Genomic DNA, 975,175 nt, shown 5'->3' with positions numbered 1-975,175 from the left:
TTTCTCCTGTCAGCAACGTTTGTATTTCAGTGAAATGGTTGCAAAAGGCTTCTGTACTCCTGAGGAGTGGCCTAAAGTTACACCTGACAGCAAGTATAAAATGCCTCGGGGAGTGGTGACCCCATCGTAATAATAGCCCTATTTTTTGAACTTGCGGGAAGCCTCCGTGGCTCAGGTGGCAGCGCGCTGGCCTCTCATCGCTGGGTTCCATGGATCAAATCCTGGTCACTCTATGCCAGATTTGAGTGGGACAAACCAGAGGCAGGACAGGTTTTGCCACCAACACTTCCCAATATCATTTCATTTGTCAGTCATTGATCATTGCCCCATAGGAGTGCGACAGGCTTCGGCAGCCGGTACATTTCCTATTCTCGCCGCAAGAGGAATTCCATTCCTGGCTGAAACTAGACACAGGTTGTGGATTTTTATTTTCACTTCTGAACTTGCCACGGAAAAGGTTAGAGTGTACCCTGCTGCAAGAGATGCGCAGTTCTTGGGACACTGGGAGAAAACAGCTAACAACATGAAGGTGGACAAAATCAACCTAATGACCCTGACAGGAAAGGCAGAAGAAGTGGTGGATTTTATGGAGAAATAGGGTATAATAGAAATGATAGGGTTGAGCAAAGTTAAATGGAAGGGAAAAGAAAAGAAGAGAATGAGGAAAGGTAATGTACTGGAGTTGTGGCCGAGAGGTGAAAAATGGAGTGGGCCTGATAGTTTAAGACAGCTGGAGGAGTATGTGGTTATCATAGAATACATCAGCAACAGGAAAATGAAAATTAGACAATGGGGAATTAAGTGAAGAATATTGAGGAATTCCTGGAGAAACTATAAAAAGAGATAACTGATGTGGAAGTGATTATAATGGGAGACTTAAATGCACAGCTGTGAAACCAAAGACAAATAAAGGAAGAAGTGATCGGACCATATGGATATGGGAAAAGGAATAGAGGAGGAGAGAAACTAGTTTAGATTTGTGAGGGAATGGAATAATTGTAGGCAACACATGTTTTCGGAAGAAAACCAGCAGGAAAATTACAAGACATGGCTGTGATGACAAAAGAATAAAATCAGTAATTGATTTACTTTCTGGTGGAAAGAACAAACCGCAGAGTTGACGGATGTAACAACTTCACCCAGAGAAGCATTCATAGGAGATCATACAGCTGTGATAGCAAAAATGAGAGTGGGGAAAATGGAAAATTAAAGGATATAAGGCAGAATACAATAAAAGCGTAGAAATTATAGGAATGTATAGGAAGAATTTCTGGAGAGACTGAAACAACAGATTTCAGTTATTGAAGTAGGAAATGTGGAAGATGAATGGTCTAACCTCAAAAGGGCATTTGTAAGCGGTGCAGAGAGTGCCTGTGGTAGAACATCAACGAGAGGGAAAGAAAAGACAGGACACCATGGTGGAATGAGAAGGTGAGAAAAGTAGTGAACAAAAGGAAGAAAGCATGACAAGAATGGAATAGATAAAAAAGAAGAAAGCAGAAGGAAGTATCTTAATCATAAAAGGAAATTAAAGAAATTGGTAGAAGAAAAGTTGGGAAGAATTTGTACAAAAGATGGAAACAGATGGAGCTGGCAGTAAAAGAATGCTGTATGGAATTATACAAAATAATAGGAAATAAAGAGTTTATTTATACAAAGGTGATGAAAGAAGAAGGTGGCGAGTTAATAACACATCCAGGGGAAATAGAAGATGAAAAGAGTATTTTGATAAACTGCTAAATGTGAGAAATTGTGCAGAGGAGATGGTAGTAATATGGTACGACGACTCAACAGTAGATGATGATATAATCATGTTTGAGGTGGAATTAGCAGTCTGTAAATTAAAAATGGGGAAGGCACCAGGGATGGATGAAATTAGTGTAGAAATGATAAAGGCTTCTGGACTGAAACATGTGCCAGAAGACTGGGGAAAGGGAATATTATTACCAATTTTATAGGAGGGGGATAAAGAAGTGTGTGATAACTTTAGAGGAATCACACTCACATCACAAGTGGCAAAAATACTGGAAAGAATATTAGAGATGAGAATGAGAAGAATGGTAGAACAAGAGTTGCAAGAGGAGCAGTATGGCTTTAGAAGTGGAAGATCTACAGAGGACCCAATCTTCAGCATGAGGAAATTAATGGAAAAGAATTGGGAATATGGAAAGGATCTGGTTTTGACATTCATATATCTAACAAAGGCATATGATAGTGTTCCCAAAGAGAAGGTGTGGGAAACCATGGTCAAAAAGAGGCTGGGTACACAAACTGTAGAAATGGTGCAAACAATGTACAAAAACTGTGTCAGGAATGTGTAGACTAAGTTTGGAAAGACAGAATAGTTAAGAAATGAAACTGGACTAGGATAGGGGAGTGTGCTGTTGCCTATTTTGCTTCTGATGGTTATGGACGAAATTGTAAAGCAGACAGAGGAAGCACATGGGAATAGAGATTCAACAAATTTGACCATTTTCGGTCCATTAGTTGGTCCATATTGACTAGGTTCATATAATAATACTACGGCTGATGGTTTGGTCCGCCCTGTCAATATATTATCATTTATATATTAACTGTCAATATATTATCAATTATATATTAACTGAAAATATATTGACAGGGCAGACCAAACCATCACCCGTAGTATATTATATGGGAATAGGGAGACACATTTGCAGACGATACTGTGGTCAGGGGAACAAACAGCAAAGAAGTACAAGAACACCTTGATGCAGTGAACAAGAAAATTGAAAAGTATGGCATGAAAATCAGCGCAGAGAAAAGCAAGACCATGGTGATATCAAAAGGAAAAAGACAAGGGAAAGACCTTGTGAAAATTGGTGCTCAAAGCCTTGAAATTGTTGACAATTTAAAATACCCTGGGAGTGAATTAATGCAGAACACAAGGCTGGACATGGAGATTAGCAAGAGCGTGCAGCAGGGCAATGCATTCTACCAGAATGTAAGAAACCTTGTCTGGAATAAGGAAGTACCACAAGGAAGTACAAAATGTACTATGCACCCAAGATCTGGAGAGTGACAAGTAGGGAGGAGAGTACAATTCAAGCCAGTAAAATGAAATACATAAGTAGTATGATAGCAAAGACAAGGAAAGACAGACTGAAAAACGAAGATATGAGAAAGGAGGTCAGAATGGAAAACCTAAATGAGAGAATTGACAGGAGTAAACTAAGATGGTCTGGACATGCAAAGAGGATCGAGGAGGAAAGTATACCAAAAAGAGATAATGGAGGTGAAGTTCCGAGGGAAAGAGAGTGAGAGGGAGACCTAAAACAAGGTGGATCAATTTGATAAAGAGGAGTGCAGGAAGAAGAAATTTGGACTGGGACAAAATGATGGAAGAGAAATGGTGGAAGGAGAAAGTTGGAGAAGTACCATAAATGCCCCATCCTGAGAGGAGCTGGAAAAGGGAAGAGGAGGAGAATGATGATGTCTCATTCAAGTTTTACAGCATTCAGTTGGCATTCTTAAAAAAAAAAAAACCACCACTTTGCACAACTTAATTGTATTAGCAGTACATGTAATATTACAGCAGTCGATAAACAGTATGTTTATGGAACGGTCCATCTTGGCGCAAAGATTATATATAGTAGTATTTCCTGTGCTAGTCCGACTCATTGGCTGAATGGTCAGCACTGAGGCCTTCGGTTCAGAGGGTCCTGGGTTCGATTCCTGACCAGGTCAGAGATTTTAATCACGTCTGATTAATTCTTCTGCCTCAGGGAGTGGGTGTTTGTGTTTATCCCAAGATTTTCCTCTTCGTATTCAGACAACACACTACACTACCAACCACCACAGAAACATGCAATAGTGATCACATCCCTCCATACAGCGTTGGCGTCAGGAAGGGCATCTGGCAGTGAACAGGACCAAACCATGTGTGTGTCACACAGTTTGCACCTCCAGCACCACACGTGAGGGAAAAGTGGTAGAAGTAGTAGTATTTGCTGTGCAAGGTCAACTTGTTTTATTTGGCTGACATTTAAGTAGCAAGCAGAGTAATAACAACCATATGAACAAAGTGGTACATAGGTTGAATATCATCACAAATGAGGGGCTGGTGGACTGCTCTGTCTATATAAATTTATTATCTTTCTTATAGATACATTTAACATTCGTTTGAGGGTGAAAACAAGTTTTGTTCGTAAGTAATTTGTTTCAATGTATCATACAGTGTGTTCGTTTTTGGACCTGGCTGGACGATCATATACAAGCGAGCTGAGTGGAAAAACACAGGTTACTCTCGAGGTGTATTGTGATTGGGTAAGGACAAGGCAGCCTTAGCCTGCCAATTTACATACGCAGATATCTGCCTAGTATCCGCTTGTCTGTATTGCGTGCAGTGCAGTGAATTACATTACATCTGTAAAACATAAAGCACAGTAAGTTCAATAGAAACATGTTTTTGCATTAAGTACGCTAGTTTCTTAGACCACAGATATGCCAACCGAAAAATTCCTGCTTGAACAAAGAGTCTTCATGTATATATTGTTATACATGACATACATGTAAAAACAGGGTCATGTGGAGAGGTGTGTAGACGATTTCAGGACACATTTCCTGGCATTCCAGTTCAAAGAAAGGAGACTGTACGGTGTCTTGTTAATAAGAACAAGGGGATCACTAAATGCTACAACTCATACCGGTAAATGAAGGATTCTAACTGAAGAAAAAAGAAAATTGATGAAATAAGAAAATCATCCGAACATACAAAAACTTGCCATCATGTGTTGCGCAGCAAGTAGGTGTTTTAAAAATGTCAGTCCATAAAGCTACTAACTTTTACATTAGAAACCTTACAGAGCGACTATCATCCATGAATTCTGACTGTTTGACAGTGGAAAATGAGTCAATTCTTGTAAGTGGATTTTACATACCATTTGATCCTCATTAACTTTTTCTGATCAGGTACAGTTAAGTGGTCATACTGCTCCAAAAAACAAAAGTTATTGGTGCACAGAAAACTCCTGGTTAATTCATGAAGTTCCATTGCATGCTGTTTAAGATGGCATATGGCGCACTATAACAGCACAATGAATAATGCAGCCTATATTTTTGAGAGAGATACTGCAGAATATACTTGCACAATTTTTTTCAATCATCAAGATAATGAGACAGAAAAAAGGATCTTTTCAACAATATCCTGCCACCGCCCATACCGGTGCCGAGTTCATAGACGATATAATGGAGGGTTTTCACCACAGGATCATTTCCAAAGGATTATGAACAACCCCAGTTCCCTAGATCTTACCATGTGCAACTTTTATTTATGAGAGACCTAAAAAAATATAAGTATACAGGAATAATGCTCACACTGTAGAACTCGAAGACAATATAATAAATGAAATAAGGAAATTAATGAATCAGAACTAAAGCATGCAAATGGAATTTAATCAAAAGATGTGAGGAATGGGTGAAAACTGGAGGACACCATTTCCAACATCACCTGTGACGAGGTTAGTACTCGTTATAGTGCATGCTACTATTACTCAAATGTAGTGCTTACATGCCATGCTTACACAGGATTGTCTGTCCAGGACCGAAAACGAATGCACTCTACATCTGGGAATGAAGTTTCCCTAACAGGTGAACAAATCCTTAAAGAATGCTTACTTAAACCATTTCGTTTCTGAACCTCGGTTTTGAAACCCAGGCTCTGCCCACTCAGAGAGTTCTTGGTACTTTAACTTATGTAAGGATCTTGGGGTTATCAGGATCTCTTGATACCAAATTTTCAGTTTCTAGGGTGCCTATAAGTGGTTTATTAACTCACATCTATCTTCGTTTTTATACCTACCAACATAGATTGCTACACTTTTCCTTCTACTTATTAGCAGAGATTATCAAGTGTGGAGTGTACCTTTAATTAATTTAGTTTGTATGTCTCATATTATTTTGACAGTGGTATATGAAGATAAACCTATACTTTATTTAAATTATGAATCATTAGCCATGTTTTACAGTTTAAAATTAAAACTACATTTTCAATCATATAAACATTTTTTGGTGAGAAGCTATATTTAAAAAAATATATATCTGGGAACCATAATCTAGAATGTTAAGGCTGTGTCCTTTAGGCTGATGTGGAAACTTTCCATGCTCATGAAAGTATTCAAATTAGGTAACTTGTTTCACATAAAAACTGTAGTGAAATAATGACTATTTGTTGTTTTATCATTGCATTATGAATGTCAACATTGCAGAATTTTATTTAGCATGTTTTCCTCATCAAGTCATTTTTTTGCAAGTAATGTAAACGCATGCTAACCTGGTATCACTGGACTTGTGCAAGAGAAGATTTATCAAAAGGAAACCTGCCAACTGCTGCTTCTTCAAATAGAGATCTTACTTCTGCAAATGAGAACTTACCAATGTTTCCCCACAGATCTGATTTTTTTTTTTTCAATATGTGAGCAGGTCATGGCGAGAACTTTCACCAGTTCAAATTAGAAAGGAAAATCCTGAGAAAAACGGTGAATATTTCGAGCGTGCTTCACGACTAGCATGCAATACATTCTCACAAAGAATAACCAGTGCAATGAGCAAGCTCTCTGCTTCACAAGTTTGTGATCCACAGATTAAATCTCGCCTCCGAAGTGTTCTGGTTTGTTATTTCTTATCGCAGGCCCATGGCATTTGCCATTCTTCTTCTTTTTATGATGATCTGTACCACCCCGGTGGCCATAATCTACATGGTCTAATAATGTACTTAACCAGTTTGAGTCCTTCTTACCATCAGAATGTTGGCCGGCATAGTAGTAGAGGTGGTAGTACACAATTTCTAATCACTAGATTGTGTGCCAAAAGCCTGGATTCAATACCAAATCTCTCCACAGTGTTCATACAGAGTGGGAGCATATGATCCTGTTGATCGAGATTCGCCTGTCAGATGGTGATGTTAAGCCTTGAGCAGATCACTTGATTGTTATACGACAGTAGGCTATATGCTGACACCAGGTTTCACCCTCTCCCTTCCTGATATCATATATAATGTCATTCATTTAAAGTCATTAACTTCTCTGAAGGAAGGACATCTAGCTATAAAAACTCACTACAAAAATTCATCTCACTTCATACCCGACACTGTAGAGTAACAGGACAAATGTTGGACACACATACCACCCTGGTTCATGCAGCAAACTGCAGTTGCAACACAACACAAACAACAATACATGCCATAATATAAATGACAGAAAACAAGTGTATCGATGATTATGTGTTAAAGAGATTTTGTGAATGCTTTGGTCGCAATGCTTTATCCAAAAATTAAGACAAAAACACCTCAAATACTCCACTGTGAAACCAAGCTCATTATCATCAATTATAACCAGACTTTGGATAATTATGCACTTAAAAATGCCAAAAATGTATTAAAAGAAACATAAATCTGATGTCAATTTGCCATGTTTATATAAAAAACAAACTGTATAAACATGGCCAAAATAAAAAAATTACATAACCATACCACAATGGTTCACAATGAAATTCACAAGTCTTGATTACACTTAATCACAAGATGATGCAACAGATACTCAAAAACAAATTTGCGCCCCATTTTTGCTTTATATGTGCAGTGGGCATCTTGGACACATTCTCAATCACGGCCCTCCATGTGCTAAGGCAGCTAGGACTATGCATCCACCGGTAGTCCTGAACCTGTCAGAGGAGAGATCCTCTCTTAGAATATGTGTAAGTAAGGGTAGCATCCTGCTTCACAGAATTTTCATCGAGCAAGCTAAAACATTTTAAGCAAGCCTCGGACCTATGGGATTAATGGAGTCCCACTCCCATTTGACAGACGAGACACTCCTTGGAAAAAAACTTGGCGAATGAAATGGAACTTGATGGGGAGCTTTCAATATTAACAGGGCTTATGGAAGAAAGCAGAACTGGCTAAGTTAGCAAAGAGGATGAGTCTGGATGTGTTAGGAGTTAATGATATTTGGGCAAGGGAAAATAACGAGGAAGAGATTATACATTGTACTTGATGGGTATGAAAAAGGGAAGGGCAGAGTGTGAGGTAGAATTGTTCATCAGGAAGGTACAGGATATAGAAAGAGAATGGGTGGCATAAAAGGATGCTGTAATAAAAAAGAGCAAAGGAATGTCTAGGGACAACTGTGTGTAAACATGGGAAAGAAGCAAATATCTTGGTGGAATGATAAAGTGAGAGCAGCTTGTAAACGTAAAAAGAAGGTGTATCAGAAATGGCTCCAAATAAGGACTAATTCAGACAGGGAATTGTATATACAGGAAAGAAACAGACCGAAACAAACAGTTGTTGGATCCAAGATGACGTTGTGGGAAGATTTAGGTAATAACTTGGAAAGGATAGATCCCAGGGAATCACTGGAGAGATGGAAGGAATATTTTGAAAATCTTCTTAATGTAAAAGGGTATCTTCCTTGTGCTGTCGCAAAGAACCAAACTCATGGGGAGTAGAAAAATTATGTTGGAGAAATTACACTTGATGAAGAGGAAAGGATGGTAAATGAACTCCATTGTCATAAAGCAGCAGGAATAAATGAAATTAGACCTGAAATAATGAAGTATAGTGGGAAGGCAGGCATAGAGTAATAAGATTAGTATGGAATGTTAGTAAAGGTACCTTCAGATTGGACAAAAGCAGCAATTGCACCTATCTATAAGCAAGGGAACAGGAAGGACTGCAACAACTATCGAGGTATCTCACTGATTAGTATACCAGGCAAAGTATTCACTGGCATCTTGGAAGGGAGGGTGCGATTAGTGGTTGAGAGGAAGTTGGAAGAAAACCAGTGTGGTTTTAGATTACAGAGGGCTTGTCAGTATCTTATTTTCAGTATGCGGCAGGTAATTAAAAAATGCTACGAGATGAATAGACAGTTATGTTTATGTTTTGTAGATCTAGGGAAGGCAATCGCCAGAGTATTGAGGGAAAAGATGTTTGCTGTAGTTGGGGGCTATGGGATTATTCAAATCAATCAACGGCATTTATGTTTTGTTCATAGTTTACATGGATCATCTATTGAAAGGTATTGAGTAGCAGGGAGGGATTCAGTCAGGTGAAAATGTAGTAAGCAGCCTGGCCTATGCTGATGACCTGGTCTTAATGGCAGAATGTGCTGAAAGCCTGCAGTCTAATATCTTGGAACTTGAAAATAGATTCAATGAGTATGGTATGAAATTTAGCCTTTCTAAGACTAATTCATGTCAGTAGGTGAGAAATTCAAGAGAACTGAATGTTAGATTGGGAATACAAAGCTGGAACAGGTAGATAATTGCAAGTATTTAAGGTATATGTTCTAACAGGATGGTAGTATAGTAAGTGAGATTGAATTAAGGTGCAGTAAAGCTAAAGCAGTGAGCTCGCAGTTTCAGTCAACAGTATTCTGTAAGAAGGAATTAAGCTCCTGGACTAAACTATCTTTACATCTGTTTCAGACCAACTTTGTTTTATGGGAGTGACAGCTGGGTGGACTCAGAGTATCTTATTCATAAGGTAGAAGTAACAGACATGAAAGTAGCCAGAATGACTGCTAGTAAAAACAGGTGGGAACAATGGCAGGAGGGTACTCGGAATGAGGAAATAAAGGCTAATTTATGAATGAACTTGATGGATGAAGCTGTACACATAAACCGGCTTAGGTTGTGAGATCACGTGAGGCAAATGGAGGAGGATAGGTTACCTAAGAAAATAATGGACTCTGTTATGGCGGGTAAATCGGGTAGAATGAGACCAGGATGACGATGGTTACACCCAATTTAAAGATAAGAGATACACAACTAAACGAGGCCATATAACTTGTTACATAAAGAGGATTGTGGCTGCAAGTAGTAAATTCACAGAGGCTTGCAGACTGAATGCTGAAAGGCATAACGGTATATAATGAAAATGTATGTATGTACGTACTCTGAGACTTCCAGTACTGACACCTTGTCAATTGTCTTTGCCCTGTTTATAAGTTTGTGGAGGATTGAACCTTTTTAACATTACACTCGGCATTTTCTGTGAGAAAACTATATTGTATTTTCAAATCTACGCCTTTCTCACGACAGTGTTATAGCGCCACCTCACTGCGCTTGATTAAATGGAAATGGAAGCTCGCGAGAGTTTTGCGGCGTGATATTATGGATTGTTTCGCTAATAAGGATGACGATGAGCATGATTTTGGAATATGAGGAATTAGATGCTGGTATATTTGATGGTACAGTATGTACCTGAAAAATACTATACAATAAGTACAGTATATAACAAATAATGAGTGTTTATAAAACAGTACAATTTCCTCCACCATTTCACAGTTCTGTCTCCAAGTGGGTTAAACTGAATGAGCTGATCACTCAAATCAACTCCAGGCTTATGCATAGTTAGTGGTTTGAGTACTTTCTTCTACAACCAAGAAGTATGCTGCTAGGATATGCCACGTTTACAGTGCGAGAAGTAAGAAATCAAGTGGGAAAGTATCTCGTCAAGGAGACACGCCACTAGTGTGAGCAGTGCGGTGTTGCGCTGTGTATGAAACCTGGCTTAAAAATTTATCACATGAAGAAACATACTATTCCGTGTAGTAATTTTTTTTTTTTTGCTAGGGGCTTTACGTCGCACCGACACAGATAGGTCTTATGGCGACGATGGGATAGGAAAGGCCTAGGAGTTGGAAGGAAGCGGCCGTGGCCTTAATTAAGGTACAGCCCCAGCATTTGCCTGGTGTGAAAATGGGAAACCACGGAAAACCATTTTCAGGGCTGCCGATAGTGGGATTCGAACCTACTATCTCCCGGATGCAAGCTCACGTGTAGTAATTGACCTAAAATTAATAATAATGGTGTAAAACAAGCTATAAATTCTACCCATACTGATAACGAGTGTCCTGGCCCCGCAGTGTAGGGGTAGCATGCCTGCCTCTTACCCGGAGGCCTGTGTTCCGATTCCCAGCCAGCTCATGGATTTTTAACTCAATCTTAGCGCTGGCTCGAGGTCCACTCAGTCTACGTGATTACAATTGAGGAGCTATCCGAGGATGAGATAGCGGCCCTGGCCTAGAAAGCCAAGAATAACGGCCGAGAGAATTTGCCATGTGGACCACACGACACCTTGTAATCTTCAGGCCTTCGGGATGAGGAGTGGCCACTTTGTAGGCCATGGCCCTTCCAGGCTGTTGCGCATCGAGTTTAGTGGTAAGTGAAATGATACAATTTTATGGACAGTGATCCTTTGTTGGACTTTTTTTGTGACATTTACGCGGTTGAAAGATCCCCCCAAAAATTTGAGAGTTACTGGAAGTAACTGTGTCACTTTTTATTGCAGAAGAATAGACCTTGGAAATAATACAAGTTTCATTAAAGTTTGTAGCATAATAACAACATAGAATTATTTAAAATATTGCATAAAATGCCTGGGTTCCAGGGACATGCACATAAATATGGTCTGGTAGGGAGAATGTTTACAAATCTGTGATTGTATTGAGAGTCTTGCTGGCTACCTTCATTGGAAGGCAGCAGTATTTCTTAATTTAAAAAATAAAGAAGACAATAAATGGTATGACTTTTAGGCCTATGTATACAGTAAATATAGTCAGTTTTAGTTACTCTTATATCATGCCATTCATTTCACCTCATTAACTCTCCTCTGATGAGGCTGACGTCAGGAAGGTCATCCGGTCATAAAAACTCGCTACGAAGATTCGTCTCACTTCATACTCGGCCCTGTAGAGAAAAGGGATAAGGCATTGTCATCATTTCAAATGACAATCTCCACTGCCATTGAGAGCATTTGAGATCCTGTCTTTTTGAAACCTTTAAAATTAATTCTATTCCCGACCATATAGTCCAAACAGTGAGAATCTATTCGCAAAAGATGTCTGGTGACGGTCTCTGTTATTCCCAGTTGGTGTACGTGAAGCAGAAGCTACCCCTTCCGAATAAAGCCGTGCTGTAGAAAGTGTGCCAACCCACCAGCTGATCGAACGTGTATGTTATGAGTTGTACTTCCGAATGTAATACACACTGACAGGAGGCATTTTTTTCATAACTGTGGCTGAAAGTCAGACCATTTTTTTAGTACGTTACACGCTTGTTATCTACATGTATCACATCAGGATTTACCTATACAGCTGTAACTGAGATAAGAGAGACCGCATTATTTATGTTAGGTATAATATCAAGTGCCAGGAGTGTATCAGAAGTTCGAAGATGAAAAAAATAAATAACAAGAAAACTTGTCTCATTTATGGAGGCAATGCGTTTCATGATCATAGTGTTTAATTTTGTATGTTTGCTGTCTCCATTTTTTATTTAACACATAGTATGTTTTGTTTTGTGTCTCCAAAAATTGTGAAAGTAGTTAGTGGGACGTAAAACCAACAACATTATTATTATTTGTTAGGTATGTTGACGAGTGAAACAATAGTTATGACTGGATTGTTTTTAACACGTTTTAAACCTTCTCTCCAAAAATTACCTATATTGGCCTGAGTTATGAGATATATTCAATGACCACTTTGTTAATGACCTCACCTGTTAAACTTACAGCAACAACCATGAATATTTCTTAACTAAAGTAAACTCGTGTTCACATTCCGAAGTGGTGCAGCTCTTTATAGGCACACCCCCAATGGAGGCGAGCTGCATGTACCATTTTACAGCATATCAACCTTCCTGCCATTCTTAAATATCCAGCAGTACCGGGAATCGAACTCAGCCTCTCAAGAATGGCAGCTAATTGTCCTAACCGTTATGTCTTAACTACAAAACACAGACATATCGTAAGGGTGATGCGCGGGTCGGACATAGGAAACTACCTATTTGTAATACCAATATAAATGGTCCGTTATTGGGAATCAACATCTATATCATCACTACCCATTTGTGCGATATCATTGGAGCTGCAGTATGCTACGGAGGTGGACATTTCTCAACTATGAAACACAAACGTACCGCGTGACTTTGATGCACGTTTTAACTGCGCAGGTTGGACGGACAAAACTATTCACAAATTTGTATAACGTCATCAGAGCTGCAGTACGGCCTGTACTCGCTTCAAAGCGGAATCGTCGTCGTTCTCTGATAAATTACGTTGGGGGTGTGCATGTGTCTTATATGCAAGCTTTATATTTTTTCATTTTCTCTGTCTCGAAAAGCCGGGGGGAGGGGAATAATACGTTATGGGGTCTAATATCCGAGGAAATATGCTATTTGCTGGGCTCATTAGGGATCATTCGACTTCTACAATTCCAGTACTAATGTCAGGAATAGGCCTCTTTCTTGCAATTTCTCAATGGCTGAAGGTATGCACATCAAACTAGAATGAATTTTTCTTGGTACTTGTTTAACGTTACACTAACACAGTGAAGATTTTTGGCAACGCAAAAATCGGAAAGGGCTAGGATTCAGAAGGTAGTGGCCACAGCCTTAATTTATTTGCCCGGTGTGAAAATTGGAAACCATTGAAAACCATCTTCAGGGCTGTAGACAGTGGGACTCAAACCCTCAATCTCCTGAATGCAAGCTCATATTTGCACGACCCTAATCGCACAGCCCACTCGCTTGGTAAATGAAGGAATGTAAGTTGCTCTCGAATGCTATTTTTCCTTAATAATTATTGTACTGCTTCAGAATTGAGGTCTTATACTACCTTTTCTTCTACTTCATCCCCATTTTGAATGAACTGGTGAAGGTGGCAAGGGCACATTATCAATATTATCGAAAGAACTTCACACAAGGAGCCTTCAGAAATACTCTCTTCACTGTAGAAATCAAGATGTTCACTTCAGGAAAGGAAGCCCGATACTACTTCAGCGACTCAAATTCCATATGGTACAGACATCATGTGTACCATATTGGGATGTAATATCCCAAGATCTCCAATTACACATCCAAGGTGCAGCAGCATCAGTGCAGGCCACAAGACCACAATCATAAAGAATGCATGATGACCACAAGAGACTCAGTGCAACATTGAAAAATGCAGCAACTGTTAAGTGAGCAGTGGTGGTTATGGTGGTGGTGGTGTTGGTGGTGATGATTTTAGCTTTAAGGAGCAAGTACAACTAGGTAACCACCCTCAACTGTTGAGTGATTCACCTTATTACATTCCCTGGTCCCGGGAATTTGGAACCAAAACGGTTAAAGCAAAGTCAATGTCGATCAAATAAGGGACAAAACGGACGAAAGAGGATATCAGTGCTGCAGGCATTACGGTGTTAACAACAGTGGAGGTAATTTGTCAGTGTTCGAGCATTAAATTCACCACTCATCTCGACATGCAATAGTGAGGTTAAGTGAAACAATCTACAATACTCCACAAATCACACTCTTAAACAAAAACCCACCTATATGTGTTACTACAGACGATACATACCGACCAACTTGCGCCAACACACAAATTAACCCACACAGGAGAGAAAATCTGCAGTTGCAATAAGTGCGAACAGACCTTTACTGATATTGCATAAACTGGTTCAGTTTGGGAAGGAGAAACACAGTTGCAATATAAGCAAGCAGACATTCACAATCCTCATACGAGAAAACTAAGTATACATATAAGGTCTGCTTAATTCATTTAGGACTTCGCCACGACTCTCAATAAGGCTGACCACAAAGCATTTGAGGAGTGTAAAACTAAACTCAAGGAAGAGGAGCTGTCAATCGCATGCAATGGGAATTGTAAGACACTATACCATGTAGAATGCGCGGCGATCTCCGTCTCTGCATGTAACGTGCTAAAATCGAAGAAGAATAACTTCTTCTGGTTCTGTCCAAAGTGTAGGCACCAATTAGTCGCCTATGGTATCAACACCCCCCCCCCCTGAAGAAGACGAAGCAAGGCGTGCCATTCTAGAGAACAATGAAACATGTACAGAAATAAAGAAAGAGGTGTCCGAAATAAAAACAACCATCGACTCTCTCAGTGAATCTCTACTAAATCCACTGGCTCTCATGCTCGAAGTGCAGGTAAGACAGTCAGAAATCCTGACAGACCAGTTGAAATCCACTACGACCCGTCAACCACCAATAATCAACCAGAACGCAGAAGATCACCTACCAACTTCTCAGAAATAACACAAACAGGAATTAACCTCACCAGCGAGAGGAAATCAAGTCAGCGTCCTGGGCAGACTCCCTCCCAGAACAAAAAGAGAATCAACCAACAAGATGAAGGTATAAAAAGGATAAAGGCCATTGATAATACACCTACTGCACCAAACAAACAAAAAGATTAAAAGAATAGAAGAGGTCATTCACACATTCCAACCAATCCAGGACGAGGCCAACCTACCCAGATAGAGATACATGAAGAAATCATCAGTTATAGATCGACAGAAATGCTACCTAGAAAAAGATTCTAGAGAAACCTAGTGATAGGCATTAACATAAATGACGATCTTCAGGCAGCTGAAAAAAGAGCCTGGCTATATGTAGGGAAATTGAAAGAAACAACATCTGTAGAAAGCATAAAAAGATTTCTTACCAACAAAGGAATCACAGGTAACATACTCTGTGAAGAGCTTTCTGCATCAGGTGAAAAGAAAGCTTTTAAAGTAGGAATACCTTTTACATTCTTAGCCAAAACCTCAACTTCAGAATTCTGGCTTAAAGGAGTATTGGTCAGGCAATTTAGCTTCTCTTGAAGAGAGAGGAGAATCGAAGGTGCCCCACTCAATTAAGATAAAATATTCAAATTATTCCTGTGGAATATAGAAGGCTTGAAGAATGCAGTAATGCATACTCCAACAGACTTTTTGAGGGACTATGACATATAATCCTAATTGAAACTTTCCTCACTGAAGAGTGGACTCATAAAGACTTTTATAACACACACGTCTGCATCCCAGGGACCTCTAGGAAGACCAAAACGCAGTATTATGTGCTTGGTAAAACCAATCTTCTGCTCGTACAATATTTTAATGAAAACTAGCAATATTATAGTGCTAGAATTAAATATGGTTACTATAGTAGCCGCTTACTTTCAACCGGAATTCAAAGAAATTGACATCGATGAACTAAGCAATGCATTCACCAAAATTAAGTCAAACGCCCCATTCATTTTGGCGGGTGACCTGAACTGTAGGGTTGATAAAGATGATCCCAAAGCAAAAGTCGTTTTAAAGTACTTAGAAGAAGAGGGCCTTACCCGCATTAACAGGAGGTCGGAATTGGCACACACCTCTCATAATGGGGGACGTGCAATAGATCTGGTGTTCACTTATTACAAGAACATTCGGGTAATACAATCTGGCACAAAAAAGAGCCTGCCTATAAGGAAGCATTTACCAGCAGAAACTTTCTTCAACATTAATTGCCAAGATACAAATCCTTCCTCAACACAAAACATGTTATCTAGAAAGATAGACATTATGAAATTACAAAGGAGAACAAAGGAGGGCTAGAAGGTCCGCCCTCGATGCCTTACATACAAAATCGAGAACAAACACAGTGGAATCAAAATGTGAATATACAAACAAAGAAAAGACATACAAGGAAACCCTCAGGAATGAGAGGATCAAGTATCTAAAGGAACAAGAGAGGGTATTACTAGAACAGGCAAAGGACAAGCCATATAAAGCTCTTCAACCAAGTTCTTCAAAGTTTTCCAGCGAAATATCCATGGATAGGTGGACAGCGCACTTCATGTCTCTATCACAGACCAAGGCCATACCCATACCTGTCTCGCCAACTACATCGGATGTCACAATAAATATAGAACCATTCACAACTGAAGAAGTAAACGAAGTAATTAATCAGATGATAGACGGTAAAGCATGTGGACCAGATGGTATATTCAATGAACACTTGAAGGCAAGTAGCGAACTTCTAGTTGGGGCCTGGACAGTTTTACTTAATCAGTGCATTGAACAGGCTAAGATACCAGAGAAGTGGAGATATTCTATCATCAAAATCATATATAAAGGCAAAGGCAAGACGGATGACCCAAATTCTTATCGCGGAATAGCTTTGAAGAATACGGGGCTCAAAATCCTATCCAAATTAATATTTAACCGCCTATCAACTTTAACGAACTCATTGATACCTGACGAGCAATTTGGTTTCTGAAAAGGGCGCTCAGCCACACATGCTATCAAGTGTCTGCTAGAGAACTTTAACGAGGCTCTCTGATTCCCAAGAGGAAAACTTCATGAAGTGTTTATCGACTATGCTAAAGCCTTCGACTCAGTAGACAGGACTTTATTAATAAGCAAACTGGAGCAACTCATAGGTCAGAATCATTACATATGCAGGATCATTCATGCACTATTACCGAGAAACTTTATCTACATTGATGACAACCTATCCAGATCAGAGGCAATTCAACAAACAACGGGAGTGTTACAGGGCGATCCTTTACGTCCGATATTGTTTAACATTGCCACAAGGGACATCGTTGAATTCGTTGCCAGTAAAGACATCTCAATCTATGTATATGCGGATGACATGGCTTTAGCCTCAAAGTCACATATAAAACTACAGGAAGCATTTAAAAAACATTACCTGGTCAGATAAAAACAGCCTGAGACTTAACGCGGATAAAGAGTTCAAATGACTTTTCGAAAAGGAGGGAAACCCCAAGCCACAGAGACCATTAAATACAAGAATATGGATCTTACTAAGGTTAATTCCTATAAGTACTTGGGCGTGACTTTGCAAACAAATGGACGAACTTTTACCAAACACATCTGAGACAGAGCAGCTGTAGCAGTTGTAGCAATGAACGACATCAAGGTGCTTCAACAATTATCTACAGAGAGAGCGATAGCCTTATTTCGCATCAAGATCTTCTTCATCTTGACATAAGCTTTGGACATTATCTGGGAACACCTATCAAAAAACAATCTAGCTACACTAGAAAGAGTGAAGGCAATGTATCTCAAAAAAGCTCTTTGCCTGGCAAAAAACACTGTCGAGACTAACCTATGAACTAACAAGACATTTGTTCTACACAGAAGAATTGCGCTTCAAAATGCCATTGCCCTCTACGCCACAATACCCAAGCTTTACTCCAGGAACTGAAGGGGAAAAAAAGCCAATACATGGTTAGATTTTTTACCAAACAGACACCATGATGACATCAGAATGGAAGAATTCTGCCTATGAACTGCGACATACCATAAACACGCTTCACGGTTCATGGATTGCCACAGAAATTACTTCCATGATCCAGATGAAGACTGTGTCTGTGAACTATGTGGGAAAACTTGCCAATGCTACAACGCAGAGTTGTGTAAAAAAAAGAAGAGTATCTTTAGATCGACTGTGTAAATAAGTCTATGTTTTAGCTTATGTATGCAGATTGTGCGATATTCTCATAATAATAAAAAATGGTTTTCAGAGATGCTGAGGTGCCGGAATTTAGTCCCGCAGGAGTTCTTTTATGTTTCAATAAGTCTACTGACACAAGGCTGATGTATTTGAGCACCTTCAAATACCACCAGTCTGAGCCAGGATTGAACCTGCCAAATTGGGGTCAGATGGCCAGCACCTCAACAGTCTGAGCACCGGGCGAGTTGGCTGTGTGGTTAGGAGCGCGCGGCTGTGAGCTGCATCCGGGAGATAGTGGGTTTGAATCCCACTATCGGCAGCCCTGAAGATGGTTTTCCGTTGTTTCCCATTTTCACACCAGACAAATGATGGAGCTGTACCTTAAGCCTACGGCCGCTTCCTTCTAACTCCTAAGCCTTTCCTTTCCTATCCCATCATCGCCATAAGACCTATCTGGGTCGTTGCAATGTAACGCCACTAGCAAAAAAACAGTCTGAGCTACTCAGCCTGGCAGATGTAATTTGTCTCTCCCTTCTTCCTCTCCTAAAATTCCAAACATGAAGATAACTAAGAGATCTTTGATCCACGCCTGTTGTTTTGTCTAGCAAGACCCAAGTATATTTTCCATCAGACTTTCCCCTTAGTTTGCCAAACATCATTTGATAAAGCTCAGGAACATACTTCTTCGTAACCGTTGATTCATCTCGGACTTTTTGGTACGTATAATTCCTCTAGAAACAGAACACAGTTCTCAATGCTATGCTCAGTCAGGGGTATGATAGCAGAGACAAATGTTTCACACAAGTCTTCACCGAGTTACTGAGTTTAGGTTTTCCTAAAGCTGTGGTTACAAGAGGCTAGTGTTTTGTTTCAAATTTATCTCTTAATTTATTGCACCTTGTTTGAAGACTATGTTGAACTGGATACCTCTTAGTTACACTTATGAATGTGCTAAAATATTAGCAAAACAAAATACTTACAACTGTTCAAAACTTGGAAATTTGCATATGTCTAACAGTTTTCTTCTATTTAGCCATTATAAATTAAGTAGCATCAACACAACCCTTTAAATTACTACAGTCCACAACCTGTTTCAACACAAATGAACGAAGACCGAGAGGAACTAATTGTGCAAGAAAGGAAATTGGGTAAAACTTTACTGACAGAGATGCAAAAGGAATCCAAAATGGTGTATCTCACACGAAGTCATTATAGCTGGACAAAATTGCCAACTTTAGGTGCAGCTAGTAACAGGACTACTTGTCTGGCTTGGTTAGATTATTGGCTAGTGACAAGACCATTGGTCTGAAAGCAAGCAAAGAGGGTCTGGAGACATAAGCCCCCAGGTTAGAGCCACAAAGTGATCCGTAGGCCTCTGGTAATCTCTGCGACTATACTGGCTAGTGACAAGACCATTGGTCTGGCAAAAGAATAGGAGAATTTGACTCCAGCTGTACTTATAACCATGTCATGTTTTCATTATTTTCACAGAATGTGCCCGATATAAGCTCTACCCCAGACAATAGCAAACTGCTCCGGCCAATGAGAACACAGAAAGGTCGCATTTCTATACCAACAGTCTGTGATTTAATTTTTAATAAATAATGTTATTGGCTTTACGTCCCACTAAATACTTTTATGGTATTCGCTATTTAATATTTCGAGGGGCAGGTTGGTGGGTCCTGGGGAAGCATAAAGGAGGGATCTCTCCTCTCTGCTACTTCAGGTTAACACTTCATAATATTTTTACATGATTTTCTTATTCCAAAACATGTACCCGTCAGTATGCTGCTACCGCAAATTGTACTTATGTAAGTGAAATTCCAGGAATTAGTACTAACTAGTTGAGGTGCCAATAGACAACACCATGGTGTTGCTAATTTTCAACATGCATCCCACTTGCAAATGGCCTACCTGGTGATAACCAGGCATTAGTCATGCACAAGTTGTCAACACTTACTTTAAATACATGCCATATTTACCAATATTGCCCAGGAGAAGCTGATTACTGCATTCAAGACACAAAAAAGGGTAAAATATGCCCCTAACAGGAGAAAACACAAAATATGTACTATTATGAGAAAACTACTCCCAATATGTAATATGCAACATGAATAATAATTTGAAGTCTGGTTATAACTGTACCAACAATTAACATTGAGATAAATTCTCAATACATAAAATTCGATTTCCCACAGACTAGCAGATGACATTTGCAAATTAGTCTATCAATATTGTTGAACACATATTATTAAGCATACTCCCTTTTTTTTTTCCCTATTTGCTTTACGTCGCATCGACACAGATAAGTCTTATGGTGACGAGGGGACAGGAAGGGTCTAGGAATGGGAAGGAAGCGGCCGTGACCTTAATTAAGGTACAGCCCCAGCATTTGCCTGGTGTGAAAATGGGAAACCATGGAAAACCATCTTCAGGGCTGCTGACAGTGGGGTTCGAACCCACTATCTCCCAGATGCGAGCTCACAGCTGCGCGCCCCTAACCGCACGGCCAACTCGCCCGGTACTAAGCATACCCTATATTTGTTTGGAATGAAAATGTCTAAACTGAATGTTAAAACAAACCTAAAGAAAAACTACAGGGGCAAGATTTGATCCGTGAATCACAAGCTTGTGAAGTGGAGAGATAGCTGGTAGGGCTGCGGGTTCATACTGGAAATGTGTTACGTGCGGGTCTTCTGAAGCACTCGCAAAACATTCTAATTTCATTATCCCGAAATTGGGGAGTTGTGCTTTATTATTTGAACCAGTGAAAGTTCTTGTTCTCGCCACAACCTGAATGTCTACTGAAAATTGATCAAATTGGTGGGTACATGTTAGCATGGTCTCCTTGAAAACCAAACAACCAGGTAGGTTTCTGTAAGTTTTGAAAGTGTATAAATTATTTTTTCTACTTGCGGTTTAACATCGCAATAACACATATAAGGTTTCTGGCAACGTCAGGATGGGGAACAGATAGGACTGGGAAAGTAGTGGCCATGGCCTAATATGTTATTTTATTTGAAACTTTGTGCTATGTTGGGTATTTCTGATTTGACTAGAATTTCAAGCCTGGATGTCCTGCCAGAAACCACATACTTCTCCAAGTGATCTGATTATATTAATCTGTTCTACTGCCCCTGAAAACAACACTGACCACATCACCCATCATTGGGATTTGAACCTTGTAAATGAGTTACAGAGAAATACTGGAGCTCATGATTTAGTTGTAAAACTCTCAAAAATTCAATATTTTCCTTGTTTATCCATTTAACATCTAATAAATCATCAGTCCTCTTTCATATTTTACTGCTATAAATTATTTTAATTTGAGAAATATATACAACTGAAAGAGGAGGGATGGTTTATAGGAAGTTATAGAAGGCAATTTTCCAAAGGAGTCTGTACAGTATTAAGTAAGTTGTGGCTGTACAGCAAGGCCTAGAAACGATCTTCTCTTTCTTCTTTCAATTTTGGTATACTTGATTTCATACATGCCATTATTTGATCCAATATATTCACTGGCGTAACAGATTTTGGTGGTGACTGAGGGGAAGATACTTCCAGTTTGGTTCCAGGCTCTTTCACTATCATCCATAATTTGGGACGTTCGCCTTCCTTTCTAAATGAAGAGGAATTATGCTTACTTCCACTAGGTGCACCATCCTTCTTTGCGAAGGGAGAAGTAAATTTCTGAGGAATATCTTGAACTGAACTGTCCTTTTTAGTAGGAGAGTGTGGAAGATAATCACTAGTGTTATCAAAGTCTACAGAACTTTTTGTCACTGCCACTGGTACACTTGATTTAATTACACCTGTATCTTGTTTAACAGAGGCAACATATGACTTGTCATCAGAACTTGAAGATTCTTTCTTCTTCAAAATTAATGTAATAGGTTTTTTGTCAATTTCATTGTTTGAGTTAGCATCCTTTTTTGGGGATTTATTACGTCGTTTCTCATGTTTATGGTCTTTCCTATGCCTGTGACCATCACCATGTTCCCTTGATCTATCTTTGTGATCCACTTTGGAAACAATTAATTTAACTCTTTTATCATCGTGCCTTCTTTCTTTGTCATCTTTTTCTTTGGTTTTTTCTTTTTGTTCAATTTCACATACTTCAAAAGTCTTTTCTACATCAGGTCTACACACACTATACTCTGATTTCACAATATCTTTCTGTTTTTCGCAATCATCCTTCTCAATAAACCGTTCTGAACTGAAGTCCAATTTCAGAACAATTTTTTCACTTCTTCTCCTCTCCCCTCTTTCATCATCATCTCTTTCTTTTTCCTTAAATAATGAACTTGCATGCTTTCGGTGGTCTAAATCACCTTCCTTATGAATAGTTATCTTACTTTCAGAAAATTTCAGTCTCCTCTTTTCTTTGTCACAATCTTCACGTTCTCTCTTCCTGGATTTACTTTCCCCTTTACTTCGCTCTACCTCCCTATGATCACGCTTATACTTATCCTCTTCCTTTCCTCCACCTTTTTCCTCATTTCTCTTCTTTTCCTTTTCCTTCCTATGTTTATCCACTCGAGGCTCCTCTTTTATTTCCTTCTTCAATACTTCACAAGAAGCTTTCTCCAAATTCTTCTTTTCTTTGTAATGGTGCTGTGCAGTAACCACTCGTGAATGTTTCACATCTTGGAGATTAAGAGAATCAGGGTAGTATTGCTTCAAACGAACATGCCATGCTGTAAGAAAAAGAACAAGCATATACTTGATTAAATATACAAAACAGAAAAGGGAAAACACCACAAAATATTTTGTAATATTTGCAGAAAATATGGTAGGAAATGAACATAAGAATCACTCAGGATTGATAAAAATTACAATGATAACTTACAAACCAGTCAACTTGTACTAATAAAAATTTGGACATATTAAAAACCATTAGAATGATTTAATTTGCAGAGCATAAGAACATAATAGTCAAACAAACTTGCTCATCAATCAATCAATCAATCAATCATGGTGTTAGGTAATTTATGTTGGTATGGTTTGGCTAGTTTAAGAAATGCACACAAACTCTTCATGCAAGTACTTTACATATATGAGGTGCCTAATATCAAACATGGACATGCGCCACCTACATCAAAATTGAGTTAAGGATTGATCCTTATAGTATTTTTAATGCTCTATCTGAATTAGTGGTCCGTGTCATAAACTAATATTTGTACGTAATTTTTAACATAGAAATATGCAGTTTCTTTCATAATCGGACACCTCCAAACGTAGTTTATATCAAAAACGGACATGAACGTTTCAGCCAATCAGAGTGCTTCAAGTAATATCCAACTGTCATGGCGACCAGAGAATTTTTATCGACATCTTAAGGAAAAAAGAGGAGTGTTTTTAATGTCCTATGATTGCCAAAAGAACCTCGTTTTGCCAAAATTAAGTTATCCGTCGGCTTATTATTCCAGACAACACTACTGTTACAATCTCTCTGTTGTAATAGGCACATCTGAAAGCAAACTGCGCATTGACAATGTGTCTGTTTATACGTGGCTGATGAATGAGGGAAAGAAATCATCAAACGAAATAGCATCAGCGGTTGTTAATGAGTTACGATCCATAGATTTACAAGGCTTCACTTCAGTCAAGTTGATTGCTGATGGCTGCGCCAGCCAAAATAAAAACGTTAATATGTTGGCGATGCGTGCATAGTGGCTTACAACGAACGCACCATCCTCTGTTGACAAATTAGAACTGCTATTTCCAGTTACTTGACACTCTTATTTGCCTCCAGATAGGATTTTTGGACATTTGAGAAAGACCTCAAGAAGATGACGACCGTAGCAAGTCCTGATGAATATTTTGAGGTGTTCAAAAATGTACTTAGAACCACTGAATTGGAAAGTACAAGCACAGATTTATCTGAAATCTGCTAGTCAACTTCATTTCAAGATTTCACAGTGTAAAAGAATTGTACTCAGGAGCACAAAAAGAGGCAATGTTGTATTTAAAGGTGAGGTAAGCTACTATTTGGAAACAGGTATCGGGCGAAAGATCACGAAAGCATGACAGGTAAGTCTAATGTTAATGAATCCTTTACCTACTGATACTGGCCTGAATGTAAACCCACAAAAACTTAAAGATGTTGACAAATTACTAGGAAAGCACTTCGGAAAATATTGGAAATTAATGCCTCTCTTAAGTGGTTATGTTGAAGTCATCGATAAGAACATTTGTAGTGAAAATGAACAAGCTGTTAATGATTGTTTATAAATGTGATTGTTTTGAAGACCCTTGTGATGAACCAGATGTTATTTGCCCAGAAATACAGTGAAGCAAGAACTGAAATGAATGTTAAAAATGTTAACAAAGCATAAGCATAACCTTATTTCTTTCATATTTTAATTATATTTCTTTTAAAATGGAAGTTTACTTTTGTGTCAACCTGCAACTTTTTTTCTAGATATTGGGATAGTTCATTTCAAAAGTGGACAATTACATGGATGTTTGTATCAAAAACGGACAAAAGCCAATCTCAATTTCAGAAATGGACATAGTCATATTTGAACGTGTTTTACATGGACTTAGACTGAAATTCTTAAGTGTCGACCATGATTTTCTTATTCATAGGGCTGGCAATATGACACACAAAAATTTTCACACGCGTAACGGGGGCTTAACATAGAGAAACAAAAATGTGGCTCTACTGAAAAATTAACGAAATGGCTTTTGTCCATGTTTGATACTAGGCACCTCATATGTGTTATAGTTCTCAGTTGTAACAATCAGATTTTCAGCTTTCGATAAACATTGAAATATTTTACTTGTTGGAAGATAATATAAAAGCACACGCACATGCCATTCATGTTTAGCCTTCGTTCACTCAAAACATTGGCAACATCCCAGAGAACATGTTTGGCATTTGGCGTGGGATCGGGCCAGATCTTCACTATTACTATCTTAGTCTTAGCCCATACGTCTTTGATGGGATTCATGTCAGCCCCACAACAAGGCAAGTTGATAAGCCAGACCTGGCCTTGCCATGTAAACCATTCCTGAAATGAGATAGGCGGATGAGAGACAGGTCCTGCCGAAATTGTGTAACACCAGTGGGAGGAAGCACCTGCAGGGAAGGGACCATATTATTTTTTTAAATATGTGCATATTGTCTGGCAGGGAGGCGATGCTTGATTCTGTGCACCATTCCTATCCCGTGACAGTTCATCCAACCCCAACATGCAACAGACACATGGGCGGAGCACCGATGCTCGGCCATGTATGCTGTAATGTGCCAAGTGCCAAAATGGCACAACATATGTACTGGCTCATGGTTCCCCAAGGAAAATGAACTCTCATCAGATAATACCACATTCCAACAATCGTGTAGCAAATTATCCTCAACAAACACGCAATATGGTACACCCTCTGCTCACCAGTGATTTCAAGGCCACCCTGGCATAGCTGCACGGCATTCATGAATACGGTCAATTGGGCCTCAGCAAACAAGCGACCGTCTTGTTCCCACTTTTGAGACTCGCCATGAACCCGAGCCAGCACGCCGGCTTACGCATCCCGACTCTCGAAAATGTTTTAACCAATGGGTTGCCGCACTCTCTGGGATGCCAAAGCATCGTCCAGGCTCTGTTGCAGTTATATTTCCTTGTTCAACGAGAACAACTACCTGCTCATGGATTTGAGGTCCATGGTGTGCTGTCATGTCCACCCCAGACTTGAGCTCAGGACCACCACTCGTCCGAGGATTGAACCTGTGGTCAGGAACATAGGAGGAATGGTGTCACTGAGACATAAGCAGATATTAGAGGAGAGATTCGATGTAAATGAGAATCATAAGGTCTTGGAATATGAAAGAATATCGAGTGTAGAAAAGCTGCACAGTTGTGCAATGAAAGAAAATGGCTTGGTCGAGCAGTGGTTAGTCACACAGGTGGGGCACTGCACCCTCCAAGTGCGTAGAAAGTATTCTGGAAAGTACGAAATCACCTTGCACGTACATGGGAGCTTTAGCCCTCTCATTGGCTGAATTCAATTTCCACAGGGTGGAGATTTTCGATTCCCTTCTTGAAGCTCGAGCATGTCGAGGAGAAGGTATAAAGCCAGGGGAGAACACCCTGAACGGGGTCTTTGGATCAAATCTACCGGGAGTTGCGAGCGGAAACTCTGTCTGTCAGCAATTTGAAGTCATCGCATAATAATATCGTTTAACACTTCAAGTTGGGACTTAGAATTATATAACACTGAGAGTCGACCACGCCAAGTCTTTGATATGCATATCATTTGAAGTTATGGAGGCGTTTGTAAATACTGTATATACCATCAACTGCTAGAATTAAATGTGGTATAAGGGAAGCTGTGGACTTCAATCTCTTCACACGTAGTGGATCTCCCAAACCGCTCGGGGAGCAATCTGACTTAACAACACTTCATGTCGTGAAAATACAAGTGTCACAACAGTGCCTAGCTGCCAGTGGGGTGAAAAGAAAAACCATCCCAAGCGGATTCGAACCAAACACCTTCCCACAGTGAACCTTAATCTGCACCACTGGGCTAAAGTGCTTCATGAACAGACACGTGTAACGTATGTCTGCCTGCTACCTTCCACCTTGCTCGTATTTAAGGCCGCTTACAGCTAGCAGGTAGGGACCCTCTTTGGAGGCAGCTCGGTGTGTAACATCTGGTATGGGTCCCAGCTCAGGGTTACGAATGAAGACCTCAACGGCATCTACAGCGGAGAAAGTGGACTTTTTGAACCTGGCAGTAGGTATAAAATGCCTTTGGGTGCGGCGAGCCCATCGTAACAATAGCCTATATAGACAAAGCAGATATGGTGCATCGGAAAAGGTTAGAGCATCTCCTGCTAAATGCGACGCGCAGCTCTTCGGGTGCTGGGGGGAACTGTGAGAAATGGGCAACCAGCACCAAACTACATCAAGATTGCGACAGTAAATGCCCTGACACTGATGGGAAAGACAGAAGAACTGGTTGACTTCATGACAGAAAAAGATGTAGCCATACTTGAACTGTGTGAGACCAAGAAGAGGGGTATGGGGGAGATGCCTCAGAGAAGGATACAGGCTGTATTACAGCGGATAACCTGAAGCAAATAATGGAGTGACCATCACACTTAGAAAAGAAATCCAAGAATATGTGGAATATACAAAATGCCTCAGCAATAGGATGATGATGATGATGATGATGAGACTCCAGTTTGAAAATGGCATGAAAGATCTATTTCAGCTGTATGCCCCACTAATGGGTTGCATAGATGAACATCTAGAGGACTTCTTAGAGGAAGTGGAGAGACAGAAGATAAGGAAGTGCTATTGATGGGAGATCTAAATGCACAAGTTGCAATGGAAAGACAAGGAAAGGAAGATGTTGTAGGGCCTTTTGTATATGGAAATGTAAATCCAGAACACAAGTTGTTGATGGATTTTTGCATGAGGAACCAAATGATTGTTGGAAACACCCGGTGTAGGAAGAAGAACAGTCAGAAGATTAATTAATAATAATGCAATTTGCTTTACGTCCCACTAACTACTTTTTTCGGTCTTCGGAGACGCCGAGGTGCCAGAATTTAGTCCCGCAGGAGTTCTTTTACGTGCCAGTAAATCTACCGACACGAGGCTGACGTATTTGAGCACCTTCAAATACCACCGGACTGAGCCAGGATCGAACCTGCCAAGTTGGGGTCAGAAGGCCAGCGCCTCAACCGTCTGAGCCACTCAGCCCGGCAGTCAGAAGATTACAGGTATGGTTGGGGAGACAGACGAACAAAGACCATGACTGATTATATAATCATAGAAAAAAGAACACTGGAAGAACCTTTTAGATGTTACAGCCATGCCTGACGAAGCCTTTGATGGAGATCATAGAGTTGTGATACGAAAATTGAAAGTGGGAAAGATTGAAAACCCCCCATTAAGGAGAGAGAAAAGAATTAAAGGATGGAAGTTGTAGGAGAAAAGCATACAAGAAGAATTTCAAAGGGAAATAATACCGTTGGTACCCAGGATGGAGGTGGGGAATGTTGAAGACGAATGGAAAAGATTTAAGGAAGCACCGGTTGGATGTGCAGAAAAGCTATGTGGTAGAACATCAGGAAATGTGAAAGACAAAGAGACACACTAGTGGAATGATAGGGTAAAGATTAAAGTGAAGGAAAAGAAAATGGCATGGAAAGCATAGAAAACATCTAAGACTGAAGAAAGTAGAAGAAAATATGTGGAGGGAAAGAATTTGGCCAAGAAAGTAGTGGAGGAAGGAAAGAGGAAAAGCTGGAACATGTTATGGGACAAAGATGTGCCAATGGAAGCAAAGGAAACTATGTACAAGATGTATTATGTACCCATAACAACTTGTGACATGCAGCTTGATACGACGATTTTAACCAAGGACATTCTAATAATTTTATATTAGACAAACACCTACACTGATATCCTCCTTTTTACAATTTGTAAGAACAATCAGGATCCTGATTATTCACCATTCAGGTTTGATTTTGAGGCTGATGATGCCCTTAAAATGGGCGAAACAAGTTCCTTGTAGCCTTTTTATGATAAGATTTAATTCTTAATTTACTAGATGTCTTTGTATTGAATAGGTGGATATTAAAAATAACACTTGTAACATACTTTGTATTCCCAAAACAACTTACGGAGCAGAAACTTGGACAATGACAAAGAAGGATGAGAGTCGAATATAGGCAGCCAAAATGAAGTTCTTGAGGAGTATGATACAGAAGAGTAGAAGAGACAAAATGAGGAATGAGAAAATCTGGGAAGAAATTGGAGTGGAAAAAATGAATGACAGAATAGAGAAGAGCCGACTAACATGGTTTGGGCAAATAAAGTGAAAGAGTGACGAAAGAATGCCAAAAAAAGGTGATGGAAATACAAATGCAAGGAAGGAGGGGCCGTGGACGACCATGATTGAGATGGAAGGATACAATCCAACACAGTATTATAGAAAAGAAACCTGAACTGGGACAGTGTTGGAGGAGGAGTGATGGAAAGACCGAAGAAAGTGGAGAGGAACCATATTTGCCTCTACCCGGCTACAGCTGGATAAAGAGAAATTATGATGACAGGAAACTGTGCTATCTAACTGCTTCCCACACTTGTGTATACTTCATTTATATATTGTAAAACTAAAGCAAAAGGTTTCCACCTATTCAATACTGCTCTTCAATAAGGATTAAGAGGCTTCAGTTGGAAAATAATTATATTGGCAGAACTGACCACACGTATAAAATTAGAAGGAATTTTAGCAGAAGCGACTGGGGTAAATTTTCATTCATTGGGAAGGGTGTGAAGGAGTGGAACAGTTTACCAGGGGTAGTGTTTGATCCTTTTCCAAAATCTGTACAGGTATTCAAGAAGAGAATAAACAGCAACAGGGAAAATAAATGAAATGTTAGAGGGCATTCGACCAGTGCAGGCTATTGTAAATAAAAAATGTGTGTTTAAAAAAAATTAATTCCATCCCCTGGTCCATGGAGTTTGGACAGCCAAAGTAGGGGACTGCCTGTAGGGGTGAAGTACAGTGGGGACTTCGAGGGCCCTGGGACCACTACGGTAGCTGTGCAGAACCATCAGGAACTCTGAAAAGTGGTAGCAAAAGGGGGCTCTGGTTAAGACGCAGCAGGTTGTTATGCTACTTAGGTTCCAAAATGGTAATTAAAAAAAAAGCAATAGCAATGTAAATTTTAATTTTATACCAGTTGCATAGTATTATTTGAAGTAATTCCACATACTGTATATGAGTTGACTATATTTGTAAGTATAGGAGATGTTATAAGTAGAATTTTGTACACAATATAAATTTATTAAGGGTGATCTGTTTGTTTAATAGAAAAAAATTGTTAGCATAAATTGTATATTATTGTATTCTAGAAAATTTTTTCTTCTTCTCTTGTTAATTTAAAATTTAGTGCTTGACAATAATGTATTTTAGTGTACCATTTGCCACAGAGGTAGACACCTCATTTGCAAATAAAGAGATTTTGATTTGATAATATGAAACTTATTACCTATGATACGCCATTTATGATGGTAACTTCTACATGAGCAACTTTCCATTGCACCCGAGTACTGAACTAGGAACCACAACATTATGGTTGCATATGACAATGGTCATCAGCCAGGGTTAGGATTTTTTGGTGCGCACCTTTTTTATTAGGCTAAATTAAAGCTGTTCGGAAAGATATAGTATAAAATTTTGTTTCTAGTTGCGAAAAGAGGCATTTTTCATGCACGTTTTCTCCTTTTTAGGGGACCCTTATCCATTTTTTCCCCAACCACGCCCATAACCCCCTTTTCTCTTTTAATTCCAATTTATTCTATAAGATTTCTAACCAATATAAAATATTGAACTTTCAATTAAAGTCTCATAAGCTTGCTGTGTACGTGCAAATAGTAAGCCTACCTCTTTCAGTAAACACTGCACGGGAGTTAAAAGCACACCTGCAACAATGAAAAATAATTGTGTGTTCGACCAAAACCTCTCTCTCGCTTTACTGTTATAATGTAGCCCGCAATAATGCAATTGACAATGAGTGATTCTAACCCACCAGAATTAGTAGCCTGCTGTTTGTGAATGTTGAGTATATTACTGTGAGAGACGTCATCTGTTTACATGGAGGCAGAGGCTGGTGACGCAGAGATGTCAGCAACCGCACCCGGGTAGTTGCGAGAATTGAGACTGGGTTCTGCTCGAAGCTACTAGAAATCGCTGAGACTCCAGTACCAGCGTGAATGAGAACCTTCCGGTAAATGTCGCGGTGTTATAAAAGAGAGTGTGGACAACAAGTGAGCGCAAGAGTGAGTTGTGTGATAGTCTCATTGAGTTAGCAAGTGAACTGGTGTTAGCACTTTGTTACATTACTAAACGAGTGTATTACTAAATTTTACCATGCCAAAGGTGTCCAGTGTCCAATTTATTGCTCTGGCTCAGGAATTGAAACAAGATTTCATAGACACTGATGGAACTGTTATGTGATGTACTATTTGTAATTGAAGAATTTTGTTAGATGAAAAACTCCAACAAGATTGCATCAAACAACACATTTCCAGCTCTAAGCATCAAATGAATAAGACTCTTCAAGCAAACAAATTGCGGGAACATCTATAACGAAATGCGTTTCAACAGAGTTCTTGAAAAAGCCAAAATTTGAAGGTATTAAAAATTGATTTTTGTGCAGCTCTTACACAAGCAGGAATTCCAATCAATAAGGTGAACCATCTAGCCTTCAAGGGATTTCTTGAAAAATACACAAAGATGTCAATGCCTGATGAGAGTACATTAAGAAAAAAACTACATGGAGCCTGTTTACCAAGAAACCACACAAAAAATCAAGGAGAAAGTGTCTGATTGCGATGTGGGAATCATTGTGGCTGAAACCATAGACTGAACATTTTAGCTTTTCCCTTAGCAGGGGAGAACGTTAAGCCCATGTTGTTAAAAATGTATGAGCTGCCGAAAGCCAATGTCAGTACAGTAATGCAATCAATTATGGACTTCTGCCAAAAACTCTGGCCTACTGGTATCGAGTTTGAAAAACTTCTTCATGTGGTTATGGACCAAGTTCCATACATGGTTTCAGCTGTTAACCAATTGAAACCTTTATTTCCTAAGTTGAAGCATGTGACATACTTGATTCATACCCTTCACAGGGTTTGTGAATCCATGAGGAACGAATACGACATCGCAAATCAATTCGTCTCTGCCCTGAAGAAAATTCTACTGAAAGCTCCGAGTCATGTTGTTGCCTACAGGGAAACCACTGGCCTGCCCCTTCTAATTTTCCCGGTCATTACTCGCTGGGGATCGTGGATTGAGTGTGCTGCTATGGTGTGAGAATTTTGACAAAATTAGAGAGTTTGTGCTTTCTTTGGATCCAGACGATGCAGGTGCAATTTCCAAGGCACAGCAACTTCAGTTAAGGGAGAAAATACATAATTTGCAGACAGAACTATATTGTGTCCATAGTTACAAGTACCTGACTGCAGTTATTAAATGATTAGAAGAAAAAGGTCTGGCCAAAGACAAACTTGAGTCTAGTCTTCAGAAGAATCCAGACATTGAGGAATTCGCCACATCTGTAGAGTTGTCATTCCGAGTGAATACAAGGTTTGCCCCACTGGTTTCTGTGGAAGCTTTAGCATCTACAAAGACATTCTATCTCCTAACAGAAACAGACTTACTTTTAAAAATGTAGAGATGCTTAGTGTCTTGAAGTACAATAGCTTCATGTTTTTTTTCCTTCTTTTGATGAGTGATTTGATGTACTTGTTTGTAATTCAATAAACTAGAAAAGAGGAAAGAGAAATCGTTGAATTAGTTGAATAAATCAGCACCTTTTAGTCCCCCTTTTTTTAACCTTATTTGAGCACCTTTTCCCTTCCTTTCTTCCTCTGAAATTTGCATCTAAAAATCCTAACCCTGGATCATTTTACACTTTCGGTGTCGGCAAGTATACATTAACTGGCTTAAAATATGCAGGGTTTGGGATATAAAAATGTTTTGGAATACAGGGTGCATCTTTACTTGATGGTTCAATATGATTGGACAGCTTTTGAGTCAGGAGACTGAGTTGGTGAGAATTCCCACCATGATTGTGTGGGGGTGCATGCATGTCGTTCATGGAGGCTGGCAGTTTCCCAAGATGGTGACCACTTTACAGCAATATGCTCTCAATGTATCTTGTGGTACACATGGTTTAAGAGCGTAACATGCGTTCAACAACTGTTTAGAGCACAGTACAGATGTCATCATACACACTTGTAATGTAACAATGCAATGGTGAGACATGTTCCTATGGAAGAGTTTTACCGTATATAAAACAGACAAGTGCATAACAGAAACAGACAGACCATGACACACAGACCATGTAAGTCGCTCCGCTGACTGTCACCAGAGAAATATATCCGTTGAACCACGAAAAGGAAACATCCAACTGTATTTCCAGTCGTTTCCCGACTGCCAACAAGAACTGTGTGCAATGTACAATAAGCATTATGAGGTCAGATATGTTTTTTTGCAACATGTTGTGTGAGCAGTGGGCAGCAGGTAAGTTACTAAGTCAGTGGATGCTCATGTCGATGGCTGTGTGAATGCGAACAAAGTAATCACTTGGAAAATGGGGAACTCATACATCTCCTATGCATTCAAATGATGTAGCCTAAAAGTAAATGTGTGGTACAGCGTGTAATGCCCATTTTTCCTTTCAGGAAGACACTGCTGGTGCTACCAATTATCTTGATATGTTGGAGCAATTTGTCACACATCAGCTGGAGCCAGATGGTCTTTTAAACTGCATAATCTTTCAACAAGATGACATTTCATCAAGGTGGGCAGTCTGTGTGTGTGAACTCAACGAAACATTCAATGATCAGTGGTGTGACCGTGATGGACCCATCTCTTGGCCCATAAATTTAGTGGACCCAAAAACCCCAAATACTTTAGTGAGCTGGTATGACAAGTCACACGTGTATGGCCAAAAATAAATGGATAAACTGATGAATCTGAAAGACCTATGACAAAAAAATCTTAAGAGGTGTTTACACAGATCACGCCAGAAAAATCTCAAGGCCACAGACCTACACAGTAGAAACAAAATTTTCCATGTCTGCCACAGTGGAGTAGACAATTTCACGCAATTGGTACACTTAAATACAAAGGTCACAAAGTTACAAAATTCTAAATACATTTGTTATGCACATGTTACTGGCTCTCCCCATATTTCACAATTTTTAACATCGAAAACACAGCAAATCCATTGCTTCCTGCATCCAAACAACCACCTAAGAATAACATACATTCTATACTGTAAAACGAAATTAACGTCTCCTCAGGATCTAAAATTTTTGTTCTAACTCCTTTACTCTTTTTTATGGATCCTTCCATTCAATAAAGCATCAAAACCCATAGCAGCATTAACTGTGATCCTAATTTAAGTGAATTAATTCCGTATTGCACATAAATCTATGAAACAAAAGTAATTTTCATTGTCTTCATGCCTGACGTGGCACAACTGGTGGAAGGGCAATAATGGACGATAAATGCAGTGAAGCAGCAATAATGTGGATAAGGCCAGAAGTGAGCAAAACATAGTCAGGCTCGCGACAAGGAAGCCCCCAGAGGCTGGAAGCTGATTATCAATGGAGCAGGAAGTGATCTGGAAGCAGAAACTACAAGAATCTTCTATAGGTCTATATACAGAATCAACAAGATGAGACTGAGTCAGTCAAGCACGAATCAGTGTCGTGTCAAATGAGAGTGACTTACGAGATGGCTCAGAGTATGGTAATATAGCGAATTAAGACAGTCGGGATTACACGGCACGCAGCAAGCTTGGTGGAACAAGGCTGAACTGCGAGAAGCCTGTTGGGAACCAAGAGTTCAATGTAGTGGAGTGCTGTGTGAGTGTAAAAAAAAAAAAGGTCTCAAATGGAAAATTAAGAGTGAACTTGTCAACAACTGTGAATAGTAGCTTCATACATTTAGTGGATAGTAAAACACAATACCTCTCTGCATGGGAATTTTGAAGGACCCTGATATAACCAGTCACAGTACCTTAGGGAGATGTAAATCCCACCATACAGAACATAAAAAGAACATTGCAAAATGCCCAAGTATCTGTAGCAATCACCACACAGATAATTTAGACACTAGGAGAGTTGTGAAAAGCTGGCAACCAGTACCAAACTTCACTTGGATGGACACCATTAAAGAGATCATTCAACATCTTAAAAAAACAGCAAATAAAACTGAACAGGAATAAACAAAACCAAGTTGAAACCTAGAGTGAAATGAACACTGATGGAGGGGTACGAACTGCTTCACAGCAGAAAATGGATATTTAGTGAAAAAAGGACTCTACTACCTTCCCCCTTATCCGTCAAATACGGCTCACTTCTTCCCGGCGTTCTGCATCTGCATTAATACAGAAAATTGTAAAGAAAATTATGGTTTAGGACACTGTTTAGATGTTGGCAAAGAGTTCAACGGAGTAAATTTCAAACACAAAGAGAAGCAATCAAACTGTTTCATCATCTTTATTAACAATGATCCTGTTGTAATTAAAGAAGCTAAAACAATAAAATAATGGGTGAACTTCATGCCACTCACAGACAGCATATTTCATGATAATTTATTGAAATTTGAGAACCAATACCTCCAAACCAACAGACCTAGATTTGGAGAAAGATGTTCCTGATGGGAATGTGACAAACTAATTTTCCTGTACTTAAATATTTGTTTTTTAATGGTTTACTTCTTTGAGTGAGTGTTTTGGGTTTTTCAATTTTCTGTTATCAGCGTATGAAATGTATATTCTGATGCAGATGATAATAATTAGTACAAGAACTATTCATTCTGCACATTTACCTGATTTAGAGAAAGTATCACACTTTACAACTGTTCTCTAGTAAAGATTGGTCTTACAAATTTACTGACCTTTTCTCCAGGGCTGTTGATACAATGAGTTTTTCTTTCTTCCATTTAGTTCTATAGTAGACTGTGCGTCCCTTTGAACATACATACGTGAATTTACATACATGTTGATGCCTGCATATTCCACAAACAGACGGTAGCCCTGGAGATTGGTTAATTTCATACTTCCTCACTAGATAGAGCAGTGTGACGTTTGTCACCACCTATTAGGTACCATCCATGTACATTTGTTAGTACTTTGATGTTTGTAAGTTGGCACGCAAGCAGGCTGTGAATGCATGTTGTTCTGGTGCTCGGTGCTTGCAGACAGAACTTAATTTGAACCTCAATACAGAACTTTCTAGGCCATGTACTTACTTCATACTTAGCCTAATTATTTGAAATACATTTAGAAAAGCAGCTAACAAATTTTATAATATGACTATATGTAGTTTAGCAGGTGTAAATGTATGTTACCCCGGATATCAGTTATGATGGTAGCCCCGGACAGCATTGATATTTTTATTTCGTTCCAGGTAATTTCTGGATTTGAAAAACGCCGTTAAAGGCAAGAATACTGAGAGAAAGACCTGGAGTTAGGATGCAATGCAGCAAGCTATAGAAAGGGAGTTAGGGAGTACTGTCATGTAGAGAATATGCTCAAGTTTTTGGCATGCCAAAAAGTTCTCAGCATAACAAAATTAAGAAAATCAAGTGCAACGATGAATTAACAATTACAGTAGAGTCTCGTTAATCCGAACTAAGTGGGACTGAAGTCTGTTTGGATTACGAAATTTTTGGATTAACCGGAAAATACGCCCCACTAACTACTCTTACGGTTTCCCGAGATGCCTAGATGCCGGGATTTTCTCCCGCAGGTGTTCTTTTACGCACCAGTAAATCTATTTACACGAGGCTGATGTATTTGAGCACCTTCAAATACCACAAGACTGAGCCAGGATCGAACCTGCCAAGTTGGGGTCAGAAGGCCAACCGTCTGAGGAAAATAGTTTCTACAATACAGTGCAGTACATACTGTACTGTACTGTACTTTGAAAAGCCCATTATTTAGCAGTTACATTAATAACATACTGTATAAAATTACAGTTAACGGTTAACACTAGTCTCATATTCAGATGCCGCGGCCACCTAGAACTTGCCATACGCTATGTCTTGCAACACTCCGCTACTACGCCCATTGATGTGATGTTTATGAGATTCTGGTTTAACACTGCATCTTCGAGTAGGTCCCAATCACTACGGCAAAAGTAACTAACAGACTTCGTAAAGATGAACGCCCAATGATTGATCGTTTACTATGTGTAATTATGTTTAGATTAAGTTATTCTTGTAAAATATGACTAAAAATGCAAGTAAATCTTCATTCTATAATATGGTTTTTCATTTCAATAAGGGCAACTTAAAAAAAATAATGAATATTTCAGTTCGGATTAACGGGACTCTAGTGTACTTGTAAGTTGGGTAGGTTCAAAAGGTGTATTTGGGGGGGGGGGGGGGGGGACAACTGGAGTACTGGATAGTGCAGCATATAATAAAATACTTTGACAACTGTCTCGTGCCACTGACTGGAAAGGAGCAGCTGAAACTTGAATATGATTAGGGCAAACACATTAACATACCTTATAGAATCAACAATTCCACAGTGTGCTGGTAAAGCATTTCACTGTAGTTTGATGGGAAGAAACATGGAGTGTTCCCTTAGAAATAAAGAATCTATCAGTTTGAAGAGAACAGTTGGTTTTAATAAACCAAAATATGATGTGTTTCTATTACAAGCTAGAAAAATTATAGAACAAATTTTCTTTCACCCCTTCTTTCTCAACATCACTTATTTTCAATGCAGATGCGACAGGAGTATCCTGTGTCCATGTCAACAGCAAAGTAATTTCCGTTAAGGGAAGGAAACAGGTGGAGAAAATTACATCTAGGGAAAGAAGTCAGAACATCACTATCTTGTTTTAGCACAAGTGCTTGTGTTCCCCAGGGAAAAAAAAGCGGCAGGCTTATTGTAATTCACCAGCTGAATCTACTGCAGTAATGCAGCAAAATGGATGGATGGAGAAAATTTCTTAATTTGCCTGAAAGAATTTGTGAAGCATGTGCATTCTATTCAGGAAAGCCCTGTTCTTTTGGTAGCTGATGGACATTGCAGTCACAAGGACTTGTAAGTGATCCCATTTGCATGTTCTCACCATGTGCATATTTTGAGCATTTCTTCTTACACAACAAATGAACTGCAGCCTCTTGATTAAACATTTATGAAAGCATTTCAACTTTCATACCATGATGCATGTGTGGCACAGATGAGGAGGAATTCATGATTATGATAACTATGTACATTACTGCTGGGCTAGTTAATGAAACATTCACCGAATTATGCAGAATGGAGATTGCTCAAAATGGATTCTCATCCACAGGAATTTATCACTTGTTCAAAGATGTATTTTCTGACTTAAGATTTCCTCCAATCTCAAGTGACTGGTGTTCCGGAACTTTTCGATGGAGAGAGGCTAGCAAAATGCCTGGTTGAACAGACCACTCTAATGCATAACAAGAAAAACCGCCAATGAAACAACAACCACAGGAATTCCAACAACTAGTGCAGCAGCAGTGTGACAGGAAATTTCTCCTCTCCCAGAGGCATGTCATCACTGCATTGGATCCAAAAAATATTGTGCTTCACAAGCAGAAATTCTCACCAACAGTCCATTCAAGGAAATATTAGAAATGAATGACAAGCAGGAAAAAAAAACACCACACACACACACACACACACGCGCGCGCGCAGCAGTGGAAACAAAGCTAAAGGCAAGAAAAAACTGCAGTTTCGAAACCCATTGCATCATATGGGTTGTATGAAAACTGGATACAGTGCTGTATGAAGTTAGGTCAATTACAGTTTAAATTACATAGATATTCCACAGCCCAACACACACAGCCATCTTACATGATAGTATGGGAAGTAATTAACAAAGAGAGCAATGGGAGTATAACATGTAGCAGGCCTAAGTACAATCAATCAATCAATCAATCAATCAATCAATCAATCAATCAATCAATCAATCAATCAATCAATCAATCACCACTGATCTGCATTTAAAGATGTCACCCAGGTGGCAGATTACCTGTCAACTGTGTACCTTGTCGTTTCTTACATATTTTCAAAGGAGTTGGAAATTTATCGAATATTTCCCTCGTAAATTATTCCAAACCATAATTTTTCTTCCAATACACAAACATTTGCTCCACTTTGTCCTCTCGATGAAATATGGGGAGCTTATGGTAGCAAACTTGGGTAGCAAACTGATGAAGAATGCAGGGATGGACGTGGAGATCGGAAAAAGGATTCAACCAGAGTGTGAGAAATCAGGTGTGGAGGAAGGAAGAACCAATAATGTATAAAAAGCTGACGTATAAGACGTACTCCTGCCTAATACTGACGTATGCAGTGGAGACATGGACAATGACAGAAAGACATGAGAAATCCAGGCCAGTGAAATTAAATTTTAAGGAACTGTGATAGGAAAAACAAGAAAGGGAAGAGTAAGAAATGAAGATGTCAGGAAGGAAATCAGAGTGGAAAAGGTTTATGACAGAATGGAAAAAATTAACTTAGATGGTTTGGATATGGTAAGAGGATGGAAGAAGGAAGGATACCAAAGCAGATGAAGGAGACCCAGATAGAAGGAAGGAGGGCAAGAGAGAGACCCCAGACTAAAATGATCCAGAATAGTATAATTAGAAGAAACCTAGATTGGAAAACAGCTAAGGAGGAACAATTATGCTTGGGCAAAGGTAGATGAAAAATGTTACAACATACCAACCCGGCGGTAGCTGGACAAGGGAAACTGATGACGCTAATGTCCTCTCAAAACTCCCACTATCTTCATATTATGATCTTTCCTACTTTTATAAACTCCATTCAAGCTTATTCATCTACTAATGTCATTCTACATCATCCTCTCCAAGCACATCTTCCTTACTCCCAAGTTATCACACGAATTATTTAACTACTTTATTTAATCAGTAAATAATAATTATGATAACATTCCTGCCATTGAAAAGGATCCATTGAGCTACCGTATCAATAGCAGAATAGCAGTCCCTGAGCAGGGCAAGAAATAAAACAATAATAGAAAATGAAGTAAAATATATAGCGAGCAATTTAAATAATTCTAACAGTAAGGGTGTACCATATTTGGTATGTCAAATGATGATTTCAGGACAGGAATTCCATGTATTTTGAAATCTCTCACTGTTACTATCAATGTGATCACTAACGAGCAAGTGACTGTGCTGTCTGGGTTCATACCCCACCCCACCGTCAGCAGACCTGAAGATGATTTTCTGTGGTTTCCCATTTTCATACATGGCAAATGCTGAGGCTGTACCTTAACTAAGGTCACGGTTGCTTCCTTCCCATTCCTAGCCTTTTCCTGTTCCATCGTCGCTGTAAGGCCTATCTGTGTCCATGTGACTTAAAGCAGATTGTAAAGAGATCACATAAGGACAGGTATATACTCCTGTAGCCGAAACTGTGCTACAGTAGCCCCGGTTTTCTAAAGAGATCTTATAAATGACCCCAATAGTTACAGTAAAGTTTCAGTTATCCCTAGGTTTGGTACTATTCCAGAGTATATAATGACAACTAGCAGCTTACTTTTTTTTTTTTTTTTTTTTTCAAATTTCATTTTATGAATGAACCAATTTGTATACTGTTATGGTAAATCAACTGTTGAAGCAACAGAATCTTTTACAACCAGAATTTCAGCTTCAGAAAATAAGGAAGTTGCTCAGGTTACAAAGCGTGACCTTAACAAAGCCTCTGATTATCTTCCATTAAGTTTTAATTTAAAAAATTGAGTTACTATGGTTTTAAGAATGAACATTCTAGTTTCTTACCAGAACGAAAGCAAGTAGTAGAAGTAGGGAGAGTTCTAATGATCAAACCTGATATTTAGTATGAAGTTCCACAACTCTGTCTTATGTCCTTTTTATTTTTTGTACAATAAATGAAACCAATTAACTCAAAGGACTTAACGTACTATAATCATAATGATGAACTTGGGATTTCCCACCTAATCAATACCTGATTTATTTCTGATGTACACTGAGTGGACAAAAGTCAAGGGAATTAGAAAATGTGCCATGTATGACCCCTGAGCATTGCAGCTAGCTGCAGCACAGCTGAGCAGTCTATTACTGACACCGGGGTCAGGAAGATGGCAACATGTCGCGAGTTAACCGTCTTTGAACGTGAGATGATCATCGGCGCAGGGGTTATAGCATTGCAGAGATTACACACGAATTTGGGTTTCCGAGATCAGTGTTGAGGGTAGATCATCAATATCGCTAAGAGAATGTTACCCCCCGCATAAACAGACGCACGGGAAGACCACAGGTGTTTAACGAATGGACATCAACGTCGCCTCCACAGAACGATACTGGGCGTTCTACGGGCTACGGCGAGTCAGATCACCGCCCGGTTGAATGTTGGGAGTCACAAACCCATTTCTACCAGTCTGTAAGAAGGCAACTGCACCGCATAAGCTGCACCAGCCAACAACCAACCTGTGTCCCTTTGCTGACACTTCAACACAAGAGCTCTACGATGTGCATGGACCAGCAAACATCGGCAATGGACCGCATGGAACAGTGACGGCGTGTGGAATGGTCCGATGAATTCCAGTTTCAGTTGTATCTAGCTGATGGGTGTGTGAGAGTGTGGCGTATGCCCCATGAAGCTTTGGATTCTGTGTGTCAACAAGATTGTGTCCAGGCGGGAGGTGGCTCAGCTCTGGTCTGGGCAGCGTTCTCATGGTCGCAATTAGCCCCCATTTTCCAGCTGCAGGGAGAGCTGACAGGTGCGTTATGTGGACATTCTTTCAGACCATCTGCATGCCATTCTGACCCTGGCGCACCCTGATGGAGATGCCATATTTCAACAGGACAATGTGCCATGTCACCGCTCTGTGGTGGCACGCAGGTGGTTAGAGGAGCATTCCAGTGAAGTTACGACCATGGACTGGTCATCCAGATAGCTCGATCTTAATCCAATCGAGTATTTACGGGATGCTGTCGATTCTTGTGTATGCTCCATGAACCCCACACCAACTACACAAGACCAACTGTGGGTAACAGTGCAAGATACGTGGGGTCCAGATCCCTCCAGAATTATTCCAACACCCTGTCGAGTTGATTCCTTGCTGCATTGCTGCTGTTTTGAGGACGCATGGAGGTGCAACTCATCAACATCACGTTCAGTGTCTTCTCACGACTTCTGGCCACTCTGTGTATTTACATTACAAATACATTTAGCAGTACCAATTTCGCTCTCTATTAGAGGCCATCTTCAGTTGCTGAAGAACCATATTTGATAAAACAACATAAATTATACAATAATATTTAAAAAATTACTTATTTCTAAGTTCAGGTCTAAAATTATGTCTGAAAGTTAATTTGCACTGTTCTCTTATACATTAGATCAATTCTATCGAATAACACGTATATTGATTGTGATCTCTATGCTGAAAGTCAACTCAAGAGCTGAGAAAAAGTATCCTTCCACATGTGAGCACGTCCCATGTTCCCCCTTCCTATCTCGGTTCTCCTTCTCCGTCACAACCAGCTTATTATTAAAATCGTACGTCTATCTGACAAATACTCCATTCTAAAATAGCATAGCATCAAAAGAAATTACTTCCTTTCACATCGCTGTACTTTGATTACAAAGCATACCTATTTATTCCTTCATTGATCATGTAAAACATACAGATTACAGGCAAATACAAAGGCAAGAGAAGCAAGGTTTATTTTTATTTCATAATGCAATTTGAGTGAGGCACATGGGGACTTACAACAAAAAGTATGAAGACATAAGTAAAGGATTCCGATCTTGTGCAACGACTGTCGGTGGCCGTTTCTCATAGTTCAATAAGCTGAAAACCCACCTGCGAGTGGAATTGAAAAATAGTGTTTCCATGAATGTTGTAAATATTGTCTTGTCATTTGGAAGGTAAAAAATGAACTCATGATCCTCTCATGACAACATTTCTGTAGATAGAGGGCAGTTACGAATATAAACTACAATTTTTTTTTTTTTGAGTACGCTAAGGATTCTGTACCCATACTGTTAAGGCCCTTCCTGTTTTACTTACAGCAAGTGCATAGTTTGAACTGAGCTGGCACATAGGCCTACTGATGAACAGCCAAACGAATGAACGAACAAACATTTTCTGTCACATAAACCTGGCATGCAGCTTAGCTGAGTTAAGTTTTGTTTCACTTTCCTTATCACCTTGATTCCTTGTCTACATAATTCACACACTTTCTTAAAACTAAATTTTCAGTGACGAGATGTATCGTCAGAAACCCTCATGACGTATATAATCAACCACAGGACAGCCTATACCAGGGATGGCGAACCTATGCCACGTGTGCCAATAGGTGACAGTCGAACACAATTTCGTTGGCACGCCACATGAACTTATTAAAGTTTTTATATACGTCTTGTGCTACAGACTATACAATATCTCATGATTCATATAGTCATAGTGTTTCACGTGTAAGAAACAAATATTGAAAACCTGGCCGTCAGTCAGTCGGTGAGTGAAGTTTGACTTGTGTGTGGTAGCCAGTAGCGCGTAGTTACTCGTTGTGTGTTACTGTTTATTGAATGTCGTTTGTATATGGTGCTGAAAAAACAGAAACTTAACAAAAGAAGTCACCAGATTCTTCCAGAACAGTGGACAACGGAATTCAGAGTGATAGAAAGAAGCAATAAAGCTTTGTGTTGCCTGTGCCTGAAAACTGTAGTGTCCCGCACATTTAATGTAGGTAGGCCTAAAGCGCCATTTCGGGACGAATCAGTTAAATGCTTGTTCCACGCGAAATGAAGAAAGAAAATCAAACAATACACAAAGTACACTAGTTGTTTTGTATCATCTTTGAGGCCAAGGAATAATATCAATGAGGTTGTATCCACCTGTCTCACTGCATATTAGGGTATGGGAAGCCATTTTTTGACGGCGATTTCTTGAAAGAGACTTTCTTATTGACGTTCCATACATTAATTGAAGACTTTTCAAACAAACAGCAAATAATTAACAGAATTAAAGAAATGCCAGCCAGCCGAAATACTGTACTGTCAAGGTTACAATAATAAGAATGAGTGAAGATGTTTCCGAGCATTTGAAAGCTGATTCGGATAACTCTCAGATGTATTCAGTATGTCTTGATGAAAGCACGTATGTGACCTTACAAGAAAGGATTACTATTTTTTACCTGATTTCCCTGTGGAAATATGATTAGAGGAGGGAGGAATCAGTTAAATTGTTGAGTTTACAAAATACAACAATAGGTAAAGATACCATGAAGGATGTGAAGCAAGAACTTGTATTAAAAATGGGGTTTGACTTACAGAATAGCCTCAAGTATGGTGGGTGTTAATAATGTGTAATTTCTTAAAGAAAAAGTTAAACACCCTATTTTACAGTACCATCGTATGTTACACCAGGAAGCCATATGTACGAAAGAAGGTGTGCAGTCATTAGCAAGAGTACTCTCGGTGCTAATTAAAATTGTTAACTTCATACTTGCACGTGCTCTAAATAATCGCCAGTTCTTGAAAATGTTACACGAAGTGGAATCTCACTGTGGCGTACTTGTGATGTTTAATAATGTTCGCTGGATGAGTCGTGATTGAAAAGCACGACTAATTTCCAGAACCTATGGACCCTATTTGGCAATGCAAATGAATGTTTCCCTGTGATTTTACAGCAGTATGCATTGATATGAATAAGGACCTGCAAGGAAAGAGACATACTGCAGATAGATTGTTTGAGATCATAAAATCATTCCAGATAAAATGTGTATTCGTCAGGGATGTTTAAACAAAGAATTTTAATTACTTCCGTTCACTTAAAGTAAAACTTGAAATGATCTCAAATTTTGCAAATCAATTAAGTTTTGAATGCACAAAAAGTATTTGCAAGAAGTATGTGGACGTCTCACAAAATTCAAAACAAATAATTTCCAAGAAATTTTTCCCAATTTTGAGATTTGGAGAAAACATTGCACTTTATTACAAAACCTCATATTGCACAAATGAGTGACATTAAGGTCAATTTTTACTGACCCTTTAGAAATGTAGTTGACTGAATGTGAAGAAAGCAGTACATGGGTGAACAAATTCCTACAACTTGGTGAAGCATAGGTGATAATAGATTGTGTTGTTGATGGTGAATACCCTGTCCAGAAACCAGATAACTTAACACGTGAACAATGGGACAGCCTCCCACTAAAGTTTTTGGTGATGAAGAAACTTGCTACAGCACTACTTTCTTTGTTTGGGCCATCATATGCCTATGAGGAGCTATTTTCTACCTGTGAAGTCAACAATTAGAAGCCATCTTGGTTTAGACGTAAGTGCTTCTTGTGTGTTATTAAAGACAAGAAGTTATGAACCTAATATAAATGACATGGGTACTAAATGTGAGAACGATATTTCACTTAAAGTTCATTAGCAATATTAGAATTTTATATTGTTATGAAAATGAAAACCTACAACCTATTTTCCAGTCATTGACCGGGTCAGGGATGTAATGGATGAAGCAGATATAGGCTGTTAGTACGATGGGGTCGCCAATCCCAAAGTGATTTATTAAGGAATGATAGATGCTATGAAATGAGAATGGAGAGTGTTGCTGGAATGAAAGATGACAGGGAAAACCGGAGTACCCGGAGAAAAACCTGTCCCTCCTCCGCTTTGTCCAGCACAAATCTCACATGGAGTGAACGGGATTTGAACCACGGTATCCAGCGGTGAGAGGCCGACGTACTGCCGTCTGAGCCACAGAGGCTCACTTCTATTGTTATATCTAATAATATTTAATGACGAGGTGTGTTACAATGGGAGCTTAGTATACATTTTTACAAGTAATGTTAGATATTCTCGAAATGCTTACAAATGTATTTTTGATTTATTTGCATAATACAATGACGAAACATGCAATCAAATGTGTTTATAAGATATATATTAAATAAGTAAGTAAATAAATAAGTCACTAAATGATTAATTAATATATTATGAAACATAATTGAGAATTAAGAAAGGAAGTCGTACGAGCGGGAGGGGGAGGGGGCTTATATCCATTCCTGAAAAGAAAATAACATGTGGCACAGTAAACAGCTGAGAATAATAAAACAGACTTAAAATGGCACACTAGCTGGAAAAGGTTCGCCATTCCTGGCCTATACAATATAGTACCAAAAGAAACCATACAAATTTCTTTTAATTCTGTGCATGCCGTGTAAACACTGTATGTAGAAACACAGTTCAGCTGCGCGTTTTTTTTCACCACTTCTTCCACAGTGGATTCTCATCTCATAGGCTACTGTAAACGTTTAGAACAATTTGTTTAGACTTCCTACTTAATTTCCCCCCCCCCCACTTTTAATAGCTTTATTTCACTTGTGACTCAAGCGTCACAGCATCACCCATGTGTTGCTCACAGCTGGCAGCCATTATGAATACTGAATATGCTATTGCAGCCAGTATTGCAAACAGTTTTCTTGGATCCATTTTCAACGTCATAAATATTATGCGGAAAAAAAAAAAAAAAAAAAGCAGCAATGGAATGAACTCGAACAAAGCTTTGTAAGTACACAGTGCAATAAGATTTCAAGCTCATGTTAAATAATTATTTATTTTATTACATACACCACCGAGAACAATAACTATTCACAGCCATCTACGTATGAAATGTAAGAGTTGGTAACGAACCCGAATAACATACAACTTGCGAAATATTTTCCATATTTTTACAGGGCAATTTTTTTTTTAAGCAGTCAAGTCATTCACCAGATTATCTAACCAAACTGAGGGAAGCTCCTGACTGCAGCAACAAGCAACAAACTTAGGAACTATTTACCGCTGCAGAATCCTCTTCACTGACCAGAAGTCTGGCTAACATCAAAGGGACAGCTTAGGTCTTGAGTTGACTCTCGGTATAATATGATAGCATGAATTATCACTGGTATGGTCTTGATGCTCTATTGATAAACACTTGATGAATTATAAAATTTTATGTTAAAACATGCGTGTGTTTTTTGCATGTTTTAAATGATGCACACTTTGGTAAGATGAGTGCAATGCATGTTACATGTATCATCTTGGGGTAGAGAAGCTGCAGACCTTTGCCAGCTTTCACCACATAGGGAGCTGCATCAATGACCAGAAGTAGAACATTTTCTCTCCCCACTCCCTCAGGCTACAACACATTCACTGCATTATCGAAGGTAACAGCAATTGTTCAGTGGTTAGTTCTGTCCAGTGCTTCACTGGAAATGAGACATTTATCTCCTGCTCAGTCTCTCCTTACAACAACAACAACCACAACCACAACAACAACAACAACAACAACAACAACAACAACAACAACAACAACAACGTTTGCCACGTATCTCCCTTCAGCATCAACGGTTTCATCCATAGAAACCCAGACCATATCAGCAGCGCAGGATCGTATTCTACTTAAGACATCTTCGTAACAGGTAGTCACGTCGTTCGTGCGAAGTGTTGTTTCTGATTAGAGTTTTTTTTCAAAAAATTGCTGAAGTAATTGTTATTACATTTCACCAGCGGTAAATCAGCATACATCATCATTGTAAAGAATCCATGTTAAAATCTTAAGTTCTGCTTGTCATAGATGGTGACAAAATTCTATGGAACAGGAGCTGTTGACAGTTCTGTGATTTAACATTTCGAACCAAATTTAAGATGTTTTGCTCTACTGCAGTGTTGTTCAACATTAAACCGCATTTTTAGCTTCTATTTTATTTTCGCACAGCTTACATACAGAACAGAACAGAACAGAACAGAACAGAACAGAACAGTGCCCTCTATAGACTCCGTGCATATAGCAATGTGCTGCTGCGGGTGGAAATTATGGTAACTACTTAGGGGCACCTTTATCAACGGCTGGCCATAAGAAGCTGGATTACATAGGCTACATATATTCAATCATTTTACTGTGGCCCTGTATCACTGAATCCCTTTCTATGTTTTTGTCTAAAGCCATTATTAGAATCTAAGACCACATTTCCTATGTGTTGATCCGGCCATGTTTGTGATGTAGATGGCCACCATGATGGATCACATTGGCCTGAAGAGTAGAACCTTGTGTTCCTGTACATTCTCTATCCCAAGTTTTGTTTTGTTTCATTTTTGGCACAGTATATGATACCTACGTTTGTTTTTTCAGCGAATTATTTATCCCCCCGCTTTACAATGAATATATCATCCTTCACTGTTTTGGCTTTACTCAGTAAAGCGACTAGTGGTTCGGTATAATGCGAAAGTGGAACCCAATAAATAACTTAAGGAGAATAAGTAGTAGAAGAAGAATCATTTTACAATGCTGTCCCCAGATGATTATTTTTTAATGTCATAACCATAACGTTCGGCCAGAATGATATGCTTGTTGTTGGCTGCATTAATAGATATTGTGATACGAAGGTTTTCTTCACGATCTCATGAAATGCATTTGAAAAGATGGTGGATCATAGCAGTAAATTGCAAGAAGGAATTCGGGATCTATACATTTTAATGAATACAAAATAATTCTTTACAACATGCATTTTAATCATTTTACAAATAGATTAACAATTAGAAACGAATTATTATAGCAATGATATATTTGCAAAGCAAGCTGCAGCATTTTTAGACCACACACATCATAATAGATACACATTGTATTGCATTGCCATAGTCTTAATTATAGCCAGTAGAATAATAATAAATAATAATAATAATAATAATAATAATAATAATATAGTACGTACTACAGACCAAAGTGTGAAATTTTATAGTATTCCGTTACAACCTAACGAAAGGGATTTGGAAAGGCAGTAAACAAATATAATTACACAAATAGGCCTCCATTACGCAATATCAATAGCTCACAGAAATACCGTATTTTATATCCGTAACTTCATGACCTCGTCCTGAGGTGGTGCATTTCTTTTCAAGCACACCCCTAATGGAAATGAGCTGCATGCACCGTTTTAACCAAATACCAACCCTCATGCCAATCTTAAGTTTCAGGCAGTGTCAGGATTCAAGAGCAGGCCCCCGAGGAAGGCAAGCTAGTAGCACCTATTGTTACATTACAGAGATAGACTTGATCATATTATAAATACAGACACACAATATAAATACCCGGTAACCACTTATTGGCAACTTTAAGTGATTCTGAACTATTCTTCTCATGCATAATTTTTGATAGTGTGCATACGGTTTCAATATCAGGAATCTCAATAGGTTCAACATCAATCTCGAGCCTTTTTTTAATCAGAAAAAGCTCCTCTACTCTCTTTCCCCTGTTGTAGTTCTCTTTCCCTACGTTTGAGATGCGAGGTAGAGACCATTCACATGGTCGATCAGTACGCAAGGTGGCATGTTCTGAGCGAAACAACAGCTGAAATATTATTACATTTCATCCCGCCCCTACCTCACCGGCCTCTGGACCTGCCTTGAACACCTTCCCCTTCCCCCTCCTAACCTTTACTCCTTCCACTTCCCCAATACATCCAACCAGTTTGTGCTAACACACATGCTCCTGTTCACTCCTCCTCTCAACACGACAAGTTGCAAGGCATGCTGCACAATGCGAGCCCCATACATATAGCTTACTTCACACATTCGTCTTGCCCCGTCGTAAACTTACATTCATCTAAACAAGCTTCTCTTTCTTATAGGATCTGTAACCCCTGTTGGACTCGGAACAACAGCGGCCCAATCAACTAAGGCCTACTTGTATAGTCCCACTATCTCATAATTGTGCTGGTAATACTAAGATTTTGAACCTGCTTATAACAACAACTGTTCTTCCTCATGGTCACTTGAAAAACACGATTTTAACATGCTCATCAAGATTTTAATTTGTACATCTGACTTTTAACTTCATATTTAACCACATGTTGGTTCCATTACCAGTGATTTTAATTGCACAAAACCACAAAAGACTATTATGGTATAACGCGTTGTAAGAAAACAAGTGCCACATATTTCAAATTATTTTAACCTAGTATGTGATTTTCTAACATGTGTTGTGTCATTTGCGTACATTGTAAAGACCATTCTAGTATGTTCTTTGGCTTAGTTGTAATTTTAGGCTGATGATGACACCATATATAGGTGTCAAAACCGGTACCTTAAATAAAATATGTTGTAAATAATATTCTTGTACAACACGCATTGTATTGAAAAGGTTGAATTTTTACCCAAAATTTTAACATTTTTATCTTACACCAGGAGGTTGGATATCGATACACAAACAGGAGAGTGAGAGATGGGGGGGTGTTCACTGTTTTCATGCAACTTGTATGAACTTAAAATCCAGAATTGTCGCTTAAGACCTGCTCATCTCACGCGTCTCGTTTTATTCCCCTCTTCACTTCATCCTGCTTTGGTCGCGCGCTGGGAATAGGATAGTATTTGGCTCATGCACGGTTACCATCTACAGTCTTTGCTGCCCTGGCGTCTGCGGACGCCTTTTTTCGTATGGTTTTTATTTTTATTTTCAATTAAATGTGTGGGGAAATATGGTACTTAAGTACCAGAGAGTAAAAAGTGATGAAAGGAGAAAACAATTATGTTATGTTGTCGTATCTTCTCTCTCACTTACTAATTTGAGAGTTGTAGTACACATCTGCCTAGCATATTTTTTATCTGAAAACTTGAGTCATCATTATCTGTATTTGACAGTTATGTTTTCGTGATTGGGATGTTATTCAAGAGAACTCCTTAGTTATGACTAGGGTCCAGATGTTTGACGTTATATTTTGTCTTCATATTATTTCCATGGTAAATGCAAGTTAAGTATGATATTATCTATGGTGGCTAAAATTATGAAATTTTCATGGGACATACAAAGTCATATTGACTTTTTTTTGTAATTTTCCTGTAATTCTTTATATTATGGTCATATTTTCCTGTGAATTGATGTATTTTTGTCATTTTTATTTTCTTATTCCATTTTTGCTTACCTGTTTGCAGTCGCCTCAAAAGACAGATTTTTCACATCTCCTAATTTTTGTCTGTAATTTCTTAGAAATATTTATTTATGTGAATTGGGAGGGTAAGCTGTATTGAAAAAGACAGATGTGTAGAAAGTCACGGATGCAACGGAAGCAATAGGACAGTTTAGGATGGCTATTGACAGGTTTTGTGCCAAGATCAACTGCTTCTGTTAATAACTTTAGCAAGTAGAATTGTCTTCACAAGAGTGCAGTGGCTCATACACTGGTCAGATTTCGCTGTATGTGTGTTTGTTCGCAAATGCTTTCAGTTCATTATGCCTAAAAGTAACGGTTCGATAAGTGATAAATTGCAAATATTTGTGTGGGAGTTTGGAGATAACCATTTCAGTACAGGCTCCGTGCGCAGATGGGAGAAATGCACCGCAGCACTGCGAGTGGCGAACATTGTAAGTTATTGCGTTTCACTGCGCACTTAATCGCTGTCGTCCCACCGCGTGCTGCCATGGCCGACTAAATAACAACAGTGGAATTTCAGTGTTTTATGCAATAACAATTGGCCACATTATTCCAAACTTGCAGAAAGTGGCCATGTAATAAATTTACAAGAAAAACAGTTTGCAGGAAATAGCAACAGAGCAATAACTGCAAATTTAATCAGAAAGAAACATTGGTTCACTAGATATTTTACCATTTCACGATAGAGGCAACGTAGTAATTTATGTATTAGTAGTGGTGATAATGAGATTAGTGTTCATATACACATTCAACAAGGCTGTTTTCAGAAAAATATCCTTGCTCTATTTCTAATACGATATCATGTTAGCGTAGGTTAATGGTGTTAGGAAGGCGATTAATTTAAAATTTTAATTAATTTTAAACATAACCCTGTTTTTTAAGGAAGGCCTTGGTAACAATAATTATTTCATGAAGCAAATATTTTATTGGTGTAATATGTTTTTAATGTAAAAAACAGTTTAACATTCATTTCAATAGCAACAAAATTGAATACAGACCTACACCTTTCAACTTAGTGATTACTTCTAATCTTAAAGATCACAGACTTTAAAATGACACACAAGGTGCAAAAATAGTAATTTAGCAACACCAATTGTAAAAAGTGATTGAACTCGGTACCCTAAGATGGAAAATCTTTTTAATGTAGTTTGTTTTTTTTAACTGTTTTTGACCTATAAATTTGTTAACTGCTAGTAATACAAGTCAATTTTATCTATTTATAATTTAATGTCTAAAGGAGCAAGTTATGTAAATAATGTTGAGATGTATCTTATATTAATTGCCGGTTTCTCTTTACTTTAATGCAGCTGATGATGGTGTTGTGAAAACATTGAAAGTAGTACTGCTAATACAGTGATTATGTTATAATACAATCAGACAACATTGTTTTTGTATTAAAAAGGTGGAACCTTTCAGATTTTATAAGTATTTGTAAACTCAGTTCAATACGGATAAATTAAATTGAAATTTCGTATGTTAAATTAAGTGATCGAGTCAAAACTCGAAGGAGCGAGTTCAACATTTGCAACCTCTGCGTGCTTTAAGATGCGGACACCCAGTCCACTTTCCATCATTTTTATTTTGTCTTCATTAGTAAGGAATTTCATGACACTGAAGGGCTGATGTCATATTTCTTTGCTATTTCTCCTTTCTTTCCTCCTTTCTCCACTTGCCGAAGTATTTTACATTTTTCTTTTGATCCATATTGGCGAAAGGGTTAACTGGCACACTAATACACACATTGCTTCACGAACGAAAGATAAACAACGAACGCGTCATGAAACATGAATAAACGAAACGCAGTACCGAGTGTAGAGATGTGAAACCGTAACGTTCATTGGTTGATTGTAAATGTAGCGTTCCTACCCAGCCAATAGTGTTACTTCATACATATTGGTTACTTTGAAATCGATATCCAGCTTGACCAATCACGTACATGTATGGAAAACAGCTACCTGGACCGTATCCTGTAAACGCGAATACTGTAATCCAATCTGCTCACCCCAATATTTTGAAGATATTTTTATTAAGAGAAAATTGGCTTTAATTTGTGTTTTATGAATAAGAAATTAATCCTATATAATGACGTTCAGTACTCGTATACCAAAACTGAATAAGATAATCTTCATGTGCTGTTGGGTAGACAACCCGCTTGTCAGAATTGTAATGTGTTTGCTTCCCTTCCCCTGATTTGTAATCTGGTACTTTCGCCTGTGTGTTGCATAGTGTGTGCCGCCTGGTATTATCTGTATAAGAGACATGTTGTGCGAAATATGCGGCAATTAAAACAGGATGAATTCAAGTTATATTTTGAAGGAAAAAGATGTTAAATATAAGCAGAAAGGCTACATTTTAATTTGTCATACTGAAAGTTCGAAATTCGTTACAGTGAAATATTTTAACACACATTAAAATAGGGAAAAGGGACGGGGCCTAAAAAATAATTTTGCTATTCTGAATATTTTGTCGAACTGGCGTTCGTTATAATGGGATTTTACTGTGCATAGTCTATGTCCACCTCACTAAAATTTATCTTCATTTAGTTTTGTATCACTTTACCACTTTAATAGTATTTCAACCTTACTTTCACAGTCTCCTTCCAGCACACCACACAGAAAAATCTTTTTCCTCCCGAGTTCTTCATTAGTCCTGATTTCTGACCACTTTACTTGGCTAAGCTCTTCCTCCAAATCCCCGACTTTGGTCTTTAATCGTTCTACTTCATCCGTGTTTTGAGCCACTTTCTCTTTTATCACATTCAACTCTTCTTTGACACACTGTTTTGAGGATGATAATCATGCTTGTTGTTTAAAGGGGCCTAACATCAAAGGTCATCGGCCCCACACACTGTTTTAGCTCCTTTATTTCCTCAGATTGATCCCTAATTAAATCCCTTGTTTTGTCAGCCCGGCATGTTTCTTTGACCACTTCCTTATCATTTTGAATTCTTCCAAGCCAATTACACCCAATGGACCAGGCCCTGGATTTAATTCAACGCCACCAATTTCCAGCAAAACTACTATCACTGCAGCTACCATCAAGGGTGCTAATACTCCAAGTTGCTGTACATTTTTCTTCTCCCCTATCAATCTTCTGCATTTCACTCCTCCATTCCATCTTCCTACCAATAGCTGCCTGATACTGTTTTATTATATTCCTCTTACTCAGCACATCCAGTCACTCCACTGTCTCAATTAAGACTAAGGAGTAAGTTGTAGATAAGCCATAATGACCACAAAAATACACGGCATGAGAATTCAGAGCAATAAATCTTATGGCAGCTGTTTTTTGTTATTCTTGTCCAAAGGTGGGAAATGGCAATATTAGTGTTGTGATTGTCATGATCAATAACAATGTTTTGCAATTAATGTGCTGAACTTCTCAAATTGCCTAATTAACTTAAAACATTGTCATATTGTTGTAATGTCATAATATTTGATTTGTAAAAGGTTCACAGTAGGCATTAAATTTTGCCTTTAATACACAGTGTTTTGCTTTTTCTTTGCCAGCGAGTGCTGTTCTCACATTTGATGTCTAAAAGAAATAAAACAAGATAGTTTGCATGCCAATTTAATTACTACTTTACACATGCAACTTTAATTTTGTATTTAAAAGAAACTAACGAGATAGTACCTAGTTTGTTCAGCTAATATTTTATGAAACCCTGTTCTTCCGAAGAAGCTATGAAGATATTTTGAGTAAAATTACTGACCATTGATATAAGTAAACCATGGACAAATTGCGCGAAGCTAGACTCTGATGGTATAGCCTTGTTTTCTGCTGCAAAGGAACATCTGTGGCAAAGAGGGAGCTGCATCTCTCCCTGCCTGGAAATTAATCATGCGGTTGGCCCAAGAAACACTGGCTTGATCAGATACAAGAAAAGCTGTGTTATGAGCAGCTGAACACAAATGATGCACTGGTCAGAATCAGGTGGAGATTGGTGAACTGAACAGTGCACCCTGCAACAGTGCGGAAAAAGGACTAAGACGACGATGAATACAACTAAAAAATGAAAATATTGCTGGATGAACTGCGAGTAAGCACGTACGCAACTGTGTTTTCATGGGACTATGAATAGCAATACCTTAGTCACAGAACCCCTTTGTATATGTAGATCAAACCTATAATTGTTTTAATTTTAAAAATCCTACATGTACTGGCTGGGATTCGAACTTTATCAGCCTTTATGAGAAGACAGAACCATGTCACTCAGCTCCCTCCACTGTAATATGAGCACTTCAAGTTATACCTGCAGCAGACTTACCTTAAGAATAGTCCAAAACATTTGGGAGAACTAGATTCAGGTATTGTCAAGATTATAGATGTGCTCTGATGATAATTTATTCATGTCGATTCTTAACTACTAGATCCTAACAAAGGAATTCTTTTGCTAGTTGCTTTACGTCGTACTGACACAGATAGGTTTTATGGCGATGATGGGACAGGAAAGGCCTGGGAATGGAAAGGAAGCACCCGTGGCCTTAAGGTACAGCCCCAGCATTTGGCTGGTGTGAAAATGGGAAACCACGGAAAACCATCTTCAGGGCTGCTGACAGTGCGGTTCGAACCCCCTAGCTCCTGGATGTGAGCACACAGCTGCACGCTCCTAACCGCACGGCCAACTCGCCCAGTGGAATTCTTTTATATAGTGGCAAATCTACTGATGTGGGACTAGCTTAATTTGACACCCTAGAATACCACCGGACTGAGTGGGGACTGAATCTGCCAACTAGGTCTCAGATTTTGAGATTACCAAGCTACATTCACAACTTCGACCTACAGAAAATCTTCCACAAACCTCCACTCCAGAGCAATTTATCATTTTTCCTGTACTTACTACAAAGATCTTTCCTAACTTTTATCGAAAAATCTTCCTGTCCCTTTCACGCATTTCACTGATAATATAAATATAAATGAGTTCCGGCAAAAGTGGAAGGGAAAATACCTTTGAATATGTTGATCAAGAAGTGTCAAAAGTTTCCACCTCTAACAAGTAAAAAAAATCATGAATCATGAAAGATATAGCATCTGAATTCAAAGAAGAAATAATTTATACAGTAAATGAAGAGGAAACCAAAATGACAGTAGGTGTGAGAAGTACAGACAAGCCATTAAAAAAAAAAAAAAAAAAAAAAAAAAAAAAAAAAAAAAAAAAAAAAAAAAAAAAAAAAACCATTAATATGCGATATCAACAGCTTGTTTATGCACAACCTCAGTTCCAACATTAAAACCTTAAGTGGCGACAGTGCTCCATCTGTCTTGGAGTACAACAGACTCTCACTTTTCTCTGTGCAAGAAATAGCAACATATTCAACAGTAAATTTAAAAATGACTTTACCACAGCTGATGAGGACAAAGACATGTTCACCACTAGGATATCCCTCCCCATAACCAGCCTCTCCTTCACTACTAACAAGGTCACAGCAAGTCTTTGGAGAACAAAATCCATTCTTTATTTAATTATTCAGGATCAGCAACAGCATAATGCCAAATCACAAAGATCCGAGCTATGTACAATAGATCTTAATCTAAAATGAAAGATATATAAATATTTACAAAGGACACAAATATACACAATAAAAACTGTACAATCATATATAATACATATTTACATAAACAACAACATTAACAAAGGAAAATACATTTACAGTAAATACAGGAGCAGAACAGGGAAGAACAAGAAGGTAAATTAAATTATATGAGAAATATCATGACAGAAGGAAGGAAACGTTACGAAGATGTCTAGATTCTTGTTGATAGATAAGGTATTAAACAAACATTGCTGGAATACATACAGAAATGGACCTTTGGGTGAGAGAGAGTCGGGAGTAAGGAATATGGAATAGCGTCTTCATTCTGGTACTACAGGATGGGACGTGGAGGGGGAATAAGGAAACTAAATAGACCATTAGCTGCTTTGTATAGCAGCTTTAGGTCGGCTACTTTCCTCCGAGCAGAAAGAGTCTCGAGTTTCAGTTTCCCAAGCACTTGGATAGTGCGTAAGTTGTGACATGCAGGGACCCTGGCTCTGATGATAACACAGAAAAAAGATTGTACACGGTCAAGGTGGCTGAGATTTGAAGAAGCAGAAATGGACCATACTGGAGGAGCGTATTCAACAATAGGTAAGATACAGGAAACGTAGAATGCTCTAAGGGCATTTACATCTGTGATGTCAGAAAACCTGTAAAGTAAACCAAGGAGTGACATAGCGCGTGAGGTGACCCTGTTTATGTGCGAGGCAAACAACAATTTACAGTCAAAATGCACTCCTAAGTCTTTTTGATTGTCAACGAATGCAATCGAATGTAAATCCAGAAGGTGATTTGTTGGTGGATTTTTGCACGAGGAACCAAATGATTGTTGGAAATACCTGGTTTAGGAAGAAGAATAATCAGAAGGTTACAAGGTATGGTTGGGGAGACAGACGAACAAAGACCCCCATTAAGAAGAGAGAAAATTAAAGTATGGAAGTCGAAGAAGAAGAGCAAACAAGAAGAATTTCAAAGGGAAATAATACCCTTGGTACCCAGGACGGAGGTGGGGAAAGTTGAAGATGAATGGAAAATATTTAAGGAAGCACTGACTGGATGTGCAGAAAAGGTATGCGGTAGAACATCAGGAAATATGAAAGACAAAGAGATGCACTGGTGGAATGATACGGTAAAGATTAAAGTGAAAGTTGCCCTGGGCCGCCCAATCACCGGACTTGTTGCCAATCGAAAATGTGTGGGATATGGTGAAACGACTTTGTGGCGCTGTGACCCAATGCCAACCACCAAAAATGAACTGTATAACCAGGTGAATGCAGCATGGATGGCTATACCTCAGGATGCCATTCGCGCCTTAAATGCGTCGATGCCATCATACATAGAACAAGTTATCAGTGCCCATGGAGGATCAAGTGTCTTCTAGGCAACAGGACACATGTTGAACCTAGGTGACTGAAATGCTAATCGTTACTGCAGAACATACTAATGAACATGTCCTGTGAATATGAACTTCCTATCTTTAGTCTTTGAAGGTGTTCTGTTTTTTTATGAACAGCAGTGTATGAATTGAGTCAGTCTGAAGACCGAACCGATGCTGGGTATTGCCGGTACTGCACGTTCAAGATGGTGGCCAAAGTCATTCTCTCGCACAAGGGAGAGTGTAACCTCAGAATAATTCATAGTAGAAGAGTATGACCAGAAAACTATGTTTATTAACCCACTGGTCCAAAATATAAGGCTTCAACTAACAGTTCAACATTAAGGTTTAGAAAACATGAAAAAGTGTTACCTGCAATAATATCCTAATACTTTTACAGGCCCCAGTACAAATGTTTTCATATTTGTTGTCCTGTGTTTTTTCACACCTTTTAATACACTGTAGTTATTTTATAAGCCCCAGCAAAAAAAGGTCTTCACATTTGTTCTCTCGTGTTTTATTCACGTGTTTTAATACTCTCCTCTAATCTTCAGAAATGGTAGAAATAGTTTTTGCAGTATCTATACAAACGCAATGTAAAATGCTTACATGTTGAGAAAAAGTATCAAGTGTTTCCATATCCCTGTTGAACAACTTTCATTTGTGTATTCAATAGAATGTTTTCTTATTTAACATGATCACATTCCTTGTCCCCTGCAGAAACATCTAATGAGGTTTTACTGTACAAGTAAATTCTGTACTCTAAAACGATAATTATTTAATACTGCAATTTAAGTGGGGATGGATGCACTTTTGTGTATGTGAGGCCATGCCCTTTCTACATTCAGCATCCCTAAATCGTATATGAACAATTTATGGAAATAATGACAATATTCTACCACCTGAGCCACTCAGCCTGGCAAAACAAATGCACAAAATTCTGCCAGACTGACGTTCAAGGTAAGAAACAAAGTTTCTTTAATGATGCTATCTACTTTTGCTTGCATCATTTAATATTTTTCTAATCTCAGAATGTCTTCTGTACAATTAATGGGGCTTTCTAGGAGTGCATAGAAATTGAAGTTTTCAGTAAATTACAATTTAAACAAATCTTACATCAAATGATAGAATGATGTGATCTTCAGTAGGTATGTAGAAATTTGGTTTTATAATCCAGTTTCTCAAGTCAAAATTAAATCATCAATATTTATCTCAAGTCAAAATTGAATTAGCAATATTTCTTAAGTTTTACCAATCAGGCTTGTAAGATACCTTGTCTGTGATAATCCTCCATAAAAGTCATGTGAATGAAGACTAAAATACTTCCCTCTTATATATATATAAAAAAGACCATTACTTACTCTTAGCTATAATAAATAATCCTGAGATCAGTAAATAAGTGAATATACCTACCAATGCTAGTTACAGCCGAAACTGTACGGAACTGATGGATGATGTTACGAGGTAAAAAGTAAATGTCATTATCACATAACTGGATTCTTGCGTAACGAATGCCTTCCCTTCGTAATTGATTCAATTTGGCATCTTCTAACCACTGCACACACTGAAAATAAAAAGAAAAAGATTAATTAAGGATTATAAAACACAGGATATACAGTAATTTTATGTTGGTAAAAAGGAGCCTTTGAAAAAACATCCATGTAGTATCTTAAGAGCCTTGTAGGACATGATTCAAAGAGATGTATTTTAGTTTTGAAGCTCAGAACATCATGGTCACTACTTCTGTAATCCATGAGGTCTGCAAGATATCGTAAGCAACTGTGGTGTCAGCACAGGAATATCAACATAAATAAACTGGTATCAGGCTTGGGAAGAATTTGTCAATGAAAATAAAACCCCAGCATAACAGTAGCACATACCGTGTTTACCTTCATAATCCTCCAAGACGCCCCCTTCCTCCCCCCCAAGATTTAAGACGTATTTTCTGAATCTTATTTTTCTTGCATCTCGCATTAAGTAACTGGGTACCCTATGAACCTATAAAGTGTATTTCATGGACTCTAAGGATTGCACACATACCACTGCACCAGGAAATCCAAGGTCATTATCTAATCCTCCTGATTACATGCCACCCCTTCCTTTCTTCAGGCAGGATCAGAGATAAAGAAACATGTAGCAGCCTTCACCCTCTCAAAGTAGGGATACAAGTGTGGTGCAATGTGAAGTGCAAAATGGGATGAAAGAACTGTGCCATTTGAACTTTAAGAGAGTCCATCTCTCTCTCTCTCTCTCTCTCTTTCACACTTGTTGATGTAAACAATACTCATTCTTATTTAATTTCCGGGTTGAACCGTGTTGCACTTGTCTGCACATCACGTACAGTTTGCCGACGTTTCAAATACATTGCAGTATTCTTTGTCAAGGTGACTGAAATACCCCTACTCGATCCAAGGTAATCAGTCTCCCAGGCAGAAATTACACTACTAGAGTGGCCCAGACCTTGGCCTTTTATATCCTAGCCTTTCTGGCTGACGTAAGCCCTGGCTGTCTCGCGAGTATTCTGGAAAGTGTGTGTCACAGCCAGGTAGTGGGGGCTTGCCCGTGCTGTTATGTAATGGGGTTGCGGCCCGTGTGTTTATGTTGTGGTCTGTATGTCTTAAACTATGAATGATAGGCATCCACTCCAGTAGTGTAATTTCTGCTTGGAAGACTGATTACCTGGGATCGAGTAGGGGTATTTCAGTCGCCTTGACAAAGAATACTGCAATGTATTCGAAACATCGGCAAACTGTACGTGATGTGCAGACAAGTACAACACGGTTAAACCTGGAAATTAAATTAAATAATTCTTCACACCGTGGAAGCTTCACTTCTAAAATACTCATTCTTGGTTTTGTCACTGAAGAGTGTCCAGGGAGCTACACGGAAAGGCGATAGCACAGCCATGTGACTATTTTGCCGAGAGATTCAATAGAAGTCTGTTACAAAGATAATTGATGACAAAAAATTTACTTGCTGTAGCGGATTGTTGTTTTATTCACATTTTTTTAAAAGTCGGGAGAACTTCCACATAAATGAAAATCGGTATGAAATGGCAATCCATCAAAACTTGCGTTTTCACAGCTTTCCATACTACGGCTTACTCATTAGTTATTTTTCTTATTCTGTGACAATGTTAATGCATACGTTCAATATCATTTTGAAAAACTGTAGTAGTATCACTCCAGTGGTTTCTGTGGAAAAGTTTCAGAAACTTCATTCAAACAGTGTCATCTAATCTAACTTAACCTTATAAGAAAATATATTTCAAACGCCAGTACAGTAATGATAACCTTTTCCCTGTAAATTTAGGCCTACATGAGAATAGGTTTTTTGAAATTTAACCACAAGTAATCAAATACTGTGAAACCTTGCTTAGCAAGTCGTAAAAGCAAAGTCCCGATTCACATGTTAAATTGCTTTACGTTGCACCGACACAGATAGGTCTAATGGTGAATACGAGAGTTCCAAGAAGACATTAAATTAATTTGCTGTTAGAGGGCACAGAAAGGGGAATAATTTAAGTACGGTTCATCTGTCGATCATTTACTGGCTCAAAGTTGAGAAAGAAGTGCTTGAAGATGTATTGGAACCAAGAAATGGTGGCACCGCGTATTGCAAGAAATGATACAAATAAAATTGAAGGAAAAAAAAAAAAAGTGGCTATAGTGCACAATTTAAGGCAAGTAATGGACAAGTTCTGTGAAGATGAACCTTGTATGCTCAACATCTACCAGGTGATTACACGAAGTAATGGAATTTCTCTACTTTGTCATCAAACATAGATGAGAACAAGATCTTCTATATCACACTGGATAGTTGCACCGACACAGATAAGTCTATAATACCAATCAATTTAAATGGTCCATTAACGGCAACGATGGGATAGGAAAGGGCTAGGAGAGGGAAGGAAGTGGCCATGGCCTTAATTACGGTACAACCCCAGCATTTGCCTGGTGTGAAAATGGGAAAACACGGAAAACCATCTTCAGGGCTGCCGACAGTGGGGTTTGAACCCACTATCTCCTGAATACTGGCTGCTCTCAAGTAACTGAAGCTATCGAGTTCAGGTGTTGGATTCTTCCGACAAACCCCTGACTACTGAAGAAATTATCACAAAGAATTTCAGAAAGACAGGGATATTTAATATGATGGATGGCTCGCAGAATGATGCAATGGATACAACCAACGAAGATGGGAAGGACCAACTGTTACACATGGGAAGATAGGGGCACCAGATCCAACGCGGGTATCATAACCAACTTTGAATTCCGGAAATCTGTACGGGATATACAGGTATTCTGAGGATATTTCGATGATAAGAATAATTATCAGCAGGTTCAGGATGTTCAAAGAGAAAGGGCAGCATATAGGCATGTTGTAGCAGAAACTGCAATGGAGTGCCTAAGAAAAACTGAAAAACTCGCCCGGTGCTATGTATATTCAGTGCTTGTATATGGCGCTGAAACATGGACTATGGAATGTTACACCATTACAAGAATAAATGCCTTCAAGATATGGGTTTTACAAACACAAAGAAGGGGCTGTGCTAGGTTAACGAACGCTGGTATGCGTGCTTATACATCTGATTCAAATTTCCCAAAAATTGCATTACCATGGCACTAGTAGCGGCCCCATGACGTTGCACATTAGGTTTGCTTTAAATATGGGCTGTACTGTGCGAGAGCGTTAGTTACCTGTGAGATTGGATGGAGTGAATTCGAAAGAATTAATATTAACTCATTCATTAAATGAATTAATAACATAATAAACTCCTCATCAGATGACAAAGTAAGTATCGGTCTCTTAAACCATTTTATAGTAATTAACACCTACTTCTGATAAAGAAATTAGTTAATTCATAACATTAGTATGTCAAGAATGCCTTTATGATGACGAAAAGGCCAGTATCAACAGTGCACTGTGGTTGAACAAGGCCGTATAATAGGGTTACGTGAAGGTGGATTTTCCTTCTGTGCTATTGAAGAATGACTTGACAGGAATGTCTCCACTATGTATGCGTGCTGGCAGCAGTGGTCACGAGAAGGTATGCTTGGAAGAAGACCAAGCTCCAGACATCCCCGTGGGACCACCGAGAGGGAGGAACGCCATATTCGGTGTATGGCTGTGGCGCAGCGGACTGCGAGTGCAGCAGCAATTCGAGCGGCAGTTGGTATCACAGTGACGCGACAAACTGTTTGAAATCAGATACTTGAAGGAAAGCTCCGAGCCAAACACCCTACGGCGAGCATTCCACTTACCCCAAACCACCACCGTCTGCGACTTCAGTGGTGTCAAACAAGAGCTCGCCGGAGGATGTAGTGGAGGTTCATTGTGTTTTCCGATGAAAGCCAGTTCTGCCTTGGTGCCAGTGGTGTCCGTGTGTTTGTTAGGAGGAAGCCAGGTAAGCGCCTGCATTCCACCCGTCTGGGACGTCGACACACTGGACCTACACGAGGAGATCTGGTCTGGGGAGTAATTTCCTATGACAGCATATGTGTACGCCTGTCTGGTGATTTGACCTGTTGTACTGCCATTCATGAACAGCATTCCCGGGGGTGTTTTCCGACAGGATAATGCACGGACCTATGCTGCTGTTGTAACCCAACGTGCTCTACAGTGTGTCGACATGTTGCCTTGGCCTGCTCGATACCCCCGATCTGTCCCCAATCGAGCACGTATGGGACATTACTGGACGACAACTCCAGCATCATCTACAACCGGCGTTAACCGTCCCTGTATTGACTGACCAAGTGCAACAGGCATAGAACCCCATTCTACAAGCTGACATTCGGCACCTACAGGACACAAGGCATGCACGTTTGCACGCCTGCATTCAACAGTCAGGCAATTACACCGGTTATTAATGGGCCAGCATGGCGCATTTGCTATGGATTTTCTCTCACGGATATTAACCTGTAGTCTTGTACCTTTGATCAATTAAATATGTTACCTCGACAAATATATTGCCAAAATTTCTGTATTCTATATTCCTTATTTGATGGTGTTTGGATATTTTCTCCACCTGTGTATATATACAGATCATTTGGAAAATAATAAACAAAATAAAAGGAATCATAGTGTGGATTACATATGTTGACATACTGTATTTGCTATTTCAGACCAACAATTCACCAGTAGCACTGCAACATTAGAGCAATTTAATAGCTTAGGTTCACATATTAAACTTTCAATAGAAATAAAAGTAAACCAGAATTTAAACTTTCTTGACCTTACTGTAACTAGAAACGATCATTTATCATATACAATCTACACAGCACCCACACAAACTATTATGGTAATTAAACAGAATTCTCTTCATCCTGGTGCCCACAAGAAGGCTATCTTTTACAGCCTTATTAACCGTGCATTTAATGTCCCTCAATCTAAAAATGATCCAAAAGGAAATGGACACCATCCATACCAGTTAATAATGGTTAAACAAAAAACTTCATGGACAAAATAATCAATAACATTAAAAACCACCCAAAAACTGATCTTCAAACAGAATTGAATAATAATAATAATAATAATAATAATAATAATAATAATAATAATAATAATAATAATAATATGAACTTCGTTATCTTCAACAATAAAAATGTATATCAAGTTATGAAAACTATATAATTAAAAAACAATTTCCATATAACCTTCTGTACACATAATACCAATAGACATAATTTTTATAACCATAGCTCAAATTTCTTAATGCAGAAATATACAAACTGAAATTTTCAAAATGTGAAACAACCTATACCAGCCAAACAGGGAGAAATTCTCTCATAAGATACCAAGAACACCTAAATGCAGGGAGATATAATAGATTTTCCCATATGAAAGAATTCCATCATTCTTTTACAAGTACTAACCAGGATTTAATCATTTTGCACATAGTGAATAAATGAAATGGCACATGGCTTTTAATATCGGGAGTGTCCGAGGACATGTTCGGCTAGCCAGGTGCAGGTCTCTCGATTTGACTCCCGTAGACGACCTGCGCGTCGTGATGAGGACGAAATGACGATGAAGACGACACATACATCCAGCCCCCATGTCGGCGAAATTAATCAATGATGGTTAAAATTCCCGACCCTGCCGGGAATCAAACCTGGGACCCCTATGACCAAAGGCCAGCACACTAACCATTTAGCCATGGAGCCGGACACATAGTGAATAAAGGTACTCCAACAAATAGTTTAGAGATTTACATACAGTTGGGACAAAGAATGAACCCATATTCCAAAAAAATTAAATCACAAGAACACAAAAACATTATCTGCAGAGATACCAACTTTCAAGAAAGGCAATTTGTAATGCAGCCATTAGGGCATGGGGGGAAAGGTGTGTGTGTGGGTGTGTGTGTGCGTGCGCGCGTGTGCAATGGCCGTAGATTTTTTTTCCTGAGATCTTGCTAACTTACATATCATTGAAAAATCAATAAACAACATTCAATTCAACCAGATGTAACACATTCAAAGACTGGCATATAAAGAGTGTATGATTCTTACACCTGCTAAAGTAACAGGTAATCTGCAGTACATATCTGATTGGAGGTTGAAGGATCATTTCTTTTCGTCGAGTACTGTAGTTGCTCCCTTAGAGGCCTGTATTGCTGTTTGGTAAACGTACACTGGTGACGTGCTTTTTTCTTCGATATCATGTGCATCCTCTGCACTAACAGAGCACTTAAAAGTTCGGAGTTCATATTAGCACGGAATTCTGTCTTGTTCTTCATCATGCGCATCTGAAAAATTGCGGCTACACACACTACAAAATATGTGTGAATGAGATTTTGAGGAACGCAGTAAACAGGGCCATTCTTTCAAGTATTCCTCCCTAAATTTTTGAACTACTTTTGGTTGATTACTAGCATCACTAGTCACAGTAACATCATCGTACGTATTTTCCTGCACAAGAAATCGCTTCATTATTTCAAACCTTTCGCATTTCGTAACATGATTAGCATATATCCTAGAAGAGCAATATATGTAAATTTGGAAACCAAAATCGCAATAAATACTTCTTCAACAGTCACGCACACAGTATTCACAATGAAACGGAGTTTGTCACCACTTTGCTGCCAAATAAAAGACGAAAGAACTTGCATACTTGCATGGAAGTCTGATCATGTGATGAACAAAGACATCTCCGCAAGGTATACCACTTCGCAGGTGCCTCTTTTTCCGGTACAAGAAGCACACACTGTGTTCGGCGCGTGAAAACTCAAAATATTCTTAAACGAGGGACAGGAAAGGGGTATAAATGACTACTGAGAAATCCGAAAATAAAATTCTGAGAATTCAAGCTGTAATGGCATTCCTCGTGTATCCTTTTGAACACTTCATACAGTTAGATTAAAAAATCAACAAAAAATCATAATTTGTGGTGTGCAATTCGTAAAGGCGAAATTATGTTGGGCAACCCGTAATTATTACGTTTGAATTCTAATAGTTGGCATCTCTGTATCTATGAAATTGATTAACTATTGCCAAAAAGATATACTAAATAGAAATATAAAAAAGACATCAACAAGTCCCATCACACTCTCCCTTAATCTACCCCTGTGTCAATGCATCACCTCACGCCCTCACTGACAGCTGTTCAACTCGTGAAACCAACAGTCAGCATCACGAGTGCCACACAATAGGACATGCATCTCCCCTTTCAAGAGGAAACAGCATGGAGGTGAGTAGCACACCTTTATTTACACAATACTTATACCCCCCCTTTTCTCTTAATTCTCAAGTCTATAAACTGGAACAATCGGCAAATTCCAACATGTTCCTTAGGAATAACATAAGTTGTCATATGAGAAGAATTCACTGTTAACATTTTAACTTTAATGGAACATATCAACATTGTTGACAATTTCCTGGATTTTAAATCACCATCATATTTTAAATAAGCACTAACTCATTTCTTAAAGGGATGTAACAGATCTTTATACAAACTACATACATTGTGTCCAATGGATATTGTAAGAACTGCTGGACTTCATTTGACTTTATATTATATCTACAAAAAGGTTTTGCTTTTAAGTGTGCGTGTTTCACATAGGTTGCAAGATTGATACTCGCAGATACTATTAACTCCAAGAATTGTAAGACTAAAGACTTTAATCATTTTGAAAACTACATTAGCAAATAATGGTTTTTAACATGATGTTATCTTAGTGATTTTAAGCTAAGTTTTCCAGGAACTGAAAATATCCTCTACAGGAGATGAAACATGTATTCTATAAATAATGCATAATTAAATTTATGATATAAGAAGTGTTGAATAGGTCAACCTTTTCACTTGACAACTGGAAGAGAAGTTTCATCAAAAATGCTCTGAACAAGAATTGATGTAGATAAGGAATCGCACACAGATGAAAGAAACAGAGCAGAACAAATCAATGGGAAGATGAAAGGAATATTTTGAAAATCTTATGAACATAAAAGGAAACCTTTTAGTCGAAGTGCCGGGCTGAGTGGCTCAGACCGGTGGTATTTGAAGGTGCTCAAATACGACAGCCTCGTGTCGGTAGATTTACTGGTACGTAAAAGAACTCCCGCGGGACCAAATTCCGGCACCTCAGTGTCTCCGAAGACCGTAAAAGTAGTTTGTGAGACGTAAACCAAATAAAATAAACATTTAGTTGAAGTCGCCAACGGGGCACGTAGAGGAAGGCAGAGGGGGATAACTGCTCAGGAAAGAGGAAGGTGCTAGGTAGGAACAGTCTATTTGTCTTTATGTGTATTAGAAAATGAATGCATAATAATGACTTTTGGAAGAAATAAATGTGCAGTAACGAATTTATGACTATTTTCGGTGATAAAATAACCGAGGTGTGGTTTACTATAGCCATGCCTAGTTTGTGAACGATGGGCAAAGGCTGAGCAGCCTAGTAAATGGTCCTATGAGTTGGGATACCAGATGCTATGGGATAGGAATGGAAATTTCAGACATATTCTGAGCCATGGCCCTTCTTGTACTCAAAAGGCAAGGGCTACACAATCCATCGGTGATCCATACCCCATTAGAGGAGAGATTCTCACTGGCACTATGAGCAAGTAGGGTAGCATCCTGCCCACAGATTTACGATTCTCAGAACATTTTAACCATCGGTTCGGTGGGAGTAAAGGAGCACCACTTCAATTTGACAGGGATGGGACTTCTTGCAAACAACTTGGCAAACATAATGTAATTCGATGGGGAGTTACCAATATTATAGAAGTACGAAAGTAGAACTGACTTGAGTCAGCAAAGATATTGCATGGATGTGTTAGGAGTTAAATGATATTGGGGTAACGAGAGATACCAAGGAAGACACAGGAGATTATATAGTATTCTTAACAGGTGTTAAAAAGGGAAGGGTGAAGTGTGGGTTTATTAGGAACACTATTACAAGCAATTAAGTTTATGTTAGGCATGTAAATCAGCAAATGATGTGGGTACATTTGCTGTTGGAGGATTTAGAATGAGAACTGTCTCAGTGTATTCACCAGACGACGACGAAGTTTCCATGTTTTATGAAGCTCTGAGTGACATCGAAGTCAGGGTCACCAGCAAGGATAGAATAGTGCTGATAGGAGATTTCAATGCCAGAGCAGAAAATAAAACTAAAGGATACGAAAATGCGATGGGCAAATGTGAGGAAGACCTCCTCTGCAGGTGTGGGATTAGCAATGATGAGCACTAACTTCAAGCATAATGCTGTTCACTGCTACACATGGGAGGATAGGGGAAACCGATCCATAACAGTAATAGACTTTGAATTTTGGGAAATACGTTAGGAATGTGCGAGTTTTCCAGATACTTTTTTAACAATACAGGCCACTATCTGATCTGCAGTGAACTAAATATAGAGAAAGTGAAATCTATCTGTAGACAAATAAGTAGGGCTCGGATTCGAGCATATTAGCATATTTTTTTCCTGAATAGTACACATTGAAAGAAGCCTTTCGGTAGTATTTTCATCTCTCTGGGACCAACAGAATTTAAATTTATCGAGCATATAAATGCATAAAACAGCGGTTTTCAAAATAGAAGCATATAAATGCATGTTCTTGTGGTTTTCGTCTAAATAGTTTGTTTTTCTTCGAATTCCCCCCCCCCCTCCGAATTCTGACCCTGACCATCCTTAAGGTTCTAAAACAGAAATAATTATTGAAAAGCCTATCTGGTGCGAATAATAGAACCGCAGGTTTTTAACCTTTAGTGAGGTCATTCACACGCCCTAATTAGAGACTGCCGGATTAGTGCGCGACTCGTCAGATAAGCTCTGGAAGCCCCAAGCATCCTTTCACTTTGAAATATGAGGTATTTTAGTGGTGTGGCTATTTTGGGAACCAGTATTCTTTAGGTGGCTTTTCCCATGAAGTGGTGGAAGATCCGACCCAGTCAAGTGAAGTTTCTGCATTCTACTCTCAGTTCTCGGTTCGTAATCGTATCCGTACGTACTTATCAAGTTCTTGTGATTTCGAAGTACGCGATGCCTAAAGTTAAGGAATCCCTGAGTGTTTTACTCCGACGATGTGCAAAGGAAGACCCTGACTCATTTTCTACTGACGCGAAAATTCTTTTCTGCAAAATGTGCGAAAAAGAGGTAAGTTCTTATTGAAATTTTCACATCTACGTTCTTAAAGATATTACTGGTCAAACAGTTGAAATTTCAAGTAAGCCGTATGTGCAGCATACGGTGCCTACCTACTAGGTAAGTAAGGAGAATTCTAAGTATTGGGAGTGTAGACCCGTTAGATCCTCAGATTTTACATTACCGAGATGGAAATTGGCGTTTGGATTTGCTGGTTTTTCATGGGATCGTTGAGAGGGTCCTCCTATTTCTACTGCAATATTTGAAAATAATTTCATAGTCCACAATGCTTTATTTTTGTTCATTCAATGTATTTTTTCTCACTTATACGTACCTACCTATTTATTTTCAGATCAAGATTTCGAAGTGTTTTCAATTTTCTCAACATAAAGCCACAAGTGGGCACTCAGCAAACGTTGAAGAATTAAAAAAAAGAAAATCTAAGAAACAAGTGCTGATACAACCTTTGTTCAATCAACAGTACTCGGACGAGTTCTCTTCCAGAGTTTGTAGGGCGTTTTTAAGTGCCAACATACCCCTCTACAAGGTCGAACATGCTGAGATTAGAGCTCTCTTCAAAGACTTTGCAGGAAGAGAGTTGCCTCAGGAGTCGACCCTACGTAAAAATTACGTTTCTTCAGAGCACGAAAAGGTATGAATTCATGCACGATTGCCGTATTACGCATTCTCGTTTAAACAATTTAGAAGTAATTTTAACATGGATCTGGCTGTCGTAATGAAGGTAATCTCTCGATAATACCTTCATTCCACGAAGAATATTCATTCAGGTACTTTCTTCACCAGATTCTACGCACAATCAGGGACGACATCGGAAGCCACCTATTTTGGTTATCTATCGACGAGAACACAAGCAGTTGTGGAAGATACATGGCCAACGTTATTGTTGGAAAACTCAGTCCCAGAGAACCGGGGAAGGGCCACCTAATTCTGTGCAGGGAGCTAGATGTGACAAACCATGGTACCATTGTGCGAACAGCGCAAGCAGCTCTGCACGAGTATATTTTTGTTAATTTATTTTTTGAGCGTTTTGCCAAAGAAGAATAAGTACAGTCTGGCTGTAATTTCAATGCATCCTACGTATGTTCAGTGAAGACTCTGATAGTTCTGATAGTTAAATATCTCTTACAGTCGTACGACATGTCAGAATCCCATTAACTGAACGGTTCACCCTTCATTTTATGCATTCCTGTTTCAGGCTTGCTGTGGCCAACCTTTTCAGATGAGGAGGTAAACAAAGTACTCGCATTGGTGACTGACGCTGCTCCCTACATGATTAAAGCTGAGAAGCGCTTCAAGCTTCTCTACCCAAAGATGTTACATGTTACTTGTCTTGCCCATGCAATGCACAGAGTTGCTGAGGAGCTGCGCGAAAAATCGCCCAGCGTGAACAGCGTCATTTCCTCAGTGAAGAAAATTTTCTTCAAGTAACGATTAAAGGGACATATCCGAAGGAAATGGATTTTACTGCCACAAAATTTGTGAGCATTGCTATTGTTGCAATTATTGGACTTTGATTTATTGAGCAGTGAATGTGCTGGGGATAGTAAAGTGGAAACTTTGGTCATCAACCGATGTAACTTAATTGTGTTTAGCCTTCAGCCTAGAAACTTGGATGGTCAGGGGGTCATCAACCTCAGTGACTTGGATTAGGGCCATATGCCATTGTAGCATCATTTCCTTGTGGTCATCATCCACAATGACTTTAAAGTAACTTAGAAGATTAGATGTCGGTCCATGACATAGACGCAGGTCACATCGATTCAATTAAGGGTCCATGCCGTAGAACCACTGTGTGGCACACACCAATTGGACTGCCTTAATTATACCCAGAGTCCAGAGTTCGTGTTACGAGGGCTGGACCATAACGAATCACTATGATGGTACATGTGGTCTCACATAGCCGAATTTAAGGATTTCCAGACTTTCCTTTCTTAAATGATTAATAATGGAGACAATGGTTTCTAGTATGAATGCCCGTCAGGCAGTTACGTTAAAGTCTCACACCAGTGTTCTGACGTTTATGTAAAATGATTGTGGTGTCCAGTGGACACAATTGACTTCTATGATACCGTTGACATATCAGATTGCTTCAGAATTTTCCTGAATAAATAGGAATCTTTTAAACAGACCTTTTATTTCAGTAGATAGATTAGAATTACTGAACCCTACCTTTACCTCAGCAAGTGACGAAGAACCCGATACGACCCAAGAGACAGATCTCATGAACTTTGCTGATAGGTAAGAAAGGTAGGTATCCCTCAATATGGACCGAAGGCTTCAGTATGTTTTGCCCATACATTTCATGTCGTAGGGAATGACTTTCAATTAACTCAGGATGGTATAGTTGGACGAGACATCCTGACAGATAGCGTGATTGACTATAAGGAGGGTCATGTCACCATAAGAGGACGACAATACCCTATGGGGGCGCGAGAGACGAAGCTGATCCGTCTCGAACCAAGGACTCAGAAGGTCGTTGTCATAGAAGTAGATCGAAATCTACCTTTGGGAATTATTGAGAAGGAAGAGGTGATACCAGGGGTGTACCTCGCAGGGTGCCTGACTAAATCAGAGCACAACAAAGCAGTGGTTAGCATGATGAATACCACTGAAAAGGCAGTGACTTTACACAGTCCACGAGTGCACATACAGGAGGTAGATAAGACCTGCCTAGCACAAGTGCGAAAGGTAGAGCAGAACAGTAGACTGGTAAATGGAGAACCGACCACACAGAAATCCCGATCATAGCGGGTGATAAGACTGTCTGCGAGTTGATCACCTCACGGAGGTATACAAGGAAGGGACATACGCCATCTGCGCTGAGTACAATGATACCTTCCATCTTGAGGGAGACAAACTAACTCACACTGACGTACTACAGCACGAGATCCCTACACCCCAAGATCAACCTCCAATTAATGTACAACCATATAGACTTCCCGAAGCACAGAAGGGGGAGATACAAGCTCAGACAGAAAAGATGCTAAGTGATGAGATTATCACACCTAGCATATCAGGTTGGAACGCACCTTTGCTTTTAATACCTAAGAGATTAGACGCCTCAGGGAAACAAAAATGGCGGGTCGTGATTGATTTTAGAAAATTGAACGAGATAACGATAGGAACCAGTTATTCCCTTCCATTAATTTCAGAACTGCTAGACGCCCTTGGCAAGGCGAGATCTCGCGAGTGGCTATCATCAGGTGTTACTGAAACCTGAAGACAGGCTAAAGACGGCATTCTCTGCGCTAGGGCGCAAATACAAATTCAGGAAGATGCCCATGGGTTTGAAAGACCCGCCAGCCACGTTTACAAGGCTGATGAACACTGTGCTCACAGGGCTAACAGGTATAAAATGTCTGTGTTACCTGGATGACGTCATTGTGTACAGTAGCTCAATCCAGGAGCACAACGCGAAGCTAAGGGATGTATTCCAAAACTGAGAGAGAATACGCTGAAACTCCAGCCAGATAAGTGTGAATTCTTAAGAACCGAGGTAGCATTCCTAGGACATGTAATTACTGATGAGGGTGTCTTACCAGACCCACGTAAAGTGCAGGCCGTTAAGAAATTTCCGAGGCCAACCACTAGCTGTCAGATCAAGCAGGTCTGCGGACTGAGTGGGTACTATAGGAAGTTCATACCTAACTACAGTAAAATCGCAAAACCACTATATCAGTTAGTGAAGAAGGACGTTTCCTTTGTATGGGGAGACGATCAGGAACAAGCGTTCCAGACACTAAAGCAAAAGTTAATTGAGGAACCCATACTGCAGTATCCGGACTTTGAAAAACCATTCGTTGTCACCACTGATGCGAGCAACGAAGTGGTTGGAGCAGTATTGTCACAAGGACCTATCGGAAAAGACCTACCAATTGCCTATGCAAGTAGAACGCTTAATAAAGCAGAAATGAATTACAGCGTAACTGAGAAGAAATTGTTAGCAATAGTGTGGGCAGTAAAATACTTCAGACCGTACTTGTTTGGGAGAAAATTTACTGTTGTGACAGACCATAAGCCGTTGAAGTGGGTCTTCAACGTGCAAGATCCGTCCTCACGCCTGCTAAAGTTCAGGCTGAAGCTGGCGGAATACGACTTCGACGTCGTATATAAGCAGGGCAAACAGAACTGCAATGCAGATGCCCTGAGTAGGAATCCCACTGAACCCAAGTGCCAAGCGCGAGTGGTTAACTCGGCTAAGCACAGGTCTCATCAGGAGACAACAGGAGAAACTCAGACGCGAGTAAAGAGGAGGTACTGTCTTCAAAACTCGAGGATGCTACGGCAGAGGGACTTGAAGCGGACGGTAGCGAGGTTTCCGAGGACGCTAACGCAGAGGAAATTTTGCCCGAGAATAGCTCATCTGAGGAAGAGAACGAAATAGACGAAGCTGAAAAGCTAGCCATTCTGAAAGAATGTCATGATTCTTTGGTGGGAGGCCACCATGGGATAGCGCGCATGTACGCCAGGGTACGTGAACAAATTCAGTGGAAGGGCATGAAAGGGGACATTGAGCGCTATGTACGCACATGTCCCTCCTACCAATAGAATAAAGGGACCCGACCAGACGACAGGGCTCCCTTGAGGATTACGGATACACCTAGCACACTCTTTGAGAAAATATCCCTCAACGTGGTTGGACCTCTTCCGTTGACGGAGGCAGGAAACAGGTACATTCTGATCATGCTAAGATCAGCTGTCAAAGTACCTAGTGGTGAGTGCCATGCCCAATCAGGAGGCAGAAATCGTGGCACGGACGCTAATCAATAATGTGATGAGTATCTATGGGATACCAGAGCAGATTCTCACTGACCAGGGCAGTGATGTGAGTGATGTGTTCAAGGCGTTGTGTAAAACGCTGCGCATTCGAAAAACGCATACTACGGCCTTTAGGCCACAGTCGAACGGTAGCATAGAAAGATCCCATAAGGTACTTATGGAGTACCTAAGGCAATATGTCTGCTCAGGGGAGCAAAATGACTGGGACAAGTATTTGCCGAGAGCTGGCTTTGTGTATAACACCACGAAGAGCACAAGTACAGGGTTCACACCCTACGAATTAATTTTTGGAAGGAAAGCAAATATCCCAGGTGTGCTGCAAAAGCCACGCAAAATGAGTTACAACGAACACCAGAACAGCACAGCTTAGGTGAAATCACGAGGCCGCCAGAAAAACCTTAATAGAGCGAAAAGAATTAGAGAAAGAACACTATGACAAAAAGCAAAATGAAATCACCTTTCAGGTAGGTGATAAGGTTCTCTTGCGCAATGACGCATTGCGAAGAGGAAAATCCAGAAAGCTAAGCCCACCATTCGAAGGTCCTTACGAGACAGTAGATGTTTCAGGGGTGAACTGCACCCTACAGATGAACAAGAAAGGAAAAAGGGTTAAAGTACATAAAAACCAATTGAAATTGTATTTGTAGGCGAGTGAAATGGTAATTGAGAAGCGAATGTATCCACAGAGAAAAAGGTAACGTATATCCTGTCTTTATCTTGCAGGTAGACAGAAGATATGGTGCGAATGCTAGGATTGTTCTCCATCGTAGTAGCAGTGATAGTCGTGACATCACACCGCTACAGAATAACCGGAGAAGTGCTGGATGTCCAGGTGACACCATATGAAAACACTGCAGGGGCATACTTCGACAATCAGGGTGAGATACAATTATACCATACTGAATGGACACTAGTTACCTATGTGAATCTGAATAAATTAAGTGACGTATTTTCGAATGTCAAAAGACACATACACTGGACTCAGTTAATATGTACACAGCTAGAAAGAAGTACTAACTAAACATATCAGCAGGATGTTAAAATGCTATGTGCACAATTGGATAGAATTAAGGAATCAAAGGAATTAATTACACGGATTACTAAACCAATAGGGGAAACTGATAACACTAGGCGAAAACGAGGCTTAATTAATGCAGTAGGTTCCACCGCAAAGGCGTCATTTGGAACATTAAGTCAGGATGATGCAGACAAATATGAGTCAAAAATTAGTGAGTTAGAACAAGAACAATGATCAATTATGAAAATTGCAAAAGATCAAATGATAGTCGTAAAATCAACATTGCAATCTATGAATAGCACCATTTATGATGTCACAACAAATGAGCAAAGATTAACTCAGAATGTTGCAGAAATTAGATCTTATCTTGCCAATAGCACGCTTCAGCTTGCAGAAGCAATGAAGCAAGTAGAACTAGAAAATTCAGTAAACAGACATTTAACTGAGATTGAAGGCCTTCTCATACAACTGTATGAGCATTACAGTGTTGTATTTTCAGGTATAATGAATGCACAGGTAGGAGTCATTCAAGTACAAATAATTTCACCAGATGATATCATTAAAGGTTATAAGAAAGCTCAGGGAGATTTCCCTAAAGGATTGTCCTTGCCATTTAACTTAAAATCAGCTTACGGTTACTTGATTTACAAAGTAGCCACAGTGGAAGTGTTCGCAAGTAAAAATTATCTAGTGTACATCATCAAGACACCCCTTACGGATAGGGTAACTTATACGTTGTATCACATGATTCCATTCCCCACGCATATGAAAAGTAATCCACACCATTTTGTTTATCTTCAAGAGACCAAGGATTATATCCTTATGGACAAAGAGAAACAAACTATGTTCAGTTAGATAAGGATCAGGTAAAGCAATGTAAAGGAGTAACACCCAGTTGGAAACTATGTCATGTTAAATTCCTCATTAATACAGTGTACACTCAAAAGAGTTGTGCAGTCCAGCTTATGATAGGAGTTAGTCAGATTCCAGATAATTGTGATAAAAGAGTACTTCCAGTTCAACAGCTCATGTGGATACCTATCAGAGTGAATATATATATGTATCCCCAGGAGAAACCAAGGTAACATGTATGTGTAAAGATACCACAAGTGATATTAGGTTAGCAGGCACAGCTGAGCCAACAATAGACTCGATCGTACGAACGGGACCGTTAACTTTGAGAAGGCCAGGCCGGTTCGAGAGGACAACCACCTTTTAAGTACCGTAAGTTTAACATTTTCTTCACACCCATTTTACACTTTTTACTTATCAACTCAAGTTTCTCACACAACCTTGTTTTTTCCATTACAGATTGGAACTTCATTGACGGTTTCCACTATGGTCACTTACATTTTACCATGCAACTGTTACTTCTCTAACGCAGCTTACCAATTTTGTCGCTGCCCTCCCGACCATTTAAAATAAGGCAAACATACTGAGCCAACATTGGAAATAATCTTTGAGAACGGGACTGCTAAATTGAGAAGAAACTGAGAATGCTGCTCTTCTAAAACTTTAAATTCATCGGCGTTCACTTATCACATACATTTCACCTGGCATGTTGTCTCCTCTCACACTTGGTTTCTCAAGCTTTTTCGCTCCCCTCCTAGCCATTCATGGGATGGTGTTTCTACAGGGTGATTAATTTAAAAGTTCCGAGCAGAGTGCCGAGGATTAGGCGCGCTGGGAAGCGGAGACAGCGAGCACAGTGCCCGCAATGACAAACAGGCATCGTCGGCTCAAAGAAGCGGCATGATTACGCCTATAGAAACTAAACGAAACTGAACTCACCGGCTACATAGATGCTCCGGACAAATAATTAAATGAATAAACAAATAAATAAATCAACTAGGAAATTAAACTGAACTCACCAGTAATAAATAAATAAATAAATAAATAAATAAATAAATAAATAAATAAATTAAATAAATAAATAAATAAATAAATAAATAAATAAACTAAGAAATTAGACTGAACTCACCAGTATTTACAGACAATGCTGATAGTGATCTCCTTCAGCTGCAATGCAAGCTTCACATCTTGTAATTAGATTTTGAAACACACTTTGTAGTTTATGGACACCAATAGAATGCACAATGTTCCTAATTTCAATTTTCAATTCTTCTGCAGTTCGAGGATTTTTCCTGTAAACTTTTCCTTTAAGATTTCTCCATAGATAAAAATCACATGTGCTTAAATCAGGCGAACGAGGGGGCCATGAACCTTTACTGATGATCTGATTATCATCGAAAACTTCCCATAACCGTCGCATAGAGCTACGCACCGCATGGGCTGTTGCACTATCCTGCTGGAAATAGCTGGACCTTTTCTCTTCCTCAGTCAGTTCAACAAAAAATGGTTCCAGAATGTTGTGAATGTAACGGTCAGAAGTAACCGTGTCCTGAAAAAATATCGGACCGATAATTCGTCGTGCACTGATAGCGCACCACACACACCCACCTTCACATCGTGCAGAGGTCTCGGCTGTAAAATGTGCGGGTTCTCTGTAGCCCAGCTTCTATTGTTTTGTGAATCGACATATCCACTCAAATGAAACCAGGCTTCGTCGCTCATAAAAAGAAAGTTCGGGTCCACAACACCATCGTGGACACTATTCATTAGCCAATTACAAAATTATATTCTTGCATTGAAATCTGTAGGCAGTATGTTATGGACTGAATGAGTCTGATAAGATCATAAATGTAACAATTTTGTTGCATTACGTGCTGAAGAATTTCCTAAGCTACTCTCCGAAGCGACTCACGTGGACTGACCTGGAGTCTTGCCTGTATATCTTCTAACCTCTCCCATGTGAGAGCTGTTCTCCTTTGCTTCTTTTTCTTATTGATTACAGAACCAGTACTATGCCATTTGTAAACGAGCTGATGCACGTAAGGTTTTGATGGTACCGTTGCACAGAGAAATTGTGTACGGAATTTTCGAAGGCATCTTTTAACTGGTTTCTACTTCTTGTGCAAATAACACTTGACCAAAAATATTCTTTGCTCTATAGTGTACTCAACCATTGTGATAATAACCTCACAACACACCTTAAAAGTCCAACAGTTTCTAGCGAACCGAGGGACAGAGTGCTAAACAGCTGCGCGCTGGCAGTGAACACTTCTTATCTCGCCAGTGTTGACACAAGCCATATGGCGCTCACTCTGGAATTCCTACGGCATGTGAGCGGAAGTCTGAACTCTTAAATTATTCTCCCTGTACAAAGACAGACTGTCAGCCTGAATTTTCAACACAGTGATTTCGTCCTGTTTTTGAATTGTTATCAAACTAAACATTTTTAGTCTAAGAGGTTCGCAACCTCACTATTAGCACTAATTGTTTCATTTCCGTCTGTTATCTTCTATTTTATTTTCTTAGGTTTAGCACATTTTTTGGATTTGTCTCAGCGAGTTATTTATTGTTCTATCTAGTGATGTAAATATTGTATATTATTGTTTTTATTTCCATCTGTCTCTTTTGTTTTTAATTTGTTCCTTCATTATGTTTATAGCACATTTTTAGCTTATATTATGTATATTACTTTACCCCCCCCCCCCCATTTCACTGGACAGTTGAAACATGTTTGAATTTTATTGCTCCATCTAATGATGGAATTATGTTTTGTATTGAATTAAGAGGATACATTTAATTTTTTGCTTTGTAAAGGTAAATTTCCACCTAACTGAACTAACACCCTCCTGCCACCTTATACCTTTTAGTAGATGATCCATGTAAACCAAGGCCCAAATTCACCAATGTGAATAAAAGCTTTTATCTTGCTTTTTTAAGCTAAGAAAACTGAGATAACAGTTACATTTGTATTCACCAACAACATTATCTCGGATAAGGGGAGGGACCCACTTCGGAGGCAGCCCTACCCAGGGAGTGGCGCCCCTGCCTATGCGAGTCCCAGAGCACACTGACCCGGTGTGTAACATCTGGTATGGGTCCCAGCTCAGGGTTACGAGTGAAGACCTCAACGGCATCTACGGCGGAGAAGGTGGACTTCGGTACGGCGGAGATGGCGGAAGGGGCATACCCGTAGCGTCTGTACTCCAGAGGAGCGGCTACGAAAGGCGTCTGTCTCCATGTTAGGGGCGGCCTAATTTTGAACCTGGCAGTAGGTATAAAATGCCTTTGGGTGTGGCGAGCCCATCGTAACAATAGCCTATATGGACAAAGCAGATATGGTGCCTCGGAAAAGGTTAGGGCGTCCCCTGCTAAAAGCGACGCGCAGCTCTTCAGGTGCTGGGGGAAATGTGAAAAATGGGCAACCAGCACCAAACTACATCAAAATTGCAACAGTTAATGTACTGACACTGACGGGAAAAACAGAAGAACTGGTTGACTTCATGATAGAAAAAGATATAGCCATACTTGGACTGTGCGAGACCAAGAAGAGGGGTACAGGGGAGATCCTTCTGAGAGAAGGATACAGGCTGTATTACAGCGGAGGACCTGAAGCAAAAAATGGAGTGGCCATCATACTTAGAAGAGAAATCCAAGAATATCTGGAATATACAAAGTACGTCAGCGATAGGATGATAATGATGAGACTCCAGTTTGAAAATGGCGTGAAAGATCTATTTCAGTTGTATGCCCCACAAACTGGTTGCATAGATGAACATCTAGAGGACTTCTTAGAGGAAGTGGAGAGACAGATAGAAGATAAGGAAGTACTATTGATGGGAGATCTAAATGCACAAGTTGGAATGGAAAGACAAGGAAAGGAAGATGTTGTAGGGCCCTTTGGATATGGAAATGTAAATCCAGAAGGCGAGTTGTTGGTGGATTTTTGTATGAGGAATCAAATGATTGTTGGAAACACCTGGTTTAGGAAGAAGAACAGTCAGAAGATTACAAGGTATGGCTGGGGAGACAGACGAACAAAGACCATGATTGATTATATAATCATAGAGAAAGAACACCGGAAGAACCTTGTAGATGTAACAGCCATGCCTGAAGAAGCCTTTGGTGGAGATCATAGAGTTGTGATAGGAAAATTGAAAGTTGGAAAGATTGAAAAACCCCAATTAAGAAGAGAGAAAAGAATTAAAGTATGGAAGTTAAAGGAGAAAAGCATACAAGAAGAATTTCAAAGGGAAATAATACCCTTGGTACCCACGACAGACGTGGGGAATGTTGAAGAGGAATGGAAAAGATTTAAGGAAGCACTGGTTGGATGTGCAGAAAAGGTGTGTGGTAGAACATCAGGAAATGTGAAAGACAAAGAAACACACTGGTGGAATGATAGGGTAAAGATTAAAGTGAAGGAAAAGAAAATGGCATGGAAAGCATGGAAAACATCTAAGACTGAAGAAAGTAGAAGAAAATATGTGGAGGCAAAGAATTTGGCCAAGAAAGTAGTGGAGGAAGAAAAGAGGAAAAGCTGGGCCTTATTCACACATAAATTGAGAGATGATACGCAGGGCAGCAAGATATTACTGTATGGCATCTTAAGAAACAAAAAGAGAGATCAAGTAAACACCAGATTTGTGAAGGATGAAGGTGGCATAATTTTAACAAAGCCAGAAGAAATAAGAAATAGATGGAGAGAGTATTTTCAGAAGCTGCGGAACATAAGAACGGATGACAGTCATTCAATGGACGACCAGGAAAGGCAATTAGTTGACGAAGAAATGGATAAAGAAATTACAATGAATGACATTGCAATGGCAGTAAGAAAGATGAAGAATGGAAAAACTGCTGGAATAGATGAAATTTCAGTGGAGATGATAAAGGCAGCTGGAGCTGTAGGCCTGCAGTGGACATATCGCGTTCTCAGGAATGTCTGAGAGAATAAGGAGGTCCCTGAGGATTGGCAAAAAGGAATAATCATCCCAATTTTCAAGAAAGGTGATAAGAAAGTTTTGAAGAACTACAGGGGAATTACTCTAATATCCCATGTTGCTAAGATAATGGAAAGGATACTGGAAAGTAGAATAAGGTTGAGGGTGGAGAAGCAGATACAGGAAAATCAGTTTGGTTTCAGAAGTGGAAGGTCAACAATAGAGCCCATTTTCATTATGAGACAACTAATGGAAAAGCATTGGGAGTACACGAATGATATGGTGATGACATTCATTGATATTGAAAAGGCATATGACAGTGTCCCTAGGACGAAAGTTTGGGACAGTCTGGTGCAAAAAGGAATTGGACAGGGATTAATAAAAATGATCATGGCATTGTATAAGGAATGTTGTAGTTGCGTGCAAACACAAGTTGGCAGGACAAGTTGGTTCAAAATAACTAGTGGGCTGAGACAGGAAAGTGTTTTATCACCAATCCTGTTTACAATAGTAATGGATGACATCATGAGAACAGCAAAAGCAGCATATGGAGGAAGAGAAATGAACATGATGTTATTTGCAGATGATATTGTGATTTGGGGAGAAGACGACAGGAAGGTTCAAGAACAGCTGAATGTGGTGAATGGGAAGATTGAAGAATGTGGATTGAAAATAAGTGTAGAAAAGAGTAAAACTCTTGTTATGACTAGAGGGGAGAAAGAAGGGAAAGGTCAGATTAGACTTGCAGACAAGTTCCTGGAAGTAGTGGAAACGTTTAAATACCTGGGGAGTGAATTAATGGAGAATGCTCGACTGGATGCTGAGATTAGTAAAAGGATTCAAGCTGGAAGTTGTTTCTATCATAGTGTAAGAAATTTGTTATGGGACAAAGATGTGCCAATGGAAGCAAAGGATACTATGTTCAAGATGTATTACGTACCCATATAAACTTACGGAGCAGAAACTTGGACAATGACAGAGAAGGATGAGAGTCGAATACAGGCAGCCGAAATGAAGTTCTTGAGGAGTATGATACAGAAGAGTAGAAGAGACAAAATAAGGAATGAGAAAATCCGGGAAGAAATTGGAGTGGAAAAAATGAATGATAGAATAGAGAATAGCCGACTAAGATGGTTTGGGCACATAAAGCGAATGAGCGACGAAAGAATGCCAAAAAAGGTGATGGAAATGCAAATCCAAGGAAGGAGAGGCCGTGGACGACCACGATTGAGATGGAAGGATACCATCCAACGCAGCATTATAAAAAGAAACCTGGACTGGGACACAGTGTTGGAGGAGGAGTGGTGGAAAGACCGAAGAAAGTGGAGAGGAACCATATTTGCCCCTACCCGGCTACAGCTGGATAAAGGGAAATGATGATGATGATGATGATGATGATGATGATGATGAAGGGGTATTATCTCGGTTGGCCGGTAAAACAAGAAATCTAAGATAATAGCCTTTCAAGATGGCAGCTCGTGGACGGCTGGAATATTTAACTGGAAGAGAAAATCACTGCGACGAGGAATATAACCAAGGTTATGCAATAAAACACCCTGGGTGGATAAAACAAACATGCTACATACTTTGAGGAATACGATGATACCGATTTTGAAACACTTTTTAGATTATCTAAAGCTATGACACTGCCAATCTTAACCACAATTGAACTAAACCCGAAATTTCTGACACACAGGTAGGCCTAAGATGAATTCTCGATTATAGGTTACATCTTGCATGGTACATGACTGGGTGACTTTTTAATGAAGAATTAATGAATAGTGCCTCATTTTTGATTGATATATACAATGCGTAGGCTATAATTTGTTTTCTTGTTCTTTACAATGTTAATACTTTCTGCCACCACTTTCACTTGAAAAGTCGCATTAGGTTTCTTTCTTCATTTCTACTAAATAGCGACATAATTTACGGCAAATTATTTGCAAACTCCGAATGGCATCAAAAACTTGTTTATATTTCAATAATGGCAGCAGCATATATTTGTTTTCCATATGCCAGTATGAAAAATTTTAGGCTCAAATTCAGATTGAAACAAAAACTTAAGTTTTGGTAAATCAAGATAATAAATTCTGTGGTGAATACAGAAGTGAGAGTTATCTGAGATAATGACATTATCCAAGTTTTGGATATCTAAGATAAGAGCAGAAATAACTGACACTGGTGAATGCAAGCCTAAGAACAAAAAAGGTAAAAGATCACAGCCATGCCTAACCCTTGAACCAAGAACTCATTCTAAAATCTACCCTTAATCCCATAATCCTTCAGTACGGCTATCATCTTTTCCCTTGGTACTCTATCATATGCCTTCCCTAGATCTATGAAACATGTAACTGTCTACTCCCCTCGTAGCATTTTTCAAATACCTGGCACATACTGAAATTCTGAACCTGACAGCCCATCTGTAGTCTGAAACTACCCTGCTTTTCATCTAACTTACTCCGTCACGTAAGATGAATTCTTAGTTGAATTTACTTAAGTTAATATCTCTATAAGAGAGCCTCCGTGGCTCAGACGGCAGCGCGTCGGCCTCTCACCGCTGGATACCGTGATTCAAATCCCGGTCACTCCATGTGAGATTTTTGCTGTACAAAGTGGAGGCGGGACAGGTTTTTCTCCGGGTACTCCGGTTTTCCCGGTCATCTTTCATTCCAGCAACACTCTCCATTCTCATTTCATAGCATCTATCATTCATTAATAAATCACTTTGGGAGTGGCGACCCCATCGTACTAACAGCCTATATCTGCTTCATGCATTACATCCCTGACCCGGTCAAAGACTGGAAAACAGGTTGTAGGTTTTCATTTTCAATATCTCTATAACAAAAGGAAGCAGAATGTTTCAAACAATTCTCCAAAAAGAAGAAGTCTCAGTTTGTGAACTGCATTGACATTAACTCAATTATAATCAGAATGTGGATGAGGCTGTGGATTTCCTTTACTAGTCAATATATAGATGCTTTGATAATTGCATACCTAAGGGTCAAGTCATTAAAAAAAAAAAAAAAAAAAAAAAAAAAAAAAAAAAAAAAAAAAAATTCCAGTCTGGTTTAATCACGATATCATTCAGACAATCAAAAAGAAAAGGACGTGCGCCAAAAAGAGGAAATTCTCCAGGTACTATGACGAACGATTCAAACAACTCAGATCTGAATTGAAAGTAAAAATAAACAACGCATATCGAGATTATATCAGTGAATTAGAGGTAACTTTAAAATGTGATATAACATATTTCTGGAGGCACGTTAAAAATAAGCGACTCACGAGATCAGGAGGAACTACGTTTGAGTATAATGGTGAGAGCTACGAGGGCGGTAATGTTGTTCATGGCTTTGCACGATATTTTTCGTCAGTTTACGTCAAATCAGATTTTAATTATACTTTGGATGATTTGGCTTTGGATGACATTCCTCTATTTCCCTCTGTTGATATATTATATGTCAGCAAGATTTCTGTTTAAGAGGTGAAAAATACTATTAATTGTAAACTAAAGCCTAAAAGATCAAGTGGTCCTGATGGCATACCTCCATATATAATTAGGGCTTGTGCCGATTTATTGGCTAATCAATTAACTTTCATTTTTAACCTTTCTATTCGCACTTCATCCTTTCCTGAAAAATGGAAAGTCGCTAAGGTTATGCCCATTTTTAAGACAGGCAGTTTTGTAACGATATCTAATTATCGTCCAGTGTGTATTATCAATGCCGTAGCTAAGGTATATGAACATTTATTGCACCGTAAGATTTATAACCATGTTAAGATTGCTCTGTCAGAATTTCAACATGGATTTGTACCCAATAGATCAGTTATCACCAATCTTTTGAGCTATACTCAAAGTTTGTATGATACCATAAATACCAACAGAAGGACTGATGTTGTTTATATGGATTTGGAAAAAGCATTCGATAAAGTCGACCACAGAATTTTAATTACAAAAATGTATAAATTTGGTTTTCGTAAACAGTTGTTGCAGTTAATATGTTCATATTTAAAAAACCGACAGCAGTTTGTTTATTTTAACAATGGAATTTCAGATAATTTTATCAGTCCTTCTGGTGTTCCGCAAAGTTCAAATCTTGGACCTCTCTTGTTTTTAATTCTAATTAGTGATTTACCAGACAATATTTGCCACTCTAACTGTTTACATTTTGCTGATGATCTTAAACTTTACAAATACATTAGCGAACACCACGACCAAGACGAGTTGCAAATGGACATTAATAATGTCATTTCTTGGTGTGAAATTAATAATTTGTCTTTGAATGTTAGTAAATGTAAATACATGACGTTTACCAGGAGGAAGGAATTTGAAGTCTCAGCCTATCGTACACGGGGGGAAAATTGGATAGGGTTTTAACGTTTAAGGATCTTGGTATAATTTTTGACGGTAAGCTAACGTTCCACAATCATATCAATACAATAACAAAGAATGCTAACCGAATGCTAGGATTTTTGATAAGAACTTTGAGACCATTTACTCAGCCCTCTGTACTGAATAAATTATATATTACCTTGGTACGAAGCATACTGGAATATTCTGTAATAATCTGGAGCCCGTATACGAAACAAGTGAATGCCATTGAAATTATACAAAACAAATTCCTACGTTACCTTTATTTCGAAACTTTTAAGACTTTTTGCCCTTTCGACACATCAACCCAGTTATTAAGGAATATTTTTCAATTTACTTCATTGAAAACCAGACGGTCCCTAATTTCTATACAAATACTAAGAAAAATTGTAATAGGATGACTTGATTCCTTGGACCTGTTAAGACGCATTTCATTCCATGTTCCGCAGACAAGATCATGTCAGCACCAATTATTTCACGTTCAAACGTGAAGAACATTGCATCAGTCAAATTCACCTTTCGTAAAAATGACGCTTTACAACACCGTAACAAAAGAAGTCTATATATTCACCAAATCAGATAAAGAATTCAGTAAGAAACTAGAAGCCTGCCTTTACAATTTGTAAATTTTTGATAATTTTTAAATAAATAAATAAATAAATAAATAAATAAATAAATAAATAAATAAATAAATAAATAAATAAATGAGAGAATTTTTAACCTTTTGATACATTTTCAATATTGTTTTCCTACATCTATGACAAACATATAATATGACTACACTAATTGATTACATGCTTCATCTCTTGCTTGAGACACCTTCAGCTCCACAATCTTACATAAGTTGAATAACATAGACTAAAATATAAAATTTACACTGGAAAATGAAAAATCATTTAAAACTTAATTTTCTAGATGTAACACTAACAAGAAAATATAAATAATTATCATACAAAAAATCCAAATACTTAGCACTATAAAAAAAAAAGGATTTACACTATTCAGGCACTTGCAAAAAAGCAACATTTCATAGTATGTTTAACCCCTTAATGGAGAACTCCATACATTGCCTAGACCTCCTTTTATTCACATGCTACCGACCTCCATGCATGGTATAGACCCCCTGAAGCCTAACTTCATTTTTTCTAGCCTGTCAAGTTTCTTAAAGATGTTGAGATGAAAATGGAATATCTTCGATGTATAAATCATCGAAAATCAGTGTTTCTTTCTTCTTTCTGAAGTGTTAAAAATAGTTTGGCCTCTTTCTGCATGAGAGCATATAGGCTTAAATTTCTGCTGCATTCTACACAGTGGCGCACAAAATGTCATACATTGGAAACGTTTTATAAAATGTGTAAACCTGGGCTCACAACCATGTCCTTTCGTGAACAGAAACCTTATTTCATGCGTGATCCGACAGGCAGCACCACATGTCGCGCATGCGTACCGACTGCCAGTTATACAGCATGGTGGACAAAGGGAGACTGATGCGTGAACAGAAGGTGAAGATAGTGTTTTATGCGGAAACAAAGAGCGTAGCTCGGACCCAGGAAAGGTTTCTTTTGTTCATTTCTGTACTCGGTGGGCTCCTTGCCGACAGACGGTATACAAACTGGCCAGGCAATTTGTAACAGAAGGCAACATACTGGAGAGAAAACTGCCCCGCCTCAAGCCGGTTCGCTCACCGGAGAATATTTCTGCTTGGAGAGCGGCTGTGGCTCGGAGCCCCTCCAAATCCACCAGAACTGCATGTGTTCAGCTGGGCATATCTCGTCGGTCAATTCAGACAATACTGCAGTTTGGTTTGACCTTGATATGTTTCCATACAAAATGACAACAGGCCATAAACTCATGGCGCTTGACAAGCAACGGCGAGTACAGTTTGCTGCGTGGGCTATTGCACAAGGTGATCCCATATAGCACAACACATGGTTCAGTGATGAGGCACACATCTATCTCAATGGTGCAGTGAACAAACAGAATGTCCAGTTTTGGGCGAAAGAATGGCCTGCTATTGTGCACAAGGTTGAAAGTCATGGTGTGAAAGTGTGTGTGTGTGGGCTGCAATTTCCAGTCATGGAATTATTGGGCCAATCTTTTTCAATGACAAACAGTTTCCTTCCAGAACACTCTGCATCACGACTACCAATAGAGACACAATGGTTCATGCAAGATGGAGCTCGTCCGCACACAGCAAATGTTGTTCTGGACTTCCTCAGTGAACATTTCGGCCCCGTGTGATGTCCCATCGATATCCTGAGCATTTTCAGAGCGGCACAATCTTGCCACCGCATAGCCACGATCTCAATCCCTGCGACTTCTTCCTGTGGGGATATTTGAAGGAGACAATCTACTGCCATAAACCAGAAAATGTACAGCAATTGCAAGCGGCCACTGTGACTTTCTTCCGAGGGTTGTGTGAGGACTTGTGTCGCAGAGTGATCACGAACATGCGGGTTCGTCTCGAAGCTGTTGTACACTGAGAAGGTGGACATATTGAAAATGTCCTGCACACGGACTAACCATGCACATGTCAGTGAATGTTGTAACGCCATTTTGTATTCAATATGTTGTATATTACATTTTCTATATACAATTTCCAGTGTATGACATTTCGTGCGCCACCCTGTAGCAGATGTATGTTTCATTACAGGATGTTTCCTTACGTAGAATGATAGTGTAAATCACCATCTTTTCACCACTGATATGAATGTTGATATCATCTGGTGAGAATTCCTATAACTGTTTCAAAGCCTTGAAACCTCTTATGACTCATAATTACTTGACTAACTGCTAATTTGAAATACGATATTGCGCGGTACAGAAACATGGCATGGTGCAGTTTGAATGAAAGAGAAGTAATTAAGTTTTTAAAAGATCAGACCATAGCAGCACTACACCAGACTGAAATGAGGAAAGCGAGAGTGGACACACAAGAAACGGGAGGGCACGATGCATGTGGCCAAGTAATGGATGACAAAACATGCCAAATTATGTGCCCTCCCTCTCACGAACTAAGTGTCCTATTAACCTGGGATTTGTGTTAAATGAATCTTTGAACTATTGCTCCCAGTTTTACTGCTCAAAGTAGTTTTCATGGCACTGTGAAACAACCCAGGCAAATACAAGAACGCCACTTTCATTCCCTACAAAATGTGGAAAGTCTCTTCCCCATTACTACAATATAAGGGAAATATTAAGCTAATGAGTGTAATCTACATTCTTCTGAGTCTCTACTGTAAACATTTGAAAATAATCTGAGCCAACTGTTGTAACTGTGAATTTTTAAAGAGATCACTGCATTTTCTTAGTGTTCACCTCTGAATCACCTCAGTCTGCTTTGTAAAGCAGCACTCAAGTGTTCCCTGACACTGTAAGGTTAACAGAGCCTACAATTTCCATCCGTCACAAGAAGACTTACAAAAAGAAATTAGCATTATCAATAAAAACCAACAATGGATACACCAAAGATTACATTGATAGAAAAAAAAAAAAAAAAAAAAAAAAATCAAACACAACTCAAAAAGAACATAATAATAATAATAATAATAATAATAATAATAATAATAATAATAATAATAATAATAATAATAATAATCAGAAGAATTTTGCCACCTTCAATAATAAAATATCTATCAAATTACTAATATTTTTAAGAAACTCAATTATAAAATAGCATGCCGCACAAACAACAGCCCATTAATCTAAAATCAGCATAGCATTACACAAAACAATAGATGTTTGAACTCTGGAATATACAAACTAAAATGTTCCCAATGGACTAGAATTTTTCTTCAACACTCTACCAAGAACAGACGAATGCAGATAAACATAACAGATACTCAGCTATCAGTACACACATGAAAGAATTCCAACACACCTTTTTTTAAGACAACAGAACATGTCTCAATAATTTTATGGTTTTAAGAGACCCTGAGGTGCTGGAATTTCATCCCGTGGGAGTTCTCCCAGCAGCTTGCAGAAGTTTGCCTTCAGGAACGCCAAATCTGATCGGACCGATGGGCATGGCATTCCTTTCTGCAGCACTGACGCATGTGGTATGATTGTGTTTGTATATTTTCTTAAAAAACGTTGACCACTTTCAACACTACCATGGATCTTGGCAGTGAAATGGTCTTTTTTTCCTGAATTTTAGTACATTATAACAGCAGCGAAACATAGTACATACCTGATTTTTGTATCACATGAACTGAAGCATACATGCCAACTTTCCAAATGACCTATCAGTAAAATACCCGTATGTCAAAATATGCGGGAACCCAATGCACCAAAATGCGGTAAAACACTAATGGAATGAAATATTTCCACCTCAGTTAAACTAACACAAGTGTCTTTAAAATGCATCGATGAAATCTAGTTACACAATGTAACTTGTTTATGCACATGACTAATTAAAACTTTGAAGTAAAGAGTATGTTGCTACACATAATAATAATGCACCCAAGTTATTTACATTATTTACACCATCACACGCACATCTTAATTCTGATTTAACAGCTTAAGTTGTGGCTTGCATTGCCATCTTCAGAAAGTCAATAGAATACGTGTTTGTACAACATGCTTCAGAACTTCTGGTAGTCAAAATAAAAATGGCTTCCAGAGTTCCATTGGACATCCATGACCTGAACTGTGTCCTGCTCTTCTTAATCAAGCAAAAAAAAAATTTCACACACTGCATTACTATGTGATCTGGTAAGAACAGACAGCATGAATCTAGAGATCTTGTCATGTTTATAATGTCCATCAGCTCCATGGATATTCTACAACTGTACCCATTTTGAATCATCTGTAGCTTGGTTACTTACAGCACTAGATAAGTCATCTATCTGAAGAGTTGCAAACTGGCTTTGGAGTTCATTGACAGCATTATCTCTTGTTTCATTTTCTCTTTTACAAAAAATAACAGGAAACTTCTCCAAAAAGAAATTAACAGAAGAAAACTGTGCTTCTTCAATGACATCAAGTTTAGCAACCTGTGCATGTTTTAGCACATTGTTCTTAAAAGTAGTCACAGGCTGCACAGGAAGTTTCTGACTGATGAGAAAAACAGAGAGATTTGTCTTCATCTTGTAGCGCCTTAACCAAGTTTGAGGTTTGAATGCCAATTACCAGTTCATCATCATCCTTCTGATTCTGGATTGGGTGATACTGGACATCAAGCAATGCAGACCATTTAACTGCTGCAGAATTTTACCTCAAATGCTGAGGGTAAAGTTACTGGATTGCAAAAAAAAAAAAAAAAAAAAAAAAAAAAAAAAAAAAAAAAAAAAAAAAAAAAAAAATTGTAGCCACAAATAAATCAATATACACATGTATTGTGTATCATTTTGAAGCATAGAAATAGCACTAAACTAGTCCGGCTCCATGGCTAAGTGGTCAGCGTGCTGGCCTTTGGCCACAGCTTTAATCATCATTGGTTAATTTCTCAGGCACGGGGGCTGGGTGTATGTGTCGTCTTCATCATTTCATCCTCATCACGATGCGCAGATTGCCTACGGGCGTCAAATCAAAAGACCTGCACCTGGCGAGCCGAACATGTCCTCGGACACTCCCGGCATTAAAAGCCATACGTCATTTATTATATTTTAGCACTAAACTTTGATTCAAGAAACCAGAAGATAAATAAATTGTAATGTTTATATGTTTTTCACAATACTACCCAAGTGTAAACAATTATAAAAATGTTTAAAAATCCTGGTCTAAAAGTGGCTGAAATCATTTATTGCTGTGATTGAAAATACTATTTATGTAAGTTTTGCACTTTAAGCTTATGATTGAGACCATAACATTAATTTTAAGGCATTAGTACCTTTTTGAAATAAATAAAAGTTCTACCTCAACATTTTTCATGAATAGCAGCTTGGTGGATTAGTGTCTTCACACCCTCCACTTTTTGGTGTTGTGATCGAAGTCCTTGTAACAGTTCACACATACGCCAACATCACATTCAAAGCAGCCATAGTTGGACCTTTTCAAGTTTTTATTTCCAGGAGAATTGCATACAACACACCTGCGTTGATGATTACTGGGAAGTTTCTCTATAGTGTGAGAGGTGCTGCCGGAAGTTGGCAAGTTTTGAACTTCTTCAGCACCACAGAGAGACTCCAGAATATTCACAATAAAATCATGCCATGATATTAGTTTATTTTCATTTGTATTCTGTGTTTATAGAATATATGCGTTAAGGATGGCAATGTCAACAATATGAAAAAAAAAAAAAAAAAAGTTTGTACCAGTTCCTATGGCTAGCTCGTTCAGCAGCTGACACGTGATCAGACACATCATCAATGCCCCTCATCCCCTTCGTATACTCTGTCACTACAACTGGGATAACAATTTCCCTGCCCTTCAAAGATCTATGTTTCACCTTGTGACTGATAGCTGGGCATGCAGTAGAGAGAACTGGTAACTTGTTCTGAGATTTCTCTCTCCACACAGTGAACAGCAGTGGATCGCTTCTTTTATGTACAGTTTGTTCAGGCTCTAATTATAAGAATTTATTCCTGGAGGAAGATTTTTCTATTACTGCGAACAGTACCGGTGAAAAGAGTGTTCTTTTCCCAGGTCAACAAAAGTATATTAGTTGTCCACAACAAAGTGGTGCATGACACAAGATTTCCCCTTGTACCACATTGTTGTGGACCTATATGCAAAACTTGAAACGCGCAAAGGCGAGCGGCACATTTACCGGCTACTCAAATTGATGCTTAAAGTAAGTACAAAATTTTAATATTCCACCTTCTCAATACTAAAAAATCATTTGATGTTTTACAAAAACATTACAATGATATTAATAGGTACTAGTTTTGGTCCACTGTGGACCATCATCAGCTTAGCCAAATTATAACAGTAAAAGACATAGTGATAAAATAAAGTAAAATAATGTGGAGAAATGAGAGAGGATCTAGAAGGATGGGATGGTGGTGGAATGACAGACGAAGTGAAAAATTATATATGCGAATTATGATAAAAGTAACAGAAGTGTTCGCATTGACAAGTAAAATCTTTGTGAAGTCACGTAAAAACTCTTGATGATATAGTCTTTGGTTGACAGTTATTCCTTTGTTGCACAATTAAAATTTATAACTAAGTATATGCTTCTAGAAAGTTCTAGATGTGAATTCCACTTTAGCGTAGAGGGAAGAATTGTCCGATGAGACCAGCATAAGATTAAAAGTTGACAAAGCTGGACATATTCTATGGTATGATATAGATGTTGATTCCCATAGGGAATCTGAAATATTTGTCCTGAATGAGCAAATTTATAATACCAATATAAATGGTCCGTTATTGGACATTATATATTTCCCAGCTAGCTCATTCTTGAGCACATCATCATATTTTACTCAAGTGCTTCTAGCTTTTAAGAAAAAGCAGTCTACCATTTGTATTCAGCCATGCAAGAGTTATTAATGCAATTTTTATGACATGTACTTTGCCCATTTGTGATTTTTGTAGCTGATGATGACACAATGAGCGTCGAAACCGGTTCTAACTATTTAATAAATATTATGTTGTGAACATCTTTTGCAACACGTTTTGTATTGAAAAGGTTGAACCTTCCTTGATATTTTAATTGGTAATCAAATAGAAAACGAGTGAGGCACCGGAAAATATAAACCATGACTCACCTTGCGCTGCGTGGAACAAACTTGCTGTATTGAATGCAACTTACGGAGTGAGCGTAGCACGGAGTAGATCAGCGGGAGAGGGGGTAGGTTAATACGGAGGGGAGGAATGACGTAAGTGGTGGAAGGTGGGAAGGATGGGAAAGGTTCAAGGCGGGGTGGACGGGAGAGGAAGTGATAGTGTTTGTATTGGCGGGGGACCCTTAATTGACTTAAAGAAAGAGTTTTGAACGACCAATTTGTTTTTTCTGTAATAAGTAATGAAAAGGTCAAATAAAATATTGGGTTTCGTTAAGATTATAGTTGGCATTAAAGTATTGATCCAAATGAATGTAAAAGTTCTCAATTATATTGAGTAGAGGTCCTTTCTTAGCAATTTCGAGAATGTCTATGTCTGTTTCGATATTCGTGAATTTGTGGTTATAGTCGACCATGTGTTGGCCGATAGCTGAGAATTTGTTATATCTGACTGCATTGAAATGTTCCAAATATCTAATGTTGAAGCTCCTGCCAGTTTGCCCCACATAAGAAATATTAGAACATGTATTACATTTAATCCTGTAGACGCCTGATTTTGTGTACCTATTTATTTTATTAATATGTGATGTGTTATGTAAGATTTGTGTGGTGGTGTTGTTGGTTTTAAAGGCTATTTTCATACCTTTTTTCTTTAAAACATTGGTGATCTTGTGAATTCCATTGACGTAGAACATGTCCAGCTTTGTCAACTTTTAATCTTATGCTGGTCTCATCGGACAATTCTTCCCTCTACGCTAAAGTGGAATTCACATCTAGAACTTTCTAGAAGCATATACTTAGTTATAAATTTTAATTGTGCAACACAGGAGTAACTGTCAACCAAAGACTATATCATCAAGAGTTTTTACGTGACTTCACAAAGATTTTACTTGTCAATGCGAACACTTGTTACTTTTATCACAATTCGCATATACAGTTTTTCACTTTGCCATTCCACCACCATCCCATCCTTCTAGATCCTCTCTCATTTCTCCACATTATTTTACTTTATTTTATCACTATGTCTTTTACTGTTATAATTTGGCTAAGCTGATGATGGTCCACAGCGGACCGAAACTAGTACCTATTAATATCATTGTAATGTTTTTGTAAAACATCAAATGATTTTTTAGTATTGAGAAGGTGGAATATTAAAATTTTGTACTTAATTTAAGCATAGTCTTAACTCAATACGGAACCTAACAATGAAGTTTATTATTTTGAATACTCAAATCGAGGCACCGCAAAACGGAAGACATCCAACGTTTTTACGGCATAAATGACGAAAAAGGTGACCTGCTGGTTGACTGGAAGAAAGCGCGAGAATGCTGGCGGAGCTATTTTGAGAAACTTTCAACCGAAGAATTCCCCCCACCCACCACCGCTATTGAAGGCCTAGTGAAGGAAATTGACATCACGGAAGTTCAGGCTGTTCTGAAGGAGATGAAACCAGGGAAAGCCACCGGCCCCGATGATCTTCTGGCAGAGTTCTGGTGCTCTGAATGGTGGGATGCGGCAATATGGCTAACACAGCTTTTCAATCAGATCATCAAAGAAGGTCAAATACCATCAGACTGGCGACGAAGCATTACTGTACCAATCTTCAGGAAGAAGGGAAGTCCACCACCATCCCATCCTTCTAGATCCTCTCTCATTTCTCCACAAACTTACAACGAACCAAGCTGGATTTGTGAAAAATTGTGGCACAACAGATGCAATCCACGCTGCACGGCTGTTAGGTGAGAAACACAATGAAAAACATAAGCCTCTTCATCTCGCTTTTCTGGATCTGGAGAAGGCCTTTGATCGGGTACCACATGACCTAATCTGGTTAGTGCTATGAGAACATAGCATTCCAGAGCACCTTGTTAAGTGGGTACAGATGCTCTACGTAGAACCAAGGAGTTATGTTCAAGCTGCCGCAGGAGCGTCCGATGATTTCCGCACCACTGTAGGAGTACATCAAGGCTCTGCCTTATAACCACTGCTGTTCATTCTTGTGATGGACGCTGTTACATCAGACCTGCACAAGCCAATACCATGGACATTTCTCTATGCTGATGATGTCATGTTGGCTGCTGAGAATAAGTACCATCTCCAGCGCCAAACAGAAGAGTGGGACAACTGACTAGCGCAATATGGCCTGCGCCTCAACAAAAAGAAGACAGAGTACATGACATTAGATCCTCGAGAAGTTGGAACCATCCACGTTGATGGTGAAGATCTACCACAAGTAGAGAAATTTAAATATCATGGCTCCACACTCTCTGACGATGGCAGACTTACTGATGAGGTCAACAAGGATATACGCAGCCTGGCTGAAGTGGCGAATGACAACGGGCGTCACCTGCGACCGTCGGATGAAGGACCATCTGAAATCTAAGATCTACCGGACTGTTATCCGTCCCGTCGCTCTCTACGGCACTGAGTGTTGGCCTGCTACGAAGGAGGCAGAACATCGACTAAGCGTCATGGACACAAAGATGCTTAGGTGGACAGCTGGCTAGACTGAATCACATTTCAAACGACAATATTAGGGAACGCTTTGGCGTTGCACCGATCCAGAAGAAAATGCAGGAAAACTGTCTGCGCTGGTTTGGACACGTGTTGCGTGCAGAAGACAATACACTGGCAAAGTCAGCGTACACATTGGAAGTCGCTGGAAAGAGGCTCAAGGGACGACCGAGACAGCGATGGATCGATACACTGCACGACGACCTGAAAGCTGAAAGACTACATCCTGACATGGCCCATGACCAAATTAAATGGAGACAATGAATCCACACAGTGGACCCTGCCACCAGGCGGGACAAACGCTAAAGAACAACAATGTGGTACCCCTTCCCAAACATACTTCCAATACCATTCAGCAAACTGAAAACTACATCAAACCCCAATCCTTTACCACTTGGTGCAGAACTTCAAGACTTTACAGGTGAATAAATACTGAACTGCATTGTATATGAGGGACCTGGTTCACACCCCTTGAAAAGATTAATTCCTCACTGGTGGTGATGCTTGTTTGGCAGATACTGAATCAGATGAGTTCTGTTTATAGTACCAACAAATGTCCCATCAATACTAAGTGTTCTCCCTGGAACCTAACGATTTTTGAAACAAGAAATGAAGTTGTCAATGGCTGGCCTAACTTTGAAGAGGGGATCATAGTCCAGGCCACCTGGCTTCTTGCTGCATGTGTTGTCTACAATATGGAAAAATCTGTTCATTAGTAGGCAAGTATCCGAAGGGTGTGTCTTGACTAGGGTACTGAGTTGACCAACAACGTGACAGGCTCTTTTTCTTCACGAGACCCACATTTATGACTAGGCCAATAGTACGTTTTAAATCTGCCATCCCAATACCATCATCTGGCCATAGACAAAATCGAATGTGCTTCTGCAGAACACCTAACTTGCGAATGTATTGTCTGGCATAACGATTATTCTCTTGTACTAATAATCTCCAGAAACCAAGGGTAAAAAATAGAAAGAAGTACAAGATTGGAGCTGCATTACAGGGGGGCATATTTCTGGGTCATGAGTGGTGAATGGTAAATGACACAATATTTCTGGGAATTCATTTTCTGGAGGTTCCACATCACATCATACTCACACATTCAATACTTACATTACCAGTCGCCTGAAAACCTGTTGTAGAACCTGGAAGCTCACCAACATACGCGCCACTGGATTTTGCGACACCCCGTTATAATCTACCCGCTGCACTCACAATTTCATCATCTGATGAACTCTCCACATTATTCTCCACACAATAATCATCATCACTATCCGTATCATCATAAATAAGTCTTTCAATTTCATTATCGTCAACATAAACCGACGCCATGTTGCTTAAGTGATAACTTGGAGTGTACAGATAAAATAGTGTCTGCCTTACAAACAAATGCTATTGGTGATTTACAAATAGTTTCAAAAGAAATATAAACCAACTAACAGCTAAACATATTACTCCTGCCATCTCTTGAGATTCTTATGAACTACGACGATTTTCCCGATTTATTAATTCAAACAGTACATGGATATGTGGGGAAGCACTCTGTAGGACAGTATTGATCTAATCAAATGATGAAACAATCACATGTAAAAAAGAAGTACAAAATGCCCTGTTTAAGTCAGAGGCAAGAAACAAACAGCTTTTCTTCACGAGATGTAGTTAATTCACATTTCTGGGAACAGGTGAGTCACGTTTAAAAAAACATACCATTTTTTTGGCAGAAGAGGAGGAGCAGGAGGGAGAATCACACACTCTCTTCATTTGTTTGTCATCAGATCTTTTTTTGCTAGGGGCTTTACATCGCACCGACACAGATAGGTCTTATGGCGACGATGGGATAGGAAAGGCCTAGGAGTTGGAAGGAAGCGGCCGTGGCCTTAACTAAGGTACAGCCCCAGCATTTGCCTGGTGTGAAAATGGGAAACCACGGAAAACCATCTTCAGGGCTGCCGGTAGTGGGATTCGAACCTACTATCTCCCGGATGCAAGCTCACAGACGCGCGCCTCTACGCGCACGGCCAACTCGCCCGGTGTCATCAGATCTACTGGGTCCTTTGGGAATAGTAAAAAAGATAAACTGGCAGAAATATTTAGAGCACACACTTCCACCACATCCTTAAAGAATGAAAGAAGTGGATCCCACTGATTTAATAATCTGTCTGAACACCTAGCTGGGGATAACCATCTTGTGCACACATGCTTCAACAACTTCTTTGTTTCTTTTCCATGCATACTTTGAAATTTTGAAGACGTTCTCTTCTTTTGGTATTCTTCTCCAAGTAATAGAAAAAATCTCATCAATTCTAACTGGTAAAGTTGCAGCAGCTAAATTAATTAGATGGTAGCTGCAACCAATACCAAAAATAGGTTATGAGCTGCTTTCAAAACTGCTAGAACTCAATTTTTCTGTCTAATCATAACAGGAGCATTGTCAGAACAGAATGCCAGACAGTTCCTAATTGGCACTCTGTGATAATAGCAGGTTTCCTATGTTGTGCCCTCTCAAATCCCCTTCCAATGCCGGTACCGATAAAACAGTACTTATAATACTTTCTTGAGCAGCATCATAAAAAGTAACCACTATGAGATACAACTTGGAATAGGTATTATTGCTTCCATCTGTCGACAAAGAAAATGGACTATTGTGCAAACAAGTAACAATGTCCTGTGTTGCAGTATGCATCATTTCGTTTATGACATGTTTTTGTGCGAACACAACCATACTTTTTTTGCAATTTCTGACATCGGAAACATTTTTCTGAACAAAACTCTTGCATGATCAGCTGCAATCAGTGGGATGTTGTGTTTCACTAAAAATGAAGTAAACACTCTGCATTTATTACACTGTAAACATTATCTCCAGCTTTGGAAAAAAGAAGAAGAAAAAAACCACCATTAATTTTCTGATTTTCTTCCTTAGATTTCAAATTACACATATGTCTAACACTTTACATGATTAGTCAGGTCGTTTTTGCCGCCACGTGCTATGTTAATATCACAAGAGCACATGGTACAAAACAAATTTGTCACCTTTTCTCAATTTCAGTATACATGGAAAACTCAAATAATAGGGTTTCCCTAAACACCTGATGGTAATGTCTTTTTTTGCAGATTTACTCATGATTACAGATTAACAGTGATCATAAGGTAGAATAAGCAACAAACACAATTCATGTTACTCCACAACTACATAACCTCAGGTTTGCAATACGTGGCAATAAATATGAAGAAAATTAAGCAACAAATATAATTCACAAGTTTTTTGTAACTACAACATAACCTAAGCTTTGTAATTCATGGTGAAGAACAAACAATTTCTTATACAGGACAGTAAATGTTATCGCACGAATCAATGCCAAAAAAAAAAAAAAAAAAAACAAGCGTACAGTTATCCAAGAGCCAGTCTCTACAAATAGATATTGATTGACTGGGATTCAGGATGCGTCCCGCATTCCGAATCGAAGACTATCGAAGAATATAAATCAGTGCGATGTATCAAATATTTGGTCACACAGTGTGCATCAGCAGCATGCAGAAGCTTGTTCTGGTGTGAATTTTAAAAAGAGTACCTGGTACGTAAAATTGTAAAATTTTATAGTTCATCCATAAAATCATAAAACACACTGCCTTTCTGTAAATTTTATGCACAAACCGTAAAAGTTGACAGGTATGTTAAAGTAATTTAATTATGCTAGTCTTATGAAAAGCATAAAAAATGTATGGGTAAAAACTTTTACATTCATGTTATACCAATAAGCCTGCTCAAACAACAAAAATTAATCATTTAATGTGGCAATTTTAGCCACAAACGAACACAGTTACATTTTAAATACGAAGATTACCTATTTAGGAATAGTTTGTTTTGGCTTAGTAGCCCTGAAAACACTGGGCTATGCACAGTCCAATCTTGCACTCCTTGCACCACCATGGGGATATACTAAAGACAATGGGTTGGAATGTAGTACCATATCTGAAGTACTTATTTGATTATTGTTTGGTCGAAGGAGCTATACCAGATGAATGGAGAGTTGCTATAGTAGCCCCTGTGTATAAAGGAAAGGGTGATAGACATAAAGCTGAAAATTACAGGCCAGTAAGTTTGACATGCATTGTATGTAAGCTTTGGGAAGGCATTCTTTCTGATTATATTAGACATGTTTGTGAAATTAATAACTGGTTCGATAGAAGGCAATTCGGTTTTAGGAAAGGTTATTCCACTGAAGCTCAACTTGTAGGATTCCAGCAAGATATAGCAGATATCTTGGATTCTGGAGGTCAAATGGACTGTATCGCGATTGACATGTCTAAAGCATTTGATAGGGTGGATCATTGGAGACTACTGGCAAAAATGAGTGCAATTGGACTAGACAAAAGAGTGACTGAATGGGTTGCTATATTTCTAGAAAATAGGTCTCAGAGAGTTAGAGTAGGTGAAGCTTTGTCTGACCCTGTAATAGTTGAGAGGGGAGTTCCTCAGGGCAGTGTTATCGGACCTTTATGTTTTCTTATATATATAAATGATATGAGTAAAGGAGTGGAATCGGAGGTAAGGCTTTTTGCGGATGATGTTATTCTCTATAGAGTGATAAATAAGTTACAAGATTGTGAGCAACTGCAACGTGACCTCGAAAATGTTGTGAGATGGACAGCAGGCAATGGTATGTTGATAAACGGGGCTAAAAGTCAGGTTGTGAGTTTCACAAATAGGAAAAGTCCTCTCAGTTTTAATTACTGCGTTGATGGGGTGAAAGTTCCTTTTGGGGATCATTGTAAGTATCTAGGAGTTAATATAAGGAAAGATCTTCACTGGGGTAATCACATAAATGGGATTGTAAATAAAGGGTACCGATCTCTACACATGGTTATGAGGGTGTTTAGGGGTTGTAGTAAGGATGTAAAGGAGAGTGCATATAAGTCTCTGGTAAGACCCCAACTAGAGTATGGTTCCAGTGTATGGGACCCTCACCAGGATTACCTGATTCAAGAACTGGAAAAAATCCAAAGAAAAGCAGCTCGATTTGTTCTGGGTGATTTCCGACAAAAGAGTAGCGTTACAAAAATGTTGCAATGTTTGGGTTGGGAAGAATTGAGAGAAAGAAGAAGAGCTGCTCGACTCAGTGGTATGTTCCGAGCTGTCAGCGGAGAGATGGCGTGGAATGACATTAGTAGACGAATAGGTTTGAATGGCGTTTATAAAAGTAGGAAAGATCACAATATGAAGATAAAGTTGGAATTCAAGAGGACAAACTGGGGCAAATATTCATTTATAGGAAGGGGAGTTAGGGATTGGAATAACTTACCAAGGGAGATGTTCAATAAATTTCCAATTTCTTTGAAATCATTTCGGAAAAGGCTAGGAAAGCAACAGATAGGGAATCTGCCACCTGGGCGACTGCCCTAAATGCAGATCAGTATTGACATTACTTTCTTTTCATAGTACAGGTGAATCATCAGCCTGTCTCTCTTCATCTAAACGAAAAAATATGCCCAAATTTCTGGAGAGGTGAAGTATTTCTATCATTTGTATTTGGAGTAAAATAATGCAGCTAAAAACTTGTATTCGAAAGCAATGTAACAAATAAAAATCTTGCCCAAACTATCACTTGATATGTTATCTCGTTTGTAAGCAGAGTCTTCATCATTGTCTTCTATTTCTGAAACCACTTCTCTCTATAAAATATCCAAGATATCACTATCATTGAGCTGGAGTGAGGACATGTTTGTACAGTAAAATAGCTGACTGCGAAATATTTGGCGCGGTCCGCACCCGGCATATTGAGTGCTTCAGTTGATGTCACGGCAAGGAGAAACTACCCTTTTTATCATTTCAGTTTCAACTTCCCAATAACTGCTGCATTCTAGTGGACACTAGATTAACTACAACCTCCAAACAAGGGACGGGACCGTATGGGATACGTGCAGCTGCAGGTGAAAACCATGCCCGTATGGGATATGGGCACCGTTCACAACCATCGCGTATGGGCATAGTGTTGTAAGTGTTAAATGCTGGAAACTCCAGTGTTTGCAGTGGGTTACTGTCTCCCACAACTGCAGTACACAGATCTAAAGTAAATAGTTGGTGGTCGCAGTTCAGAGGGTGTGGTAGAAAGGCTACATTGATACCGTCTTCTGCACTCAGTTCAGAGCAATCGCTGTAGTTTTGCGCTGATCTACATGATGTGGTATTTTTTTTCACATTTGATCTGAAAAATAACAATACTGACTTAGGCAACAATGTTCCTATATCTTACCTTTCTATTTCTACCGATGGGCTAATTGGCATTAATACTTAGCATACATCATGCAACTGTCTCATACGCCAGGTCGAGTGGCTCAAACGGTTAAGGCAATGGCTTTCTGAGCCAATGTTGGCAGGTTTGATCCTAGCTCAATCCTGTGATATTTGAAGGGGTCAAATACATCAGCCCTGTGTTGGTAGATTTACCGGCATGTAAAAGAACTCCCGCAGGGCAAAATTCTGGCACCTCCGAAAACCATAAAAGTAATTAGTGGGATGTAAAACAAATAATATTAATTACTGTCTAATACAAAAGGAGAAAAACGATTAGAGAGGATAATGTTTCCAGGAATATTGAGCTATAACGTGGGAGAAAGGGAATCAATTGATAATTTATACAGAAATATGTTCTTAAGGAATTTTTGTTATAATTTGGAATTACTGTATAATTCTCTAGTGCCTGAACACAGCGCTGGTGTAAGTCACTTACAAATTATTTAAAAGGGAGTTTTAAAAATTGCATTAAGAAAATCTCTTTCACAGAAAATGAATCATACTTCCAAATACCAATTTTTAGTTTTCATCCGCTGTGTGAAAAGAGACAGCTGTAATCGTCTCGAGTTCTAGCTCCTCGCACACAAGTATGAAGGATGAGTTCTCCACCTAATCAATACTTTTAGGTGGAGAACTCATCCTTCATACTTGTGTGCTTAAACTATCAATACGGACTATGAAGCTAATAGATTATAGTTCTAGCTCCTCGTCCAGAAATTTATTTTTACTTAATTTTCTGGAAGTTCACTGGTTATATGGTGTTACAGCAAAACAAACTGACACAAAATTTAATAGGCCTATAAATACTACAACGAAATGCGATCGCAGTCCTCAATCACGAAACAATAAAAGGGACAAATTAAATTACTCCAAACTTGGCAGAAGCCTACCTTTCAGTCAGTAGTGAAGTTGTGATCTTCAGTGATCCACTGCTTCAGCCAGTAGGACTTGCAAGATTTTTCTTTATGCATTACCACACACACTTATTCAAAGCAGATCTCAACACAATCTCAAGACAACGCGTCCCAACAATTCACAGAGAGAGGTAGGGGACATGGGTATGTACAACAGAGTTCTCGCATTTCATGTTAGGAAGTAGCAGGGGTGGAAGACTTCAAGGTGAAATAGTTCCTTGTTTGTTTTGATGGAAATTCCCCATTGTTAGTGGGGAACACAGATGTTAAGAAACAAGAAAATCATCATCATCAATGTTCCACTCCAGTCGCCTGGGTGTGGTTAACAAGCCTCCTCCACTCCTTTCTGTCCTCGCACTTTTCCTGCCTACTCCATTACTTCTGCCACATCCAAACGAGGTTTTCTAATGTCCTTCCAAATCTGATCCATCCACCTTTGTGGTCTTCCAACTGGTCTCTTTTCCTTAACTTCTCTTTGCAATTCCTTTCTTGCTACCCATTCCTATCCCATTCTTTTTACGAGGTGCATCAATTAAATAAAAAGACTGCGCCCCTTCTACTCCGTGGTCGCATGGTGGGAGGTTGTCATTGGAATGTGGTTGACCTTGATCCTTCCTGAGCAAGCACACTTTGTTTCGTCGTTCTACCCGCTTTAGTTTGCTTTTCGGATTTGGTTGTAGCGGACGCTGTTGTGTAGTCGTGCCGCGATCATGGTGGCCATAAAACTCGAGCAGCGCATTAACCTGAAATTCCTAGTGAAATTAAAGAAATCACCCATGGGATGTTTTCAAATGTTAAAGGAGGTGTTTGGTCTATGTCACATGCATGAGTGTTTGAGTGGCACAAACGGTTTTCTGAAGGTTGGGAAGAGGTTGAAGATGATGAACGTCCCGGACGACCTATGACTGTCAGAAGTGAAGGAAACGTCCAGGAAGTCAACGAAATTGTGCAGAAAGACCGAAGTCAATACTATGAAGAAGTCCTAATCAAGCTAAGGGAAAGAGTAAAGAAGAAAAGACCAGATGCATGGAAGAACGGCTCATGGATTCTTCACCAAGCCAACACACCAGCCCACAATGCCCTGTCTGTGAAGCAGTTTTTAGCTGACAAGTGCATTCCTGTGCTAGGACATCCTCCGTATTTGCCTGATCTTGCTCCATGTGACTTTTATCTCTTTCCAAAGTGAAGTGTATTGAAGGGAACACATTTTCAGTCTGTGGAACACGTAAAAGTAAAAACGGCAGAGTTGTTGTGCAGGGTGACAAAGGATGACCTACAGCACTGCTTTGAACAGTGGAAGGCACGTATGCAATGGTGTATATATAGGGGAGGTGAGTATGTTGAAGGGGATAAAAGTGTATTGTAACTTAGCAATAAATCACATTTTTCACATTAGTCTCGTTATTTAATTGCCACATCTCGTACATGTCCGAACCACCTCACTCTTGCTTTCTGTATGTTCTGTACTAATGGTTCTATATTTAGCTTTTCTCTGATTTTAATATTTTGAATTCTATCTCTTCTTGTCTTTTTAACCCATGTTCTTAAAAAATTTCATTTCTACTGCATGGATCATACTATCTTATTAGTTACGAGCGTTTCTAGTCCGTATGTTACAACTGGTATGAAATACAGTTTATATAGTGTTAATTTCATTCTCTTGGGTACTTTGTCATCCCATAAAAGCTCTCTTGACTTGATAACATGTTGTACCTTTACTTAAGTCTGTTACTAATTACTGGGTTGATTTCATTACTTCCATTAATAATGCTACCCAGATACGTAAACTGTTCTACATTCTCTAACCGTTCTCAGTCTATGTTCACTTGGCTTCTCTTTTTCTCTTTACCACAGTGCATGACTACAGTTTTCTTCTACTAATTTACCATTCCAAACTCCTTCAGATTTTCACTCCAAATGTCCAGTCTCCTTTGTACTTCCTTTTCTCCCTTTCCCCAAATCACCACATCATCTGCTAATACCAAAGCATTCACTTCATCACTACTGATACTATGTTTTACACGTTTTATGATTTCATCCATCAATATAATAATCAATAATGGCAACAGTGCTCTTCCTTGCTTGATATCTTTTTTTTCACTCCCCACTTATACACTGCTTTTACTCTCATGATACAATATTTTTATCTTGTTAATTAATGATTTTGGTACATTCCTTTTCAGTAGGCATTCCCATACATGTTTTCTCTTAACTGTATCATACGCTTTTACCAAATCCAAAAAATACGAATATGATTTCCTTGTTCCTTTCCAGATGTCTTTCTATTATCATTCACACTGTAAATATCAAGTCTACTGTTGATAAGAAACAAGAAAAAATTGGCTATTTTTGGTATAAATTAATTTTAAATTTTGAGGAGTTCCCCAAAATCACCACTATATACCCAATATGAATACTTCCCTTTTGGTTTAGCAGTGCTTGCTGAATCAATATTATGCTTATATTAAAATATTTGGATGCCAGCTTTCATTTATAATGTTAAAATATGTCTACCGTTATAAGCATTATTATTATTATTATTATTATTATTATTATTGCAAGTGTTTTTTTAAATAATGCTGTTTGTTTGAGGCGTTGACCTGTAGATAGCTTTTGCACCTACTTGTACCATATGGTATGAACCTGCATGTAATTGGAATGGAGGAAGTGTAGTGTGTTGAATGTGAGGAAAGGAACGTTAAGGATGACACAAACACCAAGGCCAGGGATATTAATCATTTACAATCAAAAACCCCTGACCCAGCCAGGAATCGAACCCGGGGCCGCCGGGTGACAGGCGGACATGTTGCCCCCTACACCCCGGGGCCAGACTTGCAAATGTTTAGTTCTGTGTGTTTTCTTTCTAGGACATATTGCAAAACAATGAAAATACAATAACAATAGGATTATATTTATAAAAATAGACATCTCAAACTTGTTTGACGATCAAAAAGCAAGACCGTAACAAACTATGTACTTATCATTAAGTTAGACCTGTAACTAAAAAAAAGGCAAATTACTGTACACTTAAGTCAGTGTAATACAATACATCTTGGTTCTATTACATATCATTACTCTTAATTTTAGAGGTAAAAGAAAACACTTCAAGTTACCTGAAAAGAAAATGGGCACATATTGAATGGGACTGATAACACACACTTAGTTTAGTTTAGTTTAAGCCAGTGCCATACTTTTTTTTTTTTTTTTTTTTTTTTTTCAACACAGCTCCCTTATTTTACAGCAGTGTATGCTTATTTGAGGTAAACATGTAATGTGCACCCATAGCTAAAGCTGTCGTTAACTAGTCATCTTTTGCATTTGAAAGTGTGTCTGGATTCACTTCTTTGACAGTTGCACTTATAGTGAGCGCCTGATAGAAAGGATGGAAAACATTAGACACAAACTTCAGTAAATAACAAATCCTTATTCTCTGAGAAAGATATTGGTACTGTTGCATTGTATGTCTTCAGTGGTGTAAGTGTACTGGTTCTTCCCCTCCTTAAAGAACTTACTTCTTGAAATGCACCTTCATCAAGGGTAGCGTTTTGAAGCGAATGCCCAATTTATTCTTCTTAAAATATAGCCACTTGACTTCCCTCCAGTTCCACTGGTCACATTCGTTATTAACTCGTCGATGCTGCAGAAGGCCTACCAATAGTGAGGCAAAGTAAAGGAACTAACTTCACATTATTTCTTTGACTATAATGGCTGCTTCATTGCATCCTGTCTCATCATCTGTGCCCAGTCATGTATGTGTTCCATATTACCTTTAAACCTCTATTGCATTTTTCACTAATACTATGACATGTATCACCTTCCACATGTATATGACCGGGCACCAGGAATTTGTGGTCAATAGCCTGAACGGTGGCTGAATCCTATAGGGCAGCCATACAGATGGCTGCAACATGACTTTTTATTTTGTCCAACACATGTATTAGAAAACTTGATTACATGCTTGACTTCTGCCTTGACAAGAATCATTAAGAAATCGTACAGACAGGAACTCCTATGGAGAGGTATATAACGCTCTATACACTGCGATAAAACACCCTTAGAGGGGTGAAAATAGTTTTAATTACAACCTGCTGGACATAACACTCTTCACACACCCCACAACCATGATTATAGCGAAGCAACACAGAAAACATTTCACATCTTCGATTATATTTGAGACTGGAGTTAGCATGGGCTCGCATTCCTCCACAAGGAGTGCTTAAAAACTCAACTGGGAAAAAAGTAGTCTTTAAAAGCCTGTCCAAACATATTAAATAGGAAATTATACTCCCAATAAGCACAAACCCCTTAAATAGGCATAATAAAACCAATGGATTATTGCTAAAAAGAGCCTAAAATGGATTTATATCTTAAAAAGCCTATGTTTCTGTATACAGAAATAAAATAGGCAAATTCTCATCCCTAGTAATAACAAAAATAGTTATGTAAGTACTTAATTCATTAGTAAAATAGGAGACATTTTGTCAATGATTAGTATTACGCATCTCACGGTTGATTACCGTTGGAACTTTCAGCTGTAATCAGGGTGACACTGCTTGTTATCCCAGCGCAAGTGGTTTAGTCATATCTCTGCAGAACAGTAGTGATTTCTCTCAGCAATAGTACTGCCATTATTCATGAGCAGTTTATTGCTGTCAATGATTAGGTGTCTTTATATGTTAGCTGTAGCTTTCTACAGAACCAAACCGCCTCTTTCTTAAATTATTTCAATCCCCAATTACACATCCCATCGATGAATGTATGCCCCAATTTGTCCACCTGAATCAAAACTTTTATCTTCATACTTCCAAAAAATTGATTCGAGATTATTCATCTATTAATGTCATTCCACCCCATCCTTCTACTGACAGCTAGGAATATATTGCTTAGTTGAGCAGTTCGTCTCCTTATTCTCAAGCCTTCCTAGCCCAAAATTTGCGATGTATTTGTAACACTACTCTTTTGTCAGAAATCACCTACAAACAAACTGTACTGCTTTTCTTTGGATCTTTTCCAGTTTTCAAATCCAGTAATCCTGGTGAGGGTCCCATACACTGAAACCATACTCTAACTGGGGTTGTCCTTTGAGAAAATAAATTATGCAGTGAGTAATGATGTTACGTAGTTCTTCTAAAGTGTGGAGATTCATCTAGTACAAATATCTTATGATTATTATAGATATCAACTTCCAAATAGATAAGCAAAAGAAAGGCAGGTATACTTGACATAGCACAGTAACAAGAAGTCAAAGTGGATTAAAAAATGTTTTGTCCAACCTGAGATATTGGAGGCTCATGAAGATCAAGCTGCAACTTCTCCACCAGCTCATGAAAATCTCCAGCATAAAATGCTACAACATCTTTTGTAATTCGATTGAATTCTGGTGTCTGATTACCATGTACAGCTTTCAAAATACCTGCAAAAGAAAAAAGTGCAAAAATTGCTTAGCAATAAATATTATTGCATTTTTTTAAAGTTCAAAATGAAACTCGCTAACAGTTCATAACATTTTAGAAAATACACACTATATGCATTTCATCTGAGGCTGAACAGATGCTGGAGGAGAGTACAAAGCAAAAATAAGGACATCCACAAGAAAAGTAAAGAAATGTTGTGGAATGAAGTCAATGATGTGGGTAAATAAAAGATTAGAATACGAAGACAAAGGAAACAGAAGAATATTGCCATTAGGGTAGGAGAATAACATACTGGAAGAGGAGAGGATAGCACAAAGTTCACAATGGCCTATGCTAGAAGGGTCTTTCTTCATTAAAAAATGAAACATTTGAAATATTGATATCCATGCTGTGAAGATGTTCCCCAAGACTTTTGTGGAACACTGTTCCTAGGTACACAAGTGAAGCTTGGCCAATAACTGGTGCAGAAAGAAAGATGAAGCCATTGAAATGCCATGCTACAGAAAAATACTCAAGTTGAAAAGCGCAAAGTGATTCACAAAACAAGACGAGAATCAGATTAATACGAGGAGAATGATTCGGCCAAACTGCAACATGAGAAGAGAGATTCACAGGACATGATATGATACCCTGCAGACTTATTCAATTGATTTTGGAGGGAAGTACAGAGTATAAGAATAGGAAGGGAGAGCTTAAGTGACAAATAAATTAGATTAGAGTACATGTAGGATGCAACGATTATGAAGACAGTGAAGTTTGCAGAGGATACAGAAGTAGCATGGGCAATGCATTAAACCAGTCTATGGACTGATGATCCAAGTGATAACACCACACACAATTACGAGTTATAGTAATGGTTCTGTACGGAATACAAAATACAACTGATATATATACGAGAAGGGGAAAAAAGAAAAGGAGCTCAAGAACACAGACATTTAATGAACTCTCCTGGAAAGAGCGGCAAATACAGCCACAACCAGAGTCCAAACAGAAATTCTCTTCAGAATATAGGGGGAGAAATATTAAATTGAAGTGTTACAAGTCAAATTGTAAACTTATGGAGTGTAATAACTAGACCAGAGAAGTGTAAGCAAATGTGTGTCTTTATGGACCCAGCATATCTCAAGCAGATGTTGGGGTTTGACTAATCTTGTAAAATTAAAAGCATAGGAAACGTTTATTGTTCAAATATGCTCATACCTAGGAATCAATTGAAAATTTATCCATGTCCTTTCTGTCTTACTTGCAGTCTTTACAACCCCCGATGCACATAAAGCAAGCCAATTTGGCCACAAGTTTGCAAAGGAAGGGAAAGCCAGATGTATATCAACTGCTAGGAAAAACATCTCGTAAGTAAATTTTTGACGATTTTTTTCTTTTTTCTTTTTGCCTTTTCTTATGTAAAAACAAGTGTTCTTGAGGATGGTGAACACCTCATAACTCAGAAAAAATTATTTCCTTTCAAAATAGCATAATAAGTAGTATCTTGTATGTATTCACAAGCAGAAATACCTCGGAAGTCAACAAAGGCAATGAATCGTATGTGTTGTGGTAATGTGGATACATAAAAATACTTCTTAATTCAGTTTTAGTGATGTGCTCTGTGGGATTACATTCATGTACTGAGGTCGCGCTCTTATTGTACATATTGCCGTTTCAATGAATACAATATTCTTTGCCCAAAACTTTCCACTAGCCTTTCCTTTACCGCAGTCGTGAAATAGTGTTTCCGAGACAACAGACTAAGCTTCGGCAATCCAGATAAGTACAGAATTAGGGTTTTCATTATGTTAATGGTCGAGTACTTAAAAAATCATAATTTGTTAATACCTAGGTACTTGTTCGTATTATCAACTAACTTTCTATTACTGACAAGTTTACGCAACATAAACAATACTGTATATATTTATGCATGATTTAAGTGATTAGATATAATCTGAGAATGTTCTTGCAGAACAAAACATGTCATTCTTTGTGTCATAGTGTGTATTTTTTACAGGTATGTTTATAGTGTAATAATTTATATTGAAATTTTGTGTGTTTGGCAGACTGGAAAGTTTTTTATCTCCTATTTGACTAAGTTGTCACTGGAAGGTTTGGCTTCCTTCTCAACGGAGTTTTATAGGTCCGACTATTTCTATAATATTGATGATTAGGCCTAATGGGGACTTTGGCTTTATGTAATTCAGGTAAGGCCTTGGCTGTGAGCAAACCTAGATTCATATTGACCAGTTCTTGTACTTCCTGTTTGTTTAATACAAAAGAAAAGATTTTGAGAAGGGTCTTAAAAAGGCGCTGTTGAATACGAGTTGTAGGATCCTTATATTTAGAAAAGATTCTGTTTTTTGCAATGTAGTCACTCTTGTCTGTAATAACTTTAGTGCTACCCTTATTGGCCTTTGTGATGATGAAATCATTCTGTTTCATTTTTTTCCCTGCAATTCTTTTTGTTTACAAGTACTTTGAGAAAAGGCAGTACTGATTTTGTTTATTAACCAAAGAAGTTTCTTTTTAACTTCATGTCTTAGGTCATTTTGCTGTTTGTTAGGGAGCTTTGAAATTTTAGACAACTTCAGGAATAGCTGTTATGATATCTACCGTGTTATGGAGATTGGGCCATTTAGATTTTGGGCATTTATTAAGAAAGTCTATTTCTGAAACTGAAAAGGGAACTTTGAATAAGTTTACTGTAAGAGAAACCTTTTCAGTAAGTAGACTACAATTTTTCATTTCTGAAACTTTTTTTAAAAAAAATTGGAGTAGAGCTTATAAGATGTAATAATTTACTATAAAAGTCATCTGCTTTTTTCTTAAAACGACCTCCATTTTACTGAAGACATGAGACTGAAAGGAATCCCATTCTACAGGAGCCAGCAGCAGAGAGGCATTTAAATATGCTCTGTATAATTTTGCACTACAATGCCTGTCTACAGGCAGAGGGAGAGCATTTAAAATGCTAATGGCTTTACGTTGCACCAAAACAGATAGGTCATATGGCGACAATGGGATAGGAAAGGCCTAGCAGTTGGAAGGAAGCGACTGTGGCCTAATTAAGGTACAGCCCCAGCATTTGCCTGGTGTGAAAATGGGAAACTACAGAAAACCATCTTCAGGGCTGCGGACAGTGGGATTCGAATCCACTATCTCCCGGATGCAAAATCACAGCCGCGCGCCCCTAACCGCATTGCCAACTCGCCCGGGGGGAGAGCATTTTCAACACTTACTGTACTGGGGTAAGTTTTATTATTTCTTTCTGTTTTTTCAATCGGATTATCCATTGATGGGTTTTACAGGCGTATGGGAATGGTGTGATGATGAACATGCTCTCGTTTACAGACATGCAGCATGCAGGGAGGACAGTAACCCTTGCGTGTCTCATCCCGTAGTATAGCAGGGTCAGCACGAGACATTCACACAGACAGCATTTCCAGGCTGTGCAGATAACTTATGGCACTGATTGTGTTTCTTGGAACATAACACACTGTTCTATTTTCCTAAAAACTCACTGACCGAGCTTGATAGCTGCAGTCGCTTAAGTGCGGCCAGTGTCCAAAATTCGGGAGATAGTGGGTTCGAACCCCACTGTCGGCAGCCCTGAAGGCGGTTTTCCACGGTTTCCAATTTTCACACCTGGCAAATGCTGGGGCTGTACCTTAATTAAGGCCACGGTTGCTTCCTTCCCACTCCTAGCCCCTTCCTATCCCATCGTTGCCATAAGACCTATTTGTGTCAGTGCGCCGTAAAAAAAAAAAAAAAACCCACACAACTCACTGAAAGGGCAGAACACATCAAAGAAAAGAAAAAACACCTCACCAGAACGTTTGGAAAAAAAGGGTACTTGTGATACAACATTCAATAAGTCTTTGGGAAAATAGAACAATGTAAAGGAAAGGCTACTATGGAAGAGAATGCTGGGAATTAGGAACCAACCTGTCCAAAGAAAGCAATACCTCTATATTTCAGAAAAAAGACAGATAAGATTGGGAAGATACTAAGAAGAGAGAGAGAGAGAGAGAGAGAGAGAGAGAGAGAGAGAGAGAGAGAGAGAGAGACACACACACACACACACAAGAATTTCCTGCAACCAGTCAAACACAATAGAATTAGAGGTCTCTGGAGTTTCAAATTGAATGCATTTGTAGTATCTGCTATGTAGGTGAAACAAAGCGACTGATTTCTGTCAGACATAAAGAAAGAACATGTCAGATCAAGAACTAAGACACAAAAATTTCAGAATTACCTGAGCATTCCAGCAAACAACGAAATTTCATTAGATGAAACCAAGATTGTAACAGCTGTGCCCTTTTAGAAATTTCTCTATAATTATACATTCTACATAAACCACACAGAATTAAAGATAATATTATAATGTTATATGTCCAATGTCTGTTGTAACAGCTTCCGGTCATCATAAGGGGATCATGGAATTTTGTCCCATGGGAGCTATTTAACATGCTGACAATCAATAATATGGAGTAGCTGCATTTAAACAGCCTTAACTGCCACCGACCTCAGCTGTGAATGAACATGTTCCTGGGACCAACACTACCGAGGTAGGCAGCAAAGGGTAGTAAGAGAATACCTATAATAAATGCACACAACTGATCAAAAGGAACTCGTTTATGAAAACTATTATACAATTAAATGCCTGTGAGCTTACCAACAGCAGCCGTGGTCATCCGGTCCAACCCGTGACCTACATGATCAGCATGAGCTTTTGTTCTATCTTCAAACAGATATTCTCGAGCTTCTGACAAACGAGGTAGGTATTGTAAATTTCTTAGCTCATTAATTCCAGTTCTGAAATTAGATTAACCAGGCAGTAATAAGAATTACAAGAAAATTTTAAATTAGAATAACTCAAATTTTCAAAAACAATACATCGAAACTAAGCACATAGTACTCTTATTAAAACAAGCAAAACACTTGCAATTTTAATTATTGCTGATGCTATGATCACTGGCACAGTACCAGCAGTTCTATATGAAATAAAGACTACAAGAATGTGATGTTGCAATAAAAAAAATATCCTACATACACTGGTTGGAATTCGAACTGCATCTGCCTAGGTGAAAAGCCAGTGACAATGCCACTTGGCTATCATGCTCCCATACTCTTAGAGAATTTGCCCGATACAACAGGATACAATGAATATAATGACTACCACTGCCACAGCCCGAGTCCCTTTAACTTGTAGTTCAACATGCTTTACCAACTTCCTCCGTACCAAAAAATCTATTTCAAAACACATCTACTAGAAACAATGGTGAAATAATGTCAAAACTAGTGAACATGATATGGATGAATAAACTAATTACTGCAAAATCTTAAAATGTAAGAGATTCCATCTTTCATTCATGAACTGCTTCAAAGATTTCCTTTCCACATGCAAGTACATCTGTCAGAACTACTTGCACCGTTATTGTAAACATCATCTTAACACATTTTACCATGAATCTGTCAGTGAAGATAGTAATGTAATGTGGCTAGCTGTACCATTAAATTCATACCTACATACTGTACCCAATGTCCCCGGCCTGCAAGTGAGAGAGTATAATTATTCCATTCACAAATCTTTATGGATAGCAAGAGAGAGACAGAAAATTCTTACTCTCATTTGGACTATCTAATCAGTCCAAGATTCCATTCTCTTTGCTCGGACTACAACCAACTTTTCTCAATATTTGTGTTCTGAGGAGCAAAGACAACTGTATCTGATCTGTTCCATCCCCTCCTTAAATGTTTAAAATTAATCAAAAACTCGAGTATGAGACAGACAATTATTAACTTCTAGCAACAGGTAGTGCGATAAAATTTTAGCCATAAGCTTCCATCAACAGCTCCTGTAGTAAAATTTTCCACGTTTCATGAGGAATTTCTTACTTTTCAGAGTTGATAGTCTGGTTTACAAGCTCTTGTGAATTAATCATAAAACTTTATTAGGTTCTTCCTGGGTATTTCTGTAGCCAACTTCGCTAATTTTTGGCTCTGGACAAAGATTTAGGAACAGACGCTCTGCCTGACACCAAATGATTTGTCAGCTGAATATTTAAATGTGGAACTACCCAGGAATCTAGCTTCAGACACCTGGATTGAAAGCTAACAGCTGAACCACTGTGCTGGTCACACCCCTCCCCTCATTCAGTGAAATAAGTAGTGTACCTCCACAATCTTCAATTAGCAATAAGCAGTGTGGTTTAATTGCTTACCGCAGAGAAACTGGAAAATTAAGTCTAACCATATCATTTCCAGTATCTACTCCTCTTTTGCTCTGATTCCACGGCTGGGTCTATAATGTTCCTAGGTAATCTACGACATACATTTGGTGCCCCCTATTGAAGTTAGCATTACACACAGCTTCATCCAATGTTTTGAAGTTTTGAAAAAGTTGTACTTGCGTCTGCTGAATGTGTCCTAATGAAGGACTTAAGAGCAATATCATCATTCTGGATAATGATTCCTCAAATATCTTATCCTGTTGAAACGTCTTTGCTCCTTGGGACACTTTTACCATGTTCAGTCTTTATTTTTACAACTGGATTTACGTCGCACCGACACAGATAGGTCTTATGGTGACGATGGGAAAGGAAAGGGCTAGGAGAGGGAGGTAAGTGGGCGTGGCCTTAATCAAGGTACAGACCCAGCATTTACCTGGTGTAAAAATGGGAAACCACGGAAAACCATCTTCAGGGCTGCCAACAGTGGGGTTCGAACCCACTATCTCACGAATACTGGATACTGTCTGCACTTAAGCGACTGCAGCTATCGAGCTCGGTTTATTCAGTCTTAATGTACCCTAAGATTGTACCATAAGTCCATCTACGTAGTCTCATTTAATCCTACTCTAATGGAAACAAGCACCATGAGCATCAACAAAATGTATGTTCTGTGTCACAGGTTAAAATGGAGTAGGGACAACTTGTAAATACTTGGCTATCTCGTACAGTGGTGCAATGGATGTTCCTAGTTATTTTATTTATTTAGCGTGTGATAAATACAATTTTATATACAATATGTACAACTACCATCTCAAGTTCATAACTAAAGTTCCACGTCAAAAGCTGAGAGCCAGAAAAGAGCTTCGCTTGAGACACAGTGTAAGTCCTCTACAGAGCCTCTATAAGCGTGCAAAGGACACTCAAATGCAATGTGATCCACTGTCTGCTCCTCTTCTCCGCAGTCACATTGTGATGATGTCTTCCATCTCCATTTGAAGAGAGTTGCTCCACATCTACCTTGGCCGGTCCTGATTTGGTTTAGCGTCCTCCGCTGCCGTCTGGGAAGGGAAAAAAAATCTGGGCACTTGCAGGGGTTCTCAATGATGTGATGATGTGGTAAGGAGGATTGCTGTTGCTATTGTTCTTTCCAAGCATCCAATACATTAAAGGAGGTGTCCTATAGATTCATTGCAGTACGCCAAGAAAAGTGTCTGGATTTCAGTCGTTTAGCTGGAGAAGCTGCTATGTCAGAATGAATAGGGAGGTGAGGATTCTTTTCTACTTTCTTCCATAAGTTAAGCAGTGACTGTAATCTTCTTAGGGGTGGAGGTGGTATGTGGCTTATAGTGGGAAGCCAGTGTGTTAGTTGGTCGGATGCATCCTGTAATGATACGCATTGCTTGGTACATTTTTTTTTTGCTATTGGCTTTACGTCGCACCGATACAGATAGGTCTTACGGCGACGATGGGACAGGAAATGGCTAGGGCTGGGAAGGAAACGGCCGTGGCCTTATTTGAGGTACAGCCCCAGCATTTGCCTGGTGTGCAAATGGGAAACCACGGAAAACCATCTTCAGGGCTGCCAACAGTGGGGCTCGAACCCTCTATCTCCCGAATACTGGATACAGGCCGCACTTACGCGACTGGAGCTATCGAGCTCGGTATTGCTTGGTACAGCTGGGTGTCTACTAATCGAGTGCGAGCACTGTTAAGCCAGGTAGAGCAGCAATATTCAGCGACAGAATAAGAAAGTGCAAGAGCAGCGGATCTCAGGATTTGAGCATTAGCAGCCCAGAATGTACCTGCCAGCTTTTGAAAGATGTTATTCCCGGTCTTGACCTTGGCTGACACATTATAGAGTTGATTCTTGTGGGTCAAGGACCTGGCCAGGGTGACTCCCAGGTATTTTGGGTTACAAAAATACTGTAGATTCTCTCCTCTGAATGGTATGTTTGGTTTGTACCCAGCATTTCTATGTTGCTAGTAATATTTGGTCATGGAAAATGTGGTAACTATTTAATGTTCAAAATACTGTTAGAATTCATATATATCTCTATAGGCATTCTACAGAATTCCTGATTACTTATGTGATTATGGATGAGTGGAAAAATTCAGGTGCTGTGTGAGCAATGAAAGTGAGCGACTTAACCTCTGAAACACCCATCTGTGATACAAATGACAGAAAATCTGAAAAGGAGTGTCCCATTTTACAGTGAATCAAAATATTAGATTTCTGTACGAAAATCTGAATAACTTTGCTATTATTTCGTATGAAAAACATAAAGATGGCATTATTCCACATAAAAAATAGCTTTACAGCCCTTTACTATGAACCTCTACAAATGACAGATCTGAACTATCAACTTTGAGGCTTTAATTTCATAGTTATTCACAACAGGTACAGTTACCTGTTGTATAGAGAAACTGGTGTATCGGGCTATCTACGTAGGCAAGTCAGTAAGCATCTGCAATTTTGCTCAAATTGTCTTTAGATTAGGCTCTATGGCACTGTGTGCTCACCAGCCGCTAGATGGCACCATTGTCTACGTCTGTGGTAGGTTTCAGCACTATCAGATCAATACAACTTGCGCTGTTGCGACGTGAAGATGCTCGCCACTCTCTGTTTGCACCAAGGAAGAACAGTGTTCCTTAATCGTTTTGAGTGGTCTGAGTGTGTACCAGGAGTGAAAATTCATAGAAGACTTTCAGCACTATATGGGGACAATGTTTTGCCACAGCAAAGTGTTTACCAGTGGACTGAACAGTTCAAAAGGGGTTGCACGAGCATGAAGGATGAGCAAAGATTCGGGCGTCCATCTGCAGCCGTAACTGATGCCAATGTTGAACAAGGGCGTGATATGATCCTGAATAACAGATGAGTGACTGTCGATGACGTAACAAACCATATGCACATTTGCCATGGTTCTGCATATGAAATCGTGCATAACAGGCTTAACTTTCAGAAATCCTGTTCAAGATGGGTTCCAAAACAACTCAATGAAGAGCAGAAACTCAATCGTGTGAGAATCTCTCAGCACCTGCTGGACCATCATGCTAACGAAAGTGAAACGTTTCTGAAATGGATCATCACTGGAGATGAAACATGGGTTTACTACTTCGAACCAGAGAACAAACGTCACAGCATGGAATGGAAGCATCTGCTGTGGCAAAACACTGTCCCAGTACTGTGCTGATAGTCTTCTATCAATTTCCGCTCCTGGTACATCCTCAGACTGCACAAATCGGATTATGGAACGCTGTTCCTTCTCGGTGCAAACAGAGTGGCGCGGCTATAGTTACGTCGCAACAGTGCAAGCTGTACTGATTTGATAATGCTGAAACCTACCACAGACGTAAACAACGGTTCCATTTAGCGGCTGGTGAGCACACACTTCCATAGAGCCAACCTGAAGACAATTAGACCGAAACTGGAGATACTCACCGACTGGCCCTCGTATAACATTAAAGCTGCATCTATATAATATATAAAATAAGAGTTCTGTCTATATATCGCTCAGAATTTAAAAAGGATGGTATTTCTCTAACAGTCATGTCCACAGTAACAAGGAAATGCACTTTTTAATTTTCCGTAATTTCTCTGTCTGTCTGTCTGTACGTACACACAACACAAGAAAACGGCTGAAATGAATTTAATGAAAATCGGTATGCAAAGATAGATTGCAGAAATAAGAAATGATGGTTGGGCGTATTTTTGTGTAATAATGTGTTACTGCTTAATAGACTTTTGAAATTGCGAGTTTACTGTATTATAAATTATCTGCCTCTACAAACATCTTTATCAAATTTGAGTACCCCAAAAGGGACATATCTTTTTTTCCGAAATGGCGCCCGGTAATGACGACGTAGTGTTTTATCCTCCGAGTAAATTAACCGTAAAATGTGACGAAAAGTGCGGAAAATGTCGAAGATTAGTGAAAAATGGAATGCTGTGCGATTGTGATCGATGGTGGCATTATAAGTGCGGAAATTGTCCTAGAGACATAAACACTAATGAAAATGTCGACTGGATTTGTGAGCAGTGTGTTCGGAATGTTGTAGTTGGCGATGGTGTTGATGATGAAGCACTGAAAACAATCGATGAGGAATACAAAAGTGCATTAGAAATTATAAACATTCTACAAAAGGACAATGAGGCTCTTAAAGTTGAAAATCAAGAATTAAAAGAGACTGCGATCGCTAGAATTTGGGACTGACCATTCTTCGAGTGATATACCGGTACCAGTAACAAACTTGAGCACGTGGTGTCAAGTAGTTCATGGATGGCCGGCTAAGAAGAAATCTACAACTGAATTTCCGGAAATAAACATCAGAAATAGGTTTTCTGCCCTAAATAATTTAATTCTGGAAGAAAGTGATCGCGCGCGTGAAACCAAATCATCGCGATCCGCTGCTGTTGCCGTGCCGGGGTTAAAATTTAGGCCTAGATTTCAGATTCAAGACCCAGTTAGGCCAAAATCAGCAAAGGTAGCTGTGTTTGGTGATAGCCAAGGAAGGGGAATTGCGGGAGTGATAAACGACGAGAATATAACAGCAACCGGAGAAATATATACAGGAGCTTCTATGAGCAGTGTCCTGGAAAACATAGAAGCAACTAGGAACTTCGGGAGCGGCAATGCAGTGCTTATAATCGGTGGGACGAACGACGTAGCTCACGACGACGCCAAGAATGTAAGATCACAACTTAAACATACACTAGGGAAGCTGACTCACACTAACGTCTTTGTAGTGAACATGCCCCACAGGCATGATTTGAGTAGAGACTCATGTGTGAACATTGAAGTGGACAAGGTCAATACAGATATTGTTCAAATTTGTAAACATTTTCAGAATACTCAGGTTATTGAATGCAGCAGTTTTGAAAGATTCTGTTAGACAAAACATGGCCTCCATCTAAACAATTCAGGTAAACGAAAGATATTAAATATTGTTCTAGATTTTATTAATCTTAAGATATGTACTGTAAAACAGGCAACTCCCTTGATATATAATACTGACCAGGAAAACTAGTAGAAAGAGCCAGCTGTACTTCAAGCTGGCTCAGTCAACTAGAAAATGAAACTCAGGAAAGTAAGGAATTTCAAGTTACCCAATTGCAACAGTCCAGTTTTAGGGAGGAAGGGGGTCTGAGATTGCTCTTGGTAAACTGTCAAAGTGTAGTAAATAAACAATTAAAATTCGGTACGTTGATGGAATCTTATGAGACTGATGTGGCGATAGGAGTGGAATCGTGGTTGAGAGAAGGGGTGGGTAATAGAGAAGTATTTCCAGAAGGGTACACAGTCTATCGTAGAGACCGAGGAGATAAAAAGGGAGGGGGGGGGGGGGTGTATATTCTGGTGAAGGAAACTTGTTGTTCACATGTATGGTTTACCGATAAAAGGGATGAAATATTAGGGATAAAATTAGTTTGTGTTAATATGAAGGAGGTGGGAATTATAGGAACATACAGGCCTGGAAGAGAGGAAAGAGACATGGAAATATTTGAGAAAATAATAGATTATACTCATAAAAACAATAATAATGATATGGTAATAATTGGGGAAGATCTAAATTTGCCTGAAGTTGAATGGAATGGAGCTGCAAGTGAAGCCCATGAACAGAAACTGGCAAATAAGTTAATTTGGGAGGGAGGATTTACACAAGTAGTACAAGAACCGACTCATCTCAATAACTTACTAGATGTATTCTTGGTTAAACCATGGGAAATTGTTGATAAAACTAAGGTAATTGAAGGAATAGGAGACCATAAGGCTGTAATAATGGATGTAGGACTGGCACCAAAAAGGCTTAATAAGAGGGTTACACAAGACATGAAATTGTACAGAAAAACTAAAGTTGATGAATTTGGGACTTACCTTAAATCACAATTCAGTTGTTGGATAAGTGAAGGGAGTAGTGTGGAAACACTTTGGGCTAAATTTAAAGGAATCATTTGGAAGGAGAGAAGAGATTTGTACCTGTTAAGAAGGGTAAAATGACCTCAGACCCTGTTTATTATACAAGGGAAATAAGAAAATTAAAAATAAAATGTAGAATAGTAAACAGGAAAATCAAAGAGTGTAGGGAGAATAGAGAAACTAGAAAACAGCTAATGAGGGAACTGAATAGAATGAAAAAGGAAGCAAAAGAATGGCATACTTCAAGAGGGTAATGACCACAAAAGGAAATGGAAAAAGCTGTATTCATATATTAGGAATCAAAAAGGAAAAGGAATCCAAATTCCTACAATGGTGGGAGAAGGGGGTGAACACTATTTAACAGATACTAAAAAAGCAAAACTATTTAGTAGGGAATTCAGAGATTCAGTAGATGATTGTCAGGAGTTGGCAACAGAAACAGAAGATAGAGAGGGAGACACACACAGGGAAACAAGAAGCTTCTCATTCACAAATGAAGACATTTTCAGAGAAATCCAACTGGTTCAGCAAGGAAAAGCAGCAGGAAGTGATCAAATTACTCTGACTATGTCATAAATAATAGTGTAATACCAAAGGAATGGAAGGAATCTGTAATAATACAGTAGAACCTCGATAATTTGAAATCGGTTAATTCAAAATCCCGCCTAATTCGAAGAAGTTCTCGTTCCCGGAAACATGAGATATAGTTTTGCATGTTATTTCAGTTGTTTAATTCGAAATACGGATAATTCGTAATTCGAAGTACAATGTTGGCCCCATTACCGAAATTCAGACTTTTAATTCAAAACTGCCTTTACATTTTAAAACAATAGTATGTTACAGAGTAATTTCAACTGGAAATGTATCCGTTCCGCGTCATAATAGAACACTGTTATTTATAAGTTTCATTTCCGTATTGATAGATATTACTTTACAGAAAAACAATATATATACAAATCTCCACCTTATCAATACAAATTTATTTTACATTAAGCAGGTAAATATAGTCAAATAGTCTTTTTTACTAGTTTCGACCCCTAGGGGGTCATCCTCAGTTGACATGCATTAAAAATTGTATTGTTCACAAAAACATCACATATAGTGGTAAAAGCTTAGACTAATTTAGACTGATCATTAATGTTGGTATGTCTATTTGACTATATTTACCTGCTTAATGTAAAATAAATTTGTATTGATAAGGTGGAGATTTGTATATATATTGTTTTTCTGTAAAGTCATAATAGAACACGCGTTCCGGAACGTTGAGGGGTAGCTTTCTGCAATTACACTCACTTCGGTGGGTCTACAGTGCGCTTCATGATTGCTAAGTTGAATTAAATCAGAATTCTTTTGTATTCAACCTTTTATGGAACGCCGTAATATCACACAACAGGCAGTGTACGGGAAAACAGAATCCGCGAACACTGGCGATGCCGACAGTTGACGAAAAACATGGCTCATATAATACATTCGTAGGCACCAAACAATATTGTCATTGCCGGTGAAACTGCATTGCTTTATTTTAATGCGAGCCCAAACAGTCTTATGGTTTTAAAGGAGAAATTGCAAGCCAGGAAATCATACAAGGGTGAGGGATGGGGTTATCGTAGTGGTGCGTTGCAATGCACATGGAAGCGAGATACTTTATCCCTTCGTCATAGGAAAGTTCGATAAGCTACAATGTTTTTAAGGGCGTCGGGCACTTTCCATGCCAGTACAAAGCATCTAAAAATGCAAACAGTACAGAAATCCAAAAAATAATGCATCTGCACAGAGGAACCGGCATAATTTATCCTCGTCTTTGAAATGTGCGATTTTTTTTTCTTTCGTTGCGTGAGGTTATGTTTGTCAGTGATTTATCCAAGTGCATTATTTGAATACTGTAAATGCACCTTCTTGAATACATTTTGGAAATAGTTCTTTTTTCATGGCATTGGAAAGGTATAAACTGAAGCAAGGTTAACGGGCCTTAGAATATTTTGTAATGCGGCAAGGGTTGGTACTTCTAAATTGCGAATTGGCGGTTAATTCGAAATCACGTAATTCGAAGTCCAATTTTTTGAGTCCAAACGACTTTGAATTAACGAGGTTTTACTGTACCAATTTATAAAGGAAAGGGTGATAAAAGGAAACCAGAGAACTACAGACCAATCAGCCTGACCAGTATAGTTTGTAAAATACTGGAGAGTTTAATATCAAAGTACATCAGAGGGATATGTGATAAAAATTGGTTCATGAGGAGCCAGTATGGATTTAGAAACAAATTTACTTGTGAGGCACAACTGGCGGGATTTTAGCAGGACATATCAGATCAATTGGATTCAGGATGCCAGTTAGATTGCATAGCCATAGATTTTTCCAAAACCTTTGATAGAGTGGAACATGGAATATTATTAAAGAAATTGGAGGGAATAGGATTGGACGTTAGGGTTACACGTTGGATAAAAACATTTCTAAATTCAAGGGTTCAGAAAGTCAAACTAGGAAATAATGTATCGCAGGAAGAAAAAGTTTGGAAGGGAATTGCACAGGGTAGTATAATCGGTCTGTTACTTTTCTTAATATATGCAAATGATTTAGGGAACAATATAACATCAAAAATAAGATTGTATGCAGATGACATAATTGTTTACAAGGAAATAAATAACATTGAGGATTGTTCAGAATTACAAAGGGACCTTGAAAGTATCCAACAATGGGTTGAAGAAAATAATATGAAGGTTAATGGAGGCAAATCAACTGTTACAACTTTTACAAACAGCAGCTTTAAAACTGAATTTGAATACACTTTGGATGAGGTAGTTATCCCAAAAGATGGCAAGTGCAAATACTTAGGTGTGAGATTTGAAAGTAATTTGCACTGGAAGGGTCATGTTGATGACATTGTTGGGAAAGCATACAGATCGTTACATGTCATAATGAGGCTACTTAAAGGATGCAATAAAGAATTAAAAGAAAAAAGTTACCTTAGTATGGTTCGTCCATTATTGGAATATGCAAACAGTGTTTGGGATCCTCACCAAGAATACCTAATAAAAGAAATAGGTAGTGTGCAGAGGAAAGCAGCAAGATTTTTAACAGGGGATTTCAGGAGAAAGAGTAGTGTATCAGAAATGTTAAAGGAACGTGGGTGGGAAACTTTAAGTAAGAGAAGGGAGAAAACTAGACTTATAGGATTATACAGAGCTTATAGAGGAGAAGAAGCATGGGGAGATATCAGTGAGAGGTTTCAGTTGGAAAATAATTATATCGGCAGGACTGACCACAAATACAAAATTAGAAGGAATTTTAGCAGAAGCGATTGGGGTAAATTTTCATTCATTGGGAAGGGTGTGAAGGAGTGGAACAGTCTACCAGGGGTAGTGTTTGATCCTTTTCCAAAATCTGTACAGATATTCAAGAAGAGAATAAACAGCAACAGACAAAATAAATGAAGTGTTAGAGGGCATTCGACCAGTGCAGGTTATTACATACATACATACATACATACATACATACATACATACATACATACATACATACATACATACATTATCATTATAGACTGTTATGCCTTTCAGCGTTCAGTTTGCAAGCCTCTGTGAATTTACTAAACGTGGCCACAATCCTCGATTTGCAACTAGTGTTGTGGCCTCATTTAGTTCTATACATCTTATCTTTAAATCGTTAGAAACCGAGTCTCACCATCATCGTCTTTGTCTCACTCTACTTCTCTTACCCTCCATAGCAGAGTCCATTATTCTCCTAGGTAACCTATCCTTCTCCATTCGCCTCACATGACCCCACCAATGAAGCCGGTTTATGCGTACAGCTTCATCCATCGAGTTCATTAATAAATTAGCCTTTATCTCCTCATTCCGAGTACCCTCCTGCCATTGTTCCCACCTGTTTGTACCAGCAATCATTCTTGCTACTTTCATGTCTGTTACTTTAACTTATGAATAAGATATCCTGAGTCCACCCAGCTTTCGCTCCCGTAAAGCAAAGTTGGTCTGAAAACAGACCGATGTAAAGATAGTTTCGTCCGGGAGCTGACTTCCTTCTTACAGAATACTGCTGATCACAACTGCGAGCTCACTGCATTAGCTTTACTACACCTTGATTCAATCTCACTTACTATATTACCATCCTGGGAGAACAGACAACCTAAATACTTAAAATTATCGACCTGTTCTAGCTTTGTATCACCAATCCGACATTCAATTCTGTTGAATTTCTTACCTACTGACATCAATTTAGTCTTCGAGAGGCTAATTTTCATACCATACTCATTGCACCTATTTTCAACTTCCAAGATATTAGACTGCAGGCTTTCGGCACAGTCTGACATTAAGTCCAAGTCGTCAGCATAGGACAAACTGCTTACTACATTTCCACCTAACTGAATTCCTCCCTGCCATTTTATACCTTCCAGCAGATGATCCATGCAAACTACGAACAGCAAAGGTGAAAGATTACAGCCTTGTCTAACCCCTGTAAGTACCCTGAACCAAGAACTCATTCTACCATCAATTCTCACTGAAGCCCAATTGTCAACATAAATGCCTTTGAATGATTTTAATAATCTATCTTTAATTCCATAGTCCCCCAGTATAGTGAACATCTTTTCCCTCGGTACCCTGTCGTATGCTTTCTCTAGATCTACGAAACAAAAACACAACTGCCTATTCCTCTCGTAGCATTTTTCATTTACCTGGCGCATACTCAAAATCTGATACTGACAGCCTCTCTGTGGTCTGAAACCACACTGGTTTTCATACAACTTCCTCTCAACGACTGATCACACCCTCCCTTCCAAGATGCCAGTGAAAAATTTGCCTGGTATACTAATCAATGAGATACCTCGATAGTTGTTGCAATCCTTCCTGTTCCCTTGCTTATAGGTAGGTGCAATTACTGCTTTTGTCCAATCTGAAGGTACCTAACAACACTCCACGCTAATTTTACTACTCTATGAAGCCATTTCATCCCTGCCTTCCCACTATACTTCACCATTTCAGGTCTAATTTCATCTATTCCTGCTGCCTTATGACAATGGAGTTTATTTACCATCCTTTCCACTTCTTCAAGCATAATTTCACCAACATCATTTTCCTTCTCCCCATGAGCTTGGCTGTTTGCAACACCACCAGGATGATTTCCTTTTTCATTGAGAAGATGTTCAAAAATATTCCCTCCACCTCTCCAGTGATTCCCTGGGATCTATTACGAGTTCACCTGAATTACTCAAAACACTGTTCATTTCCTTTTTCCCTCCCTTCCTAAGATTCTTTATTAGTGTCCAGAAAGGTTTCCCTGGTGCTTGACCCATCATTTCCAGGTTATTATCAAAATCTTCCCATGACTTCTTTTTGGATTCAACAACTATTTGTTTCGCTCTGTTTCTTTCAACTACGTACAAATTCCTGTCTGCCTCGGCCCTTGTTTGGAGCCATTTCTGATAAGCCTTCGTTTTACGTTTACAGGCTGCTCACTTCATCATTCCACACACTGTTGTTCCTAGGCATTCCCTTGCTGTTTCTACTACAGCATCCCTGTATGCCACCCTTTCACTTTCTATACCCTGAACCTGCTTACTGTCTACTGTTCGAAACTTCTCACTAATCATATTCATGTACTTCTGTCTAATTTCCTCCTCCTGGAGATTCTCTACCCTTATTCGTTTGCAGACAGATTTCACTTTCTCTACCCTAGACCTAGAGATAAATAGTTCACTACAGATCAGATAGTGGTCTGTATCATCGAAAAATCCGCGAAAAACTTGTACATTCCTAACAGATTTCCTGAATTCAAAGTCTGTTATGATATAGTCTATTATGGATCTGGTACCCCTAGCCTCCCATGTGTAGCGGTGAATAGCCTTATGCTTGAAGAATGTATTCGTAACTGCTAAACCCCTACTAGCACAGAAGTCCAGCAAACGCTTCCCATTCCCATTAGCTTCCGTATCTTCCCCACATTTACCAATCACCCTTTTGTATCCTTCAGTTCTATTCCCAACTCTCGCATTTAAATCGCCCATTAGCACTATTCTATCCTTGCTGCTGTTCCTGACCACGATGTCACTCAATGCTTCATAAAACTTGTCAACTTCATCCTCATCTGCACCCTGACATGTTGAATACACTGAGACAATTCTAGTCCTAATTCCTCCAACTGACAAATCTACCCACAGCATTCGCTCATTTATGTGCCTAACAGAAACTATGTTGCGTGCAATGGTATTCCTGATAAAGAGCCCTACCCCAGACTCTGCCCGTCCCTTTCTAACACCCGTCAAGTACATTTTATAATCTCCTATCTCTTCCTCATTATCTCCCCTTACCCGAATATCACTTACTCCTAGCATATCCAGATGCATCCTCTTTGCTGACTCAGCCAGTTCTACCTTCTTTCTTCTAAAAGCCCCAGTAATATTGATAGCTCCCCATCGAATTCCATTTCCTTCGCGAAGTTGTTTCCAAGGAGTCCCTCAGCTAGTTCAATATATAAAATACACAGTAATGCATCCATTTCTTAATTAAAATGAAATACATTCTGTACATGGAACATTAAAGATTTAAGAGATATTTTGTACAATATCTTTTTACGCAATGTGGTACACCACGAGTGATATAACATGCTACGGTGTCCCGGCTAACCTTAAGAGTCAGGAGCCAGTTTAGCTTTCAATTCATGACACTAAACTTTCTGATTTTAGTGTTCTTTGTTAAATGTCATGCAAATATTCAAAACTTCAGCAGAAAAAACAAAAATTTTGGTTGAAGGAAATCAGAATTTTGCATTACTTTGCAAGCATAAAATGATAATGTTTTGACCTAGGAAAGTTTCAAAAAGACTCTACGGGCTTTATATACAATACAACCATATTTTGAGAATTGGTCACTAGCAAAAACTAGGTATCCCTATTTGACTGAGGGGGCCCACTTACAGTATAGGACTCTTGATGATTCTTTGTTTCTTATGAACTTCTTGAACAGCACTGATGTGCGTTTTATGACGTCGTCCTACTACAAAACAAACCCTCTTTCAGTAAGTTGGGTTCAAGGCTGATGCATAACAATTACAAAGAACTTTGGAATTATGGACTTGAAGAAGCTTAATTATGCTGAAATTTGTGTCATGAGTGTCTTTGTGCCATTTTACCCTTCGATATACTTGAACTCTATTATGCTCATCTGTGATATTAATAATGTTCTTATGTGCCAATGAACAATCTGATATCTCCGACTACATATTTAAAGAACATGGCTTCGCTATCTTATATGAATTACTGGAACTGTGAAAGCAATTAAGTTCAAGTGACTGAACCTTCCGGTGTGAAATATGCTAGCTAGCATTTCTTAAAGCATGACCTGCAATTCCATCTAGCCCTAAACATTGAAACTGTGACAGTGCGCTCGACAGGGTGACTTTGTTTCCGCCCACTCTATCGTGTTTCCTTTCCTCACTGTATCTGCGCCTGTTTGTCTCTGGATTCAGTAGCAGTACGACGTGTTGGTGGCGTGTCGACAATGGCACATCACCCAGGCTTCAAGATGAAAGGGATGCCGGACTTGATTCATCCATCTGGAATGGGATGAAAAATCTACAATTTCTTTGTTTGGCTCAACATAATCCTCCAACCAGGATAAATGGATTAAATACCAGAGATGTAGGATACTTACACTTGATAACATGCTGAACTCTATTTAAAACCAGCATGCAATTTTTTTAAAATTAAAAAAAAACCTCATCATGTAAGTACAGAAATATTTAATTAGCTTCCAGAAAATATTCAAATAGTTGTGAACTTTTGGCAAGTTTTTAGTGTTGTAAATCTATACTTATCCAGATTTGCACGTTATCTTCTGGTACAGTTTGGACCTGTGTTCATATCTATCAGAAATTTTTTTTGCCTATTAATGAAAGGCAATCTTGTTTGATTTGTTAAATGGTTCTAATATCATTGTATTCTTCTAAGAACCATGTACCCTTGCCGCGGTGGGGAGGCTTGCATGTCCCAATGATGCAGATAGCCGAGCCGCAGGTGCAACCATATCGGATGGGTATCTGTTGAGAAACCAGACTAACGAATGGTTCATCGAAAGGGGGGTAGTAGCCTTTCGGAAGTTGCAAGGGCGGCAGTCTGAATGATTGACTGAAATGGCCTTGTAATAATACTCAACATGGCTTAGCTGTATTGATACTGCTATATGGCTGAAAGCAACGGGAAACTACAGCCGTAACTAACTCCCGAGGACATGCAAATCTCTCTGTATGAATGATGTACTGATGATGGCTTCCTCCCAGGTAAAATATTCCGGAGGTAAACTAGTCCGCCATTCGGATCTCTGGTCGGGACTACACGAGAAGGGGCGATCATCAGGAAGATGGATACTGACATTCTGCGAGTCAGAGCATGGAATGTTAGAAGTTTGAATCGTTGTGGCAGGTTAGAGAATCTGAAAAGGGAGATGGATAGACTAAAGTCAGATGTAGTTGGTATAAGTGAAGTACGTTGGCAGGAAGAACAGGATTTTTGGTCAGGTGACTACCGAATTATCAACACAAAATCAAACAAGGGAAATGCAGGAGTTGGTTTAATAATGAATAAGAAAATAGGGTAGCGGGTAAGCTACTACGACCAGCATAGTGAAAGAATTATTGTTGTCAAGATAGACACCAAACCAATGCCCACCACAATAGTGCAGGGCTATATGCCTACTAGTTCAGCGGATGATGAGGAAATCGAAAGAATATATGAAGAGAGAGAAGATTTAATACAATATGTAAAAGGTGACGAGAATCTAATTGTGATGGGAGACTGGAATGCGGTGGTAGGCCAAGGAGGAGAAGGTAATACAGTAGGAGAATTCGGATTGGGACAAAGGAACGAAAGAGGAACTCGGCTGGTTGAATTCTGCACTGATCATAATTTAGTCGTTGCCAATACTTGGTTCAAACACCACAACCGACGGCTGCATATGTGGACGAGACCTGGAGACACTGGAAGATATCAAATAGACTTCATTATGATTAGGCAGAGATTCAGAAACTAGGTGTTGGATTGCAAAACTTTCCCAGGAGCGGACGTGGAATCTGACCACAACTTGTTGGTCATGAAATGCCATCTGAAGTTGAAGAAATTGAAGAAAGGAAAGAATGCAAAAAGATGGGATCTAGACAAGTTGAAAGAAAAGAGTGTGACGGATTGTTTCAAGGAACAAGTGGCACAAGGGCTAAATGAAAAGGCTGAAGGAAACACAATAGAGGAAGAGTGGATAGTCATGAAAAATGAAGTCATTAGGGCTGCTGAAGAGATGTTAGGAAGGAAGAAAATATCAACTAAGAATCAGTGGATAACTCAGGAGATACTAGACCTGATTGATGAATGACGAAAATACAAGAATGCTAGAAATGAAGAGGGCAGAAAAGAACACAGGCGATTAAAGAATCAAGTGGATAGAAAGTGCAAGGTAGCTAAGGTAGAATGGCTGAAGGAGAAGTGCAAGGATGTCGAAGGTTTTATGGTCCTGGGAAAGGTAGATGCTGCATACAAGAAAATCAAGGAAACCTTTGGAGAAAGGAAATCTAGGTGTACGAATATTAAGAGCTCAGATGGAAAGCCTATTCTAGGGAAAGAAGACAAAGCGGAAAGATGGCAAGAACATATCCAACAGTTGTATCAAGGTAAATATGTAGATAATTTGGTTCTGGAACAAGAAGAGGCTGTTGATGCTGATGAAATGGGAGACCCAATTTTGAGGTCAGAGTTTGACAGAGCTGTGAGAGACCTAAATAGGAACAAGGCACCTGGAATTGATGACCTTCCTTCTGAATTACTGACTGCCCTAGGAGAATGCAGCATGGCAAGGTTACTTCATTTAGCGTGTAAGATGTATGAAACAGGAGAAGTCCCATCCGATTTTTGGCAGAATGTTGTTATACCTATTCCCAAGAAAGCCGGTGCTGACAGGTGTGAAAACTACCGCACCATTAGTTTACTATCTCCTGCCTGCAAAATTTTAACACGTATTATTTACAGAAGAATGGAAAGACAAGTTGAAGCTGAGTTGGGAGAAGATCAATTTGGCTTCAGAAGAAATGTAGGAACACGTGAAGCAATCCTGACTTTACGTCTGATCTTAGAGGATCGAATCATGAAGGACAAGCCCACGTATATGGCATTCGTAGATCTAGAAAAGGCATTTGACAATGTTGATTGGACCAAGCTATTTACGATTCTGAAGGTGATTGGGATCAGATACCAAGAACGAAGAATTATCTACAATCTGTATAAAAATCAGTCTCAGTGATAAGAATCGAGGGCTTTGAAAAAGAAGCACCAATCCACAAAGGAGTGAGGCAAGGCTGCAGTTTGTCCCCCCTCCTCTTCAATGTTTATATAGAACAGGCAGTAAAGGAAATCAAAGAGGAATTTGGAAAGGGAATCACAATCCAAGGAGAGGAAATCAATACCTTGAGATTTGCCGATGATATTGTTATTTTATCTGAGACTGCAGAAGATCTCGAGAAGCTGCTGAATGGTATGGACAAAGTCTTGAGTAAGGAGTACAAGATGAAAATAAATAAGTCCAAAACAAAAGTAATGGAGTGCAGTCGAACAAAGGCAGGTGATGCAGGAAATATTATATTAGGAAATGAAGTCTTAAAGGAAGTAGATGAATATTGTTACTTGGGTAGTAAAATAACAAACAATGGCAGAAGTAACGAGGACATAAAATGCAGACTAGCACAAGCAAGGAAGAGCTTTCTTAAGAAAAGAAATTTGCTCACTTCAAACATTGATATAGGAATTAGAAAGAGGTTTTCGAAGACTTTCGTGTGGAGTGTGGCATTGTATGGAAGTGAAACATGGACGATAACTGGCTCAGAAAGCAAGAGAATAGAAGCTTAGGAAATGTGGCGTTACAGAAGAATGCTGAAGGTGAGATGGATAGATCGAATCACGAATGACGAGATACTGAATCGAATTGGTGAGAGGAGATCGATTTGGCTAAATCTGACGAGAAGAAGAGAGAATATGACACATTTTAAGACACCCAGGACTTGTGCAGTTGGTCTTTGAAGGAAGTGTAGGTGGTAAGAACAGTAGGGGTAGACCAAGGTATGAATATGACAAGCAGATTAGAGCAAATGTAGGATGCAGTAGTTCCGTAGAAATGAAAAGGTTAGCACAGGATAGGGTGGCACGCAGAGCTGCATCAAACCCGTCTATCGACTGATGACTCAAACAACAACAACAACCAAACAACCAACATTGTAATGTTTTTTTTTTTTTTTGTTTTTTTTTTTTTTTTGGGAGTGTTTGCTTTATTTGTGTAGAACAGTAGTGATGTCTGAGGCTTGCCATTACTCTAGTAGTGTGGATTGAGGGTTTGTTACCATACCTTTTTTTCTTTCTAGGTTTTGATTTATTACTCAATATTCTGAATTAGACCTTCTACCTGGTGATCTGTAATGACACTTTAAAAAATGATTGAAGTGTGGTCTGAAGGATTAATGTACATTTCTACTCTTAAGGTATTTAATCAAGTACTCAGGTTAACGCACTACTCATACTGCTCAGATCTTCTAGCACTGTTTTTTATTGTTGATATAGTGAAGTTCATGCATAATGTGTTCCATTTCCCATTTAATCAGTTTTGGTATGATCTTATTCTTTGTTGCAGGAATTATGAGCAAGTACATTAATTTTTTTTTTTTTAAGGCATCATACCCTGTTTAAAGTTTTTGCATTATTTCACACCACAATGTTTGGAGTAATTATGTTATGTTCTATTTGGTAATGTTTTCATATCAGGTTTTCTGCATCACCTGAAACTTAATGCATTCCCATTTTAGTTAATTTTCAACTTTTCTATTTTCCTTACATTCCTTTTGTCATTTTTATTACCAGTGCAGAAAAAGGATTTTCTATTTCCTTAAATTATGTACTCTTGGGATGAGTTACTTAATATCACAGACTGTAAGTTAACTGAATTAAGATAATATGCCGTGACTTTCTGGTGGGACTTGATTGCCTGGGATTTATGGTTCGGCATTTTATACATTGTAGCCTATTAATTTCCTTCTTTTGTTTTTCCTTATGTGGGTGTTTCTTGTTGTGCGTTGGTCCCCTGTAATGTACCTATAGTTCTTCTGCCATGCGTGGGTCGATGCATTTTGTTTTTGATGATTTCTGGGCATGGTTGTTGGTTCATTTGATTTAATGTTGGCATCTGGCCTTGGTGCCTTAACATTTAATCTGGAACACGTGCTGAAACCCACACCATAAAAAAAAAAAAAGATAAATTAAGTTAAACAAGGGCCCTAAATAATAAATTAATGTTGAAAAGAAAAAAATTAACATAGTTCAGAACTACCATATCGAATTATGGCCGAATAGCATTAAATTAGCAATAATTCCAATCAGATTGTTAAAAAAAAAACAGATTCTATGGGCAGCACTCAAAATAACTTTCTTTGTTACTTTCTCGAGGCTAATCGAAAGAAGGTTATCTATGTTGATTGCTAGGGAATCGTCGGACTTGTTCCATAAGAGTCCTAACACATTGGTAGGTCTGGAAACGTGATTACTTCCGGTCAACTCCCACCCTCGAAGACAAAATTGCCGTTCCCTCATGACACCTGAAGCTACATCAATAAACTGTTTAGCTTGTTCTTCATCGTCCAAACTGGCAAGGCAATTATCAACATAGAAGCTATGGGTAGGTCCACAAATGACTTGGGCCATGGTGACTTCCCTTCCTCACACAGTACTAATGTATTTTCAAGGTGAAGTTTGATGCATGATTCTAATAGAAAAGGACTTGGAGAGACTCCAAATACAACACGACAATGCCTGTATGTCTTGAGATTTTCATTTCTGTCTAACCACAAGAATCTCAAAAAATTTCTGTCTCTCTCGCGAATGCTGATCTGGAGAAAAGCTCTTCTTATGTCTCCAACAACTCCCACCTTCTTCAGCCGGACACGTGCCAACACAGAAGGTATTTTCTCAATTAAATTAGGGCCTTTCTCAAGACATTGATTGAGGCTGGGCTGTTTATTTTCTTTAGACGAGGCATCGAACACGGGGCGCACTGGTGTTGTTAATCCACGTTTCACAACGTGACGATGAGGCAAATAGTGGCAATGAACATCCATTTCCTGAGGAGGCACCTCTTCTGTCACCCCTTCCCTCAGCCAATCATCTAGTACTTCCTTATAACCATCATAGTAACCTTCAGCAATCTCTTAACAGTAGACATCAGTCACTTCAGTGATAATTGGTAATTATCAGGCAGAGGAGGATGGTTCTCAACCCATGGGAGGTGAATTTCAAAATGCTCTTCTTCATTGACTGATACTGTATCAAGGAAATGTTGCTGTGTAGTAGACTCAATCTCAGATCTGCTGCGTTTCTCAGATGGATCACTAATCCCTAAAGTAACTAGAGTCCACAAATCTGTGATGGTGGCTTCTCTTGTTAGCATAGCGGTCACCACCATAGCCATACTTTCCTCATTCCTAAGTTCTGAAGGTACTTTGCCCATAAAAATCCATCCCAAATGAGTTTCCATGGCCACTAGTCCAGTACTTAGTATCTTGTGGCCTCCTGTAAACAACTTGCCTGCAACATCAGCTCCAATTAATATTTCTATTGGTCCATAAGATTCAATGTCACTCAAAACAATGTCCTGACTACTTAGTTCTTCAATCCAAGGACCTTGATGTACTGAAGGTATGGCACCACAAATTCTTGTTTGGTCTAATGCTTCAAAGTGACAGTTGTAGCTACCATCCAGACTAGAGAGATAAATAGTGTACACACAATGATGGTATACTCCAGTGGTTGTACCTCCCAATAGCGAGTGTTGGATATTTTCCTGTCTGCCAGTTTGATATCCCATTTCCGTGGCTGTACTCTTCAAAATGTAAGAACGCTGCGATGCTGAATCAATCAATGCTCTTACAGTCCGCTCAACTCCTTGGCCTCGAACCTTGGCAACTAGTGTTTGCATCAGCACCCCACAATGGTTCGACAAACTAGCTAAAGCCTCATCTTTCTGGACTTGTGTACTAGAAGCCATCTTGTCTCCTGTTGAGTTCGGTCTCTCTACGGCTGAGTCTAGATCAAGTCTGACTTGGATACCTTTGGACCATCTCATTTGATGTGATATATTGGCGTTAGTACGAATTGCAGGTTTGTTGACATGTTAGTCAAAAGGGGCGATGCTAAAGTTGTGTGTAGAAAAGCATATTGATAGTTGATTTTAAGGTGAAGTCTCTTGGCTTTCAGCGAGAGTGACTTCTTGTGTTATGATTTATGGGCTGCTGGCAACTGTCGAGTTTAAGGCAAAACATGTACCATATTGTTAATAACATTTCAACGAACATTTTAACAAGGACAAAATCCTAATTGTTTGCATCTAATGCAGGGCCATTCAAACAGTGCTCCCTGAGCGCTAGCGCTGTGGCCGCGCTCTAAGCCAGTGCTCCGAGCGCTTTGGTGGAAGGTAGTTTCGGGAGTGGTGGGAGAAGCTTGACTGGCTGAGCGAGCGGTCTACCCACTGCGCCGAAGCGAGCAGCCGCTCCATCAGTCGCTATTCTAGTCCAATGCGCTTTGTTGACAGCGTGTAACTAAATCAGTTTCGCAGTTGTCATGACTAAACATCATACAAAAAAGAGTGTAGAAGCAGCAGCCTTTTAAGCAGAATGGGAAATTTCGTTTTTCTGTACAGCTTATAAAGGGCATGCCAAATGTTTAGTGTGCCACCGAGATTTAATGTACCTATTTAAAAAAAACACAATTTGGGACGACACTACAGTGCCAACCACAGGGATGATTACGGTGATTTGACAGACACCCATCGCCAATCGAACTTGGAAGAATTGAAAGAAAATATCAAGCAGCACTATTCTGTAAGTATTATGGTTTTAATTTGAAAATGCTTGTTTACAAACAGGAACAGTTGTGCGAATGGCAAATTTTCTTTGCTCCCATGGACTCACACACCGTCAATTCAAAGAGTTCTTGGATGATATCGAAGCGGGGTATCCGGATATCCCGTACCATGCGGAAGTAAGATGGCTGAGAAAGGCGAATGTGCTTCAACGTGTATTTTTGCTTGCGGAACGCAATAGATACCTTTTGTGACATGAAAGGGCGGCCCGTAGTTCTTTTGCGTGATCCTAAGTGGGTGGCGGACTTGGCACTTTTAAGTGACATTACTGCCCATCTGAATACTTTGAACACTTCGCTATCTGCAATTTGGTGGAAAAGAAAATTGATTTTGTGGGAAAACCAATTGCGTGAAAGGAACACAGGACATTTTTCATTGCTTGAAACAGTGAAAGAAGGTGTCGACTTTGATGAGTACTTTCAGGTAATTTGCCAATTACAAGAATAGTTCGAAAAGAAATATTCAGAATTATCAGAACTCCAAGCGGTCTTAGATGTATTTGTTCGACCATTTTCTCTTTACCAACTTTACCGTAAAATGTACTTGTCATTAATCGAGGTGGCCTCAACATTGATTAAAAACCGTAAAATGTACTTGTGCTCCACAGCTATTTCATTCAGAGTTGATTGAGCTGCAGTGCAATATTCGTCTTAAATACCGCTTTAGAAGAACTTTACAGCGGCTTTCCGCAAGAAGAATACCCCCTTTTTTATAAACATGCATGTAAAGTTCTGTCAATTTTCGGCTCAATGTACATTTGTGAGAATTTCTTTTCGGTTCTTAAGCTTACCAATTACAAGAATAGTTTGAAAAGAAATATTCAGAATTATCAGAATGATTAGCTACATAAACTTGCGCAACTGTTTAAGAATAGCTGTGTCCAGAAATATTGTACCCAATTTGGAGAAGATTGTTTGCTCCAAAACTAAATGCTCATAAAAATGTCTGAGCAAAAGTCACTCAGGGTCTGTACTATCTGTTCATATTGGTAAAATTGTGTTGAATTTTCCTCTGATATGTTCAAATTTTAGTTCTGAATAAATCAAATTTTTCTTTACTTAACACTTAATTTTGTTTCCTGCGTATTTCATACATCGAAGTACCCTTTGATTTGTATATGCGGTATATTTGTTATGGCAAAACAGCCATATCAATATGATGTCAACAAACCCACAAAAGCCGTCGGCCGCACGACTCTACGTACGTATCTAGTCAGCGCGCTCCGAACATCGTCCGTCTGTCTCAGGTCTCCTCGCTGCCACACTGTAGTGGTGGTAGGGGAAGGTGTGCTAGTCTGACGGCCCAGTGCTCCCCGAGCGCAATGACTGGGTGGCCCTGGTCTAATGTATTGATTAGGTGGACAAAATAATAAAATAACTTAATTGTTATTATATAAAGTCAAATATCATCAATACGGATCCAAAATGATTTATATCACATGTAATAAGTGTTATGTTCGGAGCTGTTCGTGGAGAGATAGCATGGAATGACATTAGCAGACGAGTAAGTTTGATTGGTGTCTTTAAAAGTAGGTAAAAATCACAATATGAAGATGAAGTTGGAATTCAGGAGGACATATTGGGGGAAATATTCATTTGTAAGAAGGGGAGTTAGGGACTGGAATAACATACCAAGGCAGATGTTCAAAAAATTTCCTATTTCTTTGCTATCATTTAAGAAAAGGCTAGGAAAACAAGATAGGGAATCTGCCACCTGGGCAACTGCAGATCAGTAGCAATTGGATTAAATAAATAAATAAATAAATAAATAAATAAATAAATAAATAAATAAATAAATAAATAAATAAATAAATAATTTAAAAAAATCTTGTTCTGGTATACCCGATTCCAAAAGTCAAAGGATTCCAAAAGTCAAAGGATTCCAAAACCAAAAATGTGGTTTCCTCTAATCTCCTAATCTCTTACCTTCTCCAGTATAAATCTCTAGGATGCAAACATATCACATAGTGGCCTCACATACAATCCACACCAATATACCATATCTGGTAAGTCTTCCAGGATTGTAGGCTAGAAAATCTAGGCCTGCCACGGCACGGGATTATGGATTTGTCAAGAGAAAGATGCTTCATAGGTTTATAGAGAGGTTGAAAGTGAGTAAATAGTCCAAAAGAAGCGGAATTTTGTAAAGTCTGTCCAAATTTTGGTCATCAGTCAGATTATCACTGAAATGCAAAAAATTCCAGATATTTCCAAAATGATTTTGGCTCATAAATTCAGCAAAACCATGTGTTCGTATCAATTTATTTCTTTTCTAATAAACCCTTGTAGTGTCGTTTCTAACTCGGCCCATTGAAATCAGTAGTAAAAAACTTCCCAATTTCTGCCAAATTTATATTTTTCCATTTCAGTGATTTGGAGAAAGTTTTATTCCTCCCGGAATTTTGTTCATCATAGATATTTGATTTTTCTACAAGAAACAAACAAGTCATCACCAAAGAAACGATCTACTACCTCTGGGATGCTCACGGGATTATTGGCCATGCTGTAGAAGTGAGACTAATGAAACCTGTAAATGGTTCTAGGAATCTGTTTTCATCCTTGTTTGTCCATCCATCAATCTTACTGTCACTACGATCATTCTCATCTGCACATGTATTTTTCTTGTCGTCAGCAGACTCGTCTGAACTGAGTATAGCACTTTCAGTTCCGTGCTTATATTTTGATACTGACGGGCCCCCATCTTCACAACACTAATACTTACACTCTCACAATCACTAGAGACATCAGATAAACTAGGAATATGCAATTCTCCTAATATTTCATCCTCGTTCAAGCTGTCTTTCTTATGGTATACCATGTTGATACCTGACGGTACATGCTGTAATGCAGTACTGAGTGTTATGAAACCACACTTCCCGTGCTGAAAGCATTGTCAAAGATTGACAAAGACTTAAGCTGGTAAACAACACACAATATTTCGATTAATGATGGCGGAGAGGAGAAAATTACATAAGAGTGAAGTAATATAAGTAAACGTTAATTACACAGTCAGTAGTCTGTGCATCAATACGAAACTTCATTAATTAACGTAGCCTGTCATCAATGTGTTAAGGAACATCAACATTACAATATCCCTTACAGTTATCATATACAGTAGAAGTCCGCTATAGCGAGTACGGCATATAACGAGAACTCCGTTACACCGACAATTTTCTTCTGTCCGTTCAAAATTCCTATATTAAACTGTGTATTATCCTTCAGTTACAGCGAGAGCCCGATCACTGACACATCCGTTATTACGAGCGATTAAGCGCGCAAAATTTTTTGTTATCAATATTTATGCCCCCCCCCCCCCCTGATTATGTTGCATGCAATTGATTATCTTCGGTATCGTTTTCTCGCTATGTCCAGTAGAGAGTTCTCTCGTCTACATTCGAGGGCGATGTCGGAATCGATTAGTAATACCCGTCGACTGCTGTTCTGTACATAAAATTCGAATTGAAAGAGAACATATTTTTGTAATACGTGCGTAAATAACGTGTCCGATAACAGTTCTAAACTCGTTAAAAATGAAGGCTGACTAAACGATCACTTAATTTTAATGATAAATACTGCAATCAAGTAAAAATAGGATACACCTCGAGATAGGGCAGAGTGCATAATTGATTTCAGAGGTTAGTTTATATATCCTCGCGTCTGGTTAAATTACGGAAAGGTTATTATCATGTAAATTTATAGCAAAAAGGTTATCATTTCTCTACTGGCGCTTAAGTATGTTTTCATCATATGTATAGTACGGTTAAGTTAGGATAGGTGACGCTGTTTGAATAAGGAAACTGAATTGTTTGCCACAAAATGCGATCGATCATCTTTGGTACGGTATAGTTTTCTCATTTGTGCATTTGTGAGCTCTCTCGTCGACATTCGAAGGCGATGTTGGAGTCGATTAGTAATACCCAACGGCTGCTGTTCTCTAAAGAAAATTCAAAATGAAAGAGGATAAGTTTTCATAATAAATGCGTAAATAACGTGGCCGACAGCAGTTGTCAACTCATTTAAAATATCGGCTGAAGTAAACGATATCTTAATTTTGATGTTATATACTGAAATTAATTTAAAATGTGATACACCTCCAGATATGGCAGAGTAGGCTGATTTCAGAGGATAGTTCATATTTCCTCGCGTCTAGCTAAATTTTGGAAAGACTATTCAAATGCAAATTTTTTGCGAGGATAAATCGGCTTTACATGCGTTTGAAATATGTTTTCACGACACATAAGGATAGGTTAGGTGACGTCATTTGACGAAGGAAACCCTGGAGTGATATCATATTTCTCCGAATCCAAGACGACGTTTTTTCCCTCAGAATCTCATGCAAAAAAGTCGAGGGTTGCCTTCCAATCGTGGCCTAACAGGAATGAATACCACTGGCAACTACTGTGGTAACTACGCCGCTCCTTTCCACCCCCGCACGCGCATGCACACACAAAATTCGTTGACAATAAACGACCGCCTCTTTATTATACATCGCTAGCCGTGACAGCCGATTGTACGGTGCCTTTGTGTAACGTCACTGGATCTCGGGAAATAGTAAAGAGAGAATCACATTCTATTAGCCTCTACAAAAACGTTTCTAAAATCTGCAGAATGGCATCAAAACATGCGAGCCTTCGAATTCTTAGAAAGGCTATGGCTACTCAGTGGCAGAGTTATAACGCGTCTAATGTACCTGACTTATTAAAATTAAGTTTTATAGACAGCAGGAACATTTTCGTGATGGATAGTCGTAAAGATACGTGGAACAGGTACCGCCAGCAAATTTTCAACGGGTTCTCGTCGATACCGTATTATGACGCCAATTTTAAGTTAATTGTTATTAAACACTCGGAAATGTAGAATAATTGTGCAGCCGCAAGAAAATATGTCATAGGCTAACTAAAGCCAATATTTGGCGTCATCGTGAAGACAACGATAGCTAAAAAAATGTGTACTGAACAAAAAGTGCATTCAGTGGTCCGCAACAAGGACGCTTTAAAGAAGTCGAAAATGAAATCGTGAGGTATGTGCGTGAAAAACGCAAGGATCGAATGACTATACCGTGGCGCAATAAACGCGTTCGTTGACTTTCAGCGTCCGCTACTAGGCCTATACATCGCTAGCCGCTGAAGTTGGCCAAACCCGGCAAGCGAGACGTGTGTGTAGCAGTAGCCGGTTATATCCGACGCTGAGTAAAAGTACCGTAACAGTTTTATAGACAGCAAGAATATTTTCCTGGTGGATCGCCGTTTTGTAGAGATACATGGAATAGGTATTGCCGGCAAATTTTCAACGGGTTCTCTTCGGTATTATGATGCAAATTTTAAGTAAATGGTCATTAAACCTGCGGAATAAAGAATAGTTGTGCAGCCGCAAAAAATGCGGTATAACGAAAGCCAATGTTCGGCGTCTAAAACTAGTCTAAAAATGCGTATTGTAAAACAAAGGCATTCATATGATTTTACAAAGCACTTTTTGAGCCTGATTAAAATTTGTTTTAGGAAAAAGTGGGGTTCGTCATGGATTCGGAGAAGTAGGGTACTGCAAGTTTTTCAGAATGAAATTAAACATACACTTTCACGTAGCATCGGAGTTCGAAAAATAACAAACAAGTAAGCTGTAGTGTGGATATCATCCCTCGAAACGCACGTTTTGAACAAACTTATCACCATTTCATACCAATTTTAATGTGTATGGGGGGTTTTCTGACTTTTATACAAAAATCGGATATAACGACAATCTGCTATAGCAAGTAAATTTTCTGCTGTCCTGAATTCTCGCTATAAAGGACTTCTACTGTATACTGGAATAATCCATGCCATCAAATAATACACATACCCTAATTTTAAGAGAGAATTAAAAAAAAAGCTTTAATATGTGTTTTACTTACAAGAAAAAAGTCCTGGGTAATGGTGTATTCTAAAGCAGTGAAACTTGGTTAAGAAGTTCCCGCGTAAGTTTTCCCGCCTAAGAAGTGTGATATTCTTGGTCCCTTGATCGTTGCATGAAGATGTATGTACATTCTTCCAGTTGAAAGTGTTCTGTTGTAAATATATTTCCCAGTTGAACAGTTCAGATTTCAGAGCCCCTTGAGATTTAAAACGTCTACTCAATGCAGTTCATGGTTAGAACCCTCCAGTCTCTGCACAAGTTCACGCGCTTGCAGCGAGTCCCTGGTGTCATGGAAACTGTCTGGGCTTTCCAAGGGCATATGATGTCATGCTATGAAACAAACACAAACACCAGAGGCTCACTTTCACCTTGTGGAATCGAATCAAACCAATCAGTCGAAATTTCCACTCCACCGTTCACATCTAGCGGAATAGAATCGAACTGGATTCTACGTGGGAAACAAAGCATGCAATGGAGGATTTGATAAAACTTTAATGCAGTAAGTTGTGTGCCACGACAGGGTGAAGTCATTAATCGAGGTGGCCTCAACATTGATTAAAAACCGTAAAATGTACTTGTCCACAACAGAGCAGCTTCTTATGCATTACTGCTTTTTAGGAACACATGTACGACAAACGTAGGGAATGCCACTTATAAAACTGTTCACGGTAAATACTGTATAATAAACACTTAAAGACACGTACATTCCAAGCGATGTCATTTATCATACTGACATACCGTACTGTACATAGATTCCAACATAATACGATTCTGAAATAAGGTCAATAATTGCAAAATAAATAAAGTACAGTAGAACCTCGATGCATCGTTCATGGAACTGTTGTTTTCCTGTATCCATTGTTCAATTTATTCGGTCCCAAAAATGTCCCATATAAACAAATACCAATATAAATGGTCTATTATTGGACATTATATAATCTGATGGCCAAGCAGGCGGAATAGACAAAGTCTCTCATAGTGCATTGGCACTGCCGGTGGCTCTAGGTAGCCTACGCAGTGCCCTCCAAGGTATGCCATGCATCTTGGTAGGTGTGTTAGGTACCAACTGATGAGCCCAATGCTGGCAAGGAGGAATGAGTTAGCTGGAAAATTTATAATGTCCAATACCAGACCATTTATATTGGTATTATAAATTTACTCATTCGGGACAAATATTTCAGATTCCCTATGGGAATCAACATCTATATCATATAAACCAATGTTTAATTACCCTGCATCTATTGTTCCTCTAACTATAGTTTTATCGCAATGAACGTCAAAAAAATACTTGTTCCCTGCCACAATTATCCCGCACGGACCGATCGAACATAAGAAAAATATACGCAAAAGTTTTTTGAATTTAAATAGACAGCTGAATACTCTAGCACATAATAGCAGCAACCTGTTACGCGAGAATGTATGTGCGATTTACGAGTTTCTAGTCCTGAGCAAGGATCTCGTAGGAGGGAGTGCTCTGCGCAGGTTATTCATGCGCAATCTCACTACGAGCCTCCTGGCGTCAATGCTCCTTCTCGACCCAAAAACTGGCCCCAAGAGGTATTCTTATTTACAAGAACTAAAACTGAGGCACTGTAAAACACAAATTTGCAATCATTTTCTGTGTTGCTATTGGCTAGCTAGGGCTGCCAGCTTCGTTGAAAATCGAGCAGTTTAAAATAGTCATGGCGTGCGCTGGATATGTTTTAATTAGTCACAGGGTTATTAATCGCGTCGTACCTTGTGAAGTTTGTGGGATGCTAGAGGCCTGTTGACCACTTTGTTGCCCTCTGCCCAGTTGTCTTGTTACAAGCTGGACCTAACCAAGCCAGACCAATAATATTTTCACTAGCCTAGTCTTGAAATTAATTCCTACGTTGGCAGCATCACTTAGCCACCTGTAACATCATCCGAGGTGTGCCACGTTGAATTTCTAACCTCTGTGACATCGTCCGAGCCGGGCCATGTGGAATCTCTAGCCTATCGTTTGCGTAGGGTCTAAAAAATCTTTACCAAAATACAGGTTATCGCTGTAATATCCACGTATATCATTAATTTGCAATAATAGAACTGACCTTGAAGGTTTTCCAATTACTATGAGATGTAAGGAAAAGTGACAAGAAACTGCATAAAAGTTGCGCTTTTTATTTTCATCGTGTATATCATGATTGCAATGGTCTGATACTGTTATGTATAGTAAGAGCATGTCCGACTCCATGGCTAAATGGTTAGGTCACGATCTGGTTGGGGATTTTAACTTTCGTTGGTTAATTCTGACAGTTTGGGGGCTGTGTGTGTGTGCACCAACTTACGCACTAGGATTCATCTAAGGTAGAGCTGCATTCTTGTAAGCACGCAGATCGCCTATCATGCGACAACTCGAAAAATCTCCACCCGGCTTCGAAGGCCACACGCCATCATCATCATTATTATTACTTACATGACTAAAAATGCACAAATACTGTACCATATTTTATTATTTTGCTTTCTCCCTATTTTATGTCACCCTCATTTATCGTTTTCCTGCATCCATTGTCATTTTCCCCCTCCCCTTGAAAAATGATGCATCGAGGTTTTACTGTATAGTCCTAATCTACCACGAAATTGAATGTTCTAACCAGTTTGATTTTTCAATCCCTCGCTTATTTCCTTCCAGGCATTGTCTCTTTCATTGTTGTTGCACGAATACTCATGGGCCTTGTCGTAGAGAAAATTAAGTTTTTGAACTAAACTGATAAGATTTTCCGTGTCCATTATTAGCGAGGTGAATAAACTATTACAAAACAAAAACTTCCCGACCCTATGCAGGAAACAGCTGACTTGACAGATGATACACATCATGCCGCTAAACAGCCGGCCAAAAGATCCCGATCATCTACGAGGTTGAACGAATGTTGATAACCAAATGGGTGTTGGCGGAAGGGGGCCTGACACGTACACAGAGGCGTTGTGATACCATGTGTTGGAATAAAATTGAAAATAATTTTTATTTTTATACGAGCTAAACATTGTATTATCGTGTCACTCGTAATTATTACATCGCATTATTAGAACGTAGCACAAGGATGAGGAGACATGAAATAAAATACTCTCGGGGAAAGAAATTTTACGTTTAGAAGTGCTAGCGTTGGTACTGCGCCTTTATCACTCCCACGTAATACCCCAGATACTTTTCCATGCACTCATTTCTGCAACTTCGAACCTGTGTTTCTTTTCTTCATTACCTATAGCATGAAGAGGATTGAAGCGAGAAAATAAACTCAATACTGGCTTGGCCATGCAGTACTTGTGAAACAGCCAGAAACTACGCCCGTTGCCGTGACAACCAGTAGGAATGCAGGGGCGATTTAGGCCTAGGTTCTAAGAATCTCTAAGAATAAGTTGTTAGATTTCCCATTTGCTGCCGTTATCCTTGAAGTAGGTGTCAGGGGTGTGAGGAAGATAGAAAGCACATGATAACAAACTGTAGTACAAGTCTTGTCTTTGCATCTTGTAAGCCTAAGCTACAGATTGCCATGTGTAGTGTAGCATTGTAATTAGTGTGAATAGGATTCAGTGAAGTTAGTTATACTTGTAATATCAACGTACAAATATTTTAAGTGAAAATGAGCAGAACTCAGAGGAAAGAGATCAAGCGAAAGGCACTAACAGTTAAAAGACCAAGTGGAGATTATAAGGAAAGTGGAGTTATCTACACTTTCCTGTGTTGTTTTGACAAAGGAGCTGGGGATGCCGCTGTCTACTTAGAACGGTATTATAGCGAAGAAAGAAGAGATCTCTGCTTCTGCAGGGAATACTTCAGCAAACTGCAAGAAAGTTAAGTGGAAAGTACGATGAAGTAGAACAAGCTCTGCTAATATGGTTTAAATAGCTACGAAGTTTAAACATACCTCTGAGGGGGACTGTTGTAAATGAGAATGCCGGAGGAATTGCGGTGCAAATTAAAAGTACCTTTTACCGCGTCGAATGAATGGCTGGACTGCTTTAAAAAGCAAGCCGGCATCATTTACAAAACGATTTGTGGTGAAGCAGAGAGTGTAAGTGTGGAGGAAATGGCAGCAACGTTTTTAATCTCGATGAATTCGCAGTTTTTTACCAGCTTGTCCCAGATAAGTCTCTAGTTTTGGAGGGAGAATCTTGCCACGGGGGTAAATTAAATAAAGTGCGTGTTATGGTACTGGTTGGTGCCATCATGGAAGGAACTGAAAAACTACCTCTACTGATGATAGAGAAGTCTAGGAAGCCACGTTGTTTCAAAAATGTCAGCACTGTACCATACACGTACATCAGCAACTAGTCAGCTTGGATTACGAGTTTCCTGTCCGAAGAGTATATGAGGCATTAGATGCCAAAATGGGGAGCCGGAACAGGAAGATTGTGGTGTTCATGGACCACTGTCCTACTCATCCCAAGGAGTGGCCCTATTTAAGGAACATGAAGGTAAGAATTTTTTTCCACCAAATGCTACATCGGTACTACAGCCCATGGACCAAGGAATCGTTAAGGTACTGAAGCAGAGGTACTGAAAATCAGTTGTGCACCATATGCTGCTACGCATGGAAGCAGGCAAACCCATCTACAAACCATCTCTTTTGGACACAATGCATTTCAATGCCTCATCATGGGATTCAGTGGAGCCTGTAAAAGTAGCAAACTGCTTCAAGAAAGCAGGCTTCGGTGGTGGTACCAACGGTATTGTTATGGAAGTTGGTGATGAAGAGCCAGGGTGCTGGAAAACTATACAGGAGAAGATGGAGATTACCAGTAGTTTCAACGACTTCACTGCCATTGATGATATGGTAACCACTTGCGAGGAGCAGACCATCGATGAGATCTGCAAGGAAATTCAGGCAGGAGATGAGGAGATTGAAGAAGAAGTGGAGGAAGGGAATTCACCAAGACCATCTTGCAGAGAGGCAAGCATCTGCCTTGAAAAACTCCGGCGGTTTATGGAAGGGGACACATGGAAGGCAATGTGGGAAATGGAGAGGTTTATACTTCAAGAAAGCAGTAAAAACCTGAAACAATCAACCCTGGACAATTTCTTTTCCAAGCACGACCCTAGACTTTCGTGTTTGGAAATGTATTTAATGTCTAATGCAGTATAGAATTTACATAATATACAGTTAGCATCTACCGTTTTAATGCTCTTAGTATTTCTTCATATCTTTTGTGCAAGGTTTTATATACGAAGCAAGTTTATTAAGTAAGTACAGTTTCGATATAGAAAAAAGTAATGCAATTATTTGAACAATTTTTTTCTTCATGTAAGCCTGTTCCTTAAAGCAATTCTCAACGTAAATTCCAGGCATATTAAGGCACTCGTCACATTGTGAAGCCAGCTTCTGAATTCCATCTGCATAGTAATCTGCCACCTGATATGCCAGCCACTGCTGTGTGGTTCTTTTCAGGTCATCATCGTCATCGTGGCGTTGACTTCCAGAAATCCTTTTTCAGATGCAGGAACAAGTGGTAGTCACTAGACACTAGGTCACGCCTATTTGGAGGACGATCAAATTGTCCCCAACCAAATAAAGAGACGAGGTTTCGGGTCGAATTAGCCGTGTGAGAACGCACATTGCCTTGAAGGAAAAGAATCCCCCCTGCGAGCATGACAAGTTGTTTGTTTTGGATTGCATGAGCACAACTTCCGATAATCTAAGCATCCTGACACAATTTCATAAAGAATGCTCCTTGAAATTTCAAGCAACTCATAACTTAATGACAAAATCTTAAAGCATCTGTTTTCTCGAATCTTTACATCAACATTTTGCACCAAGACTTAAGTATTGACAGACGGTCACCCAATACGCTTCTCGCCGTGGACATTAGTATGACATTCTTTAAATGCTCTAACCCATTTTCTTACCATTCCTTAGCTGAAACTGTGTTCTTCATACACTTCATTAATCTGCCCATGAATTTCAATAGCTTTCACGCCTTTTCCATTAAAAATCAAATCACAGTGCGTACTTCACACTCAGCGGGACTGTTAATTGTCACAGGCATTTTCAAAACGCACAAACAAACGTAAATACAGGCGAATGCTTCCGTAATGGCGCCTGTGGCTAGCCTACAGATGTATGTACTGAGCGCGCATGCTCTGAACGACTATCGAAGCGCTGCAGCGGCCCTATCTAAAAACGGTACTTACTTTAAAGACATGCTTCGTAATGATGTTCCCGTCTCTTATGAAGTATTTTTATAATACAGTAGAATCTAGATTATACAGGGTGTCCACCAAATCCAGATTTTGAAATTCCCTGACATTTCCCTGTTTACCAGACATAAAAACAATTTTTTCCCTGACACACAATGACAAAAAATTAAATTATAATAGAAGTTTCCAGGTATGACTGTAATATTAAAATACATTTTAAAAACTTAACATGCAAAAAATAAATGAGTAATTAATGTGCATATTAAATTTCAAAACTTGGAAGTTGAATTTAGTCCAATTTAATTCACTTTAAGATTTTAAAAAGTTATTACCATTACTGCTTCAGTGAAGAAATTTCTTCCATCTATAGCCAGCAACGACTGTCGAGCTTCTGCCATCACCCCCCACTTTTTTCCTTATTATTCTTTCAGCAACAAAGTGGCTTTTCTCTTATTTTGTTGCAAAGAATCTTCTGCTTCCAATGCTTCACGTTTCTCCTTCAGATTTTGAATATACAAAGCACGAGCATTCCTTGCAGCATGGAGCATGTTCTTATTAATGGAGACCTTTTCAATTCCACCAAGGTTTGAGGTAGCATCATATACTATTCTTTGTGCTACAAGGGATTCTTGTAGCATGTTCTCTACAATCATTTCTTTATTCAGAGAAAAACCACGTTCAAGTGAAGCATTTCCATTAAACAATATTAGAATCATTTTGAGAAATGAAGCCAACTTTTCTGTGTTCAAATTTACTGTTGGCAAGACAGTACGGAGCCAAAAGTGATCTAATCTCTCGTTTTTAGAAGACAAAGAATTCATTACTTTTTTGAAAGTATCATTCTCACACACAGAAGTGAACTCCCTTTGTATATGATCAGCTTCATTACCCGAGATCCATTTGTTTTCAACAAAGGCATTTAAAGCTACCCTTAGCCGTTTGCTGCTTAGGGGTTGCTTGGCTACACTTGGATCGAAACAAGAAATTCCTTTAGTCAGTTTATATGCCAGTGGTGACCGTTCCAGTATCTTCTTGCAAAAAGCTACCATTCCTCTTAGACAATCTGTGCGAAACACTAATATATATCGATCATGTAATCCAGGAGTGCCATGAAGTGCTGCTCTAGCAGCATAACCTATGTCAATTTTAGATGCAGGCAGAAGATTTTCTTTACTGTCTAAATTAATTTTGAGGACATTTTCTGAAGACTGCAGTGACTCAGACTTAACAAACCTTGTCATGACATTTTTCATTGTTGCAATGAGAGATTCATACAGGAGTGGTGCAAATGGAAGGTCTGAAACTGTTTTAGGAATGGTCCCAAATCTCCAACAAGAGATAATAAAAATTACAACTTGGCCTTAAGTAGCTTATCTTTAAGTGAAGTTGATACTATTTTGAAGCTGTTACAGTTTGGGATTTTCTTGTCTCTGTTTGTTCCTTCCACATATTTGTCAACATTAGGTAGAATATCTATAGCACGTTCAATGACTTTCAAATTTTCAAGCCATCTTATAGCACAATATTTCAAAGAAAATAAATTTGAACCTGAATAATGTGTATAATCAGCACGTCTTGCAGGAACGTAGCAAAACAAGAAGTGAAGAGCACGAAGAAACTCGGCAATATTCCACTGGGTTTCTTTTACTGCTATTTTATATGAATTGTGCACAGTACGTAAGCCACAAGATCCAATGTTCACCAAACTAGGAGCATCTGGATCATAACTTAGTAAATTACCAATATCCTGAAGGAACTTTTTATTAACATTTGGACCATCCATTGAAATTTGTTAGAGTTTTTTTTAGATCGAGTCCCTGCAGTGCTCGCAAGAAACCATTAACAAATCTGAGGAGGTAGAGTGACCAAAAAACACGGAATCAAAATAAGAAATGCATACTTCATTGGTATCAGGATTGAAACCATAAACTACATGATCCATTTGGCCCATCTGAGAAACTTTATTCAGTGACTCGTCAAAACCAACGGTGAAATGTGAGCACTAATGACACATCTCAAGAACTTGCTTATGAAAATAGGGAGCCAAACCATAAGTGATTGTATATGCAATTTTTGTTCTGTGCAGTTGTACTTGCGAAGCTATTTCAGAGCCTGGAAACATTACTGGGAACAAACGTACACTAGCTTCACTGGAACGTAAAGAATGGTGCTGCATGACCATATGCATGCACCATATAATCTCAGCTTTGGTTACTTGCTCTCTTGAAAGATAATTCTGTAGACATCTCGTCTCTGGTGAACCTTCTTTAATGGAGGAGGAGGAGGAGGAAGAAGAAGAAGAAGAAGAAGAAGAAGAAACAGCAGCAGTGGAGTCAAATGTGACAGAGTTCGTTGTGGTAGCTGCGGCAGGCAGAGGACAATTTGTGTTTGCGGCCAGGGTATTATCTACTGAGTTTAAGTCATTTTTTACTTCACTTTTCGAATGTTCTTTTTTAAAATAACTTGAAAGGGATGATGAGAATTGGCTGAAGTTGACACTACTGGCATGCTTCTTTCCTCCCATGTGACTTTTTAATGTCTGCTTCCCCATGTTGCTAAGAGAAAAAAAATCATGTTTTACAACATATTATGCAATATGCTGAAAATTTGTCCTGAGGCATGGGTTTCAAACATGTTCCGACAGTATCATCAAGCAGCCACCTTTCATTAAACGAAGTTTTCCTTGGCTTTGATGAAGATATTGTTAGCTGAAAAAAGTAAGTATATTGTAAAAAAATATTTAAATAGTCCTATACTCCGCACGGCTTTCTTCTAAACTGACAGTTCGCAAAACAAGTGAGCAATGCCTTACCTATGCTGCCAGCACTCTACTGCTTCAACAACAGTTGATGCAATACAACTGCGGCACAGAGCCCTCGTAAAATGTAATACCCTACTACGAAAATCACACGCAAATCACAAGTGAAAACAAATTCACAAAACCTTCAAAGATAGTGCATGCACTTCCTAACAATATCAGACACTAAAACAAGAATAGGTACATTATTATAAAGTGTAAAAGAAATAAATTATTCGCAGCTAATGACTGGCATAAGAAGGAGGTTATGGCTGATCGATACCACTGTGTCAATTTTTGCTGAGTCACACTCTTGCCGCTTGTCTTGCACGAACTATACTGGGGTATGGTACACAGATGAACTATATGGTAACCAACACACGGATGTAAGTAAAATTACAACTACATTGATCACTATTAAACCTATATACCACACACGCCGAGTTAGGTAGCTTAACCACGTGGTGATGTAGGCAATACAGTTGGCAGACAGGTTTCAAGATTGCGCTCAACCGATATAAATTGACATGAATGGCAGTTTGGGATTGGCTGGATCAAAAACGATTACATACACACATACTTCACAAACTCAAAATCTCCTAACCAACAAACAACCTTTATCTTAGAGTGTGATGTCACTTTATTTTAAATCTTGTTCTCTATTCACAAAATTACACGTGATATTACAAGCTACTAGTCGTGCCTGAACACTTCCGAACCCCTCTCACAAGAGATAGGTTAGAAACTCAACATGGCGCGGCCCAAACGGTGTCACGATGCATTAAACATTTACGCAAGGCTTACTTATGTCAGCGCATTTCATCATCATAATAATAATCATGAACACTCGAATGAGTATTAAGTTTAAGTGAATTTCACACTTTCCTGCATTCAGTCAGTGTTTGTTGTCTTGTTTTTACATTTTACGAGGTAATGACTATCGCACACGTCATTACACAGTAAACAAACACAGTCATCCGTTGGGTTATGGAATTTTGTCTATATGCATATTTTGTTGTTGAAGCCATGTATTTAAGCGATTAGAAAAACTGAGAACGCAATATAGGCCTAATTCAACAAGCTCGCCATTCCCCAACAATACAGCATTTTCAATAGTAATCAGATCATAACAATGAAAATTCGATCGATCAATTGATCGATCATAGTCGCTAATGCTTGCGATAGGCTATCCATATAGCTATTGATGTTATTGGTTATTTCACGTTCGAGATCACACTTGAATTTTTTAAATGTTTGTTCAGTTTTCTTTATAATTTATTCCTGACATGCCCAAGATTAATGTTTTCAAAACTGAAAAATGTGCTTCTAATAAGGGATAAGTACGGTATGTCCATTTAATATGGCAGAACGAATTTCCAGACTTTTTTCTGAATTCCCTGACATTTCCCAGTTTTCCCATCATTTATCAAAATCCCTGACATTTCCCGGTTTCCCCGGTTTTCCATACGGCTGGCCACCTTGTTATACGTTCCCGAAAATTACATTTTCCCGTATTATCTGTTCAAATTACGTGGTCCCGCGATCCTAATTAAATCACGTTGTAAAAATCCCGCATTATCCGTTCCTTGAAGAAACGATTTCCCATATCAACCGATCAAAAATTTCAGTCCCATCAACGCTAAATCCTCGATCACGCGTTCTTCAAAAAACTGTATCTCACAAAAGGATGGCTACGGCATACATGCGGATCTTGGTGTTAACGCCCAGTCATTGCGGTAATTTGAGGAAGCGGAAAAGCAATCGGCGGTTAACTCGCATAAGGGACCACCTTAGCATCGCATTCGTGTGGTATTGCGTAGAGAATTGAAATCATAAAGTAGAGAGTGTCCACAACAATTGGAAGGAGACAGAGCGCATTTTGACAGCTCTACTTGAAGATGGAACGAGTTTCGTCAAATGTTCGTACCTGTCTACATTATGACCAGGGTTAGACGTTTCCTTTTTTTTTTTTTCGAGTGTATCGCCGAACAGGTTTTCGGCACTTCCCTCAAGGCACTGTATAGTCACTGAGCTTTCAGGCAGGAATCTAAACTGCTCCTCCTTAAGTAACACAAATTTAGTATTTTAATATTATCGTATACGATTACGTTATAGAGACCAGAACAGATGTTGCACCTTACAAACATAAAGCCATGGGAGGTTTTGGGATTGCCTATTATTGTTTTGGTCCTGATGTAAGACTAGGAAATTCAAGTTATTGTGTTAAAATGTTAAAACCACAGTCGTTTTATTTGCGCACGTTACATGTAAAAATCTTTGCATCATTTCGCACTCGTACCGACTTGGACAGCGGAGCGCGCTTTCCAGCTGAGCTCACGGTCGCGAATAATAAATTCGGAAGTTTTGATGATACTTTTTCTCTTTCCAATTTAAACGTAATTAATGACGGACATAATTGAATATAATGCATTCAAAAACGTGAGAATCGATACTTATATTCGAAACAATATTCTCGAGTTCAACATAACCTTTAAAAGTCTATGTAGGCCATAGGCCTAATTTGCGCGGTACAAGATTTCTACAAACTGACTACGAACAGTATTCCAGTGATCAAATAACAATGGAAGATTTAAAGAAAAAGGAATTTCGCCATCATGTTGGGTGCTTTTGTATCCAATGTGCTTTATTTTATTAGATTAGAGAATTAAAAAATACTTGTGGTGGATTGTTTGGCTTGATGTTATTAGGTTTTTCGAACAGTGTGACCGATCAAAGTTGCTGAACAGAAAGAAGTTTTCAGAGGAATCCGACGAAGTTTCCCTGGTAAAACTGAATGTAAAGTTGCGAAACTTAAAGTCGCGTACCGGTAATTAATGTTTGAAGCCGGCCCCGTGGTCGAACATGCCTGCCTCTCACACGGAGGACCCAGGTTCGATTCCTGGCCAGGTCAGGCATTTTAACCTGGACGAGAGCTGGTTCCAGGTTCACTCATTCTACGATTACCTTTAATTGAGGCGCTCTTTAATGGTGAGATGGCGACCCCGGTCTAGAGAGCCAGGAATAACGGCTGAGAGGATTCGTCGCACTGACCATGCGTCACCTCGTAATCTGCAGGCGTTCGGACCGAGCAGCGGTCGCTTGGTAGGCGGAAGGCCCATTGGGGGTGCAGTTTGGTTTGGTTTAGGGGTGTTTGTAAGATTTTAAGTATACATATATCTTTTTGTGATATTTAGCCGAATTGTTCATGGTTCACTCATTCCCGGATTTTCCGTTTTCCCGTGTTGTACGTTTTTTTACGGTGGTTCTTCCAGAAACAGAGAATCGAGGTTCCACTGAATAGTATGTTCAATTATTTTACTTTATCTCTAAAAATACATGTTATGATAATCAAATCTTTATACTATGGCTTTCTTTTAGCAGCCCTTATACATCTGCGTATTTCGGTATTGTTCACAAACAAGGAAATCTGTTGGCTGTATGTTTCACATGTATTTCAATGTACAGAATACCCTTACCCTTAGCGGACAAATTTTTTTTTCTTGTGTAGTCCTGCACTAGACGGATTTTTTTCTTAAAAAATGCTACATATTTACAATGAAGGTATAATGAAGATACTCACAACATTATGAATTAATTTATCACTCTAGATACACACTATAAGCAATACACATGGAGTTGAAAGACAGTTTGCCCCTTTTCTACTTATATTTCTTCTCCATGTGGTACTTCTCGAAGCATTCATTTGTATTTTATCTCTTGCCTAGCGGTTAGTCTCATCAACAATTTGTTTTACCAATTCTTCCATAACAAATAGTGTAAACAATTCAATGAGAGTAAATGGTTTCTTACCAGCAGGAGGTGAGAAACCACTAATAAAAATGTGTGGTTTCTTTACAAAGTTCGGATCAGCTGGGCGATAAACTCTCCAATTGTCTGGTTCACTACTATTTGTAACACTTTCATTATCGCTTTCAACTACTTCCATTTCTCTGGAATTATCATCACTCTTAGAAACATCGAACTCCCTGTCCATAACTGATAATTTGTCATCACTGCTGTCAATTTTACGTAAGAAACAAGTGTATCAGACGAAGTAGCACTACCCCGTCTGCGCGCCGCCATTTTCACAGTTGACTAATGTAAACAACCGCTCGTTCTTTATTCACCTGTAAAACTCATAAAACAAAGTTTTTACGCATCTAGAAGGCTGTTACATTCCTAAAGTTTCTATACAATAACTATAGATAGCAGCAGCATGCATAATTGCTTCACACGCGTATATATTTATTGTGGAAACAGCCGGCAGGTATATCCCGACATACGTCCAGAAAAGGAAACTGGTATGTCGGGAAATGCCCGACAGTCGTCCACTAAGGGTTAAGAAGGTTCCTGCTTAAGTTTTTTTTTTTTGGTGTCCCTTGAAAAACTTCTTAACAGTATTACTGTACTACTGTATTTGTTTTAAGAAACTCATCATAATCTTCACATGCTGTAGGCAGGCAAACTGCTGACCAGAGTTCTCATGCAGTTTGCTTACCTTACCTTGATATTTGTAGTAGACTAGTTTTGCCTACGAGTTGTCATAGTGAGTGTGCTGTCTGGTAATAACTGTGTTTCAAGTAACATAGGCCTACAGTCGGACACCACGTCCTAAAAATAACACTTCAAGACAAAAGCAATCAAGAAATTATTAAGTATTCACTTTTTGTCTCATAAACAGACATGTTACAAACTGAAAAACATACAATGACACTCTGTTAAGAAGTTTTTCAAGGAACTGAAAAAAAAAAAAACTTCTTAAGCAGGAAACTTCTTGAAAGGGGTAATGCCCCAAAACTTATTCTGTACTTTGAAATACATGTGAAACACATAGCCAACAGATTTCCTTGTTTGTCAACAATACAGAAATAGGCCAATATATAAGAGCTGCTAACAGAAAGCCACAATATAAAAATTCAATTATCATGACAATATTTTTAGAGATAAAGTAAAATAATTGAACATACCGTATTATAAATATATTTGATAAAAAAAGGGAACATATTAAGTTATATAAAAACGTTGCAAGGTTTGCTTATTTTAGCAGGCAGAACCATTTCCTTCCACGCTTCCCTTTCTTCCGCACTTACACTCTCTGCTTCGCAACAAATTGTTCTGTAAACGATGCCGGCTCGATTTTTAAAGCGGTCCAGCCACCCGTTCGACGCGGTATCCTTAATTTGCATACGGCTTTCTCCTGCACAATAGTCCCACTGAAAGGTATGTTTAAACTTCACTGCTGTTTAAACCATATTAGCAGAGCTTGTTCTATTTCATCGTACTTTTCAGATTTAACTTCCTTACAATTTGCTGAAGTATTCCCTGCAGAAGCAGAGATCTCTTCTTTCTTCGCTATAATACCGTTCAAAGTAGACAGCGGCATCCCCAGCTCCTTTGCCAAAGCAACATGGGAAAGTGTAGATGACTCCACTTTCCTTATAATCTCCACTTGGTCTTTTATTGTTAGTGCCTTTCGCTTGATCTCTTTCCTCTGAGTTCCGCTCATTTTCACTTAAAACGTTTGTACGTTGATATTACAGGTATAACTAACTTCACCGACTTCTATTCATACTAATTACGACGCTACACTATGCTTGGCAATCCGTAGCTTAGGCTTACAAGATGCAAAGACAAGACTTGTACTATAGTTTGTTATCATGTGCTTTCTATCTTCCTCACACCCCTGACACCTACTTCAAGGATAACGGCAGCAAATGGGAAATCTAACAACTTATTCTTAGAGATTCTTAGAACCTAGGCCTAAATCGCCCCTGCATTCCTACTGGTTGTCACGGCAACGGGCGTAGTTTCTGGCTGTTTCACAAGTACTGCATGGCCAAGCCAGTATTGAGTTTATTTTCTCGCTTCAATCCTCTTCATGCTATAGGTAATGAAGAAAAGAAACACAGGTTCGAAGTTGCAGAAATGAGTGCATGGAAAAGTATCTGGGGTATTACGTGGGAGTGATAAAGGCGCAGTACCAACGCTAGCACATCTAAACGTAAACAGTTTCTTTCCCCGAGAGTATTTTATTTCATGTCTCCTCATCCTTGTGCTACGTTCTAATAATGCGATGTAATAATTACGAGTGACACGATAATACAATGTTTAGCTCGTATAAAGTTAAAATTAAAAATAACTTTCAATTTTATGCCAACACGTGGTACTGCAATGCCTCTGTGTGCCTTGCACCAACACCCAGTTGGCTATCAACATTCGTTTAACTTCGTAAACGATCGGGATCTCGGCCGGCTGTGGTGGCATGTGTATCAGCTGGCTGCTGGCAAGTCAGCTGTTTCCTGTGTAGAGTCATGAAGTTGTTTTTATTCACCAGACTAATAATGGACACGGAAAATCTTATCAGTTTAGTTCAAAAACGTAATTTCCTCTATGGCAAGACCCATAAGTATTATTGCAACAACAATGTAAGAGAGAATGCCTGGAAGGAAATAAGCAAGGGAATGAAAAATCAAACAGGTTAGAATATTCAATTTTGTGGTAGATTAACAGTAATGTTGTGGACAAATACACTTTACGGTTTTTAATTAATGTTTAGGCCACCTCGATTAATGACTTCACCCTGTCGCGACCCGCAAATTACTGCATTAGTTTTATCAAACCATCCATTGCGTGCTTTATGTTTCCAACGTAGAATCCTGTTCGATTCTATTCCGCTAGATGGAACGGTGGAGTGGAAATTTCGACTGATGGGTTCGATTCGATTCCACAAGGTGAGAGCAAGAGAGTGAGCATCTGCTGTCCGTGTTGTCATAGCGTGACGTCATATGGCCTTGTCAGGCCCGCAAAGGTTCCATGACACCAGACACACACACACCGCGAGCGCGCAAACGGTCTAACACAAGGTGCAACTTGCGCGGAGACTGGAGGGTTCTAACCATGGGCTGCTTTGAGCGGACGTTTTCTATCTCGAGGAGCTCTAAAATCTGAACTGTCTAACCAGGAAATATATTTACAACAGAACACTTTAAACGGGAAAAATATACATATATCTTAATGCAACTCATGAAGGGACCAAGAATATCACACTTCTTAGGCAGGAAAACTTCTTATGCGGGAACTTCTTAACCGAGTTTCACTGTAGTTCCATATACTGACACCTTGAGCATACAAATGAAACATCAATTAGGTACAACAGTCAACATACACTTTCATGCATGATTTAATATTTTGTATTGCCGCCTTTTGCTTTGATCATAGTTTCCAAACGTCGAGGTATAGATTACACAAATATTTTTGTGTCCGCAGATGGAAAGTTACTCCACTTTTTCATAAGGTCGTTTTCAGATCATCTTTGCTTTTGCTTGTATTTTTTTATTCTTTGCTTTAGTTCTCCCCAAAGATGTTCAATTGGGTTGATGTCTGGCGATGGGAAGCGAATGCAACTGTTTTGGTACATTGTAAAGTAACTATTCTTTTACAACAATGGCCGTATGCTTGGGGACAATGTCTTGCTGAAACACCCAGTCTGTTCCTAGTCCCAGTTTCTCTGCAGATCGCTTCAAATTCTCCTTTAAGATGGTGAGATACTTCCATTTATCCATAATGTTCACAATAAATACTAAATTCCCAACCCCAGCTCCAGACATGCAACCCCACACAAGAATATTTCCACCACCATGCTTCACAGATGGGACAAGATGTTTCTTCTTTAAACTTTCGTTCTTTTTTTGCCCCATCTTTTGCTTTGAGCACACTGGAAGATGTCTAATTTATTCTCATCCATAGAAAGCACTGTATTCCGAAATATGGAATATTTACTTCAATGCAGAGTTGAACATTCTAGGTGCTTCTGTTCATTTACATTGCTTATGAACGGTTCTTTCCTTGCTGTTCTACTGTCAAACTCATGATTGTTCAGAAGTCTTTGTACTGTGATGGGATGAATAATATTGTCACTAGCATTTGTGACATCGAGCGCCAACTTCGTAGTTTTAATTCTGGGATCGGCATTCATTTTTCTAATGATGTGTTGGCGCTCCCTGTTAATTTTCGTGGTCTTCCACATCTAGCTTTGTTTCCTACATGTCCTCGATCATTGTAGTTTCTTATTACAGTCTGGACAATTGCATTGCTCTTTCTAACAATTTCCCCAATTTTTCATAGTGAACAAACCTTTTTACTGAGCTTAATGATATTTTTCCTCACCTCCACCAGTATTTCAGTTCCTTTTGGGCCCATGTTACATAATCAAATTCTGTATTGCAATACATGTCTACTGTATCAACAAACTGCACAACTTTCACTGTGTTCATGGCAACATCTTTCTTACTACTGACGACAGACTCGAAGTGAATGCTGACTTCTGTACCCCAGTAAACACACATTGTTGCATCTATCATGCTTGTCGTGCACGATATTGGTCTGACGACCTTGGTTTATGTTGTTCTGGATGTGGACGTAGACAAAGAGTTGCACATACACCTCTGTACATCCAGGGTTGTACACAACATGCTACAATATGGGGGTGTATATAGACTTTAGTGTCCCACTGCAGTTTCTTTCATTGCACCAATTTCTTTCTGGATGACCCAATAAATGAACACGCAAGGACACAGAGGTTTGAACACAGAGCTGCTGACCACCACAACATATGATGACTGTTCACTTGGTTCAACTCCAGAGAATTCACACAGCTCTACACTGCTAATCTCACGACGACGACCATTAACACGGTTCCAATTCCACTTATGACAGTCCTTAATCCACGGTAATACACACACTACAACACTACTGTTCCCCCAGTCGGACTACCGAACTCGGACAGTGACTTATGGAACAGCCACTCCATACTCAACCTTCCAACACAACAACCCCTCCTTGTTCAGAACGGCCTTGTATTAATATCTCGATGATGGGTTACTACAATATTCAGGGCTCGGCTAGAGATGGAACAAACCTCAAGGAGAAGGGTAAAACCAGATGGAAGGCAACAATACAGGGTGAGGCTGGCTATGCCCTCAGGCCGGGAGCTTCCAGAAGAACGACTAGCCCCTACCAGCTGTATAGGAATGTACTGAGCTAAATACCAAGTGATTACTATTTGTTTTTCAAAATCACATTTTCCTTTTTGCAGTCACATGTACAACATTCTCCAACATCATACTTTCATCCTGCCGAATGGTTCCCAATTACCTCTGCATCGTCAATAATCCTATGCTTATTTTTAGCCATGTACGAGCAATTAAAAGAACTTGTAGCCCTGCTTAATGCGTGGCTCACACGTCACATTTAACGTGGTACTTTACACCACACAGACCAAGGCCGGACAGCGCTACTATATAATGGGATCCATTCCCTGAGGCAAATTGGTACCAACCTCATTTCCAATAATCCGCACACCCAAGTTTTTCTTCGCTAAGTTCTGGAAAAGATATGTGAGGAGTATTAGTGGATATACAGGTAATATTTTCAAACTTTTCTGACAACGAAACTGCTTCCAGACCTGGAAATAATCACTTAAACCTACTAAACATAGCAGAAACTCGCAATATTTTACAACAAACAGCAACCAATTACATTTAATCCTTGTACTATTCCAATTTTGTATGTGTACCAGTTACTCTCATTCAGAACCAACAGTGTACAAGTTTACATGGTTTAAAACTCAAAACACAAGGAATACCATATCACAGTAATTATTTAACCTACAAGAATTCCTGCAGCCACTGACATCACAAAGGAGAATAACTGAATATTACAATAGAAACCTTCTGTAAAGAAATATCTTCAAAAAAATCATGCATTCACACCCACTGGCCGTACCTACAGAATTTCTAGAAATCTTAACACCATGCATGCAAGCATGCACAGAATACGTAAGTATTTTTACCTCCGCCTTTTTGGAGGGGATTTTCCTATTTCAGCTGTAGGAACCAATTGTTCACCAGGACGAATCCACAGTATAGGCCCATCGTTAGATTCTTGGGGAGTCTCCATTTGGACAACAGATAAAGGACCCCATGGCATGGTCTGAAATTCATAAATGATGCTATGAGTAGTAGTAGTAGTAGTAGTAGTTAGCAAACATCCCTTCAATTATACTATACTTAAGTAACAGATTACAGAGTATTAAAATTATGCTTGATAAATGATTCATTATGTTAACAAATTTTACAGAAGTTTTGAGTGATGATATTCTTAGATGCGTATTGAGTGTAACGATATGAAAGAACCACAATATTAATTTTTTGCTGGTGGAATAAAGATGCAATAACAAGTTTTTTCAAACACTGGAGATAACAGAAACAGTTAAAGGCCCAGTAAACTCAAGAAAATCAATTTGTTGTTTTTAATTCATTCAGTTAGATTGCATGTAGAAGAGTGGAATGTCGAAATCGGAACTTAAAAATCTCCATTAGCTTGCGAGATATGAAGATCCTAAGATTTAGGTAGGAGGCAGCACGGCGTCACTGTTGACTTACAACATGATATTGCGTGCCACTTCCGTGTGAGTGTTTCTCAGTGTTAGCACATTGTTTGGAATGAATAATCATATCCATAAAAGTGAAGCCTTATCAATTTGAACTGAAGGACACATCTCGACTAGAAAACGAACTATGATATACTAACAATTTGTTGGTTGTTTTGATCCACCTTTCCAATACAAATTAGTTTGTGTTACTAGGTCGTAATGTTACAACACTAATTTACCGGGACATGTTTCGCTTTATTCACAAGCATCATCAGCCTATACAATTGTCTCAAGGTTTGTCATATTAGGATTGTTGTTACAAATTTCATTACATTGAATGTAAATCTAATTTCAGTGATAACAATATTTAAAACATAGGAATGATATACACATTAAAAATTATGACAATATGATCTGCAATGTTAAAATGAAGTAACTCTTAACTCTTTCCAGTCTAACTGCGAACATAGCTCGCAGCGGCCGAAGTTACATTCAGGACCCGCTGCGGGCATAGCCCGTAGTAAGGTTTGACAATTCGCTAAAAATCGAGAACGAGCTATGCACGCATTCTGGTGGTTACATCGTGTTTCCTAATGTATTAGTTACGAGAGTATTTAAGCAGATGGCAGTATTATATGTTTAAGTCAGAGAATTTACGATATATTTGAACAGCATGCATCAGTAGATGTTGTCACTCAGCGAGCTCTAAGACATGGCTTCTCGCGGCAAACATGTGCTTGACGAAAGTGATATTTTCGATATTTTATGATATATTATAAGTTTATGCGCAAATGAACATATTACTGACATATGATTTCGAAACAACTTCTTGCATTTCATTATGATTGGAGTTCGTTTTACGGCCTAGCTCATGTTCCCGCGTATTTCATATTGGCACGAATACGTAAGATTGTCTACATATTCGTAAGGTTGTCTGTTTAGAAGACTGTATTTTCTCTTTCTCAGAAGTCTTTTGTGGTAAATGGAACAATATTTTTACATTTGAGTAACTTTTAACAAAAGTTATCAATTAAAATAATATTTCGTAAGAGCACCCATTTTTATTATTGTAATTATTACTATTATTATTATTATTATTGAAAAATTATTATTTTATATCGTACTTATTATCATTGTTGTTTTGTAATTGCAATGCACATTTTATATTAGCGAAATAGGGTAAATATTACTGTTTTTCAGAAAAATGTACTTGCTTTGTTATCCGTCAGACCTTTCCTCCATTCGCAAAACATGGTATAATATATAAACAATTTTAAAATCTCAAGTGATAGTTGACATGATACAAAGAGCGCTTTTGAGAATTAGATGCTCAAACAAGTACAAAGAAAAAAGAATCATGTCCATATCTCCTACAGGTACAGAGATATAATATTATAAAGATCCTTAAAAATGCCCAGTCCAGAACGTTTGTTAGGGATATTAAGGCCCAGACTGGAATGGGTTAATTCTAAAACACACTGAAGTCCAAAACACAGTTTTTACAATTTGAAAACTTGGCTAAAAATTGTTTGCAATGTTAAAATAAAATTGATTCTACTATACTTTGGCATTAAAATTTGAGTCATAAATATAAATATTGGATGTTAATAGGAGCCATAGTTTCTAAAGTGCGTTGGTTTCTAGAATACAGTAACATTTCAATATTCAGAATTTTAGTTAAGAATTGTGCTCTCTAAAGAATGTTATTTAAAAAGACTGTAATTTTGCATCATGCGTGATTAGAGTCATGATGATAATCTAGAATTGAAGTCTTGGGTTCGTTGGAGGATGGCTTCTAGAATTGATGAGATTTGCTGCTGCAGTTTGGCAGTTTGATTAGAGGAAGTATTGACATATTTAATTCTTGTTTTTAGCCACCAGACTCTCCATTGGAAGTTGATTGTTTTAATGTAAGTTATGGTTAAAAGGGGCTTCAATCCAAATTATGAGTATCTGATTTTGTTTCTTTAGAAATACAGAATGGAAGAAGCATCTGGAACAAATGGAAATTAACTTAAGTAATATTGTGTGTGTGTTGTGCTTGTAATGTGAGTGTTGATGTTGCATTATCACTTACCCCTTTGTCTGCTGCTACAGAATCTTGTGGACCTTATTGCGTTACTGTGACTATTGTCTGTTGTGGTTCTGCTCCTTGTGTTGTACGTATGAAAGATCTGTTGTGAAGGGCGGGTAGGGGGTTGAGGGGAAGAGAAGTTGGGCGGGGTGTTTACTATTGACGTGCTATAGGGTAGGGAATTCTTAACTGTTGTCGAGGTGGGGGTAGAGGACGATCCTGCAGGCGGGTCGTTAAGCTTTGGCGTGTTATGTGGAGGGGGATTTTTTTGCGTTGCCGAAATGATTCCAGTTGTGAGTGTATTTAGACTGAATATTTTAAAGAATTTGATTTTATCTGATTTGATATTTCGTAACAATGTTGGCAACTGTTCTATTAACGGACTTTTTATTTCGACCGCGTCATTTAAGTTTTTTCCTTAATTAAAGTATTGATCCAAATAAATATATATGTTTTCATACTCTGTCATTGGTTTCCCCTTTTCGATTCTTTTGATTATTGTAAGGTCTTTGTCTATTGAGGTGTAATGATGGCCGGTTTCTTTCATATGATTACCCATTGCGCAGTATTTATTGTGTTTTAAGGCGTTAAAGTGTTCCATACATCTGGTTAGGAAACTGCGTCCAGTTTGGCCAACATATGAAGATTTACACTGTGCGCATGTTAGTCTGTATATTCCGGAGCCTTGTAGGTATTAACTGTGTTATGGTTAAAAAATAAGTTTTTGTTAGTGTTATATGTTTTAAAGGCTATTTGCATATCCCGTTTTTTGAGTGGGTTTGCTATTTGGTGAATCTTTGAACTGGTGTAAGTGAAGGTTGCGTATTTTGATTTTTTAGTCTTTTCCGGTGCGAGGTTTGTGGCTAATTTGAGCTTTACTTTGTTGATGATTCGATTTACTATGTCTGCTTTATATCCATTGGCTAGTGCTAGTTCTTTTATGAAGTTTTTTTCTTTTGTAAAATTCGCGGGTGATAAGGGAATTTTGTAGGCTCTGTAGATCATACTGAAAAAGGTTGCTTGTTTGTGGGATTTGGGGTGGAGTGAGTCATTTCTTATTGTTATTGGCGTGTGTGTTGGTTTTCTGTATATCTGATAATCAAATTTGGATTTTAAGCATGTTACAGTGACTTCTAGACAATTCAATGAGTTGTTTTTTTCGTCTTCTTTAGTAAAATTTACGTATTTATCGATGTTGTTTAAAAAATCAAGGATTTTTTCGCTGTTATTTTTTCGGTTGTCTGTTATTACAAATGTATCGTCAACAAATCTCAGCCAAAGACAGATTCCTTCTATGTTTGGTTTAATTATGCTATGTTCTATGTTATCCATATAAATATCTGCTAATAATCCTGAGATGGGGTCACCCATACCTAAACTTAATTGGTGGTAAATTTTATTGTTAAAGGTGAAATAGTTGTTATTTAATACGAATTTAAGTAGTGTAATAAATTCATCTACTTCTAGTTTACTTAAGTTGCTATATTTGGAAAGGTTTGAGTTAATGATTTCCATCGTTTCTTTAATGGGGATATTTGAATACATATTGGAAATGTCAAACGAGCTCATTCTATGGTGGGGTTGTAAGTTGAAGTTTTTTAATCTTTCGCAAAATTCAATTGAGTTTTTAATTGAGGAGTTACTCTGGAACTTGTAATGCTTTTTGAGGACCTGATGTATAAATTTTGATATTTTATATGTTGAGCTATTTCTGCTGTTTATAATTGGTTGAATGGGTGTATTGTTTTTGTGTACCTTAGGTAGTGCCTTTGCCTTGGGTAATGTTGGGTTCATGTTGACCATTTTTTGTTGTTCTTGCTCATTAAATAAACAAATTGAATTTTTAAGGATTGTTTTTAGATTCCTTTGAATTCTAGAGGCCGGTTCTTCATTTACTATAGTGTAAGATTCATTAGAAAAGAATTCTTCAGTTTTTTTGATGTAGTCACTTTTATTTACTAGGACTATTGTTTCGCCTTTATCTGCCTTAGTCACGATAATGTCGTTATCTTTTATTTTTTTCTTTAAATCTTTTATTTGTTTTAGGAGGGTCTGGTCGGAATTAGTTTTCATTTCTTTTACTAAACTTGGGAGTTTCTTTTTTACTTCATATTTAATGTCATTTTGTATTCCTGCCGGCAGTTTCCCTATATTTGCTTCGGATTCCGCTACTGAATCTTGGCGAATGGTGGAGGCTGTTTGAGTAGGTTTTCTGAATATTTTATAACTGAAAGAATCTGAGTTTCTAGTGATAGTTAAATCTAGAAAGTTGATATTTTGATTTGATTCGGATTCTAGTGTGAATTTGATATGAGGAACAATATTGTTGAGTCTTAAGAGGGTGGTGGAGGCATTAATTGATTTCTCATTCATGATTACGAAGACCGTCAACATATCTGGCCCAAAAGAGAATGTTTCCATATTCATAGTCAATTTTGGTGTATTCGAGGAAGTCCAGGTATATTTCTGCCAAAATGCCCGAGGCCGGTGACCCCATTGCCAAACCATCTTATTGATATATAACATTGTCGAAAGTGAAGAATGGCAAAATTCAACGGCTTGAGCAATAAGTTCATAGAAAGGATAATCAATAAACACAAACATCGCCCTAAAACTACCCTCAAAAAAGAAATAACTAAACCTCTAACATTTTCCACCTTCACGTTCAACAATGATATCTACAAGTTAATCAATATCTTCAAGAAACAAGGCGTTAAAATAAGCCTTCAAAACCAACAATAAGAACACCAACGTTTTACACAATACTTCACACATCAACAAGACCAGAAGTTTTTTAAAATCAGGAGTTTATAGGATCAAATGCAACACCTGTGTAAAATCCTACATTGGACAAACCGAAAGAAACTTCAATATCAGATACCACGAGCACACTAACACAATAAAATACAACAGGTTTTCAGCCATCGGCCAACACATGCAAGATTATAACCATAATTTTACCAATATCGAACAGGACATGGACATCCTCGAATTGGCAAACAAGGGCCCTTTACTGAACATAATGGAAAATTACTACATACACCTAGACCAATACTTCAACGCCAGTCACAATCTCAATGAAATCTCAGAGAAACCCAACATACTCTTCGATCTATTTATCACTTTCCTCAGAAACAATAATGCAGCCAACCAAAACTCAACCCTAAGTTTAATCAAAGGTACTTTTCCGAGACAATTACCCTTTCTCTCGCACCCTTCAGCCCTGCCTTAAGCCTTCCCCCCCCCATTCCCGCAAACCAACACCACTCTTCCTACACCCGCTCCTAACCTGCACGCGCCTGCCCTCCTCTCTGCCCACATTTCTCTTCCCGCCACCAGTTGCACACCATCAGCTAAACTACACACACCGCAGCGCGAGGTAAGCGTCCTTTCACTTTATTGGCAACCTTTTCCTCTCACCGTGTTCTTTGTTTTTTACCGCCTTTTCTCCATATTAACAGGTTGTATTTGGTTTCCGCTAAGAACTGAGAATTAATATCTCCATGCGCAGTATCCACCTTCTTCTTAACTAGAAATTCAAAAATAACTTCAAGTCCAACAATCAACAATGCTGCCGGTCAACACAGCTTTAATACACCAAATGCCTAATTTCTCTGCTTAAGCTGATCAGTGTCAAGCCGACTCCGCATATAAAGAGTATCACCTTTTACTCTCCAGACTTTGTACATACTTGTATATATTTTTATTAGTGTCATTTTACATTGTATTTAGTACGAGGGCTACCGATATCATTGAGTGTATAATTTTTACAACACTAAGCACCCCATTTATATTTTGTTCCAAACTTCTTAGTATGTATATTCCTCATATAATTATTAATTATTACTCACCTGTACCATACTAACATTTCTCATATCATTACCACACTTCACTTTATAAATTTCAAATCCATAAGATTCTTACCGTTAAAATAACGTGTTTTAGGATTCGACAAGAGTTGTTTATGCTTTAATATGGCTGATGATGACCCCTAGGTGGGTCGAAACTAGCTCTATGCAATTTAAAATATTGAAAATACATATTAGTATTGAATAGGTGGAAACCTTTACTGTGTTATTATTCATATGTTATTCTCAGTTCAATACGGTCCGACTCGTTGGCTGAATGGTCAGGGTACTCGCCTTCGGTTCAGAGGGTCCCGAGTTCGATCCCCGGCCGGGTCAGTGATTTTAACCTTCATTGGTTAATTCCAATGACCCGGGGGCTGGGTGTTTGTGCTGTCCCCAACATCCCTGCAACTCACACACCACACATAACACTATCCTCCACCACAGTAACACACAGTTACCTACACATGGCAGATGCCGCCCAGCCTCATCGGAGGGTCTGCCTTACAAGGGCTGCACTCGGCTAGAAATAGCCACACGAAATTAAAAAGAAAAAAGTTCAATACGGACCAAAAACATGAAATTCATAACCCTTGCTGAAACCTGCATCATCCAAACAGCTGTTTAGAAGGAACCAACAACAACATGATCCGAGAGGATCTTACGTTATGTTGTTCTGAAGGAACAAAACTGCGAAATGCAGGAAACACTTATTCATCACGCATTTAGAAGAAATGCCCAACACTGAAGTTAATTTTAAAAAAGGGTAAATCCCTTGAAAAATATTCTTACAAAACCAACTTTCAGGGTATGAACGGTTACGTTACGCTTAATAAAATTACAAGTCCACATGGTAAAATGAAACAAAAACTTTAGGAATTCTTTCCTTTACAGCAACGACCACCATTACAGATCCATCTACTAACTGTTTGTCCCAACAAACTACTTACAAAGTTATTGATCGACCACAATCAACTACGTATTATAAAAATGAAAGAATGGCAAAAATTGAAAAATAAAATATATATTCCCGGCTGACGAATCGAACCCGCATTCGTAACTCAAATCTCACACAAATAAGCTGAGTGTCAACACACACACTAGCAAAGCAATCGGACGTCAGAACGACAAAAGAATTAAGTCCGTAAATAAAATAAAATACTTAAGTTCAATGAACTCAAACACGCGTGGCACACTGCAGTAAATATTCAATCACCATTAGCTCAGTACCCAATATTGGCCAACCGTCACGTTCTTGCCACTATTGGTTCCATTATCTTAGGTAAACACCTTCCAGCTAGGAAGGGCTGTGCCAAGACATGGCATCAATATTACTTAGCTAACACTCTTCGCATTGCATACACTACTGCAGACACTACCATCGCTCAAGTCACTTTGCAAAAACATCTAATCTAAGACTTGAGTATATACAGCTGACACCCTAAACCAATCGTCGGGCCTACCTAATGTCTGCACACCCTAACACTAACCTCTAAGTACACACAAACATCTTCCTAAACCTATCCTTGAGCGTGAACTAGGATGTTTCATCATCAGTATACTCCTAGGATAACATGTGACGTCCTAAATCTATTGTCGAGCGGAAACTGGGTTGTCTACGCTTCCTGTAGAATGTCAGGCGAAATCGTAACTTCAAACACACTCTTAGATATTTTAGCTGTAAACAATGTTGAACTAATAGCACACAATGAAACAAATCTTGCCACAGAATGAATGCAAGCCAGGAAATGCAACTAAGTCCCTATCTTGTTAATAAAACGTGAAATTGAAAATAAATAACACGTGGCAAGCAATCCACAACTCAAACACGATCTCGACATATGCAATGAAATTTGGAAAAATAATAACGACTTTCAGCACACGTCTAACAATATGTGAATATCGCCAAAACCATAATCATCACCATCAAAACAAATCCACAATATAATTCTAGGGTGAGGCCCCCAAATCACCTACCATCTCACTATTCCAAACAAATCGTATCAATAACTATCCAGTGAAGCGAAATTCAATGACTCTACACAGCCAAACTATCGCTTTAATAAAGTCCAATATCTCATCCCACAATGTTTCCGATTTAATGATAAATTATAGTCTCATAATTTATGAAATTTACTGAGTGGAAATTTGTTACTACAGTCAAATAACACCAACCGTGTATTCAGAATGCTCTTCTACCCTTGAGATCGTATAATATAATGTTCATTATGCTGACTTTACATAAACTCGTCACTTGGACTTAACTGCCAAGCGCTACAATCTTCAACAGAAATTATTTTTCACTGGGGATCTTAACTTCAAATCACAATGTGCGTCAGAGAGCACTCATTTCGAGCCAACCTTCACCCGGTCAGCTGTTCTGTATTGTTAGCGGAATATCACTACAGCCTGCCTCAGATATATCACATTTAATATACAGCCTGACTCAAAAATTCTTCGCCATCAAAAAATATAGCCTGTCTCAAAAATTCATTCTCATCGCCTCTCACGGCGGCATTACACATGAAATACAGGCTTCCTCTGCCTTCAACATCTATAAAACTCTTATCACAACATATTCCGGCACAATCCATTTCTTCCTGTTTCAAGACTTTGCACCTCAGTCCTCCAGTGACAACTTTTATAACAATCCTTTTTCATTTACTATACTGCAACTTCCGGACCTCAGGAATACAACAACACACCGTGATTTCCGATATCACCAACATACACGATGTCACAAAATTTTACTTCCTACGAATAAAAACATGACTTTATCAGACTTCACTGGATTTAATAATATAATGATAATAATAATGTTATTTTGCTTTACGTCCCACTAACTACTTTTACGGTCTACAGAGACGCCGAGTTGCCGGAATTTAGTCCCACAGGAGTTCTTTCACGTGCCAGTAAATCTACCGACACGAGGCTGTCGTATTTGAGCACCTTCAAATACCACCGGACTGAGCCAGTATCGAACATGCCAAGTTGGGTTTAGAAGGCCAGCGCTTTAACCATCTGAGCCACTCAGCCCGACTCACTGGATTTAGAGACAAACGCAAACCTTATTGAACATATCTGTTAAATATATTTTTAACATAGAAAAACTTTATCCCATGGTAAATATTATTATTATTATTATCATTCCGACAAAATTTTCTCAACTCATACGATATTCGAAATTAAGGCATTCACCATGACTACATGAACGTTGTCACCTTCCTAATTTTATTCTATTTGAACAATATCTCAAAGAAAATTAACACATTATTTAAACTTCGCTTTTTATAGTTTCTTGACGTGAATTTTACAGCCCTGAAGAGTTTCACATGACGACCAGAAATGTAATACATTCGCCTGATCATCCAATCCGACATACGCATTGAAAAATTTATTGGGACAAACAAATTCTAACTACAACATTGATAATAAATATAGTCACAGACCTGTAATCATAGCCGTCTCGGAGATTCTAGCCACATTTAGCCAGCGGCCTCATGCTTAGCCTTCCATGGCTACATTTGACATCATCTTCTTATATATATAACTTAAGCTACAACGATTTTTACATTAGGTGTCGATTAACACCGCAAATACCGCACTTTCTTCATGTTTAACATGCGACGAGCACGCTTCTCAAATGGCGACTGCCACTGTTTCCCCAGGACTCTGCTTTTGTTCACGCTACTGCTGGCCAGGTGTTCTAAACATATAAGAAAATCAGACTTCATGGCTAACCTCCAGATTTCCCTTTGATAAATATCAAACGCACACAATTGTAATACAGAGAGAAACTCAGCCACGTATTTTAACCAAATACCTAAACCTTCAAAGTTTTCATCGGCGGCAGTTCAGGAAAATTTCTATCACCTTCCACTTAATATTCTACTTGAGCCATTGACACGAATATGTAACAAGTTACTTTGAAAACAAAACCCCGCACTTTCTTGCAGACGAGCGACGTGGGTTTCACCATCCAGACAATCAGACAGTGTGTGTAAAATAGGCAGAGGGGGTTTTCTTTTATACTCTCTGGGAGGGACGCCACCCTCTCCACGAGGCTCGGTTATACAATCTGCTAATTCCACATCCACTGGACCAATTTTCTTGAAATTTATTCCATGACTTCGAACAGACATACAATTCATTATGGTGTTAATTTCATATTTTCCCCATAATTGCAACGGGCACAATGAATTATTTCTGTCATGGAGTTTTGCGGCTTTTTCTTTCGGGAAATTGACCTCACCACGTGTCGCAGAATCCGCGAGCAGGACGCACTTTCCTCCAGGCCTAACTGCATTTATATTTACCCTGGGGATTCTATCTTCACATACGGTTTATAAATAATTTAGATCCTTTATTCCTGGATTTACCATGTCGCCAAAGTCTCTCGTTATGAAGGATTTTTCGAAATTGGCAGATTATTCTTTACTTGAGGTCCACCGAAGTGTCCCGGCATTTCACGAGCTTACGGCTCGCTTATCACGGAGAGCTCGTTGCCACGAGATAGAGAGGCTCTTGAAATAAAAACATGGCTACTCTCTAAAAGTTGTTTGTAGCTGAAATAAATATTTGGAATTATTTTTCATCGTAGAATTATGGGTTCACCAATCTGATTATATTTTTTTTGTTAAATGTAAAATAATTGTTGTCCATAAAAAAATTTAAAAGTTTCATGAACTCATCGATCTCCCTTCTACTGATGTTTACAGATATTAACATAGATGATGTTAACTGTGTCACTAGTCGGAATATTTGGGTACATATTAATCACGTCGAAAGAGCATATTTCTTGATTTGGTTGAAGATTAAATTTGCTTAAAACCTCACAAAAATCCATTGAATTCCTCAAGGGCTGCTTGTTATTAAATATGTAATGTCCCTTAAGGAAGCCATTAATGTACTTAGAGGCTTTATAAGTTGGACTGTTACGGCAGTTGATAATAGGATGCATTGGAATATCATTCTTATGCACTTTAGGAAGAGCTCTTGCCACAGGAATATTCGGATTCATATTGACGAGTTTCTGTTGATCTTGTTCATTAAACAGAAATGTCGAACTCTTTATTAATGTCTAAATTACTGTATTTTTACCAATGGATCTTGATTAACAACCGTGTAACCACTACTGTTAAAGAAATCCTCTGTTTTTTGAATATACGTTTCTTTGTATAAGAGAACTATTGATCCCCCCCCTTGTCGGCCTTAGTTACCACATTGTTGTTGTTTTCTATCTTAGCTTTTAAATTTTGTATTAATGTGTGTTGATTGAGATCAAATTTAGCATTGAAATCTTTGGCTAGCCTAGGAAGCTTTTTTAAATTTTTATTTCCGTTTTTATGTGGCTTTGTATTTCATAGACGAGTTTGGAAACGTTGGTCCCTATTTCAGCCATTGTGTTAATGATCTCTACCTCTTTTTTCTTGTTAGGCCAATTGTATTTAGGGCCTTTGAGAGCTCCATATCTTTACCCGAAAATTGTGTATTCGTGAAATTTACGACTGTAGGGGCATTGTTGTCTAGAGGGTTTGTTCTCTATCTATATTTTGTTTAGAATGTTGTGTTTGCGATACTCTTAATTGCATTTGTTTCTTATCCAACAAGTGTGTTAATTTGTTATCTATGTTTTGTTGGAACGACTTAGATTCTAATGGGACCAATATCTGGGCCACTATTAAATGTGTCTTATACAGTTATAAATTTAACTGGGACTTCTTTTTATATAATGCTTTAATTTCATTCTTTATCCACATATCATTTATTTTATTTTGAACTTTATTCATATTATAACTATTTAAGTTCTTTCTTTGTGTTAATTTCAAGAATTTTAGAATCCATTTTAGCCTCAGACAATGTTTAAGAATGCTACATCTTTGGTTAACTTACAAAATTTTGTTTTAAGATTGAGAAATCTAATTGACATCTTGCCTGGTTGGCTATCACATTACAAACCATTATTCTCTTAATTATTTTGTATTGAAAATAGCTAATCACAAAGTTTACACAAGGAGTAATTTTAATACCACCTATTCAATACAATTTATTCCATTATTGTGTGGTCAAATACACATAGAAATTACCAGAATTTTAAAGGTACATGTTTCACCCAGTGATACACACTCGACCTAATTACCCCCCCCTCAAGTTTGCTTTCTGTTTCATTCCAGAACGACAATATTGTTTACTACGGACATCCATGTCTCCATGACGAATTTTCAGGTTACACAAAATTGTCATTTAGACTTACCCTCTTTTATTGAATAATTTTTGCAGCGTTTTTGACAAATGCTTCAATGTTTACTAGCGCTTCTCAACATACTACTATTTTTATCCAACATTCGCTGGGGCTGTACCTTAATTAAGGCCACGGCCGCTTCCTTCCAATTCCTAGGCCTTTCCTATCCCATCGTCGCCATAAGACCTATCTGTGTCGGTGCGACGTAAAGCCCGTAGCAAAAAAATATCCAACATTCCAAATGTCTTAACCTATACCGCCTCCAATTCGACTACGTATTTTCATCCTAATTTTAAATATTAGACTTCGACTTCATTTGAATTATACTATTCTTTTCCTGTGAAGCCTTGGTTTTGATAATCTGTTCCCCAGGCGTGATATATATTGTTCAAGCTTTTTATCAAAAAGATCCATTTCAGTGTCAGACATGGATTATTTTTAAAATACAATGTGACACAATTACTTTTAGATGAACGTTTTAATTTTTCAAAGTGATTTTTGTACGTGTACTTATTTTATTCAATATTTTTTGTGCTGTAATTATTATGCAACCACAGTATCAATACCATTAAGTGTTCATCAATACATTTAATGTAATTTGACAAGATTCCTCCGACCAGTGTGTGTTTTAAGATTGAACAAGGCTGATTATGCCCAATAAAAAGTGGCGAAACATGTACCTTTAAAATTCTGGTAATTTCTATGTGTATTTGACCACACAATAGTGGGATAAATTGTATTGAATAGGTGGTATCAAAATTACTCCTTGTGTTAACTTTGTGAAAATGGTCCAGTCACGTAATCAACACGTACCATGGAAAAGACAGACTGATGATGATCAAAGTGAAAGCCACTTCAGTTGATTAGTGATCATTCAGGTATACTGCCCAACATCAAACTGTTCCGATGAAGAAGTAGAGGTAGTCTACGAGTAAATTGAAAGCTTGTTGGAGCTCGTAGGAAATAAAGATAATGTGGTTATAATGGGCGATTTCAATGGCTCTGTTGGTTCACATAGCAGCTTGAAATATGCTGGTAAATTCAGACTGGGGAACATGAATAAAGGAGGTCAGAGACTTTTAGAATTTTGTGAACAGCATGACATGGTTATAACAAACACGTTCTTTGAAGTACCTGTCCAAACAAGATACACATGGAAACCACCTGAAGATAATGCACGATATCAGATTGATTATATATTAGTAAGACAGCGATATTAAAACCAGATTAAATCCAGCCACAGCTATCCAGGACCTGATGTGGACAGCAACCACAACCACAATCTTGTAATAGCCAAGTGTGACATTAAATTAAAGAAGAAAATAAAACTGATCCAGCACAAATGGAACAAACAAAGTTTAAAGAACACTGGCATACAGAAGGCATACAAAATGAAAACAAATCAGTTAGCAGACGCTCTTCATGACAGTGCAAAATGGGAGGAAATAAGGAATGGTATAACTGAGGCTGCTGAAGAAGTGCTGGAAAGAAGACAGTTACAGCCAAGGAAGCCATGGATGACTGATGAAATCATAAACCTTATTCACGAAAGGTATAAGGAAAGGCGAGTAGGGAATAAGGACAGGTACATCAAATTAGAAATCAGGTCACAACAAAGTGTCGTGAAGGAAAGGAGAACTGATTGAAGTAGACAAGCGAGATTATACAAAAGGACAGAGGATGTGTGGAAAGGGAATATTTCAATATCAGAATCCTACAAAAAACAAAAAAAACCAGAAACTCCATAGTCAGAGATAAAATGGGGAAACCTCCTGTTCAACACCGAAGAAATCTGTGAACGTTGGAAAGAATACACTGAAGGAAGGGATGCAATAATACAACCAGCTACATTGAAAAAGAACATGAGATAGACGAATAAAAAAGGGTCCCTCAATCACATCTTCAGAGTTTAATGCAGCACTGCACAGTCTCCAGGAAAAGAAAGCACCCGTTCCAGATAAAATTCCAGCAGAACTTTTAAAACACTTGGGTGACAATATGAAACATTGCCTTTTTCAGCTGGTGTCAGATTGCTATGAGAATGGCATTGTTCCTCCTGACTTTAGTAAAACCAGAATTGTTGCAATACCAAAAAACAGGAATGCCACGGTCTGTTAGGATTACCGAACTCTCACTCTCCTCTCTCATGCTTGAAAAATACTGCCCAACATCATCAAGAATAGAATTGAAGGAAAGTTAGAACACTATATTGATTATGACCAGTTCGGATTTCGATAGGGGAGGGGCACTAGGGAAGCAATTCTGGCATTATGTTTAATTCTGGAGAGAAGACCTGAGAAAAATAGGCAAGTATACATGACCTTCGTCGACTTAGAGAAAGCTTTTGATCGAGTAGACTGGGAACAACTTTTCCTTACCATGAAAAAGGCAGGAATTGATTGGAAGGATAGACCCCTAGTAGTAAATTTATACAGAATGCAGGACAATGATTTAGATATCAATGGGACAAAGAAAAATGCCAAAGGAAGAAGAGGAGTTAGGCAAGGATGTCCACTCTCTCCTTATCTCTTCAGTATGTTAATCGAAGAAGCCATCACAGTCATGAAGGAGAAAACAACTGGGATCAAAATTAATGGCAAACAAGTACACTCCATATGATTTGCTGATGATATTGTCATACTAGCAGAAACAGGCAAAAGTATGCAGAGAATGATCAATATATTAGCAGAAACTTTAGGCAAATGGAACCTCAAAATTAATACAAGGGAGAAAAAAAAAAAAAAAAAAAAAAAAACCACGACAATATGTAAATGCAAGAAAACACCTATTACACACTTTAGAATTGGCCGTGATAAAATTTAACAAGTGAAACAATTTTGCTACCTAGGAATGCAGATCACGAGTGATAATTTAAACAGATCAGAAGTCATGAAGAGGATAGCAATGGCAAAGACAGCATTCCAAAATAAAAAGCATCTGCTAGCCAACATATATATATATTCAAACTCGGAAGGCCTTTGCAAAAACCTTTGTATGGAGCGTGCTTCTGTACGGTTGCGAAAGCTGGATATTAGGAATGCAAGAAAAGAAAAAACTACAGGCAATTGAAATGTGAATCTGGAGAAGAATGCAGAGGATAAGTTGGACTGAAATGAAGAGCAATGCCGAAGTCCTTAGAGAGATAGGAGAAGAACGGAATCTGATAACTGAAATTGAAAAATGGAAAATTAAATTTATTGGTCACATTCTGCAGCATGAGGAGTTCCTTTGTAACATCAAGGAAGAATTGCTGCAAATAGAGGAGGAGGATGACCCTGAGTGTCTTGTTTCAAGTACCTGCTCCTGAGGATGAAGTGAAAGTCCTACGCTGAGTTGAAAAGACTGGCTCAAGATAGACATCTGTGGCTGCAGCGACAAGGCTTAGTGTTTGAGGTTTGGGTTGGTTTCCTGTAAATGTTATACGATAAATGGTCATGTGTGGTAACAGTTACATCAAGGTGGTTTAGTGTAAGACTTCCCATGGGATATTAGTTGAAATTTACCTTGAACATTTGGAACACTCCGAAATAAACAAAACTGACAAAATTCTAATTTGGTCCCGATTTGTGGATGACGTCTTTGTCATATTAGGTGAGTGCTTTACTAATGGTAACACCATCCTAGAACTTTTAGACAACCTAGATAAACACATGAAATTCACAATAGAAACAAATCACACACTAAACAACACAAGTCACATCTAAAGGTGGGTGGAGGACATGGTTGGATCTGACGTAGTTTCCGTTTTTCGTGTGTTTCAATTTCTTGTCTATGACGTGCCTGCTCAAACAGTGAGACACATTCTGCAGTAGCTTTGCACCAGAGAACATTGTTTTGTGCAGTCGTTGCCTAGGTGTTAGCATTTATGTTGGTGTTATTCATACTCTTTTTTGTTGTTGTTGCTATTTTGCTTTACGTCGCACCGACACAGATAAGTCTTATGGCGAGCATGGGATAGGAGAGGCCTAGGAATGGGAAGGAAGTGGCCATGACCTTAATTAAGGTACAGCCCCATCATCTGCCTGGTGTGAAAATGGGAAACCACGGAAAACCATCTTCAGGGCTTGCCGACAGTGGGATTCGAACCCACTATCTCCCGGATGCCATACTCTTCTTAAGCTCGTCTTTAGAACGTTTCAAAGGAGCACCTTGAGGCCTTTTGCCTTGACCAATCTTAGCATAGAGGAGTTTTTTAGGCAGTCTGCTATCATTCATACGCTGGATGTGACCAACTCATTTAAGCTGATGAGTGATGATGAAGGCTTCTATGATGTTCATATGAACCACTGTCAAGAACTGCTGCACAGCTTTGAGCCGTATCCTGGCAGTCCATAAGAGACTCTCAGATTACTATTTGACAGGATATATAATTTTTATTGAAATAAATTTCAACCATATATGGTAAAAGTAGTGAATCGTAGGATAGCTGAGACCGGAAGTCCATGGAGACATCAAGTCGCTGGATATTGCGTGATACTTCCTCGGGACCGTGAGAAAGGCTTTTCATAATCCCAGGTTAACCAACATGGACAATTGCATGGAATCAGTACTGTTATTTGACAGATTTCCACAGGTCTACAAGTGAAATATAATCAGGAGTATGCGATAGAAATAATCTGAAGAAATTTGATATTATTTGGAGTGTGTTTTATGGCAAGTTATAATTAATATTAAGTCATGATGAATGGCAAGCACGCCGATTGGTGGTTTGTGTAAACATGCGGGAATCCCATAGCTACAACGGCGTTAGCCACGCTTCCTTAGCGTATCAAGCTCTGGAGAGCGTCACTCTGATCGTGGAAGCCGACATGATGTGAACGTTGTTTGGTATTGCTCCGATACTGCTACGTGAATATATAAATAACAGTGTATGGTTTTTAAGACCGATAAACAGTGTTTTCAGTCATGCAGTTGATTAAATTAACTGGTGCAGTGTTAAATTGCAGATTATATTATTAAGCAAAATTCACTACAGATAAACAGACGCTAATAATTAGCTGCAGAATGGAAAGTGAAGAAGAGACGCTCAGTTATTTCACATTTTCGTGTTGGTTGCGTTTTGCGAAGAACTTTCGAACCGTACCGCGAGCTGTTCTCAATAATTGTATATAGAAACCCTAATTTGTTAAATTTCAAGTGTATTTGTTTGTCAGTGTGTTGGATGAGGTCACAGCTAACAAGGCTTTGTTTGGCACGTGCAGAATTGAGCGGTGAAGAGACATTCATCTAATACTTTCTGTGTTGCAGTGTTCAGTAACTTTCAGCAAGAAGATGGCACTGCCCATGGAAGAAGGAAGATTGTTTCTATGTGTTAAAGCAGTGATCAACATGGAGTAACCACATACCACAGCAAGGATGTGAGCCATTGCCAGTGTCCTGAGAGTCGTCCAAGATAAGGCGGATGTTTTAATTATGGAATGTTATATGGGTTATGTTAAAATACTAGTGCAGTTTAGTGTAGGGATTTTTCTTTAAAGTAAATTAAGCCTGACGGCATGTGTTTATTTCACCTTTGTAATGTTGTAAATACAGATAAGAGAGGAATGCATGATCTCTATATTTTAATTTTAATTTATGATTAGTTAGATGGGATGATGAGGGAGTTGTTAGGATTATTTTGTTGTTATATTATGCATGATAATTAGTTCAGTATTATTCCGATTTTATATATATATATATATATATATATATATATATATATATATAGTATTGATAGGAGGATTAGATTGACAAGATCATACAATTTCCAAGTTAAACACTTGCTACGTTGCATGACGCATGGTATTTCAGAAGCTGACACGTATGGAGCTGCATAACAACGTTGAATGAATATGATCTTCAAATGCAGGTTGGAAACTGTTTCGCCCAATGATTTATACAGGAATCGAACTTGGATTCATAATGGAAAAGGCTGATGAGAATTGTAAGAAATACAAGAAGTTTTAGTGCATGCTTATGCAGGCCAATTGCATGCCTGATGAAGTGAAAAGAATGATGTGCAGTGAATATGTCCCTGCTACTGTCTTCTGAGAGAATATTAATTATCAGAATTGACGGAAAATGATGCCAGACCAACGAGTCTGATGTGCGTAATAAATTATTGAAGCATGCTAGGAAGAAGTACGATTGTACGCAAGGTTTTCGTGTAGTCGAAGAAAGGTGATATTGCTCACAAGCTTACTTGTTAGCCGTGTTTACATAGACAGCGTGAATGAGATGGTATTTCCGTGATACAATCTTGGCGAAGAGAATCCAAGCCTCAGTACAGTACTGAATTATAACATTTCATTTCTGCCCACAGCACAGCAGGAAATATGTGACGGATGAACGCGCTTTTGGGTGCGCAAATGCAGCAGAAGAAGGCAATGTTGCCCATTGCTTTCCACATGATTAATAAAGAATAATAATATGTTTTCTCTTACAGGATGGTGTTTTGTGATATTTCATGTTGTTTGGATATGTTGTCTTGTTGTTTAATATGGAACAGCCCGAGTGCTGAGAAATATTGATGGTCAATCTAGTTCTCACTAGATCCTTTGGTGAACTGCGTTTCACGTTGAGTCAGTGTAGTATGTAAGTCTGTCCTTTTCTTTATCCGATGTAGATATGTGAGATACTTAGCTTATTTGTGTTCACTGTAAATATAGAGTAGGGAAATGCCACTAGTATTTTTCATAATTGATATCGTGTTCCATTGCGTCTTAATCTTCCTTTTACCGTAATTTAATTTTCTTTTATCTTAATTTTCTTTTAATGTTTAATCTTGTGACGACTCAATAAAATTAAAAACCCGTATCAATGTGATACTTTGAATTATGTGGCTCCATGCGAATCGACTACGTATCAGTATATGTGTACATATACTATTACATAAAATGAACACTGGACAATCAGATGAAGAATATTCCTAAAGGTTCGCAAGTATTCATTATTGTGCTTAAAATTTCATTTCACATTTAATTCTTTGATTAATTAACGTATTTAATGTCCAGTTCTTTCTTCAATTTTTGTGATTATGCCAATGTCATCTTTATTATTTGATTTACTTGGTATTCTATTAGTATGATTCGGGGATATTTTATGAATAAACTCATCCTACCCCATATTATTGTTTCTCATTCGAGTTATACCTCCATTTTCCTGTCATTTACTTATATTTAAGTGAGAAACTTCGACTTTTAGCCTGGGCCATCGACAACCAACCCACTTCTCTGCCCAACCCTGAGTTAGTCGGATGTTTATACAGGAATGGAGGCATCGTCCTAGTGGGTTACTACCCCTGGGTACGGTACAGCTTACGTAGTCCTCCCATTTGATATTCATGATGGATCTAAGTTTCTGCTTATGGAAGCGTTCCAGTTTCTTTATATCACGACAATAGTGTTCAGGTTTCACATCCAATTAGTAATGTTGTTATGACTACAGCTTGGTACACCATTTAGTTTGGTATATATTTTAAGATCCTTATTCAAGAAAACTCTGTGGGAGAGGCAGCCGTAAGCTGCATGGGCAAAGCGTATTCTATTTTCCACATACTTTTCTGAGTTGCAGCGTGTAGTTAGAATACTACCAAGGTAGGTGAATGGGTCTACTTGTTCAAGATGAGTTCCTGCTATGGAATCTCTATTCAATATGGCCCAAACATGAAATTCTTGACTTAAAAAACAAACATGAAATTCTGACTTTAAATGGCGACATTTAGTTCAGGGACAGTACTACCTGGTGCCGGCTGTGCAAGTACTTTAGTCTTACGGGTGTTCATGGTCAGACCAAATCATTCATAAGCTTCCTTAAAACAGTTGACAGACGTTTGAAGCTACTCAGGTATATGGGCAGGTGTTGCATTGTCATCAGCATATTGAAGCTTCATTATCGGAGTATTATGTGCCTATCTCTGAGAATGGAGCCTGGTTTGGTTGAAGAGCCTGCCATTATACTGAAATATAATTTCCACACCAACAGGGTCGATAGTAGAATTCTCGTGAAGCATGGTTGCCAAGTACAGGGCGAAAAGGGTGGGGACAAGCACGCAGCCTTGATTAAGCCCATTTGCGATAGGAAATTCTTCTGACAGCTCATTCAGATGAAGAACTCGTCCAACCATTCAATCATGGAGGGCCTGGATTAAGCCTACAAAATGATCAGGACAGCCAAAGAGCATAATACCATCAACATAGCTTCACTAGGAAAAGAATCAAAGTCCTTTTCCATATCGTTAAACATTAAAAGACGCAGGATTTGTTGTTCTCTGCATTTCTCTTGGATATGTCTAGCACAAAGGATGTCAACGGTACCTCTTGAGGTACCACATCTATATACAAGGCGTGTTTTTTGAGTAAGGGCTGTTTTGTTGTAGACACTAGTAGTTCACATGTGCTCATTGCAATGCGCGTGCATTGTGTGCTGGAATGCCTCAGGAACAACAGTGCTCAGTTGCAGCTCTGTTGCTAACCTGTACAGTTCTATTCTGTGCTTGCTCAAATGTTCAAGGTTATAGACTTGCCCGCCTTGTACGAGGTTCGGTCAGCGATACGTTTTTTGTCGGCAAGGAAACTGTCTGCTGCAGACATTCACCGACATATTTGCGAAGTGTATGGTGCTAATGGTATGAAGTAAAGGCAAAGTTTCTAAGTGGGTACCAGACTTCAAAGATGGCCGTGACAACGTCCATGATGAGGCCCACTCCGGTCACCCATCTCTGATCACAGATGATTTGGTGGCTTCAGTTAAGCAAAGATTCGCGAGGACAGATGCTTCACAGTAACAGCTCTCTCAAACACCTTTCCTGACGTGTCTAGGTCAGTGCCTTACAAAATTGTTTCTGAAAACCCAAACATCAGGAAACAGTGTTCCCGTAGGGTCCCTAAACTCCTAACAGAGGACCACAAAAACAAAAGATTTGAGAGTTCGATGACTTTTTTGATTCGTTATGCCGAAGGTGACGACAAATTGAGTCAGTAACAGGAGATGAAACATGGGTTTCGCGTATCATGCCTGAATCGAAGCAACAGAACATGGAATGGAGAAACACACCTTTGGCCAAACAGACTAAGCCCCAGCGCAAAATCATGGCATCCGTGTTTTGGGATAGTCATGGTGTTTTGTTGCAGGCAGCAAGTTTCTATGAAGAGGGTATTCCAAACTTAGTTGTAAGATATGATAAGTGTTTAAACAAACTTGGCGGCTATGTTGAAAAATAGAGTAAAGTATGTAGAATCTGCAAATAAATGTGGTGTTTCAAAATCGTCTTTCATTGTGGAGTTATTTTCAAACGGCCCTTACTTAAAAAAACACGCCTCGTATACACAATAGAATACCAACTACCAAAATTTGAGGTGTTCCATCCTAGTCAAAACTATTCAATAAGCAACAATAACTAGCAGTAGACCATGACACGTCCCTTTACAAGTAGAGTTAAGACAAAGATGATCGTACTTCACAAGTGATTGACCAGTGTAAACTGTTTTAATGATCCATTTTACCACAACATCGATTTGTAACAGCAGAAATAATTTGAAAAATTTTGAAGATGAAAAGAATGACATATTAATAATAGGTGAATGCTATTTTAGTTATTAGTACTAAGATGTATCAGCTGAAGATGATCTACATAGATCGCAAGTAGTGCTGTGATGTATTTTTATAAAACATAAATATATATACTTGTCATTACATATAGTATTGATTAGGTGGAAACATCAAACCTTTATAATTGAGAACTATCTTAGAATTTATGTTTAAGAACAAATGATGATTATGATGATGATGATTGTTGTTTAGAGGGGCCTAAGAGCTAGGTCATCGGCCCCTAATGGTATGAGATTTTCTAATAAAAGTGTAGAAAATACAGGTTACAAGGGAATAAGACATTGCCTTGAAGTACAGAGATATGTATCATTCAACTTAGAAGTTCTGAAGAACTACTATTCCCCTAGTAACAAAATCTATCACCAAAAAGGCCATTGGAATCAGCGCTCCTGCATGAGGTACCTTAGCAGAAATACACTTTGATAATATAGAGAAAAACAAAATCCTGAACATAAAAGGAATCGTGACATGGCTTAGATTTGTCAATGACATTTTCGTAGCAACAGACCGAAAAACTAACAACAGTTCTAGAATACTAGATCAACTACATGAAATAGATCCTTATATAAAATTTACGTTAGAAGTATAACATGATCAAAACCAAAATTATTTAGTCTTAACAGTGGAAAGTAACAAAGACCACATAACATACAAAATTTATAGAAAATCAAACCAAACTACCAACCCATATGGAAAGATTCACACCATCCAAGAATTCATAGAAGAGTTACTTTCCACAATATTATTAAAAGAGCCTATAATATACCTATGTCACAGGAAGACCACAAAAAAAAAAAAACATTATTTGTAAAATAGCTACTGATGAAACAGATTTCTGAAATAACACAAACAGTCAAATAATATACAATCACCACAGTATTGCACAAAACAATTGATATCTAAATTCAGGAATTTACAAGTTAAAATGTGCAAAATGTAAAACAACTTACACAGATCAAACCAGAAGAAACTTCGTAACACGTTACCTTGAATATAGAAACGCAACATAAAACAATAGATATTCGGCGATGAGTATGCATATGAATGATTTTCACCACATGTTTACTACAATAAACAAGATTTAACAATCTTACACACATCAAATAAAGGTTCTCAGATGAACCTACTCCAACAGTTTATACTGAAAGAGACCAGAAATCAAATTCTAATTTCAATATAAGTGATATTACCGACAGCACAAACATACTATTAGATGAAATCTTAGGAAAAAAAAAACACCCTACCAGCAATACAGACCTCCAATTAATAGTTTGCTTCCCCAAACATAACGTTTCTCCTCCCATTCTCGGCACACCCTCCGTGCCTGCACCTGTTCAACTGTCTGACATTAGCAGTCAGTCATTGGCAAGACGAGGCAGTACACGTTCTAAAGGGACCAGCGGGGAAGTGAGTTATTATTAACAAATACAGTAGAACCTCGATTATACGTTCCCGGAAACTATGTTTTCCTGTATTATTCGTTCAAATGATGTGGTCCCGCAAGGATCCTAATTAAATCACGTTGTAAAAATCCTGCATTATCCGTTCCTCAAAGAAATGATTTCCGGGATCAACCGTCCAGAAATTTCAGTCCCATCAACGCTAAATCCTCGATCATGCATTTTTCTATAAACTGTATCTCACGAAAGGACGTACTGGAAAAGCGACCGGTGGTGAATTTGCCTAACGGACCATCTCAGCATCGCATTTAGGTGGTATTGTTTAGAGAATTCTCGGAAATCATAATGCAGAGAGTGTCCACAACAACTGGAAGGAGACAGAGCACATTTCAACAGCTCTACTTGAAGACGGAACGAGTTTCGTCAAATGTTCGTACTGTACCGTACCTGCCTTCAAAATATCCCGGGCTAGTCGCGGTAAGAGCTCATTGTTACGTTTGAAATACGATATGGGCAACTGATAATTTAACTTCTCCATGAGCTTAATACCATAGGTACACGACTGGAATACGGGTACATAGACTACGTGAATAAGAGAGAGAAATAGGGTAAAAGTGGATTTATTAAACAAAAGACATTAACCCATTCACCAACGCCACAACATATATTACAACAAAAGTCTGAAGCCAATAAAATCAAAGAAATATGTGCCACGCACATGTCCATATTAAACACAAAATTAACACAAGGGACTCTGCACTACAAAGAAACACGACTCAGGAATGACTTAGGATGATTACATTTGTTTAAATCAAGTCGGCCAAAACTTCGCTTCTATGTCGGAATTCCCTTATGGGATGCGCTTCGAAAAGTGTCTATACATGACCGTGGTAGATAGTTGAACACTCTAGTAATTGATCCAAACTATACATACCGTATTTCACGGCATAATCGTCGCACTTTTTATACCAAAATTTTCGAAAAAAATTGTAGGGTGCGACCATTATACGATGAATATTTAATACCACTATTTGTATTACTCAAAAAATGTATTTATAACTAAATTGTATTTGATACAAATTTAAGATGCACGTAATACTCGCGTTTGTACATCAAAATAATTAAAATAGTCTAAAACAAAATTCATAATTTTTCGCAACAATTCGGCGAACGTTTTTCCAACCTGAAAATAAAAATGAACGTATTAAGTTAATTTAACTAAGGTTAAGTTATGAGTAGGTTCCCACCTTCCAATACTTATCAATTTCTATATAATAGGCTTATTAATTACATAATATAAACCATATAATCTCTAGTACATGTTTCGTTCCGATTATGGAACATCTTCAGCTAAAATTTGATAAAATGGCAAGACAATTAAAATACATTGATGTTATGATGATACAAAAGCTAAAAGATATGATAAAATGGCTCGAAGATTAAAACATATGATAATGATGATGAGATAAAGTTCATTCATGTTGGTTAAAAATTCAACAAGTCAGTGTTCAAATGACGAATTAAAAACGGCGATAAGGTTCTTCTTCATGTTGGAGACGTGTACATTTTGTTGATCTTGAAGATAAATTGAAGAAATACAAGATTTTCTTATATGTATTTATCGGGGGAACTCTTGATAAAATAACCGTAGTTGAAGTTGAGTTTTGGTAGGATTATTGAAATCAGTTAACAACACGGCGTAAGGGAGGACGTTAAATACGACAAGACTGACTATAAGACTCATTTCAATAATCCTACCAAAACTCAACTTCAACTACGGTTATTTTATCAAGAGTTCCCCCGATAAATACATATAAGAAAATCTTGTATTTCTTCAATTTATCTTCAAGATCAACAAAATGTACACGTCTCCAACATGAAGAAGAACCTTATCGCCGTTTTTAATTCGTCATTTGAACACTGACTTGTTGAATTTTTAACCAACATGAATGAACTTTATCTCATCATCATTATCATATGTTTTAATCTTCGAGCCATTTTATCATATCTTTTAGCTTTTGTATCATCATAACATCAATGTATTTTAATTGTCTTGCCATTTTATCAAATTTTAGCTGAAGATGTTCCATAATCGGAACGAAACATGTACTAGAGATTATATGGTTTATATTATGTAATTAATAAGCCTATTATATAGAAATTGATAAGTATTGGAAGGTGGGAACCTACTCATAATTTAACCTTAGTTGTGCTGAGCCAATACGGAATAAACATGAGATTTATAAGCTGTTAAGTTAATTTGTCATTAATTTGAGTATTAAAGTTAAAATATTACACTTGCAAAAAATTATCGCTTTGTTGTGAAATGCGGACTTACCGGTACGCAATTTATTCCAAATCTTCGGTGACGCTATCGCAGGTTTCGCTATCTGATGCGCCGTCCTCGCCTCTGTTAATACCAGTATCAGATTCTTCGTCTCCCAGCCACACTGCGTCATCTTCGGAACCGTCTAGTGCATTCGAAATCCCAGTCCTTTTGAAGCTCTTGGAGACTAGTTCAGGTGGTATAAGATCCCAACTCTTCTTCACCCACGAGCATAACAAGTCCAAGGGTGGACGCCTGATATTTCCGGCGGGCGTCAATTGCTGATCGCTGCTCATCATCCACTCGTTGTAAAATCGACGTAAGTGGTCTTTAAAGGGTTTATTAACACATACGTCTAGTGGCTGCAAAGCAGATGTTAGGCCACCAGGAATGACTATCTGTCGTGTCTTATTTGTAGTGAGAATTTGCTTCATTTCGTTCACGAGGTGACCTCGGAAACTATCTAAAACAAGCAGAGCTGGTTGTTTTAGTAGTGCAACAGGTCTTCTATTCCACACAGTTTTAACCCAGTCCAGCATGAGTTCTACGTCCATCCAACCCTTTGGTTGCACTCGTACATGAATTCCACGGGGAAACTGTATATTCTTAGGCATCGTTTTCCTCTTGAAAATGATGTAAGGCGGCAACTTTCTCCCATTAGCTGTAATGGCTAGCATTGCCGTGGATCGCAACTTCTCACTACCGCTGGTTTTCATTAATACACTCCGTGATCCTTTTAGCGCAATAGTGCTGTTGCGAGGCATATCAAAAAAGATTGGAGTCTGATCGGCATTACCGATTTGAGAAAGCAAGTACGAAGTTTCCTTGCGCAAACGTATGACAAATCAGTGAAAATTTACAATCTTGTCCGTGTAATCAGCAGGCAACTTTTGGCTTAGTGTTGTTCTCCTTCACACTGACAGACTGTGTCATCGCATGAACCCCTTAATCCACCCACGAGTCGCCTTAAACTGAGTTACCGGTATGTTGTGTTTGGGCGCTACCTCCTGTGCCTTAATTTGTAACATTTCATATGATACACTGCAACCATTGTTACGTATTTCACTGACGTACCTAAACACTTCTTCGTCAATTATAGGAAACTTCCCTGTTTTAGGACCTCTAAACGCGCATCTAGAGGGGTTTGTGCTTTTTAGCTTGTTTTTTACTTTCCGCCAGTCACGCACCAACTTTTCACTCACAGAAAATTTTCTTTCTGCAGCTCTGTTCCCGTGCTGTTCAGCGAAGGCAATTACGCTTAGCTTGAAGCCCGCAGAATAGTTTCTATATTTACCCATAATCGCTTATAAATGCTTCACACGTTAATGTTTTGCGATATAAATGACTTTCCGTAATTGTTCACTATTAAAACAAATTATTTCTGCAAACACCCAAAACACAAATTAAAAACTTAAATTCTCACGCACACATGTCTACAGTAATCACGTAAATCTGAAACAAATAAATGCATCTGTGATCTGTCCATTCCAGAGCAGCCAATACTGTTAGGCAGCAAGGAAGCATGCAACAATTTATCAGTTTAGCTCGTTGGTTGCGACACACTACTGCGCTTGCGCAAAGCTCGCAAACCGGAGCTCTAGCTAGCGCGGTGTATATCTACTGTATAGTTGATTGTATCCCGAGACGTCAGTAACAAACATTAATTTTTTTCAATTTCTTTTAAACATACGGTAATTAGGTTAATATTTCTTCCCAGTTATTGATGATTTTACATTACATTACTGACGAGTTTATAAAATAAAACTTTAATAGCATTGGATAATAATTATCTTGACTGCTTGGATAAAAGTTTTCATCCCATGCCCGGACACTTATGACGTAGTAGTAAGATAAGAGTCTAGCGATCCCAACTGAGACATCGTAAATAATTCGGCTGAATAATTCCGTGGAAATCTGCGTTATTGTCTTGGATTTCACTTCGTGCGCAATAACACAGGAGTCGGCCCCATGGTGTAGGGGTAGCGTGCTTGCCTCTTACACGGAGGCCTCGGGTTCAATTCACGGCCGGGTCAGGGAATTATACCTGTATCTGAGGGTTGGTTCGAGGTCCATTCAATCTACCTAGCCGGTATTTCCTGGCGACGTTGCCGATAAGCGATAACTTACAGCCTTACGTATTTCAAATGGGAACTCATAATATGTAGGTGGTGAATAAATAGTACACTGTCTCGCGACCACGTTGTCAAACTGCCGATAGCCTACCGGTAAGCATAATATGTACGTGGTGAATAAATAGTACACTGTCTCGCGACCACGTTGTCAAACTGCCGATAGTCTACCGGTAAGCCATGCGTCGTACATATACCGGTATTATTTATTTATACGTTGTGCAACATGTCGCAAACGTGACTGTGTTGCCAAATTGCCCATAAACCATACACGTATTTAAATTGCGCATTCATGTGCAACTTACGTTGCAGTTCCATTTACCTTTAAACCAGATTAGTGAACAAAATTTGGACGTGCGACGATTATGTAATTAAAGGTTTAAAGTCCGATTTTTGTATTGAAAATAAAGGATGCGACGATTACGCGGTGGCGACGATTATGCCGTGAAATACGGTATATACTGAACCCATGACCTTTGTGCCCTAAGAACATTATGCATAAATTAACAATTAAATTAAAAGTTGGATTCTTGATAGCATCGATTTGACACGTGACGAGGGGGTGATTACCTTCGGTCTCCCACGCTCTGGGGTACGTGACGTCAGCCACACGTGTCGACGGCGGAAGAATCTCAAGTCATTTTTGTGAACTATTTCAAAGCGCGTGTACATGGCGTGACCCAAGCCAAGTCAAAAAAATTAGTGTCTATCAAAGGGGGTCAATCATCTCACAAATCAAACCCGTAAAAATTTTAAATGTCCATGAACACTACCGCCAGAAATGTAGCAAGCATGTAGTCACTTTCAAAACTCTTGAAATTACAGTTTAGTTAAGTCAGAAAATTTATAGAAATTTTCTTGGCGGCAAAGGGAGATTATTTATTTATACGTTGTGCAACATGACGAAGTCTCCTTCTCCGGCATTTGTGATACAAAGCGGACGAAAAATTGTTGAGCTGCTCTGCGAAATCAAACAACAAAAGTAGACTGAGTTCAACGGCAGATTTTAGCCATTGTGGCTACGTCCTGACTCCATGAGGAGATAGTTTTCTTGAGTGAAATAATTGTACCAGATAGGACGGTCAAAGTACTGAATAATTTCTAATGTGATTAAGTAATTCGTGTGCGGAAATAATTATAGTCCATCGTGTGCGCTCAGCAAACAAGTGAAGGGTATTTTCTTTTTTTTAATGCTTTATTCCAGGAAACCTGAAGAAATATAATAATGACATGGAAAGCCATGAATGTAAAAATGGCTAAATAAAATGCCAGGGTCGCAGGTGAGCCCTATGACGAACAATGGTGTGACTACATAAGGTAATGTGACTTTCCATCTTACTACCTATTATATCTTGTTTCATGATCTCTAAAAGTGTATTTGAATGGGGATATACGACGCAGTGGTCACCCCTACTAAGTTTTGTAAATGTGAGAATACGACTGAAAGAGTCATTTGTTTTATTTTCCACTTGGATAAATTTTTGAAGTCTTGCAAGTGCCGTATAATGTTGTAAAAGGTTATTGAATAGGGTTTCGAAGTGATATCACGTCCAATGTAGATCGTCATCCGTGTGAGTGTACTGCCTGTATTTTGTGATGACAAATTAAGATGTTCATTCGCCGTAAATTTTTCCTGTCTGCAACTTGACGTTAATAATGTAGGAATCCATGGTTACTCATTTTCAATCGAGTGGAAGCGCGCTGTCGGGTGAGAATCTAGGGTGATGAATTTGGTCACGGAGAGAAACGTTTTTCTAGGCCCCATTTTAAACTGTGTCTGACTGACAATAAAAAGATCTAGTAGAATGTTTCAGTCATTTTGTTTGTAAAAAATCAAGTTATTAAATACGATATCATTTATGCGAAGTTATTCATGATTAATGCATTGTGCGATATTAGACGTCAAGATTTCTAGTAAGGATTTTATTCCAGTTCTTTGTCGATGATAATTGTGGAGCTGGGAAACAGAGGTTAGTTTTGTTGATACGAGATTTGTGAATCAGGTTGGACCTGTCATTGAAGCCGGGACACGATAGCCCGAGGTATATTTTATAATGTTGGGAATGGAAAGAAATTCATAGAAATCCATAGCGGTATTAATTGGCGACGTGTATAATTAGTGTGGGCATCTTGAAGCATAATCTGTGCATTTTGTTGGTTAGAATATCGTATTTGTTTAATTATGTCGGCAGAGTTTTAAAGGTGAGCATTTTGAGAAGCCAGTCAACTGGAACAAACCAGGTGTTTCATGTTACTGCCAAGCGAACTTGGGGACGAGAGGCCTCAGTTGAGAACACCATATGATAACGGGACAGGCGTGGAATTGAGATTGTATTCTCAATTCCGGGGAGACGTTAAATTGCTGGATTTAGTTGAAATTCATAGCCGGTAATAATCTGAGCATTGTGGAATACTGTAAAATTTGTTTAATTGGGGACATAATGAACATTTGAAACCATGAACTTCGAGTATAAGGAACAGAGTAACCAAATTCAGGGTTGTCCAAAATATAGAGCGATGGTTGTGATGATTGGTTTGTCTGTGAGGGGTGTGCAAAATTCATAAATGGTATGACGAGATATGACATCGTATTAAAAGGCGAGTTGTTTGGTTTGTACGTAGATTCTTAGGATATCCAAGTGTTAATAACGGTTAGGACTAGATTAGATTTTAAAGTGTGAGATCATGAGACAAGATATATAACTGGACATGAATTATGTAACAATTCTTTTCCAGCCAGATAAATATCACAAGACTGAATTTGCATCACAGCTGCGTAGGAATTTGTGAAGAAACCAGAGTCCGCGGAGATAAAATTTACTGTTCTTTAACATTTCGTTAAATCATTTAAATTTATTTAATTATTAAATTCAATGAAACCGCATTTTGAAATAACTTTAATCAAGCGAATAACTTGGAGATGCATTCTGGAAATTTTAGTTTGTTTTCTGGGGAATATTTAAATGTAAAGTAACGATTAAGGGGACATATCCGAAGGTAAAAGGATTTTACTGCCACAAAGATTGTGAGCATTGCTATTGTTGTAATTATTGAACTTTGATTGATTGAGCAGTGAATGTGCTGGGGATATTGAAGTGGAAACTTTGGTCATCAACCGATGTAACTTAATTGTGTTTAGCCTTCAGCCTAGAAACTTGGATGGTCAGGGGATCATCAACCTCAGTGATTTAGATTAGGGCCATATGCCACTGTAGCATCATTTTCCTTGCGGTCATCATCCACAATGACTTTAAAGTAACTTAGAAGTTTAGATGTCGGTCTATGACATAGACGCAGGTCACATCGATTCAATTAAGGGTCCATGCCGTAGAACCACTGTGTGGCACACACCAATTGGACTGCCTTAATTATACCCAGAGTCCAGAGTTTGTGTTACGAGGGCTGGACCATAACGAATCACTACGATGGTACATGTGGTCTCACATGGAAGCCGAATTAAGGATTTCCAGACTTTCCTTTCTTAAATAATTAATAATTGAGACAATGGTTTCTAGTAAGAATGCCCATCAGGCAGTTACGTTAAAGTCTCACACCAGTGTTCTGACCTTTATGTAAAAATGATTGTGGTGTCCAGTGGACACAATTGACTTCTTGATACCGTTGACATATCAGATTGCTTCAGAATTTTCCTGAATAAATAGGAATCTTTTAAACAGACCTTTCATTCCAGTAGATAGATTAGAATTACTGAACCCTACCTTTACCTCAGCAAGTGACGAAGAACCCGATACGACCCAAGAGACAGATCTCATGAACTTTGCTGATAGGTAAGAAAGGTAGGTATCCCTCAATGTGGACCAAAAGGGTTCAATACATAATCAATAACAAAATCAATTCATTGCAACGCTAGCCCTGAGCTACAACTTATAACTACACAGATTCTAAATGTGTGGCCACACAGAAATTAAATGGCATGAATGGCAGCGACCATCTATTTAGCTATCGAGCTAATAAAACATACAATAAAACTGACGCAACGCTGATCACATCAACACATATTCCAATGAAATACAAACAAAAACAAATCAAAATCAGCCATCACCATCTCATCCAAATCATGGATCCAACCAGATAAGCACGATAACATATGTAAATAAAGTGGGGCGTTGAACCTGTAAAAAAAATGCATAAATACTCCACATGTGGTCATCGAAATCTTCTTCAACAGGCAGACACATGGCTTATGTCCAGAAGTAAGACGCAAGAGCCATTCATTCCGAAACACTTTCACTAACGCAAAGAGCTGATACCTGTACATTCCTAATTTGTCGGGAGAGAATGCGAATAACGGTCCACCTAGCACTGTACGAAAACACGGCCTTGGGGCGGTACACTTGACTTCTCAAGAAAAGGGTTGGTCTCTACCTGCTAACTCTCGTTCGGAGACAAGGATAAATTCACAACATTCGCAGCACTATTACCGCTTCTTACTTATAATGACCTGCGATCTCAATTCACAGATTAAAACAAATGCACATCAACAAGGGCTTCAGCCTCTCTCATATGAATACACACATCACTTACTTTAACTCTTGAGACCACACTCTGGTCTTGCATTAGGCAGTATACAGGTTCTCGACCCTCCTCATGTCGTGAATACGGCAATTCCAGCCTCCTTCATATGTCTCAATCAATCAACCCCTGAATTATACCTCAATATACTCGTGATTCCACACGGCTCACATAACCAGCCCAAGGTTAACATGTATCTATCTTAACATGCACTTCCGGCGTCTTACATGGCTGGTCAGCTGTTCGATAAAACCATTAGTCATCCTTCCCTAGTATAGTAAGGACTCTATCCAACAACGTTGAATTTCCGCGATTCTGCTTCCTGGCCACATCTGAAATTCCCATGCATGAAAATAAAATAACAAGTGATAAACTACAGCTGTAAACTGATCTCCCATATATCATCACCAGCGTATAGCCTATGTAAATGATGATCAGAGCTTGCAAACTGACCACAAAATGGAATACACTGGAAAAAAAAAAAAAAAAACCACATGGAAACACTCCTACATCTACACTGGCATACCCTTAAAGCCATCTAACAAAAAAGGATATAAAAGAAATATAAAAGCATGCATCAGCCCAGGACATATTTAACTGTAAATTGAATTGGAAAACCACTGTGCACCGGGCGAGTTGGCCGTGCGTGTAGAGGCGCGCGGCTGTGAGCTTGCATCCGGGAGATAGTAAGTTCGAATCCCACTATCGGCAGCCCTGAAGATGGTTTTCCGTGGTTTCCCATTTTCACACCAGGCAAATGCTGGGGCTGTACCTTAATTAAGGCCACGGCCGCTTCCTTCCAACTCCTAGGCCTTTCCTATCCCATCGTCGCCATAAGACCTATCTGTGTCGGTGCGACGTAAAGCCCCTAGCAAAAAAAATTTACATCTCTATACTACTGTGCTACTACTACCCAGGAATGTTAAAAATATAACAAGAAGTTTATCTTGCGCCGGCTTGATCACCCATGATGGTTACATGGCCACTGGCGTCATCGCAAACTTAGGCCATGGTCATCTCAGTCTCCAGGATGTGGGAAATCACTCCATTAATCCTCGGCGCTGGCTCCATAGTGCTGATTGATATGGCTCCTGTAAAACAGTTGAATTAGGCACTGTTTCTTCGCCGCTAGTCACACACCAGAGGTGCCAACTTTGAAATGGATTATCAGTAATCGCCCTCTGCCCCCGAGAAAAATTTCAAGTCAAGTCCAAAGCATACTCCTTCCTTCTTAATAATGAAACCGCTTTTGCCCTTTCCTCTAGCAATCTATCCAAAAGTATATCATATTACACAATAACATTTGCACGCAACCTGTTGGTTCTGTGATAAAACAATCATTGTAGCTTGTTTCTCACGCAGCAGCTGCTTTTCAGTGTAGCTTTTCTTGAAGCATCCTTCCAACTGCGATGACATTTTCGTTTTCTGAACCATAAGCGATACCAGTGCAGATGTGCTTAATGTAGGCCTCACTTCTTTCTCAATCTTTCTGTCAACTGTCAGGTACACTTAACACAGCTAATACAACATTACTGAAGGATTTGTAGCGGAGAAGAGCAGCGCCTGAGCTCCTTCATTCACAATGAATTTTACAACGCTTACGGGTAGCAAAAGGAAGTCACGATCAAATAAGTATCGTTGCCAACTCACAAGCATTGAAATAAAGACGATTTAGGAGAAAGGCTCGAAAGGACTCAACATTTTTCCTTTTCTTTTGTTTCCGTGGAAAATTATTTTTTTGTGATAATGTCAGCTTTTCCGTAATTTCCCCTTTGACCATCATTCCGTAATCATTGGCACCTCCTGACACACGTGTGTAAGATTGTACCCTTAATGCTTGGCTATTAATTGGCTACAGCGTGCAAGCGAAAATTAGTTCGTTCCGCTCACCGTTAATTCAAGGGCAACTCGGCCTGGACGCGAACAGTACTTGGCGCGGCACTGCGACATACTGTTACGCAAGTTCTCGCGATCGCGCCCGCAGATTATTATTGTGGTAAAGCAAATATTGACGTGAGTTATCAGCCAGATTATAGGCGGCATTGGAAACACCGTTCGTTACCGTCAGATAAATACGCCACTTCCCAACTTGGCAACACTTACACGGCAGTTACAGATAGAGGTAACTATCTTATTACGTTTATACTGATCACTCCAGGATTGAATTAAATACTGCACATACATTGTGCCACAGTTAAACAGTTATAAATAGTAATTATCTTGAACATGTATCACTGGCTCAGTTCTCAAGCATCAGAACAAAGTGTCCTCTGGTTAATATAGTCTCGGCGGGCGGGCGACTGACCTTCCGGCACGAAATTCAGACGAAGAATGAGGTGACGCTCCCTTGTTACACGATGTTATAAACACTGGTATTCATTCAAAGGCAGGAACTCCCCTCTGATGAATAGAAAGTCTGTTGAGTGGACGGTTTAGTTTGAATGAGAAGCCGTTGATAATGCGAAATAAACATCTAAGCCTTAAGTAGGCTCCGAATATATTCTCAGGCATCAGAAAAATTACACTTGTCTATCTGGACACATCGGAACTGTGGAATATCGGCGCAATGACAGATTATTATCATAAATGAAACTGGTTCAAAGATGCAGTCAGAGAGTTGGTTATCCTGCCATCGCGGTTCGGAAGTTTGCAAAGTCCACCTGCTAGCTCGTGATTGGCGGAGTTCGAAATTGGCTGGACAAAGAGTGCTGCGGTGGTTCCCAGCAACAACGTTCAAATTTAAACGAAAATCGTTGAATGAAGCCTTGCACTAGCCACTCCCCTTTGTGCTGACATGGTCCGGTGTATAACTGTCATCCAACCGACTCCCACACAAAGCCACGTTGCACAATAAGCCCACAGTGTTACTCAGGACTAAAATTAAGCCAATGAAGCATATGATGATATGGTTCAGTACCGTACTTCCAAAACGCCTATATTATGTCCACGGTTACATGTTAATTTTTTTTTTTAACTTTTCTTTGAGTGTATCGCCGAACAGGTTTTCGGCACTTCCCTCAGGGCACTGTACAGTCGCTGGGCTTTCAGGGAGGAATAGAAACTGCTCCTTCTTAAGTAACACAAATTTAGTACCGGTATTTTAATGTTATAGTATACGATTATGTTATCGAGACCAGAGCAGATGTTGCACATTACACACCTACATAAAGCCATGGGAGACTTTGGGATTGCCTTTTACTGTTTTGGTCCTAATATAAGAATGGGAATTTTAAGGTTTTTCTTTTGTTAAAATGTTATAAAAACTGGAGTCGTTTTATTTACGCACGTTACATTTAGAAATCTTTGTATCATTTCGCAGTCGTACAGTCTTGTACAGCAACCACGCTTTACAGCCGAGCTCAAGGTCGTGAATAACCTTAATTTCGGAAGTGTTAATGATAGTTTTTCTCTTTCCAATTTGATTGTGATTAGTGATGGACAGAATTTAATATAATGCATTCGAGAACTTGAGGATCGATACATTCGAAACCATATTCTCGAGTTCAACATAATCTTTAAAAGCCAATATAGGCCTGATTTACACGGTACAAGATTTCCATAAACTGACTACGAACAGTATACCGGTGACCAAATTACAATGAAAGATTAAAAAAAAGGATTTAACCATCATGTTGGGCACTTTAGTATCTAATGTGCTTTATTTTATTAGATTAGATAATTGTAGTCTATTTTTGTTTGGCATGGCGTTGTGGGATTTTTCGAAGATAGTGGCTGATCAAAGTTGCTAAACTGAAATAAGTTTTCAGAGGAAACTAACGAAGTTTACCCGGTAAAACTTAATGTAAAACTTCAAGATTTTTAAGTCGCGTACCGGTAATTAATGTTTGAAGCTGGCCCCGCGGTCTAACATGCCTGCTTTTTATCCAGAGGGCCCAGGTTCAATTCCCAGCCAGGTCAGGCATTTTTACCTGTATATGAGGGCTGGTTTCAGGTTCACTCATTCTACGATTACCTTTGATTGAGGAGCTATTTAATGGTGAGGTAGCAACCCTGGTCTAGAGAGCCAGGAATAACGGCTGAGAGGATTTGTCACACTGATCATGCGTCACCTCATAATCTGCAGATCTTTGGACCGAGCAGCGGTCGCTTGGTAAGCGGAAGGCTCATTGGGGCTATAGTTAGGTTTGTTTTAGGAGTGTTTGTAAGATTATAAGTATACACATTTTATTTTTTTGTGATATTTAGCCAAATTGTTGATGGTTCATTCGTTCCCGGATTTTCCGCTTTCCCGTGCTGTACGTTTCATTCCCTAGTCCCACCACTGTATATCGCAACTGGGAAATACCCTGGTGGCGATGATCACTTACAGTAGTATGATGATAAAATTAAAATATAATTACACAACTACAACAAGCAATTCCATGGAAAGAAAATATTACAAGAAATACTACTAGTTTTAACATTCTAAATCCAGCAACATCATATAGAAATTCACACACAACTTAAGTATTTCCAGTGCTTAATACTACGGCTTACTACAATATAGGTTGAGCTTACTACTAGCTTAACATTACGCCATCATATACAAATTCACACGAACCTTAAGTATTTTGAAATGTTAAACTATGACTTACAACTACAATAGTACAACAAGTAATTCCCTGGAAAGAAAATAGTACAAGAAATACTACTACTAGTTTAACATTCTAAATCCAGAATCATGACTTACTTGACATTTTGTTAGAATTCATTTACATGATCAAAATTCTTGAATTTTACTAAGTATACTATTCCTTTTATTACTTTTTTCCATTTAGACTCGCATAACATCTAATATCACCGGAGACATATAATTCAGGACATCCGTACTCAGCTACCATTTTTAATTTACTTTTTATTTAACTTTGCAAAAAAGGAAATTACACATAGTACATTGCTGGAGGTTTAAAAGGTATTAATCACCTGCAGGTAGAATAGCACAATATAAAGACATAGCGTGCCTATAAAGAAGGAGAAGAAGAACACCACAAACATTAAGTGTTTTTACAAACTTTCTATCAAATCATTACATGGGTTTTTAATCAATATGTATCTTTGTCATTTTATATGTTACTAAGCTGAAGATGTTTCATAATAAGAAATGAAACATATCCTTATGAATAAAGTGTAATCCATGAAAACAAAAATTATAAATATTGAGAAGTAAAAAGTTCGTGACTTTAATTAGATAGCGACAATGCAGATATGAAATAACGAAGTTTATCAGAAGTAATTTCAATCTATGCAAAAAGTAATGTCAGACATATTCACAATAACATGATAATGTGTACAATTTGAAGATCAAAGATTAGCAATGGGGCTATAACAGCCCGGAAAACATAATTAACATATACGAAAATAATGAATGACACACTGCTTACCATCCTCAGAAATGGATTTTCTTCTAATCTTGCCAGGAAGTCTGGAAAGAATCCACCAACTTCTTCATGAACTGTGCCCACCAAGCTTATCTGATGAAGTGGTCCATAACGAACTGTACCATTTAAGTAATGCCTGCATACCTGGAAAATGAGAGAACATTTCCCAACCAGAACTTTCACATGGAAGTAAATGAATATTACCACTAGTAAATTGGTAAGCCTTCTCAAGGGAAGAACCAGCTATTTTTAATGTTTCAGAGGAACAGAGCTTGGTTTATATGTTTTGGATACTTTCCAACGTCCTTGCACCACCACTACCACTATACGTAGAGAGCCAGAGACAAATACAAACACGTAAACATCGAAACAAGAATGAATTGGACAGGGGTAGTACACCAAACTTCCCTACTTAATGATTCCAAATAAAATTCGTACAACGAATAATTGGATAGGGATCGTACTCCCAACTATCTAACTAAATGAAAACTGAACAATTCGACCAACAATCTACATAATAATCTCCACCGGACAGTAAGAAAGGTCTAGAAAAAGAAGGAACACTATACTATCAAGGCAAGTGTGCAAGAGCATTAACGGAAAACTATCTAACTTAATAATGAACCAGTGCAAGTGACAACGAATGAAATCAAAGATGTTTTAGTTTAGAATAGTTTTTAATTTGTATAATTTTAATCTTAACTAACAAACACCCCCCCCCCAATCCATCCTCCCGCACCTCTTAAACGTCCTTTACTAACACATCTTAATTTTAATTATAAAATGTTTTATGCTTTTTCACCTAAGCCTTAAGCGAAACAGCTGATGATGATTGCTAAGCAATCGAAACATGTTCCGTAAGTTTTTAATGACATAAATTTAGCCGAAGGCTAAATAATAAAAAAGTATTGATCAGGTGGAACCTTTTACTTAATTGTTATCTTGATTAAAATATCGATACAGAATGAAGTGGATAGTATGTAATATCAATTTAGTCTTTGAAAGGCTAATTTTCATGCCATACTCACTGCACCTACTTTCAAGTTCCAAGATATTAGACCGCAGCCTTTCAGCACAATCTGCCTTTAAGACCAAGTCGTCAGCATAGGCTAGACTGCTTACTACATTTCCACCTAACTGAATCCCTCCCTGCCATTTTATACCTTTCAGCAGATGATCCATGTAAACTACGAACAGCAAAGGTGAAAGATTACAGCCTTGTCTAACTCCTGTAAGTACCCTGAACCAAGAACTCATTCTACCACCAATTCTCACTGAAGCCCATTTGTCAACATAAATGCCTTCAATTGATTTTAATAATCTACCTTTAGTACCATAGTCCCCCAGTATCTTTTCCCTCGGCATCCTGTCATATGTTTTCTCTACATGTATGAAACATAAACACAACTGCCTATTCCTCTCGTAGCATATTTCAATTACCTGGCGCATACTGAAAATCTGATCCTGACAGCCTCTCTGTGGTCCGAAACCACACTGGTTTTCATCCAACTTCCTCTCAACGACTGACCGCACCCTCCCTTCCAAGATGCCAGTGAATACTTTGCCTGGTATACTAATCAATGAGATACCTCAATAGTTGTCGCAATTCTTCCTGTTCCCTAGCTTATAGTTAGGTGCAATTACTGTTTTTGTCCAATCTGAAGGTGCCTTACCAACACTCCATGCTAATCTTACTACTCTATGAAGTCATTTCATCCCTGCCTTCCCACTATACTTCAACATTTCAGGTCTAATTTCATCTATTCCTGCTGCTTTGTGACAATAGAGTTTATTTACCATCCTATCCACTTCCTCAAGCGTAATTTCACCATCATTTTCATCCTCCCCATGAGCTTGGCTGTTTGCAACACTACCAGGAAGATCTCCTTTTACATTGAGAAGATGTTCAAAATATTCCCTCCACCTCTCCAGAGATTCCCTGGGATCTATTATCTGTTCACCTGAATTACTCAAAACACTGTTCATTTCCTTTTTCCTTATTCCTTTCTTTATTACTGCCCAGAAAGGTTTCCCTACTGCTTGACCTAGCCTTTCCAGGTTATTACCAAAATCTTCCCATGACTTCTTTTTGGATTCAACAATTTGTTTCACTCTATTTCTTTCATCTACGTACAAATTCCTGTCTGCCTCGGCTCTTGTTTGGAGCCATTTCTGATAAGCCTTCTTTTTACGTTTAAAAGCTGCTCTCACTTCATCATTCCACCAAGATGTTCACCTTTTCCCATCCTTACCACAGCTGTTCCTAGGCATTCCCTTGCTGTTTCTACTACAGCATCCCTGTATGGCACCCATTCTCTTTCTATATCCTGAAGCTGCTAACTGCCCTCTGTTCGAAACTTCTCACTGATCATATCCATGTACTTGTAATTTCCTTGTCCTGGAGATTTTCTACCCTTATTCGTTTGCAGACAGATTTCACTTTCTCTACCCTAGGCCTAGAGATACTTAGTTCACTACAGATCAGATAGTGGTCTATATCATCGAAAAATCCCTGGAAAACTTCTACATTCCTAACAGATTTCCTGAATTCGAAGTCGGTTAAGATATAGTCTATTATGGATCTGGTACCCCTAGAGTGAGCTTCCGTCCGGGAGATAGTAGGTTCGAATCCCACTATCGGCAGCCCTGAAAATGGTTTTCCGTGGTTTTCAGTTTTTTCTTGATAGTTGCTTTACGTCGCACAGACACAGATAGGTCTTAAGGCGACGATGGGACAGGGAAGGGCTAGGAGTGGGAAGGAAGCGGCCGTGGCCTTAATTAAGGTACAGCCCCAGCATTTGCCTGGTGTGAAAATGGAAAACCACGGAAAACCATTTTCAGGGCTGCCGACAGTGGGGTTCGAACCTACTATCTCCCGAATACTGGATACTGACCACACTTAAGCGACTGCAGCTATCGAGCTCGGTAGGTTTCCCCATTTTCACACCAGGCAAATGCTGGGGCTGTACCTTAATTAAGGCCACGGCCGCTTCCTTCCAACTCCTAGCCCTTTCCTATCCCATCGTCGCCATAAGACCTATCTGTGTCGGTGCGACGTAAAGCCCCTAGCAAAAAAAAGGTACTCCTAGCCTCCCATGTGTAGCGGTGAATAGCCTTATGCTTGAAGAATAAATTCGTAAGTCCAGCAAACGCTTCCCATTCCCATTAGCTTCCATATCTTCCCCACATTTACTAATCACCCTTTCGTATCCTTCCGTTCTATTTCCATCTCTCGCATTGAAATCGCTCCTTAGCACTATTCTATCCTTGGTGTAGACCCTGACCACGATGTCACTCAATGCTTCATAAAACTTGTCAACTTCATCCTCTTCTGCACCCTCACACTGAGACAATTCTCGTCCTAATTCCTCCAACTGTCAAATCTACCCACATCGTTTGCTCATTTATGTGCCTAACAGAAACTATGTTGTGTGCAATGGTATTTCTGATAAACAACCCTACCCCATACTCTGCGCTTCCCTTTCTAACACCCATCAAGTACACTTTATAATTGCCTATATCTTCCTTGTTCTCCCCCCTTACCCGAATATCACTTACTCCTAGTACATCCAGATGTATCCTCTTTGCTGACTCAGCCAGTTCTACTTTCTTTCTTCCATAAGCCCCATTAATATTGATAGCTCCCCATTGAATTCCATTTCGTTCGCCAAGTTGTTTCCAAGGAGTCTACAAGCTGAATAAGGATAAAGGGTTTCAATACATTGAAGAGGTGGAAACCCTTTATCCTTAATCAACTCGTAAATTTCGATTCAATACGGACCGTAATGAAATTCTTAACACTAAATCCAAGGAGTCCCTCGCCTGGCAAATGGGAGTGGGACTCCATTACTCCCATAGGTCCGAGGCTTGCTTAAAATGTTCTGAGCTCGGTAAATTCATGAAGCAGGATGCTACCCTACTTGCACACAGTCCAAGTGAGGATCTCTCCTCTAACGGGTTATGGACTACCGGTGGATTGTATGGTCCTAGCCGCCTCAGCACAAGGAGGGCCATGACTCAGAATATGTCCGAGTTGCCCACTCCCATTCCATAGCAACTGGTATTCCGACACTCAGGACCACTTACTAGGCCACTCAGCCGTTCCCCATGGTTCACAAACTAGGACGTGACTACAGTAACCCACACCATGAACAATCACAACATTGTAAAGAGAATGAAATACTGAATGAAAGAAACAATATGCCCAAATGGTTAATTACAGTAGATGTTCAATATGCCCCCCCTCCTACTTCGAAGCACAGTACACAGTTGTGTAGCAGTGACCTTTGGACTCTGTTCAGAATGTCCGGTGTGTCATGAACAACCTGGAAAGCTGCCTGTACACTTTGTGCAAGTTCACCTTCTCTTTCCACAGAGTTTGCATAGTAGTCAGTTTGTGCAGAACAAACTGTACACTGCCTACTGAGGCTGAGAAGTGACAATGCTAAATGAACACACTTGTGCAACTCTGATTTTTTGTTGGTATAGTCCTGATACTCTGTGTGTGTGTGTGTGTGTCTGTGTGTGTGTGTGTGTGTGTGCGTGTGTGTGTGTTTTTTTTGTTTTTGTTTGTATAGTGACAGCTTCTTTGCTATTTGTGAGTGCCGTATCTCTGACTTGGGCTAAGTTTGATTTGACGTGCACTGAGAACTTGCCACGCGAGTTGTTTTTTGTTCTTTTTGCAACCTGAGGGGACAGTTTCCATCCTTGCCGAACCATAAAAGAAACAAAACTGTGACCTTTAGAATATCTGATCGTGAAATTTAAGGAATGGAGATTTCTAGTACATTGGGTCTATGACCATAAGCCTCATGACAGAGTAAATGTGATTACGAATATTAAGGAGTGTTGTGATAATTACGTATAATTTAACTAACATTTAAAATTATCTTTAATGTTTTATATAATGATGAGCGCACATGTAAAAGTGTAAGTGATGACAATGACATAACTAAGAATGTTAACTCAATAACTTCTGCCTGAGGCAGCCAATGATTGAACACACCAAGCACCTCCCAGCTCCCATATATTAGTACACCGGCCATTCATTTCTCGCCGACCACAGAGGGCAGACTACTCAACATTCTCCGCCTGTCTTGGGAAGACGACACTCCTACTACTTCGTTTTTCGATGATAGACCTTTTTGGAACCCAGTGATAGACGTTAAATATCACCAAGATATTCCGATATAGAAGTACGTATGGTTTCTTGTCATTGCTAAAAATATATTTCGAGAAATGTATAGTAATTTTGTTAATACAGGTTTCAGCTCCATTCGACAAGGGATCATGGCTAAACCATCACAGAAGTTTAAACTACAGTTACAGCTGCAGAGACATATAATCTACCCCATTATAAAAATTGTCGACTTAAATTTTTCTGGCCTCTCGGACAACGGAATAGCATCTGGGAATGATGACCTTATTGCTGGATTCCCCTCGTTTTGATGCTGCTAGCATTGGTTCCACTGCTTAAATGGTCATGCTGGTTGATGAAGTCCCAATGGCAACGAACAGAATTCCTCCATTGAAATCCATGGAGAGGTTCGGCTTCAAAAAGAGTTTTGCACCACGTGTCTTTTTTGTGTTTGTGAAGGACGTTCTCTCTAAGAGTTGTTGAGTGACAAACAGACATCCAAATGACGTATAATGCTACCTGTTAGTGGACATGGAGGTAATACACACTGTCTCAGAACAGTCCAGAAGAGTGTGCTGTTAGTCACCTGTGGACACAACATGACGAGCACATTTGTGTTCTATGCAGTATACAGACATGCTTCAATAGGTCATTACTGATTTTGACCATACGCACATAGTGACAATGCATCAGCAAGGGCTCTCTGTGAGGGCGATTGCCAGCCTGGTTGGTGTACACCACAGCTATGTTTTGAGGACATACAGGTGCTATCGTGTGACAGAAGATACTGAAGATCATCCTTACAGCGGTTGTCCGTTGTCAACATCAGCAGCTGACAACTGTTACATCCGAAGCTTGGCTCGCAGGAACCTGGTAGACACTGCAACAGAACTGCGTAATGTCTTACGGCAAGCTACTAGTAGGGCTGTGTCTATGGAGACAATCAGAAACAGTCTCCATAGGGTCCACCTACACTAGAGATTTCCTTGGCGAGCACCTACACCGAGGTACTAGGAACAGATGGGCAAGGGAGCACTTGGACCGGACTTGGGAAGAATGGTGGCGGGTCCTCCTCACGGACGAGTGCCAAATGTGTCCGGCGCCGGATTATCATTGGAGGAGGGTTTGGAGAGAGCCAGGTAACGCCAGACCAGTCCTGTAAGCAATCCCACATGCACATCAGGGATGCGGACTTGCTATGTTTTGGGATGGCATTATATATGGACATCGGATGCCACTTATTGTCGTCGAGGGCAATATCAATGGTACATAGTATTGGAACAGAATCGTTGTGCCCACTGTTCAACCATACTGACAACATTTCGGCGACAGATTAATTGTGCAACATGACAACGCACATCCACAGCACTCTGATCTTCTGAACCTCTTCCTCAAGTAGGCCCTCATGCATCGGATGGACTGGTCTGCAGCGTTTCCGGATATGAATCCAATTGAATGTGCCTGGGATATGCTGAAACAGGTAGTGCAACGATGAATGAATACACCTCATACCCTGACCGACCTCTGGAGTGCTGCTGTCAAAGAGCGAGATTAGGATCGACCAGGACAGCCTCAAATGCCTTGTGGACAACATGCCTCGACAGGTCCGATTATGCTTCAGTGCACGGGGTGGAGTAATATCGTTCTGAGGCAGAATTGAATGGGTGCTTGCAAAAACGGGCTAACCAACATTTTGTCAGAACGGAGATAAATCAACTTTTGCAAATGTCAAAAAACAAAAGCTGTACCATAAAAATAATATTTGTTGCAATATTTTATCTTGATGTAGTACCTTTAAATTATCAATACCATATATTGGAACTGTATTAAAAATGAAAAGTGCTTGAAAAAATAGGAATATAAAAAACGGAAGAAATTGACTTCTGTGCTGACCTAGCTATAGATAATAGTTTACCTTAGATTCGTAACCAAACTTTATTTTCTGATCATACAACACAAAAAAGGTGTTTTACACAGTAAACTAGACATAAAGATGCTTCAGACTTATATTGAAATGTGACATAACTTTACCTCATGGGACAATCATCAGTCATAATGTGATGTTTCTGATGTTGTGAAACATCACTGCATGTATTAAATTATTGTACTGTATAATTAATTGATAAGATGTATATATTTAATCACTGGTAGGTCATTTTAAAATTATTATGTATAGGGTTTTAATCATCTATTTCACATCATCGTTTCATTTCTTTGTATCGCGGCTATAACGTATTCTGAACGAACAACTTATTGTATAAAGTATTTCAACATCATTCGTTGCTTGCAGTAAATTTTCCAATAGCCGTAGTGAGGTGATCGGAGTCAGCAGGCTAATTTCAGCCCATTACCAGGAAATGTACATCAAGTTTACGAGAGACCGTACCCCTTCCAAACTCTGAGGAGACAATTGAAACCTTGGTTACGCCTACTTTTCGAAGTTCGCTACTTGACGCTTTATTTCCGCGGGAAAGTGCAGCCTATGTAAATGGACGCTATAAAGCAACGTGATGGATTCATAGCAATGGACAGGAGAAGGGATGGTACATCAAATCTTACTGGACCATGTGATATGGTGGATGGAGGGAGACTTTTGAACCTATACACTTCAACGACAAGGGCAGGAGAGGAGACTCGGACACTCTTACGACGATTCTAATCTATCAGTGGAGTAGAGCTGTACGTCTTGACATCGGAGAAGATCTTAATTTAGTTCACTTCGCATCTGAGTAGTGTACTACTGCAAAGTTACACTCAATGGGACCTGTTATCTCAATAACGAGAGTTAAAGGCAACGAGAGACCGGTTTTGACTAGTATAGGGCAGGAGAGATTTTGTTATGAATTTAGTTATGCTACTGGTCCGTAATACGGAATAATACAAGTGTATTCTCTCCATGAACATAACCCATGAAGGTTTTGCTTTTAAAATTAGGACTCATTACGACTTTATGTAAGGAGTATAGTAGGAAGTGTTAAAGGCAGGAAAAGTCGTAGTACAACTAGTGTACTATGCATAAAGCAGAAGTAGGACTGGAATCCACAACAAGAGATGACGCCGCTGGTACGAGAGATCCATCAATCATCAGCTGCTACATAAATCGTATCCAGATAACAGAGTCTTGGTGAGCTAATGGCATAAATTACTGCAAGTCTACGTGTTACAATTCATGTTCTTAGAGTTTATTTCATTCAATTTTTCTTTTGCTTCTGTAAGTTCAGATTTTGTTAATACACTGTTACATCATGTTTTTCATCCTAATAAATAGCTGTTTTAATATGCATTTTCTGAAATTGTTATTAAAGATCCTTAACTTCCAAGTTAGTGTACTTAACGGTTAGTGTCCCGTCACCCCACCCCTGGGAGTTTTTAGAGTCTCATTACGTATTATTATTATTATTATTATTATTAATTATCAGCTATTGTTTTCAAGCCATAAGCTTGAAGGCTGGCGCCCATGGGATATTGCTTATGGAGAAACAATGATATATTATTTATATTAACATGAAGGTAACCCGCCACATCACAATTTTGTCACGCATCTGTGGGTCAAGTGGGTATGTCACAATATGGGTCATATTCTAATGAATTGGAAAATGATTCCTCAGTCACTTCTTGGCCATTGCCATCTGTCAGTTCTCTGTAATACTGGTGATATCTTGCTGGGACATATTCAAGTATCTCAAGCAAGTCCTTAAGCTTTGCTGGCTTTATTGGCTTTGTTACACTGTACAGGTCAACACAATCATACTCCTCAACAATACTATATGAATATTTAAATGGTTCATCTTTCATAAATAGTATGCCTGAAACTTTACTAATTACCTAGTATTCTTTGCTTATTTACAGATATTCTCTTAGTTACTTTTTCTAGCAAAGGTTGAGTGCTCACAAACTTATCAATTGTCATTTTTACTTCTTGAAAGGGCTTTCTTACTCTAGCTCTTTTTACTAAATCCATCCATCTGGCACAAAAACACAAAACACACCCACAGCCTCTAGCATACATAGGAATAAGGTTTGCTAACCTACATATAGAGCAACGCCATCTTTACGGCCTATTCTGTAAACGTCTGTTAGCCTTATTTTGCAATAACAAAACTCGTCTAAATAAAATGGCATAAAATTCAAAGTGTTGTAACTCATCACACAGGATTACCTCATGTTAGCCCAACTCACAGAAGATAGTTTGAATCTTCCGCAATAGATGGCACCACATGACTAAATTTTTCCAAATTTGTTGGTTAGCCTGTTTTTGCGAGCACCCATTCAATTAGATTCCTATGTTGGACAGACAGATGCATGTTTCATGTTGCTGAAGAATAGTGTTTATGTCGCATATGTCGTTGCCTTTTCTTTTTATCAATCGTGTTATACTTGACATAAAGCATGTATGGGGGAGGGAATTTACTATCTATAAAAATTTAATTTTACTATCAAAGACCTGGAATTATGTTATTATTAACAGTGAATTGTAAGCTACACCACACCCGAACTTATGCAATAGTAGAGTGGTCGGTCACTGATTTAAAATGAAATACGAAATAAAATACTCATTCGTCAGACTATGTACTCACACTTAGTACCTACAGTACCTAATTACAGTACTTACACATACAATTGTTAATGGGTGCCAGCTACAAATAAAATTAACGATAATATAATGAAAATCTTGAATATCTCTAGGGTGTGAGGTAATAAACTTACTATGACAGCATAACATATAGGTTCTGGTAAAAGGAGATTGTCATTTGGTTTCCCAATTCAAATTTGACGTTATCTGCTCTACCACTGAAATAAAACAATTGTATTTGATACTAAACAAAATATATTCTTTAAATATTGACTAACAGGTGAGACTTGCTGCGATAATTTAAAAGATATTATAAGACTCTGACATTACAACTGAAAGAAATTATACGGATAAAATTTGACATCCTCTCGACTGGATATTTAAAAGTTGTACAAGAAATTTATCCCTCACTGGTTCACTTAACAGTATCTTCAACACTGAGTGTTATTACAACGCATTCCTTTGAATTGGTATTAGCTGTAGGTATCTCAAACCTAATATGGTGATGTATCCTTTTAACTTCACAAACAAGATATAGCATGGCTCGAAATTATATTCACACTTCACAATCAACTTTAATGTTAGTCTGCATTATGACGACTCAATATTCGGCTGTCACCGAACTGACACAAGAACACGACCGAAAAGATACACAAAACACAGTCCGAACATATAACCCATTTGGTTACTGACGATTACGTATCCATATCACTGCTCTATCTTCAATTGACTGACTGACCAACTGTGGCCTCACTCTCCAACTGGCTATCCTTCGACCAAGGCTCCATGATGTCACTCCCACCCAGCTCCAAAGTATTACATACTGCTATGAAATAGCCTCAGGCAAAGTAGGAACTCCCTAAATACTATCTCATACTGTTAAATGCATACAATGACAGAACGATGACTCGACAGTTACTGTAGCAGTACTGCACCATATGTTGCAATGTTTTAAAAGTAGTTTCACAAATAATATATCCATATCCGATATTAGGCAGCAACTCTCACTCTACATTATTTTAATGCTAACAAACACACACGTACATAATAAATAAAATACAATGAAGCAAACGATAATTAAAACATAGCAAAATCAGACTGTGGAATTGAATCAAACAACAATAGTTTCAACAACAACAACAACAACTGCACCGGGAGGTACACCACAATGCCGCGCATTTAAATCTAGCGCCTAAATGAACTCCTCTATTACTGAAACAGTGAAACAAACTACACCAAGTTAGAAATTTACTCAGAAGATGTCACCACTAAAATATTATGTAATTTTGTTATTGTGAAGTTTCCTGAACTGACTGTATTTCTACTAGTTTTGTTTGCTATCCATCAAGAAGTTTGGACATTGTTCCACAGATGTCACGACTAAAAACTATGATCATGCACCCTGGTGCAGGGTATAAGGACTTATAATTCAAAGAAGTTTTGTATTCATAAGTTTTTTTTAACTGATTGATGTTCATTTATTTTGGGGTTGGCAATATTTCCTTTTTATTTCTGCCAGTTTTGGAGCCAACCCCTAATTTCTGTAATTAATTTTCTACCAATCACAGTCTTCTTCTTCTTCTTCTTCAATTTTGAGTGTAACTTTCAAATTGACCAATAAACGTAAGAGGGTGTGGCTAGTTTAATCTTGAATAATCTTGAACTTTCCCCGAGGGTTTATAAACTGCAGATTTTCTCGTTTCTTGGCCAATTGATCGTCATCTCACTAAGTGTGAGTGTCAAAGCAGGAGGCCTCTTTCATCAGGGAGCAGTACATCGACAAGGTAATGGCCACATAACATCTTTCTTTCTTGCTAGCTCCGCAGTTTAACCCGAGGGAAGGGTCCGAAACGTTAACTATGTAACCTTCTTTTCTAAAATGTAACTTCCGCTGCCTTAGGTAAAAAGATTCATAAAATCTTCGACTGTAAATCGGGGATAGAGAGTGATATACCCTCTCGAGCTCCCCTTCATTTTGGTTTGAGGTGACTGTTTTTATAACTATTTTTCATTCTGTAATGTGGTAAATTACTTTCCATACAAGTCACCCCAGTAGTTTGGGAATAGCCCCTGTTCCACCGGCCTAGTGCCCTTTAGGTTTTTAAGTTTTCACTATCTTGGAGCACTGTAGGCCTCCATTCAGTTTGTGTTTCGGGCCATTTACTTAACCTGTTCTTTCCGCAAAGGCCCCATAGGTTGGGTACAAGATACCCCTGTTTTAATTTGTAAGTTGGGCCATGGAAGGCCAAAGAATGTGTGATCTTTTTTTGGTGTTGCCTTGAGTAGGCTTGAGAAACTGAGAGCACGTTAGCTCTTTTTCAAGTGTTGTAAAAGTGCCCCTGGGAGGCTTGATATTGTATTAGGGAGCAAGTGCTCCACGAATTAGGGGATTTCTGCTCTTGTATAAATTTGTGCTCTTTTGTAAATTTTTGCTTATAGCTCAGGAAATGTAAAGCTAGGGGCTTAAAGCCCAAAGTGTTAAGATTCTGAATCTTGGATTTTTCTCCATCTTGTGTAACGATTTCTACTTGTATCTGTACCTGTAAAATTGTTAAGTTTGAAGTTTTTGAAAATATAACCTTCAGTTTAAGTTTTAAATTCAATTCCTGACATTGTAGTTAGAACCATTCACCCTGGCACCTTCTTTCACCTCTGCGTTCCACGGGATATCCCGGAACAAGTTGAGCGTGGTTGAACGGGTCTCAATTAAGCCCCTTTTGACAGCTAAACATAGGATTCAATTTGTACTCAATTTTCTCAGTCACTGGAAATTCTTTTTTCTAAATTCGTAAATTTTCTTTCGTCATGCCCAGCCCTCGTGAAGTCCTCCATCCAGGCTACTTGCGCAAGGAGGAATTAATGTATGAATTACTTATCAGGAATGTTCAATCTGGAGGCACGGTTGTGGCAGATTCCACCAAACTTAAGGAATCCCTAGAATTACCAATTAGTATCCCAACTTTGGGAGAGAAGGAAATTGAGAAGGCTCTGCAAGTAATGAAAATCATTTTATTTTCCGTATTGAAAGAATCTCAATAATAATAATATAAAAGAATTTATTGGACTCCAACCTATTCAATACATTACTGGATGTTAACATTATTAGTTAAAAATCGTTAAAATGGAGACATGTTTCGCCCTCCATGTGGGGCATCATCAGTCATATCAAAGCACCTCAAAATTAAACCAGACGTCTGGTTGGAAATTATGAGCAATATTTGTAAGAAAGAATACATTAAAAACACGTACAAAGTCCTATCCAAAACGAAATAACAACAGACTAGTTACACATAGTAAAATACGCTAGTGGTTTCTTAATATTAAAATGAGGTTATCATATGCACAGTATAAAAATGGAAGTAATCAAAGTCCGTATGATATTGAGTTCGATGGTAGTTCTGCGTAGTATATACAAATGTTGGCAAAATAAAACACAATTTATAATTACTGTACACTTATTTCTAATTGTTAAAAATGATGAGGTAAAACATTCCAATTTGACTATTTGTAATTTGGCTCCAACCAAAATAATTCGCCCTAGGATTCATGAGGTAGTCAAACTCCATTGGTCACTCTCTATTTGAATGGAGTGCACAGTGCAAGTGAACAGCTTTTGTTGATTATAAACTGAGGCTGTGCTAAGACAGAGTTAAAACAACACCAGCTTCAAATGAAGATAGTTAAAAACATCATTAGGTTCTTCCTAGTTGAAAACATCATTAGGTTCTTCCTAGTTGAACCTAATGATGTTTTTAACTATCTTCATTTGAAGCTGGTGTTGTTTTAACTCTGTCTTAGCACAGCCTCAGTTTATAATCAACAAAAGCTGTTCACTTGCACTGTGCACTCCATTCAAATAGAGAGTGACCAACGGAGTTTGACTACCTCATGAATCCTAGGGCGAATTATTTTGGTTGGAGCCAAATTACAAATAGTCAAATTGGAATGTTTTACCTCATCATTTTTAACAATTAGAAATAAGTGTACAGTAATTATAAATTGTGTTTTACTTTGCCAACATTTGTATATACTACGCAGAACTACCATCGAACTCAATATCATACGGACTTTGATTACTTCCATTTTTATACTGTGCATATGATAACCTCATTTTAATATTAAGAAACCACTAGCGTATTTTACTATGTGTAACTAGTCTGTTGTTATTTCGTTTTGGATAGGACTTTGTACGTGTTTTTAATGTATTCTTTCTTACAAATATTGCTCATAATTTCCAACAAGACGTCTGGTTTAATTTTGAGGTGCTTTGATATGACTGATGATGCCCCACATGGAGGGCGAAACATGTCTCCATTTTAACGATGTTTAACTAAAAATGTTAACATCCAGTAATGTATTGAATAGGTTGGAGTCCAATAAATTCTTTTATATTATTATTATTGAGAAGGCTCTCTCCATGATCTCTGATAACACCACAGAGTTAGCATCTGTAGTTAGTTTTTTTTTGAAGCGAGTGATCCTTCGTCTAATCAACTTAAAAGAGTACAGGCTAGATTGTTCTATTTTTATAATAGGGTTAGGGACCTATTGTCTCTCAAACTAAAAGAAGACCATGCCAAGGAGGCTATTAACCTTGTTGAACACCTGTCTGAAATGTCAAATAAAGCTCTTCATTTGTTGACTGGGGCAGCTACTCCCAAAACCGACCAAGACCCTGTGATTAACAAGGTGAGTGAGGATGATTCTTTCAAGAATGTAGAAAGCAGAAAATCTGTAGCTACTCAACAAACATCTGCCCCATCAGAAACCGAGTCTGATCGTCGCGCATCATTTCCACCCTTCTTTTGAAATAATGCTGTGTCTGAGACTTATCAACCTTCTAGGCCATTACCTACTATGTCACCTGGGTTCAGTAGTTTGCCTCATGCTTTGGCTATACTGCTTAGGGAAATCTCTAAGTTTTCTGTTAATTCCACTAACGATGTCATTTCATTTTAAAGGTTTTTATTTGAATTCCAAGATCACGCACTAGTGTTCTCCCTCTCACACTCTCAAATTCTTCAAATTATTTACCCTTACTCCATAGGTGTCCTCTCGGACAAAACTGTTTAAGCAATAGCTGAGCAATCTCCATAGAAGACTTCCATGCCCATCTGTTGGCTAACTTCATTCCGGCTCGAGCCATGTCGGCCTTAATTCAAAAGTACTATTACAGAGTACAACGACTGGATGAAAATAGGGAGACTTCATACAAGATATTAAGTTTTACACCAGGGTATTCCTCGTCATTTCCCCGAAGATCAAATTGTGCAGACCAATGTTGAAGGCATTTCCCCGCCTTATAGGTCGTATCTATGTTTCGCGTTGCGTCCTCAAACCTTTGCCGAATTAGAAGCTATGGCGGTCTCAGCCGAAGGAGTTCGGTATGCTTACACTTTAAGAGTCGTTAAGGAGCTCCATCCATCTTCTAATAGTTTTCGGCCTTCACCTCGCCAAACTTTCACCACCCGCAAATGCTATGCTTGTAGGTCTACGGAACACCTGCGTAACAAGTGCCCAGTAATAAAATCTATTGGGACAAAGAATGGAGCAGGGTCATCACAAGGATGTTTTAAATGTGGCTCGTTTTCTCACATAGCCAAGAATTGCCCTAACGCCAATAGCACCCCCTCCTGTTCAACTTCTGGTGCAATCTCCGCAAACTCTAATAATCAAAAGTGACTAGTGTCATCGGCTGAGTTGGCATGTTCATCTTTTCCAGGCTCAGCCCCTGTTAAACCCACAAAAAGCTCGGAACAGGGTAGAAGTTCTTCTAAAACCGCATTTGAATGCCCTAAAGAATGCCTTAAGATTGCGGCGGAGCCCCCGCACTTGTATTTCTCAAAGTTGAATTGAATAGTGAACTGGTTACTGCTCTTTTCGACTCAGGGAGTGTTTGTTCCATTATTTTGGCTGAATGGTATTCTAAATTAAAGAGCATTTGTAAGTTTCCTGACTACCTATCTTCTTCTGTTCAATGTGTTTCGGCTAACTCATCTCCCTTAGAAATTTTAGGGTTTATCTTTGCCAAAATTTGGATTTCTAAATTCACCTGGAAGATTAAATTGTTTGTGGCTAAGTACTTTTCTTGCCCCATAATATTAGGAGCAGACTTCATGTCTCATACCGGTCTAGTGCTCGACATTCAGAGCAAGTTGTGCACTTGCTAATTTGCTAGTAACTGTAAAATTCCTTTGCTTAAGTGTAATTCTGTGTCATGTTCATCTGTTTCACCTATCCAAGACAAGATGTTGTTAGACCTTAGAAATCTACCTGAGGAGCAGGCTGATAGTATTCGTAAGTTGTGTCAGATGTTTCCGAATGTATTTTCCGATACTGTTGGCGTTACTGACATTATTGAATACAAGTTTGAGGTTATGGATTCGATCCCCGTTTGGTTTCCTCCTTATAGGCTATCTCCTCCCAAAATGAAGGCTCTTAAAGAGATGATCAGATGTTAAAAGATGGTATTATTTGGCGTTCCAAGTCTGCGTATTCATCGCCCATTTTCCTGGTGCCGAAACCCCTGGGTGGCTTCAGGCCTAAGATTGACTTGATCATCTAAAAGAGGTCCTTAAGCACCTTCGTAAGGCAGGGCTGAATGTGAAGTTATCCAAGGTAGCTTTTGCTAAACCTTCCATGTCACTCCTAGGGCATATTGTGTCGCCCGATGGTGTTTAGATCGATCATTCAAGAACACAGGCCATCCATGAGTTCCAACCTCCTAAGGACATCAAAGATATTGCCAGGTTCATCGGCATGGTGAATTTCTTCAGGAAATTTATTCCCAATTTTGCTAACAGAGCTGCACGCTTGAACCTACTTCATTTTTTTTTTTTTTGCTATTTGCTTTACGTCGCACCGAGACAGATATGTCTTATGGCGACGATGGGATAGGAAAGGCCTAGGAATTGGAAGGAAGCGGCCGTGGCCTTAATTAAGGTACAGCCCCGGCATTTGCCTGGTGTGAAAATGGGAAACCACGGAAAACCATCTTCAGGGCTGCCGACAGTGGGGCTCGAACCCACTATCTCCCGATTACTGGATACTGGCCGCACTTAAGCGACTGCAGCTATCGAGCTCGGTGAACCTACTTCATAGGAAAGGCGTCAAATTTGAGTGGGGGGCCGTCTGAACAAGCCGCTTATGAAGACCTGAAATTAGCTCTTTGCAACGCCCCTGTCCTTGCTATGCCTGATTTCTCGAAGAAATTCATCGTTCAAACCGACGCCTCATCGTCGGCAGTGGCTGCTGGGCTTCTTCAAGAAACTGAACTTGGAAGGTGACCCACCCGATGGGCCATCAAGGATCTCTGCCTTCCAGTTTGATGTTACGCATATCAAAGGATCTGAAAATGTTGTCGCGGACGGTCTAAGCCGCATGCTTTCTCATGAGGTGGAGACTGCCGAACAGGATGTTAGTTCTTCTCTTCCTACGCCCATACCTTCGGGCATTAATGCCATTCTAACTGATGCCCCCATGTTGTTCAGGGATATTGAAAAATATCAACGTGAAGATCCTGTGCTGGCCCCTATTATTGAAACCCTTTCTTCTGGGGAACACGTCATCCCTTATGTGTTGATGAACGGGGTTTTATGTTGCTCGTCGGGGTGTGATCAAAAGATCAAAGTAAAGCTTCCAGCCGTGCTTGTCCTATGATCTTCAAGTACTACCATTAAGATCCCATTAGGGGGGCATTTAGGTATCTTCAAAACTCGAGAAAAGATCCGAGAGATGTTCATCTGGAAAGGTATGGACGGCAAAATTCGTGAATTGGAAAAAGCGTGTGAATCTTGCTTGCTTAGTAAGCCCACCTTGACCACTAAGATAGGTCTATTATTTTCTCATCAAGCGTCCCGCCCCATGGAGCGCCTGTATATAGACTACGTAGGACCCTTCCCGCAATCAAAGGGGAACGCCAATAAATTCATTCTTGTGTGTGTAGATGGTTTCACTAGGTTTTCCTGGTTATTTCCGACTAAGCTGGCTACTGCTCAGTCCACCATTTCTTGTTTAAATACCAAATTCGCTTCCTTTGGTCCGTGTCAATACATAATTTCTGATAATGCTAAAGCTTTTACATCCAACCTCTTCCGTAAATTCTGTTTCGATCCGTCCATTTCACAAGTAACTACTTCGCCGTATTATCCTCAACCATCTCTGGCTGAGCGGGTCAATCGTAATCTTAGATAGGCTCTCATCGCATTTCATATGAAGATAATTCCAGGAGGGATACGTCCCTGCATTGGTTGGCCTTTGCTTTGAATTCGGCAGTTCATGAGTCCCATAAGTTCACTCCAGGTGACTACGTTTTTAAAACTGTTTTTTATTCTGTAATGTGGTAAATTACTTTCCATTCGAGTCACCTCAGTAGTTTGGGAATAGCCTCTGTTCCACCGGCTTAGTGCCCTTTAGGTTTGTAAGTTTTCACTATCTTGGAGCACTGTAGGCCTCCATTCAGTTTGTGTTTCAGGCCATTTACTTAACCTGTTCTTTCTGCAAAGGCCCTATAGGTTGGATACGAGATACCCCTGTTTCAATTTGTAAGCTGGGCCATGGAAGGCCAAAGAATGTGAGATCTTTTTTTGGTGTTGCCTTGAGTAGGCTTGAGAAACTGAGAGCACATTAGCTCTTTTTCAAGTGTTGTAAAAGTGCCTCTGGGAGGCTTGATATTGTATTAGGGAGCAAGTGCTCCACGAATTAGGGGATTTCTGCCCTTGTATAAATTTGTGCTCTTTTGTAAATTTGAGCTTATAGCTCAGGAAATGTAAAGCTAGGGTCTAAAAGCCCAAAGTGTTAAGATTCTGAATCTTGGATTTTTCTCCATCTTGTTTAACGATTGCTACTTGTACCTTTAAAATTGTTAAGTTTAAAGATTTTGAAAATATAACCTTCAGTTTAAGTTTTAAATTCAATTCTTGACATTGTAGTAAGACCCATTCACCCCGGCACCTCCTTTCACCTCTGCGTTCCACGGGATATCCCGGAATAATAATTGTACTGGGTGGTACACCTCCACGCCGCTAATTCAAACTTTGCGCCAGTTGAAACTCCTCTACTGGAGGAAGTCTGAACTTATCTACTGTGTTAATTTTCAAGTTTCTCAGAAGATGTCACTACTTGTAAATTTTGAAGTTTCTGAACTGGGTCGTTTTCGATGTATTTTTGTTTTGCCTGTAGTAAGCAGTGTGGACATTCTCTTCCAGATGGCACTACTGAAGAACTACAATTGTGCACCCTAGTGCGAAGTGAAAGAACTATGTTTTTGGAGAAATTCTGAATTCTTAAGTTTGTTCTTTGTTAAATTTCTTTCAGTTATTGTTTAAGTTTTTCAATATTAACCCTTTCTTTCTGCCAGTTTTGAAACTGGCCAATCATAATTTTCTGTAATTAATTTTCCACCAATAAGGTGTTTCTTCCTCATCTAGTGTAGGGGTTTTCGTCATTAACCAATAAAATTTTTGTGGGAGGGTGTTCTCATTCCTGAAACGCCTCGAACTTTCCACGAGGGTATATAAACTGCTGATTTTCGGGTCTCCGGGCCACTTCAGTAACATCTATCAGTGCGTAAAGTACATAGCAGGGGGCGGGAAGCGCCTCTTTCTTCGGGCAGCAGTTCAGCCACCAGGTAATGGCCGTTTAATAACTTCTTTTCTTGTCAGCTCAGCAGTTTAACTCTCGGGGCAGGTCCGAAGCCTTTCCACCATGTAACTTTTCCCCTAAAATGTAAAGACACTTAGTGTCAATTCTATCTTTTAAACTACATATTGGGATAGAGAGTGCTTAACCCTCTCGAGCTCCCACTCATATTGCATTGAGGTGAACTTATTTTCACAACCGTTTCTTCCTTAACGTAATGTAAATTGTTTCCTTCTAAAAGTCACCTCTTTAGTATGGGATTAGCCCTTGCAGTAACGGCCTAGTGCCAAGTAGGTTTTATATAAAGTGTATTAGGAGTGCAAGAACGCCTCCTCTCAAGTTGGTATTTTAGAGGCCATGTAATTTACCTGTTTCTTTACTTAATAGGCCTCAGTAGGTTGGGTATTTTTTACCCCTGTTTTCATGTCCTTGGAGGACAACTTGAATGTGGAGTTTGGTGTGGCCTTTGATAGGCTTAAATTTTGAGAGCGAGTGGCTCTTTCTTGAAAATTGAGTTGTTGTATGCCTCGAGGAGGCTTTACTGTGTAAAGAGGAGCAAGTTCTCCTAGGCATGATTGGGGTCTTCTGCCCCTTTGTTGAATTCTGTATATCGTAAGGTTGGGCTTATAGCTCAAGAATTGTGTGTCTGGCTCTCGGAGCCCAAATCCTGTAATCACTGTAATTGTACATTTTCGAATTGTGTTTCGGCTACCGAGTACCTGTTCTATGTGTTATTCCTTAATCTTGAAAAGAAAATATAACCTTGTTAAATTTTATCTTAACTTTAATTTAGTATTTTGAGACCTGTTCACCCCCGCACCTTCTTTCACCTCTGCTAATCCACCAAACCACGGTAACAATAATAATAATAATAATAATAATAATAATAATAATAATAATAATAATAATAATAATAATACAGATGAAAACTTGTAATGGGATTTGTACTGTTCCAGTGGATACACCGCATGCTTTGTGTACTGCCACCTTCGAGTGGTTAGCGTGAGTATGTCTTATTTTTTTCATTCACTATCTTTTACTACCATGTGTGCTCTCTCTATCTCGCTCTCCCAAAGTAATACAGCGTAACTCATATATATATCAGACTTGGATGATCACTCCGTTCGGGTCCAGTCTTAAATCAGAAGCTCATTTTGATGCGACAAGTCATTTCCCTGTATATTTTCCGCATTTTTATTTCCCTATGTTTTCCCTGTTTTTCCAGAAAATGGGTACCCTCTATTTGTAATATCTATACCATACCTGCCAACTTTTAGAAACAAAAAATAGTCAACTTGTGTCCTCATCCCGAGGTGGTGCAGCTCTTTTCAGGCACACCCCCAATGAAGGTAAGCTGCATGTGCCATTTCTACCACATTCCAGCCCTCCTGCCATTCTTAAAACGAAAAATAGGAAGATTTTTTAATTCTTGTATTTCATCACGTATATTCCACCACAGTCTAGGTGAAAAGAGGTCAGGATAAAAGGCATACATATCCTACAGTTACAATGCAAACTGACCATTAAATTTAAAATCTTAAACTAAGAAAACATAAAAATGGTTTTAAGAAAATGAACCTAATCATTCTAATTTATGACACGTACATACGAACAATAATATTTGTCACACCAACACACACAACAAAATGCATAATACCATATTTTATCGCGTAATTAACGCACCTTTTCTGCCGAAAAATACAGGCCAAAACTTTGGATGCGTAAATTATGAAAGGAATTCAGATATTTACAAATTATTAACAATTCATTTACATTTAAAAGATAAATCAAATATAATACATTTGGCGTAAAATTCCGGCGTGAGAATTTTTCTGAAAAGTCAAATAGGGTACATCAGGTAAGTTATACACGAGGGTTTGAAGTACCGACACTGAAAAATATTCTTGCCATTACGTGTCGAAGTGAAATAAACATGCATTAATAAAAGTACAAATCGTGTAATGTCATAACGACATACCGGTAAAAAAACCACACACACCACCAAGCTTGATAGCAGCAGATACTTAAGTGCGGCCAGTATCCAGTAATCGGGAGATAGTGGGTGTGAACCCAACTGTTGGCAGCCCTGAAGATTGTTTTCCGTGGTTTCCCATTTTCACACCAGGCAAATGCTGGGGCTGTATCTTAATTAAAGCCACAGCCACTTCCTTCCCATTCCTAGGCCTTACCTATCCCATAGTCGCCGCAAGACCTATCTGTGTCGGTGCGACGTAAAGGAAAAAGAACACCATCCAACACGGGAAGGGCCAGGCATCGAAGGAGGGACCCTGCTACATTACCCAAAACCGTTCGTATCCAATCTTGTACGAGTGACGTGTCCATCCACCCCTTTTCTTGAATACGAATGTGGGTCACTCTTGGAAATTTTGCTTCAGGCATTGTTTTTCATTTTAGAACAATGTAAGGTGCAAGATGTCCGCCATCAGCTGTTACAGCAAGCATTGCAGTACCGGTATATCATTGTTTTTTACTTCCGGTAGCGCGTGCGATAACATTCTATGTTCCTTTCTTATCGACTGTTCGACTTGGTGGCATATGGAAACTGACTGGCGTCTGACCTATGGTTCCTATACGGGAGATCAAATATTCCTTCACTTTACGCTTCTCAATCACAAAGCGATGAAAATGGTCGAAATCGTTCATTTTTTTGCAGAATGTTGTCCTTCGTCGAAGAGAATGTCCATTTCTCTTCATAAAATTAATCAAGCTTCGGCAAACCTTCAAATCAGAGACAATGGTTCCTTGTGCAGTGGCTATTTCTCATTCTGTAAAATACAGCATTTCGTGAAGAAACGCTTATCCAATGTTACGCAACAAAATCATATATTTAAACAGATCCTCCTCTACAGACGGAAACTTGCCGCTTTTTGGTCCGTGAAATGCTTTGCGAGACTTGTTGGCCGCTTGAAGTGCACTTCCGTTACCGCGGTAACACATGTTTCATTTGGACACTGAAGACTTGCTGCCCGCTGTCCTATTCCCGTATATTTCGGCGTAACTGATCACCACGAGTTTGCATGATGCAGTATTAATCGAATACTGTGGACTGACAATTTTGAGATCACAGAATGTCCTGTACCCGAAACACTCGTAAAAGTAGTGCAGTGGATTTCCTGCCGGCTAAGAACAGCACGTTGCCCTGTATTTGGAATACCCGCTTTCACAATAGGAAGCCTGCAACTTGAGTAGTTGACATCTTTATTTCGAAATGCACCCGGAGCTGCGTGATGGATGTATGAAGTTGTGGGTGCGTCAAATACGTGACCATTTCTTTGCTCCATTTTGGACCCAAAAATATTGGTATACGTAAATTATGCAAGGGCGTTAATTACATGAGAAAATATGGTAGTTTCCTTTATCAGGCGGTAACATGAACGGAAATTTATAGGTATCTCTGAACACTTGGAGATAAAGTTTGTTATATTTTTTGGCCATAACGAGGAAAGAAAATACCAGAAACTGTCACCAACACAACCCCCCTAAAAACATTCAACTCATTAAAAGTATGCCCAATACAGTACTAACGTACAATTTTGACAGAGGGGGAAAGCATAGAAATGCAAGAAAAACACGTGGCGTACAACTCCGATGAAACTATGCACACAAACTATGTTAAAAGCACGCGATCAACACAATAACAAACTTTCTTTCGTCCCGATTAACTGAGTCGCCAGCGCGCGTTAGCCTCTCTTGCTTGCAGTGGCCTATTCCACAAAAGTATGGTCTTATACATTACAAGTTACTAGTGTTGGTTCTTGTAATGTATAGAGTTGTACATTTCTGTTCCACAAAAGATTGAAAGTCTCTTGTATATTACCAGTGAATTGTTACAAGTTTTACAAGTGACGACATACCAATAAACATACTACATCATAGCATGAATCAGCAGTTTACCTTCATATTCCATTCGTTGAATTAGGTTATGCTTGCCTCATTTATCGTAATATCGTATTTTAAGGTAACTTATGCAGCAAAGATTCAAAGAACTAATATTCATGTGAATTTCTTAATGCTAATATGTTATTTTTCAGTTTATGATAAGAAATTACTCCGTTATTATCACCATTCTGTTCTTCGGCAATCCTCGCATGTCGCATATGTTCCACGTAGTCTAACATACCTTGGTCCTGCCTTGGTCTGTCATTAGGAATCATATGCTGCTAATAATGATATTCGGCCGCCAAACTTAATTGTTACGAAATCGCAAACTCTGCATGAATTGTTAAAATGATGTCTAGAGAAACAAAGTTATTCATTTTGAAGGAAATAGAAAGAAGGAAATATATTCGTTTTGGTGCATTCAGCACAAGACAGAATAAGTGGTTGGATGAAATATTTCAATCAATACTGATCTGCATTTAGGGCAGTCGCCCAGGTGGCAGATTCCCTATCTGTTGTTTTCCTAGCCTTTTCCTAAATGATTTCAAAGAAATTGGAAATTTATTGAACGTCTCCCTTGGTAAGTTATTCCAATCCCTAACTCCCCTTCCTATAAATGAATATTTGGATATTTGACTTGGCAAAAGCTCGTGGAGCTTTTGAGGGGAAAAGTTGGATGTATGTAAGAGATATTCTGCTCATTAATGATTCCAGGAATGTCCTTCTTGGAACATGTTTGTTCAGTATTTACAGGCCAACGAACAATTTGAGGAATTTTTATATCTTTTATTGCAGCTACCACAGAATGTATTGACCTACAGACCGAAGATTTTGCCAACCCATGCCTATCTGCAATACCATGGTACTGACCACCATTTCCTAGACAATGTAGTGTTGTTAGTAACTGTTGTTTAACAGACGAGAGATTTATTTCTGTTCATAGGATGTTTTAACCTATTCCCAATATCTATCAAAAGTTCTTCCATTTGCATTGTGCTTAACCTCAACCGTTCGTTGTATTCAAATACAGTTTTAAACTGGAAGTTTATTCTTTCCCTGTACAGATGGTAGTTTTCATTTTCATCACCATTACTATCACTACTGCTAGACAGCATATTTATCAAAATGTATCTGAAACAAGCATATTTAAATAGCACTAGTACATTTATATATTATTGTTCTTTCACTGGTAGAGAATATTTTTCAATTGACTAGTAAGTTACAAGTACTAGTACTTTCGTGGAACACACCCATAAAAATTCACTGGTAATTTGTAAGTATGGAGTAGTAAAGTACGATTGCAGAAAATTCTTTTATGGAACAGAAACTCTGGTATTTGTACTAGTTACTAGAGAATTTACTTGTAATGTACAAGACCATACATACTTTTGTGGAATAGACCCCAGGACAATTGCCACCCCGAATCCCCAGCTATATTAACTGCACACGCTGCTGTGGTGAGCGGGAAACACGATACACGAAGGCGACGCATGAAACACTCTCGAAATAAAGCATCAAATAAAGACGCTTGATAATGAGGTTTCATAAATTAAACAAGCACATAAGTATTTATCTTTTATCCTAGGCGAAGACAATTGGCCGTACTACAGATTATATTGGTCAAAAATAGGAAGAAGTAAAAATAAATTGGAAAACGAGTTAAAAACCGGGAAGTTTCCCGGTAAATCGGAAGGATTGGCAGGTATGCCATACAGTGTACTTTCTTCTCACTTTATTATCTTTGTGGTGAAACTTAGATTTCTGGTAACATTTCCACAATCTGGGATGATAGATTTTCCAATGCCATGGATTATGCTTTGATGATAGGGACATCATAATTGAATATGAATCTGGTTAATATGGTAGTCAATTGCCATAACCAAGGAAGTAGTTATTTATTTTTCTCTTTATAAAGAGGCAAAGTTAATGTAACTTAAAAGCTTTTCAGTCAGTAAAAAAAACAGAGCTTGATGGCTGCAGTCGCTGAAGCGCAGCCAGTATCCAGTATTTGGGAGATAGTGGGTTCGAACCCCACTGTCAGCAGCACTGAAGATGGTTTTCCATGGTTTCCCATTTTCACACCAGGCAAATGCTGGGACTGTACCTTAATTAAGGCCACGGCCACTTCCTTTCTATTCCTAGCCCTTTCCTGTCCCATCGTCGCCATAAGATCTGTGTCAGTGCGACAAAGCAATTGGTAAGAAAGAAGGAGAAAAAAAAAAAGAAGTCATTCAAAAATACTGATTACAACGCATATAACATTATAACATACCTGTAAAAATCACATACAAGTAAAGAATGGCATGTTTTAGTATACAGGAATATACTCAAGATTCTACCATTCACTTTAACCCCTTGTTACCCATACCTACCATACGGCAACAATTACTTTTACCCTTAACAGAAACAATATTATTTATACTGAACACCATGTTATTTTAGCCCATACTAGCCACTTGGATATCTTTTCTTCGAAGTGGTAACACTTTTAGAGCTCCATGTCTTCTGTTTAAGTCTCAACAGCTGCTTCAAATATGGAATGTGAATGGCGGGCTTCGTTTTCAACTGTGAGTAGAAAGTTTATTTGAAGCATGGAGTCATTACATAATATTATATACATGTCAGTGAAAGACAATAAATTATATTTATACTATGAATTAAGTCATATCCCTAATGTATTTTACCGTAATTGGTTCCTAAAATAATTGTCATGTGGTAGGTAGGTTAGGTAGTACACATTTGTTTACTTCTAGATTTTCATACCGTTATCTCACATGATTCAAGTTTCTTGATGAATGTACTGTGTACTATACTGCATTATTTCTTTATTAGTACATATAGGTCATTCATATTAAAACTAAGGTTACGAGTTATTTTTTGACGAAGTCACATAACCTAACAAGAGATGTTTGACAATACAGACCAAATATGAAGTTTGTAACTTGTAATATGCTCACTCTGTTTTGAGTAGGGCTGGTATGCGTCTTAAATAGAAACATTAACTGATTTATTGCTCTTAAAAAGTATGATGTTCATGGCTGAGTTTATTGATAACGTGGGACATGTTTCCAGGAGGGACATGCGAATGTGAATTTTAAGAATCTTAAGTCTTTATCATTTTTCAAAACTGAATTTGAGACAAGAGAAACTGGAAACAAGAGGTGCTATTTAGAATATAGTTAAAATTGAACGCATTTTAAGACTACTAGGTCAACCTGGATTTCAATGCAGCATAGAGGACTTGGTACCCAACAAACAGCTGAGTAAAATTTTTGTTGAGGTCATGTATGGTACTTCATGACTAAAGCTGCAGTGTGGATTACATTTCCTCAAACTACGAAGGTGAATAAAAACGTAAGTTACACTAGCTCACCAAGAGAGCAAGCTGTGTGTCGTGACCGTGACCAATGCGGAGCAAGCTACAGTAACAAATGTCTTTTCTTTTTTTGCTAGTGGCTTTACATTGCACCGATGCAGATAGGTATTATGACAATGGGATATGAAAGACCTAGGTTGGAAGGAAGTGGCCATGGCCTTAAGTAAGGTACAGCCCCAGCATTTGCCTGGTGTGAAAATGGGAAACCATGGAAAACCATCTTCAGGGCTGCCGACAGTGGGATTCGAACCCACTATCTCCCGGATACAAGCTCACAGCTGTGCGCCCCTTATTGCACGGCCAAATCACGCGGTAAACACGTCGTATTGTGTGTGCAGAGCGGGCTAGGCTCAATGGTGTGTCAATCGGATCTTCACTTCAAATTGGAGGTGCGTGCAATAATCAGATTTCTATGGGCTGAACGGCTCAATTGCACAGAGATTCATCGTGAAATCACTGCTGTATATGGTGAGCATGCAATTTCTCGCCCAGGTATTGTAAAGTTGTGTAAGCAATTTGATGCCGGACGCATGGATCACATGCACGAATATCGCGAAGGCAGGCCCGCAACATCCAGTACCATTGCAAATGTTGTCTGAGTGGATGCGATCATTAGAGAGAATCGGTGCATAACACTGCAGTAAACTGCCAGCATGCTGAACATTCGGTATGGCAGTGTGTTCTCTCCATTATTCACCAGCACCCTGGATTTCATAAACTGTGTCGAAGATGGGTCCCATGTCTGCTCACCGATGTTCACTAGGGACATTTCCAATCGTCACTGGCATTTTTGCAATGCCATTCTGTGGAGGGCAATGAGTTCCTGTGGCAAATTATCACAGAGAATGAAATGTGCGTCCACCGCTTCACCCCCGAAACTAGGAGAACTTCGATGGAATGGATGTACACCACATCATCACCACGAAAGAAGGCCAAGGACAAACCTTCAGCAGGAAAAATAACGGCGACAGTGTTCTTTGACACGGAGGGTGTGGTGCACGTGGAATTTATGCTGAAAGGCACGACAACTCAGCTTCGTATTATCAAACGTTGAACTAGTTGCATAAGGCAATTAAACAAAAGTGGCGGAGAAAATTGAGCGCCGGTGTGATTTTGTTGCACAATAACGCAATACCTCACGCGGCCCGTCAAACGCCCCAACTGCTGCGTGCGAGTTCGCTACGTGGTTTGGGTCTCGTGGATGTCAAATTGGATTCAAGAGACAGGGGTTTGATCCTAACCGGTTGGCATCCTAGAAGATGGTTATCTGTGGCCTATTTTCTCACCTGTCAAATGCTGGGGCTGTACCTCGATTAAGGCCACTGTCGCTTCCTTCACACTCCCAGCCCTTTCCTCTCCCACTATCACCGTAAGACCTAATGTGTCGGTGCGACGTAAAACAATAAGCAATAAATATACTTTAATTATTTCTTCATTCCTCCTGCACATTACTTGTAATTTGGTTTGAGTTAGGCCTCATCCCAAAGCCTCGGACTGCTCATAGTTTGTTTTAAACTGACTCTAGAGCGTCAGACCATAAGAAATGTATACAAACATTATTGTCGGAATATTTGGCATTGGAAGAACATTAAGAGAAGCTGGATTGGATGTGGTGGAAGTAATGGAGCAGGAAAAGTATTATGAAAGAAAGGAGTGGAGGAGGCTTGTTAACCACACCTGGACGACTGGAGTGGGAAATTGATGATGATGAGGATGAGCAAAATAGAACTTTATGTGCATGCAGATGAAACTGAAATCTAAACTCAGTAGTTGAGGTTATGTATGGTGACAATCATACACAGTATGAGTGCCTATACAATTTCAAATGAACCACATGGCGGTATGTTCGAGTATCTACTACATTGAAGGAGAAAGTTGTTATTCTTACCAAATGGAGTACCAGTACATACTACTTGGGCTGAGAGTATACTCCTACCAAAACCACATCTTCACGAGTATATACTTCGAGTAAGAACTAAGGTTTTATTCACACAACCCGATGTGCTTATGGACAAGTTTAATTGGTTTCAATTTCCATGATAACAAATATTAGGACATGCCAAGTGTCTTCAATTTTATATTTGGTGATTGCTATTGTAATAGTTGATATTACACCTACTATGGCATCTAAGGCTGAAGATGATCTTGTATGTAAAAGAGTTCGAAATTAGTCCCATAATGAATAAAGTATTGATACAACAAATTAAATGTACTGAATAGATGGACCTTTCTTACCTTTGATTGTGAATGTATTACGCAATTCCCACTATTGGGAAAAGAAACATTTCAAGATACTGCGGAGATTTTGCTTAAGAATTGACGGAACAGTTTGTACCATGTATAAGCACATCTGTGTACCTCCTTGGCTAGAAAAGCCGTAAAATTGGAATGTGTCCGCCGAGAGAGAAAGAAATGTAGACTATATATATATATATATATATATATATATATATATTGCTTCTGCCCACAAGGAGCTAAAGAATTTTTGGTAGGACATTATTTTCAGAGAAAAATAATAACGAACTAAAATGTCTCGAGTGGTGAGACCATTGCTTAAATTCAGAGAATTTAATATAGATAACAATATCCGTACCAAACTTCCAGACATTTAGCATCAGAGTAGCCTAATGCGAGATTCTTTAAGCACTAATGAAAAAAGTGTGAAATGTTGTACGAAAATTAATGAAATAGTGTAAAGATGGGGTAATTTTATAACTGTGTGTGATCCTTGAGGTTGATTTTGAACATGGGTTAGGATATTCTTATCTGCACTACATTCTCTGAATTTAGGCAACTATCTTGCCACTCAAGATGTTTCAGTAGGTTATTATTTATCACTGAATTAATGTCTTACAAGATACTAATGAATTCAATTCCACACTTTTATTTACCAAAATCATTAGGTTAAATTGCCTCCCTCCTAATACACAAGTATACATTATATGGTGTCGAAGCACTTCACATCCCCTCTCCCATGAGCCAAGTTAATGCCTACATCATTTCTCCCACCCACCTACATACCCACCCCCCTCCACTCAACAGAGTTGTTGCCTGCAGAATTTCCCTCACCCCCTGTTCTTAGCAACTATTTTGTAAGTTATTAGTTTCATGTCCGTATTGATGGTTAATATACACAATTATAAAGAATGAGAACCTTTCACCTAATAAATACTTTATTGGTATATGGTTACTAAAACATATCTGTATCTTATTAATATACAGGACCGGTTTTGACCTCTAAAATGGGTCATCCTCAGCTGATCATAGAACATGACATTAACATAATGCATAATTAAAGCATCACTGAATCCAACAAAGAATGTCATATGCTATGAATAATAGTATTGTTTAAATACGTTTTGTGTTTTTCTCTTGGTCTAAAACAATTGTCAAAGTTTATATGACATGCAAAGTGGACTTAAAACTCTACTTATTCTACTCATAACACATATACGTTAAAACAATGTGACATCAAGTTCTTATAACATGAAAATGTTCTATAACAATATGTTGGTGTTTTTCTCTTGGTCTGAAACATCGTCAAAGTTTATATGACATGCAAAGTGCGAATTAAAACTCTACTTATTCCACTCATAAACAACACATATGTTAAAACAATGTGATGTAAAGTTCTTATAATTTAAAAGTGTTCTGTAACATTCTTGTGATACATATTCAAACTTTGATCTGTGCTGGTAAAAACATTGGATAAATACGCAGATGAATTTGTGCAGTATGTTGTAGTATGTTCATGAACGTGGATTGTTTATCTTGATTGCGTTCATTCAGTTTGTTATTATAACACTTAATATTATATTAAAATATCACAATATGTCACATTATTCCATTTATAGTATCAGCCTCGTTGCCTGGCATCCATGGCTAAATGGTTAAGGTGCTGGCCTTTGGTCATAGAGGTCTCAGGTTCGATTCCTGGTAAGAGTTGGGAATTTTAATCATAATTGGTTAATTTCTCTGGCACAGGGGCTGGGTGAGTATGTCGTCTTCATCATCATTTCATTCTCATCACGATGTGCAGGTCGCCTACGGGTGTCAAATCGAAAGACCTGCACCTGGCGAGCCGAACATGTCCTTGGACACTCCCGGCACTAAAAGCCACACGCCATTTCATTATTTCATTTTACAAGTACGAATGCTCCCTCTTTATAGTTGTGTTTTCATGGGACATGTCAGTTATCTGTGTGAACAAAAAGAAAAATGAAGTATAAGAATTTTCATCTTGTCAATTTAGAATGTCTATTGAACATGTGAAATGAGTGGGCATGTACTTACTGCCGTTGTTAGCTTGTCGGTTTGTGCTGTTCGGGAGTACATCGTGCACTGCTTTGCGTACGTCTGGGGCTGATGCTTGCAGCAATGGAGGGGAGGGGTGGGGGCAAGAGGAGCGGCTATTGAGGGAGGTGGGGTAGAATGGGGCGTGTCTTCTGGGGGTTCCTTAATGTGTATTGGGTTCTGTTAGTTAACTCTTTTTAAGTATGTTTTTTAATAAAGGGATAATTGTATTGGAACGGATGTTTACTCTATCTGCGATTTCGTTTAAGTTGAAATTTGGATTTGCATAATGGTCCATACTAATGTACAATTCTTCCGATATATTGGGTGAAGGGCCCTCGGGATTCATACTTAAAATCTGCGTATTATTTTCAATGCTGGTGAGTTTGTGTTTGTAATCCTCGATCTGTTGTCCTATGGATGAAAAGTGATTATGTTTTATGTCATTAATTCATTATAATGGACAAGAAAATTTCTTCCAGTACATCCGACATAACTGGCTTCAGTATTATCACATTTCATTCGGTATACTCCTGAATGACTGTATTTGTTATTATCATTAACAGATTTAGTATTATGTAAAATGTTGGCATTATTATGTGTGGTTTTGTAGGCTATTTTTAAGTTGCGTCTTTTAAAAGTGTTAGTTATGGGATGGATATAGGTGTTATTGAAGGTAAAAAGTGCATAATATTTCTTGGATTTGTTAACTCTAGTTAATTTTGATTTAGGTTGATATCTACGGATAATTTTATTAACCACTCCTTTATCGTATCCATTTTGCTTGGCTATTTCGTGAATCAGGTTTAGTTCTTTTTCTTTGTTTTACTTTTTTCCTTCTTTATTCTCCTCTCCAGAGAAGAAGAACTAAAAAAATAACTAAACCTGATTCACGAAATAGCCAAACAAAACAGATACAATAAAGAAATGATTAATAAAACTATCCACAAGATAAAACATCCACCTAAAAAAAAAATTAACTACAGTTAACAAATCCAAGAAAGATTACGCACTTTTTACCTTCAAAAAACACCTATATCCATCCCATAACGAACATTTTTAAAAGACCCAACTTAAAAATAGCCTACAAAACCACACATAATAAAGCCAACATTTTACATAATAGGTAAGGTAAGGGTTATTCTGCCCGAAGGCAGGTCCGAACCTCCGCAGAGGTGTTCCTGAGCTGGAGTTTACGTACGGTAGGGTGGCCAGTTCCTTTCCGCTCCTCAATTCCCTTACCCCCCACCAACAGCGCGTGGTAACCCATGCAACTCCTGACCACGCCCAATGTTGCCTAACTTCGGAGAGCTCACGGGATGCGGTTCCATTAATGATAATAACAAATACAGTCATTCAGGAGTGTACCGAATGAAATGTGATGATTGTAAAACCAGTAATGTCGGACGTACCGGAAGAAATTTTCTTATCCGTTATAAAGAATATATTAATGCCATAAAACACTATCACTTTTCATCCATAGGACAACACATTGAGGATTACAAACACAAATTCACCAGCATTGAAAATGATATGCAGATTTTAAGTATGAAACCCAGGGGCCCTTTACTCAATATAATATCAGAATAATTTTACATTAGTATGGACCAGTATGCAAATCCAAATTTCACCCTAAACGAAATCACAGATAGAGTAAACATGGTTTTCAATACAGTTATCCCTTTATTAAAAAACACTTGCTTAAAAAGAGTTAACAAACAAAACCCAACACACATTAAGGAACCCCCAGAAGACAAGCCCCACTCTAACCCCCAGAAGACACGCTCCGCTCTACCCCACCTCCCTCAATAGCCGCCCCACCCCTCCCCTCCATTGCCGCAAGCATCAGCCCCAGACATACGCGAAGCAGTGCACGATGTGCTCCAGAACAGCAAAAACCAACAAGCTAACAATGGCAGTAAGTACATACACACTCATTTCTCATCTTCAATAGACATTCTAAATTGACAAGATGAAAACTGATGCTGATGATGATGCTTGTGGTTTAAAGGGGCCTAAGGAGGCGAAATGTTATGATAATTTAAAATCCACAATCCTCCACTGATCAGATTCGAAAACGTGAGGACGAAGAATGAATGAATGGATGGACATGAAGTTAAAACTATCAGTGGATCCGACCCGCAATGCCCCACATTCCCAGAAACTAGCGTTAAATAATAGTATTACTGACCAAGGGACTGCATCTAAAGCACAATACTGAATCGATGATGCTTGTAGTCTAAACAGGTCCAAAATCCAGGTCATCGGCCCCTTAAAATGGGAATTATTGCTAGGAAAATAGAACCACGAACCACGCTATTTGTCATGTTGCGGTACAAATCAAAAGTAGCATAGACTCACGGTATTCCACACATTATGGTACTACTCACAGGTAATAAAATTCGCACATGTAACACAGACCTAGGGTGTTTCGCATACTGCGGTGCTATTTACAGGCAACGCAAACCTATGGCGTTCCTCACGTAACTGGACTAACCACAGGGACCCGCACTATCACGTGGTGTTCCTCACTAAGTGGGTACTAAGCATAGGCAAGGCAGAACCATGGTGTCACTAATCCCATGGAGTTGCGCATATAGGGGTACGAATCACAGGTACTGTAGAAGGCGACAACGTACTCTATTGCTACTAATCACAAACCTATTTGGTACCTAACATAGTGGTATTACGCGCAAGTAAAAGGGACCCATGGTGTACCCCATGTGGTGGTACTAATCACAAGTAGTCTCATGGTTCTAATTGGATCATCCCTTGGTCACCCCTTTTAGTTGCCTCTTACGACAGGCAGGCAATATTGTGGGTTTATTCTTCGCCTGCGTCCTCCACCCACAGGGGGTTGTGTGTTTGGTCCGCGAGAGGTATTTTATTTCCCTCAAGTCCGCCGGCAAGCCAGTTAGGGCCCCCCTATCCGCCACCTGGGACGCGCCACATGCAAGTATCAACTCTCCCCCTGCTACACCAGCGTAGTAGGTTTGTGGAAGATGAAAATTCTTGTACTTCATTTTTCTTTCTGTTCACACAGATAACTGACATGTCCCATGAGCATTCGTACTTATAAAATGCCAGACAGCGGGGCTGATAGTATAAATGGAGTAAGATAAAGTATTATGATCTTTTAATATAATATTAAGTGGTGTAATAACAAACTGAACGAACGCAATCATCAAGATCAACAATCCACATTCATGAACATACTAGAACATAATGCACAAATTCGCCTGCGTATTTATCCAATATTTTTACCAACACATATCAAAGTTTGAATGTGTATCACAAGGATGTTATAGAACACATTCAAGTTATAAGAACTTTATGTCACGTTGTTTTAACATATTTGTCACGACCGTGTGTCGTGACGCGCCCCTTTCACGCCTCAGTGCCGGGAGGATGGAATCAAGCGAGTCTCGAATCCGCGACGTCCGAGACTAAGGATATTGAGTACTGATGTAAGGTTAATATGATCATGTAACAGTGGCAAGGAGTTATGGTATTTTAAATATTAAATAATTTTATTAAGTGGAAAAGTGTTACAGGTATTCAAAGCATAAGACTTCATACAAGTTTTACTTGAAGCAAGCTGGTGAAGTGTATAACGTTGTGCAATAGTCAGCTATACGGCGCCAGTGTAAATCAGAGAACGCAAAAGAAGTTTTCTAAAAGTTTCGACAAGCAAATCGAAGCAAATATCGCATAGATTGTTGACACAACTAGAAGCGAATTTGTTAGAGTGAATTCTATGCACTCCCCTTCGGTTAGTGGGAGCAGCTCATGAACCAATCAGACGTAATGTCTTATTCTACGGGAGTAGAGAGGGAAAAGATTCGAGAGGCATCAGAACATGAGATATAGGGAATGATACTTCAGAGATCGAGGAGAATCTGACTGACCATCATTGTAGCAACGTGTGTGTGCGGCTGAGCACCATAAGGGAGATAAACTGCCTAGCTTCATGCAAGTATTGTGTGTGGTTGTAAGACAGAATAGTACAGAACTTGTAGGTTATGTGCATAGCAGTGAGCCGCAGGATCAGTTGAATGTGGCTAGCAAACTGTCTAGAAACTGTAATGAGTTCTGCGAGGCAGTGAGGGATACACTGTGTACAGCATAATTAGCAGGTTGGTAATGTAAAGACTTGAGCAGCAATAACAAAAACATCAAACTGTTTGACAGGAAGGCTGAGTGTCATAGCAAGCATTTCCTATCAGTAAACCTAACCTAGTGGTCAGAACAGTTTGGGAGAAAGACTAACCTGGTCAAGGACGGAGTTTGAGGGTGCTGTATTCGATTTTTGGAGCCACACGTCCGCGTGAGCCAAACATCTCATCATTCAACGTGACTACAGAATTGTGGGCGCAGAGAAGAATTCAAGAGACAAGACAACGCCGAAGATTGAAGAAATCTTCAAGCCAAAAGCTAAGTAACTATCAAGCTTGTATGGTACGATCTTGTTGTACTAGGGAATGCAATGTAACTGGTTATTTCAAGACTTGAAAAGGACAATCTAACCAAGAGTTAAAAGTGTATTTGTACAAAGGGTTTTATCTTTCTTAATTGTGTGTATGTATATTATGTAATGTAAGTCTTTCTATTCAATACAGGTGAAGGGAAGAGAGTGAGTGTGAAAAGGTAATCTTGTTATTTTAAGATCAAGCTCCCGAAAACCCAAACCCATAATCTTCAGCCTGCCAAGTCCTTAGGAACACGACATATTATGCGTTGTTTATGAGTGGAATAAGTAGAGTTTTCAGTTGCACTTTGCATGTCATATAAACATTGATGATTGTTTTAGACCAAATGAAAAACACAAAGCATATTTAAACAATACTATTATTCATAGCATATGACATTCTTTGTTGGATTCAGTGATACTTTATTTATACATTATGTTGATGTCATGTTCTACGATCAGCTGAGGATGACCCATTTAGAGGTCGAAACCGGTCCTGTATATTAATAAGATACAGATATGTTTTAGTAACCATGTAACAATAAAGTATTGATTAGGTGGAAGATTCTCATTCTTTATAATAGTGCATAGCAACCGTGACCAGAGCAGGGGAACTGAATTTAGCCCAAGTGCAATTGGTGGAGGTAACGTACAATTACCAGCTTATATAAGTACAGAAAACAATGGAAGACCACCACATTCATAAATTTTCAAACTTGTTCATAACACTGTAAATTCACTGACAAAATTATGCAACATAAACAAAATGGTACATAAATGCACATGATTTAAAGTGATTTAATACAATGCAAGAATGTTCCTGTAGTATGAAACTTAATTCTGTATTAAACATTTTTTTACATGTGTGTTATGCGTTATAATTAGCGTTTTCAACAGACTGAAAAGCTTTAGAGTTATATTAACTGAGGTAACACTGAAAAGTATGGCTTCCTTCTTAAATTATTCAGTCAGGCAGGCAAATAATGAAGTAAAAAAACTCAAATTAATAAATATCAAAATTGTGAGCATTGTCAAATATACATAATAATAATAATAATAATAATAATAATAATAATAATAATAATAATAATAATAATAACAACAACAACAACAACTGTACCAGGAGGAACACAGCTATGCCGCACATTTAAATCTTGCGCCTAAAAGAACCCCTCTACAGGATAAACAGTGAACTTCAAAGCTAGACCTACTTAAACCTTTACTCAGAAGATGGCAATACAGTAATTCGACGTAATTTCGTTATTGTGAAGTTTCCAGAACTGTGTAAATTTCTACTTGTTTTGTTTTCAACTGATCAAGAAGCTTGGACATTCTCTCATAGATGTCACTGCTAGAAAACTATGATCATGCACCCTGGTGCGAAGTGAAAGAAATTTTTTGAAGAAGTTTTGTATTCATAAGTTTTTTTTTACTAATTGATGTTCATTTATTTTTGGGTTGGCAATATTTATCTTTTCTTTCCGCCAGTTTTGAATCCAGCCAATACCTAATTTTTGTAATTAATTTCCAACCAATCCTGTGTTTCTTCTTCGATTCTGAGGGCCACTTTTAAATTTGACCAATAAAATTCTGTGGGTGTGTCTTGATTATTCATGAAAGGTTTCGAACTTTCCCCGAGGGTTTATAAACTGCGGATTTTCACACCTCTTGGCCATTTGATCAACATCTAACTAAGTGTGTGTGTCAAGCAGGAGACGGGAGGTGCCTCTTTCATCAGGCAGCAGTACTCCGACAAGGTATGGCCACTTAACATCTTCACTTTTTGCTAGCTCTGCAGTTTAACCCGAGGGAAAGGTTTGAAACTTTAACTATGTAATTAACTTTAAAATGTAAATCTCCTTTTGGCTCATGTAAAAATTTCATAAATCTTTAACTGTAAATCAGGGATAGAGAGTGATGTACCCTCTCGAGCTCCCCTTCATGTTGGTTTGAGGCGACTGCGTTTTGTAACTGGTTTTCTTCCTTCCGTAAAGTCTTATTTTTTTTAAATATGAGTCACCTCAGTAGTTTGGGAATTGCCCCTGTGTCATCGGCCTAGTGCCCCTTAGGTTTTAAGAAATCTGTTCTAGGAGTGCAAGTACTCGCCTCCATTCTATTTGTGTGTAGGGCCATTTACTTAACCATTATTTGTGTTCCATGAGGGCCCAGTAGGTTGGGTACAAGATACCCGTTTCATTTTTTTTGTAAGTTATGCCTTGGTGGCAAGTAACTGTAAGTTTTCTGATATTGCCTTGAATAGGCTTGAAAAACTGAGAGCGTGTCAGCTCTTTTCAAGTGTTGTAAAAGTGCCTCTGGGAGGCTTGATATTTGAAGTTGGGAGCAAGTGCTCCAGGTATTAGGGGCTTTCTGCCCTTTGAACAATTTGGGCTTGTCTGTAAAATTTGAGCTGGGAACTCAAAATTGTAATACTAGGGGCTTGTAGCCCAAGAATGTTAAAGTTCTGGAATCTTGGATCTTTCTAAGTCTGGTTTCTAAATTGCTATGTCATTGTTAAGTGAAAAGTTATTAAAGTTTTGTTGTTTTTCGAAAATATAACCTTTGTTAAAATTTTAAATTAACTTTGACTTTGTAGTTAGACCCATTCATCCCAGCACCTTCTTTCACCTCTGCTGGTCCACGGGTAAACCCGTAACAACAATAATAATAATAATAATAATAATATTGATAATAACAATAATTTTGTGTGCCTACTTCTAGCACAGTGCAGCCCTTGTAAAGCAGACCCTCCAATGAGAGTGGGCGGTATCTGCAGTGTATAGGAAACTGTGTTTTATTGTGGTGCAGCATTGTGTGGAATGTGTGAACTGCAGGGATGCTTGGAACATTACATATATCCAGTCCCCAAGCCATTTAAGCTTATAATCTCAGACTCTGTCAGGAATCAAACCTGGGCCCTTTGAACAGAAGAGCACTATGCTGCCCATTCAGCCAAAGATCCAGACATTGTTAAATAAACTGCATTTAATAAGAAATGCCTAGAAATGAAGCTCATTCCTTAATACATACCTATAAAAACTACACCCACATCATCTGCTGAAACATCAACACCTGAATCACAGTTGTTATGGACAAGAAACTAAATGACATTTGCGTACGTGAAGAAACAAGATATCATCTAACAAATTTTATGCATTCATTCAAACCTACACAGTTTTTGGCACCCCACTCAATGGATATCTTACACCAATCTTTTTACATGACTGCGTTAAAAAAAGATGCTATCAAAAACCGAAGATCATTGACAACTAAATGTGTAACCTAAGCAATACACAAACTAAATCAGAAAAAATTTTCCATGACAAAGTCACAAACTTCCACCCTAGAATAATTAACAGATCAAACACAACGTTTTCAAATAAGGGAATAAATCTGTTGGAAAAAGGTTACAAGTTAAGCTACTATTAACATCATACAGCAAACAATATGATACAACTGATCACTGAAGCAGAGATTGCTTGCAAAAACAGTGACCAACTGAAATGCGCTACCTAGTACTGTGCACAAGAACAGTTAAGAACAAAATAAAAAAAATTGAATCTAATAGTAACAAAAGCAGATAAAGCGAACAACAGTCGTAACTGAAAAAGATGAGTACATATAATGTGCATAAGAACAGTAAAGAACAAAATTTAAAAAATTGAATCTAATAGTAACAAAAGCAGATAAAGGGAACAACAGTTGTAACTGAAAAAGATGAGTACATATATTTAAAAAAAAACACCCAGAAGAATCCACCAGCAACAACATCATTCAAGAGTTAAAATCCAACCCAACAAATCAAGCATTCAAGGAAACAGACGTTATTCTCACAAAACAAGAAAAAAAAAGACATACCGCAAAAAATTCCAAACTCCCCACACTAACAGCCCTACCCAAAATACACACAAACTCGTGTCCCATCAGACCAATAGTAAATAAAGATGTGCCAGGTTATAATGTAAGCAAACTACTCAACCAAACTCTAAAAGAAAAATCTCATTCAAGGAAGACAGGCTGACTAAAAACACCTTAGAACTAATAAAAGAACTAAATAAGCGAAAAGTATCAGGGTTCATAAGGCTGGTATTCTTTGACATAACCAATATGTTTTTTTTTTTTTGCTAGTGGCTTTACGTCGCACCGACACATACAGTTCTTATGGCGACAATGGGATAGGAAAGGGCTCGGAGTGGGAAGGAAGCAGTCGTGGCCTTAATTAAAAGTATAGCCTGGTGTGAAAATGGGAAACCAACATGGAAAACCATCTTCAGGGCTGCCGACAGTGGGATTCAAACCCACTATCTCCCGGATACAAGCTCACAGCTGCGCGCCTCTAACCGCACGCCCAACTCGCCCGGTGTACACAAATGTACCAATAGAAGAATTGATTAAAATTATAGAAAACCATCTTAGACAACGATCTGTTAAAAGAAACGAATGATATAATTAACCTCTTTAGAACAACTTAAACAAGAACTGTTTTACATTTAACATGATTATCAGGTACCAACATCCTAGAGGAATTTTACACTGAAAGAAGGTATGTACATGATTTAATATTCATTTGTGATGTCATTATCATATGATAAGTCAATCAAATTCACAACAGAACAAGAGACTAACAAGAAAATAATCTTTTTAGACATCACATTCAATAGGAACTAGTGGCCTGTCACAACAATAGCTGCGAACAAATACTAAAAATGAAACTGATTATAAAGGAAGCGCGAGAAAAGTAACTGAAAATATGCTGAACTCCGCAAGATCATTTATTTGCCTTTAAACTTAAACATCCATTGTGAATATAACTATTGAAGTCTAGAACCTTGGCAATTGCCCTATCATAATCTTCTTGAGCATGCTTGTAACAGTCATGAACCACTTTAAAAACGTAGGCTACAACAATTCACTGTAAATAACTGCAGTTGACCGTCCTCGACTGATTTTAGTATTTCATTGCAGACATTTTTGTGTGTGCGAAATACCCTTCAGAGTGGGGGGAACTGACCCTGATATGAAGTAGTTATAATTTCACACCCCTAGCAGCTTTAACTCTACTAGATGCCACATATAACTAACCATGGCTGAAAATGCGCCGAGATAATTAAATACCGTACCTATTTTGTCAATACTTTGACCTCTATATTCTATCGGACTGGCATAGGAAGATCAGCGGAGACAATTTTGATAGAACCATCTACTGGCGAATGCAGTGAACTGCAATGACCTAAGCATCATATTATTCAAATAAATGACTATTTTCGATAAATAAGGACTTAACCCTCAAATGGTCCATATAAACGACTGTTACTGTCACACTATTTTCAGGATTTTTGTATACTTTCACTAAAAAATCTTAAAAATAGGTTTTAAAAGGAAATCATGCAGTGTAATACATTTTATTAAATCTTAATATCATAGGCTATTGAAATAAATATATTTTTGTTTTGTACCTTTCATTATATCTTTACAGCCATCCTGAGTTTCCAAAAAAGTGTTCCAAAATTATATTATCAAAATGTTTGCGCCCATACCAGACACTAAAATATTCGACTTACCCGAGAAAGTCAAATCACAATATTGTGCACAATTTTATGCACTTCAAAAAAATATAAATACTTTAGATGTTATATACGAAAATAAAGAGAGATATACATATATACACAAGCACTAGAACGCCCCCGCAACGTCACTCAGAGGAGCTACCAGAACTAGACTGTGCTCTCCTTCTTCCTCCTCTCCTTTCAGGCCTCCGAAAGTGCTGCAAATTGTGGTGAAACTCCCTGCGAACTGCACAGTTACAACCAGGGCACAGATAACAGGTACTTTCCCGTTTTTGTTGGTCCACAGATTACGCATAAACGTTCCAGCTTTTCAGGAGGTCTGTCAATGTCACTGTCATTATCACTCATATCACTCGCGTCACTCATTATTTCATCCAACATCTTCCGAATGGGACTTGAACCGAAATTTCTTGGGTCTTGAAACTAAATTACTCGCCATTTCCGCAAAACTGATAAAAACAGGGCGTACAACAAACGACACCGTGATGCGGCAGGGCGCCATATTGTACTGCGCAGTTAAGGTAGCGAGCCTAACGACTGAATTTTAAGACTGTGCAGTACATTTAAACGGCAGTCTACAACCTAGCAACTAGAGTAAAAAGAGAGACTGTAATCTGCTGTTTAAAATGATACTAAATAGAGCACATTTGTGTGTCACTACGCATAACGAGAGCGTGTCAAATGAACGGCTGCAAAACAGTCGATGTATCGTCGTTGACCACAACAACGTGTACAAAAAGGGCGATGCATCGTCGTTTAACCATTTGAGGGTTAATGAAAGAAATATTTTTCTAGTAATACTGAGATGGAGATGTTTCTTTTGATGTATAATACATAGGTGATCGTATTGCAGTTTTCTCACAATTATGTTTTACACTTTTAAATTATAGAAGATAATGACAATCTGGCATGTAAAATATACAGAAGATCTACTCGAACCTAATGCACACAATAGACAATGTGACCACCCAGATACACACACAAATAAGCAGGACTGAATACAATGATACAGTGCAATTTCCATGCCAATGAGCACAAGAGATTTGAATGATAAAATACATGTAATAAACCAAATCACATAAGAAAGCCAACCTCCTGACACTGTAGATAACTCATTAAATAAACAAAGATATAAACCACACAAGAAAGAGAAAATTTAAATTATCTTCAACTATGTGAACAAGAACACACATGAAAAATCTAATATTTTCAAAAAAAACAAAGTCTAAAAGTAGCCTTTGGAACAAACAACTCACTGCAAAAACACATCAACAAACACAACCTAACCAAAAAAAGACCTCCAAATCAGGAGATTTTGAACTCAGTGTCAAGAACCAAACATAGTGCAGACAAAACGTAACTTCCACACCATATACAAGGAACAAGAAAGATGCAATTAGATACAATTGGCTTTCAGCTCTTGGAGAGCACCTATATGACAACACACACCAATTCATGGGCATCAAACCCCATCTAAACATACTACACACTGGAAGTAAAAGAAAACCTTTGAACATTAAGGAAGCTATAGAAATTTACAAAGAAAAAAGGAAGGCCAAACCAAGCATACCTCAACGATCACACGCATTTAAAAAATGCCCCATTCTTCGCATTAGTTAGTTTTCAGAACAACATTTCACACTTTTGCATTGTCACTTAACGAATCCCACTGCAGGCAACTCTGATGCTAAATGTCTGGAATGCGGGTTAGGATATTCTTACCTATTCTGAATTCTCCAAATTTAGACAGCGCCCTTGCCAATCGAGATGTTTCAGTAGGTTATTATTTAACATTAACAATAGTGTCTTACAACATACTCCTTAATTTAATTCCACACTTTTATTCCATCAAAATCATTAGCTTGCATTTACTCCCTAAATACACAGAAATACATCACATGAAGAAGCAACTACCCCACCCTCTCCACTGAATGGAGTTAACACCTATAGCATTCCTCCCACCCTCATGCTTCCCTTCCCCTCTCCACTGAAGAGAGTTGTTGCCCAAGGGATTCTCCTCACCCCGCTACATAGCAACCATCACTGGAGCAATGAAACAGGCTTCAGTCCAAATGCTATCACTGGAAGTAACGGATGATTTTTTTTTTTTTTTGCTAGGGGCTTTACGTCGCACCGACACAGATAGGTCTTATGGCGACGATGGGATAGGAAAGGCCTAGGAGTTGGAAGGAAGCGTCCGTGGCCGTAATTAAGGTACAGCCCCAGCATTTGCCTGGTGTGAAAATGGGAAACCACGGAAAACCATCTTCAGGGCTGCCGATAGTGGGATTCGAACCTACTATCTCCCGGATGCAAGCTTACAGCCGCGCGCCTCTACGCGCACGGCCAACTCGCTAACGGATGATTAGTAGCTTGGATAAGTACAGAGCACTTTCACGAAGTTATGAAGGTAACAGTGGAGGGCCACTACATCCATAATTTTTCTCACATGTTTGTAACATCACACAGTCACGATCACTGACAAGTTTACATAAAACATATCAGATATGTTTTTGACATGCTCTATTGGTGAAAAATATCTAATTCCCTCCATGGGAATTTAGAATTTTCCAAGTTTACAAATGTAAACAATATTGTACACATATGCGGATGATTTAATGAGGTCTGATAGAATCTGAGGATGTTCTTATCAAACGAAAAAGACATTGTTTAATGTTTTTTTTTTACAGGTATATTATAATGATATGCAATATAATAAGGTTTTTTTACTGACTGAAAGCTTTTAAGTTACATTAGCTTAATACAGGATCTGTTTAAGACAGGTTTTACTGTATGGTCATATGAATAGAGGTTACCAGAAAAGGAGTAAGTCCTAGTAGAGTAAGTCCACAAACTTCAATCAAGTGATTCTGAAAATCAGAAATGAGTTTCACAACCAAGTGGTCTTCAAGTGTTTGTTAAGTAGTTTACACTGTCGCATGAAATGAAAGTACACATACCAGCATTTTCTTGGTGTCTCATTAAATTACAAAAATTTTACAAAGGCAATTTCATTTTAAGAAAGATTTACTGTTTGCTGTGCCAAAAGCAGAAAGATAAATTCTAAAATAGGTAATTAAACAAAATGTCATTTTAATGGATACTATCCTACATTTTCTGCCTGCTGTCACTTCTTGATGGATACAGTACTTTTGCATCCATCTCTTGGCTCAGGCCAGAGTAAAGTGTAGCTTCCACCGCAGTCCCAGTCAACATCCATGGCTGTGACAATATGGAAGTTGCTGGGGTATGGGTAGTGCTGAGTAATGACATTCAGAGCATGACTAGTGCATCTGAGTGTTATGAAAGGTGCTGCTCATAGGGTCAGTCGTGCTGCAATAGTACTTTCTGACCCAGTGAGGCAAGCAATGGCAAACTACCTCACTCCTCATCTTGCCTACTACGCCTCATTTTGGTACTGCCATTGGTTTTTGGGGTTTCCTTACAACCGCATAACCTTTGGTAGTGCTATTTGAGGATCCAACCAGCCTCTGAGCCGATGACCTAACAGACAGACATCCTACATTTTATCACTCTCCCCCTACCTCCATTAATTTTGGTTAACAATAATTTGCAGCTTTACCTGGTCTCTATACTGTGCCATTGTAGTGGTTTCAATATCTGAGCTCCTTCCAAGAACACCATTCTTCACTGTAAGGGAAGGATAGTTGTCTGCCATGTGGTGAAGTAGATCAGGCAGGTACGTAGCTGCATCATGGACAATCCCCATGACATGATGAGCAAATCCTTTCTCATCTTCTCCAAACACAACCTAAATATAAACAAACACAGTAATTAACTAAACAATCATATTTTTCAAAATTTATATTTTCCACACATCCAGATTTGAAGTACTTCATCACTTACGGAAAAAAACTACCATTGTGGTTTAGCACAAAATAAGTTACAATTTAAAGCATTCTAATTCAAATATTGCAAACATCGGCAAATGGGTACTCTCGGTGCTATAATAGATTAATTAATATGTTAGCTGATTGTGCTGGATAGGTTTGAATGTGGAGTTTTGCAATGTAAATAAAGTGTAGGCTACCTAGGAAAAAAACAGAATTTGTCATGGGGCAAACAAGAAGCATAATGAGATTTGAGAGAGATGATTGTTAGTTCAATATTTGATAGGTTTACAGTATGAAGCAAGGAAGCAGAAGTAGTCACAAATCTAGATGTGAATGGAGGGTTACAGAGGCACTGAGCTGAGTGGCTCAGATGGAAGGTTCGATCCCAGCTTAGTTTACATGTATACGAAGGAGCCCTTAAAATCCAGCCTCGTGCTGGTAGATATACTGGCATGGGAAAAAATCCCTGTGGGACAAAATTATAGCCTTCAACCCTCCTAAAAACTGTCAAAAGTAGAGTTGGAGAGATGTAAAATCTATACAAGAAGAAAAGTATTTTTTCTTTTTTTAAATGCTATTTGTTCAGGGCGTCGACCTATAGAGATGTTTTGCTCCTACTTGCACCATGTAATATGAACCTGCGTGTAAGTGGAATTGCGGAAGTGTAGTGTTGAATGCGAGGAAAGGAACGTTAAGGATGACACAAATACCCAGGCAAGGAATATTAATTTTTTTTTGCTATTTGCTTTACATGTAATTAATCTCATAATAGAACCGTATTGAGGACAATATATTAAAATTATAAAATCCTTTTAATAACAACCACCTACTCAATACAATACATTACTCATTGAATTATAAAATAATCATGAGGTGTCTTAAATAAAGGAACATGTTTCGTTCGACATAGCGAACATCATCAGCCTTAATTTACAAAGATTAAGTCAGGGCCCTGAGCTGAAAGATAAAAATTGTTAAAAGAGTGACAATGCCATAATAAAAAGTAAAATGATAACATTAGACTTGAAACTGTAACAATATGTACAGATTAACAGCAAGTATTTGTAGTGGAATACATTGAACGATGGTAGTCTGTAAAGTTAAAACAAACATGAGGTTGTTAAAGTAAAAAGATATAGATATAGTGGATCTTAAAATATATGTCAATGCGTGAAGCGTGGATTAATTATTGACTATGGAGTTCTTAAATTGAGCAAAACAAAAGTTGAAATAGAGTTTATTGAATAGTACGAGTCAAACTGAGCCAGTTAAAAGGCGCATGGCGACGAAACTAAGGTTGAAATGACGTGAACTTCAGTAGTTAGGAATTCTGTAGGAGAGCCAACACAATGCCAGAAGGAAATACAAGTTGAACTAGTCCGTATTTACACGCTAGCAGTAAAATTAATCTTATACAACGTAGGACACCAATGTGAATTCGTTAAAAAGTAACTATAAACTTGAAAGTAGGGAGAGTTCCAGCAACCAGAGATGGATGGAACAGATTATGGCACAATTGGAGCTAGAAATCTGGAAGGAAAGAAAAGGGAGGAAAAAGTGAGGTGTTCGCTAACGTTGGCTGCGTGAATCAAACTGGCGAGTAACCTTATTGCTGCTTCTAGTGTTGTATGTATGTATACGTAGAGGCGGGGAGTGAGTCATGTGAGGAGGAGGGGTGACCGATTCCTTGGGCGGGTCGGGTATTCGTGGAGGGGGTGTCGCATGAGAGGGCAGTAGAGTAGTAGTAGTTGTATTATTAACAGTTGCATAATTAAAGATTCTCGTAAAGTTATTATTATTTATATTGAAAAGAGAGAGTAGTTCTGGAATTTTCTCGATTATTGGACTTTTAATTTCTGAAGTATCATTTAAATTTTGATGTCCGTTAAAATGCAGGTCTAGGAATATGTAAATGTTCTCAAACTCTGTCATAAGTTTACTTTTATTGACGTATTTCAAGATTTGAATAATCAATCCACGCTTCACGCATTGACATATATTTTAAGATCCACTATATATCTTTTTACTTTAACAACCTCATGTTTGTTTTAACTTTACAGACTACCATCGTTCAATGTATTCCACTACAAATACTTGCTGTTAATCTGTACATACTGTTACAATTTCAAGTCTAATGTTATCATTTTACTTTTTATTATGGCATTGTCACTCTTTTAACAATTTTTATCATTCAGCTCAGGGCCCTGACCTAATCTTTGTAAATTAAGGCCGATGATGTTCGCTATGTCGAACGAAACATGTTCCTTTATTTAAGACACCTCATGATTATTTTATAATTCAATGAGTAATGTATTGTATTGGGTAGGTGGTTGTTATTAAAAGGATTTTATAATTTTAATATTTGCTTTATGTTGCTCCGACACAGATAGGTCTTATGGTGACGATGGAATAGGAAAGGCCTAGGAATGGGAAGGAAGCGGCCGTGGCCTTAATTAAGGTACAGCCCCAGCATCTGCCTAGTGTGGAATAGGGAAACCACAGAAAACCATTCTCAGGGCTGCCGAAAGTGGGGTTCGAACCCACTATCTCCCGATTACTGGATACTGGCCACAATTAAGCGAGTGCAGCTATCGAGCTCGGTATATTAATCATTGACAATTTTAAAAAAGTCCTGACCCGGCCGGGAAATGAACCCGGGGCTGCCGGGTGACAGGCGGACGCATTGATCCCTACACCGCGGGGCTGGACAAGGAAAGTCTTCGGAAGCACTCAGTTCATTCGCAGAGGCTAGCAACCTGGAAGATAAAAGGGATAATTATTTGCACTTTGTCTTCCTTCCCTTTTATCGTTAATATAGAACATGCAGTCAATAAAATCAAAAGAGTAATGCAAAATAAACGCAAGTAAATCTAAAACAGAAGTAATGCCACATAGTGTGGCCATCTTGTAGTTAGAGTTTAAAATGTTTAAGGTAACAGATCAACCTGCCGAATGTGAGATACGGTAGTGATTCTTTTCTTGAATGCACAAAACCTTAAACCAGCTGACATTCATCATGAAGCGCACGGAGCATACGATGAAAGTGGAATGACTGATGGAACGGTGATGAAATGGGTTTGAACGTTCAATAAAGGTTGCCAACAAAACATGTGCAAAATAACCTGCAAAACAGCCAACCATATGTTGACACTTGTGATTTAATGTGTGGGGCTGACGGAAATGTTTGTGAGGACCAACAGTACACAATTTTGTCACTCTTTCTACTTTGGGTGCCCTTCATCACAGGCATGAAGAAAGCACACAAAAATTGGTACCCCATTAAGAGCCTTAATCATGGAGATGACTACGTGGAGAAGTAGTTTAAGATGTGCGGAATACAAACAAATTATGTTTTCAATGTAATGTTGTGTTTCTTTGAAAAAAAAAAAAAAAAAAAGTTTCTACTTAAAAACTGAGCCTCGCATGTATGTGAAACATGGAAAGAAATTTCTTACGTGTGTAGGGTGGTACAGTGTTGAAGTCTATCATGGGCATGAACTTTAGCAGAAAAAAGAAGGAATGCTGAAGTTGAATGGGTAGGATGGATGACAAAAGGACGAGATACAGACTGAAGTTGGTCAGAAGAGCATAATTTTTCATAATTTGCCTACAAGACACCAGATTGATGGAATACATCTTGAGACACTCAGGACTTGTTCTGGTAGTTTTGGGGGCAGTGCAGAAGGTAAGGTTTTCAGGGGGGGGGGTCTAGGATATGATTATGGCAAACATATTAGTGTAGATGTAGGATGCAACAGTTATTTTTAGATTAAGGCTGATTCTCCACGAGCAAGTAAAACGCAGCTGTTCGACCGCTACAAACCCGCTTGCGGAACAGAACTATGGGGTATTTGTACAGTTGTCTACACGGGCGGTTTGCAGGACACGGGTGGACGCGTCCATGAGTAGGCAGGCGGGTCTAACGCCAGCAGAGGCGTTACTCCCGCTAGCGGTAGAACAGCGAATCATACTCCACGTGACGGCAGTGAACAGTTCACCCGCCTCTGTCGCACGACAGGAACTGCCTGAAGTGTAGTATATTCATTACTAGCTGATGTACCTGTGCTTCGCTACAGAATTCAACATTGTATACAGAATTCTAGGTTAGGTAGTGTACACGTTGTGAGGAAGATAGTATTAAATTCCATAGCTCTTAACATTACCCTAGAAACAGGACGGGGATGTCACCAAACGTCTTTTCTCATATGAAGACTGGGTTAGGGAATATTCATTGCAACGGTAGGCCCGCTTGCCTACCATCAGTCACAATCAAGTTGGGGAGCATTATAATGGCAGACACTCAATCTTCACCTGCCTTTTTACATCCTTAGAAAGACTATCTTAGTCATTTTCCCAACTGAAATGAACACAGGTCATTACAATGATGTCAGTAAGAATGACACAATTAAAAGCAATGTTTTCATATGAAATACTCAATGAAATGAAAAAACACGCATTTTCTCACTTTTAACGAACAGTACTACGCTTCCGATCTAACAATCCAAATTTTCAGAGCTGGAATGACCAAGCCGGAGACCACCGTGATCCGTGAACACTCTTCGTCTTTTTTCGGCATGATGGGGGTGGGGGGTCGAATAGTGGAGAGTCCCAGGACAAAAACTATGCCCTTTTACTACTATGTTTCCTAGGAATACACGATGAATCGGAAAATCTCAATTCAATACACTGGCGGGGGAAGAAACTATCTGACTTAGAGGCAAATTATTCCTCAAAGCCAGAGGGGAAAGCCCCTCTTCACTGCTAATTTGGAATAAAATGAATATAGATTTAATAAAAGTGAAGCGAAAGAAGCTTTTCTTAAGAAACACTCTTTTCAGGGTTGAATTTTGAATTATTTAGTGAATTGTGGTGGTGTAATTTGGAGTAGGCCTAAATTGTAATTCTACACCAGGTCATACTACTACTACTACTACTACTACTACACTGCTATTTCAAACCAGCCCATCAGAGTATGGATCGAATAGCTGGAATACTATGATGAACCAGTGTGTTACATACGAGCAGTACCACGAAATGTATGAACCAGAGGAATGAAATGCTAAAGAAGATAGTTTTCTAACTCCCCAGCTATTTCCCGCCAATATTCAGTCAGGCTGTTATACTCCGTTTGCGGCAGTAATCCTATCTATTGGAGTAGAGTGGCAGCATAAGAGACAAAGAACATCAACCCAAGCAATGGTCAATATAATTTTATTGTTGATGAATGTTATGCACTTTTGATATTGTAGGCCTTCAGATTTAGTTTTCTTCCGACTCTGAAATACCACTCTTATCATAGTCGGTACGGTAAAACTGAATGCTGGTTAATAGAGCAAACGCCTGAAAAGCCTTACATCTGATATGTTTTTGACGTGCTCTATTGGTGAAAAATATCTAATTCCCTCTATGGGAATTTAGAATTTTCCATTCGGAATTGCTAGGTGGGCAATAATTCCATTGTGGAGATTCATCTCCCGTACGCAGTTATCAGACTGTGCCTCTTATAAAGGCTTCTGATAAGTTCACCTGCATACACATCAGCTATCAGCATCAGTGGGTAGGGTCTGACACATCCCACTCTGAAGAGTCTAGTGCCAGAACTAAGGCGAAATGCTGGTTAATAGAGCAAACACCTGAAAAGCCTTACATCTGATATGAAAACTGAATAAAACAAAGGTCAGGGTGTATTTTGTCCAAAGGCAGGTCTGAACCTTCGCAGAGGTATGCCTGAGCCGGAGTTAACGTACGGTAGGGTGGCCAGTTCCTTTCCACTTCTCCATTCCCTTACCTCTCACCAATAGCGCGTAGCAACCTATCCAAATCTTGACCACGCCCAATGCTGCTTAACTTCAGAGATCTCACGGGATCCGGTGTCAACTATGGCCGTTGGCAATGAAACATAAATGATCGGAAATTGTACTCTCTCTAACTTTTGTTATGCAGTACTTTTCGATAGGACCAATAACTTATTGTAGGTATTTAAAAAATGAATTTCAGGTGCCTTCCCCTAAACTGCAAATTCATCCAGGGTGAATAAAATTGTCTATAGCTTAGACTGTAGTTTCTTATTCTCCGACTATGTACCGATTTTCATTAGGGCCTATATTCTGTTAACCTATTTTCTCCTGCTTCGGCGTTGATATGGACTTAGCAACAAAAATACAAATTCATGAATGTGTCCGTTATCATAGCCGGTACGCTAAACATGTATGAGACAAAAATGATCGAAATTTGATTCTATATAACTTTAGTTATGTAATATTTATCGATAAGACCACTAATAATATAAATATTTGAGAATTAAATTTCAGGCCTTCCCCTAAGCTACCATTTCACTTGTTTAGTAATATGCACCTTAATAAGTCCAAACAGCTCATCGAATGAAGCAACTGACATTCTATAATATTGGAAATACATTTCCGGATAGTTCCTGTGTTCGCAAAACGTTAAATGAAATTGTCCAGTGGTGAGCCGATTCGATAACGCAGGTTAAGTCCACCAACGTCTTTTCTTACCAGGTTTCTTTTTCAATATTGCTAATAACTGTAGTTGAACAGCTCCAACAACAAGACCTATTTGTACGACATCCATCATTATAGTGTGGCAGGTTTATCGTTGGTGGAGAATGGCTGCATGTGTCGCCAGCGTTTTTGGCGCTGTTTACAGGCGTCAATTCAACCGCTTGGGTAGAATAGGCAAAAAGTTTGAGCGGTCAGGCGGACGAACAGCGGCATTTTACCTGCTCGTGGAGAATCAGCCTAAGAGGTTAGTACAAGATAGTTTGGCATGGAGGGCAACACAAACAAGCCCATGGATTGCTAGTACATAATTATACTTGTAAGCACATACCTCTACAACATGAACACTGAAACAAATTTGTATAATACAGGACTAATGTTATGACAGTGGTAACAATATACGTTCAGAATGGAATGAGGCAAGATCCATGTGCAAGTTTAGAAAAGAAGCAGTAAATACTAAAGGCTCACTTAACATTGTTGTCAGAATCCTCCATTGTCAGATGGTTTACGGAATTTTACAAGGATGGCTAGTAACATAAAGGGAAGTAAACAAATGTGTGGGCTGCCCAGCAGTAATAGGAAAGTGTGCTTCAGACGTACCCTGCACCAGACTGGATTAATCAGAGCCCAAGAAGTAGTGTGAGCACAGACACATTCTCTGTGACATCATGTATGAACTACGCATGCATCTTAATTTCGTCCAAGAAATACAAAACTTCATGGTTTTCATAGCTTATGAAGAAATATCAACACATCCTGCAATTCACCCAAGCTCAATACATTGAATTGTTGTGGTGAAAGGTTTTAGCTGACTAAAAAGAAAATGCAGAATAATATTTAAAAAAGTTATCAAAGAACTGTTTGACGATAACAGGATGCTTATCAATGGACACAAAATAAGATTTGATAGCTGGAAATATTCCTACAGTTCTTTCCAGTGCTACTAACAAGGATAGCCACCTAGTCTGGCTGTGCCAAAGCATAGTTTTGTATTCAGTTTGAGAGAAAATACAGAATGATTAGAGGGATTCAACCCTTACTGTATGTATGTTTTAGTGCTGGTAGATTTTATTCACAATTAATTGACAGTCAATAGGTAAGCAATCTAAACCAGTTTATAAAGGACTGTGCTCCACATGCGCAGGACAGCCAACACCTATTAGTTATTCACTTGTGTTTTGTTGCAACTTCTAGAACAAATTGTTTTTCTTTTTCCTCTGTTTACCATCAAATTTGGTATTAGAACAGGGGCAACCAACTGCTTGTACGTGTGACATCAGGAAACTCGTCACACACACACACACACACACACACACACACACACACACACACACACACACACACACACACACACACACACACACACACACACACACACACACACACACACACACACACACACACACACACACACACACACACACACACACACACACACACACACACACACACACACACACACACTCTCTCTCTCTCTCTCTCTCTCTCTCTCTCTCTGCCTGGGTAGCAAAACGAAGTAACTGAGAAGTGCTGGCTACAAAGGAAACACATCATTCGTAGGGGAAGGCCTACAGCGGCAAGTATTACAATGTGGTGTGTGTAGTACATACCTCTCTCCACATACATTATTGAATTGTAAACACAACTTTATTATGAAGTAGAATAAGAGTTACATTGCAACTTTACTTCTAGACATTGTACCAGTTATGCACGGTACATGGGTATTTTTTTAGAGAAATAATATTTAATCACCACGCAAGACATTTACTGCGAGCTTGGTCTGTCTACGGTCGGTGAAGCGAGCCAGCCTGAAGCAGCTACAGCTGTACAAATGACTAGGACGCAGGAGCAAGATAGGCTACCCGCCTGATCTGCCACGTGCTACCATGCAAGGACTGGCATGTTCTAGAAGAAACTTCACAACTTCCCGAAGGTTCGATTAGGAAATTTTCGAAACTCCTGTAATGATGATCGTATCAACTCGAAGGATACGTCATCTTGTAGAGAATCATATAAACGTCTCTAATATTAAATTTCAAGTAAATCCATCGAAGGATTCTCGAGTGATTCAACTTCATAGAAATTATATCTGATGACGTAGAAGCAAAAATCGTATTTAAGATGAGCTCCAGTCAGTCAGTCAGTCAGTCAGTCAGTCGGTCAGTCAGTCGGTCAGTCAGTCAGTCAGTCACTCAGTCAGTCAGTCAGTCAGTCCCCCATTCGGATCACCGGGTGGGGAATACACGAGAGGGGGCGATCATCAGGAAGATGGATACTGACATTCTGCGAGTCGGAGCGTGGAATGTTAGATGTTTGAATCGTTGTGGTAGGTTAGAGAATCTGAAAAGGGAGATGGATAGGCTAAAGTTAGACGTAGTTGGTATAAGTACGCTGGCAGGAAAAACAATATTTTTGGTCAGGCGACTACCAAATTATCAACACAAAATCGAACAGGGGAAATGAAGGAGTTGGTTTAATAATGAATAAGAAAATAGGGCAGCGGGTAAGCTACTACGACCAGCATAGTCAGTCAGTCAGTCAGTCAGAGTTGGGAGTCCAGTCTGACTCACCACGCTTCACTATTACTCTGTTCTTCGAGACGAAGTGCTGTCAAAATCTACCTTCGAATTCTACAAGTCTTTATAATGGACAGAGATTGTCAGTTAACTGAGACATAGAATCTATGCGCAAGTGGAAACTTTGATATGTGATAAGTCTTTACAGTGGACTTACATTCTGTCAGTCGATTTGTACTTAGATTTTGTGCGTGTATTGAAACTTCGACATGTGACAGGTCTTTATAGTTGTGGAACTTAGTTTCTTACCACTTTATAATTGTGGAACCTGGTCTCTTATCAACGGGTGTTGTAAATTTAAAAGTGACACATTACTGCATTATATTATTAAGTGTGGAATTTTCTCATAATTCAGTCAGCTTATTTTATTTCATTTATTAAGTAGAAGTGATCATGAAAGTGTTTAAACTTTTTCACTACCCTAAATGCAAGTGATTACCTATTACACAATTTATACTCGTGTGCTTTGACACAAGTGATTAACTCTGAGTAGAAGTGAACGATACTCAATCCATAATGAAGTGAATTTACAACTGTGTATAATAATTGCTAACTTTATTATTCCTTAAAATTTTGAGTTGAAGTAAACGATACTTAATTCAAACCAAGTTGAATTTGAACTGTGCATAATAATTGATAAGTGCTATTTCTTCCTCAAAGTGATTAATAATTTAATAATGCTCTCTCTGTATGAATGATGTACTGATGATGGCTTCCTCTCGGGTAAAATATTCCGGAGGTAAACTAGTCCCCCATTCGGATCACTGGGTGGGGAATACACGAGAGGGGGCGATCATCAGGAAGATGGATACTGACATTCTGCGAGTCGGAGCGTGGAATGTTAGATGTTTGAATCGTTGTGGTAGGTTAGAGAATCTGAAAAGGGAGATGGATAGGCTAAAGTTAGACGTAGTTGGTATAAGTACGTTGGCAGGAAGAACAATATTTTTGGTCAGGCGACTACCGAATTATCAACACAAAATCGAACAGGGGAAATGCAGGAGTTGGTTTAATAATGAATAAGAAAATAGGGCAGCGGGTAAGCTACTACGACCAGCATAGTGAAAGAATTGTCATCAAGATAGACACCAAACCAATGCCCAACACAATAGTGCAGGTCTATATGCCTACTAGTTCAGCATATGATGAAGGAATCGAAAGAATATACGAGGAGATAGAAGATTTAATACAATATGTAAAAGGTGACGAGAATCTAATTGTAATGGGAGATTGGAATGCAGTGGTAGGCCAAGGAAGAGAAGGTAGTACAGTAGGAGAATTTGGATAAGGACAAAGGAACGAAAGAGGAACTCGGCTGGGTGAATTCTGCACTGATCATAATTTAGTCGTTGCCAATACTTGGTTCAAACACCACAAACGACAGCTGTATACGTGGACGAGACCTGGAGACACTGGAAGGTATCAAATAGACTTCATTACATGCTAATTTAAGGCGTTAATTTCTTTTGGAGGTATTCAATTCAATTACATGATGTTAGTTACATATTCCTCCTCTGCGAACCATGTGACCTTGCCGCGGTGGGGAGGCTTGCGTGTCCCAATGATGCAGATAGCCGAGCCGCAGGTGCAACCATATCGGATGGGTATCTGTTGAGAGACCAGACTAACGAATGGTTCATCGAAAGGGGGGTAGCAGCCTTTCGGTAGTTGCAAGGGCGGCAGTCTAGATCATTGACTGATATGGCCTTGTAATAATACTCAACATGGCTTAGCTGTGTTGATACTGCTACACGGCTGAAAGCAACGGGAAACTACAGCCGTAACCACCTCCCGAGGACATGCAGCTCTCTCTGTATGAATGATGTACTGATGATGGCTTCCTCCCGGGTAAAATATTCCGGAGGTAAACTAGTCCCCCATTCGGATCTCCGGGTGGGGACTACACGAGAGGGGGCGATCATCAGGAAGATGGATACTGACATTCTGCAAGTCGGAGCGTGGAATGTTAGAAGTTTGAATCGTTGTGGTAGGTTAGAGAATCTGAAAAGGGAGATGGATAGGCTAAAGTTAGATGTAGTTGGTATAAGTGAAGTACGTTGGCAGGAAGAACAGGATTTTTGGTCAGGCGACTACCGAATTATCAACACGAAAGCAAACAGGGGTAATGCAGGAGTTGGTTTAATACTGAATAAGAAAATAGGGCAGCGGATAAGCTACTACGACCAGCATAGTGAAAGAATTATTGTCGCCAAGATAGACACCAAACCAATGCCCACCACAATAGTGCAGGTCTATATGCCTACTAGTTCAGCGGATGATGAAGAAATTGAAAGAATATATGAGGAGATAGAAGATTTAATACAATATGTCAAAGGTGACGAGAATCTAATTGTGATGGGAGACTGGAACGCAGTGGTAGGACAAGGAAGAGAAGGTAGCACAGTAGGAGAATTTGGATTGGGACAAAGGAACGAAAGAGGAAGTCGGCTGGTTGAATTCTGCACTGACCATAATTTAGTCCTCGCCAATACTTGGTTCAAACACCACAAACGACGGCTGTATACGTGGACGAGACCTGGAGACACTGGAAGGTATCAAATAGACTTCATTATGCTTAGGCAGAGATTCAGAAACCAGGTGTTGGATTGCAAAACTTTCCCAGGAGCAGACGTGGACTCTGACCACAACTTGTTGGTCATGAAATGCCATCTGAAATTGAAGAAATTGAAGAAAGGAAAGAATGCAAAAAGATGGGATCTAGACAAGTTGAAAGAAAAGAGTGTGATGGATTGTTTCAAGGAACATGTTGCACAAGGACTAAATGAAAAGGCTGAAGGAAACACAGTAGAGGAAGAGTGGAGAGTCATGAAAAATGAAGTCAGTAGGGCTGCTGAAGAAATGTTAGGAAGGAAGAAAAGATCAACTAAGAATCAGTGGATAACTCAGGAGATACTAGACCTGATTGATGAACGACGAAAATACAAGAATGCTAGAAATGAAGAGGGCAGAAAAGAATACAGGCGATTAAAGAATGAAGTGGATAGAAAGTGCAAGGTAGCTAAGGAAGAATGGCTGAAGGAGAAGTGCAAGGATGTCGAAGGCTGTATGGTCCTGGGAAAGGTAGATGCTGCATACAGGAAAATCAAGGAAACCTTTGGAGAAAGGAAATCTAGGTGTATGAATATTAAGAGCTCAGATGGAAAGCCACTTCTAGGGAAAGATGAAAAAGCAGAAAGATGGCAGGAGCATATCCAACAGTTGTATCAAGGTAACGATGTAGATAATTTCGTTTTGGAACATGAAGAGGCTGTTGATGCTGATGAAATGGGAGACCCAATTTTGAGGTCAGAGTTTGACAGAGCTGTGAGTGACCTAAATAGGAACAAGGCACCTGGAATTGATGATATTCCCGCTGAATTACTGACTGCCTTAGGAGAAACCAGCATGGTAAGGTTATTTCATTTAGTGTGCAAGATGTATGAGACAGGAGAAGTCCCATCCGATTTTCAGCAGAATGTTGTTATAGCTATTCCCAAGAAAGCCGGTGCTGACAGGTGTGAAAACTACCGCACTATTAGTTTAGTATCTCATGCCTGCAAAATTTTAACACGTATTATTTACAGAAGAATGGAAAAACAAGTTGAAGCTGAGTTGGGGGAAGATCAATTTGGCTTCAGAAGAAATGTAGGAACACGTGAAGCAATCCTGACTTTACGTCTGATCTTAGAGGATCGAATCAAGAAGGACAAGCCCACGTACATGGCATTCGTAGATCTAGAAAAGGCATTCGATAATGTTGATTGGACCAGGCTATTTATGATTCTGAAGATGATAGGGATCAGATACCGAGAACGAAGAATTATCTACAACCTGTATAAAAATCAGTCTGCAGTGATAAGAATCGAGGGCTTTGAAAAAGAAGCAGCAATCCAGAAAGGAGTGAGGCAAGGCTGCAGTTTGTCCCCTCTCCTTTTCAATGTTTACATAGAACAGGCAGTAAAGGAAATCAAAGAGAAATTTGGAAAGGGAATCACAGTCCAAGGAGAGGAAATCAAAACCTTGAGATTTGCCGATGATATTGTTATTTTATCTGAGACTGCAGAAGATCTCGAGAAGTTGCTGAATGGTATGGATGAAGTCTTAGGTAAGGAGTACAAGATGAAAATAAATAAGTCCAAAACAAAAGTAATGGAGTGCAGTCGAACGAAGGCAGGTGATGTAGGGAATATTAGATTAGGAAACGAAGTCTTAAAGGAAGTAGATGAATATTGTTACTTGGGTAGTAGAATAACCAACGATGGCAGAAGTAAGGAGGACATAAAATGCAGACTAGCACAAGCAAGGAAGAGCTTTCTTAAGAAAAGAAACTTGCTCACTTCAAACATTGATATCGGAATTAGAAAGATGTTTTTGAAGACTTTTGTGTGGAGCGTGGCATTGTATGGAAGTGAAACATGGACGATAACTAGCTCAGAAAGAAAGAGAATAGAAGCTTTTGAAATGTGGTGTTACAGAAGAATGCTGAAGGTGAGATGGATAGATCGAATCACGAATGAAGAGATACTGAATCGAATTGGTGAGAGGAGATCGATTTGGCTAAATTTGACGAGAAGAAGAGATAGAATGATAGGACACATCTTAAGACACCCAGGACTTGTTCAGTTGGTTTTTGAAGGAAGTGTAGGTGGCAAGAACGGTAGGGGTAGACCAAGGTATGAATATGACAAACAGATTAGAGCAGATGTAGGATGCAATAGCTACGTAGAAATGAAAAGGTTAGCACAGGATAGGGTAGCATGGAGAGCTGCATCAAACCAGTCTATGGACTGATGACTCAAACAACAACAGTTACATATTAAGGAACACGACAGTGCCTTTATCTCAATATCAGACATGTGGTCCCTTTTCATATGCACGAATACATATATAAAATAACATGTCCTGACTGACTGACTGACTGATTCATCATCGCCAAGCCAAAACTACTGGACATAAAGAAATGAAATTTCGGGGACACATTTATATTAGGGTGTAGGTGCTCACAAAGGGCGGATTTTCTGATATTCCGCCGTTAAGGGGGTGAAAAGGGGGGTGAATTTTTTAAATGAAGATATCTATATCTCAAAAACTTTAAAGTTTACAGATGTAAAAAATGGTATTTGGAATCTCCTTTAAAAATAAACACTTTTTTCGTTTTTGGAAAATCCCATTAAAAGGGGGTGAAAAAAGGGGGAAAAGTGGTTGAACAACTTTTATGAGGACTTAAATTTAAAAAACTGAAGATGTTACAGACATGGAAATTGGTATTTGGAACCTCCTTTGAAAATAAAGGAAGGAGGGGGTGAACAGGACTGACGAACGTGGTGAATTTTTTAAAAGACTATATCTGCAAATTATCTCAGACACGTAACATATTATAGATTTGAAAACTGGTAATTGGAATTTCCTGCAAAAGTAAAGAAACATACTTTATTTGGAAAATCCACTTAAGGAGAACTGGAAAAGGGGATGAATTTTTAAAATTAGCATATCTACAGTATATCTCAAAAACTTAACATGTCGCTGACACAAAAATTGGTATTTGGAATCTCATTTAAAAATAAGGAAACACGTATTCTTTGGTTTTTGGAAAAAAGCCTTAACTGGGGGGGGAAATGAAAGAACTGAAAAATTAGTTGAATTATTTGTATGAGAATGTACATCCTGTACATTGAGTACTTTCCCTCGACTACGCCAGCAAACAGTAAATCGCCAATTTCAATGTCACTTTCTGCTAGAAATTCCCTGAATTGCAGATGAACTAAGGCCCTTGATTTTATGAGGTTACTGATTCTAACCACTGCAGTCGTTAAATTGTTCGGTTCAATGGTTTTTGCACATAGATTTTCTGAATGTATGATACAGTGAATTCAAACAAGTGTGTGAGTTATATTAAGAGTCTTAATTTTTTTGTATTAAAATAACACAACCTCAAAAATAGGTCATCTACCTCCTATACAAGATGGTCAGAAACAACGTGAACCAGGTACATGGGTGTTAGACGGTTGGTCATAACGATGAATAATTTGTAAAAATATAATTTCATCTCATGCTGAAGTTAGCCAATCAGACCCTTTTACAGGCAAATTCAAATGGGCTTTGCTTAGTGAAGTGGTAAGAGAATCAATCAATCAATCAATACTGATCTGCATTTAGGGCAGTCGCCCACGTGGCAGATTCCCTATCTGTTGTTTTCCTAGCCTTTTCCTAAATGATTTCAAAGAAATTGGAAATTTATTATATGTCACCCTTGGTAAGTTATTCCAATCCCTAACTCCCCTTCTTATAAATGAATATTTGCCCCAGTTTGTCCTCTTGAATTCCAACTTTATCTTCATATTGTGATCTTTCCTACTTTTATAAACGCCACTCAAACTTATTCGTCTACTAATGTCATTCCACGCCATCTCTCCGCTGACAGCTCGGAACATACCACTTACAAGTAATAAAAATCATTGTTGTCCGTATTGAAGAGCATCCTACATACCACTTAGTTGATAATAATAATAATAATAATAATAATAATGTTATTTGCTTTACGTCCCACTAACTACTTTAAGGTCTTCGGAGACGCCGAGGTGCCGGAATTTAGTCCCGCAGGAGTTCTTTTACGTGCCAGTAAATCTACCGACACGGGGCTGTCGTATTTGAGCACCTTCAAATACCACCGGACTGAGCCAGGATCGAACCTGCCAAGTTGGGGTTAGAAGGCCAGCGCCTTAACCGTCTGAGCCACTCAGCCCGGCCCCCCTTAGTTGAGCAGTTCTTCTTCTTTCTCTCAATTCTTCCCAACCCAAACTTTGCAACATTTTTGTAATGCTACTCTTTTGTCGGAAATCGCCCAGAACAAATCGAGCTGCTTTTCTTTGGATTTTTTCCAATTCTTGAATCAGGTAATCCTGGTGAGGGTCCCGTACACTGGAACCATACTCTAGTTGGGGTCTTCCCAGAGACTTATATGCCCTCTCGTTTACATCCTTAATACAACCCCTAAACACCCTCATAACCACGTGCAGAGATCTGTACCCTTTATTTATAATCCCATTTATGTGATTGCCCCAACGAAGGTCTTTCCTTATATTAACACCTAGATACTTACAATGATCCCCAACAGGAACTTTCACCCCATCAATGCAGTAATTAAAACTGAGAGGACTTTTCCCATTTGTGAAACTCACAACCTGACTTTTAACCCCGTTTATCAACATACCATTGCCTGCTGTCCATCTCACAACATTATCGAGGCCACGTTGCAGTTGCTCAGAATCTTGTAAATTATTTATTACTCTATACAGAATAACATCATCCGCAAAAAGCCTTACCTCGGATTCCACTCCTTTACTCATATAATTTATATTGCACCCATAAGCTCATTGGCCTAATGGACGCATTAATTAAATTATTGAAATTCATATGTGAATACTGCAGAAAGCAGGGAAGAGCTGGCAGTTTCACAAAGCACTACGCAGGCACCACACTGGCTGAAAAATATCCCCGGAAATCACTTTAAGTCACGTACAGGAAATAGAGTGGCTAAAAGCTTTCTCCAATAAATGTTTATGATACCGCCGAATATCGGACTTTCTACAAGTTTTCTCACGGGAAACAGCAGTAAGCAATGCGGCGCACCTAAATTGTGTGATAACGACAGAACGAATACCTGTCATCCCTTGGCAAAAATGGTTTCACCCACGCCAATGTGCGGCAGTAAAATTCTAGCCAATCAGAAATTCCGAAATTAAACTGTCCTATGTAATAGACAAGAAAAATGTTTCACCGATCAATACATTTATTGTGAATGAATTATTGCACTAGTACCGGTTTCGACCCATCTTGGCCATCATCAGCTAGCACACAAATTTACAGTCATAGGACAAAATTACAAAGATGTTGTTACGTAAGAGCATCCGGATGTCTGATAAAAAATGGAAGTAAAATATATTGCAGTATGTTGCGTTAAAATATCTCTGATTAAAAGTGGTGATGGTTAGAATAAACTAAAACCTATTGATTGAGCATGGACATGAGTACATAAACACATTAAAATATATATGCCACATCATAAGACACTAAAAAATATAGCACATTAAACACATTAAAACATGGTATATTTTAAAAACGTCTATTAAAATTTGAGTTCATGTTGCGTTGCATTCATTCTTCAATCCTCTTGTAGTTCTTGTGTTGATTAAGTTGAATATCAAGAATGTTCTATGGCTGATATACTTTGTATTGGTATGTTATAAGAACTCTTGTCAGTAAAATTTGAAAATTGAGTACTGTGCAATTCAACTGTTGATGTAGTCAGGTAAGATTTATATATACAGCAAGATAGGGTTTAATTTTAGAGCAGTTGGTGGTGACACTTCTCTCGTCTATGCACGTTATATGGTTGTTATCTGTAAAGAAAAGCTAATATGAGTATAGCGTATGTATGAAGGAATGCCTGGATGTATGTGTGAAATGAAAAAAGTACTTACTGTTGTTGCTGTGGAGGTTGTGTACCGATATGTTTGGAGATTTATTGTGTTCTGCTGCGAGTACGTCTGGGGCTCATGTGAGCTGTGTGGAGGGATGTTGGTGGAGGGGATGGAGGAGTGGCTATTGTGAAGGTAGGGGCGGGGTTAGGTTTGTGATTCGTCGGTTTGTTATGACGTGTTTTTACTAATTTGAGATAGTCATTTTTTATTGCAGGAATGACTTTGTCAAATATGATACTGGTTTTCTCTGTAATGTCGTTAATGTTATGATTGGGGTTAGCGTATTGATCCAAAGAAATATAGAAATCTTCGGTTATGTTGAGCAGGGGGCCCTTAGAGTTTATGTTTAATATCATCATGTCATTATTGATGTCTGTGAAGTTGTGCTTAGATTCTTCTACATGTCGGCCTATTGATGAGAAATGGTTGTGCTTTACTGCATTTATATGTTCATTATAACGGACGGTGAAGTTTCTACCTGTACGTCCAATGTAGCTTGTGTCACAGTTGTTACATTTGATGCGGCAGACACCTGATTGGTTGTATTTATTATTATTATTGACTGTTTTGGTGTTGTGTACAGTGTTGGTGCTGTTGTGTGTGGTTTTGAATGCTATTTTCAGATTGTGCTTCTTAAAGATATTAGTTACAGTATATATATTGGTGTTGTTGAAGGTAAATAGGACATAATCTTTTTTTGGTTTGGCTGTTTTGATTAATTTAGTTTTAGGTTGGGATTTTATTTTGTGGATGATTTTGTTGACCATTTCTTTGCTGTGTCCATTGTATTTGGCTATGTCGTGGATTAATTTTAATTCATTATTTTGATCTTCTATTGTCATTGGGATATTGAAAGCTCTATGTATCATACTATAATAGGCTGCTCTTTTATGTGTGTTAGGATGAACGGAGTCATTTTTTATGGTATTTAAAGTGTGTGTGGGTTTCCTATAGATCTTGTAAGATGAGTGAGTGCCATGTCTGCTTATTGTTAAGTCCAAGTAATTTAAGGTACGGTTATTTTCTGTTTCTTTAGTGAATTTAATTTGGGGGTCTAAATTGTTAAGTTTGTCTACTATAGTATCTGCATCAGTGAATCGTCGACAAATCTACACCAAAAATATATATTATCTATTTTATTAATTGACGTGTGTTCTAGGTGGTCGATATATATTTCTGCTAATATTCCGGAAGCAGGAGATCCCATAGGTAATCCTTGTTGCTGATATATGGTATCATAAAATTTGAAGTAGTTATTGTTTAAGGCGAATTTAAGCAGAATCACGAATTCTTCTATTTCTATTTCTAAGGTGCTCTAAGTTACTATGGTTTTTTAGGTTAGATTCAATTATTTTGACTGTTTGTTTAATAGGAATGTTAGGGTACATGTTTGTTATATCAAATGAAGTAAGGGTATGATGTTTTTCAATCTTTAGTTCTTTGGTTCTGTTGGAAAAATCTATTGAGTTTTGTATTGTTTTGTTTGCTAAAAATGAATAATGCTTTTTCAAAAATTTCTGAATGAATTGTGATAACTTATAGGTTGGACTGGCTTTATAGTTTAATGTACTATATTTTTTAGTGTCTTATGATGTGGCATATATATTTTAATGTGTTTATGTACTCATGTCCATGCTCAATCAATAGGTTTTAGTTTATTCTAACCATCACCACTTTTAATCAGAGATATTTTAACGCAACATACTGCGATATATTTTACTTCCATTTTTTATCAGACATCCTATGATGTCCTATGACTGTAAATTTGTGTGCTAGCTGATGATGGCCAAGATGGGTCAAAACCGATACTAGTGCAATAATTCATTCACAATAAATGTATTGATCGGTGGAACATTTTTCTTGTCTACTACATTGAATCCAATCAATACGGAATATGAAACTTATAAATAATAATTAAACTGTCCTACACCAGCGGGAATATTTATACAGTATTTCGCGATTTGGTGTCGGAAGAAGTACAGAAATACTGCGTACTGATCTGCAAATAATATTTAAGGAATTATTTACGCGAATACGTGATTAGAAATTCCATAAATAATGAGTTTTCAACATGGTGTGGAAGAGTGGTTTCATCCGGGAAGCTGAGGGTCATGCGGGAAGGAGCCGTGCTGCGAGTGTAAATAGGCCCTATGGCGCATTTCAATTCATAGAATAATCTACGATCATTTCTGATAGCGCAGTGTGACGTGAATCAAACCAAATTTTGGAATATCTGGAGTGCATTTTCTGAACATTTAACCCACGGACAAGTGGAAAAGTGATTCAAGGTGCAATATCACTATGCCACATCCCCTCCAGTGGGACTACTTTTAGGCGGGGGTGTGCGAATTTACAAAACCGGCAGCGACAGTGTGCCGATACCCCAGTCATAGTTGAAATTTCTGTGTGTACAGGCGACTCTTCAGAAGGCGCAGCGCTAAGTGACGGCCATAGCTTGGAGTGAGTAAAGTCTTTGATCAGACAATGTACAGTTGGGGAGAACTTTTATAATAACATCAGGTCATAGGAAACATTCGAACACTTATTACAGTAGTAATGACGATGATGTTTACTTTTTATAAATACTTCCTAAATGAACACTTAATGTGGTGAGCATGGCGGAGAACGCAGATGAACAATGGTATATTTCATAACAATGTGGTTGTACAACATTTCCTTAGCCCACACGTAACTCATGCACTAGTATTTGGGTGGAGAAATTATTATTCTAGGAGGACTATATTTGCATAAAATTTCTCTGTGACTTACATGGGAGCATTGCAATCAAATTTCCGCAGTCTATGAAAATTACTGTTTCATTGGAGACATTGGGACCGAGCATTAGTTGTGTTAATTACAGGGAGAATCTTGTTCACTACTGGGATATAACGGGACCAGGACTGTACATCCACTTTCCACGTCCAAGTGAGGTGAGTAACTGCGAAATCCCTCGTATAAACAAACTGTAAGGGGCAAGCTTGGGAGACACGTCGTGAAGGACACCAGGCCAGGTAGTTTTGTTCCTGACTATGAACAACAACTCAACGGGCGCTAATTCATATGCCGTGTAATTTATATTTTACTATAATTGCTAAGAGTGCGTGTTTTGCGATAAATCTTACGTGTGCTACGCAAATATTAAACATGGATCCTGATCGTGTGCACGAAGTGTTATATATTCTCAACAAGATGAGGAAGATGGAGTAGATTAATGGAACGGGGGCTAAGGAGGATCCAACCTGCCTCCCAACACTAAGGTAATGAGCATGTTATAATTGTGTAATATGTAATTGAGGACGACATGAACAATTCTTGGTCAAATTTTAGGTCTGTACATTCATGTATTCTTGTATATAAAAATTTCATGTACTGGATGGTGTAGTTATGTTTTAGCCGTAGTTTTGCAGTAAAAGTTAGGAGGGAGACCAGGACAATTACATCTGATGACTCGGGATGTAAATGTCATGGTGTCAACATAATAAGAATAATAATAATAATAATAATCACAACAACAACAAGAACAACAAAAACAACAACAATAATAATAATAATAATAATAACAATAATAATAATATGATATTTGTATTTTCTCTTGAATTTTTCTCGCACATTTTATCTGAATCACTTTGACATGAGTTTATTTGCTTTGACGTAATATTGAATCCTAATTTTCTGTAGATATTTCATGCCCAGTGTAAATTTCTGATTTTAATGTAATAATAATAATAATAATAATAATAATAATAATAATAATAATAATAACAGCAATAATAATAATAATAATAATAATAATAATAATAATAATAATAATAATAAAATGTGCAATGGTGATATTTAGATTCACGTGGATGTTGCCGAACTATTTTTTTATTTTAACTAGACACGATTACGGCACATCCAATTTTATTTATTCAGTGATCACATTTTTGATGACTGTTTTCTTTGGATTTTATATCCTTATTTTTGGTGGTGTAGCGTTAATACACGATTTTCTTTTCTTTGGGAGTACGCGAAATCGTGTTTTTCAGTAGTCGTGTATTTGACAGGCAATCTTGTTGTTACAGTCATAACTAAAGAGGGAAACATTGCCGGTCAGCTCTGATAATTCATGGCAGCATGTGAATGTGAGATGTAAGATCAAAGTATGTGAACAAAGAGGTAGTAATGTCCCTGATGAGAATAATAAAAAAAATGGAGAATAGAGGCTGGAGAGCCATGTCGTATAACGGTGTCGTATTTATGAACATGTGAACGACACAATGAATTAATAAAATATTGGCCCGTGTGGAAATGGGCGAGGCTACGTTGACAAGTAAATGCTACGTTGAGAATAATGAAGTGAATATGGGGATTGAAAGATAATCAGTTTAACTAATAGAGTTAAATCTACGACGACATATGTGATAATTGTAGGCGGAAGGCATATACCGTCATTTGGGGTTATTTCGGACGCAGGAGGTAATTTCGGACAAAACGGTACTTTTTCGTTTCACGGTTGGTCACTCTGAATTTTCCAAGATAGAATTCCCGCGCTCGAATTTTTTGAATTCAAGACGAATTCCCGCGCCAATTTTAGCTCGTATATCCTGCGTTACTTACGAAATTATCACGTTAATAATGGTCGTCGTCGTCGGTTTCATTATAGCCTTGACAATTGGTACAGGAACTTCTTAGTGTACACAGGTATTAAAAGAGTCCAGCTGCTGTTCACTATTGTCTACCATTTGTTCTGTTGTGTTTGAAAGTATCCGTGAGGCTTCTACGAAGTTTATCTTTAAACAATTCGTTCTACACACATTTTTCTGTGAATCTGTGCAAGGCTGGGGTAATTTCGGACTATGCCGCGTGTGTACAAGAGAAGATTAGGAGGACAGTTGTATTGCAACTACGAGAAAAGTAAACTCGATGCGGCAGTAAATGCCATTAAGGCTGGAAAAATGTCCTACCGCAAAGCCGCGGAGTATTTCCAGGTACCGCGATCGACCCTGGAGAATAAGGTGAACCGCACCAACCTCAAAGCAATCGGAGCACCACCTGTCCTGGACACTGAAGAGGAGGAAATGCGTGTACACGGGATCATCCGAGCAGCACACTGGGGATATCCTCTCACTTCAAGTGATATTCGATATATTGTAAAGGGGTACCTTGACATGAATTGGAAGAAAGGAGAGGAGATTTACCCAGAATCTTCCAGGCGTCGAATGGGCAAGGTCTTTCTTAAAGAAGCACTCCAGCATTCTCTCCGTTCGTCTCTCAGAGAACATTAAGAGAGCTCGTGCGGAGGTTAGCTCGGAGTCCGTGCGCGAATTTTTCGTTAACGTGCAACCCACTCTGGAAAACATTCCACCGGAAAATGTCATAAACTATGACGAAACCAACTTAAGTGACGACCCTGGGAAGAAACACGTGATTGTTAGGAGAGGGATTAAGCATGCGGAGAGAGTAATGGACTTCTCCAAGACAAGTATTTCTGTCATGATGTGTGCAAGTGGGGATGGAAAACTACTGCCCCCGTACGTTTTGTACAAGTCTGAGCATCTGTGGGATACCTGGCAAGAAGGTGGCCCTCCTGGCACCCGATACAACAGGAACAAAAGTGGATGGTTCGATCTACCGATTTTTGAAGACTGGTTCTTAACGGTGCCACTGCTGTATTTGAAACAGCTGGATGGACCAAAAGTCATGATCGGGGACAATTTATCGAGCCATGTGTCTCTCTCAGTTATTCAAGAATGTGAAAAGCACAACATTTCTTTTATCCTTCTCCCACCAAATAGCACACATATTCTAGAACCTCTACGCGTGTGCTTTTTGGGCCACTTAAGAAAGCCTGGAGGGATGTGCTGACGAACTGGAAGAAGTGTACACGTGGGCCTATATCTAGAGATGCTTTCCCATCTCTTCTGAAGGAGACGCTAGATAAGATAGAGGCGCGAAAAGCAGATAATATCAGAAGTGGCTTCCGCAGCACTGGATTAATTCCTCTTGACCCCCAGAGAGTCCTTAAAAGGTTTCCAGAAACATCAGATTCAAATGCAAAGGAATCGTCTTGGTTATCCACTTTCGAGACAGTACTATCTCAAGCTCGTTACGGCTCTGGTTCTACCGCATCATCTTGCCGTCGTAAACTGAATGTTCCTCCCGGAAAATCTATCGTGGGTGGTCACTTACGTGACAGTGAAACTGCTGTACAAAATCAGGAAGAAGTTCCACAGTTATCAGATGACCAACCATGCAGTTCCACACTTGGACTACAAAGTTTCGTCGTAGTGAACTACGATTACGAGTCTGGGAGCAAGAACAAACTAGGCAATATGTTGGTGTGACGGTCAACATAGGAGCTCAGGACGTCGTCGTAAAATTCCTACGGTCACACAGGGGAAGCAAGAAAATATTTGTGCTTCCGAGTGTCGAGGATAAGGACACAGTTCTGAAGGACCAGATTGCCAAAATTCTACCGGCACCAAAAGAGAAAAGGGGAATATTCACCTTTGATACAGACGTTGTGTAAATAATCCACACGAATGACTAAATTGAATAGAAAGTAAACTATATTGTATTTTGTGGCAAAGTTTTGTTTGTTTTGTTATGTAAATAAAGAATAATTCTGCTATATCATGCACATATATTTTTTTTGCAAATAACTGTCCGAAATAACCCCATGCATGAGGTAATCGCGGACGGTAACTTAAAAACACTGCATGTCCGAATTTACTCCAACATATGGGGTAACTTCGGACACATTTTAATATTTTTTTAAACACGACGATGTGCGTTCTCGTGTTTCTTCCGGTGTTCATTTTATCTCTTAAATATGTACCTAGACGTAGAAATTCAAATAATATAAATTAAATTCGTTAATAAGGACCATAACCAAAAAAATCGCTAGAAGTGTCCGAAATTACCCCAAATGACAGTATATTAAAATACTTTCCAGGGGCGATGTAACACTCGGAAATGTGCAAATCAGAGGCCGAGTTGGGACATGAACAGAGCGAGCCAGCAATGTGTATTTTTGAAAGTCATTTGTGATCATGATGATATGTAATTTTCTTAGTCATTATTCCTTAAAGTTGGGAAATATCATGTCCAGAAATTTACGTCTGTTGGCAAGAGATTGCCGCCAAATCCACCTCAGTTGGTACCTGACTTTCAGTTTGACAGTGATGTTATGCATTTTTGATTTCGCGTGTTTTATTTAATTTTTGATAGGCAGTGATCACGCTTATTTTGAGATTTTCTTTCCTGTTCTTTTCATTTCCATTTGGGATACTTTTGTCACTTTTTTTTTTTTAAAGTAGTGAGACTGAAGGTATGTGAATGTTGTTTGTGATTACATGATTTTAATAATATAGGTGTAGTTAGGTCATTTAAAAAAAAAATTTATTTCTTTGGGAGCACTGTTGCTTCTCCAGTGCAGGGTATATTTTGAAAATACTAATTATAGTGTTAGGTTAGTAAGACCACGGATTATTCATTAGTCAGAATCAAATTAAATATTTATGCTCAAAGGCATCGTAACCACTAAGATTTTGGACCCCACTACAATTTAATTAGGGAGATGAACCGACCTTTATCAAGAAGTTATGTGAAAATTGCCGCAAATTAAGTAAATAAGATGGAACCTGCCTCCATCGACAATGATATCATGCAATTTTGCGTTATTCTCAGTTCAAATGCAGACAACGGCAAGCAAGCTAAAATTAATGTTGTAAAAGGGTCGAGTTCATTGAATAAAAATAAAACTGAGGCACTTGGCCTAATTTATTTATTTTAGGTGTCCAGACTGTCACAGCTAATAATGAGTAAATTGAGAAAATAACTGTGTGTTCATAAACAAATGTTTGATGTGGTAAATTTTTCTTGTTCAGCCACCAGTTATTCATGTGGTGGCAAAGTTATACAGGTAGTAATGAGATACCGTGTTCATGGAATTTCTTAATTGTTATCCATGTTTATTTTACAGAACTGTGGTTTTACAGTTGGGTAGCTGTCAAATTAACAAGTATTTTGGAATTAAAAAAAAGAAAACTTAGGATACCCACAAATGAAATCAGTGTAATCAATCAATTAATTAATAATTTATGCAAGTCAAGTTTATTTAAAATGACAGTTTAAATGTAAGACAAGAGGTGTTATTCATGAATGCTGAATCTTGGTTGATCTCTGGTTTGTTGTTGTGTCATGGACAGTGAAGACACGAGTTTGATGGTGATGATCATTTATTTAAATTTTGTTGACCTTAAGTCAGATTCACTAAAGCAGATATTTGATATTTTTGTTGAGAAGACTCGGATTGTTTTATTTCCAATAATTTTATTTCATTTTATTTTAACTTCACTTCATTTAAATTTTCATTTCATTACTTATTTTGCAGATTTGTTAATAAATTATTTTACTTATTTCAATTTAATTCAGTCTTGTGAGTACAGTTATTTGGTAGTTAGCTGAGCCCCATCTTTCACTCCCTCAACCCTGATCATGGGTGGCCCGACAACCCTGAGGAAGATGAAACACCCAAGAAGATAAGAGTCCATGTGAGCGTTAGGTATTATTTGATGTCTTTATTTACAGGAGCAGCCGGCGCAACAATCAAGCAAGAAGAATACCGCAACGCCTGCCTTCAAAAGGGCACAATATATATAAGAAAACATAAAGGTCCACCTTTACTGCCTTGAATTCCCCTCTTAATTATTACAGGGTCAGATAAAGCTTCACCTACTCTAATTCTCTGAGATCTATTTTCTAGAAATATAGCAACCCATTCAGTCACTCTTTTGTCTAGTCCAATTGCACTCATTTTTGCCAGTAGTCTCCCATGATCCACCCTATCAAATGCTTTAGACAGGTCAATCGCGATACAGTCCATCTGACCTCCAGAATTCATGATATCTGCTATATCTTGCTGGAATCCTACAAGTTGAGTTTCAGTGGAATAACCTTTCCTAAAACCGAACTGCCTTCTATCGAACCAGTTATTAATTTCACAAACATGTCGTATATAATCAGAAAGAATGCCTTCCCAAAGCTTACATACAACGCATGTCAAACTTACTGGCCTGTAATTTTCAGCTTTATGTCTATCACCCTTTCCTTTATACACACGGGCTACAATAGCAACTCTCCATTCATCTGGTATAGCTCCTCTGACCAAACAATAATCAAATAAGTACCTCAGATATGGTACTATATCCCAACCCATTGTCTTTAGTATATCCCCAGAAATCTAATCAACTCCAGCCGCTTTTCTAGTTTTCAACTTTTGTATATTATTGTAAAGGTCATTGTTATCATATGTAAATTTTAATACTTCATTGGCCTTAGTCTCCTCTATCTCGACATTTTCCTTGTAACCAATAATCTTTACATACTGCTGACTGAATACTTCTGCCTTTTGAAGATCCTCACATACACACTCCCCTTGTTCATTAATTATTCCTGGAATGTCCTTTTTGGAACCCGTTTCTGCCTTAAAATACCTATACATACCCTTCCATTTGATCACTAAAATTTGTATGACTGCCAATTATGTTTGCCATCATGTTATCCTTAGCTGCCTTCTTTGCTAGATTCAATTTTCTAGTAAGTTCCTTCAATTTCTCCTTACTTCCACAGCCATTTCTAACTCTATTTCTTTCCAGTCTGCACCACCTTCTTAGTCTCTTTATTTCTCTATTATAATAAGGTGGGTCTTTACCATTCCTTACCTCCCTTAAAGGTACAAACCTGTTTTTGCATTCCTCAACAATTTCTTTAAACCCATTCCAGAGTCTGTTTACCTTTTAATTTACCGTTTTCCACTGATCATAGTTACTTTTTAGAAACTGCCTCATGCCTGCTTTATCAGCCACATGGTACTGCCTAATAGTCCTACTTTTAAGACCTTCCCTTCTATCACATTTATTTATGACTACGACAAAAACAGCTTCATGATCACTAATACCATCTATTACTTCAGTTTCCCTATAGAGCTCATCTGGTTTTATCAGCACAACATCCAGGATATTTTTCCCTCTGGTTGGTTCCATCACTTTCTGAATCAGCTGTCCTTCCCATATTAACTTATTTGCCATTTGTTGGTCATGCTTCCTGTTGTTCGCATTTCCTTCCCAATTGACATCTGGTAAATTCAGATCTCCCCCTACAATCACATTTCTTTCGATGTCTTTTTCCACATAGCCGACTATCCTATCAAATAATTCCGAATCCGCGTCAGTGCTACCCTCTCCCGGTCTGTACACTCCAAATATATCAAGTTGCCTATTATCTTCAAAAATGAGCCTTACACCTAGAATTTCATGTGTCTCATCTTTAACTTTTTCGTAGCTTACAAATTCTTCTTTCACCAGAATGAATAATCCCCCTCCCACCCTTCCTATCCTATCTCTACGATACACACTCCAGTGCCGTGAGAAAATTTCTGCATCCATTATATCATTTCTCAGCCATGATTCAACTCCTATTATAATATTTGGTAAATATATATCTACTAAATTACTTAAATCTATTCCTTTCTTTACAATACTTCTACAGTTCAACACTAACAATTTTATGTCATCCCTCTTGATTTCCAGTTCCCTGTTCCCTTATCACCGCTCCCTAGGCCACCCTGTTTTTCTGAATGTACCTCCCTATTACCCTTCCAAACAAATTTCCTAACTTATATGTACCACTGCGGTTTAAGTGAAGGCCATCAGAGCGCAGATCCCTATCTCCTACCCACCCATTAGGATCTAGAAATTTCACTCCCAGTTTCCCACATACCCACTCCATAATCTCATTTAAATCCCCAATCACCCTCCAGTCAGTATCCCTCCTACAGAGTATTCCACTAATAACAATCTCCGCTTTCTTAAACTTCACCCATGCTGCATTTACCAGACCCCACAGATCTCCAACTATGTTGGTACTTATATCAGCTTGCCGTATGTTGTTGGTACCAACGTGAAACACTACCACCTTCTCCTTCCCCTCCTCCCTGTCTTCTACTTTCCTCAACATCCGCCTCAACCTAATTCCTGAATAACATTCTACCCTGGTTCCCTTGCCTCCACACACTTTCCCCACGTGTCTAACGATGGAATCCCCCATGACCAGAGTCTCAACCCTACCCACCTCATTTGATCCCCTCCCCTCCTGGTCAGCCATATCTTTCCTGATAGCTACAGAAGCTACTTCCCTCTCCCTTTTCTCCTTCCCATGACCCAGTTCCACCTGTCTTTTCCTATCCTCTACTCTACATTTCCCTTTCCTACCTTTTCCCTTCCTCCTACTTCCACACATCTCAGCAACAGTTCCCTGTCCCTCATCTTCCCTCTGTTGTTCTACCTGGAGTGACTCGTACTGATTTCGCAAAGACACCTGTCCTGAATTCTGATCCTGAATAGAGCCCTTAGCCTGCAATCTCCTTCCCCTTAGAACATTAGACCACCTGTCTTCTACAACTCCCCCCTTTCCTTACCCTCCCTCTTGTACACCTACTGTAACCTGTACATTGTTTGAGGGAGTCCTAACTTCCTTCCTGTCTTCTGTGAGAATCCTAATTATCTCCCTCGAACTCTCCAACTCACCCCTCATACACCTCAATGCCTCGCCACACCCACAGTTCGTACACTCACGCTCCTTAGCCATTCTTATGGAAAAAATGAAAATAAAAATAAAATAACTTATTTGCAAAAAATAAAAGAACGGAGGTATATATTGTCTGGGATAGTACTCAAAGATCACACAACAATACGGTAATTAATATACGACTACACTACAATACTACTTAGTCGTACTCTATTTTTTATCCTACAACCCCTAACAGGACAAAAACTGATGTTAATTACTGAATATCGAAAGTAATACACAAGAACTACATAATTCCAAACTGCAATTAAGCCTATCCTAATTACAACAACAGAATTTTAGTAAGAGTTTCTACGGATACCTCTACTACACCAGTACTACACAAATATTTTACAATAATAAAATAAGCACACTAAATTCTAAATTACTCGTATATTACTGTACAGTACACTACAGTAATTTTTAAACTACTTTCAGACGTATCCTAATTACGAAACCGGTACCGTATGTCACTACTAAGCACAAACAGAAATGAAATTTGCAAGAACTACTGTACTCAAAGATTACCAACAAAGTTAAATGCTTAGACAAATTATATTAGTACTGCGATCTAATAGATACACACGAAAGATAACACACGAATATAGCAGGCAAGATACGGCACTATCTAAATGTAGGCTACCGTATCTATACTACAGTGTATCTACACTACAATTTTCAGCTGATGTGTGGTTATATGAACTTTTACCGCTGGTGGATTAGTATTATTTTCCCTACTACGCGGGGCAGAGAATAAAAGTGTCCAATGCTGAGAATAAGAGGTTGCCTACTATAATTTCTGTCAAAACCACGCCGGGGGCTTGAAGTGCAATATTATTGGGATATAGGAATTTGATTATTAACTTTTACTCGATGAATAAACGAAGGTGGAAAGTACCAAGTATGCAGGGAACTAAGACTACAAATTATCGGAATAATGAATCAGCTGACTTTGTATTTATTTACACTACTATTGTGTGCTTGTAGCAACAATCGTCAACAATCCAAGAAACTGTTAAGTACCGTAATTATCCAGTGAAATTACCGTGAATTCTTTTTAACTTCTCTTTAAATCGACGTTTACAGGCTTATCGTGTTATTCAATGCAACAAACTATCACCTTCGCGACAGTTTGAACGGATATCTGTACGAAATATCGGAAAAGTAGCGGCGGAAATTACAATGAGTTACAACTCCTTATGATAATCTGCCTTTGTAAGCATAATAACAATGAACCTACAGATATTTAAAAATATTGTTTTAAAAGTTAATATTAACACCTAAAGAAATTCCTAAGCCTAAATTCGAAACAAAGTACACCTACCTAGCCTACTTAGAAGACGTAATCTACTGAACACCGAATGAATTACTTGTTATAAAATTCAAATAAATAACACTACTCCCAATTTCTACCAACAAGCACTAAACACCAATATACAAATAGCACTAAATGGAACACACACACACACAAAATTTAAATAATTTCAATAGGTTTTTACTACTTTTTCACTACAATAATGCAAGAGCTTTCTCAACAGCCAACCGTTCACAAGCGCATCCAACAAATCAAAAACTCCAAAAAAGGTTTGCCATGGTAGGGATTTGAACACAGACCTCCGAACTGATAGGATCACACCATAGCAAGTATGCTACGGTGACAATGAACAAAACCTATGTGTTTGATGCTGATTTCTTGGCATCAGTAGAAGCTAGGCGATCGGTAATTTACGGTAATATTCGTTCAGCAGGCAGACATGGACTTGGACTCACACTGCAATGCAAGCCTTCTTTGCTTGGTTCTCTTTAAGTGTGTCTAAGGCCACGTGCAGATTTAGCAACACCACCTTGCAAAATTCATTTGAATTTGTCTGTGAAGTGATCTGATGGGCTAACTTCAGCAGCTGATAAAATGACAATGCTGCGAGATATCATTTTTTTTTTAAATTTATCAGGATGACCAACACTCTAATGCTCATATATTCAGTTCATGTTTTGTATGCCCAATTGAAAATATCATTCCTCTAAAAAGAGATATATTAATAACATATTTTCAGACTTGTTAATATTCCACACTTATTAATTCACTCTATCATTAACCTTTAGAATACCAGAGAGCGCAAAAGCGTTCCTCAGCGAGCGAGCAAAAATTGCCGGGAACGCAATAGCACTCCTTACGCAGGCAGTTTTGTATTTACTTGTAGTTCTTAGTTTCCGGACATATAGCAGCACAATGCAGGTGATCTAGACTCTTCGGAACCTGCAGTTTCTAAATCTACCACAACTATCGTGCCAATCGCTTTATTTACAGAGATATGATTTTTTCAAAGCGACCTATATTCTGTACACCGTAAAAGTTTGAGAGTAGGAAAATGGCCTCTGCCACGCGCGATGTGTTAGAGAACGATGATGATTTAGCTGAATATATTAACAGAGTCAGTGCCAATGACGACTATATTGAGTCTGATGAAGATGTAGCTATATCAGGGTCATGTAATAATGATGTTGGTGTGTTATATCAGAGACAGGAAGTGAGTGTAGCTATGACATTCCACAGTAAAATAAACCTCGTGGTATTGTCATTAGTGAAGGTGACAGTGATGCTGATATCGAAAGTGATGGAAATGAAGACAGTGTAGGCTGTGATGTAGGCAGTAAAGACAACAATGCCTATATGCACATTACAGTGTTCAGTGAAGTTTCAGTTGGAAATGACACCTGGTTCGAGCCCTCCCCGCTGTATCTCGAGACACCCGGTCATAAAATATTTAAATTAGAAACTTTAGTGCCTAGGTTATTGAAATTTTGCATATAGTGAACCAAGAGCATGTATCTGCAGACAATAATATTTTTCAGTGCATACTTTTAATTTTGATTTGTGTTTCTTTATCTCAATTTTGACTTTTCAATTTTCATTTTGATAATTGTTAAACTATTCATTTTTTATATGTTATAGCATTAATATAACATAGCTTGTGAATTTAAAAACATGTCAAGAACCGCCTTTTCTATGATAAGTAAAAGTGTCCGAGTCATATCTTCAATAATAAGAAAGTTATAATGATTTTACTGAAACATGCAATTCCTTAAAAATAAGCCTGGTATTCTTTGCATACACCACCTATAAGAGACTGGTACTAAACGGGTTAAGCGAAGTATCCACTATGTATTTCTGCCAAAATACTGTGTCCTTCAACTTTATAAATGGGTTTGTTAGTGTTGAAATTCTATATACAAAGTATTAATTTATACATAACTCTCAAGTTTTTGGCACTTGCTTAGGCTCCACACACTACCACCACTTGAAAGATAGAAGCCTAATAATCAGCCTATTCTATCCTACATTGCCTGTTTGAACAGACAAGAGGATTGCTTCAGTAAGCATGGATCCAAAATCACACATCATATCATTCGGAGCCTTTTATGTACACAACTAAAGCCCATCACTATATTCTTGAAACAACTTACATCTCCAATAGGGAATACCAGTAAATAACGTTCCACCACCAACATAACTCTAAAAAGGCAGTTGATTATAAAAAGTATCCTGAACAGGAATGTTCTGCAAAAATCTTTATTCGTTGTTCTATATGGTGAAATATCTATGCCAGGAAATTTTGACACTTTGAAGATTGATGAAACCAACGAGAGAAGTATTTACGTTTGAATATTTAGAGTTTCATGTAAATCTGTACAAAAGCTCAAATATGGTTGCTGAAAACGCCTGTAGGGTTCCTTTCGACACAAAATTACGCATTTGATCAAAGAAGCACAAGATGTAGTTGTGGTCAATAACATTATTCTAAGTTTGGTTGCAACATTGATGATGGTATGTGCAGTGATGTGGCTGTCAAATATGCTCACTGTTACGCTGCAATGTGTGTCGGAATGCTTCCCTAAAATGCCCCAGTTTCTCCTTGATATTGATTGAAGATGAACAGAGACATATCCATATCAACACTAACAATTGAGTGTACACTAGGCGAGTATTCACCCTGTATGTATTGCACTTGTAGTGATAATATAATTCATTTCTATTAGGGTGTTCTCTGGTCATTATCAATGTTGTGACCAAACATCATAAAATAACATTACTAACTGCCACTACTTGAAGTTACTTGTTTGATCAACTGCACAATTTTACAAAGAGAAGAACCTACAATCAATTTCAGTGATCATATTTAAGCTCTCCTAAAAATGTTCATGCAATCTGGAGCATTTGAACACAAATACTTCCTTTCTATGCCAAAAGTTTCACAAAAATATTTGAAAATGAAAAACTGAGTACTGACAAATTTTGAGTGCTTACCTTGAAATACTCTTGAGCCAGCTCTTCCATTTCATCTTTGTTCAGACAGTCTATTTCATCTTGATACATATGAACAATTGTAGCACCTCCATTGGCGTATGTTTCAATACGAATGAATCTTCCATATTTCAGGTGCTCCAGTCCAGGTTGAAAGTAAGGCATTGGTCGAGGCAAAGAGTAGTGTTTTGTTTGGAAATCCACTTTTGGTCCTACACACAAAGATGTTGAATCAGGTGACTCGTGAATTTTGATATACTTATCAACAGTTTTATCTCGCCTACACTGAACACCAATACTAGCTCTCTTAATTTTAGAACGCTTGTAACATCTCGAACAATAGTGCTTTCTATCGGAAGAGGAGGAACTACGCGATCGGTCCTTTCTGCCACAGACCTTGCTGTCTGCACTCCCTCTCTTACCTTTCTCAGTGTGATCAGAACGAGAATCATTCCTCACAGATCTCTTTTGTTTTTCACTAGAACCATCCTGGGCAGTTCTGCTATGACTGTGAACATCCCTATTAGAAGATACACTTACAGGTTGAACTACACTTTCCACAGATTTTAATACAATGTTTTCCTGATTATTCACATTTTCAATCCACTTATTATCAGCATGTTTCTGATGAACAGATTCACAGGAATTAACATGATTCAAAGATTCATCCACAAAGTCATTTCTTTGATTTACAGTAGAATGAATGAAGCCTGATTCTGGAACCAATTCAGGGTTAATGGAACATGAAGAAAAATCAGCAAAGGGGGCTGATTCATTCAAGGTACAGCTCTGATTTGAAAAAAATTCACCTTCTGATGTTATAACTACACTTGTATCAGGTTGTACTTCTGTTACAGTATCACCTTTAAACCCCAAGTTTTCTGGATTATTTGTTCTTTTCTCAGAAGTATTCCCACCAGATTTTGGCAAATTAACACTACTTACACTATCAACATTACTAGGAGAATCTGGACTTTCATTGTTGAGCACTTCATGAACATTAGGCACAGAATTGGCTAAACCAGCAGATTTAATAAATAATACACTATCAGAAGAGACAAGACATTCATTATTTATAGTTTCAGCATCACCATCACACGAGTCAGTCAAGATTCGAACATTCGGCACAACACAAGTTCTTCCAGAGTCAGGAGTGGTACACCTATTCCCTTCCACAGAAGGAACTATTTTATTAATTTCACTGGAACTTAATGCAGAACTTTGGGCTTCACCTGTATTGTCACAAGGATGAGGGATAGAACTTTTAACATCAACAGGACTATTATCTTGACAAGAGGATGAGAGTAACGAATCTTTACTATTGTTCTCAGGTACATAATCACACTTAATTTCATCAGTGCTTTTCATCAGACTGACTGACTGTGAACTTCTGTCAGAAGGCAGAGGAGGAGTATAGGTTCCATATTCAACTGTAGTTGACACAGTCAAATTACTAAAACTAACCACTGCACTTTCTGAGGAAGTCTGTTTAATTTGAGGCAATGCTTTTAATTTTAACTTAACCTTTGCAACTTTCTTAGGCTGAGCCTCAACTTTAATACAATTTCCACCTTCAGTCTTTCCAGTCACTTCACATGAAGTACACACAGATTCAATATTATCAACGGGAGAATATGGCTGCTCATCCATTAGAGGTGTACCAGGACTCCCAACACTCTGATCATTCTCATCTCGCGAGGAAGGAGACAGTAGTGCAGGGTCACTTGAATAATGAGAGATGGTGTTCGATACATCATTCTGACTAGCTTTAACTCTTGAAGATACATCAGTGGTAGAACAACACAATAATGATTTACTTTCTTTACTTGATCTCATTTCAGGATCAACAACAACAGAACGAGAACAACTACTTTTATCTAGTTCAACTTTAACGGGAATGTTATCACAATTATTAACCGATAACACAGAAGAAACTACTGAAACCCTAGCCTGACTTTTACTTTCTGAAATTTCACAGCGATTAGCATTATTCCTAACACTTTTCACACATGTTTCACTAGCATCAGACGTACTGGCATTCCTATTCAACAAGACAGGAATTTTGTTTCTATTCAAAGAACATGATTTTGTAATTTTCCCCTCTACTAACGACACTACAGGTGATTCGTCTGTTGTCCTTTCACACTGATCTTCACTACACACATCCATTTCATCACCATCAGTCTTGATCAGATCATCAGAAAGAACAAGTTTATGGTGTTCACCATTAGAACTTCCTTGAGCCTGATCACAAAGAGAGCTTATTGCAGTAGGGCCACTGTGAGAACTTAGTCTAGGGTAATCACTAAGGAAACTGGTATCATCTGTATCATACAACTCTCTTCCATCTGAAGGGGTTCTGGATCCTGCACTGTAATTAGAATACGTTACGTACTCTGATACATTGTGGTGTTCTTCGTTAACTGTTATTTTAAGGCTTGATTCTTGGGTGGATTGAACAACTGAAATTGCTCCTCCTGGCTCCAATGGCTCTGCGGTGTATGTTAAATAAGATGAGTAAGCTGGTTCCTAAAACAAACATAAAACATAAAACAGTAAAAAAAGAAGACTGTCCTGGGAAGATCTAGGAAAGTAAAACAATGAAATATGTAGAACAAAATAATGTTAAAATACATTTATTATTCACAATCACATCATCATCATGATTTCCCATCACAAAATGTAGCAAGAATGGGAGAAATATGGTTCCTCTCAATAATTACTAAATATGATGTCTATTCATATCAAACCTAAAACAAGAAAAAATATTTAAATCAAATATTGAAATTATTTCAGGAACATACATAAACACAAATGCACATTAGTGAGAGAAGAGAGCAACAGAAAGGACTGAGAAGGACCTAATTATACAAAGGTACCAAAAGGCAAGAACAAACCTTACAGTTTACACACTGATGTTTATGAGTGGATGGTTCCTCTCCTCATCAGTCCCAGGTCTTCAACATACATTTTTTTCTCAATTCCAAACAAATTTCATTGTACATCAAATTTCTTTTAGAAGGGAGAGGGAAGCATTCCCATTCAATGAAAGGGAAATTCTAAGGAGTTTTGATCCGAGAAAAGTAGACAATAGGCCAGGAAACTTGGCACAAATACGGGAGTTTAAAAGGAACAAACAGGTTAATGTTGTATACAAGGAACTTGGTATACAGTAACACAACATAAAGTTTATTGCTTCAATAGTTTTATACAGTATTTACAAGAAATATAATGAAACTTGTCTTGAAGCTTGATTGATTGCACGCAGTTAATGCTGTTATTAAATGCTAGATTGAAAGTCTGTGACACAAATATATATTTACAAAGAGAGAGTCCTATATACACATTCTAACCTACCTTGAGGAAATAGTCTATTCCACTGGGAAATGTCCTTGGATAGTTGAAAACTATCTGCTGTGGGATAACAAGTGTAACTTGTAGGGAGAGTCGCGTTAGTAGAATGCTAGTATTGGACTTAGACTTGCAACGAACTTGCATCCATATCTTAATTCGCAGAATGCTAAGATAGTCGTCGGAGCACTGGTGAGGACTTGGGAGTGTAGCAGAATGCTTGACTCGGGGTTCGACGTGGCTACGGGAATCAGGGAAGATGAGGCAATGTCCGGAGGTGAGACGTCACGACCATCGATCAGTCCACCTGTTCAGGACACATTTTTAAGAGGAATGCCTCCGTGTTTGACTTGCAGTGTGGTCTGGTCATTGGACACTGGGGTAGTCCTCGGTAAGGCGCTGGCTGACGTCACAGACGAGCATGCCAGGCGCAGTGCAGTCCTCTCGTAGGCTCTAGAAACATCGGTGATGCGGCGGGTTGCGGAGCTTGTAGGCGCGGAGCTGAGCGTGGAGGACACACACACAACAACACAACAGTTAACACAAGTGAAAATTAAAAATACTACAACTACAGAATGTAAAAAGGTGATAGAACAGTTCAATATTAGCTTGTAACACATAATTCAAAATCCCTCTACAGGTTAGATATAGAATTAAAACTGATATAATTCTAAATGTAACAAAAACATCTCCGCCTGCCAAACACACTGCAATTACAATATAAATTATAACACTATAACCATACCTGTAAAAATACACACTATTATGCAAAGAATGACATGTTTCGTTCTACAAGAACATCCTCAGATTCTATCAGATCACTTAAAACATGCTTATATATGTACAGATATGTACAGTATTGTTTACATTGCATAACTTGTCAATGATAGAGAGTTTAGTGATAACATGAATCAGTAATGACAAAAATAAATTTACAAGTATTACATACATTCACACATTATCATTATAGACTGTTATGCCTTTCAGCGGTCAGTCTGCAAGCCTCTGAGAATATACTAAACGTCGCCACAATCCTCTATTTGCAACTAGTATTGTGGCCTCATTTAGTTCTATACCTCTTATCTTTAAATCGTTAGAAACCGAGTCTAAATATCGTCGTCTTGGTCTCCCTCTACTTCTCTTACCCTCAATAGCAGAGTCCATTATTCTCCTAGGTAACCTATCCTCCTCCATTCGCCTCACATTACCCCACCACCGAAGCCGGTTTATGCGTACAGCTTCATCCATCGAGTTCATTCCTAAATTAGCCCTTATCTCATCATTCCGAGTACCCTCCTGCCATTGTTCCCACATGTTTGTACCAGCAATCATTCTTGCTACTTTCATGTCTGTTACTTCTAACTTATGAATAAGATATCCTGAGTCCACCCAGCTTTCGCTACGGTAAAGCAAAGTTGGTCTGAAAACAGACTGATGTAAAGATAGTTTCGTCTGGGAGCTGACTTCTTTCTTACAGAATACTGCTGATCGCAACTGCGAGCTCACTGCATTAGCTCTACTACACCTTGATTCAATCTCACAATACTATATTACCATCCTGGGAAAACACACAACCTAAATACTTGAAATTATCAACCTGTTCTAGCTTTGTATCACCAATCTGACATTCAATTCTGTTGAATTTCTTACCTACTGATATCAATTTAGTCTTCGAGAGGCTAATTTTCATACCATACTCACTGCACCTATTTTCAAGTTCCAAGATATTAGACTGCAGGCTTTCGGCACAGTCTGCCATTAAGACCAAGTCGTCAGCATAGGCCAAACTGCTTACTACATTTCCACCTACTGAATCCCTCACTGCCATTTTATACCTTTCAGCAGATGATCCATGTAAACTATGCACAGCAAAGGTGAAAGATTACAGTCTTGTCTAACTCCTGTAAGTACCCTGAACCAAGAACTCATTCTACCATCAATTCTCACTGAAGCCCAATTGTCAACATAAATGCCTTTGAGTGATTTTAATAATCTACCTTTAATTCCATAGTCCCCCAGTATAGTGAACATCTTTTCCCTCGGTATCCTGTCATATGCTTTCTCTAGATCTACGAAACATAAACACAACTGCCTATTCCTCTCTTAGCATTTTTCAATTACCTGCCGCATACTGAAAATCTGATCCTGACAGCCTCTCTGTGGTCTGAAACCACACTGGTTTTCATCCAACTTCCCCTCAACAACTGACCGCATCCTCCCTTCCAAGATGACAGTGAATACTTTGCCTGGTATAATAATCAATGAGATACCTCGATAGTTGTTGCAATCCTTCCCGTTCCCTTGCTTATAGATAGGTGCAATTACTGCTTTTTTCCAATCTGAAGGTACCTTACCAACACTCCACGCTAATTTTACTACTCTATGAAGCCATTTCATCCCTGCCTTCCCACTATGCTTCACCATTTCAGGTCTAATTTCATCTATTTCTGCTGCCTTATGACAATGGAGTTTATTTACCATCATTTCCACTTCCCCAAGCATAATTTCACCAACACCATTTTCCTCCTCCCCATGAGCTTGGCTGTTTGCAACACCACCATGATGATTCCCTTTTACATTGAGAAGATGTTCAAAATATTCCCTCAACCTCTCCAGTGATTCCCTGGGATCTATTATGAGTTCACCTGAATTACTCAAAACACTGTTCATTTCCTTTTTCCCTCCCTTCCTAAGATTCTTTATTACTGTCCAGAAAGGTTTCCCTGCTGCTTGACCTAGCCTTTCCAGGTTATTACCAAAATCTTCCCATGACTTCTTTTTGGATTCAACAACTATTTGTTTCGCTCGGTTTCTTTCATCTACGTACAAATCCCTGTCTGCCTCGGCCCTTGTTTGGAGCCATTTCTGATAAGCCTTCTTTTTACGTTTACAGAATGCTCTCACTTCATCATTCCACCAAGATGTTCGCCTTTTCCCATCTTGACACACAGTTTTCCTAGGCATTCCCTTGCTTTTTCTACTACAGCATCCCTACATATAATACACACATAAAATTTTGTTGGAAGACTCCATATTTACAACAACAACAAAAATAATGAAAATCGTGGGAAAACGAAAGCGAGAACTAAGCTACCATTTGTAGATAGTCGGATGAACAATGTACATGTATGAAGATAAATACCCTTCACTGTCTCTATATCAATTCGACTTACCGATTCTCATAATCGGCAGTTATCACATCACACAGATACTGTACCTTGTACTACTGTGTTCACATATTTTAACACTTGTTGTAAAGATATATACACACATCTGTCGATCCTCAACATAAATTTATGGAAAGTCTGAGATAGCTTTCACCAACATATAATGCTAGGCCGCCACAAGTGCTACCATACTTAATGCGCAAGCACTCTCCACAATCAGCCACTTTCCACGAACATAACAAGACTATGCTCCACGAACGTTTGAAGTCCAGTCCATTGCAGCCGTGTCACTCCAGTACCGTGTATCAGCACCACTTCCTTCCCGTACAGTGCGTCAGTTGTAGTTGTAGTTATCTTCCTTCTCGTTCCTTTACAATCACCTCTACAATCACCCTTACAATGTCCCAGGTTGCCGCCGTATGATCAACCTTTATAGACATAAACATCCCCCTCCTCTCAGATGATACGTCTGGATTGGTGCTTGCCAGCCAATCATGAGTGAACCTCTTGTCAAGACATTGCTCCCAAGAGATAAACAAACTCTGGGGTATATTCCATGAGTCACCAGACTTTCCTAATACAACAACAAGCTCATCTCATCAGGCTGGGATATATACATGACTCATGAATTTCCTGACACAAGTACATCACAACAAACACTGGGGTAGCCATATGACTCATTCAAATTACCAGAGTTATTAAAGCAATGTTTTCCCACTCGTGCAAAACAAATTACTCATACCTACATATGTGGATATCTTCCAGCTTATAAATATAAATGGCAAAATATACAAATGAAATACTGATAATAATAATAATAATAATAATAATAATAATAATAATAATAATAATAATAAATCGAATACTGACAATAATATCTCTAAATTCTACATATAATTCGGGGGTGTGATATATGTACTATCACATAACATACATACATTATCATTAAAGACTATTATGCCTTTCAGCGTTCAGTCTGCAAGCCTCCGAGAATTTACTAAACGTCGCCACAATCCTCGATTTGCAACTAGTGCTGTGGCCTCATTTAGTTCTATACCTTTTATCTTCAAATCATTAGAAAATGAGTCAAACTATCGGAGTCTTTGACTCCCTCTACTTCTCTTAGCCTCCGTACTAGAGACCATTATTCTCATAGGAAAACTACCCTCCTTCGTTCGCCTCACATGAACCCACAACCGAAGATGGTTTATGCGTACAGCTTCATCCATCGAGTTCATCCCTAAATTAGCCTTTATCTCCTCATTCCGAGTACGCTCCTGCCATTGTTTCCACCTGTTTGTACCAGCAACCATTCTCGGAACTTTCATGTCTGTTACTTCCAATTTATAAATAAGATATCCTGAATCCACCCAGCTTTCGCTCCCGTAAAGCAAAGTTGGTCTTATAACAGACCGATGTAAAGATAGTTTCGTCCGGGAGCTGACTTCCTTCTTACAGAATACTGCTGATTGCAACTGCGAGCACATTGCATTAGCTTTACAGCACCTTGATTCAATCTCACTATATTACCATCCTGCAAGAACATACATTGAATACTTGAAATTATCTACCTGTTCCAGCACTGTATCACCAATATGCCATTCAATTCTCTTGGATTTCTTACCTACTGACATCAATTTAGTCTTCAAAAGGCTAATTTTCAAACTATACTCATTGCACCCATTTTCAAGCTCCAAGATATTAGACTGCAGGCTTTCGGTACAATCTGCCATAAAGACCAAGTCGTCAGAATAGGCCAGATTGCTTACTACATTGCCACCTAACTGAATTAGTGATGGGATATTCGATTCATTTTACTGAATCGATTCATTTGATTCCGTTCACGTTACTGAATCAATACAGTGATCCGATTCACGGCTTATTGGTCACCGCTCCTACTGCATCTGCGTAGTATGTGCTGGTAAGACAACAGCAACAGCATTCAGTGCTCGCAGCTGCCATCTGGTCTTCATACAATGAACTCCTTTCCTAGAAAAAATGCTAGTTACTCTAATACATCGAAGGTTTCCGGCGACGCAGGGTGGGAAAGGTTAGGATTAGGAAGGTAGCAGCCATGACCTGAATTAAGGTACAGTCCCAGCATTTCCTGGTGTGAAAATGGGGAAACTACGGAAAAACCATCTTAACGGCTGCCGACGGTGGGATTCGAACCCACCATGCCCCGAATGCAAGCGCATAGCCACGCGATATTAACCGCACGACAACTTGCTCAGTCATTTTTAAAAAAATATTTTTCTATCAGCTGAGGATTTTTTTAAGTCATATTTTGTATAGGCTACCCGAGATGTACAGTAGCCCGCTGGTTTTCTGATTCAACATACTGTTATTGCGTCTGTCCACATATGACTGAAGTCTTGTGCAACGATGTGACATGAACTGAGAGAATACTGAGCCGTTCTTCCCAATATAAAACGGGTACTTTTGAGTGGTCATGAGCATGACTCATAGTCATAGGGCAGGCTAGAGTCGAGTTTAATTGTCAAATGTCAACTAAGTTATAATACTAAGATTCATTAAACTAATAAATAGTATAACCTAATAGCCTACCTACTTACTAGCTACTTCAGAATTATGTTTTGACTACCTTTTTTAAAATGCAAATAAATCCAGCTATTATTTAAACCTCCCTGTAAGAAGAGGACAGTGAATGCAAATGGGTATTATTTTCAAATGAGCTGAGCTCGAGAGTCTATTATAGCATACGATTCTTTTAGTGTAGCATGGCTCACTGTATGTCTCGCTGCAGTGAGCCGATAAGGAGCCGTGCGTATCTTGTGTCTCACTGAGCCGCGCTCGTTCACGATTCTTTCAATGTGCCATGATTCACTGTCTCGCTGCAGCGGAAGCTCGGCTCCCCGTCAACGTCCAGTGAGTGCGCCACTCAGCACTGTCCGCTGGGAGTAAGCTGAATCGTGTGCCGTGAGCTTGCCGTTCCTGTGAATCGATTCATTCGGACACTTGAATGAATCGATACACTGCTTCGAATCATACATTCAGTAGCCAACACTAAACTGAATCCCTCCCTGCCACTTTATACCTTTGAGCAGATGATCCATGTAAACGACGACCAACAAATGTGAAAAATTACAGCCTTGCCTAACCCCTGTAAAGTACCCTGAATCAAGAACTCATTCTACCATCAATTCTCACTGCAGCTCAATTGTCAACATAAATGCCTTTGATTGATTTTAATAATCTACCCTTCATCCTGTATGGTGAACATCTTTTCCCTCGGTACCCTGTCATGCTTTCTCTAGACCTACGAAACAAACACAACTGTCTATTCCTCTCATAGCATTTTTCAATTACCTAGCACATACAGAAAATCTCACGCTGACAGCCCCTCTGTGGTCTGAAATTACACTGGTTTCCATCCAACTTCCTCTCAACCACTCTTCGCACCCTCCCTTCCAAGATGCCAGTGAATACTTTGCCTGGTACACTAATCGATGAGATACCTCGATAGTTGTTGCAATCCTTCCTGTTCCCTAGCTTATAGATTGGTGCAATTACTGCTCTTGTCCAATCTGAAGGTACCATACCAACACTCCATGCTAATCTTACTACTCTATGAAGCAATTCCATCCCTGCATTCCCACTATACTTCACCATTTCAGGTCTAATTTCATCTATCCCTACTACTTTGTAAAAGTGGAGTTTATTTACCATTGTTTCCACATCCTTAAGTGTAATTTCTCCAACATCATTTTCCTCCTTGCCATGAGCTTGGCTGTCACAACACTACCAGGACGATTTCCTTTTACGTTGAAAAGATGTTCAAAATATTTCCTCCACAACTCCAGTGATTCCCTGGGATCTATTATGAATTCACCTGAACTACCCAAAACACTGTTAATTTCCTTTTTTTCTCCCTTCCTAATATTCTTCATTACTTTCCAGAAAGGTTTCCGTGATGCTTGACCTAGCCTTTCTAGGTTATTACAAAAATCTTCCCATGACAACTACTTGTTTCGCTCTGTTTCTTTCATCTACATACAATTCCCTGTCTGCGTCGGCCCTTGTTTGGAGCCATTTCCGATAAGCCTTCTTTTTACATTTACAAGCTACTCTCACTTCATCATTCCACCAAGATGTTTGCTTCTCCCCATCTTTACACATAGTTTTTCCTAGGCATTCCCTTGCTCTTTCTAATACCATACCCCTGTATGCAACCCATTCTCTATCTATTTATTTTATTTATTTATTTATTTATTCACGAAGCACAAGATACAGCTACACTGAGCAAATTTCACTTGCACTGTCAACAGACTATTTAACAAACGTAAACTTTCATAATAAAATATAATAAACATAACAAAATATAACAAGATCAGGTACACATCCTACTAATAACTGTCCAAATCGAAAACCATAGAATGTCCATGTTCATAGCCAAGTCGTCGTGGGTCAAGATGGCGGTATAATCCCTTCACATCAACTTATCTTTAAGATACTATTTACACACCTCTCGAATTCACTTTTATTTGATGCTATATCAAGCTCTTGTCTCCTATTAATATTGTTAAAGAGTGTTGGGAGGCGGATTAGGAAAGATCGTTGAAGTATTGAGTGCTGAGTGTGGGGAATGTGGAGAAGGTCTTTGGTTCTGGTGGAACGGGAAGGAACGCGGAGAGAGAAGAGAGAAACAAGATGTTCCGAGCGGTAATGTCCATTTAAGATCTCGTGGAGGAAACTCAGGTCAGCTACCTGTCGCCTGATGTGCAGCGGTGACACATTAATTGCCATTAATACCTGCTGCGTAGACAGATTTCTGAGCTTGGGGTTTCTGTTCCTTACAATTGCAGCAAAGAAGGACACTGCTCTGTCTAACTGCTTAGTATTCGAGGGGGCGGCTGTTGTCCAAATCGGAGAGCAGTAGTTTAAGAGAGGTCGAATGATCGTGAGGAAGAAGTGACGAAGAGCAATGGGGTCAGAAATTTCTGTGAAGCGATAGAGAATACCTAGTAATTTCATAGCCTTGGTTGTACATGTTTCTATATGGGTCTTAAATTGTAATTTTGTATCGAATATTACACCTAGGTCACGCTGTTGCGTAACCACGGTGATGGGCTTGTCGAGTAGGTAATATGATGTCGGTAGAGGAGATTTACGCAGTGTTATGGTCATGTGGCTGCATTTTTGTGGATTGGGGATAAGTTTCCAAGTACGGCACCAGTTCGAGAGGGCATTAAGTGAGGACTGTAGCAGAGCTGCATCTGCTGGATTCCTAATCTCCCTAAATATCTTGCAGTCGTCAGCAAAGAGTAGGGTATTCGCTGTTTCGTTGAGTTCGGACGGCAGATCGTCCATAAACAAAGAAAACAGCAAGGGGCCAAGAGTACTGCCCTGTGGGACACCGGAGGTGACTGGTAACCATGAGGATGAAGTGCCTGATATTACCACTCTCTGCCAACGGTTATGTAGGAAGCCAGCAAGAAGGGTCAGAAGACTGCCATGTATATTAAATCGTTCGGAGAGTTTATGGAGCAACAGAGTATGGTCAACAGAATCGAAAGCTTTCGAAATGTCTACGTAGCAGATGTCCAGCTGTGATTTAGCTGCAATGGCGTGTGATGCAAAGCTATGCAGAGTGGCCAGGTTTGTTAGACAAGAGCCACCTGGTAGAAAACCATGCTGCTTGGTTGAGATATACGGCAAAGTGAATGCGAGGAGACGCTGGTGTATAATTTTTTCAAAGATAAAGGATAGTGTGGGGAGAATAGAGATTGGTCGGTAAGATGAAACATTAAATTTGTTGCCTGATTTGAGAAGTGGAACAATATTTGCCTGTTTCCAGGTAATAGGAAAATAGCCCGCGGCAAAACATCTGTTAAATAATTTAGAGAGAGGGACGCAAAGAGTGCTGGCAGTATTTTTTAGGAAAAGAGGACCTATAGTGTCGACACCGGTAGCTTTGTTGGTACGAAGAGTTTGAAGAAGGTTATGAACTTCACTTGGCGTGGTAGTTATGCTTGATAGGGTTCTGTTTGAAGCTGTACCAACGGGAGGGAGCGGTTGGTTTTGTAAGGGAGGGGAGAAGTTGGAGAAGAAATACCTGTTGAACAGTTCATTGCGATCGGCGCCATCTGCTGTTGCATCGTTGTGGTTCATGCTGACAGGAATCCGCTCCGTCCTTCTCCGTGTGTTGATGAGACTCCAGTAGCGCTTGGGATTGCTGCGGACGTTTTCAGTGACAGTGTCTACGTGTGCTTTGTAGTCTCTTCTGACCATAAACCTCGCGTGGCGGCGGATTTTAACGAAGGTATTGTGAGTGTGTGGGTTAGGGAAGTCTTTCCACAGGTGCCAAGCTCTCTTCTTATTAAATAGTATCAGTCTGGTCTCTTGTGATATCCAGTGTTGATGTTTGCTAGTAGTATCCCGTTGTGCAGGTACGAAGTCTTTAATTGCAGCTTGCAGCCAGTCGTACAGCAGGTCAAGAGCCGATTCGATATCAGCTATTTCGAGCAGACTCCAGGGAAGGCATTCCAGGGCACGACACATTGCAGGCCAGTCGGCACGGCGCCAGATGTAGGTAGGGCGGTAGGATGTCCTGCTGTGAGGCTTTGAGGAGGGGTGGGGAAGGAGGAGTGTAGCATCGAGGGACTGGTGATCGCACAGGAAAAGGTTTCTGCCTGGGGTTATTGTTTTAAGTTCTAATGAGGAGAGTACGAAGTCCAGGGTGTTGGGTCCACGGGTTGGGTACATATTAAACTGTTTCAGTCCGAGGCCATTAATAAAACTGTCTATAAAGTATGTGTCACAGTTGTTAGCTGACAGTCCGGTAGTTGGAGAAGACCACTTTATAGACAAGTTAAAGTCGCCCATTAAAATTACTTCACCATGAGGGAGAGCTGCAATGACTGAGTCCAGGCACTGTTCAAGGTCACTGAATGGGCTGTTTGGTGGTCTGTAGTAACATCCCACAAGTACAGGGCGTCGAGGAAAGAGTAGCTCCACCCACACTAACTCACAGTTCCGTTCAAGATCTGTCCTTCGTTTACATGGTAAAGCACTGTTCACTGCTAGCAACACCCCACCACCTAGAGTAGCGCGATCACGGCGGAATATGCTGTAATTAGCACTGAGTGGTAGTTCACTGTCACTAGCCCAGGAGAGCCATGTTTCCGTAAGTCCAATCACGTCAACTTCTCTTAAGTCTGGCAGGGATAGTTCACAATCAGACAACTTATTGTTTAGGCTTCGCACATTTTGACAATAGATGTTTATGTCTGTTTTCATTTCACAAGTGGTGGGACCGGGGTTTAAGTGGACATCTCCAGCCAGTAGTAGGAGGCAAAGCAAGCCCCTAATCGCTGAGCGACCAGGCCTAGGCTTGTCCGGCTCCGAGCCAGTAGGGAGGCGCCTATAAGTCTGGAAAATGGCGCATCCAGTCAGAGAGAACGCCGGAATGTAGTAGTTTCTCTCTGCTAGTAGCCATTCAAAAGGAGAACTCACTTTTTCACTTGCACACACCGATTCCTTAACTCGAATAGACCCGTGCAGAGAACCGTAAAGCGCAACAACTCTGATTATTACCACACAAACAACACAAACTGCAGCAGCACTAAGCTTGCGCGTGTCTCCTCCAGCCGCCATCTTGACTTGATCCTATATCCTGAACCTGCTTACTGTCCACTATTCGGGACTTCTCACTAATTATATGCATGTACTTCTGCCTGATCTCATTGTCCTGGACATTTTGTACCCTTATTTGTTTGAGACAGACTTAACTTTCTCTATCCTAGGCCTAGAGATACTTAGTTCACTACAGATGAGATAGTAGCCTGTTTCATCAAAAATTCCCCAAAAAAACCCATACATTTCTAACAGATTTCCTGAATTCCAAAACAGTTATGATACAGTCTATTATGGATCTGGTACCCCTAACCTCCCATGTGTAGTGGTGAATAGCCTTATGCTTGAAGAATGAATTTGTAACTGCTAATCCAATACTAGCACAGAAGTCCAGCAAACACTTCACATTCCTATAACTGAATGATGGTAGGAAATTCTAAATGAGTCAAGAATTGTGGTGATTGGAAGTTTCTAGTCTGCAGGATCACCAAGGCCTGGTTTCTTCAAGTCTATGTTAAATTTTACATACCAAATGTTAACTAACAATTGTTATTAATTTAACACGTCGTTTAGAAGCACCCTGTATTACGAACACATTTTGAACCTTTGTTACGAACAATTGTTAAAGACAAATTAACACATTTCCGTGAGATTTCTGAACGCGCATGGCAGTGAGAGTCTTTTGTTTCTTTACGTAAATCGCTCCTAATGGTATGTTGAAATAGTATTTTGTCACACAGACACATGGTTGCCATTATTGTAGGTTATGGTTAGTGGAGACCGACAAGACATAAACATGTCACGTAAGAGGCAACAAAAGCAGTATGATGAATGAGAGACAAATGTTGTTATAGTTTCAATTTAAAATTATGTGTGTACGCTTAAAAAATGAAAGAACGGACTGTTATATCACAACATTCGATACAGCCTATTCTTATCACCGGGAAAATGTGATAACTGATATGTTTTGAATGATTTTCGGGCATTCTTTTATTGCGGGGAAAATAATATAATGCCTTTCTTTGAAGGATTCTACACACTCTTTTCCAAGGTAGTTAGAGTAAAAGGTAGGGATCACGCGCAGGTCTCCCCACCACGCTTGGCCGTCCATGACGTCAACGTGAACCCTCAGTGCCTTGTCTTCTGTATGAGGTAGGCTAATACACAGCTGTAAGCTATTCAGTTTTAGCCACAAGTTAGAGATAAGAGAACTTCATTGATATTTTAACATCACCTAAGAAAAGGCATTCCACTTCACTATTACAGTAGAGTAATAATAGGAGATCAAATACAGTGTGAATACAGAAGCGTTTCTGAAGTATTTCGATCTGTATAAAAGGTTGTAACAGTGCTAAGACTGTGATCGCAGTGGAATGACCATTCCATATGTTCATGTTCTCAACACCTATGATAACAATAACATGGGGCTCTATTGTTACAGACGCGAACATCAATGCTTGATGACTACAAGAAATATATCCGTTGTTACAAGCAATATTGGGAAACTATATACTGTACACTGTCAACAACACAAACAGCAAATGTTAGGAAACTGTCCACAAAACAAACAGTACAGTAAATGTTCTCCTCCAAGTGACAGGAACTGACAAATACCATGTTAACATTAGATAGGCCATATAAATTAATGGCCTGTATATTAACATTCTTAGCACTGGTTTCATATACAACATAATAAATTGCCTTTCATAAAAATATAACAGGTATGTTATACACAAAGTATAGTGTTGATATTAAAGAATATTAAGCACTCTTATCCCTAGCATCAGTAGAATTTCTTTGCTTTTCTTCTTTCTTCATCGATATTGTATTAACTGAAACCCGGTCTCTTGAATGTCTTACTTTTGTTGAAAGCGTCCATTCGAATAAAGGAACGGCTTCTCATGAAGCAACTTGCAAGCCCATAAATTTCGGGGAATTTCTTCAGGATATCCGTAAGTTTTGTGATGACGTTTGCACCCTCTTTCAGTTCTTTACCGTGGTCAAATTGAAACTACCAAGCTCGATAGCTGCAGTCGTTAAGTGCGGCCAGTATCCAGTATTCGGGTAATAGTGGGTTCGAACCCCAGTGTAGGCAGCCCTGAAGATGGTTTTCCATGGTTTCCAATTTTCACACCAAGAAAATGCTGGGGCTGTACCTTAATTAAGGCCACGTACGCTTGCTTCTCACTCCTACCCCTTTCCTGTCCCATCGTCACCATAAGACCTATCTGTGTCAGTGCGACGTGTTTTCTCTCCGTAACTGCATTCTATATCGAGGTCCTTCTTTACCCTAAAAGCTACAATATAGCCTGTGAAGTTTTCAAGCAGCTCATCACGATCCTTGGTTTCGCCACTGTCCTCGAGCTGTTTTACGAGCTCTTCAAGGGCTTTAACGAACCCTTGCTCATCCTCCGGTAAAGAATAGGATGTTGTGGGCTCAGCGCTGGCCTTAGACTGGCACATGATATCCGAGTTTTGATAGAGTTCATCAGTAGCATGTAATAAATTCGGGCGTAATGTTTCATAATCTTCCGGAGAACAGATGGAATTTCTTATCGCCTCAGAAGCACTGAGGCTAGGAAGCAATGATCTCACCTTTCGCATCACAGCTGTCGGAAGATGATGGTCATAAAGCCTTCCGAACCCTCGAAGCTGAGAAAGATAGCTTTCGATAATGTCTTGATTACTTCTGTCACCATTTATTTAGGTCAGTGGCTTTACGGAATACATGAAAGTGTATGTTTTGTTTCTTCGCATGCCAGTTATGATTTGTGCAGCCTGCAATGGCATGACAAAGCATCCTGAAAAGTGTACACTATTACTGCTTTTTACGTTTTATCACATAAAATAAACACACACAGTTTCTTATACACCACTGATATGTTACTATCGTGTATTATTAGCATCTAGCTTCTGCGTGTACAGCGATTCTTATTCGAGTTACCTCTACCTCATTCAGAGCAGATTCAATGCGAGGGTCCTGCGTGACGTTACATCTCTGCTTTGCTACTGCGCACCTCTCTCGTGATCCCTACCTTGTATTCTACCTACCTTGACTCTTTTCTTGCACTCGTGAACATAGTCACCTACAATTACATGAAAAGTGTCTCAAGCATAATATCTAACAAGTAGAGGCCAGAACCTGCAGTCAACCGATTTCACCGAGCTTCAATACACTTGTGGGGAGACACTCAACAGTAACTCATGTACAAGGGTTTAAGTCAATACGCTTTCGTTTTTCGAAAAACATGAGGTCAGATGTAATTACACAGAATCTGCTTTGGACAAAGTGGAGGTGATAGAACACCAAAAGACGAACAAATTTTACTTCAACATGTCAGGTCCACAACCTAATAACTTCTGAAAAATTGATGAATCCCCAATTGCAATGCAACGCATATATATACTTGGGAGTTACATCATAGCGAAACGGAGTGGTGGCCTAGTGGTCACCGTATAGTACGCGAACCTTTTCTTGATACCAAGTTCAATTCAGCACTAGGGAGCTCAGGTATCAAGAAAAGGTTCGCGTACTATACTTGCCTGTGAATCTCGTAGACCTGAGTTTGAGTCTCGTCGCAGCAATAATTGTTGTACAAAATAAATTAATATTGAAGGAACGTGAAGATAAAAATTGGAACAAAAATATTCTGCAAATAGCAGTATACTTTATTTTCATTTGAGGTAGAAAATAAAGTTCCACTGCATTTTTAGTATTAATTTTATTTGTATAAAAAAGTATAGCTAAGGCGAGACTCAAACTCATGTCGTCGCAGTTCAGAGACAAGTACGATGACCACTCGGCCACTGCTCCACTTACCTGGGTTTCAACTCTTCATGTATATACGCTTTACATTAGAATCGGGGGATTCATACATTTTTCGGTAATTATTAGGTTGCGAACCTGAGAAGTTTAACTAAAATGTGTTTGCATTTTAGTGCTCTATCGCCTTCATGTGGTCCGAAGTGGATCCTGCCTCATGATATTTGTCTTCATTTTTTTTTCGAAAACGAAAGTGTATTTACCTAAACCCTTATACACGAGTTACTGTTGAGTGTCCCCCAACAGGTACATTAAGCTCAATGAAATTGATTGGACGCAGGGTCTGACCCCTCCTTGTAAAATCTATAAGCAACTGCTGAATTGGAGACACTGATAAGTTTCAATCTGTTGGAAACTGTAACCTATTTTCTATATCGTCTAGTAGCTTGTTAATTATGGTTTTGGTAATTAGAAATATTTCTTTTGACAACTATAAAAAGTCATTATTTCTTAGATGCCTTCTTCAGTTTATAAATAGTCTTCATACAGCAGTAAAGATTCTTCTACATGCCTCCATTTTGAAATTTTAACAGATGTTAAGAGGTTTAACACAGGGCTGCTGCCAGGTTAATTTAACACAAGTATTAACAATTTGTTAGAGTAAACAATTCTTGATGAGATGACCATGTTGTTAAATTATGTGTTAAGTCTTCTTAACAGCAGAGTTGACACTTAACATCCGTTGAAGAAACCAGGCCAAATTGGTTAAGTTTTGCTTTTAATGAGATAGACCAACGGTACTTCTTGATCCGATCATGCCGGTCTTAGACTTATCCTGGGTTTGTTGGTACAAGTGGGTGGGAGCAATATAATGAAACTTCAGGAAATGTGGCACAAATGCAGTGCCGACCTATTAGGGGAGAATTACATCTCCACTTGCTATATATGCCCTCCCAGGAAGGCTTATCACATGATAACTTGCTGTGGTGTTTCTATCAGCATGTTAGTCAGGCAGTGTTGGGAAGGTGCGGTATCCAACTGATGATCCCATACTGCACAGGGGCGAAAAACACTGGTAATTTTTGAGAATGTAGTTTCCTGAATTTTATCCTGAGGTATATTATGATACTGAATTTATTTATTTGAGGAAATATTTTCTCCTATATATTGTTAAGTCTGTACACAGCTTAACGTGTAGTGATGACTTAAAAGTTTCGAGGTGAATCCAGACACGTAGAAGTTGTACATACATACATACATACATACATACATAATCATTATAGACTGTTATGCCTTTCAGCATTCAGTCTGCAAGCCTCTGTGAATTTACTAAACGTCGCCACAATCCTCTATTTGCAACTAGTGTTGTGGCCTCATTTAGTTCTATACCTCTTATCTTTAAATCGTTAGAAACCGAGTCTAACCATAGTCGTCTTGGTCTGCCTCTACTTCTCTTACCCTCCATAGCAGAGTCCATTATTCTCCTAGGTAACCTATCCTCCTCCATTCGCCTCACATGACCCCACCACCGAAGCCAGTTTATGCGAACAGCCTCATCCATCGAGTTCATTCCTAAATTAGCCTTTATCTCCTCATTCCGAGTACACTCCTGCCATTGTTCCCACCTGTTTGTACCAGTAATCATTCTTGCAACTTTCATGTCTGTTACTTCTAACTTATGAATAAGATATCCTGAGTCCACCCAAGCTTTCGCTCCCGTAAAGCAAAGTTGGTCTGAAAACAGACCGATGTAAAGATAGTTTCGTCTGGGAGCTGACTTCCGTCTTACAGAATACTGTTGATTGCAACTGCGAGCTCACTGCATTAGCTTTACGACACCTTGATTCAATCTCACTTACTATATTACCATCCTGGGAGAACACACAACCTGAATACTTGAAATTATCGACCTGTTCTAGCTTTGTATCATCAATCTGACATTCAATTCTGTTGAATTTCTTACGTACTGATATCAATTTAGTCTTCGAGAGGTTAATTTTCATACCATACTCATTGCACCTATTTTCAAGTTCCAAAATATTAGACTGCAGGCTTTCGGTACAATCTGCCATTAAGACCAATTCGTCAGCAGAGGCCAGACTGCTTACTACATTTCCAGCTAACTGAATCCCTCCCTGCCATTTTATACCTTTCAGCAGATGATCCATGTAAACTACAAACAGCAAAGGTGAAAGATTACAGCCTTGTCTAAGCCCTGTAATTACCCTGAACCAAGAACTCATTCTACCATTAATTCTCACTGAAGCGAACAGCTGTGCAATATATATCTTTAATGTGCGATATGATGCTCATGTATCACCTTTTTATAAGGAGCTGTCCTGGCTCCAAGTGCACCAGCGCCGTGAACTTTACATGTTATCACTTCTATACAAAATACTTTCCACTAATACTCCCAACTATGCGTCCATCTTTCCCTTACCCCTCGTCCTATCATGACCACAATACAAGATCTGGCTCCTCTTTTGCCATACCTGTAAACCACACTGCTGTTTACAACTGTTCATTCATAATCTCTGTGTCCAGGTCATGGAATTTGCTACCTGATAACATTAGAGACAATCCCTCTCATCGTAAGTTGAAAGTGGCTTGTCGCGAGCATTTGCGGAGTAGATCCCGCTGACTTGCTGGATAAATGTTGAGTGAATGAAGGAATGAACGGGATGAATGAATGGATTACTGTAGTTACATCATTTAAGTGTACTTCATTTTGAGCATTTTAAAATTAAGGATATTAATATTATTTGTGTTATTTATATTTGTAAATATAAGTTACATAAATGTATACTCTTCTAGTGGTTAAGAGTAAGAGAGGGCCTTCGGTCCTAACTTCGCCAACAATAAAGGCATTATCTATCTATCTATCTATCTATCTATCTATCTATCTATCTATACAATTCCTGTGTCAATGTTCGAAGCAAGCAAATTTATTTTCTTAATAAAGGTATTCCTTTCTTGTGCTCGTCTGCATTTCATGTACTCTTTACTTCTGCCATCATTAGTTATTCTACTACCCAAATAACGATATTCACTACTTCTTTTAAGATTGCCCTAATCTAATATCTTCTGCATCACCAGTTTTCATTCGACTGCACTCGATTACCTTTCTTTTGGATTTATTATCTTCGTCTTATACTCAATGTTCAAGACTGTGTCCATACCATTCAGCAATTTCTACAGATCTTCTGCAGACTCAGACAGAACAATATCATCGGCAAATGTCCGAGTTTTGATTTCCTCTCCATGGATTGTAATTCTTTTTCCAAATTCACATTTGATTTCCTTTATTGCCTGTTCTATGTAAATGTTGAAAAGGAGGGAGGGGAGAAACTGCAGCCTTGCCAAACTCCTTTCTGGATTGCTGCTGCTTTCTCATAGCCTTCGATTTTTATCACTGCACTATGATTTTTATACAGATTGTAGACATTAGTTCTTTCGTGGTATCTAATCCCCCCCGATCACCTTCAGAATCTCAAATAGCTTGGTCCAATCGACATTATCGAATGCCTTTGCTAGATCTATGGATGGCATATTCTTCTGTAAATAATATGAGCAGAGCAATAGTTCTGTCTGTCTGTTAGGTCACCAGCTCAGAGGCTGGTTGGAACCTCAAATAGCACCAGCAAAGGTTATGCGGTTATAAGGAAACCGCAAAAACCAATGGCAGCACCAAAATGAGGCGTACTAGGCAAAACGAGGAGTGAGGTAGTTTAGCATTGCTTTCCCCACTGGGTCAGAAAGTGCTATTGCAGCATGACTTACCCTATGAGCAACGCCTCTCATAACACTCAGATGCACTAGTCGTGCTCTGAATGTCATTATTCAGCACCACCCATACCCCAGCAGCTTCCATATTGTCACAGCCATGGATGATACTGGGATTTCGGTGAAAGCTACACTTTACTCTGGCCTGTGCCAAGAGGTGGATACAAAAGTACTGTATCCATCAAGAAATGGCAGCAGGCAAGAGCAATAGTTACAGATATAAATTACACAGTTGCTTCTGTTTTTGAAGGGTGAAGTACAGGGAGAGGAAAGAAATGTGATCAGCAAAGGGGGTTTTCAAGACGAGAACTATCATCCATTAAGGGAGGCTGGATGGCAACAGAGTATGTCCAGTGTGTTGCCTACAACTAGTGATCTGTTTTCTGATGGAAGTCAAAATAGCCAAGCTAAATGCACTTTTTGTGAAAAATATCATGATAGTAAAGACTGTTTCTCTGCTAAGCAATTACTACTGAAAAGAAAAGGGAATTATAGTCAGCTTACGAATGAAACGCATTATGTAAAAAAACTTACTTTTGAGGAAACAAGTTTTGAATATTTCCCGTGTTATAATGAAGTAATGGTATTTATTTAAATGGTAATTCTTTTTTGGCAATGGGGGTATGCATCTTCTCTCATAACCAGTAACAATTATAATCAAATATACTCTTATTCTGCAGCATTTAGTTTATATTTTCAGAAAAATGGCACTGACTTTGTAGATTTCTCCTGATAATAAACAGTGTCTTTCACCTGACTGTCTCCAGCAAGATTTCTCTCACTTCGGCAACAAAATGTAATTTTGTAGCTTTCTCTTCATGTTGAAGGTTAAAATACTTCATCACTAGTTGGGCAAGGTACCTAAGGAAAGAAGGAGATTATCTGATTTTGGATATTAACAGGATAAGTGCAGACTTCTCATTGTGTTCTAATATATCACTATTTTCAAACATACTACACTAGAGATGAATAAAAACTGGTCATTCAACATAGAAAACATTATCCGATATTCCAAAATGGAATTTATCAACAATCATTGAAGCGTTCAATGGATAATATGGGAAAAGATGCAACTGGTGAAAGGATTCCTGTAGAAGTATAACACAAGGAGTGAATGAAGTTGTGTGAAGCTGGGAACTGTATCAAAGACAGTGATCATACTTTTATGCAAGAATTTCAACTTATGTTGATATAGCTTAACTTTCCACTTTTGAGCCTGAATCCAACACTCCTGGCTCTGCGGTGATGTTCGTGACGTTACCCTCCCTGAACCTATATATGATTTATGATGGCGACACCAGCATCTAGTGAACTTATGAGTTGGAGACACCTTCAGCAGCACCGGTGTCCCCACAAGTAACCTAATATAATACAGGCCTCAGACTTCCTAGTGTGTTGGAAAATGTTCATCCACTCATGGACACTGATCGTTTCCTTCGCTCTATTGCACAGTGCATGGAATCAACTAACATGAAATTTATGTTCAATAATCTTTACAGGAAGTTCTTGAATTACATACAGCATAAGAGCAGACATTTCAACATTTCTGTTCTATCCATCACATGTACCTGAAAACAGCGATACGTCAGCGGCATGTATCGGCAAGTTCTGCATAAAGAAAGCAATGCACGTTCCACCATTTTCCATTTACTTTCATCCAAAATTAGCAATATCCATTGTTTGGTGGCATTGTACGGTAAATGGATATGTTGTAGAGGTTCGGTTTCCTAGAGTAGTACAATACGCTGACGCTTGAAGAAGGTATTTGTAATACATTTTGCAAGCCGCTATTATATGCTAGAGTATTGAGAAGTTCCTCTAAATTAAAAAAAAAATGCTGTGTATATTTTTCTTACGTACGATCGATTAATGCGGGAAAATTGTGACAGAGGACAAAAGTTTTTGACGATCGATGCAATAAAACGATAGTTTGAGAAACGACAGATGCGGGGAAATTTAACATTGGTTTATATGGAACATTTCTTGGACCGAATAAATTCAACGATGAATACGGGAATAGAACAGTTCCGGTAATGATGTATCGAGGTTCTACTGTATTTGACTTTTATTAGTACTGTTTATAATCTCCCCCCCCCCCCCCCGCCTGCTGCCAGCCATTTTTCATTATGTCTCAAGACAGTTACGCATGCACGTGTTGTTAAAAAATTTCTGGTTAAGAATTTTCAGGATTTCTCTTTTTGAAAGTTGGCAGACCTGTGTGACGGACGAAGCCAGGTTTGCTGATTTAGGAGTGCGTACTGCTCATCTTGCCTTTGTGGGTGCCATCCTTCTTGTAATACATTTTGCAAATAAAAGGTCACAGTCACAAATTAAGAATCTTGGATTGCTCTACCCTTGTCCAAAGATGTAGCTGTCGTGGAATCATTCCTCCTAGCTATATATAGATCATAATTGCCCTGCAGTTCTAACTTTTCCACAGTATTTGCCTTTTCATACCTAGTACACGTCACACATTGGTCTTTCTTGGACTTGAAGAATGACAAATTGAAGTTGTTGCATAATATTCGTCAGTAATAAGGCTGACAGGTGTCAATCCAGATATCAGACATTCTTTATAGAGACTGAATTTTAGAAATGCTGAGATTTGAATCAAGATACTTTCAATGACAAGATTTCCTTGTGTAGTGATTTGGAATGGTGGAAAAGCTATTAATGTGTTTTGTCACAACTTCCCAGTCTTCAGTGCTGGTATTGTTTACAGGAGTAGTCTTCCCTCTTTTACCAGTTCTACAAATATTTCCGTTCTTACTTCTTCCAGAAAAAGCTGAATAAGTGTTAGAAATGCACAAGGTCTTGCAAAAGAATTTTTGACAAACTCTAACAATCACTTCATTTACAAAGAAGTCATACTTCCTGGAATTTCTCCTAAATTTAGGATTTTCTTTGCGAGGTCGGTGTTCTTTGGGTTTAATTGTCGTCACATTACTTAGGATTAAATTCCTTTGTCTCTCATAGGACAATTTCCATAACTGACAGCATAGCTGGTTTCTTTCTTCATGCAAAATATTTCTGTTAAATTCAAAAATGCAATTTGTGCAATCAGTGGCCTTCTGCAATTATGGTCTTTGAATTTCTCTTTTGGTAATTTATAGGCCTATTAGATTGCTTTGCTTTCTGTGCATTTCTTGCCCTAGATGATGGGTCAGATTTCTTCCAACTGCTATGCTTTTCAACCAAATTGACATTAACTTTCAGCTCACTATGGACTATAAATGTTTTGCTGTTGACATCTTATTTCACCACTGCTCTCCTCTTGGAGAACTGCCAGTATTACTGGTATATCTTCATTACTTTCCGGACATTTGCTAGCAACAGGTATCCATGGACCGCATAATACAGCTGAAAGAGAATTTCCGTTGTTTCATGCATAATAAAACAATGCTAGAACAAACAATATATGGAAACCACTAGAATCCATTCCTCTCCACATGTTATTTATTTAATGACGAAAAAACAACATAATTACACTTGCCATACTTTTCCAATTCCCAAAGAGGTATATTGGCATCTCGTACTCCTGCAGCTTGTAACTCGTGATAGGTGAGGATTCATTCTCCATGTCTTCCTGTAAGACACTCTGGGGAACATAGACTAAGAAAGCTTATTAGCATTTTTTACTTTTCTTACTAGTACTGTACTTGTTTTATAGGATCAATTCTTATTCGCTTTCCCGCCAGAGGATGGGTCACGGATGTAGGATTTGGAAGGCTACCTATGGACCTCATGCAAGGTACCAACCCACAACCTGCTTGGAGAGCGAGGAAAATTCTGAGGGAAAAGATCACGTCAACGGCTGCTGCTAGCCGTTGATACCGGGATTCGAACGGCAGACTCAGTGCCTCAATCCAGCGCTCAATCAACTGAGGTAACTGGTGAAGCTACTACTTTGTAAATCTAATATCTGAAGACGACAAACAATTTCATAGCAGTTGAAGAGGCTAATTACCAAATCCAGATAAATCTGTTAAATTAGATTGCTCTAATGAAGCGGAAGCTTCTTCCAAATTCCTATACATATCTGAAAAAATTACCATCAGTGTTAAGAGTTAATTCTGAAATACAGTACAGTACAGTACAGTGTTAACTTGCATAACATGGTAGTACTTAGTCGCATGGTCTTAAATAATTTTAATTAATAGTTACAAACTTATTTATTCTGAACTTACCTTGAGCCATCAATAACATTATCTTCACTCAAAAAGACATCATTTCATACTTCAATTGAAACTCAAATCCGTAGAGAGGAGAGTAGCCATCAGTTTTCCTTTTCAGCAAGAACACCTATGGAATTACTACAGTCCCGCCTGTTGTAAGAATGGTGCCGACCAGCAAGTGCGCTAATTTTCTCAGATTGATTGTCAGGTGCGCTCCAGACAACTTGATCCTCACAAAACACAAGCTGACAGGCGAAACAAACTAAGCCCCTAGTGTACTTCACCCATATTAAATGGTGCTAATTATACTTACTTCAAAAACAGATTGAGCAATTACCTTTAGAAAAGTAAAAGATACAATTCTGCCGACTTCATGACATGAAAGAACACACAATTTTACAAAAGGAACGTACAAAATCCAGAAATGTACAAAAATTGACTTAGTGTGTTTCACTTGTAAGCCAACGACATTGTTCCATAAAAGGGCTTGATTTGTTTGCTAATAGGACATAACTGTATGATGTGTCCTGATTTAGAACGTAACAGAAGAACAACAGTGTCCAGAGAACAACCACCCAACAAAAACAGATTACATGTGCCTATGCATCAAGTAATTGTTCATCGCAGGAGGTTCTGCTTCAGACTGTGTTAGTAACACTCGAAATAATAATAATGTTGTTGGCTTTATGTCCCACTAACCACTTTTAATGTTTTTCGGAGATGCCAAGGTGCCAGAATTTAGTCCAGCAGGAATTCTTTTACGTACCAGTAAATCTACCGACACGTGGCTGGTGTAATTGAGTACCTTCAAATACCACCAGACTGAGCCAGGATCGAACCTACCAAGTTGGAGTCAGAAGGCCAGCAGTAAGACTCGATGGGGACAATGGTATTTGATGAGTTGTCAGAGTTTTAAAAGACAGCAGATCACAACAATCCTATATTCTAAGGAGAACCACTGACGGACTGGGATGTACATCTTTGGGAAAAGAAGTACCTAGTTCATGACTTATGAAGTACAAGTAGAAAATTTTACAAAATTTCATTCCACTAAGATTTTATGCTTGATCAGGAAGTAATTTGTAGTACAATATCCAGACTTGCAAATTGCCCATGACGACTTGTTAGGAGATACCCACAGTTTTTTTTTCTTGCTCGGGAGTGCCTTGAAGTGTGTAGCCATTAGTTTCAAGTTAAAATGTCTGTAGAAACTGATGAATCTTTCGCATTTTTGTTTGTTCTGTTATGTGCTGGGTAGTCTCCCACAATTTTCCAGTACCTTCTTTACCTATCTCAGCATTGAAATCAGCAACCAAAATTTTCACAGGGTGTTGTGGACATTGTGTCTTCAAGAATTTCCCATAAGTAATCCACCTCCCCTTGGCTTTTCTTGTTATCGACATTTATCGGCGCATGTGCATTAATAATCGCGTATGCTTTACTGCCAGATCTAAAGGACAGAAACAAGATCCTCTCTGTTAATACAGATGTTGACTCCCATAGGGAATTTAAAATATTTGTCCTGAATGAGTAAATTTATAATACCAATATAATGGTCCGTTATTGGACATTATAAATTTTCCAGCTAACTCATTCTAGGTTGCCTGCGTTTCGCCCTCGTGTGCTAAGTTAGGCTCATCAGTTGGGACTTAGCACACCACCCAAGACGCAAGGCTAGTGCATACCGTGGAGGCCACTGCATAGGCTACTTGAAGCCACCAGCAGTGCCAATGTACTAAGAGAGCTATGTCTCACTTCCAAAAATTGATGCCTGCCTGGCCATCAAATAATACAAATGTTGACTCCCATAGGGAATTTAAAATATTTGTCCTGAATGAGTAAATTTATAATACCAATATAATGGTCCGTTATTGGACATTATAAATTTTCCAGCTAACTCATTCTTGGTTGCCTGCGTTTCGCCCAACTGATGAGCCTAACTTAGCACACGAGGGCGAAACGCAGGCAACCAAGAATGAGTTAGCTGGAAAATTTATAATGTCCAATAACGGACCATTATATTGGTATTATCCTCTCTGTTAGCGAGGTGAAATTGATGATGGACTCCAGAATGTTAGTTTTAACCATAAAGGCCGTACCTAGGATTGTTACATTTACGTTGTTTCTTATTGCCGGTTTTCCTTTGTAAATTCTATAACCACCAGATTCCATGTGATTTTCATCGATGTATGTTGTCTCTTGAAGTGCAAGTATGTTAATTTCTCTTTCTCTCAAGACATCAGTAAGTTGTTTTAATATTTCAACTTTTAGGAGCGTGTTGATGTTCAGTGTTCCGAGCAGATGTTTTTGCTTTGTTTGTATCTTTCTTGAGGAGGTTCTGGGAAGCTCTGACTCTTCCCTGCATTGCAGGTTATAAATTCCATTTTTTGTCTCTATTGAAGATCCACTTGTGATACAAATTCTTATCATTTAATTAAAAACCACCTATTCAATACATAATAAGTTAATGAGGACTTAAATCTTTATTAAATTGTTAATATGGTACATGCTCACAAAAAGGAGCGAAACATGTACCACATTAACAATTTAATAAAGACTAAGTCCCCATTAGCTTATTATGTATTGAATAGCGGGTATTTAATAAAATCATAAGAATTTGTATCTTCCCTGCATGACGTTCCAGGCTCTCCAGAATCCAAAGGCCTGGTTGCACCGCTCACTGAGATGGGGGATTTCCATTTGCGGTTGCCCCCTGGAGTAGTCTTTCCTGAAGGTGTTTCCATCATGCCTTATGTTGAAGTTAGTTGAGAGGGTAGGCCTGCCTGCTCCTCCGAATTAAAACTGAGGTTGTAAGCCCCAGAGATTGGTTCTTCCGCCCTCCCACCCACTGGGAATCTTCCTCCTCTGCCTTAGAGACCATTGACACTTTTCTTATGCTTCAGTTGATCCAGGGGTGTTTATTTGGAGGAACTTTATTCACACCTGTCTTAAATATCAGCCATAGGGACACGCCGTGTTGGGGATGAGGCCCCCATCCCAATATCTTATGTACCGGTAAGATCATGTCCAACCCCTGCTTAGTTCCTGGAGTATGTTTACGGCCGTACCTCTGGAGGACAGACGCCTCACATTGTTTGTTTTAAATATAGCTGACATTATGGGCTGGCCGTTTGATCTAAACAACACCAAGAATTGAAAGTACGAATACACATCTTCTCGTGGTTTCTATGGTAGCAATGGCAAAGAAACAAAATGGGTGCCAGTTAGTTTAGTCAATTATATCGAGTGACTCTCTAGATTGTGTTATCTAAGGAATAAACGAAGCAATGAAAAAAGATGGCTGACACGGCATAAATATTAATAATAAATATGAACCAAAAACACTATGAAACTAGAGTAAATTCACTAGATAATGCTACCACAAACTTGGCACTCAAAATGAAGTCACACATAGGGCTAGTTGGGTCAAATTCACGGCCAGTCTAGTTCTCCTACCGATGGCCATACTCCTCGTAAGCCACAAATGAAGCGTAGATCTTCTATATAGGAGGATATTTGACGCAGCACCATAATACAAAGCTATTGATTATTCAACAGTTATAACGCTACAATTAAAATAACTGAAAATACATCACTTTCTCCATTAAGTAAAGTAAACTTACAGAAACAGGATTGTACTTCGCCTTATGTTTCTCATCAGAAAATCTGCTTCTGCTCCTCTTGTCTTTATCTCTGTCTCTATGCTTCTTCTTCTTGTGATGTTTCTTGTAATGATCACTGCACTTATGATTTGTTGCACCTACAACAAGTTGATAATACTTTACAAAACTTGAATTAGTACACAGTATGTTGGAGGAAAATTAAAATTTCCTAAGAGATTACAGAACAATATCTTGTTGTGAATACAGAAACAAGCCTCAACAAATTTAACTTATACGTAAGCTCATCATTGGCAGCATTAAACAAATGTTCACAAGCTTGCGGCTCAAAAAGTAACAATACAAGGTTGCAATTTTTTTAACTAACATTAGGCAAAACCAAATTTTATCAGATCTTGGGTCAGTACTGGTACTGCAGATCTCCATGCTGGAATTTCAACAAACATAAAGCCATGGAAGAAAAGTGGGGAACAACCCAAGGCTATTACAGAATAGGTTGGATCGTTTCCATATGGCCTGTGGAAACAGGGCTGCAATGCTGTACGTCGTCATAAAACAGGGATAGAAAAGCTTCTAAAGTAACAAATTATAGATATCTGTAACAATAAGGTATACCAAGTTTGTGTTTTCATAGATGCAAACTCACCTACAATTACTTTTAATAAAAAATAAGACAAGAATGTGAACGTCATTATGTTATTGCAGAATTCTGAAAAAAAAAAAAAAAAAAAAAAAAAAAATTGAGGTCTGTAAGAGTGTATACCATACAACAAATTACTGTATGCAGGAACTATGCATAATTACTTTTTTATCTATCTTGAGTATCTGAGTATTTGCAACCTATTTTAGGACCATGTTAGATTTTGAATTATTCAGTCAGTAACTTTGCTTATTTTGACCGTTTTCAAAAGTTTCTGCGAGTTCACCACATGACACACGTGTTCATGAACTTGTTGGCTGTAAAATTTGATTAATATTGTCTCACTTCTCGTAAGTGTAATTATCGAGGCTTGCACCCACCCAGCAAGATAACTTAGTGCACTGGCTTCCTTTTTATACATTAGTGTACCTTCCCATTTCCCAGGAAAGATTAAATGAAATATTTCCTCAGTACAATTCCTTACCATGCAATCTTCCTCCTCAAATTTTCCATGTTTCTTACTGCATGCAACACCAGGCAATTGAAGACAACTGAAGTACTTTCACTGTAATGTAATCACAATCATCCATGTTCCCTGCATTAGTATTCTTTAGCATAAGTTCTTGCCTTTTTTGTTTTTTTAAAACAATCTGCTTCACATTGCACTGATACAGATAGGTCTTACAGCGACTAAGGGATAGAGAGGGCTAAGAATGGGAAGGAAGCGACCATGGCCTGAAGGTCTGGTATGAAAACGGGAAAACATAGAAAACCATATTCAGGGCTGCCAACAATGGAGTGGAATGGTTTGGTGATGGTGGCAAATCCCCTGACAAATCGACAGTAGTAGGTGCAGAAGCCCTGGAAACTTACAAGCTGGAAGAGTCCTTGGGTACTGGTCACATCCTCACGGCCATGGTTTTCTCCGGATTGGTCTGGGAACATTCTTCCGAGACCTTATGGCCAAGGTACTGTACTTCTGTTTCCATCAGTCCCTCAAAATTTGCGAGGGAGTTGCACAACCCAAATGGCATTAACTTCAACTGCTAGAGTCCATGTCCAACATAGAATGCAGTCTTGTCTTTGGCTTGCCAGTACCCCTCTTCAGATCCAGTCTGGATACCATATTTCTGGAACTCCTGGAACGCTGGAAGACTATCACCAATCCAAGGCAGCGAGTAATTTCCTTTCTTAGTGTCATGGTTGACCTTGCTGTAGTCAACACAGAATCGAGTAGAGCAGTCATTCTTCTTTACCAACACTACCGGAGAGCTACAAGAGCTCTATTACATACTGCTCCTCCATTTCTCCAAGCATTGGTCCACTTCGTGTTGCTTCCTGTGTGGAACTCATTGAAACAGAGTCCTGACTGATGCGCTGTCACCCACATCAATTCAATATTGGATAATTTCCATCCTGCCAAATTCCAGGCTGTCTGAGGAGAAGTGTCCTGATATTGTAACAGGAGTTGAATCGTGGCTGAGAAATAATATAATGGATGCAGAAATATAGGAATGGTAGGAGGGAGAGTATTCATTCCGGTGAAAGAAGAATTTGTAAGCTACGAAAAAGTTAAAGACAAGAAACATGAAATTCTAGGTCTAAGGCTCAATTCTAAAGATAATAGGCAACTTGATGTTTTTGCAGTGTACAGATCGGGAAAGGGTAGCGCTGACGCTGATTCAGAATTGTTTGATAAGATAATCAGCTATGTGGGAAAGAATAAGGAAAGGAATGTGATTATACTGGGAGATCTCAATTTATATAAATGGTCCGTTATTGGACATTAAACATTTTCCAGCTAATTCATTCCTGGTCAAACAAACAAACAAACAAACAAACAAACAAACAAACAAACAAACAAAACAAACATCGCCCTAAAACTACCCTCTAAAAAGAAAAAACTAAACCTCTAACATTTTCCACCTTCACGTTTAACAATGATATTGACAAGTTAACCAATATCTTCAAGAAACAAGGCGTTAAAATAGTTTTCAAAACCAACATTGGGCAAACCGGAAGAAACTTCAATATAAGATACCATGAGCACACTAACGCAATAAAATACAAGTTTTCAGGTATCGGTCAACACTTGCAAGATTATAACCATAATTTTACCCATATCGAACAGGACAGGGACATCCTTGAATTACCAAATAAGGGACCTTTACTCAAAATAATGGAAAATTACTATATACACCTAGACCAATATTTTAATGCCAATTACAATCTAAGAAATCTCAGAGAAACCCAACATACTTTACGATTTATTTAGCACTTTTCTCAGAAACAATAATTCAGCCAACCAGAACTCAATCCCAAGTTTAATTGAAGGTACTTTTCCAAAACAATTACCCTTTCTCCCGCACCCTTCAGCTCCGCCGTAAATCCCCCCTTCCAAACCCCCCACCCCATCCCCTCCCAAGTCACCTCCACCCTACTCAACCTGCATGCACCTGCCCTCCTCCCCGGCCATACTTCTCCTTCCGCCATCAGTCGCACACTATCAGCTAAGCTACACACACCACAGCGCGAGGTAAGTGTCCATTTACTTTGTATTAATCTTTTCCTTTTCTGCTCACTTTGCTTTTTACTGGCTTTTCTCAATTTTAATAGGTCCAATTTGTTTTCCGCTTTGAACCAAGAATTCCACCAATTAATATCACCATGCGCGGTGTCTACTTTACTCTCAACAAGAATTCAAAAACTTGACATTCTGCACAACAATCAACCATGCAGACCATCAACACGGCTTGGTTACTGAACACTCCAACCGCCAAATTATCCGCGTAAGGTGATAGTGTTTAGTCAACTCTTCTTCCAGAGAGTATCAACTACACATTTTGTTACTCAGACATTGTACATACCTGTATATTTTTATATATGTGTCAGTTTACTTGCTGTTCATTCTTACTGCCGTAGCACTCGGTCCACAACCGTTATGTATCACCAGGACCTACTGAATTCCATAAGTCTATAAATTTTAACACCACAGAGCACCTTATTTGTACTTTTGTTCCAGAATTCTTAGCATGTATAATGTACTTGTATTAATTATTACTCACCTACACCACATGTAATATTTCATTTTCATTTGCAACATTTCAACCACACTTCATATTGTAAAATTATATTTTTTCATAAGACTGTTACTCATAGAAAACATGTTTTAGGATTTCGCAATATGTTTTGTGTATGTTTTAATATGGCTGATGATGACCCCAAGTAGGGTTGAAACTAGACCCATATAATGTAAATACTGTAAATACAACTTAGTATTGAATAGGTGGAAAATTGCACTGTGCATTATTGATATCTTTGCAGTTCTGACTTATATGGCCCATGTTCCCACAATTTTAGCAGGTGGCAGGTCCTGAGGGCACCCACCGGCTTGAACCTAGTACTGTAACCTCTTTCAGTGGATTCCACCTGGCTTCATAGAAACTTCCTGTGAATTCAAGGAAGTCGATAAGGGGCTTAACTTCCTGTGGCCATGGATTTTTGTCCACTTTCAGGTGACACACCCTATTCTGTATTCTTAGTTCCTGTTTTGTGGCCTTGAATTCCAACGTGTGGCCCAGAGTACTGAGAGTCTTGTGACAGGCAAGGTGTAGGGCCTGTTGAAGACCTCAGTTGTATAGTCGAACTATGAAAGTCTGCTTATCCAGCCGTTCAAGGAACTCTCGTCATGCCAATGGGTGGGCTAGGTGGACGAGACAGGTCCCTGGGAATTACCTGTACTCCTCCGAGTCTTGGTCCAAAGCTGGGTCTGGAGGCCAGCTGGAGGAAGTGATCTCTGTATTGGGCATCCAAGTGGGCTAGTGCCACAATGTAGTTGCTCTGAGCACCTTCTGGTATCACCTGTTGGACACTGAAGGAGTCCCTTCTCAGAGCCATGATGAGGGCAGCAGCTAAGTCACTTTTGCTCCTACTATTAGCAAAGCAGGCCACCTCAAACTGTCACAGGTACGTACTTGGCACCTTCCCATCGACTGTAGTTGGCTTCACATTCGTCTAACTTACTACTGCAGATAATGACCGCTTTGTATAGGTTTCATATTTTACATTAAAATGATAAAATTTTTGTTCAAGCATGTCTGTTTTCTCATCAATTGTGACATTTTCCACTTTCACTATTTCTGCCTCCAGAAGGTGCTTTCTCTCATGGTGACCCCTCCTTGATCTTTCTTTGTTCAACTTCTCTCCTTTTCCATCATATTCAGGCCTTCTTCCATCTTCTTTGAACTTCACATCTTCAAGAGCACATTTAACTGACTCTCCATTTTCCTATGGCCTCTGGTCACAATTGGTATGTAGTAAATTACCACACAAGGAAAACTAAAAATTTCTACGTGTGCACTCACTGTACACATACTGAAGTTTCCAGTTTATTGCACCATGCCCATTACACACATCAATTATAATTGACACTGAATGACAAGACTTGAATAATTACTGATTTTTTCCTACAATTGGCTTTACGTCGCACCAACACAGATAGGTCATATGGTGACGATGGTATAAGAAAGAGCTAAGAACTATCAGAAAGCAGTGAACTCAGCTTGTTCTTCAATAATTGTTTTACATCCTATGTATTGTTGGAAAAGCTGAAGGAGAAAGGGCATGAAGGTACAGGTACTGAATGCCAGAATAGAGTGGAAAATACTCCACTTCCTGATATTCATCTCTGTAAGAGAAACATGGCAGTTACCACCAACAAAACGTAACTCAGGTATCACGCTCGTATTCTACAATAATAATCGTGTTGTTACAGTGGACTCAACTGTGTCTGGTGTAGTGCCTGTTGGGCATGCCAGCAGATGGAGTAATACTGAAAAGAAATACATACGGTAATTCAGCCAGCATGTATAATTTTGTATAATATGCACATGGGGAGCATCGATCAGTTGGATCAAATGTATCTTATTACTGCATCAGCATCAAAAACAAGAAATGGGACGAGCCTCTAATTGTGTTCTACTCAGCTTCACATGGTACATAGTTAGGGCATGTATAGGATGTATTCGTGAATACCATTCATGCTATAGCCAAGTTCAATGGTTATAACAACACTTTTATTGAATGCATAATCAATAAATTTAAGCATCGCTCAAAATCAAATTTAATAAAAGATAAATCAAAACCAAGATTGTTTTCGACTTTCACTTTTGATAAAACCATATATAACGTCACCAATATATTTAAGAAGCATAATGTTAACATCTATTTTAGAACTAGCAATAGAAATTTGAACATTCTACACAATTCCAGCATGATTAATAGCTCCAACCCTTTCTCAAAATCAGGTGTATACAGATTTTGATGCAATGACTGTAGCAGCTCATATATTGGGCAAACTGGCCATAGCATTAAAATTAGGTACACGGAACATACAAACGCTATTAGATATAATAGATTATCCGCGGTAGGCCAGCATATTCACGACGCTATGCACAAATTTTATGGAATAGACCACGATATTGATATCCTTGACACGCTTAGCAAGGGCCCACTTTTAGATACTACCGAAAGCTGCTACATTCACTTAGACCAATTTTTTAATTCAAACTTTAATTTAAATGTCATCTCTGGGAAACCGAAAATCCTGTTTCATGTTCTCATTGCAGTGTTTAATTTGTTCAAAATTCTGAAAAATAGCTCAGTCTTTCAGATAGGACGAAACTCTTTGACGCGATATTCCCTCCCACTTCCAAAACCTGCTGATCCCGCCCCATTTATCGGCCCTCCCCCTCCTCCTAACTAACACTTCTCCCTCTCCCTCCCTTCCCCAGCCGGTCTACTCGTTCCCCTCATCAGTTTCTCTTAAACAGAACTCCGCAATACATGCAACCAGTCAACCAAAAGGTGAGCCTCTTCATAAAACTTTACTTTCTTGCCCCATTTCCACTATCCGAGTTAACTCATTTTTATCTTTCATACCACAGGCCTGCATTGGATCGAGAATATTTTAACTTCTTCAACATACAGTTCCAGTCACAAGATCCACTCGCTCCAAATAAATACGACATAACATCGTACTTACGAAGATGGCTTTTGTATGTTTTATCTACTGACTTAATATTGTTTTTACGCTCACAGAGGAACACCATCCACTTCCTCCAACGTATTTAACATTACTGCATCGCAATGAGCATTCATTTCTCTACATACGTTGATGCCAATGCTATACAAAGCACCCAAATCTAAAAAAAATTAAAACTGTCAATGACTTCGAACTTATTTCTACGAGGCTGCCCAACATCAGATTTTTATTTCATTAGTGACTAACAAGTTGTCAATCTTGTACTAATTATATATTCAAACCTGGACATTTAGCATAAATATGCTTTATATTTTAACTGCTATAGATAATTTTAATTATGAGGGTCAATTTTAAGTGTTTTAACTTTAATGTGTATCTTTGTACAATGACGCTATTTGGCTGATGATGACATCCATGGATGTTGAAACCGGTACCATTTAACAAATGATGATGTAATTTTTATCAACAACATATCTTGTATTGAAAAGGTGGATCTTGTAAAATTTAACTCATTGTTTTGTAATCTCTATTCAATACGGACCAAACATGAAATTCTTGACTTTAAATGAACACTTAACACTCAGAGATACAGCGATGAGGTACCGAGACCACATGTTCGACTCTTCAGAGGTGCATTTGGCCCAGACTCCCTCTTAATGGATGATAATGCCCGACCGCACCGCGCTGCTCTGGTGGATGAATTTCTGGCTTGGGAAGATATTCTTTGCATGGACTGGCCAGCAAGGTCTGTGGATCTGAATCCTTTTGAACATGCCTGGAAGCACTGGGGAGGCAAATTGCATCCCGTCAGCCTCCACCAAGTACTCTCCAAGACCTTCGCATTCCGTCAGATGCCGCAGCGCCTTGTCCTTGAAGAGGGATGATGACAGATTAGCTCTTACCCATGCAGGGATGTGGTGAGCGAGATCTTCAGCTGCTATTAATATCAGTCGCTTCCTCACCCTTGTTTCATAACAAGCGGCAGTGGACACGCTGACAATACTTTGTTACTCGCTAGTTGTGGTAAGACCTTTCAATAGCACGTTATATTTTGTCGTGTTTTATTATGCCGTATCTTTTTACCGAGTGCAATGGAATGGCAAAATGCTTGATTTGTAATAAGACATTAAACTTTATTAAAAATGTTAACACTGGGCGAGCTGGCCGTGCGGTTAGAGGCGCGCGCCTGTGAGCTTGCATCCCGGAGATAGTGGGTTCGAATCCCACTGTCGTCAGCCCTGAAGATGGTTTTACGTGGTTTCCCATTTTCACACCAGGCAAATGCTGGGGCTGTACCTTAATTAAGGCCGCGACCGCTTCCTTCCAACTCATAGGCCTTTCCTATCCCATCGTCGCCATAAGACATATCTGTGTCGGTGCGACGTAAAACCACTAGCAAAAAAAAACATTCATCGACATTATTCTTTAAAACACGCCGAAGAATGTGACAAATATGTTGGTGAAGAACACCATGAAATTGCTACCTTATCTGAGGTAGGTGTTATCCGACTTTATTGAATTGTCTTTGTTATATTAGTGACGCAATGATGTTTACTATTCAAACTAAGACAATTAACTTATTTTTATTGGTAATTGTAGGTCGGAGGTGAATCGTCAGTTCGAATAAGCTACAACATATCTCACTAAAAGAATGGCTATTTGGTGTAACGTTACAGAAAGAGATGTAGTAATGGTTGAGAATCCGCATACTGAATAGTAGTTGCTACTAATGTTTCTGTATTATCTCTGTGTGTATCCATTTATAAAACTATTTTAAGGTTTAGTAGAATAAGAATAAATTGCTATAAATATATGTTGTTCCTCTTTCAGTTGTAGCCTATAACAATATGGGCAGTGGCGGTTCTAGATACTTAAAACCCGAGCTCGATAGCTGCAGTCGCTAAAGTGCGGCCAGTATCCAGTATTCGGGAAATAACAGGTTCGAACCCCACTGTCGGCAGCCCTGAAGATGGTTTTCCGTGATTTCCCATTTTTACACCAAGCAAATGCTGGGGCTGTACCTTAATTGAATCGATTATTTCAGAAACAAGTCAAGCGCCAAATTGTCATTTTTGGGAAAATGAAAGAAACTGTCTAGCATCAGACAATATGTTACGGTAAGCAGGCCCCGATTTACAAATGGGCGGACTGGGCATTTGCCCAGGGCGCCAGTTTTTGAGGGTCGGCGGCTGGCGGATCGAGTTATTATGGCCTGCGTGAATTACGTCTTAAATTCATTACATTAAAACTACTTTTACATTCCACAAATTATTCCAATTATTTTATTAGACTATATAAAACACTTTAAACTATTCTAACTTTAAAACCCGAATTTAATCTATATATTTAAATTTTATGAAGAAAACGTGTCTTATTTCTAAAATTATTTACTTACATACAAATTATCAAACTGAACCAACGGCTTTTTAAATAACAATAAAAACAGCCTCATTCTTATTTGGCTGTTATCTTTATTTGGCTTGATAACTTTAATTATGAGAATTAACTGTATTTGCATAATGTGCTGTTTAAAAACTCATAAACTTGAAAAATGTAATATTTAATTATTTTTTAGAACGAGCAGAGGGGCGGGCGGCTAAATATTGTTTGCCCAGGGCGCTAACTACTTGAAATCGGGGCCTGACGGTAGGGGTTTTAATATTTTAGCTTGAAAGTATTATATCTCTTAATAATTTCTATCTAAGGAAAAATATGTTGTGCTTATTAACTTTGCCGTAAAAAAACCGGAACAAATTTCCACTTAACTGGTTTCTGAGATAAACGAGTGTTGCAAACATATTTTTATGGGATGGTTCTTGAATTTTGAAGGGATTTTGTCATAAACCCCATATTTGTTTAAAAAAAAAACCTATTTTAATAGGTTTAGACTGTATTGCTGATACAAAAGGATGAAATCAGCAATGCCTGGTCATCATGACACGAGGTAATCAATCCGCATGAACAAACTCCACAGCACATTCTGTCTCTGTAGTAGGCCATTGTAAAATGCTGTCATAAAAGTATTCATATTCCATCAGGTAAGGTTTTAAGGCATTTAGTTCACGTATCTTCTTGATATTGATGGGCACCTAAAACAAACAATAACAAAGAATAATGTAGGGCTCAGACCAGGTACTTCCTTGTCTGAGTAAGAAATATAACCTTCTCCTTTTACCCTTGCATTCCGAATAATATTACGCGTTTGAGTTTGTTTGTCTACCACTCCTCGTTTCCTTTTTAGATACAGGTTCGTCTTCTGATTTATTTGTGCTAGAGTAGTGGCTTTACGTCGCACCGACACAGATAGGTCTTACGGCGACGACGGGATAGGAAAGGCCTAGGAGTTGGAAGGAAGCGTCCGTGGCCTTAAGTTACAGCCCCAGCATTTTCTTGTGGGAAACCACGGAAAACCATCTTCAGGGCTGCCGACAGTGGGATTCGAACCCGCTTCTGAATTTTCAGACATATCACTTCTTCTTAATCTGTTTACCCTCCAGGGTCGGTTTTTCCCTCGGACTCAGCGAGGGATCCCAACTCTACCGCCTCAAGGGCAGTGTCCTGGAGTTTCAGACTTTGGGTCGGGGGATACAACTGGGGAGAATGACCGGTACCTCGCCCAGGCGGCCTCACCTGCTATGCTCAACAGGGGCCTTGTGGAGGGATGGGAAGATTGGATGGGTCAGGCAAGGAAGAGGGAAGGAAGCGGCCGTGGCCTTAAGTTAGGTACCATCCCGGCATTTGCCTGGAGGAGAAGTGGGAAACCACGGAAAACCACTTCTAGGATGACTGAGGTGGGAATCGAACCCACCTCTACTCAGTTGACCTCTCGAGGCTGAGTGGACCCCGTTCCAGCCCTCGTACCACTTTTTCAAATTTTGTGGCAGAGCCGGGAATCGAACCCGGACCTCTGGGGGTGGCAGCTAATCACACTAACCACTACACCACAGAGGCGAGACTTATTACTAAGAATATAAAAAACATTGCACCGAACAAAAACACTTTTTGAATCAGTTGTTCACAAAACTAGGAACATGCGATTCCAGAAACACAACAATGACAACAAAAACAGATGAACAGCTGGTTATTCTGGATTCAGAACAGCAGCGCCAACCGGAAAGGTACCAGCAGTTTATCGCAGAAACCAACCAAGCTGTGTCACTTAACTGGTTTCTGAACTAAATACGAAATTCAACGTAATGCCCGACTATTATCGGACGACGTTTCTTGACTGGTTTCAGGACCAAAATGTGCGTATAACTCATTTTTCCATTTTTTGGCACTTGACTGCTTTCTGAAATAATCGATTCATTTAAGGCCACGGCCGCTTCCTTCCCACTCCTAGCCCTTTCCTGCCCCATCGTCGTCATAAGACCTATCTGTGTCTGTGCGACGTAAAGCAACTAGCAAAAAAAAAGAAAAAGATGTCACTTGAAGAAGAAGGATATATGAAAATGAGGAGCCCGGCACAAGTAAGTGGAAATAAAGCTAGGACTCAGCTAAGGGCTCCGTGGTCGCCAACCCAGACTCCCAAGTTCAGAGCCTATGGGGCCCTCCTTAGTCGCCTCTTACGACAGGCAGGGGATATTGTGGGTGTTATTCTACTACCCCCACCTACACAGGGAAGTTGCAGTGCCTCTCAGCTGTTGCGTTCTTTACCAGCACCGTTTCCGAGTTTCATAACTGGTAGGTATACAAAACCGTCGTTTACAGTCCTTGTATTTCTTGGAAATTGGGTTATCCAACGTAACTGGAATAACTCATTGGTCAGATAGGTCTTTCCGGCGAGCAGCGTTGCTATTGGCTAAAGCGCCTGACGTCACCGAGAGCGAGAATGAAGTGGTATATTTTTGAGCTTATTTTTTTATTTTTTTTTTGCTAGGGGCTTTACGTCGCACCGACACAGATAGGTCTTATGGCGATGATGGGATAGGAAAGGCCTAGGAGTTGGAAGGAAGCGGCCGTGGCCTTAATTAAGGTACAGCCCCAGCATTTGCCTGGTGTGAAAATGGGAAACCACGGAAAACCATTTTCAGGGCTGCCGATAGTGGGATTCGAACCTACTATCTCCCGGATGCAAGCTCACAGCCGCGCGCCTCTACGCGCACGGCCAACTCGCCCGGTATTTTTGAGCTTAGTAGTTACTCTAATTACACTCCACTCAAGTCATGAAATACAGAACTAATGGATATTTAGATGCTGTAACATTTATTATTTAAAACTTATACGAAAACATACGACTTCAAATCTGTCTTTGTAAAGACAAAGAGACTCTCACAACGGCTCGGGAACGCAGGCCTTCTGCCCCTTGGCATGATCGATCCTGGCTCAGGGCGGTGGTATTGGAAGGTCGAGACGTTAAAGAACTCTTGCGGGACAACATTCCGGCACCTCTGTGTCTCCGAAAACAAGTTATCTGATCGAATTCAAATTTTAACACAATATGCAATGGGATGTTTTATACATTGTTTATATATTTCAGAACTGTTTGTTTCCAAGAGGAAAAAACTGTTATAAATTTGTAAGGCTCTTTTTTTTACTCACGGTTGTTGGAAAATTCGGTTCTTAGTCGCGTTACAATATTTATCGTATGTCCAAAGTATCACTGTGTGACTAAAAAATTCGTAAATGAATTAACTTCTGTTATCAGTTTGTATTTTCATTGGATAGAATTATATTATGTTACACTGCCTGGCCGGTACAGGGAAAGACGTGAGGCGGGGACGGGATTGATGCTCTACTTTATTCCATCATCGGAAACAGTGTCCGGCGTGCTGGCCTTTGGTCACAGGGGTCCCGGGTTCGATTCCCGGCAGGGTTGGTAATTTTAACCATAATTGGTTCATTTCTCTGGCATGGGGGCTGGGTGTATGTGTCGTCTCCATCATCATTTCAACCTCATCACGACGCGCAGGTCGCCTATGGGTGTCAAATCAAAAGACCTGCATCTGGCGAGTCGAACTTGTCTTCGGACACTCCCGGCACTAAAAGCCATACGCCATTTCATTTATATTTGTTGGAAACAGTACCTTATTTTGACTGTTTTGTTCAGCACTAACCCATGCTCAATAATTTCCTGGAATGTTTCGCATTCCGTACAAATGTCAACACCATCAGCTCCGTGCAAGTACTGTATCACAACTTCCTGGTGACAGACTATGTGACGGTGGAGGGTGAGAGGGGAATTGCTCGTTCGGCCTTGGCCTTTCGTACTGCCATCTATGCACCCGCGATGTAACTATCAGTGGAGTTAGTTGTCGACATCAACGAGACTAGTGGCGATATTTTGAAATAAAATGTGAATCTAGAACTGACTCCGGCCGCCTCTTGAAGGAAGTAGATGAATATTGTTACTTGGGTAGTAAAATAGATAACAATGGCAGAAGTAAGGAGGAGTTTTCTTAAGAAAGGAAATTTGCTTACTTCAAACATTGATATAGGAATTAGAAAGATATTTTAGAAGACTTTTGTGTGGAGAGTGTGGCATTGTATGGAACTGAAACATGGACAATAACTAGCTCAGAAAGAAAGAGAATAGAAGCTTTTGAAATATGGTGTTACAGAAAAATGCTGAAAGTGAGATGGATAGATCGAATCACAAATGAAGAGATACTGAATCGAATTGGCGGGAGGAGATTGATTTGGTGAAATTAACGAGAAGAAGAGACAGAATGATACGACACATGTTAAGACATCTAGGACTTATTCAGTTGGTTTTTGAAGGAAGTGCAGGTGGTATGAACGGTAGGGGCAGGCCAAGGTATGAATATGACAGGCAGATTAGAGCAGATGTAGGATGCAGTAGTTACGTAGAAATGAAAAGGTTAGCACAGGGTGGCATGGAGCGCTGCATCAAACCAGTCTATGGACTGATGACTGACTCTAACAACAGTGTGAACAACATAGGGGATGCACTGAAATATAGCATCTATGCAGATGTTCTGCAGATTTATTATCTCTCATATCCACAAGACATAGATGTAGCCATTGACAGAGTAAGTTTTGATTTACAACGACTGAACGACTACGCCAAAAATAACAGCTTTTAAAAGAATCCTAAAAAACTCAGACTATTATAATTGGTACCAAAAGAAACCTTAACTTGTTAAAAAGTAGACCTGTACCCCCAATTATTTTAAATAATACTGTCGTGCCCTATTGTACGTCAATAAGAAACTTAGGTGTTATAATGACAGAGACACTGAATTGGATTGAGCAAGTGAAACATACATGCCATAAAGTGCAGAAATCTTTTTCTCTGAAACGCTACTCTACCATATTTCCAAAACATCTTAAAATACAACTGGTAAAATCCCTAACCTTACCAATTCTAGCCTACTGGGACACTATACATACGGATATAACTCAAGACAGTAACAAGATGCTCTGAGTTTAATCCTGGAACTACCAACAGGGGGGCGGGGGCCAAAATTGCCCGCGTTATCTCATTTTATGAATAAAATGTGCAATTTATAACCCAGAAAAGCAGTATTTAAAATAGCTGACACATAAGATGTCTACTAAGATGTCACAGTCAATATTCCAATAATATACTTTTGTTGAGAGGGCAATTTTTGTCCTATGCACGTTACATATTTCCTATCTGACAAAATATCTTAATAACGTCAAATGTTCTGATTCACACATTTGCACTTTGAATGTTGGCACTTATGAGGACTATTGTTGACGTTTGAATTATTATTACTGCCCCCTTCCCGCCTTTGGGCCTGCAAGGACTGTAAACAATGCCCCACAGCTTTGCCACCAGCATGCCTGGTTGCATCACGTTCTCTTCCCACCTGCCAACCACACGGAGCTGGAACTCACACTGTAACTAGACAGAACGAGTGATATCAGTCGCAAGATGAGGTAATAGCAACGTTGAATGATGAAAATGATGCAGACAACAGAGGTGATGCAGAAGATGTTGTCTCTATTTGTTGTGACTGTGAAAGGGAGAACGGTGAGGTAATACAGCAGGAGTCAGAGTCAGAATCACGAAGTTCATTCCCTGGTGAGCAGAACTTTCCTAATGTCATCAATAGTGTTGTTGCAAGAAGTGGTAGAGAATTTACTACTGTTGTTCCGAGACAAGCTTGAAGATCAGTGGAAAATACAGTGAACTTCGTGAAGATTTGACATCTGATATTTCCGAGCCATTCAAGAAGTTTATAACTCCTGAAATAATTGATTTTATTGTCCAGCATACTAACTAGGAAGCAACTGTCAGGAACAAGAAAACAACAAACTTGAAGGAAATGTATGCATTTGTGGATATATTATTACAAATCTTTTTTTCTCTCTCAAACGCTACTCTACCATATTTCCAAAACATCTTAAAATACAACTGGTAAAATCCCTAACCTTACACTGCCACTGACACCTGACACTGCCAGAAACTTAAGATTGGCATGAGGGTTGGTATGTGGTTAATACGGTGCATGCAGCTCATTTCCATTACGGGTGTGCTTGGAAAGAAACGCACCACCTTGGGACGAGGGCATGAATTTACAGATGTAAAATACGGTACGGTATTTCTGCGAGCTATTCTGATTGCATAATGGAGGCCTATTTCTGTAACTGTATTTGTTTACCATCTTTCCAAATCCACTTCATTAGGTTCTGATAGAATACTATTAAATTTCACACTTTGGTCTGTAGCACAGTATGGTATATTATTATTATTATATCTATAAGTAAGACTATGAGAACAGAATACAATGTGTACCTATTATGATGTGTGCGCGTTAAAAACGATGGCCTACTGCAGCTTACTTTGCAAATACAACATTGCTAAAATAATTTGTTTGTAATTGTTAATCTATTTGTAAAATGCATAAAACTAATTTTGTGAAGAGTTATTTGGCATTAACCAAAATGTAATAAATCTCTAACTGAATCGGCACATTCTAAAAGCGCTGTGACAATATGGAAGCTTCTGGGTTATAAGTAGTGCTCAGTATTGATATTTGGAACACAACCGGTACGCCTGATTGGTATGAAAGGTGTTATAGTTTATTGTTTTCATGTCTGTATTGAAAGTTCAGATGTAAAATGGGGATAATTCCACCAAATGGATACTGCTTATTAAGAGTAGAATGTATTTATGCTTAAAAATACACTACTTGCAGTACCGGTTTCCATCTGTATCGATCATCCTCAGCACCCTTAAGAACATGAGATAAAACAACATGTACGAATCATTGATCATTACTTAGTCTAAGAATGTGATTAAAAGGCATAAAGAACAACATTAATGACAAGTTAATATCAATAAAATTTTGAATTATGTCCATACGTCCCTTATAGCGCCTGTTACACCTGGCGCAGTTCTGTCTTCTTCATAATTAAGATGCATTTAAGTGTTGTTAGTTGCTAGCATAAATACACTGAAGTTATAATAAACCATATTAATTATAGTTCAGTTCTTATGAGTTTTGACTTGACATTTGAGTGCTGCCTTTTGTTGGAGGCTAAGGCCCGGTTTCATCAACACATGTTAGTACTTAACAAGGTGTTAAATCATTTTAACATACGATTTAAGAAAATTTGCGTTTCATCAACAAATGTTAAACTGCGTATTAAAGTTAACACCAGCCATTTCCAATGTTAAATGGCTAACATTAGCATTTAGCAATCTGTTCCAAAATGGCTGCTGTGAATCTCGCTTTCGAGGCGGAATTGCTCTATTTAGATCTTCTACAAAACAATCCTGATCGAAGAAGAGTTCAGCGACGTAATGACTTTGAAAATTTGACGGATCCAAAATTTCTTCATAGATACAGGTTATTGAAAACAGTCGTTGCTGAGGTCGTTGACGAAATTCAAGTGAGGTTAGAATATCCTACGAAGAGAAACTCACTTCTTTCTCCAATGTTGCAGGTACTGATAATATTACGAGTTTTTGCTACTGGTTATTTTCACATAATGGCCGGAGACAATGCTGGAATTTCTAAAGCCACTGTTAATAGAGTTGTTTGTCAAGTGTCTGCAGCAATAGCATCCATGAGAAGGAGGTATATCACATTCCCTTCAGTAGAAGAGCGTCAGCAAATTATCCGCGACTTCTATGAAATAAGCCGTTTTCCTGGTGTTTGTTCTACGTGCAATAGATTGCACACATGTAAGAATCCAATCACCTGGAGGCAATTGGGCCGAAATATGTCGTAATCGAAAGGGATATTTCTCTGTTAATGTTAATGTTCAGGTGATTAGTGAGCCTAACCTCCAAATCAGGGATATACTTGCTAGGTGGTCTGCACACGACAATACAATATTTAATAACTCCCATATCGGAGCACAGTTTGAAGTGGGACAATTAACGAAGTGATTTTGTTAGGTGACAGCGGATACCCGCTAAAAAAAGTATCTGTTTACCCCATTGAAACCCTCGCGGACTTTTCCCGCGCCTCGTCCCTTTCTTTTATCGTCAAGCCATCTGTGCGCTTGCACTCAATAACTTATATATATTTACTAACTAATTCAGTTAACAACTCTTTTTCGAAGGAGGAAAAATTAGAACTACGATTCCGCTTCACTTCACGCGCCATATTTTACAGCTGTGCTCAAACAAAAGCGCATCGGAGCGCGCTGTAAAACAGCATGTTCGTACCATTGCCTCCTTGATTCGCACCAGTTTGCAATATTGGGAGAGTTAACAGTCGATTAGTTAACATTTCACAAGAAAAGTTTGATGAAACGCAAGAAACCTAACAAGATGTTAAATTTCTAACTCCGTATTAACTAACTACTTGTTAGTATATATTTAACATGTGTTGATGAAACCGGGCCTAAGTGAATTAACAAACAGCCAATCGCTCCGATAGAGCATGTTAGACTCTAGGTCCAATTACCAGTGTTGTCAATCTGTTGTTTACTATAACCAAATGCTATCAGCTGTGCGTTGTATTATGCTCAGTTCTTTTCGCGCCTTTGTCACTTCACTCGGTCATTCTTAACATAGCACCAACAATGACTCCCAGAAATAATGAGTTGATTGAGGGTTTGAAGGAGGACAATATTACGGTTTGCAATGACATGAGGAAGGGGGAATCTCGCACATCTTGTGAAACAAAACAAGCCCTAGTACCCAGTTTATGTAGTGTATGAAATAGCCTGGAGGCATGGACATAAAGGTGTTCGCCTTCCACAATACCATTGCCATTGTAACACCATAGAACTGATATGGGTCCAAGTGAATATGTAGCTGTGAATAACCGACTACCCACAGCTTCGATAGTTAAGAGTTCTCTGGGAAGCTGTAGGCCGTGTAAGTGCGGAAGATTGGGGCAAGGCTGTGAGACGCAATCTGAGATAGCTGAAACTTGGGAGAGGGAAAGTATCATAGACGACTATACTAAAGCTGTTATCTCGTTACAGTCACGCGAATGTGAAACCTCAACAGACAATGACAATGCCGATAGTGACTCATAAATGAGTGGTGTATTTCTTTTGTGGGATTCTTCCTTCCTTAGAAGAAATTGAATCGATCAACAAAGTGAGCTCTTCTGGATGGTGAGTAGAAATTTAATTCCATCATCTTGCTACAAAGAATAATTGACTCTGGACTTATATTAGAGTATAAACATTTCCGTTCATGTTGTGAATCAGCTGTTTGTACACGAAACAATTTGGCATCAATGTCAGACTTCCGGTAAAGTCTACACTGATAGAAACTTAACAATAGATGGAATTATCCCCTTTTTACAATCATAAAAGGTGATGCTCATTGAGACAGTCATGGTGCAATAGCACTATTTAGCCGTTAGGAAAGAAATGGCAAATTACCTTATGTTGCTTAGTATGCGTCATTTTGGCACTGACATAAGTTGATTTGGTTTCCCCGTAATTGCATAATCTTTGGTGGTGCTATTTTTTGCATTCAACTAGCCTCTGGGCTGATTTTCTCTCTCTCTCTCACACACACACACACACACACACACACACACACACAGAGAGAGAGAGAGAGAGAGAGAGAGAGAGAGAGAGAGAGAGAGAGAGAGAGAGAATGTGTGGTACAGCTGCCCCCGTTTTTTCCCTTACATATGAAACCAAGCCTCCCCTTGCGTGTCCCAATGAACCAGATAGCCGAGCTGCAGGTGCAACAATATCGGATGGGTATCTGTTGAGAGACCAGACTAAGGAATGGTTCATCGAAAGGGGGGTAGCAGCCTTTCGGAAGTTGCCCATACGCTGGGACAAATGCATTTCCAAAGCAGGAAACTATGTGAAAAAATAACTTTTAATTCCCTTGTGTTTTTTCAATAACTGAATTTAAATAAAAAATAAAATCCCGTTTATATTTGATCCCCCCTCCTATAATGTAATATTTATATTGAAATTGTGTGTTCGACAGACTGAAAAGGTTTTAAGTTACATTTAACATGCCAGGTATTTCAGTGTGTGTATACCTTGTAAGGAAGCACACAGATGATGCATATCTGGACCCTGGACTGTCGCTCATGCAGTCACCAATTAATTCGAACATCATTCAATAACACTCCTAGTCAAACGTTTCAAAGGTCTACCATCAATGAGACAATACCCTATCATAAGATGTTTTTACTGTTAATTGGCCATATGGCTAGACATTGTTCCACATCCCATCTGGGGAAGCTGCTATTACCCTCGTCAATAGGCAGTGAAGAAATGCAGGGCAAATCTGCCATTCAGTTCGTATCTCTCACAAGATCTTGCTTGTCAAACTCCTAACACCTCGTACGTTATCCCTCAAACTCCATTACCTCTTTAAATAATGACTCCCCTTTTGAGACTTCAAACCAAACTTGTTCCAATCTCCAGCTTTTGTCCACTACTGCACTACGTATTTCAATTTCCAATGATTGGTTGATGACAATTCAAACCACTGAACTTAATGTTAACCTTAAACAATTTTCCTTGCCTTATAAATTTCAGGTCATTCAAGATCTACCCTTTCCTACTATTTTAAGTTTTCACTTTTTTTTTTTTACGTAGGTCTACACGGGTTTGACCTATAATTCTTTGAATTTCTTTTCTTCTTTTCATTTAAGCCTACCATGAAGATACCCCTTGTATATTATTTGGATTATCCAAATCTAATTCGTCTTATACACTTAATGAATATGTCTATTGTACAGCTGACCAATCAAATGTAATTAGTCAATTACTTGATACCTTTACTGATTGTAACCTAAAACTGTTCAGTCTGTCAAATACACAAGTTAAATATAAATATTCCACTATTACATACCTGTATTTGAAAAAAAAACATATTAGTAAACAAAGAATTTTTAACTTGTCTTAATGAAGTCCTGCCTTGTTTCAACTCCAGCATACACTGTCCATATTTTAGCCTAAGTTGTTGTGGGTTTAGCTTTTAAGGGTATGTACATCGGAATGAGCTTTAATTCTAGACCTTTCTCATAAATGCAATTGATTTATCAATTTACATGATTTTAAGTGATTTGAGTTTCTACGCTTCGTAATTTGCCTGACTGGCCGAATAATTTGTTAACATGGAAGGCAGTGCATGCTGGAGCTGAAACAAGGTAGGACTACGTTAAGATAAGTTTCAAAATGTTTGTTTAATAGTGCCTATTTTATTCCTTGTTGAATAATATGTGGTTTTATACAGGTATGTTACAGTGGAATATTTATATTTAACTCCTGTGTTCAACAAACTGAAAAGGTTTTAAGTTACAATTAACTAAGCCAACACTGAAACATATGGCTTCCTTATTAAACTTTTCTGATGTCATCACCTCAAATCTTGGTACCATCAACAATTAGAGTGTCCATAATGTTCTTTCTGATACTACTGCGGTTCGCTCTTCACCTTATCACTTAAGTCCACCATGTATGAAAATCGTGAATCAACTCAGTGATAAAATGTTGCTGGATTGTACCATTGTACCATCAAGATCAAAAAACTATGCATATCCAGCCTTCATTGTAGATAAAACTGATGGTTATTCTCTTCCAACAGGTGAATATAGGAAAGTAAATAGTAAAATTGTTCTAGAACTCCTATCCTAGCCCAAAATTGAAAATCGCCTTTCATAATTTTGTAAAATGCCAAGTATTTATCAGTTCTAGATCTTAATTCCACCTGTCGCCAAATACCATTAGCCTCGCACAGCCGTAAATTTACTGCATTCATTACCACCACTGGGTTATACGAATTTACCTCAGCCCCCTTTCGCCTGCATTTAGGGTCACAGACATTGGTATGCTGGGGGATGACTTTATTCACGCCGCAGCGTACCTTAAGCTTAAGCAAATACAGTAGACACAATACGCGACACTTCCGGATTTAGCCTTGTTAAAATGGGAGACAATTCGCAAGTGGCGCACCTAGTGGCGCTACCTAAAAATTTGCGCTAAATTCAAATATCAATGGAAATGTATAAATAAATTACGTCTAGAAATAAAGTGTTACTAAAATATTAACTCCACAGTTGCTAAAGCAATTCTGGATACATGAATGAAGAATTATTTAACAGGTTATTCTTTAAAGACTGAAATCAGGCATATAATCAAGATGTGAAATGGACTGCTGTGAAAGGGCTTGACCTTTCATTTATACATTACTTTTTTAGCTTTAGCATACCTGCCTGAACTTTCACGGCTAGATTTGTCTTTTTTTCTCATTTCAAAGCATTGTACAACAGATTAGGACACTTGCCAATAAAAATATTGGCACATTCCTTACACACACGATTCAATGAATTTACATTTAAGAGCTGGACAATTTTCTTTCTAACTTGAAGCCTACTAACAGAAAGAAAATCTATAAATTTAGCCACAGAAACATTCAAAATTTCCCTATAAGCAATATTAGCCATTACATTAGGGTAAAGCAAATTTGTCATCATCATCACATTTCTTAAATCACCCATATTTTCTTCAGTCCTTAACAACACATTATGGCATTCCAAATGGGGTAACTTGGAACACAACCAGCCACACACATATGCATATGCAATTTCCTGAATTAAATCAAAACCCACAGATCACACCTACAACAACACATTGGCATTGAAGGTTAACTGCTGCCATATATTTTAAGCCAGTTAAAATATGGGTCGTGCAAGTCAGAAATTTAGGAAACAGGCCTTCTATAAAAATATCCTTGTAACTGGAAGAATATACAGGGTCTTTATTTATGCTTGGCAGGGACTTTAACGCTCGAACTTGGCCGTCGAAGGCAGGCCGCTACCGGCCGCTGGCGCATGTGGTTTCCAGCACTTCTGCAGTAGATGAGATCTGAACTCTGAGATAGTAGGGTGTTCAATGAAGCTATTGCGTACTGTATGTCGTACTGTAGTGTTTTATTGTGATTGTGTATACTATTGTAATGTATCTGAAATATTTGTTACGTGAACGTGTATATCTGCACAATACTTACATTAAGTGCAGAAAATCGTGCACTAGGACAAGACAAAAGTTTCGAGCGAAATTTCCAGGGAGACCCATTCCTATCAATTGGACAATAAAACAACTGGCCAAGAGATTCAAACCTACAGGTTCAGTAAACAATAAAAATAGATGTAAAGGTTGTTATCTCCTTACTGAAGAGTGTTTGGTACGAGGATCATAAGTAAAAATCTGTAGCCCCCTCGTAGCCCAGATTTAACGCCATGTGATTAATGTGATATTAAGTACTAAATTATTATCAGTTGACGAAGCCTATTTCATTGTATATGGTCAATGGCAAATAACGATTCTTGATTCTTGGGCGCAGCGATCATCACGGGTAATGATGACGTGAAAGACGAACCTGGGAGACTCTGAGCTATCATGCTGTGGTCGAGTGTTCGGGCAGGTGTATTACGGCGTGCTTCCTGGTAGGAAGGACCATCCAGGGTCTTGATCTCCTGGATCTTCTTCTCACTCAGGTAAGTCAGACAGTTCCGATCCCAAGGAGAATGAAGAACAGAGCAGTTAGAGCACTTGTACAGTGTTGTGCACTCCTCCACGCTGAGAGCTACTCGTCCACATGTACCACACACAGACTGATTCGAATGAGATACCACATGTCCGAATCTCTGGCATTGATAGCATCGCATACGAGGTGGGATGTATGGCCTCATCGCAACGATAAGTTGTTACCTTGACTTTCTCTGGTAACACCGACAACTTGAAAGAGACAATGAAGGTACCAGTGCAACGTCTTCACCGCTGACCTTGTGCGTAATGCGCTGGACGTGTGCCACACCATGGTTCTTCACGTCTTCCATCAACTCGTCGTCAGTGTTCAAAATAAGGTTGCGGTGAAAGATGACTCCGCGAACCAGATCCAAGGATATGTACTCCACTTTGACGGGGATTTTGCCAAAGTGGTCGCACTTAAGTAACTGATCGGCTTGCAGTGCTGTGCGAGTCTTCAAAAGTAAACTACCGTTGCGAATTTTCTTGAGATCCTCAAGTTCGCCATAGACGCCCTCAACTTGTCTACTAAAAACGATCGATTTTATCAGCTTAAAATCATGCCCATCGGTTCTGGTGGCAACCAGAATCCTAGGGAAGCTGGATCCCATTCCTTCACGCTGCGCATGTTCCTAGGGAGTTGAACCTCCCAGGGAAGTAAAAGTTAAAGGCTTCAATGGGGGACCAAATTGGGATGGGCAACTTCGTTTCGAAGCCATGCCCGAAACCACCCTCCCCGAATTCCATCCACTCCGATCAGGGGTCTCTGTAGCCGAACAAAGCTGCCAAGGCAATACCCATCTGGTCATAGTTGGTACTGCCCAGGGTCCGATGTATGTCGATGCCTAATATGGAATGACTGAGGCAATAAGCAATAGGACTCCCTTCCTCCAGTCACCCGCAATAGCATGTACCCCATAGCGTGTAGAGAGCACTAAATATAGAGAAAAAGTAAAAAATAATTAATAATATGTCCTTCTGGTATTCGGCTGCGCGAGGGACCTGTGTTGTCAGGCAGATACTACTGCAAGGGTACATGACGCTCCCATCCGCAAGATCCCTGGGTGGTCAAATGCGGGCTTTTGGGCGTAACCGCACAGGTAAGATCCATCACCGAGCAGAACGCACATCATAAATTTTGAAATGGTCTACAACTAACCCTTAAAAAACAATAAAAAATAAAGAGGGGACCATGGCCACATGGCCTTTTTAGTCGCCTCCTTGATAAGATAGGCAGGGATTACCTGTGAATGTATTAAGCCCCTCCCATCCACAGGAGGTCCAACACATTATACCAAACCGCAATCCATGTCCGCACCTACTTCGCCCCTTTTAGTCGCGTCTTACGGCAGGCATGGCATACCGCGGGTGTATTCTACACGTGCGTCCCCCACCCACGAGGGGTAGATCTCATTTCAGTGGATTCCTACTCATGTTGGAATAACAGGTAATGAAGAGGCAGACAGATTAGCCAAAAAAGGTACCACACTACAACCTGCCCGTCAGATTAATTTTATCAAGGGTTATGAATTTCATGTTGTTGGTCCGTACTGAACTGAGATAACATATGAATAGTAACACAGTAAAGGTTTCCACCTATTCAGTACTAATATGTATTTACAATGTTATAAATTATAATAAATAAATTATAATCGCACACCATCAGCTGTACTACACACACCGTAGCGCGAGGTCCAATTTGGTTTCCGCTAAGAACTGAGAATCAATATATCCACGCGCAGTTTCCACCTTCTTCTCAACCAGAAATTCAAAAATAACTTCACGTCCAACAATCAACAACGCAACCGATCAACACAGCTTTAATACACCAAATGCCTAATTTCACCGCTTAAGTGATCAGTGTCAAGCCGACTCGACATTAAAAGAGTATCACTCTTTACTCTCCAGACTTTGTACATACTTGTATATATGTTTATATGTGTTATTTTACATTGATTCTTTAGTACGAGGACTACTGACATCCACGAGGTTATATTTTTACAACTCTAAGCACCCCACTTGTACTTTGTTCCAAACTTGCTTGTATATATATATTATTTACTACTCACCTGTACCATACTAACATTTCTCATCTCATTACCAAACTTCACTTTATAAATTATAAATCCATACGATTATTACAGTTAAAAAACTTATGTATGCTTTAATATGGCTGATGATGACCCCTAGGTGGGTCGAAACTAGTTCCATGTAATTTATAACATTGTAAATACATATTAGTACTGAATAGGTGGAAACCTTTACTCTGTTACTATTCAGATTAATTTTATTCTGAAAAATACCATTAAAACAGGCATGAAGAAATGGCAAAGAAAGCAGCAAAAACCAAATTATGGAAGGATATTGATGATAAATTGGATCAATATAAAATAAAACTAAGAAGAGAAGCTGTAACCTTCTTCAGACTTAACACTGGCCATGAATGTCTTGTAAGTGCATCTGGAACGAATCAACATCCTGAGATCCAAAAAATGCACACTTTGCCATGACCCTTGAAGCAAAATGGATAAGGAACACCTGCTACATTGCAACAAACTTTATGTGACAGCCAGAACTTCGGGAAATCACACTCAACTATACTGGAACGCAAGAAAGCAGACTGATTGGAATCCGGGCACGCCATAAGATAGATCAATACAATGCTACGTTTAGTCTATAATTTGTCTGCTGATAAAATGTATTAGTATATTGATGAGCTTTTAATTACATAAAATAAAACTCACTGTAAAGCCCGTGTTGTCGTAACTACTTGTGCATTTCTTTATCATCCACTCCACCCTTACAATACAAATTGTCTGTCTTTATTAAGACAATATTAAAATTCAATACCTGTTTCATCCTTTATCAGAATATCTTCAGTTGAGAAATAAATGTACAGAGCGTAAAATTGTACGGTAACAAGGATATTGAACATATTGAGTAGAAAAATGTAATGACAATTGCTTCCAGCTAAAATGCGACGAATGAAACGTCTTGTCATAACAATAATAAAATATCAGTAAATTTAAATAGCACAGATGAAAAGCCTAGGTAAGCCTGTCAGTGTGATGAATGAATACTTGATGCACTTGTTGTTGAATGCTGTGTAATAGTCTAATATGCACAGTCTACTGTAAAACTTGGTTGCATTATAACCAATTTACACATAGGTGGGATATTTGATTCGCAATGCACGAGTTGCTTTGAGGGTTGTGTCACAGTAACAAAGTTGGCCTGAAAATAGAAAATCTGCAAGCCAAAAAGAAGATAAATCTTACATCATAAGTAAAGTAATGGCAGATCTGGCCACTCACGTCCTACTCTGTCTGAATAGGCCCGGATCACGGCTGAAAATCTATTATATTTTGATGCATTAACGTGGTCTTTATATTTAATGGCAAAGTTGTGTCCAGTCTTACCCACATAACTTGCTTGACATTGAATAAAATTAATTCTATATACCCCCGATTGCTGACATTTATCCTTGATCTTATTTTGTGTGTGATTATTGTAGAAAAGCTGAAAATTATTATCAACTGTCTTACAGGATAACCTTACATTGAGTTTCTTAAAATATTTGTTATTTCATATATATTCTTATGATTAAAGGCCCGTTCTACGACCTCCGGGTAAAGTAGCGCGTAACTTGCCCTCCGTGAAAAGGATATTTTCGTTCGACCATGCCCGGGTAGAGCTATCGGCAACATAAATCGCAGTTACCCGGCGCGTGATTTATCGACCACTTCGAGGGAATTAAACGAGGTCACAGAGCTAGTTGCATAGTTGCAAAAGGAGGATCATGGAGATTATTTAATCAATTCACAGAACCCTGCAGATAGAATGTAAAAAGGTGAGCGACTTGACCAATCTACTACGAGAATACTTTCCAAAACACTGCCTTACACAACAGGTAACTGGTGTAACAAAATGTCATCTCGAGATTTTAATCCCAATTAGGTCTTCATTTTGAAGCTCATAGACTGACCTCATGAAAGCTTGACATAAATCGTTGTCCATAACTCTTAAGACTCCCCTTATATTAGGCTGGTTGGTGATAATCAGCAGATGCAAGCACAGGAAAATAGGAAAACCGAAATGAGCTTAATACTTCTAACGATAGATAGCACTTCAGTTGAAAGCAAGAAGTCTCTGAAAATCAGTCTAGGCAACCCCAAATATTAGTGTCTAGCTAGGGGTAACTACCTATCGCTTCCGCGGAGGTGGTTGCACACAAGCCAAAGTACCAGCTGGTTTACAACCCCCGGTAGATTACCTCCCGCACAGCTGCCAGCCAGTTTACCAGCGGATGGTTGAACCGGCCCTAAGTGAAAAGTGTGGAACTACTTTCTTTTTGGATTATCTTTTTATTTTTTGCGAGTTGCTTTACGTCGCACCGACACAGATAGGTCTTAAGGCGACGATGGGACAGGGATGGGCTAGAAGTGGGAAGGAAGTGCTTGTGGCCTTAATTAAGGCACGGCCCCAGCATTTGCCTGGTGTGAAAATGGGAAACCACGGAAAACCATTTTCAGGGCTGCCGACAGTGGGTTGGATTCTCTAATTAATGTCGAAACCAGTTTATTCTCGACTTTTCTAATAATCTCATCAATGTATTGCCTACTGAAACCAAATTTTACCTGCGATAAAGTAAATAATATTCAACTCGTTCCTTCGATCTTTGTCTGACAATGGTAAATTAACCCTCTCGGAGCCAGGAGCCGATCTGGTCGGCCGCTCACCAGAAGATGGAATACGCCAGAGCTCCGCATCCATTCTACTACTGTAAAGTAGTAGTTGAAATACATGTATTTTAAAATTTGCATGTATCTACTGGTGTATGACAAATACCGGCATGAAATTTTCTACATATCGACTACATAGAATAAACAACTGATTTTGAGTGATATAAAGAATAAATGTTTTATTGTTGATATAGTTGTCGATAACGTTTCATTTAGGAAGAGAAAAATATTTTTGCACTTTCTCTAGCAATATCCACTTCGAAAATCATTTACGATACAAAAGAATACATGTAATTATATATAATGTATTTCTAAATGCAATTCTATAGAATAATTACCTTGAACGAGAAAAATAAAAACATAACAAATAAAAATTCAAACATACGTCACTAGTAAAAACAAGACAATTTTACTCACCGACAAAATTCGTGTATATTTAATGATGTATGGCAAATGCTGACAAGAATTTTTCTACATGCAGACTACATAGTATAAAAAATTATTCATTATTAAAAAATTAAAAAATAATAGTTGATATTATAGTTTTTGTTACCCGGAAAACCTTTTTCGTTTTCGGTTCTAGTATCTATTTGAGAAAGAATTTTACAATACAACAGAATATATGCAATTAAAATACTTATGGGCGTTAAAGCCCTGATTTGCTTTGCCATACCAAGCGACCGCTGCTCAGTTCGAAGACCCGCAGTTTACAAGGTGACGCATGATCAGTGAGACAAATCCTCTCTGTCCAGAGGAAGATGTAGACCATCAGGAGGAGTCTCAGTATAGGTTAAACCCCATCTCACCCCCTGTGAACAGCTAATGGGAGAAGATGACATGCTCGTCGTACGGACTCAGATTGGTGTAATTTTGGCAGTGTATTTCAACCCCGAATGCTCCGCAATGTATATTGTTGACAGTCTTGGCATAGCGCTGAACAAGATAAAAAAGGATGAGAGAATTATATTAGCAGGTGATCTAAACTGTGCCATAGATAAGCAAAAAGGGAAAACTGGAGAAGTTATGGAGTTCCTGCAATCACAAAATCTAAAGCTGCTTAACCGACAATCCGACTGGACGTATGTCTATCCAAACAGATGGAGTACTATAGATCGCATTCTTAATAAGGGATTCAGGATAGTTGGCCCGGCTAAACCAGTTTGCTCAGAAGAAGCCGTTGTGAGAAAACACATCTCAGTCAGCGCAAAGATCATCTCAAGGATAAGCGAGACTAAAGAAGAAAAGAAAGCCAACACTCTTGGCAAGAAAATCAACATTGATGAAATAAAGGCCGCGGCTACTCAAAAATGATATATAGAGAACTTGATAGAGAAGAAAAATTTAGAAGCAGCAGCTCTCTTATTAGAAAGACTCCTTAAGGCAACGGTATTACTGCGATCTGAAAGGAAAGGAAAACCCTGCTTTGATAAAGAGTGTTACTTACAAAGAAAACAAACGATAAGAGTCACTCCACAAGGCTAAGAATATAAAATCTACAGAAGTACTCGAGGAATATAGAGCCAAGAGAACAGCATAAAAAAAGGTCTTGAAAAAGAAAATAAGTGACAACATCGAAAGAGAAAAACAGTAAATTATAGAAGAAGCTAAGAGTGATCCATATAAAGCACTACGCAACAAAGAAAGAAGATTCCAGCCAAACATACCGATGGAAACATGGGAGGTGCACCTGCGCAAGGTCATCTGCTCAAAGGAAACCAGGCCTCAGTTCAGACAGCCAGAGGTCTGTCATGAGCCCCAGCCTTAGGCAACAGAAGAAGTAAGTTGGGCCATCAGAGAAGCTAGGCAAAACAGGGCCCCAGGTACAGATGGTATTAGGAATGAGCATATTCAAAAGACAGCGAGAGAAACTATATCTATATGGACTGCTCTGTTTAATAAGTGTCTAGAACTTGGTAGAATACCAACACAATGGAAGAAATCCACAATAAAGCCTATATACAAATGTAAAGGAGACACAAACTACCCTAATTCTTACACAGGAGTAGCCTTAGAGTCAACAGGCCTAAAATTGCTCACAAGAGTCTTGACTAAGCGAACAGAGGGAATGATAGATCCATTGCTACCCGAGGAACAGTTCGGGTTTAGAAAAGGAAAAGGAAGCTCCACTATCACGGCTATGGAAAATCTGCTAGGACACATCAAAACTACGTTGGAAACACCAGGAGGAAAACTCTACGTGATATTTGTAGACTACTCGAAGGCCTTCAATTTAGTGAACAGGGAGATCCTAGTGAAGAAGCTGGAGAAATTGACCGGAAGATCTAACGTGGCAACGCTTATATCAAATACATTAGCGGAAAATTATGTACAAATGGATGATGGGATAGACCAGGGCCATCCAGTCATTGCGCTGGGCAGTCAGACTAGCATTCCTTCCCCTACCACCACTACACTGCGGTAGCGAGGAGACCTGAGACAGGCGGAGGATGTTCGGACCACGCTGACTAGATACGTAAGGTACGTGCAGTCGTGCGGCCGACTGCTTTTGTGGGTTTGTTGACATCATATTGATAGGGCTGTTTTGCCATAACAAACATATCGCATATACAAATCGAAAGGTACTCCGATGTATGGAATGTATAGGAAACGAAAACAAGTGTTAAGTAAAGCATAATGTAATTTATTTAAAAGTGAAATTTGAACATACTTGAGAGGAAAATTCAACACGATTTTACTAATGTGAACAGATAGTACATACATTGAGTGACTTTTGCCCAGTCGTTTATACGAACTTTTCGTTTTGGAGCAAACAATCTTCTCCAAATTGGGTACAATATTTCTGAATACAGCTATTTTTAAACAATTGCGTAAGTTTCTATCGCTCATCGTTGCACGATTTTTTACTTTTGATAAGCTTAGGAACCGAAAAGAAACGCTCACAAATGTTCGTTGAGCCGCACATTGACAGAACTTTACATGCATGTTTATACAAAAGGGGGTAATCTTACTGCGGAAAGCCACTGTAAAATTCTTCTAAACTTTGTGACATTAGAAAGCAGTCTTTAAGACGAACATTGCACTGCAGTTCAGTCAACTCTAATTGAAATAGTTGTGGAGCACTGTCTGCACTAAGAGAAAATGATGGAACAAATACATCTAACACCGCTTGGAGTTCTGATAATTCTGAAAATCTCTTTTCAAACTCTTCTTGTAATTGGCGAATTACCTGCAAGTACTCATCAAAGTCGACACATTCTTAAGCAATGGAAAATGTCCTGTGTTCCTTGCACGCAACTGGTTTTCCCACAGTTTTTTTTCACTAAATCGCAGATATGATGCTCTTCGCCCTGAAGCGATGTGTTCAAAGTATTCAGATGGGCAGTAATGTCACTAGAAATGCCAAGTCCGCCATCCACTTAGGATCACGCAAAAGAACTTCATGCTGCCCTTTCACGTCATAAAAGGTATCTATTGCATTCCGCAAGCAAAAAACACGAAGCACCATCGTCTTGCTCAGCCATCTTACTTCTACATGGTACGGGATATCCGGATACTCCGCTTCAATATCATCCAAGACCTCTTTGAATTGAGGGTGCGCAAGTCCATGGGAGCAAAGAAAATTTACCATTCTCACAACTGTTCCCATTACGCTTTTAAGCTTGGCGACTTTTGCACAGACTGCCTCCTGGTGTATGAAGCAATGGATCGCCGCCATTAGGGCACTACTGCTCTCAGCTGTTTTTAATTTTACATAGCTGAGGAACCCCGTGCATAGACCACGTAAAGCAGGAGCTCCATCCATCGTTACACTCGTCACCCGCTGCCATTTTAATCGCACTGACTCAAAAACACCCTCCACAGCTTGGAAAATATCGAAAACGGTAGTGGTGTCTTTGAGAGCTACCAAGTCACGGAAATCCTCGGTGACCCGAAGATCACAATCCACCCCTCGAATGAAAATAACGAGTTGAGCTGTGTCCGCCATGTTGGTTGATTCGTCGAAGACGATGGAAAATGATATAAAATGTAGTATCTTCTCCATTAATTGCTGTTAAATATCAACAGCCATATTGTCTATTCTGCGAGCCACAGTTTGAGGGGAAAAAAGAGATTTTGTCAAATTTCTCAACTAGCACCGTAGTGTTTAAAAGAACACATTAATTCTCGGTGGCACACTAAACATTTGGCATGCCCTTTATAAGTTGTACAGAAAAATGAAATTTCCTATTCTGCTTTAAAGGCTGCTGCTTCACCACTCGTTTATATATTTATTTTTTGTATGATGTTTAGCCATGGCAAGTGCGAAACTGATGTAGTTACACACTGTCATCAAAGCACATTAAACTAGACTAGCGACTGATGGATTGGCTGCTCGCTTCGGCGCCGCGTGGCAGGGAGACCGCTCGCTCAGCCAGCCAAGCTCCTCCTACTACTACCGAAACTACCTTCCCCAAAGCGCTGGAGCACTGGCTTAGAGCGCGGCCAGAGTGCTGTTTGGATGGCCCTGGGATAGACGTATCCGAGTGGATACCACAGAAAATAGGGGTCCTCCAAGGAGATCCACCGAGCCCAATTATGTTTAACGACTTCACATGCGATGTAGGGGCAAAGATAAAAGTAAGTACCAATGCGAAAATGTATATCTACGCGGATGACATGGCATTTGCTTCAGAGAACGTCGATGTACTGCAACGAGCTATGGACTTACTCGTTGAATGGGCAGAAGAAAATGAAATCTGGATAAATGAGGACAAAAAAGAAGTAATGATTTTCAGGAAGGATGGTAAACTTGCGGAAGCTGACCAAATAATGGGTAGAGGATCACGCCTAAGAAGAGTGAATCATTTTAAATATCTAGGACTAACTCTGCAAACAAGTGGGCATTGCTTCCAAATACACATCAGATCCAGGATGGTTGCAATGATCAGAGCAATAAACGACATAGGGAATATTACCCTCATCGCAGTAGAGGCAGCTATGAAGCTATTTAAGGTAAAGGTAATACCGGTGCTGACATATGGTCTTGAACTCATAGGAGAGTACCTTACTTAAGTAAACAACTGGAGGACCTGGAGAAAATCAAGGATCGCTACCTCAAAAAGGTCCTAGTATCAAAGACCACCAGATCGTGTTTGGTATACAAGCTAACGAGGGAAACGTACCTGATAGAGGACCTTCGGCATGAGCTGATACTGCCAGTTAATGCAGCCTACGAGAAGCTCCTACAAGATCTGAAAGTCAAGAAAATGGAAATTTGGGATTCCTTCTACACTACCGAGGCCATGATGGACAGAAGGTGGATGGGTACAAATTACCAGCTGCGCCACATCGCTACACGAATGGCGGTCCATGGTTTCCATTTTAAGTTGTGCTCAGAGAAGAAATTCCATGACTCAAGTGATCAGTGTGTGTGCAAGCTTTGTGGTCAAATCTGCGGATGATACCATATACAGGAATGCTCCGAGAGAAAGTGCTCAATTAGTGAATTTGTGAAAGACTGATAGTGATCTCTGCCTGAACTAAGCAGGTGTGGATGTATATATGTCATTGTACTCTTGTTTATATGGCCATTGGCTGCATTGAAACATTATTATTAAATTCATGTCTTGAATCAACGTTCTTGCTGGCACACATGGAAATCGGCAACTTTTTATGTGCTGATATAAAACTAGTCTTGAACAGATCACCAGTGAGAAATTTGTCACAGAGAATGAAGGATACTTGTCAGTAAATTCAACGCAATAATATAGTTCTACATAACTTCTGATACTGCGATCATAGGCACAGGATCTCCAGCTTTACGTGGAATCTCAATCACAGGGATGTGACGGGTCAGTGAATTAACTTTCTGGTCCAACAATGTACTTAACAACATAATCCTCACAAACAACTACCAAGAAACAAATGCAGATTAGATTAGTCACTTCTTCAACCCTGTATATTATATATATATATATATATATATAAATGAAATTGTAAGTCTGCATTTGGCTTGACAAAGGAGAGAAACTTTGCACATATAGGCCTACTAATCTAGCCTGCCAAAAACACTCATTTTAAATTAACCAGTGAAACCACTTTGACGGGCATGGGCATACAGTATGTTAAAACATTTCTCTCACGTCATTTGGCGTTCAGTTAGCCTCGGAGAACGAACAAGGCTCCTTCATAATGTTCTGCTTGTAGCCTGAACAGAACTCTTCTGTTGCCAGATCACTTCTTTTGAAATAGCCTAATTTTGGATTGTCTAGTACCAATGCCTCCCAGATCTAACCCTATTTCTCTTACCTTATATTTCTGAACTTACGTAGTTGAAAGGACCATGCCGTGAGTCATACTTCCACATGCCTTACACAAGACCATTACCTAAGGTAATCAATACATATGTAGATGACTGGGTTTATTCCGAAACCAAACTACTGTATCAGCCTATTTCCTCATGTTCAGTACCGTACACATAGTACATGCCAAAGAAATGTCAAGTACAAAACAAAGGAAACCAATCTGACACGTGGAAACTGAACCCACAACCATGCAGTCGTGAAAATATTCACTTGCTCATTCCAAATACGACCCCTACCTCATTAACAGAGCTGGGATATTTAGTACCGCAAGATGATATTTTGCCAGCGACATTATGCAGTGGGCTATATCAATGTCATACATTGACCTGTGACTCAGAACTGTAGAATCTTAGGTGGTACGATGGCAGTGCAGATGAAGATTACACACTGGACTGTGTTCCGTAGCAAGAGAAAAGGAGATGATGCCAAAAGAGCTCCTCCAAGCACGTCAAAAAAGGGTATTGAACATTCCCATTACAATGGAGAAAGCACTGGATGAAAGGTGTGTCATGTAGTAATTAAGGGTGCTAAGTGTAAATGGTTGCAAAAACACTGCAGAACTAATAATTATAAATCAGTTGTTGCATCAAGTAAAGAATCTGAGGTACAAGCCATTTCAAGTTCGGCATTGCCTTCATAGAGTTCTTTCAAGATCTGTGTAAATTGATGTTATGCATCAGTATACCAATTTACAAGACAGATAATTGACTTTTCAAACAATTTATACAAAAAAAATGGGATGTTCATTGTCAAACTATATAAAGAAAATACCACCTACCAAAATGCTATGAAAACATTGTATCTAAACTAAGAAAGTGAAGTTGAAAATCACATTACGGTTTCCATAAATGCAAGTGAAGAAGCTGTGGTTTGGTATGTCATTGTAGGAATACTTTCACCAGATAACTCTAGTGAAAGAATTTTGCTATGTTCCAAACTTCTTTCAAATATGAAACATATAAGCATCACAGATATTAAGAAAGACTGTTCTTTCCATTACTGATGATGCAAGTAAGAAAGCAGGCAAGGATCTCCAGATGGTCTACTTAACAGGCTCCATTATGTAGCTGAGGCAATCTGCAAGTTGTATGGCGATGTAGACAGCTTTATTGCAAACATGAAAAAGACATTCTGGATAGCTATAGGCAGGAAACTAAAGTTAGAGGAAAGACCACCTAATATACCTCAACCCAGCATTTTCAACAGTAAAGAACATTGCATTAAAAGCTCCTCAGTCTTTTGTTTCAAACAAATAGAAAATTTGTTACTCATTAAGAGTAACTTTGTGGATATACCAGTACGCAACACAATTGCTAGTTTAGAAAGGAAGCACATTTGAATGTCTGATGCCATAAAATTCGTACAACTGTCCGAGAATCTTGGTAGCGAAATACCAAAACTGTGCATGAGAAAACAAAAACCATTCAGATAAAAGTCCTGGATATCCTAAAACGGCAATCAAAAGCATTTTGCAAGGGTTATGCAGACCAAAGGTATCCACAAAACGTCACTGTAATATTTGTCCCAAATGGAACATAATAATTGCTTTTACACAAAAGCGAAAAATCCACGGTAAAATAAGAAATAACCTCGTTACTAGAGAAATATCTAGAGAAAAATGTACACGTACTTGCAGACCATAGACAGGACTCCTTTATATTGTATTCCCCTGCTCGTGCCGTCTTTTGTTTCTTTCTTGAGGTCCAGGGCTTGCCCCGACGAATGGGAGTGCTATGTCTGTGAATCGTCATTATCCTTGTCCATATGACTAGTGTGGGCAGTTCCAACAGGAAAATAGCAGGATTCCTGGACCAATAGATATATTACTTGTTTGTTGAAAGGCAAATAGCATGATCCTTGGACCAATAAATATATCATTTAATGAATGAGATAGGGAACAAAACGAATGAGCAACGTGAAGAAAACGACACCTAATTAATTCAAACAATTTCAGTGAGCAAAGATATCACACACTAAAGTGTTAGACAAACAAAACACACACGATAGCGCTGCAACGTAGCAGAAAAAACAGTTGTAAGGTAGTCAAGTATATATCCTTGTTAATCCCTGCAAGTAAAATTTGTACTATTTCTTAATTTACCACAGATTTTACATTTTATTTAAGTGAAATGAATTATTATATTCCATTTGGGACAAATATTACAGTGACATTTTGTGTACACCTTTTATCTCCATAACCCTTAGTTCACGTAACTTTACAGCTTTGCATTCTTTTATAGGTATGTTAGGTATCATTTTAGTGTTTTTGACAGACTGAAAAGCTTAAAAGTCTAAAGCTTTACATTAGATAAGATAAACGTTAAAAAACTATGGTATTCACGGTAGCAGGTTCAATGAATAATAATAATAATAATAATAATAATAATAATAATAATAATAATATTAGTGGGGATTTACCAGTTACCTCCATTGGGCACGTCCCATTAGAATTAGGGAAGCTCACTGGCTCTGCCGCCAGCAGAGTCAGAGGGTAGTAGGGAAATAAAATACCACCGTGGACAAAAAAAAAAAAGGTCCCTTACCAGGATTACGGCAAAGACTGGTAAATGACCAGGGCCAGAAAACGTCTTGAGGCAACCTCTAGGGCTAACAACCCTAGTTGTAAAAGGATGGGTACCCATCCAAAACAAAGTCAAGAAGCACGATGGCACAACGTTTCAAGAAACATACCCCAGGGAGTAAATTTTCGGATAAATCCCTCGTCGTGAACGCCACGGCGCACGAGTCTTGTTCGGATCCTGGGGGAGACTCGACATCATGCAAAAGACATGTACCCCGATGCGTCAAAAACTCAGGCCAAAATCCAAAACCTTTCTAGAAACTTTCAACATAAATTCACTTAAACTGGCAAGCTGAAAACCCTCACCAAAGCTCTTCACGAAAATCAGATAACCATAATGGCCCTACAAGAAACAAGGTACCCAGATAAAGAGATTTTTGAACCCGAAGGCTACCGATTTTTCAAGAGCAAAGCGCACAGAGAAATCCTCAATGGAGCTGTGATGCTTGGAACCCCGTTTGCTGTTAGAACCAAGATCCTTAAATCGGCTGCAAATTTCAAACCTGTGAATGACAGATTGTCTACACTAACAATTAAATGTGCGAACAAAACCTACGCCCTAGTTAACGCACATGCTCCTACAAACGATAAGAACAAGTCTGATCCAGACGAAATTGATAATTTCTGGGACCTACTGGATGAAAAATTAATCAAAATCCCCAAACAATATGTCAAACTGCTTTTGGGCGACTTCAATGCCCAACTAGGTCGTGAACAGAAGTACAAGAAAGTTATAGGAAATTATCCTGCTCACAAAAGAACCAATCCCAACAGCAAAAGACTGGTTTCCATTTGCGAAAATCACAACCTGCAGGTCATGTCGACCCACTTTCGCCATCTACCCAGAAAGCAAATGACTTGGCGTTCTCCCGTCCAAACTCTCTGAGAGTTCCAAATAGATCACGTTGCAATCTCCAGGTGAAACAGCCCTGAGATTATCAATGTCAAGGTAAAGAAAGGCATCAATCATATCATTATGTCTCTGATCAAATTCAAACCAATTCCTGCAAACACAAGGAAGACAACCAAACAGATCACACGCTTCGACAATGATAAACTAAGGCAAAGGGTCGAGGAGTTCCCGGAGAAGGCTAGACCAAATGACTGTGGCTTTCACAACACCAAAAGTCTCCTTGTTGAGGCCGCAAAAGACGTTGCAGAAAGCAAGAGAAGCAAAAAGCATGCCTGGTGGAATGGTACCTGCGAATCAGTCTTCAAAGAAAGACTCAATGCGTGAAAAAAAAATACTACTCTACGAAATCACAAAATGATTGGGAAACCTACAAAACCTAATGTGCCCAAGCAGCTAGGGTGTTCAGAACTGAGAAATGTAAATACGAAAAATCTCTCATTGAAAAGATAGAACAAAACTTTAGGAAGACTGAAAGCAGAGAGTACTACAGAGCCTTCAAACGCAAACTCACTGGCTATAAACAACCATCCCTATGCTTTGAGCGAAAGGACGGCACACTGCCGACATCAAATGAAGAAAATTGCAGCATTCTGGCAGACTACTTCAAGAATTTACTTAATTGCTCTAAACCGCAAAGCCCCGTTGAACCAAGGAACCCTTACTCAGGTACCCAGATTCCAGACCACCCGACAGAGATGAAATCAAGTGCCACATTGCCCGTCTCAAAAATAACAAAGCGCCGGGGGAAGACTCGGTAGTAGCAGAACTATGGAAATATGCCCCAGAGGAATCACTTGATATCTTGCAAAAGCAAATGGAAGAAATTTGGAACAAGGAGACCCTATCCGAAGATTGGAAAATAGCTTTGATTCATCCATTACACATAAAAGGCAACATGAAGAACATGAACAACTACAGAGGAATATCTTTGCTACCCGTGACTTACAAAATCCTATCACTTGCCATCCTGGAGCATTTGTAAGCACAAGTCGAACATCAAATAGGTGAATACCAAGGAGGGTTCAGAAAAGGTCGCTCAACAGCCGAACAGATCCAAAATCTCAAAACGATCATCAGATATTGTACACTAAGGTCCAAGCAGTATGTGTCTGTCTTTGTGGACCTCAAGAAAGCGTACGACTCCAGTGACCAGGAAGTCCTGCTAAACATCTTAAAAGAATTTGGAGTTGATCTGAAACTGTTGGCATTAATTAGAGCCACCGTGACCGATACAAAATCCAAGGTGAAGTTCCACAGATGTCTCTCGCATTCCTTTGACATCAATACAGGAGTCCAACAAGGTGATGGGCTATACCCGATACTCTTCAACTGCGTTCTTGAAAAGATCATCAGAACCTGGCGGGTGCGATTACAGGAAACCAACTACAGTCCATTTAGGATAGGAACCAAATCCAAGGGGATCACAACAGACTGCTTAGCATTTGCCGATGATATTGCTGTTCTCTCACACGACATAGAAACCGGAAGAGCTAAAGTTGAAATTTTAAAGGAAATTGCCGAACAAACTGGTCTGCAGATATCGTTGGAGAAAACAGAAGTAATGACTAACATCAAAGAGGCTCCACCAAAACTCCATACAAAATAAGGGGACATCACCCCAGTAGACAAATTCAAATACCCGGGTGAGATCATCATGAAAAATGGACTGGACAAACAAAGCACTTCAGGAGCGAGTACGCCAACTGGAAATAGCCTACCAAACATCCTGCACAATCTACAACAAAAAATGCCTTTCCCAAAACACCAAGATACGTCACTATGAAACAGTTCTGAAGTCAGTAGTTCTATATGCAGCGGAAACCCTGTCTCTAAATGCCAACAAAGGACTCCTTGAAGAACTGGAGAAAAAAAGAGCGCAAAATTGTGAGAGGAATCTTGGGATCAAAGTACAGAACTGGAATCCATCAAAAGAAATCCAACGAGGAAGTCCACAGCAAAATAGAGAAAATTACCGACACAATCAGAAAAAGACGGGCACCATTTTACGGTCATCTGAAAAGAATGGACGGAAGAAAGTTAACTAAAGAAATCTTTCACTTTTTTGATTCAAACCCCAAAACCACAATTCCCTGGTTTAGAAATACCAAAGACAACCTGCAAATGTTACATATCTCAGCTGAAGACGCCTTTAACAGACATCGCTTCCGCAAGAAAATATTGACGAACGGGCTAAACCGAGACGAGCAACCGAAGAGAAGACACGGTGCCCCTTGGACAGAGGAGCGTAAGCAGGCCCACTCACAAAGAATGAGGGAAATTTGGGCTCTAAAGAAGGCCAAGTTCAGTGTCAAATGCAACAAGACTTAACGTGGTCCTTGATGGCCCCAGCGAATTATATCTATATATATAAAATAAGAGTTTTGTCCGTACATTGCTCAGAATTTGAAAGGAATGGTATTTCTGTATCGGTCACGTCCACAGTAACAAGAAAATGCATTTTTTACTTTTCCGTAATTTCTGTCTGTATCTCTGTATGTATGTACACGCATCATGAGAAAACGGCTGAAGAGACTTTAATGAAAATCGGAATGTAAAGTCGGGTGATGAACCGCTACAATCTAGGCTATAAATTATTTTAATCACGCTGAGTGAAATGGTAGTTGAGGGGAAGGAATGAAATTTAATTCTCAAATATTTATGTTATTAGTGGTTGTGTCTTAATGAAAATCGCTAGACAAAGATGGGAAATAATTCGCTACAATATAGCCTATACACGTTGAGAAAAATGGTAGTTTAGGGGAAGGCATAAAATTTAGCCTAATTGTCAAATATTTATTTTATTAGTGATCGTATCTTCACAAAAATTGGTATGCAAAGTCGGGGAATAGGTCGCTATAATCTAGGCTATAAATAATGTTATTGACACTGAGTGAAATGGTAGTTTAGGGGTAGGCCTGAAATGTAATCTATATATATAAAATAAGAGTTTTGTCTGTACATTGCTCAGAATTTGAAAAGAATAGTATTTCTGTATCGGTCAAGTCCACAGTAACAAGAAAATGCATTTTTTTACTTTTCCGTAATTTCTCTCTGCCTGTATGTATGTACACGCATCACGAGAAAACGGCTGAAGAGAATTTAATGAAAATCGGTATGTAATGTCGGGTGATGAACCACTGCAATCTAGGCTACAAATTATTTTATTCACGTTGAGTGAAATGGTAGTTTAGGGGAAGGCCTGAAATGTAATTCTCATATAAGTTATTTATGTTATTAGTGGTTGTATCGATAAATAGTACGTAACTAACATAATTTTAGTTATGTCGTAAGTTAGTAGTAGTTATGTAAGAAATTAAATTTCCGATCACTTATGTCTTATACATTGTTACCGCACTGCATATAATCACAGAAATATTCATGAATTTGGATTTTTGTTACTAAGTCCATATCAGCGCCGAGTCACGAGAAGATGGGTAAACAGAATTTAGTAAAAATCGGTATGTAAAAGTCCGAGAATAAGGAACTGCAGTCTACGATATAAATAATTTTGTAAGACCCCCTAATATCACAGAGTCGAAAGAAAACTAATGTGAAGGTCTGCAATGTAGAAAGCTCATGAACTTTTTCAACAATAACATTACGTTGACGATTGTTTGTTGTGATGTGCTTTTTGTCTGATGTTTCCTTTCATCCCCGATAGATAGGATTACTGCAGCGTACCGAGGTTTTTGACGTCGCACCGACACAGGTAGGTCTTATGGCGACGATGGGATAGGAAATGAATAGTGGTGTGAAAGAAGCGGCCTTGGCTTTAAGGTACAGCCTGGTGTGAAAATGGGAAACCACGGAATACCATCTTCAGGGTTGCCGGCAGTGGGGTTCGAATCCTCTATCTCCCAGATGCAAGCTCACAGCTGTGCGCCCCTAACCACACGGGCAACTCGCCTGGTCGTATCGACTGTAACAGCCTGCCTGTATATTGGCGGGAAGTAGCTGGGGAGTAAGATAATTTTCTTCTTTAGCATGCCATTCCTCTGGTTCATACATTTTCTGATATATCTGGTACGTAACAGACTGGTTCATCATAGTATTCGAGCTATTCAATCCCTACTCTGAGCCACTGATTGGAATGAGTAGTGTGCATATTTAACGGAATAATGACAGAGGAGTGTTCACGCCAGTCTGCGACCTGGTTATTCCAGCTCTGGAACTTTGGACTCTTAGATCGGCACCACAGTACTGTTCGTTGAAAGTGAGAAAGTGTGCGGTTTTTCATTTGATCGAGTATTTTATATGATAACATTGCTTTCAATCGCTGCATTCCTACTGACATTTTTGTGATGACCTACGTTGAATTCAGTTAGGAAAACCACCAAGAAGTCAGTCTTTCTGAGAATCCCGCAGTGAAGCACGGGTACATCGGCTAGTATAATAATAAGGATCACTCGAAAGTGCTACTTAGGTTCCAGAATGGGTAAAAAATAAAAAATATATAAGTAAATAAATGCAATGTAAAGTTTTATCTTATACCAGTTGTATAGTATCATGGGTATAGTGCGCATTGGTATCACCCAAATATCACTATAAAATTTGTCACAAATGGAACATAATAATTGCTTTTATACATATCAAGTGAAAAATCTGTGGCAAATCAAGAAATATTTGATTTTTGGAGAATATTATGTATATGAACTTTACAAGTACATTTGGTGTTGCGCTCATAGTGACACACGTATGTCTTTAGTCTTACACTTCCAACAATTTCGTGTGTGATATCTGTGTTCACTGAAGTTCTCTGCTTTCGTTTCATTGCTTCACCTGTCAATGACATAATTTCATGAATTGTATCGCGATATGCAATATTTAGTAGGCGACAAAATGGTATGGAAAATGTATATAAGAAAAATTCAGTGGACTAGTGATTTATTGGTCCAGGGATCGAGCTACTTTCTTTCAAACAGAAATAAAAATATTTATTGGTCCGAGGGATCATGCTATTTTTCTGTTGACCTCCATTTTGCTGTTTGAACTGGCCGCTCTAGTCATATGGACAAAGATAATGAGAATCTACAGACATAGCACTCCCATTCCACGGTGCTAAGAAATTAACAAAAGACGGCACCAGCAGCGAATGGACAAAGATAATGAGAATCCACAGACATAGCCCTCCCATTCCATGGTGCTAGCCCTGGACCCCAAGAAAGTAACAAAAGACGGCACCAGCAGAGGCGTACGAAATAAACCAGTCCTGTCTACAAGCCTTAAGTATGTTTTCATATTTCCCAAATAACGACGTTATTTCTTAATTTGCCGCAGATTTTTCATTTGATATGTGTAAAAGCAATTATTATGTTCCATTTGTGACAAATTTTATAGTGATATTTGGGTGATACCAATGCACATCGTGCCCGTAGAATTTTGTAAACAATATAAATTTATTAAGGATGAGCTGTGTGTTTAATAGAAAAAATTGTTAGCGTAAATTGTGCAATATTGTATTATAGGAAAATTTTCTTCTCTTGTTAATTTAATATTTAGTGCTTGACAATAATGTATTTTAGTGTACCATTTGCCACCGAGGTAGACACCTCATTTGCAAATAAAGAGATTTTGATTTTTTGATTTGATTTTGATATAATAATAATAAAGATCACTTGAAAGTGTTGCAGTAACATTTCGTGGATGCCTTTCGTCTACATAACCTTTCTTCCCTAGTGACATCAGTTTAGAATTCAAAAGGTTAATTTTCGTAACATACTCACTGCACCTATTTTTAAGACATAAGATACTGGACTGCAGGCTTTCGGCACAATCTGCCATTAAGTCATTCTACATTGCCACCTAACTGAATCCCTCCCTATCACTTTATACCTTTCAGCAGATGATCCAGGAAAACCATGAACAGCAAAGATGAAAGATTACAGCCTCCTCTAAACCCTGTAAGTACCCTGGACCAAGAACTCATTCTACCATCAATTGTCACTGCGGCCCGCTTGTCAACATGTATTCCTTTGATTGATTTCAACGGCATAGCCCTAGCGTACACACTCTGCTCGCTGTACACGGAGGCTCGGCGGCGGGAGATGCTCTATTATTTTTAGTTCATGGGATTGTCAATACGAGCGTCTTTACGATGTGACAGGGATCTGCGAACTGTCACTAACAGTTAAGGAAATGTCCATCAAAATGTGATGAAATGTTAAAACCACTAAATTAACTTGCTTGCCATGCGGGCAGTGTGCGCCACAGCGATAGTTAACCCTACAGGTGCTGATGGTTTCACGCTTAGGTGCTGAGCATTCTTAAGGCAGCGTGCAGATACATTAAAAAAATTATAATGAAGAATGATATCATGACATTGCAAACTTAAGTAAACATTAAATGATTGTATGTATTATTTTTCATCAACAGGCAGCACTGTTTGTAGTTGAATTTAAATTGCATCTCTAGATGTAAAGAAAGATTAATAACTAAAATTCAGCCTAAAAATGATAACATCTTATAGTTGTCTCAAACCACCAATGGCAACATTTTGCAGTTCAATCTTTTGCAGAACTGTGACCACTCCTGACATTTACACGAAACGTTTGCTGCTGCCACTCCACTGGTAATTTATATACACAGCATGCACACATTACCTAAATGTCTAAGTTCCTGTCATTGCACATACCTTCCTTGTGCTATCCCAACCCTTTTGTACCCGAAAACATTCTGTGTCCTTTGAAGTCTGTTGTCCCCAAATAATGCATAAGAAAACAACACTCCATCCACTTTAATTCTCATAGCAAAGTCAGCTATAAAACAGCGCGACATATAGTAAATATGCTCAGCAACCCCCCCCACCTTAATGCACTGTCAATGGAACAAGCTCACTGAATTAGGTTATGGTGAGGCTAACCAAGTATTAATATGTTAAACAGAATCACTATTGTTTGTTTTACGTATCATAACGAATAAGCGACAGCATTTGTTGTACATCCATAACTTCCTTCCAAGACGACTGAAATATTCAATTCGTAGAAGACTCAAACATTATCTGAATTGAACGGTCCCTTGTTTACTAGGGGTACACAAAATTTTACGTTAAAGCAGTTGTAATTATAATGGGAAAGAAAACAAAATTCCTACAACTTGAGGCAGCAACTTCAAGTAACAAATCAACGAAATGGAAAACAAAAATAAAATACGATCGACACAGTCTAAACAAAAAACAACGTAATTGCGTCACTTACAGAACTACGTTCTCTAAAAGAAACGTCACATCGTAACGTTACACCGTTATAATTTCAAGAAAAGTCATTATTCTTCTGAACCGATGCACAGGCACACACACATTTCTGCATTTGATAATTAGAAATGACAGAAGGCAACAAACAACGAATCCAGATACGCGATACTTTCAGATCCAGCAAGGGCTGGCGTTACACTGCCACACGGATACTGCACTGAAACCATAACAAATGACTTACCCATTTGTTTCACATCGCCAGAACTATCTCCATTCAGGGGCTTGTGATGTTTAGGAGAGGATGAGAAACTTGCATTACATTTCACAATTTTTGGAGGGCTTTCACTTTCACTAGCACTGGAGGTGCTAGATGAATATCGTCTACCCATAGCATCATCAACATAACCAGAATTTGAAAGTTTCCTGTAGTCATGATGTATCCTCTTCCTTTTTCCTTGATCACTGAATATGACATCTTCAGATTCATCATCGTGTCGAATGTTTTTAACAGCTGCACTTTCCAAAGATGACGCCGTTGCCAGTAAACCAGGTAAATTACGGTAACTATTTAATTCACGTTTTTCGAAAGCTTTCAACGAAATACCAAGTAATGGCTCACTACTTTGTGCGTGACAGTGTTCGGATGGTATATCCGTATCATCAGACAATTTTGATTTTACTTCATGATTTTCACTTGACATAGCACAGTTCATATTTTCGGATGCCATGTTGATTTTGTGCAAAGATCCCGGACGGACTATTTAATATTGTATCAAACTTACGACACTATTGGTTGATAAGAAGCCGCGTTCGTACGTAATTCGCTGACGGCAGCCATGACAGTTTCAGTTTGGCCAATCACAGAGAATTTAACAGAGCAATTTGGCTTGTATTCGGTCTTATTCTCCTCTAAGTTTGAATAGTGTGTTGGGCTTTGGTGTGAACTGCAGTGTATAGCGAAGGACCTATTGCTATTTTGCTGAAATTGGTGGAAATTATCAGCATGTCAAGTGGAGCTACACCGAAGAAACTGAAGAAAGTGGAAGCACCAGGTGTTTCAGGTGAAGGAGAAGAGGGACGGGATTACGATGCCGAAACCCAAAAAGCCCTGGAGGAGATTGATGGTTGTCAAAATGAAATCGATGCCTTGAACGAGAAGGCTAGTGAAGAAATCCTGAAGGTGGAGCAGAAGTATAATAAGTTACGTAAGCCGTATTTCGAGAAGAGGAACGCCATAATCAAAAGGATACCGAATTTTTGGGTGACAGCCGTATCCTTTTCTTGTTTTTGCTTTGTATTTACTCGCGTTCAGGGTGAACATGTTCTGGCTTTGTTCGCCATGTTGAAATGGTAATGTTTCTGGTCTAGTTTGTTTATTGAAATTCTTTCCATCTTTTTTATTTTTTTTTTGCTACCACGTGTATGTTTATGGCGATATTGATTCAGGGTTATGCTGTGGAGTAGTGAGCCGGTGTGGAACATGTAGTAGTTGTATTCTCATTCCTCTCTAAAATGCCGGATATAAACAAATGAACGTTCATCCTTCCACTCCCGCCACATGTTGCCAAACTATGGACGCTGTGATGTTTTTGTATAACTTTTCTCGGCACATTGTAGCACACGTTTCTTGGAACTTCTGTTCAGCTTCGTCCTTTAGTATCAGTTGTCATATTGTTCTGGTGTTAAAACTTAATCCTAGCACCTTTTAGATCCTGCGTGCATAATAGTGAAGACGGCTGCATAATGCATGTAAGCTGTAGAAACTAAGTCCCGGATATAGTAAATTATTTTAAGGGAACCAGGAAGCGTGAAACGATAGAAAAATTAACTTCGATGTTTAGTTATATTTCTCAGAAACTAAGAGGTATTACCTTGAATGTTCTTTTGCTATATTCTGATTATATTCATCATTATTTGGGTAGAATATGATTCTTCTATGTTTAGTATTTTGTCTGAAAGAATACTATAAAAGTATTGTTAAAAATTCCTTTAACTGATGTACTTTTTTCAGAGAAAGTACTCAAACGAAACCCAAGAAACTTTGCATGTATAATATTTAAAACTTTTTTGATCCGCTGAAGTAAAAAGTGGTGCTTCCGTCAGCAGGCCGGCATTGGTAATCGGTATTAGTTCAGCCCGTGGGCCACCATATTTGTAATGTTACAAGTAAGTGGAATTTGTGCAATCTTACTTGGAGAGCGTCTCTGAGGAGAGATGAGTTCATTGCGATGTCCAGGAACCCACCATCCCGCCCCAAGAAGGACATTTATTTATAACGTAATTAAGATTATGCCATTTTCATTTCTGAAGTAGGTACTTGTATTCCTATTGGCCAATGTAAAGTGGCACGTGATCTCCTTCCCGTCACAATGTTGATCATAATCCATTACCAACCGCAGCGCAATAAAAGCGCAGGTAAATGTAACGTGAAGATAACACCTGCCTCAATTGTACTTCCTCTTTCCAAACTTGCTTTCTAACCGTCCAGACCAAGGGTCTTTTCCGCAACGAGAATTCTGACCGTCCAGTCCGATCGTCTTGTGTAGATCCTATCCTAACCTTATACGAAACTAGGGGCCTAGGGCAACTTCTAACCGTCCAGACCAGTGGTCTTGTCCACGGCAACAGTCCTAACCGTGCAGACCCGTCGTCTTGTCCACGGCAGGAATCCTAACCGTCCAGACCAATCGTCTTTTCTAGATCCTGTCCTAACTGTATACGAAACTTGGGGCTTAGGGCAGCTTCTAACCTACCAGACCATTTGTCTTGTCCACAGTAAGAATCCTAACCGTCGAGACCAATCGTCTTGTCTAGATCCTATCCTAAGCATATGCGAAAATAGGGGCCTAGGGATGCTTCGCAGTTTCTAAGCGTCCGGACAAATGGTTTTGGTGGCGCTTCCGCAAGCGGGCCGGCATTGGTAATCATTAGTAAAGACTGAAAAGGAACGTTTTACAATACCTGGAGTACCAGACAGGAGAGATCCTTCATCTGCGCTTGCTATAATCCCACCATCCCGCCCCAAAAGACATTCTTTCTTATATAGGAAAATTGAAAGCAAGACAACATGAAAGAAGTAATTGCCACCATTATCTTTACTCCCATTGGCCAGCTCCGATCAGCTGTGAAGAAGTCTATATAACTTTTTTTTCTGCTAGAGTTCGCATGTGTGCCACAGCAACCCGCGCAAAATAAAAACACTCGCTCATCAAGAAAAAAATGTAATTTAGTAACTGTAACTGTAAATCCAGGCCAAGCTCTGTCATGAGAACAGTGGCCCCATTCGGGGGCCACACTCCCTTCGAAAGGCTCTTAACTATCGCCGCGGCGCATACTGCCCGCACGGCAAGGAAAAAGTTAATTTAGTGGTTGTAACATATTGTTGCATTTTCTCAACAGTTGGTGACAGCATCACCCGCCGCAAAGTCTCCGTGTGTACAGCGAGCGGAGTGTGAGGCGTGCCATGCCCGGCCCGCTTGCGGAAGTTTTACCATGGTTTTGTCCACGGCAAGAATCAAAACTGTCCAGACCAATTGTCTTGTCCATGGCAAGAATCGAAACTGTCCAGACCAATCGTCTCGTCCATTTCCTATCCTAATCCTAACCATCCGCACGGCAAGAACGGGGAACAATTGAAGCATAGTTCCTAAGTTCAGAGGTTGGCAGCACTGAGCACTGCTGCAGAACATCATTTACGAGAAGGCTGCGAGCGAGTAAACAAACTACAGTCGTAACGCGTGTGTGTGAATGGTGGCCCACGGGCTGTACTAATGATTTGGTAATCATTAGGAAAGATTGAAAAGTAACGTTTTACATTACCTGGAGTACCAAACATGAGAGAGCATGAAAGAAGAAATTGCCACCATTATCTTTACTCCCATTAGCCAGCTCCGATCAGTTGTGAAAAAGTCTATGTAACTTTTCCCGTTAGAGGGCACATGATCAGTGGCCACAGGGTTACCACATTTGGTGAAAATAAGTAAAGCGTGCAGTTTTAATGTAGCAATGGCTTCTGGTGGATAGAGTTAGAGTAATCATAAAATCAGTCTCTCGAGTGTTGACGAATCTAAACTGAACGACCTTCTAATCAGTCACGGGCTAATTAAAGGTTCCGTTCCTTGTGGCGTTTGCACAAAAACGTTCAACGTCAAAGTTTATAAAACAAAGTTGTTGTTCAGGTGCAGGAAAAGGAGTGCTCGTATAAGTTATCCGCTAAAACTGGTACAAAACAAGTAATATATATTTATTGGTCCAGGGATCACGCTGTTTTGTCATTACCCTAATCTAACGAATCCAGACGAATGGTCTATAAATTTGTAGGTTGGCAGCCTTGTGCTGCTTTGTGCATCTGATTGAGATGTCACCCGACCCGCGTCATGTTGTTCGTGTAACCTCTGTTGCATCGTCTGAGGCGCGCCATGCCCGACCCGCTTACGGAAGTTTTACTAAGTTAAATTTTTGTCCTATTGGTTACAGGAGTTTAGAATTTTTATTTAATTTTTATATCCCAGTTGAAAACTGAAATGTTCTGTATACTTTTCAAAGCTCTTCAAGCTGGCAGCCGAGAACTAATAGAGATATCTGATTAAATTTACTTTTCCAAGCTGATCTATATAGCGTCTCCAGAGACTACCAAGTGTCAAATACATTGTTGTGATTGTATCTGAGAAAATGGTACACAAAATGGAAAAGAAAAATACATATGCATACATTCGCCTCACGTGACCCCACCACCGAAGCCGGTTTTTGAGTACAGCTTCATCCATCGAGTTCATTCCTAATTTAGTCTTTACTCCTCATTCCGAGTACCCTCCTGCCATTGTTTCTGCCTGTTTGTACCAGCAATCATTCTCGCTATTGATATGTCTGTTACTTCTAAGTTATGAATAAGGGTGAAACTATAGAAAGAGGTACTCATGGTTTAGTAACACGAGCGACCACTAGGTGGCGCACTTGAGTTCACTGTCATTCTAGTAGCGCTGAGAGGGAGCGCCGAGCGGAACGACAATGCTGCCACTTGTTGGTTTGATATGACTATACCTTTTTTCTTGCCGTGCAGACAGTATGCGCCGCGGCGATAGAAAAGAGCCTCTCGAAGGGAGTGTGGCAATGGTTGGTAACAAATTCTTGGCCTCATCCTAGGTGTCGGAAGCAATGGATTATGGCGTCTAAAACAGTATTTCTGATTATAAAAGTAAGTGTACTTCTAGGGGTGGGTGGGTTGGTCCCTGGCAAGCATATTGAACACATATCTCTTCCTCGATCATTATAATGTAAACACGGAAGCATTTCAAGTCACATTTTATGTAATAATCCTCGAGTACCCGTTTCTATATTTTACCGATAGTTTTGTCTTGGAGCTGACTTCCTTCTTGCAGACCACTGTTGATTGTCCATGTAACTAACGCGGACAGTTCAAACGGCAAAATAGCCTGATCCTTGGACCAATAAATATATTGCTTGTTTGTTGAAAGGAAAATAGCATGATCCCTGGATCAATAAATATCACTTAATGAGCGAGTCGCCGTTGCGGCTACAATCACACCTTGGAAAACGCACCTTTAGGGAGGAATACTCGAAAGAATGGCCCTGTTTACTGTATTCCTCAAAATCTCATTCACATGTGCTTTGTAGTGTGTGTAGCCACGTTTTTTCAGATGCGAATGATGAACAAGACTGAATTCCGTGCTAATATGAACACTGAACTGTAAAGTGCTCTGTTAGTGCAACGGATGCACGATATCAAAAGAAAAAGCATGTCACCGGCATACGTGTAGCAAACAGGAACTACAAGCTGCTAAGGGAGCAACTACAGTACTCAACAAAAGAAAAGATACTTCTATCTTCACTCAGATATGTACTGCAGATCACCTGTTACTTTCTAAGGTAAAAATCATACACTCTTTATATGCCAGTCTTTGAATATGTTACATTTGGTTGAATTGTACAGTATGTTCATTGATTTTTCAATAATATATAAGTTAAGTAATATCTCGGGGGAAGGGGGGGGATCTACGGCTCCCCCCCCTCCCCACTCACCATGCCCTAGCAGCTGCATTATGAATTGTCTTTCTTGAAAATTGGCATCTCTGCGAATGAGCAACATGAAAAAACTACACCTAATTAATTCAAACTACTTCAGTGAGCAAAGACATCACACATGAAAGTGTTAGACAAACAAAACACATACGGAAGTGCTGCGACGTAGCAGAAAAAATAGCTGTAAGGTAGTAAAGTGTGTATCCATATTATTCCCTGCAAGTAAAATATTTTGTACTATTTCTTAATTTACCACAGAATTTACACTTTGAGTAAAATTAATTATTATATTCCATTTTGGACAAATATTAATGATATTTTGTGGATACCTATTGTCTACCAAACCTTTCTTCCCTAGTGACATCAGTTTAGTCTTTGAGAGGTTAATTTTCATAACATAACCATTGCACCTATTTTCAAGTTGCACCGGGCGAGTTGGCCGTGCGCGTAGAGGCGCGCGGCTGTGAGCTTGCATCCGGGAGATAGTAGGTTCGAATCCCACTATCGGCAGCCCTGAAGATGGTTTTCCGTGGTTTCCCATTTTCACACCAGGCAAGTGCTGGGGCTGTACCTTAATTAAGGCCACGGCCGATTCCCTCCAACTCCTAGGCCTTTCCTATCCCATCGTCGCCATAAGACCTATCTGTGTCGGTGCGACGTAAAGCCGCTAGCAAAAAAAAAAATTTCAAGTTGCAAGATACTGGACTGCAGGCTTTATTCACAATCTGCCATTAAGTCCAAGTCGTCAGCGTAGGCCAGACTGCTATGTACATTGCCACCTAACTGAATCCCTCCCTGTCACTTAATGCCTTTTAGCAGATTATCCGTGAAAACTATGAACAGCAAAGGTGAAAGATTACAGCCTCCTCTAACCCCCTATAAGTACCCTAAACCAAAAACTCATTCTACCATCAATTGTCACTGCAGCCCGGTTGTCAACAAAAATTCCTTTGATCTTAACGGCATAGCCCTAGTGTACTCGCTCCTCTCTCAACACACAGAAGCTTGGCGGTCGGTGATGCTCTTTTATTTTTAGTTCATGGGTTTGCTGATACGAGCGGCTTTACGATGTGACAGCGATCTGCGAACTGTCACCAACAGTTAAGAAAATGTCCAGCGAAATGTGATGATAGGTTTCCACCACTAAATTAACTTTTACTTGCCGTGTGGGCTGTGTGCGTTGCAGCGATAGTTAACCCTTCAAGTGCTGATGGTTTCACTCTTAAGTGCTAAGCATAAATACAAATTTTTAACTACATATGGCATATTATAGGCTATATCAATTTGTTCAGGAAGAGTTAGAGAATAAGATAATAGTAGGATGTTTTACTTACAAGTATCCAGTAAAAGTATAATGGATGATTAGTCATATTTTTTTAATAAATCAACAGATATTCCAAATTTTAAAGTTGGTAATAAGCACTACTTTATCTGAAATTAAATTCCAAAATATGCAAAATGTGCCAAATTTCATTAGAAGCACAATGCTATGCCATAACATAAACATCAATGAATAATGAAAAAAGTCGCGGTTAAAAAGACTCGGAGAGTGTCCGTTGTGGTGGGCCGTTGGGTCTAGATGTCCCCGATATGGTTCGCGAGTTTGGATTGTGTACATCATTACTTGACGCATCACTATAGGCTTCGTGCGCTTCTGAGAATAATGCACCGCTGCTCTGCGAGTGTCGAATATTGTAAGTTAATACGATCACCGCTCACATATCTCTGTCGTTTCTCAGCGTGTTGTCATGGCCGACTAAATAATAACAGTGGGATTTCAGTGTGTTTTATGCAACAACAATCGGCCAAATTATTCCAAACTTCAAGTGGCCATGTATTAAATTTACAAGAAAAAATGTTTGCAGGAAATGGCAATAGAGTGAATATCTGCAAATATGATAAGAGAAAATCGTTGGTTCACTAGAGACTCTACCATTTCATGATTGAGGCAACATAGTAATTTATGTACTACTTGTGGTGATAACAAGATTAATTTTCATGCACACTTTCAACAATGCTGTCTTCAGAAAAATATATTTGGCCTATCTGTAATACGATATGTTACAGTAGGTTAACGTTGCGAGGGAGGCTTTGGTGAAAGAATAAAAATATTTCCATGAAATGTAAGCATATTTCTGCTGTTATTTATACAGTTTACTCAGAACATATCACCTCGTGCACTGATCAACCCTGTGAATTGTCTGGACCTCGCATCTAAAAAGCGGGGAAAGAGAAATACAACAAGAACAGCTTACAGCAACTTTATCCGATAAAAAGGCACAGGTTTGATGTTGGACCAATTGAAAATATCGGAATATCTTAACGTTGCCAATAAATTGTGTCTGTATTCATAATATCATCGCGACCACCTCTGTAATATAACGGTTAGCGCTACTAGTTTCCTTCATTGGGGGCTCGGGCTTGATTCCCGTTACAGACAGAAATTTACAGACATGAAAGTACATGCATCTCATGTTCATTAGGGGTTGCTTGAAAAGAGTTGCACCACCTCGGGGCAGGAATAGAACTTTACGTATGTAAAATGCGGTATTTCTGTGAGCTATTGATATTGTGTAATGGAGGCCTATTTCTATAATTACAGTATATTTGTCCACTGCCTTTTTGAATCCATTTCGTGAGGTTGTGACAATACTATAAAATTTCACATTGTGGTCTGTAGTACAGTATGGTATTATTATTATTATTATTATTATTTATTTTGCACACTTTCGTAGTAATGATATGTAAGCAATTGTACAGATTTTAGGAAATCAATGCAGAATAAACCTTAATTTACACTACAGTTTTACGTAGAATTTGAACCCTTAAATTTCCGTACAGTTCCAGTCGTGGCAATGACCACAGTCTTCTGCATGGTCTTGTAGATGTTGGTGTTTACATCCAAATTCTTCAGTATTATTATTATGATTATTATTATTATTATTATTATTAAGGCTATGTTAATGGAATACAATGTATTTGTTACAGTATGATGTGTGTGCTTTAAAAAATGTGGCCTATTGTAGCTTGCTTGGAAATTTAACATTGCTATAATTGTTAGTAATTGTTAACCTTTACAATCTGTAAAGAGTTATTGTGTATTAAATACTGTAAATGTAAAAATCCGGAATCACTTCCTGCAATTTACTAATAAGATCCACCGCCGTTTCAAATCCATTTCGTGAGGTCGTGAATGAAAGCTCTGTACTACAGTATCTATTAATGCAGCCAAGAACAAGCACATCATTCTGTCGTAACATTGTGACATTAAAAAGTAATCATCTGAAGACAGCACTGTAAAATAATTGAATAAATGCATGTAAACGTCACACACATTCCAGCTTCTTGTGGCGAGCTGTTGATGAAGATGCCTCTGAGTAGTTCTCGTAGTATCCACCCGCAGCAGCACAGTGCTATACGCACGGAGCCTATAGTCATCAGTATCTAAATTAGGGTCATATTCTTCCCCACTTCCAGAAGAAAAGTCATCTAATGATAAATTATCAGAAAAATCTTCTACATTACCAATATTGTCTTCAGTTTCTTCACTTCCAAGCTCCTCCATGGCTTCTCTAATTGCACTTGAACCACTTAGTTCACTCACATTTATATTATAATAATCACTAAACTAGAATAAACCAATTAGAATAAAGTAAATCAGGCATACAACTATCACAAATTGGGTAGCAAACAATAATCTGTAAACGTTCTAAGGACCTGGACAGTTGGAGTAGACATAAACAAAGACCAGTTCACAGCTGACAAAATTGCCCCTTACTGCATTCCTTTCCCAACCAAAGACCGACTTGCACAGCCTACTACTCCCTTGGAATCATTATCCGGTTTTAAGATAGAAACAGAACTGTCAAGTCCAGGAACGCTCTTAGAGAGTCAAGATTTCATATCAATATAAGCGTCGGTGTCACGTGTTCAACAGTGCATGTGTTTCCAGTGTTACGTGTTCCATGAACACAGGATTGTTTAGGCCAGAACTAGGAACATACTAAGTTCCAAGTGCTGCTTGCCATGTATGCGTTTCATTTCAAAGTAATGTCTTGCAACCCATTGATGTTTTTCCAGGCTAACACCTTTAAATTTTCTTATGATGATGATTATCAGATTCACCCGTGTGCGGTGCCGGCTCCCATAATACCCCATAGAACCCATGTTCTTACAGATTGTCCACTGGGAGACGTGTCTAGCATTGCCTATGTTGAATTGAGCCGCGATTTGTTGCACTGTTGCCCGTCTGTCACTATTGATAATCTGTTTCAGATGTCGCCAGTCACGGTCATGGAGGGTGGCCGGTCGTTTGTCTGTTGTGGACGGTGACACCTGCATTCAACCATTCACGATACACCCTGGTCACGGTTGATCGTGTGAAGCCTAATTCCCGCACCACTTCCGAAATCGCATTTCCCATCCCTCTGGCACCGACCACCATACCCCATTCGCACAGTGTCAGCTCACGACGACGTTCCATGTTACACCTGTCACATGCGCAGCCACTGCTCATAAGGTCTCCTATACAACTGCCGCTGGCACAGGGGGCGTGTGGTGCGCAGACAACACACCTGTGCGTCTGTGCTCCGCTGTCTCATGACATTTTCTCAGTCAGTGTACATCGTGTGTTGACGACGTTCTCGCAAGTGGCCGGCCGGGGATTTCCCCTTCACATGGATCCATGCGTAGAGGAATGCATTATGTCGCTATGTGACTCAATATGCTGCTCTTGGGATTCAGTTTCCGCATCACACTGGCTCTTAAAGGATGTATTTTAGAATAGCAGTCGGTGTTCAAACTGAGGTTATTGATAACAATGCCGCTTACTAAAAAGGAACGTTGTAAATGACATTGCGAGAAGAAAGAGAATGGTGAGGATTTTAAAAGTAAGGAAAGGGAGAGGCACGCAAGGAGAAGAAGGAAAATTACACCAGCCCAGTTACGCGTACGCCGCTAACAGGTACAAGAATTGGTCAAAAATACAGAGCTCAGAAGAAACTTAGGGCTTATCAACAGTTACTTTCTGCATTAAAACTCCAACAACACCACCACCATCTACATCGATTGCTGAGCAGAGTACGCCAGCGTCTACTTATAAATGCAGACAAACATTGGGGAAAGCTGTAAAGCGTTTGGAGCAGGCTTCACCAGTGTGTCCGTGGAAGAAACGGGAAGTTGTTTCTCCGCTGAGTGCAAAATTTGATGTGAGTACATCTAACTCCAGCAAGCGCAGTAAGTCTTCACTTCCTAATTAAGAAGTTTTTGAATTCCTCAATCGGGATATCAGTTGGCCATCTTCCCGAACAAGAGATTTTTTCTCCGTAAAGGATAGTTCTGCAGAGGTGCCAACTATTACGGATTGTCCGTAATTATTACGGATTTCACCTCACGATTACGGAAACAGTCAAAGGGGGAATTATTACGGAAAACCTGACAGTATCAGGAAAACATAATTTTCTACGGAAAAAAGAAAAGAAGGAGAAAGGATTGAACATTTCTCCTAATTCGTCCCCATTTCAATGCTTGAGAGTTGGCAGCGATACTTATTCGACCGTGACTTCCTTTTGCTACCCGCATGCGTTGTAAAATTCATAACGAATGAAGCAGCTCAGGCGCTGCTCTTCTCCATCCTCCACTACTGTTGAATTTGCTGCGTTCTGCATGGTTCGTTAGCCATGCTGGTTTAGTCGTAAATCAGGATGTGACGGGCTAGAATTCCCTCAAAATTTTCTTTTAAGTTGTCAAAATATTCATTCAGAATCTGTGATGATACAGTTTCCCTTGAATGTTTTATATTCTGGCACAGTCTGTATGAAAGTGAATCTTTTTGGCGTTTCAAGAAGCTAAAAGAATCCTCTCCAGGCATTTTGTCTTTAAATTTTTTTAACCTTTCTGCTACAAGAGTCCAAGTAGCTTATCACAAACGTAGGCAATAATTATTTAATGGATAACCCCTTTTGCCCCCAGCACTAGTCTTTCAACTAGCATTTTCTCTTCTGATGCTGTTAATGCCGTTTGACCACCTGGTTTTTTCACATTAGTTTTCAAATGTCTTTACAGCACAGCATACGGTATCCCAAACTGTTTACTTGTAGCTCTTATGCTCACACATTTCTTATTAATTGCATCCTTAGCCAATTGTATGCTCTCAGGATCATGGTTCTTGTAAGCCCTTGCATGTGCATCTCGTTTGTAAGTTCTTGGCATGGTGATCTTATTCACCCCAAACACACCTACAAAAATTACAAAGTGAGGTTAACCTAAATTCCAGAAACTCCCCAACAGATGCACAATATTGCCTATTTCACACATGATTCTGGAATATATTTTGAATACAAAATACAGCGAAAACTGATTAGGGTGTTTTTGTGGAGACCAAAAGAGTCATAAAGAGAGAACGTGCAAAACAATGAAAAACAATTTTGCTGTTAAATTTAAGGTTAGGTTTGAACGTTAAAGTAATTATGATTCAAACAAAGAAACAAGTGTTTACAATTATAGTTAATGAAATAAAGAACACCAACATAGTAAAATATCCAGGAAAAACGTGAATGATACACATTGCAGCCAGTCTCTTACAATTATGTTTAAAGTTTTCACTTGAAAGTCCAACTTCTGGGCCATTTGCACATGTTTCATAAGTGGTTTAGCTTCTGCATTCTCAATAAACTTTTAATTTTCCATCATCTATAAACTGTATAGCTTTCTCCTTCTCTTTAACTGAATGTCCTGGAAACCACTATACATATGTACACTAGGCCTAGGCCTAATTTGTGTACGATGTTACACAATTCACTTATGAACGTAAAATTAAGCACCAACACGTCAGCTGTATACATTAGGAGGCCTAATTTACGTACGTTTTTAAAAAGTCACTAAGGCCTCTTTCAGACGACACGGGAGTAAAACGCGCCCATGTGTATGAGTGGGTGTACGGTGCCCTCTTCCGCTGACTTACACACAAAGGGGGTTGAGCGGTGCAAAGCTCCCCGCGCTTTCCAGCAGATCCTTTTGAACAATCTTTTCATAGTGGCTACTAAATATGGACTATCATAGTCTTAGTTTACCTTCTACACTTATGAAAATTCAAAAAATTTTCAAGCATGCTGTGTTCTTCAAATTTCATTAGAGAAGGAGGTGGGTGCAATTTTGAGGATATTCTCTCAATAACAGGTATAAAATACTATCACGCTTTCCCAAACACGAGACCACTGGTTTTTCCGACATTAAAGTTATTAACTTCTCAATGTCTATTTCCGGTTTCATAAGAACCACTGCTATCACACAGGAAATGAAAAAAGCACACAAGTGACTTAAATTGAAAATGAAAAATATCAGATGAGAGAGAGCTATCGGGTTCTGATACAGTCCGCAGTACTGATGTCGTGAGCACGGTCGATTCACTGTGTATGATGACATGCATAAAAAATTATGTCAAATAACAAGTAACTGTGGGCATGGGACCGTGACTCACCATGGACTGCCCGTTCAAAAATTTCTCCTACGTGCTGTTAATCTCTGTCTGTGTATTTGACAGATTCTGTGTGAACAATCGATTCTAGGCGGGCTGGCGTCTAAGCGCAAAAGCGGGTAGATCTCGCACGGCCTGAAAGAGGCCTCGCGAACGTAACACGTCAGACGGAAAGAGAGTAAGACTGCCTTGGGACTGACGCTTCCTGCAGCTGTAGGCTGGCACAACCGCGCTCCGGGGGGGGGCATGAAATTATGTTCTTCGCCAAATCCTTACCCTGGGCAGATGTTGCTGGCCTATACTGTGCACAACGTGGCCGGGAATGCTAATTTTAATTTCTTATGGTGGGAGTTATGAACGTACTAAAGTGACATAAATGTGCTATCCAGGTTTCATTACCATGTCCTGGGGCTCAAAATAATGGGGTAATAACCAGGGAAACGCGATAGAGAGGGACATCTTAACCAGTTTTGACTGTATTCACTGTGATTTCGGGGAATCTGGTAGTTTTTGATATTTGGATGGTTATTTCACACCCATACCGTATTTATGCAAATAATCCCTGTATATTTTAAAAAAAAGTTTTGAGGCATGAAATTGTGGTGCAGGTTTTATTTGCTTCAGTGTTGGCAACCTGCTCCTGGCTCACCTAGTTTTTGATATTGGTGTGCAGTTGCGTTTTTTGTAGCCGCAGATGGAAGAATATTGCCCCTATTTTCATATTTAAACAGAAAACAATTCTGACATTTAATTTTAAACTGTTTTTACATTTTAAGAAAATAATATTTTACCAAAACCAAACCAAACTCCATGGCACTACAGCCGTTAAAGGGCCTTGGCCTACCAAGCGACCGCTGCTCCGCCCGAATGCCTGCAGATTACTAGGTGTCGTGTGGTCAGCACAACGAATCCTCTTGGCCTTTATTCTTTTCTTTCTAGACTGGGGCTGCTGTCTCACCGTCAGATAGCTCCTCAATTCTAATCATTAGGATGAGTGGAGCTCGAACCAGCCCTCAGGTCCAGGTAAAAATCCCTGGCCTGGCTGGGAATCAAAACTGGGACCTCTGGGAAAGAGGCTGGCACGCTACCCCTACACCACAGGGAGTAATTTAAATTCAAAATTTCTCAGTGTCACGATAGAATGCATCTTCTGGAACATGCAGGGGTATTTTTCCACACTTTCATTGACTTCGGTGTGTCGATAGTGTGTTTCATAGTTGCTAAATGTGAGTAAAATTGTAAATCTTCTCTATTCAGCGTTTTAAGGAATGCCGCAATGTCACGTAACGAACAGTGTGCGGAGAAGCAGAATGCACGAACAATATTGTCAATGCCAATGGAACTGCTCTCTCTCTCTCTCTCTCTCTCTCTCTCTCTCTCTCTCTCTCTCTCTCTCTCTCTTTTATGCCTTGCCCAAATGGGCTTTCCAAAAGGTAATGGGGTCATTGTACTGTTTCAAGGCAGACAGAAGCGAAAGACTTCCTTCCCTCGTCATAGGAAAGTTTCATAACCCACAATGTTTTAAGGGCATCGGTTACTTTCCGTGCAAATACAAGGCATCTCAAAATCCAAATAGTAGAGTAATCCAAAAAATAAAGGACTTGCACAGGGGAGTAAGCATAATTTGTCCTCATCTTTGAATTGTGTTGTTTTTCTTTCATTGCGCAAGGTTATGTTTGTCAGTGATTTATCCAAGTGCATTATTTGAATAATGTAAATGCACCTTGTTGGATACATTTTGGAAATTGTTCTTTTCACTTTATTTGTGAGGTTTAAAGTGTGAATCAAGGTGATTTGCATGCGTTAATGGGTCTTGGAATACTTTGTGGCAAGGGTTGGCATTTCTAGAATACTTTGTGACGTGGCAAGGGTTGGCATTTCTGAATTACAAGACAAATGCCATGGCAGAAAATCATACAAGTATAGAGTTACTGTCCTGTGTTGCAATGCAGAAGGAACCTGGAGACTTCCTACTTCCTCCCCTCATCATAGGAATGTTCGATAAGCCATGATTTTTTAAGGGCATCGGGTACTTTCCATACAAGTAGAAGGCATCTGAAATGCATACAGTACAGTAATTAAATAAATAAAGTACATCCACAGGGGAGCCAGGATAGACTTCTCCCCGTCTTTGAATAATACCGTATTTTTTCTCCACTTTTACGTCCAAGAATAGCAAAGGGGGGTCCAATATGCGATAACCTCTAAATTTTGTGCAGCTAACACATGACTTCTAGGTTATAGAGAGCTAAAATTGTACGTATAAACATTCTATACCTACTATTATTTAACAAATTTGGAATGTAAAGTTTTACTGGGTATTTTCGTCGGAAAGCAATATTTCTAAACGCAAAAAGGCGATAAATGGTGAACACGGCTTTTAGGCCTACAGTACATATAAAAGTCCCTTTTAGATACTCATATCACGTCATTTGTTACATATCATTAATTCCTCTGGTGAGGCTGATATCAGGAAAGGCATACGGCTGTAAAAACTCTCTAGGAAGATTCGTCTCGCTTCATACTCGATCCCATAGAAGAAATAGATAAGGGTATCGTGTTATCATATAATTAAATATTGATACAAGAGAACTTCATGGACAATCATTTGTCCCTGTCTGTTCAGCAGTAGGCCTAGCACACAGTAAACCTGAACACTGCTTTCATTTTAATTATCGCCTTGCGTCGCCAACTTCCTTGCCTTGCTACCGGCGTGTCAGCATTCTAATTGACATCATCTTCACTGGTATCTCTCGCCAGTCGCTTCAGCCGTGCTTCATTCTCTTTGAGCCATGCACTGCAATCAAGAGCATACAAGGTCCTGTCTTTTTGAACCTTTTAAAAATATATATATATTTTTTTTTTTTTGCTAGGGGCTTTACGTCGCACCGACACAGATAGGTCTTATGGCGACTATAAAACATAATTTTGTTCCCGACTATAGAGTCTAAACAATGTACCGATAAATCTATTCCCATTTGGTGTATATGTAGCAGAAGCCACTCCTACCGAATAAAGAAGTGGTGTAGAAGGCATGCCAAACCATCAGCTGATAACTAGCGTATGTTAAGAGTTCTACTTCCGAATGTAATACATAGTAACGGGAAACATTCTTTTGATAACTGCGGCTGTTGAAACACAGACCCTTATTTTTAAGTACATTTCATGCTTGTTCTCTACATTTATCACATCAGGATTTGCGTAAACAGCTGTCCATGAGATAAGACAGACCACATTGTTTAGGTTAGGTATATTGTCGCCCTGATAGTGCCAAAAGTTCGACGGAAAAAATGAAAATAAATAACAGGAAAATATACCATATTTATGGATATATACAGGTGTGGCGTTAATGCGTTTTATTATCATAATGTTTAATTTCATACGTTGTCCCTTTTTTTATTCACACATACCCTAGTATGTTTCGTTTGGCGTCTCCGAAAATCGTTTAAAGTACGTGGGGACAATTATTATTATTATTATTATTTGTTAGGTACATTGGCGAGTAAAACACTTGTTTTGATTGGATAGCGTTTATCACGTTTTAAAATTACTTCTCTCCAAATATATACTTATATTGGCCCAGTTACACGATATTAAACGACCACTTTGTTAATGATCTTGCCTGCTGTATAAATAGCAAGAACCGCGAATATTTCTCAATTAAAGTAAACTAGTGTCCTCATCCCGATGTGGTACAGCTCTTTTTAGACACACCCCCAGTGGAGGGGAGTTACATGTACCGCTTTTACCGCATATCAACTTTCCTGCCATTCGTAAATCTCTGGCAGTATGATACCGGGAACCGAAGTCATTACGCTGGCAGACATTATTAACTACAAAACACAGACATATAGCATGGCTGATGCATGGTTGCAATGCGCGGGTTGGAGACGTCATCAGAGCTGCAGTAGACCTACGCTACAGAGGCGGACATTTCTTAACTGCGAAACACAGATGTACCGCATGGTTTCGATGCGCTTTCATTGCGTAGGTCGTACGGACGAAGCTATTCACAAATTTGTGCGATGTCGTCAGAGCTGCTATAATACTTGTACCCGCTTCAAAGCGGAAGAATTGTCGTCGTTCTCTGACAAATTACGTTGGGGGGTCTTATGGGCAAGATTTATTTTTTTCATTTTATTCGTCTCGAAAAGCCAGGGGGGTCTAATACACGAGTAAATACGGTATTTTTTTCTTTCGTTGCATGAGGTTATGTTTGTCAGTTGGTGTATTTACTTGGGTATTAACCCCCCCATTTTTTCCACTTTAAGAGCCAGAATATAAAGGGGATTCAGTATGCGATAACCTCAAATTTTGTGCAGTGAACAGATGACTTCTAGGCTATGAAGAGCTATGAATCATACATGAAAACATTCCACACTATTCTATAACAAACTTATGAATGTATTTGAGTTATATGGGCAATTTTTTGTTCGAAGGCAGTCTTTCTAAATGTAAAAAGACAATGGTATCATGACTTTTAAGCGTACATATAAACTAAATATAGTCAGTTTTAGTTACTTGTATCATGTCATTCGTTCCATCTCATTAATTCCTCTGAGATTGATGTCGAGAAGAGTATACAGTCGTAAAAACTCGCTACGAAGATTCATCTCACTTCATACTTGACCCCGTACAACAATGGGATACGGGTATTGCATTATCATACTATCCAATATTGATACAAAATAACTTGATGGCCAGTCATGTGTCTCTGTCAGTTGAGTAATATGCCTACCTCACAGTAAACCTGATCGTTGCTTTAATTTGAATTATCATCTTGTGCCACCCAATTCCCTCCTACCAGCGTGTCGTCATTCCAAATGACTTCATATCCACTGCCATTTCGTCAGTAATGCACTGCAATGGAGAGCATTCAAGGTTCCGTCTTTTTGAACCTTTTAAAAATATTTTTGTTCCCGACTATAGAGTCCAATCAGAATCTATTCCCAGATACAGTAGAGTCTCATTAATCCGAACTAACTGGGACCGGAGTCTATTCGGATTACGAAATTTTCGGATTAACCGGAAATTTCTTTCTAATAATAATGTTATTGTTTTTGCGTCCTACTAACAACTCTTACCGTTTCCGGAGATGCTAGGTGCTGGGATTTTCTCCCGCAGGTGTTCTTTTTTGTGCCAGTAAATCTACGTGCACAAGACTGACATATTTGAGCACCTTCAAATACCACCAGACTGAGCCAGGATCGAACCTGCCAAGTTGCGGACAGAAAGGCAGCGCCTTAACCGTTCGAGGAAAATAGTTTCTATAATACAGTACATACTGTAATTTGAAAAGCCCATTATTCAGCAGTTACATTAATAAAAAATTGTATAACATTACAGTAGGGTAGTTACGAACCCGTAGAGGAGAAAATGACTAAAACTAGGTTAAAACTTGTCTCCTAAAACTGTTAAAATACGGTGACGGGTTACACTAGTCTCATATTCAGACGCCGCGGCTGCCTGAAACTTGCCATACGCTACGTCGAGCAACACTCCGCTACTATGCTCATTGATGTGATATTTGAGATTCTGATTTAACACTGCATCTTCGAGTAGGTTCCTATCACCACGCCAAAAGAAACGAACAGACTTTGTAAAGATGAACGCCCAGTGATTAGTGGTTTATGATGTGTAATTACGTTTACATGAAGTTATTCTAGTAAAATATGACTAAAAATGCAAGTAAATGTTCATTCTGTAATATGGTCTTTCACTTCAATAAGGACAACTTAAAAAAAAATGAATATATGAGTTCGGATTAACGGGACTCTAGTGTAGTTTCTTTTGATGGTCTCTGATATTCCAGTTGGTGTATGACTAGCAGAAGCCACTCCTTCTGAATAAAGCTGTGTTGTAGAAAGCATGCCAGAGCAACAGCTGATGACTGGCGTATGTTACGAGATGTACTTCAGAATGTAACACACAATGATTGGAAGCATTCTTTTGATAACTGTGGCTGATAAAAGCCAGACCCTTAAGTATATTTCATGCGTGTTCTCTACATTTATCTCATCACGATTTACTTAAGCAGCTGTAAATGAGATGAGAGAGACTGCATTGTTTAGCTTATGTATGCTACCAAATGCCCGGATAAGTCCAGAAGTTCCACGACTGAAAGAATAAAAATAAATAATTGGGAATTTTTCCGCATTTATGGATAACAACAGGTGTGGCGGTAATGAGTTTTATCATTATGTTTAATTTTGTACGTTCGTTGTCTCCATTTTTTATAGTTTGTTTTGTTTGGCGTCTCCAAAAATTGCTAAGAGTGTGGGGCCGTAAAATCATTATTCTTATTATTTGTTTGATAGTTGGCTGGAAAAACAGTTGTTATATTGGGGTGTTTTCATCACGTTATAAACTTATTCTCTCCTAAAAAATACCTATATTTGCTTGAGTTATGAGATGTTAAACGATCATTTTGTTAATGATCTTGCCTACTATGTTAATAGCAACAGCTGTGAACTTACATTACATTCCTTATCAACCTTCCTGCAATTCTTAAATCTCTGGCAGCACAGTACTGGGAATTGAACTAAGTCTCCCGAAAATGGCAGCTGATTGTGCTAACATTACGCTGCCAGATGTTCTTAACTACAAAACACAAGACATGCGGTTTGACCGATGCAGCTTGCAATTTGCAGGTCGGAGACAAAACTATTCAAATATTTGTCCGACATCATCAGATCTGCAGTAGGCCTACGCTACGGAGGCGGGCATTTCTTCACCACGAAATACAGATGTACTGTATGACTTGAATGCATATTTTCATTGTGTGGCTCGTACGGACGAAATTATTCACAAATTTTGGTAAGTCATCAAAGCTGCAGTAAGGCTTGTACCCCTTTGAAGCGAAATCATTGTTCTTTGATGAATTACTTTGTGGGGGTCGTGCATGAGAGATTTTTTTTTTCACTTTCTTCGAAATCATTGTTCTTTGATGAATTACTTTGTGGGGGTCTTGCATGCAAGATATATATATATATATTTTTTTTTTCACTTTCTTATTCTGGTAAAGCCAGGGGAATCGAATACAAGAGTAAACACGGTAGTTATCTAAGTGCGTTATTTGAATACTGTAAATGCACCTTGTTGGATGCATTTTGGAAATAGTTCTTGTCCATGGACTTTGAAAGGTGTTTTTTTTTTTGCTAGGGGCTTTACGTCGCACCGACACAGATAGGTCTTATGGCGACGATGGGATAGGAAAGGCCTAGGAGTTGGAAGGAAGCAATTAAGGCCTGGTGTGAAAATGGGAAACCATGGAAAACCATCTTCAGGGCTGCCGACAGTGGGATTCGAACCTACTATCTCCTGGATGCAAGCTCACAGCCGCGCGCCTCTACGCGCACGGCCAACTCGCCCGGTAGTTTGAAAGGTTTAAACTGTGATTCAGTGTTACTTGTAATCAGTAACAGATCTTAGAATATTTTGTGACACAGCAGGGGTTGGCATTTTTGAAGTACAAGTTGGCGGTTAATTCGAAATCACAAAATTCGAAGACCGATTTTTGCGTCCCAAAGACTTCAAATTATTGTATCACAAAACTAACATCAGAGTTAGCTGGTGTGCCTCTTTCAAGTGTTTACATTGCATGAAATGAATTATCTACCACCGGTCGTGTTAATATCCACGTAAAAAAAGACCGCGTGTGAAAAGCGTTTTAGACGTGGAGTGTGACGAATTTGTAAGTAATTCAGGGGAGGATTCTAGTGATGCAAGAGACAACGTATCCTTTAGTTTATAGAGAATCAAGCCTATTCCCGGTTCAAATTAATGAAATACCTGTGCCTACTTACTAATTTTCATGGCAAATATATTTTAAAGCAGTGATAATGTATTTTCATCATCTTAAATATATTCGGGTGAAGCAGCTGCAGTAGAACGCCTATTTAACATTTTTACAGGGACCTTATTTTTTAAACATTAAGTGGGGGTTTACCTTAAATCAAAATTTCAGTAGAAGGAGATCTCTGTATTAACATGAATCGTGCCATCATACAATATTCACACAGTGACTACAATAAAACTAGGAGATATCTCTTCTACACACTGTACTGTAGTTGCGGTTTGTGCTTCAGTTTGAAATTTTGTTGTCGGTGTATGCAAAACTGCTTTGGTTTAAGGTTCTTCTTACAACGTTATACAGGAATTTCCATACGAAACTTGCACAAAAACACACAAAAATCGGTATGAGACAGCATTAGGTTTGTTTGAACATTTTCACGGATGTTTTCCAAGCAGCTGCCTACTCATTGGCACGTATTTTCTAATTCAAATGATCTGAACATTCATTCCTAGAAATTGCAATTGCATTACTCCAAAGGCTTGTGGCAAACATTTTCTTACTCGAAACTGTCACTTAACCTAGGGTTTTTTTTCCTTGCTAGTTTCTATACGTCGCACCGACACAGGTCTTGTGGCGAGAATGGGATGGGATAGGTCTAGAAGTGGGAATGAAACGGCCGTCCCCTTAATTAAGGTACAGCCCAGCATTTGCCTGGTGTGAAAATGGTAAACCACGGAAAAACATTTTCAGGGCTGCCGACAGTGGGGTTCGAACCCACTATCTCCCAGATGAAAGCTCACAGCTGCGTTACCCTAACCGCATGGCCAACTCGCCCAGTAAACCTAGGTTTATCGCATACATATTATGAAAACCTATCTCAAGCGCCCTGTAGAATAATAACTTTTTCACTACAAATTTTCACGGAAACAGCCTTCCTGAAATTTAACAAGACGCGAAAGTACATAACCTAACTTATGAAATTAGTTATGCATACCCTTGTATCTTGAGGAGGAGTATCACATTGTGCACAGTATTAAAATTGAGGAATCTTTTAGTTCAGCCTTTATTTTTAAGGAGTTAACAGCTGCTGTCATTGAACTTATTGCCAAAGCATCTTCCCCCGTTGCTTGTTGAGACCAGTTGGAGTTGAGAGACCTGAGGCTCGCTGAAGATCAAGTAACTCGCTGTAGTGTGGAATCTATACGGAAGATGATCGATCGCATTAAATATAAACGCTGGAGTAGAGTGTATGAATATTAAGAACTTCCTTAATTTACCCTTAATAACGTATGAATCAGTAAAAGGGCTCCTGTTGTAACCGAAGGATATTGCACAGATTAGTATAGGAAATTTCAAAGGTTATAAAAACATTTTGTCATTAAAACAGGGGTTCTCTTCTTCTGTACTACAGCGACCGCTGTCGGATGTGCATTAGTCAGCCATCTCACTTTAGCCCTAAATGCCTGCACTCGAAATTTCTCTTCTGCCTTGAATTATCATCGGTATGTATTAGGTGATGTGAAGTGCTCATTTTCTGCTGTAACCTATGGGGTGCTTAGTTGATAATTTTTTGTACAAGTAAATGTCAGATGTTGGCTCATGTCATAGTTTCATTATGGCGGACCGTCCACAGGTTGAAGGGATGAACTATGATGTCATAAACATGGCTACCATGGCAAGAGAGTCATAGCGCTTAGCGAATATTTGCATTTAATAATTACTTACAAATGGCAAAATCGTGTAGTTTGCTACCCAAGCCTTTAACATTTGATTCCCTAAGGGGGGCAACCCCTTGGGAACAAGTGCAGCGTAATAGTCTGGGTTCCAGCTTCCCTAGGTTCTTGGTTGCTAACAGAACGGATGGGCACAATTTCAAGCTGGTGAAATCGATTCTATTTAGTCGCCACATTGAGGGTGTATACGGTGAACTTGAGGACTTAAGAAAATGTGCAATGGTGGTTTGCTTCTATAGAGAACATTCTGCTCCAAGCAGATCGGTTGGTTAAGTGTGACCATATTGGCGACATCCCCGTCAAAATGGAAGAGGAAGAGCACAAAACCTTGAGCCTGGTTCGTAGAGTTATTTTCCACCGTGATCTCGTTCTGAACACTGACGATGAATTGATGGAAGACATGAAGCACCGTGGCGTGCTTCAAGTATGGCGTATCACACGCACAGTCAACGATGAAGACGTTGCCACGGGTGCATTCGTAGTCTCCTTCAAATTGTTAGCGTTGCCAGAGAAAGTCAAGGTAACAACCTATCGTTGCGATGTAAGGCCGTACATCCCGCCTCCTATGCGATGCTATCAATGCCAGAGATTCAGACACGTGGTATCTCGTTCGAATCAGTCTGTGTTGTGGTACATGTGGGATAGTAGCTCACGGCGCGGAGTAGTGCACACCTCCATACAAGTGCACCAACTGCTCTGGTCTTCATTCTCCTCGAGATCGGAACTGTCCGATCTATCTGAGTGAGAAGATCCAGGATATCAAGATCCTGGATGGTTTTTCCTACCAGGAAGCGTGCTGTAAGTTTAATTCTCTGAGTGCACCGGCCTAGACACTAGACTTTAGCATGATTGCACAGTCTCTCCCAGGTTTGTCATTTTCAACTGGAACACCTATCCAGAAGATTGCTGCGCCCAAGGCGGGAGTTGCTCCTGGGAGCAACGCTGCAAGGAGAACGAGCTTGAAGGCGGGTCCATCACGGCCTTCGACCACCAAGAAGCCTGTGGCGGCTAAGAAACCTACGCCTGCACAGAAGGGGATGAAGACGTCTCCTTCCCCCACGAGGTCGGCTAAGTGCATTTATCTCCATCTTCGGATGGGGATGTGAGTGTAGGTTAAGGTAGCATTACGCTGCTTCTAACCTAAACCTCAGAAGTCCACACACACTATGGTACTGTTGCAGTGAAATTGCAACAGTTATGACAGGCATCTTGCTGAGCTACGTCAGCTCATTAGTGAGTACGCAGAGAGTATAGTTTGTATTGAGGAGACAAACTTCAGACCAGGTCATCATACGGTCTTGAGAAGTTTGAGACTATACTTGACAGAATGTTATTACGCCCGCTGGGCGTCTGGTGGTGTGGGTATTTTTGTCCATTCTGATACTTATAGCGAAGAGGTCCCTCTAAGGACCCCAGTGGAAGTAATTGCGGTGCGGGTACCGCTGGTTGTCATAATAACAGTGTGTAACGTTTATTTTCCACCAGACCAGCCCCTTAACTTAAATGTCACTGATCTTATAGATCAGCTTCCACCTCCCTTCCTCTTATTGGGCGATTTTAATGCCCATCACCCCATATGGTGCTGTGAGACGCCTTGACCCCCGGGGACGAGAGCTGGAAAGATTAGTAACAGCTGAATTTATGTATTTTGAACACAGGGGAACCAACTCACTTCAGTATACGTTATGGCATATATTCCCCCATAGGCGTAAGTTTATGGACCTGAACGTTGGTTCCTCTGTTTCAGTGGAATATACACGATGATCGCTGTGACAGTGACCATTTTCCCGTCATCCTTTGTTGAAACAAAACTCCTCAAATGTATTCTTAAATATGCTGATTGGCCAAAGTACACATCACTAGCTGTCTTTAACGACGATATCAGGCAGACCGTCGATGAGGAAATAACTTATATCACCCAAGTTATTCTTGCTGCTGCTGAGGGGTCCATACCTTTCTTCTTGGGGACTCCTCGCCGAAAACTCTTTCCTTGGTGGAACGAAGAAATAGCAGCAGTTATAAAAGAACGCCGTCGAACTCATAAACGTTACCGTAGACAGCCAACTTGGTAACATTTAAGAAACTCTGCGCTAAGGCGCGAGTTCTTATTCGCCAAAGTAAGAAGGCTTCATTGGAGAGATATGTGTCATCCATGACGTCACATACTCCATCTCAAGTGTGGACTAAGCTTCGACATATTTCGGGTATCCAAGGATCATCTTCTGTACCGGAAATTTCCATTGCAGGCAGTATCGTCACTGACACACTCTCGATTGCTAACCATCCACTAGTCATTTCGTGGATGAATCTGGCTCCGGGAATTACCATCGTAATTTCCTCTCTCTGGAGCGGGAGGCAGAACTTCATCAACTTAGTTTTGCCACTCAAGCTTCAGAGGATTACAATGTGCCTTTTACGGAGTGGGAACTCTGCGGCGATTTAGCGCTTTGCAAGGATACGTCCCCTTGCCTTAGACAACATCCATAACTAGATGTTGAAACACCTTAGTGATGATAGTCTATTATATGTCCTTCGTGTGTTCAACCGAATCTGAATAGAGGGTGATTTTCCGTCTCAGTGGCGAGAGGGCATAATCATTCCTGTCCTCAAGCCTGACAAAGATTCTAAGTATGCAGGAAGTTACAGACCGATTTATCTTACAAATTGCTTGTGTAAGCTATTTGAGAGGATGGTAAATCACCGACTTGTGTGGTGTCTGGAGAAACAAGGGCTCTTGTCCCAGAACCAATGTGGTTTTCGTGCTGCTCGCTTGACCACTGACCACTTCGTACGCCTGGAGGTCCTTATCCAGGATGTGTTTCTCCGCAAACAGCATTTGGTGGCTGTTTTCTTTTACTTAGAAAAGGCCTACGACACCACATGGCGATATGGTATCCTTTCAGTTCTCCATCAGTGGAGATTCCGAGGTCACTTGCCAGTACTTATTGTGAAGTTTTTGTCCCTCCGTCTATTCTGTGTCCGAGTAGGGAGGACATATTCACAATACCACGTTCAGAAAAATGGGGTTCCACAGGGATCGGTCCTTAGTGTCACTCTGTTCGCGATTGTCATAAACAGTATTGTTGCTGCTGCTGGTTCAGCAGTAATACCATCGCTCTATGTGGACGATTTTGCTCCGCAATATAGCTCGCGTAATATGGCAGTCGCAGAGCCATAATTACAGCAAGCTATTAAGAGAGTGGATCAGTGGACCTTAGAACATGCCTTTCTGTTTTCCACCGCAAAGCCCTCTGTTGTCCACTTTTGTCGGCTCCATAAACTCCATCTACAACCTGAGCTTTATTTAGGAAATGTCGTTCTTCCAGTTGTTGACACTTACCGATTTCTTGGGCTCCTTTTCGATAGCAATTTTTTGTGGGAGCCACGTGCGGCAGTTGAAAGTGCAATTCACTAAGAAGCTGAATGTCATGAAGTTTCTTAGCAGCACTATTTGGGTTGCTGGCCGCACCGTGCTCCTATGATACTATAGGGCACAATTTTATCCCCTCTAGTCTACATCAGTGCAGCATATGGCTCAGCAGGGTTAGGTTGGCGACGGAAGCTTTTCGTACAAGCCCCATAGCTAGCCTGCTCGCTGAGTCTGTTGTGCCGCCTTTACACCTGAGGCGCCAGCAAATGCTTCTTTCGTATGCTGCTAATTTCCGACAGAGGCCACTTCATCCAAGCTATCCTTGCGTATTCAACAATGGCAGCCGGTTGCTGTACGCTGCTTGTCCTCGAGCAACGCAGCTGGTTGGAATACGCTGGGATAGCAGTCACAAATTGTTTCGCATACCTTCGGTTCCTTGCCTTGTCAGACAACCAAGTGGAGTACCTCCGTGGGTAGTACAAAGTCCTGAAATAATCCTGGATCTGCACACTGGCCTTAAGGAAAACACGGACACTTCGGTTTATCGGAGGCTCATCCTGTCAGTTGTTGGCCGTTATCCAGACTCAGTGATTGTTTACTCGGATGGCTCGAGCACAGACACTAAAGTGGGCTGTGTGTTCGTTGTTGACACTGATAGGTTTCTTTTTGCTCTCCCGGAAACCTGTGGTGTGAAGCTCTGCGGTACGCACTGTCCGATGAGCGCCGACACTTTCTTGTGTGTACTGACTCCTAGAGATTGCTACAGTCTATTGATACCTGTTTCCCTCGGCACCCTCTGGTGCAGCGGATCCAGGACCTGCTGGCCGGGTGTTCGGATGTCGGCACCAGAATCACGTTTCTGTGGCTTCCGAGCCACATGGGTGTAGAGGGAAACGCGTTAGCAGATAAGGCTGCCAAGGAGGCAGTTACACTGCCCCCGTTGCCTTTCAAGGTTCCAGCAAGTGGTATTCGATCTGAGCTGAGGCATCTGGTTATGTCCCATTGGGAAATGCAGTGGCAGGCCACTCCTGCTCCAAATAAGCTGAGAGCAGTTAAAGGTACTGCGAAGGTATGGAGGAGTTCCCTTCGTACCTCTCAGAGGGAAGCTGTGGTATTATGTCGTCTTTGGATCGGCCACGGTATCCTGACGCACTCGTATCTATTGGAAGGAGAACCCCATCCGGTGTGTACTTGCGGCTATCATCTTACCGTGGTACACATCCTTTACGGAGTGTGTTGACCTGGTCGATCTGCGCCGTAGTCTTAACCTCCCAAGTACAATTTCTGTCATCTTGCGAGATGACGAACAGTCAGCAGAACTCATCATCTGCTTTATGGGGGCTAGTGGTCAGTTTATCGTGTGTAGTGATGTCCTTTGTCCTAGTGCATTTGTGTCGATTGCGCTTTTATCCCATTGACTTCATTTTAGTTTGTGTTACGTATTTTGATGTGTTATTTTAACGTCTAACGTAAATTCTGTTTGTATGTATATATATATATATATATATATATCTGTACTACCAGGCAATGCCTTATTCCTTTTTTTCCTGTATTTTCTCCTTGTGGACTTCGAAAGTACATTTCTGTGCACTACCACGAACACATGATATTCATGACGTGGAGCCATTCAAAAAATATATAGTTCAGGCAAGAAAATATTGTTATACTGAAACTACCACCACACACACTACATCCAGACTACAAGATTGAAGCAGATGACAAGAATCCACCCCGTGATGTGGCTTTTGAATTGGGCGACTTCATACTTGGAAAATACAGTGGAATGAAACATTCAAAATATTATGTTTGTACCATAACTGAAAGTAATTGCGATATTTATTTTGTGACCAATTTTCGCAAGTGCAACGATGAAGTTAAACTGTTTTGTGAACCACCGACAAAAGAAGAGTGCTTTTTAAATGTAAGTGAAATCAAAAGAAAATTACTGGTCTATACCAGAAGGAGAATTAACGAAAAATGTTTTTTTTTCATGTTTCATATTCTTTTCTGGCCAAGTTTTCATTCAAACTGTAGGCTGCTTCAGCATTGAATGTTCAGTTATTTTTAAATTATTTAGTTCATTTTACATTCACTGTTATTAGTGTTGTGTGTGTGTGTGTGTGTGTGTGTGTGTGTGTGTGTGTGTGTGTGTGTGTGTGTGTGACAATTCATAAAAATACTTTATTAAGTAGGTCACATTTCAGTATCAGTATCTGTAGTTATATACTTTATTATTATTATTATTATTATTATTATTATTATTATTATTATTATTATTATTATTGGGAGTGGAAGGAAGCTTGTAGTTCTACGTGACCGATAATTTTTTGATCACAAGCTACGGGAACATCAATTTTTATGCGAAATCTGAACCACCGGACGTGACTTTCAGCTCTAAAATCACACATGCATTAATCGCGACTCTAACCCAGTCCATCTTGATGGTTCCAAGCAGCTTGACCGCTGCGCCATCACACCCCTTCTTTATTATTACTTACTGTGATGTTAAATATACATTTTATCATTCATTGATCGTATTTGATACGAAGTGTAAGATTTATTGTCCCCTCATGCCCTGTCGCAATAGCACCGAATCACATGTGTAATCCTGCGACGCTGTCAAGTAAATATCTGACGATCGCCTTAAACCATATTATGCAACTTACACTTTTGTGTCTTTTTTTTTTTTTTTTTTTTTTTTTTTTTTCTTCAGAATGTACCTTTGTCCTTTTTGTAAACAATATCTTAACATTAACCAATAAAAGTTGCCACAGTTCGCCGAAATTAGAAAAAAACTTGAAGGTATGTAAAGTTAAAAGTCCGTTCCATGTCAACACTGATTGCTACGTTTAAAATGTCATAAAATCGCATACATCAGATTTACAATGGCATTTGTAGAGGTTGTTGAGTATAATCTAGATGTTATGCATAAATCTCAATTTTTTTAAATTTTTTTTTCTATTTTCTTTACGTTGCACCGACAGTTAGGTCTCATGGCGACAATGGGAACGGAAAGGCCTAGGAGTGGGAAGGAAGCAGCCTTGGCCTTAATGAAGGTACAGCCCCACCATTTGCCTGGTGTGAAAATGGAAAACCATTTTCTGGGCTGCTGACAGTGGGGTTTGAACCCACTGTCTCCCCGATGCAAGCTCACAGTTGCGCGGCCCTAACCGCATAGCCATCTTGCCCGTTCTCAATTTGTTTAGATAGTATGTTTCATATATATGTACGTTAAGAAGATATGTACAAATGTAAACACGCAACGCGTGTAATTGGCCTTTTATGTAATTTGTTATAACCTGGTTCCCTGCAGGTATGGCAGATGTATTGTCATTGCAATGGTTTCCTTTAAGGGAACCGTGAAGTGTGAAAGGCTCAAAAATGTCAATTTTTTTTTATTTCGAGCTTGAAAACTCTCCAAACTTTCCTGAAGAATTTGGTTGGATTTTCAGTTAGCCATATTTTTTGAAACTTTGTGTATCTTTTTCCCAGAAACTACCACATCAATATATTTGCAACTTGGTAGTCTCTTGGACATTATACAGATCTGCTAGGGGATGTAAATTTTTCAGATATCTTTATTAGTTCATGGAGGCCACCTTGAATTGTGCTGACAATTCTACAGAAAATTTCAGTTTTCAAGTAGGATATAAAATAAATTTCTCAACTCCTGTAAAGAACAGGACAATGATGTTACTTCAGAGGCTCACAAAAGGTTTAAATATTATGTATACAAAGTTTCTTTGGTCTGTTTTGACTATTTTGTCAGAAAAAGGTACATAACTTGTTTTTTAACTATTTTTTTTTTATGATCTTCTTTATAACACAAAATATTAAACATAGAAGCTTCATATTCTACCCAAATAATGATGAATGTATTCTGAATATATCGAAAGCACATTCAAGGAAATACCTTTTAGTTTGTGAGATGTGTAGCTAAACATCAGAAGTTACATTTTTGTATAGTTTCATTCTTCCAGATTCCCATAAGTTTTTTGAACCTAGTTTTTGGCATTACATTCAACTCTAATGGAACATTTAGAAGTGGATCAGAGCACCAATAACACTGAACAAAAAAAAGTTTCCTTCACTTTTGTGAGTCAATTCTCACTAATTTAGTGTTGAGAAAAATAAATATTAGAAAGGAAGACTTTTATTAGCTCTAGCTTCTGGGATATTCAATATGTGGAAGTATTGTATTTTAACGGATTGAGAGAAAACTGTACATTTTAATTATATATGACAAAAACATTGAGAGTTCATTTGAAATATTATTGACGGTAAGTCTAAGAGTTGTAAATTGATGGAAGACTACCTAGGAAGTGGTTGGGTCTGAAGTGAAGCATGTGGAGGCTTCATGAAATCATTGTCGTTTTGCTTACCTCTTATAAGTGAGATCAGAGTATCTCTGCACAGAATCCAACACTAATCTGAAAGCATTGCTTCATTGTAGTGGCCTAGATATCTTTGTTCCAATACAGAAGTATCCTGATGGAACTTTTCTTTGTCTTCACTGATAGTTCTACAACTAGAAGAGAAAAGGTTTAGGTAGGAGTGGAGAAAATGGATTTCAAGACACATGTTGCATCCAAGTTGATGGTATTCTTGCAGAAATACTGAGTGTAGTTATCATTTCCAGTCTTGCTTAAAAATGCCTCCCTTGAAGGCTTCCCCATCTGCCTTTTCCCCCCCAAAGCTCGTTCTAATGCAGGATCCTTTATAAGCTGACAAATTTGTGGCTCTAGGAAAATACCTTCCTTAACATTCGCGTCACTTAATGTAGGAAATTTGTCTCAAGTACAGAATGACCTGTCCTTCTTTATTTACACCTTTGACAGAAATTTTCATAAAATGGAGCTTTATATATAGGGGTGGAAGAAAAACATCTTTTGAGTCCATGAGTGTCTCTGAATGACATCGTTCCTGCTAAAGTTCAGATTTCTTGCAGGCCAGTCTGCTTTAATGTAATGTGATTATCTGTCCGTACTGTCCCACTCATATATAAAAAGTAGCAGTATTTAGTCTAGCCTAGTTGTACTCCTAAGAGTACAGCTATGACTTTTAGATCGCCTCAGATTGTCAACTTGTGTTCAACGTATTTGATTGCGCTAAGGAGGGCTGTCACGTTTGCACAAGTCTTAGTGAACAGGAATAGACGGAACGTGGTTGCCGTTGTGAAGTAATAACGAGCTCTCAAACTAAGCTCGGAGGGGTTTATGAATAGCCTCCATTTTGATCATGGTTTAAATTGAAATTTTTCATCAAATCATTAATGTTGCAGCAAATAGCAAGTGGGTTTTTTTTTTTTTTTTTAAAAGAAAGCAGTACCCTCTGACATTTGTACTGTGAGACCAAACATCACGTCGGAGAAGATTGCTTTGCTGTAGCCTTGACCCTAGAATTTCTGCCTTCTCCTGTGACAAGTGATGGTCTCGAATGAGATCACTCGGTTCCGCTTGACTCAGTTTGTGGGGTTTATTATTTTTTCCTAAAAAACATGTTCATGGGATGTGCAAGGCCTGTTATGCGTACCGCTTCATCCATCAAGTTTATTCCTAACTTGGCCTTTATCTCCTTAGTCCGAGTACTGTCCTGTCATTGTTCCCACCTGTTTTTACCAGCAATCATTCTTGCTATTTTCATGCCTGTTACTTCTAACTTCTGAATAAGATATCCTGAGCCAACACAGCTTTCACTCTCATAAAGCATAGTTGGTCTGAAAGCACACCAATGTAAAGCTAGTTTCTTGCGGGAGCTGATTTCCTTCTGACAGAATACTGTTGATCGCAACTGTGAGCTAACTGCATTAGCCTTACTGCACCTTGATTTAATCTCACTATATGACTATCCTGGGAATACACACATCCTAAATACATGAAATTATCTACCTGTTTCAGCTTTGTATCACCAATCTGACATTCAGTTCTGTTGGATTTCTTATCTACTGACATAACTTAGGCTTTGAAAGGCTAATTTTCATACCATACTCATTGCACCTATTTTCAAGTTCCAAGATACTATACTGTAGGCTTTCGGCACAATCTGCCATTAAGACAAAGTCGTCAGCATAGGCCAGACTGTTTCCTACATTTCCATCTAAATGAATCCCTCCATGCCACTTAATACATTTCAGCAGATGATCCATGTAAACTATGAATAACAAAGGCGAAAGATTACAGCCTTGTCTAACCTCTGTGAGTACCCTGAACCGAAAAACTCATTCTGCCATCAATTTTCACTGCAGCTAGGTTGTCAACATAAATGCCTTTGATTGACTTCAGTAATCTACCCTTGATCCCATAGTCCCCCAGGATGGTGAAAATTTTTCCCTCATTACCCTGTCATAAGCTTCCTCCAGATTTAAGAAACATAAACACAACCGTCTATTCCTCTTGTAGAATTTTCAATTACCTAGCACATACTGAAAATCTGATGCTGACAGCCCCTCTGTGGTCTGAAACCACACTGGTTTTCATCCAACTTCCTCTCAACCACTGATCACACCCTCCCTTCCAAGATGTCAGTGAATACTTTGCCTGGTATACTAATCAATGAGATACCTCGATTGTTGTTGCAATCCTTCCTCTTCCGTTGCTTATAGATAGTGCAATTACTGCTTTTGTCAAACCTAAAGCTACTTTACCAACTCTCATGCTAATCTTATTATTCCATTATTTTACGAGAAAGAAAATTGAAACAAAACGGTACTCTCTGGGGATATGGGGACGCAGATGATGAATACACCCACGGTATCCCCTGCCTGTCGTAGGAGGCAACTGGAAGGGGCTGTCTGCTCGGGTGCTTGGGTTTGGCGACCATGGGGCCCTTAGTTGAGTCCTGGCATTGCTTCCACTTACTTGTGCCAGACTCCTCACTTTCATCTTTCGTTTCCTCTCTCTCTATTCCCTGTGGGTGGGGGTCAAAAATAATAAATTCACCTTCGGTATGCAGATAAACTAGTCCCCCATTCGGATCTGCGGGTGGGGACTAACCGAGAGGGGGCGATTGTCAGGAAGATGGATACTGACATTCTGAGAGTCGGAGGCTGGAATGTTAGAATTTTGAATTGTTGTGGTAGGTTAGAGAATCTAGACTAAAGTTAGATGTAGTTGGTATAATTGCAGTACATTGGCAGGAAGAACATTATTTTTGGTCAGGTGACTACAGAATAATCAACACAAAATCAAACGGAGGAAATTCAGGAGTTGGTTTAATAATGAATTTAAAAATAGGCCAGCGGGTAAGCTACTACGACCAGAATAGTGAAAGAATTATTTTCCTCAAGATTGACACCAAACCAATGCCCACCACAATACTGCAGGCATACCTCCCAACTTTCCCGATTTTGGCGGGAGACTCCCGATTTTCGACAGTTTTTCCCACCTCCGGATTATTCTATTATTTCTCCCAGTTTTAGCTTATTTTGTGGTGAACTTAAAACATTTGTTTTCACATCTTGCCATTTCAGCTTGTTTACTCGAGTGGCCGGAAGTCCTTCGCTCACTGGCTGTTTTCAAATGAAATATCTACGTTTATTAATGCGAGAAATGTTTGCGAATGTGCGATGTTTATTGAACCCTGTATATCGCGGCACGTGTACAGATCGTCAATCTCTCTTTCTCGCGTGCTATGTTCGTGTTCGTTCACATCAGTCTAGTCGATTCTAGAAGCTATTCGCTAGATATGGAGTCTTTTTGTAGTAATTTAGTGATAGAATTTCAATTATAACTACTGGTGACTTCTAGAGATTTTAATAGCCATTTGAAGATAATTCTGACTATTTTTTATTTATCTCAATATAAATAAAATAAGAGTGTCTGTACATTGCTCAGAATTTATAAAGAATGATATATCTGTACCGGTCGTGACCACAGTAACAAGGAGAAATGCAAGTTTCAATTTTCCGTAATGTCTGTCTGTATGTATGTACCCGCAACTCGAGCAAGCTACTGGAGAGAATTTAATGAAAATTGGTATATAAAGTCGAGGAATAAGTTGCTGCAATTCAGGCCATAAATAATTGTGTTCATGCTGAGTGAAATGGTAGTTCAGGGGAAGGCCTAAAATTTAATTCTCACGGTTTTTTTATTGGCCCTATCGATAAATACGATATCATTAGTCATATTATTAAATTTCTTATCATTTATGTCTTACACATTTTTACCGTACCGGGTATAATAAGAGATATTCATGAATTTGGATTTTTGTTGCTAAGTCCATATCAGTGCCGAGGTACGAGAAAATGGGTGAACAGAGTTTAATGAAAATCGGTATGTTAAGTCGGGTAATGAGGATCTACAGTCTATGCTATAAATAATTTTATTCCCCTGTTCCAAATCTTAGTTTAGCGGAAGGTGCCAAAATTTAATTTTTAATCGCCTATCTAATTGGTCATGTGAAAAAGTACAACATAACAAAAGTTATGAAATTAAAATTTCTGATTATTTATGTCTTGTTCAGTTTTACCGTACCGACTATAATAATATTGTGAAGATGGTTATAAGAATGGGAGAAAAGTCATGAAGGAACGATCACTTGAATAATAACACAATAGGGAGTCATAAAAGAAATTGGGACTCGTTTTACATGGGATGCTCTGATATCACAGAGTCAGAAGAAAACTAAATGTGAAGGCCTGCAATATAGATAGCTAATAAAATTCATCAACAATAACATGACATTGACCATTGTTTGATGTGATGTGCTTTGTGTATTTGCTGCCATTTATCTCTGATAAATGGGATTACTGCTGCGTACCTAATATACGAGCCTGCCTCAATATTGGCGGGAAGTAGCTGGGGAGTTAGATCCTTTGTCTTCTTTAGCATGCCATTCCTCGGTTTCATAAATTTTCTGATACTACTGGTACGTAACACACCGGATCATCATAGTATTCCAGCTATTCAATCCCTACTCAGAGGCAGTGATTGGAATGAGCAGTGTGCACGCTTCGTTAGCGTAGTAGGGAGGAGTGGTAACACTACCACGTAGTGCGTTCCAGGTGGTGGATAGTGGGGTCCTAACTGGCTTGCCGACAGACAAGAGCGAAATAGAACAGCTTTCGCGGACCAGACACATACCCCCTGTGGGTGGAGGACGCAGGCGAAGAATACACCCACGGTAACCCCTGCCTAAGAGGCACCTAAAGGGGTTGACCTAGGGATGTTTGAATTAGAAGCATGAGTCTTCTTATAATTAGTACCAATACACTGGGTCGCTTTTACTTGTGTGTAGCACCACGATTATAGGTACAAAATAGATTTGTGATTAGTAGTGACAGTGCATGAATCAGGGTGAGTTTTTACAGTATATGTGATTAGTATCACTCTTGTGAGTGACACCATGGGTCTGCCTTGCCTACGGTTAGTAGCCACAATGTGAGGAACACCGCGTTTTGAATTCTAGTCAGTGAATTATTTTGGATTTTTAAATTAACATATTTTGTTTCATTTTGTACCATTAGGGGCTGATGACCTAGATATTATGTCCCTTTAAACAACAGGCATCATCTGAAATGGAATGACACAGGAGTGTTTGCGGCCTGGTTATTCTAGCTCTGGAACATTGAACTGTTAGATCAGCACTGTGGTAATTTTCTCTTAAAAGTGAGAAAATGTGCTGTATTTCATTTTATTGAATATTTCATATAACAGCATTACTTTTAATCGTGACATTCATACTGATTATTATTATTATCAACATGTCATTGTAATGACCTACGTTGATTTCAGTTGGGAAAACTATGACAGTCTTTCTGAGAATTCCGTAGTGAAGCATGGGTATGACAGCTGTTTATTTGATACAAATAGCATTGCGCTTCGCTTAATCGTGCGGGTGCTTGATACAATATATTAATTTATGCATTTGCTAAGTAATGGCATTTAAGTGCATGACCGATTCATACGTGTGGAATATGAGTTCATACTATTTTCGGAACGCTCATCTCTCTTATACTTCCTGTGAGGTAATAGTAAGGTGTAATTTTTATCCTTGTAGCCTTATTATAGCAACCGTCAGGCTTTGAGACAATAATGTTATAAATATATCATAGTATTGTATTGCACAAGACATGTAGAATAAGCAGTTTTGACCCATTCTATTTCCTGATTTTTGGTTTTGTAGAGTTGGCAGGTATGTGCAGGTCTATATGCCTGCTAGTTCAATGGATGGTGAGGAAATCAAATGAATATGTGAAGAGATTGAAGATTTAATAAAATGTGTAAACGGTGACTAGAATCTAATTGTGATGGGAGACTGGAATGCAGTAGTAGTCAAGGAAGAGAAGGTAATACAGTAGGAGAATTCGGATTGGGACAAAGGAACGAAAGAGGAAGTCGGCTGGCTGAACTCTGCACTAATCATAATTCATTCGTTGCCAATACTTGGTTCAAGCACCACAAACGACGGCTGTATATGTGGATGAGACCTAGAGACACTGGAAGGTATCAAATAGACTTCATTATGATTAGGCAGAGATTCAGAAACTAGGTGTTGGATTGCAAAACTTTCCCAGGAGCAGACGTGTACTCTGACCACAACTTGGTCATGAAATGCAATCTGAAGTTGAAGAAATTGAAGAAAGGAAGGAATGCAATGATATGGGATCTAGACAAGTTGAATGAAAAGAGTGTGAGGGATTGTTTCAAGGAACATGTTGCCAAGGCCTAAATGAAAAGGCTGAAGGAAACACAATAGAGGAAGAGTGAATAGTCGTGAAAAATGACGTCATTAGGGCTGCTGAAGAAATGATAGGAAGGAAGAAAAGATACAACTAAGAATCATTGGATAACTCGGGAGATACTAGACCTGATTGATGAACGACAAAAATTCAAGAATGCTAGAAATGAAGAGGGGCATAATGAATACAGGCGATTAAAGAATGAAGTGGATCGACAGTGCAAGGCAGCTAAGGAAGACTGGCTGAAGGAGAAGTGCAAGGATGTCGAAGGTTGTAAAGTCGTAGGAAGGTAGATGCTGCGTACGGAAGGAAACCTTTGGAGAAAGAAAATTAGGCGTATGAATATTAAGAGCTCAGGTGGAAAGCCACTTCTAGGGAAAGAAGACAAAGCAGAAAGATGGCAGGAACATTTCCATCAGTTGTATCCAGTTAAATATATAGATGATTTGGTTTTGGAACAAGAAGAGGTTATTGGTGCTGATGAAATGATTGATCCAATTTTGAGGTCAGAGTTTGACAGAGCTGTGAGAGACCTAAATAGGAACAAGGCACCTGGAATTGATGAAATACCCTCTGAATTACTGACTGCCTTAGGATAAACCAGCATGGCAATGTTATTCAATCTAGACAGGAGAAGTCCCATCCGATTTTCGGCAGAATGTTGTTATACCTGTTCGCAAGAAAGCCGGTGCTGACAAGTGTGAAAACTACTGCACCATTAGCTTCGTATATCATGCCTGCAGAATTTAACATGTATTATCTACAGAAGAATGGAAAGACAAGTTGAAGCTGAGTTGGGAGAAGATCAGTTTAGCTTCAGAAGAAATGTAGGAACATTTGAAGCAATCCTGACTTTACGCCTGATCTTAGAGGATCGAATAATGGACAAGCCCACATACATGGCGTTTGTAGATCTAGAAAAGGCATTCTATAATGTTGATTGGACCAAGTTATTTAAGATTCTGCGGGTGATTGGGATCATATTCTGAGAACGAAGATTTATCTACAGTCTGTATAAAGATCAGTCTGCAGTGATAAGAATCGGGGGCTTTGAAAAAGAAGCAGCAATCCGGAAAGTAGTGGGGCAAGGCTGCAGTTTGTCCCTCCTTTTCAATGGTTTCACATAACAGGCAGTAAAGGAAATCAAAGAGGAATTTGGAAAGGGATTCACAGTCAAAGGGGAGGAAATCAAAACCTCAATATTTGCCGATGATATAGTTATTTTATCTGAGACTGCAGAAGATCTCAAGAAGTTGCGGAATAGTATGACCAAAGTCTTGGGTAAGGAGTACAAGATGAAAATAAATAAGTCCAAAGCAAAAGTAATGGAATGCAGTTGAATGAACACAGGCGATGCAGGAAATAGTAGATTAGGAAATAATGTCTTAAAGGAAGGAGATGAATATTGTTACTTTGGTAGTAAAATAACTAATGATGGCAGAAGTAAGGACGGCATAAATTGCAGGCTAGCACAAACAGGGAAGAGCTTTCCTAAGAAAAGAAATTTGCTAACTTCTAACATTTATATAGTAATTAGAAGGATGTTTTTGAAGACTTTCGTGTGGTGCGTGGCATTGTATGGAAGTGAAACATGGACGATAACTAGCTCAGAAAGAAGGAGAACAGAAGCTTTTGAAATGTGGGGTTACAGAAGAATGCTGAAGGTGAGCCGGATAGATCGAATCGCAAATGAAGAGATAATGAATCGAATTGGTGAGAGGAGATCGATTGGCTAAATTTGACGGGAAGAAGAGATAGGATGATAGGACACATGTTAAGACACCCAGGACATGTTCAGTTGGTTTTTGAAGGAAGTGTAGATGGTAAGAATGGTAGGCGTACTCCAAGGTATATGACAAGCAGATTAGAAATGATACAGGATGCAATAATTATTTGGCAGGATAGGGTAGCACGGAGGGCTGCATCTAACTAGCCTATGGGCTGACATCCCCTGCCTGTCTTAAGATGCGACTAAAAGGGCAAACATCAGATTATTGAATTTTAACCACGAGACTACTTGCGATTAGTATCGTCATGCTAGGAACACCACCGGTCGCCTTTACTTGCGAGTAGTACCACTACACAGTACATTTGTGATCATTAGCAACAGCGGGTAGATCACTAAGGGTTTACAGTACCCGTAATTAGTACCACTATATGCAGAGCACCACGGGTTTTCGTTGCCTGTTAGTGCTGGTATGTGAGGTACATCGCGGGTCTGAGCGGTGTCTGTGATTGGTACCATTATATGAGCGGCACCGTGGGTCTATGTAGCCTCTGATTAGTACCCACTTTATGAGGATCACCACGGGATGGTTCTGGTCCCTGTGATTAGTACACCTGTGGGAATCAACATCTATATCATTTGATGGCCAAACAGGTATCAATTTTTGGTAATGAGACAGTCTCTCATAGTGCATTGGCACAGCCAGTGGCTCCAAGTACCCTATGCAGTGGCCTCCACGGTATGCACTAGCCAGCGTCTTAGTAGGTGTGCTAGGCACCAACTGATGAACCCAACCTAGCACATGGGGGCAAAACGCTGGTAACCAGGAATGTGTTAGCTGGAAAATTTATAATGTACAATAATGGACCCTTTATATTGGTATTATAAATTTACTCATTTGGGACAAATATTTCAAATTCCCTATGGAAATCAACATCTATATCATTTGGTATCTTTCCCGACTTATGTGGAACGTTATACGAAGAACCTTAAACCGAAAAGGTTTTGCATTTGCCGACAAAAATTTTCAAAATGAACCACAAACCGTAACTACAGTGCAGTGTGTAGGGTAGATATCTCATTGTTTTCCTCGCTTTCACTGTGTAAATAATGTACAATTTATGTTAAAACGGTTAAAGATCTCTGGAAATGGTGTGCTTTCTGCTGAACCTCGATTTAAGGGCACGTGTACGTGAATTATTTTCAAAAATTTGAATTTTTGATTTTCGTGTATTACTATTCTTTTGAGTTCTTTCTTTCAGAATATATATAGTTTACATATGTTAGCAAGCATATTTTGTCCTAAATGTTGTTTTTAAAAATGTCTGCACTAACTAGCCAAGCCCCTTTAAATGTCAAATATTTGAAAGTATCATAACTTTTCCACCAGTAAAGATATCGGAAAGTGGTAAGTAGTATTTTATCGCTTGGCTGCTGTGCGTAAGAACTGATTGTTCTTAGACCTGCCTGTTGCAACCTGTTAGGTTGTAAACAGAAGCCGGTAGCATGCAAGACATACTCTATTTGTAAAGATCCAGCATTTGCCTGGTGTGAAAATGGTAAACCACAGAAAACCACCTCCAGGGCTTATTACAACTGTAGTATGGCTTAGCTATAAGGAGAAACCAGGGTAATTTGGAAACTATGAGAAAATCTGTGTGGGCTAGTTTACTTCACAAAGCATCAGCTGATGACCACCCACGACACGTGTTATGTTCTCCAGGTACAGACTCCTGGTGTGGGTACCAGAGTACAAAGGCTGAGGGTAAAGATTATTCTCATAAACATTCATTACCTTATGCCGTTATTGAAGCCATAAAACCTATTTATATAGATCTTAGTGCCAAAAATCTCTTCGAAAAATGTTTATATGGACGAACACAGAGCCGTAATGAGGGTTTCCATCATTGCATTTGGGAACGTGTGCCAAAATGCAGATTTGTAGGTCTTCCTACTCTAAAAATGGGTGTATTGGATGCAGTCATCTGCTTCATTGCAGGTGCTGCACCCAGATGTAAGGTACTGGAGTCATTAAGAATGTCTTCAGTGGAGAATATGGCCTCAGCATTAGCTGCAATTGATCGCCATAGGGCAATTGCTGCTGAGAGGGCCGTATTTGAAAGCTTGAAAGAAGCCAGAACAAAGAGAAGAAATATGAAAAATCAGCAGGATGATGAGTGTGTCCTCAATCATGAGGAATATGGAGCTGGAATGCATTGAAACTAGACGGGTTGGTCACAAACTTTAATTTTTACTTTAATTGGCTCTCCTGAAAAATTGTGTTTTTTAGAATATTTATTTTACTATCTCAGTGGCCGTTAATGATAGACCACTGAAATTTGGCACACAGTTTCAGTGTGCAATTATCTGAAAAGTAGACTACAATCATGAACATAGCTCTTTATTTATGAAGCATGGGCCATAAAATATTCAACGCAATTTATGAAAATATTAATAACAATTTTAGGAATTTTCCCACAAAAGAACTATTTTACTAAATATCATGATTGTAGTCTACTTTGTAGCTACATGCTGTGGGTAGCACATGTAAAAATATCATTCATATCACACGAGTAGTTTCTGAGTTTACCCATCCGAAAGCTTGGAGTGATTTTGCAGACTTAAAAGACAATGCAAGAAATAAACTCTCATAAAAAATTAACAATTTAACTGAACCAATAACTAATAATATAAAAACAATCTACAGTGTTCATTCACTGCACATAATTATTTTTGTCCACCTAGAACAAGTGTATCTGGCCAAATTTACACTATTTTACTATGGTCTCCAGAGACATGTGCCCTTAAGTTAAAAAAATCAGGTCCCTGTAGAAACGTTAAATAGGCCTTCTACTGTAATTCTAAACTGTCTGGAATTTCTTTCCACTATATCATAACCATAGGTACTGTTTCTCTTTCTGATTTATTGCCTTTTATGCATCTTAATGAAAATGTTTCTTTCTGTTAGCAACCATTTTGTTTACATTAGGATGTAATGTATCTTCATATTGAACGCATAATACATATGTTTTGTTTACTAGTATTGAAACCTATTGCTATCTTCTTAATGTACACTAGTTGTCGCATCCTTAATACTTTATTGTAGTTGTCATAGGCATGATCAATATTGGCATAGACTTGCTCAAAATTCTAGCAAGTAATTTTTTTTTTTTTTTTTTGGTATGATGACTAATACCACAATATATTTTAATGTCCCAGGAAGGACATGACTGCTTCATAATTTCTTGTTGTAACTTCTTAATTTTAAAAACAATGAGTATGGCATGTTTAATTGGAGATGATTTGATTTGTAAAGCGTGAACATCTGACAGAATTGTCTTAAAACTATTTATATTAATAAGCCTGGGAAGACTGCAGAAAAAAAAAACATAATGGCCAGTTGACTGTTTCTGTGAAGCACAGCTTTAGTGATAGGATTTTGTAGCCACTTATGCTGTGTTAGCAGACAATGCCCTTCTGCTGTTGTGGTTTTCCCACACTGTAGACAAATTGGTACCTATCCATCTATGGTATAAAATCTTTCTAAATGTCAAACTTACTACTTATGTCGTAAATACCTCTTGTTTGTTTACTTCAGGGATATGTTGACTGTGCGTTAAGGTTAACACTCTGTTTAGAACAGAACAACAGTTATGTCAAGTTGTATCACAGCTGGTGAAGGTTAAGCTAGAAAGATTCATAGTCGTGAATGAATAACTGCCTTACTGTATCAAAGGATACCTACTGTGATGCTGATTTTGTTGCAACATTGATTAGAAACATCAATGGAGTTCACAGATAAGTCGTATTTATGCTGCATATCTATTCTGGAGCAATTTACTGGCAGTGGTGTTTTTAGGATGGCAAGGCTGTGGGAGGAAGGGAAACAGTACAAAAGTTTCAAGGAAAAATCCTTTGTCATAATCCATTACGTAAGTTAATGTCACTTGTATCAATCTCCACCCCAACAATAATATTTCCCAAAGTTGAGTTTTGACATATAAGAATATTTCTAATTCTGCATTTCTGGAAACATGGCTCTGAGGTATTTTTGCTTACGAAATTGAAAAAGCCATTTTAATCTACGACTTACTGTGTACTGTGTGGGTCCTTGCAAATTTCTCTCAACATAAAAAACCGATTAAAGAGCAAACGTTCTTCCCTTGAAATACCTTGCAAATTCCAATGAGCATACAGTTCATTTGGCCTATTTCAGTGTCCGTACGAACACACTGTAATTGTGTGCTTGCCTTCAGCAATTTGAATAATGTTGCAGTCACCTTTTATTCATTTTATAACCAGTTCAACATGGTTGACAAGCTACAGGTCAGGCTAGACTTTTGTTACATATGTCGATCTTGTTATTTTGCCCTTAAAGAAACGATCCTCTCATAACTAGAATTTGATTGTTTGTACATATGGTGCCTAGGAAGCACAGAAGTTGGCACTTCCTAGACTGTGTATCTTCTATGGCACCAGTATGAAATATTGAGAAATGGCTTGCTGTTGGTATATTTAGTCTAAATGCTGTTGATAATATGGTTTCTTTATATGTTGTATTTTGTCTGTCAGATGGTAGTTTAAATTAAGGTTGTCACATCATTTGAATGAGACTGGTAGTTCTCTAAATAATATATGCTACACTTGCTTGAATAGGATCTAGTTTATGCTGATACGTTTATTACCCTCCTGTGGATCTAATTCCCAGATATATTTCGCGTTATGTAATGCTGTATAGTTTTGTAATTATATACTAGTACCGATATCAAGTATTATGGAATATTTAAAAAATATGCACATCCCATTGGAGGAAAATTCTCTTACTTGAGGTTCTCGGGATTGGCAACTTAAGTTGCTGTGTTCATCTCTTTTCTTCAGACAATAGTCTACTGCTTTCTGTCCCTGTGTGCAAATCACACAACTTGCAATAAATATTAATCTTGAAGCATGGGGCTCAAACTTCCTTAAAAACTATCACATTTTCACTTAATGTTGCATAAATCCCCTAAGAATTCCTTATTTTCAGTGTAGTGTATGTGTAACATTTTTCTTATTAATTAATTAATTAATTAATTGGATCTTTGCAAAAATATAAATGAGGGAGACCTAAAACACAGTTTACAAACTCTTCAAAAAATTGCACAACACAATAGTTTTAACTCTGAAATTGGCTACTTCACTGAAAATGAAGTGAACAGAACGTAGTTTCAGCTACAAACACAACCTCCACAGAAGAAGACCTATTAGCTGATGTTTAGACTATCTTGTAATTTCCCATGACTCCCCAAATAATGAATAGTGCATGATGTAATCTTGCTTTAGAAACGAATACACTGGGAACAATTACGGCATGAGCCTGAATTGAGTTGCCAGTTATTCCATGCGCCTTGGCTAGGAGAGTGGATGATTTGGTAGCCCCCTGACCCTTATAGCTCACCCAATGATGTGGTCACGACTAATTTATGACAAGCTTCCATACAGCCTACAGTACGATAGCTTTTATACAGCAGTAATTGATTGGTTTTAGTGTACTTAAAGGCTTCCGAAATAAGTGTTAACCAGCATATTTTTGTATGCTGTAGGTTTTTAAAGCATGAATCTGCTGGGAAAGTGACGAGAGGATTCTGCGATAATTTCCTTGTGTGTGAGGGTAAGCTCATTATGGAATAAATTAAAAACTATGGGTCCTAAACAAAACGCATAGTTTAACAACCGCCTGCCTGAACTGACTGATACATCCAGCATATTTGTGAAAAATTTCGGCAATCACCTGCAGGCACAATGGCTCAACAATGTGAAGTTTCATATTCTTCTGCACAGTGGGTGGCTTGAAAACTGAAATTTAAGCCTTGCAAAGTTACGGAAATGTAAAGTGTAAGCCCAAGAGATCCAGCTGCAAGAAAATATTGCTTTTAGATTCTTCAGTCTGTTAAGAGTTTTGAATTATTGCTTTTTACTGATGAGGCATTGTTTTATTTGCTTGGACCTGTAAATATGCAAAATAACCGGTGTTGGTCATGTGAGAATCCAAGAATTCATGAAACTCCTCTTCATGGCCTTAACTCAATCGTATCATTTGACAACCCTAGCTCGCAAAACTTATTTGTGGCATATGAATCGTTGTGATAGATTAGAGAATCGGAAAAGGGAGATGGATAGACCGAAGTTAGATGTGGTTTATATAAGTGAAGTACGTTGGCAGGAAGAACAGGATTTCTGGTCAGGCGACTACCGAATTATTAACACAAAATGAAACAGAGGAAATGCAGCAGTTGGTTTAATGAAAATAAGAAAATAGGGCAGTGGGTAAGCTACTATAACAAGCATAGTGAAAGAATTATTATCGTCAAGGTAGACACCAAACCAATGCCCACCACAATAGTGCAGGTCTATATGCCTACTAGCTCAGCGGATGATGAGGAAATCGAAAGAATATATGAAGAGATAGAAAATTTAATACAATACGTAAAAGGTGACGAGAATCTAATTGTGATGGGAGACTGGAATGCAGGGGTAGGCCAAGGAAGAGAAGGTAATACAGTATGAGAATTCGGATTGGGACAAAGGAATGAAAGAGGAAGTCTGCTTGTTGGATTCTGCACTGATCATAATTTGGTCCTTGCCAATACCTGGTTCAAACAGCACAAACGACGGCTTTATACATGGATGAGACCGGGAGAAACTGGAAGCTATCAAATAGACTTCATTATGATTAGGCAGAGATTCAGAAACCAGGTGTTGGATTGAGAAACTTTCCCAGGAGCAGACTTGGACTCTGAGCACTACTTGTTGGTCTTGAAATGCCATCCGAAGCTGTAGAAATTGAAGAAAGGAAAGAATGCAAAAAGATGGGATCTAGACTAGTTGAAAGAAAAGAGTGTGAGGGATTGTTTCAAGAAACATGTTGCAAAAGGCTGAAGGAAACACAATAGAGGAAGAGTGGATAGTCATGAAAAATGAAGTCAGCGAGGCTGCTGAAGAAATGTTAGGATGGAAGAAAAGAACTAAGAATCAGTGGATAACTCAGGAGATACTAGACCTGATTGATGAACGACGAAAATACAAGAATGCTAGAAATGAAGAGGGCAGAAGGGAATACAGGTGATTAAAGAATGAAGTGGATAGAAAGTGCAAAGTAGCTAAGGAAGACTGGCTGAAGGAGAGGTGCAAGGATGTCGAAAGTCGTATGGTCCTAGGAAAGGTAGATGCTGCATACAGGAAAATGAAGGAAACCTTTGGAGAAAGGAAATCTAGGTGTATGAATATTAAGAGCTCAGATGTAAAGCCACTTCTTGGGAAAGAAGACAAAGCAGAAAGATGGCACGAACATATCCAACAGGTGTATCAAGTTGAAGATGTAGATAATTTGGTTCTGGATCAAGAAGAGGCCGTTGATGCTGATGAAATGGGAGACCCAATTTTGAGGTTGGAGTTTGACAGAGCTGTGTGAGACCTAAATAGGAACAAGGCACCTGGAATTGATGATATTCCCTTTGAATTACTGACTGCCTTAGGAGAAACCAGCATGGCAAGGTTATTCCATTTAGTGTGTAAGATATATGGGACAGGAGAAGCCCCATCGGACTTTCGTCAGAATGTTGTTATACCTTTTCGCAAGAAAGCCGGTGCTGACAGGTGTGAAAACTATCGCACCATTAGTTTAGTATCTCGTGCCTGAAAAATTTTAACACGTATTATTTACAGAAGAATGGAAAGACAAGTTGAAGCTGAGTTGGGAGAGGATCAGTTTGGCTTCAGAAGAAATGTAGGAACACGTGAAGCAATCCTGACTTTACGTCTGATCTTACAGGATCGAATCAAGAAGTACAGGCCAACGTACATGATATTCGTAGATCTAGAAAAGGCATTCGATAATGTTGATTGGACCAGGCTATTTAAGATTATGAAGGTGATTGGGATCAAATACCGAGAACGAAGAATTATCTACATACTGTATAAAAATCAGTCTGCAGCGATAAGAATCGAGGGCTTTGAAGAGGAAGCAGCAATCCAGGAAGGTGTGAGGCAAGGCTGCAGTTTGTCACCCCTCCTCTTCATTGTTTACATAGAACAGGTAGTAAAGGAAATCAAAGAGGAATTTGGAAAGGGAATCACAATCCAAGGAGAGGAAATCAAAACCTTGAGATTTGCTGATGATATTATTTTATCTGAGACTGCAGAAGATCTCGAAGCTGCTGAATAGTATGGATGAAGTCTTGGGAAGGAGTTCAAGATAAAAATGAATAGGTCCAAAACGAAAGTAACGGAGTGCAGTCGAACGAAGGCAGGTGATGCAGGAAATATTAAATTAGGAAATGAAGTCTTAAAGGAAGTAGATGAATATTGTTACTTGGGTAGTAAAATAACGATGGCAGAAGTAAGGAGAACATAATTTGCAGACTAGCACAAGAAGGGAAGAGCTTTCTTAAGAAAAGAAATTTGCTCACTTCAGACATTGATATAGGAATTAGAAAGATGTTTTTGAAGACTTTTGTGTGGAGCATGGCATTGTATGGAAGTGAAACATGGACGATAACTAGCTCAGAAAGAAAGAGAATATAAGCTTTTGAAATGTGGGGTTACAGAAGAATGCTGAAGGTGAGATGGATAGATCGAATCACAAATGAAGAGATACTGAATCGAATTGGCGAGAGGAGATCGATTTGGCTAAATTTGACGAGAAGAAGAGAGAGGATGATAGGACACATCTTAAGACACCCAGGACTTGTTCAGTTGGTTTTTGAAGGAGGTGTAGGTGGTATGAACGGTAGGGGTAGACCAAGGTATGAATATGACAAGCAGATTAGAGCATATGTATGATGCAGTAGTTGTGAAGAGTTTAGCACAGGGTAGGGTGGCATGGAGTTCTGCATCAAACCAGTCAGTGGACTGATGACTTAACAACAACATGAATCCTATGACGTTCAGCTCACGGTGATGCACTGCTGTATATCAATACATGTAGTTCAGTTACTCACAGATGCCACTTCTATGCATTCTGAGCTGAAGTTTAGACATGTGGCTTCGATTACTTCCCATGCTCCAGGTTATCACACATTTCTGGAACAAGAGAATCTTTGTTCATATTTGCTCAAGTCGGTTGCAATCATGGTGTCGTGCAGATGTGTTGGTGTTGATGAAGATGAAATACGAAAGCTAATAGATTGTGTTTTAGAGAGTGAGACTGGTGTTTGTGATGACGAAATAGACTCTGAAGTTCTTAGTTTGAGTGATGCGTGTAATAGTGCTGATGACATGGAAAGTGATACTAATGATTATGGTGGGCCAAGTCATTCGAAACGAGTTTGTACCTTGACGCAAACTAACTTGAATGACTGGAACTTGACAAAAAGTGGCATTATTCCTGTTGTACATACATTTCGTGAATACAGCGGAGTTAGTGATAGATTATTGATAAAGTTTGATATGCAGCCACTATCTGAACTCGCAGGTTTTTGTGAATACGTCAGGTCTTTGTTTGATGAAATAACTGACGAGGCAAATGCTTATGCAGCAATACAGTTGGGCAATCCTGACGGAAAGGAAGTGAAAGACGATGACAAATGGTTTGAGACTACACCCAACGAAATTAGGGCATACTTTGCATTAGTTATATTAATATAACAAGTGCGAAAATAAAAAACTCAGTTATACTGGAGTAAGAAAAGGTGTAGGCTATAGACACTCCCATTTTTCGTAAAACCATGAACAGGCAAAGATTAATTATAATTTCACAATTTTTACATTTTGTTGACGAACGAGTCGATAGTAGTGACAAACTCAGAACGATTAGACCTATAATACAATATTTCTGTTCCAAATTTTCTGAATTATATTTACCTTCACAAGACATTGCTCAAGACGAAAGTCTAATGAAGTTCAGAGGCAGTCTTTCATATGTCCACTGCAATAGGTCTAAACGTTCAAGGTTTCGAATAAAAAATTTACAAATTTTGTGAATGTAGTTCTGGCTACTGTCTAACTTTCAAAATTTATGTAGGTGATAATGTAACGGATCCAAGTCTGCCGGCAAGTACAAACGTTGTGCTCAATATGTGTAAACCATTGTTAGGCCGAGGGCATACATTGTTTTTAGATAAATGGTATTCCTCCCCAGATTTATTCAAAAGGCTGCATGGTAAGAAGGTAAACGTAATTGGAACTGTTAGACAGAACTGAAAAGACATGTCTCGTAATATCAGTAAAACTGTCCGGTTCCATGGCTAAAAGGTTAGCGTCCTGGCCTTTGGTCACAGGGTTCCCGGGTTCGATTCCTGGCAGGGTCGGGAATTTTAACCATCATCGGTTAATTTCGGTTGCACGGGGGCTGGGTGTATGTGCTTTTATCATCATTTCATCCTCATCACGACATGCAGGACACCTACGGGAGTCAAATCAAAAGACCTGCATCTGTTGAACCAAACATGTCCTCGGACACTCCCAGCACTAAAAGCCATACATCATTTCATCAGAAAAACTAAACTCAAACGTGGAGAGTATGAGACATGGGCTGCCAACAGTATATTATGTGTGAAGTGGAAAGATAACAAGGATGTTTGCTTAATCACCACTAAACACAAATCAGCTAACATAATGGATATAGGCATACTAAGACGGAGAGGACAAACCCCTAGGGAGGAAGTGATAAAGCCCAAGCGTGGCCTTGAATACCAGAAGGGAATTGGTGGGGTTGACATTCAGGATCAGGTGACAGGTCTGTTCCGTGTTATGTGACGCGCAGTAAAAGGATATAGAAAAATATTCTTTAACCCCATAGATATATGAATTTTAAATTCCTTCACTGTGTACCAAATATCGCTGCTAACAAAAAGACGAGCTACACTGCCTTCAGAACTAGCATTGCAAAGCAGCTACCGGTACTTGAAACTGTTCAGTTGCTGGAGTACTCTGTTTGAGGTCTATCTTCAGCGAGCACCACCCCTACCAGATTACAAGGTTAATCATGGACCCACTTTCTCATGCATATTCCCCTAACAGAGAAGAAAACAAAAGTCACGAAAAGGTGTGTTGTGTGCTACAGCCGGGGTAAGAGAAGTGAAAATGTCTGGCAGTGCAAAAAGAGAGGTGTAGTACTTCACTTAGAATGTTTTGATGTGTACCTCACTCAGCAGACGTACTAAAAGAGCGGCTTTGGTAAGCCTATTCCTATGCATGCATACCTGCCAACTTTAACGGTTTATCTGTAATATTTACGGAAATTGCAGCATTTTACGGATGGACGGTGTAATTTTACGACTTCACGGACAGAAATTTGAAACGTTAACATTCGATAATTGCTCCATTTCTGTACAATCAATTGTTTGTTTGGGTCGAAGCATGCTCGGCACGCTTGGTCGAAGGCAGGTCCACGATGGTCAATAACTCGTTCTTTGGTATAATTGGTATTTTTAACCGTGTGATGTTTGTTTCCTTATTGGAATTGAATTTAATGCCAGGATAACAGTACTTCCATGTGTTTCTTAGGTGTCGGCAGGCTTTGCTCCGAAAATTGTTTGTTCTGCTCCATTCGCTTGTTGTGATTTAACCTATATTCTGTTGGCGTACTTTGTTCACGAAGGTGGCGTTCCTCGAAAGTTTTGGCCTTTTAAGGTTGACATTTTAATGAAGTGTTTGAGTTTTTGTGTTATAACTTCATGCTTCACGGTTTCCTGTGTTTGTTGGATTAATTACGTTCGTTCCAGTGACTGGGTATACCGCTATTAGCGAAGGCCATTAAATTATAATGAAAGACATGAAGAAGAATTACCTTTGTTCCACGTGTGTATGCTTTGTCCCATGTGCATCTTCTTTGTTCACGAGGTTGGGGTCGTGTTCATTTAGTGGTTTACGACTGTGTGCTTTGACATGTTTTAATGAAGTGTTATGACTGCCTTGAGTGTGTGTTATAATTTTGTGACGTTAAGTGATCCAGGTTCATTTCGATTTTTGGTATATATCGAGACATTTGTTGTCAGACATTTTTATTAAAAGTAATAAAACTTCATTGTTAGGTTCCGTATTGAGTTGAGACTATGCTTAAAGTAGATACAAAATTTTAATATTCCACCTTCTCAATACTAAAAAATCATTTGATGTTTTTACAAAAACATTACAATGACATTAAAAGGTACTAGTTTCGGTCCACTGTGGACCATCATCAGCCTAGCCAAATTACAACAGGAAAAGACATAGTGATAAAATAGTATGGAGAAATGAGAGAGGATCTTGAAGGTTGGGATGGTGGTGGAATGACAGATAAAAGTGAAAAATCCCTATTTGCGAATAATGAATAAGTAATAGTAATAAGTAATGAATAAGTAACAGAAGTGTTCACAGTGACAAGTAAAATCTTGTGAAGTCACGTAAAAACTCTTGATGAGATAGTCTTTGGTTGGCAGTTGCTCCTCCGTTGCACGATTGACATATATAACTACGTATATGCTTCTAGAAATTTGTAGATGTAAGTTCCACTTTTGCGTAGAGGGAAGAATTGTCCGATGAGACTAGCACCAGATTAAAATTGACAAAGTTGAACCTGTTCTATGGTGGAATTAAAGGCTTTCTGTGTTGAACAGAAGTAGTCTCAGTTCAATCGGGACCCCAACGAACCTGGGGAAAGAAGATAGTATTAACGCGGGTAATCGGATAGAGAACAAGCGAGGCACCGGAAAACATAAACGATGACTCACCTTGCGCTGCGTAGAACAAACTTGCTGGATTGAATGCAACTTACGGAGTGAGCGTAGCGCGGAGTAGATCAGCAGGAAAGGGGTAGGTGGAATGACGTAAGTGGTGAAGGGTGGGAGGGATGGGAAAGGTTCAAGGCGGGGTGGACGGGAGAGGAAGTGAAGGTGTTTGTACTGTCGGGGGACCCTTAATTGACTTAAAGAATTTTGAACGACCGATTTGTTTTTTCTGTAATAAGTAATGAAAAGGTCAAATAAAATATTGGGTTTCTCGGTTATTTCGTTAAGATTATAGTTGGCATTAAAGTATTGATCTAAATGAATGTAAAAGTTCTCTATTATATTGAGTAGAGGTCCTTTCTTAGCTATTTTGAGAATGTCCATGTCTGTTTCAATATTCGTGAATTTGTGGTTATAGTCGACCATATGTTGGCCGATAGCTGAAAATTTGTTGTATCTGACTGCATTGAAATGTTCTAAATATCTAATGTTGAAGCTCCGGCCGGTTTGCCCCACATAAGAAATATTAGAGCATGTATTACATTTAATCCTGTAGACGCCTGATTTTGTGTACCTATTTATTTTATTAACATGTGATGTGTTATGTAAGATTTGTGTGTTGTTGTTGGTTTTAAAGGCTATTTTCATACCTTTTTTCTTTAAAACATTGTTGATCTTGTGAATTCCATTGACGTACGTGAAGATGGAAAAAGAGTCATGTTTAGGTGGTTCTTTTTTAAGTGTGGTCTTGGGGCGAAATTTATGTTTGTTAATGATGTTTTCTATGAAATGGCTATTGAAGCCATTGAATGTGGCGATGTAGCGGATAGTATTCAATTCGGTATGAAGATCTTTTTTATTCATAGGAACGTTGAATGCTCTATGTACAAGACTGTTATATGTTGCTTTTTTGTGGGGGAGGGGGTGAGCTGAATCTTGTCGGATTGTGACGGCCGATTGGGTGGGCTTTCTGTAGATCTTGTAGGTTAAAGATTCCTGTTGTCTAGTGATCGTAATATCCAGAAAATTGATTTTTTGATCTACTTCTGACTCCAATGTGAATTTAATATGCGGATCGATGTTATTAAGTGTTAAGAGTGTGGTGTGAGCATCTTCCAAGTTCTCGTTGATAACTACTAGGACATCGTCGACGTACCTAGCCCAAAGGAGAATATTGTCGAATTTATTGTCGATTTTAGTATTCTCGAGAAAGTCCAGATAGATTTCTGCGAGAATGCCTGATGCAGGTGAACCCATTGCCAGACCGTTTTGTTGATAGATGGTACCATTAAACATAAAAAAGTTATTTACGACTTATTTCAACAATGTAATGAAATCTTGAATTTCCAATTTACTCAAATGACTGTTTTTGTATAAGTTACTTTTGATGATGGGAATTAATTTAGAAATTGGAATGCTTGGGTACATGTTTACGATATCAAAGGAGTGAAGTGAGTAATGAGGTTGCATGTTAAATTTATTAAGTTTGTCTATTAATTCAAAGGTATTTCTAACCAATTTGTTGGATGAAAAACGGTAATTTTTGCTTAGGAACTTTTGAATAAATTGTGCGGTTTTATATAAAGGGCTCGGTCTAAAATTGATGATTGGACGAATGGGAGCACCTGCCTTATGAATTTTTGGAAGAGCTCTAGCCGTAGGAAGCCCAGGGTTCATACTTATAAGCTGGCTTTTTTCATGTTCAGTGAGTAGGATGGAGGAGTTTTTTTTTTTTCTCCATACTATTTTTATCACTATGTCTTTTACTGTTGTAATTTGGCTAGGCTGATGATGGTCCACAGTGGACCGAAGCTAGTACCTTCTAATGTCATTGTAATGTTTTTGTAAAAACATCAAATGATTTTTTAGTATTGAGAAGGTGGAATATTAAAATTTTGAATGTACTTTAAGCACAGACATTTTTATATGCTACATTCCTGTTGTAGATTATCATGACTAAATCCAATAAGAAACAGTCCCTCCAGACATTTAAAGAATCATATTCTGTTGATCTTCTGTGTATACTAAAATCAGGAAAGGGAAAAATTTGCCTTTTGCACGTGAGTGTGATATTAATATTGCACATGGTGGAAAAAATGATTTAAGTGATGAGTTAGTTATTGGCATTCAGATTTTGAACCTAGTGAATGATCTCCAGGATACAGATAAATCCATTTTCTTTCCATCGGTGAGAAACTACTTTTGTACTGCCTGTGACTACATCATCAACTAGTTACCACAGATGCACAGTTGTCTCTCATTCGTTTTTTCTTGGAAAAGTTTGCTTGTCATGTTATGCAAAGAAGAGAATGAAACTACAGATGTGTTGAATGAGCTTCAGAGGCAGTTCACAGCTCTTCAGGTAGACGACACTTCGGCTGCAAATCAACATGCTGCAAGTTATTCCAGTTGGGCACAAATATCAAGAATTTGTGGTGCTGATGGACTTCCTACGTATAACCGAATTTATAGTCTAATACTCTGTATTCTCACCATACCCCATAGCAATGCAGAATGTGAACGTGTTTTCAGCCTTGTGAAGAAAAATAGAACAGAATTCAAATCAAGCATGTCCAATAAATCTCTGGAGTCTATTTCTATTTTGAAGACCAGGAGATCTGGTTCCTGTTACGACAAAATATTTTCTCACGACCTTTTGCAGGAAGCTAAAAATGTCACAACTATAACTTTAAAGTCGAACTAACATGTGATTTGCAGTGTGTGTTATATTATTTCTTGCCTGTGTTCCATTAAACAAGTTTTATTGTGTAAACCCTTTTTCAGTTATCACATAGCTACTTAATTTATCAAGGAAGTCCTGTCATGTATGCTCCAAACTAATATTCACCATGCCTGCTGCTCTTTAACATATATTTCTTCTTGCTTATTTTCATCTACAAATCATTGGCCTATGATGAAAGTAGATATGGTTTCATTGAAGTATCCTGTTTAAAGGATGAATTATTGTATTTTGTGGCCCAGAAGTATTATTACTTTCGTCAAGCCGGTGTATCTCACTTAGTTTATAAAAGGAGTATATTTATTACAAATTCAAATTATTCAATACAATTAGTACCACGTTATGTGGTTAAATAAACATAGAAATTCTAAATTTTATGGGGACATGTTTTGCCCTTCTTTTATTGGGCATCATCAGCCTTATTAATTTCATCGTAAAACAGGCATTGTTTAGAGGACATTGGCATTTATAATTTGCAAAAATTGAACTGTGATTTTGTTTTGCTTTATGTCGCACCGACTCATATATATTTTATGGCGACGATTGTATGGGAAAAGCCTAGGAATTGGAATGAAGTTGCCTTGGCTGTAATTAAGGTACAGCCCCGGCGTTTGCCTGGTGTGAAGATGGGAAACCACGGAAAACCATCTTCAGGGCTGCCGACAGTGGGGCTCGAACCCACTATCTTCCGATTACTGGATACTGGCCGCACTTAAGCGACTACAGCTATCAAGCTCAGTCTTATGGTAATAACACTAAGGAATAGTAGTTATAAAATTTGATTTTGGGGTATGACATATACAACACATGTTAAAATCATTGTAAACAAATTTAAAATCTTGTCCAAAAGAAAATTTATGTCATATAAAATTCTAAAATCGGCACATGTCTGGTACTGAAGTGGATCCTCTTCGTAAGAAAATTCAGTATTTACTTGCTTGGGGCAGTTGTCAACACAAGTTCTCAATAGACTAAAATGGTTGAATCATTGAGGGTGAATTTTGTTTATTTTTTGCGTTCCGTGATGGTTTGTAAAGCTGGGGTATGACGAAAATTGTTAGATTTTTTGTCGTGCGTGAGTTTTACTGATAGCACTTTTCAAAAGTTGGCAGGTGTGTGCATGCAAATTTTCAGGAAGGAATCTTTACTGCTTGGTATAGTATGATCTTTTAAATAATGCTGTGCAGGTGACTACCGTTGTGCAGGATTTAAATGTGTTTTCTCATTGAACTGCTACGGTATTTAAATAGGATGCAAATGGTTTAAGGTAGCAGTTTGGTGTGGTATTAATTCTAAAACTTTTGTAGCAGCAATTTTTTTTTTTTTTTTTTCCAACAATGCCATTAATTCTAATTTATTTAAGCACATCACCACTTTTATTTGAATGTATACAGTGTATGATGTTTCCATAAACAGAATAATTACTGCATGTTTATGGCTGGCTCGCTCTCCTGGTTTAACGCCTTGCGATTTCTATTTATGGGATAGTGTATAGAAATAACTCCCTCATCGTAGCAGAATTGAAAAGTGCAATTCGCACCAAAATTTTGAAGACTCATGAGGCTCAGTTGTAGAGTGTGAACTGGGATATCAAATGTTACAATGCTTGTCTGGAGGATGTGGGAGAGCATTTTCAGCACTTAATGTAATGGAGTAAGTTGTATTGTTTTTCTGTCTGTTTTGTAACCTGATCGTCCCATTCATGGTAGTTGATGGGTTTTCTACGGGTGTAGAGGAATAGCGCGATTGTCGCCTTGCTCTCGTTTACCAAAACTTGGCCTGCAGGAAGGACGGCCATCCTTCTGAGGTTTGCTTCGTATTATTACATTGCACTTCATTTTTTAATACATCCAGGCCTATCGCATTCTCTTGGTAGCCATAAGTGTGCTGAAAATATTACATTCAGTAAATTATGAGCAGAAGGGTGTGGAAGTATGAATGAGTAACACATTGTCTGCTCTTTCTCTGTACTGTTTTCTCTTCTTTCCTCCATGTTCAATGTTTGCAATATCGTTGACACCATTATGTTTGGTAAATGTCACAGGTAATAAACATCATTGTCCTGCTGCTCCATCACCAAATGGTTAGCATGCTGGCCTTTTGTCACAGGGGTCCCGGGTTTGATTCATGACAGGGTCGGAAATTTTAACCATGATTTTTTTAATTTTGCTGGCATGGGCGCTGGGTGTATGTGGCATCTTCATCATTTCATTATTACGATGCGCAGGTCGCCTACGGGGGTCAAATTAAAAGACCCGCACCTGGCGACCCAAACATGTCCTCGGACACTCCCGGCACTAAAAGCCATACGCCATTTCATTTACCTGCTGCATAGCTCAGTGGCCAGCATTTCATCATTTGGTTTTAGGGGTTCCAGATTCTATTCCTGGCTGGGTCAAGGAATTTCAGTCTTAATAGTTTAATTTCCTTCAGCCATGCTTACACTTTATGCATCACTATCCTCTGCTACAGTAACATAGTATTTCATACACAGCAGACTCCACCCACTCATCAGAGTTTGCCTTATAAAGGCTCACCAGGGTTTCAGAAGCCACACAAAATTTTGTCATGATAGTCTGTTACTGGTGAGGCATCCCCGTTCAGCATAGTGTGACACTGGAACTGACTACACTGGATTGGCAGGGGGAGAGGTGATACTCCCACGTGACGAGTTTCAGGTGGTGGATTGGGGGAAATCCTAACTGGCTTTCCAGCGGACTTAGGCAAAATAAAAAAGCTCTCACAGACCAAACACACAGTCTCCTATGGGTGGGGTACGCAGACGAAAAATACACCCACGGTATCCCCTGCCTGTCTTAATAGGCGAGTAAAAGGGGCAACCAAGGGTTGATCTAATTAGGACCTTGAGACTCCTTGTAATTAGTACCACCACACGGGGAACACCATGAGTCGCCTTTACTTGCGAGTAGTACCTCTATGTAGTACAGAATTGTTTAAAATAGTTATATTTGAATCAGCCTTGTCAATACACTTATTAATGAAAGAAAATTATTTATTCAACCAAACATGTTTCAGGAATTCCACCATTCCCTTCTTCAGTGGTCAGATCAAAGATTAAAACATAACACAATCTTTTGTTTTTACAATTTCAAAGAAGTATTGTATCCTAATACACCATATCAATGAGTAATGAAAACCTATGAGATATAAAAATGAACAATACATAAAATTTTGTTGAAATGAATGAAAATACTATATAAATTTAACATCTTCACAAGTTTTTCTTCTTTTTTCCTTCATTTTGTTCCTTATATGATTATATACTAGTCTATACAGTGGGTTATCTACTGCATTTCTCTCATTTAAACTTGATTCAAAATTATTTTTTTGTGTAAGACAAATTTCTAAACTTTCTTAAACAGTCATTAATTTTCCGTTTTTGGCCGAATGTAATAATTTCATGTCATTAGAAATGTCTGTGAATTTGTGATTCTTTTCAACCATATGTTCTCCCATTGCCGAATCTCGTTTTTTTGACTGCATTAACATGTTCTTTGTACCCTATAGCCAAACTTCTTCCAGGCTATCCTATGTATCGTTGTTTACATGTTTGGCATGTTAATTTGTAAATTCCTGATTTGTTAAATATACATTTATTCTCTATCTTATCTGAATCGAAAATTATCTTATTAGTATTGTTTTCCGTTTTGTATGTGACTGATGTTCTTTTTTCTGAACATTTTAGCCAGTTGATAAGAGTGCTTATTTCAAAAAGTTGGAACTGCAGCTTTCTTTTTCTCTTTTTGCTCTTTAATCAAAGTTGTTTTTGGTTCATTTTTCACTTTATCATTCTGTTAATAAGTCTTTTGGTTTATCCGTTGCTACGAGCGATTTGATGGATTATATTTATCTCTCTATTGTAATTGTTCTTGGACAAAGGTATGAACACACCGTAAACCTTCTCATCCCCCCGCGTTGTAAGTTTCCTTTGTAGCCATCCCTGTTGAGCATAATACTTCCTTCACTGTTTACCCTCTAACTTAACGCCTTTGCCTGTCCCTTCACGTTTGAATAATCATGATTTCCTCTTATCCACGTAAAGCTGGGTTGGGAGAAATGTTCCAGTTTCTCTATTTTTCCACCATTCCAGAATTATCTCTGTAATAGTGTGCAGGTACGGAACCAAAAGGAAGTCCCATAAGATTAGGGAAAGGGTTTAAGAATCCCCTTATTCAGTAAGGTGATTAGGATATGTAAAATCTAAAAGTGAATCACCCTTATTTCATATGTGGTCAAAGTATTAGGGAGGATATCCAAAGGAGGATAGGAGATGAAATTAGAAATAATATGGAGCAATTAATATGGCTCATCATTAGACATGATCAACAGTGTACCAAGTCAGTTGGTTTTGGATGCATTAAGAAAATGAAAAAAAGAAAAGTAAGAAGGGTCAAAATAGTTCTGATGTCGAAGTAGGACTTAATTTGGGAAGCATGTTATGGATAAAATCCAGACGTACAATGTGCGAGAAAACTATTTTATAAACAAAAGATGTGTTGCTAGTGAAGGTACTGCGAATATAGAAACTATAGGTCTGCGTTGACTAGTTCCAGCTGCCTGCTTCCCAGGTGCTTTAATGTAAATAAGACACGCTGCTTTTGCTGAGGAGCTGTCTGCTTGACCTTTCTTCTTTCTTTGCATCAGTTCCTGAAATCAAGCTTCAGTGTACTAAATCCAGCTATAGTGTGAAACCATTTCATGATGGTGTTTCTGAGCTTGTATATTCTGTTGTGAAGAGATCAGACCTGGACATTAGGGTGTACAGTGTCCAATGCCATGGTACTGGAATTGTCCTGTTCACCTTAAGCATCTTGAGACTGACGCCACGGACATGTAGTTGGAATTAACAAGCAGTGGCGCGAACTTTCTTGTGGGATCAGTTTATAGAGGCCCGAATACAGAGCAGCTTAATGATAAACTGTTACAGTCTCATAGTAGTGTGCAGTACATCCAGCACCAATACAAAACTATTTATGTAACATGCGACTTCAGTGTAGATATAGACTGCCAATGTTCAGCCCCTTTTCCACAAAATCCTCTTTCAAACAACTTCCTTACCATATTTTATGTAGACCTATTCCTCACCATTCAGCCACACTCAGCGCAGAAAACCAAAGTTACCCTGGGTTTTAATATTATTATTTTGTCAATTTTGAATTACCCGAGAATATTGAACAGATTGATTATAAATTATCTGACCATCATTCGGGTATTGTAGCCACAATTCATCTCAGGAAGTCGCATACCAAGAGTATGGTAAGGACAGTCTACAATTCAACACCTTTCCACTCTAAACTCAGTGAATGCAAGAGGCATGGACTTACTATGGAAGGAGTGGCGTGTCACCTTCTTACGATGTGTACACCAGGTCAACTGAAAGTAACCATTTCCCTTAAGGGAAATTCTCCATGGATCACCAAACTGAAAGTAACCATTTCCCTTACAAGAAATTCTCCATGAATGACCAGAAACATCGATCACTAGAAGTACAACGCCATTTTGCCACAGGCTCGGGCAACACAACCTCGACGGATGTTATTGCTGTGTGCAGATACTGTGGCACCCTCCCTGTGTGCACTATGAAACTACTTTCTTCATTAGAGGAGCCATGCTGTGTGAGTGGAAAAGAGCTAATGTGCTGGAATGCAAAAAGGATCATTAGTTAAGGGTTGAAAATTCCAGCCCAGTAACATCCATTTTTTTTTTTTAATGGAACAACTTGGTTAACCCCCAGTCAGCATGGTTTTCTTGCGGTTTTTCGTGTAGCGCTGGGATAATGGAATAAATTCCATCCGATTCTTTCAATTATCGAACAAAATAGAATGAGTTTCAAATATCCACTTTTATCTCATGGATATTGCGTACATTGTAAATAAAGTTTTCACTTTAAGTGTTTCAGATGGATAATCGATTGAAATATGCGTATAGATAAACTCTTACAAAAAATAGAAATATGCTTCCTTTTTCCTCAAAGGAATCTCCAAATGTTGAAACTAAACGAATTAATGGACAATATATATCTTATCTGTGTAGTAAAGTTCTTCTGATCACTTACTGGAAGTATGCTCCACTACTACAAATTGAGAATTTCTTTTAACTAGTGCTTGGCAATATACCTACTTCAATTTTATGGCCAAGGAAAAATATAAATTATATTAGCTTTAAGATCACAGCAAAATATTTTAATGATAATAATAATACAGCTGTCTCTTTTATTCATCAACCATTATTTTATTGTGTGGTTTGACACGGTAGAATAACATCCACGGTATCCCCTGCCTGTCGTAAGAGGTGACTAAAAGGGTACCCAGGGATTCCTAAGTATTTTAGTTATTTATATATACACTAGGTAAACAACTGATAAGCAATCTGCATCCTGGCCGGCTGCCCTAAATACATACCGGTAATGATTGAGTGAGCATGGATTGGTGCCACACGTCCCTTAGCTGATTCCAGGCATTGCTTCCAATTGGGCTAGGCAGACACCTTCCATTTTTTTCCCCATCTGATCAGTATTAATAGAGGATGGTTGCGCAGTTGTGCTTCCTCTTAACGTATATCAGACAAGCGGTCAAATTATTATCAACCAGAGAATTACCCCTCGAAAAGGATGAGCGGTTGAAATTTCAGCCATAGCCAAACCCTGCCGGAAGGACATGCGGTCAATATATCAACCACGTGATTTATCCTGGTTTTTGATGTGAATTCTGGCATATGAAGATAATCTATTTGTTTTGTTACTAATATGAGTCACTACAGTGCACAATGCCGTGAATTATGGCTTTTGTAAAAGCGCAGAATTATTAGGCAGCTGCTTTTCTTGCTACAAACAAAGCAATTGGTTCCTTAAAAGTAGTGAACATGGCTGGTCGTGCTAGAGTATTCCGTTCCGTTAGTCGGGATAAAGTGCGGGAAATTTTGATGGATCAGATTCCGATGAAGATGGATTAACTGTATCTGAATCAGAAGAACCTGGGAACATTACTTAAATACTCGTAGAAATTAGAGATTCTGAAAGAACTTCGAATATGGGCTGGATTATTCCATACAAAATGGGGAATGCAATGATAGTAAAGCCACGCTGAGGTGAAGACTCTACAAGGAAGTTGCGAGTTATTTTGTTCTTATCGCTTTATATCACATTACATTTCTTGAGGCACAAAAACAACATTCAAATAAATGAATGAATGAATGAATGATGTCATAAAGGTGAAAACATGGACCATATAAGTAAGACGGAGTAGTTCATACTGTCGCTAGGAAAGAAAACTCAGGCTGGCATAGACTCGGTCTGCCATGGAACGCGCACTCATGCACCCCTATCCGATACAGGTTAAAACACTAATCAACATGACCTCATTTCCCCCTCATTGTTTTCAACCTTTATTCATTTGTATTGACCATTTATGTATTTTCTTGGCTGGGGAAGGAATCACTTATCACAATATGTTATAATCACTGCTACCCACTCAAGCAATCTGGGATCTTTTTAGTCATTTTGTCACGGAATTTCGAAGATAGAGGCTAGCGATTTTGCCAGTTACAGAATTCTGGCAAAAATTAATTTATGGCTTGATAAACTGGGTGAGTCTGTCAACATTAGCATTGCAGTTCGCGTAATCGTTTAGGCACATGATGCAGTATATTAACCTGTGTTCCAAGTAGTGGCATCTGAGTGCATGACTATTCACGTGTGAAGCATGAATTCGTATTATTTTCGGAAGGCTTACCAGGGACAGTGGTCCATGGTGTGGGTTACTGTAGTCGCGTCCTAGTAAGTGGTCCTGAGAGTCATGATACCAGTTGTTATGGAATGCGAGTGGGCATCTCGGACATATTCTGAGTAATGGCCCTCTTTGTGCTCGGACGGCTAGGACTATACAATCCACCAGTGGTCCCTAACCCGTTAAAGGAGAGATCCTCACTTGGACTATGTGCAAGTAGGGTGGCATCTTGCTTCATTAATTTACCGAGCTCAGAAATTTTAAGCAAGCCTTGGAGCTATGGGAGTAGCGGAGTCCCACTCTCATTGGACAGCTGAGGGACTCCTTGGAAACAACTTGGCGAACTAAATGGAATTCGATGGGGAGCTATCAATATAGATGGGGCTTATGCAAGAAAGAAAGTAGAACAGACATGCCCAGCCCTGATACGCAGTACATCTCTGAGCACCTAACACCGGCAACCAAGCGACTAGCTCCAACATTGCTAGCCACATCGCCGCCAACTACTAGACCTTCGGTACATTAGTACTCCAGTCTACCAGCCAGCCACGAGCCCCTAGCTCGCCAAATACAGACCACCAGCCTCACAGCCTGTTCAAACCACCAATCAACACCTGCCAGCCAAGAAAGACAACCAAGAATTGACTGCTACCTACAGTCATTGCAGGCCCCCAGCAAATTTGTCAGAGCCCTCATTGTGGTCACTGGTTCGAAGCTTGTCCTGTTGCAACAGAGAAAACTACAACTGCTTCGACTGTGCCCACTGAGCGAGCACCCACCAGCGCGCCAGTTCTCTTACTGAGTTGGACAGTTCCGGTGTTTTTATAAAACACCCAAGAACCCCATCCACACCGTCGGGACCACCCTGGTAGACTGAGTAGCCAGGACACCCACATTCCTGTTTCAAACATGTCCTCAAACTATCGAGACCCCAATTCCTTCTTTCACCAACCCCTAGAAATCCTCGCAAACGCTCCCGAAACCAAGCACTATCCTTTCATTATTCCCTTGCAAATGGAACCCTTACCTGAACCCCCACCAAAGACTAGTAGCACGAAACAACCACTGCAGAGGCACACTGGCAGTCATCAACCCAGTCAGACATCATATCCAACTCCTGCAAGAACTGCATAACGGATATATCATCATCTTCCCACTAAATTCAGAAGAACGTTACGATGAAATCAATTAACAGCTTGCAGATAGCAATATCCCTTATAAAGTTTGCGCAGACGACACAGAAAACATCGAAACTGAACATGCAGCCACCCAAACCTCACCTGACATAAAACACAGAGCAGTACAAACCAATCCCACACCTCGTACATTCACTAAATTCGCGCGAGGGCGCGAGCCACATCGTATACTAAAAATGCTGTGCTGGTCATGTCCCTGAATGACATTTTAGTTCCCTCGTCACACTAGTAAATACTAAAACACAATTCACCAATTAACGCAAACTTAAAACATTTACAGCCACACCTACACCACAGTTAAGCAACATTAGCATGGTCACCCACTGGATGGGTGACCTACACTCACACATTCTAAACCAGTACTACACACTGCTACCTTTACTGGACAACAAATCAACTGCTTAAACACGCAACTGCCGACTAGCCTTATAGACCGACAGAGGAGCTCTGATGAGAGCACCGGTATCGGTATGTCACATACCACCTGTCTCCAAGATACGGCTGGACCATACAGAACCTACAGGAAGAAAGTAGAACTGGCTGAGTCAGCAAATGGGATACATCTGAATGGGCTTAGGACTAAGTTATATTCTGGTAAGGGGAGATAATGAAGAAGGGATAGGAGATTATAAAGTGTACTTGACAGGTGTAAGAAAGGGAAGGGCAGAGTATGGGGTAGGGCTGTTTATCAGGAATACCATTGCATGCAACATAGTTTCTGTTCAGGCATATAAACGAACGAATGATGTGGGTAGATTTGGCAATTGGGGGAAATAGGACAAGAATTGCTCAGTGTATTCACCATGTGAGGGTGCAGATGAGGATGAAGTTGACAAGTTTTATGAAGCATTGAGCGACATCGTGGTCAGGGTCAACAGCAAGGATAGAATAGTGCTAATGGGTGATTTTAATGCGAGAGTTGGGAATAGAACTGAAGGATACTAAAGGGTGATTGGTAAATGTGGGGAAGATATGGAAGCTAATGGGAATGGGAAGCGTTTGCCGGACTTCTGTGCTAGTATGGGTTTAGCAGTTACGAATACATTCTTCAAGCATAATGCTATTCACCACTACACATGGGAGGCTAGGGGTACCAGATCCATAATAGACTATATCTTAACCAAATTTGAATTCAGGAAGTCTGTTAGGAATGTACTAGTTCTCCGGGGATTTTTCGATGATAAGATCACTATCTGACCTGTAGTGAACTAAATATTTCTAGGCCTAGGATAGAGAAAGTGAAATCTGTCTGCAAACGAATAAGGGTAGAAAATCTCCAGGGCGAGGAAATTAGAAGTACATGGATATGATTAGTGAAAAGATTCGAACAGTGAACAGTAAGCAGGTTCAGGATATAGAAAGAGAATGGGTGGGATACTGTAGTAGAAACAGCAAGGGAATGCCTAGGAACATCTACGTCTAAAGATGAGACAAGGCAAACATCTTGGTGGAATGATGAAGTGAGAGCAGCTGCAAACTTAAAAAGAAGGCTTATCAGAAATGGCTCCTTACAAGGGCCAATGCAGGCAGGGAATTGTTTGTAGATGAAAGAAGCCAAACGAAACAAAAGTTGTTAAATCCTAAAAGAAGTCGTGGGAAGATTTTGGTAATAACCTGGTAAGGCTAAGTCAAGCAGCAGGGAAACCTTTCTGGACAGTAATAAAGAATCTTAGGAAGGGAGGGAAAAAGGAAACGAACATTGTTTTGGGTAATTCAGGTGAACTCGTAATAGATTCTGGGCAATTACTGTCGAGGTGGAGGGAATAATTTGAACTTCTTCTCAACGTAAGTTCTCAACGTAAGTTCTCAACGTAAGTTCTCAACGTAAAAGGAAATCGTCCTGGTGGTGTTGTGAACGGCCAAGCTCATGGGGAGGAATGTAGTAAGCAGTCTGGGCTATGCTGACGACTTGGTCGTAATGGCAGATTGTGCCGAATGCCTGCAGTCTTATATCTTGCAACTTGAAAATGGTTGCAGTGATTATGTTATGAAAATTAGCTTTTCGAAGACTACATTGATGTCAGTAGGTAAGAAGTTCAACAGAATTGAATGTCAGATTGGTGATACAAACCTGGAACAGGAAGATAATTTCAAGTATTTTGGTTGTGTTCTCCCAGAACGGTAATATAGTGAGATTGAATTAAGGTGTAGTAAAGCTAATCCAGTGAGCTCGCAGTTGTGATCAATAGTATTCTGTACGAAGGAAGTCGGCTCCCGGACGAAACTATCTTCACCTCTGTTAGTTTTTAGGCCAAGTTTGCTTTACGGGAGCAAAAGCTGTGTGGACTCAGGATATCTTAGAAGTAACAGACATGAAAGTTGCGAGAATAATTGCTGGTATAAACAGGTGGTAACAATGGTAGGAGGTTCTCGGAATGAGGAGATAAAGGCTAAGTTATTAATTAACCAGATGGATGAAGCTGTACGCATAAACTGGCTTCGGTGGTGGGGTCATGTGCGGCGAATGGAGGAGGATAGGTTACCTAGGAGATTACTGGACTCTTCTGGAGGGTAAGAGAAGTAGAGGGAGGACCAAGGCAAAGGTTAGACTCAGTTTCTAATGATTTAAAGATAAGAGGTATGGAACCAAATGTGACCACAACACTAGTTACAAATAGAGGATGTGGCGAAGTTCAGTAAATTCAGAGGCTGGCAGACTGAATGCTGAAAGACATAATGGTCTATAATGATAATGTGTGTATGTTATACCAGAGACATTGTCCCTCCTGCAGGCTTTCTGTAAGTGAATGGAGATAGGTAATTTTAATTTCCTGTAGTGATATTGATGAGTTGATGGCAACATTTGGATCACTTTTCATTTGACTATTTTGAAGACATTTGCTATTAGATTGTGTCATTCATTTGAATAATCAATTGAATAAGCAATTATTTTGTATTCAATAATCCCATTATTAGTTTCTTGCGCAGTGTAATTGACATAGGTTATTGATGACTGGCAGTTTAATTTGGATCTCCCCGACGTAATACAAATCGACCGTATCACACTACATTTTTCCAAAACCTGCGAGCATGTGTCAAATCAATGTCTTGTGTTGAAACTTCAGCAGCTGAGCACAGAAGGCAATTTATTGTCATGGGTGAGATGCTTTCAGTACCATCTGATCCGGAGTGTGGCATACAGAAGCGCTTGATCACCAGCAGTTACACTAACATCTAGAATAATACAATGTTCTCTGTTTTGGACCTATCCTCTTCATTGTCCGTGTGCTTGATCACCCAGGTTCTCTCTCATCAATGGTCCTATATGCTAATGACACTGTGCTCTACAGGTGTATAAGAAATAAGGAAAGTGCCCTTGCTCTACTATCTTATATGGTGGATCTGTCAATGTGGTGCCGCGTAAGTAGCTTTAAACAAGCGTCATAATCATCAGTTCAGGGATGCGATGGATTTATCCTTTCTCCCCCTTTCGACCATACATCTCCCTTTCAAAAGGGTTTGTAATGGCACTCCACAAAGCTACGAAATTTGCTGTCGGGAAATCAAGAAAAGCTCCAGAAGTATCTAAAAAGAAAAATAGCATTTAATGGAATGATGCATGTGTCCGTGAGTGGTAGAATGAAAGGAAGCCCTGGTATGTGAAAAAAGAAATCAGTGAATGACAGGCGGGATAAGTGAAAGGAACTGTGTGAGCACAGGCATGATAGATGGAATGGATGATCAGCTAGCCGTCAAGAGAGAATGAATGAGCAGTAAGGAATGAGGTATACGTGTATATATTGGACAGTAGTATTTAAGTATTTTGTTTACCATGTAAGTATTGTGAATACCTCATCTTAAGATAGGTCTAGGGAATATTTTACATGTGCATGGGACTCACCTTCTATCCCTAGACCTTCCATTTTTCAGCTCAGATTTGTGGTGAGTAATTAATACTAATACTTGTGTCCTGTAATAACACAGATCATTGAGGCTGCATATCGTCGGAGAAGTGCCGTGAATATTCCAGAAAATACTTGAATCAATATGTCAATTTGAATTGTGCTGCCAGGTTGGAGGGAGACATTTCATACATCTGCTCTGAAGTAGTGTACGTTTATCCCCTTTCATTGTCTGCAACTAAAATGTAAACAAAAAGCAAATTGTGTGGCAGGTTTACATTCAAGCGCTGGGAGGTTGCCAGCGAGTCATATCTTTAAGCACGTATGGCACCAAAACTAATCACCGCAGATCTATGTTCACAGTACTTATATTTGTACCCTAGAACACACTTTTAATGTACTGATTTTTTTTTTTTCACACTCCGTCCATATAGAACAGAAGATGTGAAGAAACACAGCAAATGGTCTGTTTGCCAATGGTTATAGTGATATGGGGAGAAAACAAAATGGAAGTACAAGAACAAGTTAATGTATGGGGTCAGGTACTAGAAGGGTTTAGAATAAGCATAAAGAAGAGTAGAACAGTGATGGTTACTGGAGATAGGAATGGACAGGATAGCAGTTAGTGGAAAACCAAAAGAAGTTGTGGAAAGCGTAATCGAACTAGATGGGGAGATAACTTAGGGGACGAAAGTGAGTGCAACAAGCAAGTGACTTACCAGAGTTTGAGGAATATACTGTGGAACAAAGGAAATGCAAAGAAGTTTTGTATTTCACCTGTTATGTACCAATACATACAGAACAGGTACGGCATATGAAGAAATTAGAAAGAGAATTGAGTTTCAGAACTACAGGACAGAACTTTTCATTTATATGGGTGTATTTAATTTTCATCTATTTTTGCCTACACCGTAACAGTTCTTTAATGTGCTTTGTATATTACTCCCATACCCTGCTCCACTAATATATCTTTGCTCCCTAATAAGGTTCTGCATATGGTGATATTGAATGCTTGCCCCCTATTTTAAATGGACTAACGGTTAGGAATTTTATCAACAATTTGGCATTAATAAATGCAGTTTCATTGGCATTGACAATATTTGGTGTGTACGAATTAATTTGTATAAGCTACAGTTTTTCGCAACCTATCTGCATCGCCAGTGTTTGTGGATTCTGCTTTTCAGCACACTGCTTGCTGTGTGATATAATGGTGTTCCTTAAAACACTGAATACAAAAGAATTACAATTTTACTCGAACTAAGCAAATAGAAGCACACTGTAGATGTATTGAAGTGAGTGAAAGTACGTAAAGCTACCTCAGCATGTTCCGGAAGACGCATTCTATCATGACGCAGATACATTTTGAATTTAAATTTCTCTAATGTATATTTGACTTTTTTAAAAAAATGTAAAGGTAGTTTGAATTAAAAGTCTTAATTTTCGTAATGGGACCAACATTGTTCTTCGAATTACGAATTATCCATATTTCGAGTTAAACAATTTAAATAACATGCAAAACCCTACTTCATTTTTCTGGGAACGAGAGCTTCAAATTAGGTGGGATTTTGAGTTAACCGATTTTGGATTATTGAGGTTCTACTGTAATATGACTATAGCTACTGTCATGTAAGCCTGATAGTCTTTAAATTTGGTGAAGTTGTAATTGATATTTTGATGGCTTAATGATTGCAGTATGTGAATCGGCAAAGTTTATGTATTATTCCTTCAATATATCTGTAAATTGGTTTCATTTTTGAGAAGGTTACTTGTTGAAATACTCAGTATCTTAAAAATATTTTATGAAAAGATATTTCTTTAACTTCCTGACAGTTTGTAAATCATCCGCAGATTTCCGCAATTTTGGAAGAAGATGAGGAAGATTGCTTGCATTACCTTAGCATGCTAGAAGTTGAAGAATTTGAAGATATTAAGAGTGGCTACAGGTAAGCAGTGGTCAAAATACAGCCTTCATTGTACCAACCGACTAATGCAACTTCTTGTTAGCATATTGTGTTTTGGCATATGCTATGATTTGGCGGCCTCTTTGCATGGCACATGTTCTGTGCTATTTTAAGGTGAATTTTGTATCCGTCATATTTTATAGTGATGAGAAAATTATGGTCCAATATCAATAGGGGAGATGAATTTTCTCAAGGTTTTGTACAGAACTGACTTCCAAACCTGAAGATCAGAAGAATATATCCCATATCCTTGTAGCTTTCCTTTCAGAGCATCCTTGGTGTCTTCCAAAAATTTGTTATTGAATACTGCTTTCAAATGGACATAATTTTCTCTTCAAAGTTTTCTATTAATGAAGCAGGAGATGCTTGAAGGTATGTCTTAACATTGCCGCATTTACTTTTGTTATTTTCTCCATTGCATAATTTACGTACCATGATTTTCTTAGTTGGAAGTGGATCGAAATGTTTTTTGCGGTTATTTCAGAATCCCGTTTTCTTGAGCATGTACCGTGCAATTCCACGCTTTGCGAGATATGGGCAACAATTGTGCTCTTTTTCAGGAGAGTGTAACCCTGACGTATCCATGGTACGTGCACTGCTCTGCTAAAGAAAGAATTGTGATTTGCTGAACATGTAGTATCATGCTGCACCCCATCAGTGTCATGACAACAGTGCAAAGATACGAACTTCTGTCTAAACTTACTTCTGTGCAGTACCTAAGGTTTACGAGGAACAAATTTTGAACTATTTGAAACTAAACGGAGTTGTTGACAGGGATATCTTCTGCTTGTGTATGAGAAATGATTACATTATTAATGTATTTTGGAATATTATAAAAACACCATTAGGCAACAGCACAAAATTGAACTTGTACGTAGATTTACGTTAGGACAACCGGCTGAAATGCCTCCTTATACACTCTACCCTGCTCTAATACTAGTAAGTCAAATACCTAACTTTCAAATTGAAATTTATATCGTATATCTTGGAGATATCCTATTCTGATACATCACGATTGAGCATGTCATCTGGAACTGTACCTAAAAGTATTGTAGCGAGTTGGTGGGGTAGTATGATCAATTAACACTAGACTGGTTGCTTCAATACTAAGATTTATTAGCTAGGCATTAAACTACACGAGACTACACACAACTTTCGCTCAACACACACACACTTATGCAGTTCATGCGCTCTCTCTCTCCCTTCGTTTCTCACTTGTTCTCACACTACACAGTTTTACACACACACAAGGTCCTGCGTCGCACGGCTACTCATTCTCTCCTTCGCCGACAGTCCGCACTGTAGCACACTAGTCCGATAATCACAGCAGTTCCCATACTTCACTACACTGGCAGTCGCTCACGACTGAACCATACCAACTTCTAACTCTAGTCTAACTCTCACTAACTCCAAGCAGGTCGTTCCTCTCTTATATACCTGCGCTGGCTCTTCTAGAATCGTCCAGATGCTGGATGGATCCAGGAACATCGGGAGATGGAACACTCCAGATTAATCGTGGAGTCATTTCCATACTCCTCTGCTACGGGACCGCGAGCGGAAGCGAGTGGGGCTGGCCTAGCACTTAAGCGCTGCTAGTGATTGGGGCAGTTGAACCGTAAGAGGTGGGTCTATACGGTGCCGGGCCGGGCCCACTGCCAGTTGACATGGCGGACGCTATGACCTTTACAGTATAACATCTTACTCAAAGACGAGAGATGTGCAATTGGTCATAAGTCCATAAACGTACGTTTATCCTACTCAGCCGTTCTCATGAGGCTCAGTTCCGTATCACACCATGTATCCCTTTCAATCTTATTACTCTCACTGTGTGATGAATCACTACTGCTCTGGCTGCTGTCAGTGATGTGATGAAATTTTTTTCCATAATATCATCTGCTAGGTCCTCCAGGTCCTCCTCTGTTCTTTGGTGGTCTGTTGAATGCAATCCTTCCAGTTATCTGCAGTTGTTAATTGACCTATCTTACTAAACTGTGTCCGCACATTATGGACGGAACTGGCCAATACACCACTTATCACTTAGTTTCTCTACCTCTTTTACTGCCAAACCAGGATTCTTATAAGATATAAATTTCATTTTTCTTCTGTATTGAAATCTAATTATAAGAAATAAATTGACAAGAGGGTCCATCTTTTCAATACAACATATTAGTACAGCCAAAACTGGTTAGGACGTTTTTGTGGGGACCGAAAAATAGTCTTAAAGAGGGTACGTGCAAAAAAGGAACTGAAAACAATTTTGCTGTTAAATTTCTGGTTAGTCTTGAATGTAAGAATAATTACGATAAAAAGAAAGAAACAAGTGTTCACAATTATAATTAATGAAATAAAGAAAGAAATAATACATTAAAAAAAAATACCAACATAGTAAAACTTCAAGGGCCGGGCTGAGTGGCTCAGACGGTTAAGGCGCTGGCCTTCTCACCCCAGCTTGGCAGGTTCGATCCTGGCTTAGTCCGGTGGTATTTGAAGGTGCTCAAATACGAGAGCCCCGTGTCGGTAGATTTACTGGCACGTAAAAGAACTCCTGCGGGACTAAATTCCGGCACCTCTGCGTCTCCGAAGACCTTAAAAAAGTAGTTAGTGGGACGTAAAGCAAATAACATTATTAAAACTTCAATGAAAAAAGTTCTTAGGAACCCGAACTGTACATGTCGCTTACAAGTATGTTTAAAATTGTCACAGGGAAGTCCAACATCTGGGTGATTTGCACAAGTTTCATGTGTGGTTTAGCATCCTCTCCATAACTGAATGTCCTGCAAACCACTATGCTTAACATGTTGAGTTCCAAGCGACCCCATTTGGGTACGTGAGAGTAGTAAATTTTTTGAGCTTCACGTCCCCATATGAGGTCGTACGTTCGTTCTAAATCGGGAGCTGTGCGAAACCATTTAGGTGCGCAGTAAGTATGTGCTTCGAAGCTGTATAAAGTCTCTTCCTGCCATCTGTTTGTTGTCTATTTAAGTACGTACTATATAGTCCACCTTTCATTCGTCAATTCCTGTTTTGGCGCGACCCCATATCGGTATGTCAAGAATGCTCTATAGATTGTCATTGTCTATCTTCTGCACGGATAGTTTATGTAAGTGTGCAGTGCTGTAAAATTCCTTGTCTTTTTTTAAGTCACTGTGAGTAAATCGAGCAGTAAGAAACTTAGTGCAGATAGTATGGATGATATATCGAACAAGTCAGACAATGATATAGATGAAGTACATAGTTAGTGATTTTGAACCCAGTACAAAGCAAATAGCGATCTTGCACGTTCATCCACATTCAGTCGGGCTGAGTGGCTCAGACGGTTGAGGCGCTGGCCTTCTGACCCCAACTTGTCAGGTTCGATCCTGGCTCAGTCCGGTGGTATTTGAAGGTGCTCAAATACGACAGCCTCATTTCAGTAGATTTACTGGCACGTAAAAGAACTCCTGCTGGACTAAATTCCGGCACCTTGGCGTCTCCGAAAACCGTAAAAGTAGTTAGTGGTACGTAAAGCAAATAACATTATTATTATTATTATTATTATTATTATTATTATTATTATCATCATCATCATCATCATCCACATTCATGAATTTCAATATGCAGCATGCACTTCCTCACTGTACTCCGGGTTTCCAAGCCAGCTGTTACAATAATTATGACCGTCTTCAACGATGTAGTCACTGGTTCCCATGTTGCACGATCATCGCTGCTAAGTCCTCTTACCCAAATTAAAAGTTATACAAATATAATTTTATACGTATTCCTTATTCGAAAACTACTAATTCTTCTTACAATATTATTCTCTTAAATCCTAATTTACCAAATTCATACAATTTTCACTGCTTTATATAACAACATTCTATACAAAAATTTCCTAACTTCAAATTGGAAGATCGTCATTTACAAACATTTCTTGACCTAAAATCGCGGATCGTACTTTTTTACAGCTCCAGTATGAAGAAGCTAACACATCTCTCGTAATCAGTGGCATATAACACGTTCCTGAAAAGGAAAAGGCAAGTATGATCGAGCGTCGGGACCGAAGCTACTGTATAAGTGCGACCCCATGTGGTTGCAATATTTTACCTAATATACATAGTAAGTTAACCTAATATCGATGGCCTAGAATGAAAACCTCGTATCTCACAAAGTTCTTCCTATCCATTACTTCCCTTAAGACTGGTTACGCCCCCCAGCCACACATGAATACGCAGTCCATCAGAACAATGTTCGTTGTGTTCTTTATTCCTATGCCGGTGTATGAAGGAAAATGAACCTTATCGTACCATACTATAGGAAAGTATGTCTGCGTGACGTATTTACTGACTCCTACAGTATAATTTTATAAGGTTCATTTTCCTTTACACATCAGCATAAGAAAATAAACCCAATGAAGATTGTACTGATAGACTGCATATTCATGTGTGGCTGGGAGGCGTGACCAGTCTTAAGGGAAATAATGGGGAAGAACTTTTTGAGATACGAGGTATTCAATCTAGGCCATCGATATCATACCCTCATTTCAGCGATCAGTTGCTTGTTTAAGCCTGTGAACGTTTTGGCACCTGGGAGTAACTTGATCTTATTAGCTCACGGCACTAGACGGCCATCCTATGAATTTCGGTCTGCCACTCAACGTGTTAAGTACGGTAGGCCTAATTTATGGACGTCGTTACACAATTCATTTATGAACGTAATAGTAAACAGCAATATGTCAGCTGTATATGTAAGTTCAGTAGGCCTAATTTATGTACATAAGTCACTCGGGAAAAAAACGCATCCATGTGTATGTGCGGGTGCACCCGCTTCCACTGACTTACACAATGGGTCGAGTGGTGCAAAACTCCCTGTGCTTTTCATTGGATTATTTTCAACACTTTTCAGTGTGGGTAATAGTTATGGACCATCATAGTCTTCGTTTACACTTGTGAAAATACTAAAGTAGTTCACATATGCTGTGTCCTTCACATTTTGTTAGAGATGATGATACGTACAATTTTGAGGATATTGTCAATAATGGGTCCAAACACGAGACCATTGGTATTTCCGACATTAAAGTTAAGTTCTTAATGTGCATTTCATTTTCCAGAACAACTGCTGTACGTCACACAGAAAAAGAAAAAACATACGAATAACTTTTAAGTTGAAAATCAGAAATACTCTGTGTCCAATGTGTAAGAGCGGGCCAACTTTTCTTCATCGTCTAAATCAGTTTCTACTTTTTTATAGGTACACTATCGGGTTCTGTAGTGATGTTGCGAGCACGGTCGATCCGTTGTGTATGATGACGTGCATAAAAACTAACTTCCAGTAACATGTAACTGTGGGCGTGAGACTGCGGCTCACAACAGACTGCCCGCTCAAACATTTCTCCGGTGCACTGTTACTCTCCGCCTCCGCATCATCTGAAATATACTATTTCAACAATAAGTTCTTAGTTTAGGCCTAGGTGGACCGCTGGCTAAGCGTGGAAGCGTGTCGAACCCACGCCGTTTGAAAGAAGCGTCACAAACGTAAAATTAAACACCAGCACGTCGGGCACAAAGAGAATAAGGCTGGCTTGGGACAGACGCTCCCTGCAGCTGTAGGCCGGCATGCAACCGCGCTCCACGGCTGTGAAATTAAGTTCTCAACCAAATCCTTACCCAGGCCAGTTGTCGCTGGTCTGTCGTGCGCGCAATGTGGCCGGTAATGGTAATTTAAATTTCTTATGGTGGAAGTTACGAATGTACTAAATAGTGACTTAATTGTGCTATTTAGGCATAGGACACATCCTCGGACTTCAGAATAATGGCGTAATAAATAGGGAAACTCATTAGAGAGGGTCGTTCTAACCATTTCCGACTGTAAATGATATTACATCAGTCTTGGGACTAGTTTCAGCTTAGTGGAGATCTTCAGCCAAATAAAAATTAAAGATTGTGATGGCTAAAACACATATATACTAGATAAAGACGATGTTTGCAGGAATAATTATAACATTAAAATACATATAATAACAAAAATTATGGTTATGACCTTGTCATAATATGTTGTCTTTAAGTTGACTTAGGGCCTAAGGCAAAGGAGTAAGTCTAGAAATTATAGCCAGAATTAGGAATGAATATATATACAGAAAAGAAATTAAAAGGAGAAAATTTGAGACTCACCTCTGTCTGATGAACAAGTACTGACTTGCTGGAGGAAGCATGCAGGCCCCCTGCTCAATATTGCAGAAAATTGTTTTATCCATCTGGAACAATTTTTCCATTTAAATGAAATTTCAGAGACAGCAAAAATTTTATTTGTCCCTTTAGTCCCTATTTTTAGTAATCATGTCTCAGATAATAATTCTTTCTTTTATAATCTCTTTTAAATTCCCCTCTCAGCAGCAGTCTTTCTTCCCTCATCCCTCAGCCCCTCCTTAGCCACCCCTTCTCTCTTACCCCTTCCCCCCTTCTTTACCCCTTCCCCCCCCTCTCACTATGTACTTCCTTTTTCCATTGCTTGTTTTCTACAGCAAGTCATTGCTTGTTCCCTATACACTATTTAGTTTAAATGGCCTGTAGTGACCGGCAGGTAGTACAGCGTTGAAATTAATGGATGGGTCTATTCGAACCATTCATCATATATGTAATTTATTGAATAGATAGTCTGCAACCAAAACATGTTTTTACAACTTGTCAATAACTACTAAACGAGATGAACAAATATAAAAGTTTTTGTTTTTAAACAGTCCATATTTTATCAGTCACAAGCAATTGAAAATTAAATCTCGGTCGATTCGACCCATTCTCAAGGGTTAAAGGTACACCAGGAAGTCCTTTGATGAAAGGCCTCACAAAATTTTGAGGTATGTTTCTACCAGGTGGTTATCTCTTCTACAGTGTGTATCAAGGGTCTTTAGAACAGTGGAATGCTCTTCTGTGAATCAGATTCTGATGAGGCCAACTCATAATTTCTGAAAGTTTATTAACAGTTTGAAAATCCATGTACTAAGCTTTACTTTTAGTTTCTTAGCTGTTCTTCCACTTTTCAACTCCTTAAATGTATTCCTCCAACAAGCAACACCAAACTTCATAAACTTCATTCAGAGTTAAATAATTTTATCGGTGCTTTATGGGAGCATCCTTTGTTCCAGAATCTCATAGTAATTTGCTAGCTGTGAAATTTAACACTGCTAAATTACAGAAAAGTTACTATGGGTTGGTCGTTGGGGCAAACGAAAGGTCTTACATGTGGGCAGTTTCTCTAGATGAAGCTACATTGAAAATGCTTTTTTCCGATGTCAGATTCTTCCGTACCAAAACATGGGAGTACATTGTCAATAAATTGCCATACTTCAGTTGCTGATATTTTCTAACTCAAACGATCCTTCAACCTCCACTCAGATATGTACTGCAAATCACCTGTTCTTCTAGCAGGTAAGAATCGTACAGTGCTTATATTACAATTTATGAATCTTATTGTTACGTCTGTATTCAGCAACATATACCTGTCTAAAAGAATGTTTCGTTAGGGTCCACCTTTTCAGTACAACATGTTATTTTATTAATTTAAAAATATGTTACATCATTACTATGTCTCAAGCGGGACATGTTTCGCCTATTTTTTAGGCATCTTCAGCCACTGTTCCTAATATCTGAGATCTATATTGCTAGGATCCTAGGCTTTGTTTATGATAAAATGCTTAAAATAGTTGAGCTAACATGAATTGTTCTGTTAAAAATGCTATGCTTACACATAATATATATTTTATGAAAACAACCTTGACATGATTGTTACACTTTAAAACAAGATTATATACTAGTTCAATCCAATGTTACTTATAATGATGTTGGGGTGGCGTGGATTGTTCATTCTGTATTGTCCAATGTGTGTGCAACCTTTGGAAATTTCACTGACTTAATTGTAACTTTTTGTGATTGTTTTTGAGATAAAATTTCAGTTGTGGTTTCGTGAGATGCTGTGGTCAGTTGTCTGTTTTTCTCCTTCGTTGTGTTGTGATGATTGAAGTTATGTAAAACGGCGGCCTGCTGTTATGTGGGACGGAAGAGGGGACTTCTCAAGGTCGTTCTTTTAGTTTTTGTGGACCTTATTGCTTATTAAAGGGTTGACAGTAGTGGACTGAGAGTCCATAATGAGAAAAGTGTCATCGTTGTGAAGTTTATGTAGATAAAGTATAAAATGGGGTTGCTAAGCGGAATCTTACTCACCCCCTCTCTTCTCGTGTGGCTGGGTTGCTCCTGTGATCCTTTCTGTCTGACTGGCAGTAGGTAATGCTCTGTGGATCGTATTGTATCTCAGTGTGTGTTGCGTGGAGGGGTGTGGGTTATGGAGGGAAGGGCATTGGCTCTTGTCGGAGAAGGGGGTCTGTCTGTCTGTCTGGGCAGGACTGTTACCAAGGCCCCACACCGTTGGCTGCGCAGAAGCGTGTGACTGGGGAAGACATGTCCATGCACGTACCGCCATGTTGCGGGTGCTCCTCAGCTTGACTCGGAGACCGTATGGAATTCATGCTTTAACTTACATTTCGCACACATGAAAACATTCGCCTTATAAAATTGACAGCCTACACAGACTACCTTGTACACACGCAATAAATATACATAATATCAAGATTGTGGTAATATTAAAATATACTTCTGTATAAAAACAATCTACACAAATCCTTTGGATAGCCTATAGGTGGCGCACTGAAAAAAAAAAAAAAAAAAAAAAAAAGAAAGAAACCTTTAGCAGACTGAATAAGACTGAAAAATACACTACTACAAAAATACTCTAGCGGTACCTCGAAAATGATCATGTCGCTCACTTTAATATAAGGGTGATGTTTGTAACTGATGTGTTTGAACATTGTACGTATGGCAAGAAGGCCAGACTCAAAGGACGAGAATCACGTGGTAATCTGTCTCTTCAGAAATCTAGGATCAGCAATTATTTAGCTGTATTGTAAATATGAAGACATTTTCAAAAAGCGGTCTACAACTTAAGCATGATTACATATTGTGAGATAAAATTTACCTGTCTCTCGGCAGACTGGAGAACACACAAATTAAATATTTACAAACTCATTTACCGATAACAGTAATCTTCATTATCAACAAAAAAGGAAACCTGTGTAATAAAATCTTTCTATGAAAGGCACATAGCTTATGATTTCTCTCAGACAAGTCATTACAGCAAATTTTACTCAATTATCTGAACAGATTGTTTAAAAAGTACATGACTGCAGAAATCTTTCTAAAACAATCAGATACATGTTTTTTTTTCATTTTCTGAATATGAAATGCCGGCTGTGCGGTGTAGGCTTAGCGCGTCTACTTCTTACGTGGAGGCTCCGCGTTAAATCCCCGGCCAGGTCAGAGATTTGTACCTGGATCTGAGTGCCAGTTCGAGGTCCACTCAGCATACGTGATTACAATTGCTGAGCTATCTGACGGTGACATAACAGCCGATAGGATTCGCCGTGTTGACCACATAACACCTCGTAATCTGCAGGCCTTCAAGCTGAGCAGCGGTTGCTTGGTAGGCCATGTCCTTTCTGGCCTGTTGTGCCATGGGGTTTGGTTTGGTTTGGGTATGAAATAACGTAATTGGATGAGTAGAAGTTAAATAATCATGTTTGTGTGATTTGGATTTAGGTAAATGCTGCCTGACATTCATTACACTGATGCTAGTATTCTATTGTGTATTCCTTAAAATGAAGTTAATGTCTAGGGTTAGTTTAAGTTTCTCTGCGTGGTTTAGGCTTAAGTTCTATTTTTTACAATTTGCTTTACGTCGCACCGACACAGATAGGTCTTATGGTGACGATGGGATAGGAAAGGCCTAGGAATGGGAAGGAAGAGTCCGTGGCCTTAATTAAAAGTACAGCCCCGGCATTTGCCTGGAGTGAAAATGGGAAACCATGGAAAACCATGTTCATTGCTGCTGACAGTGAGGTTCGAACCCACTATATCTCGGATGCAAGCTCACAGCTGCGCGGTTCTAAGCGCATGGCCAACTCGCCCGGTTAGGCTTAAGTAAGAATGTTATCATTTAAGATGTAAAACCCTCCTCACCATATTATCTTCTTAAATATTACTCCTTTTACAAACTCATTCTGAATTAACATTATCTGAGCACATAAAAATTGAAAGTGCGTTCTAACTTTTCTCTAATATGAGCACCAGGATTTACACCGGAAAGAAAATAAAATGAAATTGAAAGTAAAGCACTTGCAAACAAAAATGATAAACATCATAGTGAAACGTTAATTTGATTAGCGTTTTCTAATGCAGACTAGGATCGACAAGATTGTAGTGAGCTTTGTTTAGACTTAATATTGTCAGATTTTTCCTGGAATAGCGTATTAACAATTGTATTCTTTTATTATAAAGCAAGTCGGAAAATTTGGAGAAATTAAGACATACAATATTAATAAATCATTTTTCAGATAATTGATAATTTGAAGCAATACCTTACCCTAATATTAGAAGGTTTTATCAAGTTGTATCAATCATATCTTGCGGATTCTAGGCCCAGGTTTATCAAATTTCTAATACTGCTACACAGTTTTGTGTGAAAATATGTAGTCTTTTTCAGAACAGCTTTTTAGCTCTAAACAATTATCCCCGATGAATTGGAAAAAGGAAAACAAGAAAAAGAAGCCTAAATATTCTAAATTTCATGATCCTGCGTTTTCTGAATCGACCACCCTATAAGCTCTTTAGTTCTCGATTATGGTAAATGAAAGTTATTTTTTAACAGTTCAGTTTCTACTCACTTGTGAAAAGAAATACCAGATCCCTTCTGATAGCAGTCTGTACAAATGAAGGCTGCACACGAATTCACCCTCGTGTATATCTTTCCATTCCACAGGTAATGGCTAACTTTAGGCTTAATATTGCCGGTCGATTTAACTAACGTAATGTATCAGCTCCCACATTCCTTGAAAATATTTGACAATATATTATCACTCCGTCACACATAATACCAACAGGCATGATTCAAATCGAAAATATGCAAGGGTATTAAACATTACCAAGTGCTAGCCATGCATTTGAAGCTGAAGCGCCCGCAACATGGCGATGTGTGAAAGTGTTCAATATTCCGCTTAGCATCAGCACGCTCTGTGAGTCTAGATAAGTAATATTAAAGTCTTTGACTGTTACATATGGAGATCTGTTAATGTTTTGGAACATGTTCCCTTTTACTTTTAAAATTTTTATAAACATGCGATCTGTTCACAAAGAGGATTTTTAGCCTCTATGATGCCATTTAAATTATGGTTTCTGTTGAGAAACTTATCTATGAATATTTAAATGTTTTCAAACTCTTCCATCATTTTGCATTTCTTCATTCTCTAGTATGGTTAAATCTTGTTCTGTGATTGTGTAGACATGTCCTGTTTCTTTCATATGGACACTCTGCCGAGAATTTATGGTGTTTGTTTGCATTAAAGTGTTCCAAGTGTCTTGTTGAGAAACTTCTTGCGGTTTGCCCGATGTATGAAACAAAACATTGGGCACGGGTGAGTTTATAGATCCCTGATCCTGAGTATTGATCTTCGTTGGAGTTTACACTGTTCTGATTTAGGAACATGCCCTGGTTGGTGTTTTGTGTTTTTAAAAGAAATTTTGAAGTTGTGTTTCTTAAACGGGTTAGACATTTGACACATGGGATTGCTGTAAGTGAAAGTGGCAAATTTGGCCTTTTTTGTTTTTTCATAATTAACATAATTTATCTATTTCTAATTTTTCTTATTTGATTGACCATTTGGATGTTGAACCCATTGATCTTGGCCATGTTCTGTAGGTACTGTAATTCTTTGTTGAGGTCTTTGGGTGTGAGGGGTATTTTAAATGCTCTATGTATTAGGCTGTGGTAGGCTGCCTGTTTTTTAATGTTGGGATGTATTGAGTTATTCTTGATTGTGTTTTGTGAAAATATTGGCTTTCTATAAATATGTTACTTGAAATTGTCGTCTTTTCGTGTGATGGCGATCTAAAATATTTATGGAACTATTGCTTTTGCCTTCTGATGTGAATTTTGTTTTGATCTAACGAGTTGAGGTTTTGGAAAATGTTCGTACTGTTGTTGAAACTTCGGTGTATGATGATGAACGTGTCATAAACATAGCATATCCATAGATTTAAACCTTGTATTTTCGTTACAATTTGTGCATGTTCTAAGTCTGTTCTAATGTCTACTAAGATTGCTGACGCTGAATCTTCCATTAATCAACCTTTCTGACAATGTATTTTCTTGTTGGAGGTGAAAGAATTGTTGTCGAGGACAAAATTTAAAATTTATATGCATTCATAGATTTCCATTACGCTGAGGCGGCCGTGTTTAGTTAAATTGTCTTCGATGTTGACTGTTTTCTCTTGTTGGAATGTTTGAAAACATATTGGAGACGTCAAAGGGACACATGACGTGGTTTGGTAGTACTTTCAATTTTTGTAACTTTGCAAGAAAATGACTGGAATTTTTCAGTGGAGGAATTTTATGAAGTACTGTATAATCTCGAATACCACCCGCATTTTTAAATTTTTTTTTTATATCGCTTCCAAAATTGGGTGCGAGTCTTATTTAAAATTTTGGGAAATTTATCTTTCCGAATGCGCGATCAGGCATCACCGCCGGGGCAGCTCGACAGCAATGCTGTCTCCGCTCTCAGTATACGCTACTTCCGCGCTTAGTGTCAGTCTCACGCATGTTCTCAGAGTATCGACATGAATTCCACAAAGCGCCTGCAATCTTTTACTGTGAGTGGTTTCTGAAAGTAGTTTGGGAAGCCGAAATGATTGGAATTCATGCCGCCAGTAGGAAATACAATATTGACGACTCATGTATTCCCAATTGGAGAAAGAAGAAAAATGTGCTATTAACATGTAGTGGTGATCGTAGAGCTTTTCCTGGACTGAGTGTGCAGTTTCCAGAAATTGAAGAAAACTTTATAAATATGTGGCAAAAAGGCGGGAATTAGGATATGGTGTGTCAACCGAAATGTCAGCTAAAGGCATTAGAGATGGCAAAGAAACTCATCGGAAGGGTTTAAGGCAAGCCGAGGATGGGTTTGTAATTTTTATAAAAGAAATAGGTTGAGCATATGAAGGCATACCTCAATTTCGCATAGTCTTCTTGGTCCCTATGATGAAAAGTGATTGTCTTTTCAGCGTCACATAATTCGGTTGCGGAAGGAAAATACATATTTGCTTTCCCAAATTGGCAATGCAGATTAGACGCCAGTCTACTTTGATACGCCAATGGACAGGACTGTGAATAAGGGTGCAGAAAGTGTTACCATTAGAACAGGTAATGAAAAACAACGGTGTATGGTAACGTTGTGTATTCTCGCCGACGGAACCAAATTGCCGCCGTACATTTTTCTCAAGCGAAACAAGCTTCCTTAAATTCTACCTGCTAGTGTTATAGTCAGATCTCAGAACACTGGCTAGATGGACAGTTCACTTGTGGAAGACTGGGTAAAGTGTGTCTGGCAGCGTCACCCTGGTGCATTATTGGGAAAACAGAGCTTGCTTGTTCTCGACAGTTACCGCAGCCACACAACAGACCCTGTGAAGATACATATTAAGGATGGGAAAACCAACCTAGCAGTCATTCCAAGCGGAATGACGTCTATGCTACAGCCTCTGGATGTCTGCGTGAACCGTCCATTTCAAGCAGCCTTGAAACAGCTCTATACGGAATGGATGGTGGCTGATAATCACACACTGACGCCTGGAGAACTCGTATGGATGAGCTGCAGGAAATGTAGCATTTCTAATGCTGTGGATGGCAGTGATGATGACATTTTGTGGGAAGGTGGTGATGATGAAAGTTCTGAAGTTGATACTGATGATGAACTCGTTGGATATCTTTCTGGAAATGTTTGTTTACATTTATTTGTGTTTGCTAATCATTCTATGTGTGTTAATAAAGAATGTAAATAGTTTTGACTTCACTTTTTTGTTTTTAAAATTTTGTTATTTAAATGGTTCAGAAATGGTGCATGGTGTGGGTTACTGTAGTCACGTCCTAGTTTGTGAACCATGGCCAATGACTGACTGGCCTAATAAGTGGTCCTAAGAGTCGGGATACCAGTTGCTATGGAATGGGAGTGGGCATCTCGGACATATTCTGAGTCATGGCCCTCCTTGTGCTCAGGCGGTTGGGACTACACAATTCACCGGTGGTACATAACCCGTTAGAGGAGAGATCCTCACTTGGACTATGTGCAAGTAGGGTAGCATCCTGCTTCATGAATTTACCGAGCTCAGAACATTTTAAGCAAGCCTCGGACGTATGTGAGTAACGGAGTCCCACTCCGATTTGACAGGCGAGTATCTCCTTGGACACAACTTGGCAAACAAAATGGAATTCGATGGGGAGCTGTCATTATTAATGGCGCTTATGGAAGAAAGAAAGTAGAACTGGCTGAGTCAGCAAAGAGGATGCATCTGGATGTGCTAGGAGTAAGTGATATTCGGGTAAGGGGAAATGAGGTAGAGATTATAAAGTGCACATGGCGGGTGTTAGAAAGGGAAGGGCAGAATCTGGGTTAGGGCTTTTTATCAGGAATAACATTGCATGCAACATAGTTTCTGTTCGGCACGTAAATGAGCGAATGATGTGGGTAGATTTGTCAGTTGGAGGAATTAGGACTATAATTGTGTCCGTGTATTCACCATGTGAGGGTGCAGATGAGGATGAAGTCGACAAGTTTTATGAAGCATTGAGCGACATCGTGGTCAGGGTCAACAGCAAGGATAGAATAGTGCTAATGGGCGATTTCAATGCGAGAGTTGGGAATAGAATTGAAGTATACGAAACGGTGATTGGTAAATGTGGGGAAGATATGGAAGCTAATGGGAATGGGAAGTGTTTACTGTACTTCTGTGCTAGTATGGGTTTAGCAGTTACGAATACATTCTGCAAGCATAAGGCTATTCACTGCTTCACATGGGAGGCTAGGGGTACCAGATCCATAATAGACTATATCTTAACTGACTTCGAATTCAGGAAATCTGTTAGAAATGTACGAGTTTTCCGGGGATTTTTCGATGATACAGACCACTATATGATCTGTAGTGAACTAAGTATCTCTAGGCCTAAGGTAGAGAAAGTGAAATGTGTCTGCAAACGAATAAGGGTAGAAAATCTCCAGGATGAGGAAATTAGAAGTACATGGATATGTTTAGTGAGAAGTTTCGAACAGTGGAGAGTAAGCAGGTTCAGGATATAGAAAGAGAATGGGTGGCATACAGGGATACACTTGTAGAAACAGCAAGGGAATGCCTAGGAACGACTGTGTGTAAAGATGGGAAAAGTCAAAAATTTTGGTGGAATGATGAAGTGAGAGCAGCTTGTAAACGTAAAAAGAACGCTTATCAGAAATGGCTCCAGTCAAGGGCCGAGGCAGACAGGGATTTTTACGTGGATGAAAGAAACAGAGCGAGATAAATAGTTGTTGAATCCAAAAAGAAGTCGTGGGAAGATTTTGGTAATAACCTGGAAAGGCTAGGTCAAGCAGCAGGGAAACCATTCTGGACAGTAATAAAGAATCTTAGGAAGGGAGGGGAAAAGGAAATGAACAGTGTTTTGAGTAAGTCAGGTGAACTCATAATAGATCCCAGGGAATCACTGGAGAGGTGGGGGGAATATTTTGAACATCTTCTCAATGTAAAAGGAAATCATCCTGGTGGTGTTGCGAATAGCCAAGCTCATGAGGAGGAGGAAAATTATGTAGGTGAAATTATGCTTGAGGAAGTGGAAAGGATAGTAAATAAACTCCATTGTCATAAAGCATCAGGAATAGATGAAATTAGACCTGAAATGGTGAAGTATAGTGAGAAGGCAGGGATGAAATGGCTTCATAGAGTAGTAAGATTAGCATGGAATGATACCTACAGATTTGATAAAAGCAGTAATTGCACCTATCTATAAGCAAGGGAACAGGAAGGATTGCAACAACTATCGAGGTATCTCATTGATTGGTATACCAGGCTAAGTATTCACTGGCATCTTGGAAGGGAGGGTGCAGTCAGTCGTTGAGAGGAAGTTGGATGAAAACCAGTGTGGTTTCAGACCACAGAGAGGCTGTCAGGGTCAGATTTTCAGTATGCGCCAGGTAATTGAAAAATGCTACGAGAGGAATAGGCAGTTGTGTTTGTGTCGTAGATCTAGATAAAGCATATAGCAGGGTACCGAGGGAAAAGATGTTCGCTAAACTGGAGCCTATGGAATTAAAGGTAGATTATTAAAATCAATCAAAGGCATTTATGCTGACAATTGGGCTTCAGTGAGAATTGATGGTAGAATGAGTTCTTGGTTCAGGGTACTTACAGGGGGTAGACAAGGCTGTAATCTTTCACCTTTGCTGTCCGTAGTTTACATGGTTCATCTGCTGAAAGGTATAAAATGGCAGGGAGGGATTCACTTAGGTGGGAATGTAGTAAGCAGTCTGGCCTATGCAGGCGACTTGGTCTTAATGGCAGATGTGCCGAAAGCCTGCAGTCTAATATCTAGAAACTTGTAAATAGGTGCAATGAGTATGGTACGAAAATTAGCCTCTCGAAGACTAAATTGATGTCAGTAGGTAAGAAATTCAACAGAATTGAATGTCAGATTGGTGATACAAAGCTAGAACAGATCAATAATTTCAAGTATTTAGGTTGTGTGTTCTCCCAGGATGGTAATATAGTAAGTGAGATTGAATCAAGGTGTTAAGCTAATGCAGTGAGCTCGCAGCTGCGATCAACAGTATTCTGTAATAAGGAAGTCAGCTCCCGGACGAAACTCTCTTTACATCGGTCTCTTTTCAGACAACTTTGCTTTACGGGAACGAAAGCTGGGTGGGCTCAAGATATCTTATTCATAAGTTAGAAGTAACAGACTTGAATGTAGCAAGAATGATTGCTGGTACAAACAGGTGGGAACAATGGCAGGAGAGTACTCGGAATGAGGAGATAAAGGCTAATTTAGCAATGAACTCGATTTGGCTTCGGTGGTGGGGTCATGTGAGGCGAATTGAGGATAGGTTACGTAGGGGAATAATGGACTCTGTTATGGAGGGTAAGAGAAGTAGAGATAGACCAAGACGACAATGGTTAGACTCGGTTTCTAACGATTTAAAGATAAGAGCTAAATGAGGCCTGAACACTAGTTGCAAATAGAGTATTGTGGCGACGTTTAGTAAATTCACAGATGCTTGCAGATTGAACGCTGAAAGGCATAACAGTCGATAATGATTATGTATGTATGTTCTTTCAAAATGAGGGCGCGGGTCTTATTTGGTCACGGGTGGTATTCGAGATTATATGGTATATAATATTTTTTGAGAAAACTGCGTATAAACTGTCAATTCTTGTATGTTGGACTACCCCTACTGTTGACTGCTCTGATGGGAACTTCATTTTTTTAATATATTTTTTTAAGAGCTCTAGCAGTTGGTATACTGTGATTCCTGTTCGTTTAGTAAAAAGGATGAATTTTTTAGCAAAATCTTGAGATTGCTTTGGATTCGGGCTGTGGGATCCTTGTTGATTGAAGAAAAATAATCGTCTGTGAGAAAGGCTTCTGTCTTATTTATGTAGTCGTTCTTGTTCATGATTATTGTGGTACAGCGCTTGTCTGCTTTTGTTATGGTTACGTCATTCTACTGTATTTTATTTTATATCTATTTATAGTACAAGTATGCACAGGAAATTGATTGTCACTTCAGGAGATTGTGTAAGTGATTTCTAAATTTTGACAATTAGCAGTTAAATATATCAATATCCACTTTGTTTCGAATTCTTGACATTTGGTGTATTGGCCCATTGAATTCATAGTTAGGTCTATGCCAGTGTGTAGACAATGTATTTTTAAACCTAATGCATCCGTCTGGTATATGTAAGTTAATTTTTTCAAAGAGTTGTGTGGCAATTCACCAAGCTGTTAAGCAATTTAAAAAGGAAAAGTGTATTCAGGAATTCATAGCGTTGTGACAGACTGTTGATTTAAAGACTGTTGTAGGGCTGTATAACAAAAATTTTCATACGGGGAACTTGCTCTGAATGAATATGAACAAAGAAATTTGTTCTTCTGAATCTAATCCCTGGATAGAGGTTAAATAAGAAGGGTTCCTAGAGGTGTACAGTATTAAAGTATAAGGCCTACCATAGATACATACAGCAATCGATAGGTAGCTAAGTTTGAAAATTCTCTTGGATATCTAATAATACAACCCAGTCCTTGTAATGATTTCTTACAAATATTTTCAATATGTTCTTTAAATGATACATTATAACTGAACAAAACACCAAGGTTGTTACCTTGTGATACAGGGGATAGAATGTTATTACTCAATTTGTACTGAAATGATCACAAGGACAATTAATTTGCATTGTCAGCAAACAAACGCAATTCAGAATTCTTAAGTATATATTTAATGTCATCTATGTAGAGAGTAAAACGTAAGGCCACAAGGTGAGACCCTTGAGGAACTCCAATGATAATAATAGGCACAACAAAATGATTCCTCATTTTAACAATCAGTGGGCAATTTTTAAGATACAGTTCAAACCACGAGAGAAGAGGCCCTTTAATTCTATAACCTGTTAATTTTGGCAGCATTGTCAAAAGCTTTTGAGAAATCTGTATAATGCAGTCCACCTGCGAGTGGTTCTCTATTGCATCCAAGAGGAACTGATAGTAGAAAGGAAGATTGCTGCAGGTTGATCTCCTGAAAAGAAGCTATGTTGCTCATCACTGAGGATGTTTCCAAAGAGAGGTGTGACCTTGTCAAGAATTATAGAGTTAAAAATTTTGGAAATATGAGAAAAATTTGTAACTGGTCTATATGGGTTTTTGTCAGTTTTACCACCATGTTAGAAAACTGGACGCAATAATCCCTTCTTCCATTCCTCTGGAAAACACCTTGGTTTAATGATAAGTTGAACAGATGAGAGTGCTTCACATAAAATAAATGAGCAGTACTTGAAACACCATAAGGACCAACAGTTTTCTTTAATTCCGGAGATATCAATTTTTTGTAAATACCTGCCTTTCTAATGTTGATTACTGACAGATTGACTGAGAAAGGATAATTATTTGCCATACTACAGTAAAACCTTGATGCATCGTTTTTCAGGGGGAGTAAATGACCAAGGATGCGGGAAGAATTAAAATATTTGGGCAACATAAAAAAAAAGGGGGAAAGCAAAATAATAAAATATGGGTACTGTATTTGGAATTTTCATTATCAAAATATTATTATTATTATTATTATTATTATTATTATTATTATTATTATTATTATTATTATTATGAAAACAATAATAATGGCGTGTGGCCTCCAGAGCCAGGTGCAGGTCTTTTGAGTTGCTGCGTGATGGGCGATCTATGCACACATGAAAATACAGCCCTACCTAAGATTAATTCTAATGTTTAATTTTATTATTGTTATTAATTATATACAGTCGTATCAGCACACACTTTACGAAAACACAACCAGTTTTCGGACACTAAGGTCCATCATCAGTGTTAAAATTTAAATTTAATTTCACATAAGTGTGTAATCAAAATTGGTTAAAATGAGTTTAAAATGTAGCCGTGTTGACATCAACTGTAAAAATAAGAATAAGGAAAAGAAAAAAACAAGTGTAAAAGTATGAAAATAATGCATATAAACTTACATTGTTGTAAAAGTTACGGACATACCATAGGAAGGGCTGCCTTTTCGTCGTGATCAGGCTGTTGGTCGAGTACTGACAAACGTTCAGCTTTAAGTACGGAACCGGCTGCAAGCACATGTTACGTCACCTCAAGGTTTCGTTGCAAGCACCTGATGTTACGTCAACTCAAGATTGTAAACAAAATGTTGCTTGCGAATGTTTCATTTAAAATTTTATCTGGTTCCCTTGTCTGCGCCAAAAATATCTCAATATTTTCACGTGTAGTTAATTCAAATCCATAATTACCGTTAAAGATTAATTTCATGTCCTTTTCGATGCCTAAAAAGCTGTGGTTATTGTTGTAAATGTGTTCCGCAAAAGCTGAATATCTGTTGTACTTTACTGCCTTGAAATGTTCCTGATATCATTGATTTAAAGTTCGCCCAGTTCTTCTTATATAAAACATTTTACAGTCATCACAAGTGAGCCTGTATACTCCCGAATTGGAATATATATCTCTTATTGACACTATGTGCATTATATATATGTTCTGATATTTTATTTCTGGTTCGAAAAGCTGTTGTAAGTTGAAATTTCTTAAATATATTTGCAATTTTAAAAACTTGACTTCCAAAATATGTAAATGTAACAAATTGATTAAGTTCATGGATTTTCTTTCTTTTCTCATGGTTTTTCTTTTTTATCTCAGTTTTCTGTCTTACGTATAATACTGTCTATCATTTCTGGGTTGTAACCATTTTCTTTAGCAATTTGTTTTATTATTCTAATTTCTTTCAGTTTGTTTTCATTACTCAGGGGAAGTTTTAATAATATATTAATATAGCTGTTGTAAGCTGCTTGTTTGTGAGTTCCTGGGTGGTTGGAATTTTTATTGATGGTGGTGATGGTCTGTGTGGGTTTTCTAAAAATATTGAAATCTATCCTATTGTTGGATTTTGTTAATGTTAGGTCCAAGATATTTAACTTTTTATCGATTTCTTTCTCCATAGTGAATTTAATGTTGCTGTCAAGCAAATTCAAACAACCCAGGAATGTTTCAGGAGTAATGATGTCTCCATTTAGTTCTGGAGTATACAGACTCACTTGTGACGACTGTAAAATGTTTTATATAGGAAGAACTGGGCGAACCTTAAATCAAAGATATCAAGAACATTTCAAGGCATTAAAGCAAAACTGATTCAGCTTTTTCGGAACACATTTACAACAATAACCACAGCTTTTTAGGGATCGAAAAGGACATGAAGTTAATCTTTAAGGGTAATTATCGACTTGAATTAAATACACATGAAAACATTTAGATATTTTTGGCGCAGACAAGTTAACCAGATAAAATTTTAAATGAAACAGTCGCAAGCAACTTTTTGTTCACAATCTTGAGTTGACGTAACATCAGGTGCTTCCAACGAAACCTTGAGATGACGTAACATCATGTGCTCGCAGCGCGGTTCTGTACTTGAAGCTGAACGTTTGTCAGTACTCGACCAACAGCCTGAACACGAGGAAAAGCCAGCCCTTCCTATGGTATGTCCATAACTTTTACAACAACATTGTAAGTTTGTGTGTATTATTTTCATATCTTTACACTTGGTTTTTATTTTTTTTATTTTTACAGTTGGCGTCACAGCGGTCTGTGCGAGTCTGCCAACTTAGTAACTAGTTACAGGACTAGGCTATGAGAAAAGATTAGGCTAGGTTAGTTGTGGCTTGTAACAAGACTATTGGGCAGAGGGCAACAAAGCGGTCAACAGTCGTCCAGCATCCCACACACTCCAACATACGACGCGATTAATCTCCCTGTGACTTATTAAAGCGTATCTAGCGCACTGCCCGATTTTCTCACTTTCAACAAGTTGGCGGCCCTAACCAGCCTATACCAACACAGAAAGTGGTGGCATTTTTTAGTTTTACACTGTCTACATTTTAATTCTTGTGAATAAGAATACCTCTAGGGGTCGGCTAGTGGGTCGAGAAGCGTTAGCATCAGGAGGCTCATAGTGATGTTGCGCGTTAATAACCTGCGCACAGCACTCCAGCCTACAAAATCCTTGTTCAAGAATCGTTCGTACATTCTCGCGTAACCGGTTGCCCCGGTTGCCGCTGTTATGTGCTAAGAGTTTTGAGCAGTCCCTCTAAATTCAAAAAACGTTTGCGTATATTTTTGTTACATAAGATCGATCAGTCCGGGGAAATTGTGGCTGAGGACAATTAATTTTTCAACAATCAATCGGTGTGATAAAATGATTGTTCGAAGGAAATTTAACATTGGTGAATATGGAACATTTTTGGGACCGAATAAATTGAACGATGAATGCGGGAAAATGTCCCGTCTGGGAATGATGCATTGATGTTCTACTGTATTACTATTCTGATAAGAATACTAAACAGATGAAAACTGTTTAACAAAAAGATTTACAATGTTTTCTCCATTATCTGCTGTAACTTCATTAAGATGCGCTGTTGAAGGAATGTTACTACATGACCTTTTCGACTTAGATATTGCCAGAATTTCTGTGGTTTGGAACTGATGCTTTGTTCACAGTTGGAGACATAGTTTGTATAGCAAGATTTGGATTCTGAATTGCATTCATTTCTTAATTTCGGGAAATGCTGATAATCACTATTGAGACCTGATATTTTGTACTGCTTGTGTGCTTTCTTCTTTTAAGTAATCAGCATCTGCAATTTATGATTATACCACTTTGGGAATTTGGGAGTCATAAATTCCGTATGGGGATGTAAAATTAAATGCTATAATGTAGTACTGAATAGAAGGATTCTACTGCTTTATCAATTGATACATTCTGAAACATCACTTCCAGCTGAACTGTGACAGGTAATAATTTAGTCGATTTTAGTCACCATTTAAAAAGTCAAAGTAAAAACTGTAATCAGTTAAGGAATTGTATAGCTCATATATAGGTAAAGAAATCTCTAATGCTGGATGGTGTCTATTGAGGGGGACAATGCTTTCAGTACTAGATTTTACTTCATTGGTACTGGAGTTACTGAAAACCAAATCAAGAAAGTGATTCAGAAAATTTGGGATATCTTAAACTGATTTAAACAGAGATAAGAAAATAACTAAACTGGACTGCACTGTGCGGTTACTTACTGACAAGGCCAGAAAATGTTTCTTCATTTATTATCCAATTAAGATGTGGTAGATTGTAGTCACCAACAAGGAGCAGTAAATGATTGTCGAGATTTGATAATTTTTTTTCAACAGCAATGCAATGATGGAAATATTTTTGGAGAGGGCACCAGGGTGGAATGTATACAGCACCAGTGATAAATTTTGTGGTGTTAGAACAACTACTTTTCAACTGTGCTAATACATGGTATCAGTAGGTTTAAACCTCTTGCTAATACAGATCATTAACCGAGCTCGATAGCTGCAGTCGCTTAAGTGCGGCCAGTATCCAGTATTCGGGAGATAGTAGGTTTGAACCCCACTGTCGGCAGCCCTGAAAATGGTTTTCCGTGGTTTCCCATTTTCACATCAGGCAAATGCTGGGGCTGTACCTTAATTAAGGCCACGGCCGCTTCCTTCCCACTCCTAGCCCTTTCCTGTCCCATCGTCGCCATAAGACCTATCTGTGTCGGTGCGACATAAAACAACTGGCAAAAAAAAAAACATGCAGATCATTACACCTCCATGGGATGCCTTCATACTCGTTAAAGAAGACCTATCACATTTGAAAACTGAGTCAGAGTTCATCACTAATTTCATCATATAAGTTTGTTTCGGTTAATATCATGAAGTATAGTCAGCTAAACATGAAGAAAATCTAAGTGGTGTTAGTTTGCTTTGAAGTCCATTTACATTTTGATAGTATCCTCTAAAGTGTTCAACTAACCTTTTTATTGATGTCTTTGATCCTTTCTTACGATTGTGTATCTGACCTCTGTGAACTGATTCCCTATCTACATATTGTATTTCATTCCTGATATATGTTATACCATACTTTCTAAATCATTTACTGTATCGCTTAAGTTTTGGCCATTAGGATTTGCAGCCCCCTTCATTTTTGTAATTTCCCGAGAGCATTCTTCTAGATATTCTATTGAAAAGTTGAAGTTTCCTTTTCTGTCAAGTTGTAGCTCATGTTTTCCATAGTTACTGGCTCTAAGCCAACTATTAGCATCGGCAAAAGAGACATCACAAACCATAACTCTCATCTTTGTTCTGTATTGAAAACGGCTATCTCGCTAAGTTTACAAAAGGAGTATTTTTATTACCCCACCTATTCAATACAATTAATTCCATGGTTATATGGTTAAATAAACATACAAATTACTAAATTTAAAGGGACATGTTTTGCCCTTCTTTTATTGGGCATCATCATCCTTATTTAATCTTAAAACAAGCATTGGTTAGAGGACATTATCACTTATAACTTACAAAAATTGAACTGTGATGTGTTAAAAGTAATGACACTGTGGAATAGTTGTTATAAAATAAAGATGTTGAGACATAACATATACAACACATGCTAAAATCCCTTAAAACAACTTGAGAGGTTTGTCAAAAAAGAAAAGAATTCTGTTATATTCTATAAACAACACATGTCCGACACTGAAGTGGATCCTCTTCGTAAGAAATTTGTACATACGCATCGCTTGGGGATCAGCTATCGAACTCAAAGACTTCAATAGACAAGAATGGTATTACAATACACAAAAGCTGAGGTTGAATTCTGTTTCTTATTAAAAACACAGGAGCTAAAAAATATTGGCTGGTAAAAAAAGGCAATGTCTTTTCGCTCAACAGAAGGTGCACACCAGTTTATCTACCCTGAAGATCCTCTTGTCTCACAGTGCTGTACTCAACATTTTATGCAGATCAAACAAATATATAATCTAACACCAAATCCTGAGGTCTAATGTCTATGCCTTTTAACCTTTAGTTGATTAAAGTCAAAATTGTGTGGAGTTAGAGGGAGAATTTAGTTGTGTGAAGCTGGTTTATCAGAATTTGATAATTGTTAGTTTGTATAGATCTCCAAATGCCGATGGTCATGTATTTCTTAAGAATTTTGAATTAGTAATGGAAAAAATTTTGAAGTTTAAGACCAAAGTTGCTGTTTGTGGGGGGGATTTTAACATAGAGATTGTATATTCAGAAGGGCAGATTTATAGAAATTTTCTGAATTTACTAAGAATTCTACATTTAACTTGCACAAACAAGCTACCTACAAGCTACTGGCTAGGATAATATTCCTGTAAATTTTTCGAGAGATTTGTATAAACTTAGACTTGCTGGTGGAGGTTTTGCAGATCATAACCCCTTGCTTATATCATTCATAACCAGCCTGACATAATTTACAATGATGAACCTGTTGTGATGAGGGTAAAAAGTCAGGGTGATGATTTTATTAACATATTTATTGAAAATCTGAAACAAATTAACTGGGGCTTTGTATTTGGATTTCAAATGGGAGAAAATGATACTGAAACTGTGTTTGGAAACTTTTTAGATAAATTGGTTGAATTGTGCCATTTATGTTCACCACTGGTAAAAATTAGTCAAAAACTTAAAAGCAAGAAGTTGAACTGGTATACCGATGAATTGACGCAGTATAGAGAAGGAATGCTTTTGCTGTATAGAATTTATAAGGAACCGAGAAGAATGGCGTTCATGAAGCTTATCTTAATTGTAAAAAGTTATATATAAGAAAACTTATCCATGCCAAAACTCAGCTTGTGAAAAATATATTGAGAATGCACCCAACAAATGCAAGGCGGCAGGGGGTGTTACAGTACAAGACAACTTCCCTACTCGTACTCAAGACACATTTCTCGATTCGGAAGAACTGAATAATTATTTCCTAAACTCTCTAAAAGAAAATGGAGATCAAATTAAGGCAACAGGTACAGCTGTGAGTGACTTTCTTCACAATTAACCCCCCTGCTGAAACACTTTCCATTGGGTTGAAATTGCATCTGATGAAGTAATTGAAGTTAGCTTGAAATTATAATCCATTTGATTTCTGAACCTCTAGCTTTTATTTTTAATAAGTGTTTGGAGTTTTTCGTGATTTAGTTAAAATTTCTAAAATTATTCCAGTATTTAAAAGTGGGGACAAAGAATTTCTTCAGAACTGTCGTGCAGTCTCAATTGTTCCAATAATTTCTAAAATATTTTAATCACTTTTGTACAATTTAGCAACTATTTTGAAACTTATAATCTCCTATCCGACAGTCAGTTTGGGTTTCGACAAGGTAAATGTAGTACTACTGCTGTTCTTGAAATTGTTAATCAGATGTTAACAGCTTTTGAAAACAAGCAGACGATCTCTTTGGTGTTACTTGATTTAAGTAAAGCTTTTGACTGTATTAGTCATGAAATTTTACTGGCAAAGCTTGAGATACGGTGTCGAGTATCCCTCACTGAACATAATTAAGTCATACTTAAATAACAGATATCAGTTTCTCTATTAAAAATAGGTATTCCACTTTGAAGAAAGTTAGAACTGGTGTGCCACAGGGCTATGTCCTCGGTCCATTTGTATTCATTCTGGCAGTCAATGATTTACCGCAAAGTGTCAAATGTCATACTCTTATATCGTATGTGGATGACACAACGTTATTTACAGAACACCAGAGCATCTCGGGCTTACATCAGGTGTCACAGGAAGTTTTTGCAACTGCATTGCATTGGTTTTCATCCAATAGACTGTTGTGCAATCATGATAAAACTCAATATCTCACACTAGGATTATCCAAAGATATTGAAAGTCAGTCAGTCGGTCAAACATTTGGGTTTTCATATTGAGGCCAAATTGAACTGGGAAACACACATTGATCATGTTTGTAAAAAAAAAAAATCACGAGTGGCCTATTTGATATGGAAATTGAAGGATTTAGTTAGCAGTGACTACCTAAGGATGGCATATTTTGGTCTCTTCCAGTCACACATTACTTGTGGACTACTTCTTATGTATATACTTCTATACAGGGTGATTAATTTAAAAGTTCAGAGCGGAGTGCCGAGGATTAGGCGCGCTAGGAAGTGGAGACAGAGTGCAGTGCCCGCAATGCAAGCAGGCATAGTCGGCTCAAAGAAGCGGTATGATTACACCTATAGAAACTAAACGAAACTGAACTCACCGGCTACATAAGTGCTCTGGACAAATAAGTAAGTGAATTAACAAATAAATAAGTCAGCTAGGAAATTAAACTGAACACACCAGTATTTACAGACGATGCTGAAAGTGATCTCCTTCAGCTGCAATGCAAGCTTCACATCCTGTAATCAGATTTCGAAACACACTTTGTAGTTCATGGACACCGATAGAACGCACATTGTTCCTAATTTCAATTTTTAATTATTCTGCAGTTCGAGGATTATTCCTGTAAACTTTTCCTTTAAGATTTCCCCATAGATAAAAATCACATGTGCTTAAATCAGGCGAACGAGGGGGCGATAAGCCTTTACTGATGATCTGATCATCATCGAACAATTCCTGAAACCGTCGCATAGAGCTACACGCCGTATGGGTCGTTGCACTATCCTGCTGGAAATAGCTGTACCATTTCTGTTCTTCAGTCAGTTCAGCAAAAACTGGTTCCAGAATGTTGTGAATATAACGGTCAGAAGTAATCATGTCCTGAAAAAAATATCGGACTGATAATTCGTTGGGCACCGATAGCGCACCACACACCCAACTTCACATCATGCAGAGGTCTCGACTGTAAAATGTGCGGATTGTCTGTATCCCAGATTATATTGTTCGGTGAATGGACATATCCACTCAAATGAAACCAGGCTTGGTCGTTCATAAAAAGAAAGTTCGTATCCACAGTACCGTCGTGGACACTTCATTAGCCAATTGCAAAATCGTATTCTTGCTTTGAAATCTGTAGGCAGTATGTTACGGACTGAATGAGTCCGATAAGATGGTAAATGTAACAATTTTGTTGCATTACGTGATGAAGAAGGGGAAATACCACTTTCCTGAGCTACTCTCCGAAGCGACTTATGTGGACTGACCTGGAGTCTTGCCTTTATATCTTCTAACCTCTCCCGTGTGAGAGCTGTTCTCCTTCGCTTCTTTTTATTGCTTACGGAACCAGTACTACGTCACTTGTAAACAAGCTGATGCACGTTACGTTTTGATGGTACTGTTGTACCAGGAAATTGTCTGCGGAATTTTCGAAGGCACCTTTTAACTGGTTTTTTCTTCTTGTGCAAATAACACTCGACCAAAAATATTCTTTGTTCTATAGTGTATTTAACCATCGTGATAATAACCTCACAACACATATTAAAAGTCCAATAGTTTCTAGCAAACTGAGGGACAGAGTGCTAAACAGCTGCGCGCTGGCTGTGAACACTACTTATCTCTTCTACTATGGCCACATACAGTTTACCAGACATCTGTTATCTTCTCTAACACAGCTTCTCAGTTTTTTTTTTTGCTGCCTTCCTGACTATTTAAAAATAAGACAAACACACCTAGCCAGTGTTGGAAACAATCGCCGAGAACAGGACCGCTAAAATTGAGAACCTCAGGCCTTTTGAGAGTGCTGCTATTCTAAAATTTGAACTGCATTGGCAGTTTTCCATCACTTGTCACATTTCACCTGGCATGTGTTTCCTCTCAAACTTCAATTCTCTAGTTTTTCTCTCCTCTCTTAACTAGTCGCGATGGTGACTACAGAGACACTGTCAATTCTGAATTTTTAACACAGTATTTATCCCTTTTTTTAATTGAATCACACTGCAAAGTGTTTGGTTTGGGAGGTCCACAACTTCGCTATATACACTTATTGTTTGTTTCCGTCTTCTCATTTTTCATTTTTTCTTGATAGGTTTCAACACACTTTTAATTTCAATTATGTAAATATGTTAACTTTTTTTTCAGTGAATATGTCTCAAATGAGTTGATCTAATGATGGAAATATGTATATATTGACTTCTTTTTAATTTCTGTCATGTCTTCTTTGTTTTTCATTTGTTCCTTCATCATAATTTCAACACATTTTTAGCTTCTATTATGTAAATAAATTTAACCCCCTTTTTTCAGTGATGATGGCTCAAACTAGTTGAACCTGCTTGACTATTATTACTCCCTCTAATGATGGAGATATGTGTGTATTGAATAGGACACATTGAATTTTCCTTTGTAAAGTATCATTATTATTATTATTATTATTATTATTATTATTATTATTATTATTATTATTATTTAAATACAACAGAAGCACTCTGGCCATGCAAACGCTGAGTGTTATACTAGTAAACTAAAAAGGTAAACTATTACATCCTGACGTCTGGACATACTAATGACTCCACTCGAAATCTCCCATAATATAAATTCAACATTTAATTGCTGTCACAACCCGTCTTAGACATTCTGAAGCGGCCGACCCTTCCTTGCGTGGGGGGAAGGAAAAAAAAAACAAAAAAACCCACTTCGTTGGGGCTGGCAGAAGGGTTTGTCTATCTGGAAACTGGCTTTATGGTCAGCCCATGACAAAATCTATTCCTAACCAGATTCAGTTACACATTGTAATGTCCCAAACTTCTACATAATTTTAAGAATGACTAGGTTCCTCTGTCTATTCCATACTAATAAACTTACGTCTAAGGAGACTCGTGGACATGTGTTTGCTTCTGTTAAGTTACAGGAGTTTAAGTGAACCCTTTCCTACAGTTTAATGTGGAATCCAAACCCTGGGTATCCTGCATTTCAAACCCACTGTCCTTACTACTTTATCCTTGGGCTTTGTACACTACAAACATTACATTTGAATTTCCCATGAGGAATAAATTGCATCTGGACTACCCGCCAGGAATATCTCTCATTCTCTGCGCCTCATGTTCTTTCAACCCTATGGACAAAACATTGCTGCTTCTAATACAATATGGACAGTAAACAACTAATTTCAAACACCCAAAAGGATGTCTCATTGAAACTATGACACTGCGAACTCGCACATCTCTAATTACCACTCGAGCGAAGCTTCGCCATAATACCACTACTCGACAAGAATATTGCAAATGATCTTTTCCAAAAACAATAAAATCCGTAACACGGACATTCACCTCGACGTGTCCCATTACTCTGTATTATTAGTATTATTATTATAAACTTACGGAATAAAAGGTGACCAAAATTTAATAGACTCGCGTGAAGTACTGGCTGTACTTTTATGGGCCGACTGTGCCTTCTTAATTTTTGTTTGTGGAAGTTATACACGTTTGATAGTTTATTTGTGGATTGAAAAGACTTGTAAGGAATTTTGCGATGTGTGCGCGTGCAAAAAACACTGAGGGTGAATTTTGTAATGTATTTTTATTCCGAAGTGGAACGTTAAATTTAGTCATTGCCCAAGAAATTAGTTCAAATGACGTAGAGAGTACGCCTACGGTTGGATGGTGGATGTTATAGTGTTTTTCAATGTATTCTGGCGAAGGGGGATTGTAAACATGTCATTTTAAATTAATTACATGGTTTATCTACACAGGACTAAATTGAAAAAGGTTTCAAAATGCACAAACCTATTGTAAGCTGCTCTGGGCACCCATTTTTAGTTCGTCGGCTTCTGGTTTTTTTAGTAAGCCATCCTTAAATTAGACATCCTTTATGGAAGCCTCCATCAATATATTTGGCAATCTGGTCACTCTTTTTTTATAATAATATTTTGCTTAAACTGAAGAATCTGAAATAGAACATATAAGGAAAATATACCCTTAAATTATGTTCTTCACACGATAACTGGATATGAAATCAGTGTGTCCAATTAAGGCACACTCGGTAAGCGATTAGCTAATTATGTTCATGTCACTCCGCGACGTGTTTTGAAAAAGTCCCTGCTGTGAGAACAATGAAGAATCGTCTCTGCGTGCCGAGGCCATGAATGCACAAGAACCCTGAGTTTCCCTAAGTTCAAAATGGCGCACCCTCTAGACCGATGTTTGGCAATGATTAGAATACTATTTCCTCGTCTCTAGGGCCTCTAAATTGTGTGTCCAGAATGTATGTGAAGCATGCCTAGTTACGTTAATACCATTTGTGCATAGCGTAGCTGCTTTATGTGGTTGCACCGTGGCTGGCCAATTGTATAATATCAATTTTTTGACAGGGATATTTCTGTCGCGTAACAAGTTGCATTTCTGAGGTAATATTATATTTTACAAAAATGTCAAATGTTTTGTCATTTTTATTTCAGAAATATGGTAGTCCTAACAACCCAGCTATCCATGAATATAAATGCAGACTTTCGAGAAATTTTGTTCAGCAATTTTCCCATGTTTAACCCCTTAACAGCTGTCGCACGAGTATTGTGCTTGACGCCTTTAGGCATTCTTGTAACTCTAAATGTGTTCTTACGTTGGGTTTGCTGCCTATAGGTGTCTGTCTATTCTTAACACCTTGTGTGCCACGTGAGTCCAACGTTGACTCACAGAGCTTAATGGCACTCGGGCCGCGTGAGTCCGCTATGGACTCGCGCACTCTCCAAGTCTCAGGCCCCGTGGTGCCATACTGTCATCATGCTCGACATGGAAACATATGTAAAATGAAAGTAGGTTGCCAGTACGTCATGAATCTATTCTTGGCCTGTTCATTTGCGAGTCTGATGTGGCACCACGTAGCCTGGACGTCACTATAATATATCAACCACAATAAATAAATTATGATGACATTATTTATTGTTTTCTGGTTGTCATGTGTACAAATAAGAAAAGATTTTACTGTATAATGTACTCATAGTCCATTGTCTCATATCACGGTCTATAGACGAATTGAAAACATAGGGCATAAAAATTACATGAACTTTCTAGAAAAAATATTTGTAACTTTGTCTCATTCGCAATCAAACTACAAATTGGTACACTTTTTGCGTATTAAATTAAAGTATAACAAATGAGACTTTCTGAAGAAATATAATTTAAACTGTGTTTCACAATCACACTACAAATTTGGGCACTTTGAAGAAACTGTCCAAACAGAAGAAATTTTCACAGGCTGGTCATTTGAACTTAGATTGTAGAGTCTTCTTCATGGCATATTGCCTTCCTGATTCCTGATGGATCTCTTCATAACACTTACTGCATTTTTGTCTTCCCTGCCGGCCTAAATCATCCAGTCGGTGGGGTAATACCCTTTTTTTTGTTGTTTTTTTTTTTTTGGTTTGTTTGTGGGGGAATGTGAAGATCTTTGATACCAGTACCTGTTAACTGTTCAACAATGTCCTCTTTGAACTGGGTAACAGATATACTCTCATTCCCAAGTTGATTTGAAATAAATATATATATATACATACATACATACATACATTATCATTATAGACTGTTATGCCTTTCAGTGTTCAGTCTGCAAGCCTCTGTGAATTTACTACACATCGCCACAATCCTCTATTTGCAACTAGTGTTGTGCCCTCATTTAGTTCTATACCTCTTATCTTTAAATCGTTAGAATCGTTAGAAACCGAGTCTAACCATCGTCGTCTTGGTCTACCTCTACTTCTCTTACCCTCCGTAGCAGAGATAGTAGGTTCGAATCCCACTATCGGCAGCCCTGAAGATGGTTTTCCGTGGTTTCCCATTTTCACACCAGGCAAATGCTGGGGCTGTACCTTAATTAATTAAGGCCGCGGCCCCTTCCTTCCAACTCCTAGGCCTTTCCTATCCCATCGTCGCCATAAGACCTATCTGTGTCGGAGCGACGTAAAGCCCCTACAAAAAAAAAACCTTTATTCTCCTCGGTAACCTATCCTCCTCCATTCGCCTCACATGACCCCACCACCGAAGCCGGTTTATGCGTACAGCTTCATCCATAGAGTTCATTCTTAAATTAGTCTTTATCTCCTCATTCCGAGTACCATCCTGCCACTGTTCCCAACTGTTTGTACCGGCAATCATTCTTGCTACTTTCATGTCTGTTACTTCTAACTTATGAATAAGATATCCTGAGTCCACCCAGCTTTCGCTCCCGTAAAGCAAAGTTGGTCTGAAAACAGACCGATGTAACGATAGTTTCGTCTGGGAGCTGACTTCCTTCTTACAGAATACTGTTGATCGCAACTGCGAGCTCACTGCATTAGCTTTACTACACCTTGATTCAATCTCGCTTACTATATTACCATCCTGGGAGAATACACAACCTAAATACTTGAAATTATCAACCTGTTCTAGCTTTGTATCACCAATCTGACATTCAATTCTGTTGAGTTTCTTACCTACTGACATCAATTTAGTCTTTGGGAGGCTAATTTTCATACCATACTCATTGCACCTATTTTCAAGTTCCAAGATATTACACTGCAGGCTTTCGGCACAATCTGCCATTAAGACCAAGTCGTCAGCATAGGCCAGACTGCTTATTACATTTCCACCTAACTGAATCCCTCCCTCCCATTTTATACCTTTCAGCAGATTATCCATGTAAACTACGAACAGCAAAGGTGAAAGATTACAGCCTTGTCTAACCCCTGTTAGTACCCTGAACCAAGAACTCATTCTACCATCAATTCTCACTGAAGCCCAGTTGTCAACATAAATACCTTTGATTGATTTTAATAATCTACCTTTAATTCCATAGTCCCCCAGTATAGTGAACATCTTTTCCCTCGGTACCCTGTCGTATGCTTTCTCTAGATCTACGAAACATACCGTATTTCACGGCATATTCGTCGCACTTTTTATACCAAAATTTTCGAAAAAAAAATTGTAGGGTGCGACCATTATACGATGAATATTTAATACCAGTATTTGTATTACTCAAAAAATGTATTTATAACTAAATTGTATTTGATACAAATTTAAGATGCACGTAATACTCGCGTTTATACATCAAAATAATTAAAATAGTCTAAAACAAAATTCATAATTTTTCGCAACAATTCGGCGAACGTTTTTCCAACCTGAAAATAAAAATGAACTTATTAAGTTAATTTGTCATTAATTTGAGTATTAAAGTTAAAACATTACACTTGCAAAAAATTATCGCTTTGTTGTGAAATGCGGACTTACCGGTACGCAATTTATTCCAAATCTTCGGTGTCGCTATCGCAGGTTTCGCTATCTGATGCGCCGTCCTCGCCTCTGTTAATACCAGTATCAGATTCTTCGTCTCCCTGCCACACTGCGTCATCTTCGGAACCGTCTAGTGCATTCGAAATCCCAGTCCTTTTGAAGCTCTTGGAGACTAGTTCAGGTGGTATAAGATCCCAACTCTTTTTCACCCACGAGCATAACAAGTCCAAGGGTGGACGCCTGATATTTCCGGCGGGCGTCAATTGCTGATCGCCGCTCATCATCCACTCGTTGTAAAATCGATGTAAGTGGTCTTTAAAGGGTTTATTAACACATACGTCTAGTGGCTGCAAAGCAGATGTTAGGCCACCAGGAATGACTATCTGTCGTGTCTTATTTGTAGTGAGAATTTGCTTCACTTCGTTCACGAGGTGACCTCGGAAACTATCTAAAACAAGCAGAGCTGGTTGTTTTAGTAGTGCAACAGGTCTTCTATTCCACACAGTTTTAACCCAGTCCAGCATGAGTTCTACGTCCATCCAACCCTTTGGTTGCACTCGTACATGAATTCCACGGGGAAACTGTATATTCTTAGGCATCGTTTTCCTCTTGAAAATGATGTAAGGCGGCAACTTTCTCCCGTCAGCTGTAATGGCTAGCATTGCCGTGCATCGCAATTTCTCACTACCGCTGGTTTTCATTAATACACTCCGTGATCCTTTTAGTGCAATAGTGCTGTTGCGAGGCATATCAAAAAAGATTGGAGTCTGATCGGCATTACCGATTTGAGAAAGCAAGTACGAAGTTTCCTTGCGCAAACGTATGACAAATCGGTGAAAATTTACAATCTTGTCCGTGTAGTCAGCAGGCAACTTTTGGCTTGCTGTTGTTCTCCTTCGCACTGACAGATTGTGTCGTCGCATGAACCCCTTAATCCACCCACGAGTCGCCTTAAACTGAGTTACCGGTATGTTGTGTTTGCACGCTACCTCCTGTCCCTTAATTTGTAACATTTCATATGATACACTGCAGCCATTGTTACGTATTTCACTGACGTACCTAAACACTTCTTCGTCAATTATAGGAAACTTCCCTGTTTTAGGACCTCTAAACGCGCGTCTAGAGGGGTTTGTGCTTTTTAGCTTGTTTTTTACTTTCCGCCAGTCACGCCCCAACTTTTCACTCACAGAAAATTTTCTTTCTGCAGCTCTGTTCCCGTGCTGTTCAGCGAAGGCAATTACGCTTAGCTTGAAGCCCGCAGAATAGTTTCTATATTTACCCATAATCGCTCATAAATGCTTCACACGTTAATGTTTTGCGATATAAATGACTTTCCGTAATTGTTCACTATTAAAACAAATTATTTCTGCAAACACCCAAAACACAAATTAAAAACTTAAATTCTCACGCACACATGTCTACAGTAATCACGTAAATCTGAAACAAATAAATGCATCTGTGATCTGTCCATTCCAGAGCAGCCAATACTGTTAGGCAGCAAGGAAGCATGCAACAATTGTATCAGTTTAGCTCGTTGGTTGCGACACACCACTGCGCTTGCGCGAAGCTCGCAAACCGGAGCTCTAGCTAGCGCGGTGTAGATCTACTGTATAGTTGATTGTATTCCGAGACGTCAGTAACAAACATTCATTTTTTTCAATTTCTTTTAAACATACGGTAATTAGGTTAATATTTCTTCCCAATTATTGATGATTTTACATTACATTACTGACGTGTTTATAAAATAAAACTTTAATAGCATTGGATAATAATTATCTTGACTGCTTGGATAAAAGTTTTCATCCCATGCCCGGACACTTATGACGTAGTAGTAAGATAAGAGTCTAGCGATGACAACTGAGACATCGTAAATAATTCGTCTGAATAATTCCGTGGAAATCTGCGTTATCGTCTTGGATTTCACTTCGTGCGCAATAACACAGGAGCCGGCCCCATGGTGTAGGGGTAGCGTGCTTGCCTCTTACACGGAGGCCTCGGGTTCAATTCACGGCCGGGTCAGGGAATTTTACCTGTATCTGAGGGCTGGTTCGAGGTCCATTCAACCTACCTAGCCGGTATTTCCTGGCGACGTTGCCGATAAGCGATAATTTACAGCCTTACGTATTTCAAATGGGAACTCCTAATATGTACAGTAGGTGGTGAATAAATAGTACACTGTCTCGCGACAACGTTGTCAAACTGCCGATAGTCTACCGGTAAGCCATGCGTCGTACATATACCGGTATTATTTATTTGTACGTTGTGCAACATGTCGCAAACGTGACTGTGTTGCCAAATTGCCCATACACGTATTTAAATTGCGCATTCATGTGCAACTTACGTTGCAGTTCCATTTACCAATTAACCATATTAGTGAACAAAATTTGGACGTGCGACGATTATGTAATTAAAGGTTTAAAGTCCGATTTTTGTATTGAAAATAAAGGCTGCGACATTTACGCGGTGGCGACGATTATGCCGTGAAATACGGTAAACACAACTGCCTATACCTCTCGTAGCATTTTTCAATTACCTGGCGCATACTAAAAATCTGATCCTGACAGCCTCTCTGTGGTCTGAAACCACACTGGGTTTCATCCGACTTCCTCTCAACTACTGATCACACCCTCCCTTCCAAGATGCCAGTGAATACTTTACCTGGTATACTAATCAATGAGATACCTCGTTAGTTGTTGCACTCCTTCCTGTTCCCTTGCTTATAGATAGGTGCAATTACTGCTTTTGTCCAATCTGAAGGTACCTTACCAACACTCCATGCTAATTTTACTACTCTATGAAGCCATTTCATCCCTGCCTTCCCACTATACTTCACCATTTCAGGTCTAATTTCATCTATTCCTGCTGCTTTATGACAATGGAGTTTGACCATCCTTTCCACTTCCTCTAGCATAATTTCCCCATCATCATTTTCCTCCTCCTCATGTGCTTGGCTGTTCGCAACACCACAAGGATGATTTCCTTTTACATTGAGAAGATGTTCAAAATATTCCCTCCACCTCTCCAGTGATTCCCTGGGATCTATTATGAGTTCACCTGAATTACTCAAAACACTGTTCATTTCCTTTTTCCCTCCCTTCCTAAGATTCTTTATTACTGTCCAGAAAGGTTTCCCTGCTGCTTGACCTAGCCTTTCCAGGTTGTTACCAAAATCTTCCCATGACTTCTTTTTGGATTCAACAACTATTTGTTTCGCTCTGTTTCTTTCATCTACGTACAAATCCCTGTCTGCCTCGGCCCTTGTTTGGAGCCATTTCTGATAAGCCTTCTTTTTACGTTTACAAGCTGCTCTCACTTCGTCATTCCACCAAGATGTTCGCCTTTTCCCATCTTTACACACAGTTGTTCCTAGGCATTTCCTTGCTGTTTCTATTACAGCATCCCTGTATGCCACCCATTCACTTTCTATATCCTGACCCTTCTTACTGTCTACTGTTCGAAACTTCTCACTAATCATATCCATGTACTTCTGTCTAATTTCCTCGTCCTGGAGATTTTCTACCGTTACTCGTTTGCAGACAGATTTCACTTTCTCTACCCTCGGCCTAGAGATACTTAGTTCACTACAGATCACATGGTCTGTATCATCAGAAAATCCGCAGAAAACTCGTACATTGCTAACAGATTTCCTGAATTCGAAGTCAGTTAAGTATAGTATATTATGGATCTGGTACCCCTAGCCTCCCATGTGAAGCAGTGAATAGCCTTATGCTTGCAGAATGTATTCGTAACTGCTAAACCCATACTAGCACAGAAGTACAGTAAACACTTCCCATTCCCATTAGCTTCCATATCTTCCCCACATTTACCAATCACCGTTTCGTATACTTCAATTCTATTCCCAACTCTCGCATTGAAATCGCCCATTAGCACTATTCTATCCTTGCTGTTGACCCTGACCACGATGTCGCTCAATGCTTCATAAAACTTGTCGACTTCATCCTCATCTGCACCCTCACATGGTGAATACACGGGCACAATTCTAGTCCTAATTCCTCCAACTGACAAATCTACCCACATCATTCGCTCATTTACGTGCCTAACAGAAACTATGTTGTGTGCAATGGTATTCCTGATAAAGAGCCCTACCCCAGACTCTGCCCTTCCCTTTCTAACACCCGTCAAGTACACTTTATAATCTCCTATCTCTTCCTCATTATCTCCCCTTACCCGAATATCACTTACTCCTAGCACATCCAAATGCATCCTCTTTGCTGACTCAACCAGTTCTACTTTCTTTCTTCCATAATCCCCATTAATATTGATAGCTCCCCGTCAAATTCCATTTCGTTCGCCAGGTTGTTTCCAAGGAGTCCCTCGCCTGTCAAATGGGAATGGGATTCCGATACTCCCATAGGTCCGAGGCTTGCTTAAAGTGTTCTGAGCTCGGTAAATTCATGAAGCAGGATGCTACCCTACTTGCACATAGTCCAAGTGAGGATCTCTCCTCTAACCGGTTATGGACCACCGGTGAATTGTATAGTCCTAGCCGCCTGAGCACAAGGAGGGCCACGACTCAGAATATGTCCGAGATGGCCACTCCCATTCCATAGCAACTGGTATCCCTACTCTCAGGACCACTTACTAGGCCACTCAGCCGTTGCCCATGGTTCACGAACTACGACGTGACTACAGTAATCCACAAACATGAACCACTGAAATATATATGCATCTTGTGCCGATCAATATCTATATAGCTATTTTTCTGTACCATTTCTAATCCCCGTCTCAGGGAAGTACTATAGCTCTTTTTATGATTTGATAAATCAATGTACGGTTTGCATTTGTTATACTATATAACACTCTGTGGCTTTTGCATTCACCATCCCTCCTCTTAATAGTGACCATCTCACCAGTGTGTTTAGTTGTCAAAATTAACACGTCTCTTTTATCATGCGCTTTCTGAACAACCACACCAGTGATACTTTCACGGGCTCTTGTCTCTCCTCTTGCTAACTTCCTTTTAGTAACATCGGTTGGATTATACTTCCAGTTAGATTCCAATGTTCCAAAGGTATGAGTTTTATTCTTTAGTAGTTCATCAGCTAATGAGACAGACCAGTGTGTCAGGAAGGTGAGAACTGTGCTAGGATATATGGTGACACATTGGTCTCACGCAGCCTATACAGCTGGAAGGTAGTGTCAGTGGCTGCGTGAGACCAATGTGTCACCACAATTTCAACACAATGTTATGACTACAATTTGGCCCAAGATGCCTAAGAGGTACATTTCTGTAATAAGATGCGCTATTTTATACTCTATAGTAAAAAAGATAGAATGGCCTGGATGGAATTTTTTAAAAAATGTATATGTGGCACTTAAGCTGTTAATCACTTCTGCCATCTACTATTGTATTTTAAAACTAATTCCACTCATATCAGATGTGATTATTGCTGTCCTATTAATTTTTATCCGGTCTCATGCCAGTCGGGTAGTTCCCACCTAGGCGGCAGTCCGACAGCTGTCTCGTGTTGCCTCTTGCGGTCTGCACCAAATTCTTCGTGAAGAATTGTGTATATGAAAATGTTCCGGCACTTATTGAACATTTCTCTTTTCAATTCATTTTTTCTTTTCCAAAAGACAGCTAGGACTGATTCTCAACTTATCTTAATCTGGTGTCAAAACCGGCAGAGCAGTACTGTGATTCGACAGTGAAATCATAACGTCCAGGGAGAACTTCTGGTGATCCAGTTCAACGACTGACCACACGTCACTTCATATCTGAGAACCCGCTGACCGGAAGTAGGAATCGCTCAAGAAAACGTTGTGTTGTGTGCCTGTCAAACCAGAGGCAATGGGAAACTGTCTACTGCTGTGAGGAATGTGACGTGGCACTTTGTGCTTGCCCGTGCTTCCGTATTGACCACACTGTGCGAAATTTCTGAATGACCTATGAACCAGAAAGTATGTATAACCTATTGATGCATTATGAACCAGAAAGTATGTATTACCTATTGATGCATATCTGAAAACTTGAAAAATGTCACCATAATAATGAAAGGAACACTTCTTATATTCACTTTTGTATGAACACACTGTGTATATATGTATAATTTTACAGATTTTTAAGCAAAACAGTAATAATATAATGTTATTGAATTTCTATTATATCACTAATAATTTAAATAAATCAAGTAAAATATTATTTTTCGGTTTAGTATTTACATCTGCCGCATGCTACTGTACCCATTCCAAAAGTGCACGTTTTGCTGAATAATTCCCCACTGTCCGGTTGACGTTATGAAACTATACCCCAGTTAAGGGGTTAACAGAGAACATAGTAGCAAAAATTGAATTGCACTCGCTTTCCTCTTGTGTACCTAATCCAGGGAAAAAATGAAAGTTCTACAGTACCGTATATTAAAGTTACCACCATTCTCGTTTTTCAGGTGTATATTATGCATAGTCATTTTGATTACCGCAAAGAAACCTTCACATAAGTAGGGCTGACTCTGAATGTTATGCTGTTCTTGTCCATGTTGTGTGTCTACGATTTCTATAATGTGGACTTTTTTATTTGACATGTTAATTGCAATGCAACAATTCCTATGAATCCTACTAGTTTGAAAATCAATTCACTTTTATTATTACTAGAATATATAAGTACAATTTGATAAGCAGTGTTTTAGGTATCTTCTTAATTTTAAGTTATAGCCTTAAGTAATGCTAGAGTTAAAGCACTTTACTGAATTGTACTTAAATGTGTTGAAGTTTAACCTTAGAAAAATTGCCAATTTCTTAGGTTTTCTGAACGAATTTTGTACGTGACATTGAATTTCAATTTCTGCAATATATTTGTATTACCTCTGTGTTCCAGGATTAATTTCCACTTCGATGATAATCCTTACCTCGAGAATGATGTACTCACAAAAGAATTCCATTTGGGATCATCAGGTATAGTTATAGTATAGTGGCATGTATTTTCTGGACATTCATAATTTCTCCAAATGCTATTGTAGTAGCATGTTAGTTATAGGAATTATCTTGCATTGTAGATTTTCATATGTTATTTCCCATGTGTAAATTTCTGGATTGAGGCAAAAATTGTTCTTTATAATGTTTCAGTTTAAAATGTGCATTCTGTTGAAAATAAGTCACCAACTTGTGTGTCAAAGGTGCAGGTTTTTTACATTAATAACTGTATGTATTCTAAGCAATGAGTGACTTATACGGTAGAATGCTGGCTTTATGAACCCGGGTGCGTAAATCCGCCAGCCTCGTTCCAGTACATTTACCTGCATATATCAGGATTAATTTGGAATAACCAAGCTCGATAGCTGCAGTCGCTTAATTGCGGCCAGTGTCCAGCATTCGGGAGATAGTAGGTTCGAACCCCACTATCGGCAGCCCTGAAAATGGTTTTCCGTGGTTTCCCATTTTCACACCAGGCAAATGCTGGGGCTATACTTTAATTAAGGCCACGGCCGCTTCCTTCCCACTCCTAGCCATTTTCTGTCCCATCGTCGCCATAAGACCTATCTGTGTCGGTGTGACGTAAAGCAACTAGCAAAAAAGAAAGAAAGGGGGAAAAAAAAAAAAAAAAAAGAATAAATTCTTGGCACCTCAGCATCTCTGCAAACCGTAAAAGTAGTTGGGCGGGAAGACAATTTTATGGCTTGACTGAAGGGAGAAAGTACAGTAGGCATCCTGAACACAATAGGGGGCAAGTAAGCTATGATTGCTTGGTGGGAGAGCCACAATTGGAAGGAATACAGTAGCAGTAAGTGAGGAAGTGCCCTGGAATGGTTTTTGTATCTGCTGCCCACCTTTACTTACAGTAGTCATCAGTGAGCTCAAGCCTTACTGGGATAACTGCCTGAACTCTCACAGGGGTTACTTTTCAATTGAACTTTTGATTAATTTATTTTCACATGGTGGCTGATTTTCTGGTAATGTCCTTTACACTTAATTATGAAGTTGTTGAATAGTGCGCGGCAAATACATGGTGTATATGTTCAAGGTAAATCGCATGTTACGTTTAGAGTCCATCTTTTAAACTAACAATGTCAAGTTTTCGACAGGGATATTTCTCAAAATAACAATTAATAAAAAATAAAAAAAGTATCGATCAGGTGGAACCTCTTACTTAATTGTTATTTTGATTACAATATCGATACAGAACGAAGTGGATAGTATGTAATACGGATATTTCTCTCAGGCAACAGGGAAATATCATTAATGGAGCTGTCTAGCATGAACTGAAGTTCACCTTATAAATAAGATGGGATATAAAGGATCGCATTTTTGCTTTCTGCATGAAAATCTATTACTGGACAGGGTATAGAATATTATGGTGCCACTTCTTTACAGACTACCTAGTGTAGAATATTATAGTGCCCCTTCCTTACCTGGTACCAAAGTGAGCAAACTGGCCATGTGGTTAGGGTCTTGTAGCTGCTAGTTTTCATTAGGGATCCCTGGGGATGTTTTTTAGTTCCCCATTTTCCCATCAGGCAAATGCCGTATATCTCGCATAATTAACACCCTTGCATGATTTACGCATCCCAATATTTTTGGGTCCAAAGTGGAAGAAAGAAATGTTCACGTATTTGACGCACCCACTTCTTCGAACATCCTTCACGCAGCTCCAGATGCATTTCAAAATAAAGATGTCAACTACTCAGGTAGCAGCCTTCCTACTGCAAAACCAGGCATACCAAATACTGCGCAATGTACTGTTATCAGCCGGTAGGAAATACCACTGCAACAGTGAGAGAATCGGCGCACAAGTGACTAGTGACACTCTATTCCAGTCTGGTACAAACTTATTTTTACGTGTTTTTCGGGTACGGGACATGCGTATTCTGTGATTTCAAAATAGTTTGTTAGTCCACAGTGAGCAATTATTAGAGTAATACTGCATCATATAAACTTGCGGTGATTAGTTGCGGCAAAACATAGGGCAATAGGGCAGTAGACCGCAATTATTCAGTGTCCGAATACAACGTGCACTACTGCGGTAACAGAGAAGTGCAGCATTTCGTGGACCAAAAAGCAGCAAGTTTCCGAAAGTAGGGGTGGATCTGCTTAACTATATGATTTTGTTATGCAACATAAGGACGAGAAATAGCTGCTGCAATGGAATCAGTTTCTCGGATTTGAAGGTTACCCGAGTCTTACGTTCTCTTCGACGAATAACAATATGCCACAAAATGTCGAATAATTTCACCCAAAAGTAATTGTTTTTCATCGCTTTGAGGCTGAGAAGCGTAAAGTGAAGGAATATTTGCTCTCCCAAATAGGAACCACAGGTCAGACGCCAATTAGTTTCCATATGTCGGAAGCGAAAAAGAACGATGTACTGCAATGCTTGCTGTAACAGGTGATGGCAGAAAGCTTGTGCCTTATGTTCTAAAATGAAAAAAAATGCCTTGGGCATCTCACTCGTACAGGATTGTATACAAATGGTTTGGCAAAATATAGCAGAGGTCCCTCCTCCTTCGATCCCGGCCCTTCTCATGTCGGATAGTTCTCTCTCTTTTTCAGATGTCACGTAAGTCTGAATAAGTCTTGTTAAACTATACTGGCAGAAAATGAAATCCCAACACCATGACGATATTAGTTGAGGAATACAATTTCGGCTAAACAGTTTAGTAGGGAAAATACAGTATTTGGTTGATGTTTGAAAGTCACAGGTTCAAGTATATGTGAGAAGATACGTGACTTGGTGGTACATTAATAACCACTGTAGTTGTCATGATTTTTAATGCAAGTGTGCATATGTGCATACATTGTCGTACGGGTGCTGTATGTCATTTTGTCTGATAGAGTTCCATGCGTGTTGCACTTGGTGAGTCAAATCACCAACAGTTAATGCTGGTATTGGATGACATTAGGTTTGTTGTCCCTTGATATATCGTGCATGCTCAACGGGTGAAAGATCTGGTGACCTTGCAGACAAAGGCAACTGGTTGAAACTCTGTAGAACATGTTGAGTGACAGCAGTGGTACGATGGCAAGTCTTATCCTGTTGTAAAACACCCCCTTGAAGACTGGGAATGAATGACAGCTCAACCAGTTTAATCACCATTCTGAGATACAAATCTGCTGTCAAGATCCTTGGGATAATGACAAGCGTATTCCTGCTGCCAAAGGAAATCGCTCTCCAGATTCACCTGACCTTATCCTTAGCAACCTACGACTATCACTGGCACCAAGACAAGAAACAGCTGTTGTCTGAGAATGTAACAGATCTCCACTCTGCCCTCCAATGAGCTCTTGCTTGTTACCACTGAAGTTGCAGATGGCAGTGATTAGGTGTTAGTGGCATAAACGCTTCAGGACGTCTGGTTCGGAGCTGTCGCTCTAGTAATCGATTTGTTACAGTTCGCTGTACCCCCTGCGGGTGGGGTACGCAAATGTAGAATACACCTGCATTATCCCCTGCCTGTGGTAGAAGGCGATTAAAAGGGTCACGTAGCCATGGTCCCCTCTTTATTTTTTATTGTTTTTTGAGGGTTAGTTGTAGAGCGATTCCAAATTTTTGATGTTCGTGCTGCTCGGAGATGGGCCTTTCACGTGTGCAGTTACCCCCAAAAGCCCGCATTTGCGACCATTCAGGGTCGGCGGGTGGGAGTGTCATGTACCCTTGTAGTAGTATCCGCCTGACAACACAAGTTTCCGCACAGCCGAATGCCAGAAGGACATATTGTTTTTTATTTTTTCTCTCTATTTAGTGCTCTGTACAAGCTATGGGGTACATGCTATTGCAGGTGAGTGGAGCAAGGGAGTCCTAGTGCTCATTGCTTAAGTCATCTCGTATTAGGCATCATCCAACATCGAACCCTGGGCAGTACCGGCTATGACGAGGTGGGTATTGCCTTGGCTGCTTGGTTCGGCTACAGAGACCCCTGATCAGAATGGGTGTCATTCGGGGAGGATGATTTCGGGCATGGCTTCAAAACGCCATCGACCTGCCCAATGTGGTCCCCCACCGAATTCTTTAACTTCTGATTCCTTGAGACGTTAAGCTCCCTGGGAACATGCGCAGCATGAAGGAATGGGATCCAGCTTCCCTAGGTTTCTGGTTGCTACCAGAACTGATGGGCACGATTTTAAGCTGGTAAAATCCTTTTTAGTAGGCACATTGAAGGCGTCTGCAGCGAACTTTAGGATCTCAAGAAAATGAGCAATGGTAGTTTGCTTTTGAAGACTCCTACAGCACTGCAAGCCGATCAGTTGCTTAAGTGCGACCACTTTGGCAAAATCCCCGTCAGAGTGGAGGAGCACAAATCCTTGAATCTGGTTTGTGGAGTCATCTTCCACTGTGACCTTATTTTGAGCACTGACGAAGAGTTGATATAAGACCTGAAGAACCGTGGTGTGACACATGTCCGGTGCATTATGCACAAAGTAAACCGTGAAGATGTTGCCACTGGTGCTTTCATTGTCTCTTTCAGGTTGTCAGTCTTACCAGACAGTCAAGGTAACAACTTTTCGTTGCGATCGATATGAGGCTATACATCTCGCCTCCTATGCGATGCTATCAATGCCAGAGATTAGGACATATGATATCTCATTGTTTGAATCAGTCTTTGTGTGGTACATGTGGAAGTGTAGCTCACGGTGCTGAGGAGTGCATAAGTCTGTACAGGTGCAGTAACTGCTCTGGTCTTCATTGTCCTTGAGATCGGAACTTTCCGACATATCTGAGTGAGAAGATGATCCAGGAAATCAAGACCTTGGATGGTCTTTCCTACCAGGAAGCGCGCCGTGAGTTTAATTTCACGAATAAACTTGCCAGTACACTAGACTACAACATGATAGTTTACAGTTTCCCAGGTTTGTCATTCATGGCATCGTTACCGTGAAGATCGCTGCGCCCAAGGTGTGACTGTTGCTCCTGAGAGCATCGTCGACCAAGACTGGGAAATTATCTCCAAGCCCATCTAAATATGAAAAGAATGCGGGGAAGCAGGGGGATCGCTCCTACACTCCTGTGAAGGGGAAATCATGCCCTCCATCCGGAGAGTATGAGTCTGCGCCAGCAGGTACACCTGCTGCAAAACCTGCGCTCTCCCCTTGTAGGGGGACTTCCCATCCCCGGAAAGCGTCGAAGTTCTGGGCGTCGTGACGGGATGGACGTCGAACTGTCCTCTACATCTACAGATGTAGATGTTGATATTGATAGTGTTTGGCACATAGGATTTTCACCGTTGCACTACTAATAGACGGTGGTCACTCTCACTCTCACTGTCCTAGTTCTGACATCTGTTAACATTCTGCTCATTTCTTCATCTGAGATGACATAATCAATTAGTCTTTTGTAGGCCATCCCAACTGTATTGTGTTATCTTAAGGCTCTGTCTCTTCTTGAACCAACTATTTTTCACCACCAACCCATTCCTCATACAGAAGTCAAGGAGATGTTCACCTTCTATATTTCTTCTACCATATCAATGACGTCCCATTACGTTGTCATATCCTGTTCTGTCTGTCCCAATCTGTGCATTCATATCTCCTATAATGACTACTCTCTCTTTATTAATAACGTTTTCCGAATCATCAAGAAACTGGTTCTTATCCTCTTGACAACATCCAGTTTGAGGTGCATACACCTGTACCAAAGTTGGTTTTCTTTCACTAAATGCACTCTCACTAACGTACTGAATATCACAGACTCCTCCTAGATCTTTACTCATGATGAAACCAACACCATTTTTCATCTCTTTGTCATTTCCATGCCAATACAGTGTATACTATTTTCTTAATTTCTTCATTCCTTTCCCTCTCCATTTGGTTTCACTCAGCCCCAGTATCATTAATTTCCTCCTTTCCATGAGGTCCACTAGTTCTTCACATTTTCCTGTGAGACTGAGTAATTTGATGGTCTCCTCCTGGATTTTTGCATCATCAGGCCATAAACCATCATCCCTGACATGAGTCGGCTCATTTTGGTGTCTTAATTTAGTTGATGAATGCATTCCGAGGCTCTTATGTGTTTTGAAAGCAACTACATAAAGGCTTGCTAGGCCTATCATAATGGAGGATTTAATTTTGGGGTTTACTCCCTTAGCCTTGGAGGAACCCTGCTCATCCCACACGGCAGTGGGTTCCATCTGTACTACCCCCAGAGGAATGGGTTGCCTCCTCCACCAGCTCCACCATACCGAATCATATTCTCCGCTTTTGCTGCTGTTGAGGTCTTTACTCGTTACCCTGAGCTGGGACACTTTACCATGTTACACTCCGGGTCAGTGTGCTCTAGGACTCACATAGGCAGGGGCGCCACTCCCTGGGCAGGGCTACCTCTAAGTGTGTCCTTACCCGCTATCTGAAAATGACTAAAGGGTGGAAACTGCACCTAGGTACTTGGATAACTTCTCCACTGATTTAAAATAACTACAGTGAAACCTCATTCGTGCTGACCCGCCAGCGCAGTATTATCACCACTACACTAACATTCAGCAACAAGTGCACCAGCCTGTACCACCTTTAAGCCGGTTGGAAGAGGGACACTGAAATTCAAAGGCAGAAATACCAGCCACAAAGGTAGAAACAAGCACAAAACCAGGTACTTACGAATTAATAGGCCCCATCAAAACCAGACGACATGGAGGTTTACCAGTTTCAGCATTGAATTGCCTAAGGCCATGAAAGAAAACTCAACTTTCAACCAAATCAAAAGTTTTAATTCAAGAAAGAAATAAGTTGAACATGAATAACCAAATTGGTCGCCACCCCTTAAAGGAAAAACAAACAAATTAAGTTGAAATTGAAATTAATAAATTAAGCTAAATTTATTACTTAGGCATGGGCCCGTCTTTCTTGACTAACTTCATTTAATGCAAAAATAAATGGTGGTAACCTTGGGACCAATCATTAATAAACAGCTTTCAGAGAAATTTTGCATTAATTAGCTTTCACAAGAGCATTAAATTCCAGCTCCAGAATAAATTATCTTCAGAAACTGAAATAATTTCCAAGTTAAGGAAAACACACAGGGAAAGCAAAAATATATATTAATTTGAGAAATGGAAAAGTATTAGGAAATGCTTCACAGGAGCAGAAGTTTGTAATCAGGAATAAGTTACACGACCAACTCGGGGAAACCAGCAGGGCTACTCCCATTTGAGAAAAACAATTCGTCATAGCAACGAATACACACACCAAAAACAATTTAAATGACCAATTACAAAGAGAGACCACAACAAAAATCAATAACGTAAGTAAAAACAAATGAAAATCAAATCCTCCACTTAAGCACTAAATTACCAGATAAAATAAAATATAAGGTGAGTTTAAAAGATAAAAATAAATTAAAGGAAACTAGAATTTTCATTCCCCTGCAGAACCTCAACGTAGGTGAAAACCATTTAGTTTTCATTTACATCATCAACTATAACCTTTTCACGGGTGAGTAACGATAACTAGAAAATTAACACATTTCCTTTTTCCAACAATAGCATATATGTCAATTTGATATCGAACAACTACATCTTCACTTCTTTTAAAACATTATCAAACTTTCAATAGCCGCTGCGCGGAGCGAGTTAGTTCCGAAACACTCTGATTTCTGAGAAGTAATTTCCCACACAAATTTTAGTTCATGATCACTGAAGTTAAGTATACTGAGGCTTGAAGACTTCAGTGAATAGATCCAATAGTCATGAAGAATAGGTCAGATTGTAGTATACTCACAGATGTATTCATATTCCAGGTCACCATAAAAATACTTATTTCAATATGAGTAGGACGATGCCAATTAGAAATAGACAAAAAAATGAGATGCGGTTTTAAAACCCACAACTTAAGACTATCATCCAGGGTCTATATTCCAACCCAATGCTAGCAGCTTGGGAGACCACACAACACATCTGCACACCATGGCTTCCACTGAAAAAGTCATTCACATCATGGCCGGTCTTTGCTAACTTAGCTTTACCCGCTTGCTTAGGTGCTGCGCACTGATTGGTCGAAGATATGTAGGAGGGGCGACCAGTGTAGAAAGCTAATACAAGATCACAGCACTCTGCAGAGCCCATAGAAAGAAGCCAGTTTAATAAATATGTGTATGAAGTCTTACAGAAGTTGACGTTTAGTCCGCAAACAGAAATACAGTATAATTAACGTGAGATGAGAAATTCCAAAGTCGCCTTGTAATACAAGAGAAACCCCATACATTAATAAATTAAATGAAAAGAATGTCCACGGCGAGATCACCAGTTCAAAATTTTTTTGGGGGAATAGGCTTAAATGCGTTATTCCATAACATTGCGTTCCTCATCAACAGGTTTTCCCACTTAACACATCATAAATTCAAATTTGCAAATCGTATTAAATCGATATAAAAATAACTTGCTTATCGAGTCATGAATTATCGCTATTACCGCTTTGTACTATCACACATTTTCTAGCCCTGGAAATGTTAGTCATCCCTTGCGAAAGAAACTTGATTTTCCACTCGGGTAAGATCCATCACCACAGTTCCATGATTACAGAAAAAGGCCATAAATTTCTGAACTTCACGAGATGAGTTACATGTTCGGGGAGCAAGCTGGTAGCCTCAGGAATGTTCAGTTTTGCTTGGCGGTTAGCAGCAAGATTACTGAATGATGCGTTTCTTTTAGGAAGAACCTAGTAAAAGTAATAATTCAACACCAAGAGAGATTTCCGAAAAAGACATTGCTGTGGCCGGCTCATGTGGTGAAATGGAAAGTATTCAAAATGAAAAACCGCAAGTGAAACATTCTCCTAAACACTGCTTATCGGGCATCAGCAATGACTGGTTTAAGCGGTTTACGTGGTTAGTTTTGAAAGAAAATGGTATGTTACATTCCACATGTATAAAATGTTCATTGAAGAAACCGACAAGAAAGGAAGTGACTTGGGTGACTATACTGTGTAGAAGATTTCGAAAGGAGAGTTTTTTTTTTTTGCTAGGGGCTTTACGTCGCACCGACACAGATAGGTCTTATGGCGACGACGGGATAAGCAAGGCCTAGGAGTTGGAAGGAAGCGGCCGTGGCCTTAATTAAGGTACAGCCCCAGCATTTGCCTGGTGTGAAAATGGGAAACCACGGAAAACCATCTTCAGGGCTGCCGATAGCGGGATTCGAACCTACTATCTCCCGGATGCAAGCTCACAGCCGTGCGCCTCTACGCGCACGGCCAACTCGCCCGGTAAAGGAGAGTTTAGTTGACCATGAACAAAGCAAGCTGCATACCGATTCTTGTTCAAACTTAAGTGAAAGACGTGCATTTGAAGAAACTGGATTTGGGCAGATAGAAAAATCCGTTCCTACTTTAAACAATTTACAGAGAGATGCTTTTCTCGGAACCCTAAGATCAATGTATTGGTTGGCAAAAAATGAGCTACCACACACTACATTATATGGAAAATTGCTCAAACACTCTGAGGCTTTTGGGTTTACATATCTAAAGCATCTTAATATTGGTGATAATGCTAATTATACTTCAGAAAGAATAATGCAGAAGTTACTTGGTGTTATAGCTTCAGAAATTAGATGTGAAATATTAAGGAATTTACATTCAGCAGGTTATTTTAGTGTTCTGTGTGATGAAACTACACATGTTTCTGTACTGAAGCAACTTATTGTATACATAAAATATCTCAACCAACTTGAAAAAGAGGTTAATGTTAGTTTTGTGTCAACCTGCAACATCATTGATGGTAAAGCTGACACCGTAACAAATAAACTAACTGAAATCCTTGAAAATTTAGGGTTATAAACTTGTAATTTGATAGGTCTGGGATCTGGTGAGGCAGCTGTCATGATTGGTAAGCAGAAGGGAGTAACAATACTGCTAAAAGAGAAAACAAATAGACTCATGGTAATCTTTCATGGCATTAACCACAGATTGGCACTTTCTAGTGCCAAGGCAGCTGCTGAAGTGCCTTATTTAGTAAAGTTTAATGACATTTTAAGACAACTCTTTTTCCTTTTTCAAAATTCCTCAGTCAGGATGGCTGGTTTAACTGAAATCCAGAATATAATGGACAGCCCTCAAGTTGAACTAAAAATGGCCAGTGATACTAGATGGTTGTCTCATTACTCTGCTGTGCAGTCTCTAAGAAGATCTATGGTGAGTGTTGTTGCTGCACTTGAAAGAGAGGCCATTGAAAGGAATGATATTACCGCTGAAGGCTTAAGCAAGTGCATGAAGACACACAATTTTTTAGCTGCAATTAAGATGCTTTCAGATATCTTACCTCTTCTGTGCACATTTACTAGAGCTTAGCAAACGCAAGATATTGACTTAACAGAAATTGAGCCAATCTTAGAAGCCACAAAACTCAGCGTCTTACAATTGAAAGACACTCCAGGAAATAATTTTCAAAGTCTCAGTCACCATCTTCCTGGTGAATGGTCAGACTTCCACATCACTTATTCAGATGTCAATGTTGTGACCTTCACAATTTATAACAAATACATAGATACTGTTATCCAACATCTAGAACACAGATTTCCAGATATGCCCATCATTTCCTGCTTTTCAAGGGTGTTTAATGCAAAATGTCAAGATCAGAATGAAGCTTCTGAGTTGCTTCTTCATTTCTACTGTAAAATGGGAAGCCCTCCAGTCATAAATTACAATAGCACTAAACTGGAATGGTCTGTTGCATTGAAAATGTTCCAAGGAGAGTCCTACATTGGATTAAGACCTAAACAAATAATGAAGAAGTTTGCAACATCATGCGAGCTTAAGGAATCTTTTCCAAATTTAGCAAGACTCGCTGCTATTGGACTGACCATTCCTGTGAGCACAGCTGAATGTGAAAGGGGATTTTTAGCTTTGAAAAGAGTTAAAACCTGTTTGAGGAATCTTACGAAGCAGAGCACACTCAACAATTTGGTGCTGATTTCACTAGAGGGGCCAGACTCAACAGAATTCAATGGTGTAAGAGCTGCAGACAACTGGGTCTCAAAGAAGAAAAGAAGAATCAACATTTAAAACGCCATGCTAAAAATAAATTTCAATTTTTTAATGGTAGAAAAAGATGTATCTTATTGTCTTGTTTGAGATAACAGTGAAATCATTTTTGCAGTTTGTTTACCTCTGATATTATTGTTAATCCAAGCATGTGCCCCGCCTATATTAACCAGAGGGGAATAAACAGTTTATTTATTGAAATTTTGCCGTTCATTTTTGAAGTAGTATTCCCCCACCCGGCTGACAAAAATTTCTGGGGAGAACACTGAGCCCCAGCAGAAAATGTTTTTATATTTGTTCTCTCGTGTTCTTCACACCTTTTAATACTTCCCTCTCATCTTGAGAAATGGTCAATATACTCACGAATACACAACGTAAAATTCCTTTGTGTTGGAAAAACTTAGGTAGGGTTTCCATATCCCTGTTGGATAGTTTTAATTTGTATATTCATTAGTATGTTTTCTTGCTTACCACGTTCATATTTGTTGTACCCTGCAGAAACTTCTTAACAAGGTTTTACTGTATCTTCTGACATTACTGTCGTCAGTGCATGAGCACTTCATCCATGTACAATATTCACCCTCAGAACAACAAACATAAGTATATGCCGGAAGATTCTCCATATACACAGCAAAATGATCCTGTAACAAAAGCATTTGTGAAAGGCAGTGATGGCTGAATTACCATTTGTAGCAAATCCAAAGAACTAAATCATAACGCATTGATGATGCCATTCGCTAGTTTTGTGTATAATCGCAAGTTGCAGAATTTCACCATTGAACATGGTATTACGCGATGAGTTCATACACTTTAATAGTGTACTTTTTCATATGCACTGATTCTAACACTACCAGGCGAGTTGGCCGTGCAGTTGGGAGCGCGCAGTTGTGAGCTCGCATCCGGGAGATAGTGGGTTCGAACCCCACTGTCGGCAGCCCTGAAAATGGTTTTCCGTGGTTTCCCATTTTCACACCAGGCAAATGCTGGGGCTGTACCTTAAGGCCACGGCCGCTTCCTTCCCATTCCTAGGCCTTTCCTATCCCATCATCGCCATAAGACCTGTCTGTGTCGGTGCGACGTAAAGCAACTAGAAGAAAAAAAAAAAAAAAAAGATTCTAACACTGGTTAAATTATACTTCAACTTTCAGCAGACACACACACTGTTTCTCCTTGAAACCAGGCTACAGATTACTAAGCAATTTTACCCTTACCTGCCTAGTTATGGCTATCCTTTGGTAACGAACTGTCTACTTAAGTAGGCCTGTTCTAGAAAGTCTGGAATAAAGTACATGGTGCTTCTACAATGATTTTTTAAATTCACAATTAAAAGGGTTGGATGTTTCCACCTAATCAATACTATGTACATTCAGAAACATGTATTTTAAAAATTATATTACAATACTAGTTTCTGCCTTATAGGCGATCTTCAGCTGGATATATCATAATATTATTCTCTAAAATAGCATAGTTCACTACTGTCAAATATCACTGTTATCTTAAATTGTTCTCATAATACTGTAAAATAGCGTCATTAAAACTCGCCAACACCAGTTGATTACATGTTGAGATACAAGTATGTTGTGTTCAGCTGAGGCGTGGGGTAACGTATAATATCCTATTTGCTAGATGTTGTTGCATTGCTTTATAGTTTGACTAAGAGGGACCATTCTTGGACCTTGTTATGTTTTTGTTGTTTGTATGGATGTGAATTTACAATAATTGTTGTTAAGGACAAATTTTAATATGTTTATAAATTTTTAAAACTTTTGTAACACTTACTTTGCTGTGTTTCTTCAGGTTGGTTTCTGCTGAAGTTACGTAATTTGGTATGGATATACTTGAATACATGTTCGTAATTTCTTATGAAATTAATGAATGTTATTGTTGATTTTTTTAAGTCTTCAGTAATGTTACTGATTTCTATGGTGTTTTCTACTGTTGTTTTTGAGAGAAATATGTAGAGATTTTCAAATTTTTTTTTTGATAAGTTGTGAAATGAGAATGAGATATGCAATGTAATACAGAACCAAAGGCTACCCTATATTAACTAGAATAACAATGATAAACACTGTCTACAGACTCGGTCATAACATAACAAAATAAGAACCAACCATTACAATAGCACCAAAATATATGCTCACTGACCAAAGAAAGTTAAGTCTCTTGAAGAAGAAGAAGAAGAAGAAGAAGAAGAAGAAGAAGAAGAAGAAGAAGAAGAAGAAGAAGAAGAAGAAGAAGAAGAAGAAGAAGGAGAAGAGGAAATGGAAATGGAACTTCACATGTTTGGAGGTTGTGTGATTTCATTTCAGGAATTACAAAATCAATTGAAACATACAATGAAATTGGTAGTAGGTATCATCTCCTGAGGCTACTTGACCTGCAATAGTTGTGACTGACCCTCGATATCCTGTATATTGGCACGGGGACATAGTTGATGTCTGAGCTGGTCCCACGCATGTTCTGTTGGGGACAGGTCGTGCAGGGATCTTGGTGGCCAAGGGCGTACCTCAACATCATGCAGGCAGTTCGTACAGAGAGACGTACTGCGTGTGGACAAGCATTGTTGAAATTTTACCAGGATACTGTGTCACGAGAGGTAACACATGAGAATATAGGATGTTCATGACTAGGGGCCGTATTTTTTGGTAATAACAATATGCACGAGTTTTTTTGATATTTTTTTGAGATTTATAACTTGTAATCTTCTTTCTTGTCTGTATATGACTTCCCATGTACTAAAAATACCGTATTTTAGCAAAATGAACTCGCGAAATATCGTGAAATTTGATTTATTGCGCGAAATGCACAAATAATCGTGAATTATGTACCACTTAGTGTGAAAAATGCGAAATAGCACCGGAAGAGCTCTCCAATACACGTTTAAATGCTTCTGAGAACTGGACTATCGTAGTTTCCTTCTCATTTGCCTGATAGCGCTGTATATTCTGCACACAAAGCGGTACGCACTTTGTATCGAAAGTGTGTGATCAGTTCCGCGATCTCTAAGGCAGTCGATAAAAATCAATATCTGTCATTGATTACAGCACATACCGTTGTGGTCGTAACAAGATACAAGACCGGTCGTAGATACAGCAGTGCGCAATGAGAGTTTGTTACATACGAACATTTATCGGCAATTGTCCAACATTTAAGTATAAAAATGCCGAAAACTGAAGTCGCAACAGGTTTTTCGAGGGTCGAGGAATAAAACAGTGAGAGGTTCTATGTATTTGATGCTGCAAGAAATATTCTAATGTATCAGTAGTGTACCGGTAATATTCGTAAACTTGAAACGTGCGATATACACTGCAGAGAATCAGAATTAAGCGAATGAACATAGTTCTAAGCGGCAAATAACAATCGGCGATACTTTACAGATCGTAAAGGTGGGTTGAAAAATTATAGAGAGCAAGCCAACATGCCTCTAGAAAAATAGGATAATCCTGGCATAAGGAAGAGAATGAATATAAAAGGAAAGATAAATAATACTGTCTTTACTGTAAAATATGACGGTATTGGTAGGCCTATTGTAAAGAAATCGCCTGTTTGAGTAGTAATGATGTTATTGTTTTTATGTCCCACTAATCACTTTTACGTTTTCCGGAGATGCTGAGATACCGGAATGTTGACCCGCAGGAGTTCTTTTACGTGCCAGTAAACTAGTGACACGAGCCTGACGTATTTGAACTCTTTCAAATACCACCGGACTGAGCCTGGATCGAACCTGCCAACTTGGGGTCAGAAAGCCAGTGCTTTAACCATCCGACCTACTCATCCCCGACCGTCGAAAAAGAGTATATCCATGAACATCTTTCAGAGCTATATGACTTTGCAAAATGCAATGAAAGCACATCTCGTTGAGGAAGTGAAAGAAGACAGTGTTAGGAAAGTTTTAGGAGTTGTTATAAAAGACCACAGTGAATTTGCATCCAAGTGTTTGCCAGCTTTATGGTTTCCGACGTCTAATGTGGTCAGCGAGAGGAGCTTCTCTGCTTACACAAAGACACTTTCTGACTGTTGCACAACTCTGCATCCTGATAATCTTGAAATCATGCTTAATTTGTACTTTGGAGACAAGTAATTCAACATCTAAAAATGTAGGCTATGTATAAATGTATATCACAGGGCAGATCACCTAACTTCATTTCGAAGTATCAGTGATTTATATATTTCTATAACAATGCATATTTGGTTTTTCTAAGATTTAATAACAATGATACATTACAAGAGTTTACTTTAAAACCCCTTATCACAAAGTTAGTTACATTTACCACATACGCTACTACAAGGAAGATTTCGCAGGAAACATCAATCAGTATAACAATTTATTTCACGAAATACCTACCGAAATAGTGTCAGATTTAACACCGAAATCAACAGTTTTATTTCACCAAAAAATAAGGCCCCTATTCATGACACACTGGTGAGCTGTCAGTGTTCCTGAATAACTACTAAAGGTGGCTTGGAGTCATACTCGATGGCTCCCCGCGCTAATACGCCGGGAGTGTCACCGGTGTGCTTCTCCAAAACATTGACAGAAAGTTTGCCACCAGCAACTCGCAGATAATGGTCATCTGTGGTAGTATAGAACCGAGATTCATTGCTGATGAAGCATTCAATGAGGATGTTTATGGACATGACTTCAATACACCTCAAGTCTGTCCAGGGTGGTCGACCACCTGAATCTTTTATTTTTGATTCCTTCGGAAGGAAGCCTCTGGGAACAGGCGCAACGTGAAAGTATGGCTTCAAACTTCCTTAAGTTCCTGCTTGCTACCAGAACCAATGGGTGAGATCTCAAGCTGGTTAGGTCCATTCTGTTCAGTCATCACTTCAGAGATGTATATGACGAACTTGAGGATCTGAAGAAAATATGCAGCTTGATAGTTTGCTCCTGAAGGCACTTACTGCACTCCGAACATAACAGTAGCTCATTTTATATGTGAATGTAATCCTGCTGTAACATCTATGTGTGAATTGTATCATACCGTGAATATTTTGCCAATCATTGGGGTATATATAGAATTAAGAGCTTTGTCTATACATTGCACAAAATTTAAAAAGAATGTTTATTCTGTATCGGTCGGGTCCACAGTGAAAGCAAATGTACTTTTTAATTTTCCGTCACGTATGTATGTATGTATGTATATAGTTATCTACACGCATCACGATTAAATTGCTCAAGAGAATTTAATGAAAATTGGTTTGTGAAGTCGGGGAATAAGGCACTACAGTCTAGGCCAGGGCCATCCAAACAGCGCTCTGGCTGCGCTCTAAGCCATTGCTCCGAGCGCTTTGCGGGAAGGTAGTTTCGGTAGTAGTGGGTGGAGCTTGGCTGGCTGAGCGAACGGTCTGCCCGCTGCGCCGAAGCGAGCAGCCGAGCCATCATTCGCTAGTCTGGTACAATGTACTTTGTTGACAGCATGTAACTAAATCAGTTTCACAGTTGTCATGACTGACCATCATACAAAAAAGGAGTGGTGAAGCAGCAGCCTTTAAAGCAGAATGGGAAATTTCATTTTTCTGTACAGCTTATAAAGAGCCTGCCAAGTGTTTAGTGTGCCACCGAAATTTAATGTGTTAAAAAAAAAAAATGCAATTTGGTACGGCACTACAGTGCGAACCACAGGGATGGTTACGGTGATTTGACAACACACCAGTTGCCATTCGAAATCGGAAGAATTGAAGGAAAATTTCAAGCAGCGCACAATTCTGTATGTGTTACTGTTTTAATTTTAAAATGCTTGTTTACAATGAAGAATGAAGAAATTATTGAATCATCTGAAGTACACTAAAATTGTCACTTGCTGTATTTTTGTCTGACAGGAGATTGAGGAGAGTGAGATTCGTGGACCCATTTTATGAGCAAGTTACAAATGTTTGCTGCAAATTGCCAAAGCTGGGAAACCCTTCACGGAAGGGAATTTAATCAATGATTGTCTAATGGATGCGGCGGCACGTATTTGTCCTATGGAGTTAGTTTAGAAACTTGAAATAATCTCTCCTTCTCCTCAAACTGTGGCTCACAGAATAGACAATATGGCCGTTGATATGGAACAGCAATTAATGGAGGAGGCAGCAAATTTTGTATCAACATTAAGGACACAGCTCAGCTCGTTATTTTCATTCGAGGGGTGGATGACAATCTTGGGGTCACCAAGGATTTCCAAGACTTGGTAGGTCTCAAAGACACCCTTATTGGTTTTGATATTTTCCAACCTGTGAAGGATGTTTTTGAGTCAGTGAGATTAAAATGGAAGCGGTTGACGAGTGTAACGACGGATGGAGCTCCTGCTTTGTGGTCTACACACGGGGTTCCTTAGCTATGTAAAGCTAAAAATGGCTGAGAGCGATAATACCGTAATGGTGGTAATCCATTGCTTCATACACCGGGAGGCAATCTGTGCAGAAGTCGCCAAGCTTAAAAACGTAATGGGAACAGTTGTGCGATTGGTAAATTTTCTTGGGACTCGTGCACTGTCAGTTCAAAGAGTTCTTGGATGACTTCGAAGTGGAGTATCTGGATATCCCATACCATGCAGAAGTAAGATGGCCAAGCAAGGCGAAGGTGCTTCATGTTTTTTGCTTGCGGAACGCAATAGATACCTATTGTGACATGAAAGTTCGGCCCAAAGTTCTTTTGTGTGATCATAAGTGGGTTTCACTTTACAAAGGAAAAATTTAATGTATCCTCGTAATTCAATACAAAACAATAATTCCATCATTAGATGGAGCAATAAAATTCAAACATGTTTCGACTCGTTTGAGCCATCTTTAGTGAAATAAGGGGGGGTTTAAGTAATCTACTTCATATAAGCTAAAAATGTGCTAAAAATATAATGAAGGAACAAAAGAAAAAACAAGTGACATGACTGAAATAAAAACAATAACAATATACAATATTTACATCACTAGATGGAGCAATAAATAACTCGCTGAGACAAATTCAGTGAAAAAGGGTTAATATAAAGCATTATTGAATCCAAAAAGTGTGCTAAAACTAAGAGGAAAAGAAACAATACAGACTGAAACAAAATGCGTGGTAATGGTGGCGTTGTGGACCTCTTAGTCTTAAAAGTTTTAGTTGATAATTCAAAAACAAGACAAAATCATTGTGTTGAAAATTCAGGCTGACAGTCTGTCTTTGTAGAAACACAATCACCATGAATGGCTAGGAGGGGAGTGAAAAGCTTGAGAAACCAAGTTTGTGATGAGACATCGTGCCAGGTGAAATGTATGTGATAAGTGATGGAAAAACGCCGATAAACTTAAAATTTTAGAATAGCAGCTTTCTCAATTTCTGCTCAGTTTAGCGGTCCCGTTCTCGAAGATTGTTTCCAATGTTGGCTAGGTGTATTTGCCTCATTTGAAATGGTCGGGAGGGCAGTGACAAAATTGAGAAGGTGTGTTACAGAAGGCCTCCCACAAGGCCAACCCCTCGTCCACGTTGTGGGAGGTGGGCAACGGCATGAAGTATGGGACTACCTGTTGGGGTGATGTACAGTGGGGACTGTGTGTGCCCCATGACCGCTACTGTAGCTGTGAAGGCCCTACAGGAACCCTGAAAAGTGACGGCTAACGCGGCTCTGGTTAAGACCTCTGTGGCAGCAACGGCGGAGGAGTAGTCCTTTGGTACGGCGAAGTTGACGGATGAGGCAACCCTTCTTCTTGGGGATAAATAAAGAAGAAACCACTGCCTTGTAGTAAAGAGGGATCTTTAAAGGTTAAGGGGGAGAACCCTGCGGTCTAGCGCAGACAGGAGGCAGCCCCTCCACTGGACTTAGGGTGCTGTAGGCTAATAACTTGCACACCTGAATTAAACTTATTACAGAAACCAGACAAAATTTATACCGGCCGGATTTTATGGAGACGACTTTTGCAATGGAATACAGGACACGAATCGGATTCTGGAATGTGAAAACTATGGATGAAACTGGCAGACTGAGAGAAGTAATGGCAGAAATGAAAAGGTATAAACTGGAGATACTTGGGTTGAGTGAATCAAGGTGGACAGGCTACGGAGATGTGAGGACAGAAGAGGGAGGGGTCTTCATTTACTCTGGAAGAGAACAAAATGATCAGCGTTCAAGTGGAGTGGGTGTTTTACTCACGAAGAAAGCAAAAAATAGCCTAATGGAAGGGACCCCTGTATCACACAGGATAATTACTGTACGAATAAGAACCAAAGTTTGACCTGTGACCATAGTACAGTGTTATGTGCCAACAGAGGTAGCAGAAGAGGAGGAGTTTTATGATAGGCTGACATCAACACTGGCAGAGATAAAGGACATTGTGGTATTGATGGGAGATCTAAATGCAAAAATTGGTAATGAAAATGAAGAGAAATCATAATGGCTACACGCGGAATAGGAGAAGAAAATAATAATGGCCAGAGATTCATAGACCTATGCAGTAATTTTATATTGGTTATATCGTCCCCAGTCCGGCAAACTAGCGAAAGTGACAAACTAGGGAATCTGTAGTTCTCAAGTTTTGGTCTATATTTTATTATTTATATATTGTCTACCCTCTGTCAAAGTCTCACATCTGCAGCTCGCTCTGTATGCCTAGCACATAAAACCAATCATTAAATATAAACATTGATTTGACATGAGCAATCACAACTTCTTTCAGCTCTCCTAACCTTTTGGCAATTTGCAGATTCGTTTGTTTGTCAGAGTAGGGACGATATGTGGATCATTGTTTCCACATAAGAACTGCCACAAGATCTCATGGGTGTCACCTGATCTCCGGACAGAAAACCAAATTGATCACTTGGCAATAAGTAAAAGATGGAGACATTCACTCTTGGATGTGAGGATGTAGGGAGCGACCATCACCTTATGATTGCTGATATTAGATTGAAGTGGCAGAACCAGTAAAACAGGCAGGAGTGTGAATGAAACGTTTCAACTCCGGGAAATTTGAAGTGCAAAATGAATTTAAGATACATTTGAAAAACAGGTTTGAAGCCCTCGCCGAACAACCAGATGAAGATGTAAATACCAAATGGAACACAGTCAAGGAACTCTTTCATGACACATGTGAAGAGATAGTGGGCTACAGAGAGCCAGGGAGGAAAGAATGGATATCGGATGACACTTGGGAATCAATCCAAAAGCGAAGAGATTGTAAGGCACTTGTCAATTCCAGTAGAACAAGATACCAGAAAGCAGTAGCAATGGAAGAATACAGGGAGGCCAACAAGGAGGTTAAGAAGAAAATGAGGAGAGATAAACAAGTGTTTTCAGACCAACTGGCAACACAAGCAGAAGCAGCAGCAAGAGTCTGCAACAGCAAAGAAGTATATGCCATTACGAGAAAGCTTTCTAGGAGGAACATTTCAGGGCAGAAACCAGCCAGAGATGCAAACGGAGTAGCCTTGACATCTGAGACACAACAATTGGAAAGATGAAGACATCACTTCATGGAAGTACTCAATAATCTTGGTGAGGAATCGAGAGCTGAAGAAGTTGAAACCATTTTGGAGAATCCAGACATCTCGGTAGAACCACCAACACGACAAGAGATTGCACAAGCAGTGAAACAAATGAAGAGTGGCAAAGCACCAGGTGTAGATAACATTATCCCAGAAGCCCTAAAGGTAGATCCAGATTTAACAGCGGAAATCATGGAGCCAGTTTTAACACTAATATGGAACGAAGAACACCTTCCTGAGGAGTGGAAGAAGGGTGTCCTCATCAAGATACCGAAGAAGGGTGACCTGTCAGATTGCAATAACTGGAGGGGAATAACGTTGCTCCCATATGGGGGAAAAGTGATGTCAAGAGTCATACCGAACAGAATAAGCATAGCCGTTGACAGGAGACATCAAGAACAGGCAGGTTTGAGAGGAGGTCGGTCTACAGGGTCAGATTAACACACTAAGGCTAATCATTGAACAATTCGCTGAGTATCAGACATCTCTGTATATACTTTTCATTGATTTTGAAAAGACCTTTGACTCTATCAACCGGAGGAAAATGTGGAAGGCTATGGAAAAGTTTGGAATTCCACAAAAGATAGTCCGTCTTACATCGGCAATGTATGATGGATATACTTGTCAAGTAGAACATAAAGAGAAGCTGTCTGAACCTTTTGCTGTAAAATCTGGAGTAAGACAAGGATGTCTACTGTCGCCAGTCTTGTTTATCATGACACTGGATTGTATGCTGAGAGAGGCATCGAATAGAAAGCGTGGCATTCAGTGGGGATTAAATAGTCGATTGGAAGAACTGGATTATGCGGATGATCTCTGTCTTCTTGCAGAATGTTTTCGGGACATTGAAATCAAACTGAATGACTTAAAAATAGAAGCTAAAGAAGTTGGCTTCAAGATTAATAACAAAAAGACTAAAGAAATGCGCATAAACCATCGAAACAATTGTAGCTTGACTCTAGATGGAATGTATATAGAAAGGGTAGAGGAATTTCGCTACTTAGGAAGCATGGTAAGCCCCGATGGAGGTGCTTTTAGAGATGTGGTGAGTCGTATAAATAAAGCCAAAGGAGCTTTTGCACAGTTACGACCAATAAGGAGATCCCCTCACATTCGTATAAAAACGAAGCTAAGGATATTCAGCTCAAATGTTAAATCTGTGTTACTGTATGGAAGTGAGACTTGAAAAGTGACCAAAGACATTACCACAAGGTTACAGACTTTTTTAAATCTGTGTTTGAGGTACATTATGAGAATATGGTGGCCAAAAACCATTTCAAACAAAGACCTTTGGGAGGCCACAAGTCAAAGTCCCATACAGGAACAGATAATGAGAAGAAAATGGAGATGGATTGGGCACACCCTGAGAAGACCACAAGAAAGTATCACAAGGCAGGCATTGAGTTGGAATCCACAAGGCAGTCGCAGGCAAGGCAGACCGAGGATTACCTGGAAGAGAACCATAGACAAGGAGATTGCTGGAGTTAACAAGACATGGAGGGAGGTGAAAGCATTGGCGGCAGAACTGACTGGAGAAATTTCGTCAAGGCCCTATGTTCCACCTGGAATTAAAGGAAATAAGTCAGTAAGTCAGTGTTTCAGAAGAAACAGGTGCAGGTAAGTGACTTTAGTGGAAACCGTCAATGAAGTTCCAATCTGTAATTTAAAAAAATGAGGTTGTGTGAGAAACTTGGGCTGGTAAGTAAAAAATGTGAAATGGATGTGAAGAAATCTTTAAGCTGACATTACTTAAAAGGTAGTTGTCCTCTCGAACAGGCCTGGCCTTCTCAAATTGAACGGTCCCGTTCGTACTATAGAGTCTATTGTTGGGTCAGCTGTGTTTGCAAGGATGGGAAGAGTGGAGTGGGAAGGGGGGTGCAGGGCTTGTGTAGAAAGAGGGGGGGGGTATGAGAGATGGAGCCGGGGTTATTTTTATTAGAAAAGTTCTGACAAATATATGGAATGAATGTTTCAAGTAGAATGATCTTTTTTTGTTTTCTTTTCTCTTCGGTTGATTTCATTTAAATTGTGAGATAGGTTCATAAACTGATCTAAATCGATGTGGATGCTCTTGAGAATGTTGAGTAAAGTGCCTCTTTGCTCATAATGCAAGATTTTAAGATCTTTATCTATTCATGTGTATTGGTGGCTGGATGCTTTATGATGTTCACTCATAGCTGAAAAACTATTATATTTGAGAGTGTTGCGAAGTTCGGCGTGTCTTATGACGAAATTGCAGCCTGTTTGACCTACATAGCTGGAATTACAGGACTGACATTCTAATTTGTAAACTCCGGAGTTCAAATATTCATTGTTAATGTTATTGTTGACAGTGTATGGATTGAAAATGAGTTTGGAGTTGGTGTGGGAGTTTCTAATGATGGTGTGGGTGGGTTTCCTGTATATATTAAAGGATAAAGTGTTGTTTCAGTTGCGCATAATGGTTAAGTCCAGGTATCTCTCTGCTCACCATTTGTCTCATTTTGACGTCGTGACATTCTGCATATCACCTGGTTCATCCATAATCTGCTTGTGCACGCACTTGCTTTTATTGAGCACTGAGCCAGTAGTTTCAAATTTATTTACAGTTATGTGAATCTGTGTTCATGAAGGTGGTACTTCACCAGGAAATTTGCTGATCAAATGCATCACGTACCCATTGAGCCAACTTGTATTTAAAATAACTTTTTCACACGAAAATACAGTATTGCAATGATAACTGTTTCGCTGTGTTAACAGCTGAGATTCAGACTGGCTATTGATGCTGGATGAAACACGTGCATTCTCCTTGCAAGGTCAAAGAACTACGCGCGCACCTCCTTTACAGCCGCTTAGGTCTGGGAGAGTAAAATCGCGCTGGACGGTTGGGTTTATAAGAGATACCCTGCATGTTATTAATACGGTTATGTAAAAATCACTGTGTCAGTGTTATACAACCACATCACTGAGTGATGATCTTGTTAATGGGTGCCATCTTTTAAAGTTGTAAGTAACTACCCATTCATAGTCATGTTAAACAAAATTAAACCATGATTCATAACAAAGTGCATACCTGCCAACCCTTCTGATTTACCCGGAAGCTTTCTGTTTTTTAACTGTTCTTCCAATTTTCCGATTTATTTTTACTTCTATCTCTGACCAATATAACCTCCAGTACTGTCAATACTCTTCCCCTAGGATAGTTCTTATGTGCTTTTGTAATTTTCAAGCATATTCATTTGATGCTTTATTTGGCGATTGTGTCGTGTTTCCCATACACTACAGCAGAGTGTGTGCTTTACAGTTGGGAATTCTGGACGGAAATCGTCCTACAAGCGAGAGAGGGTAGCGTGCGCTAGCGACTCTGTTAATTGGGGCGGAAGAATGAGTTTGTTACTTTGTTGTTGTGTGGTTCATGCGCTGTTAAAGTTGTTTTTCGGCATTGTTTTGTTGGAGTTGTAGTCCACGTGTTTTGTCTTGCGGTTCTGTGCTTTTCCCCCTGACGAAATCGTATGTTAAGGTTGGACCCTAGTGAGTTTTTGACCGCAAAATTACCAAAATCCTGGCGGGGGGTGTGGGGGGGGGTGTTAAAGTAACTCCCATAGCTTCCTCCACCCACCTATAACATTTATATTTGCCTACACTTGTTTTTAAATGCTATTTTGGTGGCTCTTTTACATGACAGCACAGACCTGCTTCGCCCCCATTTTGAGTGGAGGTCACTGAAAGCCCTACTTGCAAAGTTTTCTGTTTGAATTTGGCACTGGAGATCAATTCACGTAAATAAAAGAGGGTACATTTATGCCATCTGTTGTCACTTGGTCTACTAGTTGCTAATAGTCTGTGTTTAGAATCTACAAAAGTGAAAAAATGTGAAGACTGCAATGTTGTAATATATAAAAGATGATTTTCAGTAGGTCTATATTTGTGCTACCAACTATGTGTGTCATATATTTTATGCATTTATACTAAAAATATTAGACCTTGTCTTGAACATGCAGTAACCTACTTCCTGCTGCTGCCTTTAGTCATTAAATTCATGACAGATTTGTTTGTAAACACAGGTGACCATTTCACTCCAGATTTGTTTTTTGCATCGCACCAACACAGATATGTCTTCATAAATAATGCTATTTGCTTTACGTCGCACTAACTACTCTTTTAAGGTTTTCGGAGACGCCGAGGTGCCGGAATTTAGTACCGCAGGAGTTCTTTTACGTGCCAGTAAATCTACCGACACGAGGCTGACGTATTTGAGCACCAAATACCACCGGACTGAGCCAGGATCGAACCTGCCAAGTTGGGGTCAGAAGGCCAGTGCCTCAACCATCTGAGCCACTCAGCCCGGCCAGATATGTCTTAGAGCGACGTTGGGCTGGGAAAGGCCTAGGAAATGGAAGGAAGCGGTCGTGGCGTTAATTAAGGTACAGCCCCGGCATTTGCCTGATGTGAAAATGGGAAACCACGAAAAACCATCTTCAGGGCTGCCGACAGTGGGGCTCGAACCCACTATCTCCCGATTACTGGACACTGGCCGCACTTAAGTGACTGCAGCTATCGAGCTCGGTCACTCCAGATTTATGGTGAATTGTGTTACAATTTGAGTTCTGTAGCACAGTTATGGAGCAATCATACCATCGGTGCAGTAAGCTAAAAGGAAGAAAGAGTAAGATTAAGGAAAGTTAAATAGCCTTATCAACATTCAAACAGGTGGGGAAAGGTACAAAATTCTAATCCAACAGCCCAGCAGATCCTCGAGACCGATGAAACTATTATGCATGATTACTATACTGCTGTAACATCAAACATCCCTGACGTCAGTAAGATAAAAAGAAGTGTCTATGCTACCCTACATCACTGTGTCAACTGATAAAAAGCCTGGGCATTCAACATGCCCACAAGGCCCTGAATCCTGGTGTTTTTATAATCGTGCTCTGGCCAGGAATGAAACCCTACCGACACATGATAAGATACATGTGAAGTTAAATTCTGATGTAGTGTTGAAGATAGCACCACTGTACCAAAGGCTGGCCAATGATGAAATTCTGGAAAGGTGTGCTAGGGGCAAGACATGGAATCCAATTGAAAGTCTACATTCTGTTATTTGGCAAAAATGCCCAAAACAAACATTTGTTTCAAAAGTGAGAGTTGACTTAGCTGTTGCAAATGCAATTGGACACTTCAATATGGGAGCACTTGCTAACCAGAAGACAAACTATAACTGAAAGTGCTAGGAAGATCAGTACCAGCCAGGACAGAAGACAAAAAATAAAAAGTGAAGTGAAATGTATGTCACGAAGAAAAACTGCTAGGAAGAATCTGAAACTCAAAAACTGCGTCAGAAAAGAAGAAAAGGAACCAGGAAGGGGAAATGTATGCTTCTGGGAAGTTTTGATCATACAATCCCCTTCTAGGTAATATTTTTACGTAAAAATGGCTTTTTCTCCAAACTATACTTTTCACAATTCCGGATGCTCCATGCACATCTATATTGGCTGGAACAGCACGAAGGTTTGCATGCAGGTTAATCTATTAGTTATATACACAAATTGTACTACAGAGGTGCCAACCTTTGAAGTGGGTTATCAGTAATCCCATTTTTAACACCCCCCCACAAAACTTTTACGAGTTAAATACAAAACACCCCGTTTGCCCTTTGCTACAGCAATCTATTCTAAAGTATATCATATTACACAATAAAATTAGCTCATTACCTGTTAGTTCTGCGATAAAAAATTTCTTTGTAGCTTGTTTCGCACCCAGCAGCTGCTTTTCGTTGTAGGTTCTCTTGAGACTTACTTCCCCCTGAGATGACATTTTCATCTTCAGAACCATAAGCGATTCCAGTGTAGATGTACTTAACGCAGGCCTCAATTCTGTCTGATTTTTCCTAACAACACTGAAAACTCTTTCTGTGGGAGAGTTACAATGAGGTACACTTAGTACTGCAAATACAACATTACTTAAGGTTTTATACTTAATTAGTCCACTTTCATTTTTAAGCTCTGCAATGTTGCCCCAATTCACATCAATGTTAGGTCCATGTACAATGTATTCAGAGAAAGTATCACACTGGTAAGCTGCAAATTCCTCTTCAAGTTTGTCATGTTCACTTTCTTTGACCAAAGTTGGGAATCTTCGAACAAAATATTAAAGAGATGAATAGGAAACCTTCATTGTGAGAGATATGTCTACAACTTGGGCATGATAAAGAAATTCATCATCAAGGAGAAATTTCCTGGTAATATAACTGCAAGCTGCCATATAAAACTCTGACAGAATTATAAAACATCTCTTCATTACAGTCATTATCTTTCAAGTATGCCCTAGCTTTTGCTCCAATTACCAAATCCTCATTGGCTTTCTGGTATTTCCTCCTCTTGAATTCAACACTCAAAAGGGAGATAGATTCTGACTGAGAAGAACATGGCTGAACAAATCTGACCAATAGGTCAGTTAAAAGACCAGTAGGTTTCCTCCTAAGAAGATGTATGGCTGGAGCATCTTGTTGCAGAAATATATTCACAGAGTTAAAAACAGGAAGTGTACTCTGAAGAAAGTAGCAAAACAGTTTTGTATGTTGGTCTTGTATGAAAGATTTCACAGTTTCAAACTGCTTGGTGGTTTCATTTTTATGGTGGGTCTCACTACAAAACATGAGTGTCAAAGCTTCCCACTGCTCAAGAACTCTATCAATAGACTGAAGAAGCGAGAGCCAACGGGTACTAACATATTTCAAAATTTTGTGACCCTCTGTGCCACAAACAGCCTGATAAACCTTCAACGTGTTTTGCCTTTTAGAACTCTTATCAAGATTTTACAATGCTTAGTAAAGCTAAAGGTTCCACCTATTCAATACGTTATCGTAATGGTCTATTTAGAACATCACACATTTATTTATCATAAAATACATCTTTGGGACCGGTTTTGGCAATCCACTATGCCATCACCAGCCATTGAGTTTTTTATAGCAAGGAACATTCAAAAATTTAAAAATATGCAATAGCAAGTCCTATTCTTACATGAAAAACATTAAAAATATAGCTAAATAGCATAGGCCCATTGTACTATACAAATAACATGTCTTTTTTGAAAAATACAATATTATTTAGTGCATCTAAAATTATTTTTATATATAATTGGCAAAGTCTATGATTTGGTATACCTTATGTACAATAGAATCATGTAAAATTGATAAAAGAATCTACTTTTGCCATTTAAACCACAGTTTTTAAAACAAGAAGTCCTATTTTACATGGAAATATTAAAACTTGGCTAGTTAGTATTAACCCTTTTTTTATGTTATACAAGTAACATGTCTTGTTAAAAATATAGTATTATTTGGTGCGTCTAGAATTGTTTTTTAGGTGCTTAAAAAGACTATGGTTTAATATAGTTGATACACAGGAAATTTTCTATAAAATTGATGAATGTTTCTATAAAAACCTCTGTCATTTTTTTAAACACAGTTTCTTAGTTCCTCATAATATGCGACTTGTACTGTTTTAGATAATAAATACAGGTTCTTCTTCCTTAAAACTTATTGACACAACAGTCTGTTTGACTATGTAAGCAGTAGCAGATTCTGATGTGTTTTTTCTTGTTTGAGTATTTGAACCTTGCTTCTAGTATTTTCCAATGTAAATAACTGTGTGGCTGAGGCCGAAACTATGGTTAAGATCTTGAATATTATTTTATGTGCCAGATGGAAATGGGCCGTAAATAGTGTTAATACTTTGCCAATTATATATAAAAATTATTTTAGATGCACTAAATAATATTGTATTTTTCAAAAAAGACATGTTATTTGTATAGTACAATGGGCCTATGCTATTTAGCTATATTTTTAATGTTTTTCATGTAAGAATAGGACTTGCTATTGCATATTTTTAAATTTTTGAATGTTCCTTGCTATAAAAAACTCAATGGCTGATGATGGCATAGTGGATTGCCGAAACCGGTCCCAAAGATGTATTTTATGATAAGTTAAATAAATATGTGATGTTCTAAATAGACCATTACGATAACGTATTGAATAGGTGGAACGTTTAGCTTTACTAAGCATTGTAAAATCTTGAGTCAATACGGACAAAAAATGAAGTTTTTAATACTAAATCTTATCAAGATAGTAATATAAATGAACCAAAAAGTTCCCTGCATTGACTGGCAATTGGGCTGCTGCTTTTTGTGCACAGATGTGTATGAGATGACATGAACAACCTGGGACATTAAGAGAAGCATGCCTGTCCCTCACAAATTTAGCAACACCTTTATTTGCCCCTATCATTGTGTATGCATTGTCAGTTGAAAAAGAAATGCAATTTTCCCATGGAATGGCTAAAGAAGACAATTCACTATTAATAACAGAAAATTCCCTCACCTGTATTGTCAGTACTCTCTAACAATGACAATAGAAGAGTTTATATTTGGCCTCTCTGAGCATTAAAGAAAGATACAACTATAGGATAAAGTTTAACTACTTTTGAATCTGTACTACCATCAGTAGCCAAAGAAAAAGGCGTTATTTGAAAAAGTTCACTTATTTCCTTTCTTGCTTCAGATACCGTGTATTGAACCAAAGCAGAGGTTTTAGTTCTTGCGCAGCCATATTTCTGAGATATCTTAGAGTCGGGGAACATTGATCTAAACAAATTTCCAGCATGGTGTGAAACTGATAACAGAATATTATGCTCCAAAAGAAATGATGTGAACAATAATTCGGCATTTGTCACTGCAGTTTCATTACTTTTTACGAAGAATGATGAAACAGACTGGTTTCGTAACTTTGATTCACCGTATGTGTTAAGTTTCTTGGATTCTGTGTGTCTTCTGCAATCATCCCGTCCACCGTGAGCCACAGAGAAATCACACGAGCACACACACTGCAGAACACGTGGTTTTCACTAACACGTGAGGCAAGTAAGCACGGCCATTCCTTTGTGTAACCGTCTTGATATTTCTGTAACACTGCTGTCTTCCTAGAAGAAGATGCAATTTGACAATTGCTCCGCTTCATTTCACAAAACCTATCACTACTTTTCGAATCAACGTAGTGGATAATTAGAATTGAAATGTGCTAAATATACCACTCGTTCTACGCACACAACAAACCCCGCACTCGAGAACAGCAGAGCAAGGAGTAGAGCCTACTTCACGGCCAACTTGAACTTGATAAGTCATTCCCGCGTCATTCTAGAGAGCAGCATATATCTATGTAGCTGGCCATGATTTCACAACGCTCACGGGACACAAAACGAAGTGACGACCAAATAACTGCCAAATACGTTTAGTTGCCAACTTACAAACATTGAAACGAGGAGGGTTGACCCGTAATGCTCTTAAGGGATTGAGCATTTTTTACTTCTTCCTTTTTTTTTGCAGAAATTAATTTTTATCGTGACAATGTTGCTTTTCCGTAATAATTTCCCCTTCGACCGTAATGCCGTAATCGCGAAGTGAAATCTGTAATCATTAAGGACAATCCGTAATAGTTGGCACCTCTGGTACTATGTATGTTGTGATAGTTAAAAATTTCAGATTTATTGGGCAACAAATGTAAAGAAATTGGGAAAAAATAAATTAAAATGGACGAACATAATATTTTTTAATTCTTTAAAATCAAGTAATTAAATTGAAAATAGTAGAGATTGTTTATAAATGTCCAATGTGTTAGAGAAACAAGTTTCGAAGTAATACTTCAAAAATTGGCGTGCATGGAACGTTTCGAATTTCCCCGATTTTTACAACTTTAATTTTTATAAATGTCCATAAATCTGTAACTAATTAGCCAAATGAAGCCAAGTTTGGTACCATGTGATAATGTACTTAACTCCGTGATAACTTTTCTGAGCATTGTTACAGTTCACTTCACGCACTTTTCACTCATTTTCAGTATCGGTATCGTTGTCACTGACATTCACAAATACTACACATAAATACAATAGCATCAGATGAATAAATGGACTGAAAACATACATGGTACCATCGCAAACAGAAGCAACACTGAATCCAAGGACTTTTATTCTTCCCATTACTGTAGCTGTCGTTACAGCTGGCGCAAATGTCATCATCTTTCTTGTTTGACTTCTGTTTTTCTGTAGATACCGGTTTCACTGTAGTGATGTGTGTAGTGGATTTTCCGGCTTGATCAGAAACAGGTGTAGTTCGATGTGTGTTGGCAGCTCTGGCCTGATCAGGAACGTGTGGCTGGTATGCGGTGGAATAGTCACAACGATAATTTCATTCTTGGATGCAATTTCTAATACGTCTGGTGTCACGTGATTGACATGGGAATTCATTATCAGTATCACAGGTCTTTCTGCACCAAGGCCTCGAACAAATTCCTTGAACCACTTTAAGAAAAATTCACTGTTAAGAAATCCACTCTGTGACAGGGCTACTGAGGCATTAGGGAGGCACCATTCGTCAATGAATCTGACATTCTCAGTCGTTCAAAAATGATTAGAAGTGGATCGAATTCACCTTCAGCATTTCAAGGTTGCACAGTTTTTTTACTACACTGAATGGGAACTTTGTCATTGTTTGCGTACTGTTTTTTGGCCATAGCATACGCAGTATGTCTTATTCACTTAACATTCAGACCGATCCTTATTTCCTGCATTTTTACTATGAAATTAACTAACTTAATCTCCAGTTCACTCGTAAGGGCAAACGGTCTACCCATTTTTCCAATAGTCATATTGTCTTTTAGAGTACTCCACGGAAAGGTGATATGTGTAGCAGCCTTGTATATAGACCACTTTTCCTCCATAACCTTCTGAAGCACTCCCCGAAGGTCAACTGATGAATAGGCTCGTCTTCTTTTGTTCACAACCTTTTTTTTTTTTTTTTTTAAGATTGTTGCTGTTTTCCTTCTTCACACATATGCTTAACGCTGGAGCCATTATGTCTGAAATGGACACAAAACGTAAGAGTCGTAGTCATTTTCCTAAGCAATTATTTCATTAATAACACCCTTAAATCCAACTCTGACTACTGATATTATAAGTGTGTTCCTTACTGAATATAAGTGCATATACTTGTCAGAAAATTACTTGACCATCTTACCTCAATAACATTTTACTACAGGAACAGACCAACAAGTAGTGTGTTTCCAACCACAAAACATACAATCAACTGCCTGTCCTTCACCCAGCGGCAATTCCCGCTCAAAATATTTTCCCCGTGTAAAGGCACTCCTATGTATTGAGGACTGGTGGAACTTAATGTAGAACGCCTGCCTTAATTCAGGATCAGTAAAATGTCGCATATCACGAAATAAGGTAGGTTTACCCTATTTTTTTTATTTTTTTTTTCCACAATATGGCCAAAACCTATGAAATTGAATTTCCTTTCATTTTACAGTCAAATGAAAGAAACTATTAAGGATTTTCTTCTGTGATTGTTACGTTTTCTTGTAACCATTTTTTGTTTTCTAACTTCTAAGATTTTAAATTTAATGGTCAATTTGTATTGTGATTATAGATGTGTGTGCCTTTTATCTTGCCCCCGCCCCACGAGACTGTGGTGCAATATACGTGTTCAAATCCAACAATTAAAATATCTTCCTATTTTTTATTTCAAAACGTTTGCAGGTATGCAAGTGTCTACACATGAATTTGAATATACTGGCCGTGCTCGTATATATATCTTTTATTTTTAGCCTGAAATCCTTTCACGCTTACTCCACGGATTTTACCTCGTGTTGTGTAAGATATCTGTGTTTCTGTTACAAGTTTTGAAGGCTATTTTGATGCCTTGCTTTTTAAATATGTTTGTGATTTGGCAGACTTGTTTATTAAAGGTAAAAGTAGATAAAAAATAGTTGAGTTTTTTCTTTTGTTAAGGTGGTTGAAGGTTGGTGTTTGTTTATTAATTTTCTGTATAAAGGAGCTGTTGTGGCCATTCAATTTAGCTATACTGCAAATTGTGTTTAATTCGTTTTCAAGTTCTTTTTGTAGACAGTGGGACACTAGAAGCATGGTGTACCATACTATGGTATGCTGCACCTTTATGGGCATGTGGGTATATGGAATCTTGATGGATTGTGTTAGCGTTTTGCGTTGGTTTTCTAAAAATCTAATAGCTCAATGTACCAGGTTGTCTGATGATTGTTGGATCTAAATAATTGAGTTTTTTATCATTTCAGGATTCTAGTGTAAACTTGATATGTGGGTCAGTGTGATTAAGGTTGGATAGAGTGGTGATGGCATCAGTTGCAGTTTTGTTCTTGGTCACAAGAGTGACCTAAATCATCTTTAAGATATCATATTGTGACAAGATCATTATATAATTTTTTTTAATATTATTATACAGGGTGAAGCGTAATTCGCGCACTCGGGCGTCGGAGCTCGACTCCTCACATGCCAGCAATAAAAAAATATCTCTTACAAAATTTCGTCTTGCGAATATATCCGGCAGAAAAACGACATTGAAGAGTAGCAATCTGGCAACACTGTAACCACATATAGGGTAACTACCTCTGTCAGCAGAAGTTAGTCGTACTGTACAGTTGGTGCAGTGGATAGAGTTTTGGGTTAGCATGCAGGAGGTCGAGTGGTCGATCCTGGGTTGCTGCGTATGTTTTTTATTTCGTAAATGTAGTCCAGGTGGTATGGTATCTTAATCGTCCACAGCGACTGCAGTGGGTCCTCTAGAAACCATTTGCACTTACATACTACGATCCTAGAAATGGACGAACAATCGTTTTCATTGGTCAGCTTTGAATGGCGCCCTTTCCATGAAATGGGCGTGAATTTATTCGCACCACTTCATCTACTAGATGTGAAACCTGTTTGTTTCAGCTGTCTATTTCTTATTAGTCTAACCAGGTATTTGTTGTTTCAGCGTTACAAAATGTAGTAAATGTAGGATACATGTGACCTCAGAAACGGTGTCTTACTGTATTACAGTAGGTAATGTCAGATGGAAATTAGCAAATAAAAAATGCGCCTCAACCCAGGATTGAACCATCGACCTCCTGCATGCCAACCAAAAACTGTACCCACTGCACTAACTGTACAGCACGACGAACACGTGCTGACAGCGGTAGTTACCCTACATGTGGTTACAGTGTTGCCAGATTGCTACTTTTCAACTTCGTTTTTCTGCCGGATATACTCGCAAGACGAAATTTTGTAAGAGACATTTTTTTATTGCTGGCATGTGAGAAGTCGCGCTGCGATGCCAGAGTGCGCGAATTACGCTTCACCCTGTATATAGTTTAATTTCATAATTATTCCTAAGGCATAGTCTTTGTCTGGTATACATATGTGTTAGTTATCATGTGATTTGTTTAATTTTTATTTGGCTGCAGATGGCCACTAAGTGGCTGAAACTAGTCCCAAGACTTACGTCATAATTTACTTGATATATTGTATTGAAAATTTATTCTTATAATTACACTTCAATAAGGGAAAAAAAATAATATAGCTTACAATGGTTGATTGAGGACTTGAAGACCCATGGTGTGATGCGTTTGGTGCATTATGCACAGTCAACTGTGAAAATGATGCTACTGGTGCCTTCATTGTCTGTCAAGTTGTCATGTTACCAGAAAATCTCAAGGTAACAACCTGTTGTTGCGATGTGAGGCCATACATCCGGCCTACCATGCGGTGTTATAAGTGTCAGGGGTTCGTACACACAGTATCTTGTTCGAATCAGTCTGTGTGTGGTACATGTGGAAGAGAAGCTCATGGCGCAGAAGAGTGCACACCTCCAAACAGGGGCACTAACTGCCCTGGTCTTCATACTCCTCAAAACATAAACTGTCCTGTCAATCTCAGGGAGAAGAATATCCAGGAGTTCAAAGCACTGGATGATCTTTCCTACCAGGAATCATGCCATAAACTTAATTCTATGAATGCACCTACCAGTACACTAGACTTCACTGGGATAGCACGGAATCTACCAGGTTTGTCATTTCTTTCAGTAACGCCTGCGAAGATCGCTGTGCCCAATGCTGCAGTTGCTCCTGTGAGCAATCCCGCAAAGGGTAAAGGCTTGAAGGCGGGCTCATCTCAGCCTTCGACTATAAATAAGCCTCCAGCAACTAGGAAACATAAGCTGGCACAGCATGGGAGGAGGACAGTGTGTCTCCTCTCCCCTCCCCCCCCTCCCCAGGTGTAGGCAAAAACAGCGCCGAAGCTTGTGGAGTCGGCATCCTTAAGGGACACTGGGACTAAGTTTTAGGCATATTTTATCAAATTTTTCGATTTTCACATAATGCTCTACCCCTGACCATTGCGGATAAATTAGCGATATCATTTTCCACGTTCCGCCATTTTTAAAGGCACAGTGAGACATTTAAATGCCTGCTGCACAGCCATTTAAACGCCCCTTCCTCTTCGCTTCTCACAGAACATTATCATGCACACACATTTATGCGTTTTTATCACATTTTTTATGAAATGTGGTGTATGGCACCAACACAGTACTGAAGGAGGAGTGTGTAAACCACATTGCGAAGAGAATGGGAACAGGTTTGAGACAGATGCTACAAACTTGGAAAGTGAAGGGTGTGCAGTTATGTGGCTGTTCAGGTTGTCTTACTAATGCTACAATTACCAAGCTTACCAGCTATTATACTAGGAATGATATTGTACAAAACACACTTAATGTTGCAAACATGAAAAATGCTATCTCTGCCACACTCTACTATTACATATCCACCAACAGTAAGCCCCAACACAAGAAATGCCCCCAAGGCTTAGATGATTAGCTCTTCTATAACAAAAGCATAGCATAAGGTATGGTACCTTAGTCATGATAAAATGTCGGTCAAGCTTTCTGAGCCATTCGTGTGTAAGATTATGCCTGTGTATCAGAGGCTGGCCTCTGATGAAGTACTATCCCGATGTGTCCGTGGTGCCACTCAGAATCAAAACGAAAGTCTACATTCTAGCATCTGGAGAAACTGTCCAAAGGAAACTTTTATATCGAGAAAGAGACTTGGAATTGGTGTATGCAGTGCTGTGGCAGAGTTCAATATGGGGTGCAGAGCAACAATAGACTTGAAGTTGGATATCAAAAGAACTTCAGTCCCTCATGTGACAGAAAAATCAGTCCTTAGGCTGATGCTTACAGGAAGTATGAAATACAGCGATCGTCCTCTGAGAAGAAAAATCAATTTGACGGAAGGCGAAGGTCACAAACATGAAGAAAGAGGCTGAAAAACGGAAGACGGAGAGTGTGACTTATGCTGCAGGACAGTTCTAATGAGTAAGTCAAGTGACAATATTAAAAAATATGCATGATTTTAGAAAAATGCTATTTTCTCAGTTTCACATTTTCAGATGTATAAAATGTCCTACGCATTACAGATATGATGCTATTACTTTGGAAATTCACGTGAATGTTCATTAGTACTTTATCTATAAACTTGTGTATTACTGTTATGATTGAAATTCTGGTTTGCCTGTAAAAAATTTTCAAACCTTTAAATTTCAGTAATTTTACAAAAAATAATCTTCAACAGGGGAAAAGGTCCTATCACCATAGTACATAATACAATCTTAAAAATGATGCACAGTTTCATTTATATAAGAATGAGGTACTAGATCATTACTTTAAAAATGTGCTATCTGGATCGCTTTGATACACTTAACATTTAGAATATTTGAATAATTTGCATATAAATATTGAAAAATAATATCTATGAAACTAATAAAGCTACACTGATAAAATTTAGTACAGTTATTCGTAATAGTACATACCTCGACCCAACCAAATACTGTATTAAGGTGATATCTTAATTTTAACAGGAATTCGAAATTTCAGCTCCAGTGTCCCTTAACAGGGCCTGCAAATCTCTCACAGCCCATCTAAACGTAAAGAGAAGGTGGGGAATAAGGGAGCCCATAATAGGAACTCGCCCACCCCTCCTAGCACTAGCACTAACGATCTTATTAAAGGTTTTGATACTGGAAGGGAATCCATCAAACACTGCTGCAGGTAATTTGTTCCAATTCCCTATGATTCTGTTCATGCAGGAAAAATTGCCCACATTCGCATGCTAGTTTCTGGCCCTAATTTTATGCTTGTGATCATTTCTCGATAAGTACGAGAGAGGTCCCTACCTATTCCTAATTCTACTCCAGGCAGCCTTCCCGTGTAGCTCTTACAAACCCACATAAGCAAGCCCTAGTTCTTCTAGATTCAAGATTTTCCCAATTAATGGTAATCCTTCTATTCCCCATTATGACAGGCTTCTTCTAGATTCAAGACTTTCCCAATTAATGGTATTCCTTCTATTCCCCATTATGACAGGCTTCTTACTGAGGTGCACCAGCTAATCAGTCAGTCATGACGGGTGTAGTCTGTATTCAAGAAATTATCTCAGATTAGGTCATCGTACGGTTTTGAGAAATTTTAGACTAAACGTGATGGAACCTGATTATTCTCACCAGGCTTCTGGTGACTGTATTTTCACTTGTTCATACATCTACAGTGAAGCATTTCCACTAAGAACCCACCTGGGGGCAGTAGTAGTAGTATGTGTTTCTTTGCCTGTCATAACTGAAGTGTTCAATGTTTGTATCCCTCCAGACCAGCCTCTTAGTACCAGCAGAGATGCCAACTGTTACGATTCAATCGTAATAATTATGGATTGTCCATCATAATTACGCATTTACGAATAACACACCACAAATAACGATTTTTGTTGTTGTTGATTTTTAAATCTACTTGTATGAAGTGTACAAAAGGTTACATAAGGAATGTCGTTACAGCTTGAATTCTCTGAATATTATTTTCGGATTTCTCAGTAATCATTTATACCCCTTTCCTGTCCCTCATTTAAGAATATTTAGAGTTTTCGCGCGCCAAACGCAGTGTGTGCTTCCAGTACCGGAAAAATAGGTACAGTGGAACCTTGGATTGCGAGCATAATTCGTTCCGGCAATATGCTTGTAATCCAAAGCGCTCGTATATCAAAGCAAGTTTTCCCATAAGAAACAATTGAAATGCGGATGATTCATCCTCAACACAAAAATATTTATTCGCATACCATTTCTAAAACAAAATATAATGTAAAACAAATTAAAGTACACTTTTCCTTACAATAGAATCATTGTTCCTGTGAGGAGACGAGATATGACGTGAGAAGAGTTATTGTGTAGCACGAATTTCACTGACGAAATCACTGCTATCTGTTGGCTCACTGGAATTGTTTTCTTTTCGTGCAACTTTAAGGAGGAACCTGTCCTATTAGTGTTGCTTTTGCCTCTTTTTGAGGATTTCATGAAAATGTGACATTGCATTGTCACTGAACTGATTCATCGCTCACTTTGCTACAGCCTTATTCACGTGGTGATTTTCTACAATATTTTGCACAGTTTCCCACATTTTTCACTTCTCCCGATTCTCGGCTGAAGTGCGAGATTCTATTGACTTTTCCTCTTCCCTGGAGGAGATCTGCATAACCTCCTCCTGTTCGCAATGCAGGTCCATCAGTTCGTTGATGGTCACTTACTGGCTATGTTCTTCCACCAGCTCTTGAATGTCCACGCATTCACCTCCAGTCCCATAGTCTTCCCTAAGGACACAACTTCATTGACAATCGGCGGCTCATTGTCGCCAACAATCCCCTCAAAGTTAATCCAAGAACACAGTCAGGCCACAGCTTTCCCCAAGCGAAAGTGAGGGTTCTCTTGGTGACTCCATCTCAGGCTTTATCGATGATCTTTAGGCAGTTCACGATGGGGAAATGATTTCTCCCAAACTCTCGGGGGGTATGGTTTATTCCTTCGGTCACTTCGAAGCATCGCTGAAATAGTGCTTTGGTGTATAGCTTCTTGAAGTTCCAAATGACTTGCTGATCCATAGGCTGGAGTAGTAATAGTGCTGGGATGAAGGAACTTAACCTGAATGAACTTGAATTCCTCCACTAAGTCATCCTCAAGGTCTGGAGGATGAGCAGGAGCATTGCCCATAACCAGCAGCACTTTGAGCAACAGATTATTTTCTGAAAGGTATTTCTTCACTACAGGACCGAAGATCTCATTCATCCATTCAACAAACGATCAGGGGCGGGGAAAACGTTAGGCACACGTGACGCTCGTATTGCGGAACCTCACTCGCTTATCAAGTTTCAATTTATTTAAAATGTTTGCTCGTCTTGCAAAACACTCATAGACCGAGTTACTCGCATTCCGAGGTTTCGCTGTACCCGTTAAGGGGTATATCTTGCGGAGTTGTTGTCTTTGTTCGTCACATGATCAGACTTCCATGCAAATACGAGATTTCTTTTGTCTTTGTTATGGCGGCAAAGTGGTGACAGACTCCATTTTATTGTGAATACTGTGTGCATGACTGTTGAAGGAGTATTTACACTGAAGAAAATGGAAATTGCAACATCCAGAAGGAGTGGTGCTATATTGCTGCAGTTGAAAATGCAGGACGAGTGTACGGTTGTGATTCGATGATTACACTTTCAGGTCCCTCTGACCACAAGTTTGGTCAACAATCAACACAGGATGTGCCCACCACGAGCTGCAATACATTGATGAATTCATCGAGGCATGGAGTCAATAAGGCCCTGGATCACTTCCTGAGGAATTTGTGGCCCATGCTTGCTGCACTGCACGGGTCAGTTGTTCCAGAGTTGGGGGTAGCTGAGGACGGTTGGCCAGTTGTCAACTCATCATGTCCCACACATGCTCAATAGGACTGAGGTCCGGGGATCTGGTGGGCCATTCTAAGGTTGTGATGTCGTGGAGAGCTTCTCTGGAGATACGTGCAGTGTGAACCCAGGCATTGTCCTGCTGAAACATCCCATTAGCAATGTTCGCCATCATAGGGACAACCACTGGATTGAGTACCCTATCAACGTACTGTCAAGCAGTCGTAATGCCCTCAACAAGCACTAATTGTGATATCACATTAAAGCCAATAGCTCCCCAGACCATAATGCTTGGTTTTGGCCCTGTGTGCCTCTCGACAATAAGATCTGGGCAGCCCCTCTCCCCGGTACGTCGGCGCACACAATTCCGGCGATCACTGCGGGAAAGACAGAAGCGCGATTCATCACTAAAGACGAACCTATGCCATTCGTCGACCCACGTCGATCTTTCTCGACACCTGGCCAGCCTTACATGTCGCTGTTGTGGGGTCAATGGAACACCTTCTACAGGGACACGGGCTCGTAAGCCAGCTGCACGCAGGCGATTACCAACTGTTTTTTGTGTAACGTAGGGTGCCACAGCTGCTGAAATTTGCGCTTCTGTTGCATGGGGTTCTATCCTGGCCATCCGAATGATGCGGCGATCTTCTCTCACAGTTGTCAGTCGCGCTGGGCCTGTGCCAGGTCTACGAGTGTGGGTACCTTCATTTGACCACTGCTACCATACCTGTTGTACTGTAGATGTCTGTCGGCCAACACATGCAGCGACAGTCCTTCGCGATAATCCAGCCTCACGCAGCCCAATTATCCGAACCCTCTCAAATGGCGACAGTTGTTGAGAGCGTGCTCTTCTCTGTCATCGAGGCATGTTTGACGGGGAACACTTCACTGCACAGACTGCAAGTCAACCACACTACACCAGAGTCCATATACTGGAGTTGATTCCTCCATGACTAATCACGTGGGGAGACCTGTAGCAACAATCCAATGGGTCTGAAACTTCGATCGTTTACATACCTACATGGCATCGTTCCATATCTTGAAAATCAACACAAACGACCAATGCCTTCATGGTGTTGCACCATTTTCTTAAGTGCATTGTAATTATGGTTACCAAATTTACATATATATTGCTCATTTAGGATATATGTTAATCGTATGTTACGAAATGCGAAAGGTTTGAAATAATGAAGCGATTTCTCGTTCAGGAAAATACGTGTGATGACGTTACCATGACTATTGACGCTAGTTATAAATGAAAAATTGTTCAGAAATTTAGGGAGTAATACTCGAAAGAACGGCCCTGTTTAGTGTGTTTCTCAAAATCTCATTCACACGTGTTTTGTAGTGTGTGTAGTCGCGATTTTTCAGATATGCATGAGGAAGAACAAGACTGAATTACGCGCTAATATGAACACCGAACTGTTAAGTGCTCTGTTAGTGCAAAGGATGCACATATCAAAAGAAAAAGCATGACACCAGTGTACGTTTAGCAGACAGGAACTACAAGCTGCTAAGGGAGCAACTACAGTACTCAACAAAAGAAATGATCCTTCAACTTCCACTCAGATATGTACTGCAGATCACCTGTTAACTTTCTCAGGTAGGAATCCTACACTCTTTATATGCCAGTCTTCGAATATGTTACATCTGGTTGAATGGTATATTGTTCATTGATTTTTAAATGATACGCAAGTTAGTAAGATTTGGGGGGGGGGGGGGATTTACGGCTGCTGCGCCGCCCCCACCCCACCCCCTCCGTGCCCTAACACTGCATTACCAATTCCCTTTCTTGAAAGTTGGCATCTCTGTGCCAGTGATGTAATTGATCTTAGTCTCTTGGTATCAATGATGTAGTTGATCTTCTAGATCAGCTCCCACTTCCTTTCCTCTTGGGTAATTTTAATGCCCTTCACCCATTATGAGGCTCTGAAATGCTGTGTTCCTGAGGATGGGTCTTGGAACAGACAATAGGAGAGCTGGATATATCCATTTTGAATACATGGGAACCAACACGTTTCAGCGTAATGCACGGTACCTTCTCCTGTATTTACATTAGGCTCTGCAGCCGAGCGCTCGTTCCCCTGCTTTAGTGGGATGTACGCGATTACCTCTTTGACAGTGATCATTTCTCAATTATTCTTCTTCATCGAAACAGGATCCATCGAAGGTCCTTCCCGATGGTTTCTTAAACCTTTTGATTGGCCAAAGTTCGCGTCACTGTCTTTAACGACGCGAATAGTGGGAGCATAGACAATCATATAACTTATATCATAAAAGTTATTCTTGCTGCTGCTGAGGTGTCCATTCCATCTTTTTCTGGGACTTCTCGACAATAACTCGCTCCTTGGTAAACTGTACGCGCTCTTCTTCGGCAGAGTAATAATAAAGCTTCATTGGAAAGATGTATGTTGTCCATGACATCGCATACACATTCATCTCAAGTGTGGAATAAACTTAAACACATTTCGGGTGTACAAGGACCATCCTTAGTACACGTGGTATTGTCACTGAGCCACCCTCGATTGCTAATCATCTAGCAAGTCATTTCACAAATGTGTCTGGTTCCTTGAATTATCATCCCGATTTCCTTGCTCTGAAGCTGGAGGCAGAGCGCCATCATATATGTTTTGCCACTCGCACTTCAGAGGATTGTAACACTCTCTTTATTGAGTGGGAACTCCGCAGTGCCTTTGTGCTTTGCAAGGACGTAGCTCCTGGACCAGATAATGTCCATAGCCATATGTTCACTTCACTAGCTGTCCTCATCGAGGTTAGCCAATTATATGTTCCTGGGTGTTCAACTGAATCTGGGTAGGGAGTGAGTTTGTCACAGTGGCGAGGGGGAATAATAATTCCTCTCACCAAGCCTGACGACAATCCTTAATATGTGGCAAGTTACAGACTTTTTTGCCTGATCTGTGTGTTTTAAGTATTTGAGAGGATGGTGATTCGATGACTCGTGTGGTGTTCAGAGGGAAGATGGCGTTTGTCAAGTACGAGTGTGGTTTTCAAGCTGCCTGCTCCACCACTGACATTTGATGGCAGTTTTCTTCAATTTAGAGATGGCCTATGACACCACATGGTGGTGTGGCATTCTTTCATTCCTGCTTCAATGGATATTCCAAGGTAAACTTGCCGGTTTTGATTGCAAATATTTTGTCCCTTAGTCTATTCAGTATCCGAGTAGGAAACTGGAGTTTAACTGGGAATGGTTCTCAGTGTCACTCGGTTCGAGATTGCCATAAATTTTGCTGTTGCTTGGTCAGCAGTAGTACTGTTGGTTTTGTGTGTGTGTGTGTGTGTGGTTTTTTTTTTTTTTTTTTTTTTTTTTTTTTTTTTTTTTTTTTTTTTTCAACTGCAAAGAACTTGATTGTTCTCCTCTGTCGGAAGTGCACTCTTCATCTGCATCCTGAGCTGGTAGTTGATACCGATTTCTTGGGCTCCTTTTCGATAGTGAATTATCGTGGGAGCCTCATGTGCATCAGCCAAAAGTCAGATGAACTATGGAATTGAATATTGTGACATTTCTTACCGGTACTATGAGGGGGCTGACCGTATGGTGCTCCTATGCTTTTATAGGGAACATATTTTATCCAGGTTAGACTTTGGCAGTGCAGTGTATGGATCAACAATGAAACTGAATAGCATCTGGAGTTAGGTTGGTAATGGAAGCATTTTGTACCAACCCTATTGCTAGCATGCTGTGTGAATCTTGTGTGCCGTCTATACCTGAGGTGCCAACAAGCGCTATTGTCCTATGCTGCGAATGTGTAATAGATGCCAGTTCACCCAATCAATCCCTGCATATTCCATAATGGAAACTGCCGGCTGTGTACTACTTATCCTCGAGCAACGCAGCCAGTTGGTGTACGCTTGGATAGCAGTTACAGATTGACGTGCCTTCAGTTCCTTGTTTTAGACGACCACGTAAGGTATCTCCGTGGTTCATAAAATAACCACCAAGCAAGTGGCCGTGTGCTTTGGGTCATGTCACTATCAGCTTGCATTCGGGATGTAGTTGGTTTGAACCCCACTGTCAGCAGCCGTAGAGATGGTTTTCTGTGGTTTTCCCATTTACACACCAGGCAAATTCTGGGGCTGTATCTTAATTAAGGCCATGGTCGTTTCCTTCCTGCTCCTATCCTATCGTCGCCATAAGACCTTATCTGTGTTGTTGCAACATAAAACAAATTTGAAAAAAAGAAAAAGACGACGACCGGAAGTCATACTGGATCTGCACACCAGCTTAAAAGTGAACACTGACCTCTCCATTTATTGGATAGTCTTCCTGTCTGTTAACTGGTATCCAGGCTAAGTAGTTATTAATGTGGATGGTTCAAGGGCAGAAGCAAAACTATACTATGTGTTCATTGCTAAGAATCGGAGGTTTTTTTGTCTCTCGGATGCGTCTAGTGTTTACACTGCGGAGCACTATGCTATCTTTGAAGCTTTGCTGTATGCGTTGTCTAATGATCGTAGACACTTTCTCTTGTGTACTGGCTCCTTGAGCTTGCTACAGTCTATTGACACCTGTTTCCGGCAACAGCGGATCCAGGACCTGTTTGGCGGGTGTTGGTGTGCTAGCACGAGAATAACTTTTTTGATTTTCCCGAGTCATATGGGTATAGTGGGAAACGAGTTTGGTGATAGGGCTGCCAAGGAGGCGGTCCTATTTTCCGCTATTCCCTTACAAGTTCCCAGCGAATGACATTCGTTCTCGTCTGAGACATTTGGTAATATCCCAGTGAGAGATGGAGTGGCTGGCCATCCCTCTTTCAAATAGGTTAAGAACAATTAAAGGAATTAGAGTGTATGAAAGATTTCTGGTGTCTTGGAAGTAGTGGTATTATGTCATCTTTGTATCTGTGATGGTTTGAAGGGAGATGCCATCCCTGTGTGTACTTGTGGCAGTCATCTGAGTGTAATACATGCCCTTACGGATTGCTCACACCTTGCTGATCTTCACCGTGGTCTAAAACTTACGTGTCATCCGTTTTGAGGGATAGTGGTCCGTTTTATCATGTTTAAGTCAATTTTTTATTTGTTTGTGTATTTTGATATTTCTATTTTATTCTTCTAATTTTCATGATATGTAAGATTTCACTTTCAAAGCAATGCCTTACTCACTTTTATTACATTTTAATCTTATTTTAAATAATTTTATAAGAAAATAAGGCATTGAAATTTAGATCCACTGATTACTTAAAATTCTAGTCTGGGTAATTTTCAATTATAATTCTGTGTTGTCTCATCTCATACAGTTAGGGGCCGATGTCCTGGATGTTAGGCCCCTTTAAAAAACCAAACATCATCATAATGTTAGAGGGTGTTCGACCTGTGGAGGTTACTGTAAATAAACAATTTTTGTGAACAAATTAATTCCATCCCCTGGTCTATTGAGATTGGACAGCCAAAGTAGGGGACTGACTGTAGGGGTGAAGTACAGTGGGGGCTTCGAGGGCCTGGGAACTGCTATGATAGCTGTGAAGGCCCTTCAGGATCTCTGAAAAGTGGTGGCAAAAGGGGCACTGGTTAAGACGCAGCATGCTAGGTACCAAAATGGGTTTAGAAAAATGCCTTGTAAATTCTAATCTTATAGCAGTTGTATAGTATTATTTGAAGTGATTCCAAGTACTGTATATTACTTGATTGTGTTTGTAAGTACAGTATATGTTATGAGTAGCATTTTTTAAATAATGTAAATTTATTAAGGATTAGCTGTGTGTTACATACATACAGTATCAATATAGACTGTTATGCCTTTCAGCGTTCAATCTGCAAGCCTCTGTGAATTTACGAAACATTGCCACAATGCTCTATTTGTAACTAGTGCTCTGGCCTCATTTAGTTCTATATCTTTTATCTTTAAATTGTTAGAAACTGAGTCTAACCATCGTCGTCATGGTCTACCTTTACTTCTCGTACCCTCCATAAGAGTCCATTATTCTCCTAGGTAACCTATCCTCCTCCGTTCGCCTCACCTGACCCCACCACCGAAGCCGGTTTATACGTGCAGCTTCATCCAACAAGTTCATTCGTAAATTAGCCTTTATCTCCTCATTCCAAGTACCCTGCTGCCATTTTTCCTACCTGTTCGTACCAGCAATCATTCTTGCTATTTTCATGTCTGTTACTACTAACTTATGAATAAGATATCCTGAGTCGACCCAGCTTTCGCTTCTGTAAAGATAGTTTCATCTGGGAGATGACTTCCTTCTTACAGAACACTGTTGATCGCAGCTGCGAGCTCACTGCATTAGCTTTACTACACCTTGATTCAATCTCACTATATTACCAGCCTGGGAGAACACACAACCTAAATACTTGAAATTATCGACCTGTTCTAGCTTTGTGTCACCAATCTGACATTCAGTTCTGTTGAATTTCTCGCCTACTGACATCAATTTAGTCTTCGAAAGGCTAATTTTCGCACCTATTTTCCAGTTCCAAGATATTAGACCGCAGGCTTTCGACACAGTCTGTCATTAAGACCAAGTTGTCAGCATAGGCCAGACTGCTTAAGAGGGGAGGGTCAAACAGTAGATTATACCAAAAAGGTCATTTTTCTAAATAAATCCCTTAAGAAAGGTTGAGGTTTTCTAAACACAAATATGAAATTATATGTAAAAATTCCTCATAGTTTTACAGATAATTGCATTTTAGTGACAGCTTGCACATTGTGATGGGCGTGGCTACGTAGCAATGGATGCAAATGTACAGTGCCAGATGGTTGTGCGGTTTCTCTTTTCATCAATTTCTTATATTACTGGCTGCATGGTTAGTATAGACGTAGGCCATGCCTGTATCCTTGGATAACTGAGTTGTCTTTGAGAGTGGAAAGCTTTGAACTTCTATTTCAAAGGTTTCGGTTGTGTACTCCTTAGCGGTAGTAGCAGTTTGTTTTGAAAGTATCCACGTGCTTCTATTACATTGTGTCGTGAATTGTGATCATAATGCCTACGAAAGGGAACGTTGCAAGACGGAAAAAGAGGAGATTTGCTGGAAATCGCTTTTCTAATGAAGAGAGAGAGAGGTGATAATGGCAATGTTATTATTGACATAACCAGTAGGCCTAGTGCATCAGCCAGAAAACTTGGGCCAGAGTTTAGGTCATCTGTCAGTTATGCTAAGGATACTGACAGCGTGTCATATAGGATTATAGTTTTTTCTTCTTTAGTGGATAATAAAAGTGAACATTTGTCTTGCAAATTGTGTCATGGAAGTATGAACTTAACTGGAAGTAATATGTCTGGGTAGTTAAAACAGAGTTACTGTGAAGATGTCTAAAAGGGAGAAATCAAAATGAAAATGAGTCACTCAACTGTAAATTTGGTCCATTTGTCCCAAAACATCATGCAGTGGTAATAAAATTGTTCAAAAAGCAACCTACAGTGCTGTGGCCATTTTTAATGATGGAACTAGCAGTAATCTACAAGTACTGAAGACATTAGGAATCAAAATTGGGAAGAATACTGTGGAAGCTTTGAGCAAGTTTGACAAGGTAGTGCAGATTAAGCTGAAAAAGTAAAAAAAAAAAAAAAGTCAACTTTGGAGGCTAGGACTACGCGAAGACTCGGACTGGAAAAACAATCCAAGAACATCCAGAGTGTATAACATATGACAGTGGAGCCTTCTAAGGTGAATGGTGAGTAGGACTGTATGTGGCAACTTTTCACGATTTCCTGAAAACTTATTTTTTTCAAACAAGAAACGCAATATCACGAGAACCATTTGTCTGATCTAAATGAAACTTTGCACAGTTGGTCAAATACGAATTCTATAGGGGTTGAACTAAAATAATGGAACTGAGACAACATTCAGGTTTAATATAATGATATAAACAGGTCATAAAAATGTAAAAATTATATGTATATTTTTAAAAAATCTGCCAAATTAATTTGAATGCACTTAGAAATTTCATCTTAGTTCATCCTCTATAATATTGTCAGTTTCAATTCAAAAGAAAGAAAACAACCTTTAAACTCATATTTAAAGAGTTATCATGTTTTTTGTCATATCATATGGTAAATAATTTTATCAAAATTTATTAATTAATAATGTGGCTACTTTACATTAAAATTTTGATTTGTACTATATCAAACAATAGGTTAGGATGTTATATATCATCATATTGATTTTCAATATCCTACTTGAAATAATGTAGGAAATGAAAATGGGAAGGCCATTCTCACAACAGCAGACAGTGGGGTTTGAACTTGCTCGTCTCCTGCTTGCAGCGGTTGGCTCCATAGCTGTTGAGCTTTTAACACACGCAGCCACTCTGCTCGGTCGCTTAGTTTAGGCAGATTCAACTTACTCTATAATGACCATGACTGCTTGTCTGGGATAATTGCCTTTGAAATTTTCTCAGTCAGGCCACTTTGATTCCCTGATTGGAATCCTGAAAAGAAAATATCTTCAAATGGTTTATAGTGTTGCAGGATTTTTCACGCTTATACATTTCTATCCATGGTACTGAAAAATAAATTCCAAGTTATCCCTCGATTTCTTTTAAATTAGAGTTCTTTTTTTTTTTTTTCGTTTGTATCTACTTACCTTGTAGTTGTGTTTTCGTAACACTTCTGAGCTAGTATGAATTTTGAAACTTTCTCTTATATTCCTTTAAAATCCGTACTTCTCACGTGACCTATTTCTTAATTTTTTTTTTTTTTTTTTTTTTTTTTTTTTTTTTTTTTTTTTTTTTCCAGTGCATTCAGTTTGTTTTCAATTCTGTTACATTGTGTTCACTAATATGTGTTCACTGATATAACTTGAAAACAATATTCTTTAACCCATGGGTAGATAATACAAGTATCGAGCTCAAATTATTATTATTATTATTATTATTATTATTATTTACGTAGTCGGACGATCGTATTATTTGTGAGGTTATGTCATGAAACGTGCTGTGGCCTGTATATATTTGAGTTTAGTTAATATAAGAACCGATAATTAATAGTATATAATTTATTATTACCTGTACATATGATGTATAATCCACAGTAACATTTGTGCAACTCACTGTAACATGCAGAATAATGTATCTTTGACACATTCTTTGTAGAATATTCTTTACATTATAGCTAGGCTTTAGGCACTCTAGAATTTACGAGAAGGTATGTTCTGACATATACTTCTAGATGCCTGGCCAGGCAACACACATAAGGAAGCAATCTTCATGGTGGAGTTATTGTTTAGCAGGTCTTGTTTTGATGAGATGTGTGTAGAAGTCGTGTTTGAAGTGTGAGAATTGGTTTTTAGTGTTGGTAGTTCATGGGCGGTGGTTCCAGTCTCCTTGTGCTTCGTGATAGGCAGTTGTTACAAATTGTGTTTGTTGATGTGTGTGTTTAATGTGAAGTTAAGTTGTGAATAAATTAATGTACGCAACTGGCAGCATTTTTTGTGCGTCTTTGTGAATATATCAATATGTTCTGGCCCTGCAAGTTGTGGTTCTTGAATCTATATACATAATGAAGAAATGTGCTTTCCATTGTTCCTAATTGCCATTACTGTATGTACTTGTCTTAAAATTTCTCTTTGAACTGTTTGAAAGGACTTATAGTTGAAGGAGAATAATACTGGTCGGTTTAATTTCCATTTCATATACCTTGTTATATTAGTGTTCATAATTTTGTTTCCTTTTCTCACTTCTAGGCGATCCAGCTTCTCAAAGCACTCCAATCCGGTGGAAGCAAGGCAATGAGTTGCTTAAGAAGAGGAAGGAGGCTGCAAAAGGGAGGAAGAGAATCAATGAAACAAAATCATTCTTCCAGTGGTTCACAGATCATACTGACCCTTCAGCAGATGATATTGCAGAGGTACAAATACACTGCTTTTTACTCTTTCCTGATTGTAGTCAATTGAGAAGAATTGTTAGCTACAGTATAATCCCGATTTAGCATAAAGCTGCACTTAAGGGATGAAATTTAAGTTCTGAAAATTATTCCATAACAGTAATGTAATTTTATATTTGATTTAACGTAATTCACATTAGGGCAGAATCCGCAGTTGGTGTGAGGAAATGTTAAAATTTTCAAGTATTTATTTCTCTTAATTATTCTTATGGGACATTAATAGCCAATGGAAAAACTCAATAAGCTTGCCAAGGGTGATTCAAGGCAGAAGAGGGATTTGGACTGAATAGTACAGATGGAGTTTTGGGCAAGGAGATGAAGATGAATAAGTCAAAAACAAAAGTAATGGAGTGAAGCCGAACAAAGGCAAGTGATGCAGGTAATATTTGATTAGGAAATGAAGTAGATGAATACTGTTAGTTGGGAACTAAAATAACTAACAATGGTAGAAGTAATAGGGACATAAAATGGAGACTACCACAAGCAACGAAAAGCTTATTAAAAAAAAATTTAAAAAAATGCTCACTTCGAACATTGATATATTTATTTCATGTTTCTGAAGACTTTCGTCTGGAGTGTGGCATTGTATGTAAGTGAAACATGGTCGATAACTAGCTCATAAAGAAAGAGAACAGAAGCTCTTGAAATGTTGTGTTACAGAAGAATGCTGAATGTGGGATGGGTTGATAGAATCACAAATGAAGAGTTAATAGAGTTGGTTCGAGGAGATCAATTTGGCTAAATTAGATCAGAGGAAGAAATAGAATGACATGGCAAATTAGAAGACACCCAGAACTTACACAGCTGGATTTTTAGGGACGTGTACGGGCGCAAGAATGGTAAGGGTAGACCAAGGTACCAATATGACAAGCGGATGTAGGATGTAGTAGTTGTGTAGAAATGAAAAGTTTGGCACAAAGTAGGGTGTTATGGAGATCTGCATCAAACTATGGACTGATGACCGAAACATGTTAACATATGCAATAAATAATAAAGTTTAATATACATACATCTTCAATGTAGACTGTTATGCCTTTCAGCGTTCAGTCTGAAACCCTCTATGAATTTAACTAACTGCTGCCATAATCCTCTTTTTGATAGTTCCGTGGTCTCGTATAGTTCTGTACCTCTTTATCTTCAAATCATTAGAATCAGAGTCTAACCATTGTTGTCTTAATCTCCCTCTACTTCTCTTACTGTCCATATCATAGTACATTATTCCCTTTGGTAACTTATTCTCCATTCGCCTCGCATGATCCTACCACCTACGCCAGTTTGTGAGTACAGTTTCATACATAAAGTTCATTACTATGTTATCCTTTATCCCCTCATTCCGAGAATCCTGCCATTGTACCCACCTGTTTGTACCAGCAATAATTCTCACTATCATGTATTTTACTTGTACCTTATGAATAAGATACCCTGAGTCCACCTAGCTTCCACTCTAAAGCAAGGCTGGTCTGAAAACAGTTTGATGTAAAGATAGTTTCATCCTGGAACTGACTTCCTTCTTATAGAATGCTGTTGATCGGATTTGCGAGCTCTCTACATTCACTTTACGGCACCTTAATTCAATCTCAGTTACTGTACTACCATAATGGGAGAATACATATCCTAAATACTTGAAATCATCTACCTGTTACACCCTTGCATCCCCAGTCTAACTTAAAGTTCGCTTTAATTTCTTATCTGGTGACATCAGTTTAGTCTTGGAAGGGTTAATTCTCATACAATACTCTGTAAGTTTTCTTAACTCGCTGACTAACTTTTCAAACATATAAATCTGCATTTTACTTGAAAATCTGAATATCTGCATTTAAAATGGAAATTATGAAAATTAATATTCATTATATAAAATACACACTCGTCGAACCTTGTACTCACACTTACTTGTTACCTGCTTACTTACACATACGTTATTTGAAGGGCGCCAGCTGCCACCCAGTACAGCAATAATAGAATGAGACTCTTGACTATCTCTAGGGTGTGGGGTAATAAGCTTACTTTTGACAACATACCATATAAGTTCTGGGAAAAGGAGATTGGCGTTCGGTTTCCCCATTAATTTTGAGGTTAAGATATTTTACTTTCATTGAAATAAAACTATGAATTCGTTTGATAGAACAATATATATTCTTTAAATAATATATCAAAAAATAGAGAGTCTTGTTGCGATAAAACAGATGAGAATATGAAATTATGACATTGCAACTGAAAGAAACTAGGCATGAATTTGAATTCTTTTTGACCGGACATTTAACAATTTATACGAAATATTTCCTTCACTGATTCACTTGACTGTACCTTCAACACTTTTAGTGTAATTACGACGTATTCCTTTGATCTGGTGTTTACTGTAGATGTGTCACGCCTAACTTGGTGATACATCCTTGTGACTGCTTCTTCTCCATATCATCTGACTTCTTTGTAAGTCAATATGGTATGACCTCTTGGCAGGTCCAGGGTTGCCCTCTCTGACTTCATGGTAAGCCCTTGCGCCCGTGTCTTCAACTGAGTGAGCGACCAACCTTTTGGTCTCACTCTCTCAATGACCAATAATTAATGGCTCACTGAGTCTTCACCATCTCTCGTTCACACACGTTCACTGACCAACTAAGGCCTCTTGATCTAGTAGACTACTTCACTGTACTGCATCCGTATAACTAACGACTGACGCTACAATATGCACCCACCTTATATAGACATTGGTTGACACCGCTACGTAATCTCCAGAAATAACCATGACATACTCCCACCTACGCGACAAATATTACATACAGTGGTGAAATAGCCCTGCGGCGGCCGACTCGCTGAGCGCATATTTAAATAAATACAATGACATAGCCATGGCGCGGCGATGACTTGGCAGAATCGCCACTAATCTTGCACAATGTCCCAACGTCACACCCAATCTCTGATATATACAACAATTCTCACTGTACAGGTATTGAGTGTTATACTACACATACGTATATATGCATACATCTAAGTACAATCTTGCAGGCAACAGGCAATTGCAAAATCGAATTAAATAAGACTGATAATTTCAATAATAGTAACAATATCACAGATAACATAATAATAATAATAATAATAATAATAATAATAATAATAATAATAATAATAATAATAATAATAATCATACAATAATAAAAATACAGATATCATCTTGTAACGGGATTTGAACCGTTACAACTCTTTGCACCTATTATGAAGTTCCAAGGTTTTTCGCACAATCTGCTATTAAGGCAAAGTCGTCAACATAGGCCAGACTGCTTACTACATTTCTGCCTAAGTGAATGCCTCCCTGCCACTTAATACTTTTCAGCAGATGATGCATGTAAACTATGAACAAAGGTGAAAGGTCACAGCTTTATCGTACCCATGTTGTAAGTGCCTTGAACCAAGAACTCTTTGTGCCATCGATTCTCACTGCAGCCCAATTGGCCACATAAATGCATATGATTGATATTAATAATCTACCCATAAAATTATTGCACCCCTTGTTGGAAAGGATCTGGAATGAAGAAAAGTTACCAGCTGAATGGAAGAAAGGCATGATGGTTAAGATACCAAAGAAAGGGGATATTACTAAGTGTAGTAATTGGAGGGGAATTACATTGTTGTCAGTGCCAAGTAAGGTGCCCTCATGGATCATTTTAGAGCGTGTGAAAGATGTTGTGGAATTGCGCCTTAGAAGGGAACAGGCTGGTTTTTGTAAACACCGTAGCTGTGTCGATCTCATAAACACACTGAGAATCATCTTGGAACAAAGTGTAGAATGGCAGAACACCCTCTACTTAACTTTCATTGATTTTGAGAGGGCCTTCGACTCTGTAAATAGAAGAGTTATGTGGCAAACACTTGAAGAGTATGGTATACCACAAGAGATTCTGAATATTATAAAGGATACGTACGGGGGGTTATAAATGTCAGGTTCTGCGTATGGTAGATCTTACTGAACCAATAGATGTGACCTCGGGTGTTCGACAGGGCTGTATTCTTTCTCAGACACTTCTGCTGCTTGTTGGATAGTGTGCTGAGGAGAGTGTATCGAGGTCGGAAAAGGGGGATCTGGTGGGGCTTACAAGATAGGTTAGAAGACCTTGTTTTTGCAGATGACATCTGCCTACTGGCTCAACGGTTCAGGGATATGGAAGAAAAGGATTAAGCGGTTGAAAGAGGAGGTAGAGGATGCTGGACTTAAAATAAATATTAAAAAAGACCAAGGAGATGAGGGTCACTTCCATGATTGATGATAAATTGTCAATAGATGATAAATAGATGGAACAAGTAGACTCCTTCATATATCTTGGGAGTATGGTTACTACAACAGGAGGAGCAGAAGAAGACATTAAGAGTCGTATCAGGAAAGCAAATGGTGCGTTTGTTCAATTTTATCCTATATGGAGAAACAAGAACATTTCTAGAAAAACTAAGCTGCAACTTTTTAACACAAATGTTAAGTCCATTCTGCTTTACAGCTATGAAACGTGGAAAGTTACCCAGAAGACGACTAAACAACTGCAATTATTATTATTTATAAGATACATAAACAACTGCAAGTCTTCGTGAATCACTGTCTAACACGTATCATCAACAGAAGATGGCCGGATGTTATTTCAAATGAAGATCTATGGGAAGAAACTAATCAGCAGCCAATTGAATTGCAGATAAGGGAGATAAAATGGCGTTGCATAGGACATACTTTAAGGGAGCCTGCTGGAGCCATTCAAAAGGCAGCGCTTGACTGGAACCCCCAAGGTGCTAGAAAGTGCAGACGTCCAAAAAGACGATCGAAGAGGAATGTCTAGCAGTCGGAAAAACCTGGAACGAAGTGAGGAGGTTAGCCAACAATAGGAGCAGATGGAAGTGTTTCACGGAAGCCCTATGCTCCAGGAGGAGCAAAAGGAAATAAGTAAAGTCATAATCTTATAGTCCATCAGTATGGCATATATCTTTTCCCTCGGTACTGTGTCTCTCTCAGTGAACACCTTGCCTGGTATACTGATCAATGAGATACTTTGATGGTTGCTGGAATACTTCCTGTTACCTTGCTTGTAGATAGGTGCAATTACTGCTTTTGTCTAATCAGAAGGTACTTTACTAATATTCCATGCTAATCTCATTACCCTGTGAATCCATTTCATCTCTGCCCTCCCACTATATTTGACCATTTTGGGTCTAATTTCATGTATTGCTGCTGCTTTGACAATGGAGTTCATTTACCATCCTTTCTACTTCCTCAGGCGTGTCTTCCCTATGAGCTTGGTAGTTCGTGGCATCGCCAGAAATATTTTTACGTTGAGATGATTTTCAAAATATTCTTTCCGCTTGTCCAGTGATTCCCTGGGATCTTTTATGAGTTCATCTGATTTACCCAACGCTGATCAACTCCAGTCCTCCTGCTGAAGAGAATTAGGGACTTTGCAGCTAAGAAACCCAGAGCTGCATTTTTGACACCCGTGCAGATATTATAGAACAAACAAAAAGTTTTTCTTAGTTCCACCCCAGTGTTCATGTTCACTCCATTTGTAAGCGTGTGGTAATAGGAATAATTAAATTTTCCAGCTTCCACTTTCCTGAGTAAATAATTTTTATTAATAAAGTGAGGAATAAATTTGATAGTGATCTGAAAATTATTCTCAAGTTAGAGGACTGTTTTGCACTCACTGTTTAAGTTTTGCTTTCATTTCATTAAAAAAGAGGAGTTGCCTTTTCTGAAAACCTGCATTTTCTATTAAAACAGCCTGGCACTTGCACATGTTTCCTTTACATATTTGCCAGGCACTAAAAGGGTTAACCCTTTGCTGTTCCCCATTTAAAGGCGGATGCCTGGCCGTAATTAGTGTTTTCTGACAGATTCCTTTAAATCCCAATAGGCAAAGCAGCATAAATACCACCCTTTAAAAGAAAATAACTAGAAGTCGAAAGAATAAGGATATAAATGTAATTTCTTTTGCATTTCATTCTTACATGATTAGTGCATTTAAATGTGTACTCATCCTAATTTTGAATATCACATTTTGCTCCTGCTGGTATTCCAAAATGCACCCCATCCTGCACAGTGGTAGATCGCACTGCTTACATTTGAATGCTGTTTGTATGTCTTTCCCAGAAGGTGCCCTATTTTTCATTTGTAAACACAAAGCACACACTTCAGCACTATCAGGCATCTTCACAAGAGAATGAAATTATTTAGGGGATGGACAGCCAATGGGTAAACTTCTTTTCCTGCCCGTAGGTTTGTGGGACGCGAAGTTCCGATCAACTTTTGCGCCAAGTTTTGCCGGAAGTTCAGCTGTCTGTTTCCATGAGCTGTGGGAGATGGTTGGTTACTCATATCATAAAGAACGATACGGTTCACATTGCACATGATCCCAAAATGAAAGATAAATTTCCACTATTTTTTAGACGATCGCCTAACCCCGCACTATTCTCTTTTCTGATCACTGATGTCCACGCCACCCATATGTTTTGTGTAATTTATGACAGCACAAGGACACACAGTTTCTATTTCTTCATTGCCTTTACCAGTTTTTTGTTTCACTGTACTGTCAGTCACAGAATCTGAATTTGTTGACAGCATACGAACAGTACGTTTAACTTGCCAGACTGTTGCTGTTACACCCTCATTTTGCATTTTTCTCCCCACTTGAGTTTCAACTGTGCAGGTTTCCTCAAAATAATCACGCCAGCCCTTTCTATTTACCTCGTTGTCGCACAACTATAGATGTTGTGAGTTAGCAATAATTTCATCCGTTTTGCAGAACTGAAAAAGTTATCAAAGTAAACTCGATGCCACTTTCCCCTAGTATGACTGTCAGGTGTAAAACCACCTGCTCTCCTGATAATAAATTCTGGTCCCATGTTTCTTGCTTCCCCTTGTAAATCTCTCATTTCAGAAGGTAGCCATTTCCACTGTCAGCAATACCCCATGCTTTGATATCCCATATGGAGTGTTTGCCTGGGAGGTACTGTTTCAAGATAAATCTTCCCTTGAAACCTATCACAGCTTCATCTACTGAGAGTTCCCGGCCAGGTGTGTACAAAATTCCGAATTTTTCAGTAAGTTGCAGAGCTTGTCTTGCTTTGTACAGAATATCGTAATGTTGGCCTGTGTACATGGCTACTTAGATGTATATATTGCCCAAGTTTCCTGAACATTTTCAGTATCATTGCCTGCCTTACTAACGGGCACACGCAAAAGTCTCCTAGGAAGTAATAGTCTACACTGCCGGCCAAAAGTTTCCGAACAAGCATTGAACTGTTAAAGAATGGACTGTGAGAAAAAGAAAACAGCATAGCTATGCAAGGAATTGACAAATATATATTCTAAAACTAATATTTTAGAGTAAAACTAAGTTTTTACATTACATCTGAGCAAGAAACAGACAATATGTAGAGTTTGTGATTTTTAGCATTTGCGATAAATGCGAAATACGTCAAAACTTTGTCAGTGTATGTGCCTTCATCTTATATGACCCGTACGAGTGGTTTTCAGCGATTTTGAATTAGCGATAAAATGCTAAATTGGTTCAAAATACGAAATTATGCAGTTTATGCGAAATAGATGCGAAACTCTTGGTTTTATACGAAATAAACATATATCTTTTTAAAAACGATGCATTTTTCTTAAAAATAAGATATGTTGTTATTTATTTCAGGAGAAAGAACTATTACGGCCCCCATTGCGATCGTAAGGCGGTAACATACTTTGACGGACACTTCCGTGCTGGTGCACGGAACCTTTATAAGTTTATTATCTCTGTTAGCTGGTCAGAGAGATTTATTCTGTCTGTTTTGCAGCCTACCCGTTTCATGTCAGATGACACCTGAAGCTATTTTCTCTGTGTACATAGTAACTCTGAGCTGAAGTACGGAAAATAAAAAGCACCTTGGTTTGCCGCCCGTTGTAAACAATCATGGCGGCATCCAAGCACGGCATGGATGAGGTTATTCGTAACTGGCTTGAAAATGGTGATGTTGAAAGTAGAAATGATTCTCTGGAGAGTGAAAATACTTCTTCTTCGACTGACAGTGATGAAAGTGATTCTGATTTCAGTTCCGAGGTGATAGTGCCAATTGAAACCACGTGACAAAACCAGAATGCAACAAGAGTGGGTGAAAATTCTAGTATAATGATACTTGGAATTAAGATCTTGCTGACAATAAGCCTGTTTCTGTAACATAGCAAACCAGTTTCTGAAATTCACTCTATAGTGAGAGGGTGGGGGGTGTTCGGAAATTATCCGAAAGAAATGGACGTAGGGAATGAATTTCTAACCCCGCAGGTCTGGGATCACGTTACTAAGGAAATCAATGCCAATGCCTCTATATTTCTTGCTAATTTATCTGCTTTCCTTGAAACCAGTATTACCTACAAACGAAAACATTGGTTTCCTGTTACTATACACGAGCTAAACGCTCACTTTGCTCTGTGTATTCTTATGTATGTGATTAGTCAAATTTATGTCAAAGTGACGAAAAACTACATAATTGGTATGCAAGGGAATATTTCCTTTCACAAGTAATGATGGGCCAAAGGGTTGAGTCATTCAATGTGTGGAATATCTTTCACTGGTGAAAGAGCAATGCAAAGAACAATCAAACAGCAAATGCACTTTTAATGGGTACATCGCTATTATACAAAGCCCATCAAATTACCAAGACAAGACAAATACACTTTCAAGCACCCACGTTCATTCTCTTTGTGTTGACCCTTGATCGTAGTTGGTTGTTCTTGACATTGGTGTTGAGCAGTAGTTCTGTTTTATAAAGTATGGTAGCAATTTATTTTATTGTCTGGTAGCCATGGGTAGAAGCGAAGTGACCATCAAACAGCATGGCGAGAGTCACAAATCGCAAAATTTTTATGTAAGCGATAGGCCTATATTGATGTGCCGACTTTGCAATCAAAGACTTGAAGAAAAAAAAATGTTTTGCAGTCCTTCCTTTGCGTTGGCAGCACTGGTGTGCATTTGGACCTCCACAAACAGTGTAGATGTAGAATTTTTTTTAAGCAAGTACAAGACAATTGTAACTGACGGGTGGTCTCGAAGGAGGAACCGTTTAAACAATTGGCATGTTGTACTTCAATCATCATTGAAGTTCCTGTTCCTTGTAAGTGTCTTGTACTGTAATAAATAAATACGTTCAGAATAGTATTTTTCACTTTGAAATTGTGTTTGTAGATTTGTAAATAGGCATATTCGTGAGTGTGCGTTAATACTTCTTGCAGTCTTATGTTGATGTTTGTCTTATTTTCTATAGTGAATTCAAAAGTTGTGGGCTTGGATCCCACTGGTGTCTGGTTGGCCATTTTTGTTCTGTACTTAATATTTCTTCAACACGTACTAAATGAACGTAACACGACCTAATAGGTTGAAAGTCCGTTTCGATTAGCAAATTATGCCTATTTTTAACCAATTTGCTACAAAACGCTAAGGCTAGGAGTGGGAAGGAAGCAGCCGTGGCCTTAATTAAGGTACAGCCACAGCATTTGCCTGGTGTGAAAATGGGAAACCACGGAAAGCCATCTTCAGGGCTGCCGACAGTAGGGTTCGAACCCACTATCTCCCGAATACTGGATACTGGCCGCACTTAAGCGACAGCAGCTATCGAGCTCGGTACAAGTTTTTCTTACACTTTTGCACATATACTCGGCAGGCATTCTGCAGGATATCCCACATCTTTTCTGATGGAGAACACTCTTTTCGGACTTGCCGATCTAACTCCTTCCACAGCAGCTTAATTGGATTTAAGTCTGTGGATTAAGGGTTGGGGGGGGGAGGCATTCCATTAACCCATTCCGGTCTCGGTCTTAATATCCCTAACAAACGTTCTGGGCTGGGCATTATTAGGATATTTAAAACATTAGATATTTAAAACATTATATGTGTACCTCTAGGAGATATTTACATGATTCTTCTTTCTTTGTTCTTGTTTGACCGGGCGAGTTGGCCGTGCGCGTAGAGGTGCGCGGCTGTGAGCTTGCATCCGGGAGATAGTAGGTTCGAATCCCACTATCGGCAGCCCTGAAAATGGTTTTCCGTGGTTTCCCATTTTCACACCAGGCAAATGCTGGGGCTGTACCTTAATTAAGGCCACGGCCGCTTCCTTCCAACTCCTAGGCCTTTCCTATCCCATCGTTGCCATAAGACCTATCTGTGTCGGTGCGACGTAAAGCCCCTAGCAAAAAAAAAATGTACTTGTTTGAGCATCTAGTTTTGAAAACCCTGTTTGTATGATGCCAACTATCACTTGAGATTTTAAAATTGTTTATATAATATGCCATGTTCTGGGAATAGAAGAAAGGTCTGACGGATAACTAAGCAAGTACAGTTTTCTAAAATGCTGTTATATTTTCCCTATTTTGCTAATATAAAATGTGCATTGCAATTACAAAATGACAACAATAATGAGTAGGATAAAAAATAATTTTTCAATAATAATAGTAATAATTACAATAATGAAAATGGGAGCTATTATGAAATTTTATTTTAATTGATAAATTTTGTCAAAAGTTACTCAAAAGTAAAAATATTGTTCCATTTACCACAGAAGACTTCTGAGAATGAAAAATTCAGTCTTCTAAACAGACAACTTTACTAATATGTAGACAATCTCACATATTCATGCAAATTCGAAATACGTGGGAACATGCGCTAGGCCGTGAAACGAACTCCAATCATGATGAAATGTAAGAAGTTGTTTTGAATTCATATGTCATTAAGATGTTCATTTCCGCATAAACTTATATCATAAAATACAGTAGAAGTCCGTTATAGCGAGAATTTATTATGGCGAATAATTTACTCGCTATAACGGATTGTCATTATACCCGATTTTTCTATAAAAGTTGGGAAACCCTTCATGCACTTTACAATCGGTATGAAATGGCTATCAGTTTGTTCAAAACTTGCGTTTCCGTAGATGATATCCACACTACGGCTTACTTGTTTGTTATTTTTCGTAATCCAATACTACGTGAATGTTTAATTTCATTCTGAAAAAAAAAATATAGTACCGTATATCTCCGAATCCAAGATGAACCCCACTTTTTTCCTTCAAAAAATTTAAATCCGACTCAAAAAGAAGTTTGTTAAATCATATGAATGCCTTGTCTTACAGTAGGCCTACGCATTTTTAGACTATTTTTAGACGCCGAACATTGACTTTCGTCACGCCGTATTTCTTTTTTTGGCGGCTGCACAATTATTTATTTCCGCGGGTTTAAGGACCAAAAACTCAACATTGACATAATACCGAAGAGAACTCGTTGAAAATTTTTCGGCAATACCTATTCCATGCGTCTACAATACAACGATCCATCAGGAAATTATTCTTGCTGTCTATAAAACTGTTACTTTTACGCAGCGTCAGATATAACCGGCTGCCGCTACATGCACGTCTCGCTTGCCGGGTTCGGCCAAATTCAGCGGCTAGCGATGAATTGGCCTAATCGCGAACATTGAAAGTCAACGAGCGAGTTTATTGCGCCACGGTATGGCCATTCCGCCCTTGTGTTTTTCGTGCACATACCTCACAATTTCATCTTCGACTTCTTTAAAGCATCCTTGTTGCGAACCTCTGAATACATTTTTTGTACAGGACAAATTTTTTAGCTCTTTGTCTTCACGCTAACGCCAAATATTGGCTTTAGTTAGGCCTATGCCGTATTTTCTTGCGGCTGCACAATTATTCTACATTTCCATGTGTTTAATAAACATAAACTTATATTTGGCATCATAATATCGACTAGAACCCGTTGAAAATTTGCCTTGAGAAACACACAGGCTCTGTACAACCGGTTGTCGCAGGTAGCGATGTGTAGTAAAGAGGCGGTCGTTTATTGTCAACGAGTTCTGTGCGCGTGTGAAAAGAAGCAGCGTGTTTACCGCGATAGTTGCCAGTGGTATCCATTAACTTTCTGTTAGGCCGCGAATGCAACAACCCTTGAGTTTTTGCATTAGACTCTGAGAAAAAAAGAGTCTTGGATTCGGAGAAATACGGTATCACTCCAGAGATTTCTGTGGTAAACGCCTCAGCTTTCTTCTTCAAACAGCGTCACCTAACCTAACCGTATATGTAGCTTATCATGAAAACATATTTGAAACGCATGTAGAGAAATAACCTCCTCGTGAAAAATTTACATGTAAATAGCCGTAACTAGACGAGAGAAGATATGAAATATCCTCTAAAGTCAGTGATGTACTCTGCTGTATCTTGAGGTGTATCACATTCTTACTTAATTTCCGTATATAACATTAAAATTAAGATATCGTTTACTTCAGTCTTTATTTTTAATTAGTTAACAACTGCTATCGGCCGCGTTATTTATGCATTTATTACGAAAACGTGTTTTCCTCTTTCATTTCGAGTTTTCTTTAGAGAACAGCAGTCAAACTCCAACATCTCCTTGGAATGTGAACGAGAGAGCTCGCAAATGCACAAAGTGAGAAAACTATACCGTACCGAAGATGATCGATAGCATTTTGTTGCAAACGTTTCAATTTTCTTATTCAAACAGCGTCACGTATCCTAACTTAACCATACTATACGTATGATGAAAACACACTTCAAGTGCCAGTAGAGAAATTATACCTTTCTCGCTATAAATTTTCATAATAGCCTTTCCGTAATTTAACCAGACGCGACAAAATATAAACTAACCTCTGAAATCAATTAAGCACTCTGCCATATCTCAAAGGTATATCCCATTCTTACTTAATTGCAGTATTTAGCCTCAAAATTAAGCGGTCGTTTAGTCAGCCTTAATTTTAACGTGTTAACAACTGTTATTGGACACGTTACTAACGCATTTATTACGAAAATGTGTTCTCTTTCATTTCCAATTTTCTTTACGGGAACAACTGTCGACAGATATTACTAATCGACTCCAACATCGCCTTCGAATGTCGACGAGAGAAATCGCTAGTGCACATAGCGAGGAAACGATGCCGAAGGTAATCGATCGCATGCAATATCATCGCTGGGGTGCATAAATATCTGTAACGGAAAAGTCGTGCTCGCTTAATCGCTCTTAATAACGGATGCGCCAGTTATAGGGTTCTCGCTGTAACCGAAGGACGATACACAGTTTAATATAGGAATTTTGAAGGGACAGAAAAATATCGTCGCTATAACGGAGTTCTCGTTATATGCCGTACTCGCTATAGAGGACTTCTACTGTATCTAAAATATAACTTTTGTCAAGCACATGTTTGCCGCGAGAAGCCTTGTCTTAGAGCTCACTGAGTGACAACATCTACTGATGAATGTTGATCAAAAACATCATAAATTCCCTGATTTAGATATATAATACTGCCATCTGCTTAAATACTCTCGTAACTAATACCTGAAGAGACACGATGTAACCACAAGAATGTGTGCATAGCTCGTTTTCGATTTTTGTGAATTGTCAAACCTTACTACGTGCTATGCCCGCAGCGCGGTCTGAGTGTAATTTTGACCGCTGCGAGCTATGCTCGTAGTTAGACCAGAAAGAGTTAAAAACAATTGCCCAGAGTTTTGTTTATTTTGCAGGTAATTTATGCAATAGCGAGACGTGTGTCTGCGGTCATTTTCTTGTTGAGGACAAACCCACGTTGCTGTCCAGGCGGTAAAGTGTAACAAGATAGGATGGAATGGTAGCAGTTTTTGTCCAGTGTTCCTTGAATTTGGTGCAGTCTGCCAACTCCAATGAATGTGAAACAGCCCCAAAACCATCACAGAGCCCCCTCCATGTTTCACTGTAGATGTTGTACAGTAGGATGGGTCTTTTTTCCGATGCTGAAAATCGAACATAATCTCTTCGCCATTGCCTGAAAACCTTCAAAACTTGGTTACAGTAATATATTCTGTCATTAAACAATCTGTAAACATATTCGTGCGGGTACATGTTTTGGCCGGCAGTGTATTTCAGCTGAAACAACCAATACCTTGTACATTAGAACTACATATGCCCTTATTTCATCAGCGTTAGTATCTTGCCGGGTAGTATTAACAGTGCGAGTTTTTCTTTGTAAATATTCGGCATGAATATTTATCTGCTCTGCTACTAGCTCATTGAATTGCAGTCTCACAAATCATTTTTAAAAAAAATCCTTTTCTGAACTGGAAGTTAAATCGTGATTTGGGCCGGCATTGTTTTCCCATATTTTCTGTTCATCAAAACGAATATTGTGACTCAGATATCACTAGCAACATTTCTTTGTAGCCCTGTCCCTCGATTTTTACACAATATTTGTTCACGCTCATGATTCTTGGAATCATCACTACTACATTCATCAGAATACAATTCTAAACCACAACTCGAAAGCTCACCATCTCCAGTAACTTCTAACATATTTTCAATTTCTCATTCTTTCATACCTTTCGGCACAACTCTGCGATTAACGATATGGTGTGAACTTGAACAGGAATAATCTCTAACTGAAAAAAGATGTTTATAAAGTATGTCTGCTTGGGAAATACGCACAGGAAATGCTGTCAACAAGGTCCTGACAGCTTGCTGAATCAAGGGAATACAGCGTGGATTCACAAGAAACTTCAATATTTTTCTCAACACACTTCTAAGGAACATGAGCGTGACGTGTGCTCTGGAGCGTTAGGGATGGCAGAGAATTAAACCCCTAGCAAAAAGGAAGATGGAGTAGGAGGCATTTTGGAAGAAGTATGGCGTCAAGTTGGATCATAGGGATGTAGCTACCAGGCATTAGTATAAAACCCTCTCTACCTTACAGAATGTTTCAGAGACTGGACGAGAAAATGGTCGACAACAACATCGGGGAAAAGTATGGATCATGTGTGGGGTTAATTTGTAAGCACTTACATTGATGGCAAGACTACTTTTGGGGGCTGTACTTTTATGATAATAACGAGGCCATCAAAGAACCACAGTATTTTGATTTCGAGGGTGTCCATTTGACTATTAACCAACTGTCAACGACTGCAGAACATATTGGCCAATATTGTAGAGAAGTAGGAATTTGAACATGTAAGGGTTATTTACATCTTTCAGGCATTGTACATTGATCCAGCTTGTAGGTTGATAATACAAAACAATATGTAAGAAAATTTATTTAATCGGTCAGGAGTGTGAGAGGGTGATGTCATTTTCAACATAATTGGTTCTGACATGAGGTAAGTTTTTTTAATAGTGTGCTGGATTGATGGCTCAAAGACTGGGGATGGCACAGCAGCAGGGATCAACGGGGGGAGACCTGAGAGATCAGTCCAGACGAGCCTGGGCGAACACACTACAGTCTTTCAAGCGGAAGTGATAGCTATCACAACATACCTTGAAAAAATCTGAAAATGAACTATAGGAATAAGAACAGTTTCATTTTTACGGACAGCCAAGCGGCCATTCAAGCACTAGAAGCAGTCCGGATAATGTCCAGAATTGTCTGGTTTTGCCATTCATTTCTCCTGAAGCTCTCAAAGTACAACATTGTCAAAATAATATGAGTACCAGGGCATGCAGGTATAGAAGGAAATTAAAAGGCAGATAAACTGGCCAGGAAAGGGGCAGAAACACATTTTGTAGGCCCAGTACCTGTATGCAGGATTTCCTATGGACAAGCCCAACACTACATAGGAAAATGGGTACAAAAGAAACAAATGGAGAACTGGAGAAATACTCCAGGATGCAGGCTTGCAAAGGAACTGATAGAAGGACCAAACAAGAAAAGAACCGTTGAAACTTAGCAGCGAAAATATAAGATGGGTAGTAGGACTGTTGACAGGACACTGCCATCTGAAAAAACACCTACAAAGAATTGGAGTAATAAGAGACAATGTATGTTGGAAATGCAATAAAGCAGAGGAATCAGCTGAACACATACTTTTTGAATTTGAGGCGCTTGGTAGAGTCAGACTCTCCACTCTAGGACTACCAGGTGGAGAGAGAGAGAGAGAGAAAATCCAAGAAGACCCAAGAAGAAAAACCTGCAACTTTGTGGAGGGAACGGGTATATCTATGTAGGAATGAAGGAAAAACATGGTAGCAAAAAATCTTAGAGGTCAATGCTAATTAGGAACTAGTATTTAGAGGCCCCATGAAAAAAGGAAGAGGCGAGTTTTTAGTGGTAGACAAGGAGTTTAGTACTAGAACTGTTTCTTTTGGACCACCCTTATGTTTGCTAATGACAGTGGTATCTTTTCTGATATCGATACCAAAACTTAATTCATACTTCACTGTGTAGCTAACATCACCTCGTCATATGGCCTGACGATAAATGCAGACAAGACAGGAACCCTGAGGGTTGATGGAACATAGTCGTAAGTTCCCCTCGGTGGTGTGCCAATTGAACAAGTCCAACAGTTCAAATTCAGTAGAACCTCGATGCATCGTTCAATTTATTTAGTCCCGAAACTGTTCCATGTAACTAATGTTAAATTTCCCCGCATCTATCGTTCCTCGAACTTCCTTTTTTTCACATTGATTGTCAAAAAATTATTAGTCCTCGGCCACAACTTTCCCGCATTTATCATTTATGAGAAAAATATCTGCAAATGTTCATTTTAATTTAAAGCGGCATAGAACAGCAGCAATCCGTTGCATGAGAATGTACACGCTACAAGCGATTAGAAGTTTCTAGGATGGCGCAAGCTTCATGTAGGCTTGACTGAAGTGCGCAGATTATTTACACGCAACCACACTATGTAGGCCTAACAACGCCTACGAGCCTCCTGACACCAATGTTTCTGCTCAAAGTGCCAAGCCGTCATTGTGCTGTTTCGTTTAATTCTGAGTGGACCTTTGTTGTGTGCGACGATTACAATTTTATCTGTCATTCGTAATTACTTTGTTTTTCTCATTTTAGTTCCAGTGTATTGTTATTCATGACATCATGTCCTGTGAAAAAAAGTAAGGACTCTGGAGGAATGGCTGAAAATTACAGAAGTTGAATCGAATCTCGGATAGATATAGTTACAGTGTGATAACAATCAAATGAAAGGTTTGTATAAAAAATGTTCCTTTGCCTTTCCAATCTTCGTTTTGGCAGCTGTCACGCCGCAGCACGACTTTAATGTAAGCAGGCAAGGCATAAGCGTGGCAAGTGCATAAGTGTTCCATGGGTTCTGTATCTCTCTCCCTCTCTTTGCTCAGTAGTCTTCCAGACAGCGATCACACTATAAAGGTGGTTCCTGACCTTGGTCCTTTATATCCTAGCCTTTCTGGCTGACGTAAGAAAGCCCCTGGCTCTCTCGTGAAAATTCTGGAAGGTACGTGTCACAGCCAGGTAGTGGGGCTTGCCTGCGCTGTTATGTAATTGTAGGTTCGTACTGCGTGTTAATGTTGCGGTCTGTATGTCTTAAAATATGAATGATAGGCATCCAAGAATTACTGATTTTATATCCTTCTACTAAATTCACATTGTTCGGATGTTTCTTGATTTCGATAGCCTCACGGAATTTCCTTTCTAGATTCCAAGGCATAGCTGCTAGGATCTCGGTCTTGTCAAATGATATTCCATGTTTTGTTTTGTAGGAATGCTTATCGTATTTGTCCAGTATCTTGCTGTTCCTGTCTAGTGTTTTTAATGTATGGCAGTATTGCTGTTTTGGGGGGGGGGGGCTGTCAGTTCTTCTTTCCCGTTGTTTTCTCTTACCGCGGCCTTTTCTTTGTTTTCTTCTGATTTTCTAAAGACTCGTCGGATGTTATCGAGCGAGTAGCCATTTCTCCTGACGGTTCTCATGAGGTGTTCTTTTTCTTCTTCGAGGTGTTCTGCGTCTGATATTGCTATGGCCCTGTTAACCAGTAGCTCCTAATAGGATACCGTTAGAAGAAATAATAAGCAAAGTTGAAACTGCGATCCGACACCTCCCTACCGAATCTGCAGAAGAGATCGGACAGGATATATCATGTCTACTGAGAACCGCAAAGCCGCCGCCATCCAATTTGACCAGAGAAGAAATTCATGCCCTCAAAACACTACATCAAGACACGGAAACAATAATCCTACCCGCAGATAAAGGCAACGATACGGTGATAATGATACACACCGACTACACACGGAAAATAGAACAATTACTCACCGATTCTACATACAGGAAGATAAGAAACCCGACCAACCGCATTAAGAACAAACTCCCCATACTAGTAAAAAATTTCAGTATCCCAGCCAATATACAGAAGAAGCTGTTATCCTTGGACCTGATACCTCCTAAATTGTATGGCCTCCCTGAAATCCATAAAGAAGCCATACCTCTGTAACCTATCGTGCGCGCTATAGGATCTCCGGCGCACGATATTTCCCATCACCTAGCCGGACTACTTCAGCCACATACAGGACACACTGAAACCTACGTGAAGGACTCCCGACATTTCATCCAGCTCCTTACGGACCAATCAATTGATCGTGCGGACTTATTAAGTTTTGATGTCGCCTCACTTTTCACCAAGGTAGAACAGAAACTTCCAGAAGACCTGTCAACACTGGCTAGGGAATGCCTAAAAGCCACTTATCTCTACTTCAACGCGGAGTTCTACGAACAGACAGAAGGGGCCGCGATGGAGTCGCCGCTCTCTCCAATAATAGAAAACATGTATATGGAACACTTTGAACTCATATTTTCTTCGTTTTGTGGATGACGCTTTCGTAATCTGGCCTCACGGGAGCAATAACCTGCAGCTATTTCTCGACCATCTCAACTCTGTTCACGTAAATATTCAGTTTACCATGGAAATCAAAGTAAACTGAAAACTACTGTTCCTGGAAGTCCTAGTAAAACGCAACATCAATGGGACTCTGAGCCATGCAGTGTACATGAAACCCACACACACACAGGTACCTGCACGCCTCTCATCACCAGCCATCACAAAAGCAGGCTGTTCTAACATCACTGGTTAACAGGGCCATAGGGATGTCAGATGCGGAACACCTTGAAGAAGAGAAAGAAAACCTTACGAGAACCGTCAGGGGAAATGGCTACTCGCTCAATAACACCCGATGAGTCTTTAGAAAATCAGAAGAGAACAAAGAAAAGGCCGCTGTGGGAGAAAACAATAGGATAGGAGAACTGACCCGCCCAAAAACAGCGATACTGCCCTACATTAAAAACACTACAGACAGGATCAGCAGGATACTGGACAAATACGACATAAAAACCAGGTATAAACCACACTGGAAGCTAGCCCGTTATCTACCACCAGTATAAGGCACAATAGAAGTACAGCCTCCCGGAGTATACCACATTGAATGTAGCTGCAGAGTGTGTTATGTTGGTGAAACAAAACGTCTGACCTCCACCTGCCTAAAAGAATATATCCGCCACACCAAGAACCAATACACAGATATCTCAGCGGTAGCCAAGCATTCCTACAAAGCAAGACATGGAATATCATTTGACAAGACCGAGATCCTAGCAGCTATCCATTGGAATCTGGAAAGGAAAATCCGCGAGGCTATCGATATCAAGAAACATCCAGACCATATGAATTTAGGGGGAAGATACAAAATCAGTGATTCTTGGATGCCTATCATTCATAGTTTAAGACTTACAGACCACAACATTAACACATAGTCCGAACCTCCAATTACATAACTGCGTGGGCAAGCCCCACTACCTGGCTGTGATACGTACCTTCCAGAATTCTCACTAGACAGCCAGGGGGCTTATGTCAGCCAGAAAGGCTAGGATATAAAAGACCAAGGTCAGGAACCACCCTTATAGTGTGATAGCTGCCTGGGAGACTATCTCGGATCGAGTAGGGGTATTTCAGTCGCCTTGAAAAAGAATACTGCAATGTATTTGAAACGTCGGCAAACTGTACGTAATGTATAGATAACAACAACATGGTTTAACCCGGAAAATAAACTAAATAATTCTACACACCTTGGAAACTTCACCTATAATAACAAATAATTTTTAATCATTATTTGTTTTAAATTCTAGTCATTGGATACATTCTAAATTTTAATTATCGTGGCATTTTGTTTCACCTCGCACCATTAGGCGCCGATGACGTAGATGTTAGGCCCCTTTAAACAACAAGCATCAACATAAGTTTTCTCCCTAGGACCTGTATAATTGTTGTACCGCACTGCTCTTTTCGCAGACCGCATAGCTAACATAACCTACGTAGGTGGTTTGAAAAGTTCTCGGAATGTACTAGAATTAAGTATCTTATCTCGGTGGAACTGCTTTTATTTTTCAACATAGTCTCCCTGTGGACTAATGCATTTGGTCCAGCGATGTTCCAATGCCTTCATCCCATCTCAAAAATGAGATTCCTCCAGGCCTGCAAAATACCCCTCCAATTCGGCTGTCAGTTCTTCCCTTGTAGAAAATCCCCGTCCACCGAGGAAAATTTTCAGCTTGGGGAATAGATGAATGTCTGATGGTGCCAAATCAGGTGAATAATGTGGATGTGGCAACAATTCGTACCCCAGTTCATGAAGTTTTGCCATGGCAATAACACTTGTGTGCGGCAGAGCGTTGTCCTGATGAAAGATGACCTTTTTTCTTGCCAAACCAGGCCTTGTTTCGCGTATCTTTTCTTGTAGTTGGTCTAGGAGGTTTGCATAGTATTGCCCCGTAATTGTTTGGCCAGTAGGAAGATAATCTATCAGCAGAATGCCTTTTGCATCCCAGAAAACTGAGGCCATGACCTTTCCGGCCGAACGCACTGCCTTTGCTTTCTTTGGTGGTGGTGAATCAGCATGTTTTCACTGCTTTGACTGTTGTTTTGTCTCTGGGGTATAGTAGTGGACCCAAGTTTCATCTGTAGTCACAAACCGGCGTAAAAAATCTTTTGGTTGCACTGAAAACGGACCAGACTTTGTTCGGACATTTCCAATCTGGTGCGTTTATTGTCCAGTGTCAAGAGCCGCGGCACCCATCTTGCGGATAATTTTTTCATACCCAATTCTTCGGTTAAAATATAATATACCCGTTCAGAAGACATCCCTACAGCTTCAGCAATCTCCCGCACTTTCAGTCGACGATCCTCCATGACCATTTTATGCACTTTTGCGATAAATTCTGGGGTCGGAACACTTTTTGGCCGTCCAGTATGCGGATCATCATCCAAGCTCTCCCGACCAAATTTAAACTCGCTAGTCCACTTGGCAACAGTTGAAAATGAAGGAGCAGAGTCTCCCAGTGCGTTCTGAAAGTCGGTATGAATTTCCTTTACTTTCATACCTTTCTTTACAAAGTATTTAACACTGTTCGAATCTCAGTTTTTTCCATTGTCACAAATCACTACGCGGGAACAACAACAAAGAGTCGTCACTACCACACTCCTGCAGCTAGAGCACTGACGGCCACGTGTTCACTCACAAAGGATGTGTGATTATTGCGCGGGAACCTCGTTCCTCTAGCACTGACATCTAGCGGAGATTCCGAGAACTTTTCAAACCGTCCTCGTTGACATATGCTAGTTACATATTATTACATATTTGAGTCATTGGGTGTTCCAAATTAAAATGTAAATTGGTATTCTAAAACTGTTTATTTAAATGATAAATTTTATTTTCAGCATAATTGCATCACTTACATCTGAGCTTAATTGTTTAGCTTGGCTATCACATAGTGTCAAACACGAGTGGTGTCTGAATTAATGTGAAATCCCCTGCGAGCCCTCTATTCCAGATGACTTCAAGAAAAACCCTAATGGCATTTCACAGCAATAGTTGTGCCCCCACGAACCTATTACGCTGGCGCAGCAGGGGGAGAGGTGATAACTCCCACATGGCGCGTCCTATGTGGCGGATAGGGGCGTCCTATCCGGCCTGCCGGCAGACTTGAGCGAACTAAAATAGCTCTCGCGGACCAAACACACAACCCTCTGTGGGTGGGACACAGGTGAAGAATAAACCCGCGGTATCCCCTGCATGTCGTGCGGGCGACCGAGGGATGATATTAAAACCATTAAACTACTTGTGCTTGGTACCATTGCGTGAGGAAACACCCTGGGTCGACGTTAGGTGCAGTTAGTACCACCATGTGAGGAACACCACAATTCTGTGGTTAGTAGTGTCTACGATCGTGTGTATTCCACCAAAGTGGGGGAGCGAGCATTCGGCTGCATGAACTAATGTCCATGTGCCGTAACACTGTGGCGGAATGTGGCGGTTCCCCCAGGTTCCGAATTGAGTAGTACCACTTTACGAGGAACACCATGGGTGAACGTTGCCTGTGATTAATACCACTATGTGAGAAAAACCCTAGGTTTGGCTGACGTCCGTGGTAAGTACCACCATGTGTGGAATACCTATGGGTTTGCATTGCATGTGAGTAGTGCACTTATGTCATAAGTTCTGATTTTCATTTTCGTGTTGACGTGTAACCTATATAATGGGATTTAATTGAGGGACTTCCACCATTCAACACAATGTATAAAACATTACATTTATTGAGTGAAAACCAGTTTCGATTCCCTTGGAATTGTCATCAGTTCGCCATAAATAAATAAGAAATCAAAGGATTCTAATAACAATCAACATGAAAACTGCCTTAAATACATTTAGAATGGTTGATATAAAATACATGTGACCATAAAACATATTACTACTTACAGAAAGTTTTTGGAGCAGGTCACAGATAACTGCAGACACATACGACAAAAAAACACATTTAATATTTACGTCACAGATAATTAGAGTGTGTTTGTACACAGCTTAAACAGAGTTTTAGGAAAATGTGTAAAAACTTGAAGTTGCACAATACTGTGCGGTTCTTATTTATTACAGTGGGTATAAAAGACATATGTTAAAATGTTAAGATATTGTTAGTTAAAACATAGGTGGGTGGTAAAAAACATGTATTAAATATGATGGTCTTGTGAAGTGCCGATGCTTCCAGTTAAAACTATTACTATTACATGAGGGGTTGGGGGAACATCCTTCGTTGTTATATAACATATGTTTTGTTGTTGAAACTGTTGGTTGGTTGTTGTTGTTGTTGTTGGTGGTGGTGTTGTTGTTGTTGTTGTTGTTGTTGGAGTTGGAGTTGGAGTAAAGGTTGAATGATGGTATGGCCTAGGTTGTATGGCATAGTATCTTAAAAGGTGGAAGTCTGAGGAAAAAGAAAATGAAATGAGAACTAATATGTGTGTTCAGATATAATTATTGGAAAGTGGTTTGATAGTACTTACTTGTCCCTAGCTCTTGTTAAACTACCACTAGAAGAGTAGGAGGCGCAGTGCTTGTCTGTGTCTGCGTGGAGCTTATTGCAGGCTTTGAGAGGGGGAATCCTACAAGTTGAGCCTCAGTGGAATAACCATTCCTAAACCTGAACTGCCTTCTACCAAACCAGTTATTAATTTTGCAGACATGTCTAATATGATCAGAAAGAATGCTTTCCCAAAGCTTGTATGGAATGCATGTCAAACTGACCGACCTGTAATTTTCACCTATTTGTCCATCACCCTTTTTCTTTATACAGAGGGACTACTATAGCAACTCTCCATTCATTTGGTATAGCTCCTTCATGCAAATAATAATCAAGGAAGTACTTCAGATACGGTACTATATCCTAACGCATTGTCTTTAGTATATCCCCCTCAATCTTACCAATTGCAGCTGCTTTTTTTAGTTTTCAACTTTTGTATCCTATTGTAAATGTTGTCGTTATCATAGGTAAATTTGAATACATCTTTAGTATTAGTCACCTCCCCTATCTGGACATTATCCTTGTAACCAACAATCTTTACATACTGTTGACTGAATACTTCTGCCTTCCGAAGATCCTCGCATACACACTCCCCTTTTTTTTGTCAGTGATTCGTAGAATATCCTTCTGTTTCTACCTTAAAGTACGTATATATACCCTTCCTTTTTTCACTAAAATTTGACTCATAATTATGCTTGCCCTCATGTTATCCTTACCTGACTTCTTTGCTACATTCAGTTTTCTTGTAAGTTCCTTCAATTTCTCCTTATTGCCACAGCCATCCCTAAATCTATTTCTTTCCAACCTGCACCTCTTTCTTGTCTCTTTACTTCTCTGTTATATTATTGTGGAATTTTACCATTTGTTACCAGCTTGAGAGGTACAAACCTGTTTTCACATTCCTCAACAATTGCTTTAAACCCATCCCGGAGTCTGTTTACATTTTTAATTACTGTTTTCCACAAATTGCAGTTAATTTTTAAAATCTTCCACATGCCTGTTTTATCAGCCATATGGTACTGCCTAATAGTCCTTCCGTTCTATAACATTTATTTTTAACTACGACGAAAACAGCTTCGTGATCACTAATACCATCTATTACTTCGGTTTCTCTATGGTGATCATCTGGTTTTACCGGCACCGCGTCCAGTATATTCTTCCCTCTAGTAGGTTCAGTCACTTTATGAATCACTTGTCCTGCCCATATTAACTTATTTGCCATTTGTTGGTCATGCTTCCTCTCGTTTATATTACCTTCTCAATTGACATTTGGTAAACTGACATCACCCGCTACAATCACATTCCTTTCCATATCCATATAGGTGATTATCTTATCAAATAATGCTGTATCAGTGTCAGTGCTACCCGTTCTCACTCTGTACGCTCCAAAGACATAAAGTTGCGTAATGTCTTCAGAGAGGAGCCTTATACCTAGCATTTCATGTTTGTCATCTTTTAACTTTTTTTGTAGCTTACAAATTCTTTTATCACCAGAATGAATACTCTCCCTCCTAGTATTCCTATGCCATCTCTACTTTACACACTCCAGTTTCTAGAGAAAATTACTGCATCTATTATATCATTTCTCAACCATGACACAACTCCTATTACAATATCTGGTAAGTGTGTATCTGTTAGGTAGTATATCCCTCCCATTCATCATTAGTTGTGCAGAAATTTGGCAACAGCAGATCAGGATGAAAAGGGCATATGATAGTTTAATTGATGTTATAGTGTATGTGCAATTATCCAGAGAGCATAAAAAAAAAAAAACTCCCCATTGTCTTTATACCCTAAAAGATGCTGGCTTTCAGAGGGCATACTATAGTTATTTCTTGGAGTGCATTATTTGTTGAATTTATAGTAGTGATACGCATACTAACGTAAGAGTAATTTGGAATACTTTTCATTATGAAAGAGGATACTTTTTCCATTAATGATCTTGAAAGCTGCTCTAATTTTAAATCCCTTCTTGACTTTATCCTTAATTAACTAAAATGTGGCAGATGGTGCTTAATCACCTCTGCCACTGAGCCCTCTATTTAATGTACAGCCCCAGCATTTGCCTGGTGTGAAAATGGGAACAAAAAAAAAAACCTTTTCAGGGCTGCCTGCAGTGGGGTTTGAACTTGCTATAGACTGGATACTGGCCGCACTTATATGATTGTAGCTATTGAGCTCGGTTACAAAATTCTGAGATTTAGTTTTAGTAAGACGTCCTGTTGAGACAAAGTGGCTTTTGCCCAATTTGGTTCTCATAAGCGGCTTAGACTGTGTTTTGTTTTACATTTAAGCCTACATAACTTTGGTTTTTTTTGTGAATTACAGGTAATAAAAGATGATATGTGGCCAAATCCCTTGCAATACTACTTGGTTCCTGATATTGAAGTTGAAAATGGCGTTGAAGGGGAAGAAGAAGCAAGGTGAGCGAGTTGTGTAGAAATGGTAATGCATCATAAATGAACTTCTGTTCACCTCATGGAGGTGATAAACTTGGAAATTCTTTGGGTAATACCGTATTTCTTTAATGAACTTATGAATGTATTTGATTTATACTGGCAATTTTTGTTGGAAGGCAGTATTTCTAAATGTAAAATGATAATAAATGGTGAACGCGACATTTAGGCCGACATAAAAAGAAAATATAGTCGGTTTTAGTTGCTCGTATCACGTCATTGGTTTCATCTCATTAATTCCTCTGATGAGGTTGACGTCAGGAAGGGCGTACTGCCATAAAAACTTGCTACGAAGAATCATTTTACTTCATACTCAACCCCTTAGAGAAAAGGTAAGGGTATCGTATAATCATATTATGAATATTGAGACAAAATAACTTAATGGTCAGTCATTTGTCTGTCAGTTGAGCAGTAGGCCTACAACCTACTAAACCCGATCACGGCTTTCATTTGAATTATCATCTTGCGCCGCCAACTTCCCTGCTACCGGCGTATCATCAATCCGAGCGATGTAATTTTCTTTGCCATCTCGTCAGCCATGCACTGCAATCGAGAGCATTCGAGGTCCCGTCTTTTTGAACCTTTAAAAAATAGTTTCTATCCCATCTATCGAGTCCAAACAGTGTTAATCTATTCCCAAATGGTTTCTGGAGAAGGTCTCTGATATTGTCTGTTGGTGTATGTGTAGTGGGAGACCAATTCTCAGAATAAAGCTGTGTTATAGGAAGGGTGCCAAACCACCAGCTGATAACTAGCATATGTTACAAGTTGTACTTCCGAATGTAATATGTAGTGACTGGAAGCATTCTTTTGATAACTGATAACTGCAGCTGTGGAAGGTGGTACTCGGCACATTCATGTTTGTGGATGTAGCAAAATTGATTAGTCTAATGGCATTATCATTGCTTTTGTCTTGCAGACTTTCCCTTTCTATTGTTGGCACAAAAATTTCTTCCTTTCCAATTTTTGCATTGAAATCACCCAAAATCATTTTGACATGTTTGGGTAATTTATTCCACAGTTCTAACAAATCCTCATAAAAGGAGGCTTTAACGTGATAATCCTTGTCATTTATGGGGGCACAGCAATTCACCAGTGGCGTTAAACCATTTAGAATGTACCCTCAAATAGCATAGTCTTTCATTCCAAATTTCAAAGGACAGCACTGGCGATACTGGTGAATTTTGGACACAAAATGCTGTACCAAATTTGTGGGGTCCAGTTTCTTTACCACTCTTAAAAAGTGTATACTTCTCCATGTCCTGTGTACCATTACCTAATAGTCTAGTGTCTTGAATTGCAGCACTTCCCACTCTATACTTCTCCAACTGTTGACTGAGGATTATGAAGGGTCCAGGTTTATACAGGGTTCTTACATTCCAAGTTCCTATTTGTAAAGCCGATTTCCATTGCAGGGTTGTCATATTTTGATATCCATTCTTATTCATTCAAGGCAAATATGAGATATTTGTAACAACCTTTTTTTTTTTAACGCAATAGAGCCATTAACCCTATGTGCAACCCCGAACCTGGAGGGGCTGAAACTCTTCTGCCAGAGTTGCCATACCTTAGCCGTGTAGTCCCAGTTTTAAGGCTTCAGGTACTCGCCCTCACCCCTTCTACTACAATAGAATTTGCTGGTTATAATGTACAGTATAGCAGCCAAATATTTCTTGAGTTTTAGCAGGTACACTTACTCGACATGGGTGCATCTCCCAAGATTCTCAACCAGCCAATGCTTGGTATACCTATTCAGGTCTTTAATGGAGTGGTTTCCCAATCCCTTCCCCATCCGATGCCGTTGGCCATCTTGTGGCTCTTCAGTCTTTAGGAGCAGTTTCTCACTCCAAGGGCAAAAGAGTGCCCTTCCTTCTACCCTCTCATCCACCCTCCTAGGAGGCCGTTGGCATTTGGTAGAAGGTGGTCTCTTTATACCGGGAGATAATCGGTCCCTGCGATCGTTATCCGTCTCTCTCTCTCTCTCTCTTTCTCTCTCTCTCTCTCTCTCTCTCTCTCTCTCTCTCTCTCTCTCTCTCAGCAGGTGTATCAGAAATGAATCCTAACAAGGACCGATGCAGACAGGGTAATGTACATAGATGAAAGAGACAGAGCAAAACAAATAATTCTTGAATCAAGGATGAAGTCATGGGAGGATTTTGGTATTAACCTGGAAAGGCCTAAGCAACAGGGGAAACCTTTCTGGACAGTAATAAAGAATCTTTTAAGGGTGGGGGGGAAAATGAGATGACTAGAGTGTTGGGCATATCAGGTGAACTCATAACAGATCCTGGGGAATCAATGGACAGCTGGAAGAAATATTTTGATTATGTTCTCAGTGTAAAAGGAAATCTCCCTGGTGACGTGAAGAACCGAGATCATGGGGAGGAGGTCAGTGATGATGGTGAAATTTCCAATTTCTTCGTAATCATTTAAGAAAAGGATATGAAAACAACAGATAGGGAATCTGCTACCTGGGCGACTGCCTTAAATGCAGATCGGTACTGATTGATTGAGAAATTACACTTGAAGTGGAAAGGCTGGTAAATGAATTCCATTGTCATAAAGCAGCAGAAATTAATGAAATTATACCTCAAATGGTGAAAAAAAAAGTGGGAAGGCAGGAGTGAAATGGCTTCATAGAGGAATGAGATTAGCATCGAATATTAGTAAGGTGCCGTTTGATTGGACGAAAGCTGTAATTGCGTCTATCTATAAGCAATGGAAGAGGATTGAGTGCAACAACTATTGGTATTTCATTGATCAGTATACCAGTCAAGATGTTAGTTGCGATTTTGGAAGGGAGGGTGCAATCAGTGGTAGAGAGAAAGTTCGATGAAACCAGTCTGGTTTCAGACCCTAGAGGGGCTGTCAAGATCAGATTTTCAATATGCGCCTGGTAATTGAAAAATACTATGAGAAGATTAGACAGTTAATATTTGTTTCGTAGATCTAGAGAAGGCCTGTGATATATAGTACCAAGGAATGAAATATTGGTTCAAGGTACTTGCAGGGGATAGACAACACTGTAATATTTCACCTTTGTTGTTAATAGTTTACATGAATTACCTACTGAAAGTTATTAAATAGCATGGAAGGTTCAGTTATGTGAAAATATAGCAAGCTGTTTTTCCTATGCGACAACTCAATGAGTATGATATGAAAATTAGCCTTTCCAAGACTAAATTGATGTTGGTACTTAAGAAATCTGAAAGAATGGAGTGTAAAGTTGAAATACTAAGCTGGAACAGGTAAGTGTCTTCGAACCCCACTGTCGGCAGCTCTGAAGATTGTTTTCCATGGTTTCCATTCTTCACACCAAGTAAATTCTGGGGTTGCACCATAAGGTCAGTATTGCTTCCTACCCACTCCTATCCCTTTGCTATCCCATCGTCGCCAAAAGACCTATCTGTGTCGGTGTGATGCAAAGCCAATTTAAAAAAAGACTTAACATACATGAAAGTTTCAAGAATGATTGCTGGTACAATCCGGTGGGAACAATTGCAGGAGGGTACTCAGAATGAAGAGATTCAGGCTAAGTTATGGATGAACTTGTTTAATGTAGTACGCATAAACTGGCTTCAGTGGTGGGGTCGTGGGGCAAACGGAGGAGGATAGGTTACCTAGGAGAATAATGAAAATAGTTACGGAGAGTAAGAGAAGTGGTAGACCAACACGACGATGGTTAGACTCGGATCCTAATGATTCAAGGAGAAACGGTATAGAACTAAGCGAGGCCACAGAACTAGTTACAAATTGAGGATTGTGGCATTGGTTATTAAATTCATAGAGGCTTGCAGAAGGCTGAAATGCATAACAGTCTATAATGAAGATGTGTATAATTTCTACTGCTTGTTGACTTGTTCAGACCAATTGGAGCAAATATTTGTTTATAGGCAGAGGAATTAGGGATTGGAATCATTTACCAAGCTTGAAGAAGGAAGCAACGGATAATCATTTGAGGATGGCCAATGGGGGATTTGAACTCACATTTCTTCTTAGTACAGAACTAGCAACTACGATAAATATCTTGATTGATTGCATCTATTGAATTCATTGCTTATTCACCTGAATCTTGGTTGATAATGGTTTTTTTTCAGGTATACTTACCAATGTTTGCTGGCCACTTCCTTCAGTGTATAGAAATGAACCTTATTAGCTGACTACTTCCATTAAAGTATGGAAATATTTCATTGGTTAAATACTATTGACTTGACCAATCTTCTGAAGTTATTACGCTGGAAATATGTGTGGTTGTCACTGGTGTTCTGCTTGGCCTAGAAGCATTACTATTTTACAAATGAGTGAATGTTGCAAGAGTTTGTCTTTGTTAGTCTGTTTAAGAGTATATGACAAGTATTTAGTTACAGTACATTAAGTAAGCAGTTACACCGAACTCACCAGTTATTCACCCAGAGATGCACAACCCTGTATCCCCTGCTTGAGAGTACAATTTTACTGTCTCAACTCGATATTGCAGCTATACAACACAATTTATATATACCAGTAAGAGTGTGTTTGTTATGGAAATTATTTCTGCAGCACAAAAAGTCTGCTCTGGATGAAGTGCAGCAGCAAAAAAACTCCATGTCTATGTTAATAATAAAATACCTATCAAAACCTCATTTTATGCTTATGTTTGGAAAATGTACAATAATTTAATTTCAGAAAAAAGCATTTGTATTCAGTTTTAAAACAATTGTCAGTTATTTGAGTTTTGTTCTGTATTTCTGATACAAGAATAATAAATTACTCCACTACATTTTCTTGCTGGTATTGTCACAGTACTACTTACATTCTCTATGTTCATTATGCACACATGCCAACTCTCCTGATTTAAGCAGGAGACTCCCGATTTTACATCGTTCTTTCCGATTGCCAGGACAGATCCCCCGATTTTCAGAGCAGTTTCAGTAATTTTCGTATTATTTTAAACTTCCGTGCATTTCCTCGTTATATCGATATATAGCTGACTATGGCTCATCGATAATAGTTCTAATAACCACAACCAGATGGCAGTACACGGCAAGGTGGCCACCCAAGTGCTTCCCTTTGGTTTTTAATGCAGTCAGGAAGTGAAAGTGGCAAGCGAATAACCTAACCTCGGAAGTAGCACGCCATAGACATCTACCTGGGACAAGACCTGCACAAGGGCTCGTGTTATGTGACGTAGTAGTGCTTCTTGGTTGTATGTCTTAATATTTGTTTTGGCCGAAATGTCAAAGAAATGTGATGCAGTGTGTAAAAGCGTTTATAGGGAAGAGTTTCCGCATTTCAATGAATCTAGGAAGGGATCAACGTTCGCATTCTTTAGTATATGTAGGTGTGATTTTTCAGTTGCGCATGGCGGTGATTTATTCAAACCTGTGCGAACGAAAAAACATAAGGGGAGTGTCCTGTGTGTAGAAAGAAACCAGAAACTGAACTTTTCATGTAAAAATGAAGGTGTAAATCCTGTGACAAATGCAGAGGTTTTATTTACGTCATTTATCATAGAACATAATCTGCCTGTAAATTGTGCCGAACATGCGGGGCTTTTGTTTCGCAAAATGTTTCCTGATTCGGAAATCGCTAAACGATGTGAGTGTGCTAGAATGAAAACAGCCACTATCGTTACAGAAATGGGCATGGAAGAAAGGACAAAAATTGTATCACATTTGCAGATGAATGCATTTTATCTTTTTACTGTTCGTAGCAATAAAAGTGACTTGAAAACATATCCTATTGCTGTAACATTTTTTAGGCCTGAACTCAATGAAATTCAGAGTTGTCTACTCTCTGTGGGTAATTTAGAAGGGGATGCTACTGGAGCTAACATTTTTGCTCTCAACTTTTCACGAATTCCGCATTCCGTTAAGAAACTGCCTAGCTCTTGGTGCTGATAGTGCTTCAGTAAGGAATGGTGTGGCAGGAGATGTGAAGCGGGAAAATAGCAAAATAATCATCGTAGGCTGCTCTTGTCACCTAATTAATCTTGCTGCAGAGAATGGTGCTTGCTTGTAAATGTGCCTTGTGTCACATGATGAAGAGAAACACTTTCGAACAGACTTAAAGAATATGCACTTTCCCTCAGACTTCGAAGTGTTCACTAAAATAAACACAGAGTTCCCTATCATAGTTTATTATCTGGAAAGAAGTGCAAAGAGGAAAGAGAATTTCAGACTTCACACAACACAGAGATCAGGAAAATTCTGAAGCATGTGCCTACTCGATGGTTATCAGTAAGAAGGTGTTTAGATGGAATTTTGCTGTAGTGGGACCCTTTGGTTACTTTATTCAGGGGTGAAATTGTGAGTACGGATTATCAGATGGGAATTGAAGAACGACTTCAAGTTCCTTTCATCAAATTGACATCAATCTTTTTGCCTTTTTCTCACAAGTTTTATGGATATCATTGATAATCCAAACATAGCTCTTGTATGCTGCACATCCACTTATTGAAGCCAATTTTGGAGAAACTGTTGAAGAATGTGATGTCAAGGTTTGTGAAACCATACGTTATTAAGAGCTCCTCCTCTCTCCTTGGATGTAGATTATCATACTCCAGCAAATCAAAAGGATGATTGTGATCTGATGATAGGGAACTCTGTGTTTATTTTAGTGAACACTGCGAAGTCTGAGGAAAAGTGCATATTCTTTAAGTCTGTTCGAAAGTGTTTCTCTTCATCATGTGACACAAATGGTACACAAATTTCCGTTCAAAGATGAAATTTTAATTAATGCAGAAAATGCAGATATTTCTGCTATAAGTAAGGCATCATTTTCTAGCCTTAGATTTTTCATTGACAAGTTTATGAACATTCTGACTAGTGAAACGGAACATGTAGATAAAGAAACTGATATTCTGCACTGCCAGTTCTGTAACTTTCAGCTCAAGGAAACAGACCTGGCAAAAGGAAGAATGGATGTTCAGTGGGCATTTGTAGGTCAGATGATGGTGTACTTAAATATGACAGACTCTCTAAGGTGATGCTTGCTATTTTATCAGTTCCATAGCAATGCAGAATGTGAAAAGATTTTTAGCAGAGTGACAAAGAAATAAACACAGTTCAGATCCTTGCTGTTTGAGCAAACTTTGGAGAAACTTTTAACCTAAAAATCAGTTCAGCAAAGCAAGTGTTTTGAGCAAAATTTAGTTTCAAGTTTCTGAAGAGGGCTATGTCAGCTACGGGTGTGTTGAAGAACAATTAGTCGTAACGTGACCAGCATATTGAAAGATGGGAAGTCGCATGTTCCCACAGTCAAGTATGTCCAGTAGTTAGTATTCGCATATAAATAATGAAATTTATGTATGTGTAGGCCAAATAAATTTTTTAATGTATTGAATTATAATGAATTAGTACATGTTCTGCCATCAGTGATGTCGTAATATGTTCCAATTCGCTGCTAAATTTCTCCTGATTTTTTACTTTTGAAAGTTGGCATGTCTGATTATTTATGCATCTTGACAAAGTTTGCTGCATTTTTTGTGAGAGCTAAGTGGGAAATGGCCCCTGTACCGCAGCGCTTGGCAGGCAGGCGGTTATTAGTTTGCGTAGAAATACCGGTATATGAAGTACAGTGCCACTAATTCTGTGGTTGTGTGACCATTGCTATTGGCTGCAGTGAACTTGACTACCAGGCTGTCACACGGTTGGCAGCTTGCACAAGCGTGCATAGGAGACAATGCACCAAGCCGCATTTTCGTATGGTTTCCATTCAGGCAACGATATATGGCGATGGATTTCGATGCAGAAAAGTCGTTTTTTGTGATACAGACTCGAATTTCATTATTGAATATGAAAGTGAATGAGTCTTAAAAATTAAAATGTGGAATGAAATAGTTGACGTAGTTGGTGGGGGGAAAAAAGTCATAATCTCAAGAAAAAATTGGTAAGTTTATATTTATAATTTCATTACATTATTATTTTTTAAACACATTTTGTTACGTTACCATACTGGTCCGTATACTTCTGCCTACTTTGTACTTGTTTTAATCAAGGGTATTACAATTTACAAGCTTAAAATATGGCTTTATATGAGAATTTCCATTATATTTCATACAAATTCTTAAATAACAAATGCAAATTAAATTTATACAAAATACAACCTACCGATAGTGTCAGATTTTATGGTACTGGTATTAAAATTGCTAAAAATCTGTAGTATAATTGTTCTGACGTTTTTTGACCATAACATTTTGAACACTTTTATATAATATTGAAAAGTAGAAATTTAAAAATGACTTTGACATCATTGGTTTGAATCCTTCAGCGATTGCATTCTTTTAATCACATATAATAAATAAATAAATAAATATATCTTCCCTTTCTATTGAATTAACATCGACGGTGTAAGCTATCATTTGGGAGATAGTGGGTTCAAATCCCACAGGCAGTAGCCGTGAAGATAGTTTTCCGTGGTTTCCCATTTTCACACCAGCCAGATGCTGGGCCTGTACCTTAATTAAGGCCACTTCCTTCCAACTCCAAGGTCTTTCCTGTCCCATCGTCGCCATAAGACCTATCTGTGTCAGTGCAACGTAAAGCCACTAGAAAAAAAAAAGCTAGTATCCATTAGCTTGACCATGATGGCCACCAATGCTCCTTATTGACTTAACTACTATAGTTAAGTATTTCAAGGTCCTGCTTGTTAATACAATTTAAAAATGTATCATATATATAAACCATCATATACATAAATATACGAAGTACACGTTTCGAGAATTATAATTCTATTCTTCAGCTTATGGTTTGAGATCACATGCATATTAAGACCTCGTTTAAATCTATTTTATGTCCTAACAGAATACAGATGAAACTAACAATAAAACAACAACATTAAAAGTTCAAACATGAAAGAAAAATTCTACAAAGAAACATTGTGTCAGTGGTGCTTGCTTCCATGCACCCTAGTTGATCAGCACATACATTCGAACGATACTTCCATTTGCTACATGAACTGGGATCTTATTTCTGAATATCTGAACACTAACCCTTACGTTTCTGTTAAAAGCCTGTTTAGAAACTGGTACACTCATGCCAAATTTTATTATTTGTGTCTTTATTTTCTGTAAATCATAGAGATGTTATGGGTGTTGTATTAAAAAAAGGCAAGCCATATAGTTACGTTAGATGCTTCACAGGCCCAGTAAGATTATTTTTACAATAACTACATTATTCGCATATTTACACATACAGTAATTCATTCACTCCATAACACTTCCTCACTTTTACTCCTGTTCATGTGCATGTATCGTAAACTGCGTTGAAGGCAAGGATTTTGTTTTAGGTGGTAGCTTATTCCCGAGTTGTGACGGGGCCATAGTAATCGGATTTGTAGAAGGTGATACAGGCAAATGGTTGGAGAAGATTAACACCTCTGCAGACAGAGCGAAGGGATAGGGTAATTATATAAATTTTCCAGCTAACTCATTCCTGGTTGCCAGCGTTTCACTCCAGTGTGCTAAGTTGGGCTCATTGGTTGGTATGTAGCACACCTACCAAGACGCATGGCTAGTGCATACCGTTCAGTCCACTGCGCAGGCTACTTGGAGCCACCGGCAGTGCCAGTGCACTAAAAAAAATACTCATTCAATACAATATACAGAGATGCCAACTATTACGATTCAATCGTAATAATTACGAATTACCCATCATAATAACGCCTTTACGAATCACACACCACAAATTACGATTTTTTGTTGATTTTTAAATCTAAGTGTATGAAGTGTTCAAAAGGATACACAAGGCGGCGTGAATTCTCAGAATATTATCTTCGGATTTCTCAGAAATAATTTATCCCCCTTTTTGTCCCTCGTTTAAGAATATTTCGAGTTTTCACGTGCCGAACGCAGTGTGTGCTTCCAGTACCGGAAATTTAGGCACCTGTGAAGTGGCATATCTTGCGGAGTTGTTGTCCTTGTTCGTCACATGATCAGACTTCCATGCAAGTATGAGAGTTCTTTTGTCTTTGTTTTGGCGGTAAAGTGGTGACAAACTCCGTTTAATTGTGAATACTGTTTGGGTGACTGTTGAAGAAGTATTTATTGTGAGTTTGGTTGCCAAATTTACATATATTGCTCTTCTAGGATATATGCTAATCGTGTGTTACGAAATGCGAAGGGTTTTGTAATAATGAAGGGATTTCTTGTGCAGGAAAATACATGTGATTACGTTACCGTGACTAGTGACGCTAGTAATAAATATAGTTGAAAATTTAGGGAGGTATACTCGGAAGAATGGCCCAGTTTAATGCGCTCCTCAAAATCTCATTCACACGTGTTTTGTAGTGTGTGGAGCCGCGATGTTTCGGATGCGCATGATGATGATGAACAAGACTGAATTTCGTGCTAATATGAACTCCGAACTGTTAAGTGCTGTGTTAGTGCAGGGGATGCACATGATATGAAAAGAAAAAGCATGTTACCAGTGTACGTTTACCAAACAGTAATTACAAGCTTTAAATGATATGTAAGTTAGTAAGATCACGATTTAAAAAAAAAATATATATATCTACGACCCCCCCCCGTGCCCTAACGGCTGCATTACGAATTACCTTTTTTGAAAGTTGGCATCTCTGCAATATATCACTATTTATTCTTTGAACTGGCCACTGATGAAGGGAATGGATGACTTCCTGAAACATGTATGGTTAAATAGTTTTCTTTCATTATAAGATGTATTGACAAGGCGGATTCAAGTAAAACTATTTAAAATAGTTCTGTAATAGATTCAGACTCGTCGATACGGATCAAACCACCATATTAACCTATCATGGTTAAGTTTATCAACATTAATCTCAATTTGTCGACCGTGCATTGTTGGAAAATTTTTGACGTACCTCCTTTTTCTTGTAAAGAACCATCAGTTGACTGCTTTGCAATTTGGCTTTTTAATGTCACCCCAAACAAGCTCAGTTGTATTGAAATCTGGATGATAAGGAATGTGGCCATACTCATTAATGTCAACTAAAAATACTTTTTTGTGGGAAGTGCTTTATAATAATTTAACGGGTTTAGCTTTACTCTTTGTGACATTGAATGAAACTCGATATTGCTCTAACCACTGTACTATGTTGTTTTTTTAGAGAAACGTGAGTTGGCACTTTGTTTCTGTCACTGTAGTAGTATGTTGGGTTATGCATGGCTAGAACACATAGATACGGTAAAGCTGGGAATAGTTAGGTTTCAAACCATTTTCAAAAATTCTCCAAGTTCATTGACGTGTGATAATCGTCTGATTTTAAAATCAACAAGACCCCCATAGGCAAAAAACCTTCCTCACCACCTCCATGAACAATTATTGGTCTGTCTTTGGCCAGCCCCTATTTCTTCCGATTGCCAACACAGTGGTAGTGAATGTAAGTCTCATCCATGTAAACAGCGTTTTAACCTTAATGCCTGAGCTGTCTTGTGTTTTTGTAGATACTGTGTCGTGCAAGTGATTACTGTACATCGGGGCTCTCTATAAGCTGCTTCACCTTGGACTGGCATTTCTTCCAACTGAAACCCAATTTTTATATTTATCCTTTGCTTTTAAAATTCCCTCCTGCAATCATTCAGATCATCATCTTTAAGGAAAGTGAGGAGTTTACCAGTTATGGAAATTTCCTTTTCCATACCATATGAGAAAGAGCCACTTCCTTCCCACTCCTAGCGCTTTCCTGTTCCATCTGTGTCAGTGTGACATAAAGTAACTTCTATTTTGCTCATTTAAGTGCCGTAGTAACTGGTGTACTTTCTTTATGATCAGAAGAAACAGTAGGTCATAATTTTCGAGCCATCTAATTGAAACAGGCTATCGCTTTGATCCATCAGGCAGCAGGTTGATTTCTACACTTCTGCAGTAAAGGTAATATCCTGAAAATCTTTGAGGAGTTTGAAATTATTATTAGAGCTGTCGATCAATTAAAATTTATCGGCTAATCAAATGACTAATCGATTTCACACTTTCCAACTTGGAGAAAAACGTCTGGCATAAAACATTTTAATAATTCGATATGCTATAAACAAGGCATACTTTTTATTTTAAATTTTAATTGTATTGGTGGCAAGTAATACAAAACTAAAAAGGAGTTAATATTTTAAATATATTTCATTACTGGTAATTAAATGGTACAGAAGTTTGAAACGGTGAAGTTGACGATTACTTACAGTTACACCTCTTTGTTCCAGGACCTCAGACATGTCAGTACATTGACGTGTTCAGAACTAAGGCCGCGTGCACACCGAGCGCGCTTCGCATAGTGTGTCGCGTGTAGCGTAAAATGCTATGCATAGCGCAAGGCGTGCTTGCTGTTCACACCGAAAACTCTACGCTGTGCTCTCAACTTAGTTTGGAGCGAGGCGTTTTAGGGTGCTCACAAACTAATGCTGTTATCCAAGTACGCTAGAAACAGTTTACTGATGGATAACAGTTACCTAAAATTGAAAATTAGAAAGAAGAATCGAAAGTGGGTTCATGAATTTAATGAAGAACTAATTACTTTCAGAGAATTCCATCGTTTGTACAGAGATGCAAGACTTTATCGCGATAAATTTTATGATTACTTAAGAATGACAAAAAATACCTCTGATCTTCCAAACCCTGCAGCTGAAATGTAGCGACAAATAGAATAGAAGTATTGGAAGAAATTCAATTTTCCCAGTTGTCTAGGAGCACCAGGCAGCAAACACGTGGAAATTAAATTTCCGGCTAAATCACGCTCTTTATGTAATAATTATAAATAGTATTTTCAATACAGTATTGTTACAATTAACATACACAATCTATCATCGTAACAAAAGTGGAGTAAATGTGTGACAAATATAATTCATAAACATAAATATTTACTTCCAAGCCCACTACTAGCCTGAACAGTGATATTCTTCATGTTACCACCCTCCGTTGGCAAAATTATAAACCGATATGACAGAGTCTGGGAGATTCTATGTACTTTGTCACAAAGTGTCCGGCTACATAGCTAAATGTTACCGTACTGGCCTTTGGTCACAGGGTCGGGAATTGTAACCGTAATTGGTAAATTCCATTGGCACGGGGGCTGGGTGTATGTGTGTATTTATAATCATTTCATCCTCATCACGACGCAGGTCACCTACGAGAGTCAATTCAAAAGACCTGCACCTGGCAAGCCGAACTTCTTCTTGAACACTTCCGACACTCAAATCCATACGCATTTTCACCCTGTCACAAAGTTAAGCCGAATAAAGTGTGACAGTAGAAATAATATTACTGTATATATTCACTGTAGGAATGCGATAAACCTGTGTTGTAGATACTTAAGTCTACTTATTTGGCAAAAAATTTACATTTTTATAGTTTTTGTGTCTTGGGTTCCATATTTCTTCTCTCTGAAACACTGCCTGAATAATTTCTTCTTCCATAACTTCAGAACCAGCTAGGTAGCGCTAAGCAATTAACCAACATTGCGCGTTGTCTGGCGCTTCGCTTAGCTTTAAGGTAGGCGCTCAGCGCAGCAGAGCGCGACAGTGTGAACACCTGGCTTAGGAATAAAGCACTGGTTATGCTTAGCGTGGCGCTTAGTGTTGAGCAAGACGCGACACACTATGCGAAACGCGCTCTGTGTGCACGCGGCCTAAGAGCTGCCCTACTCTTAGTAAAAATATTTCCAGCATCACTGAACATGCTCTCACAAGGGACTGAAGTAGATGGAATGCAAAGGAACTTTTTTGCTATGCGTGTGAGATGTGAAAGTAGGACTGAATGTATATTCCACCATTGCAGAGGGTCTGCCAAGTCATCTTCCTGTTCCACCAACGACTTGTAGACTTCAATCTCCATCTCAAGCAGTCTCAAACTCGAAACTGAAATGGCATGACGAGAATCCTGTTCGTCTTCATCAGTTTCAAAATTCTGTTTCCTCTTTTTGTTGCATGGTTTTACTGGAATTTGTATTCTATGTCCCTCTCGGAAATTATTTTTCACGTGGATTCCCGTCCTTTTTTTCCAATACATCTGAGATATTTAAATCTAGGATCAAGAGCAGTAGCTTCCAGGTATGTCTTCAAATTATACCAATCATTTATCCTTGTCAATAAATCTTCTACAAGAGTCTCTTTAAATTTAGCTGTGTACCCAAGATCGACATCGGAGCAACGTAAAGATCCTTTCAAGTGTTACCCCTTTCCACCCTGAGCCACACGTTCGTGCGAGTTGGGTTTTTATTTTATTAAACGAAAACTAGCCGGTTTCCCCTGCAATGATAGTGCGGGTTCCACGCTTCGTATTGCAGTTGTTTTTATTTTGATAGTTGGGCACAGGGAGGCAGCGTATGTGCTTAAATTTTTGTAAACAAAACATACCATATGGCCTCAAGTTAAATTGTCCCTTTTTATTATCTTTACATATTGATTTCGTTGTGAATCTTTTAAAAACATCCTAGAATCGTCATAGAAGGTATACATATCCTTAACGATGCTAGTTTTTGAACCTAGTGGTTATAATAAACTGTCTATCTGTAACTAGCACGATGTTGCAGGTTAGGGTTTAATTTGAGGTAATGGTGTGTTTCTAACCTCAAAAGTGATCATTAGTATTCTGGGAAGATTTCTCTAAGTAAGCATTAGTATACTTATGTGAATACAAAATACATGTATTAATGCGAATTTTAGGGATATCAGATGAAGAAATAATGAGGTTAACCTATGCATCTGATTGTGAGGACTTACACCATGAAGATGATGATGATGATGAGTGGGTACCTGAACCTATATCTTCACACGTAGGCAATGATTCTGATGATTCTCATCACGGTGGCGATATTGATGAAGAGGAAGGACACACAGGAGATAATGATTCTACTGATAATCATTCTCTAATCGTTTACCTACACGTCAATCACTGAGTCCCCAACCGGCTTTGAACCGAAGACTACTTTTCAAAGAATATTCTGTTTATATTAGTCCTATATCGATACTTTATAACCTATTTTACTTCATAATTTGATTCACTGTAAATAAAATCATCCACTTACAGAATTTCATATTCTCAACATGTCATTCAGCAAAGAAATGTGCTCAAATAAACCCTAAGTAGCATGATCGTGCGGGTGGTTTTCCACGAGAACGGCGAAGAAAATAATTTTTTTACCATTTTTCCTGAAATCTAGGCTCAGAGTTATTATGTATATTGAAGTAAGAAAAAAATTCAGATTTCAAAGAAAATATCTCAGGGTGGTAAGGGATACTGCAGGCAATTCAACACTACCTGTCACATACTTGCTACCACCAAGGAGGTCTGATATTTCTAAGCATGGCTTAAGATATACAATAATTTTTTCTATCATCTCCCATTCAATTGTTCTTAGAGGTTTGATATTGCAAAAGTGAGTTGATAGAATGTATATAATACCCCTTTTAGCTTTCATAAGGCTCTTGGACATGAAATATGTGCTATTCCATCGAGTAACTATGTCCCGTTATAATTTACAAGCATCAAGGCCTTGTTCTTTTGAATTTATCAAGCTGATTAGATATGGGCTGTGTTTGAAATGTCCCACTATTTTCCTGCAGTTTGAAAGTAATATTCTGATAGCAGCATCATTTATAGCTTTATTTAAACTTAATTGTAGATTGTGGGCTGCACAATGAAAATTGTCAACGTGTGCTCTTTCAACTCGTAGAACGATATTTCTTGCATTGTCAGTGTAAACCATGACTACATTATCTTCCAAAACCTGTTCACGAACATCATCTTAAAATTCTTCAGTGCAGTTAGCAGCACCTGTTTAACTTGTAATATTGAATTACAATATTCCCAGTTGGAATCAATCCAGTGAGCTGTAACCCCCACGTAGCTACGGTTAGATATGGAAGACCAAAAATACCCCGTGAGGCTAATTCTACATGTTTCAGTTTGTCTAATAATTTTAACCTTTCTACATCATACAATTTGATTTTTTTTTTTTTACCGTGCCTCTAGAATGAAGATGGTGTGAGAATTGAGAGCTTCCCATAAAACCTCTTCTAGACAATGATCAGAGACAGTGTTGACCAGCCTGCTATCCTGCACAATCCACTTGACTAGCTGATTCGTAATTTGTTTCCTTATTACAGGACACAGGCTTCACTATAAGGTGCTCCGACGTTGACTGAGAAGATGAACTAGTAGTAACATTAATAGACGCAGATACACTAGGAAAGGATGAATATGTTTTAGATGATATTGAAGACGACTAGTACTTGCAGTATAACTGAATGATTTTCTGCATTTCTAACAAAACTCTGTCACCTTATCACAATTGTTTAGTTCAAATTCGAAACTTTCTCGAAGTTTTCCTTGCATTGGTTCATAAGCCATATTTGTACGGTCTTCTTAATAACAACCACACATGAACTGAGCTTCAAGTTGTCACTTTTTCTACTGTTCCTTTCTGGCAATTGGTATGTGTCCCTTCGCACATTTCCTGGAAATTCCTTAATGACAGTCCTATTATTCCACCTGTGTTTTGTAAAGGTCCGTAAATATACTACAATATCCTATCCATTATTTCCTTTCCAATAGTTTGTAAGAGCAATCTCATAACCCTCGTTTTATAACAAAGCAATTAATGAGGTGTTATTGCTTTTACTTTTCTGAAAGACGGACATGAGTATCATCTTACTTTAATGACCTGTCAGTCTTAAGAGAGTTGAGGCTTGCACACTAAATGACAACAATACCCCACACAGGTTTTGCGCCACACTGAAGTTATTTTTTCTTCACCACACTAAAATTTTAATCGGTTAAAGCAGTTTGATTGGTTAGTGAGACTTTTTTTATTAATTGATTAATTTGACTGCTCTACTTGTTGTTGTTGTTGTTGTTGTTGTTGTTGTTGTTGTTGTTGTTGTTGTTTTTATTAGCAATAAGAAAGGGGAAGTGTTCGAATGAAATGATTCCAGAAAGTTCTATACTGATGGATTTATTTTTTTAAAGCTAAGATGCTCGATTGATCTTTACTTGACTGCAGTAATTTCAAATTAATGGTCAGTTTCATGCATTAAGTTATTAGAAATCTTTAAACTATGGCAGCGCTTATTTATATCCATTGCTCTGAAGGTGGTTGCTGAAACCAGTTAGCAAATAATTCAACGTGAAAATGGCCATTTCACCTTGGTGTGGTGTACACATGGAGATCACGGTTTTCTGCAATATTATTAACAAATACCAACTGTATTTTAATACCATGGGCTATGAAAGGTTGCCTTCCTGCACAGGTCTCCTTGATTTCAGTTCTCCGTTGTGCATCTGATTTTGCACTGTCTGATCTGACACATTAATTCCAGTGCGTCTCTGAAGATCCTGGTGGAACGAGTTAGCAGTTGGCCTACGACATGCAGCGTGTTTAAAGCAACAAAATCTCTTCCTGCCTTTCGTTGTTTTGCGTCTGTTATCTCTCTGTGACGTTTTCTTGAAGCCTGCAGACATCACTCTGTCGTTCCAACATGAGTCCTACACATGCTGTCTATATACCACTGACCTTGCTAGTGATGCTGTTAAACTGACCAACACGGCAAATGCCTCGTACGGATATCGAACCTGATCTGGGTTTAGCAAAACTGTCTCTTGTACATTAGCATACAGTTAATGTTCAAAGTATTTTGATATTGTGTGGAATCGTAATACTGGGAACTTTTTTGAGCTCTTTGTCTTTTTCTCTGAAACTTACAATGTTTAACTCCTGATCCAGTATTCCTGATTGTGCTTATCCTCATTTCTGTCCCCATCTGATAACACAATATGATTTTCTTACTGAATCTTTCCTATTATTATTATTATTATTATTATTATTATTATTATTATCATCATCATCATCAGAGACAATGTTGACTGGTTAAGTAATGAAATGTATTTCATCTGAAATTCAGTGGCTAGTATTGTGCTTGTTGTCATGTAGATGCATATGAAGGTAATGTTTTTATGAGCCAGAATTGTGTTGAAATGCATTTTGTATTAATTTTGAATTTTATCTGTTATCGGTTTCTGAAGCCTGCAGACATCACTCTGTCTCGTTTCAACATGAACAGAGACGTCCTATTGTCGCCACACTTTTTTTTTTTTTTTTTTTTACAGCAGTGTCACAGTTCAAGTGAGGTCATTAGCAGAAATAGGTACTCTTGCTATCTTTTCGTCAGTCGTACACGTGCTGTCTATATTATTTTATTTATTTATTTCAAAATTTTCATATATACACATACCTGTGTAAGTAATGAAGTTATCCATAATACGAGGGCTGTAAATAAAGTAGTGGCAACATGGTCCAGACACTTGCAGGAAATCGGGCATGCGCAATTAGGGTATGGGAGTAGTCAGGTGGTACTGTTGTCAATGTGCAGTGTGCGTTTGATGGGCATCCAGTTGGGAGTGTTGTTGCTGTGAGGCGTTAAAGTGAAGAGTCTATTTCACTGCTCGAAAGCATGTTTTCAAAAGGTGATCAGCGTTCGTGGATTCAAATCTAGGTTGAATGCATGAGAATGTCATCAAGAATTACGTGAAGACTGTGGTGAAAATGCATTACTGTATAGGACGGTTGTATGATGGCTAATGAAGTTTCTTGCGGTTCGGAATGAGACAGGAGATTTGCACCGCACAGGTCCGCTGTCCATTACTCAAGATCAGATTGACATTGTGAGTTGCCTAGTTTCCGTAGAAGTTGATCCGTCGTTAAACAATGTGACCCATACTGACGAAATGTCTTAACATGAAGAAAATTGTGTCCTATTGGGTTCCACAACAATTCACAGAGGTACAGATATGGCACCTGTATGCACTGGCTGGCATACACCTGGACAGATACTGTAAAGGAGGGGTCTCATTCCTGCAGCGTGCTGTCGCCATTGATGAGGTGTGGGCATGAGCCTCAATTAAAGCATCAAACAAATTAATTGCGTTGCCCAGGTTTTCCATGCCCACAGAAATTTTGACAGGAACCCAGCTTAGTTGATTGTGGCATGCATACGAGGGTGTTACTCTTACGCTTGCTGTACCTGAGGAACAAACGGTCAACATTGACTGCTATTGCTAATTTCTGGAGCTACATTTCTGCCAGGCTATGTGGTGCAAGCATCCCACATTTATTGAGAGATGATCGCCTTATGTTGCATGACAAGGCACATCATGTCACAAACAGTGTCAGGCTGTTTTTGCAGTGGTGGTATTGGGAGGTCTTGGAATACCATCTGTACTCACCACACGAGTCCTTGCGACTTTGATCTGTATCCGAAGTTGAATGAACCCCTAGATGCTGACAGTTTCCTGACATAGTATCTGTACCCCGTGCAGTAGGATGCTCCGTCGCTGTCATCGACAGAGAACTCCATGCCAACGGTCCCCTATGGCTTCCTGACATTTGGCTGACTTTGAGGGTTAGACTACATTGAAGGAATGTAATGCAATTGTACTTTGTAGTTCATTAAAAATTGTGTTCTCTCAATATTACCACCACTTAACTTGCAGCCCTCGTATGATATAACTCCTGCTTCAAGTTTCATCAGTTAGGGGACATTCTTTCATTTATTTTTTTGTTCTTTTGTTGGTGAAACTTTTATAAATGGGAACATCTGTATGGCTGTCGTGATGCATCTTCTCCTAGGTATATTTTCATTCCTGTTAATAGTGCAGATTTGCTCTTAGTCCCATCTCCTCTTATACTTAAAATCAGTCAATCAATACAGATCTGCATGTAGGGCAGTCGCCGAGGTGGCAGATTCCCTTAGTTAATCTGTTGTTTTCCTAGATTTTTCTTAAATTATTTCAAAGAAATCGGAAATTTATTGAACATCTTCCTTGGTAAGTTATTCCAATCCCTAACTCCCCTTCCTATGAATGAATATTTGCCCCAATTTGTCCTCTTGAATTCCAATTTTATCTCCATATTGTGATCTTTCCTACTTTCAAAGACGCCGCTCAAACTTATTCGTTAACTAATGTCATTCCACTCCATCTCTCCGCTGACAGCTCAGAACATACCACTTACAAGTTGTATTGCAAGTTGTAAGTCTCATTATAGAGCCGTATTGGAATTCAGAATAAGACGTTGATACATTAATAAAAAAAAAGTTCCAATACATAGCAATCCTTTATATTTAGAATAAAACCATTAACAGATATTAAAATTAGGACATGTTTCGCTCATACTTTGTGAGCATCATCAGTCAGAATAACCTCAACCAACACAAGGGTAAGCGCTTTTTTTTTTTTTTTTTTTTTTTTCCCCACAGCAGGACATATTCTAAATCGTAGCAACTGACACTTGCATAACCTCTCTTCTTTTTTCAGGGCTCACCTGTTTCATATTTTTTCATCTATGAGTTCTCTTAGTCCCCTGTTCGAAGATCAATGACAGTATATCTTGAATAACACTATGATGAAATATAACACGAGGGAGTCTCTTAAAGCCATTTCACACTAACCAGGTGATGTTTTAATCCATCTATACAATTCGTTTTTCAACTAGCACATGTGATCTTAAGACATCTGTAACCAGATACCAGTCCAAAATGGTTCACTTCTATTGTGTACAAAGTGTTCACAACTATAAACAGTTTAATGCCATCGTGTGAGGATTACGTTCATTGCTCCGCACGAATAATCATTCACAGCAATGTATCACTAACATTTCTTATCATTCACCTACAATTCAAGCTATTTTAATGGTCACTAAATGTTTTAATAGACATATTACATTCTTACTGAATATTTTTAAATTGTTGTAATTAGTTTTATCGTATTATTAGAAGTGTTTACATTATATGTACTGGGATCAGGACCCTGACCTACCTCGAATTAGGTTATTCTGGCTGATGATGCTCACAAAGTATGAGCAAAACATGTCCTAATTTTAATATCTGTTAATGGTTTTATCCTAAATATAAAGGATTGCTATGTATTGGAAAGATGGTTTTTATTAATGTATCATCTTCTTACATACCACTTAGTCGAGCAGCTCGTCTTCTTTCTCCCAATTCTTCTCAGCCCAAACTTTGCAACATTTTTGTAACGCTACTCTTTTGTCTGAAATCGCCCAGAACAAATCGAGCTGCTTTTCTTTGAATTTTTTCCAGTTCTTGAATCAGGTAATCCTGGTGAGGGTCCCATACATTGGAACCATATTCAATGGTGGATTTCATTTTCATGATGCATAGGAGCCTGGGAGAAGTGATTGTCTCTTTTCTGCTCCATGTAACAAAACCTTTTATGTATTTCACCAGTCCTTAGATAAGTGAACAGATATTAGACCAATTCTAGTCCATCACGTAAATTGTTGTACAGTGTGAATTAATTTTAATGTAACTTAATCACTTTAAAGCTCGTATGCGTTGGAAGTCATTATCCTGCTACTTGTAACTTAGAACATCTTCCTAAAAGATATCCCTTCTTACCTTACTTCTTTCATTTGTTTTGAACTGAGAAGCTAGGAATTTTAAACAGGTTAACATAAAATTATCAATAGAAACCACTGTAAGTCAAGTAATGAAATAAAGTAAGAGATCTGCATTTATTGCTTCAGGTATGTGAATCATCCTTTTGTTACTGTTGGGAGGAAATTTATTTCTGTATTGTGGTGTAATTTCACTTTCACAGTGAAGAAGAAGAAGATAATGATGATTCTGTAGTGGTCGTTGAAGATGAAGTTGAGGAGGAAGAGGACGTAGAAGGTGATGACGGTGAAGGTGATGTTGATGGAGATGCAGATGAGGAAGTTCTTGTTGAGGATGATGAAGAGGAGGTAGAAGAAGTGTCCGAAGTAGCTGAAGTAGAAGCAGATGATGATGGTGAGAAGTGATCACTGATTAAATGTTTTCTGGTTTATGACAGGTGGAGGGTGAACATTTAAATTCAGTTTCAAATGATGCCCAGGAAGTAATTTTTAGCCTCTAGGAATTAAGTGACCTTCACTGGTAATAGATTTAAATAGTAAACATTGAACAAGTATTTAAATGTTAAACTTCGTATAGTTCTTCATGTGTGATGTTCCAGTAATGCTGCTTTAAAATATTCCTTGGTAAATGTTATTAGTTTTCCATGTTATATGTCTGCTGTCGGTTTAAAGTCAAAAGCAGATCACTTGTATTGCTTTGGTTTTTTACTTAATTCATCCTGCTAATTTTTATAATATTGTGCTGTAACTGTATTTCGACAGAAGGTAGATTGACAACCTTCCTCTCGTGAAATACTTGAATTCTTGAACCAGGGAAGGACAAAGTTTTTATTTTTCTATTAACTGGTTCATTTTATCAAATATCAAGGTAACTGTAGAAGAGAAGCCAGGGAAAGCTATTTTCTTGTAAATTCTCTCTATGGGCTGTCAATAATAACCCAGTACCACACTGTACCACAGCCTCTTATGAAAGCAAATTTTGCGATGTTTGGTAAATACACTTATGTTACATAATTCTTCACTGTGTCCCATGTGCTCTTTTATTTGGTTGAAAATAACCTGAAAATGTATGTACGGAAAAATAAAGTTTTTTTAAAACGTATATTTGTAGGTTATTCCTTAAAACTTAAAAAAATTGTGCTGCCTTTAATTTGCTGTTAGGAGGATATGAGTGAAGATTGTTTCTACAGGTTAAACAGCTCAGTTTTCAACTACAACAGGTGACCTATTGTTTTGTGTTGAATATTAAGTTGGGGAACACACATACCGACATTGCAAGTTGAGACATCCAGTTCAAATACATGACTTGCAGTTTTTAGCAGCATATCTTTGATGCTGGCTTGTTGGGGTGATGAAGGGTTAGTTATATAGATTTATTTTGTCTGTGGTCAAAACCCTTTGATCTAAATTAAGTTCAAATAATGATAGTGCTACCTTGTGAAGTTACTGTTTATCATTCCGTCCAGGACTAGTTCAAGTACCGGTGGGATATGTCGTCACAATTTCTCTGCAGAGTTCCAATTGATAAGCCTACATTCCTGTGGGTTTTTTTTTAGCAAATCTTTGTTTTTGGCAATTCGATCTGTTCCTCTCCTGTAATGATTTTACTTGCCAAACAAATCTAGGCAATCGACCAACTTTTTTCAGTTTCACTATACCCAAATTAGGATGGACTTCACACCGTGACAGGGTCAACTGCAGGAACAGCTGCATTGTTACCCATTAGGGGATAGTAAGACCTCCTTCCTTATTTGGCACTTGGACTGTGTATAAGTAAGATAGCATCCTGCTTCATGAATTTACCGAGCTCAGAACATTTTAAGCAAGGCTCAGACCTATGGGAGTAACGGAGTCCCACTCCCATTTGACAGGCGAGAGTGGTGAACAAAATGGAATTCGATAGGGAGGGGGAGGGGGGTTAATCAGTATTAATGGGGCTTATGGAAGGAAGATAGTAGAACTGTTTGAGTCGGCAAAGAGGATGTGCTAGGACTAAGTGATGTTCGGATAAGGGGAGATAACGAAGAAGAGATAGGAGATTATAAAGTGTATTTGACAGGTGTTAAAAAGGGAAGGACAGAGTGTGGGGTAGGGAGGTTTATCAGGAATACTATATGCAACATAGTTAGGGTGCAGATGAGGAAGAAGTTATCAATTTTATGAAGCCTTGAGTGATATCAGTCAGGGACAACAGGAAGGATAGGATAGTAGTAATGGGCTATTTCAATGCGAGAGATGAACATGGGGAAGATATGGAAGCTAATGGGAATGGGAAGAGTTGGCGTTTGTTGGACTTCTGTGCTCGTATGGGTTTAGCAGTTACGAATACATTCTTCAATCATAAGGCTATTCACTGCTAGGGGTTTGAGAGCCATAATAACCTATATCTTAACTGACTTTGAATTCGGGAAGTCTGTTAGGAATGTACAAGTTTTTCAGGGATTTTTTGATGATAGAGACCACTGCCTGCAAACGAATAAGGGTAGAGAATCTCCAGGACGAGGAAATTGGACAGAAGTATATGGATATGATTACTGAGAAATTTCGAACACTGGAGCGTAAGCAGGTTCAGGATATAGATAGAGAATGGGTGTCATACATGGATGCTGTGGTGGAAACAGGAAGGGAATGCCTATGAACAACTGTGTATAAAGATGAGGAAAAGCGAACATCTTGGTGGAAAGGTGAAGTGAGAACAGCTTGTAAACTTAATAAGAAAGCTTATCAGAAATTGCTCGAAACAAGGGCTGATACAGACAGGGAATTGTACGTAGATGAAAGAAACTGAGCGAAACAAATAGTTCTTGAATCCAAAAAAAAATGTCGTGGGAAGATTTTGGTAATAACTTGGAAAGGCTAGGTCAAGCAGCAGGGAATCCTTTCTGGACATAAACAAAGATTCTTAGGAAGGGAGGAAAAAAGGAAATGAACAGTGTTTTGGGTAATTCAGGTGAACTCAATTGATCCCAGGAAATCACTGGACAAGTGGAGAGAATATTTTGAAAATCTTCTCGTTGGAAAGAAAATCTTCCTGGTGGTGTCAACAAACAACCAAGCTGGTGGGGTGCAGGAAAATGATGGTGAAATTACTCTTGAGGAAGTGGAAAGGATGGTAAATATACTCCATTGTCATAAACCAGCAGGAATAGATGAAATGGTGAAGTATAGTGGGAAGGCATGGATGAAAAGGCTTCATAGAATAGTAAGATTAGCATGGTTTGTTAATATACCTTCAGATTGGACAAAAGCAGGGGAACAGGAAGGATTGCAACACCTATCGAGGTATCTCATTGATTAGTATACCATGCAAAGTATTCATTGGCATCTTGAAAGGGAGGGTGCGATCAGTGGTTGAGAGGAAGTTGGATGAAAACCAGTGTGGTTTCACACCACATAGGGGTTGTCAGGGTTAGATTTCAGTATGCGCCAGGTAGTTGAAAAATGTTACAAGAGGAATAGGCAGTTGTTTATGTTTCGTAGATCTAGAGAAAGCATACGACATGGTAGTGAGGGAAAAGATTTTCGCCATACTGCGGGACTATGGAATTAAGGGTGGATTATTAAAATCAATCAAAGGCATTTATGTTGACGATGGGGCTGCAGTGAGAATTGATGGTAGAATGAGGTCTTGGTTCAGTGTATTTACAGGGGTTATACAAGGTTGTAATCTTTCACCTTTGCTGTTCATTGTTTACATGGACCACTTGTTGAAACATAAAGTGGCAGGGAGGGATTCAGTTAGGTGGAAATGTACCAAGCAGTCTGACCAATGCTGACGACTTGGTCTTTTTGGCAGATTGTGCCGATAGGCTGCAGTTTAGTATATTGGAACTTGAAAATAGGTGATGCGAGTATGGTATGAAAATTAGCCTTTCGAAGACTAATTTGATGGCAGTAGGTAAGAAATTCAACAGACCTGAATGTCAGATTGGTGATTCTAAGCTGAAACAGGTAGTTAAGTTTAAGTATTTAGGTTGTGCATTCTCCCAGGATGGTAATATAGTGAGATTGAATCACGTTGTAGTAAAGTTTATGCAGTGACCTCGCAGTTGCGATCAACAGTATCCTGTAAGAAGGAAGTTGGCTCCCGGGCGAAAATCTTTACATCTGTCTGTATTCAGACCAACTTTGCTTTACGGGAGTGAAAGCTGGGTGGATTCAGGATATCTTATTCATAACTTAGAAGTGATAGGCATTAAAGTAGCGTGAATAATTGTTGGCACAAACAGGTGGGAACAATGGCAGGAAGGTTCTTGGAATGAGGAGATAAAGGCTAAGTTAGGAATGATCTCGATAGATGGAGCTGTAGGCATAAACGGGCTTCAGTGGTGGGGTCACGTCAGGCGAATGGAGGAGGATAGTTTACCTAGGAGATTAATGGTCTCTGGTATGGAGGGTAAGAGAAGTAGAGGGAGACAAAGATGTCAATGTTTAGGCTCAGTTTGTAACGATTTGAAGATACGAGGTATAGAACTAAATGAGGCCACAGCACTAGTTGCAAGTAGAGGATTGTGGTGATGTGTAGTAAATTTACAGAGGCTTGCAGGCCGAGTACCGAAAGGCATAATGGTCTATAATGTATGTATGTATGTATGTATGCATGCAGCTGGTCAGTCAGTGCTACTAAGGGTGCTACAGCTTTACCAAAATGTAATTCGTACTGTTCATTAGCAAACAAATTTTTACCTTCATACATTTCACGAGAAATAACGGTACCCTTCTACATCGTTCAAGCTCGAGATTTTGTAGCTGAATCCAATGGTTTTTTTTTTTCTTCTCTTAATAAACTGCTTAAGACTCCCCTTTCCACAATAAGGTATCATATATTCATCATAATATTGATTTTCTCTGGCTCTGATATTTATTTTACTTCCTTTTTTGACTGGAAATTGAGGTCTCTCGTAAACAAACTTTGTTCTTTTCATCCATACTTTTGTATGCGCAGCAGGTGCGTTGGTAGCCCAGGAAAACTACATTTAAAATATTAACACTTTATTACCATTTCAACAGAGCATTCAAACAATCGTAGCAGCATGCGCATTTTTCTTCATTGAAGGAAATTGTTGTTTGTGAATGGGGAAATGCTGTAGAAACCGCGAGCGGGCACGGACAGCCTTGCGCTCCTCTCCACACCTTCACTTGTTCATTGCAGGCTCAACACTGAAAGTGAACCAGTTTCCGCTACAGTTAGCGGTTTCTTACCTATTATTAGCGTTTAAGCCAGAAGAAATTCAAGATACTGATGAATAGCAACACTTATTTTCTCGTGCCTCCTATACTGAAAAAGATGAACCACTTGCAACTACTAAAATGCACATACAATAGATTGCTCTATCAATACTCGGTAGTCCAAAGAACATTGGTGAGCTCATTATTGAGTGAAACGATTTTTTTCGCAGCCTGTTGGCTGGTAACAACAGGAAACAAACTGTTCTCTAGCATCAGCATTCGATTCTACATTCCAGTGGTTTATGGGGTCAAAATGTAAGTACATCTGGTAACTGATCAAGACAATTTGATGCATTTTATTCAAATAGGTTTTTTCAGGGAATAGTTTTGTGATAAAAGTTGTCCTCTTCCGGTGTAACTTCGGCCATGCTAAGAACATACAGTAAAACATTATGCGGCTGCGGGTATTGTAATTACAATCCTGTTTACTTCAAGAACGCTTTAGAAGAGATTAATAGAGGCACAATAATAATAAACGGGGAAGTTTATCCCGAAAGGGATGGGAAAGACTGTTCGCATTTTCGATGATAAATAGATGGATATCAGTTGACATGGACGATGCACATTTAAGAACTTGATTGACGGCCCAGATATTTTCTAATTTAGAAGTCGGTGTATTTTGAGGACAGTCTACAAGATTGCTTCTTTTCTGACCTTTTCTCTCCATACAATTGGGCTTTATGATTTTTGTACCTTTTATATATTATCTTTTATACCTTTACAAATATTTATGCAATGCAACATGTAATTTGTAATATCATGCAATGCTTATACGCTTAGACTAAATAAAATAGTTTCTTCTTTGGGAAAAATGTGAATTTGACCACTATACATATGTTTCACTACAAATCGTTTTACTTTGTTTGTGATTATTGATACTGGGCATTCTGCAGGATTTTTAAAACATTCTCGGTGTTCGAAGTAACACTACATCGAAGAAAACTTCATTTCTTGAGTTATTTTTGTGGCGGCTGAAGTTACCTCAAAGCATGGGGTAACTCCGGCCACTCTTGTGATAATCATAATTCATTACTGAATAACAATTATAATTATGTTCATATTCAAAAATGAAGAACAGATATGGCAGAACTTACTTTTTTCAGAAAATTAGAGAGAGTATTTCACATTATAATTTTAAAAATATATGAGAAAGTGGCCGAAGTTACCCCGTTTTATGGTACTATAGTGTTTCAGGAAAGCTACTTGATTTTGCCACTGCTGAGTTAAGTTCAAGGTTGCACTGCCAGATGTGGCCTGCAAGATTAACTTTGTGAACCCAACACTGCACATTACCTTTATGCTGTTGCCAACGAGCCTCTTTAACTTACACATGTACCCATAAAGCAAGCTGAATAATTTGTCTCTACCTTAAGAGACTTAGAAGTAGGCTAGTATTTGCCTGTCACTTGCATTCTTGTCCTGCAGTTAACTTTGTTCTTTTCTACTCCCATAATGATTGCTATTTCCCAATAATCCAAAGTGATAACATCTAATAAAACGCTTCTGGTCTTAAAGAGAATTTTCCACACGTCTTCTGACGTCAAATGTGAAGTCATAAATAAATACTGTAATTAATACAAGGCCTGTTCCTCACAGTTAATTTATTTTGGTGCAAATCTATATTTTTTGCAGGTAAGTAACGTATCACGTGATGCATAAAAAAAATATATATCAAAACAGATACAAAATTTTCTTGGCTTGCCTGATGTTCACAGAAGATACTCTTTCCCTGGACATTTTCCATTAGAAGGAACCTAAAATATTTTTTTTATTAAGTACTACTATAAAATACTACTTGTCTTCAGACTTCGTTTGACAAAGGAAAGGGAAGGATTCCATAATTCCTTAATTGTGGTGTGAATTTCAACTGTAAAGTGAAGTGGTTCTTGTGTTCTTTATAAATTATTTCAATTTTATATTTATTCTGTAGTACTGGCAAATAGCACATTAAAGAATGAATTATAATTCTGAATAAAGAAAATTAACATTACCCAGACATTTAAAGATACAGCAGAAGCTACTGGGTGTTCAGAAAGTTATGTATTTTAACTACAGTAAAATACCATTGTAAAAAATTTTGGGGCCCTTAGACATTAATTTATCGTGAAATTTTTTAATACTGAAATAAGTCATTTCTTAAGAACTCACCCCTTGCTAATCCTATTGAAGAATGACGTTATTTCAACATGAATTTACACATAAAAAACCTTAAAACTGTATATTAAATGAGAGGAAAATTAGAAAACATATATATACATGAAGTAATGATATGAAGTATGGGTACCTGCAAGAAGTTTTCAGCATCTCAAATTTTACCCTGTACCGGTACATTATGTCCTAGATTTTTTTTTTTAAATCTGAGATTTCCTTCTGAACACTCCCAGACACGAATAGTCAAGGTAGTCAGCCACCACTGCACTTGAATATAACAAAGATTCTGGCACATTTTGTTACAGAAGAAAATCCTGAAGACTATGTGCCATGTTTGTTGCCTGCACAAGTCAAACTCTGTTGAACACTTTGAGGCATGTCTTCCTCTTCCACCGCATCACCACATGGATTCCTATGACTTATAATATCTGTTGTTTTAGATATTGGTATGCAGGAATACATGTCTTTTATGTCCAAGCTGTGAATTGTGTTACTTTCCTGTAATTCAGACTCCTTGGTTCTGTTGCAAAATTCAATTGTGTTGTTTAGTACTGCTGTCGCAGTGAACTTAAAAGTTTCCTTTAAAAATTCTATATAAACTTCGCCATTATATAGGTTGGACTATTTCTAAAAGTTACTAATGAACTTACGGGTGTGAGTATTTGATGGTATATGAATAGTGTAGTTTAAGTATATTTTTTTTTTTGACATTTATGATATGCAGTAAAACCTTGTTAAGATGTTTTTGGGGGGACAACAATAAAGGAACATATTTAAGCGAGAAAACGTACTGCTAAATGTAGGTACAAATAAAAACTATCCAACAGGGATATAGAAACACTAAGTACGACTTTTTATGACATGAGGACAGTTTACATCATGTATCCGTGGGTACATTCAATCAATCAATACTGATCTGCATTTAGGGCAGTCGCCCAGGTGGCAGATTCCCTATCTGTTGCTTTCCTAGCCTTTTCCGAAATGATTTCAAAGAAATTGGAAATTTGTAAACCATATCTGCCATATCTGAAGATGAGAGGAAAGTATTATTGAAAGCTGTGAAAAACACAACAGAACAAATATGAAAACCTTTTCCACTGGGGCTTATAAAATGAGTGCACTGAAAGTTGTGAAAAACACCAAAAAACAAATACGAAAACTTGTGCATGGGGGCCAATAAAAATATTGAAGTATTATTGCAGATCATACTATTTCTAAAACAAATGTTAGTAGAAGCCTTTTATTTCTGAGCAGTGGATTATTAAATATTATTCTCTGATCACACTTTGGCGTGAATTGGAGGTTACAATCGACCATGTGCGACTTTGGTCACCATGTTGAATTGAACAAAACTTTGACCAACTTGAGTGGTTAAAATAATTTTGGGTCCATATTAAATCTCAGTATACTTCATAAAATGTATAATTTGTTTATTAAACAGCCACCTATTCAATGAAACAAAATCCTTATAATTAGGATATGATCTAATGTAAAAAAAGTGGTAAGAGTCGAAGCTCGAAGGTGCAAGTTCAACATTCGTCACCTCTGCGTGCTTCAAGATGCGGATGCCCAGTCCACTTTCTAACAGATTTCAATTTTGTCTTCATTAGTCTTTATTCTTCACTTCCCGGAGTATTTCACATTTTTCACTTAAAGGAAACTGCTTTTGCTTCTTTTGATCCATATTGGCGATAGTTAACCGGCACACTAATACACACGTTGCTTCACGAACGTAAGATGACAACGAACGAGTCATGAGACTTGAATAAACAAAATGCAGTACTGAAGGTATAGATGTAAAACCGTAATGTTCATTGGTTGATTGTAAATGTGGCGTTCTTACCCAGCCAGTAGTAAGGCTTTTTGCGGATGATGTTCTTCTCTATACAGTAATAAATAAGTTACAAGATTGTGAGCAACTGCAACGTGACCTCGATAATGTTGTGAGATGGACAGCAGGCAATGGTATGTTGATAAATGGGGTTAAAAGTCAAGTTGTGAGTTTCACAAATAGGAAAAGTCCTCTCAGTTTTAATTACTTCGTTGATGGGGTGAAAGTTCCTTTTGGGGATCATTGTAAGTATCTAGGTGTTAATATAAAGAAAGATCTTCATTGGGGTAATCACATAAATGGGATTTTAAATAAAGGGTACAGATCTCTGCACATGATTATGAGGGTGTTTAGGGGTTGTAGTAAGGATGTAAAGGAGAGGGCATATATGTCTGTGGTAAGACCCCAACTAGAGTATGGTTCCAGTGTATGGGACCCTCACCAGGATTACCTGATTCAAGAACTGGAAAAAAATCCAAAGAAAAGCAGCTCGATTTGTTCTGGGTGATTTCTGACAAAAGAGTAGTGTTACAAAAATGTTGCAAAGTTTGGGCCGGGAAGAATTGGAAGAAAGAAGACGAGCTGCTCGACTAAGTGGTATGTTGCAGGTTATAAATTTAATTTTCTTTGTCCGTATTGAAGATCTACTTGTGATACAAATTCTTATAATTTTGTTAATTACCACATGGGGTAATGGAAAAAACGTAAATTCATCCACACTCACTCATATAATACAAGGAGTGCAAACAGAACAACAAGTAGTTCTCAAGAGGCTAGGAGTAACACTAAACAATTACGCAGCAGAAAGAAAAATATACCAACAAGCCATTTTGGAACTTACGAGAACATTTTAAATCCTATATCACATTAGAAAGTGTTTCATCAACGAGTTTGTTCACGAACAATATTCTCCTATTGACAATATAAAATTAATGCCAATACATTTGTATAAATGTTACTCCAGCAACAACGAGAACAAGTCAAATGTCCATAACATAGACAATTATCAACTGCAGAAAATTGTCAATATAGTTAACAAAGTTTTAGCGACAATCATACAAGTTAAGCAACATTGAATCAGTACAATTAGCCAGATCTCAAAAGTTTATTTTTTAAAATAATTTTAAAGGATGTTCACCAGATGAGTTTTCGTCAATAAAATGTTAGATAGATTTGAGACAAATATGTTTTAACTTAGACATAATTTTATTGTTATATGACTTGTAAAATATTATAAGATTTGTCAATCAGTTTTTGGAAGTAATTTTGGTATTTAATATCAGTGATGAGTTTTACTTTACATAATGCATTAAAAATGTATTGAACAAGAGAATTGTCAATAAACAAGACTTTGCATTATGTACCTGATGGAGACTTGGATACAAGATAAAGGGCTTTCTTTTAATTACAAAACACTCTTGAGATTCTGCTGCAATTCCCCTGCAGTACAATTCCATATTGCACAATGCTATGAAAAAATGCAAAGTATGCATTTAACTGGAACTTTCTTTGGGACATAATAAATATGTGCGTGCATATGAAAAGGTACATGTCGGGTATTGAGATAAAGGTACCTTCGTGTTCCATAATATGTAAGTAATATCATGTGATGGAATTGAATGCCTCGGATAGGAATTAAGGCATAAAATTATCGTATTATGTTACAACATGAGATTTTGTAACTTTTCAGTAGAGCTGTTTAAAAATTTGGTTACTCCGTGACACAGATAACTTCTAAACTACTTGGAAGTTATGCACGCGTTTATATTTTCATGTTCACTGGTGTTCTGACATAGAATTTTTTTTACGCAAATCACTAACAGATATTATTTACGATCTAATTTTTTCGTGGTGATCTATCCATCGATGCTAAGTCCCTGAGGTTTTATGACTTGCAAAAGGTCACTGAAGACTACTAATTGCAGCACTGCTGCACTTTACAAAAATTATCACATACCTCAATGGTCATTAATCACAGCCAGCATAAGACAGGAATATGTTATTCATGCTGAAGCCTGCATTTTGGGGCTATGGTATGCCCTTTCACCGCCTGGTCCCGATGTCCTGCCTCTCCACAGTAGGTGTAGGTGGGTCGAGACCTCTTCTTTGGGGAGAATTTTCTCGGAGTTGGTGGTTTCCTCTTCTGAGCCTTATTTGTGTTTTTAAGTGTTACAATTTTTTAAGATGATGATGATGGTGTAATTATTGACAGAGGAGGAGAAACAGAAGCCGGCTCCATAAGATTTTTCACTTGAGGTGGTTAGTGGGGGCGTTGTTGGAGCAGGGAAATATGTTACAGCAGGACATAGTATATCTTTCTTATCTTCTGATACGAAGGGACTATTTTTTTCTTGGAGATACATCTGTATATCGATGCTAATTCCTTGAGGTTTGGTGACTAGCAGAAGGTCACTGAAGCCAGGCAGTAGATCTTCTGAAAGGATGGTGTAGGGTACTTCGTCAGAAACTATGGATTTCTTTGTCAACACTACACCAGAGGTTGGGTCTTATGGTCGTTACTTAGCTGCTCACCTTGTATGTGGCGCCCTCAACTACTATTCTAAACTAATTGTCACGATAGGTGCTGCCCTCTGAGCACTACTGTCTCTGTCCTACTTTGCACTTCTTGTTTCTTTGTCTCTCTTTGAGTGCAACTGTACTGGCTTTGTCTCCTTTGTCAGCGCGGCCGCTCGGCTCACATACTAACTCTATTTGTCGGTGCACAAGTAAACCCCCGTTGTTGTCAACATGTTTTCGTAGGCGCATTTCCCAAGCTCTCTGCCTGACTAAGGCTCTGTAACTTACTGAAAGATTCCTTCTTCTTTCTAATTATTAAATCTGACTATAATGACCATACAAATATTCTGATACTACAAGGTGTTCTGTATTACTGTTATTACTCTAATATTAATTTATTTCCCTTGACAATTTGAGATCGAATCTCGGCTGCGAGTCCCGGCTGTCGTTCAACTGACAGTCCGCCGGTTCGAGCCCCTGGGGAGGTCGGTACACGACACAGCATGGAATTCTAAATGCTCCTCACCTACTGAAAAATTTTTCAAGAAGTGATGTACAAGAGAGAATACAGTATTTACTCCTTTACCTACAAGCTTCTGGAATAATGTACAAAACCAATTTGTTAAGTAGCCTGTAAGAAAGAAAATGATTCCAACTTGTTGCAGATCATATGATGAGTGCACCTGTTGGGCAAAATCAAAACTATAATGCATTGTGCCTTTGTATGTGTTGCAGCTATGTGGCCCAAGAGACAATGGAGTTTCCAGTTGGCTAATCCCTAGTCTACAGTTGTCTATGGTGTTTTTATAAGCTGTCTGCTCTGCTTGGACGTGATTAAAATGTTGTATAGCCTTCTCCATCGGATATCTTTGTTCTTCTGTATCCATTTCCTATTGCAGTTTAATTGCTTCTACAAGTCATTCAATGATCACTCTTGGGTTTCTGAACTACTATGTTACTGAAAAATATACGCCAGATGGCATACCAGGACGAGAGTGATACAGGAATTCTCTCTAATTATTTACAACTGTCACAGTAAAATGTATGAACATACTTCTTATACATGCTGGTTGGAAGAAGCATGAGATCACATGTTCGTTTTGTAGGGATCTGGCCTGGCATGACAAGTGCATTTTGTTCACTGAAATTATTCTTAAAGTCGACTGCATGTTTACGATCATCAAAAGGAATAGATTTTATCTGAGAAGTCTTTAATACATTTCAGTGAATTTTTATTCTGCACCCCTTTTTCTTGAATTGTTCCCTTAAATTTTTTTGCCTCTTACAAGGGAACATCGGCAATGGGTAAGTCGCCGATCGCGATGAAACTTGGAAAACACATTGAGGTACACGTAAAAATGATGTCGGCATCAATTTTGGGTGCCAACATTCATTAGGGTGTTAACTACGGGGCCTAAAAAGTTGTGACATTTCAAATTCCGCGCGATCAGCGATGAATACCTGCTGCCAATGCTAAGCTGGCACACTGCGTAGCTGGAGACACGCCTCTGCACCTCCTCCCCACTCCGCTCCAATTGGTTCGCCACCACACGTTCCCCTTCTCCCCGCGCTTGCCGGCCGCTTAGCTGTCGAAGAGAACCTCGTATCTCATATCTCTCCTTTGTAATTTCCACGTTGTATTAGTCAGTTTACTTTTGCTGAAATGTTTATGAAAACGTTTGCACTGGGTGAGTTAGCCTTGCGGTTAGAGACGCGCAGCTGTGAGCTTGCATCCGGGGGATAGTGGGTTTGAATCCCACTGTCGGCAGCCGTGAAGATGGTTTTCCGTAGTTTCCCATTTTCACACCAGGCAAATGCTGGGGTTGTACCTCAATTAAGGCCACAGCCGCTTCCTTCCAACTCCTAGGCCTTTCCTATCCCATCGTCGCCATAAGACCTATCTGTGTCGGTGCGACGTAAAGCAGTTCGCAAAAAAGAAGTATGGGGCCTGTTAATTGTTTTGTTTCGGTTTTCTTTCCACTATTTTTTAATGTTTCGAATAGACCAAAGATTGTTTTTGTTTACTATCAGTTATTGACGGGGAGTTTGCCCGATGTAATTGTTACGGAGTCATTTATTGTGTTGCCTTGTAATTTTTTTTGTTGTACCAGTTCGTACAATACCCATTTAACTGTTTGCATATGTAACTGCCATTATACCCAGAAGACTGTAGCCTGATACTTTAATATCGGTACTTGTTGAATACATAGACCTTCGTCAGCTATAACGCAAAAGTACCGGTACAGTAAGACTACAGGTCTGCCTGCGATTACTGTATATCTATTGCATATATAAATGCACATCTTTTTTATGTTTCAAGGCTTTTCTTATTACGTCAAACTTTACTACATTCCATGTCATACTCATATCGACGTTGCCTATCCATTAAATTAATTTATATTCGACAACTATTGCTGCAATTGAAATGTGTTGTGCCTGTCACTGCAAAACATAAATAAATCGTTCAGTACAAGCACAAATAAAAACATTCTACCTATAGGCCTATTCCTTATACCAGAGTACGCAATACGGAAAATACCAGTAGTTTCAAACTCGAAGTTTATAATTGTTGTTGTTGTCGCCCGCGATGCCATTTCGTTATGACACAACTGGTAGCGTACACAAAATGGGTGGGGGGAAGGGGTCATAAAAAGAAGATCTGGACCTATAACCGGGTTTTGATATCCCGAGGTACCGAATCTCATTACATTCATTGAGATCCTCTACCCGGGCACGTAATTTCTTTACGTAAAAAGGTATTTAACGTTGTTTAAAGGTGGGAGATTTATTTAGTGGTGGGTGATTTAATTTAATTAATTCCGTATGTATGTCCACTCGAAAGGACACTATCGACAGCTTTAAGGCGTTTTTGAAGTAAATAATAATTTAAGCGTAGGTAGGACGTGGTACCCCCTCCCACGTTTGACCTCGCCCGATGGTACTTAACTCGGAGTTGTACCCGCAAATGTGACAACTCACCGGAATGAGCAGGGATGAAAATATAACATTTGAATAAAATATGTGTATATTGGTGTAGGTTATTTATTATCATTATGTGTGAAACGGAACGCAATTTAAGGAATTTTAATAATTACAGTACGAAAAGAAGCAAAGTATAGAGTCGGTCCCGTTGAACAGCTAAGCAGCGGGCAAGCACGGGGAGAAGGGGAACGTGCGATGGCGAACCAATTGGAGCGGGGAGGGGAGAAGGTGCAGAGGCGTGTCTCCAGCTACGCAGTGTGCCAGCTTAGCATTGGCCAGCAGGTATTCATCGCTGATCGCGCGGAATTTGAAATGTCGCAACTTTTAGGCCCCGTAGTTAACGCCCTAATGAATGTTGGCACCCAAAATTGATGCCGACATCATTTTTACGTGTACCTCAATGTGTTTTCTAAGTTTCATCGCGATCGGCGACTTACCCATTGGCGATGTTTCTTTGTTAGAGCCACATGCGGATACAAATTGAAAGATGACTGACACATCTCCTGCCCTCTGAAGTGATAAATTGTGGAAGTTCTTTTCCTGTCATAATTTTTTCTCTTAATAGCCGTCGTCATTGGCTGGTTTCGTACTAATGCATTCATCGCACACTTCTCCACAGTATGAAATACACTGAAAGACTGCATCGGTATCGGAAATGTGTGGAGCAGACAGGATGTTTATGAAACCTATTACCATTATTGAAAGTGCCCAGGTAGTATTTTTTTATCATAAGATATCAGAGTCATCTTATGCTCGCGCAGCTATGAGCGTGAGCGAGTGTCTGGAGCCTTGCTTACAATGCGAAAAGTTGTCAGTTTTCTTAGTGTTAAATAAACCTCATGTTTTAGCAGTGTATTGTGAGAAGGCTTTTAAATTCACGCAGTGAGTAAATGACTCTGAGCAATACATAGGTATCAAAAAGGAAAATTCAACATTTTACTCCCTTCAGTGGTTTTCTACAATTATTTTGTGAACTGTTGACCGAGAAGTGGTCCCTCTTCTTACGCACGCGCACAAACACAGCATCTTTGACAATTTAAAACCCTTCAGTTGCTGAATATATGGTATCCTTTGTTAGCTGTCTTCTGTCTACAGTATTAGCGTTTGTTGTGAAAGTTGTATTGTCCGCATATAAGACTGAACTGTCCGTAGAGTTCACATTGTAAACTAATCATTTATATTTATTAACACTTAAAACAAAAACAGTCCTAACACAGAGTCTTGTGGACACCATGATTAATGTAAAGATTAGATGACCTCGGACCTTCAACTTCTACTGCTTGTTTATTACGACGTAGCTATGACATCAGGATATCAAGCTGGTTATCTTCAATGCCTTAGAAATGTAATTTTACAACAAAATCTATATGGGATACACAGTCTAAAGCCTTGCTAAGATCACATAATGTAATCTGAGCAAGCCTCTTGTTTTCCAAAGCAAGGAAAATGTGTTCAAGCAGTGAATCAGTTGCTCCAATAGTTGATTTATCCAGTCAAAATCCAATATTGGCGTGTGGCCTCTGGAGAGACCTGGTGCAAGTCTTTTGATTGACTCCCGTGGGAGACCTGCGCGTCGTGATGATGAAATGATGAAGACAGCTCATACATCCGATTCCTATGTTAGGGGAATTAACAAATTATGATTAAAATTCCCGACCCTGCCGGGAATCGAACCTAGGACCCCTGTGACCAAAGGCCAGCACACTAACCATTTAGCCATGAAGCCAGACGAATTACAAACTCTTCATTACACAGAAGATTCTTAGTTTCAAAAAAAATTTACCAATTGCTCTTCCATAGTACATTCCAGAATTTTTCCAAATGCTGTGTCAACGGAAACTCTCTGGTAATTGTTTTGCTCATTATCTTCACCCTTTTTAAATACCAGAATTCCTCTTGAATATTTCTTGGTGTTAACGGAAACACTGCTGTTCCAAACTGGCATGAATACAGATAGAGGTTTAAGAACATGATCTGACCAGTTTTAAGTATTTTACTTAGTGATGTTTAATCGTTTAGCTTATAATTTAAACTTGCCAGTCACTGAACCTGAAAATTATTAAACATGAAAGAACAAGTAATTGTACCATCAACCAATTTTTAGGGCCTGAGGTACACTTGTATGTAACAAATATATGAGAAATTTCAAAACATTTCGCTAAAAAATGCCTGCAGATTGAATATCGTACTTGTTTCCAGAACACTTTGTGAGCACGTGGCACCTATGGCTTTATCGAGCATCACATAGGCATCTCAGTGCACATCCTGCTGGTTTCTTGCTTCTGACGGTTGAAACAGCATATTAAAAACACAGTTCACTGACCTGTCTGTAGTTACATGGCAAAGATCGAAATTTTTAAAAAATCTATAATGCTAGGCCAAGGCCCTTCAGTGCTGTAGTGCCGTGGGGTATAATGCTAGTATTTCGCTCTTGTTGCTTTTTATTCCCTACAACAGGAATATAATGCTCCCAGATATGATTAGCGGGCAACACGTCTCCGCTACCTTTTCTGTACTTGGATAACCACTCCCGCATCATGGGGATGTCCAACCTCGCAGTACTAATCCCAGCAATCAAGAATGCAATTCTCCCTCTGATAACTGCCACTTCAACAATCCCTTGTGTTTGCCATGCTTGTGGTTATCTCGAGCAGTGTGTTTCATCACCATATCCCATGGTTTGAACTCCAGCCTTTTGTCACAAAGTTTATACATCAACATTTTCTTAGCATTCACGTAAGGCCCCTCCGAGCTGAATTCACTTGTCCGTGAATGTACCGTAACACCAGTCTTAGGCTTTTTTCCTATTGTCACGGCCACCAAATTAGGTGGGTGAAGAAAACTGCGCTGTCGTCAGATATGGGAACGGCGAAACTACAGATGGTCGAGAGTCCCACCTCGGAGCACGGATTGGCAGCGCTGATCGTGCAGTGCTGTCTAGTTGAAGCCCATTTGCTCCAGGCCACGTTACCCGAGTCTTTCCCTGTCATGCAGCTGTTGAGCTCGCACCGTAAGTGCAGTTAAAGATGGATAGTAAATGTGTTAAGTCTGGTGTTTCTTCGGGTCTGTTATCTGAAGAGGATGAAGTAAGTGCGAGAAACAAACGAGAAACTCCTCTGAAGCATCGTCGGTTGGCAGGGCTTAAGAAGAAGGATTCAGCCAGCCAGACAAAATCCGTAATTGTGAATGTATTGCAATACGTGCCGAAGTTGACCGACTCAAATATTTTGCAGACTGTGAACTTCAAGAAAAGCCAAGAATTGACCGCAACAATGTGTAATGTTAGCCTTCGTTCAGTCCAGAGATGTGTTAATAAAGCGAAACATTCACCCAACCATAAAATACTTTAATCTCCAAGGAAAACTTGATAAATTAGCTCTCATGGGGCCATGAGGTAGTAATGTTGCCACCCTACGACTGCCAATACAACCCAATTGAAATAATTTTGGATCATGTCAAGAGAGAAGCGGCAGAGAGGAACAAGACATTCAAAATAAAGGACATAGAAAAACTCATGTCAGAAGCCATCGACTGTGTGACTGCTACAGATTGGGAAAGGTACTTAAACCGCGCGGAAAATCTTCAAGCAGACGATTGGGCCAACTAAATAATAAGGGATGAAAGAATGGAGCCATTCATCATCAGTGTAAATGACTACAGATAGTGAGACGAGTGATGACAGTGACTAAGAAATCTTAACTGTCTTTTAGCTAGAAACCGATTCTTAATTCGTTGTAAATGAATGTAAACCTATTCTTTAAAGTAGCTGTTTTTCTATATTACTCAGTCCAATGTACATTATTCAAATATTTGAAGTTATAATTTAATAAAACTGGTACAGATTAATATGCAATCCGAAAGTATTTACGGCGTCCTGCAGCCTGTGCTGGCGCGTGCCCCGAACTGCCTCAGCTAGCGTCATTTATATGATCGCTTTCCGGAAAATTTTCCAGGCAAACTGCAAGACTCGCTGAAATATGTTTCAGATAAAAAATGTAAATCAGGCAATTTTTTACATTTTTCCCACAGACAGTTCAGGTATGTCCAGTAGTAAGTATTCACGTATAAATAATCATGTGTGTGTGGCCTCCGTGGCTCAGGCGGCAGCGTGCCGGCCTCTCACCGCTGGGTTCCGTTGTTCAAATCCTGGTCACTCCATGTGAGACTTGTGCTGGAAAAAGCGGAGGCAGGACAGGTTTTTCTCCGGGTACTCCGGTTTTCCCTGTCATCTTTCATTCCAACAACACTCTCCAATATCATTTCGCCGGGCTGAGTGGCTCAGACGGTTAAGGCGCTGGCCTTCTAACCCCAACTTGGCAGGTTCGATCCTGGCTCATTCCGGTGGTATTTGAAGGTGCTCAAATACGACAGCCTCATGTCGGTAGATATACTGGCACGTAAAAACTCCTGCGGGGCGAAATTCCGGCACCTTGGCGTCTTCGAAGACCGTAAAAGTAGTTAGTGGGACTAAAGCATATTATTATTATTATTATTATTATTATTATTATTATTATTATTATTATTATTATTCCACTATCATTTCATTAATCATTCATTAATCATTGCCCCGGAGAAGTGCGACAGGCTTGGGCAGCCGGCACAATTCCCATCCTCCTCGCTAGAAGGGAGCTTTGTTCTTTCCATTCCTGACCCGGTAAAATGACTGGAAACAGGCTGTGGATTTTCATAAATATATATAGGCCAAATAGAGTTGTTAATGTATTGAATTACAATGAATTAGTACATGTTCTGCCATCAGTGATGTCATAATACGTCGCGATTCGCTGCCAAATTTCTCCTGATTTTACTTTTGAAAGTTGGTATGTCTGAACTTCACTTTACAAGTGAAAACTATTTAGTATTAAAATTTACTTTAGAACATTTTTCGTCTTATTTAAGTCTTCTTCAGCCATAACGTCTTTTAGCAGATTACGATACTCACTGATGCTGTCTAATAATTTTAAAAATGGAAGAACCTATGTCCTTTAAGAACTGTTTGAGAATACACTAAATACAATAAATAATAATTACATAAAGTTGTCAATCACTTCATATAAAAATATTCTTCAGTGTTAAAATTTGAATGACATTTCTTGAAAATATGACATGCAGTGCTGGTAGCTGGTAGCTTCAATGTACTGACTGAGGGAGATTTGAATTTTGGTCTCAGAATAGGAAAATGGAACCATATCCACATCAGAATACTTTTCTTATGAAAATTCCTTTCAAAAAATAAGCTATTTCTGGTAGAAGGAATTCTAATGTTTCTGGGATAGCCTGTCGTATGGCAAAGATCGGCGCTGCATGACCACCACATAGATAGCTTATTTCTTATGAATATTCCTTTCAAAAGTCAAAGTCTGGAAAGAGAGATATATATAATTTATGGGTTTAAAACCTCGGAAATTTAAGAAATGAGTTTGTGACGTAAAGGCTTACCATCAAAGTTGGTGAAACTCCCTATAGCTGGTTCACATCTGAGCCTCGCTCTGACTTGCATCTCGCCATGCTACTGGGTGTGTTATTATTATGTTTCCTGTCATCCGGCGGAACTTGGCTAGGGGCGGTATTGGGAGAGCAGTGCTATTAGTAGGTAGAACGGGAGGGTGGGATGTTTGTTTTAGAGGAGGTAACTTCAAATTATTAATTTTTTGTGATAAGAGCAGCGAAATCTGTTCATGTAACAGATTTTTGTTCTCTTATGCGTCTTTCAAATTTTATTTTGCGTTAATAATCTGGTCCAAACTTGTATAAATATTTTTGTAATTGTTTATCAGGTTCCCTTTACTCACTTTTTAAAAATGGTCAAGTCTCTATTTATGCCAGTATAATGGTGGACATTATCTTCCATAGGGACACTCATAGCAGAATGTACCGGGAGGTACACCTCAACTCCGCACATTTAAAAGAAACGCTATGAGGAACACTATCTCATACAAATCTTGAAACAGCTAGTGCATGAAGTTGGGACATTAATTGGAAGATTTCACTCATAAATATCAAACTATTGTGTTATTTTAAAGTTTCCTAAACTGACTGGATTTATTTTTTTTGTTTTGGTGTACAGCAAGAAGTTTAAACTTTTCTCCATAGATGTCCTTACAAAAACTACGGTCATGCACTCTGGTGCACGGTGGGAGAACTAGTGATTTAAGGAAGTTTTGTGTTCTTATGTTTTCTCAGCTAAATTAACTTTTATTTATTTTGATATTTCAAGGTTTGCAACACTTTCTTCTCATCCCGCCATATTTGACTCTGGCCAACGGGAAATATTTTGTAATCATTTTTCAGCCAATAATAGGCTCCTTGTAACTTTTAAACTATCCAATAAAAATGAGAGGGGGTGTCCGGATTTAGTCCAGAGCGTTCTTGAACCATCCCCTTGGGTATATAAGCTGCGGCTTTTTCAAGCTACCTTGTCTTATTGATCGTTGAAGTACTGAGTGTGTGTGTTAAGACAGGAAGCAGGGTGCCTCATGCTTCGGCAGGCAGAACATCAGCCCAGGAAATGGCCACCAGTTTTCTATCTCTGTGGCTATCTCCGCAAACTTGCCCGAAGGGAAGGTTCTAAGCTTTAACTATGTAACCGTTTGATATCTAAAATGTAAACTTCCTTTTCATGTAAAATTTCAGAAAGTCTTATACTGTAAATCAGGGATAGGGAGTGCGTTACACCCTCGAGTCCCCCTTCAATTTATCTTGAGGTGACTAAGGTTTTGTAACTGTTTCTCTTTCTGTAAAACTTTAATTAACCTTCCTTCTAGTCACCTCAGTAGCCGCGGAGCCCAATTAGGGTTTTCTACTTGGTTTCCAAGGAGTGCAAGTGTACGCCTCCATACATTTTGAGTTTGGGCCAGTAAATTAACCTGTTCTTTTCCACGAAGGCCCAGTAGTATGGGTACTAGATACCTCTGTATTAACTAGATGGTAAATTGTGGGTTGTGCCTAAAAGAGGCCAGAGATTGTAAGGTTTTATGTAAAATTGCCTTGAGTAGGCTGTAAGGAATTGGGAGTGCAGTCTCCTTGGTTGAATTTGGAGAGCATGTAAGCACTTTTCAGGTATTTGTGTAATATTGTGTGGGGCCTTTGGAAGGCCGTATTTGTAACCCTTAGAGCAAAGTGCTCTTGAATTGGGATATTTCTGTCCTTGTCTAAATAATGCAACATTGGCGGGGTTGTAAATTGGTAAATTGGGAGCTTGAAGCTCTAAACTTATAAATTCCCTATTTTGGGGTTTTCTGCTCTTGTATCCAAATTGTTATTGTACCTGACATTTATTTTTTCCTTCACCTAGTGAAGAAGTTTGTTAAGTTCGAAATTTGAAAAGATATATAACCTTTATTTTTAAAGTTTTAAAGGAATCTTTGATTTTGTAGACAGACCCATTCAGCCCGCACCTTCTTTCACCTCTCTGTGATCCACGATAGCCCGGTAACACAGAATACTTCTTGTGTCTATTAGCATTGACGTGTTCCAGATGTCTAGTTTGAAAACTCCTACCTATTTGCCCCACGTACATGACAAAACATTGATCGCATTTAAGTTTATAGATTCCTGAATCTAAGTAATACTCTTTGTTGTAATTTACACTTGTAACTTTTTAGATGAATACTAATAATAAATAAATAAAATCATGAATAAAAATATATATAAATAAAATTACACAAAACTTAATAAAATTAATAAGCATAATTAACCAAAATGTCCGTAGTATGGGCGCCAGAGTTCACCATAATGGATCCCTCGAATTTAGATAAGAGCATGATAAACTTTATATCCCAGGGCGTGTACATAATGCTGCGTACTGGTACATCTGCTGCAGGCCTTACCTAACCTCCTGAAAACGACTAATTAGGTAGGAACTGCACCTAGGTTCATCAATAACACTGATTCTAAAATAGCTAACTATATTCTGAACAAATTCCGTGCATGAGCACCTCATCAACATACAACATTATACATATAATACACACATAAAATATTGCTGGAAGACTCCATATTTACAACAACAACAATAATGAAAACCGTGGGGAAAACGAAAGTGAGAACTAAGGTACCATTTGTAGATAGTCCGATGAACAATGTACATGTATGAAGATAAACACTCTTCACTGTCTCTATATCAATTCGACTTACTGATTCTCATAATCGGCAGTTATCACATCACACAGATACTGTACCTTGTACTACTGTGTTCACATATTTTACTACTTGTAAAGATATATACACACGTCTGTCGATCCTCAACATAAATTTATGGAAAGTCTGAGATAGCTTTCACCAACATATAATGCTAGGCATAGATATCAAGGATAATTTAATAAAAAACCACCTATTCAATACTTTCCACGTTTAATGTGGTTATTATCTACATGATTTTATGTAGACTTATTTGGTCAGGTACATGTTTCACCCATTATTTTGGGCATCTTCAGCCTGTAAACAACCTTTAGGTCAAGGTTTGGGACCTTTTTAACCAATATAAACATACCAATATATACACTATATACAACATATACATTATATACAATATATACAAACATAAGTCAATACAGTAAAGTTTTTTGGTCCTAATCTATCTAATATGGAAAATGTCCAAAACTAAAATGGATCTTCTTTTCGGTGAAGAGGATTGCATATCGGGGTTTATGTGACCCCTATATCATATTAAGTTCTTGACGTATCGTGTCTGGTGACAGGATGTGTCGTCAACAATAAGTGGAGATTTGAACTGATTGTAGGTTGGTCAAGATTGAAAATATAAATTTAAATTAAATGTGTTTTTAACTTGGCAGTTCTATTCTGGTTAACTTAAAATGTTCAAAACTAAAAATAAAATGAAACGGATCTTCTTTTTTCTTGAGAAGGGGTGATATTAAAACTGGAGCTTGTTTGACCCACGATTTTCATTTTCATGTTCTTGACGTAACTAATATTTAAATGTGTTGTCGTGCACAAGTGGAGATTCAAAAGCCGATTGTTGTAGGTAGACTGTTCAAAAACGTTGTGAATGAAACTGTTAGCGTCTTGACTTTGGGTCTCATGTAACGTCAAGGAATTGACAAGAGTACAATATTTAGCTGTTTCATAGTTTTAGGCTGCTGCTTAATTGGGAAGAAACATCCTAGACACTTGATACAGTCTTCTGTGAAAATTGTTCCCCTTGATGTGTTGCTTGGTCTTTGGGAGGGATCTTAAGAATATCTGTAATGAAGTAGAAAAATAATTTTGAATTAAAAATTTTTTGAGCACGCGTTGAGAGTTGTTACTTGTAATAAATATAATGCTAGGCCGCCACAAGTGCTACACTACTTAATGCGCAAGCACTCTCCACAATCAGCCACTTTCCACAAACATAACAAGACTACGCTCCACGAACGTTTGAAGTCCAGTCCATTGCAGCCGTGTCACTCCAGTACCGTGTATCAGCACCACTTCCTTCCCGTACAGTGCCTCAGTTGTAGTTGTAGTTATCTTCCTTCTCGTTCCTTTACAATCACCTCTACAATCACCCTTACAATGTTTCTTACAATCTCTTGGTTGCCGCCGTATGATCAACTTTTATAGACATCAACATCCCCCTCCTCTCAGATGATACGTCTGGATTGGTGCTTGCCCACCAATCATGAGTGATCTCTAGACAAGACCAAGCCCTGAACTACTTCTTCCTCCCAAGACAATAACAAACTCTGGGGAGTTTTACATGAATCATCAAATTTCCCTGGTACAACAACAAGCTCATCTCATCAGGCTGGGATATATACATGACTCATGAATTTCCCGACACAAGTACATCACAACAAGCACTGGGGCAGCCATATGACTCATTCAAATTACCAGAGTTATTAAAGCAATGTTTTCCCACTCATGCAAAACAAATTACTCATACCTACATATGTGGATATTTTCCAGTTTACCAATATAAATGACAAAATATACAAATGAAATACTAATAATAATAATAATAATAATAATAAATCGAATACTGACAATAATATCTATAACTTCTACATATAATTCGGGGGTGTGATATATGTACTATCACATAACGCCCCCTTGGTGAATCGATGATGTCACATATTATGACTCACCATAAAACAGAACTTCATACATAACCTTATAATGGCATAACTGAACACATAATTTACTGTAATAATGATATATACATTGCGTCTACTGCATTGTATGCATTGTATTCGCACACACGAAATACAATTTGTCCAAACAATAATAATAATAATAATAATAATCATAGTATGGCTATATACACACAACTCCGATTGTTTCATATACCATTGAATACAATCCCTTCTTACTACTGTACACATAACTCATAAATGATAATATACACATCCAAGGTGCAGATCCTATCTCTTAAATCTGCGAAGGCTATAGATATTAAATGTCCCAAGAACCTTATTTTCAGCTGTTAGGAGCCTATAAGCACACTTGCCTATTCTACTGTCACAGTATACGGACCCTGATACAAATGAAAAAACTATACACAAACTTAACATTGGCATCGATAGACGAGGAATGCGTACCGTAATAAAATCCAACTACGTCTAGAATCCACTCTATCTCACACACAAAGATTCGTACCATCCAGTCACACAAGAATCATACAAACTTTCATTCATAACATTCATAACAAAGAAATCCCTATTTCTGAAATATGCGGGAATCTCACAATGTTTACTCTTCCACAAACTCATAATTAATGCAAGCAAACGGATCACATACTTTTTCACACATTCCACATCGATATCAATCAGCACGTCATTCAAATCATTCACACAACTCTCAGACTTAAATAAAACATAACGCACTCGCTTGGATAGACTTTCTTTCATCTCACGCACACTTCCATTCTCACACACGCTCACTCTATTATTAAAATTCTTACCATAATACACATCGAAATTGCTGTCATTACTACTTAATGACCCAACAATTAATCCATCTTCACCACATTCCATATCAGCTCCTACTCTCACCACTTTCATGCCAACAACACTGCTACTTTCGACTCTCTTATCAGAAGTTTCATTAATCTCAAAGTCACAATTTTCACACATAATGGACTTAACTTTACTCTCCTCATGTACACTTAAATCAACAAAAACATCCTCATGATGTATACTCCGTAAACACTCTTCACTCACAAAACCACCTTCATCAACTTCACAAAAAACTTCACTTTCAATTTCAGAAACTTCCACAAGATTATCGATCGCAACACCGCTATTACCATCACCACTAGCACAAAGTAAGTCATCCGACACAGCTTTCGTACTTTCATCACGCCCCCTATTCTCAAAATCTCTCTGATAAACGATTTCACTCTCTACTTTATCAAATGCCTCCCTTAACACTTTACCCCTCTCATCAATCTTACTGGACACACCATCAAACATATTGTTAAATTCATCCTTCACCTCTTTACTGAACTGATTAAATAGCGATTGAAGCATACTAAGAGTTAAGGTCACCCCTTGATCCCCTACATTCTGAGTTTGAGACGGGTTACTCGGTTCCTCACCCATCGTTGCCAATAGATCCTTCCCACTATCAGCCATTTTGCTACTCTTACTTAAATTAGATAAACTCAATGTGGTGGAATTCTTTTGACTTCTCCTATCCTGATTCATGGTACCAGCAACTTTAACAACCTCTCTACTTATCAATTTTATAATACTCGACTCGCTACAACATTTCTTCATACTCCAACATACATATCACGTACATATAAAACACTTCACTGACATAGTTTGCAGAATTCCAACCACACCTGACAAGTGCACCTACTGTACGCTTACAAGCCTAACAGATGTACCAAACATTCAGCCACACGTTGGGAAGCCAATTGTAATAAATTGATGACTACTGAGAAATAAAATCAGGCATAAAATATGTAAATAAATTCACTCAAAAACTTAATAAAATTAATAAGCATAATTAACCGAAATGTCCGTAGTATGGGCGCCAGAGTTCACCAGAATGGATCCCTCGAATTTAGATAAGAGCATGATAAACTGTATATCCCAGGGCGTGTACATAATGCTGCGTACTGGTACATCTGCTGCAGGCCTTACCTAACCTCCTGAAAACGACTAATTAGGTAGGAACTGCACCTAGGTTTATCAATAACACTGATTCTAAAATAGCTAACTATATTCTGAACAAATTCCGTGCATGAGCACCTCAACATACAACATTATACATATAATACACACATAAAATATTGCTGGAAGACTCCATATTTACAACAACAACAAAAATAATGAAAATCGTGGGAAAACGAAAGTGAGAACTAAGGTACCATTTGTAGATAGTCCGATGAACAATGTACATGTATGAAGATAAACACCCTTCACTGTCTCTATATCAATTCGACTTACCGATTCTCATAATCGGCAGTTATCACATCACACAGATACTGTACCTTGTACTACTGTGTTCACATATTTTACTACTTGTAAAGATATATACACACGTCTGTCGATCCTCAACATAAATTTATGGAAAGTCTGAGATAGCTTTCACCAACATATAATGCTAGGCCGCCACAAGTGCTACACTACTTAATGCGCAAGCACTCTCCACAATCAGCCACTTTCCACAAACATAACAAGACTACGCTCCACGAACGTTTGAAGTCCAGTCCATTGCAGCCGTGTCACTCCAGTACCGTGTATCAGCACCACTTCCTTCCCGTACAGTGCCTCAGTTGTAGTTGTAGTTATCTTCCTTCTCGTTCCTTTACAATCACCTCTACAATCACCCTTACAATGTTTCTTACAATCTCTTGGTTGCCGCCGTATGATCAACTTTTATAGACATCAACATCCCCCTCCTCTCAGATGATACGTCTGGATTGGTGCTTGCCCACCAATCATGAGTGATCTCTAGACAAGACCAAGCCCTGAACTACTTCTTCCTCCCAAGACAATAACAAACTCTGGGGAGTTTTGCATGAATCATCAAATTTCCCTGGTACAACAACAAGCTCATCTCATCAGGCTGGGATATATACATGACTCATGAATTTCCCGACACAAGTACATCACAACAAGCACTGGGGCAGCCATATGACTCATTCAAATTACCAGAGTTATTAAAGCAATGTTTTCCCACTCATGCAAAACAAATTACTCATACCTACATATGTGGATATTTTCCAGTTTACCAATATAAATGACAAAATATACAAATGAAATAATAATAATAATAAATCGAATACTGACAATAATATCTATAACTTCTACATATAATTCGGGGGTGTGATATATGTACTATCACACACTATTATGGTTATAAAAATGTGACCATTACTGTTCTTGTTGAAAATGAGACATGATAGTCGTGTTTCTTAAATGAATAAATAAATAAATAAATTTGTGACTTGAAAAATATCTGGGTTTGTAAATGTAAGTCGCGTACTTTGAACTATTGGGATTCTCTGGTGTTAGTCGCGTTTTTCCTTTTTTACTTTATTTATAATTTTATTAATGGTATTGACACTGAACCCATTCATATTGCTTATCTTCTATATATACCATAATTCTTTTTCTCTTTCCGTATGAGATAAAGGTAAATTGAAGACTCGATAGACTATACTGAAATAAGCAGCACTCTTAAGACTCCCAGGATGTAAAGAATCATTTTGAATGGTCACCAGAGTAAACATATTGTTTCTGTATAGTTTATAGGTTCCCTCTCAATAGTCACATCCAAGAAATTAAAAGTATTGTCCTTCTTGTTTTCAAGTGTACATTTTATTCTTTCATCTAATGAATTTAAAAGTTGTCAGGTATTGTTACTATTGTTATAGCGTTTATCTATTATTACAAAGGTACCGTCCATGAAACGTGTCCAAAAATGCAAACCTTGAATATGTCCAGTCCGTAGAGGAGGGGGGGCTTCGAACCTCAGTGATATCGTTCAAGTTACGATCACGGTTGCTAAGGCAATGGATGTAAATATAGATATTTTTGTACTCTTTCATTAACCTACCCTTTTTTAATCTCTTAAGATAGTTTGATCCTATTCTATAGTAGTATGAGTATGGTCTGCTTCCCTCATGTGCATACTCGTTGCTGAAAATCCTTGGTGTTAGCGTTGACCGGGTGAGTTGGCCGTGCGGTTAGGTGCACGTGGCTGTGAGTTTGGATCCGGAAGACAGTGGTTTCCAATCCCAATGTTGGCAGCTCTGAAGATGGTTTTCCATGGTTTCCCATTTTCACACCAGGCAAATGCTGGGGCTGTATCTGAAGGCCACGGCCGCTTCCTTCCAACTCCTAGGCCTTTCCTATCCCATCGTTGTCATAAGACCTATCTGTGCCGTCGTGACATAGAGCCTCTAGCAAGAAAAAAGTCACCGTTGAAATCCTCTAAGTACCTGGTGGAAAAGCTGCTTCTGGTCTGTCCTACATAGGAAACTCGACTCTTAAGGACAAGTGAGCTTATAAACCCTTGATCCAGAAAACCAATCTTTTACAGGGTTGACAGTGTTATGATTTAAGAATAGACTCTGGGTTTTGTTAGTAGTGAACGAAGAACCAAAGTAGTATTTTTAAAATACATTGGAAATTTGGTGTATACAAGGACTGTTGTAAGGAAAGGTGGTGTATTTAGGTTGTTTGGTTTGTCAGGGGTCAACCTGGAAACTTTTTTTACGGTATTATTCATTTTGTTAACCATGTTTGCTTTATAGCCGTTAAACTTGACAATATTGTGTATGAACTCCAACCCATTATTACAGTCCTTGCATGAAAGGGGAAGTTTGAAAGCTCTGAGTATTAGACCCTAATATGATGCTAGTTTCTGCGTTGAAAGGAATTGTTTTTTATTGCAACCGGCGAAAACATTGGCTTTCTGAAGATTTGGTTACTAAAGCAATATACTTTTTTGTGTAATAGTAACATCTAGGAAATGTATGGTGCCATTAACTTCATCTTCTAGAGTCAATTATATTTTTTGATTCAAAGAATTAAGGCATTTTGACACATTGCTGCCACAAACGTGTCATCGATCTATGCCCACAAACGTGTCATCGACATAGTGGGTCCAGAGCTCTAAACATTGTATTTTGCTAATTTTTGTATGTTCTAGATGGTCTAGATAAATGTCAATTAAGATGCCCAAGGCTGGTACCCCCATAGGTAGTCTTCCTTGTGGATATATTTTTTTGGTTAAATGTAAAGAAGTTATTGAGAATGAAATTTAGAATTCTTAAGAATTCATCTATTTTCATCCTACTGAGGTAACTTTCTTAGTTGTCTCGGATCATTTCAATGGGTTCTTCTGTTGGTACGTTAGAATACATGTTAGAAATTCAAAAGAACGCACAATATGGTTTAGTGTAGCTTTGAACTTCTGTGATTTGTTACAGAAATTTTTTTTTAGGTGGGTTTCAGTTATGGTACTGACAATGTTTTTTTTTTGAGGAAATTATGCACATATTGAGAAGTCCTGTACGTATGTAGGACTGTTTCTCAAGTTAAAGGCCGGGGTCCCTATCAGATTAGCCATTATGTATCTTACGCAGAGCTCTAGCTGTAGGTAAACTAGAGTTCATGTTGATCAACTTTTTTGGTTCTTACCTTTTAGCGAGGGCGTTGAGTTCTTTAAAAGATACTTAAGATTCTGGTGTATAAGGTTTGTAGGATTTTTTCTACTATTGAAAAAGAATTGTTACTAAAAAACGCCTCTGTCATAGAGATGTAGTCTTCTGTCGATGGTGACTGGAGTGACTGTTATCGGCTTAGTGACTATAATGTCTGTTCTAGTTTATTTTTTAAATCCTTGTTATTTTTGACAGTGTTATATGAAGGTATAGCTTTGATTTTGTGTATTAAGTTAGGGAGCTTCTTTTTGATTGGTTACTGAATGAATTTCTGCCCTACAAGGTGTATGCATAAGTCTTCTCCGGTTTCGCTAAGAGATGGTGCCAGCGAACAGTACACAGCATATGATTTTGACACACATCAGTTTGATCGTCTGACATTAACCTACCAACACACACAAGTTGAGTCCGCCAAACACTAGCGTCTGTGTTGTATTGTTCAGCGATCATGTCGACGTTTGTGCCTGAAATAAAGAACATTTGCAGCATGCGCCGCTTTTCTTATTTAATGAAAAGGTGAAGGCTGTGGAAGGTCATAGTTTGCTGGTAGAAACATATGGTGAACACGCTCCATCTATTGGAACATGTAAGACATGGTTTTGACAATTTAAACATGGTGATTTCAGTGTGAAAGACAGTGCGAGCTCTGGTAGACCACAAAAGTGCGAAGACGAACAATTGCAGGTGAGACTGTTCATGTACAATGCATTGCAACAAATGATCAATTTAAGTCGCACATTGGTCGAAAGGTGACCGGAATGGGCCAGAAGACATGGCAAAGTGATTTTGTTACATGACAATGCGCCGTCTCACACAGCAAAACCAGTGAACCTTCAAATTGCTTGGATGGGACATCCTTCCACACCCGCCGTACTGCCCCGACCTGATGCCTGCTATCACCTCTTCGCATCAGTGAGGCACGCGCTTGCAGAGCAGCACTTCAGCCATTTAGAGGAAGTTGTAAAATGGCTTGACGAATGGTTTGCCACAAGCAGTTTTTCTGGCATGGTATTCATAACTCTACCGAAAAGATGGGTGAAATGTGTAGAAGCCGATGGCTAGAGTTCATGGTTTATAGCATTAAAAAATCAGAAATTTAGCGTTTTGATTTTCAAATTTAGCATTTTGTAGCATCTATAAGGTCTCAAATTTAGCGTTTTGTAACGAATTGGTTAAAAATAGGCATAATGTGTTGGGAGTAAAATCATACTGTTTAATCACACATTGCTCGTCATGCAGTTTTGAATTCACTATGGAAAATAAGACGAACATCAACATAAGACTGCAAGAAGTATTAACGTACACACACACAAACATGCTTATTTTCAAATTTACAAACACAATTTCAAAGTGAAAAATACCATTCTGAACGTATTTATTTATCACCGTAAAACACCTACAAGGAAGAAGAATTTCAATGATGATTGAAGTACAACATGCCAATTGTTTGAAAGGTGTCCTCCTTTATTTGAGACCGCCTATCAGTTACAGTTATGTTGTACTTGCTAAAAAAACTACATCAACACTGTTCGTAGAGGCCCAAATGCACAGAAGTGCTGCCAAGGCAAAGGAAGGACTGCAAAACATTTTTTTTTCTTCAAGTCTTTGATTGCAGAGTCGGCACATCAATATAGGCCATCTGTATTGCTTACATAAAAATGTCCCAATTTGTGACTTTCGGCATGCTGTTTGATCGTCACTTCGCTTCTACCCATGGCTACCAGACAAGAAAATAAATCGCTACCGTATTTTTAAACATAACTACTACTCAACACCAATGTCAAGAATAACCGACTATGATCAAGGGTCAGCACACAAAGAGAATGAACGTAGTGCTTGAAAGTGTATTTGCTGTTTGTTTGATTGTTCTTTGCATTGCTCTTTAGCCAGTAAAAGAATTGAATGATTTAACCCTTTGGCCTACCATTACTTTTGAAAGGAAATATTCCCTTACATCCCATTTACTTTTTCGTCATTTTAACATAAATTTTATTAATCACATAGGCTACATAGGAATACTCGAAGCAAAGTGAGCTTTTAGCTCGTCTGTAGTAACAGGAAACCAATGTTTTTGTTCGTACGTATTACTGGTTTCAAGGGAAGCAGATAAATTAGCAAGAAATGTAGAGGCATAGGCAATGGTTTCCTTACTAACGTGATCCCAGAACTGTGGGGTTAGAAATTCATTCCCCGCGTCCATTTCTTTCGGATTATTACCCAACCCCCTCCTCTCTATAGAGTGAATTTCAAAAACTAGTTTACATGTTACAGAAACAGGCTTATTGTCAACAATATCATAATTCCAAGTATCATTTTACTAGACTTCTCACTGGGCGAGGTGGCCGTGCGGTTAGGAGCACACAGATGTGAGCTCGCATCCGGGAGATAGTGGGTTCGAACCCCACTGTCGGTAACCCTGAAGATGGTTTTCCGTGGTTTCCCATTTTCACACCAGGCAAGTGCTGGGACTGTACGTTTAAGGCCACGGCCGTTTCCTTCCCATTCCTAGGCCTTTACGGTCCCATCGTCGCCGTAAGACCTATCTGTGTCGGTGCGACGTAAAGTAACTAGCAAAAAAAAAATACTATACTTCTCACTCGCTCTTGTTGCATTCTGGTTTTGTCACGTAGTTTCAATTGGCACTATCATCTCGGAACTGAAATCTGAATCACTTTCATCACTGTCAGTTGAAGAAGAAGTATTTTCACTCTCCAGAGAATCATTTCCACTTTCAACATCACTATTTTCAAGCTAGTTACGAATAAACTCATCCATGCCGCGCTTGTATGCCGGCATGATTGTTTACAACGAGCGGCAAAATGAGGTGCTTTTTATTTTCCGCATTTCAGCTCAGAGTTACAATTTACACAGAGAAAATAGCTTCAGGTATCATCTGACATCAATCGGGTAGGCTGCAAAACAAAGAGAATAAATCTCTCCGACCAGCTAACTGTGATAATGAACTTATAAATATTCCGTGCGCCAGGACGGAAGTGTCCGTCAATGTATGTTACCGCTTTACTATCGCAATGGGCGCCGTAATAATTATTTCTCCTGAAATAAATAACATATATCTCATTTTTAAGAAAAATGCATCGTTTTTAAAAAGATATGTGTTTGTTTCGTATAACACAGAGTTTCGCATCTATTTCGCATAAATCTTGTAATTTCGCGTTTTATCGCTGATTCGAAATCGCTAAAGAACACTCGTACGGGTCATATAAGATGAAGGCACATATACTGACAAAGTTTTGACATATTTCGCATTTATCGCAAATGCTAAAAATCACAAACTCTACCGATGGCCAATATTTTGAATAAACAAAAAATGAATTTCACTTGAAAATTGCGTTTCCTTTACCACAAAAACTGGTAGAAACTTATGCATACACCTGGTACATGAAGAAATATCCAAAGTAGTTCAGAGAGTATCAGGAAGTTCAGAAGGGAATGTATGATGCCTTATCCTGTCCACTGTGGCCTGTGTAAAAAATCTTAGTGGAGAATACTATTATTCTTGTCTATAAAAATAGCATATTTTGTCTACAGTTTTGATTCTTTAATTAGATGGGATTCAGGTTTGTATTTAGTGTTATTAATTTGTCTTAATAAATTGTAGGCCGAAACCATTAGGTGAGACTATCTGCCAAATGATGATTAATTCTTCTACAAGGTCAAACAAGGACATAGGGATACTGAATGCTCTATTAATCTTGCTGTGATATGAGGCCTTTTTATGCGAGTTGGGGTGTACAGAATCTGCCCTGATGGTGGCTGAAATTAGAGTTGGTTTCCTATATATTTTAAATTTGAAATTATCATCAAATCTAGTTATGGTTAGATCAAGGTAGTTGACCGTTTATATATATATATATATATATATATATATATATATATATATATATCCAAAGTAAACTTAATGCTGTTAAACAGTTCTGATGTTGCTTCACTACGGTACCATTCTACTGTTACAAGATATTAAAATCATTCCATATTGACGGTTTTCTCTTTACTAAGGAAATTTAATTTGTCCTATTCAATACATACAACTATTCAATGTGTGACAGCTATTCAATAAGTAAGTTAGAAGTTTTTTTTACACTTATTTTACTTATTAGCCCAAGTTTATCGTACACACTCGTTTTTTCAATTACAGATTTGAACTTCATTGGCGGTTTCTACTGGTTTTTCTTTTATTCTCAAACATAGTTTCTCAATTTTTTGTGCCCTCTTGACTATTTGTGATTGTGACTCAATGAAGACGCTTGTCATTTTACATTTTAGCACAGTGACTTTGTCCTCGTTTTTTAATTGTAACACACTGCACGTCTAGACTAAGAGGTCCACAACCTTGCCATAATTACTTAAAGTTTTAATTCCATCGTGTCTCATTCATTTTCACTCTCTTCTTCATTATGTTTTAACATATACCTTCAGATCAGTTACGTAAAAAATTTAACCTTTTTTCACTGAAATTGCTCAAACGAGTTGAAACACGTATGATTAATATTCCTAAGATGGAGATATATATGTATTGAATAGGACAAATTAAATTTCCTTTGTTAAGTGTAAACTGTTCATCTGTCACCATCAGAACATAGTCTTCGTGTCTCAGTCGGCATTCTATATTAGCTCTGCAACTTTTATTAGTGTATTCAAAATGATTTTTAAAAATTTCCAAGTTTCTCCATGTTTTCACTTATCTGTAGCCCATCTCTCTGGAAGTTATAAAAATTTTGTCCAAATAGAGCTGGGCTGCCCTGAGGGCTAGGAAGTTGTCCAGATACTTATTGTCGCTTGTCAATTTGATGAATACTTTAATGTCGGTGAAGTAAGCTGAGACTGTACTAATAGAAGTCTGATGGATGTGTGTGGGAAGAGATTTAAACCTATTTTATGCAACATTGTGTGGTAATCAGATATGCAAGGTGTAGGGCAGTTTTTGTAACACAATACTGTAACCTTATTCCCTTTCAAACATTTGTAAACTCCTTGTCACACTTGGCATACTAGCCATCTACAGAACATTTGTAAACAACTGTGTCATACTGGTATTTCTTTCATTTCGCTTGTCACTCATGGTGTTCAGCTGTTCTCACTTGGAGTAGATTCGATCTCTCTTAATTTTACTTAGTACTAAACTATATGTGATTTTGCTCAAATTTGTATTGTAGTTACTCTTATTTGTACTATTTTGTGTATATTCCCTTTTCTACAATGTAAGTCTGTATTAGCTGAAAAAAAGAGTAAAATGTGACAAGTATGTTTTGAATATGAACGGTTAACAAACTTCTATAAATTTGAACGTCAGAACTTAATGGCAGATGAGTCATAATGTTGTCATAAAACATTTGAGCCTTTCCTTTACAGGGCTGGTAGCTCCATACAATCTATTGAATTAACCCTTACCCCTTGAATTAAACTTCTTCAGTTGTCTCTACTACTCATATTTGAAATCTGAATTTTTATCTTGTATGACCTGTATTTCATCTTTTATGATTTCCTCTCTCTTTTTTTTTCTTCATCTTTACTACTGTTATCGCTATTTGTGTCATCACCTCTCCTTACTAAGTCTAATTCGCTAGCTTCTGATTCAGATTTGTCATCAAGATGGTTGAAAACTTACCTAATTTCATCATCTGTCAGAATGCGTTCAGCCATGTTTGTTTACTATTGCACCAGAAATGGACTGGACACAACTACACAGCTAACGGCTGTCAAATAATATTGAAATTTTACAAAGTTACGCGTGGAAACAAAAGATGGCATAACACTATAGCAATGTTTATTTTGGCGGATGATATGGCAGACGAGTGGTGGGCGATGCAATGTCATAAGAAATAAATAGTCAATTTATAATTGCACTTCAATAAGGAACAAAAATGAAATTTATAGCTTACAAATGGATGCAATGTCATATCAGGGCTCACCAGACGCTCGACTGTAAAGGGAATACCATTAGTGCGATAGAAAGCAATGAATAATATTTCATTTTATCTCATTATTTTTTCCATTCAGTTATTTTTTATATCCTTACAAAACTCCGTTGAAATGAATAAGTCAATCAAATAGTGAATGGTTTCAGGATAATTGAAGAAAAGTGATTTCACTTTACAATGGCGAAAAATGAAAGTATCCTCCTATTCAATACATCATATATTCCGTCATTAGACGGAGTAAACAAGTTCAGACATGTTTCGGCTCGTTTGAGCCATCTTCAGTGAAAAAATTAGGGGGGTTGGAATAATTTACATAATGAGTTGAAAAAATGCTAAAAAACATAATGAAAGCGCAAATGAAGAAACAAACAAAAGAGAGCCTAGACGGAAACAAAATAGCACAAATATACAATATTTACATCAATATGCAGAGTAAAAAACAACTTATTGCAACAAAATTCAGTGAAACAGGAGTTAATTTGAAATAATAATTGATACTAAAAAACTGCGTTAACCTAAGAAACAAGGGAATGAGAAAACAAATGATGCAGATGGAAATGAATAATAGTAGCACATGGTGAGGTTGTGGACCTCATAGTTTACAAATTATTAGTTTATAAAAACGACAAAACAGTTTGAAATCGCTGTCAAAATCCTAGTGGAAACCCATCACATCAAAATGGTCAGGAGGAGAGCGGGAGCAAACATTTTGAGAGAAACCAAGCCTGAATTAACCTGCAGGCGAAAAGCCTGTGATAAGGAGAAAAAACACCTTAAATTTAAGGCTTCAGAAATAGCAGCATTATTAATATCTTCTCAATCTAGCGGTCCCTTTCTTCATTATTGTTTCATAATGTTGGCTGGTGTTTTGCCTTATTATAGAGGGGTCGGAAGGGTCGCATATAAAAAATATGAGAAGCTGTGTTAGGTAGAAGATAGATGCATAGTAAATTGTAGTAATCTAGTGGAAACCGTCAATGAAGTTCTAATCTGTAATGGAAAAAATGAGGTTGTATGAGAAACATGGGTTGATAAGTAAAAAGTGTGGAATGGTTGTGAAGAAAGCTTAAACTTACGGTGTGCAGTAGGTGGTTGTCCTCTCTAGTGGCCTGGCTTTCTCAAAGTAACGGTCTCGTTCGCGTGATCGAGTCTATTGTTGGTTCGGCTGTGTCTGCTAGGATGGAAGGAGCGGAGGGGGAAGGGGAGGTACAGGGCTGGTTTGAGGAATGAAAAGTAATGAAAAGTGATTTTTTAAAGATTCATTCGCTCCAACTGAATGAGTCATTCTGCTGAAACACTGGAATGAGACATTTGAATGAACAGTTTTCATACTTACCAAACCTTCCTATTTACCCGGAAACTTTCCGTTTTTTAATTCTTCTTCCAATTTTCCGATTTATTTTTAATTCTTCCTATTTGTGACCAATATAATCTCTAGTACGGTCAATATTCTTTCCCTTGGATAAAGGATAAATTCTTATGCGCTTGTGTAATTTACCCAACCTCATTTTCAATCGTATTTATTTGATGCTTCATTTCGCGAGTGTATCGTCCGTCGCCTTAGTGTATCGTGTTTCCTGCTCGCTACATCAGCATGTGTGCCTTACCACTGCCTTCATGATATACAGGCCGTACTGTAGCTCTGATGACGTCACTCTTTGGGTGGGACTTGGAGGCGATACACATTTGCTCCGCTTGAATAACGCTCTCGTTTAAATTACTTAAGAAACTGTTAACACCTTACAAAACCAAAAACTATTCATAAACGTTTGTTAGTTATGACACAATGCATATCATTTCCCGTAACGTTCTATTTCTCGCATATATCCGTTCGTTTCCATGAGTACAGGCTAATACTTAAGAGACATATTCTTGCGATTTCTATCCATTTTATAGTCAACTGGAACATTTACATCAAACACACTGATAGAAAACAAGCAACCAATTACCAATACAGTATACTACAAATGTATATTATTTCTGTACCACCAATTCAGTACCTGCAAAAAGATGAGTAAGCTAACCTCCAACAGTAACGAAACATTTACTGTCACTGTCATGAAATTCGGTTATTGTTTAGCAAATAATGCCTATACAGTTATTTTCAGTTTTCATGAAATAACCCTGTTCCATTGCCTATGTTACGAAATTTGATGGGAAAAATCTCAGCAGTGTTATTTAACGATACATTTCTACCTAAAATGGTAAAATGCATAAATTTGTTCTTGAATTTTTAGGTACGCCGAATTCAAGTAAGCCGTAAGTCTGGTTACATAAAAATATATCTAATGTTACCCATGTTTTTGACATAATAAGAAATTTTAATTCACCATCTGGATGAGAGACACTAATTTCTTCAGGAAATTGGTTGATACACACAACTCTGTGGTGATTAACTATTGATTTCTCCCTAGGAATAGCCTTTTTCCATAACCTAACTCTTTGTTCATCAAAAGGAAACACAAATCCTGGAGCGTACTCTTCTCGTTTATAATTGGCTCTGCAGCCAGGTACGCAGTAACTCTTAGCATGGTGATTTCTCACTGATAACCTTAATTCAGTTCAGTGTGTGGTTGATGATAAAGCGCTGAATGCACTAACTCAATTCATTTTACACTATGGATATAACGTTACACAAACTACAAAATTAAAACACTGCAGAACGATATTCTTTACCTACAGCCTCACATGAATACATGCTCACACTGTTTTCTTCACGTACAAATTTATCATTGCATTAGAGCTTTAATTATTTCAGAAATATTTTTATGATGACCTGTAAATTTTATCCCACAATCATCATCTTCCTATATATTTTAGAATAATCTTTAACCAGGTACCTGGTAAAAAAGTAAGGTTTTGATAGTGACTGAAGATGCCTCATAAGAAGTGGCGAAACATGTCTCATTATATTTTAACAATGTTTTAACTCATATGTTAACATTCTGTATTGTATTGAATAGGTGGCAAAATAATAAATATTTTCTTCTATACATTATATGGCACTTTCAATATGGACCAAAAATGTTTTCATTACTTGTAATCACCAGCCTCGGTGAAAACTCGCGTCGATGGTAATGAAGTCACTGGTATACGCACATACCGGTACTTCATTTGTAGCTCATAAAGTTCATTAACGAGGAAGCCATACTTTCCAATGTCACCTTCGTTAAATGTAACATAAAATCTTTCCAGTCTGTCAAACACACAATATCAGTATAAATTCTAACACTAGAACATCCAATAAAAAATATATACACACCAATATACAAAGAGTGACATGTTTCATTCTACAAGAACATCCTCAGATTCTATCAAATCACATAAATCATGCGTATATACTGTGTGTACAGTATTGTTTACGTTACGTAAACTTGTCAATAATAGAGAGTGTGATGATAAATGGACAAGTATTAACAAATAATGATTATATTAGTATTCAACCATCGTGTACTTGTGTACTTACCTAGTTCTGGTTGGAACAATCTGTCATCAACTCATCATTCTCATTGAGGAGAAATTAAAATTTCCTATCTCCATTCCCTTACAGAAAGTGTGTAGGTGAGATGATTGGTCTCTGATAAGCCTTCCAAAATTAATACTAACTTATGGGTGTGAAAGTGTCGTACACTCGGATGCCATTACTTAAAACTCATAGATTAATATACTACATCACGTGATTATGCGAAGCACAATGTAAGGTTTGACTTTGTAGCTCACCTAATTTATCAAGTCATAAATTCAGTTAAAATTTGCGAGAATTTTCTTTAAACGGTGGTCACTAGTTGCTATCTTTGAAATCCTGCCACTAAATGACTTTGAAAACACTCAAAATTGCTAGAGTTGGCAGCCATCCTCTATTAATATTAATCAGTAGGAAAAAATGGAAGGTGTCGAACACTTTGGAAAATGAAGGCATCAGCCAAAGAAAGACGAGAACTACGAAGGGCATCAAAATTAAAGACTTCTTAGGCCTCAGAAGCCTAATGCTGTCGGGGTCGAAAAAGTACAAGAGTTGAATAAGGAAGGTGAGTTAGGATAGATGAATGTAAGGAGCCTGGCACGAGTGGGTGGAAGCAGTGCCTAGACTCAGTTAAGGGCCTCGTGTTTGCAAACCCTCGCTCGCGCACTTAATTGATCAGTAAATCGCCATTGATCTGCATTTGGGGAAGTCGCTCAGGTGGCAGATTGCTCAGCGGTTCCGCACCTAGCTTTTATGTAAATCTAATAGCCCCAGGGCGTGAGGCCCCTTTCAGTCTCCTCCTACGACAGGCAGGGGAAAATGCCCCAGCCCACAGGGAAAGTAATAGTTGGTAAATGAAACAGATTATTATTATCATCATCATCATCATCATCATCATAGTACTTTTCTATTATCTTAAACCTTCTTCTTTTCCCTCTTTAAGATGAAATTAAAGTGGGTATTGCGCCCATATAGAAAAGTCGGAGAGCAAGAGGCACCTCAGGGGTGCTTAGTTCGTACTTGACATATGGCTGAATAAGAATAAATGGCAGAATTAAACAATAGGATGTGAAATAAGAAAATAATATCAGATGGAATTATTACATGATTTATTCATAAATATAAAAATCTTTTTGCCATCCTGACTACCTCCGATTGTGAGAAATGATCGCTACATTAAACTATATTACTGAAGATTCTTGACGTGACGTAAAAATAATTCAAACAATTGGGATGGTACATTCGACTTATTTGCCCTACAATTCTAACAGAATTGATTTATGAACACTCTTTTTTTATCGGTCAATTTTAGCAAATTAATAATTTGAATCTTGAGCTACGAGACAGTCGCGTTATAATTCCTTGGACAAATATGAAAAATACATCAAATTTGAATGGAATGTTTGAAATAAAAAAATATTTAGAATTCACAAAATTACATTTCCTCGTGATAACGTTTTAATGAAGTTACATTCTTGAAAAACATTTATTAGAATTTAAAATTTCACTTGAATATGCTTTAGAAAAGATGTAAAAATTAACTCCAGACGTCGGGTATATCTTCTCTAAATTACTCGCAATTGTCTCCTTATGAGAATTAATATTTAATATTAGCGTTAAGTGGTCATTTCTAATGAACTGAAATTGATAATCCTCCTTAAAAACAATCAAATCAAAATTTATCAACGCTGAAATGCCGTTAACAACGTGAATTATAAGCAAACTAAAATATCATTGATTATTCAGTCCGTCAATACCAAATATATCTAAACAAGACGTCTCTAATAACTACAAATTATGGCTAACTCTGCCAACTAACTACGTAAAATATTCTATGGAAGAACTATCTACATTATTTACACCACATCTACGTATGAATTAATAATCCCACTCTCCACTGAAATCCATTCTGGGATATAACTGAAAATACGAAGTCTCCATGTGGTTAAGAATTCGTGCGATTAAAGTGAGTTCGAACTCCAACCTGATATGGATATTCATCCTAGAATCTACGTCCAAATTCAATCATTTTCCAGTAAATATTCACACAAAACATTCATAACTTCGAATCAATTTCACTACTTGCAACAGGATAAATCTATTCATAGAAATTAAGTCGGAATTCTGGAGTACATCTACTAACATATCGTCGTTGCCGGGACAAAACCTCCTATGTGATAATATGTTTTGGAGATATACTGACCCGCAGCACATACATTGTGAAGAGCGAGAATGCCTTGACAATATGCACACGATATTGCACCTTAGATGACAGAACCTTACCAGCCAAAGTTCTAAGCTAAAATTATTTCACATAGGAGGTTTTATCCCGGCAGCAACGATATTCTTATTATCATCACAAGAAGGTTTTATCAATTCACTATCTGACGACTCTTATCGCATATATTAATTCACCTATAATTCATAGTACGATTACAACCTTACAACGACAACTATTATTATCCATAACTGTATATCACAAAACATGTAGTCAGAAAAATCACGTTATAACACACGCTAGCATCCAAGAAACAAGTCTTACTTTCATTAAATTCGCCTCGATGATCAAATATACCACTCAAAATCATATATTTCTACTCACGTACTCCTAATTAAGCCATGATCTTATTCCAGAATTAACATCCTGGCGACATAATGTAATTGCCATGAGGTACGAATGTAAGTCCAAATATCACTGAAATATAAAAAAATACATGGAAAATATCTCAAATTCCTATGACACAGATTAACTCACTAATGCTGTAAAATTCATTAAATAAGAAAGGATGGTTATGATTACACATGGATAAACTTTCAATGATCCATCACTTCAGAAACCTGTAACATGTGGTTAGGAATATGTCTCGCATACAGGCACAAAATTTCTTCTAAGTACATGGTAGACACTAAATAGACGACTTCACTGTCCCGGGTGACAGCCGAATGTAGAATGACGTTCTCCCATGATGTGTAGCGATGTTCTCAGAATGCAGTCAGGACGAGAATAGAATGAGAATGAGCACAAGCACGCGTATGGTCTCCTTTAAGTAGCACTTTACCCCCACTGATCGTTGGAAGTACAAGTCAGTTCAGATACTGAATTCTTGTTGACTCCTTCAATCAATTATTATTAAAACCACGCGTACACAATTCAGGATCAAATATAAATTAAGTTACTAGTATTATAATTTAAACATGGTATCATGACCTGTACGGTCTAGTTTTAAATTCATACACATTTGTAAGTACAATAGTTTGTACCGGCAACATTACTAGTAATATTTTTCTTACATTTATAAGGTGCAGCTGTAAGTGTACATATTCCAGTTATTTCTTCTCTCTTCCCTTTTTTTTAAAATTTTATTTTCTGATCCAAACTAGTTCGTTCCCCTCTCGTTTGAAACATGTCGCCGCCTCACTACGGAAAGCTAACGCGTGCCGTGTCGACAAAGGGAAACCACGAATCTTGCCATACAACTCTGTATTGTCACTTGGACAGAAGCATACGGTCACAGTATATTTCCTGCTGCTAGTTAAACTAATTTATCAGTTGGTAGTACTGGGGCTTTCGTCCACTATGTAGTTAGAAAAGGGCCTCTCAGGGTGCGTGCACGGGTGCATTGCGCAGCGCAAGGTGCATAAGACAACTTCGCTAGGTCACCAGAGTGCAGATCCCCCACTCCTCGGTTTTAAGCAATAGCTCTGTCTCTCTCTTTCCCTGCGCCTGTCTCTCTCGCTCCACGTGTTCCCCACTTCCTCACTCGTTATGCAGCGCTCAACCATCCGAGTCGCCCCGAGACAACGCTGGTCCAAGCTGTGTCAGACTGATGCACGTTGCACAGAACCTCTGCACCTTGTTTTGCATGCATAAGATTTTGGGCGTTTGGGAGACCCTGGGTTAGAAGATGGCATTTGCTTAAATAAGAAATTTATTTTACAGATATTAAAGATAAAGACAGTTCATTCACTCATTTAGTTTCAACGTTTTGAGATTCATTACCCAAAAAAAAAAAAAAAGGCTTTTTTTTTTTTTTTTTTTTTTTTTTTTTTTTTTTTTGTTCATCTATTACATGTCACAAATCTCATGACTGGTCGTTATTGAAATTTACATTAATTCAACAATGATACGAAAGTTCATTGAGATTCTCCTATTCAATACACATTGGGTTTTTAAAAATTAGATTTACATCTTGTCTTCCTAATTTAATGGGACATGTTTCGCCCATTGTATGGGCATCATCAGCAGTAATCTCACGCCTATGATATTACGAATATGTATTCTAACGTGCCCACAAAAGAAACAGTAAACATTATTAATATTAAGGAAAACCTTTCCAAACACAGTAATCTAACCACACTTGAAATAGATGAGTTTATTAACACGTTCAGTACCTGCTTCTGAGCGGGACACTTTAATGTCTGGACCAGCCATTTTCATGCCCGGCCCTCTTAACGAGCATTACTTAATAAAATTTACCATTAATCCTGAACTATAAGTGTTAGAAACATGATACTTTGTGCTAACCTCTAGTAAATATTTAGGGTGTGATATCTGGTGTCACAGGTTCCAAAATACGTCTAATTTTATACAGCCTATCTGTACTTTCGGCATAATGATTACTGTCACTGTAGTGAAGAAAGGGAAGAATATAAAGGAAGCGTATTTGGAACATAGTTTTAGAAAATATTGGGGTATGAAAAACAGGGTCTTCGGTCCAGTACATTTTTATACCAGGATTTTGGAATAATCGGTTTCCACGATTGCATGAACAAATTCTTCGTCAAAGGCCGGGGCGCCGCGCCTATCACTTGACTTGCGTATATATTGGTCTGCTCACACACATACTGATAAAATTCGTTATTCATGAAAATACTCACCTAAGTCAAAATATCCTGCTCATTTTCTGTTTGAAAGTTTGTACCTGAATTCTCTCTAAATGATGGAACAGGTGGACAATGACTAGGATGATATGTATCAGGCACTTCACTTTCCTTGATAGGCCTATTGGATTCGGGGATTGGTATTTCCTCGTCACTCTCACTTTCACTATCTGAGTCTATTTCAGGAATAAGTTCATCACCAGAATCATCATTGTGAACACTATCTGATAGTTTTCTTCCGTAAGAAACTTTGTTTTATAAGCCATTATACTACACTCGGTAAGAACGACACGCACTGTATTGGAATCTCAAGTACCGACTTGACACGCGAGGAAGTGCTGAGATACTCCCGCTAAAACAGCTAAGATAAACATAAGCCCACTCAACGCGGGGGTTATCTCAAAAATGTCAACCAACTTCCTGCTACAACCACTAACGCTGACTAAAGTGTAGGAATACATAGATGACGAATATAAACAGCATTGCTTCGCGCGGATCATTAAACGTCTTACGCCGTCCACGGCCCGCAGCATAGGAGCAAGTTTAAACGTCTTACGCCGTCCATGGTCCGCAATGAGTTAAGATTCTGAACTTTGTATTAAAGAACAATTATTTCACTTTCAACGGCAAAAGTTATCACCAAGCAATGGGGGATCCATTGTCAGGCATCTTGGCAGATATGTACATGGATTCATTAACACACCACAAAATAACGTAATAAATAAAGGGACTCAGCCTGTGGTTTAGGTACATAGACGATACTTTTGCAATAATCGATAATAATCTTAACTATAGTAACAAAATTTTAGATTTTTTATACACCCTCGACCAAAATATGAAGTTCACCTAGGAGGACGACGTCAACGGATCCATCAACTTTTTAGACATCACCGTAACACACGATAAGAATGCATTCGATTTCCAAATTTTTAGAAAACCCACTCATACCCCACTAACAATTAAAAATTCATCAGTACATCCTAACTCCCACAGATTAATCAAGATACAGGGGAGTTTAATTTACAGAGCCTTAAAAATTTACAGAACCTAAAAACAGAAATCAATTGTATAAAGAATTTGGCAAAACTTAATGGTATTAAAACTAGTAATAATTAAACGAATAATTTAAAAAAATTACACTTAAATTAGCTACAAACCTCGTCCCAGATAAACCTAAAAAATCTTAAGTTCACCACTTTCACCTACAATAATCCAGGTATTTACCAGGTAACAAATCCCTTTATAAAAGCAAAATGTCAACATTGCCTTTAGGACAACAAACACTAACCGCAACCTGTTTCTTAATCGCAACACACTCAGACATTAGCATCTATTCAAGTTCAGGTGTATACAGACTCAAATCCACCCAATGTGACATTTCATATATCGGGCAAACAGGCCAGAGTTTCTTTACAAGATATCAAGAGCACTATAATGCCAATAAACACAAGTTCTCAGCTATGAGTTCTCACATGAAGGATACAGGGCATTATTTTACAACTATCGAACAGGACCTTACAATTATCAAAATAGTGGGAAAAGGGAAATTAATGAATGAATTAGAATGCATTTATATTTATTTAGATCAATACTGTAACAAAAACCTTAATCTCAATGACTTAATTGAAATAAAAAATCTCTTATACAAGATTTTGCCCAACTTCTTACAATCACTAAATTTAAATCAAAATAAAATTCTTAAAAGTCTTAAAATAACATCCACAAAAGCTCCCACCATTCCATTAAAGGTTACTCCCTCCATGTCCACCCCTACTAACCTCCCACAGCCAACAGCGCATAAGCTTAATGCTCCGCCCATCTCCTCTCCCGCACCACACACCCCTCCCTCAATTCCACACATATACAAGAAATGCAAGTGTCCCACGTTCTGACGCTGCAAAGACAACTAGTTCATACCACAAAAAACGAGAGGTTAAGTAAATGTACACACAGCGTTTCCTGCCAAACATAGCCGTCCTTTCTTTAAACTTAGTCTTTCTACTGTCGCCTCATTACAGATTCTGCACCATACATCCATCAATAGTCGTTCTTGACATTCAAGCTATAGCCAACATCAAGCATGAGCGTTCCCACTTGACTATTAGCACAACGAAGAAACAGTCGCATCAGCTAGTAAAGACACATATGGCAACACTCAGCTGTGAACCTATCATTTTTTCAACAAAAATAAGAAGACTGTGGACTCACCTCACAAATATGGGTCTAATAACACCACCATAACTCCATCAACCACACGGCTGTACTTTCTACAAAAATATTTGTCCTTTTTAAATGATTAAGCCACTCACGGATCGTTGTAACCATTCTACGACTTCAAATTAGGTTGCCTTTAAGCAGATTCCATTCATTTTGATCTTGTACCTCAAGGCCATAATTTTAGCCATAGACTTTGTTTACGTAAATAAGGATAGTTTGGCTACTTTAAAAATGTTTTAAGGATTTCAATGTAAGATTGCATCAACATTACGAATTTTTCTCGTACATATTTATAAACATGTTTTAATTGTGTAAATTGTAATTTAGGAACTTACAAGTTTTCTCATTTTTTATAACACACACATTTCTTTATGTAACATTTTGACTAGAGTAATCAGGATCCTGATCTTTATCTTTTAGGCATGAGATTACGGCTGATGATGCCCATACAATGGGTAAAACATGATCCGTTAAATTAGAATGACTAGATGTAAATCTTATTTTTTTAAACCCAGTGTGTATTGAATAGGTGGATCTCGTTAAACTTTTGCATCATTGTTGAATTAATGCTTATTTCAATCGATTATGCATCCGACACACTTCAATCGAAAACTTTATTCATAACGTGTCCGATTATTCTATGCAAAACAACTTCATGATGTTTGAAACTCATATGATTCTTGAATGAATGATATTTGAAACCTGTTTATTATTTAAATAATTGGATGGAAGTTACTTGATTAGTAAAAGTAATTGACTATCTCATCACACATCTGCCATAACAAGCACAGTGATTCTCAACATTTTAATAATCACGACTACATACTTATATAAATTTTATTATATTTTTGAACATTTAATATTTACTGAATCCATTGAAGATGGAACAGTTTCCAAAGGCCATTTCTGATATAAATGATTTTCACAAAGGTGTGCTGATACAGGCTGTATTTTAATTCAGTAAGTTGTATTAATGGAAGATGTTTGTTTCATGAACATTTTTTATTTTATTTTTTTGCTAGTTGTTTTACGTTGTACCGACACAGATAGGTCTTACGGCGACGATGTGACAGGAAAGGGCTAGGAGTGGGAAGGAAGCGGCCATGGCCTTAATTAAGATACAGCCCCAGCATTTGCCTGGTGTGAAAATGGGAAACCACGGAAAACCATTTTCAGGGCTGCCGACAGTGGGGTTCGAACCTACTATCTCCCGAATACTGGATACTGGCCGCACTTAAGCAACTGCAGCTGTCGAGCTCGGTCATGAACATTTTAGTTAATAATTTGAACAATTTTTGTCTCTGTTGAAATTTAGCTTTTCTGAATAATCTGTTCAATTACAAGTGCAGTAATAGGGGGAGAGATTTTATATTATTTTAGAAAGTTTGTAGGACTGGGAAATTATTGATAATGTTCCTATAATTGAATGTATCCTATGTTTTCACTGTGTGAAGTACAAATTATATTTCTTCTGTTTCAGGCGACGTTGCTGAAGATGGTGGTGACGAGTGAAGTTAGGGAAACTTATTCACAGACCACACAATTGTATAGAAACTGATCCACAGTGTCGCGTGTCTGTTTCAGATATGAAATTGAGAATTTACTTTGGTTCAAATTGCTAAGAAATAATTTTTGGTGGAAGAGTATTTTATCAGTGTAATTTTCAGTCAGTATGGTGGCAGTACTATTTGTTTAGGAGGTATGTACTTTGTATTTTTGGCTCTGCATATCTATTCTCCCAGTGGTCCCAAAGCAAAGTCATCTCCATACAGGCTATGAAGGCCCTGGAGGGGTGGAAGGTAAAGGCTTCCACTATCCAGTGGTCCCTGCTTAAAAAAATATTGAGAGTTTGTCACCATGTGGACGATAAAGCTATATGGGGAGTTGAATTTTGATCAGTTCGGTTGAGTTGAAGTGTACGTTTGAAATTGACCATATTCAGTCAGTTAGTTGTATAACATTCTTTGGGTGCCTTTCAGTATTCACCAGTCTCTCAGCTCGGAAGTATTTTATCAAGTAAAGCTTATTAGTGATTTCATATTGTGACTTAGTGTGATGGTACTCCAGTACAGTGATTTACAGGGAGAATGGATGGATACTTGTGCCAAAGTTAAAATGTTACTTCCTGAACAAGCTGGACTGTGTTTGAATCTTCCAGTGAAGATCTACCAAAAGTTTGCTCTTGCAATTTGCTTACCAAATCGGTATTTGTACTGAATGGTGTGTTATAAAGAGACTGTAATGTTGTGACACCCTCCTTTCACCAAACAGTGAAATATGGTGACTCGTGTGATGAACAAAAAGTGAAGTTTACCAGGAGGGTCTTCATCAATAAATTCTGTATTCGCTCCACCTTAGACCATGGGTGTAGTAATGCGTGTTTATATTTCTTAAAATTTGATCATGATTTTGTTACGGCGTTCCAATAGTGTACTGGATTTGTAATCCTTTCCATTGCCAGGTCATTAGTTCCTTTGTTTTTCCCCTGTGGCCCCATCTCCACCATGTTAATGGATGCATACAGTGTTTGAAATCCAATTACTAAAAATTTGTTAATGGTAGTCTTAAACTAAGGTATGGGCATTGCATTTACAGTTAGTCAGTGCCCTTTCAAATTATGTTCAGTCTGTATTCACTGTATGTAAGAACATTTTGTTCTCTTGGTTAAAATGAACTTATCAAAACATCTTAACAGTTGTCATTCGTAAATACATGGAGCAAGGAAGTCTATACTCCTGCTTATCATTTGTTTAGATATGAATAATAGCTTTTACCTATTAATGTGGTAACTATTATCATGTGGTATTTGCCAGTGGCCTGTGCTATACTTAATTGATAATTAACCTCACCTCACTGGAATTCTGTCTGCATTCATATGCCAGTTGCATCTTACTCCATAGTCACTCTGGATGTCAACCATACTCTCTCTGTCCTTTTCCCCATATTTCTTCATCTTTTAATTTCAGACAGTGATATGCTCATTGAGGATGTGATCTCTAGAAATATTCAGAAAGCTGCCACAACTTCAAAATTATAATTGAATGAGTAGTTTCCATTATTCTTTTCTTCCAGAATGTGCTTTGAGTTGAAGCTACTGTGTTTGGAACTAAAATGTTGAGCTAAATCACTTAGCTCTGAACGTCTATATGTTCCAAGTACAGTATTTACTGTATTTCTGTTCCAACCATGCTTGCTCTCTCGTAATATTCAAGTATGGACCTAAAAATTATTTTCAAGGGTTTCCATGGATGGCTTCATGTAATTTTAATTGGGTGACTTCTACACAAACGGGTAGGTAAGAGCCATTTCTGATGCTCTCATCAAATATAAGTATGTAAATGCTCTGTGCCAGACGTGCATTGAAAGAAATATATAATATACAGTATAACACTTTTCCTCTGAAATTGAAACAAGCAAGTTTTGTTTATTTCTGATGAACTGATCAACTGTATTAAATACTCTGTGCCAGATGTATTGATCAAAGAGATTCATGTAAATGATTTGCCATAATTTGTAGGATGAAATAATCTATCTCCCAGTTTTTAAAATCTTGGATTCGAAGTGGACACCATAGCCCTCCCTCCCTTTTCAGATTGATCTTCGCATAATGTCTGCTTTGTATGACTCGCAACTGCCTGAGACCCATCTTTACATAAATTCAATATAGTGCAAATATGATTAAATTTCTCTGAACTGTATGTGTCCCTAACAGGTCATTAACATCCAAAGCTTATTCTTACTCTTCAACAGTATTTACTAGAACACAGCCAATAGTTATTTACATAATGTCTATTGGTTTAGGCCTCAAAATGTCAGTTATTGGACAATAAAACATTTCTCATTTCAGTGTTCCATAACATTCCTGTAAGCTAGCATTGTCATACAGTGTCACAGGGAACATTTTGGGAACCATTTTACTGTGTATTTCATCTTATAATTCATCAGGTGGTAATGGTATTTTGTTTCTATTCTATGTAAAGGTGCCATTTGTTTTCAGTGCTTAAAAAAATTCATTATTTCTGAATAATACTTTTTTTTTAGGGTAAACAATCTTGTGCTTCACTTCTTTGTTTCTTGTTAGGAGTAATGCAGTGGCCATTTAAGAACATGAGAGCTTTGTATCTATCCTATGAGGGCCTGTTCAGTATTTGTAATGATTGTTCTAAAGATAATGCTTCAGTTTCTACTAAATTTTTGCAATAGATTCTTAGGTTTTTTAAGGATATTTTAATGCTTCTTTGAGATACATCGACACAAACTTTGAGCATTCAGTTATGTTCATTTTTTTGGTATGTGCAATTTTGGCTTCCACAACTTTCTTCTCAGTCTTCCTCTTCTTTATCTTTGATTTTCTGGCTCATTTTCAGGTAGGGTAAAGAATGGATAATACCCATTTCTGTCTATTTTTCAACAACTTTTCTCTGAACCCTTAAGGCCAATCTCTGACCCTCCGCTCCACAGTTTTCTCCATTTTCTTTATCCACCTATTCCTTGTTCTACCTGTAGGTCTTCTCCCCTCCACCTTTCACTCGAACATTTCATTTGGATTTCTTGGTTCTTCCATCCTTTTCACATTGCCAAACCACTTCATCTTGGATATTTCTACTTTATCCTGTAACTTTTCTGTTCCAAAACCAGCCCTTATCTCCTAACTTCTTATACAATCCTCCAGTGTCTTTCGTAATGCACTTCTTATAAACTTCATTTCCATTCCTTGAAGTATCCTTAACCTAGGTGTAACCCATGGTTGCTGCTCCATATGTCCAGATAGGCACAAAATATATAGTCTTGGTGCCTATTCATTGCATAGCATAGCTCTTGTGCTCTGATAAAACTTTGCTGCTAATTATTTTCTGTTGGGAAACTCAGTTATAGTCCAGTCTTGCGACAACATACTTTGTATGTATTTAAAATCTAGACTACTTAAAAGATTACTGCATTGACAACTATTAACTAACCCGTGTTTTTCGTACATATAGAATTGCAGTACAGATGCATGTTTGGCTGTATCATGATATGTATATTCAACCTACTTCTTGGAAAATAATATATACCTAGTTGATATTGCAGGTAAACATTGTTTCATCCATTTTATGGCTCTTACTTACTCTGGTATGCCTGAACTGAGCTATTTTAATTTTTCCATGCTTACAGTGTATTAGTGTGATTTAATTTTATTGAATTTGTTTCAGATTAGTAATGATTATTTCCTCATATATAATTTAATTACTGTGAAAATTATTCTCTCACTTGTACACTATTTTGGATATAAATGAAGAGAAGTGTTTCATTGTGAATGCCATCATTGAAGATTGTAAAATGTCATAGATGTTTATTAACTTTTAATCATTGTGTCCTAAAATTTGACATCAAGTTTGTATATTTTATCATGGTTATCATTTAAGCAATAATTTTAGAATGTTTGGACTTTTATGAGGTTGTGACACCCAATCCTTTCATACCTGTTTTCTACAGTACTACATTCCATCAGATTACAGTATATTTTATCAGTTTTACTGGTCTGAAATTATTAATGGAAGTTAGGCTGAAGTTTGTGGGAGGAGCAGAATCTTATGAGTGATTGTGATGAAAGCATTGATGTTCAGTGCAACTAAACCTGTTTCAGGACATTGTGTAAGAGAATGTAGCCTAGAGTCCTTCATTGTTCACACAGTTCTTTTAAGGCAGTGATAGCAAAGTAAATTTTATGTTCAGTGCCTTCTATTCACTTTTTTAATTCTTCAGCTTTGTGCATTTATTAACTTAATTGTGGTTTGCAACAGCCGTTCTTCCCATTCTACTTCAACTCAACTTCATGATTTTGTAGATGATCACCCGTATGCTAGATTTGGCAATCCTTAATTCATTCACTAAAAGGAAACATTTGAGAAAACACTGTAGTGTCTTCCAAAATTTAGTTACGAAGTGAATTTCAGTGTATTTGTCATAAATTTTCATGTTCTTGAACACATTGGAGACGCCGCTCGTAGAAACTACGGGCACGCTATTTCATTGCTGCTGACGGAGCTCGGAGAATCTGCAGCCACGTTTTCATTGTAGCTAAAAAATAGTAGCTGCCGTTTCAGTGAGCTGTAACTTCATCAGGATACAGTTGAATGCTTTTGTAAGCACAAAATGCACTAGTTATGAACATAAGTCGAGAGCTCTTCTTTCAAGGCATTGATAACACGGCCACGTTAGTACATAACCTGGGGATACATCATCGTTGATTCTCAGCTGTGAAATGGGCAGGAAAGTACTGATGGTACATGCGGACAAGAGTAGTGTGTTCGAGAGGCAGGCTTGTTTGTGTAATTCTTATGAATATTTAGCATGTCTAATTCAAGTGTACGAAATTTTGACACCAAATCCATAATGGATAATGATCTTATGGAAGACACGAGTTATGAGGATAACAATTACACACTAAGTAAACATGATGATTTTGGCTCTTCAGGCAAGTAAATGTAGATAATGAGCTAATTTAAAATTGGTGTGAAGTGTAACATAGTTTTATACCGGTTCCTGAAGTGTGTAGTGTTCTATGTGGCTTCCTTAAAATGTGGGCGTTTCCCATGTACAACCTGCTGCAACTCGATGCAACCCCATTGTCAAAGGATGAACATTGGGAAAGCAAATTACTGGTCGTAAACAATCAACCAATTAGGTTAGAATCTGTATTAGTGTGCTTCAGCAGATGTGTCCAAAATATTAGACAGATTTCGAAATATTAACCAAACTGGCCTCCGTAGCTGCAGTTTTTTTTTAGTTTGTAAAAATTATTTTTTTAATAAATTTATATTTAAAAATTGCTGCAGTATTATGATGATTAAAACTCATTTTTATGTAGAAGAAAGTATCTTTCTAAATATTCCAAAAGTTGTTAAAATCGTGGCTTACCCTAGCATTGAAAAAATGTTAAATACCATTAAAAATCCTGTGATTTCTGGAGGGTAGCACATTCAAATATGGCAGTCTCCTATGTGTTAAATGTTAAGTAACATCAACTTCATCTATAGGGCGGAGTGGATATTGGTGGGTATAGAAAATTCTTTATTTGCTTGGGGAAGATTTGTGGGGTAGCGCTTTCCTCCTTGCTGCCCCCTCAACTTTTGATTGAGCCATCGTAAACAGTGTTATGTAATTAGGAAATACTTTCAGAGGATAGCTTCTCTTGAGGAGATTGGTGCTTAGGGTGAAGGAGATGGAAATATGGCTACATTACGGAATCTAACCCAAGTCGCTTGATGTCTAGTTTGAGGCATTATCTCATTTCTCTAGGACAGGGTTTCCAAAACCTTTTGTGACTAGGGCCACCTCTGCGTATCGCATTCATGTCAAGGACCCCTTAGCCACAGAACATAATACTTAAGGTCTGGAAACTTACTTGAGAAAATTCACTTGGTGCAGTTGTTGATTCAATGGGATGGATTGAGCTGTTTACCGGGGACCAAGTGTTTTAGGCCTGGTTCATGTATAGTCACTCTAAGTCGAATATCACCTTCTACAGTAACTCTGTTTCTGTACTTATTCATTGCTGTGAAAGTAGAAAAGGTACACCCACACAGGTATTTTGTCAGGAAATGCATTAAATCCAGTGTTGCCTTTCTAGAAATTGCAAGGTATAAGGGACATGCATGGATCTGGAAATCAATCAGGCATGGGGTTGTGATACAGGGTCTTCAACGAAGAGTCACAGGATACTTTGGCTACTTGATTTTCTCAACTAGAGGTGGAAAATATTGTCTTGAGTGTAGATCTTAGCAATTCCAGGTGTTTCACTATTACATCACTTACACTCTCTGGTAGTATTTCTTCATGAATCGTTGGGAAAGAATCAAACTTTCTTGTGCTGATTTGGCATGCCCTAGTACTCCTTTTATTTATTATTTTGTCTTGGACTGTGAAGAGTGTGGCTTGCATTCCTTGCACACTAGAATTCAAACAACTGAATATATCTGCTAAATAATAAAGCCTCGCAAGCCACAAGAAATCCTTAAAGAAGCCTTTGAAGTTGCATCTCCCATCGAGAAGAAATATCCCAACTTCGTCTCTCAGTTCAAACAAGCTGTTCAGAATGTTGCCTCTCGACAACCACCTAACCTCCGTATGGAAGAGAAAATGTTCATGGTCACTTCCCATCTCTTTGCATATCGCGGAAAATAGAGGTCTGGCTTTAGTGAAATAACTAACAAAGCTTCTTTCAGCACATCATCCAGTTCTGTGGGCATGTTGCAAGTTACTATTCCTTCACAGTGGATGCAACGAGTCCACGTTACACGAGGGTCGACAATCTTCACGTGTGCAGTTACCCCTTTATATTTTCCAGACTAGGCCCTAGCACCATCGGTAGTTAGTTAATCCAATGCAATGCTCCCAGTTAAGTCCATTTTCAGTCATGAATGTGTTGAGGACCTGAAAGATATATTCGCGTGCGCGGGTAAGGTTGAACAAGACAGCCAATCCTTATGGATCATGTTTTCAAATTCATACAGAATGAAAGCTATTAAGTTTACATTGTTACAAATGATGGTGCTTTTGTCCAGCCGCAATGCATATATATCAAACAATATATCTCATTTCTGGCTTTTCTTCATTTTTCGCTTGATTGTTTTATCAGACAATGGTATAGCACCCAATTGCTTTGAATGCTTTTCACCCAAGTACAGTATTTACCATACGTTTCGCTGCAGATAGTAATAGCCTCTCTCCAATGGTATGTGCTTGGCCATGTTTTCTAATTAACAGGAAAACTTGATAGTCATCATCTTTGTTTCCCGTTGCCAGCTTCCCGGGTCGGGTTGTGAATCAAGGACCTCCATCGCTGCTTGTCTCTCTGCCACTCTTCTCCCTTTTAAGTACATCTTCTGGTTTTCCTCCCCTCTTCTCTATGCACTCCCACACTGAATCTGTCCACCTCTTTTGGGGTCTTGGTGGTCTCTTTCCTGTTAACTTCTCTGAAAAAGTTTTTTTTGGCACACTCTTCTCTCATTCTCATTATATGACGCTAAAACTATACTTTCCTTGCCTCCCGTACACTACCCGTTAGTACTCTAGTCATTTCATGAAGTTCAGCGAGTTTATTGCAAAGGTAGTCAATTGGCTTATCAGCTGCACAGTTTGGAGAGGTTTTAATTTCGATGCTTTCCTACACTCGCTCAATAAAATGTCTCCACACAACGCATAGAGGGACTTCCATTATATCCAACATTCAACACTGTAAATCCCAGTTCCAGGTATTTGTAGTCGTATTTATGGTGTTTTTGCACTTATTCATTGTTTTTCCTAATGGCGGTTGAGGTTTCCGAAACACATTCAGTTGCATCACTACTCGAATGAGGCGTATACTTCAATGAACATGTCAATAAATCTTTCAGTTACTACTGATCTGCATTTAGGGCAGTCACCCAGTTGGCAGATTGTTGTTTTCCTAGGCTTATCTTAAATGATTTCAAAGAAATTGGAAATTTATTGAACATCTCCCTTGGTAAACCCAGTTTGCCCTTCTGAATTCCGACTTTATCTTCATATTGTGATCTTTTCAACTTTTCAAGTCACCCCTCAAACTTAGTCGTCTACTAATGTCTTTCCACGCCATCTCTCCAGACAGCTTGGAACATATCACTTAGTCGAGCACTTCGTCTCCTTTCTCCCAAGTCTTACCAACAATCCATTATTGTCTGCGAGTACTATTATACTTTAGTACTCTTCGCTTCTGGATTCCTGCAGCTTGAGTACATGTAAGAGCGGAGGTAGTTTCTACGTTAATACAAATGATCGACTTGTTAGCATAAGGCGACATACTTAACTGCACTGGCGTAACTGGCTATGTACCAAACTAACCCCCTAACGAAGACCTACTAAGGCATTTATTGGTAAGCTAACTTGGACCATCTATTGGCCAAGTTAAGAGTTATACATCAGTGAAGATGATAATTGGCTCAGTAAAAATCAAGATTGAAATTATGTGACAATAAATATGATTACACAGAAATATACAGTATATGTACATACGACTACTATTTTGGTACAGACATGGCTTTCTTCTGTGGCATTGCATTTCATCGTGTTGCCTTTTATTACCTACCTGTTGTGGTCTAACGAATGTCTAGGGGTATTTCTGTGAATTCTGAATATCTTCATCCATGACTAGTGCGGGGAGTTCACACCGAAAAATGGATGTCAAAAGTTTCTAGGATAACCTTCTTTAATTAGGACAATGAACACATTTTACGAAAATTGTAAAGTTGTAACATTTTTCACCAAATAGCAGGATACCTGGTCTATTATTATTATTATTATTATTATTATTATTATTATTATTATTATTATTGAATTATGGCCTACTGGCAAGGATCGGAAAACTTAACAATCTAATAATCACGCTGAGCAAAGAACTTCAGTTGCAGAAAGACTTGACAAACAACACATACTAAAGCGCAGTGACATAGTAAATTGCAACTGATATTCTATGTACACTAATGTATGAATGTTTATATTTCTGTTTTAATAATATTTATTCAGCTTCACCGGACTTTACTTTTGATTTGCCACAGAACAGTTACTGTCATCCACTTCAGACAGAAATAATCATAAAATCTGAGGGATATTATTCGTTCATATAACCTGTGTTTACTAAATTTTCCCCCTTTAAGTACTTGCAACTTACATTATTATTGTGGACCCCTTGGATTAACGTTGCGGACCACAGATTGGGAATGGCTGCTCTAGGACATTCAGCTTGTCAGTGTTAAAATGTACATCTGTGGAGCTTTTATGAGACAGGAAACAAGTTACTAGGAATTCAATTAATAATGAATCAAGAGTGCTGTACTAGCCGTGTCAAAAACTTATTTAATTTCGTAAAAGTGGCTTCATAAAACAGAGTATCTGAGGTGGATGAGCTGAAGAAGTGTCTATCCTGGAGTGTGAAACCTAGATTCCCCTTGTTCACTAAGTACTATCCAGGATCTAGTTTCCCAACTGCATTTTAGAATGCACGAGTATTGGAGTCATTGAAAATTCATGTAGGCACATTTTTTGAACTGGCTAGCATCACTGAACAGTGTTGAACTCCCCTGAAGAATATGGGCCAATTGCAGAAACGGTATTTAGACAATGTTTACTGTTAAACAGCATCTAACTATTTCTGCTGCATTGCAAAGACTTTATTTATCACTTAGACACTGTCTAAAACCAATGTTCAACTGGCCCTATTTAAACACTGCAGAGAACACTGTTTAACCTTTAATTTTAAGAGTGAATCACAATTAAAAGTTATGCACCATGAAACATATGACACAAGGGATAGTCCGGTAACTGTCAATTGGAATACAATTGTTGGCAGCCGATATATTTTATTATATTTGCGATAATTTCCCTGGAATTATAGGTCACTTCGACTACATCCATATCAAAATAACTTGTCCTGATCGTCAGAGGGCTGTCTCACATGATCCGGGAGGGATTCAGTGATATTGACTGCCAAGTAACTACACATAATAGCGGAACTAAAAAATAGATTGTGCGCGTGATTGAGAGGTGTTTTTTTTTTTTCTTTTCGGATAATCGTCATGCTTATTCAGGTAAGATTTCAGAAACTATGAGATAGGAAAAGGCAAGGACTGGGAAGGAAGAGCTGTGGCCATAATAACGCCAGTATTTGCCTGATGTAAAAACAGGGAAACAACGGAAAACAATCTTCAGGGCTGCCGATGGTGTGTTTCGAACGTATGATCTCTAGAATGCAAGCTATATCTGTATGGCCCATACAACTCATTCGGTTACAAAGTACTATAGTTTCATCTGCCTTTCACTGAAGATATTTAGATTACACTCACCGTAACAACACTATAACCAAAGCTATACTTCCTCGTATGGTGTGGTGTTGCTTTAGTGTTGATAATATTATGAGATTTCATTTCCATCGAAAGCGGTAGATATTCTTATCTATGGGCAAATCATGCTCATGCTTAGCCATATTTGAGTAATTTGTTGGAAGACGACAGCTGACTAACGTTTAGTGCATGCTCCGACGAATTTCATTGGTTGCGACAAGCAAAGAGTTGCATGGAAGATGCTTCTATTTCCATTTTCAAACCAATATTGAAACTTAAGGATGTCTAGCTAAACACTGGCTGAACATTGTTTATGCAATGGAAGATAGTGCTAGACTTAGACGTTGTGTAAGGTTTCAGACTAGTCATCGTTTCCGCAATCGGCCCTATGTCTTTACAAACCTGCATACTTTTACAGAAGCACTCGTCAAAATGTCCTCTGGATTTACTGTGATGGTTGTGTTAAAAGCAGACTGCTCTCATCTGTGTCTGGTTTATGAATACTTCCATTGCTGCTTCTGTGTTCAAACCTATAGCTGTTCTGTAAAAATTAGGTTGGCTATGTCGTTTCATACTAACTTTGCTGAGCATACACTCTTATGTACTTTGATTCTCTCTCTCTTTCCTTCTATTTAAATTTGTTTTTCTGCAGCTATGAAATGAGATGTTTGTACTGCCAAGTATGAACCCATAGAAGTTTTGTATGCCATGTACTTGAAAATGCATGTGTCGCAAATATTTGTTTAAAATGACGAAGCCAATATGAATTTGAGTTGAGATGTTTTCTTGGTGCATGTAAGAAAAGGATGTTTGATGGTTACATGATATAACAACGTTTATTCTGTTTGTATTTTTAAATTGGAACTTAATTTTGGGAGGTATATTGAATTAACATTTTTATCACTAAATGCTATTCCAACTTTTTTTACTGTTGCTACTTGTCAAAATTAAAGTTGTTACAGAATTCTTTATGCTCAAGAAATCTGATTTTCTTTTTGTGCAAATAACCTTCTCACTAGTGGTAACATGCTTTCTCTGACTGGAGGAGACTAAAATTTTGTGCATTGCCCTACCATTGAATTGAAAGTATCCCATACGCAAGCTATTTATGCTCCCTTCATAAGATGAAACAAATTCCCATTATTTCCAATATTATTTACATTTTTGTACAAGGTAGAAAAACATGTAATTCTAAGAGGAGGAAAACACACTAGCATTTTCACCCGTAAGGTTTAGTTGCTCGTACTTAAGTTTGACTTAACATTTTCCCGTTTTGTTTGGGCAAAAACAGGATAAATTCACTTGCATTTCTTCAGCGAGCTTTTTTAAACTGCCATCATCAACTGTTTTGATGGTGGACATCACAGAAAATCCTACTTCATAAAAATATTTTGCAGAAACTGCAACAAAACCACATGAGCTTGTTTAGCCAGACAAGGAAAATTTCCTTGAAGCAAACTGTGGAATTTGTCCAAGTTCCTATCATTTTTAAACTTGTCAGATAATAATTATTCTATCAATGAAATTCCACTAACCTCCAGTGAGACTTAGATGAATTTTTGGATGTTTAGATCTGGGAAGTAACTTGTAAGTTTATCTTCGAGTAATATTGAATATTTGTAATTCCTTTCTTGAAATTACACTGTGAGGTACATATTTTGGAACATTTCATAGCCGCTTTCTTCCACTTTCCGAGTCCAGATCACGTCACCCATAAACCTTCAGGTGACACCCAGTTTGGAAAGCATTGCTGTACTTTTAACACAGTAAGAATCTCTCTGCAAGTGTGATGGAATAAATCATCTGCAAACTTCAGCTTGCACTATTAGTGACCTGGTACCCAGAAATTAAATGACGGGAGTAAAGCCATCAAAGTAAAAGTATGCGTAGATCCCCTTCTGTATATAATTCTGCAGTATCTTCTCCTCACATCTGAAGTACTCCTAAGTCATTGTTATATTTTGAGAGTACTCCTTTCCATCTGTTTACTGAAAAATAAATGAAAATTTTGTTCTTTTTATCAATCGTGACTACTGTTTTTCTAATTCTCTACTCTTTTATACATTTATGTTGGTAGGTCAGTACTTTCAGATTCTTTGTATTTATGAATTAAATGTAGATGCTGGACAGAAGATTCACATTATAGCAAAGCAATGATGCTACGGTATAATGTTCCTATGAGCAGCAACTAGTGATAACATGCTTTCTCCAACTGGAACAGGCTGTAAACTCTATAGCTGAGATGCAGTTTTCTGCTTGTAGGAATGAGTGACATGGATAGCAGAAAGTCATGGCACATGTACTGCACTGTCAAATTTAACTGAGAGTAATCATTTCCATCTGTTTACTGGAAAAGGAATGAAAATTTTGGAAGTACTCTTTGTGGTCATCATGAGTACTGTTTGTTAATGCTCTAGTTGGTAGTTTGATGTCAGTTGATCAGCACTTTCAGTTACTATGTAGTTATGAATTAAATGGAGACGCCAGACAGAAGGTTCCCATTAGAGCAAAGAAGCTTTAGCTGTAAGATAAGAGGATGAAGTATTATGGAGGGTGTTGTAAAGAAATGCTAATATTTCTCTTTAATGAAGATAATTGTAGTGCTGATAACGACACTGTTCAATTACATGAAACTGATTTTGTGGAAAAGATTAGTTGTTGTAAACATATTGTTTGGTCTGGGCCGAAGTAGCATGTGTTGTGTATGACAGCCAGTTAAAATAACCTGGTGGGATGGCTGTCTTCACCCTATTAGGGTTGATTTCAGCCTGAGATGCTTGTTTGCCAGTATTGAAGTTGTATTCATCATGCATTGAGACGAGTCTCTTTAGATCAATACTTTCAGGTACTATGTATGAAGGGCGTACTATATTGTTTTACACTTTATTTTTCGTATGTCCGGGTATGGTTCACATTTCACTTTTGAAGGTGTAACTAGTGTCTTGTTCCACCATTTCGTAGCAGCTTGCACAGGAGCCAACGAATGCACTCGTCACAGCCGTTTCATAACAACATTGTCAGCGTAGGAGCAGATAACCTAGAAAGCAACCATCAGGGGCAGCGCTATACGACTTGGTTCCTATGGAAAGAAAGCATGACCGCTGCAGAAATCCAACTAATGGTACTGTTCAACATTTCTTTGGCGGTGGACTGCCCCTATGCTTCCATTGCATCAATTGTTGTTTTGTTTGTGGCTCATGGTAATGGAGCCATGTCTCATCACCAGTCACAAGCCTAGCCATGAAGACAGCTGGATCTTGATCATGGCATTGCAAAAATTCTTTGCACACGTCCACACGCCTCTGCTTTTTGTCTGCAGACAAGAGTCTAGGCACCCATGTGGATGACACCTTCCCCAACTATAAGCGGCTGTGCACGATCCGCTGCAGGGTGTTTCAGCGAATTCCGGTGGCTGCCTCCATTTCCGTAAACGTGATGCATTTGTTTCCTTGGGTGGCCTGTTCGACCCCGGCAATGTTGGCTGGTGTTGACACTGTCACATCCTTCCAGAACTGATTCCCTTGTCCACCGATGTACACCCTGTTTCCCAACCTTCCACCCAGTTGTAAACTGTTTTCCGTGACGGCACATGCTCTTCACAGACAGCCACCAAGCGCTGATGAATTTCTGCTCTGGTCACGCCTTCTTTCCATAGGAACCAAGTCGTATAGGGCTGTCTCTGACGGTTGCTTTCCATGTTGTCTGCTCCTACGCCGACAGTGTTGTTATGAAATGGTTATGACGAGTGCATTCGTTGGCCCCTGTGCGTATGCTGCTACCAAACGCTGGAACAAGACACTAGTTGCACGTCACCACCTTCAAAAGTGATGTGAACCATACCCGGACGTACAAAAAATAAATTGTAAAACAATATAGTATGCCCCTTGTATTTGTGAATTAAATGGGGATGCCAGTCTGAAGGTTCACATTATTGCAAAGAACTTTTACCTGTAATACAGATAAGAAGATTTAATTGTATTGAGACATATTTAGGCAGTATCTAGAGAAATGCGTGGACACACTGTAGCTCCAATTTGAAATAAATCGGGCAGCGTGTTCCTTGGTTTTAGGAAAGGTGGATCGCTGACTGCTGGAATTCCTAAGCAAAGAGCTATGGTTTCTGATAATTGCTGAAATTAGTCAGTCTGAATGTTCTCAGCTAAATCTGTGTCTAGTTTCAGAGGAACTAGGCAGTCGGAAACCTCAGCCCTTTAGGCTATTAACATTGAAACGCGGGTCAGCATATAAAGGTTATGATCGGGTGTCTGCTGCTATACATGTTTGTATGAAAGAAAGTGTGTGCTACTACCTACATTGCATGCACCCTTCCATCATGCATGCGTCATCGGCCCACACTCAAACTCAGATCTCTGTGCTTTATACTTCAACTTGGAATCTCATGTATTCATGGTATGAAATAATTTTCCATTTAGTTGTACTCTCGAAGTCTAGGAATATAACATAATTTCAATGTAGGTCTATATTTTTTATAATTTGTCACAAAGGTAAAATCTATTATTTGTTTAATCTTTTTGGTATAACCTTTCTGTTGCAAAACGTCCAGCCTTGTTCTAAATTAATGTTGGTTTTAGAATAATTTTCATGCTTACCAGAAATGATAATTTCATGTATGAGACCCATTTCATGTAAACCATTTCAGACTGCATAATACAATCTCCATTTGGAATACTTAACGGGGCCACCCTTTCCTGGGGACGACCAGTTACATACATCATGTCAAATAATTAGTTTACCAAAAATACTTTTAAGGCGGTTTTCATGATTACATCATGCTGTAAATGTAGCATATTTTCATTCTGAGTAAATGTCTTTTCATACAGTTACTTTATTTTTATTACTGTTTTCCTCTTTCTTTCAAATGTTCATAAACTGAACCTGGATTTAGTGAGAAATAATAGTTTAGTAATATATTTTAATAAATTTCTTGAATAATTAGCTAACCTTCCTTTCTTTATACCCCCTTTTGTGTGTTGTGTAATTTCATAAACATTTCATTCATATACTGTGTTTGAATATTCAATGAAATTGTTTTATCATTATTTTGTTGATTGATTTTACCTGGAGTGGTATGCATTGTAATGGTATGTAATGCAGCATATATGTTTGCATTGATAGGAATTGGATTTGAATATAAGTAAGTTTTAAACTTGGAAATATTGTTCCTGTGTGTAGAAATATGTCTGAACATACTGTAACAATTGGACATTTGCTTAGATTATCAGTGAAGAAAGGTGCCTCAGTGCTAATATGTGGTGAAATAGAAGGGGAAAGCAAAAATGTATGCCATTTTGCGTAGTCCTGAGTTTGAGTTAGGTGAGCTGAAAGTTTATCAGTTGTGTATTGAAGGGATGATTGGGTATGGTATTTGTATGCCAGTGCTCCTTTCAGGGCTTTGGTCATGTTTTCCCCTTCTCCTAATGATCTGTCATAGTCCATAACTGTCCCCCTCTGGTCCTACATGATCTGTGTCGTCCTCTATTCTTTACTTGAAATATCAGTAGTTGCATCATATTGTGTACATCATTAATCAAGACAAGTGGAAAATGGGAAAGGAAGAGAAATTACCAAGGCAAGGGCTTGGTAAGAACTTCTGACTAGGAATTTTTTAGAAAATATTCTGATTCTTATCAGTGAAAGATATCTTTATAGTGACCTTTTCCTCAATTATGGCAAACATTTGTGTGAAACTGAATATTAAATTACTACTGAACTCAAAACTATAATAATATCCAATAAACATCATATTTGATAGAATGGACTGAGCTCGATAGCTGCAGTCGCTTAAGTGTGGCCATTATCTAGTATTCGGGAGATAGTGGGTTCGAACCCCACTGTAGACAGCCCTGAAGGTGGTTTCCCAGGCAAATGCTGGGGCTGTACTTTAATTGAGGCCACTGCCACTTCCCACTACTAGCCCTTTCCTGTCCCATCGGTATGACGTAAAGTAACTTCGAAAGAAAAAAAAGAATGAAAAAATAAACTGGATGGACGGACATGCGATTGATCTTACCGTACCTTTCTTCGCTTGGTCTCGCTCTGCATGACATCACATTGCTCAGACTGGAACTTGGACAGCTCAGCTATGCAACCATACACGAGGTCATCATTCATGCACTGCAAGGTCAACACTCAGCGGTATCTGAGCACTCTTTACATCAATTTTTCACCACATTATATATGCGCATAAGTGGTTGAAAACGGTGAATCCATTGAGTATGTCACATTAGCAGAGAAGGAACATAGAAAGAAAATGTGGATTAAGGGATATTCAAGTGCATATGAAGCATTGTAGAAAATTGTGATGTGGAAGGTATAAAACACCAAGTTTACACGGAAGCCTAGAAAGTTATCACAATCTTAGTTTGAAATATGCTCCTAAAAAAACGTTCATTTTTTGTTTGGTGGCTTAAAACTCAGGTCAATGATTTTCACTGGACTACAAATGGAACATCAATATATTGAAAGTTGGTACCAAAACTAAGTACTCAAAATCAACAGGAGTCTGGGTGATCAAACAGAAGCATCAGAAGGGAAGAGGCAATAATGAACAACAAATACATCTTACAATCTAGCTATAATGGAGCCTCGCCTGAAGCGCAAGCAGTGGATCACAGAAACAAGGAAAAATTGTTCAACCATCTTTGGCAGTTTTATAGAATAATTCGTGGTACATGTTTTGTCTGCCTCACAGACATAATCAGCTACATTCACTTATGCTTAGGTATACAAAGATGAAAGTATGCACAATATATTGTTCTCATAACAGCCTTGAACTCTTCTCATGAGACTCTTATGACTTTGTTTAAGGGGAGGGGGTTTGAAGCGGGGGGGGGGGGGGGATAGGAATGCTTAAAATGTGTAATTAAAAACTCATCCGTGACTAAAATGCTAATACACACCTGCCAACTTTTACGCCTTGTCCACAAAATTTACAGAAAGAGAGTGTTCTATGGATTTTATTTTTTTATGTACGAAGATCCTCTTTTAAAATACGTGCCAGAACAAGCTTCCACATGCCACTGATACACACTGTGTGGCCAGTGAATATTCGATACATTAGTGTGATTTATATTGGTACGATCATTAGTCTTTGACTAGGAATATGGGATGGATCCTGAATCCCAGTCAATGATTTGTGTGGAAAGAGACTAACCGTTGGGTAGCCGTATGCTTGTTTTTTTCATTTATTCATTCAATAGTAACATTTACTGTCCTGTATTAAAAAAAATTATGTTGCAGTTACGAGTAAAAAAAAAAAAAACACGTAAATTATGTTCGTCACTTAATTTGCTTCATATTTATTGCCACGTATTGTGAAGCTCAGGTTATATAGTTGCGGGGTAACGTGAATTGTGTTCATTCATTATTTTGTCTTATGGTCGTTGTTTGTGGGGATTCATGAGTAAATCTACGAAAAACATAGGTGTGGAGGGAAACCTATTCTTTGAGTTTCCAATATGTACTGAAATCGAGAAAAAGTGACAAATTTGCATTTTGTACAGTGTGCTCTTGTGAAATTATCATAGCACATGGCAGCAAAAACGACCTGACTTAATCATGTAAAGTGTGTTAAACATCTTGGTAATGTAAATTCTAAGGAAGAAAATCGAAATTAAACAGTGTTTTGTTTTTCTGCCAAAGCTGGAGATAATGTTTACAGTGTAATAAAGGCAGAGTGTTTACTTTTTTTATGGAACACAACATTCCATTGAGTGCAGCTGATCATGCACAAGCTTTGTTCAGAAAGAGGTTTCCTATGTCGGAAATCACAAAATGTATGGTTGTGGTTGCACCCCAAAACGTGTGTCCTGAACAAAATGGTGCGTACTGTAACACAGGTCATTGTTACTCGTTTACAGAATACTCCATTTTCTTCCTTGACAGATGGAAGTAATGATACAGATTTCAAGTTGTATCCCATAGTGGTTACTTTTTATGATGCTGCTCGAGAAAGTACTGTTTTATCGGTACCAGCATTGGAAGGGGATTCGACAGGGCGCAACATAGGAAAGCTGCTATTGTCACAGTTGGAATTGAAGTGCCAATTAAGAACTGTCTGGCATTCTGTTCTGACAATGCTCCTGTTATGATTGGACAGAAAAATGGAGTTCTAGCAGTTTTGAAATAAGCTAATCAGGATATTTTTTGTATTGGTTGCAGCTGCCATCTAACTATGCTGCTGCAATGTTACCAGTTAGAATTGATGGGATTCTTGTTGATATTTTCTATTACATGGAGAAGAGTGCTTAAAGAAGAGAACATCTTAAGAAATTTCAAAGTGTGCATGGAAAGGAAACAAAGAAGTAGGTGAATCATGTGTGCACAAGATGTTCATCCCTAGCCAGGTACTTGGACTGATTTCTAGATCAGTGGGATCCATTTCTTTAATTTTTTTTTTTTTTTTTTTCAAGTATGAGGTGGTAGTGTGTGTTCCAAATACTTCTGCAGGTGTTTTTTTTTTTTACTAGTCCGAAAGGACACAGTAGATCTGAAGACAAATGAAGAGAGTGTGATTCTCCCTCGTCCTCATCTTCCAAACGTGAATCCCACTACATCAGGTGAAGAAAAGCTGTTTATGTTTCCTTCCTCTGACCTAAACAGGACATTTTGTACTTTCTTACATGTGACTATCCCATCTTTTGATAAGATACTGTCCGTCAGAGTGGCTTCCCACCATGTACTGTTTGAATTAATGATGGGTCCATAGAAACAGATGCTCACCAAGTTTGTCAAGCCAACTGTAGTTAAATGGTCTGCATTGCTTGATGTCCAGAATCAGAAAGATGATGATGAACTGGTAATTGGTATTCAAACCTTAAACTGGGTTAAGGCGCTACAAGATGAAGAGAAATCTCTGTTCTTCTCATCAGTCAGAAACTATTTCTGTGCAGCCTGTGACTATATTATTACCAAGTTCCCTTTCAAGAACGATGTGCTAAAATGTGCACAAGTTGCTAAACTTGATGCCAGTGAAGAAGCACTGTTTTCTTCTGTAAATTTCTTTTTGGAGAAGTTTCCTATTATTCTGTGTAAAAAAAGAAAATGAAACAAGAGATGACGGTTTGAATGAACTCCAAAGCAGTTCGTGGCTCTTCAGAGAGACGACTTGTCTAGTGTTGTAACCAAGCTACAAATGATTCAAAATGGGCTCAGTTGTTGAACATCCGTGTAGCTGATGGACATTACAAATATGACAAGATCTCTAGATTCGTGCTGTCAGTTCCTACCATATCACATAGTAATGCAGTGTGTGAACAAATTTTTAGCTTGATTAAGAACAGGACACAATTTAAAATTGCAGTGCACGGCACGCCACCAACAGTCACTCAAATGGCAGGCCAAGACAGCAAATAATCTGACACAGTCCAACTGATCAGTTATGAACAAGGGAACATTCTCACTTTAGTTAATGGGACATCAAACCCAGATTTTAAATTTATTCGCTCAGAACACCCGACTCGAACCTGTTTCATTGTGGAAGCACATTGAGACATATAATTTATTACTAAACTTCCTATTTTACTCGCCTCTACTCAATACTTCTTAAGTTAGTATTAAGATATTTTTTGAACTTAAAGAGTATCAACATTGTAACACTGTAATCATATGAAAGAGTATGTGAATGAACATCAAGATCAGTGACATAATGAACTTCTGAACATTTTAGACTTCTACATATCTCTTCCAAATATATTTTAATACTACAACGCATCAATGTAATTTAGATATATTCACTTAAAATTTCAAGAAGTAGTTTTTAGTATTATATGTTATCTTTAATAAGATTAAGGTTTATCAGCAGTCGAAGATAACCCACACATAGGGTCGAAACAGGTGATGCAATGTAAAAATATAGGCTATTACCTTATAATAAATAATAGTATTGATTAGGTGGAAAGTTCCAATCTTTATACTTGTGATTAGCAGATGAAGGAAGCGTGTGGCTACTTGGAGGTTCCAAGTTGGGTCCGTAAAAATGAGGATCTTGAAGCAAGATTGGTAACAGGTGTATTTTAAATCAGCAAAATAAAAATAACAAAAAGGGAGGCAAAGAAATCTAATTCACAACAGCTGTAACGGACTCCTCACTTCACCGGCAACTACAGTTATGAAATTCGCCACGCACATAACCTTTTTCTACTATTAATATGTACTTACCCTCATCATGATATAAACCGCATTTTCTCTCCAACTGGAACTTACATATTTATGTGAATTTGCACACATCATACCTTGCATGAACTCTGCTCTATCCACCTTTACGATCTACGATAAACTAACTTCCTTTTCGCTGGCTGACGTCATGTGACATCGCCTGGTTTGTCGCTCATGCTACACTAACCTCTGGAATCTTCCAGACATATTTCTCATTTCCCTTCTACTCCACACTATAAATACCTGGCCTTCCTCTGAATATGTTGAGATAGACTTTGGCCTGTGTGGAGGGAGCAACATCCAACGTCAACTCCGTCCTCGGGGATATGTGCCCAGAAGTCTCCATTTTCGGGCAGTTGGTACAATTTGGTTCATGATGAGGTATGACAAACTGATTTCTTTACTGTAAATACCTTTAGTTGCATCGGGAGATACTTTCCTTGCATATTCTGACTGGGAGCATGGCATTTCCAGGCCGAAATTTCACTTGTCTTTTTTGTATTTAAACTCTTCATTGACGAACCTAGTAACGACTTTCTTTCTAAATGTGTGTGTGGTGTATTGGCAACTGTGCGACTCATACTGTACACACACTTCTATCCGTTCAGTGCTTCGCCATTTGCGTTTCTGAATGCTGTGAAATTGGTTCACTTGAAGTATATTGTGATTATTCACCTGTAGAACTACGTTACTTTGTGTCAATCGAGTGATAACAGAAGTGGTTGTGACTTGCATATAGCATTTAGATTTTGCTCAGAAAATTTCTTGCTGGCATACTCGAATTTGGTAACTGTGAACATTCTCTTTTTCTCGTTCTGGGTTTCTCTTTTTACAGCCATATTTATCCTTTCCTTGTTCGTCCCTTTCCATTCCTGCGCTATTCTCTCTCATTTGCTTTCTTTCTCTTGGACATCTTATTTTACTATAATGAATCTGTATTTTGTATATGTGGTTGGGAAAATTTCATATTTGTATAGTTCTCCTTTCATGTAAATTGTTTTAGAGTTTTGATTTATTATTCTAATATATGTTTTCAAATTTTATCTTGGTTTCTCATCTATTTTCACCCGTCATGTCCCTTATTTCTCCTCACATTCTCTTTTAATTTTCTAATGTTATGTAGCATGGTTTCCACTGCGCTATCTGTTGTTACTCTGGAATGCTTATTGGAGTGGGTGTTTTTTTTTTTTTACCACGGCCTCCATTCTCAATTTGGCGTTTAGCTCACTGCGTAATATTACTACCTACAGATTGAAATTACTCGGTGTCACCGATACTTTGTACTCTGCCACCATGTGTAACCCGTCATGGGGGTTATATGCATATACACTGACTGACAGAGCAAATGCAACACCAAGAAGGAGTGGTCAGAACTTTATGCCAATTGCAGGGTAGACTGATGTCACTGAGGTATGCTCATGATGTGAAATGCGCCGCTGTGCTGCGCACGTAGCGAACGATAAATGGGACACGGCGTTGGCGAATGGCCCACTTCGTACCGTGATTTCTCAGCCGACAGTCATTGTAGAACGTGTTGTCGTGTGCCACAGGACACGTGTATAGCTAAGAATGCCAGGCCGCCGTCAACGGAGGCATTTCCAGCAGACAGACGACTTTACGAGGGCTATGGTGATCGGGCTGAGAAGGGCAGGTTGGTCGCTTCGTCAAATCGCAGCCGATACCCGTAGGGATGTGTCCACGGTGCAGCGCCTGTGGCGAAGATGGTTGGCGCAGGGACATGTGGCACGTGCGAGGGGTCCAGGCGCAGCCCGAGTGACGTCAGCACGCGAGGATCGGCGCATCCGCCGCCAAGCGGTGGCAGCCCCGCACGCCACGTCAACCGCCATTCTTCAGCATGTGCAAGACACCCTGGCTGTTCCAATATCGACCAGAACAATTTTCCGTCGATTGGTTAAAGGAGGACTGCACTCCCGGCGTCCACTCAGAAGACTACCATTGATTCCACAGCATAGACGTGCTCGCCTGGCATGGTGCCGGGCTAGAGCGACTTGGATGAGGAAATGGCGGAACGTCGTGTTCTCCGATGAGTCACGCTTCTGTTCTGTCAGTGATAGTCACCGCAGACGAGTGTGGCGTCGGCGTGGAGAAAGGTCAAATCCGGCAGTAACTGTGGAGCGCCCTACCGCTAGACAATGCGGCATCATGGTTTGGGGCGCTATTGCGTATGATTCCACGTCACCTCTAGTGCGTATTCAAGGCACGTTAAATGCCCACCGCTACGTGCAGCATGTGCTGCGGCCGGTGGTACTCCCGTACCTTCAGGGGCTGCCCAATGCTCTGTTTCAGCAGGATAATGCCCGCCCACACACTGCTCGCATCTCCCAACAGGGTCTACGAGGTGTACATATGCTTCCCTGGCCAGCGTACTCTCCGGATCTCTCACCAATCGAACACGTGTGGGATCTCATTGGACGCCGTTTGCAAACTCTGCCCCAGCCTCGTACGGACGACCAACTGTGGCAAATGGTTGACAGAGAATGGAGAACCATCCCTCAGGACACCATCCGCACTCTTATTGACTCTGTACCTCGACGTGTTTCTGAGTGCATCGCCGCTCGCGGTGGTCCTACATCCTACTGAGTCGATGCCGTGCGCATTGTGTAACCTGCATATCGGTTTGAAATAAACATCAATTATTCGTCCGTGCCGTCTCTGTTTTTTCCCCAACTTTCATCCCTTTTGAACCACTCCTTCTTGGTGTTGAATTTGCTCTGTCAGTCAGTGTATATATATATACTCTATATACTCTATATATATGTACTCTTACTACTACTGTCTCTTCTAGTTCATCCTCTGAACCTTTACCACCCCCGCCTCATCCTAACACCCCTCTCTATCCTGATCTTTCTCTTTTTACTGCTCAATCTAAACTTCCACTTAATCAGGCACCTCCGCCTTCTGCCAATAAAAATCAATTAGCACAGCATTACTCTCCCGATTTGCGAACTCCACCACTATCCCCTTCTCAGCAATAATTTTTATGAATCTCCATATCATCACACCCCTTCTTCACATCAACCACTTAATTTCCATATTTTGACTGAATGTCTTGACCAGGTACCCCTCATTCAGTCTACTGATCCTGATACTTTGACACAATGGCTTTTTTTAGTTCGCAAATTTCTACAAACTGACTTGGCTCCATTTTCCCAATTGCTTTCGTTGCTTTACCCAAAAACCTCGGGTCATCTTAGTAATTTTTGGCTCCAATATATGAAGTCTTCTCATGATTGGGCTCATTTTCGCTCAGTTTTACACACTTACTTTTTGCCTAATGAAATTCGACAACTGAGTAACAAATATATCAGACGTCATCAACGCCCAGATGAATCAGCTTATGATTATCTTGACTCCATTATCGGCTATTCTGACGTGTTAGCTATTGCTCAACATCCCCAGGAAATTATTTCTCTCATTCGATTTTATGCCTCTCCAGCTTTCCGTCAAATCATCAATCCCTTTACACCACCCACTACTATTCCTCAGCTTTACAACATTGCTCAACTAGATATTCTAAATACCCGTAGTAATTTTTCTTATTATTCTTCCACTACACCTCCCCAGTTTAACACTTCTACAACTCGCACGCCTCCTACCACTCGTCCACCTTCTCAGTGATGTCTCTCGTCTTCGCTGTTATCGGTGTCAGGCTATGGGGCACTTAGCACGAAATTGTACCAATTCTACCTTGGGAAACTTCAATTCCCGTCGTCAGTTGGCAGCTCACGACCTCTTGGGCAAAATCTGCCTGATGTTTCGTCAACATTCTCTTCGGCTACTAAATCACAGTCATATACTCTTGTACAGTTACATAACACTCCCTCCTTAGCCTTATTAGATTCAGGTTTTGCAATTTCCCTAATCAGTTTCCCCTTTTTTCAGCAACTTTTACAAACGCGTCCGCATCTTCAGTTACACCCTTCTACCCTCAGATGTCTTTCCATATCTCAACACTCTCTTGAAATCGTGGGTCAACTAAAACTTAATGTTAAAATTTCCAAATTTTCTTGGCCATTTGAATTTCAAGTGGTTAATAATTGCTCACTTCCTGTTATACTGGGGTATGATTTTTTTTGCTCATACTGGCCTCATTTATAATACTGCTATGGCCTCTATCTCCTTTTTTTTTTTTTTTCAATCCACACGTTCAAATTCCTTTGGTAGACCCCCTCGATTTCCCTATGAACCACGTCTTCAGTCATCAGCATATTTATGCCACTGCTCCCCAACTGGATGCAATTGAGGCCTTGAAATCTGAATTTGCCGATGTTATCACAGACACTCTAGGCTCTGTTTTTAATTATCAGGCTCACATTGATTTACTTGATGAAACACCTGTTCGTTCACCTCCTTACCATCTTAGCCCTCCTCGGATGGCCAAAATGGATGACATTATTCACAAAATGCTTCTGGATGGTACCATTGTCCCGTCTTCTTCCAATTACGTATCTCCAGCATTTTTAGTCGACAAGCCTGATGGTTCTTCGCGCCTGGTCAGTGATTATAGAAAATTGAACTCCCAAGTACTCTATGATTCTTACCCCATTCCTAAAATGCAAAACGCCTTTCACTTTTTTTCTAATGCTAAATATTTTTCTCTCTTGGATCTTAATTCTGCTTGCTACCAAATCCCCTTAGACTCTCGTAGTAGCAGGCTTACTGCATTTATCACCCCAAATGGCCTTTTTCAGTTCACAAAAGTTCCTTTTGGATTGAACTTGAGCTCACAAATTATGCAGAGATTAGTTGATTATCTATTTTCAGATTTTAGGTATAAATTTCTCTATCCTTATATCGATGATCTTTTAATACTTAGCCCAGATTTTGAGTCCCACATGTCTCATCTACACAAAGTTCTTTCCAGATTACGTTTTATTGGTCTGACAGTTAACCCCTCTAAAATTTCCCTAGCTCAAACTTCTATAAAGTTCTTAGGTCACATTGTGTCATCTCAGGGAGTAGCTGTCGATCCCGAACGTACTTCTGCTATTTCTAACATTCCACCTCCCAAAAATCTCAAGCAAACGCGCACATTTTTAGGCATGGTTTCTTTCTACCACCGGTTCATTCCTAACTTTTCTCACATTGCTGAGCCTCTCAATTATCTGAAACGTAAAAATGTTCCTTTCATTTGGACTCAATCTCAACAGGATGCCTTTCTTCAGCTTAAGTCTCTTTTGATGCATGCTCCCATTCTTCAATTTCCTGATTTCTCCCTACCTTTTGAAATACATGCTGATGCTTCTAATCTTGCTGTTGCTGGTGTTCTAACTCAGGTTGTTAATGATGTTCCTCTACCTATTGCCTATTTCAGTCGACATCTTTCGCCTACTGAGAGAAAATATTCTATCTTTGAGCGTGAAGCCCTGGCCTTATTAAATACCATTGAACACTTTGCTGAATATTTGGAACATAAAGAATTCCTTGTAAAGACAGATAATCAGGCTCTCTCATGGTTGTTACTCAATCCACCTAAGATTGGTAGAACTGGCCGATGGCTCATGCGATTGTCCAGATTCAAGTTTTCCCTTAAGTTCATTTGTAGCACTGAGAATTCTGTAGCTGACGCTCTTAGTCGCTTATTTGAAACTTCCGCTCCCCATTCAAGTACAATTGACGATTTACCCCCGGATGTCTCTATGATGCCTTCATCTTCCTCTATTAATGCTATTTTTTCGTTAACAGACTTTCCTCTTTCATTTCAATCTTGTCAGTCGCATCAGCTCACCGATCAGTTCTGCATCCAACTCAAACAATCCATCTCTGATCCCTCTTATCAGGGTCCCTTTACCATTTTTAAAGATCTCTTGGTCTACAAACCCACTAAGAAAGCTTCTCCTAAAGTGGTGCTTCCACAGGCTCTTCAACCCATTATCCTGCAATATTATCATTCCTCCCCTGTGGGCGGGCATCTAGGCATCACTAAAACGCACAACCGTATAGCCTCTCTTTTCTTTTGGCTTCAAATGCGTAAGTCTATTCGCAACTTTGTTCAAACTTGTGAAGTGTGTCAAAAATCTAAACCTTTAAACATAAAGTCCGCTGGTCTTCATTCTGCCCTTCCACCCACTCACCTTGCCCAAACCTTTTTCATTGATCTAGTTGGACCCATAGTTCATTCTTCTCGTGGCAACTTATATGTTTTCACCTTCTTGGATGCCTTTTCAAAATTTCTAGTTCTTCGACCCTTACGGAAAATTTCTACAAAGATCATCAGCAATTTACTCACTGAACAAATCTTTCCTATTACCGGTTTGCCTGCTAATATTGTTTCTGATAATGCTTCTATTTTTACTTCAAGTGTTTTTTTAATATGTGCTTTCAACTGGGTATCAAACGTATTTTGACTTCTCCCTACCACCCTCAGTCCAACACCGTGGAAAGGTATCACCATAATATCAAAGTTGCTTTATCTATATTTCATAGTTCTTTCCAGAAAGACTGGGATTCTCATCTTTCCTCTTTGGCGTTAGCCTTTAATTCCAGTATCAATAGTTCTACTGCTCGCACTCCGGCTAAGCTTTTTCTTGGTCGTGATCTTCAAACTCCTCTTTCCCTAACTTGGGATCTGCACAACCTCCTTGAATCTTCTGATCAGCCATCCTCTTCATCACTCTGGAAAGACGCCTTTGATCAATTGCTAAAAGCTCAACAGGTGCACAAAAAAGCTTATAATGCTCGTCATAAGCCATCCAACTTTAAAATTGGCGATGTAGTCCTCGTTGCTAATCATCCGCACAGCTCGGCAATTAATGCCACCTCTGCCAAACTTGCTCCTCGATGGCTTGGACCATACCGTATTTTGTCTTTCCTTACTCCTATCACTGTATATTTGCAATCTACTACTGATTTGTTTGACACTAAAAAACGTCATCTGAATCAGCTCAAGCGATTTCATTCTTAAACTTTCACATCTTGATTTCTTTTGCCCTGTGTTTTCCTTTTCTTGTTACTACCTCCTCTTCTAATTTTTTTTCTCTCCTCCATCTGGTCTGGAAATGTCTATTGCTCCCGGTGTTATTTACCTTTTTTGTTCTTTTCCTTTTCTTTGTTGTTTGTCTACCTCATCCCCCCTTTTTTTCTCTCCCTTTATGGAATTTTTTTTTTTTTCTCCACACAGGTTTCTCCAGTCTCCCTCCCAGCCCAATTGGCACAGGTTGTAATGGGAGTGTAAATATATCTTCCCAACCATTTTCTTTTTCTCTTTTATAATTGTTCTTAGTTTTCTTGTCGTTTGTGATATTTATATATATATTTCTATGTTAATTTATAACTACCCTTCTCTCCTTACCTTTTCCCTTTGCTAACGCGTTAGCCCTTTTCTTTTTTTCCCTTCCTCCTCTACCTTTTTGTATTTTCTATTTCTCTATTTAGGCATGTTTATTGTGTTTGGACATTCTTCTGGCGCCTTTTGTTTTGTTTTGCAGTATTTTTGCTCTTTGATATACCGTTGCGGCTGCTATCGACCCCCGCTCCAGCTCTTGGAAGGGCCCTCCATCGCTGTTCCTGGGGCCGCCTCGCCGTCGCCACTCGACTGTATCTTCCGTTTTTCGTCTCCTACCAGCAGTCTTCATTTAACACCAACTACTTCAACTACAACAACTACAGCAACGAGAAAAAAAAATCCTCTGGATTTTTTTCTGGTGCCCAGCGGATAGTGTAACGGACTCCTTACTTCACCGGCAGCTACAGTTATGAACTTCGCCACGCACATAACCTTTTTCAACTATTAATATGGACTTACCCTTATCATGATATAAACCGCATTTTCTCTCCAACTGGAACTTACATATTTATGTGAATTTGCACACATCATACCTTGCATGAACTCTGCTCTATCCATCTTTACGATCTATGATAAGCTAACTTCCTTTTCGCCGGCTGACGTCATGTGACATCGCCTGGTTTGTCGCGCATGCTCCACTAACCTCTGGAATCTTCCAGACATATTTCTCATTATTTCCCCTCTACTCCACACTATAAATACCTGGCCTTCCTCTGAAAATGTTGAGATGGACTTTCGCCTGTGTGGAGGGAGCAACATCCAAAGTCAACTCCGTTCTCAGGGACGTGCCCAGAAGTCTCCATTTTCGGGCAGTTGGTACAATTTGGTTCATGATGAGGTATGACAAATTGATTTCTTTACTGTTAATACCTTCAGTTGCATCGGGAGATACTTTCCTTGCAAATTCTGACTGGGAGCATGGCATTTCCAGGCCGAAATTTCACTTGTCTTTTTTTTTTTTTTGACTCTTCATTGACGAACCTTGTAACGACTTTCTTTCTAAATGTGTGTGTGTGGTGTATTGGCAACTGTGCGACTCCTACTGTACACACTTCTATCCGTTCAGTGCTTCGCCATTTGAGTTTCTGAATGCTGTGAAACTGGTTCACTTGAAGTATATTGTGATTATTCGCCTGTAGAACTACGTTACTTTGTGTCAATCGAGTGATAACAGAAGTGGTTGTGACTTGCATATAGCATTTAGATTTAGCTCAGAAAATTTCCTGCTGGCATACTTGAATTTGGTAACTGTGAACACCCTCTTTTTCTCGTTCTGGGTTTCTCTTTTTACAGCCATATTTATCCTTTCCTTGTTCGTCCCTTTCCATTCCTGCGCTATTCTCTCTCGTTTGCTTTCTTTCTCTTGGACATCTTATTTTACTATAACGAATCTGTGTTTTGTATATGTGGTTGGGAAAATTTCATATTTGTATAGGTCTCCTTTCATGTAAATTGTTAGAATTTTGATTCATTATTCTAATATATGTTTTCAAATTTTATCTTGGTTTCTCATCTATTTTCACCCGTCATGTCCCTTATTTCTCCTCACATTCTCTTTTAATTTTCTAATGTTATGTAGCATGGTTTCCACTGCGCTATCTGTTGTTACTCTGGAATGCTTATTGGAGATTTTTTTTTACCATGGCCTCCATTCTCAATTTGGCATTTAACTCACTGCGTAATATTACTACCTACAGATTGAAATTACTCGGTGTCACTGATACTTTGTGATTTTCCCTCGGCAGTATTATTATTTATATATATATATATATATATATGCATATAACCCCCATGACGGGTTACATAGCATACAATTTTTTCATTCAAATACATGGTGGCACACGCATTACATTTACACCAAAAGCACATGCAGGCTTGGGCTGTAGTGTTTAGTATTTTAGCATGAGATCACACGGTGAAAGGGCAATAAATGATCCCTTCAATAGAGGCGAGTAAAACAGATCCTGATGGGTTACAGGAATCTAAGTCCCGGCAAATTAAGTCTTTTGCCCACCGAATGTCTTCCTCTGAAGTCCAGTAATAAAGATAGAAATTGTGCGTGACCGGTACACAGCGTAATGGGATCCTCAGCCCTCCACATACACACCGCAATCGAATTGGCAAAGGAATATGTCTGAACAAGTTTTCATTCCCCACCATGAAAGGGTGGGATGGCCCACCTAGAAGGGTATGGCTTCTCTTTGACCAGGATATTAGTGTGAAGGAGATTCGTGGGATGGAGGAGGGTGGTTGGGTGTAGATTTGTGAAGGGTTGAGGAGGAGGAAGTGGTCGAGTCTTTAACTGTTTCGTTGGAACATTCAGATTTACAAGCAAACCAAAAGGTTTAGAATTGTGTACAATCGAATGTAATTTTCCAGTTGTGCTGTATTACATATAAGCAGATTCGAACAAGCGAAATAATTCTTGATGGCTTCGAGCATGTTTTACATTTTAATGGATTTACGTTGTTAGCTGCCATCTTACCCTATAATGTAAGAAATCATTCAGTGACGCGAACAAACTTGGGATTGTAGACAACCACATGAAATTTTTCAATAATTGTTATACACTGACAGAGCAAATATCGTGGGATAGCTGAGCACTAATGCGCAGGTGTGTTGTCTGCGCACCACACGCCGCCTGTGCCAGCGGCAGTTGTATAGGAGACCTTGTGAGCAGCGTCTGTGCATGTGACAGGTGTAACATGGAACGTCGTCGTGAGCTGACACCGTTCGAACGGGGTATGGTGGTCGGTGCCCGACGGATGGGAAGTGCGATTTCGGAAGTGGTGCGGGAATTCGGCTCCACACGATCAACCGTGTCCAGGGTGTATCGTGAATGGTTGAATGCGGGTGTCACCGTCCACAACAGACGAACGACCGGCTGTCCAGCCACCCTCGATGGCCGTGACCGGCGACATCTGAGACGGATTGTCAATAGTAACAGACGGACAACCGTGCAACAAATCACGGCTCAATTCAACACAGGCCGTGCTAGACACGTCTCCCAGTGGACAATCCATAGGAACATAGGTTCTGTGCGGTATGGGAGCCGGCGCCGCACACGGGTGCCACTGTTAACCCAACGTCATCGGGCACAACGACGCGCATTTGTCGCCAGTCACCAGGGATGGGCACTGGAACAATGGCGTAACGTGATATGGTCGGAGGAATCTCGATTTCAACGGCACCGTGTATGGCGCAGACCACATGAAGCGGTGGATCCGGCCTGCCTCGAAGGTGTGGTCCAGGGCGGTGGTGTCTGTGTTATGGTCTGGGATGCATTTTCCTGGTATGGAATGGGCCCCGTAGTTGTTCTGGAAGAGACTTTGAATGGTACGCGGTATGTTGAGCTGCTCGGAGACCATCTCCACCCATTTTTGGCCTTCCAGCCCCCAGACGGTTCTGCGGTGTTTCAAGATGATAACACGCCGCCACATCGCTCTCACGTCGCCCGGGAATGGTTCCAGGAACATGCAGCGGAGATCCAACGACTGCCATGGCCACCCAGGAGTCCCGATATGAACCCTATCGAGCATATCTGGGATGTCCTGGAACGCAGGCTCCGTGCCATGGATCCTGCACCCACGAACAGACCAGCATTGGCGGCCGTTCTGCAAACCATTTGGTATCAGCTGCGTCCAGGGGACTACCGGGGACTTGTCGACTCACTTCTACGGCGTCTCACTGCAGTTCGCAGGGCCAGAGGAGGCCCCACACACTATTAGGTGACTATCCCATGACAGTGTATATAGGGGGAGTTGAACATATTAAATATTTATTGACGGCTTCAAGCATCTTGCATACTATTAATGTTATTGCCATCCTACCTTATACAAAGGGCACTAGGAAAGTTTTGCAATACGCAAAAACGGTTGGCTGGACACCCCTGTTATAGTGAGGTGTGAAAACAGGTCCAGAAGACAGCAAGGCGCGACCTTCACACCAATTGTTAACAAGCAGTGGGATTGAAGGAAAGTTAAGATGTCAGTGTGGTCTAAAGGTGAATATCGCGCAATTGTCCGCTTCACTTTTGCTCGTGGATTAACTGTTGACCAGTGCCTGGAGGAAATGACTGCTGTGCTGGGGAAAGACTGTCCACATCGGACAACAATTTTCCGCTGGTACAAAGAATTTCAGAGGGGAAATTTTGAGGTTGAAGACGATCCTCGTTCTGGGCGACCGTCTGAATCAGTGACTGAGGAAAACATTGAAGCTGTGGGGAAAATGTTGCAGCAAGAGAGGCGGTTGACATATCGGCAGGTAGAAGAGACCCTCCACATCCCTGCACCAGCTATTCATTCAATTCTACGTGACCATTTCCATGTCAGAAAGGTTTATTCACTTTGAGGAACAAGGGGCACATTGAGTGAAATGGCGTCGAAAAATGCTAAAACAGTGTGAAAATGGGACTTCGCGTAACGTCAATGACATCGTTATAGGTGACGTAACTTGGCTTTATTATAATGATATCCCAGAACAAGGTGTGGCTGTTTGAAAATGCGGGTACTCCTGTGACTGTGTGAAAGTCAAGGTCAGTGAAGAAAAGGATGATTGCAGTATTCTTCACTAAACGGGGCATCCTGACTCGGGTTGTGCTAGAAACAAAGGACAGTTACTGCGAAGTGGTACAGTGAGACTTGTCTGCCTCAGTTCATCCAGGCTCTCAAGCAGCTCCGTCCAAGGTCACGGCTCAACACCTGGCTCTTGCACCACGACAATGCTCCAGCACATCGTGCTACTGTAACAATGGATTTTAAGGGTTGACTGCTTGATCACCCTCCATACAGTCCTGATCTTCCCCCATGTACCTTCGCACTCTTCCCAGAAGTGAAGATGAAACTAAAAGGGTGGCGTCTTGCATCCGACGAGGAGCTTATGGCAGCATGGGATCAAGGGTGTGAAAATGTAGTGATGGGCAGTCTGAGACGAGGTCTCGAGATTTCTCGGGATTTCTCGAGACTAGCGCAGGTACTATTTCTCCCGAGAAATTTCGAGATATCTCGAGAGCGTTGTGTTACGATCGCTGAATTTACAACGTGTATTCCCTAGCTTGCACGCTGCTGCTCTCTTCGATCTTGTCCTCGCCGCATCAAGCATTCTACTACTCCACTCACCTGTGCTTGCCTACGCCATTCATCACGTGGCTACGACGTCATCCTGTCTACGCTACGCCTTCGTTGTCTGTGCGCTGCGTGCTCACCTATTGGACACGTGATGATATGCTTCTCGAACTCGCTGGCTTGTAGCCTCCTCACCTTTCTAGATTTTTCTACACCACTATATATTTCCCACTCCGCTGTTCCACATTCGTGTCTGCTTTCATCTCGGAGTGGTGGAGCACCGAAATAACCGTGCTACTTTGTATTATCTCAATTCCATCTGGACTGTATATCTTCAAACTATTTGGTGAGTAAGATCTATCATTATTTGGACATTAATTTTTCATCTGGGCCATTTGCCTGCTGAACTTTTCTTCCGCCGACTTTATACCTTGTATTTTAAAAGCTCATATGAAAGACTGCGCTACAGACAATATAAAATTGTGATCACTTCAGTTGTCTTCTAAGACGTATGCCATTTGTAATTTCTGTTCTCGTAACATAGGAATACCCGGTGAAGAAAATCCTTTCCCCGTTCTGATCTTTATCCCACTTCCCTTACCCCTTCTTTTCGTACTTTTTTTCTTTCAGGGTGTGCTCCTACTTTTCTTACTCAGTTTCTCTATGTATTCATTGTACGCTTGTATTTGTTCAATAGCCTTTTCTTACATGCATTTCGGAAATTTTATTTGTAAATGTGGTACAATTTTCTGATTTTCTCAAGTTTTACATATTTATCTTTCACCACTTGTTAAAATTTGTCTTCGATTTATTTATCTTGTTACTATGTTTGATTGTTAAATATATTCTATTCATATTGTTAATTTTTGGTCTTCCTGTTGACCTAGCTCCTTCTTACTTCGCGTTTCCATTGTTTAATCATTTATTATTATTATTATCATCCATACTATATTATATCACTTGGGCCGATACCGTTTGTTTATCGCACGCTATCTCACTACGGTATTGGTAATCAAATATACACCACAGTATGATAGCAGAGCGCCCTCACAACAGTTGTCCCCACATTGTGTGGCGAGCAGCGTGTCGTAGGCCTACAGGTAGACGGAGCTGAATGTTATTTTCGCCGAGTATGCGAATAGCAAACCACGCACCTTCTCCTTTCCGTAAATACGTGTCAACAAGCGACTAGGGCGTTAATTTCTCTCATTTCTAGCGAGGTCTATTTTGACGCAGTATAACATAATTATAAAGGGTACGCATTCTGGCATTGTATGCAGTGGTATTGTAAGTACACGAATGAATAGGCTAAGTACGGAAACTGACGGCTACTGTAAGTACACCTACCTGGATACTAGAGGGGTGCATTCGAACTCGAGACGAGGCAAGATGCACCCTGCTGCATATGCAACCACCATTACGCATGAGTGGAATGTGTAGTCTACAATGCTTGAGTTTGCTCCAGTTCTTTCGACAGGTAGGTGTACATAGTTATCAGATCCCACATTCAATATATTATGACCACTGCTTGTATTTACCGATATTTTGGTAATCTACTTTGTAGCATCTTGCACATGGGCGGATCGCCAGCTCCACATGCAACACACCACCTAATTAAACTAACTACTTTACTACCTGAATATATACTAAATCTGTCTGGCCGCGACATCACCCCTGGTGAGGAACTGCTACCACCCTTCCCTGGGATGTCTCGACCAGACATGTCTCATGAGGCTCGGAAACCGATACCTCATAGACCCTTTAAGCTGTCAATGTTATTTCCTCACCACTCCCTGTAACAGCCCACATGTGTGCGGATTGCCTAGCTCTACACGTAGGCTGTCACACCTGTATTTCACTGCCGAGACGGATTCCATAACTCGGCTCATCTTTCACTGTCTCATTGACAACTTACTTCCTCTAACCTAACACTATTCACTATTTTACTCTACATGTGCAGACGTACCGAATCAACACTTTAGCTTGAGATAGGTCAGGCCTATCCCGCCCTTTTCCAACTCTGTCAGCAGCCAAAAACAAACAAACAAAACCAAACTAAAATAAAACGGACAGACAAACAACCAACAATCTCATTAGAAGGTATACAGTACGGCTTACATATCAATGAATTGAATCTACTAATTAGAAATATACAATATCTAAGGAACAAAGAGACAAAACTGAACAAATATTAAAAAAACGAAACATAATACTAAACTTATAATTATTGTCGCCCTTACTTATTAGTGAGTTATACTATATAATGTTCCATATCTGTGAATAAATCGAATATATTAATTCCACACGACCGATTGAAAACAATGAACGGACATCACCCCCTCCCCCTCCATCCAAGGATGGCCACCACTACGGGGGAGAGGCCGTCCGATCATCGCATCCATCACTATCACATGTCACTGGTTCTGTTCAGTTTCGAACTGTTACTTGTAACTTGTACCATATTCAGTTATAATCTACTACCACAGACATATTCATTAATAGTTGCTTACATATATCTTCGAACGTAGCTACATGTAATTATCTCTGTTTTCTTTACATTTTTTTCCCAAATACCTCTCATAATATTAAATAATTTGGCTACCTTTCCCGGTTTCTTCCATTCTCTGCTTAATAGACTAGAGAGTGTGTACAGTTCATTTTCATTTAGCATTTTATCCAATTCTTTCCTTTCTATGTATTTCTCTGTAATGTTTCTTGTTTCTTTGCAGTCCTTAATCAAATGAGCCACTTCTATATTTGAATTACATAAAATACATTTATTTTCGTCATTTTTTTCTCTTAAAGCTTTATTTTTATACACTCCTATCAGCCACCAGATTATTTGTGTCCTTATTGTCATATTCTCACTTATTTTACAAAATTCTATTAGTGTTCTCTTACTATTGCATTCTGTCCTAATTGTCTTTCTATATCTTTCATCCTTTGAACTACTTTCTTATGCAATCTCCTGTCATCCCTTTCAATATTAGTCACCCAGTATGATCCCATTCCTATGTACTCTAGAAGCTTCTTCACCCCATCCACCTAATAGCGTTCGTTTAAATGCTTCATTTGGTGATGGTAGGCTAAGCCTAATATTTCACCACCTCCCCCAGTCTTTAATCTTAACCAATACTTTACTATTCGCTTAGCAATCTCAGCTCGCATACTCACCCCTTCACAAATCATTCTTACTCCACTGTTTGCAGTACAGTTAGGTAGTCCCATGATTATTTTGGCAAATTTGCTAACGATTACATCTAAAGCTAAAATTCCCTGATCTACTCCCCAAATTTCTGATCCATGCAGTACTTTAGCTTTAACTATTGCATTAAATATGTTTTCCTGGATTTTGTATTCTACGTTGGGCATCTTTTTATCTAATATTTTGCTAACAGCCAAGGCACTTATTCCCCTCATTTTGGATTTTTTTATTTGGTCAGACCAGTTTCCATTACTACTTATAATCGTCCCTAAGTATTCGATTTTTTTTTTACCACTTCTTTGTCCTACCCATCCACCACTGTTCACTCTTAGAATGCTTAACACCCCTTTTACAGACCATTACTCTGGTTTTCTGTGGGTTAACCTTTAAATTCCACTCTTTGCAGTAGTTCTCTACCTCATTAATACTATTTTGCATCTTGCTGGGTGTTAATGCAAGTAGAATGATATCGTCCGCAAAGATTAGGCCTGGAATATCTTGGCACTCAAGACATGGAGAAGCTCCTTTTTCATATTCTTTCGAGTGGAAAATATCGTTAATAAACAATAAAAATAATATGGGGGACAGTTTACACCCTTGTTTAAGACCCACTTTAGAAGTTATCTCTCCCACTACTAAACCATTCTTAACTTTGACTGATCATTTAAATTCCGAATATATATTATCAATTGCTCTTATAATTTTAGCTGATACTCCGATCTGCCACAACGTATGGCCAACAGCTTTTCTACTCACCGTATCAAAAGCCTTTTCTAAATCAATTACGGTAATGTACAACTTGCCTCTTTTCTTTCTGATATATTTATCTAATATTGTTTTAACTACCATTATATTGTCACTAGTCCTCATTCCCTTTCTGAATCCTGCTTGTAATCTCGACAAGATCGAGTACTCCTCTGCCCAATTCATTAATATTTTTGCCAATATCCCTGTGTATATCTTGCTTAAAGAATCTAGCAACGTAATCCCTCTATAGTTACTTGGGTTAGATCTCTCTCCACGATTCTTGTATACAGGACAGATGATACCTTCTTGCCATGATTTAGGGAATCTAGCTCCCTCGAAGATCTTGTTAAATATTTTGACTATACTAGCAAGGATAACGCTATTTTTGCTTGCTTCCTTCCAGAATTCATTGCTTATTCCTGAAATTGCTCCTGCTTTCCCTTTCCTCCCTTTCTCTAATATTTCTTTTACTTCAGCGGCTGAAATTTCCTTATCTAAATCGGCCAGGGAGCACCGCAATCCTCTCGAGATTCCCCTCTTCTGAACATCCTGTTTCCAACTATCTTCACCACTTAATAATTTACTAAAGTAATTTATCCATTCTCTATGACTTATATTTACCTGGGTTATATTTTTTCTATCCTTAAAAATTTGATTTATTTTAAGCCATACCTTCTTAGTATTATTATTCAGAGCCTCTCTGTTTAAGTTGTCAGTTTGTTTCTTCTGCCACAAAACTTTAGTTCTTACCAATAATTCTTTATACTCTTTTCTTTTGCTACAGAATGCAATTCTTGGTTCCTGCCCGCCTATTTTCCTGAATGTGTCTAGGGCTTTCATAACTTCTGTTTTTTTTTGTCTGCATTTTTCATTGTACCACCCACTATTTCTTTATATTCTTACCTCCCGAGCCCGCATCTTATGTCCTGCCATCAGTATTGAGTTTTCTAATAGCTTTATCGCCTCGTCTATTTTATTATCTTCCATCGCGGACTTTATTCCTATCTTGATCATTTCAAAGGATCTACCTTCAAAATATTCCTTGAATTCTGTGCTGAGGTCTTCTCTCCATATATATTTTGTCACTGGCCTCTCTTTAATATTATTTATATAATTCCCCCCAGTATTCTCTTCCGTGCTTACCATATTAATAATTATGGTTAAGTGATGCGATTCTCCCCAACCTTTAACATTTATCCTCTTAACGAGTGGTAATGCCTCTCTAGAACATAATACTAGGTCAATTGCACTACCACCCATTTCTGTTATAAACGTTAAATTACCCAATTCATCTCCTGGCCACCACCCATTTAAAATATAGAGTTCTTCTGTACCACATAATTCTAACAGTTTTCCACCATAGTTATTGCAAACTTTATCTTGACTAATTCTTTTTCTAATTATTATTTCCTTGGTTTTAAGTCTGCAATCCTCGCATTAAGTCCCCCATTATTACAATACCTATGTCTTCATATATATTCCTTAATCTGTTTACTTCTAGTGCTAATTCTGTGAAGAATTCTTTGTTTGCCAATGTCGAGTCCTCGGGAGGATTGTATACGAAACCGAAACATAGATTAACCTCCCTGTTCTGTTTTACCCTTGTTTTCACCCAAAGTATTTCTTCAATATCTGTTTCTATTATTTCAATTTTCTCCCTTATTTCTTCGCTTATCAAGGTTAGAATACCACCGGGATATCTACCTTTACGAGCATTCCTGTCCCTTGCCTTACTATACGTTTTAAAACCTTCAATATGTACTTCATATCCCGGTGCTATCCAACTCTCAACAAAGGTAATGATGTGCATTTCTAACATTAACAATTTCACCTGTTCATTTCCTAACTTGCTCAAGAAACCTTCAATGTTGACCATACCAATATTCCATTCTAGTTATTTTTTACTTTTACCCTCAGACGAGTTGCTTGTCTTACTTTTAGTTATTCTCTTTTTCTCCAGTTCTATAATACTACCCTCTGGTGAAGTAACTATTTCTTTGTCTAAATTGTCTTTCTGTCCTTTGCCCTTTCTAATCCATAAGTCTATTACACTCAAGGATTTACCTTTCCCAGCCAGAGTCTTGGTTCTGTCATCAGGTGTGCCGCTACTTCCTGGATTCGTGTCGACTCGGCAGTCAGCTGGTTGTCCATCCTCCTCCACTAGGTGTTCGTCACTCTGCCGTCTTCTGTTCCTCTGTAGGGTATGCAGATCGCTGTTGTCATCAGATTGTACGTTATCAGCCACTGTGCAGGCAGCTGACTGGCACATTCCTTCCTCTACAGGCCGTTGCACTTCCTGGTGTGATGAACTCAACTGTCTATCCATTTCTCGTAGCTGTGCAATTGACCAGATACGCGACCAGTTACTGTCACCTACTATAAGACGTTTGCCTCTTATGTATGCTTTTAGTCCATAGTTCCTAGCTTTTACTAGGTGAAATCGCAAGACTCTCTGTTCCATGATTGTCTCTTTATCCATATCTCTTCTTACCCAAATCCTTTCTCCTTTCAAGTTCTTCCCATTGAGGATAATTTTGTTCGCCTTCAAAGCAGAAATCAACTTCACCTTAATAGGTCTTTTCCCCTTGACTCTCCCCAGCCTATAGATTTCATCAATATCTTCTTCTTTACCATTTATCTTTATGTGGTTATTTATGATATCCAACACTTTATTCGTTAGATCATTCAAATCCTCCTTTTCCTTCTCTGGGATGCCGTATATGAAAATATTTTTCCTCTTAGCGTCTTGGATAGTCATTTTCTGTTGCCACTTTAATTTATCAGTTTCTCCTTCCATCTTCTTCATGTTCGACTTCACCGAGCTCGATAGCTGCAGTCGCTTAATTGCAGCCAGTATCCAGTATTCGGGAGATAGTAGGTTCGAACCCCACTGTCGGCAGCCCTGAAAATGGTTTTCCGTGGTTTCCCATTTTCACACCAGGCAAATGCTGGGGCTGTACCTTAATTAAGGCCACGGCCGCTTCCTTCCCACTCCTAGCCCTTTCCTGTCCCATCGTCGCCGTAAGACCTATCTGTGTCGGTGCGACGTGAAACAACTAGCAATAAATAATGTTCGACTTCAATAATTCTATTTCCCTAGAGTTTTCCACCACCTTTTCTGTCATAATTCTTCTCTCTTCTTTTATACAGTCTTTCATTTCTGTCATATCATTTCTTAGCTCGCGAATTAACTCCCTCGTTTGCTCACACTGGCAAGCATCTCTGACTATTTCTCTAATCTTATCTATGTTCTCCCAGCTCAATGAACCCGTTGGTCCAGGGTTCATTTCTATGCCTCCTATTATCAGAAGAATTGCCACCACTGCTGCTACAATCATAGATCCCTCAAGCCCAGATTTTCGTAAATGCACCTTATCACTTGGCGTACACACACACTTCACTCGCCCGTGCCATCGACCTATGGCCGCGCGATATTGCTCTATAGCAATATTCAAACTTCTCACTCAGCACTCACTGCACAATACAACCTCTCGCTTCGCTAGCTCGATTGATGCTGGTTACTATTACACTACTGTAAGTGACCACTACCACCGGGATATTTCCCATTTTTTATGTATTTAATAATAAATAGGTGCTTCGGTATAAGACAGTGCAATGTGTGATTGTGTCTAGTTGTACACGACAACCCGAAGACGATGTCCGAAATGCAACATAAGTCGTGGATGTTGGTTATTTTGAAGAGATGCCACACAGCACAGCCCGCTGTGTTATTCAAAAGAAGTAAAATTCGTCGGCAAAAATACTTCTGGGATGATCTGACACTTAAAAACACATAATATAAATGAAGAGGAACAGTCACAGAACACATCCGGTCCGGGCTGTATCACAGGAAGCTACCATGTCGACAACGATTGCGAGGCATCCAGGTAGGTTTACATCCTACAGCTCGCAGCACACGGGAATTTTTTTATTTTTTTAAAGTATTTTTATACATTTTAGACTTTTACGGATATCTTTTTCTTATTCTCTCTTTGTTTTTCTTGTAGCCTATTATCTGTTTAAGGACGACACACACACACCCAGTCCTCGGGCCAGTGGAAAGGACGAATGAAGGTTAAAATCCCCGACCCGGCCGGGAATCGAACCTGGGGCCCTTTGAACCAAACGCCAGCACGCTAACCATTTAGCCATTGAGCCGGACCGAATCGATCTCGAGAGCGGAAAAGAAAGAACTGGAGCACAGTCAGGCATTTTAGATTACACATTCCACTCATGTGTAATGGGGGTTGCATATATAGCAAAGCACATCTTCCCCGTCGCAAGTTCGAATGATGCACGCCTCTAGTATGCAAGTAGGTGTACATCCTATATACAGTTGTTCAAAAATTATGCGGGATTATTCAGCTAAGATGTCCACGCCTGATAAGTCGTGAACAGTCTGTTTTCACTTTCGTTAATGGTATTAAGGGGTTCATAGTTGAACGTGCAGTACTTTTCCAGGCTTTTGACAAAATGTATTGGCTCACACGTTTTCATATGAGAACGTTATTTCGCGCAATAACTGCCAATGATATACTATCAAGTTTACAGTCGTAGTTACTAGTACGTCGCACGGCTTACACTGTCTCGGTCTCGAGATCTGCGACGTCAGTCTCGAGCGAGAGCGTTGCCCATCACTATGAAAATGTAACCGAAGAAAAGTGGCAGAGTTGGTTCAGTGACTGGTTTCGACGTATGGAGAAGTGTATTGAGTGTGGTGGAAATTATTTTGAAAAAGTCTAAAGCGTTCACTCACATTGCAAAACTTTCCTAGTGCCTTTTATAGCATAAGGATTCAATCATTTCGTGTTACAAACGGACAAAATATATTTGGAATTACAAACTCAGTTTCCAATCATTCGATGTTACATGCAGACAGATTTGAGCAAATCAAATATTTTGATAATTTGAAGTATATTGCACATTTTAACGAGACTAAATTGTTAGCTGTCAACTTTCCTTATACCGTAGGATACAACATACAAACAACCAGACTTAGAATTATTTACAAACCTAAGAGGTGTGTGTCGATGGCTTGTTATTGTTCTTGTTTCTTTTTATTTTGTTTATATTTTTTGTCTGCTTTTTTATTATACTTTTACCTGTCATCTTTCTTTAGACCGTTAGAAATCTATCATTGTGTGTTGCAAGCAGACACAAATTCAGACTTAGACATACAAATGAAATGTCTTGATAGCGTGTAGTATTGCTCCATTTTATATATATATATATATGAGTTATTTTTCAGCATATTCCATGATATTACAGTGAGAATTGTTTGATTGCACTTATGATTATAACTGATTACATCTTCGCAAGAGGATAGAAATACCGTATACATACGCACATACACATATAAACATGCATAGACATACACTTACATACCCATATTTATGGGACAGAACAACCATACTGACCATTCTTAAGCTTTATAATTATTAATATAAGTAGAACAGTACAGTACTGTAGGATTAAGTATTACGTGGCTGTGTTACAGATCACCTAAGAAAATACATAGAATTGTTTTAGTATGGTGATTCATGTAAGTGGTGATAGACTACAGTATGTCTATATTAATCTTTATAGCTACATAACGTCGAAAATAGCCATAGTAGATAACAATCCGTACTGGACAAGTGAATCAAATTGATCTACGAATGTTTATGACAAAAGTGAGGTCGGTAAGACTATCGCGAGAAAAAATCGACTATGCCCGGATCCCTTCAGCGGGTATTGACTAAATATAGAGTAGGCCTAACTATTGAGGAATAGGTGGAAAAGTCTCAGTTTATACCGGATAGTCCACCAGCCCCTTGCGATCCAGTTTTATGCATCCCTTCACATTTACTACAATTCTGAAGGACATCGGTCACTCTCCCTTAACCGGGGTTATATATCGAGATGTGTGTGTACGGGCTAGATGACAGCAGGAATCGTGAGGGCCATATTAATTCATTATGGGTACCTCGAATGAACCCGTAAAATGAGTACAGATACGCTGAACACGTACTTTAAAACAGGAGGTGGAAGCACAGAACGGTAGCACGGTGCTGTATAGGCTGGGAAGTGGACGCCGTAGGTCGAGTGTCGCAGTAGCTCACAAGGCAAGCTGGCGGGGAGATAAGCGATAGTGGACAGTGCTCGAGGTAGGAGGTTCGAATCCCACATAATTTTTTAACAGTCAGTAATTTGGGACATGGTAAGGTTGCGTACTTGATAGCTTCCAAGGACTGCTTTGACCATGAAAAAGGCCGATGGTATGGAGCTGGTTTGATAGAGGCTAGGAAACATGTCACAGGATTTCAGTTATCCACGTCGTTCAACACAGCACCTGTTCAAACTGCCTATCTCCGTGATCGATAGAGAACTTCGTGCGATGTTGTAAGTAGTGATGGGTAACGCTCTCGCTCGAGACTCTCGAGACTGACGTCACAGATCTCGACACCGATCCTCCTGTAGTGCAAGCTGTGCGATGTACCAGTAACTACTATAGCATTATCAGTTATTGCGTGAAATAACGTTCTCATATGAAAACGTGTGAGCCAATACATTTTGTCAAAAGCCTGAAAATGTACTGCATGTTCAACTATGAACCCCCTTAATACCATTAACGAAAGTGGAAACAGAATTTCAGTATCTTAAACTGTTCATGGCTCATTTGGAGTGGACATCTTAGCTGAATAACCTTGCATAATTTGTGAATAACTGTAGATACGATGTACACCTACTTGGATACTGGAAGCGTGCATTATTCGAACCTGAGACGGGGAAGATGTGCTTTACTACATATGCAACCCCCGTTACCCGAGAGTGGAACGTGTAATCTAAAATGTCCGACTTTGTTCCACTTCTTTCAGCAGGGGTGATGGGCAACACTCTCGAGACAGATTCTCGTGTGCTGCGAGCTGCGAGACGTCCCAGTAACTACGAGTGTAAGCTTGGTAGTTATTATCAGCAGTTCTCATACGGAAACGTGTGTGATGATGAATTTTGTCAAAAAAGTAGGAAAGCACTGCATGTTGAACTATAAGCTCCTTAAAACTATTAACGAAAGTGAATACAGAATGCCAGTATTTCAAACTGTTCACGAGTTATGTCAGGTGGACTTCTTAGCTGAATAACCCGTATAATTTGTTAATAACTGTTATTAGGATGTAAACCTATCTGGATGCCTCACAGTCGTTGTCGGCAGGGTAGCTTCTTGTGATTCACACCGGGCCGGAGGTGTTCTGTGACGATTCCTCTTCAATGATATGCGTTTGTAAGTGCCGGATCATCCCAGAAGTATTTCTGCCGATGTATTTTACTTCTTTTGAATAAGCAACACAGTGGGCTGTGCTATGCGACATCTCTTCAAAATAACCGTCATCCCCGACTAACGCTGCGTTTCGGACATACGGTAGTCTTCATGTTGTCGCGTACAACTAGACACAATTATGGCTCGAATACTCTATAACATTGTAAGGAATTATTTTCTTCGTCACCAAAATATCCGTAAACACAAGCAGTGGTCATATGTTATTGAATGCGGGGTCTGATAACACCTACCTGTCGAAAGAATTGGAGCAAACTGAAGCATTTTAGATTACACTTTCCACTCATGCGTAATGGTGGCTGCATATGCAGCTAGGCGCATCTTGCCTAGTCTCGAGTTCGAATAATGCACGCCTCTAGTATCCAGACCGCCTTTGCTGTTTACAGTGCACTATGTCTTCTGGTATGGGCTAGAGCAATTTTGTTACTTTCATTGATCTGTCTCTGTCTTATCCTTGGCTTTGACAATATGAAAATGACTGAGGTATGAGCGATGCTAGTAATGCCATTCCTTCTGCAACCAGTCCCTGCTATGAATGGTGTGAAAATGTTGCTCATAGGGTCGGTTGGTGCATGCATGTCAGTGGGCTTGGCAGACTGATGTGTAATAGCAACTTCTGGCTCGGTGAGGAAAGCAACGGGAAACTACCTCACTCCTCATTTCCCTAGTACGCCTCTGCAGTGATGCCTAGGCCATCTATGACAGCTGATGGCAGAGCTGTTGAGGATCCCACCAGCGGCATCGCTGACGAACTGAACATACATACATACTAGTATCCAGGTACGTGTACCTACAGTAGCCGTCAGGTTCTGTATTTAAACCACTAATTCGCGATCCTACCAGTGCATACAATGCCACACGTATCCTTTATAATCATGTTATACTGCGTCAAAAGAGACCTAGACATTTGTTGACATGTATTTACAAAATTGAGAAGGCCCGTGATTGGCTATTCGCATACTCGGCACAAACAACATTCAACTCCGACTACCCGTAGGCCTGCGACACGCTGCTCGACGCACAATACGGGGACAACACACTCGAGATCTCTCGAAATTTCTCGCGAGAAATAGTGCCTACGCTAGTCTCGAGACCTTGTCTCAGACTGCCCATCACTAGTTGTAAGGACCCTCTGGCCCGTCGCAACATCTCTGGCGAACGGATCGGCATGTCTCGGTGATGAGCTGTCTAAGGAGAACTCCAGGGACGTAAGATCGGGCGATCTGGCGGGCCAGGGGACAGGTCCTCCTCTTCCTATCCATTTATCAGGATACGTCGCATGGAGATGGTTCCGAACGACCACCGCTTGTGGTGGAGCTGCGTCATGTTGAAACCAGATCCTGCAGCGGTCAGGGAGTGGCACATATTCCAAAAACGGTGGTAGTTCATACATTCACGTCCCACTGTACCTGAAAAGATGTCTGTCGCGCCCAGTGGGGATTGTCCACACTCCAGTGATGCATATTATGGCTATTAACTGATTCATTGTTGTTGAATCGTGCTTCGTCCGTAAATAAGGGAGTAGCTGGAAAAGCAGAATCAGTGTCCACATTCTGTAGGATCCAATGGCCGAATGCCACCTGGGCATCGAAATCATGACCCTGCAGCTGCTGGTGTAAGTGCAGATGGTACGGGTGAAACCGGTGGGTGTGCAATATCCGCAAAACAGACGCTCAGCTGATGTTCGTCTCCTGTGCAATGGCCCGTGTGCTAGTATGAGGCTTACGCCGGATAGCGTCAAACACGACCTCTTCTTTGTCAGCACGGGATGATCTTGAACAGGCCATGTCGTTCCCAGGGATGTAGGATCCCGCAGGCGTCTTTCCACACTCCGAAATGTCATGCCTTCGGTTGTCGTCTATCCGGATAGCGTTCTTGGTACAGGAGTTGTGCCTGGTATGCATTCTCTCCAACTTCCCCATAGACAGTAACATATCTACATACTCGTCGCTGGAATACATCTCGCGGCAGTGAATAAACTTTGTGTTATGAATTGGCTCGAAGGAGGGGAGTTCGCGCAGCTACATACTTACTTGCCATCGCATGTTGTTATCGTTCCAATGATGCATACTTTGCTCTACCTGAGGTCTGCAAAGCTTGGAACATGTATGACGTAGCTAAATGGCCACAGACCATCATCCCATCCTCGTCCAACCCAGCACCATACCCAACGCAACGATGCATACGGTCTTTTAAAGGTTCAAAGAAACAAATCAGTCCTTGGAAGCTATCAAGTATGCAACCTTACCACATCCGAGGCCACTGGTTGTTAAAAAAGTTCTTATTTGGGATTCGAACCTCCTATCCCGAGCACTGTCCACTATCGCGTATCTCCCCGCCCGCTTGCCATGTGAGGTACTGCGACGCTTGACCTACGGCGCACATTCCCCAGCTTATACAGTACCGTGCTCCCGGTCTGTGCGTCCACCTCCTGTTTTAAAGTACGTGTCCAACGTATCTGTACTCGTTTTACGGGTTTATTCGAGGTACTCATAGTGAATTAATAGTGGTGCTCACGATTCTTGCTGTCTTCTCGCCCGTAAACACACATCTCGTTATATTGCCCCGGCTTAGGGAGAGGGACCGATGTCTCAGAATTGTAGTAAATGTGAAGTGAATCATAAAATGAATAATAAAACTGGATCGGAAGGGGCTGGCGGACCACCCGGTATAGGGCGTGTGGAAGATGCTGGAAATATGCAGTGTTTGTTCGAGAAAGTAGACAGGTGACGTACTGATGAAACGGTGAGCTGGTGATAGGAAGCTAGCAACGTCCAGTTGTATGACTGCCAGCAGTGCGAGATGTTGATGCATTGGAGCGATGTGAAGAGTTGAGGTAATAGGTAAATCACGTAGAATTTTGACGAAACTTTTGGGGGCAGATTATGACATCAGCAAATGTAGTTTGTTCTGGTTCAAACTGATACGGATGAATGTTGTTTACATCAATTATAAAGCAAAATAATACGAAGGTTGGAACTTTAATAATGGCAACACTGCTGTAGAGACGCCCTGCAAAAGAACCTAATAATGTCGGTGAGAGCACACGTTAGTTACATACCTAGTCCACCCCACCTGCGTCCAAGTATGAGTGCGGATAAATCCCGGTAGCATCTCAGGTAAGAAATTTATTTCATCATTATCATACTCATTTATCGTAGGTTCCAAGAAAGATTACTGGCAAGTCCTCTAAGTAGCGCTCATTAGACGGATTCAAAGTGAATAATCATTACCATAAATGACTACATTAACTTCTCTACATACCTTATCCTATTTTCAAAAATAATAATTCAGAATTCATTATACTAGTTTAACATCATGTTAATCTGAATAAAAAATGGAAATAAATTGAGATGTAGTGAGAAAAGAACAAGATGCTTCACACAGGATCAAACGTATTTGCATTCTGTCTGGCAATGACAATTGAAATTGGGTCTCTTCTTATATACTAGGGTTGGGTACTGTGTCCCTGTTTCGGCACACTGTGCCGGTGCACAGTTATGTTCCGCTGTTCCAGAACACCGAGTGTAAATTGTTCCGAAACATTCTCAAGCGAGACGGAGACACTGACTCGCTGCCCCGTCAGAAGCGCCACTATGCACTGCTCTTCGCCTACAAGCTGAACTGTGCAGTGGGCGCACGGGACGCGGGACTGTAACTGCGCAGTGTAGAGAGAACTTCGAGAGGCAACTTTACATGCTCCGCGCCAGCGGGAATGTGCCTATACGGAACGTGCTGTGTGGTGTGTGCCTGTGTGTAGTTATGGCCATGTCCAGCATAAGGCTGCATAGAACGTGAACGAACAGTCGGAACACTGAAATTCGCGCTCAATAATCACGTTTAAAAGCTGCTTTTAGGTTAAGAATTTTCCGGACAATATGAAATACACATAACACGGTTACAATGGCAGTGCAGGTGTTTAAAAGTAACTAATTCAAGAATAATTTTCACCAGTTGAATGTATTGGCCTGTATTGTGAGTAATTAGGGCCAGGGTAAAACTTCACGGCACGTGAGAAAGTAGTCGGAACTCTGAATGAAATACTCACCCAAAACATTATGTCTAAATTTTCTTTTTAGGATAAGAACGTTTTCGTTGATTCTGAAATACACCCGTCACGATTACACTGGCAGTACAGGTGTTTTCAAATGTCACAATGTTATTTTCACCAATTAAAAGTATACTCGCACAGTTGAAGAAACATTCGTCAGTGCTCTATTCACGTACACAATATACAAGCGGAACACGAAAATAAAAACTGCGGGATGTTTAAGTTTGAAATATCTTGTCATTGTGCCGGTTGAAGGTCCCTTTGCAGACAAAATAGAACATAAATTGCATTTCACTCTGTCCTGTTTTCTTCTAGTAAAAACGTCCTGAACAGGACACCGATGCTACATTATGCAACGTTTACCGCCTTTCGTACGGTTTAATTACTTTCGTGCTGTTATGCTCTTTGCACTTCGAATTCCTTTCCTCTCAACTTCCATTTGCCTTCTTTAATATTTCGAAAATTTCCCTCAACACATTCTCGGGGATTGACGTTAAAAATTAATTTGGACTTTAAGGAAACTTGTAAGCCCAAGGAAAATATAGGTCATCGCTTTGAAATTAAAGATATAACTGGATGAAAAAATGTTTACACTCCAGCACAGGGCGGCACACAGCCGGTATCGACAGTCGGACACAGCCTAGGCCAACTAATCTATCCAGTGCGGCCTTGACACAGCACGTTCGGTACAAGCACATCCCAGCTGACGCGGAGCATGTCATGTTGCCTCTCGAAGTTCTCTCTACGACGCAGTTACAGTCCTGTGTCCCGTGTCCCGGCACTCTGTACTGAAACACTCCGCCTCAAGCTCCTAATATTGCGCAACAACTGAATGTTCCGGTCAGCCCAACCCTATTGTATACTAACACATTCATTAAATGCTGAACTTCGTTTTGTTGAATTAACTAACTTCATCTCGTGTCATTCAAAATCATAATTCAACTCCTCTGTCGAAAGAAACAAGTCTAATGAGGTGGACAACATGCTCTACTGAAGATATAATGCTCACAAATTGATTAATTTCCACATAAATTCATTCATAATTTATATTGCCCATGTCCCTACACACGGTCTTCACCTTAATAATTTACTATAGGGAAAATGTTCATACTAGGTCTTTTTTGACATATTCTTACTTGTGAGATCCGAGAAATTCGGTAAGTTCCCTTAATATGGCCAAAGATTGTTGCCAAACCCTCAAAAATGCTGTTAAAATGAAATATTTATTTATTTCCCCTATATTGACTCATTAGCAATACTAGCAATCATAAACAAGCTAACTATACCTTTCATTAATCATCCATTAGTATAGTACACGAAAAGATGTGCGAGATATTCACATATTTTCTACTGTACCGTACCTGTCTTAACCCTCTCACTACTGGTGTACATGATCATGTACATCAATTTCTACAGCTATTCTATTAGTGAATATGAAGTATTAGATATTTTGACTTCTGTTATCTGCAAGAATGCACTTCCGTCTTCACTATTGTCAGGTTGGCAACCTTGGCAATCGGCAGCGCTGATGTATACAGTCAGTTGTTTTCAACATGGCAGACAGAGATCCTTCCAAACCAGGTTAGTGCCAAGTTTATTCAAAATTACCTATTTAAATATCTTAAAAGTTTACAAATTCCCAATGTAATTTGAAAATAGAATAGGTGTTTCATATTAGAGCACCAATTTTTGAGATTAATTTCCCAACCTAGATTGTATACCAACAGTCAAACTTCAATGTACATTTTCGTGTACATTTGTACTCAATGGGTGCAATTATTAGAGCTATGTTCAGTGCTCCTTCGTGATGTTTATTTTTATAATTCGCTACCATTATTGACATTTATTGTTGAAAATATGTGAGTTTATCCATTATTGTTTACTTACGCATGTGATATATGTTTATTAGGTCCATCATGGCGATCAGCTTCGGAACGTGTTGGTATACATATAGAGAAATCAGCTATGCATCTACTTGATAAATTGGTGAGTGGTGAATTATCCGATTTGTCTGATTTGTCGGATGATGGAGACGGAGAGGAAGATATAGCAGGCATTCACAATTCAATTGCACATATTCCAGGTGAGTTCATTCATTTATTTTTTCGTTTTATCGTAACAAATGGTAATTTTTGTGAGAAGGTGTTATGTGTAATTATGGTGTAATTATAAGCGCTATGAATAACACGTAATCAGCTGTGACCTGTAGTTGAGGACCAACCCTAGCATTTATCTGAACTGAAAATGGGAAACCACAGAAAACTATCTTCTGGCTTGCCGTTGGGTGAACTGGAACTACCTCGTTCCTGAATTGAATGACATAAGCGGGAATTTGTAAATGTTCCTAAATATAACAGCCAAGAAAGTAAAATAAGAATAGTGATATTATTGTATCTGCTTTGTTTGTGTATTATCAATGATATTTTATTGTTGCAGTGGACGAGTTGCAAGCGGAAGATGACGAGTCGGATACTTCGTCCGTAGACCATATGGTGGCAGGTATGGATGGAGAACAACTACATACTGGAGGAGATGACCAGCTGTCAAGAACCCATGAAAGTGTCGGGAATACAAATTCCACCGTTACACAATCTGAATTTGAAACGCAGTTCGTTGTAACAGCAAAGAAATACATCAGATGGCGTCATAGTACTATTGATCCGCTTCCTGACGATTGGGAACAGTTTGATATGGATTGCAATGTAGTAATGGAACCTGTAGAATATTTCAGAAGATATATCACTGAAACAATTTCAGGAGAAATAGCAGAAAAAACAAATATATATGCCCTTCAAAAAGAAGATAAGAATTTCAAGCCCACTAATAATCGAGAAATTGATGTGTTGATAGGACTTCATATATACATGGGTTCACTTGGATTTCCCTGGATAAGTCTCTATTGGGATGAAAGTTTTGGTATGTCCCTTTTCCAGTCTTCTATGACAAGAAATAGATTTTACAGCCTGCGCACAAACTTGCATGTTGTAAACAATCTTGAACGTAATCCTGAAAACAAGGACAAGTTCTATAAAGTGAGACCAATTTACGATGCTGTTCTAAAACGATGCAATGAACTTGTTCTGGAGAAAAGGCTGTGCGTTGACGAACAGATGGTTCCTTTCAAAGGACACTTTTCTGCAAAGCAATATATGCATGGAAAGCCAAACCCTTGGGGTATCAAGTTATTTCTTTTGTGTGGGGGAAAGTGGATTGGTATACAATTTTTTGATATACCAAGGAAAAACCACAGAATTGAATCAAGGACTGCAAAATAATTTCGGCTTGGGGCCAGGAGTTGTAATACAACTAAGTGAACGCATTCACACTCCACATTCCCATTTGTATTTTGACAACTTTTTCAATTCATACCACCTACTCCAAGTCCTGAAACAAAAGGGAATTTTGGCTGCAGGCACCGCACGGGTAAACCGCTTCTCAAATCCGCCATTTTTACCTGAAAAAGAGTTGAAGAAGAAAGAACGCGGTTTCCAGGAAGAGGTCACCAGTAAAGACAAAGACGTTGTTCTGGTTAGGTGGTTCGACAATAGAGCAGTGACACTAGCTTCAAACTTTGTTGGGATAGGAGTCAGTGACGAAGTGAGGCGATGGGACAAATCTGAGAAGAAATATATTCAAGTAAGGAGACCTGAAGTTGTGAAATTGTATAATGCTTCGATGGGTGGAGTCGACCTCTTAGATTTCCTTATTGGTTTGTACAGAATATTCATTCGATCTCGGAAGTGGACGCTTCGAATGATATTTCACGCTATTGACTTGGCAATTTGTAATAGCTGGTTGGAGTACAGAAGAGATGCAGAGACACTCAAAGTCCCAGTGAAAGACTGCTTGGATTTACTCCATTTTAGACTGGCCATAGCCAACTCCTTGGTGCAAGAAGGCAAGACCTTCCCTGGAAGAAAGAGAGGACGGCCAAGTTTGGATGGTGATAATATGCCTGTACCAGCAGCACCAAAGAGAAAAGTGTCTGAAAGTCGGCCCTCAACTCGAGTTCGACACGATACCATAGATCATCTTCCAATACACTCTGGTAAAAAGGAAGCAGGAAGGTGTAAAGCCATCGGTTGCAAGTGTAGGTCTCACTTCCTCTGTGCTAAATGTGACGTCCATCTTTTCTTGAACAAAGACCGTAATTGTTTTGTTGATTTCCACACAAAGTGAACAGTTTTGTGTGTTTCACCCAGTTTCCGCATCGTGCATACGCTGTAAATATTTTGTAGTGTTTTATGACTCGAATGTTCCTTAGTTGTAATTCTTTATGTTTGATTATGAATCAATGGTGCATTCACTTTTTACTGAATTGAGCTAAATTTAACTTGTAATGTGGTAAATATATAATTTTGTGAAAATTAATAGCATACTGTATTTATTTCCAAGCCTTAATTTTGAACACTGCAGGAAACAAGTACAATCTTAATTTTGGTTGAATTGACTCCTTTGAATACATTTGTACATCATCATGTACAATCTGGATTTTCACTTTCGAAATCGATAAAACCTAATTTTTTGGTATTTTTGCCGTCTTTGGCCTGTTTTATTCACTTTATGTAAAACTTTGAATTTTCCTACAATTTTTTCATGTTCTGGTAGTGAAAGGGTTAAAAATATCCCGGGCTAGTCGCGGAAGAGCCCATGTTTACCGTTCGATAATGAAAAGGGGCAAAGCTAATTAATCTAATCGCTCCAAGAGGTAAATATCATAGGTACATTGAGGAATACGGGTACATAAATCTCGTGAATAAGAGAAAGAAATCAGGTGAAATGGATTTATTAATCCAAGACATTAACATCACTCACTAATACCACGAAATATCAAAACATAAGCCTGATGGCCAAATAAAAAATATGTGCCGCACACATGTCCATATTATTAACACAAAGATTTGTACACATGGGACTCGGCCCTAATAAAGAAACACAAGACTTGGGAGTGACTTGGGATGATCACACTTATTTAAATTGAGTCGACGCAAACTTCGCTTTTATGTCATAATCCCATTGGGATGCGCTTGGATAAGTGTCTCTGCATGTCTTCCGTGGATAGTTGATCACACTAGTAATCGATCCAATATATACATATTTACATTATTAATAATAAAATCAATTCAATTACAACGCTAGTCCTTGCTGTACTTATAACTACACAGACCCTAAAGTGCCACCGTCCACACGCAAATTGACTGGTATGAATATCCAGCGACATCTACTTAGCTATCGAGCTAATTAAACACACAAAATAATCTAATACAACGCTGATTACATCGATATATACACAAAAAAAGAAAAATATATCAGCCAGCAAATCTCACACAATCACAATTCAAACCATAAATGCTTGAAAACACATATAAAAATATCTCGTCTGGGACCTGTAAATAAAAATATGAATATGCACAAAAGTCTCCATATGTGGTCATTTGGATCTCCCACTGCAGGCAGACACATGGCTTGCGTCCAGAAGTAAGACACAAGGGATATCTATTCCGGGATACTTTCACTGTCACAAACAGCTGAGTCCTGTAAACATTTCTAATTGTCTGGGGAAGAGTACAGATAACGGTATAGCTATCACCCTACAAAGAAGTGACCTTGGGCTGGTTCGCTCAACTTCTCACGAGGGGCACTCGTCGCTACCTGCTAACTTTCATTCAAAGACAGGGATAATTCCACAAAACTCGCAATTCAATTACTGCTTCTTACATAAAATGACCTGCGATCTCAATACACTGACAAATAATAGCACGTCACTAAAGGCTTAAGCCTCTTTCATTTGAATATACACATCAATTTCAATAAATTCTGAGACCAACTCGGGCCTCGCATTTGGTAGTATACGGGTTCTCGACCCTCCTCAGGTCATGACTACGACAATTCTACCCTCCTTCAAATGTCTGAGTCTAGCATCCCCTAAATTATACATAATCACACTCATGATTTCTCACGGCTTACGTTTACCAGCCCCAGGTTGGAATTCATCTACCTTTACATACTCTTCTGGCGTCCTATTCGGCCAGTCAGCTGTTCGTTAAGCCCGTTAGCCATGCTTCCCTAGAGTAGTAAAGACTAACTAAACAACGTTGAGTTTCTCCTCGACACTGCTCCATGGCCACATATGAAAATTCCATGCATGACAAAAAATAAAATATAAAGTAAAACTATAGCTGTAAACTGATTTCTCGTACGTAATTACCGGCTTGTAGCCTATGTAAATTGTACCGGGCGGTACACCTCCGCGCCGCTAATTCAAACATTGCGCCAGTTGAAACTCCTCTTCTGGAGGAAGCCTGAACTTTAACAACCATGTTAATTCTAAAGTTTCTCAGAAGATGTCTCTACTGTAAATTCTGAAGAGTTCTGAACTGTGTCTTTTTCGATTTATATTTGTTTTCTCTGTAGTGAGAAGTGTGAACATTCTCTTCTAGATGGCACTACTGAAGAACTACAATTGTGCACCCTGGTGCGAAGTGAAGGAACTGTTTTTTTGATAAATTTTGTGTTCATAAGTTTGTTCTTTGTTAAATTTCTTTCAGTCAGTTTTTGGGTTGGCAGTATAACCCTTCTCTTTCCGCTTGTTTTGAATTTAGCCAATCCCGAATTTCTTTAATTAGTTTTTAACCAATAATGTGTGTCTTCTCCGATATGGATATGTTGCTTGATCCTAGCCAATAAAGTTGAGGGGGGTGTGGGTTCTCATTCATGAAACGTCTCGAATTTTGCGCGAGGATATATAAACTGCTGATTTTCTTGTCTCCTGGCCACTTCAGTAACGTCTTTCTTTGTGTGATTATGTAGCAAGGGGCGGGAAGCGCCTCTTTCTTCGGGCAGCAGTTCCTCTATCTGGTAATGGCCTTTTAATAACTTCTTTGCTTGCTAGCTCAGCAGTTTAACCCTCGGGGCAGGTTCGAAACTTTTATCACGTAACCTTCCTTTAAAATGTAATAGACACTTGGTATAAATTCCGTCTCTTTAACTACAATCGGGATAGAGAGTGCCTAACCCTCTCGAGCTCCCTCTCATATTGTTTTTGAGGTGACTACGTTTTCATAACTGTTTTTATTCGTTTCATAATGTGATTAATTTTCCTATCGTGTCACCTCCGTAGTAAGGGATTTGCTCTTGCATAAGCGGCCTAAGAGCCAAATAGGTTTTTAAAAGGTGTATTTGGAGTGCTAGTTACGCCTCCACTCAAGTTGGTATTTTGGGGCCATGTAATTGTCCTGTTTCTTTATGGAATAGGCCTCAGTAGGTTGGGTATTTTTACCCCTGTTATTGTGTGCCTGGAGGGCAGCTTGAATGTGGAGTTTGGTGTGGCCTTTGAATTGGCTTGAACTTTAAGAGCGGTTGCTCTCTCTTAAATTTGATTTCTGTGTGTTTCGAGCAGGCTTTACTGAGTAATTGGGAGCAAGTGCTCCTGGGCATGATTGTGGTTTTCTGCCCCTTTGTCAAACCCTGTGTATAAGTAAAGTTGAGCTCATTGCTCAGGGATTGTGAATCTGGGGCTCGAAGCCCAAAATCCATTAATAAACTGTAATGGTACATTCTTAACTTGCTGATATACAACTGTGTTCCTGTTATACTTGTTATTTCTTGGTCTCGAAAAGAAAATATAACCTTTGTTAAATTTTAAATTAATTTTAATTTCGTAAGTTGAGACCTATTCATCCCAGCACCTTCTTTAACCTCTAACTACCACGGATAACTCCGTAACATAAATAATGACCATAACTTGCATAATTACCACACAATGGAATACTCTAAAAACACTCCTATATCTACACTGGCATTCCCTTAAACCCATCTAACTAACTGAAAAAAGTAACAAAGAAAATGCATCAGCCAGGACACATTTACTTTTAAATTGAATTAAAACATCCGTGCCGTCTGGCTGAAAATTAACTTTAAAGAATTTATTTATAACAGATCTAAACTAGTGTATAACTATAACCCCAGGCATGCTAAAATGACAAAATCTTAGCTTGCGTCGGATTCAGTAATCGTGATTATTACATGGCCACAGCTTCGCCACGAACTTAGGTTATTATCACGTCAGTTTCCAGGATTGGGAAGTCACTCCATCGACCCTTGGCGCTGCCTCCATAGTTCTGGTTGGTGTTGCTCCTGAAAAACAGTGTATTTAGGAACTACTTCCTCACCGCTAGTACCACATGTGTGTAAGATCGCGCCTTTAAGGCTTGGCCGTTAATTGGCTACAGCCTGCAAGCGAAAATTCGTCCGTTCCGCTCACCATTCATTTAAGGGCATCTCGGCCCGGACGCAATCAGTCCTTGGCGCGGCACTGCAATGCATACGGATGCGAATATTCTCGCGATCGCGCACGCGAGCCGTTACAGTCGTTTGATGACTTGACGTGAATTATCTACCGGGTTATAGCCGGCACCGAATAACTGCGTTCATTTACCGTCCTTACAGCGTCAGATAATTATGCGCCACTCCCGCACTTGGCGTAACTATCTTATTATGTTCATACTGATATCACTCCCGGATCGAATTTAAACACTGCACATACATTGGGCCACAGATAAACACAGTCATATCACTCGTCTCGAATAAGTAACACTAGCTCAGTTCTCAGACATCAGAACAAAACGTCCTCTGCTAATTATGGTCTCGGTGAGCGATCGACCAACCGGCACGAGATTCAGTCTAAGAGTGAGAGTGACGCTTCCCAGTTACTCGTGGTTATAAAGACTCGACCACTTTCATTCAAAGACGGGGGTCTTCCCGTTGATGAATAGAGTTGCAGTTGAGCGACCGGTTCAGTTTGAATGAGAAGCCATTGATAATGCGATATATACACCGTGGCCTTAAGTAGGCACCAATTATAACGTCAGGCATCAGAAAAATTACATTTGCCTTTCTGAACATATCCGAACTGTAGAATATCGGTGCATGACAGATTATTTTCATAAATAATACTGGTTCAAACATGCAGTTAGAAAGTTGGTTATCCTGCTATCGCGGTTCGGCAGCTCGTAGAGTCCTCCTACTAGCTAGTGATTGGCTGAGTTCGAAACCTACTGGACAAAGAGTGCTGCTGCGTTTCCCCACAACAACGTTCAAATTTAAAAGAAAAATCGTTGCATGAAGCTCTGTACTGGCTGCTCTCTTTGTGCTGGCGTGGTCCGGTATCTAACCGTCTTCCACCAGACTCCCACACAAAGCCTTGTTGCGCAATAAGCCCACAGTGTTATGAAATGAATAAAATTTTGCATATGAAGCATATGACGATATGGTTGATTTCTCCTCCTTCCCCGTAAAAAAGAACCAGACAGCGTATCGTATTTTTATGACTGCCTTCATTAACACTGTGGCTCTATGTCCACTTCCATCTCAGTTAGTAATTGTTTTCGTTCAGCCCATAATTGCTCCTTGTCCTTCCTCGCTTCATAATAAATTTCAAGTACAGTCTCAAATTTTCTGTGGTTTCCTTCACATTGTTGACATGATGCTACTTGTAGCTGGGTTGAATCATCACAAGTTGCCAAGTTCACTAATTCCATAGCCTCTTTTTCTTCTGCCTCTGGAATCGCCTCCACGGCATCAAGCTCATCTTCTTAGTTACTTACCTCGTCTTCTTCTTCCTCCGTATCATCATCCTGTGCTTCGTCGATTCTAATCTGTCTTGGGTGAATGTGGCTTCAAATTCGATGCGTTTAAAGTTTTCTCTACAGATCCGTCCAAACTGCGTACACGATACTAATTGTTCCCATAATCATGGACGACGCGATATGGTCCCACGTAGAGCTCAGCAAATTGATGATAGAAGGGCACCGGGGTGGCAGACGTAGCTGGCCTCTTGATTAACACGTATTCGTTCAGGCGAAGTGGGCGGTGAAAGCGATTGGTTCTAGTTGTGCATGGTCGCTTTTCTGCTTGACCCTTCATTCCCTCTGCGGTGTTTCTTATGCATATTTCTGGCGACGGTCTAGTATCATTAGGACACGGCACGACCCCATGCCACGGTCTACTCGGATATTCATTCAAATGTATCACCACTGGTATCTGACCTGTGGATGCATGGCGTGTCGAGTTAATACTGTCGGTTATGATTGGCATAACATCCAGCCATTTCCAGTGTTCCTTAGAAATGAACAGTCTGCAATACTTCGAAATTTCACGCATAGTCCTTTCACTAGAATTTGCCTCCGGATGACGTACAGAGCTTAATACGTGCTTAATGTCAAGCTTCTCAAGCTCTCGCTTAAATGTAGGAGACGTGAACTGCGGCCGATGATCACTTAGTATCTTCTCCGGTTTTCCCATCTTCGTAATGATCTTTTTTATTTGGTACAGAGCTGACCTAGTGTTCGCCACCTGTACCGGGCATAATGTCACAAATTTTGTGATCACATCTACACATACAAGTATATGCTTCATTCCACGGCGGCTTGCAGGAAGAGGTCCAAAATAGTCTGTTGCATATAACTGTCTCGGGGCAGTAGGTAAAGTAGATTTCGGCGCTTGCTTTAACAGGAAGGTGTTCGGCTTTATACGTTGGCACTTGTCACAAGTTCGAAGTACTTGCTAAACCATTCGTCTCATACGAGACCATACAAAAGATTTTTGGAGCAATGTCGTCACCTTCTCAATTCCAGCGTGTCCAGTCGCATGGTGCGCTACCCATATCAGATCAATCTGGAACACGGGCGGGACAACTATCCGAAATTTCGTGTGATCATCATCGGTGAATTTGTGTAATAGATTATTAAGCAGATGGTAGGATGTTGCTTTCTTCTCTGCTTCTATAAATCTGGGAGCACCGGGTTTGAACTCCTTTCTGAAAAAGTCTAACATCAGGCGAGTAGGCAGATAGTTTTCCTGCTCTTGACTAAGAACTCGTAACCTGTTGAGTACAGCTTGTTCCTCGTCATCCAATACCGTTTAATTAATGGTAACTTAGTTCGGATTCGGATTCCTGCTAAGCGCATCAGCTATCACATTCAGCTTGCCGGGACAATGTTCAAAGGTAAGGTTGAATTGCTGAATAAATAACGACCACCTGCAGACACGGCCGCTACCTACATTTGACTTCATGATAAATGTCAGGGCCTTATGGTCCGTCCTTATTGGGATCGGAAAGCCATAAATGTATATACGCCACTGGGTTAGAGCTAGAGCAATTGACAACATCTTGTAGTCCACTTACGCTCATGAGGCCTGAGTTTTCTGCTCATAAAAGCTAGGTAGGTGATCTTCTGCTCCTTGTCTGGGGTCTCTTGAAACAGAACGGCTCCTATCCCTACACTTGAGGCGTCGGTTTGAATAATGAAACGTCGATCGTACTTAGGATAACCTAGCTTGACGGCATTCGCTAACATCTCCTTGGTTTTCGAAATGCCTCATCGTGAATTTCCGTCCACTTCCACCTATTATTGATTTTTAGGAGCTCTTGCAGAGGTGCCACAGTTTCCGTATATGAAATGCAGTGGTCCGAGAAAAATTGACATCACGTGACACGGCCTGAGTCCCCGAGCTTTATTGTTCACATCCTCTTCTCATCTTTTGCGGTGGGCTATCGTCTCCTGTCAGGTCTATTGTGTTAATCGTCTCAACATGCCTTATTGTAGGCTGGGCTTGGTTCGATGTTAAATCCAGCTGTCTTAATGTCATTTCTGCTTCTGCAGCCGTTTTAACATTCGCTGCGATGAGCGTCTTCTGCACTTTAAGTGGCAGTTGTCTTGCAATTGCGACTATCATTTCTGCCTCTGACGGTGGTGTATCTAAGACCATGAACCGTATAACCTGAGAAACGAAATACTGCGAGTAACTCGTAGGGATCGATTTCGGATACTTCTTGGAATAGAGCTCCATACGCAATGCTTGCTGAAACCCCGTGTCTCAATATTTTTGTAGGTAATTTGTCTTGAATTCCTCGTACGTTGTGAACGTATAACGGAAAGCTAACATCCAATTTAACGCCGAATCAGTTAGAAACTTCTCCATTACACGCAGCCTTCTTTCCTATGGTATCCTGGAATCAACAAAGTAATCCTCCATCTCTCTAAGGAAAACTCGTGGTGTACGGTCGTCCATACCGCTAAATTTCCAATGTTTCTCCAGCGACCTCTACTTAGCTATCGAGCTAATTAAACACAAAAAAATAATCTAATGCGACGCTGATTATATCGACATATATGCAAAGAAAGAAAACAAACAAGTATCAGCCATCAAATCTTACACAGTCACAATTCAAACCATAAAGGCTTGAAAACACATATAAATAACTCGTCTGGGACCTGTAAATAAAAACATGAATATGCAGAAATTCTCCACATGTGGTCATAGGGATCTCCCACTACAGGCAGACACATGGCTTGCGTCCAAAAGTAAGACACAAGGGATATCTATTCCGGGATATTTCACTGTCACAAACAGCTGAGTCCTGTAAACATTTCTAATTGTCTAGGGAAGAGTACAGATAACGGTATAGCTATCACCCTACAATGAAGTGACCTTGGGCTGGTTCGCTCAACTTCTCACGAGGGGCACTCGTCCCTACCTGCTAACTTTCATTCAGAGGCAGGGACAATTCCACAACACTCGCAGTTCCATTACTACTTCTTACCTAAAATCTCAATATACTGACATAAATAATAGCACGTCACTAAGGGAGTCAGGCTCTTTCATTTGAATATACACATCAGTTTCAATAAATCCTGGGACCAACTCGGGTTCGCATTCGGCAGTATACGGGTTTCCGACCCTCCTCAGGTCATGACGACGGCAATTCTATTCTTCAAAAGTCTCTGTCTAGCATCCCCTAAATCATACATAATCACACTCATGAATTCTCGCGGCTTATATTTACCAGCCCCAGGTTGGAATTCATCTATCTTTACGTGCTCTTCTGGCGTCTTATTCAGCCAATCAGCTGTTCGTTAATTCCGTTAGTCATGCTTCCGTAGAATAGTAAAGACTCTTAACTAAACAATGTTGAGTTTGTCCTCGACTCTGCTTTATGGCCACATCTGAAATTTTCATGCATGATAAAAAATAAAATACAAAATAAAAACTACAGCTCTAAACTAATTTCCCTTACGTAATTAGCGGCATATAGCCTATGTAAATAATGACCATAACTTGCATAATTACCACACAATGGAATACTCTAAAAACACACAAAACACTCGTATATCTTCACTGGCATTCCCTTAAACCTATCTAACTAACTGAAAAAAGTAACAAAGAAAATAAAAGCATGCATCAGCCAGGACACATTTACTTTTAAATTGAATTGAAACATCCGTGCCGTCTGGCTGAAAATTAACTTTAAAGAATTTATTTATAACAGATCTAAACTAGTGTATAACTATAACCCCAGGCATGCAAAAAATGTCAAAAGCTTAGCTTGCGTCGAACTCAGCACTCGTGATTATTACATGGCCACAGCGTCGCCACGAACTTAGGCCATCATCACGTCAGTTTCCAGGATGTGGGAAGTCACTCCATCGACCCTTGGCGCTGCCTTCATAGTTCTGGTTGGTGTTGATCCTAAAAACAATGTATTTAGGCACTTCTTCTTCACCGCTAGTAACACATGTGTGTAAAATCGCGCCGTTAATGCTTGGCCGTTAAGTGACCATAGCCTGCAAGCGAATATTAGTCCGTTCCGCTCACCATTAATTTAAGGGCATCTCGGCCCGGATGCAATCAGTCCTTGGCGCGGCGCGGCACTGCAATGCATACGGATGCGAATATTCTCGCGATCGCGCCCGCGAGCCGTTATGTTCGTTTGATGACTTGACGTGAATTATCTGCCGGGTTATAGGCGACACCGAATAACTGCGTTCATTTACCGTCCTTACAGCGTCAGATAATTATGCGCCACTCCCGCACTTGGCGTTACTTTAACGACCGTTACAGATAGAGGTAACTATCTTATTATGCTCATAGTGATATCACTTCCGGATCAAGTTTAAACACTGCACATACATTGTGCCACAGATAAACATAGTTATAATTGCACTCGCCTCGAATAATTAACACTAAATAAATTCTCAGACATCAGAACAAAGCGTCCTCTGCTAATTATGGTCTCGGCGAGCGATCGACCAACCGGCACGAGATTCAGTCTAAGAGTGAGAGTGACGCTTCCCTGTTACTCGTGGTTATAAAGACTCGACCATTTTCATCAAAGACGGGGACTTCCCTTTTATGAATAGACTGGCAGTTGAGCGGCCGGTTCTTTTTGAATGAGAAGCCGTTGATCATGCGAAATATACACCTTGGCCTTGTGTAGGCACCAATTATAACCTCAAGCAACAGAAAAATTACATTTGCCTTTCTGGGCATATCAGAGCTGTGGAATATCGGCGCAATGACAGATTATTTTCATTAATAATGCTGGTTCAAACATGCAGTTAGAAAGTTGGTAATCCTGCTATCGCGGTTCGGCAGCTCGCAGAGTCCTCCTACTAGCTCGTGATTGGCTGAGTTCGAAATATGCTAGACAAAGAGTGCTGCTGCGTTTACCCACAACAACGTTCAAATTTAAAAGAAAAATCGTTGCATGAAGCTCTGGACTGGCTGCTCCCTTTGTGCTGGCGCGGTCCTGTATCTAACCGTTTTCCAACAGACTCCCACACAAAGTCTTGTTGCGCAATAAGCCCACAGTGTTATGAAATGATTAAAATTATGCATATGAAGCATATGACGATTTGGTTCACTACCATCAGTTATAGTTTACCCTTACTTCATATACGGCTGTGCCGTTAATTCGAATTAGCTCGATATATCAACCTACTGCTTGCTTGGGAAAGAATGGTCCTAAATACGACGATAATTCTCGATATAAATTCCTACATCTCCGCATTAAGCATATGGAAACTAACAACTACTCATATTCTGTCACAATGTATCTCAACTTGACATTGAATCAGCTGGTCTCTTGCTAATTCATTCTTCTCCACATGACATAACCGTACCGTAGCCATTCCAAATACGATCCTCTATCAAGATGTAACATAGGACTTCGTAACATTTTCTTGCATATAACCTCTCGAAAAAATAAACATTAAATCTCAACGTTTCTACTATATCACATTTCAAATCCATCTCTTCTTAATCATCATCCTTCTCATATAACATCTCATTATTCCTTCTTATAACATCACATTTGTTACGATACTACTTTCACTCGACGTTGTTGTTTGAGTCATCAGTCCATAGACTGGTTTGATGCAGTTCTCCACGCCACCCTATCCTGTGCTAACCTTTTCATTTCTATGTAACTGTTGCATCCTACATCTGCTCTAATCTGCTTGTCATATTCATACCTTGGTCTACCCCTACCGTTCTTACCACCTACACTTCCTTCAAAACCCAAATGAACAAGTCCTGGGTGTCTTCAGATGTGGCCTATCATTCTATCTCTTCTTCTCGTCAAATTTAGCCAAATCGATTTCCTCTCACCAATTCGATTCAGTATCTCTTCATTCGTGATTCGATCTATCCATCTCACCTTCAGCATTCTTCTGTAACACCACATTTCAAAAGCTTGTATTCTCTTTCTTTCTGAGCTAGTTATCGTCCATGTTTCACTTCCATACAATGCCACGCTCCACACGAAAGTCTTCAAAAACATCTTTCTAATTCCAACATCAATGTTCGAAGTGAGCAAATTTCTTTTCTTAAGAAAGCTCTTCCTTGCTTGTGCTGGTCTGCATTTTATGTCCTCCTTACTTCTGCCATCGTTAGTTATTTTACTACCCAAGTAACAATATTCATCTACTTCCTTTAAGACTTCATTTCCTAATCTAATATTTCCTACATCACCTGCCTTCGTTCGACTGCACTCCATTAATTTTGTTTTGGACTTGTTTATTTTCATCTTGTATTCCTTACCCAAGACTTCATCCATACCATTCAGCAACTTCTCGAGATCTTCTGCAGTCTCAGATAAAATAACAATATCATCGGCAAATCTCAAGGTTTTGATTTCCTCTCCTTGGACTGTGATTCCCTTTCCAAATTTCTCTTTGATTTCCTTTACTGCCTGTTCTATGTAAACATTGAAAAGGAGAGGGGACAAACTGCAGCCTTGTCTCACTCCTTTCTGGATTGTTGCTTCTTTTTCAAAGCCCTCGATTCTTATCACTGCAGACTGATTTTTATACAGATTGTAGATAATTCTTCGTTCTCGGTATCTGATCCCTATCATCTTCAGAATCATAAATAGCTTGGTCCAATCAACATTATCGAATGCCTTTTCTAGTTCTACGAATACCATGTACGTGGGCTTGTCCTACTTGATTCGATCCTCTAAGATCAGACGTAAAGTCAGGATTGCTTCACGTGTTCCTACATTTCTTCTGAAGTCGAATTGATCTTCTCCCAACTCAGCTTCAACTTGTTTTTCCATTCTTCTGTAAATAATACGTGTTAAAATTTTGCAGGCATGAGATACTAAACTAATGGTGCGGTAGTTTTCACACCTGTCAGCACCGGCTTTCTTGGGAATAGGTATAACAACATTCTTCCGAAAATCGGATGGGACTTCTCCTGTCTCATACATCTTGCACACTAAATGAAATAACCTTGCCATGCTGGTTTCTCCTAAGACAGTCAGTAATTCAGAAGGAATGTCATCAACTCCAGGTGCCTTGTTGCTATTGAGGTCACTCACAGCTCTGCCAAACTCTGACCTCAAAATTGGGTCTCCCATTTCATCAGCATCAACAGCCTCTTCATGTTCCAGAACCAAATTATCTACATCTTTACCTTGATACAACTGTTGGATAAGCTCCTGCCATCTTTCTGCTTTGTCTTCTTTCCCTAGAAGTGGCTTTCCGTCTGAGCTCTTAATATTCATACACCTAGATTTCCTTTCTCCAAAGGCTTACTTGATTTTCCTGTATGCAGCATCTACCTTTCCCAGGACCATACAGCCTTCGACATCGTTGCACTTCTCCTTCAGCCATTCTTCCTTAGCTACCTTGCACTTTCTATCCACTTCATTCTTTAATCGCCTGTATTCTTTTCTGCCCTCTTCATTTCTAGCATTCTTGTATTTTCGTCGTTCATCAATCAGGTCTAGTATCTCCTGAGTTATCCACTGATTCTTAGTTGATCTTTTCTTCCTTCCTAAGATTTCTTCAGCAGCCCTACTGACTTCATTTTTCATGACTCTCCACTCTTCCTCTATAGTGTTTCCTTCAGCCTTTTCATTTAGTCCCTGTGCAACATGTTCCTTGAAACAATCCCTCACACTCTTTTCTCTCAACTTGTCTAGATCCCATCTTTTTGCATTCTTTCCTTTCTCAATTTCTTCAACTTCAGATGGCATTTCATGACCAACAAGTTGTGGTCAGAGTCCACGTCTGCTCCTGGGAAAGTTTTGCAATCCAACACCTGGTTTCTGAATCTCTGCCTAATCATAATGAAGTCTATTTGATACCTTCCAGTGTCTCCAGGTCTCGTCCACGTATACAGCCGTCGTTTGTGGTGTTTGAACCAAGTATTGGCAAGGACTAAATTATGATCAGTGCAGAAGTCAACCAGCCGACTTCCTCTTTCGTTCCTTTGTCCCAATCCATATTCTCCTACTGTACTTCCTTCTCTTCCTTGGCCTACCACTGCATTCCAGTCTCCCATTACAATTAGATTCTCGTCACCTTTTACATATTGTATTAAATCTTCTATCTCCTCATGTATTCTTTCGATTTCTTCATCATCCGCTGAACTAGTAGGCATATAGACCTGCACTATTGTGGTGGGCATGGTTTTGGTGTCTATCTTGACAACAATAATTCTTTCACTATGCTGGTCGTAGTAGCTTACCCGCTGCCCTATTTTCGTATTCATTATTAAACCAACTCCTGCATTTCCCCTATTTGATTTTGTGTTGATAATTCGGTAGTCGCCTGACCAAAAATCTTGTTCTTCCTGCCAACGTACTTCACTTATACCAACTACATCTAACTTTAGCCTATCCATCTCCCTTTTGAGATTCTCTAACCTACGACAACGATTCAAACTTCTAACATTCCACGCTCCGACTCGCAGAATGTCAGTATCCATCTTCCTAATGATCGCCCCCTCTCGTGTAGTCCCCACCCGGAGATCCGAATGGGGGACTAGTTTACCTCCGGAATATTTTATCCGGGAGGAAGCCATCATCAGTACATCATTCATACAGAGAGAGCTGCATGTCCTCGGGAGTTAGTTACGGCTGTAGTTTGCCGTTGCTTTCAGCCGTGTAGCAGTGTCAACACAGCTAAGCCATGTTGAGTATTATTACAAGGCCGTATCAGTCAATCATCTAGACTTCCGCCCTTGCAACTACCGAAAGGCTGCTACCCCCCTTTCGATGAACCATTCGTTAGTCTGGTCTCTCAACAGATACCCATCCGATATGGTTGCACCTGCGGCTTGGCTATCTGCATCATTGGGACACGCAAGCCTCTCCACCGCGGCAAGGTCACATGGTTCGCAGAGGAGGCCCTCGTTATTACTTCTATAATATTCTTATAATCCAATTCTTCCTCAATTTCAGGTAGGTGCGGTATTGTTTGTCAATATGATTTCCGTCTAAAGCTCATCCACGTTTTATAAGACATGCGTTCTTTCCAACGTCTCCAGATTCAAGACTGAATAGCCTTTCCGAATAGATTGATATGTTAAATCGATATAGCCTCATTACGGACATCAACATAACCATGTTACTTCACATTTGAGTATACATGTTACTTAAAATAATTTATATTCGCGATTATATGACCAATACCTGCCTCTAACGGTTAGAATTTGGCACATGGGATACATCTAAGCTAAATATTTGACCGAAATAAATTACTTCTAGTAATTAACATAAATACCTTTACACAGGAAACGTAAGTTATATCTCGTCTTTCTTCTGGGAATGCTGCCTTCTGCTCGAGTGATATGTGTGCTACATGCGGCTGATTTCCATCTCTCCAGACGTCATCTCTGGTCCCAATGCATGTTGCTGCTCAGCCTCGTTATGGCATCCCAGGTAATCTTTTCCCTCTGCTTAGGCGTATTTCACGGTGTCACAGTCGCTCATGAAAATAGAAATTAACATTATATTTTCAGAATACGTATTCAAAATATTCATTTTGGCCCCTCAATATATATTATTGTCTCTATGCGGAATTGCGTCTCTATTACTATGCAGATATGTATTCTTGTTAATAAATATATTTTTCTCAGGCAAATTACGGATTCCAATTGCTAATTTGATTGCTCTCCATTGTATTAGATTGCTTGTTGTACGGAATTTTGCCTTCTCGCACGTTCTTTCCGGCGGTCCCAATATCATCTTTCGTTAATATTTAAATTTAAAGATCTCAGATCCTTTTTTATCTTGATTGCTGTTCTTCTATTATCTAGCTCGGAATTTCACTTCAATCTTCTTATTCAGATTATCATTTTGTTCTTCAACGACGACAGATTCCTTCTTGTTGCTTCTGCGATGACTTATCCAGTACGATTTTTTTCTTCAAGTAAAGAATGAATTAGTTTCAATTATTTTTTAAACAATATCTGTTCCATGTTAAGGTTCCGTTGCATGGTTTTTATAATTCTGCGCCTTCTAGACTTAGATTGATCTGAGTTTCGGTGACAATTTTTATGTATTTTTACTGCTTGAAGTTGCCGCACGCCACTTTGTCTGCCCCCTTTCCTTTCGTATAAGCGCCTCGAATGTAACGTAATTGTACACTACCTTATCTCGGAGCACATGGACTCTCCCTTCCCACATAAGCGCATGGGAACTGACGAGAGGAACAGAACCTTATGTTAGCCGGCGGTCTAAGGTGGTTTCGTCACGATGTTTTCAGGACAGGAACAATGGAGTTGGGTAATGATTGAACGTGCCAGAAACTAACAGCACAACAGTGTCATGAAGGTCTTCAAGAGGCCTGCGGGGAGTCTGCATTGTCGTACAGAACAGTGGCACTGCGGGTATAAGCCTTCAACATTGAACGCCAGAACGTGATAGATATGCGTCAGTCAGGTCGTCCTAGTGTCAGTGAAGTAGTGCGCGGTACTGGACACTGATCGACGCCATACGATTCATGAGATGGCCTGAGACGCCGGATTAGCGCATACGACTATGCTTCACATTGTAAACGAATGCCTGAGCATGATAAAAATTGCATCGCGATGGGTTCCACTTGAAATGGTTACGATACGACGTTGCTCGTAACCACTTGGAGCACAAAGGAGAGGCTTTCTTACGCCGTATCATTACGCTAGGTGAGATATGGGCCAAATCGTACGAGTCACAACTGAAACGCCAATTGAATGAATGGTGTCATTGCGGGTCACCACGAAGATCGAAAGTACATCAAATTCCCAGCAATGTGAAAGTTAGGGGTATTTTCGATTACGACTGTGGTGGTGTTATCCTAACGCATTACGTTACTGCATAGTATCTATTCAATGCGCGGTATTACTGTTCACTTTTGGAACACAACCTGCGACCAGCTTTGAGAAAGAAGCGGCGCTCTGCAGATCCCACCCATCGTTTTGCATGACAACCCTCGGCCGCATGCAGCGCAAGCTTTGGGTGATGAGTTCGGTCGACGGGGGTTGGGAATTGATGTACCATCCACTATGCTACCCGGACTTAAACCCTTGTGACTTTAACTTGATTCCTAAGATGAAGCATTCGCGGTATTCGCTAGAGAACTGTTCCAGATATTCGCCAGGCAGCAGAAAGACCGCCCTATTCGAACTATCAGCACGACAGGCGCTGGTAAACTTGTCGTACGAATTCCACAGCGCTGGGAACGGGCTGTACACTGTGCTGGCGACTACTTTCAAGGACAGTGAAAGTTAGTAACATGCATCTTTTTGTATCAGTTATAATTAAATAGTTGCTACTGTTAAAGTTCCAACCCTCGTAGAATAGTAGACTCCCGTTAATTCCCGCGTCTCGATTTCTTTTTAAGAGCAACCAACAATCCAGTGGCGAAGTGTGCTAGTATCCACTGTTACCACTGGTAACAGTTTGAAAATAGTAAAGTAGGATATTCTTTAATATTAATGTTTAATATTTTTCTTTCTTCGCCTGGACGTGTCGCGAGAACTCTGTTGCAGCACTTTACCACCGCCAAAGCGAGCGAGAGGCTGTTACCACTCCATGCAGTGGTTACGGTTTGAATATCTTCTTACAGCTAGGCGAGTATTATTGCGCCAAGCAAGGCCCCTTTCCCCTCGACACTGAGATGTATCCTACTACGTTCTCCGGTCTTGTTACCATAGTGGAAATTGGAAACAAATTCTTATATCGTCGGTGCTGAGCTCTTCCGTCCGTCCGTTCGATGCGCCGCGCTCAACAGTGCATTGTTATATTATTGTGTTATTGTTTTCTATTATAATACAGTGTGACGTCTCTTGTTAAAGTGTGAATTTACATTTAATTTATGTTAGGTAAGGATAGCCTATAGGACTCCACAACGTATTAAACATTAAAATGAGTGCTGTCGCTTCCACCTCGAAAATGAGTTAGTTGGCGGCCCGTGAATGTTCATGTATAATAGAAAGCTTAATGAACAAGCCATTTTCGCTAAGAACTTTTGAAGAAAAGAAAAACATAATTGAAAAAAGTAGACCTACGCCTTCTCCCAAAAATTTATTCAAGGAATCGAAAAGAACACAACGATATTTTCATGACTCGTGGTACATAAATCAGGACTGGTTATGTGGTTGTGCAAAAATGAATAAACTGTACTGTTGGCCATGTATTATATTTTCCTCAGAAAAAATGCTTGGAATAAAGACGGTGTGGACAATTTAGATAGTTTCGGAGTTTTAAAGAGACGCTTTGTTCGTAATCTTTGAGTACAGTAGTTCTTGCAAATTTCAAACTTGCAATTTTCATTTCCGTTTGTGCTTAGTAGTGACATACGGTACCGATATTGTAATTAGCATACGTCTGAACGTAGTTTAAACTTATTGTAGTGTACTGTAGAGTAGTATACGAGTAATATCTTATTAGAATTTAGCGTGCTTATTTTAATATTTGTGTAGTACCGGTATAGTAGAGGTATCCGTAGAAAATCTCTTACTAAAATTCTGTTGTTGTAATTAGGATTGGCTTAATTGCAGTTTAGATTTGTGTAATTCTTGTGTATTTCCCTCGGTATTCAGTAATTAACAGCAGTTTTTATCCTGTTAGGGTGTTGTACGATAAAAATAGACTTCGACTAAGTAGTATTGTAGTGTAGTCGTATGTTAATTACTTTATTGCTATGTGATCTTTGAGTACTATCCCAGACAATATATCCGTCCGTTCATTTTTTTGTACATAAGTTATTTTATTTTTCCTTTTATTTTGATTTTTTCGTAAGGAATGGCTAAGGAGGGCAAGTGTAGGGACTCTGGATGCTGCGAGGCATTGAGGGGTGTGAAGGAGGAGTTGGAGATATTGAGGGAGATAATTAGGATTGCCACAGAGGACAGGAAGGAAGATAGGCCTTCCTCAAACAGTGTACAGGTTACAGTAGGTGTACAAGAAGGAGAGGAAGGAAAGGGGGGAGTTGTAGAAGACAAGTGGTCTAGTGTTCTAAGGGGAAGGAGGTTGCAGGCTAAGGGCTCTCTTCAGGATCAGAATTCAGGACAGGTGTCTGTGCGAAATCGGTACGAGCCACTCCAGGTAGAGCAACAGAGGGAATATGAGGAACAGCGAACTGTTACTGAGATGTGTGGAAGTAGGAGGAAAGGAAAATGTAGGAGAGGGAAATGTAGAGTAGAGGATAGGAAAAGACAGGTGGAACAGGTTCATGGGAAGGAGAAAAGGGAGGAGGAAGTAACTTCTGCAGCTATCAGGAAAAATAGGGCTGGCCAGGGGGGGGAGGGGATCAAATGGGGTGGGTAGGGTTGAGGCTCTGCTCATGGGGGATTCCGTTGTTAGACATGTGGGGAATGTGTGTGAAGGAAAGGGAACCAGGGTACAGTGTCATCCAGGAATTAGGTTGAGGCAGATGTTGAGGAAAGTAGAAGGGAGGAAGGGGGGGAAGGAAAAGGTGGTAGTGTTTTACGTTGGTACAAACAACGTAAGGCAAGCTGATATAAGTACCAACATATTTGGGGATGTGTGGGATCTGGCATATGCAGCACGGGTGAAGTTTAAGGAAGCAGAGATTGTTATCAGTGGAAATCTGTGTAGGAGGGATACTGACTGGAGGGTGATTGGGGATTTAAATGAGAATATGGAGTGGGTATGTGGGAAACTGGGAGTGACATTGCTAGATCCTAATGGGTGGGTAGGAGATAGGGATCTGCGCTCAGATGGCCTTCACTTAAACCGCAATGGTACGTATAAGTTAGGAAATTTGTTGGGAAGGGTAATAGGGAGGTACATTAAGAGAAACGGGGTTGTCTGGGGAGCGCTGATAAGTGTACAGGGATCTGGAAGTCGAGTAGGGATGTCATGAAAATGTTAGTGTTGAACTGTAGAAGTATTTAAAGAAAGAAATAGAATTAAGTAATTTAATAGATACGTATTTACCAGATATTGTAATAGGAGTTGAATCATGGCTGAGAAATGATATAATGGATGCAGAAATTTTCTCACGGAACTGGACCGTGTATCGTAGAGATAGGATTTGATCTGATTTGTTTATTTACATGGGCGCCCGCAAGGGGGTACAAGGGGGGGGGTGCTTGCCCCCCCCCCTGGAATTCTAAAAAGTTGATGTTCAATTGTATATCATACCAGATTATTTCATGAACTAAACTTACTGACAGTCATCTAGCATCTGTTATATTCGCAAATTTCTGTAAAAAATTTAATGTTGCTGAAGTTATATTGGTATTTATATTCAAGAAAATTGTTAATGTGCCCCCCCTTGGAAAAGATCCTGCGGGTGCCCATGTTTATTTATCATCAACAGAGTTATTGATTCTCCAATTACAGATGATATAATACATTCAAATAATAACAATATTAACAGAACTTACTACTACCACTAATTATAAATAAGGAATATATAATATATACATATTTACAAAACACATTAGGAAGGAAAAAAGACATGTTTTGAATGGTAGGAGGGGGAGTATTCATTCTGGTGAAAGAAGAATTTATAAGCTACGAGAAAGTTAAAGATGAGAAACATGAAATTCTAGGTGTAAAACTCATTTCTGAAGATAATAGGCAAATTGATGTCTTTGGAGTGTACAAACCGGGAAAGGGTAGCACTGACACGCATTCAGAATTATTTGATAAGATAATCAGCTATGTGGGAAACGACATGGAAAGGAATGTGATAGTAGCGAGGGATCTCAATTTACGAAATGTCAATTGGGAAGGAAATGCGAACGACAGGAAGTATTATTGGACCTTTATGTTTTCTTATAAATGATATGAATAAAGAAGTGGAATCAGTGGTAAGGATTTTTGCAGATGATGTTATTCTGTATAGAGTAATAAATAAGTTACAAGATTGTGAGCAACTGCAACGTGACCTCGATATTGTTGTGAGATGGACAGCAGGCAATGGTATGTTGATAAACGGGGATAAAAGTCAGGTTGTGAGTTTCACAAATAGAAAAAGTCCTCTCAGTTTTAATTACTGCGTTGATGGGGTGAAAGTTCGTTTTGGGTATCATTGTAAGTATCTAGGTGTTAATATAAGGAAAGATCTTCATTGGGGTAATCACATGAATGGGATTGTAAATAAAGGGTTCAGATCTCTGCACTTGGTTATGAGGGTGTTTAGGGGTTGTAGTAAGGATCTAAAGGAGAGGGCATGTAAGTCTCTGGTAAGACCCCAACTGGAGTATGGTTCCAGTGTATGCGACCCTCACCAGGATCACCTCATTCAAGAACTGGAAGAACTCCAAAGAAAAGCAGTTCGATTTGTTCTGGGTGATTTCCGGCAAAAGAGTAGCGTTACAAAAATGTTGCAAAGTTTGGGCTGGGAAGAATTGGGAGAAAGAAGACGAGCTGCTCGACTAAGTGGTATGTTCCGAGCTGTCGGCGGAGAGATGGCGTGGATTGACATTAGTAGACGAATAAGTTTGAGTGGCGTCTTTAAAAGTAGGAAAGATCACAATATGAAGATAAAGTTGGAATTCAAGGGGACAAATTGGGGCAAATATTCATTTATAGGTAGGAGAGTTAGGGATTGGAATAACTTACCAAGGGAGGTGTTCAATAAATTTCCAATTTCTTTGAAATCATTTAAGAAAAGGCTAGGAAATCAACAGATAGGGAATCTGCCACCTGGGCGACTGCCCTAAATGCAGATCGGTATTGTTTGATTGATTGATTGATTGATTTCTGAAGCACACATCAACGCGGTTGCCGATGCGATTCAGTTCGGAAGGTCCAGAATAGAGGTCTGTTTGAGTACAGCTTACAAAAATAAAATTAACGAGCATAATAAACTAGTAAAAATAACAGATATATTGTCAGCACTTTAATAGATCCTGTGTGGCTTTTTTCAAAGCAAGGATTACCTTTCAGATGTCATCGAGAAACTTAAGAATCCGATAACCGTCGTAAGTACAGGGGGCTACTATGCTAAGAAAGGTGACGTATACCAGCACCACTTAGGAATGTCTACATTTTTCTCAGGACGTTCATCTGATATACGATGGCCGAGGCGTAAGTCATGGCAACTTTTTCTTTTATCTCGAACAGAAGACAATACGGAAAATCTAAGATATGTATTTGGAAATATAGGGCATATTCTTATGCAGAGTGCCTGAAGACAAATTCTGAGTTCAGGAGATTCTCGTAGGAAAGTCACAGAACAGGCCATTGGTAAACATTGTTTTATTATGGTATAGACACCAAATACACAAGACTACGTACAAAGGACAGGTATCCACGGGTTATGGACCTTCGAAATAATCACCCAAGGTTCCCACTGTGCGTTCCCAGCGGTGAGGCAAGTCGGCAGTTGATACTCTACACCGTTTGAACGTCTCTACCCACCTCGCCACTGTTCTGCACCCCTAATGCTTCCTGCAGCTCTGCATGGCATTGGCGTGCATTTCTGCCGCGGAGAACTGCTATTTTAACATCCGATCGTTGCTCCTGCTTGTTGCCTTCCATTTTGTGACGCTCTCACTCACACACTGAACTTGGGGGGGGGGCGGGCGAGTTGGCCGTGCGGTTAGGAGCTCACAGCTGTGAGCTCGCATCCGGGAGATAGTGGGTTCGAATCCCACTGTCGGCAGCCCTGAAGATGGTTTTCCTTGGTTTCCCATTTTCGCACCAGGCAAATGCTGGGGCTGTACCTTAATTAAGGCCACGGCCGCTTCCTTCACATTCCTAGGCCTTTCCTCTCCCTTCGTCCCCATAAGATCTATCTTCTGTGTCGGTGCGTTGTAAACCAAATAGCAAAAAAAAAAAAAAAAATACTTGGGGTCATGCTTAGACCCACACTGTTGTTTGCATAAACCGTCTAGTGGCATCATACGCAAATACGTGCCGCACGTTTCCAAATGCATATCGTAGATTTTCCGTGTTGTATCCTGTTGGCGAGAAAAAATAGGTGCCGTGACTTATGAATCGACCTGCGTACAAAATGAAAGATAACATAGACGAATGGGACGTTGGAACGAGAATTCAAGCTAAGGGTTACTATGTTAACTTGCAAGACTTTGATTTCTATTTCCTATTCAATTTATTTGCTGAAGTGCTTCCTCAATCTGATGTTCTGTATCAGATCCTTCAGAATAAAATATGTGATATTGGCTTCTGCTTCAAAGGGATCCTGCAATTTAAAGCGTTTTTGCATACAACCAGAAATAATTTTGAAACTATGTGGTCGAAGTTGCAAGACAATGAAGGGAGGCAAGATAACCCTCAAAAGCGCCAGAGAATTGATTTTATAGGAACTAAGAAAACATCGTATCTCCGATTGTATTTGGAAATAATTGGCATCATATCCGTACAACTATGAGATTTATTTTCTGATATTAACAAGCTGGAGTTCCTTCAGTTAATTGATACTGGCCAGTTTAACAATTTCGCGACGGAGTTCCCGAACAGTGTCTATCAGCCGTTAGTGAAGACCTGTGGACGAAATTTTGACTGCATGAAACTTAAAAGTGAACTGTCTCTCATCTACATGAAGTCGGACATTGTGAAAAATAATGCATATGACCTCTACCATTATTTGCACACCAGTAGCCTTAAAAATGCATATCCAGAAGCAACGAAATTGATTATCCTCATTCTCACCATCCCGGCAACTAGCGCTACCGTTGAAAGAACCTTCTCGGCCTTAAAAGGGATACACACCTTCCAAAGAAATTCACAAGTACATGACAGGCTCTCTGCACTTTCTTTGATTACGATTGAGAAGAAATTTCTGAGTGACATAATGAAGAGGCCTAATTTCTACGATGTTGTGGTAGATATATGTGATGCCACAATATGACGTCAGTAGTATAATGGGAGAGTTCTGGCGCCTCCTCCGCCGCACGCCTCCGCCCGCCTCCTCCTCCGCCGCCTCCTCCGCCGCCGCCGCCGCCCGCGGGAAATTTGAATTTTGGCGGGAAATTTGAATTTTGGCGGGAGATTTGAATTTGTAAATAAAGCCACGTGCTTTTTGACAGCTGTCATCGACAACAACGCAACGCTAACCTCACTGCTGCCATCTTGACGAGCCTAAACCTCACTAGTACCAACTTAACCTAACTAGCATGAGGTAAACAAAGCCACGTGTTTTCTGACAGCCACGTGCTTTTTGACAGACAACAACGCATCGCTAACCTCAGTACTGCCATCTTGACGGGCCTAAACCTCAGTAGTGCCAACTTAACCTCACTAGCGCGAGGTAAACAAAGCCACGTGCTTTTTGACAGCCACGTGCTTTTTGACAGATTTGTAAACAAAGCCAAGTGCTTTTTGACAGCTCGCATCGACAACAACGCATCGCAAACCTCAGTACTACCATCTTGACGGGCCTAAACCTCAGTAGTGCCAACTTAACCTAACTAGCATGAGGTAAACAAAGCCACGTGTTTTTTGACAGCCACGTGCTTTTTGACAGATTTGTAAACAAAGCCACGTGCTTTTTGACAGACAACAACGCATCGCTAACCTCAGTACTGCCATCTTGACGGGCCTAAACCTCAGTAGTACCAACTTAACCTAACTAGCGCGAGATAAACAAAGCCACGTGCTTTTTGACAGCCACGTGCTTTTTTGACAGCTGTCATTCGCCATCTTTAAACTACAGAGCACCGTGCTGCCCTCTTTCGTCACCTGTCATCGGCAGTGCTGCCATCTTGACGGGCCTAAACCTTAGTGCTACCAACTTAACCTCACTAGCTCGAGATAAACAAATCCACGTGCTTTTGACAGCCACGTGCTTTTTTGATAGCTGTCTTCCGCCATCTTTAATCTATAGAGCACAGTGCTGCCCTCTTTAGCTACTTACCTTTGAAATGTGGTGGCGGATAATTTGAAAAAAAATGCTTTTCGACAAGCAGCCATCTTTAATCCAGAGAGAACAGTGCTGCCCTCTATGTGGTGGCGGCAAATTGAAAAATTCCACGTGCTCTTGTTTGAAAACAAACTCACGTGCTTTTTTGACAGCTGTCATCTGCCATCTTTGAGCACAGTGCTGCCCTCTTTAGTTTGAAATGTGGTGGTGGTAAATTCTACGTGCTCTTGTTTGGAAACAAAGCCACGTGCAGCTGTCATCCGCCATCTTTAATCAACAGAGCACTGTGCTACTATCATGCGGGCAATTTCATCACCTGTCATCCGCCATCTTTAATCCACAGAACACCGTGCTGCCCTCTTTATGGCTACTACCTTAAGCACGTAGTAGCGGGCAATTTGAAAAGTTCTGTTAGCTATCATCCGCCATCTTTGAGCACCGTGCTGCCATCTTTAGCTAGATACCTTTGAAATGTGGTGGCGGCAAATTGAAAAATTCCACGTGCTCTTGTTTGGAAACAAACTCACGTGCTTTTTCGACAGCTACCATCCGCCATCTTTAATCAACAGAGCATAGTGCTGCCCTCTTTAGTTTGAAATGTGAAGGCGGCAAATTTCACGTGCTCTTGTTTGGTAAACATAGCCACGTGCTTTTTTGACAGCTGTCATCCGCCATCTTTAATACAGAGAGCACCGTGCTGCCCTCTTTATCGTAGTTGATGTAAATTCGTCACCTGTCATCCGCGGTGCTGCCATCTTTAGCTAGATACCTTTGAAAAGTGGTGGTGGATAATTTAAAAAGAAAAATTCTACAGCAGCCCTCTCTCGACGTTAATTGCATAAGATGGCGGCTATACATGACTCCTTAAGGGTGCTTACGCAAGATGGCTGCTATACACAGGTTCTTATGAGACGCCCTTGGGATGCTTGCGCAAGATGGCAGTTATACATGGCTCCTTATGAGATACCCTAGGGATGCTTGCGCAAGATAGCGGCTGCTCTTATGGGACGGCTTAAGGGTCCTTGCACAAGATGGCTTGAGACGCCCTAAGGATGCTTGCGCAAGATGGCGGACACAAGATGGCGGCTATACATAACTCCTTATGAGACGCTTTAAGGGTGCTTGCGCAAGATGGTTGCTACTCTTAGCTTAGAGGCTAACGTGTCGTGATAGTTCGATTCATTAAATTTAGGGCTTAAATGCAAAATGTTAAATATATCGAAAACGGTGCACCGTAGAGCAAAACGGACAAAATTTTTCTGCCTAATACGTAGGTTCGTAGTATGAGGAACAAGAAAATCATAGTCTAATGATGGGATCAACGGTTCGGTTCCTACTTAGGCCCTTTGGCATTTGCTCTGTTTTAGCTTGTATTGAAGCGAGTCTTCGTAACATGATCAGGTCTAGCTATGGTAGAGAGTATAACGTACCGTGCAGGTTCGATTCATTAAATTTGGAGGCTTAAATGCAAAATGTTAAATATCTCGAAAACGATGCATCGTAGAGCAAAACGGACAAAATTTTTCCGCCTAATACGTAGGTTCGTAGTATCAGGAACAAGAAAAAACATAGTCTAATGATGAGATCAACGGTTCGATTCCTACTTAAGCCCTTTGGCATTCGCAGCTATCTATTTCTACAAGATGGTGGCTGCTCTTATGAGAAACAAGATGCCTTGAGACGTCCTAGGGATGCTTACGCAAGATGGCAGACACAAAATGGTGACTATACATAGCTCCTTATGAGACGGCCTAGGGGTGCTCGCACAAGATGGCGGCTACTCTTATGAAGAAAGCTAGCTTAGAGGCTACTGCGCAAGATAACAGCTGCTGTTATGCATGTGGTGGAGGGCAATTTGAAATTCTATGTGCTTAATCAACAGAGCACCCTGCTGCCCTCTTTAGCTGAAATGTGGTGGTGGATAATTTGAAAAATTCTTTTGACAGCTATCATCTTTAAAAACAATGGCGACTATACATAGGCTGTTAAGGCCTTATCATTCTCCTCCTCCTCCTCCTCCTCCTCCTCCTCCTCCTCCCCCTCCTCCTCCTCCTTCTCTACCTCCTCCTCCGCCTCTTATGTCAAGGCATAGCTTTATATCGAACAAGTTTAAACCTGCATCGCGAAGGCAAGCGTGTGCAGCGATAACATTATTGTGCATGTTTAGACTTTCGAAACATAAGAAGAGTAGAATCAAACGCTGTACTCGATACGACATGTGATCAGAACATTGATTGATGCGTTCAGAAAAACAAAATAAGTGATCAAGACTAGAATCGAACAATGTACTCAATACATCATGTGTTTAGAATATGTCAGGGGATACGCTTGTTCTAAGAAGATCAGATTGAAACATAACAAGACTAGAATAGAACACTGTAATCGATGTTGTTAACTTCAACATGTGATCAGAACATTGATTGATGTGTTCAGAACACAAAATAAGTGATCATGACTAGAATCGAACACTGTACTCGATACAACATGTGATCAGAACATTGATCGATGTGTTCAGAACACGAAATAAGTGATCAAGACTAGAATCGAACACTGTACTCAATACAACATGTGTTTAGAACATGTTAGGGGGTACCCTTGTTCTAAGAAGAACAGAATGAAACATAACAAGACTAGAATCGAACACTGTAATCGATGTTGTTAACCTCAACATATGATCAGAACATTGTTTGATGTGTTCAGAGCAAAAGTACAATTTTGATGATTTGCTTAGTGTAAAATCAAAAACTATGGAAACACACTGTGCACATATCGCGTAGCTAACTCGCTCAGTAAGCAATATTGCAAAACTACAACTTCAATGATTTGCATAGTGTAAAAATCAAAAACACACTGCACCTATACTGCGCAGCTAACTCGCTCGGTAAACGATATAGCCAAAGTATAACTTCAAATTATTTACCTTCCATCATTCGTCTTGTGTGTAAAAATCAGTCGAACAAGTTATCGCATAAACATGGCTGAAAAAAAATCGTGATAGGGTATGGAACCCAGGGGTTACATCTTATCAGAAGGGCAAAAAGGATGAAAGGACTCTTCCTCCTCCTTACCGCACATTCCTTGTAGGGCTAATTGGCTGAAGGGCTAATGGGCAAAAGGGCTAAAGGGCTAAAGGGCTAATGGGCTAAAGGGCTAAAGGAGCAACAACCTCGTCGATCGCTATCAGCAAGAACGCTAGTACTTTGTTAAGTGTAGAAAATTAATCTTTATTTGTAAATGGTTTCATGTTCAGAACAAGGAATGGAAAATCTCCGAGGTGCGATGAGTTACGTTTTTCGAACTAGTGTTTGGAACACTGAACTTTTCAAGATGATAGCAGAGAGTTTAGCAATGTTCTGTTGTTGGATTTTAAATTCCGCGCTACAACATGCATAAGGTGGTAGCCTTGAGGTTTACCGCCGTAAAGATGGCAAGAGTGAGGTTAACAATGTTCTGTTGTTGGATTTTAAATTCCGCGCTACAACATGCATAAGGTGGCAGCCTTGAGGTTTACCGCCGTAAAGATGGCAAGAGTGAGGTTAACAATGTTCTGTTGTTGGATTTTAAATTCCGCGCTATAACATGCATAAGGTGGCAGCCTTGAGGTTTACCGCCGTAAAGATGGCAGCAGTGAGGTTAGCGACGCTCTATTGTCCTTCAAAGTGAGGTTAGGGTTCGTCAAGAAGACAGCTGTCAAAAAAGCACGTGGCTATGTTTACCAAACAAGAGCACGTGGTCGTGACGTCACGGTCACGTAGTATGTTGCCTCAGCATGTAAAGTTCAATGTCTACACCTACGTAGTTAACACTCTGCTATGTTCACAAGATTTTTTACACATAACTATTCTTTATGCTTTAAGTTCATGCACATAGGCTATGCTAAGATAGCAGTACAAACACATGCGAACTTTGTACATTCTAATGGAATAAGTTTAGTACTGTATGCATCATGGATACATGATGTGTGCACGCATTTAATCTTGACTATACGTAATGCTGCTGCTTTGTTTACAAGATTTTTATACATTGCTATTCTTTATGCTTTAAGTTCGTGCACGCACAAGCGATACTCGTACGCTCTAGCAGGAGAAGTTTAGTACGATATTCGATACATACATTATCGATAGGTGATGTGTACACGCTTTAGAACATAGCTCATCTTTATGTTTTAAGTTCGTGCACATGGGTTTGGGATACACAAAAGCGATTGCTACATGCTCTAGCGGAAGAAGTCTAGTACGATAGTCGATGCATGTAAAATCGATAGGTTATGCTAAGATAGCAGCACACTTACATGATTTTAGCACAATCTAGTGGAAAAAGTTTAGTATGATAGTCGTTTCGTGCAAAATCATTAGGTAATGTGTAAACGCTTTGAAACAAGGCTATTCTTTGTACTTTAAGTTCATGCGTACAGGTTATGCTAAGATAGCAGCACAATCTAGCGCAAGAAGTTTAGTACGAGACATGCAAAATCGATAGGTGACGTGTACACGCTTTGAAGCATGGCTATTCTTTGTACTTTAAGTTCATGGGTATAAGTTATGCTAAGATACCAGCACAATCTAGCGGAAGAAGTTTAGTGCGAGATTCGATGCATGCAAAATCGATAGGTGATGTGTACACACTTTGAAACATAGCTATTCTTTGTACTTTAAGTTCATGTGTATGAGTTATGCTAAGATAGCAGCACAACCTAGCGGAAGAAGTTTTGTACGAGAGTCGATACATGCAAAGTTGATAGGTAATGTGTACACGCTTTGAAACATGGCTATTCTTTGTACCTTAAAGTCATGCGTATAGGTTATGCTAAGATAGCAGCACAATCTAGCGGAAGAAGTTTAGTACGATATTCGATACATACATTATCGATAGGTAATGTGTACACGCTTTGAAACAAGGCTATTCTTTGTACTTTAAGTTCATGCGTCTTAGTTATGCTTGCGATAGTCGATGCATGTGAAATCGATAGGTTATGCTAAGATAGCAGCACACTTACACGATTTTAGCACAATCTAGTGGAAGAAGTTTAGTACGAGAGTCGATACATGCAAATTCGATAGTTGATGTGTACACGCTTTGAAACATGACTATTCATTGTACTTTAAGTTCATGGATATAGGTTATGCTAAGATAGCAGCACAATCTAGCGGAAGAAATTTAGTACGATATTTGATGCATGCAAAATCAATAAGAAATGTGTACACGCTTTGAAACATGGCTATTCTTTGTACTTTAAGTTCATGTGTATAAGTTATGCTAAGATAGCAGCACAACCTAGCGGAAGAAGTTTAGTACGATATTTGTTGCATGCAAAGTCGATAGGTAATGTGTACACGCTTTGAAACATGGCTATTCTTTGTACCTTAAGGTCACGCGTATAGGTTATGCTAAGATAGCAGCACAATCTAGCGGAAGAAGTTTAGTACGAGAGTCGATGTGTGCAAAATCGATAGGTGATGTGTACACGCTTTGAAGCATGGCTATTAATTGTACTTTAATTTTATGGGTATAGGTTATGCTAAGATAGCAGCACGATCTAGCGGATGAAGTTTAGTTCGATGGTCGATGCATGTAAAATCGATAGGTCATGTGTACACGCTTTGAAACATAGCAATTCATACTGCTGCTCTGTTCCCAAGACTTTTAAGCATAGCTAACCCTAATACTGCTCTTAACGACGTCGAGCTAAGGATTGATTACGTGACCGTGACGTCACGACCACGTGCTCTTGTTTGGTAAACGTAGCCACGTGCTTTTTTGACAGCTGTCTTCTTGACGAACCCTAACCTCACTTTGAAGGACAATAGAGCGTCGCTAACCTCACTGCTGCCATCTTTACGGCGGTAAACCTCAAGGCTGCCACCTTATGCATGTTATAGCGCGGAATTTAAAATCCAACAACAGAACATTGTTAACCTCACTCTTGCCATCTTTACGGCGGTAAACCTCAAGGCTGCCACCTTATGCATGTTGTAGCGCGGAATTTAAAATCCAACAACAGAACATTGTTAACCTCACTCTTGCCATCTTTACGGCGGTAAACCTCAAGGCTACCACCTTATGCATGTTGTAGCGCGGAATTTAAAATCCAACAACAGAACATTGCTAATCTCTCCGCTATCATCTTGAAAAGTTCAGTGTTCCAAACACTAGTTCGAAAAACGTAACTCATCGCACCTCGGGGATTTTCCATTCCTTGTTCTGAACATGAAACCATTTACAAATAAAGATTAATTTTCTACACTTAACAAAGTACAAGCGTTCTTGCTGATAGCGATCGACGAGGTTGTTGCTCCTTTAGCCCTTTAGCCCATTAGCCCTTTAGCCCTTTAGCCCTTTTGCCCATTAGCCCTTCAGCCAATTAGCCCTACAAGGAATGTGCGGTAAGGAGGAGGAAGAGTCCTTTCATCCTTTTTGCCCTTCTGATAAGATGTAACCCCTGGGTTCCATACCCTATCACGATTTTTTTTCAGCCATGTTTATGCGATAACTTGTTCGACTGATTTTTACACACAAGACGAATGATGGAAGGTAAATAATTTGAAGTTATACTTTGGCTATATCGTTTACCGAGCGAGTTAGCTGCGCAGTATAGGTGCAGTGTGTTTTTGATTTTTACACTATGCAAATCATTTGTAACTTTTTTCGATGATAAATACTAATAAATAAAATCATGAATAAAAATATATAAATAAAATTACTCAAAAACTTAATAAAATTAATAAGCATAATTAACCGAAATGTCCTTAGTATGGGCGCCAGAGTTCACCAGAATGAATCCCTCGAATTTAGATAAGAGCATGACAGACTTTATATCCCAGGGCGTGTACATAATGCTGCGTACTGGTACATCTGCTGCAGGCCTTACCTAACCTCCTGAAAACGACTAATTAGGTAGAAACTGCACCTAGGTTTATCAATAACACTGATTCTAAAATAGCTAACTATATTCTGAACAAATTCCGTGCATGAGCACCTCATCAACATACAACATTATATATATAATACACACATAAAATATTGCTGGAAGACTCCATATTTACAACAACAACAATAATGAAAACCGTGGGAAAACAAACTTGAGAACTAAGCTATCATTTGTAGATGGTCCGATGAACAATGTACATGTATGAAGATAAATACCCTTCACTGTCTCTTTGTCAATTCGACTTACCGATTCTCATAATCGGCAGTTATCACATCACACAGATACTGTACCTTGTACTACTGTGTTCACATATTTTAACACTTGTAAAGATATATACACACGTCTGTCGATCCTCAGCATAAATTATGGAAAGTCTGAGATAGCTTTCACCAACATACAATGCTTGGCCGCCACAAGTGCTACAATACTTAATGCGCAAGCACTCTCCACAATCAGCCACTTATAACAAGACTACGCTCCACGAACGTTTGAAGTCCAGTCCATTGCTGCCGTGTCACTCCAGTACCGTGTATCAGCACCACTTCTTTCCCGTACAGTGCCTCAGTTGTAGTTGTAGTTGTAGTTATCTTCCTTCTCGTTCCTTTACCTTCACCTTTACAATCACCCTTACAATGTTCCTTACAATCTCCTCTAATGTCCTGGTTGCCGCCGTATCATCAACCTTTATAGACCTCAACATCCCCCTCCTCTCAGATGACACGTCTGGATTGGTGCTTGCCAGCCAATCATGGGTGGTCCTCTTCTCAAGACATGCCCTGAACTTCTCCTTTCTCCCAAGAGTTAAACAAACACTCGGGAGTTTTACATGAATCACCAAACTTTCCCTGGTACAACAACAAGCTCATCTCATCAGGCTGGGATATATACATGAGTAATGGAATTTCCTGACACAAGTACATCACAACAGACACTGGGGTAGCCATATGACTCATACGAACTTCCCGACGACCACAACAAATACATCTCATAAGACACTGGGATATTCATATGACTCATTCAAATTACCAGAGTTATTAAAGCAATGTTTTCCCACTCGTGCAAAACAAATTACTCATACCTACATATGTGGATATCTTCCAGCTTACCAATATAAATGGCAAAGTATACAAATAAATACTGATAATAATAATGATAATAATAATAATAATAAAATAAATCGAATACTGACAATTATATCTCTAACTTCTACATATAATTCGGGGGTGTGATATATGTACTATCACATAACGCCCCCTTGGTGAATCGATGATGATCATATATTATGATTCACCATAAAACAGAACTTCATACATAACCTTATAATGGCATAACTGAACACATAATTTACTGTAATAATGATATATACATAGCGTCTACTGCATTGTATTCGCACACACGAAATACAATTTGTCCAAACAATAATAATAATAATAATAATAATAATAATAATAATAATAATAATACGGCTATATACACACAACTCTGATTGTTTCATATAGCATTGAACACAATCCCTTCTTGCTACTGTACACATACATTAAAATTGATAATATATACATCCAAGGTGCAGATCCTATCTGTTATATCTGCGAAGGCTATAGATATTAAATGTCCCAAGAACCTTATTTTCAGCGGTTAGGAGCCTATAAGCACACTTGCCTATTCTACTGTCCACAGTATACGGACCCTGATACAATTGGAAAAACTTATGCATAGTTTTCTGATCGGCATTCGACAAATGAGGAACTCTGAGAAGCACCTCGTCTCCCACCTCAAGCTCGTCCTGTACTTTCCCCTTTTGCTGGCGAATTCTCCTATTACCTGCCTTAATTAAATTTTCCCTAGCCAGCTGGATACAGATATCCCTGGGTACCGCCTCTCCTGTAGCTAAACCTAGTATTCTAGCGAGTTCGTTGGTAGGCTTCCTACCTAATTGAACCTCAATCGGAGAATGTCCAGTACTGTCGTGCTTAGTGACGTTAAACCACCGCTCAATATCGTCCAGGTGATTAAACCATGAGCTGTGTTTCTCGCTCACATACGACCTGAACATCCTGCCGAGTTCTCTCATGACTCTTTCAGACATATTCCCTTGCGGATATCGTATCGACGAATAAATATGCTGGATCCCAATTTCCGCCAATTTGGTTCTCCAGATTTTTGAGGAAAATTGTGATCCATGGTCTGATAGTATCCTGAGTGGCTTACCAAACTCAGGCACATACTTGTCAATGATCTGATTGACACACCCTCTCCCTGTGGCTTTCCTCAGGGGATACAACTTGACGTATTTGCTGAAGGCATCTAATACGACAAATATAAACTGGTATCCATACCGAGAAGACACTAACGGTCCATACAGATCCACGCATACAAGCTCTCCAGGCGCCTGCGTCAAAACTACCTGTCTAGGACCCTCTAAATGCCTGTTGGGATGCTTGCAGCGCTGACACAAGTCACAAGTCGCTAGAATTTTCCTAACGTCCCTTCCCATGTTCTTCCAAATGAAATTGTACTGCAGAGCACATAAAACCTTGTCCGGACCGAAATGTCCCAACTCCTTATGATAAAACCAAACAATGTCTTCTACCAAAGACTTGGGAACTATCACACACCACACATGGTTATAACACTTCTTAGCCAGTAAATCACCTTGTAGTCGGTACCACGTGTTACCTTTCTGAATCTGTGTATCAGGCTCACTAGCCTCCAATTCACCAATTATCTGAATGAGGTCAACATCCTTCCTCTGTTCCAGATTAATCTTACGCAAACGTAACTTCTCCTCCTTGCGATCATAAAATTTAGCAGTACATACTAAAATTCCTCCTGACTGTTCGGCGACAATGTCTTCACGAGATACCTGAGGGTTTCTACTCAAGAAATCTGCTAAGACATTGTCTGCCCCTTTGACATGAGATATGTCAAAGTCGTACTCTTGTAAGGCCAGAATCTAACGAGACATACGATTAGACGTTAACTTACACGTCTGCATAAAAATCAGAGCATTGTGATCCGTCATAATCTTAAATTTAGTTCCTAACACATACGTTCTAAATTTACCCAAGGAGTACACAATGGCAAGCAACTCTAATTCGGTAACGCTATACCTCTTCTCAGCTAAACTAAGTCCCCTACTAGCTAGAGACACAATCCCAAGGTTACCCTCATCATCCTCTTGAAATAACACCCCCGCAATCCCCTTATCGCTAGCATCAGTCATAACTAAGTATGCACGGTCTGATCTAGGATATTTTAGCATGACAGCTTCTCGAAAACCTAACTTAAGTTGTGTGAAAGCTGTATCATGCTCCGGACCCCAGTTCCACCTAGCATTACTCTTAAGGAGTTCCCTAAATGGCTCTACAAGAAATGAATATCTAATTACAAACCTCCTAAAATAATTGCAAACTCCCAAAAAGGACCGAAGTTGTTTGACGTTACGTGGTGTCCTGGTGTTGAAAATGTGTTCTAATTTCATCTGTTCTGGAGTTACACCCTGCTGCGTGATAGTGTGACCTAGAAATGTTATGTGTTGTGCACAAAATGTAGATTTATTCAATTTCAAGGTGAAACCTCCATCCCTCAACTTACGAAAAACAATCCCTAAGTGTCTCATGTGTTCCTCGAATGTATGTGACGCAACGACCAGATCATCAACATAACTGTTGGTGAAATCCTCCGTTTCATGTCCCAACACAATGTCTAAAGCCCTGATAAGTGCGGCAGATGATGTTTTTGTGCCAAAAGGGACGCGTGTGAACTGAAATAACTTATTCTTATAAAGAAATGCGGTGAACTGCCGATCTTCCTTCCTTAAGGGAACTTGCCAGAAACTAGAGCTTAAATCTACCGCCGTGAGCCATTTCCTACCATCGAAACGTTGGATTAGGTCTTCTGTAGTCTCAGGTCGTTGTTGATCGGGTGCAATGCGTCTGTTCATCTGTCTGGCATCCAAGCACACACGAACACTCCCATCCTTCTTGGCTACAACCACTAAAGGGTTCACATATTGACTACTTGAAGGTTCAATGATCCCATCCTCCAACATTTTCGATATATCCTCATCTACAGCTCTGGCATGAACATGTGGAATAGGGTACCGCGGTCCCACAAAACTCGAGCGATCAGTGATGTCAAACTTATGTTCATAAAGGTGAGTTTTTCCAGGCTTACCACTAAAAACTTCGCTATACTCTACTAACAAAGAAAATAAGCAATCCTTCTGCTCCTGTACTAAATTCGTTCTGTCCACAGCCTCGAGGAACTGGTCTTCCTGACCAGTCTCCACAGACATGTGACACAGATTTACCTGTGACTCTCTATCACAAACTTCATTTACTTCAACATCGTAAGCCACCTGGATACAACTCAACTCATGAACAAAAATTCCCTCATCGATCTTGTACTCCAATTTCATCAAATCACGAGAACTACCCCAAAAGAATCGAACCGTCGCACTATCATAATCCAACTTAACACCTTGACTACCCAACCAATCAGCCCCAAAAATCACCGGATATACTAAATTAGGCACTAATAAACATACCTGAAAAACAGTCTCATTGCCTATCTTAACTGGAATAGCCACTTGACTCTTAATTCTATGTGATTTGCTGCCTACCGCAGACAAGATGAAAGTGTTACTAACAGGAATTTCCTCTATGACATGTCCTTTCCTCTTAGCATCATCATAAAACTTAAGATTAATACAAGACTTCTCACTACCTGAATCTAATAAAGCCTTGACCTTATTCTCCCAAATCTCAACTTCAATCACAGGCGTAATCATAATAGCTTCAGATTCCTCCTGATCACAAAACACTTGGTCATTCAATAATTCCTCTTTCACGTCTAAATCATAACTTACCTGTTTCATCACGTGAATAGGAATTTCGGTATCGGACTGCCTATCTGACCCAACTAAGAAGTCCGATTCCGGTTTAAATTACTTGACGTGGACTGTTCACTATTATCATGTCTCGGCACTTGATCTGGAGGTCTTTGATCCGTACGCCCCCTACTTTCTGATTCCCCTTGATTAGGTCTTCTGCCAAAATATTCCTGGTGATTAACTCCCTGATTAGACTGTATGTTTCCCCTTCCGGAATTACCACCCTGATTCCCTTGCCTAGAATGACTGAAATTCTGATTATTCCTATCTCCCCCTAGCTGATTACCTTGTCTTCCATTATTTCCGTAATTTCTACCTTCACTTTGCCTAGTCCTCCCCTGCCCTTCCAAAGCATCAAACCTCTCTAACAGCTGCTCTAATTCCTTAATCGTAACAATATTCTGCATACATGTAGCTAATCCGACCTTCTCAGGAAAATGCCTCAACATCTGGCGGACTGTATCTCTCTCCGATGCTAGACCTTCAATATTCTGGCTGATCAGAACATGCGCCAAGAAATATTCCGTCATAGACACACCTTCCTGAGGTCTATATTTGCCAAATAGCACGCGATCTCTTTCCCTTCCCTGAATAGCATCACTCCAAAATTTAGAACTAAATTTCTCCCTAAATTCCTCCAAACTCGAAATACCCTGTCTATAAACTTGAAACCAGGATCTCGCTTCTCCAACAAATGCAATATCCAACATCTCATCAACCATACTCCATTCGATCAAACCATCGTCAAGATTCTTGGAAAACCGTTTCTCCACCGTTTTCAAGAATTCCATCGGATTAAACTGCCGAACATTAAACTTGGGTAATTCAGAGTCCTTCGTACAAGATACGTACCTATTACATATGCTGCTACCTACTTGGATTTGACTGATCTCCTGCCTTAACTTTACATGACATGCTTTAATTCCTTCTTCAACTACCATTCTGGCATTTCCTTCTACTGACTTGAGGTCATCTTTTACCGACTTAAGGTCTTTCTCCAATTTCTCATCCTTCTCATCTATACGCTTCGCTAAAACGTCCTGATTGGATTTAATTCTATCTATTTCTTCGACTTTCTCTTCCACTATTTGTATTCTCTTATCACATTCCTTGCTGTTTTCAACAAATTCTTTCCTAACTACATTAAATCGGCATTCCATTTTCTCAGTCAATTCCAAGCATTGAGCTTCTACCTCATTATTGACTTCCTGAATTTCCCTGCTTTGATGGTCAAACTTCTGGTTCAATTCATCTATTCTACCATTCACAGCACTACTTAAACTATCAATTTTACTAGACAATTCAACACTCACTAAATTTAACTCCTTACTTTGATTCTCAATCTTACTGGACAATTCCGTACTAACTGAATTTAATTCACTATTAATACTGTATATTTCATTACTTAAAAAGCTCAATTCACTCTTCAACTCTTTACTCTGACTATCAATCTTGCTAGACAATTCAACCCTATTATTATCATCGATTTTACTGGACAATTCAACATTATTATTATCGATTTTACTGGACAATTCACCCTTCAACTCTTCATTCTTGCTATCAATCTTACTGGACAATTCATCACTCTTACTGTTTAATTCAACACTCTGATTATCGATTTTACTAGACAATTCATTAAATAGCAATCTAATCATACTAAAAGTTAAAGCCTCCCCTTGAACCGTTTCCTTAACAACCCCTACGTGCTGAGTTTGAGACGGGTTACTCGGTTCCTCACCCATCGTTGCCAATAGATCCTTCCCACTATCAGCCATTTTGCTACTCTTACTTAAATTAGATAAACTCAATGTGGTGGAATTCTTTTGCCTTCTCTTCTCCTGATTCTTAGTACCAGCAACTTTAAAAACCTCTCTACTTCTCAATTTTATAATACTGGACTCGCTACAACAATTCTTCATACTCCAAAATACATATCACGTACATATAAAACACTTCACTGACATAGTTTGCAGAATTCCAACCACACCTGACAAGTGCACCTACGCTAATAAGCCTAACAGATGTACCAATCATTCAGCCACACGTTGGGAAGCCAATTGTAACTACTTTTTTGATGAATACTAGTAAATAAAATCATGAATAAAAATATATAAATAAAATTACTCAAAAACTTAATAAAATTAATAAGCATAATTAACCGAAATGTCCTTAGTATGGGCGCCAGAGTTCACCAGAATGGATCCCTCGAATTTAGATAAGAGCATGACAGACTTTATATCCCAGGGCGTGTACATAATGCTGCGTACTGGTACATCTGCTGCAGGCCTTACCTAACCTCCTGAAAACGACTAATTAGGTAGGAACTGCACCTAGGTTTATCAATAACACTGATTCTAAAATAGCTAACTATATTCTGAACAAATTCCGTGCATGAGCACCTCATCAACATACAACATTATATATATAATACACACATAAAATATTGCTGGAAGACTCCATATTTACAACAACAACAATAATGAAAACCGTGGGAAAACAAACTTGAGAACTAAGCTATCATTTGTAGATGGTCCGATGAACAATGTACATGTATGAAGATAAATACCCTTCACTGTCTCTTTGTCAATTCGACTTACCGATTCTCATAATCGGCAGTTATCACATCACACAGATACTGTACCTTGTACTACTGTGTTCACATATTTTAACACTTGTAAAGATATATACACACGTCTGTCGATCCTCAGCATAAATTATGGAAAGTCTGAGATAGCTTTCACCAACATATAATGCTTGGCCGCCACAAGTGCTACAATACTTAATGCGCAAGCACTCTCCACAATCAGCCACTTATAACAAGACTACGCTCCACGAACGTTTGAAGTCCAGTCCATTGCTGCCGTGTCACTCCAGTACCGTGTATCAGCACCACTTCTTTCCCGTACAGTGCCTCAGTTGTAGTTGTAGTTGTAGTTATCTTCCTTCTCGTTCCTTTACCTTCACCTTTACAATCACCCTTACAATGTTCCTTACAATCTCCTCTAATGTCCTGGTTGCCGCCGTATCATCAACCTTTATAGACCTCAACATCCCCCTCCTCTCAGATGACACGTCTGGATTGGTGCTTGCCAGCCAATCATGGGTGGTCCTCTTCTCAAGACATGCCCTGAACTTCTCCTTTCTCCCAAGAGATAAACAAACACTCGGGAGTTTTACATGAATCACCAAACTTTCCCTGGTACAACAACAAGCTCATCTCATCAGGCTGGGATATATACATGAGTAATGGAATTTCCTGACACAAGTACATCACAACAGACACTGGGGTAGCCATATGACTCATACGAACTTCCCGACGACCACAACAAATACATCTCATAAGACACTGGGATATTCATATGACTCATTCAAATTACCAGAGTTATTAAAGCAATGTTTTCCCACTCGTGCAAAACAAATTACTCATACCTACATATGTGGATATCTTCCAGCTTACCAATATAAATGGCAAAGTATACAAATAAATACTGATAATAATAATGATAATAATAATAATAATAAAATAAATCGAATACTGACAATTATATCTCTAACTTCTACATATAATTCGGGGGTGTGATATATGTACTATCACACATTGAAGTTGTAGTTTTGCAATATTGCTTACTGAGCGAGTTAGCTACGCGATATGTGCACAGTGTGTTTCCATAGTTTTTGATTTTACACTAAGCAAATCATCAAAATTGTACTTTTGCTCTGAACACATCAAACAATGTTCTGATCATATGTTGAGGTTAACAACATCGATTACAGTGTTCGATTCTAGTCTTGTTATGTTTCATTCTGTTCTTCTTAGAACAAGGGTACCCCCTAACATGTTCTAAACACATGTTGTATTGAGTACAGTGTTCGATTCTAGTCTTGATCACTTATTTCGTGTTCTGAACACATCGATCAATGTTCTGATCACATGTTGTATCGAGTACAGTGTTCGATTCTAGTCATGATCACTTATTTTGTGTTCTGAACACATCAATCAATGTTCTGATCACATGTTGAAGTTAACAACATCGATTACAGTGTTCTATTCTAGTCTTGTTATGTTTCAATCTGATCTTCTTAGAACAAGCGTATCCCCTGACATATTCTAAACACATGATGTATTGAGTACATTGTTCGATTCTAGTCTTGATCACTTATTTTGTTTTTCTGAACGCATCAATCAATGTTCTGATCACATGTCGTATCGAGTACAGCGTTTGATTCTACTCTTCTTATGTTTCGAAAGTCTAAACATGCACAATAATGTTATCGCTGCACACCCTTGCCTTCGCGATGCAGGTTTAAACTTGTTCGATATAAAGCTATGCCTTGACATAAGAGGCGGAGGAGGAGGTAGAGAAGGAGGAGGAGGAGGGGGAGGAGGAGGAGGAGGAGGAGGAGGAGAATGATAAGGCCTTAACAGCCTATGTATAGTCGCCATTGTTTTTAAAGATGATAGCTGTCAAAAGAATTTTTCAAATTATCCACCACCACATTTCAGCTAAAGAGGGCAGCAGGGTGCTCTGTTGATTAAGCACATAGAATTTCAAATTGCCCTCCACCACATGCATAACAGCAGCTGTTATCTTGCGCAGTAGCCTCTAAGCTAGCTTTCTTCATAAGAGTAGCCGCCATCTTGTGCGAGCACCCCTAGGCCGTCTCATAAGGAGCTATGTATAGTCACCATTTTGTGTCTGCCATCTTGTTTCTCATAAGAGCAGCCACCATCTTGTAGAAATAGATAGCTGCGAATGCCAAAGGGCTTAAGTAGGAATCGAACCGTTGATCTCATCATTAGACTATGTTTTTTCTTGTTCCTGATACTACGAACCTACGTATTAGGCGGAAAAATTTTGTCCGTTTTGCTCTACGATGCATCGTTTTCGAGATATTTAACATTTTGCATTTAAGCCTCCAAATTTAATGAATCGAACCTGCACGGTACGTTATACTCTCTACCATAGCTAGACCTGATCATGTTACGAAGACTCGCTTCAATACAAGCTAAAACAGAGCAAATGCCAAAGGGCCTAAGTAGGAATCGAACCGTTGATCCCATCATTAGACTATGATTTTCTTGTTCCTCATACTGCGAACCTACGTATTAGGCAGAAAAATTTTGTCCGTTTTGCTCTACGGTGCACCGTTTTCGATATATTTAACATTTTGCATTTAAGCCCTAAATTTAATGAATCGAACTATCACGACACGTTAGCCTCTAAGCTAAGAGTAGCAACCATCTTGCGCAAGCACCCTTAAAGCGTCTCATAAGGAGTTATGTATAGCCGCCATCTTGTGTCCGCCATCTTGCGCAAGCATCCTTAGGGCGTCTCAAGCCATCTTGTGCAAGGACCCTTAAGCCGTCCCATAAGAGCAGCCGCTATCTTGCGCAAGCATCCCTAGGGTATCTCATAAGGAGCCATGTATAACTGCCATCTTGCGCAAGCATCCCAAGGGCGTCTCATAAGAACCTGTGTATAGCAGCCATCTTGCGTAAGCACCCTTAAGGAGTCATGTATAGCCGCCATCTTATGCAATTAACGTCGAGAGAGGGCTGCTGTAGAATTTTTCTTTTTAAATTATCCACCACCACTTTTCAAAGGTATCTAGCTAAAGATGGCAGCACCGCGGATGACAGGTGACGAATTTACATCTACTACGATAAAGAGGGCAGCACGGTGCTCTCTGTATTAAAGATGGCGGATGACAGCTGTCAAAAAAGCACATGGCTATGTTTACCAAACAAGAGCACGTGAAATTTGCCGCCATCACATTTCAAACTAAAGAGGGCAGCACTATGCTCTGTTGATTAAAGATGGCGGATGGTAGCTGTCGAAAAAGCACGTGAGTTTGTTTCCAAACAAGAGCACGTGGAATTTTTCAATTTGCCGCCACCACATTTCAAAGGTATCTAGCTAAAGATGGCAGCACGGTGCTCAAAGATGGCGGATGATAGCTAACAGAACTTTTCAAATTGCCCGCTACTACGTGCTTAAGGTAGTAGCCATAAAGAGGGCAGCACGGTGTTCTGTGGATTAAAGATGGCGGATGACAGGTGATGAAATTGCCCGCATGATAGTAGCACAGTGCTCTGTTGATTAAAGATGGCGGATGACAGCTGCACGTGGCTTTGTTTCCAAACAAGAGCACGTAGAATTTACCACCACCACATTTCAAACTAAAGAGGGCAGCACTGTGCTCAAAGATGGCAGATGACAGCTGTCAAAAAAGCACGTGAGTTTGTTTTCAAACAAGAGCACGTGGAATTTTTCAATTTGCCGCCACCACATAGAGGGCAGCACTGTTCTCTCTGGATTAAAGATGGCTGCTTGTCGAAAAGCATTTTTTTTTTCAAATTATCCGCCACCACATTTCAAAGGTAAGTAGCTAAAGAGGGCAGCACTGTGCTCTATAGATTAAAGATGGCGGATGACAGCTATCAAAAAAGCACGTGGCTGTCAAAAGCACGTGGATTTGTTTATCTCGAGCTAGTGAGGTTAAGTTGGTAGCACTAAGGTTTAGGCCCGTCAAGATGGCAGCACTGCCGATGACAGGTGACGAAAGAGGGCAGCACGGTGCTCTGTAGTTTAAAGATGGCGAATGACAGCTGTCAAAAAAGCACGTGGCTGTCAAAAAGCACGTGGCTTTGTTTATCTCGCGCTAGTTAGGTTAAGTTGGTACTACTGAGGTTTAGGCCCGTCAAGATGGCAGTACTGAGGTTAGCGATGCGTTGTTGTCTGTCAAAAAGCACGTGGCTTTGTTTACAAATCTGTCAAAAAGCACGTGGCTGTCAAAAAACACGTGGCTTTGTTTACCTCATGCTAGTTAGGTTAAGTTGGCACTACTGAGGTTTAGGCCCGTCAAGATGGTAGTACTGAGGTTTGCGATGCGTTGTTGTCGATGCGAGCTGTCAAAAAGCACTTGGCTTTGTTTACAAATCTGTCAAAAAGCACGTGGCTGTCAAAAAGCACGTGGCTTCGTTTACCTCGCGCTAGTGAGGTTAAGTTGGCACTACTGAGGTTTAGGCCCGTCAAGATGGCAGTACTGAGGTTAGCGATGCGTTGTTGTCTGTCAAAAAGCACGTGGCTGTCAAAAAACACGTGGCTTTGTTTACCTCATGCTAGTTAGGTTAAGTTGGTACTAGTGAGGTTTAGGCCCGTCAAGATGGCAGCAGTGAGGTTAGCGTTGCGTTGTTGTCGATGACAGCTGTCAAAAAGCACGTGGCTTTGTTTACAAATTCAAATCTCCCGCCAAAATTCAAATTTCCCGCCAAAATTCATATTTCCCGCGGGCGGCGGCGGCGGCGGAGGAGGCGGCGGAGGAGGAGGCGGGCGGAGGCGTGCGGCGGAGGAGGCGCCAGAACTCTCCCATTATACTACTGACGTCGTATCAACCTGAAGTACAAATAGAAAATACTGAGGTAAGCGTTGAAGCTACGTTGGAAATTAATTTAAAACTTTACGTTTATGAGTGCATGAGTAGCCTGCCATACGTGTTTTATGATGTGAACTATTTTCAGTTAGTGCACGATCGAGACTGCTAGTTTCTATGATGTTGATACTCACTAGTCTTCAGTATATTATGTGCCATTTCATCATTTCCAAATGATGTTATCTTATACAAAAGTAATATCAGTTATCAAGTCTTTCACGTTTATGAAATGACATCTGTACTGCTCATAAAAATGCTGCGGTGCAAGCGACAGTCTATATATATAAAATAGCCTGTCCTGACTGACTGACTGACTGACTGACTGGCTGACTGAATGATTCATCATCGCCGAGCTAAAACTACTGGACATAATGAAATGAAATTTTGGGTATACATTCACATTACGATGTAGGTGCTCGCTAAGAGAGGACATTTGGATATTCCGTTGCTAAGGGGGTGAAAAGGGGGGTACAATTTTAAAATGAGTGTATCTATATCTCAAAACTTTAAAAATTTACAATTGTAAAAATTGGTATTTAGAGTCTTCTTTGAAAATAAGGAAACACGTATTTTTTGGTTTTCAGAAAATTCTAATAGGACTGATCCAAAAGGGTGGAAAAGGGGCTGAATGCCTTTAATCAGGATGCCGGTACTTATATCTCAGAAACTGTAGATACTACAGACCTGAAAATTGGTACTTTTGATCTCTTTTAAAAATAAAGAAACACGAATTTTTTGTTTTTGGAAAATCCAATTAATAGGAGGAGGAAAAGGGGGTTGAATTTTAAAAATGAGTGTTTCTATATCTCAAAACTTTGAAAGTTTATAGATGTAAAAATTGGTATTTAGAATCTTCATTAAGAATAAACTAACAAGTATTTTTTTGCTTTCGGGAAATCCCAATAGGAGGGGTGGAAAGGGGTGATAAACGGGTTGAATGCATTTAATGAGGATACTGATAACTCAGAAACTGAAGATATTGTAAACCTGAAAATTGGTGTTTTGGATCTTCTTTAAAAATAAAGAAACACGTATTTTTTGTTTTTGGAAAATCCAATTAATCGGGGGGTGAAAAGTGGGTGAATTTTTCAAATGAGTGTATCTACTTCTCAAAACTTTGAAAGTTTACTGATGTAACAATTGGTATTTAGAATCATCATTAAAAATAAAGAAACACGTATTTTTTTGTTTTCAGAAAATCCCAATAGGACGGGTTTAAAAGGGTGAAAAAGGGGTTGAATGCCTTTAATCAGGATACCGGTACTTATATCTCAGAAACTGCAGATATTACAGACCTGAAAATTGGTACTTTTGATCTCTTTTCAAAATAAAGAAACACGTATTTTTTGTTTTTGGAAAATCCGAATAGGAGGGATGTAAAAGGGTGAATAATGGGTTGAATGCCTTTAATGAGGATACATATACCTCAGAAACTGAAGATATTACAGAACTGAAAATTTGTATATGGGATCTCCTTTGAAAATAAAGAAACACGTATTTTTTTGGAAATTCCAATTAATGGCGTTTAAACAGGTGTACATATTGGGGTGAATTTTTTGAAAGACTATATCTACAGAATATCTGAGAAACATAGAATGATACAGACGTAAAAAGTGGTATTTGGAATCTCCTGTAAATGTAAAGAAACATAGGTGATTTGTTTTTGGGAACTTCTCTTAAGGGGAACTAAAAAGGGGTGAAATTTTAAAATGAGAATTTATACAGTATATCTCAAAAAAACTGAACATGTTACAGAAGTGAAAAATGGTATTTTTTTATCTCTATTAAAAACAAAGGAACGTGTATTTTTAGTTTTCATAAATACCCCTTGGGTGGAGGGGGGGGGGTTAAAGCGACTGAAAAAGGTGTTGAATTATTATAATTAGGCTACTGTTATCTCTAAAATGAAGATGTTACAGACGTGAAATTTGATATTTGGGATCTGCTATAAAAGTAAAGAAACATGTATTCTCGGAAAATCCAATGAAGGGGGGGGGGGGGGAGGTGAAAGAATTGAAAAATTAATTGACTTCATTGTATGAGAATACTTACATCTATTAAAAATTAAGTTGTTAGGGCCTACAGACGTGAGGATTGGTATTTGGATCTCCTTCAAAAACAAAGAAAAACGCGTTTTTGGGGACAAATCATCTTGGGGGCGGGAGTGAAAAGGAGATGAATTCCTTTCATGAAGACACATAAATCAAAAACTGAAGAAGTTACAGAGTTGCAGTCGTGATAATTGGTATTTAGAAGATCCTTTACTATTAAAGAAACAAGTACTTGCCGGAAATTTACTTAGCGGGGGGGGGGGGAGTAGTGTGAAAGTGAAAAAAAGTGAATTATTTTAATCTCAAAACTGAAGGTAATAGACGTGAACATTAGTGTTTGGAATCTCCTTTAACATAAAGAAACACGCCATCTCTTAGTTTTTTTTGGGGGGGGGGGCGGGTTGGCTAAATAAACATAACGGCGGTGGGGTGCAAAAGGAGGTGAGACCAATTGATTTTACTGTTCATAATGTATTTATAAGGAGCTTCCGTTGCTCAGGCGGCAGCGCGCCGGCCTCTCACAGCTCGGTTCCGTTGTTCAAATCCGGGTCTCTCCATGTGACATTCGTGCTGGACAAAACAAAGGCGGGACAGGTTTTTCTCCGGATACTCCGGTTTTCCCTGTCATCATTTACTCCAACAACACTGTCCAATATAATTTCATTTCATTTGTCATCCATTAATCATTGCCCCAGAGGAGTGCGACAGGTTTCGGCTGCCGGCACAACTCCTATTTTCGCCGCTAGATGGGGGCTTTATTCATTCCATTCCTGACCCTGTCGAATGACTGGAAACAGGTTGTAGATTTTCGATGTACTTATTCTGATCATAAACCGATCATTTTTAATCTTTCCTGGGTTCGTTTTCAAGAACCATCTTTTCCTTCGGAGAACGTTCTTAGATGACAGTAGATTCTCCTGGCATACAAATGAAAATTTAAACACATTCAAAATAAACGATAGGAATGAGATTGACCGTCCAGTTTTTCACCTCTATAATAAGGTCAATAATGCACGGAAGTATGTCATTCGTATGGCCAGAAATCTAGCACACTTGCCTACGCGCGACAATGGTGTTGGTCACATTTTCAACAATGACAATTTCAGCAGATGTAATTTACCGCCAAGTAGCGGTCTTGCATCTTGCTGTGGGGTCCAGAACGTCTATAATAATAATAATAATAATAATAATAATAATAATAATAATAATAATAATAATAATAATAATAATAATAATAATAATAATAATAATAATAATGTTCTGGACCGTCGTCGAATGTGCGGACCGTGCTGAAAACGGTTCCTGGACGGGTAATGATTATGAATGCAGTCCGGCAGCGGGTTCAGTATCGCCAAGACACCCAAGACGACACCACGCTGGATCTCCTGAAGGATTTGACCCATATTAAAAATGGTTATAGGAAAAAGATGGCAAAGATTATGGACCCAACTGACCGGGTGGAATACCTGGACTTAGCACGGGAAGTACGAAATCGATTGCTGGAAAGATAGATTGAAAATGGGAGGAAAATTTGCCATAATCTATTAGAAAACGAGTCAGATCACGAATTTTGGCGGATTCTCTCAGAAAACGAGCCAGATCGCGAATTTCGGCGGATTATATATAAAACAATAAGCATTCAGTTCTAAATTTCAGTATAATACCGTAGCGAAGCACGGGTATCTTGCTAGTCTATATATATAAAATAGCTTGTCCTGACTGACTGACTGACTGACTGACTGACTGACTGACTGACTGACAGACTGATTCATCATCGCCGAGCCAAAACTACTGGACATAATGAAATGAAATTTTGGGGATACATTCATCTTAAGATGTAGGTGCTCGCTAAGAGAGGATTTTTGGATATTCCGTCGCTAAGGGGATGAAAAGGGGGGTGAAATTTTAAAATGAGTGAATCTATGTCTCAAAACTTTAAAAGTTTACAAATGTAAAAATTGGTATTTAGAATCTTCTTTAAAAATAAGGAAACATGAATTTTTTTGTTTTCAGAAAATCCCAATAGGAGGAGATAAAAAGGGTGAAAAAATTGTTGAATGCCTTTAATCAGGATACCGGTACTTATATGTCAGAAACTGTAGGTATTACAGACCTGAAAATTGGTACTTTTGATCTCTTTTAAAAATAAAGAAACACGTATTTTTTTTGTTTTTGGAAAATCCAATTAATGGGAGTGTGAAAAGGGGGGTGAATTCTTAAAATCAGTGTATCTATATCTCAAAACTTTGAAAGTTTACAGTTGTAAAAATTGGTATTTAGAATCTTCATTCAAAATAAAGAAACAGGTATTTTTGTGTTTTCGGAAAATCCCAATAGGAAAGGTGGAAAGGGGTGAAAAATGGGTTGAATGCATTTAATGATACTTATATCTCAGAAACTGAAGATATTACAGACCTGAAAATTGGTGTTTTGGATCTCCTTTAAAAATAAAGAAACGCGTATTTTTTGTTTTTGGAAAATCCAATTAATGGGGGGTGAGAGGGGGTGAATTTTTAAAATGAGTATCTATATCACAAAACTTTTAAAATTTATAGATGTAAAAAGTTAGTATTTAGAATCTCCTTTAAAAATAAAGAAACACGTATATTTTTGTTTTCGGAAAATCCTAATAGGAAGGGTGGAAATGGGTGAAAATGTGTTGAATGCCTTTAATGAGGCTAATTATATTTCAGAACATGAAGATCAAATCAAATCAAATCAAAATCTCTTTATTTGCAAATGAGGTGTCTACCTCGGTGGCAAATGGTACACTAAAATACATTATTGTTAAGCACTAAATTTTAAATTAACAAGAGAGGAAGAAAATTTTCCTAGAATACAATATTATACAATTTACGCTAATAATTTGTTCGTTTAAACACACACATCATTCTTAATAAATTTATATTGTTCACAAAATTCTACTTATAATATCTTACAAACATAGTCAACTCATATACAGTACGGTATGTGAAATTACTTCTAATAATAATATACAATTGGTATAAGATTAAAATTAACATTGAATTTATTTACATATTTATATTTTACCCATTTTGGAACCTAAGTAGCATAACGACCTGCTGCGTCTTAACCAGAGCCCCCTTTTGCCACCACTTTTCAGAGTTCCTGAAGGGCCTTCACAGCTACCGTAGCGGTCCCAGGGCCCTCGAAGTCCCCACTGTACTTCACCCCCACAGGCAGTCCCCTACTTGGGCTGTCCAAGCTCCATAGACCAGGGGATGGAATTACAGCATTTTTTATTTACAATATCCTGCACTGGTCGAATGCCCTCTAACATTTCATTGATTTTCTCTGTTGTTGTTTATTCTCTTCTTGAATATCTGTACAGATTTTGGAAAAGGATCAAACACTACCCCTGGTAAACTGTTCCACTCCTTCACGCCCTTCCCAATGAATGAAAATTTACCCCAATCGCTTCTGCTAAAATTCCTTCTAACTTTGTACTTGTGGTCAGTTCTACCAATATAATTATTTTCCAACTGAAGCCTCTCACGGATATCTCTCCATGCTTCTTCTCCTGTATAGGCTCTATATAATCCTATAAGTCTAGTTTTCTCCCTTCTCTTACTTAAAGTTTCCCAACCAAGTTCGTTTAACATTTCTGATACACTACTCTTTCTCCTGAAATCCCCTGTTACAAACCTTGCTGCTTTCCTCTGCACACCATCTAGTTCTTTTATTAGGTATTCTTGGTGAGGATCCCAAACACTGTTTGCATATTCCAATAATGGACGAACCATACTTAAGTAACTTTTTTCTTTTAATTCTTTGTTGCATCCTTTAAGTAGCCTCATTATGACATGTAACGCTCTGTATGCTTTCCCAACAATGTCATCAACAAGACCCTTCCAGTGCAAATTACTTTCAAATCTCACACCTAAGTATTTGCACTTGCCATCTTTAGGGATAACTACCTCATCCAAAGTACACTGACTGACAGAGCAAATGCAACACCAAGAAGGAGTGGTTCGAAAGGGATGAAAGTTGGGGAAGAAACAGAGACGGCACGGATGAATAATTGATGTTTATTTCAAACCGATATGCAGGTTACACAATGCGCACGGCATCGACTCAGTAGGATGTAGGACCACCGCGAGCGGCGATGCACGCAGAAACACGTCGAGGTACAGAGTCAATAAGAGTGCGGATGGTGTCCTGAGGGATGGTTCTCCATTCTCTGTCAACCATTTGCCACAGTTGGTCGTCCGTACGAGGCTGGGGCAGAGTTTGCAAACGGCGTCCAATGAGATCCCACACGTGTTCGATTGGTGAGAGATCCGGAGAGTACGCTGGCCACGGAAGCATATGTACACCTCGTAGAGCCTGTTGGGAGATGCGAGCAGTGTGTGGGCGGGCATTATCCTGCTGAAACAGAGCATTGGGCAGCCCCTGAAGGTACGGGAGTGCCACCGGCCGCAGCACATGCTGCACGTAGCGGTGGGCATTTAACGTGCCTTGAATACGCACTAGAGGTGACGTGGAATCATACGCAATAGCGCCCCAAACCATGATGCCGCGTTGTCTAGCGGTAGGGTGCTCCACAGTTACTGCCGGATTTGACCTTTCTCCACGCCGAGCCACACTCGTCTGCGGTGACTATCACTGACAGAACAGAAGCGTGACTCATCGGAGAACACGACGTTCCGCCATTCCCTCATCCAAGTCGCTCTAGCCCGGCACCATACCAGGCGTGCACGTCTATGCTGTGGAGTCAATGGTAGTCTTCTGAGCGGACGCCGGGAGTGCAGGCCTCCTTCAACCAATCGACGGGAAATTGTTCTGGTCGATATTGGAACAGCCAGGGTGTCTTGCACATGCTGAAGAATGGCGGTTGACGTGGCGTGCGGGGCTGCCACCGCTTGGCGGCGGATGCGCCGATCCTCGCGTGCTGACTTCACTCGGGCTGCGCCTGGACCCCTCGCACGTGCCACATGTCCCTGCGCCAACCATCTTCGCCACAGGCGCTGCACCGTGGACACATCCCTATGGGTATCGGCTGCGATTTGACGAAGCGACCAACCTGCCCTTCTCAGCCCGATCACCATACCCCTCGTAAAGTCGTCTGTCTGTTGGAAATGCCTCCGTTGACGGCGGCCTGGCATTCTTAGCTATACACGTGTCCTGTGGCACACGACAACACGTTCTACAATGACTGTCGGCTGAGAAATCACGGTACGAAGTGGGCCATTCGCCAACGCCGTGTCCCATTTATCGTTCGCTACGTGCGCAGCACAGCGGCGCATTTCACATCATGAGCATACCTCAGTGACGTCAGTCTACCCTGCAATTGGCATAAAGTTCTGACCACTCCTTCTTGGTGTTGCATTTGCTCTGTCAGTCAGTGTATATTCAAATTCAGTTTTAAACCTCCTGTTTGTAAATGTTGTAACAGTTGATTTGCCTCCATTAATCTTCATATTATTTTCTTCAACCCATTCTTGGATACTCTCAAGGTCCCTTTGTAATTCTGAGCAATCCTCAATGTTATTTATTTCCCTATAAACAATTATGTCATCTGCATACAATCTTATTTTCGATGTTATATTGTTCCCTAAATCATTTGCGTATATTAAGAAAAGTAACGGACCGATTATACTACCCTGTGCAATTCCCTTCCAAACTTTCTCTTCCTGTGATATATTATTTCCTACTTTGACTTTCTGAACCCTTGAATTTAGAAATGTTCTTATCCAACGTATAACCCTTACGTCCAATCCTATTCCCTCCAATTTCTTTAATAATATTCCATGTTCCACTCTATCAAAGGCTTTGGAAAGATCTATGGCTATGCAATCTAACTGGCCTCCTGAATTCAACTGATCTGATATGTCCTGCTGAAATCCCACCAGTTGTGCCTCGCAAGAAAATTTCTTTCTAAATCCATACTGGCTCCTCATGAACCAATTTTTATCATCACCTATACCTCTGATGTACTTTGCTATTAAACTCTCCAGTATTTTACAAACTATACTGGTCAGGCTGATTGGTCTGTAGTTCTCTGGTTTCCTTTTATCACCCTTTCCTTTATAAATTGGTATTATTATAGATTTCTTCCATTCTTTTGGTATTACACTATTATTTATGACATAATCAAAGAGAAATTTTAAATAAGGCACTATATACCACCCCATTGTCTTTAATACCTCCCCAGTAATTTGATCACTTCCTGCTGCTTTTCCTTGCTGAAGCAGTTGGATTTCTCTGAAAATATCTTCATTTGTGAATGAGAAGCTTCTTGTTTCCCTATGTGTCTCTCCCTCTCTATCTTCTGTTATGGTTTCCAAGTCCTGACAATCTTCTACTGAATCTCTGAATTCCCTACTGAAGAGGTTTGCTTTCTCAGTATCTGTTAAATAGTGTTCACCCCCTTCTCCCACCATTGTAGGAATTAGGATTCCCTTTCCTTTTTGATTCCTAATATATGAATACAGCCTTTTCCATTTCCCTTTGTGGTCATTACCCTCTTGAAGAATGCCATTCATATAATTCTCTTTTGCTTCCTTTTTCATTCTATTCAGTTCCCTCATTAGCTGTTTTCTAGTTTCTCTATTCTCCCTACCCTCTTTGATTTTCCTGTTTACTATTGTACATTTTCTTTTTAATTTTCTTATGTCCCTTGTATAATAAACAGGGTCTGAGGTCATTTTACCCTTCTGAACAAGTACAAATCTCTTCTCTCCTTCCCAAATGATTCCTTTAAATTTAGCCCAAAGTGTATCCACATTACTCCCTTCACTTATCCAACAACTGAATTGTGATTTAAGGTAAGTCCCAAATTCATCAACTTTAGTTTTTCTGTATAATTTTTTGTCTTGTGTGACCCTCTTATTAAGCCTTTTTGGTACCAGTCCTACATCCATTATTACAGCCTTATGGTCACCTATTCCTTCAATTACCTCAGTTTTATCAACAATTTCCCATGGTTTAACCAAGAATACATCTAGTAAGTTATTGAGACGAGTCGGTTCTTGTAATACTTGTGTAAATCCTCCCTCCCAAATTAACTTATTTGCCAGTTTCTGTTCATATGCTTCACTTGCAGCTATTACAGATATTACAGACCTGAAAACTGGTATATGGGATCTACTTTAAAATAACAAAGAAACACGTATTTTTCGTTTTTGGAAAATCCAAATAACGGGGAGTGAAAATGAGTGTATCTACATCCTAAAATTTTAAACGTTTACATATGTGAAAATTGGTATTTTGAATCTCCTCTAAAAATAAAGAAACATGTATTTTTTGTTTTCGGAAAATCCTAATAGGAGGGGTGTAAATGGGTGAATAATGGGTTGAATGCCTTTAATGAGGATACATATATCTCAGAAACTGAAGATATTACAGAACTGAAAATTTGTATACGGGATCTCCTTTAAAAATAAAGAAACAAGAATTTTTTTGTTTTTGGAAAATCCAATTAATGGCGGTTAAACAGGAGTGACATATTTGGGTAAATTTTTTGAAAGACAGTATATACAGAATATCTGAGAAACGTAGAATGTTACAGACGTAAAAAGTGATATTTGGAATCTCCTGTAAATGTAAAGAAACATAGGCGATTTGTTTTTGGAAACTCCTCTTAAGGGGAACTAAAAAGGGGGTTAAATTTTAAAATGAGAATTTATACAGTATATCTCAAGAAACTTAACATGTGACAGAAGTGAAAAATGGTATTTTTATCTCTATAAAACTAAGGAAACGTGTATTTTTAGTTTTCGGATATAGCACTTGGGTGGAGGGGGGGGGGGGGTAAAATTGACTGAAAATGGTGTTGAATTCTTTTAATTAGGCTACTGTTATCTCAAAAATGAAGATACTACAGACGTGAAGTTTGATATTTGGAATCTGCTTTAAAAGTAAAGAAGCACGAATTCTCGGAAAATCCAATGAATGGAGAGGGGGGAGGTGAAAGAATTGAAAAATTAATTGACTTAATTATATGAAAATACTTACATCTAATAAAATCTAAGGTTGTTAGGGCCTACAGACGTGAAAATTGGTATTTGGATCTCCCTTAAACACAAAGAAAAGCCCGTTTTGTGGGGGGATCATCTTGGGAGGCGTGAGTGAAAAGGAGTTGAATTCCTTTCATGACACATAAATCAAAAACTGAAGAAGTTCGTCGTGATAATTGGTATTTAGAAGATCCTTTACTATTAAAGAAACAAGTATTTTATGCCGGAAAATTCACTTGAGGGGGTGGGGGGGGGGTGGGAGGAGTATGAAAATGAAAAAAGTGAATTATTTTAATCTGAAAACTGAAGGTAATAGACGTAAACAATGGTGTTTGGAATCTCCTTTAAACATCAAGAAACACGCCTTCTTTAATTTTTTTTTGGGGGGGGGGAAATAAACTTAACGGCGGTGGGGTGTAAAAGGAGTTGAGACCAATTGAGTTTACTGTTCATAATGTATTTATAAGGAGCCTCCGTTGCTCAGGCGGCAGCGCGGCGGGCTCTCACAGCTGGGTTCCGTGGTTCAAATCCCGGTCTCTCCATGTGACATTCGTGCTGGACAAAATGGAGGTGGGACAGGTTTTTCTCCGGATACTCCGGTTTTCCCTGTCATCATTCATTCCAGCAACACTGTCCAATATAATTTCATTTCATTTGTCATCCATTAATCATTGCCCAAGAGGAGTGCGACAGGTTTCGGCTGCCGGCACAATTCCTATTGTCGTCGCTAGATGGGGTCTTTATTCATTCAATTCCTGACCCTGTTGAATGACTGGAAACAGGCTGTAGATTTTCGATGTAATTCCGATCATAAACCGATCATTTTTAATCTTTCCTGGGTTCGTTTTCAAGAGCCATCTTTCCCTTCGGAGAACGTTCTTAGATTACAGTACCTTCTCCTGGCATATAAATAAAAATTTAAACACATTTGAAATACACGATAGGAATGAGATTGACCGTCCAGTTTTCACCTCTATAATAAGGTCAATAATGCACGGAAGTATGTCATTCGTATGGCCAGAAATCCCCCACACTTTCCTACGCGCGACAATGGTGCTGGTCACATTCTCAACAACGACAATGGCAGCAGATGTAATTTACCGCCAAGTAGCGGTCTTGCATCTTGCTGTTGGGTCCAGAACATCTATAATAATAATAATAATAATAATAATAATAATAATAATAATAATAATAATAATAATAATAATGTTCTGGAACGTCGTCAAATGTGCCGACCGCGCTGGAAACGGGTCCTGGACGGGTAATGACTAAGAATGCAGTCCGGCTGCGGGTTCAGAACCGCCAAGGCACCCAAGACGACACCACAACGGATCTCCTGAAGGATTTCATCCATATTAAAAATGCTTATAGGGAAAGATGGCAAAGATTTAGGGACGCAACTGGCCGGGTGGAATACCTGGACCTAGCCTGGGAAGTACGAAATCGATTGCTGGAAAGAAAGATTGGAAAATGGAGGGAGACTTGCCGTAATCTATTGGAAAACGAGTCAGATCGCGAATTTTGGCGGATTCTCGCAGAAAACGAGTCATATCGCGAATTTCGGCGGATTATATATCTATAACAATAAGCATTCAATTATAAATTTCAGTATAATACCGTAGCGAAGCACGGGTACCTTGCTAGTATAGTATATAGTATAACACTTTTCAAAACGTCACGTCTCTCCACCGCGAATCATCACATGTAGTTGAAATAATAACTGCATCATTTAATGGAATTTATTGCAATACGATGGTTCATGTTTGTGGGTTACTGTAGTCACGTCCTAGTTCGTGAACCATGGGCAACGGCTGATTGGCCTAGTAAGTGGTCCTGAGAGTCGGGATACCAGTTGCTATGGAATGGGCATCTCGGACATATTCTGAGTCGTGGCCCTCCTTGTGCTCAGGCGGCTGGGACAATACAATTCACCGCTGGTCCATAACCCGTTAGAGGAGAGATCCTCACTTGTACTATGTGCAAGTAGGGTAGCATCCTGCTTCATGAATTTACCGAGCTCAGAACATTTTAAGCAAGCCTCGGACCTATGGGAGTAATGGAGTCCCACTCCCATTTGACAGGCGAGGGACTCCTTGGAAACAACTTGGCGAACGAAATGGAATTCGATGGGGAGCTATCAATATTAATGGGGCTTATGGAAGAAAGAAGGTAGAACTGGCTGAGTCAGCAAAGAGGATGCATCTGGATGTGCTAGGAGTAAGTGATATTCGGGTAAGGGGAGAAAACGAGGAAGAGATAGGAGATTATAAAGTGTACTTGACGGGTGTTAGAAAGGGAAGGGCAGAGTCTGGGGTAGGACTCTTTATCAGGAATACCATTGCACGCAACGTAGTTTCTGTTAGGCACGTAAATGAGCGAATGATGTGGGTAGATTTGTCAGTTGGAGGAACTAGGACTAGAATTGTGTCCGTGTATTCACCATGTGAGGGTGCAGATGAGGATGAAGTTGACAAGTTTTATGAAGCATTGAGTGACATCGTGGTCAGGGTCAACAGCAAGGATAGAATAGTGCTAATGGGCGATTTCAATGCGAGAGTTGGGAATAGAACTGAAGGATACGAAAGGGTGATTGGTAAATGTGGGGAAGATATGGAAGCTAATGGGAATGGGAAGCGTTTGCTGGACTTCTGTGCTAGTATGGGTTTAGCAGTTACGAATACATTCTTCAAGCATAAGGCTATTCACCGCTACACATGGGAGGCTAGGGATACCAGATCTATAATAGACTATATGTTAACAGACTTTGAATTCAGGAAATCTATTAGGAATGTACGAGTTTTCCGCGGATTTTTCGTTGATACAGACCACTATCTGATCTGTAGTGAACTAAGTATCTCTAGGCCTAGGGTAGAGAAAGTGAAATCTGTCTGCAAACGAATAAGGGTAGAAAATCTCCCGGACGAGGAAATTAGACAGAAGTACATGGATATGATTAGTGAGAAGTTTCGAACAGTAGACAATTAGCAGGTTCAGGATATAGAAAGTGAATGGGTGGCATACAGGGATGTTGTAATAGAAAGAGCAAGGGAATGCCTAGGAACAACTGTGTGTAAAGATGGGAAAAGGCGGACATCTTGGTGGAATGATGAAGTGAGAGCAGCCTGTAAACGTAAAAAGAAGGCTTATCAAAAATGGCTCCAAACAAGGGCCGAGGCAGACAGGGATTTGTACGTAGATGAAAGAAACAGAGCGAAACAAATTGTTGTTTAATCCAAAAAGAAGTCATGGGAATATTTTGGTAATAACCTGGAAAGGCTAGATCAAGCAGCAGGGAAACCTTTCTGGACAGTAATAAAGAATCTTAGGAAGGGAGGGAAAAAGGAAATGAACAGTGTTTTGAGTAATTCAGGTGAACTCATAACAGATCCCAGGGAATAACTGGAGAGGTGGAGGGAATATTTTGAACATCTTCTCAATGTAAAAGGAAATCATCTTGGTGGTGTTGCAAACAGCCAAACTCATGGGGAGGAGGAAAATGATGTTGGCGAAATTATGCTTGAGGAAGTGGAAAGGATGGTAAAGAAACTCCATTGTCATGAGGCAGCAGGAATAGATGAAATTAGACCTGAAATGGTGAAGTATAGTGGGAAGGCAGGGACGAAATGGCTTCATAGAGTAGTAAAATTAGTATGGAGTGTTGGTAAGGTACCTTCAGATTGGACAAAAGCAGTAATTGCACCTATCTATAAGCAAGGGAACAGGAAGAATTGCAACAACTATCGAGGTATCTCATTGATTAGTATACCAGGCAAAGTATTCACTGGCATCTTGGAAGGGAGGGTGCGATCAGTCGTTGAGAGGAAGTTGGATGAAAACCAGTGTGGTTTCAGACCACAGAGAGGCTGTCAGGATCAGATTTTCAGTATGCGCCAGGTAATTGAAAAATGCTATGAGAGGAATAGGCAGTTGTGTTTATGTTTCGTAGATCTAGAGAAAGCATATGACAGGGTACCGAGGAAAAAGATGTTCATTATACTGGGGGACTATGGAATTAAATGTAGGTTATTAAAATCAATCAAAGGCATTTATGTAGACACTTGGGTTTCAGTGAGAATTGATGGTAGAATGAGTTGTTGGTTCATGGTAATTACAGGTGTTAGACAAGGCTGTAATCTTTCACCTTTGCTGTTCGTAGTTTACAGTACATTGATCATCTGCTGAAAGGCATAAAATGGCAGGGAATGATTCAGTTAGGTGGAAATGTAGTAAGCAGTTTGGCCTATGCTGACGACTTGGTCTTAATGGCAGACTGTGCCGAAGTCTGCAGTCTAATATCTTGGAACTTGAAAATAGGTGCAATGAGTATGGTATGAAAATTAGTCTCTCGAAGACTAAATTGATGTCAGTAGGTAAGAAATTCAACAGAATTGAATGTCAGATTGGTGATACAAAGCTAGAACAGGTCGATAATTTCAAGTATTTAGGTTGTGTGTTCTCCCAGGATGGTAATATAGTAAGTGAGATTGAATCAAGGTGTCGTAAAGCTAATGCAGTGAGCTCGCAGTTGCGATCAGCAGTATTCTGTAAGAAGGATGTCAGCTCCCAGAGTAAACTATCTTTATATCGATCTGTTTTCAGACCAATTTTGATTTACGGGAGCGAAAGCTGGGTGGACTCAGGATATCTTATTCATAAGTTAGAAGTAACAGACATGAAAGTAGCAAGAATGATTGCCGGTACAAACAGGTGGGAGCAATGGCAGGAGGGTACTCGGAATGAGGAGATAAAGGCTAATTTAGGAATGAACTCGATGGTTGAAGGTGTACGCATAAACCGGCTTCGGTGGTGGGGTCATGTGAGGCGAATGGAGGAGGATAGGTTACCTAGGAGAATAATGGACTCTGCTATGGAGGGTAAGAGAAGTAGAGGGAGACTAAGACGACGATGGTTAGACTCGGTTTCTAACGATTTAAAGATAAGAGGTATAGAACTAAATGAGGCCACAACACTAGTTGCAAATCGAGGATTGTGGCGACGTTTAGTAAATTCTCAGAGGCTTGCAGACTGAACGCTGAAAGGCACAAAAGTCTATAATGATAATGTATGTATGTATGTATGTATGTATGTATGTATGTATGTATGTATGTATATTGCAACACGATGCATTAAGATTAGTTTTTCCTCAGTGTTACAGTAAGCCTACTTGCATACTTAAACAATGCTGCAAACCTGGAAACATTAGAGCATGTTGGTGCGAGTGTTACAGCACAAATTTCCTCGTCTTCGTAGCGGAGATAATACGAGAGGAATGCACTTTCACTCAGAGCGTAGCAGATATTGTTTTCTTAAGAAATATCCGATCCAAAATGAGGACAAATGAAATATCTAAGAAACAAAGAATGATATATGTTTCATTACTAATTGTTGACATAATCCGCATGCGTTTTGTAAAGCTCGTGTATTGTTTTGTTGTATATTCATTTTCCTCTATTGTGTCTTGCAGTATAACATAAAATGTCATTACTTTTTCGTTTGTTCATACATTTCAATATTTTAACCGATGACTTCATTTTTACCATGCTTAAAAGAAAAACTGCAGATAATTCACGGAAGTTCTTGCATTAATAACTGCGAATTATCTATAGTCCTCTGAGTATTCTATATGAGGATAAAGACCAGACTTTTTATGAACCGAAAACGGAACATGTTGATCACATTTAAGACTACTGTACAATGGCCAAGAATACCAAGAAGAGCTAACGTTGGAAGCACGCAATGAAGACATTATTAAACAACAAAGCAAAAGGAACTTGCTCCAAAGCCTCGCATAGTCTCAGTCTGGTAGTAGACCGAGCTACCTGGCTGTGCGGTCTGGGTCTCGTAGCTGTGAGCTTGCATTTGGGAGATGGATTTGGATCTCACTGTCGGCAGCTCTGAAAATGTTCTGTGATTTCACATTTCCAGTTCAGGCAAATGCTGGGACTGTACCTTGTAACGGATTTGAGATGTATTATAATGTACTTGGATACTTATCAAGTTACTATTTGGATCAAAAGTATTATCATGAATTATTTCGGCCTATTGAGCTCGTCGGAATTCGACTGGAAATATATTATGCTGCAAGCTCATAACTGCAAGGTCCGCCACAGTAGCGCTAGCATTTAGTAGGCATGCTGTTGAGATTGTACTGCCATCTAGCAGCAACCACGGAACTGAATTCAGCTTCGTTCAATCAATCACTACTGATCTGCATTTAGGGCAGTCGCCCAGGTGGCAGATTTCCTACTGTTGTTTTCCTAGCATTTTCTAAAATGATTGCAAAGAAATTGGAAATTTATTGAACACCTCCCTTGGTAAGTTATTCCAATCCCTAACTCCCCTTCATATAAACGAATATTTGCCCCAATTTGTCCTCTTGAATTCCAAATTTATCTTCATATTGTGATCTTTCCTACTTTTAAAGACACCATCTAAACTTATTCGTCTACTGATGTCCTCCCACGCCATCTCTCCACTGACAGCTCGGAACATATCACTTAGTCGAGCAGCTCGTCTCCTTTCCCCAAGTCTTCCCAGCCCAAACTTTGCAACATTTTTGTAACGCTACTCTTTTGTCGGAAATCGCCCAGAACAAATCGAGTTGCTTTTCTTTGGATTTTTCCAGTTCCTGAATCAAGTAATCCTGGTAAGGGTCCCATACACTGGAACCATACTCTAGTTGGGGTCTTACCAGAGACTTATATGCCCTCTCCTTTACATCCTTACTACAACCCCTAAATACACTCATAACCATGTGCAGAGATCTGTACCCTTTATTTACAATCATATTTATGTGATTACCCCAATGAAGATCTTTCCTTATATTAATACCTAGGTATTTACAATGATCCCCAAAGGGAACATTCACCCCATCAACTGAGAGGACTTTTTCTACTTGTGAAACTCACAGCCTGACATTTATCCCCGTTTATCATCATACCATTGCCTACCGTCCATCTCATAACATTATCGAGGTCATTTTGCAGTTGCTCACAATCTTGTAAGTTACCGGTATTTATTACTCTGTACAGAATAACATCATCTGCGTAAAGCCTTATCTCTGATTCCACTTCTTTACACATACCATTGATATATATAAGAAAACATAAAGGTCCAATAATACTGCCTTGAGGAATTCCCCTCTTAATTATTACAGGGTCAGATAAAGATTCACCTACTGTAATTCTCTGAGTTCTGTTTTCTAGAAATACAGCCACCCATTCAGTCACTCTTTTGTCAAGTCCAATTGCACTCATTTTGCCAGTAGTCTCCCATGGTCTGCCCTATCAAATGCCTTAGTCAGATCATTCGCGATACAGTCCCAATTGACCTCCTGAATCCAGGATATCTGCTATATCTTGCTGGAATCCTACAAGTTGGGCTTCAGTGGAATAACCTTTCCTGAACCCTAATTGCCTTCTATCAAACCAGTTATTAATTTTGCAAACATGTCTTATATAATCAGAAAGAATGCTTTCCCAAAGCTTACATACAATGCATGTCAAAGTTACTGGCCTGTAATTTTCAGCTTTATGTCTATCACCCTTTCCTTTATATACAGGGGCTACTATAGCAACTCTCCATTCATTTGGTAAAGTTCCTTCATGCAAGCAATAATCAAACAAGTACTTCATATATGGTACTATATCCCAACCCATTGTCTTTAGTATATCCCCCGAAACCTTATCAATTCCAGCTGCTTTTCTAGTTTCAACTTTTGTATCTTACTGTAAATGTCAATGCTGTCATAGGTAAATTTTAATACTCCTTTAGTATTAGTAACCTCCTCTATCTGCACATTATCCTTGTAACGAACAATCTTTACATACTGCTGACTGAATAATTCTGCCTTTTGAAGATCCTCTCATACACATTCCCCTTGTTCATTAATTATTCCTGGAATGTCCTTCTTGGAACCTTTTTCTGCCTTAAAGTACCCATACATACTCTTCCATTTTTCACTAAAATTAGTATGGCTACCAATTAGGCTTGCCATCATGTTATCCTTAGCTGACTTCTTTGCTAGATTCAATTTCCTAGTAAGTTCCATCAATTTCTCCTTACGTCCACAGCCATTTCTAACTCTATTTCTTTCCAACCTGCACCTCCTTAGTCTATTTATTCCCTGTTATAATATAGTGGGTCTTTACCATTCCTTAACACCTTTAAAGGTACAAACCTATTTTCACATTCCTCAACAATTGCTTTAAACCCATCCCAGAGTCTGTTTACATTTTTATTTACCGTTTTCCACCTATCATATTGACTTATTAAAAACTCCCTCATGCCTGTTTTATCAGCCATATGGTACTGCCTAACAGTCCTAATATTAATCTCTTCCTTTCTTTCACATTTATTTTAAACTACGACAAAAACCGCTTCGTGATCACTTATACCATCTATTACTTCGGTTTCTCTATAGAGCTCATCTGGTTTTTACCAGAACTACATCCAGAATATTGTTTCCTCTAGTTGGTTCCATCACGTTCTGAATCAGGTGCCCTTCCCATATTAACTTATTTGCCATTTGTTGGTCATGCTTCCTGTCGTTCGCATTACCTTCCCAATTGACATTTGGTAAATTGAGATCACCCGCTACAATCACGTTCCTTTCCTTATCGTTTCCCACATAGCTGATTATCTTATCAAATAATTCTGAATGAGCATCTGCGCTACCCTTTCCTGGTCTGTACACTCCAAAGGCATCAAGTTGCCTATTATCTTTAGAAATGAGCCTTACCCCTAGAATTTCGTGCTTGTCATGTTTAACTTTTTCGTAGCTTACAAATTCTTCTTTCACGTCCGGCTCCATAGCTAAATGGTTAGCGTGCTGCCTTTGGTCACAGGGGTCTCGGGTTCGATTCCCGGCAGGGTCGGGAATTTTAACCATCATTGGTTAATTTCACTGCCACTGGGGCTGGGTGTATGTGTCGTCTTCATCATCATTTCATCCTCATCACGACGCGCAGGTCACCTACGGGTGTCAAATCGAAAGAACTGCACCTGGCAAGCCGAACATGTCCTCGGACACTCCCAGCACTAAAAGCCATACGCCATTTCATTTCATTTCTTCTTTCACGAGAATGAGTACTCCCCCTCCTACCATTCCTATCCTATCTCTACGATACACCCTCCACTTCCGTGAGAAAATTTTTGCATCCATTATATCATTTCTCAGCAGTTCAATTAAGCCAGACGAACTTATGTAATCCACTCGGTAACCTTCAATTATCCGATTTGCTCCTCACACCGTTTGATCTCCGGGGTAAACAAGAACTGGATGCTTACTTACAGATTATTTAAAAACTAGTAGGAAAAGGAATGGAAGGCGATAAGGTCATCGCCACACGACGACATGATCCCCCAGATTCAACTCCTATTACAATATCTGGTAAGTATATATCTATTAAATTACTTAATTCTATTCCTTTCTTTATAATACTTCTACAGTTGAGCACTAACAGTTTTATGTCATCCCTACTTGATTTCCAGTTCCCTGTTCCTTTAACACCGCTCTCTCCATGCACGTACGACAATGGCGTTTTTAAATGCCAATCTACGTTTCTTGTGTAAAACCATAGACATAGCTGAAAAATTCACTAACCTGTCGTCCGAAATAGTGAAGAAAGTGCGTGCTAGTGAAAATAAATGAAATTCACTCTCGGGTTCACAGGTACAGGGACTGTTAAATGTAAAATATCAACATTCGTTGTGGAGAAACACAGGTTAAAAAGTGCGAAATTGTTAAAGTATTGGAGGGTACTCATGTTGGCGAAATTTATGGAGTTAGTGTTCCTGACATTCCTATCTTTAACTATGCACGTCTGACGTCTTGCGATGTGGAGCGATCGGTTTTGCAGTATAAGGCATTCTTAGAGAAAATCGGCACGCATTTATGATGGGCAATTTGGAGATGATCTTTGTTTTCACTGCAATTCTGAGACCTAGCAAATAATATTCCGGCGTGTGATTGGTGAGTACGAAATGGTACAATTTTTTCAACGAAGATAGGTTGCTTCTGCCACATTTAAACAAAACATTACATTTTTGTAAATATCATAATATCTGCTATGGCACATCGTACTTTACGTTTACATACACAGACATCCACCAGTCTTAAGGAGCACATTAGGGAGTACGATATTTTAATACAAAACGTCATATATATTTACTTCTCGAACGCAAGTCGTGATGCAAAATTTAAAGCAAAATATTTTTAGCACATAAAAAAGTGAATGTTGTTCACATTTTTATAACATAAAACTCCATTCCCTAGTTATGAATACACAGGAAAGTGAACTGCATTGCACAGAATAGAGTACGTTGTATAGTAAATAGTCAACTGATTACACTAAGTGTATGGTATATTAAATAATGAATACGGAATTACAGAGAGCAATATCATTCGGACTGTTTTCATCCTTATGAAGATACTTCTAAATATAACGATTAAATTGTTGGATTTATAAATATTGCACACCACACTCGCACTTACTTTCGCAATTACTAATATACAACAGCGAGTTTGCAGCATTCGAACACCATTCCAGGGTGAAAAGGTAGTACCGTCAGAAACCCCCAATCCCCCGTCCCTCAGAGTGCCAGCAGTGAGCTCCGGACACATCGAGCTCTTGACCGCCTCCCGTCATGTTTACAGTGTTCTCCCTCGTCCACATAAACAGCGGGCCAGCATGCAATTCTAGCGGGATAAAATTATTTACCATAAAGTACAGTTTTAATAGATTCAATTATGATTTAATATTGCATGGCGTGATTGAAAGGCAAGTCAATATAACATTCACACAAAGAAGAGAAGGAAAAGCAACAAATTCCCCTGAGTATAGCGGTCAGCCATCACAAATGGTACATTTAAGAAGCAACCGAACTTGTTTATTTGGAAATGCGGTGAACATCTGTGGTACAAGTCATTTATAGGTAGATCATCTTTATCATCATTATCATCACCACATTCATCGTCACTCTGCATATCGCCAACCTGCTCAGATGTGGCACTGATTACTCTTTGTTCCTTCAGCAAACAACGGACGTCCAATGGTAATGATTTCTTCTTGCTCCTTGATACTGCAATTAGCTGTGAATTCATATGGTTAGAACTTTCTAGCAAGAGATTAATAATGTTATTGACTTTACGCCCCACTAACTACTTCTCGGTTTTCGGAGATGCCGAAGTGCCGAAATTTCGTCCCGCAGTTCTTTTACGTACCATTAAATCTACCGACACGAGCCTGACGTATTTGAACACCTTCAAATACCACCGGACTGAGCCAGGATCGAAGCTGCCAAGTTGGGGTCAGAAGGCCAGCGCCTCAACCGTCTGAGCCACTCAGTATAGTAGAACTTCGCGAAAATATTCTCGCAAGGCTCTAACTTGTACCTTCGTAAGTGCTTATTTCTTGCTTCTACGTCTTCTTGTGGTAGCATTCCAGTCGGCAATATAGCGGCCTGCATAACATTTGTACCATGAAATAGAATTTTGTGGATGGAAGGAGGCGTGTAAAATCATGATTATACATCTAAATGTATTTTTGCGGCTTTCAGAGCATTTTTGTTGAAAGTAGTGATGGGCAATGCTCTCACTTGAGACTTTCGAGACCGATTGTCCTGTGCCGCGATCTGTGCAACGATCCAGTAACTACGAGTCTAAACGTCATAGTATATCATAAGCAGTTATTGCGTGCAATGGCGTTCTCATATGGAAACGTGTGTGCCGATACATTTTGTCAAGAGCCTGCAAAAGTACTGCATGCTCAAATGTGAACCTTTTAATACCATTAACGGAAGTGAAAACAGAATGCCAGCATCTTAAACAGTTCATAACTTATTTGAGGTGTACATCTTAGATGAATAACTCTGCATAATTTGTAAATGACTGTAGATACGATATACACATGCCTGGATACTAGAGGCGTGCATTATTTGAACGTGAGACGGGACAAGATGCGCCGTGCTGCATATGCAGCCATCATTACGCATGAGTAGAACGTGTAATCTAAAATGCCTGAGTTTACTCCAATCCTTTGGACAGGGTAGTGATGGGCATTGCTTTCGAGACCAATTCTCCTGTGCTGCGATCTGTGCGATGTCGCAGTAACTAAGAGCGTAAGCTTCATAGCATGCCATCAGCGTTCTGATATGGAAACGTGTTTGCCGGTGTAATTTGCCGTGTAATTTGTTAATAACTGTAGACAGGATTTACACCTTCCTGGATACCTCGCAATTGTTGTCGACAGGATAACTTCTTGTTATGCTGGCTGGGTTCGAGATGTTCTCTGCGACGATTCCCCTTCAGCTATATTACGTTTTAAGTGCCAGATCATCTCTGAAGTATTTCTGCTGACGTATTTGGCTTCTGCTGAATAAACAACACAGTGGACTGTGTTGTGGCGTATCTTCAAAATGACCTACATCCACGACTTAAGTCGCGTTTCGGACATCGTCTTAAAGTTGTCGCGTACAATTACACACAATTACACACAGTACCGGCATATAGCGAAGTACCTAATTATGGCGCGAATACTCTATAACACTGTAAGGGATTATTTCTTTCCTCACCAAAATATCGGTTAACACATGCAGTGGTCATATGATATTGAATATGGGATCTGATAATGATGTACACCTACCTGTCGAAAGTATTGGAACAAACCCAGGCGTTTGAGATTACACGTTCTACTCAAGCGTAATGGTGGTTGCATATGCGGTACGGCGCATCTTGCCCCATCTCAAGTGCGAATTATGCACGCCTCTAGTTTCTAGGTAGGTTTTGTCTACAGTAGCCGTCAGTTTCTCTACCTAGCCTATTCATTCGTGTACTTACCGCCAAATACAATACCATAATGTGTATCCTTTATAATTATGTTACATTGCATCAAAATAGATCTCGATAGAAAGTAAAGAAATGAACACCCTAGTCGCTTGTTGACACGTACTTACGGAATGGAGAAGGCCTGTGGTTAGCTATTCGCATACTCGGCGCAAACAAAGTTGAGCTCCGTCTACCTGTAGCCCTACGACACGCTGATCGCCACAGAATGCGGGGACAACGCTCTCGATATCTCTTGAAATTTCTCGCGAGAAACAGTGCCTGCATTAGTCTCGAGAAACCTTCAGAAGTCTCAAGACCCCTTCTCAGGCTGCCCATCACTAGTTGAAAATTTCTACGTTCACTCCGTATCCAGTTCATTTGGTCCGTAGTATTGTGAGAAAATGTTTGATAATTTCTTTACTGATACCTGTAATTTTGCCCTATAACCATAGTTCTAAAAACAGGTGTGCTGTGTTTCCGTCGTTTGAAATGCCACTGCCTCCTCCTTTTGATTATCAGTCCCATTTCGGATCGGAATCTCTGCTGAATTATACGCCTTTTCTCTCCAACCATTGCTTTTTCTTCACTTTACCTTGCTTGCCACTTTCGAATATCATTCCTGTATGCAATGTGTGGAATGCACTCAAACATTCTGATCAAGGCATGCACAGCAGAAAATCCAAAAGAATAATTCATAAGTATCAATGCTACTGCAGTCCTCTACATTAATGGCATTCATTGCTTTTGGACTACTGCCCTGTTTCAAACCTGCGAAGAAGCGGTACCTTGGTCATACCATGGAATTTAATTATTACCTATTAAAGTATCTAACCTCAGTTTAGTTCTCAATCTTCGAAGAGTTTTCTAGGCCTTCCAATTCTGAAGATGGATGGAAATTAACCATTCGGTTGAATATTAGATAGTGCAGCTTTATGCGCTTCTTTGGAAATATGTAAATCCTTTGCTAGCCCATTAGATTTTTTCTTCAAAATCTGTCATCCTATAACTTAGTTTCCATCTCTCTTGAAATTTGTATTTTAAAACACTCTCAACTTAAGGGGCTCTAAGACATATGAAGAGCAGTCCTGAATGCTCATCTTTGATAATACATAATCCAATAGCCGATTTCCAATCTGTTTCTTGTCCCACAATACTTCACACAGCTCACGGTTTGTTATTACGGGTCGCGGTGGAGCACGAGCCACTGAACATAGTCACTTTTCTAAGAAGAGTGCAAGAAAATGCGCGTACTGAGACAGAAGCCTTAATATTCATGAATTGCTCTATATTATGTACCAAAATGCAAGCAGAAATGTTCGGATACATTTTTATGACTCTACGTAGGCCTAAGTGTTGTAAAGTTAGAATTTCATGCGCTATTCACATTACATAATATAAGCATTTCAGGTGAAATAGTGATGGAAATAGCTACCTGTCAATTAAGTTAGTATGAAATTGCATAATTGTGGTTTTCTCTTCCATACTTCAGATATTCGCTACCGTCCAGTGATAGTACATTAGCGACCGGCAAAGTTCGCTGCTAAAACACAACCAGCAGTAAGCCAGGACAGCCTCTTTCAGAAGGGGGAGATAACGAGTGTTATTTCTAGCCATATCTGTTTATATGTCGTCACCAGGGTTGAAATTCGTTAGTTTTGATTAGTTCTCTACAGTTTGGGAAGGAAGAAATGGAAACAAGGAAAGGTTGTATTTTTAATTTTGTCCCGCTACGTTACAGTTCTGGCCCACTTCGACATGCCCAGCGGCAGAGTAGCGGAAAGGTTTCCTTGTACATTGCTCTTTCAGTCACAGAGAGGTCATGGCCGGATGTTGCATTTAGCACCAGGACTAGCGGAATGGAACAATAATATGATACATGTAATTGGCTGAATTTATGCCATGATGACGTAAGTACCTAATTTTGATTATTTCCCAATTTCAATTTCCACCTGAAAAGCAAGGAGGCTCATACCTTGTAAGAGGGTAAGGGTAGGGTAGGGGGCACGTGACCCTGTGCCCTAAAAGAGCAGCCTCCACTGGAACACAGTCCAGGACAGCTACTGTCCACAATGATCAAGGAGGTTGTGGACCATGATCCGAGGTTTATTTTAGCATTTTAGTTGTGTTGCCCGTATAAAATATGGTAGTGGTGCATCATGTGCTTTGCGATTAAAAACTTTCCATTGTAAGCTGATTCCTAAGTGTAAAACGGTGGCCAGCGTGACAGACAACTGGGAAGTAGCCATGGCGAATTTAGTAAAACAACAAACCCAATATAGACATATTTTTACGCGATCTTCAAGATGAAGCTACATTCAGCGGAACAGTATGCATATCATACAGTGTATTGTCCGATAAAGCAGAAAGTTTGTTCAGTGTTGAATAGGTAAGTTAACTCTCCTCCCAGATGATGTTAACATGCAGGCTGCAGTCGTTTCATAAAAGTATGTCTAATCGGCGTAATTATAAATTATTGAAGTTACAGTTGAAGAAGTTTGATGCGGGTGTATGACATTGGATGGACTTGTGGGGACTATTCCGAAAAACTCATGATGACCTAACTATTGACATAGAAGAAAAATTTCAGAATTTACAGTAATTATCCACCTCAGTAGTGTAATAGTTGGCGTTATTAGATGCCATCCTCGGGGGCCCAGGTTCTATTTCCGATACTGCCAGAAATTTAACAAGGGCTGGTATATGGTTACAAGCAGTACATGAGGCTCATCTCCAATGGCGTGCGGAGGAAAAGAGCTGCACTATCTCAAGGAGAAGAGTAGTCCATTCAGTACTTAATTCAGTCGACGGAAAGTGGTTCACCAGCACATACATTGATGGAAAATTTCCTTTCGTCTGCAGAGTATTTATTATCCCAAGTGTATTCAGCAAAGTAAGTTCAGATTAGCATTTTATAGAGGCCTACATTTGGGAATTATTAAAGCTTATCACCTGGCAGACAAATAAATCGGAGCAATTAATGGTAACATTAGCACAGTTTTATGACAATGTAGAGACAGTTGCTAGGGGTTACGTTAGCTAATTACACTACCTGACAAAAAATGAAGCACACAGAAGAAATGGTCCGATGTCAATGTACCTTCGTATGTGGCATGTCGCGGTAGTGCTGAGAGATAAGTTCTCGGAAAGGGTTAAATTTTGTTGTCGTTACCACGCCCTGGAGTGCCTGAATGGTCCTTGCTTGTTCTTTGACAAAGCTCTGTAGCGAATAAGTTTGTATTCCTACACACTGTGTGCTTTTCCATTTTGAAAAATAAATCATAGAGTTGCAGTTTTCTGTGACAGGTAAAACGGTTATCAGAGTGCATTTGTGATGTTACCAGGCTTGGTAGGGTATATACAGTGCGTGAATAGCGTCAGATGTTGAGTGATCACTGTGGAAGACAGGGAAATGCCGCGTAATCGTGTGAGACAGCGTTATCAGCACCTGTTAGACTTTGAAATGGGCCTGATTGTGAGTCTACATTTGACCGGCTGGTCGAATCGTATAATATCTAGATATGTGGGGCATTCGCATTTGGCAGTGGCCTGATGTTGGATTGCATGGGAACGTGATGGCAGGCATACTCGTCGTCAAGGTTCCGGTCGACCACGTCTGACCACCAAGAGGGAGGATCGCCGTATTGTGCACTAAGCACACCGTAAATCCTTCACATTTGCGTCTGCCATCCGAGAACGAATAACGCACCCCCTGCAACGTTTTGTGTCATCCCGCATCATTTGTCGGGGACTAGCAGCAGCAGGACTACTTAGAGTTGAAGGAGTTTGATGCGGGGGTATAACCCGCATTGGATTGACTTGTGGGGACTATTCCAAAAAAACTCACGATAACCTAAATATTGACATAGAAGAAGTTTCAGAATGTACAGTAATTGTCCACCTCCGTAGTATAATGGTTACCGTCCCATGTGGCAGGCTGCGTCTGCGGTGGTGGCTTGATCGGGAAGTGTGGACTGCTGATGAATGTCGTCTCATTGTGTTCAGAAATGAAATGAAATGAAATGGCGTATGGATTTTGTTTAGTGCTGGGAGTGTCCGAGAACATGCTCGGCTCGCCAGGTGCAGGTCTTTTGATTTGACGCGTGTGCGACCTGCGCGTCGTGATGAGGAGGAAATGATGATGAAGACGACACATACACCCAGCCCCCAAGTCAGCGGAATTAACCAATGATTTTTAAAATTCTCGACCCTGCCGGAAATTGAACTCGGGACCCCTGTGACCAAAGGCCAGCACGCTAACCGTTTAGCCGTGGAACCGGACTGTTCAACAATGAATCACAGTTCAGCATTACCACGGATGACCAACGTCTGCGAGTATGGTGGGGATGTGTGGAGAAGTCCAACTTTTGCAATGTTTTGGAGAGGCACAGCGTTGTTACTCCTAGCGTCATAGTGTGGGAATCCATTGGGTTTGACTTCAGGTCACGAATGGTAGTGATTTAGGAAAATCCTACGGCACCACGCTACGTCATGGACATTCTGAACCTTCATTTGTTACCTCTCTTGCGACAGTATCGTGGTGCCATTTTTGAACAGGACACTGCTCGTCCACACACGCCACGTGCCTCTATGAACTGTCTGCGTGTTGTTGAGGTACTCCCATGGCCGGAAAGATCCCCAGATCTGTTCCCGATAGAACATGTGTGGTAGTGATGAGCAATGCTCTCGCTCGAGGCTCTCGAGACCGATTCTCCTGGCTGCGATCTGTGTGACGTCCGAGTAACTACGAGTGGAGGCTTGATAGTATATCATAAGCAGTTATTGCATGAAATAACGTTCTCATACGGAAATGTGTGTGTCGATAAATTTCGTCAAAAGCCTGGAAAAGTACTGTGTGTTCAACAATGTACCCCTTAACACCATTAACGAAAGTGAAAACAGAATGTCAGTATCTTAAACGGTTCACGAGTTATTTGAGGTGATCTTAGCTGAATAACCCGGCAGAAATTGTGAATTGTAGATAGGATGTACATCTACCTGTATACCTCGCAATTGTTGTCGACATGGTAGCTTCTTGTGATGCAGGCCGCGCCGGAGGTATTCTCTGTGATATTATGTGTTTTAGTGCCGAATCTCAGAAGTATTCCTGCTGACGCATTTTACTTCTTTTGAATAAACAACGCAGTGGGGTGTGCTGTTTGTCATATCTTCAAAATAACGTACATTCACGACTTACGTTGTGTTTCGGACATCGTCTTGAAGTTGTCGTGTACATTAGACACAATTACACATTGCACCATCGTATACCGAAGTACCTTATTATGCCGTGAATACTCTATAAGACTGTAAGGAATTATTTCCTTCGTCACCAAAATATCGGTAAACACAAGCACTGAGTCTTGTGGATGTTGAATGTGGGGTTCTGAAAACTATGTAGACCTACAGTAGCATTCAGTTTCTTTACTTAGCCAACTCATTCATGTACTTAACGCTGCATACAATGACAGAATGCGTATCCTTTATAATTATGTAATACTGCGTAAAAATAGACTTCGGTAGAAATGAACGCCCTAATCGTTTATTGAAACGTACTTACGGAATGGAGAAAGCCCGTGGTTGGCTATTCGCTTACTCAGCACAAACAACTATCAGCTCCGTCTACCTGTAGGCCAACGACACGCTGCTCGCCACACAATGTGGGGACAACGCTCTCGAGATTTCTTGATTTTTCTCGCGAGAAACAGTGACTGCGCAAGTCTCGAGAAATCTCGTCCCAAACTGCCAGCCCGGATGTGAGTTTCACCCCAGTGCCAGTATCAAGGATATCAAGGACCTGTTACAACATTTCTGGGCCAGCTTGCCTCAGGAGAGGATACAACAGCTTTATGACACCCTTCCCAATCCAATCAGTGTATTCATCCAGGCCAGAGGGGGTACAACGTCATACTGATATATGGGTTCCTACTGCCAAGTTCTTTGTAAATTTTACTCGATTCTGTAATCACTGAAATAACATCACATACCCTCTCAACACGTGAAGTTTAATTTCGTTTCCTCTTCCCCATCTGGATGCTTCAATTCTTTTTATTGTCGGCAGTGTATATTTTTTGGGTCATCAAGTTTCTAATAGTGCTAGAATCTTGTGTTTTAGTCGAATATTGTGCCTGAATAATTTAATAATATTACTAAAATATCTTGTAGCGGCGCAATAGCTATACATATTATTTTCTGTTGAAATCCGACGAAATGCTTGGACGATGGAAGGTATTGTTCTGGTACATTTTTGCGTACGTTGTTAATAAAAAGCGTTTTTAAACTTGTAATTCAATTGCAGATTATTTATTAAGCCCTGAAAATATATTTACATTGCAGTTTACATGCCGTATTGAAATTTCTGCGAAGGGATGACTTTCAATAGGTAATATGTATTAACACTGCTTGGTAAAAAGGATAGCACAGTGGCCTTTAAGAAATTCTAAATGTATGTAAAATTGTTGGATGGAAACATAGAGAAATTCGGGTAATTGCACTATTACATTTCTAGAAATGCCATTCTGATATTCACAGGTTGAAATGTCGTTTCGTTTATAAGGATGGTATTATTTTACAACTTTCTATCCTTGTTCGTTCTAGTCGTCTCTCATCGTGACTCCATAACTACCTATTCATACATCGGTCACAAGTTTCACATGCTCCTCTACAGCTTGCATATGACACGGTAAGCGTAGTACCTTTATTGAAGTAAAAAATTCTCTTCGTTCTTAGTCTCAAGCAGTCGTTAAATCTCTTCCTCCTGCAAACCCATTGTGATGGGAGGCTCCGATAGTTGGTAGTCCTGCCATGAAATAGTATCAATATACAGTAGTCGTCAGCAGCAAAATCGGTCTTAGGAATGTAAGATTTTCTGATACCGAGTTTATACACATCTATAGCTTTTGAAATTCGACGGAAACCTCTCACCCTGATGTATTTTCTCTCATCAGTTATGAAACTCAAAATCATATTTTCATGACGAGCAAATTAGGCATTTCTTCAAATTACTGGATAAATTACTGCCTTCAAATGTTATACGAGTATAAAAATTGATGGGAAAATTGAATGATGCGCCATAACCGCCTTCCAGGATTCATATAGCACAAGTGAGGCGGAGCAAGTTCCAGTTGTAACGGCTTGGCAGAATAAAAAAAAGTACCTTTGATCTGAATTTACATTTTCTTTAAATGAGGGCAAATTCGCTCAGTAGTCACAAATGATACAACTGGAAGGTCTACACAACGTTTTAGACTTTATTCTATAAACCAAACCAAACCAAACCAAACCAAACCAAACCAAACCAAACCAAACCAAACCAAACCAAACCAAACCAAACCAAACCAAACCAAACCAAACCAAACCAAACCAAACCAAGCCAAACCAAACCAAACCAAACAAAACAAAACCAAACAAAACCCCATGGCGAAACAACAGCGAAGGGTCATGGCCTACTAAACGATCGCTGCTCACCCCGAATGAGGTGACGTGTGGTCAGCACGACGAATTCTTTCGGCCGTTATTCTTGGCTTTCTAGACCGGCGCCGCCATCTCACCGCCAGATAGCTCGTCGATTGTAATTGCGTAGGCTGAGCGGACCTCGAACCAGCCCTCAGATACAGATAAAAATCCCTGACGGGTTCTCCGGTAAGGGGCCGTCACTCTACACCTACACCGCGGGGCAGACACTTTATTTTGAAGGTACTGAAAATTCATAGGGAACTTCACTGAAGAGGTCACGCAAAGGAAGTATTTGCATCAAGCAAACATATGAGCCTCTGCAGGGGACTTTGAAGTGCTTGTTCCAGCAACACAATCACTTCCCACTTTATGGCCGTTATTAGTTGCAGTTCTAGCCCACCCGACAGCCATAACATTCTTCATGCTAATATTTTTAGAAAGCTATTCTTTCGTTTATAGCAAGAGACGAACCTGATGTGGGTGTAGTGCTACCCAAATATTTTGATGCATGTTCCACTAATAAGCAGATAAGCCCCTCTGTTATAGTTTTTCGGAATAATTTTCTTCCCCTTTTCTTGGACTGCAGTTTTATCCTTTCGACTATCAAAGTTTGAACAAGCACCACATCGATCGATGATTCATTCTGAAAGTTTTGTGTAGGCTTAAGCTTAGCTCGACTTTTACTTCGTTCTCATCTAACCTTCATTCTGTCAATTACTTGACCTACATCTTTTAGTACCACACCAGCTATCACTTTTGCAGCTCATTCAGGAATACCAGTTCTGTCCCAACGCCAAAGATGGTAATTTTACTCGCATTTGTGTTGCAGCAGTTGATGTTAATAGTGTATGGGAAAATTAAATAAATATTTTGATCCTATAAATCTCCAGTCTATTCAGTGAATCATATGTATATCGAAACCTTCTCCTGGATTAGTAGATTCTAAATATGAAGTTTGGTCGTGATCGATCCAGCCAGTTTATCCGTGATTGTGGAACAAACAAACAAACAAACAAACAAACAAACAAACAAACAAACAAACAAACAAACAAACAAACAAACATACAAACAAACAAACAAACAAACAAACAAACAAACAAACAAACACGAAAGCTAAAAGCCACTGATACGGCCTCGAGGTAACCTACAACGGATAAATACACTAGTGTCCAAAAGTTAAGCATAAGTTACGAGTAAGCAGGGCAACAGGAAATAGACCGCAAATCGCACGACATATGCACCTACCAAACTTACGTGTTCGCTCTGTATAGGAAAGGAGTGTTCCCTGCTTTGACTAGCAGCGTAACCGCAAGGCAAACACAGCCAGTGCATGTGCCCCATTTACCCTCACTCGTGTTTGCCCTGTGATAGTGTGCGGAGTGTAGCCTCGTCGTGAAAGTGACAACATAATGGCACAACGACGCCACTTTGGAGACGATTTCGAGATACAGGAGATGTTAGTCGTAGGCCAGTACCAGGTCGACCAAGGGCAACCACCCCACAGCAGGACCGATATCTGGCCTTAACCGCCCGACGAAATCGGAGTGCACCTGCAAGACAATTGTCGTCGGAACTTGCAGCCGACTCAGGGGTTGCCGTTTCCCGGCAAACTGTGTACCGGAGAGTCTGCCCGACGTTCAGCGGCGTGCGTCCCGTACACTCCAGCGCAGAGACGGGCCCGTTTACTGTGGAGCCGTCAACATCGAAAATGGACCATGAATGAATGGAGGCATATGCTTTTCACAGATGAATTCCTGGTTCAGTTTGCAGAACGATTCCCGTCGCACATTAATCTGGAGAGAACCGGGTAGCCGATACAACCACAGGAACATCGTAGTACGGAATCAGTATGGTGGTGGTGGTGGCGTCGTGGCGTGGAGCGGCATCATGTTGAATGGGCGTACGGACCTGCATATCTTCATGGGTGGTCCGAGGAACACTGTTAACACTTGGAGATACTGGGATGAGGTACTGAGACCATATGTTCGACTCTTCAGAGGTGTGGTTGGTCCATAACTTCCTCTTAATGGACGATAATGCCCGACCGCACCGCGCTGCTGTGATGGATGAATTTATGGCTGGTGAAGACACTCATCGCATAGACTGGCCAGCGAGGTCTGCGGATCTGAATCCTATAGAGCATGCCTGGGATGCATTGGGGAGGCGAATTGCATCCCGTCAGCCTCCACCAAGGACCCTCCAAGACCTTCGCATTGCCCTTTGGGATCGACTGCCACAAGAACTCTGGGACCATCTGATAGAGAGCATGCCACGTCGCTGTGAAGCATGTGTGGCCATTAGGGGTAACCATACACCATATTAACAGCATATTATGTTGTGGAAGACATTGCCAAGTTTTGTTAGTTGTAGTCAAAGGTGTACCTTAGCTATCAGAACCTTTCTGACACTGTTTTTTGGACAAGTTGTGTGACATATGGTGTGTGAGTCAGCTTCCGTTTGGTTAGCAATCCGTCTGACATTCCTATCAGGCGGAATGGCCTCGTTTAGTGACTATGCTTAACTTTTGGACACTAGTGTATCTTAAAGGTGGCAAAATAAACGAAATTACGTACAGCTGACCCCCAGCAACTTTATATAGATGCCATATACAAGAAACACTTTAGACCATTTGCGCCACCAGGTAACTATCTGTGGGGAGCATGATCAACATGAACAAGGGCGTGTGGAATGATCAACTAGTAATGCAACATTCCTATATACGAACAATATTCAGAAACAGTAAAAAGAGAACAATAACATAACTTTTTCCTCAAAATATTTTCTAAATGAATCTTATGTATAAAGTTTTCAATAATATTCACACAAAAACAGAAAAATAGAACTTGATTCATAAATATATATAATTTGAAGAAATATTACGTACAGAGCTGTCAAAAATAACCACAAGTAAACAGAAAAATTAGAACTTGCTTCACAAATATATTTTATGAATAAATGTCCAACTATTACTGTGAAACCTCTACCACCAGATGTTCCGCCTTATCAGTCTCCATTAGGAAACGTAGTTCTATGAAGGTATGCCCACTTTCTAATTTCATTTCTTGACGTAAAATTATCTGCCATCTTCTCCAGATCTAGCCTTAGCAGCCTCCTTGTGTATATGCAGAAGGCTCAATGAATTTTATCTCTGCTGTTCTGTAGTTGTACGCAAATAAGTCTTAAGCTGTTGAAATTTACACGGGAATTGTCATCACTATTTTCAAAAACGCGAACAGTTCTGAGAGCATATCCATAATATGAAGTGATTGACAATGTCCTCCAAGTTCTCAATTAGTTTTCTTTCATTCATAAGTGACTCACGGAACATTCCTCTGTGAAGCAAAAGATTCTGATAGTGTTTGTCATCTTCATAGAATTGCAACATTTTGTCTTTCTTTACATCACTTCCAAGTAGAAACTGCTCGATTTTAACTAAGAATTGGTAAGATGATGTCTCAAAACGGGCAACCTAATAATTAGCAATCTTATCTACGATTACAAAGAATGGACACCTGTACCTATGCACAACTGAATCGAACCGCTCTGCTGAATTATCTTCAGAATCGTCATACCGCTTGGGAATCTCTTTTCTTTCTAGGCAGTTTGAGTGAATGAACTTCTGAAGGTTTATTTTCTCTTGCTTTCGACCAGATTTCTTGAAAAATACCCTCTATAAAACGGAATGTTTGCTTTCAGTATCAGAAGCAATCTATGGGCCTCTTCAAGGTGAAGCGATTTCTTTTCCAGAGCACAATTTGTGGAGTCTATCTCTCCAAGTACTTTCACAAGAACAGTCAGAGTAAAGAAAAATCAAAGGAATTCATTCGTCTTGCAAACAAAGCAGCTTTAGAACATGATTCGTTTGAATCTGCAAAAGAAGGAAAAAAACTATCAACGCTGTATTATTAGAAAGGACAGCGGAAAGTGACTTATATTTGACTCTCCACCTTGTAAGACACAGTGGTCGTAGGTTAGGTGTTTCATCACATTTTATTGATTGAAAAATGCTAGTGTCTTAGGGTAATCTCTCACATAATCAATTATATATTTTGACCATATAAAGTGTATTTCTACAGTTATTAATTGATGATATTTTGTCTTGTACCGCCAAGTTGAGTGAATGCGCTAAGCAATGTTCATATAGATCTCTCTTCTTTGTGTTTGATATTTTTGCTTGCATACAATTATGCACACCTGACATATCGGCTGCTCCATAAAAGTATTGGCCTCTACAATTTATGATGAACAATCATAGTGGGCAAGTATATCTTAAATGATAGAAAATAACACAGATTATATCTTATACTTGGTGTTTCGTAGAAGCCAATAAAGAACTCCTTAATTTCTAAAACAATCTGTCACCAATCTTGTAGAAAATGAAAATTGTTCTTTCCTACTGACATCAGATGTTTCATCACAAATTAATGTAAAATATAAAGAGTTTTTTAACGTCTGCGGTTAGCTTTCGTAGGCGTGTGTGGCTCATTACAACAAGGATTTCATTTTGTATACATGACTGCACCATGTGTAAAACATTCTTTGATGCCATATCTGTAGTTCAGCTGAGTCTTCTCATCGTACACTTACGAGCTTACAGTAGTTACTTTCATTGTGAGTATGGCCTCGAAGAGCAAGGCCTTGATTAGATACAGAAGCGATGAACATAATGTTAACAAACAAGTGCGATTTATCACCATTTGCCTTTGTTTTCATTCAGATGCTTACAAAGAAATGTTGTACAATTGTTTTACCCAATTGTTTTAAAAAATTAAATTTTAGGACTGCTTCTCTGTGACACTTTGAAAGTTCGTGTTCTTTCAGCTTTTCATTGCCTGTTTTTCAGTTACAGAAGCCGTTATTAATGAACGTCATTTCTCTTTTTTATCGAAAATTGGAAACGCTTTTTCTCAAATATTTTCTTACAGACAGAACGAGTGATAGTATATTTTACTTTATAATAAAGCATCGATAGGATGGCTTTACTGCAGTCTGCATTAAAACGCCTCTTCGATTTTTCGGCGGCTTCTGACTTCTCTCCCGACACATAGCGAGAATGATATTCTTCATTAAAGCTTTATAAGTATCTATGAGGATCCACAGCTGGAATAGTCCCGTATTGGGGATCGTTCTCAAAATGTGTGCTTTCACCCTTAGTCTTGTTTCTACTGTAATCACAAATTTGTCCATTGTTTCTGGAAATTATAACACTTTTTTAACACCATTTCGTAAAAACAACTTAACATTACTGTATTACAGTTAATACATGGTCTACTTATATAATTCTCTCACTGCCGTAACGCGAAATTATACCGTAAATTATGTGTGGACGTTCCCTGCTCAATCTAGAGCCTTACAAGAAGCTTTTGCTCAGTTACACGACACTTTAACAGACAGGCACCGTGACAGAACTCACTGTCTTTGGCACTGGACTGTTCTACACTGGATGATCTGTTAACTAGAACGCAAACTTAAACCCTATGTAGAAAGGAGGAAACGCACTCTGCATATTTACGGGACAGCTGATGACAGCCCGGCACCTAGCGAAGCACGTGTATAGCTTCCCGTCTTTCCCGGAATCTCAGGTAAGCCGCGGTAGAGGGTGATAATGAGCTGCGCTAATGAGGTCTCTCCAAGGTGTTCGACCAAGAAAAACCAAACGGGGAAATTGCCTGAGGTATGTTTCACTACCCCGCACTCCATATTGGCCGTGAAGGTAAATAGTGTGGACGGTATTTTAAAAATGAAAGTTGTTTACGCTATGTACTCTCGTAATCTCAGAGACGTATTCAATCCTACTCGTCGGCCAAGTTTCTACATTTTCCCAGTTTCCCGGAATTCGTTATTTTTTCACTTAAAGAAATTGAAACTTCAAAATGTTCTTTGTATTTACAGTTACTTTTCAGACCAATATGCACATCTACAGGGTATATTGTTTAAGTCTTCCCACTTCTGCTCCCAGACCGTGGGAATCCCCAAGCTAGTGCCATATGGCTTGTGTCAAGCCTGGCGAGATAAGAAGTATTGGCAGCTGAGGCATCACGATATTTAGCTCTGTCGCTGAGTTCCCTAGTAACGATTGGAATTTTAAGGTGTGTTGTAAGGTTATAATCGCGATTGTTAAGTTCACCACAGCGCATAGAATATTTTTGATCGAGTTTAATTTGCACAAGGAGAAGAAACTGTTTAAAAGGTACCTTCGAAAATTCCGTAGACAGTTTCCTGGTTCTACAGTAACATCAAAACTTTACGTGCATCAACTCATTCACACGTGGCGCAGTACTAGTTCCTAAACTAATAAGAAAAAGAAAAACAGCGAAGGAGAACAACTCTCACACATGAGAGGTTAGAATATATACAGGTAAGACTGCAAATCAGTCCACGGAAGTCGCTTCGGAGAGTAGCTCAGAAAACACAGCACATAATGCAACAAAATTATTACATTTGCAATCTTACCGGACTCTTTCAGTCCATAACATACAGCCTACAGAGTTCATTGCAAGAATAAGATTTTTCCATTGCATAACGAATAGTGTCCACGATGGTATCGTAGATCCGAGCTTTCCTTTTATGAGCGACGAAGCCTGGTTTCATCTGAGTGGATACGCCATTTCACAGAACAATAGGATCTGGGATACCGAGAACCCGCACATTTTACTGCCGAGACCTTTGCAAGTGCGCGACGAATTATCGGTCCGATATTTTTTCAGGACACAATTACTTCCGACCGTTATATTCACAACGTTCTCAAACCATTGTTTGCTGAGCTGACTGAAGGAGAAAAACGTTACGGCTATTTCTAGCACGATGGTGCGACGGCCCATACGGCGCGTAGCTCTTTGCGACGGTTGCCGGAAGTGTTCGATGATGATCGAATCATCAGTAAAGGCTTATGGCCCCGTCGTTCGCCTAACTTAAGTACCTGCGACTTTTATCTATGGGGAAATCTCAAAGGAAAAGTTTACATGAATAATTCTCGAACTGCAGAAGAATTAAAAATCAAAATTAGGAACACTGTGCGTTCCACCAGTGTCCATGAACTGCAAAGTGTATTTCGAAATCGCATTACAAGATGTGAAGCTTGCATCGCAGCTCAAGGAGATCACCTTCAACATCATCTGTAAATACTGGTGATATCAGTTTTATTTATTTATTTATTTATTTATTTATTATTTGTCCTGAGCATGTACCTGTATATAGCTGTGAGTTCAGTTCCGTTTAGTTTCTATCGGCGTAATCATGCCGCTTCTGTGAGACGACTACGTCCGCTCGCCATAGCGGGCATTGCGCTCGCTGTAATCGCTTCTCTGCGCTCCTATGCCTCGGTACTCTGCTATGAAGCCTTAAAATACATCGATTCATCACCAGCCAACGATTCTCGCCAGCCATAATGGTCTAGAGGATCACCTGGAACTACTCTCTCCAGCCAGCGAATATCGCTAGCCAGAGCGGCCCACCTGGGCAGCAGGTAATGCTACGCCTCGCCACAGTGGATCCCAGAGCTACAGCGGAATGTTGGTAAGACCGGTAAACTGCCTTCTCTTTCTAATATCTCCGTCCAGCGAGGGTACCTACACCTTAAGCTGGCGTGGCTTCCCAGGGGAGCTTAAAAAAAGCGTTCAGACAGGTGGACAGAGCGGCCTCTCGGGGGGATATCACCCCAGGATAATATTGTTTGGTGTAGGTGCCTATATAGGGCAACTAGAGGTTTCCCCCGGACCAGCTGGGTCCACCCAAGGATCCTCAGGGGTGAAAACTTCTCTTAACACCACTAACACCACAATCAAGTTGAAATATAAGTCCCGCCGTAACGCCTGTGCACGTGAGGGCGAGCTTGGCAATCACAGCGAGAGAACGTACGTGCTTCCCGCTGACTCATTCTCCTCGCCAGGCTATTTCTACTTTCCAAGTACTACTCAGGCAACTGTACTTGATAGTACACCTTCCAAGAGAGCGTTGTCTATTGTGTGTACTTTTAAGTACGCACTACGAGTTTGTCAGGAAGCACTTTTCAGTGCTAGATCTCTTTCAGGCATTTATTTCAGGAAACAACAGGAATGGCGGAGATACGAGACGACCAACCAGAGGACTACAGGGAAACAGTGCGGATATTGTTCAGTTGATTGATGCCAGGACCAAGCCGCTGAGCCTGGCCTTCCCTGCGCTGATGGTGTACTCACCAGCGGGACGCGGCAGCTACAGGGAGGCCTACATCATCATGGAACTCCTCACTAGGCTGGAGTGGGATGCAGGGAAGGGCCTTTCGACAGGCGCCATCGAGGACATCCTAGACTGGGCAATAATCATACGCCCCAAGGACCCAGGCGTGATCGGCCACTATGAGAGGAACTATTCTGCTTACTTTCAGGTCACCCGGCTGCCAGGAATGAGAAGCTACCCAGCCGAAACCGGCAGCCAAGGAGGCGGCAACTCACACGTCACAGGAGACGTCTACCGCCGAGACGCAGACAGCCAGGAGGCTGAAACACAAGCAGGTGGGCACGGACCCACGCTTCTTGGTTCCCCCGGAGCCGTTGATCGAGGACGACGGCGGCGCTCCGGGAGCGCCGCGACGGAGCGACTCAAGTCGAATTGCTGTACTTCACGAACTACATGCAGACCAACAAGTCCGTCAACCAGGAACGTCCACCAGCTGCCCGGGCCACCCAGGGAAGGCCCACCACCCGGGCGCAGACCAGGAGAGCGACACGGAGATGGACGTCCCCGGGCGTTCAGAAGCTGCTACGCAGGCTCGTTCTGCTTGCACCTCGTTCACGATGCAGACATTGATGTGCGCCCCAAGGACAAGGAACGCAGTAAGGTGTCAGCAACGACCGACGCCGCAGCCGCCGCCGCCAACCAGGACGAGGGAGAAGCCGGGGCTGCAGCGGCAACACCTGCTACCCAAGGGTCGCCAGGCCAGGAGGAGGGCCACCAGGATTATGCTTCTCCCCTAGCCGAGAAGAGACCACCCCAGCCAGGAAGAAGACACCGCCCCTGGACAAGGAATAAGAACACGTTGCCGGCCCAACAGGAGAGGGCCACCCAGCTGCAAACCAGGACTGCTCTCAGGATAGCAGCCCACCAAGGTGCCAATCAGGAGAGGACTTCAGCGGGTAGCGGCAGTCAGGTGAGAGCGAAACGTTCCCCTCGGTAGTTTTTGCAGTGTTTCCGCTGCCTGCGGTGGGGCCACCGTCAGGATAGGTGTGGGCTCTTAGTGAGGTGCAACGGCCTGCGCAGCACTTAAAGAGGCGTCGGTGTATACCAACTGCGCGGGGGGGGCACCCGGTCTCCCATCGCAGTTGCCCTGTTTACCGTTCCATGGCGCGGGTAGAGAGGAAGAGGCCCGGCGTAATGCCAACCCCTATCCCGGAGGCCATCGCCTTGGCGTGCTTGGCCTCATTCTCCGAGATCGGAGACTGGGTATGAGGGGCGCCAAGGAGGCAGAGCGGTGCGGCGGGCCCTAGTGGCTATCGACGCATATCTCCGCAACCGGCAAGCCCGCGCTAGTCACGGCGGTGCCCAGACGGACTGATCCCTCTATAACTGGACTGGCGAGATTATGGATCATGGTTGGTGCATGATACCTTTCCTCTACTAACACAAACACCTGGACCTATCCAGAAACCACATCCTTGCATGTACTATAAAAATTTCCCTTACCCTTAATGCCACGCCTCAACACCATCTAAGGGCCGATGGCCTTCGATGTTAGGCCCCTTAAAACAACAAGCATCAACACCGTCTACCCAACACACACTCTGGCCTGGGTAGCATGTTTGACATGGAAACATGCAGATACTCCTTGTATCACTTCCCACTCCTACCTGCTATCTCTTTTCTCCTTATAAATTAATAGCATGTTGGAGGCAATGTAGATTAGTGACGATTGCCAGGCGGGGGGAGCGGGCTTCGCACCCTCCCCCCTGAAAAACCTGCGCAAGTGCTAGTGCCTAGTGACGGATATTTTTGAGCAAGTGAATTGTGATCTGGAACATTCTAGGTAGTGCTGGAATCGGTAGGAGCGGAGTAGTTATTTTCGCTCTTTCTCCGGAGGCTCCGGTAGTCCTCCGATTGAATTTACTGGCGTAAAATTCAAATACGTTTATGTGGGCATTGTTGTAACGGTGATCTTGTGTGAAATTACAGTTTATGTTTCACTGCTAATACCACAGATGCGTGTGTCTTCTTACGTATGTCATTCAAAAGCTGCAGCCGTCTTAAGATCGTCGCATTACTTGTTACGCTATGAATGCATGATGTTGATCTGCTGAAATTCAGTTTTCAATAGATTCAGGTGGAAAGAATAATGTAGATTGATTTCTATATATTATACCCGTGCAAATGCATTTACAATAATAGTTAGCAACAAAGTAGAGCTGGGATCGGAGCGAGTAATACCGATGAGTAATCCGGTTGTAGCGGTAGAGCCCACCACCGATCCCCTCCTCTTAACAACTGTAAGTACTCGCGGAGGACCAGGGCGCAGTATAGTGCACGACGCATGTTTAACAAGGGGAAGCCACGACTTTCGGATCACGGATTATCTTCAAACTTTGTACACTTTGAGTAGTCCATTAGGTCAATGTAATAATAATCGGGAGATAAGTATTCGCGTCGAATATGTACCGGTGCGTTGCGATCGCGAGCACGAGATGGCGACGGGCGAGTGGTTAGCGTTCAAGCTCCGTAATTGCTGGATCGAGTCACGCTCATCGCTTGTTTTTTTTCAACGCTGGTCATATTCTTTCACATATATTAAATATATATTGCAGGTCAAAGTGTCCAGATGCAAAGCAGTTTCGGGTACCTTACCCGATTTTACCGTCAAGTATTAGGGATGGTGGTAGTGGTGGTGGTGGTGATAGGGATTTCGTAAATCACGACAGGCATACGTTGTCAGGGAAACTTTATGCATTCGGTCGTTTACTTGTCAATAATTATAAATATATGATGTAATGATAAAAATTAGCGTTCGGCTCTGTGGTAGTTAGTGTGATTAGCTGCCACCTCTGGAGGCCCGGGGTCAATTCCCGTCTCTGCCACGAAATTTTAAAAGTGGTACGAGGGCTGGAACGGAATCCACTCAGTCTGTGGAGTCAACTGAGTAGAGGGGTTTTCGATTCCCTCCTCAGCCATCCTCGACGTGATTTTCTGTGGTTTCCCACTTGTCCTCCAGGCAAATGGCGGGATGGTACCTAACTTAAGGCCACGGCCGCTTCCTTCCCTCTTCCTTGCCTATCCCTTCCAGTCTTCCCATCCGCAACCGAGGCCCCTGTTCAACATAGTAGGTGAGGCCGCCTGGGCAAGGTACTAGTCCTCCTTCCCAGTTTCATCCCCAACCCAAAGCCTCACGCTCCAGAACACTGCCCTTGAGGCAGTAGAGGTGGGATTCCCCGCTGAGTCCGAGAGAAAAACCAACCTAGAAGGAAAACGGATTAAGAAAGAAAGAAAAAAATAGTAAACAGCCAAATGACGCTGGAAATTCAATAAACGTTCATGCAAATACACGAATTTTTAAAATATATTACCTTTGAAATGTAATATATATGAACGAATATGACCAATGTGAAAAAATACGACGAGGGGGACTCGATCCAGCGATTACGGAGCTTAAACTTTAACCATTCGACCGCCACCATCTCGTACTCATGATCGCAATGCACTGGTATATATTCGAAACGAAAACTTCTCTTGCGATTTTCTCGGAAACGCCTAAGTAGTACGCCTTAGTACTTGCATATTATGTTGTCCTATTGGACTGCTAAAGGTGTACGAAGTTTAAAGATAATCCGTGATCCGAACGTCGTGGTCTCCCTTTGTAAGCGTATTGTACCTGTATTCAATCTATGCTTATCAAATTTGCGTCCATATTTAATCCTCTTCTTGTGTTTTGTAGACAATGAAAAGTATATTAGATAATCATTGTGGTATTAGTTTGATATTTAATCGTATTTTTAGATGGTATTGATGTTTCAGAATATTTAAAGGGATTTAAGTAAATTTTTACAGAAAAATGTACCACAAGTGCTACGAAAACAGTCTGATGCATGGCAGTTCTTTGAAATTACCGATGATCAAAATGAGCAAAATGCAACTTTTGCGACCCGCATTTACGCGACGGGTGGTGGCGTATCAAATGTGTGGGATCATATCAAGAGACATCACAAGGATGAAATGAGCAGGTCACCTTCTCCAGCAGAAAACAACATTGATGTATTAAGCAAAACAGTCATGTTGTGAGAAAAGTGCATTGAATGGGCGGGTGAAATACCCTTACTCGGTAGTTCACTTGGTGCAACCGGCTGACGACGTAGCGACAACTACTCCGCTCCGCACCGCTCCGTCCCCACCACTACGACAAAGTTTCAGTAATAATTGTATTCCATTCCATGTAAGCATGTATTATATACGATACTCTTACATGAATTATAGTTAATTTCTTACTGAAGAGTAAGAACTGATTGGAAGTTTGTTATATGCTGCACCGGGCGTGCGCATTTGTGTCACTTACATCCGACAAAGTGCATTGTGATGGAAGTTCATATCGAGAGTTTCATTTATGTACAAAACATTTTGAACACTTCGTCCTCTACAATTCACAAAGTTTGCTTATAAGTTGCCACGAATAGAGGCAAAGGGTGGTCTAATTGTTTCTTTTCCACAGTGTTACGGTCGTACACTGCAACAGGGACGTTGTTACGACGGTGTTGTGTCGATTGCGGACACCTCATTAACAGTCTTGATTGCGGACACAAAATATTTAGAAAGAGTGCCAGCTCGTTTCAGGGTTTTCCACCCCTCTTTCACTCGTGGATCAGTGGTAGAGTGTCGTCCTCCGGATCTTATGATAGCGGGTTCAAACCCGGCAAATGTAGTGGGAGTTTTGAAGGGCGGAAAAATTTCCATTCGACACTCCATGTTGTACGATGTCGGCGTGTAAAACGTCTCTGGTGACAAATTGGTGTTTACCCAACAAAATTCATTAAATCTCAGCCATAGACGCCCAAGAGAGTTTCGGTTTAGTCGGTCTGCCATCTAGTAGGCCTAGAGTAAAACGGAACGTCAAAATTGACGAACAGACAGCCAGATAACGTCAAATTGAAATGTCTGCACACGGCAGGTGAGGCATTACTATTATTATTGTTCCGAGGTGTCTGTGGAACAACAGAGGTGAAAGAAGGTGCGGGCTGGAATAGGTCTCAACTACAAAATTAAAGTTAATTTAAAACTTTAACAAAGGTTATATTTTCTTTTCAAAATCAACAAATAACAACAACAGAGTAACAGGTACCAAGTAGCAGGAAAACAAGTTAAGAAATTACATTTGCTGGGGTTCAAGCCCCGAGTGAATAATTAATGAGCTCCAAGCTCCACTTTACCAATATGCAACCAGACTACCTGGGGCAGAATTCCCCTGAAATCAAAGAGCACTTGCTCTCATCTAACACATTCCGGCCTTCTAGAGGCACTCAAAACCTAATTCGAAACGAGCGAACCGGCTCTCAGTTACTCACGCCTATTTAAGGCATCCTCGACCTTCACAATCACTTGCCTGCAGGCACAACTTACACATTGACACAGGGGTATCATGTACCCAACCTACTGGGTCTACTAAGAAAAGGAACAGGTTAATTACATGGCCCAAAATACCAAATTGACTGGAGGCGGAGCTTGCACTCCTAATACACTTTTAAAACCTACTTGGCACTAGGCCGCTTGCACAAGGGCTAATCCCATACTAAGGAGGTGACTCGTATAAGAAAACTTTATTACATTAAGAAAAGAAGAAAATCGGTAAGGAAAACGTAGTCACCTCAAAACAATATGAGTGGGAGCTCGAGAGGGTAAGGCACTCTCTATCCCAATTTGTCTTTTACATTTTAAAGGTAGGTTACATGAGAAAAGTTTCGAACCTGCCCCGGGGGTTAAACTGCTGCGCTAGCAAGAAATAAAGTTATTAAACGGCCATTACCTTGTTCATGAAGTGCTACCCGAAGGAAGACGCGCTTCCCACCCCCTGCTACATATTCACACACTAAGCAAGATGTCGATGGAGTGGCCACGAGCCATGAACCTCAGCAGTTTTATACCCACAAGGAAGCTTCGAGACCTTTCATGAAATAAAAGCGCCACACCCCTTCTCTTTATTGGCTAACATCAAAAGTTACACACAACTTGAACAAGAAACCTAGAATTGGAGGAAAATTAATTTAGAAAATTCGGGATTGGCTGAATTCAAAACAGGCGGAAAGAAAAGATTTATATTGCCAACCCACAAACCACAGAACAAAATTTAGTAAAAACAAAACTTAGGAATACAATATTTCTTCAGGAGACTACATTCCTATATACCAGAGTGCGTTATCATAGTTTTTGGTAGAGACATCTGTTAGAGAATGTCCCAACTTCCTGATACGGATCAAACAAACACAAATCGAAATAGACACAGTTCAGAACATTTCAAAATTACCAAATTTACAGTGGTGACATCTTCCGAGAAACCGTTGAGTTAATTCAGTTTGTTAAAGTTCAGGCTTTCTCCTGTAGAGGAGTTTCAACTGGCGCAATATTTGAACTAGCGGCGTGGAGGTGTACCGCCCGGTACAGTTCCCCCCCCCAAAAGTCCTTCCAAGGGGTGACACAGAAGAAAACAAAAATTTTGTTTTTAGAAAAAGTCCAAGTTTTTGCTGATGAGTTGAAGAATTTAGAAGAGAAAAATATAACTTATCAGTAGTTGGAGGTCTCAGAAGTTGTTTGATATAGGTGGGTGCGACTAGACTAAGTGCAGTTTTAAACCATTTGTAGTAGATTTTGATGAAAGGTCTCTACGTTGTAGTAGTTAAATTCAGAAAAAAAAAAATTCTTGAAAGAAACAAATTTTCTAAGTTCACCAAATGTTGATTTGAAGGAGTATTTAATTGCCGAATAGAGAGTCCATGTAGCAGAATGAGTACATTAGTTGCCGATTACTTTTGATGGCAAGACCTGCCGCCGCTGCCTGTATCCGGAGGAGGCCGCTCGGACCCCTCAAGTACCCTGAGATACCTCTCTCCCGCTACTATGAGAGGGGTAGTCGTGCTGTACGCCGCAGATGTGAAGATTGTTTACAGTCCACAAGTAGCTTGCGGGTGGTGCGCCGCCCATCAGCTTTGGCCGGAAGGAGGGCTCCGGCGCGCCGTACACAGGTTGACCTCGCTGGAGTGGAGTGGGCCCGTACCCCACCTCAGTGGCGCTACGGCGCCGCACGGCTGCGGGGGCACTGAAACAGTAAGATATTGGCGGCAGAATTGTGTTGGACATTAATATTTTTAGGGTACAGTCTTTGTGGTGAGGCTGAGGGGCCAGCGGCGTGGAAACTGTTATTTCATTACTTTTATTTTAATGCCACTGGTGTGGTTTAGCAGGAGACGGGAGCTTGGTAATGGCCTTATGGAGAGGACAGCAGAGTAACCTCAGGGAAGGTTTCACAAAATTTATACAGACCAGATAAAAAAAATGTAAAACTATGAGGGCAGAAGGCCTAGGATTTAGAGAAAAATATAACCTTTTGGGGTTCTTACAAGATTTTAAAGATCCAATGAGCAAGTAATTTACACAGGTTTCACCTGAGACAGGTGAACCCTAAAGATTTTCTAGGTGGCTGGGTTGCTCACTAACAATGTCACCGGCGTTAAAAAATCCAAGACGGTACACGGCCCATGAAATCTGGGGGGCAAGCTTGCCCGCGGGAACAAAATTCTTGACCATAACTTGGTCTCCAACCTTTAAATTGGTGGGCCTCCGTCCACGATCATATCTTTCCCTAACCTTTTCATGAGAAATTTTAAGATCGGCCTTGGCCTTCTTCCAAAGATCTCTAATATTATCTGGATCTATTGTCTCGGGTAGAATATCACTAAGAGACCAAAGGTTAGAGAGCGGCGTGTTGGGAACAAACTTGAACATCAAAGAAGCTGGAGTAAACTTATGAGATTCATGAACTGCCGAATTCAAAGCAAAAGCTAACCAATGCAGGGACGTGTCCCACCTAGAATGATCTTCATGATGATAGGCAATAAGAGCCGACCTCAGATTACGATTGACTCGTTCAGCTAGAGATGGTTGAGGATAGTAAGCAGAAGTAGTCACATGAGATATGGACAGATCAAAACAGAATTTACGAAAGAGATTGGATCTGAAAGCTTTACCATTATCTGAAACAATATATTGACACGGACCAAAAGAAGCGAAGATGGAATTTAAACAAGAAATGGTGGACTGAGCGGTAGCCAGCTTAGTCAGAAATAACCAAGAAAATCATGTGAAGCCATCTACACACACAAGGATGAACTTGTTGGCATTCCCCTTTGACTGGGGGAACGGTCCTACATAGTCGATGTAAAGACGTTCCATGGGGCGAGACGCTTGATGAGAAGACCAAAGCCCTTGCTTAGTGGACATGGTGGGTTTACTAAGCCAACAAGATTTACAAGACTTTACCAATTCACTGATTTCTCCGTCCATACCCTTCCAGATGAACATTTCACGGATCATTTCATGGGTTTTGAAGATGCCTAAATGCCCCCCTAGTGGGGTCTCATGGTAGTACTTGAAGATCATAGGTACAAGAACAGCTGGAACTACAACTTTCATCATTTTATCATGCCTCGAAGGGCAACATAAAACACCATTCCTCAGTACATAAGGGACGACGTGTTCCCCAGAAGAAAGGGTTTCCATTATCGGAGCCAGCGTCGGATCTTCACGTTGATATTTTTCAATATCCCTAAAGAACATGGGAGCATCAGTTAGAATGGCATTAACCTCAGGTAGTATGGACTCGGGAGGTGAAGAACTATCAACCTGTTCAGGGGTCTCTACCTCATTAGCAAACATACGGCTTAGTCCGTCTGCCACATCATTTTCAGTACCTCTAATATGCCTAACGTCAAATTGGAGGGCAGAAATTCTTATGGCCCAGCGGGCTATGCGACCAGTACGACGCGGCCTACCTAAGACCCAACTTAAGGCTTGGTTATCTGTCTCCAAGTCGAACTTGACATGTTCCAGATAGAGGCGGAACTTTTCTGGAGCAAACAAAACTGCTAAACCTTCAAGTTCGTAGATGGAATACTTGGATTCTTGGGCCGATAATGTCCTAGAGGCATAGGAAATGGGTCGCCTCCCTAGTTCAGTCTCTTGAAGAAGGACTGCAGCTACCGCCGACGACGACGCGTCGGTTTGGACGATGAATTTCTTAGAGAAATTGGGCATGGCAAGAACAGAAGCATTACACAGAGCTAATTTGAGATCTTCAAAAGCGGCTTGTTGCGAAGGTCCCCACTCAAACTTGACGCCTTTCCTACGAAGTAAGTTCAAGGGCGCCGCTCTATTGGCGAAATTTGGAATAAATTTCCTGAAGAAATTCACCATACCAATGAACCTAGCAATCCATTTGATGTCCTTGGGAGGTTTGAAATTACGGATGGCCTGTGTTCTAGAGTGATCGACTGCGACACCATCGGGCGACACAATATGCCCTAGAAATAACATGGAGGGCTTAGCGAATGCGACCTTCGAGAACTTCACCGTTAACCCTGCCTTACGAAGGCGACTTAAGACCTCTTTCAGATGATCAAGGTGTTCTCCAAAGGTCTCAGAAAATACGACGACATCATCCAGGTAATGATACAAGTACTCAAATGTGATGTCGGAGAAGACCCTGTCTAGCAGTCTCGTAAGCACAGCTGCTCCCCTGGGAGCCCGAAAGGCACGCGGTTGTATTCATACAAGTTCCAATCCGTGGCAAACGCTGTCAGGTGTTTAGATTCCTTTGCAAGCGGTATCTGATTTTACGCCTGATTAAGATCTAAGATGGTGAAGAACTTAGCTTTACGAAACCAAGAAAAACAAGAGTGAAGGTCTGGAAGGGGCACAGATTGTAACACCACCTTCCGATTGAGAGCCCTATAATCAATCACAGGCCTGAAGCCACCTTGGGGTTTCGGGACTAGAAAAATATGTGAAGAATGCCCCGACTTAGAGGGCCGAATAATACCATCCTTCAACATCTGATCTATGATTTCCTTCAAAGCTTTCATTTTAGGTGGAGACAGCCTATAAGGCGGAAACCGGACTGGAATCGAATCCGTAACCTGAATCTTGTATTCAATAAGGTCAGTAACACCAAGAGTATCAGAGAACACCTCTGGAAACGACTGACACAACTTACGAATACTATCAGCCTGCTCCTCAGGTAGATGTCTAAGATCTAACAACATCTCATCCTGGGTAGGCGAAATAGATGAACATGACAAAGAACTACATTTTAGTAACGGGATTTTAGAATTACTATCAAATTTGAAAGTGCACCACTTGCTCTGAAGGTCGATCACTAGACCGGTGTGAGACATGAAATCAGCTCCCAATATAATGGGGCAAGACAAGTGCTTGGCCACAAACAGTTTAAATTTCCAAGTAAATTTAGATATACGAAGTTTGGCATACAGAAAACCTAAAATTGCTAATGGAGAGGAATTTGCCGAAGCATATTGAACCGAAGTCGAACAAAAATCAGGAAGTTTACAAATAGATTTTAAGTTGGAATACCATTCAGCCGAAATAATGGAACAAACACTGCCTGAAACTAATAGCGCTGTTACAGGTTCATTATTTAATTCTATTTTGAGGAAGGGAAGAGGTGCGGGTGAATCCGCCGCAATCCTAAGACATTCTCTGGGGCCTTCGAATGCGGGGTCAGAAGAATTTCTACCCTGTTCCGAGCTGTCGCTAATTTTGTTCAGGGCTGAGCCTTGGAAAGATGAATTTGCCGACTCAGCTGAAGCCACTAGTCACTTTTGATTCTTGGTGGGAGTTGCACCAGAAGTTGAGCAGGAGGGGGTGCTATTAGCGTTAGGGCAATTCTTGGCGATATGAGAAAATGCGCCACATTTAAAACAGCCTTGGGATGACCCTGCTCCATTGTTTGTCCTACTAGATTCAATCAAAGGACACTTGTTTCGGAGATGATCTGCCGACCCACAGGCATAACATTTTCGGGTAGTGACGGTTCAGCGTGGTGGAGGCCGAAAGTTACTCGATAACGGAGGGGGCTCCCTCGGACACGTAGTGTGTCCGCATACCTAACCCCTTCGGCTGACACAGCCAATGCTTCTAGCTCGGAAAAGGTTTGCGGGCGCGCGCAAAACACAAATATGACCTGTAGGATGGTGTTATTCCCTCCACAATAGCATGAACAATTTGATCTTCTGGAAAATGAAGAGCAAACGCCCTGGTATAGAATTTGATGTCTTGTATGAAATCAGCAAGATTTTCATCCAGTCTCTGTACTCGATAATAGTACTTCTGAATCAGAGATGACCTCGCGCGTGCAGGAATGAAATTTGCGAGAAGGTGTGCATGAAAGTCTTCAATCGATGACTGTTCAGCTATTGCCCTAACAATCTTCTCCGAGAGGACACCTATGGCATACGGATATATAATTTGAAGAATTTGCGAAGCAGAGAGGGAAAACACTAGAGCATGATCCTGGAACTCGACCAAAAATCTCAAAAATGAAATTACATCACTGGTAGAGTTGACCGAAAACTTAGAAATACCCCTAAGTAACAATGCTAATGGATGACGCAAACTACTGAACCCAGGTGACATAGTAAGTAACTGCCTAGGGGGTGACGGAGGTTCGGACGGAGCGTTATTCAAAAAGAAGGGCGGAATTGAGGGCCGATGATCAGGCTCGGTGTCTAGTGGGGCAGTGGTTTTTTGAGTAATCGCTGGTGTTCCATTTTCTTCCCCTTTGGAAGAAGTTTCCTCGCTAACAATGTTTACCCCTAGGGGGGATAGTTTTGGGAGCCGTTACCCCAGTTAGCAACTGGCTAACTTTACTGGACAATTTAGAAATATTTTCAATAAGAGCACTAGCCTCCTTTCCCTGAATGTCACTCAATTTAAGAGACAATAGATCATTAAGTCTATTATAAAAATGGAATAGTCTAGCTTGCATACGTTTAAGTTGGTTAGGGGATGGATTCCCCTCCTCAAAAAAACTAACTACAGATGCTAGCTCAGTAATATTTTCAGTGATCGTGGAGAGAGCGTCATCGATCACTGTCTCTCCCAAAGTTGGGGTGGTAATAGGCAAATCAAGGGAATCTTTAAGTTTATTGGAATCCACCGCAACCGTGCCTCCAGATTGAACGTTTCTAATAGATAATTCATAAATTAATTCCTCCTTACGCAAATAGAAGGGATGGAGGACATCGCGAGGGCCGGACATGATGACGAACGATTTACAAATTTAGAAAAGGAAAATTTCCAGCATCGGAGAACATTGTTGGAGTTCAAAACAAAGCAAGTTAAAGGGGCTAATTGAGACCCATTCAACCACGCTCTGCTACCACTTGTTCCGAGGTGTCTGTGGAACAGCAGAGGTGAAAGAAGGTGCGGGCTGGAATAGGTCTCAACTACAAAATTAAAGTTAATTTAAAACTTTAACAAAGGTTATATTTTCTTTTCAAAATCAACAAATAACAACAACAGAGTAACAGGTACCAAGTAGCAGGAAAACAAGTTAAGAAATTACATTTGCTGGGGTTCAAGCCCCGGGTGAATAATTAATGAGCTCCAAGCTCCACTTTACCAATATGCAACCAGACTACCTGGGGCAGAATTCCCCTGAAATCAAAGAGCACTTGCTCTCATCTAACACATTCCGGCCTTCTAGAGGCACTCAAAACCTAATTCGAAACGAGCGAACCGGCTCTCAATTACTCACGCCTATTTAAGGCATCCTCGACCTTCACAATCACTTGCCTGCAGGCACAACTTACACATTTACACAGGGGTATCATGTACCCAACCTACTGGGTCTACTAAGAAAAGGAACAGGTTAATTACATGGCCCAAAATACCAAATTGACTGGAGGCGGAGCTTGCACTCCTAATACACTTTTAAAACCTACTTGGCACTAGGCCGCTTACACAAGGGCTAATCCCATACTAAGGAGGTGACTCGTATAAGAAAACTTTATTACATTAAGAAAAGAAGAAAATCGGTAAGGAAAACGTAGTCACCTCAAAACAATATGAGTGGGAGCTCGAGAAGGTAAGGCACTCTCTATCCCAATTTGTCTTTTACATTTTAAAGGTAGGTTACATGAGAAAAGTTTCGAACCTGCCCCGGGGGTTAAACTGCTGCGCTAGCAAGAAATAAAGTTATTAAACGGCCATTACCTTGTTGATGAAGTGCTACCCGAAGAAAGAGGCGCTTCCCGCCCCCTGCTACATATTCACACACTAAGCAAGATGTCGATGGAGTGGCCACGAGCCATGAACCTCAGCAGTTTTATACCCACAAGGAAGCTTTGAGACCTTTCATGAAATAAAAGCGCCACACCCCTTCTCTTTATTGGCTAACATCAAAAGTTACACACAACATGAACAAGAAACCTAAGATTGGAGGAAAATTAATTTAGAAAATTCGGGATTGGCTGAATTCAAAACAGGCGGAAAGAAAGGATTTATATTGCCAACCCACAAACCACAGAACAAAATTTAGTAAAAACATAACTTAGGAATACAATATTTCTTCAGGAGACTACATTCCTTTATACCAGAGTGCGTTATCATAGTTTTTGGTAGAGACATCTGTTAGAGAATGTTCCAACTTCTTGATACGGATCAAACAAACACAAATCGAAATAGACACAGTTCAGAACATTTCAAAATTACCAAATTTACAGTGGTGTCATCTTCCGAGAAACCGTTGAGTTAATTCAGTTTGTTAAAGTTCAGGCTTTCTCCTGTAGAGGAGTTTCAACTGGCGCAATATTTGAACTAGCGGCGTGGAGGTGTACCGCCCGGTACAATTATTATTATTATTATTATTATTATTATTATTATTATTATTATTATTATTACTCGTGTTACCAATCCAGTTCTGCTCTAGTTGTCATACAGAACGTTAGGTCTACCACTGTGTAGAGTTGTTTGTTAGTTTGCTTGTTTCTGCTCATTGATCGTTGTGCTATTATGGAATATATTGAGACTGAAAGATGTAAGCCATGTGCCTTATTGCATTGTTATAGTTCCAGGCAGTGTAGAATTAGTAAAAATGGTGTCACTACAGAGATTTGCTTGAAGGAGAAAACGAAGAAGTGCAAAGGAATATTACTTACCAAATGTATGCAACAGATGTATGTAACAAATGTATCTTAACAGATTTTAATAATTATAATATGTATACCTATCTATTAAGTTTTAACTATGATTCATTCAAACTTTAGTTGCAAATATATTAAAATACATTATATTTACTATTTGTGATCCAATTTCATGTTTTCCAGATTGACAGACTTAGTCTCTCTGCACGTGTCATGAAGCGTGTAGAAAAGTATTAAACTTAATTTGGTTGTATTTATTAGCAACCAAAGTAGTTGTTTTTACTATTAAATATTTGTTGTTATTTTTATTATTAATATTTAATTGCTAATTATTATTTATTTGCTTACTTATTTTAAGTGGCTGCCTGGCCGAGGCGGTAAAGGCGTCTTCGATTCGCCCGGAAGGACGTGGGTTCGAACCCCCGTCAGGAGGTAGTATAATTTAAGACACAAGATTTCCACTTCTGGATGTCCATATGGCCCTGAGGTTCACTCAGCCTACACCAAAAATGAGTACCAGGTTAATTCCTGGGGTCAAAGGCGGCCGGGCGTAGAGCTAACCACTCTACCCCATCACGTGCCGAGGTTAACAATGGTGGAAGCCTTTACCTTCCACTCCTCCAGGGGCCTTCATGGCCTGTACGGAGGTGACTTTGCTTTGCTTTTTACTTATTTTATGTAATGAAGTCGTGAGAATTGTAATTCATGATTGCATACCTGATGGGGTTCAACTGGACTTAAAACAAACATTTCGTGCAAAAAAATAAAAATAAAAAACTGACTTGAGAAAATCCTAGTTCTTCTATACCCCAGATTTATTGTGATGAATTTCAAAATTTGCATCATCTATATATATATAAAGTAACTCTGACTGACTGACTGACTGATTCATCATCGCCGAGCCAAATCTACTGGACATAAAGAAATGAAATTTCGGGGATACATGCATATTCATATGTAGGTGCTCGCTAAAAGAGGATTTTTGGATATTCCGTTGCTAAGGGGATGAAAAGGAGGGCCAATTTTTCAAAGGATATCTATATCACAAAATCCTAAAAGTTTATAGACGTAAAAATAGTATTTGCAATCTCCTTTAAGAATGAAGAAACACGTATTTTTTATTTTCGGAAAATCCCATTGAGGGGAGTGAAAAAAGTGGGGAAAACTGGCTGAACACTTTTTATGAGGAGACTTATATCTCAAAATTTGAAGATGTTACAGGCATGAAAATTGAAATTTGGAATCTCCTTTGAAAATAAAGGAACACGCATTTTTGCGTTTTTGGATAATCCGATGAATATGGCGTATAATAATTATAATTTCGTGTGGCTATTTCTAGCCGAGTACAGCCCTTGTAAGGCAGACCCTCCGATGAGGGTGGGCGGCAGCTGCCATGTGTATTGTGGTGGAGGATAGTGTTATGTGTGGTGTGTGAGTTGCAGGGATGTTGGGAACAGCACAAACACCAAGCCCCGAGCCATTGGAATTAACCAATGAAGGTTAAAATCCCCGACCCGGCCGGGAATCGAACCCGGGACCCTCTGAACCGAAGGCCAGTACGCTGACCATTCAGCCAACGAATCGGGCTGAATATGGGGTGAACAGGATTGACAAACGGGGTGAATTTATAAGAATACTACATCTGCCAATTATCTCAGACACGTAACATATTACAAATTTGAAAACTGGTATTTGGAATTTCCTCTAAAAATCTATATATATAAAGTAACTTGTCCTGACTGACTGACTGACTGACTGACTGACTGACTGATTGATTCATCATCGCCGAGCCAAAACTACTGGACATAGAGAAATGAAATTTTGGGGATACATTCATATTAACATGTAGGTGCTCGCTAAGGGAGGATTCTTGGATATTCCGTCGCTAAAGGGATGAAAAGGGGGGTGAATTTTTAAAATGAGGATATCTATATCTCAAAAACGTAAAAGTTTACAGACGTAAACATTGGTATTTGGAATGTCCTTTAAAAACAAAGAAACATGTATTTTTTTGTTTTCGGAAAATCCCATTAAAGGGAGTGAAACAAGGGGGAAACCTGGTAGAACACCGTTTATGAGGAGACTTATATCTCAAAAACTGAAGATGTTACAGACATAAAAATTGAAATTTGGAATCTCCTTTAGAAATAAAGAAACACGTATTTTTGCGTTTATGGATAATCCGAAGAATAGGGGGTGAACAGGAGTGAAAAAGGGGTGAATTAAAAAAACAGATTATATCTGCAAATTATCTCAGACACGTAACATATTACAGATTTGAAAACTGGTATTTGTAATTTCCTGTAAAAGTAAAGAAATATAAATATTTTTTTCGGAAAATCCAATTAAGGGAAACTGAAATAGGGAGTGAAATTTTAAAATTAGCGTATTTACAGTATATCGCAGAAATTTAACATGTTGAAGACGTGAACATTGGTATTTGGAATCTCCTTTAAAGATAAGGAAACACGCTTTCTTTGGTTTTCGGGGAAACCCTTAACTGAGGTGGGGGGAGGTGAGAGAATGAAATATTTGTTGCATTATTTGTATGGGAATGTATATACACACCAAAATATCTAAAGGTGTTACAATCGTGTAAACTGGTATTTGGAATCTCCTTTAAAAATAAAGAAAAACGCATTTTGTGGGGGAATCAACTTGGGGGGGGGGGGAAACGGAGATGAATTCCTTTTACGAGGTTACAAATATCTCAAAAACTGAAGATGTTACAGTCGTGATAACTGGTATTTGGAAGCTCCTTTAAAAAACAGGTACTGTTTGTTTTTGGAAAATGCACTTGAATGGGGAGTATGAAAGGAAGTAAAAAAATTGAATTCTGTTTCTGGAGAAACTTATATCTCAACACTGAAGGTTACAGACGTAGAAGTTAGTATCTGGAATCTCCTTTAAAAATAAAGAAACACGCATATTTTGGGTGGGGCGAAATCAATTTAACGGGCGGGGGTTGAGTGAAAAATGAGTTGACTTATTTTCATGAGGATGCTTCTATCTCAAAAACTCAGTAGTCAGTCAGTCAGTCAGTCAGTCAGTCAGTCAGTCAGTCAGTCAGTCAGTCAGTCAGTCAGGACAAGTTATTTGATATATAACGTATATTAGATAGTATCTTGCCTGTTATATTCGTGTTTTTCCTTGTGTACGGCAATCCTTTCAATACTTAAGCATTTAACCAAGCGCAAGGTTTTCATTTCTATTAGAGGATAGTAGGATAAAGTAATACTAAAGAAATATTCTTCTGTCTACGCGTTTAACTTTGTTGGTAATCCTTGAGTACGGTAGTTCTTGCGAATTTCAAACTTTAGGCCCAATTGCAATTTTCATTTCTATTTGTGCTTAATAATAACCTATTGCAATTAGAATACGTCCGATCGTAGTTTTTAAACTGTTGTAGTGTCTTTTAGTTACCTATTAGAAATTGGAGTACTTATTCTATTATTTTGAGTAGTCTTGCGAATTTCAAACTTTAACTGTAATTTCCATTTCAGTTTGTGCTTAGTAATAACCTGTTGTATTATAATTAGGATACGTCTGATCATAGTTTAAAATCATTGTAGTGTATTATAGTGGGTATCTTATTATAAATTAGTGTGTTTATTCTATTACTGTGAAATATTTGTGTAGCATAGTATCTGTAGTATCTATTTGTATTAACTATCTTACTAGAATTCTGTTGCAGTAATTAGGGTAGACTTAACTGCAGTTTAAAATTGTGTAGACCTAATTCTTGTGTATTACTTTCGGTTTTAGGTAATTAACAGCAATTTTCAATCTGTTAGGGTGTTGTAGAAAAAAATTCGTACAACTAAGTAGTATTGTAGTGTAGTAGTAGCTTATATTAATTACCTTGTTGTTGTGTGATCTTTGTGAACTATCCTAGACAATATTTCTTTCCTTTCAATTTAATAGGCAATATTTGTTTCCTTTCATTTTTATTTGCACAGAATAAGTTATTTTATTTTTCCTTTTCTTCCCATTATTCCGTAAATAATGGATACGCAGTGCAAGTGTAGGAACTGTGGGTGTGACCAGGCATTAAGGAGTATGAGGGAGGAGTTGGAAAGTTTGAGGGAGATAATTAGGTTTCTCTCAGAAGACAGGAATGAAAGGAGGCCTACCTCAAATAATGTACAGGATGCAGTAGGTGTAAAGGAGGGATGGAGAGGAAATGGGGGATTTGTAGAAGAGAGGTGGTCTTAATGTTTTAAGGGGAAGGAGATTGCAGGATCAGAATTCAGGACAGGTGTCTGTGAGAAATCGGTACTGGTCACTGCAGGTAGAACAACAGAGGGAAGATGAGGAACAGGGAACTGTTGCTGATATGTGTGGAAGTAGGAGGAAGGGAAACGGTAGGAAAGGGAAATGTAGTGTAGTGGAAAGGAAAAGATAGGTGTAACAGGGTCATGGGAGGGAGAAAAGGGAGGAGGAAGTAGCTTCTTCAACAGTGAGAGAAGATAGGGCTGACAAGGGGGGAGGGGTTGAAATGAGGTGGGTAGGGTTGAGGCTCTGGTCATGGGGGATTCCATCATTAGACATGTGGGGAAAGTGTGTGGAGGAAAGGGAACCAGAGTAGAGTGTTATCCAGGAATCAGGTTGAGGCAGATGTTGAGGAAAGTAGAAGAGAAGGAGGAGGGAAAGGAGAAGGTGGTAGTGTTCCACATTGGTACTAACAACGTAAGACAAGCAGGTATAAGTACCAACCTAGTTGGGGATGTGTGGTATCTAGTAAATGCAGCACGGGTGTGGTTTAAGGAAGCGGAGATTGTTATTAGTGGAATACTGTGTAGGAGGGATTCTGACTGGAAGGTGATTGGGGATTTAAATGAGACTATGGAGTGGGTATGTGGGAAACTGGGAGTGACATTTCTAGATACTCGTGGGTGGGTAGGAGACAGGGTTCTGCGCTCAGATGCCCTTCACTTAAACAGCAGTGGTACATATAAATTAGGAAACTTGTTTAGAAGTGTTATAGGCAGGTACATTCAGGGAAACGGGGTGGCCTATGGAGCGGTGTTAAGCGAACAGGGAACTGGAAATCAAGTAGGGATGACATAAAATGTTAATGTTGAACTATAGAAGTATTGTAACGGAAGGAATAGAATTAAGTAATTTAATAGATATATACTTACCAGATATTGGAGTAGGGGTTGAATCATGGATGAGAAATGATATAATGGATCCAGAAATATTCTCACAGAACTGGAGTGTGTATCGTAGAGATAGGATAGGAATGGTAGGAGGGGGAGTATTCATTCTGGTGAAAGAAGAATTTCTAAGCTACGAAAAAGTTAAGGATGAAAAACATGAAATTCTGGGTGTATGGCTCCTCTCTAAAGATAATAGGCAATTTGATGCCTTTGGAGTGTACAGAGCGGGAAAGGGTAGCGCTGACGCTGATTCAGAATTATTTGATAAGATAATCAGCTATGTGGGAAACGATAAGGAAAGGAATGTGATTGTAAGGGGTGATCTCAATTTACCAAATGTCAATTGGAAAGGTAATGCGGACGACAGGAAGCATGAAAAACAAATGGCAAATAAGTTAATATTGGAAGGGCACCTGATTCAGAAAGTGATGGAATCAACTAGAGGGAAGAATATTTCGGAAGTGTTGCTGATAAAACCTGATGAGCTCTATAGAGAAACCGAAGTAATAGATGGTATTAGTGATCACGAAGCTGTTTTTGTGGTAATTAAAAATAAATGTGAAAGGAAGAGATTAAATTTAGGACTGTTAGGCAGTACCATATGGCTGATAAAATAGGCATGAGGGAGTTTTTAATAAGCAACTATGATCGGTGGTAAACGGTAAATAAAAATGTAAACAGACTCTGGGATGGGTTTAAAGCAGTTCAGGAATGTGAAAATAGGTTTGTACCTTTAAAGATGGTAAGGAATGGTAAAGATCTACTATGTTATAACAGAGAAGTAAGGAGAGTAAGAAGGAGATGCAGGTCGGAACGAAATAGATTTAGAAATGGCTGTGGAAGTAAGGAGAAATTGAAGGAACTTACTAGGCAATTGAATCTAGCAAAGAAGTCAGCTTAGGATAACATGATGGCAAGCATAATTGGTGGTCATACAAATTTTAGTGAAAAATGGAAGGGTATGTATAGGTACTTTAAGGCAGAAACAGGTTCGAAGAAGGACATTCCAGGAATCATTAATGAACGATGGGAGTGTGTATGCGAGGATATTCAAAAGGCAGAAGTATTCAGTCAGCAGTATGTAAAGATTGTTGGTTACAAGGAAAATGTCCAGAGAGGGGATGTGAGTAATACTAAAGAAGTATTAAAATTTACCTATGATAACAATGGCATTTACAGTAAGATAAAAAAGTTGAAAACTAGAAAATCAGCTGGAATTGATAAGGTTTCTGGATATATACTGAAGGCAATGGGTTGGGATATAGTACCCTATCTGAAATACTTATTTGATAATTGTTTGGTTGAAGGAGCTATACCAAATGAATGGAGAGTTGCTATAGTAGCCCCTGTGTATAAAGGAAATGGTGATAGACATAAAGCTGAAAATTACAGGCCAGTCAGTTTGACATGCATTGCTTTTAAGGTTTGGGAAAGCATTCGTTCTGATTATATTAGACATGTTTGCGAAATTTATAACTGGTTTGACAGAAGGCAATTTAGGTTTAGGAAAGGTTATTCCACTGAAGCTCAGCTTGTAGGATTTCAGCAAAATATAGCAGATATCTTGGATTCAGGAAGCCAAATGGACTGTATTGCGATTGACCTATCTAAGGCATTTGATGGAGTAGACCATGGCAGACTACTGGCAAAAATCCGTGCTATTGGACTAGAAAAAAGAGTGACTGAATGGGTGGCTATATTTCTAGAAAATAGATCTCAGAGAATTAGAGTAGGCGAAGCTTTATCTGACCCTGTAATAATTAAGAGGGGAATTCCTCAAGGCAGTATTATTGGACCTTTATGTTTTCTTATATATGTCAACTAGCAATTACCCGCGACTTCGGTCGCGTGGATTTCGTAATTTGATCAAAGTAATCGTTCCTCCTCATTGTACTAAGACATTATCTGAAAATTCCTAAAGTATAAAAACTCACCCAAAAATTGAGTGACATTTATCCCAGAAATTCTTTTAAAACCATGTTTGGGTATTACCTTTCGAGGTTAAGACGGCCGTGCGACATAGAACTGTACATGTGAGAAACAGTCTTCTCTCAAGTCGAAAAAATAAATACATGTTTCTTTATTTTTCTAGGAGATTCCAAATACCCATTCCACATCTGTAACATCTTCAGTTTTAGAGACATAGATAAGTATTCCCATAAAAGGAATTCAACCCCTTGATCAGTCCTTCCCCCACCTGATCAAAGTGTATTTTCCGAAAACTAAAATGCATGTCCTTTTTATTTTTAAAGGAGATTCCAAATCCAATTTTCTCGTCTGTAACATCTTCAGTTTTTAAGATATAAGTATCTTCATAAAAAACAATTCTAATATTTTTGACCTTTTTTCACCCCCTGTTAAGTGCCTTCTCCGAAAACAAAAACGTACAGGCTCCTGTATTTTTTTGCTATTTGCTTTACGTCGCATCGACACAGGTGGGCGTTATGGCGACGATGGGACAAGAAAGGCCTAGGTATGGGAAGGAAGTGGTCGTGGCCTTAATTAAGGTACAGCCTGCTGTGAAAATGGGAAACCACGGAAAACCATCTTCAGGTCTGCCGACAGTGGGGATCGAACCCACTATCTCCCGGATGCGAGCTCACAGCTGCGCGCTCCTAACCGTACGGCCAACTCGCCCGGTCCTGTATTTTTAATGGACCTTCCAAATACCAAGCTTCATGTCTCTATCATGTGAAGTTTTTGACGTATAATGTAGATATACCGGTACTCATTTCAAAAATTCACCCGCTTTTGCAATTCTTTTCAGCCGTGGAACTTGATTTTCCGAAAACCAAAATAGTGCGTGTTTCATTATTTTTAAAAGATATTCCAAAAACCAGTTTTCGTGTCTATAGGTCTGTAACACCTTCAGATTTTGAGATATGCGTGTGGATCAAAAAGTTAGTTGCACTAACGCGCCGCAGCAGCGCGCTGTGTGTGGCAAACGTGGGCATAGCGGAAAAATGGACAGACACTGCCCACACATCTGTTAGGCAGGTCGCTGTGGTGTCTTGACTAGTATTGTGGGAATAGCGGTCAATTGCAATGTCACGTCAACTGGACGTTCACTGCAAATATGAGGTGCCTGCGACAATCCGATTCCCATGGGCCAAAAGGAAGAATTTGCACGGACATTCATCGTGAAATTAGTGTTGTGTATGGGGAGCGGGCCATTTCCCGGCAAGGTATCGTAAAGTGGTGTCAGCAATTCGAAGCCCGACGCACGGATATCACGGACAACCATCGCGAAGGCAGGCCCGCAACGTCCAGGACACTTGCAAAGGTCAACAGTGTGAATGCGATCATTAGACAGAACCGGCGCATTAAACTGAGAGAAATCGTGACGCAGCTGAACATGTCTATTGGCAGTGTGTTCGCCATTGTTCACGAGGACCTTAGATATCGTAAGCTGTGTCAAAGATGGGTCCCACGTCTTCTCACCGATGAGCAAAAGGGACGTTTCCAATCCTCTCTGGCATTTTTGCAACGCTATGCCGCAGCCGGCAACGGGTTTCTGCGGCGAATCGTCACAGGCGGCGAAACGTGGGTCCACCACTTCACCCCCGAATCGAAGCGAACATCAATGGAATGGGTGCACCCATCATCACCATAACGAAAGAAGGCGAAGGTTCAACCTTCAGGCGGTAAGGTTATGGCGACAGTGTTCTTTGACAAGGAGAGTTTGCTGCACGTGGAATTCATGCCGAAAGAACGATGATCAACGCGGTGTCGTATTGTTAAACGGTGCACCGTTTGCGTAAAGCGATTAAAGAGAAGCGCCGGGGTAAATTGAGCACCGGTGTGATTTTGTTGCACGATAACGCAACACCTCACAAGGCCCGCCAAACGAGAGAACTGCTGCAGCGTTTCAAGTGGGAGGTTTGGCAAGATCTACCCTACAGTCCCGACCTAGCGCCATGTGTCTTTCATCTGTTCGGTAAGCTCAAAACGGAGCTCGGTGGTGGACGTTTCCAGACCGATGAGGAGGTGCAGGCCGCTGTCTCCGAGTGGTTGCAGAACCCTGGAGGAAATTTCTATGCATCCGGCATCGACAAGTTGGTTGTGCGTTCGCAGAAATATTTGGAGTCTCTTGGAAACTATGTGGAAAAGTGACGTTACAGTGTATGTCGTTATAGTCGTGTTGCTGTTGTATAGGTGGTGAATAAATGGCCATAACTGGGAAGTGCATCTTATTTTATGATCTGCCCTCGTAAATGTATACTCATAAGAATAATTCAACTTCTTCACTTCTTTCCACCCCTCTCACGCCTTAAGTGGACTTTCCGAAAACAAAATATACGTGTTTTTCCTTTTTTTGAGAGGAAATTCAAAATACCAACTTTCACGTCTGTAACAGCTTCAGATTTTAAGATGAAATATCCTCATAAACATATTTCAACTACTTACATACTTATTTTCAACGCCACACCCCTTATGTCGATTTTCCGAAAAAGCAAATGCGTGTTTATTCATTTTTAAAGGAGATTCCAAATACCAAATTCCATGCCTGTAACATTTTCAGTTTCTGACATATAAGTATACTCATGAAAGTAATTTAACTCCATTTTCACCCCACTTCCTACCCGTTAAGTTGATTCCCCCCTCCCCAAAAGAACACGTGTTCCTTTACTTTGAAAGAAGATTCCAAATACAATGTTCAAGCCTTTAACATGTTCAGTTTGTGAGATATACAGTAGGAACCCTCATTGTACCCGGTGGTACACCTCTACGCCGCACATTCGAATTTTCCGCCTTAAAGTACTCCTTTACTGGAGAAACACTGAACTTAAATCTGGACCTACTTAAACTCTTGCTCTGAAGATGTCACTGTGTGAATTTTGACTTGTTTTTGTTTTCTATTTATCAAGAAGTTTGGACATTCTCTCATAGATGTCACTGCCTAATAACTATATCAGTTACCCTGGTGCGAAGTGAAGGAACTTTCTTGAAGAAATTTTGTACTCGTAAGTTTTTCTTTACTAAATTTCGTTCTTTCATTTGTGGGTTGGCAATATTAATCTTTTCTTTCCGCCAGTTTTGAAGTTAGCCAATCAATTATATCTGTAATTAATTTTCAGCCAATCCCGTATGTCTTCTTCGATTTTGTGTGTAACTGTGTACTGTAGCCAATAAAAGCCTGTGGGCGTGTCTTAATTATTCATGAAAGGTCTCGAACCTTCCCAGAGGGTGTAAAAACTGCTAATTTTCCTGTCTTTCGGCCACCTGATCAACATCTAACCTAGTGTATGGAAGTGTAGCAGGAGGCGGGAGGTGCCTCGTTCATCAGGCAGCAGCTCTTCAGCAAGGTAATGGCCACTTAACATCTTTATTTCTTGCTAGCTCAGCAGTTTAACCCGCGGGGAAGTGCCGAAACCTTTACCATGTAACCTATCTCTATAAATATGTAAACTTCTTCCAGTTTATGTAAAACTTAAGTAAATTTGTAACTGTAAATCGGGGATAGAGAGCGCTTTACCCTCTCGAGCTCCCCTTCATTTTGATTTGAGGTGACTACGTTTTGGTAACTGAATTTCTTTTCTTCCGTAATGTTCATATTTCTTTCTTATACGGGTCACCTCCATAGTTTGGGAATAGCCCCTGTTTCATCGGCCTACTGCCTTTTAGGTTTCAAGAAGTTTCATGTAGGAGTGCAATTTCACGCCTCCATTCCTTTTGTGTGTCGGGCCATTTACTTAACCTGTTCTTTTTCTGCTAAGGCCCAGTAGGTTGGGTGCAAGATACCCCCGTTTAATTTTGTAAGTTGTGCCTTGATGGCAAGTAATTGTAAAATTTGATGTTGCCTTGAATAGGCTTGATTAACTGAGAGCCTGTTAGCTCTTTTCAAAATTAGATTACTGAGTGCCTTTTGAAGGCTTGATATTGTGCGTTGGGAGCAAGTGCTCCAGGAATTAGAGGATTTCTCCCCTTTGAACAAATTTGTGCCTTGGTAAAGTTGGGCTAGTAGCTCAAGGATTGTAAAACTTGGGACTTGAAGCTCAGATTGTTAAATTGTCTCTAAATTTTGGATTTTTTTGTTTTGGTCATTTTACCTAACGTTTCATTGTTATAAAATTTGCTAAAGTTGAATTTTAAAAAAGGAAATATAACCTTCAGTTTACGATTAAAATTTTTTCTTGGCATTTGTAGTTAGACCCATTCACCCCTGCACCTTCTTTCACCTCTGCTGATCCACCAAACCACGGTAACACTCATAAAAAGAATTCAACACCTTTTTCACCCAAGCCCGTGAAGTTGATTCCCCAACCCCCTCCAAAATGCGTGTTTCTTTATTTTTGTAAGGTGATTCCAAATACAAATTTTAGCGTGTATAACCTTAAGTTTTTGAGATACAAGTTTCTTCATAAAAATAATTAAATTTTTCACTACCTTTCACCCTCTCCCTTAAGTGATTTTTCCGAAAGCCAAAAAAGCTTGTTTCTTTATTTATAAAGGATCTTCCAAACGCCAATTATCACGAACGTAACATATTCAGTTTTGAGATATATGTATCCTCATTAAAAGGAATTAAACTCCTTTTTCACCGCCCCCGTCCCCAAATTGATTTCTCATTCGTCAAAATACGCATTTCTTTATTTTTAAAGGAGATTCCAAATACTAATTTCCACATCGGTAACATCTTTAGTTTTTGATATATAAGTATCCTCGAACAAATAATTCAACTAATTTTTCAATTAATTCACCCCCCTCTTAAGTGGATTTCCAAAGACAAAAGATTACGTGTTTCTTTACTTTGCAAGAAAATTCCAAATACAAATTTTCATGTCTGTAATATCTTCAGTCCACGGGATAGAATTATACTCATGAAAAGAATTCAACTCCTTTTTCACACCACCCCCGCCCGTTAAGTTGGATTCGCCCCACCCAAGATACGCGTGTTTCTTTATTTTTAAAGTAGATACCAAATACCAATATCCATGTCTGTAACCTTCATTTTTTGAGATATAAGTTTCTCCAGGAAAAGAATTAAACTTTTTTACTTCCTTTCACACTCCCCACTCAAGCGTATTTTCCAACAACAAACAGTAACCGTTTCTTTAAAAGAGCTTCCAAATACCAACTATCACGACTGCAACATCTTCAGTTTTTGAGACATATGTATCCTCGTAAAAGGAATTTATCTCCGTTTTCATCTCCGCCCCCCCCCCCGCCACCAAGATGATTCCCGAACCAAATGCGTGTTTGTTTTACTCTTAAAGGAGATTCCAAATTCCAGTTTTCACGTTTGTAACACCTTTAGATTTTTTGGGGGCAGGCCTATATATGCATTTTCATACAAATCATTCAACTAATTTTTCAATACTCCCCCACCCCCTCCGTTAAGGTTATTTCCCGAAAACCAAGGAATACGTGTTTCCTTATTTCTAAAGGAGATTCCAAATGCCAATGTTCACGTCTGCAACATGTTAAGTTTTTTAGATATACTATAGATACGCTATTGTTAAAAATTCACCTCCTTTCTCAGTTCCCCTTAACTGAATATCCGATAAAAATACTTATATTTCTTTATTTTTACAGGAAATTCCAAATACCCGTTTTCAAATCTGTACTATGTTACGTGTCTGAGATAATTTGCAGATATAGTCTTTTTTAAATTCACCCCGTTTGTCACTCCTGTTCACTCCCTATTCTTCGGATTATCCAAAAACGCAAAAATGCGTGTTTCTTTATCTTCAAAGGAGATTCCAAATTTCAGTTTTCATGTCTGTAACATCTTCAGTTTTTGAGATATAAGTCTCCTCATAAAAGGTGTTCAACCAGTTTACCCCCCATTTTTTCACTCCCCTTAATGTGATTTTCGGAAAATAAAAAAATACGTGTTTCTTAATTTTTAAAGGAGATTCCAAATACCTATTTTTACGTCTATAAACTTTAGGACATCCTCATTTGAAAAATTAAATTCCCTTTTCATCCCCTTAGCGACGGAATATCCAAAAATCCTCTCCTAGCGAGCATCAACATATGAATTTGAATGTATCCCCGAAATTTCATTTCTTTATGTCCAGTAGTTTTGACTCGGCGATGATGAATCAGTCAGTCAGTCAGTCAGTCAGTCAGTCAGTCAGTCAGTCAGTCAGTCAGTCAGTCAGAGTTACTTTATATATATATAGATGATATGTGTAAAGAAGTGGAATCAGGGATAAGTCTGTTTGCAGATGATGTTTTTTGTACAGAGTAATAAATTAGTTACAAGATTGTGAGCGGCTGCAGGGTGACCTCTATAGTGTTGTTAGATGGACGGTGGGCAATGGTATGATGATAAACGGCGTTAAAAGTCAGGTTGTGAGTTTCACAAATAGGAAAAGTCCTCTCAGTTTTAATTACTGCGTTGATGGAGTGAATGTTCCTTTTGGGGATCATTGTAAGTACCTAGGTGTTAATATAAGAAAAGACCTTCATTGGGGTAATCACATAAATATGATTGTTAATAAAGGGTACAGACATCTGCACATAGTTGTGAGGGTATTTAGGGGTTGCATTAAGGATACAAAGGAGAGGACGTATAAGTTTCGGGTAAGACTCCAACTAGAGTATGGTCCCAGTGTGGGACCCCCACGAGAATTACTTGATTCAAGAACTGGAAAAAATCCAAAGAAAAGCAGCTCGATTTGTTCTGGGTGATTTCCGACAAAAGAGTAGCGTTACAAAAATGTTGCAATGTTTGGGCTGGGAAGACTTGGGAGAAAAGAGACGAGCTGCTCGATTAAGTGGTATGTTCCGAGCTGTCAGTGGAGACATGACGTGGTAGGGCATCAGTAGAAGAATAAGTTTGAGTGGTGTCTTTAAAAGTAGGGAAGATCACAATATTGAACCCATAATTCTACGATGAAAAATAATTCCAGATATTTATTTCAGCTGCAAACAACCTTTCTGAGAGTAGGCATGTTTCTATTTCAAGAGCCTCGCTCTCTCGTGGGAACGAACTCACCGTGCCAAGCGAGCCGCGAGCTCATGAAATGCCGGAATACTTCGGTTGACCTCGAGAACCGAATAATTTATCAATTTCAGAAAATTCTTCATAACGAGAGACTTTGGTGACATGGCAAATCCAGGAATAAATAATCTAAATTATTAATAAACCTTACGTGAAGATAGAATCCGCAGGGTAAATATAAATGCAGTTAAGCCTGGAGGAAAGTTGGCGTCCTACACGCAGATTTGCGACACGTGTCAAGGCCGATTGCTGAAAAAAGACCACGAAACGACATATCTGAAATATATTCATTACGATCGTTGTAAGTACGGGAAAAATAAGAAATTAACACTGTGATTAATTATAAGTCTGTCCGAATTTATGGAATAAATTTCGAGAAAATTGGTCCAGTGGATGTGGAATTAGCAGATTGCACCATGGCGTCATCTCAGAGGGTATATAAGAAATCCCCTCTACCTGATTTTTCATTCTATCTGTTGGTCTGGATGGTGAAACCCACGTCGCTCGTCTGCAAGAAAGTGCAGGGTTTTGTTCTCAAATATCACTTGTTATATATTCGTGTCAATGGTTCAAGTAGAATATTGAATGGAAGGTGATATAAATTTTCCTGAGCTTCCGCCAATGAAAACTGTGAAAGCTTAGATATCTGTTTAAAATACGTAGCTGAGTTTCTCTCTGTATTACAATTGTGAGTGTTTGATATTGTCAAAGGGAGTCTGGAGGCTAGCCGGTGAGGGCTGATTTTTGTTATCTATTTGAAACACCTGGGCAGCATTAGGGTGGACGAAAGCAGAGTTCTGGGAGAACAGTCGCAGTCGCCAGTTGAGAAGGATGCTCGTCGCATGTTAAACGCGAAGAAAGTGCGTCATTTGCGGTGTTAATCGATACCAAGTGTAACATCTGTGTAGTTTAAGTTATATATATGTATAAGAAGATGATGTCTGTTGTAGCCATGATCGGCTAAATGAGAGGGCAGCTGGGTAAATGTGGCCGGAATCTCCAGGATGACTACGATTACAGGTCTGTGTATATATTGAACCCATGACCTTTGTGCCCTAAGAATATTATGCATTAATTGTCAATTTAATGAGAAGTTCGATTCTTGACAGCATGGAATTGACACGTGGCAAGGGGGTGATTACCTTCGGTCGCACGCTCTGGGATACGTGACGTCAGTCGCACGTGTCAACGGCGGAAGAATCTTAAGTCATTTTTGTGAACTATTTCAAAGCGCGTGTATATGGCGTGCCCCAAGCCAAGTTGAAAAAATAGTGCCTATCAAATAAGGTCATTTATCCCACAAATCGAACACGTATAAATGTTAAATGTCCATGAACACTACCGCCAGAAATGTAGCGAGTATGTAGTCACCTTTAAAACTCTTGTAATTACAGTTTAGTTAAGTCATAAAATTTATAGACATTTTCTTGGCGGCAAAGGGAGATGCCCGAAGAGAGGGGGAAGCTGCTATATATAAGAATTGACGCCATAACGAAGCCCCCTTCTCCTGCATTTTGTGTTACGAAGTGGACGATAAAGTGTTGAGCTGCTCTGTGAAATCAAACAACAAAAGTAGATTAAGTTCAACCGCAGATTTTAGCCATTGTGGCTGGGGTCTTGACTCCATGTGGAGATAGTTTCTTGAGTGGAAATAATTGTACCAGATAGGAGGGTCAAAGTACTGAATAAATTCTCATGTGATAAATAAATTCGTGTGCGGAAGTAATTACAGTCCATCGTGTGCGCTCAACAAAAAAAGTGAAGAGCATTTCTTTTTTTATGCTTTATTTCCAGGAAACCTGAAGAAATATAATAATCTGTAAAGCCAGAAATGTAAAAATGGCTAAATAAAAATGCCAGGGTCGCTGGTGAGTCCGAGGATGACCGATGGCGTAACATAAGGTATGTGACTTACTATCTTACCACCTATTATATCTTGTTTCATGATATCTAAAAAAATGTGTATTTGAATGGGGATATACGAGGCAGAGGTCACCCCTATGTGGTTATTTGTAAATGTGAGAATGCGACTAAAAAGGGAGTCATTTGTTTTATTTTCCACTTGGATAAAATTTTGAAATCTTGCGAGTGCCGTACGATGTTGTAAAAAGTTATTGAATAGGGTTTCGAAGTGATATCACGTCCAATGTAGATCGTCATTTCCGTGTGTTTACTACCTATATTTTGTGATGTCAAATTATGATGTTCATTCGACGTAAAATTTTTCGGTCTGAAATTTTGACGTAAATAATATAAGAAATCCATAGTTACCCATTTTCAATCGAGTGGAAGCGAGCTGTCGGGTGGGAGTCTAGTGTGATGAATTTGGTCACGGAGTGAAACGTTTTTCTAGGCCCATTTTAAACTGTGTCTGACTGACAATAAAAAATCTAGTAGAAATTTTCAGTCAATTTTCGTGAAAATCAAGTTATTAAAAATACGATATCATTTTATGCGAAGTTGTTCATTATTAATGCATTGTGCGTATTAGACGTCATGCATTCTAGTAAGGATTTTATTCCAGTTCTTTGTCGGTGATAGTTGTTAGTTGGGTAACAGGTTAGTTTGTCGTGTGATTCGAGATGAGATTTGTGAATCAGGTTAGAGACCTGTCAATGAAGCCGGGACTTGTGGAAGCCCGAGGAATGTTTTAAAATGTTGGGAATGGAAAGCAATATACAAGGAATCCGCGCTGGTATTAATTTGCGACGTGTATAATCATTGCGGGCATGTTGAAGTATAATCTATGTGCATTTGTTGGTTAGAATATCGTATTTGTTTAATTATGTCGACAGAGTTTAAAGATTTAAAGAGAGAGGCCAGTTAAGTAGAACGACGGATGTCTCGTGTAACTGCCAAGCGGACTGGGGCGAAATGCCGTCAGCTGAGAGGGGTTGGCCGCTGGGATAACGGGGCATGCAGAATGTGTTACGCGTGGAATTGAGACTGTATTTCTCGGCCGGGGAGAACGTTAAATGTCGGATTTAGTTGAAATTTTCATCCGGTAATAACCTGAGTGTTATTAGATACTGTAAAAATTGTTTAATTGGGGACGTAATGTGCATTTGATACGACGGACTTAGAGTATAATGAACAAGACAAGCCAAATTCAGCGATGGTAGTGATTATTGTTTGTGTGTAAGGGGTGCGCAAACTTTATAAAATGTCATGACGAGATATGGCACCGTAATTATATGGCGAGTTACTTTTGGTTGTACGTAGATTATTAGGGTATCCAAGTGTTAATAATGTCTAGGGTTAGATTAGATTTAAAATGTGAGGTTATGAAATGAGATATATAAACTGGACATGAATGATGTAATCGTTCTTTTCCAGCAATAGGAAGCAGCAGATAAACATCAAAGGATTTAAAAATTGTGAGAACACAATTACGTAGGAATTTGTGAAGAAACCAGAGTCCACGGAGATAGAATTTGTTGTCCTTTAACATTTCATTAAACCATTTAAATTTATTTAATTATTAAATTCAGTGAAACCGCATTTTGAAATAACTTTAAATCAAGCGAATAACTTGGAGATGCATTCTGGAAATCTTAGTTTGTTTTCTGGGGGATGTGTAAATATTAACGTAACGATTAAGGGGACATATCCGAAGGTAATGGATTTTACTGCCACAAAGTTTGTGAGCATTGCTATTGTTGTAGTATTTAACTTTGATTGATTGAGCAGTGAGTGTGCTGGGGATAGTAAAGTGGAAACTTTGGTCATCAACCGATGTAACTTAATTGTGTTTAGCCTTCAGCTTAGAAACTTGGATGGTCAGGGGTTCATCAACCTCATTGACTTAGATTAGGGCCATATGCCACTGTAGCATCATTTTTCTTGCGGTCATCATCCACAATGACTTTAAAGTAACTTAGAAGTTTAGATGTCGGTCCATGACGTAGACGCAGGTCACATCGTTTCAATTAAGGGTCCATGCCGTAGGACCACTGTGTGGCACACACCGATTGGGCTGCCTTAATTATACCCAGAGTCCAGAGTTCGTGTTACGAGGGCTGGACCGTAACGAATCACTATGATGGTACATGCGGTCTCACATGGAAGCCGAATTTAAGGATTTCCAGACGTTCCTTTCTTTAATAAAAAATGAGACAATGGTTTCTAGTAAGAATGTCCATCAGGCAGACAGGTCAAAGGCTCACCAGTGTTCTAACCTTCTATGTAATGAAATGATTGTGGTGTCCAGTGGACACGATTGATTTCAATGATACCGTTGACATATCAGAATGCTTCAGAATTTCCTGAATAAATAGGAATCTTTTAAACAGACCTTTCATTCAAGTAGATAGATTAGAATTACTGAACCCTACCTTTACCTCAGCAAGTGACGAAGAACCCGATACGACCCAAGAGACAGATCTCATGAACTTTGCTGATAGGTGAGAAAGGTAGGTATCCCTCAATATGGACCAAAAAAAGGTTCATTAAAATGTCGCACCAACGTTGGGGCCTAAGTCACGATAGCGAGGAGGATAATTGTACACGTTGTGCATCGGTAAAATGGCGCCATCAACGTCGGACTTAAGTCAACCAACAGTGGGGCCTAAGTCACGATATCGATGAGGAAACATGAGTCACGATAACGATAAGGATATTTTGGAAAAATCGTGTACTAGAGGAAGTGAGAGATAATGTTGAGTCTATGCCACATTATGGATGATAAAATCGTGAGTCAGAGTTGAGAGTACCGGGCGAGTTGGCCGTGCTCGTAGAGGCGCGCGGCTGTGAGCTTGCATCCGGGAGATAGTAGGTTCGAATCCCACTATCGGCAGCCCTGAAGATGGTTTTCCGTTGATTCCCATTTTCACACCAGGCAAATGCTGGGGCTGTACCTTAATTACGGCCACGGCCGCTTCCTTCCAACTCCTAGGCCTTTCCTATCCCATCGTCGCCATAAGACCTGTCTGTGTCGGTGCGACGTAAAGCCCCTAGCATAAAAAAAGAGTTGAGAGTGAATTCGAAGAAATAGATAAACGCCCGATGAGTAAGGCTAGGAGATACCACTATGAGAATAATTTATCTACTGAATGAAAGGTATAATTTAAGTACGTGTTAGAGTAATTTCCCAAAATTTTGAATACCGGTTTGAGTGTTTTGACTGATCACTTTGATCAAGTGAACATTGAATTTCACATTTTTATTAAATAAATTTTTAGAGAATGTTGTATTAACAATGTGGTGTGTTCGATAGGAGGATGTTGTGATGCTTATCGTTTGTTTTCTTATTATACGGCGTTGAAGTCGCGGGCTCACCGATGACCAATCGTTTTCAATTAAATACAGTATGTCTGTGCAGGAGGGAGAATTGGCCCAAGGGCTGTTTCTCCAAATGATGAAGGACTTAAAGGAGATTATGGAAGCCTATAGGAGGGACATGAAGGAGATTAGCGAGGCAGACAGGAAGGACATGAAGGAGATTATAGAAGCCGATAGGAAGGAGTGGAAGGAACTATGTGAAAGTATAAAGGAAATTATGAGAGCCAGTAGGAATGAAATGCGAGAGATTGTGGAGGCGTCTAGGCAGAATGTGAAGGAGAAGTTAGGAACAGTGGATAATAAGCTAGAAACCGTGGATGTCAAATTAGATAGTGCAGAGGTAGAATTAAATGGTATGAAGGAAGTGGTTCAAAAGGTTGACATTAAAGTGCAGGACACTCAGGAAAATTGTAAAGAAGCTAGTGGGGATATCAGGAAGGACTTGAATGATAAGATAGAAATAGTGGATGTTAAACTGGACAGTATACTTGGACGGATAGATGACATGCAGTCTCTCAAATCTGCGTCACAAGTAGTTAGGCATGTGGAAAACCAAGTGAATGTCGTAAATCAGATCCAAGAGAGCAGACCGGAAAGGGATGTTTCGCAGGCAGTCAGACAAGAATGTAATGGGCAACGGTTTTAAATGAAGCCGATAGAAGATGGAAAAATTACAACTCCAGACGTTCTGATCTATGGCATGGGTCTGAAGAGGAAAAAGCAAAACCTAAACGATTTTGTGCCAATAAGAAGAAGAGGCTTAAGAAAAGCAACAGTGATGAGACTGATGAAAATTCAGACGAGAATTCCAGTGATGACGATTGTAGTCCGTCAAGAAAGGCTAAAGCAAATGCCAAGAAGTGTAAACCAACTGCTAAAATGAAGAAGATCAGACGGATGATGAAGAAGAAGGGTAAGTCAGCTGCTAAAATGAAGAAGATTAGGATGATGATGAGAAGAAGTGTAAACCAGCTGCTAAAATGAAGGAGATGAGGAGGACGAAGAAGAAGGGTCAGCCAGCTGCTAAGATGAAGGAGATGAGGAGAATGATAAGAAGAAGAAGAAGAAGAAGAAGAAGAAGAAGAAGAAGAAGAAGAAGAAGAAGAACGGTAAACCACCTGCAAAAATGAAGAAAGGCAGTGACAACGATAGTAATGAGGACAGGGATTTGAACCCAGAAACCTCGCATTTTGATGTGATTGCAAGTTTGTCAAGAAGTTGGAAGGACAAACCACCTAACTTCCAATAAGTCAACTACATCAACCAACATCCGCACACCAGGAGATGAGCAACTGCATAAGAGAGAAGAAGGAATTTATGTTCAAAAGTCATGTTTCATCAGACGTCGAAATTAGAAATTTCACCATCTGGATTGTTTTAAAAGGAAATTCCTTGTTACTGTGCGAAAGGAATTCGTGTCTTGGGGGAAATATGAACCCATGACCTCTGTGCCCTAAGAATATTATGCATAAATTGTCAATTTAATAAGAAGTTCGATTCTTGACAGCATGGAATTGACATGTGGCAAGGGGGTGATTACCTTCGGTCCCACGCTCTGGGATACGTGACGTCAGTCGCACGTGTCAACGGCGGAAGAATCTTAAGTCATTTTTGTGAACTATTTCAAAGCGCGTGTATATGGCGTGCCCCAAGCCAAGTTGAAAACATAGTGCCTATCAAATGAGGTCATTTATCCCACAAATCGAACACGTATAAATGTTAAATGTCCATGAACACTACCGCCAGAAATGTAGCGGGTATGTAGTCACCTTTAAAACTCTTGTAATTACAGTTTAGTTAAGTCATAAAATTTATAGAAATTATCTTGGCGGCAAAGGGAGATGCCCGAAGAGAGGGGGTAGCTGCTATATATAAGAATTGACGCCATGACGAAGTCTCCTTCTCCTGCGTTTTGTGTTACGAAGCGGACGATAAAGTGTTGAGCTGCTCTGTGAAATCAAACAACAAAAGTAGACTAAGTTCAACCGCAGATTTTAGCCATTGTGGCTGGGGTCTTGACTCCATGTGGAGATAGTTTCTTGAGTGGAAATAATTGTACCAGATAGGCGGGTCAAAGTACTGAATAAATTCTCATGTGATAAATAAATTCGTGTGCGGAAGTAATTACAGTCCATCGTGTGCGCTCAACAAGAAAAGTGAAGAGCATTTCTTTTTTATGCTTTATTTCCAGGAAACCTGAAGAAATATAATAATCTGTAAAGCCAGAAATGTAAAAATGGCTAAATAAAAATGCCAGGGTCGCTGGTGAGTCCGAGGATGACCGATGGCGTAACATAAGGTATGTGACTTACCATCTTACTACCTATTATATCTTGTTTCATGATCTCTAAAAATGTGTATTTGAATGGGGTATATACGACGCAGTGGTCACCCTTATGTGGTTTTTGTAAATGTTCGAATACGACTAAAGAGTCATTTGTTTTATTTTCCACTTGGATAAAATTTTGAAATCTTGCGAGTGCCGTATGTTGTTGTAAACAGTTATTAAATAGGGGTTCGAAGTGATATCATGTCCAATGTAGATCGTCATTTCCGTGTGTTTACTGCCTATATTTTGTGATGTCAAATTAAGATGTTCATTCGACGTAAACATTTTCTGTCTGAAATTTTGACGTAAATAATATAAGAAATCCATAGTTAACCATTTTCAATCGAGTGGAACGCGCTGTCGGGTGAGAGTATAGTGTGATATATTTGGTCACGGAGTGAAACGTTTTTCTAGGCTCATTTTAAACTGTGTCTGACTGACAATAAAAAGATCTAGTATAAATTTTCAGTCAATTTTCGTGAAAATCAAGTTATTAAAAATACGATATCATTTTATGCGAAGTTGTTCATTATTAATGCGTTGTGCGTATTAGACGTCATGAATTCTAGTAAGGATTTTATTCCAGTTCTTTGTCGGTGATAGCTGTGAGTTGGGAAACAGGGGTTAGTTTGTCGTGTGAGTCGAGATGCGATTTGTGAATCAGTTTAGAGACCTGTCAATGAAGCCGTGACTTGTGGAAGCCGGAGGAATATTTTATAATGTTGGGAATGGATAGCAATATACAAGGAATCCGCGCTGGTATTAATAAATTTGCGACGTGTATAATAATTGTGGGCATTTTGAAATATAATCTACGTGCATTTTGTTGGTTAGAATATCGTATTTGTTTAATTATGTCGGCAGAGTTTAAAGATTTAAAGAGAGAGCCCAGTTAGGTAGACCGACAGATGTCTCGTGTAACTGCCAAGCGGACTGGGGCGAAATGCCGTCAGCTGAGACGGGTTGGCCGCTGGGATAACGGGGCATGCAGAATGTGTTACGCGTTGAATTGAGATTGTATTTCTCGGCCGGGGAGAACGTTAAATGTTGGATTTAGTTGAAATTTTCATCCGGTAATAACTTGAGTGTTATTAGATACTGTAAAATTTGTTTAATTGGGGACGTAATGTGCATTTGATACGACGGACTTAGAATATAATGAACAAGACAAGCCAAATTCAGGGTTGTCCAAAATATAGAGCGATAGTAGTGATTATTGTTTGTCTATGAGGGGTGCGCAAACTTTATAAAAAATTATGACGATATATGACATCGTAATTATATGGCGAGTTGCTTTTGGTTAGTACGTAGATTATTAGGGTATCCAAGTGTTAATAATGGCTAGGGTTAGATTAGATTTAAAGTGTGAGGTTATGAAACAAGATATATAAACTGGACATGAGTGATGTAACCGTTCTTTTCCAGCAATAGGAAGCAACAGATAAACATCAAAGGATTTAAAAATTGTGAGAACACAATTGCGTAGAAATTTGTGAGGAAACCAGATTCCGCGGAGATAGAATTTGTTGTCCTTTAAGATTTCATTAAATCATTTAAATTGATTTAATTATTAAGTTCAGTGAAACCGCATTTTGAAATAACTTTAAATCAAGCGAATAACTTGGAGATGCTTTCAGGAAATCTTAGTTTGTTTTCTGGGGAATGTGTAAATATTATCGTAACGATTAAGGGGACATATCGGAAGGTAATGGATTTTACTGCCACAAAGTTTGTGAGCAGTGCTATTGTTGTATTATTTAACTTTGATTGATTGAGCAGTGAATGTGCTGGGGATAGTAAAGTGGAAACTTTGGTCATCATCCGATGTAACTTAATTGTGTTTAGCCTTCAGCTTAGAAACTTGGATGGTCAGGGGTTCATCAACCTCATTGACTTAGATTAGGGCCATATGCCACTGTAGCATCATTTTTCTTGCGGTCATCATCCACAATGTCTTTAAAGTAACTTAGAAGTTTAGATGTCGGTCCATGATATAGACGCAGGTCACATCGATTCAATTAAGGGTCCATGCCATAGGACCACTGTGTGGCACACACCGATTGGGCTGCCTTAATTATACCCAGAGTCCAGAGTTCGTGTTACGAGGGCTGGACCGTAACGAATCACTATGATGGTACATGTGGTCTCACATGGAAGCCGAATTTAAGGATTTCCAGACGTTCCTATCTTTAATAAAAGAATGAGACAATGGTTTCTAGTAAGAATGCCCATCAGGCAGACACGTCAAAGGCTCACCAGTGTTATAACCTTCTATGTAAAGATGTGATTGTGGTGTCCAGTGGACACGATTGATTTCAATGATACCGTTGACATATCAGAATGCTTCAGAATTTCCTGAATAAATAGGAATCTTTTAAACAGACTTTCATTCAAGTAGATAGATTAGAATTACTGAACCCTACCTTTACCTCAGCAAGTGATGAAGAACCCGATACGACCCGAGAGACAGATCTCATGAACTTTGCTGATAGGTAAGAAAGGTAGGTATCCCTCAATATGGACCAACAGGGTTCAATATTTTGCATTAATGTTGTAGTATAGAATTTGTTTGCCCAATATAATTTTCAGTGCGTGTGTCGAATTAATATTTAATAATGATCAGGCGAATGTGTTACATTTCTGGTCGTCGTGTGTAACTCTTCAGGGCAATAAAATTCACGTTGAGAAACTGTGAAATGCGAAGTTTAAATAATGTGTTAACTTTATTTGAGATAGTGTTGAAACTGAGTTAAGTTAGAATGGTGACAACGATAATGTAGTCGTGGTGAATGCCTTAATTTCGAATATCGCATGAGTTCAGAAAATGTTTGTCGAAATAATAATAATAATAATAATAATAATAATAATAATAGTAATAATAATAATAATAATAACATTAATCATAATATTTACAACAGGTTAAATTTTTCAATGTTAAACGTGCATTTAACAGATAAGTTATGTTGAGTGATATTTGCGTTCATCTCTAAATCCAGTGGAGTCTGATAAAGTTCTATTTATTCCTGGGAAGATCATTTTTGTGACACCGTGTATGTCGGTGATATAGGAAATCACGGTGTGTTATTGTATTCATGAGGTGCGAAAGTTGTAGTAAAAATGAATGAATAGATCATTATAAAAATTGCTCGTCACGGGAGTATTGAGGCGAAACGTTTTGAAACAGGAAGAAATGGATAGTGCCGGAATGATATGTTGAGATAATAGTTGTGTAGATGTTGAAGGCATATGAAGCCTGTATTTCATGTGTGATGCCGCCGTGGTAGGCGATGAGGATGAATTTTTGAGACAGGCTATATTTGTTGATGGCGAAGTATTTTTGAGACAGGCTGTATATTAAATGTGATATTTGTGAGGCAGGCTGTAGTGAGATTCCGCTAACAATTCGGAACAGCTGACCGGGTGAAGTTTGGTTCGAAATGAGTGCTCTGTGACGCACATTGTGATTTCAAGTTAAGATCTCCCAGTGAAAAATAATTTCTGTAGAAGATTGTAGCTCTTGGTAGTTAAGTCCAAGTGACGATTTATGTAAAATCAGCATAATGAATATTATGGTATGCGGCCTTAAGGATAGAAGAGCATTTTGAATACACGGTTGGTGTTATTTGACTGTTATAACAAATTTCCACTCAGTAAATTTCATAAATTACGAGACGATAATTTATCATTAAACCGGAAACATTGTGGGATGAGATATTGGACGTTATTAAAGCGATAGTTTGGCTTGTAGATTCATTGAATTTCGCTTCACTGGATAGTTTATGGATATGAATGTTTGGAATTGTGGGATGGTAGGCGATTTTGGGGCCTCGCCCTAGAATTATAGTGTGGATTTTTGCGATGGTGATGAATACTCTTTTGGCGATATTCACGGAATATTAGACGTGTGCTCAAATTCATTATTATTTTTCCAAACTTCATTGCGTATGTTGAGATCCTGTTTAAGTTGTGGATTGCTTGCCATGCGTTATTTATTTTACATTTCACGTTTTATTGTCAAGATAGGGACTTTGTTGTATTTTCAAACTTGCGTTCATTCAGTGGCAAGATTCGTTTCATTGTGTGCTATAGTTTCGACAAGGTTTACAGCTAAATATCAAAGAGTGTGTTTGATGTTACGATTTCGCCTGACATTCTAGAGGATGCATAGATATCCCATGTTCCGCTCGACGATAGATTTAGGACGTCACACGTTATCATAGGAGTATACTGATTATGAGACGTCCCAGTTTACACTCGACGATAGATTTAGGAAGGTGTGTGTACATAGATGTTAGTGTTAGGGTGTGTAGACATTATGTAGGCCCGACGATAGGTTTAGGGTGGCGTCTGTATATATTCAAGTCTTAGGTTAGGTGTTTCTGCGAAGTGACTTGAACGATGGTAGTGTCTGCAGTAGTGTATGCAATGCAAAGAGTGTTAGCGAAGTAATATTGAGGCCATGTTTTGGCACAGCCCTTACCAGCTGAAAGGTGTTTACATAAGATTATGGAACCACTAGTGGCATGAAAGTGAGGGTTGTCCAATGTTAGATACTGAGCTAACGATTGAGTATTTACTGCTGTTTGCCATGCGCGTTGGAGTTCATTGAACTTTAGTATTTTATTTTATTTACGGACTTAATTGTTTTGTCGTTCGGACGTCCGATTGTTTTCTTTTTTTTTGCTAATTGCTTTACGTCGCACCGACACAGATAGGTCTTATGGCGACGATGGGACAGGGAAGGGCTAGAGTGGGAAGGAAGCGGCCATGGCCTTAATTAAGGTACAGCCTGGTGTGAAAATGGGAAACCACGGAAAACCATCTTCAGGGCTGCCGACGGTGGGGTTCGAACCTACTATTTCCCGAATACTGGATACTGGACGCACTTAAGCGACTGCAGCTATCGAGCTCGGTGATTGTTTTCTTAGTGTGCGTATTGACACTTAGCTTCTGTATGTGAGACTTGAGTTACGAATGCGGGTTCGATTCGTTAGCAGGGAATATAATTTATTTTCAATTTTTCGCTCTTTCATTTTTATAATAGTTAATTGTGGTCGATCAATAACTTTCTAGTTAGTTTGTTGGGACAAACAATAAGTAGATGGATCTGTAATGGTAGTCGTTGTTCTAAAGGAAGGAATTCCCTAGATTTTTGATTTTATTTTACCATGTGGACTTGTAATTCTATTAAGCTTAAGGTAACCGTTTATAACCTGAAAGTTGGTTTTATAAGAATATATTCCAAGTGATTTACCACTTTTTCTTTAACTTCAGTGTTTGGCATTTCTTCTAAATGCATGATGAATAAGTGTTTCCTGCATCTCGCAGTTTTGTTCCTCAGAACGACGTAACGTAAGATCCTTTCGATCGAGTTCTTGTTGGTTACTTCTGAACAGCTGTTTGGGTGATGCACGTTTCAGCATCGGGATTATTCTATAACTTAAGGGTGTCACGAGATGACAATATATGGTGGAGTTTTATTTTTAATTATGACTGCTGCTATTAACTTGTAGTGAACACCATGCTTTCCAGTAGTATTTCGCAACCTATCCAAAGCAAATGATAGTCAATTTGGTTCGATTAAGGGTCAATTCGGCGGGTGTTTCCATATCCGACAGGGTATTTGACTGGTGGATAACCTTAGTTAAATGTAAAACTGGAATTCTACTTGTTGAACTTCAGATTTTCCACGGATTGTGTGGATTAATTCTCATTTATCGTTTGGATCAATAGCTGCCTGATTTTCAGGTTTTCTTTTCATTTTTCTACTTTTCGCTGTCCACTAATCTGTGATATTTCTACTTTTCTCCGAAGAAAGTTCTTCGATAACCGTAACTAATAAAGCTAGCGCCATGCAATGTGACAGTGTTTGAAACATTAAATAAGTAATTCTTTTTATGAATGATTTTATAAAAATAAATTTTTGCATTTAATTAATTCAATAAAAGTTAGTAAGCACATATTTGTTCCTCAATTCAAGTAGTTAGGCTCTCTTCTGAACCCCATCGTTTGGTTAAGATCGAGACCGAAATATTTCCGCTACGACCCCAAGGTTTAAGAGTTCGATATTGCTCTACTGCAGCAGCTGTGGCCGACCAACGATGGAATGGTAAGTTAAAGGGTTCAATATGAAGATAAAGTTGGAATTCAAGAGGACAACTTGGGGGCAAATATTCGTTTATAGGAAGGGGAGTTGGGGACTGGAATAACTAACCAAGGGACATGTTCAATAATTTTCCAATTTCTTTGCGATCATTTAAGATAAGGCTTGGAAAACAACAGATAGGGAATCTGCTACCTGGGCTACTGCCCTAAATGCAGGTCACCAGTGAGTGATCTCAAAACTGAAGGTAACAGACGTGAACATTGGTATTTGGGATCTCCTTTAAACATAAAGAAACACGCCTTCCTTTTTGCGGGGGGGGCGGGCTAAATCAATTTAACGGCGTTAGGGTGAAAAAGGAGGTGAGACCAATTGATTTTACTGTTCATAATATACTTATTCTAATCATAAACCGATCGTTTTTAATCTTTTCTGGCTTCGTTTCAATAGCCATCTTTTCCTTTGGAGAACTTAGAGATAGAATGCAGTAGATTCTCCTGGCATATAAATAAAAATTTTAACAGATTTGAAATAAACGATAGGAATGATATTCACCGTGCAATTGTTCACTTCTATAATAAGGTCAATAATGCACGGAAGTATATCATTCGTATCGCCAGAAATCCCGCGCACTTGCCAACGCGCGAAAATGGTGCTGGTCACATTTTCAGCAATGACAATGGCAGCTTATGTAATTTACCGCCAAGTAGCGGTCTTGGACTTTTATGCGGGTTCCAGGACAATAATAATAATAATAATAATAATAATAATAATAATAATAATAATGTTCTCGACCGTCGTCAAAATGTGCGGACCGCGCTGGAAACGTGTCCTGGCCGGGTAATGACCGCGAATGCAGTCCGGGCGCGGGTTCAGTACCGCCAAGGCATCCAAGAAGGCACCACGCCATATCTCCTCAAGGATTTGATCCATATTTAAAATGCTTATGGGAAATGATGGTAAACATTTAGGGACCCAAGTGGCCGGGCGGAATACCTGGAGCTAGCCCGGGAAGTACGTAATCGTTTGCTGGAAAGAAAGATTGAAAAATGGGAGAAACTTTAACATCAGATCGCGAATTTTGGCAGATGATATACAATATGTTAAGCATTCAAGTATAAATTTCAATATAATACCGTAGCGAAGCGCGGGTATCTTGCTAGCAAAGGATATGAACATGTAACACACATTCCTCAGTTTGAAAATATTAAACGTTCAATGTACTATGGAAGGAATAAGGATCATGGAGTGCAGAAAGTACCCAAGTTATCGTCAGAAATCATCATCAATGAAGAACTGTTGAAAATGTTTGACGAAAAGAGCTTTCTCCTTTCAGATGACGGCACAGATGACAGAATGCTAATATTCGCCAGTTATTTAGCTAAGGTAATATTGCGAGAAAGAACGGTTTCCGTTGACGGTGTTAGCAGTCAGTTCGTCCAAATATACACGATGCATGTGGACCTGGGAGGTAGTGAAAGTGAATCTAACACACTCCTATTGTATTTGCACTTCTTCCTGACAAGGAACATATTATATTAGGATGCTCGAAAACATTGTGCAAGTTGTTCTAGAATGGAAACCAGAGAAATTCACAGTAGACTTTGAGACTGGTACTATTTTTGCTCTAAGAGAAACATTTACTCAATCCGAGATTCATGGGCGTTTTTTACATTTCACGCAGTGACTGCGGAGGAAGGTTCAGGAAATAGGAATGACGACTCTTACAAGAAAAACGAAGAAATTAGACGAAATGTAAGATAATGTGCTGCACTTCCTTTCCTGAAGTTTGAAGATATAGATAATGGATGGATTCTAATTCATAGTCATGCTCCGCCGGCTGTGAAATTAACAGTATTCTTGGACTATTTTGTTGAGCAATGCTGCTTGAATTAGTCTATACCGCTGGAGACGTGGAAGTGTTTTAACGTTAGACACAGAACAAACAATACCATTGAAGTGTGGAATTACAAAATCAATACTAAAACTGGAAGGCCTCACCCAAATATAAGAGATCTCATCACCTGTCTAAAGGTGGAAGAAGAGAATTCAGACCTTTCAGTTATGCGGATGGACTTAAATTTCGAAGGAACTAAAAGAAAAACAAAGTACTGTAAACTAGACGAAAGAATTGCTCGAAGCACGAGGAAGTACAATGAGGATGGCAACTTGGAAAGTTTTTGGACGTAATGTCATGTGACGTCAGAATGGAGTAAACGTATGTGTCGTTCGTTCTAAAAACGTATGTTGTAAGGCGATAAAGGCTTGCTCAGTTCACCCTCAAGGACGTGGGTTCGATTCTCCTTCAGGAATTCTAGAAATTTAAGAAATGATATTTCCATGAGTTTCACGGGTTATGCATCAAGATGCTCCGATTGTAACCGTACAACAGGGTTACAGATTCCATTCAGTATTTATTATTATTATTATTATTATTATTATTATTATTAACCCGATTCATGATATTTTATGTTATGTTTCTCATCATTTAGACTATAATAATTAAGTATCACGCATATTATTGTATTTAAACATAGGTTAAGTGAATTTTGTTTGTAATTATTCTGTATTGTAATAAGTGAGATTTGTTGGTTTCAAATAGTCATGCTGTGGCTTGTAACTCTGGCCAGATGAGCTGGCAGAGTATTTTGCAATAGAGGCTAAGTTTAACTGAGAATGTAATGTGCAAGTAGGTTTCCCGGTGACGCATGCAGCATAGTCATCTGTTGTCGCTTGGGTACGCTTATACGACACATGACTGATGACATCAGTGCGTGGGCACGTGATTGCGACGAAGTGTCTGTATTCGCCAGCTACTGTATGTTGAGGTAGAAGGGATGACCAGGGAGTAGGGATATGAGTGGTCATCACGAGGTTATAAAAGTCGATGCAACGGTGGTGAGAGGTATCATATCATATGTATCAAATGGATCAAATGGAAGAAGTGAAGGAAGAGTGATGGTCAGTGGTTTTAGAGTAGTGATCAGAGCTAAGAGTTGTGTTTGAAGAGGTTTTGGAATCATCGAGAAGGTCTACAAGTGTTAATTGGATCCGAGGAGAGACTGGTACTATGCTGATAGTGAAACATCATATACTTGTGAGGATGGACTTCACAAGGTGTTTCAATAATATTTTCCAATTTCTTACGATCTGTTGAGTGGAAGTAACTACATTGGAGCTTACTACACGCGTACATGGTATGTAGGTCAACTCCTGGTTACATAAGAGGATAACAGCAGACGGCTCCCGACTTCAGCTCATTGGTTTTTCCAGGAATTTTCAAGTTCAACAGCGGTGTATGCAGACATCAGGCAATTAAAGCATCAGACATGTTATGCAGTAATAACATGAAGAAGAATGTAATCAGCGGCGATATCACATTTCACTTCAAGTTCATGCCAATAGCTTTTTTGTTTAGATTAAATTTTCTTTTTAAATATTACCGCAAATCTCACTATATATATTTTTTGTTAAATTAAAAGACGTCAATGCTTGTTCATTGTGATGTAAATTATAGTCATAAACTCAGTTTTATTTTAATTATAATAAGTGATTCTATTTCCAAGTACAATCCTCAATTGTGGAAATGCAACCATAATCTTATATTGTCCTGATCCATATCCCTGTATATTGCCAGATGTGTGAGTTTATCACCTCACGCCTTGAGATAATTGATATAAGAGGTATGCTCTACCAATTTTTTTTTTTAAAAAGCAACTGGCGCTCAAGCAAATGTTATTTATATTGTGTGGAAGATATGAAGGTATTAGAGTAGCCGCACGGTCATTTAAATTCTATATTACCCACCCTGTCACTCATCTGTGAAGAGATTATCCACCACGTCTCCTTTCTTTCACCTTTCCTTATATGAGGTGCCTAGTATCAAACATGGACAAAAGCCATTTTGTTAATTTTTCAGTAGAGCCACATTTTTGTTTCTCTATGTTAACCTCCTGATACGAGTGTGAAACTTTTTGTGTGGCATATTGCCAGCCCTATGAACAAGAAAACCATTGTCGACACTTAAGAATTTCATTCTAAGGCAATGTAAAATACGTTCAAATATGACGATGTCCATTTTTGAAACTAAGATTGACTTTTGTCCGATTTTGATACAAACATCCATGTAATTGTCCACTTTTGAAACAAACTATCCCAATATTTTGAAACAAAGTTGCGGGATGGCATGATAGTAAACTTCTGTTTTAAAAGAAATGTAATGAAAACATGAAAGAAATAAGTTTAATCTTATACTTTGTTAACAACTAACATGATATTCATCTGAACTTATTGTGGTCGTCATCTTCTTCAGATCCTTCTCAACGAGTCCAAAAGTCCTATGTGACGGCAAATATGAGTTTCCAATAATTGGCAGTATCAGTTCTCATTTCTTTGCCTCATTCTCAAGCCACTTATAAACATTAGGGATGGGACAAACGGTTGCTTTCCTGTATCATGTTCCACTGTATCCGTTACAGTGTAGTATTAGGTTGCAGTATTAGGATATAAATGTAACCTAATACAAGGTACAGGGCAGCTTGGGGATGAATAGTCGTTAACCCCCTGCTGCCTCTTGCAGCCCCTAACCAGTACGTAAATAGCGGTACTCTATCTCCCTCTCGCTTTCTCCACTACCTCCATCCCTTTCACCTGGTCGTCACTTACTATTCCAAAAATGTTTACAGAGACCCTTTTACATTCCTAGAACTACTACTGCGTAGTCAAAAGAGGAACCAATTAAATGACTTTTTAACATCATGCACATTATTACATATATACAGCACAGTGATAGACAAACAAAGAATACCCGAGTAATTTATATTAATTCATGATTATTATTTCATTTATAAAACTATACAAATTAAAACCTAACATGAGCTGCAATACTTTAGGAGAAGATTAGTCTATACTCTACGCAATAGGTAGGAATTCATGTTTAAAAACAAAATCCTGCCCAAGTTCTTTGAGCTTAGGCGTGTTCGGATATCGTTTATCACTTGCCCTGCTTTAGAGAAAAATCTTTCGCAGGGCACAGAGGTAACAAGAATGTTGAAGTTCAGCCTGACCAAGTTCGATAAAGTTGGATAGAGGTAACAGTTCTCCTTCCACCATTGTAGTGGGTCCCGACTTCGGTGCAGCAATTCGTCATCCAAGTAGCGGTTAATTTCAATGGCAGCAGCTGACAATGGTGTACCTAATAAAGAAAAGAACGATTATAATAATATGACTCATAGGTGTTCATTATTATTATTATTATTATTATTATTATTATTATTATTATTATTTATCACCATCATATCAACCTACCTGTGGGTTTTCTCGAAGATGTCACCTTATCAAAATCAGTCCAAATAGAGAATTCACTCCTATTGTCATCTCTTTCCAGAACGTGTTTACCATCATCTGGGTTAGCTGTAACCTGCTCTTGTTTGTTTAATTTTGATAGCAGTTCGATTGTACGCTTCTTTGCTAGTTCTCCTGCAGTCTTGTCTGTGAATGCCAGTAACTTGAACCTTGGATCCAGAAACGTACATAAGGCAATCGCTTCGTTGTACTCTAGATTTTGGAATCTTGTAGTGAGTCCCTCATATAATTTGTTTACAACGCCGATTACTGTGTCACTGAAGGGCTCAATTAACAGTTTTCGGCAAACATTTGTGAGGCCATTTGTCAAAATAAGTACTTGGCTGCCTGTTACATACTTATGGCCACTCATTGTGAGTGTAACCTCTTCAAATGGCTTGAGAACAGTATAAAGTTCCTTACAAAATGTCCATTCCTCTTACGAAAGGACCGGGATACCTCTATTTATGAGAGCTATTGACGTTTTTACTGCGTTATCTAGTTCACAAAACCTTTGTAACATATGGTAGGTGGAATTCCACCTCGTGGGGACTTCCTGAATAAGTTTCTTGGGATGAAAAGAACCCATGTTCTTTTGTGCTGTCAGTAGCTTCCCCATGCCCGTCGTGCTTCTCTTAAAATACGCCACTACATGTTTTACTTTCTCCAGTAATAACTGTATCTGTTTCAATGCACCCTGGACGATTAAATTTAAAGTGTGCGCATAACAGGTAAAGTGCTTCCATTGAAGTTCATTTACTACAGCATTTTTCGTATTAGATGCGTTGTCCGTTACAACGGCTACAATTTTTTCGGACAAATGAAATTTGTCTGAAATACACCTAATTTCAGCAGCTAAATTAACACTTGTGTGGCTATGAGGCAAAATTGAACATTCCAGCAAAACTGACTCTAGTTCGAAATCTTCATTTATGAAGTGTGCAGTGACAGCTAGGTAGCTCTCTGAATTTCTAGACGTCCAGGAGTCTGTAGTTAAACAGACGCTGGAAGCCGACATTAAATGTTCACGAACAACTGTCATACACTGTACATATGCTGCTGGAACAAGTGATGATGAAATAGTCTTCCTATCAGGCAAAATGTAGGCAGGGTTTAATCCAGTACAAAACGCTGCGAAACCTTCATCTTCCACTATAGAAAAAGGCTGAAAATCCACGGTAAACAACTGTAATAGTAGCTTGTTCAGCTTGTTTTTCTGCACATCACTCATTTTTCTTTGCACTGGCAAATATGATGACAGCGACTGTTGCTTCACTGCCCCACGGGCTGCAGGTGATGATGAAGATTCAGGGGGAGGGATTGGTACACGAGGTGGCACTTGCGATGGCTATCCAGAACCTGATATTTGAGTGCTATGAACATTATCAGACCCACATGCACTGGTAGAGTTTTGAGAGTTTAACACGGAAATATTTATTGTTGGGTGCCTTCCTTCAATGTGTTTCTTCAAGTTAGAAACCGTTCCCCTGTAACTAAATTTTTGCCCACATAAATCACATCGGGCAGATTTATTTACATCGTCTGTGACAGTGAAATAAGACCACAGAGGACTCGTCTTCTGTCGTTTACTCATCTTGTACAGCACAATGTAAAACACGAAATATTAACTGGAAAGACCACGCGGAACTGTTTCGAGAAACTACACAACTGTATGTATTACCTCTTGTAAACCTAATACAACGCTCTTGAGACAACTAATGAATATCTGTAATTCTGTAACCGGCTGACAAGTAACAGTGTAGGAATGTCAGTACTGCCTCTGAGCGGTTACAAATGTATCGCTCACGCCTGCGCAGGAGTGCGCGCTTAAGTCTAGCTGCCATGCTTGCTTGCAGTCTAACATCCATTAACCAATCAGGAGCTCCTTTGGTTTCGCTGAGACAGTTACTTTGGTATTAGGGTCTCGGATGGAACATAATATTTATTGAACAGCTTACTGCAATGGAACAGAATACAGTATCATAATGCGATATGTAACTCCCATCTCTAATAAACAGACATATTGTCAGGGCGCAGCTTGCTTTGAGATGTGCCTGTTACAACAGACAGTTTGTAACAGTAAAGTTGTCTGGAATAATAAGCCGACTGATCAGTTAATTTTGGCAAAGCAAGGTTCTTTTGGCAATCATAGGACATTAAAAGACAGCCCTCTTCATTTTTCTTCAGTTGTCGATAAAAATTCTCTGCTTGTTTTTTGTGGATAGTTCTCTTCAAAATTAAGGTTGTTCTTTCCTCTTCATACTTTTCAAACTTAATACATTGCTATAGTTCCAAGCATGTAGTGCACTCATCTGTACATATAGAAGAAAACCCGAAATTTAAGCTGGTATTAAAAATGTGCCTAAAGTAAGCTCCCTTTACTTGCAATTCCACTTATGGTGGACACTCCGAAACATTGCCTTCCATATTAAACGAAAATGTTTTCCCAAATACTTATGTTATAAGTAAAACACTGAAAAAACATGAGCACTAAACTTCCAAGCACGCACCGACAAGAGAATGTAAACAAATGGTCGCCATGCCAGTTGGATGTCACTTGTAGCAATCTGATTGGCTGAAACGGTCATGTCCGTTTTTGATAGAAACTCTGTTTGGAGGTGTCCGATTATGAAAGAGACTGCATATTTCTTTGTTAAAAATAAAGTACAAATATTCGTTTATGAAAGACATGGGCCACTAATTCAGAGAGAGCATTAAAAATACCATAATTTTATATTCTTAACTCAATTTTGATATGGGTGGCGCATGTCCGTGTTTGATATTAGGCACCTCATATATTGTCCCAGCAGCATGGTTTCCTTCTTGGTAGCTCCTGCCTAACGAATCTGGCTGTTCTTCTCCATCGTACAACATCTGCTCTTAATGCCGTTCCTCATCTGGACGTGTGCTACATTGATATTGCAAAAGTTCTTGATACCGTAGATCACGCAATTTTTTCCTATAAACTCTCAGAACGTTTTAATATCCAAGGTCACTTCCTAACTCTCCTATAGAGCTTCTTCAATACCAAAACTCTGCGTGTGGTTCTTGATGAGTTCAGTTCGATTCTTGATATGGTACAATCTGGCATCCCACAGGGCAGTATCCTAAGTCCCCTTCTTTTTGTCCTACTTATTGACGATCTCATTAATACTATATACTCCGTTTCTTGCGAAAGACTACTATTTGCAGATGACCGTAAAATATTCAAACAAATCGATTCTTTATCAGACGTAATCTCCTTACACAGTGGGCTTAACTCACTCTCTAAATGGTGCTCTACGTGGTGTCTTAAGACTAATCCTACCAAGTGTTCCCCTATTTCGATCACGCTTCGTAAATCCCCTATTGTTAATAAATACTCCCTCCTCGGTAGCCCGTTCCCAAGTCTAACAGAACAAAATGGCTTAGGAGTGTTGTTTGTCAGTAAAGTGTTATTTGTCCTCCATATGCAAAAGATAATCTCACGAGCAATGCCACATCTCGGTTTGTTGTATAGACTTTGTGACATCACCGATATACACGCCCTTAGAGCCTAATATGTATCTTGCATACTACCAATTATTGAATTCGCATCTCCCATTTGGTCTACCTCTTCACCCACTAATCTGAATTACATTGACCGCGTGCAGTCATTCTTCTGTGCCATTCTCAGAGCCAGAGTATCTGATTTTCGAAACTTGAACAGCGATCAGATACTGGAGAAGTTAAACTTTCGTCCTTTATCTACTCGCAGGAAAGTAGCCGACCTTATATTCCTATATAACGCTGTTAACGGTTTATTTCGTTCTCTTGTACCTGCATACTTCTTTTCCCTTCATGTTCCAGCTCGCAAAACCAGGATAAATCGACCCCTTCATATTCCGTACTCTCTACTTCACAGAACTATATTTATCCAAATTGCAACTCTCCTTAACTCTTTATCTTCTGACAGGAACTTGGGCATCTTTTCTTCTTATGCCTCCTTTAATCGATTTTTCCTTAACCTAGCTTCATATTTCTTTTTCTCTTCTCATTGGTGTCCCTGCTAGTGTTCATAATATAATATTGATTTATTCTTTTACTGTACTGTACCGTTACTTGACTGTCATATCTATATTTATCTTGCTGTGCCTAGCAATAAGTTCTTCTCTTCGCTTTACTTTTTATCTTTAATTTTCCTCAGTTTTTCCTTTTGCCTTAATGTTTTGTTGTTAATTGTTGTGTCCCTACAGCTATTTTGTTAGTTTTTAATTTTCCTCCGCTATTTTTATCATTAGATGTTTCTCCTCATTGTTTTGCCAATTATCTTTTTATGTTTGCAGTGCGCTCCTTCATTGCAAATATATTTTTCATTGCGGAACTCTGTAATTCGGCTTCTCGCTGTTTTGGTTTCCCAGATAAATAAATCTATATATATAAAATAAGAGTTGTGTCTGTACATTGCCCAGAATTTGAAAAGAATGGTATTTCTGCATCAGTCGTGCCCACAGTAACAAGGAAATGCACTTTTTACTTTTCCGTAATGTCTGTCTGTCTGTCTGTCTATCTGTCTGTCTGTACACGCATCACGAGAAAACGGCTGAAGAGTATTTAATGAAAATCGGTATACAAAGTCGGGGAATAAGTCACTACAATCTAGGCTATAAATAATATTAATTCACGCTGAATGAAATGGTAGTTTAGGGGTACGCCTAAAATTTAATTCTCAAATAGTTATGTTATTAGTGGTCGTATCTTAATGAAAATCGGTATGCAAAGTCGGGGAATAAGTCGCTATAATCTAGGCTATAAATAATTTTATTCACGCTGACTGAAATAGTAGTTTAGGGGAAGGCATAAAATTTAATTCTCAAATAGTTATGTTATTAGTGGTCTATCTTAATGAAAATCGGTATGCAAAGTCGGGGAGTAAGTCGCTATAATCTAGGCTATAAATAATATTAATTCACGCTGAATGAAATGGTAGTTTAGGGGTACGCCTAAAATTTAATTCCGAAATAATTATTTTATTAGTGGTCGTATCGATAAATACTGCATAACTTTGAGTTAGATAAGGTAAAGGTATATTCTGCCCGAAGGCAGGTCCGAACCTTCGCAGAGGTGTGCCTGAGCCGGAGTTTACGTAAGGTAGGGAGGCCAGTTCCTTTCCGCTCCTCCATTCACTTACCCCCACCAACAGCGCGTGGCAACCCATCAAACTCCTAACCACGCCCAATGTTGCTTAACTTCGGAGATCTCACGGGATCCGGTGTTTCAACACGGCTACAGCCGTTGGCAACTTAGAGTTATGTAGTATTATATTTCCGATCATTTATCTTATACATTGTTTCCATACCGGCTATGATCAGAGATATTCATGAATTTGGATTTTCGTTAAGTCCTTATCAGCGCTGAGTCATGAGAAATGGGTAAACAGGATTTAATGAAAATCGGTATGTAAAGTCGGAGAATAAAGAACTACAGTTTACGCTATAAATGATTTTATAAGACGCCCTAATATCACAGAGTCGAAAGAAAACTAAATGTGAAGGCCTACAGTATAGAAAGCTCATAAAATTCATCAAAAATAACATTACATTGACCATTGTTTGTTGTGATGTGCTTTGTCTTCTGTTGCCACTCATCTTCATTAGATAGGATTACTGCTGCGTAGAGTATTTTTTTAAAATTTGCCTTACGTCGCACCGACACAGTTAGGTCTTATTACGATGATGGTGTAGGAAAGGGCTATGAGTGTGAAGAAAGCTGCCTTGGCCTTAATTAAGGTAGAACCCCAGCACTGGCCTGGTGTGAAAATGGGATTCCACGGAATAACATCTTCAGGGCTGCCGATAGTAGGGTTCGAATCCAATTTCTCCCGGATGCAAGCTAACAGCTGCGTGCGCCTAACCTGATGGCCAACTCGCCCAGTCGTACGAGTGTAACAGTCTGCCTAAATATTGCCTGGAAGTAGCTGGAGAGTTAGGTAACTTTCTTCTTTAGCATGCCATTCCTCTGTTTCATAAATTTTCCGCTACTATTGGTACGTAACACACTGGTTCATCATAGCATTCCAGCTATTCAATCCCTACTCTGAGACACTGATTGGAATGAGCAGTGTGCATATTTAACGGAATAATGACTGTTCGTTAAAAGTGAGAAAATGTGCAGTTTTTCATTTGATCAAATATTTTATGTGATAACATTGCTTTTCATCGCTACATTCCTACTGACGTTTTTGTAATGACCTATGTTGACTTCAGTTAGGAAAACCACAAAGTCAGTCTTTCTGAGAATCCCGTAGCGAAGCACGGGCACATCAGCTAGTAAATAAATAAATAAATAAATAAATAAATAAATAAATAAATAAATAAATAAATAAATAAATAAATAAAGATGATAACTTTCTGAAACTCATTACAGGACATGCCATTTTCGTAACCTACCTAAAATAGTTTTTGTACCTGTAGGTACACCTCAACACTGCTCATTTAAAATAACCGCCTTTATAAACTCCTCTATCGGTCAAAAGGTGAAACTGAAACTACACGAACTTGGAACTTTAATCGGATGTCACCACTGAAATATTAAGTAATTGTTTTGTTGTGAAGTTTCCTAAACTGACAGAATTTCTCCTTGTTTTGTTTTGCTATATATCAAGATCTTTGGACATTTTTCTACAGATGACACTACCAAAAATCTATGATCATGCACCCTGGTGCAAGGTGAAAGAACTTATAACTTAAATAAGTTTCATATTCCTAGGTTTTCCATAACTGATCTATGTTCATTTACTTTTTGTATTGGCAATACTTCCTTTTCTTTCCGCCAGTTTTGAATCTAGCCAATCACTAATTTTTGTAATAAATTTTCAACCAATCCCGCATTTCTTGTTCACTTTGTGTTAACCAATAGAAATTGAGAGGGTGTGGTCGTTTTAGTCTTGAATTCTCTCGAACCTTCCCTGAGGGTATATAAGTTGCAGATTTTCGGGTTTCCTTGTCATTTGATCACCGTCTTGTTAAGTGTGTGTGCGTTAAGGCAGGAGGCGAGGCCACCTCTTTCGTCGGTCAGCAGAACATCTATAAGGTAGTGGCCACATAACTTCGTTCTTTCTTGCTACCTCCGCAGCTTTATTCGAGGGGAAGGTTCGAATCCTTAGTTATGTAACAAACTTTCCTAAAATGTAAATCTTCTTTCGGCTAATGTAAAAATTTCATAAAGCTTTAACTGTAAATCTGGGATAGAGAGTGAGTTACCCTCTCGAGCTCCCCTTCATCTTGGTTTGAGGTGAATACGTTTTTGTAACTGTTTTTCTTCTCTTCCGTAATGCATTAATTTAACCTTTATTCGTGTCACCTCAGTAGCTTGGGATTAGCCCCTGTATCTCTGGGCCAAGAGTCCCGTTAGGATTTTATTCTTCATTATCTAGGAGTGCAAGTGTACGCCTCCATTCATTTTGTGTTCGGGCCAGTATCTAACCTGTTCTGTTTCCATGAAGGCCCAGTAAGTTGGGTAATAAATACCCCTGTAAAAGTAATTTCAATGGTAAATTGTGGCTAGAGAGGCCAGAGAGTGTAAGAGTTGTGCGTAATGTCGCCTTAAGCGGGCGGTTAAAATTAGATAAATGTTGGAGGGCCTGTAAGCTCTTTTCTAAGTTTGCTGTAATCTTGAAGAGTGCCTCTGGAAGGCTGTAAATTTGTTGGAGCAAAGTGCTCTTGAATTGGGGGATTTCTGCCCTTGCCTAAGTTATACCACTTTGAAATTGTAAATTTGTAAACTAGAGGCTTGAAGCCCAGAATCTGTGAAATTCACTAATCTTGGTTTTTCCTAGTCTTGTTTCATGTTGTTATGTTTACTCAGTGAAAAAGATTGTTAAGTTTGTTTTCGGAAAAGAAATATAACCTTTTAAATTTTTAATTCAATTTTGATTTCGTAGTTAGACCCATTCAAGCCCACACCTTCTTTCACCTCTTTCTGCTCCACGGGTAACCCCGTAACAGTTTTAATAGAGAATTTTAGAAAAAAATGAGGTTTAATTATTTTTGAAAGTAATAAGTCAAGGGGCTGCCAAGCTAAGGCGATAAGGGCCTGCTCAGTTCACCCGAAAGGAGGTGGGTTCGATTCCCCTTCGTGAATTCTAGAAATTTAAGAAATGATATTTCCCTGAGGTTCACGGGTTATACATCAAGATGCTCCGATCATATAAATTCAGTAATTTCTTTAATTATCAGGCGGTTAGAATTAAATTGATGAGTTTGAAGTGATAAGACATAAATCCTGAGAGAGCATTGGAATACTACATAAGATTCTATTTCAAAGAGTTTGAGAGGTTAGAGATCATTGCATTAATTACTGAGTAATGGCTAACGATATATCGATGGCTTTCTTTAAAAACCTCGTAAGTCCGAATACTCTTCCTATCCATTAGGGTACGTTTATGCTGCAGCCTGGCTGCTGGCACATCGCTAAGCCTCGCTGCTCGATGTTAGGCGATGATGAAACAAACCAATGAATCTCAATCAGTGCATTTACCCTGGAGCCCGGCTCATAGCTGCGCTGCTGGCTGCTATCCTTGCCACATCCATGGTCTCAAACACGTTTGATTTTCGAGCCTGGCCCATCGCTGGCAATTTTGTAACTTGGACTGTGATTGGTTCTTTCGAGGTCACCCGCTCTCCCACTCCTTCCTCTCTTCGCACTCTATACACACGTTCAGTGATCACTTGCTCACTTACTATCTGAACCTGTCTTCGAACGCAATGCGATTTGGAGCCAGCGGCATGCGGATCATCACACGAGTTTCATATGAGATAAAAGGAGTGACGAGATGACGAGCCGCCAGTAGACCTTTTCCTACGATTTATGAGAGAGAGTGGCTTGTTTTATCGTGTTTAAAAGTAAAGTAACTATTTGTGTTTTAATTGGTTTATTGTTAACTACTATTTTACCCTAGCGGGCGAGTTGGCCGTGCGATTAGGGGCGTGCAGCTGTGAGCTTGCATCCTGGAGACAGTGGGTTCGAACCCCACTGTCGGCGGCCCTGAAGATGGTTTTCCGTGGTTTCCCATTTTCATACCAGGAAAATGCTGGGGTTGTACCTTAATTAAGACCGCGACTGCTTCCTTCCTATTCAGAGGCCTCTTCTATCCCATCGCTGCCATAAGACATATCTGTGTCGGTGCGACGTAAAGCAAATAGCATTTTCCTAATCCTCGTCAGTGGATTAATAATAACTTTTAATCCATTTCGTCTCATCTCGTACCATCAGGGGCCGATGACCTACATGTTAGCCCACATTAAACAACAAACATCATCATCATCATCATCAAACTATCGAATGACGTGGCAAAAGAATGCGGAACGATTACATCAACTTTGTTCTTTTAATCTTGCCATTTTGGGGACCTCTATTTTTACAAGCAGGTGATTTATATGAAGTACCTCGTTTTTCATGGAAAGTTCGACAGTTATTTTTTCAAACTGTAAACACATTTTGTTAAGGAGACCTAACTAAAGTCAAAATGACATACTCCATAACCCCCTATTTTACATTATTTAAAAGTACACTATTAAATTACGAAATGAAGCATTTGTAGCTTCATTCTTCAATCAACTCCCGCAGTAGAAATGCACTGAAAAATCCAGGCGAAGCATTTTACACTTTTTATTTCACATTCAGTACACCAAATTATTGTAAGATACACTCGTCAACAGAACTGCGACTCGCTCGTTAAAAAATCTCTGAATTTATTCCGCACTTCAGAAGCTTCAGCTGGAGCTGTGTTGTTTCTCCTCGACGGGGTAGCTCTTGGAAGTACGTCTTCGTAGTCTAAGAGGTGTTTTTTTTTTGCTTTACGTCGCACCGACACAGATATGGCTTACGGCGACGGTGGGATAGGAAAGGCCTAGGAATTGGAAGGAAGCGGCCGTGGCCTTAATTAAGATACAGCCCCGGCATTTGCCTAGTGTGAAAATGGGAAACCACGAAAAACCATCTTCAAGGTTGCCGACAGTGGGGCTTGAACCCACTATCTCCCGATTACTGGATACTGGCCGCACTTAAGCGACTGCGCTATCGATCTCGGTAGTCTAAGTGTTCATGCCCTCTATATCTATAATCAAATTATGCAAAATACAAACCGCCGTAACTATCAGTTCCTCTGTTTTGAATTTTCGACTACAGCTGAGAGCTGCCAGCAGCGTGCGCGCGGGGCTGCTGCAGGGTAAAAGCTCCATGGCGAGCAGCCAGTCTATAGCCAGCAGCGAAGTGCTAGGGCGAGCATCCATGAGCCAGCAGCGAAGCTGCAGCATAAACGTACCCTTATATTCCTTAAGACTGGTCACGCCTCCCAGTCTCATATTTATATACAGTCCAAAAGAATAGTTTTCGTTATGGTCATTTTCCTCTGGCATATTGTAAAGGAAAATGAACCTTAAATACATTATACTGTAGGAGTATGTAAATTTGCCATGCAATCAACATCCCTACAATACGGTACGGTAAGGTCCATTTTCCTTTAGACATTAGCAAAGCAAAATGAACACAGCGAAAATTATTCTGATGGACTGCATACAAATATATGACCGGGAGGCGTGACCAGTCATAAGGAATATAATGGGTAGGAAGAACATTTGGACATACGAGGTTTTAAAAGAAAGCCATCGATATAGTATATAGTAAGAATACATTAAAAACTTCTGCAACAACCTGGGGCCTATTCTACAAAAGTATGGTCTTGTATATTACAAGTTACTGGTGTGGGTTTTTGTAATGTATGGAGTTGTACATCTCTGTTCCACAAAAGATTGAATGTATCTTGAGTATTACCAGTGAATTGTTACAAGTTTTACAAGTGACGACGTATCAATAAACATACTACGTCATAGCATGAATCAGCTGTTTATCTTCGTATTCCACTCGTAGAATTAGGTTATGACAGGGCGAGTTGGCCGTGAGGTTAGGAACGCTCAGCTGTGAGCTCGCATCCGGGAGATAGTGGGTTCGAACCCCACAGTCGGTAGCCCTGAAGATGGTTATCCGTGGTTTCTTATTTACACAGCAGGCAAATGCTGGGGCTGTACCTTCATTAAGGCCACGCCGCTTCCTTCCCATTCCTAGGCCTTTCCTGCCCCATCGTCGCCATAGGACCTATCTGTGTCGGTGCGACGTAAAACAAATAGCAAAAAAAGGTTATGCTTGCCTCATTTAACGTAATATCGTATTTTAAGGTAACTTATGCAGCAAAGATTCAAGGAACTAATATTCCTGTGAATTTCTTAATGCTACGATGTTATTTTTCAGTTTATTTCTTTGATGATAGGAAATTACTCCTTTAATATCACCCATTCTGTTCTTCTGTGATCCTCGCATATGTTCCACGATAGTCTGACATACCTTGGTCTGTCATTAGGAATCAGAAGCCACTAATAACGATATTCGGCCGTGAAAATTGTTACGAAATTGCAAACTCTGCACGAATTGTTAAAAGGACGTCAAGAGAAACGAAGTTATTCGTTTTGAAGGATATAGAAAGAAGGAAAGATATTCGTTTCGGTGCATTCAGCGAGAGTCTGAAAAAAAAGAACAAGACAAAATAAATGGTTGGATGGAAATATTTGACTTGGGAAAAGCTCATGGAGCTTTTGAGGGGAAACGTTCGACGTATGTAAGAGAAATTCTGCTCATTAATGATTCCGGGAATGTCCTTCTTGGAAAATGTGTGTTCAGTATTTTCAGATTTATTGCAGCTACCACAGAATGTGTTGACCTACAGACGGAAGATTTTGCCATCCCACGCATATCTGAAATACCATAGTAGTGACCACCATTTCCTAGCATTGCATCCGGGAGATAGTAGGTTCGAATCCCACTATCGGCAGCCCTGAAAATGGTTTTCCGTGGTTTCCCATTTTCACACCAGGCAAATGCTGGGGCTGTACCTTAATTAAGGCCACGGCCGCTTCCTTCCAACTCCTAGGCCTTTCCTCTCCCGTCGTCGCCATAAGACCTATCTGTGTCGGCGCGACGTAAAGCCCCTAGCATTTCCTAGTCAATGTAGTGTTGTTAATAACTGTTGTTTATCAGAGAGAGATTTAGTTCTGTTCGTAGGATGTTTTAATCTATGCCCAGTAGCTATCAAAAGATCTTCCACTTGTATTGTGCTTAACATAAAACGTTTATTGTATTCAAATACAGTGTTAAACTGAAGTGTATTCTTTCCCTGTACAAACGGTAGTTTTAATTTTCATCATCATCACTAGACCACATATTTATCAAAATGTATCTGAAATAAGCATATTTAATTAGCACTAGTACATTTATATATTATTATTATATATTATTGTCCTTCCCAATTCACTTGTAAGTTACAAGTACGAGTACTTTTGTGGAACACACCCATAAAAATTCACTGGTAATTTGTAAGTATGGAGTAGTAAAGTACAACTGTGGAAAATTCTTTTGTGGAACAGAAACTCTGGTATTTGTACTAGTTATTAGAGAATTTACTTGTAATGTACAAGACCATACTTTTGTGGAATAGGTCCCTGATATAAGAAAGAAATATTCCTCATGGAGTAATAACATGACATGACGATTTAGTTAACCAGCACATTGGTTTATTGATGCGATAGTGAAATAGTCTGGAAAGGAGTAAAATTGTCAGTGAACTGGAATTATTAGGAAATGTTTAGGAGTAATTTATATCAACGGAAGAATTGCCAGAGTATTTTTTGCTACATAGAAGGAAATGTATTTTGACAATACGAAAAAATAAGTTCAATGATTACATTTTAATGGACTCTGACTTTTACTACTCTGTAGAGGAGAATAAAATGGAAGATAAGACATATTTAATGAGCAAAGATTATGTTACATTATTATTATTATTATTATTATTATTATTATTATTATTATTATTATTTGACTGATTTGATGCAGTAATTAATACCACTATATCCACTATATCCTGTGCTAAGCTTTTCGTTTCTCCGTAACTACTACATCCAACATCTGCTCCAATCTGTTTGTCCTATTCGTACATTGGACTACCCCTGCCGTTTTTACCACCTAAAATTGATGTAACATATCATTCTGTCTCTTTTGGTTAAATTTAACCAAATCGTTCTCCTCTCACTAATTCAATTCAGTATCTCTACATTTGTGATTCGATCTACCCATCTCACCTTCAGCATTCTTTTGTAACAGAAAATTTCAAATGCTTGTATTCTCTTTCTTTCTGAGCTAGTTATCGTCCATGTTTCATTTCCATACAATGTCACGCTCCAGACTAAAGTCTTCAAGAATGTCTTTCTAATTCCCATATCAATGTTCGAAGTGAGCACATTTATTTTACTAATAAAGGCCTTCCCTACTGTGCTAGTCTGCATTTTATATCCTCCTTACTTCTGCCATCCTTAGTTATTCTACTACCCAAGTAACAATATTCATCTACTTCTTTCAAGACTTAATTGACTAACCTAATATTTCCTGCATCACCAGAATTCATTCCACTTTGTTTTGGATTTATTCATCTTCACCTTGTACTCCTTCTCCAAGTCTGTCCATATCATTGAGCAATTTCTTCAGATCTTTTGCAGACTCAGATGTACCGGTAATAACAATATCACCGGCAAATCGCAGAGGTTTGATTTCCTTTCCTGCGATTGTGATTCCTTTCCCAAATTCTTCTTTGATTTCCTTTATCACCTGTTCTACGTAAACATTGAACAGGAGAGGGGACACACTTTAGATTGCCTCGCTACTTTCTGGATTGGTGCTGATTTTTCATGCCCTTATCACTGCAGACCGACATTTACACAGATTGTAGATAACACAACCCAGCATTTTCAAACTTTTTCTTGCGGCAAGAGGTGTGATAGGTGATCTCAACTAATTTTGGGTCGCTGAACACGAATCCGTTGTCCTTTTCTACGTATCACGTCACGTTTTCTCGCAATAGGTATATCAAAATAAGAGATAGAGCTGAGTATTTCATTTAAAAAGTACTGAAAATATTGATAATTTTGGAAATATTTATATTTCTTTGTATGAAATAGTTGAATATTGTCTTGAATTATTATATACAATGAATAATTATTGAGTATAAAATTACAATGAAATATTTAGCATTTATTGTAATATGATACTGATTTACACAAAAACACATAAACAAACAACTCTGAGGCAATAAAAGCATTTTATTTTGACAATTAAACGTGATTTACAAGCAAACAATGTAACTTTTATTCAGTATCTTTATGAATTCATAAATATGAACAAAATTAACAGTCCTAGATGTCCGCTTGGAATGAACGCTTGGCTCCCCAGCGTCTGACTGCATCAAGTTTGTCTTCTCTTTTCAAATACCAACAGTAGTCGGCCATCATTGGTTCATCCGACCTCCCCTGGTATCTTCTTTCTGCCTCCTTGATGTCCTGATGGAACCCCTCTCCCATCTCTTCATTAACAGCCCCAAGATTTTCCAGAAATTGATTGAGATGAGAATGAAGGAAGTGCAGTTTCAGACTCATTCTACGCAACTCTTTCATATCATCCAACATCGTATTTACTATTGTTTCGTATTGTTCTTCCTTTGCATTTCCTAGGAACTTCATTATGACGTCTCTTATTGAATTCCATGCATCAAGTTCCACGACATTCATCGTCTGTTCAAAGTTTCTGTCTTTCAGAAGATTTCTAATTTGTGGTCCATTAAAAATGCCTTCCTTGACTTTTGCATCAGAAAAATGTGGAAATTTGCTTGCATTGTACTTGAAACAGAGGCTAATTTTGTCCAAGGCCTTAACGAACTGCTTCATGATTCCCCAGTTTGATGTGTAGCGGTGGCAAAATAATTTTTTGTGGGTCAACTAATGAAGCATTTGTAACATTTGTAACATTTTTCACACCAAGTGTCAAAACTTGTCTTTTGGTCCAGGAAGGTGTAGACCAGTGTTTGTCCCTAGCTCTGCTGTCCCATTCACATAAATAACTAGGGAATTTAGTGTAGCCTGCTTGTTGTCCTAATACAATACCACACACCTTCAAGTCACTACACACATCCCACCGGTGCTCATGATACTTGATTTTATCTAAAACAGTTTGCATTGTGATATATTGTAATTTTCTTCTAGTGAAACCGAATGTACCACAGAAATCGAAGCTAGAATGTTTCCGTTATGAAGTAGTACAGCCTTTAAGCTCCTCTTGTAGGAATCCACAAACAGCACATTCGCTGTTATCACAAAGTAGCACTGTGCCGCAATGACACATTAACAAACAGTAAATGGCAAATAACACGAAAACTAGATGTGATACAATAGAACCAATGACATTTCTGAAATCAGGAGACCTTATTTAGTTACAATCACGGATCAGATGCTTTGCCGCAAAAATCATGCTGTGTAGTGTAATTCTTCTTTCGCGATATCTAATCCCGATCACCTTCAGAAACTGAAGTGGGTTGGTCCAATCAACATTACGGGACGTCTTTTCTAGATCTACGAATGCCATGTACGTAGGCTTGTCTTTCTTAAATCGAACCTCTAAGATAAGACGTAAATTCAGGATTCAGGATTGCTTCACGTGTTCCTCCACTTTTTTCTGAAGTCAAAGTGATCTTCTCCCAACTCAGTTTCAACTTGTCTTTTGCAAGCTTGAGATTCTGAAATAACGTTGCGGTAGTTTTCACACTTGTTAGTACCTGATATCTTGGAATAGGTTTGACAACATTCTGTTTAATATCGGATGGCATTTTTCCTGTATCTTACATACTACACACACAAATGGAATAACTTCCACATGCTAGTTTCTCCTAAGGCGGTCAGTAATTCTGAGTGTATATCATAAGTTCCAGGTGCCTTGTTTTTATTTAAGTTTCTTACGGCTCTGTCGAATTGTGACCTCAACACTGAGTCTCCCATTTAAACAGCATCAACAGTTTCTTCTTGTTACAGAACATTATCATCTACTTCTGTCCCTTGATACAATTGTTTAATATGTTCCTGCCACCTCTCTGCCTTGTCTTCTTTCCCTAGTTGTTGTTTTCCATCTGAGCTCTTAATATTCATAGACCTAGCTTACCCGCTGCCCTATTTTCCTATTCATTATTAAACTAACTCCTGCATTTCCCACGTATGTTTTTGTGTGATAATTCTGTAGTTGCCTGACCAAAAATCCTTCTCTTCCTGCCAACTTACTTCACTTATACCAACCACATCTTATTTTAATCTATCCATTTGCTTCTTCAGATTCTTTTGTATTTGAGGCCGTCTGATAAAACTTGTTGGAATTGAGTTCGAAGGATTTAGTTACTTTAACGTTAAGACTATTTAGTCTGTCGAAAACACTAGTCATTCGGATTCTATAACCTTCCACATTCCACGTTCCGACTCGCAGAATGTCAGTATTCATCTAACTGACGATTGCCCTCTCCTGTGTAGTCCCCACCCGGAGATTCGAATGGGGGACTATTTTTCTTTTTTTTTTTGCTAGGGGCTTTACGTCGCACCGACACAGATAGGTCTTATGGCGACGATGGGATAGGAAAGGCCTAGGAGTTGGAAGGAAGCGGCCGTGGCCTTAATTAAGGTACAGCCACAGCATTTGCCTGGTGTGAAAATGGGAAACTACGGAAAACCATCTTCAGGGCTGCCGATAGTGGGATTCGAACCTACTATCTCCCGGATGCAAGCTCACAGCCGCGCGCCTCTACACGCACGGCCAACTCGCCCGGTTGGGGGGGGGGACTATTTTGCCTCCAGAATATGTTACCTGGAGAGGCCATCATCAGTACATTATTCACTCATACAGAGAGAGCTAGATGTCTTCGGGAGTTGTTTACGTCTGTAGTTTCCCGTTGCTTTCAACCTTGTAGCAGTATCAACGCAGTTAAGGACCATTATAAGGCCATATCAGTCAATCATCCAGACTGCCTCCTTGCAACTTCCAAATGGCTGATACCCCACTTTCGATGAACCATTTGTCAGTCGGGTCTTTCGACAGATACCCCTCCGATATGGTTGCACCTATGGTTGGGCTATCTGCTTCATTGGGACGCTCAAGCCTCCCCACCGCGGCAAGGTCACATGGTTCACATTTGTACATTTATTGTGCATATATGGAAATGAAAACCTACAACCTGTTTTCCAGTCAGTGACCGGGTCAGGGATGGGATGAATGAAGCCCCCATCTTGCGGCGAAGATAGGAATCGTGCCGGCTGCCGAAGCCTGTCGCACTCCTTTGGGGCAATGTTTAATGACTGACAAATGAAATGAAATGATATTCGAGAGTGTTGCTGGAATGAACGATGACAGGGAAAACCGGATTACCCGGAGAAAAACCTGTCCCGCCTCCGCTTTGTCCAGCACAAATCTCACATAGAGTGACCGGGATTTGAATCAGGGTATCCAGGAGTGAGAGGCCGACGCGCTGCCGTCTGAGCCACGGAGGCTATATTGTGCATATATGTGATTTGATAGAATCTGAGGATGTCATGTCATTCTTTGTTTAATAGTGTGTATATTTGTCATCTATGTTATAGTGTTAAATGTGTTATGACTAGTGTTTTCGACAGACCGAATAGCCTTAACGTTACGGTAACTACATCCTTCGGACTCAACTTCAATAAGTTTTATCAGACGGGCTCAAATACAAAAGAATTCGCTGCTTACAACCAAGGTGTCCTTTTGTATAAACGGAGCAGCTAATATAACTACCTACTCTACCACTAATAAAGATGACATTGGAATTGTTAAGTGAATTCCTGAGCTGATAACTCATTGCTCCTCTCTGAGTTTCGACGAGTTGTATCCGAACATTAATCATTTTAATTTATGTAAGGTTTAATAGAGTAAATGTTCTATAAGAGATGAATGGTGACGATATTGTGGAATGGGTGTATCTTGTGATAGAAGCAGCGAATGTGTTTGGAGAGGGAGAAGCGTTGAGAGGATCAACATGAAAAATTACTGTGGCTCTGGAATCCCTGGAATGATATTAATAATTCTGGTAGTTGCCGGTTTTGATAGATGTAGAGCTGCATTGCGAGCGTCCGCAGTTGGAATCACAGGACTTGTATCCCTTGCAGTTGACAATGGGGCATCATTTGTTTGTGTCCGGACTGCTGTGGGTCGTTACGCGCGGTATTATCCAGGTTTCTTATTGCATTCCCATGTCCGAGAAAACATGTCGTGGAGCTCTTCAAATATGTTAACAATGTCGTAGAGCTAATCTGAACGATAAATTTCACGGTCATTTAGTTGATGTAAAGTATTGTTAGTTCAAGGAAATACGTAAATATAGGCCTATGTAGCAAATTAACGGATCCACCTTAAAGCTATACAAAGTACCATGAGAATTCAGGACGGTTTCTTTGTCACCCTTCGTACTATTGTATTATAATTAATCATTGTTTTTCCTTGAGTGTGTAGTTCGAGCTCACATTTGCTCTGTGAACGGACCACGATAACTTTAGTTTTGAGCTGACTGTCCTTTTTATTAATTTAATTTCGGCTGCCAATGATAGGAGGTACATTCATTTACTGTCTTAGATACATTCAAACAATAATAATAATAATGATAATAATAATAATAATAATAATAATAATAATAATAATAATAATAATAATAATAATAATAAAATACTCATTTAATTTGTTGTATAGTTTGAAGAGGCACCCGAGTGTCAGAATTTAACCCTTAAAGAGGATTATTTAATATTGCATATTTTGACACCCTCAATTTACATCGCATTGCAGCAAAGTAACTGCCCATTCAACTATGAAAACCAGTCGGTCTCGTGCCTGTATATGTAGAAAATAGAATATAATATCACGAGAGTCCGCCTCTGTGGTGTAGTGGTTAGTGTGATTAGCTGCCACCTCCGGATGCCCGGGTTCGATTCTCGGCCCTGCCACGAAATTTGAAAAGTGGTACGAGGGCTGGAACGGGGTCCACTCAGCCTCGGGAGGTCAACTGAGTAGAGGGGAGTTCGATTCCCTCCTCAGCCATCCTGGAAGTGGTTTTCCGCGGTTTCCCACTTCTCCTCCAGGCAAATGTCGGGATGGTATCTAACTTAAGGTCACATCCGCTTCCTTCCCTCTTCCTTGTCTATCCCTTCCAAACTTCCCATCCACAAGGCCCCTGTTCAGCATAGCAGGTGAGGCCGCCTGCGCGAGATACTGGTCATCCTCCCCAGTTGTATCCCCGACCCAGAGTCTGAAGCTTCAGGACACTGCCCTTGAGGCGGTACAGGTGGGATCCCTCGTTGAGTCCGAAGGGAAAAGCCGACCCTGGATGGTAAACAGATTACGAACGAACGATATCACGAGAGCCAGAGGCGATCTGACCTCTTCTTCTTAAATAAATAAATTATATTTTAAATTTCTAAACTATGAGTGAACGAACTAAGATAACGCAGAATATATATAGTAAACATATCAGAATTGCTTATAATGAAGGTAATAAAAACGTCGGGTGCCCGAATTTTCCGCGATATGGATTTCATTAACGTTTCAGATAACGGCGTTATTTATGCATATTTTATTTCTGAAGAAAGTGATTTTCTTTTGCTATGTTTTACGTCGCGCTGGCTAAGAAGGGTTTTGTGGAGACGATACTTTAGGATAGGGCTTGGACTGTGAGGGAAGCAATCGCGGCCTTAATTAAGGTACAGCCCTAGCATTTTCCTGGTGAGAACGTGGGAAACCACGGGAAACCATCTTCAGGACTGCCGATAGTGAGGTTCGAAGCCACTTACACCCGAATGCAAGCTCACAGCTACGTGACCAAACCGAGTAACCAACTTGCTCGGTAATCGAATGAAGAACGTTACATACAAAACTTTCCAAATGTATGTACAAAGTTAAATGGGAAAGGATACTGTACTGTGTGTTAATTATTTCCTGCCACGTGTGTACAGAGGTACAAATATTCAGCATTTGTGTTGTAACTTTTTGATGATAATAATAAATAAAATCATCAATAAAAATATATAAATAAAATTACTCAAAAACTTAATAAAATTAATAAGCATAATTAACCGAAATGTCCGTAGTATGGGCGCCAGAGTTCACCAGAATGGATCCCTCGAATTTAGATAAGAGCATGATAAACTTTATATCCCAGGGCGTGTACATAATGCTGCGTACTGGTACCTCTGCTGCAGGCCTTACCTAACCTCCTGAAAACGACTAAATAGGTAGGAAAAAATAGCTAACTATATTCTTAACAACATCCGTGCATGAGCACATCATCAACGTACAACATTATACATATAATACATATTGCTGGAAGACTCCATATTTACAACAACAATAATGAAAACCGTGGGAAAACGAAAGCGAGAACTAAGCTACCATTTGTAGATAGTCCGATGAACAATGTACATGTATGAAGATAAATACCCTTCACTGTCTCTATATCAATTCGACTTACCGATTCACATAATCGGCAGTTATCACATCACACAGATACTGTACCTTGTAATACTGTGTTCACATATTTTAACACTTGCTGTAAAGATATATACACACGTCTGTCGATCCTCAACATAAATTATGGAAAGTCTGAGATAGCTTTCACCAACATATAATGCCAGGCCGCCACAAGTGCTACAATACTTAATGCGCAAGCCCTCCACAATCAGCCACTTTCCACGAACATAACAAAACTACGCTCCACGAACGTTTGAAGTCCAGTCCATTGCAGCCGTGTCACTCGAGTACCGTCTATCAGCAACACTTCCTTCCCGTACAGTGTGTCAGTTATCATTCCTTATACAGTGTCACTGGTTGTAGTTATCTTCCTTCTCGTTCCTGTACAATGACCTCGGTTGCCGCCGTATGATCAACCTTTATAGACATCAACATCCCCCTCCTCTCAGATGATACGTCTGGATTGGTCCTTGCCCACCAATCATGAGTGATCTCTAGTCAAGACCCAGCCCTGAACTCATACTTGGTCTCAAGACAATAACAAACGCTCGGGTATATCATATGAGTCATACGAACTTCCCTAATACAACAACAAGCTCATCTCATTAGGCTGGGATATATACATGACTCATTGAATATCCCGACACAAGTACATCACAACAAACACTGGGGTATCCACATGACTCAACCAAATTACCAGAGTTATTAAAGCAATGTTTTCCCACTCGTGCAAAACAAATTACTCATACCTACATATGTGGATATCTTCCAGCTTACCAATATAAATGGCAAAATATACAAATGAAATACTGATAATAATGATGATAATAATAATAAATCGAATACTGACAATAATATCTCTAACTTCTACATATAATTCGGGGGTGTGATATATGTACTATCACAGTATGGTGACGTTCATAAGCATCCTTGATGGTTAACGAAAACAACAAGTTTTCCAGTATTGCGGAAATCTCTGCCTTTAGGGTTTCTTCGAGTATTTCATAAATAAAGTCACTCTCTGTGGATCAGTGGTAGAGTGTCGTCCTCCGGATTCCAAGGTCGGGTTTAACCCCTGTAGAGGATTTTTGATGGGCTGGAAGAAATCAGTTCGACACTCCATGCCGTACGATGTAGATATGTAGAAGGTCTCTGGTGACACATTGGTGTTTATTCGAGAAAATTAATTCAAACACAGCCATAGATCGCTCATCAGTGGTCTGTCATCTTTTAGAATAAAATAATTATGATAATTATTGCCGGGCTGAGTAGCTGAGACGGTAGAACGCTGGCTTTCTGAACCCATCTTGGCAGGTTTGATCCTGGCTCAGTCTGGTTGTATTTGAGCCTCGTGTCGGTAAATTTACTGGGATGTAGAACTCCTGTGGGACAATATTCCGGTACTTTGGCGTCCTCAAAATCATAAAAATGGAGTTGGTCGGGGTTTAAACCAATACCATTATTATTATTATTATTATTGATGCTGATGATGATGCTTGTTGTTTAAAGTGGCCTAACATCTCGGTCATCGGTACCTTTATTATTATTGTTGTTGTTGTTCTGGGAACGTTGACAACGTCGTAGATATTCACATTCAGCAGATACTCCAGGACAACATGAACATCTGACAATGTTGTAACAGATCAGTATAAACGTCTGAGCAATTCTACTCACATATAATGTGTTAATCTACTAACAGGAGTGCCTCACATTTGAGCACTCTTAAATATCTTAAACAGTGCCGTGATTAGATCCTGCAACCTTGAGCATACAAGGTGAGCCTTTAACCAGGTACACTACGCAGCTGGTCGAGGAGTGCTGCGAACTTCGAGCTGACCGTAAAATTTGTCTGATTTAGGAAATGTTAACGGTTCTTTAGAAGCGTTGATGTGAACAAAAAGTGAAATGTTCAACTTCTTGCTGAGCGTGGCCAGGGTTAGGAGACCAGGGAGTAGAAAGGGAAAAGATTAATGATGCGAATTCCCGTTCCAGTCTAACGAGATCACTTCATTTCTTGTCGCAGCGTACGAGCCTTTGACTGAGGGATGTGACATATTGCTCCAATGGGACCAATATACCATAGCTGCGCGTATTTACTTCGGCACAAATGGAAATGAGAAATATACAGGGTCACTGAACTTTAACCTATTGACGAACAAATACGAACCAGTACCACATCCATATATGACACACGTCTATACATACTGTACCCTTCGAAGTGGTTTCGTCTGCGGCGGCTGGGTTCTCTTGGTTCTTGTCTCGGCTCTGAAACATACTCACCGCTAAAGAATACTTACCTCAGGAGTCTTCTGTCCATTTTTCTCGTTCTCTCGGGTACATAAGGGAACCTAATACTGTGGGCTAAGTTACTCGGAATGATTAGGCTAAACTGCTATTAAATAATTCAATTTATTACAAAATTACTAAACTGCTATTCAATAATTCAATTTATTATAAAATTACTTCATTAAATACAAAATTGAAAGTGAACAAATAAAATTCAAATCTGGAATAAGAAGTGAATTACATGAAAAAATTAAGAGTAAGAGATCCTCTTTCTTTATTAATCCAATAAACTGACCCTTATGGTTTGCAAACAAAATTAATCTCCAGACAAATTTAACGTTCAGATTCGAAACAGGTCCTAAAATCATATATTTGATAATCGAACACGCACATCAATGGAAATCATTGTTTCTTTTACTTATTATTATATCTGATCTTACGTTGTCAAGTGACTTAATGTCCCCAACGAACAATATTCAATGAAAGATAACAATGTTTAGCCATGATTTCTTACATTAAGATTTAACATAACACTGTGAATAGATAACAATTTCGTGTGAATTTTTTGAGCTAACATCAACTGAAGAGACATTTTGAAATATTACTGGTTATCTGGTTAAGCAAGTCCAAGCAGTATGGATACATATTTGATCCTATTGATACACAACAGATAACATTTCTATCATCAGCTACGAATGTACAATAGGCTATGCGATATTTTTAATTTTTAAGACTTGTATGTTCAGTGATCCGTTTTATAATATTATTATAATGTGTAAGTTCCTTTTATAATAAAAATGTAAACTGAAATATTGTTTTTACGCCGTATGCTAATTTTTCATCCCATTCCCTACGCTAAGAGATTGCGGTTCCACATTTTACTTTAATGTTAAATATTCACAAATATTGACAGATGCGGAAAATCATTAATAACTGCCTAATCTACCACACACAAATTTAAACCTGTAAGAAAACACATCCTACACTATTTAACAATATCTATTTACACCAGGATATTTTCACGTACACTCATCACTGTTATTATTATTATTATTATTATTATTAATAATAATAATAATAATAATAATAATAATAATGTTATTCGTTTTACGTCCCACTAACTACTTTTTAAGATCTTCGGAGACGCCGAGGTGCCGGAATTTAGTCCCGCAGGAGTTCTTTTACGTGCCAGTAAATCTACCGACACGGGGCTGCCGTATTTGAGCACCTTCAAATACCACCGGACTGAGCCAGGATCGAACCTGCCAAGTTGGGGTTAGAAGGCCAGCGCCTTAACCGTCTGAGCCACTCAGCCCGGCTATTATTATTATTATTATTATTATTATTATTATTATTATTATTATTATTATCAGGTGGTATCACTATTTGCTGCTTACGGGACGTTGCGTCTCAGTGACTAGAATGGTAAATTTTCACTGACGACGTCCAAGAATGATCATGCCTCCGTGCTATCATCATGTTCACTCAAGCCTCCTTGTGGTATTATTATAACGAATTATTCCCATGAAATTTTATCCACTCAAACAACTTATAACTACAGGATCCACACTGAAAGTCTAGACATTATAAATTTTTAGTTATTAATAATTTCACTCAAATTATTACTTTTTTTAGTGGTAGCAAATTGGTCTCAGTTACTCTTGAATTCACACATTCAAATTGTATTTATTTAGGGAGTACATTTGCCATTTGACTGTTATTATAACAAATTCTACAGCTGTATGCCTCAGGTCAAATCACTATCATTCAGTCCTAATAACGTAGCAGTGAGCACTCAACATTTGCGAATTGTCATTCCTCTTTCAATCACAATTCTTACTCTGTCATTTTATTTCTATTTTATTTGGGGTATTCAGCGCAGAATTCTTTATCGACGAAGACTATGGCTCTCATCTCAGGAGCTCATTAACATGACTTTATCATATCCATAACGTTTCATTTCAAATCGCCAATCTCGTGTCATGACTTCACATGGGGACTTACATTGCAATTACGCTGGTTAACAATCATGCTACGTGCTCAAATATTTTTTTCTCTCTCTCTGGACCATTCACATGTAAGCATATTTTATACTGTAGGCAAGTCAGCCATCGAGACTTTTACGGCGATGGTGGCTCTCCTCTTATCATTAATTCAACCCTATTGCTTAACCAAGAAAATATCCTAACAATTACTTCATTTGCACAGGTTATTATTACTTCCTGATACAACATTGTTTAGAATTCATTGCTAATATTTCATTTAGGTTGCTTAGAGAATAACATTAACTATCGTTCAAGGACTAAATATTCTTCCTCGTAATTATTCACACATTACCGTTATTATTCTTATTCTTATTCTTATTATTATTGTCATCATCTCGAATGTTATCTAGTTTTATTAGGATCTAATTTAGTCTCATCCAACTTAACTGATACTTATTTACTTTCCAATTAGATATGTCGCCTGAAATTATTTATTCACATAAATCAATTTCTCATTATCAACAACAACAACAACAACAACAACAACAACAACAACAACAACAACAACAACAACAACAACAACAACAACAACAACAGCAACAACAACAACAATTATTATTATTATTATTATTATTATTATTATTATTATTATTATTATTACTCAAAACCTCACTATAATTCCTATGCCACTTATTATTATTAAACCGGACGAGTTGGCCGTGCGGTTAGGAGCGCGCAGCTGTGAGCTCGCATATGGGAGATAGTGGGCTCGAACCCCACTGTCGGCAGCTCTGAAGATGGCTTTCCGTGGTTTCCCATTTTCACACCAGGCAAATGCTGGGGTTGTACCTTAATTTAGGCCACGGCCGCTTCCTTCCCATTCCTAGGCCTTTCCTGTCCCATCGTCGCCATAAGATCTATCTGTGTCGGTGCGACGTAAAGCAAAATAGCAAAAAAAATCCTGTTTTGTGCACTGGCAATAGTTTAACATTAGTATTAGTATCTTGACAAATTAAATAACTTAAATCTCGATCGAAACAGCAAATTATATTTAATTAATCAAATTATGGCAGTAACAATTTTGTACGTGACGTTTTACACACTCTAGTATTTTACCGATCTTCTTAAATGAAGATATTAAATCATTATCAAAATACTTTTCGAACCACATATTAGGCTTTGACTTATATTTACGAAGACATAAAGAACAACATTCCATTAATAACTTACAATTTTGGAGCTTGCTCAATCATGATCCACCTTTCCTACAGCGCCCAATCACTGCTGAGTTAGCACATATTCAGTGCTTTGGAAATCATGGTAACTTTCATCTACCTACAGACATGGACAAAAGTATTCATACCCCTACCCATCCAATAAAAAATGCTTTATTGCTGGACCAATACGGAGTACAGGTCAAAATTGCAAACCCAAACGTAAACCGTGTACAGCAGTGGTCATTACAAAGCACAAAATAAACCGGAAATAAATAACTGTACATAACAAAGTAACAAATGCGTACTCCATGACACTACTTGTCTGGACATAAGTATTCATGCCTTACGTGTAAAAAAGGGGGTTTGAACGAGTAAACAGAAACCTGTGTTGTTCCGTGGCATTAGTTGTGTAGTAGATGCAGACAGAGACGGACTGATCAGCTAGTCAGAGACGGTACAAGTCCAATGGCGAGGAAAACTAGGGAAACGTCTGTTGATGAGAGACGACTTTTTCTACGCCTTCACCACCAAGAAAAATCGTATTCTGAGATCGGAAACATAATTGGAAGAAGTAAACCAACTGTGCAAAGCATCATACAAAGGTTAAAAGGACAGTATTTTCTTATAAGCAAGAAACGATATGGACGTCCGAAGAAACTGACCGCACGAGAAGAAAGGTTCATAGTAACCACAATTAAAAAATTAACCACATACTACATCTTCGGCAATAGTACCGCAGCTGGCAGAATATTTCCATCATGCAGTGTCGCACAAAACAGTAAGGAGGGTCCTTCACTCCCTGGGTATCGATCTAGGGTCCCCAAGAAAAAACCGCACATAACGAAAGTGAATCGACGGAAGAGACTACAATTTGCAAAAGATCATGCGGTGAAAGATAATGCGTTTTGGTCGACAGTGATGTTTATAGATGAGAAAAAATTTAATATTTTCCGAAGTGATGGACGCATTTTAGTATGGAGACGCCCCGACACAGAGCTCGATGAGCAGAACCTTGTTACCATTGTGAAGCACGGCGGAGGTGGGGTTAAATAACATTGTCGTGCCCTATTGTACGTCAGTAAGAAACTTAGGTGTTATAATGACTGAGACCCTCAACTGGACTGAACAAGTGACAAATACATGCCGTAAAGTGCAGAAATCCCTTTTTCCTCTCAAACGCTACTCTACTATATTTCCAAAAAATCTTAAAATACAACTGGTAAAATCCCTAATCTTACCAATTCTAGACTACTGCGACACTGTACTTACGGACATATCTCAAGACAGTAACAAGATGCTTGAACGGAGTTTGAACACCTGTATTCGATTCATATTTAAGCTGCGATATGGTTCTCACATTTCACCTTATTACAGGGAGTTGTCATGGCTTCGTGTTCATGAGCGTCGCAGTCTCCACATGTTGTCTCTTCTGCATGGAGTTCTAAACACAGGTGTACCGAATTATCTCTCTTCAAAATTTAATTATCTCTCCTCCTATCATAACCACGATACACGATCTGGCTCCTGTTTAACAATATCTCTCAGTCACTCCAGGACCTACAACCGCTCCTTTGTAGTCACTGCCGCGAGGCTGTGGAATACCCTACCTGCTACCATTAGGGATTTGCGTTCTCGTAGGAGATTTAAGATGGATTGCCGAAATCACTTTCTGAATACCTCTAGCTGACTTTTCGATGTGTGTAGTGTGAATGAGTGCGTGAATGAGCATATATTCATAATAATTAGAAATATATTTGCCAGTTATAGGTTTATTTTCTGTGTTTCCGTCTCTTATTATCACTAGTGTTAGTTTTATATTTATTATCATGTACACTTAGATTGTAGTGTTGTACATTCTATAATAGTTTTTTATTACAATCTCCAAATTTTCTATTAGTACCATATTATTTTAAAAGATCTGTTGCATTTAAATATTATATGTACGTTAATCATTTTAAATATTGTGGTTAAGTGTAAGAGAGGGCCTTGAGCCCTAACTTCGCCACGAATAAAGACGAATTACTTACTTACTTACTTACTCAATGGCCGTTTGAGGTGCTGGGAGTTGGTATTTATCGAGGAGACCATGGACAGATTTCAATATCTGAATATCCTGAAAGTAAACTTTCGCAAAAGCACCGAAAAGCTTGCGATTTCCAGTGAGTTTTACTTCCAACACGACAATGGCCTCAAACGTACGGCGGAAATTGTTCGTTTGTGGGTACTCTACAACACGCCGCACACACTAAAAACACCTCCACAATCGCCGGATACCAACCTCACCGAACATCTATGGAGAGAATTGGAGTCCAGACTAAGAAAACACCACATAACAAGTAAAGAACACTTGAAACAGTTACTACAACAAGAATGGGGGAACATTTCATCTGCACCAACACGCAACCTGGTGTTCTCAATGCCCAGCAGGTTAAAAGAAAAAATATAGAGGAAAGGCAAACAACCGCGCTACTGATCGAGTTGGTAATATCTGTTTCTTCATTGAGTTGTGACCTCTGCTGGGATACGGTATGAATACTTATGTCCAGACAAGCAGTGTCATGTAGTACGAATTTGTTGCTTTGTTATGTACTGTCATTTACTTCCAGTTTATTTTGTGCTTTTTAATGTACACTGCTGTACAAGGTATACGTTTGGTTTTGTAATTTTGACCTGTACTCCGTACTGGTCCAGCAATAAAGCATTTTATATTGGATGGGTAGGTGTATGAATACTTTTGTCTATGTCTGTATGTAGATGAAAATACTCGTTGCACACACGTATATTCGCTATCGCGCACACGGGTTTTCTTGAAGATTATTCATTCTAAGTTTACAAATATTAACATAAAATATACACTTTTCTCTGGCTTTGTCTCTCTCATTGCCCTGATAGCAATTAATGTGGGGATGCCAACTTCACTTCCTCAGTTGATTAGTCCTCTGCGCGGCTTCCCGTTTGACGTTACGGCTGCTACTCTGAGGACACAACCTCTGCATGTATGTAAATAAAGTGACAGGCAATATTCTCCTTCTACAACAATGGAGAGGGTTACTAATGAACCGTTATTTCGACATTCACAGCAATCGGCTTTACCTGCCCCTTTGTCTTTTTACAGTCTTTCAGGCGGCTGGCTATTTCTAACATGAATTAAGCCTAATACCTTCTCAACCAGCACTGCAAATTACTGTTCCCATCACCTCAGCGGAATAAACGAAATTTTCTTATAATTGTTAATAAGTAACTATCTACCGCATTATTTGTGACCATCTAAACTGAATACTGTATTTACACGTAATCACACGACATTGTCTGTACAGCTAACATGTGCAATATTATGCTGTTTTGCTCCTAATTTACCGTAGCAAACGTGTTAACCAATGTTTATGAAGTATAATTTACATCTTAATTGATGTTCCTGCCTTGTCGTTCGACACAGTACCGCGACGCGGGTGTTCAACATGTTGACACTTCTTCAAAATACACTTTGAATCGACCGATGAGACTGATAGATTTAGGGTAAGATTTCAGTCCTTGCCTTTCTTATAAAGCTTGACCGGGCACTACTTTCGGTCATGACCGGCGGGAGAATCTGCCAGAGCTCAATTTCCTATGTCCTGTGCCTAATCATATTACTTTTTTTTATTTGCTTTACGTCGCACCGACACAGGTATGTCTTATGGCGACGATGGGATATGAAAGGCCTAGGAAGTGGAAGGAAGCGGCCTTGGCCTTAATTAAGGTACAGCCCCGGCATTTGCCTGGTGTGAAAATGGGAATCCACGGAAAACCATCTTCAGGGCTGCCGACAGTGGGGCTCGAACCAACTGTCTCCCGATTACTGGATACTGGCCGCACTTAAGCGACTGCAGCTATCGAGCTCGGTAATCATATTGCTATGCGGTGCCCTTGCTTCATAATTATCCAGCACTCACACACGTAAAATAATTTTTGAGATTCAATCATATAGTTTTGATGTACACTGACTGACAGAGCAAATGCAACACCAAGAAGGAGTGGTTCGAAAGGGATGAAAGTTGGGGAAAAAACAGAGACGGCACGGAAGAATAATTGATGTTTATTTCAAACCGATATGCAGGTTACACAATGCGCACGGCATCGACTCAGTAGGATGTAGGACCACCGCGAGCGGCGATGCACGCAGAAACACGTCGAGGTACAGAGTCAATAAGAGTGCGGATGGTGTCCTGAGGGATGGTTCTCCATTCTCTGTCAACCATTTGCCACAGTTGGTCGTCCGTACGAGGCTGGGGCAGAGTTTGCAAACGGCGTCCAATGAGATCCCACACGTGTTCGATTGGTGAGAGATCCGGAGAGTACGCTGGCCACGGAAGCATCTGTACACCTCGTAGAGCCTGTTGGGAGATGCGAGCAGTGTGTGGGCGGGCATTATCCTGCTGAAACAGAGCATTGGGCAGCCCCTGAAGGTACTGTAGTGCCACCGGCCGCAGCACATGCTGCACGTAGCGGTGGGCATTTAACGTGCCTTGAATACGCACTAGAGGTGACGTGGAATCATACGCAATAGCGCCCCAAACCATGATGCCGCGTTGTCTAGCGGTAGGGCGCTCCACAGTTACTGCCGGATTTGACCTTTCTCCACGCCGACGCCACACTCGTCTGCGGTGACTATCACTGACAGAACAGAAGCGTGACTCATCGGAGAACACGACGTTCCGCCATTCCCTCATCCAAGTCGCTCTAGCCCGGCACCATGCCAGGCGTGCACGTCTATGCTGTGGAGTCAATGGTAGTCTTCTGAGCGGACGCCGGGAGTGCAGGCCTCCTTCAACCAATCGAGGGGAAATTGTTCTGGTCGATATTGGAACAGCCAGGGTGTCTTGGACATGCTGAAGAATGGCGGTTGACGTGGCGTGCGGGGCTGCCACCGCTTGGCGGCGGATGCGCCGATCCTCGCGTGCTGACGTCACTCGGGCTGCGCCTGGACCCCTCGCACGTGCCACATGTCCCTGCGCCAACCATCTTCGCCACAGGCGCTGCACCGTGGACACATCCCTATGGGTATCGGCTGCGATTTGACGAAGCGACCAACCTGCCCTTCTCAGCCCGATCACCATACCCCTCGTAAAGTCGTCTGTCTGCTGGAAATGCCTCCGTTGACGGCGGCCTGGCATTCTTAGCTATACACGTGTCCTGTGGCACACGACAACACGTTCTACAATGACTGTCGGCTGAGAAATCACGGTACGAAGTGGGCCATTCGCCAACGCCGTGTCCCATTTATCGTTCGCTACGTGCGCAGCACAGCGGCGCATTTCACATCATGAGCATACCTCAGTGACGTCAGTCTACCCTGCAATTGGCATAAAGTTCTGACCACTCCTTCTTGGTGTTGCATTTGCTCTGTCAGTCAGTGTATAATAAAACCTTGGATTGTTTAAGGATGGTCCGCGTAGGCGCAGTCCTTGAGCGTCAATAGTCGCGGAGTCTTACTAATCTCGAACCCAATTCACACTGCGGCGGAAGTCTTGAAGTTGCTGAGATCACATTCGGATATGAAAATTGTTCGTAAATCATGTTGTAATTTATTTAGTGATGATACGCTCCGAATTGCATATAATATCGCGTAATATTCCGAAAAGAACTGAACAGTTTCGCCACCCAGGTTCGCGCTTCTCCAAATGGCGAAATGTTATTTGTTTCGCCTAGTGAATTTTGGGCTCAACCATTATTATTTTGTGGGAGTTAACATCACTATATCCTTTGCGGTGTACCTCGTTTATCTGTCTATAAAAGTACGTCGTTGTCTTTGTGTCGAGTTCTTGTTACCACGGAAACGAGATAGAGAAATTTTCCTTGGCGGCGAGCAAGCACCAACCACTTAAGTTTTATTATTTTACGACAACAACAACTCGTGTCTTTTGGCGAGTTCTGGGAATCAGTTTAACGCAAGGGGTGATCTCCAGCTCTCCAAGTGAAAATGTACATTCGAGAATTCCTACTACACAATGAATTTGTATATGAAATTAGTAAAATATACTATTATACCATATGCTAATCGCCATACATCTTACATACCCACTGTGACCTGTTTACTATTTGTAGCCGACAGGTATAAGTATAGCTGATTTAAAACACATTGATGAAACACGAAATTTAAAGCAATTCGGCGATATGAATGAAGTATTCTTTGTACCACGCCTGTTGTGAAATAGCAGCGTTGATTAAGTAGATGCTTCATATGGAAATCGAATATAAAAAGTTTATCGTTGTCATGTAAAAGATATATGAAATGAATAAGTACGACTAACTCGATTTACTTAACTTAAAGCTATCATTCGTGAATGAGTGTAGTTGAATAATTAAAGTAGTGCGCTTACTGAATAAATTAGGTTGTGACGTGTTCATGTATTTTCAAATATCAATTCTAAATGATGAGGTGTCATTAATGTTTATTTTGTCGTCAAATTATTCTTTTGCAATTATAATGATGTTTGCTATTGAAAAGGAAACTTTTACCAATATACAGTTGCGATATTTTCGTTGAATCTGTTTGACCGAGATGAAAATGTTGTTTATTTTTCGATCAAAACTTTACCTCTGGAGGTCGCGTATGATAACCACACATAAAAACAATGAATTACACTTTCGGAGGACCACTTAAATGTTATTAAGGCAATACAGTATATAAAACATAAAAAGTACACAAGTCACATATATTCAGATGTACGTGAACTACAAAAGGCACTAGTACTGAACGTACTTCTTGTACATATACAATAAAATTTTATTTACACATGCGGTACGTACTGACACAAATTAACACTCGAAATATTCTTTACACTTGTGTTCCTAATTGTTATTGTGCCAATGGTTTGGCTGCACCTGAAAGGTTAGCACTGTTGTGCTAGTATTTTGTGAGACTGCTGTCTCTACATGTTACTAGCGGCATGTCTGACGCGCTACTCCCTTTTCTCTCGCCAGTCACTTGCGCCAGAAAACAGTCCCGGAAGCCAAGTGCTGCCCTCTATTCACAATTTCAAGAAATATAAATAAAACACTACAATAATGTAAGTTACACAAATAAGTCATAAAATCACTCAAATATAACTGTTAATGCGATATGCAGTAACATACCGGCCCACTTAAAATGTGCTCACATTTTACAAATTAAATGCAATAACAATGAATTAAAGACCCTGAAAATAAAACAAGTAATGCATGAGTTCTGTCTCAAAAAAAGAAAAACTGTCAAGGCAAAGATAAATACATATGCACAAATACACAAGAAAATATGGACGACGCACTACACTGAGGTCACTAGTCAATTGGGAGTGGGCATAATTTGCACACAGGTCTCCTATAAACTCCTGTGGGTGTACGGACATCAACGACTCTCACCAACCCGTCCTTGCCTGGAAATGTTTGCTCAATGATGCCTAGTCTCCAGTCCAATGGTGGAGTGTTGTCCTCCTTAATTAGGACAACAGTTCCTGTAGATACACTGGGCTGTGCTGACCTCCATCTCATGCGTTGCTGCAAGCTGCCCAGATAGTCGGATGACCACCTGTTCCAAAAATGTCCCTTCATTTTTTGAAGATGATTCCACCTGGAAAGCCTTGAAGTATTTGATAAGGTTAGGTCTGGTTCAGGTATGGCCATCATGGGTTCTCCTATCAGGAAATGTCCGGGTGAAAGATAAGAGGTGTCATTTGGGTCATTGTTCAGGAGAGTGATTGGACGTGAATTTAAAATGGATTCAATCTGACAGAGAAGAGTAGTCATTTCTTCGAATGTCAAGTGAGCGTGCTTGGTGATTCTAGTAAGGTGAAATTTCATAGATTTCACCCCAGCTTCCCAAAGACCTCCGAAATTTGGTGCTCGTGGAGGAATGAATTTCCAGGTAAATCCTTCTTGGATTCCAACATTATCAATTTCACGTTGGTGTTGCTCTGATTGGAATAATTTGTTAAGTTCTCGAAGTTGATTTCTGGCTCCGATGAATGATGAACCATTGTCACTGTGAAGTTGAAGTACCTTTCCTCTCCGGGCTATCATTCTCCTTAAGGCAGCAATGAAGGCTTCGGTGGTTAAATTGCTTACAAGTTCCAAGTGAATGGCCTTGGTGGCTAAGCAGACAAAAAGTGCAACGTAGCATTTTACTCTCGTGTTACTACGTGGAGAACCTTGTTTAATGAAGAAGGGTCCCGCAAAGTCTACACCGCTGTATAGGAAAGGACGAGTGGGTTTAACTCTTTCAGCAGGCAGCTGGCCCATCAATTGCGATGAGCTCTCGGCCTTGAACCTGTAACATGTCACACATTTGCGAATGACACCTTTGACAGTTGTCCTGGCGTGAGGAATCCAATACTTCATTCTAAGTGATGCAACTAGTAGCTGTGTGCTAGCATGTAGTAATCTTAAGTGTTCGTCACGAATAATTAATTTCGTGACATGGTGATGCGCTGGTAGTATAATCTGATGTTTCTGGTCATATGCTGCGTCTGCATTACGTAATCGCCCGCCCACTCTGAGACACTCATCTTTATCAAGAAATGGAACGAGAGATTTTAACTGACTTCTCTTGTCAACTTCTTTTTTCAGTTGAAGATATTGAATTTCCTTCTGAAATTCCTGGTGTTGAATATATCGTACACAGCAAAGTAGTGCATTGTTGCATTCTTCCGTGCTTAGATTTCCTGTAATCTTCGCATGTGAGTGCTGTAAATTGTAGATGAATCTTTTACAGTACGCAAAGACACGTTTCATTCTTGATAACGAGGAAAACCGTGTAGTGATGTCTTCATTATCGCAGCTGTTGATTGCACATGTAGTGGGTTTGGCTTCAAGTACTTCTGAGGTACATTCTGCAGTACTGATTGGCCATAATTCTTCAGGCTGGCACAACCAGGACGGTCCATGCCACCAGAGGTCATGTGATTTTAATGCTTGAGGCTCGCTTCCTCGTGACAATATGTCAGCTGGATTCTCTTGTGTAGACACATGATGCCATGTGCAGTTTTCTGCCGTGTCCTGGATTTCAGAGACCCGGTTGGCGACGAATGTTTTCCACCTCGTCGACGGTGACGCAATCCATTGTAAGACAATTGTAGAGTCTGTCCACGCATGAATAGAACTTATATCCAGGTTGAGACTCGTGAACGTTCGCTTAAGTAATCTTGCTAACAGGAGAGCGCCGCACAATTCTAAGCGTGGAATTGACAATTGTTTAAGTGGGGCGACTCTTGATTTAGAACACATCAAATTGCATGAAATAAGCCCTTCTTCATCTGTGGTACGAATGTACACGCAAGCCCCGTAAGCACGTTCAGAGGCGTCGCAGAAACCATGTAATTCACAATTTACAACTTTAGTCTTACTTAAAATGTACCTGTCAATTTTGATGTCGTTAAGTTCTGGTAATTGCGAGTAAATAGCATTCCAAGTGTTAAGAAGCTGACTCGGCAGGTCTTGATCCCATTTTAATTGAAAGGTCCAGAGTTGTTGCATGAAGACCTTGCATGAGAGAATAACTGGACCCAATAAGCCCAGAGGGTCAAAAATTGCAGCAATAGTTGAGAGTACACTTCTCTTGGTTGCATGGGAAACCCTTTTAACAGTTATGTCGAATTGAAACTGGTCCGTAGAAGGGTGCCAGAGTATTCCCAATGTTCTTACTGTGTCTGCATTGTCGAGTTGAAGTGGTAATTTGGTTTCTCTATTTTCTTCTGGTATTTTTGACATGACCTTACTGCTGTTAGAACACCATTTCTTAAGTTCAAATCTCCCTCTTAACAGTAATATCTCTAATTCTTGCTGTAAACGAATGGCTTCTGATTCAGTACTGGCTCCGGTTAGGAGGTCATCAACATAAAAATCCTTTCTAAGGACAGCTGCTGCTTGTGGAAATTCCTTTGACTCGTCATCGGCTAACTGTTTCAAACACCTCACAGCGAGAAAGGGAGCACTTGCCGTACCGTAAGTAACTGTCGTGAGTTCATAACACTGGAGAGGTTCGGTGCTAGTGTTTCTCCATAGTATTCGTTGTAGTTTCATGTCCTTGTTGTCAACTTGTATTTGTCGATACATTTTTGTAATATCTGCGACAAGAGCAATCTTGTGTGATCTGAAACGTAGTACAATAGAATGCAGGTCGTCTTGTATGGTAGGACCTACGAGTAACTTGTCATTCAAAGATACGCCACTGTCAGTCTTAGCAGACGCATCAAAGACAACACGAGTTTTAGTGCTGGTACTTGTTGGTTTGAATACGGCATGATGTGGCATGAAGTATCCTCCATCTTCAGTGCACGTGGGTACCGGTTTCATGTGGCCAAGTTTCAAATATTCATTCATGAATGCTGAATATTCTTCTCTTAATTTGGGATCACGATTAAGTTTCTTCTCAATACTGTAGAATCTCACTACTGCCTGAGGGTATGAATTCCCTAACTGCGATGAAGTCTGTTTAAGTGGCAGTCGAACTCGGAACCTTCCTGTAGCATCTCGCGTTGTGTTCTTAGTGAAGTGTTCTTCGCAATCTCTTTCTTCTTTAGTGATTGGTGGCATATTCAGTTCTTCTATTTCCCAGAATCTTTTAAGTTGTGTGTCTAATTGGTCTACCTGGATGAATAGTGATGTTGCATATTCCCCTTGGTGTTGTATGGGTGCCTGGCCAGCTACTACCCAACCCAGTTTCGTATTCTGCAATGTTGGATACCCATCACGAGTTTTCTTGCCCTCCAATATAACCTTAAAGAATATGTCTGCAGAGAGTAGCAAATCGATCTTGCTTGGAATGTGGAAATTTCTGTCGGCATATTTTATATTGGTGGGTAGATTCCATCTTGAAATGTCGATTTTTCTACTTGGCAAATTGTTTGTAATCTTTGGTAGCACTAAGCATGTGGCATCTATATTGAAAGGGCTGACCGCAGATTGCAAATGAACTGTAATGCAGTGTGAGGTTTGAACTCCTGCACCGTTAATTCCAGTTACTGGTGTAACATGTTTTTGTTTTCTTAGACGTAATAATTGAGCTAGTTCTTCGCTCACGAAATTTGTCTGAGAACCTGAATCCAAAAGACATCTAGCCTCATGCATATTACCGTGAATGTCTTTAACCTTGACTATTGCTGTTGATATCAAGACTGTAGACAGATCGGATTCCTTGACAGCGCAGTGAGTAACATCTGTTGAACGGGTTGTGTGATTAGCTACTGCTTGGCGAGAGCTGTGTTCTCTCTCTGTTTCCCGTGAGCTAAGCATTGGCCTGCTGCGGTCACGTCTGGTGTCATCATGCAATAGTGAATTGTGATACTTTCCGCACATCTTGCACGAGCCTGATTGGCACTGATTGACATTATGATTACTGCCCAAGCAGTTAAAGCATAATTTGTAATCTCTCACAACATTATGTCTCTCATGGACATTGAGCCTTTTGAAGGACTCGCACTTAAATAGGTAATGTGAGCCCTTGCAGAGTACACATTGGTAATTAACACTAGCATGCACATTGCTTACTTGATGTTTGGGTGTAGATCTAATCGACTGTTTAATCTGTTGAACTTGAGTACCTGGCTTGATTGCCTCAAGTGCTAAACATCTCTTTTCTAAGAATGTCCACAACACCTCCAGAGATTCTAACTCAGAACCTGAAGTGTGTATTTCCCATGCCTTCCTAGTCGCTGGGTCTAGTTTGTTGATTAACAATTGTGACAATAATAAATCTTCAATTGAAACATCTAAGTCAAGGGCTTGTAATGCTTTTACATTGGCCTGACTTGTGTTTATAGCCTCTCTGAGAGAATTGGCATTCTCTTTCTGGATTGAGTCTTGCTCTAATATCCGTTTAATGTGGATTGACGAAATTAATTTGTTGTTTTGAAACCTGTCTATTAACCTTTGCCAAACTATGCTGTAGTTTTCAGCAGATAGAGGGAGACTTTGTGCAATTGAAAGAGGTTCGTTTCTTAGACTGCTAATTAGGTAGTGAAATTTCTGTATATCATGCAAATCTTGATTGTTATGGATCATAGATACAAAGGAATCGTGAAATCCTCTCCAGTCTTCGTACTCGCCTCCAAATGGTTTCAGTGTAATAGTAGGTAATTTGATGTGCGCCCCATTGTAATTATTGCTTACTGAGATATTCCCTTGACTGGAGTGTCTGGAAAGACCTGTTATTTCATGCTGGGTGATTATTCTGTCTATGTCGACCTTTATCTGATGATATGTGTCTTCAAATATTTCTCTATCTGCTTCGTATGTTTCTCCCTCCTCACTGATTTCTAGCTGGGATTGAATGTCCTCATACCTTTGTTTCAATTCCTCTAAACTTTCCCTACGAGAGATAATAGCCACAATTCCCTGCTCACTGTTAAACCCATCTACGAAGTTTTTAATACGTGTTACGCTGCCCTTTATTACACCTCGTTTGCGTATTAGAATTTTAATACTCTCCTCTGCCATAATGAAAGGATAGGAATAAAGATATGAATTGGATCTGACCTTGTAAGGTGTGGGAAGTAGTTGTTGTCATCAAGGAGCCATCTTGATATGGCTCAGGGTTGCTACTGCCAACAGTCCACAGGTTGTATTCCACAGCGCGGAAGATTTGACCGGCGCGGTTGGTAGCTCTGATTTAGCGGCGTGAGTTCGCGCGTAAATCAGCCATGTGGCGAATTGCGTCATAAATTGCACCACGATACATCACAATATATTATCGGCATAATCCAGTCACTGTAAATGCACTATGTTTGTTGTCACATAAAATGAAAGCTCGAAGTATCCGGCCCGGAGGACCAAAATGTTTGACCGAGATGAAAATGTTGTTTATTTTTCGATCAAAACTTTACCTCTGGAGGTCGCGTATGATAACCACACATAAAAACAATGAATTACACTTTCGGAGGACCACTTAAATGTTATTAAGGCAATACAGTATATAAAACATAAAAAGTACACAAGTCACATATATTCAGATGTACGTGAACTACAAAAGGCACTAGTACTGAACGTACTTCTTGTACATATACAATAAAATTTTATTTACACATGCGGTACGTACTGACACAAATTAACACTCGAAATATTCTTTACACTTGTGTTCCTAATTGTTATTGTGCCAATGGTTTGGCTGCACCTGAAAGGTTAGCACTGTTGTGCTAGTATTTTGTGAGACTGCTGTCTCTACATGTTACTAGCGGCATGTCTGACGCGCTACTCCCTTTTCTCTCGCCAGTCACTTGCGCCAGAAAACAGTCCCGGAAGCCAAGTGCTGCCCTCTATTCACAATTTCAAGAAATATAAATAAAACACTACAATAATGTAAGTTACACAAATAAGTCATAAAATCACTCAAATATAACTGTTTATGCGATATGCAGTAACAGAATCATTTGTGACGTTTACTATGGAGGCGACAAAAACTAGTCTACGGAAGCCAGAAGATGAACCCATATTCTTAGTCTGGACTTGCCCCAATGCAGTTGGGAATTTTATATTAAACATACTCTGATGTGCTCACCTCCGAGCGTAGTACGTAATTAACAGGACATATTACTATGAATCTGGAAATATCACTGGATGCAATGGTTAATTTGTGGGGATAGGAGGCACAAGTGTGCAATATCAAGTGAAAGTGGAAGAGGTAAATTGTAATGTACTTATAGCTCAGTGATACGGCAGATTTTCTTTAGTGGTGCTGCATAAGGCGTGTGTAAGCAATTGATGTAGCTACTCAACAATGGTTGACGGGATAGTTATATGAGTTTTTAAGTTCCAGGTACTCTACATGGATGTGGAAGGTCTTGATATAAATTTGGAGAAGCTATTGCGTCAAATGACACATTAATACATTTTCCGGGACTGGACGTCGAGATGTGTGACTCACCGGGATGACAACGTCGGTTTCGACCAAGACGAGATGGGAGCATTAAACTAAGTGACTTGAATTTTTTGCGTGCTTCCTCTCTTTCTTGTAGTAACCATTGTTAAATGTAGCCTAGGCAGTGATGTTTATACATTAAATAACTTGAAGGAATGTAAAAGGGATCATCTGAATGTATAACGGGACAAGAAAATTGCTAAAGGTGAATCTTCTAGTGATAGTTTCATTGAAGAGGAGAAATGTTGAGTGTCTCGAATGCAGTAAATGTGTTAGGAAGTGTACATATGTGACATTTTGTTTATTGAGTCATTATACGGATTCGTACGTACAGGATTTAATGAGAATTATGATACCTTCTGCCAGGGTTCTTCCTAATAGCGTTAAAAGAACATGAACTAAGTAAGACAATCTTGATTTCAAGTATTCTCGAAACATGTTATAGTAGGTTGTGTCATTCGTAATGTTAAAAACATTTAGGCTCTTTAGCCTTTTCAATCGTGAAATCACCAGCGTTTCACCCCAGTATAGCAGTGGGCTCATAAGTTGGATCGCTACACCTTTCCAAGACGCTGGCGGCTAGTACGCCGTTGAGACACCACTGCAAGCCTCGTATGTAGGACAATGAGTGACGCTGCACTAGGGGAAGCATGTGCCTCCACTTGTATAAATGCCTGCCTTTGGCCTTTATGTCAAAAATAAGGTTCCGAGAAGGAAATCGAAATTTATTTTAATAGCAGTCGTAGAATAATATATTTTGTGTGTGGTCAAATTTATGAGTAACCGTCCTCGATGGTGTTATGATTTTAAATGGAATGGGAAGGTGTCTTCGTAAAGTTATTCATATGAAACTTATTGTGAAGCTGTGGATACTGTTCATGCGTCTTCGTAATAAAGAATAAATAACGACTTCGGGATTGATTTTATACTAGACTAGCGAATGTACCCGTGCTTCGCTACGGTATTCTACATTGTATTCGGTTATCGAAGTAAATAGTGTACATGCAGTAAATAAGATTGTTTTAAAATTGCATGTCTCTTAGCGTTATCCGAGAAAGAGCATGGGGAGTTCCCCGTACGTTGTTTCCAATGTAAAGTGTTTGTTACGGATTTGTGATATAGCGGCAGACTCACTTGCCTACTGCCATTCACAATCGAGTTGGGATGATTACGTAATAATTGCAGGCCCCATTGCCTACTACGCGGACAAAATCGATTTGGGGAGTTTTCGTTAATATGGCAGCCCCCTTCCTACTTCCAGACAGATTTCAGTTGAGGAGTTTTTATTATAATGGCAGGCAATTACCCTACTATCACTCGAAATTGAGTTGTGCAGTTATCATTATAATGCCAGGCCCATTTTCCTACTGCCAGCCAGCTTACTGCCAGTCACACCAAGTTGGTGAGTTTCCATCAAAATAGCAGGCCACTATGCCTAATGCCAGTCACATTTTAGATGAGGACATTTCTTTATAATGACAGGCACCCTTGCCTACTGCCAAACACAATCGGGTAGGGGAGTTTTAAACAAAACTGCATGCTCACTTGCCTTCTGCAAGTCAAATCGAGAAGGGAACTATTCATTATAATTGTAGGCTTTCCTTACTAATGACAGTTACACAGGAGTTGGAGAAGGAACCCTTTCCTACTGCCAGTCAAAGTCGGTGTGGGGAGTACTTATTACAATAGCAGACCCACCCTTTCTCGATCGCTAAAAATCGACAACAGTGAATATATATAGATCAACATACGGAAGTATATGCGTATTTACAATATTGAAGACCTTCATTTACAGATTAACTGCTACTAAACGTACGTCATATCGACAAAGGATTATACCATAAGACACGCCGGATTTAGTGGCCTAAATGGCTGGTCCTATGATATGTCATCTATTCTTGGGTCAGATTGAATTAGAAACGTGGAACAGGGTAAAGGTTTTGTAAGATTATCTCACATTACATTACTTTTCGGATACATACATAGCATTTGGCTCACATATGGCTACTGGGTGGGCCAATTTTCGTGAAGAGTTTAATGATTCTGTATTTCATATAAGTAATTGAAAGTATGAATTATGCATGTGAAAATTCCAAATTGACTTAACATCGATTAAAGAGAAAAATCAAACGTAAAAGGGATACAGATACGGCAAAAAGTCATAAGACCACGGTTGTAGATCATTCCAAATTGAACGGAGATTGTGCAATCCGTTATAGGATAGGAATTTCCGAAGGTCTGCACCATCATTAAAATTGCCTGCGTATTTCAATATTCTTCGGGGATTCAAAGTGAAAAATTTAATGATCTAGGAAGTTTTCCGTTCGTTACAGGCTTAAACGTATAATTTTGTCAAATTTCAATTATCTTCTTTTTCTTCTGGCAGATTATGGCGCAATTTGGATTTTGGGCGAGGCGGGTAAAAATTAGTACTTTCAGGAAACTAAACCAAAAATTATGGAGATGGTCATTATTACCCCTTAAACGGAAAGCTGTACGAAAATTTCGCCAAAATAGTCAGTGTAGAGGCACACAGTCGTTACGATTTGATTTATATAGATAAGGAATCTGCTCCATGTAAAACACCTTTTGGGCTATGTCCGCTGGACTTAACCTGCAAAAGTGACCATTCATGATATCTCCCTTAGTAATCCTCCTGACGAAAGAATGCACATGAATAAAAGGTTTAGAGGTGGAATTCCATCACGTTTGGTCGATTTCCAGTCAGGTTGGTCTTGTTCTGTATATGTTGTGGAAGAGTAAAATCACAATTTCGGTTCCCTATAAACCGCCAGTCCATTCCGGAACATGAAATGTTATTTACGTTTAAAACTTACCTTTGGACAGGTGGATGCTAAATATAATTTTGGTTCGAATGTCTTCAGTAGTTTTCAAATTGTAAGGAGTACGCTTTACACGCACCCGCTCGGGAGTTAAGTCCGATGGGACTTGTACAGAAAAACGGTCCGTTAATGATATCTCCCTTATTAATCCTCGTATCGAAATGATGCACATGAGAAAAAAGGTATAGAAATTATTATCTACCAAGGTAGGTAGATTTCCATTAAGTTTGGTTGTGTATATTTTGTGGAAGTGCAAAATCACTGTTTCGGTTTCGTATAAACCCCCAGTCAGTTCAGGGATTTAGAAACAATATTTGCCCAAAACCTATCAAGGACAGGTGTATTCTAAATATGAGTCTTGGTGGAAATACATCCAGTAGTTTGTAGCACTCGCGTACATACGGCGTAATTAAGGAAGAAATAATACAGTTAAGAAAGTTGAAAGGAATAGAAAATGGATTATAACTGCGGACAGCCGGATAACGACAAATACGTAAATGCCAAGTGAATGTATTGGAAAATCAAATGCCCCTCAATAAATTATGCTAGTGTGAGTAATGGATATAATAAAGCGGTAACAGAGGAGAAATTTAGGTCAGTGATTTTTAGGTAAACAAGTAATAAGAAGATGACTAATGGTGTTATTACTTAATCTATTCGAGGGCGGTTATAATATCCAACGATATTCCGCCAATATCCCGCAGATAGGCCGATTGACGCCTCTCTTGCCTTCTACCCAAGGAACAACCACGAATTTAAAAGCATGATGAGGAAAATGGCAATACGTTACTTCCCTGCTGGCATGCAGTCAGAGACGTTGCCATGGTAACCTGTAGTTTCGTTGTCGGTCTGTCGGTCACTCAATGCAGAGCATGATACCAGCGGAAAATTGTAAATTTCTCCGTCATGTGAAGAGTAAGGTAAATTATGAACATAACGAAAGTTGTTTATAATGAAGAGACGTTTCACGTACGGTAAACGAAGTTTACAGAAAATCAATAGTATAAGAGAAAATGGAGGAAACCCATTCTGGTTTTCCTATAAACCACCCGTCTATTCGACGATTGTAAAATAATATGCATATAGAAACCTTCCCCGAGATGAGTATTCTCTAAATATGAAGTTTGGTTGAGATCTATCCAGCCGTTTCGAAGTGATGGTGGAAAAACCATTCAGGTTTTCCTATAAACCCCCGTCTATTGAAAGATTTTAAATTGATATGCATATCAAAACCTTCCCCGGGATGAGTATACTCTAAATATGAAGTTTGGTTGAGATCTATCCAGCCGTTTCGAAGTGATGGTGGAAAAACCATTCTGGTTTTCCTATAAACCCCCGGTCTATTCAAAGATTTTAAAATAATATGCATATCGAATCCTTTCCCGAGATGAGTATACTCTAGATGTGAAGTTTAGTTGAGATCTATCCAGCCGTTTCAACGTGATGGTGGAAAAACCATTCTGGTTTTCCTATAAACCCCCCGAGTATTGAAAGATTTTAAAATGATATGCATATCGAAACCATCCCCGGGATGAGTTTACTCTAAATATGAAGTTTGGTTGAGATCTATCCAGCCGTTTCGACGTGATGGTGGAACAGACAAACAAACAGACAGACAGACAAACAGACAAACAGACAAACAGACACGAAACGTAAAAACCACCGATTCGGTCTTGAGTTGACCTAAAACGGATAAATATCTGAAAAATTGGCAAAACAAAAGAAATTACAGACAGCGGACCCCCTACAATTTTATTTATATAGATGCGTAGGAAGTTCGTAATTTATGATAAGTCTTCGTGATATGAATGATCATTTTCAGTTGACTTAAGGATCTTCGAACACTTGACCACGAGTAAGGGGATTGATTTGTTCCGTGAGTGTGCATTTCGCGAGGAGTTATGGATATACGAGTGAGATGAGATTAGATGAGAGTCTTCGGTATTCACACGCACTCATAGGTTGATTTACCCTAGTGATTTATAAAGTGAGCCATACCGAGTGTTAATGTGATGATTTGATTTTATTCAGTATATTCAGTTAAGTAATGACGATAGGACGCACCGGTCATCTGCCAAAGGCGATTAACCGCCATGTACGTACGGAAATGACTAAATATAGTATCATCTGACAACAAACCAATCGCTAGGTTTAAGTATTCCTCAAGTTTCATTTTCTGTGATCACTGTGGTAATTAGTTAAGACTCTACTGCACCCATAACCGTAATGCCCTAATGGCAATGGGATAAATTTAATCGACTTTACGTATAACATTCAGCCAAGCAATGTGCTCAGAGTGAACATTTCACTTGGAGCTTGACAAACACCTCCCTGTAGTAATATTTTTCCAGCAAACGTTTCTGCGGACATCTTCTATTTTGACAATTAAGTTTTAAACTCCCTCCAATAAAACTGAATATATCGCCAAAAACCAGCGTTTCACCGATACTTCACACGAGAAAGCGGAAATGGCAGAACAAAGAGATCGTTGAGCTGTAATAGAAGGAAGGGAAATATGAAAATAAGGTACCCTTCCAAATAGTAGCCTCACCCAAAAATATGAACGTCGAAAATCGAGGCAGTCAATAAGAACTGTGGAATTTTAGAGCGCAAGTCCAGGAGGGAAAATATAGCTAGTTTATTTCGTGAAACTGACAAAAGTTAGACGTGAATTGCAGTGCTCATCACCTCAAATAAAGTCTAATAATTTTTGAGATAAAATTTGCGACAACTAATACTCAAAGTAATTAATTAGGAACAAGTGCGTCATATCACACGTTGATGTCAACTCTACCAACAGCCACCGACAAAGTACACGCCGGTAGTATATCTCCGCCAGGAAATTCAACCACATCCAAGCCATGGAAATAATTAAAAACTGTGCGATCAGAAATCAAGGTGGACTTGTTCAGTGAATTCGCATTAATTTTACGCATTAACCCACGAACGGTTGAATGATTTAATTTTGCAAAAATTACCAAAATACCAACCAAAAGTACTCATTATGTGCACAATATCACTACACTAAAAATATTCACGTCACAGTTAAACACTGAAATAAGCACCGTTACCATATGGTAACGCTGGCTGTTCGTATGGTACAAAACTCTCACACAGTATTTTCTATTTGTGTGGAACTTGAGGTTGCATTCAATCCACATTCCAATATCACATTTAACGCACATCGTGCGGACACTTGATGAACAACCTTTTCCAGCACACCTGCGTCTTCTCTTTCCCTAGGTTGGAACTAAGAGATGGTCTAGTCTGTCATAGCGTATGTTATCTGACACCCTGTTGTCAGCGATGCTTGACATTGCTGTCGGCGGTCGTCCAGCACCCTTTGGTGCAATGCCGAACATGGTGAGGTAGGTTTGTGCAATTTCCCGCCTAAATTGTCACTGCCTGACACCTGCCTTTCCCTTGGTGATTCTCCTAACAATCCACGCATACACAGTGGCAGCAACCAAGTGAAAATTGACCACCGCCATTTCTTTTTACGTATGGAGATTTCGTACCTACATTGGTGTTGGTTCATCACGTCAGTGCCTCCCATGCAACGGTTGTATTCGCAAATAATGCGAGGCTGTGATACTTGAATTATCTTCTTTTCAGCTTGGGAATATCTCTTTACGTGGGACACTGGATTGACTCCATGGCATGTAGAAGCAGCAGAAACGACGTTATTGTCCGTCCACTTGACTAAAATTATACCATCTTCTTTGTCAATATATGACACAATGTCTCCTTCCCTCTGTGTCTTGGATATTGCTCCTTTCTGCGGCAAAGAACAGGTCTTCGGAATACGGTTTTCCCGGATTGTTCCATTTCCATCATATCAATTTTGTTCATATTCTTGTCTTCCCCTAGGGTTGTTGCCTTGGTGCATATCAAAATTTACTAAATAACCTGAAGCTGAATTGAGACACCACATATTGTATCCGATCCTAATGGGTTTGCCCCTGATAAATTGCTTGCACGAGTGACGTCCGTAGTACTTCACCTTTGACTAATCATAATCCAAGTCCTGTTCAGGGACCCAGTTTTTCAGAAAGTTTGATTTGAGCCTGTCCATTAGGGGACGAAGTTTCCACATTTTATCTGTTAGATCAGGTTGCATGTTGTCTGCACAGTGCAGATACCTCAAAATTTGCCTAAATCTGTCTTTCCTCATGGAACACATAATCATATAATTCCCCATATCCTTTTGAGAATCCCAGTAAAAGTCTTTACCTGGTAGTTGATTATATCCCGACACAATAAGAATGGAAATAACACATTTCATTTCTTCAATAGAAACCTTGGGATAAGGATCGTTACAAAAAAGAGCATATTTTGTACACTGATCCACAAGAAATCCTATAATGTCATTGTCCACAAAACACTCATATATTTCCAAATTGGTCATGCCCTCATATCTCTGGTAACTAGGTTCCGGGAAAGGTTTGCTCAGCTCTTCCATATCACCTTCAATCCATGTTATATATTTTCTAGCCCAGGTCTGCTCTTAGTAGCTTCTTCTGGATTTGAAAAACCAGTGTCATCAAGGGAATCTGTTTCAATATGCCCTGTGTTCGAAACAGCAAATTTATTCCCATGGAGAATTACTTCAGTTCTTGGAGTTAGCTGACGACCACTCAGATTATCTAGAAGACCTCCACCATTTCCATCTCCGGAATCCTCATCTGTTTGTATGCTGCCGTCTGGAGGCTCAATATATATCATACTGACATCAAGATTATCCATGTAGGCCATCTCAACGGCCTCTTCTAATGTAAAGCCAGGTCTGGAAATAAATAACATCCTTGTACATATGATAACACTATTTGTCTCCCATAACCTGCTCGCGTTACCGTGTGGTAACGGCAAAAGTCCGCATGTCCCAGGAGCAATACAAACTGGTATTTTAGTAAACTTATATTATGCGACAGTAAGATCATGTTTCTGGAGTACATATCCAGTATAAAATAAGTAAAATGTTCACAAGCAATTCGTAGTATTTTACTTACTCAAACCGGACGTTCATTTTCTATGTGTGGTTGGGCTGCGTCACTTTTACCGCCATCCGAACATGACTGAAACTTAAAACTGGAACAAAAGTTATTCTCCTGTGTAGCACAACACTCAAAGAGTAATCCATTATAGCCTCAACAATCGTACATTAAAAATGTAGCATTTTAGCCAGTTTAAACAAACACTGATAAGTGTTACCATATGGTAACGCTAGCCGTTCGTGGGTTAGGGAGTCATTGAAGTTATTCGATTAGACCAGTGACCTAGAAAGTAGAGGTCTCGTAGATCACGCCTTCCGAGCGCAAGAAATAGTTCCGGCGGCAAACAAGTGCGACTCTACGGTGACTAGAACCCAGTGCCACTCAGCTGATCAGTATCATCAGTCGAACCTTAGTGCAGTCGCGCTAAGTGTCTTTGTATCACCGCAAGGAGAAAGAAGACGGCAGTTAGATGGTCTACCGCGTCGCGACAAGTGCCGTATGCGACACCAAGACATCAGCCGTGGAGTAAGTAGAACTTACAAACATTTATAAATATTTTCAGTGCCGTATATAAATGATTTAGGATGACGTCGTACTATTTATTTAATCAATCAATCATTCACTGCTGATCTGCATTTAGGGCAGTCGCCCAGGGGGCAGATTCACTATCTGTTGTTTTCCTAGCCTTTTCTTAAATGATTGCAAAGAAACTGGAAATTTATTGAACATCTCCCTAGGTAAGTTATTATATTCCCTAACTCCCCTTCCTATAACGAATATTTGCCTGAATTTGTCCTCTTGAATTCCAACTTTATCCCCATACTGTGATCTTTCCTACTTTTAAAGACTCCACTCAAACTTATTCGTCTATTGATGTCATTTCACGCCATCTCTCCACTGACATCTCGGAACATACCACTTAGTCGAGCAGCTCGTCTCCTTCCTCCCAAGTCTTCCCAGTCTAAACTTTGCAACATTTTTGTAACGCTACTCTTTTGTCGAAAATCACCCAGAACAAATCGAGCTGCTTTTCTTTGGATTTTTTACAGTTCTTGAATCAAGTAATCCTGGTAAGGGTGTAACTGTTCATTCTCCTAATCTTCACACTTGATGAGACGAAAGTTAATAGCTGGGGACACATGAATATAAATATATACTGTATGTGGCTTGCCTGCAAATTCCCGCGCAAATAGAATCAATTATCACTCCATGGTTTCCCATTTCTCTATGTATTGTTTGGGCGCCAGCTTTACAGTTTTAAACAAAACTGTACAGCAAAATTTATATTTAATAGCATAGAGACTTATACTTAAATCGCAGGGATAGGATTTTAAATAATTAACCATTAAGTATCGCTTTGAGAAAGAAAATTAACGGACTATCTGGTCAAATGAATTTATTAAACAAAAAAATGAGATGAGTGGAAAAAGTACCTTTTAGCTTGGACGGAATTACGAATTTAACGTTACTGTAATTTAATGTTGCTTGCATTGTCTAATTGTGGCTCACCAATTGTACCTTCCGTTGAGGTCATCTGTATTCTGTGGTTACTCGTTCCCCTTTTCTCGTTGCAAACTGGCTCCATGGACATCCTTCCTTCCTTCTGCGATGTGCTTTGGGCTATCTGGACTAGCACTCCCTGATTGCCTGTGTTGTATGTCCGGCGCTTCCTTCTCGCTCCGCAAGCCAGCTGCACGCGCGCCTGTGTATCATTCTGCTAGCTTCGACGCGCAGCCCTCAGTGCGCGTGCCTGACCATCGAGTGTACTATAAATAGGAGCTCCCTGCCTGCTCAATTGCCCACTTGCCCCGGTGTCCAGCTCCAGAATACACCCTACGTCGAGCACGGAGGCTACTCCTCTTGAAAATGTGCTTCGACCAGGTGGACTGAATTTCTGGCAGTACGAGGTTTCACCTCTGGTCACCGCTCCCTTACCTGTTTCCTCTGCCTATGTTCCGTAATTCTTTTACAAGCCATTTTCATTCCCTAATTTATGCAAGCTCCCTTAGTTTCGCTAGGTGGAATTTCTTCAATCAATTGAACTTGCTTTTTAGGAATTCAGGCACTTCAACAAACAAGGACTCTCAAAGACATTTATGTTAGTGTGCCAGATAGTTTTCGACTATCAACGTGTCAATTCACAAAGACTATCTTTTCAAGATAGAAGTGTATATAAAGACTGTAAACCTGTACATATTGTATAAAGACAGACTTTTCTCAAGATTCAATATTCCTTTTTGCTTCAAAATAAATTTCAGTTATTTGTGTAAATATCATAAAGTGAAGCAATAAAAGTTGTGTTTTGTAAACTTCATCCTTAGTTACAACACAACTCTATGGCGACGAGGTAAAAACGCAACAACCTACAATTCTTCGACCCCAGTTGCCAACTCTATGGCGACGAGGTAAAAAAGCACCACCCTACAATTCTTCGACCCCAGTTGCCAACTCTATAGCGACGAGGTAACAAGCAACAAACTACACGTCATCGGTACCAATCGCCAACTCTATAGCAACGAGGTTAACCCGACACTACAATTCACCAGGCCCAGTTGTCAACTCTACGGCGAAGTGCTCAACAACAACGACACTCCAAACAGTTCTGACACGCAGCTTCCCTTACTCTTTCTTGCACGCATCTCGCAATGGCTACTGCGGAACAACTTGCTACGGTCTTCCAAGCCTTACAGCAGCAACAACAACAGTTTATGCAACAACAACAGGCAGCATTACTTCAGGCTATTCAAGCTCTTTCTGTCTCTACACAGCCATCAGCTATTCCTCCGTTCTCTGCTTTTGATCCGGCTAAGGAAGAATGGTCAGTTTATTTAGCCCGTTTACAACAGCATTTCATCTGCCATTCTGTCACAGATGATCAACGCCGCCGCGCACTATTTCTTAGTTCGGTTGGCAATGATACGTGTGAATTACTATGTAAATTAAGTCCGGAAGAACACTTATCTGGGGTACCCTTCACGCAGCTCTTGGCCCGTCTCACGGAACACTATGCCAAAGCTCCTCACATAGTGGCTGCTCGCTATAAATTTTTTCAGAGCAGAAAGCATCCCCATCAGACACATACGGAATGGATAACTGAATTGCGTGGTCTAGCTAAACCCTGCCAGTTCATCTGCTCCAAGGACGGTTGTGGTTCATCCTACACTGATTCTCTCATTCGGGACATGATAATTTTACATACTCCTGAAGACAAAATACGTTTTGACGCTGTCAAGCAGAGTAACCCTTCTTTAGAAGACGTCCAGCGTATTGCTACGGTTTATGAGCTTACTACCCAGACTGCCGCAGCCATAGCTTCTCCACACGAAGTTGCACAAGTCTCGCCTCAGGTCCGCAAGTCCTCTGCTACAGTGAACCGTACGGATAAGGCGCTCTCCACCAAGCATTCTCGCCAGGTTCCCTCTCGTAATGCTACACGGAAGCCCAATTCTAAGAACACCTCGAAACTCCTGCCTTCCTGCCGAGGTTGTTTCAAGCATCATGAACGTCGTGACTGTCGTTTTTTCAAAGCTACTTGTGAACGATGTAATAAACTTGGACACATTAAGACTGTCTGTCAAAGTTCGCTCCGCCCTGCTAAGACTACAGCAGCACGCCGGAAGCATATACAGCCCCGCCAAGACATGGAAGTTGATCAGATCAATCTTATTCTTCCCACAAAGGATTCTCACAAAATCATCATTCCTCTCTCCTTCTCTGATCGATCTGTCGATTTTCAATTAGATACTGGATCACCTGTCTCTATTATTAACCTGCCTACCTACCACGACTTAAGTTCACCTGCATGCTCTCCAGCTGACATCCAGCTCGTGACATTTAACAAGAAGAAAATTGACATCAAAGGTCAAATCAAGCTTCAGGCTAGTTATAAAGGAATTCAGAAGGCCATTCCTCTTCTCGTAGTTAACAACTACACTGCATCAAACATTATGGGCATGGATCTATTTAACTTATTTGGTTTCCAGATACATGACAACATTAACGTTGTATCTACATTGCATCCTACTTCTGACGTTACCGCTCTCCTAGCGCAGTTTCCTGAAGTCTTCGACTCTCAGCTCGGAACAGCCAAAGACTATACAGCTCACATACAGCTGAAATCCGGAGCTAAGCCTCGCTTCCTCAAAGCTCGTCCAGTACCCCTAGCACTTCAAGACCAGGTCACGAAAGAATTAGAAAGATGGATACAAACTGGAATTGTTGTACCAGTTACTTCTAGTCAATGGGCTACTCCACTCGTGGTAATCAAGAAACCTGATGGTAATGTTCGACTTTGTGGCGATTTTCGATCTACAGTCAACGCACAACTCGACACAGATATCTTTCCTATTCCACGTCCAGAAGACTTATTCCGTCGTCTCTCTGGTGGACAATTCTTCTCTCGAGTTGATCTTAAAGAAGCATATCTCCAGCTACTTTTAGACGAAGAATCTAAGAAATTTCTCACACTCAACACTCCTCTCGGACTGCTCCAGCTCCAGCGGCTCCCATTCGGTATTTCATCCTCAGCGGCTATTTTCAGCGCTATTTGGCTCAACTCACCGCCTCCATTCCCGGTTGTGCTAACTACCTGGATGATATTATTGTTACTGGAAACAATCATCAGGAACATCTAACCAATCTACGCCTCCTTCTCCAGAAATTGAAAGACAATGGCCTACGAGCGAATCTAGCTAAATGTACCTTCTTTCAGCCTCAAGTTCACTACCTAGGACATATACTTGATAAGAATGGAATTCGTCCTAGTACACAGAATGTCTCAGCGATAGTAAACATGCCAGCGCCTCAGAACCTCAAGCAGCTTCAGTCCTTCATAGGCAAAGCGAACTATTATAATAAGTTCATTCCACGCTTCGCTACAGTGGCAGCTCCATTAAACGCTCTACGTAAAAAAGGTGTTAAGTTTCAGTGGACTCCGCAATGCCAACAGGCATGGAAAACAATCAACAACGCCTTAATTCAAGCTATACAACTCACTCATTTTCAGCCCGACAAGATCATCACGCTAGCTACTGACGCTTCAGACTACGGTGTCGGTGCCGTTCTCTCCCAGAAGGATCGTCATGGACAAGAACGCCCCATCGCCTTCGCTTCGAAAACACTTAATGACCATCAACGTCGATACTCACAGATAGAGAAAGAAGCTTTAGCCATCATCTTTGGTATTCGCCGTTTCAATGAATATCTCTATGGCAACCATTTCCTGATCATTACCGATCATAAGCCTCTCGTACACTTATTCCATCCTGGTACTAAGATCCCAGAGAATTCCCTCAGAAAGCTTCAAAGATGGTCCATGTTCCTTTCTGATTATTCCTATCAGATTGTATATCGAGCCACATCCCAGCATTGTAATGCTGATGCCCTCTCCCGCTTACCCGTTGGTCCTGATACTGCCTTCGATTCTCAAGAATCTGAATGTCTTCAGTTGGACATAGAACTTGAAGATACTGTATCCAGTTTTCCTATTGATGCTACCTGCATAGCTAAAGCTACGGATAAGGACAGTACACTTGCTACTGTACGTACTTACATCCGCAACGGTTGGCCTCTTCAGAGCACACTTCCTGCCCACCTGGCACCTTATCATCGTATGCAGCATCGTCTCACGACTCGTGCCGGAGTTGTATTACTAGAAGCAGGCACCATCTTCCGAGTGGTTATCCCACTTAGCCTACAGAAACAAGTTCTCGAATTATTACACCAAAGCCATTGGGGTATCTCCAGAACAAAGCAACTCGCCCGTCAACACTGCTACTGGCCCGGTATTGATGCCGCCATCGAAAAGCTAATACGTCATTGTGAGCAATGTCAAACGAATCAGAACGCCCCGTCTTCTGATCTTGCTTCATGGCCTCCTGCTACTACTCCATGGGAACGAGTTCACATAGATTTCGCAGGTCCTGTCCTCAATTCCATGTGGTTAATAGTCATCGATTCACTGTCAAACTTTCCATATGTAGTGGATATGCATTCGACTACTACAACCGAAGCTACCATTCGTGCTCTCCAGAAAATCTTTACTACAGAAGGTTTACCGCAAGTACTCATTTCGGACAACGGACCTCAATTTACAGCTACTGCTTTTCAGAACTTTTGTACACATAATGGCATTCGTCATATCCTAGCACCACCTTTTCACCCTCAATCTAATGGTGAAGCTGAACGCTTCGTACAAACATTTAAAAGAAGTATGAAGAAAGCTGTCTCTTCAGGTTTAACTAAAGACCAAGCCTTGCTCCAACTCTTAAACAACTACAGAACTCTACCCGGCGCTGATAATATTACTCCTGCACAGAAGCTCCATGGACGACCTCACAGAACTTTACTTTCTCTGTTACAGCCTCTTCCGGCCCAGCATAAGACCTCACCAACGAAGTTCTCCCTCAACGACAAGGTCTACACCAGGACATTCAAATCCAACCCACTCTGGATACCTGGAGTCATCTGCAGATCTTTGGGTCATCGTCTATACGAGATACAGACTACGGAGAAACGTATCTGCCGCCATCAAGATCAGATACGTCTGCGCTACCGCCCCTGTCCAGCTATTGATGCTATTGCTAAACCAGATAAATCTATTGCTGAACGAGCTTTAGATCATTTAATAACAATGGGTTCCTTTCAGGACGAGACAGCGCCACTCCGCCCAGTTCCAGCCCCGGACAATACAACAGAGAAATCAGCAGCTCCGCCCCAGCATCGCAGTCGCCGCCAGCGCCGCCGCCGTTTCACGCCGTACCGGCGTATTTAGGAGGGGAGGGTGTTGTATGTCCGGCGCTTCCTTCTCGCTCCGCAAGCCAGCTGCACGCGCGCCTGTGTATCATTCTGCTAGCTTCGACGCGCAGCCCTCAGTGCGCGTGCCTGACCATCGAGTGTACTATAAATAGGAGCTCCCTGCCTGCTCAATTGCCCACTTGCCCCGGTGTCCAGCTCCAGAATACACCCTACGTCGAGCACGGAGGCTACTCCTCTTGAAAATGTGCTTCGACCAGGTGGACTGAATTTCTGGCAGTACGAGGTTTCACCTCTGGTCACCGCTCCCTTACCTGTTTCCTCTGCCTATGTTCCGTAATTCTTTTACAAGCCATTTTCATTCCCTAATTTATGCAAGCTCCCTTAGTTTCGCTAGGTGGAATTTCTTCAATCAATTGAACTTGCTTTTTAGGAATTCAGGCACTTCAACAAACAAGGACTCTCAAAGACATTTATGTTAGTGTGCCAGATAGTTTTCGACTATCAACGTGTCAATTCACAAAGACTATCTTTTCAAGATAGAAGTGTATATAAAGACTGTAAACCTGTACATATTGTATAAAGACAGACTTTTCTCAAGATTCAATATTCCTTTTTGCTTCAAAATAAATTTCAGTTATTTGTGTAAATATCATAAAGTGAAGCAATAAAAGTTGTGTTTTGTAAACTTCATCCTTAGTTACAACAGCCTGGTCTTTAAATTAGACATTGGCCCTATGCTTGTGAAAATTGATCACCGTTGATCGTATGAGGAGAAAATTCAGTGTTGTGAATTTTTCCATGTGATCAGAAATCTTAATCAAACATTGCTATTCTACTGATACAATACAGACTTGTACCGAGTTCCGGGGACTTGAACTAACGTAGTTCTTCGTCCAGAATAATTATAGAATATATCACAAGCCGGTATGCTTGTTTCGTCTCACCCTGACCCGAGTGCATCACAGCAGCTACGTACTGTGTCTTGAAGCGACAACTCACTGTTCCGAAAATGATTGTAGTTGTCTGTCTTGAGAACTGCTCCACGCAAGATAATATACAGGAGCCATCCCCTCCTTTGGTAACTGCTCCATACCCAGTCTCTTTACAACGTAGCATCGGATTCGTTGATCTCGTATCATATCTTCCCTCTCTTCATTCTTCACAAGTAACCAGTAGACGTGGCGACGAAGTAGTCGGTAGCTTGCGCTAGCCTTGCACGCGGGCCGCTGTATAATATAGTACTCATGAGTTAAACCCAATGACTCATTCCAAATTACCAGCGTCAAGAATAACTTTTCCGTATACACAAATATGAGATGAAATGACACAAACTATGTTTCAACATATTAACCAAATCCAATACATAATAATTTCCTATCCTTCATAATATAATAATAAATGATCTTCTAACTATATAATGTGATTCCAATAGCCTTCTTATTTACAACAGATTGAAGTTAAATTAACATGGCTCAATGAATAATTGCCGATGGCGGATAATCTTGATATCGAGTGATATCACGTAATAGGACTGTACAATATATTAGTATGGCTGGAGAAGCCTGGACGGTTACACACGCCCTCCTGTTATTTACATATGTAACATATATGAAAATAACACACTACACCAATGAAACGTATATAATTTTATGTTAAGATGTGAATTAACATTTGAGTTGTCAAATTCCAAATGCTGAAAATAACAGTGACTAAGGTACTGATGATGATGACAGATTATCCAGTTGTTTTAAGTACTTGTATAAACATTAGGTGAGTGAAAATCCATCCAGCTAGCCAGTTTCCAGTGTAATTAAAATTTTTAATATGAGGCGTATTTTATCTTCCAACAATATTATGAGCAATTGTCACCGAGTTGTAATTTAATGTATATTTTTAGGATCCAACCAACCCTCAGGTGGTGAATAATTTTGTTTGTCATTCACTATGTTGTGCATTGTGTGTGATCAGCTTAGGTTAGTTGGTTGTGTAAGATGAAATCTGGGGACATTAGTTCACAACCAGGTCACACTTATGGATCTGAAGTTGTTTGTCTTCGATTGGTGATTTGTATGCATAATCAACAGAGAAATGGTCAAACGTAGTCACTTGATTTCTATAGTTGGTAAAATGAAACCGAAAGAGTGTATGCATTACACAGTTTAAACTTTGATGTAAACTGACACACGTATTCGATATTCAAATGGTTGAGTAAGGTTGGGGATCCTGATGTTTATAAATTAACCAATTAACTAATTTTAATTCTTAGTATTTTTATATAAAGTTTGGTATTATTAGGTGAGTAAGTAAATATTGTATTTTTTGAAGTAATCATTGTATCGGTCACTATCATAGCTTTTCAGACACTTCGTTATGTAAATTAAGGTCGAATTTTTAAATTTAATTTAAATTCAATCAAATTAATGTTGTTCTTGCCATTCAACCACTCTATTGATTTAAGTTTCAGTGCTCTTAGCAAATTAATTATGTCAAAGTGATCTCGTTTTTCTTTCAATTAATTAAATAATTAGATGAGTAAAAGTAGATCACAATGGACGTGAGTTATCAATTCATAAAGGAAACCATCAGATGGTGAAATTTCAAAATTAAATTATTATCAAACGTGTAAATTGAGTTTATCAGTGATTAAAAATAATTAATTAATAATTAGGTTATTATTCAATTTTGGTTTTTAATGTTGTTAGGACATTTTTCTCATTATAATTAGAATGATCAAACTGTATTTAGAAATGAATAAACGGAATAAGAATGAATTCACATAATTATGGCAAATATTACGATTAAATTGATTCTCATCATTATTATAAAAACAATGTTTAATTTCATTACTTCATTGAGAATTAGTTTAATATATTCAAATTTCAGAATTTGAGATTTTTGGAAACTTCTTGCTTAAACTGTCAAATATATTATTTTGAACATTCTTCTTCATTTTTTTATTTTAATTTATCCAGCTTGATTTGATTAATTTCTTGCTTTACAATTAATAAACAGTTGAAATAGACGAGCCTATTTCATTTCGGTAGCTTAGCCGTAGTTAGGACCCTTCATGCACCCATGAACTGACGGAGAACTTACTGTGGCACTGACAAGGGAACATCGGCAATGAGTAAGTCGCCGATCGCGATGAAACTTGGAAAACACATTGAGGTACACGTAAAAATGATGTCGGCATCAATTTTGGGTGCCAACATTCATTAGAGCGTTAACTACGGGGCCTAAAAGTTGCGACATTTCAAATTTCGCGCGATCAGCGTTGAATGCCTGCTGGCCAATGCTAAGCTGCCACACTGCGTAGCTGGAGACACGCCTCTGCACCTCCTCCCCTCCCCGCTCCAATTGGTTCGCCGCCGCACGTTCACCTTCTCCCCGCGCTTGCCGGCCGTTTAGCTGTCGAAGAGAATCGGTTCTACACTTTGTGTACTCTATCAGCCTTCCTCATATCTCTCCTTTGTAATTTCCACGTTGTATTAGTCAGTTTACTTTTGCTGAAATGTTTATGAAAACGTTTGCACAGGATGAGTTGGCCTTGCGGTTAGAGGCGCGCGGCTGTGAGCTTGCATCCGGGGGATAGTGGGTTCGAATCCCACTGTCGGCAGCCCTGAAGATGGTTTTCCGTAGTTTCCCATTTTCACACCAGGCAAATGCTGGGGTTGTACCTTAATGAAGGCCACAGCCGCTTCCTTCCAACTCCTAGGCCTTTCCTATCCCATCGTCGCCATGAGACCTATCTGTGTCGGTGCGACGTAAAGCAATTCGCAAAAAAAGTATGGTGCCTGTTGTTAATTGTGTTTTGTTTCGCTTTTCTTTTCACTATGTTTTAATGTTTCGAATAGACCAAAGATTGTTTTTGTTTACTATCAGTTATTGACGGGGAGTTTGCCCAATGTAATTGTTACGGAGTCATTTATTGTGTTGCCTTGTAATTGTTTTTTGTTGTACCAGTTCGTACAATACCCATTTAATTGTTTGCATATGTAACTGCCATTATACCCAGAAGACTGTAGTGTGATACTTTAATATCGGTACTTGTTGAATACATAGACCTTCGTCAGCTATAACGCAAAAGTACCGGTACAGTAAGACTACAGGTCTGCCTGTGATTACTGTATATCTATTGCATATATAAATGCACACTTTTTTTATGTTTCAAGGCTTTTCTTATTACGTCAAACTTTACTACATTCCATGTCATACTCATATCGACGTTGCCTATCCATTAAATTAATTTATATTCGACAACCATTGCTGCAATTGAGATGTGTTGTGCTTGTCACTGCAAAACATAAAGAAATCGTTCAGTACAAGCGCAAATAAAAACATTCTACCTATAGGCCTATTCCTTATACCAGAGTACGCAATACGGAAAATACCAGTAGTTTCAAACTCGGAGTTTATAATTGTTGTTGTTGTCGTCCGCGATATCGTTTCGTTATGACACAACTGGTAGCGAACACAAAATGGGCGGGGGGAGGGGTCATAAAAAGAAGATCTGGACCTATAACCAGGTTTTGATATCCCGAGGTACCGAATCTCATTACATTCATTGAGATCCTCTACCCGGACACGTAATTTCTTTACATAAAAAGGTATTTAACGTGGTTTAAAGGTGGGAGATTTATTTAGTGGTGGGTGATTTAATTTAATTAATTCCATATGTATGTCCACTCTAAAGGACACTATCGACAGCTTTAAGGCGTTTTAGAAGTAAATTATAATTTAAGCGGAGGTAGGACCGGGTACCCATCCCACGTTTGACCTCGCCCGGTGGTATTTAACTCGGAGTTGTACCCGCGAATGTGACAACTCACCGGAATGAGCAGGAATGAAAATATAACATTTGAATAAAATACGGGTATATTAGTGTAGGTTATTTATTATCATTATGTGTGAAACGGAACGTAATTTAAAGAATTTCAATAATTACAGTACGAAAAGAAGCAAAGTATAGAGTCGGTCCCGTTGAACAGCTAAGCAGCCGGCAAGCGCGGGGAGAAGGGGAACGTGCGATGGCGAACCAATTGGAGCGGGGAGGGGAGAAGGTGCAGAGGCGTATCTCCAGCTACGCAGTGTGCCAGCTTAGCATTGGCCAGCAGGTATTCATCGCTGATCGCGCGGAATTTGAAATGTCGCAACTTTTAGGCCCCATAGTTAACGCCCTAATGAATGTTGGCACCCAAAATTGATGCCGACATCATTTTTACGTGTACCTCAATGTGTTTTCCAAGTTTCATCACGATCGGCGACTTACCCATTGCTGATGTTTCCTTGTGAGAGTAAGGGGAAGGACCCACTTTGTAAGTATGGAAGAACGCCGAGGCAACGTCCACAAGACTCTACTCATGCTGTAAGTATTAAAAGGGTGCAATGTGAGCCCTGAATAGTGAACCTTCTCCGCATGCTCTTTCTTAAAGTCCGGCTGAATCGTTCGACAAAACTTACCTTCAGATTGCTGTGCATAGAATAGTGGTTAATATTGTGTTTCAAACATCGCTGTTTCACATGACTCTTGTAAAATCCTTTACCTTCATCCGTTTAGATGTTTTTGGGTAACACTGACTTTGCTTGTACAAATATTCATGACAGCCGTGACTTGCTTTTTAAAGGACGTGCCCATGCATATAATTCGAGTGGACATCGATAATGGTTAACATATCGTCGGCTTACTTCTAAAACCTCGTATGTTACAATGTTCTTCCTACCCATTACAATCCTTAACAATGGTCACGCCTCCCAGCCACATATTTATACGCAATCCATCAGAACCTTTTTCGTAGTGTTCATTTTCCTGTGCAAACGTGTACAGGAAAGTGGACCTTACCATACAGTATTGTAGGGATGTTGTTTTCATGGCGAATGTAAACACTCCTACAGTTTAACGTATTTAAGGTTCATTTTCCTTTAAACTTTACCATCAGAAAATGAACTCTACGAAAATAGTTCTGATGGACTGTACATCCGTATGTGGCTGGAGGGCGTGACCAGTCTTAAGGATGAAAATGGATAGGAAGTGCATTGGGAGATACGAGGTTTTAGAAGTAAGCTATCGATATAGCGAAAACCGTAATTTTGATTTGCATAAGGTAACGTTTCCGCTAAGTCGACTTGATGAAGGTCATCCACTCTTTTAGTAATGACCTAACGTCTTCCATAATGTCGACTTACGGGGCTTTGTAGTTCTGCAGCAAATCCCTTGTTTTGTGTTGATGACATGTTCTTATCTATATGCACTGCACCATCCTGTTACGATCCTCACACTTTATACCAAAATTCCCGCTTCCCGTAATTCTTCGTCAATGAATTTCATTGCCGTGTGTGTTATGTCCTGCATTTGTAGACGCATGCAGCAAAGCCAAACTTTTCACGCGTTCGTTCTGATCGTTCCAATACCATGACTTGCTTTTTCATTTTGATAATATCTTCAATGTCATCCCTGTACCGAGTTGTTTACTTTTCGCATTGTTACACCTACTCCTCCTTTCAGACGAAATTAATGGTTTATTCACATTTATAACTGCACTCGCAGCCTGTCTTCTGCGGTGACCATACGTATGTTCTACCGAGCTCGATAGCTGCAGTCGCTTAAGTGCGGCCAGTATCCAGTATTCGGGAGATTGTAGGTTCGAACCCCACTGTCGGCAGCCCTGAAGATGGTTTTCCGTGGTTTCCCATTTTCACACCAGGCAAATGCTGGGGCTGTACCTTAATTAAGGCCACGGCCGCTTCCTTCCCACTCTTAGCCCTTCCCTGTCCCATCGTCGCCATAAGACCTATCTGTGTCGGTGCGACGTAAAGCAACTAGCAAAAAAATATAAGTATGTTCTAGTATATGTTTATAGGTTCTAATGTCTGTTGTGTACACTCGCGTTGCGTTTGACTTCTTTTTAAACAGAAGCTTGCACAATGCGCTCGTGGTTCGGTATACTGCACCCTCAATAACGATATTATTGTCATTAAACTTCACGTCTTTGCCTCCTAAATAATATTTGTAACCTTGTTGTTTAATACCATACACGCGATCAACGTCTGCCTTTGCCGATAATAACTCTAAAAACGACAGGTTCTCTGCAGTGTAACTACCCGAAGAGGAAGATGTTAAAAGTGTGCGCCAGTTGCAAAACCACTTATATGTGCATCTCACCTTTCTTCTTTCTTGACTTCTTCTCCCATTTTGTCTTCTTCTTCCTCGTTTATCTCCGACTCTTCGCCACCAACAGTTACCTCCTTATACGCTGCGTGTTGCGTTTTCGGGATTTCGCTAACATACTTTTCAAGCGCTGCTGCTAGGCCTTTTAATGGTTTTGTAATTGGTTTAAACACACGTTCTAGACCTTCAACAATTTTCTGCCCAATTATTAAGAACTTATATTTCGCTTTCACACTTTTAATAGCTTCAATTTCTGTTTAACCTCGCTTTCCTCTTTTACATCCTCCACTAGTGGTGAGCATGCCGGTTTTCTCACTCGAAAATTCTTGTTCGCTTTATACTCCTTTTTAAAAAGTAAATGGTGTCGTCGCATGCTTGTGTTTATTGTCTTTGCTGCTTACATTTTTTGCTATTCCTTGTCGCATCCGTTCTTCATACCTGCCTCCAACATAGACTCAATCACAACTGACTCCCTCCCTATCCTACTTATCGTAAATTATTATTCATGCATGTCTCCTTTGCTGTCTCCATCCTCGCTATGAGTCGAATCCTACGTCATAAAACTCCTCTCTTCCTCTATTGCAATCGTTCGCTTCGCTAGCTCCAACGGTTAGGAACTCGCAGTTGAAATGCGTAAAGCATACTGCGAGAGGATCAAACCCGATCTAACGAGGTGAATAAATGTAAAGACTATTATTAAAGTGAAAAATGATGTAATCGTGATTAAACAATCCCAGCACCAGTATCGGTACAATTAATTCATTAACACGCCGGGTTGAGTGGCTCAGACGGTTGAGGCGCTGGCCTTCTTACCCCAACCTGGCAGGTTCGATCCTGGCTCAGTCCGGTGGTATTTGAAGGTGCTCAAATACGTCAGCCTCGTGCCGGTACTCCTGCGGGACTAAATTCCGGCACCTCGGCGTCTACGAAAAGAAAAAAAATGTAGTTAGTGGGACGTAAAGCCAATAACATTATTATTAATTCATTAACACGAACATACAAGGTATCCAGACCTGCATCATGAATCAACTAAAGAGAAGGGCAGACAGCCCTAAAACTGCGCTTCATCCACCTTAGAATTTATAACACGTTTACCAGAAGGAGGGATGTGGTTGAAAGAGCGATGGATTGGCAGAGAAGGGAGACGCGTGATTGTCGTAATCTTGTGGATTAAAACCCGCACATCATTAGCGTCCCAGCGTGACGCTAGGCGCCAGAACCGTCACCAACTTGGTAAGGAAATTTTATTTCCTTGCGAGCGAATTTTTGTCCTGTCATTCTGACAGCGAGAGTATTTCTTGCCCTTAGGTTGGCAACACTGCGCTGCCATCTCTATGAGTAGAACCTGCGTTGGATTAGAACTAACGCATAATGCCTACCAACGCTTATTTCTGTTGTCAAATTAATGAGATGTTCGAAAATTCCGTGGTTTAGGGAATTTTCTTCCTCATCATTGCTGCGCAGTGTCACTTCAAATGTAGCACTGAATTTTTTGCAATGAATAATTCTGCGTAATATGTGCCTGTTTTTCTAACCTGGTAGTTATGATTGTTAAGGGATTGGCGATGCAAACATTTTTGTAACGCTACTCTTTTGTCGGAAATTACCCAGAACAAATCGAGCTGCCTTTTTGGATTTTTTCCAGTTCTCTAATTTTGGGTCTTACCAGAGACTTGTACGCCCTCTCCTTTATATCCTTACTACAACCCCTAAATACCGTTATAACCATGTGCAGAGATATGTACCCTTTACTTACAGTCCCTTTTATGTGATTACCCCAACGAAGATCTTTTGGATTTTTTTCCAGTTCTTGAAGCAAGTAATCCTCTTGAGGGTCCCATTACATCGGAACAATACTCTAATTTGGGGTCTTACCAGAGGCTTATACGCCCTCTCCTTTACATCCTTACTACAACTCCTAAACACCCTCATAACCATGTGGAGAGATCTGTACGCTTTACTTACAATCCCATTTATGTGATTACCCCAATGAAGATCTATACTTATATTAACTAAGGTGGAGGTGCAGGTTGGAAAGAAATAGAGTTAGAAATGGCTGTGGAAGTAAGGAGAAATTGAAGGAACTTACTAGGAAATTGAGTCTAGCAAAGGAGTCAGCTAAGGATAACATGATGGCAAGCATATGGCGGTCATACAAATTTGAGTGAAAAATAGAAGGCAGAATCAGGTTCCGAAAAGGGCATTTCAGGAATCATTGTATGCAAGGATCTTCAAAAGGCAGAAGTATTCATTGAGCAGTATATAAAGATTCTTGGTTACAAGTATAATGCCCAGATACAGGAGGTGACTAATACTAAAGAAGTATTAAAATTTACCTATGATAACAACGACATTTACAATAAGATACGAAAGTTTGAAACTAGAAAGGCAGCTGGAATTGATAAGATTTCTGAGGATATAAAGTACTAAAGACAATGGGTTGGCATGTAGTATCATATCTGAAGTACTTATTTGATTATTGTTTGTATGAAGGAGCTATACCAAATTAATGGAGAGTTGTTATAATAGTCTCTGTGTATAAAGGAAAGGGTGATAGAAATAAAGCTGAAAATTATAGGCCAGTCAGTTTGACATGCATTGCATGTAAGCTTTGGGAAAGCATTCTTTCTGATTATATTAAACATGTTTGCGAAATTAATAGCTGGTTTGATATAAGGCAGTTCGAGTTTAGTGAACGTTATTCCAATGAAACTCAACTTGTAGGATTCCAGTAAGATATAGCAGATATGTTGGATTCACCTGTTGGATTGACCTAAGGCATTGGATCGTGGAAGACACTGGCAAAAATTAATGCAATTGATCTAGACAAAAGAGTGACTGAATGGGTGGCTATATTTAGAGTAGAGAATTAGAGTAGGCGAAACTTTATTTGACCATGTAATAATTAAAAGGGGAATTCCTCAGTGCTCTATTATTGGACCTTTATGTTTTCTTATAAATATGAGTGGTATGAGTAAAGAAGTGAAATCAGAGATAAGGCTTTTTGCGGATGATGTTATTCTGTATAGAGTAATAAATACTGTAAGTTACAAGATTGTGAGTAACTGCAAATTGACCTTGATAATGTTGTGAGATGTACAGTAGGCAATGGTATGATGATAGACGGGGTTAAAAGTCAGGTTGGGAGTTTCACAAATAGGAACAATCCTCTCAGTTTTAGTTAATGAGGATCATTTTAAGTACCTAGGTGTTAATGTAAGTAAAGATCTTCATTAGGGTAATCACATAAATGGGATTGTAAATAAATGGTACATATTTCTGCACATGGTTGTGAGTGTATTTAGGGGTTGTAGTAAGGATGTAAAGGAGAGGGCATATAAGTCTCTGGTAAGACCACAACTAGAGTATGTTTCGAGGGTATGGGACCCTCACCAGGATTACTTGATTCAAGAACTGAAAAAATCCAAAGAAAGCAGCTCAATTTGTTTTGGGTGATTTCCAACAAAAGAGTAGCGTTACGAAAATGTTGCAAAGTTTGGGCTGGGAAGACTTGGGAGAGAGGAGACGACCTGCTCGACTAAGTGGTATGTTCCGAGCCGTCAGTGGAAAGATGGCGTGGAATGACATTAGTAGACGAATAAGCTTGAGTGTTCTATTTAAAAGTCGGAAAGGTCATACTATGAAGGTAAAGTTGGAATTCAAGAGGACAAATTGGGGCAAATATTCGCTTACAGGAAGGGGAGTTAAGGGATTATAATAACTTACCAAGGGAGATGTTCAATAAATTTCCTGGTTCTTTGCAATCATTTAAGGAAACGCTAAGATTTTAACATATCTTCTTTGTGCATACTCAATCGGAATATTTCCATGGTTATTTTGAGGTTTCTTATACTTTCAGCAGTCTTTTACTGTCTTTCTATTTTAGAAAAATGTCTTGAACTGTACCTCAACACATTCAGCTATTTATTGCAGTGATGCTTCATTAGACCCCGAAGAATCAACCTCACTCTTAAGCTTGGGGATAAAAGATTCTATGTTATAAAGACAGTTTTGAATTCTATACTGGATGGTAATTTTTATAATATGGTAGTTACAGTTTGCTTTCTGGATGGACTGATTTTCACTCCTAAGTAGCACGAAAACGGAGTTGTTCTTGTTATTATTCAGTACATCTTGCTTCTGAAACAACTTTTAGGAAACTGGATGACAACTTTATTTCTTGTGTTCGGCTGAACAGAATCCTATAGTAGAAATGTATTTAAAAATATGTTATAAATGGTACATAGACTTAAGAAATTAGTATTTAATGTTTTTAAATAGTGACTCTCAGAAATTTACCTTTTGTTTATAACTATTATTTAATTTTAATTTTATAATTAATTATATGTAATTAGAAATCTTAATACTCTGTAGTTTGTACAATGTATTGGATATAAGATGGTTTAGCATAACAGCAGGCTTCATAGCCTGAGCCACGCCATGTAAAAATAAATAAATAAATAAATAAATAAATAAATAAATAAATAAATAAATAAATAAATAAATAAATAAATAAATAAATAAATAAATAAGAGACCTCAAGAACATGCCAGAAAACAGAATAAAGGATCACTTCCTTAGAACGAAAGCTCATGGAATCCTTGAAACTCTAACAGAAGCTGAGCGGTTAAGTTTTCAAAAAGAGGCAGATATTTTTTTGTCAAGCGGTGCATCATTATCTGTCCAAAAGCTATGACTTTTCTGAAAACAATGTGTCTTCACAGAAGACAAGGAGTCTCTGACGAACTTCATTTTTCACATCAAAATATTGCACTGGATATGGGAAAGTGTTAATATTACCTTGTTATGGTGAATTACAGGAAACAGAAAAATAGAACGCTTTGTGAAGTTCTAGTACGACAACGTCTTGACTAAATGGACGAAGAAAATTTTGAGAAATAGAAGTTGCTTTGGTTCTATCGCACGAAACGTTGGCTGATATCGAACTATAGGCAAACAGAATGTTCCAGTTTCATTTGGCAGTCGTAGCAGTTGTTACTTTGGCCATGAGTCATGCTGTAATAGACAGAGCAAACTTCAGCTCTTGTGACAGTATCCCCACCTGTTGTCTTGTGAAAGTAGTGATAGTTTGACTTTTACTCTGTTGCATTTCCGACATGACGTGATTTGTAATTTTTTATGGTCGAATACAACTTTTCTGCCCTGAAATATTATGGAAAGTGTGACTGCACAAATGACATATTTTGCTGTCAAGCCATTAGGATCCCAGTCAGTCGTTGTGGAAGTAAGTGTAACGTTTAACATTCTTTTTCAGCGGCAGTGTGTGCGATGTCTGCAGAACTTGAAGGAATGCGTGGATCGTCCACATCTTCCTTGTCATAAGAGATACGAGAATAGGAATTGGAGAGGAGCTCGTGCACAACATCCTCTTGTTCTACAACGTAGTTCCAGCCAGCTATGAATATCAACTGTGGCTGTGTATATTTCCTATGGCTGCAGTGTATTTAAAATTCAAAGTTGACGTAAAACTGGACCAAAGTGTTTCTGGCACTCTTTGCTTGGGGCCCGGGACATTATGTTAAATTCAGGTACAGTGCCACCTAAAACGGAACGGGTAGCAACCCCATGTTGAGTCACCATTTTTAGTTCCGCTAACACAGGTACCTTCATGCATATATAGGTTGGGAGGAACAGATATTTTTAAAAATCTTAAAGTGTTGGAGATCTGTTATTCCGGTTTGCGTCAAAAATCAAATGATATCTGAATATTGTGTACGGAAAACAAGAAAAACGCATTGCTTTAGCCACGGCCACAAATCCAGAGGAACTCTTCATATTAATAGTATACCTCCGCACACTGCACATGACAGATTTAATTTTAACTGCACCATACTAAATATTGTGTAATAGAAAGCTGACTAATTTCATTAGCAAGCACAACACAATTCTAAGCGACAGACTTGCAACACTTGCATTTGAAATAGAAATTGGACTCGGCGCAATAAGCCTTCGTGTACTGTATTTCCGTTCGTAGCAGGCTGGCTTCGCCAATGACCAAATCTCACATTCAGTCCCTGTTAAGAAATAGCAGTACATTCTCCGCAGATGTGAGCCAAGCTCATCCAAGGAAGAGTAAATAGAGAAGGATTGCGGCCAAGCTTGACGGGCAGCGAACAGCCTGCCAGATCAAACGTACTAGGCGTCTAAATGCCCTACCTGCTGCAGGCGACGCCTAGTAACAAAACTGAATACCTATCATTCACAGTGTCAGTAATTTTAATACCATGCAATAATAGTTACTTATCTGGAGGGGCACGCGCCCCTCTGCCCATTAGAGCAAGCTGGTGCTGATGATCAGTGGCCAGAGTACATACCAAGCTTTCCGACTTTTCGCCGAGTTTCAGATGTTGCGCGCTATTTTGAAACGAAGCTCGTAGCCAGCTTTATCTTATTGGCAATAGTCGTTCTTGAGCCGGCCTGAATTTCAATCAAGCCACTAGTTTGAGGCGCAAAATGTAGGTACAAGCAAACTTCATTTGTAACGAAACAACTAAATAATGGATTGTAGTGTATAACTCATTAGCACCTTGAAGGAGATTTGAAGGTACCCGTATGTAATACATCACTTCCGGAGGTGCTCATGGACCTGAGGATCACTCAGCCTACACAAAAATTGAGTACCAGGTTAATTCCTGGGGGCAAAGGCGGCCGGGCGTAGAGATAACCACTCTACCCCATCAAGTGCCGAGGTTACGGATAGTGGAAGCCTTTACCTTCCACCACTCCAACGGCTTTCATGGCCTGCACGGACGTTGCTTTGCCTTGCTTTGCTTTTTGTATGTAATACATCTCTTACGTCAATACACGCCGCACCCCTGAGCCCAGGGTTTCCGGATGAACCTTACATTGCTTCCAGTTACTTGTGCCAGGCTTTTTCCTTTCATGTCCTATCCGTCCTGTTCAGTTCTTGTTCTCTTTTGACTCCGTTGATATTAGATTAAAGATGCCTGGAAAGTACACAGTTAAAAAAATTAGGGGAACATGATTTTGAATGTATACCATGCTCCAGAAAACAATACCTCACACACAGGTATATTACCAACTAAACCTTTATTCTTTACCGTTGAAGTGTACAAAAGAACATCGATGGATTCGCGTTCGTCTTCAGAACACAAACGGAAATGTTCAAATAGGGGCGAAAACAAAGTTATAACAGTCCTCCAGGGTGGACTTTTTATCACAGTTGGAGAGCTTCAGTTTGGTGTATGTCCTCCACGATCATTTATCACAGCTTGGCATCTAAGTGGCATGCTCCGTATAAGTCGACGGAGGTCACGTTGCGGTATCAGGTCCCATTCTTCAATGAGAGCCTTTTCGAGGTCTTGGAGAGTCTTTGGTGAAACAGGACGCCCACGAACACTTATGTCAAGCCTATCCCACACATGCTAGATGGAATTAACGTCGGCACTCATTGCTGGCCATTCCATCTCTTGAATGTCCAGTTCTCGCGAGACAGCTCTGGTGATGCGCGCTACATGCGCCCTGGGATTGTCGTGCATGAGTACGAATTCAGGGCCAACGCCGTATGCAGCAACCAACACATTCTGTAGCAGTATCTGTTCGATGTACCCCGCAGCGGTAAGATTACCACGGACGACGACAAGATCCGTGCGGCCATCAATACTGATACCATCCCACAACATCACAGAACCTTGTCCGAATCGGTCGCCTTCCTGGACAGCATTTCCCATGCACTGCTCACCACGGGGTCTCTATACACGTTGACGTCCATCACGCTGTGTCAGGGGAAATCTGGACTCGTCTGTGAACAACACAGGTCTCCATTGGTGAAGTTGCCAGTTGACGTGGGTACGGGCAAACAGAAGGCGAGCTGCGCGATGTTGCTGCGCTAAACGGGGCACTCGAACAGGACGTCCGGGTCGTAAGGACACTGCTCTTAACCTGTTCCTTACTGTTTGGTCAGACACCGTGACTCAGTGACCTTCCTATGGTCGTGTTGTAGTTCTCTTGCAGTTGCTGAACGACGCCGCAACGTACAGATGGTCAGATTTTGGTCATCCTGTGGGGTTGTCATGCCTCCACGACCTTGTCCAACCCTCCTTGTGAACTGGCCTGTCTCATTGTAGTGCTTCCACAAGCGTTGAATTACTGACGGAGAGAAATTAAGATGCACAGCAACAGGACGAAAAGTCATCTTTCCTGGATCAAAATGACGGCCCTTGCGACTTGAACCTCGTTAAGATGTCTCATGAGATGTGCTGGTTTACGTACAACGTGCTCAAGTGACCGCAGTAGTCTTTGTACCTCACAACGACACACGGACACACCGTTATTCACTTCGTTTTGAGGGGTCACCTGACAGTTTAATGCATGGCTACGCCTACAGCTGGAGTATAACTTCGATTTGACATACCCTGAGTAGCTAAGTTCTCAAGGTATGGTGTACGACCATTGGAACCCCATCTACCAAATTAACGTTCACATACCAGACGTTACAAAACATATTCCTTTATTTTTTTGAACTGTGTATTTTTTTCCACTTTCATGACCATTCCCTCTCATTAGCTTACACCTTCATTCTTTCCTATATACCCTAACCACATGCTACTGACACATACACGGAGTTGATGGCAGAGTACTGAAATACTGAAACAAGTACAGCCGGAATTCAAAATATGTTTGTCACCGTCTGAAGGGATAATTTGTATACAATTGTTGTGCTTAATATTACACGATTTGGCCCTAATGTTTTTTTATATATTTTTTATATCCCTCTATGAGACTAATTTTCTTGTATCCCGGCATGATCAAAGCGATGTCCTCCTAGTCGCTTAATTATTGTACTGGATTGCTCTATTACTGGTGCAAAATTCGTTTCACGTGAGGGTTGGATTCTTCACTGAAAGGAAAGTATAATTATATATATATTTTTTGCTAGGGGCTTTACGTCGCACCGACACAGATAGGTCTTATGGCGACGATGGGATAGGAAAGGCCTTGGAGTTGGAAGGAAGCGGCCGTGGCCTTAATTAAGGTACAGCCCCAGCATTTGCCTGGTGTGAAAATGGGAAACCACGGAAAACCATCTTCAGGGCTGCCGATAGTACACTGACTGACAGAGCAAATGTAACACCAAGAAGGAGTGGTTCGAAAGGGATGAAAGTTGGGGAAAAAACAGAGACGGCACGGACGAATAATTGATGTTTATTTCAAACCGATATGCAGGTTACACAATGCGCACGGCATCGACTCAGTAGGATGTAGGACCACCGCGAGCGGCGATGCACGCAGAAACACGTCGAGGTACAGAGTCAGTAAGAGTGCGGATGGTGTGAGGGATGGTTCTCCATTCTCTGTCAACCATTTGCCACAGTTGGTCGTCCGTACGAGGCTGGGGCAGAGTTTGCAAGCGGCGTCCAATGAGATCCCACACGTGTTCGATTGGTGAGAGATCCGGAGAGTACGCTGGCCACGGAAGCATCTGTACACCTCGTAGAGCCTGTTGGGAGATGCGAGCAGTGTGTGGGCGGGCATTATCCTGCTGAAACAGAGCATTGGGCAGCCCCTGAAGGTACGGGAGTGCCACCGGCCGCAGCACATGCTGCACGTAGCGGTGGGCATTTAACGTACCTTGAATACGCACTAGAGGTGACGTGGAATCATACCCAATAGCGCCCCAAACCATGATGCCGCGTTGTCTAGCGGTAGGGCGCTCCACAGTTACTGCCGGATTTGACCTTTCTCCACGCCGACGCCACACTCGTCTGCGGTGACTATCACTGACAGAACAGAAGCGTGACTCATCGGAGAACACGACGTTCCGCCATTCCCTCATCCAAGTCGCTCTAGCCCGGCACCATGCCAGGCGTGCACGTCTATGCTGTGGAGTCAATGGTAGTCTTCTGAGCGGACGCCGGGAGTGCAGGCCTCCTTCAACCAATCGACGGGAAATTGTTCTGGTCGATATTGGAACAGCCAGGGTGTCTTGCACATGCTGAAGAATGGCGGTTGACGTGGCGTGCGGGGCTGCCACCGCTTGGCGGCGGATGCGCCGATCCTCGCGTGCTGACGTCACTCGGGCTGCGCCTGGACCCCTCGCACGTGCCACATGTCCCTGCGCCAAACATCTTCGCCACAGGCGCTGCACCGTGGACACATCCCTATGGGTATCGGCTGCGATTTGACGAAGCGACCAACCTGCCCTTCTCAGCCCGATCATCATACCCCTCGTAAAGTCGTCTGTCTGCTGGAAATGCCTCCGTTGACGGCGGCCTGGCATTCTTAGCTATACACGTGTCCTGTGGCACACGACAACACGTTCTACAATGACTGTCGGCTGAGAAATCACGGTACGAAGTGGGCCATTCGCCAACGCCGTGTCCCATTTATCGTTCGCTACGTGCGCAGCACAGCGGCGCATTTCACATCATGAGCATACCTCAGTGACATCAGTCTACCCTGCAATTGGCATAAAGTTCTGACCACTCCTTCTTGGTGCTGCATTTGCTCTGTCAGTCAGTGTATAATTATAGATAAGAATACACAAACTTAACAAAGCTTACAGTGACTTAACTCAACGAATTCCACAGAGCCAGTATTCGTGAGTTAATGTGATGTAATAAACACTCTCGCATTTCTTGTGGCAATTCAATACTTCAGTATGTACTGTATTTCAGTATTTATGTTCATGGCACTACAAAAGTTAAAATACACGTGAATGGTAAACTTAAAAACTTGTGCGTTGTACGTATCTTCTTCATGTACTAAATTTTAAATTGGCTAAATATTTACTATTAATGCTATTATCATTGATCTCAGAAATCTTGCGTAGGGAGTAAAAACGAGATTGATTTATTTGTTCCATTGCTTGGAAATTACATTACGCCAAGTACTTGATTACTGAAACATTTGACACGCAAGGAGTCTTTAATTTGATGGACATTATTATAGAAATTAAGTTTCAATTCGGAGTGCCGGACTGAGTAGCTAAGACTGCTGAGCCCATCTTGGAAGGTTCGATCCTGGCTCAGTCCGGCGGTATTTCAAGGTGCTCAAATACGACAGCCTTGTGTCGGTAGATTTACTAGCACCTTAACGAACTCCCGCGGAACAAAATTCCGGCACCTCGGCGAGTCAGAAAACCATAACATTAGTTAGTGGGAATTAAATTCAATAACATTATTAGTATTCATTTTGGAGTACGTTTTAACTTTAAATAGTAATACATGGATATTTGGACTGGAGAAGAAGTGTGCAATTTGATTATTTATTTGCTAGTGGCTTTACGTCGCACCGACACAGAGAGGTTTTATGACGACGATAGGATAGGAAAGGCCTAGGAGTTGGAAGGAAGCGGCCGTGGCCTTAATTAAGGTACAGCCCCAGCATTTGCCTGGTGCGAAAATGGGAACCACGGAAAACCATCTTTAGGGCTGCCGACAGTGGGATTCGAACCCACTGTCTCCCGGATGCAAGCTCACAGCCGCTCGCCCCTAACCGCACGGCCAACTCGCCCCCCTGAGATTTGTTTAATCAGACGAATTGGAACATAAACATGACATACTGAACACTATCGTATATTAGAAAATAGTTCAAGACCATGGAGAATGTAAAAGACGAGGCGGAAGCTAAGACTTATATATCTTCCATCCTGGGATTTTGTTAAGAGACGGTGATTATAATAACAATTTCCACCACCAGTAATAAATCAAGCAACATTATTGAACGAATATTTGGAAGTTAACTTTCGGATCATTAGCTAAATGGTGAATGTACTGGCCTTCGGTTCAGAAGGGTTAAGGGTTCGATTCCCGGGGTTGGTAATTTTAACTTCCTATAGTTAATTCCTCTGGCTCAGGGAGTGGATGTTTGTGTTTCTTGCTAGTACACTTGTCTTCATCGTCATATGTCCGGCTCCATGGCTAAATGGTTAGCGTGCAGGCATTTGGCTACAGCAGTCCCGGGTTCTATACCCAGCAGGGTCGGGAATTTTGAACTTAATTGGTAAATTTCGCCGGAACGGGGCTGGGTGTATGTGTCGTCTTCATCATCATTTCATCCTCATCATGACGCGCAGGCCACCTACGGGGGTCAAATCAAAAAACCTGCATCTGGCGAGCCGAACTTATCCTCGGACACTCCCGGCACTAAAAGCCATACGCCATTTCATCGACATATAACACACCACACATTCCAACCAGAACAGAAACACGCATTAACGATAATGAATACATCACTCAAAATAGAGCTGGTGTCGGGAATTGCATCCACCCGTAAAACTGGGTCATATCGATATCAAGTGCCAAACTCATTACATTGAAAGAACGGTCACGAAGAAGAATGATTGTAGTAGTAGTAGTAACTTAGTAGTAGTAGCAAAGGTAATAATAATAATAATAATAATAATAATAATAATAATAATAATAATAATAATAATAATAATAATAATAATAATAATAATAATAATAATAAGCTTGACTAATGCAGCGATACAAGTAAATCTTCTGGAAGAGACAGCCAACATGGTAGTATTAAGAATTTTGGCAGAGAAAGCAAAATTCATGACGAATATAAGAAATGCTCCAAAATTTATAGGAACAGATGTTGGTTCAATCGAAAGGGTAAAGCAATTCAAATATTTTGGGAAAGCAATCCAAGAAAATGGTTTGGAAAAATCTGCAATAGAGGCAAGGATACACAAAATGGAATGAGCATATGGTATAACAAAACATACATACAACAAAAAATGTTTATCTAAAAGTCTTAAAATAAAGCACTACAACACAGTTGTGGAACCAGAATGCTTATATTCCAGTGAAAACTTAGTACTCAATTATAAACTTGAAAGGTGGGAAGCACTAGAAAGAAGAGTTATAAGAAAAATGTTAGGTTCTCTAAAACTACAGAATTTTGGAAATTAAGAAGTAATAACGAAATTTATCAGAACATAGAAACCATATCTGTAACAGTGCGGAAGAGGAGACTGCTATTTTTTGGACATATTTACAGAATTGACGACAATAGACTAACCAAAATGATCTTCACGTATCTTTGGACGAAAGTCAACAACCACCTGGATTCAAGAGATAAAAAAAGACTTGGAAGGAAACAACATCAGAGAAGAAGAAGTAATGGAAAGAGAAATTTTCAGGAAGAAAGTTTTAAAGATGGAAGGATTCCAAGGAAGGGAGGCAAAGAAAACCGGCACAAAGTGGTCTGAAGAAAGAAAAAAGAAACATAGTGAAACAATGAAGGAATATTGGAAGAAAAGGAAAGAACATTGGAGCGTGGTCCCTAGTAGGTCCTAACGCAAGAATAATAATAATAATAATAATAATAATAATAATAATAATAATAATAATAATAATAATAATAATAATAATAATAATAATAAAAATAATAATAATAATAATAATAATAATAATAATTGAAGTAGTAGGTAGTAATGACTTCCTTTTGATAACTGTTATATTTATCAGACGTTGTGAAGTCTTCCTTAATTTCTTTTCTGAACCCCTTCAGTCTTAGCCCTTGTTTAAAGGCATTTTTTAACCCTGCGTATGGGAAAGGCATATAAATCACTCAGGGACGGTGAAAAGAACGAGGCATTTCAATGAATTGTGTGTACATGTATGTAGAGAGTAATCACAGTGCTCAGCCACATGTACGTATGGGGCAACAATAGCATTTTATCTCTCCATTTGTATTTCACCCCGTGCGGAACTTTGTTTCACCGTGGCGGCGATATTGGACGATGTTTTTGTGGGATGAATGCAGGGTTGAATGAGTGTGCACAATTTGAAAAGTATTGCTTCGAAACGTTATATAGAATTATATCACACTTGCGCATTTTCTATGAATGTGCTAGTCACATCAAAAATTTTTACTAGGGTTGCATAATAGCCGTTATGAGGATTGTTCGTTTTTAACCCCATGTGACCTGTTTCCGAATTCTTTCCATGAAATGGTTCCATTTCAATAATCGAATACTAGTGCAGTAATACTGATGTTCGCAGTACTTCTGGTACAGACGCACGGTTAGAACCTTACAATAACTACCCTCGGTTTCATAATTTTTGCTGATAATAAATATCCAAGGGGAATGCTGTTGATTGGATGAGTATACACAACTACTAGTCTGATCTAAATTTTAATTAATCGTATTATTGCATAACCTTAATAATTTTGGTGGACTTGGAGAATGATCAGAATGAAACATCCATTATACATTCTAGTACTTATAACTGCAGAGTTAGAGTTTTTTGTACTACCAGACCGAAAAAACATACATCTTTCATAACACATTTTTTCGACAGATGTGGTGGAGATAGGGACTACTACGGATATTTTTGCTTTAGTCAGATTTCAGTTACTATTTCTATAAAATATGAAATCTGAATTTGCTAATGAGTTGGAATTTAATAATAGAGAAACTACAGCATTTGGTTGGTAGAGAGAACTATCTATTGCGAATTATTCAAAACATACTGCACGACAACAGCATAATCATCATTGACGGTATAAATATCTCACGCCCAATTCATAAAGAAAACAGGGTACTCCAAGGAGATCCACTGAGCCCTCTGCTCTTCATTGCAGCAACAGCTGACGTAGTTCAAGTAATAACATCAGAAAAGGCACGTCTATATATCTATGCAGATTATATGGTAATAACATCAACAGACCAGGTAGAATGGCAGATTGCCTTCGATCAACTAGTGCAATGGACAAAGGCAAATGAGCTACAATTTAACGAAAAGTGGCAGTGTCCATGAGTTTCAGAAAAGGGGGACCACAGGCCACTTTCTTCTACCGAGAACAGAAACTAACAGCAGTGTCACACTTCAAATATCTTGGCATGCCCTTACAAACACGTGGCGTCATATTCAGAAAACACATAGAAGACAAAACAAACACGGCTATCAAGGCGATGAATGACATAAAACTCTTCAATAGACTATCAATTGGAACGGCAATTAAATTATTCAAAATTAAAATCACTCCTATCATAACATATGGACTAGAATTAATTTGGATACACTGCACACAGATAAATCTGGAACAGATTGAGAAAGTGAAAGCTACTTTTCTGAAGAAATTATTATGCCTTTCCAAATTCACATCATCTCGACTCGCATACGAGCTCACCAGGGAGCCTTTCTTCATTGAGGAACTACGACTGCAGCTACTTTTGCCAGCAACTCCTGCATATAAAGGCCTCATGGAAGTGCTTTGGAAAAAGAAAAATGAAATGTGGTCAGAGTTCTACGCAACAGACGCTATGATCTACAGCGATTGGCAATAAGGGAACTATGAGCTGAGACATTTAGTGACACGCTATGCCGTTCATGGCTTCCACTTCAAGGTGTGTATGACCACCAAATACCACGATCCCGACGTCACCTGTGTTTGTGCTTTGTGCAACAGAAGCTGTGATCGATATCATGCAATGATATGCAGTGAAAGGAAGTGTTCATTGAAAATGCTTTGCAGTGAGGGATAGTGACTGTACTAATAACTATTGTAAACTATTTGTTTTTCCTGCACATTGTGCGTTTTTCCTCTTTAATAATTTGCTAATGAGACTGCCAGCCCTCTGGAAGACCCCTTCAGTATTTCCTGGAAGGGATGAGCCAGCCTGAGGGCACGTGATGGCCCCTGCTTGTATTCTGCTTTTCGTCTTGTGGTGCCGTGGACTTTCTGGAAGGCTAAACTAGAATTCTTATACTGTGGACGAACCCCGCATGTACTGGAACCTCATAACCAGGTATATAAATCAGGCTCACCGCAAGCATGGTATTTTGTACTGTGAATAAGGCTATTCTCATTACACTCCCACCTCATTTATTATTTTTGGGTTGCTTTTAACCATAATTTGAAATTCGTGTCATCATTTAATAAATTAACTAATTATTCGCCTAATGGCATTCTGTAGCTTTCCGTATGTTATTGTGAGGGTTAACTTGGTTTTTAAAGTCGCCACTGACGCTCTTGCGTTATGTAATTTATTTTCTTTACTGTATGGTGGCGCACCCTGCCGCCAGTCATGCAATTATCATAGCTAAGGGTCACGTGATCTAATCTTGTAGTTGCTGCAACAATGATCTGACCGTCAGTTGCTTTTAACTCGGAATTCGAGCAAGATGTTTTCTGCTCGCGTGATGTGCAAGATGTGTTGTGGTAAAAGGATTTTTCATGGATTTAAGATGAACTTGTTATGTGAAGTAAGGGTCAAAGTTGACCCAAGCTGAAGAAAGTTTCCTTTCTCTGAATTTTTTTGATCAGCAGCAATGATTTAGTTACATTTATTTTACTTGACTATGAACCTCACGTCTGCTTAGAAGGCGTAGTTACTACAAATCAACAACATGCACAGTACTCTTAATTCTGGTAATATGAAGATATTCGACTTGAAAACTGCTAGTACTATCCTGAAAGACTTGTTTTGATTATCAACGCTCCAAAGTTTTACTATGCTTGAGGAAGAATCGTTACTTCAAGGTCTTCATTGAAACCTTTTTATGTGGCGAAATGTAACCCATTCCTGTTCATTTCTTTATAAACGCTTATAACTATTGGAAAATGTGATTGCATAGTTGTGATACGCATTACCTAATCATTGTTTTATGAGTGAGTCAGTCGTAATCTGTCTAATCTGTCCATTCCCATTAAGCAATTCATTGTACGTGCATCGTAATTTACCTTGTATTTTAAATAACTACTGCACCCTTTATTCGGCAGAGCTGCGGTAACTTCTCTTAATTCTTACCTCGGCTGCTGTAAAAAAATACTTACCGCTACTGGAGATCCTATCTCAATGGTGATCAGTTCTTCGTCGCCTTCTGGGTGTTATCAAGGAGTGCCTAACTACGGGCTATCTAAACTAGCTACTGAAATAAATCTCTTGACTCAGACTGATTTTTAAATATAACAAATCTTTATTAATCCAAAGTAAACATAATTATCGTCTTTAACTGACTGATAAAATAAAATATAAAAATAAATTTTTAAGTTGTAAACGTGTCGAATATTAGTTTAAGTGCAAACTTGCAAGCGTTTCCAGATATTTAAACATAATTCTAAAAAAGAACTTTTTATGAAAATAATTAATTAATTAAATTATGATGAACTTTAATATCAAATTAATTCATTTACTATCACCTTATTAATTCATTTTATACTTGAGAATGCTGTAATTAATATTTTGATCATCAATGATCTAAAGTGCATTACACTGGCTTAATAAGCACCAGTTAAATTATTAGACTGACACAAAATGTCACGAATTCTTGTATAATAATAAATTATAATTTTACATAATGGGTTACTAACCTTTCAACACCTTAGAACATTCCAATTTTAATTGCCGGAGTCATTTCTACATAAACTTTGTCTATTATTTAAATATGGCAATTTTTATTTGTAAATAACGAACATAAAATATAAAAATAAAACAAAATAAAATAAAATCACTGTGTAACTTTCAATCATTTGACAATATATTTTCGAAACTGTTATTACTGAAAAATTCGGAAATTACTGAACTTTATTGTTGTCATAAATATTACTGTTTTTACAACAATGTGGGATCTATAAAATCCTATTTGAGTATCCCTAAATGTTTACTTTTACAAACTTAATTATTCATTAATCATGGATATCACATATAATTTGTAACAAAATATAATTTATTCGCCAAGTTTTTAGTTCAGTAACTCCTATAATTCTGTTGTGCATTGTTGTGTGAGATGAAATAGTAAATCTATTACGTTGTTTACCTAATTGTTACGCGAGCCATGTTTCCCTATCTAACATAAACGTGTATGGTTATTACCTCACTAAAAATAAAAGAAAAATGAATGAAATTACTATGTTACACTATTGCACAGAGAAATATCACCTAATTATACTCATAAACACTAATAAAATAACCATTATGGCTGAAAAACAAATGACATCCTAAATCCTACCTATGTTCACATTTATTTACATGAATTTTATTCACACTCACATTATCAAAAAATATAATTGGCCTCAGATTGCACCGTTACGTATTAAAATAAGGTCATCCTGCTCAGAGTACAATAATTAGAAATCTCTGAGTGCAGGCGTTTTTCCATGACCACAGTAGTCCTTCATGGCTTCATTGATACTTTGCAGTGATAAATAAATATATAATAATCAGGAATAAAGCAAACAAGAATCCACTTGTAATATAACAAAATTCTGGAAACGTGTGGTATTAGTGGCTTACCAAATATCAAATTAAATATAAAATCGTAAGTAAAATTGTTGGACCCGATCTTCGCACGCCAATTGGGTGTTTAAGACTGCTTCAATGAATATCAATCATGATAAATTTTTATGGCTTACGTATAATTACGTTACTTAACGATAGTGTATCATATTGCTGTATATTCTTCAGTCGTGATATTCACATATTATATTATGCACATCAACTTATACTAGGGCTCTTGTCCTTAAACTCAATTTCATTACTTCCGCGGCACACACTGCCGGCATTTATTTTCTCAGCTCTAATGGCTAGAACGTTACTAAATTACATTAGCTCTTGGCTGGAAGACTATCTCTTCAGCTCCGCGGCCGGCATGTATTATTTTCATCTCATCCTTGAGAATTTTATGCACAGTGCATATCAACTTATCACTTGTATCTCTCTTTCTTTACATCTTAAGCCTTATCACACAACACCATTTCCCTGTACCCAATTTTCACACTACTTCAATATATTATTATACACTCCCCAATTGGATGCTTCAAATCGTTACCTTACAATACTCATTATAACTCCACTGATCTACGCATGAATAAATTATCAGACGATGCTCAATATCAAATAATATCTCCTGTTAAAAGTTTAATTAATCTTCACCTGTCCATGTTTCTAGTATTCAGGTGAAGCATATTCTGATTGACGAAACTTATCTAAAATTGAACGTATAACTTTTCATGGCAAAATTTAACACTAATTAAAATCTTATTCACTTCATTAGAACTGCAAATGTAACTTTATAACGTGCAATCTCGCAAAATGCATTCTAACGGCCTCTAATTTAGATTTAATACAGGCCTTAACATAATCCAAATTAGTAAAAGTGATAATAATAATAATAATAATAATAATAATAATAATAATAATAATAATAATAATAATAATAATACACTGACTGACAGAGCAAATGCAACACCAAGGAGGAGTGGTTCGGTGGTTCGAAAGAGATGAAAGTTGGGGAAAAAACAGAGTCGGCACGGAAGAATAATTGATGTTTATTTCAAACCGATATGCAGGTTACACAATGCGCACGGCATCGACTCAGTAGGATGTAGGACCACCGCGAGCGGCGATGCACGCAAAAACACGTCGAGGTACAGAGTCAATAAGAGTGCGGATGGTGTCCTGAGGGATGGTTCTCCATTCTCTGTCAACCATTTGTCACAGTTGGTCGTCCGTACGAGGCTGGGGCAGAGTTTGCAAACGGCGTCCAATGAGATCCCACACGTGTTCGATTGGTGAGAGATCCGGAGAGTACGCTGGCCACGGAAGCATCTGTACACCTCGTATAGCCTGTTGGGAGATGCGAGCAGTGTGTGGGCGGGCATTTTCCTGCTGAAACAGAGCATTGGGCAGCCCCTGAAGGTACGGGAGTGCCACCGGCCGCAGCACATGCTGCACGTAGCGGTGGGCATTTAACGTGCCTTGAATACGCACTAGAGGTGACGTGGAATCATACCCAATAGCGCCCCAAACCATGATGCCGCGTTGTCTAGCGGTAGGGCGCTCCACAGTTACTGCCGAATTTGACCTTTCTCCACGCCGACGCCACACTCGTCTGCGGTGACTATCACTGACAGAACAGAAGCGTGACTCATCGGAGAACACGACGTTCCGCCATTCCCTCATCCAAGTCGCTCTAGCCCGGCACCATGCCAGGCGTGCACGTCTATGCTGTGGAGTCAATAGTAGTCTTCTGAGCGGACGCCGGGAGTGCAGGCCTCCTTCAACCAATCGACGGGAAATTGTTCTGGTCGATATTGGAACAGCCAGGGTGTCTTGCACATGCTGAAGAATGGCGGTTGACGTGGCGTGCGGGGCTGCCACCGCTTGGCGGCGGATGCGCCGATCCTCGCGTGCTGACGTCACTCGGGCTGCGCCTGGACCCCTCGCACGTGCCACATGCCCCTGCGCCAACCATCTTCGCCACAGGCGCTGCACCGTGGACACATCCCTATGGGTATCGGCTGCGATTTGACGAAGCGACCAACCTGCCCTTCTCAGCCCGATCACCATACCCCTCGTAAAGTCGTCTGTCTGCTGGAAATGCCTCCGTTGACGGCGGCCTGGCATTCTTAGCTATACACGTGTCCTGTGGCACACGACAACACGTTCTACAATGACTGTCGTTTGAGAAATCACGGTACGAAGTGGGCCATTCGCCAACGCCGTGTCCCATTTATCGTTCGCTACGTGCGCAGCACAGCGGCGCATTTCACATCATGAGCATACCTCAGTGACGTCAGTCTACCCTGCAATTGGCATAAAGTTCTGACCACTCCTTCTTGGTGTTGCATTTGCTCTGTCAGTCAGTGTAATATTAATAAAATATATAGTAACAGTACATTTGTGCGTTTACCATTCCTTCACTAATTATGTGCTCCCAGTTACTGGAAAATGAAAGTACTTCCTCACTAACTTGCTGGCTGATCGCCATTGACATAGAAGTTCCCTCTCTTACGAACAGCCTTCTGTTGTTAAGTACATCGAAGTGGTGTACAAAGAAAAATAAGATTAATGACAACTCTTATTTTTTATCAAAAATGAACAAATGTTCTTCGACGTGCGCTTAATATTTGCCTCATGTCTGTTACAATATCATTATAAAAGCATATAAACTTTTTCAAAGTTTACACCCTGCGCAAAATATTAAACTGTCCCATAAATACAATACTATACACGAGCGTTTTCAGTTCACGTCTTCATCTCACGATTTCCAAAGAAAGAGTGCTCTCCCTGACGTAGCGTCTGTTCGCAGGTCTTGATACTTGTGCGGAGTGATACCTCTTGAGTTATTATAAGATTTTTATGATTTTCAGAGCGTCCTTTTATTTATGCACCACCTTCTGTCACTCCACTAATACCTCTTATAACACATAAATTGGCAGCGATTCCGATGTTATAATGTGATTGCAAAATTAATCACTGACTTTTAAATAATTGTGACGGCTTCGGTTGGAATATTTTGCCTGGAGGACTGTAGGGCGGAGTTAAGAAATGGCGGCCATACTCATTCTCCCTTGTCTTTCGACGCATTTTCACTCTACCACACATCAAATAAATTTTCTTCATCCACTATTGACGCTACATAAATCGGGGTATGATTTCCACAAAATCAACTGTAACTACTGTTGGATATCCTAGAATGACTGAATAATATAGAGCGCTACTTTTAAAATACTCAGAACGTGCTTTTAGACAACTTGGGTACCTTAAAGATGCTCCTTGGTGGTCTTTGTCAATACACAACAGTGAGAACGACAAAAGTTTGCTGTGTGGAAATAATTGACATTTGATATCCACTAAAAATATATTGTATTGAAATGAGGCTTAATTCAATGGGTGCACTACGTTCTGGCGATATCGCCCATGTTTTATTTCCTTTCATTCCTTTTATTTTCCTCGCTGTTGATTTTGTTTTATATTTACATTTTTATCTTCGTGTTGGGGCAGTTTTCTATGTAATTACATTATTATTATTATTATTATTATTATTATTATTATTATTATTATTATTATTATTATTATTATTATTATTATTATTATTATTATTTTACCGGGCGGTACACCTCCACGCCGCGAATTCAAATATTGCGCCAGTTGAAACCTCTCTACAGGATAAACTCTGAACTTTAAAATCTGTATTAAATCAAAGGTTTCTTGGAAGATGTCACTACTGTAAATTTTGAAGTGTTCTGAACTATGTCTATTTCGATTTGTGTTTGTTTGCTCTGTAGCAAGAAGTGTGGACATTCTCTTCTAGTTGTCACTACTTAAAAACTATAACTGTGCACCCTGGTGCGAAGTGAACGAACTGTTTTTGAAGAAATTTTGTATCTATAAGTTTGTTCTTTGCTTTAATTTCTTTCTTTCATTTTTTGGGTTGGCAATATTGATCTCTGTTTCCGCCAGTTTTAAATTTAGCCAATCCTAAATTTTCTAAATTAATTTTACACCAATCCTACATTTCTTCTTCAGTTTTGACTTGTAATCTTTAGACGACCAATAAAAGTTTGTGGGCGGGTTGTTATCATTCATGAAAGGTCTCGAAAGTTCCACGAGGGTATATAAACTGCTGATTTTCTTGTCTCGGGGCCACTTCTGTAACATCTTTCTTAGTGTATGGATATGTAGCAGGGGGCGGGAAGCGCCTCTTTCTCCAAGCAGCAGTTCATCTACAAGGTAATGGCCTGTTAACATCTTCATTTCTTGCTAGCTCAGCAGTTTAACTCTCGGGGAGGGTTCGAAACCTTTAATATGTAACCTACCCTTTTAAAATGCAAATTCTTTTCTGTCTATCTACAAATTACAAGTCTGTAAAGCGGGGATAGAGAGTGCTTCACCCTCTCGAACTCCCCTTCATATTGAATTTGAGGTGACTATGTTTTCGTAACCGTTTTCCTTTTCCTTCTTAAAGTCTTAAACTTATTTGCCAACTAGTCACCTCCATAGATTGGGATTAGCCCCTGTATCATCGGCCTAGCGCCACATAGGTTTTTTGACAAAACTTGGTGTAGGAGTGCAAGTTATCGCCTCCATTCTATTTTGCATTATGGGCCAGTAACTTAACCTGATGTTTTGTTTTCATCATGTAAAGGCCCTGTAGGTTGGGTATCAAATACCCCTGTTTCTTGGCGTGCCTTGAGGGCAGTCTGAAGTGAAGGTTGTAGCCTTGGATAGGCTTGTAATATTGAGAGCGGTTCTGCTCTTTTCTTTAACATTGTAATTAGGAGCAAGTGCTCCTTGTACTTAGGGGTTTTCTGCCCTGTAGCTTTTATGATTGTGAGCTGAGAGCTCAAGAGTTAATGAATTCGGGCCGTAGCCCAGTATATGTAAAAATCACTTAACTGGTTTTTGGTACAGCGGCTGTATACCTGATTGTCTTTGTCATTTCCCCTAGTGGGAACCGGTTAAATTTTCTCTAAATTGTGTTCCTGATTTAACTTGTTGTTATTTGTTGTATACTCAAAATTCTATGCTACCATTGTTAAGTTTTGAAAATATAACCTTGTTAAAATTTTAATTCATCTTTCGTGCTTCTGTAATTGAGACCTATTCCAGCCCGCACCTTCTTTCACCTCTGCAAATCCACAAAACACCGTAACAATTATTATTATTATTATTATTATTATTATTATTATTATTATTATTATTATTATTATTATTATTATTATTATTATTATTATTATTACTTATTTCAGTTACGCACGTCTACCTTGGTCTTCTTCGGTCGCTAACTAAGCTCCGTAAAAATATAACCCACTTATTTATTTTAAAAAAGGTCCTATGATCCTAACTTGATTTCGCAATATTTTGAGAATTGTGACGTAAGCGGTCATTTAACTGTTTAATTGTAACAATTTCTCTTACTGTCCAGTAACGGTAATTTTCGGGGAAGAATCTTCGTTGCCAATTAATTTATTTTTTATTATTATTATAGTCCTTACAAACACCTACTTCTGAAATAACTCTCACTGCATGATGTAATTATTTATCCATTCATGTAACTGTGAGAGCCTCTATGGCTCAGACGGCACCGCTGGATACCGTGGTTCAAAATCCCGGTCACTCCATGTGAGATTTGTGCTGGACAAAGCGGAGGCGGGACAGGTTTTTCTCCGTGTACTCCTGTTTTCCCTGTCATCTTTCATTCCGGCAACACTCTCCATTCTCATTTCATAGCATCTGTCAGTCATTAATAAATCACTTTGGGAGTGGCGACCCCATCGTACTAATGGCCTATATATGGTTCATTCATTACATCCCTGACCCGGTCAATGGCTGGAAAACAGGTTGTAGGTTTTTTCATGTAATTGTCACCTCATGTCCATCATTATATTTCGTGAATTGAAGTATCTGGTTTAATTTGAGTAGATTAGCGCAGCATCTCATTGACTTACCCTTTCGCGTTTTGGCATTTAATTTCATTCCGCTCTCTGGAACCCTCACTTGCACGTTTGGTTTGATTTATAACTCAGCCCGGGACACATTACAGGTATGTTAACTTATTTATCTGTTCTTGATGTGTACCTTACTTGTGATTTAGTGTTTAGTTTCTGTGTGTGTCAGGTCTGGGTTTAAACTGTTCGCAATTGAGGGCTATTTTGCGAGGTAGCCCTGTAATTACTTAGTCGTTTCTTTAATTGTGGTAACAGTTTTTGTTGATGAGTGTACTGGAGTAGTTCGTTGGGGAGTAATGTTTAATTGCTGTCGTTGAGGAATGAATTACTGTTAGTTGAATGTAGTTGGGTTGTAGTGGAGAGGTCTTTGTTCAAGGTTTGTTGTCGAGTTAGTGCAGTGTTACTGTTATATGTGTTGAGCATTCACGTGAATTGATTGTGAGACTTATCGGCCTTGTACGGAGTTGATCCAAGTGAACAGCAGTTGTGCGTTGTGATAGTCAACACACCTATTTTCGAAACCTTCTATAAGGAAGCTGGTGTTCGAAGTGACCGGCCCGTGCGTGTGAAGCCAAGTGAAAGGTGAGATCTGTGAATCAAGATTACAGAGTAACCTCCCGTTTCAGGCAGATAACACCCTGCCGAAGACCGGATGTGAGGACTAGAGACTTTGTAAATACCCACTTAGTGAAGTGAAGTATAATTGTGTACATGTATATGCGTTTTTACCGACTGGGTAATCCTAAATTAAATTACTTCAATAAAACAGTATTTTATTTGCAATATACTCATTGTTCAAGCCTTTGGTTTAAAAACTGGCTTGACTTAATTTAGATCTGTAATTACAGAACATACACACTTAATATTAAGATCTGCATTTTCCCACTGAAGCCCGAGTCTCAGATTAATGTGAACACAATTTAAAATTATTATTACAGCTCCTGTCAAGTGGCCCTCTCTTATCCTTAACCACATTTTACAACTGTTATCTGTAGATACATTAACTTATAATCTAGCAGAGTTGCATTAAGAAGAGAGGGAATCTCGTAGCGATATACCACACCGGTCTAGAAGATATAGGAAACGTTCCTACGAGGAAATAATTCCATTTTAACAAGGACCATCACGGAGACAACTGGCAGATCAGCCCAATAATAATAAGAGGAATTCTCAGCGGGAAGAAATAGAGAAAGGTTGTAGAGATACGCGAGAATATGTACAAAATAAGAACAGAGAAGAAGGTTTACTTGGAGCAGCTTCTTTAGAATACCAGTAACACTTTCAAAGAAGAAAAGAAAGGACTGAGATGAATCCCGAAACCACGGGTACCAAAAAAAACCCTGCAATGAAGCAATAAGGAGATTGCCTGAAAATCCGGATGAAGGAGTGGTGATCTGTAGCAACGCCATCAACTACTGGTATTTGGATGACGTTGATTTATTATACGAAGATTCAACACCAATACAGCCCAGAATACAACGTAGTTTACCCATCTTCACCATCAAAATAGGCAACATTTATGTAAGCTCATTAGTTGATTCAGGTTCATAGGCTTCTTTAATTTCTAATACATTATTTGATGTAGCCCAAGAGAAGACTAACATTTCGATCATACCTGTTGCCCAGATTAAGGTGAAAAGCGTTCTTCCAGATAAGGCCATCAACTATAAATTCCAAGCATTTGTTGAATTGGAGACTGGAGGTGTCAAATTTCAACACGTGTTCTTAATCTTGAAGCACATGAATTTTAACATAATTCTAGGATCTGATTTTCTCATACAATATGGAGGAATCATTGATTATCCTGATAGCTCAGTTAATTTTTATATTGTCGAGTCTGTAGAGTTACAGATGTTAATAATGATAATGTGAAGTATCAGGGATTCGATACCCCAATGGAGACAGTCGAAGGCAAGATGAGCGAGGCTCCGCCTGTCGAAAAAAGTATTCACGAAGAGGGAGAACCCGAGGAAGTGGAACCCATTGAGGACCAGGAAGCCTCCATCATCAATGATGAATTTAATGGTGGTCACTACAACATCTGAAAGCCCAGAATTTGATAAAGAAGCGGCAGAGGCAACCCAAGAGATCTTCAGAAGATTCCCAGATGATTTCGATGACAAACCTGGTGTCATTGAGGATTTTGAACGCCATTTAAATGTGACAGATACTTCACCCTACAAGAAACGAACTTACCCGATGCCTTAAAAATAACTAGAAGAGGTTCGAGTGGTAATCAAACAAATGGAGAGCGATGGTATTATTTCGAAATGCGTCACAACTTACATCAGTCCTTTGTATTAATCAGAAAATCTGCAGTATCTCATCCTGAGCAGAGAATTTATGAAAAATTCGGTCCCCTATTTATAGGACCATATGGGATTGCTACTGTACTGGACAACAGTGCCTACCAGGTGGAAAGAATGAATGGCAACGTCGAGTGAATATTTAATGCCACAAACCTCAAGAAATACTTTGAAAGGACCTAGCCAAAAGGAAAGTATTGTACCAATTTTCTTTTTTCAGAGCAGGGGGAAAGTCACCCCGACATTCACTATCAAAGTACTTCTGACTCAAATCGTAACAACATCTGTACGAGAGGTTTGAAAAGACCGCTGTGCGCGCGGGTGACGGATGTAGCAGCTACGTACGCAACCCACTCGTTGCAAGAGAGCCAGCCAAGGACAGATGACGTAGACATCGAACATTCCATTCCTTCCATCTCATTATTTCCAGTGCCGAATGTGATATAATAATTCTGATCATATCATCGTGTAGTCCCTAATAGAAAAGGGGTAGTATACCAAATTTCATCAAAATCGGCGGTGGGACACCCGAGCAATTGAAGGCAGAAAACTGTCTAATTTGAAGCCACACTGTCCGCTGTACGGATATAAAAGGAGCTCGTTGAATAAACCGTAACATGATAGTAACTGTATTTATTCCGCAAAAAACTGTGCTTTAATTTATTTTCGTAAAACTGTGCCTTAGTAACTGTATTTATTCCGTAAAAACTGTGCTTTTGTTTATTTCACAAGACTTTGTCTCAGTGACAGAATTTGTTTCACAAAAAGTGTGCTTCAATTTATTTCGTAAGACGGTGCCTTATTGCCAGAAAAGGTTCAAGATTTTGTGAACCGTGATACTCCATTAAGTGTATCGAACGATCCTTGTTTCATATTTTGAACTGCGTTAATCCTCTTTTTCATTACAAACTGTGATGCTTTATTAATTTGAGTTACGTCAACAAGTGCATCGAATGATTATCGTAGTATTTACGCTCAACTTTATTAATCGTTTTCTTTCATTATAGACTGTGGAACTTGTAGATTATCCGAACTGTGTTTTGTAATAATATTCAGTGCAGTGCGGTAGAGAAGTGTCGTATCAGATCTCATTGACATTCTGTGCGATGCCTATACACATCTTTACTCCACTCATGGGATATCAGTGGAATTAAATTCTAAATTAGTTATATGTATTCCACGTTGTACGCAAACGATCATAGGGCGTCAGACTCTCGGGTTCGATCCCGATCCTCACCGGTACTTCAAGATCCGTCAATCGCCGTAGGATAACGTGGTGCCATGGTGCAGGGAGGAGATCCATGGTGAGGGGGAAGGAGTCCGACAATGTGGTACATCGCCGACGTCGACGCCGAGAGACAGCGTCTCTTCCAACCACTGCTTGGACTTTCTAAAATTCCATCCTTCAAGTCTGTAAAATGTGGTATATTTTTGTCTAACTTGAATAAACACTGAATTTAATTTGAAAAGAACTTATTCATATACTCTCTGTAGTTCCTAGCATGGACCGTACACGCCCTGGCGTCAACTCATGCTCTCCACTGGAGTTAAAGTACGGTCGTTCCGGTTACAATATAATTAAAAAATCTCTGAATAGTCATATATCTCGACCTGTATTCATACTTAGAGTTTACTCATACAGGGGTAGGTTTCGATGTTCATATCACTGAAAAATCCCTCAATAGGCAGGCGCTTTATGGGGAGAATAGAAGAGGTTTTTTTTCAATTTTCTCTTACACTATTGATTATATCTCGACGAAACTTCAAATTTGGAGTCTACTCATCCAGGAGCAGGTTTCGATATGCTTATCATTTAAATATCACATAACAGACTGTTTTTTGGGAAAGACCAAGAGCGTTTCCTTCAAAAAAAATTTACGCTTTTGATTGTTCTCGACCAAACATCATAATTAGAGTCTATTCATCCGAGCGCAGGTTTGAATATGCATATAATTTAGAAATCGCTGAATAGACTAGGGTTTATACGAAGACCAAAAGAGCTTTTCTTTCCTTTTTTCTTACACCATTGATTATATCTGCAGCAAATGTCATATTTAGAGTCTACTCATCCACGAGCATGTTTGGAGTTGCATATCATTTAAAAATCACTGAATAGACTGGGGGATTATACGATGACTAGAAGAATTTTTTCCTTTTGGGTCTACTCATCCAGGAGGTTTCAATATTCATATAATTTAAAAATCACTAAATAGACTGGGGATTTGAAGGAAAACCTGAAGATTTTTTTAAGTTTTCTCTTACACTATTTTGATTATATCTCAGCCAACTTCATATCTAGAGTCTACTAATCCAGGAACAGGTTTCGATATGCTTATCATTTAAAAAATCACAGAATAGACTGGGCGTTTATAGGATGACCAGATTTTTTTTCACTTTTCTTGTTTACTTTTGATTATATGCAAAATCTGTAGACTATATGTGAAACGCCTCTTTATTTTAGATAATTTATGTTATGTACATAATTTCACTTACCCATGAAATACGGAGAAAAATACTATTTTCTGCTGGCTTCATGCTCTGCAGCCAGTAGCGGGCACCCTCGCAGACCTACAGTTATTCGAAAGATCCCTAACAGGAGAAGATCAGGGATTCATCATATTTCTCTCGGCTTTAAAATTACCCTCACCTCATGTATCTGAACACCGAGGTAACATGAGGTAGAACTTTTCCCTCTGGTGTTGTCTGTCAGGTTGTCTATCTGTTTGTATATTCCTAAAAGTAGAAAACTGCTGGACTTACTTCAATCAAACTATGTATTTGGATTCTACTCACTCGGGATTGTGTTACTAGGTGCATATGATGTAATGGTAATAACATGGAGTTGGTACTTATAGCAAATATTTTCGTTATAATTCGGTCTATCAAAATACTGTATACAACAAACGGTTACGAATATGTTGTTTCCGTTCCCTTATGCCATGTATGACAGATAATAACGCACATGATTGCGAAAAATTGGAATTTTTAGTCCAAGTCCCGTTTGACATGTGCATGTCACTTCAAGCTGGGTAACGGCAAAAACTAAATTACTCTTTTCGTTAGGACAGATATTAAGGAAGGTATTATCAGTGGCAGAGCGCCATGTTAGTGATCGGAGATACAATATGCAACCTGAGAACCATGAAGAATTTCGTACAACTTCGGACCAGGAACTGTAGCGTACAACAAATTCGTACATCGTCATCATTCTCTCTCGACTTTGTTCAGCTTCTTCATATTTCACGTTATTGCTACACACTTTCGTACGATAATACCATTTTAATATGTCGCATTAAACGTGTGAACAGAGCCATGTTACTTTGCATAAATTCCTGAAAGAAATATGTAATTCACTCCAAATTCCCGTATAAAGAACGGGTACAAAATAATGCTAATTAGGGAATATGGCTAAGGGTTTCAATTATTGCAACTTACAAACTGGGCACGTAAACGAAATTTACCAGTACGTGGAATAAAGTCGTAAATTAATTGTTTGAATACGAAGTAGCTTGGTCCAGATTACAGTACCCACATATTATTTTATAACACACGGACATTCTTTTCAGTGGAGAGTTTTTGCAACAAACGGTTTTTGATAATTTTACAGTGTAGTAAATGGGGATTTCTCCCTGACATTGAAAGACACAGGGACTACGCTTAAGAAATTCCAGGAATGATTTGATCAATTTACACGTTTTGTTGCTTGGCGAGTTATTTCTCTTAGAGTAACTCAGTGCAATACGTTCCAACCCTCCTAAAACTGCATTACTATTATTATTAAATCAAAATTGATGTAAGTAGGAACATGGTGAAATCCTCGATTATCTGAAAACTTGGTGGTAGACGAAGACGAATTTCATATTCTGAAGACAATTTTAAAAGGTATTTCTGACCAGACTGTGGCACCAAGATTTATTTACTTCTCTTCCTTTTGCATTTCTCGTTGCATGTAGGATAATTACCGTTTGAAGAGCTTAATTATATTACAGTGCTGGTACACTGAGACAAACTATAGGTTAATTCTACAGAGTTCACGCAAGTGAACTATTCCATATCTAGCTTCTTATCCTGCAACAGTAATCATCACCAATGCATTGTTTACGATTATTATTATTATTATTTTTACATCGTTATGCACTACTCAGGAGCACGGTTGAACTTGCTTAGCTGATGTGTTGGTCTTCTTTTCCTCCCAAAATCTCTTCATCCTCTCGCTGAGCTTCTTCCTTCGTTCTTCTGTCCAAGTTACAGTAGCTCTGGTGTTGGGTTTGTCTTCAAAGTGGTGATTGTCAATTTTGGTTCTGAATTTACATCTGTCCTGTACAATGTCTTCTGAGATGTTGTTTTCCTGGAGATCTGTTTCAATTTCACGAAACCAGCTGTTCTTGGTTTTTAATGAAAGGGCCAGGTTCAAAATTCTTTCAGTTAGGCCGTTAGTGATCATTCTGATAATGTGTCCATAAAATTTCAATCGTCTTTTCCAAAAAGTGTGAGAATTTTTTGCAGAATGACAATATATCTCCTGTGATGATTTTTTCTCCATATTCCATCTATACAAATTGGGCCAAACATTTTTCGTAAAATTTTCCTTTCTTGTTTCTCAATATCTTTGGTTAAAGTTCCGCCACCAATGATTAAGGTTTCTGATGCATATAACGCTTCAGGTTTGATCTCTGTATTATAGTGTCTAAGTTTTACATTCCTAGATATTGATTTTTATTATACCTGTTCCAAGTGATCCTGTATGCTTTCTGTAATTTGGAAATTCTTTCTTTATTTGCTTCGCGGTTTAAACCAGAGGGCTGAATAATTTCTCCCAAATATTTAAATTGGTTCACTTGAACAATTTTGCCGAATTTAGTTATCATAGGTTGTCCATCTAACTATCGTGAGGCTCCTTCCATGTACTGAGTTTTCTCATACGAAATTTGAAGTCCCGTTTTGATGGCAATTTCATGTAGTTTTTCAATGGAATGAATTGATCCATGCCTATTATTGGAAAGGATTGCTATGTCATCAGCAAAGGCCAGACATTGCACGTGAATTCTGTCTTTACGTTGTCTTCCAAGGGTTATTTCTTTAGTTTCCTTTTCGCAGGTCCTGATTACTTTCTCAAGTACCAAGTTAAACAGTAAACCATCCCCTTGACGGACCCTGGTGTTAACAGGAAAAGGCTTAAATATTTCGCCTAGGAATTTAACTTTTGAAGTAGTGCCAGTTAATGTTTGTTTGATTAATTCTCTTGTTTTTTATCCACTTGAAATTCTTCTAGAGCATTGAAAAGTGTTTGACGGTCTATAGAGTCATATGCTTTGCTGAAATCTACAAAAGTAATGAGTGTTTGTCTGGTTTTGCGCATTTGGAGGATAGTTTTGAGATTAAGGATTTGTTCTGTACAAGATCTTCCTTTTCGGAAACCTGCCTGGTATTCACCAATTAGATGGTCTGTTTGTTTCTCAAGTCTAGTGAGCAGGGCTTTGGAAAAAAATTTGTAAGCAACTGGTATAAAGCTAATTCCTCTATAATTATTGATGTTCGTTTTATCCCCTTTATTGTGTAGTGGGTGGATTAGCGCACATTTCCAATCTTCTGGGATTTCTTCAGTGATCCAGATGTTCTCAAGAATCGAGTGGATTTTCCGGGCTACGCTGTTATCTCCTATCTTCAGCATTTCGGCAATTATACGATCTTGCCCCGGGGCCTTGTTATTTTTGAATCCATGGATTATTTCTTTGACTTCTAGCAGTGTTGGGGGTTTTGAATCTTGATTAGATAAGGGAATTTCAAAGGTGAGTTGTTCTTTAGGGATTTACAGTTTAAAAGATCCTGGAAATAAACTGCTAGAAGTTTGCAGTTCCTTTGATTATTCGTTTCCAATGTCCCATCTGGGCGTTTGAAGCAAAGACCAGGTGCCTGATAATTTGATAATTCTTCTCTGAAAGTTTTGTAGAAGTTTCGTGTATTGTTGTTTGTGAAATCTTGTTCAATTTCTGCCAATCTGTAGTGTTCGTATTTGCGTTTTTCAGACCTGATAATTTTTATGTTTGTTTCTGTATTTTGGTGAATTCATGCCAGGTTTGTTCAGTTTTATGAGAATTCCAATTCTGCCAGGCTTTAGTTCTAAAGATTATGGCCTTGTCACAGGTTTCATTCCACCACCTATGTTTGCGTTTACTGGGCGGTGTGCCAACATATCGAGAAGCCTTCAATATTATGTCTTTGAGTTCTAACTAGTTTGAAGGATTGTGAGTAGGAATACTTTCAAGGAAAGTACTAGTGTTCTGTTTAAGAAATTCCGGATCGACAAGCAGTTTTTTGTTATTCTGGGTTTGAACCTGTTTGGTTAAAATTTGACCTTCATTAAGGATAGATGGTGGTCAGAGTCAATGATCCTTTTTAACTTTAACATTCATAATTTCTTTTGATTTTTCTTGGAAATAGTCACATGATCTAGTTGAAATTCACCCAAGTGAAAATTTGGGGATCTCCAGGTTTTCTTGTATGGAAGCTCCCGGAAATGTGTTGACATTAATTTGAGATCAACATTTTTGCAAAAATCAATTAATCTTTCTACATTTTTATTAGTTCTATTGTGCGCTGGGTATAGTCCTACAATGGCCCTGAATTTCTTTTCTCTACCAATTTGGGCATTGAAATCTCCTAATAGAATTTTTATGTGATGATTTGGAATTGTGGCTGTAGTTTCTTCTAGCAGTTCCCAGAATTCCACCTTTTGTGGATCTTTTTGATTGTAGTTATTGGTGGGTGCATGTGCATTAAGTAATGCAAAAGCTTTGTTTCCAGATTTAATGGATAGTGTTGAAGTTTTTTCAGAAGGCGAAGAAAAGTTATGTACAGAGTTTACAATGTTTCTTCTTACAGCTAATCCTGTGCCAAATTGTAATGGTCGCTTATGAAGGGGAATTGCTGGCTTGCCTTTGTAAATTCTATGATTTCCTGCGTCAAAATGATTTTCATCCGTGTATCTGGTTTCCTGAAGTGCTAAAATTTGGATGTTTAAGTTATCTAACATGTCTGTTAATTATTTTAACTTCCCAGTTTTCCGAAGTGTGTTGATGTTTAGACTGCCAAAGAAAGTTCCGCATTTTGGGCGAAGAGATTTGGGAAGCTCCGATACATTCGCGCATGATGTTCTCGGTCCCCCAGAATCCGATGACCGAGAAGAACTAGTATGTCTACTAGGGCCTCGGGTAGTTATATTGGAGGTTGATTCCATCATGCTATCAAATTAAAAGTATTGGGGACATCGATCTATGTCGGTGTCATGGTTACACCTGAAGTAGTGAGCTTCAGAGGTTGCTGAGGATGTTGGCGAGCTGTGCCTGTTTTTGGTCCGCGAGAGGTAATTTATTTCCCTCAAACGCTCCGGACAAGTCTGGCGAGCCTCCCGATCCGCCACCTGGGACGGGCCCGATATGGGAACAGGCAGAAACCCCCACGGTATTATTATTATTATTATTATTATTATTATTATTATTATTATTATTATTATTATTATTATTACAGTATATACATACATCATTATTTTACACCGTTATGCCCTTCAGCGTGCAGTCTGCAAGCCTCTGTGAATTTACTAAACGTGGCCACAATCCTCTATTTGCAACTAGTGCTGTGACCTCATTTAGGTCTATACCCCTTATCTTTAAATCGTTACAAACTGAGTCTAAACATCATCGTCTTGGTCTCCCGCTACTTCTGTTACTCTCAATAACAGAGGTCCTTATTCTCCTAGGTAACCTATCCTCCTCCATTGGCCTCGTATGACCCCACCACCGAAGCCGGTTTATGCGTACAGCTTCGTCCATCGAGTTCATTTCTAACTTAGCCTTTAACCTCATTCCGACTACCCTCCTGCCATTTCATGGCTGTTAATTCTAACTTATGAATAAGATATCCTGAGTCCACCCAGCGTTTGCTCCCGTAAAGGGAAGTTGGTCTGAAAACAGACCGATGTGAAGATAGTTTCGTCTGGGAGCTGATTTCCTTCTTACAAAATGCTGTTGATCGCAACTGCGAGCTCACTGCATTAGGTTTACTGCACCTTCACTCAATCTCACTTACTATATTACCATCCTGGGAGAACACACATCCTAAATACTTGAAATTATCTACCTGTTCCGGCTTTCTTTCACCAATCTGACATTCAGTTCTGTTGGGTTTCTTACCTATTGACATCAATTTAGACTTCGAAAGGCTTTTAATGCCATACTCATTGCAGCCATGTATTTTCAAGATAGAAGATATTACACTGCAGACTTTCGGCACAATCTGCCATTAAGACCAAGTCGTCAGGGTAGGCCAGACTGCTTACTACATTCCCACCTAACTGCCACTTTATACCTTTCAGCAGATGATCCATGTATACTACGAACAACAAAGGTCTAACCCCTGAAGTACCCTGAACCAAGAACGCATTCTACCATCAATTCTTACTGCAGCCCACTTCTCAACATAAATGCCTTTGATTGATTTTAATAATCAACCCTTATTTCCATAGTCCTTCACTATGGCGAACATCTTTTCCCTCGGTAACCTGTTATATGCTTTCTCTAGATCTATTACTATTCAAGTAAAAATCTTTACAACGTCCGACTCGTTGGCTGAATGGACAGTGTACTGGCCTTCGATTCGGAGTGTCCCGGATTCGATTCCCGGCAGGGTCGCGGATTTTAACCTTAATTGGTTAATTTCAATGGCTCGGGGGCTGGGTGTGTGTGGAGTATTCAACATTAGAAATCATCCTAGGTAGGGCCCTCATCTTCACAGACATGCAGGTCGCCTAATAGGCCGTCTACTAGAGAAAGACCTGAACCAGGCCTCTCCGGAGGCCATACGCCATTATTATCTAGATCTACGAAATATAAACATAACTGTCTATTCCTCTCGTAGCCATTTTTCAATTACCTGGCGCATACTGAAAATCTGATCCTGACAGCCCGTCTGTGGTCTGAAACCACTCTAGTTTTCATCCGACTTTCTCTCAACCAATTATCGCACCCTCCCGTCCAAGATCCCAGTGAATACTTTGCGTGGTATTCTAATCAATGAGATACCTCGATAGTTGTTGCAATCCTTCCTGTTCCCTTGCTTATAGATAGGTGCAATTACTGCTTTTGTCCAATCTGAAGGTACCTTACCAACACTTCGTGCTAATTTTGTTACTCTATGAAGCCATTTCATCCCTACCTTCCCACTATACTTCACCATTTCAGGCCTAATTTCATGTATTACTTCTGCTTTATGTCGATGGGATTTATTTACCACCTTTCCCATTTCCTGAAGCATAATTTTTCCAACATCATTTTCCTCCTCCCCATGAGCTCGGTTTTCCGCGACACCACTAGGAATACTCCCTTGTACGTTGAGAAGATTTTCAAGATATTCCGTGCACCTGTCCGGTAATTCCCTGGGATCTATTATGAGTTCGCCTGAATTACCCATAACACTGTTCGTTTCCTTTTTACCTCCCTTCCTAAGATTCTTTATTACTGTCCAGAAAGGTTTACCTGATGCTTGACCTAGCCTTTCCAGGTTATTCATTGAATAAGTCATTGAAGGGACTTCGAACAGCTGTCCTACTGCTACTTCTACTCTCATATAATATCATTTGTTTAAAGGGGGACCTACACCTTTGAACATAGAAAAATGGGGCGTATTATATATTTGTTTCTGCAGCATTGGAAATGAGTACTAAAATGAAACTTAGTATGGCAAACACATTATTCGTTGATACTATACCTACTCATTTACATATTCAAAATGGCAGAGTATCATGGCCTCTACTTTTCCATTTCCCTAATAATTTCCAAATACATGAATATTTTTCTATTATTCTTTTTTATTATGATTAGTGATGTTCCAGCTACAACTTGTACTACAATCAGTTAAGTCCGTCAGATATAAAAAATTTTCATGAAGTTAACCAATGAATTCTGGCATATCTTCTTATCTACGAAATATATATATATATATATATATATATATATATATATGCATGCAAGATTTCATCTTAATATCATGAAAAATATCAGAGTTATCAGGGAAACGGTTCTGAAAACAAAAGTTACGACAAACTAACAACAATCTTACCGATAAAGGGCTTGCTTGGGTGACTGGTCTTCACGTTTCTGGTCATAACTCCGAAAGTATTCGAGATATTAACAAACATTTTGCACTGTTATAAAGAGAAAATTCAGTTTTAAGTGAATAAATAAACTAAAAAATAACGGTTTTCCGTGGTTTCCCATTTTCACACCAGGCAAATGCTGGGGCTGTACCTTAATTAAGGCCACGGCCGCTTCCTTCCCACTCCTAGCCCTTTCCTGTCCCATCGTCGCCATAAGACCTATCCGTGTCGGTGCCACGTAAAGCAACTAGGAAAAAACTAAAAATAGGTATAGCATTTTTGGTCAGTCAAAGGTATAATTTCCTCCTTAACGTGGCATTCTATGAATTTTAAGAGATATAATGCACTTATTCCTGATGGATAACACAATTTAAAAGGTAAATGCGTAATGTGAGACATCTACAGGATTGAATTTTGTCCCACAGGAACTCTTACATTATAAAAGTGCCAATGATCCCAGCCGAAATCGATACTGCTGATAAAAAAAAGCGTACAGCGAGTAACTGATAGAATCACTGACATTATTATTATTATTATTATTATTATTATTATTATTATTATTATTATTATTATTATTATTATTATTATTATTATTATTATTATTATTATTGCTGCTGTAAACTCCCGCTTAAACTGCTAACTCTGTTAGTTCTTGGTTCCTGGTCGATGTTGGAAGAGTTCTCCAGAAAGTGCTGCCAGCTTGTGTCAGCAGTCTTTACTACGTCAAGTAAGCGAATGTCCAGATCGTTACCGGAACCCACTGCGAGGTAACGAAGAAAATATCATTTGAAAGTTCCTTCAGCGACACTATATGATACTGAACATCTGTTAAGCGACAACTTCCTGCGATACTATAATATACACTTATTCCTAGTGCATGGCAAAAATCAAACGGTGAATGCGTAAGACGAGGGAGCTGCAAGACTGAGTGCATGAGTTTCGAATTCTAATTGTATTGCCATTGTTGCATCATTTTAGTGACTTTGTTGAAGGCAGTCATCAGCCCTATTTACTCAGTGGGTGTGAGATTTTCTGATATGTCTGTGCTGTATGTGTAGTTTTAGGGGACTGGAATTGGGGAGGCTTATACGTTTGATATAAAGTCGGTATTCACCTAGAATTGAATGGGAGAAAACCACTTGTAGGGAAGCCTAGAGATGGATTTTCATCCATTTCTCCCCTTAGTTACCATAACGAGGCTACGTGCATCCTGTTTCAACTCCCATATCAGACTGCTAGAACCGGAAATCGAACCCGGGACAACTGAGTGGTAAGCTGCAAGCTTTTAGGCCGTAGTAATGGCTTGTGCTGTTCTGACACTCTCCGTGCCCATTCTACGCACTCATTTCAGAAGATTTAAATGGATGTCAGTTACTTTTCCCAGTGCTCAACACAAACAATTGCACACATACCCCAATTTCAAATAATATTCACATAATATGACATCCTGGGCTCATGAGTGGTTTTTTATTAAACGAGTGGATCGCGCCGGGTAGGACTTCAACATTTTTTGGATAGTAAAATTTGTGTGGAAAAACAGAATATAAGAAAAGGAAGTAAGCACAAATGAAACTAATGAAATGTAAGATACTGTATATGCTGTCCTAGATTATACAACTTTGTTAACACCTAGGGCGAAAATCGAGAGTGGGTGTAAACAGTTAGGTTTAATAATTATGTAGTAATAGATGAATTATTGTAATTAGGAAAATCACGCATGTATAAAAATTGAAATACAAAAAATTATTACTCTCTCCCCAGTTTCAAACGATCCGGAACTGGGAGACAGTATTCTATTCTAAAAATAATGGTTTCTTTCCCCACCTTATGATAAAACCCCGAGGTCCAACAGCCTATTAGGGCCTTAGTCTGTCAAGACGACTGCTACCCAGCCAGATGGCCTGCAAATAGCGGTTGGTTGACCTCCTCAGCCGTCATGTTTGCCTTTCTTGACCGGATCCGCTACCTCTTCTGTCATACAACTCCTCAGTTTACCTCACGAGGCTGAGCGAACCCCGTTCTAGCCTTCAGTACAAAATTTAAATTCTTAGACTGAACAAGGATCGAACCCGGTATCTCTAAGTAAGAGGCAGGCACACTACTGAACCGATAACCTTTGATGCAGACCGAGCTAGAGTCCACAAACTACGAGATTTTCTTATATAGATTGAGCTGAATTATTTTGAGAGGGAGTGCCATTTTTATACATTTTTGGTTTGAGATCGCGGTGACCAGGTGATATTTTAGCTCTGCTCCTACGAGAAGTTAGATGATGTCATTGACTCGTGTCGACAGCGGAGGCATACAAAATAATTTGACGTGGAGCTATTTCTGCGGCAATTACGCCATGATAGGAATTGGAGTTCGAAATTCCAGAACCTTGAAGGAGATTTTATTAAGAATTAACCGAGGAAAAGTTGTGCCTAAATTGTCAGGATAAGAGAGATTTCGAAGAAGCGCGCCAAACTAAACACGATACCATGACATCGTCCTGCCTAGAGGAAAAGTAGTGCCAGTAAACGCTGGTCATAGCTGGAGGGACAAGTGATGCAGCGGGCCCTATGTTTTGGGTGAAGAGTTACCAATCGTGCTCAAGTCCCTTTCCTTATGAAACTATGTAGATGTTTGTGCCGTATATTAGTCCAAAGGATTACCGATGCTTTTGTACATAGTTAAGGTGGATTTATTATGTCAATGTTTCGATTTCATACTTGTTTGTATGTGAATAGTTAATGGAAATTTAGGTTAGGGATTACCTATTGCTATACCCCGTTTTATAATGGATTTTTATTTGTTAATTTAGATTTAAAAATGAAACAGTAACAAAGCAAAGATCGTGTTTGGTATTCATGCGCAGTAATATTTCCTTACAGGAACTTCGGGACATCTACAACTGTTCCGTATAATTAACGACCAATTTAACAAGAAGTGACTCCGAAGACCTTAAAAAGTAGTTAGTGGGACGTAAAGCAAATAGCATTATTATTAACAAGAAGTGTTAAGAAATATTAATGAATTATTTCAGTTCAATTTCGAAGAAGATGAACAGATCTCCGGGGAAACCATTTCTCCGACTTTTGATAGTTTTGTTTAGTCAATGTGTGACAGATTCAGATAGCTTAATTATTTTCATAAATTAAATAAACCGTGTTTTGAATAATAAAGTAAATCCAAACAGTTATCTTGAATGATGACCTGGAAGTTTTAATTTTCTTGCTGGGGAAGTAAACTCAGTAAAGCAATGTTACGGGAAATTGTTCGATTTGAAGGAAAATCGTTGCCAAATGTGATGTTGTGCATTTCTTTTTCATTTTGATGTTTTGAACTTGCTGAGCACCCGATGTGCCGGGGACTTAAATGAGTCCTTTTGCCAAGTTAACTTTAACTTGTTTGGCCATCAGGTACATTAAATTATACTTTTTGTGGCCATCAGCCCCAGTGACTTCATATTTTGCGCCATCAGCCACAGTAACTTATTTTTGTATTGACCATTGGCCATTGAATTTGTAAAGTAATGTTGATAGTTATCGGTCCATGGCATAGTCGCTGGTCACTCCGACTCAATTAAGGGTCCATGCCGTGTAGCCAATATCCTACGTGGCATACGCAGGTTGGACAGGCTTAATTATACCAAGAGTCCCGAATTCGTGTCACGAGAGCTGGACTACCATGAGTCAGTTCGGTGTTACATACGGTTTCACATGGAAACCCAATTAAGGGACCTTCAGAGTTTTTCCTTTATCAGTCATCCTAACTTTAAGAAAAAGTTTTCGATTAAAGTTGCCCTTCAGGTAGTTAAGTGAATACCTCCTGAACCAAGCCACTGCCTTAATTTATTTTCAGTGAATTTGATAACTTAACTTCACCTTAATTCAGGAAGCCATCCAGATGTATCTCAATTGTATTAATGTGTTATCCAACGATTGCGTTGGTTTAGTTTCCTTTCGATATTTAATAAATATTTCAACTAGCCTATCTCAGCATTTAATTCTGAGTAGTTAGGATGTCCTCAACACATGTAGGATATATCAGCAAGGGATGAAGAGTCCGTAAGCGACCCTGTAGAGAAGAATCTCATGTTCATGCTATCAGTGATCGGAAGGTAATGCATATCTATCGCTGATTGTCCAGGTAAAACGGTTCACTACTCTTTAAGCATGGTGCTAGCTACCTTATAGGCAGCAAAATATAATACGACTCCCCTGTCTATACTGTTCAGGAGGGATCTATTTCCTGTCCAGGCCACCGCTGCCCAGTCAGGTAGTCTGTAGACATTGGAGTGGTCAGGATGACTCGGCTTTCTTGACCAATTTTTCTCTCATATCAGATATCTTGTGCTGAAATTAGGAAGCTGAGTGGACTTCGTTCTAACACACGAATATAGCAGGCAATATATTGTACTAACTAAATATACCGTATCTACACTACAATTCTCAACTGAAATGTGGATATATGATTTCTACCGCTGGTGGATTACTATTATTTTCCCTACTACGCGGGTCGGAGTATAAACGTGTCCTTAAATTGCATCCCTTGATAGGGACATACAGTATATACCCCAACATAGTAGAGTACAGTACTGCAGCTCCTTGGCCAGTAATTGAACATTAATGGAACATATCATAATAATAATAATGATGATGAAATCTCAATATAATTTTTAAGTAGTTCACACAGAGCAAAGTAAGTGATATTCTCTTATCACTTTCAGACCAGGGGTTCTTTTCCCAAAAATATGAGTTATATTTTCTTCAAGTTGTAAAAGAATGACAAATTACAGGAAAGGTATCAAAGCAAATTTAACAATTTTTCCACACATATTTACGACCTACAATTTTATGTGATCTGGGTCATAACTATTTATGTTTCTCATTCTATTTGCCTTGAAATTAACTTATTTTAACTATGTTTACCCAACATTTTAGCAATAAAATTTTCAAGTAGGGCCTATTGCTGAAGTCTTTCAGTTTTAACGGTATCCCACAACTTGACTCTACGTCATGCGATTTTCGAAATCAGAATGTATTCTTTTTTAGATTCAATTACACTCCAATTACACATTTTAACAGTTACATTACATAAATTACACTCTCTACTTCACCTCATGAAAACTTCTGAAACCGTTTGCATCCCTTGATAGGGACACATATACCCCAACATAGTACAGTACAATGCTGAAGCTGCTTGGCCAGTAATGGAACATTAACCTTTTGAAACAGAGAGAAAATACCATACAAAAGTATGATATAGATCTGAACTGTCTAGTGGGAAATATGAAGCCAGAAGGAAGTACGTTTCTCATTTACGTAAGCTATGTGTGTGAGCAAGCTCTGAACGAGTTATCATCTCATCTTCATCACGACCACTATCATACACTAGTGGAAACTTACACCCAAACGCAAAGAAGTTCTGCTGGTTAAGTGAAATTCGGGAGGCGTGTTTGCTCATCTGAAATACGAAGCCTATTCAAATTTGCACGATAGTCGACGAAGGGTGGTGCTAGTAGTACGACTATGACCTTGTAAAGCAAGTCTGCTTTAAATACGCGCCGTACACTTCATGAGCGTTAGTCATCGTCCGGTGTTGACGTTGGGAGGAGGTAGGCGTGAGTCAAACATGCCTTTAATGAGACGAAGAAGGCAGTATCAGCAGCTTACTGAGTTTCAGCAAGGCCGTGTATTAGGACTACGAGAAGGTGGATGTTCTTTCCGCGATATTTCAGAAAGACTTGGCAACGGTGTTGGCAGTAATGGTGCGCATTTGCACATCAGATTGGTGACTGAACTGGTTGTGCTACCATTCATACGCAGTATTCAAGAGTGTGGGGTTGGGGGTGGGGAGGGTTGTTCCCTCGTTCTCATACCACTGCTGTTACCCAACTTACTCTATAGAGTATCTACTGGTTGCCATGGCCTGCGAGATCACCAGAACTTTCGCCCATTGGGCACGTATGGGGTATTATAGGACGATAAAATCCAGCGTCATGGAATACCAGCATTAACCGTTGCTGATTTGACTGACCAAGTAAAACAGGCGTGGAACTCTAGCCTACGAAATGACATGCGGCAACTGTACGTCACAGTGCATGCAAGTGTGCGTGCCTGAATTCAAAACCATTGTGACTACAGCAGTTATTAATGTACCACCATGTAACATGTCGCCGGCCCCGTGGTGTAGGGGTAGCGTGCCTGCCTCTTACTCGGAGGCCCCGGGTTCAATTCCCGGTCAGGACAGGAAATTTTACCTGGACCTGAGGGCTGGTTCGAGGTCCACTCAGCCTACGTGATTAGAATTGAGGAGCTATCTGACGGTGAGATAGCGGACCTGGTCTCGAAAGCCAAGAATAACGGCCGATAGGAATCGTCGTGCTGACCACATGGCACCTCACTATCTGGAGGCCTACGGATTCCAACCAACAAATGAGAACATTAAACCCGAAAGATGTATTTTGTTTTAGCATATCTATCTATACCTATAAAAAGAAAACTAAAATACTTCTATAACAGCAGCTCTGCAGTGTCTTTCTAGAAGGATACTGAAGTAAATGGGAGTGAAATACCAGCACTCTTATCTATATAATTAAGTCAGAAGTATGAGTTGAGGAAGTATGTACGATGAGTATCGCATGGTTGTTCGATAACAGTGGCCATCTGACGGAGCGAAGCCTAGCACACCTATCTTCCCGGTCCCTTCACCTAGCGGACATGGGGTACAGCAGCAATACGAGCGAGGTGGGTCGAGGGGAGAAGGACGTAGAACATGGGCTGGAAGATCAGTCTCCCATGCCTTGCTCTCAGAAATAAGTGCGGCGTTTTCTCTCATCGCTTTCAAGTTTTGTATTTGGAACCATGTGTCAGATGCTTACATTATCATGTGCTTTAGATGTCCATCGTTCTCATTTGAGGTTTGGGCTTCACCGATTGCCTTGGTAGTCCTCAGTATACGCCACTGGTATCTGAACATGGCGCAAGTATCATCTAGCAGCTCTACACTTATGTAGGTGTGTTGCATACATTTTAGGGGTTGTTGATCGGTAATGCCGGCCCCTTGGTGTAGGGGTAGCTTGCCTGCCTCTCGCCCGGAGGCCCGGGGTTCGATTCCAGGCCAGGTCAGGGATTTTTCTCTCGACCTGAGGGCTAGTTCGAGGTCCACTCAGCCTACGTGATTATAATTGAGGAGCTATCTGACGGTGAGATGGCGGCCCCGGTCTCGAAAGCCCAGAATAACGGCCGACAGGATGCATCGTGCTGACCGCACGGCCTCTCGGACTGAGCAGCGGTCGCTGGGCAGGTCAAAGCCCTTTCAAGGGCGTTAAGTGCCGTGAATTTTTTTATACCGCTAACAGAACCGTTGCGCGGGATAGGAGACACTGGCGCATTCTAACCCGTTAGTGCCTAAAATCACTTCCATATCAGTGACATGTGAATACCGACATGAAAGACTGTTAATTTTTTCTCCCTTATATCCACCAATTTGAAAGGGAAGGATCTTCTTATGGGAAACTGGTATGTGCCCTACCAAATTAGTTGAAAAATGTTTTAGTCGCAGACTATTATTTCGTTTTGGGGATAAGCTCTTTTATTTAAAAAATATGTAAGCGTACACTTAAACACGAGGGCCGCATATCAGAATTTTACTAACGAAAATAAGCCTAAAGGGCCAAAACTAATGCATTCCGAACAGTGGAAGAATATGTTGAAAAGCTGAATTGACTATTTCTGATCATAATGTATAGAAACAAGTTAGTTTACAATGAATATACATAATTTTTATATAAGAAAACATAACTCGAAATTAAGGCTTTCATAAAAGTTCGGTTTCTATGTACAAAACAAAATAATTAACGTTCTCAGGGCACGGTGAAAAAAGTGGTGGAGCAGAAAAAAAATCTCGCAGAGGAAAGGGAATCAAATTATCGTCTGCAATACACGCAGGCACTGATAAGATGTGTAGGGGGTAGGTACCCGGGTATTTTCACTACGGATAGCCGCCGTTAGCCCTAGACAGTATCGCTCGTGTAGCTGACTACCGTTGCTGTACCATTGCACATTTCTCTTATTCATTCCAGCAGTTCTACTCTACAACAACATCTGTGTGCCACATAACCTGTGAGTCTTCTTTCTATAATCTATGTGTATCTCAATGGAGACTTTTAGTTTAGGTCGAACGATATCATGTGGATGGATCGTGGTGTTGAGGATGGTTGACTAAGAAACTCACTGACCAATACAATCTACCTGGTGCAATAAGAGGAACCTCCAGAATGTCATGAAGCGTGCATGGATGTTCCATTATTTCCATTATTTCTAGTGTATAGTTTCCAATGGAGTCCCACTTATACTGGAGTGAGACAGTCCTTTAATTCACTATTTCTAGTCCCCTAATATCCATAGGTACTGTACACCCTCCATACATACACAGCAGTGTCACACGTCATCAGCTAGACTTCACAAACTCTTAATGAATATATGGCTTTGATGACCACGATTTATGAGGCAGTAAAAACCTGTTTATTACTAAAAATACTGCACTTTTGTAAACTTGATTAAATTGGCCTATCAGCAGATCTAGGATCAACAACAAATCAGTTCATACCACACAAATTACAGATACAAGTTGACTTTGGTGTAATAATCTCGGTTCTTTCGCAGTTAATTAATTCGTGAGATGTAAATGTACGCACTGATGAAAGTGTCCGAGTTAAAATACGATTATGACGCCTCTGTAGATTCTGAAGTGCTCATTCTTTCTGTTTATTCAGAGGGTAAACATACCGGTTTAACAGGTTAACAGGATATTTCCTGCTGTAAGTGAAACAGCTTGGCCTCTGAGGTATAATATCGTCGCTGGAAAGGTAAAAGGTTGTATTCCACAAAGTTCCTCCTATCAATTATTCTCCTTAAGACTGGTCACGCCTCCCAGCCACGTATGGATATGCAGTCCATCAGAACAAATTTTGTTGTGTTAATTTTCCTATGCCCATGTGTAAAGGAAAATGAACCTTACAGTACCGTACTGTAGGAATGTACATTACGTATTTGCGCACTCCTAGTGTACAATGCATGTAAGGTTCATTTTCGTTTAATCGTCGACATAGGAAAACGAACACAACGGACATTGTTCTGATGGACTGCGTATCCATATGTGGCTGGGAGGCGTGACCAGCCTTAAGGAGAATAATTGATAGGAAGAGCTTTGTTGAATACAACCTTTTACCTTTCCAGCGACGATATTCAGAAGGGTCACGTACGTGTAGTGTTTGAAATGTCATTAAACGCTAGTGAATTTTAGGCCACCAATTATACTGAATGACACAGTTTTTTCTTGCTAATGGTCTTACGTCGCAACCACTGAGAGAGGTCATATAGCGATGACGGGATAGGAAAGGGCTGGGAGTGAATGGGAATCAACTTCGGCCTTAATTAAAATACAGCCCCAGCATTTGTCTGGTGTGAGAAAGATAAACTACGGAAAATCATCTTCAGGGATACCGACAGTGGGGTTACAACCCACCATCTCCCGAATGCAAACTAACAGCTACACAGCCGGAAACGCGCGGTACTGTTTTAAAATGTAAACTTATCATAAGTTGTCCATTCTCGACATTCCTAATATTATTCATAGGGTATATTATTAATCACCTGTTGTTGAAGATATTTTTCAGTGTCAAAATGGAATGATTGCTTTTAAGACAACTTGAGATATTCTAACATGATTTAAACTAACATCACTTCAATGTGTTACGTAACATTCTTTCTTTCTTAATCCGTTTACCCTCCAGGGTTGGTTTTTCTCTCGAACTAAGCATGGGGTCCCACATCTACCGCCTCAAGGGCAGTGTCCTGGAGTGTGTGACATTGGGTCGTCATTGCAAGTCATTTTCGCAAAATGATTTTTAGAATGAATTCTTTTTCATTGCTGTATTTATTTATTTGCTCGAAAATGGTCTGTTTTCTATACAATAATCATGGCATTTGATAGCCCGGGTCTTTCTTAACTTGAAGATTATATTTTATATGCTTGGTAAGTGCTAAACCTAAAACTAAAACTGGGTGGAGGACCAGTACCTCGCCCAGGAGACCTCACCTGCTAAGCTGAACAGGGGTCTTGCTGGGGGATGGGAAGATTTTTTTTTTCGCCACTTGCTTTACGTTGCACCGACATAGATATGTCATATGGCGACGATGGGATGGGAAAGGCCTAGGAATGGGATGGATGTGGCCGTGGCCTTAATTAAGGTACAGCCCCAGCATTTGCCTGGTGTGAAAATGGGAAACCACGGAAAACCATCTTCAGGGCTGCCGACAGTGGGGTTCGAACCCGCTATCTCCCGATTACTGGATACTGGCCGCACTTAAGCAACTGCAACTATCGAGCTCGGTGGGAAGATTTTGAGGGATAGTCAAGGAAGAGGGATGGAAACGGCTGTGGCCTTAAGTTAGGTACCATCCCGGCATATGCCTGGAGGAGAAGTGGGAAACCACGGAAAAACACTTCCAGGATGACTGAGGTGATAATTGAATCCACCTCTACTCAGTTGACCTCCCGAGGCTGAGTGGACCCCGTTGCAGCCCTCGCACCACTTTTCAAATTTCGTGGCAGAGCCGGGAATCAAACCCGAGCCTCCAGGGGTGGAAGCTAATCACACTAACCACTACACTACAGAGGCGGACGTTATGTAACATACATTGTGTAGTTATGTGTTAGAGCAAGTCATTTTCGCAAAATTATTTTTTAGAATGAATTCTTTTTCATTGCTGTATTTATTTATTTGCTCGAATATGGTCTGTTTTCTATACAAATAATCATGGCATTTGATAGCCCGGGTCTTTCTGAACTTGGAGATTATATTTTATATGATTGGTAAGTTCTAAACCTAAAACTAAATTGTATTGGATACAGTAATAATCATAGGAACCAGCCCCGTGGTGTAGGGGTTGCGACCTACCTCTTACCGGGAAGCCCTGGATTCGATTCCTGTCCATTCCTACTCTTTTTATTTCAGGATCGAGGGGTGGAACGAGGTTCATTTTACTTCGCGAGACTAATTCAGGAGGTGCCTGACACAAGAGGCAGTGGATTCTGTCTCAGAAGCTGAGAAATAGGCTGGGAACGTTGTTACGCTGACAGCGTGACCCTCCAATATCTGCGGGTGATCTGGCTGGGCAGCAGTCGTCCTGGTAAACCAAGGATCTCGATGGCTATATGTATCACGGGTTTGTATGTGTAATAATCGTATAGTAACGTAGTAACTCTCATTATGTGTTATTGCACGACTACAATGGCAGTGACTGTGGACAGCGAACTCAGGACCAGGTATACTTTATGTTCCGTATATTTTAAGATATGCGCTTTTAATATTCGCTAACTTGTACAGAATGGAAAATGAGAGAGAGAGAGAGAGAGAGAGAGAGAGAGAGAGAGAGAGAGTCATTTATGAACCGATTCACAACCGTCTTGGAAATGGCAGGGGAGAGAAGATAGGTGGTATCATAATAATGATTTTGAGTTTGGTGGCTTTGCTAGGCTCGATGAGAACCCGCCAGATGTGTGCAATGGCCTAGCGTTGATGAAACTCATATAATATATGCTTCCTTCACTGTTAGGGTGTTATAGGAGAAACTCTAATTAATAACCATATGATGGCGTGGCGCGCCGGAGACGGGGAGGGGACGGTTTGTATGATTCAAGCATGGGCGTATGCTTGAGCTACTTGTATTATTCTAGTATATAGCAAAGGTATTATGAGTGCCGGATTCAAATCAGTCAATGTCGACGACGCGGAAGCGTGTGCCATGGCTCCCAGGCTTCAAGTTTTAGGTGTTGTTCGCTAGGATAGAGTAGGGTTGGGTTTATGGATTAGAGCTACGGAAACTGGCGATGTGTCTTCATCACCACTGTCACTCCACATTGTTCTCTAATTCATCGCATTGATCTTGTTAGAGGAGGTACAGGGGAGAGGGGTGGCTAGGGGAGGGGATTTAATACATTTTTTTCAGGAGACGCTCGATAAAGCACTTCCCCCTCCTCGCCTCTTCGGGCTTTACTTCTTTTTCATTTTCTCTCTCTTTCTTTTTCTCCTGTCCTCTCTATTACCACGTCTTGAGCCTGATCCTGGTCTAGAAGAACGACGACGACGAAGAAGGATTTATTTCCGATGTGAGAGTAGAGACAGCGTCACTACATTGTATTAATTGAAACTGCAACCCCTGACTTCCTCGAATCGGAGACAAACGTCTGAACCACCCAAGCTTCTCGAAAACATTCGGTACGAATGAGGGCTAAGACAGGGTCACTAACTGGACGATGGCTTTCCTTATTGGAAAGAGCCACTGAGGAAGTTAATGAATGTGCTGTAGGCCATGAAGAAAAAGCTGACTCGGGACAGCGGTGTCACTGACGTGTGGAAAGAGGGAATTTATTGTGGAAATTTGGATGAAGCATTGAGTTATTTGTTCCAAGGAAATTCTTACTTTGATCATGCAGAATTTTTAAGAAACCCTATGACACAGTTTACGACGTAATTTAAGTGCTAAAATAAATTAAATGTATTGATTTTTAATAAAAGTATAAACTTACGTCAACATATAAACAGAACTTAACTCGTTTTGTCCTACTGAAAGGGAGAAAGGTAGCCATATAGGGCCTACATTCATTACTATGCCAGTTGTCAGTTACTTGTATAATTAGAAACAAAAAATGTAATGTTTATGGAAAACTTCTGTCTGCGTGGATTTATATAGAAGGATGGAAAATTAATCTCGGTGAAGCTTTATGCTGTATGAAGACATTGTAACTTTGAAGTTGATCACAACATGGGATGTATACAAAATGCTAATTTTTTATATTCTTGGACAAATACTTACGAAACACTAATACCAAGATTGGGAGGACATGTTTCAGACAATTGCTTAGTATGCTTAAAATGGAAAGTTTCTTGGTTTGTTGTTTCCTGACTGAAACAATACTTTAAGCGGGAAATTTATTTTACTACAAAAGAAGTAGGGATACTAGAATTTTGAGAGCGCGTTTCTTGACAAGACTTAACTTCCACACCCCTTCTCTACGTTTATCCTCCTATGTGCCCTCTTTTAAAGGAAACTTCGTCATTTTGTGCTGTTATCAATGTGAGTAGGTAGACTAGTTAAATAATTGATAGATAATCTGCCACCTGGGCGACAGTCCCGAATGCAGATCAATAATGATTGATCGATTGATTGAAGCCCAGCTTTTGTGTAGATCCGTTGACCGGTATTTTTTCACGTCACTCTGCCATCCGCGGGCGATAGAAAATTCCCTGTTGCAGACCGAGCATTTTATTTATATGAATTGTGCCTCGCAGGTGACAGCAATGTATACACCGTTTCTCACTCCTCTAAACACACGTGATGTCTTTGTTGTACACGGAGATAGATCACGCATTTTGATTTAAGCTCTTCGTCTCCGCGCCTTAGCAAACACTACATTGGACATTCCTGATCGGCAAGTAGACAGACAAATAATAATTCAAATTATTTCACACCAAGCTCGATAGCTGCAGTCGCTTAAGTGCGGCCAGTATCCAGTATTCGGGAGATAGTAGGTTCGAACCCCACTGTCGGCAGCCCTAAAGATGGCTTTCCGTGGTTTCCCATCTTCACACCAGGCAAATGCTGGGGCTGTACCTTAATTAAGGCCACGGCTGCTTCCTTCCTACTCCTAGCCCTTTCGTGTCCCATCGTCGCCATAAGACCTATCTGTGTCGGTGCGACGTAAAGCAACTAGCAAAAAAAAAATCTTTCACTCCTTTTTTATGGTAGCCTAATATATTTTTATTGTTACGTAGTTCTGCAAACGGTTGTGTTTCTTCTTGATCCTGCAATTACAAGCATATAAGAAAGAAGTACGCCAAGAAAGGGTAAAACCAAGGCTGTGTATTATGACACATGCTACTTATAAGTAATGTGAAATTTTGCTCTTTGATTTCAGGTCTTTCTAGCAGTATCTTATTTAGAGGCATGACATCCTTACAATTGAAATTAATGAAATAAGGGAAGAGAATAATAACGTACTTGATATTTACTGGTTCATAAATGCGGAATTTTGGCCATTGCCTTTGTGGGATGAAATTGACAAGACACAAAGCTAACATTTTAGTGCTGAGGTTACGGATAGAGAAGGCGTGTAATTCTAAGAGCTTTCAAAAGCTGCATGGAGATGGTTTCGCTTTGGTTCATTTCCATAAATTTATTTTACGATTAGCATTTTTACCCGATCTTCGCACGGGAATTTGCAGTGGATTACATGTTGCCTTCAGGAATTTATACGAAGTATCATGGCTCTATACACATGTTTAATGCGACATGTTAAAATGTTATTTTCCTACAAAAGCGCGTGGCAGTAGCGTGAAATATGATGAAGCTGAACAAACTCGGGAGAGAATGAGGACGATTACCGAATTTATTGTCCGGTACAGTTCCTTGTCGAAGTTGTGCGAAATTCTCCAGGTTTCTCAGGTTGCATATTGTATTTCTGACCACTGGCGTTGATGATACTTCCCTTAATGTCTGCCGTATCGAAAAGAGTAAAATGGCTCTTTAGTTTTTCCCGCCACGCACATTGGAATGACATGCACGACATGCACCACGGGACTTGGATTAAAAATCCAAATTTTCATTATCATATGCGTTATTATCTGTCGTACGATAAATATGTACATGGCATAAAGGACCGGAAATAATGTATTCTTAAACGTTTGTTACATACAGTCTTTTTAGACCTAATGTTAACGAAAATATATTGAGAATAATCTTCCTATAAATACTAATTCCATGGGATTAGCATGACATCATATGCACCTGATAACACAATCCTGAATGAGAAGATTCCAAATAAATAGTTTAATTGAATTCCACTTTTAGGGACAGACAGACAGACAGACAGACAGACAGACAGACAGACAGACAGACAGACAGACAGACAGACAGACAGACACCAAGAGGTAAAGTTCTACCTTATGTTCCTCGGTGTTCAGTTTCATTAGGTGGGGTTAGTTTCCAAGCCGAGCGAAATGTTATGCAACCTCTGATTTTATCCGGTTATGAGTCCTTCAAATAACTGTATGTCTACGAGGGTGTCCGTCTCTGGCTGCAGAGCATGAAGCCCGTAGAAAATAGTATTTCTTTCCGTCATTTGAAGAGTGACCGGAATTATGTACAAAACAAAAGTTATTTAAAACGAACGGGCTTTTCACATATAGTCCAAAGGTCTTACATATAATCAACATTGTAACACAAAACTGAAAAATACTCTTCTGGTCTTCCTATAAACCTCCAGTCTGTTCAATGATTTTTAAAAGATGTGCATATAGAAATCTGCTCCTGGATGAGTAGAATCTAAATATGAAGTTTGGTTGACATATAATCAAAAGTGTAAGAAAAAATTAAAAAGCACTTCTTTTACATCTATAAACCCCCCGGTCTATTCAGTTATTTCTAAACGATATGCATATAAAACCTGTTCCTTGATGTTTATTCTCTAAATGTGAAGTTTGGTTGAGATATAGTCAATAGTGTAAGAGAAAATTGAAAAAAATATCCTGTTCTGTTCTTCTTATAAACCCCCAGTGTGTTCATTGATTTTAAATTAGTACGCGATCAAGGCTCGGCTATAAAAGGAGCCTGGGGAGGTTCACTGGTGCAGTCGTGTGCTGGACGGGGATCAGTGAACAACTCTCTCTCTCTTTCATCCTCGCCACCTACCCGGACCACGTCTCCCGGAGGGACTGTCTCGTATTGGAGGGTATGCCGCAACAGAAGTCATTAGCAGAGGCATATCCTCCAGACGCGATAAGAGCACGTCGCCATCCTCCCCTCGCGACAATTCGACTGACCGCCAAACAGATCCATCACCGCAGAATCCACTTCATATGGCGCAGGGCCAACTAGACTTAGCCATTCTACAGCATCTTCAGACAATCCAACAGAAGCTTGATGCTCTCGCCCTGAACCACAGCACTCTCGCACAACGAGTGACCACATTGAAAACGGACGACTACTCGCAGATGAACGACACCGTCCAGGAGAACCAGCCTCTACATCCAAGGGTTACAATGGCGTCCACTACGACCACTGGAATATACATCAGGATGTGTCAACCCGGATCCTCAACGGGTCCACCAACTGGCCCTAACACTTCAACAACAACTGGTAGTGATGTCAGCCGGCAGAGATCGCCACGACATCGAGACCATCCTCTGGGGTCTCAGCGCCTGGGAACATCTCGACGCTGCACAACAGAGCTACTTCGCGACACGAGTCAATCTACTATACGTCGCGATCAACAAAGGATGGCAGGCAGCGATACAGCTCGACGCTACCACGTCGGAGACCCTCGCATGGACCCCGGAGGGATTTTCTTTTTAGCCATAGCCGCGTCCAACCCCGGTCACCCGCGGAAGGGCCTGTGGTCGGGGCCGCGGAGCACGAGGGGGCGCGGGAAAATGAAGCACCTGGACCGGACGATGGAAGCAGCGTTCCAGGCCATGACCAACCCGTCCACCCTGGCTCCAATACCTGCACCGGTGATGAGATGGCTGACGGGACTGTCTCCACCTTCACCACCATCTTCCGGCCACAAAACCGGGAAACCATGCAAGCACGGCCTACGGCGGTAAGTTGTACATACTCCAACAAGATTGTAATATTTTCTGTGTTATACCTTTGTTTAATTTCTTTATGTCTGTATTGTTTTGCTAAGTGGTTTCGACATTGACTTTGTATTATTCTTTAATAAAGGAACAGTGGCATCACAGATCTTCTGGATGTCACCATTGTATCCTCGCCAGCTAATGCACATCTAAACGTGTTCCTGGATGAGTAGACTCTAAATATGAAGTTTGGTCGAGATATAATCAATAGTATCCATAGTGTACGAGAATTTTGTTTGGAATTTGTTTTACTTCGCACCGACACAGATAGGTCTTATGGGGATGATGGGATAGAAAAGGGCTAAGAGTGGGAAGGAAGCGGCCGTGGCCTTAACCCGCGAGTGGTCGCTATATGAGATTTTCTCTCACATTATTTTTTATTTTGATATTACTTCACAGTGATGAAAGGGAGGTGACTGTTCCCTCTTCTAGCTGAGTTTATAACTGTCGTGAGTAGAGCGATTCACATTTGAAGGGTAAGCACCCCCTCCCCTAGTCTGAACAACGGTTCCTACATGTCCATGCGCTCTGCGTGAGAGTTTCTCTCATCGCGCGACTAATGACATTAGTGTTATTTTGAAATGGACTGGGAAACTTAATCCTATTGTACGCGTTAGTATTTGTATTATAAGCATTTCTTGTTTTTGAAAATGTTATTTTGCACAGAAACCTTGCTTTGTACGAAAATATTACTAGATATAATGCATGTGAGAGATTTTATTTTTTACAACTTCAGGGCGAAAGTTATATTTATGTACATGGCATACGTTATTTTAGGTAGTAATTTGTGTCTTTGATAAACAGCTAATCATATTCGGCTCCATGGCTAAATAGTTAGCGTGCTGGCCTTTGGTCACAGAAGACCCGGGTTCGATTCTCGGGGGGTCGGGAATTTTAACCTTAATTTGTTAATTTCGCTGACACGGGGGCTGGGTGTATGTGTCGTCTTCATCATCATTTCATCCTCATCATGACGCGCAGGTCGCCTACGGGAGTCAAATCGAAAGACCTGCATCTGGCGAGCCGAACTTGTCCTCGGACACTCCCGGCACTAAAAGCCATACGCCATCACTCTCTCTCTCTCTCTCACAGCATGTCATTTCATTGTTATCTAAAATATATAAGGTAGAACTGTGAAAAATGTCATATTTATTTTAATGTGAGAGAAAGTCTCACGCGCGACCACTCACGTTACATTTCGGCTAGCGACCACTCACGGGTTAATTAGTAGAGCCCCAGCATTTGCCTGGTGTGGAAATGGTAAACCACGGAAAACCATCTTCAGGGCTACCGACAGTGTGGCTCGAACCCACTATCTTCCGGATGGAAGCTCACAGCTGCTCGTCCTTAACCTCACGGCCTACTAGCCCGGTAATAGTGCAAGAGAAAATGGGAAAAGTGTCTTCTGGTCTCAGTCTTTTTTACAATTGGCTTAACATCGCACCGACACAGATACGTCTTATGGCGACGATGGGATAAGAAAGGTCTAGGAGTGGGAAGGAAGCGGCCGTGGCCTTAATTAAGGTACAGCCCCAGTATTTGCCTGGTGTGAAAATGGGAAACCACGGAAAACCATTTTCAGGGCTGCCGACAGTGGGTTTCGAACCTACTATCTCCTGAATCCTGGATACTGGCCGCACTTAAGCGAGTTAGCGTTAGTAACATGGCTTCATTTTATTAGCAGCAGACAGCATGGTTGTTGACCTGGAGAGTTCTAGAATGTCTATTTTGACAGCGTCATCAAAACTTCAAACGAGACTCTTGCCATTGTTAAGTTGTATGCGTTTATACACTGCGTGTGAATTTGTTGTCTGGAATATGGATCTTCCTGCTGTGTTGTTGTTAGTTCAATAGTCTGGATCATGCAATGACAATTCTATAGATCAATGAAATATGTTGAATACATAAGATATATATCAGGTAAAGATGTAGTGTTGGATGAATGCATAAGGGGAAGTCAAATGAAAACGGGTCACCTGCCAAACATTTTATGCTTAAAAATGAATCACTGGAACTGTTAAGATTTTTATCGCACTGGATGTGATGGTCAATCCCATATTGAAAAAGCTGGTGGGCTGTCGACAGAACAACATCTGTACCCAATCAGTCACCACTAATATGCGTTTAGGGCAGTCGCCTAGGTGGCAGATTATGCGATAAAAACAGATGTCAACAAAATGTCTTTCTTCAGCTCCCCAAGGATTTGAAAACCATATGGGGAGAGTTCTGAGCTGTAGTGAGGTTGTTGAAGGGTTTTCCACCCAAATCCCTGAAGCGTAATCCTCACAGAGTAGGTAGTGGGGAGACGGGCGTTGTTGGTCTAGGGTTCAGGCTCTGGTCATGGATGACTTATCTATCTGTCATGTGGGGAAAGTGTGTGAAGGAAAGGAAACAAGGGGAGAGTGTTACACAGGAACTAGATTAAGGCAAATGTTAAGGGAAAACAGAAGGGAGATAGGATGGTAAGGAGAAGGTGGTAATTTTCCACGTTGGTACCAATGACGTAAGGCAAGCAGGAATAGGTAGTAACACAGCTGGGGATGTGTGGGATCTGGTTAAAGTTTAAGAAAGTAGAGATTTTTATCAGTAGGATACTGTGTAGGAGGGATATTGGCTGATGTCTGAATGGGATTTAAATGTGACTATACAATGGGTATGAGGAGAAATTGCGAGGAACATTTGTAGATCCTAATGGGTGGGTAGGAGATAGGTATCTACGATAATATGTCTTTCACTTGAACCGCAAAGGAACACTTACGTTAGGGGGTAGGAGGTATATTCAGGGAAAGCGGGTGGACTAGTAAGCGGTGATGAGAGAATAGAAAGCATGAAGTCAAGTAAGGATGAAATAAAATTGTTAGTGTTAAACTGTGGAAGTATTGTAAAGAAAGGAATACAATTAAGTAATTTGACAGATAGGTATATATTTACCACATATTGTAATAGGAACTGAATTATAGCTGAGAAGTGATATTATGGATGTGGAAGTTTTCTCACGAAGCTGGATTGTTTATCGAAGAGACAGGTTAGGAACGGTAGGAGGGGGAGTATTCATACTGGGGAATGAAGAATTTATAAGCTGCGAACAAACTGATGAGAAATATGAAATTCTAGGTGTAAGATTGATCTCTAAAGATAATAGGCAACTTGATGTTTTCCGGGTGTACAGACCTGGCAAGGGTGGCGCTGATGTGGAATTGTTTGATAAGATAATCGGCAATTTGGGGAACGACACAGAAAGGAAAGTTATTGTAACGGGTGAACTGAACTAACCAAATGTTAACTGGTAAGGGAATGCGAACGACAGAAATCATCACCAACAACTGGTGAATAACTCAATATGGCCACGAGAGAAAAATAAGGAAGTGATAGAATGAACTAGACGGAAAAATATTCTGTATGTGGTGTCGATAAAACCGGATGAGCTCTATTGAGAAACTGAATTGATAGATGGTATGAGTGATCATGAAGCTGTCTTTGTCGTAGTCAAAAATAAATGTGATTGAGACGAATATTGTAAAAGTAGGATTATTAGGCAATACCATATGGTTGATAAGGGAGGCATAGGGAAATTGAAAAAAGCATTTATGATCAATGGAAAATGTATACAGCCTATGGAATGGCCTTAAAGCAACTGTTGAGGAGTGTGATAACAGGTAGCTTATGTACCTTTAAAAGTGGTAAGGTTTGGTAAGGACCCACTATATTATAACAGTGAAATAAAGTGATTAAGAATGAGGTGCAGATTAGAAAGAAATAGGGTTAGGAATGGTTGCGGGAGTAAGGAGAAACTGAAAAAGCTTACTAGAAAATTGAATTTAGCGAAAACGTCAGTTAAGGATAACATGATAACAAACATAATTTGCAAACATATGAATTTTACGGAGTAATGTAAGTATATGTATAGATACTTTAAGGCAGAAACAGGTTCCAGGAAGGATATTCCAGGGATCATTAATGCCAAGGGGAGTGTATATGTGAGGAGATACAGAAGGCAGAAGTATTCAGTCAGCACTATGTAAAGGTAGTTGGAATAATACTGTTATTTGCTTTACGACCCACTAATTACTTTTACGGTTTTCGGAGACGCCGAGCTGCCGGAATTTAGTCCCGCAGGAGTTCCTTTACGTTCCAGTACATCAACATCTACAAATACACGAGGCCGACGTATTTGAGCACCTTCAAATACCAACGGACTGAGCCAGGATCAAACCTGCCAATTTGGGGTCAGAAGGCCAACGCCTCAACTGTCTGAGCCACTTAGTCCGGCTAAAGGTAGTTGGATGTAAGGATACTGTACAGATAGAGGAGGTGACTATTACTGGCGAATTACTGAATTTACCTGATAGTAAGTTAATCACTTTTACAAAATGATTAAAAATTTGGAAGCTATGAAGGTAGCTGGGATTGTTAAGATACCTGTAGATATATTAAAATCTATCGGTTGGAATACATTGCTATACCTGAAATATTATTTGATTACTGTTTGGATGAAGGAGTGACACCAAATGAATGGAAAGTTGCAATAGTAGCTCCAGTGTACAAAGGAAAGAGTGACAAAACATAAAGCGGATAATTACAGACCAGTCAGCTTGATATATGCTGTTTGTAAAATATGGGAAAGCATTCTTTCTGATTATACCAGGCACGTTTGCGAAATTGCTAACTGGTTTGATAGAAGGCAGTTCGGGTTTAGGAAACGTTATTTTAGTGAAGCTCAACTTAGGAATCCAGCAATACACAGCAGCTATTTAGGATTCAGGAGGTCATATGTACTGTACCGCTATTGACCTATCCAAGGCTTTTGATAGAGAAGATTATGGGAGATTACAGACGAAAATGGGGGCTATTGGACTTGACAAGAGTGTGATTGAATGGGTGGCTACATATATAGAAAATGGAACTGGGATAATTAGAGTAGGTGAGGCATTATCTGATCGTATAATGATTCAGAGGGGTGTCCCGCAGGGCAGTATGATTGGACTTTCACGTTTTCTTATATGTACATAAAAGATATGAGAAAAGTACTGGAATCATAGATAAGGCTATTTGCGGATGATGCCATACTCTCTAGAGTAGTAAATGAGTTGCTGGATTGTGAGCGAGTGCAGGTGGACCTAGACAAAGTTGTGAGATGGACAGAGGACAATGGTATGATGATAAACAGGATAAAAAGTCCTCTCAGTTTTAGTTATTGTGTTCATGGGGTGATGGTACCTCATGGGGAACTCTGTAAGAACCTACACTAGGTCTTAATAAAAGGATTGATTTTCATTGGGGCAGTCATATTAACGAGGTTGTTAAGAATGGTTACAGACCTCTTCAAATCGTTATGAAAGTATTTAGAGGTTGTAGTAAGGACGTAAAGGAGGGAACGTATGAGTCTCTGTTAAGACCCCAATTAGAGTATGGTTCCAGTGTTTTGGACAAACACCAGGACTATTTAATACGACTGGAAAAGATCCAAAGGAAATCAGCACGATTTGTTCTGGGTGATTTCCGACAAAGGAATACTGTTACGAAAATGTTCTACACTTTGAGCTGGAAAGACTTGGGAGTAGGGGTCGAGATGTTCGGCTATGTGGTATGTTTCGAGCTGTCAGTGGTGAGATGTCATGGAGTTATTCGTAGACGAATAAGCTTAAGCGGAATTTTTAAATGTAGGAAAGATCGTAATATGAAGATCACATTGGAATTCAAGAGGACAAATTGGTGCAAACATTTATTTGTGGGGCGAGGAGTAAGGGATTGGAATAAATTATCAAGGGAAATGTTCGATAAATTTGCAGGCTTTTGAAAACCTTTAAGGAAAATCCAGCTAAAGAATGGTAGGGAATTTACCGCCCGGGCGAGAGCCCTAAATGCAGAATATTGATTGATAGACGGATTGATGAAGAAGGATAATACCGTTCGATAGCATGACCAGGCGTTTTGACTTTTTTGGAATTACCTCAGTTTTTGCAACGTGTCTTCATAGCGCTGTGTATTGATGTGTTCGGACATCAGTTCGAGTGACCTGGAAGAAGTAACACAAACAGAATGTATCATGAGCATACAGCACAATCTAGTAGCAGTTCGTCGTATGTAATATTTCCATGGATATCTCTAGCAGCAGAACAAAAAGCAGCATACGGAAAGAATGAGTACTTACGTTCTGAGCAAAAGTAAAACTACAGTGGGGAGAATCGGGACACATAAAAGGTGAAAGGTGTGAGACAAGGTTGCAGTTCCTCCCTCCTCTTTCTTAATATTTGCATAGTAAGGGTGTTCCATGCGGAATTTATAAAATGAGCCATCGTTGAGGGATATCAAATCACAATTCTAAGCTTTGATAATGATATTTTAATAGTATTTGAATTTTCAGAGGGTTTGAAGAAGCTACTTAATTTTGTGGACACAGCCTTGGGAGAAGGGATACAAAATGAAAATAAGTAAATTTAAAACAAATGTAATGAAATGCAGGGCAACACCGAACCAAGGAGAACTGTAAGAAAGTATATTTAACACTGTCAAATTCTATTAGAATAACCACCGAGCTCGATAGCTGCAGTCGCTTAAGTGCGGACGGTATTCAGTATTCGGGAGATAGTGGGTTCGAACCCCGCTGTCGGCAGCCTTGAATATGGTTTTCCGTGGTTTCCTATTTTCACACCAGGCAAATACTGGTGCTGTACCTTAATTAAGGCCACGGCCGCTTCCTTCCTACTCCTAGCCCCTTCCTGTCCCATCGTCGTCATAAGACTTATCTATGTCGGTGCGACGTAAAGCAACTTGTAAGAAAATTAGAATAACCCAAGTAGATTAGATTAAATAGGACATAAACTATGTAGACTGGGCTAGGAAGAAAGAAAATAAGTTTGCTCGTGTATATGCAGTTGTGTGTAACGTGAAATTGTAGGGAAGTAAAAAAAATCCTCTCTTGGCTCTCTAGACCGTCAGATTAAGTAATAATGTCCGGCTCCATGGCTAAATGGTTAGCGTGCTGGCCTTTGGTCCCAGGGGTCCTGGGTTCGATTCCCGGCAGGGTCGGGAATTTTAACCATAATTGGTTAATTCCGCTGACACTGGGGCTGGCTGTCTGTGTCGTCTTCATCATCATTTCATCCTCATTACGACGCGCAGGTCGCCTACGGGTGTCAGATCAAAAGACCTGCATCTGACGAGCCGAACTTGTCCTCGGACACTCCCCGAACTAAAAGCCATACGTCATTTCATTTCAGTAATAATAATAATAATAATAATAATAATAATAATAATAATAATAATAATAATAATATCGAACTGCATTGCTTTATCTTGAATTTCGCACATTATTGATCGAACGCCTCGAAGGGTTTATTAAGTTGTTGAAGTACCTTCAAGTGGGCGACTTCTGCTTTTGTCAACCAATAACGCTCAAGAGCTCAGCGTTGCATATGTATGAACAATGCAGCTTATGAGATGTACTTCATGATGCTTTTGTTATGGAGGGCTGCAGTGCATAAAGAAAGTGATCTGTCCAGTAAAAAGTATACAGTTTTCACATATAAAATGCTATTGGCTTTACGTCGCACCGACACAGATAGGTCTATGGCGACGATGGGATAGGAAAGGCCTAGTAGTTGGAAGGAAGCGGCCGTGGCCTTAATTAAGGTGTAGCCCCAGCATTTGCCTGGTGTGAAAATGGGAAACCACGGAAAACCATCTTTAGGGCTGCCGACAATGGGATTCGAACCCACTATCTCTCGGATGCAAGCTCAAAGCCGCACGCCTCTAACAGCACAGCCAACTCGTCGGTATATATAAAATGAGAGATGGTATTTTGTCAATTATCTGGGTAGTCTATAACTAAGTAAAGACGTCAGAAAAGGCAATCTTTAGGGTTCGAACGAACAAATATCCACTCCAGTGGAATCGGAGGTATTTTTTCTACCAATAAATTAAACTTCGAAGGCCATAATATTCGAGTAACATCGCCACTTTCTTCTCATCACGGCCCCCATGGTTCGAAACCTAGTCAATGCATGTGAGATTTTGAAAATAAACAATAAATCCACGTCATTCAGACTCCACATAAAGCTGGGGGTCCTGGGGCTATGATCACCATGTTAACACTCATCTAAAACTGTAAGTTTGCTTTTGAATTTGCCATTGATGGTCATTTTTCTGTTAAACTTCGCCGGTGCCTGCTAGAGGTCTCTGAGCCCAAGTAACTCTTAAGCTTGAAGCATGTGATCTGCATGAAAATCTGTGCATTTAGTAGTGTCACGTCTCCGACGTGTTTTGATTGGCATTTCTACTAAACCTAACCTAGGATCTTACGAATTTATATGACAACTTTGAATTAAATTATTAAAAATTGAACATTATTACACAATGCATATTGAACAAACTTAAGATTGTCATACACAACCAAAATACACTCTTTAATATCAATATTGTAATCTGAGTCGATAATACCGAGCGAGTTGGCCGTGCGGTTAGGGTTGTGCTGCTGTGAGGTAGTATTCGGGAGGTATTGGCTTTTAATCCTACCGTCGGCAACCCTGAAGGTAGTTTTCCGTGATTTCCCATTTTCACACCTGGCAAAATTCTGGGGCTGTACTTGAATTGAGACCATGTCTGCTACCTTCCCAATCCTAGCCGTTTCTCATCCCTCCGTCTCCGGAAACCTTCGATGTGTTAGTGAGACGTTAAACAAATAGGAAAACCCAACTCGATAATTCTTTTCAAGATGTGTGATGGTTTTTATGAATACTTATTGCTTTCATCATAGTATTGGAAGCCCTTGTATGCATTATTCGGAAGATACCTCCACGATTCTTACACATCATAGTGAAGAACAAAATAATTTGTCTTATTCTACGTCATTATGGGATCACTCGTTTTGAGTTTTGGCCAGAGGTCTTTGGCCGATTATACCTAACACCATCTGATTTTCAAGTGAAAATCTCAATTCGAGATGTACTGAAATTCGAACCTTTGAGGCCTAAATGAAGAGTCAGCAGCTGAGTAACAGCATAATCTGCCTTCGCACGTTCTAGCGATAAGAGAATGTGGAGTGAGAATTTCAAAAATATATCCATCTATCGAACACAATTTATAATACAAGGACATTCTTAAAACATGAGAGCTGAAAATGAAATACGTTATCACACACGGAATGATATGTTTCGTCCAATCAAGTGTACATCTTCATATTCCCCAATCACAATGAAGACATTGTGCTGGAAAATGAAATCTGATTGAATGTAAGTTGTAAATAAGCTAGTGTGTGCTACAGGCCGTTGAAGCACTCTCCAGTGCATGGATTCTTGTCGATGTAGAAACGCGGTTAATGTTGTTAATGGAATTTTACAATATATCTGCCCCCATCCCCCCCCCCCCCCCCTCCCGCCAGCGTCAACCCCTTATTTGGTTGTAGAAACTCCCTTGTGTTGATCGGCAGCCTACCGCTCTATGTTCGGTCGCTAAAAGTTACAGTCTGACGAGGTCAGGATAGTTAAAAGGTCAAGTTACACTAATTTCATAGACTGGAAACTTCAATTGTTATTCAGAATCGTGTATCTTCGTTAGTTATGTGTCAAGTGGATCGATAGAAAATGAGCCGGAATATTTCAATCACTTCCATATAGTGCGAAAATCTTATTTCTGTGTTTAGTCTTTTTTTTTTTTTGCTAGTGGCTTTTCGCCGCACCGACACAGATAGGTCTTGTGGCGACGATGGGAATGGTAAGGGCTAGGATTTGCAAGGAAGCTGCCGTGGCCTTAATTAAAGTATAGCCCCAGTATTTGCCTGGTATGAAAATGGGAAACCACGCAAAACCATCTTCAGGGCTGCCGACAGTGGGTTTCGAACCCACTATCTCCCGGATGCAAGCTCACAGCTGCGCGTCCCTAGCTGAACGGCTAACTCGGCCGGTGTGTGTGTTTAGTCTTCACTGGGATGTAACTAAAATTAAAAATATCCTTTAGAAAGATGTCATTCTTTCTAATACTGTAAATAAAGTAACTTAAATATATTTTCATTGAAAGTAATTATATTGCAGTTATAACTGCATGTTAGAAACGGTTCCTTGTGGATGAAATGGTAATAAACTTAATTTAGTAAATCCTAATTATTTAATCTTACATAATGAAAATGTACATAACTAATATGACTACACGAGCCGCCAGTGCCTGTGTTAATCTGTTTGCGTGTGTGTTTCTGAGTTACTGTAGTTGGGGGGAGGGGGTATATTTGCAGTACTGTTACACAGGCCTGGTGCAGACATAAAAAATCGCACCAAGCAGGAGCCATCGCAGGGGCACGTAAGTGGGTGCAGGAACAGGCCATGGCAATATAAAGAAAATATCCAAATATTTTACCACCTGCAGGGTGCACTCAGTACGATGTTGGACACCCGTAGCACGGAGACGGTTGGCGATACGGTCGGTCATGGAGGCATACAGACGTCGAATGCTGTCCTGAGAAACATCCTGGCACAACTGGCGCAACCGACCCTCCGTATCTGCCGTAGTCGCCGCTGTCTAAATTTGCCGTCCGGTCTACCCCCGAACCTTCTCAATGGGTTAGATGTCTAGAGACTCTACTGGCCAAGGAAGTCTGTTGACATCATCAAGGCAGTCCAGAGATACCCGTGCTGCGCGAGCCTGCTGGAATATGAGGTTGTCGGTCAGAACCAGGAAGGGAAGTACATACAGTCGCTGAATTTCCTGGACGTTCCGCCATGACATCAGTGTTCTTTCAATCATCACTAGTGCGGAGCAGAAATCATAGAAACTGGCACCCCGTACCATGACACATCTCTTTAGGGCGGTGTGCTGCTCTACAACGAAGCGTGGATCAATTCCTTTCTCCAAAATGTCTTCTGACTCGAATTTCGCAGTCGTCTGTATTCAGACAGAACAATTACTCGTCGCTGAACACGACTCTTCACCATCTACAAGCAGTCATGCTGTCCGTTTCTAGCAGAATTTCGAACATGCTTGACGATGCTCAGGTCGTAATGGTGGACTTCGTAAGGGTTACCGCGATGACAGGTCCTGTTTAGCTAGCCGCCTGGCCGTATTACTGGTGGACAAGGTATATCCCCAGCTGTCATAACATGTCTCTAGAAGGTGCGCAACAACTCCTGTGAAGTGCCTACAGCCAGTCGCACGATGAAAGTGTCCTCGTTGCTGGTGGTCCACCGTCGTCGACCCGAGTCTCTTCGATATGCTTGTGTTCTCACAGCGGCACATTAAATCCAGTGTTACTAGAACGGCTCAAGTGGCGAGCAATGCTTCAAAACATTTGCCTGGCTCACTTAGTCTGACGATGCGGTCTCTGTCAAACGCATCTAGCTGGTTGAAGGCTTATTAAATGTGCCATCGGGGCATGCTACGTGTTTAGTGAACATAGTTTTGTTGATCACACTATTCACACTGCTACAAAGACCTTATTCGGTTCCTTGCATCTATAAATGAGGGAGGGATATGTACGCCCCTTGGTGGCATTTCCGCGAAAGCAATTAGCATTAAACGAAAATGGGACACATGTCTACGACGATATTGTGTAGCCACATTCGTAGTAATCACGCGATTCGTTCATTGTCTGCAATTTTCTTTTGCGAACGAGTGTATATTCTGGTACGTAATAAACCAGGAAAAGCAACAAAACTGTCATATTATGAAAATACCAAAGGGAAAGAAAAGGAAAAATGGTGAAAACAGAGACGTTATTATGTCGGAAATAATGAGCATTTGCATTACGAGGTATATTTGAATCTCTGACGTAGTTAAAGTCTAAGAAATACTTCACAAAATTTAGTTTTGATTAATTGTTAAAGGCGAGTACAAGAAGAATTTCTGGTATGTAAATAAGTAAATTATATTTTAATTACTTTTGATACCCATTGTTATTTGGAATATCTACAGTATTTTGAATTTTAAATAACTTACTTACTTACACAAAATGAAAGATTCTCTTCCCAACTGTGATCATCCGTGATTGGAGCAGAAGAGCGTTGTTTTCATTCATTATTTCATTCAATCATTTATTCTTATATATTATGGTTGATGCTTACGGCATGATGTGCAGTTAATTTGTAGCCTCCATTGGATGAAATATATTCAGTGACTCCCATTTCTAATACATTTAATGACTTATTTTTTGGTTGTTTACAGTGTATATGGTGAACATTTCTAGAAATATTTCAGAAAAATAACTTTGGGTATCAATTTTATGAATTATTATTTGTGAAGTTGTATTCTTGGGCTGAGACTCTGAGCAAAGTAGAATTAAAATGCTACAACAATCCAAGAGCTCGAGAAGGCTGGAAATGAATTGTGTTATGAGGTCACATTCGTCTAACTCCCCATGATGCCCAGTAAAACCCGACAATATTGATCTGAACTTAAGTGAAAGGTGGGGTAGCCGACTGAAACAACTTTAAAATGGTAAACTTTGAGAAATTGTTGCATGATGTCGGTATCGAATGATACCAGAAGTCTGGGCGAACTGTGTTCAGCACGAGGAAGCCTTTCAGGAGGAATATTACTGCAAGCAGTTTGTGTATAAACTGGCCATTGAGGTGATAGTGATTACTTTGGAAGAAGACAGTTCAGATGACAGCTTTTCCCATTTTGAGTCTGAAACTTGTGCACAGTTCTCGTGCTAAGTGTCATGTTTATTGGTTTGTGCATGCTGTGTTATGAACTTATACATTCCCCTACTATGATTTCCTCGAACATTTAAAATCATTTTGAATTTTTGAAGCCAGTCTACGTGACCTTGAGGCCTGAATTCGCGTATCCTTTTCTACGTAGTCATTAAAGCTATTGAAGTCTCAACTTTGTATTGAACTTTACATACATATATTAAAGGAAAGGAGTAAAAATTCATAAAAATCTTCCAAATTTTCTGGAGGTCGAGAACAAAGTTTGAATCTTATGCTATGGATATGCACATCACTGAGTTAGTATCAACTGGGTTCTGTGGGTTTACAAGGTTATCTAGTCAGTTCTGCAATTCTTGGATTCACCTTGAGATAGGCGTAGGTAAACAGAATACATGTTTCTGAAATTGACTCTCAGCGTATTATGTCGCGTCTAGTACATGTCCATGGCGAAGTGATGTTAAATGCAGAAAATGGCAACCGGACACCGGTGGGAACCGAACTCACAACTTTTCCATTGATCCATTTGGAATATGTATTTGTTCAGTTAGATACACTGGACATGTGATAAAATGGAACATTATTTTTATAGTTGCACGACGCTATTAAATGCATTTGGGGAATATTAAATAAAAACCAAGTAGAAAGTAAATCATTTAGAGCTCCTTGGAGGCAGGTGATGCAGGCTTTTCCTCTTCATGAATACATGAAAGGATATTGTCCTCCAAAAGAATAACGGTGCTCATCATGTTAAATAACGGTGTAGTTTATTTAAAATTGCTTCAATTGCTCTAGATTTTAAGACAGATTTGTTCATAGTAGGTCATTAACGTGCCAGAAGCCAAATGGCAACGATCTTTGCCGTAATTGAACACAATCAGTGGGTATACAGATATACAATTTACACAAAATGAGAACTTACAAGGTTTATATATTAAAGTAATCTACCTTAAGGGAGTCACACCACATGCCTTTACTCAAAATCATCGCCTTCGTGCAATAGAATACAAGCTTTAAGAAGGACAATTATAGTAATTTTTCATTAATTCGTAACACTTTCCCGTCCAAATTATTCAATAAATTCATTTTTGGAAACTATTGTTAATTTGTTTCTTTAGCGATTGGGAGTCAAGGAATGGAACTATTGTTTCGTGATTTTTCAAATGCTGGAATCGTGAACAAAATGCGTGGAAACTATATATCCTAATGGCTGTCATGCCTAAGTGACGAAAATGTGGTACATATACTTCCCAGTAAACAAACGCTTGCACACTCACAAATCGGGACGTAGACTATGCATTTATTGTGTACTTCAGAGAAGTAAATCCAATATTACAATAAATACTGGTCTCATAATCATTCCATGTAAAATAAGGGTTGTACAAATCCGAGATACATTTCACTTATACAGACTGCATAAGAAAAGAAAGAGTTTATAAACAGACTGCAAGGATGGTTTATACCCATGCATAATTAAAATAGGCTATGTTCTGATCAGCCAGTAATATTCAGAAGAACACTAGTAATAACACTGTAACATAATGAAAGTTCTGGAGATCAATAATCACGGTAAGGTGAAGAATCCTCGTTTTGTGTATTTTACCTCTGCAAAACCATATTTATTTACCCATACTCTAAGTTAAAATGTGCTGACTCTATAACTGGAGCACTATAATTTATTTTAATGTTAACAGATTAGAATTATTTATATCCATCTTTCTCGGGTAGAAAATTACTTAATTTCACCAAAGCGCACGCTCCTGGCATCCATTACAGTACACCTATGTCAGGTAGCTGTCTGTTTTCATTCGGGAGATAATGGGTTCGAACCCCACTGTTGACAGCCCTGAAGATGGTTTTCCATTTTCACACCAGGCAAATGTACGGGCTGTACCTTAATTAAGGTGATGGTCACGTCCTTTCCGCTACCAGTCTTTTCCTATCCCATCGTTGCCATAAGACCTACATGCATCAGTGCGACGTAAAGAAAATTGAAAGTAAAAGAGTACACATATGTCAACAAACACATCCACCAACCTAGAAACCCCAAATAGACGAAAGTAGAAAATTTTTCTAGATTTTCTGATGTCGACACCAGGTAGCATTCATACAAAATAGCAGACAAAGGTTAGTGGGAATTATATCACTCACTAGCCACGAAAAGGTAAAACATACTAACATATTGGAAGGGATACTTTTCCACCATAGCACACTTTATAGGTCACAGGACAGAATAATAAAAGTACCATATCAGTCCGGTTTTTTTTTGCTAGGGGCTTTACGTCGCACCGACAGAGATAGGTCTTATGGCGACGATGGGATAGGAAAGGCCTAGGAGTTGGAAGGAAGCGGCCGTGGCCTTAATTAAGGTACAGCCCCAGCATTTGCCTGGTGTGAAAATGGGAAACCACGGAAAACCATCTTCAGGGCTGCCGATAGTGGGATTCGAACCTACTATCTCCCGGATGCAAGCTCACAGCTGCGCGCCTCTACACGCACGGCCAACTCGCCCGGTCATATCAGTCCGAGTAATGCAAAACCGCACATACATTTTTCTCAGTTTGTCATTGCTAAGTTTAAATACATTTGAAATTATTCAGTTTTTAACAAAAGGACGTGAAATAAGGGCTAGAGTGTCTTCCAGATAAGTGCTAAAGTCCTTCAACATAACTAAAGACAAAGGTGTAATATATATACCAGTAACTGTAAAGTTACAACAAGTCAAAAATATACAGCACACACGGGAATAATATTACATTGATCACCTAAAGCACCTTAAGAATTTCATCCAAATTAAAAGCACTCTGTGCTAGGTACAAGGGTGACTAACTCACACTTTCATAATTCTGCAGTAGCTTGTGTCAGTCGTTACACATCAACTCAACTCATGTATATAGGTGTGCACGTAGGATATAGTTTAGTGAGAGTTCTAACACTTCCTAGTCACTGTGCTGACCTTCCCTAGGCGTGTTCGACCGTGATGACTCAGACTGCAATGTTAACAGAGTAAGTTTAAAATAACCGGCTTCGATTTGACACCAGACTTAACCTCACAGGGGCCCTAACCTCAGAGACCAAAGTTCATCATCCGGCCTAACCGCATAAGGGTGTAAACGTGAAGTTACAGGCTTGGATTCGACCCTAGGCTTTACCTTAGGGGTTACTAACATTACAGGCTCAAGTTCGATGCCCAAGCTATCTGCATAATAGTACAAATTTAATCTAACAGCCAACGTCATCAAGTAACCCATCATAACCTACCCAAGTTCGAATCTCGGGCTAACCGTATAAGAGGGCAAACTTAATCTCACAGGATTTTATACGATCTCACGCTTAACCTACTTATCATACTAGGCAAAATGGCTGCTGTACAATGATTTTATGGGGCTAACTCTAGGGCCCTGACACAAGGACCTACCTCAACATCTCGGAGCTGTGAGCTAGGACTACTGAACAAGATGGCCGTTATATATTGCTCTCATGGGACTATCTCTATGGAGCTGGGGCAAGGCCTAATGCGTATATATATTTCCTGTGTGACTAACACTGGGGACCTGGCACAGAGCTACATTGTTCTTATGGGACTAACTCTAGCTCAAGTTGAAGGGTTCGAATCCTGTATGCTTCAACTAATTCTATTACTTCGGCTGAAGTTGTGCATATAAGGCTAAATGTAACGTATGGGCTAAAGGGCTTAAATAGGCTAAAGGTCTAAAGAGCTTATATGTACTAAATGGCTTCAGGGCACGTATAGGTCAAAGGACGAGAGGGTTCATATGGGATAAACGTCTAAATGGCTCTAATAGGCTAAGAGGCTGAAGGGCACCTAAAGGGCTAATGTCTTATAGGAGCTAAAGGACATGTGTAGATCCAAGGGCTAATAAGTAAAAGGACCAAAAGTTTCTAATGGGCTAAAGGATACTTACGGGCTAAAGGGCTCTTATTAACACGGAGGCTATGGAGCTTTTATAAGCTAATAAGTAAACGGGGATTCATGTGGGTTACAGATTTCAACACTTCTGATTTGGTTCTTTGTACTATCTTACTAGCTTCTACTGTCAGGCTGAGTAGCTCAGGTGGTGAAGTGCTAGGCTCTTGAGCTGTAGGTAGCGGGTTCGATGTCGGTCAGTGTGGTGATATTTGAGGCTTCGAACTTACTTCACTCTTGTTGTATACACGGACCTTTATCGGAGGGGAGAGAGCTAGTCCGACTGATCTTTTGGACGCAGATCACTAAAACAGTTAGTATGATGAGATTACAATATGTGAGAGTTGCTTACTTTGCAAAGTCATAGCAATACAGCCACCGCTGATACCCTGAGGCAATAGGATGACGTAACCCGTTTCGCTTGCCTTCTTCGAGGACCTGAACGTATGTAGCGTATTTTCTCGAGCAGATGACCGTGCCGTAGAGGAGTAGCTTACTTTTTCGGATAACCGGATTCTACGTAGCCTATTTTCCTTTTGCAATTTTCCTAGCAATTTTGACAACAACCAACACTGCAGGCTATTTTCCATAACTGTATTTGGTTGAAGGGGTGCCTTGCTCTGTTGAGCTCATTCGGTGGCCTTATGCTCCTAAACGGCTGCTCTTACTAACCTCAGTCTCTGGTGGGGTGATGTAGTAACATTGGCATTGTCTTTCTCTTTATGTGGAAGGGCGGTGAAATACTGCCGTGATAGGTGGCTAGAAAAGGAATTTAGACATTTTCCTTTAAGGAGTGTGCGTTGACTGCTATAGAACAGTTTTCAGAATTATTTTAGTTGTTTAACCTTCTCTGAGTAGGGAAATGAGGGGTCTGTTGGGAGGTAGATTTTAACACTTCTGACTCGAGAACGATCTGCTACTACTATAGAAAGCAGTTTCCTTTGTCGTGTACCGACCTCTCCAAGGCTCGAACCAGCTGACTGTCAGCAAAATGGCAGCCGGGATTCGCTGCCGGGATTCGATTTCAAGGTATCAAGGGATATACATTAGTGTAAGGATATTAACCAGTAATATGGGACATCTTCTAATGCCAGTGCACCTGTATATTAATTATATTGAGATTTTAATAATAGGAAGGAAGAAGAAACAATCTGTAAATTAAAAGTAGTGGAGAGTATTAGGCAGAGGGCTTTCGACACGCGCCTACAATAACACGTTTACAGCAGGGAATGTTTGTTATTGACAAAGCACAGTCTTTTTTTGCTAGTTGCTTTACGTCGCACCGACTCAGATAGGTCTTATGGCGACGATGGGACAGAGAAGGGTTAGGAGTGGGAAGGAAGCGGCCGTGGCCTTAATTAAGGTACAGCCCCAGCATTTGCCTGGTGTGAAAATGGGAAACCACGGAAAAACAATTTTCAGGGCTGCCGACGGTGGGGTTCGAACCTACTATCTCCCGAATACTGGATACTGGCCGCAAAAGCGCAGTCTAATAGACAGTACTGAACCACTCGGCTCGCCGACAAATAGATCAAAGCCAGTGCAGTTGTACTCTAGCAAAGACAGAGCGACAAAAGTGCAAGGAAAAGGATAGAGATAGTAGTGCCCAGCGAGCAGCACCTACTGGGACAAATAGTTCATAATAGTAATTGAGGGCGCCACCTAGCAGGACGAAGAGTTAGGTATCGCCCATGGTCCAACCCCTATGCTAGTGGGAAGGGACCGACCTTTGCTTGAAGGGGAGCAGGTATAAACCCGAAACCAAGATGGCGATGCTCTCTCTCGATCAGTGATTCGTGCTCTCTTGACCAGGCTCTCTCGAGCATTAACTCGTGAAAGTCAATTTGTACATAAGTGCCGCAGGGCAGAATTCGGACTTAGCGCGTAGCAGTAGGCTAGGCTCGTGTAGCAAGCTCTCGTCAGATCAACCTGTCATAACCTGTAAATATATTTTGTATATTGCGTGTACAATCGTCCTGAGTAATAAAGGGCAGTTACTTTACTTCGTCTATCATATCTGGAGTTCCGTGACCGAGTCCGTACCTACATATTACCTCCCTACAGGACCGCTCGGCAGGATAGGTAATACACTAACATCAACGGCCGTTGACCAACCTACTAGAACGTCTCGCAGCACGGGTAGGTCACGACAGGTCTAATTGTCGGTGTCAGGTAGTGCATGGTCCCGAATTCGATTCTCGAACAGAGTCAACTCACCGAAATAACGTGAGAGAACCACGAATTCGTAGAAGATTGTCCGTAAGAGAACCGCGACTTCGTAGAAGATTGTCCGTGTGAGAAAACCGCGACTTCGCAGAAGATTGTTCAAACCGCGCTACCGCGTAGTTTTCGTTCGAGTGCCGCGCATCGCAGAAGAGGAGCATCACCACCGCAGCCTATTAAATCAGCCCAGCAGAGGGGTAACAGTCCAGCAGCAGATGACGCCATCCGGTGGACGAAGCAGCACTACAGCCGACAACTCATCCAGCTCAGGACTGAAGCAGCAGTGAAGACATAAGGTAAGCTGAATATTAATTCAAATGGCACGACGAAATAGTTCAGTACCAGCAGATCAAGGCACTGAGATGCTCGAGGACGAGGAATCAGTAGGTATGAGTGGGCCTTATGTAACAGTAGTAGGAGGACATCGCCTCATTGGACGAGAGTTTGATGGCAGTCAACCAGACAGATTGCATGAGTTTATAGCAAATGTAGATGCTGTTGTTCGTATGATTAAGGATGAGGACCAAGAGTTATATTTAAATATATATTAACAAATATTACGGGCAAGGCCAGAGCTAAATTATTGGGCAGACGTGATATACTTAATTGGGATAGAGCCAAGCAGGCATTAACGGAATATTATGGCCAGCAAGGCACACTAGATTTGTACATATGCCAAATGTCCCAAACAGCGCAGGACCCGCGAGAAACAGTCGCGAATTGGGCACATAGAGTAGAGATATTGTCATCTTCTTTTAGAGAGGCAATACTTGAAGACGAATTGGAAGAAGATTGCGACGCACAATTAAGAATTACGAGAAAAATATGTGTAGCTAGTTTCATAAAAGGGTTAGCCAATCCTCGAATACAAGCCAGAGTACAGTCATATAAGGGCATCACTTTTGAAAAAGCAGTTGCACTCGCACGATAGGAAGAAACCGTAATATTGTCAAAGAAGGCACAAGAAGGCCTACAGCACAAACGTAGCTCAGGGTTTAGCAAGCGCAGGCCGGAACCGGAGCGAAGTGCAGCACCAAAGTGGCATGCCAAGCCAAAACATGCTAGTGTTAGGGTGGTCTGCTACAACTGTAATAAAGAATGCCACATAGCAAGGAATTGTAAGAACACAGGAACGCAAGGAGCTCACACCACACAGACCACTACTTCCAACACAGCTACAGGAAGCACAACCAATAAACAAAAATGTCGTTATTGTGGGAAGCCAGGGCACGTTGAACGTGACTGTAGGAAGGAACAAAGAGACAAGGAAACCGAGATACGAGAGACAGTGCGCATAGAACGCACACAACCAAACACAAGGTCAGGTGAAAAGAGAACGTGTTATTGTTGCGGCCGGAAAGGCCACATACAGGTGAACTGTCGACAAGGTGTACCTACTAAGGTGATGCGAACGGATAGCCATAGGAGGGCCATATTCAAGGACATTGCCAGAAAGCCCAAGACAAGCGCACGGGCAATAGGGCCATGAAAGCCCAAACTCAGGGTGATTCTTGATAGATACTGGGTCCGATGTCAGCCTAGTAAAGAGGCAATCCGGGTACGCTCAGAGATGTCTGAGGAAATCATGGAATTACACTCCAGGCCTACTGAGGGACGCTCTAGTACGCCTGTGAGATCTATAGAAGCAGTAGAGATAAACACAAGTATTGATCAGATTAGAGAACAACATTCCCCTTCACCACAGGGTCGCCAATCCTTGCGCACAGGCTACATCAGAGTGTGAACAATACAGGACAGAAATGGACGCAACGTTGGGTTGCATCCATTTCTTCCCTAAGCGGGGAGATGTCGTGTACCGACCTCCCTAATTCTCGAACCGGCTGACTGTCAGATAAACGGCAGCCGAGTTTCGCAGCCGGGATTCGATTTCAAGGTATCAAGGAACATAAATTAGTGTAAGAATATTAACCAGTAATGCGGGACATCTTGTAGTACCAGTGCAATTATATATTAATTATATTGAGATTTTGATAATTGGAAGGAAGAAGAAACATTCTGTAAATTGACAGTAGCGGAGAGTCGTACTCAGGCGGAGGGCTTGCGGCACGCGCCTACAATAACACGTTTACAGCAGAGGATGTTCGTTATTGAAAAAGCAGAGTCTTATAGTCAGTACCGAAGCACTCGGCTCGCCAACAAAGAGTTCAAAGCCAGTGCATTTGTACTCTAGCAAAGACAGAGAGACAAAAGTGCAAGGAAAATGATAGAGATAGTAGTGCCCAGCGAGCAGCATTTTCTGGGACAAATAGTTCATAATAGCAATTGAGGGCGCCACCTAGCAGGACGAAGAGCTAGGTAACGCCCATGGTCCAACCCCTATGGTAGTGGGAAGGGACCGACCTTTGCTTGAAGGGGAGCAGATACAAAACCGAAACCAAGATAGCGAAGCTCTCTCTCGATCAGTGATTCGTGCTCTCTTGACCAGGCTCTCTCGAGCAGTAACTCGTGAAAGTGGATTTGTACATAAGTGCCGCAGGGCAGAATTCGGACTTAGCGCGTAGCAGTAGGCTAGGCTCGTGTAGCAAGCTCTCGTCAGATCAACATAGTCATAACCTGTAAATATATTTTGTATATAGCGTGTACAGTCGTACTGATTAATAAATGACAGTTACTTTACTTTGTCTAACATTTCTGGAGTTCCGGGACGGAGTCCTTACCTACATATTACCTCCCTACAGGACCGCTCGGCAGGATAGGTAATATGCCAACATCAACGGCCGGTGATCAACCTACTAGAACGTCTCGCAGTGCAGATAGGTCACGATGCCTTTAAAGAGCAGACTGCCCACGCACGTAGAGGCAGCTTAATCAGGGACTAAGCTCTTCTTTCGATTTTAGTGTGGTATGGTGAGCGGGCGAATTACTAATGCAGATAGTATTCGGATATCAGAACATGTGAAGAGTTGCAAACTTTGCGAGTTTGCTGATATCACGTGCCAGTGCCCTGACTACGGTGCAGTCTCGTGAGAAGTGACAGCTGACGTACATAATTTCTACACCGTCAGCATTCTGAATTATTCTCAAAGTAGGACATGCACATCTCGCTTAGGCTGGGCTTCAAGTCTCTGTCTCTTAAGTCGGAGATACATTTCTTAGTGGTGGCCGGGATTTTTATCACGAGAAAGGCACTTATTCCTTAAAATCCCTGGTCTAATCTGAATGGAAGTAACTCTCAGTGACTACAAATGGTTAGGAATCTGAAGAATGTTTAAGAATGATTCTGTTCGTTCTATATGAAAGACTGCGATCTACCTGAAAGTATATTGGCTCCATTTTCTGTCAGGAAGTCAGAGAGACACATGGCTCTAGGGTTCGTTCAGCCTTCAACAGAAATTAGTACTAGCTTAAATTTATGACGGTTAAGACGGTGGTTGACGTATTTTCTTAGTGTATCCTGTCGGGTATAGAGCAGAAATATAGCTCTAATTACGTGAGGTACGGCCTTGCTTGATTTCTTGGAGGTGAATTAAGAGTAGACTCAGGTGATGTTGCGAGTTAATAACAAATGAAGAAAGAGATGTAAGGAAGAAATTTGTATTGCCTACTATTGTAGTGAAGAATAACGCTGCAGCTGTTGAGTTCAATAAGTGAGAACTACTTTTGTAGGTTTCTTGACTTGACTTGTGTGAAGAACTGATTAGTTCAGGAAGTGTTTCCTTTTATTAAATAAAATCTACGTCATGATCGCTATGATGATCTTGAAACTGAACAAGATGCAGAAATACTACAGTCAGGATAAGTACTATTATTTAAACCCCATATCCATATCTTCAATCTTTTCATACGTCATAAAGACAGAGATTTTTAACTCTACCTCATTGTCAAGACCTGCTACATGTTCTAATGCTACGCACATATCTCAAGATAAAGAGAAATAGGATGGGGAAGAAAAAGAACTCATCGTCGCCGTAAGACCTTTCTGTGTCAGTGCGACGTAAAACAAATAGCAAAAACAAAGAAGAACTCAACGTTTCTTAATCGTGAGAGCTTATTAATTCTATTTCATTGTCTAAGCCTACTAGACGTTCCGTCGCCGTGCAAACATCTCAAGAAGGAGAGAAGCATGATAGTGTAGAATAAAAATATTTTTAAACGGCGTTTAATATAAAAGCATTTTGACGTTTTACCTCCAGACGCTATTACAGAAATACCTACTATCTCAAAAGAAATTTGACTGTTTCCTACACAACAAACCTCTGCAGATAGTCTCAATGTCATCTACAAGCCTCTGTTACCCCATGCAGAAGTAAAATAGTGGAATTAACCCAGCCAAACTATGGAGCACCTGCTAATGCTGTCTCTGTGATAAACACTCCAGTTTCGTGAGAAAATTTCCATTTTCCGGCCAGATGACCCACCTAGGAATGTTCCTGTATCATGAGAAAATATACAGTCATTTTTATATCATTGTGAACACCTGTGCTAATCAACCTTGCAAGGTAAAAGTCAAAAAAGTGTACGAAGCTGAGATTTTAGACATAGAGAACGAATTGCGTCATGCTGCTATTATTGAGTAATAGCTCTTCGAGACAGAATTCACCTATAATCTCTCTCTCTCTCTCTCTCTCCCACTACAGTCCAGCGCACTAAACACATTCCTATATTCTTACCCCTGCACCTATACCTAATTTCTGTGGCACATAGTAGACTATAATCTGACAGAATCCTTAATAACCTCGTCCTCAGGATGTTAATTCCACCTCTAGCTGTAGAGTCGGATTCAAGCTCGGATGAAAGAAGGGATACATACTAAATAGAATTGAAATACACAGGCAAGACCTCAGAGTCTCTAGCAGATTTCACTGCGATTTTCTCACGGGGACTCAAAACTGCGTAAACAGTGCCTACCTTTACCATCTTAGTTAAGCAGCCCTCAAACATTATTCACAATTACTAAATTATTGCATCTCAAAGCCAGTCGTGACCGAGATAGCGCAGAGTGCAGACGTGTCAGTGGAAACGAGATTTGAGTGATGGGAATAACGGCGCAGCAGTACAGGATAAGAATAGGATGTTGGCAAGAAGCAAGGTGGTGCTGGAGGAAGTGTAGAGTGGAAGGAGGGAGAGAGAAAAGCAGCACTAACTGGCTGCTAGAAATCATGTTTTGTGTGGTGGTGATAGCAGCGTTGTTGGTGGTGGGAGGAATTGAGAGGAACCCAGGTCCCAATTCGGGACCATTTGGGCGAGAGGAGTTGGAAGTAATAAAGAGAGTGGTGAAGGAAGCAAGTAAGGGAGAAGAGATTGAAGAAATGCTGCAGGAACACCGATCCACACAAATAAGACAGATGAAGGACGTAAATTTTTTTCTAAAAGAAGAAATTGGTGGTGTAAATGATAAGATAGCGGACTTAGCAGAGTTGGAAGTTTGAGAGAGAAGGTGGGTGCATTGGAAGAGTAATTGGCAGAAATAAAAAGAAGGAATAAGGATGGCGATGCAGAAGTCAACAAACAGGATTTTTTTGTGTATGGAGTACCAGAGGATAAAAAAAGAACCGAACGTGGGGTTGGTGCTGAAAGTGGTTGATATAATCGCAAATAAGATGAAAATGAACTTCTCCGAAATGGACATTGATGATTTGTAGAGAGTAGGAAGGAACAATAGGAATAAGCCGGTGAAAATGAGACTGATTTCAACCCTGATGGCTGACATATTCATAAGAAATGCAGTGAATCTGAAAGGCACAAACATATATTTGAAGGCAGAGATATGCAAGGGAGAAAGGAAGCAGACGGAAATTTTAAAGCGACATATGTGGAAGGCGAGAGCACAGGGCCTACGAGTGAATATAGTAGGGGAATATGTCTGGTTACAGCAGATACGAAATGGTCGCGGACTTGGCCCCGGAGAGATTGCTGAAGCTGAAAATGGGCGGGAAGAGGGAAGTTGCAGGGACCGAGCACAAGACGTCATCAGCGGAGGTAGAGGTGACAGAGGAGACGGCAGTGTCAGCGGTCAGCCGTTGGTGAATGCAGACACTTTGGTGAGTCAAAGCAGTACAGGTGTTAATGAAACGAGAAAAGAGACACAAGCGGATCGGATTGACGAGAAAATAGGAGGTGAAGTGGAAGAGATATAATTAGACAGAGAAGTGATCCAGTCTCACCTGTGAAGGGGAATACAGACAGGAGTGTGGAGAGAAGACAGGCGTTGAATAAGCGAATGTCGATAGGTCTGAAAGATTTATGGGGCGTAGAAAGAATTCCGGCTCGGCGAAGGGGAAGGAGGGAGAGGACGAGAAAGACAAGGAAGATCAGAGGGATGAGGGGGGCTCACAAGGGAGAATAAATTGGGAAAAGGCAGGCATTGGGGAGACACAAAACAGAGAGGGGGGAGAAAATAAATAACTATATACGTCGATAGGAATGCTAAACATTGAGGGGGATAGTGTGGAAGTTGGAGAACAGAGAAATTGTGGAATTAGTAAAATATTTTGAGATAATTGCCCTAGTGGAGTCTTGGTTAGGGCAAGGAGTAGAAATTGAATGGTATGGATATAGAGTAGTAAATGTGATAAGGGAAACAATAGGGAAGATGGGGGAAGAACCCAGGGGGAATACTAGTTTTAATAAGAAACGAGGTGGCCGGGAGAGTAGAGAGAATTCAGAGTGAGGTAGACTGGGTGGTGTGGTTAAGAATAAAAATGGGAAGAGGGGATCATGAGGCAATTTGTTTGGCCCTCCTATACAATCATCCAAAAGACTCAGTATATGCGAATATATATTTTTTGTGGAGTTGATTGAGAAAATAAATACGATTAAAGGGTTGTATGAAGAAGATGGGATGATTTGAATGGGTGACTGGAATGCCAGAGTTATGAATAGACTGCTGGACTATGGGAGAGATGATATGGAAGTTAGGGGGTACTGAAAGAGGAGTAAAGGTAGAGGTTTAAATAGTTATGTGGAAAGGCTGCTGGAGTTATGTGCACTAGGAGATTTATATATTTTAAATTGGTGGATGAAGGGAGATTGTAATGGGGGAATTGACATACATTACAACGAATGGGGGGAGTATAGTGGATATAGGAGTAAGCTCGGAGATAGCCCAAAGGAGAGTGATAACTTTTGAAGTGTTAGAGTGTGGGGTGACAGAACATATACCAATAAAGATAAAATTGAGAAGAGAGGAAGAGAAGGGAGGAATGAAAAAAGAAAGTGGGGCATAATGCTGAAGGGTGGAATTATGATTGGAATGAGACAACGAGAGAGAAATTGAGATTAGAGCTTAGGCAGAGGGGAGAAATATTAAGGGTGGGAATTGAAGGGGCGTTGAAGGAAATTACATAGAGGGGTGTTAGAGTTAATAGAACATCCAGTGCGGAGTGTGAGGAGGAGAGTGAAGAGAAGAGAAGGTGTAAAAGAGAATAGAGAGACTAGTTGGTTTGACGAGGAGTGTAGCAGGAAAATAGAGGTGGTATTGAGAGCTCTAATGGAGCTCAGGAAGATAGGGGAACAGGGGAAGAGAGAGGATTGTTGTAAATTAAGAAGAGAATACAAGGGTGCATTGAGTGAAAAAAGAGGGTGGAAGGAGGTGGAAGCAGAAAGAATAAATGGATACTGTATGGAAAACAGAATAGGGAAGGTCTGGGAATCTATAAATAAGATAAAGAGAGCGAGACCAATGGAGAAGGGGAAAAGCGTAAGGGAGGAAGATTGGGTGGAATATTTTAAGAGGCTTTTAGGAGGGGAAGAGAACTGATGTAGACAAAATGGGAAGATACATAGGAAGAGAATTAGAAGTAGGAAATCAGATATTGGATGAGGAGATAACAGGGCAGGAAATAACTAGGGTATTAAATAATGCAAGACCTAAGGCAGCGGGGTGTGTGAATGGCATTACTAACACTGTATGGAGGGAAGTAGGAGCCAATGGAGCGATGTTGAGGGGGATGGTAAAATTCTTTAACATGTTGTTTGAAACTGCTAAATATTCGAGTGAATGGAGACAGGGGGTATTATGTCCAATTTATAAAAATAGAGGGGTTAGAAGCGATCCGAATAATTATAGAGGGATAAGACGGTTAGACGCCTTGTCTAGGGTGTACATAGGAATCTTGGCTAATGGGATAAAGAACTGGCCGGAACAGAATTGGAGGATATCGGAGTTTCAGAACGGATGTAGGAAAGGAAGAAATACGGTCTGTAATGTGTGGATACTGGACACATTGATTACGAAATATGTGAAGATAACAGGGCTCAAACTATACGTAGCGGCGGTAGATTTGGAAAAAGCTTTTGATACAGTGAGCAGGGAGGCGCTATTCACAAGATAAGGGTGATAGTGTTATCGAGGAAAATGAGAGGGGTAATTGAAATAATTTATGAGAAGGTTCTTGTGATGATCATATTAATGGGAGGAGGGTTGAGTAATTGTATTGAGTCGAATATAGGTGTGAAACAAGGATGTAAGCTATCCCCGATATTACTTATATTATTTGTAAATAATATATTAGAGTGCCATGGAGGAGAGAGATGGTAATGCCCATGGATAGGGAAGATAGAAGTGCCGGTTATGCTATTCACAGACGATTTATTGATCCTAGCACAGACGGCATGGTGTTTTGAAAGAGGATTAAATGAGGTAGTAGATTATACCAGGAGATGCTCTCTTAGAGTAAACGTGAGAAAGACACAGATAATGGTATGTAGGAAAAGGAGAGATAGGAAGGAAAATAAATTATGGAAGGTAAATCATATGGAAATTATACCAGTAGAAAAAATAGAATATTAAGGAGTAACAATAAGTAATAAGGTGTCGTGGAAAGAACAGTGTAGGAGGGCTAAATTAAAGGGAAGATGAGCACTTGCAGCAGTAAGGGTACTAGAAAAATGCCCAGATATAAAATACAAAATACGGAAAAAATTGTTTCATTCACTGGCCAAGAGTAAATGTTATTTGGGGTGGAAGTATGGGGATTGGAAGAGGTTAGGGTAGATTTAAACCAAGTAGTGGCGAAATTTCAGCAAGATTATGGTGGGACTACCGAACTGCATGGTAAATGTGAGGGGCTAGATTAGTTTGCAAAACGTCTATGGAGGTAGAAATGGTAAAGAGGGTGGTAAAGTATCGGATAAGATTGGAAGAAGGGAAGGGAGGGGAATTAATACAGGAAGCTTATATATTTCAGGAAGGAGTTGAGAATGAAGGATATTGGGTGAATAAGTGTATGAAAAGGTTGCAAAACTATTCTTGAGGGAGTATAGTAGTGTTAGGTGGGGGGGGGGGAAGAAAGGAATGGATATGGAAAAAGATAAAGGGGAGAATATTAGATATGTATGGAAAAGATAAAGGGGAGAATATTAGATACAGAGAGGCAGAGTCTAATAATTGAATGTAGAAATAGAGACTCTCTACCAGTGTCAAACAAATTGACAGAAGTAACTTACTAGCCCAAAAACTGATTTTGAAGGGAGAAGAGCAAAGAGAGGCTTGTATTGGGGGTGTTAGGCGTACCGAAAAATACGGGTGGATAGGAAGGGAAAATAAGGATAGGTGTGTATTGTGTGGGGAGGGGTGGTCGGATTTAAATATATTCAACCTCTGCAAAGCTTGGGAGGAGGTGAAAAGGAAATTGCTTAATAAGATAAAGTTAAGGGTACTAGAAAAATGCCCAGATATAAATTAGAAAATACGGAAAAAAGTGTTTCATTCACTGGTCAAGAGTAAATGTTATTTATCGTGGAAGTATGGGGATTGGAAGAGGATAGGGTAGATTTAAATCAAGTAGTGGCGAAATTTCAGCAAGATTATGATGGGACATCGTGGTTGTGTAGAGAGTGGGAGAGAGGAACAAATATTCCAAAACCTTTAAACGTGGTTAGAGTAAGATTTATAAAGAAATTGAGTGAATAAGGGAAGGAGATAAGGGGAATAAAAGGCGAAACAGATACGTATAATTGATTGAGTTATGAAAAATTATAGAAATGATGTGAAATGTAAGAACAAGAGTTTGTAAGAAGTGGTAATGTCATAAAGACAATAGTGTAGAAATGAAGAGAGAGACGTTGTTGGATGAAATATGGAAATAAAGAGTGAACAGAGTATGAGATTTGAATGATGAACGGTTTGTATTGAACCATACTGTTCATGATGAGATAGACGATATTTAACGCAATTATTCTGTTGCGCAATAGGACGCCATGATATTTGGCGCGTAGCCAGATTGAACGCAGGAGCTTGGAGGCAGTCCGCTAGGAAGGGCGTGGCACTGTATGTGTGAGACAGAAGATGTGTCAGAATAGGACAGGGATATGTGGATCTTGTTTGGGGATGTACAATGCCACCTTAACAAAACTTAAAGCGGCAAGAAACAGGCTTGTCACTTCGCAGGAATCGAGTGATATCTACTCTCCCTGAAGGCTATCAGAGGAGATAAAAAGATAACAATGATACTCAGAATTTTAGGAACATTATGATGTGCCTAATGCCATTAATAAGTAACGAATTCGATAATTCTGCATGAACACGCACACCGTTGGAAACCGTCATCTGTATACCTTTCTGAAGTGTGTATCCTGGTAAGTCCCCTTGGCTGTATGCTCCCTATAAGAACTGGCTGATTTGGAGGGAGGTATCCCATTCTGCAGCAAGATTTACTCCTGTGCGTGTCATGAGTACGTCCGCATGTTTTAATAATTGCGCCATAAACTTTGCTTAGGACAAAGACTGTGATTACCTTACTGCGCTTGTGCTAATATTTATTCAGCGGATAAGTGATCTGTAAACTTCACAGTAACTGTTCAATCGAATGATTGCATTCAGACGCTTTACAGTGCGGTCACGAGTGTCTAATTATCCGACCGGATACGATGCCGTACGCATAGACTTCATAACAGAAGCGGTACGGGTAACCGTGTAAATAGATAATAATGTGCGGAGTAGGTGGATGTATAAACTAAAGCAATTTGTGTTATTCCCACTAGACTTACGTGTGTGAATCAATTGAGGAATGGGTAATGACAGTTTTGTTCGACAGATTAGGCTGTTGATTTCAGATCGCAGTTAATGTTAGCCTACACACACATTCGTGCGCGGTTAAGCAGTCGACGGAGAACAATGATGTTTAGCTTTGCAGATCGCCAGTAACTGATTTGTGCCTGTACAAGAGGCGGTAGAGCCGTACTGTCCAATAATTAGGCATTTAATTGCAGTGAAGACCTGTATCGAGTTTCAAGAGTTGATAAGTACGAGACCTTCCAACCGTAACCTCAAGAAGACGACCTCACGATGAAGCCATCCATGGAGACCGGACCAAGATCATCGACCCAGGGCGACAGCTTCAGCATGATGGGCTAAAAAGGAGTTGCCATGTCCAGAAGGAGGAAGCGGAGAGGTCACAGCAATGAGCTAAGTGAATAAGCTTTTTGGCATGTGTTAGGCGTAGTAACGTTCTCACAGATAGCTGTTTATTTAATTACGTAGATATGATATTAGTTAAGCCCTTTTGGCAATTGTGGGATATAGTTAAGATGCTAGTTATGCCCTTTAGGCAACTGTGTAATATAGTTATGATGTTATGCACGCCCATCAGACAACCTGATGATATAGTCATGAGTTTGAGTAAGCCCTTATGGCGATTACGTACCACAGGACTACTGCATGTGGGAATTGTATCGTTAGTTATGATGTACGGGAAATGTGGGGGCTAGGGGTAACATAGGATTGTCTTTAGGAAAATATTCCAGTTTATTCTTTATGCATGTTAATATAATCTGTCTTCTAAAAGGAACATTCTGATACTCTAAGACGATGTCTGGGAAGATAGTAAATTATTAGTTAAATTTATGTCAGGATCTGCAGGATTTACTTCCATGATTTACAGTGATTTTTCTTAGGCTGTGTGTAAGCTGTTGCAACTTCGGAACAGTGAGATTATCTAAATTTCCGACAGAGTTTTCCTCCACTATACACTCGACTTGAACTTGGGACTCAAGGATGAGATGTTACGCCGTATAAAAGTTACGCAATAGCATCTGTGATGGATTAGTACGTGAGTACACTTATTTAATGAAGTAGACCCGAGATGTGGTCAGGCGACTGAGCCTTTTGTATTTACGAAAGAGAATGATCCCTTGTGTGTATCAGGGAATGGCTTTGCGAGCCCATATGCCTGCTCTTGTAGGAGCGGAAGATTACGACTCCTTGTCTTTTCAAGGCAGTATCAGCTGGGTGGAAACTAGGTCGAGGAGGCGTGTTTGTTTACATTTTTTGCTGCCGGAAGGGGGGAGCTCCTCACTCCACCCTGAAGATCAACGACATAAACAACACCTAGCCAAGGGAGACCTTCTTAGAAGTCTGCATGTGAAATATTTCCTTTCTTTTTCTGATGTATTTTTATTCCAGGTGACAAATTTGTTGTCCGACTATTGGCATCATTGTGTGTGTTTATTTGTGCTGTTCATGTGTGTCGTATTGTCTTGTGCTTGTCGTTTAGAAAGTGATGTAACACTCAAGTTACTAGGGGTCTAGAGTTCATATTCCTCAGTTTTTTGGGAGCGCGCCCACTGTAACCCCTGTGCTTTTGATGGTAGTAATTAGTCCTGTGTTTATGTACATTTGTATATACATCCCGTATGTAAGGGAACTTTCTAGTGTTAATTATTGATCTGTGAAGCATTACTAGTCCTAACATTACAATTCATTTATTTTATGCCATGGTGTTGTACACCAAGGGCTTCTTCACTTTTAGCTTAAATTTCAAATGGTGAAGTAACGTCCCAAAGACTCAACGACTTGTTTAAATATCACGAAGACTCTATGTTTTCTTTACGTCATTGTCACTGCATGACATTTACCGTCCTTGCTTCTAGTGCATTGTATTTTGTAACTGCTGGGATTTTAATAGTGTTTACTGTGCTTTCGCTTATTGAATTTGTTGATTGTAGGTTGTTCCTCATTTACGCAAATACAACGCAAATTCCTGTCCATTTAGATGTTTAATATCCTTTTAGTTATTTATTTTAGGCTACTGGACCATACACTCATTCTCCGGCTGCTAGGCGGTGCATTCTGGACAGGAATAAAAGGTACGTTATTGAACCCCCCATATTTACTCGACTTACCCATTCACTTATGCCCTTCTAGGGTATAGTATGTGTATATAGTAAGCCTGTGCAGAATATAGTAATGCGAAGAACAGAGAATTAGATTTGAAGAATGGACTGTTTGTATGCATGTAGTGTAAGTCTATGTGGAATATAGTGATGAGAAGATAAGTAGTGGCGTAGGTAGGAAAAGGAAAGGTTTAGGTAAATAGGAAAATGAAGGAGTGTGGCTAAGTAGTTTGTTTAGTTATATGTAGAGGTAGCGTCTTGCTTATGGGGCTGGCTATCCGCCCAGGGCGAGATGCTTCATAGTAGATTGAGTAGGAAATGAGTTACAATGGCGAAGTATTATATATTGTTAAGGTATATGTATATAGGGAAAATTCATGGATATTAAGTGATAGGTTGGAATAAGCGAGATGGTGGAGTGTATGACGCAAGGTATGAGAGGGAGGTATAGGTCTGACCAATCCCAAGGAAGTGATGATTCAGTATGTCTACACGGGTAGAGAGAGTAGGTGAGAGCAAGTACGCTGTCAATGTGACAGTGAAATGAGAGCCGAGTAATGGTATCCATATTGGCAGGAGAAGAGCGTTGTCACAGGCCGCGTGCAAAGCTGGTATCCGCTCACACGCGGCCTGTTAAATAAGGAGTGGTGAGGAAATAACATTGACAGCGTAAAGGGCCTATGAGGATGTGGTTTCTGGCCTCACGAGGCATGGGAAGGATGGCTTTTGTTCCTCATCAGGGGGTGATTCCGCGACCAGTCAGATTTAGAAAAGAAGTAGCATGGTTTTCATGTAGTTAAGTTGTTAGTTTAGTTAGTTGTAGAGCTAGCTTCTTGCATGTAGAACTGGCTATCGGCTCGTATGTGAGATGTTACATAGTAGATTTAGTAGAACATTAGTTATAGGTTTGGCAGAGTTAAGTAGTTGGTCAATGTCTTTATTTCCTTTATTTAGTTTATTTTCCGGGTTGAACCGTGTTGTGGTTTTCTGTACATTACGTACTGTTTGCCGACGTTTCGAATATATTGCAGTATTATTTGTCATGGCGACTGAAATACCCTTACTCGATCCAAGGTAATCAGTCTCCCAGGTAGCAATCACACTACAAAGAGTGGTTCCTGACCTTGGCCTTACATATCCTAGCCTTTCTGGCTGACGTAAGCCCCCTTATTATCTCGTGGGAATCCTGGGAAGTATGTGTCACAACCAGGTAGTGGGGCTTGCCCTCGCCGCTATGTAATTGGAGGTTCGACCTGCGTGCTTATGTTGTGGTCTGTATGTCTTAATCTATGTATGATAGGCATCCAAGAATTACTGATTTTATATCCTTCTCCTAAATTCATATTGTTCCGATGTTTCTTGATTTCGATAGCCTCGCGGATTTTCCTTTCCAGATTGCAAGGGATAGCTGCTAGGATCTTGTTCTTGTCAAATGATATTCCGCGTCTTGTTTCGTAGGAATGCTTGGCTACCGCTGAAATGTATGTGTTTTGGTTCTTGGTGTGACGGTTATGTTCTCTTAGGCGGCTGGAGATCAGACGTTTTGTTTCACCAACATAGCACTTTCCGCAGCTACATTCAGTGTGGTAGACTCCAGGAGCCTGTAGTTCTGTTGTGTCTTTTACTGGTGGTAGATAACGGGCTAGCTTCCGTTGTGGTTTATAGATGGTTTTTATGTCGTATTTGTCCAGTATCTTACCTTATACCGATGGTGTATGTACTGTGGTTGGCAATAAAGATAATGCAATGTAATGCATCTCATCGTCACTACTAGGAATCGAGACAAGGGCTTGAAGCCTAGCCTTCTAAGTATGTCACGCTTAGAGACCGCTACATGCAGAATTGCGTGCATTAGCTGTCAGCTCTAGATTCGCGAGAATATGAGTCAGCAGATTGTTAAGGCTGCCGCGTAGGAGCGAGTATTGCTATGACCTTGCAAAGTAAGCAACTCTTCACATACTGCAATCTCCTGATACTAACTGTATTAGTGGTCTACCTCTAAACGTTCGAGCGGACTAGCTCCCTCACGATTAAGTTTCTCCTCCGATAAGAGTCTGTGTATACGACAAGAGACCAGTAAGTTTGAAGCCTCAAATACCACCAGACTGAGCCGAGGTCTAACCCGTTAACTAGACCTCAACGGACTAGCGCTTCACCACCTGTGCTACTCAGCCTAAGCATAGAAGCTAGTAAGATAGTACAAAGAACCAAGTCTCCAAGCCAGAAGAGTTGAAATCTAACACAGGTGAAACCCAGTTTCCCTATTAAATGCTCTTTATCCTGTATCAGTAAGAGCCCTTTGGCCCTTAGAGTCCTATGGAGGTTTAACCCATTGGTATTATGACCTATAAAGCCCTTTTACCCTTCACCCCATATAAGCCTTTTAAACCTTTAGGACGCTTTAGACCATTAACCTATTAGCCCTTTAGCCCATTTAAGCCTTTTAGCCCTTTGACTTGTACGTGTCCCTTAGTCCATATAAGACTTTTAGCCTTTCAGCTTATATGTGCCCTTTAGCCTTGTACCGTATTAGAACCCGTTACAAATATAGCCCATATGAGCCCTTTGACCTATTCGGCCCTTAAGCCAATTTGCACATATAAGCTCATTAGCCTATTGGCCCATTTGGCACATTACAGCTCTTTATCCGCTTAGAGCCCTTTTGCCCTTATGTGGCCTTTAGCCCTTAAGCCCACTAGAGTCCTTAATTCCATATAACCCGTTTGTCCCATTAGAGCCCTTTAGCCCTTTATCTCTTTAAACTATACGTGCCTTTAGCAAATGATTGAAAAAAGAGGCCCTTCCAGTAACGGAATTGTCTGAAGCATACAAGAATCAAACCCTTAAACTTGAGCTAGATTCCCATAAGAACAACGTATCACCATTAGCCTCTGTGCCAGCTCCTCAGATATAGTCCCATAAGAGCAATGTATAGTGAGCATCTTGTTCAGAAGTCTTAGCTGAGTTCCGAGACTCTGATGTAGTCCTGTGCCGGGTCCCTAGAGTTAGGCCCATAGGAACAATGTACGCGCATTAGGCATTGCCCTAGCTCCATAGAGTTAGTACCGAGGGAGCAATGTATAGTGGCCATCACTTTCAGTAGTTTTAGCTTAGCTCTGAGACCATGAGGTAGCCCTGTGTTACGTCCCTAGAGTTATCCCCATAAGAGCAATATATAGCAGTCATTTTTTTGCCTAGTAGCCCTTGTGTGAGCTCCCGAAAGTTGGTCCGAAGAGACCAATAGATCCTAAGTTACTAGTTGTGAGCACCTCACTTAGCCCCACAAGAACAAATTGCAACAGCCCTCTTGCTTACTAGAGCAGTTAGGTTAAGCAAGGGTCCAAATCCAAGCCTGCAAGTTTAATCTTGTACTCTTATGCTGTTAGCCCGAGCTTTGAACTTGGGTGTGTATGATTAAGGTATGTTACGTGAAGTCTTCATCTGTTCGGTTAAGCTTGCACTCTTTTGCATCTAGCCTGCGCTTCGAACTTGAACATGTACGTTTAATAACCCTGTATAATTAAGCCTGGGGTCAAATCCAGGCCTGTTCGTTTAAGCTTGCTCTGTTAGTCAGTGTTAAGTTATGATGTCTTGTAAGGTTAAACTTGAATTCTTAGTCATCACTGTCGAACCCGCGTAGGGAAAGGCAGGTCGGTGAGAAGGAGGTGCTAGAACTCTCACAAAACAACTACTTCAATACGTTATCTGCGAAGGTGACTGCCTCCCTTTATAAATGGAGGTTGCTTCATAAGTCCTGGAAACCGTGTTATACCTTCCGATCATGTGACAGCACGATATGTCCAGTGCATGAATCTGAATACTTGTGTCACACTCTATTGAATGTCTCCGAAGAATAGTATCAGCGTGCATTGGTGGTTAGTTAACAGCGCACTAAATGTCACTATTCCGTGATCCAAGATGAATGAAAATAAAGTTGTGTAGAGATAATACGTGAATATTGCAGTTTTCCGAGGCAGAAATGCACGCCAGTGTACTCAAGAGATATGAGAAGTATTGGATGATAGTACTTTGAAATATCGAACTGTTTCCCATTGAGTTGAGGCCTTCAAAGGTGGATATGTAGCTAGTGTTAACCTATTGAGCAATATACGTCCCGCATCCGCTCACGCATATATGTCAATGGCCGGTGTCGGACAGTGCTTAACAGAAGATAAGCGTTGGACAGTGCAGGAATTATCTACACATATGGGCATTTCAGTATCAACGGTGTTCAAAATATTAACATAGGACTTGCAGATGTGCAAGATTAATACAAGGTGTTTGGCTCATCAGTTAAAGGAAGTGGAAACGTGGATGTGATATTAGACATGCTCTATCGTCAATAGTGGTTTCGTTGCGAAGGGAACGACGTGATAAATCGAATTATTGTAACTGACGAAACCTGGGCAGGAACCTGAACTAAACCGTCAGTCAAATGTTTTTATTTTTGTACTTAATTTGCGATTGTTTTTATCTCCAATAAGATGTGATTTATACGCTGATGCCGGTATTTTATCTAATGAGCTAAAACTGGCTATGGATTTTCATTTGATACGTTACAACTGGGAGATATGAAATCTGAGCCCATGGAGCAACAGCCTTGATGAGTCTTGGCCTACACTGTAAATAAAACATGCTCACATAGAGATTTACACATAATTCACAGGGTATTGGAGTTATTTCTTGATCTTATATTTTTGGAAACGGTTCTAAGAGTTCTGAATGTTGCGGTAAATCATTCCAATTATCAGTTCCCCGATATACCAAAGAATATTTACAATTAAATGGCCAATACTCAGCTCGAAGGCGAGCACATGCTTTATGCGTGGTCAGCGTGACGAATCCTCTCGTTCTATTCTTGGGTTTGAAGAACTGGGCCGCTACCTCACTGTGAGATAGCTTCTACATTGTAATCGCGAAAGCTGAATGGACCTCGAACAAGTTCTCAGATCCAGGTAAATATACATGGCATGACCGGCAATCGAACGCGGGGCCTTCAGGTAGAAGTCAAACTCACTATCCCTAGACAGCAGGGGTACCAATTGGGGGACATTACTGTGGCAACTCTCATTTACAGTAGTACAACAACGAAATACCTGAAACAACTTAGCAAATAAAAAATAAAGCAAATAATTTACATGAAAAGAAAACTAGAAATGATATCAAAACAAGAAATTTCGTGATAACTTAAGACAAAAGAACAACAATGAAATACATTAAAAGAAAGAAATACCTGACAATTAAAAATACATATGAGTAGTGTAGCGTAAAAATCGCAAGCTATCGTGTAGAAATTAATACGAAATGAGAGGAAAGTAACTTAATATATACCATTAAACGTCGTGTAACATAATTACAACACAGTCACCCAGAAATTCACCAAAAATTTACAAATGATTCCATTACAAGTAGTGTATCAGGATTATTACCATGCAGTCACATACAAATTCACGGTTAAAAATAAATATTTCCAATATCTTAACACTTCGATAACCGTAGATTTTGAGATACAGTGACATACTACTAGCCGAACGCTGTAAAGGAAACACCATCACATATACAGAGTTCACAGGATAAAGGCATCACTTCTTAAAACCCCTTACATTTCAGGGAAATGGCTGTAAGTCTGATAACTGATGCGGGTAAAACATTCCAATTATCACTCCGCGATTTACAAACGTATGTTTACCATAGTTGGTTTTCCGCGGCCTATGTTATACTCTTCGTGGATGATCGGTCCTGCTTATATGACAAGGCTTTTCTAGTGACTATTCTGCTCTCCCTAATGTGGATTATTCGTAGAGGCACTGTGTATGGCACATAACCATGCTCTTTTCCTTCTAGCTTCTTGCCTCTCCCAGCGTAAGCTTATTGACATTGTTATCACACTACTTCTACAACTGAAATCATTAAGAGGGAACCTTGCAGCCTTTTGTTGTAGCATATCGAGTTCGCTGATGAGTCCTGTTTGGTATGGGTTCCATGTGGCTGCTCCATGTCCCTCACGAGCAATAGATATTCCAACTCCTTCGCCTGGGAGCTGCTGCTCTTTAGCACATTCATCACGATATCTAAGGGCTTGTACGCTGTAGCAATTGCACATCGACATCAGTATTTATATCTTTTCTTAAAACGAACTCTAGGTGTTTATGTGAGTCACTCTCGACAAGAGCGTCCGATCCAAGATGGTATTGAGAGTCCTCTTGCGTTTGTTTCTCCGCTGTTATTATGATACGGCATTTATTGTTAATACATTTTCATTTCTTGTTATCCAGGTGTTAGCAAGATACTTTCTGATTGGACAAAGGCAGTAATTGCACCTATCTACTGTATAAGCAAAGGAACAGGAAGGATTGCAACAACTATCGAGATATCTCATTGATTAATATGCCAGGCAAATTGTTCACTGGCATTTTGAAAGGGAGGGTGCGGTTAGTGGTTGAGAATAAGTTGGATGTGAACCAGTGTGGTTCAAGACCACAGAGGGGCTTTCAGGATCAGATTTTCAGTATTTGCCAGGTAATTGAAAAATGCTACGAGAGGAATGGGCAGTTATGTTTATGTTTCGTAGATCATGAGAAGGCATATGCCAGAGTACCGAGGGAAATTATTTTCGTCGTGCTGGGGGACCATGGGATTAGGGGAAGATTTTTAAAATTAATCAAAGGAATTTATGTTGACAGTTTGGCTACAGTGAGAATTGATGGTAGAATGAGTTCTTGGTTCAAGGCACTTACAGGAGTTAGGCATAGTTTACATAGATTATCTTCTGAAACGTATTGAGTGGCAGGAAGGGATTCAGTTAGGTGGATATATACTAAGCAGCCTGAACTACACTGACGACTTGGTCTTAATGGCAGATTGTGCGGAAAACCTGTACTATAATTGCTTGGAACTTGAAAATAGGTGCATTGAGTATGGTATGAAAATTAGCCTCTCGAAGACTAAATTGATGTCAGTAGGTAAGAAATCCCAGAGAATTTAGTGTCAGATTGGGGATAGAAAGCTGGAACAGGTAGACACTTTCAAGTACATAGGATGTGTGTTTTCCGAAAATGATGTCATAGTAAGTGAGATTGAATCAAGGCGAAGTAAATCTAATGCAGTGAGCTCGCCGTTGCGATCAACAGTATTCTGTAAAAAGGAAGTCAGCTCCCAGACGAACTATCTTTACATCGGTCTGTTTTCAGACCATCTTTGCTTTAGGGGAGTGAAATGTGGGGGGGGGACTCAAGATATAGAAAGTAGCGAGAATTATTGCTGGTAAAAAACAGGTGAGAACAATGGCAGGAGGTTGCTCGGAATGAGGAGATATAGGCTAAGTTAGGAATGAATTTGGTGGATGAAGTTGTACCCATAAACCGGCTTCGGTGGTGGGGTCATGTGAGGCGAATGGAGGAGGATAATAATAGGGGAATTATGGACTGTGTTATGGAGGGTGAGCGAAATAGAGGGAGTCCAATACGACGTTTGATAGACTCAGTTTCTAAAAATTTAAATATAAGAGGCATAGAACTAAACGAGGCCACAAGCAAAGAATTTTGAAGGGTGGATAATTAGTTCACAGAGGTTGCAGACTGAACACTGAAAGTCATAACGGTCTATAATGAAGATGTATGTACGTTTTTTATTTAGTGCCCACTTATGTAGTACATTTTGATCGGATTCTATTGAACTAATTATCGTCAAAGTTTCAGTTTTTTGTATATTACACAGTGCTTTGCAAGCAATCTGCGATCACTTCGGATTTCGCTGGGCAGATCGTTGATAAACGCCGTAAGCGGACGTGTTTGTTTCCGCCAGTTATTGAATCAGAATTTTATGCGATGCAGCATCAAACGTTTTAGCAATGTCAGTAGCAATATGGCTGGTTTTGCACAACTGTGTCTAGTGACTCGCTAATATCTTGAATGTTAATCTTGCGTCACCAGTATCATCCAGGTTTCCACAGAATCTATCATGCACGAAAATCGCGCCGAGTTTGATGTATGGCAGCCAAGCTGTTCCTGAGAGCCTCACTGTCAGTGCCCTGTACTACAAATCATTCCTACAATACCACCTCCAACGTAAAATGCGGAGTCGAAGACTTCTGGACAACGCCTTAGTCGTCCATGATAATGCTACAACCCACACTGCAGCTCTTATCAGGGATCTTTTACAGAAGGTCGTTCGGGAACTCAGGGGACGATGTTTGAAGGGTGATTAACTTATGAAAAGTCATGTCTCCACCAACGATCTTGCTCAATTGGAAAGCCAGCATTTCTACCTATAGCCCGGCAAAGTAATTTCCATTGAATCAGATGTTTTCGCAGAGCTAGCATGTCTATGTTATCCCACTCCTTTTCATCGGCTTTCCAGAGGCCATTGATAGTACGTGGACGTCTATTTCCTAAGTCCCTTTTTAGGAGTCCAAATGCACAGAAGTCCACGGTTACACACCATGTACCTTCAATGGAATGTCAGTAAAAGAATTGCATGGATTCAAATATCCATTACCATTCTCCTGAAGAACAGACGAGTCGAACGAGAGGTGTGGCTGGATTGATTTATCTTGATGTACCCATACCTGATTTTTCGCCCTTCCATACAGTGCTGCGATATCCGTGTTGTAAATGCGTGTTAAAACCCCTTGTTGATAGTATGTAGGGTCCACCTTCACATCATTAGCGACACGGCGAATTGTCATCTTGCCATTGTAGCAGTATCCAGCGACGACCATGAAACCCCCTGGAAACGTTTCCTGGCATTCTTTATACAATATTTAATACTATTTTTTGCCTCTAGAGCGGTTGTAAATCGAGCGGGGTTTGTTGCCATCACTGATGTTCACATATGATTCGTCTAATGTCAACGCATTTTTCCATCTGTCCTCTGCCAGATAGCCCTCATATAGCTTTCTTGCGTTAGTGCGACGTTCCGAAATGTGATGAGGCAACAGCTTGTGAATTCGGCTCTTATGCCGCTTTTGTAATTGCAGGTCCTTGTTGATTATGATGTTAACTGTTGAAACAGACATCCCTAACTTATGTGCGATTGTCCTTCTTTGGAGGCAGGGTAACCACCTAAGACAAGGGCCTTCAGTTTCCTCACCACTTCTGGTGTAAGGCGCGTGGTTGGTCGTGAATTTGCCTGTTTTCCACCTCTGGGATTAAGCCCAGTCGGTTTTTGCCTTTTTTTATTCAATACACCAGTGATCCCATTCTTTGTTATCAATAAATCCCGCTTCTTGCACTTTCTTTGGATTGCAAAATAGCTATATTTAGCATCGGAAAGGGCTGTTATATAGCCCTCCTAGTAAGGGTCAATCCGCTTCGGCATCGTTATAGCTAATGTCATGAAATTCTACAGATATGTTCTCCGTACTGGCGTGTATCATCACTCCCCATTTTGACGTGCTCACGTTGATAAAAGCGCCGCCAGCGGCCTTCAAACTCGTCACCCATGATCCCAAACAACTTTCTGTAGAGCAGTGGGGTTGGAAAATCTTAGAAAACACTTCCTATTCGCCCGATCTCACTCCGTGTGACGTCGGTCTCATTCCGAAGTTGAAGACGTCATTATGTGGAAAACGCTTTGCAGATAAGTAGGACATCTTCCCTGCTTATCGACGATATGTGGAATATTTCAAGGAAGCACCCATAATCAGTGATATTTAACATCATACCATGTTTGGCAAAGAGGTATAGAAGACACAGAGGACCATTTTAACAGGCTTTAGCCGTTATTGATATACTTTTGGGTACATTTTTGTATAATATGGTACACGATAACTCATTGGTCATTTTACGAGAGGGAAGGGGTGTCCGATAATATAGGTATTATGATTTAGCCAATTTTGGATATCAAATTCTCACGAAGTTTCAGACATGGTGGTGGGAGGGAATTGTACTTTTTGTCAAATGGAACCAGAATCAAGAAATGAAGGTACAAAAATTTATTATTTATTACTTTAACTGCAGAAAGGTGCAGTTAACTACGGTAATTAAACAGTGATTGGTGCAGAAAGTCAGAAACCTTCTCCAACTCAAATTAAGGATCACATAGTGAGTTAAGTATAAATGAAAATAGAATTGTTGACATCCAACTACATTACGTAGCGTACCCCGGTGGTTCGGCGATTAAGTGCGTTCGGTGAAAGCCATCTGGCTGAGCTGGAATAATTTCAGACTGAGCTTAGTTTCATGCGATAGGGTCCACTGTTATGTTTCTAGAGTCTCACAACGCAAGCCATCGGCGTAAGGTAGGCGAACACCCTGAGCCTGATAGCTTTCGTACGAATGAGTGACATCACATCGCATCACATCTTATTGCCTCTTTTCTAATGTGTTCCACTGACGTTGGCAGCAGGAAGAGAACACGTATTAGTACACAAATACCGAATTCACTGATGTGCTACTTGCATAAGGTAAACTGGATTGCAATGGAAGAGCCGGTCATCACTTGCATGCAGAAAGGTTTCCCAACAAACATCCTCTGTTTTATTCTACGTTTGAGTGAGGCTATTGTAAGACGACTACGAGGATATGGACAGCTTAAAGCAGGTATACCTCTTGTATCTATACAATAATGGAGTGTTTCCACAAATGGAGAGCGTGTTTCCAAAACTTGAGAAGTCCAAATGCTTTCGATGGCATTTTGTACATTAGACCATTATGAAAAATTGAACGAAAACGTTCCTGGAAAACAAGAAAATTCCCAAAATGAATAATAGTGAAAAATGCAGAATCTGTGCATAAGATAAATAGTTCTTAACTGAATGTTCATACAAAGAAGAAGAAGTCCACTCATTTTGTATACATACATCCATCCATCCATCCATACATACATACATTATCATTATAGACTGTTATGCCTTTCAGCGTTCAGTCTGCAAGCCTCTGAGAATTTACTAAACGTCGCCACAATCCTCAATTTGCAACTAGTGTTGTGGCCTCATTTAGTTCTATACCTCTTATCTTTAAATCGTTAGAAACCGAGTCTAACCATAGTCATCTTGGTCTCCCTATACTTCTCTTACCCTCCATAACAGAGTCCATTATTCTCCTAGGTAACCTATCCTCATCCATTCGCCTCACATGACCCCACCACCGAAGCCGGTTTATGCGTACAGCTTCATCCATCGAGTTCATTCCTAAATTAGCCTTTATCTCCTCATTCCGAGTACCATCCTGCCATTGTTCCCACCTGTTTGTACCAGCAATCATTCTTGCTACTTTCATGTCTGTTACTTCTAACTTATGAATAAGATATCCTGAGTCCACCCAGCTTTCGCTCCCATAAAGCAAAGTTGGTCTGAAAACAGACCGATGTAAAGATAGTTTCGTCTGGGAGCTGAATTCCTTCTTACAGAATACTGCTGATCGCAACTGCGAGCTCACTGCATTAGCTTTACTACACCTTGATTCAATCTCACTTACTATATAACCATCCTGGGAGAACACACAACCTAAATACTTGAAATTATCGACCTGTTCTAGCTTTGTATCACCAATCTGACATTCAATTCTGTTGACTTTCTTACCTACTGACATCAATTTAGTCTTCGAGAGGCTAATTTTCATACCATACTCATTGCACCTATTTTCAAGTTCCAAGATATTAGACTGCAGGCTTTCGGCACAGTCTGCCATTAAGACCAAGTCGTCAGCATAGGCCAGATTGCTTACTACATTTCCACCTAACTGAATCCCTCCCTGCCATTTTATACTTTTCAGCAGATGATCCATGTAAACTATGAACAGCAAAGGTGAAAGATTACAGCCTTGTCTAACTCCTGTAAGTACTCTGAACCAAGAACTCATTCTACCATCAATTCTCACTGAAGCCCAATTGTCAACATAAATGCCTTTGATTGATTTTTATAATCTACTTTTAATTCCATAGTCCCCCAGTATGGCGAACATCTTTTCCCTCGGTACCCTGTCATATGCTTTCTCTAGATCTACGAAACATAAACACAACTGCCTATTCCTCTCGTAGCATTTTTCAGTTACCTGGCCCATACTGACAATCTGATCCTGACAGCCTCTCTGTGGTCTGAAACCACACTGGTTTTCATCCAACTTCCTCTCAACGACTGATCGCACCCTCCCTTCCAAGATGCCAGTGAATACTTTGCCTGGTATACTAATCAATGAGATACCTCGATAGTTGTTGCAATCCTTCCTGTTTCCTTGCTTGTAGATAGGTGCAATTACTGCTTTTGTCCAATCTGAAGGTACCATACCAATACTCCATGCTAATTTTACTACTCTATGAAGCCATTTCATCCCTGCCTTCCCACTGTACTTCACCAGTTCAGGTCTAATTTCATCTATTCCTGCTGCCTTATGACAATGGAGTTTATTTACTATCCTTTCCACTTCCTCAAGCATAATTTCACCAACATCATTTTCCTCCTCCCCATGAGCTTGGCTGTTTGCAGCACCACCATGATGATTACCTATTACATTGAGAAGATGTTCAAAATATTCCCTCCACCTCTCCAGTGATTCCCTGGGGTCTATTATGAGTTCACCTGAATTACTCAAAACACTGTTCATTTCCTTTTTCCCTCCCTTCCTAAGATTTTTTATTACTGTCCAGAAAGGTTTCCCTGCTGCTTGACCTAGCCTTTCCAGGTTATTACCAAAATCTTCCCATGACTTATTTTTGGATTCAACAACTATTTGTTTCGCTCTATTTCTTTCATCTACGTACCACATCTTGTCTGCCTCCGCCCTTGTTTGGACCCATTTCTGATAAGCCGTCTTTTTACGTTTACAGGCTGCTCTCACTTCATCATTCCACCAAGATGTTCGCCTTTTCCCATCTTTACACACAGTTGTTCCAAGGCATTCCCTTGCTGTTTCTAGTACAGCATCCCTGTATGCCGCCCATTCACTTTCTATATCCTGAACCTGCTTACTGTCTACTGTTCGAAACTTCTCACTAATCATATCCATGTACTTCTGTCTAATTTCCTCGTCCTGGAGATTTTCTACCCTTATTCGTTTGCAGACAGATTTCACTTTCTCTACCCTAGGCCTAGAGATACTTAGTTCACTACAGATCAGATAGTGGTCTGTATCATCGGAATATCCGCGAAAATCTCGTACATTCCTAACAGATTTCCTGAATTCAAAGTCTGTTAAGATATAGTCTATTATGGATCTGGTACCCCTAGCCTCCCATGTGTAGCGGTGAATAGCCTTATGCTTGAAGAATGTATTCGTAACAGCTAAACCCATACTAACACAGAAGTCCAGCAAACGCTTCTCATTCCCATTAGCTTCAATATCTTCCCCACATTTACCAATCACCCTTTCGTATCCTTCAGTTCTATTCCCAACTCTCGCATTGAAATCGCCCATTAGCACTATTCTATCCTTGCTGTTGACCCTGACCACGATGTCACTCAATGCTTCATAAAACTTGTCAACTTCATCCTCATCTGCACCGTCACATGGTGAATACACGGACACAATTCTTGTCTTAATTCCTCCCACTGACAAATCTACCCACATCATTCGCTCATTTACGTGCCTAACAGAAACTATGTTGCGTGCAATGGTATTCCTGATAAAGACCCCTACCCCAGGCTCTGCCCTTCCCTTTCTAACACCCGTCAAGTACACCTTATAATCTCCTATCTCTTCCTCGCTTTCTCCCCTTACCCGAATATCACTTACGCCTAGCACATCCAGATGCATCCTCTTTGCTGACTCAGCCAGTTCTACCTTCTTTCTTCCATAAGCCCCGTTAATATTGATAACTCCCCATCGAATTCCATTTCGTTCGCCAAGTTGTTTCCAAGGAGTCCCTCGCCTGTCAAATGGGAGTGGGACTCCATTACTCCCATAGGCCCGAGACTTGCTTAAAGTGCTCCGAGCTCGGTAAATTCATGAAGCAGTATGCTGCCCTACTTGCACATAGTCCAAGTGAGGATCTCTCCTCTAACGGGTTATGGACCACCGGTGAATTGTATAATCCTAGCCGCCTGAGCACAAGGAGGGCCACGACTCAGAATATGTCCGAGATGCCCACTCCCATTCCATAGCAACTGGTATCCCGACTCTCAGGACCACTTACTAGGCCACTCAGCCGTTGCCCATGGTTCACGAACTAGGACGAGACTACAGTAACCCACAAACATGAACCATTCATTTTGTATACAGAGTAAAATATTTCTAGTGCAGTACAAGAGTTAAATTCCTTACCCGAAATATCACCTGTATCTAATATTCCTACTAATTCACAGGAATATTCATTTTAATCTATTGTATGAAAGGTTTCAACCTGTAAGATATTACTAAGATCTGTATATATTAATCATAAGCCATATTTCACACATAAGATGACTGTCCCTGTTAGTCAGGGCAAACTTTGTAAGGGCCAGTCATGAGGTGGTTACTCACTGGAGAACCAACATTATGACTCGCACTGACCATTGTACCCCATGCGTATATTAGTTATGAGGGCTGTTGGTCATAACAGCCTCATGCTGTTATGACTGTATTACTCTTTGTACATTAAGATAGTATAAATGAAGGAAGGAATCCCTACTCGGAGGTTCATTCTCTTCACCACTGTTCTGTGCAGTACACGACGGTCCCAAACGTGACACGCTGCTGGTCTTATGCTATAAGCAGACCATGTAAGCCACTTTGTAATTAGCAACCAGACCTTTCTACTTGTAATAAAACGTTATTCTACAAAAATTCTTCAATCCTTTCTGAGTTAAGAAACACGCAGACACGGTTGAATTCGAGGGACCGTTAGCCGTAAAATGCTAGAAACTTAACTGGGGGCCTGTCCGTGATCGAGCAGAGTCATCTTAGCCAGATAGACCAACAAGGAACTGCTGGAGGAAACGACAACCCTGAAGGAGTCTTCTGGGTGCAGCTCTACCGACAAAATTTAGGAGACTGCACAACTTCCAAAGGGCTTTTCAACCGCCATCAGGACCAGACTGCCGATCCGTTCTACTGCTGCTGTACCCGACTCACCAACAAGGACAAGACGTCAAGCTGATCACCACCAGGACAGGAGGATGCTGAAGTCGCTGCTTATCTTTTCCAGCCTGTAAGTGAAAAATCAGCCACACAAAGTATAATAGTGCATTAGTGAGATCTATCAATTAGGTTTTTCGCTTTCCTCATTTTCTTTAAAAGAATGCTTTCGGTGAACTCAAGTTAGATAATCTGGTTCAATTCAAACATAATAATAATAATAATAATAATAATAATAATAATAATAATAATAATAATAATAATAATAATAATAATAATAATAATAATAATAATAATAATAATAATAATAATTTGCCTTTCAATTGAATGCGAACTAGCAAGATCCAGTAGATTCGTTGTTTTCAGCATCAATTGAAATAAACTAATAATGTATTAGCTTATAAATTTACTTTACCTCGTTTATATATTATTAATAATTCAATATGTCTGAGCAGGAACTTCTTTCGATATTTGAATACGCTCATATCCAACTATTACCTGAGTTTAACGGAAGTTCTTCCTGTAGCTTAGATTATTTTCTTGCAAGGTGCAACTCATTCTTAAATAATTTTAACAGAGCTGCTACAGTCCCACATGCAGACCTCATTAATAACTTCCTATTCAATGTGGTAAAATTGAAATTGAAAGGAGACGCCTGTAGCATTTTGGATTTAGATGCCAACACTAGTTAAGAGAGATTTAAAGAGAAGTTAGTAAGAAAATATGGAGATGTTAGGGACGAACGTCTCTTAATACAGGAAATCTCGAATTGTTTTCAGAAAGCTAATGTATCCTACACTGATTACCATGAACGCTTAGATTCGCTAACCCTTCGGTACAAAAGCTTCTGTAAAATCAACTATAGGGACCAGATCTTAGAATTAAAACTAAGAGAGTTAGAAGAAATAAGCTTACACACATTTAAAGCCGGTATATTAGAGCCATATCGCTCATACCTACGCTACGCTCAAATCGCAGACCTCAGCCAAGCTTTCAGAACCTGTAGATCATATGACAATGACAGATCACACGAAAACTTCATGGATCAATTAAAAGGAACACGTTCGACAATTCAAAATAGATTCATGAGTAGTAAGCCGCCCTCACACAACTCAAGTCGTAATCCATTCACGTTTTCAAGACCCTTCTCGCAAGGGAGACCTCATAACACATATAATCATTCGAACCAACCTGCATATCATATAGCGAACCAACCAAGCCGACCTCATTGCACTGCTAACACACCTCAGCAAATTTCTCAGCCTTCAGCTCAACGAAACCCACAACCTTCGAGACCAACTGTTCCAACGAATCGTCCCTACCCTACGCCCAGCCATATTGGTAGACGTTTCTCTCCCCATCAATCACATCAACAATTTCCAAAACCCATGTTGGGTGTTTCCACTATTCGAGGAAATTTGAACTTCCACGCGGAAACAATCGAAGAGCCGCTGTCCGAAAACTCTTAAAGCGAAGGATGTCTTCAGATCGAAAACACATACGACACTCAGGTCGAATCATCCTACTCTCCAAATGAGTACTTTGAGAGCAAAACGAGGACTACACTCAGGATTTTCGTTTGGATCAGTCTCCACGGCCGAATACCTGAATAATATTTACAATGCTCCTCAGTTGCCTTTCATCACACAATGCGGTCTTAAGATTCTCATTTGTAGCGGCGCTTGCAACTCCATTATGAATCCCTCTGTAGCATATTCGCTCTTTCCGGATTTCATATTCAAAGAACAGTTTTGCATTCAGTCTGTTCACTCTGAGACTATAGGTGATGACAATGTTCAGTACCCTATTTTCCACGACCATGACATAAACATTCCTGTAAATTTTAGAGTAATGCAATGGCACAACTATTTTGACGCTTTGATCGGTACTGGCGATTTTGCTAAGCTAGGTGCGAAAATTGACTATGGTTTAAACAAAGTCACCTTAGCAGGTAAAGACATACCTTTCTACTACCACTCCCCTAACAAGCAAAAAAGCTTTCACCTCGCTTCAGACTCTCATTTTACCGCAATTCCGGTTAACATCCAGCAAGGCCATGTATATGTTCCTGTGTTCGAATACAAGGGGATGTATTTCCCTGATGCGATATTATATACAGAAGATTACTAAGTGTTATATCCTTTGAAAACTCAGTTGAAACAACATTTTGACGAACCCGTACTTGTCGAACCCCTGGAAAACATTGATATCCAACCTTTGGAAATAAACTCCATTTCAGACAGACATAACAGATCACCTTCGTACACAGCACACGAATGACTTAGAAGGTAAGGCTATTCAGAAACTTTGTGCACAATATTCTGATGTCTTCTACTATCCGGGCTGTGACCTTTCCTTCTCCAGTGCGATGAAACATTACATTCGCACGACAGACGAAGATCCGGTGTATCAAAAGAACTACCGCTACCCCCCGCAATTAAAGAAAATACTCAACGAGGAGGTAGAGAAATTACTGGATCAGGGGATAATAACCCACCGTGAATCTCCGTACTGTAATCCGATTTGGATAGTACCAAAGAAACCTGACCCTTCAGGACAGAAGAAATGGAGATTGGTAATTGATTTTAGGCAATTAAACAGAAAGACCATTGAGGATAAATACCCTCTTCCTAGAATTGAAGAAGTCCTCGAAAACTTAGGACATTCCAATACTTCAGCACACTAGATCTAGCCCAAGGTTTTCACCAAATAGAGTTGGACCCTAGGTCCATAGAAAAGGCAGCCTTCACCATTGATAATAGGCACTTGATGTTCCAAAGAATACCATTCGGACTCCGAAATGCTCCGGCCACGTTTCAGCGTGTAATGGACAATGTCTTAAGGCCATTCTTGTACATGTTTTGCTTTGTTTATATCTATGATATAATTGTGTACAGCAAATCATTGGAGGAACACATCCAACATTTGGAAATAGTGCTACAGAAACTCAGGGAGGTAAACCTCAAGATACAACTTGACAAAACAGAGTTTCTCCACAAGGAGGTCGCTTTTCTTGGTCACGTTGTATCGCGAGACGGGGTGAAGCCCAATCCTGACAAAATAGCATCAATAAAGGGATACCCCATACCGAAAACCACCAAGGAAATCAAGCAATTTCTTGGTTTGGCAGGATTTTTTGGAAATTCATTAAGGATTTCCCTAACGTTGCTCAACCTATGACTCGCTGTCTGGAGAAGGGATCAAAAATTGATACTGAGAATGCTGAATACCAGTGCGCATTCGAGACTCTCATGACCCTTCTAATTAACTCTCCTGTGCTAGCCTACCCTGACTTTGAAGAAACTTTTGTCCTCACTACAGACAGTTCAGACTTCGCTCTAGGAAGCGTCCTATCACAGAAGGGACATCCCATTGCATACTATTCTAGGACACTAAAACCTGTCGAGAGGAAGTATTCTATCATCGAGAGAGAGAGAGTTACTTGCAATTGTAGAAAGCTGCAGGCATTTCAAACCCTACTTATGGGGCCGGCACTTTCAAGTAGAGTGTGACCACCGTCCACTGCAATGGCTATTCGCGTTGAAGGACCCTAGTTCTAGACTTTACCGATGGAAAGTAAAACTAGGAGAATTTGACATTGACATTAAATACATTAAAGGGAAGTCAAACTGCGTAGCAGACGCGCTCTCGCGAGTAGAGATACACTTGAATGACGAAACAACGTCAAATGTAGCCATCCCTGGAGATGACAAATACCAGGATGAGATTGGTAACGAAACGGTGCATTCAAACCAAGAAGACCCCATTTTTACTTTGAAATTATCTGGAAGGAGTCTAAATCAGAACCGAAACCAGATCATTGTTAAATATGGTAATATTCCTAAAGTCCTTGAACAAAAGCTATTCAAGAGACATACACGACACATCATATTGGTTACACACGAAAACCTCTATCAGGATTTAAATAATCTTTTACTCCGAACAATCATCACGTCTAACAGGTATGCTGTCTACTTTGATGATTTAACATTAGAGGTCCCATTTTTTAGGACTTGTCAAAAGCTCTTTACTTCAGTATTAATAGTCATAAAAACATCCACATTTCTGGAAGTTGCCGAAGCTCATGATAAACAGAAACAATTAATCCTACAGTATCACTCTACAAACAACAATGGAATTACGGAGACTGTCGAACACCTACAAACAAAATACTATTGGCCACATCTGAGGGAACACGTTCGAAACCTAATAAACCAGTTTAACCTCTGGCAACGGAATAAGCACGAACGACACCCCAACCAAGTGTCGAACCAAGGTCCGATCACGGCTGATCACCCATTTGCTCAGATACATGTAGACACGTTCCACTTCGAACAAAATCGTGTCTTGACATTTTTGGATGTATTTTCGAAGTACGGACAAGCCCATGTACTGCTCAATGGCACAGCACTTGCCGTACTGAACCAACTCCAAGTGTATTTCTCACACCATGGATTTCCAAAAAAAATCACCCATGACCAAGTCGGAGAGTTCGAGAATAACTTAAATAAGTACTGCAAAGCTACTAATATCGAGTATCATGCTACAACTCCACTAAATTCTTTGTCGAATTCCCCAGCAAAGAGACTGAATTCCACCCTGTTAGAGAAATTGCGTATTTCAAGGGATCACGACAAGTTTACCCCTCTCACGCAACTTTTAACTACTACCATCACGAACTATAATTCCTCAATACATTATGCTATCAAGCAACCCCCATTCAATATAATCTATGACCCATACTATAATGCTATAGATCATATTTTTCCCCTTCTCCGCAAGTCAGTGAATATATCCAAAAACAAAGCCAGCAGTTACAAGTTTTAAGAAGTAGTTACATTCATCCTAACACCTCTACCTTTTCTCACTCGTACAAAATCGGGGAAACTGTCTATGTACTAGACCCCTTAACCCGAAATAAGAAGTCCAAAAACCTCTATAACAAGGGCATCATTACTAAGATTGAGAAAAACAGGGTTTATTGCAAGATGAAAAATTGTAAGACCTACGTCACACATTTCAGGGATATCAAACATAAGAAAGAAATCCTTTCCCTTTCGGGTTCTTCCCAGGACACTGCTTCATCAACACCGAACGAGTAAAGATTCATGGATTCTATGCCAATCCACTAGGACCCGCAGTCATAATTAGTAATTATCACAAATTTATGTTCAGCTTTGATCTAAGCAGTCTACTCGACTCGTACAACAATATTCACGAAACCACATCTCACCTTTTATCACATGCCAACAACAGCTTCCCGTATTTAATGTAAGAAATAACGGAAAGCTTAAAGAACACTAGGAAGGAGTTAAATAAACTATTGCCCAGTACACCCAGGTACAAGAGAGGATTAATCAATGGATATGGAAGTGTAATTAAATTCACTTCTGGTAATCTGAACCAGGACGATTTGGATCACCTACAGAATCAAATAAATGCTTTCAGAAAGAGCCGTATGGACGAAATTCAGCACATTAATAAACTTGTTTCTTTTAGCAATACTGTCGCTAAGAAATTTTACAGTGAAATGAACCAGGTCGTTCTAAATATGAGTGTAATTCAAAGTATGTTACGGAAAGAGAATTTTGAAATAAGTATACTGGAACATTACCAATATATTTTACTTGGTGTGGATAAATTCAACAAGATAGTGCACACTCTGCCAGATACCATCAGCCTTTCCTTCAGTGATATGACAAACGTCAAGATGTTTTCCCAAAAGGATCTCACGAACATTATGAAGCATTTACAATCTGTCTACCCAACAAAATCTAGAATTCATACGGACTCCTATCACTTGTATGAAAACCTTAAATTTACTAAAACCCAAGTTCTTATGTTGGACTCAGAATTAATTGTAGTGCTATCAGTACCTATCACAGATGCAAACCAATACCAAATGTCTGAAGTATCTCCGTTACCTGCTATGGATAAAATTATACTTATCCCTTCAGAAAGATATTACTTGCAAGGACAAACATTAAAATTGTCCAGTGTCTCCTGTAAAAAAGGTACCCAATATTGTTGTTGTTGTTGTTGTTTGAGTCATCAGTCCATAGACTGGTTTGATGCAGCTCTCTATGTCGCCCTATTCTGTGCTAACCTTTTCATTTCTACGTAACTATTGCATCCTACATCTGCTCTAATCTGCTTGTCATATTCATACCTTGGTTTACCCCTACATTCTTACCACCTATACTTCCTTCAAAAACCAACTGAACAAGTCCTGGGTGTCTTAAGATGTGACCTATCATTCTATATCTTCTTCTCGTCAAATTGAGCCAAATCGATCTCCTCTCACCAATTCGATTCAGTATCTCTTCATTCGTGATTCGATCTATCCATCTCACCTTCAGCATTCTTCTGTAACACCACATTTCAAAAGCTTCTATTCTCTTTCTTTCTGAGCTAGTTATTGTCCATGTTTCACTTCCATACAATGCCACGCTCCACACGAAAGTCTTCAAAAACATCTTTCTAATACCGATATCAATGCTTGAAGTGAGCAAATTTCTTTTCTTAAGAAAGCTCTTCCTTGCTTGTGCTAGTCTGTATTTTATGTCCTCCTTTCTTCTGCCATCGTTAGTTATTTTACTACCCAAGTAACAATATTCATCTACGTCCTTTAAGATTTCATATCCTAATCTAATATTTCCTACATCACCTGCCTTCGTTCGACTGCACTCCATTACTTTTGTTTTGGACTTATTTATTTTCATCCTGTACTCCTTACCCAAGACTTCATCCATACCATTCGGCAACTGCTCGAGATCTTCTGCAGTCTCAGATAAAATAACAATATCATCGGCAAATCTCAAGGTTTTGATTTCCTCTCCTTGGACTGTGATTCCCTTTCCAAATTTCTCTTTGATTTCCTTTACTGCCTGTTCTATGTAAACATTGAGAAGCAGAGGGGACAAACTGCAGCCTTGCCTCACTCCTTTCAGGATTGCTGCTTCTTTTTCAAAGCCCTTGATTCTTATCACTGCACACTGATTTTTATACAGATTGTAGATAATTCTTCGTTCTCGGTATCTGATCCCTATCATCTTCAGAATCATAAATAGCTTGGTCCAATCAACATTATCGAATGCCTTTTCTAGATCTACGAATGCCATGTACGTGGGCTTGTCCTTCTTGATTCGATCCTCTAAGATCAGACGTAAAGTCAGGATTGATTTTCGTGTTCCTACATTTCTTCTGATGCAAAATTGATCTTCTCCCAATTCAGCTTCAACTTGTTTTTCCATTCTTCTGTAAATAATACGTGTTAAAATTTTGCAGGCATGAGATACTAAACTAATGGTACGGTAGTTTTCACACCTGTCAGCACCGGCTTTCTTGGGAATAGGTATAACAACATTCTGCCGAAAATCGGATGGGACTTCTCCTGTCTCATACATCTTGCACACTAAATGAAATAACCTTTCCATGCTGGTTTCTCCTAAAGCAGTCAGTAATTCAGAGGGAATGTCATCAATTCCAGGTGCCTTGTTCCTATTGAGGTCACTCACAGCTCTGTCAAACTCTGACCTCAAAATTAGGTCCCCCATTTCATCAGCATCAAGAGCCTATTCATGTTCCCGAACCAAATTATCTACATGTTTACCTTGATACAACTGTTGTATATGCTCCTGTCATCTTTCTGCTTTGTCTTCTTTCCCTAGAAGTGGCTTTCCATCTGAGCTCTTAATATTCAAACACCAAGATTTCCTTTCTCCAAAGGTTTCCTTGATTTTCCTGTATGCAGCATCTACCTTTCCCAGGACCATACAGCCTTCGACATCCTTGCACTTCTCCTTCAGCCATTCTTCCTTAGCTGCTTTGCACTTTCTATCCAATTGATTCTTTAATCGCCTGTACTCTTTTCTGCCCTCTTCATTTCTAGCATTCTTGTATTTTCGTCGTTTATCAATCAGGTCTAGTATCTCCTGAGTTATCCACTGATTCTTAGTTGATCTTTTCTTCCTTCCTAACATTTCATCAGCAGCCCTCCTCTTTCGTTCCTTTGTCCCAATCCATATTCTCCTACTGTACTACCTTCTCTTCCTTGGCCTACAACTGCATTCCAGTCTCCCATCACAATTAGATTCTCGTCACCTTTTACATATTGTATTAAATATTCTATCTCCTCATATATTCTTTCGTTTTCTTCATCATCCGCTGAACTAGTAGGCATATAGACCTGCACTATTGTGGTGGGCATTGGTTTGGTGTCTATCTTGACAACAATAATTCTTTCACTATGCTGGTCATAGTAGCTTACCCGCTGCCCTATTTTCTTATTCATTATTAAACCAACTCCTGCATTTCCCCTGTTTGATTTTGTGTTGATAATTCGGTAGTCGCCTGACCAAAAATCTTGTTCTTCCGCCAACGTACTTCACTTATACCAACTACATCTAACTTTAGCCTATCCATCTCCCTTTTCAGATTCTCTAACCTACCACAACGATTCAAACTTCTAACATTCCACGCTCCGACTCGCAGAATGTCAGTATCCATCTTCCTGATGATCGCCCCCTCTCGTGTAGTCCCCACCCCGGGATCCGAATGGGGGACTAGTTTACCTCCGGAATAATTTACCCGGGAGGAAGCCATCATCAGTACATCATTCATACAGAGAGAGCTGTATGTCCTCTGGAGTTAGTTACGGCTGTAGTTTTCCGTTGCTTTAAGCCGTGTAGCAGTATCAACACAGCGAAGCCATGTTGAGTATTATTACAAGGCCGTATCAGTCAATCATCTAGACTGCCGCCCTTGCAACTACCGAAAGGCTGCTACCCCCCTTTCGATGAACCATTCGTTAGTCTGGTCTCTCAACAGATACCCATCCGGTATGGTTACACCTGCGGCTCGGCTATCGGCATCATTGGGACACGCAAGCCTCCCCACCGCGGCAAGGTCACATGGTTCGCAGAGGAGGTACGCAATCTTATGTATGTGTTTCTTATAATACTAGAATAACCACATGTAATTTAACTGAAACCACAGGATGTGAGTTTGGAGTTGTGAAAAATGATGTGAAACTATGCCAACCCTTAAATGATGAACACATACTTTTTATAGTGTAAAACCTACTATGTTATTACAAACATGCCCTAATTCTCAAAAATCAGTATATACCCCAGGGCCTTGTATTGTATATTCTAATATCTCATGCCCCATATCAGCTATGGGAGTTACTCTTGAACAAAAACCATCGAAATATGTCCACAACTGCCCATTCCTCTATCCTCAAAAGGAGCCCTTCACAAGGAATGAAATCCATTTCCATTATTCCCACCTCGATGTGAATAAATTAAAACTGGACCTACAACCTCTAACTCCCAAATATACTGCAATGAAAGAGGTTACTCCTTTTAATATGAGCATTATGATAATCATATTATGTATAATACCGTTAATTTTTAGAAAAAATCTGTATCAAAAATATGTAATCTGTAGAACTAGAAAACGAAATGTTACTGAGGACAGTACCAGTAGACAAAGAGGGGAGGAGTTATATTCCTTACCCGAAATTTCACCTTTATCTAATATTCCTGCTAATTCACAGGAATATTAATTTTAATGTATTGTATGAAAGGTTCCAAACTCTAAGATATTACTAAGATCTGTATATATTAATCATAAGACATATTTCACAAATAAGATGACTCTCCCTGTGGGTCAGGACAAACTTTGTAAAGGCCAGTCATGAGGTGGTTACTCACTAGAGAACCAACATTATGACTCGCACTGACCATTGTACCCCATGCGTATATTAGTCATGAGGGCTGTTGGTATTGATCTTTGTACATTAAGATAGTATAAATGAAGGAAGGAATCCCTACTCGAGGTTCATTCTCTTCACCACTGTTCTGTGCAGTACACGACGGCCACAAACGTGACACGCTGCTGGTCTTATGCTATAAGCAGACCATGTAAGCCACTTTGTAATTAGCAACCAGACCTTTCTAGTTGTAATAAAATGTTATTCTACAAAAAGTCTTCAATCCTTTCTGAGTTAAGGAACACGCAGACACGGTCTGAATTCGAGGGACCGTTAGCCGTAAAAAGCTAAAAACTTAACTCAAGTACGCTCGACATGTACAAAAGTACATTTTGTTGAGTGGCAGCGGTTACATATTATTTCTTCAAGCGTCCCCCATCGCTCAATATGTTGTTCTGAGAAACAAGAGAATGCTTCCCGTTCTAGCACAGTATGCAAAAAGGGCACAACAGTCTTCTAACAGCCACAACGTCTGTTATATTCAGAAAGAGTCCTTTGTCCCGTACTTGTACTGCATTTTGTCGTGTTACGTGTGGCTAGTGTGTGGGTTTGTTGAACACATCGTTCAGTGTCTAATGATTCTAGATGTAATGTGGGAGTTGTGGAGACGCCAACGAGATTGAAACGACGCCATGATCGTCAGTATCATTCAGTCTCTGGTATCGAAGTCTGGATATCAAGATCAGCGAAACACCTATACCACTGAAAGACTCCGTTATGATCGTGGGAATAATTTTCGACGAGTATATAAGTCGGTCAGAGCACGGAACATAAATTTGTCAACGTGTATCCGGTTCATTACACTCACTATACAAAATATGTGTCTTCCTACCACTCAATACCAGAAAATTGCTCGTTCAAGGACTAATACCATCAGTGTTTGATTATGGTGATGTAGACTACAACAACATAAGTAGTTCAGTTAGCTCTAAACTTCAACGGGTGCATAATGCCTGCATTAGATTCATTCTAAAGGTGCCACTTCATTCTCCCATCAGCTCATTGGTCCATTAAATATCCTGGTTAAGATTAGTTGATAAACGTAAATACTATGCTGTTTCTCTACTTCATGAAGTACTTCAAACAGGGAAACCAGATTACCTCAGAATAGATTTCATCTACCTCTCCCCCAAGGTAAAGCACCCTTAAGGTCCTTGCAATACCTTCCCGCTCATCACAGCTGTACGTACAACATCGCATTTGTACCGGGGACCATACGTTCCTGGAATGCTATCCCGGTTGAAATTAAGAGACCTAAGTAACCTGGAGATACTGGGAAGAATGTGCTGGAAGATGTAGGCCTACCTACAATGAGAGTAATGAAATTACGACATCTCCTCAAAAGTTAGATTGTTACATAAATATTATGTAAATGTAAGGCTAGTAGAATTACAGTTTAAATTTTTCAAGACTTAGTTTTTATTCATAGTCAATACTGTATATTCACTTAATAATTTTAAAATGAGTGTCTTGATATAATTTGAATTTCAATTGCATTACATGTTACGTTAATTTTCAACTATATTAAATTTACTTTTCAGTTTAAATAAGTTATAGTGCTCAACACATTCAGTTTATACAGGATTAAAACTTTATGGTTTGATATACAGTAATAGCAAGCTTCATATCCTGAGCCCCGCGATGTACGGGAATAATAAGTAATGAATACGGTGCAGAAGGGACCTGACATCGCTTGTTCCCTTTCCATGCCGTTGAAGTCGTGGCAATGTTCTGCTGGATTCCTATCATTCAGCGACATGAAGATAAGCCAGTCAATAATATAACATGTTTTACGATATTGTTTGACTCTAGCTGACTGAATACTAACCATGTTCTCCTATTGCAAGGCTTCCGTACGAGCTTCAAGAAAAATGGTATCTTTGAGCAAGAAAATTCTTTCATTCAATTGTACATGGGTGTGAAGTAACCCAAATGGTCTCACAACACATAACCACGAAACAGGACTGCAAGAGGCCAGGACGTAATGTCATACAGTATTCGTACCTCAGAGGGCAAGGAAAGGTCCTACCAGTTTGTGCCTCAATGTTCAGGAGCAATATGAGTGTCTCCAAAAATCGAATATCCATTTTCGCACGCCATGTTCAAGAAAATGGTACAGTTCTTCTAGAAAGAAGGGGCGGAGCCAGAAGATTTTTAAATTTGCTTTACGTCCCACCGACACGGATAGGTCTTAAGACGACGACAGAATAGGAGACGGCTAGGAGTAGACGAAAGTGTCCGTAGCCTTGATTAAGGTACAGCCCCGTATTTGCCTGGTGTGAAAATGAGAAACGGCGGACAACCATCTTCAGGACTGCTGACAGTTGGGTTCGAACCCACTATATCCCGAACCATTGTACTATGGTTGTTAAAGTAAATTCGATTTAAAAGATTAATATTCATATACAATGTCCGTCAGATGTGACAGGAGTTACGCTGCTGGAGTTATATGGGTTGAAGCGCCATAAAAATGATTCTTTTGTTGGATGAACTTTTATAGCCAAATGCTCGGCATCCATTTGTTTAAAGTTGTTAGTCTCTTTTATTGTAAACAAGAATAAATTACATCAAGCTATAGAAATAAATTAATTTTACTATCTACAGTTTCCTATAGAATCGAAAAATATATCTATATCATTCAATAAGTAACCGTCTTTCTGTATCCTACTGGCCAGCAGACTAGGTTGTCGAGACCCTCGTCACCCCCTCTTCCAATCAATATCTGACACATGCTCCACAACAAACCATCCATCCACAGACCGTACAAAACCTATTGTACTTGTGATTCTAGACTGTTGGGGGGATAAACAAAAGTTGCCTATATTTATCAGTTGCCAATGCGGTTTTCATTTGTCAACACGGCCTGTCAGGGGTTGTGTGAAGAAGAACAAATTAAAAGGGTAAGATTAAAGTGCGTTAGTCACGCGAATCCGCCATTGGGCTGGAGGTGCTCAGGTGAGAGCTATTGTGGGATCAGCCACACATTACTCAAAACTCTCATTACAACAGTCTCAATAGCAGCCTCTTCCAATACACGGAATCCCATTCCTAGACTTGTACGGAATACACACACCCTACCTAGAGCAAAATGTACCTTATATACTAACTTCCTTAATAAAATGTAATATCAATGTACTGCGTTTACAAGGGGCAAGACTCTATTTTGTAAGCGTCTCCATTTCCTTCCGTAACTTTGTCATGAATTTTCTAATGGGCATGACCTGAATGCAAGCAAATTAAATTGCAAAACTGGACTTTACTCACAATAAGTCTCACAACATTGTTGTCATGGCAGCTTTGAGCAAAGTATTTTGACTAATATAATTGCTGTGAATTTAGAGAAGGGGCAATCCGGTTGAATGGTCAGTAAACTGGCCTTCAGTTTAGTGGGTCCTAGGTTCGATTCTTCGCCGGACCGAGGATGATAATTATGTCCGGGATTCTGGTGTTTATGTTCGTCTTAATACATTGCATTTCATCTACTTACAATACATCACTCTACTAACAACCACAGAAATACGGAACAGTGACCACATTCCTCTGCGTAGTGCTGGTGAAAGGAAGAACATTCAGCTTTAAAAGTGGGCGAAGTCAACATCAATTGCCAACACCAATAAAAGTGGGAAAAGGTCAAGAAGTAGAAGAAGAAGAAGAAGAAGAAGTAGAAGAAGAAGAAAACCACGTCAAGTCCACCTCATGACAAACGTGTTATAATATTTGTTATTTAACATGATTCATTTTGGTTTTAAGGGTAGGTGGAACTCATTAACCACCTATAATCTATTTAATGGTCAGCTCAATGAGAATAACACGTTGTGAAATTCGTAAGATGAAACTATTTCACAGCAATATCGTGGGGTATGATTTCTTCCGTCGCATAGTATTTGGATGGATTGCATCTCTTTTAATATCAGACCTATTAAAAGGGCGAGTCCAATGAAAGTGAATCGGGCTGATGATTACAAGGAAAACACACGTATATATCAGATAAGTGAACATTACAGACTTACGAAAGTAAGTCAAAATGTCTCTCAGAAACAAAGGAACGGAGCTCGCTTGAACTTATATATTCGATAGTTTGTAGCCACACCGATAGATTGCGCACAGGTGCACAAGTCAGTAAACGGAACCCTGCCACATTGACAATTGCAAAATAGAAAATTTACTATCCGAGTATGCCTTTTCTGGCAAGACCTAGCATTTTCTTTGCAAGTTGCTTTACGTCCCACCGACACAGATACGTCTTATGGCGACGATGGGACAGGGAAGGGCTAGGAGTGGGAAGGAAGCGGCCGTGGCCGTAATTAAGGTACAGCCCAAGCATTTGCTTGGTGTGAAAATGGGAAACCACGGAAAACCATCTTCAGGGCTCCCGACAGGGGGTTCGAACCCACTATCTCCCGAATACTGGATACTGGCCGCACTTAAGCGACTGCAAAACCTAGCCTTTATTGTTCACTATGTCTTCATGTATGGGCTAGAACAAATTTGTTACTTTAATTTTTCTGTCTTAGTCTCGCACTAGGCTTTGAAGAAATGAAAGTGGCTGAAGTATAAGTGATGCCAATAATGCCATTCCTTATTGTGCATGGTGTGAAAATGTCACTCACAAGGCCAGTTGGTGAATACATTTCAGTGGGCTTGGAAGACAGGTATGTAATAACAACTTCTGGCTCGGTGAGGAAAGCAGAGAGTAACTACCTAATAACTCATTTCTCTTGTAGCCTACGCCCCTTCAGTGATGCCTAAGTCATCTATGACAACTGATGGCAGAGCTGTTGAGGATCTGACTAGTCTTCGGGCTGCCTACATAACACACATACTGATCGAGTGGTCACAGAATGAGGTCTGTATAGTGATCAGTTTTCTTGGGACAGAATATGTAAAAGCTGTCAACATTTACTGGAGGATTGTTCTGTATACGGGGAGAAAGTAATGTGTTTCCGACAAGTGTGCGTGTGGTGCTGTGAGCGACTGTAAAAGATGAAGTGCGGAGTAGCAAAATCGAACACAAGAATTAATGGTACGGTAGAACAGTCGTGTAACGCTCAATCTGTTAGAGGACACTACTTTCTATTGTCAAGGAAAGGAGACACTCGTTTTACGGTATGACAAATGCTTGGATGACTTTGGTGATTAGGTCGAAAGGTCAAGAAGAAGAAGAAGTATAAGAAGAAGAAGAAAACCACGTCAAGTCCACCTCATGACAAACGTGTTATAATATTTCTTATTTAACATGATTCATATTGGTTTTAAGAGTAGGTGGAACTCGTTAACCATCTATAATCTATTATATCTGTTATAATAGATATAAATAAATAAAATAAACCAGTGCCCTTTCTCTTGACCTGTCTTTACTTGTCGCTACCTGCAAAACATTACGAAAACTTACTTTTCGTCTCTTGCCCTCTTTATACACACGGCTGTTAGAAATATGCACCAATAACATGTTCCACAATGTAGCGAGCCTGGTAATTCCACAATCATACACATTTTCTGGTCGCTGGGCCAAATAGTCTGTGACACCTTGCCTCCCATCCATATTTAAAGCAACTCTCTGATGTGTTGTTGAATTTGATGAAGAAAATTGCTTATACATCGAAATGGAATGTCATTATTATTTCATGCAGATTTCGGTGTTACCATCTTTTATGAGTAGCGACCCAGGATGCTTCTATTCTAGGTTTTAACGCCGTATCTAGGTTTGCAATTGTGTCGCAAGGTTTCATATGTGACAACAGTGTAATGCAGAAACTATTTACCTTCCGCATCAAAATGAAACTAGTATTCTCTGACTTTTCATTTCCTCAGTCAGAAGCTAGGGAACTCTGTCTCTGTGGAGTAGATGATAGATAACATGCTTTATAAATAATAATGTGGACCGAGTTATGAATAATATTTACTTTTATGGCCACATCACCAATGCTGCAATGTCGAATCATGATCAATCGCCAATAATACAATGTCGAACTTGTTGGAACAAAGCATCGAACTGAGTGATTGTGTCTCATGTCATGGCACGATGGATTTCTCTGTAAGTCATCTGTATAGGTGGAAGTTCTTTCTAGAAAGGTTTGCATCATTGTTTCACAGTGTCCAGTGGCATGCAGTGCTCATCGTAGCTTGCAGATGTGCGGCGATGCTCTCCACGTTGACACGCTTTCGGAAATCAAAAACTCACCATTAAGCTATTACTCTTTTGCAGTGTATCCGACCACCTGTCCTAAAGTGCGTCTGGATAAACGCATCGGTTCAGGGTGTGGAGCGTCCGAAATGGGTCTGCCAAAACTGGCTATTTTTTTCTTACTCTAAATGGACAGGGATCTGATAACATAAGTATACATTAGACCTGTTCGACGTGAGAGGTATAAACAAATTTATTTAACTAAAACATGGATATTCTGGACCGGAGTCCATGATTATGAACTAATTAGAGAAATAAAATACGCCATGGAGATTACGATGGATTCTTGAACCCTCATGAATTTTAACATTAAGCATTGGGAACGGAGATATCACTATAGCACAGGGATGTAACAACAAAGAAGCGGGATCAATATCTGACAAATGGCCCTGTCTGTAACTAAGTATATATCAATATGAAGAAGGTAGCATACAATTTGCCTTCATCATTTAAAGAAGTTCAGACAAATGTAGGGCATACGAATACATATAATACCAAACTTGGTATGAGACCGGGCCTTACAACCCCCCAAAATATCACTGATTCCAAACCCTAGGTGGTGGCCTGGGCATCACAGGTGAGGATAGAACCTCACAGCCATTAATCAGCGCTCGACACTGTAAGCCCTACCCCTTAAGTGACTGATACAAGAAATCGATAAATATCAACACACAACGAAGAGGGCGTGTACCTATAAAGTAAACAACACACACACAGGAAAAGAACACTTGTCCTCATGTATCGAGCTCGGTACTCGAACTAGTAACTCCACAGGTCATTCTACGGTCGGCGGCATCGTCAGGCTTGCCCGGTAATACCTGGGTAAACATCGGCATTCCTCCTAGCATGAATGTCACTCCAGCTGGTCTATTCCGATATCTTAATCACGCATTACATATGACTGGCTCACAAATTGAATCCTCTCATTAACGGGACTACGCTCCGTTCAATAAAGGCCTTTCTACCTGCTTCGCTGCTGAGATTTACCTTTTATTTCGTTTGTTCTTTGAGTCTACCCTGTGAAATGCTTTCATTTAACTACCTCAAAACCGTTTGGACCTGGCATACCTTCTGCTTTTACATGTAGTCATAAATCTTTACTCAGTATTTACGTCTGCGATTCACTCACTCAGACGTCATTATTTCTGTATTAGGCCGTTCATGATTCATTCAACCAGGTCATTGACATATTCTATGTAATTCTCAGCACTTTTAATATATAGACCTACGATCGATTCCCGAGTATATCAGTGAGCATTGAGAGGGATCGACTGCACGGACACAACCAAGGCCATCTACAGTATCAGACCTCAATGCAGCTATCGATATTAACTAAAATGGCGCCGCGTTCAGTTTGTTCAAATGTAAACATGAGAATGTGCGAAGCATCAACCTAGTTCTTTCTGTTGGATTGGTTTGATTAGGAGACGTTAGTGTAGTGATGTTTTCATTGAAATTTTGTTTTAAAACTAGTATAATATATTAGGACGTGTCATTCATATTGTGTGCCTGGATTTAATTCATATTAAAGCTGATGCACTTACATTCTTACTGAACCCTTGAACTTACCATTCCATCGTTGGTCGGCCACGGCTGCTACAGTAGAACAATCTAGAACTCTTAAATCATGGGTCGTTGCGGGAATAAATTCGGTCACGATCTTAACCAAACGATGGGGTTCAGAAGAGAGCTTAACTACTTGAAATGAGGAGCAAAATGTGCTTACTAACTTTTATTAAATCGAAATAGCACGACCACATTATTAATTTAATATACATTCTTGAAATTAAAAAATGAATTATTTATTTTTGAATGTTTCAAACACATTCACATTGCATAGCGTTGATTTGTTTCTTAGAATATCGAAGAGTTGCTTCGGAGAAGTTAATACATTAGTGGACAGCGAAACTGAAAAACTGAAAAGGGGAAGACCTGAAAACCGGGCACCTATTATTCCAAACGAGAACTGAGAGTTAATCCACACGATCCGTGGAAAATCTGACTTTCAACAAGTAGAACGCCTGATTTCCTCTCAATTAAGGTTATCCACCAGTCGAATACCCTTTACGGATACGGAACACCCGCCGAATGGACCCTTAATCGAACCAAATTGACTATCAGTTGCTTTAGATAGGTTGTGAAATATTATGGGAAAGCATGGTGTTCACTACGAGTTAACAGCATCATTCACAATTGAAATAAAATTCCACCATGTATTTGTCATTCATGACACCCTTAAGTGATAAGGTAATCCCGATGCTAAATGTGCATCACCCAAAACAGCTGTTCGGAAGGAACCAACAACAACATGATCCGTGAGGATCTTACGTTATGTCGTTCTAAAGGAACAAAACTGCGAAATGCAGGAAACACTTATTCATCATGCATTTAGAAGAAATGCCAAACACTGAAGTTAATTAAAAAGTGGAAAGTCACTTGAAAAGTATTATTATTGAACCGATTTCAGGTTAGAAATGGTTTGGTTACGTTTAATAAAATTACCAGTCCACATTGAAAAATATTACAACTTTAAGGAATTCTTTCCCTTGAAAAACAATGACTACCATTACAGATCTATCTATTTATTGTCTGTCCCAACACACTACTTATAATGTGATTACTTAATTAAATTCAACTTCGAATAAAATGAAAGTACGACAAAGATTGAAAATAAAATATTGTTACTGGCTGACGAATCGAAACCGCATTCGCAACTCAAGTCTCACACTAATACACTGAGTGTCAATATGCACACTATCAAAACGAAACGGACGTCAAAACGAGAAAATAATTAGGTCCTTAAAATAAATTAACATATCGAAGTCATTAAAGCTCAACACGCACGGAGAATTACAGTAAAAATATATAATCTCCATCAGGTCGATATCCAACATTTGGGCAACCCTCATTCGCCGATAGCGGCCCCGTTATCTTAAGGAACACCAACAGCTGTTGGAGCTGCGCGCTAGTTGGCCTCATCCTAACCGATCTGACCCTCTTCATAATTTATATTTTACTGTAGGTGCTACCTTCGTCCAGGCCACTTCGCAAATACAAAAGAAACATCTAATCTGAGACTTGAGTGTGTACAGCTGACATCCCAGACCTATCGTCGGGCTCACTTAAAATCTGTACATCCTAACACTAATCTCTATGTACATGATACCTTCCAAATTCTATCGTCGGGCGTGAACTAGGACGTCTCATCATCAGTAACTCCAAGGATAACATGTGACATCCTAAATCTATCGTCGGGCGTCAAAAATGGGTCGGACTACGCATCCCTTAACATATCAGGCGAACTAGCAATTTCGAACAAACTCTGACATTCAATACTAAACCTGGTCAGACTAATAACACACAACGGAACAACGTCTCTTACTATTAAACGAATGCAAGTCGAAAAATACAGTAAGTCTCTACCTCGTTACAATACGTGAACTCGAAAATAAATATACGTGACGAACAATTCTCCACCTCAAACACAATCTCAGCCTGTGCACTGAAGTTTTAGGGAAGCAATGATAATTCCCAACACACGTCTATCATTTAGTAGATGCCTTCAAAATAATAATCATCACTACCGCATTAGAAACTCTCAAATCGCCTATCGTCAATTCCAACTACTTATACCAATGACATATCCAGTGAAACGAAATTCAATACAACACCAACCCTGTGTCCTAAGTGCTCTTTTATCCTTGAGTTCACATTATCTTAATATTCATACGGGCTTTACGTAACAAATCACTGAACGTTTACTACCAAGATTTTTTTAACCTTTTACTGGAGTCGTTTTCACTTGGGATCATACTAGAAATCTACGGTGCTTCACACAGTAGTCGTCTCAAATTTCGGATTGGTAGCGGAAAACACTACAGCCTGTCTCAATACAGCCTGTTTCCTAAATATTTCCTCGGCAAAATATAGCCTGTCTCAAACTCATTCTCCTCGCCTTATTCCAGCGGTATCACTTAAAGTCCAGGCTTAATTTCATACCCCTCTCATCTTCACATACATATAAATCCTTCGCTCTCAATCCCTTTCCTTATATTTCCAAGACCCTTTTTCATCATTCAATCCTCCGGTGAAAACAACGACCATTATAAAACACATCTCTGACTTTACTGTTATTACGACTTTCGGACCTCGAGAATCCAAGAACACACCGCGATTTTTCGTATCATTGATATACACGATGTCTCGAAATTCTACTTCCCATGAATAAATGTAACTCTATCGAATTTCACTGAAATTTTCAAAGTGCCTGCGATCCTTGTAAAAATATACTGGTTAAATGCACTTTTAACATAGAAAAATATCTTTATCCCGCGGTAGACATTATTATTATTATTATTATTATTATTATTATTATCGACAAACATTTCCGAATTCAACTGATATTTGAAATTTAGATATTCGGCACGACTAAATTACACTTATAACCTCCCAAAAATTCCTCTTTCTGGACAATATCTCACTGAACATTAACACCAAATTCAAACGTCGCATTTTACAGTTTCTTGACGTGAAATTTACACACTGAAATTTTCACACGCTGACCCAAAATTACAACGCCTTTCGCCTGATAATTACCAATATCAACCCGACAATCATCTTGGAAAATTTGTTGGGACAGAACAATAAAATCTAACTACGACATAATACAAATATAGATAGACCTGCACAATGGAGTCATTCCCAGTATTCTGGCTACATCATCGCCAGCTGACCTCGCGCCTTTAGCCGTACATTTTCACAAATAACATTATCATTTCCAACATCTCACTCTTACAAACACTGCATTTTTCACACAATATAAAATTACCACACAAATCACGCACTTTTCTCTATAATTTACACCACGAACTTCCCTCGTTCTGTAGTCAACTGCGACTGTCTGGCTCGTTCCCAGAGTTGTCTCTCTCTGTTACTCCAATAAAACAGGTGTTCAACAGATAAAGGGAGCAGAACTACTCCGAATAGCTTCCCCAACTCTCTTACCACTTTCAAACGTACATGAGATGATATAATAAAATCTGCTGTGTATATTTTAACCAACGCCTACACTTTCATAGTTCGTCGGCAAACGTTCAGAACTTTTTCAATCACCTTCTCTTCCTAACCGAGTATGTGGACCTCAGCCACGGACATGTATTTAGTATTTGTAGATCAATCTGGCGCAATTTTCCACTGACGACGGGCGTAAGCTCCCGCGGCTTCAAGACCCAGATCGACACTGAAAAATATACGGTGGGAGGTTCCTTTTATAATCTCAGGAGGGACGCTACCCACACTATTAAGCTTGATTGCGTAATCTGCCAATTTTGCGTCCAATAGACCGATTTTTATGAGACTTGTCCCAAAATTCCGGACAGGCTTGCAGTTATTTTAGATGTTAATCTTATAATTTTACCATACTCACAACAGGGGAAATAAATTATTTCTGCTCGTGCGTTTCGCTGGTTTTCTTCATCCATTGACCTTGGCACGTGGAGCTAGTTCACTGATCTTACGCTGACATGTACATAGGCTTAACTGCATTTATGATTTTCCCTGGGGGCTCTGTCTTCACGTAGGGTTTACGAATAATTTAACTTATTTATTTCTTTATTTGCTGTATTGCCAAAATCCCTCGTTATATAGAATTCCATGAATTTAAAGAATTATCGGGCACTCGAGGTCCGCCGAGGTGTCACGGTATTTCACGAGCTTGCCATGAGTGAGATCTTTCCCACGCGACATCGGGGCTCTTAGGAGCGCAACATGGCTGCCCTCAAAAATAAAAGTAGCTTGTTGATACCAAATAAATATTGAGAAAAAATATTTTTCTCACCGTAGAATTATGGGTTCAATATCAAGTATACTCACCTTGATGACTTCGTAGTTGCAAATAATTCATTAGGGTGCATTGAAACATTCGAGGATGAATTTGTCATTAGAGAGGATGATTTCCATGTACATGGTGAGCTATTTTTTTCTGTCAAGGCCAAAACTCTTGTGTAGTGCCTATCCTAGTATATGTCCCAACTACCATACCTTTTGAGGTTTTTAATAGTAAAATTATAAAAAGTGATAAAGCTTTTTATTTTATCTGTGAACGAAGGTTTGTTAAATTGGAAGACAATGTATCAAATGATATACTGCCACTTACAGCAAGTATTTACGCCAACGATTTGAGTGTTAATGTGCTTTGTATGGAAATGCCTATGCCGCCAGAGAACTTCAAATCGATTCTCCTATTGAGAGACGAAGATTGTCCGAAGTGTAACAGATGGAGTATAACAGTCAGGCAAACCATTATCAGAATCATTGTTATGAGAGAATTAAAATTCTGAACTGGGTTATGTTTATAACAATTTCTTGAATGAGGTAGATTGTTATTTTAGGAGCGTGTGGTAATAGAAAGGTCATTCAAAGAAATTCATTTCTAAAGCAAGTATTGATTTTTAGGGAGAATAGTTACTGATACCTACTACTATATTTACACCAGTTCGATAAATTTCCAAATTCTTTGAATTCATTTAAGAAAAGACCAGCTAAACAACTGATAGGTAATCTGCCACTAGGACGATATAATTGATTGATTGATTGATACTGCCACTCTTTGAAAGTCATCAGATATTCTCCAAGACTGTTAATTTAGAATGCAATCCTACCTTACCTATTTCCTGCACAATACTAGTTCATAGGAAAGACTTGTACTTTGAATTTTCCACATATTGCTTATCTAAATATAGGCTATTTCTAGAATGCATTGGTTCTATTAAGCCAAGTAAATCCTTGAATGAAAATAGCATACTGCTGGAATGTAGTGTGATACGTACAGAGGGTGAAATATATTGCGTATGGCAGATAATAGAGTAGTTGTCAGATTCTATTTCTTCAATGTCAAATTCATGAAATAAGGATATTATTGATCCTATCTGTTTTTTCAACTGATACACCATATAACCTCATTACAGACGTTTTGCAGGTAATACATGAGCTTGAGACAACATCAGCGATATTGAACACGAATTGCATCGCTAGATGTTTCAGTGTCATTAGTGCTCAAATATGTTTCTGGTAAATAGGCTTCTGACTTGGATGTGTCTAGTGTAGATATTTAGTTTAAAATGCTCTATGTTTTGATATGGATCTCCTTATTTTGTTATTTAAACTTGATATGTTTTAAATTTTTTCGTTATTGTTGACAGCCTAGCAATTCAATACGACAATCCGAAAGGTTATGTATATGTATCACAGGCTTGTTTATATCCAACCGATGCATCGGCCATGTTGATTTTGTATTGGAGATGGTCTTGAAACAGCTGATACTCCTGCCCAGTACTGTATAGGCTACATACGTTTTCATATTCACGAGCGGAAAAGACTGTGTTGTGAAAGCGGTAGTTCAGGTGAAGATATTTTTCTAATGTATTAATATATTAGGAGAAAGAAAAGAACTAGGCGATCGAAGTGGACAAGGCAAATTTTCCTTAAACGTGAGAGCTCTGGAGAATTCCACCAACTTGTGCCTTCGTTGTGAAATGACGAAGAAAAAATCCGTAACTAGTACCGAATGTCCATCAATACCGAAACAACTATATACACGGCAAAATATATAAAATAAACGATTAGTGGCAGGTACATTTCATTGCATTCTGCAGATTGCCAATAAAGTATTGATAAAATTAAAGGACTGAAAAAATGGATGCATTTATATACATCAATTTTAATTAATAATTTGAAGGAACTAAAATTAACAGTGTAAATGTACAGTATTTATTTACAGGTCACTGACCACAGGTGAATCGTAAATGTGTGCATCTTACAGATTTAGGATTTTACACAATACCATCAGTGGGTTTGTTCCTATTATATGTGATGCCATTCATAGAGCATTTCAGCCAGAATTCTTGACTTTCCCAAAGAATGAAGACTGGGAAAAAACTGCAACAAAAGCTTGAAAACAATGGCTCATTGTACTTCATTTATAAGACTTTATTACAATTTATGCTTATTTTTTTAAATGTTGCTTGTTCTTGGGACATAATTACTGTCTTTTCAAATGATATTTTGAGGTGTTTATTAGGTGAAGGTTAACAGCTCTTACATTTCCTTTTTTCTTCTTCATACTACTTGGTGAGATCCCACTTACCAAAATAATAGACCTATCAGAAAGGCTTCCTTGTCAAGTTTCATTACAATCCTTTAAATAAGTTTGGAAGAAAGAAAAATGCACATATGTTCTGAATGCTGTAAAACTGAGAAAAACAAGGAAAAAGCAATGGAGTTCCTACCAATGTTTAATATCCTCTATAAGGGTATTCTTTCTCTCCCTCATGATCCTCTGCAAATCACTTGTTGCCTCCCCTCTTCTTTGTTATTGTGCCATGTTCAGAATAGTAGCATATCGCTTTCCTGATAAGCATGTTGCCGAATTTCCGTACTGTGTTCTGTGCAAAGAATCCAGGTCCAAATCCACACTTTGCAAGAATGACAGTCCTATCTTTATTACATCATTGAAGATCAAAGCAGTAATTTTAGCATACTGCTGTGAAGAAAAGTTGTCTAAGTTGTCTATGGATATTTCTTCCAAGTATAACATTTAATTTTTCAGTCGTGTTCTGTGTATTCACATATGTGCACCAGGGAGCATTTTGAGGTGGGGGAACTTCAACTATAATCAGCTCCAATGGGTATGAAAATTTTGCAGGGGGAGGGGTTCGGAGTAATCCCAAAATATAACTAAACTTACACTTTGAAAATGCCTGAATGTGCTTCTTAGACAACGGAAATAAATCAGTTAATTTGTCAATCTGTATGCTTATTTGCAAATGGAGGTATCGGCCTTAGTTGCAAATTTCAAGTATAATAATTGAAGGACCCCAGCCCCCAGGAGCTGGCAAATGCTGGGACTGTACTTTAATTGAGGCCACGGCCACTTCCTTCCTACCCCTAGGCCTTTCCTATCCCATCGTCGCATAAGACCTATCTGCGTCTGTGCGACGTTAAACAAATAAAAAAAAGAAATACAAGGAGCACGACGTAAAAAGGAAAAACTCCCTTGGCCTCGAATACTCCAATACCGTCGAGGTCGGAAAAGAACAAGAGTAGACCAAGAGGGCCAATGACTGGACGCAGCCGCGAGTTGGCCGGATCACTCAAGCTATGACGGGTACACATTGTATGTATGTAGCAGACAAAATTAAAACTAGTGAAAACATGTCACATTGAACAAGGATACAAGCTCTTGTATTTCGGCACAATATTCTGCCGAAATTATGTGTCAATTGCCGTTTCCGAATGATTGTGAAATAACATCACCTACGTACATCGTATATATGCTCGCTTGATTGACATCCAAGTTGTCACCGGGCCGACAATAGTATGCATTGTCTCTTGGTATGCACTACAGGTTGGATGCCTATTAGAGGAACAAGCTGAATTTTGTACAGAACTGGAGTCATACATCCAGTCTATTGTCCTCAGCGAACATATGTTAATCGGTAAAGATCTCAACAACCATGTTCGCTACTCAAGGGATGATTTCGAATGAGCATATGGTGGTTCGGGTTTGCCGTGCGTAATGAAACTGGTGAGCACGCCTTGGAATGCGACTTGGAAAAGGAAATGTACTCTTCAACAAACGCCTGTACTAAATTATCACATACAGCAGTTGTCGTCACAAGTCGCAAATCGATTACTGGATGGTGACGAGGAATGATTTGAGGTTATTAATGGATTGTTAAGTGATACCATCAGACATCACTCTCCGGCGAAGTGTCTGACCTGTCACCACAACAGAGCGGATCAAGTTGTGGAAGTTTCATGTCAAAGCAGCAGTGCTAAATGACACCATCCACCCTCTCCTGGATACTGATCGCCTTGAGAAGGGTACATGGGGAATGATCGCCGCACGAATTCGATCAGGTGCGGAAGACATAGTGGGACTGACAAAACCAGGAGAGCGTCTGGTGATAGTGATGGAATGTCGATGTCCAGTGCACAGTGATCCTAGAAAATCACCAACAAGTACGGACATGGATCTGGTCCGCTGTCGGGAGCTCAAATATATCACCAAACGAAAGCGTGGCAATCGCCAAGGACAATTATTATAGTGATTTATCTGAACAATTTTAATAACTCGGAGGAGCCAATAATATTTATGGGATCACCAGATCTCGTCATCATGCTGCTGAAGAATTGGTCATATCATCCACATCAAGGACGAACACGGACATGCCCTTCGAAAACCCTCTTTAGACATTGGCGTGAACACTTCACTGTAATTTGTAATGAAGAATTCCCACATCCAGCTATCCCAACAGCCAATCCAGGGCAGAGTACAGTTCCATCCACCATGCCTGCCGATGTTGCAGCTGCCATCCGCGCAATGAAAAACAGCAAAGCAACTGGATTTGATGACATCCTTCTTGAATTTTGTAAGGAGATGGGCAATGTGACTGAATTTCAAGCAAAATTCTTCAACAAACGCATTGAAGACAATGACATACCACCCACCCGAAAGACCAGTATCTGGAAGGCAAGGGTAATGTTTATATTTGCGCCAACCATCGTCCAATTCGTCTCCGTTCCTCTGCCATACTATGAAAATCTCCGAGCGGGTGATTGACCCAAGCATAAAAGCATGAGTACTGCCTCATCAAACCAACGTGGATTTGCTAAAGGCCGCAGAAAACAGATGCTATCCATGCTATCCAGCTGTTGTCAGAGAAGCACAGAGAAAAGAGAAGAACGGCGACATTACCATTTAGAGTATTACAACTCAGTTTGTTTGCAGATATCATTTTACAATGCATCTGTATTTGCAGAATAAAGAAATTATCCTTCAATGGGTACTTAAAGATGAAGGAACAATATTTGTTTAGACAATTGGCTCCTTATTGAGGCATTTATTTAAGAAACTTTCAATGTGATTTTAGCAAACGTTTTAAATAAAGCTTTAAAATAATTTAAATTATTGTTTTTGATATTTGCATTTAGTGTCTACCTTCACAAGCCCATGCTTATAGTTTGTTCAAGAGGAGGATGACAGCACTAAGAACTTTCATTTTTTGCTAGTGGCTTTACGTCGCACCGACACAGATGGGGTCTTATGGCGACGATGGGATACAAAAGGCCTAGGAGTTGGAAGGAAGCGGTCGTGGCCTTAATTAAGGTACATTTGCCTGGTGTGAAAATGGGAAACCACAGAAAACCATCTTCAGCGCTGCCGACAGTGGGTTTCGAACCTACTATCTCCCTGATGCAAGCTCACAGCCACGCGCTCCTAACTGCACGGCTAACTCATCGGGTACACTAAGACCTAAGCGGTCAGGAACACTCATATAGTTGCCTCGATTCCCGACAAAATGAGAGAGACAAAATTCACATGGTATGGTCATGTAGCCAGAGCAGATCCAGAATCTGTCGTGAAGCGATGGACAATGGCCTCGAGGCCGACCTGTAAAGCGGTGAAGTTATCCTGGTTAGCGATTTACCAAAGAGGCTTAATGAGTTGGCCACCCAGTTGAAAACAAAGCGAGGCAAATGCTGGGGCTGTACCTTAAGGCCACGGCCGCTTCCTTCCAACTCCTAGGCCTTTCCTATCCCATCGTCGCCATAAGACCTATCTGTGTCGGTGCGACGTAAAGCCCCTAGCAAAAAAAAGAAAACAAAGCGGGAAACATGCCTCATGGACTCATGGCATTTGAGTACGGAGGGTTTGCGGTACAAATCGGCAATTTCATTCCGACTCGTACGGAAAGCCTTGACCCATCGTGCAATCGTCTTATTCGATAATGCGTTCTCGTCACAGGCTTCACGTATTTCTCTTTCTGCTTTATCCTCCTTGATTTAGGAAAAGTCATTTGACCCGGTTCCTCATGAACTCTGTTATTCATTCCGTACGCATGGTGTCGTGTCCCAGAGAAACATGTCCGTTGGGTTCAGCTCCTCTACCACAACTGTATAAACTTTGTCCGCTGTGCAACTGACGTCACAGCACCACTTGACATTCGAGTGAGTGTTCATCAAGGATCCGCCCAGTCACCACTTGAGTTTATCCTATGCATGGACAGAATAACCGCGGACCTGCAGACCTTGCATTCATGGACCCTTCTCCATGCACATGACGTTATGCTGATTAGCGACATGCGAAAGGGGCTTAATTAGTTGGTCACCCAGTTGCAAACAAAGCTGAAAATATTTGGATTGCGGATAAACATCGTAAAATAGAGTTCCTGGAGTGCAGCACCCAAACAAATGGGACAATACTTGTCGACAACATTCCACTACCGAAGACATCTTGTGTTCCGTGATATTCACTCCCACATGAAAGCTGGCGGTGACACACTTGTAGACGCTCGAACTCGA

At 39.5% G+C, this 975,175-nt stretch overlaps 2 protein-coding genes across 4 annotated transcripts; one reads left to right on the top strand and one right to left on the bottom strand.

Annotated features, from left to right (window-relative positions):
- Positions 1-20,650: 20,650 nt before the first annotated feature.
- Positions 20,651-350,702, bottom strand: LOC136862892 (uncharacterized). The gene is made up of 10 exons (XM_067139172.2): positions 350,206-350,702; positions 305,649-305,785; positions 276,194-278,719; positions 242,430-242,618; positions 197,900-198,040; positions 159,798-159,937; positions 112,679-112,818; positions 107,878-108,017; positions 59,074-59,224; positions 20,651-22,955 (listed from the first exon to the last, which is right to left on the bottom strand). The coding sequence occupies exons 1-10, from the start codon at positions 350,690-350,692 to the stop codon at positions 21,697-21,699; spliced, it is 5,310 nt and encodes a 1,769-aa protein (XP_066995273.2). The 5' UTR covers positions 350,693-350,702; the 3' UTR covers positions 20,651-21,696.
- A 169-nt stretch (positions 350,703-350,871) lies between these two features.
- LOC136864190 (protein SET) lies at positions 350,872-618,841 on the top strand. 3 transcript variants are annotated; one of them, XM_067140857.2, is made up of 7 exons: positions 350,872-351,234; positions 418,819-418,931; positions 459,409-459,485; positions 508,184-508,347; positions 533,842-533,936; positions 555,530-555,720; positions 603,645-618,841. In XM_067140857.2, exons 1-7 carry the CDS (start codon positions 350,968-350,970, stop codon positions 603,674-603,676), a joined length of 939 nt encoding a protein of 312 aa, XP_066996958.1. In that variant the 5' UTR covers positions 350,872-350,967; the 3' UTR covers positions 603,677-618,841. The 3 variants fall into 3 exon arrangements, with proteins under 3 accessions (XP_066996958.1, XP_066996959.1, XP_066996960.1); XM_067140858.2 differs by lacking the exon at positions 350,872-351,234 and adding an exon at positions 351,692-351,713 and having other exon boundaries at positions 418,837-418,931; XM_067140859.2 differs by lacking the exon at positions 350,872-351,234 and adding an exon at positions 351,806-351,828 and having other exon boundaries at positions 418,837-418,931.
- The last annotated feature ends 356,334 nt before the right edge of the window (positions 618,842-975,175 follow it).

Source organism: Anabrus simplex, chromosome 2 (genome assembly GCF_040414725.1).
Source record: "Anabrus simplex isolate iqAnaSimp1 chromosome 2, ASM4041472v1, whole genome shotgun sequence".
Lineage (NCBI taxonomy): Eukaryota > Metazoa > Arthropoda > Insecta > Orthoptera > Tettigoniidae > Anabrus > Anabrus simplex.
The sequence above is the reverse complement of the archived record's forward strand: the minus strand, read 5'-3'. Positions and strand labels throughout refer to the sequence as shown.

Bases quoted from the DNA above. Each gene is read 5' to 3' on its own strand.
- LOC136862892 (XM_067139172.2), bottom strand. From the start codon at position 350,692: ATGGCATCCGAAAATATGAACTGTGCTATGTCAAGTGAAAATCATGAA. The intron at 242,619-276,193 runs GTAAGCACTCAA...GTTTATATTTAG, and splicing joins TGGCTCAAGAGTATTTCAAG to GTTGTGTTTGGAGAAGATGA. The intron at 59,225-107,877 runs GTTGGACAAAAC...TTTTATTTTCAG, and splicing joins ATGAGCCTCCAATATCTCAG to TGTGTGCAGTGGTTAGAAGA.
- LOC136864190 (XM_067140857.2), top strand. From the start codon at position 350,968: ATGTCAAGTGGAGCTACACCGAAGAAACTGAAGAAAGTGGAAGCACCA. The intron at 459,486-508,183 runs GTATAGTTATAG...TCTCACTTCTAG, and splicing joins ATTCCATTTGGGATCATCAG to GCGATCCAGCTTCTCAAAGC. The intron at 533,937-555,529 runs GTGAGCGAGTTG...TCACTTTCACAG, and splicing joins GAAGGGGAAGAAGAAGCAAG to TGAAGAAGAAGAAGATAATG.